The sequence below is a fragment of the Somniosus microcephalus genome, chromosome 21 (genome assembly GCF_052327205.1).
Source record: "Somniosus microcephalus isolate GS21.2 chromosome 21, FLI_Smic_1.0, whole genome shotgun sequence".
Taxonomy (NCBI): Eukaryota; Metazoa; Chordata; class Chondrichthyes; order Squaliformes; family Somniosidae; genus Somniosus; species Somniosus microcephalus.
The window spans coordinates 49,102,559-50,184,459 of record NC_141007.1 but is presented as its reverse complement, the minus strand read 5'-3'; the positions used below and the strand labels follow the sequence as shown (position 1 = coordinate 50,184,459).

Below are 1,081,901 nucleotides of genomic sequence, written 5' to 3'. Positions count from 1 at the left end.
ATCAGTTCAACTCATAGCCGATAAGAATTCAACTTGAAAGCCTGCATCAATGCAGAAATGGGCGGGGTGGGGGGGGGGGTGAAATTCAACTGCAGCGGGGTCGCAACACAGGCGTTAGTGGATTGGCCACTTGTTATACACACCGCCCGATTGTCTATTCCATTGAGGTCAATGGAAAGGAAAATCAGGCAGATTGTATGACAGGCGAGCGATCCACCAACACCCGATTTGCGCTCCCTCCAAACTCTCACCCCTATGGAGTCTGTTGTCATGTCTGGGCATTTTGGTTTTAAGTGCTGCATATTCTGGTTTGAAGAGTCATCTATTTATTAATAGTCTGTTAACGTACTGTTTTCTGATAAGTACCTCAGCTGTCCCTGGCTGGCCTGCCCTCAGGGAGATCAGCGTTTAGAGAAATGTAACTTTTAGTATGTGTTTTTGTGCGTGTGTGTGTACGGTAAGGCTTTTCAATGGCCTTCGATAAAGTACCCCATAATAGATTGATGAACAAGGTCAGAGAATGCCGAGTCAGGGGACAAGTAGCAGAATGGATTGCCAGCTGGCTTCAAGACAGAAAGCAGAGAGTAAGGGTAAAGGGTAGCTATTCACAGTGGCAGAAGGTGGGTAGTGGTGTTCCACAAGGATCAGTGCTGGGACCACTGTTGTTCACAATTTATATTGACAATTTAAACTTTGGAATCAAAAACACAATTTCTAAATTTGCGGATGACACCAAATTGAGGGGGGGTGATAGTCAATACTGAGGAGGACTGCAACAAATTACAGGAGGACATTAATAAACTTGCAGAATCGGCATATAATTGGCAAATGAAGTTCAACACAGATAAATGTGAGGTATTACATTTTGGTAGGAAGAATAGGGAGGTCACTTATTACTTGGAGGGTGCGAGTCTAGGTGGGGTAGAGGAACAAAGGGATCTCAGAGTACAAATACACAAATCACTAAACGTTGCGCCACAGGTTAGCAAGGCCATAAAAAAAGCAAACCAAGCACTAGGGTTTATTTCTAGAGGGATAGAATTGAAAAGTAGGGAAGTTATGCTAAACCTGTATCGAACCTTGGTTAGACCACACTTAGAATACTGCGTACAGTTCTGGTCGCCATATTATAAAAAGGATATAGAGGCACTGGAGAGGGTGCAGAGAAGATTAACAAGGATGATACTAGAAATGCGAAGGTATACATATCAGGAAAGGATGAACAGGCTGGGTCTCTTTACTCTTGGAAAAAAAAAGGCTGAGGGGTGACCTAATCGAGGTCTTTAAAATTATGAAAGGTTTTGATAGAGTGGATACAGAGAGAATGTTTCCACTTGTGGGGAAGAGCAAAACTAGAGGCCATCAATATAAGATAGTCACCAAGAAATCCAATAGGGATTTCAGAAGAAACTTCTTTACCCAAAGAGTGGTGAGAATGTGGAACTCACTACCACAGGGAGTGGTTGAAGCGAATCGTATAGATGCCTTTAGGGGGAGGCTAGACAAGCCTATGAGGGAGAAGGGAATAGAGGGTTATGCTGATAGATTTAGATGAGGAAAGACGGGAGGAGGCTCGAGTGGAGTATAAATGCTGGCATGGACTGGTTAGGCCAAATGGCCTGTTTCTGTGCCGTATATCCTATGTAAGGCTGGACCATTATGTAGAAAAGTCTGTAAACCTGTCAGCAGCTCTTTGGTTGTTGGTATTTTTTCAGAATTGCAATTCTTACATCAGAGGATTCTACAATCTCTAGTCTCAAAAGAAAAGTTATCTACAATCTTTTAAATGGTTGAAAGGATGGGTGGGGCACAGACTATTCTGGTTTGGACACTTCCCCTATACTTTGTACATCATTGTTCTTATAAGGAAAATGGAAAGGAAGTTCATCACATCGGAGAAATTGCAATTCAAAATATTGTGCAGGGTGTTTTCTTTCCACACAGCCCAAAACTGTATGTTGCAGTATTGTGACTAGTAATGTAACGTGACAAGTTAGCAATAATCAGACATGAGTTAGGGGCTTACAGTTAGCCCCACCACCCATGAGGTATGGAAGAGAAAAAGAAGCCAGAAATTCCCAGTGCTGCTCGTTGTCCCGTGACCATTGCTGGGGAGCCATGCGTGTCGATGACAGATTAGGGCAGGATTAGACTCTGAATGTTGCCCTTTACAGTTTACTAGCCTCTTGACACTTGCTGCTTGGTCTAATACCTGAAGAATGGATCCATGGTACTGTACCCCAGGAAAACTCAGCACCTTCAGGATAAGAGGGAGGAAACATGAAGCGGGGAGGGGGGTGGTTGGGAGGAACAATACTCAGGCATGTGAGGGGAGATTTCCTCAGTTTGCTCTTGGTAGCAAAATCCTAAACATAAATATAAGAACATAAATGGTGAAGAGAGGAAACCTTCCCCGAAAGTCTCCTGGTGACATGAGTGTCACATTCATTCTGCTAATCCAACAGCAACTGTGAACACATTATGATGGGTTATTGTTTTTTTGATGCCCAGTTTAAAGTAAGGTTTGCAAATATAGGGAAGTGGAATCCACTTTTAAACACTTACATATACGAGACAATGGAGAACATGTAAATTTGCAACGGGAATGCTGTCCTCAAAGGGTTAAAGCAACACGTTAGAAAATCTCGTTCAGAAAAATTGGTCAATAATCAGTTTGAATGCTGGGAGTTTCATTACATTGAGTATTTTTATAATGCAAGGTTTTACCATGTGTGAGTAATTGTCGTTAGCACAGATACTGGCCTTCTTTATAACCTCCACTGTAAGGAGGTAACTAACCAAAATTTCAAATTTGGTGTCTGTCTGTAAACTCGGTGAATCTGTATTACTGTATGTACTGATGTCCAACCTAACTGTGTCACTTTCTGACAGCAATTCTGTTCCACTGACACATTTAAAGGAGGATCCAGTTTCTAAAGGGTGTTATCATGTAAATATATTTCTGATATCTTTATGGTTAAACCTTAAGAGTGACTGAACCATTATTGCTTTGAGCCAGTGCTTCAAAGTCTTAATTAGACCAAAAGTATTCACAATAGAGGGCTGTGATTGACTGTCACTGTGGTATCACCAACCCAGAGCCTTTGTGTGTTTATTAACAAATGCAAAAAGGAACAAAAAACGAATACCGTACAAATTGGTGTGGGCAGGTATGGTATTGTTTCTATACACAAAAAAAAATGAAAAAACTTTCTAAATTTCATAGTAAGTCTACATGCTCTTATTCAGTATCAAACAACCCACATAATGATTTCACCTCGATGGTTCTGACTGGATGAGCACGGCGTTCAATCTAATGATGCACACTGTTTGTCTCAGTCTCAGGATGTTTTCAAACCAATGAAATTTCAAAACTAGGATTACTCCTTATAATCATAAGACCTGGAACTTGTGAATTTACTCTGTGTGTGTGTGTATAACCAAGGAATATTATCACTTTGTTCAGGCACTACAAAGGCTTGCTTGACCATAAATAAGTATTTTGGAAGCAGTACTAAAAACATTGATATTGGCACTGTTATTCTCAAAACCCACTAAGATTACAGCTTGCTTCAGATTGCAACTTCATCCTATCCTGATGATTTGATCTTATTGGGTTTTCACTGTTTTATCTGTCAGTATGGACTTATTCTGGTATCTTTGCTGAAGTATTGCTATTTTTTTTAAAGTTTGAAGTGCTTTGAGTACTATTTTTTGTAGTGACATATACATGGTAGATTTGTATAAAAATATATTTTAAAAAAACCTGGTCTTCGTGTTCGGTACTTTAAGGTAATTCTTCCAAGACATTTGAACATAGTAACCATAAAATTCTGATGCTCTACCGGTGGATGACATAGAGCCTAAAATAAAGTGGTCAGGTGTCAGGAAATTGGGCCTGCAGCCAGATGTCCCGACAAGCAGTTTCAGCAGTGAAATTGAAGCCACACCACTGGCATGCGAAGGGTCATCGACCTGAAACGTTGACTCTGTTTCTCTCTCCACAGATGATGCCTGACCTGCTGAGTATTGCCAGTATTTTCGGTTTTTATTAAAGAATAAATGGCACATTGCACTGAGCACAAATTGTTTCATGATCAGGAATAAGCACAACGCACATGCAGCTGCATTTTAAACTTTTCCACCCAGTTTTAAATATTTTTTAAATGCTCTCCCAGTTTTTCGGCACATCACTGGCCCCCACCTCCCAACACTGGAGCTAATTTTCCAGCTCAGAGATTGAGCAGGTGTCCTCTTACAAGTCGTGTGTGAGTGACTTCAGCCTTCAGATTTCCCTCCTTACCTGACAGGACAGACTGCGGCTGAAGATTATAAATCACTGTGGGAAAGAGGCTGCGAACTCCTGTTGCACAGCAATGTTCGAACATGCAGGCCTGGACTTTAACTGCTAGCGGCTTTCTGGCAGGAAAACGCCCTGGTAAGTTAATGTCCTGCCCACCCGCCCGTGACAGAATGAGACCTGACCGCTTTTAAGGGCTAGCCCTCATTTAAATCCTGCCGGCCGACTTGCCACCTGTTCCGGGCGTGAAGTGGTGGAAAATTGTGTGCCTTGGGGACCGCCCGCTGGCAGCAGTTAAGTGGCGGGATCGACAACCGGGATGTCCCACTCCTGCTCCTCCTAGCCCCACGAGGAAAGTAAAAACTTTTTTTTTAATGAGCTTTTTGGGCTTTTTCTGAACCCAATCCACTTCACCGCTGGGTTGACCTGTCAGGAAACTCACTGCCGCTTCCTGCTCAAGCCGCCTAGTTAAAATTGAGTCGGGTCCCAATGATGTCATCATGATCCAACATGTATATGTTAAAAAAGTGTCCTTGCTACCTGCTCAACTCAGCAGGTTAAAATTGTGATCAGTTGGTGCCCGATAGCTTCAGTAACTGCCCAGTTTCCATCGGGCGTGTAGGGTTAAAATTCCGCCCTATATATGCTATTCAAACCCTTGCCTCAATGAAAATACTGTATTACTGAATCTGATTAATGTTGGAGCTCACAGTTGTGGGTAGAATCTTAAATGAGTGACGGAACATCCTGCCCTACTACTCGGTCTGAACTGAGCATTTGGATGAATTCAAATTAATTTGAGTTGCTGTAAAACAAGATTTAGATCAGCTAAATCTGAAATAAAAAAGGCATGGAGCAGTGCAAGGGAGAGCCACCCAAGACTATGAGACAACATGGAGATATTCTCCATACAAAATCAACACAACCATCTTCCTCTACTAATACGCCAGGGAACATAGACTCATCCCCTTCCACCAGACCACCAGGAAACATGGAAGCAGCCCCTCTTTTAGACCAAAAACAGCAACTTGCATTTATATAGAACCTTTAACATAGTAAAATATCCCAAGATGCTTCACAGGAGCATTATCAAACAAAATTTGACACCAAGCCACATAAGGAGATATTAGGACAGATGACCAAAAGCTTGGTCAAAGCGGCAGGTTTTAAGGAGCGTCTTAAAGGAGGAGAGTAAGGTGGCGAGGTTTAAGGAGGGTCCCACCATTGAACATGGGTGTATCTCCAAACAAGAAACAACAGGGATGTATCCTTCCCCAGTAACCCACCAAGTAACAGGCAGATCCCTCCAACAGACCAACGGGGAATATGAATGCTTCGCTTCCCCATGACAGCCAGGGAACATGAAACCAATCTACCCCATTAGACCAGCAGGGACTGTGGAATCATCCCCTTCCAGTAGACAAAGAGTGAACACAGATATAAGCCCCTTTAACTGACCAGCGGGGAATATAATTCATCTCCTTCCACTAGCATGCAAATCAATAAGCAACAAACATATCCCTCTTCACTGGGCCACCAGGAAACATTGGGATAACTCCCTTCACTGGATCACCAAGGAACATTGTGCCATCCCTTTGCACTAGGTGACAAAGGAACATGGTGGCAGCCAGGAAATGGGGACTTATTCGCCATTAGACTACCAGGTAACACATACATGTTCCCACCTTACCAGGCAACAGTGACACACTGTCCCCCAGAGAATTTTCTGTGAAATGCAGAGGTATTTGACCTGATCCTAACTGAATGACGAAGGGAATGGAGAAACTACCCTAGATCGTTAAGATTGAAAATAGTTATTTTTAACTATAATTAAAATAGTTATTTTCTTTTAAATGCCAGCAGAATAAGCAACTAATGGCTGGCAGGAAGCTCTTCCTTTCCACTGGGTCTCTTGGCAGCTCCAGCCCACCAAATGGCATCGTACATGAGTAGAAGGGGCTCAGACTCTGGGTTTGTACAGCAACCTTTTCTTAAATACAAGTGCATCCGAAACCATTTGAATTGGGCCAAAGTTTAGTGTTTTTACAAATATATAAACCCTGCCCCAAACTAGCTTGAGTACAGCTTGAGTAATGATCATTGCTACACATATACTGTTTAGCAGATGGTTTATGGAATGAAGTGCATTAGTGGATAGATTATTGCAAAGGACAAATCCACATGGCTGTCAGTGCAGGCGCTAATGCCCGATAATAACCCGACATTGCTACAATAGGTTTAGCAGATTAATAATAGCTCTATGTGAACTTCTAGGCTGCCAATACTCTGTCTCTGCTAAAGGTCAGAGTGAATGTTTGCGCAGCTGCGATGCTGGAGATTTGTCATCCATTATTAAAATTAACTTATTTTTCATTTGAAATAAAAGTTCTATAATTAATGTCACAGTGTGGCAGAGCCATCAAGAGACATTGAATAAACTGTAATAATTCCTTTAGACACCCAGTGGTGCAGTTGTGAACTGCACCTTTAAGCTGTGTGCAGCTTCTGGTATTTTCACGCGATGACGTCATGACGCCGATCACGTGACCCCAGTTGGCACGGAAAACGTGATGACGTCATGACGTCAGCTGGCAGTTGGAAAAGAGCTTGCTGAGAAAGGCTGTGAGGAGACACAGACCTGCTGACCTCTGTTCCTGTAAGTTAAAAGTTAAAGTATTGAGTTCATTAAAGTTTGATTAATTCTTTTCACTGCGTTGGACTTCGTTTTTTGGATAGGAACTCTCGTTCCTACAACAGAATAATATTCTAAGTAGCTCAATAAATTACTTTAGTTGTTATGTCCTAAAAGAATGTTAGCATTTAAATTGCCTGTGACCACAAGTGTGTATAAACAGGAATTTATGATTCATATTGTTTAGAACATAAGAAATAGGAGCAGGAACAGGCCACTTGGCCTCTCGAGCCTGCTCCGCCATTCAATAAGATCATGGCTGATCTTGGGCTCAATGCCACTTCCCCGCCCGCTCCCCATAACCCTTCACTCCCTTATCTTGCAAAAATCTGTCTATCTCCATCTTAAATGTATTTAATGACCCAGCCTCCACAGCTCTCTGAGGCAGAGAATTCCACAGATTTACGACCCTCTGAGAGAAGAAATTTCTCCTCATCTCAGTTCTAAAAGGACGACCCTTTATTCTAAAACTGTGTCCCCCGCGTTCTAGATTTCCCCACAAGGGGAAACATCCTCTCTGCATCTACCTTGTCGAGCCCCCTCAGTATCTTATATGTTTCAATAAGATCACCTCTCATTCTGCTCAATTCCAATGAGTATAGGCCCAGCCTGCTCAACCTTTCCTCATAAGTCAACCCCCCTCATCTCTGGAATTAACCTAGTGATTCGTCTCTGAACTGCCTCCAATGTAAGTATATCCTTCCTTAAATAAGGAGACCAACACTGTACGCAGTACTCAAGGTGTGGTCTCACCAATACCCTGTACAGTTGTAGCAGGACTTCCCTGCTTTTATACTCCAACCCCTTTGAAATAAAGGCCAATGTTCCATTTGCCTTTTTGATTACTTGCTGTATCTGCATGCTAACTTTTTGTGTTTCATGCACAAGGACCCCCAGGTCCCTCTGAACTGTAGCATTTTGTAATCTCTCTCCATTTAAATAATAGTTTGATTTTTATTTTTCCTGCCAAAGTGTATAACCTCACACATGCCCACATTATAATACATCTGACAAATGTTTGCCCACTCACTTAGCCTGTCTATATCCCTTTGCAGGTTCTTTGAGTCCTCTGCACAACTTGCTTTCCAACCCATCTTTGTATCATCCACAAACTAGGCTACATTACACTTTAGGGACCTGGATTCACGATACTTGAATCTTGCTGTGCATATTGCACAGAGGGGCATGTTGTGTATTTTGAATGTTGTATTTGAATTGTCCCACATAGCTTACCATAGTTGTGATGTGCAATGCACTATGGGAAATAGAGTGCATTGAGTTGAGAAGATTCTCTGGAAAGTGATGGTGGTTAACTGAACTCTGTCTCCTGCGTACTCTCTTAATTTTTATACAAGCAAGGTTATTAAACTCTTGAGATATAACAAAAGTGGCGACGAGGACGTCTGAACTTATGTGGCTGTGCTGTGTGGAAGATAGTCGAGTTTTACGTGTTTAAAACTGTTATTTTTGCCGTGGACAGTTAATTAAAGTGAGGCTGGCTCGAGGATAAAGGAGCTTGCAATGGCGGGAAGACGAGACGGCGTATAAGGTACTAACGACTTGAGGAAGGGGAGGAAAAGCAGTGAGTAAATTGGGAAGGATATTTATTCAACTGTGAAACGATCTGTGAACTGAAGCACTTAACTGATAGTGATTTAAGTTGAGTTCAACATTGGAAGGATCCTTAGTGAATGATAATTAGGAGCCTGAGAGAAGGAAAATGGCTGGAATTATCGGTAACATTGGACCGTTTGATGAGAATGTCGAACAATGGAGCTCATACACAGAACGATTCGAATACTTCACACAAGCAAATGACATTGGAGGGAACAAAGTAGTACCTACATTGTTAAGTGTGATGGGACCAAAGACTTTCAATCTTTTACGTACTTTAGTGCATCCAGATAAACCAGGGACTAAACAATATAGTGAAATTGTGGAGATACTAAAAGGGCATTTTTCACCCAAACCCCTAGTCATAGCTGAGAGGTTTAGGTTCCACAGGCGTAACCAGGAAGAAGGAGAAACAGTGACCATGTTTGTAGCTGCACTAAAAAGACTATCAGAACACTGTGAGTTTAATGACATGCTAAATGATACTATAAGAGACAGGCTAGTGTGTGGTATGAGAACTGAAGCGATACAGAAGAGACTATTAACGGAGAGTAATCTGACTCTACAAAAGGCCATTGAAATCAGTATTTCCATGGAATTGGCAGCTAAGGAAGCTCAACAGTTGGGTGCAACAGAAAAAGTGCACAAAGTAAGAACAGAGAGCCAAGGGCCATGCTTCCGTTGTGGTAAAACGGGGCATCTTGCGTCTGCATGCTGGTGTGTGGACATGGATTGCCACAGCTGTGGTAAAAAGGGACATATTCAGTGCGCATGCAGAAATAAAAAGGACACAGAGAAAACGTCAAAGACGGAAGGAAGAAAAAAACCATTTAGACAAAAGACAAAGAAGCATGTCCGCTTTGTAAAACAGGACAAAACAAAGGCAAGTGACACTTCAGAGGAGGAACTATCACTGAATGTGCTGACTGTAGCTGGGGATTCGCATGGCTACTGGGTCTCACCCTTGCTAGAGGGGCAGCCTGTGCGAATGCAGATCGATACCGGGGCAGCAGTATCTCTTATGTCAGAGATAGTCTACAAAAAGACATTAAAGCACCTTCCACTTCAGCCAGCTAATATAGCGTTAAAGACATATACCGGTGAAAGAGTAACCGTGAGAGGTATCACTGAGGTCACAGTTCAGTTGAATGGACAAACTAGGAAGTTACCACTCTACGTAGTTAAAGGAGACTACCCCTCCCTGCTGGGACATTCGTGGATGTCTACATGATGTCACACAATGATCCAGGCTTACCCGCCATCTTAAAGAAACATGCAGAAGTCTTTAATGGAGAACTGGGTAGCATGAAAGATATTACTGTGAAGCTTCGCATTAAGCAGGATAGCAAACCCAAGTTCATGAAGGCACGACCCGTACATTATGCCATCAGACCAAAAGTCGAGGCTGACTTAGAAGCCCTAGTTGAAAGCGAAGTACTAGAACCAGTCAGCGTGAGTGAATGGGCAACGCCCATCGTACCAGTGCTCAAGAAAGGGGGTGGAGTTAGGATATGTGGAGATTTTAAAGTAACTGTTAACCCTGTATTGTCAGTGGAGCAGTATCCGCTCCCCCATATTGATGATTTGTTTGCGGGACTTGCTGGGGGCCAGAAGTTTAGCACAATCGACCTCTGTCAAGCCTACCTGCAAATGCATGTGGATGAACAGTCACGAGAAATGCTGACTATTGTGACGCAGAAGGGCCTATTTAGGTATCGTCGACTTCCTTTCAGAATTACATCAGCTCCAGCGCTTTTCCAACGTGCTATGGACCAGATCCTTAGTGGATTGCCTGGAGTCCAGTGCTACTTAGATGATATCTTAGTTACTGGGTGTGATGACCAAGACCATCTGCATAACTTGGACGCAACGCTACAGAGACTGAGGGATTACGGACTCAGAGTTCGCAGGGATAAATGTGATTTTTTTCAGGCATCAGTTGTGTACCTCGGTCATGTGATCAATGCCACAGGCCTTCACAAGGCACCGTCCAAGACCAAGGCAATCGTGGATGCCCCAGCACCTGAAAATATCAGCCAGCTGCGTTCTTCTCTAGGGTTACTGAATTACTATGGACGGTTCATACCGAACCTAACCTCGATGCTGAGGCCGCTGCATTGGTTGCTATGTAAAGACAAGAAGTGGGAATGGACTAACAAGTGTCAGGAGGTGCTCATGACAGCAAAGGACACGCTCCTGAAGTCAGAGGCTTTGACGCATTTTAACCCTTCATTACCAATACAGTTAGCTTGCGATGCATCGTCATATGGTGTGGGAGCAGTCGTTTCTCATATCATGCCAAACGGAGAAGAGAAGCCGATAGCATTCGCATCTAGGACTTTGAACAGAGCTGAAACTAACTATGCCCAAATAGAACGAGAAGCACTGAGCATCGTTTTTGGCGTTCGCAAGTTTCACCAATATTTGTACGGGAGACAGTTCACCCTACTAACAGATCACCGCCCTCTCACGACCATCTTCGGGCCGCATACAGGGATTCCGTCACTTGCTGCGAGCAGAATGCAAAGGTGGGCGCTGCTGTTGTCTGCACACACATTTGACATTAGATATCGTAAGTCTGACCTGCACGGCAACACGGACGGTCTTTCCAGGTTGCCGCTGCCTGTCACCAAGCCTATGATGCGTAGCATGGACATCTGCTATTTTAGGCTGGTGGAGAACGCACCTGTTACTTCGACACAGGTCCGACGAAACACCAGAAACGACCCAGTGTTGTCTGCAGTGCTGGACATTATCATCAGGGGCAAGCTTGACAGTGATGACCCAAACCTGAAACCATATCCCTTAAGGAGAAACGAACTGTCGGTGCAGTCTGGATGTTTGCTGTGGGGGAGGAGAGTGGTTATTCCACCATCGCTACGGAAACCAGTGTTACAGCAACTACACTCCAGACACTGGAATGGTTGAAGCATGGCACCACATTCATGTAGGCTTTGCAGGTCCATTCGAGGAGAGAATGTTCCTGGTGGCTGTTGACGCGCACAGTAAGTGGCCAGAGGTTGTTATAATGAGGTCCACCACCGCTGAGAAGACCATCGAGAAGTTAGGTGAGGTGTTCAGCCGATTTGGATCTCCGATGCAACTTGTCTCAGACAACGGTCCACAGTGGGTGTCACAAGAAATGGCTACATTCCTGCAGGTGAATGGCGTACAAAATATCAGGGCTGCACCATACCACCCTGCGACCAATGGTCTAGCTGAGAGGTTTGTTCAGACCATGAAACACTCTCTAAAGGCATCGCAAGGCCAGGGAACGCTTCATCAGCGCCCGAATAGTTTCCTGTTGAGTTACAGGAACACACCACATGCGACCACAAAAGCATCACCTGCCACTCTACTGCTCAAAAGAGAGCTACGAACCAACTTCGACCTGCTGAAACCGCCAAAGGTGAAAGACGTGGTACAGTATCAGCAGGACAAGCAGATCAAGCGACGTGAACAACGCTCCAAAGACAGAGTCTTCAGTCCAGGTGAACATGTGTTGGCACGGAACTACAGTGGTGGACCTAAGTGGGTTCCTGCTGCTGTCATTGCACAGACTGGTCCAGTATCCTACACTGTACAGACACCCGAGGACATTGTCTGGAAGAGACACACCGATCAGCTTCTACGAAGTGCAGCAACACCCACTGAGCCAACAACATCAGTTTATCTGCCATTGGGTGACGCTGTGGGTCATCCGCCTTCTACACCGAGAGGCTCACCTTCTGAGGAAGCAGCCGCTTCAGCCCCTATCTCATCAGCAAGGGAGACCTGTATACAGGCACCTCAGCCGCCTACACCTGTGTTGACGTCACCTATGAGAGACAATGAACTGGAGAGCCAGGTTGACCGCCGGTATCCTACCAGAGAGCGGCGAGCCCCTATATGTTTGAACTTATAGTTCAGAGGCTTACCCTTTATCTGGGGCAGAATAATCCCCATGGGTATAGCCATGGTTGGAGGAAGTTTACCCTCACTTCCAGGTTATTGTGTTTTTAAAATTTTGTGGTTCTATTGGGACATCTAATGTAAGAGGAGATCAGATGTGTATTTTGAATGTTGTATTTGAATTGTCCCACATAGCTTACCGTAGTTGTGATGTGCAATGCACTATGGGAAATAGAGTGCATTGAGTTGAGAAGATTCTCTGGAAAGTCATGGCTGTTAACTGAACTCTGTCTCCTGCGTACTCTTTTAATTTTTATACAAGCAAGGTTATTAAACTCTTGAGATATAACAGGGCAATCATAACATAGAAACATAGAAGATAGGAGCAGGAGTAGGCCATTTGGCCCCTCAAGCCTGCTCCGCCATTTAATGAGATCATGGCTGATCATCCAAATTCAGTACCCTGTCCCTGCTTTCTCCCCATATCCCTTGATCCCTTTAGCCTTAAGAAATATATCCAACTCCTTCTTGAATATATTTAATGAATTGGCCTCTACTGCCTTCTGTGGTAGAGAATTCCACAGGTTCACCACTCTCTGGGTGAAGAAATTCCTCCTCATCTCTGTCCTAAATGGCTTACCCCTTATCCTTAGACTGTGACCCCTGGTTCTGGACTCCCCGACCATCGGAAACATCCTTCCTGCATCTAGTCTGTCTAGTCCTGTTAGAATTTTATAAGTTTCAATGAGATCCCCTCTCATTCTTCTAAACTCCAGCGAGTACAAGCCCAATTGACCCAATCTCTCCTCATCCGTCATTCCTGCCATCCCAGGTATCAGCCTGGTGAATCTTCGCTGCACTCCTTCCATGGCAAGAACATCCTTCCTCAGATAAGGCGACCAAAACTGCACACAATACTCAAGATGTGGTCTCACCAAGGCCCTGTACAACTGCAGCAAGACATCCTTGTTCCTGTACTCAAACCCTCTCACTACGAAGGCCAACATGCCATTTGCCTTCTTAACCACCTGCTGCACCTGCATGCTTACCTTCAGCGACTGGTCTCGTTGCACTTCCTCTTCTCCCAATCTATTGCCATTCAATTAATAATCTGCCTTCTTGGTTTTGACACCAAAGTGGATAACCTCACAATTATCCACGTTATATTGCATCTGCCATGCTTCTGCCCAATCACCCAACCTGTCTAAATCATACTGGAGTTTCTCGACATCCTCCTCACAGCACACACGCCCACCCAGCTTTGTGTCATCTGCAAACTTGGAGATATTACATCTAGTTCCCTCGTCCAGATCATTAATATATATATTGTATTGTGAATAGCTGGGGTCCAAGGACCGATCCCTGCGGTACCCCACTAGTCACTGCCTGCCACTCGGAAAAAGAGCCGTTTATTCCAACTCTTTGCTTTCTGTCTGCCAACCAGTTCTCTATCCAAGTCAATACCTAGGGGGGCATAGTGGTTAGCACTGTTGCCTCACAGCGCCAGGGACCCGGGTTCAAATCTGGCCTCGGGCGACTGTCTGTGTGGAGTTTGCACATTCTCCCCGTGTCTACGTGGGTTTCCTCCAGGTGCTCTGGTTTCCTCCCACAGTCCAAAGATGTGCGGGTTAGGTTGATTTGGCTATGATAAATTGACCCTTAGTGTTAGGGGATTAAATACGGGGATAGGGTGGGATATGTGTCGGTGCAGGCTCGATGGGCTGAAATGGCCTCTATCTGCACTGTAGATTCTGTGATTCTGTAATCCCATGTGCCTTAACTTTACACGCTAATCTCTTATGCGGGACCTTATCGAAAGCCTTTTGAAAGTCCAAATAGACCACATCCACTGGTTCTCCCTTATCTATTTTACCAGTTACATCCTCAAAAAAACTCCAGTAGATTAGTCAAGCACGATTTACCTTTTGTAAATCCATGTTGACTTTGTCCAAGTGCTCTGCTATTACATCTTTTATAATGGACTCTAGCATTTTCCCCTCTACCGATGTCAGGCTTACCGGTCTGTAATTCCCCGTTTTCTCTCTACCACCTTTTTTGAACAGTGGGGTAACATTAGCTACCTGCCAATCCATGGGTACTGTTCCAGAGTCTATCGAATTTTGGAAGATGACCAGCAATGCATCTACTATTTCTAGGGCCACTTCCTTAAGTACCCTAAGATGTAGATTATCAGGCCCTGGGGATTTATCGGCCTTCAATCCCGTCAATTTCTCTAACACCATTTCCCTACAAATACTGATTTCTATCAGTTCCTCCCTTTCATTAGACCCTAAGATAGTATTGAAGAGTGGGAGGCAGAATGGAATGCACTGGCTCTTTTGTAACCAATCCATACTGCTGGGATGAAAGTCTCCTTTGCCTGTCTGGCCGGTATCTTAGTGGGCATGGATTGACAATGGGAAAAAAAATCCCATTTCAGGGCTAAATTGGCAATCTTACTGATGACTGGTGTGGGAAATGGAAAAGATTACACTTATACAGTAGGGAGTGCTCTTCCGAGGTTGGCACTAAGGCAAGTTGTCAGGGCAGAGAGGAGGCCTTTACTCTGCATCGGTTTCATTTTCCAGTTCTAACACCTTTCACCTAGATAAGCACAAAAATAACAACACTGCATTGTGTCTTATCAAGGATACTGAAGTCAACAACTCTTATTCATTATCGGCGCCTAGTGGCGAGTTTATGCTTTGCTAGTCAGTAATAGTTACAATATGCTTGCAGTATAGTCATTATTGATGCTGTACCTCACCTGCAAATTTATTGTCCAAAAGACAAAGGAATTGCAGACAGTTTATTCGCTGCTGAGTTCAGCAATACACTGACTCCATCACATCAATAAGAAATAATACACTCGCTGAAACTGCATCTGCACTTTACAATGTCCAACCTGGAGATTAAACTGTATAATTTAAATTTTATAGTAAAGTATTGCCCTAGTCAATGAATTGTTTTTAAAATGCCTGAGAGTAAGGTTAACATCTGAATACGTTCATTTAACACAGGTTGTGAGTATTTGCTCATAGCATAAAAACAAACAGCAGTGATCACTCTTTTCGATAGACTGAACTAAATATTTCACCATTTTAACAGTGAATTCATAGAGAACATTGCACTAGTAGTGAATATTAATAGGTTTATCTCAAGTGTGAAAGATGGATATTTCACAAATTAAATGAAGATAAATTCACATTTTTCTCCCACTCCCTCACCCCCTAAATTTCTTCCTGTCAAATGTACTGACACATTCTGGGATACGGCTCCATGGATGCTGTCAGCTCTCCAATGGATGTTTCCCCTAAGGGACATTCTTCAGGCACGAGGGTTGACAGTGAGTGACAACAGGGTATTCGGGTCTCCCAGTATACTGGTTAACATTCATCCCTCAACCAACACCACTGAAATAGATCAACTGGCCATTTCTTTCTTTCACTGTGCTGCCGCATATAACGGTGACTAGACCTCATTGGCTGCGAAGCACTTTGGGACATCTCAAGGACACGAAAGGCACTATATATAATATGCATGCAGGTTTTTCATTTATCAAACTGTACAGGTTATAAAACTGATTATGAGCATGTTCTGAGCTGTAACACATCCTGCGATTGGCATTGTGCTTTAGTGATTATCCCAGTGCCTGAACTGTGTTGCAGCCTACACCGTACTCAGTCATTGGCTCTTCTGTCCAGGCTGCCTTCGACTTGAAATTGCCACTTCAACAAAGGTTTAACTTTTATTTCCCGATGATGCTGTAAAGTATTTTTAAAAGTAGTTTCTTTATTTTCTCCCCATTCTTCTTTGGGGTGTCCCAGAACCACACATCTTCCCTGCCAAGAGAGTTGGAAGTCGAAGATGGCCCAATAGTGGTACAACAACAACTTACATTTATATAGCGCCTTTAACGTAGTACAGCGTCGCAAGGTGCTTCAAAGGAGCGTTGTCAGACAAAATTTGACACCAAGCCACAAAAAGAGATATTAGGACAAGCTTGGGCAAAGATGTAGAATCATAGAAATTTACAGAACAGAAGGAGGCCGTGTTGGCCGACAAAGAGCTATCCACCCTAATCCCACTTTCCAGCTCTTGGTCCGTAGCCCTGTAGGTTACGGCACTTCAAGTGCATATCCAAGTACTTTTTAAATGTGATGAGGGTTTCTGCCTCTACCACCCTTTCAGGCAGTGAGTTCCAGACTCCCACCTCCCTCTGGGTGAAAAAAATTCTCCTCAAATCCCCTCTAAACCCCCTACCAATTACTTTAAATCTATGTCCCCTGGTTACTGATCCTTCTGCCAAGGGAAATAGGTCCTTCCTAGCCACTCTATCTCGGCCCCTCATAATTTTATAAGCCTCAATTAAGTCTCCCCTCAGCCTCCTCTGTTCCAAAGAAAACAACCCCAGCCTATCTAATCTTTCCTCATAGCTAAAATTCCCCAGCCCAGGCAACATCCTCGTAAATCTCCTCTGCACCCCCTCTAGTGCAATCTCATCCTTCCTGTAATGTGGTGACCAGAACTGCACGCAGTATTCTAGCTGCGGCCTAACCAGTGTTTTGTACAGTTCAAGCATAACCTCCCTGCTCTTATATTCTATGCCTCAGCTAATAAAGGCATGTATCCCGTATGCCTTCTTAACCGCCTGTTCTGCCTACCTGACCAGTCCATTGATATCTTCCTGCAGTTTACAGCTTCTTCATTATCAACCACACGGCCAATCTTTGTATCATCTGCAAACTTCTTAATCATACTTCCTACATCCAAGTCCAAATCATTGATATATACCAGAAAAAGCAAATGACCCAGTACTGAGCTCTGTGGAACCCCACCGGAAATAGCATTCCAGTCACAAAAGCACCCTTCAACCATTACCCTTTGTTTCCTGCCTCTGAGCCAATTTCAGATCCAACTTGCCACTTTGCCTTGGATCCCATGAGTTTTTACTTTTGTGACCAGTCTGCCATGTGGGACCTTATCAAAAGCCTTGCTAAAATCCATATAGACTACATCAAATGCACTACCCTCATCAGCCCTCCTTGTTACCTCCTGAAAAAATTCAATCAAGTTAGTCAGACACAACCTTCCCATAACAAATCCATGCTGACTTTTCCTGATTAATCCATGTCTTTCTAAATGAAGATTTATCCTGTCCCTCAGAATTTTTCCAATAATTTTCCCACCACCAAGGTTAGACTGGCTGACCTGTAATTGCGCGGTCTATCCCTTTCTCCCTTTTTAAACAACGGCATCACATTAGCAGTCCTCCAGCACCACACCTGTAGCCAGAGAGGATTGGAAAATGATGGTCAGAGCCTCTGCTATTTCTTCCCTTCCTTCTCTTAACAGTCTAGGATACATTTCATCTGGGCCTGGGGATTTATCCACTTTCAAAGATGCTAAAGCCCTTAATACTTCCTCTTTCCCTATGTTTATTTTATCTAATATTTCACACTCCTCCTCCCTGATTGCAATTTCTGCCTCGTCCCTCTCCTTTGTGAAAACAGATGCAAAGTATTCATTAAGAACCATGTCTTCCGCCTCCACACACAGGTTACCTTTATGGTCCCAAATAGGCCCTACTCTTACTTTAGTTATCCTCTTGCTCTTAATGTATTTATAAAACATCTTTGGGTTTTCCTTGATTTTACTTGCCAATATTTTTTCATGCCCTCTCTGTGCTTTCCTAATTTCCTTTTTAATTTCACCCCTGCACTTTCTATACTCCTGTAGGGTATCTGCAGTATTGAGCCCTCGGTATCTGTCACAAGCTTCCCTTTTTTTTCTTTAACCTTCCCTGTATGCCCCTTGACATCCAGGGAGCTCTAGATTTGTTAGTCCCACCCGTTTTCTCTAAGGGAACATACTTGCTCTGAACCGTCACTATCTCCTGCTTGAATGCCTCCCACTGCTCTGACACTGATTTTCCTGCAAGTTTCTGTCTCCAGTCCATTTTTTATAAATCACATCTCAGCTTAGTAAAATTAGCTTTTCCCCAATTGAGAACTTTTATTCCTGGTCTATCCTTGTCCTTTTCCATAACTATGTTAAATCTAACTGAATTATGATCACTACCACCAATATGCTCTCCCACTGATACCCTTTCCACCTGCCCAGCTTCATTCCCTAAAACTAGGCCCAGAACCGTCCCCTCTCTTGTTGAGCTTGCTACGTGCTGGCTAAAAAAGTTCTCCTGAATGCATTTTAAGTATTCTGCTCCCTCTATACCTTTCACACTAATTTTATCCCAGTTAATATTAGGGAAGTTGAAATCCCCTACTATTACTGCCCTATTTTTGCACGTCTCAGAAATTTGCCTACACATTTACACTTCTATCCCCCTCTGGCTGTTCGGAGGTCTGTAGTACACTTCCAGCAGTGTGATTGCCCCTTTTTTGTTTTTCAGTTCAACCCACATGGCCTCATTTGATGATCCTTCTAAGATACCCTCCCTCCTCACAACTGTAATTGATTCTTTAATCAATATTGTGACACTCCCTCCTTTTTTATCCCCCTCTCTATCTCATCTGAAAACCCTGTAACCAGGAATGTTGAGCTGCTGTTCCTGCCCTTCTTTCAGCCATGTCTCAGTAGTAGCTATAATATCATACTCCCACATGTCTATCTCAGCTCATCTGCTTTATTCCCTAGACTCCTTGCGTTGAAGTATAGACCACTTAGCACTGCCAAACTCCCTTGTTGTCTATTTTCTAGCCTTTGTTTCCTCTGCTTTCCAAACTCGCTTACTAATTTTCTGCCTTCTATTTCCAGCTTTGCTTCTCTCCCTTCTGAATCCACTCTCAGATTCCCAACCCCCTGCCAAGTGAGTTTAAACCCTCCCCAACAGCACTAGCAACCCCCCCGCACCCCCCCCCCCCCCCCCAACGAGGATATTGGTCCCGGTCCTGTTGAGGTGCAACCCGTCCGGCTTGTACAGGTCCCACCTCCCCCAGAAATGGTCCCAATGCCTCAGGAATCTAAAGCCCTCCCTCCTGCACCATCTGTCCAGCCACGCATTCATCTGCCCTATCCCCCTGTTTCTGTACTCACTAGCACGTGGCACCGGGAGTAATCTAGAGATTACTACCTTTGAAGTCCTGCTTTTTAATCTTTTTCCTAGCTCCCTAAAATCTGCCTGCAGGACCTCATCCCTCTTTCTACCTATGTCGTTGGTACTGATGGACCATGACCTCTGGCTGTTCACCCTCCCGCCTCAGAGTGTTCTGCAGCCACACAGTGACATCCTTGACCTTGGCACCAGGGAGGCAACATACCTTCCTGGAGTCACGTCTGCGGCCGCAGAAACGCCTGTCTGCTCCCTTAACTATCGAATCCCCTATGACTATTGCTCTTCCACTCTTCTTCCTACCCCTCTGTGCAGCTGAGTCACCCATGGTGCCGTGGAATTGGCTCTGGCTGCTCTCCCCAGAGGAACCATTGTCCTCATCAGTATTCAGATCTGAAAACCGGTTAGTGAGTGAGATGCACTCAGGGGATTCCTGTCCTACCTGCCTGGTCCTCCTCTTCTGTCTGGCGGTCACCCATTCCCTCTCTACCTGCACACCTCCTCCTGACCACCTCCTGAAATGTGCTATCCACGAAGTTCTCAGCCTTGCGGATGCACTGCAGTGACTCCAGCTGCCGCTCAAGCACCGAAACCCGGAGCTGGAGCTGCTGTAGCTGGCGACACTTCCCGCACACGTGGTCGTCCAGGCCATGAGAAGCATCCAGGACTTTCCACATGGAACAGGATGTGCATTCCATAGGACTGAGTTGTTCTGCTATGCCTTTACTTTATAGACTATTAACTAGAAACTAGAAACACTTACCAGCTACTCACCAATCAACTCCTTCACTTGTGCTGATGTAACTTTTTAATTCTGACGTCACTCTTTCCAATTCTGCCTTTGTTGAGTTGCTCCCATTCAGGTCCGCTGTCTCCGCTCTCGGGCCTTGTTCTGCGATGCTGTTTATTTGCTCTGCCTCTGCTCTCACTCTTGCTCAGGTTGCTGCTGCCCCGTGATGTCACTCCTTGATTTTTATGTTTGAAGGCTTTGTCTAGCGCCGCTGCTTCTGCTCCTCTCGCTGCTCCTCTCGCATTTTAAGGAGCGTCTTAAAGAGAGAGAGGCAGAGAGATGGAGAGGTTTAGGGAGGGAATGCCAGAGCTTATGGTTGAGGCAGCTAAAGGCACGGCCACCAATGGTGGAGCGAAGGAAATTGGGCTGCGCAAGAGGCCGGAATTGGAGTAGTGCTGAGAGCTTGTAGGGCTGGAGGAGGTTACTGAGATAGGGGGGCAAGACCATGGAGGGATTTGAATTTTAAAATGGAGGTGTTGCTGGACCAGGATCGAATGCAGGTCAGTGAGCACGGTGAGCTATTACACAATGTGTGCGGACGACTGCTCTTGATGCTCCAGCAAGACTGGTAATCTTTATGTGAACAGAGTGAGTGTGGGGCTTTGCTTCGAGGGAGCTGCAAGGTTGTGGTAAACCACTGTTGTTCACTCCACTGTTGTTCACTGTTGTTCACTTCACTGTTGTTCACTCTTGCCCATTGTTGTACCTGTCTGTGCATACCTCAGCTGGCTCCGCCCCTGGCTCCACCCATATGCCCTGGTATAAAGGCGGCTGCTCTGCAGTTCCCCAGGCATTCAGGACCGGTCGACCACTAGAGGCATGCCTTCGTTCTTTAGCTAATAAAAGCCTGTTTGTTACTCTCTTAACTTCCAGTCTTTCTCAGTAATTGATAGCGCATCAATTTTATTAGCTAAACTTTTTTTCGAAGGAGCAAATCCTCAAACCAGCATGCCTGGAACTAGACCCTCAAGAGGCGGATTCATCTACCAAGTTCGCACACTGGCTGCGATGCTTCGAATTTTTCCTAGAAGCCTCCGTCGAAACTGTTCAAAACGATGGCGACAAACTAAAAATTCTGACCTCCAAGGTGAACCACCAAGCTTATTCGCTCATCCAAGATGCGACTACCTACAAGGGTGCTCTCGACCTCCTTAAAGAACAGTACGCACGCCCGGTAAATGAGGTTTACGCCAGACACCTCCTGGGGTCCCGCAAACAGCAACCCGGGGAATCGATGGAGGTATACCTACGGGCGCTGAAGGTGCTCGGCTGGGCCTGCAAATGTAAAGAGGTGTCGGCTGCGGTGTACACGGAGGAACTTGTCCGGGACGCCTTCGTCGCGGGCCTCGGGTCCAACTACACCCGGCAGAGACTGTTGGAGCAGGGCGAACTTGACCTGAAGAAGGCCACGGCCCTCGCACTCTCGCTAGACGTGGCCCACCGGAATATGGACGCCTACTCCCCTGACCGCGCGGCCGCATCGTGGATGGCGCGGGCGCCTCCATCCTGGGACACGGTAGGACCGCCACCCTGCGCCGAGCCACCCCGTCACATCCCGCCAACGGCCCAACTTCTGCAGCGATGTCCCGGGGCCCGAAGTGTTACTTCTGTGGCCAAGCCAAACACCCCAGAGCGCGCTGCCCGGCGAAAAACGCTACTTGCTCTGGTTGTGGGAAGAAAGGGCACTACGCCAGCGTCTGCAAGGCTAAACCTACCCCAAACTCCAGCAGTGCCGCGTGTGGGCCGACATCTTGGACGCCGACATCTTGGACACCATCTTGTACGCCTCCAGCTGCGTGTGGATCATGGGCGCCGCCATCTTGGACGCCTTCGACCATGGGTGATCCGTTCCGGCCGCCATTTTTGCAACGGGCCCCCGACTCACCCACCGCCTCACCTGATGACTGCAGCGACATGCCTGACCCTACGCTGGCCTCCGTTACACTGGATCAATCTAGACCTCACCAACTAGCCAGGTCCATGATGGACATTAAGGTAAACGGCCGCGCCACGACCTGCCTTTTCGGCTGCGGGAGCACGGAGAGCTTTATCCACCCCGACACGGTGCGGCGTTACTCTCTCCCGGTCCTGCCAGCGCGCCACCGGGTCACTATGGCCTCCAAGTCCCATTCAGCGGACGTCGGCGGCTACTGCGTGGTGACCCTTTCGGTGAGGGGCACAGAGTACAGAAACTTTAAACTGCTTGTCCTGCCCCATCTCTGCGCTGCCGTTCTACTGGGGTTGGATTTTCAGTGCCACCTTAAGAGTGTCACGATGGCGTACGGTGGACCCCTTCCCCCACTCACAGTCTGCAACCAGCAGTTTTCAAATTGCCTGCCGCGCACCTTTTGCAGCCTCACCACGCTTAAAGTCACCCCCCCCCCCCCGTTGTTCGCTAACCTCGCCCACGACTGTAAGCCCATCGCCACCAAAAGCAGGCGATACAGCGCTGGTGACAGAGTTTTTATTAAATCTGAGGTGGAGCGGCTCCTGAAGGAGGGGATTATTGAAGCTAGCACCAGCCCCTGGCGAGCCCAGGTTGTGGTCGTCAAGACCGGCGAGAAGCAGTGCCTGGTCATTGACTACAGCCAAACAATTAATCGATATACCCAACTGGACGCATACCCCCTCCCCCGCATATCTGATATGGTCAATCAGATCGCACAATACCGCATATTCTCCACCATTGACCTTAAGTCAGCATATCACCAACTCCCTATCCGCTATGAGGATCGCCAGTATACTGCCTTCGAGGCAAACGGCCGCCTCTACCACTTCCTTCGGGTTCCCTTCGGCGTCACCAACGGGGTCTCCGTTTTCCAAAGGGAGATGGACCGGATGGTCGACCAGAATGCGTTGCAGGCCACTTTTCCCTACCTGGACAATGTGACCATCTGCGGCCATGACCTGCAGGACCATGACGCCAACCTCGACAAATTCCTCCGCACTGCCCAACTCCTAAACCTTACGTATAACAAGGAGAAGTGCATATTCCGCACAACCCGCCTCGCTATCCTTGGCTGTGTTGTGGAACACGGAGTCATCGGCCCCGACCGGATGCGTCCCCTTATGGACCTTCCCGTGCCCCACTGCCTCAAGGCCCTGAAGAGATGCCTGGGGTTTTTCTCCTACGCCCAGTGGGTCCCTAATTATGCGGACAAAGCCCGTCCACTTATCAAGTCCACCTCTTTTCCCCTGGCGGCAGAGGCCCGCTTAGCCTTCCACCGTATCAAAGAGGACATTGCTAAAGCCACCATGCACACGGTGGACGAGTCCATCCCTTTCCAGGTGGAGAGCGATGCGTCCGACTTTGCCCTGGCCACTACCCTTAACCAGGCGGGAAGGCCCGTGGCCTTCTTTTCACGAACCCTCCAAGGCTCCGAAATCAGACACTCCTCTGTCGAAAAGGAGGCCCAGGCCATTGTGGAAGCTGTGCGACATTGGAGGCATTACCTGGCTGGAAAACGATTCACCCTACTCACTGACCAGCGTTCAGTTGCTTTTATGTTTAATAACAAGCAGAGGGGCAAAATCAAAAACGACAAGATTTTGAGGTGGAGAATTGAACTTTCCACCTACAATTACGATATCTTGTACCGGCCCGGGAAACTCAATGAGCCCCCGGATGCTCTATCGCGAGGTACATGTGCCAACGCACAGGTTGATAGACTGCGGGCCCTCCACAATGACCTCTGCCACCCGGGGGTCACCAGGTTCTTCCATTTCATCAAGGCCCGCAACCTGCCTTACTCCATCGAGGAGGTCAGGACCATGACCAGGAACTGCCAAGTCTGTGCCGAGTGCAAACCGCACTTTTATAGGCCAGACAGAGCACACCTGATAAAAGCCACTCGCGCCTGAGCGTCGATTTTAAAGGGCCCCTCCCCTCCTCTGACCGCAACGCGTACTTCCTCACTATCATCGACGAGTACTACCGTTTTCCGTTTGCCATCCCCTGCCCAGTGCTACGGTCATTAAATGCCTGAACGACCTCTTCGCCTTGTTCGGTTTCCCCAGCTATATCCATAGCGACCGGGGCTCATCGTTTATGAGCAACGAACTCCGCCAGTACCTGCTCGTGAGAGGTATTGCCACGAGCAGGACCACCAGCTACAACCCCCGGGGGAACGGACAGGTAGAAAGAGAGAACGCGACAGTTTGGAAGGCCGCCCTGCTAGCCTTAAAATCTAAGGGCCTTCCAACCTCCCGCTGGCAGGATGTCCTCCCCGATGCGCTCCACTCCATTCGGTCACTGCTCTGTACTGCCACTAACGCCACCCCTCACGAAAAAATGTTCGTCTTCCCTAGGAAGTCCACATCGGGGACCTCGCTACCACCATGGCTGATGTCTCCAGGGCCCGTCCTACTTCGGAAGCACGTGAGGACCCATAAAACGGCCCCCCTGGTTGAGACGGTCAACCTCCTCCATGCCAACCCTCAGTATGCCTACGTTGCGTACCCGGACGGGTGGGAGGACACAGTCTCCATACGAGACCTCGCACCCTCGGGGGCCCCTGAAACCAACATCACCCACTACCCACTACCATTGCCCTTCACCGCTACCCACAATGCACCGGCGGCAACGGACCCATACCTAACCCCTGTAGACGGCACGCCGTGGCCCTGTGACCCGTCATTGATCACCAACCAACTCAACACCCATGAGGACGACACGCCAGTGCTCTGGCCCACGCGGGACTCGGCGTCGGAAGCTGCACCACCTCAGCCGTCGCCACGACGATCACGACGGCATACAAGATCCCCAGAAAGACTTAATTATACGAACTTTTAATACACTTCACCCCGTCGGACTCATTTTTTAAGCAAGGGGTGAATGTGGTAAACCACTGTTGTTCACTCCACTGTTGTTCACTGTTGTTCACTTCACTGTTGTTCACTCTTGCCCATTGTTGTACCTGTCTGTGCATGCCTCAGCTGGCTCCGCCCCTGGCTCCACCCATATGCCCTGGTGTAAAGGCGGCTGCTCTGCAGTTCCCCAGGCATTCAGGACCGGTCGACCACTAGAGGCATGCCTTCGTTCTTTAGCTAATAAAAGCCTGTTTGTTACTCTCTTAACTTCCAGTCTTTCTCAGTAATTGATAGCGCATCAAAGGTTAACTGTGAATATTGATCCCATGTAGTTGTTAATGCAGAAACAGGTGGTTGTACACCGAAATCTCAACACAAGATATGAAAGGCCATGGGGGGAAAATTCGGTATCGCCCCGTTTGGGGTGCCATTATCGGCCGTGCTCAAAGTTTAGCGCCTGGCGCTAATTATCACCTCTGACAGCAAACTTGGCTTTTATCGCCCCTGGAGGTGATTGGCGCGCTTCACATCTGTCTTAAGGCGCAAAGGCCAAGGAGCAAGGCGCTACCTCAGAGCACTGGCGAAGCTCATGTGATGTCAGTCAGCAATGGAACACAGACACACTGGCGCCGGTCAGTTCTTAAAGGGGAGTTCTGATGAAAGGTCATCGACCTGAAACGTTAACTCTGTTTCTCGCTTCACAGATGCTGCTTGACCTGCTGAGTTTCTCCAGCATTTTCTGTTTTTATCTTAAAGGGGATGGTTGATCTTGCTCTCCATCCACATCCTGCTCATTGTAGCCTTGAATCTCGGCCTGGAGAGACCTGTTCATCAAATCTGCTGGAAAGGACAATGGAGAGATCCAGGGAAAGAGCTCAGAGTGCAGCCCCCACAGTCTCTTCTAAATAGATACAAGGAAGGGCAAATCAAAATGAACCTGCAAAGTGCTGCTCAGTACTCAAAACTCCTTCACACAGCGTTGAATCTCTCCAGAAGTCTCTGTATCTCTCTCTCAGAATGCGTGGTGCACAAATGTGACCAACAAAAAAAGGCAGGAAGCGGTCGTCTTTAAATAGCGCTCCCCTAGTCCCTTTCTGACTGCAAAACGCTCCCCTCAACCTGTCATTGCTAGAGGCAGGCGGTAAGGCAGGGGCGCCTCTCAATATCCGGTCCGGGGCACTACCGGGGCGTTGCGCACTCGACTGATGTCACGATCTGCCGGCGCAAGAGATTGTGGCCGCAGTATTTTGCGCCGCCGCAAAATGTCTAGTTAATTTCGCGAGCGGTGCAAACATTGCCGCGCCCGGGCGCTAGTTGCTTTGTGCCCCATTAGTGCCCTCTTAAGGCGCTAACGGGAGGCACAAACAACTGAATTTTCCCCCCCATATCTTTAAATGCACTTGTTTACCTAAACCATACCACAAATAAATCAGCTTACAACAGACAATAGCAAATGACTCAGCCTATAATTTTCCATAAATTTTACATTAATTGGAGGACAGTCTCTGCTTGCCACCTATCCTGACAGCGTAGCAAAGATATGGGATTTATCATATGACAAGTTGCTAGCATACTCACACTAACCACTCTATAGCACAGCTACTTTGGCACAGATATGATCTTATTTAAATTGTGCAATGTCATCAAATATCATATTATTAGTTTGCCTGAAGCTGGGTAGCTAAATGTATCATGAGCTTTAAATGGATATTATAGCTCCTGAGAGTTTGTTCTCTGCAAAACACATTTTATCACAAATTGGGGACTTTTTAAAATATCCATTTAAGCTCTAAAGGATTGTAGTACATCTTGTATTTAGGTAACACTTAACCATGTCCTGAGGATGCCCAAATACTGATACAATTTCACAGGTACATTCTAAGGTGTTTGCTTGTGTCCTGATAGTGCGAGCTCAAAGATTGCACCCTTTGCCATACAGACCTACAAGGTGTCAGCCATTTCAGTGACTGAATTCCAGACTGGCGCCATCTTATCCAAAAGCTTAGAAGTACAGGCATGCAAGTATGCCCTTTATCATATTGAAACACCAATGGAAGGGTATGGTATCCTGTGATGACTTTATCTTAAACTCTAATAATATTTTTCAGTCGGCGAATATAAAGCTGCCTTTGGACTGTTGATCTTTGAAGCCAAAGGATGTTTTTGCCAACCATTGGGTGGACAGATTACTGTAAAAGGGTAAGTTACCACCTTTATTGTGTTCTTCTTTCATTCGTATCTGATACCCTCTGATCTTCCTACATCCCCACGATATTGAAATCAAGATTTCATCACATAGATTCGTACTCTAATTGATTCCTACCCATGAACTCAAAACTGTTGGATTCCTTACCTCCCACAGTCTTTCCCTCCTCCTATAATCTTCAGACTTATAAAACCTAAGCTTAATCACTACTTGGTGATTTTCTTACATTACAACAGTGACTACACTTCAAAAGTATCTCATTGGCTGTAAAGCACTTTGGGACATCGGGTGGTCGTGAAAGGTGCTATAGAAATGCAAGTCTTTCTTTCTTTTACCTTGTCCTCTTTTCAACTGGGGTCCTGCATTGCGAGCTCTCAATTAAAGCAACGGTATGTCTTGAAGAATAAATATACAACTGTTAATGTACATGATTTGACAGCTGTCCCTTTAAGATGCTTGCTATTGGAAGATGCAGCATGTTTGTTATTTGTCATTTGAATAGAATCTTTTTTAAAAAAAAAACATTTTGTTTCCCTCTTTTCCCTGTAGCAAAATATTTGTTACCGCACAGCCAAAACTCCTCAAGCTGTCAGAGGAGAGAATGTCCTAAAGCAACTGTAGACTACAGACAATGCCACTTCCAATGATGCTCACTACCAGGTGACAAGAACAACCCATAAGTGTGAAAAAGGTGAATCCATCAATCTCTTCTGTGCTGTAACATTCCATGAAGTGGACTGCCCTGCCATTGGCTATTGGCACTGCTTGGCCAAGAACTGGTTGCACTGCTTCCCAAAGATTGCCTGATTTCTGTCTCTATGGCCATGTGCTCAAATTCCAGCGATGTATGATATTCCAATCCACCAGCCACATTTGAGGAATTTCTTCACTTCTTAGCTGGGTGGCGCGGAGTCGGACCAGCATTAGCACTGAAGTGCTGGAGAATTATGCAGTGTGCTTGTTCAGTTCCACCGACACCAGGTCCTAAACAGGGGCTAAACAAATGATTGTGCATGATTTATCACTTCAAATTCAATATATAAATACACACTATTAGGAAAAAGACTATTGCAGTAATTCATGGGAATTAGAAGCCCATATTTTGAGAACTAATGCAAACCAGTACAGTAGTTCAAAACGGCTGTCAATCACACTTTTAAAATCCTTAAATTGCAGACAAAATAGTTGTTCCTACCAAATAGTCCTGAGTCACAATTGTGCCCTGCTAGTTTATGTATTTTAACTAGTTAGACTCAGAACCAATTCACCAAAACTCAGTTTGCCGTTTAATTTTATGGTGCTACAGAATTTGGAAACTTTTTTAAACAAACACTGTCTATAATTTTACTAAAATAATGTGGAGAGAATTTAAATATATATATATGTTCTGTAGATAAGGAATGTAATATATTTGTGAGTGCGTGTACCTGTAAATTTCAGCTGAAGATCAGCCAGTTCGATTTCTTCCAAGTCCACAGGTAGCTCCTTCTAAGAGTCAAAATGGAAAGGACAGTCTTTGTAAATACATGCTAGAGGCAGGGGCTAGCAGGTACTTTAGTGCAAACATGGGGGGGTGGGTGGGGAGAAGTGTAGCATTATGGCAACGCTTAAACAGGATTAGACTGCTACACTCTACAGGCTAATACTCACCACTTAATATACCAACTTGGTGTCACTTAGCCATCATGATTCATTTTCTCTACCACTGCTTTCTGTCTTTGTGGCATCCTGCACTATAAGCTTTGGGTTCTAACAAATGCTGCAAATTCCAGAATACCTTTAAATCAGAGGATATGTGATTGTTTCAATCTGGGAAAACTGGCCAATGTGGCAACTTGAAAAAATCCTCTGCCAAATACAGGAAACTTTGGTTTATCCGGAGGTTAACTGTCCGGAATGCTCGAGCCACCGGCAAAAATCAGGAGCCGTTTTGTTAGGTTTTTTTTCACCAGTCAGGCTCTGCAAGGTCTTGCTGAAGCTGTTGCTAAGCTACAGAGACGCTTGCAAGGTACGGCCGACTGTTTAGAAGCTGTTGCCAGATACGGAGCTCAAAATCTCCGTATGTTTCAACATTAGCGCTGGTTTGTCCGGCAGTTTTGATGGGACGGCAACAGCTCGGTCCCGTCAGTGCCGGGTAGCACAAAGTTTCCTGTACTTGGGTTCAAGAAGTCAATACCTTGTGAGAGTTTCTTATGAGGCAGGGCTGAAGGGCTGGATTTTGCTCATAGCGGCGAATGAAGGGCATCAGCCATTTGTTAGGCTTGCCTTTGCCCATAGATGTTCTTTGGGCTTTTGCACGCTAAGTTCCTGTCTGCAGCCCCCTCTCCAGGGCACCAGGGACCTGTGTGAACAGGACAAGCAACTGTGTGTCTCCTTAACCAATCAGAATGGGGTGTGATGTGGAGGGGAACATTGGAGGTGGCGGCGATCCCATGCACCTGCTGCTGCACAGAGTGGATTTAAATGGAGTGCACGTAAACAGAGTTTGGGAATTTGGAAAGAGTGGGAATTCAGAGAAGAGGGGGAAGGAGTTGCTGCTTTTTGCCTTCACTACTTGTAGTGCTTTGTGTTACAGGTAGATATTTAATTTCATTACCCATAACTTAATCTAGATCAATTAAGTAGTCAAGAAACTAAACTGTAAACTAAGTTACTTAAATACAAATTTAATTAAATGTAATTAAATAGAACAAGGTCATATAGGGATGGGAGTGCAGGTGGTGTGACTCAACTGCACCATGTGGGAGTTTGTGGAGAGCATTGTGATCCCGGACAACCATGTTTGCAGTTAGTGTCTGCATCTTGATCTTCAGCTCCGAGTTGTTCAGCTGGAGTCTGAGGTGCAGACATTGCGGGGCATCAGGGAGGGGGAGAGTTACCTGAACACTTTGATCCAGGAGGCAGTCACACCTCTTAGGTTAGGTAGTGGTACAGGCCTGGTTAGTGGTCAGGGACAGGAGGGTGTGACTGCAACTCAGGCAGGTAAGGGGACCTCAGGTAAAGTGCTGGAGGAGCCTTGGCATTTGTCCTTATCCAACAGGTATGAGGTTCTTGCTGCCTGTGTGGATGAGGGAAAAGCCTGTAGGATGGATGAGCAAGCTGACCTTGGCACCATGGTGCAGGAGGCCATTCAAGTGGGGGGAGTGAAAGGGAATGTAGTTGTGGTAGGGGACAGTATAGTCAGAGTCTGTAGCCGTGACCATGAGATCAGAAGGTTGTGTTGTCTGCCCGGTGCCAGGGTTAAAGACATCTCCTCACGGCTGGAGAAAAACCTGGAGTGGGAAGGGGAGGATCTAGTTGTCATAGAGTCATACAGCACAGAAAGAGGCCCTTCGGCCCATCGCATCCGCGTTGGCCATCAGACCCTGTCTAATCTAATCCCATTTTCCAGCATTTGGTCCGTAACCTTGTATGCTATGGCATTTCAAGTGCTCATCCAAATGCTTCTTGAATGTTGTGAGGGTTCCTGCCTCTACCACCCTTTCAGGCAGTGAGTTCCAGATTCCAACCACCCTCTGGGTGAAAAAGTTCTTCCTCAAATCCCCTCTAAACCTCCTGCCCCTTACCTTGAATCTATGCCCCCTTGTTATTGACCCCTCTACTAAGGGAAAAAGTTCCTTTCTATCTACCCTATCTATGCCCCTCATAATTTTGTACATTTGTCATGGTCCATGTAGGAACCAATGACATAGGTAGAACTAGGAATGAGGTTCTGCTGAGAGTTTGAGGAGCTAGGGTCCAAATTAAAAAGCAGAACCTCAAAGGTAATAATCTCTGGATTGTTACCTCAGTCACGTGCAAATTGGCATAGGGATAAGCAGATTAGAAGGTTAAATACGTGGCTCAAAGAGTGGTGTGGGAGGCAGGGGTTTTGCTTCATGGGGCACTGGCACCAGTACAGGGGAAAGAGGGAACTGATCCGTTGGGACGGGCTCCACTTAAACCGGGCTGGAACCAGTGTCCTGGCCTGGCGAATCGAATAACTAGGCCAGTAGACAGGGCTTAAGTTAATGAGGTGAGATGAGGTGAGGTGGGGGGGTGGATTCAGGAAAGAGTAAATTTAAAAGCAGCAAGAGAAATGTCAAGGCTCTAGAGCAGAGCAGAGTTTCGGGTAAAAATAAACAGAGTGGTTCAGGAAGGGACAGAGAGAGTAACAAAGGTAATAGGGCATCAGTGACTAAGGTGACATCAGGAAAAAATAGAAAAAAGTCAAAGCTAAAGGCACTATATCTAAATGCGCAAAGCATTTGCAACAAAATAGATGAATTAATAACAGAGATAGAAATGAATAGGTTTGATCTAATAGCCATTACGGAAACGTGGTTGCAAAGTTACCAAAGTTGGGAACTAAATATTCCAGGATATTTAACTTTTAGAAGTGATAGGCAAAATGGAAAAGGAGGAGGGGTAGCCCTGATAATAAAGGATGGGATAAAGACAGTAGAGAGAAAGGATCTTAGCTCCGAAAATCAAGAAGTAGAATCAGTTTGGGTGGAGCTAAGAAACAGCAAGGGGCAGAAAATATTGGTGGATGTTGTTTATAGGCCCCCAAACAGTAGTTGTAATGTAGGGCAGAGTATAAATCAGGAAATTAGAGGCACATGTAACAAGGGTAATACAATAATCATGGGGCACTTTAATCTACATATAGACTGGGCAAACCAAATTTGCAGTAATAGTGTGGAGGACAAATTCATGGAATGTATACAAGATAGTTTTCTAGATTTAAAAAAAATTTGTTTATGGGATGTGGGCGTCGCTGGCAAGGCCAGCATTTATTGCCCATCCCTAATTGCCCTTGAGAAGGTGGTGGTGGGCCACCTTCTTGAATCACTGCAGTCCGTGTGGTGAAGGTACTCCCACAGTGCTGTTAGATAGGGAGTTCCAGGATTTTGACCCAGCGACGATGAAGTATCAGCGGTATACTTCTAAGTAAGGATGGTGTGTGACTTGGAGGGGAACTTGGAGGTGGTGGTGTTCCCATGCATCTGTTGCCCTTGTCCTTCTAGGTGGAAGAGGTCGCGGGTTTGGGAGGTGCTGCCGAAGAAGCCTTGGCGAGTTGCTGCAGTGCATCTTGTAGATGGTACACACTGTAGCCACGGCATGCCGGTGGTGGAGGGAGTGAGTGTTTAAGGTGGTAGATGGGGTGCCAATCAAGCAGGCTGCTTTGTCTTGGATGGTGTCGAGCTTCTTGAGTGTTGTTGGAGCTGCACTCACCCAGGCAAGTGGAGAGTATTCCATCACACTCCTTACTTGTGCCTTGTAGATGGTAGAAAGGCTTTGGGGAGTCAGAAGGTGAGACACGCGCCGCAGAATACCTAGCCTCTGACCTGCTCTTGTTGCCTAAGTATTTATGTGGCTGGTCCAGTTAAGTTTCTGGTCAGTGGTGACACCCAGGATGTTGATGGTGGGGGATTCAGCGATGGTAATGCCATTGAATGTCAAGGGGTGGTGATTAGATCAGTATGTTGAGGAACCAACTAGGGAACAGGCTATTTTAGATCTAGCATTGTGCAATGAGAAAGGGTTAATTAATAACCTTATAGTAAAGGGGCCCTTAGGGAAGAGAGACCCTAATGTGACAGAATTTTATATTAAGTTTGAAAGTGATTTAGTTAAATCCAAAATTAGGGTCTTAAATCTAAACAAAGCAAACTACGTAGGTATGAGGGGCAAGTTGGCTAAGGTAGATTGGGAAACTACAGGAAACTTTGTGTTATCCGGAGGCTAGCTGTCCGGAATGCTCGAGCCACTGGCAAAAATCAGGAGCCGTTTTCGTTAGGTTTTTTTTCTTCTCGTTGGTTTTTTTTTCTTCTCGTTGCTTTTTTCCTCAACAGTCAAGCTCTGCAAGGTCTGCTGAAGCTGTTGCTAAGCTACAGAGACGTTTGGACTGTTTAGAGGCTGTTGCTAAGCAACAGGGTTTGTTGACAGATACGGAGCTCAAAAGCTTCCGTATCTTTCAACATTAGCGCTGGTTTGTCTGTCAGTTTTGAGGGAACGGCAACAGCTCGGTCCCGTCGGTGCCGGATAGCACAAAGTTTCCTGTACATTAAAAGGTATGATGGTGGATAAAAAGTGGCTAGCATTTAAAGAATTAATACATAATTTACAACAAATATAGATTCCTTTAAGGCACAAAAACCCCACAGGAAAAGTGGTCCAACCGTGGCTAACAAGAGAAGTTAAAGATAATATTATATCAAAGGAAGAGACTTATAATGTTGGCAAAAAGAGCAATAAGCCTGAGGATTGGGAGGATTTTAGAATTCAGCAAAGGAGGATCAAGAAATTGATAAAGAAAGGGAAAATAGAATGAGAGTAAACTGGCGAGAGCTATAAAAGCAGAGATTGAGATGAGGAGAAATTTCTTCAGAGGGTGGTGAATCTTTGGAATTCTCTACCCCAGAGGGCTGTGGAGGCTCAGTCATTGAGTATGTTCAAGACAGAGATCGATAGATTTTTGGATATTAAGGGAATGAAGGGATATGGGGATAGGGTGGGAAAGTGGAGTTGAGGTAGAAGATCAGCCATGGGCCTACTCCTGCTCCTGTTTCTTATGTCCTTCTAGGTGGTAAAGGTCGATGAGTATTTCCAGCATTTTCTGTTTATATTTCATATTTCCAGCATCCGCAGTATTTTGCCTTTTGTACTAATGAATATTACGTACTTGGATGAGGTACAGAAGGCAACTGCAGCCTCACAAGAAATCAACACATTCAGAAGAGGGGAGGACATCTACAGAGCAGTCTAACTGTGAACTAGTAGCAAGTGGGACCTAATAAGCTTCCTTTCGTACAGTTTACAATGCTGCCAATCCACTAGATAGGGGCCAACAATAATACACCACATTGCCATAAGACAGAATGGAAATAAATGGGACCCTGAATGAGATGATTTCCCATCAATCTGATTCTGAGCTGGCTGAGTTTGCAATTAAAACAAAGCATCATTGTGTGTGCAGCGAAAAGGTCATCCTGTGGGCAAGGATTTAAAGGAAGTTTATCACCAAAAATCAAGCACTTCTTCTGTTCTTCCTGTTTACATACATACGTGTAAGGCATAAACATCTGCACGGAATGTGATACACTGGCCCTCCTGGCAACACGTTCAGGATCGGCCTGGCCTACACAGTCTCAGCTCAGCTTTTTTAAAATAACTACAGTATTCAGTAACTTTATGATCTAAGCATATTCATGATGCTCGATTGCCCAGCGAGTTTAGCCGATGAGGAGTTAAGCTAAACAGACGAGAAAAGTTTGGTTCTCAGTCTGTACTGATCTAAACAGGGGCAGTAGTAGGTATGATACAGTTGACATCAGCCACTTCAGACTAGGGAAGGGAAAGCAGCCAGACTACCAGCATTGCTGGGAGTGCACGTCATAGAGTCATAACTGCACAGAAGGAACCCACTTGGCCCATCGAGTCTGTGCCGGCTCTCTAGAGCAATCCAGTCAGTCCCATTCCCCCACTCTATCCCCGTAGCCCTGCAAGTTTATTTCCCTCAAGTGCCTATCCAGTCTCCGCTTCCACCACTTCCGTCGGCAGTGAATTCCAGATCATTAACACTCGCTGCGTAAAAAAGTTTTTTCTCACATCCCCCCTGTATCTCTTGCCCAAAACCTTAAATCTGTGTCCCCTAGTCCTTGTATCATCAACTAGTGGGAACAGGCTGTCCCTGACTAGCTTATCCAAATCCGTCATAATCTTGTACACCTCTATCAAATCATCCCTCAACCTCCTTTGCTCTAATGAAAACTGTTAGATCCGTGATTCTGAGAGTATGATGTTTTTCAATAACCACACAGATGCTGTAACTTAACAATCAACAGGTATTTACTGGAGTAGGGTAGTCTCAAGACTGGGGGTACAGAGGCATGCTCAAGGCTTATATACAGGTGTGGTCACTGCCAGTACTACAGTATACAGGAGCTGTAAAAGTAGTTCTCTCTTAAAGGTACATACACTAAAATTCCTCCCCTTTTAGATTAGCAGTACCCATAATATTCAAATAACAATTAACACTTTAACATGTACATTAAACAACAATAGTCCATTTATAGATTCAGTCTTTGGGACGGCTTCCTGATCCTTTCGGGATAGCGCCTTTCCTGAGGTTCTTGTTCTTGGTGTGGAGGCGATTCTGGCCCCTTTTCGTCGGTTAGTTCATCGGTTTCCACTGCTACTGGTTCTGAGGTAGATGCTACCGGTATGTCGGGTTCATCCCCAGGTACTCGAGACATGGGGTTGACTCGTTCCTGTGACACCAAGATCTGATCGACGTGGCGTCTCACAATGTTCTCCCTGACATCCACTGTGTACATTAATGGCCCCTGCCTTGTGCATATCGTTCCGGGTTCCCATTTCTCTGTTCGGTAGTCACGGGCCAAGACTGGTTGTCCTACATTGAAGCTCCTTGTCAGCTTCTCATTGATGTGCTGGAATTGTTTATCCTCAACATTTCTTCGCACATTTGGTCTGAGCAAATCCAGACGAGATCTCAACCTTCGGTTAAAGAACATCATGGCCGGGGTCTGGTTGGTCGCATTTCTGTAGGCTAATAGGAAATTGTCCACCTTATGCTGTAGTGGAATTTCATCGTTGCACATGGCCTTTATCGCCTTTTTAAAGGTTTGTACGAACCTCTCAGCCAATCCATTTGTGGCTGGATGATACGGGGCGGATGTGTAATGCCTGACCCCATTCCTTCTCATAAATTTCCGAAACTCTTCGGACACAAACTGTGGTCCATTATCAGAGCAAATCTGCTCTGGCAAGCCGTTCCTGGCAAATATGGTCTGTAGGACTGCAATCGTTTTCTCTGTAGTGGTTGAGGACATTTTTATCACCTCAGGCCATTTCGAGTGAGCATCCACTGCTATTAAGAACATTGAGTCCATGAATGGACCAGCAAAATCAATGTGCACCCGTTGCCATGGAGAGGAGGGCCACTCCCATGGGTGTAGAGGGGCATGTGGTGGTGCATTTTGGACCTTCTGGCATCCTGAGCAGCTCTTGGTTAGGTCCTCGATTTGTTGATCGATCCCCGGCCACCACACATAAGCCCTAGCAAGGCTTTTCATTTTCACCCCTCCCAGATGACCTTCATGAAGCTCATTTAGCACTCTCTCCCTTAACTTGGGTGGAATCACCACTCGGGATCCACACATCACTGTCCCCTGGCATACTGACAGCTGTTCTCTTCTGGGTGAGAACGCTGGCAACAGTGAGTCGCCATGTGTTGGCCATCCCCTCACCGTCAAATCATATACCCGCGACAGTCACAGAATCACAGAAACCCCACAGTGCAGATAGAGGCCATTTCGGCCCATCGAGCCTGCACCGACACATATCCCACCCGATCCCCGTAACCCCTACACCAACACATATCCCACTCTATCCCTGTAACCCCACGTATTTAATCCCCCTAACACTAAGGGTCAATTTATCATAGCCAATCAACCTAACCCGCACATCTTTGGACTGTGGGAGGAAACCGGAGCACCCGGAGAAAACCCACGCAAACACGGGGAGAATGTGCAAACTCCACACAGACAGTCGCCCAAGGCCGGATTCGAACCCAGGTCTCTGGCGCTGTGAGGCAACAGTGCTAACCACTATGCCACCGTGCTGCCACAGTGTCGGATCATTGCGGGTCTCCTTCTCTATATCCGCGTTCATTACTGGCAATCGTTCAATTATTGATGAATAAAATATCTCGATAGGGTCCACTGCTGGTGCTTCCTCCACAGTAGGCAGTGGCAGGCGTGATAGCCCATCAGCGTTCCCATGCTGTCTCGTGCCTTTATATTCTATTTCATATTGATTCGCCCCTAGAAACAGGGACCATCTTTGTAACCGTTGTGCAGTCATCACTGGAACGCCCTTCTTAGGTTTAAAGATGGAGACAAGTGGTTGGTGTTCAGTCAGCAAGGTGAACTTCTGCCCATGCAGATAGTGGTTGAATTTTTTTACTCCCCATACTAGGCTGAGGGCCTCCCTGTCAATCTGGGCATAGTTGCGCTCGGCTGAGGTTAGTGACCGAGACGCAAAGGCTACTGGTCTCTCCAACCCGTCTGGGAATTTGTGCGACAGCACCGCTCCAATACCATAGGGTGATGCATCACATGCCAAATGAATTGGTAGTGCTGGGTTGAAATGGGCCAACACCTCTTTTGATGTGATCAATTCTTTACACTTCTGGAAAGCTTGTCTACGTTCGTCATTCCACTTCCATGGTACCCCTGTTTGCAGTAGGGTGTTCAGTGGGTGTAATACTGTGGACAAATTTGGTAAGAACTTGTGGTAGTAGTTTACCAGCCCGAGGAACGACCTCAGTTGTGACACATTTTCCGGTGCTGGAGCCTTGACTACTGCCTCAATCTTTTCAGGGGACTTGTGTAACCACTCTTCATCGATGACGTGGCCACAATACGAGATCTGCTTCTGGAAAAACTTGCACTTGTGGCGATTAGCTCATAGCCCATATTCCTTTAATCTGGTGAGCACCTTCTCCAAGTTGGCGAGGTGATCACTGTCATTTTCGCCCGTGACCAGGATGTCGTCCAAATAGCACTGGGTCCCTGGAATCCCTTGCAGGACTTGATCCATCGCCCTTTGCCAAATAGCCGGAGCTGATGCTACCCTGAACACCAGCCGGTTGTATTGATAGAGACCTTTATGAGTGTTGATCGTGAGGTATTGTTTCGAGGCTTCTTCTACCTCCATTTGCAAGTACGGGCCTGGGCTAGATCAATTTTGGTGAAGCGTTTACCTCCAGATAGCGAGGTGAAAATATCCTCAATTCGTGGAAGCGGATATTGTACCGTGTGAAGGACTGGGTTCACTGTCACCTTAAAATCCCCACAGATGCGGACCTTCTTTGGTTCCCCAGGCGTATTACTCAACGACCTCTTCATTACAGGAACGATGGGTGTAGTCCACTCGCTCCAGTTTACTTTGGACAGTACTCCTGAACGTTCCAACCCTTCCAGCTCTGCTTCGACGGCTGGTCTGATTGCATAAGGCACTAGTCTGGCCTTAAGAAACTTTGGGCTTGCATTTTCGTCTATTTAAATCGTTGCTGTTATGCCTTTTAGTGTTCCGTGTCCCTCCTGGAACACTTCTTTTGCGTCAGTTAGCATTTTTGACAGTCGTCCAGGTGTGACGTCGTCATCCTTTTTGGCCTCAGCATTCAGTGCCTGTATGGAATGCCAATCTAATTGTATCTTCCGGATCCATTCACGTCCTAGCAGTGGTGGTCCTCCATCTGGCAATACATATAAGTCCATTTTAGGTATTTCCTGGCCTTTGTATATCACTTTCACCCTTATTTTTCCTTTGGGGTAGACTTTTTGCCCCGTGTACGTCTTCAAGACAGCCTCTGTAGCTTTCAAGGGTATATGTGAAAATAGCCGCTTGCAGTCCCTTTGGTTTATGACTGTTAGGGCTGATCCTGTGTCCAATTCCACTTTCACTTGGACTCCGTCTATCTTGAGTGTAACCTAGATAGTCTGGTGATCCTCCATTTTGGTTACCTTATGTAGTTTCAGACAACCCAGCTCCTTGCTTCCGGAGTCTGTGTCACTTTTCTGTTCGTCTGAACTACTGTCCATCACCTTGTGTACCTTTTTGTACTTCTCCTGTGGAGATTTCTTGCTGTTGGTTTTCTTCCCAGACCTACAGACTCTTGCTATGTGTCCTGCTTTTCCACACTGTCTGCACACTTGGTCCTTGAACCAACAATCCTTCTGGTCGTGTGTTGTTCTGCCGCAGCGATAACACTTCCCTGTTCCATAGGACATTTCATTGGTGCCATATTCTTGCGGTCTCCATTGTATCTCTGCAGCGCCCCTTGCGGCTGCTTCACGTGATACTGCCATACTGAAAGCCTTGTCCAGCGTAAGATCCTTTTCTGATAGAAGCCGTTTCTGGGTTCCTTCACTTTGAAGCCCACACACAAACTTGTCCCTTAACGTATCTGCTAGTCCCACTCCAAACTGGCAGTGTCTCGATAGCTTGCGCAGTTCCGTTAAGTACTCAGCATTGCTTTCATCTTTGTGTTGGTTCCTTTTATGGAACTTAAATCGTTCTGCTATCAGCAGCGGTGTGGGGTTTAAGTGGTCCTGTAGGATTTCTACTATGCTTTCGAAATTCTTATTCACAGGCTTCTCTGGGGTTATTAGGTTTCGCAGTAACCCATAAGTTTTTGCACCCATGGAATTTAACAAAACCAGTGCTTTCCTAGCATCTGGCACTTCATTCGCCCTGCAGTACACCTCAATACGTTCCACATATGTCGCCCAATCTTCGACTTCATTGTCGAACGGAGAGATACTGCCACTCTTCGGCATCCCTGTCAAAAATGGTGTCTCCCGCGCTTTCCCTTCTTCTCCGCTGGCACAAAATGGCGTCTCCCGCGCTTTCATTCCTTCCCACGCTCGCCCTTCTTCTCCGCTGCGGCTTCTAAAAATGGCGTCTCCTGCGCTCTCCCTTCTTCTCCCCGCGGACACTGTTCAGCCCTTGAGCCCTGGCTGCGCTCGGCGCATTTTTTTTTTCTGTGCGCCTTTCCCATTTCCGCCGCTCGGTCCTGAACCCAGCTGCTGCTTTACCCTCTCTCCGTTTTGTTTTTCCTCGACGCCGCTCGGTTTTCAACCCCCGGCTGCGCCCTGCGCGCTTCACCCTCTATCTTACCCCGTCGACGCTGCTCGGCTTTTTCTCTGCCGTCGGTCGGCTCCAGCCGCCGCTGTCCGGGAAGGGTCTGCGCTGTACCTGGTACCTGTCGTCAGTCTGTTGCTGATTGTCGTGGCTGGGGAACCAAGCCCGGCTCTCCACAGCCTCCCCTGCGATGTTCACTCTCTGCCGGATGACTGGGCGGTTGCTCGTGGTCGACGCCTGTGTTTCTGGCCTCGACTTTCTTCCACCGCCCTCCCGGAGCGAATCCTCGAAGGGAAATGCAGAGTTGCAGGTAGATTCGAATCGACACTCGTCGCCACTGTTAGATCCGTGATTCTGAGAGTATGATGTTTTTCAATAACCACATGGATGCTGTAACTTAACAATCAACAGGTATTTACTGGAGTAGGGTAGTCTCAAGACTGGGGGTACAGAGGCATGCTCAAGGCTTATATACAGGTGTGGTCACTGCCGGTACTACAGTATACAGGAGCTGTAAAAGTAGTTCTCTCTTAAAGGTACATACACTACAAAAACAAATCCAGCTTCTCCAACCTGTCCTTGTAGCTAAGATCCCCCATCCCCAGAACTATTCTGGTACATCTCCTCTGCACCCTCTCAAGGACCTTCACATCCTTCCTAAAGTGTGGTGACCCGAACTGGACGCAATACTCCAGTTGTGGCCTAACCAGCGCTTTATAAAGGTTCAGCATAACATCTCTACTTTTGTACTCAATACCTCTATTTATGAAGCCCAAGATCCCATATGCTTTACTAACCACTCTCTCAATTCACCTTCGGGGACCTATGCACATTAACTCCCAGGTCCCTCTGTCCCTGCACATTCTTTAAAACTGTGCCATTAAGTGTATATTGCCTCTCCCTGTTCCTTCTGCCAAAATGCATCACCTCACACTTCTCTGTGTGGACATTGGGTGAGTGCAGAATTGGGCTTGGCAGTAATGCACAATGCAGTTGAACAACCTGCTAACACTCATCGCCAATGCTCGCACACGAATAATGATCACTTGGCTGGGGTACCAGAGGGGACCCAGCACCCCTGCAATTGTACTCTAGCAAGGGGGAGGGGGATGAGGAAAACAATTACCGAGCTTTTTTCTAAATATCAAAAAAGATGCAACAATTAGTTTTTTTGTACAATTCCCTTTGCTTTCATATTTCAGATAAATTCTTGTGCAGTCATAAGATTTGATCTTTGGCATCAATGGGTGATTTTTACAGAAGCGGTCAGCTCAGTCACCCTGTGTGCTCCAACAATGAGTTTTTATGGTAGATCGCTTGAAGGAAGAAGTTACTGGTGTGATTCAGCCATATGATGAGCTAACTAATTAAAGTGGTGTTGAAGAATTGCTAGAAAAGATTCTGAAATATTGAGAAACAATAATTGTTGTAACGAAATACTGGCATTTTGAAAACACTGAGAATTGACAGCCCTGACATCAAGTTAGATTTCTAGCACTTGTTACTCAAAATGATTTCGGAAAATTTAAAAACTACATATGTGATTGAACAAGGTGTAATATTTTAATAATAAATAAAAACAGAAAATGCTGGAAATACTCAGCAGGTCAGGCAGCATCTGCGGAGAGAGAAACAAAGTTAACATTTCAGGTCGATGACCCTTCGTCAGAACTGGGTATTTATTTTAATATTTTAATGGTTGAATTGCTTTGGAATTGTGTATCTGATTCCCAGTAGTAACAGCAGTGACTGTAAACAGCAGCATGCCTAATTTCACAGAACGTACAAGCGGAAGGTAGAACTTGCAGAGGTCATCGCACCAATTTCTCTTTCAACCTGTTTTACATAGAAACATAGAAGATAGGAGCAGGAGTAGGCCATTCGGCCCTTCGAGCCTGCTCCACCATTCAACGAGATCATGGCTGATCATCCAAACCCTAGCACCCGGTCCCTACACCGACAGCCATCCCACCCAAGCCCTATCCCCGTAACCCCACGTATTTAATCCCCCCTAACACTAAGGGCCAATTTTTTTTATCATGGCCAATCAACCTAACCCGCACATCTTTGGACTGTGGGAGGAAACCGGAGCACCCGGAGGAAACCCACGCAAACACGGGGAGAATGTGCAAACTCCACACAGTCACCCGAGGCCGGATTTGAACCCGGGTCCCTGGCGCTGTGAGGCAACAGTGCTAACCACTATGCCACCGTGCTTTTTACAGTTAAAATTCAAGAATGGGGAATTGGGCGGACTTGCACTCTTGGGACCTGGGTTCAAATCCAGTCAGACTGCTGGGATACTCTGACTACTGTTGTAAATGGCCCATGTGAAATGAGTTTGGGCAGTCGCAGTCTAGCTGCTAATGGGCATGGGCCTACAGCACAGAACTGTTGCTAATTCAGTGCTAATTGGCAATGCCACTCTGATAGGCCTAACGGTGGTTGGTGAGAAATGGAAAAATTCCACACTGATGTAACAGGGGGCACTGTACTGGGGTTTAGAGAGTCTGGGGAGCTTTATTCTGTATCTGGCTGAGCTTGATACCAACACTGAGTAAAAATAGAAAGTGTCCTTTCCTCAGCACTAGCATTCCTCTCCTTGATGACTACAAATATATACGCAAATGTGGGTACAAAGAACTCGTCACACCTTATTTATATGTCCTTGCGCATTTCCATTAATCTATCATTTAAAAAATAAAATTAATTTTATATCTAATAATTATATGACAAGAAGGAAGCATAGACAGTACTTTATCAGAATTGATTTCTTATAACTTTTAGCATTAATAAGTATGCTTGTATAATGCAATATGTATGAATTGTAGATGTAGAACATATTATTGGTCTGTTTATTACAAACAATATAAATTTTTAGTACAATTTCTTAGAAAAATATTTATATTAAAGGGAAATCTATAAATAAAATCATACATCCCATAACTGAGAAACAAGTCTATCATTATTAATATTACAATGAATAATGTGCTAGTGTAGTTGATACAAACACCTCAGCTCCCTCTTCTACAATAAGTCTCTTTGAAATGCAAGTCTTGAAAGGACAAAGTTCAAGCAACTTGGTTCACTTTTAAGTCTGTTTGTTTGTGCCTGCATCCAGGGCTTTGTTTCAGTTGTGAATTGAAATATGCTGAGGTTAAAATGAACCCACCAATCATTCCACAAGATTAATGGTTGTTTACTGTTACCATGACGCTGTCAATCTTATATTAGCATTTGTACTTTGTACTGCTGTCTTTGGGCACTGTTTCCAGAACTATTTAATTGGCACATGTTTACTTTATCTTCTGAATGCCAATGGGTGTGGAAATAATGAAAAATGCAGTACAAAGAAATGAGGACTTTTCATTGAAAGACAATCCATTATCACTGATAATCTACATATTTTAAATGATCAATATCCTTCTGAACTACCCCAAAATAAGATCGTTAGCCAAGAACCTGTACACATGACACTGTGGCTTGAGCAGTAGTAACTGCTTCTTCAAAAACTAATCAGAATACATTTCCTATCATGGACTTTGTGTTTTGCAGTCATCGTGCTAGAAGCACGATAGTGTTATTGCTTAGCTGAATTGTTAGATTGGAAATTGCTTTCACAAACTTCTGGGCCTCACACAAGTCCCTTCATTAGCTGTGGAATAGAAAGAAAGAAAGAAAGACAGACTTGCATTTATATAACGCCTTTCATGACCACCTGACGTCCCAAAGTGCTTTACAGCCAGTGAAGTACTTTTTGAAGTGTAGTCACTGTTGTAATGTAGGAAACGCGGCAGCCAATTTGCGCACAGCAAGCTCCCACAAACAGCAATCTGATAACGACCAGATCATCTGTTTTAGTGATGTTGATTGAGGGATAAATATTGGCCAGGACACTGGGGATAACTCCTCGTCTCTTCTTTGAAATAGTGCCATGGGATCTTTTACATCCACCTGAGAGAGCAGACGGGGCCTCGGTTTAACGTCTCATCCAAAAGATGGTTAGAGACAATGTGCAGCACCACCACCAACTGGGAGAACAAAGGTCTAGCCTGCTGTTCCCACTCAGAGAGTTCCTAATTTTGGTTATATTGTTAGGAGGTCAGCAACCTGTACCCTTGGAAGGGGGAGTGGTAAGACAGAGGTGAAGCTAGTGGTCAAAATAATCATTCCAGGCAAACTTCCTGCAAAAGCAGCACTGGCTGAGTTTTACAAGAATGTGCCTTCTCACCCTTACAGTGAGGTGTATGGTCTAATGGGAACTAAAGGAATGCTTAAAAAGGTAAAATGCACCAACTCAAACAGAAGCCTTCATCTGAGTCACACAGACCAGGAAGGCTGCAGGGTCCATCCCATGTCTGTGCTGAGTTTGCAGATCTCAGGTGGGACAATGATAGGAGCACGTTATCCCTGGATTAGGACAGGTAGAAAAAATATCACCTAGTGCAGGGGTTCTCAAACCTTTTGCTTGAGGCCCATCATAAAAATTCCACGGATCCCCTGTAACACAACACAAGTATTTTTTCTGTATAAAAATGACTGAGTAGGGGTTTTCTCCTGAGGTTGGGGAGGACAAGTAGGCTTATTGTTATACTGTGTCTTGACTAGGGAGTGTTTAATAGTTCATTTCTCCAGTCCTAATATCCCTCCTCTTAGCATGCATAGAAATTCATCAATATGTATTTTTGTATTTAAAATAAAAGATAAGAAAAATGCAAAGTTACTGTATGGGTATGAGTTACCAGCCAAGGCTGGCTGCATTAATTCATGTTCACACCATGACGTCTGGGCATGATTAGTATGCAGAATCAATGTGCTAACCCGCAGGGCCTGGACTGCATTGTCACCCCTGCCCAGGAAGAGGGGCGGGTGGCAAATCAGGCTCTTTTGTCGGCCATCTAGGCCCACAACAGCAAAATAATTGAACTGCCAACAGGTGTAACATTCCAGTTAACATTCCTGTTAATTTGTGTCAGCCAGTGACTCAGTGTGTAGCACTCTTGCCTCGGAGTCAGAAAGTTGTTTGTTCCAAGTCCCAGTCCAGAGACTTGACACTCCAGTGCAGTACTGAGAGAGTGCTGCACTGTCGGAGGATGCTACCTTTCGGATGAGAAGTTAAACCGAGACTTTGTCTGCTCTCTCAGGTGGACTTAAAAGATCCCATGGCACTATTTCGAAGAAGAGCAAGGGGGGGTTCTCCCCGGTGACGTGGCCAATATTTATCCTTCAATCAACATCACATCTGGTCATTACCACGTTGCTGTTTGTGGGAGCTTGCTGTGCGCAAATTTGCTGCCATCTTTCCTACATTACAACAGTGACTACACTTCAAGTACTTCATTGGCTGTAAAGCGCTTTGGGACGTCCGGTGGGCGTGAAAGGCGCTATATAAATGCAAGTCTCTTTTTTAAATTGAGACTCAATCAACCGGAGCTCTTACCAAGTTTGGACTGTATCCGCAAACAAGCCTCCCCGACCCACCCCCCCAAAAAAAGCCATCCGCTGGTCGATTTCAGTTTGAGACTGATGAGAATTCCCATTTGAAAAAAGTGTTTTTAAAGGAGCTCTATATGCAAGAACTTGCCTGGGTGTCAGTGCTGTATCCGTACCTCGCTCCCAACCGCTTCTCCATCTCTTCCCTCTGCTTTGCCGCTCGGAGCCTGGACGACTCATGGATTCGATGTGCTGCAAGTCCACCCGGAAAAAGCCGACAGGCTCAGTCTCAGCCACCCAGAAGAACCTTTCTGTCCCGGACTTTTCGCTGCTCCTATCCTGTCAAATTTCAAATCCAAACTTTGCTCATGTCAACTATTCCCGCTTCCGACTACACTCCGCTATCCTTTTCAAATTTTTAAGAAATCACAAACTTTTTTTGTTTGCTTTTCCCGCTTCCAACTCGATTTCTTCATTATTTGTTTAAAAAAAATAATAATTTGGAGTCAGGGGGTTAGTCACTTGCTGCTACAGGCATGGATACATCTCATCTTAGTGCATTACTAATTATAAATTGCTCAGATGGGACTCCACAGGCAAAAGTATTGCTCAGAGCTTGTTTTTGGAGGACCCCTTGAAACCCCCTTGCACACCCTTGGGGGGCCACGGACCCCTGGTTGAGAATCTCTGAGCTAGAGCTCCTACTTCTGATTGCTATAGGGTGACCTCTACTGGAAATGCTTATGTGTGACAGCAGATGAAGACACAGTAATTCCGGTCCCAAACAGTGAGTACGGACGGGGTACTCATGCGTGGGCACGTTGGAAGTGCCGGATTTCAGCATGCACAGCGCATGCGCGGAAAACCGGCATTTCCTCTCCTCTGAAACAAGGGGTTAAGAGGCGGTTCCCTTGCGACGTTGGAGGCAGCGCGTACGCGTTGAATTTCGCTTTTTTTGACAGGTTTGTCCGTGCATGAAGGCCTCCACTTTTTACGAATGTAAAAAGCAGACGTAAGGACTTAGTTTTATAAGGTAAGTGGTCTAATAATTAAAGTTAGAATTTTTTTCCCACAGGTTTATTATTTTTAAAGGATTTACAGTAAGGTAAGTGTATTTTTGGACCCGATTTCTTGAAAAAAAATTTTTGGCAGAAATTTGAATAATTGTTTAAAATAGTTTTTTAAAGTTATTAATAGTTAATTTAATTATTGGAATTTTAAAAAACTTTTATTTAAAGTTTTAGTAGTGTTTTGGGCGCTCGGACTTTTCATGAGTTTGACAGGTCTTATGTCTAGCTCATGAATGGACTTTTCTAAACTCCCATTGGTTGCCCAGTGCTCATGTGATCCCAGCCGGCTCATCGCACTAAGTACGCCGCTGGATCACGCACGCACAGCGCGCCGGGAGCTGAACCGGGCCACAGACCGGAAATCCACACAGGCCGTGTCTTCAAATGTCAGCGCGATATGTAAGTGTAGGTCGGGGGCTTGCACCCGCGGGAAGCCCCTGGCCCGAATTTCTGGGCCATGAGGTTGAAGCCCTTCATTATCACATAGTCTGTCAGTGCTCACCGTCAAAGCTCGCATCTAAATTTTACTAAATATCTGGCATCCTCTTCATTGACACCTTCTATGTAAATATTTCCATTGGAAATTCCAATGTTAACATGTCAACACTTATCTTTTACTTACCCGTAACCATTACCTGCCACCCCACTAAGTGGTAACTCCATTGGGCATTTCAAGGCTCAATGACAATACTGCCCTGTCACCAATATCCACCATGCCACTAAGTGGTAGTCATTTTTTTCCCCCCATAATCATTCAAAATGCTTTTTAAAATCATCTGCCATTGATTCCATTAAAACAGAACTTTCTATGTCCAAAATATACTTTTAAACAAAATTTAAAAAGGCATATTTCTCAATAACAAGTTGCATTTATATAGCGCCTTTAATGTAAAAAATACATCCCAAGGTGCGTCAGAGGAGTGTATAAAACAAAATGACACTGAGCCACATAAGGAGATTAGAGCAGGTGACCGAAAGCTTGGCCAAAGAGGTAGGTTTTAAGGAGTGTCTTAAAGGAAGAGAGGTTGAGAGAGGTAGATAACATGAAATTCATCCATTGAATTTTTTGTCTCTTTTAATACCTTCATTAGTCTCAAAAGCCCAGGCTTCGACTGGATACTGTTACAACAGTTGAGAGCTTTCAATCATGTCTTTACATCCTTGGCACATACATCCACAGAATTTCCCAGCATGTAATCTGCATCACCAGGTGTCGAAGGGTATGTCTTCCCATCTAGTGAGAATTTGCGAGTTTCTTTGCTTTTCCCAAAACACTTGGAAAGAAACTGGAGATTAAATTCTCAACGCGTTTATTTCAGGTGTTAGAATAAAATTTTGCTGGAAAAGACACAAACAACAAATTCGCTGACTGGGACTAATTGAATCACTGCACAATGAGACATGCCACGCCAACGCATGGCTGGAACAAAGTTCATCTCATGTCCTGTTATCACAGTCCCAAGAACTAACAAGGTTCACTGGTATCCTATTATCGAACTAATCACATTCCGCCATTGACAAGGGATGAAACAAGACGAAACGAAGACCTTTCACAATCAGAGAACTAACAAGGTTCACTGGTATCCCATTATCGAACTAATCACATTCCGCCGGTGACGCGGACGAAACAAGACGAAACGAAGACCTTTCGCAATCACTGAAGAGGCAGAATTGGCAACACGAGTGTGTAAACTCCTGACTGGAGGAAAATAACGATATGCGCTAATAAACGAATTGATTGGGTGAATGTAAATGATCTAAAACCAACTGCTTGGAATTGTATATAAGCTCGGCACGTACTACAATCGGGGAGAAGGTGCTCTCGCAGACCGCGTGGTTGCAGACGCTTCTCCCAGAGCTCTGTCATTTAATAAAGTTGTCTCTCTTACTCAAAGTCTAGTTTCCGAGGAATCATTTTTCCTACAACACAGGCAATTGAACGAAGTTTATATAAAATGGCTTTTTGCTATGAACGCCTCACAAATGCCACCTGTACATCTAATACTACCAGAAGAACTGGTACAACTGGGCATAGATTTAAAGTAATTGGTAGAAGGATTAAAGGGACATCGAGAACTTTTCTCACCTAGAGGGGGTGGGGGTCTGGAACTCACTGCCTGAAAGGGTGGTAAAGGCAGAAACCGTCATCGCATTTAAAAACTACTTGGATGTGCGCTTGAAGTGCCGTAACCTACAGGGCTATGGCCCAAGAGCTGGAAAGTGGGTTTAGGCTAGATGGCTTTTTTGGCTGGCACAAACACGATGGGCCGAATGGCCTCCTCCTGTGCTGTAAATTTCTGATTCTACAACACCCCTGTTCTTGTAAAATCTCTGACTCAGTCAGCAAAGCAACAGCAGCTCTACCAGTATGAATAATATACACAATTGAAATACTAAAGGATGACTGGCATCTACGGAACTATACCCAGTGACAGAGTGAATGTCAGGATAGAAAAGGAGGGAAGAATATTGGAAAAAGGGAAAATCATTTTTGATTACTCAACTTTTAAGTAAAAGATCATTCTTTGAAGCCATACTTCACAATCTATAGGCAATTACGTCTCTGACTAGTAGAAATTGTACCACTTACTCCCTTAAAAAACCGATGAAAGTTAGAATACACTTTCTGAACAACAAGCAGTATGGAAAGGTAACATTTTGATTTAGTGACCACTGTTCATGAAAAAAATGTTTTGTGCCCCAAGATATAAATCCCAAATTAGCCCTATGGTTTTAAATCTTTGGATTATTCTTGTCCCCTTCCTGCAAAAGCAGTCGCTTCAGTATGGGCATCAATTTTAAGTCATAAATGAAAGAACATTTACAATATGGAGCAGTTTCGGAACCAGATCACATGGATACTTAAAAAAAAAAAAACACCAAATCAAATGCTGTTACAAGTTAGATTTGAAACACATGGAAATGTGTGCACTATTTGCAAAAAAAAATTGGAGTTAAAAGGGAGGATGACAAAGTGTGGTGTATAGAGTATTAAAAAAGTTGAGTGGTCTTAGGGTGTCTACCTTGCTCGTAGAAGGAACCACTTGAGAACTAGGTGTCAGCCTGTAAGTCAGAAGACTGAAATTCTACTCCAATCACAATCTTGGCTGACACTTCAGTGCAGTGCTGAGTGAGTGCTGCACTCTGAGGTGCTGCTTTTCAGATGAGATATTAAATTGAGGCCCTGCCTGCCTGTTCAGGTGAATATAAAAGATCCCATGGTACTATTCAAAGAAGAGCAGGAGAGTTCTCATGTCCTGATCACCACTTATTCCTCAATCAACATTGCCAAAAAAATATCTGGCCATTTATCTCAATGCTGTTTGTGGAAACTTGCTGTGCAAATTGGCTGCTACATTTCCATTACAACCATGGCTACACTTCAAAAGTAGTTCATTGTGAAGTGCTTCGAGACGTGGTGAAAGGTGCAATACAAATGTAAGGTTTTCCTTCTTTGCAAATGCTTGAAATAAGCACAGCACAAAATATTTTGGCAGCAAAGTGATACTTTACAAATGTCATCGAATCCAGCATACACAAAATGGTAATCCCTATTGAGGATTCTTCTCCATCCTCATAAATGGAGCGTTTGTTGAAGGAAACTTGTTGAGAACTATTGAAAGATGCTCAAAGCAGTAGCTGTGTTTGCATTAACTGTAAAAGATGGGATTAAAGCTGCAATTTCTGGATTAGTATTGATTAAGCAATTTGTGGACAATTTTGGCAGCAGCAGCCACGTGCTAGTGAGTATAGGAATAGGAGGATAGAGCAGATGAATGCGTGGCTAAAGAGTTGGTGCAGGAGGGAGGGCTTTAGTTTCCTGGATCACTGGGCCTGCTTCTGGGGAAGGTGGGACTTGTACAAGTCGGACGGGTTGCACCTGAACCAGAGCGGGACAAATATCCTTGCGGGGAGGTTTGCTAGCACTGTTCGGGGGGGTTTAAACTAAAATGGCAGGGGATTGGGAACCTGAGCAGGGGGACAGAGGAAAGGGAAGCAGGGATAAAAGCAAAAGATAGGAAGGAGAAAAACCAAAAGTGGCAGTCAGAGAAATCAACGGTTTAAATCAAACGTGGCCACAGTAAATAATAATTCTAATAGGTCTAAGAGCGTTAAAAAAACAAGCCTGAAGGCTTTGTGTCTTAATGCGAGGAGCATTTGTAATAAGGTGGACGAATTGGCTGCGCAAATAGAGGTAAACGAATATGATTTGGTTGGGATTACGGAAACGTGGCTCAAAGATGGCCAAGACTGGGAACTCAACATCCAGGGGTATTCGATATTCAGGAAAGATAGGCAAAAAGGGAGGTGGGGTAGCATTACTGGTTAAAGAAGGGATTAATACAATTGTAATGAAGGATATTAGCTCTGATGATGTGGAATCTGTATGGGTAGAATTGAGAAATACGAAGGGGAAAAAAACATTAGTGGAGTGGTATATAGACCTCCCAACATTAAGGCGGAGGTTGGGGATGGCATGAAAAGGGAAATTAAAGAAGCGTGCAATAAGGACACAGCAGTCATCATGGGTGACTTTAATCTACATATAGATTGGGCCAACCAAATTAGTAACAATACTGTGGAGAAGGAATTCCTGGAGTGTTTACGGGATGGTTTCCTGGACCAATATGTCGAGGAACCAACCAGAGATCAGGCCATCTTAGACTGGGTATTATGTAATGAGAAAGGATTAATTAGCAATCTTGTTGTACGAGGCCCCTTGGGTCGGAGCGATCATAATATGATCGAATTCTTCATTAAGATGGAGAATGAAGTAGTTGACTCAGAGACTAGGGTCCTCAATTTAAATAAAAAGGAAACTACGATGGTCTGAGGAGCAAGTTGGGTAGGATTGATTGGGGAATGTCACTCAAAGGGTTGACGGTGGATAGGCAATGGCAAACATTCAAAGACCGAATGGATGAGCTACAGAATTTGTTTATCCCAGTTTGGCATAAAAATAAAACAAAAAAGGTGACTCAACCGTGGCTAACAAGGGAAATTAGGGATAGCATAAGATCCAAGGAGACGATATATAAATTGGCCAAAAAAAGCAATAATCCTGAGGATTGGGAGCAGTTTAGGATTCAACAAAGGGATTAATTAAGAAAGGGAAAATAGAATATGAGAGTAAGCTAGCAGGTAACATAAAAAAAACTGACTGTAAAAGCTTTTATAGATATGTGAAGAGAAAAAGATTGGTGAAGTCAAGCGTAGGTCCATTGCAGTCAGAATCAGGGGAATTTATAATGGGAAACAAAGAAATGGCAGACCAACTAAATTCATACTTTGGTTCTGTCTTCAGAAAGGAGGACACAAATAACCTCCCAGAGATGCCAGGGAACATAGGATCTGATGAAAGGGTGGAACTGAAAGAAATCAGTATTTGTAGGGAAATGGGGTTAGGAAAATTGATGGGACTGAAGGCCGATAAATCCCCAGGGCCTGATAATCTACATCCCAAGGTACTTAAGGAAGTGGCCCTAGAAATAGTAGATGCATTGCTGGTCATCTTCCAGAACTCGATAGACTCTGGAACAGTACCCATGGATTGGAGGGTAGCTAATGTTACCCCACTATTCAAAAAAGGTGGTAGAGAAAAAGCGGGGAATTATAGACTGGTAAGCCTGACATCGGTAGTGGGGAAAATGCTAGAATCTATTATAAAAGATGTAATAGCAGAGCACTTGGTAAGCAGTGACAGGATCGGACAAAGTCAACATGGATTTACAAAAGGTAAATCATGCTTGACTAAGCTACTGGAATTTTTTGAGGATGTAACTGGTAAAATAGATGGGGGAGAACCAGTGGATGTGGTGTATTTGGACTTTCAGAAGGCTTTCGATAAGGTCCCACATAAGAGATTAGCGTGCAAAATTAAGGCACATGGGATTGGGGGCAAGGTATTGACTTGGATAGAGAACTGGTTGGCGGATAGAAAGCAAAGAGTTGGAATAAACGGGTCGTTTTCCGAGTGGCAGGCAGTGACTAGTGGGGTACCGCAAGGATCGGTCCTAGGACCCCAGCTGTTCACAATATATATTAATGATCTGGACGAGGGAATTGGATGTAATATCTCCAAATTTGCAGACGACACAAAGCTGGGTGGGAGGGTATGCTGTGAGGAGGATGTCGTGAAACTCCAGTACGATTTGGACAGGTTGGGTGATTGGGCAGAAACATGGCAAATGCACTATAATGTGGATAAATGTGAGGTTATCCACTTTGGTGGCAAAAACAGGAAGGCAGATTATTATTTGAATGGCAATAGATTGGGAGAAGGGGAAGTGCAACAAGACCTGGGTGTTCTTGTGCACCAGTCGCTGAAGGCAAGCATGCAGGTAAGCATGCAGGTGCAGTAGGCGGTTAAGGCGGCAAATGGTATGTTGGCCTTCGTAGCAAGAGGGTTCGCGTACAGGAACAAGGATGTCTTGCTACAGTTGTACAGGGCCTTGGTGAGACCACACCTTGAGTATTGTGTGCAGTTTTGGTCGCCTTACCTGAGGAAGGACGTTCTTGCCATGGAAGGAGTGCAGCGAAGATTCACCAGGCTGATACCTGGAATGGCAGGAATGACGTATGAGGAGAGATTGTGTCGATTGGGCTTATACTCACTGGAGTTTAGAAGATTGAGAGGGGATCTCATCGAAACCTATAAAATTCTGTCAGGCCTGGACAGACTAGATGAAGGAATGATGTTTATGATGGCCGGGGAGTCCAGAACCAGGGGTCATAGTCTAAGGATAAGGGGTAAGCCATTTAGGACTGAAATGAGGAGGAATTTCTTCACCGAGTGGTGAACCTGTGGAATTCTCTGCCACAGAGGGCGGTGGAGGCCAGTTCATTAAATATATTCAAAAAAGAGTTGGATATATATATCTTAAGGCTAAAGGAATTAAGGGATATGGGGAGAAGGCAGGGACAGGGTACTGAATTTGGATGATCAGCCATGATCTCATTGAATGGCAGAGCAGGCTCGAAGGGCCGAATGGCCTACTCCTATCTTCTATGTTTCTCTTATCGAAGGAAAAGTTATGGTTTAAATCAGTCATTATTTGTGAGGATTCTAATATCGCAATTTTACACATTAAAAAAATATCAAAAGGTCAAATCACAAGGTTTGCTCCAACAGCGCCATTATTCTATATATGGACAGACTGAGAGAAGGCCACAGCTGCTGATGCCTGTCCATTTGTAGCCTGGCCCCATTTCCCCCACAGGCAGTGTGTTTTACAGTGTTCATTAATTCATTGGACTGACTACTGTAAACATGTGACCGTTCAGAGGTAAACATTCCCTTTTCCCAGTTTGAATGAACATCCCGATCAACAAAGCAGTGTTACACTTTTGCAGAAAACGGCAACCATGGCCTAAGCACTACGGCTAACCACCAGATATAAAGACAGGTTGATAGCTTCTGCATTATTGCAAAAAGATATAGCTTAGGAATGTCTGTATGCTTAGTTATCTTGAAGGAAAAAATGCTATGTGATGAGATTAGTGTGCCCCCAGGGAGGAGTATATTCCAGGTATATTTAGGTGGTTTGTTTACAGTTTATATTCTGCACCTTAGGCTAATTGAGTTGCACGAACACAAAAGACATTGTAAAGATTAGAAGGTGTGAATTTCAACTAGGGAGTACTAACTGAACTATATAAAAATCACAGAAAAAGGAGGTAGTTAACAAGAATGGATTTAAATCACATTTTAGTCTACCAGTCAGTATCTGGTATTTACTGTTTGAGAAGAGTTCATGCAACTTGCTTTGATTAGATATAAGTCTTCCACCTTGCTGTAATTAAGTTAGCTATATTAATATACAGCAGACCCCGAAAGATATGAGCATCTTGTGCTGGGAGGTGTTCATACATCAAATATCCGACAGAGTCTTAGCAGTGATTAACCAAGGATTTAATTTGTGGTCAGTGTTTCAATTTACTATAAACATACTATAAATGCTACACTACAATGTAGATCACTGAAGAGCAATAATGCTTACGTACAACACGGTAATCTGATCAGTTTGTAACTTTGAAGTTTCTATTTTACTGTTAATCTTAAGGTTTTTCTAATCAGTAAATTTACTTTTGTAAACTGGTATGTCTTATTATTTAATTGTGACAGACATTTTGATATTGCTGCTAGATACTGATTAGCAAACTTGTATGTGATTACACAAAAACTTGTTAAATGCATTAAAATGTAAAGAAACTTGAAATTGCCTTTTTAAAGAAAAAATCTATGAAAATGATTAGCACAATACAGAAATCCTATATACAAGAGACAATTGTCACTAATCAAACAGCTATCTTGTGGGGCTAGGCCGACTCAAATTAGACAGTTGACTCCACAATACACTCTGGCCAGAGAAAACAGATCAGCATCCAAATGTTAGTTAAATTATGTTAAATAATGGGGCAATTTTTTTTGTACATTAAAAAGCTGAAAACCAGTTTAAAATTATGGTCCCTCACCAATTGCTTGATGGCCATTACCCACTTTTAAGTGGAAATTTTTCCACATCAATCTGCTTTTTATCATGCAGATGAAATGTTAATCTAGGTATTGGGAGATGTGTTCTGTATATTGAATAACCATTTGGAAGCTGGACTTTTCCTTGAGATTGAATAAAACTGTTCAAAGTTCCATTATAAATTTATCCACGATTCCAATAAAAACTGATTAAGCTAGACAATTCTTGAGAATGCAAAAGACTTGAGGCTATAATTGCAAGGGGCTTATATAGTACACACTCCATTTGTTTCCAAACTTCAACAGAACAATTACAAAGATGCCCCCAACTTTAAATTTTAGAGCAAGACAGAGAACCCATTACAAGTCATTATGAATTTATTTACATTTTTAAAGTACACAAATACAGCTGCAATACAAATAGGTTACCAGTATTCTGTTACCATTACACAGGATATACACAGACATTCTACAGGGGGGGGGGGGGGGGGGGAAAGCCACCCAAGGTCACGGTGGTTCATTTGCGTGAAAGAAAAATTGGAAGAGTTCGATGTCTTGGAGGCACCATTAGTTAGACAAATTGGTTGTGGGAAGGAAACACTGATTCTCAAGTTTCTCCCAATACAAACCTTATGGGAAATATTAATTTAACCACAGACATTACAAAAAAAACCCCACAGGACTGTTGAAATGAAGGGAAGAATGCAGTAACGCCAGTTCTAGCTGTGCTCCTGTTCAACATGTCAGTGCGCATGCGTCAACAGTAAGGCTTTTCTGACATTTAGCCAGATACCCTTTCATGCTACCCACCCAAGAAGCTGATGTGAAATACAAGTATGGCTGCTACAAAAAAGGAAATGGGCTGTGCATTTGATGAAACAGACACACATCTACAAGTTAGGCGGTAGTTCTTCCATTCTCTCAGTGTGCTACCTGGAAGCTATATTTATAGCAAGCATGTTATAATATTCCATTTTAGACGGAATCCCAGTTAGCTTTCAAAAAACCTTCAAGCTGGATTCACTACCGCCACGTGTAAACATTTTGAAAACCAAGAATATGTATTGAAGCATGCGCATTGGAATGTAAAAATTCATCAGCCCCTATAAGCTAATGACAGAATTCACATTTTTTAAACTGTACAAGTCCTTCACAGCTCTTTGTTTGAAAAGCTTTTCTACACCCAAGTGATTAATGGAGATGCTATAACTCCTTAGGCCAGGGAAACCCAAGAGTAAACTCTGTACCAACACTAATCAGACACTATTTTTAAAAATAACGGTCACCAAAACACAGCTTTACCTTTACTTTTTACTTTATTCTTCCACATTTTGATTTTTAAGGTCACATTTTTTGTTCGGCCTTGGCACTGCCATTTTATTCCACAATGCTTCTGCCAGATAAGTTGGCACTTGGCAGCTCTTCCATAAGATACAAAATGGTCACTGGCACCAATGATCATTCTGCTTTTAGTATGATAAAAAATAAAATGTGGAAGTTAAAAGTCTTGCAAACAACCTAGATACTAAACCAAAAACATTAACTGATACAGTGTGCTACCAAAAAAAAGGGAACATTTTAAAACTCAAGTTTAATACAAAAAGACTGGAGAAAGCTTTAAATAAAACCAGCTGCTTTTAAATTCACATACACTCACTGCCAACCCTATGTGTTACAGGATTTTTCAAGTCAGTCAATCTCCATTTCAGATTCTCAAACCTATAGAGCATCACAGACATAAAAGCAGGACAACATTCTACTTATCTACATAGATGCTGCTTTCAATTTTAGCAGGGCGATACAAAATATTTAAACCAGGTAAAGGTCTACAGTTGTACAGTAGAGTAATAAAAGGCTACATAATGCCAATCATGGAAGGAGAAGGGATGGCGATATCTATTCTATTTGCGGTCAATTCTGTAAACCGTCTTTAGAGCCCCTGCTACTGAAGCAGTGGGCGCAATCTTTTAACTTGTATTTTATACTGCAGTCAGGCAAAAGGTCTCCTTGCGAAGGTGTTCTTAAAAACATTTAAAGTTTTCCATCCACATTTTAGTTAAAGGCATCGAGAGCTTCATTTTGTCGGTTTGCTTTGTAGGGGGGGTCACGAGTTTCAAGGTTAGAATGGGACATCAGCCATGCATTGTCCGCCCTCCATGGTGAGTCATTTTCATCGAGGAACAGCGGAATGGATGCCGCTGGAAGTCACCCGGGCTGGGATCTGTCCAAAGAAACAAACAAAAAATAAATTAGTCCCTTACAAGTGTCAGATACCACTATTTCTCACAATGTTAATGGCTAACCACCAACGTACACTGCTAGGGAAATGTGGGATACAAATGCAAACACAACAAAGCTGCATAAAGTGGGATACGGCCCAAAAATGCTTTCTACCAATTCTATGTTACAAGCAATTATAACCCAGGGAATATTCAAATTATTAAAATGCATCTTAAAAAAAAATTCTATTTCTGAAATGTTGGGGACTGGATAGAGCAGTGGGCAAGAGCACAACCTCTTCACTTCTCGGACCTGTGCGTGAATCCAACCCAGTTTGATGGGATGAGTCTCCCCACTATCTGGTTTGTAAGTGAGATGAATCGAGGCACCTTAACCCAATTCTTAGTGGGCAACAGTCAAAACAGAAACTTACCCGCCGATAATTCTGCAAATATTGGTGCAAAATTTGCAAACGAATTCAGAAACCTCAAAGATACTGGTGTAAAAAAAGGGAAATATTCACACCGGTATTGTATGTAGCAGGGTGCTATTAAATCATGAGTTAAGGCATGCTACTGGGATTGGTAGCGGAAGCTTCAATCTGCATTTCACCCACTGTATCTCTGACCTGGCAATATTTGACATGCCAAAAAGTATAAACTCTCTCTATCTCCAGGATCAATAGTGCTCATCTTAAAACGCACAAAAATAAACCCTTAGAAACTGATGAAAGTTCAAACTGATGAAAGTTCAAACAGGAGCTGCCTGTCCCATAGGACTTCCTTCAAACAGGAGATATCACCAGCCATTTTATTACTTGTGAATACCAATCATTGATTATACAGGAAGTGCGCTTTTGCTGGATCACCGTTTGCACTGAAAAGGGTGGTCACTCCTAAAAAGGTGAATAAGGCAGACCTTTATCTACCAGAGAAGCTCTAAATAACACCAATATTATTTGTAAATGATCCAGACTTTGAGCAAAGCAGCTGTACTTTGGTTTCAGAGAAACTAGTTTCCTAAAAGAAAAAAAGCTTATGGGAACTACTTTGAACAGAAAATACTCATTGCAGATTCCCTCTCAGCTTTTAGTGAAGGTACCTTTCTAAAGTACTAGGTTATTATGCTGAAATTGATTTCAGTAACTCCACTCATGATTTAAAAAGCCACATTACACTATTTTATGTACCAATATATAGTTCATTGCATGGGTCTACATGCAACAGGAGTACAATAAAACAGATGAATCTGCTCACAGCTGAACAGACCATAAAGTCACTCAGATACTGGATTTGGAGCATTTCAAATTCAACTGATGAACTGGCTACACTTCAACTTGACTTTGAATTTTCAACTGAATATTTTACATTGAAATTACAAGCAACTTCATGTTTTTTTGAATTTAAAGTGGGTAACTGTTTGAAGTTATGGCTCTTTAAATGTCACCATCTAAGAAAATGCTGTCATTGTTAATACGTGAAGACCTTTAAATATAGTATTAAAAAAAACTACCGATTCCCCAAAAGGTAAAAGCACGAATTCTCCAAATTTATTGAAGATTCACACTTTTAAGACAAGACAATGTATTTTCAACTTTGTAATTACTGTAGAGATACATTAAATTTAGGGGTTTTCAGGTGTCACATGTATGCATCTAATATGTATTACAGCAAAACCATTAACAGACCAGCTATTGCAATATCCTTCAGCCTTGAAGCATGAATACGTAAATGCAGACCTGTAAGAAAATGTAATGACATTTTCCCCTTTACTTTTGACAAAAAGGCATTTCAGTCTTTGACGAGCATTTACCGTTTCCTGTGGTATAAAGTAATTTGTGACAACAGTAACAATGCAATGATTAGCCAAAATTTCTAGTCATCTCAATGAAAACTATATGAAGCAGTGCCCCACACATCTTACCATTGTGTCAGCATGTTAATTTGCAGAATCGGAGGTGAAATATTAAACTTGAACTTGCTTCACTTTGCAAAAAAGGTTATCCATTAAAATATTTCGTTTATTCAGCAACACTCAGTTTGTAATGATCAAACCTCAATGTAATGTTTTCAGTTTTGTTCAGTATTTGAAGTAAAAACATACAAAAGTTTTTATTTTAGCAAACTGTACATACAAATTTGGAATAGCCAAAATGTTAAGATGTTGAGGGTGGCCCCAGTTTCACTGGTATATTTGGTCATTATGATCCTAAGCCTGCAACATAAATTTGTCTATACTCAGGCTAATTTGCAGATTTTTTTTAATTTTTGGTAACTTGCAACTTAAAGTGCAGCTGAATTGGCAGATTATACACCAATACACTGCCAGCACTGTAATAATGACAATATGATTTTAAAAAAAGAAAGGGAGCAATGTTGACAAATATTTTCACTCAGTTATATAGGTGAAAGCTGTTTTTGTTGTCTAGCTTGAGCAGTTGAGAGAAGAAGAACTGGAGTAGTAAACTGAAGTAAAAATTAACGCTCCAAACATGAAACGCAGCTTTGTGCGTTGACTCATGCTGGACATAGGTGCCACCAACATACAATACCAGCTGCTACCACCCCCTTCTTGTCCATTAGTTTGTTTAATGGCTTTAAACATTAGACCATGATCTATCACAACAGTTTGCTACAGATCCTTTAAAGATCAATTCACTGACTGAACCAGTGCAACAAATGGCTGCACAAGAATCTGTTTAAGTAACATATCTCCTCTTCCTCCAATTTCCATTTAAAAGCAAAAATGCTGCAACACTGCAAAACACACCCATGCAGAAAGTGACGTGTTGAACTACGCAGTATTAACAAAGCAGGAAACCGTGCAACAAGACTTCACAAGCAGATTAAATGGAAATCAAGCCAAAACTCACAACGATCAAGTATCATTGCAGAAGTACACTAAAACTGGAAAATGCAAATTAAGGTTCCAAAGAACTACAGCAGCCAGGGTGCAATCTGGGGGGGGGGGCACGGGGGGAGAAGAGAAGTGGGGGCAAAAGAGAGATTACAAGCAGGGTGAATGACTGCAGCAAGTGATATGGGGGGGGGGGGGGGGGGGGGAAGGAAAGAGAAACACCAGGCAATATAAAAACAAAAATCCACCTGATATTCCATTTTTAGCATGGAAACGTTGAACTACTTTCAATATCCATGCTGAGGTTTTTTCTTAAGCACAGACCTGTAATGTAAAAATGAAGCAAAGCCGTGCCCTATTTCCTAACCCCCAAAGTTTTACTTCTTATGCTGTTTTGTATGTGCATACATATTATTAATCTAAATATCCAGCAATTTATATTGATTTCTCAGCCTGCATTCATATTGGTGCCATCTGATGCTGCATCCATACTGGTACAATGGCATACACTACACTCTTATTGTGCTGGATAATATACGCTCACATGTATTCCAAAGGTTGCTGTGCTGAATGTGATTGAGAATTAATTATGAAGGTGGTCAAGTTTAATCACTCTCGCACTGTCTTATAAAGTGCGACATGCCCTGCAGTATATTTTGGGGAAGTACTGTGGAATAGACGGTTTACACAAGTCTATCAATGTCCAGTTGCTGCAGAGCTAGTTCTGAATTGGCTTTGAGTGGTTACATTTTTGAAGCCGTTGTAAATTCAGAACCAATATTTAACATACAGCTTCACTATAAAAGGAGCTGATGACTCCAATAGTCAGTCAGTGAGTGCTGTCCTCCTTTCTTGGGCACGGTGATACAAATTTATATTGATCCAGACTGTATAGGATGGAACGTGGTACACAAGCGGAGTACCTTTACACAAAGGCTGAGACATTAACATTTACCTGAAACAAAAAGAATCACGAGAAGGATCTTGCATGTGGAATGTGATTAAGAGAGGGGATTTCATGGCACTTTATAGTACTGATTAGATATTTGATCCCTACACAATGTGCTTTAAACCCTACCATCCTCAGTCTCTACTTCAATGAGATGGGATTGAGATAAACTCACCCAGTGCTGCCTTCAATGCGTGTGGACCAGCTACATGCCATGATGCTCGAAGGGGAGGCTATTCTGAGGTGGGGGGAAAAGACAACTATTTGTAATCTGTGCCACTACCCACACAAAACCATCGTTAACAATGAGTTGTAACACTCAAGTAGTGATCTGTACAGCTAAATTAGCAAGTTGGACATAATACAGAGCTTGAAATTGGACATCACCCAGAATTTATTGGAACAGGTTCCATCTTTTAGTCCGCACTTCAAATGAACCAATAGGTCAGCAAGAGCTTGGAAAACCCGGTCCATGCCCAAAGTGGTGCAAATTGGCATCTATAAGGATTCAAGCCATGTGTTAGCACAGGACTCGAAGAACAAACCACCCGAGCATTGGTAACGGCAGCAATCTAGATCAATTTCAGAATTCAACTGTTTTTCATATACTAAATAAAGCTGGTCACTTCAAGAGCATCTTCTCTGGTCATCTCTTTGGTGGTAAAAGTATCAAGTGAATATTAAAAAGCTGTATAAATTTTCTACTCATGAATGCCATGCACATAAAATTTATATTTCAACTCCCATTACATTCTCAAGCACAATTCCACACAACTTATTTCAAATTATGTTGCTAGCAGTTTATAACTTCCTTTACAGCACCTTAAATCAAGTATATTACAGCACCTTAAATCAAGTATATTACAGCACCTTAAATCAAGTATATATCAAGACCACAACAGCTTACTGCAGCACAAATAGTAACCTGCTGTGAAGCTTTCATTACTTCACAAATTGAAAAAAGACACTGAAAATCCACTCCCCACCTGGCAGTATAGCCAGGTTACTAGAGTCCAGATCAGCCGGTGCAGATATTCAAATCATAACCATAAAGAGATGTGAAGACTTTTAAAAGTTACATTTGGCTCCCTGTTATTTCTCATCTACGTGCTGTCCCTCGGCGACATAATCCGAAAACATGTCAGGTTCCACATGTACACCAACGACACCCAGCTCTCTCACCACCACCTCTCTCGACCCCTTCACGGCCTGTGCTATCCAGCTGCTTGTCCGACATCCAGTACCGAGATGAGCAGTAATTTCCTCCAATTAAACATTAGGAAGACCAAACCATTGTCTACGGCATCTGCCACAAACTCCGTTCCTTAGCCACCAAATTCGTTCCCCTCCCTTGCCACGGTCTCGGGTTGAACCAGATATTTCACAATCTCGGCATCCTACTTGACCCTTAACTGAACATCCATATCCTCTCCATCACCAAGACTGCCTACTTCCACCTCTAATATTGCCCGTCTCCACCCCTGCCTTAGCCCAACTGCTGTTGAAACCCTCATCTATGCTTTTATTACCTCCAAACTTATCTATTCCAATGCTTGCCTGGCCGGCCTCCCATCTTCCACCCTCCAACTCTGAGCTCACCTAAAACTCTGCTGCCCGTATTCTAACTCACACCAAGTCTCTTTCACCCATCACCCCTGTGCTCGCGGACATTAGCTCCTGGTCCACTAATGCCTCAAATTTAAAATTCTCATCCTTGTGTTAAATTCCTCCATGGCCTCACTCCTCCACATCTCCTCCAGCCCTACAACCCTCCAAGAACTCACATCATTGGAGGCTGTGCCTTCAGTTGTCTAGACCTCAATCTCTGGAATTCCCTCCCTAACCAACCCCCCCTCCTTAAAACCTACCTCTCTGACCAATCTTTTGGTCACCTGTCCTAATGTCTCCTTCTTTGGCCTGGTGTCAACTCTTTGGTTACGTTCCTGTGACGTTTTACTACATTAAAAGGCACTATATAAATGCAACTTGCTGTTGTACACTACAGGACCTAGAGCAGTCCAAAAGATCTTAAATGTGCTCCATATTATTTGGCATTGCCCAAAGCTTGGAAGTTTGGTGTTAATGGGAAGAAAATAAAAGGAAAGGAAGTTATAAAAAATAAGTGAAAAAAGGAATAACAATGCATCAGATTAGATAACTGGGTAACTCAAAGTAGATGGATTTGAGGAGAGGTAACAGGAACAAGACAATACTACAGAATTAACAGTGGTAAATAAACATCTGTAAATTGCTTAATTTTATTCAAGTAAAACTTCAACGTCATGTGGAGCTCAAGTGAAGACTATATAAATTGTCCAGGAGGAAAGTCCAACACTGAAGTGCAAGATATGGTACTGCAGTATCATAGGATCACCTCAAGTTGTTTGATAAATGTATTCTTCTGTTACCACATTGCCATTGGAAGTCTGCAAGAAGCATATTCTAAAAGGTTCTGCCTTCAATTTTATATAGCGATGAAAACAATGTCGGGTTGCACAGGTGCCATGATTTTATTTATGGAATTATTCCTTTGAGAACATCTCTCAAGGAACAATATTATCGGATAAATGAAGCCATTTAATTTCTGCCAGAATGTCTCGATAAACGGTTTTCAACCACATTAGATTTAAACATTTAATACTTGAGCTCTGGCGTGCTGAAAGTATGGTGAAACTCAAACTGTTGGGAGTAGGAAAGAGTAAAAATAGCCTGACATTAGCAATATTCAGCGAGTTAGTAATTTCAATTCAAACTGTTAAGTCTTTTAAATAGGCCGTGAAAAATATTTCCCAACATGTACAAGCCAAGTAACGGCAAACTGTTTACGGAAAGCAAATGAATCTCACTTTACACTAAGCGGACAAGGTAAGCCACAGTCTGAGCTAATTCCACCTGCAACTATATACAAAACACTCATTTTGTTTTGAATTACGTGCCATGTTCACTTACATTCAGAAACCTGTTTCAGCATTGCACAATATGAATGCTGCAAGCAGACTCGACTCTTACTGAAGCACAGATCACCAGCAGACTCGACTCTTACTGAAGCACAGATCACCAGCCTACACACATACAGAGCATGCTACAATTAAACCACAAGCCAAACCAGCTCGTCGAAGGCAAATCTACAATTGCTGCAATGTAACTTTTCTATTTTCAGCAAAATAATCCAGACACTGCAAGGCGAAAAGCTCAGGTGTTTCGCAGGTTTGAAGTGTAAGGCAAGATGCAGCCTGCTCCTCTATACCAACATTATTTCCAAATACAGTTGGTGACAAGTCTTGAGTCTTTACATTAAAGTTTGCTTTTAACAGTATTTTCTGGGCCTGTTCATTTAATAAATAAGTCCCCTTGAAAAGAGAACAGGTGAGGTATTATCTCAATACAAAACAAGCAATTGCCTGAAATTACTAGGAAGGTGTGACGTGGATTACACTAGAAATGGTCAGGGTAGGTGTGGATTATTTTATTAAAATTACTATTTTTGGAGCCAGTGGGCGATAATCTCACTTTTACAATTACCAGGAATGCATCCTCACAACCTCCATCGCAATTCATCCAGAAACATCTGTAAAGGAAAACCAGATGATACACAATTTCTATTTGCTTCCATCACTCAAACCTGTAAATACAAGTTACATTTGAGATTTTTATTTTTTATTGTGGTGGTGGTGTGTGGGGGCGGTTGGGCAGATAGCTCCTACGTCTCATCATGTCTTCCTAGCTGGGAGAGTTGGCAACATTTAGTACATTCTCCTCTGCCACAGGCAGCAAAAGAACACATCCATATAAACAGTTCCTTCCCATCATTCCCCCCCCCCCCAAATTCATAAATATGTCAGAAGCAACATCCTGTAACTTTTAACCAAATTACACCGTCACTACCCAGGGAAAGCTGCACAATTCAGTCTAACAATGCTTAAAACCATTAATGTTCTTGTTTTGAAGAGTATTGCTGCAGTTTGTAGACGGGCTACAAAGCAAGTCTGATTCTTGTTTTGATGCTTCACAGTGAATCCATTTAGCAGCCCAGGTTTCCCTCCCTCCAACCAGGTGTCGCACAACACGGAAAATTCAACACGCTCATTACCAATGTCAGCTGAGATCTCAAACCACATCAGTGCTTGGAATTAGTGATGTGGGCTTTTGGAGGAATGCAAAGTTTGAAACGAAAGGTGCATCTTTGATGGGTGAACAGCCTTTCCTCATCCTTGACGTTTCTTGTGTTTAACCAGTTCCTGCTTTAAAAAGGGGGTTTGGTTGTAAAGGGAGCACAGGAAGGAAGGAAAGGAACTAAAGGAATGATTTTAAAAACTTTCTACACAGATAAGCCAACTTCCCCATTATCATTAACCTGCACGTACAATCATCAACTTACCACTTCCTTATTAAGACTTAGGCAAACAACACCATTTGTCTCAATAGCTTAGTTTTGAAAATTATATCTCCAACATAAAACCAATGGTTTACCAAAAATAAAGTAGTTTTCTCTCTAATCTTATTCATTTGCCTATTAAGGGCTGTGAACACTTGCATCCAAGTTGTACATTGCCTAAGTACTTTGAGGATGTATAGGATGACTGAGTAAGGAGTGCTGAATATGGGCAATTTTTCCAAAGTATGAAATTCTGACAAAACTGTTGACTGCTGCAGGTGCGAGCGAGTTATATGGATCTGATACACAAGTGAAAGGTCTTACAATTAGGCACTCTCCAGTGTGTTATTCTTTTTAACACTAGTTATTAAATAGTACCGATACTGCTAGTACAGGTGCAAGGATAGCTGTTCAAGTCAGTCTAAACAAAGGTAGGACCTTCAGAAAAGATGAAGGTTCACAAATGATGAAATATATTTATTTTTAATTAAGGTTAAAAGCTCTACACAAAGAGGTAATTGGAGCAATAGAAATTTAAAACTAATTGTTACCTCTAAGGTTTGATATTTCACACATTTTTAACTTGTCTGAAGCTATCCACAGTGCACTGGAAAGGTCAATAGGGGCTGATGTGACAATCTTTTTGTTGCTTTGATAAACCTTTCACAATGTGTTACTGCAATACCTATCAGATGTTTTAAAAAACAATTAAGGGGTTTAAAAATAGCCTGCCACAACTTGTCCAATCATAGGAGATCAACAGTTAAAATTAGAGAGAGAATATACATATAATTCCCCCTTAAGTATATCATTTAACTGTAGTGTAATTGGTGGGATTGATTTGATTTAAATTAATTTCAATTAATTAAAGGGTAAGTCATGGCAGGAGAGCTCGGCCTCGTGGCATGCTCCTCCTGCGCTATGTGGGAACTCAGGGACAAGTGTCCCTGACAACCATGTGTGCGGGAAGTGTATCCAGCTGCAGCTACTGGCAGACCACATTGCGGCGCTGGAGCTGTGATTGGATTCATACTGGACCATTCGCGATGCTGAGGAATTCGTGGAGAACACGTTTGAGCAGTTGGTCACACCGCAGGCAAAGGTTGGACAGGCAGAAAGGGAAGGGGTGACCGATAGAGTAGTAGGCGCAGGCAGGTAATGCAGGGGTCCTCTGTGGACATCCCCCTCTCAAACAGATATACCGCTTCGGATACTGATGGGGGGGATGGCTTATCAGAGGAAGGCAGCAGCAGCCAACTTCCTGGCACCAGGGGTGGCTCTGCTGCACAGGACGGGAGGAAAGAGAGCGGGAGAGCTATAGTAATAGGGGGTTCTACTGTAAGGGGAATAGATAGGCGTTTCTGCGGCCGCAAACGAGACTCCAGGATGGTGTGTTGCCTCCCTGGTGCAAGGGTCAAGGATGTCTCAGAGCGGCTGCAGAACATTTTGGAAGGGGAGGGTGAACAGCCAGTTGTCGTGGTGCATATAGGCACCAACGATATAGGTAAAAAAACAGGATGAGGTCCTAAAAGCGGAAGAGAGAGTGTTAGGAGGTAAATTAAAAAATAGGACCTCAAAAGGTAGTAATCTCAGGATTGCTACCAGTGCCACGTGCTAGTCAGAGTAGAAATAGAAGGATATTTCAGATGAATACGTGGCTAGAGGAATGGTGCAACGGGGAGGGATTCAAGTTCCTGGGACATTGGAACCGGTTCTGGGAGGTGGGACCAGTTCAAACCGGACGGTTTGCACCTGGGCAGGGCTGGAACCGATGTCCTAGGGGGAGTGTTTGCTAGTGCTCTGGGGGAGGGTTTAAACTAAAATGACAGAGGGTTGGGAACCTGAGCAGGGAGACAGAGGAAAGGGAAACAAGGATAAAAGCAAAAGACAGGAAGGAGAAAAACAAAAGTGGAAGTCAGAGAAATAAATGGTTTAAATCAAACGTGGCCACAGTAAATAATAATTCTAATAGGTCTAAGAGCGTTAAAAAACAAGTCTGAAGGCTTTGTGTCTTAATGCGAGAGCATTCGTAATAAGGTGGATGAATTGGCTGCGCAAATAGAGGTAAACGAATATGATTTGGTTGGGATTACGGAAACGTGGCTCAAGGATGGCCAAGGCTGGGAACTCAACATCCAGGGGTATTCAATATTCAGGAAAGATAGGCAAAAAGGAAAGGGAGGTGGGGTAGCATTACTGGTTAAAGAAGGGATTAACACAATTGTAAGGAAGGATATTAGCTCTGATGATGTGGAATCTGTATGGGTAGAATTGAGAAATACTAAGGGTCAGAAAACATTAGTGGGAGTGGTATATAGACTTCCAAACAGTAAGGCGGAGGTTGGGGATGGCATTAAAAAGGGAAATTAAAGAAGCGTGCAATAAGGGCACAGCAGTCATCATGGGTGACTTTAATCTACATATAGATTGGGCTAGTCAAATTAGTAACAATACCGTGGAGGAGGAATTCCTGGCGTGTTTACGGGATGGTTTCCTGGACCAATATGTCGAGGAACCAACCAGAGATCAGGCCATCTTAGACTGGGTATTACGTAACTAGAAAGGATTAATTAGCAATCTTGTTGTACGAGGCCCCTTGGGTCAGAACGATCATAATATGATCGAATTCTTCATTAAGATGGAGCATGAAGTAGTTGACTCAGAGACTAGGGTCCTAAATTCAAATAAAGGAAACTACGATGGTCTGAGCCGCAAGTTGGGTAGGATTGATTGGGGAATGTCACTCAAAGGGTTGACGGTGGATAGGCAATGGCAAACATTCAAAGACCGAATGGATGGGCTACAGAATTTGTTCATCCCAGTTTGGCATAAAAATAAAACAGAAAAGGTGACTCAACCGTGGCTAACAAGGGAAATTAGGGATAGCATAAGATCCAAGGAGAGGACATATAAATTGGCCAGAAAAAGCAATAATCTTGAGGATTGGGAGCAGTTTAGGATTCAACAAAGGAGGACAAAGGGATTAATTAAGAAGGGGAAAATAGAATGAGAGTAAGCTTGCAGGGAACATAAAAAAACTGACTGTAAAATCTTTTACAGATATGTGAAGAGAAAAAGATTGGTGAAGTCAAGCGTAGGTCCCTTGCAGTCAGAATCAAGGGAATTTATAATGGGGAACAAAGAAATGGCAGACCAACTAAATACATATTTTGGTTCTGTCTTCACAAAGGAGGACACAAATAACCTCCCAGAGATGCCGGGGAACATAGGGTCTGATGAAAGGGTGGAACTGAAAGAAATCAGTATTTGTAGGGAAATGGGGTTAGGAAAATTGATGGGACTGAAGGCCGATAAATCCCCAGGGCCTGATAATCTACATCCTAGGGTATTTAAGGAAGTGGCCCTAGAAATAGTAGATGCATTGCTGGTCATCTTCCAGAACTCGATAGACTCTGGAACAGTACCCATGGACTGGAGGATAGCTAATGTTACCCCACTATTCAAAGAAGGTGGTAGAGAAAAAGCAGGGAATTATAGACCGGTAAGCCTGACATCAGTAGTGGGGAAAATGCAGGTGCAGAAGGTCACGGAAGGAGCCCCGAGGAGGGGCGGTTGGTGAGAAGGTCACGGAAGGAGCCCCGGGAGGGGCGGCTGGTGAGCAGGCCCGGGCGTTGGGCTGAAGATTGTCAGACAGGAGGAATGGTGGAAATGGAATGGCGGCGCGCACAGACGCAGCGGCTTTGCTTCTCCCAGGACGGTGCTATTTACGTTTAATGTTAATGTTATTTGTACTGGACTCATGGGAGCTTGCAAGATCACATTTCGTTGTTCATTATTGTCATTGTACAATGCACAAGTACAAGTTGAATTAATTATTATTATTATTATTAGCAGAGCACTTGGAAAGCAGTGACAGGATCGGACAAAGTCAACATGGATTTACAAAAGGTAAATCGTGCTTGACTAATCTACTGGAATTTTTTGAGGATGTAACTGGTAAAATAGATAAGGGAGAACCAGTGGATGTGGTGTATTTGGACTTTCAGAAGGCTTTCGATAAGGTCCCGCATAAGAGATTAGCATGCAAAATTAAGGCACATGGGATTGGGGGCAAGGTATTGACTTGGATAGAGAACTGGTTGGCGGATAGAAAGCAAAGAGTTGGAATAAACGGGTCATTTTCCGAGTGGCAGGCAGTGACTAGTGGGGTACCGCAAGGATCGGTCCTAGGACCCCAGCTGTTCACAATATATATTAATGATCTGGACGAAGGAATTGGATGTAATATCTCCAAATTTGCAGATGACACAAAGCTGGGTGGGAGGGTATGCTGTGAGGAGGATGTCGTGAAACTCCAGTACGATTTGGACAGGTTGGGTGATTGGGCAGAAACATGGCAAATGCACTATAATGTGGATAAATGTGAGGTTATCCACTTTGGTGGCAAAAACAGGAAGGCAGATTATTTGAATGGCAATAGATTGGGAGAAGGGGAAGTGCAACGAGACCTGGGTGTTCTTGTGCACCAGTCGCTGAAGGTAAGCATGCAGGTGCAGCAGGCGGTTAAGGCGGCAAATGGTATGTTGGCCTTCGTAGCAAGAGGGTTCCAGTACAGGAACAAGGATGTCTTGCTGCAGTTGTACAGGGCCTTGGTGAGACCACACCTTGAGTATTGTGTGCAGTTTTGGTCGCCTTATCCGAGGAAGGACGTTCTTGCCATGGAAGGAGTGCAGCGAAGATTCACCAGGCTGATACCTGGGATGGCAGGAATGACGTATGAGGAGAGATTGTGTCGATTGGGATTATACTCACTGGAGTTTAGAAGATTGAGAGGGGATCTCATCGAAACCTATAAAATTCTGTCAGGCCTGGACAGACTAGATGCAGGAAGGATGTTTCCGATGGCCGGGGAGTCCAGAACCAGGGGTCATAGTCTAAGGATAAGGGGTAAGCCATTTAGGGCTGAGATGAGGAGGAATTTCTTCACCCAGAGAGTGGTGAACCTGTGGAATTCTCTACCACAGAAGGCAGTAGAGGCCAATTCATTAAATATTTTCAAGAAGGAGTTGGATATATTTCTTAAGGCTAAAAGGGATCAAGGGAGATGGGGAGAAGGCAGGGACAGGGTACTGAATTTGGATGATCAGCCATGATCTCACTGAATGGCGGAGCAGGCTCGAGGGGCCGAATGGCCTACTCCTGCTCCTATCTTCTATGTTTTTCTATATAATTGAACAAAATCCATACCCGAGCTGAAAGTTTAGAGGAAGAATTAAGACAGAAAGGGCATGTAAATGGGCAGTGTGCATTTCCTTGATGGTCAGGAGAATGATCAGTTAATAGCACATAACAAAACTCCTGATTTCAGCACACCAAAGATTTAAATATTGGTCCTGTATTAACAGTCAAACTGCAGGTAGGAATTATGAAGGTACGATTTCAGTTGCACGTTGTGGAAGCTTTATTTGGCCATGGGGAAAGGTTTAAAAATAAATATGCACCTACTGAATATTGCAAGAACAATGGGATTATTGTTACATTTTATCATAACATTCTTAGACCTGATCTCAGTTAATTTTTTTTGTAGTTCTAATCTGAATGGAATCAAATAATTAACATGTATATCTGACAACCTGCCCCTTTCGGAACTAGCTACTGTGTTTAGTTTTTGCCATTCCTGACAAACCATTCCTAATATAAGAACACCCAATGCAATGAAAAGGTCAACCAATGGCAATGTTTTTCTTAATCTAGCCATAAGGCTTTAAATATTTATAAAATATTTTCGATAACTGATGGTCACCAGAGAGGAAGGATAGAAAACCAAAGGAGTAATGTAACAGGGATCGAATAGTGTGCTGAAAGTATCAGCTAAAAGCTTCAACAGCTCTTTCCCATTGATTTGTTGGTTACTTTCAGCCAGTTTCTCCTCCTGGTCACGATTCAGAGGACACATATTGGAAGCTAATCTTTCTTCCAAGTAATGGCATACGTAAGGACGGTGGGTGCCAGCTTAACGGCGATAAGTTTGACCATCACCACCTTGGCTCACAAAAGAATGGCAACTTGAGAATGACAATAGAGAGCTGCCACAACCCACGAAACTACACCTCAATATGAGCAGTCACTACCTGGGGGGTGGGGCGGAAACGAAGATTGCTGGAATAATTTTTAAAAAAAAAGGCATCATTAAGTCTCCAAATAGATTTGCATCAAGTTTTACTCAACTCAGGATGTGGGTGTCACTGGCAAGGCCAGCATTTATCGCCCATCCCTAGTTGCCCTGCACAACTGAGTGACTTGCTAGGCTACTTCAAAGGTCAGAGTCTAAGGATAAGGGGTAGGCCATTTAGGACAGAAATGAGGAGGAATTTCTTCACCCAGAGAGTGGTGAACCTGTGGAATTCTCTACCACAGAAGGCAGTAGAGGCCAATACATTAAATATATTCAAGAAGGAGTTGGATATATTTCTTAAGGCTAAAGGGATCAAGGGGTATGGGGAGAAAGCAGGGACCGGGTACTGAACTTGGATGATCAGCCATGATCGCATTGAATGGCGGGGCAGGCTCGAGGGGCCGAATGGCCTACTCCTGCTCCTATCTTCTATGTTTCCATGTAAAGGGCAGTTAAGAGTCAATTGCGTTGATGCGAGACTGGCATCACATATAGGCCAGACTGGGTAAGGACGGCAGGTTCTCTTCCCTAAAAGACATTAGTGAACCAGTTGGGTTTTTACGACAGCTGCGTGGTCACTTTTACTGATACCAACATTTTATTTCTCATTTTTGCAGTAAGTTGGCTAAAACCTGGTTTAAAACCCCCCAAATCATTAAAAACCATTCTCTACATTGCATCAAATTTAGGAAATACACCTATGTGGAGTTTAATGCTTTATACCGATTATACCTGTGATGTTGTCATTCGTGCTGTGTCCTGACGTCCGGTTAAATCTGTCGAGGAAACATTAACAGGAGCGCCACGATGTAACCGCATGCTCACTTTCCGCTCCCGTTCCATGCCAGAGACAGGGCGTGGAGACGTATTAGCTGAAGAATAAGTGTGAAAGTCAGGTTAAACCAGTCCCACTGCACAATCATGGAAAAATATCTCATGAGTAATTTGAATATTCATTTTGTTTAGTGACTGTGTTAAAGCATACCACCAAGAGCCAAGTTTATTATGCGGAAGTGTTTACGGTAGTGAACCAGGGATGTTTACAGGTAAGTTGAAAGATTTGGTTTCAAAATTAATTTCCAGCTCTGCTGTCCAGTTGTGGATTTCCCATTTTCAAAATGCTCCACATATGCACCCATACTTTCACAAGAAACAAATATGTTAAACATTTCCATTCCTACCATAAAGATATTCAAGTTTTTACACAGATCACCTCCTGAATTATGGGACTGGATACATACATGGCTGACCCCAGGTTGCAAATGATAAACAAAAGCAAAACTCTGCAGATTAAGCTGCACCATCCTGGCAATGGATGACTTTCTATTAAGCCTCTAATTTTACACTGGAACCAAATTTTAACTATGAAGTATTGTACCTACCGTTAACAGTCAAGAATGCAGTGGTGATGATGCATCGTAATGCAATTACTTACTTTAAAAAAAAAACTAGAATTGGATTTAAACTGATTTATCAAATTAAACCCATAAATAATATGTTCATCTACTTTATGAACTTACTGAACCATAAATTTTAAATTTTTGTTTCTTGTGAAAAATGGGTGCATATGCGGAGCATTTTGAAAATGGAAAGTTTTCAAAATGGCTACTAATACAGTTTAATATACAACTGGACAATGAATAATGTAAAACCTTCTTCACAATTTAATCTGAACGTATAATTTTAAAAATGGAGCCAAAAGTTGCAATTTCTTAACAAGGTCCACTGTAGCAAGCCCCCATGGTAGGGCTATGAATTAATTCCATCAACAGGAGTTCCCATTTTCAGTCACAGCTGAGTGGTGACCAGTTGCTTTTTGGTAGAGTTGTGAGCGGCTGTTACCAGTGGCTGCTTGACAGCACAAAGACAGGCCCCAAAACAGATCCCCTGCTCGTCCTTTTGAAACCAAGAATAAGAACTGCAGTTTAAAAAAAAAAAAAAAATGTTTCTTAAACATTTTTGAGGAGGAGAAAATTGCCTAACACTTTTCCAGTGTATGGCCCCAGAGACACCCTCCGGTACTTAATCCAGGTGGTCATTACTCACGTGTGAACCTTGACAGTAAGTATTGGTGGGCGGTTTAACCACAGTGGGTATTACAGTGAAGCCCCATCTTGTTCTCACTCAACATCCACGCATGCACTTTTCCAACAGGGGCTCCCCAATTACCATTAAATCTCCTGCAGTACTTTTTATAAAACCTAAACTCACCAAATTACTCAACAAGGCTCTAATTGTACTGATTACCTCATCACTCGTAACCTAATCATCAGTCTGTACTCGTGTTCTGCATTACTCGATGTACTTTCTACATCACCTAATTTGGGTAAACTTGTAATTCAATCTGCACTGGCAACATCAATAAGGCTGAAATTAATATTAGTCATAAAGCTAATATAATATGCAATTAGCCCTCTCCCCAAGTGAGTCTGCCCCATCTCAGTAAGCCCAATAAGCAGATCAAGATCACATCCCACATCATATCTAGTTTCACAGTCCAAGGCGTAAAGCCTTTGCTGAAGAGCTAGCCACTTTATTGCTCAACTTTTAAAAATTGGTGTCTTTCACCACTCCTCTGACAAACTACAAGTCTGTAACTATTATTTCAGGTATTTAATGTAGCTGGTAACTTTGTTTTTACAGCACAGAAACAGGCCATTTGGCCCAACAGGTTTATACCGGTGTTTATGCTCCACACGAGCCTCCTCCCACCTTACATCATCCTACTTTATCAGTATATCCTTCTATGCCTTTCTCCCTCATGTACTTATCTAGCTTCTCCTTAAATGTTCCTCTGCTATTTGCCTCAACCACTCCATGTGGTAGTTTACCTTCACTGTGGCAAGCAATGCTTTAAACTGTAAATTCCACAAAACTTTCTTCAAGACCGTTCTTTATGCATTACTGAGACTTTGAAGAGCATCACAATCAAGGAATCCAGATTCCATCGTATCCTTAGGATTGAAGCAAGGGCCATGAAGAAGCAGAAATGCATACCTGAAGTCCTCTGTCTCAGCTAGCACTCCAAGATGGCTCTTCACTTGCAGGAAGACATCTTAAAATGCTTATTAGGATGACAGAACAGTGATTATGAAAAGAAGAATAGTGTGCGTTAGCCAGGAGGGCGAGGGAACGAAAGATGCAGGGTTTTAAAAGCAGGGAGGGATATGGCAAGGTAGAAGGAACTGGCTAGAAGGAAAAGCCATTGGAGGCAATGTAGTACGTATTGTGACAGATACGAACGGAACCAGGCAAGAGCATTGTCAGGAACGTGGATTTCAAAGGAGACGTGAGCAGCATAGATTGGTCAATGCCGTCGAAAGCTCCAATGACATTTGAGAGGACGAGAATAAAGTTACGGTTGCAAGGTGCACATGATTCATCGGTGACCTTTGCCAATGGGATTTCAGTACTGTGAGCGAGGTAGAAGCAAAATCTATAAGTAGTGGGAGAGGTGAGACGGTAGCAAGGCAATGCATTTCACTTCAAAAAGTATGGCTTTGATATTGGACATGAGCTCCTCACATTAGGAGTCGGAGGTGAGAATGAGGGGTATGAAAGGAAAAGATCTAATGACCTCTGCAGAAGAGGAGTTTGGAGTTGTTTTTGCTCTCAATGATGATCTTGGAGTAGTAAACAGTTTTGTCCAAGAAAAGGAAGCAATGGTACTGCTTTGTGATAGTCAGATCTGGTTGAGGACAGCTAGGCCAGTATTTGAGCCATGGCTAAAATCTAGGAGCAAGATTAATGTGTATTAAAAAATTTTATATCTGCACACATATACTCAACTTTTTCCACTGGAAATTCCTATACCCATTGATGACAACATTTCTTTTGTAAACTTGTAATTACAGTTTCCTGCCAGTGGTGGCACATAATGGTAGGCAAGATGCACCAATTGGAGGTAAATATCTGGCATTTACCAGTACTGTACTAGGGAGGAGGAATTGGGTTTAGCGGCACGTGGGTGCAGTCCTGTGCTTTGGTAGCACTGGGGGATGGTCCTGGGGTTTGACAACTGGAATGGGGCTCCTGGAGGTTGACAACTACAGTGGAGCTGCTGAAGGTTGACAGCATGAACGTCCTTTCATCTGGCATTACTGTGAAGGGGAAACCTAGGGCTTGTTAGGACTGTGGAAGGCAAAGCTGAGGTTTGCCTCAACTGGGGGGGGGGTCATTCAATCGGAGGTGTAGTTCACTGGTGGACTCCAGGCATCAGCAATGAAGGGAGAGACAGGGCATGACTAGTTGAGGAGGATTCCCATATGTGGCAGCATTGCTTTGCGACTTTAAGGGATCTCTGTTAGCACATAGATTTTGCTTTTTTATGATTGATTCCTGGATATGTATCTCCATTTTTCTCACACTTAAGAAAATGTCACCATTTTGATTATGATCAACAAAACACAGGTGGTTATCAGAGCTTTCAAAATAGAAGCTGTGCATCTCTTAATTAGAATATTTATATATTTTAACTAAGCATAAACGGTGATAATCAGACTGTTCGAACTATTAAAAGACTGAGATAATTAAAGGTTGCTTGAAAAGAAAGCTTACATTTATGTAGCACCCATCACAACCTCAGGATGTCCCAAAGTGCTTTACAGCAAATGGAAGTACTTTTGCTTCTGCTACATGCTTCCCCTGATCTCCATATTTACATATCCCCTCACTCTAAACAACTTTCGCCAGTCTTGCATCCTTTGCTGTTCCTTAGTACCCTGTATGCTGAATACAGGAAGCTTTTGATTTACCGGCACCTAAATAACCGGAAATCTCAGTTAACCGGCAAAATTCAGGAGTATGTTCAGGCAAGTTTTACTTCATATTGTACTTGCCTTCCTCGATCTGTTGCTGTGCAAGGGTGTGGCTGCAGCTGTTGCTAAGCTACAGAGACGCTTGGAACTTGTGGCCATTGTTCTGCACCTGTTGCTGAGCAACAGGGTTTGTTGCTTTATATGGAGCTCTCAGCTCTCCGTATCTTTTACTATAGCTCTCGGTTATCCAGAATTTTTGATGAACCGGCACCACGTCGGTGCCGGATAAAAAAAAGTTTCTTGTACGTGCTTCAGATACAAGATCAGATCAGCCATGATCTCATTAAATGGCAGAGCAGGCTCGAGGAGCCAAATGGCCCACTCCTGCTCCTATTTCTTATGTTCTAACTCATTTGTTTTATTTATCATGGAAACTCAAGTAGGAATGATTTATGAACTGAAAGCAACATGCACTGCTACCACAAACTTTAGTTTATTTTCTTTAAAAAAAAATAGTAATACTGAACTGGACAAAAACTCAAGCTCATGTCCTGCCATATCATACAGATCAGAACAGGCATTCTGAGACTACCTGTTCTGTTAAGTAACTTCAGTTAATAGCTATATTTTACCAGTGTGGGACGTGGGTGTGAGAGGTGTCTGTGGTGCCACTTCTTGATTTCCTTTCAGCCTTCCAGAAGCAGTTGAGGGTAATCCACGTGCTGCTGGATTTCGACCGTGCCTCATTCTTTCCTCCCGTTCTCTCCGCTCGCGATCATCATCTGCGGCTCTGCTGGCTCCCTGAAATGATCCGAGGGGAAAAACCTTAATTGAGGCACATTTCTCCAAAAACTGTCAATCATTTTCGTTAACTGAAATCAATTGTAAACCACTAAATATTCTGAGGGATGACTTGTCCAGCATTACCCCTATGTTACTGGACAAGATACTGAAGATATTTAATGGAGAACATACAAGATATGATGGGGATGATTTTTCAATCTCCCTTATAAACAAACAGTTCAGGGGATGTTCTGTGATACCATTCATAGGTATATCAGGCTTAAATCAAAGAGAGTCAGGGTCGAGACACTAATTCAGCAATGACAAACCAATGCAAAACACAAGGAATGCCACAACTGACAGTCAAACTTTTCATAAGATAACAAATGCCTTCCATTCTGCATATACCCTCATCATGGCTGGGTCTAAATAACATTGGAAAAGGGCATCCCATCAGGTGGGAGAAGCAGGTGTTACCAATTATCTACAAATTAAATAGGGATAAAACATGCCTTCTGGAACCACCAGGTCAAAGAAGTTGCCAAAACTATCTGGGAAACAGTTTGATTTTGGAAGGCTAATGATTGATAAGTTCAACTGTAATGTGAAGGGCCTCATGAAAATCCAGTTCCTCGAACCACTGGCTGGTGCCAACAGTTCCATGATCTGTAAGCATTGTTCTGCTGAAATCCTGTGCCCTCTGTTACAGTGAAGAGATTTTTCTGAATGTTCCTAGATGAGCTGCTGGTAGTACAAACTGCACTCAGGACATGTGAAATTGAACACCTTTGAATCACAAATTTTGTAAAAGCCGCAGATGAGATTTCTCAAATTGAAAAATTGGTGCTTTTTCACTGGAACAGAAAAGGCTGAGAGATTCAGTAAAGATCTTCATAATAAAAGATTTTGAGGGTAAAATGATGACATATGGTTTCTACTGGTTGTTGAATATGTAATGGGGACATAAACTCAGGATTATCAAAAAGAGAATGAAAGGGGGATGTTTAAAGCTGTTTCCCCAGAGGGTTATTAGAGCATGGAATTCTTATTGCCAACACAGACTAAGATAATTTAAGAGAATTAGATAATTGAAGAGGAATATAAAAGGATGAGGAAAGGGGATTAAGAGTAGGTAGCTCAGTTAAAGAGGTGCCACTAACACGTGGCTAACTGGCCTTCTTCTGTGCTGTAATGTCTACAATTCTATGATTTACGCAGGCAAAAATGGCATTTATTCACTGCCGAGCAAGCACCCACAAACAATGGTGACCAGGACACCAGAACACACTGCGCTTCTTTCAGTAGTGCCAAAGGATCTTTAAAATTCATCTGAACCACAAGAGGGCAAAGCTCTCTGTTCTGGTGGCTCAGGTGAACATTACTTCTGATAAGGTAGCACTCCCTCAGCACTTCACTGGAGATTATACTGTACGTTGAAATTCTGGGGTGGGGCTCAATCCACAACTTTCTTGACCCAGAGATCAGAGTGCTACCAATGAGCCAGGCCTGAAATGAATACTCTTGAACAATTTTAAGTTATTTGAAGAATCAACCCCGATAGGAATTACAATATTTGGCAAACAGCTTATTAACAAGCACTGAAGTACATTTGTTTTATTTTGCCATTAGAACTTTAAATTTATACGATATATACAGAACACTCTTCTGCCACATCAGCATTAAACACAAAATAAACGTACAAATTTGAGCATGTTCCAGTCAAAGACATAGTCATAAGAGAAGCCTTGTCGGTGGAAGAGGTTACGAAACAATTGCCTCAAGTAGGAGTAGTCTGGTTTGTCATCAAAACGCAGAGAGCGGCAGAAGTTCAAGTATGTGGCAAACTCAGCTGTGGGAAACGAGAAAAAAGGACAGTAAATTACTTATATGTTCAAACTCGGTTGTGCTACATGCATCCTCATCCACAGAAGGAGTTGAGAATTAACTTCCACAGTAAATGTGGTCTGAAAAGCTCAAAATAACCAAACGGAGTGAAATCTGTAATAAGTGGTTACTTTCAAATCTAGTTGAAACATGTTGTGCTTTAGCACCTGTAAACACTTCATGCCTAATTAATCTTATGCAAGGATTTTTCTCCAATTTGGTTTAATTTTGCCCATTTATACGACCTCCAGAGTTCATGAAACTAACCCACCCCCCATAGAATATGTGGGACATACCACAATGTGGTGGGGCACTAAAGGGAAGGCGTTTAAAGAAAGACTAACATTTTACTATGAGGATTACAAATTGCTGCACTATTTTTCTTTAAAACAGGAATTCAAAATTTGAATGACCTCCTCTCTCCTCCACCCCCCCCCAACCTACCCCCATATGACAATGGGGGTCAGGATCACAAATCTGTAAACTTCAGCTCGAAATAGTTTTGCTCTGTTACAGTCCTGCAAATTGAATCAGTGAGCTTTGAGCTAGGTCAGTTTTCTAAAATCCCTCCATCAGCCGGAGATGCAATACCTTGCAGGACACTACGCAGGAGCCTGACTGAGTACTAATAGAAATTCACTTCACCAAGGAAAATTAGCTTCATGTGATGAAAAGCCCTCGGGCATCTTTCACAACCATCACATTTTGGGAACCAACTCTACCAGTTAGTACGTTGCAATTCTGAAGTCATTTAGGCTCATTTCCCACAATTTAATACCACAAATTTGGAACAGATTGCTACAAGACAAAACATCACGACAGATGGCCACATGACCCTGGATCAAGAGCATAGCTCTCCATATCGTTGTCAGGAAGACAATACATTAACACTTTGGGTTTTACATAATCTTTATACGTACACGAGTAACCTTTGCAGAGCACTTCAATGGGCGTCGACATTTTCTTTTCACTAATGCGCTCGTACTTCTGCCTCTTTGTTGCTGCCTTCAGACCTTGCCAAGGCAATGATCCCAAGTTAAAGTACATCAGAACATAGCCCAAGGACTCCAGATCATCACGGCGGCTTTGTTCTGGAAAAGAGATGAGCACACTAGTTTGGGACAACATTACACAACAATCCAAGTTGAAGCCAATTCTTAATTCAGCACTGGAAATTTACAGTAAAATCCGGTTTTCAAATGTGTATAAAGTTGTAAAAGATTAGTGTAGAAACTTCATAGTTACCAAACTATTAAATGTGAATTAGCCACACCGCTTTACTACAGTACACACACTTTAGAATAATTGCAGATTTTACTTGCCAAAGCCCAGTTAATCCTAAAATTGAATGAAAATATAATTTTTCAGAAAGAAAAGACAGACACGTATTTATATACAGTGTCTTATCATGTCTCTTGGACATCTCAAAATACTTCACATTTCAAAGCAATTCATTATATGTGGTGACAGTGTTGTAGACAAACAAAGCCACTCTGCACACAGCAAAATCCCACAAACAGCAGCGAGATGAATTACCATTCAATCTGGCTCTGGTTGCGTCGGCTGAAGAAAAATAACATGCTCGTGGGTTTGAGGCCTTTTTACCAATCTAACATGATGTGCGTGATGTAAAGAATAATAATTACCATAAACCCAAGTGTTTCTAACACACAAGGTAATTCAGGAGAGCTCCTCTGCCTACCTATTCCCAAATGTGTATTGATCGAGGCATATCGAGCTGTTCCTGTGAGGTTCTTATTTTCACGGTACGGTATATGCTGGTGTGTTCGTGCATCTCGGTACTTTTTTGCTAGCCCAAAGTCAATAATGTAGACCAGGTTGCCCTTCTTTCCCAACCCCATTAGGAAGTTGTCAGGTTTCACATCACGATGGATGAAATTCTTCGAATGAATGTACTCAATTCTGCTGATCTAAATGCAAAAACGAAAAACAGCTTTTGTGTGTGTGAAACGTCAAGAGCGCCCATCTGGATTCTTTTTTTTATATATAAAGTTGAATCATCAACCCTTGCATCCAACCTGCCCATAGCTGGGAGAATGGGGCAGCCCACCTTTCAAGCTCCAGCAATCTTGCTTTGACTATCCAGGGTGAATTCTTGAATGATACAGGATTAGTAATCGCTTCCCCACCAATAATGTAAAGGTAATTCGGGGACAACACAAGATTTAACTCTGGATTCTAGTTGGGAGTCAAAGCTCCAGTCATGAACCTACTGAAATTAGCTATTTATGTATTACAAAATAGGTTAAAATTCACAATCCAACATGCAATTATTTACAGGAAACTTTGGTTTATCCGGAGGTTGTATGTCCGGAAACCTCGATCTACCAGCAGAAATCAGGAGCCGTTTTGTTAGGTTTTTTTTCTTCTCGTGGCTTTGTTTTCAACAGTCGGGCTCTGGAAAGTCTCTCTGAAGCTGTTGCTAAGCTACAGAGACGCTTCCAAGGTATGGCCCGACTGTTTACAAGCTGTTGCTAAGCAACAGTGTTTGTTGTCAGATACGGAGATGAAAACCTCCGTATGCTTCAACATTAACTTTGTATGTCCGGCAGTTTTGATAGATCGGCAACAGCTCGGTCCCGTCGGTGCCGGATATAACAAAGTTTCCTGTATATTGGAATTGTTTTAAACCAAAACTACTGGATGAAACAATAGCTATTCATTTATAATGTTAATACTTACCAACCCTTACCACTCTCCCCCCACCACCTCATCCAAGTCTCTTTCTAGAAGGGTAATTTCCCCCCCCGCCCCCTTTAGTCAGCTTGCATCATATCTAGCTATGCTTTCCTGGTCTCCATCACGCTAACTTGACAATAATGCTGCAATTATACTGTATCTACCAGTATCAGACTGTATCTGTGGAGTGAAATGTAAAAGGGCAAAACACAATCATAGTGCCGACAGCATGGCCCTTCAAGTCACATTGAAGCCAGCTACAAACGTCCTGAATTGTTCATTTTTGATGTTAAGGGAGCGCAATTGGAGCATCTGCTCTCATCACAATGGGCCCCATGCTGCATGTCCTTGGTGTACATGGGAAACAGACTGGGATTAGGCTCCCCAGATATACTGGCACTTTTGTATCAATGTGCACCCAACACTTTTTGCATTGATGCAAAAAGTGGTAGTATAACTACATCTGTGGTCAATCGAGAGCCAGATGGGATTCGTGGAGAGGGGTCCTTCCATCCTTGCTCCTTCTCTGGTGGTCGAGAAGCACCTAGTTTCCACTTAGTACCTTGTCACAACTGGAACCAGGAACACAGATGGGAAACAGTGATCACAAACCCATCTTTTACCACTTGAAGCCCTAAAGCACTACATTGCTCCACTCCCTTTTCACAAATCTCTTCAATTCATGATATACGGACATTTGCTGGAAAGAAAGGCACACATTAGATCAGGATACTGTTAGTGGGTGCAAACTGGGAAGGAGAAAAGAATATATAGGTTTTATCCTTTAGCTGGTCATTTAACAAACACACACAAAAAGTGATGCAAAATAATATTTCCTACCATCTGATCAGCGAGGAGGAGGACTGTCTTAAGGCTGAATTTACGAGAACAGAAGTTAAAGAGATCCTCGAGACTTGGTCCAAGCAGCTCCATTACCATCACGTTGTAATCTCCCTCTGCACCACACCACTTGATAGTGGGGATGCCAACTACACAAGAAACAGACTTAAGATAGCTGGATACAAAGAAAGCATAACAGTTGTGAACTTGCATTTCTGCTAACTTCGAAGTTTAGGATCAGAGGTCTTACTTAAAGCTGGGTTCCAAGGTTACATTTTATCTGTTGTGTGCGTTTGTGAACATAAATCTGGTCTTCAAAGAAGAGAGACCATTTCAAACTACAGACCAAAGCTCTGATTGATGGCCATTGGAGAGGTCAAAGTGCAGACAAATATTTTCCACCGATGCTAAATATTGGGAATATTTCAAAGCTGATTTTCAGCTGGTTATACATAGCAACATCCAAAATGGTACAAAAGTATACTCTCTCATGGTTATTCCACGCTAGGTCACTTGATCTCGGATAACAAATTATCCAAGTTTGGTTGGAAGAAATCAGCTTAAAAAGGTTCAAAACAGCCCTTTCTCACTTTATGTGACAATTTAGTGATCATGAGGAGAAAGTTTAGCGGCTGAATACCAAGCAGGACCAGTGACACTTTGCAGCAATTAAATAATTTTATTAATTCATTACCACAATCTGTGATGCAAGGGCCATACCCATCAACTTCTCTTTGAAGATGATGTGATGCAAACCAATGGCCTTAGAATTCTGTCGAATAAAATGGACTGGGTCTGGTGTTGGCTTACAGTGCCACCTTCTGTCCAACAAAACACTGCAACAGCAAAGGAAATGGTGGCCACACTTTCTGCAGGAAGTAGCTAGAAAGAAAATTTGCATAATGTTGCAACACTCTTTCCACATAACCATAAACAAGTTAATTTGTTTGAAGCTTCTTAAAACAATGCCCAGGGAAGCAGATAATTACACTAAATGTTTTGAAAACTCCAGCTAGTTTAATTTTGGACCACAGCTGGATGACGACAAAAAAGTCTTAAAATGGTGAATCTGCCTGGCCTTTTGCTCACCACATGGTAAATTTACAGGGCTCAACCTACAAATTTAGGAGCAAGATCAAATAGCTTGTTTAATAGAGAATCAGAACATCTAAACTCCCACTGGATAAAATATTAAAAACCTTTTGTGCAGAGAAGCAAGTGATCAGGGTACCATGGAATTAAAAAAATTAAAGTACCTCCTAGTTTGCGATCCTGCCAATTGTATACAAGGGCAACTTCAACAACTAGCAGAAAAACAGGTGAGACTTGTATTGTAAATTTGAATGTGCGTTTATGGACCCAGTAGAAATTGAGCAAATCTGGTTTTTGAAAGCTGATATGAAAATCTTAAATCAGAAGGCAAATGCATTAATCCAACTTTTATTGAAACCTTCTGTAGAAAAAGCCATCACCATTCTTTAAGAAATTTAAATGAAAAAGCCTCAATTGTCATTTTTTAAACACGACCATGAACACTCCTCACATTTTCCAGAGACACTGGTTTTGTAAGCTGCTTTTATACTGCACTAAGACCTGTGCTGGCGGGGTCAACTTCTGACATCCAGGTCTTGTACACTTGGCTACAACCAGAAAGTGAACCTGAAGGAGTTGAAACGATCCGGTAAATAGTCTTGCACAGTAGAAAAGCAGTTTAAGATACTGAAATAATGAGGGAGCTAGATCATTGAAGTTAAAAATCAATACCCGGTTGGTTCAACGTCTTCAGAGGGAGCCACTCCCCATTAAAAAGGAAAATACAGTCATACCTGTTTATCTGCAACTTGCTTAATTGCAATTCCCATTTTAACACAACCATTTCTAAAGCCTAGTTTTGTTTTTAAAACCTATACTTCCAATTGTGAAAAGTTTATTTTATTAAACTTGAATTTATTACAATACCCACAATGTGTGTATGTGCAACACTTTATAAATTATATTTATATTATCCACGAATAACTGGCAGCTACAATAAATCAGCCACTTTTCCCAAGTCACACCTCAGAACTCATTCGATTCTCACCCAAATGGACACTTCATTTAGATTTTTTTAAATGGATTTCTTGCATGTTTGTTAGTTGAAGAGCCGTGCCCAACAATAGCAGATGGAGCTGACAATATAAGGTTCCCAAGGTTTGTGGCTACAGATATTAATTGTTTTTCATTATATTTGACCAGTCCATGACCTAAAAGGTCAGTAATTCAAATCAATCCCATACTGTACCAAAGAATGAACGTTCACAACCTGTTCAAGCACAGCAGAGGATGAAACCATTTACTGATTTGGGCTTGGGCCCTACAGCAAGGACCCAATGATGAAAAAACAGCCTAAATTCTGACAGTGGAAACATAAAACCTCCACGGTCAGTGGAAGTGTTGCACTGCTTCTTTACCATTGTAGGCTATTAGGCCATTATATTAAATTAGAAAAAAGGAAGGGGAAGAACAAAAAAAATCCCATTAATCAGGGTTTCCTTCCTAATCTTGACCATTAAATTCTGCCAAAAACACAGGGTGACTATTGGGCGAGAATCAGGTTCAGCATGACTGCCCCACTCGAATGGCCTGGTGACATTCACTATTAAAATTCACACACAAATAATGGCCACTGAGGAAAGTACGAGAGAGAATCTGGCTTCCAATGAATCAGACCCTAACAAGGAGTCATGTTTAGGAGAGGAGTGGAAGAGAGAAATTGGTGATAAATACTTGAAAGACTTACATTTATATAGCGCCTTTCACGACCACCGGACGTCTCAAAGCACTTTACAGCCAATGAAGTACTTTGAAGTGTAGTTACTGTTGTAAAGTGGGAAATGCAGCAGCCAATTTGCATTCAGCAAGCTCTCACAAACAGCAATGTGATAATGACCAGATAATCTGTTTTTGTTATGTTGATTGAGGGATAAATATTGGCCAGGACACTGGGGATAACTCCCCTGCTCTTCTGAAACAGAAATACTGATGGAAGCAGTGGAGAGACAAGTGTTGAATGAGGAAACACATACTTGGCATGAAATCCATCTTCAAAAATAACCACTATACAAACCCAGATTAGCTACCATAGGTGTGCACTTCCTCCTATATGAAAGCAGTTAGATTCCATATGGAAATAGATGATCAATGTCAAGGAGAAAACATCAGGTATAATGTCACTAACTCTTCCACCCCCAAAAACAGAAAGAACAATCAGAAACTGCCCCGAGGGAGTGCTGCACTGTCGGAGGTGTCGTCTTTTGGACGAGCTGTTAAACAGAAGCCCCGCCTGCTCTCAGGTGGGCATAAAAGATCTCGTACCACTATTTCGAAGAGCAGGGGAGTTATCCCCGGTGTCCTGACCAATATTTATCCCTCAAACATAACAAAAACAGATTATCTGGTCATTATCACATTGCTGTTTGTGGGAGCTTGCTGTGCGTAAATTGGCTGCCGCATTTCCCACATTACAACAGTGACTACACTTCAAAAATACTTCATTGGCTGTAAAGCGCATTGAGACGTCTGGTGGTCACGAAAGGCGCTATATAAATGCAAGTTTTTCTTTTAATGAGTATTGTGTGCGTGATAAAAAGGTAAGGAAAATGCAACAAAACAATTTCACCATGAACTTGTTTCCCCATCAAGCATTTGGTACGGTCACTATCTAGCAGTGTTGCCATAGCAAGCACGAGAAGTAACTTTAAATCCAACCACAAGACACTGAATATAGAACGCTGAATGAAGTGGGTCGGACAAATGAGGTGAAGGAAAACCTTACCTCCTCCTTGCATCATCTTGTAGATCTTGCTCTCAATGTGTAGCTGTGGGTGTTTGGTTTTCACACATTCCAGCTTGATGGCCACCTCCTCTCCTGCAGCAATGTCAGTTCCTGTGAGAAAACAAGTGAATGCTTATTTCTGTCAATGAAAGAACTGTACAGATCTGAACAAGGTACTGTGTCACCTATTAAGTCAAGGTTGCTATTTTCTTTTACACAAAACTGAAAAAGCACTTCAGCATTCTACTACAAGGCAACTGACCAATGCAATACATCCCCCTTGAAAGCTAAGAGTTAGCCAATTTATACAGCAAATTTATCACTGAAGGAACTGTTGAAATCAGCAGCAAAATGAAAGCTCCAGTGTACTAGGGATCAGAGGCAGCTGAGACTACCTCCAATGCCAGCTGGCCACAAAGATGTGATGAGACTTCGGCAGCAAAGATGACAAACGTGACCAATTCCAGGCGGAGGTTCGACAAGAGCGAGGCACTTTAACCGCTCACTTGTACAGAGCTTACCCAAGTCACATGGAAGTCACAGGAGCAAAGAAAACTGTTGTATATGCGTGTGTCTTTTTTTTTTGAAGAGGAAATGCTATGTCAAAGCAGTTGTAAAAAGAAATGAGCCAATAACAGGAGGAATAGCAACCATTTCCCGCTCTGCCACTTTGCTTCCACTCTGTTGTAGCCAGCCTTGCAATCTGGTGCAGGAAACAGTGTTACATATAGAAATCACCATCCCTCTCACAAGGCAGCGCTTTCTACCTGCATGTCACATTCCAGTTGCTTAGAGGCTGTTGAATAAATTCAGACAAAATCATTTCTAGAAGTTCTGGTGACAAATCCGCTCTGCCAAATGGTCTGCACCCTGTGGGAAGGAAACTAACTGGAGAATGGGGCACCAGCCCGATTCCACAGAACAAAATCAGTATCAAAGAGTTACCATGCTTTACCATACTGAGATTTTACTCCAAACCACCGTTATTCATTATACAATGAGGCAAAATGTACACTGGATATGATCTGTACAATTTTAAATGTACTATGAATCCCCCCTCCCCACCAAAGGCAAAGCCAGTCATTAACTTTCATGTCAAAATGCAACATACGCATTTCAATTTGCAATTTAATGACTAGCAAAGCAGACACTACTCGTCATTTACAAAACTTCCCATTTTCAAAATTCTAGCATGTCTAACATATATTGCACGAACACCTGTTGATGCTTTGGTACTGTAATTTCTGTGATTCCGAGTACATGACAATTAGAATCTAAAAGGCATTTTCTCAAACACTGAACTTTCTCCGACAGGAGGGGCGAAAAAAGTGATTGGAGCAAAAGGAGACACGAGAGCAGCTGCCCTGAACATCAAGGCAGCATTCAACTAATGTTTGCTCCAAGTAAGTCCGAGTAAAACTGAGATCAATTGGGATCAAGAAGAAAACCCTCCAGTAGCTGGTGTCAACACACAAAAAGATAGATGGTTATTGTTACCGAAGGCCAATCACCACAGCCCAGGATATTGCTGCAGGAGTTCCTCGGGGAAGTATCCTTGGAGCAACCATCATTAATCATTTCTACTAGTCAACTGACCTGGGGCTGTTCTATTACAATTCTCGTGACAAGGTCCATTCACAACTCCTCCAATAATGGAGCAGCCCATTCCAGTCTACAGCAGGACCATGGCAACATCCATACTCGGGCTAAGCGACAGGTAAGCATTCACACTACAGTATACAAGTGCCAGGTAATGACCATTTCCAACACGGTCCAAGCACTTCCCCATGATCTTCAAAAGCACTAGCATAAAGTCCCTCACCATCTCAAAATCCCAGGGGCCACCACTGACCAGAAGCTTAACTGAACTTGCCATATCAACAATGTGAATACAAAAACAGGGCAGAGATTGGGTGCTCGGCAACAAATGGTTCACCTTCTGACCCCTCAAAGCTGCTCCACATCTACAAGGCTGAAGTCAGCAGCGTGATGGAATACTCCCCACTCGCCTGGATGGTGCAGCTGAAACACGAGGCTCAACACCATCCAGGAGAGAACAGTCGGCTTTATTGGTGCCCCTGCCAAAAACTCAATTTCCTCCTCCACCACCAGATTGTGGCTGCAATATGTACTATCTACAAGATGCAGTATGGCGATTCACCGAGCTTACTTTGACAAAACCTCCCAACCCTGTAACTTCTACCACCAAGATGGGAGCATCATCATCTCCTCCAGGTCGCACACCTTTGCTTTGCTTTGCTGTTCCTGGGTCAAAATCCTAATGCAGCAATAATTGGCAATTTTACTCAGAGGCCCTACACAATGGCGGATACAGAAAACTGACATGTTACATTGGCGCAATAGGGATGCTCTTGAGGTTGGAAGAGTACAGAGAGCTTTGCTCTTCATTTAAATCATACAACACCTGCTCAGGAGTACCAAGGTACCTTAAATAGGAAATGTTGCTTCCCATCCATCACCTTGATGAGCATAAAAGCTCAATTAAGAAAATGACACACTTGACATTTTACAGTATCTTCAACAGTATACATCCCTGTATCAAATGTTTTAAGGAAACACAGATCTACAAACAGCATGAGTGGTGGAGGCTGCAAAGGAAATTGTGGGTTTCATTACACTTCGAGCAGCTGCCATCAAAAATGATTAACAGTCATGGTAATGTGACCTTTAAAAGAGAACACATTTAATGTTACAGGTTGAATCTTTTTATTCCAAAATATACATTCACATTGGTAAACAAATGAATTTTAGATCAAGAGAAGGCTTGTAATGTCACACAGCAGTGCTGTCACTCGTATGGTGGGTGTGTGCTGTTTATGCTATGTTCACTTGAACTGCAAAAAACTGCCAGAAGGCCAATTGCAGACTACTCTTCCAAACTGTGGTAGACTCGAGAAAACATTTGGAGCCTATGACATTAGGAAGGTGGCTCTGGTATTTATGGAAGTGTTGCTGGTAGTGATCGTGGGAGCGGTTTGAGATGAATAGTAATCGTACAAAAAGCAATTATACAACATTAAAATGTATTTGCTCAAGTGTATGCCTTCCTGTAACAATACATTAAATAAGCCTAGTGGGGACACTGCACAGTATACACCCCAATGTAACCTGATGTTAATGCAATTACTTAATCACAAATTGCCTAAAGCTATCCATGACACAAACTTTAAAAATACCTTTCTGATTAACTTATGCCCAACAATCCTGATTAGGACAATAAGCTGAATACACAGCATGCATCAACCTATAAACACCAGCCAGCAACATTTGAAAAGTAGAATAAAGTAGAGATTAGATAAATAGTTACCTTCATAGCAAATGCAACATTAACAATGCTAGCTTTCTGACAACAGTCTACTTTGTACATTGTTTAGACAGCACATAACTAACATGCGATAGAAAGACAACACGCATTGTCAATGTGGAAGTGGGTAAAAGCAAAATGGAGAAAAGTAGCTGCAGCGTTAAACTTAGGGACATGCCACAATGGACAGCAGAGAGTCAATTCTGCTCAAACTGAAATCGCTGTTTTGGTTTACACTGAAGCAAGACAACATACTGTACTTGGGAAAGAGACAAGATAAACTGATCCGATCCCCTCGAACTCGATTTGGAGTTCAAACACAAGAACGAGGGAACATTAAAAACCTGTCAGTATCTTCTACGATTGTGCTTCTGCAGGAATCATGGACCATGCTGGGCAATTGTTTTTGGATTCCCTAACTGTATAAAAGGGTGACGGTGACACTGCAGCTACGAGCACTGCAGTGTGCAGCAGAAAAGCAAAGTCAGAATAAAAGCCTCAAAAGAATTTCATACATCATGCTGACTCCTACATGGGGAGTTTGCAATCTCATCAGAGGCCAGGTGTTTCCCTGCTGGGAGGGACAGAAAAAAATCAGAGGGCGAGTCACCAGATCTTCTCTTGTGCACCCCCCCAAGATCTGGTCTCGGGAGTTGCATTATTGGATGGCTGGGAGCCAATGGTATGTGATGTGATTTGAGCCGACTTAGAAGGGGGAAAATATAAAAGGGAAATGATTCATATGAGGAAATGATACTTCAGCTTAAATCAAGAAACAAGAGCTGGCCGTCAGCTAGAAATGTAAATAATACTAAACTTGATGCAGTGTGGTAAAACCTCTCAAAACAAGTGAAAGGTGAATTCTGTGAATTTTTGCTTAACCCTCTCCAAAAGAACTACCTATAGTTACTTAAAGCATACTACTCTGGTTCAGTGTGGATTCCTTCAAGAACCATGCAGAAACTGGCACTTTGCTTGCACATTAATATGTAACGTTTAGGTTAACATTAGTAGACTAACTGTGCTTTAATGTTCTGATGCGCAATTCAATTTTGGGATGTATTTTAATACTCTGGTTTCTCCAAAAAATCAATATACATATATCAGGAAGCAAATTTTATTTTTAAACATACCTACTTTACTTAATAGAATGAGTTAACTACAATTTAATGCATAATGTGCAACACAAACTGTCAAATTTGATCACTTGTTTCTACGCTCAGTCCCTTAATAGTCCATGAAAGCCAAATGCGCCATTTAACAATTTTACAAAACCAATAACATTTTATCAACCCCATCTCATTTAAAAAGGAACAAATCATGTACCCACCTAAACCACATATTAAATCTTATGTCACATGAGAAACAACAGCTACATGTGCATTTTATGGACTTCACAGTCCCAATATCCAATTAGCCCGCGGTCACCAAAATTACATTCCTGGAATTAATTCTATACTTTACATAAAAGTGGGTTATGAAGAGGAGTATGATAAACAAATGGTAAGTGACTCATCAAAAGCTTGAAAAAAGTCAGTTCCAAATTTTCTCTTCCCGTAAACTTATTTTTCCCGAAGTAGGAGTTGTTCTTGTAGACTGGGACACACCGAATCAGGGATGAATCTGGAGACAGTAATGATTCAGGAGAATGTGACTCATTTAATTCTTAGATATAAAATGTTGTCTTACAGTTTGAATTGAGAAATCTTCACGCTTTCTTAGAGTGGATAATTTAACCAAACACAATTAATGCACAGAAAAAGTTTTTTAAATCTAAAGAATGGAAACATTCAATTTGAAATTTGCTGATGACATCAAATTAGGGGCGAGAGGGAGAAGCGCTATGACAAATTGTGATGAAAATTGTGAAAGACTGCAAGAGGACATAGATAAGATAGGCAGAGAGGTTGTAAATACTGTTTAAAGTAAAAGATGTGGAATAATGCATTTTGGAAATAAGAGAGAAGGATAATGTTGATTTTGTACAAGACTGTAGTTAGGTTGCAGTTGGAGTACTCTAGTTTTAGGCACCCTATTACAGGAAAGGTATAAAAGCAATAGAAAATGTGCAGCATAGATTCACTAGGATTTTACCATGGATGAGGGGTTACAGTTATGAAGAGAGACTGGAGAAGCTAAAGGTTTCTTCACTAGAGCCGAGGTGGTTGCAGATGAACTAATTGAGGTCTTCAAGATGACGAAGGGTTATAAAGGTAGAGGTAATTACTTACGCCGGTCACCAAGACAGTAATGAGAAGGCCCAAATCGAAGATAATCATGAAAAGAATTAAAGGGGAGGCTAGAAAATATTACACACAAAATGGAAGTATAGTTTCATTAATTCCCTTTAAAGGGAATTAAATGCTTGAAACATGTACAGGGAACGAGAACCTGTGCAAACTTGTTGGGCAAAATTGCCTGTTCCTGTGCTGATGTTTTACAATTCTGGCTGGCATGAACTCACCTGGATTACCAATCCTAGGCTGACTTACTACGAGCAGTGCAGTGAACTAATATTTAGGACACATATTCTTTATGACAATAAAAAGACATATCCTCACACATGGTTTGTCTATGGTGGTGTTGCAATTTCCTTCTCTGCGCTGAGCCCAGAATGAAGGGAGAGAGCTACAAAAAGCTTGTTCAGACAGGTTCATGTTAAATAAAGCTATGAACAACTGGCTTTCTTTGTAGCCTCTAGAAAACATTGCAAACTGTATGGGCTTGGAGTATAAAATTCACTCTTGATTTTAAAAAAAACCAATCAACCCAATGAGGAATGAATTGGACAGAACACAGCATGGCATTAGAATGATTCTAATTGATTAGAAAAATTCCAACATGTTTACATTTTAATTTTTAAAAAGTGCAATTACCAATGATAAATTGATTTAAATAAAACTGCTGGAAAGCTCCAGCTTCGAGCTGCCAATTTCACTTCATTCCGAGCTTGTATGCAACAAGCAGGTTGCTAAATGCTTCAGTCTCGTCCTGAATATTGAACAGTGACACTTTAGGGGCAGAGAGGTTTTAAGGCCAGTTTTATCTTACCGAAAAATAAAAGCATGTAGGGATATCTTATAACTTGAATGAAATTCCTTTCAGCATTAACGCCTCTCACAAACAGGTGACCGTATGCCATTTTGTTCCTCAATCTTTGATGTTTACCGAAGTACAACAAAACAGTCGGCAATTTGTTTCCCTCCCCAATCACAGCTGCTTTTAAATGAACTGGCGAGTCCTCCTGAAATGTTACTCCCAAAAATCGCAATTAAAAAAAACAGGTTCTGTGGAGAACTTTAGAAGGGAGTTTAAAAAAAAAACTAAAGTGGACTGTGATAGAAATTGGAGCCGACGGTTGCGAGTCCAAGAGTGAGGCAGAGGAAAATGAAGATCCATTAAGTCGGCTGCATTGATTTTGTAAATCGCTGCTAAAAAAAAAAGCATTACAGAATTGAGTCCCAAGTGCCAGCCTCCAAAAGCAAATGGACAGGCCAGATCCCACTGATGCAGATGTAAAAAAGTGTGGCTTACTGCCAGTGATTACTCAAAATAAATTACAACTGGGGTGAGGGTTGTAATATAATATGACTGAATATGGATGACATCAGCACACTATGTATCCCTATGTGAGGGAGCAAGAACTACTGCTGAAATTGACATATAGACTGAACTATTATAGCCCTCCTTTTGCAAAAAATGTTTTACAGTTCAATTGTTTAGTGGTTTTATATTTTGAAAATTTAATACAAGCTTGTGGTTATTTGGTCTCCGAGATGGCTTTGAAATGGAGGGAATGATAAAAAAATACATGCACTGTTTGAGACAATCAAGCAGGTGACCCATGTGCTGTCCCTTTATGAACAATATTTAAACCAATACATAAATAAAATCATTTCCCCCCCCTCCTCCCCACACCATCCATGGTCAAGACAGAGGTCAAATCATTTCTCCCATGTCTCTGACAACACTATTTAGTAAAGATTCACTGTGATTTGCATAAAATCGACATCACCAGGCTTCCAACCACCTCTGCTGCAGTGACTTATTTTAATGCTGAACTTGCCCCCGTTGCTGGTGGACAGAATCTACATTTTCCCACGCTGTGGTACAGCAGGTTGGTAACAGTGCAAACTAATCTTCTCTGTAACCAGGAATATTTTATTTACTTGCTACCGTTAAGCATTTCAAAGACATGATAATCATATACACACACAGCATTACTGCTTGCCCTGCACCCCACACAATCTTGGTAGACATGGAAGCCAGGGTTTTCTGCTTCAGCGCTTGCCAGTGAAGTGAATGGGTGGAAAATCACAGACTGGCAAAGCAAATGGATTTTAAATTAATGCCCAGCTTGTCAAAAATACTGAATGTAATCGGCTGAGTAGGAAGCATTTTCAGAAAGGTATTTAATAAATCAATTTCCCTGTAGTGTTTTACTGCAAGTACTGCACTCTTATTTTAACTAGTACGAGCTCCTAAATGCTTTGAGAGAGAGAGTTGGGGCAATGTGGGGCAAGGCAGCCCAGGATACTCAAGTGCAAATGCATTGTGCCAAGGAATAGTAAAATACAGCATCACGAACGCAACCTTTAATCCCTGCTGTGCCTTCAGGGGAAGTAGATAAGAAGCCAGGAACTCTCCTTGCCCCTGCTCCTAAACACAGCCACACCAGTTATCTAGGGCCACTCACACAACCAGCCAGCTGAGCAGCAATGCTTGACATGGGACCAAGGCACTGGCTTACCCCTCCGGCAGGGAATGGCCTGGACTGTTTCCCTCTCCAGTTCATGAGTAAGATTGTCCACCATTTCTTAACAGGTTAAGTGCCAAAACCATTGCGTTTTCAATACAAGTTTCTCTTAACAAGTTTCATTGAGGGTGGCCTCAAACACAAACTAGTTTTATATTGTATATCTCTATTAGATGTTCTATAGCATACTTGAATTTAATGTCTGAGTGAACTGCACACAAACTTCCCATTGAAGTCCATTTAAGTACAAACATGTTTCATGTCATTCTTCCCTAGTGGTGTCTCAAAACAGCAATTTAAAGTTAACTCTCCTTGCTGATGGCAAACATGTTTCATTTCCTGTTCCCATACAAGTTGTATATCGGGCAAGAACACAATCGTAAAAACACACTCTCACCACTGTCATTTCCTATGTGAGAAAAACACAAAACTGAAAATGTTATAACTAACTTAAAATGTTTATTTCTCAACAGGATGTATGCCAACATAACAATTTGTTTTGAGAAATAGTTTACTTTTTTAACTGTCAGCACATTTAAATGTGGCCAGATAAAACACATCTTTGAATGGAGGACCAAGTGTTGGACTTGCTGGTAATTAAGCCAGAGAGCAGTCAATAAACAGAATGGACTTTTTAAAAAAAAAGGCATATACTATTTAAATCTATTGCCGTTTCACCATTAGACTATTTTACCTGGTGGTTCTAGATTCCAGGACAAACTAATGGATTTATGGCCTTCCATCAGTGAAATTTTATACAGAAAGTTCACAGAGCAGGTGTATGTTATGGTTCTGTAATAACTCGGTGCTTACATGATGTCAAACTGCAAGCAGGAAGTTGCATTAGAATAGAAATTCTTCAGAACTCTTCACAGCCGTTAAGAGCTCCAATATTTTTAGATATCAACTAATACCTGGCAATCTTTTTGGTTGCTGCTTGAACAAGTGTGAGCCACTCAGACACTGGGAGGAGTAGCCTCTACACTTATTCAATGAGGGCACTTTATTGGGAAATAAATGCACTCTCCTTTTTTGCATGAAATACAAAAAAAAAAGAGGTAAAAGCAATGACATTTCTCCCTCCGTCCGATCGATAGCTGCGTCAATTTACAGTGCAGCATTTATTTGAAGTGTTGCAGTTTCAGGGGAGGTTTTGTTGTTTCCCCTCCACCCCCCCACCCCCCCCACCCACAAAAAGGACCCCAAATGCCAGGCGTCCTTTTCCCAATATTGAATCCTGCTTTGTGTCTGTGTTAAATCACTTCAGCGGACATGCCAGAGCCAGTTTCACACACTATTGTTCTCCAAGCAGGAAATCAGGGAATTGAAGGTGTCAATCAAAACACATCTGATCAGAGAACAAACAACCAGCTCCCAGTACAAACCACCACACAGGAACATTTCACACGGCGGCTTCACGGGACAAACAATCTGACTGACGGGAAACTCAAGTAACAATATTTAAAATAGCACTTCCTTCACATTTGCTGCACTAGCTCAGTTGCTCTCTCTCGGGAAATAATTTAGCTGGCTCCTGGTGCCTGAGCTCTATTTCAGACCAGGCTATTCTGAATCTTCTGTAAAAGTGAAGCCGTCGTCTTTTCAGCTGACTTTTTACAAAAGGTCACGATCAGAGGACTGGAGAGTTTGGAGCATTACAGGAGGTTACAGATTAGCAAGAGACAAGGCCATAACAGGTTTTAAAGACAAGGGCGAGAATTTTAAATTTTAGGATCCAATAACCCCAGAATTACAATTGTCGAGGAAACATCAAACTCTAGCGCAACACTAAGGATGCAAAATTCATATACTGGTAAAACAAAGGGAGGCCATCTGCCACAACTTTGCCTCTTGAACCATTGGAGTCGTTCCAAAGGGTTGTGGTAAAGCACCTGATAACTGCTGAAACAAGTCCAAGATCCAAGATGAAAATGAAGAGAAGGCAAACCTTCCCAGACGAGGTACAAGACCCGAATCATCTAGTCCTCTGACTTCCACTTGTACCTAAAACTGATTAATGGGGCTGAATAGATGCAAGTCTGTTTGAGGAAATCTCCCAACACCCTAGAACGAGGGACCAATCTTACAGAGACAATAGCAAAATACTGCGGATGCTGGAAATCCGAAATAATGACAGAAAACGCTGGAAAAACTCAGCAGGCCAGGCAACATCCGTGGAGAGAGAAACAGAGTTAACGTTTCAGGTCGAAGTCCCTTCGTCAGAACTGAGAGAAAAGGCAGGAAATGAAACGGATGAAAAAGCAAGTTTGGGGGCTGGGAAATGGGGGAGGGGATGAAAGAACAAAAGGGCAGGTCTGTGAGGTGAAGAGACATTAAGAGATATTCAAGGCGAGACGAGATGGTAATAGGACAGGTGAAGATTACTGAGGTTGTGTAATGTACAATTCCGCTGATTCTACTAAACAAAACAGGTGCATCAAAACTTCATCACACCCATATTGAGCACATATTTTGGACGATCAATTTTACTTGAAAATCAGGCAAGACAGCCCCTTTCCTGCCCAGTTGAACTCTGCAGATGTTCGCTAGCCCCTCTTTATGCAAGACGTCACAACCAGAAACAAAGATAAAAGCATACACACTTTGCTTTCATTCTTTTGTACCCAAGCTGCCCATCATTTTATTTACTGCAGATAAAAGAAACATTTAACCTGAAGAACATATAATTTTTATAAAAAGTTGGGAATAAAATCCATTAATGGCCAGCTGGTACAGACTGTCAATCACATTCAAATGGTATTACAAAGTGCTGCAGCATCAGCTGGACTGGAGTTCGGAATTTAAATAGAACTAGCGGCATACTTCTGCTTTTGAGGCCAATTTACCAAATACAACATTTTGTTCTTGAAAACTGAAAATAAAATACAAAACAAAGCATATTGGCGATGGCGTTCTCAGTTAGCGATCAAACCAAGGGCTAAGCAGGTTTTAAAAAGATTTATGTCCAAAAACTGCTGTACTGTTTGTGCATCATCTAAAGCCATCTGAAGTGTGTTATAAAACAAATTACACAATACAGCTCCAGGACAAAGAAACAAAGGAATCAAGGCCTTGAGGGGGAGGGGAAGTGACAGGCAAGGCACAAGTCACGACAAAGAGAGAATCTAACCAAAAACCATATTGAAAATTGATTCCTAAAACTACACTTTTTAAAGTGTGCTTTGGCAACGGGACACTCAATTTCACCAAGGAATTCGAAAGAGGATTTTGACTGAAGAAATTTAGGAATGATTTCGGTCTGCCATTTAAAAAGGTGGAGATTTTTTCCCCACTAAGACTAAGATTGTAGAATTTGTTCACATGGATATATTGGAGGAAAAATACCCAATATAAATGTTACCTTTGCAATGGGAATGGGTGGGGGGAAAACGTAGCAAAAGACAGTGTACAATATTGAACAGAGTCATAATCAGGCCCCAAATCACTAAACAGAAATCAAGATCAAATCATTGGAAACTTTAAAGAGTAGACAGTGCACCAAACATCCCTAAATATGACTAATAAAATTAACATATCTGAATTCTCCACTATCATTTAAGGATAAATGGCTTCTGCAATATAATCTAGACTAGAGTCTGTTCACCAAACATTGACCTGGGGCACATGTGTAATGGTGCATGATTCATTTCCTGAAACATTGCAAACCTTAACATTTCTCATTGTTCATAAACAGGAACTAGTCAACATTTAGAAAGGTTCCAATGTGAATTTTGAAAAGAGACATGCAGTAGTGCAAAAGGAAATCAGACAATATAGAAATCCGGTGTTCTGCAATATCCACCTCCCCTCCCCCATCTCCATTTACAATGCAGGGCAGATTTCAGAACACTGACAGCAGCAGAAAAACTGTGGACAAAGTGATTCAAAAAAGTCACACTCGATCAGAAAGAGAGTTTGCAGCAGTGGCACTGCCGTCTTCAGAGAAGCTTTGGAAAACTACTACACCCGAGGCTGTTCAAGGCAACACTACCACCAATGCATTTTTATATTATGCAGCAGTGTCACTGAAGTCAAGGCTGGCATCAGGAACAGCATCCTGTGGGAGGAGATACTTTCTGCATCAACAAGTTTCTCGACTTATTTTAGAATATGTAAAATCTATTACAGATTTTTTTCTCCAAAAAGGTTGATATAAATTCTGCCAATTTTGAAATCTGAAAAACACATTCAGTACTTGGAGTCGACACTCATTATAGAATAGCAACTGACAAAACATTGATCAAATAATTGTGTTACTGTTGAAAATGTCCAACTGTTGTTCTATTATGCATGTTGTCAGAGGTTAAACTCTGGTTCCTCTACTGATGAGATCCAAAACAATTGTTTCAATTATCACTAATGGCTTATTGGATATCAGTTAGTGCAGTTCTGTTGGCGAGCTGATCAGTTCAACACAAAGGTCAGGCTCTCCCATATTGCATCTACACCGAGTTAGTTACTATTTTAAACAACATTAAAATAAAACAAACTACAATTAGATAGTATCGGTCTTTCTTGCTCTCATATTTAAACTTTCACTATGCTCTATTCCGGTGCTACAGCACAGCATGTGCACTCAAAAAGAGAGGTCAATCAGATCCAAGCAGAAATCAGACATTAAATCTAACAACAAAAGTTACTGTTTAGTTCACCTCAACAACTACCTGGACAAGGGTTAGTTAACTCCATGTCTAACGCTGAGGACACTGAAAAGGTGAGATTTTAGCAATAAACAGTCTACACTATGGAAAAGCTAGGCTAATTGTGGGTATTCCAAGATGACACTGGCAGTCCTGCATGCTAAACCCCCAGCATAACAAACTCTGCTACAAAACTGCTCGGACTCGTGTCCAGGTAACTGCCACCTAGATGTTCAATATTTACATTATGAATAAACAGATTTTTAGATCAATAACATTCTTTGATCTAAAACAAACTGCAACCATTCTCACATGTATAAAAACTGATATTCTTGGCTGATGTTGGATGTTATGGTTCTCACCAGGAAACAAATTTGATTATTTTCAGTCCTCCCATAATCCACTTCTTTCACACAAACAAAACAATTACTTTGAAACACTCCTTTAGAAAACAGCAACATTACAGACCTTAACTGCTGACAATTTCTGCTTTACATTCATATTACAGGGACATACAAAAGATTATTTCAACCTCTTCCTCTCAAATTCCCACAGCTAGTATCCCCAGGAGTATTACTTCATAGATCAGCTGGGGTTTTTAAAAAAAAAAGCAGCTCGGTTTTGTTACACTCCCTTTAGTGATTTCTTTGTTGCTCAGCTGAAATATATGTCTGATATTCTATCCTTTGACTGATGGATTATTGGAACAGTCCATCTGTTGTGGTGAAATGATCCCTGGACATTATCGAATAGTCAGCTCCTTCTATATGCGATCCCTGGGATTCATAATCTTCCCAGGAGCAGATTTGTGAATATGGAGATTGACTCTGTGAATGACAGCTTTTCTTTCTTGACTATTACCATGTCCTTTCCCCTCTGGGCCAGTGACACGGGACTAGATATTACATACACTGTTTTTAGCCGTGTTATTATTAGGAGTGCTGTTCCCTCTCTTGTCTTCCTCCCAATATCCACTCTCAGTTCTTACCCAGGTAAATGTCTCCGAAGGACCCGCTGCCGATTTTCCTGCCGAGCCGGTACCTGTTTCCCACTCTCAGTTCCATGGTTGGGTTTCGCCTGGTGCCCACTGAATGTGTTTGATTTTAACCCAGTGACTGAGGGAAACTCTCTCTCTCTCTATTTCTCCCTCTCTCTGTGTCCCAGTCTTTCTCACAGAACGATTTTCACCATCACTTTTCTCGCTCCTTTCCAAATGCACCCCGACAATATCTGCACCAGACGACACGTTATTCGTTGTAGATTATGCTCCACCAAGTTTTATTGCCATCCTGTCCACTCGCACGCAGGATGGCATCGGATTCTAGTCACTGTCTCTCCCTCTCCTTCCTCGGCTCTACTTCGCCATTACTGTAGAGAACTGTCTGACGTCACATCCGCCGCCTGACGTCACTCGATAGGGCGGGGCGAACGTTGGTGACGTCATATCACTAATATGTTATGACTGTCGTGCAGCCATCATCATAAATAGGTGAGAAATAAATGTTTTAATATTACCCACTACCTGACATCAACAGCCAATAGTTTTCAGTGGGTGAAGTTACCAATCAGTATGACAGACAATTGCCCCTTGTGTTGTCACAAAACAATTGCCTTGGCAAAGCAGATGTTAAATACTGAAGTTTCAGATACATTTTGTGCAATGGCATATAAAAAAAAGTAGAAGTGACCCTCTGATAGAAAATCCTTTTGTGCAGTTTTGACATTTCATATTTTGTCCTTTGTGAATTTTATTCTGCACCTTACATGGACTCACACCCTGCATGCCAATAAACAACAACTTGTATTTATATAGCGCCTTTAACACAGTAAAACATCCCAAGGCGCTTCACAGGAGCGTTATCAAACAAAATTTGACGCCAAGCCACATAAGGGGATATTGGGGCAGAAAGAGGTAGGTTTTAAGGAGTGTCTTATAAGGAGAAAAGAGAGGTAAAGAAACCATACAACCAAGTACAATAGTTTTAGAAGCTATTGGCATAAGACCATAAGAAAGCTTGGAATAAGAACTGGCCATTCCTTCCAGCTTAATTTAAAAACTCTGACTATACCTTCTTGTTCTATCAAAGTATTCTCCCAGGCAAAGGTTTAGCAAAGTTTCCTTTTAGCTCAGTTTCTATCGGTAAGTCGAGCAAAACTTAATATCCATCTAACCATTCAATCTACATTATTCACCCTTGAGCAGTTGCCTTCTTGGCATTAGACTATATCAACTTATTCTTATAACCCTGCATTCCATTCTTAACCAGATAATCATCCAGCTCTTTTTAAAGGTATTAATTAGCACAGCATTAACTGTCTCAATTGACTCAGTCCACAAATCCACTGCTCTGTGGGGGGGGAAAAATCTTTTTCATCTGAAGTTTTGCCTCAGATTTGTTAATTTTATACCCATGTTTTCTAATTCTGTGCTTGCATTCAAATGAAAAAACTTGCTTGCATTTACATTCCTCTCAGAATGTTAACAACCTGGGTCCTGTCCCCTCCCATCTACTTTTCTCTGATTAGCATGGTTTTGTGAGTTTCCTGGACTTGTTTCATGGATTTACTATTATTTTATGTGGCTATTAGTAAAAATAGATGAAGATAGAACATCATATTCAAAAGAATAATACATACAATAAACAATAAAGTGGAGTATTATTGAGCCATCTTATTCTATTATTTATTTTTTTATTCATTGATGGGATGTGGGCGTCGCTGGCTGGCTAGGCCTGCATTTAGTGCCCGTCCCTAATTGCCCTTGAGAAGATGGTGGTGAGCCGCCTTCTTGAACCGCTGCAGTCCATATGGTGTAGGTACACCCACAATGCTGTTAGGAAGGGAGTTCCAGGATTTTGGCCCAGCGACAGTGAAGGAACGGCGATACAGGTCCAAGTCAGGATGGTGTGTGGCTTGGAGGGGAACTTGTAGGTGGTGATGTTCCCATGCGTCTGCTGCCCTTGTCCTTCTAAGTGGTAGAGGTCACGGGTTTGGAAGGTGCTGTTGAAGGAGCTTTGGCGAGTTGCTGCAGTGCATCTTGTAGATGGTACACACTGCAGCCACAGTGCGCCGGTGGTGGAGGGAGTGAATGTTGAAGGTGGTGGATGGAGTGCCAATCAAGTGGGCTGCTTTATCATGAATGGTGTCGAGCTTCTCGAGTGTTGTTGGAGCTGCACTCATCCAGGCAAGTGGACAGTATTCCATCACACTCCTGACTTGTGCCTTGTAGATGGTGGAAAGGCTTTGGAGAGTCAGGAGGTGAGACACTCGCCGCAGAATTCCCAGCCTCTGGCCTGCTCTTGTAGCCACAGTATTTATATGGTTGGTCCAGTTCAGTTTCTGATCAATGGTAACCCCCAGGATGTTGATAGTGGGGGATTCAGCGATGGTAATGCCATTGAATGTCAAGGGGAGGTGGTTAGAGTCTCGCTTATTGGAGATGGTCATTGCCTGGCACTTGTGTGGTGCGAATGTTACTTGCCACTTGTCAGCCCAAGTCTGAATGTTGTCCAGGTCTTGCTGCATATGGACACGGACTGCGTCAGTATTTGCCGAGTCTCGAATGGTGCTGAACAGTGTGCAATCATCAGCGAACATCCCCACTTCTGACCTTATGATGGAGGGAAGGTCATTGATGAAACAGCTGAAGATGGTTGGGCCTAGGACACTGCCCTGAGGAACTCCTGCAGTGATGTCATGTGATTGAGATGAATGACCTCCAACAACCACAGCCAACTTCCTTTGTGCTAGGTATGATTCCAACCAATGGAGAGTTTTCCCCTTGATTCCCATTGACTTCAGTTTTGCTAGGGCTCCTTGACGCCACACTCGATCAAATGCTGCCTTGATGTCAAGGGCAGTCACTCTCACCTCACCTCTTGAGTTCAGCTCTTTTGTCCATGTTTGGACCAAGGCTGTAATGAGGTCAGGAGCTGAGTGGCCCTGGCGGAACCCAAACTGGGCGTCAGTTAGCAGGTTATTGCTGAGTAAGTGCCGCTTGATAGCACTGTCGACGACACCTTCCATCACTTTGCTGATGATTGAGAGTAGACTGATGGGACGGTAATTGGCCGGGTCGGATTTGTCCTGCTTTTTGTAGACAGGACATACTTGGGCAATTTTCCACATTGCTGGGTAGATGCCAGTGTTGTAGCTGTACTGGAACAGCTTGGCTAGGGGCGCAGCTAGTTCTGGAGCACAAATCTTTCTGGTGTTTCAAATCTCTCAGTTACAAATGATAAATTGTGCGGAAGAATCTGATCATTAAAGATGCACCATTTTCATTCAAATTTAGGATTTTGTTTTGTTTGAGGAAGAAGAATCACAAAAGATGTGCATTCATTTTGCTGCAATGATGTGATGACAAATGACAATACAATGCATTTTATTGCAATTTATGTTTGTGCATTTGAAAAAAAGTTGATCAAGAAGAGGAGGTTGGAAAACGGAAAGGAAATAAGATACAATTAAATTAATGAAGCCAGTACATGATGAATTTATTAAAGTTTAGAATTTATTAAAAATGGCCATGGGTTCAGGTGCATCCAAGACCAGGAGATATCCTCCACTCAATGTTCTCCCTAATTTTTTTTGATTTCACGGTCCCTTTAACGGGGTGTGGGCCCATTCAAAATTTCACGCATGTGCAAAATCTCCCATTCAAAAACTGGTAAGCGGCCTGCACGGGACCCCCAGACAGCTGTGCGGCCATGCAGCTTGGCGAGAACGTTGCCTCCACCCCCACTCCATTCAAGACCAGAGCCTGTACCTCCCCCTCCCTTTCCAGTCCAGGCCCAACAACTCTCGCCTGTTGTCCTCCCAAACCTCTCCTTCCTATTCCAGGCTCCAGCCCCAGTTTCTCTCTCACCTATGCATGTTGTAGGAGCTCCTGGAATGGTCTCTTCTCACCTGTTCCTTTCCTCTCCTGCTCTGGCTAAGTTATGCACCTCCGACCTATTATATATCACCTACCATGTTGTTATGTTCCCTATTTTAAAAATAAAATTTAAAGGCGCATAATTAGTGAATCATTATAAGAATATGAATGAAAGGCGCACAGAGACAGTAGGAGACATAGAGAAGACAAAGAGACAGAATAACTATTATATAGAAAGACAAAGAGCAAAGGAGTGAGGAAAAAGACAGAGATGACAATGGGAGAAGAGATATACAGAGAGAGAGAAACACACACAACATGCAGAAAGACAAAAAGAGAAAGTCAGAAGGACTCAAAGTGGAAGAGAAGGTAAAACAGAGAAAAGGGTCACAATTTACTTTTGATGCTAAGTACAAAGTACTGCCATATTGAATCTCTGCCCAGTTTTCTGATTGGGTTCACTTGATTTACAGGTTATAACTCAGGTGAATCTGATCAGGAAATGTACTCTAGTGTATAACCTAGCCATAGAGACCAGAAGAGCCATTGTTTGATTCCTAGTTTGTGCTGAATTATCTCAGCAGCAAGTGCCGTCAGGGTACCACAACTGACTCTAACCTAGGGTGGGAAAACAGGGTGCAGCCTCCTGATTGCCAGTCAGTAATCCTGCTGGAAAGTACACATGTATGGGTGCTGAGCAAGGACAGAATGAAGCTCAGATGTGATGCTCCTCACAGTGGAATAGCCTGGCTAGACTCACAAGTTAGTTATGGCAGAGGATCAGGAGAACCCCTGTGGAGAATTCAACCCTAAAATTTACCACTTTAGTTGACCTCTTGCATAGAATGACATATAATTCACAGCATAGAAACAGGCCATTCAGCCCAACTAGTCTATGTTGGTGTTTATGCTCCTCATATCTTAGTTCATCTCATCCTATCAATATATCCTTCTATTCCTTTCTCCCTCATGTTGTTATCTAGCTTCCCGTTAAATGCATCTATGCTATTCACCTCAACCACTCCATGTGCTAACGAGTTCCACAGTCTCGCCACTCTCTAATTAAAGAAGTTTCTCCTGAATTCCTTATTGGATTTATTAGTGACTATCTTACATTTATGGCCCCTAGTTTTGGACTCCCCACAAGTAGAAATACCTTCTCTACATCTACCCTATAGAAAACTTCATCATTTTAAAGATCTCTATCACCTCTCAGTCTTTTTTCTAGAGAAAAGAGCCCCGGCCTGTTCAGTTTTTCTTGGTAGTTGTACCCTCTAATTTCTGGTATCATCCGTGGAAGTTTTCTTTGCACTTTCTCCAGAGCTTCTATATTTTTTTGTAATATGGAGACCAGAACTGTGCACAGTACTCTTTAAGTGTGATTTTCATTTTCTGTATTTAAAAAATACCAGAGCATTAAAAGTCAGGCTCATTTATAAGGATTAGGTGGCTTGGTCCTTTTGTTAAACCGATAAATTTACGTCATTTCAAGTTTTATTTTGGTTGACAGCATTGACAGCTTACATACCACAAAACGTGTGTTTACACCCACTGTTTTTAAAAATAGGCAGAAAAGTCAGTCATAGATACTATTTAATCAGATATGCTGCTTAATTTAAATAAATTTCTGACTGAGCAAAAACAAAAATAAAAAGATACAGGAATGCACAGCACTACACATATTATAGCATTTTACATTTATGACATCTTGCTACTTACAGCAAATATTATATCACATATCACTTGATACCAACATTTTACTACATTGAAATCTAACATCACGCTGTGAACCGGATTATAATACTTTGTTACTAAGGTTATAAGGATTGTGTAATTACAGATGCCATTTATAGACTAGTCAATGACGTCGCAGTTATAGTTCAAAGTCACTTTTCCTTCAATGATATTTAGATTATCTCCTAAAGATGAGGATTGATGTTTTGTGCAATTTTGCATTTATGGTCCTGAAGTATGGGTGTTCCCTAGTTGAAGTTTGCCCTAACAGTTATGCGTCTCTTCGGAGTGTCAGGAAATATTAATGCAGCTTTTCTACTACATTGCTGGGAATAACTTGACTTATTTTCATCTCTACACCACCAGGAGTGAATGCAGTTACTTCTGCTGCTTTGACTGATCAGCCCCCTTATACTGTTGGAGAAACAATTGCATACACATTACTAGGGTGATGGGAAGAATGGATATATGAGACTCCCAGATAGAAAGCAGCGTGTGCCTAGAAATTTGGAGTAGGTGGGGGTGAAATTGGATCTCATTGTGTCCATTTTCTGGGCAGAAAACAAGTGCAAAGAGATCCAATTTAGCGGGCCAACCTCCCGCACCAAAACTGCTGGAAACACTAAAGGCCATATTGGTTTGTAAGCTGTAGAGGTGTCCCGAGCGGCCGCCTAAAGCAGGCATAAGGTCTCCTGAATATGCTAATAAGAGGTCTAATGTCTGCTTTGGAAACTGGTTACCCTGAACGTAGGCGGCGTCAGGCCTTCTGCTTTTAGGATTACCTAGTCTGCATGCAACTCAACCAGTGGTGCTTTAAAGGACCGCTCGTGGCTGCTACCAATAAGGTAAGTTTTAAACGAAAAAATCCTTAATAAGGAGCCAGCAGGAGCAGGAGCGTTCCTATCGGCTCCACATTAAAACTGCGGACTGCTGCCGGCCACCGCTCACCCCTCACCCCCACCTCCACGATTGCCTGCCCCCGCTCCCAGACTCACATTAGGCCCTTGGCCGGCATCTCAGCCAGCTGATCTTGGCACCCCCCACATGACTAGCAAGCTGCCTCTGGGGCCACGACTGGTGTCCGAAGCTCGCTGGTACGATACTGATGAGGCCGGCGGACCAATTTGTCGTGGTCCTGCCGTGTCCTCATTAGGCGGGTGCAGCATGAACTGCACTGGGATCGCTGCCCGATTCAGGTTCGAGGCCTGTCTTTCTGTATATTTTTTATCATTTCCTGTGTCATTTGTTTTATAGTCTTGTAATATAATATTAAATTTTGTCCTATGCTACCTTTATAAACTGTTGCCCAGTTTCTTCAGGTGTTTAATAGCTCTGGTTTTCTTGTAGTTTGCCTTGTCAGAAGTCATTAGTATTAACATTATATTGAAGCTCGTTTTGTATCTATGTTTATATCACCTTGTTGTTCGGGTTCTTTAATTGTCTGCGTCTTGTGGTAAAGTGTCATTTCTGTTTCTGTTTAATGGTGATTCGATAAAGCCCTTGACATCTCATTAATGAAGTGCTTTCTGTCTCGGGGAGCTTGACACTTGTATGTAAATTTGCTTTTATTTTCTCTGTGTATTTCTTTTTCTGTCTGTTTGCGCTTTTTTGTTGTAGTGTTTATTGTCTGATGACCTGATTGTGGATTATATGTGGTGTGCTTACTGGATGTTCGGCTGTTGCCATGGTAGCAGCCAGAGGAGGTGCTGTGCATTGTGGGTTGGGTTTGAATGCATTGGAGCAGCTGCTAAGTGTTTCTGTCAGGAAAGGGTTTAACGAACCTTGCAGAAGCTATTTTCATATCCGGTATGATAGTAATCCCATTAAATACATCCAATGGATGCTGTATAATTGGGCCAGAAATGCAAATCCGTGTGTAAACATGGAGTGAAGACAGAAACATATAGGAGATCAATCAACATCAGAAAGAGGGGTCGTTGCCAGTTGTATAAAAGGGGCTTCTGCAATCTCACCTGACAATGAAGATTTACACCTGAAATATTAATCTTTCTCTTTTGAATGCTAACCAACTCACTGTCTTTTCCAAATATAATGGGACCAATGTTTGCGTGTAGCATAGATCAGACGGGCAATAGATGGGGAGACCACATTGTTTAGTCGGTGGGAGGCCAGGGCCATTTTCGTGGCTGGGCCTCATTTAAATGTAATCAGTGAGCTGCTCGTGCTAATTGCAGCCCTTATAGGCAGCTGGCCAATTGGATGCTAATTAAAGGCATCCTGAAACCCCTTAAAGGGGAGGTGCATTGTTCAGTGGTGGGTAGTGGAAAGTGATTTTCTGAAGCAACTGGCAGCATAGGTTCATCCAGGGCCTTCAGGTTCACTGATGCAGTTATAGAGGTGCTCATTTAGCAAGTGAGCTGCAGAAAGGAGGTTCTTTCTTAACTCCTCTTGCCAGAGTGGAATCGCCTTAAGAGTTTAAAATATTCTACAGCCACGACAATTACTTTGAGCAGCCAAAAACTACAATGTAATTCAAACAAAATGTCTCCCAAATTTTACTTCCACCACCATAATATTGCCCGTCTCTGCCCCGCCTCAGATTATCTGCTGCTGAAACCCTCATCTATGTTTTTGTTACCTTCAGACTTGATTATTCCAATGCTTTCCCAACCAGTCTTCCACCTTCCACACTCCATAAACTTGAGCTCATCCAAAACTTCTCTGCTCGTATCCTAAACCGTTCACCCATAACCCCTGTGCTCGCTCACCTACATTTGCTCCCAGTCCACCTTGATTTTAAAATTCTCATCCTTCTGTTTATATCCCGCCATGACCTTGCCCCTCCCTATCTATGTAACCTCCTCCAGTTCTACAACCCTCCAAGAACTCTGCGCGTCTCCAACTCTGGCCTCTTGTGCACCCCCCCCCCACACTCCTTTCACCCCACCATCGCCTTGACAGCATAATTTGACCCCGATTTGAATATATTCATTAGGCCCTGCCTGATTCCGGTGGGAGCTCCAGCTGCCTCAACTGAGGTTCGCCCGAAAATCAAAATGAGAGGACACCCAGTGTCAGTCTTTCTAACGTCCTGTTTTTAAGTGTAAGCAAGGCGGCAACCGGAGGAATTCATTGGCTGTGATGCACTTTGGCTGTCATGGGAAAGTGATAGATACCACATAAATGCAAGTTCTTTCTTCTTTCTTGCTGGAGCATCAATACTGACCTAGAAACCTATAGACTTGGGTGGTCAGCCAGTGGGTCCTTATGCTTGTAATATTCCTATCTGATCAAAATATCCACTTAAGATTGTTTAAAGTGGTTCACAGTGGTGTACTGATGGTCTTTTACTTATTTATTAATGCTAACTGAAAAAAATATATCGGTGAGAAACAGTCCTTGCTGTTTAACATGGATTAGTCGGCTTTTGTTAAATAATGGTCTGGAATTTGAGTTCAGTGGTGAAGCAAAGGCGTTTGCCACTGGCCCTGAAGAAAGCTGCCCTCGGTGGCGAGAAGTTTGCTCTTTTCAACACGTAAGTGATTTCAGCACTCTATAGTGGGGATTCCCTTGCGCGATCTGCTGTGACGTCAACAAGCTGTCTGAGCAGCCAATCACATTGCAGAATTCTCACAGACAGGGAAGCAGGAAATGAGGACCCGCTTTTATCCCAGCTTTTTAAAAATGTTACAGAGAGCAAAACAAAGATTGGGGCTCTCACATGGGGATAAGGTAAACCTGAAATAAATATGTAAAAACTTTTTAAAAATACAATTTTATTTTTTAAGTTTCTTAAAAATTATAATTTTTATCATAATGGAGAAATTTGACACTCCACAAAATTAAAATTAGTTTTTCAGGGCCATAACGTTTGTTTAGCAGTCCATACGCTGTTAAAACCCCAGTTACACCTGATCCAACAAGGTCTAACTTTTAAGGGGTATTTAACAGCGATATTACTGTGGAAAAGCCCCAAGTTTTCATCAGTTTCACTGATTTCACTGATTGCCGGTGATGGGGGGGCGGGGTTTGGGGTCCACAGTGCAGCCAGTGTCTGAGCAGTGAATGGCTGTCCGCAACTTCAGAATGTCTGCGTTTAGATGCGTAGTTCCCGATGGAGCTGGAGACCTTGGCGGACTTGTTGCTTTTCCTTGTTTCCTTCACCAACTGTTGAGCATTGCATGATTAGAACTTGCTCTTGAACTCCTGCTGCGAAGTTTGAGCACGCCTCTCTGGTAGTTCAGACAATATATGGTGTCACAGTGCATGAGACGTTTATTTAAAACAAGACTCTAATATCATGCCGTGTCACAATTATTCAGTTCATGCTGCTGAAGGAAATTGTTTTTTTTTTTAGTGCCAAGTAGCTCAGTGCTGACATGCCAACGCTCCAATCTTGGCCACGCTCTCAGGGGTGCAGCCGACAGAGGCAGACTGTCTCCCCCACAGGGAGGGAGGAAAGGATAATTACAGGATGCATCACCCTGCACAGCTCTTGTACTCAATCTGGCAGCTGCCTCAAGTTCAGCATTACTAAAGGACTGGAGGAGGGGGCAGATTGGCTGACGAATAGTGAATAACACTGAGGATGGAAAAGAGAAAAGTGAGCGGCGGCAGCCCGTGGTTTTAACGTGGAGCCGGTGAAGCACTTCTGTACCTCCCCGCTCTACATTCAGATAACTATTTTTATTTGAAAGATGTACCTTTTCAGAGGCGGCCTGCAGCTGTCGCTTTAAGGACCGTTGGTTAGGCCGCATGTGGACCTGGTTTTCCTGAGCGCAGTCGGCCTGGCGCCGGCTGTGTTCAGGACAAACCGTTTGGATAGAGGATTTTCCTCACCCCACTTCCTTCTGGCCCGCCTCACTCCCCTTCCTTGCCTGCCCCTTCCCTCCTCCTCCTCCTCCTCCTCTCCCCTCTCCCTGTCTTCCTCCTATTTGCTTTCTCCTCCTGCCCCCTACATTGGTTCCATTATGCTCCACACTCCTAACCCTGACTGTCCAGAAAAATTCAAATTGGTCTTTCAAACTGAGGTACATCAGCGTTGCTACACTATGACAAGTGGTGAGACACAGTTTGCAGTCCCTCACGTAAGGAGTCCTTGATCCTAGCTGTACCATCGGCAGGAGGTGCTGAATAGGGATAAAAAATAATTTGATATGAATTGACTAATTATGACAGCATAGTTTATGAGTTTAAATGATTTACTGCCTCTAATTGGTCTGATATTGGTAGGGGGGAATGGAAGAAGGGGTAAGCTTGAAATAACTGCTAGATGCTGAACCCTCTAACTTTTCGTAGTTTACCTTAGCCAGTTATTCATCTAGATTGTTTTGTGCTCAATGTGCTGGTCTACTGAAAGTAGTAAAATGCACCACCATTCTTTGTCTGCTTACCTGCAGTTTGCTGTCCGGTGAGGATTAATTGCCATTCTTCACAAATTTGCAGATATTATTCCAGTAAACATTCTGTTTTTACGGTGAGTATCATTTCTTGTCAATTATTCCCCCCACTTGTCCCCCTTTTCCTCTTCTCCTGAAGCCATTGGTGCAGAAATTCCGATCCTTACGGGTGTGTATGCACTGTGTACTCACCCGTAGGGACATCGGAAATGCCGGTTTCAGGCATGCACAGCGCATGCGCTGAAAACTGGCATTTCCGATCTGTCTGGCTGCCCCAGAGAAGGGCCTCTGCGGGCGGATAGTTCCGCTTTTTGCAGACCCTCCGCCCACAGAAAACCCTTACAATTCTTGTGCCTGGTAAAAGCAGGCGTAAGGCCTGTTTTTACCAGGATAAGAGTTGAAAAAAGTAAAAAAAAAAAAAATTTCCACTGATTTATCATTTAAAAATACTTTAAAGAAAGGTAAGTTTATTTTTAGCCCCGTTAAAAACTTTAATTTTTTTTTCAAAAATTTAAATTTTTGTTTAAAATAGTTAATTTATGTAATTTCAAGTCATTTTAAAAATGTGATTTAAAAAAGAAATTATTTAAATTTTACTATATTTTGGGGGTGATCTCCATTCATATATTTGACAGCTCTTCCTGTCAAGTGTATGAAGGGAGATTCCCTTCTCTGATTGGCTCCCCATGGCCCACGTGATCCCAGGGACGCTGCGAACCACCTGCGCCTCTGGGATATGTGGGCCCTGCGCACCAGCAGTTTGGAGAGGCCCAGCATCGGAACTCTGCGCCTTCCGGGAGCCCTCCGGTCTTGGCGCAGATTTTTCCAGATCGCAGCCCTCCGCCTGCGATTGGAATTTCTGGGCCAATACTGCGTTACATTTCCATGGGCACCAGTCACCATTGGGCACCTCGCCCCATTATTCACATGCCAGCCATGAGAGTGGGTGTTGGTGTGGCACACGCCCGCGAGGGGACCATCGCCATTGAGCTCCATCCCGTCCTCATCCAGTGCGCGCACACGCATATGTGTCCCGCAGAGGTCGCTGGATAACGAGTAAGAGCTGAAACCCAAGCCAATTTCTCCTCCCACCCTGGGGCTCTAAGGTCAATTATAGTGCTCTTGCCACCGCATGGCTGAGATCTGCGAAGCCAGCACTGACTGGGAATTGAACCTGGGATCTCCCTTACAATTCTTAGAGGGCTTGACAGGGTAGCTGCTGAGAGGCTGTTTCCCCTAGCTGGAGAGTCAAGAACTAAAGGTTATAATCTCAGGATGAAGGGCCGGTCATTTAGGACAGAGTTGAGGAGAAATTTCTTCACTCAGAGGTTTGTGAATCATTGCAATTCTCTATCCCAAAGGGCTGTGGAGGCTCCGTCGTTGAGTATATTCAAGACTGAGAGAGATGGATTTTTGGACACTAAAGGAATCAAGGGATATTGGGGTAGGGCGGGAAAGTAGAGATGAGGTAGAAGATCAGCCATGATCTTATTGAATGGCAGAGCACGCTCAAGGGGCCGTATGGCATACTCCTGCTCCTATTTCTTATGTTCTTAGGACAGTTTATCAGATAGTGTCACTGTAGATTTTAAATTGTTGCTTTTTGCACTAGTTTACATTTAAGTGATGATACACGATTACTTATAAAACTTTTAACAAATGATAGTTTTGCACTATTTAGCAAAATCACACAATCACATTGTTTGCATAGGATTTTTGTCTGGAGAGGCAATTTATTTTCTGACAATGCACAGAAAGAAACACAGAAAACATTTCACAGGAAAACACAGGAACTTTTTGCTAAACAGCAGATGAGGATCTGGGCCCACTCGATTCTATTTTCTTTCCTTCCCATTCTCCCTCTTCCCCTATGTTCCGATTTGATATTTCCCTTTCACTTAACAATTAAATCAATATCTTTTTTGGCGTATTTTCCTTTTTTAAAATTGGATTCTTAAGAATGTATTTTCGAAGTCATAAGGTGTACATGCATATATATAATATTATGATGAAGCTATTATAGATATAGGTGTACATTCGTGTACATTTTATGAAGCCATTGTACGATTAAGGGTGGCGTAAGAAAACTACTAGGCACTTGGTCTAAGCGTTAAACAAAGCTTTAATCAACTGTTTTACAACATGGAGGTCTAGTTGTGTCCTTCACTAGTTCCTGTTAAAGAATGTCCTGAGCAAGCTGGGCCCATGCCCGAGTATTTATACTCCCCCTGGACAGCGCCACCAGCAGGCCGCCCAGTATTATTTCATAAGTCATTTCCACATGAATGACAAGATTCATGTCAAAGTGTACATCCGCAAAGATATTTTGTGAGCTCACTGTATACTTAGATGTATAATCACACAAATTAAGTGAGAGTGTACATTCCCATACATAGGGGCCGATTTTCATTAAGCTGTCGGGAAGGCGGCGGGACTACAACTTTCGGGGTTTAGTCCCGCCTACGTTGACGGCCGGCCAATCCACGCGATTTTCCCTTGATTGACCTTGTTGAGCCCGCCCAGCGGGCTCAGCAGGCCAATTAAGGGCCACCCGGCAACAGGTGACTTCACAGACTGAAATTTCATCTGTCAAGAGGTCTTGACAGATGAAATATCAGTGTTTCACAGCTGTTTGAAGCTGTCAAACACTGACAGTCTGATTTCTAACCTGAGTCCTTCTACACAGACTCAGTTAGAACTCTCACCGGCAATGAAAGCTGAAGGCTGTCACTTTTGACAGCTCGCAGCCATTTTGCTTTCAGTGCCGGCTGAGTGATGGACTCCCAAAACCTAGAGGAAGAAAGGCTGTTAAGGTAAGTACAGGTAATTTAAACTTCTTTACACACTTTAGACACACCAAACACACTTACCTTTGCACTCATGCACCCAACACTCACCTGAACACCGACATCGCGACCCCTCCAAGTCCTTCAACCCGACGGCCCGCCTGCTCTAACCTGGCGTGGTTTGGAGCTGTCGGGAATCCCACACGACACCCCTCAAAATAGGGATTAGGCTAAAAACTGCCTGTTAACAGGCAGTTAATTGGCACTAATCCCTTCCTGCCTCGGGTCGGCGGGTCCCAGTGTGGGGCGGGTACCCGCCGCCCCTGAAACTTACGTGGAGGCGGGTTTTGGGTGGGATGGTGTCGGGACCCCCGAATTCGGGATTTTAGCCCCCCGCCCGCCTAAAAACCCGCCCCACGGCACACTGAAAATCTAGGCCATAGTTTATGAAGTCACTGTGCATCCTGAGTCCATGGTGTCTGCAGGATGAATGCATCACCACATCAGGCCACTTGCAGCGGGAGCAACGCAGGCTGAGGGGCAGAGGCAGCTGGTTTGGGACCCGGGTTCTGCGGTTAGTTAGGGCAGGGGAGGGGTCCTGAATACTGGTGGTCACCTCGATTGGGTTTCGTGCCTCTCATGGCCGATGCGTGGTTTGCTGCAAAGACAGGGTAGTTGGTGTTGAATGGGTCTCCCGTAATAGGCCCCAGACTGACGGGTATTTCTCAGGTGTTGGATTTTATCAATGAATATTTCACAGCTTCAGATTTAGTTATGAAAAGGGAATCTTGAGCAGTTGTTGTAAACTGTGTATCTGACCTGAGAGGACACTGCTTCAGTTCAACCTGAGGTGCTCGATTTATTTTTACGTGCTAAAATTCATTCATAATATTCAGCATATACAAGGAAAAGTCCGTCTTTAAGGATTAACAACTCAAACTGAAAGACCAACAGGAATTTTTCATTTGTCTAGGAGGACATCACCACCTGCTGTACAAAGAGATGTACTGCATTAGGTTAGTCTGCAAACTTAAAAGACATAAAAAGAAAGGCTTGTGTATATATACAGTGCCTTACATGACCACCGGACATCCCAAAGTACTTCACAGCCAATGAAGTTATTTTGAAGAGTGTTGTAATGTAGGAAACACAGCAGCCAATTTGCACACAGCAAGGTCCTACAAACAGCAATGTGATGATGACCAGATCATCTGTTTTAGGGATGTTGATTGAGGGATAAATATTGGCCAGGACACCAGGGATAACTCCCCTGCTCTTCTTCAAATAGTGACATGGGATTTTTTACGTCCACCTGAGAGAGCCTCAGTTTAACGTCTCATCCGAAAGACGGCACCTCCGACAGTGCAGCACCCACTCAGCACTGCACTGGAGTGTTAACCTAGATTTTTGTGGTTAAGTCTCTGGAGTGGGACTTGAATTCACAACCTTCTAGACTCAGAAGGTAATGGTACTACCAACTGAGCCACAGCTGACACACATAAATGACATAAAAGACTTCATGGCACAGTTTATTTAAAAGAGTGTGCAGGGACAGAGGGACCTGGGAGTTAATGTGCATAGGTCCCTGAAGGTGGCAGGACATATTGAGAGAGTGGTTAGCAAAGCATATGGAATCTTGGGCTTCATAAATAGAGGTATTGAGTACAAAAGTAGAGACGTTATGCTGAACCTTTATAAAGCGCTGGTTTGGCCACAACTGGAGTATTGTGTCCAGTTCTGGTCACCACACTTTAGGAAGGATGTGAAGGCACTTGAGAGGGTGCAGAGGAGATTTACCAGAATGGTTCCAGGGATGGGGGATCTTAGCTATAAGGACAGGTTGGAGAAGCTGGATTTGTTTTCATTAGAGCAAAGGCGGTTGAGGGGTGATTTGATAGAGGTGTACAAGATTATGACGGGTTTGGATAGGCTAGACGGGGTAAAGCTGTTCCCACAAGTTGATAGTACAAGGACTAGGGGACACAGATTTAAGGTTTTGGGCAAGAGATACAGGTGGGATGTGAGGAAAAACTTTTTTTGCGCAGCGAGTGGTGAGGACCTGGAACTCGCTGCCGACGGAAGTGGTGGAAGCGGAGACACTCAATGTTTTCAAGGGGAGACTGGATAGGCACTTGAGGGAAATAAACTTGCAGGGCTACAGGGATAGAGCGGGGGAATGGGACTGACTGGTTTGCTCTACAGAGAGCCAGCACGGACTCGATGGGCCGAATGGCATCCTTCTGTGCCATATGACTCTATAACAGGCCTGTCCTGTCTGCTGCACTTCATTATTTGGTAGTAGTAAAACATTGGGGCCTAGAAATTCAGTCGCGCCACTTTTGGGGCGCTAAAGTCGGGCGGTCGCTAAAGCTAGCGCCCGCCGGAAAGTGTAGGCCACTTCGCCGAAATTCAGTAGATTTGGCCAAGGAGTTTGGGCGAGCGCTGAAACTGGCGTTGCACTCCTATCTTTAGGCGCTAAGCCGGCGGTGCGGACTGATAACGCCGAGGCCGGGCGCAGCGCAGGTGCGGTCATGTTTTGATTGACAGCAGACACCCTGACGCCGGCCAGCTCTTAAAGGGGGAAGGGTCGACTTTGTCTGCTGCCACGCCCTGGATAGTGGAGCCCTGCAGCTAGGCCTCAACACTGCTGGTGGACCCAAATAGTGCCTGAAGCCATGCAGAAGGCCCGTGAACGAGCGCAGCGCTTCTCAGAGCCTGCTTTGTGGGTGCTGCTTAAGGGTTTGGAAAAAAGAAGAGAGATCTTGTGCCCGGACAGTGGCAAGAAGGCTCCCAGGAGGCAGTTCAGGAGAGCCTGGAGGGAAATCGCCCACAGGGTGTCAGCCACCAGCGATGTCCCCAGGACTGGTGACCAATGCCGCAAGAAGTACAACGACCTCACTCGGTTGGTCAAGGTGAGTAGCCTTTCCAGTGTCCTCCTCATCCTTGCATGTGCACCTCACATTATGGGCAAAGGGACCTCAAAGGCCTAATGGCCATCCCTCCTCCCGCAGCTATGGCACTGGCATGATCATCAATAGCACTTTCTGCACTTTACACACTGGCCAAGCTATTTGACCATGGGAGGCAGTGCACACAACAACAGGGCACCACACTGGCCAAGCTATTCCACCATGGGAGGCAGTGCACACAACAACAGGGCACCACACTGTATTTAGAGGCCGTCTTTTCTCTTGCAGGCCAAGCTGGCCCAGAATATGAAGAGCCGGAATGTCACTGGGGGAGGCCATGCCCAGTTCCAGGAGCTCAGTGAGCTGGAGGAGCGCGTGGCTCGACTCATGCGTGGCCGGGTGGTTGGCCCCATTGCTATTGGTGATGCGGACCCTGTGCTGGGCCCCAATGGTAAGGACATGACCGTTTGGACCGCTCTCGTTCCCCTTGCGCTTCAGATCTACATCCTTTGCCACTGTCCGACCAATGCGCATAATGCCACCACTCATGCCTCCCTCGCTGACGTCCTGTCCTCACTCTAAAGCTACTCTTGTGCCTTCCTGCTTTCAGCTGGTGAGGAGGAGGTCCATGAAGCTGAGAGTGCCAGTCCCTCGGAAGAGGAGGACGACGAGGACCAAGAGGAAGGCGGCACATCGGGGGAACCCTCATCCGCGCCAGGGGATGGCAATGGAGGGGAGACGTCTTGCCTGGAGGAGAGCCAGGGGGAAGTGTTGCAGGGGGGTGTAGCTCCTGGGCCCAGTGGCGTCCAGGCACGCGGGAAGGGTCGGCCAGCACGGCTGCCTTCTCCCCAGAGGGGGGAAGTGTTGCAGGGGAGGGCAGTTGCTGGGCCCAGTGGCGTCCAGGCACGCGGGAAGGGTCGGGCAGCTCGGTGGCCTTCTCCCCAGAGGGAGAGTCCGCCCTCCAGTCCGGAGACGGTCCTCGCCCAGGAGGTGCGCCTCCTTGATGAAATGTCCGTGGCCTCGGAGCGGCGCCACAACGAGTTCATGGGGGTTGTGGGACAGATGCCTCAGGCCATTGAGTCCCTGGCTCATAGTGTGGCCGCTTTCGGGGACTCACAGGCCAGGGGTGTCGACCAACTCGCGGCAGCACAGGCCAGGGGTGTCGACCAACTCGCGGCAGCACAGGACGCGAGTCGCGAGTTCATGAGTGGTGCCGTGCAGACACTGGCTGATCTGATGCGGGCACAGACCAGGGCAGTTCGGGCACTCACTTCTGCCACACTCGCGGTGTCACGGAAGCATCGCCAGGGCACCCGCCGCCCTGCTGCAGCACAGCGGTCTGGCCTCCACCAGATTGCTGCGCTTGCTGCAGTGCCAGCCCGGCCGAGTGCCAGTGTCTCTGGCGACCAGCGAGCGCCTGGCATCAGCCAGCTTGCCCCCATTGCTGCAGCCGCCACTGCCACTCCCCAAGCCAAGGTGCGACGAGCTGATGCAGAGACTGATGCTGCCCAGCCACAGCTGCAGCAGTCAGCAGCCGGCCCCTCCAGGGCCGGACCTCGTCTAGGCCGACCCCCAAGGGCATCTGCCGTCACGCAGTGTGCCCCTCAGGAGCCTTCCCCCAGCCTTGCCACACCCACAGGGCCCAGGTTGAGGCGGAGCAACAGGTCGGGCAGGGGCCGGAGAAGCCTGCACAAGGACTCGCCCTCTCGGCACACCAAGTAGAGTGTGTTGCCAACTGTTTTTTTATATGGGGGTGGTTGTGTTCTGGAGGGGGGGGGGCTTATTTTGGGAAGGCCGAGGATGAAGGCAAATGTTATTGACAAGTTTTGTTATTCCTCCCCAGGTTGTGGGAGTGAGATATGTTTTTGACTGTTTTTTGGGGGTCTTGTCTGTTTCTCTGTTTCATGTGGGAAGGGCCCTGAGTTTGTTAAATAAAGCTTTTTATTTATTCAGCTTGTCCAGGTGTCATGTTTCAAGTGGTTGTTGCGTTAACCGGCTGAGGGCTTGCGGAGTGGCTGCATTCAGGTGCGTTCATTGCCACAAGCCATTCCCTGACAGGGGGCCTAGAAGTGCCGTTCAATAAGCCGCCGGCGGACGGCCCTTGGACCTTGTGGCTCCCTCCTGGGCTGGTACTCCTCCTCCTCCTCCTCCTCCTCATGGTCCTCCTGCTCGTCCTCCTGAGGTGGTGGTCCAACTTGAGGTGGCAGTGCCTGAGTCCTGCGGATAGCCAGGTTGTGCAGCATGCAGCAAACGACGACGAACTGTGAGACTCTATCCGGCGAATACTGTAGAGATCCGCCGGAACGATCCAGGCAGCGGAACCGTTGCTTGAGGACGCCAATCGTTTGCTCTATGATGTTCCTTGTGGCTTGATGGCTTTCGTTGTATGCCTCCTCCGTAGGGGTCCTGGGCGCGCGGAGCGGGGTCATGAGCCATGTACACAAAGGGTAGCCCTTGTCCCCAATAAGCCATCCCCTTGGTGGAGGCTGTGCCTCGAACATGTCAGCCACAGTAGTCTGGCGCAGGATAAATGCATCGTGGCTGCTTCCTGGAAAGCGGGCATTGACAGCTAGGATGCGCTGCCTGTGGTCACACACCAGCTGTACATTGAGGGAATGGTAGCCCTTCCGGTTGCGGTAATCCTCGGCATTGTCGATAGGTGCCCGCATAGCCACATGCGTGCAGTCAATGGCGCCCTGCACCATGGGGAAGTCGGCGATCCTGGCAAATCTGACTGCACGCTGCTCCTGCCTCTCTAGGGTCATGGGGAAGGAGATGAATTGGTGTCTCCTTGCGAAAAGGGCATCGGTGACCTGCCGGATGCAGCGATGCACGGCGAACTGGGAGATGTTCGCTATGTCCCCAGCAGCGGCTTGGAAGGAGCCGCTTGCATAAAAGTTCAGAGCCACCGTGACCTTCACTTCCACCGACAGAGAGGTCCTGCACATCAGCTGTGGACGCAGATCTCTGTGAAGCAGCTGGCAGATCTCTGCAACCAACTCCCTTCTGAAGCGCAGCCTCTTAACACAATGCGCGGCAGTCATGGTGAGATAGGACACCTGCTGGCGGTATTCCCTGAGTGGGTAAGGCCTACGTTGCCGACGCCTGATGGCCCCTCTGCGTCTAGGCATGGCTGCCCCTCTCACACAGCGTCTGCGAGCCCTTCGCACATAATGCTGGAACTGAGGGTTGGAACCCCATGCAGCCCCCATAATAAACTTGCAAACAGTGAAATCACGAGTCAAATTTCCAAGCTCTGGCCAGAAGCCAAAAATACCTCTCCTATGTTGTCCCAAATCAGTAAGGTCTGTTCCTTGGTCTCTGTACAGAAATCCAAAGCACTGAAGTCATTGCAGCAAAATGGCTGGCCTTTATAGTTCAGTGTAAGTGCCCTTTAATTAGCGCTCCCCGAGGCCCACAGGGCCTCTGCTGCGTTCCACTTCACAGTTCTTAACAGCGCCACGCCCACATTGGGCGGGCGCCACTGAATTTCCGGTTTGGGGCGCATAAACAGCGTTGCACGACAAAATGACGTCATAAGCTGCGCGCGCAGCTGAGCGGGCGCAAACACTTTGCGCCGGCGCTAAATGTCAACTGAAGTTGGGCGTAGGTGCAGATCGGCCTGCGCCCGGGCGCTAAGTGCCTAGCGCTGGAAATCTACCCCTCTTATGGCGTTAACGGCTGGCGAACGCAACTGAATTTCTAGGCCTGGGGGTGAGGTTCCTCACAATCTAAGGCAGTTACACATTTTTCATGCCATTCTTGCACTGAAAAAGATCGCAGAAAATGGCGCTCAGCGCATTACTATATTGCACTAAATGCAAATTTCCTCAATCTTATTAACAGTGCAAATCTAACGCCACTCAAAATCCCTCAGGGCTCATTTGCATAAGCTGTACTTTTGAAGTAAACAGAAGTTTCCTGGGTTTACACTGCTACATTGGGGTAACTTTACACCCGAAAGAAACCAATCTAACAGCTTCTTTTAGCAATAAGTTGAGGAAAAAGGAAAACATATCGGAAGCACTAGTATGGAAGGTGGAATCGTCAGAAAAGATGCGATGGAGATGGAGAAACTGGGAGAATGGAATAGAGTCCTTACAGGAAGCGGGGTGGGAGGAAGTGTAGTCCAGGTACGATGCGGCCTCCTCTACATTGGGGAGACCAAACGCAGATTGGGTGACCGCTTTGCGGAACACCTCCATTCAGTCCCCGAGCTTCCGGTTGCCTGTCACTTTAATTCTCCGCTCAACTCCCACTCTGACCTCACTGTCCTTGGCCTCTTTCACTGTTCCAACGAAGCTCAACGTAAGCTCGAGGAACAGCACCTCCTCTTTTGATTTGGCACTTTACAGCCTCCCGGACTCAGCAATGAGTTCAACAATTTCAGACCATAACCTCTGCCCTTATTTATTCACATGACAGCAGTTGACGATTCTGTCATTCCCATTTACACCTCTTCTAGACACATCTTTTGTTTCTTTGCTTGTCCCATTACCATCTCCTTTGGAGTTCAGAAGAATGAGAGGCGATCTTATTGAAACATATAAGATTGTGAAGGGGTTGGATCAGGTGGATGCGGGGAGGATGTTCCCGATGATGCGTGAAACTAGAACTAGGGGGCATAGTCTTAGAATAAGGGGCTGCTCTTTCAAAACTGAGATGAGGAGGAACTACTTCACTCAGAGGGTGGTAGGTCCATGGAATATGCTGCCCCAAAAAGCTGTAGAAGCTACATCATTACATAAATTTAAAACAGAAATAGACAGTTTCCTAGAAGTAAAGGGAATAAAGGGTTATGGGGAGCGGGCAGGAATTTGGACATGAGTCTAGGTTCGGATCGGACATGGCCCTGTGGGCAGCGGAGTGGGCCCAGGGGCCGTGTAGCCTGATCCTGCTCCTATTTCGTGTGTCTAATTCTGTTAGATTCAGGAGATGGTTCTGTGATAGTAGATTGGCGGTTAGGATCAGATCAGCCATGATCTTATTGAATGGCGGAGCAGGCTCGAGGGGCCGATTGGCCTACTCCTGCTCCTATTTCTTATGTTCTTATGTTCTTATGTTTTGTTTTGTACTATTATACCTTTTGTCATTTAATCACTCCTGCCTTCCACCCTATCACAGACCTTCCCTTTTGTTCTTTCCTCCCCTCCCCCCTTTCCCTGTCCCTGCACTTGCTTAAAACCTGTTACATCTCTAACTTTTTCCAGTTCTGATGAAGGGTCATCGACCTGAAACGTTAACTCTGTTTCTCCCTCCACAGATGCTGCCTGACCTGCTGAGTGTTTCCAGCATTTTCTGTTTTTATTTCAGATTTCCAGCATCCGCAGTATTTTGCTTTTGTATCAGTTCCTTTTGGCACTTCATATAAGTGGGAGTAAGGAGTTGGTGAGCTGAAGAGGGCAGGGGAAACCTCAGAGCCCATCAACACATTTGGGAAATGATTACATGACACTTGAATATGGCTTCCCATGATAAGATAACCTGGAAAAATGTCGAAAAAAGATTCAATGACATTAATTGGCCTGCCAAAGAGACCCTTACATTCAATCACTGGCTTCCATAGACACTGGAGCAGGTAGTTGCCCCTGCCTCAGCTCATCTGCTGCTGAAACCCTCATCCATGCCTTTGTCACCTCTAGAAGACTATTCTAATGCTCTCCTGGTCGACCTCCCGTCTTCTACCCTCCATAAACTTGAACTCATCCAAATCTCTGCTGCCCGTGTCCTAACTCGCACCAAGTCCCGTTCACCCATCACCCCTGTGCTCGCTGACCTACATTAGCTCCAGGTCTGGCAACGCCTCAGTTTTAAAATTCTCATCCTTGTTTTCAAATCCCTCCATTGACTCACCCCTCCCTATCTCTGTAATCTGCTCCAGCCCTACAACCCTCCGAGATATCTGCGCTCCTCCAATACTGCCTTCAGCTCTGAAATTCCCTCCCTAATCCTCTCCGTCTCTCTACTGTTGTGTCCGTCAGTAGTAAGACACAGACTGCAGGAGAATGGTACAACAGGTGTTTATTCAACGTGGCTCACTCTGGAACTGAACTGTACAGATTACTACTCAGTGCTATATACAGGTGTGGTCACTGCCGGTACTACAGTATACATGAGCTGTAAAAAGTAGTTCCCCCCTTAAAGGTATATACATTACAATTCCTCCCCTTTTAGATTAACAGTACCATAACACTCATTTAACAATTAAATATCAAACTAATTACAATTAACACTTTTAACATACAACGTTAGCTGAAAATAGTCCATTTATATATTCAGTCTTTGGGGAGGCTTTCTGATCCTTTCTGGATAACGCCTTTCCCGAGTGTCTCGCTCTTGGTGCGGAGGCGATTCTGGCACCCTGTCGTCGGTTGGGTCATCAGCTTCCGATGCTACTGTTTCTGGGGTAGATGCGACCTGTACGTCGGGTTCCTCACCAGGTATGTATGGGCGAGGCATGGGGTTGACTTGTTCCTGTGACTCTAGGATCTGGTCAGCATGGCGTCTCACGATGTTCTCCCCAACATCCACTGTGTACATTAATGGGCCCTGTCGTGTGCATATCGTTCCTGGTTGCCATTTTTCTGTTCGGTAGTCGCGGGCCAAGACTGGTTGCCCTACATTGAAACTCCTTGTTGGCTTCTCATGGATGTGCTGGAATTGCTTACTCTCAACACCTCTTCGTACGTTTGGTCTGAGCAAATCCAGGCGAGATCTTAACCTTCGGTTAAAGAACATCATGGCCGGGGCCTGGTTGGTGACTGTATGTGTTGCATTCTGGTAGGTGAACAGGAAATTGTCCACCTTATGCTGCAGTGGAATGTTGTCATTGTACATAGCCTTTATTGCCTTCTTAAAGGTTTGTACGAACCTCTCAGCCAATCCATTTGTGGCTGGATGATACGGGGCGGATGTGTAATGCCGTACCCCATTCTTCTGCATAAACCTCCGGAACTCTTCGGACACAAACTGTGGTCCGTTATCGGAGCAAATCAGTTCTGGCAAGCCGTTCCTGGCAAAAATGGTCCATAGGACTGCAATAGTTTTCTCCGTGGTGGTGGAGGACATTTTGATGACCTCAGGCCATTTCGAGTGCGCATCCACGGCTATTAAAAACATTGAGTCCATGAATGGACCAGCAAAATCAATATGCACCCGTTGCCATGGGGATGAGGGCCACTCCCATGGGTGTAGAGGGGCATGTGGTGGTGCATTTTGGACTTTCTGGCATCCTGAGCAGCTCTTGGTCAGGTCCTCGATTTGTTTATTGATTCCCGGCCACCACACATAAGCCCTGGCCAGGCTTTTCATTTTTACCCCTCCCAGATAACCCTCATGAAGCTCATTGAGCACTCTATCCCTTAACTTGGGTGGAATTACCACTCGGGATCCACACATCAAGGTCCCCCGGCACACTGACAGCTGTTCTCTTCTTGTCGAGAATGCTGGCAACAGTGAGTCGCCATGTGCTGGCCATCCCTTCACCGTCAAATCATATACCCGAGACAGTGTCGGGTCATTTCGGGTCTCCTTTTCTATACGAACGTTAGTTACCGGTAGGTATTCAACTATAGTCGAATGAAATATTTTGACAGGATCCACTGCTGGTGCTTCCTCCGCAGTAGGCAGTGGCAGGCGTGATAGCCCATCAGCATTTCCATGCTGTTTCGTGCCCTTATATTCAATCTCATAGTGGTGCGCCCCTAGAAAGAGTGACCATCTTTGTAGTCGTTGTGCAGTCATCACCGGAACGCCCTTCTTCGGATTAAAAATGGAGACAAGAGGCTGGTGGTCAGTCAGCAAGGTGAATTTCTGCCCGTGCAGATAGTGATTGAACTTTTTCACTCCCCACACTAGGCTGAGGGCCTCCCTGTCAATCTGGGCGTAGTTACGCTCGGCTGAGGTTAGTGATCGTGATGCAAAGGCTATTGGCCTCTCTGAGCCGTCCGAGAATTTGTGTGACAGCACCGCTCCAATGCCGTAGGGTGACGCATTACACGCCAACCGAATTGGTAGTGCTGGGCTGAAATGGGCCAATACCTCTTTCGATGTGATTAGTGTTTTGCTCTTCTGGAAAGCTCGTTTACATTCATCACTCCACTTCCATGGCACCCCAGTTTGCAGTAGGGTGTTCAGTGGGTGTAGTATTGTAGACAAATTTGGCAAGAACTTATGGTAGTAGTTTACCAGCCCGAGGAACGACCTCAGTTGTGACACGTTTTCCAGTGCTGGAGCCTTGACTACTGCCTCAATCTTTACTGGGGACTTATGTAACCCCTCTTTATCGATAACGTGGCCACAATACGAGATCTGTTTTTTAATAAACTCGCATTTGGGGCGGTTAGCTCGGAGCCCATATTCCTTCAATCTAGTGAGCACCTGCTCCAGGTTGGCGAGGTGATCACTGTCATTTTCGCCCGTGACCAGGATGTCGTCCAAATAACACTGGGTCCCTGTGATCCCTTGCAGGACTTGTTCCATTGCCCTTTGCCAAATAGCCGGAGCTGATGCTACCCCGAATACCAGCCGGTTGTATTGGTAGAGACCTTTATGGGTGTTGATTGTGAGGTATTTTTTTGATGCTGCTTCTACCTCCATTTGCAGATACGCCTGGGCCAGATCAATCTTAGTGAAGCGTTTCCCTCCAGATAGCGAGGTGAAAATATCTTCAATCCGCGGAAGTGGATATTGCACGGTGTGAAGGACTGGGTTCACTGTTACCTTAAAGTCCCCACAGATGCGAACCTTCCTTGGTTCCCCAGGCGTGCTGCTCAACGACTTTTTCATCACAGGGACGATGGGTGTAGCCCACTCGCACCAGTCTACCTTGGACAGTACTCCTGAACGTTCCAAACTCTCCAGCTCTGCTTCGACAGCTGGGCGGATCGCATAAGGTACCGGTCTGGCCTTAAAAAATTTTGGGCTTGCGTTTTCTTCGATTTTAATTGTTGCTGTCATGCCTTTTAGTGTTCCGAGTCCTTGCTGGGACACTTCTTGCGTGTCGGTTAGGATCTTTGACAGTCGCCCAGGTGTGACGTCGTCATCCTTTTTGGCAGCCACAGTCAGTGCTTGTACGGAATGCCAATCCAGCTGTATTTTCCGGATCCATTCACGTCCCAGTAATGGTGGTCCTCCATCTTGCAATACATACAGGTCTAGTTTTGGTGTTTCCTTACCGTTATATATAACGGTCACCCTTATTTTTCCTTTGGGGTAGACTTTTTGCCCCGTGTACGTCTTCAAAATAATTTTTGTGTCTCTCAAGGGTATGTGTGAGAATAGCCGCTCGTAGTCCCGTCGGTTTATGACTGTTAGGGCTGATCCTGTATCCAATTCCATTTTTACCTGGACTCCTGCTATCTTGAGAGTGACCCAAATGGTTCGGTGATCCTCCGTTTTGATCACATTTATAGTTTCAGACAACTCAGCTCCCTGTTTTCGGAGTCAGTATCACTCTTTTGTTCGTCTGAACTATTCTCCGTCACCTTATGTACCTTCTTGTACTTTTCTTTTGGAGATTTCTTATTGCTGGTTTTCTTTCCCGACCTGCAGACTCGTGCTATGTGTCCTACCTATCCACACTGTCTGCACACTTTGTCTTTGAACCAGCAATCATTGTGGTCGTGTGTTGTTCTGCCACAGCGATGGCACTTCTCTGTTCTGTATGACATTTCGTTTGTGCCATATTCTTGCGGTCTCTGTTGTATCTCTGCAGCGCCCCGTGCTGCTGCTTCATATGATACCGCAATGCTGAAAGCCTTGTCCAGCGTAAGGTCCTTTTCAGATAAAAGCCGTTTCTGGGTTCCTTCACTTTGAAGCCCACACACAAACTTATCCCTTAAGGTATCTGCCAGTCCCGTTCCAAACTGGCAGTGTTTCGATAGTTTGCGCAGTTCTGTTAAATATTCAGCATTGCTTTCATCCTTATGCTGGTTCCGTTTGTGAAACTTGAATCTTTCTGCTATCAGCAGCGGTGTGGGGTTTAAATGTTCCTGTAGTATCGTCACTATGTCTCCAAAACTCTTTTCCACTGGCTTCGCTGGGGTTACTAGATTTCATAATAAGCCATACGTCTTTGCACCCATTAAATTTAACAATACCGGCGCTTTCTTGTCATCTGACACCTCATTTGCCTTGCAGTATACCTCTATTCGTTCGACATATGTAGTCCAATCTTCGATTTCATTGACAAATGCGGTGATACTGCCACTCTTCGGCATTTTGGGTGTGGTTTAAAATGGCTTAAAATGGCGTCTCCCGCGCTTTCCTTCCTCCCCCGCTGCTGCCAACGCTGCTCTCGGCGGTCCTCGTGGCAATGGCGGCGCCCTGTAGGTTTCGCGCGCTCAGCGGTCCTCGTGGCAATGGCGGCGCCTCGCGGGTTTCTGCGTGTCTCTCTCCCTCTCCTCGACGCTGCTCGGCCCCTGAACCCCGGCTGCACCCTGTGCGCTCTGCCCTCTCTCTCTCTCTCCCATCGACGCTGCTCGGCCCTTTGCTGTGCCGCTCGGTCGGGCTCTAGCCCGCCGCTGTCCGGGAAGGGTCTGCACACTACCTGTTGCCAGCCCATTTCGCTGGACCACTGCGACTGGCAAGCCAAACCTGGCTCTCAACAGCCTCCCCCACAATTCTCGAGTCTCTGCTGGATGACTGGGCGGTTGCCCGTGGTCGACGCCCGTGTCTCTGGCCTTGACCTCCAATCTACTGGTCTCCAGGAACGAATCCCTGGGAGGTGATGCAGAGTTGCAGGTAGGATCGAATTTGCCTCGTCGCCAATGTTGTGTCCGTCAGTAGTAAGACACAGACTGCAGGAGAACGGTACTGTAGTGTATGTAATGTTCCACCTTTAAGAGAACTATTTTAAGGGTTGCACTACTTTATCTTGGCTGCTGTATACTGTAATACCGGTGGTGACCACACCGGCATATAAGTGCTGTGTAATGATTTATTGGGCAGTTCCGCCCTGACCTTCAACTAGTAAAGACCTGCTAAATTTTACTCTTGTGGTCTGTGTATTAATTCTCAATATAACACACAGACTTAACAGTGGCGACGAGTACGATCTTACCCTGCGGCAGAGATACATCCAAGGCAGTTTAACGGGCGTCGAGAGGAGGCATCCGCCCTCATCATTCTGCTGAGAGAAGACTCGGGTCTGCAGAGCACAGGAAGAATTCTGACACGAAGCCTTCCATCAGCAACAGGCAGTGATCATCCCTTCTATCACGGTGGTGGGTAAGCCGATCAGCGATGAGCGGCAAGTCGGCCACGTTGGCTGTGAAATAGGGGAGGGAAGATCGGAGGATATAAGGGCGGAGAACTCGACCACGGCCGGGGAAAAGAGCCGGACAGAAGTCGGGGCCAGAGGCGCTGAGACTGGGGCAGCGTAAGGCACGGAAGCCGCGGTGACTGCTAACGCAGCCGGTGTGAGAGACCGGGCTGCAAGCGGGCTGGGAGACGCAACAGCGTCGAGAGCAAGCTCGACCGCGACCGGTGAAAAAGGCCGGGCAGCTACCGAGGCCGCGAGGCGCAGCGACCGGGACAGCGAAAGGCGCGGGAGGAAATAATTTTTTTTAAAAACCGCGGAGAACTCAGCCGCAGCCGGGGGGGGAAAGGACCGGACTGCAAGAGGGGCTGGGAGGCGATCGAGAACTGCTGGGGAGGGCGAACGCAGCAATACGGCAATCGCCATTACAGCCAGCGGGGGAGAAAGGCAAACGCGGGAAGCCGCCATTTTCGTGGGCAGGGAAGAAGACAAGCCCGGGAAACCGCCATTTTGAAAAAAAAAGTTAAAGAAAAATTTCTTTGTGTTTTCTCAAGAAGATTGCGAGGATGCCTAAGCGTGGTAACATCAACGATTTCGATCCTGATGTTGAAGATTGGGCCACGTATGTAGAACGCATAGAGATATATTGTAAGGCAAATAAAATATCAAATGAAGATAAAGCACTAACCTTACTAAACTCAATGGGTGCAAAGACATACGGGCTATTGAAGCATCTGCTATCACCAGCTAAACCAGCGGATCAGACTTTCGCTAATATTGTTGCTGTCCTGAAGGATCATTTGAACCCCACACCGCTGATGTTAGCGGAACGATTTAAATTTTATGCGAGAACGCAACTGAAAGAGGAAAGCAACGCGGAGTACTTAATTGAACTGCGTAAGCTAGCGAAATACTGTCAGTTTGAGGAAAGTCTGACAGAGGCACTGAGAGACAAATTCGTGTGTGGATTGTCGAAAGAAGGAACACAAAAGCGGCTGCTTGAAGAGAATGATCTTACACTTGATAAGGCTGTCTCTATTGCAGCATCGCACGAAGCCGCAGCGAGAGGCACTGCGGAAATGCAGCTGAAGGCAGCGGTACTCGGCGTAGATCAAATGGCTTTGGGTACAACGAAATGTTATCGTTGTGGGAAGACAAAACACGATCAGAACCAATGCTGGTTTAAAAATCAGGAATGTAGAAAATGTGGCAAGCTTGGTCACATAGGTAAAGTATGCCGGTCAGGAAAGAAGACCAGCAACAAGAAGTCACCGCAGGGAAAGTGCAGAAAGGTACATAAGGTGGCTGAGAAGAGTTCGGATGAACAGAATTCGGATTCAGACTCCAACAGCAAGGAACTGGGTAGTCTGAGAATCCACAATGTGAGTAAGGAAGCTGACCGACAAACTATCTGGGTCACACTGCAGGTAGCAGGAGTCCATGTGAAGATGGAATTGGACACCGGATCGGCGTTGACAGTCATGAATAAGCAAGATTACAAAAGGTTATTCACACATATTCCCCTACGGGATACGGAGATAGTATTGCAGACATACACGGGGCAAAAAGTATACCCCATCGGAAAGATAAAAGTCAAGGTGATACACAAGGGCAAAGAACACCAAGGAATGGACTTATATGTACTACCTGAGGGAGGTCCACCACTTCTGGGACGGGAGTGGATCAGGAAAATAAATATGGACTGGCACTCCCTAAAAGCAATAACGGTAGATTCCGGAAAGAAAGATGTCAAACCTGAACAATTGTCCAGAATATTGGATGAGGCTAAAGAGGTGTTCCAACAGGGACTGGGAACACTGAGAGGAATTAAGGCAAAAATCAAGATTGCAGAACATGCAAACCCAAAATTTTTCAAAGCCAGACCGGTACCTTATGCGATACGACCTGCTGTGGAAGCTGAACTGGAAGGGCTTGAACGTTCAGGAGTACTGTCTAAGGTGGACTGGAGTGAGTGGGCCATGCCCATTGTTCCCGTCATGAAGCATTCATTGTGTAACAAGCCAGGGGAACCGGGGAAGGTCCGCATCTGTGGAGACTTCAAGATCACAGTTAATCCGGTGCTTCACACGGTGCAATATCCGCTTCCGCGGATTGAGGATATCTTTGCTTCATTGTCTGGCAGGAAACACTTCACCAAGATAGACCTGGCGCAAGCGTACTTACAGATGGAAGTTGAGGAAGAGTCGTGCCAGTATCTCACAATCAACACACACAGAGGCTTGTATCGATATAATAGACTGGTTTTTGGAGTGGCTTCGACTCCAGCAATTTGGCAGAGGGCCATGGAGCAGGTATTACAGGGAATTCCAAGCACTCAATGTTACTTGGACGATATCCTGATTACAGGAGAGGACGATGAGGAACACCTCGCAAATTTGAAACTGGTGCTCACCAGGTTGAAGGAATATGGCCTTCGAGTTAATCGCCAGAAATGTGAGTTCTTTCAGAAACGGATCTCGTACTGTGGTCATGTCATTGACCAGGAGGGGCTGCACAAGTCACCTGACAAGATCGAAGCTGTTGTGAAGGCTCCCGCTCCGGAAAATGTATCCCAGTTGAGGTTGTTCCTAGGGTTGATTAACTATTACCATAAGTTTCTGCCAAATCTATCCACGGTGCTGCACCCACTGAATGCTCTGTTGCAGAAAGAAGTACCATGGAAGTGGAGCGAGGACTGTAAGAAAGCCTTTCGCAAAAGCAAGGCATTGATCACCTCAGAGGAAGTGTTGGCTCACTTCAACCCAACGCTACCTATTCGTCTAGCTTGTGATGCTTCCCCTTATGGTATTGGAGCAGTACTCTCACACAAGTTGCCAAATGGCTCGGAAAGGCCAGTCGCATTTGCATCCAGATCATTGACCTCCGCTGAGCGCAACTATGCTTAGATAGATAGGGAGGCTCTCAGCCTTGTGTGGGGAGTAAAGAAGTTCAATCATTACCTGCAGGGCAAGAAGTTGACACTGCTGACAGACCACCAGCCGTTGGTATCCATATTCAACCCTAAAAAGGGCGTTTCCATTATGACAGCGCAAAGGCTACAGAGGTGGTCCCTTTTCCTAGGGGCACACCAATATGACATAGAATACAAAGGATCAAAACAACATGGGAATGCTGATGGTTTATCGCGCCTACTGTTGCCAACGGTAGAAGAGGCGCCTACAGTGGACCCAGTGGAGATGTTCCACTCAACCATAGTGGAATGTCTACCAGTAACAAATTCTACGATCGAAAAGGAAACAAGAAATGACCCAACTCTATCACGAGTCTACGATTTAACGGTGAAGGGATGGCCAGCACATGGCGAACCAATGTTGCCAGCATTTTCGCAAAGAAGAGAACAGCTGTCAGTGTGCCGAGGAACTTTGATGTGTGGATCCAGAGTGGTGATTCCACCCAAACTCCAGCATAAAGTGCTAAAGGAGCTTCACGAGGGGCATCTGGGTGGAGTGAAAATGAAGAACCTAGCCAGAGCGTTTGTGTGGTGGCCAGGTATCGATGGAGACATCGAAGAAATGACCAAGAGCTGTCTAGGATGCCAGAAGGTCCAAAACACCCCACCACAAGCTCCTCTGCATCCATGGGAGTGGCCCTCATCTCCATGGCAAAGGGTAAATATCGACTTTGCTGGTCCATTTATGGACTCAATGTTCTTAATCGTGGTGGATGCACACTCCAAGTGGCCGGAAGTAATAAAGATGTCCTCCGCCACCACGGAAAAAACCATCACAGTATTAAGGACCATATTTGCCAGGAATGGGCTGCCGGAACAGATCTGGTCTGATAATGGACCGCAATTTGTGTCCGAAGAATTCAGGAAGTTCTTAAAAAACAATTGGGTTAAGCACTACACGTCCGCCCCATACCATCCCGCCACCAATGGATTAGCTGAAAGGTTTGTCCAGACCTTCAAGAAGGCCATAAAGGCCATGGGTAATAAAGACATAAATCTACAACATAAGGTAGATAACTTCTTGTTGGCGTACAGGAATGCAACACATGCGGTCACAAACCAAACTCCCGCCATGATGTTTTTCAATAGAAGACTAAGGTGTCGGCTGGATTTGATCAAGCCAAACATCAGAAGGGACGTAGAGAACCGGCAATTTCAAGGCATGAATGAAAGGCCAACTAGAACCTTCCAGATAGGTCAACAAGTTTTGGCCCGGGACTACCGTACCGAGAAATGGCAGCCTGGAACTATTTGCAAATGACTAGGACCGCTGATGTATACCGTGGACATTGGTGAAAGCATAATAAGGCGCCATGTTGACCAGATCATAGTCATCCGAAAAGGGCCAACCTACTCCACAACTCTATACGCCTAATGATGAAGCAGAGATACCCATAGTATTTACCTCCGATCCGGTAATACTGGAATCAGATGAACCTGACACTGGCATTCAAGCCGAATCGATCTTGCCAAAAGAACCTACTACACCACCGAAAATTACTACACCACCGAGGCGTTATCCGGACTGAGTCAGGAAGCCTCCAGAGAGACTGAATCTGTGAACTGTTTTTACATGAAGTTGTGTATATATGTTATGATGTTATGTTTAATGGGAATATATATTGTTAACCTAAAAAGGGAGGATTGTAGTGTATGTAACGTTCCACCTTTAAGAGAACTATTTTAAGGGTTGCACTACTTTATCTTGGCTGCTGTATACAGTAATACCGGTGGTGACCACACCGGTATATAAGTGCTGTGTAATGATTTATTGGGCAGTTCCGCCCTGACCTTCGACTAGTAAAGACCTGTTAAATTTTACTCTTGTGGTCTGTGTATTAATTCGCAATATAACACACAGACTTAACAGGTACAACAGGTGTTTACTCAACGTGGCTCACTCTGGAACTGAACTGTACAGATTACTACTCAGTGCTATATACAGGTGTGGTCATTGCCGGTGCTACAGTATACATGAGCTGTAAAAAGTAGTTCCCCCCTTAGAGGTATATACATTACATCTACCTCTCCCTCTTCCTTTAAGATGCTTCTTAAAACCTACCTCTGTGACTAAACTTTTGGTCATCTGCCCTAATATCTCCTCATGTGGCTCGGTGTCAAATTTTATTTGGTAACGGTTTTGTGAAGCGTCTCGGAACATTTTACTACAAGAAAGGTGCTATATAGATGCAAGTTGTTGTTGTTATTGTTTACAGAGGTTCAGTGCCCAAACCTCCTATTTGATATCTGGGGAAGTGAAAGTGCTATTGCATGAGGTGGCAAGATGCCGCTGAGGATTACGGAACAGCACACTTGATAGGAGGTGATGGCAAAGCATTGAAAAGGGGAGGTGACTCTTGGTGCTGCAGGTTGGCTGCTGGTGACCTTGCAGCAGATGGCGGATTTGAACTGGCTTCATTCTAACTTGTGAAGCCACTTTGTCCTGGTCATTGTCAGGTTGGTGTTGCCAAGTTCTGCCGATACATTCCGGGCGCAACCGAGGCGGGGCCACCCCTTCAGCGCCTCCTCCTCCCTACATCATGGGCTTTGCATGGGGTGGACAAATCTTCGGTCTGCATCAGCTCCAGCCCTAACCACAGCAGGGGTGGTGGTGGACTACAATTAGCTGCAAAGCCAGTAGCTCATTGAGGGAAAGATCAGCCAGATTTCCTGCTTCTGACCCATATTCAGCAGCCCTTGCTGAAATTGAGCTGTGTGGATGGGATTAAGCACGGCAGTGATGCCTCCTGCAGTTGAGTAGCCCATCGAACTTTGCTGGATTGAATCTGGGACCTTCCTGGTCTACGTGGCTCAGCTACTCAGTTGCTTGACACGCTGAACCATCAAGGGAGTCATGGTTATCCCAGTCGGTACCCTGAGAAAACACCTGCTGGCTGAGTGCGCAGAAAGCCCATCCAGCAGTGAAGTATTTCCCAAGAGTCAGGTGGCTCTGACTCAGCTCTCAGCCCAGTCCAAAGTCACGGCTTTCATTAAAATGAATGGAACGCCTCCAGGACACAAGTAGCTTCTCTTTGCCAGTGAGAAAATGAGAGGGATGGGGGTGGAGGAGGCAAAGAGACCTAAAATAACTTTTCACGTTTTTTAAAAACATCAAGGAATGCTTATATCAATCTATTTTTTTAAACATGGGGGAGGGGGGCGGAATACTCTGCGGAGACTTCCCCATTCCTTTTAATCAGCGTTCTTGCAAACAAAATGTTTTTAAAATTGACCACCTTCACTGCACGTTAAATCCCTGTGTCACATATAACTAAAAATCTAATAAAAAACAGATAATCCTAGTTGGATCGGCAGCTTTCGCATTCATGCCATTTTAAAATTCCCATCCGACTCTGCTGTTGCCTCTTTTGAGTCTACATCTCTCTGAGTGTCAGCTCGGGTTACCGAGTCATTGCCAGTATTGGGATAGCAAAATACTGCAGATGTTGGAAATCCGAAATAACAACAGAAAATGCTGGAAAAACTCAGCAGGTCAGGCAACATCCGTGGAGAGAAATTTGAGTTGACGTTTCCGGTCGAACCCTTCTTCAAAACTTCACAAGTGTCCACACCCCAATGTCCACGCGTACACATTCCAGGATTGTAATTAGTAGCAGGAACCTTGAGTGATTTTCCTCCTCCTGGTCCAAGATTGGGCGACCAATTGGCTGAAATCAGCTAACTCATGATGGATGGAGGACCAACTCTGGAGTTTCCTGTTATGTACAGCTCACTGCCGCACTAGGAAAAGGATTGCCAGTATTGACCTGACAGAAAACACTTTAGTTTTGCTCCTCCAATGTTGCGTGCAAGTTAGTGCCTCTGGTTCCTGAATGCTGACCTTTGGGAAGTCCTGAGCAACCTAAACATTTGCAAATGAAAAGTTTCTTTTACAGGTTAAACTGCGACTCTATCATATTTCACAAGAATATATACATTTCTACTTTTTCCCCTCAAGATTTCTTCCTCTTTCTTTTGTTCCTGAAGGCGCTGACTATTGCAAGTTCCTGTGTGCCTGCAGCCCGCCACCATCTCACCCGAGTGGCCATTTTTCAAAGAGAGAGCTCCGATAGTGTCAACAAGGTAGTGCTTCACAAGTGAGCCTGATATGTCCACACCCCAATGTCCACGCGTACACATTCCAGGATTGTAATTAGTAGCAGGAACCTTGAGTGATTTTCCTCCTCCTGGTCCAAGATTGGGCGAACAATTGGCTGAAATCAGCTAACTCATGATGGATGGAGGACCAACTCTGGGAGTTTCCTGTTATGTACAGCTCACTGCCGCACTAGGAAAAGGATACCTTTTGACACTCATAAAACAGATCCTTTTGAAAGTGTTCTAAACTATTTACTGGTCTACTGTTAACGATCCTTTTGAAAGTGTTCTAAACTATTTACTGGTCTACTGTTAACTTCCTACATAATAATAATTATTGAACCACAGTTCTGTGGAAAGTTTTACAACACACCTTTAGAGATCATCACATTGATAGTCAGTAATTTTATACTTAAAATTTTTTAAATCTTGTGGAAAATTACATTGGGCAACTGCAGAGCACATAGCATTGCTGTGATGGCAAGGAGTCCTCTAGTGGTGAAAACATGCAAAGCAGCACGTTGGTTGAGCCAGCTTGGCAGACCATGGTATGTGTGAGTAAGCTATTGCAATGTTGCTTTTCCGAAATGGAACAGAGGTTCCATTTAAGGATCAGAATTGAAATTGGTTTAAGTCCAAATCGTCTCTCCGTGGATACAAATTGCCAATACACATTTGCCCTTAATTTGTCGGCAATCTGACTTCTATAGACCACACAATAATGAATGTAGAGAAGGGAAGTGCACCTTTGGCACAGTAGGGAGTGCTGTTCCAATGATTGCATTGCCAGTGCAGAACAGAAAGAGGAGTTCACATTGCAGTTGATCTATGTCAGGCTTGACACTGTCATTGAATGCATAAAACACTTAAATAAAAAGCTTAACAGAAGTTGGGCATTCTGTTGTGTCACACATGTTAGCTCAGACAATTTTGGATTGCTTCGTTATTGTTTCCATTGGTTGTCTCTGGAGATCACTAAACTGATCCCAACAAGCAACCGCATTCCTCAAACCCAAAATAAAAATAAAACATTACAAATTACAGGATGTTGATTGAAGTTGTGTTTACTGCATTCATTGGGTGCTCTTTTTTTACACAGGCTCGACAGATGGCTTGCATTACAATTTGTAACAGGAAAGATTTTTCTGTTGCCAGAAAAACCCTTATCTTTCCTGTCTTTTCTGAAAGGAACTATATTAGTAAAGAATATAGGGATAGAATAATGCTGTTGGAAATCAGTATCAAATTCCCAAGCAATAAAAATAATATCCAGTTATCAAGAATGTAACTATACTTGCAGGTTGGATACTGGTCTCAGATTGGCATCCGTCAAGTGTAATGCTTAACCCGCAACCCTGAGTTATACTGTTGACCGCACCTTGCCCTGAGCTTAGTGGCTGCACATGCATCCTTGGATGAATGTGTGGCGCTCCACTCCCCAAGTAGCTAATGCTTAATAAAAAGAAAGAACTGCAAATGCTTGAAATCTGAAATAAAAACTGAACATAAAAAGAAAAACTCGCATTTATATAGCGCCTTTTACGACCACCAGACACCCCAAAGCGCTTTACAGCCAATGAGGTACTTTTTGAAGTGTAATCACTGTTGTACTGTAGGAAACATACTGGGACGTTTACCTCCCACTTTCCAAATCTGATGAAGGATCTACACGCAAATCATCTTTCTCTCTTCAAACCTACTGTCTATTTCCAGTTTTTTTCTGGCTAACTTTTGATGTTACGAGAGGGTGGGCAGCAGCGTCTGCTCTCTCCTGACATTAAAAGACATGAAAAAATATGTTTGTCTGATCCAGAAGGTCCAATGGGTGTGCTGGGCTCTTCTAAAACGCTGTTCCACATGGGGCTGAGGTTATGTTGTACCCAGTGCAAACGCTAAGCCATGTGAGACAACCATGGGTGGTCTTAGCTCCTGCTTTAATGTGCCTGGAAATCAGATCAGCCAAGTTAAATAGATTGATGCTCACCCAAAACCATTTCACATTGCCAGAGCTGCATCCGAAATCTTGGAGTCACCCTTCCTTTTTTTTAAACTTATGCTTGTGTGTAATTTCCTTATTCTTTTGGGCTTCTTGGTCACCTCCCCCCCCCCCCCCCCCCCCCGCCCTTCTCTTTCTTATGACCTATCCGTCATTCTTCTCTCATTAAACTACTTTTTATTCTTTTTCTCTTAATGTTTCTTGGTCTCACTCTCCCCCCCCCTCTTCTTTTTATCTTTTATGTTCTTTTCTGCCACTGCATTCCCATTTTTCTTTTTTCCACTCTTCAAATCAAATCAAATCAAATCAACTTTTATTGTCATTGTTAGTGCACAAGTGCAGTACAACGAAATGTAGGCTATCTATCTCTCCCATTTTTTCCATGTGCTGATGTTCTGTATTCCGACGGTACCCTCCTCCCTGCTGTCAATCTGGAGAGCACAAGCAGATGGTATGTGTTGAAGGAAATTTAAGAGTTGCATAAGTCTCAGTTTCAGCCACAATAATCAGGAATCTGGCTCAGTATCCAGGACTCGGAGCCAGCAAGGAGCCTGGGGACAAAGGGATGAGATGTAACTTCAAAATATTCAGAGCAAGCACTCATATCGGAGGAAGAAGAAAAGTTTTGTTTCACTTTGAATATTGATACCGAGGTAAGCGATGCTCTGTAAACTCCTGAACACATTAGTCTATAGAGGCTCTATATAAATATGTTGCACAGATTCCAGGGACCTTTCTTTTATACTACATTACTCAATCCAAGTGAGTCTGTAGGCAGGTCAGTTGCTATTTCCTAACGGTAGGCTAATAGTTGAGTTCAACAGAGGTTAACTTTGTAAAACCGTAGTCACGCTATTTCAATTTGCAAATATTTTTTACATTATAACAATTAGCTACAGGATGATAGTTGTAACATGAATACTTGAGTAATGTATTGCTTTATTAGTACTGGTTCTGCGTGATTGTAAACTATCTAAACTGCACCTGGAAGAAAAATTGTGTTTCCCAGTAAATACTTACAAAAAAAGCTATGGAGATTATGGGGTGTGTCTGTGATTATACTGGCACAGGAACAAATGGCAGCTTATAGAAAAACATGCAAGTCCATTATTTAAAGTGTATTAATTGTCATATTATAATTATTAAAGGGGCTTGATTGCTTTACAAATGAACCTTAAGTTCCACAGGGCCAAATGGGAGTATTGAAATGCCGATGATGGTAACTTAGTACACCATGATTTTTTAAATAATTACACTTCTAAACATTTTCAAAGATGCTGTTCAAAAACAGGAATATTGGCAAAATTACAGATGAGCACAGTGACTTTCATTGTGTTGTTTAACCTTTGTGTTGGCCTGGTGGAAGCTCTGACTTAGTTTCACAAGATGATAAAGCCCCTGTAAAGGTGTTTTTAAAATGGATGGAAAGACTTGCTTAGCTGGTTAATAGTACTTGTCATGTTTAAATGCATCTTTTAAATGACAACAATGACTGATGACTACCGGGGGGGGGGGTTCCACTGCTGTGTGATTTATGAGATCTGAGTGCTGTGCCTCCCAGGATTCTGTGAGCCTGCGTGTCTGGTTTAAGTGCAGTCTTTCGTAATGGTACAGCATTCTGCGAAAGGAACTTTAGTTTCACAGAAGCGATAGAGCGATAATAACATGAAATACAGTGAGGAAAAGGAAGTGAATTCTGAACATTCCTTCACAGTGTCAAGAACGCAGTGCTTTCCAGCGCAGGCCTGTTGAGGTAAAAGAGACCATTATATACGGAGAATTCTCAGAGAAGCCACAGAGTGAGGAAAATAACAGAACAAAGTTACAAGGGAATTGTAAAGCTCTTTCTCACCATTCAAAACCCATACTTCCCCATTGAGCATTCTGTTTTTTTATTTGTTGTTTCATTGAATGGAGGTTATTATCTGTGATGACTGTTTTAAAGGGTACAGTTTTTTTTTAAGTGTTGGGGAAGGAAAAGAGCAATGGCGATAGCGCGCACAAGTGACACGATGACATGTTTCAAGATGATTTATATCATCGCAGTGTCTATTTATAAACAAGGAAAGTAAGATTGACCAAACATGTTTAATGATTCTTAACTGATCTACAGGTCTTTATGCTTCCACCTCCCTTGGGGGACTGAAGTTGCAGAAATCTCTGTGAAAACATTTAAATAAAGAAAATCAACTCCATGATAGAATTAATAGATGAAGGCAGCTGGCTAGAAGGGTTCGACCCGAAACGTTGACTCTGTTTCTCTCTCCTCGATGCTGCCTGACCCGCTGAGTGTTTCCAGCACTTTCTGTTGTTGTTTCGGATTTCCAGCATCCGCAGTATTTTGCAATTGTAGCAGAACTATGGTTGTTTGTAATTTATAACTTTTTTTTAATCAACTTTGTTTTCATCCCTCTTTAACTCTTCCCCTCTCACACACTTCTGCATCTTGCCAGTCAGCTCTGCCTCCCCTGTTGGTAACCAGGCAGATGCAGTCATTTGAATGGATGCAAAAAGATCCGTGAGTACCCACAATGAGGATGGCCACATTAAAAGGGGAACATGGCTGAATTTTTAAAAATTCGCTTATGGGATCTGGGCGTCGCTGGCAAGGCCAGCATTTACTGCCCATCCCTAGTTGCCCTTGAGAAGGTGGTGGTGAGCCGCCTTCTTGAACTGCTGCAGTCCGCGTGGTGAAGGTACTCCCACAGTGCTGTTAGGGAGGGAGTTCCAGGATTTTGACCCAGCGACGATGAAGGACCGGTGATATACTTCTAAGTCAGGATGGTGTGTGACTTGGAGGGGAACTTGGAGGTGGTGGTGTTCCCATGCGTCTGCTGCCCTTGTCCTTCTAGATGGAAGAGGTCGCGGGTTTGGGAGGTGCTGCCGAAGAAGCCTTGATGAGTTGCTGCAGTGCATCTTCTAGATGGTACACACTGCAGCCACGGTACGCCAGTGGTGGAGGGAGTGGATGTTTAAGGTGGTGGATGGGGTGCCAATCAAATGGGCTGCTTTGTCCTGGATGGTGTCGAGCTTCTTGAGTGTTGTTGCAGCTGCACTCATCCAGGCAAGTGGAAAGTATTCCATCACACTCCTTACTTGTGCCTTGTAGATGGTGGAAAGGCTTTGGGGAGTCAAGAGGTGAGACACTCGCCGCAGAATACCTAGCCTCTGACCTGCTCTTGTTGCCACAGTATTTATGTGGCTGGTCCAGTTAAGTTTCTGGTCAATGGTGACCCCCAGGATGTTGCTGGTGGGGGATTTGGTGAAGGTAATGCCGTTGAATGTCAAGGGGAGGTGGTTAGACTCTTGCTTGTTGGAGATAGTCATTGCCTGGCACTTCTGTGGCACAAATGTTACCTGCCACTTATCAGTCCAAGCCTGAACATCCAGGTCTTGTTGCACATGAGCATGCACTGCTTCATTATCTGAGGAGTTGTGAATGGTGCTGAACACTGTGCAGTCATCAGCGAACATCCCCATTTCTGACCTTATGTTGGAGGGAAGGTCATTGATGATGTAGCTGAAGATGGTTGGGCCTAGGACGTCTTCTAATGCCATTTAAAATAATGTGCTCACAACTGAAAATGAAAAATAGCTGCAGCAGTAATGCAAAATTTGCCCTTTTAAATTTTGTAAAGATTAAACAGGGGTGGTCTGGATTCCAGTAACCAATTAGCCTGGTATCTTAATGTTTTACCTTAGGAGTTTCTTGAGATTCCTGCAAGGGGAAGTTCCACATTAATTCTCAGACAAATTCTCAGTGGTCAATTTTCACAAAACCACAGAAAAATAAACTTGTTCACTTCCCACATGCCTTCTGGCCTTTCTATGACTCTGATTAAAACTTGTTTTGAAGCACATTGAAACCTTTGAAAGATACCCCAGTGGCAGATTGTTCTAATGACTTATTCTGTGCAAAATTAAGGTTAATTAGTGTGGTAAACCACTTTTATCGTTCACTATCGTTACACTATAGTTATCACTGTTGTATTGTTATCACTTCTCACTGTTGTATCACTATACGAGGTCGCCTCTTGTCGCGCTGTTATACCTGGGCTGACCACCTCCGACTCCGCCCATGGCTCCACCTACCTGCCCAGGTATAAAGGTAGTCGACTGGCTGGTATTCCTCCTTGTTGGACCCGATCACCCACGAGGGTGGGCTCTGTTATTTAGTCAATAAAAACCTTTAGTTACGTTCCTAACTCGTCGCTTTTTATTGGACGAATTGATAGGTATATCAATTTTATTGACTAAATTTTAAAGATGTCTACTACTGGCCAGCCAGAAGCCCTCCCAGAAGCACAGCCACAGCAGCTTTCAGACACCGGGCTACACCAGCCACACCAGCCGGCTTGGCTGCAAGCCCTCAAACCACCGTACCTGGATCTAAACCCACAAGCAGCAAACTCAGCCCTCAACTTCAAACACTGGCTGGACTGCTTCGAATCCTACCTGGAAGAATCCGGCGTCCCTCAGAGATCCAAACTAAGAGTTCTGAACGCCCAAGCGAGCCCGAGAGTATACGCACTCATCCAGGACACGACTACATACGAGGCCGCTATCAACCTACTGAAACAGCAGTACCGGAGCCCGGTAAATTACATATACACCAGGCACCTCCTGAGACCCCGCCCGCAACAGCCAGGAGAGTCTGTAGCTGAATTTTTATGGGCGCTAAGAGCACTCGGCAGGAACTGTGACTTTAAAGCGGTGACGGCTGTTGAAAATACGGAAGATAATATCCGCGATGCCTTTGTGAAAGGCCTACGGTCCGACTACTCACGGCAAAGACTGCTTGAAGCTAAAGACCTCGACCTGGACAAAGCTGAAGCCCTCGCTCTCTCCCTAGAGGTGGCCCATCAGGACCAGGGGGCGTTTTCCAGGTACTGCTCGCGACCCTGGGACTCGGGCCCGACCCCTACCGCAATACCCTTCGCAGCGCCGCCCCCGGGACCTACCTCAGCGTCGGCGTCCCGGACCCGACCGGGACCGCCACCCCCGGTACCGGCTCCGACATCGGGCACCCGCGATCGGGCCGCCGGCTGCTTCTTTTGCGGCCAGGAGAAGCACCCGAGGTCGCGCTGCCCAGCCAGGAACTCTACCTACTCAACCTGCAGGAAGAAAGGCCACTTCTCTAAGGCCTGCAGGAGCGGATCTTCAGAGGCCAGCAGTGCCTCATGCGAACTGTGGGGGTGGCCATCTTCTTTCAAGGCAACTGAGGCCAGCATCCCCACACGTGAGTCATGGGGGCGGCCATCTTTGATCAAGGCAACCGACCCCAATAGTGCCTCATGTGAGTTATGGGGGCAGCCATCTTCTCCGCCATTTTGTCCTACCTCGTGGGAGACGCCATTTTACCCACCACGCCCGACTGCCACCGGGCCCCCGGACCCGACGACCGCCTTGCCCGCAGACGACAACGACTCGCTTACCTACACACTAGCCTCCGTCACTCTGGATCAAGCCCGCCCACACCACCTGTCCAAGTCGATGATGGACATCAAAGTAAACGGCCACGCCACGACCTGCCTGTTCGACAGCGGAAGCACGGAGAGCTTCATCCACCCAGACACGGTGAGCCACTACTCCCTCCCTGTCCTGCCAACGCGCAACCGAATCTCGATGGCATCGAGGTCCCACGCCACGGACATTAGCGGCTACTGTGTTGTGACCTTGTTGGTTAAGGGTACGGAGTATAAAAATTTTAAACTCCTCGTCCTCCCCCAGCTCTGCGCTGCCGTCCTACTAGGGCTGGACTTCCAATCCCACCTCCAAAGTGTAACCCTAGCATACGGTGGACCCCTCCCCCCACTCACAGTCGACAACCAGCGAATGTTAAACCGCCCACCGCGTAACACCTGCAGCCTATCCACCCTCAAGGTGCCGCCACCTTCCCTGTTCGCTAACCTCACCCCCGACTGCAAACCTGTCGCTACCAAGAGCAGGCGGTACAGCGCTGGGGACAGAGCCTTCATTAGCTCTGAGGTGCGGCGCCTCCTGAAAGAGGGCATTATCGAGGGGAGCAACAGCCCCTGGCGTGCCCAGGTCGTGGTCGTTAAGACCGGCGATAAAAATCGCCTGGTCATCGACTACAGCCAGACCATAAACAGATACACCCAGCTGGACGCATACCCCCTTCCCCGCATATCTGACATGGTCAATCAGATTGCACAATACCGCGTATTCTCGACCATCGACCTTAAGTCGGCCTACCACCAACTCCCTATCCACCCCGAGGACCGCCAGTACACCGCCTTCGAGGCGAATGGGCGCCTATACCACTTCCTTAGGGTCCCCTTCGGTGTCACCAACGGGGTCTCGGTCTTCCAAAGGGAGATGGACCGGATGGTTGACCAGAACGGACTGCAGGCCATATTCCCCTATCTAGATAACGTCACCATCTGCGGCCGCGACCGGCAGGACCATGACGTGAATCTGGAGAAATTCCTCCGTACGGCCCAACGGCTGAACCTCACCTACAATAAGGAGAAATGTGTGTTTAACACCTCGCGCCTTGCCATCCTTGGCTGTGTAGTAGAGAACGGACTCATCGGCCCCGACCCCGAAAGAATGCGCCCCCTCATGGAGCTACCCCTCCCCCACTGCCCTAAGGCACTTAAGAGAACCCTGGGGCTCTTCGCCTACTATGCCCAATGGGTGCCCAATTATGCGGACAAAGCCAGACCCCTCATGAAGTCCACATCCTTCCCCCTCACGGAGGAAGCGTGCGCGGCCTTCTCCCTCATCAAGGGAGACATAGCCAAGGCCACAATGCACGCAGTGGATGAGTCCATCCCCTTCCAAGTGGAGAGCGATGCATCCGACTTCGCCCTAGCCGCTACCCTTAACCAGGAGGGGAGGCCGGTGGCCTTCTTCTCAAGGACCCTACAGGGCCCCGAGATCCGACACTCGTCGGTCGAGAAGGAAGCCCAGGCAATTGTGGAGGTGGTACGGCGCTGGAGGCATTACCTGGCAGGCAAACGATTTACCCTCCTCACCGACCAACGTTCGGTTGCTTTCATGTTTAATAACAAGCTGAGGGGCAAAATCAAGAATGACAAGATCTTGAGGTGGAGAATCGAGCTATCCACCTACGATTATGATATCTTGTACCGGCCAGGTAAGCTGAACGAACCCCCTGATGCTCTTTCACGAATTACATGCGCCAGCGCGCATATTGATAGACTTCAGACCCTCCACAACGACCTCTGCCACCCCGGGGTCACCAGACTTTACCATTTCATTAAGGCCCGCAACCTGACCTACTCCATCGAGGAGGTCAGGACCATGACCAGGAACTGCCAGACCTGCGCCGAGTGCAAACCGCACTTCTATAGGTCGGACAGAGCAAGCCTGATCAAGGCCACCCGCCCCTTCGAGCGCCTGAGCATCGACTTTAAGGGGCCTCTACCGTCATCTGACCGCAATGTGTACTTCCTCAACATCGTTGATGAGTACTCCCGTTTCCCTTTTGCCTTCCCCTGCCCAGACATGACCAGTACCACAGTCATCAAGTGCCTGAATGACCTCTTCGCCTTGTTCGGGTTCCCGAACTATATACATAGTGACCGGGGCTCCTCCTTCATGAGCGAGGAACTCCGTCAGTTCCTACTAGCGAGAGGTATTGCAGCAAGTAGGACCACCAGCTACAACCCCCGAGGGAACGGCCAGGTGGAAAGAGAGAACGCGACGGTATGGAAGGCCGTCCTCTTAGCCTTAAAGTCTAAGGGCCTCCCAACCTCCCGCTGGCAGGAAGTCCTCCCGACAGCGCTGCACTCCATCCGGTCACTACTTTGCACTGCCGTTAACGCCACCCCCCATGAACGAATGTTTGTTTTCCCCAGGAAGTCGACTACGGGAACCACTCTACCAACCTGGCTGATCTCTCCGGGGCCCGTCTTGCTGCGAAAGCACGTGAGGGCCCATAAAACGGACCCCCTGGTCGAGAGGGTGAACCTCCTGCACGCCAACCCCCAGTACGCCTACGTGGCTTACCCAGACGGGCGGGAGGACACTGTCTCCTTACGAGACCTCGCACCCTCGGGCACTCCGGAGACACCACCTTTACCCCCCCCCCACCACCCCCCCAATTCCAGCCCAGGTAGACGGCATGCCGGAACCCCACGAGCCTTCGCCGACCATGCAGACACCAGTATTAACACCGGATAATGCAGCACCGCCGCTGCGACGATCGGAGAGGCTTACGAGGCCTCCGGACAGACTGACATACCAGAACTGGTAGTACACTTCACCCCGCCGGACTCAAATCTAAACAAGGGGTGAATGTGGTAAACCACTTTTATCGTTCACTATCGTTACACTATAGTTATCACTGTTGTATTGTTCTCACTGTTCTCACTGTTGTATCACTATACGAGGTCGCCTCTTGTCGCGCTGTTATACCTGGGCTGACCACCTCCGACTCCGCCCATGGCTCCACCTACCTGCCCAGGTATAAAGGTAGTCGACTGGCTGGTATTCCTCCTTGTTGGACCCGATCACCCACGAGGGTGGGCTCTGTTATTTAGTCAATAAAAACCTTTAGTTACGTTCCTAACTCGTCGCTTTTTATTGGACGAATTGATAGGTATATCAATTAGAAAATAGATGTTCTCTTTATAAATAAAAAGCTTTTTAAGTTCTAGCTTTAAGAAACTTGAAATGTATTGGCAAGACCATAATTTTTCTATCTGTTGCTGCCTTTGTATTACATCTTCGATATCGATATCATGCCGAGATTGTCAGTAGGCTACTGCCGACATCAAAATGATAAAGTCACTGCTGCAGGTAGTATGAGTAGCTCTGCGAGGTCTTGCATCATTTTGGCTTTGGATTGGCAGCAATATAAAAGTTCTCTTTCACTGCACTATTTTTGACTGTTATTAAACAGCAACGGCATGGAAATTTGCCTGTGCTACAGACATGTAAACAGGATTCTTCTGGTTTAACAGGTTAAACCTACAGTTTGTGCCAGATTGAAAACTAATATGTAACAGTATACTTTAAACATTATTGGCCCGTATTTTCCGATCGGAAGCTTCCTGCGTGAGGAGGAATTTAAATTTTGGGTAACCCGCCCACTCCGGCAGCGAAGAGGCCGGAGCCATCTTGAGACCTCCTGGGCCTTATTTAAATATAACTGGCGAATTGCTCGACCCAAACGGACGTCCCGATACAGCTCACACTTCTGCTCCTACTGGCCCCACAAATAATACTTTCAAATGCAACTTTTCAGGGCCACTGAGAGTCTGTTTCCCCTGGCTGGAGTGTCTAGAACTAGGGGGCATAGTCTCGGGATATGGGGTCAGTCATTTAGGGCTGAGATGAGGAGAAATTTCTTCGCTCAGAGGTTTGTGAATCTTTGGAATTCTCTACTCCAGCGGACTGTGAATGCTCAGTCATTGACTATATTCAAGGCTGAGGTCGATTGATTTTTGGGCTGCAATTTTGCCTACCGAGGCGGGTCGGTGGCGGGCTGCAACCCCGCTGCTGGCTCCATCCCGCTCTGTGAAAAGATTTTATGATGATTGGTCTTGTTAAGCCCGCCCAGCGTGTTTCCTGGCCAATTAGAGGAAGCGGGTCTGATGATGTCATTTGATGATGTGTCATCAGCCAATTTCCTTAAAGGGACCATGCGCAAATTGAATTTGACATTTGTGCTGTCAGTGTTTTTCAGCATTGAGGTGTTGCAAACACTGACAAGCACTGCACAGAGGCTGCACCCAGGCTCTCCCATGACTCCCTCCATGGGTGGAAGAGACCTCCCTAGGAGATTAACGTAGCCTGGTTGCACATTGCACAGGGGGACACAAGCAGGGATGTCGTCAAGAGGACCTGGCTGCAGTGGTGCAAACCTTTCAATGATCCCAGTAGATCACGAAATATTGCTGCAATGCCACACTCAAACCCACCCTGCTGTGCCACTCATCACATCTCCATCATTCTGCCTTCCCTATCCTACTCCTGCACATCCTTACTCACACCAACTTACCCTGCACCTCCACCCATCCCTCTCTATCTACATTATCACATCCCCATCTCACTAGCCACCCCTCACACTCACCCTCATCAGAGTCCAATCATAACAACTAACAACACACAAGGGTAGGCACTTGGGTGTTTTAGCCAATGTTACTGTGAAGTTTCTGTTAATGTGCTGTTAAACATTGAAATCTTTATTTTCAACACTTGGCGTTTTTGGACAGATTTGTGTGCACCTTTGGAAGTGGCTTAGTGAGTTGCAGTGAATGATGAGACATAACGGTACCCCCTGCAATGGCGATGAGTGTGAAAGGAATGGCTTGGGCATTGTAGGGATGCTTTAAGGTGTTGGTGTGGGGTGGTGCCAACCTGGCGCATCATGTGGCAGCCAGGGTGTACAGTGTCAAGTGAAGTAAATCTGGCCTTGGTGAGGCCATCCCTGGCGTCCCGGGCAGCAATGTGGTTGGGTACTGATGCCCTGTGTCCTGTGCAGCATCAGTTGATTGCGGAGAAAATTGTTGTTGTTGTTGGTGCTGCTGGTGTGCCTGCTGCTGCTGCTGGTGTTGGGGCTGATCGTGGTGCGATTCTGAGGAGCAAGGTGAGAGAGTGTAAACCATACCCATTCTGATGTAATAGATGGCAGGTGAAGGTGGGACGACAGAAGCAAATCTGTCAATGTTGAGAGAGCTGGTTCCAATGAGGTGGCACTGGAAAGAGTTGGCTCCAAACACTTGCAAGCTGCATAAAGCTCAATCTGTCTTCCAAATGCAGTAAGCAACAGTTTCTGAGCTTGGAAAGTGAACAGCTGTGAGATGGGAGCTTTTATACAACTTTTGCAGCTGTCAGGTAATCAGATAATTCAATCCTGAATCCACTCACGACCTGCTGAGCTGACGTGATCCCCGAGCAGCGGGGAAACCATGGGGGAATATGTAAAATTGAAAGGTAAGCTTAAAATATTATTTAAGTGCCTCTTAACAATCTCTCTGATGATCTAAATTGCCTCCCCCGCCGCTTGGTGCCGGGTTTGCAACTTGACGACGGGATCCCTATCTGCTGTCAAAAATTTTTTTTCCCACCCAACCCGCCACTGAACTCGCCCGCTGACCCCCCTACAAATTCCCTCCTTGGACTCTAAGGGGGCGAAATTGGGTGCCTTTGTGCAAATGGCTTTGCGACCGGGCACGGCGCTGACATCAACTCCCGCCATATTCGGCGGGAGTTTTGCGACGGCGCTACGGCGTTGCAGCCCGATCTCTTTCGCCCGGAGATCGTGATGTCATCGCCGTATGCATCGCCCCGGTAGCACCCCAGATCCGAAATTGACTTCTGCCCCCCTGCAGCAGTGCTGGGTGAAAACACCAACAGCTGCACAAGGCGTGCATCGGGTGGCCAGCCGCTTCAGGGGTGATGATTAAAAGCGAAGTGGCCAAGGTAAGTAAAAAAAGAACTTGTTCCAGTTTTTTATGCGGGATGTGTTGGAGCAAAACTTTGTTTTTTAGTTCGGCCCTGTATTGCTAACCAATCCTATTGTGTAATGGTCGAAGGGCATGAGGCGCCGTCCCTGTCAAAATGGCAGTGGGCAGAGCATTGGTGTTAATATGGCGGTATGTCTACCGACTCCATTTTGAGGCCGTTACCGCCCCATTAATGCTGATTCCGGCACGTTAAAATTGGCCTACACTTGGGTCACTGGACAACAATCAGAGTGGGAGCCATTGCTGATTTTGCCTCTCCTCAGCTCAGGGGTACTGTGGGCAATTACAGCACTCTGACATCTGCCCTGAGTTGGTTCAACTAATTCAGCAAAGAGCCTAAATCGAAACTTAGACGTTCCTGATGTGAATGGCTTAGTGCTACGTGGGTGGCGCATTTACCCATTTAGTCATTGGGGTGCTATATCTATGTTTTTAAAAAATAAAATAAATCCTGTGCCACCATTCTGCAGAAAAGAGCTAATTGGCTTGTCAGTTCTTTTGACCTGTAACAACCTTACCACAGCTGAATATTGAAAAGAAAGAAAGACTTGGATTTATATAGTGGCTTTCACAACCTCAGGATGTCCCAACGTGCTTTACAGCCAATGAAGTATTCTTGCAGTGTAGTCACTGTTGTAATGTAGGAACGCAGCAGCCAATTTTCGCTCAGCAAGCTCCCACAAACAGCAGTGTGATAATGACCAGATAATCTGTTTTAGTGATGTTGATTGAGGGATAAATATTGGCCAAGACACCGGGGATAATTCCCCTGCTCTTCTTTGAAATAGTAACTTGGGATCTTTTACATCCACCTGAGAGGGCAGACAGGGCCTCGGGTTTAACGTCTCATCTGAAAGACGGCACCTCCGACAGTGCAGCACTTGAATGTCAGCCTAGATTGTGTGCTCTAAGGTGGGACGTGAACTCACAACCTTCTGACTCAGAGGCAAGAATGCTGCCACTGAGCCATGGTTGACACCAATGGTAGACAGTGTCCTGTATAAGCATTAGACCAGGCACCCATAGAGATTTGTGGCCTCCCATTGCACTGTGATGTGAATGGGCAGTGTAACAGGACTTAGACTCGCATTGCTGTTAAAACGCAGTAAGTACTGTACTGGTTGGAGCAGAACGAAGCAACATTTAAGGCACCATACACATTAGTTTTCAATCTGGCATAAAATCAAGCTTTAAATTAAATATATTGTTTAAATATCCCTGTATTGAATCAGAAAAAACCCTGTTTATATGTTGTACAGCAAATTCCCATGGCATTGCTATTTAAAAATAAACAGTCAAAATACTGTACTCAAGGACAGCTTTTCTAAAGCATTTCCCCCAAAATAATAAACTACATTAACCGCAATTTATTTATCATATATTTGACTTGATTACCTCCTACAACATCAATTTTCCCTTATGCTATAGTAAACATGATGAAAATTTGCACAGTTGGAGGTTTTCCATTCTACCACATGCCATTTTGTTGCTGCTTTTAGACCATATGGTTCTGGGAGGTGATTGCTTTTTTGGCTGCACTGTGTTGTGGAATCGTCATTTTCAATGATTTAGAAAACTCTATTTTCCTAGGATTTTTCGCCTCGCTGCCTTGTGTCTTCTTCAATTAGCTTTCAACTAAACTGCTGAATTCCAATGATTATTAATTTCTCACTTTACATTAGCATTCACACTTTGCAGCAGTAGAGACTATTATAAAGTGATCTGAATGTGGCAATCTCATGGAGACCCAGCAGGGACCCGAACAGGACTTTGAGAGCCAAAGATGATTGGACCTGGTCTCCTGCATTTTGTTTGTTTACATCAGGGCCATTATATCGGGCTTCTGAAAAAGGGGGAGTCTGTTTTTGAGGTGAGACCCATGATGCAGGAAGAGGACGTACCCAGAGACCAGGATGTTCTGAGGCTTATTAGTGTGCATTGCACGGTTTGTGAGGGACAGGGGGATGGGACGGGAGTAGACTGAGCAAAGTTTATTGGTAAGGTTTTGTTTTGGTGTTTTCTTTCTATGAGTTAGCAAATAAGTTTGTTATGTGGTAAATTTTAAAATGTAAATGCTTAGGGGAAGGAATTGGGTTGCTTTGCGCCTCTCGTTAGCGCCCCCTGGGCAAATTGCCTAGCGCCCGGGCGCCGTGGCGCCGCTAACATCTCCCGCGAAATTCAGTGGGAGGTTAGCAGCAGCGGTAGCCGGTAGCACCCCGCGCCGCTGCACCGGCGATGATGATGTCATCGCCGTGCGCAGTGCCCCGTTTGCACCCCGGCCGCAAACTTCCCTTGCACCCCCTGAACTATCGCTGGGCGATGGGACCGACAAGATCAGGGGGCGGTTTTGTAGTGGTGGTAGCGTGCGGCGGCGCTACTTAAAAGGCAGGTGTCGGGCAGCCATTTTTATTTTGGCCGGCTGCCAGCACCTGTCCACCTTTAACATTTCTATGCGGGGTGCTGTCAGCGATCGCTCAGCCCGGCACTCCTCTTGAGTGCTGGGCTGTTTCCATGGCACCCCGTTCCCTGCTGGTCCGGCTGGGCCCCGGTGCGCACAGCGCTAGGCCCCTCCCATTTAATCAGGAGAGGAGGCCTGCAATGACGTGGCGCTACGTGCCGATGCGTGTGGCGCTGCTGCACGTAGCGCTGCGACATTGAGCAGTAACGCCCCAAGAAGGAGGTGGCGTGCTTCCAGTAGCGCTCCACCTCCTTCTTGGACACTACTACTGAATTTACGGGGGAAGGGCGCTAACTTATTTGTGCACTGGCCCTTTAACTGGCTGCGCGCCCCATTCAAATCTTCGCGCATGCGCGGTTATTCCCGTTGAATAGCTGGTGAGCGGCCTGCATGGGATGTCCAGACATGCAGCTTAACGGGAATGTTGATGTTCAGATAATCTATTTTTGTGATGTTGATTGAGGGATGAATATTGGCCAGGACACCGGAAATGAAAAGGAACCCTGTAAACCCAATGCTGGTTCCATTGATGTGCGTGAACAAAAACAGAGAGTTCTATATGAAGAGTCCCAAGCAGCTTTATAATACTGAATGGATTTGTGGTCACACTTAGTATGAACCTGAATGAAGTATAGTTAAAGTCAAACTCTGGAAATCATTATACTTTGTTTTTTTTGTTTCCTACCAAAGACCTAGTACTGTACATTGAGCAAATGTATCTCAGGTGAGAAAGAGTGAATCACCAAAATGCCAAAACCTCATGAAAATAGAGAGGAAATGTTAAACTCGCGAACAAACTAAAGAATCATCACTGCTAGAGGGCCCATCTGATCTCAAATTTATGTTAAGAGTATGAAGAATTGACCTCACTCTTTCATACGTGCTGCAACTTTGTAAGAGCTAGTCACTCTTCTCTTTAATGGGTGCCTCAATATTGGAAAATAGTTCAATGTATATGACAAACAGAATACATTCTTTTATAAAGCAAGTTGCTCTTCCAGTCTTCTCCCCATCTCACCCAAAGGCATATAGAGGCTCTAGGCACACGCTGCTAACGCACCAAAGGGAACTTTTGAGTGTGACCCTAGACAGCAAGTGTTAACAGGCTATTTGACTGTGGATGCTTCACAGCTCAGCTCAATTCTATCCCAATTCTGTCTTCACCTAACCTCTACACGCATACACCATCTAACAGTGGTCACTGGATAAGAACAGGAGTGGGAACCCTGGCATATTTTCCTCTTCCCAACCCAGTGAAACTGAGACCATTTGTAGTATTGTTCCTGCTATTCCAGCTGAGATCAGATAATTCAGCGTAGATCGGGAATTAAACCAGGGATCTTCTGATCTTTATGGCTTAATTCCACATTGGCTTTACCAACTGAGCCATTAGGAGAGCTGCTCTATAGCTGAGCATGTGTGAGTGTTCATCTTCAACTTCAAAAGTAAATGATATGTCTACATGTGCCACAGTCAAACTGCACTGTTACTTCTGGAGTCCAGTGATCTATCCTTGTTCCCTTCTTTCTCATCTACATGCTGTCGCTGGCGACATCATCCAAAGACATGGGGGCAGCCTCCACACCCACGCCAACAACACCCAGCTCCACCTCTCCCACCACCTGGTGGCTGTTGTCTATTAATTCCATTGTAATGTGTGTCTATCTCACTTTAGAGTAAACTGTGTGTTTATTCTCAGTTCTATAGTAAAGTATTTCTCTGTCAGTCCTCAGTTCCATGTACTAGTGTATCTTTTCAGGTCCATGCTATGGGGTTACGTCAGTTGTTTATTGTTCTCTAGGTTTTTGTGTGCAATCATAATTCTATTTTATTTTTATTTATAGGTGGAAATGCAGCTGAGCATTAATATCCATTTTGCTTTCTTGCTGATAATTGAAGTCTCTGTACTCCTGATTCGAATTGATGGATCCATAAGAACCCCAGCAGTACCACACGTTGATGTGGCCAATGATGAGCAAAAGGAACAAGAATATTATTACTCAGATACTGAATCAGATCTCTATGAGCCCAAGCAGGATTGGGCTCGTACAGAACCAAATCAGCCTGAAAACAAGGCTGCGGAAACTGGCACTGCCCACTGTGTCCAATGTTGTGATCGTGCTGATCGTCCATTAAGCCGCAAACAGCGTTACCATCACTACAATGAGGATCCACCAGAGTTTCAAGCTATCCCTCAAATCAACCTCACTATTCTCAAAGGTAAGGTGCAAACTACAAATGAAGGTCAGTGACTCAGCATGTCGAGGTTATTCTCACACGGAAGCAGGAGGTGGTTGTAGGATATAGAGTCAAGTCATCCTACTAGCACACCTGAACTACCAGCTGAACTTCTGGTCTTAAATAGGCCAACCAGGCTTATAATAGGATACAACGGGAAAGTAAACAACAATGAAAACAATAAAATGGGGGAAAATGCAAAGTGAGGAGGTTAGGTAAAGAAATAAGAACCAGTCAGTTGCAGAAATATAGAAAAACAGCTAAGCAGGATTTTGCTGTGACCTAGTTGATCTATGGCTAATTCAAATCTGAGATAGTTGTGGTTTGCAGCCTCAATATAGACTTGAGCACTTAATGTAGGCCAATATTTCAGTCGAGTTCTGTGTTTTGTGGATGAAACTTTAATGCTGTTCAGATGGATGTAAAAAAGATTCCAGGGTATTATACCTCAGCCAAAAGCTAATAAAATAACCAACTGATCATTTATCTTATTGCTGTGTCTGGGACCTTGCTGTGTATGTCTTCAATACAACAGTGACCACACTTCAAAAGTAATGCATTGGCCATGAAGTGATTTGAATGTCCTGAGGATATGAAAAGTGATAAATAAATGCAAGTCTTTCTTTCCCTCTTCAGATGCTGATGGACATTTTCTGTTCTCACTTCACCAATTCTTTAGCTTGTGATGCCAGTAAAAATTTGGGTTGGAAGCTTGGATCCAAATTTAGATGTATGGCTCTTTGCTGCACAATCAATAATGTATGTCAGAGAAGAAAAACAAATAGAGAAAGCACTTGGGCAGCCTCTCCAGAGAGGGTGAATCACAGCAGCACCGATGTCAATCCTTCATCAGACACAGAAAGAGAAAAACACCGTCGATGGCCCAAAATGCTTTTCTTAAGCTTTTACCATAAATCTGTTGGGGATTAATGTCACCTAGCAGTGTACAAACCTTCTCTGTTATTAGGGATCACATAGAATCTACAGCACAGAAACAGGCCATTCGGCCCAACTGGACTATGCCGGTGTTTATACTTCACACTCTACTTACCTCTTTCCACCCTACCATCTATTCTCTTTTCCCTCACGTATGGAGATCGCACAGTAATAGTGTGTTTATCATCAATAGTGTTTCAAAATTTCTCGTTGGGAGGGTCGTAGAAAAGATCTTAAAAATAATATTTTCTTGCAATTGTTCTCCAGTTGCAATATTGTCATAATTTATTGCATTCATATTTTCATAAATGCTATTTAGTTATATTATTTTTGAGGATAAAGATAGTAGCGGAGTACTCATGCTTGAATGGCCCAGCCTTGAATTATTCTGCTCACTTCGTACTTGCAAGCAGTAGTCTTAATGTTTAGTAAATTTGTAACTGGTATTGTGCTTATTATCTGTGACTTTGAGTGTGCAAAGAAGTCATTAGGTTTAGTGGAGGAAACTGCAATAAAAAAAAAACAATTTGAAAGCTGCAATAGCAAATCTAGCTCAATGGGAACATTACATTTGCTTGCAGGTTATTCTGAGCATACTGTAAAAATGACTTTTTAAACTCGATTTTCCATCTTGCTATCCCTATAGCAATGGGTAGGCATATGACCTATGGTGTTCCCCAAAAATTAGGAAGTGCAAGGTCTGTATTGTTACTGCCAAGAAAATTTGTATTGTTTCATTAACTACTTCATTGAAAGCATCCAATCAAGTTGAAATTTCTATCAACAAGGTTAATCTGGCAGTGGGCCGTATCTCAAAGTTATTGGTGTAGAAATTGGTTTTGGCCGACCATAGGCAGTGGTATCCTTTCAGGCGCCCAACACCATCCATAGAGAAAAATCTACCCTGAGATATTCATAAAGTTACTTTATTAACAATATAGGAAATTCAAAGGCAGTTTAAAAAAAACGATTTTCTTATTCCCATCTCGCCATTGTAAAAAATAAATTCAAAAATGCTTCAGCACTGACATTTCTGTTTCAGGGAAGTAGACCTCTGCTTGTTTGCATGACTAAGATTTAAAAAAAAAGACAAGATCAACAAAAAGGTAGAGGAGCAGTCAATCCAGGACAAAATTACATTGGTGATAGCAAATAAGAAATCTGTTTTCTATCTACTTTTATGTGAGTCATGTACACATCAAATTGAGGGATCTTATTGCTGGGGAATGGAACCTGTCAGGCGTAGCACAGCTCGATGCAGAGGAAAGCTCCTTCCCATTGTGTCAGTGTGACATTTTTACATTTCCAGCACCAGCCGTTATGAGTCTCTCTGACTGAGATTATGGAGCCAAAATTCTGCTTTTATAACTGCCAGAAGGGCGAGTAAAATGGCAAAATCAGAATTTGGTTTTGCTGGGATTACGCCCTGTGGAGAGGAAACCAGGAAATTCATTATGCGAGGAGAGGGCAGATCTTCTGCCCACCACCCCCTCCAACGTCAAGGGGCTATGTCTGGAGGAGTTCCTGGGCTTTCCCAGGAAATTCTGCCCAGTATGCGACCTGATAGGCCCAACGGAACTCATACCTGTTCTGTAATAGGCCTTCCAAAAACCCTAAAATGCCAGGTAATCAAATATGGTGGCAATCAATTACCTTGAAGAAGTTGCCCTTAGCGTCTTTGGGAGCTGAAGACTTGTGGACCTCCAGCCACGCCAACATTTTGGGTCTCCACCAGGGTGGGTTCCACCGATATGGCTGCTCTGAAAATGCTCATGTCTCTGACCCCACTGCACTCTACTGGTGGAGCAGGACCATTGGAATTTCAGTCTCTACCACTTTAGCACCAGTTCTGTGTGGTGGGTCCATGCCCACTCGGAAAATGCTGAAACTCATTTCATGTAGAACCCTTACTGCCCGCAGACAGGAGAAGCTATCATCTCAAGTTCCATGCCTGTGATTATTGAGGCTGGATTTGAACCCATGCGCCAGAGGTGAAAGTCTAACCCACTGCATCACCCAGTGCTTTGACATGGTCTGGTTTATAAATGTTTAATAACATGTAGAAACAGAATAATGCAGCATTAGAAACATTACTTTTCAGGCTTGCTTATTCCATACAAGGCTTTATTGCCAACCTCTATTGTTGAGGTGTCAAATAAGGGCCCTAAAAAGGACAAGATTTGGATGGAGGGCAAGAAAATTGGTCAGATTGGTCTGAAGGGCTTAATCTGAGTGTTTTTGCTTTGCATTATGTTAACATGCACATCACGCTTCAAAAGGAAGGAAGTTCTTTCTCTCTAACGTATTCCCCCAGAAAGACTAGTTAAAAATATTTCTTATCTAAGGGAAGATATTCTCTATTTTGCTACTATAAACACAGCTTAATGGGGATCTGCCATTTTGTCATTTTATCTTCAGCTGACTGACCCAGTTGGCAGTCACCATTTTACTTGTTTTAGTGCCAGAATCAGAAGAGATACTGATCCCCACTCAACTTAATGGCAGTCAGTTAAGGGCCGATGCTCGATAAATCTACTTTTAGACTAAAAGTATTTCCCCACAGAGTACTAATGCACTTTAAACCAAAGTGCCAGTGGGCAGGTGTATTTGTTGTGAAGTCGATGAACATTGGCACAAATTGTTTTCAGTAATGCTTAGATCTATATTTTATTTTCAGGTTCTTGCTAAAAATGATTGTTTGGTCATTGGAGAGAATCAGACCACTCAAGCTTTATTTTGTCACTTTTTGGCAGAACAAAAGACGGTCTTTCCTTTCCTCTTTAATGTAGCAAACAAAGTAGATATGTGTGAAAGTAGTAAAATGTGCGCAAAAAGTGCTAACGGACTATTACTCTGTGTGTAGCACTGTTCTGAGAACTTCTACCCCTCCAGAAATGGGTGAACAAACAGTAGCAGAAAGTAAGAAATACAACTAATGTTGTGCTTAAGGTCACTAATAAGGAGCTTGTGCAGTTTTCCTCAGCAACACAGTTAAATCAAAAAAGTTATGATTTTCCTCTGTTCAAACTTGGCATTAGCAAGTTTAGTGAATGGGAAGATATCAAAGTATCACCATAGCAGTGACAGAAATAGATAGCACAGTTCTGTATGATGTATGTGTGCATGGAGAAGGGGGCGAGAGTTACAGGTACTAGATCAACAATTTTTAATTTTGTAAAATGAGAATTGTCATAAATCGCAACTTCTACAAGAAGTAACTCAGGAAGTACTACTGAACGGCCAGCTGAGGGCGCCGCCCAAGGAGTATAAATACTCGGGCGTGGGCCCAACTTGGCCAGAGACAGTCTGGAAACAGGAAGCTAGTGACTACTAACTAGACCTCCATGTTCTGTTACAAGTCGATTAAAGCCTTGCTTTATGTACAACCAAGTGCGTAGTGAGTCTTTATTACGTCAAGAATGAAAAGAACTTTCAAACCCCAATATATCCACCCCTTAAAGAAAATGATCTTGAATTTTTATAGCACCTTATGAAGTCTCAGAAATGTCCCAGATCACTTAAAAAAAATTGTTCTTAGGATGTGAGCATTTATTACTCATCCCTAGTTGTGCTGAGAAAGTGGGGGAGTGGGTCTGCTTGAACCACTGCAGTCTGTGTGATGATGGCACAATGGTGTTAGGTAGGGACCCAGTGGCAATTTGTCCAAGTCAGGATGGTGTGTGACTTGGGATGGTGTTTCCATGCCATTACTGCCCTTGTCCTTCTTGGTGTGAGAGGTCTTAGGGCTGAGAGGTGCTGTTAAAGTACAATGAATTAGTGTGAAGAACAATCATTGTTATATACAGAAACTAGCTGGGGTGAGCCCGGCATTGCCGAGGCTTTTTCGAGGGCATGTTGTTGTTGGAAGAGAGAGAGAGAGAGAGAGCGACTGGGGGGGTGGGGGGGCGGCAGAGAGAGATTGGGGGGGGGGGGAACAGAGAGAGGCTGGGGGGGGGGAACAGACAAGCTCTCCCCCCCCCACCCGCGATTTCCCGAGGCTCTCCCCGCCCCCCCCCGTGATTTCCCGACAGAGAGAGACTGGGGGGGGGGAACAGAGAGAGACTGGGGGGGGGGGGGGAACAGAGAAGCTCTCCCCCCCCCCCGCGATTTCCCGAGGCTCTCCCCCCCCCCCACCCCCCGCGATTTCCCGAGGCTCTCCCCCCCCCCGCGATTTCCCGAGGCTCTCCCCCCCCGCCCCCCCCCCGCGATTTCCCGAGGCTCTCCCCCCCGCGATTTCCCGAGGCTCTCCCCCCCGCGATTTCCCGAGGCTCTCCCCGCCCCGCGATTTCCCGAGGCTCTCCCCCCCCCCCGCGATCTCCCGAGGCTCTCCCCCCCCCCCGCGATCTCCCGAGGCTCTCCCCCCCCCCGCGATCTCCCGAGGCTCTCCCCCCCCGCGATCTCCCGAGGCTCTCCCCCCCCCCGCGATCTCCCGAGGCTCTCCCCCCCCCCCCCCGCGATCTCCCGAGGCTCTCCCCCCCCCCCCCGCGATCTCCCGAGGCTCTCCCCCCCCCCCGCGATCTCCCGAGGCTCTCCCCCCCCGCGATCTCCCGAGGCTCTCCTCCCCCCCCCGCGATCTCCCGAGGCTCTCCCCCCCCCGCGATCTCCCGAGGCTGTGTGCTGGCGTCACGGGGGCCGTGCGCATGCGTGCCGGCGTCAAGGCGGCTGCGCAACTGGCGGCCTCTTCATTTTTTTTAAACTCATGTCACGGGGTGGCGGGCCGTGCGCATGCGTGGTTTTAAGACCGCCGGCGTGCCCCGTTGCCGGGGTAACGGGGGCCGTGCGAATGCGTGCCGTCGTCAAGGCGGCCGCGCAACTGGCGGCCTCTTTTTTTTAAAACTCATCTTTCGCCGATTAAATAAATAGAGAGCAGCAAAAGAGGAGGAGGGAGTAGGAGTCGTTCGGTAGGCCCATGCAAGAAGGACGGTAGATGTGAATAGGAGGCAGGGCTCGGCTGCCGTTAACTAAGTGGCCCCTCGGGTCGGACGCAGGCCTGGTCTCGAACGAGGAGCCAACTGCCCCGCCCACCGCGTGCGCATTTGCTAAACACAATTTAAAACACAAATAAATTGTTATTTAATTCCCTAACACATCATTAAAATATTTACCTTAGTTCCCTAACACACAGAAAGTGTGGGGGAAAAAATCGTGAAAAATCAAGATGGCGGCCACTCACCTCGGTTCAGAAGGATAAGGCCCGCCCACACACGCACCGATTGGTCGACCGGTCAGGTCACCGAAGCGTAGGATTGGTCAATCGTCGAGTCACTCGACACTCAACTGTAGGATGGCACGCGCCAGGAACCCGCCGTCCGATTGGTCGACCTCGACGTCACACGGTCGCTAATGAGATGCTAATGAGCGGAACGCTGAACGTTTTTCGGATACCGTGGGCGGGATTTTTGTCCGGCCGAAACGTAAATACGCCTATGACCGGTCCGGAATCGCAAGCTTTCTTTTGAGGCGACGCGCGCGTCGGTACGCTCTGTAACTTTCAAACGTATAGAGAACGGACAGACAGACAGACATCGGGACAGACAGACAGAAGAGCCGCTTTATATATATAGATACAGCAGCCATCTTGCTCACAGCCAGATCCCACGAACAGTAATGAGATGAAGAACAAGTTAATCTTGTTTTTTGGTGGTGTTGGTTGAGGGAAGAATATTAGCCAGGGCACTGGGAAAACTCTTTGCTCTTCAAGTAGTTTCATGGCATCTTCAACACCCACCTGAACCACTGGAACAGGCAGGCAGGACTTCAGTTTAACATCCCGTTCAAAAGACGGCTCCTCCAACATTTCAGTACTGTGCTGGAGTGTCAGCGTAGATTGTGTGCTTAAATCTGAGAACCAAAAACCTTCTGACTCATGGTGAGAGTGCTACCAACTAAGCCAAGCTGACACACATAGCAAATGGGATGTGAAATATGCAAAATTGTGATTTTCTAATGGGTGCATTCAGGATTCGTGATTGAATCTGTTTGTGATCAGCTGTTAGTTTTTGGATTATAGCCTGTAATGCACTGTTTCTGCATGAAGTGTGATTAAAAACGCATTCAGATTTTGGGTTCATTCTTTGGGGTAAGAATTGGGTAGCGCCCCCTTTGCCGGGGTGCTAAATTTAGCGCTCCAAAAAAGTTACCGCGGCCGATTTTCCCAGGTAGCGCCCCGAGAGGGAGGAAGGGCGCTACTGGAAGCACCCCGTGTCCCTCTTGGGGTGCTGCGAGCCAATATCGTGGCGCTATGTCACATCACGTCGCGTCGCGGTACTGCAGGCCTTCCTCCCCTTATTAAAGGGGAGGGGCCTAGTGCAGCGCGTCCCAGCGCCCAACTGGGCCACCGGGGATCGGGAGTGCCGACGAATGAGCCCAGCACTCAAGAGGAGTGCCGGGCTCACTCAGAGCGGCCGGCACCCCGCGGGGGGGCTTCATGGGGGCCGGGGACAGCAAACGGGGGCAGGTGCCGGCAAGCGGCCAGCAACAAAAATGGCCGCCCGCCACCTCCCCTTGAAATAGCGCCGCCCCGGCCACAGGTAGGCCCCCCTGACCCGGGCGGACATAGCGTCCGGCGGTAAGTCGGGGGGGGGGTGCCACTCAATATTACAGCCGGAGCTGTAAATGCTCCTGCTCCTATCTTCTATTTCTATGGAGCGCGAGCGGGGTGCTGCGCACAGCGATGATGTCATCACCGGCGGTGGAGCGCCGCGCGGCGCTAATGGTTAGCGCCGCCACTAACCTCTCGCTGCATTTCGTGGGAGGCGTTAGTGGCGCCGCACCCAGGCGCTAGTTGATTTGCGCCCTGTTAACACCCTCTTAGGGTGCAAACGAGAGGTGCAAATCAACCAAATTCAGCCCCCTTTATTTCCTAAAAGTGGAAGATACAATTGAAAAATACATTTCCATATACTGAACAATGACATATCAATTGAACTTGATAACATATCCCTAATATAATTTTTTCCTAGATTGCAGTTTGCTCTATCAGCCAGAAGCATTTTGAGTCAAGTAATGTTAACAGTATAATTCCTAAATGGAATTTTAATAACAACGTTCACCAACCAGGAGACAAAAGCTTAGACTTTCGAATCAGACGCACACTTGACGGATGCTGAGCTCCTGTTGTTGAAAACGCTTGTGACTGGGAGTTTGCCCATTGGTGGATGGGAAATTTGGTACTGATGTAGGAATTAAAGGCCTTCAGCAGCTTAAAGGGACATGCGTGATGATTTGGAAGGTAGGAAAAATATTTATAAGGAATGCAGGATGCTAGAGCAAATTCTGTTTCTCAGATGGAGCAATTGAAGTTGTACTGAAGGAAGTGAGGCAGAGGAGGGGTCCTTTTCAGCAGTGATTGTTGCAAGGCCCCACATGGAGAATGGGAGGAGGTGGGGCCTGATGTTTAATGATCTCACCAGGTCAGCCAAGGTAGAAGAATTCACTATTTCCTTTCATTATTGCAGTGCACTAAGCATGTATGTCAGATACCGTTACCTCCCCCTGACTGTCTTAAAGTACTTTCAGTGCTTACCATGAGTGCTCATTCTGCAGCAAGATACACATTGCACCATAAGCCTTCACCTAGAAGTGTTCTTTCATTCATATCCATACATGTATTCAGCCTAAAATAATCCTCCCATCTAATGCAGATTCTTGATGCATGCACATGTCATCATACCCACTATGGGCTGCATGCTAACATTTCTTTTATCAGTGTTTGTCATCCTGACAATTGTGACTCCTCACTTATTGTACAGGAGAAGATAGCCTATAACAAAAGAGAGACCATGAACGGGAGGAGGCACCCTTGACCTGTACACCCTTTAACCCTATTTGAGGTGGAAACACTTGCAATTCTAGGTAGAGAGGTCATCAATGGTGTCAGAGATGTGAAAGTGTGAGGATTACCCTCAGCTTTGAGTTCATACAAATATTTTCCTTTTTTTTTTACCTCTTTTATTGAATATTTGGTTACTTATAATAGAGCATATATTGAATCAGTTTACCATGTCACTCTACTGAAAGCTATATATGAAGGCTGTTCATAAGGATACCATTGTATTTTGTCTTCCTTTTCTCTATCCCTCCCATGCACCAGCCCAGACACAAAGGGCGCAATCTTGCCAGCCTTGGGGAGGCGGGTATGGAGGCAGGACTGCCGGGAAAATGGCAGAATTTGAGGGCGGGTGCCCAACCCGCCCCCAACCCACCTCCATGCCATCTTCCCATGGCCCCGCGCCGTGTCCCGGCTCCTTGGAGGCATGAATGGATTAACGCCTATTAACTGCCTGTTAACAGGTAGTAAACAGGCAGAAAATAGGATTATCCCCTTTTTGCCTTCACAAGTGCGGGCTTCCCGAAGGCTCCAAAACCTGCCAGGTCAGCGAGGCAAGTAGTGGGTCTGCGGGAGTTGGAGGGGTGCAAAAGTGTGCAGTACAGTACTTTGCCAAGCAGCTCCACTAACTACATGTACCTGTATACAGGTTTGCAGGATAGCACTACAATCCAAAATGGAATGAATGACAATGCCAGGGACATCTGCAGCAGAGCCCCCAAGCATAGACTCAGTCAATGCTCTTCAGATGGATTCTCAGACTGCTGCTATGGAGGCCTTTGATTCCAGAGTGGAAGGTGCTATCTCTTTAGGCTTCGGATTACAGTTTGCCACAGAGGGATGACTTGGTTCTGACCTTCTATTGCCAGGACTCTCACCTCAATCCCAAAGAGGAACCCACTTATTTCCCCCACAGCTTTATCCATATTTGTCTCTAATTTTGTGGTAAAAACATGATTAAAATTAAAAATTAAAATATTTTATGCAGCGATTAAGTTTTTGTGGATTAGGAGAATTGCATTTCTCATTGAGAAATTGTTGTCAACACTTGTATCTGACTCTTTTTACAAGACAGTGAACTACGTACCTGAAATTTGTCTTACAATATTTGCCACAAAGTTCCATAGCTAAATGAATGAACTTTGGGACATTGTAAGATTTGATCAAGGGTCACAGTTTACCCAAAAGGGTCAAGGAGTCACAAGCGGTTTATTGAGGAGCGACGGTTCAACTACAACACATAATCAGGATGGACACAGTAGACATATGAACCATAACAGGTGAGAACGGTTTACCGGGCCCGGATCGGACAGATGAGGCAGGACGACTTGATCTTTGCAGCCTGCGGTAATGATCTCCTCTTCTTCGGTGGTCTCTCAGGCTGGCTGGGGTGTTAAGCCGAAGCTAGCATGGATCCACCTCGGGGAGCTCTCCTCTGTCTGCCTTTTTTTTCCCCTTCGCGACTGCCCGTTTATATACCTTATTTTAGGGGCCGGTGGATACCTCACGTCAATTATTCGTTTAATTACATTTACCCGTTCCATTGTTCAATTACAGGGGAATAGATACCCAAGGCTGACCCCTCCTAACCTAAGCTCCCTTGAGATCATTCCTTCGCTTATCTCTTGTATAGACATCTTGTTACCTTCTCCCAGACAGTTTGTTTTAGATACGCGGGTCATGAGGCTCCTTCCCCAACCTCTTATCAGGCCCAGTCATACCTACACAAAGGCTTGTTTCTACGTTATGTCCATGGCCTCATAACGAGCCCTTGTGAAAACCCTTAGAGTTAGTAGTGAATGTGCCTCTGTGAACAGCAGCCTGCTTTAACAATGACTCGATGGTGACTCGAATATACAGTATTCTCTTGGCTGGGTAGGAGTACTGCTTCACGGGAGCAGGTAGTGGTCCGTTAATTTCTTCGGGTTCGGTCATGTTTCCGCAATCATGTTTATGGGATGCGAATATACCCGGCACCAACTCTAGGGTTGCCTGTACCTCTGAGTCATCAGAGGTGACTGGTCCGTACTCGTCTGATTTTTTAATCGCGAATACTGAGTGCGTGCTAGACACCGGAGTAGGGGGTCTGTTTTTAAGGTTCCACCAGATACAATTGTTGGCATAATCAATTACTGCCTGATAACTTTGTAGCACATCACTACCCAGTAGTCCCTGCCCATTATGCATGACCCTATAAGTGGGAGGCAGGACTGTGACTCGAACCCCAACTTTGTCCAGCTGTAGGGGAAGGGATCCTTGTATAGTTGTTTGGGCTGAATTGCAAAAGCCTGATAAAACTTGGGGCACACCCTTCGAAGGGTCGGGGTGGGGATCGTGAATGATGGTGGCGGAGGAGCTGGAGTTGACTAACATTAATTGTTGACGGCCTCCAGTACCGACAGTGCGGACTACCGGTCTCCCACCACCATCGTATCGGAGAGGGCAAATCACCTCTCCCTGAGAGGCCTGCTGGAGTCACTGGGGATCTTGAGCTATTTACATGGGTTGCTGATGCACTGTGGCAACCAGCCGAGCACCCTGACTAATCTGCATGGCCTCTATTGCTGCCTCCATCCTCTGCAGCCTCTGCTCAACAGGGTCGGGACCCATCTGTCAACCTCAATAATGCGCTATTGCGGCAGTTATGGGCATAGTGGCCCAGCCGGTGGCAATTAAAGCAGCGCTCTGGGGCACCCTTCTCTGGCGCAGGGGTTTTAGATGGCCCTGATCTCTGGCTGGGTAGCGGGCCCTCGACAGCTGCTACCTTAGCTTTAGTGGGTGCTCGGGAAACATTGGCATGGGTCTGCTCCCAAGCAGTTCCGGAATGGGTGCGCAGTTGCTCCCAGGGTATGTTTTTGGTGGCGCGTTACGGACTAATAGTTAGAGGCCGTTCAAAAGAGGGTTTTGAAGCCCGGGGAATCAAAGTGGTTCCCTCTACCATCCCTAGTGCGCCGGAAGATGTCATTGAGCTTATCTGCGAAGGTCTTCAGGTTTTCAGTAGGGCCCTGTTTGGTATTGGCCAGGACTTGGTGGAAGTTGATGCCCTCCTCCCCCAGCGCTCTGCACAGGTCAGCCTCAATAGCCCCTACCGTGCCCTCGACCAGGATTACCTGATCCATCTCTTGTCTTCACTCCGAGGAACACGCGGCCAGGAGGACCTGTTTAAGGTCGTTCCCTTCTAGATCTGGATGAGTGACCTTAAAAATTCTCCACCATTGCATGAGGTCGAGGGAGCTGGTGTTCACCGTCCCCAAGTCATCTTTTAGTGCCCTGACCTCAACGGGGGTAAGGGACCTATGCATGGTTGTGGCGGTGGTTTCTCCCTCGTCATCAGTGGTCGTGGATAGTTGGCCTTTGGGCTCCTCTTGGTCAGTGTTGTGCCTAGGCTGGTGCGCAGCCCTGTCTCAGGTGAACGCATGCACTGACATTTTTTCATTTGTCTTGTTGTCCTTGTACGGAGGAGGCGGAGCAGAGGGGGCGAGGTTCTCAACTATATTGTCCCAACAAGGGCCGGGGTCTCCTCCTCTGGTTTTGAAGACAGCAGCCACCACTGCCCGCTGTTGGTCGATTTGTGCCTGAAGCTGTTGGATTTTAGCTAAATACGGGGTGTGATCTGTTTCGGGGGAGGCAACGGTTTGGCACAGGTCTAACTCCCTCAAAGCCCCCATAGCATCTTCTAATTCCTCACCTAGTCTGGTAGTCTCTGCCTGTAACGCGATATTTTGTTCCAGTATTAGTTCCAGCTTTTTCTGCGTATAATGTACTCCGTCATGCGCTTCCTGTTCCCACCGTAACTGACTGTGCATGACGGCAATGCTTTCCTGCCAACCTTCGCTTTCCTTTTGTAACTTGTCTACCTGTTCCTTCAATTCTTTGTTTTTTTTTAATCTAACTGTGAGGCGCACAAATGTACCCCGTAAGCCCATCTATCTCAGCCTTTTTTTAAGCTTAAGGTTGCGTTTCTGGACGTCCTCAGAGAGCCTGCCGAGAATGCAATCGTAATTCCCATTGCACTCCTCTAAAATCCTTAGGATGTCCGTCGCCCCAGGCGTGCCTGTTTTCTCTGTCAGGCTATTTATCAACTGTTCCCTGTGAAACGCCAATGCCATTGTACCTCTGGTTTCACTTATTTGGAACGCCCTCTCTCTCTCGAGGTTTCCTACACAGTCTTAGCGATGATCACACACGGTTGACTGAGTTCGTCGGTATCACAAACCAGGCCTTTGTGACTCCTACTTCTCTGATCCCACTTCTGACACCACTGTAAGATTTAATCAAGGGTCACAGTTTACCCAAAAGGGTCGAGGAGTCATAAGCGGTTTATTGAGGAGCGACAGTTCTCATACAAACATAATCAGGATGGACACAGTAGACATACGACCCATAACAGGTGAGAACGGTTTACCAGGCCTGGATCAGATGGATGGATGAGGCAGGACAATTTGACCTTTGCAGCCTGCGGTAATGATCTCTCCTTCGGTCATCTCTCAGGCTGGCTGGGGTGTTAAGCCGAAGCTAGCATGGATCCACCTCGGGGAGCTCTCCTCTGTCTGCCCTTTTTTGCCCTTCTCGACTGCCTGTTTATATACCTTATTTTAGGGGCCGGTGGATACCTCATGTCAATTATTCATTTAATTACATTTACCTGTTCCATTGTTCAATTACAGGGGATTAGATACCCAAGGCAGACCCCTCCTAACCTAAGCTCCAGCCCGATTAGATCATTCCTTCGCTTATCTCTTGTATGGACATCTTGTTACCTTCTCCCAGACAGTTTGTTTTAGATACGTGGATCATGAGGCTCCTTCCCCAACCTCTTATCAGGCCCAGTCATACCTACACAAAGGCCTGTTTCTACATTATGTCCTTGGCCTCATAACGAGCCCTTGTGAAAACCCTTATCTAATGTGATGAAATATTCCATTCATCACTGCCTGTGACTGTGGTCGGTTTCAGTGTCATTTCCCTTCCCCCAGTCCTCATTGTATTGTTTATTGGAATGTGCTGGAATGTGCTGTGTGTGTAGGGCTCCGCCCATACCTGGCCCCTTTTGTAAGCTAGCTCAGTCTGGCCTCAGTCTCCAGAAGGAAGATACCCCTCTCTCTTACGTGTTACTTTCTAAGTTAATAAAAGCCTTGTTTTGTTTCGCTAACATCGAGTCTCGGAATTATTGAGGCACATCAATTTTATTAACTTATTTTTCAACACTATGGATCAACTCCTGAAACCCGAACGTTTGGATTTGGATCAACATGCTCCGGACGCATCAGCACGCTTCGGACACTGGTTTGAGTGTATGGAATTCTTCCTGGACAATTCCGCAGCCGTCAAAGACGCTACGGACGCTGCGAGGATGAGACTCGGAATTCTGCAGAATTGGGTAAGCCACCGGGCTTACCCCCTCATCCAAGACGCCGATACGTACCTGGCCGCCTGCGACATCTTAAAGGCGCATTACCAGCAGCCTACGAATGAGGTGTATGCTAGGCATCTGCTCGCTACTCGCGCACAGCGACCTGGGGAATCGGTGGAGGAGTTCCTAAGCACCCTGAAAATGCTTGGCAAAGACTGCAAGTGCCGAGATGTAAAAGCCGCAGTGTACACTGACGAGCTTGTTCGCGATGCCTTTATCACAGGCCTCAGCTCCACTTACATCCGGCAAAGACTGCTGGAAAAAACGGGGTTGGACCTGAAACAGGCTGCGGACACCGCGCGATCCCTGGATGTGGCCCAGAGAAACTCGGATGCCTACTCTTCAGCCCGCGCCGTCCACGCCGCCACGTGTGCACCGAGGGCGCCGCCATCTTGGAAGGCATCTTCCCCGCCCGGCAGCCCGACACCGGCGGGGCCCCGCTCTCCCCCCAGAAGCCCTACGACAGCCGCGACGCGTCAGGGACCCAACTGCTACTTCTGCGGGCAGCCAAAACACACCAGAAACCTGTGCCCGGCGAAAGGCACCACCTGCTTTAAGTGCGGTAAGAAGGGGCACTTCGGGAAGGTGTGCAGAGGGAACCCCGCCGGAAAACCAACCGCCGGAAAACCCGCCACCGCCGCGTGTGCGCCGTGGGAGCGGCCATCTTGGACGCCATCTTGCCCGACCTCGTGGGGTCCGCCATCTTATGAGCAGACAGTGTGGACGCCATCTTGTATCGATCAGGGCCCTACAGTGGCATCGGTCACAGTGGACCAGACCAGGCCGCACCCGCTATCCAAATCAATGGTGGACATCGAGGTAAACGGGTGCCGGGTTAAATGTTTAATTGACAGTGGAAGCACGGAGAGTTTTATCCACCCTGAACTGGCACAGCAACTCTCCCTAAAGGTGGTCCCTGCTCAGGGCACCATCTCTATGGCTGATAAAACCCAGACATCGACCATTCTGGGTTACTGCACGGTACAATTGGGCGTTAACGGAACTGTATACGATAACTTTAAAGTATTAATCATGAAGAACCTATGTGCGAGCGTGATCTTGGGCCTGGATTTCCAGTGCAACCACCAAAGCATCACGCTCAAGTACGGTGGGTCCCAGCCGCCCCTCACAGTGTGCGGTCTGGCTACCCTGAAGGTAAAGCCGCCTTCGCTATTGGCGAATCTTACCCCTAACTGCCGGCCAATAGCGACCAAAAGCAGGAGGTACAGCTGGGAGGACAGGCGGTTTATCGCGACCGAGGTAGACAGGCTCCTGAAAGAGCGCATTATTGAACGCAGCAACAGCCCGTGGCGCGCCCAAGTGGTAGTGGTAAGGGGTAGCAAGAAGAAACGGATGGTGATCGACTATAGTCAAACGATCAACAGGTACACCCAACTAGACGCCTACCCGCTACCCCGCATATCAGAAATGGTGAACCAAATCGCCCAATACCGGGTGTTCTCCACCATCGACCTCAAGTCAGCGTACCACCAGCTCCCTATCAGACCAGAGGACCGCCCGTACACCGCCTTCGAGGCGAACGGACGCCTCTACCAATTCCTCAGAGTCCCCTTTGGGGTGACGAATGGGGTCTCGGTTTTGCAGAGGGAGATGGACCGCATGGTCGATGACCACCACTTGCAGGCAACCTTCCCCTACCTCGACAACGTCACCATCTGCGGCCACAATCAGCAGGATCACGACTCGAACCTCGAGAGGTTCCTGGAAACCGCACAAAAACTCAACCTCACCTACAACGAGGACAAGTGCGTTTTCAACACCACGCGCCTCTGCATACTAGGCAGCGTGGTGGAGAATGGGGAAATCGGACCAGACCCCGACCGATTGCGCCCCCCTACGGGAGCTGCCCCTGCCCAACACTCCCAAAGCTCTGAAAAGGTGCCTGGGGTTATTTTCTTATTATTCCCAATGGGTCCCCAACTACTCCGACAAAGCCCGCCCCCTCTTGAAAGCATCCTCTTTTCCGCTCTCTGCTGAGGCCCACGCCGCCTTCAAAAGCATTAAGCAGGATATTGAGTGGGCCACGCTACAGGCAGTGGACGAGAACACTCCATTTCAAGTGGAAAGTGATGCGTCTGACTTCGCCTTGGCGGCCACCCTCAACCAGGCGGGGCGGCCCGTAGCTTTCTTCTCGAGGACCCTCCAAGGGCCCGAGATCAGACACTCCTCCGTGGAAAAGGAGGCCCAAGCCATCGTGGAGGCAGTGCGCCACTGGCGCCACTACCTAGCCGGCAAACGCTTCACCCTACTTACCGACCAGCGGTCGGTAGCGTTTATGTTCAATAATAAACAGAGGGGGAAGATTAAAAATGATAAGATTCTTAGGTGGCGGATCGAGCTCTCCACCTTCGAGTATGACATCATTTACCGGCCAGGGGCCCTTAACGAATCCCCTGACGCCCTCTCACGAGGGATGTGTGCCAGCGCCACCGGGGATCGGCTACAGACCCTCCACAACGACCTCTGCCACCCAGGGGTCACGCGGCTGTTCCACTTCATAAAGTCCCGTAACTTACCCTGCTCGATTGAGGAAGTTCGGTCTCTGACCAGGAACTGCCGCACTTGCGCTGAGTGCAAGCCTCGGTTCTACCACCCAGATAGAGCCCACTTAATCAAAGCTACACGGCCCTTTGAGCGGCTCAGCTTAGATTTCAAGGGCCCCCTCCCGTCTGTCGACCGCAATGTTAACTTCCTGAACATTGTGGACGAATACTCCCGGTTCCCATTCGCCTTCCCCTGCCCAGACATGACCAGCGCCACGGTCATTAAATGCCTCAACAGCCTGTTCTGCCTGTTCGGTATGCCGAGCTACATCCATACGGATAGGGGGGCGTCCTTCATGAGTGAAGAGCTACGCCAGTACATGCTGTCCAAGGGGATCGCCACGAGCCGTACCACCAGCTACAACCCCCGGGGTAACGGCCAAGTGGAGCGAGAGAATGGGACAGTATGGAAAGCAGCCACTCTAGCTCTAAGGACCAAGGGCCTCCCTATCTCCCGCTGGCAGGAAGTCCTCTCGGATGTGCTCCATTCGATACGGTCGCTATTGTGTACGGCCACTAATGCCACGCCTCATGAACGAATGTTTGTCTTTCCCCGGAAATCCACCTCAGGCGTATCCATGCCGTCATGGCTCTCCACCCCAGGTCCGGTACTCGTGCGAAGGCATGTGAGGGGCCACAAGACGGACCCTCTCGTGGAGCCAGTACACCTACTCCACGCCAACCCCCAATACGCATATGTCCGGCACGCCGACGGAAGGGAGGACACCGTGTCCATAAAAGATGTCGCCCCAGCCGGCATCGACAACAACCACGGCAATAGCAGCAACAACGATCACAGCAACTCTTACCCACCCACTACTCTTTCATCACCCCCGGAAGAACATCGACCAACGGCACCCCTACCAACTACCCCTTCAACAACCCTGGCGGCACCCCCGGCAGAGACCCAGGAGACTACCGGGGACACCCAGCCGACACCCACGGCACCACAACAGCCACGTCGGTCGCAGAGGACTATCAAACCCCCGAACAGACTAAATCTATAGAAGGGGTGAATGTGATGAAATATTCCATTCATCACTGCCTGTGACTGTGGTCGGTTTCAGTGTCATTTCCCTTCCCCCAGTCCTCATTGTATTGTTTATTGGAATGTGCTGTGTGTGTAGGGCTCCGCCCATACCTGGCCCCTTTTGTAAGCTAGCTCAGTCTGGCCTCAGTCTCCAGAAGGAAGATACCCCTCTCTCTTACGTGTTACTTTCTAAGTTAATAAAAGCCTTGTTTTGTTTCGCTAACATCGAGTCTCGGAATTATTGAGGCACATCATCTAACATGATTAACATTATTCTGTGTCAGCTCAGGCAGACTGCTGAAGAATTTCCCTTAACTAGAGGAGCCTATTTCTTATGATTCTATGGACCACTATTTCTTACAACATTCCTACTTGGTAAGTGGCTTGTTAGCTTGAGAAGTATTTTAAGTATCATTGTTGGAGGTGCACCATTATTGGCTGCTGCTTTATCATTCCCACTAACAAAATCACATTTTCAGAAAGTCTGCATTTCACAACTGTGCATTCCTGTGATTTCATTTGTGAGTTGTAATGTATAAAGAAAAAGGGGATCTCTCCCATTTAAAAAAAATAAAATATGGAATTGCAAGGCTTTCAGGCCTAGCATACACCTGAACCATGGTCGTGGGGGCAAGTACAACTTGTTGTGCTACCAAACATCTAGTTCAAATATTTGGACAACCGAAAGATAGGAAACTGATCTTCCGTGGCTATTTTGGTGTTTTGTGGGGACAGGTAAAAATCCAAAATGTGTAGCACCAGGTGATTGGCTCTCAGTCGTCTGCATTGTGGCTGGCCATTACCTCTCCAACCGTGAAGCATGGACCCATCAGAAAAAAACCTGAAGTAGTTAAAATATTTATGGAGCTGAGCGAGGTGGTGCAGAAGCAGACAGCACAAAAACAAGGGTCAATGCGTTTTCACCAGCTGACACTAACAGAAAATAAGGCATCATGCCAAGCGAGTGTGGTCTGGGTCCTTTCCTTGGATCTGTAAATGAAAATGATGTTTTTGTCAACAGTATTTCATAGTGATTCCATTAGAAGGGTTTGCGCTGTATTTAATTACCAGGCAGCAGCGCTATAGGAAAATTCGAACCAGTAAATGTAAAATGCTGCAAAAGTTTCAAACTTTTCCAGGGTCTCCAAATAACGAATGAAGCATGCTCACTTCTAAACAGTGTGAGCAGGTGAAAAAACTTGTGAACGAAAGAAATGGTTTGAAGTATATCTCAGTGTGTGGTTCTGCATGTAAGATAATTTAATTTTGGTACAAGACTTGAACATATAATCCAGGCTGATACTTCAGTGCAGTACTGAGAGAGTTCTGTATTGTTGGAGGGGCCATTCTTCAGATGAGATAGTTAACCTAGGTCTACCTGTTCAGGTAGATGTAAAAGATTCCATGGCCCGATTGGAAGAAGAGCTGGGAATTCTTCTGGTCTCCCGGCCAACATTCATCCCTCAACCAACACCATTAAAAACAGATTAGCTGGTGATCTATCTTACTTGTGTGTGGGACCATGCTGTGTGAATGTTTGCTTACATAACAGCTTCACCCCTCTGTCTCTCCCTTGATGTTTTACTTAAAAAAAAAAGTACTTAATTAACTGTGAAACGCTTTGGGATGTCCCGAGGATACGAAAGGCACCATAAATTCAAATTCTTTGTTTCTTTCATTTGCAGCATCTGTCTACTGATATATTAAAAATGTTGGGGCGGTTTTTAACTTGTGACTGTGGTGATAAACAGGTGGTAGTGGGCGGTCAAACCATTGCCACCTGTTTACCGACGAAAGTAAAAATAAGCCTTCTTATGTCTATGGTCACAACTTTGTCAATTTTTTCCATTATAAATTCCTCTGTCTGCATTTACAGTGGAATCTGCCTATGTAAATGTGTCATGCTGTAATGACACACTCCAACCCCACGCCTGGGCTCCACTCCCTCGGCTGCACTGGCTGTTTCAATTATTTTTACTGCCATCTTGGGCCCTACTTTGCCCAACATCAGTACAACATCAGGAGAGAGACAGAGGAGTGAATGACATCCTGATGAGACACATGGGGCAGAGACTGGCAGACACCAGAGAAACAGACCAATTGTATTGGAGATAAGATGGATAATGAGTGAGTTTTGAAAGATGACAGTAGGGTTGCGAAGGGGTGGAAAGTTTCTGGTAAATTTCCAGAAATTTTCCACGGGAAGTTTAGCTTGGAAATTTTGGGAATTTTGCCCAAAAAAGCACATGCTAGCATAATATATATATATTTTTTTTTTGTATTTCTTTCATTTTTTTTCACAGGTCCTCTCTTAAAATTACTAACAGAGATAGAATCTTAATTATTAAGGAATTTCTTAATCAATATATGTTTATCTTCTTACTTGACTTGTTTTAATAATTACAAGTTTTGTGTGTGACTGTGAACAAATGTGTCCTGATTGAGTGGATGAGCGATTAGCTCCCTCTATTGGTGATGTAGCGTCGTGCATGCACAGGTCATGCTTCCATCACATGGAGCATCAGGAAAAATGTACTCACCCTGTTGCAATCGTGCTGATCGACCGCAGTTCAACACAGAGATGCATGCCCTTTATTTCTCTGCATAGAACAATGCCATGTTTACCATCGGATGTGTGGAAGCATTTTACCCCAGGTATTAAAGATGGAAAGACTGTGTACATGTGCAAACACTGTATAAAGCCATATGTAAAGAATGCCACAAAGAAGCAGCAGCATTTATCCAAATGCAACAACTTCACTCAAAGCTCACAGCAGTCAGCCCAGAGTTCCTCTGCTTCCATTCAAGAAGATGATGGTTCACATTCAGCATCAGGCTCCTTATCATCAGCAACTCCTGGCCCACTTGGAAGGTTCTTTGATACAATGGATAACCGTAGCCAGAAGAATGCAGATGAGTGCCTTGCTCAAGCTGTATATGTGACAGGCTCACCCCTCATGCTCACAGCCAATGTGTACTGGAAGAGATTTTTCAATGTTATTCACCCTGCATACTGTCCTCCCACCAGACATGCTTTGTCTACTTATTTGCTGGAGGCTGAGTATAACAGAGTCCAAGGAAAGCTCAAAGAAATGATAGAGATGGCAGACTGTGTTGCAGTTATCTCAGATGGGTGGTCAAATGTACGAGGGGAGGGCATCATAAACTACATCGTCTCCACTCCTCTCCCAGTGTTCTTCAAGAGCACAGACACGAAGGACAACAGACACATAAGCACATGCATTGCTGATGAGCTGAAAGCGGTCACCAACGATCTTGGATCACAAAAGGTCTTTGCAGTAGTTACCGACAATGCTGCGAATATGAAGGCTGCTTGGGCTCAAGTGGAGGAGGCCTACCCTCATATTACGTCTATTGGGTGCGCAGCTCATGGGCTCAACCTGCTCCTCAAGGACATCATGGGTTTGAGAACCATGGAAACACTGTACAAAAGAGCCAAGCAAGTTGTTAAGTATGTCAGGGGAAAACAGGTAGTTGCAGCAACCTACAACTCCAAGCAAATGACAAAGAACAAGAACACCACACTGAAGCTGCCCAGCAACACTAGATGGGGTGGCGTTGTCATAATGTACAACAGCCTTCTGGAGGCTAAGGAGTCGCTGCAAGAAATGGCAATATCCCAGTCTGGGGATATGGAAACCACCATCTAGAAAATACTGCTGGATGATGTGTTTTGGGAGAGAGTGGTTCGCAGCCTTAAACTACTCTCACCAGTAGCATCTGCAATTGCTCAGATTGAAGGAGATGACGCCATCTTGTCAGATGTTCTTAGGCTTTTTACTGATTTAAAAGAACAAATCAGCATTGCCCTACCCACATCCCTACTGCTCAAAGCAGAGGAGAAGGCAATTGTTCAATTCATACAAACGCGTCAAGAATTTTGTGTCAAGCTGATTCATGCTGCAACATACATGCTGAACCCAAAGCTTGTTGGGAGACCAATACTTTCTGGAGAACAGATCAACAGCGCTTACAGTGTGAGTTCTACCCTCTCACACCACCTCAATCTGGACGTGGGCAAAGTTCTGGGAGTCTGGCAAAGTTCTCTACCAAGCAAGGTCTTTGGAATGGGGACGGGATATGGGAATCATGAAAGCATATCAGTGCACATACCTGGTGGAAGGGACTTTGTGCATCTGAGGCTCTGTCACCCATTGCATCGGTGATACTCCAAATCCCACCTTCATCAGCGACCTCTGAGCGAAACTGGTCACTTTTTGGGAATACGCATACAAAGGTGCGCAACAGGCTGACTAACAAGAGAGTGGAGAAACTGGTGGCTATCCGGGCGAACCTACAACTTATTGAGCCAGATACAGAAGTGTCCATCACACAGCTAGACAGTGACACAGAGGAGGAAATGGACACATCAGAGGCAGAGGGCTGGATTTTCATTGAGGAGTCGGGTAGGAGGCGGGATTACAACATTCGGGGTTGTAGTCCCGCCTCCATCGAGTTCTAGCCAACCCACGCAATTTAGACTTGATTGACCTTGTTGAGCCCGCCCAGCGGGCTCAGCAGGCCAATTAAGGGCCACCCGGCAACAGGTGACTTCACAGATTGAAATTTCGTCTGTCAAGATCTTTTGACAGATGAAATATCAGCGTTTCACAGCTGTTTGAAGCTGTCAAACACTGACAATCTGTACTCCAGGTTAATTCCTTCCTCTCAGGATGATTTAGAGATCTCCCCGGAACAGAAAGCAGAGGCTGCAGATTTTGACAGCTGGCGGCCATTCTGCTTTCTGTGCCGATGAGATGAGGGACTCCCGAGACCTGAAGGAAGGAAGGCTGTAAAGGTAAGTAAAACTTCTTTAAACACTTTACACAGACCAAACACACTTACCTCTGCACTCATGCACCCATCACTCACCTGAACACCGGACATCTCGACCCCTCCAAGCCCTTCATCCCGACGGTCCGCCTTGCTAACTTGGCGTGGTTTGGAGCCGTCGGGAATCCCACATTTGAACAATGAAAATAGGGATTAAGCTAAAAACTGCCTGTTAACTACCTGTTAACAGGCAGTTAATTGGCACTAATCCCCTTCCCGCCTTGGGGAGGTGGGTTCCAGTGCGGGGCGGGTACCCACCTCCTTTGAAACTGGCATGGAGGCGGGTTGGGGCGGGATGGGTTGGTGCCCCCCGATTTCGGGATTTTAAACCCCCACACGCCTCCAATCCCAACTCCACGGCCCAATGAAAATCCAGCCCAGAGAATCAGGAGGAGCAATGATGAGTAGAAGACTCAAAGGGACAAAATAAGGACAAATTACAGACTAAATAAGCTGACGCTCTTTTTATTTTATTTTGGATGAGTCTTTTTTGTGGGGGTTCAATAAAGTTCAAAATGATAACCTAAATAAAGTTTTGAATGCCTGTTTTTATTTGTATGGAACAGTATGTCTATTTTGATGACAAAGATAATATAAGGGTCAGAGGCAAAAACCATCAGTGTGCAAAAAATCTCAAAATTCCCCAAATTCCCGAAATTTCCCATGGAAAGTTTCCTCTTTTAAAAATTCCCAGAGTTTTGCAACCCTAGATGATAGTAATAAATCAAGGAAAGATAAATCAACTGAAGAGAACACAGAGCTAGAGATGGGTGAAAGAGAGATTGGTATAAAGAAAGGAAATGATCAGGGACAGACATTTATGTGATCTGACATAAATGTACAAGGATATCTTGAAACTTTAGAACTAGTTGGCAATAACTTGGCATTGACTGTAAAAGATATTTGGGCTCCATAGTAAATTTCGAAACCACTGTACAAAATGAAGGTGGGTTCAGGTCATTGCAGGCGAGGTATGTTTTGGATGTTGTCCATTTACCTGGTGCCCGGAATGGGCATGGGGAGAGGGCAGATAAAACAGCCCCTTTGTCTTTCCATTGATTAAAATCCAGATCGTCCATGGGGAATGCAGTTCTCATCTGGTTGACTGGTAAATATCATGAACGAAGTTAGGAAATTCAGCATACAGCACAAAATCAGCAGTCTGTCTCAGAGAGGAAACAAAGGTGAATAAACAAGTAAATTGTTGACTAATATGAACAGTTGGTGGGAAACTGCAAGAATGTTTGTTAAAGGAAAACTCTCGGTCCCTGTTTTTAAAAATTCTTTGACACTTGTCATACTTGTGGGAAATGAAAATGTCACACTGATAAGATTGGTGGGGGGTGGGGACAGTGGCTGGTGTCGACTATTTTTGGAGTTGGGAACAACTGTTAGTGCATTACAGAGGGAGATCTGAGTTGAATCTAATCATTGCTGCATTTAACCTTGAATTTTTGATTCAAATACTAGTTGCACAGTCCTCGCTTACCTTAAACCAGCAAACAAGAATACAGTTAGACAGATACTGTCAAGCTACAATGATTTACCACTTATTAACATGTTATTTAATTCTTTTTTAGGTGAGAAGGGTGATAAAGGGCCACGAGGATCTTATGGCAAAAATGGAAAAGCAGGAGTGCGAGGACCACGGGGTTCGGCAGGTTCAAAAGGTGTAAAGGGAAGTATAGGAAAGCTTGGAGAACCATGCAAAACGTACTACGCTGCTTTCTCTGTGGGCCGAAAGAAAGAACTACACAGTAATAATTACTACCAGACATTGGTGTTTGATACCGAGTATGTCAATTTGTACGATCAGTTTAATATGTTCACAGGGAAGTTTTACTGCTCCATCCCAGGTATTTACCACTTTAGCCTGAATGTACACACCTGGAATCAGAAGGAAACCTACATGCACATCATGAGGAATGACGAGGAGGTTGTCATCCTCTACGCCCAGCCCAGTGACCGCAGCATCATGCAAAGCCAGAGCATTATGATAGATCTGAAAGACAATGACGAAGTCTGGATTCGTTTGTTCAAAGGAGAACGAGAGAATGCCATTTTCAGTGATGGCTTTGATACTTACATCACCTTTAATGGTTACCTGATTAAACCAAACAGTGAGATTTGAATAAGTAACTAAATAAGCAACTCTTTGATTAATGTGGGACAGTTATTAGGAAGCAATAAGGAAGCTTATTAAAGGGAAGCTTCAGGTTTCTGTTTTTAAAGTTTTATGTCTCGCATCTTGATTTACAGTGACTAAAATCATCTTAGTTGCTTTGTACATTTTTTGACGATGTTTTTAGCTACCTTTCCCAAAGCACAGAAACAAGTATTTGGTGATGTGGCTCTTTTTGTTTCCGGCATGCTCTGGTGGTATCAGAGGGACTGCCAGTATTGGTGCTTCTGTGTGTCATCCAGAGAATGCAGTGAAGCTTCAGACCTTCCATGTAATGTAGAGAGCAAGTGTGCTCTTTCCTGTGGCAGATATGAGAGTCTTTAAGAGCTGTGCTGTGACATTCTTTCGCATCCACACGAGCGTCGTAACATGTGTATGTCCAATTAGTATTGTGCTGTCAAGATGCGGACACAGCTAGGAGATTGGTGAGACATGGCTCATAAATGTCTGAGTTTCAATGCGTAAGAATCTTAAAAGTCTACCTTGTGGGATGAGATCACTGCAATTGTAGCAAAGCCTCCATTCTGTGACTGTCTAGAGGGGGCAATTTTAACTTAACACGCCCATCGAGAAATTGACAGGATCAGTTGCAACGCTGGTTTTGCACTCCACCCCATTTTACTCTCCATTGAAGTCAATATAGAGTAATAGTGGGTGGGGTGTAAAAGTAGCATTCCACCTGCCCATCTACTTAGCTTAAAATTACCCACAAGGATAACGTCTGAGATCCCTGGAGCTTCCCTTTAAGTAAACAGCTTTCTTTTTGTTTGTCAGTCTTTCCGTCGACTCTAAATTGTTACGATTCCATTCACGTTTTAAATATAAAAGTTGTGGCCGTAAAATGAAACAAATTATATTAATTTATTGAACACAATTTCTGCAACAGCAGAAAACCCCCAGACACTTAAGCCTAGATTTTCCAATCGGTTTCAGATGAAAAATGGGCGTGAATCGGTCAAAACGAACTCGAAATTAGAGTGGACCACCATTGCCAGTTCACTGGGTCAGGCAGCATCTGTGAAGAGAGAAACAGAGTTAACGGGCAGGGTTTCCATTGGGCCTTGGAGGCGTGTGGGGGGTTAAAATCTCGAAATTGGGAGGCACGAACCCATCCCGCCCCCAACCCGCCTCCATGCCAGTGTCAAAGGAGGCGGATACCCGACCTGTGCTGGGACCCGCCTCCCCGAGGCGGGAAGGGGATTAGTGCCAATTAACTGCCTGTTAACAGGTAGTTAACGGGCAGTTTTTAGCCTAACCCCTATTTTTATTCCTGAAGTGTGGGATTCCCGACGGCTCCAAACCACGCCAAGTTAGCGAGGCGGACCGTCGGGCTGAAGGGCTTGGAGGGTTCAAGATGTCCGGTGTTCAGGTGAATGATGTGTGCATGAGTGCAAAGGTAAGTGTGTTTGGTGTGTGTAAAGTGTTTAAAGAAGTTTTACTTACATTTACTTACCTTTACAGCCTTCCTTCCTTCAGGTCTCGGGAGTCCCTCATCTCACTGGCACAGAAAGCAGAGTGGCCGCGAGCTGTCAAAATCTGCAGCATTCAGCTTTCTGTTCTGGAGAGATCTCTAAATCAGTCTGAGAGGAAGGAATTAACTTGGAGTACAGATTGTCAGTGTTTGACAGCTTCAAAGAGCTGTCAAACGCTGATATTTCATCTGTCAAAAGCTTTTGACAGATGAAATGTCAATCTGTGACTTCACCTGTTGCTGGGTGGCCCTTAATTGGCCTGCTGAGCCCGTTAGGTGGGCTCAACAAGGTCAATCAAGTGAAAATCGCGTGGGTTGGCCACAACTTGATGGAGGTGGGACGACAACCCCAAAAGTTGTAGTCCCGCCTCCTACACGCCGCCTCAATCAAAATTCAGCCCAACATTTCAGGTCGGTGACCTTTCATCAGAACTTGTGAGTTCTGACGAAAGGTCATTGACCTGAAACGTTAACTCTGTTTCTCTCTCCACAGATGCTGCCTGATCGGCTGAGTATCTCCAGCATTTTCTGTTTTTATTTCAGATTTCCAGCATCTGCAGTATTTTCTTTTTGTATTGCCAGTTCACTGCCCATTTAACTTCCCGGCCTCAACTGCATGCTTGCTGTCAGTTACTTCTCTGATCTTGGTGGGAAGCAGAGTGCACCCGCTATATAATGGACATAAATAAGTGTTATCATGATTTGTGGCCTATTTTATAGTATTCAAGCTGGTAGCCATTTTGTGCAATTCTTATTATGCAGCTCACATAGGGGTCCCTGTGATACTCCAACCCAAAGAGAATGTTCCTCCTATGTCCCACTTCCTTTGGCACAATTGCTTTGGCCTCATCTGAAAAGTAGGGTGTTCTCTGTGCTGCTGAACTCCTTCCAGATGCCGTGAAGCACCAAAGAAGCTCGCTGCCTTGAAAAGCCACAAAACATTAGAGCTGCCCATTTAAATCCTGCAGCAGCATCTGATCTCCAGCCCTAAAAAGGAGAAACTCTTAATCACAGGCATTTACAAAGCCAGGAACTTGCCTCTTTTATGTTAATCAGACTGATCCCAGAATTACAAGTGGGATCAGCGCACTGAAGGTTGGGCAGGTGCACTTCCTGTACCTTCTGACTTCCAGTCAATTGATTGGAAAACTTAGACTACAGAATTAGAAACACAGAAACATAGCAGATAGGAGCAGGAGTAGGCCATTCGGCCCCTCGAGCCTGCTCCGCCATTTAATGAGATCATGGCTGATCATCCAAATTCAGTACCCTATCCCTGCTTTCTCCCCATATCCCTTGATCCCTTTAGCCTTAAGAAATATATCTAACTCCTTCTTGAATATATTTAATAAGTTGGCCTCAACTGCCTTCTGTGGTAGAGAATTCCACAGGTTCACCACTCTCTGGGTGAAGAAATTCCTCCTCATCTCAGTCCTAAATGGCTTACCCCTTATCCTTAGACTGTGACCCCTCGTTCTGGACTCCCCCGCCATCGGGAACATCCTTCCTGCATCTAGTCTGTCTAGTCCTGTTAGAATTTTATAAGTTTCAATGAGATCCCCTCTCATTCTTCTAAACTCTAGTGAATATAAGCCTAATCGACCCAATCTCTCTTCATATGTCATTCCTGCCATCCCAGGTATCAGCCTGGTGAATCTTCGCTGCACTCCCTCCATGGCAAGAACATCCTTCCTCAGATAAGGCAACCAAAACTGCACCGAATACTCAAGGTGTGCTCTCACCAAGGCCCTGTACAACTGCAGCAAGACATCTTGCTCCTTTACTCAAATCCTCTCGCTATGAAGGCCAACATACCATTTGCCTTCTTAACAGCCTGCTGCACCTGCATGCTTACCTTCAGCGACTGGTGGACAAGAACACCCAGGTCCCCTTTTCCCAATCTATTGCCGTTCATAAAATAATCTACCTTCCTGTTTTTGCCACCAAAGTGGATTACCTCGCATTTATCCACATTATATTGCATCTGCCATGCACCTACCCAGTCACCCAACCTGTCTAAATCATACTGGAGTTTCTCTGCATCCTCCTCACAGCACACACGCCCACCCAGCTTTGTGTCGTCTGCAAACTTGGAGATATTACATCTAGTTCCCTTGTCTAGATCATTAATATATATTGTGAATAGCTGGGGTCCTAGCACCGATCTCTGCGGTACCCCACTAGTCACTGCCTGCCACTCGGAAAAAGATCTGTTTATTCCAACTCTTTCCTTCCTGTCTGCCAATCAGTTCTCTATCCAAGTCAGTACCTTACCCCCAATCCCATGTGCTTTAACTTGCACACTAATCTCTTATGCGGGACCTTATCGAAAGCCTTCTGAAAGTCCAAATACACCACATCCATTGGTTCTCCCTTATCTATTCTACCAGTTACATCCTCAAAAAATTCCAGTAGATTAGTCAAGCACGATTTACCTTTTGTAAATCCATGTTGACTTTGTCCGATCCTGTCACTGTTTTTCAAGTGCTCTGCTATTACATCTTTTATAACGGACTCTAGCATTTTCCCCACTACTGATGTCAGGCTTACCGGTCTATAATTCCCCATTTTCTCTCTACCACCTTTTTTAAATAGTGGGGTTACATTAGCTACCCTCCAATCCATGGGAACTGCTCCAGAGTCTATAGAATTTTGGAAGATGACCAGCAATGCATCTGCTATTTCTAGGGCCACTTCCTTAAGTACCCTAGGATGTAGATTATCAGGCCCTGGGGATTGCATCAGCAATAAAGAAACCAGCAACATTTGCATGAGGAAACTAATATAAGCAACTTTTAATTTTTCTTTCATACTTTTGTGAACTGATGGGCAAGTAAAAATTATGGAGTCTACAAGATATGGTTGACCAAAACGGGAACTTAATCTACTTGAACCTTAAGTATCAATTCCTGTTATGGTCAGTTCCTTTTGTGTGCTGGATGTTAATTGGATTGCCAGAAAATGCCAAAATTTGCCTGTGACGATAAGTGATTTCCACTTTGACCATGGTTTTAATAAGGCTTGATCTCTGCTTCAAAATGATACCCTACTATAACTCCACACTGTTTATGCAGAAAACTAAAAAATGATATAGTACAAAATGATATTTGCATATTGCTTTCTTCATAACCTGCAGCATATTTTCAGTAAATCACAAAAAGTAAGCATATTATTTGCCTTCAGGACTCTGGTAGCCATCTTTAATATGGACTAATTTAAATAAAAAGTAAACAACCACAGCACTGCATGTGAACACACAATACCTTTTGTGGAAATGAGGATGATGTATGCCAGTATTGGGAACAAATCATACTCCATTTTAGAAACCCATTGTCAGCACCAGTGCTCCTCGGTCAAGTGTAGCGCAAGACTGATGCAAAGTAAAGGACTCTTTGCTCAATCCCAACAACGTTGCTTAATCCCAACCGTAGAAGAGCACTATCTGCTGCATCAGTGTGAAACTGCTCAGAATCATTTCCAATGGGATCCTTGCAGCCAGCACAGAGGGAGGAGACTATTATCCCATCAGACAGGTCTGGATTTGATCCCATGCGTTTCAGGCACACTGTCCTGATGTGGTGTATCATAGGAGCTGCTGAGCTGGATAAATGCTGACCTTAAAGGACCTAAACATTGAGTCAGGATAAATTAGAACTCATCCTCTGAATGTAAATGCTACAGGGGTGTGACTGAAGGAACTTTACTTGGCTAAACTCTGTTTCTTATATTATCAATCAGCTAGTAATGTCATCATGAAAAGTGACACTGGGATGTATTTTCTTCTGCACAAGTTAGAGATTGAACCTGGGACCCTATCCATGGCTTAGAGTATGGGGCAGTACCATACCTATCCACTGAGCCACCAGGGGAGCTTGACTTTTACTAACATCATATATAACATATAACATGACATAACATAATTGGCTTCAATAAGTGATTTGGGTTTTGATGGTCAGAATTATGATCATCTGAATATAAATTGTGTTTACTGAAGTCAACCTCAATCACTTCATAAGAGTATAGACTTTCCATTATCTTCTCGACTGTCTCCACAATGTAATATGATTCATTGTCACTTGATCCCATCATTTCTGCACTTTTCCACAGTCTCATGACTGTTATGACATAGTTTCTGCTGACTTTCCATTGTTTCATTAATGCTGAATTATTTGGTGTTTGTGTTTATTCAATGTCATCATATTATGATACTGCTGTATTATCTTTATGCACTGCAAATGTATTGAATTTGCATTATATATAAACTATATAACATTGTCATTATCACTGCTCAGTGTTCATACAGTTGCATTCCCATGGCCTTTCTTTTGTGTTACCACCGATTCTGAAGATCTCATTTCTATGAATATTTGGGATGATTGTAGTATTAAAATCACTTTGTTACAAAACATTTGTTCAATTTGCCTAAAATGCTCAGTTAGAACAGACCATTTAATATGCAGGAATAAGTTAAGGAGAATGGGTTCATGTGTGTGGGGCAATCACATGCAAGGATTTTGTTACTATGAATTGCACATGTTGGTGATACATTCCAGATCAGTGTCCTTTCATCTTTGAGAAAAATGATAGATTCTAACCCTGAAAGCAATGAGAAAGGCTTCCCCTTCCTGATAGTTATCGGAAGCTACAGCTGAATTCATTTCCAGTTCCAATAGTTTGTACCAGAAAATACCTGAAGTCAGCATTTATTTTCAAAGTCTCTGTGAAAAATACAGAAATCTGGTTGTGCCATGGTTGTAGACATTTTTATGGGCTTAGTCAAAATGAATGCTGCACTGAGCTTCCACACCACAATATGGCTGCTGTCTGCCAATGAGTTAGATTCAGCATTAGAGGTTTTTTCGACCTACAGCTTAACTAATACCAGGGGTTTAGAATGTTAATTTATGTTTTCAATGGCTAGAAGCTATTTGTTGAGGTTATATTATAGCACAACTCTCCAGAGAGAATTATGGTTAGTGTCTATTGTGACTATTGCTTCCAAAATGTAGGCCATTGCTTATGATTTTGTGGGATCAATATGGACCATGTGTTAACTCATCACCTTACTGCCTTGTCAGTTGAATAGGATCTGTAATCTCATGAAGAAAAATGTGATATTTAAACTGTAACATTCTGCAGTACAAAGTGAATTTTAAAGTCATTGCTGGAATCTCAACTGACCAGCTTGTTGGTCAAAAGAGGTCAGAATGAAATTATTGCATGCAAGTTAGAAACTGGAGATTCGTTTCACTGTTTGTTTTGAGAACTTTATACAGCAATAAGGATTCTTTATTTTCATGCATTAATTAAAAACCATTCCAGTATATAGAAACAAAAATACAAAAGCAAAATACCGCGGACGCTGGAATTCCAGTTTATTGAAATCGTTTTTAAAGGCTGAAAAAGGAGTTTGGAAAGAGAAAGCTGTTCTTTTACTGGACATTATCCAACTTTCTGTGTATTTATGACAATATCATTTTATACTTTCTAGTATATGCCTAATATTTGTGCTTTTGCATGTATGTTTTAAGTGTAAATAATTTCATTGAGTAAGTTCATCCTGTTCAGTTGGGTCACAATGATAATATGTCTGCATTTGAATTGGTTGGAGATGTAAAGAGGATCCTACATTAATTCCAGTGCCATTACAAAGTAGGGCAATTGTAACCCATGGGCTACGCAATGTGCAGAGTTCCAGATAACAAGGGACACAGATCACACGCAGTAGTAGAATCGTGTTTTAAAAAGCCCAAGCTGCAAGTCTCCTTTCCAAATGACCTCAGATGAGCTAGTAATGGCACAGTGATGCAGTAAAGGCTGATCTTAGCTAAATGAACGGCGGTCTGCACAGAGTGGAATTAAAGGGAGTGCACTTAAACAGAGTGTTTCATTTGGGAATTTGGAAAGAGTGGGAATTTGGAGAAGAGGGGGAAGGAGTTGCTGCTTTTTGCCTTCACTACTTGTAGTGCTTTGTGTTACAGTTGGATATTTCATTTCATTACCCATAACTTAATCTAGATCAATTAAGTAGTCAAGAAACTAAACTGTAAACTAAGCTACTTAAACACAAATGTAATTAAATTGATTTGAATAGAACAAGGTCATATAAGGATGGCAGTGCCGGTGGTGTGACTCAACTGCAGCATGTGGGAGTTTGTGGAGAGTATTGTGATCCCGGACAACCACGTTTGCAGTAAGTGCCTGCATCTTGAGGAACTTCAGCTCCGAGTTGTTGAGCTGGAGTCTGAGGTGCAGACATTGCGGGGCATCAGGGAGGGGGAGAGTTACCTGGACACTTTGGGGGTGATTTTGCCAATGGGGGCGTGTTGGAAGCGGGACTGCTGCTTGTTGGGTTTTAGTCCTGCCTCCATCGACTTGTGGCCAACCCACACTATTTTCCCTTGATTGACCTTGTTAAACCCCGCCCAGCGGGTTTAGCAGGCCAATTAAGGGAAAGCCGGTGACAGAGAACGTCAACATATGACGTTTCATCTGTCAAAAATTTTTGACAGATGAATTGTCATCGTTTGACAGCTTTGAGAAGCTGTCAAACACTGACATTCTCTGTTGTTTGGTGAGTTCTTATACTCAAGGCTCACCAAACCTATTTCCTGAGCAAAAATCAGATGACTGTTGCATCGGAGAATGCAGCAGCCATTCTGTCATCTCTGCCGTGGAGATGCCGGAGCCTCCGGATCCCCAATGATTGAAGCCTGCAGGAAGAAACAAAGGTAAGCAAACTTTGTCTAAGACTATTCACTTACCTCACATACTTAACTCTCCACACTTGCACCCATCACTCACCCCCACAGCATACTTTTGGACCCCTCTCACCCCTGCAGACCAACTGCTCGCCTCGCTGACCCTGGCGGGGTTTCCCGACGTCGGGAAGCCCACACCTCTGTTGGAAAAATGGGGATAATCCTCTTAACTGCCTGTTAACTACCCCCAGATTCTGCCATTTTCCCGGCAGTCCCGCCTCCAAATCCATCTCCCCAGGGCTGGCAAAATCGCCCCCTTTGATCCAGGAGGCAGTCAAACCTCTTAGGTTAGGTAGTGGTACAGGTCTGGTTAGTGGTCAGGGACAGGAGGGTGTGACTGCAACTCAGGCAGGTCAGGGGACCCCAGGTGAAATGCTGGAGGAACCTCGGCATTTGTCCTTATCCAACAAGTATGAGGTTCTTGCTGCCTGTGTGGATGAGGGAAAAACCTGCAGGATGGATGAGCAAGCTGACCATGGCACCATGGTGCAGGAGGCCATTCAAGTGGGGGGAGTGAAAGGGAAGGTAGTTGTGGTAGGGGATAGTATAGTCAGGGGGATCGATACTGTTCTCTGCAGCTGCGACCGGGAGCACCGAAGGTTGTGTTGCCTGCCCGGTGCCAGGGTTAAAGACATCTCCTCACGGCTGGAGAAGATCTTGGAGTGGGAAGGGGAGGATCCAGTTGTCGTGGTCCACGTAGGAACCAACAACATAGGTAGAACCAGGAATGAGGTTCTGCTGAGAGAGTTTGACGAGTTGGGGTCTAAATTAAAAAGCAGAACCTCAAAAGTAATAATCTCTGGATTGTTACCTGAGCCACGCGCCAATTGGCATAGGGATAAGCAGATTAGAAGGTTAAATGCGTGGCTCAAAGAGTGGTGTGGGAGGCAGAGGTTTTGCTTCATGGGGCACTGGCACCAGTACTGGGGAGGGAGGGAACTGTTCCGTTGGGATGGGCTCCACCTAAACTGGGCTGGAACCAGTGTCTTGGTGAATTGAATAACTAGGGCAGTAGGCAGGGTTTTAAACTAATGAAGGGGTGGCGGGGGTTGGGGTGGGAGGATTCAGGAAAGAGTAAATTTAAAAGAAGCAAGAGAAATGTCAAGGCTCTAGAGCAGAGCAGAGTTTTGGATAAAAATAAGCAGAGTGGGTCAGGAAGGGACAGAGAGAGTAACAAAAGTTATAGGGCATCACTGACTAAGGTGACATCAGGGATAAATGGAAAAAAGTTAAAGCTAAAGGCACTATATCTGAATACGCGAAGCATTCACAACAAAATAGAAGAATTAATAGCGGAGATAAAAATTAATAGGTTTGATCTAATAGCCATTACGGAGATGTGGTTGCAAAGTTACCAAGGTTGGGAACTAAATATTCCAGGATACTTAACTTTTAGAAGTGATAGGCAAAATGGAAAAGGAGGAGGGGTAGCCCTGATAATAAAGGATGGGATAAAGACAGTAGAGAGAAAGGATCTTAGCTCCGAAAATCAAGAAGTAAAATCAATTTGGGTGGAGCTAAGAAACAGCAAGGGGCAGAAAACATTGGTGGATGTTGTTTATAGACCCCCAAACAGTAGTTGTAATGTAGGGCAGAGTATAAATCAGGAAATTAGAGGCGCATGTAACAAGGATAATACAGTAATCATGGGGGATTTTAATCTACATATAGACTGGGTAAACCAAATTTGCAGTAATAGTGTGGAGGACGAATTCATAAAATGTATACAAGATAGTTTTCTAGATCAGTATGTTGAGGAACCAACTAGGGAACAGGCTATTTTAGATCTAGTATTGTGCAATGAGAAAGGGTTAATTAATAACCTTGTAGTAAAGGGGCCCTTAGGGAAGAATGACCATAATATGATAGAATTTTATATTAAGTTTGAAAGTGATTTAGTTAAATCCAAAACTAGGGTCTTAAATCTAAACAAAGCAAACTGCGTAGGTATGAGGAGCGAGTTGGATAAGGTAGATTGGGAAACTACATTAAAAGGTATGATGGTAGACAAGCAGTGGCTAGCATTTAAAGAATTAATACATAATTTACAACAAATATACATTCCTTTAAGGTACAAAAACCCCACAGGAAAAGTGGTCCAACCATGGCTAACAAGAGAAGTTAAAGATAGTATTAGATCAAAGGAAGAGGCTTATAATGTTGGCAAAAAGAACAGTATGCCTGAGACTTGGGAGGATTTTAGAATTCAGCAAAGGAGGACCAAGAAATTGATAAGGAAAGATAAAAAAGAATATGTGAGTATACTAGCGAGAGACATAAAAACAGATTGTAAAAGCTTCTATAGGTATGTAAAAAGGAAAAGATTAGCAAAAGTAAATGTGGGTCCCTTACAGGCTGAGACAGGAGAAATTATAATGGGGAGTAAGGAAATGGCAGAGACATTAAACAAATACTTTGGGCTGGTATTTCTCAATGGAGACGTGCTGGAGGTGGGACTTCTGGTTTCCGGGTTTCAGTCCCGCCCCCAGCGACGTCTGACCAACCCATGCTATTTTCCCTTGATTGGCCTTGTTAAGCCCACCCTACCGGCCAATTAAGGGAAAGCTGGTGACAGATGACATCAGCGTATGACACTTCATCTGTCTCAAATTTTTTGACAGATGAATTGAGAAGCTGTCAAACACTGACAAGCTCTGTTCCAAGGTGAGCCCTTGCACACAGGTTCACCAAGACCTCTCTCCTCAGCAGAAAGCAGATGACTGCTGCATCTGAGAATGCAGCAGCCATTCTGTCACCTCTGCCGTTGAGATGAGGCATCTCCGGATCCTCAAATGTTGAAGACCGCAGAAAGAAACAAAGGTAAGGAAACTTTTTCCAACACTTTGCACTCACCTCTCATACTTAGCTGTCCACGCTTGCACCCATCACTCACCTCTACAGCTGACATTTCGACCCCTCTCACCCCCGCAGACCCACTGCTCACCTCGCTGACCCTGGCGAGGTTCGCAGCCATCGGGAAGCCCACAATTGCACGCGTAAAATGGGGAAAAGCCTCAAAACTGCCTGTTAACAGGCAGTTAATTGGCTCTAATCCCCTTCCTGCCTCGAGGAAACATAGAAACATAGAAACATAGAAGATATGAGCAGGAGTAGGCCATTCGGCCCTTCGAGCCTGCTCCGCCATTCAATGTGATCATGGCTGACCATCCAAATTCAGTACCCAGTCCCTGCTTTCTCCCCATATCCCTTGATCCCTTTAGCCTCAAGAAATATATCCAACTCTTTCTTGAATATATTTAATGAACTGGCCTCCACCGCCCTCTGTGGCAGAGAATTCCACAGGTTCACCACTCTCTGGGTGAAGAAATTCCTCCTCATTTCAGTCCTAAATGGCTTATCCCTTATCCTTAGACTATGACCCCTGGTTCTGGACTCCCCGGCCATCAGAAACATCCTTCCTGCATCTAGTCTGTCCAGACCTGACAGAATTTTATAGGTTTCGATGAGATCCCCTCTCAATCTTCTAAACTCCAGTGAGTATAATCCCAATTGACACAATCTCTCCTCATACGTCATTCCTGCCATCCCAGGTATCAGCCTGGTGAATCTTCGCTGCACTCCCTCCATGGCAAGAACGTCCTTCCTCAGGTAAGGTGACTAAAACTGCACACAATACTCAAGGTGCGGTCTCACCAAGGCCCTGTACAACTGTAGCAAGACATCCTTGTTCCTGTACTCGAACCCTCTTGCTACGAAGGCCAACATACCATTTGCCTTCTTAACCGCCTGCTGCACCTGCATGCTTACCTTCAGCGACTGGTGCACAAGGACACCCAGGTCTCTTTGCACTTCCCCTTCTCCCAATCTATTGCCATTCAAATAATAATCTGCCTTCCTGTTTTTGCCACCAAAGTGGATAACCTCACATTTATCCACATTATAGTGCATTTGCCATGTTTCTGCCCAATCACCCAACCTGTCCAAATCGTACTGGAGTTTCCCGACATCCTCCTTGCAGCTTACCCTCCCGCCCAGCTTTGTGTCGTCTGCAAATTTGGAGATATTACATCCAATTCCCTCGTCCAGATCATTAATATATATTGTGAACAGCTGAGGTCCTAGGACCGAGCCTTGCGGTACCCCACTAGTCACTGTCTGCCACTCGGAAAACGACCCGTTTATTCCAACTCTTTGCTTTCTGTCCGCCAACCAGTTCTCTATCCAAGTCAATACCTTGCCCCCAATCCCATGTGCCTTAACTTTACACGCTAATCTCTTGTGTGGGACCTTATCGAAAGCCTTCTGAAAGTCCAAATACACCACATCCACTGGTTCTCCCTTATCTATTTTACCAGTTACATCCTCAAAAAATTCCAGTAGATTAGTCAAGCACGATTTACCTTTTGTAAATCCATGTTGACTTTGTCCGATCCTGTCACTGTTTTCCAAGTGCTCTGCTATTACATCTTTTATACTGGACTCTAGCATTTTCCCCACTACCGATGTCAGGCTTACTGGTCTATAATTCCCCGCTTTTTCTCTACCACCTTTTTTGAATAGTGGGGTAACATTAGCTACCCGCCAATCCATGGGTACCGTTCCAGAGTCTATCGAGTTCTGGAGTCCTGCGCGACTCGGGGACCCGCCTCCTGGGAAGATGGCACGGAGGTGGGTTGGGGGGCGGGATGGTACCCGCCCCCAGATTCTGCCAATTTCCTGGCAGACCCGCCTCCCCAGGGCTGGGAAAATTCCCCCCTTTGTGTCTGTCTTCACGGAAGAAGACGCAAAAAACTTCCCGGAAATAGTGGAGAACCAAGGGTCTAGCGAGAATGAGGAACTGAAAGAAATTAGTATTAGTAAAAAAAATAGTACTGGAGTAATTAATGGGACTGAAAGCCAATAAATCCCTTGGACCTGATGGCCTACATCCTAGGATTTTGAAAGAGGTGGCTATAGAGATAGTGGATGCATTGGTTGTCATTTTCCAAAATTCCATTGATTCTAGAACGGTTCCCGCGGATTGGAAGGTAGCAAATGTAACCCGACTATTTAAGAAAGGAGGGAGAGAGAAAACCGGGAACTACAGACTAGTTAGCCTGACCTCAGTAGTAGGGAAAATGCTAGAATCTATAATTAAAGGCGTGGTAACAGGGCACTTAGAAAATAATAATAGGATTGGTCAAAGTCAACACGGATTTATGAAAGGGAAATTATGTTTGACAAATCTGTTCAAGTTTTTTGAGGTTGTAACTAGCATAATAGATAAGGGGGATCTAGTGGATGTGGTGTATTTGGATTTTCAGAAGGCATTCGATAGGGTGCCGCACAAAATTAAACAAAATTAGGGCTCATGTGATTGGGGGTAATATACTAGCATGGACTGAGGATTGGTTAATGAACAGAAAATAGAGAGTAGGAATAAACGAGTCATTTTCGGGTTGGCAGGCTGTAACTAGTGGGGTACCGCAAGGATCAGTGCTTGGGCCTCAGCTATTCACAATCTATATCAATGATTTGGATGAGGGGACCAAATGTAATATATCCAAGTTGATGATACAAAGCTAGGTGGGAATGTAAGTTGTGAGGAGGATGGAAAGAGGCTTCAAGGGGATATGGACAGGCTAAGTGAGTGGGCAAGAACATGGCAAATGGAATATAATGTGAGATTATCCACTTTGGTTGGAAAAATAGAAAAGCGGAGTATTTTTTAAATGGTGAGAGATTGGGAAATGTTGGTGTTCAGAGGGACCTGGGTGTCCTTGTACACGAATCACAGAAAGTTAACATGCAGGTACAGCAAGCAATTAAGAAATCAAATGGTATGTTGGCCTTTATTACAAGAGGATATGAATATAAGAGTAAGGATGTCTTACTGCAATTATATAGGGCCCTGGTGAGACCTGGAGTATTGTGTACAGTTTTGGTCTCCTTACCTAAGGAAGGATTTCCTTGCCATAGAGGGAGTGCCAAGGAGGTTCACTAGATTGATTCCTGGGATGGGGGGAATTGAGTAGACTAGGCCTATATTGTCTATGGCTTAGAAGAATGAGAGATGATCTCATTCAAACATACAAAATTCTTACAGGGCTTGACAGGGTAGATGCAGGGAGGATGATTCCCTTGACTGGGGAGTCTAGAACCAGGGGTCACAGTCTCAGAATAAGGGGTCGGACATTTAGGACTGAGATGAGGAGAAATTTCTTCACTCAGAGGGTGGTGAATCTTTGGAATTCTCTATCCCAGAGCGCTGTGGAGGCTCAGTCGTTGAGTATATTCAAGACAGAGATCGATAGATTTTTGGATATTAAGGGAATCAAGGGACATGGGGAATGTGAAATTGAGGTAGAAGATCAGCCATAATCTCATTGAATGGTGGAGCAGGCTCGAGGGACCGAATGGCCTACTCCTGCTTCTATTTCTTATGTTCTTATGTTTAGGGTACTATAAGAGGCATTGCGAATTGCAAATGATCCATGCTGCACCTGACATTGTTCAACTTGCACTGCTCAAAGCACTACTGCTCTTAACTCATAGAACAGCATGGATAGGGTTGTTGAGGATTTCCTGCCTGCTTAGATCTCCCCCTCCTTATCAGATGAGGGTATGTAACCAAAAACTGACTGCAAAGGAAAAATAGAATAAGAAGAAAGAAAGACTTGCATTTATATAGCACCTTTCATGACCATTGGACATCCCAAAGAGCTTTACATCCAATGAAGTACTTTTTGGAGTGCAGTCACGGTTGTAATGTAGGAAACGCGGCAGCCAATTTATGCACAGCAAGCTCCCACAAACAGCAATGTGATAATGGCCAGATAATCTGTTTTTGTGACGTTGATTGAGGGATAAAGATTGGCCACGACACCGGGGATAACTCCCCTGCTCTTCTTCAAAATAGTGCCACGGGATCTTTTATGTCCACCTGAGAGAGAGCAGACGGGGCCTCGGTTTAACGTCTCATCCGAAAGACAGCACCTCCGACAGTGCAGCAGTCCCCCAGCACTGCACTGGAGTGTCAGCCTAGATTTTTGTGCTCAAGTCTCTAGAGTGGGAATTTGAACCCACAACCTTCTGACTCCGAGGCGAGGGTGCTACCCACTGAGCCACTGGCTGACAGTGAAAACTGTAGTGTATGTGCTTTAAGTCAGAACTACTTTTTACAGCTCCTGTATACTGTAAAGTACCGGCAGTGACCACACCGGTATATAAGCTGTGCGCATGCCTCTGTACCCCAGTCTAGAGATGACCCTCCTCCAGTTAAGACCTGTTATTTGTTTATGTACAGCATCCGTGTAATTATTTATCCACTGAACCACGGATCTAACAAAAACAACTTTTGCATGCAATTTCTTTGCAATTTATATATTCTGCATTGCATACAGAAGGATCTGAGTAGATATGTACCAGAAAACCTATTAAATCATGACAGGAAATGTAAAATACATCAAAAAAACTATCGTTAAAATATATTCACTTTAACTTTATTGCAACTCTAATCAGAAATTATAGCTCATGTATAAAATTGGAAATATAGGAACTCAAAAATGATTTTTTGAATAATGGCAAAAATTAACTGCTGCAGAAAGAGAATTAATTAGCTGTGGGTTTCAGTAATGTTCACTTTATTTTAATTTAATTGACTGTTGAATTGTGGGAACTAGCTGCACATTTTTGAAGGCCCATTAGGGCTATTTCTGTAGCTTCCACACTCAATAACGAGACAAGACACTCAGAATATTTGATTCAAATACATGATTCTCACTTTTAATCATATTTTCAAAATGGACATTTTGATTACATTCTGAACTTATACCGGGACTATATGATTAACGAGAGCGATACAACACTTACTTCAGTATAAGAGGCCGTTCACTTTTTTGTTTGAGTGATGATATGAATCCATTCACACTCTCCTGGTTTCCATGGTCTTCCTTGTATTTTTAATTCTTGATGCCATTCAAAATATTTCACCTTAGCATTTGGATTATTTCTGATTGTATTCAGCCACTGTGTTCTTGATCCTGTTATCGCTGATCTCCCTTTTTACGGAGTTAAATGGAAAACTGATCTTGTCAAAAAGCTGCTTTTCAAATCATTTGCAGATATTGGAGAGTATAAAGTATCGGATACAGAGTGGAGCTATAGTAGGGGGTGATGCACAGCCAAATATAGAGGAAAAAATAAGTCAGCCTGGAAGGCAGAGCAAATATGTAACGGCACAAGGGAGTATGGCAAGGCTGGATGGCATTTATTTTAATGCAAGGAGTCTTGCGAGTAAGGCAGATGAATTGAAGGTGTTGATGAACACGTGGGAGTATGATATTGTTACTATCACAGAGACATGGTTGAGGGAGGGGCAGGACTGGCAGCTCAATATTCTGGGGTATAGAATCTTCAGGCGAGACAGAGGGGGGTGTAAAAGAGGAGGGGGTGTCGCAATATTAATCAAGGAGTCAATTACTGCTGTAAGGAGGGATGATATCTTAGCAGGTTCTTCTAATGAGGCCATATGGGTAGAACTTAAACACAAAAAGGGGGCAAGCACTTTGCTGGGAGTGTACTATAGGCCCCCAAACAGTCAGGGGGGAGATAGAGGAACAGATATGTAGGCAAATCTCAGAGAAGTGTAGAAATAATAGGGTAATAATAGTAGGGGATTTCAACTTCCCCAATATTAACTGGGATAGTTAATAATAGTAGGGGATTTCAACTTCCCCAATATTAACTGGGAGTGTTAAAAAAACAAGCCTGAAGGCTTTGTGTCTTAATGCGAGGAGCATTCGTAATAAGGTGGATGAATTAGCTGCGCAAATAGATGTAAACAGGTATGATATAATTGGGATTATGGAGGCATGGCTCCAGGGTGACCAAGGCTGGGAATTCAACATCCAGGGGTATTCAATATTCAGGAAGGACAGGCAAAAAGGAAAAGGAGGTGGGGTAGCATTGCTGGTTGAAGAGGAGATTAACACAATAGTAAGGAAGGATATTAGCTCTGATGATATGGAATCTGTATGGGTAGAGCTGAGAAATACCAAGGGGCAGAAAATGTTAGTGGGAGTTGTATACAGACCCCCAAACAGTAATGCTGAGGTTGGGGATGGCATTAAATCGGAAATTAGAGACGCATGCAATAAGGGCACAGCAGTTATCATGGATGACTTTTGTGGTGTATGTAACTTGTTCCACCTTAAGAGAACTTAAACCTGTTCCACCTTAAGAGATGTACTACTTTCTCTGGCTGCTGTATACAGTAATACCGGTGGTGACCACACCGGTATATAAGTGCTGTGTAGTAATTTGCTGGGTAGTACAGCCCTAACCTCCGAATAGTAAAGACCTATTGAAAAGTTATTCTTATAGTCTGTGTCAGTAATTGACCTTAAATATAACTGGAACACACAGACTTAACAGTGGCGACGAGTCCGATCTTACCCTGCGGCAGTTTACATCCACGGCAGCTTCGTCCTCAGAACGGGCGTCGAGAAGAGGCATCCACCCTCATTATCCTGCTGAACAGCACGTCGCGCGGGAGGCATCGAGGACCTGGAGTGAAGAAGAGAAATTCTGAACTCGAAGCCCCCATCAGCGGCAGACAGCTATCTTCCTTCTACCACGGTGGTGGGTAAGCCAATCAGCGAAAGTCGGCCGCGTTGGCTGTAGCGAAGGGGAGGGAAGACGGAGGAAAGAGGGCGGTGAAATCGACCGCGGCCGGTGAAAAGGGCCGGGCCGCATTCGGGCCGAAAGGCGCAACGACTGGGGCAGCTGAAGGTGCGAGAGCCGCGGTGAATTCGAACGCAGCGGGTGCACATAACCGGGCTGCAAGAAGGGCTGCGAGGCGCGATGGCAGGGAAGCGCGAATGCCCACGGGAACCACGGTGGAGTAGAAGCAGCGTCGGGGGAGTTGTTAACCACTGGGGAGGCGAGACCGGCAGCAGCACAGCAATTGCCATTGCAGCCAGCGGGTGAAGAAGACGAGCGCGGGAAAGACCGCCAAGCGCGGGAAGCCGCCATTTTGGAAAAAAAAATTGCAAAGATGCCTAAACATGGGAACATTAATACTTTTGATAGCAACATCGAAGATTGGACCACGTATGTAGAACGCATAGAAGTTTATTGTAGAGCAAATAAGATACCAGATGGGACGAAAGCACTAACCTTATTAAACTTAATGGGTGCGAAGACATACGGACAATTGAAACACCTTCTATCACCAGAGAAACCGGCGGATAAGACTTTCGCGGATATTGTTACCGTCCTGAAAAATCATTTAAGCCCCACGCCGCTGATGCTAGCAGAATGATTTAAATTTTACAGCAGAAAGCAGCTGAAAGATGAAAGCAATGCTGAATTTTTAATTGAATTGCGTAAGCTAGCAAAGTACTGTCAGTTTGGAACAGGACTAACAGATGCGCTAAGAGATAAATTTGTGTGTGGATTGTTAAAAGAAGAGACACAAAAGCGACTGCTTGAGGAGAATGAGCTGACGCTGGATAAAGCTGTCGCTATGGCAGCATCGCACGAAGCCGCAGCGAGAGGCACGGCGGTAATGCAGCTACGGTCACCGGAACTCAGCACAAATCAAATGGTCTTGGGTACAGTAAAATGTTATCGTTGTGGAAAGACAACGCACGATCAGAACCAGTGCTGGTTCAAAAATAAGGAATGCAGAAAATGTGGCAGGCTTGGTCACATAGCTAAAGTATGCCAGTCAGGAGAGAAGACCAGCAACAAAAAGTCACCGCAGGGAAAGTACAGAAAGGTACACAAGGTGACAGAGAACAGTTCGAACGAACAGAAGTCAGATTCAGACGCCAGCAGTAATGAACTGGGTAGCTTAAGAGTACACAATGTTGGTAAGGAAGCAGACCTCCAGACAATTTGGGTCACACTTCAGATAGCAGGAGTCCAAGTGAAGATGGAATTGGACACTGGATCGGCATTGACGGTCATGAATAAGAAAGATTACAAAAGGTTATTCCAACATATTCCCCTACGGGATACGGAGATTGTATTGAAAACATACACGGGGCAAAGAGTATACCCCATCGGAAAGATAGAGGTAAAGGTGGTCCACAAGGGCAAAGAAAGCCGAGGAATGGACTTATATGTGCTACCTGAAGGAGGTCCACCACTACTGGGACGGGAGTGGATTAGAAAAATGAATATGGACTGGCATTCCTTAAAAGCACTAACGGTAGATGTCAGGGAAACAGATGTCAAACCTAAACGATTGTCCAGAATATTGGACGATGCTAAAGAGGTGTTCCAGCAGGGACTGGGAACACTGAGAGGAATTACGGCAAACATCAAGATTGAAGAACATGCACAACCAAAATTTTTCAAAGCCAGACCGGTACCCTATGCGATACGACCTGCTGTGGAAGCGGAGCTGGAAGCGCTAGAACGTTCAGGAGTACTGTCTAAGGTAGACTGGAGTGAGTGGGCTACGCCCATTGTTCCCATGATGAAACGTCCTTCGAGCAACAAGCCGGGAGAACCAGGGAAGGTTCGCATCTGTGGAGATTTCAAGATCACTGTTAATCTGGTGCTTCACACAGTGCAATATCCGCTTCCGCGGATTGAAGATATCTTCGCTTCGCTATCTGGCGGCAAGCACTTCACCAAGATAGACCTGGCGCAGGCGTACCTGCAGATGGAAGTTGATGAAGTGTCGAGACAGTATCTCACGATCAACACGCATAAGGGCTTATATCAGTATAATAGGCTGGTTTTTGGAGTGGCATCAGCTCCGGCTATTTGGCAACGGGCCATGGAACAGGTCTTGCAGGGAATTCCAGGGACACAGTGTTACTTGGATGACATCCTGGTTACAGGAGATAATGATAGTGATCACCTCGCGAATTTGGAACAGGTGCTCATCAGATTGAAAGAATATGGGCTAAGAGCTAATCGTCAGAAATGCGAGTTTTTTCAGAAGCAAATTTCGTACTGCGGCCACGTTATTGACAAGGAGGGGTTACATAAGCCCCCTGACAAGATTGAGGCAGTAGTCAAGGCTCCAGCACTGGAAAATGTGTCACAGTTGAGGTCGTTCCTCGGGCTGGTTAACTACTACCACAAGATTTTACCAAATTTATCTACGGTGTTACACCCACTAAACACCCTCTTGCAAACGGGAATACCATGGAAGTGGAGTGATGACTGTAAGCGGGCTTTTCAGAAGAGCAAGGCGTTGATCACGTCTAAGGAAGTGTTGGCTCACTTTAACCCAACACTACCTATTCGGTTGGCTTGTGATGCATCTCCCTATGGTATCGGGGCGGTGCTCTCACATAGGTTTCCAGATGGCTCGGAAAGGCCAGTCGCTTTTGCATCCAGATCATTGACCTTCGCTGAGCGCAACTATGCTCAGATAGATAGGGAGGCCCTCAGCCTCGTGTGGGGAGTGAAGAAATTTAACCACTACCTGCACGGACAACAGTTTACACTGCTGACAGATCATCAACCATTGGTTTCCATATTCAATCCTAAGAAGGGTGTTCCGGTAATGACAGCGCAGAGGCTTCAGAGATGGTCCCTTTTCCTAGGGGCACATCAATACGATATTGAGTTCAAAGGTACAAAGCAACATGGTAATGCTGATGGGCTGTCGTGCCTGCCACTACCTACAGCGGAAGAGGCACTGGCAGTTGATCCTGTCGAGATATTCCACTCGACCATCATCGAATGCTTGCCAGTCACCAATGCGGGTATTGAGAGAGAGACCCGAAATGACCCGACACTGTCTCGGGCCTATGATTTGACGGTGAAGAGATGGCTAGCACATGGCGAACCACTGTTACCAGCATTCTCAGCCAGACGAGAACAGCTGTCCGTATGTCAAGGAACACTGATGTATGGAACAAGGGTGGTTATTCCTCCTAAATTACGGGAGAGAGTCTTAAAAGAATTGCATGAAGGTCATCTGGGGGGAGTCAAGATGAAAAGCCTTGCTAGGGCTTATGTGTGGTGGCCAGGTATAGACAAACAAATAGAGGACCTGACAAAAAGCTGCCCAGGGTGTCAAAAAGTTCAGAATGCACCTCCAATTGCACCGCTGCATCCGTGGGAATGGCCTTCAGCTCCATGGCAATGCGTGCATATTGACTTTGCAGGTCCATTCATGGATTCCATGTTTTTGATAGCAGTAGACGCACACTCTAAATGGCCAGAAGTGATCAAGATGTCGACCACTACCACTGAGAAGACGATTGCAGTTTTGAGAACTATATTTGCGAGGAATGGATTGCCCGAGCAAATTTGTTCAGACAACGGACCACAGTTCGTGTCAGAAGAATTCCAGAAATTCATGAAAAAGAATGGGGTGAAACACTATACATCTGCCCCATACCATCCGGCTACAAATGGGTTGGCCGAGGGATTTGTACAAACATTCAAAAAGGCAATAAAGGCCATGTGTGAAGATCATATTCCACTACAACACAAGGTGGACAATTTCCTAATGGCATATCGAAACGCCACGCATGTAGTGACAAATCAAAGCCCTGCCATCATGTTCTATAACAGAAGGTTGCGGTCCCGGTTGGATTTGTTAAAACCCAATGTGAGACGGGAAGTTGAACACAAGCAATTCCAACACATAAATGAAAAGGCCACTCGGAGTTTTGAAATAGGACAACCAGTGTTGGCCAGGGGCTATAGAAATGATAAATGGCAACCTGGAACAATTTGTGCACGGCAGGGGCCTTTGATGTACACGGTAGACACTGGGGAGAACGTAATACGACGTCATGCTGACCAACTTGTGGGATGAAGAACAAGGGTCAACCCCATGTCTCCGGCAGAGACACCAGTTGAAGAATTTATTGAGCCTGTAGCATCTACCTCGGACTCTGTTGTATTAGATGATGTTGAATCCATAGAAGATCAATTGAATGAGTCACCCCAGCAACGGGAACAAGAGATCCCTGAAAGGCGTTATCCGGCACGGATCCGGAAGCCTCCTCAGAGACTGAACCTTTGAATATTCATTGTGTGTAAATTGTATATATGTATATATATTCATGTACTGTATTAATGGGGTGTCCACTGTTAAGCTAAAAGGGGAGGAATTGTAGTGTATGTAACCTGTACTACCTTAAGAGGATACCTTAAGGTGAAGGACTACTTTTTAACAGCTCCTGTACATTGTAGTACTGGTAGTGACCACACCGGTATATAAACCCTGTGGAGTAATATTTATCTCCGTTCCCGCTCTGACCCTCAATCACTAAAGACCTGTTTAGTTACTCTCTGTTGTCTGTGTCGTGTTATTCATAATAACTGCACTTGTAAACACAGACTCAACAGTAGGGAAATTATTGGAAAAGATTCTGAGGGACAGAATTAGTCTCCACTTGGAGAGGCAAGGATTAATCAAGGATAGTCAGCATGGCTTTGTCAGGGGGAGATCAAGTCTAACCAATTTGATTGAATTTTTCGAGGGTGTGACTAGGTGTGTGGATGAGGGTAGTGCAGTTGATGTAGTCTACATGGACTTCAGTAAGACTTTTGACAATGTCCCGCATGGGAGACTAGTCAAGAAGGTAAGACCTCCTTGACAAGAACAGGAAGTAGTGTCTGTTCAGCATGGTGGTAATGGATAGGTTGATGTCATTAATTTACTAAGAGTAAGGGCTGGATTTTGATTGAGGAGGCGCGTAGGAGGCGGACTACAACTTTCGGGGTTGTAGTCCCGCCTCCATCGAGTTTTGGCCAACCCACGCGATTTTCACTTGATTGACCTTGTTGAGCCCGCCCAGCGGGCTCAGCAGGCCAATTAAGGGACACCCAGCAACAGGTGACATCACAGATTGACATTTCATCTGTCAAAAGCTTTTGACAGATGAAATATCAGCGTTTGGCAGCTGTTTGAAGCTGTCAAACACTAACAATCTGTATTCCAAGTTAATTCCTTCCTCTCAGGCTGATTTAGAGATCTCTCCAGAACAGAAAGCTGAATGCTGCAACTTTTGACAGCTCGCGGCCATTCTGCTTTCTGTGCCGGTGAGATGAGGGACTCCCGAGACCTGAAGGAAGGAAGACTGTAAAGGTAAGTAAATGTAAGTAAAACTTCTTTAAACACTTTACACACACCAAACACACTTACCTCTGAACTCATGCACCCATCACTCACCTGAACACCGGACATCTTGAACCCTCCAAGCCCGACGGTCCGCCTCACTAACTTGGCGTGGTTTGGAGCCATCGGGAATCCCACACTTCAGGAATAAAAATAGGGATTAGGCTAAAAACTGCCTGTTAACTACTTGTTAACAAGCAGTTAATTGGCACTAATCCCCTTCCCGCCTCGGGGAGGCGGGTCCCAGCACAGGGCGGGTACCCGCCTCCTTTGAAACTGGCATGGAGGCGGGTTGGGGGCGGGATAGGTTCATGCCCCCCGATTTCGAGATTTTAACCCCCCACACGTCTCCAATCCTGCCTCCACGGCCCAATGTAAATCCTGCCCTAAATGTCAGACATTGAAAGTCATAGTTTGGTTATAGCAACTCAACTCCATTTTCCAACCCTTCAGGATTCTGTTGGACACCATGTGGATGTAGGAGGAATTAGGATTCAGAAGTTACATCATTGCAAACTGAATGTCAAGAATTCAATGTTCCTTTAGCTGATGCCAGATAAATGTTCTAGATTAAATATTTTTGGTGGCTCCTTTTCTTTCCAGATTGTTTGGCAGACAAATTATTGGGGAATTTCTGCATGATAGAGTGTTTTTGAAAAGAGCACATCTATTGTTTTTGTTCAGTTAAAAGAATGGAAATGTTATTGTACCCTTGTTGTTATGGATGTAGCGAGATGGTTTTTATGAAATTAATTACAGTCCTGGAAATATATCTATTGTTCTCCCACATGGCAAGGACAAGTGCAATTGTCTTTTAAGATGAAATGAGACAATAGGCTTGAAAATCTATTTTTATTGAGGGCTGCAATGACTTGCTGCTTCAGTACTCATGCCTGTCTAGGTAGGACATGTGCGTGCAACTGACAGTGAAAATAATTATGAGTTCAAGACAGGTCAAAATAATAAAACTTTATCGGGGTAATTTTTAGCTAACCCACCCAGCGGGATCGGGTTGAATGCAGGTTTTACACCCTGCCTGATTCTACTCTCAGTACTATGCAGATAGAGGATCATTTCCACAACAACTCAGACCCCCGGCGCATGTGGCAAGGCATCCAGTCCATCACTGACTACAAGGGCAAAAACACCAGCCCCCCGGTTAGCGATGCCTCCCTTCCGGAGGAGCTTAACAACTTCTACGCTCGCTTCGACAGGGACAACAGGGAGCCGGCTACCAAAGCCTTGACACCCCCAGAAGACCAGGTGCTCACTCTGTCGACCTCCGACGTAAGGGGTGTTCTACGCGGAGTGAACACACAAAAGGCTGCTGGACCGGATAGCATCCCTAGACGGGTACTCAAGGAATGTGCTGATCAGCTGGCTGATGTCTTCACCGCCATCTTCAATCTGTCATTGGCCCAGGCAGTAGTCCCTACATGCTTCAAGACCACTACCATTATTCCTGTGCCAAAACAAACAGCTGTGACGTGCCTGAACGACTATCGACCTGTCGCACTCACACCCATCATAATGAAGTGTTTTGAGAGACTGGTCCTGGCTCACATCAAAGCCAGTGTTCCCGCCTCTCTTGACCAACACCAGTTTGCCTATCGTGCAAACAGATCAACGGAGGATGCAATCACAACTGCTCTACACTCGGCACTGAATCACTTAGATGGTAAGTGTTATGTTCATTAATAAATAGACATTCTTATTATGAACACAGCTAGCTTTTGCTAGTTACTTTTATTGAGCACATGTGGACTGGTACAGTATCTGTAGAGGCTTCCATCTTGACTGCTGCCTTGTGGGTAGCCTAGCTGCATGGGTAATGTAGTCTTAATATAATATATAGCTGGGTAGTGTAGTCTTATACATACAGCTATATACAGCTCTACTGCTCCACCTAGTGTCCACCACAGAATGACATGTTATTGATCACTACATCCTCCTTTCGTTGAGGTTTAACAAAATCAATATCAATCAACTTTCAAGAAAACAATAAAGATAATATCAGTAACACTTTTGTTAGTGCTCTATAAACATAAACATTTTCAAAACAGTCAACACATTTTCAAAGCTTTACATTGTACTCAAAGATTAAGTCTATCAGGCTCTTTTACTTCACGTGTGGATCTTCTCAACACGGGTAAGTCTGATGTGTCTTCATGAGATTGTTCTGGCGGTGAATGACAAGATGTAGTTGCGGCATTGTCATCAATCTGCTCTTGTATAGATCGAGGTCTCCTTGCGATCTTTGCTTGGAGAGGGTTTCAGTGTTTCCTTCACTCTTCATGCCATAACTCTCAATGTAGTCAATGCACTCTCGAAAAACTGCTGGCAGCTGTATCCCATCATACAGCATGGTCCTCTCAGCAGCCTCGGCTAATGGAACACCAAAGATTGGCCTGAGGAAAGAAGGAGTATCCACCGGAACTGCTTCCTGCTCTGGTGCAGGCTTCTTCTTTTTCTCTTTGCACTGCTTAACAACATCTGCTGCGGTTATATCTTTGGACTTTTTCTCCTTGTGTTTTTCCTCTTTGTGCTTTTCTTCCTTTGGCTTCTCTTTGACCTTGAAGTCTTTTTCTTTCTTCTTGGAGAAACTAGGCTTTTTGAAGACATGGATACCCTTTGGCCTTTTCATCCTTGATGGGCTCTCTGCTTCATCACCTGAGTCATCTGGTCTGCTTATGGCACAGTTTATACAGTAGACTCTCTTGACCAGTTCTAAGTCCTCACAAGCTTTGCCACCCAGTAGTGAATCAAGCCTTTCAGCCACAACAGAAAACATGAGATGATGCACTTTGTCTTTGACTGTCACTTTAAGTCTGCATACACCTAAGCTATATATTTTCTGTCCATTATAGTCCTTCAGTAGTACTGACTTTTTCTGTATTTTGGGCTTTTCTTTCATATTGTTAATGTCACTCATACTGATTAAGTTTGCTTTTGCCCCAGTGTCCAGTTTCAATGTAACTAATGCTCCATTTATCTGCAGTGGGATCATCCATTTGTCCTCTTTTACTGCATTAACTTTATGTTCAGCATTGTCTATTTCTGAGGGCTGCACATTTTCTGTATCTTTTTTGATATCGTCACATGACACCATTCCTACAAAAAATGTCTCACTTAAATCAGTGTCCTCAATCACATTAACTTGTTGCCCTTTCGTTGTTTTTACTTTTTGAAAAGCATTGTTTGGCAAAGTGATTCTTTCCATTACACTTTGTGCACATTTTTCCAAACGCTGGGCATTGTCTTAACTGGTGTTTGTAACCACAGTGTTTACAATTAAAAATTTCATCCTCCGATTGCTTTTCATTTCTGTTCTGCCCACATTTCTTCCCCTTGTAGGACACAGCACCGACAGCAGCATTATCACTCATTACATTTGCATCATTATTGATTTCACTGAAAGTCTTCGCGTGATTTCGAGCTAGCTCGCTGGCTTGGCATATTTTCACCGCATTTTCCAAATTTAGTTCGGTTTCTCTCAACAGATGCTCCCTGACTTTTTTATCGTGAATACCAAACACAATCTGGTCACGAATCATGGATGCTTTGAGGTCAGAGAAATTACATGTCTGTGCTTTCAGTTTCAGAGCAGTTATAAAGCTATCAAAAGTCTCATTTTGCTGCTGTGTCCGAGAACAGAAGATGTATCTTTCATAGGTCTCATTCTTTTTGGGAGAGCAATGTGCATCAAATTTTTTTAGCACATCTTCTAATTTTTCTCTGTTCTCCACTGGATTAAATACAAATGTATTAAATACCTCTATCGCCTGTGGGCCTGCAACCGTAAGCAGCAACGCTATCTTCCTTGCGTCTGGCTTCGTACCGAATCCGATGGCTGCAATGTAGAGTTCGAATTGCTGTTTAAAAGTCTGCCAGTTGTAGTCGATTTGTTCTGTGAGATTCAAACGCTCTGGTGGCTTCAAATTCTCCATGTCGCTTTTCACAATTTTCAGCAGATCTTCACCACCCTGGTACCATGTTATGTTCATTAATAAATAGACATTCTTATTATGAACACAGCTAGCTTCTGCCAGTTATTTTTATTGAGCACATGTGGACCGGTACAGTATCTGTAGAGGCTTCCATCTTGACTGCTGCCTTGTGGGTAGCCTAGCCTCATGGGTAATGTAGTCTTAATATAATATATAGCTGGGTAGTGTAGTCTTATACATACAGCTATATACAGTTCTACTGCTCCACCTAGTGTCCACCACAGAATGACATGTTATTGATCACTACAGTAAGGAGACCTACATCAGAATGCTGTTCATAGACTACAGCTCAGCATTCAACACTATCGTCCCCAACAAGCTGGCCACCAAACTCCAAACTCTTGGCCTGAACACTTCCCTCTGCAACTGGACCCTGGACTTCCTAACAAACAGACCCCAGTCTGTCAAATTAGGTAACCACACCTCCCCCCCCCCTGACCCTGAACACGGGGGCCCCACAAGGATGTGTGCTGAGCCCCCTCCTCTACTCCCTCTTCACCCACGACTGTGTGGCTGTTCATGGTTCCAACACCATCATCAAGTTTGCGGATGATACCACGGTAGTAGGCCAGATCACCAACAACGATGAGTCAGCCTACAGGGAGGAGGTCCAGCATCTTGTGAAGTGGTGCGCCGATAACAACCTGGCCCTTATCATCAAGAAAACCAAATAAATCATTGTGGACTTCAGGAAGTCTAAAGGCGGAAGTCACACCCCCATCCATATCAATGGGGCTGTGGTGGAAAGGGTGGACAGCTTTAAGTTCCTCGGAGTCCACATCACGGAAGACCTCTCCTGGTCCCTCAATACCTCCTCTCTGGTGAAGAAGGCCCAGCAGCGCCTATATTTCCTAAGGAGGCTGAAGGGATGTAACCTGTCACCCCTGATCCTCTCTAACCTTTACCGCTGCACAATAGAGAGCATCCTGACAAACTGTATCACAGTATGTTATGGCAGCTGTAGCTACTATGACCGGAAAGCCCTGCAGCGGGTAGTCAAAACTGCCCAACGCATTACCGGCACCCGGCTACCGACCATAGAGCACATATACCAGAAACGCTGTTTACGGAGGTCACGGTCCATCATCAAAGACCCTACCCACCCCAGCCACAGTCTGTTCGCCCTCCTGCCATCTGGGAGACGCTACAGGTGCATTCGCACCCGTACGACCAGATTTAGGAACAGCTTCTTTCCCAGGGCTGTCATCCTACTGAACTCCACAAATAAACTCTAAAGCCTGCACATCTGCCAATGCACTTTATTATGGTTATGTTTATGTTAATGTATTACAAGCCAAATGTATGTTGAATGTTTAAATGTCTTAATCTAAATGTACACTCTCGGGAGCCGCAAGCCTACATTTCGTTGTACTGCACTTGTGCACTAACAATGACAATAAAAGTTGATTTGATTTGATTTTGATTTGACATGGCAAGGACAAGTGCAATTGTCTTTTAAGATGAAATGAGACAACAGGCTTGAAAATCTATTTTTATTGAGGGCTGCAATGACTTGCTGCTTCAGTACTCCTGCCTGTCTAGGTAGGACATGTGCGTGCAACTGACAATGAAAATAGTTATGAGTTCAAGACAGGTCAAAATAATAAAACTTTATCGGGGTAATTTTTAGCTAACCCACCCGGCGGGATCAGGTTGAATGCAGGTTTTACACCCTGCCTGATTCTACTCTCTATTGACTTGGAGTAACATTGGGCGGGATGTAAAGCATGTGTTCAACCCGATCCCCTCAGTTTCCCACTGGGTGGATTAGGTTAAAATCACCCTGTATATTGATTATTATAAACTTTCATTGACATCCTCATCATAAGTAAACTGGTGAAATAAAATCACAAGTGAAAATGTAAACAAACCAAGATCCAAAACAGCCATTGTCACTATAAACTTGTCACTCGTAATCATTTTCAAAGCAATTGAAATTGAAAATTGAAAAATTGAATTGAAATTATGCGGTTTGACACAAATTGCATCAATGCATTGAGTGTTGCAATAAAAGCACTGCCTCTTTAAATGTGATGTTCAGTTAGTAACAGAAAAGTACACAATGACATAATTTAATTATTAACATGGAATAACCAATTTTTACGGTATTAGGGTAATAACTGTATATGGTTAAGTATCTTATGCTAAAGGTGATTATATGGCAGCCTTGAAGATCAAAATATGTGGCAAAGCCTGAATCAGCTCAAGTGGAATTGATGTATCAAATAATCAATAGAGATTACATAATGAAGTCCTGGGCTGGGGTTAGTTCTATTTGGCCAGAGTGATACCAGCTGGCTGAAGTGAGATATAGTACTTGTGAATCTAGATCTCATATGATGCACAAAACCTACAATGGGTATGTAACAAATCAGGCAGCTCAAGTCCTGACAAAAATTGGATAGGTGTGGAGCAAGCCTGACCTTATTTTGAAAGATGCAACAAGTCCTCTTCAACCCTAATGCTGGCACATGAGCAAGATATTTTCATTGTTAAATTGTGACCATCTCTGTTCTTTGTGTTTCTTTATGATATGTTTGTTCCATATTAATTTACACTGGAGGAGTGGAAGTCAGAATCCAGTAGTCTGATTCAATTTAGAATATCTGATTGTGATATTCAGAAACCAAATATTTCAGTTAAAAAAAGTACTCTTTCTCCATAGCTTTAACCCGTGAATACATCCTTTTAGAATAAGTATATTTTTATATTCTATCTTTGCACTTTCATTCCCAGGAAACCATCTAGTTCCAGAAAATCAATTTACAAATCAATTTTTAAAAAATTCATTCATGTGGACTTCGCCATCAAGGCCAGCATTTATTGCCCATCCCTAATTGCCCTCAAGAAGGTGGTGTTGAGCTGCCTTCTTGAATACAATTGAGTGGCTTGTTAGGCCATTTCAGAGGGAAGTTAAGAGTCAACCACATTGTTGTACATCTGGAGTCACATATCGGCCAGACCAGGTAAGGATGGCAGATTTCCTTCCCTAAAGGACATTAGTGAACCAGATGGGTTTTTACGACAATCCAGTAGTTTCATGGTCACCATTACTGATACTAGCTTTTATTCCAGATTTATTTGATTGAATTTGAACTCATGTCTCTGGATTATTAGTCCAGGCCTCTGGATTACTAGTCCAGTAACATAATGATGGGCCTTCAATAACCACAAAACTAGAAGTTATAGACTTAAACAAGTTGGCTTTTAATCACTAAGATCAGAGCTAACATCTCAACACGCCGACTGGTTCACAGGAATGAGTCATACAGATCCTGGGATCTTTATGTAAGAGAAGTCAGGGGCGGAGCCAAGAGCCAAGACCTGGAACCTCCCAGGTTAGTCGGGAAAGAGGAAGTGAAACTATACACAGTGGGGGAGGGTAATATACATGAGTGCAAAACGAATACAGGATCAAGACAAACAGATTTCATTACACATAACCACTATACTACCCTACCCGAGAAATCAAATACAGACAATAGAAAATGATGACTAATTGGTAACCCTTCTTTACCAATAATCAGTCAATCAATTATTATTTAAACTAAATAAGTATGATGAGGGATTGGGTGGCATAGGCTCAATCACTGAAGAATCAGGGGAATGTGCTTCCCCTACTCCAAACCTTTTTTTGGATGGGTTATATCCCACTCTGTGAAATTCTGGCAATGACGCTAATCTTTGCCCTCCAACTTTTTAGATTTGGTTGTGTCTCTGCTGGATGGCTTTTAATGGGGTTAGGGTGTGGAACACTGTCGTTTCATTTTTGGATTGTGGGATTGGAGCCAGGCAAGACTGATGAGATGAAAATCTCCCTCTTTGCTGGCTGTAAATGGTACTGAAGTTTGGAATCCCAACTCCATTCTTGATGGGTATGGACCCACAGCACAAAAAAGGGCTGATAATTTCACTCAGAGAGCCCACAAAGAGGCTTTCTGTTGGTGATGAAAAATTCACAATGGTGTAAATGGGTGCTCTTGTAAGGTTAACCTAAAGCTACATTGTTGAGCAGAGGGAGCTCTTTTTCTGTAGCATGGCTAGGGCATGCTCAATGCTAATACTAGTTGCCAAATTGTGAAAAATGTTCCATTTGCCACCAATGAGAGCTGTCACCTTCATCAACACAGAGATATAAACATAAGACAAAAATTGGTATTGTCGTTGTGTTGGGTGCCAGGAACAGAGACATTTGGGGAGGAGATATGTATTACAGAGGCAAACAGATAGAAATATTCAGAACAAAGGGACTTTACATAAGAACATAAGAAGTAGGAGCAGGAGTAGGCCATATGGCCCCTCGGGCCTGCTCCGCCATTCAATAGGATCATGGCTGATCCGAATCTAGACTCACGTCCACTTCCCTGCCCTCTCCCTGTAACCCCTAATTCCCTTATCTGCTAGGAAACTGTCTATCTCCATTTTAAATTTATTTAATGTTGCAGCTTCCACAGCTCCCTGGGGTAGCAAATTCCATAGATTTACTACCCTCTGAGTGAAGAAGTTTCTCCTCATCTCAGTTTTGAAAGGGCAGCCCCTTATTCTAAGATTATGCCCCCTAGTTCTAGTCTCACCCATCAGTGGAAACATCCTCACCGCATCCACCCGATCAAGCCCCCTCACAATCTTATATGTTTCGATAAGATTGCCTCTCATTCTTCTGAACTCCAATGAGTAGAGTCCCAGCCTACTCAACCTTTCCTCATACGTCAACCCCCTCATCTCCAGAATCAACTGAGTGAACCTTCTCTGAACCGCCTCGAGAGCAAGTATATCTTTTCTTAAATATGGAAACCAAAACTGCACGCAGTATTCCAGGTGTGGCCTCACCAATACCCTGTATAACTGCAGCAAGACTTCCCTGTTTTTATACTCCATCCCCCTTGCAATAAAAGCCAAGATTTGGCCTTCCTGATCACCTGCTGCACCTGCATACTAACTTTTTGTGTTTCATGCACCAGGACCCCCAGATCCCTTTGTACTGTAGCACTTTGCAGTTTCTCTCCATTTAGATAATAACTTGCTCTTTGATTTTTTCTGCCAAAGTGCATAGCCTCACACTTTCCAATATTATATTCCATCTGCCAACTCTCTGCCCACTCACTTAGCCTGTATGTCCTTTTGCAGGTTTTTTATGTCCTCCTCACTCACTGCTTTCCCTCCCATCTTTGTATCGTCGGCAAACTTGGATATGTTGCACTCGGTCCCTTCCTCCAAATTGTTAATATAGATTGTAAAGAGTTGGGGTCCCAGCACTGACCCCTGCGGAACACCACTAGTTACTGATTGCCAGCCCGAGAACGAACCATTTATCCCAACTCTCTGTTTTCTGTTAGATAGCCAATCTTCCACCCATGCCAGTATATTACCCCCAATCCCGTGATTTTTTATCTTGATCAGTAATCTTTTGTGTGGAACCTTGTCAAATGCCTTTTGGAAGTCCAAATACACTACATCCACTGGTTCCCCTTTATCCACCCTGTATGTTACGTCCTCAAAGAATTCGAGCAAATTTGTCAAACATGACTTCCCCTTCATAAAACCATGCTGACTCTGTCCTATTAAATTGTTTATCCAAATGCTCTGTTACTGTTTCCTTAATAATGGACTCCAACATTTTGCCAACCACAGATGTTAGGCTAACTGGTCTATAGTTTCCAGCTTTTTGTCTACTTCCCTTCTTAAATAAGGGTGTTACATTAGCAGTTTTCCAATCGGCCGGGACCTTTCGTGAGTCCAGGGAGTTTTGGAAAATAATCACCAATGCATCCACAATCCCTACCGCCACTTCTCTCAAGACCCTAGGATGTAGGCCATCAGGTCCGGGGGATTTAATCGCCTTAAGTCCCATTATTTTACCGAGTACCATCTCCTTAGTGATTTTAATCATGTTTAGCTCCTCCCCCCCCTATAGCCCCCTGTTTGTCCAGTGCTGGGATATTTTTAGTGTCCTCTACTGTAAAGACTGATACAAAATATTTGTTCAGCGTCTTTGCCATCTCCATGTTCCCCACCACTAGTTTCCCGGTCCCATCCTCTAAGGGACCAACGTTCACTTTAGCCACCCTTTTTCTTTTTATATAGCTGTAGAAACTCTTGCTATCTGTTTTTATATTTTTTGCTAGTTTACTTTCATAATCTATCTTCCCTTTCTTAATTAATCTTTTAGTTATTGTTTGCTGGCTTTTAAATGCTTCCCAATCTTCTATCCTCCCACTAGATTTGGCTACTTTATATGCCCTTGTTTTCAGTCGGATACTATCCTTAATTACTTTACTTAGCCACGGATGGCTGTCTTTTCTTTTACTCCCCTTTTTCCTCAGTGGAATATATTTATCTTGAAAGATGTGAAATATCTCCTTGAATGTACACCACTGCTCTTGTACCGTCTTACACGTTAATCTGTTTTCCCAGTCCACTTTAAACTTTTTACCTCACTCTCTCTTCGACTCCTCTTCTCCTCGCTCATTCCTCCTTTTCTAACAACCTTTCTCCTCCTTTCCACTCTCTTGTTTTTCTTTTCTTTTCTCCCATCTGTCTGTCCCGCTCTTCCTCTTTCTTTTCTTCCCCTCCTACATCAGAGCTTTGAGCTGCAGAGATGAAAACTGATATTTGTGACCATCAGTTCACACCATTATACTCACGACTAGGTGTATTTTTGAACTGCTGCAGTCAAGGGTCATGAAAGTAATCACTGCAGTTTAACTTGTTGATGCCCTATTTTACAAAATTGACAAAATGAAACAACCTTATAGCTAAACATTTATATTTTATTTGAAACAACTCAGGCAAGACACACATTCTCAATGAAAGACGAGCCTTTTTAAATTCTTTTACTGATTCTCTTGTAGGTGAGATCGCCAACAGTGAGTATCTGAAAGAACAAAAGAAATTACTGAAAAAATAATACATGTGGCAATTGCAGTAAAACCTGTGACTTGAAGACCTTTTGGATTATTTTCAAGTGCTCTTTATGAATAACTAGTCTCCACTAATACAGGTTCAATGCTGAATAATGAATATATTGTATGTCACATTAGGTGGTAACTGCAAACTGGTTATTTCTCTATAAAGATAATCTTTAACACAGGATTTCTGTTGTACATAGAAACATAGAAGATAGGAGCAGGAGTAGGCCATTCGGCCCCTCGAGCCTGCTCCGCCATTCAATACGATCATGGCTGATCATCCAAATTCAGTACCCTGTCCCTGCTTTCTCCCCATATCCCTTGATCACTTTAGCCTTAAGAAATATATCCAACTCCTACTTGAATATATTTAATGAATTGGCCTCTACTGCCTTCTGTGGTAGAGAACTCCACATCTTCACCACTCTCTGGGTGAAGAAATTCCTCCTCATCTCTGTCCTAAATGGCTTACCCCTTATCCTTAGACTGTGACCCCTGGTTTTGGACTCCCGACCATCGGGAAAATCCTTCCTGCATCTAGTCTGTCTAGTCCTGTTAGAATTTTATAAGTTTCAATGAGATCCCCTCTCATTCTTCTAAACTCCAGCGAGTATAAGCCCAATCGACCCAATCTCTCCTCATACGTCATTCCTGCCATCCCAGGTATCAGCCTGGTGAATCTTCGCTGCACTCCTTCCATGGCAAGAACATCCTTCCTCAGATAAGGCGACCAAAACTGCACACAATACTCAAGATGTGGTCTCACCAAGGCCCTGTACAACTGCAGCAAGACATCCTTGTTCCTGTACTCAAACCCTCTCACTACGAAGGCCAACATACCATTTGCCTTCTTAACCGCCTGCTGCACCTGCATGCTTACCTTCAGTGACTGGTGCACAAGGACGACCAGGTCTCGTTGCACTTCACCTTCTCCCAATCTATTGCCATTCAGATAATAATCTGCCGCCTTGTTTTTGACACCAAAGTGGATAACCTCGCATTTATCCACATTATATTGCATCTGCCATGCTTCTGCCCAATCACCCAACCTGTCCAAATCACACTGGAGTTTCTCGGCATCCTCCTCACAGCACACACGACCACCCAGCTTTGTGTCGTCTGCAAACTTGGAGATATTACATCTAGTTCCCTTGTCCAGATCATTAATATATATTGTGAATACATATTTCCATTGCCAACATTGTCTGTTCTCCATTTAAAGTTGTCAGATTGGTAGATTTGTTCTAGGATTTCTGTATTTCTTTATTTGAAGATGTTTACCAGGGTGTCTAGTGAAATAGTGCATCTCCATTGTGGTCCTTGGGAAACAGGGCTTCCAAATGAATATCAGCCAGTGCATGGGTTTTTTCAGCTTTTTGTAATTACTTTTGAAAGTGATGTCATTATGCACAAGTGTAAGTAATTGGTAAAGACCATCTTTTCATCCACCAGCAGAGACCTTGGTTTAATGTCTCATGCACAGGTGCCTGAAACCAAGTGCTGACCCAAAACTGCTAGGGGGCAATATTTAGGGGTATGAATTTTAAGCGAAGTTTGAACTGACAACTTGGCAACTACTTCTTTGGCATTTAAAATTTCTACTCCGTGTGCTAACCTTAGACTGCAGGAGCTGACAATATGGAAGTTATTCTCTTTGTGAAAAGGATAAAGAAGCACTTACATCAATCAGCTTGTTTTCGCTCAGCTCGTTGATTGATGTTACCGTATTTAACTTGACAATTAACTTGTTTGCACCTTCCAAGTTCACTACAGACTGAAATAAAGCAGAACAATATTAAAGTATCATATTTGCTCTTTGATATCCATGTAGAGTTTTAATTCACACATAAATCACTTTGGGTTGATCTTGACTTTCTGCCAGTTCTGGCGGCAAAGAGGCGGCCATGATTATGAGGCCGCAGCCTTGCTTGAATTTGGCAGACGCCAAGTGGGCGTCCGATGCAGATAGCTGCAGTTTGGTTTCAGAAATGTCGACTGGTTGAGACGCTGGGAGAGACCCACAAGTAGGTCCTGGGGGGGGGGGGGCGGCGGAGGGGGTGGGAGGCAACGCTGAGCCACGGCCAGGCCAGGCCAGGCCAGGCTGGCAGCGGTATTTTTGTTGAGCTTGAGGCGCACTCACGCTCCTTCCTTCTCCAAAACAAAATGATCTGGTTCTAATCAGAACGCCAGTACACATGGCGAGAAGTGTGCATGTCACAAGCCTTTCCATGTGTCCCTTAAAATTGCAGTTAGGATCCGACCGCTTGTTTCAGGCAGGTGCTTCAGCCGCCCAGCAGTAGGCCCCCGTGAAAGTTGCAGCGGGCCGACTGTCGGAGTTAACGGGGCCGTAAGGCTAACCACCATTGTTAGACCCATACCACCACGTTAACGCCACATTATCAATGACTTAGATGAAGGAATAGAGAGCCGTATATCCAAGCTTGCTGACGACGCTAAGTTAGATGGCACCGTAAGTAGTGCAGGTGGCAGCTGCAAGTTGCAAAGAGACATTGATGGATTAAGTGGGCAAACCTGTGGCAGATGGAGTTCAGTGTGGGGAAGTATGAGGTCATCCACTTTGGACCTAAGAAAGATAGATCCGAGTATTTTCTAAATGGCGAGAGGTTAGGAAATGTACAAATGTCCATGTAAAGAAATCACTAAAAACTGAATGAAAAATGAATTAAAAAGGCTAATGGAATGTTGGCCTTTATCTGCAGTGGGCTGGAATACAAAGGGGTGGAAGTTATGTCACAGATATATAAAGCTCTGGTTAGACTCCACCTGGAGTACTGCGTTCTGTTCTGGGCACTGCACCTCAGGAAGGATATGTTGGCCTTGGAGGGGCTTCAGTGCGGATTCACCAGAATGATACCGGGGCTAAATTCTGAGGAAAGGTTGCTTAGACTAGGCTTGTATTCCCTTGAGTATGGAAGATTAAGGGGTGATCTAATTGAGGTGTTTAAGATGATTAAAGGAGTTGATAGGGTAGATGGAGAGAAACTATTTCCTCTGGTATTGGGAGTCCAGAGCAAGGGGTCAAAATCATAACCTTAAAATTAGAGCTAGGCTGTTCAGGGGTGATGTCAGGAAGCACTGCTTCACACAAAGGGTAGTGGAAATTGGGAACTCTCTTCTCCCCAAAAGCTGTAGAGGCTAGGTCAAATGAAAATGACAAAACTGAGATTGATGGATTTTTGTTAGGTAAGGGTATTAAAGGATGTGGAACCAAGGCGGGTAGATGGAGTTAAAATATAGATCAGCTGAGATCTAATTGAATGGCGGAACAGGCTCGATACTCTGAATGGCCTTCTCCTGTTCCTATACTCCTCGATCAGGGGGTTCTGCATGTGCAGCTACAATCCTTGTGATTTTCAAAATAATTTCTAAGTCACAAAATATGTCTGAGAATTTAAATATATTCTGTCTGGCTGAGCATTTCTGATGCCTCAAAGCTATTTAGAAGACCAAAGCGAGCGTAATTGTTCATCTACAATTACTTCAAAATTATTTTGATAATTTGAATAATTGGCTTGTTTGTGTCTGGCTGTGCAGTAGAAGCTTGAACCAAACATCAGATCTCCGGCTCACTGACTCCAATTACTTCTGATGAAGCTCATCGGCTTGTGGATGCTACGGCTGTCAACACAGAAGCTGTTCATCTCTCATGTGATGAGGACCTGAGCCTCTCCAATCTATTGGTAAGGTTAATTGGTGTGGGGTGCCTGGAGACTTGAAGCTCTTAGTACTACAGATAAGGATGTCAGGAGGCAAGAAACTTTAGCTGTGGACCATGCAATATTTAAATATAGAAAATAAAACCCCACACTAGAACAACTGAGAACCCAGACAACAATGCTTGAAATGGAAAAGACTTGGATATTTTATCATTATCTTTCTCTCTCTCCTCCCCCATCCCCACAAGCATATTTTTGTGTATTTATTCAGAGTTTTCTTTTGTGTTTTATATTGATATAACAATGCAAGAAAAGTACGGAGAATAAACAAGAGGTAAAGGCACTAGTTTGAGGTTATAAATTAGATGAAAATCAACAGAAGATTGACATAGACACAGAATATTGGAGTAATATTTGTCCTTAGGGCTGTAGGACACAGTTAAAAGATGTGTAAAGTGACTGTGAAAACTGTGGGGGAAGAGTTGTGTATAACAAAATTGTAAATCTGTTCTTTATAAACAGTTTTATGATTTTGTTACACATTGTGCAGAGGAAATCTTCCCTCTGTGTTACTATGATAATAATCATTATTTCCCCTGAAACAATTGCTTGCAATCTTGGTCGAATGACGAGCCTGCTAATTGTACCTTGATCTTGGTCCCTGTGATTGTTGCAAAATCAGTTTCCTGTCCGATGGTAAATTCATTGTGAATCACATTACTGCCGGTTGTTACTGTGATTTTAAAGTCATTTCCATTCTGAACTATTTCAGTGATGCTTTTCAGGTCTTTGCCTTTTTGAATCAGCTCATCTGGGACCGCTGAAAGAAAAAAGGGAGAAAAACTTGAGAATTTAGATCCAATGGCCTGTTGTCATTATTTAATTCAACTTCATCAAAATCAGTGATACTTAAGTCAGAAACAAATGTGACTGTTGCACTGAAGAAGGATGCTGGGTGCTTTTCTGATATTGATAGATCTCACCTAACCTCAAATTTCTAATACGAATTACTATCTTGCCAGGAACAAACCCATTTTCCATATTGCATCACTGCTGCAAAAAGTTACACTCATGTTACTAAAATAAACATATTATCCTTTTAAATTACTGACCGCTTCTTTTCGACCCCAAAAGGCTGTTGAGACTAGGTCAATTGAAAATTTCAAAACTGAGATTGACTGATTGATTTTTGTTAGGTAAGGGTATTAAGGGATATGGAACCAAGGCGGATAGTGGAGTTAAGATAAAGGTCAGCCATAATCTAATTGAATGGCGGAACAAGGTCGAGGGGCTGAATGGCTTAGTCCTATTCCTATGGGCAAAATTTCCCTTAATTTGGTCAAACACAATATAAATGCCCGTGTGTATTTTCACCGCCAGTGCTTTCACTTCAAATTAGCAGTTGGAAATATTCAGCGTTGATGCAAAATATTAGATCAAAACGGATGTTTGTTTCTCAAGACCGAAAAGGTTCATAATTTCTCAGAGGGTGAAAGGTGGAGTTAATAAAAAAAAGCTGCTGCAATTTTAAGTTGACATCTTTTTTAGTCTCAATCCCTTTAACAGTACAGTGTATAACTATCCTATGATAGTGAGGCAGAGAAAGCAATTAATGTTGTCATGTAAATATTCTGAAGTAAAGAGGCTTCCTTTTTTGAAAAGCCAACTTCGTGTTTAATTCAATACATGGGGGAAATCAAACATTGTTAGTTTATGCTAGCACTGGGTTTTAAAAGGCTGCCAGTATCAATATTTGTACACAGTTCCTCCCCATCATTACATGAACGCTAGCAAGTAGGACTTTTACACAATTCAGATCGGTTTCCTATTCACAAATAAGGAACAGAAATTGCAGATCACAAGCATTGGTAGCTAAGAAAGCAAAATTTGTAGTTAATACGATAACATAGATAAGTTCTTTGTTAGCAATGTAAATGGAGCTGTTGAAGTGTCCTGTAAACTCCAATATGTACAGGTTATTTCACGTAAGATGCTCAGGAACAATATCCTCTTAATAATAATTTCCTCTTTTGTCAATTTTTGAATCAAATAAGCAACAAGCAGTAATCTGCCGAAAAGCAGTTTAGATTAAGAAAAGCCAGTTTGTTTTGATGAAATCCTACTTGCCTCAGGAGCAATAGATTATACTCACCAATAGCTTTCATAAATGCCTCAAAGTTCTCCTGACTCTCAAGCTCATATTTTCCAGAGAAGGACATTTTGGAAGAACTGTGCAATAGATCTGAGATGTGATGGATATGAGCTTGTTGGCTTTCTACTTAGCTTTATAGTCTTACTCCTATCTGGAAATCCGATAAGAAACATTTCGGAAACCTTGTGCTGAGCAGGTGTGTTAGTGATAAGTGGATCTGTTTAATGATTAACACTGCCATTATGCAATCAACCCTATTTTTTTTAACTTCTTTTTCTTCTTTAAGTCTCTCTGTGCCATCCACTGCTTAAGAGGACAGGATGGGAATTTACTCTGAAGCTCTGCCAGTGTTGAGCTATCCACCCATTAGTGTGCAACAGTAGCATAGAGATGGCTGGTAACCCCCACTCCGCTTCCTCTGGCTGTTCATCATCTTCCTATGGCACAGCTGAGATCAGGAAGCCAATGTGTGTGAGACCGACCGGTGCAAAAAGTCATCCAACTATTCTGTGATACACTTCTTGCAGTTCCAACATCCTGCCAGCATCACTTAAATCTGAGAAGCGCCACACAGCTTCTATTCCTGATCTATTCGTGATTGTGATCAAATTTGGTGCAGTTTTATTAGTCACTGATAGTTACCATTGAAAGCTAGGACAAATTGATCAAAAGCAAATTGAATATCATTTGTGTTACAATATAGTTACATAATTGAGGCCCTCGCTAGATACCATAAACCCATAAGAGTAGGAAAGTACAGCGGAGAATCCGGAGACATTTTGAGGCTCGGGCCTCATTGGCATGGCCCTGGTGAGCACAATGGACATTCCACTGCACCTTGTCTTTTGGCCAATGGAGGAATTCCATCTGGCTCAACGTCCAAGGCAGCCAGAATGGTGGTAGGTATTACGTCCGTGAATGATTGAGACACGGACAGCAGGAGTTGAACAGAACAGGTCTTTACTGATGGAAGTCAATAGTGAAACTGAAAACAACAGAGGCTCACTAGCGCCTTTTATACAGGGGTGGTCACTGCCGGTACTGCAGTCTGAGACCAGTTATTCTCTTAAAGGTACATACACAACAATTCCTCCCCTTTTAGATAAACAGTACATAACATTCATTTAACAACTAAATGAAAACTAATTACAATCACAATTACGGTTGCTAGATACATTGGTTAAGTTTAAGCAATTATAAGTTCAGTCTTTGAGGAGGCTTCCTGATTCTGTCTGGATAACGCCTCTTTGGGGTATCAGGTTCTTCTGGCAATGTTGAGTCGGGATCAATGTCGTTGTTTGGTTCATCTTCCAATATTACCAGTTCTGCGGTAGCTGCAATTGGAACGTCGATTTCATTACCAGGTGTATCAGATCGTGGTGTGGAGTTGACGTTTTCCAGTGACTCTAGAATCTGGTCAGCATGGCGTCTTACAATGCTCTCCCCAATGTCCACGGTATACAAGAGAGGTCCTTGCCGTGTACAAATCGTTCCTGGCTGCCATTTCTCAGTGCGGTAGTCCCGGGCCAAAACTGGTTGACCTATCTTAAAACTCCTGGTCGGCCTTTCATTCATATTCTGAAACTGCCTGTTCTCCACATCTCTTCGGACGTTTGGCTTAACCAAATCCAAGCGGCATCGTAGTCTTCGATTGAAGAACATCATGGCTGGAGTTTGGTTGGTAACCGCATGTGTCGCATTCCGGTAGGCAAACAAGAAGTTGTCCACCTTGTGTTGTAGGGGTATATCTTCATTACACATTGCCTTGATAGCCTTCTTGAATGTTTGGACAAACCTCTCGGCCAATCCATTAGTGGCTGGATGATATGGGGCAGATGTGTAATGCTTAACACCATTGTTCTTTAAGAACCTCCGGAACTCTTCAGACACAAACTGTGGTCCATTGTCAGAGCAAATCTGTTCAGGTAGCCCATTCCTGGTGAATATGGTTCGTAAAACTGTGATAGTTTTTTCCGTGGTGGTTGAGGACATTTTTATTACCTCTGGCCACTTTGAATGTGCATCCACCGCAATTAAAAACATCGAGTCCATGAAGGGACCAGCAAAATCAATGTGCACCCTTTGCCATGGAGATGAGGGCCACTCCCATGGATGCAGAGGAGCTTGTGGTGGGGCGTTTTGGACCTTCTGGCATCCTGCACAGCTCTTGGTCATCGCTTCGATTTCTCTATCGATTCCCGGCCACCACACAAACGCTCTGGCTAAGCTCTTCATTTTTACCCCACCCAGATGACCCTCATGAAGCTCATTGAGCACTCTATCCGTCAACTTAGGTGGAATTACTACTCTGGATCCACACATCAAGGTTCCTCTGCACACTGACAGCTGTTCTCTTCTCGGCGAGAATGCTGGCAGCAGTGGTTCGCCATGTGCTGGCCATCCCTTCACCGTTAAATCATAGACCCGTGATAGTGTCGGGTCGTTCCGTGTTTCCTTTTCTATGTTTGCATTCGTCACAGGGAGACATTCGACTATGGTCGAGTGGAATAACTCCATTGGATCCACTGCAAGGTCTTCTTCTTCCACCGTCGGCAACGGCAGACGTGACAATCCATCAGCATTTCCATGCTGTTTAGTTCCTTTGTACTCGATGTCATATTGGTGTGCCCCTAGGAAAAGGGACCACCTCTGCAGCCGTTGTGCTGTCATTATCGGTACGCCCTTCTGAGGGTTGAAAATGGAGACACGAGGTTGATGATCGGTTAGTAGAGTAAATTTTTGACTGTGCAGGTAGTGATTGAACTTCTTCACCCCCCACACTAGGCTGAGGGCCTCTCTGTCAATCTGGGCGTAGCTACGCTCGGCAGAAGTGAACGAGCGTGACGCAAAAGCTATCGGCCTCTCTAAACCATCAAGGAATTTATGTGACAGTACCGCCCCAATGTCGTAGGGAGACGCATCACACGCCAGTCTGATAGGCAGTGCTGGGTTGTAGTGAGCCAATACTTCCCTTGAAGTGATTAAGTCCTTACTCTTCTGAAAGGCCCGCTTACAATCATCGCCCCATTTCCATGCTACCCCCGTTCGTAGCAGGGTGTTCAGTGGGTGCAGAATTGTCGACAAATTCGGCAAAAACTTATGGTAGTAATTCACCAATCCGAGGAATGACCTCAGTTGCGACACATTTTCAGGCGCTGGGGCCTTAACAACCGCTTCAATTTTGTCAGGGGACTTATGTAACCCCTCTTCATCAATCACGTGGCCACAATACGATATCTGTTTCTTAAAAAATTCGCACTTGGGGCGGTTGGCTCGCAGCCCATGTTCCCGTAGTCTAGTGAGCACCTGTTCTAGGTTGTTAAGGTGTTCACTGTCATCTTCACCTGTCACAAGGATGTCGTCCAAGTAACACTGAGTCCCCGGAATCCCTTGCAGGACTTGTTCCATCGCTCTTTGCCATATTGCTGGAGCCGATGCTACTCCGAATACCAATCGATGATACTGGTAAAGACCTTTGTGAGTGTTTATCGTGAGATACTTCCTAGAGGACTCTTCAACCTCCATCTGCAAATATGCTTGTGCTAGGTCAATTTTAGTAAAACGCTTCCCTCCAGACAGTGAGGCGAAGATGTCTTCTATCCTTGGAAGAGGATATTGTACTGTGTGAAGGACTGGGTTCGCCGTCACCTTGAAATCCCCACAGATGCGAATCTTCCTTGGCTCCCCTGACTTATTGCTTAACGTTTTCTTCATGACAGGAATGATGGGTGTCGCCCACTCGCTCCAGTCGACCTTAGACAACACGCCTGCCTTCTCCAGATTCTCCAGCTCTGCCTCGACGGCTGGGCAAATTGCATATGGTACCGGTCTTGCTTTGAAAAACTTGGGAACTGCATTCTCTTCTATTTTTAATGAGGCGGTTACGCCTTTAAGCGTGCCCAGTTCTTGTTGAAATACCTCTTTGGCGTTAGCTAAGATTGTTGACAATCGTCCAGGAGTGACGTCTTCATCTTTTTTACCGTCCACCGTCATTGCATGAATGGAGTGCCAATCTACGTTTATCTTCCTGATCCATTCCCGTCCCAATAACGGTGGTCCACCATTTGGCAGTATGTAGAGATACAATTTCCGTATTTTCTTGCCGTTGTATTCGACAGGCACCCTTATTTTTCCTCTGGGGTATACTTTTTGCCCCGTATACGTCGTCAAGACAATGGATGTCTCTCTCAAGGGTATGTGTGAAAATAGCCGCTCGTAGTCTCGCCGATTCATGACGGTTAGCGCTGATCCTGTATCCAATTCCATTTTAACTTGTGACCCTGCTATCGTGAGGGTGACCCAAATGGTTCAGTGATCCTCTTTTGCGATTACATTGTGAAGTTTGAGACAGCTTAGTCTCCTGTTCCCGGATTCACTATCGCTCATCTGGTCTTCGGAACTACTGTCCGTCATCTTTTGTACTTTCTTGTACGGTTCCTTAGTAGCCTTTCTGTTGTCACTGGTCTTCTTCCCAGACCTGCAAACTCGTGCAATGTGTCCCATCTTCCCACATTGCCTGCATATTTTGTCTTTGGACCAGCAGTCCTTCTGGTCATGGTTAGTTCTGCCGCAGTGATAACATTTTGCAAATCCCCGTGTCATTTCATGGGTGCCGTATTCCTGTGGTTTTTGTTGAATTTCTGCAGCTCCCCTGGCTGCTGCTTCATACGATACTGCCATGCTGAAAGCCTTATCTCGTGTCAGCTCTTTCTCTGAGAGTAACTTCTTCTGTGTTCCTTCACTCAGGAGTCCACAGACAAATTTGTCCCATAGGGTATCTGCCAGTCCTGCTCCGAACTGGCAGTGCTTTGATAGCTTGCATAGTTCCGTAAGGTACTCAGCATTGCTCTCATCTTTATGCTGAGTTCTCCTGTGGAATTTAAATCTTTCTGCTATCAACAGCGGTGCAGGGTTTAGGTGTTCCTGTAGGACAGCAACAATTTCGTTAAAACTCTTCGCCTTCGGTTTGGCTGGAGTAATCAGGTCCCGCAATAGGCCATACGTTCTAGCGCCCATTAAGTTTAGCAATATCGATGCCTTTTTCTCCTCCGCTATTTCATTTGTCTCGAAATATACCTCGACTCTTTCCACATACGTGGTCCAGTCCTCTATTGTATTATCAAAAGCAGTGATACAGCCAGTCTTCGGCATCTTGCAAATCTAAAATGGCGCCTCCCGCGCTTTGCCTTCTTCCCTGATTTAACAAAATGGCGCCTCCCGCGCTTTGCCTTCTTCCCCGCTGTTGTTAGCGCTGCTTTCCGCGGTTCCCGTTGCAACCTGCAGCTCCTCGCGGTTTCTTGCGCGTTTAATATTTCTTTTTTTATTATTTTCCCATCATGGAACAACCCTGTGGGGCTCTTGCCTCCTTCTTCGCGGGTCTATACGCAGCCCGGCTTCGTAGCACCGGCCGCGCCCTGTGTGCTCCGCCCTCTCTCTCTCTTCTTCCCGACAACGCTGCTCGGCCCCGTTGCAAACCACCCGCTCGAGTTCGCGACCGCCGCAGCCCAGGAAGGATCAGTGCACTACCTGCCACCAGCCCGATTAGCTGAAGCACCGTCGACAGGAACCAGGCCCCGCTTCCGACAGCTTCTCTAGCAATCTTCAACTCCGCAAACACAGGGGCGGATGCCCACGGTCGACGCCCGTTTCTACTGCCTCTTACTTTCTTTTCTTTCTGGCCTCGACCTCTGCTCACTTCGCTGTAGGAATGGATCCCAGGAGGTGGTGCAGACTGTAGGTAGGTTCGTATCTGCTCGTCGCCAGTATTACGTCCGTGAATGATTGAGACACGGACAGCAGGAGTTGAACAAAACAGGTCTTTACTGATGGAAGTCAATAGTGAAACTGAAAACAACAGAGGCTCACTAGCGCCTTTTATACAGGGATGGTCACTGCCGGTACTGCAGTCTGAGACCAGTTATTCTCTTAAAGGTACATACACAACAGTAGGCCCGGGGTGGGGCGAGCCCGGGGCAGCAGCGGCCCACACTATTCTTGTGGAGTCGGGAGGAGCGCTCCTACAATGGTTCCCATTCCCCCAACATCTCCAATTTAAGATTCTCATCCTCATGTTTAAATCCATTCATGAGCTTGCCCCACCCTATCTCTGTAATTTCCTCGAGCCCTACAACCTCCCCAAGAACTCAGTTTGTTCAACATTGGCCTCTTGTGCATCCCTCTCTCACCCCGCCATTGGTGGCCATGCCTTCAGCCATGTAGGCCTCACGCTCTGGAATTTCCTCCTTAAACTCCTCCACTTTTTTATCTCCTTCACCTTCTTTAAGGCCCTCCTTAAAACCCACCTCTTCAACCAAGTTTTTGTCACCCCTCTGGCTCAGTGTCCATTTTAGTCTGATTTCACCTCTGTAAAGCGCCATGCAACATTGTTCTACACTATATAAGTGCAAAAAGTTGCTGAATATGAATATGGTAGAGTGGCATAGTGGTTATGTTACTGGGTTAGCAATCCAGAGGCCTGGACTATGAGATCCATGAGATGGGAGTTCAAATCCCACCACAGTAGCCGGATCCATTTTGAGACGCCTTTGGCTGGCACGGGCAGCACTGTGCGTGACTCACACGGTCTGGGTTAAATTCCTGTCAGGGTCTGCATGATGTCATTGGACTCCAACTGTTGACTATTTATGAGACCCTCACCTGCCTGCGGCCAGGGCATCACACGCCTCCTGACACCCGGGAGTTAAAATAGATACCGGCAGCACTGCAGCTCGAATGGAGAAGTAAGTACTCTGCCCCTATTTTAACCCGAGCCTCAACAGGTATGGGGAGTTAAAATTGGGGCTTTAGTATGTATATTATTTCTACATTTTTTTTTAGTTCAGTTGCATTTAAGTCAGACTTTAGACTGCTGACAGTAATCCACTGAAAGACGTCACACACTATTCTTTCCCAAAGCAAAATAAAAAGTCCTTTTTTTTCAGGTTCTGTGAAACTACCACAATATATTTTTTTAAACATTCTGGGCAGCTGTTTTGATAGAAACAGCTGTGTGCTGAAAGCTTGCAGTGACCTTTGACCACCTCCCTCAACAATGCAGACACACCACACATCAGCACAAAGAAGTTGTTTCCTCGAATCAATGACAACACCACTTTGTGGATGCTGCACTTACAGCTCGCATAATTATGTTTGGAACCAAACAGCTCTGACAGCTCCCCTCTCCCTCCCCCAAAGCACCGGCTTATTCACAGCCCATACGCAAAAATTCAACAAAAAATTAAGTTCCCTGCCAAAATAAATTTGAGTGTGTTGTACCCCTCCTAGCCTTGACCCCTGTACTTTGCAGCTTCTCCTCCATCTTCCACCCCAAACCAAGCTTCCATGTGGCCCACATCTTGTCCCCTCAATCCCCTTTAGACTCAACTCTGAATCACTTAGCTACCTTTCCTGGCCGCTATGCTACCAACATCTCCCTTTGCTCAGATACCGTTTCTCTCCTTTTCAAAACTGTCATCATCACCCCTTCTCAACAAGCCCACTCTTTACCTGTCCATCCTCTTCAACTTTCGCTCATCTCTAGCGAGTGAGGAGGACATAAAAAACCTGCAAGGGGACATAGGCAGGCTAAGTAAGTGGGCAGAGATTTGGCAGATGGAATACAGTACTGGAAAGTGTGAGGTTATGCACTTTGGCAGGAAAAATCGTAGAGCAAGTTATTATCTTAATGGCACGAAACTGGAAAGTACTGAAGTACAAAGGGATCTGGGGGGTCCTGGTGCACGAAACTCAAAAGGTTAGTATGCAGGTACAGCAAGTGATTAAGAAGGCCAATGGAATGTTGGCTTTCATTGCTAGGGGGATAGAATATAAAAATAGGGAGGTATTGCTTCAGTTGTACAAGGTATTGGTGAGACCGCACCTGGAATACTGCGTACAGTTTTGGTGTCCATACTTAAGAAAATACATACTTGCTCTCGAGTCAGTACAAAGAAGGTTCACTCGGTTAATCCCGGGGATGAGGGGATGGACATATGAGGAGAGGTTGACTAGATTGGGACTCTACTCATTGGAGTTCAGAAGAATGAGAGGCGATCTTATTGAAACATATAAGACTGTGAAGGGGTTGGATCGGGTGGATGCGGGGAGGATGTTCCCGATGATGGGTGAAATTAGAACTAGGGGGCATAGTCTTAGAATAAGGGGCTGCTCTTTCAAAACTGAGATGAGGAGGAACTACTTCACTCAGAGAGTGGTAGGTCCATGGAATATGCTGCCCCAAAAAGCTGTAGAAGCTACATCATTACATAAATTTAAAACAGAAATAGACAGTTTCCTAGAAGTAAAGGGAATTAAGGGTTACGGGGAGCGGGCAGGAATTTGGACATGAGTCTAGGTTCGGATCGGTCATAGCCCTGTGGGTAGTGGAGCGGGCCCAGGGGCCGTGTAGCCTGATCCTGCTCCTATTTCATGTGTCTAATTCTGTTAGATTCAGGGGATGGTTCTGTGATAGTGGATTTGCAGTTTGGATCAGATCAGCCATGATCTTATTGAATGGCGGAGCAGGCTCGAGGGGCCGATTGGCCTACTCCTGCTCCTATTTCTTATGTTCTTATGTAGCCTACCTTTCCTCTCTAAGGTCCATGAATGCATTATTTCCCAGCTATGTGTGCTCACCGAGCTCACAACTCCTGGTTCGAATTCCTTCCGAGCGACGACTAATCTGTTTCTCAATGCATCAAATTTAAATTCTACGTCCTCATACAGAACTCTTGTCCCCACCTGTACCTTCCAGCTCTGGCCTTCTGATGATTTGTTCATCTATTTGATGTTTGTGGGATCTTGCTCTGCACAAATTGGCTCCTATGTTTGCCTACATAACAATAATGACTGCACTTCAAAAGTAATCCATTAGTTGTAAATCACTTTGGGATGTACTGAGGGAATGAAAGGCACTACATAAATGCAAGTTCTTTCTTTCTATACATTTTCCAGCCATCCCCTGCCCCGCCCTATCATCCATGGCAGAGCTTTCAGCCATTTTGGTCCTAAGCTCTGGAACTCTCTTCCCTAAAACCCACCACCTCTATTTTGCCTTCTTAAAACCATCAACTACCCCACAAAGAGTTGATGTCCATTCCTTTCTTCCTCTGTGATTTTGTTTCTGGCTTTTTTGGGACTTTTTTCTGTGTTAAAGACATTGGCCATGAAATTCCATGGGCAGCCATTCCAACAGTTGCACTGGAAAGGTACCCAATGGTGCCCGACAGTGCCGGAGGTAGATGGGTGGGCACCTTATTTGCATGGGTCAAGTAATTTGGGTGCATCTTTGGTGCCCTCCTACCCTATGCCAGTGGGAACTCAGTCAGTTGGCCACCCTTGGTGAAGGACGTGGTTGCCCAGGTTCCCCCCAGACCATGGCACTGCTCCAATCAGCTCTGCTTGCCAGGTCTGGACCCCACTGGTGGGGCCCACATGCACCTTTGTAGACGCCAGAATGTCCCATTTTACTGGGCATACTGGTCGTCACTACTGTGCTGGATCCCAACTGAGGCTCAGGAGCGGGTGTTCCAGTTCAGGACTGTGGTTTGCCTTGTAAGGGTGGACAGAAGCTCCACCCCTTACGAGGCAATCAGAAAACCCCAAGAAACAATAGACATCCGACGTAAACGGATATCCACCATTTCCGAGGGTGTTGAGTTGATCTGCCGAAGTTATGAAGACCAGTGGAACCACCGAGGAACTAGTTAATCTTTTTTTTGGCTGAGGGAGCAATGTTGGTTAGGACACTGGGAGAACTATCTGCTCTTTTTCATATAGTGCCACAAGATCTTTAACATCCACCTGAACAGGCAGATGCGACCTCAGTTTAACATTTCAGCTGAAGGATGGCACCTCCAACAGTGCAGCACTCCCTCAGTACCACTCTGAAGTGCGAGCCTAGATTCTGTTCTTAAGTTAAAAAGTGGGACTTGAACCCACAACCTCCTGACTCAGAAGTCAGAGTGCTATAACGTGAGCCAAGCTGACACAGCTGATAATACTTTCGTAATATTTTACGCTACTTTGTTTCCTGGGCTCAATTAAAAAATGTTGTGTAATTTTTACAATGTGCTGAAATATACCCAGCATAGAAAGCCTGGATTTTAGTGCATATGGGTGACTTATCTCAATTTGAATGAGGAGATCTGTTATCAGCCATTGCACATAAATTTTCTCTAAGTTTAGTCTACTCGATTTCCAGCTTTGGGCTGGTTTCAAGCACCTCAGCTATCCTGATGTTTTCAGATTCCTTTCCAGCATTAGACGTCTTTTGGGAAATCAGCCTATGCCTTCGTTCTGAATGATGTCACTGTTCTCTCCAGCAGCTGCTGCTAGAGCCTGGGCGAAAGTCACAAACAAGTGAAACCACAGACATTTGGCTAAGAGGCATCTCATCTGATCACAGCAGCAGGGGCGATGCAATAAGCATTGGACCCACCCCCCCCCCCCCCCCCCCTTCACACTGTGTCGGTCGGTTCACAGTTGATTCTGTTGTTTGAAGTTGTAAATCATCTGGTTCGAACTTCCGCCCGCCCCACCCCCACTCTTTCAACACTTACATGATCTAATCTTCAGTCACTGGTTCCTGTAAATTTTGTCCATCTGATTGTGTTCTGCGTTGGTTGCATAAATAAATTGCTAATGCCCGCTGCAGATTACTGCTTGGCTTCACCGTGGTATGGAGTGATCACATGAAAATACTCCTGGTGCTACAATTGTGCTTTTGGTATCAGCGCAACTGAGAATGGACAGTCTTCCAAATGTAATACTGAAGTAAATTTTAAATTGGCTTGCGTTTCTACCCATTTCAAAAATGTTAACAGCTAGCACATTTTGTACGAATAAACAGGAGAGTATGGTTGAGACTATTTTTGGCTTCCATTTGCTAGTTCCTAAAATTTGGCAGTTAGTGTTTTCGAAGGAGTTTCTATCGTGCAACAGGAGATATGAGACGTTCAGTCCGTAAGGGTGACCCCGAGCTTCCGGTCGCCTGTCATTTCAATTCACCGTTCCATTCCCACTCAGACCTCACCGTCTGCGGCCATTGCATTGTTCCACGGAAGCTCAGCGTAAGCTCGAGGAACAGCACCTCATCTTCCGATTAGGCACTTTACAGCCTTCCGGACTCAATATCGAGTTCAACAACTTCAGATCATAACCTCGGCCCCTATTATATTTTTATATTTTTTATCCACACTTTTGGTTTGTGACTTTTACTTTTTTTCTCTCTCCCACATGGCAGCTGTCTCTCACTCTGCCAGCGCATTTCACACTTCATCTAGAGCCATTGTCTGTTTCTTTACCTGTCCTATTACTATCTCGTCTCACCTTGAATATCTCTTAATGTCTCTTCTTTCATCCCCTCCCCCATTTCCCAGCCCCCAAACTGCCTTTTGTTTCATTTCCTGCCTTTTCTCTCAGTTCTGTAGAAGGGTTTCGACCCGAAACGTTGACTCTATTTCTCTCTCCACGGATGTTGCCTGGCCTGCTGAGTTTTTCCAGCATTTTCTGTTGTTATTTAGGAGATATGAGAACATTGGCCCGTGGACTGTGAGGGAGCATGGCCGCACCGGGCTGTCAACATAACTGGACACATACTCATCAGCAGATCACCAGGTAGAGCTCCCCCGATAAATCACATGGTTAACAGGTGGAGCGGTAATGCTGCACCTGAACTGGGCTGGGATCAAGGTCCGAGCAGAAAGGATAAACAGGACAATGGAAAGGGTTGAGGGTTTGGGAGGAAGAAATAGTAACCTAAAGATAAGAGAAAGGGATGATAGATAAGGTCAGAGTATAAAAAGTGATAAAGGTAACAAATTCTCAGGGAGCAGAAAATGTTATAGGAAGTAATAACGCAATTCCTGTTAAAAATAAAGGAGTAATGAAAAATAAGAACATATTAAATTGCCTTTGTAGCAATGTACAGATCATTAGCAACAAAACAGGGGAATTGGAGGCAATAATTAGAAGTGAGAAAACAGGCAACAGAAACATGGCTGCAGAGAGGACAGGATCGGCAGTTAATTTTTTAATTTGTTCCTGGGATGTGGGCGTCGCTGGCAAGGCCAGCATTTATTGCCCATCCTTAATTGCCCTTGAGAAGGTGGTGGTGAGCTGCCTTCTTGAACCGCTGCAGTCCTTGTGGTGAAGATACTCCCACAGTGCTGTTAGGGAAGGAGTTCCAGGATTTTGATCCAGTGATGATGAAGGAACGGCGATGTATTTCCAAGTCAGGATGGTGTGTAACTTGGAGGGGAACTTGGAGGTGGTGGTGGTCCTATGCGCCTGCTGCCCTTGTCCTTCTAGGTGGAATAGGCCGCGGGTTTGGGAGGGGCTGCTGAAGAAGCCTTGGCGAGTTGCTGCATTGCATCTTTTAGATGGTACACACTGCAGCCACAGTGCGCCAGTGATGCAGGGAGTGAATGTTTAAGGTGGTGGGTGGGGTGCCGATCAAGCGGGCTGCTTTGTCCTGGATGGTGTCAAGCTTCTTGAGTGTTGTTGGAGCTGCACTCATCCAAGCAAAAGGAGAGTATTCCTTCATGCTCCTGACTTGTGCCTTGTGTGGCTGGTCCAGTTAAGTTTCTGGTCAACCGTGACCCCCAGGATGTTGATGGTGGGGGATTCGGCGATGGTAATGCCGTTAATTGTCAAGGGGTGGTGGTTAGACTCTCGCTTGTTGGAGATAGTCATTGCCTGGCACTTGTGTGGCGCGAATGTTACCTGCCACTTATCAGCCCAAACCGTCATCCAGGTCTTGCTGCATTCGGGCATGGACTGCTTCATTATCTGAGGGGTTGCAAATGGAACTGAACACTGAGCAGTCATCAGCGAACATCCCCACTTCTGAATTTATGATGGAGGAAAGATCATTGATGAAGCAGCTGAAGATGGTTGGGCCTAGGACACTGCCCTGAGGAACTCCTGCAGCGATGTCCTGGGGCTGAGATGATTGACCTCCAACCACTACAACCATCTTCCTTTGTGCTAGGTATGACTCCAGTCAGTGGAGAGTTTTCCCCGATTCCCATTAACTTAAATTTTACTAGGGCTCGATGCTACACTCGATCAAATGCTGCCTTGATGTCAAGGGCAGTCACTCTCACCTCTCCTCTGGAATTCAGCTCTTTTGTCCATGTTTGGACCAAGGCTGTAATGAGGTCTGGAGCCGAGTGGCCCTGGCGGAACCCAAGCTGGGCATCAGTGAGCAGGTTATTGGTGAGTAAGTGCCGCTTGATAGCACTGTCGATGACACCTTCCATCAATTTGCTGATGATTGAGAGTAGACTGATGGGGCATTAATTGACTGGATTGGATTTGTCGTGCTTTTTGTGGACAGGATATACCTGAGCAGTTTTCCACATTGTCAGGTAGATGCCAGTGTTGTAGGTGTACTGGAACAGCTTGGCAAGAAGCGTGGCTAGTTCTGGAGCACAAGTCTTCAGCATGACAGCTGGGATGTTGTCAGGACCCATAGCCTTTGCTGTATCCAGTGCGCTCAGCTGTTTCTTGATATCACGTGGAGTGAATCGAATTGGCTGAAGACTGGCTTCTGTGATGGTGGGGACCTCAGGAGTAGGCCGACATGGATCATCCACTCGGCACTTCTGGCTGAAGATAGTTGCAAACGCTTCAGCCTTGTCTTTTGCACTCGCGTGCTGGGCTCCGTCATCATTGAGGATGGGGATATTCATGGAGCCTCCTCCTTCTGTTAGTTGTTTAATGATCTACCACCATTCACGACTGGCTGTGGCAGGACTGCAGAGCTTTGATCTGATCTGTTGATTGTGGGATCACTTAGCTCTGTCTATAGCATGCTGCTTCCGCTGTTTAGCATGCATGTAGTCCTGTGCTGCAGCTTCCCCAGGTTGGCACCTCATTTTTAGATACGCCTGGTGCTGCTCCTGGCATGCTCTTCTGCACTCCTCACTGAACCAGGGTTGGTCCCCTGGCTTGATGGTAATGGTAGAGTGAGGGATATGCCGGGCCATGTGGTTACAGATGCCATGTGGTTACAGGGCCCATAGCTTTTGCGCGTGCTCCTTCTCCAGGGCCACCTTGGTGCGTACAAAGCCGACAAAGAGAGGCAAGCAGCCAGAGCGACCACCTTTTTGCAGATGCTTGCGGTGTAGTTCCAACACTTTTGTTTTTACTTTATATAATATAAGTATAAAACTGTGGTACAGTCCATCACAATGAGTGAACATGGCTGATTATTTGCTTGAAAATAGTGGTGGTCAACTTATACAACAGTCTGTTCATATAAAACATGTACTAACTCCTAACTAAAGCTTGATTAAGCAGAAAAAAAAATCTACCTTATCAGGAGATTGTGGCAGACACTGATAAACTGACAACTCAAAGTTCATTTTGCTTTATGCAGTAATGTAATACTATGATCGTGGATGATCAAAGATCAATGCTAATCTTCATCTAAGAAATTGCAAACATAATAGTATTAAGTTTAGAGCCACACCTTAAGATGGCAGGAATAATGTAACAGTGACTTCAGGTTACTGGTGAACAAGTGGTATTTATTGAACAGGCATTTAACTTGTAGATGATGGAGGGCAAGGAGAACAATAATGATAAAGACTTTCAGGTGTCTTTGTCTTTGCAGATACATATGTAGGAATATAAATATATTTTACTAAAATGAATTCAGTCATTGAGGCCTAGTTGTGATATTCTAGAGCTACCAACACTGAAAATGCAAAAATACTGAGAGTTATATCCCCATTAAAATTAGGGTTGGGATGTGATAGTTGGAGGAGTTCACGAGAGGCACCTCCCCAGGCCATATAGAGTCTGGGGGATGAGGGGGGGTGGGGTGGTGGTGGGCGGAGAGACTCTTCAGTCGTGGGAACTTGGGTAAAGCCCCTTAAAATGTAACATTTTTGGTTATTGAAGGTTTGCAATGTCCTCAGTTTGTATTTGGTGGTATTGGCTGAGTGGGGAATCTTGGTGGAGCCTCAGTAGAAACACCTGGGGCTAGAAATTCGTTATAGCCAAGGAATGGGCAGTGTTTAGACTAAAAATGGTTAATTAGCACCAGGTGAAAATCGTCTAGACTGCACGCAAAATTCGTCCTCACTCCTCATTAAAATGATTGTAGTCATGATTCTAGTCTAAAAACCCAAGCTCATTCGCATTCTTCTTCTTAGGCAGTCCCTCGGATGACTTGCTTCCACACTAAAAATGAGTTCTCAGGTGAGTGATGAGTCCAACGCGGAACCTATAGTCTCTATCACAGGTGGGGCAGACGGTGGTTGAAGGGGCGGGTGGGTGGGGTGCTTGGGTTGACGTGCGCTCCTTCCGTTCTTTGCGCTTGCTCCCGGCGAAGAGGCTCAAAGTGTTCGGCGCCTTCCTGGATGCTTCTCCTCCACTTTGTGTGGTCTTGGGCCAGGGATTCCCAGGTGTCGGTGGGGATGTTGCACTTTTTCAAGGAGGCTTTGCGGGTGTCCTTGAAGCGTTTCCTCTGCCCACCTGGGGCTCTCTTGTCGTGTCGGAGCTCCGAGTAGAGTGCTTGTTTTGGGAGTCTCGTATCGGGCATGCAGACAATGTGACCCGTCCATCGGAGCTGATCGAGCGTGGTCAGAGCTCCGATGCTGGGGATGTTGGCCTGAGCGAGAACACTTACATTGGTGCGCCTATACTGCCAATGGATTTGTAGGATCTTGCGGAGGTAGCGTTGGTGGTACCTCTCCAGTGCTTTGAGGTGCCTACTGTGGATGGTCCATGTCTCTGAAGCATACAGGAGGGTGCCAAGAAACGGGCAGTGTTTAGACTAAAAATGGTTAATTAGCACCAGGTGAAAATTGTCTAGACTGCACGCAAAATGCATCCTCACTCCTCATTAAAATGATTGCAGTCATGATTCTAGTCTAAAAACCAAGCTCATTGGAGTTACACTGAAAAGATAGACCAATATCGGGTGTAGTCTAAACTCAAGTAATGATTGCTATGGGCTTTTTTCAAATTACTTAAAGGGGAGGTTCATTGATGCTGCAGCATCTCATTGTCAACATTGTTGGGTGTGCAGCTGCCTCAACAACCATAAGAAGAAAAACAAGGAGAAGGAGCACTTACTTACAAATCCTGATGGCAGATCGCTGCCCCTGGGAAGAGAGCCCGGAGGTTTCCCGATGAAGCTTTGGAGGCATTGGTTTTAGCGGTGAAGAGAAGGCGGGTGGTCCTGTACCAACTGGCAGGAGGCCCTTGCCACAAGTCTGCCAGACTATGTGGAGGGAGGTGGCACACCACGTCAGGAGGAAGTTTAGCGAGCTCACACGTGGTCAGGGTGAGTGAAGGCTTCAACAAATGCTACATACCACCATCTGTACCATAAGCTTCACACACTGCTCAATGCACCACACCCCCAGCACTCACCCACCAACAATCGCTACCGAGCAACACTCACACCTTGCACACAATGACAGCTATTCAACTATGGCAGGCGCAAGGGTCATTAGTTATTAGAATTCATGTAATATGTGTGATATGTTTATAGATAAATTTATTAATGGTGTTTGGAATATTTTGTGGTCTCTCTCATTTCACCTTTGCACCCAGGAGGATGCTGTGATATGGTGTGAGACAGGGATGGTATGATGGGGATGTGGTGAGCAACGGGGATCTGGGGTTTCATTCATTCGAATCGCAGTCTGATGAGCCGGTCACAGACAGCCCATCCGCAATGACAATTGTCTCGCTGCCTCCTCCCTCCCTCCTGATCCTCCTCCTCCTGGTTCTCTTCCTCATCCTTCTCTGCCTCGTCCTCCTCCTGAGGTGGTCCCGCAATCCCTGCTGGCAAGGGCTGTGCCCTCATGATGGCCAAATTGTGGCACTTGCAGCAGACCACCCCGAAATGGGACACCTGCTCTGGCGAGTACTGGAGGGCTCCTCCTGAGCGGTCAAGGCAGCGGAACCATTGCTTCAATAAGCTGATGGTCTGCTCGATGATGTTCCTGGTGGCAGCATGCCCCTCATTATATGAGTGCTGGGCATGAGTGTTAGGGTTGCGGAGGGGAGTCATGAGCCAGGTGGAGAGTGGATAGCCCTTGTCACTGAGCAGTCACCCTCAAGCTTGATGTGGTGGCTGGAAGAGTCTGGCGCAGGATGAAGGCATCGTGGCTGCTGCCAGGATAGCGGGCATTGGCGGTGAGGATTCGCTGTGTGTGGTCGCACACCAACTGCACATTAAGTGAGTGGTAGCCATTGCAGTTACGGAAGATCTCAGGATTGTTATGCGGTGCCCGCAAAGCCATGTGGATGCAGTCAATGGCGCCCTACATTATCGGGAATCCCGTTATGCTGGCAAAGCCACATACATGCTCGTCCTGCTTCTCTCTGGTGATGGGGAAGCAATGTAGTCCCTTCTCCTACTGTAGAGAGCCTCAGTGACCTCCCGGATGCAGCAATGGATGGCGAACTGCGAGATGTTAGCTATGTCTCCTGCTGCAGGCTGGAAGGATCCACTGGTGAAGAAATTGAGGGCCACGGTAACCTTGACTGCCACCGAGAGAGCCGTGGTCGCCCTGGTCTGAGGCTGGAGGTCTGGTTGCAGGAGGTGACAGAATTCTGTGACCACCTCCTTGGTGAAGTGGAGCCTTCTAATACACTGCTCCTCGCTTAATTGGAGGTAGGAGAAGTGCTCTCGGAATACCCTCGGAGGGTAAGGCCTCCTGTTGAGAGCCCTGATGGCCCTCCTTCTCCCTCTGCGGACATGATCCTGTCCTTCTCGCTGCCTCCGCCGTAAATCTTGGAAGGCAAGGTCGACTGCCAGTACAGTCCTCATTAACTTTAGCAAGTGTTGTAGTTTGAATCCTTCCAGAAATAATTATGCAGTTTTGTACTTGCCAGAACACTCCTGATACCTGATGCTGCGCCCATCTGTCAAATCAAATCAAATCAAATCAACTTTTATTGTCATTGTTAGTGCACAAGTGCAGTACAACGAAATGTAGGCTTGCGGCTCCCGAGAGTGTACATTTAAATTAAGACATTTAAATATTCAACATACATTTGGCTTGTAATACATTAACATAAACATAACCATAATAAAGTGCATTGGCAGATGTGCAGGCTTTAGAGTTTATTTGTGGAGTTCAGTAGGATGACAGCCCTGGGAAAGAAGCTGTTCCTAAATTTGGTCGTACGGGTGCGAATGCATCTGTAGCGTCTCCCAGATGGCAGGAGGGCGAACAGACTGTGGCTGGGGTGGGTAGGGTCTTTGATGATGGACCGTGACCTCCGTAAACAGCGTTTCTGGTATATGTGCTCTATGGTTGGTAGCCGGGTGCCGGTAATGCGTTGGGCAGTTTTGACTACCCGCTGCAGGGCTTTCCGGTCCCCCACTTGGGAATCCTCCTCGATCCCGGCAATTTCCAGGGCCGTCTCCTCCGAGGTGGTGAGCTGGACTACTGAGGGTGGCCCTCCTCCTGTCCTCGCTCTTTCCCTCTTATTGTGGGCTCTCTTTTCCTGCAATGAGTGACACAAGTGGAGTTTGAGTGAAAATGAAGGAGTGAGTGTAGAGATTCCATAGCATAGATGCTTAGAAGGAGACAAAGATGGAGTGAGGTGCCAAGACCAAGGGCCCTCCCTGTGTGTTGTAAGTTATTGTCATAGCATCACAGCAATAGGGAGTGTGAGGGCTGCATAGTCGAATAGCTAAGTGAATGTGACCATAGAGAGAGGGGGAATGGGTAAGGGTGCAGAGATGTCAGTGTCAAGTGGGATGTGGAGGAAGAGGTTGGCAAAGCTGAGTGCTGGTGAGGAGAGGAGATAGGGATCAGATTGAGGGTGATGGCAAAGTCATACTCACTCTTCCTGCACTGTAGCCAGGTTCTGCGGCACATAGAGATTGAGTTGACCTCCTGGGCCACTTGCATCCACACAGCTTTAGTCTGCTGAGGAGGCTTTTTCTTCCCCGAGGAAGGGAAGAGCACCTCCTTATTGGATCTGGCTCCCTCCACCAGAGCTTGCAGGGTGGCTTCATCAAATCGTGGAGCAGAATTTGGCCTGCTGCTGGACATCGTGGCTGAAATAAGGGCTTACAGCAATGGGCATGAAGTTTGTAGTCTCCAGAAGAAGCAAGGCTTCTTGCAGGCCTTAAATCCAGCAGCATTGATGACGTCATCGGAGGCGACTTTCAGGATGGAAAGACTAATTGGGCCAGGGCTTCCGACACGCTGGAAATCAAGTGCCCAATTAGGGGAAAATCGCAATTTTTCCCCACATCTCATTGGAGTCAGGTGGCTAACACGAAAACCAGCTGACACGCCCCCAGCCCGCCCCAATGGCAAAATCGAGCCCGTAGACTCTAAACTGGAGGTGATGGTGTTCCCACGACATTGCTCCTCTTGTCCTTCTTGGTGGTAGAAAGTCCCAGGCAGGGAGGGGCTCCCAAAGTAACCTTGGTGAATTGCTGCAGTGCCTCCTGTAAATTGCATGTACTTTAGCCACAGTGCACCAATGGTGGAGGGGGTGGATATTGAGTCCATTGATGGGGGCACCAATTAAGCAAACTGCTTTGTCCTGGATGGCGTTGAGTTTCTTGTGTATGGTTGCAGCTGCACCCATCCAGATAAATGGTGAGTATCCCATCACACTTCTGACTTGAGTGTTGTAGATGGTGGGAAGTCTTTGAGAGGTCAGGAGGTGAGCCATGCGTTGCAAAGTACACTGTATTGCTTTTGTAGCCACTGTGGGGTTGAATCAGTTTAGCTTCTACTCAGTGATGACCAGTAAGATTCTGTTGGTGGAGGGGAGATGACCTGGCTTTCTCTCTTTCAAGGTGAATATTTCCTGGAATTACATGGCACAAATGTTACCCACCACTTGTCAGCCCAAGTCTAGATGTTTTCCAAGTCCTGTTGTAGGCTGCCATGGGCTGCTTCATTATTGGAGGAATTGTAAATTGATTTCAACACTGCGGAATTGTCAGCAAACACTTTTGACCTTATGATGGAGGGTAGGTCATTTATGGAGCAGCTGAAGATGGTTGGGCTGAGGACACTTCCCCAAGAAACACATGAAGGATGTCCTAGGGCTGTAATGACTGACCTCCGATAATCACAACCCTCTTCCTTTGCATCGGGTATGACTCCAGCCACTGGACCGGTTTTGCTTGGGTTCCTTGGTGCCACACTTGGTTGAATGCTGCCTTGATGTCGAGGGCAGCTACTCTCACCTTTCCTCTGGCATTCAGCTCTTACATCCATGACTGGATCACAGCTGAGATAAAGTCTGGGGCTAAGTGGTCCTGGCAGAACCTGAACTGAGCATTGGTGAGCAGTTCATTGGTGATTAATGGTACTATTGTTGACTCCTTCCATTAGTTTACTACTGCTTGGGAGGATGCTGATGGGGTCATAATTGGCCAGGTTAAATTTGTCCTTTTTTTGAGGGTAGGGCATACCTGGGCAAGTTTCCACAATGTCGGGTAGATGTCGGTGTCATGGCTGTACTGGAACAGTTTGGCTAGGGGAACTGCTAGCTTTAGTGCACAGGTCTTCAGTACTAGAGTTGGAAGACATTAAAGGCATCAGGGGCCAAGAGGAACTAAAGAGAGGAAGCTAAAGTGGGAGAAGTAGGGTTATTGTGTAACTCTCTGAATTATCAATGGCTGTCAACAAACTATGACAATGAACCCTAAAACATGCTTAATAATTTCTGGCCTGACTGCTAATTCTGCAACCAAACTGATAAGATTAAGCTACGATGTAAGCTGAAAGTTAGCAAGTGAGGAACATAGATGCACATGTGTTGACACCGGGATGAAGTAAAGCAGTAAGGAATGTTGGATTCATCTTATAAAGATAACATGCATTCCTATAGCACTTTTCTTGTCTCTTGAGACATCACAAAAGCACTTCACAGCCAGTGAATTATTTAAGTTTTGAATTGTAGTCACTGTTATATAGGGACCAGGCAACCTGTTTGTGCACAGCAAGGTCCCATAAACAACAAATTAAATAACTGACCGTTAATCTGTTTTGATGATGGTGTTGAGGGATGAATCTTGGCCAAGACACTGGAAGAATGGCAAGATGTAACGAGTGGTGTGCCACAGGGATCAGTGCTGGGGCCTCAACTTTTTACAATTTATATAAATGACTTAGATGAAGGGACCGAAGGTATGGTTGCTAAATTTGCTGATGACACAAAGATAGGTAGGAAAGTAAATTGTGAAGGGGACATAAGGAGTCTACAAAGGGATATAGATAGGTTAAGTGAGTGGGCAAAGATCTGGCAAATGGTGTATAATGTGGGAAAATGTGAAGTTGTCCATTTTGGCAGGAAGAATAAAAAAGTATATTATCTAAATGGTGAGAGATTGCAGAGCTCTGAGATGCAGAGGGATCTGGGTGTCCTAGTGCATGAATCGCAAAAGGTTACTATGCAGGTACAGCAAGTAATTGGGAAAGCTAATAGAATGTTATCGTTTATTGCGAGGGGAATTGAATACAAAAGTAGGAAGTTATGCTTCAGTTATACTGGGCATTGGTGAGACCACATCTGGAGTACTGTGTACAGTATTGGTCTCCTTATTTAAGGAAGGATGTAAATGCATTGGAAGCGGTTCAGAGAAGGTTTTACTAGACTAATACCTGGAATGGGCAGGTTGTCTTATGAGGAAAGGTTGGACAGGCTAGGCTTGTATCTGCTGGAGTTTAGAAGAGTAAGAGGTGACTTGATTGGAAACATATAAGATCCTGAGGGGTCTTGACAGGGTGGATGTGGAGAGGATGTTTCCTCTTGTGGGAGAATCTAGAACTAGGGGTCACTGTTTAAAAATAAGGGGTCGCCAACTTAAGACAAGATGAGGAGAAATTTTTTCTCAGACGGTCATGAATCTTTGGAACTCTTCCTCAGAGGGCAGTGGAAGCAGAGTCTTTGAATATTTTTAAGGCAGAGGTAGATAGATTCTTGGTAAGCAAGGGGGTGAAAAGTTATCGGGGGTAGGCGGGAATGTGGAGTAATCGGATCAGCCATGATCTTATTGAATGGCGGAGCAGGCTCGAAGGGCTGAGTGGCCTACTCCTGCTCCTAATTCGTATGTTTGTATAAGAATCCTGCCGCTCTTTAAATAGTGCCACTGGGTCTTTAACATCCATCTAAACAGGCAGACAAGGGCTCAGCTTAATGTCTCACATGAAAGACAGTGCCTACAACAATGCAGAAATCCCTCAGTACTGCACTGAAGTGCCAGCCTAAATCAGATGGTCAAGAGTGCTCCAAACAGACACCTATTTTATATTTACATTCTCTTCTCTTTAGTAAGTGAAACATATGTAATCTGACTTGCACTTGGCAAGAACCATGTTCAAAACTTACATTCACAGAATGAACATTTTTCATTGCATTGGACAAATAAACTTATACTTTAGCAGTTTATGTTGAGTTCGGAACCTTGCCAATTTTTTCAAATAAACCACTTCTTCTTGTATTGTCTTTACAATAGGTATAGAACATTGTATCCAGATGTAGATCTGTTACATTATAAAACAATCCAAAGGTCTGATTGCTAAAGTTACTTGTAGACTTGTGGCAGAATCAATAAACCATCACTACAAAGTACAAGGATTATTTTTTTTAAAATTGGGTTTCCGCATTGAACTTTAAACAAAGACACTACGTTACCTGTATCAGGATTGATGTGGAGATGCCGGTGTTGGACTGGGTTGGACAAATGTAAGAAGTCACACAACACCAGATTATAGTCCAACAGTTTTATTTGAAATCCGAAAGCTTGTGATTTCAAATAAAGCTGTTGGACTATAACCTGGTGTTGTGTGATTTCTTACAGTTATCAGGATTGTATCTGGTTATGATATATAATTCCATTGTTAAATTGTGGGAAATTATTACTGCTTGTAAAAGAAAAAGTTGTTAACAGGGTAAATATTCTAAATGTGTATATATATAATTTAAAATATGTAAACTTTTAAATATAACAAAAATATCTTTACCATTACAGATCAAAGTGAGTGTGGTACAGTAAAGTATAATAGAATGAAGCAAATATGACACTGTCAATCCCATTACAAAGCTACAAGCCCGCACCTGAAACATAAACCTTGTCTGTTCTCTCTACAGATGCAGACGGGCCTGCTGTGTGTTCATAGCATTTTCTGTTTTAGTTACAGAGCTACAATTACTGTTTCCAATAATGACAATACAAGGGCACCTCATTATATGTGGGTAAATAGTGCAGATAATGATATTGTGTACCTAACTTAACAGAAGAACATATTTTAAATTATATATACAGGTATATACATTAAGAATATTTGCCCTGTTAATAACTTTTTCTTTTACAAGCAATACTATAGATGTGTTCAACAGGATATATTGAAGATCAGTACCTTACTTGGCAATAGCAAACATGTGTTGCCAAGAGTAAATAACACCTAATTTGAGTACAAAGGTTGACTCAGTTCAATTAACAGTCAGGACTATAACAATTGAGGAATTAAATGGGTTTTCTAGTGTGTAAAGAAGGAATGAATTTATTCAAACACAATTTTTTTTAATATATAATGCCAGCAAAGCAGTTTGATCAGGTGTGTAAAACTGAATCAAAAACAGTTTTATTTCAGCATGTTATTTTGCAAAATGAAAATATAAGTTTGCCAGGTTATGCCAGCGGATCTAGTGCTAAACCATATGGGTCAAGAAGGTGTTATCTTTACCATTCATCTGTCTTAGACACTGTGACTGCACTACAGTTGGACTTAGCTTTCCCTGGCCTATGGAAAGAAAAAGTCGCCATGCTTTCTACTTCTAATGTTATCTATTGATCCCTGCTGGACGTATGGATGTGGATGTTGGGTGAGGAGGACCAGATCAAGCTCAATTCTGATGCTCCATACAGTTGAATTTTTCATCAACACTCACAATTAGGCTCGCTCCTGAAAAATAATCACTTTGGCAACTCGTGGAATTGTATTCTGTGCAAGAGAATGCGATGGAGGCAGTACTAGTACAAAGACTGTGAAGAAGAGGGCTTTTAGTTTTAATGCAGCTCTTTCGCTTGCCCTGTGGATGCTGAGATAGTGCTGCATCTCTAGACTTCTCTCTTGTTTCTGCTCTCCAGCAAGAGAAAGCCAACTATCCTTGAAGAGAGAATTAGCCAAATATCGTTGAGAGTAAGAACACTCTTTGTAATGCTGCTTTTACAAGACGCTGCAAGATGCAGTATGGGCTATACGCCTACGATAGACGTAGAGATTATGTTTCCACTTGTGGGGGGAAGTCCAAAACTAGGGGCCATAAATATAAGATAGTCCCCAATAAATCCAGTAGAAATACAGGAGAAACTTCTTTACCCAGAGTGAGGTTAGAATGTGGAACTTGATACCAGAGGGAGTAGTTGAGGTGAATAGCAGATATATTTAAGGGGAAGCTGGATAAGTACAGGAGGCAGAAAGGAATAGAAGTAAAGGCTGATGGGGTTAGATGAAGTAGGTTTGGAGGAGGCTTGTGTGGAGTGTAAACACATCGGCATAGACTAACTGGATCGAATGGCCTGTTTCTGTGCTGTAAATGCTATGGAATTCTATGTATTTTTCATAGTAATGCAAGCAGGGGTCATATTTTCACTGCTAGCTTGCATTGTTGTGGAGTTGGGTAATTCTGAGTACCAGCTATGAGTGCTTAAACATGTTCAGAGTGCTACTTGCTGAGTTCTCACTGCTAGCATACTCCTTTCTTCAGTTATCACAGAATCACAGAATCACAGAAACCCCACAGTGCAGATAGAGGCCATTTCGACCCATCGAGCCTGCACCGACACATATCCCACCCGATCCCCGTAACCCCTACACCAACACATATCCCACCCGATCCCCGTAACCCCACGTATTTAATCCCCCTAACACTAAGGGTCAATTTATCATGGCCAATCAACCTAACCCGCACATCTTTGGACTGTGGGAGGAAACCGGAGCACCCGGAGGAAACCCACGCAAACACGGGGAGAATGTGCAAACTCCACACAGACAGTCGCCCGAGGCCAGATTCGAACCCGGGTCCCTGGCGCTGTGAGGCAACAGTGCTAACCACTATGCCACCAGTTACTATGATAAGTGATTCAGTTGCCCTAATGAAAGCTAAAGATCAGTGACTCAAGAGGCCACAAAAGTGATAAAAGCAACCTCAGATTAAAGCAAGGTTTTCTACAATTCTTGCAACAGATGTACCTTACTGTTTTAACCATTTCTATTCATTCCCCAAAGGGACTGTCCAATGCAGTATTAAGTTATATAGGCTAAAATGTCTCAGGTTCAATTCTCAGTCTGTGTTAAATTAGCTTATCTCAGTCTTGGCAGCAATTGGGATGCTACATTTTGCCTTAGCACTAGGGTGGGAAATGAACCAGAATTCCCACTCCTGATTACCAGTCATAGAATAGCACTGAAAAGTGTATCTGTAAAGATGTTAGATGAGGACTGGGCAAGATTGGGCTTGGTTGTGATGCTCTCTGATGCAGAATGGCCTAGTCACTGACTACATGTACAGACTGTCATAAATCTCATCATCGAGAAACTACCTATGAAATAACACTGGACGGCCAGCTGGTGGCACCGTCCAAGGAGTATAACTACTCGGGCGTTGGCCCCAGCTTGCCAGGGACATTTTGTAAAGACAAGGAGCTAGTGGATATAACTAGACTTCCATGTTCTGAAACAAGTTGATTAAAGCCTTGCTTTATGCTCAAACCAAGTGTGTAGTGAGTTTTATTACATCACAGACGTGTCACTGGTACTTTTGGGATTGTACCACATTATGAGACAGTGCCTTCAAGAAAGGAAAGGGGGGGAAAAGTGTCAGCCTTGGCTCAGTGGTAGAACTCTTTCCTGTAAGTCAGAAAGTTCAAGCCCCAGACCAGAAGTTTAAGCACATAATCTAGGCTGACACTTCAGCACAGTACTGAAGGAGTGCTGTACAACTGGAGGTGCATCTTTCGAAGGAGATTTTAAACTGAGGCCCTGCCCATCTGTTCAAGTGGACATAAAAGACCCTGTAGCACTACTGAGGGAGAGCAGAGGAGTTCTCCTCATGTCCTGGCCAGTATTTATCTCTACCAACACCACTAAAAACATGCTATCTAGTCATTTATCTCATTGCTGTTTGTGGGACCGTGCTGTGTGCACATTGCTGCAGCATTTGCTCACATTATAACAGTGACTACACTTTAAAAGTACTTGATTGGCTGTGAAGTGTTTTGGGATGTCCTGAGGTGGAAGGCACTGTATAAATGCAAGTTCTTTCTTAAAAATTAGCAAACCAGAGATGCAAAACAATGGTTCATTTTTGCAGCTGATGACTAAAAATCTCACACCTAGGATTTGCCCAATCTTGTAGCTTTGTCAAAGGTGCTGAAATAGTAGTGGCTAGGCTTGATTCTGAAGGTAGGTGACAAGATCAACAGCTACTTACCTATTAACAGAGTGTTGGGAATTAGAATTTAAAAAATATTCTTTGTGTTAAGTCTGTGTGTTCGAGTTGTAATTACTAACACAGACTACAAGATTAAAGTTCAACAGGTCTTTACTGGTTGGAGGTCAGGACTATACTAAAATACAATATTACTACACAGTGCTTATATACCGGTGGTCACCACCGGTATTACGTATACAGCAGCCAGAGAAAGTAGTACATCTCTTAAGGTGGAACAGGCTTAAGTTCTCTTAAGGTGGAACAGGTTACATACACCACACTTTGGATGTGGGTGACACCGGCAAAGCAGTATTTATGACTCTAACGGCATTAAGAGTCAACTACATAATGTAGGCCAGAACAATATGATTGTGAATTTATAACCTCAGGGGGCCGAGCCCACTACCATAACCAATAGGCTATTGTACTCACACAATGAACTTAATGCCTTGTGAAATGTTGAATCCTTTCTTCAAGGGGTGTCTATCTATTTATGTAGTTATATTGATGATTTAATCTGCTGGAAAAAACAATTGAATGCATAAAAATATTCTATATATACACCAAACTAAGGGGCGTTCACAAATTTGCAATATACAACTCCATTTGCGGTATACCTGGAGGTTTCCTCACATGACCTCCTGCCATTGATCACCCGATATGTCTATCCTATGCCAATCAGAAAGTGAAGAGATTCTTCATTACACAATTGGATGATTCTTCACTATGAGTCCACAGCCACCCCCCCACCCCCATGTCTGATATTTAAGAAAAAATGTTCAAAGAAAATTATTTTTTTGATTGTCCCTATGATTTGGTTGCTAGCAGCAGTGTCCTGGAGATCAGCCTTGAATTCCTGCAGACTCCAGGGCAGTCCTGGAGGGTTGACAACCCTAGATATGCATCTCTGCCAATGTGCACTTTTTAGTTTCCTTGCTCAGGGCGCAAATAACAGTAAAGCAGCGGAGTGATGGTCAGCACCTTGAATTAGCTGATGCAACTGCACAGGCTCATAGATGTTGGGATTTGCAGAGTTCAAAGGCCGGAACACTTTGCAACTGCAGAAAGTTGCAAAGCTTAAAACGGCTAAATCACGACCCAAAACCAAACCAATGCAAAATGCTATAAGATGCCCCAAATTCCCGCTGCATTGAACACTATTTGCAAAAAAAAAAGAAATACAGATTTCAAAATGAACCTTTCTTTAAAAAAAAATCAATTTCTCTCACTTTCCTTCAACAAAAACAAACGGGGGAAATAAAACAATCTTATAAAGAAAACGCACCGCAACAGTAAATTCAAAGCCAAACAATCAGCCCATCCCCAGAACAGAGAGATTTTCCCCATGGGACTTGAATTCGGGTTTTTTTTTGAGCAACGCGTTTCGAGGTTGTTTGGTGCAGTTTGTTCTCAAAGGGCTGCGGTAACATTGCTGGGAAGTGGCGGCCCGGCAAGTGGGAGCTGGAGAAGATGGAGCAAAGTAAGAGGAAGAGGCTGGAGAGCGAGAGAGTGGCGGCCGCAGGCGACAGCAAGAAGAGCAAGGAGTGAGTGAAGTGACTGTCGCAGGCAGTGACCAGGAGACACCAGCAAAGCCCCGCTGCAGGTTGAGGCAATGCCAGGATCTGTCGAGAGAAACAGCTGTTAAAAGTCTTGCCTTTGTATGTGTATGTGTGTACTTCCTGTCAAGTTAACATTCATTTCTTCTCACACTTTCCTCTTGCACCTTGCCTGTTGGTCCCAGTATAAAACTGGTTGAAATGCTGATGCAGTAATTTACAATGGCAAGTGTTGTCAGAAAAGCCCCAGCCAAAAATCGCGCCGCGACAACAGGAAGTGCACACCCGGCACAGGATTTTTAATAATCCTGTAGATGGACAACACATTTTGCATTACCGGGTATAATGTTTCTATTATTCGAAAACAGCATATCTACCAACTCCCCATCAGCAGCAGCAGTCATAGGAGATCCAGCAGTCATAGAAAATTCCTGGTAGTCAAGATGCTCACTTTGCACGTCTAAAAGTTGAGTTGCCACCACCTCTTATACACAATCCTGGTGTCTGTTACTGTAAAAGATTAAAGACTAAATGGACTGTCGCCAGACATTAAGGCAGACGGTAACTGTTCGAAACTCCATATTATCATTTCCATTGCTTAAATCAACTTTACTTCAAGTTGTTTTGATAAAATATGCAAACTGTGGAAACCAGTAATGAATTACATTTAATAATCATTCTGTATTATTGCACTATAAGCCTAACCTGTACCTTGCAGTATATAACACCTTGCCATCCCTTGCCGCCTCCCCTCCCCTTCTCTGAAGTGCTGGAGTAAAATTCCATGGGCAAAGGCTGCCCCCTGGTGTCTTGTCCAAATGGCCATTCTTCATTTGCGAACCTAGGCAGCAAATGTTGGCAACTACGAGGGGCATCGTAGGCAAGTCCAGTCCTGCCTTTGCTTGACATCAACAAACGTGAACTTAGCAGTAGAGGTCCATATATTTATTTCCCTCCCTAGCAATTGATGTGTCTCTAAAACCAACCTAACTAAGATCAGCTAAAGCAGTGCAGAATGGGGATCAAACCTGGAACCTTCCTTGTCACCTTGCATTAATAAACCACTTTGTTTTATGTTGGTGTGCTTTTTAGTGCAGCCCAGATGCTGGTGTATAGTATAAACTGCAGTTTTGTACCACAGTAATTCACTGCACATCTGAATATGTAGTAGTGGCTATATTATAAATTATTGTTTGATATCATGCCATTGATATATTTTAAAAAGGGGTGAGTAATTGAGGAAAAAATCTGATCTCGGGCTCAAGAAACATCTTGCTCGAACTTCGCTCTTATAATTTGACATCATCTGAACCCCTCAGTGAGGTTGTTTTTCTCATAATCACTCTCTTCCATCCACACTTGCATCCAGTAATGTAACATGCGGGTTAATTATGCTCAGTGTACACCGTAAAAAACAGCCAGTAGTTTGCTTATTATTCAAACGCCATATTTAATTCTCTACAGCTTTCAGTACATTGCGTAGGATTATAGGGTTATACCTTGTCATGCATGGATGTCTATTTTACAGTCTTGCTCTTGGCCAGGGGAGCCCAGTGGAGCATCAAGTTGATCGCATGATTCAGTATGATGCACCTCAACTCCCCGGTGAGTATTTGTAACTTTACTTCAGCAAATTCAATAATAGACCTAGTGAGACTGCAGTAATTTTACATGCATCAAATGTTAGTAACTGAAACATTTTCAGGAGATTTGTATTTGGTGTGGTTTTAACATCCAGAACCGTCTGGAGATATGGTGCATCTTATTTTTGAGTATTGGCTGGAGTGAAGGAACCGTCAACCCTTCCGATCTATTGCGTTAATTCTTTTATGTTGTGGCCTATAAAGAAATTACCTGATGTATCTTCAAATATCTCATTAATGTTCAAGGTGTAGTGAACGTGCTGTTTGAATTGAAATGCTCCCAGAACATCTAGGCCTTTCACTTGTATCCGTATTAGCAAGACACTGTGTAAGAACTTTATATCTTTCCATGTTACATTACCTTACCTTTTTAATGCTTTTAGTATTTTACCTATTTTATTCAATGGTGTGACTGGAGTGGGAATGGAGGTGTCTAAATGATGGCTGAAAACTAAGATCTGTAGTAGAAATGATTTCTTTCTTTCTTTCTCTTTTCTCTTTTTCTCCTCTCTCTCTCTCTCTCTCTCTCTCTCTCTCTCTCTTACTATCTCACAGTCATGCAAATTGTGAACAGCAGCTGGAAATTTCAAGCACTGTGGTCCAGGTGAAATTTCCAATTCAAACCCCAGGCTCCAAACTAAAGGGGGATGTCTATATGGAGGAAGCTACTTGCAGGCAATTCTAACATTAAATAACCAATCTTGTGAGGAAGTTTAGTGACTTTATTTAGAATTATGTAAACTTATGTATTCTAAAATATATACACTACCTGAGTGAAGAAGGAAAATGGCAGATGAAAATAGTGCGAAAAATTTAGCTGAGGAATTTGATTTTGTGATTGGTACATGTTGATAATGGATGGTACCTTGACTTTTTTTAGGTACTTGATTGGTTTTCTGATTATTACAGATTCCTCATTGGTACTTTTTGTTTTGTTCATGTTTTGTCAAGTTACCAAATACCTGAGAGATAAATGCTTATTTCAGCTAATCGCTCATTTTCGCCCTAAAGAAGTATGACACTTTAAGGTGGGAACCTTCTGAGGCCACTTTTGTAGGTATGATGTGATGAATACATGTTAGATGCAGGACTTAGCAGTATACATGATAAATCTACAACATTGAATCTTCTCTGGGATGGGGCTGGGAAGTACAACTCACCCTCCCAGAACCACAATAGCACTTCTCTCCTCCTCACCTTCCACCCCACCAGTCTCAACATTCAACGGGTCATCCTCCAACATTTCTGCCACCTCCAGCGCGATGCCACCACCAAACACCTCTTCCCCTCCCCTTCCAGCATTCTGAAGGGATCGTTCCCTCCATGACACGCTGGTCCACTCTTCCATCACCCCCAACATCTGCTCCCCTTCCCCACAGCACCTTCCCATGCAAGCGTAGAAGGTGCAACACCTGCCCTTTCACCTTCTCCCTCCCACCATCCAGGACCCCACACACTCCTTCCAGATGAAACAGCGATTTACTTGTACTTCTTGCTGTTAGATCCATGTGTTAATGGAGACACGGAATGCAGGAGTTGATTTAACAAGTGTTTACTGAACAAAGTCTGGAGGTGAACTAACAACACAAGACGCTACACAAGCTTATATACCCGAGTGGTCACTACTGGTACTACAGTATACAGGGGCTTCAAAAACATAGTTCCTCTTAAAGGTACATACACTACAATTCCTCCCCTTTTAGATAAATAGTACATAACATTTTAAGTAATCATTAAATAACATTTTTACAAGAACAATAATATACACATTTGCTGAAGTTAATCAATTACAAATTCAGTCTCTCTGGAGGCTTCCTGACTCGGTCCGGATAACGCCTCGGTGGTGTAGTAGGTTCTTTTGGCAAGGTCGATTCGGCTTCAATGCTGTGGTGTATGTAACCTGTTCCACCTTAAGAGAACTACCTTAAGAGATGTACTACTTTCTCTTGGCTGCTGTATACTGTAATACCGGTGGTGACCACACCGGTATATAAACGTTGTGTAGGGATTTGCTGGGCAGTTCAGCCCTGACCTCCGAATAGTAAAGACCTGTTAAAAGTTATTCTTGTGGTCTGTGTCCAGTGATTTATAATAAGCATAACTGGGACACACAGACTTAACAAATGCTAGTGTCGGGTTCATCTGGTTCCAGTATCACCGGATCGGAGGTAGATACTATGGGTATCTCTGCTTCATCACTAGGCGTATAGAGTTGTGGTGTAGGTTGTCCTTTTTCGGATGACTCTATGATCTGGTCAGCATGGCGCCTTATTATGCTTTCTCCAATGTCCACGGTATACATCAGCGGTCCTAGTCGTGTGCAAATAGTTCCAGGCTGCCATTTCTCGGTACGGTAGTCCCGGGCCAAAACTGGTTGACCTATCTGGAAGGCTCTAGTTGGCCTTTCATTCATGCTTTGAAATTGCCGGTTCTCTACGTCCCTTCTGACGTTTGGCTTGACCAAATCCAGCCGGCATCTTAGTCTTCTATTGAAAAACATCATGGCGGGGGTTTGGTTTGTAACCACATGTGTTGCATTCCTGTACGCAAACGAAAAGTTATCTACCTTATGTTGTAGATTTATGTCTTCATTACCCATGGCCTTTATGGCCTTCTTGAAGGTCTGGACAAACCTTTCAGCCAATCCATTGGTGGCGGGATGGTATGGGGTGGATGTGTAGTGCTTAACCCCATTGTTTTTTAAGAACTTCCTGAATTCTTCGGATACAAATTGCGGTCCATTATCAGAACAGATCTGTTCAGGCAGCCCATTCCTGGCGAATATGGTCCTTAATACTGTGATGGTTTTTTCCGTGGTGGTGGAGGACATCTTTATTACCTCCGGCCACTTGGAGTGTGCATCCACCGCGATTAAGAACATTGAGTCCATAAATGGACCAGCAAATTCGATATGTACCCTTTGCCATGGAGATGAGGGCCACTCCCATGGATGTAGAGGGGCTTGTGGTGGGGCGTTTTGGACCTTCTGGCATCCTAGACAGCTCTTGGTCATTTCTTCGAGGTCTCCATCGATACCTGGCCACCACACAAACGCTCTGGCTAAGTTCTTCATTTTCACTCCACCCAGATGCCCCTCGTGAAGCTCCTTTAGCACTCTATCCTCGAGTTTGGGTGGAATCACCACTCTGGATCCACACATCAAGGTTCCTCGGCACACTGACAGCTGTTCTCTTCTTTGCGAGAATGCTGGCAACAGTGGTTCGCCATGTGCTGGCCATCCCTTCACCGTTAAATCGTAGACTCGTGAGAGAGTCGGGTCATTTCACGTTTCCTTTTCAATGGTAGAATTTGTCACCGGTAGACATTCCACTATGGTCGAGTGGAATATCTCCACTGGGTCCACTGTAGGCGCCTCTTCCACCGTTGGCAACGGTAGGCGCGATAACCCGTCAGCATTCCCATGCTGTTTTGTTCCTTTGTACTCTGTCATATTGGTGTGCCCCTAGGAAAAGGGACCACCTCTGTAGCCTTTGCGCTGTCATAATGGGAACGCCCTTTTTAGGGTTGAATATGGAGACGAGGGGTTGATGGTCAGTCAACAAGGTAAACTTTTGTCCGTGTAGGTAATGGTTGAATTTCTTCACCCCCCACACCAGGCTGAGTGCCTCCCTGTCGATCTGGGCATAGTTACGCTCAGCTGAGTTCAATGAACGTGACGCAAAAGCTATCGGCCGCTCCGAGCCATCAGGGAATCTATGCGATAATACCGCTCCCACGCCGCAAGGGGATGCATCGCATGCCAATCTGATTGGCAGTGATGGGTTGTAATGAGCCAACACTTCCCTGGACGTGATCAAGCCTTTGCATTTATGGAAGGCACGTTTACAGTCTTCGCTCCATTTCCAAACTGCTCCCGTTTGTAGCAGTGCGTTAAGCGGGTGCAGAACCGTAGACAAGTTTGGTAAAAATTTATGATAGTAATTTACTAATCCCAGGAACGACCTTAATTGTGAGACATTTTCAGGCGCTGGGGCCTTTACGACCGCTTCAATTTTTTCAGGCGACTTATGCAACCCTTCTTCGTTAATGACATGGCCACAATATGATATTTGTTTCTGGAAAAATTCGCATTTGGGGCGATTTGCTCGTAGGCCCCGTTCTCTCAGCCTCGTGAGCACCTGCTCCAAGTTGGCAAGGTGCTCGTTGTTGTTTTCTCCTGTTACAAGGATGTCGTCTAGGTAGCATTGAGTCCCTGGAATCCCTTGCAGGACTTGCTCCATAGCTCTTTGCCAGATAGCTGGAGCTGATGCCACTCCGAAAACCAGTCGATTGTACTGGTACAGGCCTTTGTGTGTGTTTATCGTGAGATACTTTTTAGAGGCCTCCTCAACCTCCATCTGTAGATATGCCTGTGCTAAGTCAATTTTGGTGAAACGTTTCCCTCCGGATAGTGAGGCGAAAATATCTTCTATCCTCGGAAGAGGATACTGTACTGTGTGAAGAACCGGGTTTACAGTCACCTTGAAGTCCCCACAGATGCGAACTTTTCTCTGTTCTTCAGATTTATCATTATTCAATGTTTTCTTCATGACCGGGACGATGGGTGTTGCCCACTCACCCCAGTCTACCTTGGATAACACGCCTGCTTTTTCCAAATTCTCCAGCTCTGCCTCAACGGCTGGATGAATTGTGTATGGCACCGGCCTTGCCTTAAAAAACTTGGGAATTGCTGCATCTTCCACTTTTATTGAGGCGGTGGCGCCTTTCAGGGTTCCTAGTTCCTGTTGAAACACTTCTTTGGCGTTAGCCAAGATTTCTTTTAATCGTCCAGGTATGACGTCATCATCGTTTTTTTTCTTACTGGTCACCGTCAGTGCCTGAATGGAGTGCCAGTCTAAACGTATCTTTCTGATCCATTCACGTCCCAACAACGGTGGACCACCATCTTGCAGAACGTATAAATACAACTTCTGTATTTCCTTGCCGTTGTATACAACAGGCACCCTTATTTTCCCTCTGGGGTATACTTTCTGCCCTGTATATGTCTTCAAGACAATGGATGTGTCTTTCAAAGGTATATGCGGAAATAGCTGCTCGTAATCGAGTCGACTCATGACGGTCAGAGCTGATCCTGTATCTAGCTCCATTTTGACTGGGGACCCCACTATTGTGAGGGTAACCCAAATGGTCTGGTAATCTTCTTTGGCAATTACATTATGTAATTTGAGACAGCTTAGTCTCTTGTTTCCGGAGTCGCTATCGCTCTTCTGGTCTTCGGAGCTACTGTCCGTCATCATTTGTACCTTTCTGTACTTTTCCTTATTGACCTTTTTACTGTCAGCGGATTTCTTTCCAGATCTGCATACACGTGCAATGTGTCCCATCTTTCTGCATTGCCTGCATGCTTTGTCCTTGAACCAGCAGTCCTTCTGGTCATGGGTGGATCTGCCGCAGCGATAACATCTCTCGAAACCCCGTGTCATTTCATGGGTGCCGAAGTCCTGTGGCTTTTGCTGTATCTCTGCAGCTCCTCTTGCTGCTGCTTCGTATGATACAGCCACACTGAAAGCCTTGTCCAGTGTCAAATCTTTCTCAGAAAGTAGTCTTTTCTGTGTTCCTTCGCTTAGGAGACCGCAGGCGAATTTGTCTCGTAGAGAATCTGCCAGTCCTGCCCCGAATTGGCAGTGCTTTGACAGCTTTCGTAATTCGGTGAGGTAATCAGCGTTACTTTCATTCTTGTGCTGATTCCTCCTGAAGAATTTGAATCGTTCTGCTATCAGCAGCGGTGTTGGGTTTAAGTGCTCCTGTAAGGTATCAACAATCTCCTTAAAATTCTTGTCCATCGGTTTGGCTGGAGTGATCAAGTTTCGTAACAGCCCGTATGTCCTTGCACCCATCAGATTTAGAAGTACCGATGCCTTTTTATCATCCGCTACTTCATTCGCCTTGCAATATACCTCCACTCTTTCCACATATGTGGTCCAATCTTCTATATCACTATTGAAAGCAGTAATATTGCCAGCCTTCGGCATCTTGAAAATCTAAAATGGCGCTTCCCGCGCTTTTCTTTCTTCCCCGCCGAGTTAAGATGGCGCCTCCTGCCGCTGCTGCCAACGCTGTTGCTGGCGATTAATTTTTTTTTTTTTAATGGCGACGCACTATGGTCTTTGCGCCTCCCCAATCGCTGCTGCCAATGCTGTTCTCCGCGGTTCCCGTTGCGACCTGCAGCTTTTCGCGGTATTTCTATTTTTTTTATATATCGCTTCAATAGTTTCTCCGTTACTTGGAGAACCGTTCCCGTCCTGGAGCGGACCCTCTGGGACTTTCCCCTCCCTTTGCTCGGTCCGAACGCCGACCTGCTTTGCAGCACCGGCCGTGCCCTGAGTGCTCCACCCTCTCTCTTTGCTTCTGCTTTCCGACTCGCTGCCCGGCCCCGTTGCAGAGCCACCCGATCGAGCTCTAGCCCGCCGCAGCCCAGGAAGGATCAGTGCACTACCTGCCACCAGCCCGTTTAGCTGGGGAAACCACAGACTGGAGACCAAGCCTGGCCCTCGTTTTCGAGTTTCTTCGAGTTATTTATTTATTTTTTCTTGCTTCTGGCTTCGACCTTCGTCTGAGGAATCGATCCCCTTGAGGTGCTGCCGAATTGCAGGTAAGTTCGTTTCTAACTCGTCGCCACTGTTAGATCCGTGTGTTAATGGAGACACGGAATGCAGGAGTTGATTTAACAAGTGTTTACTGAACAAAGTCTGGAGGTGAACTAACAACACAAGACGCTACACAGGCTTATATACCCGAGTGGTCACTACTGGTACTACAGTATACAGGGGCTTCAAAAACATAGTTCCTCTTAAAGGTACATACACTACACTTGCAATTTAATATACAGTATTCACTGCTCACAATGCAGTCTCCTCTACGTTGGGGAGACCAAACGCAGATTGGCGATCGCGTTGCTGAACACCTCCGTTCAGTTGGCAAGCATAACCCTGAACTTCCGGTCGCTTGGCATCTTAATTCTCTGCCCCACTCCCACTCTAACCTCTCTGTCCTCTGCCTCTTACACTGTTCCCTGAAGCTTAATGGAACCTCAAGGATTAGCACCTTATCTTTCGATTAGGCACTTTACAATCTTCTGGACTCAACATCGAGCTCAAAAATTTCAGATCATAACAACTGCTCCCATTTTTTTGGACAGCAGGTGCTGGCAATGATTCTGCTGTTGCCATTTACGATTTCTCTAAACCCATCTTTTGTTTCTTTCCTTCTCCTATTACCACCCCCTTTTGCCTTGTACCATTATTCCTTTTATCATTTAATCACTCCCACCTTCCGCCCTATCACAGGCCTTCCCTTTTGTTCTTTCCCTTTACCTGCCTCTGTACTTGCTTAAAATCTGTTACATCTCTAACTCTTTCCAGCTCTAACGAAAGGTCACCAACCTGAAACGTTAACTCGGTTTCTCTCTCCACAGATGCTGCCTAACCCGGAGTATTTCCAGCATTTTCTGTTTATATTCCAAGAAACTTGATGTTCTTTCTAATCTAATATTTTGCAGATAAGGACAATTATTTGCATATATAGTGCCTTTAATGTATAGAAAATTGTACCAAGCAGCTTCACAGAGACATAATCAGAAATAAGTGGCTGCTGAGCCAAAGAAGTAGATATTAAGAGGGATGACCAAAAGCTTGGTCAAACAGGTGGGTGTTAAGGAAGATCTTCGAGGAGCAGAGGGAGGTGGAGAGGCAGAGGGGCTTAGGCTAGGAATTCCAGAGTGTGAAGCATATGGGGAAAAGGGAGAGGCACAAAAGGGCAGAGTTGGAGGAACGGAGAGTTTGGAGATGGGGGTTGTAGGGCTGGAGAAGGTTACATGATGGGGAGAGGAAAGGCCAGGAAGTGATTTAAACATGAGGATGAGAATTGGAAATACTGGGGGACTGGAAGCCCAATGTAGGTCAGCAAGGACAAGGGTGACCAGGACTTGGAGCAGGATAGGATGTGAGTTTTGCATGAGATGCAGTTTATGGACAATAGGAGGCTGGCCAGGAGATGATTGGAGTAATTGAGCCTAGAGGTGACCGTCATGGAGGGAGACAAAGTCAGCGGTAAATAGGTTGAGGTAGAGGCAGTAGTGGGTGATGTTGCGGAGGTAGAAGCAGGTGGTCCTTGTGATGGAGAGGACATGGGGTCAGAAACTCAACTCGGGGTTGAATAGGACTCCCAGGTTGCGAGCAGTCTAATTTAGCCTAAGACAGTGGCCGGGGAGGAGGTAAGAGTATGAAGTTTATGGCGGGGACTGAAGACGATTGTTTCAGTCGTCCCAGTGTTTAACTGGAAGAAATTGCAGCTCATCTAGGACTGAATGTCACACAAGCTGTCTGACAATACTGAGACTGTGGAGGGGTCGAGGGAGCAGGTGGAGAGGTACAGCTGGGTGTCATCAGCACATCTGTGGATGATGTCGCCAATGAGCCGTATGTAGGTGAGGAAGAGGAGGGTGCCAAGGAAAGATCCTTGGGGGCCTCCGGAGGTAATGGTGCAGGGACAGGAAGAGAAGCCATTGCCAGAGATGATCTGGCTGTGATTGGATAGGTAAGATTGGAACCAAACGAGGGCAGTCCCTCTGAGCTGGACAGTGAAAGAGAGGCGTTGGAGGAAGATGGTGGGGTTGACCATGTTAAAGGTACGTTTGCTTACAAATCTTGCCTGAATGTAAACATTACAGCAGCCCCTATAGCCCAAGTAATTGAGGGCAGCATTCTCTGATCAGAGGGACGGAAACTGGAATAATTAGAAGAAACCTAAGGAACTCAGTGATGGGAATGAATTTTCATGTATTGTGGATTGCTGAGCTGCCCACATTTGAATGATTATAGTTCCTGAATTTTTAAGTGTGATTAAAGGTCATGGAAGATTGAGTGTGTGTGTAATTTTTTTTTTAGTTGAATCTGCTCAACTCTTTTCATAAAGTGGCATTACATCCAATAGAGAGAGGAGACTTTCATCTGGCCTGGGCAAGATCTGAATTCTGATTCAAGGACAATGTACTAGCCAGCTGCCTCATCCAAGCCTTGATGTATTGTTGTGAATTTTGTATTGTGTTTTTTAAGGTTCAGTGGTCATGTGTATATGAGAGATAAGACTGTTAATTGTTTTTGGTTCTTTGTTAAATGCAGGCCGATGCTACGACCCTGACACCAGCGAACCAATCAGCCTTTACATCTCATCACTCGAGGAATTGGAATCATGGCGGCCTTTTATTCAAGACGAACATTTCAACAAAGCTGTTATCCCCTTAGCTCTACGACAGCCACCTTTGCAGTGTAATCGGCCAAGGACACTGGTCTGTCATGATATGGCTGGCGGCTACTTGAATGACAGGTGCGCTTTCTAGGGATAATATGGCTGAGCGATATCCTTACCGTTTTACTTCTAGTGTGATACGAGTCTCGGTGGAAAAGAAAAATGACATGAGCGATTCACGTTTCTGTCTGTTATAGAAATTGTGAAACTTGGCAAGGACCTTCTGCCCCTTTGCACAATTTGGTTAACTTAGGAACTTGGATTGTTAGGATGGTGTTGATCTAGTCATTAATGCATTATTTATTTCTATAAAGTTAGCACAATGTGCAACATTTCCTTTCATGTAATTGTAAATGCACAATGTTTGTTACATATATCTACATTTGTATTTTGATCCGTACACTAAAGTAAGACATGGGGGGAATTTTTCGAGGGGGTCAGTGGGCGCGTTTGGTGGTGGGTCGGGTGGGAATTTTTTTTTGACTGGGTAGGGAACTCGCTGTCAACCCGCCGCCACGCTAGTTTCCCAGATGTAGGGTCTGTCATCGCTGAATAGACCCGACACCAAGCGGCGGGGGAGGCAAGAACTTGTTAATGGGCACTTAAAAACTATTTTACGTTCACCTTTAGATTTTAAGAGTTTGCCCATGGCTTCCCCGCTGCTTGGGGATCACGTCAGGTAAGGAGGTCGGGAGTTGTGTCACCGTGGGATAATTTCTTAACTTGACATCTGCAAATGTGCTATAAAAGCTCCCATCTCATAGTTGTTCACTTTCCAAGGTCAGTAGCTGTAACTTACTGCATTTGGAAGGCAAATTGAGCTTTATGCAGCTTGCAAGTGTTTGGAGTAAACTCTGTATCCAGTGTCACCTCATTGGAACAACCTCTCTCATCATTGACAGATCACTTCTGTCATCTCAACTTCACCTGCCATCTATTCCATCAGCATCAGCCCTTGAAACTATCTCACCTTGGTCCTCAGAATCGCACCACGATCAGCCCCAACACCAGCAGCACCAACAACAACAGCACCACCAACTTTCTCCGTAATCAACTGATGCTGCACAGGACAGAGGGCATCAGCAGCTGAGCACATTGCTGCCCGGGATGCCAGGGATGGCTTCACCATGGCCAGATTCACTTGACGCTGTACACCCTGGCTGCCACATGATGCGCCAGATTGGCACCACCCCACACCAACACCATAATGCATCCCTACACTGCCCAAGCCATTCCTTTCACACTCATCACCATTGCAGGGTGGGGGGGGGGGTGGGCTACCGTTATGTCTCACCATTCACTGCAACTCACTAAGCCACTTCCAAAGGTGCACACAAATCTGTCCAAGAATGCAAAGTGTTGAAAATAAAGATTTCAATGTTTGACAGCACATTAACAGAAACTTCACATGAACATTGGCTATAACACACCCTTGTGTATTGTTAGTTGGTATGATTGGACTAGGATGAGGGTGAGTGTGAGGGGTGGCTAGTGAGATGGGGAACTGATAATGTAGATAGAGAGGGATGGGTGGAGGGACAAGGTAAGTTGATGTGAGTAAGGGTGTGCAGGAGTAGGGTAGGGAAGGCAGAGTGATGGGGATATGATGAGTGGCACAGCAAGATGAGGTTGAGTGTGGCTTTGCAGTAACGTTTTGTGATCTACTGCGATCATTGAAAGGTTTGCATCACTGTAGCCTGGTCCTCCTGACGACACCTCTGCTTGTGTGCTCCTGTGCAATGTGCAACCAGGCTGTGTTGATCTCCTGGGGATGTCTATTCCGCCCATGGGAAGGGAAGAGAACCTCCCTGTGTGCTGTGACTCCCTCCATAAGCATATGGAGGGAGTCATGGGAGAGCCTGGGTGCAGCCATTGTCAGTGTTTGCAGCACCTCAATGCTGTAGAACACTGACAGCGCAAATGTCAAATTCAATTTGCGCATGGTCCCTTTAAGGAAACCGGCTGATGATGCGTCATCAAGTGACATCATCAGACCCGTTTCCTTCAATTGGACTGGAAACGTGCTGGGTGGGCTTAACAAGCCCAATCAGCGTAAGATTACTTTGGACAGCGGGCTGGATCCAGCAGCGGGGTTGCACCTCGCCACCGACCTCGGCCACACCAGACCCGCCGAGGTAGGGGAAATCGCGGCCATAAAGTACACATTATAGCACAGCAAATTGCTCTGAAATCTTATTAACCCTTTCTATGCTCTAGAGAGCATTTCTCTACCCCAGAGGACTGTGGATGCTAAGTTGTTGAGTATATTCAAGACAGAGATCGATAGATTTTTGGATATTAAGGGAATCAAGGGATATGGGAATAGTGCGGGAAAGTGGAGTTGAGGTAGAAGATCGGCCATGATCTTATTAAATGGCGGAGCAGGCTCGATGGGCCGTATGGCCTACTCCTGCTCCTATATCTTATGTTCATGTGTGCCACAAGCGAATGATCTTATTGAGGTGGAATTGCACTGCTGGCAGAGCCAATAAGATCAGCTGTCCTGCAGGTGCTGCCATCTGATGCTTTAAAACATGCCAAAGACGGAGACGTAACCGAGGCAATGTTTACCACACTGCCATCTCATTGGATAAAAAAATTGGTCTGTGGGACATTGGAGATTTAAGGTTTCAAATCATAAAAAGCTGAGTTTGAATATTTTGAGATTTTGTAGCTGGCATGTATTGCAGCAATTTAAAAATTTGGCTACAGCTCTGATAGCAGAAACTGGCCAAGTGGAATACGTGCATTCCCTGGCTCATAGGTTCGTAACTAGATGATTTTAAATTCCTTTTGTTCTTTGTTGTCAATTATACACATTGACATATGTCAGCGGATAGAGTGGAAGTTTCCTCACCCTACTGTGTAGCAAGTGAGAGAAGACGTACAAGTTCACCGAAGTGATGGTAGTAATTAATGTCCATCACTGGGGCTCTGATCTGTCCTACACTCAGTCTATTTCAAGGGCTATTCTACCAAGGCTTTGATAGCTTTAATGTCTATCTGAACAGGAGGGCCCTGTTCATCAGACACACAGCTTGGCTTGGCCCTAGAATGGAATGAAGAGCTGGAAATAGACTCTTGAGGGTATCTCACTGGCACTTTTGAAGTCTATTTTTGATTGACAGCTTTTTAGCCAGAAGCTGTCTGATCTTAGTGTAAATGTGACATGCTTTTCCTTTTCCCCCGGCTTGGCCCTTGGGTGGAGGCAACTATAGAACTTCGAGAAACTCCCAAGTTGTCTTGCTGCAGTTGTACAGGGCCTTGGTGAGACCACACCTTGAGTATTGTGTGCAGTTTTGGTCGCCTTATCTGAGGAAGGATGTTCTTGCCATGGAGGGAATGCAGCGAAGATTCACCAGGCTGATACCTGGGATGGCAGGAATGAAGTATGAAGAGAGATTGGGTTGATTAGGCTTATATTCGCTAGAGTTTAGAAGAATGAGAGGGGATCTCATTGAAACTTATAAAATTCTAACAGGACTAGACAGACTAGATGCAGGAAGGCTGTTCCCGATGGCGGGGGAGTCAAGAACCAGGGGTCACAGTCTAAGGATAAGGGGTAAGCCATTTAGGACTGATGAGGAATTTCTTCACCCAGAGAGTGGTGAACCTGTGGAATTCTCTACCACAGAAGGCTGTTGAGGCCAATTCATTAAATATATTCAAGAAGGAGTTAGATATATTTCTTAAGGCTAAGGGGATCAAGGGATATGGGGAGAAGGCAGGGATAGGGTACTGAATTTGGATGATCAGCCATGATCGCATTGAATGGCGGAACAGGCTCGAGGGGCCGAATGGCCTACTCCTGCTCCTATCTTCTATGTTTCAATGTTTAAAGTATTGCAGGGGCCTGCGAGAGCCTGCTTAACTTTTATTATTTTGAATGAGAAACTGAGAGGATACATAAAGAATTATCTAGTGAAATGTATTGTTTGTTCTTGCCTCCGACTTGTAGTTTATAGCCTAAGATATATTGTGTGTCAGTGTTATTTGTTCATCAGTTGGAGAGACCAGAAGAGTATGAGCCATCTTGTCTGATTTTCAGTGAGTTTATCAACAGCAAAAGGAGTTTACTGTTCCTCCTGGTCACACCACATTATCAGATCACATTTTGTTTCATGGAGAGCAAGGGTTTCCCTGTGCAGCTGATCCTTTATGCTCGACACAAGATAAAGTATCTTGTGAAAGTGGATGTGCCTTGGCTTGGGGACAGGGGAAGCGAGCGATTTCCAGCAAGGCAGCAGCTCATAAAGGGGCTGGAGCAAGTGGCCTAGCTCGGAGACAGCCTCTCTTGTGAAGAGAAGGTGAGATCATACCTGACATGTCCAGGTAGGAGTGTTGGGGTCTGTCAATGTAGATCTTTGGGTATTGATGGATGTGGACATAACACCTCACACCTGTATTTGCTGTTCCCACATGAACCTGTCTTCCTCATTTAAATCATGGAGTATGATTCCCAACTTCATCACTTTGCTGCATAGCAATCAGAATACTGTCTGAAAGGTTGGTAAAGAAATTAGGGAAATAGACAAAGATGGCAGCCTTCACATCAAGGTAACTTAATGCAGGGAACAAAATGCAATGGAGTATCCCTGCTTTCACCAGAAGAAACAAATTGTTTCAGTATACTTTTGAGGACTGAAAGGTAAGTTTAACAATCCAGTTACAGTAGGCTCAACCTCTGGTTTATAGATTTACCCATTTATATAGCATGGGAACTCATTAATATAACTGCCCTTTGCAAGGAGCACCGCCTCCCTTTGACCTACTGTTTTTTCCTGCCTTGACCTGCGGTGCTCAGCGACTGAGGCACGCACCTGAAATCCCAAACTTGTGGTCCCACCCACCATTCCAGCCTTGCGATTTCAGGGCTTCACGAACCAAACATTTTTGAAATCCAAACCCGACTTTATGTAGCAGTTTAATTCAAGTTGCAAATCCAAATTTTCAATGTTGCACTTCACCCAGTGAATGCCTCAGATTTAGAAACCGTTAACAGGATTACTAGTTGGGTTCATCAACTATGAAGTACAAACTTGGTTGTTGTGGATGGAGAGGAGAGATGGTACGACATACTCTCTTAAAGCGTGCGTGCGCTTACGTTTGGAGTTCTGTTACCTTTTTTAACCTTGATAGAGAAACTGATTCTAACTCTAATTTTACAGGCTGGGAAAAGAGAAGGTTGAGGGGTGACCTAATAGAGGTCTTTAAAATTACAAAAGGTGTTGATAGCGTAGACACAGAGAGAGTGTTTCCACTTGTGGGGAAGAGCAAACATAGAAGGCATCAAATAGGGAATTCTGAATAAAAACTTCTTTACCCAGAGAGTGGTGAGAACGTGGAACTCGCTACCACAGGGAGTAGTTGAGGCGAATAATATGGATGCATTTAAGGGGAAACTAGATAAGCATATGATGGAGAAGGGAATAGAGGGTTATACTGAGAGAGTTAAATGCGGAAGGATGGGAGGAGGCTCGAATGGAGCATAAATGCCGGTATAGACTGGTTGGGCCGAATGGCCTGTTTCTGTTCTGTATATTCTATGTAATTTAATACATTGTAGCTAGTTATCATTTAGAGTGTTGTTTGGGATATATTGTTGCCCCATACTGACCAAACAATGTGACGTACTGGTTTATGAGGGGATTCAACATCCAGCTTATCTTTCCTCTGTGAGCTTCCAAAAGATTTTGGCGCTAACTTACTGCTTTGTGTCTTCAGGTTCATCCAAGGTGTGTGTGCAGAGAATCCGTTTGTCTTTTACCACTGGCTGTATATAGACATCTTTGTATATTTCAGTCACCACATGGTGACCATCCCACCAGTCTGCTGGACCAATGCTGCACACAAACATGGTGTTGCTATCCTCGGTAAATATGATCTGTTTAGGAACAAAATACGTTCACGTTTCACTCTGGCGAAAAATACAGTTAGTTTCAGCTGTAGCAGTTCAGAAGAATTTTGTTCCCCACTGGGATTTAACCTATTAATTTAATTGCTATCCTCCAGGGACTAGGATACTATCTCTGAACCATTTCCAAAGCTATCACTGGGTTATAAGTTTCCATTTAAAAAAAAAAAAAAAAAAAAATTTTATTCATTGATGGGATGTGGGCGTCGCTGGCTGGCTAGGCCTGCATTTAGTGCCCATCCCTAATTGCCCTTGAGAAGATGGTGGTGAGCTGCCTTCTTGAACCGCTGCAGTCCATATGGTGTAGGTACACCCACAATGCTGTTAGAAAGGGAGTTCCAGGATTTGGGCCCAGCGACAGTGAAGGAACGGCGATACAGGTCCAAGTCAGGATGGTGTGTGTGGCTTGGAGGGGAAATTGTCGGTGGTGATGTTCCCATGCGTCTGCTGCCCTTGTCCTTCTAAGTGGTAGAGGTCGCGGGTTTGGAAGGTGCTGTTGAAGGAGCTTTGGCGAGTTGCTGCAGTGCATCTTGTAGATGGTACACACTGCAGCCACAGTGCGCCGGTGGTGGAGGGAGTGAATGTTGAAGGTGGTGGATGGAGTGCCAATCAAGCGGGCTGCTTTATCCTGAATGGTGTCGAGCTTCTCGAGTGTTGTTGGAGCTGCACTCATCCAGGCAAGTGGAGAGTATTCCATCACACTCCTGACTTGTGCCTTGTAGATGGTGGAAAGGCTTTGGGGAGTCAGGAGGTGAGACACTCACCGCAGAATTCCCAGCCCCTGGCCTGCTCTTGTAGCCACAGTATTTATATGGCTGGTCCAGTTCCGTTTCTGATCAATGGTAACCCCCAGGATGTCCTGTAAACATCGCTGAATGGCTCCAAGTATCTGTATTGAGATCTCCTTCTGTGTGGTATTCAGTTTATCTTTTCTAACTTTAGAAAAATTGTATTCTAGAAACCATTATGTTTCTCACGCAAGAATAAGCATGCTGTTCTGCTTAGCTCAGTGCAATAACAGAGATATACACTGTTGGGCATTTCTTTAAAATAGGCAAACTTATTTTTAATAGGTGGAAAATTTTGATTTTGTGTTCACCTGTTTCCGGTTTCAGGAACTTTCATCACAGAGTGGAAAGACGGGGCTGCAATCTGTGAGGCATTCTTGAAGAACGAGGAGGCATTCCGCACGATGGCTGATAAGCTGGTGCTGATTGCCCAGAGCTTTCAGTTCGATGGATGGTTGGTTAATATTGAAAATGAGTTGAGTGTAAGTAAAGCAATCTGCAGTACATCACTTAGTAACCTGGTAAAGGTGTCATCACCACCTGGGTAGGGGGAGAATGTCATGCTCTGCTGCAGCATTTACATAAGAACATAATTAGGAGCAGGAGTAGGCCATACAGCCCTTCGAGCCTGCTCTGCCATTCAATAAGATCATGGCTGATCATCGACCTCAATTCCACTTTCCCGCCCGATCTCCATATCCCTTGATTCCCCTAGAGTCCAAAAATCTATCTATCTCAGCCTTGAATATACTCAAAGACTCAGCATTCATAGCCCTCTGGGGCAGAGAATTCCAAAGATTCACAACCCTCTGAGTGAAGAAATTCTCATTCTTCTAAACTCCAGAGAGTATAGGCCCATTCTACCCTATCTCTCATCATGGGACAGCCCTCTCATCACACAAATCAATCTACTGAACCTTCGTTGCACCCAATCCAAGGCAAGTATATTCTTCCTTAGATAAGGAGACCAAAACTCTGCACAGTACTCCAGGTGTGGTCTCACCAAGGCCCTGTACAAATGTAGCAAGACTTCCTTACTCTTGTACTCCAGCCCCCTTGCAATAAAGGCCAGCATGCCATTTGCCTTCTTTATTGCTTGCTGTACCTGCATGCTAGTTTTCTGTGTTTCTTGCACAAGGACACCCAAATCTCTCTTAAACACCAACATTTAAAAGTTTCTCACCATTTAAAAAAATATTCTGTTTTTCTATTCTTCCTACCAAAGTGAATAACTTCACATTTGCCTACATTATACACCTTACTGCCTACTCACTTAGTCTATCTATATCCCTTTGTGGACTCTTTGGGGTCGATTTTCCCGAAGCTGTCAGGAAGAAGGCGGTACTACAACTTTTGGGTTTTAGACCCGCCTACATTAACAGGCAGTTAATTGGCACTAATCCCGTCCCGCCTGGGGTCGGCGGGTCCCAGTGTGGGGCGGGTACCGCCGCCTCTGAAAGTTGCGTGGAGCGGGATGGTGTCGGGACCCCAAATTCGGGATTTCCCCCCCCCATACACCTGAAACCCCGCCTGACGGTTCCACGAAAATCGACCCCTTTGTGTTCTCCTCACAGCTTACTGTCCCACCTAGCTTTGTATCGTCAGCAACTTGGATACATTACACTCGGTTCCTTCATCTAGGTCATTAATATAGATTGTAAATAGTTGAGGCCCCAGCACCGATCCTTGCGGCACCCCACTAGTTACAGCCTGCCAACCGGAAAATGATCTGTTTATCCCTACTCTCTGTTTTCTGTCCGTTAACCAATCCTCTATCCATGTTACTATGTTACCCCCAACCCCATGAGCCCTTATCTTGTGTAAAACCTTTTATGTGGCACCTTATTGAATGCCTTTTGGAAACCCAAATAAACTACATCCACTGGTTCCCCTTTATCTACCCTGCTAGTTACATCCTCAAAAAACTCTTAATAAATTTGCCAAACATGACTTCCCTTTCATAAAACGATGTTGACTCTATCTAATCATGTTATGATTTTCTAAGTGCTCTGATACCAATGGATTCCAGCATTTTCCCAACAACTGATGTCAGGCTAACTAGCCTGTAGTTCCCTGTTTTCCCTCTCCCTCCTTTCTTGAATAGCGGTGTTACATTTGCTACCTTCCAATCAGCTCGGACCGTTCTAGAATCTAGGGAATTTTGGAAGATCAAAACCAACGCTTCCAATATCTCTTCAGCCACCTCTTTTAGAACCCTAGTCCCATTAGTTTCTTTAGTACTTTTTCTCTACTTATATTAATTACAGTAAGTTCCTCACCTTCATTAGACTCTTGGTTCCCCATCATTTTTGGTATGCTTTTTGTGTCTTCTACTGTGAAGCCAGATACAAAATATTTGTTTAACGTTTCTGCCATTTCCTTATTCCCCATAATAATTCTCCTGTCTCAGCCTCTAAGGGACCAATGTTTACTTTTGCTACTCTGTACCTTTTTACATACTTGTAGACGCTCTTGCAATCTGTTATTATATTTCTTGCTAGTTTTCTCTCATTTTCTGTTTTTTTCTCTCATCAATTTTTTGGTCATCCTTTGCTGGTTTCTGAAACTCTCCCAATCCTCAGGCTTACTACTATTCTTCGCAACATTTATAAGCTGCTTCTTTCAATCTAATGCTATCCTTCTTTAGTTATCCACGGATGGATCACTTTTCCCGTGGAGTTTTTGTTTCTCAATGGAATTTATTTTTGTTGAGCATTATGAAATATTTCTTTAAATGCTAGCGACTGTTTATCTACTGCCATATCTTTTAATCTATTTTTCCAATCTAGCTTAACCAACTCACCCCTCATACCTATGTAATTGGCTTTATTTAAGTTTAAGACTCTAGTTTTGGACTTAGGCAAGTCACTCTCAAACTTAACGTGAAATTCTATCATATTATGATCACTCTGCCCCAGAGGATCCTTGACTATGAGATTGCTAATTAACCCTGTCTCATTACACAATACAAGATCTAAAATAGCCTGTTCGCTGGTTGGTTGCATGATGTATTCTAAGAAACTGTCCCGAATGCATTCCATGAACTCGTCCTCCAGACTACGTTTGCCAATTTGATTTGTCCAGTCTATATGAAGATTAAAGTCCCCCATGATTATTGCATTACCTTTGTTACAAGCTCCTACTATTTCTTAATTAATATTCTGTCCAACGGTATAGCTACTGTTAGGGGGCGTATATACTACTCCCACCAGTGTTTTCTGCCCCTTGTTATTCCTTATCTCCGCCCATACTGATTCTACTTCCTGATCTTCTGAGCCGAGATCCTTTCTCTCTACTGTCCTTATGTTATCCTTTATTATCAGGGCTACCCCCCTCCTTTTGCATTCTGCCTGTCTTTTCGAAACGTCAAGTACCCTGGAACATTTGGTTCCCAACCTTGGTCACTTTGCAACCACGTATCTGTAATGGTTATTAGATCAAACCCATTTGTCTCTATTTGTGCCATTAGTTTGTCTATCTTGTTACGAATGCTTCGTGCATTCAGATAAAGGGCCTTTAATTTTCTTTACCATTATTCCCTGCTTTGACCTTATCCTCTGCTGCACTGTCACACTCTGCTTATTTTTACCCCAATCACTACACTGCTCTATTGCCTTGAGCTTTCTCTTTAGATTTTTAAATTTCCCCTCACTTGACCCCTTCCCCCCCCCCCCCCTCACCTTTTTCGTTTAAAGCCCTATCTACAGCCCTAGTTATTCGATTCGCCAGGACGCTGGTCGCAACCCAGTTTAAGTGGAGCCCGTCTCGACGGAACAGCTCCCTCTTTCCCCTGTGCTGGTGCCAGTGCCCCATGAATTGAAACCCCTTCTTCCCACAACACTCTTTGAACAATGCATTTAACTCTTTGATCTGCTTGACCCTATGTCAATTTGTGCGTGGATCAGGTAGTAATCCAGAGATTGTTACCATTGAGGTTCTGCTTATTAATTTAGACCCTAAAATTTAAAACTTGCATCAGCTTTTTGCTGGTGAAGTGGTGAATTGCATCGATGGCACTAAATTACTAAGTATTGGTCAGGCACAGGCTCTTATCTACAGCTTTTAACATTGTGGGGGAGCAATTGGGTGGAGCCAAGCAAACGGGGCGCCAAGCTCGCCTGGGCGCCAGATTTTGCGCTGCGATCGGAGCAGCAGCGATCGCCGGAAATTCAGCTTGAGCGCCCCAAGAGGGAGACGGGGCGAGGCTCGAGGCACTCCGCGTCCCTCTTAGGGCGCTGAAACTGAATATCGCAGCGCAACGTGCCGCAGCACCACACGCTGCGGCACGGCGCGCTGCGGTACTGCAAGCCTTCCTCCCATTCTTAAGGGGGAGGGGCCTGCACCAGCGCGATGAGCGATCGCGAGTGCTGGCAAAAGAGCCCGGCACCGAGGAGAAGTGCCGGGCTCTCGGAAAACAGCCGGCACTGCCGCGGGGGGGAGAACAGGAGGCTGGGGACGGAGGTGCTGGCAGGCGGCCGCCGAAAAAAACGGCCGCCCCGCACCTCCACCTTAATTTGCGCCACTGCCGCCACAGGTAGGCCCCGTGAACCGGGCGCGATTAGCGAGCGGCGCTACAGAGGCGGTCGCTGCCACATATCGTGATCGGGGCGGTAGCGGGGCGCTGCGCTCACCGATGACATCATCGGTGGCGGCGCAGCGCAACAGGCTAACGCCGCCATTAGCGCCCCACCTAAATATCGCGGGAGGCGTGGCCAGCGGCGCTAAAGCCACTGAGTGCCCTCTTTAGGTGCTAACTGGTGGCACAGCCCACCGAATTTCTCCCCCTGTGAGTTTACAACAACTACCACTGCAACTTGCATTTAATGTAGAAACATGTCCCAAGGTGGTTCGTAGAGGTGTAATCAGACAAAAATGGACGTCAAGCTTAAGAAGGAGTTATTGGGAGGGGTGACCAAAAGCTTGGTCAAAGAGGTCAGTTTTAAGGAAGTTCTAAAAGGAGAAGAGAGAATGGGGAGGTTTAGGGAGGGAATTCCAGAGCGTGGGGTCTAGATGGCTGAAGGAACGGCTGCTAATGGTGAGGAAGGTGTGGGAGGGGGTTGATAGATACACAAGAGGCCAGAATTGGAGGCATAAGAGATTTGTGAGGGGGGTGGGGGTGGGGTGGATGTTTGCAGGTCTGGAAGAGGTTACAGTGATGGGGAGGGTCAAGGCCATGACAGAATGTAAACACGAGGATGAGAATTCTAATGTAGGGCAACAGGGACTTGGTGCAGGATAAGATACAGATGGCAGAGTTTTCGCTGAGCTGAAGCTTACTGAGTGTGGACAATTTCAATCTTGCTAGTGGGGCAGAGGCAAAGTGCTCCTGCAGTGGTGGGGCGGTGGGTGGTGGGGGGGGGCGGGGGTGGTGGGGGTGGGAGAACAAGAGGTGAGTCTTTCTTGGCTGCTCTTGTGCACCTTCTGGTGGCAATTGCTGTGCAAAACTGTAAGTGGATTGAGAGCAGGCTGCCTGCCCAGCTTCACCGCCCAGGAATTGTGTGCAGAAGTTAAAATGTGGGGTTTAAAAAAAAACTCAACTCATTAATCTTCCAGTTAATGTTATTTGACTATAAATAGCATTTTATTGTCAACAAATGATGCTTGCATTTCATTTCGAGCTGTTGTTCACATGGAGTGTGCGATCTGCAGAGTGGCCGAAATGGCCTCTATCTGCACTGTGGGGTTTCTGTGATTCTGTGATTCTGTGTTGGAGATGATGCTCTGATGAGATGTTAATGTGGTTTCTGTCTTGTTCCTGCCTGGAGCGCTCTGTTGAAATTCTTCCAGGATATTTTGACTCACTCACTTACTAGATTTTAGTAAAAGTATCTCTCTTGGTTGAGAGATTCCCACTATAGAGCAGACTTTTAACGGACAGTCACATTTATTGAGGGGAGCTTTATAATGCCATTAGTTTGGGAGGAACTGGTACTTTCATTTACAGCTAGTAGCCTAATGCTCCCTTATATTGTGTATGTTGTGAAACCGATGGGAGGTATATTTTAAAACAAATCAAACTGCTGGTTGGATGTCACTGAACGGCTGCAGGACATTCTGAGGGGGGAAGGTGAACAGTCAGAGGTCGTGGTCCACGTCAGTACCAACGACATGGGTAGAAAGAGGGATGAGGTCCTGCAGGCAGATTTCAGGGAGCTAGGAAAGAGATTAAAAAGCAGGACTTCAAAGATAGTAATCTCCGGATTACTCCCGGTGCCACGTGCTAGTGAGTACAGAAACAGGGGGATAGAGCAGATGAATGCGTGGCTGGAGAGATGGCGCAGGAGGGAGGGCTTTCGATTCCTGAGGCATTGGGACCGTTTCTGGGGGAGGTGGGACCTGTACAAGCCAGACGGGTTGCACCTCAACAGGACCGGGACCAATATCCTCGCGGCAGGGTTTGCTCGTGCTGTTGGGGAGGGTTTAAATTAGCTTGGCAGGGGGATGGGAACCTGAGAGAAGATTCAGAAGGGAGAGAAGCAAAGCCGGAAATGGAAGGCAGAAAATTAGTAAGCGAGTTTGGTAGGCAGAGGAAACAAAGGCTATAAAATAGACAACAAGGGAGTTTGGCAGTGCTAAATGGTCTATACTTCAATGCAAGGAGCCTAGGGAATAAAGTAGATGAGCTGAGGGCATAGATTGACACGTGGGAGTATGATATTATAGCTATTACTGAGACATGGCTGAAAGAAGGGCAGGAATGGCAGCTCAACATTCCTGGTTACAGGGTTTTCATACGAGATAGAGAGGGGGATAAAAAAGGAGGGGGTGTCGCAATATTGATTAAAGAATCAATTACAGCTGTGAGGAGGGAGGATATCTTAGAAGGATCATCCAAGGAAGCTATATGGGTTGAACTGAAGAACAAAAAAGAGGCAATCACACTGCTGGGAGTGTACTACAGACCTCCAAACAGTCAGAGGAAGATAGAAGAACAAATATGTAGGCAAATTTCTGAGACATGCAAAAATAGTGCAGTAATAGGGGATTTCAACTTCCCTAATATTAACTGGGATAAAATTAGTGTGAAAGGCATAGAGGGAGCAGAATACTTAAAATGCATTTAGGAGAACCTTTTAGCCAGTACGTAGCAAGCCCAACAACAGGGGGGAAGGTGGACCTAGTTTTAGGGAATGAAGCTGGGCAGGTGGAAAGGGTATCAGTGGTGGTAGTGATCATAATTCAGTTAGATTTAGGGTAGTTATGAAAAAGGACAAGGATAGACCAGGAATAAAAGTTCTCAATTGGGGAAAAGCTAATTTTACTAAGTTGAGAGGTGATTTAGCCAAAGTGGACTGGAGTCAGAAACTCGAAGGTAGATCAGAGTCAGAGCAGTGGGAGGCATTCAAGGAGTAGATAGTGAGGGTTCAGAGCAAGTATGTTCCCTTAAAGAAAAAGGGCGGGACTAACAAATCTAGAGTTCTCTGGATGTCAAGGGGCATACAGGGTAGGATAAAGAAAAAAAGGGAAGCTTATGACAGATGCCAAGGACTCAATACTGCAGAAAGCTGAGAGGAGTATAGAAAGTGCAGGGGTGAAATTAAAAAGGAAATTAGGAAAGCAAAGAGAGGGCATGAAAAAATATTGGCAAGGAAAACCCAAAGATGTTTTATAAATACTTGAGAGCAAGAGGATAACTGATGTAAGAGTAAGGCCTATTAGGGACCATAAAGGTAACCTGTGTGTAGAGGCGGAAGACATGGGTATGGTTCTTAATGAATACTTTGCGTCTATTTTCACAAAAGAGAGGGACGATGCAGACATTGCAATCAGGGAGGAGGAGTATGAAATATGAGATGAAATAAACATAGTGAAAGAGGAAGTATTGAGGGGTTTAGCATCTTTGAAAGTGGATAAATCCCCAGGCCTGGATGAAATGTATCCCAGACTATTAAGAGAAATAAGAGAGGAAATAGCAGAGGCTCTGACCATCATTTTCCAATCCTCTCTGGCTACAGTGTGGTGCAGGAGGACTGCAAATGTGGTACCGTTGTTTAAAAAGGGAGAAAGGGATAGACTGCGTAATTACAAGCCAGTCAACCTAACCTCGGTGGTGGGAAAATTATTGGAAAAATTCTGAAGGACAGGATAAATATTCATTTAGAAAGACATGGATTAATCAGGAACCGTCAGCATGGGCTTGTTAAGGGAAGGTCGTGTCTGACTAACTTGGTTGAATTTTTTGAGGAGGTAGCAAGGAGGGTCGATGAGGGTAGTGCGTTTGATGTAGTTTATATGGATTTTAGTAAGGCTTTTGATAAGGTCCCGTATGGCAGACTGGTCACAAAAGTGAAAGCCCATGGGATCCAGGGCAAAGATGGATCCAAAATTGGCTCAGAGGCAGGAAACAAAGGGTAATGGTCGAAGGGTGTTTTTGTGACTGGAAGGCTGTTTCCAGTGGGGTTCTGCAGGGCTCAGGATGGGTCCTTTGCTTTTTGTGGTATATATCAATGATTTGGACTTGAATGTAGGAAGTATGATTAAGAAGTTTGCAGATGATACAAAAATTGGCTGTGTGGTTGATAATGAAGAAGAAAGCTGCAGACTGCAGGAAGATATCAATGGACTGGTCAGTGGGCAGAACAGTGGCAAATGGAATTCAATCCGGAGAAGTGCGAGGTAATGCATTTGGGGAAGGCTAACAAGGCAAAGGAATATACATTAAATGGTAGGACACTGAGAAGTGCAGAAGATCAGACGGACCTTGGAGTGCATGTCCACAGATCCCTGAAGGTAGCAGGACAGGTAGATAAGGTGGTTAAGAAGGCATACAGGATACTTGCCTTTATTAGCCGAGGCATAGAATATAAAAGCAGGGAGGTTATGCCTGAACTGTATAAAACACTCGAGCTTACGCTGTTCCATGGAAGCTCAGCGTAAGCTCGAGGAACAGCACCTCATCTTTCGATGAGGCACTCTACAGCCCTCTGGACTCAACATAGGGTTCAACAATTTCAGATCATAACCTCGGCCCCTATCACATGTATACATATTTTTTTTTTCCACACTTTTTGTTTGGCCTTTTTTTCTTCCCTCCCACATGGCAGCTATCGTTCATTCTGTCAGTGCAATTCACACTTACATAGAAACATAGAAGATAGGAGCAGGAGTAGGCCATTCGGCCCCTCGAGCCTGCTCCGCCATTCAATGCGATCATGGCTGATCATCCAAATTCAGTACCCGGTCCCTGCTTTCTCCCCATACCCCTTGATCCCTTTAGCCTTAAGAAATATATCCAACTCCTTCTTGAATATATTTAATGTATTGGCCTCTACTGCCTTCTGTGGTAGAGAATTCCACAGGTTCACCACTGTCTGGGTGAAGAAATTTCTCCTCATCTCTGTCCTAAATGGCTTACCCCTTATCCTTGGACTCTGACCCCTGGTTCTGGACTCCCCGACCATCGGGAACATCCTTCCTGCATCTAGCCTGTCCAGTCTTGTCAGAATTTTATAAGTTTCAATGAGATCCCCTCTCATTCTTCTAAACTCCAGCGAGTACAAGCCCAATCGACCCAATCTCTCCTCATACGTCATTCCTGCCATCCCAGGTATCAACCTGGTGAATCTTCGCTGAACTCCTTCCATGGCAAGAACATCCTTCCTCAGATAAGGTGACCAAAACTGCACACAATACTTAAGATGTGGTCTCACCAAGGCCCTGTACAACTGCAGCAAGACATCCTTGTTCCTGTACTCAAACCCTCTCGCTACGAAGGCCAACATGCCATCTGCCTTCTTAACCGCCTGCTGCACCTGCATGCTTACCTTCAGTGACTGGTGCACAAGGACACCCAGGTCTCGTTGCACTTCCCCTTCTCCCAATCTATTGCCATTCAGATAATAACCTGCCTTCCTGTTTTTGCCACCAAAGTGGATAACCTTGCATTTATCCACGTTATATTGCATCTGCCATGCTTTTGCCCAATCACCCAACCTGTCCAAATCATCCTGGAGTTTCTCGGCATCCTCCTCACAGCACACACGCCCACCCAGCTTTGTGTCATCTGCAAATTTGGAGATGTTACATCTAGTTCCCTTGTCTAGATCATTAATATATATTGTGAATAGCTGGGGCCCAAGGACTGATCCCTGCGGTACCCCACTAGTCGCTGTTTGCCACTCGGAAAAAGACCCGTTTATTCCAACTCTTTCCTTTCTTTCTGCCAACCAGTTCTCTATCCAAGTCAATACCTTGCCCCCAATCCCATGTGCCTTAACTTTACACGCTAATCTCTTATGCGGGACCTTATCGAAAGCCTTCTGAAAGTCCAAATACACCACATCCACTGGTTCTCCCTTATCTATTTTACCAGTTACATCCTCAAAAAAATTCCAGTAGATTAGTCAAGCACGATTTACCTTTTGTAAATCCATGTTGACTTTGTCCGATCCTGTCACTGTTTTCCAAGTGCTCTGCTATTACATCTTTTATAATGGACTCTAGCATTTTCCCCACTACCGATGTCAGGCTTACCGGTCTGTAATTCCCCGTTTCCTCTCTACCACCTTTTTTGAATAGTGGGGTAACATTAGCTACCCTCCAATCCATGGGTACTGTTCCAGATTCCATCGAATGCTGGAAGATGATCAGCAAAGCATCAACTATTTCTAGGGCCACTTCCTTAAGTACTCTAGGATGTAGATTATCAGGCCCTGGGGATTTATCAGCCTTCAATCCCATCAATTTCCCTAACACCATTTCCCTACAAATCCTGATTTCTTTCAGTTCCTCCCTTTCATCAGACCGTATGTTCCCCGACATCTCTGGGAGGTTATTTGTGCCCTCCTTTGTGAAGACAGAACCAAAATATGTATTTAATTGGTCTGCCATTTCTTTGTTCCCCATTATAAATTCCCCTGATTCTGACTGCAAGGGACCTGCGCTTGACTTCACCAATCTTTTTCTCTTCACATATCTATAAAAGCCTTTACAGTCAGTTTTGATGTTCCCTGCAAGCTTACTCTCATATTCTATTTTCCCTTTCTTAATTAATCCCTTTGTCCTCCTTTGTTGAATCCTAAACTGCTCCCAATCCTCAGGTTTACTGCTTTTTCTGGCCAATTTATATGTCCTCTCCTTGGATCTTATGCTATCCCTAATTTCCCTTGTTAGCCACGGTTGAGTCACCTTTTTTGTTTTATTTTTATGCCAAACTGAGATGAACAAATTCTGTAGTTCATCCATGCGGTCTTTGAATGTTTGCCATTGCCTATCCACCGTCAACCCTTTGAGTGACATTCCCCAATCAATCCTACCCAACTCGCGCCTCAGACCATCGTAGTTTCCTTTATTTAAACCTAGGACCCTAGTCTCTGAGTCGACTACTTCATTCTCCATCTTAATGAAGAATTCGATCATATTATGATCACTCCGACCCAAGGGGCCTCTTACAACAAGATTGCTAATTAATCCTTTCTCGTTACATAATACCCAGTCTAAGATGGCCTGATCTCTGGTTGGTTCCTCGACATATTGGTCCAGGAACCCATCCCTTAAACACTACAGGAATTCCTCCTCCACAGTATTGTTACTAATTTGGTTAGCCCAATCTATATGTAGACTAGCTGGGGAGCCCCACTAATGTTTTCTGCCCCTTGGTATTTCTCAGTTCTATCCATACAGATTCCACATCATCAGAGCTAATATCCTTCCTTACAATTGTGTTAATCCCTTCTTTAACTAGCAATGTTACCCCACCTCCCTTTCCTTTTTGCCTATCTTTCCTGAATATTGAATACCCCTGGATGTTGAGTTCCCAGCCTTGGCCACCCTGGAGCCATGGTTCCGTAATCCTAATCAAATCATATTCGTTTACCTCTATTTGCGCAGCTAATTCATCCACCTTATTACGAATGCTCCTCGCATTAAGACACAAAGCCTTCAGGCTTGTTTTTTTAATGCTCTTAGACCTATTAGAATTATTATTTACTGTGGCCATGTTTGATTTAAACCGTTGATTTCTCTGACTGCCACTTTTGTTTTTCTCCTTCCTATCACTTCATCTAGAGCCATCCTATATTCCATAACCTGTCCCATTACCACCACCTCTTGCCTTGAATATCTCTTAATGTCTCTCAATGTCTCTTAATCTCTCCTGCTTTCTATCCTATCACTGACCTTCCCTGTTGTTCTTTCATCCCCTCCCCCTTTTCCCAGCCCCGAAACTGGCTTTCTACTTCCTGCTTTTTTCCAGTGCTGACGAAAGGTCATCGACCTGAAACGTTAACTCTCTTTCTCTCTCCACAGATTCTGCCTGGCCTGCTGAGTTTTTCCAGCGTTTTCTGTTGTTATTTTGTATAAAACACTAGTTAGGCCGCAGCTAGAATACTGTGTATAGTTCTGGTCACCAGATTACAGGAAGGATGTGGTTGCACTAGAGGGGGTGCAGAGGAGATTTACGAGGATGTTGCCTGGGCTGGGGAATTTTAGCGATGAGGAAAGATTGGATTGGTTGGGGTTGTTTTCTTTGGAACCGAGGAGGCTGAGGGGAGACCTAATTGAGGTGCATAAAATTATGAGGAGCCTAGATAGAGTGGATAGGAAGGACCTATTTCCCTTAGCAGAAGGGTCAACAACTAGGGGGCATAGATTTAAAGTAATTGGTCAAAGGTTTAGAGGGGATTTGAGGAGAAACTTTTTCAACCAGAGGGTGGTGGGGGTCTGGAACTCACTGCCTGAAAGGGTGGTAGAGGCAGAAACCCTCATCACATTTAAAAAGTACTTGGATAGGCACTTGAAGTGCCGTAACCTACAGGGCTACGGACCAAGAGCTGGAAAGTGGGATTAGGCTGGATAGCTCTTTGTTGGCCGGCACGGACAAGATGGGCCAAAATGGCCCCCTTCTGTGCTGTAAATTTCTATGATTACTAGTCCCGGCTGTTGTTGCAGCTGCTGAATTTTGCTGTTTGGTTTGTGCTTCCCAGTCTACGCACCATGTTTTACTGTGGTGATTCAAACAACAGTGCTGAGCTGTTGGACGTTGCCGTCCTTTTGGATGAGACATGAAACGGAGCCGAGGCCCAGTCGGCCCTCTCGGGTGGCACTATTTTGAAGAGCAGAGGCATTCTCTCAGTGTCCTGGCCAATGTTTGTCTCGCAACCAACATCATTAAAACAGATTATCCGGTCATTTATCTCATTGCTGTTTGTGGGAGCTTGCTGTGCGCAAATTGGCTGCTGTGTTTCGTACATTACAACACTGACTACATTTTAAAAGTACTTCACTTGCTGTGGAACGTCCTGAAGTTGTGAAAAGCGCTATATAAATGCAAGTTCTCTGCTTTAGTGCCATGTTTTAGAGGTCGTCGTCAGAAGCGATAGTTTTTGTTGTGAATAATTGTAATTGCCTTGCTATGCTGATTCTAAGATGCGACTGAGTTTGCCATTAAGATGGAAAGAATAGTGGCCTCGAACTTGAATCTCGGTACAATTTTGAGAGAATTGCTAAAGTTCAGGGACCCACAGTCTAACAGAGCCCTAGTGTGTAAGAATTTGAATGATTAGAAATGAACGGAGGTTCGATGCACTGAATGGGGATAGTGTGGGAAAGTGGAGTTGATGTAGAAGTTCAGCCGTGATCTTATTGAATGGCGGAGCAGGCTTGAGGGGGCCCTATGGCTCGCTCCTCCTCCTCCTATTTCTTACGAACACTGGCATCCCTGAATCGGATCCAAGATTCTCTTTTATTCCAAAAGATTCGACGTTGACCCAGATTGGTAGCAGAGATTAAAACTTTTATTTCTTGATTTTATTCAGTACAATCAAGGATTAACATCCCTTACAGTGTCTTAAGCAGCGGTAACAAAGCATAAAGCATAGTCATACTACCCTGCCTTAGGCAAAAGTCGCGGTAGGAGTTGTCTGGTCTCTCCGGCACAGTACCCTGAGTCTGCTATTCTTGCCCCCAGGTGTCCCACTCCCTCCGGCACGATCCCCCGAGTCTGCTATCCTCTCCTCGCCTCTGGGTGTCAGGCTCTAGTCTTTTACAATTAACCCTTTCTGGGATCTCCTTTTTATACCTTTTCTTTCCATTCAAACCTATGGAGTCTTGCTGAATCAATTACTGACTTACACTTAACGTTCTCTTTATTTCCATAGGGTCTCCTGTGCCACCTGACTGGACCCAGATTCATTCTTGTGTGTTTTCCCACCAAGTTATTTTTTAAAGAAACGGAGCATAAAGCATTCATTAAAAAAAAAAGTCTTATGCAGACCCCGTCCTTATCTGCCTGTTTTGCTACCTTATCAGTCTAGTTTCTATGGTTGCATAGATTTCAGTCCCAGCATCTGGCTTTTCCTCAAGTTATTATAACTCCCATCTTATCAAGGTCTGTGACTTCATGTCTTTTAGGTTAAATGCTCTATTGTCTGTGCTGCTTTATTTAAATCAGTCAAGTTAGCTTAGTTTCCCATTTACCCTTGCTGCAAGCTAGTAATGATTGGTTACTTTGCTTTGTAAGCTACAGTAATTCTAAGTGTGTGTGTATATATATATATATATATATATATATATATACTGGCCTCAGGAAAACCAGCAACGGTATTACAAAAAAAAACCTGCCTGGCCTTTGGGCTACAAAATCTAGCCGGTTTATTTTAATGCAGTCTCAGTGTGTTTATATAAAGTAAGTATTAATAAGCAAATCAATGAGTTAATTAATAAGGACATTAGCTATAATTTCATGTGGTACCGCATATCTGTTTATTTCACTATTAATATCGATATTTTTTTTTTATGTGTCTTGAGTAACCATCCTGATCCTATTTTCAGTTGTTGTCTGTTGCTCCCATGAGTTCATGGCATTTGCACTGCAGAATAATAGGTTGTGAAACTGTATAAAGTTGTTAGTTGCTCAGAGTCTTTATATTTGGAACTTTCCTTTCTCTAAACTAATAATCTCCAGGCAATCTTGAACTCCAGTTGCGTTTTACATTAGTGATTTCTGTTGGTATGAGATGCATGCCCTGGAGTTCATGATTGCCATTCTTCCCCTTACTGAGCAGTGACTGGCGTTATTGTAATGTGCTCCAATAAAATAAAAATACTGATTAAATGGATATCAAATGGAGTCTCCAATCACACTGACAGCCCTAACAGCTATGAGCAGAATCTTTACACAGAGGGCTACAGAAGCCACAATTACAATTTAACAACCAGAGGTTACTTTTTAACAACCGTGCCACCGCCAGCTCAGCATTGATTATTTACTCGTGATCTCATTTATTCCAAAAGTCCTGGTGCTCTCGTCTAATTGCAGACACTCTTGAATGGCTAGGAGCCTTGAATCTATTGTCGGAGTCCATGGGAACTCTCATTTAGAGGGAAAGCAAGCCTTGGTGAGGGGTGGTCAATAAAAAGAATACCTGGAGTCTAAATACCATTACTGGCTGCGCATGCTGCATACTCTGTATTCTGCCTGCAGCACATGTTCCTGAGTTTGTTGGGCTCCATATTAGCTTGCAGGTTGGTCCAAAGTTGTGAGCCTATTAAAATGAATGATGCCTCTGCAGGACATTATGGAGAGCAGCAGTGGTGCAGGAAGCTTGATTGCCAACAGATTGGGTCATTAATATTTTTATAATTTTTTTTTTGGATAAAGGTTGGGGAAGTACTTTGAAGAGAAAGTACTCCCCTTGGGCTCTCCTTCACCTTTCACACACTGGTATTTTTTAGAGAAGCGTTCCAGTGACGGTTTTGTCCAGTGTGCGCGGGAGGAGTAGTGAGGCCACGAGATCACTACAGAGAATAGCGACATGCTTGCCCGATGATGTGATGATGCCACCAGTGCGCCTACTGCTGATGCTGGGACAACTGGCTGACTTGCCTCAGGAAAACCAGCAACGGTATTATAAAAAAAAAAAAAAAAATCTGCCTGGCCTTTGGTCTACAAAATCTAGCAGGTTTATTTTAATGTAGTCTCAGGCCGTGCTGTGGGAGCCAGCGGCTAATGCTCAACATAAAAGCAGTTATTGGAAAGCATTTCTATCCATACTGGGAGTGCCCCTCATTTAACTCCTTGCCTATTTAGAACCATAGAGGTGTGCCATACAGAAGGAGGACAAACTCCCTTAATGACAGTTTTAAATTGATGACCCTTGTCACTGACTCGCCAACCAGAGGGAAAATCTCTCTCTTCACCCTCTTAAAACCCTTGATCATTTAAAAATCTCCAGTTGATGCTTTGTAGAGGAAGTCTTACAAAGTCATTCTTGGTGCAGACAGGTACCTCAAAGTGCCATCCTGCAGGAAGGGCTGTAGTGGGTCTTGCAAGGCTCATGGGCCAGGCGCACACATTAGGATCCTAGAACTTTAATTTCTATAGAAGCCCAAGTAAGTAACATTTACAGATTGCCTTCCATTTTTAACATGTATAATGTTTGTTTATTTTTGTTGTATTTTATTGCAGCCTAGTGCAGTTAAGAATGTGCCTGAGTTTCTTAGTTACTTCCGTACCAGGATGCAGCAAGCTGTTCCTCAAAGTCTGGTTATCTGGTACAGCAGTGTGCTGGAGACTGGAGAGCTGGAGTGGCAGAATGAACTGAATGAGCACAACAAGTAAGTGATTATTATGGGTGTCATTTGTTTAATCACTGTCTGCTGCTGGAATACCACTTGTGTGTTATCAGTTGCTATAACTTTGATTCTGGCCATCAAGCCAGTTAAGTGCTGGTTGGGTTATAATCTGTACAGGGCATTTCATCCCCCTATAATGTGTAGTGAGGTGAAGACTGATGTCTCTGCAGTTTGAATAATGCAGCACAGTAAGATTTCAGACCTTGAGACCAATGTTCCCTGTAACTTTTCTTGGTGCCGCATGGCCCCTTTAAGGGGCTGCGCGGGCCATTCAAAAATAACGCGCATGCACGATTTTTGCATTGAAAAGCCAGCAAGCTGGCTGCGTGGGTTCCCTGGAGCGCTGCGCAGCCTCGCAGCTTAAAGGTAACATTGCTTGAGACTCGGTAGTGGGAAGCCTGCTGTTGGAAGGAGGGCGACGGTAGGGGAAGAATTCAGAGACTAGAATATAACTTCCATTAAATACTACCTGTACATATTCTCTTGATAAGATGCTTTACTATGCTGACACGATCTGCCTTTCTACATTTCTCTTGTGTAGAAACATAGAAAAATAGGCGCAGTAGGCCATTTGGCTTTCGAGCCTGCTCCGCCATTCATTATGATCATGGCTGATCCTCTATCTCAATACCATATTCCCGCGCTCTCCCCATACCTCCTGACGCCTTTTGTGTCTAGAAATCTATCTATCCTTCTTAAATATATTCAGTGACTTGGCTTCCACAGCCTTCTGTGGTAGAGAATTCCACAGGTTCACCACCCTCTGAGTGAAGAAATTTCTCCTCATCTCAGTCCTAAATGTCCTATCCCATATCCTGAGACTGTGACCCCTCGTTCTAGAACCCCCCCCCCACCCCCAGCCAGGGGAAACATCCTCCCTGTGTGTTGCTTTATAATGTACTTTGGCCTATTTGTTATCTTGCCTGGAACCTATTTACACCGTCGTAATATGGGGGAAATTGTCTTTTATAACAACGGCGTGACTGCTGCCAACGAACCGGAAGCTGCGCAGAAGCTACTGCGCACTCCAACACCCGGAAGCCCGATGTTTCTGCTTTTTTAAAAACAATCACGCTAACGCGCTCGCTCCCTCCCCTGCTTCCTGGCTTTTTCACCAGCTCGCTCCCTTCCTGGCTTTTTAACCAGCTGGCTCCCTTCCCGGCTTTAAATTTTTTTTTTAATGAACCCGCTCCCGTGACCAACCGGCAGCGCGCATGCGGAGGCTGCTTCCGGTTTGTTGGCAGCAGTCGCGTCCTTTAACAATATCCTTGTTAGAATGACTAACATTTGGCTTCATAAAAGAACCTGTTGGCTGTGCTGCTTGGCTTGTTCTCGTCATGTTGTGGTCATTGTACTGCGGTTCAAACAGCTCAGCGGCTTCAACAGGAAACGCCTGCTTATCATTCACGTACAGCTACGTCACTAAAGGAGACTGTAACTACAAGGAAGGAGCACTGTTAGCGAACACTTGCCCATTGATCACATTTGTTGGTTGTGCCTTTTTTAAGCTATTCTGAATTATTTGTAGGGCTACTACATTTCATCCACCAAACACTAGAGTGGATGATATCAAGCACCTGCTCTGTAACATTTCTTATAACATCAGTGTAACTGTTCCATAAGACGTATGTCTGTGGGATGTGTGGCACTTTTGGATGACACCTGGGAATCCCTGGCCCAAGACTGCACAAAGTGGAGGAGAATCATCCGGGAAGGCGCCGAACACCTCGAGTCTCTTCGCCGGGAGCAAGCGGAAGCCAAAGCGCAAGGAGCACACATCAACCCAAGCACCCCACCCACCCGCCCCTTCAACCACTGTCTGCCCCACCTGTGACAGAGACTGTAGGTCTCGCATTGGACTCATCAGTCACCTGCGAACTCATTTTTAATGCGGAAGCAAGTCATCCTCGGTTTCCGAGGAACTGCCTAAGAAGAAGACGACTTTTAGATGAAATGAGGATAAACATAGCTCCACAAATATTTCATAAATTACTACTGAAACCACTTTGGGGCATTCTCTGGGTACAGTTCTTACTCAAATATCTTCTCCTTTTAATAGCATCTCTTAGTTTTTATTGTTTCTGTACCTCTTTGGGCCTTCCAAAAGTAACATTTTGGAAAGACTATGGGCTAAAAATTGGGTAGCGCCCCAATTGAGGCGCTAACTTTAGTGCCCCGGAAAAATTAGCGCCCCCGCGCCAGAAATTCAGTGGTTGCGCCCCAAGAGGGAAGCGGGGAGCTACTGGAAGCGCCCCGCCTCCCTCTTGGGGCGCTGCGAGTGAATATCGTGGTGCTACGTGCCGCGGTATTGCAGGCCTTCCTCCCCTTCTTAAAGGGGAGGGGCCTTGTGCAGCGCGACCTGGGGCCCAGCTGGGCCCCCGGGGATCGGGAGTGCAGGCAAAAGAGCCCGGCACCCAGGAGAAGTGCCGGGCTCTTGGAGCGCAGCCGGCACTTCGCGGGGGGGGGAGCGGTTCAGGAGGCCGGGGACGGGAGCGCAGGCAGGTGCTGGCAGGCGGCCAGCAGCAAAAATGGCCGCCCAGCACCTCGCCTTTAAATTGCGCCTCCCCGGCCGCAGGTACGTCCCCCTGACCCTGTCGGACATAGCATCCGGCGGTAAATCAGGGGGCGCTCCCGAAGATCGCAGCCGGGGCGTGAGCGGGGCGCTGCGCACACCAATGACGTCATCGCCAGTGGCACAGCGCCGCAGGGCGCTACCGGTTAGCGCCACCACTAACCTCCCGCTGAATTTTGCGGGAGGCGTGGGCAGTGCCGTGCCTGGGCACTAGTTGGTTTGCGCCCCACTTAGCGCCCTCTTAAGGCGCTAACGGGTGGCGCTACCAACTGAATTTTTCCCCCTATTTTTTTTAAACTAGTGCTTAAAATGCTCCTTGTGACACAGTGTGGTTTAAGAACAATATTTTGTTCAGCTTCTTAACGTTTGTAAGAACTGAGTTCTTGTAAGCAGAATTTAGAGCTCTTGAGGGCCAAGTGTGACGATCGAGACAGTGAGAACTGTCATGGGGACGACACAACAACCTTTTAGTGATAGCTGTGCTCTTGAGAGTCTCTGAGAGCTTGTCTAGAATTGCAACAGTCACTGCTGTGAAATGTCCAACGCATTCTTTAACCTGCCTGTAACATAAACAATAATCCATATGAGTATTACCAATGTAGAAAGAGGAGGCTGTGATCACGATACCAAAGGTCAAATTATTATTAATGTTGAGCAGAATGTTTAAAATGGGCTCAAAGAATGCTTCAGCAGAATCCATAGGAAGTAAAAGATTGTGTTGCCACTCTAATCTGATAAAATAGATCATTGCGTATCTTTCAGTTAACTTGTAGGTTGAGGCCGAATGGGTTAGTTCCAAATGACTGTGAAACTCTCACAATTTATTAACAGCCACATGGTAATTACCATGTGTTTGGTTAGTGCCTTATGCTGCTGAAGTGATATGTGATCTTGCTGCCACTCACTTTACTTTGAACCAGTGATTTTTATGTTGGGTATTTAAATTTTTGTTGCTCTGGACGTCTTCATTTCTTCCTTGCAGAGTTTTCTTTGACGCCTGCGATGGTATTTTTCTAAACTATAACTGGAAGGAGGAACATCTTAAACGAATGGTGACATTGGCGGAGGGACGCCATGCTGATGTCTATGTTGGAGTCGATGTGTTTGGCCGAGGAGATGTCATATCAGGAAAGTTTGCAACCAATCAGGTAAAGCTTATTTCGAGTTGTATTCCGGCAGTTAACATTGGCTCAAATTACAGTACTTAATGCCCCCCCCCCCCCCCCCCAAAATCTATTTTATTTGAATACATTTTTGCAATGGACTCGTCATGCAAATCAGAGGAAACTGTGACAATGGTCTTGTATTGTTTGATGTTTTAAAATGCTTGCTTCAGCTGGATATTCTGTTGCAGTTCGGCACGACTCACAGACGTGAATATTTATCTGTGTTTTGTACGACAACCTGTTGACCAGTCGGCAGTTTTATTGCGGGTAAAGTCATTGGCAGTTTTTGCTGCAAAATTCCTAGCTTTGACCTTCTGGACGGTTGCGGTTTTATTGCAGGAACTTTGTTCGACTATCTAACCTAGGACAATTTATTGAGAGGAAAGTGTGGTATCAGTGGAGGAAGGAGCTCCCTTCTACTGCTGGCACGGTGCTGTCATTTTAATACTTGCAGCGCACGTACAATTGTGATTGGATTCAGTGTGGAGCCTTTGGTTCTCCTGTAGTCATGTGGTTGTGGGTTGTCCTGTCAAAAGACTAAAGTGCCAGTGGACACTTGTTTCTGAAAGTTTCATGTTGGTTCTTTTGCTGCCCTCTGCAGTTGATCCATTGTATTCACGCCCACTACAATCCACATTTGATCACACTCCATTTCACAGCGGGATCCTGTGAAGCTGCTCTTAATGATAATAACAAATCGCTGCTGAACATTGTTTAAATTCTTCAAGTTGAAAGTTTGTGGCAAGAATTTGGAACTGGCCAGAAATGTGTTTTTGCAGCTGTTCCATGATAGCTAAAATATGTCAAAACATAGGGCTCCGTGATTACAAAGAATAAACCAATATTGAACGGACATTTGCAGGGGAGTGGGTTCTGCTAGTTGAAATAGTCTGGAATAAATGTTTTTGGTAAACCATGGAGCGCGATGCACTTTTAAGGTAAATTGAAAAAGGAAAGAATGAATTGGAGGCACAGTTTGTGTGTGCACAGCCAACTCTTTGTCAAGTAGAAATGCCACAGATGCTGCTTGATGGGCGACTATCAGATTTCCTGCTACTTACTGCATTGACTCTAACTTTCCTTTGGCTTTTTGTATAAAAAGCACACTGATTCTAAAGATCAGGGAATCGGCAGGGGAGGCTCAGTGAGCGAGACTGTTTTAGGTCATTCCCTTATACCCCTGATGTTAATTAAGCAAAGCGACAAACCAGAAGGCAATGAAACATTTTCAGTATGAATATGAGAAGCTGCAACTGACTAGTGTGTATGGTGAACATTTTTTTGATTACGTCTTAATGAAGCGCAATAGGATGTTTTTCTACGTTAAAGACACCATATAAATGCAAGGAATTGTTTTGATGTTAGAGCAATGGTAAAATTAGTAATTCAAATGATTCCTGTGGACTTAAAAGTAAAAGCTTCATAAATATTCAGCTCTTCAAATGCAACATTAGACAGAGGGCCTGTCTGCATGTTCCTGTGGTTCAGGCAGATGGTAAAGATTATATGGCACTATTTGAAGAAAAGCAGGGCGTTCTCCTGGTATTTGGCCAACCTTCTTCCCTCTACCAACACTACCAAAAATAAATCCGATTAGCTGGTCATCTCACTGCTGTATGTGGGACACTGCAGTGTGACGATGGCTGCCATATTCACCTACACTTCAAAGCAATTCCTTGCATGTGAAGCACGTCACAATGTCCTGAGAGGTGATTTGGTACTATACTAATAAAAATTCATTCTCCAAGTACTACTTATTTTGGCAACTTTTGCAAACCCCTGCTTAACACTATTTTAGTTTTGAGGATACCCAGTGTTAAGGATTATTTCTGAGTGAGTGTGCAAAGATATTATAGTCCCTTCATTGAAAGCTTCTAATCACGCAGGTTTCTACATTTCCAATATTGCAACTTCAAAGTAACTTGTATTGTATTACAGTCTTTCGAGCTGATCCGGAAGTACAACTTCTCAGGAGCTCTATTTGCTCCTGGCTGGGTCTACGAGACTTTGGGAAAGGAAAATTTCCATCAAAACCAACACAAGTAAGTCACTGGGCCTTCTAACTACAGAATATCCAGCCATCTCCATTTGTGGCATTTATCCTATATTGTGGGTGATCAGTGACTACACATGGCGCTAAAATATGCATGAATGGCATTGGCTCATGGCATGAAGGTCTTGTCCAACCAGCTGCAACCTGAGAATAATGTTGCCAGGATTTTCTAGATCCAATAGTTGAGGAGACTTGGGTAACAAACACCTATAGACATTGATTGCGGCAGTGGTGGAAGTCTCTGGAGCAGGCCATTCTAATTGCCCTACTGAAAGAGCAGGCAATGTGGAAACAGGCAGTGGCCAGTTATTTGGGTGGGGGGCTGGGGAAATAAAAGGGCTGCTCTGGAATTCCTTCCCTAAACCTTTCTGGTTCTCCATCTCTCCTCCTTTTAAGATGCATCTTAAAGCCTATCTCATTGGCCTGTCCTAATATGTCTTTGTGGATCGGTGTCAAATTTTGTTTGATAGCGCTCCTGTGAAGCGCCTTGGGATGTTTTACTACTTTAAAGGTGCTATATAAATGCAAGTTGTTGTTGCTGTTGAGGGTCAACATTATTGATCATCATTTTTGAATAAGTTATGGACTGGAACCTGTTGCCTCTCTCTCTAGGTTCTGGAACTTGTTGATGGAGTATTTGCCCAGTCACGGCATCTGCACTCTGCCCTTTGCCACCTCTTTCTGCCAAGGCTTTGGGAAGAATCTTTACAGGAATGGAAAGGTAGGAATTGAATAAATTGCTTAACAGTACAACCTTAACTCCACCCTTCCACCTCCTCAATCCCCAGACGTGGGGGAGGCCATGAGGAAGAACCTAGTTTTGAAAAACCATGTTGAACACAGTCAGTTTGGTCACTTTGTCAAAATTGCTGCAGTGGTAGGATTGAGCCCACTCCTGATAAGCCGTCTTCCTTTTTTTTAGTGTGTTCTTAGGATGTGGGTGACGCTGGCAAAGCAGCATTTCTATTGCCCTTAATTCTCTTGAGAAGGTGGTGGTGGTCCTTCTTGAACCGCTGCAGTCCCTGTGCTCATGGCACTCCCACAATAGTGTTAGGTAGGGAATTCCAAGATGTTGATGCAGCAACATTGAAGGGATGGCCGTATACATCCAAGTCAGGATGACGTGTGACTTGGAGAGGATGGTGTTCCCGTGATCTTGCTGCTCTTGCCCTTCTCAGTGGTAGAGGTCAAAGGGCTAGGAGGTGCTATTGATGTAACCTTGGTGAGTTGCGGCATCCTTCCACAGCGTGCTGATGGTGGAAGGGGTGGATATTGAGTCCAGTGGCAGAGGCCCCCATCAAGTGGGTTGTTCTGTTCTTGATGGTGACGAGCTTCTATAGTGTTGTTGTACTACACCCATCCAGGCGAGTCATGAGCACTCTATCACATTCCTGACCTGAGCCTTGTAGATGGTGGAGAGGCTTTGAGGGGGGTCAGGAATTGAGCCACCTTTCACAGAGTACACAGTCTCTGACCTGCTCTTGTAGCCACTGTGCTGATATGACAGGTCCAGTTAATCTTCTGGTCAATGGTGACCACATTGCCCCAGTATATTGGTGGTGGGAGATTTGGTGATAATTGTGCTGTTGAAGGTTGGTGATGTGGAGATGGTCATTACTCGGCACTTAAGTGGCATGAATGTTACCAGCTACTTGTCAGCTCAGGCCTAGATTTGTTCACGTCCTGGTGTAGGCTGGCATAGGATGCTTAATTATTAGAGGAATCGTGAATGGCACTGAACACGGTAGAATTGTCAGTGAACAGCCTCACTCCTGACCTCATGATGGAGGGAAGGCCATTTATAAAACAGCTGAAGATGATTGGCTCAGGACGTTTCCCTGAGGAAGTCCTACAGCAATGTCCTCTGGGTACGATGATTGGCCTCCGACAATCATGACCATCCTCCTATGTCTCGGGTGTGACTCCAGCCACTGGAAGGTTTTCCTCTTGATCCTTACTGACCTATACTCGACTGAATGCTGCCTTGATGTTGCGGGCAGTTACTCTCGCCGTTCCTCTGTCATTCGTATAGAATTCCTGATTGAGGACTGATGCTGCATTTCAGCACCAAAATAAAATTTGCCAGTTTATTCAGAGTACCGCATAAAATAAATGTTCTGTGACTCCATATAATATTACACGAAAATATATTGGACATACATCTTTTATTTATTTGTGAACCTTTTTCTTAATGACTGTCTTTAATGCCGATTTGTAAACAATCTTCTGCAAACTCCATTTCACACAGAGTGGGGCTTTAATGACATTGGGTATAAATGCTCTACGAGCATAAATATTGTTTCAGTGCTCGGAAATAAAGCCATGCTCAATTTCTGACCATGTTCCTCAGCAGTGTACCTACCTGAATATTCCTATTGCCTCCTATGTAAAACAACTACTATTTCTTCCCCTTCTCTTTGTCTTCCCACTCCCGTCATCACTCCGATTAGAACTGATCACAAACCGTTGCTGCGAAATTAATATCTATGTCCAATAACAGAAGTGAGGCAATCAATACAATGTTTGAGTTTTTTTCAGTTTTCATGTGCATTCAAGCAGATCTCATTCTCCGGGGACGTTTTTCTACGTTAAAGGTGTGTTATACATACAAGTTGTCGCTGTTCACAGTGTTGTAGGAGAAACTATGTGCTGTCCATGGTGAGGTTGAATACTTATCAAAAGAAGGAAACTGCTGGCACCGAAGTGGAGTAGACCACCCTGGCTCAGCGTGAGCAGACTGCAAAAGAACATCCGAGTTGTGTGTCACGGAAACTGTGGCATCTGTTAAAATGTTCAATTAAAAACCTTCAGTTTTAAATATTTTCTTCATTCAGAAATGCTATTGCCAACACTTGCTGTAATTTTCATTAAAAAAAATGTATTTTGTTGATTATGCAAAGCACCAAATCACAGAACATATTAATACTAATCTCCACAACCTGCAGACAGAGCCACAGCCAAGAACATTAAGACTTACTAATGCAATGATCCAAAATTCCCATATATATTTCCATAGATAACAGGGAGCGACTTCAAAGCAGTAATCTAATCTTTGAGTTCAGATAACGTAATAGAGGGTCAGTCCAAAGAATCTGAACCCTTTGATTAGATTACACACTTGTAGTCAGTCAGTCCTTGCTATCTATTGGCCCAGAAATTCGGGTCGGGGGCTTCCCACGGGTGCAAGCCCCCGACCTGCACTTACCTTGTGCGCCAGCAGTTGAGCTGTAGGGCCCCGTGGAATTCCACTCCAGGGCCTGGCCCAGCTGCCGGCGCGCTGTGCTTGCGTGTCCCAGGGGCGCAGTTAGTGCGATGCGTCCCCTGGGATCACGTGAGCCATGGGCAGCCAATCGGAGGAGGGAAAAGCCCATTCATAAGATTGACAGGAAGACCTGTCAAAACTTATATATACTACGGCCCCAAAATAGCAGTAAACCTTCAAATACATTTTTTTTTAAATCACACTTTTTTTTAAATAAACTATAAATTACATTAAATAACTATTTTAAACAATAATTTACATTTTTGAAAAAATAATTTTATATTCTAACGGGGCTAAAAATAAACTTACCTTGCTTTAACGTATTTAAAAATAATAAACCTGTGGGGAAAAAATGTTTTAATTTTAATTAATTGACCACTTACCTTGTAAAAAGCAGGTCTTACGCCTGCTTTTTACATTTCTAAATCCTGCAGGCTTACGATCCCGGGAAAACCTGCAAAAAAAACCTAAGTTTAAAGCGCACGCGCAGCCTCTCCTGCGCACGTGTTCGACCTCTGAACCTCTTCGTTCAGAGGATCGGAAGTGCCGGTTTCCTGCGCATGCACAGTGCATGCAGAAAACCGGCACTTCCATTTGGCCTACGGGTGAGTACCCCGTGCGTACTCACCCATGGAGACCCGAATTTCTGGGCCATTATTTTTTATATATATGTTCACTATTAGACACTGCAGTGGTGTAAGTGATTTGATACAGTATCTGTGAGCAATTTAAAAGCTGTAAAAGACGAAAGTGCCGGCTTGAGATCTAAGCATAACCACTTCCCCACGTCTTCATGTCTGTGATGCTTGACGCACTGAAAGTGCTCAGTTCATGGCCTGATTTCACCTAAAGACAGCAGCAGGTTAAGTGTCAGCAGTTGTTCAGTGGGTAGCACTCTCACCTCTAAGTTAGAAGGTTGTGGGTTCAAGTCCCACTCCAGAGGCCTGAGCACAGAAATCTAGGCTGACACTCCCAGTGCAGTCCTGCAGGAGTCAGGTGAGACGTTAAACCGAGGCCCTGTCTACCCTCTCAAGTGGACATTAAAAGATCTCGTGGCAATATTTCGAACAAGAGCAGGGGGGTTCTCTCCGGTGTCCTGGCCAATATTTGTCCCTCAACCAACATCACAAACAGATTATCTGGTCATGTATACAATTGCTGGTGCGTTGCTGTGCACAAAGTATTGGCTGCTGTGTTTCTTACATTACAACATTGACTACTCTTCAAAAATACTTAATTGTCTGTAAAGCGCTTTGGGACGTCCTGAGGTTGTGAAAGGCGCTATATAAATACAAGTTAGTTCTTTTTCTTTTTGTTCATTGACACATTCTCGGAAATTCATGATTATTATGCTAAGCTGTTGGTATTTTTGATTAATCATTTGGAGAGTGAATACATCAACTGAGCTTAAAAATACAGCAAATTGGAAATCTGTTATTTATGTTTTGAGTACAATCAATAGAAATTAGAATCTAAGTAAAATACTGATCTTTGCCTATCATTTCCTGCCAACAATCTGCAACGTTGTTGAATCCAGCTCCAGTTAATTACCAGCACTGTGGTGTTGCTTCCTGCAGGTGGAGGTGACTGGGAGTTGGCTTAATCTAAGCGCACAGGAAATTCAGCCTTTGTTTGTAGACCAGCAGCCAGATCCAGCCAATGGTTATGTGACGACCCATGGATGTTCAGAAGATGCCTGGAATGGAGGATGCTGTTTAGTAATTAAAGGGCTAATCCCTGGTACCAGGTCACATGTATCTGTGAGGTTAGTGTGTGTATAAATATTTTGTTTTGGTTCTTTACGTTCCTACCTAAGCCCAAGTTTATTTCTGAGAAATACCTTCCTTTGATGTGGGTTTACTCCAGTGTCACCCCAATGTTTTGAAGACTTTTTTTATGCTGCTGGGACACCATTCAGATAAGAGTTACAATGCTGCTGTCAATCATGGCTCAACACCTCAGAAATTAAGATTTTTACCAAACCTAGTTCGTGAAATTGTCTCCTCTTGATTCCATTTGTAAAATGCACCCAGGTGTCCTTAACCATTTCTTCTGCAAACACTAACTTCCTCAGTAACTCAAAGCAAGTTACTGAATTTTCACCAAACTTATTAATGACGGTAACAGATTGGAGCTCTGTTTATTATCCTCATCATCTGAATCTCCACCTTATCTATGCATTTTGTTTGGTAAGGGGAAGGAATTTGTAGCTTTGCCAATATTATGGCCACCTTAAAATGGTTACTGCTTATTGGGAACAACCTGTCGAGTTGAATACACGTTGTCTGGACCAGGACTGCACCGTCTATGGCTTATAGCTGTGTAAGTAGTGTGTCTTTGAGGTTTTTTTTAATGTCTGATTACATTTGAGGGTTCGCTATGAGAAATTGAAATTCTCTTGCCCTATTGTTCAACCATTGAGACACGACTCCCAGCCTATCCAGATGATTGAAAAATCAATATGGATGATCTTCCCATATTTATAATCTATTTCATTTACTCTTCTACCAGTTTATTTGAAGAGACTGGCGCTGTGATATTGGCCTCATTAAGGGATCTTATTTACCAGACTCGCAGCTCTGCTTTATCTTGGAAGTGGAGGAATAGCTGGAGTCAGGCTTTTGAGGGGACAAGGGACCACCTGGATGGGTTTGGTTTTGATTTTGATTTGCGAATTTTGTAGCCAGCAGCTGCCTGAAACCTGGTATAAGCCTGACATGCTTTTGCTAGTTCACCAGTCCACTTTTCACTGTACCACTAGATTCAGGGCTGGGTGAGAGTTCAGTCTCACATAAAACTTCCTCTCACAGATGCCTGGTCCAAACTAACTTGGTTATTATTAAAAACTGGAAGAGTTTTTAGATGTTTATCGTTTTGACGTGAAATTAGCATGTCTGCTGTTTTCCTTAATATTTCTAATCTTATTTGTTAGTAACCTTGATTTCTAGTTTCTTAACCAAAGTCATATGGTTTGTGACCATGTTATTTGTCTTTTAGTTGGGAAGGATCAAGAGTGCACATTGTGATCCTGTACCACTTCTGGTGCATACCTTAGCAGTAAAAAGCATTCATTATTCACCCTGCTATCCCACACTAGTTTATGCATAAGGCCATATTGTGGTTCATAGGGAACAAGGGCTTGCCTGTAGAAGAGCACCATTGTGCCAGGTCTGAGAAAGCTTAAATTATAATGAGGAGTTGCTCTGAATTACTTTGAAGACCTGGTAACCACTTACCTGCACAACACTGACCTGCCCCATAATAAATAACATGAAACAACAGGTTTCATGCTGACTATTTTGATTGTAGCTGCTCTGTGGGTGGTGACAGAGGGTAGGTTATTCTATTCGATTGCTTCATTATATATATTGACAAATTCTGACTGTACGTCTTACATTTTCTGGATTTGTATGTGTGTCCACTGTTGTGATGATCCAAAACTGGCTGCGGTCCTGTGATTTGTCAACAAATCATGTAGCACAGAAATTTGTTGTCAGTGGATCAGTGCCATGTTAAGTGGGCTAGATTACCACTTCCTCATATTTTACAAGCTGGATTCATGCTTGTCAACAATGTAATCAACTATCATATTTCTCTAAGTAGTGTTTTGCATTTTTTTTTAAACTGGATGTATAATCATCCTCTCTTCAGATGCCAAGCTCCTTTTTAGGAAATGATTTGTTTCTTAGACTTCACAGCTACAAACAAATAAAAAAAATTCCAAGAAAGAATTTTTGTTTTATCAAGCGTAAACATATGGAGAATACACATTGGTCACTGCCTTTTATTCCGAGTAAGGAAGACAAATCTTAGTGACTATTGCAAGCAGGTTTTGAAGGCCTATATTTGATTTAAAATTGTCTTTATGTATTAACATCTCCCCACACCCATTTTATTAAATACAGAACACCTTTACATAGGATTACATAGGATATACGGCACAGAAACAGGCCATTCGGCCTAACCAGTCCATGCTGGCGTTTATGCTCCACTCGAGCCTCCTCCCGTCTTTCCTCATCTAAATCTATCAGCGTAACCCTCTATTCCCTTCTCCCTCATATGCTTGTCCGTCCTCCCCTTAAATGCATCTATACTATTCACTTCAACCACTCCCTGTGGTAGTGAGTTCCACATTCTCACCACTCTCTGGGTGAAGAAGTTTCTTCTGAATTCCCTATTGGATTTCTTGGTGACTATCTTATATTGATGACCTCTAGTTATGCTCTTCCCCAAAAGTGGAAACATTCTCTCTCCACTATCAAAACTTTTCATGATTTTAAAAACCTCTATTAGGTCACCCCTCAGCCTTTTTTCAAGAGAAAAGAGACCCAGCCTGTTCATTCTTTCTTGATAGGTATCCCCTCGCATTTCTGGTATCATCCTGTTTAATCTTCTCTGCACCCTCTCCAGTGCATCTATATCCTTTTTATAATATAGTGACCAGAACTGCACGCAATACCCTAAGTGTGGTCTAACCAAGGTTCGATACAGGTTTAGCATAACTTCCCTACTTTTCAATTCTATCCCTCTAGAAATAAACCCTAGTGCTTGGTTTGCTTTTTTAATGGCCTGCTAACCTGTGTCGCAACTTTTAGTGATTTGTGTAATTGTATTCCGAGATCCCTTTATTCCTCTCCCCCACCTAGACTCGCACCCTCCAAGTGATGTGACCTCCCTATTCTTCCTACCAAAATGTAATACCTCACATTTATCTGTGTTGAACTTCATTTGCCAATTATATGCCCATTCTGCAAGTTTATTAATGCCCTCCTATAATTTGTTGCAGTCCTCCTCAGTATTGACTATCTCCCCCAATTTGGTGTCATCGGCAAATTTAGAAATTGTGTTTTTGATTCCAAAGTCTAAATTGTTAATATAAATTGTGAACAACAGTGGTCCCAGCACTGATCCTTGTGGAACACCACTACCCACCTTCTGTCACTCTGAATAGCTACCTTTTGCCCCTACTCTCTGCTTTCTATCTTGAAGCCAGCTAGCTAGCTATCCATCCTTCTACTTGTCCCCTGACTCTGCATTCTCTGACCTTGTTCATCAGTCTATTATGGGGTACCTTATTGAAGGCCTTTTGAAAATCTAGATAAATTACATCTACTGCATTACCCTTGTCTGCTCTCTCTCTTACCTCTTTCAGTTAGGTTGGTCAAGCAAGACTTTCCCTTTTGAAATCCATGCTGACTATTCAATATAACAACAGAAAATGCTGGAAAAACTCAGCAGGCTATTCATTGACTATTCATTGCTGTTTTTGGTTTCTAGATGTTCTATTTTCTCCTTTAGTAGGGATTCCATTATTTTTCCTACCACCGATGTTAAGCTGACTGGTCTATAATTCCCTGGACATGTTCTAGCCCCCTTCTTAAATATTCGTATTATGTTAGCTACCCGCCAGTCTTCTGGCACTATACCTTTTTCTAACGAATTATTAAATATGCCTAGTAATGCCTCTGCTATCTCTTCCCTAGATTCTTTTAAAATGTGTGGATGCAATCCATCCGGACCAGGGGTTTTATCCTCTTTGAGTTTGGTTAGTTTATTTAATATACCCCCTTTTTTTTATTTTAAATGTACTTATCTCATTACTAATCTCATCATCCAATGTCATGTCCACCTGTTCTATCTCAATCTGACTTATCAAAACAAAAAAATTCCAGTCATATCTTCTAAAGTAATGTTATGGGCTCTGCGGTACTATGTGTAAGCAGGCCAGCTCACTGGAATTTCAGTTACACAGTCCAGCTCAGTGGCCTAGAGGAGATGGTTAAACATCTTCAGCTGTTAAGACATCTGAGGTTACAGCGACTTGAAGAAAGTGCTAACCAGTTGCAGTGGGATTAGAGTCCTGCTGTAGCCCCTTCTTCCAGTGACGAGAACTGTTTGAGTTCTCAACATATGAAACTGTGTTGAAGATTCAATTGTAGCTAATGTTGAGTCTTTCCCTCTGTTCAGTGCTTCTGCCCATATTAGGATTAAGTCAATTGTAAATATCTGTATTTTTATGGTGGGGTTTCTTTTGGGGAAAAAAAAAGGATGAAATTAAAAAAAAAAAAAAAAATCCATAATCAAATACAAAGAGGGAGAAATTGGGTGGAGCCGTAAACGGGGCGCCGAGCTCGCCTGGGCGCCAGATTTTGCGCTGCGATCGGAGCAGCAGCGATCGCCGGAAATTCAGCTTGAGCGCCCCAAGAGGGACACGGGGCGAGGCTCGAGGTGCTCCGCGTCCCTCTTAGGGCGCTGAAACTGAATATCGCAGCCACACACTGCGGCACGGCACGCTGCGGTACTGCAGGCCTTCCATTCTTAAGGGGGAGGGGCCTGCACCAGCGCGATGAGCGATCGCGAGTGCCGGCAAAAGAGCCCGGCACCGAGGAGAAGTGCCGGGCTCTCGGAAAACAGCTGGCAATGCCGCGGGGGGAGAACAGGAGGCCGGGGACGGAGGTGCTGGCAGGCGGCCACCGAAAAAAACGGCCGCCCCGCACCTCCACCTTAATTTGCGCCACTGCCGCCACAGGTAGGCCCCATGAACCGGGTGCGATTAGCAAGCGGCGCTACAGAGGCGGTCGCTGCCAAATATCGTGATCGGGGCGGTAGCAGGGCACTGTGCACACCGATGACGTCATCAATGGCGGCGCAGCGCAACAGGCTAACGCCACCATTAGCGCCCCAGCTAAATATCGCGGGAGGCGTGGCCAGTGGCGCTAAAGCCACTGAGTGCCCTCTTTAGGCGCTAACTGGTGGCGCAGCCCACCGAATTTCTCCCCCAAAAAACATTTTAAGGGGGGTAATTTTTAACCAGCTCAAATCGGGTGCGAAGTCACCAGTACCATCTGCCTTGCTCACCCAAAGATGCTGTTGGGAAGCCCGAACCATTTTCAGGTTCAGGCATCATTTGAATTTAACCAGTAGGCTGCTGGCGCTAAACGGGCACTCTGCTGCAGCCCGCTGATTTTAGAAGGCAGAAAATTGTCCACCTTCTGCACGGAGCAGGCCGTAGGTCGGACCTGTTGGGGGAAGCGAGAACAGGCTGGCAGCAGGCCCCACAAAAATTCCACCCCGCCCCCCCCCCCGCCCCCCCCCAAAAAAAAAAAATTCCCAGGCCACTTTTGGAGCGGCCTTCAGCCGTCCCTTTAAGCACCACTAGATAGGCCGCTCAGTGCCAGATACGGCTGGGCCTAGCGTGCTCAGTGCACACACTGCTCATTTCTACATGAAAATAGCAATCGGGGACCTACAATCGGCGTAGAACCCCAATTTGCATATTTAAACAGACCCCCCCCCCCGCCTGCTTCGGGTAGAAGTGCCGGGTGCCAATTTAAAGGAGATTGAATCAGGCCTTGGGCATCAAAGGGGTGTCCAGGGTGCCCATCACAATCCTCTGCCGGTCGTCCATTTTTCAGGCGGGAAATGGACACGCAGCAGTTGAAAAACGCAACCCGATTTTGTTATCTGTTGTATTTTGCCATTTATGACTATTTGGATTGGAAGGGATTTTTGGTTTAACATGTCTTTGAGATGAAGCCAGATTCAGTATTGTAAGGATTAATTCATAAAGATCCACCAGACTAGGCACATTATTAAGCTCTCCCAAAAGGCAAGTGACAGCCATCAAACTGTTATCCATATCAGTTTGAGAAATGGAGGAGCTGTTAACACATTCCAACACTCCCAGAAACATTAACAAGATATGTTGTAATGGGCTCATTTATTTGAGGCTAGAAGGGGTTCATTTCCAGGGAGGTACTTGCCTAGGAGGGTGGTAGTCAGTTTGAATGACAGCTCAACTGGCTAATCCCTCGACACTGAGTGGGTCAGACGTCAACCGGTGCCCGTCCAGTGAAGAAAACATACAGAGACAGTCTTGTTGGATCTAGTAAGGAAGTCAGCCACAAAGAGTGTGGGCTCGCTCCTTAAGCTTAGGCCTGACCAATTTCAGTGAAGTTAATGGTCAAAAAGTGCATTTAGCCTGCTAAGAGGGACAAGTGTGACATGCTTCATTATTTTCTATATTACGAGGAGTGTTAGGAAATAAGTTATAATTTACTGCATGCGTTACTCTGATCATTCACATTATTTGTAAAAAAGGTCAGCCTATTGGTTTATAAATAGCCTCAATAAAGTGTTCATCAGTCCACCTTTTGGAAGGCAGGAGAAACCACTATGGGGCCGATATCTGGTTCACATAACAAGGGTTTCATTTTTGACACCCCTAGCTCTGGGTCTCGCTATCATATGACTAGTTATTGGGCAGTGAGGGCAAACTCCTGAGCATAAGGGATGCGGGGTCCACTTACAAAAACTGGTGATGCTAAACTTGAAAGACTATCTAGTGCAGACGTTCATTTGTAACGTTATCCTAGGAGTCACTTGTTCGATTTAAGCTTGAAAGTGAGCAGGCATTATCTGGGCTAAAGGCAGCCATTGCAATGGCACTGTCTTACTGTTGGTCACACCGATGTGGATTGAAATGTGTAAACCATGATGGAAGTTCCTCTAGCGAATACTTGACTTTACTTCATGGCTTTCTGGATTATTATCGGTGCCACTCTGGATTATTACTGGAGCCACGAGCAAATTGCCATAGGGTCAATAGGATCAGGGAGATGAATGCATGGCTCAAAGGATTGTGTGGGAGAAGTGGGTTTCGATTCATGGGGCACTGGCACCAGTACTGGGGAAAGAGAGAGCTGTTCTGTTGGAATGGACAACACCTGAACCATGCTGGGACCAGAGTTCTAGCGAATCGTATAACTAGGGAGGTAGATAGGGCTTTAAACTAAATAAGACGGTGGGGGGGAGGGTGTGTGTCCCGGTGGAGAAATCTAGAATGCTAAAGAGAAAAGACAAGGAAGCAGTGCAGAAAAGTGATTGGAGTAAGGATAACCTGATTGTGTCAGGAAGGGACAGAGTGTACATACAAAGGAGTGCACTAACAAATAGGAAAAAATGGTAGTAAAAATAGGGCCATAGTACAAAAAAATGTTAAGATGTCTAAAAATGTTAAAGACAAATCTAAAGGCACTATATCTGAATGCACGAAGCAATCGTAATAAGGTAGACAAATTAACAGCGCAAATAGATGTAAACGGATATGATATAATTGCGATTACGGAGACATGGCTGCAGGGTGACCAAGGCTGGGAGCTGAATATCCAAGAATATTCGATATTTAGGAAGGACAGGCAAAAAGGAAAAGGAGGTGGGGTGACATTGTTAGTAAAGGATGAAATCAGAGCAATAGTGAGAAAGGATATTGGCTCAGAAAACCAAGATGTAGAATCAGTCTGGGTGGAGCTAAGAAGCACCAAGGGGCAGAAAACATTGGTGGGAGTTGTCTATAGGCCTTAAACACTAGTGGTAATGTAGGGGATGGCATCAAACAGGAAATTAGAGATGCATGTAACAAGGGTACTACAGTAATCATGGGTGACTTTAATCTACATATAGACTGGCCAAACCAAATTAGCAATAATACTGGGAGGATGAATTCCTGGAGTGTGTATGAGATGGTTTTTTAGACCAGTACGTTGAAACATAGAAGATAGGAGCAGGAGTAGGCTATTCGGCCCCTCGAGCCTGTTCTGCCATTTAATGAGATCATGGCTGATCATCCAAATTCAGTACCCTGTCCCTGCTTTCTCCCCATATCCCTTGATCCCTTTAGCCTTAACAAATATATCTAACTCCTTGAATATGTTTAATGAATTGGCCTCAACTGCCTTCTGTGGTAGAGAATTCCACAGGTTCCCCACTCTCTGGGTGAAGAAATTCCTCCTCATCTCAGCCCTAAATGGCTTACCCCTTATCCTTAGACTGTGACCCCCTGGTTCTGGACTCCCCCGCCATCGGGAACTTCCTTCCTGCATCTGGTCTGTCTAGTCCTGTTAGAATTTTATAAGTTTCAATGAGATCCCTTCTCATTCTTCTAAACTCTAGCAAATATAAGCCTAATCAACCTAATCTCTCTTCAGACGTCATTCCTGCCATCCCAGGTATCAGTCTGGTGAATCTTCGCTGCACTCCCTCCATGGCAAGAACATCTTCCTCAGATAAGGCAACCAAAACTGCACACAATACTCAAGGTGTGGCCTCACCAAGGCCCTGTACAACTGCAGCAAGACATCCTTGCCCCTGTACTCGAATCCTCTTGGAGGAGCCAACTAGGGAACAGACTATCCTAGATTGGGTATTGTGCAATGAGAAGGGGTTCATTAATAATCTTGTTGTGCGGGGTCCTTTAGGGAAGAGTGACCATAACATGATAGAATTCTTCATTAAGATGGAAAGTGAAGAAGTCCAATCTGAAACTATGGTCCTAAATCTAAACAAAGTAAACCACGAAGGTATGGGGAGTGAGTTGGCTATGATAGATTGGGGAGCTTCATTAAAAGGCTTGATGGTGGATAGGCAATGGCTAACATTTAAGGAATGAATGCATGAATTGCAACAGTTATACATTCCTTTCCGGTGTAAAAACACAAAAGGAAAAGTGGCCCAACCATGGCTAACAGAAGAAATTAAAGATAGTATTAGATCCAAAGAGGAGTCATATAAAGTTGCCAGAAAAAGTAGCAAGCCTGAGGATTGGGAGCAGTTAAGAGTTCAGAAAAAATGGACCAAGAGATTGATTAAGAGGGGAAAAATAGAGTATGAGAGTAAACTTGCAAGGAACATAAAAGCGGATTGTAAAAGCTTTTACAAGTATGTAAAAAGAAAAACATTAGTGAAGACAAATGTAGGTCCCTTACAGTCAGAAACAGTATAATTTATAATGGGGAACAAGGAAATGGTAGAGCAATTAAACAAATACTTTGGTTCTGTCTTCACCAAAGGGGACACAAATAACTTCCCAGAAATGCTAGGGAACCAAGGGTCTAGTGAGAAGGAGGAATTAAAGGAAATTAGTATTAGTAAAAAAATAGTGCTGGAGAAATTAATGGGACTGAAAGCCAATAAATCCCCAGGGCCTGATAATCTGCATCCCAGAGTACTAAAAGAGGTAGCCATGGAAATAGTGGATGCATTGGTTGTCATCTTCCAAAATTCTATAGATTATGGAACAGTTCCTGCAGATTGGAGGGTGAGAAATGTAACCCCACTATTTAAAAAAGATGGGAGAGAGAAAACAGGGAACTACAGATCGGTTAGCCTAACATCAGTAGTAGGGAAAATGCTAGAGTCTATTATAAAGGATGTGATAACAGGACACTTGGAAAATATCAACGGGATTAGACAAAGTCAACATGGATTTATGAAAGGGAAATCGTGTTTGACAAACCTACTGGAGTTTTTTGAGGATGTAACTGATAGACTTGATAAGGGAGAACCAGTGGATGTGGTGTATTTGGATTTTCAGAAGGCCTTTGATAAAGTCCCACATAAGAGGTTAGTGTGCAAAATTAAAGCACATGGGATTGGGGGTAATATACTGGCATGGATTGAAAATTGGTTAACAGACAGGAAGCAGAGAGTAGGAATAAATGGGTCTTTTTCGGGGTGGCAGGCGGTGACTAGTGGGGTACCGCAGGGGTCAGTGCTTGGGCCCCAGCTATTCATAATATATATCAATGATTTGGATGAGGGAACCAAATGTAATATTTCCAAGTTTGCTGACGACATGAAACTAGGTGGGATTGTGAGTTGTGAGGAGGATGCAGAGAGGCTTCAAGGCGATTTAGACAAGTTGAGTGAGTGGGCAAATACATGGCAGATGCAGTATAACGTGGATAAATGTGAAGTTATCCACTTAGATAGGAAAAACAGAAAGGCCGAATATTATTTAAATGGTGATAGATTGGGAAATGTTGATGTACAGAGGGACTTGGGTGTCCTTGTACACCAGCCACTGAAAGCAAACATGCAGATGCAGCAAGTGGTTAGGAAGGCAAATGGTATGTTGGCCTGCATTGCAAGAGGATTTGAGTACAGGAGCAAGGATGTCTTACTACAGTAATACAGGGCCTTGGTGAGACCACACCTGGAGTAATGTGTGCGGTTTTGGTCTCCTTACCCAAGAAGGATATACTTGCCATAGAGGGAGTGCAGCGAAGGTTCACCAGACTGATTCCTGGGATGGCAGGACTGTCGTATGAGGAGCGATTGGGTCGACTAGGCCTGTATTCTCTTGAGTTTAGAAGAATGAGAGGGTATCTCATTGAAACAGATAAAATTCTGACAGAGCTAGACAGACTGGATGCAGGGAGGATGTTTCCCCTGGCTGGGGGGGTCCAGAATGAGGGGTCACAGTCTCAGGATACGGGGTAGGACATTTAGGACTGAGATGAGGAATTTCTTCACTCAGAGGGTGGTGAACCTGTGGAATTCTCTACCACAGAAGGCTGTGGAGGCCAAGTTATATTTAAGAAGAAGATAGATAGATTTCGAGACACAAAAGGCGTCAAGGGGTATGGGGAGAGAGCAGGAATATGGTATTGAGATAGAGGATCAGCCATGATCATATTGAATGGCGGAGCAGGCTCGAAGGGCCGAATGGCCTACTCCTGCTCCTATTTTTCTGTGTTTCTCTCAGCACTTACTTTTTCTCATCATTCAAAAAATGTACAAAAGATGGTTGCTAGAAATTTATGAAACTATTATAGAGTAAAATTAGATGAATACATGCTCTGAGCTATGAAACAGTGAGGTTAATTCTAATATAATAATGCTCACAAGGAGATTAATATTTTTGAGGAATTGTCTTTGTGACAATGCTCCCCATAACCATCGACATCTTTGTGTAAGTATCCTTTATAATTACCAAGTGTTACATTTAGACAACTTTGTCTCCACAGGTTATTTAATTTGCAGGTCCAGAGCCCACCCAAAGTTTTTGTTACCTTTGTTTATAAGTTGGAAGATGGAACCAAAGTTGGTGTGAGTCCAGAGCTGACGATTGGTCCCCTCTCGGGCAATTCGGACAAGGCTTCTACAGTTGATGGTAAGTGAATTGGGAATGAATGTGTGTGTAAAATACTAACCTGATAATAACAGTGGATTCATTTCATGAAGAAATCTGAAGCCTTTATATGAGCATAATAATTGAAACTACTTCCAGAATTTATTGCAAGGGAATTCAGCACCATTGTGTGTTTTTATTTGTATCCTTCCCCCTGACCCCTCCGTTAGTTGGAGGAGCATGGAATGTTCTGCAGCTATTGCCAGTGCTGCTCATTTAACTGACTGACAGGGTCACCAATTTGGGCTTCCAAGTGACTTTTTTTTTGGTTGCATTTATTTCCAACACCAGATTTCTGATTGGTCACCTTGGAGTACAAGACCTGATTTCTGATTGGTCCTCTTGGAGGACAAGATACACCCAGCAGTTTATCTGGAATTAGATCCTGCCTGCCTAACTAATCAAGTACTTTGCAAAGTATAATTCGAGCCATTCTGACTGCCAGGCTCCAGACAGAACAGAGCTCACATAGAGCAGACAGGGCTCAGCCTCGTGGGTTAAGACCTTCTCCCACCCCCCAAACTAGATCCTGCCCTCCCAACAAGTTCTTAACCTTCCTCCCACCCCCAGGTTCCTGACCTTCTACCCCCACTGCAAGTTCCTGATCGTTTTCCCATGCCCTCCCCCAAGTTCCTGACCTAAACCTCCAAGTTACTGACCTTCTACCCCGCCAAGTTCCTGACCTACCCCACTGCCCAAGTTTCTAACCTCTCCACCCCCCCCCCCCGAGCTCCAGACCACCTCTCCCCGCCCAAGTTCCTGACTCGCACCCCCCCCCCCCCGCCGAGTACCTAACCCCCCTCAATAAGTTCCTGACCTTCCCCCGCAACCCCTCACTGCCCCCATAGATGGGACATTGTGGGTGGGTCACGGATTGTTAGCAGGTTTATTGGGTATGAAGTGAATAGTGACAGTGTCATGACTTCGGATTTTGTCCAGTCCAATGATGTCACTTGCCACACACGCACCGAGCTTTCTGCGAAATCAACCAGGTCTTGGGGGAGCAGAGGGAGAACAAGGTGCGTGTTTAAAGGGGGCGGGGTTGGAAGAACGTGATCCGTCTTACCATCTGGATCACGTTCTTGCTCTCATTGTCCCCCCCACGCCCCCCCTTTAGACCTGGATCACGTTCTTCCCCATTCCTATTGTGCTTTCTGTGTTCTTTACAGCCCCCTGCCAGCCCCCCCCCCCCGACTCCCTGACCTCCTCCCACTGACCCTCTCTCTTTTCCCCTTCGATCATCTCGCTTCGATCCTCTCTCGTGCTCTCTCTCTCTCTCTCTCTCTCTCTATCCTCTCTCCCCCTCCTCTCTTCCCCTCCCCCCCTCTCCCCCTCCTCTCCCCCCCTCCTCTCTCCCCTCTCTCCCTCTCTCCCCCCTCCCCCTCCCCTCTCTCCCCCCTCCCCCTCCCCTCTCTCCCCCTCCCCCCTCTCCCCCTCCCCTCTCTCCCCCTCCCCCTCTCTCCCCCCTCCCCTCTCTCCCCCCTCCCCTCTCTCCCCCCTCCCCCCTCTCCCCCCTCCCCCCTCCCCCCCTCCCCTCTCTCTCCCCCCTCCCCTCCCCCCTCTCTCCCCCCCTCTCTCCCCCCTCCCCTCTCTCCCCCCTCCCCTCTCTCCCCCCTTCCCTCTCTACCCCCTCCCCCCCTCCCCTCTCTCTCCCCCCTCCCCCTCCCCTCTCTCCCCCCTCCCCCTCCCCTCTCTCCCCCCCTCCCCTCTCTCCCCCTCCCCTCTCTCCCCTCTCTCCCCCCTCCCCTCTCTCCCCCCTCTCCCCCCTCCCTCTCTCCCCCCTCCCCTCTCTCCCCCCTCCCCTCTCCCCCCCTCCCCTCTCTCCCCCCCTCCCCTCTCTCCCCCCCTCCCCTCTCTCGCCCCCTCCTCCTCTCCCCCCTCCTCCTCTCTCCCCCCCCTCCTCTCTCTCCCCCCTCCTCTCTCTCCCCCCTCCTCTCCCTCCCCCTCCTCCCCTCCCCCTCCCCCCCTCCCCTCTCTCTCCCCCTCCCCTCCCCCCTCTCTCCCCCCTCCCCTCTCTCCCCCTCCCCTCTCTCCCCCCTTCCCTCTCTACCCCCTCCCCCCTCCCCTCTCTCCCCCCTCCCCCTCCCCTCTCTCCCCCCTCCCCCCTCCCCTCTCTCCCCCCTCCCCTCTCTCCCCCTCCCCTCTCTCCCCCCTCCCCTCTCTCCCCCCTCCCCTCTCTCCCCCTCCCCTCTCTCCCCCCTCCCCTCTCTCCCCCTCCCCCCTCCCCTCTCTCCCCCCCTCCCCTCTCCCCTCTCTCCCCCCCTCCCCTCTCTCCCCCCCTCCCCTCTCTCCCCCCCTCCCCTCTCTCGCCCCCTCCTCTCTCCCCCTCTCTCCCCCCTCCTCCTCTCCCCCCTCCTCCTCTCTCCCCCCCCTCCTCTCTCTCCCCCCTCCTCTCTCTCCCCCTCCTCCCCCTCCTCTCCCTCCCCCCTCCTCTCTCTCCCCCCTCCTCTCTCTCTCCCCCATCCCCTCTCTCCCCCCCTCCTCTCTCTCCCCCCTCCTCTCTCTCCCCCCTCCTCTCTCTCCCCCCCTCCTCTCTCTCCCCCCCCTCCTCTCTCTCCCCATCCCCTCTCTCCCCCCCTCCCCTCTCTCCCCCCTCCTCTCTCTCCCCCCCCTCCTCTCTCTCCCCCCCTCCTCTCTCCCCCCCCCCTCCTCTCTCCCCCCCTCCTCTCTCCCCCCCTCCTCTCTCCCCCCCCTCCTCTCTCCCCCCCCTCCTCTCTCCCCCCCCCTCCCTCTCTCCCCCCCCTCCTCTCTCCCCTCCTCCTCCTCTCCCCTCCTCCTCCTCTCCCCCCCTCTCTCTCCCCCCTCCTCTCTCCCCCCTCCTCTCTCCCCCCCTCCCCCCCCCTCCCCTCCTCCTCTCTCCCCCCCTCCTCTCTACCCCCCCTCCTCTCCCCTCCTCCTCCTCTCCCCTCCTCCTCCTCTCCCCCCTCCTCTCTCCCCCCTCCTCTCTCCCCCCCCTCCCCCCCTCCCCTCCTCCTCTCTCCCCCCTCCTCTCTCCCCCTCCTCCTCCTCTCCCCCCCTCCCCTCTCCCCCCCTCCTCTCTCCCCCCTCCTCTCTCCCCCCTCTCTTCCCCCCCTCCCCTCTCTTCCCCCCTCCCCTCTCTTCCCCCCCTCCCCTCTCTTCCCCCCTCTCTTCCCCCCCTCTCTTCTACCCCCCTCTCTTCTCCCCCCCCTCTCTTCTCCCCCCCCCTCTCTTCTCCCCCCCTCTCTTCTCTTCCCCCCCCTCTTCTCTTCCCCCCCCTCTTTTCCCCCCCTCTTCCCCCCCGCTCTTTTCTTCCCCCCCCTCTTCCCCCCCTCTCTTCTTCCCCCCTTCCCTCTCTTCTTCCCCCTCCCCTCTCTTCTTCCCCTTCCTTTCTGCATGACTCTGTCGCCCCTCCAATCCCCTCTCCCCTTTTGATCCTCTCCCTTTCTCCACCCCCCCCACCCCCCAGAATGGATCCAGTGGCCTTCTCCTTAGGGAGCCGAGGAAAGCGTGGCCCACAGTGCAGGCAACTGCGCTTGCGCGGCTCTGGGATACCGTGCGCGTGGGCAGAGGGCCGCAAAGATGTTCATGCAGATAATCACAGCGGTTTTTTTCAACATCTAAATTGACTTATTTACCCTTCCTCTGAAGAAAGAAAACAGAATTCAATCAAATCTGTTTGTTACTATACAACCTCAATATTATTTCTTAATTTATCACCAATTAACATCTGCTGTACTTGCTCCATAACTTAGCATTGTAAATATCAGACTAAGCTTTCATTAGTATATTGTGAGAACCAAAGATGTTGTTGCGATATAATATGCTGTATGGTGAGCTGCTGTGTTTACTGTATTGTGATGGCTCCAATACACACCGACTGCTTGGCCTGGTTTTTTTTGTTGCCACACAATTGGCAGTTCTAACATTTATCATTTAAATGTGCAGCAGTCTGGACAAACACGCATTTGATCCAAGCATAAAGATCCCGTTTAGTGATTCTATTCATTCCCTGTACAGAAGGCTTGATCCAAGCACACAGCTTCTTGGCAATCGTGATTCCACTTCATCTTTTTCCCATTAGCATCAGGAGCCTGACAAGGTCCAAATCACAATAACAGGCTGTCTGATCGACTACTAAATACTAATTATTTAAAAAAAGAATTCTGGAGCGTGTTGATTCAGACTGCGTATTGGATGTCCAAGAAAAGGATATTGGCCCAGATTATGCGGTCAGCGGCGAGCAAATGGCGCTCGCCATTCATTACACTTCCACTTGTCCACAGACTCTGGGCTTTTTACACTGCGATTTGCGGTAGAGAGCCGAAACAGCGTTGCACCCTCTACAGGGGATCTGGGACCTGTGTGAACAGGGCAAGCAACGGCGTGTCTCCTTAGCCAATCAGATTGAAGAATCCTTACTGAGACACACTGGCCTAGAAATTCAGTTGTTAGCACCAGCTGCTAGCGCCTTAGGAGGAGAAGTGGGGCGCTAAGCAGCTAGCGCCCGGGCGCGGCGCGATCTGCACCTCTCGCGAACTTCAGTCAAGATTTTGCGACGGCACAAAACCGCAGCGCCCACTCAGATGCGCGCGCAGATCCTGACGTCATTTCATGGTGCAGCGCCCTTGATGCGCCCCGATCCGGAACTTCAGTGGCGCCCTCCTTCTGTGCGCCTGGCGCCCCCAGCGACTGGTAGAGGGGAACGGTTCCCAGTCGCTGGGGGGCGCTATTTAAAGGGGACTCCTCCTGCATTATAAGTGGCAGCCATTTTGTGCCAATCCTTCTGTGTGAGAGACAGATATTTGGAGAGAGACAAAGGGAGAGAGCTTTCTGCTTTGACACAGCGCTCGCACAGGTACTTCTGGCTTCAAGCCAGAGCTTTGTACTTGGATTTAACTTTCAGTGCCATGGCCTAGAGTCGCCACATATAATGGGGGCTGCAATGGATGGAAACGTTGGCTTTCTGCATTGCATTCAAAGGGCTCAGAGACGCCATGAGAGAGTGCCAATCATGGCCAGACGGAGAAGTGCCAACAGGCGTCGGTACAGGAGGCCTTACCCACCCAGGGTATACCGCCAGCAGTTCTCATATCTGAACATGTCTGAGGAGCAGTGTGTTCGGAGGCTGCGATTCAGAAGGGAGGTGGTCACTGAGATCTGCCACCTGCTTCACAGAGATCTGCAGCCACAGCTGAGGAGCAGGACGTCTGTCGGTGGCAGTGAAGGTGACGGTGGCTCTCAACTTCTATGCCACTGGCTCCTTCCAATCCGCTACTGGGGACATTGCCAACAACTCCCAGTTCGTGGTACATTGCTGCATCCACCAGGTGACCAATGCCCTTTTCAGAAGGAGACATCAGTACATCTCCTTCCCCATGACCCTGGACAAGCAGCAAGAGCGTGCAATGGGATTTGCAAGAATAGCGGGCTTCCCCATGTCCAGGGCGCCATTGACTGCACGCATGTGGCTTTGCGGGCACCTCTACAGAATGCCGAGGATTACCGCAACCGGAAGGGCTACCATTCGCTCAACGCCCAGTTGGCGTGTGACCACAGGCAGCTCATACTAGCTGTCAATGCCCGCTTTCCAGGCAGCAGCCATGATGCCTTCATCCTGCGCCAGACTTCTGTGGCAGACATTTTTGAAGCCCAGGCTCACCCACGAGGATGGCTTCTCGGGGACAAGGGCTATCCTTTGTGCACCTGGCTGATGACCCCGCTCCGTGCGCCCAACACCCCCGCTGAAGAGCGATACAATGACAGCCATCAAGCTACCAGGAACATCATTGAGCACACAATCGGCGTGCTCAAGCAACGGTTCCGCTGTCTGGACCGTTCCGGAGGAGCCCTACAGTTCTCGCTGAGCGAGTCTCCCATTTCGTTGGAGTGTGCTGCATGCTGCACAACCTGGCTATCCTCAGGACTCAGCCACTGCCAGCAGACATTGGAGGACCACCAGAGGAGGAGGAGGAGCACCAAGATGGCAGGGAGGCACAAAGTGCAAAGGCCGTCCGTCGGCGGCTTATTGCAACTTGGTTCTAGGCCCCTTCTCAGGGAATGGCTTGTGCCAATGATGAAAGAACATGAATGGAGCCACTCCGCAAATCCTCAGCCGGTCAAGGCAACAAATAGTTCAAAGTGCAAACATGGACAATGTGAATAAAGAAAATTTTTTATTGTGCAAACTCTGTGTCCTTCCCGCATGACAAACTAATTCAGATAAACCCCCCAAAAAGCAATCAGAGACATAACTGGCTCTCACAATCTTCAGAAAATGAAAAAAACAGTTAAACAAAAATGACCATGATCCTCGGCCTTCATATAATAAACAAACACAACATTCCCGGCCCTCATATAAAAAACAAACACAACATTCCTGGCCCTCATATAAAAAACAAACACAACAGTCTCGGCCTTCATATATAAAAAAAACATTCTCAGCCTTCATATATAAACACAACATTTGGCCCCACCTTCTACTTTTTCCCCTGCGAGGGTGATCCGCCTCGCTTCCGCGAGTGGCCCCTTCCCGCCCTGCAGCTCCTCCTCAGTGGGACCCCAGTGGCTGCAGCAAGGCTGGGGGAAGGCTGCTGAGGGTCAGATGGTGAGACGGCAGATGCCCTTGGGGGACGGCTTGGACCAGCTCTGGGCCGAGAGGGCCCGGCTGCTGACTGCTCCAACTCTGCTTGGGTGGCAGCAGTCTGTCCTACGGGTGGTGGCAGCTGCAGTGGAGGACTGACAGTGTTGGCAGCAGGAATGCTGCCAACCTGACAGAGCACAGGCACTCCCTGGTCGGCTGATACACTGGCACTCGCACAGGCCAGCACTGCAGCATGTGCAGCAATCTGCTGAAGCACAGACTGCTGGGCTGCTGCGGTGCAGCGAGGGTCCCGGCGATGCCTGGCCGATCCAGCGAGGGTGGCAGCAGTTAGTGCCCGTGTGGCCCTGATCTGTGTCTGCATCAGACCAGCCAGTGAATGCACGGCATGACTGAGCACTTGGCTGGAAGCCGCCTGTGAAGCAGCGAAGTCCTGCTGACTCCTAGCCTGTGCTGCCCCGAATTCCTGCAGACTCCTGGCCTGTGACTCTATGGAGTCAGGCATCCTTGCCACTGCAGCCATGAGCTCAGTGTGCCTGCGCTCAGCCTGGGCGCCCATTTCACCAAGGAGCCGCACCTCCTCTGCGCTCACCGTAGCAGGACTGGAGGCCGCACTCGCCCTCCGGGGAGAAGGCTGCCGAGCTTCCCCACCCCTCCCGCGTTGCTGCAGCCCACTGGGCCCCGAAGCCTCACTCTCCTCAGACCCTTCCCCCTGCTCCCCTCCAGGGAAGACATGTCCCCATCATGGCCATGGCTGCCTCGGCTGAGGGTGGCACTGATGGGCTTCCTCCTCCTCGAATTCAGAATCACTGACAGTGGCAGCTTGAGGGGCCGCCTCCTCACCTGGCGAATCAGCACCTGAAAGCAGGGAGGCACAAGAGTTGCTTTAGAGTGAGGACAGGGCGGCAGCGAGGGAGGCATGAGTGCTGCTATGCACTGCATTGGTTCGATAGTGGCAAAGGATGCTAGTGTGTGGCACAAGTGGAAAGAGAGAGGTCAAAAAGGTGATGACCTTACCATTGCTGTCCAGAACAGGGTCGGCATCTCCACTGGCGACGGGGCCAATCAGCCGGCCTGCCATAATGCGCTCCACACGCTGCTCCAGGTCGCTGAGCTCTTTCAGGTCAGGACGGCCTCCCCCGGTCCGTAGCTGCTGCCTGCGATTGTGGGCCAGCTTGCCCTGCAAGAGAAAGGACGGCCTCTAAGTAGTGTTAAGCCCTGATCTTGCCTGCACTGCCTCCCATGGTGGAATAGCCCTGACAGTGTCAAGCCCTCATCTTGCCTGCACTGCCTCCCATGGTGGAATAGCCCTGACAGTGTGTAAAGTGCTGAATGTGCAAGTGGTTTTCATGAGAGTCCCATAGCTCTTGGATGAGGGCTGGGCATTGGGGCTTTCAGGTCCCTTTGGCCAGAAACTTAGGTGCACATGCAGGGATGAAGAGGATAGTGGAAAGGGTACTCGCCCTGACAACCCGAGTGAGGTCGTTGAACTTTTTTCTACATTGAACTGGAGTCCTGGCAACCATGCTGTTGGTGGTCACCCTGTTTGCCACCTTCCTCCAGGCTTTTCGGTACTCGCTGGGAAGCGGCCTCCTCCCACTGTCAGGGAAGAGGACAGGTCGCCTGCGCTCCACTGCGCCAACCAGTAACCTCAGGGCACCCTCGCTGAAGCGCTCCGCTCACTCCCTAGCCTTCTCCATTGTCCTGGGCATTGAACTGTTGAACCAGTAATGGTCAGGCCTTGCTTCAGGGTTGCAGTGTGCAGGGCGTGGCAGCCAAACAAATCGACCCTCCCCCTTTAAGAGCTGACTGGCGCCAGCGTGTCTGCCTTCAATCAGCAACTCGCCGCACCTGCACTGCGCCCGCCCTCAGTGTTAGCGCCTCGGCTCGCCGGCTTAGCGCCTTATGATAGTTGTGCATCGCCTGCTTTAGCGCAACAGCAACCTCTTGGGGCGATGCAACTCAATTTCGCCGAAGGTGGCGCTAAATTTAGCGAATGGCCGGCTGTAGCGCCCCAAATGTGGCGATACTGAATTTCTAGGCCACAGAGTCTAAACCAGGAATTGTAAGGTAGAATATTTAATTCAATGTAAAATCTTGTACAGAAAGCAAAATAAAGAGAGGGAAAGAAAGATGGGATTAAGAGATTTTATTTTAATTTTTTTAAATTTCCAACAATAATAAAAATCTGAAGGAATGACACGCCACACTTGTAAAAGTAAATTTTCAGTGCCAGAGAGGTAGTTTGGCAGTAATTAGTACTTATCACGCCGTTAAAAATTCACTTACACTTGAATGGACAAGCCCTAACTTTTTCTGGCATGTTTAGTGGGTATTTAGTGGATAAGTACTGTAAATTCATACCCTTCCATGTATGTAAATGCCAAGTCTACTGTTAGAGTGAAGCTTCTGGAGGAGCGGGGCAACTCGGACAGCGACTTCCCTATTTCCGTGTTTTACTGCGGATGCTGGAAGTTGCTGTCCGATTTACTCCATAATAACAGTGAGCGCTGATAGTGTCACCGTTATTCTTACCGCAAAATCCGGGTTTCTCTTCTTGTTGGGCAGTGTCTGCCACTTGTATAGTGTTGAGTAGATGTTGAAAAGTCTGTGTGACTAATAACCATGACTGAGTTCTGTGCAGGTTTACCAGAAGAATCCTCCCCATCCCCCAAAAAACAAACATATTAAGATCAAAACTGGTCCATTAAGGGAGTTAACTGCAATATACAGTACTAGCTGGGGAGCCCCGCGTTGCGAGGGCAGTTTTGGGGCGCTTGGTCTCCCTGCCCCTGTGTGTCCCCCCTCTCCCTGTCATGTCCTCTCCCTGTCCTATCCCTCCCTCCCCTCCCCTCTCTTCCTCCCCTCCTCTCCCTCCCCTCTCCTTCCCTCCCCTCCCCTGTCTCCCTCCCTCCCTCGCCCACCCCCTCCCCTTGCCCACCCCCTCCCCTCCCCTCCCCCACTCCCCTCTGTCCCTCTCTCCGGCCCCTCCCCCTGCCTAGCGCCTGAGGTCCGGTGCTGAGGCTCTCCCCCCCGCCCCCCCCCTCCCCGCGATTTCCCGAGGCTCTCCCCCCCCCCCCCCCCCCCGCGATTTCCCGAGGCTCTCCCCCCCCCCGTGATTTCCCGAGGCTCTCCCCCCCCCCCCCCCTATTAAATTGTTATTTAATTCCCTAACACATCATTAAAATATTTACCTTAGTTCCCTAACACACAGAAAGTGTGGGGGAAAAAATTGTGAAAAATCAAGATGGCGGCCACTCACCTCGGTTCAGAAGGATAAGGCCCGCCCACGCATGCACCGATTGGTCGACCGGTCAGGTCACCGAAGCGTAGGATCGGTCAATCGTCGAGTCACTCGACACTCAACTGTAGGATGGCACGCGCCCGTCCGATTGGTCGACCTCGACGTCACACGGATGCTAATGAGCGGAACGCTGAACATTTTTCGGATACCGCGGGCGGGATTTTTGTCCGGCCGAAACATAAATACGCCTATGACCGGTCCGGAATCGCAAGCTTTCTTTTGAGGCGACGCGCACGTCGGTACGCTCTCTAACTTTCAAACGTATAGAGAACGGACAGACAGACAGACATCGGGACAGACAGAAGAGCCGCTTTATATATATAGATTTATATTCAGACTCGATTGCTGTAACCCACTCGAATATCCATTTGGTGAGCGGCTCTATTCAGTATTTCTGCTTGGAGAATCTAAACTGTGCATGAAACTAAACTGTGCGTGTAGACCGTATGTTTCGGGTATTCGATGCATATTCAGTTTTAGCCAGTATGGGAGGGATGGAAACTGCAGCACAAGAAGTTGGATATTTGGGTTATTGATAGGACTGCTAGCTTATACTGGCAAGTGTCTGCAGGGTTACTGGAATTTAAAATATTGGAATCTATCGAGGTGTGGGCCTTGTGTCAGTGCTGATCCCGAACTAAAATGTTCAGGTCATATTTTTTGTCCGAAATGGAGGTCAGAATTTAGGACAAACTGGATCTTCTCTTGTTACAGTAATGAGTACATTGCGGTTATACTGCATGTTTGACATTGCTGCAGTGCCAGTTTGTGCCAGACTACAGTTTAAAATGCTGATGTCGTTGAAATGTCAGATTGCTTGTGCTCCATAAATATGTTTGAGTACTCTTGCACCTTCTGCCATCTATGCCGTCTATTCCACGACAGTCCAGGTATGGCAGCCCGTCCTGGCACTGTTATATAAAAAAAGTTTTTTTATTCGTTTATGGGATGTATTTAAGGCCAGCATTTATTGCCCATCCCTAATCGCCCTTGAGAAGGACCCAATATTGTGGGATTGGAGAATTGTTCCGTGGTAGCCAGTTGACCAGACTTGCTTCAAATTAGTCTTTACACAAACTCGTCAGTCAGAGACTCATATAATAGGTTCTTCATTTAATTGTTGTTTCTTATGTTCTGTATTCTTGTAGTACTGAAACCATTACCAGAGGATAATGCCCTTGTTCAGAAGTTTATTCAGAACTGTGCTTCTTGGAGCCCTGAGGGATGGACAACTCGGTGAGTCCAAGTGCCAGCAATATATTTGTGGAGGGGGAGGGAAAATTGGAGAGGACACATAGTGATGTCCAGTGGTAATGACCATAAGATGTGACTTCCCCTGTCATTTATCAATTATTATGCAATATACACATCACCCTTGGGGCGAAACACTAAACATGATTGACTGAAGAGCAAAGGTGTGTGTGGAAAGAAATTTTAGTGACCGTTGTCCTGACGCAAAGTTGTCAGAACTGGATTCTTGGGGTGCAGCTGTGGTCCAGATGCGCCAGAAAATGTTTGAATTTTGATGCAGTTAATTTTTTTTTTGTTTGTTTTAAAGTCCTGTAATCAAGGCCACTGGTTTTCAGTTTTTACAGAAAAATTGATGGGATCACACAATTGGTTCCCAAAGCAATGACAAGATTCCTATGTGGCAAACACTGAATTTGACTTACTGGGTCATTGTAAACAGTGATCTTACCTGCAATGTTTAGATAAGAGGTGAGGGCCCTTTTAACACACTAGTTCATGTGGACAATGTGTCAAAATGGGAAGGCAGATTACTGCCTCAAAGACTGTTCCAGAAAAGGTGTGATTTTTGGCATGCGTAATTATAATGTGTTGTCCATTACTTTTATAACCACAAAACGATTACTGTTCAAGCTCTTGACTGCACTGAGTAGTTATATATCATTTTTTTGTTGAAACACAATTTGTAATTAAAATAGTGCTGCAAAAACTATTTTGGATAAAGTTCTTCTCTCTGCAACCCATGTTTAACTGTTAATATATTTTGTCTGCATGCATTTCCCATGAACATTTTTTTAGTAAAAATTCCATATTTCTATGTAAACTTGTCATGCTATAATTACACCCCCCCTAAATATTTAGGAATTTTAAAATTTAAAATGATTAAATTGTGCAGCAGAGTTTTATGTTTAAGGAGCACTGCCTCTGTAGAGTAGCATTCTCTCCTCTCACAGGTTCATAGGTTCACGCAAGCCTCTCCACCACGACAAGGTAGCGATCCAAGGAAAGGAGCCCTTTACAGTTGAGACAGGAGTAAAACAGGGCTGCATCATTGCTCCAACCCTTTTTGCAGTGTTCATCTCAGTTATCCTCCATCTCATCGGCAATGATCTGCCCACCGGAATTCAAATCCTTTTTTTTTTATTCATTGATGGGATGTGGGCGTCGCTGGCTAGGCCTGCATTTAGTGCCCATCCCTAATTGCCCTTGAGAAGATGGTGGTGAGCCGCCTTCTTGAACCGCTGCAGTCCATATGGTGTAGGTACACCCACAATGCTGTTGGGAAGGGAGTTCCAGGATTTTGGCCCAGCAACAGTGAAGGATCGGCGATACAGTTCCAAGTCAGGATGGTGTGTGGCTTGGAGGGGAACTTGTAGGTGGTGATGTTCCCATGCGTCTGCTGCCCTTGTCCTTCTAAGTGGTAGAGGTCGCGGGTTTGGAAGGTGCTGTTGAAGGAGCTTTGGCGAGTTGCTGCAGTGCATCTTGTAGACGGTACACACTGCAGCCACAGTGCGCTGGTGGTGGAGGGAGTGAATGTTGAAGGTGGTGGTTGGAGTGCCAATCAAGCGGGCTGCTTTATCCTGAAAGGTGTCGAGCTTCTTGAGTGTTGTTGGAGCTGCACTCATCCAGGCAAGTGGAGAGTATTCCATCACACTCCTGACTTGTGCCTTGTAGATGGTGGAAAGGCTTTGGGGAGTCAGGAGGTGAGACACTCGCCGCAGAATTCCCAGCCTCTGGCCTGCTCTTGTAGCACAGTATTTATATGGCTGGTCCAGTTCAGTTTCTGATCAATGGTAACCCCCAGGATGTTGATAGTGGGGGATTCAGCGATGGTAATGCCATTGAATGTCAAGGGGAGATGGTTAGAGACTCGCTTGTTGGAGATTGTCATTGCCTGGCACTTGTGTGGTGCGAATGTTACTTGCCACTTGTCAGCCCAAGTCTGAATGTTGTCCAGGTCTTGCTGCATATGGACACGGACTGCGTCAGTATCTGACAAGTCTCGAATGGTGCTGAACAGTGTGCAATCATCAGCGAACATCCCCACTTCTGACCTTATGATGGAGGGAAGGTCATTGATGAAACAGCTGAAGATGGTTGGGCCTAGGACACTGCCCTGAGGAACTCCTGCAGTGATGTCATGTGATTGAGATGAATGACCTCCAACAACCACAGCCAACTTCCTTTGTGCTAGGTATGATTCCAACCAATGGAGAGTTTTCCCCTTGATTCCCATTGACTTCAGTTTTGCTAGGGCTCCTTGATGCCACACTTGATCAAATGCTGCCTTGATGTCAAGGGCAGTCACTCTCACCTCACCTCTTGAGTTCAGCTCTTTTGTCCATGTTTGGACCAAGGCTGTAATGAGGTCAGGAGCTGAGTGGCCCTGGCGGAACCCAAACTGGGCATCAGTTAGCAGGTTATTGCTGAGTAAGTGCCGCTTGATGGCACTGTCAACGACACCTTCCATCACTTTGCTGATGATTGAGAGTAGACTGATGGGACGGTAATTGGCCGGGTCGGATTTGTCCTGCTTTTTGTAGACAGGACATACTTGGGCAATTTTCCACATTGCCGGGTAGATGCCAGTGTTGTAGCTGTACTGGAACAGCTTGGCTAGGGGCGCAGCTAGTTCTGGAGCACAAGTCTTCAGTACTATTGCCGGAATGTTGTCCGGGCCCATAGCCTTTGCAGTATCCAGTGTCTTCAGCCGTTTCTTGACATCACGTGGAGTGAATTGAATGGGCTGAAGACTGGCATCTGTGATGCTGGGGACCTCAGGAGGAGGCCGAGATGGATCATTCACTCGGCACTTCTGGCTGAAGATAGTTGCAAATGCTTCAGCCTTGTCTTTTGCACTCACGTGCTGGGCTCCACCATCATTGAGGATGGGGATATTTTTGGAGCCTCCTCCTCCTGTTAACTGTTTAATTGTCCACCACCACTCACGACTGGATGTGGCAGGACTGCAGAGCTTTGATTTGATCCGATGGTTGTGAGATCGCTTAGCTCTGTCTATCGCACGTTGCTTCCGTTGTTTGGCATGCAAGTAGTCCTGTGTTGTAGCTTCACCAGGTTGACACCTCATTTTTTTGGTATGCCTGGTGCTGTTCCCGGCATGCTCTCCTGCACTCTTCGTTAAACCAGGGTTGATTTCCCGGCTTGATGGTAATGGTAGAGTGAGGGATATGCCGGGCCATGAGATTACAGATTGTGGTTTAATACAATTCTGCTGCTGCTGATGGCCCACAGCGCCTCATGGATGCCCAGTTTTGAGTTGCCAGATCTGTTCAAAATCTGTCCCATTTAGCACGGTGGTAGTGCCACCCAACACGGTGGAGGGTATCCTCAACATGAAGACGGGACTTCGTCTCCACAAGGACTGTGCGGTGGTCACTTCCACCAATGCTGTCATGGACAGATGCATCTGCAACAGGTAGATTGGTGAGGACGAGATCAAGTAGGTTTTTCCCTCTTGTTGGTTCCCTCACCACCTGTCGCAGACCCAGTCTGGCAGCTATGTCCTTTACCGTACTGATGGCCGACTTTTCAATCTCAACAGGCTTAAGGCCAAGAGCAAAGTCTCCATCACTACCATTATGGAGTTACAGTATGCAGATGATAACGCCATCACAGCTCTTTCCGAGCATGATCTACAAAAACCTTGAATGCTTTTTCCAGAGCCTACAAACTTCTGAGCCTCACCATGAATATAAAGAAAACCCAGGTGCTCCACCAGCCACCACCTAATCAGCTTGCAACTCCTCCCTCTATAATGATTGATAATAACACCCTTGAAAATGTCAACACCTTTCCATATCTTGGTAGCCATTTATCCTCCAAAGCTGACATTGATTCTGAAATCCATCACCGCCTGAGTTGTGCAAGTGCAGCCTTTTCTAAATTGAGGAGAGTCTTTGAAAATCATGACCTCCAAGTCCAAACTAAAATTCTTGTATACAAAGCCATCATCTTTCCCACCCTTTTATATGGAGCTGAAACCTGGACTACGTACAGTAGACATCTCAAAGCCTTAGAGCAATACCACCAACGCTCTCTACGCAAAATCTTGAGGGTCAGCTGGGAGGACAAGCGTACCAACTGGAGTATACTTGAAGAGGCCAATATCTACAGCATCACTATGCTCATCATGCAGCATCAACTCCGATGGGTTGGACATGTCATTCGCATGTCAGACTCGCGTCTCCCAAAACAGGTTCTGTACTCCCAGTTGAAGGAAGGGCAGAGGTCTCCTGGTGGTCAAAAGAAGCGTTACAAAGATAACATCAAAGTAATCCTTAAAAAGTTCCATATCGATTATTAATAACTGGGAGGAAATCGCACTGGACAGAGACAATTGGAGAAAATGCATCCACAACGGTGCCGCACTACATGAAAAGAATCTCCAGCGTGCCGCTGAGGATAAACGCCAGCGCCGTAAGGAGAGACAACAACTTAAGAAGAGCCATACTCCAGTCACTACCAATAGTCTTACATGCCCACACTGTAGTAGAGTCTGTGGATCTCAGATTGGCCTCCACAGCCACCTGAAGATCCACAAGTAGATGACTGATGAAGGACATACCATACTCGAATTCGAGTGGTCGCCGATGATGATGATGATGATGACTCTCTCCTCTAAGCCAGAAGGTTGTGGGCTCAAGCCCCACTGCAGGACTTGAGCACATAATCTAAGCTAACACTTCAGAGCAGTGCAGAGAGTGTGCCTTGCAGCTGAAATGTTAAACCGAGGTCCTAGCTGCCTATTTAGGTGGATGTAATATATTTCATGGCACTGTACAAAGTAGAGCAAGGGGGTTCTCCTGGCTCCCTGACCAACAATTATCCCTTAACCAACACCTAAAAAAAACCCAGATTGATTGGTAATTTTTAAAAAATTCATTCATGGGATGTGGGTGTTGCTGGCAAGGCCAGCATTTATTGCCCATCCCTAATTGCCCTTGAGAAGGTGGTGGTCAGCCGCCTTCTTGAACCGCTGCAGTCCGTGTGGCAAAGGTACTCCCACAGTGCTGTTAGTGAGGCAGTTCCAGGATTTTGACCCAGCGACGATGAAGGAACAGCGATATATTTCCAAATCAAGATGGTGTGTGACTTGGAGGAGAACTGGAGGTGGTGGTGTTCCCATGCGCCCGCTGCCCTTGTCCTTCTAGGTGGTGGAGGTAGGGGTTTGGGAGGTGCTGTTGAAGAAGCCTTGGCGAGTTGCTGCAGTGCATCTTGTAGATGGTACACACTGCAGCCACGGGTACGCCGGTGGTGGAGGGAGTGGATGTTTAAGGTGGTGCAGATCAAGGGGGCTGCTTTGTCCTGGATAGAGTTGAGCTTCTTCAGTGTTGTTGGAGCTGCACTCATCCAGGTAAGTGGAGAGTACTGTATGTGGTAGCAAGGCTTTGGGGAGTCCGGAGGTGAGACATTCGCAGCAGAAGACCCAGCTTCTGACCTGTTCTTGTAGCTACAGTATTTATGTGGCTGGTCACGTTAAGGTTCTGGTCAATGGTGACCCCCCTAGGATGTTGATGGTGGGGGGGGTGTCACCATTTGATGATGGTAATGCCATGGAATGCCAAGGGCGGTGGTTAGACTCTCTCTTGTTGGAGATGGTCATTGCCTGGCACTTGTGTGGCATGAAAGTTACTTGCCACTTATCAGCCCAAGCCTAGTTGTCCAGGTCTTGCTGTATGCTGGCACTGACTACTTCATTATCTGAGGAGTTGTGAATGGAACTGAACATTGCAATCATCAGCGAACATCCCCACTTCTGACCTCATGATGGAGGGAAAGTCATTGATGAAGCAACTGAAGCTGGTTGGGCCTAGGACACTTCCCTGAGGAACTCCTGCAGCGATGTCCTGGGGCTGAGATGAATGGCCTCCAACAACCACAACCATCTTCCTTTGTGCTAGGTATGACTGAGAGTTTTCCCCCTAGTTCCCATTGACTTCAATTTTACTAGGGCTCCTTGATGCCATATTCTGTCAAATTCTCCCTTGATGTCAAGGGCAGTCACTCTCACTTACCTCTGGAATTCAGTTCTTTTGTCCATGTTTGGACCAAGGCTATAATGAGGTCTGGAGCCGAGTGATCTTGGCAGAAGCCAAATTGAGCATCGGTGAGCAGGCTATTGGTGAGTAAATGCCGCTTGATAGCACTGTCGACGACACCTTCCATCACTTTGCTGACAATTGAGAGTAGGCTGATGGGGCGATAATTAGCTGAATTGAATTTGTCCTGCTTTTTGTGGACAGGACAAACTAGGGCAATTTTCCACTTTGTCGGGTAGATGCCAGTGTTGTAGCTGTACTGGAACAGGTTGGCTAGAGGCTTATCTTTTGCACTCGTGCTGGGCTCCACCATCGTGAGGATGGGGAAATTCATGGCGCCTCCTTCTCCCATTAATTAATTGTCCGCCACCATTCACGACTGGATGTGGCATGACTGCAGAGCTTTGATCTGATCTGTTGATTGTGGGATCGCTTAGCCCTGTCTATAGCATGCTGCTTCCACTGTTTAACATGCATGTAGTCCTGTGCTGTAGCTTCACCAGGTTGGCATCTCATTTTTAGGTACGCCTGGCACTGCTCCTGGCATGCTCTTCTACACTCATTGAATCAGGGTTGGTCCCCTGGCTTGATGGTAATGGGAGAGTGAGGCATTTGAGACTTCAGTGAGGTCCAGAGTCAATGTTGAGAACTCCCAGGGCCACTCGCTCCTGACTGTATAGCACTGTGCCCCCCACCTGGTGGGTCTGGAACAGGACATACCCAGGGACGGTGATGGAGGTGTTTGGGACGTTTGCTGAAAGGTATAATTCTGTTAGTATGATTATGTCAGGCTGTTGCTTGACTAGTCTGTGGGACAAATCCCCAGATGATAGCGATGAGGACTTTGTGTCGTGTTTAACTCCAATGTCTTTGCAGACTCTATCATAACCCAGGGTTAAAAATAACATACACCAAAGACTTGTAGAGAAGTCATAGTAAAAAAAGACAAAGAGCTTGCATTATATAGCACCTTTCACAACCTCAGGATGTCCCAAAGCGCTTCACAGACAATTAATTACTTTTGAAGTGTAGGAAACCACCGCAGCCAATTTGTGCACAAAAAGGTTCCACAAACAGCACTGTTTAGTGATGTTTGTTGAGGGATAAATATTTGCTAGGATACTGGAATAACTCCCTTGCTCTTCTTCGAATAGTGCCATAGGATCTTTTACATCCACCTGAGAGGGTAGACTGGAATGAAAACAGAAAATGTTGGAAATACTCAGCAGGCCAGGCAGCATCTGTGAAGAGAGAAACAGAGTTAACGTTTCAGGTCGATGACCCTTCGTCAGAACTGGAAAAAGCTGGAGATGGAACAGGTTTTTAAGCAAGTGCAGGGGCAGGGAAAGGGGGGAGGGGAGGAAAGAACAAAAGGGAAGGTCTGTGATAAGATGGAAGGCAGGAGTGATTAAGAGACATTACAAGAGATTAAGAGATGGTGCAAGGCAAAAGGAGATGGTAACGGGATAAGTTAAGAAACAAAAGATGGCTCTAGATGAAGTGTAAATGGCACTGGCAGAATGAAAGACAGCTGCCATGTGGGAGAGAGAAAAATAAATAAATAAATGGAGAAAAAAAAGGATAGGGGCAGAGGTTACGGTCTGAAATTGTTGAACTCTGTGTTGAGCCCAGAAGGCTGTAAAGTGCCTAATCGAAAGATGAGGTGCTGTTCCTCGAGCTTACATTGAGCTTCATTGGAACAGTGCAAGAGGCCGAGGACAGTGAGGTCTGAGTGGGAGTGGAGCGGAGAATTAAAGTGACTGGTGACCGGAAGCTCGGGGTCACCCTTACGGACTGAATGGAGGTGTTCCACAAAGCGGTCACCCAATCTGCGTTTGGTCTCCCCAATGTAGAGGAGACCACATCGTGAGCAGCGAATACAGTATATGAAATTGCAAGAAGTACAAGTAAATCGCTGTTTCACCTGGAAGGAGTGTTTGGGGCCCTGGACAGTGGGAAGGGTGGAGGTAAAAGGGCAGGTGTTGCATCTCCTGCACTTGCACGGCAAGGTGCCGGGCGAAGGGGAAGGGGTGTTGGGGGTGATAGAGGAGTGTACCAGGGTGTCGAGGAAGGAGTGGTCCCTACAGAATGCTGAAAGTGGGGGTGAGGGGAAGATGTGTTTGGTGATGGGATCACGCTGGAGGTGGCGGAAATGGCAGAGGATGATCCGTTGAATGTGGAGGCTGGTGGGGTGAAAGGTGAGGACAAGGGGAAACCCTATTGTGGTTCCGAGAGGGAGGGGAAGGGGTGAGAGCAGAAGTGCGGGAAATAGAATGGACACGGTCAAGGGCCATGTCAACCACAGTAGAGGGGAATTCTCGGTTGAGGAAAAAGGAAGCCATGTTGGAAGCACTAGTATGGAAGGTGGCATCGTCAGAGCAGATGCGGCGGAGGCGGAGAAACTGGGAGAATGGAATAGAGTCCTTACAGGAAGCGGGGTGGGAGGAAGTGTAGTCCAGGTAGCTGTGGGAGTCAGTGGACTTGTAGTGAATGTTTGTCAATAGCCTATCCCCAGAGATGGAGACGGAGAAGTTGAGGAAGGGTAGACTGGACCTTGGTTTAACATCTCATCTGAAAGACGGCACCTCTGACAGTGTAGCGCACTCTCGGTTCTGCACTGGATTGTCAGCCGAGATTATGTGCTTAAGTGCTGGAGTTGGGGCTTGAACCCATGACCTTCTAACTCCGAGGCGAGAGTGCTATCACTGAGCCACAGCTGACGCTATATAAATGCGAGTTTTTTTCTTTTCTTTGCTTCTGCCATTTTCCCCTGACCTTTTTTTCCCTTATCTTTTTTATTCCTCCTGTGAAGGCAGTAATAACTTTGATACAATTGCATGGGTGGCGGCAACCTTCAGGCACCTCACCCGAGTGGCCATACTTTATATGTGAATCGGCAGTGGAGTGCATTACAGATGCACTTGATCCTCTTGTCTTCCAGTATCCACACACAAGTTAAGAATATTGTTTTGGCTGAGATTGGTTCACTGCGCTCATTTTTTTTTGGATCACTTTGCTATATTATAACTGCAGAAACCATTCTTTGTTGCAGTTAGTAACTATATTCCTATTTTTCAGCTTCTTTTTCTTGGAGCTGACTGATTGCATTCTTCAGGATCTCTCTGTCAACATTACTCGCGAACTGAAGGATGAACAGGACGTACAGTTTAAATTCAGAATTGGAGAAATCAAGGTAACTTTGGGACTTTTGCCGGAGTTTAAAAGAAATGCCAGAAAATCACAATTAAATGCTCATGAACAATTGCCATAATTAGATATTGGTGCTGCACGATGGTGTTTTGTTTCCGGTAGGATACTTGTACTTGAGAACCATTGACTTTGCAGATCCTGTTTACACAGCAGCTATGGGAGTTTGATCTTTGTAGCTGTTGTCAATTAAAGTGCACTGCATAAATATGAGAGAATAACAGTTCCATCTCCTCATGCCTGTTTTTTTAAACCATCTGCAAAATCAAAAGGTTTCAAATTATGGTCATGCCAGTGGTCTGATTTAAGTCCTCATTTGTTTTCCTCCGTGCAGTACAAGGCATATGCGTCAGAGTGTAATTTCATACTGTCTGGCTCGTATAGTGCTTGAGGGAAGGAAGGTGCTTTGCAAGCGCTGAGGAAGATTGAAAATGTTAAACATTCCATTGATCAAATGTGACACTTTGGGAAGGTATATGGAGCGGATCATTTGATTACATCATCATATGACAACCAGGCAATTTAACTCCATTTAAACAGGTTTCTGTGGGAATCAGCTCCCAGCAAATCATTTATTTCCAACTTGTTCTGCACGGTCTGCACAACTCGCGTACAGTTTGCAAAAATCAGTGCACCCGTTTCAAATGTGCATTTTACTTTTAGAATCGTGCAAGCAATTGTGTACTTTACAAAAAAAACCTACTTGTAGTGGAGGGCTGAGGTAAAATGAAAGCCATGTACACAACCAATAGGAAAAGCCGGAAATGCACAGTAGGCACATCCTTCACTGGAACTCCAGAAATGTTGAACTGACTTTTCCTTTGCAATGCTAACTGGCCTGCTGTACATTTTCTATCTTTATTAATTGAAGGTGTCCAACTGGTTTTATTCCTTCCCTATATGGTACATTTATTATATATATATATGCATTTTAACAGAGGGAAAGTGGGAGAAGAAAAATTCAGTGGGGTGGGGGGGGTGGCGGAGAGTCACTAAAGCAGTTTTGCTCCTGAGGTAAATGTTAGTATTTATTAAATTTCATTAAATTTTTTCCAAATAAAAGAAATAAAGTCACCATTTCACTTTTTTTTTAAATGGTCAATTGAAACTAAATTTATCTTTGGAATAAAATTCTTTGGGATTCTTCGAGCTCATTTAGCTGCCATACAGTGTCACCAATTGATAGGGGTGTGGTAATAGCCAGCATGGAATTTGTCCCTTTGTCTTAGCTGCTCATTTTAAAGGAGAGTTGGTACAGATTGGCTTACACCACTGGGCTTCTTTGAACCTTTATGGAGACACGATGACGTTTATGCCTCACCTTGAGCCCTTCAGTGCCTCTCTTGTGATGCAATGTTTTACTGCATGTACTGTGTGGCCCCAGTGTTTTCTGCTTCAGTTACACAAGGCGAACTGTGCCACAGCAAACAAACCAGTATCAATGTATTTTGTATTAAGGGTGAGCCCAGCTTGTATATATATTTATAAACTTAAAAAAAAATTGTTCTCGGTCAACACTGGCAAGGCCGCATTATATTGCCCATCCCTATTTGCTGTGAGAAGGTGATGCTGGTGGGTCTTCTCTTTGAACTGCTGCAGTCCTTGTGGCAATGGGAGTCCCACAATGGTGTTAGGTAAGGAATACTGGTATACCGACCCAGCAATGGTGAACTAAGCCCAGATGACCTGCTTCATACCTGAAGGCAAACTTCACTAGATCACCTGTAGGAGATTATGAGGCAGTACCACCTGGAAAATGGTGGGGAATGACTTACTGCCATGTTCCCGCCATCGTTGTGGCCGTCACAATCTTCCCCTGGGCCTACAGTTGGGAGGCTGGAGCACCCACCCAAGTTAGGCGGTAGGCCCTTTTAATATGCAGATCTCCGTCCTATGGCATACATAGGACCCCGTTTGCCATTTTAGGACAGTTCTGGTGTGTGCACCAGACAGGCTCCACCCTGTATCAGCTGGTGATCCAGCCGAACAGGAGCCCCAAGGTAAGTTGTATTTTGGTGGGGCAGGGAGTATCATGAGTCCCGGTCCCCCCGCCCCCCCCCCCACCCTGCTGTGGACCTACTGTTTTTCAGCCCAGAGGAGGCTAGCCCGATATAGCAGCCTCCCAGAGCTGGCGAACTGCTCCTATACTGTCCGCAGCCCACTGGCTGAATGCTAATGAGACCCGGCCCTCAAATGGACCTGGCCTCCTGCTGGGTCTAACGGGCGGTTGGCGGGCACCCTCTCCCGACTGGCTACTTGAAGTCCTCACCAGGGGAAAATCTACCTCTAAATTTCTAATGTTAGAAAAGAGCTGAAAGGACTCTTTAATATTAAAAATGTTACTGGCCAATGATTAGAGCGTGTGCTACAGAACACATATGCAGAGCTCTGCTTTTCCCTGATTTGAGAGTGATGCGGTGTGCACAGTATAACTCGATACTGGCTGCTCACACTTGTAAAGCTAAACCTTTTTCTTTTTATAAGTGTGTGTAAATCATACAAAAAATATAAATAATGTTGTATAACCTGTGGGGAGAAAAAAGTTTTGAGTATGATAATTCACACTAGATGAATAACACATTTTCAATATTAAAAATGAAAATCAATGCATGCATTTCTGAAAGGGTTAAGATATTTACTTATTTTGCATAAACCAGACTTCTGTACAAATTTGGGAAAATGTAGCATAAAAGTCCTACATTTATCTGGATCCTACACTACACTGAAGCGTTATGGATTGACAAAGTGCAATTGGGTTTAGACTAACAGATGGCTGGAAATGTGGTACAAAACTGTGATGCACTTGAGAGGTTCCGATGGCATCGTAAACTGCAAAAGGAAAGCTCAGTTTGCATAGTCATCCACATCTTCAGAGCATATTGCACAGTGAGCATGCCCGTACCTACCTTTATCTGTTTATAATGTGCACAGCTTTTAGTTACCGCCTGCAATTCTTCCCAGCCTTCTGTAGTCCCTGCTGATGATTTGTGTGGTGCACCTTTTTATACCCCACTGTGCAAAGTCTTCTGTTGCCTCGAGATGCAGATTGATGGTAGACCAGAGTATTTGTTATTTGTGTGTTATCTTTTAAACTGGCCAGGATGTTGACCCAGTGATGATCAACTGAGGCCAGGTGGCTTGCTTCATACCTGAAGAGAAACTTTGCTGAACCGTCTTACATTTCTAACATTAGAAAAGAGCTGAAAGGACAGTTGTCTCTTTTCTAATATTGGCCAATGAATAGAGCTGTGTATGTGTGTGTGTTTTTTGGCGTGATCTTTGACTGGCCTTGTCAATAACACTTAAAGAAAGAGAGTCTGGGTTCTTTCTTGTAACCTGATGGCCAGTTGAGCTCTGCCCTCACCCAGTGTTTACTTAACAGCAATTAGAATGTGTGGCTTTAAAGGAACATGCCTTCACCTTAGTAGCAGAATAATGCATTGTGCATTACATGATGTAATGCACCAGTCCTTATAAAAACAGCGTAGCATTTGTCTCACAATGAGCAATAACATAGGGGATCCACAAGTATCCATATAAAAGATGAATATGTAACACTACCGGTGTCACATATGCAAATTTCTGTTACATTTCTTTTCTTAAGTATAAAAATCGAAGAAAGCCAGTCATTTCCAATTTATAGAGGAAGTTCACCAACATTAAAAAAAAATCAAAATTTCAGGATTTTTACACACAAAAATAAACAGATGAAAGGCAGTCTGACCTCTGATGCAAGACCAGTTAGCCTCTAATTGATTACAGAAAGACAGACAATTACAGCTTGTGGCCTAAAGGGACACACCAAGTTACCTGCAGCTGCACTTTAGCACCAGACTAATTTATTTTACAATACGTAGTGTAATATTGTTGTCCTTGTCAAACAGGGCATCCTCCAACTTGCCCTGAGCAGCACCACGAAAAGAAAAGAAGACTTGTATTTGTATAGCGCAAGTACTTTGTAAGTGTATTCACTGTTGTAATGTAGGGAAATGTGGCAGCCAATTTGCGCACGGCAAGCTCCCACAAACAGCAATGAGATAATGACCAGATGATCTGTTTTAGTGATGTTGGTTGAGGAACAAATATTGGCCAGAACACTGGGGCGAAGTCCCCAGCTGACCTTTGAAATAGTGCCCTGGGATCTTTTACATCCACTAAGAGGGCAGATGAGGCCTCGGTTTAACATCTCATCTGAAAGACGGCATCCGCGACAGTACAGCACTCCCTCAGTACTGCACTGGAGTGTCAGCCTAGATTTCGTGCACAAGAACGTAAATAGGTTTTTGAGATTATAAAGAATAAGCAATTGTAATGCGGCATTGTGTTATAAACTCAAAAAGCAAATTCCAAGTGCTTACAGCCTTGTAACTAACTCTGGATATTGTGCAATTCTGTACATAGTATATATTTTATTAACATAGATTCCACTACCCTTTCAGGTAGTGCGTTCCGGATCTTAACCCTCTGTGAAGAAATTTCTCCCCAATTCCCCTCTAGTTCTTTTGCCAATTATTTTAAATCTATGACCTCTGATTACTGACCAACTTGCCAGAGGAAACAGAGCAAGTAGGGAGAAACTATCAAAACTCCTCATAATTTTGAACACCTCTATTGGGTCTTCCCTTAACCTTCGCTGTTCTAAGGAGAACAATCCCAGTTTCTTCAATCTCTCCACATAACTGAAGTCCCTCATCCCTGGTATCATCCTAGTAAAGCTCCTCTGTACCCTCGCCAAGGCCTTGACATCCTTCCTAAATTGTGGTGCCCAGGACTGTACATAATACTCCAGCTGAGGCCTAACCAGTGATTTGTAAAGGTTTAGATTGTAAATGGAGAAGGGATGAAAATATAAATAGCTTAAGGGTGATTCACACCCTTCTCGCAGTTGGTTATAATAGAAAATATGCCTATTTTGTAGTTGTAAAAAAGTATTCAGCAATTCACTAGTGAGTAAATGAATGATGTGCTTTGTTTAAGATTCTGGATGCTACGAGACTGAGTGTGGAACAGAAACCAGTTGAAAAACTTACTGTCTTCAATACTTTGTGGAAAGCGGTCCCTGAAGCTACAGACCAGCTGAAACTGTGTGCTACACTGCAGTGGGCTTATCCTCCAAACACAGCAAGTTACTTCGAGATATACTGTCGAGGACTACACTACCATGGAAGCCGAAAGGTTGCGGACTCTGAGATGATTCGTGTTGGTCGAACAAGTGCAAACCTTTACCGTGTGGTGAATTTGCTACTTCACAATGCTCCAGTGGGAAAGGCCTGTCAAGTGGAGTTTCTAATTCAGCCGGTGACTCAGGCAGGTTTTTCAGTACCTCAATCAGCATGGGGAAGGTTAAGATTAAATTACACGCAACCACACTGAAGAAGCAATGTACAGTAGTGTCCATCTATTGCTGTTTGAAAGATAATAAATTCAAAGTTCTGTTAGTTTGTGGCTGGAAAATTCCAGTAGCCAGTTGACCTGTATTGGCTTGCTGTGACTGCTTTTGTGAGGCTAGAAAAACGAAGAACCTGTGCTACATCGTGTCTCCCAAACCTCAATCTTTTTCTGCTCTTGTGCATTGTTGCAGATATTCCTTACTTCAGTGACTAGCTCCTGGCTAGTGACAACGCTCTTTTATATCCTTTTTGAATTAGTTGCCTCTTGCTAAAGTTTTTTTCATTTAAAAATTCCTATCCTGAGGAGGTGAGTGACGTGTTAAATAAAGCAACTTTGGAATGCAAGTCTTTGTGTATGCTCATACTAACCCAGTTAGTATGCAGAAGTTTTAAAAATAAATCTAAATAGGAGTGGTCCTTCCATCACATTACGCACAGACAACATTAAAAAAAACCCCACAATTCTTGAAACTGAGTGCACCGTAGTCCTTCATGGGGTTGATTATAAATCCAATCCCATGCTTCTTCAAGAGTAGGCCTCTCGAACAACACCAACAATTTGCATTTACAACAACTTGTATTTATATAGCGCCTATAACGGAGTAAAACGTCCCAAGGCGCTTCACAGAAACAAAATTTGACACCACCCAAGCCACATAAGAAGATATTCGGGCAGGTGACCAAAAGCTTGGTGAAAGAGGCAGGCTTTAATAGTGCCTTTACTGTAGGAAAACATCCCAAAGTACACTTCCAGTAGTCATTTTATTTAAGGTCACACTGACTTCACTGAGAGGTTTTTCAGTCAATGAATCCTTCAAGTTTAATATCTTTCTGCCTGAAATGTATTAGCTGCTAGTGCTGAAGATTCTTTCAGCGGAGGCAGGGCCCCTCCCCCTTCCTTATTCCTCTGTGGTACTTCCCATCTCATTGGTTGACCATCAACAAGCCATATTTTGAACCAGTCAGCAAGCACAAAAATGGACCCGACAGAAACACAAATGATAGCGACAAATTTGTTTTTGGAAGAGCAAAAATGTTAACATATTAATACTTAATGGAAATTAAATCCTTCAGAATGGGAAAACCTGTGTTTTTTTTTAATGAAGCTTAGAGAGGAATTCCTTCTAGAATTTGCAAAGCTATTGTCAGTGCAGCCTGGGAGATCTTTTTTATGCAGTAATGCTGGAGTGTTAAATCCTCGGGTAAGGCCTCTTCAATATGCACCTATATTCCACCCCAATCCCCATCCCCTGCCGATTGTTCAGGAAAGCTGGGTGGTTGTAGGCGGAAAAAAGAAAGACTTACATTTATACAGCGCATTTCACAACCTCAGGATGTCCCAAAGCGCTTTACCGCCAATGAAGTACTTTGGAATGTAGGAAACGCGGCAGCCAATTTGCGCACAGCAAGCTCCCACAAACAGCAATGTGATAATGACCAGATAATCTGTTTTTTAGTGATTTGATTGAGGGATAAATATTGGCCAAGTCACCGGGAAGAATTCCCCAGCTCTTCTTCAAAATAGTGCCGCAGGATCTTTTACATCCACCTGAGAGAACAGACAGGGCCTCAGTTTAACGTCTCATCCGAAAGACGGCACCTCTGACAGTGCAACACTCCCTCAGCACTGCACTGGAGTGTCAGCCTAGATTTTCGTGCTCAAATCTCTGGAGTGGGACTCGAACCCACAACCTCCTGACTTCGAGGCGAGAGTGCTACCAACTGAGCCACTGGCTGACACGGTGGATATCCTCCCCTGTGTGCCAGCAACCCTCCTGCTTTCTAGGACCCGTCTTGCTGGGACAAACTGTGCCCGATTATATATGGCCGGTGTATTCTGGTATTCACACCCATGGACGCTGGATGCAGGGGCTGCTTGTCAGTCCCTAACCTCCAGTGTTCCGAGATTGGCGGAGGGGACCCCCACGGCAAAAACTGGAAGAGGCGCCTGTGCACCACAGTTTGCAGACTCCATCTGGAGCGGACTGGGAGGCGTCATGCGATAACAGAAAGGTAACATGCAGGAACAGCAAGTAATTAGGAAGGCAAATGGGGGTTGGAGTATAAGAGTAAGGAAGTCTTGCTGCAATTGTACATGGCCTTGGTGAGACCACACCTGGAGTACTGTGCACAATTTTGGTCTTACCTAAGGAAGGATATACTTTCCTTAGAGGGGGTGCAACAAAGGTTCACTAGATTGATTCCTGGGCTGAGAGGGCTGTCTGATGAGAGATTGAGTAGATTGGGCCTATACTCTCTGGAGTTTAGAAGAATGAGAGATGATCTCATTGAAACATATAAAATTCTTAAATGGCTTGACAGGTTTGATGCTGAGAAGCTGTTTCTCCTGGCTGGAGAGTCTAGAACTAGGGGTCACAGTCTCCAGATAAGGGGCCAACCATTTAGGACTGAATTGAGGAGAAATTTCTTCACTCAGAGGATTCTGAATCTTTGGAATTTTCTATCCCAGAGGGCTGTGGATGCTCAGTCGACGAGTATGTTTAAGACTGAGATCGATAGATTTTGGGGCAGTAAGGGAATCGAGTGATCTGGGGATCGGGCGGGAAAGTGGAGTTGATGTAGATGTTCAGCCATGATCTTTATTGTATGGCAGAGCAGGCTTGAGAGGCCGTGTAACCTACTCCTGCTTCTACTTCTTATGTTTTTATGTGTATAAATTACGGATGGGAAGAAATAGGTTAAATGTTAGGCGGTTCTTCTTTTCTCAGAGAATAGTAGACCTATGGAAGAAGTTGGTGGCTTGTGGTGAGTGCTGAGTCACTGTCTACCTTTTGAGAGAGCTGGACCGCTTGCTGGCTGGGGCGGAGATTGCATCGTACTAAAGGTAGGTACCAAATAATATGTCGTGGTCTCCTGGACTAGTTTTGATCGCCTAGAGGGATCGTAGAAAAACTTTCCAGATTTTTCCCCCCTGATTGGCCTTGTGTTTTTGATTTTGTTTTGCTTCTCCCAGGAAACGACATGGCACCCATGGGGTAAAGGGTCTCCTGACCTGATGCATAAGGTGTCACAACTGTATGGGACTGGCTAGTTAGACCAGCTGGTCTTTTCCTGGCTGATGTTCTCATTTATGCATTAGTGAAATTAGACATTTTTCAGTGGGGAATGAAATGCTGCTTTTAAACAGACCACATGCCAATCACTCGAGGCCTGCCAAAGCAATTCTCCACCTCCAGGCTGGAGTGACCGTCTGGTGCAGGCCCTCCTCGTGTGTAAATGACCTCCGAGCCAGAAATGGAGATGGGGCCAGGGGTTAGACTGAAGTCCCACCCAGCCAGAGATGCACCCCAGTCAAGGGTCGAGTGGAAGCCAAGGCGCCTTTTTTGTAGCTCATTAACTGATGTGTGTTTTAACCCTTTCTCACTACCAGTAATAGCTGCTTCTGATTGAATTCTTTGTAAAGTTGCATGGTTCTTCATGCTACTGGGGTGGTCATTTCATTGCTGTGTTTTTATTTCATTCCCCAGTTTTCTCTCGTTTTCAGCTGAAGGCACTGTCTCCTGTTTGAGTACCGTTCCATGAGCACTGACAGTTATGATATTTCAGTTATGATACTTCACCTAAATGCCCATTCTTGCTGCGTTAGCCTGAATATTTTGCAGTGGACAGTACACCACAGTCATACATAAGCCCGTCCTTGTCCAACTCCCACACGTGCAGTGCAGGAGGTCACTGCAATGAGACCCGGAGTGGGAGCCCCAGCAGATTTTGTTTTATTTCCTCCTCCCCTCCTAGCCAGTGACCCTGGGGCCAGTTGTAACACTCTTACTGTGTGACTGGCTGAGGCCAGCTGACTCAGCCCATTACAAAGGCTTGAGCCCGGGACCTCCCTATTCTGTTGAGAACTGCTCTAAATGAGAACAGTGGCAATGCCTGAGTATTCAATCTGAAAGTTTCAAGCTGTTATATCAGTTCCACTTGAATAGGTCGTCGTCAACTGATGGGCCTGGTGCAAGGCAGCTGGTAAACCTGGCAAGTCTTGTTCAGTCGGCCTCATGGACCCATTGGCCTAGTTCTTCACGGGAAATAACATAACATTCTAAACGCTTTCATGATAACTGCTTCGGAATATAAATGCAAAACATATTACACAGACGCTGGAATACATTGTGGAGAAACTATTGCATTGAAGCAAATAATGTTAGTGATACTTGGATGGGCTGCTGGAGAAAGAGTGGATGTAGAGTAGGATTGCCAACGCTGTTTGGTCGAGTTCCTGGAGGCTTTGTCACCTGACCTCTCACCTCCCAACAGCCCCACCCAGTCAAACGGCCATTTTTCCCCATCTCCTGTGGCGGAGACCACATAGGGACAATAACAATGTATAGCCAATGTTGTTATATGTACCTAAACACAATTCACTATGTATAGCCAATGTTATATGTACGTACTGGGTTGGGTTATCGGGGCAGGGTCCCTTTAAGAGCGTCGGTAACGTGATGACGTCATGCGTCGGTAGCGCGATGACGTCATAGCCCTGTAACGAGGCTGAGAACCTCAGTCCGCATGGAGAGTGAATAAAGTAACACACGTTTTGCCTTTGCTGCAACAAAAGTCTCAGAGCCTGTTGATTTCTAGCGACTCCAACATTGGTGATCCCGCTGCTCTTTTGGACGATTCCAAAGACCTCATCCGAAATGGCGACGAATGCCATTTCCATCAAATTACCCGAGTTTTTGGTACGACAGGCTGCCGCTTGATTCGCCCAGGCCGAGGCTCAGTTTGCACTCCGGGACATCACCGCGGACGACACGAGGTACTACTACGTCGTCTCTGCTCTCGGCAGCTCCACCGCAGCCAGAGTCGTGAGCCTGCTCGAGAACCCCCCGGAGCTCAACAAATTCGAAACGCTGAAACCGCACCTCTTAGAAACTTTTGGACTCACCGAAGCCGAGCGCGCACGTCGGCTTCTCTCTCTACCCGGGCTTGGCGACTCCAAGCCCTCGGAGCTGATGGACCACATGCTGGTCCTCCTGGGCACATACAGGCCATGCTTCCTCTTCAAGGAACTGTTCCTTCAACAGCTGCCAGGTCAGATACGGTCGGCTTTAGCCAACTCTTCCAGTACCGATTTCCGCGACCCGGCCAAGGAGGCCGACAAATTTTTTTCCACCGGGCAACAGTACTGCGCGGCCACGCGGAGCCCTGCCCCCACCGATACAGCCCAACGGCGGCAGCCCCCAAGCCTCTGCTTCTACCACGCGCAGTTCGGCCCCAAAGCCAGGAAGTGCCAGCCCCCGTGCAGTTTTCCCGCGTCGAAACAAACGAAAGACCACTCATCGGCTGCTATGGCTGTTGGCCGTTCAGGCAGTTTGTTATTTATTATGGACACAGACTCCGGACATCGCTTTCTTTGCGACACGGGTGCCCAGGTGAGCGTCCTGCCCGCGTCAACCATAGACATACAAAGGGGGGAACCACGGCCCCGTCCTCGAAACCGCCAACGGCAGTTCCATCCGCACCTTTGGGAAACGGAGCATGGCACTTTGTTTTGGCGGGCAGCGGTTCACCTGGGACTTTGTCACGGCAAAAGTGTCCACCCCCCTTCCCAGCGCTGACTTCCTCTGCGCCAATGGCCTTTTGGTGGATGTCAAGAACCGATGTCTCATCAATGCTGAGACTTTCAGGTCGCTTCCGTGTTCCCTCAGCGGGTCCAGCACGACGAAGTTTTCCAGCGCACTCTCGGCCTCCGACGAGTTTTCCCGCCTCCTCGCCGAGTTCCCGGACCTCACAAAGCCCACGTTCTCATCCGCCGCCACCAAACACAGGGTAGAACACCACATCTCGACCACCGGTCCGCCCGTCTATGCCCGTGCTCGGCGCCTCGACCCGGGGAAACTCGCCATCGCTAAAGCCAAGTTCGACACCATGGAGCGCCTCGGCATCATCCGCCGGTCGAACAGTCCGTGGGCCTCGCCCCTTCACATCGCTCCGAAACCAGGCAGCGGGTGGCGCCCGTGCGGCGATTACCGGCGCCTCAACGATGCTACGACCCCCGACCGCTACCCGATTCCACACATCCAGGACTTTTCCGCCCGCCTGGCCGGGAAAGTGGTATTCTCAAAAGTGGACCTCATCCGGGGTTACCACCAGGTCCCTGTCCGGCCGCAGGACGACCCAAAAACCGCGGTGATCACCCCATTCGGGCTGTTCGAATTCCTCCGCATGCCATTCGACCTCAAAAACACCGCCCAGGCTTTTCAGCGCCTAATGGACACCGTGTTACGGGACCCGACATTCCTGTTCGTATACCTGGACGACATCCTCATCGCCAGTGCCTCCAGAACGGAGCATGTGTCGCACCTGCGGACTCTCTTCCAACACCTCAGCCAGCACGGCCTAATCGTCAACCCGGCCAAGTGCCAGTTCGGGCTGTCCTCGATCGACTTTCTCGGGCACCGCATCATGAAGGACGGGGCGGTGCCACTGCTATCGAAAGTGGAGGCCGTGATGGACTTCCCGCGACCCCTCACCGTGAAGGCCCTGCAGGAGTTTTTGGGCATGGTGAACTTTTACCATCGCTTCGTCCCCCGAGCAGCCCAGCTTATGCGGCCCCTTTACGAGGCCCTCAAAGGCAAGCCCGACAAGCTCACCGTCGACTGGTCCGAGGAGATGGCCAATTCTTTCACGGACACGAAAAGGGCCCTGGCTAACGCGAACATGCTGGCGCATCCGTTACCTGATGCGCCGATCGCTCTCACCACCGACGCCTCAGACTATGCAGTCGGCACCGTCCACGAACAGTGGGTCAATGGCACCTGGCAGCCGCTCGCCTTCTTCAGCCGGCAGCTCCGCCCCAACGAGCGGAAGTACAGCACCTTCGATCGCGAGCTTCTCGGCCTCTACCTCGCCGTCCGACACTTCCGTTTCCTACTGGAGGCTCGCCCGTTCACAGCGTTCTTGGACCACAAACCGTTGGCCTTCGCCATGGCCAAAACTTCCGAGCCGTGGTCAGCCCGTCAGCAACGCCAGCTGGCCTTCATCTCAGAGTTTACAACGGACATCCAGCATGTGGCTGGGAAAGACAACCCCGTCGCCGACTGTCTCTCCCGAGCCGTCGCCAGCGCCGTACACCTCGGCATCGACTACACCCGCATGGCGGCCGACCAAGCCTCCGACCCGGACGTCCAGGCCTACAGGACGGCAGTCATGGGCCTTCAACTAGTGGACGTCGCGTTCGACGATGCCGGCACCACACTCCTGTGCGACGGCTCCGTTGGGCAGCCACGCCCCGACGGGTGGAGACGGCAAGTTTTCGACGCCGTCCATAATCTTTCCCACCCGGGCAGGAAGCCGTCACAGAAGCTGGTGGCGGCTAAGTTCGTCTGGCACGGGCTCAGGAAAGACGTTCGGGACTGGGCCAGCACCTGCGTGGTATGCCAACGCTCAAAAGTGCATCGCCATACTAAGGCCCCGTTGGCGCCTTTCGCGGTGCCCGAGAGGCGGTTCGACCATGTTAACGTGGACCTGGTGGGGCCCCTGCCGCCCTCCCGCTGGTTCACCCACCTCCTCACAATGGTCGACAGAACCACCCGATGGCCGGAAGCCGTCCCGCTGTCTTCAACGACGTCCGCCGATGTGGCTCGGGCGTTCATCAGCACTTGGGTCGCCCGGTTCGGCACCCCATCTGACATTTCCTCTGACCGGGGGCCCCAGTTCACGTCGGAGCTCTGGAACGCTGTTGCCCGAGGCCTCTGGTTGAGAATCCACCGCACCACAGCATACCACCCTCAGGCTAACGGACTGTGTGAACGGTTTCATCGCTCCATGAAGGCCACGCTCCGGGCCAGCCTCCGGGATGACAGTTGGATCGACAGACTCCCGTGGGTCATGCTGGGACTCAGGACCGCCCCCAAGGAGGACCTCCAGTCCTCGTCCGCTGAGCTCGTCTACGGACAGCCGCTGCGGGTTCCCGGGGATTTTGTCCCCAACGCAACGGAACCTTGGTCCGCAGCCCGTCAGCGGTCCGACCTTCTGGACAACGCCAAGGTTTTCGCGCCGGTGCCCACGTCGCAGCACGGCCTCCCGCAGTCCCACGTTCCGCTCGACCTTCGTGCGGCGGAGTACGTTTTCGTCCGCCACGACACCCACCGGGGACCTCTTCAGCCATCCTACGATGGACCATTCCGCGTCCTGGAAACCGGGAACAAGACCTTCGTAGTGGATGTCGGCGGTAAGCCGGACTGCATTTCCGTGGACTGTCTTAAGCCGGCCCACCTGGATCTGGACTGACCCGTTGAGTTGGCACAGCCCCCAAGGTGGGGCCGACCTCCGGTTTCTGCACCCTCAGTCCACCACTGAGCGCCCGAGGTCCCTCCGACGAACCCCCCGGTCCCCGCCCTGGAATTGAGGAGCCGTTCCGACCGTGTGATCCGGCCCCCCCAACGACTGACATTGCCAGTGCTAGTGAATTCTGGGGGGACGTATGTGGCAGAGACCACATAGGGACAATAACATAATGTATAGCCAATGTTGTTATATGTACGTACTGGGTTGGGTTATCGGGGCAGTGTCCCTTTAAGAGCATTGGTAGCGTGATGACATCATGCGTCGGTAGCGTGATGACGTCATAGCCCTGCAACGAGGCTGAGATCCTCAGTCCTCATGGAGAGTGAATAAAGTAACACACGTTTTGCCTTTGCTGCTGTGATGAAATATATTCCATTCATCACTGCCTGTTTTCTGTGTCTTCTAACTGCCTGCTTTCTGTGTCTTTTCCCTTCCCCCAGTCCTCATGTATTATGCATTGGAATGTGCTGGAACAGGTTGTGTGCAGGGCTCCGCCCATACCTGGCTCCTTTGTAATCTAACTTCAGTCCGGCATCAGCCTCCTGAAGGTAGACATCTCTCTATTTTACGTGTTATGTTCTGAGTTAATAAAAGCCTTACTTTTGTTCTGCTAACTTCGAGTCTCGGAATAATTGAGGCACATCAATTTTATTAACTCAATTTTCAACACTATGGATCAACTCCTGAAACCCGAACGTTTGGATTTGGATCAACATGCTCCGGACGCATCAGCACGCTTCGGACACTGGTTTGACTGTATGGAATTCTTCCTGGACAATTCCGCAGCCGTCAAAGACGCTACGGACACTGCGAAGATGAGACTCGGAATGCTACGGAATTGGGTAAGCCACCGGGTTTACCCCCTCATCCAAGACGCCGATACGTACCTGGCCGCCTGCAACACCTTAAAGGCGCATTACCAGCAGCCTACGAATGAGGTGTATGCTAGGCATCTACTCGCTACTCGCGCACAGCGACCTGGGGAATCGGTGGAGGAGTTCCTAAGCATCCTGAAAAAGCTTGGCAAGGACTGTAAGTGCCGAGATGTAAAAGCCGCAGTGTACACCGACGAGCTTGTTCGCGATGCCTTTATCACAGGCCTCAGCTCCACTCACATCCGGCAAAGACTGCTGGAAAAAACGGGGTTGGACCTGAAACAGGCTGCGGACACCGCGCGGTCCCTGGAGATGGCCCAGAGAAACTCGGACGCCTACTCTTCAGCCCGCGCCGCCCACGCCGCCACGTGTGCGCCGAGGGCGCCGCCATCTTGGAAGGCATCTTCCCCGCCCGGCAGCCCGACACCGGCGGGGCCCAGCTCTCCCCCCAGAAGCCCTACGACAGCCGCGACGCGTCAAGGACCCAACTGCTACTTCTGCGGGCAGCCAAAGCACACCAGAAACCTGTGCCCGGCGAAAGGCACCACCTGCTTTAAGTGCGGTAAGAAGGGGCACTTCGGGAAGGTGTGCAGAGGGAACCCCGCCGGAAAACCAGCCGCCGGAAAACCCGCCACCGCCGCGTGTGCGCCGTGGGAGCAGACAGCAGACAGCGTGTCTTATGAGCAGACAGCGTGGACGCCATCTTGTCTCGATCAGGGCCCTACAGTGGCATCGGTCACAGTGGACCAGACCAGGCCGCATCCGCTATCCAAATCAATGGTGGACATCGAGGTAAACGGGTGCCGGGTTAAATGCTTAATTGACAGTGGAAGCACGGAGAGTTTTATCCACCCTGAACTGGCACAACAACTCTCCCTAAAGGTGGTCCCTGCTCAGGGTACCATCTCTATGGCCGATAAAACCCAGACATCGACCATTCTGGGTTACTGCACGGTACAATTGTGCGTTAACGGAACTGTGTATGATAATTTTAAAGTATTAATCATGAAGAATCTATGTGCGAGCGTGATCTTGGGTTTGGATTTCCAGTGCAACCACCAAAGCATCACGCTCAAGTACGGTGGGTCCCAGCCGCCCCTCACAGTGTGCGGTCTGGCTACCCTGAAGGTAAAGCCGCCTTCGCTATTCGCGAACCTTACCCCTAACTGCCGGCCAATAGCGACCAAAAGCAGGAGGTACAGCTGGGAGGACAGGCGGTTTATCGCGACCGAGGTAGACAGGCTCCTGAAAGAGCGCATTATTGAACACAGCAACAGCCCGTGGCGCGCCCAAGTGGTAGTGGTAAGGGGTAGCGAGAAGAAACGGATGGTGATCGACTATAGTCAAACGATCAACAGGTACACCCTACTAGACGCCTACCCGCTACCCCGCATATCAGAAATGGTGAACCAAATCGCCCAATACCGGGTGTTCTCCACCATCGACCTCAAGTCAGCGTACCACCAGCTCCCTATCAGACCAGAGGACCGCCCGTACACCGCCTTCGAGGCGAACGGACGCCTCTACCAATTCCTCAGAGTCCCCTTTGGGGTGACGAACGGGGTCTCGGTCTTTCAGAGGGAGATGGATCGCATGGTCGATGACCACCACTTGCAGGCAACCTTCCCCTACCTCGACAACGTCACCATCTGCGGTCACAACCAGCAGGATCACGACTCGAACCTCGAGAGGTTCCTGAAAACCGCACAAAAACTCAACCTCACCTATAACGAGGACAAGTGCGTTTTCAACACCACGCGCCTCTGCATACTGGGCAGCGTGGTGGAGAATGGGGAAATCGGACCAGACCCCGACCGATTGCGCCCCCTACGGGAGCTGCCCCTGCCCAACACTCCCAAAGCCCTGAAAAGGTGCCTGGGGTTATTTTCTTACTATTCCCAATGGGTCCCCAACTACTCCGACAAAGCCCGCCCCCTCTTGAAAGCATCCTCTTTTCCGCTCTCTGCTGAGGCCCACGCCGCCTTCAAAAGCATTAAGCAGGATATTGAGCGGGCCACGCTACAGGCAGTGGACGAGAACACTCCATTTCAAGTGGAAAGTGATGCGTCCGACTTCGCCTTGGCGGCCACCCTCAACCAGGCGGGGCGGCCCGTAGCTTTCTTCTCGAGGACCCTCCAAGGCCCCGAGATCAGACACTCCTCCGTGGAAAAGGAGGCCCAAGCCATCGTGGAGGCAGTGCGCCACTGGCGCCACTACCTAGCCGGCAAACGCTTCACCCTACTTACCGACCAGCGATCGGTAGCGTTTATGTTCAACAATAAACAGAGGGGGAAGATTAAAAATGATAAGATTCTTAGGTGGCGGATCGAGCTCTCCACTTTCGAGTACGACATCATTTACCGGCCAGGGGCCCTTAACGAATCCCCTGACGCCCTCTCACGAGGGATGTGTGCCAGCGCCACCGAGGATCGGCTACAGACCCTCCACAACGACCTCTGCCACCCAGGGGTCACGCGGCTGTTCCACTTCATAAAGTCCCGTAACTTACCCTACTCGATTGAGGAAGTTCGGTCTCTGACCAGGAACTGCCGCACTTGCGCTGAGTGCAAGCCTCGGTTCTACCGCCCAGATAGAGCCCACTTAATCAAAGCTACACGGCCCTTCGAGCGGCTCAGCTTAGATTTCAAGGGCCCCCTCCCGTCCGTCGACCGCAATGTTTACTTCCTGAACATTGTGGACGAATACTCCCGTTTCCCATTCGCCTTCCCCTGCCCAGACATGACCAGCGCCACGGTCATTAAATGCCTCAACAGCCTGTTCTGCCTGTTCGGTATGCCGAGCTATATCCACACGGATAGGGGGGCGTCCTTCATGAGTGAAGAGCTACGCCAGTACATGCTGTCCAAGGGGATCGCCACGAGCCGTACCACCAGCTACAACCCCCGGGGTAACGGCCAGGTGGAGCGAGAGAACGGGACAGTGTGGAAAGCAGTCACTCTAGCTCTAAGGACCAAGGGCCTCCCTATCTCCCGCTGGCAGGAAGTCCTCTCGGATGTGCTCCATTCGATACGGTCGCTATTGTGTACGGCCACTAATACCACGCCTCATGAACGAATGTTTGTCTTTCCCCGGAAATCCACCTCGGGCGTATCCATGCCGTCATGGCTCTCCACCCCAGGTCCGGTACTCGTGCGAAGGCATGTGAGGGGCCACAAGACGGACCCTCTCGTGGAGCCAGTACACCTACTCCACGCCAACCCCCAATACGCATATGTCCGGCACGCCGACGGAAGGGAGGACACCGTGTCCATAAAAGACGTCGCCCCAGCCGGCATCAACAACAACCACGGCAATAGCAGCGACGACGATCACAGCAACCCTTACCCACCCACTATTCTTTCATCACCCCCGGAAGAACATCGACCAACGGCACCCCCACCAACTACCCCTTCAACAACCCCGGCGGCACCCCCGGCAGAGACCCAGGAGGCTACCGGGGACACCCAGCCGACACCCGCGGCACCACAACAGCCACGTCGGTCGCAGAGGACTATCAAACCCCCGAACAGACTAAATCTATAGAAGGGGTGAATGTGATGAAATATATTCCATTCATCACTGCCTGTTTTCTGTGTCTTCTAACTGCCTGCTTTCTGTGTCTTTTCCCTTCCCCCAGTCCTCATGTATTATGCATTGGAATGTGCTGGAACTGGTTGTGTGCAGGGCTCCGCCCATACCTGGCTCCTTTGTAATCTAACTTCAGTCCGGCATCAGCCTCCTGAAGGTAGACATCTCTCTATTTTACGTGTTATGTTCTGAGTTAATAAAAGCCTTACTTTTGTTCTGCTAACTTCGAGTCTCGGAATAATTGAGGCACATCAGCTGCAACAGAAGTCTCAGAGCCTGTTGATTTCTAGCGACCCCAACACTCCAATCTTTTTATAATTAGAAAAAGAAAATGGGGGAAGAAAAGCACACTTCTTTTTACTCCATCTATGATTTTTCTCCTGGGTTGCTCGCAGCAGTGCCCAGGGGAGACTCCAGGTCAATTCTGGAGAGTTGGCAGCCCTAAGGTAGAGGGATATGGTAGGAAAATGGGGCTGAGATCAACCAAAGGAGCTGAGACTTTGTTGGCCCTTTCTCGCACGTCCGAGTCAAAGGATTCTAATCTAAACCGTCTTTCGGTTAAACCGAGGCCCCGTCCGTCTTCTAAGGTGGTTGTAAAAGATCCCATGGCACCATTTCGAAGAAGAGCAGGGAAGTTCTCCCCGGTGTCCGGGCCTCAATCAACATCACTAAAACAGATTATCTGGTCATGATCACATTGCTGTTTGTGGGTGCTGTTTGTGGGAGCTTGCTGTGCGCAAATTGGCTGCCGCATTTCCTACATTACAACAGTGACTACACTTCAAAAAGTACTTGATTGGCCGTAAAGCGCTTTGGGATGTCCTGAGGTCGTGAAAGGTGCAATATAAACAGAAGTATTTCTTTTCTTTAAACCATGCGATTGTTTAAATTTCTGCAGAACTTCAAGTTTGATGAACATTTAGCACAGCACTTTCTCTTAATATATTCCAACTATGCTTTTAAATAGAGAAAAGTTAAATTAGTATCAGATGTTGTTAAACTATGCCACTGAGGAAGCTATGTACTGGGAAGAGAATGTGAGTGTTAGTTGGCAGCATTGTTGATGCTTATAAAAGTGCATGAGAATTGAGTCCGACTTCCAGAAGGAATAACATCACATGATTCACAGAAGGGTGCAATAAAAGTGGCTGATGTGTGTAATGTTTTTGATTTTTTTAAAAAGCGATTAGTGTCTACTCCATAGTGGTTACAAGTCAATAATCTCAGCGAACTGTTCACATGACCTTGTAAATAACAAGTGCAAATATTGAGCAGCTTATTAATTGTTATATGAACCCCAAGGTAAAATAACAGCCTTGAAATCGCTCCTGTGTATTTGTTTTTCTAAAAATAGTATCTGTGATTTTGTGGAGGTAGTTTTATTCTATCCTGGGTCAGTAAATGTTATAAGGCAGCAGATGTAGCAATCTTTTTAAATGACTACTTTTAAAATCCAATCATTCCTCCACACGTTTACATTTTTTCTTTTAACGCTGGCAAATGCAATGCTGCTCCACCAACTAAATGTGTTAAGTTTGCCTCTGTGAAATGTCTCCCTCTGCCGGATTGCTCTGCAATTGCAACACTGATTTAAACTGGTTTGGCAGAACTACCAGTCTGTAGTTGTGATGAGGTCAGAGGCAAGGTCGTACAACAGAAGAAAGTCATTTTAATTTTGGTGGGCTTTCAATTCTGTGCTGTAACCAGATTACATTTGGTGTATTTCGACATATTCAGTGACTTAATGGCAGTTTCCATAACAAAGTTCAAATGCTTAGTAAAATGTTTTTTTTCCTTCAAAGACCAACAGGTCTCTCGAACTGTACATTTCAGAGACCTGACACATAATTAAACAACAGTCGGATTACTGCTGAAAATTCCACACTGTTGTAGGATTGGATATTTTTCAGTTGAGGGAATGCAAAGTTGTTTGCAGTGTGAACTACAAGTCTTTTTATAAAGAGTCATGATTGCTAATCTGGATTCGATCCAGAGTTGGAGCAGTTACTATATACTGCTCATTGAATTTCCAATTAACAGCTACACAAGTAAGAACCTGGAGTTGTTCTTTAATTCTGTTCCAGAACTGCTGTACATTTTTGTACGGAGTGTCACAGAAACATAGGCGTGTTTTCATCTGTAGGGTATTACATAGAGTTACAGCACAGAAACCGGCCATTCTTTTTTTTATTTGTTTATGAGATCAGGGCGTCACTGGCAATGCCAGCATTTATTGCCCATCCCTAGTTGCCCGTGAGAAGGTGGTGGTGAGTCCCCTTCTTGAACCGCTGCAGTCCGTGTGGTGATGGTACTCCCACAGTGCTGTTAGGTAGGGAGTTCCAGGATTTTGACCCAGCGACGATGAAGGATCGGTGATATACTTCTAAGTCAGGATGGTGTCTGACTTGGAAGGAAACTTGGAGGTGGTGGTATTCCCATGCGCCTACTGACTTTATCCTTCTAGGTGGAAGAGGTCGTGGGTTTGGGAGATGCTGCTGAAGAAGCCTTGGCGAGTTGCTGCAGTGTATCTTGTAGATGGTACATACTGCAGCCACGGTACGCCGGTGGTGGAGGGAGTGAATGTTTAAGGTGGTGGATGGGGTGCCAATCAAGTGGGCTGCATTGTCCTGGATGGTGTCGAGTGTTGTTGGAGCTGCACTCATCCAGGCAAGTGGAGAGTATTTCATCACAGTCCTGACTTGTGCCTTGTAGATGGTGGAAAGGCTTTGGAGAGTCAGGAGGTGAGATACTCGCCGCAGAATACCCAGCCTCTGACCTGCTCTTGTTGCCACGGTATTTATGTGGCTGGTCCAGTTACGTTTCTGGTTAATGGTGACCCCCCAGGATGTTGATAGTGGGGGATTCGGCGATGGTAATGCCGTTGAATGTCAAGGGGCGGTGGTTAGACTCTCGCTTGTTGGAGATGGCCATTGCCTGGCACTTCTGTGGTGCGAATGTTACCTGCCACTTATCAGCCCAAGCCTGAACGTCGTCCAACTGGCCTATGCTGGCATTTATGCTCCACACTAGCCTCCTCCCACCCCCCTCTTCATCTAACCCTATCAGCATATCCTTATTATCAGTATTAACATGTGCTCAACATTAATCATGTACCCAGGCCGGCTATGCTCATCTATGGTGTTAATATGAAAGAGTGTGGGGCTGAAGGTATGCAAAGTGAAGCTGAATAGTGATGGACAAGAATAACATGGGCCCTGCACTGGTGCAGGCATTTTACTGCAGAGGCTCAGGTGCTTGCTGATGTGGAAACTGCACTGTTGCAGATGCCAATATTGTAGCAATAGTCTGTGATATCTGGCAGCCTAGTGAAAATTCATGCATTCTCCGCCTATATAATATTGTTTGCACCTATAGTGACTGATTATCGGCTGATGTTTAAGCTTTCTGCTTGTTCAATTCAGAAAGTAGGAAGAAAAAATCAACTCCTTTTCAGTTGCTTTGAGAATTCCTCACTTCAATCTGCACAGCCAGCCCAACATGCAAAAAGAAAGGGGTAAGTTGTAAGCCACCTCGCGTATACTGATGCCACCAGCGCATCATCAGCCGTTTAGCGCATCTCCAGGCTTCCTGCTCTATACGGACCCAGCTCTTGGCGGTCGCGAGCTCATGGGCCTTCTCTCCTCAGTCTGCAAGCAATGCTGTGGGAACTACACAGTTTTTTTTTAATTAGTTATAAAAAGATACCGCAAGAGTCATTGATTACTGCAGAGAATCCCAACTATACTGTCATGTGTTGCACTGTTGGCTTCTGGACACTAGACTGATTATTTATTTGGATAAGAATCTTTGGAAGTGTCTCTTCAGATCTGAAGTAGAAAGAGTAGCCTGTACTGACCTCAGCTCAGCATCATTGCAGGTACTGCAGAAAGCTACAGCAGACGTGTATCTGTAGTAGTATGGCATATGTAGATGCTGCAACTATACAGATACCTGGCAAATAATACATTAAAAACACTAATAAATAATTACTTTCAGTGGATTGAGAGATATGACTGCACTGTTTTCATTAAAAAAGTTTTTTTTTTTACTTCTTTTGATTGCAAACTATTATTGGACAAGCTTCAGACTCCGTTACTAGTAATGTATGGAAAATTAGTGGGAAATACTTTTAGTGCACTAGATTGTGGTTAATTTATTGTCTCGGAATGTATCGGAATTTGGCCCTGGAATTTCTTCTTTTATCCTTTTTCCTAGTTGTGCTTCTGTTCCTGTGTAGATACTGTACTTCCGGGCTTAGACCAAGGCTTAGCTCCCTTGTTCTGACACATTGCTGCCACCTATACCTTGTTTTCCGGTAATAACTCACTATTTTACATGCATAGTGTAATGAAATCTGTTTGTCTTGGTCCTGTATTCGTTTTGCACTCATGTATATTACCCTCCCCCACTGTGTATAGTTTCACTTCCTCTTTCCCAACTAACCTGGGAGGTTCCAGGTCTTGGCTCTTGGCTCCGCCCCTGACTTCTCTTACATAAAGATCCCAGGATCTGTATGACTCATTCCTGTGAACCAGTCGGCGTGTTGAGATGTTAGCTCTGATCTTAGTGATTAAAAGCCAACTTGTTTAAGTCTATAACTTCTAGTTTTGTGGTTATTGAAGGCCCATCAATTTTAATCACTAAAGAATACTAGGATGGATCGACTCCTAAAACCAGAGCGCCTGGACTTGGATCCACATTCTGCTGAAGCATCAAATCAATTTGGACACTGGCTCAAATGCTTCGACCTCTTCGCGGGGGCCTCATCCGCTAGCGAGGTAGATAAACTGAGTCTACTGACTACTCGCGTAAGTCATCGGATTTATTCGTTCATCCAGGACGCCACCTCTTACACGGAGGCCATCACTATCCTGAAGGCCCAATACCAGAGACCGGTAAACGAAGTGTACGCCAGACATCTGCTGGCTACACGCAGGCAGCGACCAGAGGAATCAATGGACGATTTCTTACAGGGCCTAAAGGACCTGGTCCGGGACTGTAACTGCAAGGCCGTGACGGCCAACGCGTACTCTGACGAATTGGTCCGCGATTCCTTCATCACGGGCCTCAAATCGAATTATATCCGGCAGAGACTGCTGGAGGAGGTGGTCCTGGACTTAAAAAAGGCAGTGGCCACTGCGCGATCGCTGGACGTGGCCCAGAAAAACTCTGACTCTTATTCTTCCGGCCATGCGGCCCTCACCGCCTCGTGCGCGCCGAGGGGGCCGCCATCTTGGAATCAACCATCTTCCCCATCCAGGTCTCAGACCAGCTCTACGCTGCCGGAGTCCCCACACACAAGTTCACCCAGGAGTCCTACTACAGCGGCAATGTCTCGAGGCCCGAAATGCTACTTCTGCGGCCAGGCCAAGCACCCCAGACAACGATGCCCAGCGAAGGACGCTACATGCTTCAAATGTAAGAAAAAGGGGCATTTTAGCAAAGTCTGCAGGGGAATCCGATTTCCAACTCCATCACCGCCTCGTGCGTGCCGTGCGGGCCGCCATCTTGGGATTCGCCATCTTTTCCCGACTCAACGGCCGCCCAGGGCCCAACAGTGGCTTCGATCACGGTGGATCAATCCAGGCCACACCCGTTGACAAAATCCATGATGGACATACAGGTAAACGGGAATTTAACGAAATGTTTAATTGACTGTGGGAGTACCGAGAGTTTTATCCACCCTAGCCTGGTACGGCGGCACTCATTAACGGTAACCCCTACATGGAGCAGAATTGCTATGGCTGCTAAGCCCCACACTTCGGACATTTTGGGCTACTGTGTGGTAACTGTGGTAAACCACTGTTTGTATTCCTGTTTGTCCTGTTTGTATTCCACTGTGTACATGCCTGGACATGCCTCGGCTGACTCCTCCCACAGGTCCTAGTATAAAGGTGACTGCTCCCCAGCCCTTTGTATCCCGGACCGGTCGACCACTCGAGGCAGACCTCCATTCTGTTGTTAATAAAAGCCTTTAGTTACTCTTCTAACTCTCAGTCTTTTATGAGTAATTGATAGCGCATCAATTTTATTAACAACATTTTTATAATGGAGAAGATCCTCACACCAGCATGCCTGGACTTAGATCATCGGGAGGCGGACTCATCCACCAAGTTTACTCACTGGCTTAAGTGTTTAGAAAAATTCCTGACCGCCTCCGAAGCAATCAAATCGGACGAGGACAAACTGGATGTCCTGACCTCCAAAGTGAACCACCGAGTGTACTCGGTCATCCAAGACGCGACCTCGTACGCGGACGCTATCAAGCTCCTCAAGGACCAGTACACGCGCCCAGTGAACGAAGTGTACGCCAGGCACCTTCTGGGGAGTCGTAAACAACAACCTGGGGAATCGACCGTGGAATACCTTCAGGCACTGTCTGTGCTTGGCCGGGCCTGTGGTTGTAAGGATGTAAAGGCCGCCGTGTACACAGAGGAACTTATCCGGGACGCTTTTGTAGCGGGCCACAGATCCAATTACACCCGACAGCGACTGTTGGAGCAGAGTAACCTCGACCTCAACAAGGCCTCTGAACTCGCACTATCGTTGGATGCAGCCTACCAGGGCATGGATGCCTACTCCTCTACACCGTGGACGCCGTGGGGAATGACAGCCTGGGACACGGTAGGACCGCCTCATAGCGTCGTGCCACCCCAGCCACACCCCAACAACGACCCAACTACCGCAGCAGTGTCCCAAGGCCAGACAGCAGTGCCCCAAGGCCAGAAATGCTACTTCTGTGGCCAGGCAAAACACCCCAGAGCGCGCTGCCCGGCAAAAAACGCGATCTGCTCGGGCTGCGGGAAGAAGGGACACTACGCTAGCATCTGCAGGGCCAAAGCCACCCCGAACCCCAGCAGCGCCGCGTGTGGGCCATGCGGGCCGCCATCTTGGACCTCCCCGGCCATGTGCGAATCACCGGTACAGCAGCCATTTTGGACGCCTCCAGCCACATGGGGATCATGGACGCCGCCATCTTGGACGACAGCCGGGACGCAGCAGGCCCCCGACACCGCCTCATCTGATACCCGCAGCGACACACCGACCCCTACGCTGGCATCCGTTACACTGGACCAAGCGAGACCGCACCAACTGGCCAGTTCCACAATGGACATTAAAGTAAATGGTCACGATACAATCTGCCTTTTTGACTCTGGGAGCACGGAGAGCTTCATCCACCCCGACACGGTGCGGCGTTGCTCTCTCCCAGTCCTGCCTGCGCAACAGCGGATTTCTATGGCCTCCGAGTCCCAGTCGGTGGACATCGGCGGCTACTGCGTGGTGACACTCGTAGTAGACGGGACCGTGTACGATCATTTTAAACTTCTGGTCCTGCCTGACCTCTGCGCTGCCGTCCTGCTGGGGTTAGATTTTCAGTGCCACCTTAAAAGTGTTACGATGGCGTACGGTGGACCCCTACCCCCACTCACAGTCCGCAGCCAGCAGCTTCCAAATTGCCCGCCGCGCACCAGGTGCAACCTCTCCACACTCAGAGTCACCCCCCCACCACTGTTTGCTAACCCCACCCCCGACTGTAAGCCCATCGCCACAAAGAGCAGGCGATACAGTGCCGGGGACAGGGTTTTCATTAAAACCGAAGTGGAGCGGCTCCTGAAAGAAGGGATTATTGAGGGCAGCACCAGCCCCTGGCGAGCCCAGGTTGTGGTCGTTAAGACCGGCGAGAAGCAGCGCCTGGTCATCGACTACAGCCAGACAATAAATCGCTACACCCTGCTGGACGCCTACCCACTCCCCCGTATAGCTGATATGGTCAACCAGATCGCGCAGTACCGCGTCTTCTCGACCATTGACCTGAAATCAGCGTACCACCAGCTCCCCATCCGCCCTGAGGACCGCCAGTACACTGCCTTTGAGGCAAACGGCCGCCTCTATCACTTCCTTAGGGTTCCCTTTGGCGTCACCAACGGGGTCTCCGTCTTCCAAAGGGAGATGGACCGGATGGTAGATCAAAATGCGTTGCAGGCCACTTTCCCATATCTGGACAATGTGACCATCTGCGGCCGTGACTTGCAGGACCATGACGCAAACCTCGAAAAATTCCTCCGCACCGCCCAACTCCTAAACCTGACATATAACAAGGAGAAGTGCATATTCCGCACAAACCGCCTCGCCATCCTTGGCTGTGTTGTGGAACACGGAGTCATCGGCCCCGACCCCGACCGGATGCGTCCCCTTATGGAACTTCCACTGCCCCACTGCCTCAAGGCCCTGAAGAGGTGCCTAGGGTTTTTCTCCTATTACGCCCAGTGGGTCCCCTACTATGCGGACAAGGCCCGTCCGCTGATCAAGTCCACCTCTTTTCCCTTGACGGCAGAGGCCCGCTTAGCCTTCCACCGTATCAAGGAGGACATTGACAAAGCCACCATGCACGCAGTGGACGAATCCATCCCCTTCCAGGTGGAAAGCGACGTGTCCGACTTTGCCCTGGCCGCTACCCTCAATCAGGCGGGGAGACCCGTGGCCTTTTCACGAACCCTCCAAGGCCCGGAGACCAGACACTCCGCTGTTGAGAAGGAGGCCCAGGCGATTGTGGAGGCTGTGCGTCATTGGAGGCACTACCTGGCCGGAAAATGATTTACCCTGCTCACTGACCAGCGTTCAGTTGCTTTTATGTTTAACAACAAGCAGAGGGGCAAAATCAAAAATGACAAGATCTTGAGGTGGAGAATCGAACTTTCCACCTACAACTACGAGATCTTGTACCGGCCCGGGAAGCTAAATGAACCCCCGGATGCGCTATCGCGTGGCACCTGCGCCAGCGCGCAGATCGATAGACTACGGGCCCTCCACAATGACCTCTGCCACCCGGGGGTCACCAGGTTCTTCCACCTCATCAAGGCCCGCAACCTGCCTTACTCTATTGAGGAGGTCAGGACCATGACCAGGAACTGCCAAGTCTGCGCTGAGTGCAAACCGCACTTTTATAGACCAGACAGGGCCCACCTGATAAAAGCCACTCGCCCCTTCGAGCGCCTGAGCGTTGATTTTAAAGGGCCTCTCCCCTCCTCCGACCGCAATGTGTACTTCCTCAATATTATTGATGAGTACTCCCGTTTCCCGTTCGCCTTCCCCTGCCCGGACATGACCAGTGCCACGGTCATTAAATGTCTGAACAACCTCTTCACCCTGTTCGGCTTCCCCAGCTATATCCATAGCGACCGGGGCTCATCGTTTATGAGCGACGAACTCCGTCAGTACCTGCTAACTAGGGGTATTGCCACAAGCAGGACCACCAGTTACAACCCCCGGGGGAACGGACAGGTGGAAAGAGAAAATGCGACAGTTTGGAAGGCCGTCCTGCTAGCCTTAAAGTCCAGGGGCCTTCCAACCTCCCGCTGGCAGGATGTGCTCCCCGATGCGCTCCACTCTATTCGGCCACTGCTCTGCACTGCCACTAACGCCACCCCTCATGAGAAAATGTTTGTCTTCCCAAGGAAGTCCACATCGGGGACATCGCTACCGCCATGGCTGACGTCCCCAGGGCCGGTCCTACTGAGAAGACACGTGAGGACCCATAAAACGGACCCTCTGGTCGAGAGGGTCGACCTCCTCCACGCCAACCCCCAGTATGCTTACATCGCATACCCGGACGGGCGGGAGGACACAGTCTCCATAAGAGACCTTGCACCCTCGGGGGCCGCAGTAACCCACTACCCACTACCACCCCCCCCCCCCCCCCACGATCCGATATCCAGCCCCAGCAGACGGCAGGCCTGGGCCCCGCGACCCGCTCGACATCTACGAGGACGACACGCCTGTGCCACAGCCTACGCTGGACTCGACGCCGGAAGCTTCACTACCCCTGCCGTCGCCACGCCGATCACAGCGGCAGACAAGACCTCCGGAGAGACTCCAATACACTAACTTTTAATACACTTCACCCCGCCGGACTCAATTTTAAACAAGGGGTGAATGTGGTAAACCACTGTTTGTATTCCTGTTTGTCCTGTTTGTATTCCACTGTGTACATGCCTCGGCTGACTCCTCCCACAGGTCCTAGTATAAAGGTGACTGCTCCCCAGCCCTTTGTATCCTGGACCAGTCGACCACTCGAGGCAGACCTCCATTCTGTTGTTAATAAAAGCCTTTAGTTACTCTTCTAACTCTCAGTCTTTTATGAGTAATTGATAGCGCATCAGTAACACTGACTGTAAAAGGCATGGACTACAGGGATTTTAAACTCCTCGTGATGCCAGAACTCTGTGTTAATGTAATCTTGGGCCTGGACTTCCAGTGCCACCACGAAAGTGTCACGCTAGCATATGGCGGGTCCCAGCCGCCACTCACAGTCTGTGGCCTATCAACCTTAAAAATCAGCCCGCCCTCTGTATTCGCTAATCTCGCTCCGAACTGTAGGCCCATAGCGACCAAAAGTAGACGGTACAGTCTGGAAGACAGACACTTTATCAAGGCGGAAGTGGACTGACTCCTGCGGGAAGGCATTATTGAATGCAATACCAGCCCGTGGCATGCCCAAGTAGTCATAGTTAAAAATAGCGAAAAGAAACGGATGGTAATTGACTACAGCCAGACTGTTAATATTTATACCCAGCTGGACGCCTACCCTTTACCCCGCATATCAGAAATGGTCAACCAGATTGCGCAATACCGAGTCTTCTCGACTACCGACCTCAAATCCGCGTATCACCAGCTCCCCATTAGAACGGAGGACCGCCCATACACCGCCTTCGAGGCGAACGGGCGCCTCTACCATTTTCTCAGAGTGCTCTTCGGGGTAACAAATGGGGTCTCGGTCTTCCAACGTGAGATGGACCACATGGTTGACGAGAATAAACTACAAGCTACCTACCCCTATCTGGACAATGTCACTATCTGTGGGCACAACCAGCAAGACCACGATCTAAATCTTGCAAGATTTTTAAAAACTGCCCTAAAGCTGAATCTAACCTACAACGAAGACAAATGTGTCTTCAACACAACCCGTCTCTGTATCCTCGGCTGTGTGGTGGAAGATGGGGTAATTGGACCGGACCCTGACCGATTACGCCCTCTAAAGGAACTGCCCCTGCCACAGAATCCCAAAGCTTTAAAAAGGTGCCTGGGATTTTTTTCGTATTATGCCCAATGGGTGCCCAATTACTCTGATAAGGCCCGACCCCTCATTAAATCGCCGTCCTTCCCACTATCAGCTGAAGCTCGGGAGGCTTTCACCAGTATTAAACAGGACATTGAAAGGGCTGCAGTGTGTGCAGTGGACGAATGCATTCCCTTTCAAGTCGAAAGCGATGCGTCAGACTTTGCCTTAGCTGCGACCCTCAATCAGGCTGGGAGACCTGTGGCCTTCTTCTCCCGAACCCTTCAGGGACCTGAAATCAGGCACTCTTCTGTCAAGAAGGAGGCACAGGCTATAGTGGAGGCAGTGCGGCACTGGAGACACTACCTAGCCAGCAAACGTTTCACCCTGCTCACCGACCAGCGGTCGGTGGCTTTCATGTTTAATAACAAACAAAGGGGGAAAATCAAGAATGACAAAATACTCAGGTGGAGGATCGAACTATCCACGTTCGACTATGATATTATGTACAGGCCGGGAGCCCTTAATGAACCCCCAGACGCCCTATCGCGGGGAATGTGTGCCAGCATTCATACGGACAAATTACAGGGTCTCCACAACGACCTCTGTCACCCAGGGGTCACCCGACTATACCATTTTATAAAGTCCCGCAATCTGCCCCACTCCATCGAGGAGGTCAGGGCAATGGCCAGAGCCTGCCGCATCTGTGCGGAATGCAAGCCTCGTTTCTACAGGCCTGACCGTGCACACCTTATCAAAGCCACACGGCCATTCGAGCGACTAAGTCTGGACTTCAAGGGACCCCTTCCCTCTGCCGACTGTAACGTATACTTCCTCAATATCATTGATGAATATTCCCGCTTCCCCTTCGCCATTCCCTGCCCAGAAATGACCAGCGCCACGGTCATCAAGTGTCTCTGTAATCTATTCTGCATGTTTGGCATGCCGAACTACATACACAGCGATAGGGGGACGTCATTCATGAGTGACGAGCTGCGCCAGTTCTTGCTCTCGAAGGGGATAGCCACTAGCAGAACCACTAGCTACAAACCCCGGGGTAATGGGCAAGTGGAAAGGGAGAATGCTACTGTTTGGAAGGCTGTCACGTTAGCCTTAAAGTCAAAAGGCCTTCCGACCTCCCACTGGCAGGAAGTCCTCCCAGACGTGCTCCACTCCATAAGGTCTCTGTTATGTACTGCCACTGACGCTACCCCTCACGAAAAGATGTTCGTTTTCCCCCAGAAATCCACCTCGGGCATATCTCTACCCATGTGGCTGACGTCTCCGGGGACAGTACTATTGCGGAAGCACGTGAGAGGCCATAAAACGGACCCCCTTGTGGAAAAGGTACAGCTCCTCCATGCAAACCCTCAGTACGCCTATATCGAATACTCTGACGGGCGAGAGGACACTGTTTCCATAAAAGACCTCGCTCCCTCGGGGAGCGGAGAGAATGATGGGAGACTACCCGATGAAGACCTACACTACAAAGAGACAGGACGCCCAGAGGTATCAATACCCAACTTTAACCTGGAGGACACTGCAGATAACCTGGAAGACACTGCGGAGGCCCGGACAGTGGAGGAACCAGAATCCACTCCCCTAGAGGCACCCCAACCGGCTTTGCGCCGATCACTGAGAACTGCAAAACCTCCTGACAGACTCACTTATACCAACTTTTAAGAAACATCACCCCGATGGACTAAATCTATAGAAGGGGTGAATGTAATGAAATCTGTTTGTCTTGGTCCTGTATTCGTTTTGCACTCATGTATATTACCCTCCCCCACTGTGTATAGTTTCACTTCCTCTTTCCTGACTAACCTGGGAGGTTCCAGGTCTTGGCTCTTGGCTCCGCCCCTGACTTCTCTTACATAAAGATCCCAGGATCTGTATGACTCATTCCTGTGAACCAGTCAGCGTGTTGAGATGTTAGCTCTGATCTTAGTGATTAAAAGCCAACTTGTTTAAGTCTATAACTTCTAGTTTTGTGGTTATTGAAGGCCCATCACATAGCAACATTGTACTGATGCTGTTGAATGTGGATCCCGCCGACCGCGATTTTTACGTAGGCTTCTGGACAGGCGGCTATTATGCCCTTTCCCCACCCCCCCAAAGCCAGCGGGGCCCTTTAAAATGTACAAATTGGAGTCCAATGATGTCATCGAAAAGAAAGAAAGACTTACATTTATATAGCGCATTTCACGACCTCAGGACGTCCCAAAGCACTTTACAGCCAATTAAGTACTTTTGAGGTGTACTCTCTGTTGTAATGTAGGAAATGCGGCAGCCAATTTGCGCACAGCAAGCTCCCACAAACAGCAATATGATCATAACCAGATAATCTGTTTTTGTTATGTTGATTGAGGGATAAATATTGGTCAGGACACTGGGGATAACGCCCCTGCTCTTCTTCAAAATAGTGCCATTCTTTTACACCCACCTGAGAGAAAGACTGCACCTCTGACTGTGCAGCATTCCCTCAGTACTGCTCTGGAGTGTCAGCCTAGATTTTTGCACTCAAGTCTCTGGAGTGGGACTTGAACCCACGACCTTCTGACTCAGGCGAGAGTGCTACCCACTGAACCATGGCTGACACAGACTGTAATTTTAACTCGGGCCTGAGTGGGGATGCCTACCAGGAAGATAAAGAGGCCCAAATAGGTAAGATTTTTACTTTCCTTTGTGGGGCCTCGAGGAGCACTCCTGCTCCTCCTCCTTTAGGCTTCCTTTCCCCAGCCCCGGATTCCCCTTCCCCCTTCTTTTCCCCAGTCAGCAGCCGCTCCCACCTGACTGGCAGCATGTTAATGAAGCCTGGGAGTTTAAATAGGCCGGACCTGATTTCTCTCGCAGCGGGTCCTCGTTCCCAGCCTCCAGGGAGAAGGCTGTAGGGAGACTGGCAGATAGATCAGTGCAGCCATCTGCACAGTGTGTGGCAGCAGCAAACAGGAGCTTGAGCTGTACAACTAAAAGAATAAACCATAAATCTTAAGAAGCCATTCTGCATTTGTATAGAGTGATGGTCTGGGCCCACCTGGAATACTGTGCACAATTCTGGTCACAGTATTATGAGAAAGATATCCATGTATTGGCGAGAGCACAGCACAGAGCGACTACATTGATAGCTGGGTTTAGGCACCTGAGTTTTGAGTAGAGGCTGTGGAAGCTGCGAATGTTTACGTTGGAGAGAGAAGGTTTAGGGGTAATCTTATTAAGTATTCATGATAAATTGTATAGACAAGATAAATATTAACACAGCCATACTCTACAAAAGCACGGTGGCATAGTGGTTAGCACTGTTGCCTCACAGCACCAGGGACCCGGGTTCGAATCCGGCCTTGGGTGACTATCTGTGTGGAGTTTGCACATTCTCCCCGTGTTTGCGTGGGTTTCCTCCGGGTGCTCCGGTTTCCTCCCACAGTCCAAAGATGTGCGGGCTAGGTTGATTGGCTATGATAAATTTACCCTTAGTGTTAGGGGGATTAAATACATGGGGTTACGGGGATCGGGTGGGATATGTGTCGGTGCAGGCTCGATGGGCCGAAATGGCCTCTATCTGCACTGTGGGGTTTCTGTGATTCTGTGAAAAGGCCATGGCCTCAAACTTGAAAGATGGAGGGTGAAAAGGCAGTTTAAATTAACTATGTTATGCAGAGAGTGGAGGACTGCCTATGGTGGCAGCGGAGGCTGATTGTAAAAAAAATCTAATAGAGGGGTATGAGGGGCATCAGGGGATATAGCTCCACTGGCTAGATGGACTGCAATGGTTGTTTCTGATTCAGTAAATGCCTATATTTCTATAATGAGCCTAATTAATTCCCTCTTGTGCTAGGCCAAGGACTCTCTCATATTAAAAAAAAAAATCTGCCTAGCTTTGTAATGTATAGATTACAGTGAAATCTGTATGCCTTCTCTAATCTTTCAAATCTAGTTTGCAAATTGCAGATGGAAACCCTGGTATTAAACTCGTTGCAGCCTGGTCTGTAACTGAACATTTGCACTTTCTTCACAACAGTTTATAGAAATTTTCAGGTTTTCACCACCCCCCCCCCCCCGGCCAAAAAATTTCCAGGGGACTTTGGAACTGACAGCAACTATAATTAAAATGTGGATGAAAATGAGTTTACAGTCATGTGAACACAGGTCTTTCGCTCGGACTAATTTATACATCTTAACCTTTGTAGCTGCTTCACAGCTGTGGCTGGCCATTACAAATATATGGAACAGGAACAGCCTTAGTTAACAATTGCTGTAAGTGAAGCAACCATGACGGAAATTGGTAGAATCACTCGGGCAAGGAATGGGAAAGTGAAGAGATCATCAGTCTCTTGTAAGAAACAGAAACTGCCCTCACAACCAGAAAGGCATGGTAGGTTGGAAGAGAGAAATAAATTCATTATTGATCTCACATGAAAGTAAAAGAGTACAAATAATAATAACACCTTGCATTGACGGAGCGCCTCTGCTGCAATAAATGCTCCTGGTAGGGAGCGGACTGCGGTCGAGTAAATTGGGAGGGATGGATGAAAGGATGAGGCTTTTAAGGGTGGGAAAGGAAGCCGCATAGCAAAGGATTTAGGGAAAGAATTCCAGAGGGTAGAACCTAAAACTTTACAGATTGGCCTTCTCCTGGTTTTTCAAATTACAATAATTTCTGGAGATGCCAACAAAAATTGAGAAGAATGTTCATAGATGGGATGCCGATAGAGCAAAAAATAATAGAAAATTGATTATTAGGACCTACTGAATGCCAATGAAAATGTTGAGTTGGAAGTTCCTGAGAGCTCAGCAAATGTCCCAAAAGACCAGGTGCTTGTCATACATGTACAGTACTTGAGTCAAAACAGCTGAGCCACTTGAGTTTGTGAGGTGGCAATCTAATAAAATGGTTGCCTAGGGTTATATGCAAGGTGTATACACACCCATTTGTTGACGGACAACAAAGAGAAAGCTATTGAACATCTATATCTTTTGTGAAAGAAGAGAGTAAGTCAAATTGTTGGCTTTGAATGCTGATTACTGAATATATATACAAGGGAATGGCATATAACATAGAGATACTTGGTAGTCATTTACATCCATTTTTTTCAATATGTTTGATTGCATAGGATGATGCACACTGGAGCCTACGACAAAGGCTTTGCAGCCAGTTGTGGGATTGATGGGCAGTTTGCAAAGAAAATCTATGATAGGGCACTGAGGAGGTAATCATTTATGACTTTAAAATAAATGTTAGTCTTTGCTATCAAATTCCTCTTCCACTTAACCTCCTACCTCCATAATATCCTCCTTGATCAGAAGGCTGGGGTAACCTGGTCTGTGATCAATTCCATGGATGTTCTCCTTGGTGTAGATAACCGGCTAGTAATTCAGCTTGAATAGTGCAGCAAACGGAGAAATTCACAAAGTCAATGTGCCATGAATAGCATTAGTTGTGCTAACAAGTGGGCACCTCAATCCAGCTACCATGGGGGGCAGTCGCAGATTCCAGTGCAGCTGCCACGTACTCCAATGATTTCTGCAATGAAGAAAAGCATCCCTTTTGTGATATCCGAGTGGTAAGGTCAGAAACTGAGAGAAGCGAGGTATTAGGAAGAAAACCCAACTGTTTAATTATACGGTGTAGCAGAGAAACATCTCTTACAGGCTGCAAGCAAAACACAGTATTTCTAACTGCACGATGCCAAGATGGAGAATTCACCTCTGAGTCATACCCATAATGCAATGCCACATTACCTTAATAACTGGTGTACCAGGACATTGACTACATGACCCATTACCTTAAACACTGGTGAATGTGATACCTTAATCTTTGGCTCCATCTGGTGGATAACTTAAACATTACATCCCAGATTACTATACCTTTATATCACACGTAGGTGTGATGTTCATTGAACATTCTCATTTTCACAGCCGGTTCATGGCCTCCTCAGCACTGGAAGCATCTCCACTGAGGAAGGGATGAGTCCTCATCCATTCCCCGCTCCCTCAACTTTCCCCGTGCTCCCTCGTGTACTTGCCTCATCCCCACTAACTAGAGCCCCCTCCCAGGTGATGGTCTCGGAGGTGGTGCGTGGGATAGAGCAGGCAGGTGACAAAGGTGGTGAAATCAAGGAAAGGAGTTCAGGGGCACCTCAAATTACTGGGATGGTTGTCATCGTTATCATTGTCAAAATCTTCCAACCGTTAGTTATCCCTTTGCTCCCTCCTCATTCTCTTCCTCATTATCTTCCTTCCCTTCTGCTCCAGCTTCCCGAACGAAAAAGGAAATGAAGACAGAATGGGTGTGCAGCACCCAGCGAGGGTGACGAGAAAAAGAGATGGCTCAGGAGTTCAAAGGCAGTTAGGATCTTTAAAGTGCCCTAGCAGGTACAGGTTCTGCATTGCACTCACTCACCTGCAGCTGGCACTGACCCGTTGACTGCCAAGGTGCTTGCCTCTCAGGGTGTCGATAGCCTGCTCCTCAAGATCAGTGAGCTCCCTTATATCAGTGCCACTGCCACTCCCACCTCCCTCAACATCATTCTGGTGACGTCCTTCCTTGCAAGCAATCTCTCCTTGGGCAGATCCCATCCAAGAGGATCTGTAGGTCGGCACCTGAGAAATTCCAGGCTCGCCTCCTTCTGCCACCACCTGCCTTCCTTGTGAGCCACCAGTGCATGAAGTGGAAGCCTTGGTGAAGTCTTGTGAGAGCAGAAAGGAATCCTTTGACTATATGGGTTTTTGGAGCCAAAATGTTTATCCACAATTGAGGTAACTAGCTGGCGTATAATTTCTTGGCTTTATTCTTTATCCTTTCTTGAACAGAGGTGTAACATTTCTCAACTTCATTTGGCAGAGTCTCTTTTTTTCCCCAAAGAGGTCTTACTCCACAGACTAAAGGGGTCACTTTTGGACTTCGCACTCTGAGCGGGCAGCCTCGCCCACCAGGAACCCATTTTTTGAAATTTGGATGCATGCTGTGCGCAATTTCACGACTATTCATGGTCAGAAAATTGTGCGGACTGTGCGCTTGACCTTCCAACGTGTGCTTCCAGCAGGCCAGGTTACCTGCCGGAGCATGAAATCGGAAAAGTACCGCTTTAAAACTCCAGCACTGTAAATACTGAGTGGCCATTGCTATTAAGATTTCACTTTAAGCTACTGACATGTCCATTCTGGTAGGCAATACTAAAGATCTGGAACAGATGATTTGTAAATAGAATTAGTAACTGCAAAAGCACAGACTGTGCATAAATTCAATAACTATAAGCTGGGAATGAGATATTAGAAATCCTGTGTCATCATACTCTTAGAAGTAATTGAAGCATGTATTTCAAAAGGAGCTGATTAGGGTAGTACCAGATTTGTAATCTGTCACTCCATGTTATCATACGATGGCTTAATTTATTAGAGGAGTATATCAACATCAAACTATCATCATAAACCATGTCTGGAAAACTCAGAATGTTCGTTTTCTGGATGAAAAATGTTACAAGATCAACAAAAAATTAAATGCTTCAATTTGTCATTTTACCAACTCTTTCAAATGAAACTATATTGGTTTCGCTGTCTGCATTGGACACTGAACCAACCTGCAGAATCATGCAGGCTTGTTCCTTCTGTATGTAAAATATCCCTCTATTCATAGCTCTCTTAGAATATATGGAGTATTATTACATCTGATCTCGGATTCTATTCGTTGAAGCAGTTTCCTCATCTGTGCAGATAAAATCGAACCTGAAGCATCCGGATAGCCAAAAGACCCGTCTTTTTTCCAGAACCAGAGATGGGTTTTGGCTTCCTTTCTGCTGTCATTTGTCTTTTCCATTGGTGAACTCCAACTCCTGGGCTACAGTAGATTAGCTACTATACAAACCAAAATGATGAGTTTTCCTGGTCACATCTGGTACAAAAGTAAAAGCTGCCCATTGAAGAAGGTTACGTTCAGGTTTTTAAAAATTAATTCACGGGATGAGGGTGTCGCAGGCAAGGCCAGCATTTATTGCCCATCCCTAATTGCCACAGTGACTTTGTCGTAGCAGTTTGGTACAACTGAATGGCTTGCTGGGCCAGTTCAGAATCAGCCACATTGCTGTGGGTCTGGAGTCACATATAGACCAGACCGGGTAAGGATGGCAGATTTTCTTCCCTAAAGGACATTAGTGAACCAGATGGGTTTTTATGACAATCTGGTAGTTACATGGTCACCAATACTGATACTAGCTTTTTTAAATTCCTGATTTATTTAAATTATTTAACTGAATTTAAATTCTCCAGCTGCCGTGGTGGGATTTGTGGATCATTAGTCCAGGCTTCTGGATTACTAGTCCAGTAACATAACCACTATGCTACCGTACCCAACAGATGACTTCGGACTATTCCGCAGAAGATACTTAGAAGACTGGACTCATTTTGTGATGTTTGAAGTTTGAAGTCCGAATCTGTCAGGATCTGGCAATGTATCAATATTGGATTGAATCATCACCAATGAAGAAAAGTACTCTCCACAAGCTCAGTCAACTTTTCACCAACTGTATGTGTGTGTGTATCTATATCTTTCTATATATCTATTCTCTTATATATGTTTAACACAATAGCAATTTCAACAAATGTAGTGCATTCGTTATCACACAGTTAAACTTCTGCCATTTGATCCTTCACACCGTTGTACTAATAGCTATTAGTTCACATTACCTTTCAGATACTTTATTTAAAATAGTTGATTGTGATGTTGATTGAGCCATTAAAATGAGATTAAGGTAACTCTGCAGTAATATGGGTTGTAGTTGAATTGGTGCAGCAGGGCTGCTTTTATTTGTTTATATTTATGGGTAACCATAGTAACTGTATGTATCATTAATCTCCCTCTCTCACTGAAATGTCATTTGAATTTCAATCTTTACATTTACCTCCCTCCAGGGAAATGTAAATTGGAGAGGCTCTTTTTGTCCTTAAGTGGGTAGAAACAATTCATTACTGCCTTTAAGTGCCTTGGAGCATGTTTGAGGATATGCTAATTTTATATATTTTATATCTAACGCTTCTCCTCACTGCAAATCTTATCCGAAGGCAGTTAAAAATTTGTACTGTAAAAAAAAAAAAATTCATACATTTTCCGAGAAGGTGGCCTTTATTGCTGGATCAGCACAAAAAAGATTAGATCAAAGTTGAGTGATAATTTCAAAAGCAGGAAGCCATTTTTTTTTTTTTTTAAAAGGACCAGCTCCCTCCCATTGAATTTGAATGGGGGTGAGGGGAGATAAGTTCTATGTCCTTTATCAGTCTAAAGTAAAATAAAAAGGCAATTTGAAGTAACTGCTTTAGTTTTCAATTGGGGCTGGTTATACTGACCTTTACTGTTCAACTGATTGAGCACTATAGGGAAAAAACACAAGATCAACATTTTACATTTTCTTCAGGCTGCTCTGTTAATAGAGACATAATGAGTGTTTTTTTTCTGTGCTTCTATTTACTTTTAGTGCTTTTAAACATAGTTTTGCTTGAAAAAACAAGTGTTGGACTTGTAGGTTTGCAATAGACCATAGTGAGGAATGTTGATAACTATTGATGTCACGATACACCACTGGTAAGCTAATGTAATTGTTTTTCTGTTCTCTGTTACAACTGTGATGAATGGGAAGAGAACCCCACAAGGAGAAGGCAACATATTTTCTCTGAAACAATAAAATAAAGTTCCCCTGTTCAATTAATTGCAGAAATTTTTTGGGAGATAAGCCAGAGAGAGATTCTATCTCCCTTTCAGGTGGAAGTCTGTGAATTGTTCACTTTTAAATAAATTTAAACTGATAATTTATTGTGTATGGAAAGCCTTGCCTTTCAGACTCTGTTTCAGTTCAGCACAAGGACCAGTTCCTGATTTACAGGAACCACAGTTCACTCTCCAAAAGTGGCCATTTGACTTTCTAGCTATTATTTCCTTCAAATTCTTGCTTGTTTCCCTTATTGTATGGCCCATGTATTATAGGGTGCCAAGTGTAAAAATACTTGACACACTTTAAAGCTTTCACATTGATTTAGCATGTAGATTTATAAATCTTTTTGCAAGAAACGTGTGTTTTCTATATCAAATTTTACCAGATTTGGTTCAGCAAACCCTTACTTATTTATAATGATCTATTTTTAAATCTGAAGATGTTCAAACTTTAAGTCCAAGATTATTAAGCCAATACTGCACAATCCAGAATTATTACATCTCTTTACTTATTAAATCTGTGCCTCTATTTAAAACCTAGCACTGTTCAATCCTAATTATTGAAGTCTCGTTTATTAAAGACATTTATGAACTCCTAGATGATTAAATCTTCACTTTAAATCTTTTGGAAAAGTAAAGACTCACATTAAATTAGTAAATCCTGAGACTGAAGGTTTTACGAAACCTTACACACAGATTTAGTAAATCACATTTAGTAAATTGCACTAAACCCTAAATTTAATATTCAGATAAACCAAATCTGAACTTTAATGGTCAGATTTTTAAAGTAAGGCTCGAATAAATCTGGAACTCATAAATAATGTAAAAAATGGAAATGTGAACACTAGGTACCTTGTCTCATCGAGCTGCTTGAATCTTACAATGTGCAATACCACTGGATTGCATCAGAGACTGTACTATACCTGTCGATGTCACAACCCACACTAAGATTTAATTTAAAGCAACTTAAAACTTCACAAAGTGCTGGCATATCTAAGAAAAGCGCTAGTTTTGTTATATTCTCCACAAAACCTGCACCTTTTATGTTACATTATAATGCACTTAGTTAACTGGTAACTAACTACATCCCACACAGATGGAAATAAATGGCAGTGCCTGGGACAAAATGTTAACGAAAATATAGCATCAGTATAATGCTTCCGTTATGGCAAGTGCACAAATTATTTTATATCACTACAATCTTACAGCTGCTGGCAAAGTTAATTAAATGAAAAAATATAATATTTAATAAAAACAAAATCAATTCAGGCTTTGGGAATGATGATTGACAAAGTAAAGTTGCTCAATCGGCAGAATTGCCCTTCTTGTTTTAATCAATATCTGAAAGATTCAGACCTTGCAGCCGATGCTTTGGCAGTATTCGAAAAGCAATGCTACTTTAAAGGCGAAAAACAATCATTTTCAGCTTTTATTCTGATGAATTGGCGAACCCGAGACACCAGCCAATTATGCCATTTGATTCCAATGAAGTCATTAAAGTGAACAGTTGATTAAAATTTAGCGTGACAAAATGAAACTATTCAGCAGGACCAGGAACGGACCTCTCCGTCAGTGCCAACTTTCCCATTTACTAAACTAGAATATATCACTCGAGGACAAAAGAAGGATCTGAGCTCATTCAGTGGCATAAAATATTCAGCATTCCGGAACACTCAGAATTACAGCCATTTGTTCCCTTCACGCTGCTGCCCTCTTTTTAAGGGAAGTACAAGAAAAGCTTTTTTTTTTAACGTGAGTTCGTAAAACAATGTGAGATTTTTTAATTGCAAGGCAATCAAATCACTTTACATCATGATAAAGGCAGTGTGCAGTTTTCATGTTGAGATGGTGCGAGTTTTGCACATGTTGTTTCAGTATTGGGGTGGGGGGGGGGAAGAGAACTAAAAAAAAATCCACCGCGAGCCAGCTACTTGGCAGACAACAGATCAACAGTGTGGCCTCCCAGAGTTATGTTGGTGGGGGTGGGGAGGAGAAAAAGAAAACGAGGGCCTAGAAATTGGGTTGAGGCGCCAAGTTCGCCTGGGCGCTGGTTTTTGCGCAGCGTTCGAAGCATTAGCGATCGTCAGAAATTCAGTTGAAGTGCCCCTAGAGGGAGACGGGGCGAGGCTCGAGGCACTCCGCGTCCCTCTTAGGGCGCTGAAACTGAATATCGCAGCGCAACGTGCCGCAGCGCCACACACTGCGGCACGGCACGCTGTAGTACTACAGGCCTTCCTCCCACTGTTAAGGGGGAGGGGCCTGCACCAGCACGATCCCCGATCGCGAGTGCCGGCAAAAGAGCCCGGCACTGAGGAGAAGTGCCGGGCTCTTGGGAAACAGCCGGCAATGCCGCGGGGGGGGGGGGGGGGGACCAGGAGGCCGGGGACGGAGGTGCTGGCAGGCGGCCACCAAAAAAGCGGCCGCCCTGCACCTCCACTTTAACTTGCGCCTCTGCCGGCGCAGCAAGACCCCGTGAACCGGGCGCGGGTAGCGAACGGCGCTACACCGGCGTTTGCTACCAAATATCGCGTTCGGGGCACGAATGGGGCACTGCGCACACCGATGACGTTATCGGTGGCGGCGCAGCGCAAATGGCTAACGCCACCATTAGCGCCCCTGCTGAATATCGCGGGAGGCGCAGCCAGTGGCGCTACAGTCACTGACTGCCCTCTTTAGGCGCTAACAGGTGGCGCTACTCACCCAATTTTTCCCCCGAGGTCTCTTAAATGAGTTAGACTTAGAATTTAAAGCACTATATTGGGTGTAGGTGGCTGTACTCCTTGATGTTGAGTGGGCTTGCATTTCCACTTAGCGTGTAAGTGGGAATAAAAATGAATCAGTAGCAATACACTACTATGTATCAATATATACAATATTATGTTATCAGCGCATCTCATAAAAAAACATGCAACTCATCAAGGCCATTCTCTGTGCTGTATCTTATAAAATTTGCTTTACTGTGACTCTCCCCACACATAGTTTTAAGGGGGCAGATAGCTAACCACAGGTCACATCGCCATGGAAATGCCTCCCTCTTCCAAGAAAAGTAATTGCCAGGATCTCTAGAATATTAAACCCTTATTATAGTGTATGTTATCCAGCACTTTTCTATAAGCCTTTGTGCATTTTCTGTTGTGCGAGCAAACAGCGGCACAGAGTATAAAATTACTTGGAATTTTTCTTTTCTTGCAGATCTCAAAATGGATGCTGTCTATTGGTAAAGGCGTGCTAAAATTCAATAGAGGTACACATCCTACGAAGTGTGAGTTCATCCACTTTGGACCGAACAAAGATAGATCAGAGTATTTTCTATATGGTAAGAAGCTGTGGATGAGCAGAGAGATTTAGGGGTCCATGTACAGAAATCACTAAAAGCTAGTGTACAGGTACAAAAAAAAAGGCTAAGGGAACGTTAGCCTTTATCTCGAGGGGGCTGGATTACAGTTGTCTGGGTGGAAGTTATGCTACAGTTGTATAGAACTTTGGCTAGACTGCATCTGGAGCACTGCGTTCAGTTCTGGGCACCGTACCTCAGGAAGGAGGGGGTGCAGCACATATTCACCAGAACGATACTGGGGCTAAAAGGGTTAAATTATGAGGACTAATTACATAGCCTAGGCTTGTATTCTGTTTGAGTATAGAAAATGAAGGGGTGATCTAGTTGAGGTGTTTAAGATGATTAAAGGACTTGATGGGGCAGATGGAGAGAAACTATTTCCCCTTAAAATTAGCGCTAGGCCATTCGGGAGTGATGTCAGGAAGCACTTCTTCACACAAAGGGCAGTGGAAATTGAGGAACTCTTCTCCCAAAAGGCTGTTGAGGCTAGGTCAATTGAAAATTTCAAACCTGAAATTGATAGATTTTGTTAGGTAAGGGTATGAGGAGATATGGAACCAAGGCAGGTAAATGGAGTTGAGATACAGATCAGCCATAATTTAATTGGATGGCAGAACACGCTCAAGTGGCTGAATGGCCTTCTCCTGTTCCTATGCTCCTATGTCACAAGATTTAAAGATGTTGTATCGCTATATTGATCGATCTGGCATGTATTGTTATAATTAATAAGCAACTCTGGCCTCTTGTACAGTACCTCCCCCACTCTCTTCACCCCAGCGAAAAGGGTTTAAAAAAATGTAGCCGTCTAGGTCCTAAACTCTGGAACTCCCCACCTAAATCTCTCCATGTCTCCACTTCCCACTCCTTCATTAAGACCCTCCTTTAAACCCACCTCTTTGAAACAAGCTTTAAGTCCAGTCTCCTAATATCTCCTTTGGCTCAGCATCAATTTTGGCCTGATTACACTTCTCTGAAGTGCCTTGGGATGTTTTCCTACATGAAAGGTACTATATAAATGAAAATTGTTGTTGTTATTCCTTATGACCAAGATCATAAGGAATTCCAAGCCCTAAAATTCTCTCCCTAAACCTCTCTGCGTCTCTCTCCTCCTTTAAGACGCTCCTTAAAACCTACCTCTTTGATCAAGGTTTTGGTCGCCTGTTCTAATGTACCCTTCTGTGGCTTGGTGTCAAATTTTGTCTGATAACGTTCCAGTGAAGTGTTTTGGGACGTTTACTACATTAATGGCGCTATATAAATGCTAGTTCTTGTTGTAAGGTCTCCGTACCGTTGGAGTTGATAGACCTGGTGCTGCCTTCCTTTTGTAGGCCTCGCATACAGAACTGTCTGTTTATAGATCCAGGTGGCTAATCCACAACCTGTTTAAATCTACATTTGAATGACAAATGAAAAAATTGCTCTGATGCAGTTTGCTGACTTGCATGAATAAACTACCAAAAAGGCAAGATAATACCGAGAGATGTAAAGTGTGCGTCATGTGTGTTTTTAATGGACAGAAATTAGTAGAATTTAGTCCCTGTTTTTGAAGATGTTCAAGTGGCAATATGTTAATGAGAATACTCAGCAAGGCCAATCATTAAGCAATGAATACAGATTAATTAGCTATCTGTTCCACAGGTAAAGGGTAATTATCACATTTTATTCAACGCTGAGTAATGCAATCAGTATTCAAAAGAACATTCAACTGTTAAGCAACAGCATATGTCTCCTTCACAAATGTGTATGCTCAAAATATTGTTACCTATGACTAATCATCTTGTGAAGGAATATAAATTAATTCATTAGTGTAAGCGGCTGTAAATTGAGTAGGAATGTTTTTCCACTTCCCACACAGAAACCATTTTCATCTCATGTTCTGAGTCAGAGTGTTTTAAATACTTCAGAAAAACAGCTTACCAGCAAGAAGCCTTCACAGCAGGATTATGGCACGAGGATTTTTCTATTACGTCCCATTTTTTCAGGGGATATACCGGAGATTTTACAATAAGGACAAACTTCAGAAGGATTTCTAAACTTGGATCTATCTTTTTTGAACTTGTCTAATTTACGTCCGTTCTGACTTTAGGCAGCGCTGCCAGTAGCCCTTGTAGGTAAGTAGCAAACTAGTGAATCCAATTAGTGAACACATTTTATTACAGATTAATGTGTCTCAACAATTCCGATACCATAATCTGTTTTTTATCTCTTTAACCATAATTATTTCCCTTAATTTTCTCTCGCTTTTCCTGAATGTCTTCTGTGTGTGCATAAATGCAGATGCAGTGAGCACAAGCGGGGATACCTTAGGGTAGATTGTAACTTGAGCCAACCAGTGTAAACAGGGCAGTTGTGGGTCGAAAATGGCTCACCGCCCCGGCTACACTGTCCCTCCGGCTGCTGGCATCCTCAAAGGGGCCTTCGACGTGGCAGCCGGAGGGCCTACCTGTTTCAAAATGGTGGTCCCCTTTGATTTGCAAATTGGTGTTCTATGACATACATGAGGACCCTGATTGCAATTTTGATGGACAACTGGACCATGCAGGCTCCATCCAGTTTTACAACACAAGAGACACCAAAAAGGATATATTTAAAATGATTTTTGGTTGGCGAGGAGGAGGAGGAGGATAATCTCCTCTGGGATCAACAAGGTCGTAATCTCAGGATTGCTACCAGTGCCACGTCCTAGTCAGAGTAGAAATAGAAGGATACTTCAGATGAATACGTGGCTAGAGGAATGGTGCCGGGGGGAGGGATTCAAGTTCCTGGGACATTGGAACCAGTTCTGGGGGAGGTGGGACCAGTTCAAACTGGACGGTCTGCACCTGGGCAGGGCTGGAACCGATGTCCTAGGGGGAGTGTTTGCTAGTGCTGTGGGGGAGGGTTTAAACTAAAATGGAAGGGGGTTGGGAACCTGAGCAGGGAGACAGAGGAAAGGAAAACAAGGATAAAAGCAAAAGATAGGAAGGAGAAAAACAAAAGTGGCAGTCAGAGAAATCAACGGTTTAAATCAAACGTGGCCACAGTAAATAATAATTCTAATAGGTCTAAGAGCGTTAAAAAAACAAGCCTGAAGGCTTTGTGTCTTAATGCGAGGAGCATTTGTAATAAGGTGGATGAATTGGCTGCGCAAATAGAGGTAAACGAATATGATTTGGTTGGGATTACGGAAATGTGGCTCAAGGACAGCCAAGACTGGGAACTCAACATCCAGGGGTATTCGATATTCAGGAAAGATAGGCAAAAAGGAAAGGGAGCTGGGGTAGCATTACTGGTTAAAGAAGGGATTAACACAATTGTAATGAAGGATATTAGCTCTGATGAGGTGGAATCTGTATGGGTAGAATTGAGAAATACTAAGGGGAAAAAAACATTAGTGGGAGTGGTATATAGACCTCCAAACAGTAAGGCAGAGGTTGGGGATGGCATTAAAAGGGAAATTAAAGAAGCGTGCAATAAGGGCACAGCAGTCATCATGGGTGACTTTAATCTACATATAGATTGGGCTAACCAAATTAGTAACAATACTGTGGAGGAGGAATTCCTGGAGTGTTTACGGGATGGTTTCCTGGACCAATATGTCGAGGAACCAACCAGAGATCAGGCCATCTTAGACTGGGTATTATGTAACGAGAAAGGATTAATTAGCAATCTTGTTGTACGAGGCCCCTTGGGTCGGAGCGATCATAATATGATCGAATTCTTCATTAAGATGGAGAATGAAGTAGTTGACACAGAAACTAGGGTCCTCAATTTAAATACAGGAAACTACGATGGTCTGAGGAGCGAATTGGGTAGGATTGATTGGGGAATGGCACTCAAAGGGTTGACGGTGGATAGGCAATGGCAAACATTCAAAGACCAAATGGATGAACTACAGAAGTTGTTCATCCCAGTTTGGCATAAAAATAAAACAAAAAAGGTGACTCAACCGTGGCTAACAAGGGAAATTAGGGATAGCATAAGATCCAAGGAGAGGACATACAAATTGGCCAGAAAAAGCAATAATCCTGAGGATTGGGAGCAGTTTAGGATTCAACAAAGGAGGACAAAGGGATTAATGAAGAAAGGGAAAATAGAATATGAGAGTAAGCTTGCAAGGAACATAAAAACTGACTGTAAAAGCTTTTGTAGATATGTAAAGAGGAAAAGATTGGTGAAGTCAAGCGTAGGTCCCTTGCAGTCAGAATCGGGGGAATTTATAATGGGGAGCAAAGAAATGGCAGACCAACTAAATACATATTTTGGTTCTGTCTTCAGAAAGGAGGACACAAATAACCTCCCAGAAATACCGCGGAACATAGGGTCTGATGAAAGGGTGGAACTGAAAGAAATCAGTATTTGTAGGGAAATGGTGTTAGGAAAATTGATGGGACTGAAGGCCGATAAATCCCCAGGGCCTGATAATCTACATCCCAGGGTACTTAAGGAAGTGGCCCTAGAAATAGTTGATGCATTGCTGGTCATCTTCCAGAACTCAATGGACTCTGGAACAGTACCCATGGATTGGAGGGTAGCCAATGTTACCCCACTATTCAAAAAAGGTGGCAGAGAAAAAGCGGGAAATTATAGACCGGTAAGCCTGACATCGGTAGTGGGGAAAATGCTAGAGTCCATTATAAAAGATGTAATAGCAGAGCACTTGGAAAGCAGTGACAGGATCGGACAAAGTCAACATAGATTTACAAAAGGTAAATCATGCTTGACTAATCTACTGGAATTTTTTGAGGATGCAACTGGTAAAATAGATAAGGGAGAACCAGTGGATGTGGTGTATTTGGACTTTCAGAAGGCTTTCGATAAGGTCCCGCATAAGAGGTTAGCGTGCAAAATTAAGGCACATGGGATTGGGGGCAAGGTATTGACTTGGATAGAGAACTGGTTGGCGGACAGAAAGCAAAGAGTTGGAATAAACGGGTCATTTTCCGAGTGGCAGGCAGTGACTAGTGGGGTACCGCAAGGATCGGTCCTAGGACCCCAGCTGTTCACAATATATATTAATGATCTGGACAAGGGAATTGGATGTAATATCTCCAAATTTGCAGACGACACAAAGCTGGGTGGGAGGGTATGCTGTGAGGAGGATGTCATGAAACTCCAGTACGATTTGGACAGGTTGGGTGATTGGGCAGAAACATGGCAAATGCACTATAATGTGGATAAATGTGAGGTTATCTACTTTGGTGGCAAAAACAGGAAGGCAGATTATTATTTGAATGGCAATAGATTGGGAGAAGGGGAAGTGCAAAGAGACCTGGGTGTTCTTGTGCACCAGTCGCTGAAGGTAAGCATGCAGGTGCAGCAGGCGGTTAAGAAGGCAAATGGTATGTTGGCCTTCGTAGCAAGAGGGTTCGAGTACAAGAACAAGGATGTCTTGCTGCAGTTGTACAGGGCCTTGGTGAGACCGCACCTTGAGTATTGTGTGCAGTTTTGGTCACCTTACCTGAGGAAGGACGTTCTTGCCATGGAGGGAGTGCAGCGAAGATTCACCAGGCTGATACCTGGGATGGCAGGAATGACATATGAGGAGAGATTGGGTCAATTGGGCTTATACTCACTGGAGTTTAGAGGATTGAGAGGGGATCTCATCGAAACCTATAAAATTCTGTCAGGTCTGGACAGACTAGATGCAGAAAGGATGTTTCTGATGGCCGGGGAGTCCAGAACCAGGGGTCATAGTCTAAGGATAAGGGGTAAGCCATTTAGGACTGAAATGAGGAGGAATTTCTTCACCCAGAGAGTGGTGAACCTGTGGAATTCTCTGCCACAGAGGGCGGTGGAGGCCAGTTCATTAAATATATTCAAGAAAGAGTTGGATATATTTCTTGAGGCTAAAGGGATCAAGGGATATGGGGAGAAGGCAGGGACAGGGTACTGAATTTGGATGATCAGCCATGATCTTATTGAATGGCGGAGCAGGCTCGAAGGGCCGAATGGCCTACTCCTGCTCCTATCTTCTATGTTAATTGTGTAATAACAACAGAAAATGCTGGAAAAACTCAGCAGGTCAGGCAACATCCATGGAGAGAGAAATAGAGTTAACGTTTCGGGTCGAAACCCTTCTACAGAACTGAGAGAAAAGGCAGGAAATGAAACAAAAGGCAGTTTGGGGGCTGGGAAATGGGGGAGGGGATGAAAGAAGAGACATTAAGAGATATTCAAGGTGAGACAAGATAGTAATAGGACAGGTAAAGACACAAACAATGGCTCTAGATGGTTGACATGGCCCTCGACCGGGATCGTTCCATCTCCCGCACTTCAGCCCTCACCCCTGCCCCTCCCTCCCGGAACCACGATAGGGTTCCCCTTGTCCTCACCTTTCACCCCAGCCTCCACATTCAATGGATCATCCTCCGCCATTTCCGCCACCTCCAACGTGATCCCACCACCAAATGCATCTTCCCCTCCCCTTTCAGCATTCCGTAGGGACTGCTCCCTCCGAGACACCCTAGTCCACTCCTCTATCACCCGCAGCACCCCTTCCCCTTCGCCCGGCACCTTCCCGTGCAAGCGCAGGAGATGCAACACCTGCCCGTATACCTCCCCCCTTCCCATTGTCCAGGGCCCCAAACACCCCTTCCAGGTGAAACAGCAATTTACTTGTACTTCTTGCAATCTAGTATACTGTATTCGCTGCTCACGATGTGATCTCCTCTACATTGGGGAGACCAAACACAGATTGGGTGACCGCTTTGCGGAACACCTCCGTTCAGTCCGTAAGGGTGACCCCGAGCTTCCGGTCGCCTGTCATTTCAATTCACTGTTCCATTGCCACTCAGACCTCACCGTCTGCGGTCTCTTGCATTGTTCTACGAAAGCTCACCGTAAGCTCGAGGAACAGCACCTCATCTTCCGATTAGGCACTTTACAGCCTTCCGGACTCAATATTGAGTTCAACAACTTCAGATCATAACCTCGGCCCCTATTATATTTTTATATTTTTTATCCACACTTTTGGTTTGTGACTTTTACTTTTTTCTCTCTCCCACATGGCAGCTCTTTCACTCTGCCAGCGCATTTCACACTTCATCTAGAGCCATTGTTTGTTTCTTTACCTGTCCTATTACCATCTCGTCTCACCTTGAATATCTCTTAATGTCTCTTCTTTCATCCCCTCCCCCATTCCCAGCCCCCAAACTGCCTTTTGTTTCATTTCCTGCCTTTTCTCTCAGTTCTGTAGAAGGGTTTCGACCCGAAACGTTAACTCTATTTCTCTCTCCATGGCCTGCTGAGTGTTTCCAGCATTTTCTGTTATTTCAGATTTCCCGCATTCGCAGTATTTTGCTATCGTATAAGGATAATAGAAACATAGAAACATAGAAGATAGGAGCAGGAGTAGGCCATTCGGCCCTTCGAGCCTGCTCCGCCATTCAATAAGATCATGGCTGATCATCCAAATTCAGTACCCTGTCCCCGCCTTTTCCCCATATCCCTTGATCCCTTCAGCCTCAAGAAACATATCCAACTCTTTCTTGAATATATTTAATGAACTGGCCTCCACCGCCCTCTGTGGCAGAGAATTCCACAGGTTCACCACTCTCTGGGTGAAGAAATTCCTCTTCATTTCAGTCCTAAATGGCTTACCCCTTATCCTTAGACTATGACCCCTGGTTCTGGACTCCCCGGCCATCAGAAACATCCTTCCTGCATCTAGTCTGTCCAGACCTGACAGAATTTTATAGGTTTCGATGAGATCCCCTCTCAATCTTCTAAACTCCAGTGAGTATAAGCCCAATCGACACAATCTCTCCTCATACATCATTCCTGCCATCCCAGGTATCAGCCTGGTGAATCTTCGCTGCACTCCCTCCATGGCAAGAACGTCCTTCCTCAGGTATGGTGACCAAAACTGCACACAATACTCAAGGTGCGGTCTCACCAAGGCCCTGTACAACTGTAGCAAGACATCCTTGTTCCTGTACTCGAACCCTCTTGCTACGAAGGCCAACATACCATTTGCCTTCTTAACCGCCTGCTGCACCTGCATGCTTACCTTCAGCGACTGGTGCACAAGGACACCCAGGTCTCTTTGCACTTCTCCTTCTCCCAATCTATTGCCATTCAAATAATAATCTGCCTTCCTGTTTTTGCCACCAAAGTGGATAACCTCACATTTATCCACATTATAGTGCATTTGCCATGTTTCTGCCCAATCACCCAACCTGTCCAAATCGTACTGGAGTTTCCCGACATCCTCCTCGCAGCTTACCCTCCCGCCCAGCTTTGTGTCGTCTGCAAATTTGGAGATATTACATCCAATTCCCTCGTCCAGATCATTAATATATATTGTGAACAGCTGGGGTCCTAGGACCGATCCTTGCGGTACCCCACTAGTCACTGCCTGCCACTCGGAAAACGACCCGTTTATTCCAACTCTGCTTTCTGTCCGCCAACCAGTTCTCTATCCAAGTCAATACCTTGCCCCCAATCCCATGTGCCTTAATTTTGCATGCTAATCTCTTGTGTGGGACCTTATCGAAAGCCTTCTGAAAGTCCAAATACACCACATCCACTGGTTCTCCCTTATATATTTTACCAGTTACATCCTCAAAAAATTCCAGTAGATTAGTCAAGCATGATTTACCTTTTGTAAATCCATGTTGACTTTGTCCGATCCTGTCACTGCTTTCCAAGTGCTCTGCTATTACATCTTTTATAATCGACTCTAGCATTTTCCCCACTACCGATGTCAGGCTTACCGGTCTATAATTCCCCACTTTTTCTCTACCACCTTTTTTGAATAGTGGGGTAACATTAGCTACCCTCCAATCCATGGGTACTGTTCCAGAGTCTATCAAGTTCTGGAAGATGATCAGTAGTGCATCTACTATCTCTAGGGCCACTTCCTTAAGTACCCTGGGATGTAGACCATCAGGCCCTGGGGATTTATCGGCCTTCGGTCCCATCAATTTTCCTAACACCATTTTCCTACAAATACTGATTTCTTTCAGTTCCTCGCTTTCATCAGACCCTATGTTCCCCGGCATCTCTGGGAGGTTATTTGTGTCCTCCTTTGTGAAGACAGAACCAAAGTATGCATTTAGTTGGTCTGCCATTTCCTTGTTTCCCTTTATAAATTCCCCCGATTCTGACTGTAAGGGACCTACGCTTGACTTCACTAATCTTTTTCTCTTCACATATCTATAATTGTGTGCTGCTGCCCTGGGCTCCTCCTGATCCATGCTCACCTCCCCCCCCCCCCCCCTCTCCCCCCACCCCCCAACCCCACTGGACCTGCCGGGTGGGTCGACCTCTTGGCCACCCAATATTGGACCTGCCCGGGGTCAGTGGGCTGCACCAGGGCACCAGTAACTCGCCAGCGGCATGGTAATGAGGCCCGGCCCGCCAAATAAACGGGGCCTACTGCTGGCAGGATCCAACTCTGCAAGTCGGCCAGCTGACAGTTAGAATCTACCCCAGTGTAACTTTATCCTGTGGTTCTCATGTTGTGTTCTTGGTCATGTGTATGCAGGAACAATACCAATTTAAGTTTACATTTAGCAATTATCATCTTCGCTTCCCCTCCCTACCTCCCACACTTTTCTCTGTCCTCTTTGTTTTTCTCTTCTGCCTGCCTGTGATCTTGATTTTGTTGTGTAATGATGTTTCCACAACAGTATTTTAGACTGCTATTCATTCTGACCCGTCGGATGTTCTGCATTGCTTGGAGCCCATTGGGAAGCCTCGCTGAGATAGGTGGATAAATAAATGTCATTTTCAAATTCTCATGATGGCGGCCACAATTTCAAATCATGAGCATTTTATTTTCGGTAAACCGCTGCCAGGGAGGTCAGCTTGTACATTTGCCAGGAATTGGGATCTTTCTATGGGTGGTAAGAATGCTCACATAATCTTGAAATTCCTTTATATCCTTCAAAGGCCAAACTGGTCCAACTTTGGCTTGAGTGGATCATAAACGCCGGCATGGACTGGTTGGGCCGAATGGCCTGTTTCTGTGCCGTATATCCTATGTAATCCTATGTAACTTGGCTCAAACAAAGGGTCGCTACCCAAATCATTAACCTGCCTTTTCTCTTGCAGAAATATATTTTTTTAAAGTCCTGGAAAAACCAAGCAATCCCGACAACATTTGTAAAGAGAAGAGACAGGTTAATGTTAGGATGCAAACCCCTTGGTCAGGATTGCGTTCTGTCGAAGAGTCTACACCCGTAACTTCTGTCATTGCTTCAGATTTCCAACATTTGCATTAAAAAATATAAATTTTCCTCTTTAAGATGCTGCTTGCAGTTGTTGTAAATTTTTTATATTTCCTGTTTGTACTTCAATATGGATCAAACTTCTTTCAGTCTGATTTGATAGTGCAATCTGACCACAGCAGTAAAACTGTGTCTTCACTGGATGCTGACTGCTATACCAGACCGTTTATACTGAAAACAATAACTAGCTTTAAATGTGGTACTCGAATGTAGCACGGTCTCATAGTTTAGATGATGTCATAAATCATAACAGAACAGCTCAAGTGGTTCATAAAGTCATTTGAACTATGAGATTGTGTTATACAACCTTGTAACATAGCACAAGCTAGCTCCTATTTAAATGTTCAGATCGGAAGCAAGTTGTACATATTATAAATCTTACTTACTGTGACTCCCTGGGGTTAGTGACAGTTACAGTGACATTGCGCGACAGAAATGACAATATTGATGTAACTCTTTGTGATGTAAGCACTTATGTGGTGGGACAAGAGCATTTTATAGCAATTATGATGCTTGACCTGCCTTATGTCAACAGTGTGTTACCGCAGGACATAGTTTTACTGAAAAAATAATCAGGATTTGGGTCATAAACCATTGAAACATTACTCTATTATACTGCAGGTACTGTGATATGATCTGTGTACCTCAACAATTAAAGTGGAATTGTTAGGAGAAAGTACTGTCTTTTTTTTTAATGTAGTGCTTCTAAAATATTCATGTTAAAACTTTGCCAGTAATGCAGGTGAAGTATCACTGAGAAAAGATAAAGGGGTCAATTTTCAGTGTGCCATGAGGCGGGCTTTTAGGCGTGCGCGGGGCTAAGATCCCGAATTCGGGGGTCCCGACACCATCCCGCCCAAAACCCGCCTCCATGTAAGTTTCAAAGGAGGCGGGTACCCGCCCCGCACTGGGACCCGCCGACCCGAGGCGGGAAGGGATTAGTGCCAATTAACTGCCTGTTAACAGGTAGTTAACAGGCAGTTTTTAGCCTAATCCCTATTTTGAAGGTTGTCGTGTGGGATTCCCGACGGCTCCAAACCACGCCAGGTTAGAGGAGGCGGGCCGTCGGGTTGAAGGACTTGGAGGGGTCGAGATGTCACTGTTCAGGTGAGTGATGGGTGCATGAGTGCAAAGGTAAGTGTGTTTGGTGTGTCTAAAGTGTGTAAAGAAGTTTAAATTACCTGTACTTACCTTTACAGCCTTCCTTCCTCTAGGCTTCGGGAGTCCATCATTCAGCCGGCACAGAAAGCAGAATGGCTGCGATCTGTCAAAAGTGACAGCCTGCAGCTTTCAGTGCCGGCGAGATTTCTAACTGAGTCTGCGTAGAAGGACTCAGGTTAGAAGTAAGACTGTCAGTGTTTGACAGCTTCAAACAGCTGTGAAACACTGATATTTCATCTGTCAACACGTCTTGACAGATGAAATTTCAGTCTGTGACGTCACCTGTTGCCGGGTGGCCCTTAATTGGCCTGCTGAGCCCGTTGGGCAGGCTCAACAAGGTCAATCAAGTGAAAATCGTGTGGATTGGCCGCATCTTGATGGAGGCGGGACTACAACCTGAAAGTTGTAGTCCCACCTCCTTTCTGACTTCTGAATGAAAATCCAGCCCAAAATTACATTCTATTACATTTTTTAAATTGCCCTGATTACAGATTCAAAGCTTTGGTGTCTGTTACTATTCAATATTATGGGATTTGGCATTTTTATTTTTTACATTATTATGCTGCAGAGTCACAGACTGTGGGGGGAGAGGCCTTGTGAAGAGGGGTGGGATTCAACAGCAGGGGAAACCACTCGGGGAAGGAAAGTCTTATAAGACCTTGCTACAGAGCCTTACACCCAACTTCATTCCCTGATGCACCTTCGGGTATTACCTCACAGGCAGCCGTGCAATGTAAGACTCGGACTGCTCTGTACATATGTTGCACAATAGCAAGAAAACATTACCTGCTCGAAACAAAATGCTGCATCTATTATATAAAGTAACAGGTACTTTGGAATCAAAGAGATGTTTATGTCTGGAAGGGAGATCAGTTGAACAGCTGTGTGCCACTTTTTGTCATGAAGATGATGGCAAGCACAAGGAACATCTAGACACTTTTATGATGTTTTGATGTGAATTGTGTCATTGCATTCAGTTTTGGCAAGCAAGCAAAAATGCTTTGCCAATTGTGTTTCTCTCTAAATATTGCAATTAATTTTGGTAGTCACAAGCTATTCTTGTGGGTTATAATACCTGAACTCCTCAATTCTTAGTGTTGTAAGCTCATTTGCAAGTATTAATTAGTTTACCTGTAATTGTATATGCATGTAAACTGTTACAGGAAAGCACTCGTATTACTGCAGATTCTGTCATATGATACTGTTTTAACTTCAGGGGTTGCATCACTAACATCAATAATGCCCTATGTCCTTAATAATATGTCATTCATTCTCATTCTGACTCCTAAAATGGGAAAATTTCTGCATCAAAGAACGATGTGCTACAGCTATACTTCAAAAACGCACCACAGAATCTTTAATTTACTACAAACAGCCGAGTCAGACAAAAAACAATAACCACAGAGAGCCTGAAGTCAGCTTGCCAGCCATTTTCATCTATGCTTTGCAAAACTCCAAAAGCCCATATTGTAAATCATCATAAATAACTGGAAAGATTTGAAAGCAGTAATCTAATCTTGGGAGGCATATGAATGCTTGAACTTACTGAGCCAGATGGTTTATGTTGCGATCTGAGGTCCTTTGATTGGATTATTGCCTCTTCATTACCTCCCAGGTATCAACTAATCCCTGTGCATTGCACATTATGGTGCATCTTCATTTTAAATTCTAGTACAAGCCATAGGCTTCTATTACTGTGTTGCTTTTTACTTTGGATGTGCAGCATGAATTAGCAAACCAGGTCAACTTGCAGCTATCCTGCAGTGATTAAAACTTTATAGCTCCTATGTCTGAACAATGGGCATGGAGAGTTACTTGTTATTCTGTAGGACCTCAATTAATCTCTAGCGTGATGTCCCGTTGTGCCTTTTTAACAGAGGCTGTGGAGCTAAAGCCATAAAATTTGTAATATTCATGACCCACTCCCTGACTCGGAAGGACTGAGATTGTGAGTGACTGGGGAGAAAAAAAAAGGAAAAACAAGCAAATAAAATGTAGACAAATATTCACTACTACTAGTGCAGCTCTGTTATAGAGAAAAAAGAAAGACTTGCATTTATATAGCGCCTTTCACGGCCTCAGGACATCCCAAAGGACTTTACGGCCAATGAAGTACTTTTGAAGTGTAGTCACTGTTGTAATGTAGGAAACACAGCAGCCAATTTGCGCACTGCAAGCTCCCACAAACAGCAATGTGATAATGACCAGATAATCTGTTTTCTTTAGTGATGTTGATTGAGGGATAAATATTGGCCAGGACACCGCGGATAACTTCCCTGCTCTTCTTCGAAATAGTGCCGTGGGATCTTTTGCGTCCACCTGAGAGAGCAGACGGGATCTCAGTTTAACGTCCCATCCGAAAGATGTTATGCAATATTTGAGATTGAAACTCTACTCTGTGGCCCACCATTATTGTTCCATCTTTGGCATCCAACAGGACTAGCTCTGATCTAGTGTCCAGTGAAACAGACCCAGCTCTAGTCATGTGAACTATAGATCCAATTCTGACCAGGCTGTTGAATATAAAAAGCTGCATTGATTTTCAGTTGTATCGCTTAAATATTTTTATAAGGAATCCATTATTTTCATTATTTTTAAGGGATACAGGGAAATACAAGTTCTTATTTTTTAAATAGGGCCCATACAGAAGACTCTAGTAAACTAGTCCTTACCTAGCTACGCCATTTCTATACTCCAGCTTATGTATCATGAGCTGCATACTCCATACATAGGTGTTAGCCCTTGCTCAGTGGGTAACACTCTCGCCACTGAGTCAGAAAGTTGTGGGTTCAATCCCCCATTCCAGAGACTTGAGCACATAATGCTGGCTAACACTCAGGGAGTTTTGCACTGTCTTTCAGATCAGACTCTCAGGCGGATGTAAAAGATCCCACAACACTATTCAAAGAAGAGTAGGGGAGTTCTCCCAGTGCCCTGGTTAATATTTATACCTCAACCAACACCTAAAACAGATGATCTGGTCATTTGCTTCATTGCTGTTTGTGGGAGCACGCTGTGTGCAAATTGGCTACCGCATTTCCTACATCACAACAGTGAGTAAACTTCTAAAGATATTTCATTGGCTGTAAACCGCTATGGGGTGTCCTGAGGTCGTGTGGAGCACCCACTGGACGTGAGTATCCTGCTGGATTTTAACCCAGAGTTCACGGTCGGAGCTCCGGTCTCTCGCCGGGACTGCCTGGAGCAGGGTTATGAACCCTCCACCTTCTGACTCAGAGGTGGGAATGCTAAGACTAAGCCAAAGGCTGACTCCATTACTATTAGAGGTAAAAGGAAATAAATTAGGCTCCATTTACCGTTGACCCTCCAAGGCCCCTTTCACATTATGATAAAAAAAATTAATTGATATATTCTTCAGGTATAGGGAGCTAGCAGTCAGTGTTCTGAAAATAATTATAGCAATCTTCAAAGTAGATTCAGTCTAGCAAGCATCACTGAAGTCAAATAATATCGCAGTAACGTTTTACTATGTTAAAGGCACTATATAAATACAAGTTGTCTGTTTCTATTTTCAAATGCTCTTGAAACTGATACCATCAGCATTAATATCAGCTCATATATTGGAAAATACAATATAAAGATTCTCAAAAGCACCAAATTGTGAAGAAAATAAATATTCAGAATGTGCCCAAAATCATTTAGCATTCCCAAGCCCATAAAGTAAAACATTTATAAAGAACAATTTTAATGTCAGGACTCCCAAGTAATTTTGCACTATGTTGCAAAATAAGTTTTAAATAAGACATCAAGCAGATGGAGTAGACTTGGAGCACTGCATTGTATTTTTCCTGTAGTTTTAGTATATCTCAAAATGTAATTTGCTGGAGGCTCAATTTGTGTGATAGAGCAGAGAGGGTCAGAAAGTTCCTACTGTCAAGAAATGGCCCAGAATAACTATGCCTTTCATTTCCCAAATGTGAAAATGTATTGGAGTTTTGCCAATCCTGATAAATTGTTGAGGCTTTGATGAGAAGTGAAGACTGAACATTGCATTCCTAGTTAGTTTGTTTATTACTGCTCCATAACTTTGCAATGATGGACTGTTCCACTGTGGGGTGGTAAATCTACCACTAAGAAAGTGACCTCATAGGAAATGTTCTTGGAACATGAATCTCTTGGCACATAGTGAGTGAGTTATAGTTTACAAACATTGTTGATCAAAACTCTCTTCTGTCGATGAGTGAAGAGAACATGCTCTTTGATGTTTTGTTTAGTTTGGATTTTCTGGGACGGAGCTCACTTAAATGTCAAAGTCCCCCCCCCCCCCCAAAAAAACCCCAGAAAGCACACTGAAGGAAAAACTAGCTTTCATATCTCACAAAAGCACAAATGTGCAATGTAATCATTTTTGTGATGTGGAGTTCTTTTTTGCAATCTTGTGAAAAGAGACAAATAGTGCTATCACTTAAGGACAATTTTGCAGTAATTTAATTTTCAACTTTGTTTCAGGATTACAAAATAAATTGACTGCAGAATAATTGCTCAGCGAGAGTTTCAATTTATAGCTCAAGCTGGAAGTGTAGCTGCATGGCCATAAATATGTACATGCAGGCAATTATGTTTTGATTTTTTTTGGGATGTTGGTGGGTGGAGGAACTTAAAAATGTGAAACAAGTTGTGAAAGGTTTAAATTGCACATGGTTCAGTTGAACTTGGACCAATTGCAATAGGTTTAAATCACTGACTGATGCCCACCCCTATCGCCAAGTGCCCTCTCATCTTGACCTAACTACATTCGACCATCACCTATTTACTGTGCTCTGTAATTATTTACAGCTTTAAAAGAAAATTACACTGATTTTAAATCCCATTTAAAACACAAAATGCATCAACGTCCCGTAATTTGCAGTCAGCAGCGAAGCAAAGGCGTTCGCCGCTGGCCCCGAAGTACGCTCTGCACAAGGATCTCGCGAACCCTGTGTCGAGAATGTCAGGTTTTCCGACCTTGAGTTCAATTCAACGGAACTTAATGGGGATCCCCTAGTGCGAGCTGCTGAGATGCCAATCAAAAAACAGAATTCTCACAGACAGCGAACAAGGAAGTGAGTAAGCTCTTAAAATCCTAACTTTTAAAAAAATGTTAGAGAGAGCAAAACGAAGATTGGGCTCTCACATGGGGGAAAGGCAAACCTGAACTAAAGATGGACAAACTTTACTAAAACATTTTTTTGTAAAGTTTCTTAATTTTTATTTTTTTATTAAAATGGACAAATTCCACACTGCACAAAATTAAAATTAGTTTTCCAGGCCCTTAACCTTTGTTTGGCCGTAATTAAAAACCCTAGTTACACCTAATCCCTTTGGGTCTAACTTTTAGTGGGGAATTTAACAGTGTAATCACTGTGGAAGAGCCGAAGTTTTCATCAGTTTCTCTGATTTGGCTGATTACACAGAGTGCCGGCTCTGTGTATGTGAGGGGGGGTGGGGGGTGAGTGAAGGGGGGGTGAGTTGGAGGGGGTGAGTGACGGGTGTGGTGAGGCGGGGTGTGGTGGGAGGGGACTGAAGGGGGGTCGAGGGTGGGGGGTGGGTGGGGGTGCTGTGGGTGGGTGTGGTGGGTACAGTGCAGCCTGTTTTGGAGCTGTCAATGACCGACTGCAACTTCAGGATTTTCGTATGTGTCTGCGCCAAATCCCAAAGTTATGGTCAGTTTCAAAGGCGAACGCTGCCAGTGTGCTGTCATCCCGACCCCAAATTCTGGGCCAATCTCTCTTCAGGTTTGTGAGATTATTTCTCATTAATTTAACTTTAAATGTTATTCACTTTATATAGTTTATTAATTTTCCCTCTGGGTTCCAGTTTGAATGAATGTAATCACTTTTGCCTGAATTTGAATATTTGTAACTTGCTGTAATTGTCAACTTGGCTCCGTTGGTAGCACTCTTATATCCCAGCTAGAAGGCTGTGAGATTGAGCTGCACTCTAGGACTTGAGCACCTATTCTAAGATGAAAGTTATGCAGTACTGAGGGAATCCTGCCTATTTAGAGATACAATCCATTGGTTGAAATGTTAAACTGTCTGTTCTGGTGGTTTGGGGGATGTTAAAGATCCTATGGCACTGAATAGCAGGGAGTTGTCTTGGTTTCCTGGCCAACATTCTTTCAGCAAAAGCAGTTAACTTGCCATTGCTTTTTGTAGAACCTTACTGAATGTAAAATGGCTGTTGGGTTTGCCTACATATCAACAGTTATTGTACTTTGAAATAATTAACTGTACTTGAGCTGTGAGACAGTCCTTTTTCTTTTTAAATTGACAATTAACTTCTTGGACAAGAACAATAGGGGTATGTGGTCCATACTAGGAATAGAGAAATGTTAACTTGACACTTTTTTTCAGAATGCTCTGTAATATTCACAAATGTAATTTTGGAAAATAATGTGCCTTCTTCCTTAGAAAGAACCCCAGACATCAAACGGTTAAATAACTCCAGTTTGGTCATTTAGAACACCTTGGCCTAGAAATTCAGTTGGGCGCCGTTTGGGGCGCCAAGCTCGCCTGGGCGCCGGAATTACCGCTGCGAGCGGAGCCACTTGCGCCATCCCGATATTCAGTTTCTGCGCCCCAAACGGAAGCGGGCCGCTACTCGAGGCTCCCCGCGCCCCGCTTGGGGCGCTCACCCTGAATATCGCCGCGCTAAGGGCCACAGCGCCACACGCTGCGACATGGCACGCTGCGGTACTGCAGGCCTTCCTCCCACTGTTAAGGGGGAGATGCCTGCAACAGCACGATCCCCGCTCGCGAGTGCCGGCAAATGAGCCTGGCACCAAGGAGAAGTGCCGGGCTCTCGGGAAACAGCCGGCAATGCCGCGAGGGGGGGGGTTTAGGAGGCCGGGGACGGAGGTGCTGGCAGGCGGCCGCCGAAAAAGCGGCCACCCCGCACCTCCACCTTAACTTGCGCCACTACCGCCACAGGTAGGCCCTGTGAACCGGTCGCGATTTGCGACCGGCGTTAAAGAGGTGGGCGCGACCAAATATGGTGATCGGAGCGGGAGCGGGGCGCTGCGCACACCGATGACGTCATCGGTGGCGGCGCAGCGCTACAGGCTAACACCGCCATTAGCGCCCCGCTAAATATCGCGGGAGGTGTGGCCAGTGGCGCTAAAGCCACTGAGTGCCCTCTTTGGGCGCTAACTGGTGGCGCAGCCCACTGAATTTCTAGGCCCTTGACTTTACGTTGAATAGGATTTGTACATCTTCTATTCACACAGACTTTGTGATTGAGCTTAAATTTCCTGAATAATTAATACCATTTGTTCTGTACTTCAAAGTATTAATTAAAGTTACTTATCTCCTTTTGATAATATGAGGTTAGAATTGAATAATATTGTTCCGGTACTCTAAAGGCATTAGCTTTTGTAATGAACCTTACCAGTAAAACTGAAGGCTTCTGCCTTAAGTTACCCCTAGCAGTCCGTGCAGGGAATTACCAAAGGAATTGAATGACTTCTCTTGTGAGCTGTAGCCAGCAGTGTTCCTTCAGAATGTTTGGTGGTATGCGACTGAGCTACAATTGGAGTTTGGACTGAATAGAACATATAGTTCAATTTTAGAGTCCTATTGTAATAAAATTATAAATGTAAAAAAATCATAGCATGATGACCTACTTTTGCAACATCTATTTGAGATCCAACCATACATCAACTGATCATCAAAGTCTAAAGTTAGGTTGTCTGGGAGAATCAAAGTCTAAAGTTAGGTTGTCTGGGAGAACAGAAGCCCCAGTTGTCACATAACGAGTGACTGCTCATCTTCCAGGATGCTGGTGGGCTGTGATTTAAGCAAAACCTTGTCAATAATAATAGATTTTAAGAATTTAAGATTGCAAACTTCAAATGGAAGCTTCTCCTACCTTTTTCAGATGCTTCAAAATACAGTGGTGCTAATTTACAGGTAGTACATAATTACCCAATGGGCAATTCCTTTCCTATCCAATCTTAATGTAAACATTCTCTTTAATATACAATTATGCTGTCAACAATGACACTTATACCCAGTTAGAGTAAATAGTCTTTTAATTGCAACCAATTACGTGCACACCCCTTTTAATGCCCCACTATACAATGAATAGTCCCTTTTAAGTTATATTAATAAATGGATGATGGAAGTGAAGCAATTTTATTGATTAGAGAGTGGATGATAATGCATAGTGAAAGCATACATTTTGAGAATGGGCTGCAGCTCAATAGTTATATTATTATCTATGTACTAATGTTCATAATGGCCATTCCATCATGGTTTACGTAGGAGATCCCATGTTTTATTTGAATTTTGATCCCCACTTCAGCATAAAATGTGTTTTATGCTGGAATGTTAATTTATATCAATATCCTATTATACTCTAGTTCCCTTTACTATCCGATACCATAGGAGCTTAAAATATTCACAATCAAACAATAAATATGTCTTACTGCACAGGAAAAAGCAAGGGAAGCATTAAGGAAAAGGGTCAGATGGCTAGATTGATAAATATTGAGCAAAAGACATGTTTTTCTATCTCATCTAAAATTATCTCCTACTTTGTGCATTTGCAAAATCCCATGCTAACGCCTCCTTCCTGAATTAAATAGCTATTCCACCTTTTTACGCAAGCCTAGCTTCCATCTCTGTTAATATTCAACTTGCTTTTGACAGCCCCTTTAATGCTTTCATTCTGTTTCCAAGTTGATCGACTTTTCTGACTTCAATTTGCTTATGGCCTGCCTGAGTGCTGAGCTGTCATGACATAAATCAGGGATATGGCCTTGTGCCTGACGCAGACATTCATTAGCATTGTTGGTAAATTCAGTTCTATCAGTATTCATTGATTTTACTGCTGTCACAATTCAGATGCAGTGTTAGGAAACTCCTACACTGGAGTTATTCCCTGAGGGGTGATCTGTCTGGCTAACAAACAGTTGAAGCTGCACTATTTCTTTCTGTTGGTGTATACAGTCTGGATTTCAGAATAATCAGTCAATCTTCAGCCAGACTTGCTGCTACCTACAGCAAATCTTCAAAAAAAAACTTTTTTTGATGCAGGGCATCTCAATTCATGATATCAAGTAGTGGCTCTTGCTTGATTTACGAGGGGAAGTGCAAGGGAGACGATGAAAGTTAATGGGGTGACAGGCAAAGATGAGTCAATCAGGCAGGTTCTGTTTTGCAAAGGCCGTGATTTATTAGTCCCGTTAACACTGGAGAGTATGTTCTGGGAGTGACTGGTATGGATTCAGTTCAACACAATCATGTAAACCCCTCATAATAGTACACACCAGTGCAAACGACGCCGGCATTAGCACGGTATAAGTGGCTGTGCTACGACATTAGAATTTTCCTTTGGTCTCAACTTCTCTCCAAGCAGCATGTAATGTCACTGCACTGTTGTCCTTTCTGTATTGTGCACTGCACAATCAGATTGCACTATTTAAGCTCTGTAGTAACCTCACACCTATACCCAGAGTAAATCAAATCACAGACACGCTGAGTTGAGTCAAAATGTAGCTACAGAGAATGGCTCTTGACAAAACTCACGGTGAGCATTGTTCCCAGTGGGAAAGTAGGTAGCAGGTAAGTTATGGCAGCCGCCCATCCCCCAGCTTGCTTCAACACCAGCACCGATTTCCTATTCACGTATGTTCCAGGCTTTGCGCTTCCTTTCACCCCTCGAAAATGTAGGGCTTTGAAACACAATGGGGGACAGGAAGGAGCCTGAGAAGAGGCTGAGAAATGCATGTTCATTTTATTTAGCAGTATTAAAGCCACCAGTTTGCAGATGAAGAGATTTAGCTTTTATCCACAAGTTAGTGACCCAACCATTACTTCTTCATTTATCTCATGTTCTCTTCCATTCTTCTGAACCTCGATGGTGGTCTTCGCTATGGCCCTTTGCCAAGGGTTCTCAGTGAGAACAAGGCACTTTACAATAAAGCACCATTAAGAATTGAAATGTCATTGATTATGATGCCACAGTCTCTGTTAGTAACTCCATGAAGGACTTATCAGAATGAGGGCTATCTTTCTCCTCAATAATTTTCAATTACCTATGTTTATTTAAACGGATGTTTTGCTGATGAATTTGTTGTGTTCATCAAGGGAAGGAATGCAGTGTGGAGAATGCAGCAGTTTTTATATTTTGACTGTTAGTTTTAGCTTTGTGCTGCTCCAATCTCAGTAAGTTGCCCTCTACAGGACCTATGTTAATTTTCACTTCCCATACTAGTCATCTTTATGGCCGATCTGAGTGAAAGTGCTGATTGGTGTTAAATTATGAACTAGGCTGGAACTGCCTAAACTCATTTTTACAGAATCCTTACAGCCTGCAGCAAAAGGGAAACTTTCCAGAGGCTTTTAGTGTGCTAGCCCACTATATCACCCAATTATCTCAACAACCGACATCTGGTGTCTGCTGCTTTTATTTCTGACTAGCAGGACTTGACATAAAGCTATTAACTTGTAGATTTTTGTAGATATAAAGAAATTCTCATAATTCTCCTAGAATATGTTTAATGGCTTGTAGTGTGCTCCTTGCAGCCCTCTGGTATTACTCTCATTTATTTGGAAATAAACTTATAGATGATGGACACAAATGCCACATTAAAATCCAATTCAGTACCATCAGTTTATCATATGTAGTTAGTCTGCATTGGATTCACGCAATACTTCATGCGTTGAATGTGCTGGCAAAACTGTAGATGCTTTGGTGGCATTGTGCATGAGAAGGTCAGCAACTCATTAGCGATAGGTCTGGGAGGATTGAAAGAAGGTGGGCATACTATTTGGAGCAGGGTTCTGCTGTTCTAGGTGTGCCAATTGTTCTTTTTATGGGGGCCTTTGGGTTGTCCCTAGAGATGATCACGACAAATAGGCCTCCAGGAAGTGAGCTTAGACTATCTGGTAATTCATAGTTCCAGTTTGTAAAGTCTGTAGGTTGTGCAGTAAATAACTTCAGAGACTTTAGAAGTACAAACAAAACAGGTCTTTACTATTCAGAGGTCTGGGCGATTTTCTGCCCTAGTTAACGTATCACAACCCTTATATACTGGTGTGGTCACTATCGGTATTACAGTATACATGAGCCAATAAATAGTGCCACCCTGAAGTAGTGCTCTTAAAGGCGAACGGTCACATTCTATAGTTCCCTTAAAGGTAAACGGTTACATACACAACACTCCTCCCTTCCTAGCTTATTACTTACAGAATCCCGTTAAACATACAATCTTCAATTTTATATAAACAGGTTGTAGATATACTCTCGATGGAGTCAACGTCATATAACTTCATGTTTAACATAACATAATAACATATATAACTTCATGTCAAAACAGATCACAGATTCAGTCTCTGTGGGAAACAGTTCATAGATTCAGTCTCTGTGGTGTAGTCGGTTCACATTGCTGGAGTGACTCATTCAATAGTCCTTCCATGGGTTTGACAGTTTGAACTTCCGAACTGAATTGGCTCCGTTCGGAGGGACCACGTGTGTGATCTGGTAGAGGTAATCATGGTTCAGATGGGTCATCTTCTGTTTCGACTTTTCCTTTTCTGCTTCTTGGAGACTCTCTGGGCTCCACTGTCAGCTGCCAGCTGCATGCGCAGTTCCTCCTTCTCTTCCTCCTTTTTCCGTAGTAGAGCCACCTTCTCCCGATGTTCCGTAGACTTTCGGTGCTCCTCCATGATTTCTGTATGGTGGGAGTCGAAGTTACAAGTTGGGCAGGACAGGACATAGTAATATTCGGAGTCGTCCTGAGCTAGGCCAGCGAGAGGGTCTTCTTTGTCCTCCCTACCCAGCTGGACGTCAGCCAGCTTTTGTTCCAAATCCAGACATCTTTCCTGAAGAGACTTCTTCACGTGTTCCGCTTCCTCTAACTTTTTCTGGGCTTTCAGCAAGTTGTTTACTAATGACCTCATTTGTGATTTTAATACTTCAACTTCCTTTGGAGATTGATTGATCGGACTATTCAATCCCTCTACCGGAGCAGTTGTTTCAGCGTTCTGTTGTTCAACCTTGACATGAGTCAGCGTACTTTTGGTATCTAAGGGTTGCTCTGCTGCCATCTTCTCAGTCTGTGTTGCAACCTCGGCTATTTCAATAACTTTTGAGAGCTCCAAACCCTTCTCCTCTGACGATTTAAGCTCATGTTCATGGCCCATTCTTACGGTCTCTGTGTTTCTTACAGTTCCCTTTTCTTCCACTGAAAAGATTTCCAGTTGCATCTGTTCTTCAAGTCGTTGGACCTCGGCCATTGCCGCTTCATATTTATTTTGTGTTTCCTTTAATAATTTAACGAGTTCTTGGACATCCTGTATTCCCTGTTCTGGTATGTCTTCCACCACTAATTTTTTTCCTATGGATTGAATCCCTAACGATGAGTCAGCCTTGGCCTGAAGCTCATCAAACATTTCCTGCAGACTTTGTAATTCTTGCTTATGGTCAACCTTTAGTCGTTCATGTTCTTTCACTAACACGAGCTTTTCGGAAGTTGCCAAGTTAACCCCTTCCAGGATTGTAGCCCGAGCCTGTTCATACTGTTCTTTCAACTCGTTACACTCTGCTTGCAACAAGTCGTAGAGGTGAACTGGAATACCATCCTGACTTCCTGAAGATTCCTCTTCCTTTGGATCGTTCTGTGTATATTCTAGTTCCTGAACAGCCTCAGGGAGATGTGATTGGTACTTGGCCACGATGGCTCTATGGTCGCTCTCTGCTTGAGCGAGCTGTCTCTGTTGTCTTTCCAGGGACTCCCATTCGGTGTCCCAGAACTTTTTCACCTTTTCCATCTCTTGTAGGAGACGGGCACTCAACTGTTCTAATTGTCGTTGTACTTTGACATAACGTTGAGTTCTAGCCCGGTGTTCCTCCGTAATGCATCTGTCTGTAGCTTGAACAGACTCAGAATACTCTGTCTTTATGCACGCCATCGATTTCCCAACCTTAGTCCGTGAGTTCATGTTAATCTTGTTTTTCATACATAAGCTGGACTTATCGTCTTCCGGCTCGGAGTCTGAGCTGCTTGTCTGCACCGAGTCCTCACTCGTCATTGCTTGTCGGTAGTGCCATTCCATGTCTATTTTCTTGATCCACTCCCGTCCCAGAAGTGGTGGTCCTCCCTCAGGTAGTACGTACAGATATATTCGTGGGTGTTCTTTACCCCTATCTCTCACCTTGACTCGTATTTTTCCCAGGGGGTATACACGATGCCCCGTGTATGTCTGTAATACGAATTTGGTATTTCTTAAGGGTATGTGAGAGAATAGCCGGTGATAGTCCTTTTGGTTGATGACGGATACAGCTGATCCCGTGTCCAGCTCCATTCGTACTTGGACTCCCGCTATTTTTAGTGTGACCCAGATCAACTGTAGATCAGTTACTTTACCCACATGGTGGATTCTCAGACTATCCAGCTCCTGGCTGTTTGGGTCTGAGTCTGAATTTTGTTCGTCTGAACTCTTTTCAGCCACCTGATGCACCTTGTTGTACTTTCCTTGTGGTGGTGGCTTCCTTTGCTTGTTGGTCTTCTTTCTGGACCTGCATACCTTCGCGATGTGACCCAGTTTGCCACATTTCCTGCACTCTTGGTTCTTAAACCAGCACTGATTCTGGTCGTGCGTTGTCTTTCCACAACGGTAGCATTTGGGAGTGCTTGTTGTAATTTGGTCCACCCCGAGTGCCGCCGCCTTTAGCTGCATTTCCGCCGTCCCTTTCGCTGCGGCTTCGTGCGATGAAGCTATGAGGACAGCCCTGTCCAGTGTGAGGTCGTTTTCTTCCAGAAGTCGCTTCTGCGTTCCTTCTTTGGCCAAGCCGCATACGAACTTGTCCCGCAGCGCCTCTGTCAAATTCCCTCCAAACTGGCAGTATTTCGCTAGCTTACGCAGTTCGACTAAGTATTCCGCATTGCTTTCATCTTGCCTCTGGGTTCTGGCGTAAAATTTAAATCGTTCAGCCAGCATCAACGGTGTGGGGTTCAAGTGATCCTTCAACACTGTTACGATCTCTTCGAAGGTCTGGTCCACTGGTTTAACTGGTGCTATTAGATGTTTCAAAAGCCCGTATGTTTTTGCTCCCATCGAATTTAACAAAGTTATTGCCTTGTTGTCATCCTCAATTTCGTTGGCTACGCAATATATTTCTATGCGTTCCACATACGTGGCCCAGTCTTCTATTTCTGCATTAAAGTCATTAATATTTCCTCGCTTAGGCATCTTCTTCTCTTTTTGAGAACAGTACAAGTATTACTTTACTTATTATTAATTTTCTTCTCTCTTCTTGAGAACACACCAGCCTTTCTGAAAAATCTTATTACTTTTCTGAAATTCTTAATAATTTCCAAGATGGCGGTTTCCCGCTTCTTCCTTCTTCTTCAGCGGTTTCCCCCGAAAAATGGCGGCTTTCCCGCGCTTCTCGCTCTCCCCGCCCACTTCAATGGCGGTTTTCCCGCGCTTGGCGGTCTTCACCCGGTCCCCCGACGCCGTCTGTCAGCCCGAGTGCGGTCCTTATCTATAATGCGATCGCTGGATCGCGAAGCGGCTGCCGGCCCTTATCTGTAGATCCGATCGCTCTCGCGGCTCTCGGCCCTTATCTGGAGATGCGATCGCTGGCTTGCAACGCCTCCCGCTCGGCTCTGGCTCCCCCGCTCGCGCGGCTCTCGGCTCTGACACTCCCGCGCCTACTCGCAGGCTCAGCGCTTCGTGGCAGCGGTTGCTGCATGGCTTCTCACATTGCCCGCGGTCCGGCTGTCACCCGACGCCGTTGGACCCGAATGCTTTGCCCTTCTCCTCCAAATACTTCTACCCCGTTTTTAAATTTTTTTTATTTGCTTTAACTACTCACAGTCTCTTCGGCCGCCTTGTTTTAGGCTGATTGGCTCGCTCAAGATGTGGTAGCAGGGTAATCTGTGCCTGTTGCTGCCGCAGCTTTGCTGTTAATCTTCCAGCTTCCAGTAAGTACTATACTTTTAGTAGACGGAGCCTCGTGTTTTCTTTTTGAAGCTCTCTGCTACTGGTTAGTCTTGCCGCAGGGTACGATTGGACTCGTCGCCACTGTAAAGTCTGTAGGTTGTGCAGTAAATAACTTCAGAGACTTTAGAAGTACAAACAAAACAGGCCTTTACTATTCAGAGGTCTGGGCGATTTTCTGCCCTAGTTAACGTATCACAACCCTTATATACTGGTGTGGTCACTATCGGTATTACAGTATACATGAGCCAATAAATAGTGCCACCCTGAAGTAGTGCTCTTAAAGGCGAACGGTCACATTCTATAGTTCCCTTAAAGGTAAACGGTTACATACACAACACAGTTGAAGATTACATATCACATTTTTAGACTGGCATATATGTGCTTTACCCATATATTTGTTGAGAGAGTAGATGTGCTTTTCCACAATGTGGCATACCTTCTTGCTGTCAATAGTGAGAACTGCATTAATCCATCAAAAGGGCAGTGGGGGTCAGGTGATTGGAGTAATTTAGGTCTCTACCAAGCAAATAAGGCTTGGGCCAGGGCTGGAGAATTGCAAGGCCAGTCATATCCTTTGTGGCTTCTCTTCTTGCTGGCCAGAGTGTTTGGTTGCTGGATTGTCCACATCTCCATCAATGTTCTTCCACATGGAGGGCTGGAAATTGTAGTCTATATGACGCGTGGCATATCTGATGGACAACCTTTAGCTGGTCACCCCGCAACCAGCTACACATACAAATGATGAGTTTTGCCTCCATATTACTTCCTAAATGTCCTGTATTACCTAGTGGTCTAGATGTTGTTCATAGTTTTTTTTAGGCTTTCCAGCATAGTATTGTACAGAAATAGAACAGGAGGACCTGTCCACATGTACACCTTGTAACCCAAGACTAAGTGCATAAAATAGCATCTATTTATTGGAGTACCGCATAAGTAAATGTAAAAAGACTTATTTGGGTATTAACGGTAGAAAACAAGAGAGACAAATGTTAGAAAGCCTGAAACTAGTGGGTTTCCTGAGGTTTACATAATTTAGTGGCGATGTTTGTGTAAAGCAGTGTGTCAATAATATCTGATTCCTGGTTAATAAACTGGCAGACAGAAGTTATTTAAATAGTTATTAGTGAAAGATAGCAACATAGTATTATCAGTCCATCACAGCAAGTCCTGTTGCTGCATGAAATATGGGCCTCCTCACCAGTTTAGACAGACATTTTTTGTAAATGTAAATTAAGCAACAGCAGCTACAAGGAGAATAACATCACCAATAGCTGCAACAGAAAACCTATCAACCATCCACAGTCTCATTTAAATCAATCACACCATTCATTTCTGTTAGATGAATTTGTTAAAGTCCAAAGCAAGTCATAATATATTTCACTTCATGCTGAATTCAAATGAGTCTTAAAAAAAGGAAGAATTATTGAAAGGAGGCATGTGCGCACGTTGCAGACATCCCCTGTAGCCCTGAGCTGCATCCCTGCACAGATCAAACCCATGTTGTTCCTTCCTGTTCCTCTGATGTTCCTCGTGCTGAATATATTAAAGATAATGGAAACAGCTCAGCTTGAATAAATCCATACATTCTAACTTTTTTACCTGCTACATTCCAATTGGTTTCAGCTGGTAACTTGATGACAGGACAATTAACACCAACCTCTCTCCACATGGGAAATCACTGATGTAGAACAGTCCATTATGAGGAGTGCGCTGGGCAGATGCTGGAGGGGAAATTACTCTAGGCTGGTCTCATACCTTCTAATGGCTGGCTTAAGATTGGCACTGCAGAGATATGGAAACAAGTGGCCTGCCACCCTCTTAGCTGGTGCTAATTTACTGTCTGGGGAGATCTAATGAGAGGTATATAAATAACTGCTAAAATATTTTGTTAATACAACAGTAAATAAGTTACAAGCATTTTTATTTTACTCATTTGCAAAGCAGCAAAAATCTAACTGGGGCCCTTAATCTGTTTTTTTGTTATTATTAACCACTTTGAGCTGATTTAAATTGACCATTTGGAGAATTTCTTCGCTGGATAGTGTACAAGAATTTTCAGCATTAGTATTAATTGAAACTGTAGCTTGTATTGCAGGATTGAAAGTTCACAATTTGACTTAAAAATGTTCCTCTATGTATTGCATTTAGCCCACAGTCTAAGTCATAGTGAGTAAAAGATCCCATTGCATTTTTCGAAGAAGGGCAGATAGCTCTCCCGGTGTCCTGGCCAACGTTTATCCCTCAACCAACACCACCAAAAACAGATTGGCCTAGATTTTGTGGTGGTAATGACGGTGAAACTGTCGGCGTTCGCAGTCATCACCCCTCTGAAACTGACCGTAACTTCAGGATTCAGCGCATGCGCAGGTAAATGCGGAAATCCTGAAGTTGCGGTCAGTTATTCCCTGCTCCACCACAGGCTGTGCTGTGGAACTCCCCAGAGCCAGCAATCGGTGAAATCACTTGAACTGACAAAAACTCAAGCTTTTCCACTCTAATATCGCTGTTAAACACCCCATAAAAGGTTAAGCCTTTTCGGAATAGGTGTAACTGGTGTTTTAACAGGGCATTGACTGCTAAACAACCGTTCTGGCCCTGAAAAATTAATTTTATATTTGTGGAATGTCAAATTTCTCCATTATGATAAAAATGACTAGATTTTTAAAATAATAAATTTTATTTTTTTCCCGCAAATTTGTTTGATATTTCAGCTTCTACCTTAACCCCATGTGTATGTCCCAATCTTTATTTCTCTCTCTCTAAATTTTTTTTAAAGTGAATTGATAATCGGTGCTTTTTATTTCCTGGTTTGCTGTTTGTGAGAATTCGTCAATGTGATTGGCTACTTAGACCGCTTGATGACATCACTGCTGCTCTGTGCTGGGGATCCCCCTTTGACAGAGTTACAATGACATTAAGGTTGGGAAAGCTAAAGGTTCGCCACAGAGCTCACGAGACCTTTGTGGGCAGCTTTCTTCGAGGTCAGCAGCGAGCGCCATCGCTTCGCCGCTGACCTCAAATTCTGGGCCATTACCTCGTCATTCATCTCATTGCTGTTTGTGAGATCTTGCTTGCACAAGTTGGCTGCTGCGCTTGCCTACAAAACAATAGTGACTACACTTCAAAGGTTTTTGGGGCGTACTGAAGACATGGAAGGCACAACCCAAAATGCAAGTCCTATCTTTACGTGATGTTTCCGTTAGATGCAACGCACAGAGGAGCGATGTTCCCACTAAGCTGCGCGGCCGCGCAGTCATCGGCTTTTACATTGTAGGTACCGCGCATGTACAAAAATTTGAATGCGCCGCGCAGTGGGGGAGGCCGGCCACACAAGAGGCAGTGTGGCTTACGGGGGACATTGCAGAGGAGCCCCCCTGCCCCACCCCGCCCCGCCATTAAACATGAAGACCGTGGGCACTGTGTTTCGGAAGAGCACTGTGCCAGGGAAGTAATGGTGTGCTGGAATTTCCTGCTGAACTTCATCAGCGTAATGAGGGTGGACTTTGGGCAGATGTGGAGCTGCGTAATTGGTGGAAAACGGCAAGTTGGTGAGAAGACTGGGGGACATATTGGGCCTTAAAGGCTCGAGGCTGATTAAAGAGTTATGGACCCACATGAGGCAAATCGGAAGAATTGTTGTTTATTGCTCCTGACGTTCCTGGAGGAACATAAATGAGCCTTTTGGTTGCTCTTGACACTTATAAACTGTTCAAAATTAAAGCTGCCTGAAGATTTTGATACAAAAGCTTTAAATGTATTCTTAGCTGAAGTTCTCCCTACAATGTAAATGTTCTTTGCTGGTTTTAAAATTCCATCCTTTGATTATGTTTTTCTGTTTCTTGGGCAGGAGAGGATGGCAGCAACTAAAGGAGGAAGGCAAAGGACTCTGCATTTTAATGAGCGAGCTGAGTGCAGAAGTACTGCACCAGGCATTGGAGAGGCGGAGGGCAGTGCTGTACCCTGCATCAGGTTAAGAGAGCTCAAACTGCTGGATCCAAAGCGTAGCAGCAGATAGCAGAAGAACTCAACTTTGGCTGCGTTATCCAACAAGCATGGATGCAGTGCCAGAAGAAGCTCACTGATCTTGTCAGTAGGGGCAAGGTACGGCACCGACTGGCTATGCTTTTCACCACGCTGAAGGTGATTCTTGGGCACACCTCAATACTCTCTGCCCCTCGCGATCTCTTCTATTGCACGTGCCTCTTGCTTTCACTCCTCTAAATCTTTTTTCAGCACTGCTTGTTCTCGTAGCCCAAGCATATCCGTTGTTAGAAGCTCCCAAGCTTCAATGGCTTCTCATCTGCAGGAAACCCTTTTTCCTCTTGCCAGTGCCTCTTCCTGACATGGGCTTCTTCATTGTCACTCCTCTGTACTTGTATGAAATGAAACAAAGATAAAGTTCATAAAGAGAAAACAGGCCACAACAGAAGGCAGTGCCTGACAATGAGAGGAGAGGAAGCCTCCATAATGCACCTCACCCTCTTCAAGGATCAGCCATGTCCATCCAAATTGGACAATGGTAGTTCACCATAGACCACTTCAAGACCACACTTTAATATTATTGTGTGATATTATAAATCGAAAAGAATTAGGAAATTTAAATAAAACTTAGGAAGCATACATTCAGAAAGAAGGGAATGACAAGGTTTGAAACAATGGATTAATTTGCCGGTGAACCTCTTGAAGTCATCTGACAACTTTTCTAACTCTCAACAGAAGAAATCAATATTTAGCAAGGGGCTTTATATGTCATCACCCCAGGAAGCTTCAGTTTCAGTGTGAGACAGCATCTTTATGAAACACGAGAAAAGTTAGTTATATTGAAAGTTACCAAATCACTCCTAATAGGACAAAGTCATTCATAGATAAGATTTGTCTTGTTAAAATATTGAGTGAAGAAATGGGACATCTTGAGAATGTATTATTGTCTTAACAACAGATGATGGGAATGCAACAGGAATCAAGCATGGAGACAAGCATGGGGAAAGTTGCTTCTCACAATATATCTGAATTTGAAAACATTACCCAGTGCTCTAACAATTGTGACATCATTAGGAACACTGAGCTGGATCAGCATATATTTAGAGTCTTTATACAAATCATCCTTAAGTGTTCCCAACCACAGCATTTCTGTTCCTTGAAGATAGACCAACAGGAGGAAGATTTCCTCTGTGCAGTGTTTGTATTAAAAACATAAACCATTCCATATACAGATTTTTTTTTCCTTAATGTACAAGCTGACGTAAGAAAACTACTAGGCACTTGGTCTAAGCATTAAACAAAGCTTTAATCAACTGTTTTACAACATGGAGGTCTAGTTGTGCCCTTCACTAGTTCCTGTTAAGAATGTCCTGCACAAGCTGGGCCCGTGCCCGAGTATTTATACTCTCCCTGGACAGCGCCACCCATAGGCCGCTCAGTATTATTTCGTAAGTCTTTCTTTCATGAATGACTGATTCATGTCACAAGCCAAATGATTTGAGCACATTTAATCCACGCAGGCTTCTTCATGCAGGCTTTTATCTAAGCAACTGTTAATTTGGAAAAAAACAATTAAAACCAAGCAGAGAGAATGTACTGGTCAATTTGGATGTGAAGCTCCTGTTCATTTGAATGCCTACAGAAGCAATTGTTAACCAAACTCTTTGTTAAAGAGCAAAGTTACTCCAAGAATATTCGAGGAGCGCAACTAAATTCTAGACAGCTGCATCATATGGTGGGAGTTGGTTCTTTGAACAGACTAGACACATATTGGGAAAAAACAAGTGGGCTTGGACAATCTTCCATTCGTTTGGCACACAGGTCTATGGGCTGTACCCTGATTTCTCCTTCTTCTTAGGCAGTCCCCTGGAACCGAGGATGACTTGCTTCCACATTAAAAATGAGTTCACAGGTGACTGATGAGTCCAATGCGGGACCTACAGTCTCTGTCACAGGTGGGGCAGACGGTGGTTGAAGGGGCGGGTGGGTGGGGTGCTTGGGTTGACGTGCACTCTTTGCGCTGCCTGCACTTGGCTTCCGCTTGCTCCCGGCGAAGAGACTCGAGGTGTTCGGCGCCTTCCTGGATGCTTCTCTTCCACTTTGTGCGGTCTTGGGCCAGGGATTCCCAGGTGTCGGTGGGGATGTTACACTTTTTCAAGGAGGCTTTGAGGGTGTCCTTGAAGCGTTTCCTCTGCCCACCTGGGGCTCTCTTGCCGTGTCGGAGCTCCGAGTAGAGCGCTTGTTTTGGGAGTCTCGTATCGGGCATGCGGAAGATGTGGCCCGTCCATTGGAGCTGATTGAACGTGGTCAAAGCTTCGATGCTGGGGATGTTGGCCTGAGCGAGAACACTGACGTTGGTGCGCCTATCCTGCCAATGGATTTGCAGGATCTTGCGCCTGATTTACACTATGGCTAACAATTTGAAAGCTTTAAGGAGAAGGCATTGTGACGATTCCTAACGTATCCCAGAGCTTCAGGTTTGACTCCAACACATGTTGGAGGGTAGCGGAGGGAATGGAAAGAAAATAAGTGACTAATCAAAAATCTCCCTAGAGGTATACACTTCTCAATAAAGTTTAGCAGAGCAGAAGAGTGTTAGGAAATACCTTTTGAGGAGAATAAATTCTGCCTACAGCCCCAGGTTTTCCTTTTAGCTCTTTTGGGCTTTTGTGAATTACTTTACTAATATATTTTATTTTTTGCTGACGAGTACTTGCGAAAACCTCCACTGGAAAAAAAATCATGGACAAATCTAAATTTAAAACTCAAAGATATTACCCCTGGTGATTTGCTCCAAAATGGTCTCGCACTCAACATAGAACAGTTCAAACTTCTGCTTATTAATAATGTACCATCCATGCCAAGATTACCATCCATTGATCTAATTTGTACTAAGATATTGAGCAGACTAAATTTGTCTGATTCAATACATTATGGAATTGGTGACAATCTTATATTTTTTGTTCTGAGAATATAAAAATGATCAAATGTTCTTTGCAGGCCCTGATTAATTAGATGATGCAGCACATTTTCAGAAGCTGCTTTTTGCGTTGAATTGAACCAAAACAACATTATTCAAAATTTCCCTAATATTGATGCTGCATAACACAAGTTTAAAATAGTTTTTTCTTCGAGCTTGTAACTGCCATGATCGAGTAATTAAATGTTGTTTTAAGGACTCTCATTTACGCTGAATATCTAACCACGTCTTAACTGATAAAAATCAGCAAGGTTTAATTTCAAAAACAAGTGAAATAAGATAAAATAAGCACATTTTAACAGAGCTTTGGGAACTATATTGAACTCATTGAAACTTATAAAATTCTAACAGGTCTAGACAGACTAGATGCAGGAAGGATGTTCCCGATGACTGGGGAGTCCAGAACCAGGGGTCACAGTCTAAGGATAAGGGGTAAGCCATTTAGGACAGAGATGAGGAGGAATTTCTTCACCCAGAGTGGTGAACCTGTGGAATTCTCTACCACAGAAGGCAGTTGAGGCCAATTCATTAAATATATTCAAGAAGGAGTTCGATATATTTCTTAAGGCTAAGGGGATCAAGGGATATGGGGAGAAGGCAGGGATAGGGTACTGAGTTTGGATGATCAGCCATGATCTCATTGAATGGCGGAGCAGGCTCGAGGGGCCGAATGGCCTACTCCTGCTCCTATCTTCTATGTTTCTATGTATATAAAAAGGTGGGAGTTCTCCTGCTCGTTCTCTGTAACACTGGTAGAAGAGTCGCGGAAACCCTGCAAAAACGTTTAAATGGCTGGGTGTTTCCCAGGCTCTCCATTCTGTATCCTCCAATGTACATAAGGTTCATTTTTTTATTGAACTACTTAAAACCAGCAATGAATATGATGACAGAATTTACACTGGATATACTCGTCAGACAAATGATACTAACTTTAAACAGTCTTGACAAAGTCTAAAGTGTCAACTTGTTCATTCCCTGCCCAGATGCTGCCTAATCTGTTGAGTGTTTTCAGCATTATCTGTTTCTCTTTCAGATTTCCAACATTTGCAGCATTTTCCCTTTTGTTCTAGACAATGGCGCACAGTTCTGGTCTTCTGACTTCAAAAAGGACATCGAAAGGGTTCAAAGCAGCATGACCAGGATGACTCCAGGCTTTATGGGATTAAGTTATGAAGAAAGGAGCAAATGACTAAACGTATTTTTCTCTGGAGAAAAGAAGATTGAGGGGAGTGTTGATAAGGGGCTATAAAATAATATTATAGATAAAGTTGAAGTAACCAAGCTGTTTAACTTGGCCAGTGAGCATAGGACTAAAAGATAAAAGTGCAAAATTCACATGCCTTAACTAAAGTTAAAGATTAGAAAAACCTTTATTCCCAGAGGGTAGTAGACTTGTGGATGAGATTTAGCATCAATTGACGTACTTAAAGGGAGTAGGATTGATTTCTGATGAGAAGGGGGATTAAATGTTACAGAGATGGTAACTGCACAATTTGCTATGTTTTCAGGGAAGATAGTGGAGGGAACATTGGGATATATTTTCACGCTGGTGTAAGAGCATGGGACCTGGAAATGCTACTGGAAATCCCTGTCCGATTCTCACATTGCTATCTTATGGCTGGCCTAAGATGCTTACTTTAAACATTAAACTCAATGGAACATAAATGAATTGTTTTACGATTCTCTCACAAACAAGGTCAGGCACATTGTGGACCTGCTGGACTTTTCATGGTTGAATTTTCAAATGCGGACTTTAACTTTGGACTTTTGAGCGTTGAGTTAATGCTTTTTTATCTGCATTTTAGTTTCATTTGTTTTGGGGGGATTTTTATGTAGCAAGAATTTTGATTACTACAAATAAAATCTGGTTTTGGCTATTATTCTGCTTTTGTGTTTTTTTGGAGGAAGAGGATGAAAAGAGGGATGTGAGGTACACCTACCTGGGAAAGAATACAGAAATCTGTCATTGCAGGCTTCACTTTACCAGAAAGGCAGGGATGGAGCTATATCATCTGCTGGTATCTGCCCTATTGACAACCTCTACCTCAGGAAGTCAAAGTGACCACAGGCAGGAACCTTTCTACCTCAGGCTGATTCCCAGCTAGCACAGGAGACACCAGCAACATTGTTAATTAGTGTGTTCAGGTGCATCAAGCAGGTCACTGTGGAGTGGTGATGAAACTTTCATCACTTTTGCCGTGGAAAACTGGCAGCAGTATGAGAGGGCACTGCAATTTTTCACAATGTAGGATTCCTTAAAGTCCAAGTCATTATTGATATCACGCATATGGTCATCCCGGCCCTACACGCAAGGCATGGCCTTCAAGGACCTCCACTCTATCAATGTTATAGGTGGTTACTGATCTGTATCATCCAGGTGAGTGCCGGATATCCAGGCAGCAGTCACAATGCCTTCATTTTAAGATAATTCACTGTGCCTGGGCTATTTGACAGAGGAGGCAAACTGGAATGATGGCTTCTTTTAGGCAAAGGCCTGGCTCATAGAATCATTGAAAATTACAGCACAGAAGGAGGCCATTCGGCCCATCGTGTCTGTGCCATCTGAAAAAAATCCATCCAGCCTAATCCCACTTTCCAGCTCTTGGCCCATAGCTTTCAAGTGCATATCCAAGTACTTTTTAAATGTGATGAGGGATTCTGCCTCTACCACCCTTTCAGGCAGTGAGTTCCAGACCCCCACCACCCTCTGGGTGAAAAAGTTCTCAACTCCCCTCTAATCCTTCTACCAATTACTTTAAATGTATGCCTCCTGGTTATTGACTTCTCTGCTAAGGAAAATAGGTCCTTCCTATCTAGGCCCCTCATAATTTTATACACCTCAGTTAAGTCTCCCCTCAGCCTCCTCTGTTCCAAAGAAAACAACCCCAGCCTATCCAATCTTTCCTCATAGCTAAAATTCTCCAGTCCTGGCAACATCCTCGTAAATCTCCTCTGTGTAATGATATCAGCAAATAGTGATGGTATTTGCCTGTTTGATTATCACGCCTTACCAGCATATTTGCCTGTTTGATTATTTATGCCTGACCAGCAGAGGGCATGTGAGAGAGGCAGAGTTTAGTTTTAGTTTCGTTTTAGATGGATCTCTAAGATGGTGTCTCCTGTTTAGCCGTTAACTGAGTTGAACAAACTTTAGATTAAAGACTTAGGGCTAGATTTTCAGTATAGACAGTTTTGGGGCGCTAACCTTAGCGCCCGCCCGAAGTTAGCGCCCGCCCCAAAGTAGCGCCCCGTTGCCGGAAATTCAGTGGCTTCGCCCTAAGAGAGTGGTGGAGCGCTAAAAGAGGCGTTCCACTCCTACCTTTAGGCGCTAAGCCGGCGGTCCAGAGGGATAGCGCCCAGGCGGGGCGCAGCGCGGGTGCGGTCATTTTTGCACTGACAGCAGACCCCGTGGTGCCGACCAGCTCTTAAAGGGGGAAGGGACGAATTGGTCTGCTGCCACGCCCTGCGCACTGCAGCCTTGCAAAGAGGCCTCAACACTGCTGCTCAGCCCCAGGGAGTCATGGCAACGCCAGAGAAGGCCCGTCAGCGCGCCCTGCGCTTCTCAGAGGGTGATCTGGACATAATGGTCACAGCTCTGGAGGTGAGGCGCAAGATCTTGTTTCCAGAGAGTGGGAGGAATCCAACCCACCATGACTACACCAAAGCCTGGAAGCAGATCGCCCAGAGGGTGACGTTCACCGGCGAGGCCCCCAGGACCCACAAACAATGCCGTAAAAAATACAACGATCTGACCAGGATTGTGAAGGTGAGTAGCCTTTCCAGTCTCCTCCTCATTCTTGCATGTACACCTGACATGATGGGCAAAGGGACCTGAAAGTCCTATTGGCCAGCCCTCAGCCAGCAGCATTGGGACAGTCATGAGCATCAAATGGCCATTCGGCACTCTACACTTTGTCCAAGCTATTCCACCATGGGAGGCAGTGCACACTACATCAGGGCTTCACTCTGTCCAAGCTATTCCACCATGGGAGGCAGTGCACACTACATCAGGGCTTCACTCTGTCCAAGCTATTCCACCATGGGAGGCAGTGCACACTACATCAGGGCTTCACTCTGTCCAAGCTATTCCACCATGGGAGGCAGTGCACACTACATCAGGGCTTCACTCTGTCCAAGCTATTCCACCATGGGAGGCAGTGCACACTACATCAGGGCTTCACTCTGTCCAAGCTATTCCACCATGGGAGGCAGTGCACACTACATCAGGGCTTCACTGCGCACTTACAGCCCGTCCTTTCTCTTGCAGGCTAAAGTAGCGTTTAATCGCCAGGCCCGTGCCAGGGGTGGCCGCGCCAAGCTGCAGAAGCTCACTCGGCTGGAGGAGCGCGTGTGTGTGCTCATGGGAGCCCGTGTGATTGTCCCCACAGCGTGCGGTGTATCCGACCCTCCACTGCCCGGCAATGGTAAGGACCTCGCCTTTTGGCCCTCTCGCGTCGCACTGGCCCATCCGAGCTACCTCCTTTGCCACTGTCCCACCAATGCGCTGAATCCCACCAGTCCTAACTCCCTCGCTGACGCTGTCTCCTCACTCTGAAGCTACTCTTGTGCATTCCTGCTTTCAGCTGGTGACGACCAGGACCCTGAAGCTGCCAGTGACAGCACCTCCGACCAGGAGGAGGAGGAGGAGCAAGCCGGACCTTCAGGGGAACAGTCACGTCCCGCAGGAGAGGAGGAAATGCTTGACACCTCCTCACTGGACGAGTGCCTGGAGGAACTGTCGCAGGGCAATGCAGCTTCTGGGACCAGTGGCGTCCAGCCACCCAGCAGCCGTGCGCGTGGCCCGCGGCCTTCCCCCCAAAGGGGGGAAGGATCAGAGGGGAGTGCTGCTGCTCGGCACACTCGCCGTCACCAACGCGGCAAGGGTCCCCTAGTTCGGCCCCCTCCTCCCCAGCGGGAGAGTCGCGACTCCAGTCCGGACACCTTCACTTCGGAGGAGGTGCGGAAGCTGGATAAGATGGCCGACGACTCGGACCGGCGCCACACGGAGCTCATGAGCGTGGTGGGGCGCATGCCTGAGGCCATCGAGTCGCTGGCGACCAGTGTGCGCGAGTTCGGGGCAGCAACTGCCGCGAGTGGCCGCATGCTGACTGATGCCGTCAAGACCCTGGCGGATGTGATGCGCGCGCACACCAGGACCACAGGGCCACTCACTGCTGCCACACGCGCTGTCTCAGGCAGGCATCGCCAGGGCAGGCGCCGCGCTGCACCATCCCAGCAAGCCGCCCGTCGGCTGATTGCTGCGGATCCTGCAGTGCGGGCCCGGCCGAGTGCCACCGCGCCACAGCACCAGCCAGCGCATCCCAGACGCCAGCTGGCCCACATTGCGCCATCCGTCGCCGCCATTCCCCCTCTGGGGCGTCAACGGCAAGCGGCTGCAGCTGATGGTGGCCAGGCTCAGGTGCGCCACTCAGCAGACGGCCCCTCGAGGCCCAAACGCCGTGTAGGCCGCCCCCCAGCGGCATCTGGCGGAAGGGCATCTGAGCCTCAGGCGCCTTCCCCCAGCCTCGCAGCAGCCACTGGGCAGAGCTTGCGAAGGAGCAGCAGGCCGGGCAGGGGAGGCAAAATGCTGGCCAAGGTCTCGCCCTCGCGGGCCACTCAGTAGAGGGTGTGGGCAGCTTTCCTTTAATATGGCGGTGGCCATCTTTATTTTGCCCATGGTTGTGCTTTTGGAGGGCTTATTTTTTGCGTTAGGCCGACGTTGAGGCCCGGTTTGAATAAAGGTGGAGTGGCTCCTCCCCAGTTTGTGGGAGTGAGTCGTTTGTTGGGCTTTTTGTGGGGCCCGTTTATTGTTTTTGGGGATTCATGTGGGAAGGGCTTTTCATTTTTGTGCAATAAAAAATTATCTTTATTCATGCAGTCTCCATGGTTGTTCTTCTTAGTGTTTGTTGGCTTCGCCGGCTGAGGGCTTGCGGAGCGGCTGCATTCATCTTCCCTCATGGCCCCTGGCCATTCCCTGACAGGGGGCTTAGAAGTACTGTGTAATAAGGTGGCGTCGTGCGGCCCTTGGCCCTGGTCGCTCCCTCCTGGGAACGTACTCCTGCTCCTCCTCCTCCTCCTCCTCCTCATGCTCCTCCTGCTCCTCCTCCTGAGGTGCTGGTCCAACGTCAGGTGGCAGTGCCTGAGTCCTGCGGATAGCCAGGTTGTGTAGCATGCAGCAAACCACCACAAATTGGGAGACCCGGTCCGGCGAATACTGGAGAGCTCCTCGGGAGCGATCAAGGCAGCGGAACCGCTGCTTGAGGACCCCAATAGTTAGCTCGATGATGTTGCGGGTGGTTTGATGGCTCTCGTTGTAGGCCTCTTCAGCAGCGGTCCTGGGCGCGCGGAGCGGGGTCATGAGCCAGGTGCACAAAGGATAGCCTTTGTCCCCGATGAGCCATCCTCTTGGGGGAGGCTGTGCCTGGAACATGTCATGCACAGTACTCTGCCGCAGGATAAAGGCATCGTGGCTGCTGCCTGGGAAGCTGGCATTGACTGCCATGATGCGCTGCTTGTGGTCACATACCAGCTGCACATTCAGAGAATGGTAGCCCTTCCTGTTGCGACACTGCTCGCCATGCTCCAGAGGGGCCCGCAAAGCCACATGCGTACAGTCAATGGCGCCCTGCACCAAGGGGAATTCCCCGAGTCTGGCAAATCCCAATGCGCGCTGATGCTGGCTCTCGAGGGCCATGGGGAAGGAGATGAATTGGCTTCTCCTTCTGAACAGTGCTTCGGTCACGTGGCGGATGCAGCGATGCGCGCCATACTGGGAGATGTTTGCTATGTCCCCAGCAGCGTATTGGAAGGAGCCGGTGGCATAGAAGTTCAATGCCACCGTCACCTTCACTTCCACCGACAGAGACGTCCTGCACCTGAGCTTTGGCCGCAGATCTCGGCGAAGCAGGTGGCAGATCTCTGCAATCACCTCCTTTCGGAATCGGAGCCTTCTAACACATCGCGCGGCACTCATGTTTAGGTAGGAGCGCTGCTGGCGGTATAGCCTGACTGGGTAAGGCCTACGTGGCCGACGCCTGTAGCCCCCTCTGCCTCTAGCCAGGGCTGCCCCTCTCACAATGCGTCTGCGAGCCCTACGGACATGGCGCTGCAGCTGCGCGTTGGCACCCCATGCAGCCCCCATCAAATCCTGGCAAACAGTCTAATTTCCAAATGGCCACTTGCAGCGCTATTGCCTGAGTCCAAAAATACCTGGCTCTTGCTGCTTGAAACCAGTTAGCTATCCTCCTTGTTGTGTCTCCAGAAATGCGTTGCACAAGACTGTTTTCTGAAAAAAGGATGGCCTTTATACTGGAGAGGACGTTCCCTTTAATTAGCGCCCCCCGGGGCCCGCGCTGGTTGTGTTGCGTTCCTTTTTCCAAACGCTCCGGCCGCCCGCCGCACAATGGGGCGGTCCGACTGAAGTTTGCAATCGGGGCGGCCAAAGGGTGTTGCACGAGGATGTGACGTCATTTTCTGCGCGCGCATCCGGGCGGGCGCTAAACTTTGCGCCGGCGCTAACGGGCAACTTAATTTGGGGCGGGGCGCAAACTGCGCTGCGCCCGGGCGCTACACGCATAGCGCCCGGAAATCACTTCTCTTAAGGCGCTAACTGCTGGCGCAAGCGACTGAAAATCTAGCCCTGACTCTTTCATCAATGTGTCGTCATTGAACCCACATAGAAATCAATACATGGTGTCAGAAGTCAGAAGAAGTGATTGAAAGAGATGAAGAGGAAAAATCTGAAGTTAAATCAGCTCTCCACATATTAGCAAGCCAAAAGAGAACATCGTTACTTACCTTTGGAGAATAGCTAACGAAGTGAAAAATGGTAGGATTACACCCACCGGCGAAGCTTCAGTTGACAGGTAATGTGGCTGAAAATTGGAGGAGGTTCAAACAACATTTGGAGTTGTATTTAGCAGCAATCGGAGCTGACGAGAAAAGTGATAAAATGAAAGCGTCAGTGTTCTTACATGTCATGGGTGATGAAGCGCTGGAGGTGTATAATAACTTCACATTCGCTGCTGATGGAGACAAAATGAAGCTGGATAAAATAATGGAACAATTTGAGGCCTACTGCATACCTAAACGTAATGTGACGTTTGAGAGGCACAGGTTTTTCACACGTGTACAGAAAACGGGTGAGACTATTGATCAGTATGTGACTGAACTGAGAAACCGAAGCAAAACGTGTGAATTTGGGGGACTGACAGACTCGCTGATAAAAGACAGACTGGTGTGTGGTATTCCAGATAATGGTCTAAGGGAAAGACTGCTAAGAGAGCAAAATCTAGACCTGGGAAAAGCCATAGCACTGTGTAGGGCTACAGAGACTGTGAAGTTGCAGGCAAAGGAGCTGTTCAGTGACAGTAGCTGCAACGTGGATGCAGTGAGAATGAACGGACACAAACCGTTTAACAAGAGCGCCAATGTGAAAAAAGAGGCGTGGCCAGCAAACAAAAATGAAAGGGGCAATCGAAAGTCATGTAGTCGATGCGGTACACAGCATACACCAAGAAAGTGTCCAGCATATGGTAAAACATGCAATAGTTGCAACAAAAACAACCATTACGCCTGTTGCTGTAAGAACCAAGCGCAACAAAGCAAGGTCCATACAGTAGATGAAAGCGAGATAGAGGAGTTCAATGTGGATGTTGTGTCTGAAAACAAAAAAAAAAGAGACTGGATGTTGACACTAAAAGTGAATGACATACACATTCCATTTAAATTGGATACTGGAGCACAAGTTAATGTGATATCAGAGACTGATTTTAAGAAAATTAGACCCAGACCAAAGATACATGGAATAAAAGTGAAAGTGACAGGATACTCAGGTACTAATATACCAGTGAAAGGAAAATGCATTGTCAAAGTGACACACAAGGACAGAGAGCACACACTAGCATTAATCCTGGTGCCAAAGGATGTGCAGGCCATACTAGGCTTAATAGCCTGTGAGAGACTGAACCTAGTAAAGAGAGTCCCCGTGGAAAGCGAAGGAGAGACAGTCTATGATGAACTCATGAAAGAGTACAACGACCTATTTAAGGGTCTAGGCTGCCTTCCAGGAGAACACACGATCAGAGTAGATAAAAGTATGCCAACGGTCATACATCCATGCAGAAAAGTTCCGTTTGCTCTTCAAAAGCAACTGAAGGCAGAGTTGGACAGGATGGAAAGACTGAACGTGATTCAGAAGAAAGATGAGCCAACTGAATGGGTGAGTTCCCTCGTCATTGTGGACAAAAAGAATGGAAAGCTCAGAATTTGCCTGGATCCAAGAGATCTAAACAGAGCAATAAAGAGAGAGCACTTCAAGCTTCCTACACATGAGGAAATCATGTCACAGTTTGCAAATGCAAAGTATTTCAGCAAGTTAGATGCATCATCAGGATTTTGGCAGATGAAACTGGACGAAGCAAGTTCAAGACTGTGCACGTTCAACGGTCCATTTGGCAGATACAGATTCCTAAGGTTACCATTTGGCATTGCCTCAGCTCCTGAAGTGTATCACAAAACTATCCATATGATCTATGAGCATCTGGAGGGAGTTGATACCTCAATGGATGACATCATAGTATGGGGAACCACAAGAACTGAGCATGACGAGAGACTGAAAAAAGTGCTGGAAGCAACAAGGAAAACAAACCTGAAGCTGAATAGAGAGAAGTGCCAGCTCGGGGTGACAGAACTGACATTCGTGGGAGATATCCTTAGCAGTGAGGGCATCAGACCAGATCCCAGAAAGGTGTCCGCCATTGAGAATATGCCAAAGCCACAATGCAAAAAGGATGTGCAGAGGTTTAATGGAATGATCAACTACATGGGTAAATTCATATCCAACCTCTCAGAAAAGATGGCGCCACTGAGACGACTAACTGAAAAGAACATAGAATGGGAATGGAATCATGAGCATGAGAAGTCATGGAGCGATCTAAAGAAACTGCTCACAGAGGAACCAGTTCTGAGGTTTTATGACCCAGTGAGACCCATCAAGATATCATCAGATGCATCACAGAGTGGGCTCGGTGCCGTTCTTCTGCAAAAATATGACTACTGGCAACCTATTGCATATGCATCGCGCTCAATGACAGACGCGGAGACGCGATATGCTCAAATAGAAAAGGAGCTGCTCAGCATCACATACGCCTGTGAAAGATTTCACCAGTTTGTGTCAGGACAAGCAATCAGTGTAGAGACTGACCATAAGCCCTTGATTGCATTCTTCCAAAAGCCACTAAATAGCTGTCCGCTTAGAATACAAAGAATGATGATCAGGCTGCAACGCTATACACTGAATGTTGCGTACACACCGGGTAAGCTGATGTATACAGCAGACACGTTGTCCAGAGCTGTTGACCCAAGAGAGCCCGCAAACACCAAAATGGATGAAAAAGTGAACGCCTACGTGGACATGATCACAAGTGCACTGCCCATAGCAGATGCAAAAATGGAGCTCATAAAGACTGAGACAAACAAAGATGAAACAATGAGACGACTGAGGAAAAGCATCTTGGATGGCTGGCCCAACATGAAGCAAGACTGCTCACCTGACATGGCAGAGTACTGGAACTGCAGGGCGAAACTATCAGTGGTCGAAGACATCATCTACAAAGGAAGTAAAATAGTTATCCCAAAGAGTCTGAGAAAAGAGATGCTAAAAAGGATCCATGGAGGACATCTGGGAATCGAAAAGTGTAAGAAAAGAGCACAAGAGGTGATGTACTGGCCACGAATCAACCAAGATGTGACAAATGAGGTATCAAACTGCACAATATGCCTGAAATATCAAGCAAGCAATCCTGCAGAACCACTAAAGCCACACCCAGCGCCAGACAGACCTTACCAGAAGGTAGGCGCTGACCTATTCGTATGTCAAGGGAAGGACTATCTTGTAGTCACAGACTATTACTCCCTGTATCCAGAGGTTTGTAGACTGTACACCACCACTGCAGATGCTGTGATAACATGTATGAAAGCCATATTCTCCAGACATGGCGTGGCAAGCGAGGTCTTCACAGACAACGGACCCCAGTTTTACAATGCAAGTTTCCGACACTTTGCCAAAGAGTGGGACTTTGTCCACACAATGTCAAGTCCTCACTTTCCACTGTCCAATGGACTAGTGGAAAAATCGGTCCAGTGAAAAGACTGATGTACAAGGCAAAAGACAGTAGAACTGACTTCTACCAGAGCATGCTTGTATACCGCACAACACCGCTCGAGTGTGGTATGTCACCAGCCCAACTCCTTATGGGACGTCTGCTAAGGTCAAACCTACCCATCCCGGAGAACCTCCTGAAAACAAAAGAGGGGGAGAAAGTGAGGAAGTTCAAAGAACAACAGAAAGAAAAGCAAAAGTACTACTATGACAGAGGAACACAAAACCTACCTGAACTCCACACTGGTGACCAAGTAAGGTTCAAAGACAAAACAAACATATGGACTCAGAAGGGAACTGTCCTGAGTGAAGTCCAACCAAGATCATACACCATTCAGACAGATGAGGGTGCTGTGCTGCGAAGAAATCGTCAGGATCTTCTCATGGGACCAGCCACAGCAGGTCAAAAGACTGATACTGTTGAACAACCTGATCACACAGCAAGTCAAAAGACTGATACTGTTGAACAACCTGATCACACAGCTGAGAAACCATCATCTGAGGCAACAACTCAGATTCAAGGACAATCAATCAGAAAATCCTCAAGACACGTGAAGCCTCCTGAGAGACTCATTGAGCAAGTTTAAGGACTCTTGTTATAGAAGGAAGTAATGTTATCTTATTCTTTCTTCAAGTTCTAGGTACTTACATATTTCATGTGAACACACAAAACAAGGTTAAAAAACCTTGATAATGATAATGTAAGTTCATTAAGTGTTACAGTTAAAATGTAGAGTAATACAAAGAAAACATGTTGTTAGATAAAAGTAAAATACTTTTGTTTTAAGAAAGGGAGATGTAATGATATCAGCAAATAGTGATGGTATTTGCCTGTTTGATTATCACGCCTTACCAGCATATTTGCCTGTTTGATTATTTATGCCTGACCAGCAGAGGGCATGTGAGAGAGGCAGAGTTTAGTTTTAGTTTAGTTTTAGATGGATCCCTAAGATGGTGTCTCCTGTTTAGCTGTTAACTGAGTTGAACAAACTTTAGATTAAAGACTTACTCTTTCATCAATGTGTCGTCATTGAACCCACATAGAAATCAATACACTCTGTACCTTCTCTAGTGCAATCACATCCTTCCTATTACGTGGTGACCAGAACTGTACGCAGTACTCTAGCTGTGGCCTAACTAGTATTTTATGCAGCTCAAGCATAACCTCCCTGCTCTTATATTCTATGCCTCGGCTCATAAAGGAAAGTATCCTGTATGCTTTCTTATCCACCCTGCTACCTTCAGGGATCTGTGGACATGCACTCCAAGGTTCCTCTGTTCCTCTGCACTTCTCAGTATTCTACCATTTATTGTGTATTCCTTTGCCTTGTTAGCCCTGCCCAAATGCATTACCTCACACTTCTCTATTTGCCACTTTTCTGCCCATCTGACCAGTCCATTGATATCTTCCTGCAGTCTACAACTTTCTTCTTCACTGTCAACCACACGGCCAATTTTTGTATCACCTGCAAACTTCTTAATCATGCCCCCGCATTGAAGTCTAAATCAATTGATATATAACCACAAAAAGCACGGGACTTAGTACTGAGCCCTGTGGCACCCCACTGGAAACAGCCTTCCAGTCACAAAAACACCTGTAAACCATTACCCTTTGCTTCCTGCCACTGAGCCAATTTTGGATCCAACTTGCCACTTCCCTTGGATTCCATGGGCTTTTCTGTTTCTGACCAGTATGGCAGGCATGGATAAGCAATGAAAGAGCTGTAGGGTTGTGTGAGAACTTGGCATAGGCCATAAGTAATCTTAGCACAGTTGGTAGGCAACACACTGTGACATTCATACTTGAGCATCTATCTGCTAAATGGTACAGTTAGTTAGTTTTAATGTGGCAACTTCCTTATGGTTTACCATTTTCTTCCACATCTGTTCACAATGTACACAATGTTGAAATTGGCTCCCATTTCCTTTCAGTCATATTGCACTGCTAACCTCCGGGAGGATGTCTTCCAGTGCTAAAACATGACAACCCACTCTGTACTCACATCATACAGAGCGACTTCTACTTGCAAACCACCACATGGGGTTTGTCTACTGTGAAGCTCCGTTATTTGCCCAAAGTCTCTGGTTTCTGCCTCCACACATATTTGTTTTTTTTTACCAGTCTCTTCCATACAGCCTGTGGGAAGGCTGAAATATAATTTCTAAGTGATTGCAGCCTTTGGAAAGGTTGGTTGGAAAATAATTTTGCCCCCACATGCAGATTAATTCTGGTATATAACCCTTTAATTCCTGATGATGCACATTGTTTCAGTCCCTTCCCCTTAAGTGAGCTCATGCCTACAAATCCAATCCAGGCAGGACTTTTGCCTCCCATACCAAATAAGAGCCAGCCCAAAAAGTGGGTGCGTGCATGAATTGGCTTTTCACAATTGGGTGAGCAATAGAGTCATAGAGTTATACAGCACAGAAAGAGGCCCTTTGGCCCAGCGTGTCCGCGCTGGCCATCAAGCCCTATCTATTCTAATCCCATTTTCCAGCCTTGTATGCTATGGCATTTCAAGTGCCCATCTAAATGCTTCTTGAATGTTGTGAGGGTTCCTGCCTCTACCACCCTTTCAGGAAGTGAGTTCCAGATTCCAACTACCCTCTGGGTGAAAAAGTTTTTCCTCCAATCCCCTCTAAACCTCCTGGCCTAGAAATTCGGTGGGCTGCGCTATCAGTTAGCACCCAAAGAGGGCACTTAGTGGGTTTAGCACCACTGGCCACACCTCCCGCGAAATTTAGTGGGGCGCTAATGGCGGCGTTAGCCTGTAGCGCTGCGCCACCACCGATGACGTCATCGGTGTGCGCAGCGCCCCGCTACCACCCTGATGGGCCTTCAATAACCACAAAACTAGGAGTTATAGACTTAAACAAGTTGGCTTTTAATCACTAAGATCAGAGCTAACATCTCAACACGCCGACTTGTTCACAGGAATGAGTCATACAGATCCTGGGATCTTTATGTAAGAGAAGTCCGGGGCGGAGCCAAGAGCCAAGACCTGGAACCTCCCAGGCTAGTCGGGAAAGAGGAAGTGAAACTATACACAGTGGGGGAGGGTAATATACATGAGTGCAAAACGAATACAGGATCAAGACAAACAGATTTAATTACATTCACCCCTTCTATAGATTTAGTCCATCGGGGTGATGTTTCTTAAAAGTTGGTATAAGTGAGTCTGTCAGGAGGTTTTGCAGTTCTCAGTGATCGGCGCAAAGCCGGTTGGGGTGCCTCTAGGGGAGTGGATTCTGGTTCCTCCGCTGTCCGGGCCTCCGCAGTGTCTTCCAGGTTATCTGCAGTGTCCTCCAGGTTAAAGTTGGGTATTGATACCTCTGGGCGTCCTGTCTCTTTGTAGTGTAGGTCTTCATCGGGTAGTCTCCCATCATTCTCTCCGCTCCCCGAGGGAGCGAGGTCTTTTATGGAAACAGTGTCCTCTTGCCCGTCAGAGTATTTGATATAGGCATACTGAGGGTTTGCATGGAGGAGCTGTACCTTTTCCACAAGGGGGTCCGTTTTATGGCCTCTCACGTGCTTCCGCAATAGTACTGTCCCCGGAGATGTCAGCCACGTGGGTAGAGATATGCCCGAGGTGGATTTCCGGGGGAAAACGAACATCTTTTCGTGAGGGGTAGCGTTAGTGGCAGTACATAACAGAGACCTTATGGAGTGGAGCACGTCTGGGAGGACTTCCTGCCAGCGGGAGGTCGGAAGGTCTTTTGACTTTAAGGCTAACGTGACAGCCTTCCAAACAGTAGCATTCTCCCTTTCCACTTGCCCATTACCCCGGGGGTTGTAGCTAGTGGTTCTGCTAGTGGCTATCCCCTTCGAGAGCAAGAACTGGCGCAGCTCGTCACTCATGAATGACGTCCCCCTATCGCTGTGTATGTAGTTCGGCATGCCAAACATGCAGAATAGATTACAGAGACACTTGATGACCGTGGCACTGGTCATGTCTGGGCAGGGAATGGTGAAGGGGAAGCGGGAATATTCATCAATGATATTGAGGTAGTATACGTTACGGTCGGCAGAGGGAAGGGGTCCCTTGAAGTCCAGACTTAGGCGCTCGAATGGCCGTGTGGCTTTGATAAGGTGTGCACGGTGTGATGAAATATTTCCATTCATCACTGCCTGTGACTGAGATCGGTTTCAGTGTCATTTCCCTTCCCCCAGACCTCATTGTATTGTGTACTGGAATGTGCTGTATTGTATACTGGAATGTGCTGTGTGTAGGGCTCCGCCCATACCTGGCCCCGTTTGTAAGCTAGCTTTCAGTCTAGCCCCAGTCTCCAGAAGGACAACATCTCTCTCGCTTACGTGTTTCGTTCTAAGTTAATAAAAGCCTTGTTTTGTTCTGCTACCTTCGAGTCTCGGAATTATTGAGGCACATCACACGGTCAGGCCTGTAGAAACAAGGCTTGCATTCCGCACAGATGCGGCAGGCTCTGGTCATTGCCCTGACCTCCTCGATGGAGTGGGGCAGATTGCGGGACTTTATAAAATGGTATAGTCGGGTGACCCCTGGGTGACAGAGGTCGTTGTGGAGACCCTGTAATTTGTCCGTATGAATGCTGGCACACATTCCCCACGATAGGGCGTCTGGGGGTTCATTAAGGGCTCCCGGCCTGTACATAATATCATAGTCGAACGTGGATAGTTCGATCCTCCACCTGAGTATTTTGTCATTCTTGATTTTCCCCCTTTGTTTGTTATTAAACATGAAAGCCACCGACCACTGGTCGGTGAGCAGGGTGAAACGTTTGCCGGCTAGGTAGTGTCTCCAGTGCCGCACTGCCTCCACTATAGCCTGTGCCTCCTTCTCGACAGAAGAGTGCCTGATTTCAGGTCCCTGAAGGGTTCGGGAGAAGAAGGCCACCGGCCTCCCAGCCTGATTGAGGGTCACAGCTAAGGCAAAGTCTGACGCATCGCTTTCGACTTGAAAGGGAATGCATTCGTCCACTGCACACACTGCAGCCCTTTCAATGTCCTGTTTAATACTGGTGAAAGCCTCCTGAGCTTCAGCTGATAGTGGGAAGGACGTCGATGTAATGAGGGGTCGGGTCTTATCAGCATAATTGGGCACCCATTGGGCATAATACAAAAAAAATCCCAGGCACCTTTTTAAAGCTTTGGGGTTGTGTGGCAGGGGCAGTTCCTTTAGGTGGCGTAATCGGTCAGGATCCGGTCCAATTACCCCATCTTCCACCACACAGCCGAGGATACAGAGACGGGTTGTGTTGAAGACACATTTGTCTTCGTTGTAGGTTAGATTCAGCTTTAGGGCAGTTTTTTAAAATCTCGCAAAATTTAGATCGTGGTCTTGCTGGTTGTGCCCGCAGATAGTGACATTGTCCAGATAGGGGTAGGTAGCTTGTAGTTTATTCTCGTCAACCATGCGGTCCATCTCACGTTGGAAGACCGAGACCCCATTTGTTACCCCGAAGGGCACTCTGAGAAAATGGTAGAGGCGCCCGTTCGCCTCGAAGGCGGTGTATGGGCAGTCCTCCGTTCTAATGGGGAGCTGGTGATACGCGGATTTGAGGTCGATAGTCGAGAAGACTCGGTATTGCGCAATCTGGTTGACCATTTCTGATATGCGGGGTAAAGGGTAGGTGTCCAACTGAGTATAAATATTAACACTCTGGCTGTAGTCAATTACCATCCGTTTCTTTTCGCTATTTTTAACTATGACTACTTGGGCACGCCACGGACTGGTACTGCATTCAATAATGCCTTCCCGCAGGAGTCAGTCCACTTCCGCCTTGATAAAGTGTCTGTCTTCCAGACTGTACCGTCTACTTTTGATTGCTATGGGCCTACAGTTCGGAGCGAGATTAGCGAATAAAGAGGGCGGGCTGATTTTTAAGGTTGATAGGCCACAGACTGTGAGTGGCGGCTGGGGCCCGCCATATGCTAGCGTGACACTTTCGTGGTGGCACTGGAAGTCCAGGCCCAAGATTACATTAACACAAAGTTCTGGCATCACGAGGAGTTTAAAATCCTTGTAGTCCGTGCCTTTTACAGTCAGTGTTACCACACAATAGCCCAAAATGTCCGAAGTGTGGGGCTTAGCAGCCATAGCAATTCTGCTCCATGTAGGGGTTACCGTTAATGAGTGCCGCCGTACCAGGCTAGGGTGGATAAAACTCTCGGTACTCCCACAGTCAATTAAACATTTCGTTAAATTCCCGTTTACCTGTATGTCCATCATGGATTTTGTCAACGGGTGTGGCCTGGATTGATCCACCGTGATCGAAGCCACTGTTGGGCCCTGGGCGGCCGTTGAGTCGGGAAAAGATGGCGGATCCCAAGATGGCGGCCCGCACGGCACGCACGAGGCGGTGACGGAGTTGGAAATCGGATTCCCCCTGCAGACTTTGCTAAAATGCCCCTTTTTCTTACATTTGAAGCATGTAGCGTCCTTCGCTGGGCATCGTTGTCTGGGGTGCTTGGCCTGGCCGCAGAAGTAGCATTTCGGGCCTCGAGACATTGCCGCTGTAGTAGGACTCCTGGGTGAACTTCTGTGTGGGGACTCCGGCGGCGTGTTGCTGGTCTGAGACCTGGATGGGGAAGATGGCTGATTCCAAGATGGCGGCCCCCTCGGCGCGCACGAGTTGGTGAGGGCCGCATGGCCGGAAGAATAAGAGTCAGAGTTTTTCTGGGCCACGTCCAGTGATCGCGCAGTGGCCACTGCCTTTTTTAAGTCCAGGACCTCCTTCTCCAGCAGTCTCTGCCAGATATAATTCAATTTGAGGCCCGTGATGAAGGAATCGCGGACCAATTCGTCAGAGTACGCGTTGGCCGTCACGGCCTTGCAGTTACAGTCCTGGACCAGGTCCTTTAGGCCCTGTAAGAAATCGTCCATTGATTCCTCTGGTCGCTGCCTGCGTGTAGCCAGCAGATGTCTGGTGTACACTTCGTTTACTGGCCTCTGGTATTGGGCCTTCAGGATAGTGATGGCCTCCATGTAAGAGGTGGCGTCCCGGATGAACGAATAAATCCGATGACTTACGCGAGTAGTCAGTAGACTCAGTTTATCTACCTCGCTAGCGGATGAGGCCCCGGCGAAGAGTTCGAAGCATTTGAGCCAGTGTCCAAATTGATTTGATGCTTCAGCAGAATGTGGATCCAAGTCCAGACGCTCTGGTTTTAGGAGTCGATCCGTCCTAGTATTCTTTAGTGATTAAAATTGATGGGCCTTCAATAACCACAAAACTAGAAGTTATAGACTTAAACAAGTTGGCTTTTAATCACTAAGATCAGAGCTAACATCTTAACATGCCGACTGGTTCACAGGAATGAGTCATACAGATCCTGGGATCTTTATGTAAGAGAAGTCAGGGGCGGAGCCAAGAGCCAAGACCTGGAACCTCCCAGGTTAGTCGGGAAAGAGGAAGTGAAACTATACACAGTGGGGGAGGGTAATATACATGAGTGCAAAACGAATACAGGATCAAGACAAACAGATTTCATTACACACCCCGATCGCGAAATTTGGTAGCGCCCCCCGCTGTAACGCCGGTCGCAATTTGCGACCGGTTCAGGGGGGCCTACCTGCGGCGGTAGTGGCACGGAGGTGCGGGGCGGCCATTTTATTTGCTGGCCGCCTGCCAGCACCTCTTCGTGCCGCTGTCCCCAGCCTCCTGAGCCTCCCCCCCACGCCGCGTTGTGCCGGCTGTGTCCCAAGAGCCCGGCACTTCTCCTCGATGCCGGGCTCTTTTGCCGGCACTTGTGATCTCCGATCGCGCTGCAGCAGGCCCCGCCCCTTTAAGAATGGGAGGAAGGCCTGCAGTACCGCAGCGCGCTGTGCCGCAGCGTGTGGCGCTGCGGCACGTTGCGCTGCGATTTTCAGTTGCAGCGCCCCAAGAGGGATGCGGGGCGCCTCGAGCAGTGCCCCGCTTCCGTTTGGGGCGCTGAAACTGAATTTCCAGCTGGCGCTCGCGGCTCCTTCCGGGGCGGTACTTCCAGCGCCCAGGCGGGGCGCCACCGAATTTCTAGGCCCCTGCCCCTTACCTTGAAACTATGCCCCCTGGTTATTGACCCCTCTACTAAGGGGAAAAGTTCCTTTCTATCTACCCTATCTATGCCCCTCATAATTTTGTACACCTCAGCCTTCTCTGCTCTAAGGAAAACAACCCCAGCCTGTCCAGTCTCTCTTCATAGCTGAAGCGCTCCAGCCCAGGTAACATCCTGGTGAATCTCCTCTGCACCCTCTCCAATGCAATCACATCCTTCCTATAGTGTGGCGACCAGAACTGCACACAGTACTCCAGCTGTGGTTTTGTACAGCTCCATCATAACCTCCCTGCTCTTGTATTCTATGTCTCGGCTAATGAAGGCAAGTATCCCATATGCCTTTTTAACCACCTTATCTACCTGTCCTGCTGCCTCCAGGGATCTATGTACATGCACACCAAGTCCCTCTGATCCTCTGTCCTTCCTAGGGTCCTACCATTCATTGTGTATTCCCTTGCCTTGTTAGTCCTCCCAAAATGCATCACCTCACACTTTTCAGGGTTAAATTCCATTTGCCATTGTTCTGCCCATCTGACCAACCCGTCTATATCATCCTGTAGCCTGAGGCTTCCCTCCTCGTTATTTACCACTCCTCCAATTTTCATGTCATCTGCGAACTTACTGATCATACCTCCTACATTCATATCTAAATCATTAATGTACACTACAAACAGCAAAGGACCCAGCACAGATCCCTGCGGCACACCACTGGACACAGGCTTCCAGTCACAAAAACAACCTTTGACCATCACCCTCTGCTTCCTGCCAATAAGCCAATTTTGGATCCAATGTGCCAAATTGCCCAGGATCCCATGGGCTCTTACCTTCTTGACCAGTCTCCCATGCGGGACTTTGTCAAAAGCCTTACTGAAGTCCATGTAGACTACATCAACTGCACTACCCTCATCCACACACCTAGTCACCCCCTCGAAAAATTCAATCAAATTGGTTAGACATTATTGTTCAGTACTTCAATCTCACTGCTTCAGCATTGGTACCAGATAATCGGCCCTTTAGTGTTCATTTAGGTAGGGATCAACATGCGAAGGGGCAGGGAAAGTATATGATTGGAGGAATCGCCTTTCGCTGCTCCAGACTTTATTTTTAAGAATCCAGGATATTCCTTCATGGAGAATGATGTCCATTTTCCACGCTTTTAGAATCTATCCTGAATTCAGTAAAATTACAAACATATCAGTTTCAACGCATTGTGTCCCCCATCTAGTGGATTATGTACATTTGTCTATTTTAAGACCTCTAAATTGCACAACATTTACATACTTTCTTGAGCTATGCAACAATATAAAATACTCACTGTACATTTAGTTGGTACTTTGTCAGGGCTGAGATTAGGCTGAGGAGGGGATGTGGTTTTAAGTTGGACACTGTGTTTAGGTAGTACATGGTACAAACAAGTGCTTGGGAGGGCATTGGAGAATTTGGACATGGGCATTATCCAACCTTTTTATAACCCAGGACATAGAGGTAACAGGACAGTATGGTAGCCCATTGGCTCTCCCAATCCCTATTTGGATAATTTTTTAAAAACTCTCACTTAAAGAAACATATGCGCCTGTTCTAGGTTTTATCTTTGTCTGATCTGTTTAAACCTATTATATTAGACTAGATATTAAAAAATGTAAATCCCAATTTTCAGCGTCTGTTGTTAAGATTATTCAATTCTTAGACTCTTAGCAGTCACTTCTTATCAAAATCACTCCCCATTTGCCATTTATCATTATTCTGTCACTTACATGTGGGTCTGTGCTAAAGTAATGGAAGATTGGGTGATTGGGCAGAAACATGGCAAATGCACTATAATGTGCATAAATGTGAGGTTATCCACTTTGGTGGCAAAAACAGGAAGGCAGATTATTATTTGAATGGCAATAGATTGGGAGAAGGGGAAGTGCAAAGAGACCTTGGTGTTCTTGTGCACCAGTCGCTGAAGGTAAGCATGCAGGTGCAGCAGGCGGTTAAGAAGGCAAATGGTATGTTGGCCTTCGTAGCAAGAGGGTTCGAATACAGGAACAAGGATGTCTTGCTACAGTTGTACAGGGCCTTGGTGAGACCACACCTTGAGTATTGTGTGCAGTTCTGGTCGCCTTACCTGAGGAAGGACGTTCTTGCCATGGAAGGAGTGCAGCGAAGATTCACCAGGCTGATACCTGGGATGGCAGGAGTGACGTATGAGGAGAGATTGTGTCGATTGGGCTTATACTCACTGGAGTTTAGAAGACTGAGAGGGGATCTCATCGAAACCTATAAAATTCTGTCAGGCCTGGACAGACTAGATCAGGAAGGATGTTTATGATGGCCGGGGAGTCCAGAACCAGGGGTCATAGTCTAAGGATAAGGGGTAAGCCATTTAGGACTGAAATGAGGAGGAATTTCTTCACCCAGAGAGTGGTGAACCTGTGGAATTCTCTACCACAGAGGGCGGTGGAGGCCAGTTCATTAAATATATTCAAGAAAGAGTTGGATATATTTCTTAAGGCTCAAGGGATATGGGGAGAAGGCAGGGACAGGGTACTGAATTTGGATGATCAGCCATGATCTCATTGAATGGCAGAGCAGGCTTGAAGGGCCGAATGGCCTACTCCTGCTCCTATCTTCTATGTTTCTATGTTTCTATGTAAGTCCTTCAACTTTAAAAATCAAATATTATTATTTGATATGCTCCTATTCCCAAGTTTTAAGTATATTTTGCGAAAACTTGAATGATTAAAGGGATACTGTTCATGGAAACGTTTGTGAGAATCCTTTTCTCATTAGTTTACACAGGCAATGAAAGTTACATCAAAAGCATTGTTACCTACCAGACCGAAGTTTGATTTCCACTCTGGACTGGCATGATGTATGATGTTGTCATAAAAATGAGCTCTTCTGGTTCTTGCCCCTTACTCTCCCCCTCCAAAACCATTTTCATGATAATATTGCCCTTTATAGCAAACATCTGATTTGTTTGATGGATTAATCTGATAAATCAGTACTATTCTGGATAATGTTTTCAGTTCAACTAATCAATGTTTACTGAACATATAGAACCTATATCATGTTTTCAATAAGGGCTGGGGGCCGGAGGTGAGATTACCAAACCTTCTGGTGCAGTAAGTCATATTACCTGTGTCAGAAATGTAAAAATCCATTGTCTTGAGTGAAACTGAAATGATATGGGTGACTTGGTAGCTACAGAATTAGCATACCGAGCTCTAGGCTACCAGACCTAAGTTTGATTTCCACTCTGGACCAGGGGATATAGTCACAATCAGGCTGTATAGAAAAACTGCTTGAGAAAGGGACCACCTCTCACTTGACTCAAATGTACATCCGGGAAGGCTAACCAGGGAGTAGTATTGATGCAATCAATGAAGATCTGCATGAGATGAACTGTCCTCCACTCAGAACCAACACGGATAGTGTGACATGGGAAGAGAAAAAGTGTTTAGGGGGAAAACTACAATTCTGTTTATATGGTATTTTTCAAAACAATTCCAAAAGTAATTATTTCTGAAAAAGAATCTGTACTTCGACCAGTATTTTTTTGGTATACTACAAGGTTTCATTCTTGGGCCTTTCCTCTTTTAAAAAAAAATACAGTATATTAAATGGGCTGTTTGGTACCTGCAGATGTACAGAAATATCAATGTATGAAGATGCTGCCATTTTGTTATATAAATCATCTTTTGTTAATAAGATATCTGATGCATTATCCAAAAAGTGACCTGCAGTAGTTAACTGTCTTACTGATCTTCAGTTAATACAGAATATTGATTTTAAAAAATCTCCACAAACTGTTGCTAATATAGAATTATATTCTGTTAATATATTTCTTAAGATTGTAGTAACATAACTGGTGGAAATCTTTCTCCATGCACTATGTCTAATGATATTGTAAAACTGCTTGTAAAGGACATGTTCACAATTTTACTGCAAATTTGTCCCTATTCTCTTTTATTTGTTTTCAATTTGCTAACAGAGCCCAGTGATAGAGTAAAATTGAATATAAATTGGCCACCCTAGATAAAAATGCCATATTAATAAAGTAAAATTGAGTTATCATTTTGTAGTTTCTCTGTTTTAGTGTAGTACGAACAGAAGTGATTGAACAGGTTTATTTTTATCATTGAATATCATCAAAACCACTTGTACCTTGCCTCTATAAGTTGTTACATCACTGACTCTAAGTAATAGACAATGTACCTCAGGAACCTGAATCACCAAATGATAATGAAGTTTGTAACCCACAAGTTTCCAATCTCATTCATAACTGATTTTTTTTGTTGTTCTTGATTTGGGATGGGGTGGGTGGGGGGGGGGCTAAATAGTTTTATCCCATTTTTCAAACTTTCCAATCTACTTATCACAGTGTGTCTGAGAAGTGTTTTAATCAGGTAAAGTTTGCATGATCATTAGCAAATTTCACTGTCAATCGTTATTCATGCTGCCTGGTAATTGATCAAATTGGTTGACAATAAAAGGAATCTTTGTGAATATTAGACGCAGATGGTACAATTTTGCTTTAAAAATCATTGAAAGCCTTCTAAACATTAACGACTCTGTTTTGTCTTGCTATCTACCAAGAAAGAAATTTAAATTCTGTAAATGGGATAGACAGATATTAGAATTACTGTATAACAATCAAAGGATAATTTAGGTAATTTTTTTCAAACGTATCGCACAAATTTTATTGAAAGCTAATACAATAGCAATCACTTCTGTTCAGACTGTCCTCAGCAATAACTGTGCCCGTAGTTTAATTAAATGCCTTGGCCTACGGCCGCCGCATTTAATCAGCATTGAAGCCATTTACTGCCTTGTACGTAGCTGAAAAAATGGAAGTTATTGCTTAATTGTTTATGGCTCCCTCATAAATAGAAAAAACATACGAAACACCCTGTCTTTAACATGCCCCTGGCTGTAGCATGCTTTTTATATGACTTTTCAAAACAGCACTGCAGTCAGGGTCTACTGTAATGCATGGCGGTTTGACATTCATGAGGGCTTGACCTTTTAACCACACCCAGTCTAGCGTGAACATCCGACTGCTTCTACTTCTGACAGTCATGCTTTTCCGAATAAAATCGATGAATCTTATTTTAATATTTGCATTTAGCCCCTCTCTTTTCCTGTAAATGGCTCTGCTGAATTTTTATGCAGAGAAGCGCAGAAAATTTATGGCCACAATTAGGCCATTGCAGTCTGGTGAGCAAGCAATTACGAGCCTGCTGTTCAGCAATCCGTAGAGTCTGACCAAATCTCAACTCCCAGGCACCACTCAGCACAGTCCCCCAGCACACAACACTAAACTCTCATTTTCAGCAAAATTAATATTTTTCCCATTTATTTTCTCCAGTATTCACAATTGCACAGTTATTAATTATGGGAAAAGGGAATGCCATAAATATCATGGCTTGAAGTGTGCACAATAACGCCTGCGTAATTTTTGTTAATTGCCGAGAAGCATTTCTTTAAGATAAAACCTCTTCAATATAAAGGGAATGTTTATTTCTAAGTATTGTATTATAATATACAAGTTAATATCACTAGGTGATTCAAATTGAATAAACAGCTCTGAGTCAACTGAAACTCCCACACACTGTTAATCATTCTGACATTGTGCTAATAGAAACCTTTTAGGTGAATGTAGAATACAAGTAATAGTGGAATTTTTAATTAAGTACTGAATTTCTGTCACACAGTTTTCCAAATACAAGTTCTTTCATTATATCACAGGCACAAAAATAATATTCTGTCCATTATTAAACAGCAGTTAAAGGAAACCCATGAACAGTCTTTGTCAGCCTGATTTTTCTTTTGAGCAAATTCAAAGTGGGGACAGTATTCTTTTTTGTTGCACAAAATGCAACATTGAGCAAACTGAAATTGCGTTCAAAAAATAGCAGATTTTTGTAATATGAAATCCAGTTTAATTAATACTTGTAATAGATTATAATGCAACACTTTGGCAAGTGTGAAATTCTGATGTTTGTTATGTCATTATAATGTCTATTTAATTTTTATTCGTCCTGTGCCAGCCTGGTTATTCAGTTATTTACTGTCTGAAGATAAACTTAACTAATAAGACAAACTTATTATTACTGAAAAATCATACACAAAGACTACATGTAGCCTAAGGTTAGCTGGATTGTCATGGATCAGGACATCTTACTGTCCCACAGTGGTTCAGTGGGTAGCACTCTCGCCTCTGAGTCAGGAGGTTGTGGGTTCACAGTCCCACTCCAGAGACTTGAGCACATAATCTAGGCTGACACTCCAGTGCAGTACTGAGGGAGTGCTGCACTGTCAGAGGCGCCGTCTTTCGGATGAGATGTTAAGCCGAGGCTCCGCCTGTTCTCTCAGGTGGACATAAAAGCTCACGTGGCACTATGTTCGAAGAAGAGCAGGGGAATCCTCCTGGTATCCTGGCCAATATTTACCCCTCAACCCACATCACTAAAAACAGTGGAGTAGAGTTTCCGCTTGCTTCCGCTAGTAATATCGACGCAATCCGGGCGGAATCGCTCGAGCCAACGCAAAGGATTTGGGGAATTTTAAATGGGCGTTACACTCGTGCTTTCTGCAATCTTTTAAGCTGGTTTAAGAGTCAAGTCACCAAGATCAGGCCCCACCCACAAAACTGGCCATGCCCCCTGGTAAAAATTGCGAGATTCTGCCGTTTGCACTGGTTAGGGAAGGTTTTCTTATGCGTATAGGCACCAGTGGGCACATTTTAAAAGTTTTTCCATATCAAACAATATTTAATTTACTAAGAAACTGACTACTGTACACCAATGAAACTACTAATTGGTTCAGTATAGCTTTTTAAAAGTAATTTTCAATGATTTTAAATCATGTTACTCACAGGTGGAGAACTGGACACCCTTAATAAAAATACTTATTTTTGCTTTCATTCTTTCCCTCCCCCTCCCTTCCTTCCTTCCCCTCCTTCTTTTCCCTCCTTCTTTCCCTCCTTCCTTCTTTTCCTTCTTCCTTCCCTTCCCACCTTCCTTCCCACCTTCTTTCCCACCTTCTTTCCCTTGCTCCTTCCTTCCTTCCCTTCCCTTCCCTCCCCCCTTCCCTTCCCGCCTTCCTTCCCTCCTTCATTCCATCCATCCTTTCTTCCTTCTTTCCCTCCTTTCCCTCCTTCTTTCACTCTTTCTTTCCCTCCATCATTCCTTCCTTCGTTCCTTCCTTCCCTCCTTCCTGCCTTTCTTTCCTTCTTCTTTCCCTCCCTCCCTCCTTCCTTCCCTCCCTCCTTCCTTCCTTCCCTCTCGTTCCCACCAGTAGTGTCTTTCAGGTTAAAACAGGCCTTTTAAAAAATTTTCATGAATACAGTCTCCAAAACTTCAGAAAATTCAAATACTCATATTGAACTTTTGGGGCGAGGGAGATAACGCTCAAGTTAAATACAAGAATTAGCACCCAATGCTGATAACCTTTGGCAAAGATTACAGAAGAATTTGTAAGTCCTTCAGTCACTATAGTAAGTGGCAATGAGTTAATGTTCCATTTCCAGATATCCTCAGCTAGTTATCCTCATCAGGGCTAATGTACTCATTGTGGACTAGGCTGTGCATTATTGCATTAATTTTGGAAGAATTTTAGCTCTGGGTGTATAGCGAATGTCAATATATTAATTTGCTGAAGCTAGAAAATTTTTTGACTTCATCAACTGTTGCAATAGCCATTCAAAATAAATCAATCCACAGTTATGGTCTCTTTTTTAAACAGATTTCTTTGTAAGTAGGTTGCAATTGAAATAGTTTAAGCCTTTATCAGAAAAATATCTGGCAACATGCAAATACTGTGAATTTATGGTCTCTTGGGGAACATAATGGCCCAGAAATTCAGGTCAGAGTCTTCCCGCGGGTGCAAGCCACCGACCTGCACTTACCTTGCGCGCCAGCTGTTAAACTGTGGGCCCCCATGGAATTGCGATCCTGGGCCTGCTCCAACTGCCGGCGCGCAGTGCTTGCGTATCCCAGGGGCGCAGTTAGTTTGATGCGTCCCCTGGGATCACGTGGGCCATGGAGAGCCAATGGTAGCAGGGAATGCTTCATTCATAAGTTTGACAGGGACCTGTCAAACCTATAAATACTATAAACCCCAAAACATCACTAAAACCTCAAATAATTTTTTTTTTAAATCACATTTTTAAAATAAACTATAAATTACATGAAATAACTATTTTAAACAATAATTTAAAGTTTTGAAAAAATTAATTACATTTTCTAACGGGGCCAAAAATAAACTTACCTTTCTTTAAAGTATTTTAAAATAATAAACCTGCGGAAATTTTTTAAAAATTTTAATTAATTCACCACTTACCTTGTTAAAAGCAGGCCTTGCGACTGCTTTTTACATGTCTAACTTCTGGAGACTTACCTTCCCGGAGAAACCTGGAATAAAAACGTAAGTTCGATGCGCACGCGCTGCCTCTCTGGCGCATGCGTTCCACCTGTCAATCCCTTCTTTCAGGGGAACAGGAGTGCCGGTTTCCCGCGCATGCGCAGTGCATGCACGAAACCAGCACTTTCGTTGGGCCTACGCGTGAGTACCCCGTGTGTACTCACGCATTGGGACCCGAATTTCTGGGCCATTGTCACATCAAGATCATTTGGGAAGCTTTCTGCTAGAAATGTAACAAATAGCAATTTATTGACCACTCAACCTCTTCCCTGACCAAATAGTTAATAATGTGACCCAGTAAGAGAGTGGAGTATGACATTTAGCTGCTGGTTTATTTTTCAGTGTCCAAATGCTACTTGTCCTTAATGGAATCTGAGCCACATATCTCGGTCTTTCACAAGATCAGTACAGGAAACTTTGTGCTATCCGGCACCGACGGGAGCGAGCTGTTGCCGTCCCATCAAAACTGCCGGACAAACCAGCGCTAAAGTTGAAACATACGGAGATTTTGAGCTCCGTATCTGGCAACAAACCCTGTTGCTTTGCAACAGCTTCTAAACAGTCGGCCGTACCTTGCAAGTGTCTCTGTAGCTTAGCAACAGCTTCAGCGAGACCTTGCAGAGCCTGACTGGTGAAAAAAAAGCAACGAAAAGAAAAAAAAACTAAAGAAACGGCTCCTGATTTTTGCCGGTGGCTCGAGCATTCCGGACAGTTAACCTCTGGATAAACCAAAGTTTCCTGTAATTGGGTTTAGAGAATCATAATCTGCTCTCCCGATGGCTCGGTAAGCAGGGAGTACCTGAACCATGCAGATCAGGAGGGCGCCACCTTAGATGTGTGTTGAGTGAGCTGATCTTAGTCAGCATGGCAGCAGGGACACTAAAAGTGACCTCAGCACCCATAGGTAGGGAAGGAAAAAAATAAATGAGGGTTTCCACATTTGATTACTACTTAACAACATCTAATGGATGTGTACACATGTGGAAAACAGGTGAGGGTAGGACTGGGATTGGCTGTGGTGATTCATAGAAACATAGAAGATAGGAGCAGGAGTAGGCCATTCAGCCCTTCGAGCCTGTTCCGCCATTTAATGAGATCATGGCTTATCATCCAAATTCAGTACCCTGTCCCTGCTTTCTCCCCATATCCCTTGATCCCTTTAGCCTTAAGAAATATATCTAACTCCTTCTTGAATGTATTTAATGAATTGGCCCCAACTGCCTTGTGTGGTAGAGAATTCCACAGGTTCACCACTCTCTGGGTGAAGAAATTCCTCCTCATCTCAGTCCTAAATGGCTTACCCCTTATCCTTAGACTGTGACCCCTGGTTCTGGACTCCCCCGCCATCGGGAACATCCTTCCTGCATACAGTCTGTCGTCCGGTCAATTATCCTACTGATACTCACTGTCTGCTCACACATGAATGTTGGACACTTGCGTGAGGTACTGGAGAAAGACCAGAGCCTGTGGAACTGCACCCCAGCAAGGAGTCTGTGCCTTCAATGAATAAGAATTGAAGTGGAAAAAATAAGCAGAATAAGGAGGAAAATATAATTTATAATCATAAACAAATAAAATAGTACATTTCGATCTCTCTCTGTAGGTCGAGTTCAAGTTGCAGAAAAGATCAAGTGGAGTTGGGAGGATCTTTAAATGCAAAATGTTAGAGGAAATACAGTCACGCTTAACTATATATTGCATCTTGCTCTTTAGTATTTGGCTGACAAAAATTCCACTACATGATCTTCTTCCTCCATTTTATTTCAGATGTCTTTATTTTGTAGAAAGGAATTGAACAAAAATAGTACGCTGTATTACCACAAAAAGGTAGAACACACAAGCACATGAATTGCTGTTGTTGCTCAATAAAGCAAACACAGAGGCTGGAATTTTTCTGGTGCTCAGCGGACGAGATCAGTGGCGGGTCGGCAGTGAAATTTGATTTGATTGACGGTGGGTCGGGAACCCGCTGTCAAATCACGTACAATTGCCTTTCCCAATGTCGGGTCTGCCAGTGCTGAGCAGACCTGACCAGCAGAGACGGGGGACCTAATTTAAACAATTATTGGCTTGTTGACAGCACGAAAGGAGGTCCTCTTCCCTTCCCATGGGCGGAAGAGACCTCCCCAGGAGATCAACACAGCCTGGTTGCACATTGCAGAGGAGGGCACAAGCAGGGGTGTGGTCAAGAGGATCTAGGTGCAGTGCTGCAAATGTTTCAATGATCTCAGTAGATCACAAAACGTTACTGCCAAGCCACACTCAACCTCATCCTGCTGTGCCTCTCGTCATATCCACATCACTCTGCCTTCCCTACCCTACTCCTGCACATCCTTACTCACCAACTTACCTTGCACCTCTACCCATCCCTCTCTATCTACATTATCACTTCCCCATCTCACTAGCCACCCCTCACACTCACCCTCATCCTAGAGCAATCATACCAACTAACAACACACAAGGGTAGGCACTTGGGTGTTTTATGCAATGTTCATGTAAAGTTAATGTGGTGTCAAACATTGAAACCTTTATTTTCAAAACTTTGCGTTCTTGGACAGATTTGTGTGCACCTTTGAAAGTGGTTTAGTGAGTTACAGTGAATGGTGAGACATAAGGGTATCCCACCCCCGCAATGGTTATGAGTGTGAAAGGAATGGCTTGGGCATTGTAGGTATGTTTTATGGTGTTGGTGTGGGGTGGTGCCAACCTGATGCATCATGTGGCAGCCAGGTTGTGCAGCATCAAGTGAAGTAAATCTGGCCATGGTGAGGCCATCCCTGGCCTCCCAGGCAGCAATGTGGTCAGGTGCTGATGCCCGCTGTCCTGTGCAACACTAGTTGATTGTGGAGAAGGTTTGTGTTGTTGTTGGTGCTGCTGGTTTTGGGGCTGATCGTGGTGTGATTCTGTGGACCAAGGTGAGAGAGTATAAAGGGCACCCATGCTGATGGAATAGATGGCAGGTGAAGTAGAGATGACAGAAACAATCTGTCAATGGTGAGAGAGGTAATGAGGTCAGACTGGATGGAGACTTGTAGAAAGACCTGCAGCAGGGTGAATCTGTTGTGGAAATGCAGTAAGGAAGAGCTTGTGGCTGAGTGTAGATATCTCTGTAAGGTGGGAGCTTTTACTTTACATTTGAAGCTGTCAACTCAACAGCTGATTCAATGGCCACTGAACTCCCACCTCAGCTTGACAGACGTGGTCCACGACCAGCTGTCAAATGCAAAATGTAAGCTGAAAATCATTCTTAAGTGGCTCTAAACAAGTCACTAGTTACCTGAATTGGGTCCCCTGCCGCTGCGTGTCAGGTCTGCTCAGCGCTGACAGACCCGACATCGGGAAAGGTGAGTGGTGGCGGGTTCACAGCGGGCCCTCAACCTGCCGTGAAAAAAAAACTTTCCCACCTGACCCGCCACCGATCGTGCCCACTGACTCCCCGCAAAATTCCGGCCTTAGTATTTTAGTAAATATTATTAGTAATGTTGCAGTTGTGCATTCAGTTTCTGTGAGTTGTTCTTATTGTCATCAATATGGAGAACTGAAGTGGTCAAACGGCTTTGGGCTCAAGCTTCTGGTCTGGATTGTGCTCTCCTCCATTCCCCCTGGGGTTCATTACAAATTGTTTCAGTTCAATTTTAATGGAATGAACATTCTGAGAACGTCAAATTTCAACTCATTTCATCTATTAGGTAAACACCACAACATTAGTTTAAAAGCAGCTCCACCAGAGATCGAGCCAGCTTTGCCATAAGAATATTTTAGAATCATAGAATCCTAGAAACATACATGACAGAAGGAGGCCATTCAGCCCGTCGTGCCTGTGCTGGCTCTTTGAAAGAGCAATCGTGCTCAGTCCAACAACCCCACCTTTTTGTCCGTAACCCCGTCAGTTCCTCATCCTCCAGAACCCGTCCAACTCCCTTTTAATATTATTGATGGAATCCGCTTCCTCCACCTGTTCAGGTCGAGCGTTCCCGATCCCGACAACTCTCGGAGTGAAAAAAAATTCTCCTCATCTTCCCACTAGATCTTTTGCCAATGATTTTGAATCTATGACCTTTCGTTTTTGACCCACTCGCCAGAGGGAATCATTTTTCTCTCTCTGCTCTACCAAAACCTCTCGTCATCTTGAAAACCTCTATTAGCTCACCTCTTAACCTTCACTGTTCCAAGGAGAACAGTCAGAACTTTTCCAACCTCTCCTCAGAACTGAAGTCCCTCATCCCTGGCAACATCCTGTAGACCTCCTCTGTACCCTTTCTAATTTTAACCATTTTTTTTTTTAAGAAAAGTAAACTCTATTTGTATGGAACCATGAATGTAAAATTCAAAAGTTCGAAACATTCTGTAGGAAACCAAACAAAAATGAAAAAATAAATGACCTTTCATGTGACAGGTGCAAAAGTATATAATCCAAGAAAGTCAGTGATATTAAATAGTCCAACATGGGTTATTACAGTATTGAGACTGCAGTGCTGTTGTTCATATATACACGATCCTGTAGATCAATTTCATCATTATATATTTAATTTCATAATATCAAATCCCACACACACCTATTGTATAAAATTAAAGGTTATTATTTCTACTTTCTCCCATTTACACAGAATTTGAATGTATAAAGTCAAATTTGCTTCCATTGTGTATAACTCCAGTGTTATTAAATTCCATTTAGTCCCAAAGCATAGAATTCAAATGTACAAATTGTATTAAATGGAATTCTAATGTGCCAAATCCCAGGTTTGCTGAATCTAACCCCTATGTACTAAATCCTAGTCACTATTATTCTAGATTATCAAGTTGCTTCTTATTCATTCCCATTATATAAATCCTAATTCACCAAATTACTTCCAGATGATGAATTGAGTGTGTGTTTTATTGGTGCCCTATTAATAAAGCCATAAACAGTGTGTGTAGCATCAGAATGTTTTTGCATGTCACAGATTACGGAAGTGAGGGCTGAGTCTATATGACATTAATATGATGTTTTGTTTGATACTGACATTATTGCCATAATTTTTACCATCAAGGCCTTTAAGCAAAGGTTTATAAATGTGTTAACAGTTTGCCAAGTCGAAAGAATTAAAAATCTCGAGTCTGGTGCGTGTCTGATGTGCTCAACATGTCTGTAGAACACAAAGGATGCTGATTGTTTTTTTAAAAATTTAAAGCAATCAAGAAACATGTAAATACATTTCACTCTCTCTCAAAAAATTCCTATTCAGAAAAATGGAACCAATCACATTCTTGAAAAAACATTTTTAAAGTTTTTTCAGTGAGCCTCTTCATTCCACACTCATCCAATTATATACCTGTGAAAATTAAATTTATAAAATTTGCACCTGTCCCTTCTTCCAAATATCCACTAACTCCTCCTGCAGACATGACACCTTCAGAGCCTGAGGCTTACTTCAGCTTCATTTTTGATTATTGAGTGGGTGTTAGTATAATCTGAGAGCTCAGTATCCCTGACTGCTGTTGTTCTTGCTCCATCTCATGTGATTGTGACCTTTTCTGAAAATGTTCTGCTGCACCTCCACTCAAGTGACACCTCCATGCACGCCGATGACTAACAAAAGTGCAACATGCTCCTCAAGGAAATAAAAGGCACGGAAAATTCAAAATGCACCAACACAAGAAATAAGGTCAGAAAGTAAAGAGGCAAAACATTCAAAAGCTAAAAAACCCCACAAATGAGCGAGAAAAATGAAGCAAATGTGTGAATGACATATGCAGTACCAGAAAGGAAGAAAGATGAACAGAGGAACACTGCAATTTTCTGATCCCAGCAAAACTTGGGCTGTGGGTACCCACACTGGTAGTGTGAGGACCTGGCCTGCTCAATTTAGGCCTCCCCCACCCCCATACTTAGTTGAATAGGCTCCTTGCATATGGAAACTGTGCAGGAAATGTGGCCTTGAGGCTGGTTGGCTGCAAGAGGAAACATTGGTTTAATCAGTTGTTTTTAAAGGGCAGCTGCTCACCTTTAAAGGGTATATAGGAATGCTGGAGCTGGGTCAAGGTGGAGGAAGAAAGCCACGCACTTCTGAAAGCAGAGGCCCAAACACCTGAGGAGGGGGTTTTGGGTTGGGCGAATGCAATCTCTCAGGACCATTGGATCTGCAAGCAGATGAAGAAGAAGTGGTATCAAAGGAAGTGCCAAGCAGACATACATTCTTACTATTCTGTCATACAAGGTCTGGCCTAATGCAACTGTTTATTAGCTATACCATCAGAAAGATCACCTGCTAAGCCAGGACACAACTCTGTTTCCTTTTTGCAGCATACTTTCATTCCATGAAAGCTGTGTGGCATGTTGTCAGTCGGAGCCAATAGTTCCAAGGTCAAAGCCCTTGACAGGTCAAGCAGAAAAGAGTTACACCTGGAAAACCAATATGTGGCCTGATGGGAGTAGTCAGGGCCAGTGAGGGCAGTGATAAGAGCACACGGGTACTGTTTTGTCTACTCTGCCACTTTCTAACATCTTCACAAGTGTGCTCTGCTTACAGGGCCAAGACTGCCCACAACCAGACCAAACCGGAGATAGGCCAACAATACTAAAACAAATCATGATATATGGTACTCTCCCTACGGGGATTGGAATCTGATTGACTTTGGAGTCACAGTGAAACAATCCAACAATTTTTCTTCATTTGCTATGATACTGCATAGTGAGAGCCCAATTTAGAATCCTGACAGCAGGGCCTACATTTGCTAATCTGCTATATGATGCTCCAAAGTCATATGATATTAATGTCTTGAAAGCCATTGTTTGGAGGATATGTTGTAAAATCTAATCCTTGTCTTGACCTGTAGATTCTTCTGAAGGTAAGGCCACAGGAAGTGGCAGCTTAGCACCAAGCCCTTCAACACATGTTGCGTCAGGCATTTCATCTGCCCCAAGTTCCGGCATAGAAACTAGCATCTTCAGTTAGTAAGGGGGACCGGGTGAAGCGCGAATCAGAAATGAGGAAGAGTCAACACCGGTAGAAGGAGAGGAAGCTCAACTGCTTTCTACTAGTTGATTAAAGCCTTGCTTTATGCTCAAACCAAGTGCGTAGTGAGTTTTATTACGTCAATTTAATCAACTTGTTTCAGAACATGGAGGTCTAGTTGTACTTCACTAGTTCCTTGTCTTACAAAATGTCCCTGCAAGCTGGGGCCGACGCCCGAGTATTTATACTCCTTGGATGGCGCCACCAGCTGGCCGTCCAGCGTTATTTCACGAGTAGTTTCTTGATGAATGATGAGATTTATAACAATTGGTAAATGGCATTCTCTCCGGAGGGGGCAAAGACGATTAATAGCTAACTGAAAAATAAATGAGGAGGGAGTGAAGTAATAAGATAATCAATCAATCAGCAGCAGCCCTAAGCCATTTTTGGGGGGGAGGGACACACCTCCTCCAGTTCTATCAGGTACAGACTACAGATAATGCAGATAAAAATGGTAGCACTGCATCCCTGACTTCTAAACCATGTTTACACTGATTCTCTGCAAACACACTGGCAGTAGCCAGGCACACTGGGCTTCTAGTAAATATATGTAAATAATTTTTGTAGGCTATTGAATAAATGTCATCATTGTTATTATTTACCCTTGCATGAGCTGATATACTTGACCTTCGACACTGTTGGAGATGTTCAGGATTTAGTTCAGTCCTTTCAAGAGTCAGGCAGATAATGTCCTATTTAAGTCAAGGGAAAAGTGCATAAAAAATCTTAGCATTTTAGGGATTTTATCAGTTGAGCAGAACCATTCTTGTTGAATGTATCCACTTGAATTATTTTTCTATCTCTTGTGATCTGGGGATAGATTCCTCCACAAGTGGACTTCAGGCGACTGGTCGGCAGAACACGCTGACCAGTTGCCCGGTGGTTCCGGTGGGAATCCCGGTCCATTTTGAGGGCCAGGCTTCCTTAGCATTGGGCTGGCAAGCTGCAGGTGGAAACTGAGTGCCTAGAGCACCTCGCCAAATTTGGACTGCTGCAGTATCGGGCAGGTTGTTGTTAGATCCGTGATTCTGAGAGTATGATGTTTTCCAATAACTACACGGATGCTGTAACTTAACAATCAACAGGTGTTTACTGGAGTAGGGTAGTCTCAAGACTGGGGGTACAGAGGTATGCTCAAGGCTTATATACAGGTGTGGTCACTGCCGGTACTACAGTATACAGGAGCTGTAAAACTAGTTCTCTCTTAAAGGTACATACACTACAATTCCTCCCCTTTTAGATTAGCAGTACCCATAATATTCAAATAACAATTAACACTTTAACATGCACATTAAACAACAATAGTCCATTTATAGATTCAGTCTTTGGGGCGGCTTCCTGATCCTTTCGGGATAGCACCTTTCCTGAGGTTCTTGTTCTTGGTGCGGAGGCGATTCTGGCCCCTTTTCGTCGGTTAGTTCATCGGTTTCCACTGCTACTGGTTCTGAGGTAGATGCTACCGGTATGTCGGGTTCATCCCCAGGCACGCGAGGCATGGGGTTGACTCGTTCCTGTGACGCTAAGATCTGATCGACGTGGCGTCTCACAATGTTCTCCCCGACATCCACTGTGTACATTAATGGCCCCTGCCTTGTGCATATCATTCCGGGTTGCCATTTCTCTGTTCGGTAGTCACGGGCCAAGACTGGTTGTCCTACATTGAAGCTCCTTGTCGGCTTCTCATTGATGTGCTGGAATTGTTTATACTCAACATTTCTTCGCACATTTGGTCTGAGCAAATCCAGACGAGATCTCAACCTTCGGTTAAAGAACATCATGGCTGGGGTCTGGTTGGTAACTGCATGTGTTGCATTTCTGTAGGCTAATAGGAAATTGTCCACCTTATGCTGTAGTGAAATTTCATCGTCGCACATGGCCTTTATCGCCTTTTTAAAGGTTTGTACGAACCTCTCAGCCAATCCATTTGTGGCTGGATGATACGGGGCGGATGTGTAATGCCTTACCCCATTCCTTCTCATAAATTTCCGAAACTCTTCGGACACAAACTGTGGTCCATTATCAGAGCAAATCTGCTCTGGCAAGACGTTCCTGGCAAATATGGTCCGTAGGACTGCAATCGTTTTCTCTGTAGTGGTTGAGGACATTTTTATCACCTCAGGCCATTTCGAGTGAGCATCCACTGCTATTAAGAACATTGAGTCCATGAATGGACCAGCAAAATCAATATGCACCCTTTGCCATGGAGAGGAGGGCCACTCCCATGGGTGTAGAGGGGCATGTGGTGGTGCATTTTGGACCTTCTGCCATCCTGAGCAGCTCTTGGTTAGGTCCTCGATTTGTTGATCGATCCCCGGCCACCACACATAAGCCCTAGCAAGGCTTTTCATTTTCACCCCTCCCAGATGACCTTCATGAAGCTCATTTAGCACTCTCTCCCTTAACTTGGGTGGAATCACCACTCTGGATCCACACATCACTGTCCCCTGGCATACTGACAGCTGTTCTCTTCTGGATGAGAATGCTGGCAACAGTGAGTCGCCATGTGTTGGCCATCCCCTCACCATCAAATCATATACCCGAGACAGCGTCGGATCATTGCGGGTCTCCTTCTCTATATCCGTGTTAGTTACTGGCAATCGTTCAATTATTGACGAATAAAATATCTCGATAGGGTCCACTGTTGGTGCTTCCTCCACAGTAGGCAGTGGCAGGCGTGATAGCCCATCAGCGTTTCCATGCTGTTTCGTGCCTTTATATTCTATTTCATATTGGTTCGCCCTAGAAAAAGGGACCATCTTTGTAACCGTTGTGCAGTCATCACCGGAACGTCCTTCTTTGGATTAAAGGTGGAGACAAGTGGTTGGTGGTCAGTCAGCAAGGTGAACTTCTGCCCATGCAGATAGTGGTTGAATTTTTTTACTCCCCATATTAGGCTGAGGGCCTCCCTGTCAATCTGGGCGTAGTTGCGCTCGACTGAGGTTAGTGACCGAGACGCAAAGGCTACTGGCCTCTCCAACCCGTCTGGGAATTTGTGCGACAGCACCACTCCAATACCATAGGGTGATGCATCACATGCCAAACGAATTGGTAGTGCTGGGTTGAAATGGGCCAACACCTCTTTTGATGTGATCAATTCTTTGCACTTCTGGAAAGCGCGTTTACGTTCGTCATTCCACTTCCATGGTAACCCTGTTTGCAGTAGGGTGTTCAGTGGGTGTAATACTGTAGACAAATTTGGTAAGAACTTATGGTAGTAGTTCACCAGCCTGAGGAACGACCTCAGTTGTGACACATTTTCCGGTGCTGGAGCCTTGACTACTGCCTCAATCTTTTCAGGGGACTTATGTAACCCCTCTTCATCGATAATGTGGCCACAATACGAGATCTGCTTCTGGAAAAACTCGCACTTGTGGCGATTAGCTCGTAGCCCATATTCCTTTAATCTAGTGAGCACCTTCTCCAAGTTGGTGAGGTGATCACTGTCATTTTCGCCCGTGACCAGGATGTCGTCCAAATAACACTGGGTCCCTGGAATCCCTTGCAGGACTTGATCCATCGCCCTTTGCCAAATAGCCGGAGCCGATGCTACCCCGAACACCAGCCGGTTGTATTGGTAGAGACCTTTATGAGTGTTGATCGTGAGGTACTGTTTCGAGGCTTCTTCTACCTCCATTTGCAAGTACGCCTGGGCTAGATCAATTTTGGTGAAGCGTTTACCTCCAGATAGGGAGGCGAAAATATCCTCAATTCGTGGAAGCGGATATTGTACCATGTGAAGGATTGGATTCACTGTCACCTTAAAATCCCCACAGATGCGGACCTTCTTTGGTTTCCCAGGCGTATTACTCAACGACCTCTTCATTACAGGAATGATGGGTGCAGCCCACTCGCTCCAGTCTACTTTGGACAGTACTCCTGAACGTTCCAACCCTTCCAGCTCTGCTTCGACGGCTGGTCGGATCGCATAAGGCACTGGTCTGGCCTTAAGAAACTTTGGGCTTGCATTTTCCTCTATTTTAATCATTGCTGTTATGCCTTTTAGTGTTCCGAGTCCCTCCTGGAACACTTCTTTTGCGTCAGTTAGCATTTTTGACCGTCATCCAGGTGTGACGTCGTCATCCTTTTTGGCCTCAACCTTCAGTGCTGTATGGAATGCCAATCTAATTGTATCTTCCGGATCCATTCACGTCCTAGTAGTGGTGGTCCTCCATCTGGCAATACATATAGGTCCATTTTAGGTATTTCCTGGCCTTTGTATATCACTTTCACCCTTATTTTTCCTTTGGGGTAGACTTTTTGCCCCGTGTACGTCTTCAAGACAATCTCTGTAGCTTTCAAGGGTATATGTGAAAATAGCCGGTTTATGACTGTTAGGGCTGATCCTGTGTCCAATTCCATTTTCACTTGGACTCCGTCTATCTTGAGTGTAACCCAGATAGTCTGGTGATCCTCCATTTTGGTTACCTTATGTAGTTTCAGACAACCCAGCTCCTTGCTTCCGGAGTCTGTATCACTTTTCTGTTCATCTGAACTACTGTCCATCACCTTATGTACCTTTTTGTACTTCTCCTGTGGAGATTTATTGCTGTTGGTTTTCTTCCCAGACCTGCAGACCCTTGCTATGTGTCCTGCTTTTCCACACTGTCTGCACACTTGGTCCTTGAACCAACAATCCTTCTGGTCGTGTGTTGTTCTGCCACAGAGATAGCACTTCCCTGTTCCATAGGACATTTCATTGGTGCCATATTCTTGTGGTCTCCATTGTATCTCTGCAGCGCCCCTTGCAGCTGCTTCGTGTGATACTGCCATGCTGAAAGCCTTGTCCAGCGTAAGATCCTTTTCTGATAGAAGCCGTTTCTGGGTTCCTTCACTTTGAAGCCCACACACAAACTTGTCCCTTAACGTATCTGCTAGTCCCACTCCAAACTGGCAGTGTTTCGATAGCTTGCGCAGTTCCGTTAAGTACTCAGCATTACTTTCGTCTTTATGTTGGTTCCTTTTATGGAACTTAAATCTTTCTGCTATCAGCAGCGGTGTGGGGTTTAAGTGGTCCTGTAGGATTTCTGCTATGCTTTCGAAATTCTTATTCACGGGCTTCTCTGGGGTTATTAAGTTTCGCAGTAAGCCATAAGTTTTTGCACCCATGGAATTTAACAAAACCAGTGCTTTCCTAGCATCTGGCACTTCATTCGCCCTGCAGTCCACCTCAATACGTTCCACATATGTCGCCCAATCTTCGACTTCATTGTCGAACGTAGAGATACTGCCACTCTTTGGCATCCCTGGGTGTGATTTAACTGTCAAAAATGGCATCTCCCGCGCTCTCCCTTCTTCTCCGCTGGCACAAAATGGCGTCTCCCGCGCTTTCCTTTCTTCCTGCGCTCGCCCTTATTCTCCACTGCGGCTTCTAAAAATGGCGTCTCCCGCACTCCTCCTTCCTCTCCGTGGCTCAATGGCGTCTCCCGCACTCTCCCTTCTTCTCCCCGCGGACACTGTTCAGCCTTTGAGCCCTGGCTGTGCGCTGTGTGTTTTTTTTCTGTGCGCCTTTCCCGTTTCCGCCGCTCGGTCCTGAACCCGGCTGCTGCTTTACCCTCTCTCTCTCCCCTTTGTTTTTCCTCGACGCCGCTCGGTTTTCAACCCCCGGCTGCGCCCTGTGCGCTTCACCCTCTCTCTTACCCCGTTGACGCTGCTTGGCTTTTTCTCTGCCGTCGGTCAGCTCCAGCCGCCGCTGTCCGGGAAGGGTCTGCGCTGTACCTGTTGTCATTCTGTTGCTGATCGTCGTGGCTGGGGAACCAAGCCCGGCTCTCAACAGCCTCCACTGTGATGTTCACTCTCTGCCGGACGACTGGGCAGTTGCTCATGGTCGACGCCCGTGCTTCTGGCCTCGACTTTCTTCCACCGCCCTCCCGGAGCGAATCCTCGAAGGGAAATGCAGAGTTGCAGGTAGATTCGAATCGACACTCGTCGCCACTGTTAGATCCGTGATTCTGAGAGTATGATGTTTTCCAATAACGACACGGATGCTGTAACTTAACAATCAACAGGTGTTTACTGGAGTAGGGTAGTCTCAAGACTGGGGGTACAGAGGCATGCTCAAGGCTTATATACAGGTGTGGTCACTGCTGGTACTACAGTATACAGGAGCTGTAAAAGTAGTTCTCTCTTAAAGGTACATACACTACAGTTGTCAGCTTCCAGTTGAGGTGGGGGGGGGGGAGGTCTCCGAACTCAGTGGGGCCGGACGGAAGAGGTGGTTTTGTGGAACCTTAGGGAGCCATTCTGCTCATCCCGGCCCTACAAAACTAAAGTGAAAATCAACTGTCGCGGCCTCCTCTGCCCAACCACCAGCTGATACTGGGAAGAGAGTGCACGGTTCACGCTCCACCCAGTTCAGTCCTAAAATGGCACTGGAGTCCTAGTGATGTCATAGGATCACAATTTAAATATCTAAATTAGCCATGCGCTCTCTTTAGGTGGCCACCAGTGTTGTAGCAGTGGGTTAGGTTGATTGGCCATGATAAAAAAATTGGCCCTTAGTGTTAGGGGGGATTAAATATGTGGGGTTACGGGGTTACGGGGATAGGGCTTGGGTGGGATGGCTGTCGGTGTAGGGACCGGGTGCTAGGATTTGGATGATCAGCCATGATCTCGTTGAATGGCGGAGCAGGCTCGAAGGGCCGAATGGCCTACTCCTGCTCCTAGTTTCTATGTTTCTATGTTTTTATGTTTCTATGACAGATCGCAACTGCAGGATTTCCGTGTTAGGCTGCGCAGGCGCTACATCCTGACGTTACGGTCAGTTTCAAAGGCGAAATGCGGGTGAACGCTGGCAGCTCGTTGTCATCAGGACCACAAATTCCGGGCCATTAATCCTTTTGAAATCTTTGTGTGCAAAGTTTTCCTATGGTAGCTGATGACCCTGCTGACGTAAGAAACTACTAGGCACTTGGTCTAAGCGTTAAACAAAGCTTTAATCAACTGTTTTACAACATGGAGGTCTAGTTGTGTCCTTCACTAGTTCCTGTTAAGAATGTCCTGCGCAAGCTGGGCCCGTGCCCGAGTATTTATACTCTCCCTGGGCAGCGCCACCCGTAGGCCACTCAGTATTATTTCATACGTCTTTCTTTCATGAATGACTGAGTCTTGTCACCTGCCATGTCAGGTGACATGAATATCAACATTGACAGATGTAGTTTATTGGAGGGTGGAAGGATTGGGATAGATGTTGGCCCCGATTTTCTGCCAGCCGTCGGGCGGGTTTTCATGCGGGCGGGGGCCGAAAATCGCCGAAATAGTGGGTCACGACCCCCCCGCCTGATTCCCCGCCCCGTCTGACTTTCGGACCGCCGTTTCTCCATGACCCGAATCAGTCCCGCCCGCCGCTGGAGGGACTGGCCGTCGGGACCCTGATCACCAATTATTGGCATGTTTAATGCCATTTTAGGGTGCCCTTGTGATTTTCAGGGGTTCCCCATGCTAAACACGCCTGCGGGGAACCCCGCTGATGAAACCTGGCGTGAAGCTTGCCGGCTTGCTTGCTCTCAGCTGCAGGTCATTCGGGAAAGCTGCGATTTAAAGGGACAGCATTTGTATGTTGAAGGACATTGTTGTTGCAGGCTTGGGGCTACTTCTTCAAGGCTTAGGCACAGCTGTGGAAGGTTGGAGCCTACATAAGAACATAAGAACATAAGAAATAGGAGCAGGAGTAGGCCAATCAGCCCCTCGAGCCTGCTCCGCCATTCAATAAGATCATGGCTGATCTGATCCTAACCTCAAATCTACTTCCACTCTCCATCCCACCCGAACCCATGTGATCTCCTGGGAGAGGCGAAAAACCAGATAAAAACCCAATGGCCAATTTGGGAGAAAAAATCTGGGAAATTCCTCTCCAACCCATCTAGGCGATCGAAACTCGTCCAGGAGATCACTCTGTCCCTGTATTTCCTGCAGTACTTACCTTCTGTAAAAGATGATCTCCACCCCAGCCAGGAACAGGCCCAATTTACTCTTGAAGGACTCCTAGCTGGCAGCCTGTTCCCGAGATCTCCACTAATCCCTGTGAATAGAACCATCTCCTGAAATCTAACTCAGAATCAGAACACAAGAAGTAGGAGCAGGACCAGACTACACGGCCCCTGGGCCCGCTCCGCCACCCACAGGGCCATGACCGATCCGAACCTAGACTCATGTCCAATTTCCTGCCCGCTCCCTGTAACCCCTAATTCCCTTTACTTCCAGGAAACTGTCTATTTCTGTTTTAAATTTACACACTTCTCCAATGTGATCTCCTGGGAAGCACCGCTCGGCACCCTCACTCAGCGCTTCCTCAGCAGAGGCATCTACCAGAAGCATGGGACACCTTTTTTTCCTTCCCTTCTTGCCATTAGAGGATCTCCAGCAGCAGAGGCGGCAGCAGCAGAACCAGGAACAGCAGGATGAGCACCAGGAGCACCAGGCTGCTGCTCACTCACCTGAAGCTGCACAGGCCAGAAGGGGCCAGCGCTTGTAAGTGGCTTGAGAGCACCTTGCTGCACTTTAGGCGGCCATGGGGACCCATCTCTGCACTGGCAGTCCTACTCAGAAGGACTTCCATGAAGGTCTGGTTTCTCTGTTCAATAGATGGCCAACGGTTCTCAAGAGATGTCATTCTCTTATGAGCACTTACCATGTTTTCCGTACCCTGGCGAGTTATCTCCTCCATGGAGGTTGCCAACCTTTCCATGGTGATGCGTTCCTGCGCCAATGACTCCACAAAGGCTCTGCTCATGGTCGCTATGGACTCCTCCATTCGCTCCACACTCGCAGCGACCCTGGAGACAAAGCCTGCCAGAGACTCCTGCATCTCTGCATGGAGATCCATCACCTCTTCTCTTGCGGATGGACCCAGAGGCAGAGGGTCGACATGCAACGCAGCTGAGCTGAGCTGGCAGAGTCCTGCGCCCTCCGACGAGGACTCTCCACTGCTGTCCCTGTCTCCAGAATATGCTGAGGCTCACTTGTGAGCTGTGAAACACCAGGTGACAACACTACTCTATGTCCCGAAGGTCCCCCCGAAGTGTGAGTGTCTGCGCTGGTGCTGGGTGCGCTTACTTCTGCTGACGCTGCACCCTGAGAGGCTGGAGCTTCCTCTGAGGAGTCTGGCTGCACAGCCTCTTCCTCCTCCACAGTGGGGACAGGGTCTCTGGATGGTCCTGTGGGGGAGTAGAGGAAGGAGTTAGAGATGTGATGCCAAGGTTACATGCACATTCGAGTTGACATCTGTTGACACCTGCATCCATGCAGCCTTGGTGTCAGTGGGAGGCCTCTTCCTGCCTGACCTAGGGAAGCGGACCTCCCTGTGGGCCCTAACCCCATCCAATAATGCCTGCAATGAAGCTTCGTCGAATTTGGAGGCAGCTCAGGGTCTGGCACTGGCTACAGCTGCTGCAGGCTCCTCTGCCATCCTGTATGGTTCGTTTGGAAGCCAACAGAGAAGCAATGCTTGCTGTGGACCTTGAAAGCACCACGAATGATGACATCATACTGTGGGGCTTCCTGACTGGAAGTGGACAATTAGCAAGGCTGTCCACACGCTGGAAATTAATTGGCCACTTGAGGGAAAATTGCATGCAGCTGGCTGACCCATTTTTTTGTGTGTCAGAACCCCACATTCGGGGGAATCCGACCATTTCCCACACAATCCACAAAATCGGGCCCGTTGAATCTGATTGGTGGGGGTGGACAGGGATTGTTTAACTGGTGATTTTCAGTCAGCTGCTGCCAAAGAGTTCTGACTGCAGGCAGATGTTGCAACCCACCTGCCTCTTCTCCATCCTCTATTTCATCAGTGTCACCTGCCTTATCTTGTTGAAGGCCCTTGTCCTTGTCAACAATGTGGCTCCATTGTGGAGCAAAGTTATGCAGCATAGCGCAGATCACAATTATAAGGGACTCTCTTCCTGGGCTGCATTGCAGAAAGTCACCAGACCCGTCCAGGCAGCAGAGTCGTTGCCTGAGGACTCGAGTGGTCGGCTTACTGAGAGCTTTAGTTGAGCCTGGATCTGGTTGTAGCGCAGTTCAGCTGCTGCCGAACATGGGTTTCTGAGAGGAATCAGGAACCAAGTGTGCAAGGAATAGCCTCTGTTCCCAAGCAACCAGCCTCTCACTTGCTGTGCAGGTGCAAAAAATGAGGGAATGGAGGATTGACGCAATATCAAAGCGTTATGGCAACTGCCAGGAAAGCAGGTACAGACCCTGCTGATCACACGCCAGTTGCACATTCATAGAATGGAAGGCTATGAGATTCATGAAGGTAGTCGGGTCATTTGAATGAGCCCGCAGGATGACGTGACGCAGTTAATGACACTCTGGGCTAATAGGGAGTCTGCAATCTGCATGAACCCCAGAACCCTATCCTGCTGTTTCCGGTTGTCCATGGGGAGGATGGCGAAAGTGTTTGGCATTAATCCCAAGCTTAATGCAATCATGAACTGCAGACTATCGGATGTTTCTGATATCCCCTGTTGCAACCTGGAAGGAGCCGTAGGGAAGGAAGTTCAGGGCTGCAGCGCCCTTTACTGCAACAGGCAATACAATGCTAGCTGTAGCAGTGGGTTGCAGGTCTTGCTGCAAGAGGTGACATAACTCTGTAACAGCCTCCCTAGAGAAATGCAACCTCCTGTGCACTGCTCCTCAGATAAGTACAGGTATGTTGACCTGGACCAGGCACTCTGATGGGAGGGTAACATTTCCTGCAAGCTCATCTCATTATATCTTATCTCCCTGCAGCTAGAGCTCCTTCCTCCTTTTGCTGCTGCTCCTCTTCCTCCTCGTCCTCCAGCCAGAGTGGAATTGCCAGAAAAATTCAGATGTAGAATAAAGTGTGTTGCCAGAAGCCACTTCAAATTTCAGAAGGTTGTACAGACCTTGCAACCATCTAAGAAGCCAGAAACCACTTTACACTACGAGCAAAATGTCTCCCAAACCTTTTCAGTGTTTAAAACGAGAGCAGGTGAATATCCCTTTCAATAATGCTGTAGTAGCTGCATCCCGACCTTGAGAAAACAGTGGTGGCGGCGCTGAAACAGAAATGGTGTTGGGTGTACTGACAACATTAGCTGATCCCTGTTTGTATATTTTAAGTAGCCCCCCTATTTCTGGCGCGAGTGCTGGTGGTCTGCTTGAAATTCAGCGTTTTCTTCCCAAATATTCATCTCATTACTGCCCTGTACAGATGTAAATGGGGCAGTAGTGCTGCGAAAATCAGCCCTCATTTTTATCCATTGGGCAAGTTCCAAAGATTCTTACCTTACTTCACCTCTCATGCTCTTCAAAAGCCCTGTTTACCAAAAAATGAATCTATCACTCTCTTTGAAATTCATAACATCCACTGCCTCCCTGGGTAGGCTATTCCACATATTCCTCACCCTCTATATGAAGAAGCTTCTGTGAGCGGCCTTGGGACTTTAACTATGTTGAAGGTGCTATGTAAATGCAAGTTGTTGTTGCATTTTCATTGTGCATTCACCATTACTGTCTAAGTTTGAATCTATGCTCCTTGTCCTAGAGCTTGAACGTCTCTCTGGGCCCAGTTTTTATTCCTTATATGACCATCTTTAAGCCACCTTTATTCCCCAGAGTAAGCTTCTCTAGTCTTTCCTCATGCCCAAACCCATTTATTAATTTATTTGTCCTTTATACTCACTCCAAGGGCAGGATGTCCCCACTGTGGCCTAGAATTACACACACTATCCAGATGGAGGGGCGTTGCACAAAATAATTATCACTTCTTGAGATTTGTGCTCTATTCCTCAAGCTGTACATCCTAAGATTCCATTGGCCTTTCTCACCACAGCCACACTTTGGCCGGATTTTTCTGGGGTCCATGCGGGTGCGATTGGAGGCGGGTCAGGTGGGAAATTTGAAATAAGTTGGAGTGGGCCGAGAACCAGCTGTCATCCTACCCCCACGTGCCTTTCCCTCGGGTGCATTTGCCGGCGCGGCAGCAACCCGTACGGCAGAGGCGGGCGACCTAATTGAAATCATTATCACCTTATTGTCAGACTCTTAAGTGCCTTTTTCAGCCTCCCTTTCAAATTTCCCTGGCTGCCCATGGGATCCACACAGCTCGGGAACCACGTCTGACAGCCTGAGGCGGGAGTTGAGTGGCCATTGCTCCAGCTGATTAGATGACAGCTTGAAATGTACTATAAAAGCGCCCACCTCACAGCTGATCGCTTTCCTCAGACAAAAGCTGTGGCTGACTGCATTCCCAGCACAGAATTAGCTTTCTGCAGGCTGCAAGTGTTTGCAGCAAAGTCGCCATCCAGTCTCACCTCATTGGTACAACCTATCACACCATTGACAGATTGCTTCGCTCATTACTACTTTTCCTGCCATCTCTTCCATCAGCATGGGTGCCATTTATACTGTCTCACCTTAGTCCTCAGAATCAGACCATGATGAGCCCCAACACCAGCACCAGGCACACCAGCAGCACCAACAACACCACCAACCTTCTCCTCAACCACCTGATGCTTCACAGGATAGAGGGCATCAGCGCAGGGCTGCACCGTGCAGGAGGCGGTAACCCCAACACAGGGTATACAGGCAGAGGATGAACCAAAGGAGGCTCAGGCTATCGCGCCAGGTCATCACAGACATTTGCATTTTGCTCGAGCAAAAACTGCAGCCCAGAGGAACAGGTGGGCATGCCTTAGGCTGTCAAAGTCACCAGCACCCTGAATTTCTTTGCCTCAGGCTCCTTCCAGGGATCTGCAGCAGACATTTGCGGCATCTCGCAGTTGGCCACCCACAGATGCATCACACAGGTCACCAAAGCCCTGTTCAATAAGTCAGCCAATTATATCAACTTTGCCACTGATGAAGCCAGTGTTACTGAGCGGGCGCTCGGCTTTGCCACTCTGGCTGGCTTCCCATGGGTACAGGGTGTCATCGACTGCACACATCAGGGCACCCAATCATAACCCTTTGTTAACCGCAAGGGCTTCCACTGACTCAATGTACGGCTGGTCTGCAACCATAGGAAGATCATCATGCATGTTGTACCAAATTCCCTGGCAGTTGCCATTACTCTTTTGTCCTTCACCAGTCAACCCTCCCTCAGCTCTTCGCTCCTCCAAACAGACTTTCCGGCTGGCTGTTTGGAGACAAGGGCTATCCACTGAAGACATGGCTCATGACACCCTTGAAGAGGCCAAGTACTGAGGCCCAGGAGAGATATGATGAAAGCCACATTTCCACCAGATGTGTCATAGAGCAGACAATAGGCATGCTGAAAATGTGCTTCAGATGCCTTGACAGATCTGGAGGAGCCCTTCAGTACACACCAGCCAAGACACTCTTGGCGGACGTCCTCTGGGTTTTGGAGCCCGTGATGGCCCCGCCAAAGTCTGCTCCTCCTGCGACTGTGGCTCGGTGTCAAATCTTTTGTCTTATAATACTCCTGTGAAACACCTTGGGATGTTTTACTACGTTAAAGGCGCTATATAAATACAAGTTGTTGTTGTTGTTGATGTATGCCATGTAGCTGTATGCTATGTAATTCTGTCACCAGGTTGCTGAGATGTCTCCCTCTCTCCGTCTCCCACCTCCAGGTGCTCGGCGAATCCCGATACTTCTAACGCAGCCTCCTCTGCTGTTGTGAGGGTGGCAAATGATGAAGGGCCACCTCCAGTTCCCTCCCTCTCCCTCTTATTGTGGGCTCTCTTTCCCTGCAAGGAGGGAAAGAAGAGACGGTTGAATGAGGGTAATGGAATGAGTGTGAGGATTGGATGGGTTACATCTTTAGAGGGAGACTATGATGGATTGGGGTGGCAATGCCAAGTGGCCTTGTGTGTTGATAGTTGGTATGATTGCATTAGGATGAGGGTGAGTGTGAGGGGTGGCGAGTAAGATGGGGATGTGATAATATAGATAGAGAGAGAGGGATGGGTGGACATGCAAGGTATGTTGCTGTGAGTAAGGATGTACAGGAGTAGGGTTGGGAAGGCAGAGTGATGGGGATGTGATGAGAGGCACAGCAGGATGAAGTTGAGTGTGGCTTTGCACTCACCTTTCCTGATCTAACGAGATCATTGAAATGTTTCCGGCTTTGCACCCAGGTCCTCCTGAACACATCCCTGCTGTTCACCTCCTCTGCATTTTGGAGCCAGGCTCTTTTTGTCTCCTGGGGAGGTCTCTTCTGCCTGCATGCTCTGACTCCCTCCACAAGCATATGGAGGGAGTCATCAGAGAACCTGGGTGCAGCCCTCTGCCTCAGTGCAGTCATGTCTCCAAGTGTTTGGAGCAATCAAAGCCTCCAGTGCGGTGACTGCACACTCCTAGATGAACGCTCAAATGCAATGTGGCCTTGGCTCCTTTAAATATCCCGGCTGAAAAAGCATCTCGATGACGTCATCAGACCCGTACCATTTAATAGGGCCAGGTAACGCGCAGGGTAGGCTTAATAGGCCCCATTAGGGCAAAGTCGATTTCTGCAGCGGGATGGAAGCAAGAACGGGGTCGCGACCTGCCATGCTGACCAGCCGCACCCGACTTGCCCAGGTAAAAAAAATTCTGGCCTTTATCTCTGTTCCAGCTTTAACACTGGCCGACCAGGTTTCCCGGGCCTCGGGAAACCTGGCAGCTGAAGGGAAGCGAGGACTGCTGGATAGAACAGGTAAGTGCCTTTCCAGCGCTGCTTGTGGGTCAGGAGGAACAGGAAAGCTTCTCCCCGGCCCACCAAGCTAGCTTGTTAACCTTCCCGCCCCCCGTGATCCGATGCCCTCCCGATATCTTCTACGGCCCGCAACTTCCTCCCCAGCCACCCCAGGTCCTCTCTGGCCTGCTACCTCCTCCATGGCCCCGCAATCTTCTCCAGGGGCCCTCCGATCGCCTCCATGGCTCTTCCCCCGATCTCCTCCATGGCCTCCCCTGTGATTTTCTCCTCTCCTTCCTCAATCTCTCCAGGCCGCCCCCCCCCACCCCCCCCCATCATTGTCTCCAACCCTTGATCTCTCCCTCCCTCCTCTCTGCTCCCCGGCTGTGGCCTGGTGCCACTGGCTTACCCGCCCGACAGCCAGTCAGCCTCACAATCTGGCTGGCTGCAGCCAGGAAACTGGTTCGAAAAATGGTAATTAGGTCCTCCCATTAAATTTGGCAGGACCTGAGGAAAACCCGTACTTCCGGGTTTCCCGACCGCTAAACTGCCCTCCTGCTTCCTCCCTGCTTTCCCATAAATATCGGAGCCATTTTCCCCTGGAATAGACCACCTGTTGGATATGCTCAGGTTCTCCTGAGAGGACGAGATCAGCCATAACTGCTGCCATCTAGCGTGTCGATCTGGCCGTTGCTAAGCGTAGCTAACCGCCTCCAGCTTCTGCTTGTTTTGTAATTAGAACATGGCGCATTAATGCAGCGAACCCATTGGCCTTTTACAGACTTGGAATACTTTTCATTTCCTGTGCTACCTATAATGTGCATCTGTGTAGGAACCTGTGTATGTGGCTGGCTTTAGCTACCCTTGAATGAAATCAGATGGTTCTCATTAAAATTTAATCCGGATCAATTGGAAGGAGCAGCCTGCTTTGTTTCATTTGTTTGCTGCTGTCCTTTCAGAACCTGCAGGCTGGTGGCTGTCGGGCGCAAATGGACTAAATTCAGCAAAGCATGTTGAAAGGACGAACATTTAAACTGTAAAACTTAAACTTCTAAATCCATGTTTTATAATCCATATGGTTTACTATAGTTTAATATGTCCAGTGTCAGCCAGCTAGCTATACGTTATCGAAGGCCATTTCCATTAGTTTGCTCCGAGAAATAATGGCACAACAGCACTCCAAATCCAATAGTGAGTGCTGCCGTTGATTAATCCACCCCTTTCTTACATAGACAGTCTAAGTTCCCGCTCTTTCTGAATTTAAATTCACCTGAAATTGGCTTTTCTAAATGACAACTGTTACGAGCATTTTCACATTAACCCTCTTCTCAGTCGATAAATCATGGTGCTCTTCTCTTAGGCCGTCCCTCGGAACCGAGGATGACTTGCTTCCACACTAAAAATGAGTTTGAGGTGACTGATGAGTCCAATGCGGGTCCTACAGTCTCTGTCACAGGTGGGGCAGACGGTGGTTGAAGGGGCGGTTGGTTGGGGTGCTTGGGTTGACGTGCGCTCCTTCCGCTGTTTGTGCTTGGCTTCCGCTTGCTTCCGGCGAAGAGACTCGAGGTGCTGCCAGGTTACCGTTATTTTTCAGTCTAAGTGGCAGCAGCAGGAAAACTGGCTTAAACACAGGAAAATTGCGATAGCCATTGATTTTAATGGGGGTGGAGCTATGAAAGAAAGAAAGACAGACTTGCATTTATACAGCGCCCTTAACGACTTCAGGACATCCCAAAGCGCTTTACAGCTGATGAAGTACCTTTTTTTTTGCAGTGTAGTCACTGTTGTAATGTAGGAAACACGCCAGCCAATTTGCACACAGCAAGCTCCCACAAACAGCAATGTGACAATGACTGGATAATCTGTTTTTAGGTGTTAGTTGGGGGATAAATATTGACCAGGACATGAGGACATGCATAAACTTGGCTTGTATTCCCTTGAGTATAGAAAATTGAACAGTGGCTGTTCAAAGGATTCGATAGGGTGGATACAGATAAAGGGCTTGAATTTCATCGGGCCATTGAGGCGGGATTGGAGGCGTGTGGGGGGTTAAAATTGCAAAAACTGGTGGGTGGGCCCAACCCCGCCTCCATCCCGCCTCCAAGCAATTTTCATTAAAATTGTGTCTACTGGTCCTGTCTCCGTCCTGCCTCCAAGAGGCAGGATAGGCCGTTAAGCCCCTTAACAAGCACTAAATTGCCCCTATAATGCCATTTTGATAGGCCTTGCTGATTTTAACCCTTTTCCCATGTGAAGCACGCCTGTTCTGAAACACGACGGTGAAACCTGGCGGTAGCACAATGGATTGCTGACTATAAGCTGCAGCTCAACCATTGAATAGGAGATTTGATCAGCCATCATTTGCAGGTGGCAGGACTTTGTTGTCTCAGGTCTGGGGGAACTTTTAGAAGGCATAACCACAGCTGTGGAAGTTTGGAGCCTGACACCCATCTCCAGTGTGACCTCCTGGGAAACCCCTCTCGCCACCTTGACTGAGCGCTTCCTCAACTGAGGCATATACCAGAAGCATGGGAGGCATTTATTTCCTTCCCTTCTGGACATCAGATGAGGACGAAGACCAGCCACGGCACCAGCAGAACCATGAACAACAGCAGCACCAACATCAGCAGCAACAACAGGAGCTGCTGCTCACCCACCTGAAGCTGCACAGGCCAGAAGGGGCCAACGCATGGAAGCCTGTCGGCGCAGGAGATACCCCCCAAATAGGGTCTACAGACACAGGGTCAGCTACCTCAACATGTCTGAGCAGCAGTGCCAAAGGCGGCTCCGACTTTCACGAGAGGTAGTGGGTGACATCTGTGCAATGCTGCAACAAGACCTGGAGCCCAGAGGACCAGGTGGACAACCCTTACCAGTGGCCGTCAAAGTCACCATCGCACTCAACTTTTTGCCTCAGGCTCATTCCAGGGATCAGCAGCAGACATCAGCGGCATCTCCCAGGCGGCCGCACACACTTGCATCACGCAGCTAACCGATGCCCTCTTTGTCATCACGTACAATCACATCCATTTCACCAAGGATCAAGCAAGTGTCACAGCGCGTGCGGTTCGATTAGCTAATCTGGCAGGCTTTCCAAGGGTGCAGGGAGTCATTGACTGCACACATGTGGCCCTTAAGGCACCCCATCTCAATCCAGGTATTTTTGTCAACCGCAAGGGCTTCCACTCCCTTAACGTTCAGCTGGTGTGTGACCACAAGAAGGAAATTTTGCATGTTTGTGCCAAATACCCTGGCAGTTGCCATGACTCCTTCATACTGCGCCAGTCTAGTGTGCCTCAGCTATTCAGTCCGCCAGACCAACTTAACGGATGGCTACTTGGAGACAAGGGCTATCCCCTGAAGACGTGGCTAATGACGCTGTTGAGGAGCCCATCCAACGAAGCTGAGGAGTGCTACAACTCCAGCCACATGTCCACCAGAGCCATAATCAAGCAAACCATCGGTTTGCTGAAGATGCGCTTCAGATGCCTGGATAGATCAGGTGGAGCCCTGCAGTACTCAGCAGCCAGAATTGTCGTGATTTGCTGTGCACTTCACAACATGGCACAGCATCGTGACTTGCAGATTCCTGAGGACCAAGTGGCTCGTCACATATCCTCCTCAGATGAGGAGGAGGAGGAGGAGGAGAAGGAGAAGGAAGAGAGCGAAAACGAACATCTTGCAGAGGTCCATCAACCAGCGGCAGCAGTACACAAGAACATTGCTGCCCGGGATGCAAGGAACGCACTCATCGTGGCCAGATTTGCTTAGCCTATCCAATCAAGCACTTTCACCTCACAGCTTCTTACCTGAGCATCGACAATGGCCAAGAACCAGTGGATTCCTAGCAATTTGACCACCATACTGACAATTGCAAGTAATCCTAAGCCCTCAATGTGGAAGTCCCATTTCTGAAATGACACACACCACAACTACAGCAGTAGCCATCAGATTTTTTATTTACAGTAACCATCTGATGGCTTTTTAACATAAAACATCAAATTTCACCCAAGTGACTACCCTTGTGACTATTTGTGCAGTATCTTTCTCTTACGCGTGCTCCCACGTGGTGCTTCCCCTGTGGCTTCAGCAGATGTGGAGGCCCCTTGCTCACTTTCTTGCTGCTCCTGTCTCGACACCTTTGGCGGGCGTCCTCTGGGGTTGCGAACCTGTGAGGGCTCGCCAACAGTCTGCTGCTCCTGCGGCTGTGCAGGGGTTGAGACGGCAATCTCAGTTGGGTGTGGACTCTGGTGGGGCTCTGACTGAGGGCTCTGCAGTGGCATGGAAGTGTGGGCGCTTGGAGAGGAGCCCCCACTTCCTTGATGTCTGCCACTAACTTCCCTCTCATGGGTCAGGTCCCCCTCAGCGCTTGCAAGTGGCTTGAGAGCACCTTGCTGCACATCAGGGGGTCCATGGGGACCCGTATCTGCACTGGCAGTCCTACTCAGAAGGACTTCCATGAAGGTTTGGTTACTCTGTTCAATAGCTGACCATCGCTCCTCCAGAGATGTCATTCTATTCAGAACACTCACCACGTTTTCTGGAGTGGGCCTTTGGCGTAGCAGTAGCATCCCCACTGCTGGGCCAGAAGGTGTAGGGTTTCGAACCCCGCTCCAGACAGTCCCGGCAAGTGGAGTCGGAGCTCCGGCTCTAAATTCTGGGTTGACATCCAGCGGGATACTTGCGTCCGTGGGTGTGGGTGGCCCCCCCCCTCGTATGGGTTGTGGGAGCCCGTAAAACCCTCCCGCCATAGGACTAACCACCCTAATGGCTGGTACGAAGATGGTTACGGTCACGGAAGGAGCATTAATCGCGGCCAGAAATCCTTCCACCACTTCATACAGTTCCCCAAAGGGAACAGTGTGAAGACACGTACGACGACGACCACGTTTTCTGCACTCTGGCGACTTATCACCTCCTTGGAGGTTGCCATCCTTTCCATGTTGATGCATTCATGCGCCAATGACTCCACAAAGGCTCTGCTCATGTTCGCAATGGACTCTTCCATTCGCTCCACACTCGCAGCAACCCTGGAGACAAAACCTGCCAGAGACTCCTGCATCTGTTCCTGGAGTTCCAGCACCGCTGATCTTATGGATGGACCCAGAGGCAGAGGGTCGACATGCAGCTGAGCCGAGCTGGCAGAGTCCTGCGCCCTCTGACTAGGACTCTCCACTGCTGTCCCTGTCTCCACAATCTGCTGATGCTCACTTGTGAGCTGTGATACTCCAGGTGACAAAACTACTCTATCTCGCGATGTTCCCTCCGAGGTGTGAGTGTCTGCGCCGGTGCTGGGTGCGCTGAATTCTGCTGACGCTGCGCCCTCAGAGGTTGCAGCTTCCTCTGAGGAGTCTTGAGGCTCATGCTCTTCCACCTGGATAGTGGGGACGGGTGCTTGCGATGGTCCTGTGGGGGAGTAAAGGAAAGTCAGAGATGTGAGGCCAAGGTTACATGCACATTGCATATTGCAGATGATCATAAGTCCATCTGTTAGAGCTTCAGAATCATTATCAGCGACTCGTGCAATGTCATTGAGAGAGATGGAAAACTATTCCGTCACCAGCTTGCTGTGATGCGCTCGTCTGTCCATCCCCCACTTGGGAATCATCCTCCACTCCCACGATCTCCAGGACCACCTCCTCCCAGGGGGTGAGCTGGGCTACTGAGGGTGGCCCTCCTCCTGTCCTCGCTCTTTCCTTCTTATTGTGAGCTCTCTTTTCCTGCAATGAGGGAGACAAGTGGAGTTTGAGTGAGAATGAAGGAGTGAGTGTAGAGAATCCATAGCATAGATGCTTAGAAGGAGACAAAGATGGAGTGAGGTGGCAAGACCAAGAGCCCTCCCTGTGTGTTGTAAGTTGTAATTGCATCACAGTGATAGGAAGTGTGAGGGCTGCATAGTCAAATAGTTAGGTGAATGTGACCATAGAGAGAAAGGGAATGGGTAAGGGTGCATGGATGTCAGTGTCAAGTGGGATGTGGAGGAAGAGATTGCTAAAGCTGAGTGCTGGTGAGGAGAGGCAATGGGGATCAGATTGTGGGTGATGGGAAATTCATGCTCACTTTTCCAGTGCGCAGAAGGTCACGAAACCTCTTCCTGCACTGAAGCCAGGTTCTGTGGGTTCTTGACAAAGAGTTGGCCTCCTCTGCCACCTGGATCCGCACAGCCTTGGTTTGCTGGGGAGGCTTCTTTCTCCCTGAAGAAGGGAAGAGCACCTCTTTATTTGCTCTTGCTCCCTCTACTAAAGCCTGTAGGGCAACGTCATCAAAGCGGGGTGCAGACCTAGGTCTCTGGCTGGCCATTCTTCCTGCAGGTGCCTCTAACATGCAAGGGCAAAAGCTTGGCAGTCTGCAGAAGAAGCAAGGCTTGTTGCAGACCTTAAATGCAGCAGCAATGATGACGTCATCGGAGGCGACTTTCAGACCGGAGAAACTCATTGGCCATGGGTTCCCACACGTTGGAACTCAATTGGCCAATTAAGTTAAAATGGCATCATTCTCCCACATCGATTTAGAATCAGGTGGCTAACACGAAATGCGGATTACACGACCCCAGCCCGCCCCAGTATCAAAATCCAGCCCAAACTATTTCCTCTAATGGGGGGAATCAAGAACAAGGGGACATAGTTTTAAAATGAGAGCTAGGCCATTTAGGAGGGAATCAGGAAGCACTTTTTCACACAAGGGATAGTAGTCATCTGGAATTCTCTTCCTCAAAAGGCTGTGGCTTCTGGGATAATTGGAGCTTTTAGGTCTGAGCTCGATAGATTGTTGTTCAGTAAGGGTGCCAAGGGATATAGTAATTACCTTCTAACTATTTTTGGTGCAGGTAATGGCGGAGCGACACAAAAGTTCCTGGAAAATATGGGGTGACACGATTAATGTTAAGTCACTTACTCCATCATTTCTTCTTTCTTTTGCCCTGTTCAATAGTCCTTACAGCATAGATGTGGCATTACAATGGAGCAAGCCCCCAGGGAAATCAGTTAAAAATGAACTTGACAAGTTCATGAATGAACAGGACATTTCCAGTTATGGAGAGTAAGCTGCTGGTTAATTGCAATTATGAGGAACTATGGACTGCCACAGTCTCCTGAAACTTTGCTTGATTGCCATAAAGAGTCAGAGAGGAAATGGCCGCAAGTTTGTTTTTCTTTTTTTGCCTCCCCAGGAGATTGTGTGGTTCGGTGATGGATCAGTGGTGTGCATGGTTGCCCCATTTCTGGATGGGATGGGGTTGATGGTGTCTTCTTATCATATGTTTGTATGTAATTTTAGTTGCATAATAAATAATTGAATGAACCAAAGCACTGAGTATTTTCCTTAACTGATGGGGATTGGGTCAAGCATTTATGGCAATACCACATTTAATGCCAGAGATCTAGGCCAACTCCTGCCCCCTCCACCTTCACCTCCAACAACAAGTATGAGGAGCTCACAGACTTCTTTGTCACTAAGACTGAGACCATCCATTCTGCTACTTCTGCTGCTTCTCCCCACCCTTGCCTATCAAACCAAACCTCCCACCAAGCTTCCCTCTTCCCTATCCCTGATCCCGCTTCCTTCTCCCGTTTCTCTCCTATCTCTCCTCATGCCCTCTCCAAGCTCATCCTGACCATGAGGCTCACCTAATGCTTCCACTGAACTGCTGACTACTCAACTTTCCGACCTAGCTCCCATATTAGTAAATAGTTACTTCTCCTCCTTTTCAAAGCTGCAATCAAAGTCACAAATGACACTGTCTGTGTCTGAGCATGGTAACATTTTCCCTCCTTGTCCTGTTCTACCTCCCTGCAGTTTTTGACATGGTTGACCACTTGGTTCCACTTTTACCTATCAAATCATAGCTAGACCATCTCCAGCAATGGATTCTACTTCTGTCCCCACACCATTACCTCTGGAGTCCCTCAAGGATCTGTCCTCGGCCCCCTCCTCTTCCTCATCTGTGTCAGCCATGGCTCAGTTGGTAGCACTCTTGTTTCAGGCTCAGAAGGTTGTGGGTTCAAGTCCTAAGCAGAGACTTGAGCACAAAATCTAGGCTAACAGTGCAGTACTGAGGGAGTGCTGCACTGTCAGAGGTGCCATCTTTTGGATGAGATGTTAAACCAAGTCTGCTCTCTCATGTGGAGTTATCCCCGGTGTCCTGGCTAATATCTATCCCTCAATCAACATCACTAAAACAGATTATCTGGCCATTATCACATTGCTGTTTGTGGGAGTTTGCTGTGCGCAAATTGGCTGCCGCATTTTCCTATATTGCAACAGTGACTCCACTTCAAAAAGTATTTTGTTGGCTGTAAAGCGCTTTGGGATGTCCAGCAGTTGTAAAAGGCGCTATATAAATGAAAGTCTTTCTTTTTTCTATCTACATGCTGCCCCTTGGCAATATAATCCGAAGACATGAGGTCAACTTTCACATCTACTTCTCCATCATGTCTCTCAACCTCTACCATTGCCACTGATTCCAGCCCCCTCCCCGGCCACTTTCTCAGGTTGAAGCAGATAGTTTGCAACTTCGGTGTCCTACTTGATCCCAAGTTGTGCTTCCGACCCCATATATTCTCCATCACACAGACCACCTACTTCCACCTCCGTAGTATCACTCGCCTCCGCCCCACCTCAGCCCACCTGTTGCTGAAACTCTCATTCATGACTTTGTCGCCATCAGACTTGACCAACCTCCCATCTTCCATGCTCAGTAAATGTCCGTTTATCTAAAGCCCTACTGCCCCTCTGCTATGCTGCACCAATAACCACCATCCTTTCGGAGCTATTTTGGCTCCTTGTTCGCCAATTCCTCACATTTAAAATTCTCACCCTTGTGATAAAATCCCTTCAAGGCCTTACCCCTTCCTACAGTCCTATACCTCCCCCGAAAACTCTCTGTTCTTTCGATTCTGGCCTCTTGTTCATCGTTCTTTCCCTTCACCATCATTGGTGGCTGTGCCTTCAGCTGCCTAGGTCCCTCCCTAAATCTCTCCACCTCTCCACCTCCTTCTCCTCCTTTAAGACCCTCGTTAAAACCCACCTCTTTGACCAAACTTTTGGATACTCTTCCTATTATCTCCACCTTTGGCTCAGCGTCCATTTTTGCCCGATTTCACTTCACTGTGGGACACTTTCCTATGTTAAAGGCACTATATAAATACAAGTTGTTGCTATTAAGATTCTGTCCGAAAAGAGAAAACCAAACTCTCCTCTTCATTCACAGTCGATATATCACAGGAGATTAGAACATTATTCTTTTATTCCTGGGACTTGGGTTAATATCCACCTGACATGAGAGAAGATGAAGGTTTACATTCTCCAATGGAAGATTTGGTGAAGCAGTGTGTTGTTCAGCTCCAAGTTTTTATTAAGCTAAGACACTGAAGATGGCTTCCTATTTCTGAGGAGCAACTTATAACAGTATATTCGAATGCCATCTTTTATAATGTAGGATCTGGATTCAAAGCTTGCCTTAACAAAGGGGATGAATGTCTCAGCTGTTAATTATCACATATGGAATGAATTAAGAACCAATGGCCACAGTACAACACTGCTCTCAAAATCTGCATTAAGAGGCCAAAAGCTGAGAACCACACGCACGCGCATGCACATACATACAAGAGCAAAATAGTCGTCAGGATCGATCTGGAACTTTTTGGGTTCACTTGGACAGTTCCTGATTACAGGGGCCTCGCGATTGGCCATCAATAACTCCCAAATTAATGAACAGTCTTTAATTACCATTTACTGGCAGTTTGTCAAATTTCATTTCATAAATCGCTTGTACTGCACTTTTCCAAATTAACTCTGCTGAGAGTCATTCTCCGACTGCTATCAAAGCCAGCAATTAAGCATTTTACAGATTAATTTCTTGTCAAACACATGCCGATGAGTTTTATTCTCTCCTAGGACACTTCAATCTATTAACTGCAGCTTTAGGCACACACAATTAAGTCCAGTTCCTATGCTGAGGGTCTCCAAAGCGTGTCGCTGTGCACCAAAGCCACTCAGTCATAGAGTCGCCATTTCCCAAGAGTCTCTCTCATGAACAGAAAAATCAATTAGAAAGTAACCTGGCTAAGCTGATTCTTCACTTATTAATGACTCCACAAGTTTAACTGCTTACTGACCATTACTTGTCCTGCTGTGAGCTGTGCTAATGTTATTCATACATATTACAGCACACCTACACACATCACATTCATTGAATGGCTATTGACATTAAAACGTAAGTGCAGTAGTAATAAAATCACAAATTGGGACATGTAGTTGAGGACTTGTTCCTGGGTAGGTTAATAATATGCCATTAACATCAGTTTGAACTAATGAAGACAGGTCTCCTTTCATCAATTCTTGTTCTCTCTGGGTGAGTTAATATTGCAATGTTAGCTTTAGTGTGAATGAACAACTGTAGAATGTCCTTCTTTAATTAGAAGATCTTTCCTGTAACTGGATAGATTAACCTAGTAACTTCAAGATAACTAGTATTCGTAAATTAGTGTGGACAGTTGCTCTTTTACATGATTATCTTTGTTGGCTACAGGTGGGGTTCATTCACAATTTTAAATTAACTAATCACTGATGTCACCAGTTAATTTGGACATTAACCTCATTGTTAATAGTGGACATGAAGCTAACTGTCAGTCTTGGCTCAGTGGTAGCACTCTTGACTCCAAGTCTAAATGGTTGTAGGTTCAAGTCCCACACTAGGCTGGCACTTCAGTGCAGTACTCTCTCAGGTGGAGGTAAAAGAACCCATAGCAGTGTTTCAAGAAGAACAGGAGAGTTGCCCCAGTGTCCTTTGCCAACATCAATCTCTCAACCATAGCAGATTATCTGGTCACTTATCTCATTGCTGTTTGTGGCTGCTCCATTTGCTACACTTCAAAAGTAGTTAATTGGCTGTGAAGTGCTTTGGGATAACCTGAGGATATGAAATGCTATATGATTGCAAGCTCCTTCTACTTAAACAGGTATGAAGAAGTAAGATTTTATGATATCTTTTATTGAAATTATAAAGGTAATTGGGATTCAATATTTTAAACTATGTTGAAACCATCAGCAAGTGACTGACTAAATCAATTGAGTTTATTATGCATTTATGAATAAGTTGCTTTGTATTTCAAATCTGTTTTGTCCCTTTATGTGGCATATATTGCATTAGGAGCACGTGAGTGGAATTACCCAACCTAAACTGTATCAATGAAGTGTAAAAGGTGATGTCACTAAATCACTTTGACCCGGCTCAAAAAAAGGAAGTAAAATTATATCAACTCAGTTTAAGCCAGAAATTTGCAAGAAAAGTTAATAATACAGCTCTGAGATTAATATTACTTTATGAAGGATGGGACAAGCACTACTAGTAACAGAATTGGCAAACAGAGCATCTCCGGTCAGCAGTGCAGTATACTCTGAGTCAAAGCACCAAGTCAGGTGTTCTATGTTTTGGTCTATTCTCAGCGAAAATAGATTACACATTCACATTGATGATAAACAAATGAATTTTTATCCTTTTTTGTTGACAATACAATGGGAAAGACTATTTAAATCAAGATCCTTTCAAATGTGAGCCTCCTATTAATAATAACCTGATGGTTGCATCTGTAAAATGGAGTCTGTCTATGAGTGAGCGCCTGCAGTACAGTCTCTGAAGGACATGGAAAGCTCACCATCTGGCTGCCGTCAGAATGGTCAACACATGTAGGTCTGGCTTGGCTGCTTTAATGTCTTTGGCATCTCTGGCTGAGTGTAGTTCAAACTTGGAATTATGGATATCTGTACTTGGAAGCAAAGATTTAATCAAAGATCTAATGGCACTTAACCTTAATAGTATTAAACCTATCAAGACAATTATTCCAACTGTACAGACACAGATGGTCTGAAATCCTTGTAATATAAATAAACATGAGCATAAGCTGTGCATGGAAGTAGGATTCTGAAAAAAAATGTACTGTAATAATAATTTGGAGGTTCCAACAAGCCTGAGCTGGGAGTAAGCATGCATGAACTTGCATTTAAATAGTGCCTTTCATCACCTCCGGACATCCCAAAGCACTTTACAGCCAATGAAGTACTTTTTGAAGCATAAACACTGTTGTACTGTAGGAAACATGGCAGTTAATTTGCCCCCAGCAAGGTCCCACAAAAAGCACTGTGATAATGACCAGATAATCTGATTTTAGGTGTTGATTGAGTGATAAGTATCAGCCAGGACACCGGGGGAGAACTCCCCTGCTCTTCTTCGAAATAGTGCCATGGGACATTTTATGTTCACCTAACAGGGTAGACGGGGTTTCTCATCCAAAAGACGGCAGCTCCGACAGTGCAGCACTTCCTCAGTACTGCGCTGGAGTGTTTGCCTAGATTTTGTGCTCAAGTCCCTGGAGTTCAGACTTGGAGGCAAAAGTGGCACCACTGAGTCACGGTGAAGATTAGAAACTTTGATGACAGGGTACGTGTACAGATAACTGTAGCTGTAGTAAAGACAGCTGCTTTACAGTTAGCTGTAGTAAAGACAGCTGCTTGACGGCAGTCGTATAAATAGGAAGCCATCTTGGCCATGCGGCAGTACTGCACGAGCTGGCACTGACTCAAGACCTAATAAAGAGTACTCAGCGATATCTACTCGTAAGCCTCTTAATACTAAGATATAAGATAACATTACATGGTACCAGGTTTTATAGAATGCACGATACGGGCATACCATAACAATGGAAGGGATAAAACCACCGACTAGTGTGCAACTTGAAGGAAATCTGGATGAAAATTGGCGCGAATTCAAACAACGCTTTCTTCTCTACCTCACAGCGATCGACGCCACGACTAGCTCTGGAACACGTAAGGTAGCTTTGTTGCTAACAGTGGCTGGCTCGCAGGCAATCGAGCTGTATAATACATTTACGTTTGCAGCTGAAGGTGACAAAAATGATCTGGACAAGGTGATAGATTTGTTCGATAAATACTGCACACCTAAAAAGAATGAAACGTTCGAGAGATTTGTTTTTCACTCCCGCGTGCAAAAGCAAGGAGAATCCTTTGATGTTTTTCTGACGGACTTGAAAACAAAAGCACAAACATGTAACTTTGGAGACTTGAAGGAATCGATGATACGCGATCAGGTCGTTTTCGGAATACTTGACAAGAAGGTGAGGGAGAGAATGCTTAGGGACAATGACTTAACTTTGGATGCTGCAGTAACAATATGTCATGCTAGTGAACTCTCAGCCATGCACACGCAAACATTCGATGGGAGAACTACAGCAACGGGCGTGAGAGCGCTGGGACTGGACAACCTACCAGTGGATGTAGTACACAGAAGGGACACAAGAGGGCGCACAGAGTTCAGGACTATAACGCCATATGATTGCAGACGGTGCGGCAATAGACACGTGGCAAGACAATGTCCGGCTTATGGGAAGAACTGCGCAAAATGTAAAGGCAGGAATCACTTTGCTAAAATGTGCTTTTGGGAAGAGAAAACCGAAGGTAAAAAGACAGTGCATGCTATTGAGACTGAAGACATGGAATCGGAGACTTTGTATGCAGGAATGGTGCAAAATGACTTAAAACAGGGTAAAGATATGGAAAAGGAAGTACATTCCGTAGGACTAAAGACTGAAGTTTGGATAGCCCCCTTGATGGTAAATGGCACCATTGTTCCCTTCAAGCTAGATACAGGTGCTAAGGCAAACCTCATAAGCTGGAGTGATGCACGGAATCTCAAAGTGAGACCAAAAATACTGAACAAGACAGTGGCTTTGAAGGCGTACAATGGACAAAGTATTGAAACAAAAGGAATGTGTAGGCTGAATGTTAAGGTAAAAAATTGCATTCACCCATTGACGTTTGTTATAGTGCCTGAAGGACATGAGTCACTGTTGGGGGATAAGGCATGTGTGGATTTGGGCTTGGTAAAATGAGTCTATACTATTAATGAACTGAACTGTGTGCAGAGTGCCCCCAAGACAGTGCAAATATAAAGCATGATGCTATAACACACAAGTACGCAGATGTATTTCAGGGTTTCGGAGCATTGCCCTTTACATACTCCATCAAACTGAGAGATGACGCACAACCTGTGATTCACGCACCCAGGAGAGTTCCGGTGGCCCTCCGTGAGAAACTGCGGAAAGAGCTCGACCGCATGGATGGACTAGGTGTCATAAAGAAGACTGAGGAACCGACTGACTGGGTAAATTCCATGGTTTGCGTCAATTCAAAAAAGACTGATAAATTGCGTGTCTGCATGGATCCCAAGGACCTTAACGCTAATATAAAAAGAGAGCACTATCAAATCCCTAAGAGAGAGGAAATAGTCAGCGAAATGACAGGAGCAAAATTCTTCTCCAAGATGGACGCCTCGCATGGATTCTGGCAGCTGAAACTTGATGAAGAGAGTGCTAAGCTGTGCACCTTTAACACCCCATTTGGTCGATACTCTTACCAGTGCCTGCCCTTCGGCATTAGCTCCGCCCCAGAAATCTTCCACAGAGCAATGGAGCAAATCATTGAGGGCCTGGATGGTGTGAGGGTGTACGTGGATGATCTGGTAGTATGGGGCTCCACTCAGGGAGAGCATGACACCAGACTGGAAAAAACACTTCAGAGGATATGGCAGTATGGACTCAAACTAAATAAAGACAAATGTCAGTTCAGCGTCAATGAAATCACATTCCTCGGGGACAAGATTTCTGCAGAAGGGATTCAGCCAGACAAGTCAAAGATAAAGGCCATACATGACATGGAAAAACCAAAGGACAAGAAAGGGGTTCAGCATGGTTAATTACCTAGAGAAATTCATTCCAAATCTGGCAGTGAAAACCGCTCACTTGAGAAAACTGCTGCACCAAGAGACAGAGTTCCAATGGGGACATGAACATGAGAATGAATGGAAGGGGCTGCTACACATTCTAGCAAGTGAACCCCTACTGAAGTTCTCCTGCCCTGAAAAGAGGACAAAAGTGTCCACAGATGCCTCTAAGGATGGATTAGGGGCTGTCCTTCTACAGGAAGATGAAGGAGAATGGTGACCAGTGGCATATGCGTCACGCTCCATGACGGCTACAGAGTGCCGGTATGCGCAAATAGAGAAGGAGTGCCTGGGCTTGGCATTTGGGTGTGAAAAATTTCATACCTACATCTATGGACTTCCCAAGGTTATCCTAGAAACTGACCATAAACCACTGCTGGGGATCGCAAAAAAGAATCTGTGTGACATGTCATCACGGATACAGCGCCTAATGATGAGACTACAATGTTATGATTTTGAGCTCACATATGTGCCAGGGACACAAATGTTCATTGCAGATACACTATCCAGGGCTGCGCCTCGTGCCACACAAAACAGTGAAACAGAAGAGGATGTGGCCCTTCATGTGGATATGGTCTATGCAGCATTGCCCGCCTCACAGGAACAACTATCAAAGATAGCCACAGAGACATCGAAGGACCCTGTTCTGAGGAAAGTGATGAGAAATCTTCAAGAGGGTTGGAAGAAAGGGTCATGTAAACAATATCATCATAGTCAGTCTGAGCTTACTGTAGTCAATGGACTACTGCTTAAGTGTGACAGGATTGTAGTGCCCATCTCTATGCGACAAGAAATGCTTCACAGGATACATGAAGGGCACCTGGGTGTGGATAAGTCAAAAAGGAGAGCACGTGAGGCACTCTACTGGCCAAACATGAACTCTGATATTGACCAGATGATCAGTGAGTGTGCTACATGTCAGAAGTATCACTACAAGCAAACAAAAGAGCCCCTCATTACCACAGAGCTCTCATCACAACCTTGGGAAAAGGTAGGAACTGATATTTTTCACTACGAAGGAAAAGACTATTTGTTAGTTACTGATTATTGCTCTAATTATCCTGAGATTGCTCTCCTACCCAGCACCACGTCAAGAGCTGTAATAACTCACCTGAAGTCGATCTTTTCCAGGCAGGGCATCCCTCTAACTCTGGTCTCTGATAATGGCTCTCCCTATGCCAGTCATGAGTTTGTCATTTGCTACAGAGCATGAGTTTAAGCATGTAACCTCCAGCCCGCTCTACCCTCAAGCCAATGGAAAAGCGGAGAAGGTGGTACAGATTGTGAAAAGACTATTAAAGAAAGCAGCACACAGCAACACTGACCCATATCTGGCCATGATGTCGTACAGGGCGGCCCCGCTGGAAAGTGGCAAGTCTCCAGCTGAGCTCTTACTGGGTCGCAAAATCCGTACTCGACTTCCCAGGCATGTCACACCTGATCACAGAGATGAGGTATGGGCAGACAAGGCCCGGAAACTTCAGCGGAAACAAAAAACGCTCCATGACCGCACAGCCACTGCACTAGTGCCTCTACAGGAGAAGGATGTAGTTCGCATTGAAGGGCCTGAGTCATGGAATCAAAGAGCCACTGTTCCACAACAGGTCGCCCCCAGGTCATACAGTGTCATGACAGAAAATGGCAATGTGTATCGCAGAAACAGGAGGCACCTACTGAAAGGTTTTCGAGGTTTCGGTGGTTATCAGCCGCAGGAGGACAGAGAGGATGAGCTGATGATCGAAATCCGACAGAGTGACGAGGAGACGAGGGCAATGCCACAAAGTGATGAAGTACACAGGGGTGACAATGAGACAAGGGATCCGTGTGGTACAGACATGAACTTAATGGACACAACTGGGTTGGCCCAGCAAATACCCACTCAGCTACGCAAGTCACAGTGCACCAGAAAGCCTGTCGTTAGACTCGACCTGTAGACAAGGGAAAGACTGTAAACAGCTAATGGACTTCTGGGTGTGGGTAGTGTTTATATGTACTGGCAGTTATTGCAAGGTATAGTTACACTGACAGTTTTTATATGTTGTTAATATGTGTTCTATGTGTTATGTTATGTTATGGTGTTTACTGTTTGTCATTGTTGAGGGGGAAAGATGTACAGATAACTGTAGCTGTAGTAAAGACAGCTGCTTTACGGTAGCTGTAGTAAAGACAGCTGCTTGACGGCAGTCGAAATAAATAGGAAGCCATCTTGGCCATGCGGCAGTACTGCACGAGCTGGCACTGACTCAAGACCTAATAAAGAGTACTCAACGATATCTACTCGTAAGCCTCTTAATACTAAGATATAAGATAACATTACAGTACGGAAAGTGTGTGTGGCGGGGGGTTAGTTTAGTAAGTGAATCTCAAAGTCAATGAGACAATTTATCAAAAATGTGATCAGATTGTCTGTATCCCATAAACTGTCATGGAGGTGAAACAAAGGGTTAGAAAAGTCCCTTGTTCACTGTGGTGGAAATAGATGCCAAGACAGGGGTATATCTGACCAAAGATGCCTGGAGGATTTTACACACTGTACTGTAATTTTATTATTTTATATGTTCCCCCTTTTTTATTTCCCAATTATATCCCTTTATTTCCTGTCACATGCCATTACCTAGAATAAATCATGTGCCGCAGCTCTGATCACAGACATGCCAATCTTGTTGTTGAGTTAGTTGCTAAAGTAGTACAGAAAATTAAAAGTACATAGTAGCAGTAGGATGTGAACATGATTCTGATTTTCTACCTCCTCCATCCCAACCACTCAATAAATGGATGGTGAATGGAACATGATGGCTTCTGAGCTGCTGTGACCATGGGATATAATTGGATGACGATTGATGAGGCAGGATACAAGAATAGACAAGTATTCTGACGTTTCTCTTTATTTGCACAGAAGGGAAGAATTTGGAAGATGCTTTCTGCAGTCCCTAATAGATTAGACTATGGACGGGGTCTGTTAAATTCTTTTGCATAAAGCTTTTGGGCTAACGCATTTGTATTCTCTAACTTGTATTAAGAACAGTTATCTCTGCCATATGAAAAATAACTCTCAATTATGTAACCTGTTTTTAGAGAACTAAGCCAAACTCTCATACTCTCAGGTAAAACTAATACCCTTTCATTGGGTAACAGTGATCCTTTCAATTTGAGCTGTAACTGCTCTTGTAACAAGAGCCATAGTGTGTCCTTGTGTTACAGGCCTGTTCAACATATACCTCTTCCAAAGTTTTTGATTGGTGTCCGAGGAAACGTGCAACTTAAAATATGCAGAAGGCTCAATATTTTACTGAAGCATATTGTGAGCCTTGCCCTAGGTTTTTCCTTCAATACTGGATGGATGTTGTTTCAGTGATATGAGAGAAGGCCTTGTCTGTCAGGCAGAGACCACACTCATCCAAACAATGTGTATTTCTGTCCCTTTATATCATGGCACAACTGGAGTATGACAGAGATGAAGTAGAGCATTCTACATTCTGATGAGGTGTACAGTAGGGAACAGCACCACCCATCGGGCTCGCACTTCCCAACACAATTGCCATTCTACAAATGCATGGACATGAATTTGAGGCAATGAACATTACATATAGACAAAATACTAAAGGTTAACATTCTTTTTTGAAGAAAATCACAAGACTACTTTCTGCCCATTCTTCTTAGGCAGTCCCTCGGAACCGAGGATGACTTGCTTCCACATTAAAAATGAGTTCGCAGGTGACTGATGAGTCCAATGCGAGACCTAGAGTCTCTGTCACAGGTGGGGCAGGCGGTGGTTGAAGGGGCGGGTGGGTGGGGTGCTTGGGTTGATGTACGCTCCTTGCTCTGCCTGCACCTGGCTTCCGCTTGCTCCCGGCGAAGAGACTCGAGGTGTTCGGATGCTTCTCCTCCAATTTGTGCGGTCTTGGGCCAGGGATTCCCAGGTGTCGGTGGGCATGTTACACTTTTTCAAGGAGGCTTTGAGGGTGTCCTTGAAGCGTTTCCTCTGCCCACCTGGGGCTCTCTTGCCGTGCCGGAGCTCCGAGTAGAGCACTTGTTTTGGGAGTCTCATATCGGGCATGCGGACAATGTGACCCATCCATCGGAGCTGATTGAGCGTGGTCAAAGCTTCGATGCTGGGGACGTTGGCCTGAGCAAGAACACTGACGTTGGTGCACCTATCCTGCCAATGGATTTGCAGAATCTTGCGGAGGCAGCGTTGGTGGTACCTCTCCAGTGCTTTGATGTGCCTGCTGTACATGGTCCATGTCTCTGAGGCATACAGCAGGGCGGGTATCACTGCTGCTCTGTAGACCATGAGCTTAGTGCCGGGTTTGAGGTCCTGGTCTTCAAACACTCTCTTCCTCGGGTGACCGAAGGCTGCACTGGCACACTGAAGGCGGTGTTGGACTTCGTCATCGATGTCTGCCCTTGTTGACAGTAGGCTCCCGAGGTATGGAAAGTGGTCCACGTTGTCCAAGGCCTTGTCGTGGATTTTGATAATCGGGGGGCAGTACTGTGTGGCGGGGGCAGGTTGGTAGAGGACCTTTGTCTTATGGATGTTTAGTGTAAGGCCCATGCTCTTGTACGCTTTGGTGAAGGTGTTGACGATGGTTTGGAGTTCAACCTCCGAGTGAGCGCAGACGCAAGCGTCGTCTGCATACTGTAATTCGATGACTGACAGAGGATGGGACGACCTTGGATCTGGACTGGAGGCGACGGAGGTTGAACAGTTTCCCGTTTGTTCTGTAAATTAGCTCCACTCCAGTGGGGAGCTTACTGAGGGTGAGATGGAGCATTGCAGCAAGGAAGATCGAGAAGAGCGTTGGTGCGATGACACAGCCTTGCTTGACCCCGGTTCGTACGTGAATTGGGTCTGTGGTGGAACCGTCGGTCAGGATCACAGCTTGCATGTCGTCGTGAAGCAGGCGGAGGATAGTGACAAACTTTTGAGGGCAGCCGAATTTGAGAAAAACACTCCATAATCCCTCACGGTTGACAGTGTCGAAGGCCTTTGTGAGATCAAAGAAGGCCATGTACAGCGGTTGGTGCTGTTCCCTGCATTTCTCTTGTAATTGACGTGCGGTGAAGATCATGTCCATTGTGCCCCTTAGTGGGCGGAATCCGCATTGCAACTCTGGGAGGAGCTCTTTGGCCACTGGGAGAAGGCAATTGAGGAGGATTCTTGCGATGACTTTCCCTGTGGCAGACAGCAGGGAAACTCCTCTGTAATTACCGCAATCGGACTTGTCACCTTTCTTGAAGATGGTCACAATTATGGCATCTCTGAGATCCCCTGGCATGCTCTCCTCCTTCCAGATAAGAGAAATGAGTTCATGAATTCGCCCCAGTAGTGCTTCTGCTGATAATATAACATTATACTGATAATCACAAAGGAAAAGTGCCTTTATATCAGTATAAGGGGAAATGTTGTATTTTGTTAAAATTATAGCCATTGGACTCTAGGATGCTGCAGGAGTGTGATACAAAAACAAGCAAGGATTAACTAAAGAAACTTAAAACTATCCTAAATCTAAAACTATGGCATTCAGACCAGAGATAAATCAACTTACAAGACAGTGTTTCAAGTGTCCAAGTTCTTCGAAAAATAGAACAGAATACATTAAAAGAGGACTCAAACTGAACCTTTAATATTCAATATGACTAGACATACTTTAGAATCTGCCATATTTAGGTATTGACATTGTTACTGCATCGGCAGCTTGCATAGTTCAGTGATCTGATCATTTCAGATATAACATCATCATGGAATAAGTTCATTAAATAGATGCCAATCTGTTTTACCTTTTGAAAAAGTTTTTTTATTAAAATCCGCTGTGGATATAATATGTTCCAAGATGTGACGGGGAAGCCAGTGGTGTAGGAAAGGAGCACGTTGTGGAATGCTTGAGCCACAGCGGTGATTCAAATTATTGAAAGGGAAATCGTGTTTGATGAATCTGTTAGTTTTTTGAGGTTGTAACTAGCAGAATAGATAAGGGGGAACCAGTAGATGTGGTGTATTTGGATTTTTCAGAAGGCATTCGATGCCACACAAGAGGTTATTAAACAAAATTAGGGCTCATGGGATTGGGGGTAATATACTAGCATGGATTGAGGATTGGTTAACGGACAGAAAATAGCGAGTAGGAATAAACGGGCCATTTTTGGGTTGGCAAGCTATAACTAGTGGGGCACCGCAAGGATCCGTGCTTGGACCTCAGCTATTCACAATCTACATCAATGATTTGGATGAGGGGACCAAATGTAATATATCCAAGTTTGCTGATGATACAAAGCTAGGTGGGTATGTACGTTGTGAGGAGGATGCAAGGAGACTTCAAGGGGATATAGACAGGCTAAAGAACATGGCAAGTGGAATGTAATGTGGAGAAATGTGAAGTTATTCACTTTGGTAGGAAAAATAGAAAAGCAGAGTATTTTTTAAATGGAGAGATATTGGGAAATGTTGGTGTTCAGAGGGACCTGGGTGTTCTTGTATACAAATCACTGAAAGTTAACATACAGGTACAGCAAGCAATTAGGAAAGCAAATGGTATGTTGGCCTTTACTACAAGAGGATTTGAGTATGAGTAAAGACATCTTACTGCAATTATATAGGGCCCTGGCGAGACCACACCTGGAATATTGTGTACAGTTTTGGTCTCCTCATCTAAGGAAGGACATACTTGCCATAGAGGGAGTGCAACGAAGGTTCACCAGACTGATTCCTGGGATGGGGGGGATTGTCCCATGAGGTGAGATTGAGTAGACTAGGCTTATATTCTCCAGAGTTTAGAAGAATGAGAGGTGATCTCATTGAAACATACAAAATTCTTACAGGGCTTGACAGGGTAGATGCAGGGAGGATGTTTCCCCTGGCTGGGGAGTCTAGAACCAGGGGTCACAGTCTCAGAATAAGGGGCTGGCCATTTAGGATGAAGATGAGGAGAAAGTTCTTCACTCGGAGGGTGGTGAATCTTTGGAATTCTCTACCCCAGAGGGCTGTGGAGGCTCAGTCGTTGAGTATATTCAAGACAGAGATTGATAAACTTTTGAATATTAAGGGATATGGGGTTAGTTCAGGAAAATGAAATGAGGTAGATGATCTTATTAGGCTTGAGGGGCCAAATGGCCTGCTCCTATTTCTTATGTTCTTATAAATTCATTTCCACGTTTCCTAATCTCAGTCTCTGTACCCCCCAAACCCTTAATGACAATTAATTGTACGGATGTTCTCCTTACTCAATTGAAAATCTCTAAAGGTGTATTAACAATGCAAGTTTGGCATCAGTGCAAAGTGGGAATTGATTCACACCGATGGTAAACTGCAATTTAAATCTGGAGTCAGGGTTCAACTTGGAGCATAAATCCAGCGCAGTGTCAAACTGTGTCTGCAAAGGGCTCAGGGGATCCATTGGATCTTGGACACTTTTTAAACCCATCTAACCTTAATTTAAATGTGGAGAGAGTGGTGATTCTCTGCTCCTTCCTGTATCCAGACATGTGCGTGGTTCTCTCCTAGGCAAGACTGATCCAGTTCCAGCCAGGCAATGTAAACACTGTTCTTCCTGGGCTGGAGACTGGTAGCTGCAGTGTAAATGCTCCATAAAGTATGGCAAAAGAATGCAAAAATAAGGCTCAGAAATAGAGGACCTGTACACGAGAGGGTCTTCCTGCTGAGCCTGATGTTATGGATGCGATGAAACACAGTACTGAATTGTTGAAACCTATCACCAGTCTGATCCTGGATATCAGAAAAAGGACAGAACAGTCCTTCACAAAGTAGCATGTTGAGGCCTTGATTCCACTTGAGTGCAGTGAACTAAAAATCCTAAACACCAAAATTGTAGCTTATCTATTGGGAACAGAAAAGATATTTCTGTTAGTGTGCTCATTAACACAGTTAAAGTTACTAAATTAATTGACCCAACAAAAACAACAACAACTTGCATTTATATGTGTAGTGTATGTACCTTTAAGGGGAGAACTACTTTTTACAGCTCCTGTATACTGTAGTACCGGCAGTGACCACACCTGTATATAAACCCTGAGTAGGGATCTGTACGGTTAGTCTTAGAGTAACCCTCATCCAGTAAACACCTGTTGATTGTTCCCTGCAGTCTCTTGTCTAGTTATTGAAGGACACACAACATCAAGATACACGGATCTAACAATATGCGCCTTTAACATAGTAAAATGTCCCAAGGTGCTTCATTATCAAACATTTTACATCGAGCCACATAAGGAGATATTAAGGATATATAATCAAAAGCTTGGTCAAAGAGGTAGGTTTTAAGCAGCACCTTAAATGATGAGAGAGTGGTAGCGATGCGTAGAGGTTTAGGGAGGGAATTCTAGAGTTTGGGGTCTGGGCAGCTGAAGGCACAGCCACCAATGGTGGAGCGATTGAAATCGGGGATGCGCAAGAGGCCAGAGTTAGAGGGGCACAGAGGGTTGGAATACAAAAGTGTCAAAGTTATGCTTCAGCTGTACTGAGCCTTGGTCAGGCCCCATCTGGAGTATTGCATTAGGTTTTGTGCAAACATCTCGGGAAAGATATATTGGCCTTGGAGGGGGCGCAGTGCAGATTCACCAGGGCTTACAGGGTTAAACTATGAGACAGGTTGCATAAACGTGGTTTGTACTCCTTTTGAGTTTAGAAGGTGATCTAATCGAGAAATTATTTCTTCCGGTGGAGGAATTTACAACATAGTATTAAAATTAGAGCTAGTTCGGTTGTGAGTGAAATCAGGAAGTATTTTTTTCACACAAAGGGTAGTGTATATCCGGAACTCCCTCCTCCCAAAAGGCTGTAGATGCTGGGTCAATTGATATTTTCAAGTCAGCAATCAATAGATTTTTGTTAGGTAAGGATATCGAGGGATATGGAGAAAAGTCAAGTAAATGGAGTTGAGGTACAAGTCAGCCATGATCTAATAGAATGGCGGAACAGGCTTGAGGGGATGAATGCCCTACTCCTGCTCCTAAGTTCCTATGTTCCTACCTTCAGTAGTAATATTAAATGAAGGATATCAATGAACCACACAGTGGTTTGAATCACAGTACCTGAATTTCAAATAAAATTAAATTTGTATGAGACTGTGGCTCATTCCATTCCCTGTGAATCTTCTTAGATTCTATTTCTTGAATATATTGGGATAGCTAGGTAAGAGGCTAAGGCCCATAGTGCAGGATGACACCAAGGTTGCAAGGCATAGGACAGAAGATGAGGTAAATCAACAAATCTTGAGCAGGCAATGCCAAAATTAGGTTCTTAAAGCCTGAATAAGGTAGGAGGAAAATGAAACCGAGGAAGATGTGCCGTTTCACAGTTTTGAAGTCTTGGAAAAGATTGTTTTCAAGTAGAAGAAATATTCCTGCTACATTAAATACCTCTAGTACAAGGTGGAGTATTGAATGTGTTCAGTCCACTGTCGAACCAGATCAGAAGCAGGTAGAAATGAAACAAATGTAAAGAAAGACAAAAATCAGAATTCAATAAAATGTTTAAAATAAGGAAAGCGATTTTAAATATAAATCTGATAAAATAAATTTAATGGAAAATTAAAAGAGAAAATGGATGAAAAGACAATACATACTGACAACAAAAGGCTGTTAATATTAGCAAACCAGCAACCTCCTATGTTATAAACTTGATGCCCTTTCTCTGCATTTATTTAAGATCATGACAGTGTCTAGTATAGTAGTAAACTGCAATTTATTTTCCATCAACTATTAATTCAGATTGAATCAAGGGTTGACATTACCACTGACAGCCAATGACATTTTAGTTAATTTTTAATGTTTGGAAATAGTTGAAATTTTGACTGAATTTGAAAAAGTCTGTGTTTGGCAGTTTACATTTACTTAATTGTGTGTGATAGATTTGACTCCGTGCTTCTGTTGTCAGATTTTCACTTGTAATTAATTAGCTGCACCCTGAACAATGACATTTTAATTAAAACTGAACTGGGGGGAAAAAAACAAGAAAAAAAAACAAGCTGAGACCTTTAGGAAAGGTTTCAAAGGAAGATGTGTGACACACTGTGTTCAAAAGCTAAGCGCTCTCCTGCCTTGAAGCGAGAAGTGGGGAAAAAAATGAAGAATAAGTAAGGAGAGTGAGAAAGCTAGAAAAGGTGGAATTAACCATCTGAGTGCTGATTTTTCCCTGGAACTCTGCAGAATAGAAACAGTTTTTTTGTTTTCTTTGTGTACTCAATATTCTCAGGAAATCAAAGCAGGGGACTGGAATACTTTGACCTGCCCTAATATCTCATTATGTAGCTCTGTGCCCAGTTTTGTTTGATAATGCTCCTTTGAAGCACCTTGGGATGTTTTACTATAAATGCAAGGGGTTGTAATGTTTTGTCAGCTTCTTACACCCTTTTTTATTTTTTACAGCAAATTAAGGGCATAGCTATTCCCTGCCTGTTAAATTTGCAAACTTGAATGACCTGTGACTTTTATATGGCCCTCCCTCAGTAACACACAAAGCATATTCCTATTTGCGAATAATCACATCTGGAAAGTCCACAAAAATCGCTTCGACTACAAAAACTTGGCATTTGTATTCACTGTGGAGCGTTAGGTCTTTTTTTGTAAAAAAAAATGCTGAATATATTTTTCATAATGCACTGACTTTTGCGAGTCAGACTAATTGAATGTTTGCAAACATTATGCAGACACTTGCCAATCAGTTGAATTTCAAACAGTAAAGATAGTGTAGCTCTCTGTCGCCAAATGTGTAGGTTTGCTCGTGGCAGTTTAAAATGAAATTTAGATGATGACTATTGTTTCAAAGTGCTAATGGCTGCCCCAGGGTAACCAGTGGCTTGTTCCTGAACAAGATAATGATTTATTTTTTGTGTTTGTCTGGTAACATACAAATGGTGTGAAGCTCTGCAGTTCAAAATATGCTAACTACTGTAGGATACTATGTATAATTGAATGTGGCTTATATGTTTGAATTGTAATATTGTTAGGCACTATCTGCTTGGCCAAGACCCATCTGAAAATATTCTTCAATAGCTAATAAGTAATTATTTGCTCTTTTTGGAAGAAAGGCACACTGGTGATTGCCCAACAGGTTAAAAACGACAAGGTTTTTCAGTGAAGCAGTTAATTACTGGATTCCCAGATTCAGTCAGACTTCATAATGTGAGGCTTAAATTATATCAAGATTCTATTCCAATCAATGCCAAGACCAAAAAGGAATTAAAGGTTGTAAGAATGGCAGATTTTGCCAATCCATAGGTGGTGTTATTATCCAAGTATATTTCTTGAAATGTAATTTATAAATTACAGACTCTCCTCATATTTCCAAGTTGTATTGCATTGACAGCATTTGCTGAATTCTTTTGTTCCTCGTAGTTTCACTGAATAGCAAATAAATATTTTAGTGTAGGAGTCGCTGGAAATCAACAGACTGCGAGACTTTCGTAGCAGCAAAGAAAAACGCATGTTAGCTTTATTAACTCTCCTCATCGACTGAGGGACTTGGCCTCGTCGCAGGGCTATGACGTCATCACACAATCGACGACTCTTAAAGGGACCCTGCCCCGATAACCCAACCAAGTTCCGTACATAACTCCTGCAGGGCCTTCACGGTGAGGGGTCGCGGAAAATCCATCACGGCCTCCACTTTCGACGGCAGTGGCACCGCCCCGTCCTTCGTGATGCGGTGCCCGAGAAAGTCGATCAAGGACAGCCCGAACTGGCACTTGGCCGGATTGATGATTAGGCTGTGCTGGCTGAGGCGTTGGAAGAGAGTCCGGAGGTGGGACACATGCTCCGTCCTGGAGGTGCTGGCGATGAGAGTGTCGTCCAGGTAGACAAACAGGAATGGCAGGTCCCGTAACACGGTGTCCATTAGGCGTTGAAAAGCCTGAGCGGCGTTTTTGAGACCGAATGGCATGCGGAGGAATTCGAACAGCCCAAACGGGGTGATCACCGCGGTTTTCAGGACGTCCTGTGGCCGGATGGGGACCTGGTGGTAACCCCGAACGAGGTCCACTTTAGAGAAAACAACTTTCCCGGCCAGGCGGGCGGAAAAGTCCTGGATGTGTGGAATCGGGTAGCGGTCAGGGGTTGTAGCGTCGTTGAGGCACCGGTAATCGCCGCACGGGCGCCAACCGCCGCCTGGTTTCGGTGCGATGTGGAGGGGCGAGGCCCACGGATTGTTCGACCGGCGAATTATGCCGAGGCGCTCCATCGTGTTGAACTCGGCTTTAGCGATGGCGAGTTTCCCTGGGTTGAGGCGCCGAGCGCGGACGTAGACAGGTGGACCGGTGGTCGGGATGTGGTGTTCTACCCCATGCTTGGTGGCGGCGGACGAGAAAGTGGGCTTCGTGAGGTCCAGGAACCCGGCGAGGAGGCGGGAAAACTCGTCGGAGGCCAAGAGTGCGCTGGACAACTTCGTCGTGCCGGAACCACTGAGCGAACACGGGAGCGAACTGAAAGTCTCAGCGTTGACGAGACGTCGGTTCTTGACGTCCACCAAAAGGCCATTGGTGCAGAGGAAGTCAGCGCCGAGAAGGGGGGTGGACACTTTCGCTGTAACAAAGTCCCAAGCGAAACATTGCCCGCCAAAACACAGCACCACGCTCCGTTTCCCGAAGGTACGGATGGAACTGCCGTTGGCGGCTTCGAGGGCGGGGCCGTGGGTCCCCCCCTGTATGTCTACGGTTGACGCGGGCAGGACGCTCACCTGGGCACCTGTGTCGCAGAGGAAACAACGTCCAGAGTCAGTGTCCGTAATGAATAACAGACTACCTGAACGGCTGACAGCCATGGTAGCTAATGAATGGGCCTTCGTGTTTCCCGATGCGGTAAAGCTGCACGGGGGCCGGCACTTCTTAGCTTTGGGGCCGAACTGCGCGTGGTAGAAGCACATGTATGGGGGCTGCTGCTATTGGGCTGTGGCAGTGGGGGCAGGGCCCCGCATGGCTGTGCAGTACTGTTGCCCGGCGGAGAAAAATTTGTCGGCCTCCTTGGCCAGGTCGCGGAAATCACTAATATGAGAATTGGCTAAAGCCGACCGTACCTGCCCTGACAGCTGTTGTAGGAACAGTTCTCTGAAGAGGAAGCATGGCTTGTGCTTGCCCAGGAGGGTTAACATGTGGTCCATCAGTGCTGAGGGCTTGGAGTCGCCAAGCCCGGGTAGAGAGAGAAGCTGGCGTGCGCGCTTGGGTTCAGTTAGTCCAAAAGTCTCTAGGAGGTGTGTTCTCAGTGTCGCAAATTTGTGGTGCTCCGGGGGGTCCTCGAGCAGGCTCATGACTCTGGCCGCGGTGGAGCTGCCGAGAGCAGAGACGACATAATAATACTTCGTGTCGTCCGCGATGATGTCCCGGAGTGCAAACTGAGTCTCGGTCTGGGCGAACCAAGCGGCAGCCTGTCATTCCCAAAACTCCGGTAATTTGAGAGAAACGGCATTCGTCGCCATTTCGGATAAAGTCTTTGGAAACGTCCAAAAGAGAAACGGGATCACCAATGTAGGAGTCGCTGGAAATCAACAGACTGCGAGACTTTCGTAGCAGCAAAGAAAAACGCGTGTTAGCTTTATTAACTCTCCTCATGGACTGGGACTCGGCCTCGTCACAGGGCTATGATGTCATCTCACAATCGACGACTCTTAAAGGGACCCTGCCCCGATAACCCAACCAAGTTCCGTACATAACATGGAGCGATAACAACATTGGCTAAACATAGGGACAGTAACACAATTCACTATGTGGTCTCTGCCACATTAGTTCCTTTTAGCCTGTACAAGTTTCAGGTGCATGCATTGTATTCTGCCATTTCTGCAGAAAATTAAATCATAGTCCAAGACTTTGGTTAATCCAATAAGAATTTACTGTAAATAGAGCAGTTGTTCATCTTACAGGTTACACAACTTTGCAAGGATAGATAAGTGAAAAGGTGCAGCTTTCAGATTATAGGGGACAAGATCTGCTTATGAGAACTGCTGTGAAGTCACAGAGTGGAACAGTTTTGTAAAAACATACAACTGTAACACCCTCAACCAATATCCTTTGCCCATTAACTCAGTCCCTCATGAGTCTAGACTTAATTCCATACTTTAATAAATCTTAAATATGATCTAATAGAACAAATGTTTGGCAATCGCTGAAGTAATTAAATTATAAATGTGGTAATGTTCATTTTTGTTTGGGGGCTGTTTAAATGTTTAACATTAAACTGTGGCTCGTAGCATTGTCTTCAACACTGAGCAATGGATGGTACAGCAACTTTGTCAACCTATGAAAATGGTAAAATAACAACAGAAAATGCTGGAAACACTCGGCAGGCCAAGCAGCATCTGTGGAGTGAGAAACAGAGTTAACGTTTCAGGTCTGTGACCCTTCATCAGAACTGGGAAAAAGTTAGGGATGTAACAGGTTTTAAGTAGGTGCTGAGGCAGGGAAAGGGGGGGGGAAAGGAAGGAACAAAAGGGACGGTCTGTGCTAGGGAAGACCAAACGCAGATTGGGTGACCGCTTTGCGGAACACCTCCGTTCAGTCCGTAAGGGTGACCCCGAGCTTCCGGTCACTTGTCACTTTAATTCTCCGCTCCACTCCCGCGCTGACCTCTCTGTCCTCGGCCTCTTACACTGTTCCAATGAAGCTCAACATAAGCTCGAGGAACAGCACCTCATCTTTCGATTAGGCACTTTACAGCCTTCTGGACTCAACATAGAGTTAAACAATTTCAGATCATAACTACTGCTCCCATTTTTTCGGACAGCAGGGGGGGAATTTTTTTGGGGGGTCAGCGGGTGCGTTTGGTGGTGGGTCGGGTGGGAAACATAGCTGCCCCGCTAGTTTCCCAGATGTCAGGTCTGTCATCACTGAACAGACCCGACACCAAGCGGCGGGGGAGGCAATTTAAGTGATTAAGAACTTGTTAACAGCATGTTGAAGAGAATGTTGAGCTCACCTTAACATTTTACCAGGTCGCCCATGGGTTCCACGCTGCTCAGGGATCATGTCAGGTAAGGAGGTCAGGAGTTGTGTCACCATGAAATGATCTCTTTACTTGATAGCTGCAAAAGTGCTATAAAAGCTCCCATCTCACAGCTGTTCACTTTCCAAGCTCAGAAGCTGTTGCTTACTGCATTTGGAAGACAGATTGAACTTTATGCAGGTTGCAAGTGTTTGGAGTAAACTCTGTATCCAGTGTCATCTCTTTGGAACAACAACTCTCACCATTAACAGATCGCTTCTGTCATCTCAACTTCATCTGCCATCTATTACATCAGCATCGGTGCCCTTGAAACTATCTCACCTTGCTCCTCAGAATCCCACCATGATCAGCCCCAACACCAGCAGCACCACCAACAACAACACCAACCTTCTCCGCAATCACCTGATGCTGCACAGGACACAGGGCATCAGCACCCGAGCACATTGCTGCCTGGGAGGCCAGGGATGGCCTCACCATAGTCAGATTGACTTTACTTGACGCTGTACACCCTGGTTGCCACATGATGCGCCAGGTTGGCACCACCTCACACCAACACCATAAAGCATCTCTACAATGCCCAAGCCATTCCTTTCACATTCGTCACCATTGCAGGGGGTACTGTTATGTCTCACCATTCACTGTAACTCACTAAGCCACTTCCAAAGGTGCACACAAATCTGTCCAAGAACACAAAGGGTTGAAAATAAGGGTTTCAATGTTTGACGACACATTAACAGAAACTTTACATGAACATTGCATAAAACACCCAAGTGCCTACCCTTGTGTGTTATTAGTTGGTATGATTGGACGAGGTTGAAGGTGAGTGTGAGGGGTGGCTAGTGAGATGGGGATGTGATAATGTAGCTAGAGCAGGATGGGTGGAGGTGCAAGGTAAGTTGATGTGAATAAGGAAGTGCAGGAGTAGGGTAGGGAAGGCAGAGTGATGGGGATGTGATGAGTGGCGCAGCAGGATGAGGTTGAGTGTGGCTTTGTAGTAATGTTTCGTGATCTACTGAGGTCATTGAAAGGTTTGCGCCACTGCAGCCTGGTCCTCCTGATGACATCCCTGCTTGTGTCCTCCTGTGCAATGTGCAACCAGACTGCGTTGATCTCCTGGGGAGGTCTCATCTGCCCATTGGAAGGGAAGAGAAGAGAACCTCCCTGTGTGCTGTGACTCCCTCCATAAGCATATGGAGGGAGTCATGGGAGAGCCTGGGTGCAGCTGTGCACCTCTGTGCAGTGCTTGTCAGTGTTTGCAGCACCTCAATGCTGTAGAACACTGACAGCACAAGTGTCAAAATAAATTTACGCATGGTCCCTTTAAGGAAACCAGCTCATGACGCGTCATCAAGTGACATCATCAGACCCGCTTTCTTCAATTGGCTGGAAACGTGCTGGGCGGGCTTAACAAGCCCAATCAACGTAAAATCACTTTGGACAGTGGGCTGGAGACAGCAGCGAGGTAGGGTCCCGCCACCGACCCCCACCACACCAGACCTGCCGAGGTAGGGGAAATCGCGGCCCAGGTGTTGGTAATGTTTCGGCTGTCATTTACAGCTCCTCTTGACCCATCTTTTGTTTCTTCACTTGTCACATTACCACCCCCTTTTGCTTTGTATCTTCATCCCTTTTGTCATTTAATCACACCTGTTTACAGACCTTCACTTTTGCGCTTTCCTCTCCTTCCCCCCCTGCCCCCTACCATTCCCTGCTTCTGTACTTGCTTAAAACCTGTTACATCTCTAACTTTTTCCAGTTCTGATGAAAGGTCATCGACCTGAAACATTAACTCTGTTTCTCACTCCACAGATGCTGCCTGACCTGCTGAGTATTTCCAGTATTTTCTGTTTTTATTTCAGATTTCGAGCATCTGCAGTATTTTGCTTTTTTATCTTTATAGTTTCCCTGGCTGATATTTTAGCAGTTAGTGCTAGCTGGTGTTGAATTTGAGAGCAGTGCTGTCCTATGAAATAACAACAGAAAATGGTGGAAAAACTCAGCAGGCCAGGCAACATCCGTGGAGAGAAATTATAGCCGACGTTTCGGGTGAACCCTTTTTCACAACTGGAAAGGAAATGAAATAGATCGCAAGGCAGGGCTGCGATAGAACAAAAGAAGTGAAGAGACATTAAGAGGTATTCAAAATCAGATGAGATGGTGATAGGACTAGTGGAGACAAAAGACGGCTCAGATTAGGTGTGAAATGTTCTGGCAGAATGAGAGACAGCTGCCATGTGGGAGAGAGAAAAAAAAAAGGAAAGGGGGGGGGAAGGGAAAAACCAAAACAAGGGGTGGAAAAAAAATATAAGTAAAAATGTAATAGGGGCCGAGGTTATGATCTGAAATTGTTGAACTCGATATTGAGTCCGGAAGGCTGCAAAGTGCCTAATCGGAAGATGAGGTGCTGTTCCTCGAGTTTACGTGGAACAATGCAAGAGGCCAAGGACGGTGAGGTCCGAGTGGGAATGGAGCGGTGAATTAAAATGACAGGCGACTGGAAGCTTGGGGTCACCCTTATGGACTGAACGGAGGTGTTCCGCAAAGCGGTCACCCAATCTGTGTTTGGTCTCCCCAATGTATGAACATGCTCTTTGGGAATTGGGTAGAGGTCATACCTGGCGTACTATGCACAGTTTTGGTCTCCTTATCTCAGGATGGATATAGTTGCCTAAGAAGGAGTACAACGAAGGTTCACTAGATTGATTCCTGGGATGAGAGGTTAGTCCTTTGAGGAGAAATTGAGTGGATTGACCTATACTCTCTGGAGTTTAGAAGAATGAGAACTGATCTCATTGAAACATATAAGATTCTGAGGGGGAATGACAGGGTAGATGCTGAGAAGGCGCCGAACACCTCGAGTCTCTTCGCCGGGAGCAAGCGGAAGCCAAGCGCAGGCAGCGCAAGGAGCGCACGTCAACCCAAGCACCCCACCCGCCTGCCCCTTCAACCACCATCTGCCCCACCTGTGACAGAGACTGTAGGTCCCGCATTGGACCAATCAGTCACCTGCGAACTCATTTTTAATGTGGAAGCAAGTCATCCTCGATTCCGAGGGACTGCCGAAGAAGAAGAAGAGATGCTGAGAGGTTGTTTCCCCTGGCTGGAGTGTCTAGAACTAGGGGGCATAGTCTCAGGATAAGGGGTCGGCCATTTAGGACTGAGATGAGGAGGAATTTCTTCACTCAGAGGGTTGTGAATCTTTGGAATTTTCTACCCCAGAGGGCTGTGGATGCTGAGTCATTGGGTATATTCAAGGCTGAGATCAATAGATTTTTGGACTCTAGGGGAATCAAGGGATATGGGAATAGGGCAGGAAAGTGGAGTTGAGGTTGGAGATCAGCCATGATCTTATTGAATGGTGGAGCAGGCTCGAGGGGCTGTATGGCCTACTCCTGCTCCTAATTCTTATGTTCTTAGATAGTCCAAAATAATTTTTAAAAATTCTCTTTACATTTATTGTCAGTAGGAAAGCATTGCCCCTTCTACTTAGTCTTGATTTGAGGTTAAATTCTAGGGCTTAAAGGAGAGTGTTTGAAAACAGAAACAAGATTATCAGAAGGAGGGAACTTTTCATCTCTTCCATCTGGGCTAGATTGGGACACAGGCTTGACACCGTGTTCCTTTAGAATCAATTAATACAGGATCTTATAGAAGCGCAAGATGTAAGATTTATGCTGTTATATGGAATTAAAATATGGACCATGAGCTGATTTAAAATTTTTTACAATAGCAAAATACTGCGGATGCTGGAAATCTGAAACAAAAGAAAATGCTGGAAACACTCAGCAGGTCAGGCAGCATCTGTGGAGAGAGAAACAGAGTTAACGTTTCAGGTCTGGGACCCTTCATCAGAACTGGAAAAAGTTGGAGAAGTATCTGATTCTTAAGCAAGTGTGGCAGGGAAAGGGAGGAGGGGAGGAAAGAACAAAGGGAAGGTCTATGATAGGATGGAAGGCAGGAGAGATTAAAAGACAATATATTCAAGAAGGAGTTAGATATATTTCTTAAGGCTAAAGGGATCAAGGGATATGGGGAGAAGGCAGGGACAGGGTATTGAGTTTGGATGATCAGCCATGATCTCATTGAATGGCGGAGCAGGCTCGAGGAGCCGAATGGCCTACTCCTGCTCCTATCTTCTATGTTTCTATGATGGTGCAAGGCAAAAGGAGATGGTAATGAGACAAGTTAAGAAACAAAAGATGACTCGAGATGAGGTGTAAATGACAATGACAGAATCATCAACCACTGCCATGAGAGAGTTAAAAGAAAACAGGGGCTGAGTTTATAGTCTTCTGGACTCAACATCGAGTTCAACAATTTCAGACTATAACCTCAGCCCCTATCTTTTCTTTTATCTCTCACATGGCAGCAGTTGATGATTTGGCCATTGTCATTTACACTTCATCTAGAGTCTTTTGTTTCTTAACTTGTCCCATTAACATCTCCTTTTGCCTCGCACCATCATCCCATTTGTCTCTTAATCTCTCCTGCCTTCCATCCTATCACAGACCTTCCCTTTGTTCTTTCCTCCCCTCCTCCCTTTCCCTGCTCCTACACTTGCTTAAAAATTTGGTACTTCTCCAACTTTTTCCAGTTCTGACGAAGAATCATCGATCTGAAATGTTAACTCTGTTTCTCTCTCCATGATGCTGAGTGTTTCCAGCATTTTCTGTTGTTTAGAAGTTTTTAGTCTGCTTTAGAAAAGGTTTAGGCTTGTGTTCAAGCACTCCTGAAGTAAATGTGTTTGAAGTGTAACAATCAAATGTTTTTGTAGATTTTCTATCCCAATAGGATCGCTTATTTGTTTTGGGTTTGAACTAAAATTCTTTTGATTTTCATGTTTTAACCTATTCCCTTCATTGCCTTTAATCTCAGAATTCCATTGAGCGTTTATAAATTACTAAAGAAGTCATTTTTTTCTCTTTCAACTATTGGTTCAGTTTCAATGAGGTGCCTGCAGCACAGTTTATTTATTAAATAGAATTTTTAAAATGTGTTTGGCTTATTTATGAACGATACTTAGACTGAAGTTTTTGGTCTCACTTGAATGCTCATTTGAAATGGGCAGTACATTAAGGGTGGCTTAAGACACCCCCCAATAGAGAAGGCAACACAAATGTGAAATAAATGAAAGTGATACTGCTACTGACATTTTTAATTATAAACCCTGTAACTTTGAGTTTCAATTTAAGATGTGCTGAAAGGAAGAACCAAGCCTTCACCTTTGAGCTTTATCAACAGAGTGACTAGACTGAGCGGGTTCGGGTTTTCAGTCTGCCCCAAGATCCAGCAATAAAACCACAGGATGAAAATTCTTAAACTGCGCCTTAGATAGGAAAACCCTGTCTGCTTTACTTGGACAAGGTCTCTTTCTCAGACCTATGCATTTTTTCCCTGCTATTTTTAATGTTTTCAATTCTTCGATAGGGTAGATGTTGAGAGGTTGTTTCCCCTGGCTGGAGAGTCTAGAACTAGGGGGCATAGTCTCAGGATAAAGGATCGGCCATTTAAGGCTGCGATGAGGAGGAATTTCCTCTGAGGGTTGTGAATCTTTGGAATTCTCTACCCCAAAGGGCTGTGAATGCTGTGTCATTGAGTATATTCAAGGTTGAGATTGATAGATTTTTGGACTCTAGGGAAATCAAGGGATATGGAGATCGGGTGGGAAAGTGGAGTTGAGATTGAAGATCAGTCATGATCTTATTGAATGGTGGAGCAGGCTTGAGGGGCCGTAAGGCCTACTCCTGCTCCTAATTCTTGTGTTCTGCTTGCTTATAAATTTTGCTTTAGGTCTACAGATAAAAGCAAAAGATAAATTATGCACAGCAAGGCCCTACAAACAGCAAAACAATGAATAACAAAATAACCTGCTCGTGTTGGATGAGAGAGGAACTTCAGCCAGGATATCAGAAGAATCCACTGCTCTTCTTCAAATAATACCATGGAATCTTTAATATCCACCTGATCAGGAAGACATAGCCTTGACTGTCTCATTTGAAAGACGGCAACTCCAAAATGCAACACTTCCTGAATAGTGAATAGAAGCGCCAGCCTAGATAATGTGCCCAACCCCCGAGAGAAGCTTCCATTTCAGCCTATAAATGAGAGTATTGCTCATTGTGAAGCTGTTGGCGAAGTTCTCATTGTGTCAGTTGTGCCAAGTCCTGCAAACCTACCCAATGAGTATTCCAATGGGAAGCTGAAGATCTCTCAACGGAATGTGGAATTCTATTTGATACAATTATTTTTGTGGTCAGTAGAAGTAATATTTTCTAGGTTTTTTTTCTAGTATTTATTTCATGAGAATTACTTTTGAGAATATTTCTCGAGCCTTGGTTTAGGTTGGAAATTAAAATCCTGCTTTATACATTAAGCCAGATGCACCTCAAACTATTTAAATACTGACTCTGTTTTCCTAAAGGAGTGTGCTTGCTGACCTACATTGGCTCCCGGTCCAGCAAATTATCATCCTTGCTTTCAAATCCCTCCAGGGCCTCGCCTCGCCCTATCTCTGTAACCTCCTCCAGCCCTACAACCCTCCGAGATCTCTGTGCTTCTCCAATTCTGGCCTCTTGCGCACCCCGATTTTAATTGCTCCATCATTGGCGGCTGTGCCTTCAGCTGTCTAGGCCCTAAGCTCTGGATTTCCTCCCTAAACCTCTCCACCTCTTTACTTCTCTGTCTTCCTTTAAGATGTCCCTTAAAACCTACCTCTTTGATCAAGCTTTTGGTCATCTGTCCTAATATCATCTTAAGTGGCTCGGTGTCAAAGTTTGTTTGATAACGCTCCTGTGAAGCACCTTGGGATGATTTACTATGTTAAAGGCGCTATATAAATGCAAGTTGTAGTGGTTGTTGATGGGCCGAATGGCCTTTTCCTTTCTTGCATTCTTATGTAACCTCAAATAAAAACTTGTAGTCAACTATGTAATGTGAGACTGGAGTCACATGTAGACCAAACCAGTTAGGGATGGCAGGTTTTCTTCCCTGAAGGACAGTGGTGAACTAGTTGGATTTTTATAACAATCTAGCAGCATTCATGGTTAGTATCTGGTGCCAATAAACAAATGAACAGAACCATTAAATTCAAGTTCACAACATTTGAACTGTTAATTTTTGCGTTGTTAGTCCAGTACCATAACCACTGGGCTACCATTCCATATAACTGGCTCTCTTATCATCAATAACACACTTTTTTTTTTGTTGGCTGGTTTGGTTTTCAAACAACTGCAAAATAGTCATAATTAAATAAGCACTTGAATGGAATCATAAAATAATAAATAGCAGTGTAAACACATTCACGTGTGATATATAATCTGTTTATCATGGTTACATCTATGAAAGGGAAGTATGACAATACTGGAAAATGAACATTTCAATTATTTGGCATCAAACATTGTCAGGTTAGGTATTGTAAAAGTTAGCAATCGTGCACGTGAAGATGCTTGACAGCACCTTTCACCAGTGTGTTATTTCCAAAACAATTTATCCCTATGAAACTGGTTAAATAATTAATGGCTGGAACTTGATATTTATGGTTAGTTTTTTGTTGTTGCTGTGGTTTAGTGGCTGATGCACACTGAGTTGAGCCTCCCCAAAATAATTTAACAAAATGTTAATCACTAACATGCCTTTCATCCCAAGAGTCTGGGCTACATTTTACCTCATCCATCTAGTCCCCAGAAGAGAATCTGCAGATAATTTATTTTACATTGGTAATATGTGTTGTGACATACTGTACCACACTGCCTCTCCGTCTAAGAATGTTGGTTTTTAATGAGGTTGCAAACATAAGTGCATTGGTACTTTGAAGGTGTAATCTTTTTATTGAGAGAACAATTAAGGGATCAGCTTAACTAAGACTGACAGGTCAGGCAGAATCTACAAGCTAGATCAAACAGACTGGAAAAAGCATTGTGCCATGAAGGGGTGGGATGTGGGTTTTTCACCTGTGATCTCTCCACATGGTGAATTCCTGATCTGTCATTGCAAGAAGCACTGATTAGGGAACAGATGCTTCTACAGGCAGGGAGGGAACATCACCGGTGGGTCACTCACACATAGACCTTCCAGCAGCTGGATCAAGAACACTCAGTTCATAACATTTTTAGGTAGCCTTTGACTCTCATCTCTTACTGCAGCTTATTTCACCTGCATGCTGTTTATTTAAAAGGACTATTTATTGAGGAAAGTTTACAAAAATATATATACAGGTACTACTTTCATTTTAGTGGATGCATGTATGGGAAAGGGTCTGTAGAAGGGAACAGTGATCTGTGTAACCAGGTGTAAATGGCTTTTTTTTAAAATCAGTGTCCAACAAAAACATGATCCATTTCTTCCCATAATCTGTGAATGGTGACTTTGGCAGCAGTGAATTGCTGTGGGCACAAACTATTACAGAACATCACCTACCAATTGCTGTACCAAAATTCATGAGTAATCGTTGCTCAGTTCCTATTAGGATTCTAAAAGCACTGAAAATGAAGACCAAAGCCTGGTTAGTGAATGTTATTCAGCAGGGATTTTAAAAAGCGCAGTTGAGATGACAAGTCTTCGATGAGGAAAATGATCAGTACTTTAAGACAGAAACTGTGCTGTCCCAGGATGGGAATGAACTTCCACACCTCTTCACTGCATATTGCACACCTTTTGTGCAAAGTGGTGAGAAGTTATTGCTGGTTGGTGCATGCTATTACTTCAGGGAGAGTGGAAAACATATGCAAAGCTTTAGCATTCCATTTCACACTTCACTAACACTAAACCACACAGGCTTTTAAGCATTGGCAGATGAGGTGGCTCAGTTGGTTTGCTGGGAGACGGAGAACAATGGCCAGCCTTGCAGTGATGACTGAACGAGTGAATAATATGCTATAGTCATCAGCACTGCCGTGCTCAGTCACCAGAATTTCTTTGTCTCTTGTTTTATCTCCCTGGAATGTGCCCATGTATTTGTGCTCAAATTAAATCTTTTATTTTCAACACAATCAGTTTGCCCATCCACACCATTCCTGCTCCGAACATCGAGGATGTCTGATCAGTACACACTGATGTCATGGATGAAAGTCTTTACGTCATTCTAATAATCTTGCTTTTGGCAAGCAGACCATCAGGTGGTAGTGCGTTAGCTGTAGGAAGATGGAGAGGTACAGACTATACTTACGCTTTCACCTGTGTTTTGAAAGTTCTGAGTTGAAACATGTCTGCAGATAAAGAAGCAACTGCCATTTGTACAGTGCAGGGTTCAAATTTATCAAGACATTGAAGCCCTCCATACTGAAAAGAAGCATGTAGCTAGCTGCAGATTTGGGGCTTTGGATGACAGGTTTCCAAATGTAATTGAACAATTGGACTGCAACCGGGATCAGCTAGAGGTCGAAACTGTCGAATATGAACTGTTGACAATTCCAGAGGAAAAGAATTAATTGCTTGGTGAGAATTATTGGCACACTGTCAGTATGATGAAAAGTCTTACAATAGCAAAGTCTGTCTATATTGCCACTGTTAGGCAAACTTCTGCACCACTGCTTCTGCCCCACAGAAATGCAGTTGTTGAAAGACAGTGGACAGGGGCACAGACAGGAGTTGCCTGAAAGCTCAAGCTTCAGGTGCTTCACTGCATGGGAACTTTAATGAGATTGATGATTAGCGCTTCTGGTTCAGTCCCTCAAAGGGCATGTAAATCTCATGAAAAATACAATAGTCTTTGAAACATTCATAAAATATCACACTATTTGGTGTGTGTTTGGGCTTAACTGTGAGATGAAGAAATAAATACAGGTCTGAAAAATATTCAAATATTTTTGTATATAATTGACATAGCTATTTGTTCCGATGCCATTTATTATTTATTCAGCAATAAATACTTCATTGGTGCAATACTCAAACAGATTGAACCATTTTCTAGATTTCATGATTTTCTTGACGTACATCCACTTGTGTGGGCACAGGAAAGCCATCAACAAAATACAGGGACAAATGTACAACACACAGGAAAAATCCGATTGTTATCTCGGAGAACTACAGCAGCTCACTCCATCTGCTGGATTGGCATTAAATGTATTCGTTTTAAACAGACTTAGAATTTTTTGAATTTGAAAATGTTTTGTTTCTAAGCAATGCCGCAAGCTACTAAACACTCAATTAATTTTTTTTTAAATCTCCGTTTACACAATGTACTATATTTTTTTCTATATTTTAATCTTTTGCAATCAGCTACTTTGTTAGATTTGGTTTGTGCAGACTTCCTGTATTGCACTGTTTCTATTCGGGACCAGATGGCACTCGCCCTAAACACTGCTTACTCTTCAAGTCGTCTGACTCTGCTTTGCCTTTTGAAATGCATTTAAGTGTTACTACCAATCTGTTGTGTATGTAATATGTGTGCTACTTTGAACCTATGGACAGGACTGCACTACTTGTTGGGCGTAGTGATACGCAGTACCACTCCTGGCCATAGGGGTATAAATAGTACTGTGGGTACTGATCTCCCCTCAGTTTCCGCCTGTGGGCATGAAGTAAAGACCTACATATAGTCCCTACCTCCAACCAGTAAAGACCTGTTTTATTGTTACTGATTAAGTCTGAGTATTAATTACTTGAACAACTCACAGATTTAACACTGGCGACGAGTCTGATTCGGACCCTGCGGCAGTCACTCCACGGCAGCTTCGTCCACAGCCAGGACGTTGCAGAGAGGTTTCCACCCTCTCCACCCCACTGGAAGACATCCTGACCTCGGAGCCTCCATCGGCGACCGTCAGCTTCTTCTCCAGCTTGGTGGTGGGTAAGCCGTTGTCTGAGCCGGGCAGCGACGCGACAGGCAGTCGACCGCGTTGGCCGCACGAACGGGGCTGGGGGAGCTGGAGGAATAGGGCGCGAGAGCCGCTTCGAGCGGGAGGTGTTTCAACAGAGCGATCGCATCTCCTGATAAGAGCCGAGAGCCGCTTCGCGATCCAGCGATCGCATCCGCTGATAAGGGCCGCACTCGGGCGATCGCGGCGAAGATAAGGGCCGCACTCGGGGGCTGAAGGGAGACGGCGTTGGGGGACGGGTGAAGACCGCCAAGCGCGGGAAAACCGCCATTTTGTGGGCGGAGGACGACGGCAAGAGCGGGAAGCCGCCATCTTGGATAGCAGTAAAAAAAAAAAAATCTGAGAAATTGCAAATCTGATAAAGTACTACAATGCCTAAACACGGGAATATTAGCACCTTTGATAGTGACCTCGAAGATTGGGCCATATATGTTGAAAGAGTAAAAAATTATTGTAAGGCCAATAAAATTCATGACCAAGATAAAGCTTTAACATTATTAAATTTAATGGGTGCGAAGACATACGGGCAATTGAAACACGTGTTATCACCAGATGAACCGGCGGATAAGACGTTCGATGAGATTGTTACTGTCCTGAAAGATCATCTAAACCCCACGCCGCTGATGCTAGCGGAACGATTTAAATTTTACGACAGAAGGCAGCTACAGCATGAAAGCAATGCTGATTATTTGCTGGAATTGCGTAAATTAGCGAAATATTGCCAGTTTGGAACGGGACTGACAGAGGCACTTCGAGACAAATTTGTGTGTGGTTTATTTAAACAGGATACACAAAAGCGACTGCTCGAGGAGAATGAGCTGACGCTTGAGAAGGCGGTCATTATGGCAGCAGCACACGAAGCCGCAGCGAGAGGCACGGCAGTAATGCAGCTACGGTCACCGGAGCTCAGTGCACACAAATTGGGTGTGAGTTCTGGCAAATGTTATCGTTGTGGAAAGACAACGCATGATCAGAACCAGTGTTGGTTTAAAAACCAAGAATGTAGAACTTGTGGTAGGCTTGGACATATAGCTAGAGTATGCAGGTCAGGGAAGAAGACCAGCAACAAGAAGTCACCGCAAGGAAAATACGCAAAGGTACACAAGGTGACCGAACAGGAGTCCGATTCAGACGCTAGCAGTAATGAACTGGCTAGCTTAAGCTGTAATGAACTGGCTAGCTTAAGAGTACTCAACGCTGGTAAGGGTGCAGACCTCCAGACAATTTGGGTCACTCTTCAGATAGAAGGAGTCCAAGTAAAACTGGAATTGGACACTGGATCGGCATTGACGGTCATAAATAAGAAAGATTACGGAAAGTTATTCCAACATATTCCCCTACAGGATACGGGGATTATATTGAAAACATACACGGGGCAAAGAGTGTACCCCATCGGGAAAATAGAGGTTGCAGTGGTCCACAAGGGCGAAGACAGTCAAATAATGGACTTATATGTGATATCTGAAGGAGGTTCTCCACTACTAGGACGGGAGTGGATTAGGAAAATGAATATGGACTGGCATTTCCTACAAACAATAACGAGTGAGAACTCGGTGAAGATAGTCGGCCCAGACTCTGGAACGGATGATGGTAAGCCCAACTCAGGTGCAAAAGACAAAGTTTCAGCACAGAATTCCACTGAGCAACAACAACATAGTTTAACTGTGGATTCTGAGTCTGGCAAGTCTACTGATGTGCCCATTTCTGAGGGACACCGGGCTCGAACTCAACTCCATTTCAAACTACAACAGCAATTAGAACAAATGCTTCGCCGTTGTGAGCAAGAGTTGAATGCAACGAAAGAGTTCTTTGATATAGAGTTGGAGAATCTGGAAAGACAACAGAAGCAGCTGATGGAGAAAATGGAGCAGGAGCACACAAAACGTCTGATGTCAGAGGAGTTAACGGTCAGCCAACTCCTGCATATGCTGAAGGACAGGACTCTGAAATGGGAAAAACTTGAACACGAACTTCAATATTCAAACGAAAGGGGTTCGGAGCTCTCAAAGGTTATTGGAAGAGCTGAGGTGGCAACACAGACTGAGATGACTGCAACAGAGCAGCCCTTGGATGCCAAAAGTACGCTGACTCACGTCAACGTAGAACAACAGACCGCTGAAACAGCTGCTCCGGTAGAGGGATTGAATAGTCCGATCAATCAATCTCCAAAAGAAGTTGAAGTAGTAAAATCTCAAATGAGGTCATTAGTAAACGACTTGCTGAAAGCCCAGAAAAAGCTGGATGAAGAGGTACGCATGAAGAAGTCTCTTCAGGGAAGATGTCTGGACTTGGAACAAAAGCTGGCTAACGCCCAGCTGGGTATGGAGGAAATAGAAGACCCTCTCGCTGGCCTAGATCAGGACGACACCGAATATTACTATGTCCTGTCCTGCCCAACTTGTAACTTCGACTCCCACCATACAGAAATCATGGAGGAGCACCGAAAGTCTACGGAACATCGGGAGAAGGTGGCTCTACTACGGAAAAAGGAGGGAGAGAAGGAGGAACTGCGCATGCAGCTGGCAGCTGACAGTGGAGCCCAGAGAGTCTCCAAGAAGCAGAAAAGGAAAAGTCGAAACAGAAGATGACCCATCTGAACCATTATTACCTCTACCAGATCACACACGTGGTCCCTCCGAACGGAGCCAATTCAGTTCGGAAGTTCAAACTGTTAAATCCATGGAAGGACTATTGAATGAGTCACTCCAGCAACGTGAACCGACTCCACCACAGAGATTGAATCTGTGAACTGTTTTCCGCAGAGACTGAATCTGTGATCTGTTTTGACATGAAGTTATCTATGTTATTCTGTTATGTAAACCTGAAGTTATATATGTATATATGTTATTACGTTATGTTAAATGGGGAGATGACTGTAAAGCTAGGAAGGGAGGAATGTTGTGTATGTAATATGTGTGCTACTTTGAACCTATGGACAGGACTGCACTACTTGTTGGGCGTAGTGATACGCAGTACCACTCCTGGCCATAGGGGTATAAATAGTACTGTGGGTACTGATCTCCCCTCAGTTCCCGCCTGTGGGCATGAAGTAAAGACCTACATATAGTCCCTACCTCCAACCAGTAAAGACCTGTTTTATTGTTACTGATTAAGTCTGAGTATTAATTACTTGAACAACTCACAGATTTAACACAATCCATGAGCCATTCCTTGTCATTGGGGCCGAACATGCAATGTCAGGCTCCATTGCAGACACCCGACACCAACCAGTGCAGGCAAATGCGCTCGCCAGCACAAAGGGCACTGGGAGCCTGCACATGGACTGTATACAAGGCTCATAGGTTTGTCAAAAATATTTAATTTGGGGTCCTCACCAGGACGCGCCAATGTTGCTCCCATCACCAAGCGTACAATCCCAGCGAATGCTGAAAAAAATTTTAAAAATTAAAAAATTGTCTGGGAGGCCCTTACATTTCCTGAGTGCCACCCAGCTTGCCTCAAAGATCCAAGTGCTCCACCATCACTGTTATCCTTCTCCTCATCCTCTGGAAAGTCACATCACAGGTTGCCAGAAACCCTACACTGCTGCCGATGTCCCAGTGAGTGGTCCTACACTGGCTACTGGTGACCGAAGCTCCTACTCCAACCCCTGGTACTGCCATTGCATTTTGCGCTACATGCCAGGAGTGCCAGAAACATATTTCAATGAGGTAACCTGACAATATTAGGGTGAGGTCAGCTCATATTTGTGTGAACAAGTCCGTCACGTCAATGCAGTGCAGGGACCACATTGTGTCTGTGTTCCAGTTTTGATTGACAGTCCTGTAGTCAAAAGCTGCTTGAACCTAGGAATAAATGAGGGCTCCAGGCAATTGCTTCAGTTCACCTGATTCAATCATTTAGCTCCGTTATTGGAGTGAGCCAGAACTCAGTGGTGCGCAGAACCCATGTCTGGCTTATAACCTCAGTTAGAGCATTCTGATAGAAGTACTCTAAGAATCTCCAATTGATTCATTATGTTGAACTCAAAAAAACCAGATCAATGCTAAGTAATATATTACTATCTGATCTACTGTTATATTTTTCTTCTGTATAATCTTATTTCCTAATAAATCTATTTATTAGTTTTACCTGAAGCATATGGTCCATCAGTACATTTTTCAGCCAGTTTGAAGAAACCTGGACCTTATTTTTTCAGTAACATAGAATGTTTCTACCATTCTAACAGGAGGTAGAAATCCCACTACATGGCAGCATGGGGGGTGGGTGTTGGAGGAGAGATGAGGTTTGACACACTGGTCGGCTTCAGGAACTTGCGAGAGATTCCTGAAGTTTGCATGTATGGGGTCTAGGGGATCCCAGGACCTCATACTACTGATGGAAGGGTGTGGTCTGGGAGCATTGGGAGTCCCAGCAGCTGGAAGTTCTGGGAAGGGTAGCCCGATGTTTGCAAGCACAAAGATGGGGCTCTGGCATTCTGCAGCACTGAGTCCCAGGAGCACTGAAAGCAGGGTCTGACATCGGTGAGGGGCTCTGGCAACACTGGAAGAGATCGACCCTGGGGCTTCACAGCACTGGCCGAGAAACATGACTTCCTAAAGTTAGCAAGTACATAATAAGTGTGTTACATGGATGTTAGACTGGCTTTAAACTGACAATAGGCCTTGCGAGGGTTGGGTGGCAGAAAAAACAATGGGAATAGGTTGCAAGGGATGGGACTACAGGTTGGAGGTGGATTTAACAGGTGACAAACATTATTGGAGTCAGACTGGGCTGAAGGCGATCAACATGGGCATGGTGGGCCTGAAGCAGTTTATGGCATTTCAAGGCGGGCAAGAAACCTTAGCCCCAGGCATCTGACACAGGCTAGTTCTCTGAGGGAAAAATTCAGTAGATTCATTTCTGAGAGAAGTTGGGGAATTTTATGGATAAGCTTATATAAAAAAATATATATATTTTTGCAATTTTTTTCCCCCTGTTTTTACACATTGGATATATTGCCGGAAGTGCGCCACGCACCATATTGGTAAAGGCAGAAAAAGGCATTCCGGGCCCATGCCTGAAATGGGCATTAGGCCTTTTGCACTTGGGAAGGAAGTTGGCTGCTGCAGGTCTCTGGTGCCTGTGGGAGCAGAGTGTGGCTGGCCAAAGAGGAGGGCCATGTTGTTTGAAAATGTTTTATACCTTTGGGCTTCTGGAAAGTAATTCATCACTTCGTTATCCCCCTAAGGGGGATTTACATTTTAAACCTCCCCACCTGTCATTGTAACACTGAATGTCAGTAACATATTGCCATCCAGTGTTGTCACGGAGACAATGATAGGATATTGTCATATGATACATTTTCCATCATTGCTGCCCAGGCTGAGTAAGTCCATCCATATTTGGATGGACATATTCAACAACCGTTGCCACCTCTGGTGTGAAATCCCAGAAATGGTGGTGGTAGGCACGAGCTCAGTGGAATGGCTCACTGGCTGGAATTCCACCCCTGCTCTGCCCAGACCCAGCTGAGATTGGGTGGATTTGAGCCAAAGATCTACCCTATAATTTTTATATTACTGGTCAGCCTTCTGTGGTACTGCGCTCCGAGAATGTGCTACTTTGTAAGGATTGGCACAGTGAAACATATAAAGCAGAATTTACAATTCTCCATTAGTATGTGTTTGTTTCTTTAAGGGTACAAACTATAATTGCTGCTTAGTAAACATTGGGTGGGTTCATACAGAAGTCAATTAAGGGAGTGCAGAGATCCTGGCTTCAGTATTTTGCGTTATATTTGAAATGTGATGGCCAGGGCCCCCAGAGTCAGTGGAACTTGCATGTGGCAGGTGGGTGCAAATTCAACTACATGTGCATCTCCAGTGCCTGCCATCTCTGTACAGCTGGGAAATCTGGCACCTGCCCGTCATTGGTGGTAGGACGTTGCCCAGGTCCCCTCTGACCCAGCCATGTCCTCCTCCGCGCTCTGTGTAAGGGGGCTGTTCAAACAAAAACCTGCCTCCTTTCTTCAGGGGTCAGGAGCTACTTGCTTGGTCGGGACCCCACAAGGTTTCACTTTCATCCACCTGAAGGCTGGTATACCTCAATTATCTCCATGTACTTGGCGCCAGAGATATGCTGGGTCTTGATTGAGCCAGGCTAGTGCAAATTCTAGGGGTAGGGAGTCCCTGCCCCGTGGATCTGCCTCTGCCTCCTTGACGAAACTTGCCTTGTAAGTGGCAGGTGGAGGTTCCATCACTGGCACGGCAAATTGGAAACTCCCAGAAATGGTGGTGGCCTGGCGCAACCTGGTTCCTGCTGTTTTCCAGGGGGTTCGGCTGGTTTCCTCCCTGTAATGTATATACCTTTAAGGGGGGGAACTATGTTTTACAGCTCATGTATACTGCAGTACCGGCAGTGACCACACCTGTATATAACACTGAGTAGTAATCTGTACCGATCAGTTGCAGTGTGAGCCACGTTGAGTAAACACCTGTTGTACCGTTCTCCGCAGTCTGTGTCTTATTATACACGGACGTAACATTGGCGACGAGGCAGGTTCGAACCTACCTGCAACTCTGCATCACCTCCCGGGGATTCGTTCCTGGAGATCACTGGATTGGAGGTCAAGGCCAGAGACTCGGGCGTCGACCACGGGCAACCGCCCTGTCATCCAGCAGAGACTCGAGAATTGTGGGGGAGGCTGTCGAGAGCCAGGCTTGGCTTTCCAGTCGAGGTGGTCCAGCGAAACGGGCTGGCAACAGGTAGTGCGCAGACCCTTCCCGGACAGCGGCGGGCTAGAGCCCAACCGAGCGGCACAGCAAAGGGCCGAGCAGCGTCGACGGGGGAAAGAGAGAGAGGGCAGAGCGCACAGGGCGCAGCCGGTGTTCAGGGGCCGAGCAGCGTCAGAGAGAGGGACGCGCAGAAACCCGCGAGGCGCCATCAATGCCACAAGGACCACCGAGAGCGGCGTTGGCAGCAGCGCAGGAGAAACACGCGAAACCTACAGGGCACCGCCATTGCCACGAGAACAGCCGGGAGCGGCGTCGGCAGCAGCGGGGGAGGAAGGAAAGCGCAGGAGACGCCATTTTAAGCCATTGGGAGACGCCATTTTAAACCGCACCCAAAATGCCGAAGAGTGGCAGTATCACCGCATTTGACAATGAAGTCGAAGATTGGACTACATATGTCGAATGAATAGAGGTGTACTGCAAGGCAAATGGGGTGTCAGATGACAAGAAAGCATCGGTATTGTTAAATTTAATGGGTACAAAGACGTATGGTTTATTACGAAATCTAGTAACCCCAACGAAGCCAATGGAAAAGAGTTTTGAAGACAAAGGAACATTTAAACCCCACACCGCTGCTGATAGCAGAAAGATTCAAGTTTCACAAACGGAACCAGCATAAGGATGAAAGCAATGCTGATTATTTAACAGAACTGCGCAAACTATTGAAACACTGCCAGTTTGGAGCGGGACTGGCAGATACCTTAAGGGACAAGTTTGTGTGTGGGCTTCAAAGTGAAGGAACCCAGAAACGGCTTTTATCTGAAAAGGACCTCACGCTGGAAAAGGCTTTCAGCATTGCGGTATCATATGAAGCAGCAGCACGGGGCGCTGCAGAGATACAACAGAGACCGCAAGAATATGGCACAAACAAAATGTCATATGGAACAGAGAAGTGCTATCGCTGCGGCAGAACAACACACGACCAGAATGATTGCTGGTTCAAAGACAAAGTGTGCAGACAGTGTGGAAAAGTAGGACACATAGCACGAGTCTGCAGGTCGGGAAAGAAAACCAGCAATAAGAAACTGACCAAAGGAAAGTACAAGAAGGTACATAAGATAACGGAGAATAGTTCAGACGAACAAAAGAGTGATAATGACTCCGAAAGCAGGGAACTGAGTTGTCTGAAACTACATAATGTGATCACAACGGAGGATCACCGAACCATTTGGGTCATTCTCAAGATAGCAGGAGTCCAGGTAAAAATGGAATTGGACACAGGATCAGCCCTAACAGTCATAAACCGACGGGACTACGAGCGGCTATTCTCACACATACCCTTGAGAGACACAAAAATTATTTTGAAGATGTACACGGGGCAAAAAGTCTACCCCAAAGGAAAAATAAGGGTGACCGTTATATATAACGGTAAGGAAACACCAAAACTAGACCAGTATGTATTGCAAGATGGAGGACCACCATTACTGGGACGGGAATGGATCCGGAAAATACAACTGGATTGGCATTCCATACAGGCACTGACTGTGGCTGATAAAAAGGATGACGACGTCACACCTGGGCGACTGTCAAAGATCCTAACTGACGCAAAAGAAGTGTTCCAGCAAGGACTCGGAACACTAAAAGGCATGACAGCGATGATTAAAATTGAAGAAAACGCAAGCCCAAAATTTTTTAAGGCCAGACCGGTACCTTATGCGATCCGCCCAGCCGTCGAAGCAGAGCTGGAGAGTCTGGAACGTTCAGGTGTACTGTCCAAGGTAGACTGGAGCGAGTGGGCTACACCCATCGTCCCTGTGATGAAAAAGTCATTCAGCAGCACGCCTGGGGAACCAAGGAAGGTTCGCATCTGTGGGGACTTTAAGGTAACAGTGAACCCGGTCCTTCACACCGTACAATATCCACTTCCACGGATTGAAGATATTTTCGCCTCGCTATCTGGAGGGAAACGCTTCACTAAGATTGATCTGGCCCAGGCGTATCTGCAAATGGAGGTAGAAGAAGCATCAAAAAAATACCTCACAATCAACACCCATAAAGGTCTCTACCAATACAATCGGCTGGTATTCGGGGTAGCATCAGCTTCGGCTATTTGGCAGAGGGCAATGGAACAAGTCTTGAAAGGGATCCCAGGGACCCAGTGTTATTTGGATGACATCCTGGTCACGGGCGAAAATGACAGTGATCACCTTGCCAACCTGGAGCAGGTGCTCACTAGATTGCAGGAATATGGGCTCCGAGCTAACCGCCCCAAATGCGAGTTTTTTAGAAAACAGGTCTCGTATTGTGGCCACGTTATCGATAAAGAGGGGTTACATAAGTCCCCAGAGAAGATTGAGGCAGTAGTCAAGGCTCCAGCACCGGAAAATGTGTCACAACTGAGGTCGTTCCTTGGGCTGGTAAACTACTACCATAAGTTCTTGCCAAATTTGTCTACAATACGACACCCACTGAACACCCTACTGCAAACTGGGGTGCCATGGAAGTGGAGTGACGAATGTAGACGAGCTTTCCAGAAGAGCAAAACACTAATCACATCGAAAGAGGTATTGGCCCATTACAACCCAGCATTACCAATTTGGTTGGCATGTGATGCGTCACCCTACGGCATTGGAGCGGTGCTGTCACACAAATTCTTGGACGGCTCAGGGAGGCCAATAGCCTTTGCGTCACGATCACTAACCTCAGCCAAGCGTAACTACGCCCAGATTGACAGGGAGGCCCTCAGCCTAGTGTGGGGAGTGAAAAAGTTCAATCACTATCTGCACGGGCAGAAATTCATCTTGCTGACTGATCACCAGCCTCTTGTCTCCATTTTTAATCCGAAGAAGGGCGTTCCGGTGATGACTGCGCAACGACTACAAAGATGGTCACTTTTTCTAGGGGCGCACCACTATGAGATTGAATATAAGGGCACGAAACAGCATGGAAATGCTGATGAGCTATCACGCCTGCCACTGCCTACTGCGGAGGAAGCACCAGCAGTGGATCCTGTCGAAATATTCCATTCGACTATAGTTGAATACCTACCGGTAACTAACGCTCATATCGAAAAGGAAACCCGAAATGACCCGACACTGTCTCGGGTATATGATTTGACGGTGAAGGGATGGCCAGCACATGGCGACTCGCTGTTGCCAGCATTCTCGACAAGGAGAGAACAGCTGTCAGTGTGCCGGGGGACCTTGATGTGTGGATCCCGAGTGGTAATTCCACCCAAGTTAAGGGATAGAGTGCTCAATGAGCTTCATGAGGGTCATCTGGGAGGGGTAAAAATGAAAAGCCCAGCCACGGCTTATGTGTGGTGGCCGGGAATCGATAAACAAATCGAGGACCTGACCAAGAGCTGCTCAGGATGCCAGAAAGTCCAAAATGCACCACCACAGGCCCCTCTACACCCATGGGAGTGGCCCTCATCTCCATGGCAATGGGTGCATATTGATTTTGCTGGTCCATTCATGGACTCAATGTTTTTAATAGCCATGAATGCACACTCGAAATGGCCTGAGGTCATCAAAATGTCCTCCACCACCACGGAGAAAACTATTGCAGTCCTACGGACCATTTTTGCCAGGAATGGCTTGCCAGAACAGATTTGCTCCGACAACGGACCACAGTTTGTGTCCGAAGAGTTCCGGAGGTTCTTGAAAAAGAATGGGGTAAGGCATTACACATCCGCCCCGTATCATCCAGCCACAAATGGATTGGCTGAGAGGTTCGTACAAACCTTTAAGAAGGCAATAAAGGCTATGTACAATGACAACATTCCGCTGCAGCACAAGGTGGACAATTTCCTGTTCGCCTACCGGAATGCGACACATGCAGTCACCAACCAGGCCCCAGCCATGATGTTCTGTAACCGAAGGTTAAGATCTCGCCTGGATTTGCTCAGACCAAACGTACGAAGAGATGTTGAGAGTAAGCAATTCCAGCACTTCCATGAGAAGCCAACAAGGAGCTTCAATGTAGGGCAACCAGTCTTGGCCCGCAACTACCGAACAGAAAAATGGCAGCCAGGAATGATATGCACACAGCAGGGGCCACTAATGGACACAGTGGACGTTGGGGAGAGCATCGTGAGATGCCATGCTGACTAGATCCTAGAGTCACAGGAACAAGTCAACCCCATGCCTCGCCCATACGTACCTGGTGATGAACCCGACGTACAGGTCGCATCTACCCCAGAAACAGTAGCATCGGAAGCTGATGAACCAACCGATGACGGGGCCAGAATCGCCTCCGCACCAAGAACAAGACACTCGGGAAAGGCGCTATCCAGAATGGGGAGGCTTCCTGACCCTAAGACTGAATATATAAATAGACTATTTTCAGCTAATGTTGCATGTTAAAAGTGTTAATTGTAATTAGTTTGATATTTAATTGTTAAATGAGTGTTATGGTACTGTTAATCTAAAAGGGGAGGAATTGTAATGTATATACCTTTAAGGGGGGGAACTATGTTTTACAGCTCATGTATGCTGCAGTACCGGCAGTGACCACACCTGTATATAACACTGAGTAGTACTCTGTACAGATCAGTTGCAGTGTGAGCCACGTTGAGTAAACACCTGTTGTACCGTTCTCCGCAGTCTGTGTCTTATTATACACGGATGTAACACTGCCGGTGTTATGGAATTTTGGCTCCACTGTTTTTAAAACATTAATATATTTTTTATATATGTACCCTAGACCTCAAAAAAAAAAGCCCAGTACATGTTAGATAGGATATACATTTTGTAAGCTCTGTGCTAATAAGACTTGACTGTAATTACACTGCAGCATGGCTAATAATTGAAGTACAGGAAACTCTTGTTTAAACGGCACCTAAATATCCAGAATTCTCTATTAGCCGGCAAAATTCTCACACCGAAAACAACACCTCAATAACTGGCAATGTTGCCGAGTCCGAGTCTCCTGCGGTGGCTGAGTTAGTCAGTGGGGGTAGTTCTCCAAACTGCCACAACTCGGCTTCTTGGCACTGTCGGAAGTCGGAACACCTCAATACCCCTGTAACAGGAGTCTGACTCTCCCGCGCTGCCGGTAGTCTCTTCTGATCCGCCATTTTACAGGGGTACTGTGCGTCTCCCACGCTGCTGGTAGTCATTGCATTGCATTACCCTCAACTGGCAGTACTGTACATAATCAAGCATCTTCCACCATCCATTTAACACAACATTCTGTAGGTGAGTACCCAATTACTGTATACTGCACATTTCTTGATTTTTACATTTTTCTTTGTTAAAAATAGCCTCGGTAGATAACCCTCTCCGTCATCCGGAATTTTTGATCAACCGGCAACACGTCGGTGCCGGATACCAAAGAGTTTCCTGTACAGCAAAAAGTGACCATCTCCATTTCAGATTTCTGGACAAAAGATATTACTCAGAGTGCCAATGATATTCTTCTTTCATAGAGTCTGCAGACTCCTAAAAGGGAATTTTTAGAATTAGTGTAAGGACAGAGTTGACTAGTTTTTATAGACGGTCTCCTGATGAGTCATTTTCACAGCATTTCTTGCTCTTCCTGATTACAGCAATAACCCCCCCCCCGATCTCTCTCATGCTCACTGTTGTGGAAAATTCCATTTTTCTAGCTAAGTAAGCACAGGGGGTGGGGGATTCTACAGTAATGAGAGATTCAGTATTAATAAGAGAAAAATGTCAACCAACATGACTGGGATAATTCTGCCAGCTTGTTTTGAAACAAATATTCCTTAGACAGGTGTAATACAATTAAAACTCTTTAAATGTGGCAATGAATATGTTCACAGTGCAGTTAAAAGGAATCAAATTGAGATGTTTAAATATGTATTTTGAATGACAGAATTTACAGAACTCAGTTGCTTCTAGCTCAGAAGCCTAACTAGGGATTCAGAAAACCATGGAACTGCTGCGCGTCATCACAACCCACTAACCAAGTTGATTGGAGAATCATCCAGGATCCTTTCTCTCAGTTCCAACATCTCAAGAGTTTGATCAAGAGACTTGGAGTAAGTCACTTAATTTTCCATTAAACTACACTGATTACTTGTAGGCATCACTGACGAGAGGATTCAAGCTAACTTTCTGGATTGTTTACTCTCAATTAGAATAGAAGGGACAGTCTAGGCAAATGAAGGCTGGATTTCACATAAATCACTGGCTGCTTCCCAATGGAATTGCACATCCGCAGGAAGCGAGCAATAAAACTAAAACAAAATCGGTCTAGGCAACCATACAGAAGAGGGACACAAACAAAAGCTCTGAAAGTGAATGTAAATAATTTTTAAATTATTTGTTCTTGATGCGGGCATCACTGGCAAGCCTGTCATTTATTGCCAATCCTTAGTTGCCCCTGAAAAGGTGGTGGTGGGCTTTCTCCTTGAATGGCTGCAGTCAATGTGGTCAAGGTACTCCTGTAGGAATTGACGAATTCCTAACTAATAACTGAGGTCGACTCAGGAGATCAATCAAACAGGTCTTTAATGTGAAACTAAACGAGTTCAAACAGTTTGATGAGATCGATACAGGAGAGCCACGAAAACAGGTCTTAACAAGATGGAGATTCCACGAGGATTGCCCGGGCAGTCACGTGGTTTGCGACATGACGTCATCGCGTTTGCCCGCGTTTTCCCGCACTCTTAAAGGGGCCATGCCCCGTGCATACAAACACTATATACAAAACAAAGTAATGTCTAACACAATGGTACAGGCTTAGGCTGGTGTTAGAACATCGTTAAAGGGAATTGTATACAGTTGCCCAGAGTCATTCAGTGGCTCCGCCACATACGCCCCCCCAGAATTCGCTTTAACGGACAAAGTCAAACAGTGAGGGGGTCTGACGAGCCTGTCGGAATGACTCCTGTACTACTGAGGCGGAGGCTGCTGGGCGGCTGGCAGTCTGGCGGGTGGTTGCGCTTGGTCTGCCGTAACGGCGATGGGTGGCCGACCTCGTCTCGGCGGTTGTGCTGTCTCGACGGGGCGGTTGAGGTCCAGATGTGCCGGCTTTAATCGATCGACCGAAATGTGGTCCGGTTTACCACCGACATCTACCTTGAAGGTTTTGTCCCCTGCCTCCAACACGCGGAAGGGACCAGTATATGGGGCCTTGAGTGGATCCCTATGAGCATCGTGGCGAATAAAGACGTATTCTGCCTTGTGAAGCTCCGGGGGAATGTGCAAACTCTGCAGCCCGTGATGCGAAGTGGGCACCGGCGTGAAACATCTGGCCGCCTCTTGGTGACTAGTAAGCTGGTCAGATGCGGACCAAGGCTTCGTTGATTCTGGTAGGAAATCCCCTGGGACTCGCAGCGGTTGACCGTACACCAGCTCCGCGGATGACGAGTGAAGGTCTTCTTTGGGGGCCGTGCGAAGGCCCAACAGGACCCACGGTAGCTTGTCTGCCCATCCAGCATCCTGGAGGCTGGCCCTCAGGGCGGCTTTCAGTGACCGGTGGAAACGTTCACAGAGACCATTCGCCTGTGGGTGGTAGGCTGTGGTGCGGTGTAATTGTGATGAAATATTCCATTCATCACTCATCAGTATTTCTCTGCCTGTGACTGTGGTTGGTTTCAGTTTCATTTCCATTGTATTGTACTGTGTGTAGGGCTCCGCCCATACCTGGCTCCTATGTAAGCTGGCCCAGCCTGCAGCACATCCAGTACGGCAGACCTCTGGATGGAAGATACATTCTCCTCTGTGTGTTACCTTCTAAGTCAATAAAAGCCTTGTTTTGTTTCGCTAACATCGAGTCTCGGATTTATTGAGGCACATCAGTAATTTGACACCGAGTCCTTGAGCCACTGCATTCCAGAATTCAGAGGAAAACTGTGGTCCCCTGTCAGAAGAAATATCAGCGGGCACTCCGAAATGGGCGACCCAGGTGGAAATGAATGCCTTGGCCACGTCCGCCCAAGTAGTGGATGATAGGGGAACTGCCTCTGGCCATCTGGTGGTGCGATCAACCATGGTCAGGTTGTGTGAAAAACCATGAGAGGGTGGGAGTGGACCCACCAGGTCCACATTGACATGGTCAAACCGTCGCTCCGGAACTGTGAAGGTGGCCAACGGAGCTTTGATGTGACGCTGTACTTTGGCTTTTTGGCAGACCACGCAGGTGTTGGTCCAGTCGCGGACATCCTTGTGCATGCCGTGCCACACGAGTTTCGCTGACATCAGCTTCTGAGAGGCCTTCATTCCTGGGTGTGACAACCCATGTATGGCGTCGAACACTTTGCGGCGCCAGACGGCCGGTACGACAGGGCGAGGGTCCCATACGGAGACGTCACACGAGCGTGGTACCTGCCGCATGGAACTTGACGTCGGCCAACTGGAGGCCAGTGACGGTGGTTCTGTAGGCCTGGACTTCTGGGTCTGAGGCTTGATCCGCTGCCATGAGGGCGTAATCGATGCCTAAATGAACCGTATGGACGGTCGCATGGGAGAGGCAGTTGGCCACCAGGTTGTCCTTACCGGCCACGTGCTGTATATCCGTGGTGAACTCGGATATGTAGGTCAGTTGGCGTTGCTGTCAGGATGACCACGGTTCGGCGGTCTTGGCCATGGCGAAGGTGAGCGGCTTATGGTCCACGAAGGCGGTGAAGGGACGTCCTTCCAGGAGGAAATGAAAATGGCGGATGGCCAGAAAAAGAGTGAGCAACTCCCGGTCGAACGTGCTATACACTCGCTCGTTCCGCCGTAGTTGACGGCTGAAGAATGCCAACGGCTGCCACGTCCCGTTCACCCACTGCTCTTGCACGGCGCCGATTGTGTAGTCTGACGTGTCGGTGGTGAGGCCGATGGTGGCTCCTGCCAGCGGGTGCGCCAGCATAGTCGCATTGGCCAAGGCGCTTTTGGTGTCGGTGAACGCCCAGGCCCTGTCAACCGTCCAGTCTACCGGGTTCTTGCCAGTCTTGCCCTTGAGGGCCCCGTACAGGGGCTGCATGAGTAGTGCTGCCTTAGGCACGAAACGGTGGTAAAAGTTTACCATGCCTAGGAATTCCTGCAGGGCCTTAATGGTTTGCGGGCGTGGAAAGGACGTCACCGCCTCTACCTTCGCTTGTAAAGGAACCGCTCCCTCTGAAGTGATGCGATGCCCCAGGAAATCAATTTGTTGCAGGCCAAACTGACACGGAGTCCATCAGGTGTTGGAAAGCCTGGGCGGCGTTCTTTAACCCAAACGGCATTCTTAAAAACTCGAAAAGGCTGAATGGGGTGATGACTGCAGTCTTCTGGATGTCTTGGGGATGAACGGGGACCTGGTGGTAGCCCCGGACGAAGTCGACTTTCAAGAAGACAGTGTTTCCTGCCAAACGGGCAGAGAAATACTGGATATGGGGGATCGGGTACCGATCAGGAGTGGTGGCGTCGTTTAGGCGTCGATAGTCGCCGCATGGCCGCCATCCGCCACCAGGCTTCGGGACGATGTGGAGGGGGGAAGACCAGGGACTATTCGACCGGCGAATAATCCCTAACCATTCCATGGTCATGAACTCCGCTTTTGCAACCGCCAGCTTGCCAGGTTCCAGGCGCCGGGCCCGCGCGTAGACCGGGGGGCCGTTGGTGGTGACGTGGTGTTCCACACCATGTTTCGTGGCTGTGGAGGAGAACGTGGGTCTGGTCAGGTCGGGGAATTCGCTGAGCAGGCGAGCGAACTCATCCGGAGCCGGAAAAGCACAGGCGACGGTGCGCGACGTAGTGTTACTGCGGTAACAAGGGATAGAATGAAAAGTTGCCGCATTGATCAACCGCCGGTTCCTCACGTCAACCAGGAGGCTGTTGGTGCACAGGAAATCCGCGCCGAGAATGGGCTGCAAAACCTTGGCTGTCACAAACTCCCAGTAAAAACATTGGCCCCTGAAACACAACTGCACCCGCCGTCTGCCGAAGGTCCGAATCGCTCCGCTATTGGCCGCTTCAAGGGCGAGGCCGTGAATCCCGGTCTGCACATCGAGGGCGGACGTGGGTAATATGCTGCACTGCGCCCCGGTGTTGCACAGAAAACGATGACCAGAGAGAGTATCAGTGATAAACAGCAACTTGCCCGCGTTGCCGATCGCCATCGCGGCCGCGGGGCGCCCGTTAGACCTGTTCCTCGGTGGTCGTAGTTGTGTTCTTTTTGGGGGAAGCTGCAGGGAGGGCGGCAATGTCTCGCTTTCGCGCCGAACTGCGCGTGGTAGAAACACAGCCCAGCAGGCTGACGAGCTGGGGTGGCATCTGTGGGGGATGGGCGCCTCGTGGCAGTGCAGTACTGCTGAGTAACCACGAAAATTTTGTCCACCTCTGCCGCGAGTGCTGCACAGTCCTCAATTTCGGATCTGGCCAGCGCGGCTTGCACCTGTTCCGGTAGCTGGCTGAGGAATATTTCACGGAATAGGAAGCATTCCGGTTCGGAGCCAAGGAGTGTGAGCATTTGGCTCATTAACTCCGAAGGCTTGGAGTCCCCGAGCCCGGGCATAGCGAGCAATCGATGGGCGCGCTCCGCTTTAGTGAGCCCAAAAACTTGCAGCAACCGCGCCTTGAGGGTTTCATACTTGCGCTCCGTTGGAGGGTTCTCGAGGAGGCTGACGATCCGCGAGGCGGTAGAGCTGTCGAGTGCGGAGACCACATAGAGATATTTGGTCTGATCCGCAGCGATGTCCCTCAGGGTGAATTGGGCCTCGACCTGAATGAACCACGAGGTCGCTTGCTGCTCCCAGAACTGCGGTAGCTTCAGCAAAACGGCGTTGGCATCCACGCTGTGTCCTTTTTGTGAAAAACGTTCACAAAAAATGGGGTCACCAATGTAGGAATTGACGAATTCCTAACTAATAACTGAGGTCAACTCAGGAGATCAATCAAACAGGTCTTTAATGTAAAACTAAACGAGTTCAAACAGTTTGATGAGATCGATACAGGAGAACCACGAAAACAGGTCTTAACAAGATGGAGATTCCACGAGGACTGCCCGGGCAGTCATGTGGTTTGCGACATGACATCATCGCGTTTGCCCGTGTTTTCCAGCGCTCTTAAAGGGGCCATGCCCGTGCATACAAACACTATATACAAAACACAGTAATGTCTAACACAATGGTACAGGCTTAGGCTGGTGTTAGAACATCGTTAAAGGGAATTATGTGCAGTTGCCCAGAGTCATTCAGTGGCTCCGCCACACTCCTACAATACTGTTAGGTAGGGAGTTCCCGGATTTTAACCCAGTGAGGAAAATGAAATGTCAATATATGTCCAAGTCAGGATGATGTATGACTTTGAGGGGAACATGGAGCATATAGTGTTCCCATGCACCAGCTGCTCTTGTCCTTCTAGGTAGTGGATATTGCGGTTTTGGGAGTTGCAATAGAATAGGCGAGTTGCTGCAGTGCATCCTGTAGATAGCAACACTGCAGCCACAGTACATCAGTGATGGAGGGCTGGCTGTTTAGACAAGTCTAAATCAAGTGAACTGTTTTGTCCTGGGCGGTGGTAAGCTTCATGAGTGTTGTTGCAGCTGCACCATCCAGGCAAGTGGGGACGTGTGCCTTGCAGGTGGTGCAGAGGCTTTGTGAGTCTGCAGAATACCCAGCCTTTGACCTGTTCAAGTAGCCATGGCATGTATTTGGCTGGTCCAGTTGAGTTTCTGGTCAATTGTGATCCTCCCCCCCCGCCCCCCCGCTAGGATGTTGATGGTGGGGGACTCAACAATGGTAATGTCATTGAATATGAAGGAGAGGTGGTTAGACTCTCTCTGTGATGGTCATTGCCTGGCACTTGTGTGGTGTCAACGTTACTTGCTCAAGCCTCGGTGTTGTCCAGGTCTTGCTGCATACTGGCATGGGCTGCTTCAGTATCTGAGCAAATGTGAATGGAGCTGAATACTGTGAACATTATAAGGTGCCTCTATAGGAATGTCTAGTTCCTATCCAAAAGACTGAGGTCCACTCAGGCGATCAAATAAATGAGGTTTAATGAAAACTAACAGAGTTTAACGGATAACTACAGGAGAACATCGAATATAGGTCTAGTCAGTTCAGAGGCTCCACAAGGACTGCTTGGACGGTCCCGTGGCTGACGTCATGACATCATCACATTTTTCCCGCCGGTGGGGGATCACGTGATGAACGGCGTGATGTCATCGCGTTTACCCGCGCTATTAAAGTGATCGTGCTCTGTACATGTAAACAGTGAAAACAAAGATATAGACTCAGGCTGTAGCCAACATATTATTAAAGGAAATTATATACAATTGCTTGGAGTCCCTTAGTGGCTCCGCCACACCTCCCCAGAACCTTTTAACAAATAGTAACTGTTACACTGCACTGTCAGTCTGAGACTGATAGCTGCAGAGTGCAAAGTGCAGCCGGCAAGACCTGCGCGATGCTGCTGGCTGCAAATTACACTCCCTCTGCACTTTTTAAGCTCAGCTTCAGGCAACAATGGAGTGCCAAGACCCAGGAGTGTGAGAAAGCTTTGTGGAAGAGATCTCACACTGCTCAACTTTACTGCATGTTGGAATCAGGTCAGGAATTGACCCTAGATTTCTGCTGTAAATTTTGTCAATTTGCATCCAGCCAGAATTGCTTCTCCTTGACATTGAAATGGCAAAACAGCTGCACTCATAAACTGAATGGATCAACTTTCCCAGTTTGTACGATAGCAAAATACTGCAGATGTTGGAAATCCGAAATAACAACAGAAAATGCTGGAAAAACTCAGCAAGTCAGGCAACATCCGTGGAGAGAAATTTGAGTTGACGTTTCGGGTTTGACCCTTCTTCAAAACTGGAGAGAAAAGGAACCTTTTCTCTCCAGTTTTGAAGAAGGGTCAAACCCGAAACGTCAACTCAAATTTCTCTCCACGGATGTTGCCTGACTTGCTGAGTTTTTCCAGCATTTTCTGTTGTTTTCCCAGTTTGTACACTGAGGGCTCGATTTTCAGTGTGCCATGGAGTCTGGTTTGGAGGCGTGCGGGGGGTTAAATTCCCGAAATCGGGGGTCCCGACACCATCCCGCCCCCAACCCGCCTCCATGCTAGTTTCAAAGGAGGCAGGTACCCAACCCGCACTGGGATCCGCTTACCCGAGGCGGGAAGTGTAGTGTATGTACTTTGCAGAAGGAACTATATTCTGCAGCCCCTGTATACTGCAGTACCAGTAGTGACCACCCCTGTATATAAGCCTGTGTAGTAACATTTGCATAGTAGTTCCAGGTTGCCTCCATTCAGTAAAGACCTGTTATAACCAACTCCTGCAGTCCGTGTCTCAATTATACACGGACATAATACTGGCGACGAGCAGATACGACCTTACCTACAGTCTGCACCGCCTCATGGGGATCCATCCCTGAAGCGAAGTTATCAGAGGTCGAGGCCAGAAGGAAGAAAGAAACAGAAGAAATGGGCGTCGACCGTGGACATCTGCCTCTGAGTCAGCGGAGTTGAAGATTTGCAGAAGATGCTGTCGAGAGCGAGGCTTGGTTATCCTGTCGATGGTGCTTCAGCTAATCGGGCTGGTGGCAGGTAGTACACTGATCCTTCCTGGGCTGCGGCGGTCTAGAGCTCGAGCGGGTGGCTTTGCAACGGGGCCGAGCAGTGTTGTCGGGAAGAGGAGAGAGAGAGAGGGTGGAGCACACACGGCGCGGCCGGTGCTACAAAGCCGGGCAGCGTACAGGCCCGAGAAGAGGGAGGCAAGAGTCCCGCAGGGTTGTTCCGACGACGGGGAAATAATAAAAATTAAACGCGCAGAAAGCCGCGAGGAGCTGCAGTTTGCCACGGGAACCGTGGAGAGCGGCGTTAGCAGCAGCGCGGGGGAAGTGCGCGAAGACCATAGGGCGTCGCCATCAAGGCATAAAACGCCAGCAACAGCGCTAGCAACAGCGGAGAAGACAGAAAGCGCGGGAGGCGCCATCTTAATCCAGCGGGGAAGAAGGCAAAGCGCGGGAGGCGCCATTTTGTTAGATCGGGGAAGAAGGCAAAGCGCAGGAGGCGCCATTTTAGATTTCCAAGATGCCAAAGACTGGCAATATCACTGCCTTCGATAATGCAATAGAAGACTGGACCACGTATGTGGAAAGAGTCGAGGTATATTGCGAGGCAAACGAAGTAGCCGATGAGAAAAAGGCATCGGTACTGCTAAACTTAATGGGCGCAAGAACGTACGGCCTATTGCGGGACCTGATTACTCCAGCCAAACCGAAGACGAAGAGTTTTAACGAAATTGTTGCTATCCTACAGGAACACCTAAATCCTACACCGCTGCTGATAGCAGAAAGATTTAAATTCCATAGGAGAAATCAGCATAAAGATGAGAGCAATGCTGATTACCTTACGGAACTACGCAAGCTATCAAAGCACTGCCAGTTCAGAGCAGGACTGGCAGATACCTTACGGGACAAATTTGTCTGTGGACTCCTGAGTGAAGGAACCCAGAAGAGGTTACTCTCAGAGAAAGAGCTGACGCTAGATAAGGCTTTCAGCATAGCAGTATCGTACGAAGCAGCAGCAAGAGGAGCTGCGGAAATACAGCAAAAGCCACAGGAATACGGCACCCACGAAATGACACGGGGATTTGCAAAATGTTATCGCTGCGGCAGAACAACCCATGACCAGAAGGACTGCTGGTCCAAGGACAAAATATGCAGGCAATGCGGAAAGATGGGACACATTGCACGAGTTTGCAGGTCTGGGAAGAAGACCGACGACAACAAAAAGGCTACTAAGGAACCGTACAGGAAAGTACAAAAGATGACGGACAGTAGTTCCGAAGACCAGATGAGCGATAGTGAATCCGGGAACAAGAGACTAAGCTGTCTCAAACTTCACAACGTAATCGCAAAAGAGGATCACCGAACCATTTGGGTCACCCTCACGATAGCAGGGTCCCAAGTCAAAATGGAATTGGATACAGGATCAGCTCTAACCGTCATGAATCGACAAGACTACGAGCGGCTATTCTCACACATACCCTTGAAAGAGACATCCGTTGTCTTGAAGACGTATACGGGGCAAAAAGTATACCCCAGAGGAAAAATAAGGGTGCCTGTCGAATACAACGGCAAGGAAAGACAGAAATTGTATCTGTACATACTGCAAGATGGTGGGCCACCGTTATTGGGACGTGAATGGATCAGAAAGATAAGTTTAGACTGGCACTCCATTCAGGCACTGACGGTGGCTGGTAAAAAGGATGACGACGTCACTCCCGGACGATTGTCAACAATCTTAGCTAACGCCAAAGAGGTATTTCAACAAGAACTGGGAACTCTTAAAGGCGTAACCGCCTCGATAAAAATAGAAGAGAATGCAATTCCCAAGTTTTTCAAAGCAAGACCGGTACCATATGCAATTCACCCAGCCGTCGAGGCAGAGCTGGAGAATCTGGAGAATGCAGGCGTGTTATCTAAGGTAGACTGGAGCGAGTGGGCGACACCCATCGTTCCTGTCATGAAGAAAACGTTAAACAATAAGTCTGAGGAGCCAAGGAAGGTTCGCATCCGTGGGGACTTCAAGGTGACGGTGAACCCTGTCCTTCACACAGTACAATATCCTCTTCCGAGGATAGAAGATATTTTCGCCTCGCTATCTGGAGGGAAGCGTTTTACAAAAATTGACCTAGCACAAGCATATTTGCAGATGGAGGTTGAAGAATCCTCTAGGAAGTATCTCACGATAAACACTCACAAAGGTCTTTATCAGTATAATCGACTGGTATTCGGAGTAGCATCAGCTCCGGCAATATGGCAAAGAGCGATGGAACAAGTCCTGCAAGGAATTCCGGGGACTCAGTGTTACTTGGACGACATCCTAGTGACAGGTGAAGATGACAGTGAACACCTTGCCAACCTAGAGCAGGTGCTCACTAGACTACGTGAACATGGACTACGGGCCAATCGCCCCAAGTGCGAGTTTTTTAAGAGGCAGATATCGTATTGTGGCCACGTGATTGATGAAGAGGGGTTACATAAGTCCCCTGACAAAAATTGAAGCGGTAGTTAAGGCTCCAGCGCCTGAAAATGTGTTGCAACTGAGGTCATTCCTCGGATTGGTGAATTACTACCATAAGTTTTTGCCGAATTTGTCCACAATTCTGCACCCACTGAACGCCCTACTGCAAACGGGAGTAGCATGGAAATGGAGCGATGAATGTAAGCGGGCCTTTCAGAAGAGTAAGGACCTGATCACTTCAAGAGAAGTATTGGCTCACTACAACCCATCACTACCGATAAGACTGGCATGTGATGTGTCTCCCTACGGCATTGGGGCGGTACTGTCACATAAATTCCTTGATGGTTCAGAGAGGCCGATAGCTTTTGCGTCACGCTCGTTAACTTCAGCTGAGCGTAACTACGCCCAGATTGACAGAGAGGCCCTCAGCCTGGTGTGGGGGGTGAAGAAGTTCTATCACTACCTGCACGGTCAGAAATTTACTCTACTTACTGATCATCAACCCCTTGTCTCCATTTTCAACCCTCAGAAGGGCGTCCCGATAATGACAGCACAACGGCTACAGAGGTGATCCCTTTTCCTAGGGGCACACCAATATGACATCGAGTCCCCAACAAGCTAGCCACCAAACTCCAAACCCTTGGCCTAAACACTTCCCTCTGCAACTGGACCCTGGGCTTCCTAACAAACAGATCCCAGTCTGTCAAATTAGGCAACCACACCTCCCCCCCCCGACCCTGAACACGAGGGCCCCACAAGGATGTGTGCTGAGCCCCCTCCTCTACTCCCTCTTCACCCACGACTGTGTGGCTGTTAATGGTTCCAGCACCATCATCAAGTTTGCAGATGACACCACGGTAGTAGGCCAGATCACCAACAACGATGAGTCAGCCTACAGGGAGGAGGTCCAGCATCTCGTGAAGTGGTGCGCCGACAACAACCTGGCCCTTAACACCAAGAAAACAAAGGAAATAATCGTGGACTTCAGGAAGTCCAAAGGCGGAAGTCACACCCCCATCCACATCAATGGGGCGGAGGTGGAAAGGGTGGCCAGCTTTAAGTTCCTCGGAGTCCACATCACGGAAGACCTCTCCTGGTCCCTCAACACCTCCTCTCTGGTGAAGAAGGCCCAGCAGCGCCTATATTTCTTGAGGAGGCTGAAGGGATGTAATCTGTCACCCCCGATCCCCTCTAACTTCTACCGCTGCACTATAGAGAGCATCCTGACAAACTGTATCACGGTATGGTACGGCAGCTGTAGCTCCCATGACCGGAAAGCCCTGCAGCGGGTAATCAAAACTGCCCAACGCATTACCGGCACCCGACTACCGACCATATAACATATATATCAGAAACGCTGCCTACGGAGGGCACGGTCCATCATCAAAGACCCTACCCACCCCAGCCACAGTCTGTTCGCCCTCCTACCATCTGGAAGACGCTACAGATGCATTCGCACCCGTACGACCAGATTTAGGAACAGCTTCTTTCCCAGGGCTGTCATCCTACTGAACTCCACAAATAAATACTAAAGCCTGCACATCTGCCGATGCACTTTATTATGGTCATATTTATGCTAAGATATATGTACAAATGTATGTTGAAATGTTTAAGTGTCCTAATCCAAATTGTACACTCTCGGGAGCCGCAAGCCTACATTTCGTTGTACTGCACTTGTGCACTAACAATGACAATAAAAGTTGATTTGATTTGATTTGATTTGAGTACAAAGGAACTAAACAGCATGGGAATGATGATGGATTGTCGTGCCTACCGTTGCCGACGGTGGAAGAAGAACTTGCAGTGGATCCAGTGGAGATATTCCACTCGACCATAGTCGAATGTCTCCCTGTGACGAATGCAAACATAGAAAAGGAAACACGAAATGACCTGACGCTCTCCTGGGTCTATGATTTAACGGTGAAGGGATGGCCAGCACATGGCGAACCACTGCTGCCAGCATTCTTGCCGAGAAGAGAACAGCTGTCAGTGTGCAGAGGAACCTTGATGTGTGGATCCAGAGTAGTAATTCCACCCAAATTGAAGGATAGAGTGCTCAATGAGCTTCATGAGGGTCATCTGGGAGGGGTAAAAATGAAGAACTTAGCCAGAGCGTTTGTGTGGTGGCCGAGAATCGATAGAGAAATCGAAGAGATGACCAAGAGCTGTACAGGATGCCAGAAGGTCCAAAACGCCCCACCACAAGCCCCTCTACATCCATGGGAGTGACCCTCATCTCCATGGCAAAGGGTGCACATTGATTTTGCTGGTCCAGTTATGGACTCGATGTTTTTAATTGCGGTGGATGCACATTCAAAGTGGCCAGAGGTAATAAAAATGTCCTCAACCACCACAGAAAAAACTATCACAGTCTTACGAACCATATTCGCCAGGAATGGGCTGCCTGAACAGATTTGCTCTGACAATGGACCACAGTTGTGTCTGAAGATTTCCGGAGGTTCTTAAAGAACAATGGTGTTAAGCATTACACATCCGCCCCATATCATCCAGCCACTAATGGATTGGCCGAGAGGTTCGTTCAAACATTCAAGAAGGCTATCAAGGCAATGTGTAATGAAGATATACCCCTACAGCACAAGGTGGATAACTTCTTGTTTGCCTACCGGAATGCGACACATGCGGTTACCAACCAAACTCCAGCCATGATGTTCTTCAATCGAAGACTACGATGCCGCTTGGATTTGGTTAAGCCAAACATCAGAAGAGATGTGGAGAACAGGCAGTTCCGAATATGAATGAAAGGCCGACCAGGAGTTTTAAGATAGGTCAACCAGTTTTGGCCCGGGACTACCGCACAGAGAAATGGCAGCCAGGAACGATCTGTACACGGCAAGGACCTCTAATGTATACCGTGGACGTTTTAGAGAATATTGTAAGATGCCATGCTGACCAGATTCTAGAGTTACTGGGAAACGTCAACTCCACACCACGATCTGATACACCTGGCGATGAAACCGAAGTACAAATTGCATCTACCTCAGAATCGGTGATATTGGAAGCAGACGAACCAAACAACGACATTGATCCCGACTCAACATTGCCAGAAGAACCTGATACCCCAAAGAGGCGTTATCCAGACAGAATCAGGAAGCCTTCTCAAAGACTGAACGCTGCTTAACTTCAACTAATGTATCTAGCAACTGTAATTGTAAAAATGTTATTTCATTGTTAATCGAATGTTATGTACTGTTTAGCTAAAAGGGGAGGAATTGTAGTGTATGTACTTTGCAGAAGGAACTATATTCTGCAGCCCCTGTATACTGCAGTACCAGTAGTGACCACCCCTGTATATAAGCCTGTGTAGTAACATTTGCATAGTAGTTCCAGGTTGCCTCCATTCAGTAAAGACCTGTTATAACCAACTCCTGCAGTCCGTGTCTCAATTATACACGGACATAATAGCAAGGGATCAGTGCCAATTAACTGCTTGTTAACAGGTAGTTAACAGGTAGTTTTTAGCCTAATCCCTATTTTTAAGCTTGAACTGTGGGATTCCCGACGGCTCCAAGCCACGTCAAGTTGGAGGAGTCGGGCCGTCGGGTTGAAGGGCTTGGAGGGGTCGAGATTTTGGTGTTCAGGTGCGTGATGTGTGCATGAGTGCAAAGGTAAGTGTGTTTGGTGTGTCTAAAGTGATTAAAGAAGTTTTACATACATTTTCTTACCTTTTCAGCCTTCCTTCCTTTAGGTTCGGGGAGTCTCTCATCTCACCGGCACAGAAAGCAGAATAGCTGCGATCTGTCAAAAGTGACAGCCTGCAGCTTTCTGTGCAGGAGAGATTTCTAACTGAGTCTGTGGAGAAGGACTCATGTTAGAAGTAAGATTGTCAGTGTTTGACAGCTTCAAACAGCTGTGAAACACTGATATTTCATCTGTCAAAACGTCTTGACAGATGAAATTTCAGTCTGTGATGTCACCTGTTGCCGGGTGGCCCTTAATTGGCCTGCTGAGCCCACTGGGCGGGCTCAACAAGGTCAATCAAGTTAAAATCGCGTGGATTGGCCGCATCTCGATGGAGGCGGGACTACAACCCCGAAAGTTGTAGTCCCGCCTCCAACCCGACTTCTGAATGAAAATCCAGCCCGGAGTCTCTTAAGTTGGAGTTTTTCACTCCTGAATTTGCCAGTCTTGTGATTTTCCTGTGCATTCAAATGCACGAGGGAAGAGTCAGGGACTGGCAAGTGCACAAGGGAAAACTCCTGGTCTTAATGTCAGCTTAATTCCAAAGAAAGATCAAGCACTTCTATTTGCTCAATTTGAATCTCCTGTTTTGCAATCCCAAAACAGTACCAAGAGTAAGCAATGGGAGATTTATTTGAACGGAATATTGGGAACTTCAGCATTGTATTACAGAACTATCGGAGACAGCTGTACTTGAACAGGATTCTCCAGTGCCATTTCACTGCAGTCCTTACTATTTGCATTTAAAATGTAATATATGTGGATAGGACAAATGAAGGACAGAGACAGGATGAGTTGCTAGTCCATGTGCTTGCTTTATTAGGCCAGAGCGAACTAAGCATGCTCATACCAAACCATGTTATAAACCATGTGATAATACATTACACTGCTTTCCCCCTTAAAAAAAAATGCATGTATTCCCCTCTCAAATACAACAAAACTATGGCCTCACCTTTCCCAGCATTACTTGTACCACATAATAAAAACTTGTGGCTTTTTTTCTTTTTAAATGAACTACAAATCCAGTTTAATAACAGGTTTGTGAAGCCTTCATGATCTCCTTGCAAAAGGTTTTGGTGTTGAACCAATTTTCGGGCTGTTTTGTTTTGGTACTGAACTCAAAGATGATCCTGTTTCTATCTCAAACTTATTTGAACCTTCAGTTTCTGAAGTCTGAACTGAGTCAAACTCATGTATGTGCTCATGATCAAGTGGTTCACGATCATGTCTTGGTTCATCTCTAGCAGAGATCATTTGATCTACATGAACACTTTGGATTTTGTCACCAATTTCCACCAATCTCTACTGTGGTTCCTACAACCCATTTGTGTGAACTCGACTTGCCAGGGGGACTGAGAACACGAACACACTCATTTTGTTTGAAACTGCGTTCTTTCTGATTAGTGTCATGAGAACTCAACTGTTTCTGTTCAACTCTTGAGGCCAAATTCGGTTGAACAAGACTCAATCATGTTCTCAATCTCCTCTTCAAGAGTTCTGCTGGGGTGTATCCAGTTGTAGCATGTGGAGTAGTTTTGTAATTCAGCAAGAAATTTGCCAAACATTGCTTCATGCTGAGTCCTGAACAACACTGCAACACTTGCTTTTTGAAAGCTTCTTTCACGATTCTGACTGATCTTTTGGCTGCTCCATTTGAAGCTTGATGATATGGTGGAACGAGAGTGTGTTTGATACCGTTCCATTTTGTGAAGTCTTGGAATAGTGCAGAATGGAACTGAGGGCCATTGTCAAAAACGAGCTCTTCAGGTAAACCATGACATGCAAAGATAGACCTCAACTGATTTATGGTATGTTCAGTTGTAGTATTTGAACCCATGTGTTTCACTTCAATCCACTTTGAGTGACTATCTGCAAGTGTGGTATCTTGAGGTGGCCATAGATGGAGACGGACACCGGTTAACTCCGTAACATGGTTTAATCAACACTTGCACATAAAAGCTTCTGCCATGAGGCAGCAAAAACAAAGAGTACAACCAGTACAGACCAGACTTAACTCAGGAGACCAATTGCCACAGCACCACCTGGTGGATCAGGTTACTCATAACCTCCCAGGTTACTACACTCTTCCCCCCTTAAGATTGCCGTATGCAATTCTTAAACAATAACCCTTACTAGGTACTACGTTTTAATTAACCAGTATGCTCTAACCATGGTTAACCCCTGACTAATTTAACAGGTTTGTATAAGTCTTTCTGGTTGCTTGCGAGTCCTTTGTGAACGTCTTAATTCCACTTGTGGTGGATTCTCAGATTCATTCGCACTTGATATTGGAGTAGTCTCTGATGTTGGTTTTACTCTGTCCCACTGTGGCCTGGCAGTGCCAGTGTCCACTGGCACCTTATAAGCCATGCTGGGTCCTGGAACAGCCTCCTCTACTGCCCTTTGTTCCATCTGAGGCAGTTCCCCCTGCTGCCGGCTGAAAAGCTGATCCACATGCCGACAAACCCCTCGACCATCCCCTAGTAACACGGAGTACGACACAGGTCCTGTAATATCCTGGATTAGTCCTGGTATCCATTTAGGTCCATAGCCGAAGTTCCGGGTGTACACAGAGTCCCCTATGGCAAAATGGCGAGCTTTAGTATGTTTGTCATGGTACGCTTTTTGGTTTGTTTGCTTTGTCTCACACCCAGATCTCAAAAGCAAGGTTATCAGGTCTAACGTGCACCGCAACTTTCTCCCCATCATCAACTCAGCCGGAGAAAGCCCCGTGGTAGCTTGGAGTGTTATACGATAACTAAACAAGGCTCTATTGAGCTTGGTCTCCAGGGTGTCACCTGAGCTCTTCCTCATGAGCTCCTTAAAAGTCTGCACGGCTCGCTCGGCTAACCCATTTGAGGCTGGGTGATATGGAGCCGAGGTGACATGTGTGATTCCATTCCTTACCATGAATTTTTTGTTCCCTTCACTAACAAAACACTGTGCATTGTCGGATACAATCATTTCTGGAATACCATGCGTGCTGAAGCTGTTCCTGAGACAATTCAGTGTGGCATCAGTCATTGCAGAGCTCACTGGATAAACGTCGATCCACTTTGAGTGAGCGTCTACCACCACCAAAAACATTTTGCCCCTAAAAGGTCCCGCATAGTCTATGTGAATTCTCCTCCAGGGTTTGCTGGGCCACTCCCAGGGATGGAGTGGTGCCCCGACAGGTGCTTTCCTCTGTTCCTGACATATAGTGCATGACTTTACCTTTGACTCAATTTCAGCATCCAAGTTAGGCCACCACAGGTAGCTCCTAGCCAGTCCTTTCATTCTAGTCATTCCTGGGTGCGATTGATGCAACTGTTCCATCAAAGTAGAGCGTCCCCGCTCTGGGACGATGATGCGTGCTCCCCATAGCACACATCCATCTTGGACACTGAGCTTGTGCTGTCTCTGTCTGTACGGCGCGAACTCCGGTCCCTCACGGTGATCTGGCCAGCCTTTCAACACATACTCACGGACCCTTGACAGAACGGGGTCCTTGGCTGTCCAGCCCTGGATTTGCACTGAAGTCATCAGGGGACTGATCTCCTGATCCAGCATCAGGACGTGCTCCTCAGGGGAAGTACTGCGAGGAGATTTTGAGAGGGGCAGGCGGCTGAGAGCATCCGCGTTCCCGTTTTCCTTGCCGGCTCTGTACGTGATCACATATTCATAGGCTCTTAGTATTACTGCCCATCTCATTATTCTCTGTGATGCCATTTGAGGCACCGCTTTCATCTCATTCAGTAAGCTAATAAGAGGCTTGTGGTCAGTACTGAGTACAAACTTCCTCCCATATATGTACTTATGGAATTTCTTTACTCCAAATATAATGGCCAACCCCTCTTTATCAAGCTGTGAATAGTTCTTTTCCGCAGCTGTGAGCGTGCGTGAAACAAACCCGATGGGCCTTTCCGCTCCATCTGGCATGCGGTGGGCCAACACTGCCCCCACTCCATAGGGTGATGCGTCGCAGGACATTATCAGCTCCTTCTTCTCGTCGTAATGCACCAACACCCTGCTGGACTGAAGTAGCTCCTTTGACTGCCGAAACGCTTTCGCTTGCCCTGGCCCCCAACGCCATGGCTCCTCCTTTCTCAGCAGTTTGTGCAGGGGTGCCAGCAGCATCGATAAGTTTGGAAGAAACCGGTTATAATAATTCAGGAGCCCTAGATAGGCTTTCAGTTCAGTCACTGAGGTGGGTGCAGGTGCATCCTGCACTGCCCGCACTTTCCCTGGTAATGGATGGAGGCCTGTGGCATCCACCCGATGTCCCAGGAATGTAACTTCCTTCTCCATGAAACTACACTTACTCCATTTCAGGCGTAGCCCCACCTCTTCCAGCTGCTGTAGCACTTTGTCCAGTGTTTTTAAGTGATCCTGATCGTCACTTCCTGTTAGCAGAATATCATCTAAGTACACGGCCACCTTTGGAATGCCCTGCAGAATGCCCTCCATAGTCCGTTGGAATATTGCTGGGCTAGAACTGACACCAAATGGTAACCTGGCATACGTGAACAGCCCCTTGTGCGTGTTCACCGTGACAAACTTTTTTGATTCTTCATCTAGCAATATCTGCTGATACGCATGACTCATGTCCAGTTTGCTGAATCTTTCTCCCCCAGCGAGCGATGTTAACATGTCCTCCATTCTCGGAATGGGGTACTGTTCCAGTGATGATACTCTGTTCACTGTTAACTTATAGTCACCACACACCCTTACGTTACCGTCGGGCTTCAATACCGGGACTATTGGTGCCGCCCAGTCTGAAAATTTCACTGGTTCTATTACTTTGTCCCTTAGCAGGCGATCTAGTTCCGCCTCAACCTTGGTTTTCATTGCAAAAGGTACCGACCTTGGTTTAAAGAAACGAGGCGTGGCATCACTGGCTACATGAATCTTGGCTGTGGCTCCCCTTAAGGTGCCCAGTTCGTCCTTGAACACTAACTCATGCTTCATCAGCACTTCTTGCAGTGCCTCTGTACTGTCCTCCATTTTATTCATTGCCTGCCAGTACACACTCAACTCACTGATCCACCCTCGCCCTAACAGGTTTGGCCCTGACCCTGCTACCACTACCACCGTAAGCTCTTTGGTGACTCCTTTGTGTTCCATTTGTACTTCGGCCGCCCCCAAAATGTCCACCTTCTGTCCTGTGTAGGTTTTGAGACTAATGGGGCATGTACCTAGCTCTGGTACTTTTGCTTCCCCCCATAGCTTGGTGAACTCAGTCTGCGACATTATGGTTACACTACATCCGGTGTCAATCTCAAACTTTACTTGACCTCCGTTCACTATCAAATACTGAGTGAGAGGGGGTACGTTGGGCCTTGAAGTGTCTATACTGTATACAGTGAAAACCTCCTCACTGGACTCACTAGACTCTTCCTCTTGTATGTAATTTGCCCGCTTTGTGTACTTCTCCCTCCCCCTTTTTGCATGCTTTGCCCCTTTAGCACTGCTTCTCTCACTCACTGCCCTTTTACAGACTTTCTTTAAGTGCCCTATTTTTCCACAATTGTGGCACTTTGCCTTTGCAAACCTGCAGTCCTTTGCATAATGGCTCATCCCGCCACATCGGTAGCAATCCCCAACCCCGACTGGTGGACTTTTCGCGCCCGCTTCCATCTTGAAAACAGCTCCTCCCACTGGTTTACTCCATTTCTCCTTGCTCATACTGTTTAAGTCCTTAATGTCCTTGTTAGCCGTCTCCATGGCTTGTGCTTTTTTAAGTGCCGTCTCAAACGTTAATCCTTCTTCTGACAGCAACCTTTGCTGTATACTGTCGTCGTTAACTCCGCATACTAGTCTGTCCCTTAACATGACTCTGAGCGCATTTCCAAAATTACAGTCCTGTGCGAGCTTCCGAAGCTCCTCCACATACTCAGTAACGCTTTCTTCCGGCCTCCTAATCCTCGAATTGAATTTCCATCTCTGTACTATTTCACTAGGTTTCGGATTGAAATGATTCTTTAGTAGACTCACCAACTCGTCAAAAGATTTTTCACCTGGCTGCTCCGGGCTCAGCAGATTCCTCATCTGTGTATAGGTTTGCGCTCCCACACAACTCAGTAAAATGGCCCTTTTCTTTTCAGCACTGTCCACCTCGTTTGCCATAAAGAAATGGCTCAGTATTTCAATATACTCCTCCCAAGACTGCGACTTGCTGTCAAAAGATGCCACGGGGCCTACCGCTCCTGCCATCCTTGGAGTCCGGTCACTTCAGCCAAAAAATCAAACTCTGTTTCGACTCCTGCGGCCTAGCCTCGTGCTTTTCCGACTAGTTTGCTAACCAACCCGAGCACCTCTTCCGAATACTCCCTAACTATGACTGATCCACCAAAACTTTTCCGTCCTTTATTCTCGTCGCCATATGTGGTATCTTGAGGTGGCCATAGATGGAGACGGACACCAGTTAACTCCGTAACATGGTTTAATCAACACTTGCACATAAAAGCTTCTGCCATGAGGCAGCAAAAACAAAGAGTACAACCAATACAGATCAGACTTAACTCAGGAGACCAATTGCCACAGCACCACCTGGTGGATCAGGTTACTCATAACCTCCCAGGTTACTACAGCAAGTACTAGGAAATAATCATTTGCTTACTCACAGAAGTCTACATGTACTCTCTGAAAAGGTCTACTTGGCCATGACTAGGGTTGTAGTGGAGTTTTGGTGGTTTGTTTCTGCAATTTTGGCAAACGTTGCATTTGCTGACAAGTGATTCAAGATCACTGTCCAATCCAGGCCAGTAAACAAAGCTTCTTGGAGTTGATTACTGACTATCCCTGGATATTCAGTATGAAGATTGACCAGAATTCTATCTCTCAAAGAAGTAGGTACCACCACTCTGTTTCCCCACTTGATACAATCTTGTTCACAGGACAATTCAGTACGACAGTTATGGAATGGTTTCAATTCTGTGCCCATACACTGATCAGTCCATCCATTCAAGGCGTTTTTATATGCACTCTTCAGTACTGAGTCCTTTTGAGTCTCATCTGCAATCTCAGTTGCATTCACAGGAAAGTCTTTGTCAATTGCACCTAGCATGAAAATCGCTGCTTCACTCCCAACACACGAGTCCTCATGTGGTAACCTGGACAAGGCATCTGCGATTATGTTTTGCTTTGAAGTGCGATATTCAATCGTGTAGTCATATTGTGACAACAACACTGCCCAACGTTGCATTCTTGATGCGGCCATTGCAGGGATGGCAGATTTGGGCCCCAATATTGCTAGGAGTGGTTTGTGATCAGGGTAAACTTTCTGCTGATCAGGAACTGTTGGAATTTCTTGATTCCAAAAACTACGGCGAGTGGTTCCTTTTCAATTTATGTGTAATTTCTTTCGCTCTTTGTGAGGATTCACGATGTGAACGCGATTGGTTTCTCTTGGCCGTCATTCATTACGTGGCTTATGACAGCTCCCACACCGTAGCTAGAAGCATCAGATGCTAACTTAAGCTCACGCTGTGTCATAGTGCAAAATTAGAACATCGCTAGAGAAACTTCCCCTACAAGCATCGTAAGCGTCCTGTTGCGCTTTCGTCCACTTCCACTGGACATCCTTCTTGAGGTGCTCGTGCAATGGAGCTAACTTGGATAAGAAACGCGCGTCGTACTGAACCATTCCAAGGAAAAATCTTAACTCATGTTCTGTGGCTTTGGAGCATTGATGACAGCATCAACCTTTTCCTTCGCTGGTTGCAAGCCATTTGCAACAACTTTCAGACCAAGGTACACAACCTCGGGCTGCACAAAAGCACATTTGCTGCTTTTCAATTTGACATTGTGGGCATTCAACCTTTTGAAGCATTATATCTAACATGTCTAGATTTTCTTCCTTGCTGCTTGTTGCGATCAGCACATAAGAACATAAGAAGTAGGAGCAGGAGTAGGCCATACGACCCCTCGGGCCTGCTCCGCCATTCAATATGATCATGGCTGATCCGAATCTAGACTCACGTCCACTTCCCTGCCCTCTCCCCGTAACCCCTAATTCCCTTATCTGCTAGGAAACTGTCTATCTCCATTTTAAATTTATTTAATGTTGCAGCTTCCACAGCTCTCTGGGGTAGCAAATTCCATAGATTTACTACCCTCTGAGTGAAGAAGTTTCTCCTCATCTCAGTTTTGAAAGGGCAGTCCCTTATTCTTAGATTATGCCCCCTAGTTCTAGTCTCACCCATCAGTGGAAACATCCTCCCCGCATCCACCCAATCAAGCCCCCTCACAATCTTATATGTTTCGATAAGATCGCCTCTCATTCTTCTGAACTCCAATGAGTAGAGTCCCAACCTACTCAACCTTTCCTCATACATCAACCCCCTCATCTCCGGAATCAACCGAGTGAACCTTCTCTGAACCGCCTCGAGAGCAAGTATATCTTTTCTTAAATATGGAAACCAAAACTGCACGCAGTATTCCAGGTGTGGCCTCACCAATACCCTGTATAACTGCAGCAAGACTTCCCTGTTTTTATACTCCATCCCCCTTGCAATAAAAGCCAAGATTCCATTGGCCTTCCTGATCACCTGCTGCACCTGCATACTAACTTTTTGTGTTTCATGCACCAGGACCCCCAGATCCCTTTGTACTGTAGCACTTTGCAGTTTCTCTCCATTTAGATAATAACTTGCTCTTTGATTTTTTTCTGCCAAAGTGCATAACCTCACACTTTCCAACATTATATTGCATCTGCCAAATCTCTGCCCACTCACTTAGCCTGTCTATGTCCTTTTGCAGGATTTTTATGTCCTCCTCACTCACTGCTTTCCCTCCCATCTTTGTATCGTTGGCAAACTTGGATATGTTGCACTCGGTCCCTTCCTCCAAATCGTTAATATAGATTGTAAAGAGTTGGGGTCCCAGCACTGACCCCTGCGGAACACCACTGGTTACTGATTGCCAGCCTGAGAACGAACCATTTATCCCAACGCTTTGTTTTCTGTTAGATAGCCAATCTTCCACCCATGCCAGTATATTACCCCCAATCCCGTAATTTTTTATCTTGATCAGTAATCTTTTGTGTGGAACCTTGTCAAATGCCTTTTGGAAGTCCAAATACACTACATCCACTGGTTCCCCTTTATCCACCCTGTATGTTACGTCCTCAAAAAATTTGAGCAAATTTGTCAAACATGACTTCCCCTTCATAAAACCATGCTGACTCTGTCCTATTAAATTATGTTTATCCAAATGCTCTGTTACTGTTTCCTTAATAATGGACTCCAACATTTTGCCAACCACAGATGTTAGGCTAACTGGTCTATAGTTTTCGGCTTTTTGTCTACTTCCCTTCTTAAATAAGGGTGTTACATTAGCAGTTTTCCAATCTGCCGGGACCTTTCCTGAGTCCAGGGAGTTTTGGAAAATAATCACCAATGCATCCACAATCCCTACCACCACTTCTCTCAAGACCCTAGGATGTAGGCCATCAGGTCCAGGGGATTTATCCGCCTTAAGTCCCATTATTTTACTGAGTACCATCTCCTTAGTGATTTTAATCGTGTTTAGCTCCTCCCCCCCCCCCCCCCCCCCCCATTGCCCCCTGTTTGTTCAGTGTTGGGATATTTTTAGTGTCCTCTACTGTAAAGACTGATACAAAATGTTTGTTCAGCGTCTTTGCCATCTCCATGTTCCCCACCACTAGTTTCCCGGTCCCATCCTCTAAGGGACCAACGTTCACTTTAGCCACCCTTTTTCTTTTTATATAACTGTAGAAACTTTTGCTATCTGTTTTTATATTTTTTGCTAGTTTACTTTCATAATCTATCTTCCCTTTCTTAATTAATCTTTTAGTTATTGTTTGCTGGCTTTTAAATGCTTCCCAATCTTCTATCCTCCCACTAGATTTGGCTACTTTATATGCCCTTGTTTTCAGTCGGATACTATCCTTTATTACTTTACTAAGCCACGGATGGCTGTCTTTTCTTTTACTCCCCTTTTTCCTCAGTGGAATATATTTATCTTGAAAGATGTGAAATATCTCCTTGAATGTAGACCACTGCTCTTGTACCGTCTTACACTTTAATCTGTTTTCCCAGTCCACTTTAGTCAATTCTACTCTCATACCTTCATAGTCTCCTTTATTTAAGCTCAGTATGCTGGTTTGAGATTCAAATCTCTCACCCTCAAACTGAATTTGGAATTCAACCATATTATGGTCACTCATTCCAAGGGGATCCTTTACTAGGACATTTTTTATTAATCCTGTCTCATTACACAGGACCAGATCTAAGATTGCCTGCCCCCTGGTTGGTTCAGTTACATACTGCTCAAGGAACCCATCCCTAATACACTCTATGAACTCTTCCTCAAAGCTGCCATGCCCAATTTGATTAGTCCAGTCAATATGAAAGTTAAAATCCCCCATGATTATAGCTGTTCCCTTATTACAAGCCCCAACTATTTCCTGATTTATACACTGACCAACAGAGTTACAACTGTTAGGCCTATAGACTATGCCCACTAGTGACTTTTTCCCCTTATTATTCCTTCTCTCCACCCAAACTGTTTCACTATCCTGATCCTTTGACCCAATATCATTTCTGACTATTGCAGTGATTCCATCCTTGATTAACATAGCAACCCCACCTCCCTTTCCTTCCTGTCTGTCCTTCCTAATTGTCAAATACCCTTGTATGTTTAGTTCCCAGTCATGATCATCTTGCAGCCATGTTTCCGTAATGGCCACCAGATCATACCCATGTGTAGTTATTTGTACCGTCAACTCGTCTATTTTGTTACGAATGCTGCGTGCATTCAGATAAAGAACTTTCAAATATGTTTTCTGACAATTTATTCCTGCTTTTACCCCCTTTACTACTTTACCATTATACATTCTGTCCCTTCCTGACACGCTCTGGTTTTTAATTCCCCCACTGCTACCTTGCTCTATTGCCTTCTCCGCTGTCATTTTTATTTTTCGCTCTCTTAAAACCTCCCCCCCACTAATTAGTTTAAAGCCCTCTCTACAGCCCTAGTTATTCAATTCGCCAGGACTCTAGTCCCAGCACTGGCCAAGTGAAGTCCGTCCCAACGGAACAGCTCTCTCCTGTCCCAGTACTGATGCCAGTGTCCCAAGAAGCAAAACCCATTTCTCCCACACCAGTCTTTGAGCCACGCATTTAACTCTCTAATTTTATTTACCCTAGCCAAATTTGCACGTGGCTCAGGTAGTAATCCAGAGATTATTACCCTTGTGGTTCTGCTTTTTAATTTGGCCCCTAGCTGCTCAAACTCCCTCAGCAGAACCTCTTTCCTTGTCCTATCTATGTCGTTGGTACCAACATGGACCACGACAACTGGATCCTCCCCCTCCCACTCCAAGTTTCTCTCCAGCCCAGAGGAGATGTCCTTAACCCTGGCACCAGGCAGGCAACACAGCCTTCGGGACTCTCGCTCTCGGCTGCAAAGAACCCTATCTATCCCCCTAACATCATCTTGATTGAATAAGCAATTTGAAATTCCTTGCAAAATCTTATCCGTCGTAGCCTGGAAGATTTTGGGGGAGGACTTTACACCATACGGCAGCTTGGTGAGTACAGTCCCTTGTGTGTGTTGATTGTGAGATAGTGTTGACTCTTTGTCAACATTCAGCTAAACATAAGTGTGCGACAGGTCAAGCTTGGAGAAAACCTTTGACCCAGAGAGTGCTGCATACAAATCTTTAATGTAGGTAATGTCGAGTTGCTTCTTTGAAGCATCTACACTGAAGACATTTTTCCAGTATAGTTTTAACTTTCTCAACCAGTCTTTGCCTATGAGGGTTGGCCTGTTGTAGCTCGCTACAATAATAGGCAGCTTTACTGACTGGCCATTGTGTTGAACTGTAGATTCCATTTGTCCACATGTCTCTAGGATTTCTCCGGAGTAGATTTTTAACTCTACGGTACTCTTTGTAAGTGGTATTTGATTAAACTTACTCTCGTATGTGTCCTTACTCATGATAGAGCAGTCCGCCGCTGTGTCGATACACATCAATATATTGCTTGTTGATCCAAGGTTTTGTATGGAAGTCTTTCTCATGACTGCTAGTATTGCCGCTAGTGGCATAGATACTGTAGATGCCTAGTTCTTCAACATCAGGTGTGTTCACTTCAATATTGTGAACTCCTCCCTTTTGTTGTCGCTGCTTTGCATTGCCACTAGAATGGTTCTTACTTCCTGTCTTAGATCTAACGCTGCAAGCTGTTGAAATATGGTTTCGCATTTCTGTATTGGCAGGACTAAGGTGAGTGATTTCCATTGCAGCAATAACAATTCACTGAACTGCTCTCACTGACATGCTTTTGACCCTGTCTCACAGCTTTAGGTTTGGCAGTAGCTTTGTGACTGTAGACCTCAGCTGCACTAGTCAGTTGAGTTGGGCGGAGCTCCCTAGCATTCTTAGACACCATCTCCATAGCGCAATATTGCGCTATGTCAAACATTAGGTTCAAAGTGTTCAGTAACTTGGACTGTGTGCGCTCATCCACCAGTCCACACAAACTTATCTCTCAACACACGATCCAAAACTGTGCTGAAGTTACAATGCAAAGACAGGTTCTTAAGAGCTACAATGTACTCACTGAAGGTTTCACTTTGTTTTTGGTTCTGGTACCAAACTCTGCTATTTCTAATGGCTTTGGGTCAAAATGGTCCTCGAGTTTCTTGACAATGTCTTCAAACAAGGCAGCCTTTGCTTTCCCTGGTGCGAGTAGGTTTGTCAACGTTTCATAGACATCTGGCCCGATCGCCGTTAGAAAAATTGCTTTCTTCTGTTCACGAATTACTTTATTTTGAGCTTGAACATTCTCATCTGCACCTTCGGTCTCAATAATGTTATTGGCCTTAAAAGAATCTCCATCCGCTCAATGTAAGAACTGAATGAATGAATGGTTCGTGAGCTCGGTCATACATGCCGAGGCTTCCGATGAATCCAGTAGGCATGGCCATGATTGTCCTGATCCTGTTGAACAGTGACTCAGCACGCTACCTGTGTACCTGTGAGAATCAACACCGCTGTTGCTGTGTATACATGCACGTGAAGGCGAAGCACAGACAATTCTGCATCAACATTAACAGTAAAACATCGCAAAAATTCCGTTTAGGTGTCACAAATTCACCTTAAACTTGTCCACTCGAGGGTTGAACACTGTGTACTTCCATGATCTCTAAAAATGGCTTTGGGATCCCATCCTCATCACCAAAATGTAATATATGTGGGTAGAAGAAATGAAGGACGGACAGGATGAGCTGCTCGTCAAGGTGCTTGTTTACTAGGCCAGAGTGAACTGAGCATGCTCATACCACCATATGATAATACATTACAGCCTTTGTTTTTTTAAGTTTTAAAGGATGAGTTGATTTCAAATGCAGGTAAACATGATTAGTAGCTGCTAAAAGACCTGTGGTGTATTTCAGTGTGTTTATATTGCAGTGAAGTTAAACTGGACTGAGAATATAATTATATAGGAAACAATTTGACCCTGTTATCTTGTATTTAATCCAATTAGCAGTCCTTACACACACACCTTTAAAGTAATCACATATATTTACTCTCTATATCGGTAATTTGTTATTAGAGCGGAAACCGGAAACTGATATTTAACATTATATTCAACACAATACCTTCCAACTACATCACAATCTGCACCAACCTAAGTACTTTGGCCACAAAACCTCTGGTGCTGGAGAAGGTAAAAGACACATTTACACCCAGGGAAGTGGTGTGAATACTGTAACATGGGCTAGATCTTGGCTCCACTAGGATACTGCCCCATTTAGACCGGACCGTTAAAATCTGGTCAGGGATCATCTGCCCATGTTTTCACCCAGGTTGGGGTGGGGGTGGTGCTCGAGTCAGAGGGGTTCCTGAGCTTCCGCTGGAAGTTCCTTGCTTTATGCCCGTGAATGGACTCTGTGAAACCCAGGACTTTTAAGGCCTAGTATAGAACACTTGGAGACCTTTGGAACACACCAAATCTTTCACCAGAGTAATCGATCTGAGAGGAAGTCGATTATGGTTTCTAGTCGGAGTGGCTCCAATGAGAGCCAAAGAGGTTTTTTCTTTGGCCCATTTGGGCTTCAGGAGGACGCCATTCACCTCAGCCGAGCAGATCAGCTCAGGCCAGGGCTGCCACTGCTGAAGCAGCCTTTCAGGCGCGGCGGCCCAGCCCCAGAATTTGAGACCGGGTTTCCAGTCTTGGGCGAGGGAGGGAGGGGTTCCACTTACGTCAGTGGGGTGGGGCCTCAGGAATTCCCAAACCATTTTTTTTGTTGTTGTTTAAAGTCGTAAACAAAAAAAAAGGAGGATCCTCGTTAAAATCTATATCAAGTGGTCACATTCCAAACTAAATTAGGCTGTTCCACGTGAGGTTGTTCTATTGGATACAGACAACGAACAGCATTTGTTTTTAACTCATCACGTTGAGGGATGTAGGTGCAAAGGGATAGAACTCTTTCAATTGCAGGCACACAGTGTCAGCCTCAAGCACTCCCAGGTCAAATATAGTACACCAGATGCAGAGTAAAACTCCCTTTACTCTGCCTCGACCATTTCCCACATGGCTAGCCTGCGGCCTCTGAGTGCAATTGCCAATTAGTGCCAAATTAAGGACAATTTTTTGCTGTGGACCCTTGCTCATTAGGAACTCAATTGAGACAACAACAACTTGCACCCTCAATAGAGAAAAAAATGTCTCAAGGCATTTCACAGGGGCTTAATGAAAAATTGAATGCCAGCCCAAAGAAGGTGATATTAGGAGGGGTGACCATTAACTTGGTCAAAGAGGTGGGTTTTAAGGAGGATCTTCAAGCAGGAGAGATTTAGAAAGGGAATTAAAGAGCATGGAGACTATCCAAATTCATTTCATGTAGAACTTTTACAGGTAACACAGAGAAGACTTTCATTCCATGGATCTGGGTTAGATGTGAACCCAGATCTCAAAGGTTAAAGGCCATTGTCTAACCTACTCTACCACCCACATTCCCTTAATTGTAATTCTTAGTGACCATGACTGTGTTTATGGGAGGCTGGTTAATTTAGATATAGGTTCACTGACTGGGGGTAATTTGACATTATGCAATAGTGTAAAACAAGTCAACATGGATTTACAAAAGTTAAATCGTGCTTGACTAATCGACTGGAATTTTTTGAGGATGTAACTGATAGAATAGATAAGGGAGAACCAGTGGATGTGGTGTATTTGGACTTTCAGAAGGCTTTCGATAAGGTCCCATATAAGAGATTGGCGTGCAAAGTTAAAGCACATGGGCCTAGAAATTGAGTGCCCTTAGCGCCGATTTTGCGGCGCTAGAGGGCCTAGCGCTGCATTTGGCGCCAGCGCCGAAATTGCCTGGGGCCCTTACGCCGCGGTAGACCGGTAGCGCTGCGCCGGCACCGATGACGTCATCGGTGTGCGCAGCGTCCCGGTTGCCATGCCGACGGGCCCCAGCGCCGAAATTCAGTTGCGGCCGCCTCGCCCGTGACAGCCGCAACTAAGACTCTGGCAACAGAGTCTTACGAGTCTTTGCGCCGGCGCATTAAAGGCCCTGCGGCAGCCGGCCGCTTTCCCGCCGGCCGCCTGGCTGCAGCTCCCTCCCCGGACTTCCCCCTCCCCCCCCCCCGGAACAGAAGCAAGCCCGGCACTTGTCCGAGGTGCCGGGCTCATTTTTTAAAAGATTTTCGCGGGCCGCGATCGGGTGCAGGCAGCTCCTCCTTAAGGGAAGGAGGAGGCCTGCACTTCCCGAGCCTGCCGCACCGCATCGGGTGCCGCAGCGCCAGAATTGCGGCGCGAAACGGCAGTTAGCGCCGATTTACCGCCGCAAAGACCCTTCAGTAGCGCCGGCAGCCGTTTGGGCGCGGCCCTGCTGAATTTTTGGCGCGCGCAGGGGGACTTAGCGCCGGCACTAACTTCCGGCGCTAAAGCCCTGGCTAAGCCAAAACTCAATTTCTAGGCCATGGGATTTGGGGGTAAGGTACTGACTTGGATAGAGAACTGGTTGGCAGACAGGAAGCAAAGAGTTGGAATAAACGGCTCTTTTTCTGAGTGGCAGGCAGTGACTAGTGGGGTACCACAGGGATCGGTGCTAGGACCCCAGCTATTCACAACATATATTTATGATCTAGACGAGGGAACTAGATGTAATATCTCCAAGTTTGCAGATGACACAAAGCTGGGTGGGCGTGTGCTGTGAGGAGGATGCAGAGAAACTCCAATATGACTTGGATAGGTTGGGTGATTGGGCAGATGCATGGCAGATGCAGTATAATGTGGCTAAATGCAAGGTTATCCACTTTGGTGGCAAAAACAGGCAGGCAGATTATTATCTGAACGGCAATAGATTGGGAAAAGGGGAAGTGCAACGAGACCTGGGTGTCCTTGTGCACCAGTCGCTGAAGATAAGCATGCAGGTGCAGCAGGTGGTTAAGAAGGCAAATGGTATGTTGGCCTTCATAGCGAGAGGATTCGTGTACAGGAGCAAGGATGTCTTGCTGCAGTTGTACAGGGCCTTGGTGAGACCACACCTTGAGTATTGTGTGCAGTTTGGTCGCCTTATCTGAGGAAGGATGTTCTTGCCATGGAGGGAGTGCAGCGAAGATTTACCAGACTGATACCTGGGATGGCAGGAATGACGTATGAAGAGAGAGTGGCTCGATTAGGCTTATATTCGCTAGAGTTTAGAAGAATGAGAGGGGATCTCATTGAAACGTATAAAATTCTAACAGGACTAGACAGACTAGATGCAGGAAGGATGTTCCCGATGGTGGGGGAGTCCAGAACCAGGTGTCACAGTCTAAGGATGAGGGGTAAGCCATTTAGGTCTGATGAGGAGGAATTTCTTCACCCAGAGAGTGGTGAACCTATGGAATTCTCTACCATAGAAGGCAGTTGAGGCCAACTTATTAAATATATTCAAGAAGGAGTTAGATATATTTCTTAAGGCTAAAGGGATCAAGGGATATGGCGAGAAAGCAGGGACAGGGTACTGAATTTGGATGATCAGCCATGATCTCATTAAATGGTGGAACAAGCTCAAGGGGCCGAATGGCCTACTCCTGCTCCTATCTTCTATGTTTCTATGATAGCACATCGGCAGTGCATTTTAAATGACTCATGATTTTTATTTCATTGAAGTCAAAATTACCCCCCACTGTCTGTAAAGAGCTAATCTGCTTTGTTTAAACATGTGATTATGTTCATATATGATTGTTTCATTTAGGTAATTACATTATATTTCATTGGCTGTGAAATCCTTTGGGACATCGTGAAGTTGAGATCGGAACTATATAAATGTAGTTCTTTCTTCCTTTACATCAGAAACTGGTTGCTTGTGAAAAAAACAGTTGGTTAGGGGAAGTAGATATTCGACAAATTGCAAGAATTGGCTGCACAGTGAATCTGATGACCAGCCTCCTGTAGGGGAATGATTCCTTCAGTGTTAAATCTCTTTTTGTTTGATTCCAATTTAAAAAATAGATTTTAAACTTTATAGTTATTGTGAAACTATCTTGTAAAAATTATTGGGCCAAAAATTTGGGTTGGGGGCTTCCCGCGGGTGCAAGCCCCCGATCTGCACTCACCCTGCGCGCTGACATCTGAAGCCCGGGCCTGCTTGCATTTCCTGTCACAGGCCCGGTTCAGATGTCAGCGCGCAGTGCTAACCTGATCCAACGGCGTAGTTAGTGCGATGTGCCGGCTGGGATCAGGTGAGCACTGTACAACCAATCAGGGGAGGGGAAGGTTCATTCATGAGTTTGAGAGTAAGAACTGTCAAACTCATGAAAACTACGGGGGCCCAAAACACTATTTAAACTTTAAATAAAAATTTTTTAAACATCCCAATCACTAAATTAAGTATAAATAAGTTTAAAAAAATAATTTAAACAATTTTTTTTTGAAAAAAATAAATTTTTAATAAAAAGGGTCTAAAACTAAACTTACCTTATTGTAGATTCTTTAAAATAATAAACCTGTGGGGGAAAAAAGTTCTAAATTACACTAAAACACCACTTACCTGTAAAAGTAAATATGTGTGCTTTTTACAAGCGTAAAGACCGGAGGCCTTTACACATGCGCAAATCCCCCAAAACAGAGGAAATCCAAGACGCACGCGCTGCCCCCTACAGCGCACGCGCTAGCCTCTTCACCTCTTGGGTTAGAGAGGAAATGCCGGTTTTCAGCGCATGCGCTGTGCATGCTGAAAACCGGCATTTCCTCCGGCCAGACGCGTGAGTACCCCTTCCGTACTCACGCGTTTGGGGAGGAATTTCTGCCCCATTGTGTATCTTCAAATCTACCTCACCTGCGCAGGGATCTCCAATCCAAATCTATTTCAAAACTACCTCCTCAAACAGAATTGGGCAGATTTAAGCAGAGACTTGGCAGAAAACCCAACTGACTCGCCCTAGCCTACCTTACTTCCTCACTTACTGCTGATGTATACAGTCCAAAATAATAAACCATGTTAGCTAGAAAGACCAGGCAGGCACTTTAGGGAACTAGGGAGATGCCTTTAGATCATGCAAATACCTTTTTAAATCAATTAAAGTAAAGTATCAGCCTTACACCACTTTACTATTGCTTACGCTGAATTATATCCAGCTCTCTAGCGCCCGAGTCCTCTTTATCTTGCAGATCTCTATCTGAGTGTTAGATTAAAAAACGGATTATTTCAGGTCTATCTAGTTTGGCTACCAAATTGTCAACATTTAAGTCAGAGTCTGGTACTTGGTTATTATGCAATATTATGGTGAAATAATTTAGAAAGATGTTGGAGAAAAAACAGGTGTGGCTCAAAGTGATGATAAATAGTATTTGGGTTAGTAAAGGAGTAAGTTAATCGCTTTCTCCAAGCCTTGTTGATCCCCCTAATATAGTCCATATCTTTTCTGCTTCAAGTTGGAACAGTGCAGACTTGAGAATTCCTGGCACACAACTGGCTTAGACGTCAATTGCCAAATCTGGCTTGACCATGTCGAGCATTACTGTGATTCGTTTTCCTCAGCTAAAACCTCATATTACTCCAGAAGGTGAATAACTGCCCTCAGCCCAAAAATGCAAGGGGCTCATGGAGTTTTCCACTTCCAAGATCACGAACATTCCTTGCAGCTGTCTGTGCTGCATCCTACTTGCCCTCCCTCTCTGAGACACCCCTCTCTGAGACACCCCTCTCCCACCCCCTCTAGCGAGGATCCTTGTCTTTTTGAGGCTTCTTGCCAATTTCCTTCCTCTCCAAGCCCACTCCCTCAATCACCTTATTCAACTCCCTTTCTTGGCCTCCATGCTAGCTAACATCATCAATGGTTGCATTTCCTCACACACCATGCCTTTCCTCTTCAAAACGATTCTTATCACCCACCTCCTTAAAAAAAAAACACTCTTTACCCATCTCTCCTCTACAACTACCACCCCATAGCCAACCTCCCTTTCCTCTTTGAGGTCCTTGAATGTGTTGTTGCCTCCCAGCTCCATATCCATCTCTCCCAAAAGTAATACAATAGCAAAATACTGCAGATGCTGGAAATCCGAAATAACAACAGAAAATGCTGGAAAAACTCAGCAGGCCAGGCAGCATCCGTGGAGAGAGAAACAGAGTTAACGTTTCAGGTCGAAGACCTTTTCGTCAGAACTGGAAAAAAGCAGGAAATGGAACAGATTTTAAAGCAAGTATGGGGCTGGGAAAAGGGGGAGGGGATGAAAGAACAAAAGGGAAGGTCAGTGATAGGATAGAAAGCAGGAGAGATTAAGAGAAATTGAGAGACATTAAGAGATATTCAAGGCAAGAGGAGGTGGTAATACGACAGGTTAAGGAACAAAGGATGGCTCTAGATGAAGTGTGAACTGCGCTGGCAGAATGAAGGACAGCTGCCATGTGGAAGGGAAGAAAAAAAGGCCAAACAAAAGTGTGGATAATAAATATATATATATAATATATATATGATAGGGGCCGAAGTTATGATCTGAAATTGTTGAACTCTATTTTGAGTTCAGAGGGCTGTTGAGTGCCTAATCGGAAGATGAGGTGCTGTTCCTCGAGTTTACGCTGAGCTTCTGTGGAACAATGCAAGAGGCCGAGGACGGTGAGGTCTGAGTGGGAATGGAGCGGTGAATTAAAGTGACAGGCGACCGGAAGCTTGGGGTCCCCCTTACGGACTGAACGGAGGTGTTCCACAAAAGTCCCTATTCAAAACCCTCCAGTCCGGCTACTACTCTTCGCACAGCCCCAAATTGACCTGGTCCAAAGTCAGGAATGACATCCATTGTGATTGTGACTATGTTGCATTATCCTTCCTTGATCATTCCATAGCACTTGGCATGGTTGACCATGCCATCCTTCTCCAATATCTCTCCTCTATCATCTTGCCCTTGTATAGTATAACATTATTAATATGCACAGTAATTTAAGTGGTATATCCCAGAGGGCATCATAGTTCCCAACTTAGGTGTGTGCAGTGCTTCATGGCCCGACAAGAATTGTGTGCAAAAGGGAGTACATGTTCTTTGCCTTCCTCCTGATACCAGCAAATGTCGTCTTCATTTGTTACTATTGTTAAAAGACCTGGGGACTGCATTGAATCAGTCCACTGCCCCCATCTGTACAGCTGTCCTTTCTTAGGAGGGTGCCCTTTTGCCCCACATAAAGCCACTCTCCTTTGGTGCACCTCCTGCAGCAGAATCTCCAACTCTTTATCAGAAGGAGCAGCATTGCCCTATGTCTCTGCTGTACTATTGTGAATGTTAGTCAACTTTTCTGTCACCACCACAGCTTTCCTTTGAATGATGAGCTTCAAGAGCTGCTGCCTCGCCACATTTTCCACCTCCCAGACAATTGTGCTGCAGGCCAAATTTCTTGGTCATGCTTTTCATGAGTCAATATTCTATTCAAATTAGGGAGAAGGGACTAATGTTGCAAAATATGGTACAGCCAGCTCATTGACCGACTGGGGCATCTACAGCTGTGTCAAGGGACAGCTTGACCCCATTTTGCCTTTCTCGCAAAATTGGGGCTTATAGCTCACCATAATGCATCTTTCTCTTATAAACATAGAATTTGTCTACAACAGCTGGTAGTAAAAAGAAAGACTTGCATTTATATAGCGCCTTTCACAACCACTGGACGGCCCAAAGCACTTTACAGCCAATGAAGTACTTTTGAAGTGTAGTCACTGTTGTAATGTAGGAAATGCGGCAGCCAACTTGTGCCCACAAACAGCAATGTGATAATGATCAGATAATCTGTTTGTTTAGTGATGTTGATTGAAGGATAAATATTGGCCAGGACACCGGGGATAACTCCCCTACTCTTCTTCGAAATAGTGCCATGGGATCTTTTACGTCCACCCGAGAGAGCAGACAGGACCTCGGTTTAATGTCTCATCCGATAAACGATGCCTCTGACTCGTGCAGAACTGAGAGAGTGCAGCACTGAGTGTTAACCTGGATTTTTGTGCTCCAGTCTCTGGAGTGGGACTTGAACCCATAACCTTCTGACTCAGGCGAGGGTGCTGCCTGCTGAGCCACGGCTGACACTCCCTAACAGCCACGCCCCAGGTGAGATCTCCAAGCCAGGCCTCAGACAGAACAGCAGGCGGTGGAATGAGGTGGAATCTTCTTGCTGGAATTTCTAATATTAAATGAGCCAATTCGTGATATTTTTCAGAATTGTGCAATTCTGTAAGTGTTGGTTATTATTGTTAAATGTGTTATTAGCTGTGTACACTGACATGGATGAAGAAAGAAAACGGCAGGCAAAAACAGTGCAAACAAACTATTTGAGCAAAGTTTTTGGTCACTTTTGTGGAACTTACTGTTGTATTGTGTTGTGACAATTTATGGGAATAAAGTTGGGATTTGATAGCTTGGTTTCCTGCTGGTTGTGCATTCCTCATTGGTAGTTTTTGCTAACAATCACGTGGTTATTTGAGCTAACTTGTTTTTGCCCGAGAGATTGTTCTGGAGGTGAATGGATGTGTGCTAGATTCACAACCTTTAATTATAAAAATAAACATGAGTGATGCCAGTCATAATTTCCAGCCCTTTTTTGTCAACAGTGTATAAAGTGGTTATCAACAAGGAGCTTGATGAAGTTGTTGCATGTTGTCCCTTTAAAGGTTATTAGTTGTGTTGTAATATTGCTCGATGAATGGACTAATAATAAACAATTAATTACCAGGAAATAACTGAGTATATTCTGCCTATATGGATTAATCTAGTAATGTTGGAGTGAAAATGTTATTGAGGAGTATAGAGTATTATTGTTATTGGCAACTGTTATTGCGTTAATAAGCATAATTTATTAATACAACCTTTGGCTAAGAGCCTTCATGTAAAAGTGGAGCTCTTGGTCCCGCCTCTACAGAAGAACCTACAAACATCTCTTCAACATTACACCTGTAATGTTTCTCTCGCTTTATAAGCATATAAATGACTCTCAGTGCTAATCACCAGCACAGAATTATTCCCAACTCTCAGAATAACTACCATTATAATGTTACTTATGGAGATCCAACTTGGAAAAAAAAATGGCAATCATTACGCCACTATTGAAGTGTCTCATGAGCTGCTATATACACAGCAGGGTCTTGCTTATCCAATTTTCTATTATCTGTGTTCATGATTATCCATGAACCAGGCTCAAAGGAGTCAGATAATATAAGTTGTTTTGATAAAATCTTTGTTTGTTTGTTTGTTTCCGTTAGACTAAAAGTTGTTTAATATTTTTCAACATTAATTTCAAAATGGCAGCATATAATGGACTTCGTGAAACTGATCGTCAAGCAATGGGTTGCTAATGCAGGCTGAGATTCAATTAAAACATGGTATCTCAAAGGTAAGTTACAGGTACCATTTTACCTGGATTTAAGAATGGAACTTTTAACAAAATGGTTGACTTGGTACAGCGGTTGACGTGAGACATTCACTGTAGATCATTTTATGGAATGCTAGCTTTAAAATCACTACATAATTTTTCATTTGAAGATTGAGTGTCACTGCTGGGTAAGTCAATGTTGATCTATAGTCTGGTGCCTCATGAATCTCTTGCTTATTGACCTGAAATTATTGGCACAGCTTCAGCTCCACATAAATTACATACACCGACACACATCGCGCTGCACCCATTTCAAGGGTGTAAAACGGGCGCCTAAGGGTCCAATATGGCAGTTGGCGTGTGCGTGCCCATTCCACGCTGAAAGTGTGCCGCCTGCCATATTGGATCGGGCTGCTCAGTAGGCGTCCAGGGCGCCCACCTGAAACTGGCGTTTGGCCCATTGCTTATGGCCCTTTGTGAAATTGGTCTGCGAGTGACTGCAGCACACACCGTGCATGCGGTGGTCAGTTTTTATGGGTGCACAGCAGCCAAATCAATAAAGGCTGCCACCCAAAAGGTAAGTTTTAACTGTGGGCCACTGCTTGCGCCTCACCCTCCTGATTGCTTTCCCCCCCCCCCCCCACTCTCCTGAGGCACTGGGTCGATGTCTGAGCTGGCTGATCTTGTTGTCTGCTCCCCCACCATGACTCTCGAGCTGCTTCTGGGCTGTGACTGGTGCCCGCAGCTCACTGGTACGATGCTAATGAGGCCGGCGGACCAATTTGCCGTGGTTCTGCTGCCAGCCTTATTAGGGCGCGTGCAGTGTGCGCTGCCCAGGTTGTGATCCCAATTCGGATGCAATCCAGTTACTCTCAGGGTTAAATTAGCTAACACCTGAAAACTGGCGTTGGGCATTGCGATATGTGATTAACACGCGTCTGTTCAGTGCGTTGCAGGCAACACATTAAATTGGTGCTGCCTGCTGCTTAAAATGATTTGTGTGTTCAGCCAGCACTACCTGTGCTGTTCATCAGCTGCATGCATGAGCAGGGGGCCCAATATTGTGAGTAACTAGCGCTGCTTAAAGGCAGCTACACTTCTTAAAGGGATGGTGCATTGTGGCTGCAAAATGTGGTGGGAGTTTTTTGAAGAGTGAATCTGGGCTGTGAACATTGAGCAATGGCTGAACATGTGAGAGAGCGAAGACGTCTCCTGCATTGGTCCTCACTGAAGTTGAGGTAAGAGAATTGCTCCCGAACGACCCTGGGCAATATGGCCTCCTGCTGAGAGCCGCCCTTCTCCTTCCTCATCTAGCAGCTTGTCCTGCTCTACATGGCCTCGCTTCATTCTCCCAGTCATGTTCAATTCCCAGAGGAAGGCATACCAGGCCACCCATGTCTAGATGAAACTTGTTTCAACACTAGCTTTTAAATGAACAGAAAAGCGCTTCAGCACCAGCCAGACGACTCGCTGTAGAGTATTTAAACTTTAGCCAAATATAGGAAAACTCAAAACATGTACAATTGCATCAGCAGCCAGAAGAAATAATCCAGCAACTAACCTGTAAGTACTTCATGATCCCTTTAAATAGCGCTGGTGGGGGGGTCCTTCATTCCGTTTAATGTCGTGTTCAGCTGTGCGAGGTTTAGACAGGGCGTTGGCTGCAGCGTGCAGTTCGAAAATGGCAGCACTGGTGTCAAATCAGCATTGCACACCGATTGACGTCATAATCTGCCTGCTGTCGGCGGTCGTTAGGTGCACACGCGCAAACCCTTTTACCAAGATGGTGGCCCACCCACTTCCCGTCAGAAGTGTGCATGTGCATCTCTGACCCCATTTTCAAACATTAGGTTGCCGCATAGCACCTACAAACGGGCACTACAGCGCCCCATTGAGCACCCAACAGTGTTTTAATTGCATCCTTTTACATAATGATTCTTGAGCTGCTCTGAATCCATTCTTCAAATGGTGATTTTATGTTTGAATACTCTTCCAATGCACAGGTTACTGCAGATGACTAAAGAGGGACTCGCCAGACCCATATGGCTGTGGAACAAGCTTTTCATATGATAATGGATTTTTGTTTTACAGTTTGGAGATTTGGCTTTGGAATTTTATTCACTAGGTTTGTGTCATATATTTAGAAATTCCAACCATTAGTCCTGACTAGAACATTAGGTTGTTGAGAGAATATGGATTTTCAGTACAGGAAACTTTCGATTTACCAGCACCTAAATAACCGGAAATCTCGGTTAACCGGCAAAATTCAGGAGTAGGTTCAGGTAAGTTTTACTTCATATTGTACTTGCCTTCCTCGATCTGTTGCTGTGCAAGGGTGTGGCTGCAGCTGTTGCTAAGCTACAGAGACGTTTGGAACTTGTGGCCATTGTTCTGCACTTGTTGCTAAGCAACCGGGTTTGTTGCTTTATACGGAGCTCTCAGCTCTCCGTATCTTTTACTATAGCTTTCGGTTATCTGGAATTTTTGATGAACCAGCACCACGTCGGTCCCAGATAAAAGTTTCCTGTATGATTTATAAGATTTTATTTGCCAATGTAATCCAGCAATTTCAAAAATATCATAACTAATTCTTCACAATGAATTGAATCAAATCAAATTTTGAAAAAAAATGTTTTCCTTCCCATCATTGTACCTTATCTTACTATATCAATGGCTTAGCCGGTGACATCTTGTACTTGAAAATCATTAGCACTCATAGTTTAGGTAACATTGCAGATATCAATCCTGTCTCAAACCTCAAAGAAGTAAAAAAGGAAATACTGTGGATGGCAATCTCTTCCTCTCTCCCTTTAGGGAAAAGTTCATATCATTAAAGTGTCTGTTATTCCAAAAATTAATTACATATTATCTCAATGATTCCATTATGAATACCTAATTTCTACTTCTACAAAATTAATGATCTTTTCAAGTTCCTCCTATGGGGAGAAAAGAAATGATGAATAAAGTTTTAATAATCTACAGGAATTGAGAATTGGAGGAGGTCTGGGCATCGACGCACACCTGTATTTCTTAGCCTTACAGATGGACCGTAGCTATTTCTTTCTTTTGTAGTGATGCATACCATCTCTAATTGGCCTCCCACAATGGTTTAAATGCTCACTGCTACTAACTAATGTCCATTCACATGCTGCGTGACAATCTTAATGATGCTCCAGAAGACATTCTTAGATGGCCACAAAATTCACTCTTCTTTCAAGATGGTTTCTCAAATTACTGAGAGGCTTCCCTCCAGAATCGAAACCTATAAAATTCTGTCAGGCCTGGACAGACTAGATGCAGGAAGGATGTTTCTGATGGCCGGGGAGTCCAGAACCAGGGGTCATAGTCTAAGGATAAGGGGTAAGCCATTTAGGACTGAAATGAGGAGGAATTTCTTAACCCAGAGAGTGGTGAACCTGTGGAATTCTCTGCCACAGAGGGTGGTGGAGGCCAGTTCATTAAGTATATTCAAGAAAGAGTTGGATATATTTCTTAAGGCTAAAGGGATCAAGGGATATGGGGAGAAGGCAGGGACAGGGTACTGAATTTGAATGATCAGCCATGATCTCATTGAATGGCGGAGCAGGCTCGAATGGCCTACTCCTGCTCCTATCTTCTATGTAACTGATGTGCTGAATGTGGAGCCTGTGTTGGATTCTTATTCAACCGCCATCCATAACCCCCTCCTCTGTTTCTCTCTCTCTCAACCTTACCGTGTTCTTTGTTAGGCACACAACTAATCTTGGGAAAGAGAGTAATCTTCTGCCTCCTGTTCTCCAACAGCAGTTCACTTCCATCTTCAAATTATGTGAAGAAATCTTCAGTATACTTTTTTGTATTTCTTATTTCTCTTGCAATCTCAATACATGTATAACAATATCTAAATGCTGTACTACACAATTATTGTGTTGTATATTGATATGTTACTATCTTTATTGTATGTTGCAACAAAAAATTCAAGTTAATTTTTTTAAAGTCTTGTGTCTTGCTATAAACATATTAGAACATAAATAGGAACAGGAATAGGCCACTCGGCCCCTCGAGCCTGCTCCGCCATTCGATAAGATCATGGCTGATCTTGGGCTCAAAGCCACTTCCCTGCCTGCTCCCCATAACCCTTCACTCCCTTATCTTGCAAAACTTTGTCTATCTCCACCTTAAGTGTATTTAATGACCCAGCCTCCGCGGCTCTCTGGGGCAGAGAATTCCACAGATTTACGACCCTCAGAGAAGAAATTCCTCATCTCAGTTCTAAAAGGGCGACCCTTTATTCTGAGACTGTGCCCTCGAGTTCTAGATTTCCCCACAAGGGGAAACATCCTCTCTGCATCTACCTTGTCGTGCCCCCTCAGTATCTTATATGTTTCAATAAGATCACCTCTCATTCTTCTAAATTCCACTGAGTATAGGCCCAGCCTGGTCAACCTTTCCTCATAAGTCAACCCCCTCATCTCTGGAATTAACCTAGTGAATCATCTCTGAACTGCCTCCAATGCAAGTATATCCTTCCTTAAATAAGGAGACCAAAACTGTACGCAGTACTCAAGGTGTGGTCTCACCAATACCCTGTACAGTTGTAGCAGGACTTCCCTGCTTTTATACTCCAAACCCCCTTGAAATAAAGGCCAACATTCTATTTGCCTTTTTGATTACTTGCTGTACCTGCATGCTAACTTTTTGTGTTTCATGCACAAGGACCCCCAGGTCCCTCTGAACTGTAGCATTTTTGTAATCTCTCTCCATTTAAATAATTGTTCGCTTTTTTATTTTTCCTGCCAAAGTGTATAAACTCGCACTTTCCCACATTATACTCCATCTGCCAAATGTTTGCCCACTCACTTAGCCTGTCTATATCCCTTTGCAGATTATTTGAGTCCTCTGCACCACTTGCTTTCCCACCCATCTGTGTATCATCCACAAACTTGGCTACAGTACACTTGATCCCTTCATCCAAGTCATTAATGTAGATTGTAAATAGTTGAGGCACCCCACTAGTTACCGTTTTCCAACCAGAAAATGACCCATTTATCCCGACTTTCTGTTAGTTAGCCAATTCTCTATCCATGCTAATATATTACCCCCAATTCCGTGAGCTCTTATCTTATGCAGCAACCTTTTATGTGGCACCTTATCGAATGCTTTCTGGAAATCCAAATACACACATCCCCTGGCTCACCTTTGTCCACCCTGCTCGTTACATCCTCAAAGAACTCCAGCAAATTTGTTAAACATGATTTCCCTTTCATAAAACCACGCTGACTCTGCTTGGCTGCATTATGATTTTCCAAATGCCCTGCTACTGCATCCTTAATGAAGGACTCCAGCATTTTCCCAACGACAGATGTTGGGCTAACTGGTCTATAGTTTCCTGCTTTCTGTCTCCCTCCTTTCTTAAATAGGGGTGTTACATTTGCGGTTTTCCAATCCGCTAGGACCTCTCCAGAGTCTGGGGAATTTTGGTATATTGCAACCAATGCATCCACTATCTCTGCAGCCACTTCTTTTGAGACCCTGATATACAGGCCATCTGGTCCAGGGGACTTGTCGTCTTTTAGTCCCATTATTTTACCAAGTACTATTTCCTCAGTAATAGTGATTGTCTTTAGTTTCCCCCCCTCCCTGTGGCTCCTTGATTATCCATTATTGGGATGTTGTTGGTGTCTTCTACCGTGAAGACAGATACAATATTGCTATTGGATTACATGGCGTAACATTATTCCCAATCCTGAAGTGCTGTATTAAAAAATGTTCATAAGAACATAAAAATATTCACAACAATTGTTTTTGTTGAAGAAAGAAACAACCTTTATTAAGGATATTGTTAATTGAATCACATTAGAAGCTTACAGAATGACAGAAAAAGGAAGGCAGAGGTGTAAACTACAGCTCTCTAATCAGCAGGTATCTACCAGAGCAGCAGCAGAGAGCAAGAAATTAGGAACCAACAGCATATAGACAGTTAAAAGCACATGAGGTACTAACAGGATATTAAACAACATGCAGTTCCAGGACTGAGAGAGCACTGAGGAGGCAAGGGTTGAGCAAAATAGTCTTTAAGACTGAGCAAAATGGTCTCTAAGACTGAGATGGAATTGCAGACTCTGACTTGGAAAAGTGACATTGTCGTGGAGTTAGGAGACTGGATAGCTAAAGGCCAGGCAAAGCTAGGGATACTCGGGCCAAGAGGGCACTAGAAATCCAAAGTTTGAGCCGCGTAGGACCCTAGGACTGAAACTAGGACATCACGAACTCAGCGGCATAATAGCATACCCCAGGTCAAGGCGGCATCATAGTGCCAAGGGCTGATCAATGGGACAGTTCTGCAGTTCAAAAGGATACCACAGAGTCAAGACCTAGGCAAAGGGAGGGGAGGAACGAGGGCCTCTAAGTCCTGAAACGTCAGGCTGTTTTAAAATCTTTTACAACACAACCTGTTTCCATTCTAGGACAAAGTCCTAAAAAGAGAATATTTTTTTTTGAAATTTTTAGGGTTTTTTTTGCTCAACTCTTTGTTTGCCACTATTTTGTTGAGAGCTGTCAGTTCTTCCTACTCCCATTGAAAACAACAAGAATGATTCAATGCATAACAAAAATGCACTTGACTGGGCAATAACACTGTCACTGCCCCAGAGACATTCCCATTAATTTCAATAGGAGGGAAGGTCAGGGTGTGTTATAATCTATTGCACAAGGGTGGCAGCTAAAGGACTATATACAAGTGGAGTTATAAAAAGGAGGAGTTTGAGCGTACACATGGTATACAACGTACAATTCTTTTCCATATGGCAGTACTTGCGTACGTTCCACATCTTGTTTGCTGTAGGTGTGGCACAAGGTTCTGTATTCCCAGAATCCGTAGATTTCAGCTTCTGAGCCCTTCATTTAGTACAGTGGACCTGTGTCATGCCAGAGTCACTAGAATATAAGATGAAGGAAAGAACTTGCACAGTTTGGCTTGGAGATAGTTCTGATAAATTTATTAGACAACAGATCTTTACTAGATTGAAACAGCAATCTATCCCCAAAGTAACATTAAAGCATTAATAATTCATCTTGTATAGCAATGTTTCAAGCTTGATGATGTACATGGACTTTTTTTTTGCATATATATAATATATACGTATTTTTCCACGCAAGGGATAGTATGCAGCAAAGGGATTTTTTTTCCTCTTTGCACCCAGCGACCTTACTGAACATTTTCAAGTTGCAACTAGGTTCAGGTCAGATGCAGAGTAGAGATCCACCTGCATTGCCCTCTTTGGTGTGTCTCTACCCAAGTCGCTACATCCTTTCTGAGAGAGATCGCTGATTTAAGAACCAATTGTGCTCATCTTGTGTTATAGTAATCGGAAGCTAGTTTGAAACTGACCAAACTCACTGATGTTTTGGGTTCTGAACAGCTGTATCTGGCCTGGATTTGAACCAGGTCCCTGGAGCAAACTCACTGCACCACCCAGCCACAATCCGACAAAGGAACATCTTTATCCCCACCCCAACGCCTTCTGCCTGGGATTTATTTGAACCCTAGTCCCACACATAAACAGACATTGTTTTAACACACTACAATACATAGTCCTCCATATATAGAGATGTTCTATATTATTTTTAATAATATAAATAAAGCCAGGACGTAGTAACTGTAGATTTGTATATAGACTGTTGTGTAGATTTAATGGTTTATATATTTGAAAGACGGCATGTATATAGCCCTAGAAGGGGATTGCTAGCTACTAAGGAGAAATAAATACACTTTAAAAATTGCAGATTGCAAACAATTAAAAGGGTGTTTTGCTACCCCTTTTCATTGCAGTTGCCTTTGAACATTTTGCAGCAAATAGATGCGACTGTAGTTTATCAAAGTGCTTAGCAAGAAAGTGTTTAAAGCAAACACTAATCTCAACATTTTTATAGGGCATACATATATAGTAAACCTTTTTAAAATAGCTTGACGATGTGAATGGAATGCCAGCAAGGAAAGGTTAATATTATGGACCCTAGTAGAATATTATTACATTAGATTTACTCTATCAACAAGAATGATGAATTTCTGTACAAATCTGTTCCTGATAAAAACTATTTTTGTACCAGATTGAGAGAGGGAGAAACAAGAAATACAACAGAAATTTCAGTTACCTTTCTGTCCATTTTTGTATTTTTTGATACACATAATAAAAGATAAATTAAATGTTGTGTATTTGACATTAAAGCACACACTAGGATGCTTTTTCTTCTTGTGGTGTAACAGAGACAAGAACTTGTTCGTGTGCTGCTATGACACAGGGCAGTAACTTTATATTACGCAGACACAGATTACAATGTATGTGAAGGGGTGAGAGATAAAGGACATTTTCAGCAGTGGACCGAGCTGGTAATTCAGCAAAAAAAGTGAGATTAGGTGAAAATATTCCTCATATCTCATTACCCCTCGGTAAACTCTCTTACAAACATGAACAGGTAATTTGCCAAAACATAAAGATTAAATTTTAGCCATGTTTCTTTCATTATATTATCCAATGGATCCGGTTACGTGATAGCAGTTTGATTGTTTGTTTTATTACGAGTGGAAATATGGAAAACATGTCAAGTTGTGACAGCCCACACCTTTAATAAACAGAGGCTATGCCAACAGTCAGCCGGTTGATATGAGAGATATTTCCGTAAACATGGCTGACTGGAGAACTCCTGCCACAACCGACTCAAGTTAGGTTGGTTAACTTATCACATGGCTGCGCTGACACATTTTACTTGTAGTAGGTTTACAATTAAAAAATATTAATGTGAATTTTTGTGGTTTGTTCATCAAAGGAAATTAATTGAAAGTGCTGTGTGCTCGCTCGTTGGTCATTGTGATCTTAATACCAGTGAGTGTGATTTTTTTGATAATTTTTCTCCACATACCACTATTCTGAACATGGTTAGCATTTAAGATTAATGGTTTTGAACAGGAACTGCATGTGAACAGAGTCCCATCCACCTGCACTACGCTGGGCATTGCCAGATTGAAAAAAACATTACAGGGAATCATTCTGTGCCAAAGAATCTTTACTCATACTTATCTAAGACCTAAAAAAAAAGACACGTCTACTTTTCACTTTGTGCACAGTGCACTGACATTATTTGTACAAGGATAAATACTGTTTGTGTTGGGTATTTACCTATGAATTCCTATTTTTGCCCCACCAGTAGCATATAGGTCGTTAGGATTGAGAAAAAAGTTGCTAAAAAGTCAGCTGGCGGCACTGCAGAAGTGATTTTCCCAATTGTTTTAATCACTATAGGAAGGGCAAAGTGAGCAGAGGTAGGACTTGTTCACAGAGGACTTAAACTGAGCTCACCGGGCATTTTATGCGGTTTTCCAGCATCTGCAGTATTTTGCTTTTGTGTTATGCAGTTTTCTGTTGGTGACTCCTGCAACCCATCGAAACAGGAGCCCAGAAAACAGCTCGGGAGGGTATGCGCCTGTCAGAAACATATCGAGAGGAATGGAGACTTACCTCGTGTACGTAATAATCCGTCCATTCCTCCCATGGTCATACTCTGGTATGGTCACGAACATTGGGCTAGTGTGCCCTGTCCGCATGTAAAGCAAAATGTATATATATTCAAATAGCGTTGTGCAGTGTACATGGGATAGTCACAGAGTTATAATGCACCAACATGTGCACATATTTACAGATGTGCACAAAAAAGGGAGAATCAGGGCATAAATGTTGTAAACACCGGGGTTACTTTGACCTTGTGGCGACAGTGTAAAATGGGCAATATCGGATCGGTTGCCCGTTGTACCCCTCACCCGCCTTTTCTTTCCTGAGAGAGGTGTATAATGGACGGCCAATCCAATATTGCCCGCTTTACACTATTGCCAAAAGTCAAAATTAACCACACTAACTCAAATGTGGAAAATTAATAAATAAAGACAACAGTGAAGATTTAACTCTGAGCACCATACGTGTATAAGCCCCTGCAACACATGTGACTATAGATGCACTGTTTTCAAAAAGCAGGTAACAGCATGCTAGGTAAAATATGAAACTACAAGTGTAGGCAAGACCAGATCAGATCAGTTGAACTTCTGTCAAAGGAAGCAGAGTCTTGTGAGGAAAACAAAGCTCTAGCGTTTGAAATAACAGCTAGAAATATATTCTTAAAGTCAAAAATAATACAGCAATAGAATAGTATTATAGCCTGGAATATGTGGAAGAGTTGATCCTAAGTGTGGAGTAAATTTGTCGGAGACCATTTTAAAAGGTAATTAAAAATTCTGTTGATTGTTTTCCCAGTTTTAACCCCCCCTTTAATTCTATGCAGTGGAATTTACAGCTAACACATAGTGTAATATATTTTCTACAGCACACAATTCACATAATATTTCATCAGTAAACATTTATAAAGATGTTAGCTATTTTCTTTTCCCCAAAAAGTATAAACAGTGCCTTTTTAAAGCTATTTTTTTCTTTTTTTTTTGTAATATAAAAAAATGATCCATGGAATACTTATGTGCACATATTGAAAGTGTATAAAAGGATGAATACATTTCTTTCTAATTCTGTTCCTACTCATTTTAATCTACATATACGAAGACAATCATATGCTACTAATCATAATAAATACTCAGTTTTAAATACTTGAGTCAGGTTGACCTATAATACACCATATTGCAATGGTTTTGGAGTATAATTTAACAGAATATATTTTGGCAGTAAAAAAAAAGAAAATTGAAACCTAAAATAAACTACACACAAATTTAAAAAAAAAAAAAAAAAAACCTGTACAGCAAGCAAAAACACAACACATGTTAGGGTAACTCCTCAGTTCTGATTATGTCACCTTCATCTCACTACGAAACCTACACAACATTCAGAACATACTCTGCTCCAGTTAATCCTCAAGAGATGTCAGATTTTGATAACATTCCACAAAACAATATAGAATGTGATTCCAATTTTTTTGGTCCATTCACGCAGCCGCAATCTCATATATTGTATTTAATAATCTAATCTCTTTACACAATTCACATTTTAGGATCCTTCCTCGGAGACAATAAATGATTAAAAAAATATAAAAACTTGCACTGAAAAAGGCTGGGCTGTTCAGTACTCCAGGGAGACCTCACAGCACTGTGTTTGTTATATAAAAACAATACTTAAGACTAACAGATACAAAATTCCAAAATGGGAAAGACCTGTTTTTAAGCTTATTGTTTGCTAGCCTTCCTCCTATTTGAATGATGATATTTCTAACAATTATACATAATAGTTGTGGTCACAATATTAATTGTACCAAAAAAGAAACAATCTGCAGCTAATTCCTTTTCCAAATGTTTTAGACAGCTCGCTTTAGTAAACATGCACATTTGAAACGTCAGAAGCCTCTTCTTAAGGTGATAAAGTGCTTATCAGGCAACTGCCTTCCATTTAGTAAATTGCAGTTACATTGAATTTCTGGAAGTTAGGCATTAATATTTGCATAATTGTTTGCTGTGAATAGGGGACCAAAAATTCTGATCTCGAAAATTCATGTCTAATAAATCCCTGCCTGTTCGCTTAGCTGAGAGAATCATATAATTACCTAATGTAAAGAACTGTTATATATTGTAATAGTAATATTATGTTGGCCTACCAGAAGCTTTTTATGAATAATTTGAATGCCTTTAAAAAGTTAACTATACTGAACTATTAAAGAAAACAAAAGTTTACATTTCTTTTCAGGAGAGTTACTTTCGAGCTGTGTTTGAAAGCTTTTAACCAGTAACTGAACCAATTCCAATGACTGTGGTCAGCTTATTTTTATTAAATTGTGCTATTAGCAACTCCAGAATGATCTAAGGAAATGTGATGACAATTAATGAGGTGACAGCTCAGGAGACATATATTGAAGTAAATGAGGTTTGTATTAATCCCAAAACAGTGAGGAAGAGAGGAATGGAATGTAGAACAAGAGGCAATGCTGGGCACAAGAGCACTGTTAACCTCCCTTATCAGATGCTGTACTAGCTGTGTTCAAAATACCCGATTGCCATATGGGAATCTTTTCTCAAATGAATGTATCCGTGATGTGCCTCTTAAATTGACCGTTATTTGTTCACTGTGGCATGTTACCATTTGACTACCGTAGAAAACCAACGCGATTCAGTGCCAGCTCAGCGGCCTGGTTTCCTCTCCAACCCTTTTAGTCACAGTGAGAAATGTTTGCACAATGCCTCCACAAAAGAGGCATGAATACAAATTTCACTGTCAACTGGACATGTTCTGCCTTTATTGGCGACCGACTATGTGAGGAAGTTACAGCATTTTAGCTTTTGATTTATGTTAAGGAACCACTATTGCACTGAAACTGATTGTTAAAGAAGTTAGACTGAAGCTGTCTATGAGAATAAACTGTTTCCTTTCTCTATCAATCAAACGAGACTCAAATGAATATCGTGGAAGGCTTTTAAAAGGCTCACTTCACACAATCATGGTTATGAGGGGCATGTTTCAATCACAGTTCTGGTTGACACTTCAATCCGCCAGCCACACATGTGATGAGTTTTGTCACACTGGCTAGCTGTTGGGTGGGAAGTCTGGTGCTGACAGAGGATCTCACGGTAATCTGGGGTGGGATTGGACTAGGAGAAATTGTATGTTGTGTAGGTTTTTCTTTCTGACTATCACCTTTAAAGCTGTGTACCCCATTTCATACAAATTCTTTTTCATTTAACTGAATTTAAAATCAACCATCCTGCAAATCTGACAGACTCACTTTAAAAAATAAAAATTGGAATAAAAAAAATTTCGGCCTAAATCCAGAGGGCTCTCTGGTTGGTGCGAATCTGTGAAATTGTGCAAGGATGCCAATTTCAAAAGAAAACAATGTAGCTGTCGAGACTTTTTTTTTCCTGTTGTTTTCTTTTAAGTTTACACATCAGAAATTTTTCAAAGTAGATTATACTGAGCAAAACTCAAGAAAAATTTGCAGTCACCACAGATAAAACATGTAATAAACACAAAAAAAACATCTGAGGTAAAAATATCATGTTAACCAGAGAGTGTCAGCACAAAACATTACTGCATGTCGTGCCGAAACCCCCACAGTTTCTGAGAAGACGTTTCTAGCCCTGCTGGGTTTTAGTGTGTCTCTGAGTTTCTCTTGCTAGTACGGGGTGAAGCGACTGTACCCTCCTCTGTACAGGCTAGCCTGCAACATCAAAGATGAAAAAAAAATCGAATAAATATTTTTTAATGTACGAAATGCTACAGCAACACAAGCCACAAATCTAATTAAGAGAATGAAGGGAGAAAAATCATCTTAATTAATGAAAGCTTTTAGCTAGCAGCTGCTCCGGAGATTTGCAAGATTTGAAACCACACGCACGTCACCTCGGCAAATTTAAATCATTTGTCTAAACGAAGGCATTGCGCTGATGAAGCTCAAGGGAGTGGCAGGCTTTTTTTTCTCTCTCTCTCCGCAAAACGGCTACTGAGGGCTTTGCCGCAATCACCATTCATTAATCTTAATGTTTTCTTTTTTTTGTTGAGGCTCTCAAAATGGAAAATTGAATATTTTTTCATCTGTGATGTTGGCTGCAAATCTAGCTAAAAACCACGTGTATCAGTAAAAGTATCCGCTAGAGTGAGTGTGAGAACTGAGAAAGAGAAACGGAAAAAGAGACACACAAAGACAGACAGAGAAAAGAGACAGGGAGAGAGAAGTAGTCTGTATGTGTATGAATTTACCCCTGACATTGATGATAATTGTGTAAAAAAAAAAAGCCTAATCGCTAGGTGGTCTTATGCTAATCAGCTAAATATATATGTATCTTTATTATTTTAAAAACAACCTTACATTTTAATTAGTTCCCTAGTTGACTTCCCCTCCATGATGGCCATCTTGCACTGATGCAGTGGGCACGAGGGACCCTCACCTACAGCATAGCTTCCAGTGCTATTGCCTATCAGTGGCACAGTCTCGGGGATTGAATTAGAAAGAGTGCTTGTATTTTTGTCTTGCTGTGGTGAGAAGTCCCATCTGATTTTAAATGGAGAACTCATCACTGACGAGTCAGCAGGGTGGAGAGTCACCCACTATTTATATAGTTATTAACTGGCACGATCTAATTCTTTTAAATCAGTATTCTACCGATTCAAAAACGTAATTACTGTAAATCTCTTTTCTGAGTATTGTACCTTGATAAAAATGATAGGTTGCACTTACAAATAATATAAAGTAAGAAGTGAAATGAATAAGTATGTAGTAAAAAAAATTCTTAAAATAAAAGTTGCTAAATTTAGAGCAATTATACCTGTAGTTTAGGAGAAGCCCTCATTTTACCCACTCTCAAGCTTAGTAAATAAAACTATTTTCTGTTAGTGCTCTTGCTTCTTCTATGACATCATCAAATATTGTGTTTAGGAGAGAAGTGTCAGATAGACCATCTGTGAGGGGAATTGCCTAGGTCGGGGCATTGAACTTTCACCTGCCCGCAAGTGCACTGTTTGTAGCATCAATTTAATTTGTTTCTGACCTCCATGTTTCACCTGAACATGAAGCCGAACCAAGTCATATGATTGTAATGTTAAAGATCTTTCTAAATCCAAATAAAAGCCATAATTGTTTGTGTGTGGGTTTTGTGCATTCGTATAGTTCCATGTACTTGAGACCCTGAGGAATTGATCACATCGTGGTCATGTAGCTCACCTGTTCCCTGTGTAATAGAGTGAAGAAGATCCTTCCTGGTGCCAACAATTCTAGTTTCCAAACCTACACAAACAGCTTTGAATTATCTCTAGAGATCAGACCTGCCTAGATATTTGCATGCACTTCACTTCTGCAAGCATAGGACCAGAATTCTGAGATGCTCCAATATTCTAGCCACTGTCCCAGCATAAGCAATTGCATGCTGTTCTATTTGGGCCGAGAGTTTGGATTACAGTGGGATATGTGGGAGCTTCCCATAGCCTGTAGACGATGGGCAAAAATGAACGGTTGCAGTTGCACAAAATCCAGAGACCTTCCAGTTTGACATTTTTGGACTTAGAAAACTCAGAAGCAAAACTGATCCAAACTGGAGAAAGTTCTGATTGGATTTGGTTTGATTAAATCCGTTTGGATTTTGGGTTCAGTTCAATGCTTAATCCCTACCTGGTAGGCCAACCAAGGACTGGCATTGACGGCATTCCTGGAGATATCTCTGAGATGAACCGTCCCACTCTCTCTAACGAGGAGGATGCCATGGTTGCAGGAGGTTAACATGGGGGAGGAAAGAAAATGGGGGAAAATGAGTGGGGAACAAGAGATTCTCTAACTGGACATGTTGAAATTACAAGACAAAGCAGGCAGGAGGTAAGTAACTTTCCACTAGTAATTACTAATAGAAATACTAATGAGAAGATTATTCAATGATGTCAGAGACGAGAGAGGACCAAGTCTAAGTTAGCTAGTCTTTCAGTAGCCAGCAGATTGTTTAATAACAGATTTCTCCCAAACTACATAATCTTTTGGGTGTATCAGAATTTCTTATAATTACCTTTTTTGTTCCAATTCGAGACCCCAGAGGAGTTTACAAAGTCATTACTATAAAAGCCTAGGCACGTTCCCCCTGTAAAAGGTTAATAATTCACTTTCATTATCTTTATGTGTTCTTATGCATATATTTGAATCTGTGTGTATTTATGCTACATGTGTGGTCTCCGAAGCTGTGGGATACATTATTTGTCATCCCACTGCAATAGAATAGCATCTGTGGAAATGGCACTTTCTTCATGGGGTATAAACAGCTTTCTCATGACATAAAAAAATCTTAACAGCTATCAGTATGTAAATGTTTCAACGCAATTAAGTTTAACATTTGAATAAATGTAACACTAGTTTATGAATCTACATTGTTATTACCTGGTTGGTATAAACAAAACACAGATTGGGCGTCAGTGAGGGGATGTAGTTTCTCCCAGTGCTTTCCTGTGTATATCTCTGCGGATAAACGTACATATGTGACTTGTGCATCCTTTATGAAACAGATCTACAGATAGACAACCGCAGCCATTTTACCAGCAGTGATTTGTTTTTTCTTTTATCTGTAGGTTTGGTTCATATGTGTATAGAGCCACATACATCTACGGTACACTGTTATACTATAGTAACTACAGCAGAAAACCTAGAAGTACTAAAGGTGTTATCTATCCAAATGGTTCATTCCACAAAGGAAGGACTGTACAAACATGTTCTTGAGCGTGTGTTTCCTTTCGGTTTAGGGTTCGAGCAGTTTTAATAAAATAGCATAGGTTTTCGGGTCAGTGTTTTGCTTAAAGATATAGCTGGATTTAAAATCTGTTCAGCTACTTGCCTAGGGAGGTGCTTACTATGCATTAAAAGTACAATCTATGTATCCTTGTGAGCGTGTGCCTATGTACGGATGTATCTGCACAGACACACGCCCACAGGGTACATGTTTGTGTTTATTTCTGTGAAGAATGTCAGTCACTAACAGTAACTGCAGTTATTGATGCTTACCATGGTCCCAACACTGTACGTTGCAGCTGGTGCAATAGTGTGGTGGTATGGGTCGGCTGCTGCATAGACTCGGCCATAACTGAAATATAAGGAGAAGTACATGTAACACACAGCCGCATTAAGAATCACCAACTCGCTTCTACTGGGTAAGGCAGACATAGGATTAAGTGTTCCCATTTTAATAGCACTGTGCTCACTCGAATCTGGTCAACAAATGCCGAGAGTGACAGTGTTTGCAGTTCGTGCACTGACTGCCTTGCCTCTCTCTTGTTATGACAAGCAGAGAATGGGGGATGCGCAAGTCCAAGTAAAAAGAGAAGCAAAATCCTTCAAAGTAATTTTCATGAGCTAGAAATAAAAGTGAAAACTTTTAAAACACAACAGGTAGAACTTGGCATCGTACCCTTGCTCCAGCATCCCCAGCAGTTAGAAGGGTCTTCAGGCTCAGACACTCTGCTTTAGAATTTCCTTAACTGAAAACTAGCATTGCTACTGAAATATTTAACAATGAACTGATTTTGATCCATTGCAAGTCTAATGCACAATTATTTTGCTCGAGTTAAAAGCTTTAATATATATTTATAATATTTCTCTGGTGATTACAAGTGGCGGTGTGAAGAATCTTACCCCATAGTTCCATTTACACAACAGAGCTCCAAGCACTGCCACAGTACAGTAATCATATTAGAGAGAAGTAGCTAACTATAAATTATCTGCTAGAGGGCACTCCAGTACAGAATTTCCAATTGAAATCTATTCCATTTGTGCATGAACTACAGTTGAATGTTATCACTGGAGGCTTTTCTATTGAACTTACTAATCTTTTGCTACTTTTACTAAAAATGCCTGATGTACAAGTCGCATTTTCAAGTAAGTCCTACTTCTTTTCAGGAGTCCAATTCCTTAACTGGTATAATATATAAACGGGTTAAAGGCTTTGTCCAAATAGCACGCACAGGAATTATACATGATCACTTCAACACGTGCACAAAAAATGGTTCTTGGGGAATTTCAATCCTAATAGGATTTTTCCTGAAAAAGGGAGTGTTACATACAGGAGGTAATTTTTCCACACTCCCAGTCAGGAGCCTCAACCCCTAAGAGGAACTTCAGGTGTGCACGGCCCATGATTTTCTGATCATTCTTTTCAATGGCTGGACAATTGTGGGCAGCGTGCATCTGAATTTCTGATGCATGCTTCCACTGGGCAAAGTTCTCTGGTGGGAGAGGGCACTTGTTGTAGTACACTCGGGGTAAATTTACAACAACAGCAACCTGCATTTATATAGTGCTTTTAATCTGGTGGAATGTCCCAAGGTACTTCACAGGCACAATTAGACAAAAATGGACGCTGAACCGAAGGAGATATTAGGAAAAGTGACCAAAAGCTTGATCAAAGAGGTGGGTTTAAGGAGTGTCTTAAAGGAGGTGGAAAGGTTTATGGAGGGTGTTCGAGTGTGGGGCCTAGACTGAAACAACTGATGGCCCGTGGGGTGAAGGGAGAGGGGGATGCACAAGAAGCCAGAGCTGGAGGAATGGAAAGTTATTGGGTGGGGTGGGATTGTAGGGCTGGCGAGGTTACAGTGACAGGGAGGGGCAAGACCATGATGGGACTTAAACACGAGGATGAAAATTTGAAATTGGAGGCGCTGGTGTCTGCGAGCCAATGTATGTCAGTGAGGACAGGGGTGATAGGTGAGCGGGACATACTGCAGCCCAGGATATGAGAGGCAGAGTTTTGGATGAGCTGAAGTTTACAGTGTGGAAGATGAAAGGCTAACCAGGAGAGTACTGGAATAGTCAAGTCTGGAACTGACAAAGGCATGACACGGGGCGGAGGTGTGGTGATGTTTCGGAGGTAGAAGTAGGCAGTTTTTGTGACGGGGAAGATATGAGGTTGAACGCTGAACTCGGGATCAAATAGGACACAACCTGCACACTAACGCAAGGTATCCAGAAGGGCTACCTCTGAGTAGGCTCACTTGCAGGACTGCAATGTTCATACTGATGCAAACCACAGACATTTCAAACCCAAATACGAATCCAGCTTATGTCAGGATCGTATTGGGATTTGAATGACTGATTGTTCCATGTTAATTCTGAATAGGTTTAAAGTGGTTTAAATTGCAGTTAGACATGTAAATTGGGTTATTTATGTGGCCTTATACTGTGTGAATATTAGTGGAAAAATACTTTATGCATTTCTGTGAAATTCCATTACCTGCTATTTTAATAGAGGGAGTAACTTATTTAAAATAAACATGTTAATGCCACAGTTAAAGTAGCAAAATAATTTGATAAAGCATGCTAATATTCACAGTATGAATTTGGCTGTGATTAAAAATGATTTTCCTTTTTTTGGGCTCCATGTGTCACACATTAATATACATAAATGATTTAGACCCAGAAATTGGAGGTATTGCGTCAAAATTGGCAGAATGTATCAAATTTGGGGTATAGCTAATAATGTGGAGGACTGCACCAAAATACAGAAAGACATCAATAGGCTTGCAGCGTGGGCAAATGAAATGCAATATAAAAAAGTGTGAGGTGGTTCATTTTAGTAGGAAGAATAAGGAGGCCACTTATTTCTTGGAAGAAAACAAACTAAATGGGATAGAGGAACAAAGAGATCTGGGAATAGAGATACATAAATCATTAAAAGTAGCAACACAAGTCAGTAAGGCCAGAAAGAGTGCAAACAAAGTACCGTGGTTCATTTCTGGATGATTAGAATACGAAAGCAGGGAAATAATGTTAAATTTATATAGAACCTTGGTTAGGCCACACTTGTAATACTGTGTGCAGTTCTGGTCTCCATACTATACAAAGAATAATGAATCACTGGAGAAAATGCAAAAAAGACTTACAAGGAGGTTACCAGAATTGGGAGGATGCAGCTATCTGGAAAGATTGAGCAAGCTGGGGCTCTTTTCTTTAAGCAAAGCAAAGATCAAGAGATCCAAGAGAAGTCTTTAAAATTATGGAGGGGTCCAATTGGGTGGATGTGGGGCAACTGTTTCCAGCTGTGGTTGAGCCCAGATCAAAGAGGGCATAAATACAAGATAGCGACAAACAGAAAAAATAAAGAATTTAGGAAGAATTTCTTCATACTGAGAATGTGGATCTCACTGCCACGTGGTCTGGTTAAAGCAATTGATGAATTTATGGGGAAGCTTGATGCATACATGAGGGAGAAGGGACAAGAAGGATATAGGGATGGAAAAGGTAATTAGAGTGGGAGGAAGCTTGTGGGAGCAGTATAAACACCGGCATAGGCTAGTTGGGCCAAATGGCCTATTTCTGTGCTGTCGATGCTATGTAATGTAATTCTATTGTAATGTAACACACATCATTCTCTGATCCAGATGGCAGGCAGCTGATCTGCTCCCTGGTCTATGCTATCTTAGAGCCAGTGCCTTGGATCAGTTGCTGCTCAATTTTCACATCCTGCCCTGCGGCTTCTCAGCTGCTTGGCACCTCCTTCATGTAGCATGACAGAGATCACAATTCCCTGAATAACTTCCTTACCATTCCACAGAATAATGCCATGTCTTTATTGTCAACATAGGAGGGGGGTAAGCAATGCTGATGAAAGGACATTGGCCCTTGCTTACATTAAACAATTTCTGCAGTTCACAATCTTTTTAAAAGACGGAGAGTCATATAAGAGGACTTGGACAGAGCATGACCAGGACAGCATTCTTCTAAATTTAGACTTATACAGACCATGGTTTGCTTTTAGTAATCAGCAAACTTCACATTTGTGTGGATTTAAAACCAGTGCAACTAAATACAAGCCTTTCAAAAAAATGATATAATTTTATCTCTCATTTTGCTACCTTCATACTCTCATGAGCGGGATGGTCTCAGTAGTGGATTTCAATATGACTTCCATTAATCTCACTCCATATCGACCAATAGTCTTTGGTAATGTGGGATATACATTATCCCCGTCTCCCTGCCAGTACTCTCCCTTCCTACTTCCATCGGAGGGAGGTTTACTTTGTTACTGTTTCTCTTCCATCTACGTCTATGACAGGCATAACACTTGCATAAATTTATTTTGTATAAAATAGACAAAGAAATAGAGCTCCATTTAAAGGTTGCATGTATAAAATGGGATTGTATTAGAAAGAAAGACTTGCATTTATATAGCGCCTTTCATGACCACCGGACATCTCAAAGCGCTTTACAGCCAATTAAGTATTTTTTTTGAAGTGGAATCACTGTTGTAATGTGGGAAACGTGGCAGCCAATTTACACACAGCAAGCTCCCACAAACAGCAATGTGATGAGGACTAGATAATCTGTTTTTGTTATGTTGGTTGAGAGATAAATATTGGCCAGGACACTGAGGATAACTCCCCTGCTCCTCTTCAAAATAGTGCCATGGGATCTTTTACGTTCACCTGAGAAAGCAGACGGGGCCTCGGTTTAACATCTCATCCAAAAGACGGCACCTCCAACAGTGCAGCACTCCCTCAGCACTGCACTGACGTGTCAGCCTAGCTTTATGTGCTCAAGTCCCTGGAGTGGGACTTGAACCCACAGCCTTCTGACTCCGAGGTGAGGGTGCTACCCACTGAGCCACAGCTGACACAGCTAAAAGGAAGAAACTGCTCAGACAGAGAACAGACAAAGCTGAGAAACACAAAGTAAGATTAATCCTACGGACACTGTAATCTTGTATTTTTTTTTCCTGTATGGTATGGTGGGGCCAAATGGCCAGTGTTGGCGGGAGTAATTTAAATGTACAGTTCACATGGAGAAAGCAGGTAGTTTGATAGCGTAGGGAAATTTGGGCACAAAATGAATAAAAAATAGTGCAAACAATATAAGGAGCAATTTAAGAATACACCAAGAAAAGCATTGAAACTAGTTAACTGTTTTTGTTTGCTTGTTGGTGTGTTTGCACTGTAAGAGGAAAACGGGAATGAAACCCCGAGGAAAAAAGCTGATTCAATATATAGGAGAAGTCACATCATGATATAGGAGCACTAGGGCAGCCAGTCCAAACTCCAACCAAGACAAATAAATGTTTATTCAAATGGTCTCTCTAAATTCACTCAAACAATTTGATTTGACTGCTGTACAAATGAATATTACTCAGTAATTAAATACTAACCATAAGTTTTTCCTCACCGATGTGGAATTTGCATTTGGTTAAAATGATCAGCAATGATGCAAATTGAAATAAGTTGTTTATGTGCAAGGTTCTTTAAAAATCTCAAAAAGGCCGAGGCTTTCCACCCCGACTCCCCCACCCTTTGTTTGGAGCACGTCTCCAGCAGGTGTGGGACCTCTGCCTGCCCTGCACATGACAAACTGACCCTGGGAGCTGTTCTGATCCCAGGATAATGAATGTAAAGGAGGTGGGATCCATGGCCTTTGCTGGGAGTTACAGCATTCTGGGGGCGGGGGGGGGGGCGGTGTCTAATAGTTGTTGCAGTAGCCCCACAGCGAGCTGCCTGAATTGGAAAAAAGATTCTTCTGTAAAAATATCAATTATTAATGGGGCCTGTGCATGCAATGGTCGAAAAGCATTTGCCCTAGCCCCTCTTCAGTTTCTGCCCTGGGGCTCCCCTTCCACTGATTTCTGAATCCTGGACTCTGGGTCTAACAGTTGACTCCTGAGTCCAGCTTTCCAAGAGTGCAAATGGTGATCAACATGGCTAGGCCGTGTTTCCCTCAATTTTGTGTATCTACCATCTGCCAACCCAGTGCAGTTTCCCCCACCCCCTCCTCCCCCAATGGATTGACTGTCAATGAACCGTGGGGAGCAGGGATGCAACAGAGCGTGTCCCCATGTTCCTTTCTAGCTATGCCTGCCAGGGGAAGGTGGAAACCCTAGGCCAACTTATTTGAGCACATAAATAGCACATAGCTGGACTGTGTTTTTTAAAACCTAGTACAAGCCATATAGACCAAGAAGTCCCCAGGTTCAATCTTCGCTCTGTGCAGAGTTAGCTGATCTCATCCAGCCTGGCCAAGGTGACACGACAACCCATCAAGTCACCCCTTGACTAAGGAGGGGAAAAAAAGTCCACTCCTGAATGGTCTCCGGTGAACTGTGTTGGAAGGTTCGCATGTGTGGAAACCTGGTGAGAATCCGATGGGGCTTGCCTGTGATATTCCCCCATGGTCTGCTGACATTTGCTGTTGAGGATCACAAGTGAAGAATGACTACTCGTGGGAGGCACTGGAATCTGTGGAATCATACTCAAGTAAAGAGTTGGCACTTTCAGAAAAGGAAGGGAAGGGGACAAAGGGGTGGAAATTGGAAAATAAATATAAACAAATCCTGAGCATAACTCCACAGTGCCATAGTAACAACTTCTCAATGACGGATGGCATACCTTTTAGGAGCCACTATTAAATGAAACCTTCCCCCTCCCCCTCCCCTTTTCCTTGTGCCAAGAGTTGAAAGCCAGTGTTAAGGCCAAACCGCACTGCTTAGTCCTTGTCTCCGAGTGTAGCAGTAGTTCGAAAGAGTCCGGATAAATTTATCTTTTCATTATGCTCTTGTTATGAGCCAATAAATAATTTTTAATTGTACATTTGTTTCAAACCCATTTAAAAATCACAGCCTCGCCTTCAGCAAGGCTGCTCCAGTAGTTTCTCTTGACAGACTCCGCCGACGTGCACTAATAAAACGAATGTGTCTCTGCAAAGGCCCGTGCCATCAGTTACAGCAGGATTCCGTCATTTCATCTTTTTTTGTTCCAGAAAAAACTTTTTTTTTTTAAGACTGAAAATGTATTGATCTGCGTGATTGCCAGCAAACAAGCCAACATCTCGGATACTTCTTTAAAGTGACAGACTGCAAATGAGGTCTGTGTGCTGCAGATAACAAGGCTGTAGCAAGTGACAAAGCAGCTGTGGCTAGGAAAGAGGGAATTCTGAGGGAATCAAGTCGATCGCGCTGCAAATGATGTAATACTTTGAATGTTATACACACTTAAATCAATCATCTTTCCACTCGGAGGGACTTATGTGAAAGGGCGAATGGCTGGGGTATTTTAAAAGCAGGAAAGCACCTGCATTTGAATAAATTCACATTTTTCATCTGGGAGGATCCTTTAAAACTGCGTGTGTGCTTCAAATTGGCAAATTAATTCAGTGTGATGCAGATAGTCATCAGATTCTCTGAAGGAAGACTGTCATCTTAAAAGGAAAAACTGAAACATGCCACAGAAAATACCAAACATAGTAAACATAATTCCACAGCCTGTTTATATGCAGTAGCACCTTGTCCAGAGCTGTGTGGAGATTCTGGAAAAAAAATAGTCATGAACCAATTGCAGTGTTTAACAAGCTAGAACGGAGGCCTATAATTTCCTGGCTTATCATTTTCCCCTCTTTTTTTTGAACCGGGACAAGCATTTGCCCTTTGGCGCAATTCCCATTTCCAAAGATTTTTGGAAAATTATATTTACTGTCTCCACCCCTCCTTCAGTATTCTTCAACTTCAGTATTCTAGGGATGGTGACCTCTACTTTTAGTTCCATTAACTTTTTTTAATATGGTTTCCTTTTGAATATTAATCTCCAGTAGTGACTCATCCACATCTTCCTCAGGCACTCCTACATTTCAACGTTCACCTTCCTCTGTACATGTTGTTCCTGAGGGCAGCTACACAAGATCTGGATTTCATCATGGAAAATGAATGCGTGACCCATTTTGTTGACTTATTTATGTCCACTTTTTCACATTCCTACATAAAAAAAAATCATTTATGGTCCTGATATTCAGAAGAATTGCAATTCTGTAAATGCATTTGCAACTTTTAGTTCTGTTGCCAATGCTATTCATAACAGACCAGTCTGAGGCCCGGATTTGTCACAAAGTTTCACATCTTCAGACAGAGACACTGACATCGCTCCAGAGACAATTTTTTTGCAATTCTGCTCATTGTTTTTGTGGCAAGTCACTCTGACTGCCAACAAGACGGTTTAAGGCTGTTTTGATTCTTCTCCAAAACAATTTCGAAGAGAATAGGCTGCCAATTGTTAGCGCTTTGAGGGACTGTAATGGATTGAAAAATTGTATGTCTACAGATACAGGCATATCATAAACTCACTTATAGTGTATGATGTAGATCACAACAAGACAAACCGCCTTTGTGAGGAAATATATAGATTATGTAATGAAACACATGCTATATGAGGTCTGTCAACATTATACAGTGAGGTTATTTCCATGCTGTGATCAACTCTGCACTGTTTTAATGTTAACTTACTTGAGAGTTCATGAGGAATCCAAAAATATTGATATACGTCAACTTATTTTGATAATTTTTTAACACTTAAGTGAGAGAAAGCGGTGAGTTTTAACTCTTGATTCTCACATTAATACCTAGCAATGTCCTAGATTTGAACAGATTGCCAGCAATCCAATAAAGCATCTATTTTATCAGGAACCCACTATAATCCTTAAATTGCCATCAATACACTGTGATATCAACATGGTCAAATCAGATCATGATCTTTTATATTAGCAGGAATCTCCAATAAAAATTACATTGCCAGGAATCTGCCCTTAATTTTAAATTGCCACTTCAGCTGTAATATTTACATTGTCACAAATGTTTAAATGGTCAGAAATCAATCTTCACACGACCAGGAATGAGCATCGCTGCATCAACCGGTCTCTATGTTGTCAGATAGAGGGTGGAAAGGAGTTGAAGTTGGCTTCTCTAGCTGTGTGTGATAGCAGTCTCACAAATTGAATTGAAGAAGTAGGCTCGAAAACAATTTTCTTGAACTCCCCCACTCCACCCACTTCTTCTGCAAGCACATTATATTCCATGCAAATCAGTTACATTCTTGAGACAATGCTGTAGAAATAAAGATTTCCCTGGGGAGCTGGAGAGTTTGGGGAATAGCCGTTGGTTCAGCACTAAGCTCTGATGAGGTTCCACTTGAAATGTGCTTGCTTATTGTTTGATGTGTTAAAGATGATCTTATTACAGACTTCGTACTCGTAATTCCACATGGATATGACATTCTGTTACTTACACAGAGAGAAGAGATGCAGAGGTAACAGGACAAAGAACGGTTTATGCCACCGTGGAGGAATTTCTTATTTAAAGCACTTTCACATTGATAGCGTGCCATCAAAAGCAAGTGCACACGTTTCCCCCAATTGAAAGCATCCGTCACATAACTGACCTGACCCTCATGATCCTGATGGCATCAGGGACCCAATTTTACATGCGTCCACTGGCTCTCCAACAAGGGCCGACATTCACTAATGACATATTGCAGAAGTAACGAGGTGAAAGTGGTGCTTGGTTGTCCTGGGTTTCTGCCTGTTCTCTCCTGAAACCCCAGCAGAAATAGTATAAAGTCACTTTTGCATCAGCAGTTCAATTTTCACTGCCACCTCCCTTAGCCATTTATTCTTCCAGTAGGAACCTAGGAACAGGCCATTCAGCCCCTCGAGCCTGTTCCGCCATTCAATGAGATCATGGGCTGATCTGCGACCTAACTCCATATACCCGCCTTTGGAACCATATCCTTTAATACCCTTGGATGAAAAACAAAAAGCTACCAATCTCCGATTTAAAATTAACAATTGATCTAGCATCAATTGCTGTTTGTGGAAGAGAGTTCCAAACTTCTACCACCTTTTGTGTGTAGAAGTATTTCCTAATTTCACTCCTGAAAGGTCTGGCTCTAATTTTTAGACTATGCCCCCTAGTTCTAGAATCCCCAACCTGCAGAAATAGTTTCTCTCTATCTACCCAATCTGTTCCCCTTAATGGCCCAGAAATTCGGGTCTCCATGAGTGAGTACGCATGGGGTACTTACCCGTAAGCCCAATGGAAGTGCCGGTTCCGTATATGCACTGCGCATGCGCAGGAAACTGCCACTTCCGTTCCCCTGAAAGAAGGGGTTCAGAGGTGGAACGCGTGCGCAGGAGAGGCAGCGCGTGCGCATCAAACTTACGTTTTTTTTGCAGGTTTTCCCGGGAGGGTAAGTCTCCAGGAGTTACACTTTTAAAAAGCAGGCGCAAGGCCTGCTTTTTACAAGGTAAGTGGTGAATTAATTAAAATTAAAACATTTTTTCCACAGGTTTATTATTTTTAAATACTTTAAAGGTAAGTTTATTTTTAGCCCTGTTAGAAAATGTAATTTTTTCAAAAATTAAATTGTTTAAAATAGTTATTTCGTGTAATTTATAGTTTATTTTAAACATCTGATTTAAAAAAAAAAAATTTGAAGATTGTGGTGTTTTGGGGCTTATAGTATTTATAAGTTTGACAGGAAGACCTGTCAAACCTATGAATGAAGCATTCCCTGCTACCATTGGCTCTCCATGGCCCGCGTGATCCCAGGGGATGCATCGAACTAACTGCGCCCCTGGAATACGCAAGCACTGCGCGCCGGCAGTTGAAGGAGGCCCAGGATCGGAATCCCACAGCTCAACGGCCGACGCGGTAGGTAAGTGCAGGTCGGGGGCTTGCACCCGCGGGAAGCCCCCGACCCGAATTTCTGGGCCAATATCTTGAAAACTTCAATCAGATCACCCCTTAACCTATTAAATTCTAGGGAATAAAACCCTAATTTGTGTAATCTCTCCTTGTAACTTAACCTTTTGAAGTCCAGGTATCATTCTGGTAAACCTACGCTACACTCCCTCCAAGGCCAATATATCCTTCCTAAGGTGCAGTGCCCAGAACTGCTCACAGTACTCCAGGTGTGGTCTAACCAGGGTTTTGTACAGCTGCAGCATAACTTTCATTCCCTTGTACTCTAGTCCTCTAAATATACAGACCAGCATTCCATTAGCCTTTTTGATTATTTTCTGTACCTGTTCCTGACATTTTAATGATCTATGTACATGGACCCCCAAGTCTCTTTGGACTAGGAATATGGGACAAACTGGGTTATACATTATGATCTCCGTTAATCAACTTCCAGGAGCAGATAGCAGAAGGTATGCTTACATAGAATGTACACAGTAACAGGTCATATGGCCCCAACTGGTCCATGTTGATGTTTAGGCTCCACATGAGCCTCCTTCCACTCCTCTTCATTTAACCCTATCAGCGGAATGTTCGATTCCTTTCTCCCTCGTGTGTTTATCTAGCTTCCCCTTAAACGCATCTATGCTTCTTAGAGGTGGGACTGATCCTACCAACTTCTTTTGCTCCCACTCCCCCAGTTGAAGTACTCGGTTACCAAATAGTACTTCATGTAGAAACCAGGATAAGAATTGATGAACGTAGTCTACTAACAGAACCCAAGCTCATCCATTAGCTGTGACTGGCCTTTGGATCTGATCCCTCCAACTGAGGATTCTACGGTGAAGTGAGCAGTTGCCAGCGGATATCGGGCATATTATTTCAAGCTGATTAACCGACTACAGTGCAGTTTTGTAAACTAGTTGGCTTTTGAGCATGAACTCTGGATTAAACCAGGGACAGACTGTCCTTTGTGACCATTGTGAAGGGTACAAGTTTGCACTTTTAAAAGTGTTTAGCTTTTTGGCAGGAGGTGGCTGACTTGCAATTGAAAATCTCACACTTGGGATTTACTCAATGTTGACAGCTCTGCTTCGAAGATGCAACAAGATTGTCAACCAGTGCCTCAGCACTCTCCACAATGAATCTCACAGTAGCCAACTGCCCAATATTTCTCTGCTAAACTACACCTTTAATAGGTTCCTGGTTATGTCATTCTATGCTACTGCCAGCTCTTGGTTTACCTCACAACCTTTGTCACCTCGGAGCTAAAAATGAGCTTTTGGCCTCTTACTAATAAGGTTGGAGGAAATTTTATCCATAAGTTTTTACTGCTAATGTAAACACCTGCCTTTTTCAGGTTTTATTTCTAGTGTAAAAAAAGGGAGAAAATCAGTGAAGGTAAAATGGACTCCCAAAAACCAGGCAAACTGGGAGAAAAATCAGTTTTAAAAAAACCCAAAAGTTTTTATGTTGAACATTGCTAAAATTCAAAGAACAAGAAAGAGACTCGAACAGGATACAGTTAAACTGAATGACAACCACACAATTATTTGCAGAGTTCACGGGCACCATCAGACTTTCACTTAACCCTGAGTTAGTGGGGCAGAAATTCCTCTTCGGCAGTAGCGCAAACCGGGCGGTATCGTATCGCTGCCCGTTATTCAGTTCCACTGGCCTCAACAGAACTGATTAACAAGCGGGGCCTCAAACAGGTGGCCGAGGTGCTAACACCTGTTTAGCGCTATAATCCAAGGCGAATTTCTACCCCAGTTTGCTTTAAATTTAAAGTGAAGAACCTGGGGTAGAGTTTCTGTCTCTGGCGCAATTTGCACCCGTTTTGAAAAATGATTCCCTCCCCCTGCCGTGAGTTTCTCATTTGCATATCGCTGAACGCATAATCTGCCCTGAACCAGCACAATCAGGCAGCATCTAAAACGTAATAAAAAAAAAAAATTTGCTTCAAAAAATGTTCCTTCCTATATTTGAGTGGTAACTTGAAGTTTGCTTAAAACAACTGAAAATGGGTTTATCACAAAAAAATAAGTCTTTTTAATCACAGTGTCAATCCACCACCTCCGAGTAACCTGATTTTAAACGATTGAAATTCACTTTCAAAAAATATATAAAACAATTTTCTTGTTATATTGGGCTACAGTAATGAGTTTCTTGAATATAATTTTTGTTTTAATTTTTTAAGAGCTTTTAAAATGTACCTTTTAGTACGCCCAAATGAACTGGCTTAATTTTTGGGGCCTCCTCGAAGGCCCGCAAACGAACGCAATTAGCGGAAACTCCCAGTGGTGATTGATTCACCCTGGGGGCGTGGGCAGTTTTGTGGGTGGGGCCTGCTCCCAGCGCAATGTTTTTAAGACTGGCGCAAAAGATCACGGAAGTTTGAGTTGCGCTGAACGCAAGTTCCGCGATCTTTTGCGCCGGCTATGCCGATTTCGGACGAATTGGGCCGAAAAACACAGCGCAATTGAGCGGCAACTAAAGGCCCCTAAGTTTATTGTTGTGGCGCCAAGCACTTGCCTGCTGCTATCCTGGAGGGATAATAACAATTGTTGGAGGTTACGCACGGGGGAAAAGTTGTGATCTTGCTCTTTTACACACTGCCTTGGTATGTGACTCGAGTCAGCCTTTGATTGATGACCTCAGATTTCAGGGGACTATCTGTGTGGTAACTGCCAGTGCACCCTTACTCCATAACAAACTAGCATCGAAAGACTGCCTTTTGCTGTAGTATAAAGAATATTCTCCTCACAGCAGAACCTAAAGATGATTCAGACCCCTTTAGAAAATCCAGATTGCAGGTGATTTGCTTCTTTACCTGCTGAAAATCGGGTCCAGAGATGACGCTCACTGCATCAGTGACATCAGCACAGCACATACATCATGTAGCATGCAATTCATGCACATTTCCAGACCTGATAATTGGTTTTTAAAAAAAAAAAGGATTTTTTTTGCTGCGTTCCCAGCCGGGAATAAAAATCGAGGCCGCAGTTTCAGAGTAACACACACTGGAACGCATCACCAAGGCAGCAACACATCTCGGGGCTGAGATGACAGTGATAAACTGCTCAAGTTTTGGTCGAGTGGTTTATGACAAATGCATGCTTATGGGTGGGAGGCCTTGGCCCCAGGCCACGCATATCGGGAAATCATGGGCGCACGGCCCACAATTTGTAATCTATTAAAACTCATGGTTGGAAAATTGTGGACAATGCAGCCTGCAATGTGGCCGGCCAATGGCCCAGGCTGCCCATGGGTTGTTCCCATTCATAAAATCTGCCTTCTGATGTCAGCGCCACTTTTCAATCTGCTCCACCCTGTGTGCTTTCATCTGGTTGAAACTTCATTATAGTGGATCATAATCCCTTCACCATGATTCTATTATCACAACACCTTATCCTTCGATCAGAGTTTCAAACCAGCAAATTCTTGGCTAGTTCTATATAATTGATCCAATTATGAGGCCATAAAAGAATTGAATTAGAGCCACTTATTTCCTTATTTATTTAATTGCTCTTCACACAACTAACTTGAAATTAAATCTAAGCCTCAACTTATGCTGAGGTATGAATGAATCAGACAAAGGCTTTCAGTTTAAATGAGTCCATTGTTTCCTTTACACCACTTCAATAAGCCTCAATTCATTTACAAATACATGTGTGTGTGTGTAACGATCATTACTTTGTAACTAGATTTTTTAGTTCATTCTCTTATGTTACATCTGCCAACATTTTTGCCCGATTTTGTGAGACTCCACTGGCATCCTGGAGCTTCACTGGCAGTGAGCACGGGCTGGGAAATCATGACATTTTCATAAACGCTTCACAAACTGCACTTTGTAAAAAAAAAAAAAAAAATTCAGCCCAAAAATAAAAATAAAAAGTTTAAACAACTTCCCAGCAGGCAGAACTCACTGTTCTCATTCAGGCTTTGAGATCAATGTAAGGGGTGAACGAAGGGATAAATTCCACAATAGAAAGAAACGAGCCAATAAATAAAACGGTGTCCCTGTGTGTGCTCGGTGGCCATACCTGTCACTGTATGCTGCGGCAGCGGCTGCAGCAGGCTGGGCATATCTGTATGCTGCATAGCCTCCCTGGAATAGAAAGAAGAGCTTCATTATATTCTGTGTAATAGATTGATGCTGTAGTAAATGACGGTTGGTCTGGTGTGTCGAGGCAGTGAATTGGTCAGAGCGCTGTACACAGTAGGAACGGGAGAGGCAGTCAAACAATGAGCAGTGGACTGATGGTCACTCTCGATTGCTGCCATCTGGACTCGAGAGCCGGTTAAAGTGAATGTAAAGCACGGTCGTAGTGTTTAGATGGTACTACTTACTCCACTTTGTAAACAGCACTTTATTGGGTCATTATCACTGTTTTATGCTAGCCCTGGACAAGTTCCTCAGGCAAAGAATCCTTTTCTTTAAGTTGGTGTGAAATACAAAAATGATATGCAAGCTTCAGCAGTTTGGACAGAGCAATGTCACTGATGTAAAGAGTCTGCGATGGGTGGTAAAGGCTGAGAGGCCTGTACGGCGGTAACCTGACATGAACCATCACTGTAGATAATTGTCTATCCCCTTTCTCAGATGACAGAGTATCCGTGAAAACAAGCAGACACTTTGGAAAGCAAACGGAGTTAATCCTTGTCTGTAGCATGCTAAACCCACTCACTTCCCCATGTGAATTAGGTAGGCTCTTGAAGATTAAAAGCTGTGTAAACTTATAGAATTAGAAATCTAGTGTCAAGGAATGATTTTCTTTGTCAATTATTTGGGGCCTTTCTAATTATTACACTGTTTTTCTGGGGGAGGCTTTGGGTTTGTCAAAACAAATCTCAGCTCTCTGAATGCTTTCAGATAGGATTGCACTAATAGTGCTCGATTTCTGCCTTTTGAAAAGTTGTTAGATTTGTGGTTCTTTCAGAGATGGAAGTCAAGTTTTCAAATGCTTTTTCATCTTTCATTTAAAAAAAAAATGATGTTATGGATTTGGTCGTGCTGCTCACTGCTCAATCTGAGCTATAGTTGACGAGCTCTTAAGTAACACATGGATGTTTTCATAAATGCCACACTGGAGTATTGACATGCCCCGAAACTATCCATCTTGCCCTCTCCAATACACTAATTGCTAACACCAGTCTAAAGAAAACAATTTAAATGTTTTGTGGCACCGTTACAAATCCTGTTACTGTCAGCTTTACAATGGTGGAAATGCCACAGCATCTGCCCTCCCAATTCTGGTCAGAGCTTAGCGGAATATTACTAAAGACATCGACAACAAATCACCCAGCCTTACTGACAACAGTGAAAATCACCAAGGGAGGAACATGCTCTGTGTCAACTGCAGGGAAGACAATGTGGCTGGGTTCAGTCTCATCTCTTTTTGTGACTTGGGTTTTCTGTGCTTTACTGGGACAGTTCAAAGCAGTTAATTGGGATATTTGCTGAAGATAAAATCTTCACATTTATCGGCTTACTCCTGAACAAATCTCATTAGTAGAAATTTGAATACATTGGGAATCGATTGTTGGCAGATAAGTTTTCCCTGTAAAGAAGTGACTTTTCTCATTATTTTGAATTAACGGAACGATGATATTACATGCCCCATACTTCCAGATGCGAGGAGGCACCTGCAGTGGACAGATCGGCCTGCAATGCTGAAGCTTTAGGAAAGCGGGTGGGCTGGCGAAGTGTTTAGTGTCTCAGCGGTGTGTTCGGAATGGGAATCAGGCAGTGCAGAGATTTCGATAGAGGATGTGGAGAGCATGGCAGTGACAGATCGATCCGAAACCTCAATACTGTTAAACCCCTCAGATACCGTGTGAAGCACAGTGTTAATTAAAACGCAGGGACTGCAGTCTGGGCCCCTGGCATTGTGCCATCTCATTCACTTTTTAAACAGCAATTGAATGAATGGGACTGGGTATTGTTGGGTCCACTGAGGGCTGCCTATCTAATAAAGTCATCCCCTCCCTCCCCCTTATGGGAGTTTTAGGCTCATTAACATTCAGATGGGATTTTTTTTTAAATATTAACCTAGAAATTAAATTAAAAGGTAAGAGAAATCATCCTGCAGATAGCTTCAATTATACAGCTCTTCAAATAAATCTCTCATAAACCTTTCACAAGGATCTTAAACGATTCCTAAACAGCGGCCCTCCTCCCGAAGGTTAATGGTTGTTTCTTCACAATCTACTGCAGCCAATAAATCTGTGACAATTTTCATTTTGTACACTGATAATCTGGGTCCAGACCCCGGTACAAAACACACATAGCTGCTGCCCTCTCTCTCTCCTGGTAAGGGTTGCTGTTTTAATTACAACTTGTCCAAAAGAGGTCAAGAGTTTTTATTTGCTGCAATGCCAATTATTGTCTTGTCAGGAGGTCGTTTGGTGCTGTGCTCTCCTTTCCATAGGAATTGGATGGAACATGTCGAAAGTCAATTCGCTTTGCACCCTTATTAGCCACCAAAGAGAGGAGACCATTGGATGTACTAATCTTGCTCACAGTGGTCAGAAAACAGATTTACGTCATCCAGTTCTCCCGAGGTGTTAACATTTTTAAATAACCATTCTGATAAAAGTGATATTCATGTTTTACTAATTCCTTTGCCAGTAAATCCCATTTACAGTGATGCGTTCCGAAATACTCACTAGGTGGTTTCTGCACCCTAGGAACATTAAGAAGTGGAGTAGGCCATTCAGCCCCTTGGGTCTGCTTCCCCCATTGTTAGATCCTGCTTTCGGGCTCTCGGGAATAACAATCGGGTGCACACTCAGTTTGAGAGCAGGTTAGTACAATGCAATGGTACGCAAGGTCTCTGAAGGAATGGCAAAAGTACCTGCCAACATTTTAGGGGGAGGGGCGGAAATCAGAGCAAATAAGTAACTTACAAAATAAAATACACAGTTAATCTCCAGGGCCTTGAACTTCCTCCGTGTTTGTGTCGCAAGACATGCAAAACCGAGGCGCAAATCAATTACGCTGCTGAAAAGATCGCGGAATCGTGGGCATAAGTGACTTATACGCCTAAGTACAATACACCCAGATTTCCTCGATCTTTTGCGGTATCTTTCGATCCCTCCGTCCGAAGGCATCACTGCCCATAAAACTGGCCACGCCACGCCCCCAAGTTACAGCGCCTCCAGGACGAGTTTCCTGCAACTGCGCTTGCTCAGAGGCTCTTTGAATTACGAGCAGATTTTTCAGGCGTTCTTTTTAAATATATCCTCAGTGAGCCCTGACTCTGTATTCCCCATTTCTTTGAATGCATTTTTTATGGCATAAATATGTGCCACATTAAAAAATCTAAAAGCTTCCCCGATTGCAGGTTCGGCGACGTGTGCTTGATGTGCATGAATGATGGTTCAATGAGTTGAAACTTTAATTTACATACTTAAAAGAAGAGAAATATACGGTGTGGGTTCGGCTCTTTTTTGGACCCTGATTGTTTACGCTGATTTACACCCATTTTACGCTCGTGTGTATTCCAAGGAGGTTTGCAGGAAATTTGAGCCTAACTTGACGTGGGCAGATTGGGCGCATTTCCAGGTCTAACCCACAGAAGAAGTTCCAGGACCACTCTGCACACCTGTACATTGAAAACCTTGGAATGTTTGCAAACACTAAAATCCTATTGTTCAGAGAGGGTGTGGCCAAAGGTTAATGAACAAAACCTAATCCATAAATTCCAGCCGATTCATTCGTTGCTATATAGGAAATCATATGAAATAATGTTGGACACCCTTCTGCACCATGAGTGCACTGCAGGTCATGCTTAGGAATGTCTGAAATCTTGGGGGGGAATTTCCCGTAGGAGTGTAATCGGGAAGTTGCACCCAAAATGACACCCATTTGCGCACCCATTTTGCTGATGTCAATTTCACAGAATCGTAGAATGATGCAGCACAGAAGGAGGCTTTCTGGCCCGTTGTGCCTGCGCCGACATTTCATGGCAATCTTATTAGCATATGCCTGATCGTAAAAATGGGCGTAAATCAGTGTAAACAATTGGGGCCTGAGGGAAGCACAGAACTCAGACCATATTTCTTTAGGAATAAAAATTAAAGTTTGAAGCCATCTAACCATTAGTCACAGACATTAGGCACAGCTTGTTTAAGAACCTGCAATCGGGGAAGCATTCCAATTTTTAATGTCACTCAGACTGATGCCATAAAAATGCATTTATAGAAACAAAATACAGTGCAGGTCTCAGTGAGGATATTTTATTTTTTTTAAATCGCAATACAGTACCAGAAATATGACTTTGTTTCCTGCCACGCCTAAAATTTTGGGCACAACTTTATAGACCGGTTCTGAACCAGTGTAATTGCAGCAAATTCACACGTATGGCTCTTTAGACTGGGGGTGGAGCCATTATAATGAGCCGAGATGGGTTCCGAGCAACGTTCCCTATAAGCTGCGCAGCGCTCTGCCGGTCCTGCGCAGCCTGGAATCAGCTTTTTCCAATGTTAAGTTTTGCCCATGCGATAAACTTGTGAATGGGCCGTGCACCCAAAAAATTAGGGGTGGGGACATTGTTTCAGAGGCAGAATTCCTGTATATTTGAGCCCTGAGGCACATGTAATCAGGGCATAAAGCAAATACTGGCGTAAATGAGCGAAGACATTCGGAAGTAGTGTTGTTAAGTGCATAACACATTTGCACCCGAGTTTCCTCGCTATTTTACGCCGGGTATTTACTTCATGCCCTGATTCCGTGTGCCTCGGGCAAAATACAGAGAAAGTCCACCCATTTGTTCCTAAACTCTTTCGTTATGTATTCTGTTTAAATCACAAGCTTCAGTTCTTGTTTAATTAATTTGTTTACAACTACTAATTTGCTGTTTTAGGTGATGTTTTGCAGCATCATAATGTGAGGATCCCTTTAATGCTGTTGGTAGCAGAGGAACTCAACTTGCTGCTTGAGCTTGCAAGAGGCAGCCTGTACGTGAACGAGATCCCTTTGGGATATCATGCTGTAGTGCAGCCTGAGGCGACTTATTTCCATGAAAACCATTATAGTACAAATATTGGCTGCAATGGAAGGCAGTGGTTTACCTAATGGACCAGAAACTTAAAAAAACAACAATTTTTTATTATACCCTTGCACAATATTTATTTAAAACTGGTCTTTTTCACCCATTTTGTGCAGGCTATAGACTGGGCAGAATCAGCCAGCAATCTTTGTCCCATTGTTCACTGGTGTCGCCCACAGAAGTCTGTCGCTACTCCCCACTTCATGTCAATTAGTAAGCAACAGTGAGCAGTATTCGTGGATGGTTCTTTAGCTTATCGTATTTAGTTTTTCAATTCATGGTAATAATAAGTGTTTTAATTATATATATATTTGATGCCACAACTCACAGGAGAGTGCCCCACAGTTCATGCTTCCAAGGAAATTATGTGGAATACGACTACCTATGACAGTAAAGTATAAGGTAAAGGTGATAGAAAAGCTTCTTCAGCTGTTGTAGATCTCTGCCTCAGTCATCAGCAGCCTCTGTCACTGTAGCTGGATTCTGAAAACTACCCATTACCTTTTTAGCCCAATAGGATGGTTTTGCTCGTGTAGTTTGGTGCTCTGATCATGGCTAATGAATAACAATGAGGCAATCAAACAAACCATGAAGAATGAAGGTAAAAAGATTTAATAACCGGCTAATTAAAAGCTTTGTGAAAAATAATTGCAATTCTGCTATAAAGATGGATCATCAATTTCTGGTAGACATTTTCAAAGTCTTCCCCAGTCAAGTAAGACGGTGACGGTTTCTTGAAATCCGTGAAGAAGGGCATAAAAAAACACGGAGCGCTACAACGATCAACCTTCTTTAGTCGTGGCTATTGCATTCAAAACACAAAATGGGCCAGAGTTTCCTGTTACTGAGTCTGGGCATATTGGATCGTTGGGGTGCAGCGAATGGAGGAAAATCAAACTGGGAGGATCGTATTTCCAACAGAGAGCCCCCCACCCCCTCCCCAGGATTTTCCATCCACTTAAACTGAAGGACAGGGCTGCCTTCCTCACTGGCAAGTAATTTTCCTTTATTCATTGCGCCCACGTGATCCAATAAGCCCAAGCACAGGTGCAGAAACAGGAAAATCTACCCCAATATCTCAGTAAACGTATGATCTTGTTGAATCAAATGGACTCATCAATCAGCATCAGTCCAGATTCAAGTGTAAATATCAACATTAACAGTTCTCAGAGAATTCATCCACTTGCACTGGAAACATTGCCATTTTCTAAATCCAGCTCAGATTCTAAATTGTAGTGTAAAGCCATTACAAAACCTTACCCGAAAGTGCCATCAGGTTCAGTACTGTTTTAGAGGAAGTGTAAAGAGAGCCCCGTAGCAATGTTGATTAAACTCTTGAGAATTATCACTGGCTTCAAGGCAATCCAAAAACCAGCGAGATAACAATCACAACATCTGACATCAGCCTATTGGGGTCTATCCAATGTCTGATTGTGCGCTCAGCCTGGGCTAAGGTCCTTCACTTTTATCTAAAGTCAGCTCTTTGTGTTCACAGTGTCAGCAGGACAGTTGGATCTTTGTCTATGTACTGCAGGACCCAGAGTGAAAGTATTCTGGAGCTAGTCCAGGTAAACTGCTGTAGTTATTCAACTTAATGGTTGAGTAAATGTTTTATGCTATGTAGCAATCAACCGTAAACTTGTAATTGAGAATCTGAATCTATTTACTATCAACCTTGAGAGAAGTAACAAAGATATTATCTGCTCTGCTTTGGTCAAATTTGGTAGTAATTTGTGGTCCTTTATTATTCAATGTATTGCTAACCTGCTAGAGGTTTGCTGCCAAGTAAGGCTATTTTATATGCAGGGGTGAATTTGCCATATTATAAGAATCTTTCATTGCACTATTCCTGGAACTGGCTGTTACTAAGAAATGGCTTTGCTGAAATCCTTTTATTAGTAAGGCAGCAATCTCTCATCTCATTATTACAAAAAGAAACTGTGCTGACTCAAGTTCCAACTTGTAACTACCAGGTTTTAAATGTTCTTTAGATTAACCTTTTGAGGATTTATTTAGGTTTGACTTTAATTTTCACATGCAGCAAATGTACTCAAAATTATTGAAGAAGCTAAATTTGTTCAAAATAATTCACTCTCATCTTGATAACCGTTAGATTTCACTTTTTTAAATATTTGTTATTGCTGCGTTAGGAGTGCTCTAATTTAATTGGGTTCTCGCCAAACCTATTCTACATAAGAGCAATTGTATCTTTTTTTTGGATCAGATCTGTTAAACTTGTCTCTAATTAAGCAACCCTGTTCTGCTTTAATATTGATCAAAGACTTGCCTCTTCAAGGGGGTATTGACTATTTTCTTTTAGACCTATTGATGTCTCAATGTTTGAATGGGTTGGCACCAACTTACATATCTAACAGAATTCCAATAGATGTATTCAATTTCTGCTGTAAGACGAAACCTTGTTGCAGTCTTAACTGCACACCTCCCAAATGCAGACCAAAGTCAGGTGAGTGCTTTGTGCTGATCAGTTGAAAACGATTTGATTTTAAATCAATACTCACGTAAATTTCTGCCCCATAAAACCCATCCTGGTACACAACTCTGCAAAAAAAAAAAATAGGAAGCTCATGAATTACCTTTTGCATATTTGATTATAAAACGGCTCCCATAAAACCTGAGTCTGATCACAGGACAATACTCTACTAATGAGCAAACCCACCAGCCGCAGCCTCCATGCTACATTCACACCAAGCCAACAATACATACATTTCTTTGTCAAGTAAAACTTGTTCGAATTGAACCCTCCTTAATATATACTGTCCCCAGAAGGCATGTAGAGTTCGAAATGATCAAATAACTGAGATTTTTTATATATAGTTTTCAACCTGTTGTGGATGTGATAACCAACAACAAAAGTCTCATTTTGGCAGCTCTTGACTAGAGAATGACATTCTCCAGGCTGTGCAGGAGCTTGTGCTCTTATGGTTACAGTGCACAATAGGAAGATTTCTGAAGTTTTCATACAAAAGTCACAGCTTAAATCCTTAGAGCCTGAAGGTACTTTTTAATCACGGTTTTTCCTCCCCTTCCCCCCGCCACCACCCCCCCCCAAAAAAAACTATAAATCTCGGGTAGGTTTCACTAATTCACAGCTATGCTGTTCGATGGAGTAATTTGCAGTAGCATGATGCTTTTCCAATGAGAGAGAAATATAAAGCTCTCCCAACTTGAATTGCGGGATGGATAGCATTCAAACTGTCCTGACTTCCTGGCTGGATGAGGATCCCTGCTGGTAAATTCGTACTTCTTGTATATATCGAAGATTTTGCTTTTTGCAGCTTGATGTTTCGGGCTAATGTAGGGGAGATGAGATATGTGTCAAGGACAAGATCAAAATGCAGGTCGCTGCGTATGAGAAGAATTATATACAAAGCACTCATTTACCAATAACAACAAATTGTTGACTGAAAGCTGAACTCCGAGGACATCGTGCTATGAATATATTATTTGGGGAGTTCAGCTACTAATGATTTTCTTTACAGATTTGGTTACATTTTAGATTATATATGAAGCATCAATAATAAATATCAGATGATCTTAAGAAATCTGATGGAGCTGAAGCAGATTTGCAGTTCTTTTTATCCCCTGGTGACATAGCTGTTTTTTAAAAAAAAAGAAAGTCAGTCTTGTTTTCCTTTCAAAAGATATGGTAAAATGCTACTTTGAGATTAGCAAACCTAATGAGACTGTGTCCATATTTGGAATTATAATTTTTTTAAAAAGAATCGCATAATTTAATTCTTCAGGAAAAAACACTGGAACAATCATCCCAAATGCTAATGTCGCGCTTTAAAAGTAGTTTAATTACAAGAGACAACTATATGTTTTTATCACTCGGTCTGTGGAATCCAACCTGTCACTTAAAATGTGAAATTTTACACAAAATGTTACAGGAACATAGGAGTAGGCCATGCAGCCCTTCCAGTCTCTTCTACATTCAATTAGATCATGGCTGATGTGTACCTCAACTTTATTTACCCCCCTTTGCTCCAAAAGAGTTCCAGATTTCCATTATCCTTTGTGTAAAAAATTGTTTCCTGGTTTTACTCCTGAATGTCCTGGCTCTAATTGGAAGATTATCCCACCTTGTTCTGGATTCCTCCACCAGAGGAAATAGTTTCTCTGTATCTACCCTATCGAATCCCTTTATCATTTTATACACCTCGATTAGATCACCCCTAAACACAAGAGAATGCAAATCAAGTATATGCCATCTGTCGGCATCATTTAACACTAAGAATTTCTGGTGAATCTGCTCTGTACCCCCTCCAAGGACAATACATCATTCTGGAGGTGTGATGTCCAAAAACTGAACATACCACCGCAGAAGGGGCTTGATGAGGCTCTGTACACTTTTGAATTTCAACTTCCTTGAGATAAAGGACAATATTCCATTAGTCTTTTTAATTACTTTTTATACCTGTGCACTTGCGCTTAATTATTTGTGTACATGGACAACTAAATCCTTTGCGCTGCCACAGCTCCCAGTCTCTCACCATGAAGAACATAAGAATTAGGAGCAGGAGTAGGCCATTTGGCCCCTCGAGCCTGCTCCGCCATTCAATAAGATCATGGCTGATCTTCTAACTCATCTCCACTTTCCTGCACTATCCCCATATCGCTTGAGTCCCTTAATATTCAAAAATCTATCAATCTCTGTCTTGAATATACTCAATGACTGAGCCTCCACAGCCCTCTGGGGCAGAGAATTCCAAAGATTCACCACCCTCTGGGTGAAGAAATTTCTCCTCATCTCAGTCCTAAATGGCCGACCCCTTATTCTGAGACTGTGACCCCTGGTTCTAGACTCCCTAGTCGGGGGAATCATCCTCCCTGCATCTACCCTGGAAAGTCCTGTAAAAAAATTTGTATGCTTCAATGAGATCACCTTTCATTCTTCTAAACTCTAGAGAATATAGGCCTAGTCTACTCAATCTCTCCTCAAAGGACAATCCCCCCATTCCAGGAACCACTCTGGTGAACCTTTGTTGCACTCCCTCTATGGCAAGCATATCCTTCCTTAGGTAAGGAGACCAAAACTGTACACAATACTCTAGGTGTGGTCTCACCAGGGCCCTATATAATTGCAGTAAGACATCTTTACTTTTATACTCAAATCCTCTTGTGATAAAGGACAACATACCATTTGCTTTCCTAATTGCTTGCTGTACCTGCATGTTAACTTTCAGTGATTGATGTACAAGGACACCCAGGTCCCTCTGAACACCAACAGTTCCCAATCTCTCATCATTTAAAAAATACTCTGCTTTTCTATTTTTCCTACCAAAGTGTATAACTTAACATTTCTCCACATTATCTTCCATTTGCCATGTTCTTGTCCACTTACTTAGCTTGTCTATATCCCCTTGAAGCCTTCTTGCATCCTCCTCACAACTTACATTCCCACCTAACGTTGTATCATCAGCAAACTTGGATACATTACACTCAGTCCCTTCATCTAAGTCATTAATATAGATTGTGTTGTGAATAGCTGAGGCCCAAGCACTGATCCTTGCGGTACCCTGCTAGTTACAGCCTGCTAACCCGAAAAAGTCCCGTTTATTCCGACACTCTGTTTTCTGTCCATTAACCAATCCTCAATCCATGCTAATATATTACACTCAATCCCATGGTCCTAATTTTGTGTAATAACCTCGTGTGGCACCTTATCGAATGCTTTTTAAAATCGAAATACACCACATCCACTGGTTCCCCCTCATCCATCCTACTACAGTAGTTACATCTTCAAAAAACTCTAACAGATTTGTCAAACACGATTTCCCTTTCATAAATCCATGTTGACTCTGCCCAATCCTATTATTATTTTCTAAGTGCCCTGTTACCGCATCCTTAATAATAGATTCTAGCATTTTCCCTACTACTGATGTCAGGCTAACTGGTCTATAGTTCCCCATTTTCTCTCTTCCTCCTTTCTTAAATAGTGGGGTTATATTTGCTACTTTCCAATCTGTGGGAACTGTTCTAGAATCTATGGAATTTTGGAAAATTGACAACCATTGCATCCACTATCTCTATAGCCACCTCTTTCAAAACCCACTATATGTAAGCCATCAGGTCCAGGGGATTTATCGGTTTTCAGTCCCATTAATTTCTCCAGTACTATTTTTTTACTAGTACTAATTGCTTTCAGTTCCTCATTCTCACTAGAACCTTGGTTCTCCACTATTTACGGGAAGTTTTTTGCATCTTCTTCCGTGAAGACAGGCACAAAGACCGCGATTTTGTCATCGATGTCGGGTTGGGTGCGGGACAGCTGGTTTCTGGCTTCCAGTCCCGCCCCCAGCTGCATCCGATCCAAAGACGTGATTTTACCTTGATTGACTTTGTTAAGCCCATCCTGTAGGCTTGCCGGCCAATTACCAGGTAGCGGGTCTGATGACGCCATTTAATGACGCGTCATCTGCCGGTTTCCTTAAAGGGACCACGCACAATTTTATTTTGCCAGTTGACTTCTCCAGTGTTTGACAGCATTGAGGTGCACTGACGATCACTGCACACAGGTGACCTCTTGCACCCAGGCTCTCCAATGACTTCCTCCATATGCTGGAATAGATGGCAGCTGCAGCTGAGGTGTCAGAAGCAATCTGTCACTGGTGAGAGAGGTGGCACTGGACATGGATTTAAAAACTTGTAAGCTAAAGAAATCTGTAAATGTTTTTAAAATGCAGTACCCAACATTTTCTTTGCTCTGAAACTCACTATGTGCAACATTGGATCCTTCACACCACTTCTGCAGCTGTCATCGTTCCACAAACATTACAGCAGACTCAGAACACGCCACTTACCTGGCGTGGTGTCTGGACGTTGGGAAACCCGACCCAGAAATGGGAAAATCCAAAAACAGGCTGAAAACTACTGGCAAGTACCTGTTAATAGGCTTTAATCCACTTCCCGCCACTAGGTGTCGGGTCCATTCGCAAATGGGCTGTTTCTTAGCTCCAGCCAAAAGCGGTTTGGAGGCGGGTTGACAACGGATTCGAAACCCGCCGTCAATCAAATCAAATTTAACCTCTGACCCGCCTCCAAACCCACCTTCTGAGTGCTGGCAAAATCGCAGCCAAAGTATTTGTTTAATTTCTCTGCCATTTCCTTATTCTCCATTATAATTTCTCCTGTCTCAGCCTGTAAGGGACCCACATTTACTTTCACTAATCTTTTTCTTCTTACATACCTCTAGAAGCTTTTACAGTCTGTTTTTATGTCTCTCACTAGTTTACTCTCATTCTATTTTCCCTTTCTTTATCAAGTTCTTGCTCCTCCTTTGCTGAATTCTAAAATCCTCCCAATCCTCAGACTTTCTACTCTTTTTGGCAACATTATACACCTCTTCCTTTGATCTAATACTATCTTTAACTTCTCTTGTTAGCCACGATTGGACCACTTTTCCTGTGGGGTTTTTGTGCCTTAAAGCAATGTATATTTGTTGTAAATTATGTATTAATTCTTTAAATGCTAGCCATTGCTTGTCTACCATCATACCTATTAATGTAGTTTCCCAATCTACCTTAGCCAACTCACCCCTCATACCTACGTAGTTTGCTTTGTTTAGATTTAAGACCCTAGTTTCGGATTTAACTAAATCACTTTAAAAGTCAATTTAAAATTCTATTGTATTATGATCACTCTTCCCTAAAGGCCCCTTTACTGCAAGGCTATTAATTAACCCTTTCTTATTGCACAATACTAGCTCTAAAATAGTCTGTTCCCTAGTTGGTTCCTCAACATACTGATCTAGAAAACTATCTTGCCATGAATATTCCATGAATTCGTCCTCCACATTTGGTTTGCCCAGTCTATATGCAGATTAAAGTCCCCCATGATTACTGTAGTACCCTTATGCGCCTCTAATTTCCTGATTTATACACTGCCCTACATTACAGCTGCTATTTGAGGTCTGTAAACAACTCCCACCAATGTTTCTGCCCCTTGCTGTTTCTTAGCTCCAGCCAAACTGATTCTACTTCTTGATTTTTGGAGCTAAGATCCTTTCTCTCTACTGTCTTTATCCCATCCTTTATTATCAGGGCTACCCCTCCTCCTTTTTCATTTTGCCTATCTCTTCTAAAAGTTAAGTATCGTGGAATATTTAGTTCCCAACCTTGGCTACTTTGCAACCACGTCTCTGTTATGGCTATTAGATCAAACCTGTTAATTTCTATCTGCGATATTAATTCATCTATTTTGTTGCGAATGCTTCATGCATTCAGATATAGTGCCTTTAGCTTTGCCTTATTTCTATTTTCCCCTAGTGTCACCTTAGTCACTGATGCCTTATTACCTTTGTTACTCTCTCTGTCCCTTCCTGACTCTACTCTGCTCTGGAGCCTTGACATTTCTCTCGCTGCTTTTAAATTTACTCTTTCCTGAATCCTCCCACCCTCCCTTCATTAGTTTAAAGCCCTGTCTACTGCCCTAATTATTCAGTTCACCAGGACACTGGTCCCAGCCTGGTTTAAGAAAATATTTCGATTTGCCTTTCTCAATTCCAAAGTGGATGATCTCACACTTCCCCACATGAACTCCATTCCTGCACCCATCTACAGAACTTACTGTGCCTCCTAACAGTCATTCTCAAACTTGGATATACAACTCTCTATTCCTTCATTCAAGTCATTAGTATAGAAAATTAAAGGGTGATCTAATTGAGGTTTTAAGATGATTAAAGGAGTTGATAGGTAGATAGAGAAAAACTATTTCCTCTGGTGGGAGAGTCCAAAACAAGGGGGCATAACCTTAAAAGACTTTCAGAAGGCTTTCGATAAGGTCCCACATAAGAGATTAGCGTGCAAAATTAAGGCACATGGGATTGGGGGCAAGGTATTGACTTGGATAGAGAACTGGTTGGCGGACAGAAAGCAAAGAGTTGGAATAAACGGGTCGTTTTCAGAGTGGCAGGCAGTGACTAGTGGGGTACCGCAAGGATCGGTCCTAGGACCCCAGCTGTTCACAATATATATTAATGATCTGGACGAGGGAATTGGATGTAATATCTCCAAATTTGCAGATGACACAAAGCTGGGTGGGAGGGTAAGCTGTGAGGAGGATGTCGTGAAACTCCAGTACGATTTGGACAGATTGGGTGATTGGGTAGAAACATGGCAAATGCACTATAATGTGGATAAATGTGAGGTTATCCACTTTGGTGGCAAAAACAGGAAGGCAGATTATTATTTGAATGGCAATAGATTGGGAGAAGGGGAAGTGCAAAGAGACCTGGGTGTTCTTGTGCACCAGTCGCTGAAGGTAAGCATGCAGGTGCAGCAGGCGGTTAAGAAGGCAAATGGTATGTTGGCCTTCGTAGCAAGAGGGTTCGAGTACAGGAACAAGGATGTCTTGCTACAGTTGTACAGGGCCTTGGTGAGACCACACCTTGAGTATTGTGTGCAGTTTTGGTCGCCTTACCTGAGGAAGGACGTTCTTGCCATGGAAGGAGTGCAGCGAAGATTCACCAGGCTGATACCTGGGATGGCAGGAATGACGTATGAGGAGAGATTGTGTCGATTGGGCTTATACTCACTGGAGTTTAGAAGATTGAGAGGGGATCTCATCAAAACCTATAAAATTCTGTCAGGCTTGGACAGACTAGATGCAGGAAGGATGTTTATGATGGCCGGGGAGTCCAGAACCAGGGGTCATAGTCTAAGGATAAGGGGTAAGCCATTTAGGACTGAAATGAGGAGGAATTTCTTCACCCAGAGAGTGGTGAACCTGTGAAATTCTCTGCCACAGAGGGCGGTGGAGGCCAGTTCATTAAATATATTCAAAAAAGAGTTGGATATATTTCTTAAGGCTAAAGGGATCAAGGGATATGGGGAGAAGGCAGGGACAGGGTACTGAATTTGGATGATCAGCCATGATCTCATTGAATGGCGGAGCAGGCTCGAGGGGCCGAATGGCCTACTCCTGCTCCTATCTTCTATGTTTCTATGGTCAGGAAACACTTCTTCACACAAAGGGTAGTGGAAATTGGGGCCTCTCTCCCAAAAGAAGCAGTTGAGACTTGGTCAATTAAAAATGTTAAAACTGAGATTGATAGAGTTTTGTTAGGCAAGAGTATTAAGGTTTATGCAACCAAGACAGGTAGATGGAGTTAAGATACAGATTAGCCATGATCTAATTGAATGGCGGAACAGGCTCGAGGAGCTGAATGGCCTCCCCCTGTTCCTAGTTTCTATGTTCCTATTAATATATATGGAGAAAAGTTGAGGCCACAGTACAGATCCCTGGGGAACACCATTTGTCACATCTTGCCAATCAGAGAATGTTCCCTTTATCCCTACTCTCTGTCCGCTACCTCCCAACCAATTACTAACCCATGTCATAAGGTTACCTCCAATACTATGCATTTTCGTGTTTGCTAATTATCTCGTGTGGAAGCTTATCAAATGTCTTCTGAAAGTCAAAATAATCAACATCCATAGACACTCTATGCTAGTGACCTCCTTAAAAAAAATTCAACTAGATTAGTCAGACATAATCTACCCATCACAAATCCAAGCTGACTCTTTTTGATCAGCTCATACTTGCCCAAGTACTGTCACACTGTCCCTGATGACAGATTCCAGTAACTTCCCCTTAACTGTTATTAAACCGACAGGTCTGTAGCTACCTGGCTGCTCCCTCCTTCCCTTCTTAAATAATGGAGTGACATTAGCAATTTCCCAATCGGAAGGTACAATTCCTGAATTGAGAGCACTTTGGAAAATTATGACTACTTTTCTCACCTATTTCTTTTAATACTCTGGGGTGGAAACCAACAGCTCCTGAAAGCATGTATATGTTAAATCCCATTATTTTCTCCATTACCATTTTTGTTTACTTATATTAAATCCATTAAGTTCCACTCCTTGACTTATTTTAAGCTCCCTTGTATTTTGTCCTCTTTCTCCATTGTGAAAAAGGATACAAAGTACTCATTTAACATGTCTGCTGTTTCCTTATAGTCTATTATATTCTCACCTGCTCCTGTCTTTAATGGATTCACATTTCCCTTTACCATTCTTTGGCCTAGAAATTCAGTGGGCTGCGCCACCCGTTAGTGTCTTAAGAGGGTGCTAAATGGGTCGGAAGCCACTGGCCATGCCTCCCGCTAAATTCAGCAAAGCGCTAATGGCGGCGCTAGCCGTTAGCGCTGCGCCGCTACCGATGACATCATCGGCGTGCGCAGCGCCCTAATGCCCCGATCACGATATTTAGATGCGCCCCCTGCTTTAACACTGGGCGCTATCTGGGCGCTATTTGCGACCGGTTCAGGGGGGCCTACCTGCGGCGGTAGAGGTGCTAATTAAAGGAGAGGTGCGGGCGGCCATTTTTTTTGCTGGCCGCCTGCCAGCACCTCTCCGCGCTGCCGTCCCCGGCCTCCTGAGCACCCCCCCGCGGAGTGCCGACTGCGTTCCAAAAGCCCGGCACTTCTCCTCGCTGCTGGGCTCTTTTGCCGGCACTCGCGATCCTCGATCGCGCTGCACAAGGCCCCTCCCCTTTAAGAAGGGGAGGAAGGCCTGCAGTACCGCAGCGCGCCATGCCGCAGTGTGTGGTGCTGCGGCACGTTGCGCTACGATATTCAGTTGCAGCACCCCAAGAGGGATGCGGAGCGCCTCCAGTAGCGCCGCGCTTCCCTCTGGGGCGCGCAAACTGAATTTCCGGCGGGCGGCCGCAACTGCTTCCGGGGCACTACTTTTAGCGCCCTGGCGAGGCTGGCGCCCCAAACGGGGCTATAGTGAATTTCTAGGTCTTTAGCTCTTAATATATTTATAAGACCTTTTGCTGTTAGCTTTCATAACCCTTGCAAGTTTTTCATATTCCCTTTTTACGCTTTTTTATTACTTTCTTTGTATCCATTTGTTACTTTTACTAGCTCTCCCAGTCCGCTGGATTTCCACTTCACCTTGTACTTGTGTAACCTTTTCTGTTTAGCCTGTCAAATTACTCCGCGTGGGTAACGACAACTCATCTTCAGAGTGAAAGCAAGTTCCCAGCTCCTCAGCTACAAGGGAGGCCAGAGCTTATGGTGTAGCTGTAGGACTCGAGCTACTAGATTACAAGTTTACTGATTACAATCACACTGAGGTGATCTGGTGAGAAAGGCTGGCCAAATTGTGTTTTGCAGCTTGCAAGTAATTCATATCTAAATCAACTGGGATAAATATTTCATTGATTACTGAGTTATGAAGAGACTAAGCCAATTTTGAAGGATAAGATTGCAATCATGCATCCACATATCGAATGGAACATTTGAAGAAAAGGCACGTTAAGGTGCACGTTCTTCCATTTTGTAATGTCGTCAACAAAGTTGGAAAGCAAACAAAGTGGGCAAACTGGCTTCACACCTCGTGGACAGGTTGGGTGATTGGGCAGATGCATGGCAGATGCAGTATAATGTGGATAAATGCGAGGTTATCCACTTTGGTGGCAAAAACAGGAAGGCAGATTATTATCTGAATGGCAATAGATTGGGAGAAGGGGAAGTGCAACGAGACCTGGGTGTCTTTGTGCACCGGACGCTGAAGGTAAGCATGCAGGTGCAGCAGGCGGTTAAGAAGGCAAATGGTATGTTGGCCTTCATAGCGAGAGGATTCGAGTACAGGAGCAAGGATGTCTTGCTGCAGTTGTACAGGGCCTTGGTGAGACCACACCTTGAGTATTGTGTGCAGTTTTGGTCGCCTTATCTGAGGAAGGATGTTCTTGCCATGAGGGAGTGCAGCAAAGATTCACCAGACTGATACCTGGGATGGCAGGAATGACGTATGAGAAGAGATTGGGTCGATTGGGCTTATATTCGCTGGAGTTTAGAAGAATGGGAGGGGATCTCATTGAAACTTATAAAATTCTAACAGGACTGAACAGACTAGATGCAGGAAGGATGTTCCCAATGGCAGGGGAGTCCAGAACCAGGGGTCACAGTCTAAGGATAAGGAGTAAGCCATTTAGGACAGAGATGAGGAGGGATTTCTTCACCCAGAGAGTGGTGAACCTGTGGAATTCTCTACCACAGAAGGCAGTTGAGGCCAATTCATTAAATATATTCAAGAAGGAGTTAGATATATTTCTTAAGGCTAAAGGGATCAAGGGATATGGGGAGAAAGCAGGGACAGGGTACTGAATTTGGATGATCAGCCATGATCTCATTAAATGGCGGAGCAGGCTCGAGGGGCCGAATGGCCTACTCCTGCTCCTATCGTCTATGTTTCTATGCTCACCTTTCTGTTAATATAAGCAAACAGAGAGAACAAAAAAATTAAGCTAATATGTGTGACCCTGCTCTAGACAATCTGCAAAATGTTGCAGGGTAAGGTTGAAAAGGGACATTTTCTATTTTTGTTACACTTAATACAAAGAAGTCATCCTTCCTCCCCACTCCAATCATTAACCTAGATCTTGGCCCTGGAGTTAAATTCTCTAATTTAGTGGCGAGAGTAGCTCACTTTCCCTGTTGTGGTGGTCTTTCAGATCTGTACAACCTTTAGAGGAGAGTTTTCCTAATTACAAAAAGTATAGACAATAAATGTTGCTACCAATAAAAAAATAGCTGGTGGGAAAGTCCTTCAAATTCTTTTCGATAATTAGAACAATTCAGGGCAGTTGCGGGGGGAAGGTGGAGGAGAATAATTAACCACATTTGTAGTGAAAAATAGGAACTTCAAACATAAATTGAAGACAAATAATTTTCCTATTAAAACTTTAATTAAAATGCGATCCAATTATGCATCTATGCTGTGTAAGACAAATAATCTTTCAAAAGCAAATTTGCCCTCTGTATCTCACATTAACCAGGTTGTAGCGGCTCCCTTTCACTTTGTTACAGCAACATTTGAAGTATTTTTCCCACCAGCTTTTCTTTTTGGTAGCAACATTTATTGTCTATACTTTTTTTTAAATTAGAAAAACACTCCTCTAAAGGTTGTACAGCTCTGAAAGGCCACAACAACAGGGAAAGTGAGCTACTCTCGCCACTAAATTACAGGGAATTTAACTCCAGGGCCAAGACCTAGGTTAATGATTGGAGTGGGGAGGAAGGAAGATTTCTTTGCATTAAGTGTAGCAAAATTGTAAGCCCACTCTTGATAAATGGGTTTACAATTTCACCACACCTAGCATACCGTAGAAACCTTTCCCCATAGATGTGTCAAATTTCCCATTACGTTTAACCGCTTCAAAATAAAACAGTTTACAGAGACAAGAGTAAGAGAGGATGTTCTTTTGTAGCATCAAGTAGGTTCTGCTTACAGAATTTGCCTGTAATCTATTGTAAATTATTCACTGGTGATACAGCATAAAGGAAAATAGCATCATCCCCATAGCATCAGAGCACAAATTTGTATTTGTTCATGGGGTGTGGGCGTCGCTGGCAAGGCCAGCATTTATTGCCCATCCCTAGTTGACCTTGAGAAGGTGGTGGTGAGCTGCCTTCTTGAACCGCTGCAGTCCGTGTGGTGAAGGTGCTCCCACAGTGCTATTAGGGAGGGAGTTCCAGGATTTTGACCTAGCGACGATGAAGCAACAAATGCAGATATATAACACACCACATGTCATGGCTGGCCACACTATAGCCTAATGCTACACAAAACAGCAGGGATTGAATTTAAAACGAGGCTCTAATCCTAGCGCTCACAGAACAAGCCCAAAACAGCTCTCCCTGTATAAATCTATTATTTCATCTACATTTAAGGAATTTAAATTCTTAGAAAGCATTTTGCACTGAACACTTGATAATGGGCCATAAAATAAACAGATCTGCCAAGTCAAGGACGATGACAGTTTTGCACTGCTACTTACGCTCCGTACGTTGGGATAGGCGGTGGTGGGGGTGCAGCGCGAAAGGTGTTGTAAACAGCGCGACCTCGCCCCCGTAAATGAGCTCCTCTGTAGGCCACAGCTGCTCCAGCTCCTGGGTATGGAAAACCAGTCACTAGAGACAGAGGGGAAAATCAGGTTTACTAGATTGCCTTGCATTCATTACAGCTCAATTAGAAGCTAAATTGATTAAGTGTTTCATACGAGCACTCATTTGATTGATTTCATTATGCAGCATATTGCACACAAAGATGTAAAACATCACTTACAAAATGTTCCTTAAAACTTGCAGCTCTCAGGTGCAGAGTGATATCTGAAAATGCTTTACAGGGTAGTGGAAAAATAGTAGACACCAAACAGGAAGGGGAAAGGCAAAAAGAGAGGCCGAGAGGAGGGCTGAAAGCACAATTGAGGGGAAAGGGGTCTCAGAGGCTTTTGAAGGCATTTAGAGGGAGGGAGGTCACAAAGCTGCTGGGGAAGAGCATTCCCACGGTTAGGGGCGACTGGCTGAAGGAGCAGCCAGTGATGGTGGAGTAAGGACTAGGAGTAGGCTGGTGTCGGAGGATGCATGCAGGGCTGTATGAGTGGAGGAGATTGCTGGGGCAGTGAAAGATTTGAAGGTGAGGACAAGGTTCCTCATGTCAGTTCACTCGGGCATGAGGAGCCAGTAGAGTTGTCAAGGACAGGTGTGATGGAAACGTTGGCCTTAGAGTGGGTGAGAATATGTGCCGCAGCGTTCTGGATGAGTTTTATTTTGTGAATGGCGGTGGCCAGCAGGGTGAGCATTAGAGAAATTTACCGTGAGATAATAAAGGCATGAATCAGAGTTTTGATGGCAGAAGGGCAGATGGGCGTGTTACAGAAATGAAAGAAAGTGGTCGTGGTGATCGGGGAAATGTGGGGGGAAGATGCTGAGCTGAGGGTCGAGCAAGGCTCCGTACTTCCGGGTTCAGCCTAAGGTGGCAGTCAGGGAGATCCACGGAGTCAAGGCTGGGGGCATGTAACTACAATTCAAGTTGTAAAAATTATGTACATCATCTGCTTGTTGTAGTATGCATTAAAACTGCACTACGAGGGAGAATGAAGTATAATCTGAGCACGACATTGGAGTTTGCTGTTCATCTGTCTATAAGTGTTCTGAGCCCTGTGCTGCTTAAAGTGCCGGTGAGTGCAACAACGCTCATTGATGGCAGGCGCGATTATCCCTGGTGAAGTCAAAACACCTTGGCTACCTTCTATCACCTCCAACACTGAACCAGTTGATGCAACAATTGCTGAAAATCTCCCGTTGAATAGATACTTTACTGCAAAGTTTAACTGCTTCATAGTTGATTAACTCAAATGCAGCAACGAAGCTCATTTCTACCTTTCTCTGAAAGCTCATTAGCAAGCCCTTTAAGAAGTAACAGGAGTTTTAAAAAGAAAACATCAATTTCACTTTTTTTTAGGCAGAAGACAGAAAGCAACAGAGAAAGCAACAGAGAAAGAACAAAAAACAGGCAAATTCAACTTATCTCCTGGTTCACTGCCATTTATAACACCCGTCTCTGCCATTGTTGCTGGTAACTAGCCAGCATAGTGTGGGCAGGCGGGGAACCAACATGGCCATTCAAAGGACTTGGAAAATTAGTTTTTAGGGACGTGATCGGATCTTTTTTGTGAATGGGAAATTTTTCAGAGTTGCGTGAACTAGGCTTTAAGAGTGTTTTTAATAAATGTGAAATTTGAGTATGCTTCATGTCATACAGACATACCAACATGTGCCAGATCCAAAATTGACTAATTGCATAGGTGTTTTTTTAAAAATGAGACAACAGCGCGAAGAGCCCTTTTCAAATCTTCAGGCCCATAAAATTAAGCAGGACCAATCAGTGGGTAAGAAATAAAAGCCCAAATAGAACTGCAGCCTGGGTTTTGTGGGCCAGATTGCCAGGAGTCAACGACTAGAAATGGCCCAGGTGCTGTAGCTTGGCTACTCGGCTGCAGGCACCACAGACACTGAGCACCAATAATAACTGACTAGTGTAATGAAGGAAACAAAATCGCAACTCTGCACGTTAATGAAAGCATTCAACTCAGCCCCAGTCACTGAGAGCATTCCAGCTTATCTTTACAGAACATAAGCAAAATACAGGACACCTGACAAGAGTGAGCATGCTTTTACTGATCAGTTATAATTCACTCAAGGAAAATGAAAAATACAAACGGTTCAACAGTGTGGGCTGCATTCTCGAAGGTGTTTAATTCTGAACTCAGCAGTGATTAATGAATAGAAGATGAGGCTGATTATCTTTCATATGCATGGAAGACCTCAACACACTGGAGGTCACCAGTGCAACATCCTGCTACTTGTTCTGTCATTTAAAATAGAACTTGTTCTACAATTATCATGGTTATTTTCATTGCACGATAGTTCATTATTTCACTTCAGTGAAAATAAAAATTGGAAGATGAAAAATAGAGAAACTTGGGTGGTGCAATGTGTTACACACTGGCCTTTCACCTCTGGGACCTGGGTTCCAATTCAGCCCAGGGTGAAAGTCTGTGTTTGCTACTTATAAGTGCCCTAAGTGATATGAGTTTGGGTGGTCTTAATCCAGCTCTTATTGGCTATGGGGCCAAAGCATTATTTGACAATCTCACTCAGAGACCACAGTATGGCTTTATAGGGGGGCCTTCTTCTGAAAGAGGGGGGAGGCTGAGGTAAATTGTTGGGGTACAGCATATAAGTGAGCTTTATTCTGCCTCTAACCACGGCATATCTGACAGACACTGGGTAGCTGAAATAATGGGGGGAATTTTCAAGTTACTGCTGGAGTGAGAACTGGCATTGAAATCAATGGAAGGGAAAATCGTCTGGTTTCTATTAACGGGCGCCAGACCCATGACACCGGGTTTATGCTCCAGCAGAAAGTTGAAACGTAGCCTCTATGTCTCCTGTGTCATGGTTTTCTAGATCTAACCTTCCATATAAAGTGTTCAGTGAATGAGAGTGGCCTCAAGCAGACAATAGCAATGTTATCAATATGAGGCCTTGGTGCAAAATCGATTTTAAATCGCCTTCCGATACAATCTGTATCGATAGTTTTCTTCACACTGATCATATCTAGAAAATTCCAAACTGTGTCTTCAGAATGGCTAATATTTTGGAACCGCAGTGGGGCGATCTCCTCAGTGCTATTTCCAGCAAAATCATAAACCCATTCTTTTTAAATGTTTTTACAATTTTGTATGAAATAGTGACCGGAGGAATTCATCGCCCACTCACTTATAGCGATATTAGCCATTGTCCACACCAACATCTCACCAAAGAAACCAATCAGTAGCCACACTCGGGCACCAACACTGCTGTAAACTGCACTACTGGTCTGAGGTGGGTCCTTGTGGAGTTCATTTGGCAAGATTCATCGAACACTGTAGGTTTGCTTCCACCGTGCACAGAGCTCCGGTTTCTCAATATATATTTTTTTAATTGTTGAAGCTGTATTTTTTAATATTAGGAAAGAGCAGGCAGGAACATCAGCTTTCTCACAACATTGAAAGTCTAGCGTCACGCGGCGCTCGAGTTATATCCCACTTGTTCTCCAGCCCAAGTGCTGTGAGAATGCCCGCTGGAGGAGAATCTTACACTGCTTGGATTGGATGTTTTCCAGAATCACACTGCAACCCGGGCAACTTATTACAGTTGGGACCCGATTCTGGAGTTATGCTACCACTTTGTTGTCAATGTGCATCAACATGAAAGTATTAACTTTACTGTACCCTAAGATTCCTACTGCCAGTCGCACTGCCTATCAAAATGTGAAAACAGTTACATTCACAAAGTACCATGGTCTGATGTTCAGCGGTGGCCTCAGGGCACCATGGGGCAGTGCTGGAAATAATCATTTTGGAACATTCATTGGCCCAGAATTTGCAGTCGGGAGGACGGCGGACTGGCAGTGTTTGGGATTTGGCGCAGGCGCATGCGGAAATCCTGAAGTTGCGGTCTGTCATTGACGGCGCCGAAACTGGCTGCACCGTGCCAACCCCCCCACAATATAGCCGGCAATCTGTGTAATCAGCCAAATCATTGAAACTGATGAAAATTTGTCTCTTCCGCAGTAATTACGCCTTTAAAACTTCCTCACTAAAAGTTAGATCCAAAGGGATTAGGTGTGACTAGGGTTTTAGCTGTGTATTGATAGCTAAACAAATGTTAAGGGCCTGGAAAATTAATTCTAGTATTGTGCAGTGTGAAATTTGTCCATTTTAATAAAAAATAAAATTGTTAAACTTTTCAAAAATGTTTTTAAACTTTTTTTTAAAGTTTGTCCATCTTTATTTCAGGTTTGACCTTTCCCCATGTGAGAGCCCCAAAATTTTGTTTAGCTCTAATTTAGAATTTTAAGAGCTTACTCACTTCCTTGTTCGCTATCTGTGAGAATTCTGTCTTTTGATTGGTTGCTCAGACAGCCTGTTGATGTCACAGCAGTTCGCACAAGGGGATCCCCATTAAGTTCCATTGAATTGAATTGAATTGAAGGTTGGAAAACCCAAAGTTCTCGACACAGGCATCACGAGATCCTTGTGCAGAGCATAGTTCGGGGCTAGTGGCGAATGCCTTCGCTTCGCTGCTGACTGCAAATTCCGGGCCATTAAATCATTATGTAGCGTGGCATTTTTTTTTTTTTTTAATGAAATATTATAACCCGAGCTTCAAAAATTTTACATACATAAATTCCAACAGAGAATTTCTGTCGACAAATGCGTCAATGAATCTAAAGAAAAAGCCAGCGTGACAAGACCCCAATCTTCTGAAGACTATAAGTCAACAGCTAAACACCAGCAGATACTGATTGTAACAGTGCTGCCCTTTAAGCTGCCCAGGGTTGTGTATTATTATATTCAATGTGGGACCGAGTGTTGAGTTCGGCTGGCATGAACTGAACTAAATGGTAAGGGTGCTTTCAGACACCCAGGCTATTAATAGAAGCCTGGCTTAAAAGAACACTTTTAAAATTTCGATGGCTCATTTATCTTTTATTAAAATCAAAATTAAAACCAGTGCCAGCCGTGGCTCAGTGGGTAGCACTCACGCCTAGGAGTCAGAAGGTTGCGGGTTCAAGTCCCCACTCCAGAGACTTGATCACAAAAATCTAGGCTGACACTCCAGTGCGGTACTGAGGGAGTGCTGCACTGTTGGAGGTGCCGTCTTTTAGATGAGACGTTAAACCGAGGCCCCATCTGCTGTCTCAGGTGGATGGAAAAGATCCCATAGCACTATTTCGAAGAAGAGCAGGGGAGTTCTCCCCGGTTTCCTGGCCAATATTTATTCCTCAATCAACATCACTAAAAAACAGATTATCTGGTCATTATCACATTGCTGTTTGTGAGAGCTTGCTGTGTGCAAATTGGCTGCCGTGTTTCCTATAGTACAACAGTGACTACACTTGAAAAAGTACTTCATTGGCTGTAAAGTGCTTTGGGACGGCCTGAGGTTGTGAAAGGTGCTATATAAATGCAAGTCTTTCTTTCTTAAAAATTATTTTAAAATCTTGAATCTACATCTTAAGTGCTAATGATAAAAGTCTGCTCTTTTTCCCAGCTATCATTGGATGATGTCATAAATCAATCAGCGAACAGCAGAGGCCTGACCAAGTTCAAATGCATGACAACGCCAATGGAACAATCCATCAAAAAATTGGGTAGGCTTAGGGGTAGGGTGGCTATCTTTTTCCCAATCCGAAACCAGATGTGATGGGCATTTATCTGGTTCAGGGATGGTTCTCCTTGTAGAAGTGAAGCTTACCACAACATTAAGCTTTCATGCTGCTGAATCCTTCTAAATCAGCACAGCAGACATCAACCACCTCAGCCAGTCTGCAGTGCACACATGCATCAAGCAAGTGATTAATGCTATGCTTGTATCGGGCAACACTTTCCCTATGGAAAGGAGGCATCAGCTGAATAGGATGCAGAGCTTTCAGTGGGTGTCACTGTTCCCTGGAGTGCAAGGTAGCATTGATAGCCATCGTGTGGGTATCAGAGCTCTTCATATCCCCGTGGCCTTCATGAAGAGAGAGGATTTGTACTCTGGCCATAGAAACATCACAATGCATATCCAAGAAGCAGGCATGATGCCTTCAATATGTGGTATTCTAAAATGCCTGCATTACTTGAAGGATAAAAAAACACTGGGTAGATGGATCTTCGGAGAATAGAGCTATCCTTTGCATCCATGGCGGCTGATCCCACTGAGAATCCTTTTAAAAGCAAAGGTGTGCCTTGACCTGAACTCCATGGCATCTGCTGCTACCCCCATGAAAAGTGTGCCATGCAACTTATCGAAAGGTAGTGTGCAGAAAGTCACTAGTTGAGCACAATGCTTTAAATGATATCGCCCAATGAGTGCAGAGTTCCCAATGTGACATAGTAGTGTGTTACAAGAAACGTGTGCAAAAGTAAGCAGCACACTTACTTTTACCTTGCTCCTGATGCCAGCACATTTTTACCTATTTACAGCCAAGTATGAGGGACCTGGATAAATGCAATGCTTTGGCTAGCAACCTTCCTCCATTCAGCCACCACCTGTGCTTTTAATGCATGGTGGCTTTTAGCCCCAAATGGAGGTACCCTCCTTCAGCGCAGCTTTTGTTGCCGGACACCCAAATCTTCAGCATTATAGTGCGCATCATTTCCCATATGTCTCCATTGTACCATTGAACAGTTAGTCTACTTTTCTGCCAGCACCACAACTTCCCCTTTTATGGTGAGCTGCAACTCTATATAACAACTTGCATTTATATAGTGAAGGAAAAGGTACCAAGCTGTCTTACAGAGGCATGAGAATAAATGGACGTTAAGCCAAAAGAGGAGATATTAGGAGGGCGACCAAAGTTTGGTCAATGAGGTGGAGTTTAAGGAAGATCTTAAAGGAGGAGAGGACGGTCGACAGGCGGTGAGATTTCAGGAAGGAATTCCAGAGAGTGGAACCTATAAAGAGCTGCTGCCTCACTGAATCTAATTAGGGGAGGAATTCCCAACACAGAATGTGGTGTGGCCCGCCCACTATACCAACCTCACCCTTTGGTCCTTTGATGATTATCTTAAAGTTATGCCATTTTACTGACTCAACGATTGATGGAAATAGTTTTTTTTCCCCATTTACCTGCAAAATGCTTCATACCTTTTTGAACATCTTGATCAGATATTCCTTTAACATTCTCTGTCCTACTGAAAAAAAGCAGCAGCTTCACTAGTCTCTCCTGAGAACTAAAGCCTCTCATCCCTGGTGTCATCTCAGTAAAACTCTTCTGTACATTTTCTTTGGCTTTGACATCGTTCCTAAAGACGGGCGCTCAAAACTAGACGCAGTAGGGTAGAAACTGGTCCAGAAAACGGGCAAAAATGACCCTGTGCCTTGGATGATTTTCAGGCATCCCGGGAAGCTGCCGTAAACAGATGTTAGGCCCCTTGCATATGCTAATGAAGTGCTGAGCACCTGTTTTTAAGGACCCCTCAGCAACATTTGTTAGCGTCAGCTTTGGTGGGAGCGCTACGACCTAACTGGCAAATGTCACCAAAAAGAAAGGTGTTTTTTTCCCCCACTTACCTTCCTGTGGAGCCATGAGGATCAGCAGTGCTCCCGCCGGCTCCACAGCACCGTTGAGGGCCGCTGTTGGCCTGTGATCAGCCTCCCTCCCTGGAACTGTGCCGTCAGTTATGTGCCTGAAAATGGTCGTAACAAATTTTTACCCGTCTGCTAACTAATGATTTGTAAAGGTTGACCAGTATTTTGCTGTTGTATAATCCCCATTTGCCTTTTCTTTTTGCAGCTTTATAAACATGTCTTCCCATGTTTAAAGATTTATGTATCTGAACCATTAAAGTCTCTCCTTTTAAAATTTAACCTCTAAGGCATATCCCTGATGCTATCTTTTAAAAGTTGAAAGGTCTATCGACCCTACTGAGACTTTCCGATTGTGTGCTCTGAGACAGAGTAAAATACTTTGCAAGGGTTTCTCAAAGAAAATAACCAGCTAAAATGCAGAAAAATATTTCTTCTACTTTCTGCCAGTTGCAAATTCCACAGGATGACATGCTCGTGAAAGTGCTCATCGAAGTTTCAGCACAATGGGGGGCCACTTGGCCAGTGTTGGCGATTGCTTTACATAGCCATTTGCATAAATCCATTTTCTCACACAAATGTTAAAAACTCCTTTTTGTCTGGTACATGCCATTGGCAGGAGAGGAACGCAGATTGGGCACCAATCGTGTATATTTAGTATTTTAATATTTAATATTAGAATTACTTTAAGGGATCAATTCTTTGTTAGTATTTGTTATAAGCTGCCATTAGTAATTTTGTGTGGGATTTAGTTTTACTTGCCAGTACATTTTGCAGTGAACATATCACTTGCATCTATCCGACAATGTGGAAAACTGCCCAGGTATGTCTTGTCCACAAAAGGCAGAACAAATCCAATTCAGCCAATTACCGCCCCATCAGTCTACTCTCAATCATCAGCAAAGTGATGGAAGGTGTCGTTGACAGTGCTATCAAGCAGCACTTACTCATCAATAACCTGCTCACTGATGCCCAGTTTGGGTTCCGCCAGGACCACTCAGCTCCAGACCTCATTTCAGCCTTGGTCAAAACATGGACAAAAGAGCTGAATTTCAGAGGTGCGGTGAGAGTGACTGCCCTTGACATCAAGGCGCCCTAGTAAAACTGAAGTCAATGGGAATCGGGGGGAAAACTCTCCACTGGATGGAGTCATACCTAGTACAAAGATGTTTGTGGTGGTTGGAGGTCAATCATCACAGCCCCAGGACATCGCTGCAGGAGTTCCTCAGGGCAGTGTCCTAGGCCCAACTATTTTCAGCTGCTTCATCAACGACCTTCCCTTCATCATAAGGTCAGAAGTGGGGATGTTCGCTGATGACTGCACAGTGTTCAGTGCCATTCGCAACTCCTCAGATAATGAAGCAGTCCATGCCCGCATTCAGCCAGACCTGGATGACATTCAGGCTTGGGCTGATAAGTGGCAAGTAACATTCACGCCACACCAGTGCCAGGCAATGACTATCTCCAACAAGCGAGTGTCTAACCACCGCCTGTTGACATTCAACGGCATTACCATCGCCGAATACCCTACCATCAATATCTTGGGGATCACCATTGACCAGAAACTTAACTGGACCAGCCACATAAATACTGTGGCAAAAAGACCGGGCCGGTGCTGGGTATTCTGGGGCGAGTGTCTCACCTCCTGACTCCCCAAAGCCTTTCCATTATCTACAAGGCACAAGTCAGGAGTGTGCTGGAATACTCTCCACTTGCCTGGATGAGTGCAGCTTCAACAACACTCAAGAAGCTCGACATCATCTAAAACAAAGCAGCCCGCTTGATTGGCACTCCATCCACCATCTTAAACATTCACTCTCTCCACCACCGGCGTACCGTGGCTGCAGTGTGTACCATCTACAAGATGCACTGCAGTAACTTGCCAAGGCTTCTTCGGCAGCACCTCCCAAACCCGCAACCTCTTCCACCTAGAAGGACAAGGGCAGCAGGCGCATGGGAACACCACCACCTCCCAGTTCCCCTCCAAGTCACACACCATCCTGACTTGGAAATATATCGCTGTTCCTTCATTGTCGCTGGGTCAAAATCCCGGAACTCCCTCCCTAACAGCTCTGTGGGAGTACCTTCACCACACGGACTGCAGCGGTTCAAGGCGGTGGCTCACCACCACCTTCTCGAAGGCAACTAGGGATGGGCAATAAATGCTGGCCTTGCCAGCGACGCCCACATCCCAGGAACGAATAAAAAAAAACTTCCAATTCTTAAATCCATTTTAATGCATTGGTTTCTGGCAACCTCTAACCGGCTACAGCAGTCAAAACTATTTCTGCGAGACAATCACACAGATTAAAAGCAATTTAGACAAAGGGCGAAACATTTCAGGCGTGAGGAGGGCGAAACATTTCAGGCGTGAGGAATTCCATATACACATCTGGTGGGAACTAACACACTTGTACAAACAGATTTTGTTTCCAGCTTTCCTTGATTCCCAGAATTTGCATAACTCCTTTAGTCAGCTGATAAGATGAGCACTTTCAATTTTTATCGCCAGGTTCTTTGATTTTCCATTCCAAGTTCTTCTTACAAGCAGGCACCATCTAGATGTAATGCATTAACTACACTGAGTAATGCTCCCAGGATTCCCCAGATCGCTCTGCCTCATGCTATCTGCTCCTAGCTACTTTTTCCTCATAGAAAAGCCTGCTTGCAGCCACTTATGTCAGTGTCTGTGTTAAATAAAGAAAGACCTTGCATTTAAATAGCACCTTTCATGACCTTAGGATGTCCCAGAGTGCTTTACAGCCAATGAAGTGCAGCTTTTTTGATGTGTAGTCACTGTAGTAATGTAGGGAAATGGAACAGCAAATTTGTAAGCAGCAAGATCCAGCAAACAGCAATTCAATAAATGACCAGATAATCTATTTTTTGGTGATATTGGTTGAGGGATATATGTTGGCCAGGACTCTGGGAGAACCCCTTTTGAAATAGTAGCATGGGATCTTTTACTTCCACCTGAGAGGAAAAGACGGGGCCTCCGACAGTGCTGCACTCCCTCAGCATTGCAATGAAATGCCAGTCTGGATTTGTGTGCTTATGCCATGGGGTGAGGCTTGAACTTTGACCTTTTGACTCTGAGGCGAGAGTGCTACCAAGGCACTGGCCTCGAAAATCTTCAGGTCACGATCCTGGCATTTACATAGGGATCGCACCTGCCTGTGCAGCATTGACATTGCCAGAGTTTATGGGGTCAGTATGATGGCACATCTTAGCATGGGGTTCAAGCACCACTATAGGCACATCTCTGGCATCTGTTTGCCCCTTGCCCATGGGAACTTTGCCTTCGGTATACCAAGGCCCCCCTCCAAGTCCAACCCTGGCACAATTCCTCTCAGCCCCCTGAGCAAGAGGGCTGATCATCACATATGCCGATATGGAAGCCAGTATACCTCCTCTCAATCAGCATACTGGCCGCCACCTCTACACTGGATCCCACTGCAGCTTGAGGAGCGGAAACACCTGGCTGGTTAGGAATTCCCTGCCCTGGCTGTCATTTGCCTTGTAAATGGTGGATGGAAGTTTTATCCCTTACAAGGCATTGCAGAAACACCAGAAACTTGGCACAATCAAGTAGTACAGCTTTTCTCTGGGAATAAAAAACAATCGCTGTTGACATTGCACATCAGTGAATTGGCCATCTCTGGAAATGTCAATGCTAAGAAAGGTACACACCCATGACACTAACATTAGTGTTCAGCTACCATCATGTTTTCCTAACAATGCTTAATACCCTTGTTATACTAGGACATTTATACCAATCACAGCAGTGTAAATGTGCCATGTAAATGTCAGTACAGCGCCAAAGTCAAAGTGGTCCTAACCACGTTGTCTCCTGTGGCAGTGATCTGGAGGTGACACAATGCTGTCCCAGTTGTAGCCTAACATAAGGAGCTGACAAACAACTCAGAATCCAATAGACATCTTGACAATGGAATATCATGTCGGTCACATCAAGCACTGTTTATATTTCCCTCTGGCACAAACTGACAAACTGATGTGTTGGTAGATAAGTGTACTGACCAGGATACTAACTACACGTGCTGGGCATTCTGACTTCCACTGATACTCAGAGCACCACTGTATGCACAAGACTGTATGCAACTTATGATGCATCGTGTACATGAATGTAAATGTGCAGCAGTGCTTCCAGTTCTGGAGGAACCCAGAGAAACTAGTGCTTGCAGCTCGTGCATCCTAGTCTATGTAACAGAGTTAATATTAGTCAGTGTAGCTGAATTATCTGGACAGATGCCAAACAACACCATTAGTCTCTGTGCTACACTGGCAGGACATTTCAACCCTATGCTATGCCCTATTGTTGGGGACTTATTGTTCCAGACATGTTCATTCACAGTTTGGTTTATCTATATTCAGTGTAAAAATTGTTTGTAAGGGAGCACACTCAATCACAATTATATCACTGCAACCAATAACAAGTGAATGAGCTATTACAGCTGTGCTGATTATTCAATTAAAATGCTAATCAACAGAAGATTAAATAGTGGATTAATCATTTTCTCTTCGAATCAGTCACACATTTGATCTGGTATTGTTCTATGGAAGATGGCTGACATCAGTATAACAGAAAGACAAGCTCTGCAATGCACTTTTAGCTTATAGTGTATTAGCTGGCCTAATTGACTAATTGATAATATATTGCACGTAAATCATTGCTTCAAATATTTTGTTAATCCTTCAATAATACAAATCCCCCAATGGCTTAGCAAGTTCAGCCATTGCATAGCTGAGCAATGCATATCAGCAAGGATCAGGTTCAAACATTGGTCTGTGCTACATTAGCTGTTCTCAGCTAGGATGGCAGTAGAGGTCATGCAATTGGCCTCAGCACTCCTCGGTCAAGGAGAGGAAAATCACCAGGGCTCTTGATTGTTATCCAGTGACCTCTGTTGAATTATATGGGTGGACAAAATTGGGCTGAGCTGTTACGACCCTATGGATGAAGAACCTAGTTGTATATGAATGCGGTCCAATTGCGCAAGGTACTGGAGGGCAAATTGCGGCTATGTACCCTTACCCCAGCAAGGAATCAAGGCCTGCAGGAGAGCAGGCAAATACAAAAGAGATTGGCAAGAAAAGTATAAAATAAAAGGGGAAATTGGCCACTTTTGCCCCCTGCTGGAAGGGTCCAAGTGTGGGCGTCAACTTAGGGCAGGATCGGTCAAAGCTTGGTGAAGTGCCAGAGGGTATCTCTGGAACCAAACCCCAGCAAGGAATCAACATCTTCAGAAGAGATGAGTGGAGAAAACCGGTGAGAAAAAAATGGTCTTTTCATAAGCACTAGAATATTAATCTCTTGAAATATTCAGTTGGCATAAGTGAGATCGGTGGGCATTGTTGAATTTCTCTGATTCCTGTGTTAATATTAGAAATGCATTGATGAAGATTTCCTCAGGTAGATAGTGCTAGCAAAATTGTAAGTGTGTTCATGAAGGTTTCTATGATTTCTAAGAAATATTGACAAGAGGTAAACTTTAGGAATGCATTTCTAATGTTGCTACACACTGGAGGAACTCTTACCCCGAGCTACTGACCTTAAAGCTGCAGTGGCCTGGGTGGCAGTTAAGGAAAATAATCTGTTCTGAATATTATGTTTTTTTTTAAAAAACCTTATATTTATATAGCTGCGAATCACATCAAAGCATCTTAAAGTGTTGCATACAGTGACTCACAAGACTGGAGAATTAAAAGTGGAAGTCCATTTTGGGAAGACATGGGTTGTGCTCTTCATTCTTCACTCGAGCTTTGGCTAACCTTAAACCCCAAACTATGATAGAAATCGGAGGTCAGTAACAGGAGTACAAAAATTAAGTGTTTGTAAAATTGACATTTGCTGTGAAAAATGAATGTTCCTCACAATGGCACGTTTTGACAGGTAGGTATGCGCCTACTGATATATCATATTGAAACAATTAAGCAAGTATGGGGCAATGTGGCTTTAAATTTACAGCAATCACATTTTAAGGGCTTTTATTCACTCCACTGAGGTCTGTTAAAAAGGAAGAAATAGTCTCTTGTTGAGTCAGTTTACTCGATTTTAATATGGTTTTCTTGTTAACGTTTACAAGGAATTGTTACAAGAATGGAGTAAAGTGATTCAAAAAGAGACTACCTTCCTCTTTCATCCATATTTCCGGCTAAGTGGGTCTCACATTTATACTGCTGGATAAGGGTTAAATGTAATTTAAACATTACTGCAGTGATCTGCTTTCTGATAGTCCTGCTTGCAAAGCACCCCCAGTATGTTGTGATCACTCGCTGCTTCATTCTGAATTCATGGAACTGTCTGGAAATCGACAAGCAGATCATTGGATGCTGGTTGCAGCAGGTTTAAAAGCTGCACTCGAGTTTTTAAATCAATTTCTAACTGCGAGAAGGCCTCAGTAAGCAAAACAAGGAGATATTTATGTAAAATATTGGGTGGAAAATTGGACTGTGCAGGGCAGCAGAAAAGGGATACAGTCTCTTTAAACAGGTTACTGCTCCATTTGTCATTGTGGTGAAGCAGATTTGACTATAATAAAACTAAGCCTGGGGATGAATGGAGGGAGACTTGCCTGTCATCAGTACTGGATTTACGGTGACTGATAGCACTGAACTCCAGTATAGAGAGCCCGCTGATAAACAGTGATTAATTACTGTCTATCCAGTTTATTCCTTTTGAAAGTATATTAAATCCTTCTATAATTATTTGTGAATATATCCAAGGAATGTGGCCAGGCAAAGACGGCTATTTACTGCCTCTCCTGAGAATACAAAACATATGGTAGCGTTTAGACTTGGCAAACTGCAGCACTACGGTTAGGGGAGAGAAAAGATTTGTGGTAAATTAATCAAGTGAGCTCGACAGACTGCCTTGCTTTGAAACGAAGGCAGTATCCATTAAAGATGATTTGGTACAGCATCAGGAAAAGGAAATAAAAATGAAAAATGAGCTCTTTCTGTCACCTGCTTTCATTTCAATCATTCTGTTTCTCCTTTTCATACTGCTATCCTGCAGGTTTCTTTATTGCTTTCACTTATTTTCTGACTTGTAAAATTATTTACCTGCATAAAACTCTGGGCCATAGACAGCTCCGACGACTGGATTTAATTTCCAGCCTGAAAGAAGAGACAGGTCTGATGTGAAACAGCTTTGCAACAGCAAACTTCATTCATCATAGCTAACCCCAGTGCTTAGCACTCGTCTTCACTCGTAGCTTAGCAGTCACTTTCATACACACCGGACTGGTAATTACAGCAGAGTTTAACTTCACATTTGTATTTATTTATTAGAATAAATTATTTATACAGAGTCATCCATGGAGCCAAAAAGGTTAGTTTAACAGAGGAGACCCCATTGACGAGATGAAAGAATGCAAACAAATACCAGACGACCATTTGGCGTAAAACAATATTTGTACAACACACGTGGATAAACATAGCTATTTAAGAGCTGGTAAATAATCCAATCGAAATTCAGTGCTCAATATACGACCTACTGTCTGGCTGAGCTCGCCAGTCCCAGTCCATTTACCTGCAGTCAACCTGACCCGAGAGCCTGCAGAGGGGAGATGTCCTCTGTTCACTATTTGTAGCAAAATCATAAATGTCTCCTTCACAAATGGGTTTTGCTATAAACACAATACAGAGGAAATTCTCTTCCCCCTCCACTGTAACAGCGGTCAGAGCTTAAAAAATACTGCAACAGCTTTCATTTTTTTTTTTTTTTTTTTTTTAAATCGCTCACATTTTAAATTAACCACGAAAAAATATTGCCCCCAATATTTAATTATTTTTGAGAGGGAAGAGCAAGCCATGACATGATAGCCTGGACTTTCCAATTGGGGTTAATTTTAATGCATTGAAAAAAATGCTGATCGGAAAATCCAGGCTGACATCCCATGAAAATGAAAGCTCCCACTACAGACACATTTCTCTGAGGGAAACTCAATTTGACCAATATCATTTTTTAAAAACCATACATTGTATAATTACACAGTTAATTGCACTTGTAAGGAAAACCTTTCATAGCGTGAACTCACTGGTGAAATAAATTGCAAACACTCACTATCCCGAACATGTATGTTAGAGCTAAAGTTTCTCCGCGCACTATTTTTAGAGCACTGGCTAACACATTGGTGTTAAATTCCTGTGTGTCTTATTTTAATCAAGTCATTAATTTACACATGAATTTCAACTCCCGGAGTAAATATAAAAGTGCACAATGTGTTGTTCACACATGATTGTACTTGGGTTTTAACTGTAAAAGGAAATTTTGTTTTATAAATGAGAAATAGAAAGAATGAGTATCATTTATTACATTGCTTAAACCAGTGAAGGTTTTGCTGTTTCAATTACAATCTGAAACTGCCCTGTTACATTCAAAATATTCAACCAGACGATGACATTTGTGATTCTAATAATTTGATTGGATGTGTAAATCCTAACCATTCAATGAAATGAACAGATTTTTACGAATCAATTTTAAGCTTTCTGATGATATGGCAGCTGACCTTTTTCAATATAACTTAGCCAAAATTAATCCAATCATCTGCTTTAGTTAGTCAATTTTGTTCTGTTTAATTTAAAATAAACCCCGTTTAAGATAAGCTCGTTAGGAATAAATTCCTTTAAAAAAAAAAGAACATTTTGTCATCAACCGCACCATTTCCTGTCATTACAAAAGTAACTTAGTCATGATCGAAATGAAGAGAGCAAACCTTTAGATATGGGCATTGAGGTTCAAATTGACTGTTTCTTCCCACATCACTATAATGTTAATCATATTACTGTGAGAATAGCATCTTCATGACTCCACATCAAGATCAATTCTTCCAACCAGTTTATAACAACAAAACAAACAAACAAAAGGTTAACTTACCAACAGGTAAGTGAAGGCACTGATTGGTGTCCAGCCACTGACGTTCTATTCACAAGATAGTTTGATTTGGATAAAGTTAATGGACCTAACTCGGGCCAAACAGCAAATCTGAAGTCCCAATCCCGAAATGGCCTTACTTGAATTCATTAAGAAAAAAAGTATTTTGGCTTATTTCATACCATTAAAAAACAATGACTAGAGGAACAAAATGTCTTGTGTATATTTTCAAACTCTCCTGTTCAAAGATTCCCTTGACACTGGCTAACACTGGTGGCTGGAGCCATTAGCATATATCTAAATAAAGGTTGCCCAATAATATGGGGGTGGTGGAGGGAGGACATAGTAGTCTAAGTGTATGAGTCGAGTGGCCGCAAGCTCCGGAGCCCCTGGTGGTTCAGGAAATTCTGCTCCTGCGTTGGGCTTTTTATCTAAACAGATTCAGATTTGGAGGGTCCGCATATGGAATCCTCTTACTTCAAAGTTTACATATATCTGAATATTTTCCCCAATTAATTGGAACTGGATCTGTTTAATGCACCTTCAAACTTCTTCCTCCTTAAAAAGTAATTTAAACAATTAATAATGGCAGAAAGCAAATTTTACCTCAGTTTTTAAAATTTCTTTACATTATTACAAAGGAAAACTGGGAGATTGATCTAGTTCACTGCCTATTTAAGAACCACTCTTGGATCCTAAAATTGCACCATGGTGTGCAAACCCTTAATGCATTCTCTTAATGCATTCCTCTCTCTGATATTTTAGTGGTAGCATTAACCAATTTATTTTAAACAGGTTGATGCCTTCATCAAAGTAGTGGAGAGGGGAATTTTAGATGCATCTGTTAAAACGTTTCTCATAGCACAATTGCCATACTTCTGGGTAGAAAATACAAATTAAGTTTAACAGCATCTTGTCCTCCAAACTCTTCAGCCTGCAATCTGTCAAGTATGGAAATAAGACATACATTTTCAAGAAAAAAAATTGGGAAGAAAGAGCAACAAAAGTTCATTGAGGGGCAATTTATTTATTTGCAGCTTATGAGTTCTTGCTGGACAACCTGGCAATTGTAAAGAAGGAAAAGTCCCTCAATATCAAACATAATAAAATCAGCTTTTAATCTGCCCCCTTTTCACTGATTTCACTTTGGCCTATGCCATGCTGACTTGCTTCAGCAGTGGTAACTCATGACTGGGTCCTCTACATCTCTGTAGCTTGTGGGTGAGGCCTGCTCCATCCAGCTCCAGTTACACTGCTGTGTATGTTACACATTGATAACAGGCTGCATGCAGCAGGAGTGGAGTTAAGGACTCAAACTCCTCAGTGTTGAAAAGCAGGGACATTGCCCACAGAGGCATCAATCTCATGCAGGAGGGCCCAGCAAAAAAGCACTCTCTATGCAAATTCAAACAGATCTTAATGTATTGAAGGGACACAGTCTGAACAGACTGCCTTTGGAAGAACGTATTGCTCAATTCAATGATTTGTTCGTCAATATTGAGAGAGATTCCCATTTAGATGCTTAACTCATTAGAAATGGACTCGGGGAAATAAAGCATTACTTATCACCATTTTTAAAAATCATATATCATTAACTAGAAAAGAAAAGTAATCCCGACTCCCAACTCATATTAGGAGAGGGTTGTTAGATATTACTGTCACAATTTTAAGAAGGCATTGACAACCTCTTAGGAGTTGCTGACAATTTTAGAGGGCGATCATTTTTTTTGTTGCAACTATTGTTCTCATTTTATTTAATGAAATTGCTAACAAAATTAACTTCTGTCTTCTATAAAGTTTAATCTACCTCACCTGTGCAGGTGCTGGGAAGCACTGCTCTGTGGGCTGGAAGATACTAAACACTGATGCGCTTCAATATGTTGGTCAGAAGTGTATCTAATCTGGATTAGTGCCGTTTTAATTGCTGCTACTAGTTACTTCTCGCAGGTTTAAAAATAATGTAATTGAAACTGAAAACCCATTAATTTGCCTGTGTGGAAACTAATCTGCTAATGTTCAGATCTGTAATTTTCCTTGTACACTTATGTATGCATATTCAAGTTTAATTTGCTATAACACAGGGAGCTCTTGCCTCTCATCACAGGCTATTTCTGAGTTTGTCCAGCAAAGGAATACCTGAACTTCTGCACACTCCAGAGCAAGTGTCCATCTTCCTACTGTGCTTTCCTGATTCATTGAAATCAATAATACAAAAAGAATCCACAGAACCTGCTTTGCGCTTGCCCCAGAAGTAAATACTATTTGCCCATGCATAATCTGTGTCCAATACAAAAGGGAAAATTTGGCTGTAATTATACCTTTCATTGAGGAGACTCCTTATTTAATATTGCTTCTTAAGTCACAATTGAATTGTATTTACCATTGCTATTGATATATTAAAAAATAATCTTCTCCATAGAAATAACTGATTCATTCGGTCATCGGCTGCTGGTTGCCTTACCATTTGTGTATTGATTGGGGGTCTTTTTGTTCGTCATTACTCTTGCTGTTGCATTGTTTACCTGTGATTAAACAATGAAACAAATCACATTCAGGAATTAATAGGATCCTCTTGGAGTAAGCTATAATGTATTGAATAACCTGCAGTCGACCACAAAAAAAACCCAAGAACCTTGGAATTGTCTCTATTCAGTGATGTGAAATAATAATCCTGTATTAATTATTTCAGAAAGGACTGCGACAGCTTGTGTGAGTCCCATGATCTTGCTGTAGGCACTCTGTGCATTCTGTAGAACACTGCCAGTTTGCAGCCGTTCATTTAAAACTAAAACACTGTATATTAATCATAATATATAATCGTGCAAAATAACAAGGTACTTGAATGTACATTGTAAGCTATAATCCACAGATGACGTTTGTTGAACTGTTAAGAGTTTTATCTTGCAGTTTAAGCCATTGTTTGAACCCATGAATTAGTTACAAGCTTCCCAGGTATCTATAATTGCCATGACTCCTCTTTTAACAAAAGTAATTGCAGTAACACCTCTGTTAAAACAGCAGACAAAATAGTTTCATGTTAAGTCATTCAATATTACACAGTGCAATTCGCCCCATGTATTTTTGGCAGTCATGCAGACAAGAAATGACCGACCTAGGCAAGGTTTTGCTCTTCACTTTGGTCCCAGGGGCAGCATTACATTGCAGGGCAATGTGTTCCAAGAACGGGTTTGTAGCATAGATATAGTGCTATGCTCAGTTCCCCTTGCAATGTACTTCAATCCCACCTCAAATGTTCTCCATTGTATCTAAGGGGCATATCCAAGCTCCACGATCAGTTATGGTCTCTTATCTCAGACTGTTACTTTGCGTTGAAACATCTTCCTGTGCTGTGAACTGATGCCCACTTGGAAATAAATTAAAACTGCTTTGAATTCGTATTTCACTGGTAGTCCCTAATACCAAGAAGCAAGAGGCAAAGAAAGGGAAGCTGAGAGTGATAGCAACAAACTAAAAGAATCAATGAGCAAATGTGAAACAGAAAGAGAGTGAGAGAAGACTCTAACTGGTTGGTTAGTTCATGTTCCAGGGTAATGTTTCAGAAAAGTATTTTACACACTGTTGTCATCCACTCATCTAAACAGTCTGCTAAAGTTAGTGGAAACAGTTTGACATTGCCCTGGCACATGGAGCGCCCCTGACAGATACTCTAGTCTGCACTTTTCATAATCATTGACAATCTGTAATATTTAAATGGCTTTGGGTAGCAAAATTATTAAAACATTCCTCGCAAATCAAATTTGAGTGTACATAACCTATGAAATTTTTTATCATACGGTAATAAATTAATCTTGGAAAAACTGCTGCGTTGTTCCATATTGTTGTAGAGACTAAAGTCTGTTAAATTGACTGGACAATACAGATGAGACGTTTTCTATTTTAAATGTGGTTCTATTTTAAATGTGGTGATTTATAAAAACCACAATGTCCCCGAACAGTTTCTATGCAAGTCTATTCTATTAAGTGCACGGCAGTGACGGTGATTTCTGTCTAAGTATATAGTTTTACAATCCATACACATGATGCATTTGGATTCACATTTATGCAGTTTATTAATGACCTCAATTCTCACCTTTGCAAATGGAAATCCTTAGTAATGTTCTTTTAGATGCAGCAACTGAACACGTCATGGTCCATTGCAAATAGTAAGGCCTACTCTCTCTAAATGTCATCCTTCACACCTCTCCACAACTTATTCTTAACTATCAAAATTTAATAGCATTGTGTAAAATGAATTAGCATTTGAAGTTTTAACGACAACACTTCTGTAGTTTCTCCCCTCAATTTTTCAGTTCACATTCTTCTCCCATTCCTATTCTTGATCCTCGTGCTATGCACCATTGATGGCAGTTGACTGCTTCAGGCCTTTTTAAAAAATGACTGTCTCGGGCGGGATATGGGCATTGCTGGCTGGGCCGGTGTTTATTACCTGTCCCTAGTCGCCCTTGAGAAGGTGGCGAAGGTGATGTTGCGCTTTCTTTTTGAAGTCTGTGTGATGAAGGTGCTCCCACACTGTTGTTAGGTAGGAAGTTCCAGGATTTTGACCCAGTGACAATGAAGAGATGACAATATATGTCCAAGTCAAGATGGTGTGTGACTTGAAGGGGGAATGTGGAAGTGGTGGTGTTCCCATACGCCTGCTGCCCTTGTCCTTCTAGGTACTGGAGGTCGTGGGTTTCAGAGGTGCTACTGAAGAAGCCTTGTTGCTACAGTGCATCCTGTAGATAGTACATACTGAAGCTAGGGTACATTGGTGGTGAAAGAGGCGGATGGTGAGGTGCTGATCAAGCGGACTGCTTTTTTCTGGATGGTGTTGAGCTTCTTGAGTGTTCCAGCTGCACCCATCCAGGCAAGTGCAGAGTATTCCATTACACTCCGGACTTGTGCCTTGTAGGTGGTGGAGAGGCTTTGTGGAGTCAGGAGGTGAGCCACTCGCCATAGAATACCCAGCCTCTGACCTGCTTTAATAGCCTCTCCTTTTACGTGGCTGGTTTGGTTGAGTTTCTGGTTAATGACGACCCCCAAGATGTTGATGGTGCGGGACTCGGCAATGGTACTGCTGTTGAATTCCAAGGGGAGGTGGTTAGGCTCCCTCTTGTTGGAGATAGTCATTGCCTGGCATTTGTATGGCATAAATATTACTTGCTACTTATCAACCCAAGCCTGGATGATAGCCAGATCTTAATGCATGTGGCCATGGACTTATTCATTATCTGAGGAATTGCGAATGGAGCTCCTCTAATCTCATCTGAAACTAACTACAAGGTGAAAGATGAACCTAAATTTACTCTCTTTCCAATTTTTCATTCACCCAATCTGTGGGAAAGCACCTGGCCTCGTGCTGCCTGTCCTGATGAAGTCTCGGGCCCATTAGTAGTAGAGGAGGGCAAGGAAGAATCTACAACTGAAAACGCATCAACACTTGCTCTTACCCTTGCAAGTGGCAGCTCAAAAATTGTCACTCTGTGACCTTTAGTTAGTGACTTAGAGAGGGTTGGCTTTGGCTGATTACCGAGCACAAATGCACAGGCACAAGGGTAGGAGGAGAGCACAACTCGGGACACTGCTTACCAGAGGCCGAGTTCACTTTCCTAGCCCTGTTGTAGGGAGTGGAGATCATGACTTCCAAGGCCCAGCTTTCAAAAGACGAAAATTAATTACGTAACCAGGAATTGTCAGGTGTAGTAGGCTGAATGTCTGGGGGCAACACGACATGTTGAAGGGTGTGGAGGCGTCTACTTCTAACTTCTGTGTGGCAGTCATACATGGCATCATTACTGCACTCTACCGTGGAGCAGTTGGGCCCTCTAGCTATGAGTCTCTGGCACCAGCAGTAGCACCACTCAAGGATGCATTTACTGAGACCAAACGGGCCCTTGGCTCATCCATTTCTGGAAGCTAATTAAGCTGGAAGGAAAGTATTGATAGGGGCTTCCAAGATGTCACAACACTCCGACAGTCTGCTCTTCCACAGTTCAATGGGAGTGCTGAGATGCCGTCCCATGCAAGTAGCCATGGTACCATGGGAGAGGTGCGTGTTGTTTCCTCTCCAGATGACAGCAGGCACTGATTGTGCCTCATCTCAAAAAAAGAAAATAGAGCCAGGTCTTTCAGGAGTGAAATTAGGAAACACTTCTACACGCAAAGGGTGATCGAAGTTTGGAACTCTCTTCCACAAACAGCAATTGATGCTAGGTCATTTGTTAATTTTAAATCTGAGATTGATAGATTTTTGTTAAGCAGCGGTATTAAGAGATAAGAGGCAAAGGCAGGTATATGGAGTTAGTTCACAGATCAGCCATGATCTCATTGAATAGCGGAACAGGCGCGAGGGGCTAAATGACCTACCGTTCCTGCGTTCCTATCTCTGCATCTGTGCTTGGTATCCTGAGAGGTGTCATTAGTCAGGTTTGGAAAGGATAGCCTTTGTCCCAAAGCAGCCAGCCTCTGACTCAATGCTCAGTGTGAAAGAGAAGGGGGGTGGGATTGAGGACTGGGGCAGGATAAAGGCATAATGGCAGCTACCAGGAAACCTGGCACAGACCTGCATGATGTGCTGCATGTTGTCACACAGCAGCTGGACGGTCAGTGAGTGAAACCACTTTGTATTCACATAGACTCCAGACTCTCCTACTGGAGCACGCAACGCTATGTGTGTGCAGTCGATGATGCTCAATGTTATGTTCATAAATAAATAGACGTTTTCATTATGAACAGCTAGCTTGAGCTAGTCATTTATTCAGCCATGTGGACTAGTGTACAGGCATCCATCTTGACTACTGCCTTGTGGGTAGCCCACTCTTAAACATACAGCTCCACCTAGTGTACCATTCTAGAATGACATGTTACTGATCATTACACTCAACACGTGGGTGATGATGCAATCCTGGCGAAGCCCCGAGCCCTGTCTTCCTGCTTCGTGGCATTCATGGGGAAGGAAATTAAGTCATTGGCTTTGGCAAAGAACACATCCGTCACCTCGCGAATGTTGACCTAAACAGCTAATTGGCTGATGTTGCAGATGTCACCTGCTGCAGACTGGAATGACCCCGAGGCATAAAAGTTCATGGCCACCGTGTCTTTGACAGACACAGGCAAGCACATACATGGCTTCTGTTGGTGCTGCAGTAGGTGACAGAACTCTGTGACAGGCTCTCGAGTAAAGCAGAGCCTCCTCACACACTGCTCCCTAGTGAACTGCAGGTAAGAAGTTTTGGGCCTGTATTTTCCTGTGGGATCCTGCTAGCTACACTCCTTCTACTTCTTCTCTCTGCAGCTCCATGGACTCTAGCCTGCTCCTCCTCCTCCTCTTCCAATCACAATGGCGCCAAGCTCATTGAAACCAATCAGAAGTTTGCCGGAAGCCCCTGGTCAAAAACCCTCTGCTGACTCACCAAATACTTTCAGAAACGATTACTGTCCGTTCCAGCAGCCAAAACTCCCAAAAGCTCGAAAGCAGCACCAAATAAATTAACCAGTGATTTACCCGAGAGCAGCTGGTGATCCCCTGAATTATCGCTAGAAATATCACCCTCCAGGCAGTTCACATCCCTGATTTTCGTGACTGATTTAGAATTGCCGAACAGGACACCAGAGCTGAAAAGGGCTGAAAAATGTGGGTTTTAAAACAAGCCCATGCTTGAATAAGTGCCCGCTGTTTTCAGGCGGATGCCCTGGATGCCTAAAAGAAGCCCCGACTGAAACTGGTACCAACGTGTGAAACAGATATGCGAGATCATGATCCAACTATCAATGGTTTAGTGCTCATTTTATGGAGGTAAAATGGGCGTTCCCAAATTGAGAAATCCGCCCCTCCCAGGGTATATTATCAACACTAAACTCCTCTGAAATATTTGGGTTTAAAAGTATATATCTTTAGCAAAGTCAACACTTTACACATTACCCTGTCTGCAATAATATGAGAAAAATTACCATTTTTGTTTCCCCAGCTAATATTGTAGTAAGTGCCCCTGAATTTTGTATTAATTAAAATTGTAAACTCTTCAGGGAATTAATCTTTCATAAGCGTGAAAGATTTTTTAATTATTGTAAAATCTGATCTATAAGCTTCACTGGTATGAATGTTGCTCCCTTATATTTGAAACGCGTATAGAGGTCTCACTTATATAAGCTGTAGACTTGCTCTCCCAGTGATGGCTGACGAGGCTTGCTTTGTCACACTAGATTGTGCTGCAAATGATAGACACATGGAAATAGCAGAGACACATGGGCTCTTTATTGAAATTTTGTGCCGCATTCAATGTAGGCAATCTTGTACGTAAACACATTTTACTGTACCACTAAAGAGACTACAGTGAACAATCTTGTACACTGAGACCCTTATACCTATTTGCTTTTTTGGGAGGGTTTTATGCTAGGCATATCCTTGGATTCACTGTCACCAGCCACTCCTGTATGCAACTCCTCGCGTCCCCTGTGAACCAAACTGTGCCTTTACTTGCCCGGTATTTAAGTATATAAGTTACAATATCCAAGGGTCGAATAAAGAAACCTTGTCATTGTATTCTGGTCTGCTGGAAAACATCATGTGCTGACACGTGATTTCCTCATATTTGGTAAATGGAAGAATATACTGTACATTGTATCAAACTGAGGTTAAGGCTGTAAACCAACAAACAATTTATTAACTTTAAACAGGTTAATGAACAGCACTGAGTACAAATAGTATATTTACAAAAATTACATTATTAATCTCCTCAAAATGCAAAAAACAACAAAGGCACTTCTTCTGTGTTAACTCTCAACGTAAAACCAACTCTTGAAACACGGTCACTTATATTTCATAAGCCATCTGCTGCCACAGAATCTCTTGATTAGCCTCATACCCCTAATGGTATCAGACTGACTGCTGTCTTTGTGCAATACTTCCCAAGACATAGCTGCAAATTCCTTTGAAGATACCCCAGAACAAGGACCGCAAAAATGTATTTCTCATCACTATATTTAGGCTTTCAGTCATTCTCAAGATTCAAAATGGTGTTTGCCTAGACAGGCACAGCTGCCAAACAAATACATACTGAAAACAGCCCTATAGGATGCTTATAATTAAATGGATAACTTGATCCATTGATCAGTTCCAAAGACTTTAAATCCAATCTCGGGATAATCTCAGGAGAAATCCAACTGATGCCCATTAGTCCCCAATGATCAAAATAAGCAGATAAACATTTGCATATTACTACATTTTGGCACACCGCTTCCGTATGCATTCAACATACCACTTCCATATATTCTCTGCAGGACGCTAAACCAGAGGTAGCGCCAAGAGAAAAAAATAGTCCTACTGTGGCTTATATCTGTTGGATTGTCTGTTGTACATAGGCTTCTTGGCATTCTGTGCCCTTACCTCATCTGTTAAAGTGACAAGCGACTGGAAGCTCAGGGTCACCCTTTATGGACTGAACGGATTGGGTGACCGCTTTGCGGAACACCTCCGTTCAGTCCTCCGGTTGCTTGTCAATTTAATTCTCTGCTCCACTCCCAATCCCACTCTGACCTCGGCCTCTTACACTGTTCCAATGAAGCTCAACGTAAGCTCGAGGAACAGCACCTCATCTTTCAATTAGACACTTTACAGCCTTCTGGACTCGACATTGAGTTCAACAATTTCAGACTATAACCCCTGCCCCTATTTTTTTCAGCCATCCCCATTTGCAACATTTAATCTCTCCTGCCTTCCACCCTATCACAGACCGCCCCTTTTGTTCTTTCTTCCCCTCCCCCTCCCCCTTTCCCTGCACCTGCTTAAAGCTGGTTACATCTCTAACTGTTTCCAGTTCTGACGAAGGGTCACAGACCTGAAACGCTAACTCTGTTTCTCTCTCCACGGATGCTGCCTGACCAGCTGAGTGTTTCCAGCATTTTCTGCTGTTATTTCAGATTTCCAGCATCCGCAGTATTTTGCTATTGGAAAAAGCCCCAGCCTGTTCAGTCTTTCCTGATAGTTCTAACCTCTCAGTTCTGGGATTATCCTGGTAAAGATGACCAATTTGTAAAAAAAGTAATAACAACCGTGGTGTGGTGATCATATGGCAGTGGTCCCTTTAAGTAATCCTACCATTCTGTGGTGGCCGCTCAAAGCTGTGCTGCCTGGTTCTCGGGTACAGTTCCAGGGTGCTTTGGCCCTGCTAACAGATGGGAGAAGAATCTGCCTGTCCCAGCATATGTGGGGCCTCATGGGGGTGAGGGGAACTAGCTACATTGTTATGGGTACATTTATACACCAGAATTTACATGAAGTAATTGTCTTCTTCCATGATGACCTGATTCGTGACAATTGTACTGAAATTTTACTGTTCAATAAAGGATTAACCGTACTACTAGTATACATCTAGATAAGATATTACCAGAACTAGATTAAACCAGTAGATTTTATTCACCTCTATAAAACAACAAATTGTTAAGGAAATAGGAATTATATTTATTTTGATGATTTTTGTTGCAAAAAGCTCAAAAATGAAAATTCTCTACCATTAACAGTTCATGCTTTCAGTCAGAGAAAAATCTCACACCGAAACGCTTTTTTTTAATAACAAATGCGCAATTAAAAAAAAAAATTACGTCCCCCTTGACACATTTTAGAAAATAAAGATTTCCAGTAACAGGCAGTAGTGCACATCTTAATGCAATCGACAAATAATTTAACTTCAAAGCACACACTGCCGACTATATTAAACTAAGTGGTTTTGCTTATAACATGCTTACCTTGAATAAGAAGCTATGAAATGATCTATACGGGTATGGCGTGAACTTCATAAATGAAAAGTGATGGAAGTAGACACAGGTAAGTGACACAGAAATGGTACGGATCAGTGGTGATGGACTGGAAGAACTCGGGCACAGTGTTTCAGGCATCTAGCGCTGGATCAGAATCGCTTCCCAGTCCAGACTGTTCAAGCTTTGAAAACCCTACTGTGCACTTGTGAAACTCATAAGACCCAGTCTAATAGAAGTAAATCTCACTGTTTCCAGGATCACTGAATTATACCAAAATGGGCATTTTTAGCCATAACAACCTTAACTATTACATCTGATGTGCTAACCATACCGAACTCCTACTTATTCGTCAAGGTATACTATATTTGGATCACTGAGTGTAAGAGGAAGTTCTGTAAAATCTTTTGGCATTCTACTGTGTCAAAATGTAAAAGAAAATACAGGTAAATAAGCCTGCCTTTAATTTTGTAAACACAATGGCCTGGATTTTACGGGGCTGATGACGGACAGCATACGCTGTCGTAAGTGCTCAGAATGGCCCTGCGAGTTTCGGGTCTCCACTTGTGCTGCGCATGCGCGAAAACCTGGAACTTGTGATCTGTCAAGTTTCGCGTTGACAGATCCTTCGCATCCGCTGCAGAAACATCGCTGGCGGAGCCCAATTACTGCCCAGGAAACCCTTATGCCTGGTGAAAGCAGGCATAAGGCCTTCTTTCACCAGCGTAAGGGTTAAAATAAATGTTAAAATATATATATTTTTTAAATGATTAAAACATACACGTACATATGTACATTTAAAATTAGCTTAGGTAAATTTTGGCCTGGTTTACAATGATTAGTTACTTTTCAAAAAATGTAATTTTTATTTTAAAAGCTTAAAGGGTCTTTTGATTAATTTTGAACATGTGATCATTTATTTTTATTTAAGTGGTGTGAATTCTTATTTATTTGGGGATTTGTAATTTTTTTATGGGGATTCCGTAAAATGGAATCCCCATAAGCATCATAGGAATCCCCCTTTTTGATTGGTTGGCCGGGCCCACATTATCCCAGGGACGCTTGTAAACCACGTGCGCCCCTGGGATGCGCGGGCCTTTACGCAGGCGTACGCCTGGGGGCCCAGGACCCGAAGGCTCCGAAGACACCAGGAAAGTTCAGATTTTATTTTTCGTTTTGGAGGTGTCTTCTTCTGGTATGCCTCCCACCACAAATTCAGGGCCAATATATTCAAACTTCAAGGCAAATGTATATTTGTGATGACACTACTTTACATGCATTCGATGTTGCAATTATTTTCTTGTATCTACAATGTTGGCAAATGGATTATTTTATCTCTATTAGTTGATAGTACTGAGCAGTGCTAATAATTCTCAAGTACTGGAATCTGCCTTCCAGCTCCAACTACTTAAATGACGATGGAGTTACTACTAGCATGAATAGTTACAGTAACTCTGGTGCCTTAATTTGTTTGTTCACTCTGAGCCATTACCAATGTCAGTCAGTACCCATATGTACCAGTACTGATACCAACAAAAAACTATTATAAACTGGGAAATAGCATGAGAGAGAGAGAGAGAGAGAGAGAGCATTTTGATTGTAATCTTACAATGGTCCTGTAATTAAGTATACCTTCCTTGTTATCAATACTGATTCACTGTTGATACATGTAGTACATTGCACCGGTCTCCATTCAGCAATTGTACTAATCTATCATTAATGCCCAAAATACTGTCCTGCTGTATTCCAGAAGTCTCCAGCACTGTGGTGGCAGCAAAGGAAACCGTCAAAACCCCAGGACATTTATATTCTTTCTACTTTCAGCTAAGTCTTGCAAATTTCAAGTTGAAGAAATTGGGCATTATTATTATGCTGTAGACTTGTAGATTAATTCCCATGGGATTCACTTAATATCAGAGTTCATTAGTGAGCCTTAAGGTGAACGCAAAAACTAATGGAAATGAAAGTAACACAAAACATCACAGTAAAGATGGCTTAGAACAAGCTTTTAAAATGTCTTCAACTGAAAGGTCACTTGCTCTTTCGTCTCAGTGATGCTCGTGGCTGAGGAAGTTGCTCTCACTCATCTATTTTAGAAAACAAGGCAGTGGGTGTGTTATTAGCTCCAGTGGGCATATTAACTGTCCCCAGCACAGGAAGTGTTTGAGCAAAAGTATTAGACGGGAATATTCTGTCTAAAATGACATCAACATATATGAAGAAAACGGAAAATAGCTGGGCCCTATTTTGATAATGTATTTTTTTTTTATCCATGATCTTGATATCTTTTCTATTAGCTCCAGTAATAAACAAAAACCAAGTGAAGCCTTGTCTTTATAAAGTTCAGATTTCCTTGAATTTAACCAGCATGTGTTCTTGGGGAAATAAGATGTTCTTATAAAATAAAAAGAGTTTTACTTGATTACTGAGTGGCTTTAATTGGCAGTGTTCATTATTAGCTAGGATTTTATAGAGTTTTATAGGTTGTTGATCTCAAATACTACCCCATCCACTGCATTGAAAGAGCAACAAGGAACACCAAACCAGGCACCGTGAGTCCTTTGCTAAATGAAGACACCTGTTTCAGGCCATATATTTAAGTATGGAAGATGGGAAAGGAGGAAATGGAAAACGCACACTAACTAACCAATAGAAAATGATGAAGTAGACAAGTAGGGAGAAGAGAAAGAATTGGACCTGCACCTCTATTTTACGACCTTCTACGATTGTTCCATTTAATTTCTCCCGGGCCCTGTCCGCGTCAGCACTGGTTTCGAAAGTTACGAAACCAAATCCCTGCATGCAGGTAAGAGAAAAGGAAAAGAGTGACATGCATATGATTATACAGGGAATAAGACAGTCTTTTGATACGTTAAGTACACCAGCTGGAACATCAAGGTAACAAAGTCATTCTATGAGACCACAGAGCAACCAGACCCAAGAATGCAAAACGGAAAGTAGACTGAGAGGGAAAGAGATAGTTGGAGCAATTGAAAACACATAATTAGATTATTTACATGCTTGCGGTAATTGTGGTTCAGCTATATTATGCTTGCTAGGACCTGATAATTCTACACAGGTATAAGTGGATAAGCAGAAAGATCACGTTCCAGTGATTGTGTGACTAAGTAAAGTGGGTACCATTAGAAACTGTGAAGATCTAACCTAGATGGGACCATTTTACTTTTCTTAAACCCAACCTGTGCCCAATGAAGTTCCTTTGCATCACATCCCTTTTTTGGAAAGTAACCAGTAAAATAAGCTACCAAACGTAAGAAAATAGTTTTTAGTTTAGGTTCTTATGTACTGAAATACAATTACATTAAGTTTTGGGGAATTTCATGGAAGAAGATCAGACAGTACAGTCCCAGTTTCAAAATTGATCACAAGATGCCTATAGTTTCTGACACCAGCAACGTTACTTCAGTTGAAACCATATAAAATGAAGCAACAAGTAGCAACAAGGCTGGAATTTAGTTTATCCAGAATAAATATAATGATACAGGCTTTTTTTTTTTTTTTTGCAGTGCAGGTAGAGACAGGCCTTTAGATATCCAAAAGTCTTGAGAAATAATGGTTGCATAGGATTTTAATTTATATGTTTAATATTTTTAAATTATATGCCACATCATATATGATGCAGCCATGGACAAACATTAAGACAAATTTTGTCTTGCAGTATTTGTACTGGATAAAAATGGGGAAGTTACTCATAGCTTCCCATAGCTTAATGTACATGCAGCAACTCTAGCTCAACATGTAATGACTAACTCTATGCTTGAACTTGTGTGTATAAAGGAGAGCTCTGAGTGATGACACGGTGTGGCAGATACTTCCACAAGCAGTGTGTGAAGCTTTGCTGCTGGTATTGTGTGCGGAGCAGGAGAGTGTATGGAGGTGCAGCTCCTGTGGTTGCTGACAAAAATGGAGAGGCTTGGTTTAAACTCTAGCAACTCATGGTGCCGCTCATGTCATTATCTTGTCGAGAACTGACAGCCGATGACAGCTCTCCACAGTTGTAAAGGGTCTGGCATTGAAGAATATATCCTCATCAAGTCCACTGGTCTGTGTGGATCTAGACATGATTTCTGTGCAGTCAACTAAACAGAGCTACAATATTGGATCACTTGAGTGGATAGGCTTTGTAGAACTCGAAAGTTGCCAACAGGGGTGAGGAAAGCCAAGCTTTCTTGAGGAGTCTCACTTTACTGGCAACTTTTTCACCCATCCTTGCCACTTGCTTTCCCCAAGGTAGGTCAGATGCGATTACCAGGTCACAGATCTGAATGGTTGTAACTAAAAGGAGTTTGGAAACTTTACAGCGTGGAGAAAGGTTGATAACATCACAAGCAATCATTTTCAACAGAGCTATTGATTGGTCCCCTTAGTGCTGAAGGTAATTTGCCATTTGGTCATCCAATGTTGAATGTTCACTCTGTCTGCCTTGACTGATTTTGTTTTTGCTAGCCTTACTTTGCAGCTCTATGGAAGCTGGTGCCATCAAGAAAGGGGCTAATGCCACTTTTGATAATATGTACCAAGTCATTAATGAAGGGAAGAAACAAGATGGAGCCAAATATGTTTCTCACAAGGACCCTGTGACGCTGACGTAATAAGACTAATTAACATGAACTTGTGTCCTCTTAGAAAGTAACATACTCAGTTCAGCACATTACAACTCATCTTCTCAATGAAGCTGGGATTTCTTGCTATATAAAAAGTCCTAAAAACGGCAAGGACTGCAGTTCTCAGTGGGTGCTAGAGTTGTGAGAACCGCTTCATTTTTTAGGCCAATTGATTCAAATTTTCATCTAACAGAATTGCTCTGTAGCCAAATTAATGTCTAAATAGCAGGTTGTTATGGTTGAGATATTGCAACAATTTTTATTTTCTCCGGCTTTCGTGCATTTCCATTTATTGGCGAAACAGGTAATAGATGGCAGTTATTGAGGGTCTGATTTAGATCCTTTCTTCTGGTTAGGCACAATGTTTGCTGCTTTCCAATCAGATAAGGAAACTTCAGCTGTCAAGTTCTGTTGAAAATGATGGACTGGGATCAACTGGTTCCTTTGATAGCTCTGTCAAACCAGGGCATCTATGCCATTGAGCCCGGTAGGTTTTCTGGTATAAGGCTTTTAAAGATAATTGATCTGGATTTGAATGATTGTGTTGTTACACATCAGTGAAACATAAGTATGCAATGTTGGATTGAGATGACTTCTCAGAAAATGATGATGCAGAACAATTCAGCATTTTCCACAGAGGTGGGATAAGTGACTCTGTTCCTCTAAACAGGGGTTGTTCTGTTTTCTGTGTTGAGGGTTGTGAATCAAGGATAGCATTTTTCTATTTTTTAAAAAAAGTAACTATTCAGCTTGTCCACTTAACAAATGCAATAATCTATTAAAATGTTTTATAGTCTCATGCACATGATTACAAGCTTGCCTGGTCATTATTTTTGTTTTCCTGACTTCTAAAGTCACAATGCCCACGTCGTATAAGTTTGACATGTCGAAAGTGTTTTAATGTGGTAATTATAGTGATAAGTATCCTGTACTCCATTCTTCACAGAGTAAAAAGTAACATTTGTCATTACACTGTTAACATGTAGAGATCAGAATGGCATTCTTTGACCTAGTTAGGATCCCTATACATGTAAAAGCAATTAGCACACGGAACTTTAAATGTAGTAGCCAAATTACTATCTCTCGTAGCCAAGAGCTACTGTACATTTTCAAGTCTTGTGGTGATTTCAGGCCTGATGGCAGGCAGAAAATATACCTAACATTGTATCAGACTTATGCTGTTAGACAAGGAAGAGGGTTATTTGAAGAAAAAAAGTTAACACATTAAATTGCCTTGTAATTAGACTCTTTTTAAATCTGTTCTAATAATCATATTTATACCATAAACTATAAATTTGTACCTCATGTGCTTAAGGGGGTTTATATCCTTTTGCAAATTAAATTGCTTAAACAAGTTTAGCCCTTCAGCCACTAAGGCAGCCTTACAGCCCCATTTCAAGTGTTCTTTTTTGCTTTGAAAATGCAGTTCATGTAGACTTAAATTTCATCTACTTGTTCAGCTTTAAACTTGTATTCCTGATTATCATTTTCTGATACATAGTGAGGTGGTATATCGTTCTGCTGTCTGCACAAATAAGGAAGATTAGAGTTTGGGCAGGAGAGTGTTTTTTCTATAAGATATTTGACTACTTATGGTTGGGTGAGAAAATAAAAATTGTTTTGTATCAAAGTCATTAGCTGTTTAAAAAAACAAAACCATAAAAATGATCAACTATTCCAGGGGAATTGCTGATGATTTGGGAGATTTTCTCAAACTAATTCTATTTGTGCAGGATAAGGAGAGGATACTGGCAGCTCTAGGAAATGGTAACATCGTGTTTAGCAGGGAAATTGGGTGGTCTGTGGGAGGATAGCATTGGCACATTGGGAAGGTACATGCACAAGACTGTATCTGAAGACCGCGATCAGAAAATACTATAGGCCATTTGATTAATCACATCTGCATTTTGAGCCCCTGTTCTGTCATCTTCGCTCTGTTTAGCGGATGGTACAACTGGTATGTTGAATATTCAGAACATTAGTCTTTGCCTTAGCCTTGAAATGAGGCTGAGGTAAAATAGACAAGTAGGAACCAATATACCAAACATATTCTAAATCATGCATAGTGAAACAAAATTATTTACACTTTGTTTAAGTACAGGTTACATACTTCTGTTACTTTTGAAATTATTCTGAAACAGTGGTTTTTAAATATTGGTCTTATAATAAACATTTTACTGCACTAGCTAAAGTGGTTGCTTCCATATACTGTCAAAAATATCTGCAGCATATTAAAGGGAGTCTTATACTCATCTAAGATACATTAAAGGCATGCTGTCATTGCTTCCAAATGACTCCATGATTCAGAATAGATGTGGTTGATTAAGAACATATGGGAAATCTGTCACTCAATGGACTAAACTACAATACTTCAACAGGTAATATAATGCTCCATGATTGGCAGAAGGTATACCAGACATATTACATATGTTCATATTGATTTTGGAATATTAAAAAAAAATATATACTTAATTGCGGTCAATTAGCATTACATTAGTACCAGAAAAATTGAGGGGATTTTGATTATTGTCATTTATTAAGGCCATCGGCTAGAGTCTAGCATGTGAATGGCTAAAAGACATTCACTCACATGGCATAAAGTCTTTATCGTAGTTCACACAATGGGCCGACTTTTCATGCTGATGGATACTGGTGGTTCTACCACCAATGGGACCAGTTCTTGGCCTGTTATCTCTTTAACCTCATGGTTAAAATTGAAAGCTGCATTGTCGGTTTTTAGTATCTGTTTTTGAAAACCATTGTCGGAGTACAGTGAGAAAATTAATGGAGCAGACACCTGGCCAGAGTCCTGTCCTGCTGGTGAATGGGTTTCATTGTAATGTTGTAGTAAAGTAGAAGTAATAGTAGTAGATGTAGAAGTGAAATAATAGTTAAGTTAAAGTAGTAGTATAGTGTTTAGGCAAATAATTTAACAAAGTAGAGATAACACCAACAGCCACTTTATACTGCCACTGCTTCTGGTATTTATACTACAAAGTCCAGCTCCCTTCTCCCAGTGGCAAACTGGATCTATGATTCTGCCATTAGGATAAGGGAGTTGGATTTAGCAGTGTAAATGCTAACGGATACTGGTCTTCCGGAATCCAAAGCAAACAGCGCCAGTATAAAAATGTCTAACCTCGAACGGGCCTCTTCCTCATGATCCCCGCTCTCCGCCCCCTCCCCCCCCACCCCGCCACACTCCCCCCCCCACCCCACTGTGGTGACAATTGGGTGGCAGATCAATAGCACTCACTAGCTTCACATCCAGCCTGCCCCATTCCTCCTGCCCCTACTGCAGGTGCTAGAGGGAGGTTGGTATAATAATGGTGCAAAACCATGTCCAGCTACTATCAGCAGGAACATTTTGCCCTTTTAATCCTCTAAACCTACTCTTTTGCACATTAGCCCACTAAACCTGCTGTTTCATCCACTGACCTTTTAAACTGACTGTTTCACACACTAATCTTTTAAACCTGTTGTTTTATGCATTAATCCTCTAACCCTGCTGCTTCACACATTAATCCTCTAATCCTGCTATTTCACACATTATCCTTTTAAAGCTGCTGTTTCACCCCATAACCCTTTCAGGACAACAGACCTCTCTGCAGCCTCTGAAAAGCATTCACGTTTTATGACATTGTAATTTCTGAAATCATTCTCCACAAAATCCTTAATTCGAATGTTATCACACCCATTTGGTGACTAAGGCTCGGGATACTTTTCAACGTGTATAAACTTTAGATGTGACAGAAATCAGCCACTCTTTTCACAAACAATTCCATGATATGTGAACATATATGAATATCACAGGGGGCAATTGAAAACTGCCTTTCCAAGAAAACAGTAAGAACATCCATTAATGCCCATAACTACAGCGCTGTGTGCTGATCCTCAACCTAATCTCTGCTACTTTCAGATGTGCAAGAATGTCATTGCAATTCTTACAGATCATTAAGGATCCACATAGACCAGCTCACTGACATCAGCGTGTGTCATCATCTGCACCCTTGTTAAAGACAAATAGCTGTGAGGAAACAGGATGCGGTATCTGTTTTACTGTATTACTGAGTGCTGGTGACAGAATGGAGGGAGCTGTTGTGTCAGTGTTGCTGGGCTTGATGGTACAATGGAGCTGTTAGCAGCCATTAACCTAGAATGCCACAGCTCTCTCTACGTTAATTGAGCTCCTGTTCACTATCCAACTCAGTCGCTCGCCCACGCTAGTTACCACAATTATGTCATCAGCACTCATTACTAAAATAATCAGCAGACTGTTAAAATGGAGCACAGAATCCTCTTTCAAATTGAGATTTGTGTTTACCTGTGTGTATTGCCAATTGAGGCCATTGGGCAGTCTATCCTATCGTGTGAGCACATAACTCTTCGGAAATTTGTGATATTGTTAGCAGAAAAACTACTGATGTCACATACACGTGTACACGTAGGCATTCTGATAAAACTACTGATGTCACATACACGTGTACACGTAGGCATTCTGATAAGCAAAGCTGTCCAATATTAAGAATGTGTTTTATACAATAACCTATGAGTATCTATGTGTCTAATTCAGTATTCAGTACACTCACACATAACGTAAAATACCTACAGTGTCTCTGTTAATTTACTGAAACTACTTTAAAAGATGAAGCGAACAAGTTTGGAGTGTGTCGCTTACCTTAGAGCCCCGCTCATTAAAAATTATTTCAACGTCTAAAATTTTACCAAATTGCTGTAAAAGAAACAAGAGAGGCAATCATTAGAAATATTACACTGTGATTCACAAAGTACAAACTTCAGAAACAATCCTTTTCATATGGAGCTGAGAAACTCCTGCTTCCTTGCAAACGTACAGTCGCTCATAGTGCTGAAGGGGAGCAGAATGTAGAGATTGTGTGAGGAGTTTGAACACGCAAGCATCATGTCATGGGAGTTACCACTCTCCAATTTAATTGCATCACAGTGTTCAGTTAACTCTTTTCAACAATAGGGTTATCTCTGCAACACAGAAGATAACACTTATAATTTTCTCTTAAAAAGTGTCATGCAATTACTTGTAAGTTTATTGAAAATACATGACAAGGCTTTCCAATTTTCAGGCTAAGACCATTAAAACCCAATAACCATTTAAAGACATATAAAATGCATTTTTCAACTTTTGACTATTTCATATTATTTCATTAACAATGTGAGTTTTATGGTTATGAGCTTACTCTAAAGTAACAGAGAAAGTGACTGCATTACTACATTGTTATTTGCACCAGAATTAATGGCTTTCAATCCATGAGGTGAACAAGGTGAAAATATCTGTACTGATAAATATATATTTTTTTAAAGTGGGGTAGCACCAAAACATCCCAAAAATTGCCCAACTAAAAGAAAAAAAATCACCAAAGTAAGCAGCACACACGTGAGCAATAACCCTCAGTCACTGACATTTGGCCACAAAACATTATGAGGCGACACTCCATCAAGGAGCTGATAACTCTTCAGGAAAGAAAATCAGCCTAGAGCATACACATGGCAGCAACAAGTGGGCTGAGGCAGTCACATACTCGGGTGTCGATAAATATTACTTACTTGAGCTTCTGCTTGCAGTTAAAACATAATCAAAACTAGATCAATGTAGTGGCTTGATTGTCCATCCATTACCACATGGGTGCGGGCATAAGCCGTAATACCATTCTAACAACTGTATATGTAGAATAATGAATGACTGTGGTGAACTGCAGATATGTAAGTGATAAGCACAAGTCATTTTGTATTCATGTATATACAGGCCCAAAACCAATGAGGAACTCCTTCCTCCATACAGATCTGTAATTCATAAACCTACTATTGTGCAAGCCATTTTTATTAATGAAAAAGCCTGGTATTACATTGGGAAAGGTGATTGCACTGAACAGGAGGTTGTCGGGAATAAAGAACAACAGGTATAATACATAAAAAGAAAGACTTGCATTTATATAGTGCCTTTCATGATCTCAGGACGCCCCAAAGCACTTTACAGCCAATTAAGTACTTTTTGAAGTGTAGTCACTGTTGTAATGTAGGAAACGTGGCAGCCAATTAACACACAGCAAGGTTCCACAAACAGCAATGTGATAATGACCAGATAATCTGTTTTAGTGATGTTGATTGAGGGATAAATATTGTCCAGGATAACTCCCCTGCTCTTCTTCAAAATAGTGCCGCAGGATCTTTTACGTCCACCTGGGAGAGCAGATGGGGCCTTGATTTAACGTCTCATCTGAAAGACAGCATTTCTGACAGTGCAGCACTCCCCCAGTACTGCACTGGAGTGTCAGCCTAGATTTTTGTGCTCAAGTCTCTGGAGTGGGACTTGAACCCACAACCTTCTGACTCAGAGGCGAGAGTGCTACCACCTGAGCCACTGGCTGCCATAACAGAAGCAATGGACATGTGATGCAGATATGAAAATTACAGGGAAATAATCTACAGGCTCCAGCAGTGATATTGGGTTTTGTTTCTCTGCATGTTACAAAGGAATAGTGCAGCTTGCATATGTTGTATGAAAAAAATGAGCTGTTGGATATGGAGTTTTATATTTGAGTAAGCTGATTGCTTCGTGGGAACCATGGCCAGAATTTTGCTGGCGCTCAGAGGTCGGGACAGAGGTTAAATTCGCAATGATTGACAGCGGATTCCGAACCCGCCGTGATCCTGCCTCCACGCAACTTTCCCCGAGTGTTGGGTCTCCGATTTGCTAACGGACCCGACACCAAGCGGCGGGAAAGGGATTAAAGGCACTTAACTGCCTATTAAGTGGTAGTTGAGAGCTATTTTCACCGGGTTTTTGGATTTTCCAGCTTCTGGGTCGGGTTTCACGACGTTCCGACAACACGCCAGGTAAGTGAGGCGTGAACACCAGCGAGCTGGAGACTTCACAGCTGCAACTGCAGTGTAAAAGCTGCACTCTCAAATCTGGTCATTTAGAAATCTGCGAGGTTGGTGATTGAATAATTTTGGGGACATATTCTGTGTTTAGGCTGCAAGTATGTGTTGTGCACTATAGATCCACTGTAACCTCATCGAAGCGGGGAGCAGCCTTAGGTTTTTATGCTGCTATACCTGCAGCAGCCAGCACTTCAGGGAACAAAATGGAAATTAATCTGCGGAGGGGACATGGCCCCTTTAAATAATCAGTCCAACATTGCTTCATCAGACGCGAGCAGCTGACCCGCACTCGGCAATTGTCTTGGAGAACCCGCATGTCGCCCTTAACGAGGCCAATCAACGGAAAATTTCAACTGCAGGGTGGAGGGAACTGGGAGCGAGACCGGAACCCGCCAAACAGTGGACCCGCCACCATCCCGCCTCCAGGCGCAAAATCGCGGCACATGTCTCTGGTGTGAGAAACACAACAAAGAATGGCAATGTTTGTGCTGATTTCGTTTGAGGGCTTATGCTCCCAAAGTTTCTCTCCTCCCAATGTCTTTCTTAAAGGCAAACTGTGGACCCAGCATCTGTGGTCCCAGGTTAACTCTGGACCTAGTCATCCAATTAAGGGGCATCTCTGAAGCCTGTCTCTGTGGTCCCTGGGCAATTCTGTACCCAGCCTCCTGTGATTGTTCCTTTCAAAGGTTAAAAATTCCTTCATTTTGTTGGTTCTGAAAAGTCCCTACTTATTACATTTCAGAAAAAGCCCATATACATATTAATAATCTGCAACCAAGGAGATTTCTACCATAGTTGTCTTATCCAGGTATTCTCATTAAACAAACATTAAGATGGTCATAAGTGAGCATTTCAATGAATATTGATTGAAAAGCATAATCTATTTTTTTTATATCCTTAGCATTTATACCTAATGACTGAATATTTTTATCTAAATTAATTTTCAGTACATGTATTTTATCCACATTTTATAGCCTCTAAAGCTGCTTCTGTGTTTTTTAAATTTAATTTCCCATTATATTAAGTTTAAGCTAAGGTAAGGGTGTTTAATATTTCATCATGAATAAATCTTTTAGTTAAAAGTAAAGCAGAAATATTTCTAGAGAAAACAAAGTAACATTCCACTTAGAATTCCTGGACACTTTTTCATTACTGAATACTCTGTTTAGCTTTCCCACTCCAAACACCTTCATCAAAATCTCCACAAATGATTTCCTGCAAACGATTCATTCTGATTATAAAACAAATTAGAGAACTGAACAGAGCCACAGATTTGTATCTGTATCATATCTGTAATTTGTAATATTCAGAGAGTGAACTGAATTGTCCTGTCTTCTGTTGGAATTTTTGCCGGTGTTCAAATTGTTATTTAATGCTTATGGGATTCAATGACTATTTCTGATAAGTGAATACAATTTTGGCAGAAAAACGGTTGCTGACTAAACAGTAATAGCTTCCAGTCCTACTTTAGTACTCAATTCTATTTGCTCTTTTTATCATTTCATTTCATTCCAAAACTGCAAATAAAGATCCCTGTGAATGTGTTGTGAAATTGGGTGGTTGAAACTCGATTTGCCCAATTTAAGATTTATCAGGGGCAGACTAGGGGTACAAATTGTTAGGCGTTGCACCCATTTATTGGACGTAAAACAGGCGCAATTTAGTAATGGACTAGCTGTACCCAATCTGTGCAGGTGTTGGTCACACTGCCAAATTTGTGGGACCAATTTTTTAGGCGTTCTAAGCCTAAACATATACATTAAGGGTCGAACGCCTGCTAAAGGACCCCTTTCACAAATTAGTCACCTCATGAGAGGGGTAGGTTTGGGCCTGGGCCTGCCCCGTTCATGATTCTTCAGCGGCCCCTGCAGTTGCCAACCAAAGATAGTTTTTTTAAAAAATGTCACCTTCCTAATGAGCCAGGAGGAGCAGCAGTGCTTCCGCGACTCCACAGAAATCACAATCGCTCCCTTCCCCGCCATAGCCCACTCCAACCCTGCTCCTGCCAGGCAGGCAGGCAGCCGAAAATCGTTTTCTTCCGTGGGGAGAGCTGCCTGTGAAAAGCACAGTCAGTGCCGACAGCTCGCCCCGAGTATACAGATGAAGCCCGAACCCGATCCTTGGGCCTCCGCCAGCGCCATGTTTGGACCCGGAAATGGGCGCATATTCTGGTGGTCTCATTACTGGAGGGCACCAGTGGGCAACGTCCCATGTAACTGCTGATGTTGCGTCCCATGTATTTTCAGGCCATATAGATTTCTGTTACTAAGGGAAAAAAAGGCAGGCATCAATTTGTTTTTTGAAAATGCATTTTGAGTGACTTGATTGGCTCATGAATAAATGTTACAAGCAACTGTTTACACTGATAATTCCCCTTATAAATGTTTACATAGGCAGTTATGATGTTAAAAAAAAATTAGAACAGGAAGTAAGATTTATTGACGGGGAATAAGGTTTGTGGACAAGATGTGTGCGGATACACAAGACTTTTAATAAGATATATAGATTACCCTACCAAACAATCCAAATTATAGTCATCTTTGAGCAATGTAGAGGAAATGGGGCTTTACAAACATAAAGTGCATTGATCCAATTTAAAGGGCTAGGAATTAGCAGATGAGATTTCTTTTGCTAAAAAATATTTCTCTTTGTTCACTGTAATATCAATATCTTCCCTCTTCCTCTTTTAGTATTGTTTTTGAGGGCAGCATTTTTCTGTCCAATTACTGCATTGTGTTTTAAATCTTAATGAACCTTTAGAGACAAGTTGAGATTTTCATCGCGATCTCTCTCCTTTTCTGACAGGACATAATAAAGGCTTTTTTTATAAATGGCTAATTACTACAAAACTCTCATTTTAATTGCTGTGAAAAGTCTATGAATTCTATTTTCTGCTGGAGAAACAGCGGGCTCAAAGTGCTTAGTTGACACATCAGAACATCTAAGAGAGGTGACAGATGCAGAGAAATTCACAGAACCTCTTTCTAAATGATCGCTGATGTCAAAACATAGCTTGCGGACCATTTAAGTGAGATCTGTAACATTTAAAAAAAAATAAATGGGACCAGTCAACCATTTCATGGTAACTAGAAAGGAATACTTCCTGAGTAGAAGGTTGGCTAGGTCAGGTTATTAAAGCACAATCCTTTCAGATACACTACAGGCTGAGTGCCCACAGATTTATTTTCTCTGATTGGAAATTGGTGTCATAGTAGTCAATATGAGCATTAGTTTTTAAAATGCAGCCTCAACAGAGAGGATGCTGGTAAATGGAGTCAGTGCATTGAAGCAATGGGGTAAATTCTCATCTGTAATTGCCTCGGTGTAAAGTATTACCTGGGTGGAGTGCAGAGAGGAAAATCAGGTGGACAGCATTGAACACATTAGGCAGAGCGTAGCCAGTTTTCCTGCCATTACGCAGATACAAAGAAACAAAACTAACGAGCTGGAAAAGACCAGCTGATCCATCAAGCTTGTCTCGCACTCATGATAGATGGAGCATCATGACTAGACATAGAATCATGGAATGGTTACAGCACAGAAGGAGACTATTCGGCCCGTCAAGCCCGTGCTGGCTCTCAGCTAGTCCCACTCCCCCGCCCTTTCCCCATCGCCATGAATTTTTTTTCCTTCAGGTACTTATCCAATTCCCTTTTGAAAGCCACGATTGAATCTGCCTCCACCACCCTCTCAGGTCAGGCAGTGCATTCCAGATCCTAACCACTCGCTGCGTAAAAAAGTTTTTCCTCATGTCGCCTTTGGTTCTTTTGCCAATCACCTTAAATCTGTGTCCTCTGGTTCTCGACCCTTCTGCCAATGGGAACAGTTTCTCTCTCTCTACTCTGTCTAGACCCCTCATGAGTTTGAACATCTCTATCAAATCTCCTCTCAACCTTCTCAGCTCTAAGGAGAACAATCCCAGCTTCTCCAGTCTATCCACATAACTGAAGTCCCTCATCCCTGGAATCATTCTCGGAAATCTTTTCTGCACCCTCTCGAAGGCCTTCACATCCTTCCTAAAGTGCAGTGCCCAGAATTGGACACAATACTCCAGTTGAGGCCGAACCAGTGTTTTATAAAGCTTCATCATAACTTCCTTGCTTTTGTACTCTATACCTCGATTTATGAAGCCCAGAATCCCGTATGCTTTTTTAACCGCTTTCTCAATCTTCAACAATTTGTGCACATACTAGGTCTCTTTAGGATTGTACCCTTTAGTTTATATTGCCTCTCCTCAGTCTTCCTACCAAAATGTATCACTTCGCAATTTTGTGTGTTAAATTTCATCTACCACGTGTCCACCCATTTCACCAGCCTGTCTATGTCTTCCTGAAGTCTATCACTCGCCTCCTCACTGTTCACTATACTTCCAAGTTTTGTGTCAGCTGCAAATTTTGAAATTGTGCCCTGTACACCCGAGTCCAAGTCATTAGCATATATCAAAAAAAGCAGTGGTCCTAGTACCGATCCCTGGGGAACACCACTGTATACCTTCCTCCAGTCCGAAAAATAACCCTTCACCACTACTCTCTGTTTCCTGTCACTTAGCCATTTTCGTATCCATGCTGCCATTGTCCCTTTCATTCCATGGGCTTCAACTTTGCTGGCAAGCCTATTATGTGGCACTTTATCAAACGCCTTTTGGAAGTCCATGTACACCACATCAACCGCATTGTCCTCATCAACCCTCTCTGTTATCTCATCAAAAAAGTCGATCAAGTTAGTTAAACATGATTTGCCTTTGACAAATCTGTGCTGGCTTTCCTTAATTAATCCACATTTGTCCAAGTGACTGTTAACTTTGTCCCTGATTTGTCCTACTTCCAACTCCACCCATAGCTATGTAATCTCCTGGAAGAGGCAAAAAAAGAGAAAAGCCTTTGGCCAATAAGGCAAACAGTACTATGGAAAATTCCTCTCTAAGCCCCTCAAGCGATCAAAACCAGTCCAGGAGATCACATGGATCATGTGCTAACTGTAAAGCCAGTCACCTTCTATATGATGCGATCCTTGCCCCAGTCGAGAACCAGTCCAACTCTCCCTTGAAGGCATCCAGAGAGTCAGCTCCCACCACACCAGCCAGCAACGCATTCCAGAGGCTCTCTGCTCTCTGGGAAAAGAAGACCCGCCCAACATCCAGTCTATTCCTACGCGAAAATCTATCCCACTTCATTTTCTTAGACCTTCGTTTTTTTAGTTCATGTAAAGGAGCTGAAGATCTCTCATCTTCCTGACGGTTGTGAAATTAGTTTGTGGCGTTTAAATGACTTGACTATTGCAATGCACTCCTTGCCAGCCTCCCTTGTTCTACCTTCCGTAAACTTGAGGTCATCAAAATCTCTGCCGCCCGTGTCCTAACTCACACCCAGTCCCGTTCACCCATCACCCCTGTGCTCGCTGACTTACATTGGCTCCCAGTTAAGCACTGCCTTAATTTTAACATTTTCATCCTCTTTTTCAATCACTCCATGGCCTCGCCCCTCCCTATCTCTGTAATCTCATTCAGCCCCACAACCCTCTGAGATATCTGCGCTCCTCAAATTCTGGCCTCTTGCGCATCCCTGATTTTAATTGCTCCACCAATAATGGCCGTGCCTTCTGTTGCCTAGGCCCTAAGCTCTGGAATTCCCTCCATAAACCTCTCCGCCTCTCTACCTCTCTTTCCTCCTTTAAGATGCTCCTTAAAACCTACCTCTTTGACCAAGCTTTTGGCCATCTGCCCTAATATTTCCTTAAGTGTCTCGGTGTCCAATTTTTTATAACGCTCCTGTGAAGCGCCTCGGGACGTTTTACTACGTTAACGGTGCTATATAAATATAAGTTGTTACTGAGTTATCAGCGTAGTTCTCAACTCAGCTGTATTTACAATTCTAAACAAGTCTTCAATTTGGCATCAAATGCGCTTTTCAGATCTTTATGCATCACAATCTGATTACAAATAGAGAGTGTGGGAAATAAAAATATCACACGAGTACGAAGCAGAGGAGATTAGGTGAATCTTCTGAGGTTGGCGTTTAGCTACCGTTGGTCATGCATAGAAGATTTATGCTGCAGCTAACCCATGTTGTACGGAACCTTCAATACTTAAAGCTATCGCTGGCTGGAAAGAATGTTACTTTCCCTGACACTTACCTCTGACTTTAATGAGAATCACAGACACAAGAATGTCATTAATATATTGAACCAGTGTACACTGCCTTCATATAGGAAGTACCTTTTTTGAATTTATTCCCGCATAGTAGCAACAAAGCTACATCTACATGACCTTCTTAAAATAGCAGAGATGTGAAACAGATACTTTTCAGTGAAAAAAACCATAAAATTTTCAAATGTACTGGCAGTTAAACAATGTACAGCAGCAGAATCTAAATTAGTTTATTGCTGTTAATTGTGTAGTGTTGTCAAGCAAAAAATATATGTGTGTGTGTGTGTGTGTGTGTGTGTGTGTGTATACTTCATACATTAAAAACCTTACACTGCCACAGTCCCTTTTTTACTGATAAATTCCTATGTTCACAGTAAACTTGTCATGCTGTAATTGCATCCTCTTTGCCGGTAAAAGCAATACAGCGCCACCACTGATGGGAGGGAGAATTACAGCTTGACACGTTTACATAGTGTTATCCAATAGAAATTGCAACAGCAGCATTGTTTTAGCCAAATACACTAATTTTTGTAGAAAATGGCTTACATTCACTTACACAATACAGATGTACGTTTAGCTACTGTTGGTTGTGCATAGAAGGTTTATGTTGCAGCTAACCCATGTTGTACAGAACCTTCCATACTTAAAGCTATCACTGGCTGGAAAGAATGTTCCTTTCCCTGACAAACATCTACCATCAGTCAGTAACCATGGAAGTAAAACACTAACAATCAAACAACACTCGCACATGGTGCTTTTCATCTTACCATTGCACCAACAAATGCATTAAAGATTAATGTACACTGCATTGAGATCACATGCCCAATGATGGTGTCTAATACTCATTTTTATTTACTAATCAGAAATGCAATTATCCACATCTGGATTTCCAATTAGCCACATGTGGCTAGTAAGCCAACACTGACCTAGGCAATTTCCATTATAAATCTGGACAGGAATTTATAATGGAAATATAAAAATAAGGACTGAATGTATGACTTTAAAATGGGGAATCTGTGCACTCTGATTCAATTACCCACCTCTCTAACTCTGCTTCACCTGAAGGTGGTGTTGAGAATGTTATGCCACTCCATCACATGGTCACAAACTTTGTGCCTCCACAGTTACTGTATAGCCACTGAGTTTTGTCAGGCATTTTTATTACCCAACTAACCTTTGAAAAGGCTAAGATATACATTAAAATATTAGCCTTTGCCAAGGCTAAAATCACAATGGGCCGTATTTTGCGACCTCTACGGGTGCGTACGAAGTGTGCATATGCCCGTAGGGGCCGCGCAAGTTCCGGGCTCAGGCATGCGAATCTTCTTGACAGATCCTCCGCATACCCGGGAGATGGGCCTCTGCAGGTGGAGAGTTGCACTATTTGCCCAACTTCCGCCTGCTGAATGTCCGTGAAATTCTTACGCCTGGTAAAGGCAGGCATAAGGCTTGCTATTACCGGCATAAGAGTTATTAAAAAATAGAAAAATAAAATAAGTTAAGTTTATTTTTAGCCCCGTTAAAACATATAGGGGGAGAAATTCAGTTGGTTGCGCCACCCGTTAGTGCCTTAAGAGGGCGCCAATAGGTTGCAAGCCAACTGGCGCCCGGGCACGGCACTGCCCATGCCTCCCGCTAAATTCCGTGGGACGTTAGTGGTGGCGCTAACCGTTAGCGCTACGCCGCTGCGGATGACATCATCGGTGTGCGCAGCGCCCCGCTGACGCCCCGGCCGCGATATTCGGCAGCGCCCCCTGATTTACCGCCGGACGCTATGTCCAACGGGTTCAGGGAGGTCTACCTGCGGCCGGGGAGGCGCAAATTAAAGGCAAGGTGCGGGGCGGCCATTTTTGTTGTTGGGCACCTGCCTGCGCTCCTGTCCCCGGCCTCCTGAACCCCCCCCGCGGAGTACCGACTGCGCTCCAAGAGCCCGGCACTTCTCTTTGGTGCCGGGCTCTTTTGCCTGCACTCCCGATCCTCGGGGGCCCAGCTGGGCCCCAGATCACGCTGCACAAGGCCCCTCCCCTTTAAGAAGGGGAGGAAGGCCTGCAATACCGCAGCGCGACGTGCCGCAGCGTGTGGTGCTGCAGCACGTTGCACCACGATATTCACTCGCAGAGCCCCAAGAGGGATGTGGGGCGCCTCCAGTAGCGCCGCGCTTCCCTTTGGGGCGCAACCACTCAATTTCCGGTGTGGGGGCGCGAATGTTTCTGGGGCGCTACTTTTAGCGCCCTGGCGAGGCTGGCGCCCCAAACAGGGCTATACTCAATTGCTCCCCCATAATTTCAAAAAATTACATTTTTGTTTAAAATATTTAATTAAATGGCATTTTAATTAATTTTAAATATGTAATTTTTTATTTTTTTTATTTCATGTGTTCACGAATTTTTTAAGTAATCCCCATTCATTTTTATGGGAGTTCCGTACGTTCAGAACTCCATTAAGTATGAATGGGGATTCCCTTCTTTTATTGGTTGGGCCAGCCCATGTGATCCCAGGGGCACTTGCGAACCGCATGCGCCCCTGGGATATGTGGGCCTCTGCCCGCGTGTACTCGGAAAGACCCAGGATCATAAGCCTCCGTATCTCCCGGGCCACCAGGTAAATGCGTAGATATTTTACAGGTCGGGGGCATCCGCCCGCGGGAAGCCTCCAGTCGCAAATGTTGGGCCTTCATCTCCACATGTGGCTGCATCCCTTTTAATTTAACCATCATTTTTTGTAAGCCGCCCTTTAAGGGTTACTTGCATGCAATTTCCTGGCCCCTTCTAGCAAGCTTCCAATACCAAGTCCAATATGGGCTAAATACTTGGCCATGTTATGTAAATGAAGCTGATCCCACCTGTGGGAGTTAGCATAAAATGATCAGGCCTATGCAACCAACAGACCTTGCACATGAATAATAGTCACGTGGACCATGGGGCAACTTATTCACTCCTGTGGAACTGTACCTCAGCAAGGGAGCAGTGTCTTCAGCAGAGATGGGGAGAATCATTGGTGAAGAAAATGCCAAAAGGCCAAAAAGTCACAAAGAGAATCAGTGGGATGGATGTGAAGACATTTCTTGTGTTGACCCAAAGAAAGAGAACTTGGGCCGTGATTACAAGCTAAGGAAATATGGCTTAAGGAGTAATTATATTAAAATTAAATATTTTAAAAAGGGCTAGAAATTCGTTATGGCCAAGAAATGGGCAGTGTTCAGACTAAAAATGGTTAAGTAGCACAAGTTGAAAATAGTCTAGGCTGCACGCAAAATTCATCCTCACTCCTCATTAAAATGATTGCAGTCATGATTCTCATCTAAAAATCCAAGCTCATTGGCATTACACTGAAAAGATGGACCAATATCAGGGGTAGTCTAAGCGCAAGTAATAATTACCACAGGCTTTTTTCACTGCTTAAAGGGAAGGTTCATTAATGCTGCAGCACCTCATTCTCAGCATTGTTGGGTGTGCAGCTGCCTCAACAACCATAAGAAGAAAGACAAGGAGAAGGAGCACTTATTTACAAATCCTGATGGCAGATTGCTGCCCCAGGGAGAGAGCCCGGAGGTTTTCCGATGAAGCTTTGGAGGCATTGGTTTTAACGGTGGAGAGAAGGCAGGTGGTCTTGTACCCGCCAACTGGCAGGAGGCCCTCGCCACAAGTCTGCCGGACTGTGCGGAGGGAGGTGGCACAGCACGTTACGGGCAGCACTGTGGTCCCCCAGACCCACACACAGTGCAGGAGGAGGTGGTCAGGGTGAGTGAAGGCTTCAACAAATGTTACATACCACCATCTGTACCACAGGCTTCACACACTGCTCAATGCACCACACCCCCAGCACTTGCTCACCAATACTCTCTACCTACCAACACTCACATCCACATTTCACACCTTGCACACAATGACAGCTATTCAACTGTGGCAGGCACAAGGGTTATTAGTTATTAGAATTAATGTGATGTGTGTGATATGTTTATAGATAAATTTTATTGATGGTGTTTGGAATATTTTTTGGTCTCTCTCATTTCACTTTTGCACCCAGGAGGATGCTGTGATATGGCGTAAGACAGGGATTGTATGATGGAGATATGGTGAGCTACGGGGATCTGGGGTTTCATTCATGCGCATTGGAGTCTGATGAGCTGGTTACAGACAGCCCGTCCGGAAGACCGATTGTCTCGCTGCCTCCGCTCCCTCCGCCGTAGATCCTGGAGGGCGAGGTCCACTGCCATTACAGCCCCCATGACTTTTAGCAAGTGTTGTAGGTTGGAGCTTTTCAGAAATAATTATGGAGTTTTGTACTTGCCGCAACACTCCCTGATACCAAAGAACCTTGAAATGAATAAAGAAAACTCTTCCAGTAGCAGGAAGTAGCACGCAGCCACTCAAACTTCAAAAGCTTGTCAGGTCAGTGTGATTGGTGATGATCCCTTTAAGTAGTATTGATGGAGCCGGCTTCCTGCTGTTGCACGCCACCTGAAGCTGTCATTGTTTTCTCCAGCTGGTAAGTTCATTAGCTGTAATGAAGTTGGGAGATCGGGTGTCAAGTGAGCATTGCACACTCACTGACGTCACGATCTTCGTGATGGCGAGGTCCCTGGCAATCGCGTTCAGCTGCAGCGCTACCAGCAACACCGATATGGTGTGCAGCGCTGGAACCGGCTTCAGGTGGCGTTAAAGCGTTCAACGGCATTTTAACACCATCTCGTAACGCTAATGTGTGGCGCAAACCACATGAATTTCTCCCCCAAAGTTTTGTTTTTTAATTCACAAGTATGTGTGAAAATGTGATCGGCAACAAAACTAGAGGGGAAGTTTCTTCACACAGAGGGTTGTTAGGATCTAGAACGCACTACCTGAAAGGATGGTGGAATCAGATTCCATAGGAACATTTAAAAGCCAATTGGACATGTATTTGCAGTGGACTCGTTTTCAGGGTTATGGGGAAAAAGCTCGGGTCTGTGGCTATATTGGCCAGCTCTTTCAAAGAGCCGGCACAGACACAATGGGCCGAATGGCCTCCTTCAGTGCTGTAAGATTCTATGATTCAAAGTGCTGCTCCATCAGCTTTCTACCTATCCTCAGACCTCACTGCACCAACACCAAATCTGGTTGTGAGAATGGGCAGATGACTTACTCTTTGGCCTTTGTCAGTTTTGCTCCGAGCTAGTTGTTGGGAAGTGTGGCAGAGTGGTTGTTCTCATTGACTTTTCCTTTTTCCTTTTGCAGAAGTCAGTGGCCTCCACTCAGCATTTCACTGTAACAATCTGGCTAATATCAAACACTCGGCAGTGTAGGAGATCATTGGTGCAAAATTCATGTCTCATTATTTCATAGCGCCACACATGTTCCTCCACCGTGTTGCTTCACAGTAAGAGTTGTTAAATTATGGAATAGACTGCAGCCTTGTGCAGTGAAATTAGATTTAGCTGATGCTTTCAAAATATTCCGTATTCAACAGGCACTGGGGAGAAATGGGTTTTGATGACCAGGGAGGTGAAAATGATTTTTTGTTCAGAACAACCTCTCTCCTCTCTAACCCACCCCGTTTCTGATCAAAAAGGAAGACGGGTCTGCTGTATGGCAAACTGCTCGATGACTAGCTGATAGGAGGTGTGTGGAAAAAATGACTTATTTTATGCAAACTGGAATTTGCTTTCATTATAGGATTTTAGCACCACCCCTTCTACAGTTTTAGGTTGTGCCCCCTTGTTACCGATTCACTGACCAGTATAAATAATCTTTCACTCTTTACCCTTTCAAACTCTTTGAATACTTTTGTTAGATTTCCCTTAACCTTCTCTGCTCTAGTGGACACATCCTGTTCAAGTCTCTCATAATTGGATCCTCTCATCCCTGGTATTATCTGTCTTTCAGATGAAATGCTAAACTGAGGCTCTGTCTGCCTTCTCAGGTGGAGGTAAAATATGTTACAGCTCTATTGAAAAAGAGCAGGGGAGTTCTCCTGGTGTCCTAGCCATAGGAACATTCAGCCCCTTGAGGCTGTTCAGCCAATTCGTTCATGGATGGTTTGTACCTCAACTGTCTTTATAGGAAAATAGGATCAGGAGTAGAGGAATAGGCCATATTTATCCCCTCAACCAACGCCACTAAAACAGATTAACTAATCATTTACCTTATTGCTGCTTGTTGGTTTGTGTGCAAATTAGCTGTTGTGTCTGCCTACAAAATAACAGTGACTGCACTTTAAAAGTAATTAATTGGCAATGAAGTGCTTTGGGACATCCGGAGACATGAAAGGTACCATTTAAATGCAAGTTCTTTCTTTAGTAAGTCTACGCTGCACTTTTTCATGACTCGAATATCCTTTCTAAAATGGGGTGCACAGAACTAGATACAATACGCCAATTGTGGTTGATCAATGTCTTGTACAGATTCATCATCTCCGCCTGATTGTGTGTTCAATGGCTCGATGTACTAAAGCTTAGTGTATCTGTACCCACTCTCTGTTCCTCCAATCCATTGAGAGTTTTAACGGTTAGGTTACATTTTCATTCTCCGTCCTTTTCCACAAATATACTACTTCACCTACGTACTCAGCTTTGAATCTCCTACCATTTCATAAGTGAAATAGACACAGCCAGTTGCTAAGATGTATCATGTTGGAGGTAGTACCTGCGCCAGGAATCTCCTGGGGGGGGTCACCCAATCGGCTGCTGTAACTTTGGTGGAAAATTGGCGGCAATCCCATTTACGTGTCTATCCGGTGTTTCCGCTAATCTTCTGCCTAGGCAGCACAGTGGCATAGTGGTTAGCACTGTTGCCTCACAGCGCCAGGGACCCGGGTTCAAATCTGGCCTCGGGTGACTGTCTGTGTGGAGTTTGCACATTCTCCCCGTGTTTGCGTGGGTTTTCTCCGGGTGCTCCGGTTTCCTCCCACAGTCCAAAGGTGTGCAGGTTAGGTTGATTAGCCATGATAAAAATTGGCCCTTAGTGTTAGGGGGGATTAAATACGTGGGGTTACGGGGTTACGGGGATAGGGCTTGGGTGGGATGGCTGTCGGTGTAGGGACCGGGTGCTAGGGTTTGGATGATCAGCCATGATCTCGTTGAATGGCGGAGCAGGCTCGAGGGGCCGAATGGCCTACTCCTGCTCCTATCTTCTATGTTTCTATGGTAGTGGTGGCTGATCGGGAGAAACCTCGAGGATATTCTCGGCACTGGTGTTTAGAAGAATAGGGGAGCGTAAGGTTCAGCAGCATTTGGTAGAGCTGAGTGAGATATGTTGCAGACTGTGGTAGGCATCCTGAGGTTAGGCAGGATCCTTGTGGAAGTGCTGATGTTTTGCAGAAGACGGGCATTCCTGGAGTTTAGCAGCACAGAGGCAAGGATGCTGAGAAAGTGGCAGGGTTGTGGTGTTTGGCTCAATTGAGGGGGTAGTTCTGAGGTTCGGTAGGACTGGGGTTGGAGTTGTACAGTTTAATAGAAACATAGAACATAGAAGATAGGAGCAGGAGTAGGCCATTCGGCCCCTCGAGCCTGTTCTGCCACTTAATGAGATCATGGCTGATCATCCAAATTCAGTATCCTGTCCCTGCTTTCCCCCCATATCCCTTGATCCCTTTAGCCTTAAGAAATATATCTAACTCCTTCTTGAATATATTTAATGAATTGGCCTCAACTGCCTTCTGTGGTAGAGAATTCCACAGGTTCACCACTCTCTGGGTGAAGAAATTCCTCCTCATCTCTGTCCTAAATGGCTTACGTCTTATCCTTAGACTGTGACCCCTGGTTCTGGACTCCCCCACCATCGGGAACATCCTTCCTGCATCTAGTCTGTCTACTCCTGTTAGAATTTTATAAGTTTCAATGAGATCCCCTCTCATTCTTCTAAACTCTAGCGAATACAAGCCCAGTCGACCCAATCTCTCTTCATATGTCATTTCTGCCATCCCAGGTATCAGTCTGGTGAATCTTCGCTGCACTCCCTCCATGGCAAGAACATCTTTCCTCAGATAAGGCGACCAAAACTGCACACAATACTCAAGGTGTGGTCTCACCAAGGCCCTGTACAACTGCAGCAAGACATCCTTGTTCCTGTACTCGAATCCTCTAGCTACGAAGGCCAACATACCATTTGCCTTCTCAACCGTCTGCTGCACCTGCATGCTTACCTTCAGCGACTGGTGCACAAAGACACCCAGGTCTCGTTGCACTTCCCCTTTTCCCAATCTATTGCCGTTCAGATCATAATCTGCCTTCCTGTTTTTGCCACCAAAGTGGATAACCTCGCATTTATCCACATTATACTGCATCTACCATGCATCTGCCCAATCACCCAACCTGTCCAAATCATACTGGAGTTTCTCGGCATCTTCTTCACAGCACACATGCACACCCAGCTTTGTGTCATCTGCAAACTTGGAGATATTACATCTAGTTCCCTCGTCTAGATCATTAATATATATTGTGAATAGCTGGGGTCCTACCACCGATCCCTGCGGTACCCCACTAGTCACTGCCTGCCACTCGGAAAAAGACCCGTTTATTCCAACTCTTTGCTTCCTGTCTGCCAACCAGTTCTCTATCCAAGTCAATACCTTGCCCCCAATCCCATGTGCTTTAACTTTGCACGCTAATCTCTTATGCGGGACCTTATCGAAAGCCTTCTGAAAGTCCAAATACACCACATCCACTGGCTCTCCCTTATCTATTCTACCAGTTGCATCCTCAAAAAATTCCAGTAGATTAGTCAAGCATGATTTACCTTTTGTAAATCTATATTGACTTTGTCTGAATCTGTCACTGTTTTCCAAGTGCTCTGCTATTACATCTTTTATAATGGACTCTAGCATTTTCCCCACTACTGATGTCAGGCTTACCGGTCTATAATTCCCCGTTTTCTCTCTACCACCTTTTTTGAACAGTGGGGTTACATTAGCTACCCTCCAATCCATGGGAACTGTTCCAGAGTCTATAGAATTTTGGAAGATGACCAGCAATGCATCTACTATTTCTAGGGCTGTAGATTCTATGTATTACTATGTTAAAGAATCACTGCCCCCTGATCTCAGGTACCCACATGCCCCCAGTGTCCCCTCACAATCCGCGGCTGCTAGACTCCATATTCCATCTGTTCTTCCGTTCAACCTCCTGCTCCCACCATTATCCTCCGTGCTGCTCATTAGTGCCAGCGGGCAGGTGGCACCAGGAATCAGTGAGTGGGTACGGCTCGCCCATTCTTACATTCTGCCCTCCTTTCCTGCAGATCCACCATAAGAGCGAGTGGCATGGGAGGAGGAAGATGATGATGAGGAGAAAGAATGGAGAAATAATTAGCTCCTTGTGGACTAGGATGATGAGGAGGATGATGACAGAGAGTTGAAAAGAGATGAATTTGGACTCAAGTGCACCCATGTGTTAAAGCTGCGAGCTCCTGCTCCGTGCTCCGCTGCCTTAGCACCTCTAACTCACCCCCGGTGTCACTTCTTCACTCCCATGCACCAGCTCAGATACTTTCACCCAAGACAATTAGATGGTGGTAGTAAGGATGTGGCACCAGATGATTCACAGAGCATAAGGGAGTCGGAGGAGTGGGAAGTGGATGAGGATGTGCCACCTTCTCATTGGAGAAGAGGCCTGCCTATGGCTTTCGAGTCATGGGATTCAGAACTCCTGCACTTGCCTGAAAAGAAGGATGTTTTAGGAACATCACACCTGTGTGTAGGCTCTGAGGTCAGTCTCTGAGACTGTGCAGCAACTGACAGGCATGATTCTCAAGCTTACAGCTCTCATTTGTGGCAACATCAGGCAAGATTTGTCTTTGTTGCAGGCACCAATGGAGCGTGTTGCATCTTCACTGGAATCTAAAGGGGTTGACCCTGTCAGAACCAGTGAGAAGCTGTGCATAGGCAGAATGGGAAAAAAATACTGCTGCAAGAAGTGGTCCACAGCCACAGAAATCACGAGTGAAACGTTCCACACTTTTTAGGCTCAGGAGCTGCTCGCTTCTGCCCGTCTCAGCTGACGCTGGCAACTGCTGCACCATATCATTCTTAGTTTAAGTTACCCTGAGTGCTTTGTTAGAGTAAAAGCAGGAAACTCAGAGCTGCTAACTGGGTCACTTCGGACCCGGTGGGCAGATCGTGAGAGGGGCCAAAAAGCATGAGGGAATTTCAGGGAGGCAGATGCCTGGTGTTAATAACTTCTGCCCCATTTTCCTGGCAAAAAAATGTACTTGTCCTAATCATGCATTGAAGTGACACTGAAAAGGGCACGGATTTTGCAGTGCTAACACCGCCTATTGACTTTAGGGCAGGGGTCCCTGAGAGTGTGATAGTGTCTGCAGCAGATCTCCCACAAGGAAATGTTTGACAATCTCTGAAATAGAAGGCAGTTCTTTTAGTCGGTTGAAAGGTTACAGTGATCTTCAGAGATATTCTAGTTTCCAAAATTTCTCTGCTACTTTGTGATATTAAACCAGTGATTTTTTTTTTCTGATTGTGCCTCTGCGAAGTGCCTGGGAATGTTTTTCTACTTCTCTCCTGAAGTCTCTCTGTATGAGACATCTTTCTAGGCTAACACAACAATCTGGTCCTAGCCCTTTGACAAGACCACTCTATAACTGGCCACTGGGAAGCAGTTGACAGCTGCCTCAGTGACTGCCCCTCCGATATTTCCTCCCTACCTTTGTGGAAGCCTATTGGTTCCACTCAGTGCTTGCCCATAATGGCATGACTTGGGTTAGAAATGGACGACCTGGGAATCACTGACATGAACCCATGCCCTACTACTCGATAGCACAGTGTGTTGGAGATTCACATTCTACAGCATTGTGTCTCACGGAGTTACTCAACATTTCTAGTTAACTTAAATAAATGCATTTAATATTCAATTATTTAACTGAAACTGAAATGTGCATTAATTTCCTGATAAGCATTTTCCAATAAATAAAACAATACTGTACAGAAGTTTTAAATCAATAACCCTGATACTTTACATAACTGTAATGTTCAATTACTGTATATTAAAATGATACAGTAAACTGATGTATTAGACTGTGACACTATTTCTACAGTAGGCTAAACAACTGCTGCACTTCCAGTCCACTAGGAAGGCAGAGATTAATGGCTATACCATGAAATGAAGATGTAAGCCCTGATTTTGCAATCCCGGAAACACTGGTTACTGCCCATGTCCGTGATTTGGGTGCAACTGCGGGTGCAGCACAGGGAGTGGGCCATGCCAAATTTTGCAATGTCAGGCCTATTCCTTCAACTACCTCAGGGTCCCTCAGCATAGAAAACATGGCAGGGGAATCGGGCCTGAAAGCCAACTGGCTGCCAGCTGAAAAATCTGCTCAGTCAGAAGCATTTAAAAAGGGATACAAAAGCAAAATATTGTGGATACTGGAAATTTGTAACTAAAGCATTTAAAAGGGATGTTGCCTGTCCTTACAGGGTGTTAGAATATTTTATTGATATGGTTTAAACCAAAATAGCCATCGCTTAGCTCCTTTAGCAAGTGGGCGAGTGTCAGTGGTCGGAGGGGGGAGCTGAGCCTTGTCTGTCTGTGTGAACAAAGAAGCAGAGAATGTACAGCGCAGGTTCACCAGAATACTACCTTCCTGCACAGGCGACAGGACAAGCTGCCTGGAGGAGGGGTGGAGCAGATTAATTAATGTCCCCCATGTCCAGTCAACCTGGATGCAATACAGATAAAGTCTTCAGGCATCCACCGAAGAGCCAAGGTAAGTGGTCTCTACTCTACTCACACATGCCGCCTCCGTCTCCGTGGAAGGGGTGGCACTAAGGGTTTGTTGCTCCCTGCCCCCCCAGAGTTCTAGGATAAGAGGAACCGGTTTCCCTTGCTACAGCACTTGTACATACAGTACAGTGTGCAGGGCACATTTGCAGCAGGGTTCCGTGACATCTTTCACTTTGCACTTGCATGCTCTTCTCCAAATCAGGGCTATCGCCACTGCAGTGCTACAGGAGGGACTTTTGTAATGCAGAGTATGTGACACCTTCAAGGAAGCTCAATCACCTAACACGTTCTCTCATGAATATTCTGGCAGGGACCGTGGAGTCCTTGGACATCTAGTTGCACAAGTTAATCATTGCCGGATTGGAAAGACTGAGGGGGCAATTTTGACTTTGTGCGATAGTGTAAAGCGGGCGATAATGAATTGGCAGTCTGTTTTACGTCTCGCCCTATTCTTATTTCCAAAGACTTTGAACAGTTAAATAGTGAAATCTGGTTGGTGAACGGTAAGTAGGCATTGAATCAGAATTATTGCTAGATGGATGTAGGTACAGATCCATGTCTATCTGTGGCGAAGCACCTCAAAGTATTCTAAGGAGTTGCCCTTCAGTGGGACATTAGTAGGGATTGTGGCACTTAACAAAAACAATAGTGAGCTATAGTGCTGTGTTAAAAATCGTTCTGTTGCAGGGATGGATCATACTGCAAATGCAAGTTTTATTTTCTTATGTTTTAAGACACATTATTCAGGTGTTAAGAGTTTAAAAATGATGGCAAGTTTAATGATATTTGGTTTAAGGCATGGATGTTTCTGGATTAATTTATTCACCTTGACAAGTTGCTGGGTCATATTGGCTGTTGCTTCAGTGCAATTGATATTTTATGACAAATCATGTGGTAGCTGGAAATATGTAGCAGTTGTTACTGAAATATAAAACACTCTGTTTATATTTCCCTGAAATGTTTTTACTGCAAAATGACAACTTCCTCTGGAGGCTTACTACAGCACTGAATCTGATTTATCATCTTCCACCTATTTACTCTTGCATAGTATTTCCAGTTAATAGTGCCTGCAGACAGGCTAGTGAAATATTTATTTTAAAACCAATAATTATTATAGATACTGTGCAGAAATAAGTCAAATATAAAAAGTTACTTCAGTGATTTCAAATCATTCTGAAGTAAATGTTTCGAGAAATTAGAAATGGGTTACAAGAATATTTGGCATTTTCAGAGTCTCTAGATGTGCCGAGTGCATAACAGCTTTTTGGGCTGAAATTGGGTGTATTAATCCAATCAATGAATTTAATCATCTCCTAAAAATGAAAGCATGTATATACACATATTGGGGACAATTTTAAGCTAACCCGCCCAGTGGGAGACTGATGGGATCGGGTGCAAAGCTGGTTTTACACCCCGCCCCCACTACCTGATTTCACTCTCCATTGAAGGCAGAGCAGTTTAACATTGGACGGGGTGTAAAACTGGCGTTCCACCCAATCCCATGGTTTCCTGACGGGCGGGTTATGTTAAGATTGTCCCCAATCGATTCAAGCTCTGTTGCATACTCAATTCTGTGGAATGTGATGCTCAGTGGACTTGTTAGTCCAGCAGTGTCCAAGTGGAACCGACATGGGCATAGATGGGTCAGGTCGAAAGGCCTGTTTCTGTGCTGTAAATTCTCTAAAAAAAAACAATGCATAGATGTTCAAGAGCAAACTTGGTGCCAGCTGTTATTTTTATGCAGACAGTAATGAAACTGTGTTTAAGAACATAAGAAATACGAGCAGGAGCAGGCCATTCGGCCCCTCTAGCCTGCCCCGCCATTCAATAAGATCATGGCTGATCTGATCTTGGCCTCAACGCCACTTTCCCGCCCGCTCCCCATAACCCTTGACCCCTCTGTAGCTCAAATATATGTCTATCTCCACCTTGAATATATTCACTGACTCCGCCTCCACAGCTCTCTGGGGTAGAGAATTCCAAAGATTCACGACCCTCAGAAGAAATTCCTCCTCATCTCCATTTTAAATGGGCGACCCCTTATCCTGAAACTGTGCCCCCCTAGTTCTAGATTCCCCCACGAGGGGAAGCATCCTCCCTGCATCTACCCTGTCAAGCCCCTCAGAATCTTATATGTTTCAATAAGATCACCTCTCATTCTTTTTGACAAACCTTTCCTATTTCCTTGAAATTTGATATATGAAAAAATAAACCCTGCATTTATAGAATACCGTTTCCACATCCTTCAGAAGCATCTCAAAGCCCTTCCTATACAATTAATGACTTTGAGGTACAATGACTATTAGAATGTATAGAATATCATCACATTAAAACAAAATCATGTGACACTGACACAACGTGATTTGACATGATTTACACCATTATCATCCTGTTTGTAGCGAAGTGAAAAAGGTTTGCCAAACACTGCTTTATGAATACACTGCCCCGTTAAATGAATAAACATGACAGGGCATCAATTTTTGTAATTGAACTACTGGAAATCTGCATGTATCACCTGCTGAACTTGAGATTCTTATTCAGATTGGGAGGAGAGGCTTAGAAAAATGGTGTACATATTTTGATGAACTTCTGGTTAAAGGTTCATGTTTTTTTTGTATATTAGGGCATGGTCGGTTACGACTGTAACAGAGACAGGCTTCTCACATATATAATCCTAGTGGTTGCTGGAAGGAGCGAAAGACAAATGACAGTCCACTGAAGTACATACACTTGTAATTGAAAGTACAAGAATTTGCATATATTTGAATTTTATCTTTACCATTTACCAATGGTAATGAATATCCATTAACCCAAAAAGCAATGGTTATTTCTCTGAGAATAATCTATGCAAATTCTCAGATTTCTCATGGATAAGTATGGGCCTTTATAGTTTTGGAATGATGTAATCCACATGAGAATGTGCAGGGTAGCCACTCTTGGAAAGAGAGGATGTACAGACTCCAATGTGTGGAGAAGACTTATCGATCCCAGAACACAGCTACAATATGCTACCGTTCTCCGAGTCAGTGGGGAAGATGTCCCTAACAAGACTGCTGCTTTTTGGCCCATTTTCCCTTCAGCTGAACACGGAATCACTTGTCCAAATACTGGCAGGAATGAAGCAGTAATGATGGTGTGATGGCATTCATCGCATTTTCCATCATTACCACCTCAGAAACGCTGGATTTAGCTCGCGTCAGTACACACCAGGCTTCCGGTGTTGTTAGGTGATGGAATATGTGAAATGAACTTTAAATGACAACAGCAGGCACTTTAATGGAGAGGGGGACAGCCATGTTATTTCCCTTATTGCTGGAATTTCTGTTTACAAGTACAGACAGCTCTTCGAACACATTTTGGAATGTTGCTTGGCCCTTTAAGTTGCTGCAGGTGTTGGAAACCTTCAGGGACATTTTAATTCTTTAACACTTTAATGGAGAGCTCTCAAACAGAAATGGCAATACCACTGGGATCCTGCCTTTGTTACTTAAACAAAGCTGACACCAGAAATTTGTTAGGGGTCAGTGCAAGGTCATGTGGGAAGACAAGCCTCACTTCCACTAGCAATCATGCATAAAGTAAAATCTGGGCCAATACTTTTAATGCTAGGCATCTGGGATGTTTTTCTTTCGACTGAGTAGGTTTCACTCCTAAAGAAAGTCGTTCACAACAGCAAGAATGGTTACCACTCCATGGAAGATCATTTTCTCTTGTAATAAGTAATAGTTTTTAATGCTATTTTTGGTCAATTTTAACATCCACCAATCAAAATGTACTTTTTTTTTGTGGTTGATGTTATGAAACAAGAATTTGATAACGGGATGACAGAAAACCAGCCAATCACAATGCCTGTTATACTGCTGCTGTCACAACACCAGTAATAAGGCTGCTTTTATACACCTCAAGCATCTAAATTGCCACTTAGCTGTGGAATGTGCAAGAGAGTTCAATTTTTGTAGTTATGGCTCTGTATTCACTTCATAAAGCCAGACTTAATGATGACATGCAGCTGATACTAGATGGCACTCAAGAGAAAGTACATTAACAGTGAGAACTTCCACAAGATGGAAAAAACTAGGCGGGGCTACAATATTATTGTATCAACTAAGGGCAGATATGGTAAAGATAGACATATATACATTATACTTCATACTAACTGTGATAAAAGTGACTTGTACCAATATGGACATGATGGAGCACTCCTCTTAACTCAGTCACTTTATTCAAATGATCTGATTATTCAATTGTCTTGTACTAAATTCTACTTTTTTTTACATTATTTAATCAAATTACCTAATGATGGCGTAGAATTATCAGAATTAGAATGTCATATGTCCTAATATGGCCATGATGGACATATATGCATGCTAAATTTGAAATACTAGAATTCTTGCTGGCACTGAGAATTGTCTGAATTTTAAAACTACCCATTTACCCTAACTTAATCCATATTGCTCACATTGTTACAGGCATAAATGGCACAAAATTAGAGGACAAGGACTTTAAGAAGTGTTGGACCTTCCCAGGAGATACTATTAACGGCATATGAGAACAGACTTGTTCAATGAATTGAGGAACAGGCTTTAAAAGGTGTTGGACGTGAGGAAATTGAAGAGGCGTGCAGATGACTATGCAAACCAAATGTTATGTACCATATTAATCATACACTAACATGTCCATGCACACTAATTGTGCACACTTGCTGAATAATTCATGTCTTAACTATACAATACCCAAAGGGCATATCACAAGATAATTATGGATGAGGAAGATTATTTGGCCGATGTTAGTTCTTGCACCCAAATGCATCATAAAGTTCCCCCCATCCCCATTGCAATCTCCAAATGTTTCTTAAATGCATCCAGAATTTTTGACTTCATCACTCTACAGGGAAGTCGATTCCAAATGTCAGTCACTCACTGTGTGAAGAAAAACTTCCTGATTTGTTAAAATTACATTTGACTGGTTTGAACCCATGTCCCCCTGTCCTACTCTCACAAATAAAAGTAATATTCCAGATTCACCTTTTCTATACCTCCTATAGAAGGATCAGGAGCCTCATGAGGACATAACTTCCAGCACTGGCATGCACGCAGAACCTTATGAGCAGCCAGTTGCCCCTCATGTGTCAGTCGCACCTCTGTGGCACCAGGTGCAGCATCCCAAAATATTGACTGGTGCGCATGGCTCGCTGTCACTAGTGCAGGTATGTTAGAGGGCGTTTCAGATACAGATAGGTGGTTTGATTAATTCCATGCTGCTGGGTCATTGGCTGAGTGGCCATCCACCACTTATGAGCTCATAAGCACTTGGGAGTGGGACACCCGGAGAAGGGATGGGAAGATGCTCACAACTCAAAAGCAGTGAAGATATGAGAAAAGCAAGTTAAACATGTCGAGCACAAGTACACAAAACATTGCAGTCTAGAAATTACTGCTGGCATTATTAGCAGACAAATCCTTCATGCGTTTGTATGACATTCCTCTGTACGCTATTGTAACACAAATGATAACCCATTTACTTGGTTTGTCATTATTTTACTGAACAGAATAGAAAATGTTAATAAAACAAAACAGGGAAAAAACAACTACCAGTTCAGTTATTGAAAATCTGCCCATGATAAGTAATAATGGCAAATTGTGGAGCTCAATGGGACTAGGAGAAGAACTGGCCAATAAAGACCCTCACACATATATCTCCCAGGCTGCATTGCCTGGTCTGCTGCTGATACCTGCTGTGCACCATTGGCCTTATGGTTTTCCATAGTTTACTGCTGCTCCTCATTGAAGTACACATTTAAGTCTCTGCCCACATTGGAATGCTATGCCTCATGCAAAATACCATTACCATTTTCTGACCTTTTGTGGGGCACTGGCTGCTCACAAGATTCTGCGTGCATGCCAGTGCTGGAAGTTATGTCCTCATGAGGCTCCCGATCCTTCTAAGATGGGGGACGCCCACATCCCAAGGGGTAGGCCATTTAAGACTGAGGTGAGGAGGAATTTCTTCACTCGGAGGGTTGTGAATCTTTGGAATTCTTTGCTCTAGAGGGCTGTGAATGCGGAGTCTTTGAGTATATTCAAGGCTAAGAAAGATAGATATTTGGACTCTGGGGAATCAAGGGTTTTGGAGATCGGGTGGGAAAGTGGAGTTGAGGTCGATGATCAACCATGATCTTATTGAATGGCGGAGCAGGCTCGAGGGGCCGTATGGCCTACTCCTGCTCTTATTTCTTATGTTCTTATATTGTAAACCCCACCTCCCGAGTGGTCCAAACATCTGCTCAATGAAGATTCTGTTTGACCCATGCTTCTGTATCATCACTGGAGTATGGAGGCTGTGCAGTGGGGTCACTAGCCAAGGTTGCATAATGTAGCCCGTATGTCTAAGCAGCAAGCTTTCCCTCCTTCCTTTGCCTTCAAAGATCTATGTCAGGTTTGCCTCAATGAACACATCATGTGCAATGTTCCTTTACATGCATTATTTTTGGGCATAGCTCGCATCCGATTTTGCATATTGAAACGGAACTGCTGGTAGATGCAGACAAAATACATACAGCAAATGATGTCCTGTATCTTGGGAAAGCTATCAGATGGATGCATGATGAAATAGAGCACCAATCACTCGCTTCATGCAGCAGTGGATAGCATAGTGATCGACCTAAGTGACGTAAGAGTTGCGGGCATCGTCAAAGCAGTGTGGATGACTGACTGTGCCTGAATAGACAGTGCCTTCAAGGAGCAGATGGTAGACTTCAGCCACAGCATCCCTACTGAGCATAAGCCTCATCATGTACTGGTCCTCCATCATGTCCAGGTAGGCGCCTTAGATCCACCCCCAGGACAGGGAGTTCTGTGACCAGTTCGCCTCTGCACTGCTGCATCACCCTCTCTTCCAGTTCCTGCTGGAATGTGAATAAGCTGCCATTTGGTGTGGCTTAAATATCCGTGGCACTATTCACTTCTGAGAATGCTTTGCTGATGCACCCAAATATTGTCCATCACTTGTATAACTAATGCCCATCCTGGTCTCGCACTTCATCATATTGCTCCTGCGCAATTCTTCAGGACTTTCTCAGGACACGCCTTTAACAAGGTTTCAGACCCCTTAACAAGCACATTATTTTTTGTTTTTCTTTTCATTAATTTACTGACACTCATTCCAGGCTGCGAGCCAAACTCTGGAGTAACAGTAATAATGGACAAAAAGTCTGTTACCACATTCTACCAGTCTTGTTTATTATCAGCCACTTTTTAAATTCAAATTAATACCCAGAGGAAACGATACCTCATAATCTCCAGATTCAATATAACGTGTAGTTATTAGATTCTGTTGGGAAAGGACAAACACTAAGTCTGGGTTTAAGTTTATAAATAATTTAGTGCAGTTGACAGCCATCTGACCTCTGGGAGAGGTAAACTACTGCGAGCAGTTAATGTGAAGAATCAAAAATGCTGTGTCCCCAGCTGAAGTGCTACTTACCTGTAGCATGAGGAAAGTCTTAGACTACAATCACGCTGTACGCTGAATGCACTCATTCAGAACATTACAATTCTTCCCACTGACCAGTCAAACATTGCATGGTTGAAAATGGATGGTGCACCTGAGGCAGGAATGATGCACAAGGGTGAGCAACGTAGTGGGCTCGGCCCTTCCCACCTGAAAATCCAGGTTCAGCCCACATTTTTGTATTGTGCTCCTGCCCACAGAGAGGGCTGCCTCTGGGAGCTCATGCAGGGAGCCGGGTATTTCCTGCACTGCTCCAGATATTTAAAGGGTTGCAGCAGCCATTTGAGGAGAATAGCATAAATGCATTTAAGGCGAAACTAGATAAGTACAGGAGGGAGAAAGGAATAGAAGGCCATGCTGCTGGGGTTAGATGAAGAGAGTTGGGAGGAGACTTGTGTGGAGCATAAATGCCGACATAGACTAATTGGGCCAAAAGGCCTGTTTCTGTGCTGTAGACTCGATGGGGTCGATTTTCCTGGAGCCATCAGGCGGGGTTTCAGGCGTGTGGGGGGGGGGGGGGGGGAAATCCTGAATTCGGGGGTCCCGACACCATCCCGCCCAAAACCCTGCTCCACGCAAGTTTCAGAGGCGGCGGGTACCCGCCCCGCACTGGGACCCACTGACCCCAGGCGGGAAGGGATTAGTGCCAATTAATTGCCTGTTAACAGGTAGTTAACAGGCAGTTTTTAGCCTAATCCCTATTTTGAGGGGTGTCGTGTGGGATTCCCGACGGCTCCAAACCATGCCAGGTTAGAGCAGGCGGGCCGTCGGGTTGAAGGAGTTGGAGGGGTCGCGATGTCGGTGTTCAGGTGAGTGATGAGTGCATGAGTGCAAAGGTAAGTGTGTTTGGTGTGTCTAAAGTGTGTAAAGAACTTTTACTTACCTGTACTTACCTTAACAGCCTTTCTTCCTGTAGGCGTCGGGAGCGCATCACTCAGCCGGCACTTAAAGCTGAATGGCTGCGATCTGTGAAAAGTGACAGCCTTCAACTTTGAGTGCCGGTGTGAGTTCTAACTGAGTCTGTGCAGAAGGACTCATGTTAGAACTCACATTGTCAGTGTTTGGCAGCTTCAAACAGCTGTGAAACACTGATATTTCATCTGTCAAAACCTCTTGACAGATGAAATTTCAGTCTGTGAGGCCACCTGTTGCCGGGTGGCCCTTAATTGGCCTGCTGAGCCCGCTGGGCGGGCTCAACAAGGTCAATCAAGGGAAAATCGCGTGGATTGGCCGGACGTCGATGTAGGCGGGTCTAAAACCCAAAAGTTGTAGTCCCGCCGCCTTCCCGACAGCTTCGGGAAAATTGACCCCGATGTAATTCTATGTCATTTAAAGGGAAGTGGTCTTTGGAAGGAAAATAAAATTCGACGTCAGAAAATGGAGTATTTGGGAAGTGATGGGCAGTGCTGCAGCTGGTGAACCCCACAGTTCATAAATGGTGAATTGGAGATGTAGCTACTTGAGGTGGATGCGATGAGACATGTTCTATTTGACATTCTGTGATGCCCACCCCATAGGTCAGCAGTTCGGAATTCTTGGGAGAGGTCCCCATTTTCTGTTTTCATTTGTACTTTATTTGACCTTTGTCCGGAATGTTTCTTTCTGAGTGAACAGAAAAGGGGGGGGGGGCAAGCACAGCAAACGACGGGCCTGGATGGTAGATGTGGTTAAACAGAGGAAACCCGCTTTTCAATCTGTCTCATTTCCTGCCTTTTTTTTCTCAGTTCTGAAGAAGGGTTTCGACCTGAAACGTTAACTCTGTTTCTCTCTCCACGGATGTTGCCTGGCCTGCTGAGTTTTTCCAGCGTTTTCTGTTGTTATTTCGGATTTCCAGCATCCGCAGTATTTTGCTATCGTACAATATTGTTGATGCTGTTTTGGGCTACTTAATTGAACACCTGTGGACAGGAGGTTCATTAAAGATAACGCTTGAGCGGTTAGTTGAATGTGTCCTGTGTCTGTGCCTGGAAGCAAGTTTCCTGATTGCAAAGTGTTACTGTGACGACGCCCTTTTGACTATTGCCTGAGCCCTGATCTAGCCTTTGTTCCTGGTTGGGCTTCTCCTCTTTCATGCTTTGGCCTTTTTGTATTGCAAAGTTGTGCAGCATGCTGGAGGCAGCAGTGGGAGTGCCCTGTAAACGGGCCTTTGACTGGTTGAGGTACCTGAAGTGCTGCTTCAGGATATCAATGGTATTCTCTATAGGGATCCGAGTAGCTGGATAGACTCACTTTATCTGTGCTCTGCTTCTATCAGTGGCAGGTACAAACGTGTCATTAGCCACGATTGAAGTAGGTAACCTTGGTCTCCAAGGAGCCACCTTTGCAATTTGCCATTGCCTTCAAATAAGCAGACTGTCTTGGAACAAAAACATTGACCAGCTTGACCCGGAGCTCCTGATAACTGACCAGCTGAACACTGGTGAAGTGGAACTGCTTTCAGTTCCTGCTGGGGCTCAGAGGACAACATGCATGCCATCAATAATCCCCATGGACTTTGAAGAATCCAGCAAAGTGACGAAGAATGCCCTTGAATGCAGCATCTGTATCCGACAAATTGGTTTATATTGCTGATGTCTGTGGGACATGTAAAGAGCTGAAGGAGCAAACGCAATGGTGACCTTGACTGTCACTTGCAGTGCCATCCATGTGCGGAAGGTTGCCTGCAGATCCATTTGAAGCAAAGGCACTTCTTATCTGACATTGCCAGGCAGCCAATCATAGGCCTGCTGAGGCAATGGCAGGTACAGACAGTCCACCTCTAGTGCCGTTGCCTCTCCCCGGCGTCACTTCTTTGGTCGCTTTCCTCTCTTCCATCAAACTGAAGGAAGGGGGGGCACTGATTGCAAAACCCATAACTTTAAGTTCAATTTCAGAAACTGTTGCTGGAGCAATCCAGTGTTAAAAAGAATCCTCCCGAAAGGTGTCGCTAACGCTGGCTGGCAATGTCTATTCAAAGGGTGGAATTAGCATTGGGCAGAACTGCCACCAGAGTCTCAGAAAATGGATGGCTACAGACCAACAGTCTCATACATTCTGTGTGAGACCAAAGTATACCAGTAGCCACCACCAAGCAGAAAGTGGCACAGTGCACGTTGCAAGTATGCACCTGTTGAGAACCAATTCTCCAATTCCCACTTTTCCCATTTCATGCTGGCGGGGTTGCTCCCACTCGTTGGAAAATCTATCCTTGTCTTCTTTATAAATGTCTTGTCTTCTTTATAACAACAAGGTCATGTGATACTGTGACCTCATTTTGGTTCTCCAGAAGAAGCATTTGATTGTGGATTTAGAGCATTTAAGTCAAAGGAACTGCATGCCCTGTTCAGTTATTTCAAAATAATGGTACTCGTGTACTGTCATTCTTTCTGAGATGACTTTTAAAAAATATATCATGCCATTTCAGTATTATATGTAAAGGATTACACAATCAAGTGCCTAACCCAGCCAATTCTAGAAGAATGCATCTGTTCTCTGCTTTAATCAACTATTACCACTACCAAGCAAACCAACCTCTGTAACTGCCCCCTGCACTGTTTGGGAGATAGGGTCTGGGTACAAGTGAGCAGGGACTCACAGCCGTACCTGTCTTAACCTCATGTAGCTGAAAGTGACAGCCCTGGTAGATAGCAGGTGTGCTATTCCACATCAAATTAAAAAAAAAAAATTTTAAACACATTTTTATTCAGCAGATTGCTGGTAGAATTGTCAAATTAAGGAATATAGCTTCTTTAACTCACTTGATTGGAAACGTTGGAGTTAAATGCAAAATCCCTAATTAAAGTCTTTTTTGAAGTGTGCTGACACTGCTGCAATAAATTGCTACCATCTCTTGCTCCTGTAAAATTACAATCAATCAACCAATCTGTAAAACATTCAATCAATAAAGATTGTGCTGTCTAGTTCCAATGCACTGGATTATAGAATACTGAACTAGCGTGAATTTACATGTGAGAGCTCAGAATTTCTAAGGCAGCGAGGGTCGTTGCTTCATCTATGATTAAAATCTATGCACCTACCCCAAACATTTGTCGCAGGTCAGGGTCTCGGAATCGGAAGGGAATGTTGGAGACATGTAACCTTTTGGGCTGCTGTTTCTCTGTGGTCTCTGATGACTGTAGCTGCTGTGACGAATCTGTCTGTGCGGCTTCATCTGTCTGCTGGGAGAACGGCAAAAGGAAATGATAAAACAACAGGCAAGCAACACACAAAGCAGGCCAGCCATGACACGAAAGTAAGGTTAGGTCAGGTTAGGCGTCCTGATTCCTGGAATAGCCATTTTGAATCCAAATTGCCTGTCAAATTGAACGAGCCATATTTGCATGCCTTCCCCATTAGTCACAGTCCCCTTCCTTCTCCTGTCCTCTTTTAGAATACAATCTACTTACTGCTGGAACGGCACTGTTTTGTACTCCCCAGAGGAACGCAACAAAGGACAATTTGAGTATCGATAGATCACTTGTAAACCAAATTCAGATATGAAAATAGGGTTCATTAGGATCTGGTCCATATACAAACATATACAGTGGCCCCTTTACATCCACTGTGAGTACATGAACCTAACTGTTCCATTTTGTAATAGTTTGCGATAACATGTGACTTATTTTGTGATCATGGCAAACTAATCAGTAAGCGGATTGAAAGAATTCTCAGTATATTCTGAAGAGTTGCGGATGATTTTTCTACAATCATCACACTGAAAAATCTAATAAGGTAATATTTTCATTCAGTTATGAGTCCATCTTCATGATTAAAAACATTTATGTACAAAATAGAGCATCATGGCCCAGCTCTGCTATATGACCTAATTGGTATCTTTTATGGAATTCCATATTTTAGAACTATGCAGAAGGTTTCAGAACGCAGTACATTTTATTAGGTGGCGGAGAAAGGTATTTGCATGATTATTGTAACTTATGCAATAGCTGTGTAGAAGAATTTGATAATACCAACATGAACACTGTTTTATTCAAGGGCCATATTTGGCCACAGCCAGCTGCACCATGTGACCAGGATTCGTACAGCTGCTCTCACTCCCTTCCACGATTACATTTCAAATGTCGAGGGGAAAAAAAATCAAATTAACCAGAAGAAAAACCGTAACACAGGCACTTTAATAAAGTTAAACGTGTGCAACGATTATGTTAAAAAACCTTAGAAATAATGCATACTGAGGAAATCATTACTTTCAAGTGGCACATTGAAACCAAGGGGGTGATTTTGCCAGCCCCGGGGAGGCGGGGTATGGAGGCGAGACTGCTGGGAAAATGGTAGAATCTGGGAGCGGGTGCCCAACCCACCTCCATGCCATCTCGCCAGGAGGCGGGTAGCCGACCCGTGCCGGGTCCCGTCTCCGTGGAGGCGGGAAGGGGATTAGTGCCACTTACCTCTAATGCAACAACCATCTAATTTCTGCTAACTAAAGAGGTTTGATGAGGTCTTGAATTCAAGAACTCATCAAACTACAGAGAATGTCAGTGATGGACAGCTTCACAGAGCTGTCAAACGATGACAATTCATCTGTCAAAAAAAGCTGGGCGGGCTTAACAAGGTCAATCAAGGGAAGATAGCGTGGGTTGGCCAGAAGTTGATGGAGGCGGGACTGAAACCCGACAAGTGGGAGTCCCGCCTCCAAAAGTTCCCCATTGGCAAAATCCAGCCCCTAGTATCAAAAATCCTACACACAGCCCACATATAATGGTAGGACTGAGTTCAATTCACTTATGAAGTGGGAGAGTTAAACTGAGACAAGGCTGAAGTCTCATATTCCCCCACAGCCTCTACACCATCCACACACTAGGAATACCCAAGCTCTAACTGACAGTATACCGACCATGTACTTTTCTGTGATTCTGCATAAATTAATATTGCGTCTTCAATTTATTGAAATATACTTAATTTATAGTTATTTTGATTTTGATCAGTGACTCGTGTGCCTTAAAACAGGAACCTATCTTCCCCTTCATCTGCCGATTGACCAACTGTGCATTTCCAATATTTAGACATCCAGCTTTCGCTCTTTTTATTGTTTTTCCTAATTCAGTAAGACTGAACACACACAACCACTAAGTTGGATTACGGAATAGTCGAGCTCAGTTGAAAATGAGCTCATGAAGCTGTAACATGTGATGGGATGTTGGCTACCCGCACTGTGTCACACAGCAATGGAGAGTTTATGTGTGAAACAGTTTGTTTTAAGCTTGCAAAGGATCAGAAGAACAAGGTGGTGGCTCAACCCGTAAAAGAAACTGTGATCAGCTAGTAACAATGGATTCTGCAGGTAATGTGCTTGGGCACTGAGGATAAACTGGCTGATGAGAGACGTGATCCGGTACCTTGCATTTCAGATCACCAACACAGTCCTCCGTTATTATTTAAACATAGTGGAGGGTTTCTGTGATACACACAAAGCGAGTTTAACGAAAATAAAATGATTGCTAATGCACTAATTCTGCATGCTGTGAAGTTCTGTTTAAACTGCACACTTGCTAATTGCTAAAGATTTTTTTCCCATGATTTTATTAAAATGTTGTTGCATTGCAGCTGGTTTATGTGTGTGCATTTCACTCGCAGAATGGCAGGATAAGAATGGTGTGGTACTGTAATATGTAAAACCTTCATACGAAATATGTTTTTCCTTCCTTGCTGTGCTAATAACTCACGGCAATCATAGTACAGGAATCTCTTTTTTATCTGGCACCGATGCTGCCGGTTGATCAAAAAGTCCGGATTACAGAGAGGTATACTTACTAAGGTACGAGAGCCCTGTACACGGCCATAGATCCAGGCGTCCCTGTTGCATGGCAACAGGTGCAGGAACCCCGGTTACATGGCCATTAATATGAAGTAAAACTTACCTGAACCTACTCCTGAATTTTGCCGGTTAAGAGGGATTTCCGGTTATTTAGGTGCTGGTAAAAAGAGAGTTTCCTGTAATTGTGATAAATCAATAGGAAAAACCATTGCGTTCCCTGGAAAATAAGAAGATGAATGGAATTGAACAATATTGCTATTGTCAATATAGAGCGGCACTCTTTTAAAAGTCTTTCTTGCATCGAACAAATCCTAGTCTGTCATAGCTGCGTCAGACAGCTGTGAAATTTATAACAATTATATGCCACAAACAACTATATGTAGAGCTCTCTGGCAGAGAGAGAGCTCCCAGCCTTTGTCCTGATTGTTTTAGCTTAATTTATTTCCTTCACTTTTTAAAGGTCCTATGTTGTCAGTTTTGGTATTTTGTGGACAATCACATGAGCGTAACTTCGGGTCCCCACGGGTGAGTACGCGCTGGGTACTCACCCGTAGGCCCAACGAAAGTGCCGGTTTTGTGCATGCACTGCGCATGCACGGGAAACCGGAACTTCCGTTCCCTTAAAGGAAGGGGTTCACCGGTCGAACGCGTGCACCGGAGAGGCAGCGCGTACGCCTGGAACTTCCATTTTTTTTTGCAGGTTTCTCCAGGAGGGTAAGTCTCCAGGAGCTACACTTGTAAGAAGCAGTCGCAAGGCCTGCTTTTAACAAGGTAAGTGGTGAATTAAGTAAAGTTAAAACATTTTTTCCACAGGTTTATTATTTTTAAATACTTTAAAGAAAGGTAAGTTTATTTTTAGCCCCGTTAGAAACTGTAATTAATTTTTTCAAAAATTTAAATTATTGTTTAAAATAGTTATTTTATGTAATTTATAATTAATTTAAAAATGTGATTTAAAAAAAAATTATTTGAAGTTTTAGTTATGTTTTGGGGCTGAATTGTATTCATAGACTTGACAGGTCTTCCTGTCAAATCTATGAATACAGATTCCCTGCTACCATTGGCTCTCCATGGCCCATGTGATCCCAGGGGACGCTTCGAACTAACTGCGCCCCTGGGATACGCAAGCACTGCGCGCCGGCAGTTGGAGCAGGCCCAGGATCGGAATCCCACGCGGGCCCACAGCACAACGGCCGGCGCGCTAGGTAAGTGCAGGTCGGAGGCTTGCACCCGCGGGAAGCCTCCGACCCGAATTTCTGGGCCATTCTTGTTGCACAGGTCCTGACCGTGGCAACTAGTCTTTGGATACGTTTCACTCCCTCACTCTACTGTTTACAAGCTGCCCAAGAGTTCAGATGGTTTTATTTTCTCTCTACTCTCATTACACTGTTCAGGATTCGACCTGAGCTGTGCAATGACAGTTGAGAGAAAATAAAACCATCCAAAATTTTCCACCTGGTAGTATCCACCAAAACGAGGAGAATAGAATTACAGGTGTAAAGTCACTGTCAGTCACCGAGTATGTTGGTTCTCACTTTGCAACATGGTTTAAAATGGGGATAATAGTTTTCTATTGGTAAACAAAGAACAGTATCAGGGAGGGAATCCAATTAAAACGTAGCCACACTCAGTTCCAAATAGTTATAGGCGTGCACACGTGGAGTTATAAGTCACACATCTAGCAAAGCTGCATAAGATGCCAAACCGAGCAAAAGGATAGCAAGATGGCATTTACTCCTATTGTGGCAGACACTGTTCATTTGGAGGAGGAAAGGGATGAAGAGCAGATTTGGGCACACAGAGAACTATTAGGAAAAGACAGTATCTGAGGGATAGAGTCTGCAGGGCCAGAATGCTCTATCTAACTGTAATACAGCAGCAGTGAAACCTGCCAGAGGACGTTTTTACTGAAGATTGTGAAATGGCAACAGAAAAGAAAGGAAAACTTACAGCGCATTTCACGACACAAAGCGCTTTACAGCCAATGAATACTTTTGAAGTGTAGTCACCGTTGTAACATAATTTGCGCACAGCAAGCTCCCACAAACAGCAATTAAATACATGACCAGATCATCCGCTTTAGGTATTGGTTGAGGGCTAAATGTTGGCCAGGACTCCCCCGCTCCTCTTCAAATAGTGCCATGAGATATTTTATGTCCGCCTGAGAGGGCAGACGAGGCCTCGGTTTAACGTCTCATCCGAAAGACGGCACCTTTAACAGTGCAGCACTCCCTCAGCACTGCACAGAAATGCCAGCTCAGGTCTCTGGAGTGGAGAATGAACCCACAACTATCTGATTCAGAGGCGAGAGTGCTATCACTGAGCCAAGGCTGACGCCTGTGTCCCGTGTGAGTCAAACTGCTGTGTCCGTCCATTGCTGTGAATGTCATCGAGCCATGCTTTTTGTCACAACCAGGTCATTCTTATCACCTGATGGGATTTTGCAAGCATTAAGCCAAACATAATCGCCCAGAATTTGTGGTAGGAATAACGGTGAGGCTATCTGCGCTCACCGTTATTAAGGAGTAAGTCGGACAGCACCTTCCGGTGCCTGCACACACGAAGTTAAACGCGGACATCAGGAAGTTGCTGTCCGTGTTGCCCTGTTCCTCCACAAGCTTCGCTACACTGGTACCTTGCTGAGAGACTCTGCAGTCAAACACATGAAGAGCGTGAAGTTGCTGTACTTACCCACTAGTTAACCACTAAATAGGCCAGAAAATGTTAGGGTTGTCCATTCAAGCGTATGTGAATTTTTAACGGCGTGATAAGTCTTTAAGACTACCAAACAACCTCGCTGGCACTAAAAATTTACTTTTACAAGTGTGGAGTCTCATTCCATCAGATTTTTAATTATTGCTGGTGATTTAAAACATATTTAAAATTAGTTTTAAACTTTCTTTTGTCTCTTTTATCTCTCTCTTAATCCCATCTTTCATTCCTTCACTTTATTTCACACTCTATACATGATTTTACATTGGCCCGTATTTTCCGACCCCCATGGGTGCGTACGAGCTGTGTACACACCCGTAGGGACCTCGCAAGTGCCGGTTTCAGGCATGCGAAGCACATACGCTGAAAACCGGCACTTCCGATCGTGACAGATCCTCCGCCTGCCCAGGCGAAGGGCCTCTGTGGGCAGAGAGTTCCGCTTTCTGCACAACCTCCGCCTGCAGAAAACCTTAAAATCTTATGCCTGTAAAAGCAGGCATAAGGCCTGTTTTTACCAGCATAAGAGTTTAAAAAAGTTAAAAAATATATATTTTTTCACTCATTTAGAATTTTAAAATACTTTTAAAAAAGGTAAGTTTATTTTTAGCCCCGTAAAAAAAACTTTAATTATTTTTTTCAAAAAATTAAATTTGTTTAATATTTAATTTAATGTAATTTTAACTAATTTTAAATACATTATTTATTTATTTAATGTTTTTGGAGTGATCCCCATTCATACGTTTGATAGGTCTACACGGAGACCTGTCAAAAGTGTGAAGGGGGATTCCCATCTTTGATTGGTTCCCCATGGCTCACGTGATACCAGGGACGCTTGCGAACTGCCTGCGCCCCTGGGGTACCTGGGCTTCTGCACGTGCGCACCAGGAGAGGCCCAGGATCGGACGTGACGGGCCCTACGGAGCCAGCAGGTAAGTTCGTAGATTCTTTCCAAATCGGAGGCATCTGCACGCAGGAAGCCGCCGATCAGAAAATCCGGGCCATTGAATTAAATATTCTTGGTTTAGACTGTGTGCCTCAGTGAGGGTTCTTCAATCTGATTGGTTGAAGGGACACGCTGCTGCTTGCCCTGTTCACACAGGTCCCGGATCCCCTGTCGAGGGCGTCACACTGAAATGGCTCTCTAATTGCCGTAAGTTGCCGTGCAAAAGCCCACAGAAAGTCTGTGGGCAGCTGTAAGCGTAATGATGGCTGAGCGCCGTTCATTTGCCACTGACCGCAAAATCCGGGTCAGTGTACATTAAACTGTTGACTGATCCACTCTTTCAAAGGTTTCACAGGATCATCCAACTCCACAGAAGTATGGATAAAAATTGTTTTAAAGCTTTTATTTTTGTGGAAGATACTTAATATTGTAGTAATATGGATACTCCTAACACCTGAGCAGTGTTATCATTGTAATCCAGTCTTTGTTTCAGCATTGCGTTCCATGAGCGAGAGACTGGAAATAAATGGCTGGCCCAGGGAAACCTGAATTTCCTGACAGCTTGGGTCTAAGGGTTAAATAGGATTGAGTTATTCCTTAAAATTTGTAATAATTTAGAATTAGTGTGTTCAGATCAATATGGAGACCCAATGCTCTTAAACTGAGATAACTTAAGATCAATTCAATTTGTAATGACGAAAGGTCAATTTTAAGTGAAAAGTGATCTTAGTGTGCATGAAACATGATGAAAAATGTAAATAAATAATACAGACTATTTTGGGACACTTGGGGTCACTGCTGGAGGATACATATGAAATTTCAATTGGCCAACTGGTGCTATTTGCAAACTTGAATTTGAAGGTGAAGTATCTAAGCATTTAAAATAGGTAATTACTGGCACTGACTTTGATTTGCAACTGTATATTTCAATGGTCGGCATTTTAATCTTGTGGCAATTGTAGCTTCATTCTGCAGTTAATTCAAGTTAAATGGAAGAACGTGGTAACTAGATGTGGGGAGCCATTTCAGCAAGCATTGAGTGAAAATCAACTAACCAGCTAACCTGGCACAGCAGGAAAACGTACAGCAGATGCTGCAATTGCGCAATGTGGAACAAGCTCCTACATTTCACTACTTACAAAACTTCTACAGTGCAGGCTGATCTAATTTTACCATTTCTAATCACTATTGTGGCAGTATTGTTAAACTCTGCCTATCTTTTTACACTTTATTGTAAACTGCTTCAACCTGTTTCAAAGAAAAAGGGTTGTAATAATTAAGGCAACATCATTATCCTAAGCAGACTGGATAGGAGGATACTCTAGGAACCTGCAGTACAAATCACAGCAGGGAAAATATAAATACCAGAAAAGTAGGGATATGTCAAGGGCAACATGGACAAAAATAAATAGCAAAATTGACTTTAAAAAGTACGTAATGAGAAGGGAAAGTGGGGAATAAATAAAGGGCCGTAATTTGCGGCCCCTATGGGTGTATACGAGCTGCGTACGCGCCCATAAGGGCTGCGCAAGTTCCGGGTTTAGGCATGCGAAGTGCATGCGCTAAAACCTGGAACTTGCGATCTGTCAAGAATCATTAGTATGAATGGGGATTCCCTTCTTTGATTGGGATAACATGGGCCAGCCCAACCAGAGGCGCTTGTGAACCGCTTGTGCCCCTGGGATACCCAGAACTTGCGCAGCCCTTATGGGTGCGTACGCACCTCGTATGCACCCGTAGGGGCCGCAAATTACGGCCCTTTATTTATTCCCCACTTTCCCTTCTCATTACACAATTTTTTAAGTCAATTTTGCTATTTTACTGAGATGAGGAGGAATTTCTTCACCCAGAGAGTGGCGAACCTGTGGAATTCTCTACCACAGAAGACAGTTGAGGCCAATTCATTAAATATATTCAAGAAGGAGTTAGATATATTTCTTAAGGCTAAGGGGATCAAGGGATATGGGGAGAAAGCAGGGACAGGGTACTGAATTTGGATGATCAGCCATGATCGTGTTGAATGGCGGAGCAGGCTCTAGGGACCGAATGGCCTACTCCTGCTCCTATCTTCTATGTTTCTATGGGCCTCTTCACAGGCCCAGGAGCGCAAGTCTCGTGGATCCCAAGGCAGAAGGCAAGCTCGTAGTTTTATTGCGGTTCGGAGGCATCCGCCCGCAAATTCAGCCCCAAAGACTGGGACAAAGTAGTGAAACATCAATCGTAGTCTGGCTATTAGGAGGTAAGTGAATGTGTTGAGGTGAAAGGTTATGGGGGTCGATAGTGCCGTCTCAGTGCAGTAGTACTGAGGCTACTGCTCTTTGGGTCCTAGGAGCTGACATAATGCTATAATGCACTATGAGCTCATTTTTGTGATATTACAGTGCTCTGGGGGCACAGTGCATGATTGGTTGTGAATACACCGGGGTCAAGGGTGGGCTATCCGGCAACAACAACTTTTAAAAAGGTCACAGGACAAGCACATTGGTGTGGCACCACTACAATAACGTATATGTCAGCTTGGCTCAGTGGAAACACTCACATCTCTGAGTCAGAAGTTTGTGGGTTTAGGCCCCACTCCAGGCTTGAGCACATAATTTCTGCTGACACTTCAGTACAGTTCTGAGGGAGTGCTGCTTTGTCGGAGGTGCTGAATTTTGGATGCAACATTAAGCCAAGTCCCCATCTGCCTGTTCAGGTGGACATGAAAGATCTCGGGCACATTTTGTTTTGAAGCGAACCAGGAAATTATCCCAGTGTCCTGGCAAACGTTCATCCCTCATCCAGCACCATCAAAACAGATTAACAAGTTATTCATCTCATTGCTGTTTGTAGACCCTTGCTGTGCACAAATTGGCTGCTGCATTTGCCTAAAAAACAACAGTGACTACACTTCAAAAGTAATTCATTGGCTGTGAAAAACCTGTATAATATGTAGCTGCAAGCTGCAAGAGGCTTAGGAGTTTTATTAGGCTTCGCAATCAAAATGTCCAAGCAATGCATAGTCAAAACAGTAACATAATAAAACAGAGGATCAAACTATACAATGCTCTGGTCAGACTTGAGTACTGTGGCCCATTCTGGTCACTGAGAAACAATGGAGATATTCAAGGGCTGCAGACAATGAAGAGCCACATGGCTGATCTTCAGTGTAATAGGCTTGAATTGTGATGAAAAACTGAAGGACTTGGGCTTTTCAGCCTGAAGAGGTATCTGTTACCTCAGGTGGGCCCTGAAATTCCTTCGGTTATGGTGGTTCCACTGGGATCTCAGTGCCCTCCAGCACTGACTGAGCTGAAATTTATCTAGGGCATCTGGGCGCGGGTGCCACTTTGTGACCACCTCTGGTGCCCACCTTCCCATGTCAGCCTGAAGCTCAGATGCCATGTGGGGTGGGGGTTGAGCACCCAGGCCCCTCCGGACGCTGTCCTTGGTTTTCTTGGTCCCCCGAGTAAGAGAGACGATCTACAAAATTAAAATATATATATACCCTGGTCTTCGGTGTTTCAAGCTGCTTGCCTGACTTAGACCCTACCCGAGGGGCCCACTCTGCCCTTGTAGAAGACGACACACCTCCACTCCCTTGTTGTCCCAGCTTCCACTGAAACATTGGGTTCTACTGGAACTTGAAGAGTGGGAACACCCAGTGTAGGACATCCCCACCCCTGGCCGTCATTTGCCTCGTAAAAGGCGAACTGAGGTACCCTCCTTTCAAGGCAACCAGAAAACTCCTGGAAATGGTGGAAAACCAGCACCATCCCCAAACAATTTTGTGATCATATAAAGGTGTACAAGATAGTTATGGCTCTGGAAAAGGCAAAACCGGAATATTACTTTAAATTAAACTGCAAGAGTAGGACAAGGAGACACAGGTTCAAACTAGTATTAGGTAAATTTAGGACCGATATTGGGAAGATTTTCTTCACAAAAAGAGTGATCAACAGGTAATATGGACTTCCAGATAGAGTAGCAGTGGCAGAAATCCTGGAATGGCCTTCCTGATCCATAATTATCTTGGAAAGTTCTTATTTTTTCTTCTTAAAAGATAAAAATATAGGAACATAATGATACATGGATTTCGAGGGTTAAATTATGAGGAGAGATTACACAAGTTAGGGTTGTATTCCCTAGAACTTAGAAGGTTAAGGGGTGATCTGATTGAAATTTTCAGGATACAGGACTATCCTTTATCCGAAAACCTCGGGACCAGCCGTGTTTCGGTTTTCGGATTTCGGAAGGTATTTTATAAGACTGGGAAATTTGTCGGGGGTGGGGGTCGGCGGGGGGAGGGGGTCGGCGGGGGTCGGGTCGGCGGGGGGGGGGTCGTGCGCACGACTTACGCTGAACGAAAACACTTTCGGTTTTCAGAGGATTTCGGTTTTTGGAAGTGCGGATAAAGGATACACTATCCCTTATCCGAAAGGGTGGGGGGTCGGCGGGGGAGAAAAGAATATCGGACAGGCCGCTGCAGCTATCGGACGGGCCGCTGTATTGTTGGGTTCACTCTCCCGGTACCTCCTTCACACTGCCCGGCTCAGCCTGCAATCTCCTACCCAGGAGGGAACTCAGTGACCCTCTGCCCTGCTCAGCGTAAGTCGTGCGCCACTCTGGTCATGTCGTGTGCACGACTTACGCTGAACAAAAAAACCTTCGGTTTTTAGAGGGTTTCGGTTTTCGGAAGTTCGGATAAAGGGTATTCTACCTGTATTAAAGGGAGCAGATAGGGTAGATGGAGAGAAACTATTTCCGCTGGTTGGGGATTCTAGGACTAGAAGCATAGTCTAAAAATTAGAGCCAGACCTTTCAGGAGTGAAATTAGGAAACACTTCTACACACAAAGGATGGTAGAAGTTTGGAACACTCTTCCACAAACGGCAATTGATGCGAGGTCAATTGTTAATTTTAAATCAGAGATTAATAGCTTTTTGTTAACCAACGGTACTAAGGGATATGGGCCAAAGGCGGGTAAATGGAGTTAGATCGCAGATCAGCCATAATCTCATTGAATGGCAGAACAGGCTCCAAGGCCAAAAAGATGTCTTGCTTATAGAAGGGGAGAAATGGGAAATGATTGGAGCAAGGTGATGAAGCAAAATAGCTCCATTCTAGAAGCAGCTTTGGAGATCGAGTTTCGAAAGATGCTCCTTTTTGCACCTGGGAGAGATTGCCAGTGAAGAACAGTGCCACAGCAAGGTGGTGCAAGGATTCTCACTTGCGAGCCGATCCTTCATAGAATCATAGAATGGCCTCCTTCTGTGCTGTAGCCATTCAGCCCATCAAGCCTGTGCCGACTCTTTGCAAGCGCACTTCAGCTAGTCCCACTCCCCCGCCCTTTCCCCGTAGCCCTGCCAATCTTTGTCCTTCAGGTACTTATCCAATTCCCTTTTGAAAGCCATGATTGAGTCTGCCTCCACCACCCTTTCAGGCGGTGAATTCCAGATCCTAACCACTTGCTGCGTAAAAAAGTTTTTCCTCATGTCGCCTTTGGTCCTTTTGCCAATCACCTTAAATCTGTGTTCTCTGGTTCTCGACCCTTCCACCAATGGGAACAGTTTCTCTCTATCTACTCTGTCCAGACCCCTCATGATTTTGAATACCTCTATCAAATCTCCTCTCAATCTTCTCTGTTCTAAGGAGAACAACCCCAGCTTCTCCAATCTATCCACGTAACTGAAGTCCTTCATCCCGGGAATCATTCACGTAAATCTTTTCTGCACCCTCTCTAAGGACTTCACATCCTTCCTAAAGTGCGGTGCCCAGAATTGCACACAATACTCCAGTTGAGGCCGAACCAATGTTTTATAAAGGTTCATCATAACTTCCTTGCTTTTGTACTCTATGCCTTTTCGAGTAGGTGAGCAAAAATTTGCTGGTCTCTGAAATGTTGCCACGGTAAATGTGCTCGCATTTTTCTTTTTTTTTCAATAATGCTTTACGATGCATCACTGTAAGCTTGGTAGATCATCACAGGGAGAGAATACGCTCTGTCAACTGTTGATCTACTTTCCAGATGTGCAGGCATGCCTATGGCTTAGCAGACACTTTGTATTGCTGCCCTGCCAATGAATTTGCCCTGTGACCCCTTAACTGTGGCAAGCAACAGACACCAAGCATACTGCATGTTAACAGACTCACATAAGGTGGATGCTGGGCAGGTGATGTACATCTCTCATATTTCACTGGCCAGAGTTTGCCTCATCGAAGACATCTGACTCCTGACCAGGAGAGGACTCTGGAGTAATGGAAGGAGTGTTGGGGATGAAATTGGAGGCTTCTCCCAAGGTCATCTCTGATTATCACCCTTTGTTCTTACTTCTTTAACTCTTTACTCCTCACTCATTCACTCCTATACACGCAGGTATACATAACACCACTGCAGAATAATTGCTTTGCCATATAAGCTCCGTTTCAAGGGGTGTCACTGCATTCTAAAATATATTCTTCTTCTGCTCCTCTAGGAGCCAAGGCAAAGAGGTGGCAAAGCCCAATGTCTTTCCTCAACCAAGCATCCCACAGCACCCCAGAAGGTCACATCACATGACAATAGGCAGACCAGAATTCTTGAACAAGGCAGGGGAGTCCCAGCTTTCGTAGACAGATTTTAATGGTGCGAGAGAGATGCATCATGGGAGTTTCATTTTCATCCTCTCCCATGGAACTAAAATATCCACAGCGCACCATGACAATCCACATGACAATGAGATGGAAAGGTCACAAATAATGAGCGATGTCGCTGAAGATTTGATAATGGCAAAAACCTTTCTTGTGCAATATTACAGCAGTGACAGCTTCAGTGAGGACTATAAACCCGCTGGTGGAAATACGGGGTGGAAAAAAAAGACATTTGCTAATGGTTTGAATGACTAAGAAAAATAGGAAAAATAGGAAAAGTAAATGAAGTAGTTATATCTTAATCAAACACAACAAATCCACTGTGGGGGGTACAGCAACAATATACATATTTTATAATGTAAATTGCTAAAAAAAATAAGAGGGCAAATTCAGCACTCCCACAGTCCCATTGGGGAACTGCACTTAAAAGGAGCATGAATCAAATATAGAGATATACAACACTGAATCTCCGATTCTCGGACTTCTGAGTGCAGCTTCCTGCTCTGAATGCGATTGCTGAAGTTATCCTAATGAAGGTTTGTGGGGAAAAGAATAAACACACAATTTTTATAAATTGATAGAATAATATTCTTTCTGCAAGGCCTGTATTTCCAGTAATGCTTTTTGCTTATGGCAGCAATGCTTTTCAACATTGCTTCAGTAGATTACTGTAATACAGTGATGGGCAAATTGTTGTTGCATTTAGGCTGCTGTAGCAAGCATCAAAAACTGGCACTCCAGATCTTGGCCTACCTGTGAATAATGCCCGGGGAGATCTACTAGTATTTATTGATTTCCTTAAATTGATTTAATAAGAGTAGTCAGTTGCAGTGGAGTATTATCCATCCTGTGGGACCACTGATGCAGGCAAGGAATATAGTCACCAAAGGTAATAGAATGGATAATAATGTATGTATTCAACTCGGTGAAAACAATGCCTAGTCACTATAAATAATCATTCGAATACAAGGTTAGTTAAAAGGAACAATGCTCTATATGTTCAATGACAGAAGAGAGTTTTTGTTCTGTCTCTCCACTGATCTGTGGAGGCTCCATTTCTTTGCAGCCCAGTGGTATTCTCGGAAACACATGGCAGAACATCTGGCAGTTTCAACAAACACAAGAGTCCATATTATCTGTAGATTATCAGTTTAATTAAACAATTCGGGAATTGTCTTTTGCAAAGAACAAGTGAAGCAGCACATAAGGTCTGCGTAATGGGTGTGCCGTCGGAGACCCTGGGAAACGGTGATCATCACTCAAACATAGTCTAGAGGGAGGGACTGTCAGGCACCCCAAGAGAGCATGAGATTCTTTCAAACATGGCCTGAGTTTTGTGACTGTGAACGAGAGGGGGATCTTAACAATCAGTGATCGTTCCTTAACTATGGCTTGAATGAGTACATATCTGCACAGAGGGCAGGCCACTAGAGGCCTGTATGTGTGTGTGCATGCCTGTGGATCGGGCTTCTCAGGTATATCAGCAAACTATGGTTATGCCTCAAATATAGTGGGGGGTGGGGGGGGAGAGGCAGGTCTTCTGCCAGCACCCATTTAGATAGAATTTACAGCACAAAAACAGGCCATTCGGCCCAACAGGTTTATGCCAGTGTTTATGCTCCAGTCAAGCCTCCTCCCATATTATTTCATCTCACCCTATCAACATGTCCTTCTATTCCTTTCTCCCTCATGTACCTATCTAGCTTCCCCGGAAATTAGTCTATACTAATCGCCTCAACCACTCCATGTGGTAGCGAGTTCCACATTCCACAACCACTTCGACTAGAATTCAGCGTGTATTTTAGAAGTTAACTCTGGTGTGTCTGACTTGCATCCCACATTCAAAGCTGCATCAGAACTATCCCACTTCTCCCTCCAAAAACCGTGGAATTTTGAACATGTAGAATTTGTTCACACTGTTTGAATCACTCACATTGTGAAATTGTGGGGGGGAAATTGGTCCTTGTGGTGATAATTAGGAGTTGGGGGCAACAATATCTCGGCATGATCTCTGGCTCCTGCTCCCGTCCCTCCCCCCAGAAACGTCCGAGTACCAGGGGCCCAGCTAAAATAGGCATTAGGCCCTTTGAGTGTGCTAATCAGAGGCCTAATAAGAAATAGGAGCAGGAGTAGGCCATTCGGCCCCTCGAGCCTGCTCCGCCATTTAATGAGACCATGGCTGATCTTCTACCTCAACTCCACATTCCTGAACTATCCCCTTAATATCCAGAAATATACTCAACGACTGAGCCGCCACAGCCGAATGGGGTAGAGAATTCTGAAGATTCACCACTAATGGCTGTTTTAGGACCAGGTGTCAAATTCGGCAAAAAGTGGCAGTTTTTCCGGCCAATTAATAGGAAGCAGGTCTGATGACGTCATTTGATGACGTGTCATCAGCTGGTTTCCTTAAAGGGGCCATGTCCAAATTGATTTTGATAGTTCTGCTGTCAGTGTCCTGCAGCATTGAGGTGCTGCAAACACTGACATGCACTGCTGCATCCAGGGTCTCCCATGACTCCCTCCAAACGCTTATGGAGTCACAGCATGCAGGGAGGTTCACTTCCCTTCCAAGGGCGGAAGAGACCTCCCCAGGAGACCAACGCAGCCTGGTTGCACATTGCACAGGAGGGCACAAGCAAGGATAAGTTAGGAGGACCAGGCTGCAGTGGCGCAAACCTTTCAATGATCTCAGTAGATCACGAAATGTTACTGCAAAGCCACACTCAACCTCACCCTGCTGTGCCACTCATCACATCCACATCGCTCTGCCTTCCCTACCCTACTCCTGCACATCCTTACTCACACCAACTTACCCTGCACCTCCACCCATCCCTCTCTATCTACATTATCACTTCCCCATCTCACTAGCCACCCCTCACACTCACCCTCATCAGAGTCCAATCATAACAACTAACAACACACAAGGGTAGGCACTTGGGTGTTCTAGCCAGTGTTCGTGTAAACTTTCTGTTAATGTGTTGTCAAACATTGAAATCTTTATTTTCACCACTTTGTGCTCTTGGACAGATTTGTGTGCACCTTTGAAAGTGTCTTAGTGAGTTCCAGTGACTGGTGAGACATAACTCCACCCCACCCCTCCCAATGGTGATGAGTGAGAAAGGAATGGCTTGGACATTGTAGGGATGCTTTATGGTGCTGGAGTGGGGTGGTGCCAACCTGGTGCATCATGTGGTAGCCAGGGTGTTCAGTGTTAAGTGAAGCAAATTTGGACATGGTGAGGCCATCACTGGTGTCCCTGGCTGCAATGTGCACGGGTGATGATGCCCTGTGTCCAGGGCAGCATCAGTTGATTGCGGAGAAGGTTGGTGTTGTTGTTGGTGCTGCTGGTGTTGGGGCTGATTGTGGTGGGATTCTGGGGACCAAGGTGAGATTTTTTCAAGGGCACTGATGCTGATGGAATAGAAGTGAGGTTGATATGACAGAAATAATCTGTCAACGTTGAGATAGGTTGTTCCAAGGAGGTGACAGTGGATAGAGAGATTACTCCAAACACTTCAAAAGTGCTTAAAGCTCAAAAGTGGGTTCCATATACTGAAGGCTGAAGCTTCTGAAATTGGAAAGTGACCAGCTGTAAAATGGTAGCTTTTCATAGAATCATAGAAATTTACAGCACAGAAGGAGGCCATTCGACCCATCTTGTCCGTGCCGGCCGACAAAGAGCTATCCACCCTAATCCCACTTTCCAGCTCTTGGTCCATAGCCTTGTACGTTACAGCACTTCAAGTGCATATCCAAGTACTTTTTAAATGTGATGAGGGTTTCTGCCTCTTCCACCCTTTCAGGCAGTGAGTTCCAGACCCCCACCACCCTCTGGGTGAAAATATTTCTCCTCAAATTCCCTCTGAAACTCCTACCAATTACTTTAAATCTCTGTCCCCTAGTTATTGACCCTTCTGCGAAGGGAAATAGGTCCTTCCTATCCACTCTATCTAGGCCCCTCATAATTTTATACACCTCAATTAAATCTCCCCTCAGCCTCCTCTGTTCCAAAGAAAACAACCCCAGCCTATCTAATCTTTCCTCATAGCTAAAATTCCCCAGCCCAGGCAACATCCTCGTAAATCTCCTCTGCACCCTCTCTAATGCAATCACATGCTTCCTGTAATGTGGTGACCAGAACTGTACACAGTATTCTAGCTGCGGCCTAACTAGTGTGTTATACAGTTCAAGCATAACCCCCCTGCTCTTATATTCTATGCCTTGGCTAACAAAGGCAAGTATCCCATATGCCTTCTTAACCACCTTATCTACCTGTCCTGCTACCACTTTTGCAGCTGTCACCTAATGAAAGAAATGGAAAGTTGTTCAGAACCCGACATACTTACCTGGCGTGATTCCCGAGCGACGGGAACCTCGTGGAAAACTTGGGAAAATGCTTTGTACCTGGTAAAATGGTGATTAAATTGCTTTAAACACCTTAACAACTTAACTTGCATGACCCGCCGCTTAGTGCCGTGTCTGCAAAGCGCAGGCAGAACCGGCACTAGGGAAACTCACAAGGAGGCGGGTTTAGAGCGGGATACCAACCCGCTGTCAATCTTTTGGATTTTGACAGCGGCCCCTCCTCTGAACCCGCTCTCTGAGCGCTGGCAAAACTCAGCCCTATATAGTGTCTGTTGGAGACCTGGTCACCCATTTACTGGATTATGGATTTGTCCTTTGGAGTATATTCAAGAGGACACTCGTCCGTGTTTGTACCCATAGAGGCACGAAGCTGGACCGTGGATATAGGAAGCAAGCAGTGAGGTGTAAGTGTGTGCGTAGCAGGTCCTAGGTTAGGACAGGAGTTGAAATCTAGGAGTGTGAGACAGTAGTGGCAACTTTTAGAAGGTGTTTATTCAATGAGCCATCACCTTTTATTATTTTACATGAACTAGGCATTGTTTTCACTGAGTTGAATACATACGTGATGAACTCATTTGAGCCTTTCTGTGCACCACATTTCCAATCTGAGAGTCTGCTCCTAGTCTCTGACAGCGTTATTCTTGAGACAGCCACTAGGGGTTCACAAGAGCAGTGTAGAATGACTCTCTGGTTTTCCCTTCCTGAAGGGGACGATGTGGCTTCTGCTTAGCACTGAACCTGATGGCATGATGGAGATCATAAACTTGCCATGTGGTGAAATGGTTATAGGTCTGCCCTGCACCACCACCACTTCAAATAAAATCTATATAGAAAATTAATGTTAAGAAATTTTCATCTAGATTTTCATCAGTCATCAGAAATAAATTACTGAGTTATATACCGGATAATATGTATTAAAAAAATCTAGCTGGAAGTTGGATGGTCCTTTTGCAGTGGGATCTAAGGGACAATTGTACCCCAATAGCTGAGGATTTTTCTTTGCACTTTTTAAGTATCACGGCACCTTGTGATTAAACTATTTACTGTATAACAGAGCAGGTACACAAGACAATTTTCCAAATCATTTTCCAGAAAATGACAGCTGCTGAAAGTCTGGCCAAGGCAGTCACAAACCTGGACTCAGGAGAAACCTTCAAATTCAGATGGTTCAGAATCATTCTGAAATGTCAGTGAGCACACAGATGCGGAGCTGAGATAAATGCGTGCAGCATGTGAGGAGAGAGGTAGCACAACATAAAGAAGTCACCGAGTCCCACACCTGCAGCATTCCTTTTAGTGAAGGGGATTCATGTGCACATTCCACCTGTGCACTTTACTTCTAGGTATTTCCCCGAGTTTTCTCCCCCATTTTCTCCCTCCTGTCCTCATGGACATGACTCTTGATGGGGGTACCGCTCCATGGATGTCAGTAGTCTATTCATACCTCGCCCATGGCCATTTTTCAGGAGCGAGCATTGACAGTAAATGTTTTAATATTAGGGCCCTGACGTGTGTACAGAACTGCTTGGAATAATGAAAATAAGTAGAATCATAGTTAGAGCACAGAAGGAGGCCATTCAGCCCATTGTGCCTTTGCTGGCTCTCTGAAAGTGCTATCCATTTAATCCCATTCCTCTGCCTTTTCCCTAGGCCCTTTATTTTTTCTCCTTTTTTTCTGTTTTATTCCAAAAAGCTTCACTGTTACTTATCACAGTTGCAACTGATAAAGATTGCTAATTGAAACTAAATAAGGTTCAGAATTTTTGATCCTTATTTAATTAAATATGCATGTATTATTTTCAGCCCTAAGTAGCATCTTCAGTGACTTGTAAACATTTCAGCAATGTCCCAAAACATAGTGAAACCCAACAAAGCTGTTGGAGTAAAAGGCAAAACTTGGAGCTTTTTCTGTTCTGTTGCACAAATCCCAGGTTCCGTAGTTTAAGAAAAAAATGGCAGTTTTTCTAACACTTGATCATGTCTCTCAGAAATGTTAGAAAGTGCTTTACGCATATTGAAATGCTTTGGAGTGTAATGACTTGTTATGTAGGCAAATGCAGCAGTCATTTTGTGCACAGCCAGATCCCGCATACAACGACGAGAAGAATGACCAGGTAATTTATTTCTGGTGACCTTGACTGAGGGAGAAACGTTGGCCAGGACACCCGGAAACCCCCAAGCTCTTCTTCCAATAGTGCCCCGGGAGCTTTAACTTTCAGCTGAGTCACTAGAACAAGCGGCCAGGGTTTTGATTAACATCTCACCCGAAGGTCGGCACCTTTGACAATGCAGCACTCCCCCAGTATCGTATTGGAGTGCCAGCCAAGATGACGTGTTCAAGTCGTGGACTAGGGCTCAAACCCACAACCTTCTGAGGCAAGAGTGCTACCTACTGATAGGTATCTTCATTATTTTGTTGTCGCAGTATTTGTACTGTTTATATCATTCATAAAATAAACGCACCATATACACTACCGCCGGGGCTTTCCACTTGTGCACTCACCAGCTCGCGATTTTCCTCCAATTCATTTTAAAGAACAGGAAACGTGACTGGTAAGCACAGAAGCAGATAACTCCACCCGCCCCCTCCACCCCGCTAGTCCTCGCCATTTCAGCTCAAATGGAGTAGCAGACAGCCTGGCGAGCTTATTCCCTCTATCACTGTAGTACGGGCTGGATGAGAAACAGGCGTAGGCTGCAGCTGGGCAGAAACATACAGCTGTTGTCTGCTTGAGACATGGAGATACAAAATGTCAGCTCCGTCAGGAAAGTACTACTCCATTTCAAACTATTTAAACATTTTTTAATGATTAAAAAAAAAAAAAATATTTGGTAGTTTGTTCATAGAAGAACTAGGATTTTAATGGTTCTGCTGACAACATTGCCAATTAGGTATCACAGGTGGTTGGAAAATCTCAGTTGTAGATGCCTTTCAACCCGTTTCTCTGTTCTCCTCAATGTCCTGAACTGGTGCTAATGCTTTATGACAGCCTGAAGGGAACTGGTAGAACAGTGGAGAGAAGGAATTATGCAAAAATAGCGGCTGTACTCCTATTTGCATATTATTTTAAATGATTGAGCTGGCCAGCTGCTCCAGATGTGTAGGTGGATCGTAATGTTAGGTCTGCGTCACTTCTGGTTTGTTTTGGGTGGGATTTCGCAAGGTTAATGTAGCCTTAAACATTTTGGGATTCAATGTGACATTTAAAAAAAAAATCCAACTATGGTTTTAAATGTTCAGTGCAGCTTATAAGAACTAATATTTTGTTTATTTTTAAATTTGTAAACAACAGCCTGTGAACAAAAGTATGTCGTTCTGTTAAAGCTGACTTTAGATACCGAGTTCAATAGGACTGAGCCAGTTGAAGCAATGTGATCTGAACCACCAAATCTGTTCTTCACTTATCCCTAATGCATGTTATATTTATGGTTTCTGCATCTGTAATGATGTAATTGTAGACAAAGGTTTTTGTAATGAGCTCTTCCTGCACCAAGAACAGACACCCAGAACTAAAATAGACGACGAACATTTTATGGTTAACACAGATTGAGTGAAATGTTATTTAACAATCAATAATTCATTTAGAAGCAAGGAATTCTAGCTAACCATTTTACCAACTCCATTCCACTTACTTAATTGAATTTCATTCAGGTTATTCATTCCCTCGGTGTACCCGGCAGAGCTGGTTGAAAGGGTTAACATTTCCACTGGGAGCTGCTGGCCAATTGTTTACCATAAATTGTAAAATCTGAGGCAAAACGGTAAACCCACCAATACGGAGAGCAAGCTGAGCGGTGACGATCATCAACAGGGAAATGGCCAATGAGAGGGACAATATCCTCTGCTTGGAACAACTTGTCTAGTGGTCAGTAGTAAAAGGATAGATGTAGGTAAAAAGCTGAATCACTTCTGCTTAGAATTGACTGTCTAGTGGGTAGATGGAACTGGGAAGAGACTATTGAAACATTTAATGTTCTATACAGGACAGGACCGAGCTGGTGCCGGTCTATCAACAATGCCGGAGAATCGAGCGCTATAGTTAAAAGATACGGAGCTCAGCACTCCGTCTAAAGCAACAAACCCTGCTTCAAAACAATCAGCACAGCTTGCAAGCGTCTCTGTAGCTTAGCAACAGCTTCAGTTAGACGCTTGCACAGCCAGAAGTGAGTAAAAAAAAAGTAACAAAGTAAAAAAAGTTATCTGAACCGACTCCTGAATTTTGCCGGTTGACCGACATTTCCGGTTATTTAGTGGCCGGTTAATCAAAAGTTTTCTGTATATGGAAAAAATCTGTCTGGTGGTTCACCAGCTGGTAAGAAGTACAAGGAAGAGTCAATGTCTGTTGGTCACAGTTTGCTATATAACTAAACAGTAAGTGATTGGAAATGGAGGAAGATTTATGTATGGATATTGGCCCAACGATTGCTGTGGCAAGCCAATGAAGCCTGCCCGTTGTTAGACTTGCCCTGGCTGTTTAATGTTGACAATATTTTTCCCTGCAAGTTGCTGGAAGTGCGAGATGGAAATGGGGCAACTGGGACCTGAGTGAACAGGGAAAGCAACTGTGTATCTCCTTGACCAATGAGATTGAAGGATTGTGAAATTAACAGTGCAAAGACGGAGAAGGAAGTGTAGTTTAGAATGGGTGAATTCAATGTCAAATCAGGTACAGTAAGAGAAATAAAGAGAGGGAAAGAAAGAAAGAAATGACAGGAAGATAAAGTAAAAAAAAAACATTTTTAACAATCTCCAACAATTAAAACCTGAAGGAATGAGACTCCACACTTGTAATCATTAATTTTGTGCTGCCAGAGATGTTGACTGACAGTAATTAACACTTACCACAGCATTAAAAGGGTACTTGGCCTTGAAATGCCTTGACTTGTCTTAACTTTTTGTGGCGAGTTTGCTTTGTATCTATAGTGCAGGAACTTCACACAGCTCAACGCATTTGAATGGGGAGCCAGCCAGCGAGATGCCATTTTCATGAAGCTAATGGCACAGCGGCACATCTACGACAGTAACTTTCTGTTTTCCGCATTTAATCGCGCATCTGCCCTCGTCTGAGGTTGCTGCGGCATTTGCACATAAATAATGGCGAGCGCTATAAACCTCGCCGTTATTTTGACAGCAAATATTGGACATTATGTTTTGTGGTTCATCAAATTTCACTGTAATTCATTTTAAAACAAACGACTCTTTACCTTTAGCTGGTTACTTCTTTAGCAGAAGACCACTTTAAAAGGAAAGTTTCATTTTCTGCCACAGCCCAGCAGTTTGGCTATGAGATTTAATAGATGATTCTCATGATCGTAATGCCTGCATCAGCTTATCCTGACATTCTGGTTGTCAATATATTTGAAATTTACAGACTCACGTCTAAAGCTGTCTGCTCATTATCCATCTGCTGTGACTTAGCTTCCAACATTTTTGAAATGTAACTGTCTCAGTTTTATTTTTAGGAACTGTCATTTTGAGAGCCCGAATTGGCGCAAATCCATTTTACAGGTTGTTCAAATTTGCCGCACAATAGAATGAAAATGTACAAATTAAATGAAAACATTAATTGTTGCCGGGCGTTTTGCTGTACGTTACGCTAGCCTTTGGGAAGCGGGAAGCTGGAGCTGGTGTGCATATACTTGAAACCCATGGGAAGAAGAGCATTTATTGGATGTTATTCATCATGGACTGTCATGGTATCAGTGCCAGCGGACTTTAATCCAGAAGGCTGCCTCTACCTCCCCTACACCAGGGGCTAACATGCCCTGTTGTTCCTGATAGCATCACAACAATCCTTTAATCGCATTAGCCTCTCAGATGATACGGAACTTGCCCGATCTATGTGCTGGAAAGGCACTAATACAGCACTGCCTGCCTGCTCTGCCTGTATCGGGAAATTGTTCTGAAGTGCTATCCTCTGCAGATTTCCCCTCTGGAATGCTGGTAGCTGTAATTCAGCACATAATTGAAGCCATCAGTATGGCCATCAGCCAAACTGATACATTGCAGCTGATTAAAGTGAGTGGCTCTTAACCTGAAATGATTTTAAAACCCTTCAAAAAAAACTCTTGTTAAAAGAGACAGTCACCTCCTCAGCCTGTACAGCTTCTTAGAGCTATTAAAATAAAATCAGCAAAACTGTTTTTAGCCTTCAAGAACCCTTTGTGTATTTTTCTTTTTCAGACCAGAAATGATTAAGGATTTAAAAAAATAAAACAAAACTGTGCTGACAGGATGTAATTAGGCCCCCGATTATCTAAATAAAGAATAGACATCCAACATTCAAATGTTTTGTGACTGGGCAGTTTTCTTTAACATAACTACTTGCAAATGCTACGACTATTAGAAAAAAATCTTTGAGCCAATTATTTCAATTTTTTTTACAGGTGATCGGTAAGGAAATGAAATGGTGCAAGAATTGTGCTCCAAGACATCTGTTGAGTGAAGTAAGGATCTGCAGCTTGATCTTCAGCAGTATTCCATCCTCCTCCTTTTCACTTTAGTGGAATTCAATTATTCCCCCTTTGCCCCCCCGAATTACTTGTCTGCATGCTGGATGGGGAAGGGGCTGGGGTGGGGAATGAGGTGTCGAATCAAGCCAGGCTGAGCTTTTACTTTTTATTCACTTATACTTTTAAACTTTTAAAAACATTTTTAAAAAGACACAACTGAAAACGTGAAGGCTGTTTTCTATGTAGAGTGATGCTCTTAAAAGTAACAAACTTTACTGAAACTTCCGAGTAAGCATTCCACAGGTATGTTATTTCATTTGGGACTAAGTTTGAGCATAGCTTGACTATAAACTTCGAGATTTTGTTCACCGTTACATTCAGTGCATGTCAAACATAGTAAGTTAGTACCCGCGACAGGGTTATTGAGTTTCTTTAAATTATAATGTCCTTTGGCTAGTAGTCCCACTACATATGCACTGAACTACCAGAAGACATGGGTCACAGGCCATCTTGCACTAACTATGGTTTTAGATTTCTGTTTCCTAGATGAAATAGTAACTTGTTACTAATATGGAGGGGAAAATGGGTTGAATTTTGCAGTGATGAAAAACAAATTAAAATAAGTTAGGTTAAAAATAGTTTACTTCATGACTAATTTCTAGATGATAGAATATAGAATATTCAAAACAGTTTTAGATTTACAACCTAACAGGGGTTTTCACTGGGCCTGTCTTTGCCTTGGGTGATACACTGCCGCAGTGTCACTTGAGGCTAGCCCCTCAATTCCATTCAATCAGCCATCCAGGTTGCTCGGAGTTCTAACCAAGGAAGGTGGATGATTGGAAATCAGTGTGGTCAACAGACATCCTTCAAAAAAAAATCTGTTTAACTAACCATTCCCAAACTACGTGCAGACGTAAGGATTGTAACAAAATTGTAGCGTTTTGCCTATCTCTGGCATGGTGGCTGTACCTTTAAATTCAGTCATAGTACATAAGGCGTTTTTAAAAGAAATAGCTACAGCTCTAATCTTGGCCCAAGTTCAAATCAAATCAATGTTTCAAGTTTAGTCAGTTACAGGCTTGAGAGGAATAACTCAAAAACAATTCTACGTGATTGGTTCAGCTTGTATTTGACTGACAGTGCATTTTTAAACAATGTTTGTGATCAATTATTCAAAATCCAGGAAGCCCAGTAACTGCTGAGATCTAACAAGAGTTTGAATCTAGGAGTCAAGTTGAAAATCTGAAAAGGAACAGGTCAATTGAAACTCTTGAGGGAGATAGTTTAGATTAATACAAGCTCCTGTAAAACACTGAACAAAAGAAACACTGCACAATCGAAAACGTTTTTATAAATGATGAGATTAGTTGAGTTGAGATCCTTTTATTGCTTTTGCACTCAAGGAGTTAGGTGAAAGGATTCCGACTGTAAATATATAATTATATTATTTGCTTGTTTGTCTTTTGTTAAATGAATTCACTTAATGGTTTTAAACTTAAAACAAGATTTGTTGCTCTATTCGCTCGTCAAAGACAAGAGAGCTTCGATGAGGGCATGGGATTCGTCTAGTAGGTGAAAATAATTAACAAACTGGGTTTTATGTTTAGTTATCCTGGGCATGTTACCGAAGGCTTACCTAGATCTCAAGGCTAGCATAGACACTCTCGAAGGTTTCGGGATTTGGGACTTGCCCACGAAAGTGATCTCGGATACTAAAGCTGAAATAATCTAGGGTAAGAAGGGTAGAAAAGACTCAAAAGATATAACAAGGTTATTTATCACTGTGCAGATGAACTAGACAGAGTGCTTAGCAACCATAACATAGTCTGGGCCCTGAATCCTCAGGTCACTGGCTGTTAGTGGGATGGAGATTGAGAGGGAAGCTCCTGATCAATATAGCTATCACCTCCCTCATGTAGTTTGGGTTGCTCTTTGGATGTTGACAGCATTGTGTGAATTGGCCCTTTTGATGTTTTTCCTATATTCTTACTGTGTTGGATAGCCAGTACTGACAGATTCTAACCCATCCGCTTCCTTTGAGTTATCAGTGAAGTTCGTCATTCAAAGGTTCAGGCAATATTAGCAAGTGTAGATGAATCATATATGAAGAAATGAACATAAATGTTATGAATAACTGATGCACAATATAGTCAGATCGATAGTTTTTTTTAAATAAAAAGACTACACTACACAAGACTTTGCATTCTTTTACTTTCAAAATATTCAAGCTTAAAAAATGTCATAATGTGTTATATCAAGTTACGCTGGTCATATTGGGCTGGAGTTTACTGTGAAAATAATGTTGAGGCTAACGGCACTCTCTTGTTACTTATGTGCAAATTGGCAGCAACTTCAGGTGAGGGCAGATGTGCAGTTAAGTGCAAAAATTCAGAAGTTGCCGTCCGTGATGTGCCATTCCTCCGTAAACTGCACAAAAATGGCATCTCGCCATCTGGCTCCCTATTCAAATGTACTGCCATTCCTCCGTAAACTGCACAAAAATGGCATCTCGCCATCTGGCTCCCTATTCAAATGTACTGAATGGCGTGAAGTTCCTGTACTGATATCGTAGCTATGGACTAAACTTACCACAAAAATTTAGGGCTTGTCCATTCCAGTCTACGTACCCTTTTAATGGCATGGTAAGTCTTAATTACTGCCAAACAACCTCTCTGACACTGAAAATTAACTTTTACAAGTGTGGAGTCTCATTCCTTCAGCTTTTAATTATTGTTGGAGATTTTAAAAAATTAAATACATTTTTTTTACTTTTTCTTTCTGTCTCTTTTATCTCTCTCTCTCTTAATCCATTATTTCTTTCTCTCTTATTTTGCTTTCTGTACCTGATTTGACATGGAATTAAATATTCTAAGTTACACTTCCTGGTTCAGAGTCTGCGTTGCTCATTAACGATTCTTCAATCTGATTGGATAAGAAGATACACAGTTGCTTGCCCTCTTCACACAGTTCCCAGATGCCCTGTAGAGGGCGCCATGCCGCTGACAGCAATTTGCCATGTGAAACTGCATAGAAAGTCTATGGGCAAGTACAAGTCTAACAAACAGCGAGTGCCGTTTGTTCGCCACTCACAGTAAAATCTGGCCTAATTTGCTGCATTACATAAGGTTTCTATTTTTAAGCAATAAATTACACTATATAAAATGCTTACCAGAATCCAAAGAGTCAGTAAATGTCTTTACAAAATTGAAAATTCATTCCACTTTCCATTCAGCAGCAGTCCTTTTTGCTGGATGACACGCCCTTCTTGTCCTACTTTTTCCAAACCTTTCTAATGGACCACATTTAATCCTGCTATAATTTTGAGGTTAGGCCGTTTACATTTCTCTGCTTTGTTAGTAGTATGTGACATTTTATTTTTTGGCAAGCTTAAACCAAATGTTGCGGTTTTCTGAGTTTGTATGTTTTGGATTCAAAATAGTTTTTTTTTTCTTTTTGTGAGTTGCTTAAAAAGCACAGTTAAAAAGAACTGCATATACATACCTTTGGGTTGAGACATTTTCTACACTTTATTGCTTGTATCCTTTAAGTCACCAAACAGTAATGAAGGTCAAGTGCTTTGTTAGCAGTTTTAAGATACTAAATTACTAGAATTTAACCTAATATACTAAGTGTGGTTTAAGTTGCTACTGATGGTAAACAAGCACATGGGAAAATGAACAATTCCACTTTCTGGCTTCTTTTCTGATGAATGTGCTAGTTGGTGGAACAGCGAGGATGGGAAGCACTGATGTATTATTAACAGACGGTTGCCATCTTTAAAGGAAGTTTGACAGTTAAGTCAATCTTAATTTAATAGTACTGACAGTAGCGATTGGTATAATATCGCTGTCTATCCATTTTAAAGTTCCACTAGATATCACATTGGCATATACCAATTTCCCGTAGCATCAGGCTCTGTTTTCTGTCAAGAATTTAAAACTATTATCGTTGCCTCCTTTCAGTTCCCCATGCCAAGCAAGCAAAAGTCACTTTTTCCAGGTCTTTGCCCAAGCCACCCTGGAATTAGCCTGCAGGAGATACACAGGAGTGGTCCGGGTTGGCTTGTTAACTCATTCGTTTAAAATCATATTTCTTCCTCTCTGCTACTCCTCGGTGATTGGGAATTCATGGGGTGGAGAACCATGACTGCTACAGGCCCTGAACTGCACGATACCCTGTATTTTATTTTTTAACCCGTTTACCTTTTTACAATGAATGCAGTTTGGCAATTTTTTCAAAGGGTTATTGTACCCTGGAAAATTGTCTTGTGAGACGCTTGTTCGGGTTTGTGACCCGAAGTATGATTGGTAGTGTAATATCAGGTGTCTCTGCTGCACTAATCTGTATAATAAACTTTGAACCTTAACAAAACTAACTGGTAACATTCGCACTGCAACAGATTGATCGCTTGCTGCTACTTCAATTTACTCCAGCCCTTGGAGTTTGAGGACCAAACAGTAGCTGGGGGTTTGGGAACCTAACTGGCACTTTACTTGTATTAATGAGGCTCCAACAGAATGAGGCTCGGAGAGAGTAAAGCTCGGACAGAATGAGGCTCGGACAGAATGAGGCTCGGACAGAATGAGGCTCGGACAGAATGAGGCTCGGAGAGAGTGAGGCTCGGAGAGAGTGAGGCTCGGAGAGAGTGAGGCTCGGAGAGAGTGAGGCTCGGAGAGAGTGAGGCTCGGAGAGAGTGAGGCTCGGAGAGAGTGAGGCTCGGAGAGAATGAGGCTAGGAAAGAAACAAAGATGAGTTGGTGATAAGTATAGACAAATGATATAAACAGAGGGACTAATATTAACATTTGCTGACAACAAATTGAAGGGTATGACAAACAGTGGCGAAGAACGCAGGAGATTGAAAATCAGGAGATTAAATCACATCAATTTAAAATGTGTTAGGGAACTAGGCAAATTTATAGAAAGTGCAGTTCATTGTAAATAAATGCACATTTTCAAAAGAGAACAGAGAAGTAAAGTATGAGTTCAATGATAACATTCTCAATAGAGCAGAGGAAGAGAGCAATCTAGAGGTACAGATACACAAATCTTTACATGCGAGATGGAATAAAACATAAAAGGGGAAAAAAGGATTCTGGTTTTTATATGTAGGGGCACTGAATAAAAAAAGCAAGGAGGTGCTCAACTAGACATTGGTGGAGTACTGTGAACAGATTTTAGCACCCCATTGTCGAAAGAGCATTTAAGTCGTGGAAAAGGTGCAACACAGATTCACTAGCATATCACCAGCGATAAAAGGGCTTAGTTGTGATGACTTGGGTTGTATTAACTACAGCAGAGAAAGTTAAGGGGTATCTAATAAAGAACGGTATTCAAAATTTTGAGAGGGTAAATAGTATAAGATTGTTTCCACTAGTATTTATGCTAAAAGTAGGAAGTGCCAGTTTTCAGGATTTTTGAATGGGGACTTTGGGATTGAGTTATGTTTAAGAGTTGTGTTTTAAAACAAAGTAAATTTGCACAGGTTCAAAAAAAGGGACCACAGGCTGCAGACATTGAAGATGTGCATTAAAGCCAGAGCAGTCAATGTGTGGCATATCACAGCTCAGTCTCATCCAATGTCCGGTGTAGGCTGAGCGGGCCCGCAGTGATCCAGAGATCCCGCGCAGTCGGCTCGCTGGCTTTTCAATGTGAAAACTGCGCATGCGTGGTGACGTAATAAAACTCACTACACACTTGGTTTGAGCATAAAGCAAGGCTTTAATCAACTTGTTTCAGAACATGGAGGTCTAGTTGTACTTCACTAGTTCCTTGTCTTACAAAATGTCCCTGGCAAGCTGGGCCCACACCCGAGTATTTATACTCCTTGGATGGCGCCACCAGCTGGCCGTCCAGCATTATTTCATGTAGTTTCTTGATGAATGATGAGATTTATAACACGTGGTATTTCAAAGGGGCCGTGCGGTTCCAAAAAAAATTAGAGGGAACATTGGTCTCATCCCAACCCATTAGCCAGGATGTCGAGGGATGTTTAACAATTTGTTGTTTCATCTCAATTGGCCACCAAATATTCAAACCCATTGTGATGAGGACGCTTCTATTCATATGGACACAGTATATGGTGTCCATGGAGAATATACTTGGGGGTGGTTTGGTTGACAGACCTGCTATTGAATCTCTGCTTGGGAGGGTGTCAGAGATATCGCCCCTCTGCTTCTTGGAGCCAGCAGTAACAAATAAAACAAATCCGTGTTCAGAGACAGTCAGGTTTTAAAGAAAAGACTCCAAGATGTAGGCATGGAAACTAAAAACTCAATTTCTTTCAGTTAGAAGTTCACTAGAAAGAAGGATAATGCCCAAAACAAGTAAAAAGAGGGTGTGTGGTTTATTATTTTTTCCATTTTTTAAATGGGAGAAGTGAGATTGCGTTCAGTACGTGGAATTTGCTTTGAATGTTACTCTGCATGTTCACTTGTTGTCAGTTAAATAAAGCAGCTTAACGATTCATCTCTGGCCTTGTCTCAACAAATGCTTCAGTCTGCCTTTAAAAAGTGAAGGAGCATACGTGAGGGCACAGGCAAAGACACAATATCCAGTCCAATCACAAGGGGGTCGCAGGGTTACACAATTGCATAATTGGCTCTTGGGCACACTCCCGAATAAAAGATACAGTATTCTGACCGCTTATGGGAGTGGCCAGCAACATTGTACGCAGCACAGTATCTAAAGCACGCCCGAAACTTGTAACATGGAGGTGAGAAGAATTGTTTTCATGGTAACGGTTATAAGAATATGGAATGCATTAGCTCAAGTTACCATAGAAGCTGAATCAATCACTAGATTTTAGAGGGAATTATTTAAACACCAAGAGCAAAAAATGATAACAGGTGCAGGGAAAAGAAATTCGAGTAAATAGATCTAATTTTTTTTTTTTTTAATTCACTTATGGGATCTGGGTGTCGCTGGCAAGGCCAGCATTTATTGTCGATCCCTAGTTGCCCTTGAACCGCTGCAGTCCGTGTGGTGAAGGTACTCCCAGTGGTATTAGGGAGGGAGTTCCAGGATTTTGACCCAGCGACGATGAAGGATCAGCGATATACTTCTAAGTCAGGATGGTGTGTGACTTGGAGGGGAACTTGGAGGTGGTGGTGTTCCCATGCGTCTGCTGCCCTTGTCCTTCTAGGTGGGAGAGGTCGCGGGTTTGGGAGGTGCTGCCGAAGAAGCCTTGATGAGTTGCTGCAGTGTATCTTGTAGATGGTACACACTGCAGCCACGGTGCGCCGGTGGTGGAGGGAGTGAATGTTTAAGGTGGTGGATGGGGTGCCAATCAAGCGGGCTGCTTTGTTCTGGATGGTGTCGAGCTTCTTGAGTGTTGTTGGAGCTGCACTCATCCAGGCAAGTGGAGAGTATTCCATCACACTCCTTACTTGTGCCTTGTAGATGGTGGAAAGGCTTTGGGGAGTCAGGAGGTGAGACACTCACTGCAGAATACCTAACCTCTGACCTGCTCTTGTTGCCACAGTATTTCTGTGGCTGGTCCAGTTAAGTTTCTGGTCAATGTATTCCCCCAGGATGTTGATAGTGGGGGATTCGGCGATGGTAATGCCATTGAATGTCATGGGGAGGTGGTTAGACTCTCGCTTGTTGGAGATAATTATTGCCTGGCATTTCTGTGGCACGAATGTTACCTGCCACTTATCAGCCCAATACTGAATGTCGTCCAGGTCTTGTTGCGTGCGGGCATCGACTGCTTCATTATCTGAGGAGTTGTGAATGGCGCTGAACACTGTGCAGTCATCAGCGAACATCCCCATTTCTGACCTTATGTTGGAGGGAAGGTCATTGATGAAGCAGCTGAAGATGGTTGGGCCTAGGACACTGCCCTGAGGAACTCCTGCAGTGATGTCCTGGGGCTGTGATGATTGACCTTCAACCACCACAACTATCTTCCTTTGTGATAGGTATCATTCTAGCCAGTAGAGCATTTTCCCCCTGATTCCCATTGACTTCAGTTTTACTAGGGCTCCTTGATGTCAAGGGCAGTCACTTTCCCCTCACCTCTGGAATTCAGCTCCTTTGTCCATGTCTGGACCAAGACTGTAATGAGGTCAGGAGCCGAGTGGTCTTGGCGGAACCCAAATTGGGCATCAGTGAGCAGTTATTGGTGAGTAAGTGCCGCTTGATAGCACTGTCGATGACACCTTCCATCACTTTGCTGATGATTGAGAGTAGACAGATGGGGCGGTAATTGGCCGGGTTGGATTTGTCTTGCTTTTTGTGGACAGGACATACCTGGGCAGTTTTCCACATTGTTGGATAGATGCCAGTGTTGTAGCTGTACTGGAACAGCTTGGCTAGAGGCGTGGCTAGTTCTGGAGCACAAGTCTTCAGCACAATAGCTGTGAGTTATTCGGGGCCCTTAGCCTTTGCTGTATCCAGTGTGCTCAGCCATTTCTTGAAATCACATGGAGTGAATTGAATTGGCTGAAGACTGGCTTCTGTGATGGTGGGGACCTCGGGAGTAGGTCGATATGGATCATCCACTCAGCACTTCTGGCTGAAGTTGGTTGCAAACACTTCAGCCTTGTCTTTTGCACTCACGTGCTGAGCTCCACCATCATTGAGGATGGGGATATTCTTGGAGCCTCCTCCTCCCGTTAGTTGTTTAATGGTCCACCACCATTCATGACTGGATGTGGCAGGACTGCAGAGCTTTGATCTGATCCGTTGATTGTGGGATCGCTTAGCCCTGTTTATAGCATGCTGCTTCTGCTTTTTAGCATGCATGTAGTCCTGTGTTGCAGCTTCCCCAGGTTGGCACCTCATTTTTAGGTATGCCTGGTGCTGCTCCTGGCATGCTCTTCTACATTCCTTATTGAACCAGGGTTGGTCCCCTGGCTTGGTGGTAATGGTAGAGGCCGGACCATGAGGTTACAGATTGTGGTGGAATACAATTCTGCTGCTGCTGGCCCACAGTGCCTCATGGATGCCCAGTTTTGAGCTGCTAGATCTGTTCTGAATCTATCCCATTTAGCACGGTGGTAGTGCCACACAACATGATGGAGGGTGTCCTCAGTGTGAAGTCGGGACTTCGTCTCTACTGTGCGGTGGTCACTGCTACCAATGCGGTCATGGACAGATGCATCTGCGGCAGGTAGCTTGGTGAGGACGATTTTTCCCTCATGTTGGTTCTCTTACCACCTGTCGCAGGCCCAGACTGGCAGTTACGTCCTTCAGGACTCGGCCAGTAGTGGTGCTACCGAGCCACTCTTGGTGATGGACGTTGAAGTCCCCCACCCAGAGTACATTCAGTGCCCTTCATGGGGTCCGGAGTCAATGCTGAGGACTCCCAGGGCCACTCCTTCCCAACTGTATACCACTGTGCCACCCCTTCTGGTGGGTCTCTTCTGCCGGTGGGACAGGACATACCCAGGGATGGTGATGGAGGTGTTTGGGACATTGGCTGAAAGGTATGATTTTGTTAGTATGACTATGTCAGGCTGTTGCTTGACTAGTCTGTGGGACAGCTCTCCCAATTTTGGCACAAGTCCCCAGATGTTGGTGAGGAGGACTTTGCAGGGTCGACTGGGCTGGGCGTGCTGTTGCCGTGTCCGTAGCCGGTGCCGGGTGGTCTGTCCCGTTTCATTCTTATTATTTTGTTTGAGTGACTTGCTAGGCCATTTCAGAGGGCAGTTAAGAGTCAACCACATTGCTGTGGGTCTGGAGTCACATGTAAGCCAGACCACGTAAGGACGGCAGATTTCCTTCCCTAAAGGACATTAGTGAACCAGATGGGTTTTTACGACAACCCGATAGTTTCGTGGTCCCCATTACTGATACTAGTAATTATTCCAGATTTAATTAACTGAATTTAAATTCCCCAGCTACCGTGGTGGGATGTGAACTCACGTCTCTGGATTGTTCGTCCAGGCCTCTGGATTACTAGCCCAGTGACATTACCACTACGCTACCGTTCCCTGTAAAGCTAGCAAAGCTGACACAGGCATGTTAGGCCAAGTGGCTTTCTTCTACACTGAAATTTCTAAGATTCAATAATTTCTATGGTTCCATAATAAGTATGAACTTAACATTACTTTTGTTGCTGATATACAATTGGATATATTGCCTATAATTGAAATTATTGGCAGAAAACAACAGTTCCAGAAATGCCTTCATGGCACAGCACTACGGGAACGGTTTTATAGTCAGTTCTGGTCAAATTTATGATGAATTCATTGGCACGAATTCAGGATTTTTTTTAAACAAAAGTATCAAGTTAAATTCATTATGAAAATCTGCCAAAGTTTATTTCTGTCAAACTGTTCTTTATTTGGCCTATTAAACGTTATGACTACATTAGGAACAAATCCTTAATATGTCCAGCATAGCTAAGAGCATAGCAACTAAAGAGCCTGTCCTTTGAGATCCCTTCTTATTGGAAATAGAATCTTCCTACCCAAGAAATATATATAATTCTAATTATTTAATTGCAAAATACAAATTACTGAGCTAGCAAATACAGGGATACTGTTAATAAATATAGTTTTCCGCTATTTGGTAAATTCTAAACTCCTATTACTAGTGTAACTACCTAAAAACCATACAGAAACACTGGAAAGACTAGGCCAATAATTATTCATGTTTAAATGATCATTGTTGGAGTTAAAAATTCATCAGTCATAAACTAAATACAACTGTACGTGTGTAACCCCTTATCAAGTCATAGTTGCTCCATGAAATCCCTGCATTCACTCCAAATTCTCACTGGTTGTGGTACTGCAGTTCTAAAGCAGTATATGTAGTATATTAGAGAAAAGAGCACATTTATTTTGAACAGTGCATGTTATCTGCAGAGCTGTGAATTTGTACTCATGGTATTTTGAGGCAATATTCTTACTGCGTGAAAAGAATACAATCCTCATTTCAAAGTATTGCATGTTGTATCTGGTATATTGGCTTTTTAAAGAGCGATCTTATATTTTCTAGTGCTTGTAAAACACAAAAAAGGTGCTCACTCACACTGTGGCCGCAATTTTGCTGGTGCTCAGAGGCAGGTCAGAGGTTAAAGTCCTTTTGATTGACGGCGGGTCCCGAACCCGCCGTCAACCCGCCTCCAAACAACCTTCCCAAGTGTCAGGTCCCCGATTTGCGAATGGACCTGACACCTAGCGGCGGGAAACGATTAAAGGCAATTACCTGCCTATTAACAGGTACTTGTCAGGAGTTTTCAGCTTGTTTTTCAATTTTCCTGCTTCTGGGTCAGGTTTCACAACATCCGAACAACACGCCAAGTGTGGCGTGTTGTGAGTCTGGTGTAATGTTTGTGAAAAGATGACAGCTGCAGAAGTGGTGTGAAGGATCCAATGTTGCACATGGTGTGTTTCAGAGCAAAGAAAATGTTGGTTACTGCATTTTAAAAACATTTACAGATTTCTTTAGCTTACAAGTTTTTAAATCATACTCTATGTCCAGTGCCACCTCATTGGGAGAACTGCTCTCACCAATGACAGATCGCTTCTGTCATCTCACTTGTAGCTGCCATCTATTCCAACCTATGGAGAGATTCATTGGAGAGTCTGGGTGCAAGAGTTCACCTTTGTGCAGTGATTGTCAGTGTTTTCAGCATCTCAATGCTGTCAAACACTGAGAAATCAACTGTCAAAATAAAATTGTGCGTGGTCCCTTTAAGGAAACCGGCAGATGACGTGTCATCAAATGACGTCATCTGACCCGCTTCCTGTTAATTGGTCGTTAAGCCCGCGGCTGGCTTAACAAGGCCAATCAAGGGAAAATCACGTCTGTGGAGCGGAGGCAGCTGGGGGGCGGGACTGGAACCCGGAAACCAGCTGACCCGCCCCCATCCCGACACTGAACAGAAAATCGTGGCTTGTAAGTTGTTGACAGTATTTCTGCCGACTTGCATCTCTGCAGAATTATGAATATTAGGAAATTTTTAGGAGTTATACTAATGATCATAACAAGTGAAACAGCACAAACCTATTTAAATACTCGTGGAGCTATGCTTACTGTTAAAGAGTGAGGTACGTTCGAACATGCCAGATTTTGAAACCAAGTGGATGCAACTTTAAAGGTCCACCATGATCTAATTGAATGGAGGAGCAGACTCGAGGGGCTGAATGGTCTACTCCTGTTACTAATGTTCCCATGCCAATGGACAATCTGCTCTTTTTCAATTGGTCAAAGTTGAAACCAGAGTTTTAAAGCTGTATAGTGGGCATACCGGGGTGGCACTTGTACTGTGATTGGTGCAGCATTGAAAGGGATCACTGCTTAGTAAATGCTCTCGTTTTTTTCAGTACCAGGCGGCACCAGCCGTTTTAGACGGCATCTTTTGGCATTGGTGCCAAAGAATATCTACAAGGGCAGGATTATTTTTAGCGTGCGCGTGCATTCAGCATGCTGGAGAATGCAGATGGTTTACCAACTGGTATCAGGAGGCAGCGCCAAGCGCTTCTAGGACCGGAATGGCTTAAGCTAACTGCAAGTTGGAGCTCTACTTACCTTACCCTGATATTGAAGCACAGCCAACACGAGAGAAATACCTGGCCTGTACCACCTTTCCTTTCTCACAGTGTGGTCTTCTATAGATAGAATCCTAAATCTGAGCCAGTTCAGTACTACAAACCCATTCTCACCATGGGCTTCCTTGAGATCTACCTTGAATTTATAGTAACCAGTAAAGAAATAGAGACCCTTTCGTCAATGTTCCCTGTAATTTTCTTTGGCGCCTCGTGGCCCATTCAAAATACAGCGCATGCGCGGTTTTTGTATTGAAAAGCCGGCATGCCGACTGAGCGGGATCCCTGGGGCGTTGCGAGGCTGCCCAGCTTAAAGGGAATGTTGCCTTTCATCCTTTTTGTCTGAGATAGGTTTCGACCTATGCCAGGGAGCTGCAAGAGGGGTATAATAAAACACTGTCCTACCAACTCTGATAAATTTTCTTTAGTTTCAAAAAAACCTTTGTTTTTTTTTAAAAAGGAATTTCAGCTCACTACTCATTAGTCGAACACAACACTTTAACTGTGCACTTACCGGTACTGTGGATGTGCCCGTTAAGGACTGTGTGTTTGCATCGGTGCACGGCTGGTCGGAATGCGTCTGTGTTGGCGTGTAAATCGTCATGGCGTGCTCTGGTACCGTGGTCTGTCCGGCATAGTCCTGAGTAGCGTGCGGGTGTGCTGGAGCATATTCAGCTGGGATTCCGTTCTGTGGCGCGGGGTACTGGGCGGGGGGGTAGGGCTGTGCCATCGCTTCCGGGGGGGCTGTGGCTTCTTGGTTACCCTGAAACAACACAGGACAGACGATAAAGTTTGTCAGCACTCGAGCCAAATCAGTTTTGAACTTGGTAATATATAACCTATGCAAAAGAAATGTATAATTTCTCATCTTATTTTGCAAGAATCATTCACAGTGAACTTTAGGCAAGAATCAAATGCAATATTCCAAACTATTGAATTCCCAAGTGGAGAGGGGAACAAAAATGTTCTTGGAATCCCTCAGGGGCTGAAACGAGACAGCTCTTATTGTCCCAAGCTGGTGGAATTTAATAATTACCAAAATATAGGTACACATTACTCTCAAAATGATTATAACAACTGATGAGCAATCCTCTTATAAAATAATACTGCTTTGTAAAACATATCATTAACACACATAGCATTTCAGCAGATCGCAATTGCAATGCTTAGGAAAATACCAGAGATCAATTAATTGATAAATACTTGATTATAGCCTGTGATTGAGCACTGCAGTTTTGTCAGCGTTTCCAGCTGTTGCATTGATAGGTTAAATCAGAGAGCCAGCTGAATATTCTGATAACAGGCCCTCAGTTGCCCACTGACAGGGATCAGTCACTCTGCCTCTTCACATAAAGAGAACAAGAGCTCGCACAATTTCAAGCAGAGCTGTTTTATCACACTGCCAATCACTCCATTCGCTTTGTCATTTCGGCCCTTGCACACAGGGTTGTCATGAAGGTATCCTTCTGAAGTATTTCATTTTCTTTTAATGTTCTTCCAGTCAGTTGCTCGGAGCAATGATTTTAAATATAACTATTATTCTATATACAGTCAGGTATTAAAAGCCGGGTGTGTTTTGATAGGTTTTCTGGCATATGTTGAGTCACTCGAACGTAAACACGAACTCAAATATTCCAAACTGACAGCTCTGAGTAACATTGCAGGGACGACTGGCAATAATGGTTTATTGATAAGTGTGTTGGCTTCTGACACTGCAGAATATACCTAAGATTTGGAACTAGTGAAAGCCAGGCAGTGAAGCAGAGTAATAACAGTGCAAGTTCTAGGGATCTCCATCTAGATCAATCTGAGCTCCTGCTTTGAATTCAGAATACCCAAAATGTTGACGGTATGAATTTATATCTGGTAACCTCAATAACTTGAATACATCTTGTGCCCCTGACCATCGGAGAAGAGTCACACCGCATCCACACCTCATCAGACTGCAAACAAATATTGTTTCTCCCCTCTCAAGACCCTGATAAAGAAATCCATATTATACCCTTCTCACTGGAGTGCTAAGGAAATCTACCATATTTCACTCCCTCTAGACTCTGTAAAGGAAATCCTCATATTAACGTTTTACTACGTTAAAGGCGCTATATAAATACAAGTTGTTGTTGTTGTTGTATTACCCTTCTCCATTGGTCTACAGGGGAAATTGGATGGATAGATAGAAATGCTATTATTCTTAATTAGTAGTGCAGGCAAATCCTAAACTAACTGCATGTGGATTTCAAAATTTCAATTGGGCTGAAAGTTGTATCATTTCTGAATATCTCTCTGTAAACACAATTCAAATTTGGAAAATATTTTTGTGCTCATCCCCAGCAGGAACTGGATGAACGTGAACTAGTACCAGGTCCAAGTTACTATAGACAGAGGATATAGACAACACCTCTGACAGTGCATCACTCCTTCAGTGCTGCCATTCAGTTTATGTGCTCAAGTCTCTGGAGTGGGGCTTGAACCTACAACCTTTTGACTCAGAGGCGAGTGCTACCACTGAGCCAAGACTGATGCTCCAAAATTGTGGTACCCCACAGGCTTGTTACTCTTCAATCCTAATGCCCATAAGCCAGTCTGTGCTAATTGGGTACCACCATCTGACATCCCTCTCCCCCACTCAATTTCTGGATGCATCATTTATGAAACAGGACCAATTATTAGCTACAGTTGTCCAAACCTTGAATGCTAGATTGACATCATGTGCACCACGTTTAAAGAGTTGTAAAAGCAGTAACAGCAAAACAGATCCATCCTCAGCAGGGTAAGAGTTTTTAGTTTTTATCATGTCTTGTCATACTTTTGTAAGACCAAAAAAACCTTCAGAGAGGGTCCCCATGGCAAGATGGATATGTCATCCACACAATCCTAGGAAGGTCCTAGGGTCAGGCCTTGGCCTGTTTTGAGTTAGCTCATCTCAGTTGGGCAGCATTGGGACAATACCATTGGCCTCATTATCCCTGGTTTACGAAGGGAAAAATAAATTGGCCATACTTCTTATCCTTTGGATGAAACATTAAGCCGAGGTTTCTTCTGTCTGTATGAGTGGTTCAGGTACATGTTAAAGATCCCATGGCAGTACTCAAGGAGTAGCAGGGAATTTCCCTAATGTCCTGGGCAACATTTTTCCCATAACTAAAACAACCAAAACAAATTCAATGCTAATCTAACTTCTTGCTGTTTGTAGGACCTTATCATGTTCAAAATGGCTGCCTGTCACATTTTCCTGCATAACACTTAAAAATTATGCATTTTTGAAGCATTTAAAGACATTTTTGTGAGACATGGTAAGACTATTTAAATGCAAGTCCTTGGTTTGCTACTGTCGCCGGGAGGTCGATTTAACAACATGAATCTGTCCATCACCGAGAAGACGCCGACTAGTGATTTACAGAGGATGGAGGCCTACTTTCGCCGATGGCGATTTCGGCCAAACCCGCAAAAGACCGTCACCTTGATATTCCACTTCAGCACCCATCAAGCAAACCAAGCTTTGAAAGTCTCCTTTTGCGGTGCAGAGCTAAACCATGCCAAAAAAACTCTCCTATTTAGGAGTCACGCTTGATCGCACGCTATCATATAGACAACATCTCCAGAACTTTAGGAAGAAACTAAAGAGTAGGGTCAGCTTGATCCAGAAACTTGTCGGATCCACATGGGGAGCAGACGCTCAAACCCTCCGTACAGCAGCACTCGCCCTGGTGTACTCTACAGCGGAGTACTGCTCTCCGGCATGGCTATCAAGCCCACATGTCAAATCCGTTGATGCCCAGCTGAATTCTACTATGAAAATTATCACTGGTATGCTTTAATTGACACCAACACCTTGGCTGCCTGTGCTTGCAAACATCGCACCTACGCCGCGGATATGCAGTCTCCAGAGAATACCACCGCTACACCAGCAAAGACATGCCGATCCAGGCCGACTTGAATAACTTATCACCAACCCGGGAATCTAGAACTAGGGGGGCATAGTTTCAGAATAAGGGGTCGCCCATTTAAAACGGAGATGAGGAGGGATTTCTTCTCTCAGAGGGTCGTGAATCTTTGGAATTCTCTACCCCAGAGAGCTGTGGAGGCTGGGTCATTGAATATATTTAAGGTGGAGGTAGACAGACTTTTGAACGATAAGGGAGTCAAGGGTTATGGGGAGCAGGCAGGGAAGTGGAGTTCAGGCTGAGACCAGATCAGCCATGATCTTACCGAATGGCGGAACAGGCTCGAGGGGCCGAATGGCCTACTCCTGCTCCGATTTCTTACGTCTCAAATCTAGAAGGCCATTTTGGACCATCGCCGAAGCCCTTCAGCGATCTCCCCTCAGCCTTGATGGTCGATGGCAAAATGCTTGGAAGAACTGTGACATACGGAATGGATTCCTTATAGAGGACCCCACAGTACAACCTGAAGGTTCAAACCTTCCTTGCAAACAGTGGACAATCATCAACTGCATCAGAAACAGTTATGGTAGATGCTGCCACCTTCTCCATAGATGGAAGATCTACCTTCCCATCATGCGACTGTGGAGCTCCTAATCAGACCCTGGAGCACATCATTGAGCACTGCCCTCAGAGGAAATTCGCAGGCAGCCTACAAGATACCCATGCTGTTACACCGGAAGCTTTGGCCTGGATATATGACTTAGATATTGACATTTGATTTGCTTTGCTACTACCATACGAAAGAAGAAGAAGAAGAATGCAAGTCCTCTGTTCTTGATCACTATCCAGTGACCCTTGAACATGTGTTCGTATCAGTGTTCGCACAGGACAGGATTTGGCTTGGCTGTGGTGCCCTCCCTGTACGAATAGTTTGCCAACATTCACTGTTCATGCTCACACATGAAAAATGGCCCTTTGGACAAAGTACTGGAGGAGCACCTCTGCTCATGAAACCATATTCGGGTTCAAATCAATGCCTTTAAGAAAGGAGGTGAGAAAATTTAAAAAATGGCACAGATATTTCTCAAGTTGCGAACAGCAGTAGCTGGCAAAGCACTGAACATTGGGTAGATACTGTCACACTCAAATGTTCACTGTGCTGCTGTGCAGGTAAAACTGCACAATTGGGTAACAACTAATTTTCCACAGATGGTCGCCGACCGATGGCGAAAGTAGACGTCTTGTGTGGATTGTATTACATAGGCCCAGATATTCCGGTCCCTACAGGTGGGTACGCGCTGTGTACTCACCTGTAGGGACATCAGAAATGCCGGTTTCAGGCATGCACAAGAATCCTCTTGACAGATCCTCCGGCTGCCCTGGAGAAAGGCCTCTGCAGGTGGATAGTTCCGCTTTTTGGAGACCCTCCGCCTGCAGAAAACACTTACAATTCTTACGCCTGGTAAAAGCAGGCGTAAGGCCTGCTTTTACCAGGATAAGAGTTGAAAAAATGTTTTAAAAAAAAACAATTTTTCACTGATTTATCATTTAAAAATACTTCAAAAAAAAGTAAGTTTATTTTTGTTTAAAATACTTAATTTATTGTAATTTCAAGTTATTTAAAAAATGTGATTTAAAAAAAGAAAATTATTTAAATTTTACTATGTTTTAGGGGTGATCTCCATTCATATATTTGACAGGTCTTCCTGTCAAATGTATGGAGATTCCCTTCTGTGATTGGCTCCCCATGGCCCACGTGATCCCAAGGATGCTGCGAACTACATGAGCCTCTGGGATACGTGGGCCCTGCGCACTTCAAGTTTGGCGAGGCCCAGGAGCGGAAGTGTATGCGTCCTGGGAGCCCTCAGGTAAGGGCGTAGATTTTTCCAGATCGCAGGCCTCCGCCCGCGGGAGGCCTGTGATCGGAAAATACAGGCCATTGTGTCTGAACGCACAGCCTTGTGAATATTGTGTAAACAGCCTTCTTTAATTAATGTCCACTGACTCCACGGCTGCATTCAACTTTCCTACAACTGCAGTTGAGCAAATCCTGCCAATCCAGGCATATCGGCAAACAAAGCATCCTGACTCTTCAATTAGGAAAATATTCCATTATCCAAATGAGAGTGCCCTATTCTGTATTAAAATGGGTTCCTTCTAGTGATGAAAATAATAGTTCTGCATGTCAGCAAGGTGTCTCTGTCTCACTTCATTATGTCATTGTAAAGCATTCAGGGATGCTAATCGCATCCAGTAGCAGATAAGACTTGAGCCAAAGAACCCTATTTTCAGACTGCCATGTGTAAAGGCGCTTTAAGAAGTTTTATGGCATTAGCTGCATATATTTACTGCTGAACCATTAGAGTGCTGCATATCCTAATCTACTGCATCTTAACTTAATTATTCAGATTTACTGCTATAACCAGCAGAGATCAGGAACATGATCAATATGGCATGTAGCTTATAACAGAAAAAGGGCAAAAAAAAGGGGTTGAGATAGAAGTCATGCAGAAGTGTTTGTAACCATTAAACAATAAATCAAAATGAAGCCTGTTTTTCTACCACCAAACCATCCTTGTTCACAAAAGAAGGCCATTGAAGGGTTAGGCCCATCGTTCTATTTCAACTGAACAATGTTTCTGAAGTGATAAAGGTAAAAAGGCTGCAGGAAATGTCAACAAATTAAACGCATGTTGAAAAATTAAAATAGCCACAATAAAAATAAACATTCTGCAGGTGACAAACAATGCCATGTTGCCCTTGAAAAGATGCTCAGTTGACTAAAAAGAAAATTATGGCCCAATACTGAGGGAACAAGCAGCCCAATACTGAGGGAACAAGCAGCCCAATACTGAAGGAACAAGCAGCCCAATGCTGAGGGAACAAGCAGCCCAATACTGAGGGAACAAGCAGCCCAATGCTGAAGGAAGAAGCAGCCCAATACTGAGGGAACAAGCAGCCCAATACTGAAGGAAGAAGCAGCCCAATACTGAGGGAACAAGCAGCCCAATGCTGAAGGAAGAAGCAGCCCAATACTGAGGGAACAAGCAGCCCAATACTGAAGGAAGAAGCAGCCCAATACTGAAGGAACAAGCAGCCCAATACTGAAGGAACAAGCAGCCCAATACTGAGGGAACAAGCAGCCCAATGCTGAAGGAACAAGCAGCCCAATGCTGAGGGAACAAGCAGCCCAATACTGAGGGAACAAGCAGCCCAATACTGAAGGAACAAGCAGCCCAATACTGAAGGAACAAGCAGCCCAATGCTGAGGGAACAAGCAGCCCAATACTGAGGGAACAAGCAGCCCAATACTGAGGGAACAAGCAGCCCAATACTGAGGGAACAAGCAGCCCAATACTGAGGGAACAAGCAGCCCAATACTGAGGGAACAAGCAGCCCAATACTGCACGGTGGCATAGTGGTTAGCACTGTTGCCTCACAGCGCTAGGGACCCGGGTTCGAATCCGGCCTCGGGCGACTGTCTGTGTGGAGTTTGCACATTCTCCCCGTGTTTGCGTGGGTTTCCTCTGGGTGCTCCGGTTTCCTCCCACAGTCCAAAGATGTGCGGGTTAGGTTGATTGGCTATGATAAATTGACCCTTAGTGTTAGGGGGATTAAATACGTGGGGTTACGGGGATCGGGTGGGATATGTGTCGGTGCAGGCTCGATGGGCCAAAATGGCCTCTATCTGCACTGTGGGGTTTCTGTGATTCTGTGAATACTGAGGGAACAAGCAGCCCAATACTGAAGGAACAAGCAGCCAAATACTGAAGGAAGAAGCAGCCCAATACTGAAGGAAGAAGCAGCCCAATACTGAAGGAACAAGCAGCCCAATACTGAGGGAACAAGCAGCCCAATACTGAGGGAGCTGAAGCGCCTCAATAACTTCAAGACTCGAAGTTAGCTGAATAAAACAAGGCTTTTATTAGCAAAGAAAAGATGCCGGTGTCTTCACCTAGCGTGCTGCTGTTCTACTGCAGGACAAGCCTAGACTTGTCTTAAGTAGGGCCAGGTATGGGCGGAGCCGACACACAAAGGGGGCGGTGCCCTATACACAATACAAGGTACAAACACTGGAGCAGGCAATACAATATATACAGTTAACTACAGAGTCTGATGAATGACATATTTCATCACAGGAACAAGCAGCCCAATACTGAGGGAACAAGCAGCCCAATACTGAAGGAACAAGCAGCCCAATACTGAAGGAACAAGCAGCCCAATACTGAAGGAACAAGCAGCCCAATACCGAGGGAAGAAGCAGCCCAATACTGAGGGAACAAGCAGCCCAATACTGAAGGAACAAGCAGCCCAATACTGAAGGAACAAGCAGCCCAATACTGAAGGAACAAGCAGCCCAATACTGAAGGAACAAGCAGCCCAATACTGAGGGAACAAGCAGCCCAATACCGAGGGAACAAGCAGCCCAATACCGAGGGAACAAGCAGCCCAATACCGAGGGAACAAGCAGCCCAATACTGAAGGAACAAGCAGCCCAATACTGAAGGAAGAAGCAGCCCAATACTGAAGGAACAAGCAGCCCAATACTGAGGGAACAAGCAGCCCAATACTGAGGGAACAAGCAGCCCAATACTGAAGGAACAAGCACACCTTCAGAGGCTTCTCATGTTGGTAAGTGTTAGATGCAATTTTCTTTTACTTGATAAAATAACAAAACAGCAATGTTCATGAAGTCTTCTGTAATAGGTTTAACAATGACTGGTGTTGACAATCACATGCTGAATGTCCTATTTCCATATTTGTTTGTTTGCTTCTATGTTTCTATGTGACTCAAACAAATAAATTACTGTTTTGTTGTCATTTTGAGGAGTTTTAATGTTGGAACAAAAAAAAAATTATGTCTCCCTGGTGCATTCTTGTAACTTGAGGCACTGTATAAGTTGGAAGACCTGTAGCTCACTCACTCTCTTTCCCGTCTCCAGTGAATGGATACCTTTGTTCTGGTCACTGATACCAATGGAGTGCTGTGGTCCTCTAAACTTTCCTATATTGCTGATAGGTCCCAACTTGAATGGGTTGTGAGGATCTGGTGCCAATATTTTACAGCATGGATTTCGCTGTGAGATGGAGATCAGACAAGTGCGTCAACTAAAGGAGAACATTTATTATCTTTTTCGCAAGGATACACATTTTTATTATTAGCAGTGAGGTGTGGAATAAATTTTGAGAGTTAAAAAAATTCACAAAATGAAACAAAGAAGTTGTTTCTCGTGATCAATTGATCAGAGTAGATCAATATGACGTGGAGTGTGGGGTTTAGAGTAACATATCAATTTTGAACTGTTCCCCCACAGAAGGAAGAACCTCACGGCTTGGAAATTAATGTAGTGGTGAGGTTAACTATGCTTTGAAGTACAAGGAGATCTTTATTTATCGGCTGCAGTCATTTCATTGTCCAGTGGTCTCTTTTCTCCTCCAAGCCAGTTCTCCATTTTTACTTTATGTAGAAATTTGAAACTTGCCACAGGTAGGCTGTTCACTTTCTTCTGTGCAAGTCTTGCAGTTTCTCTAATATTGTCATGTGACTTCCTGTATATGTATCTCATGCTTTCACCAGTCTATTTATCCAGATGGTGGCTTGGCTTGTGCTATTCCACCATACTAATTATTTTCACCACAAAAACATCACAAGCTTTTCCTATGTACCATTCAGAGCAACACCAATACAATGCAATACATATAGGGACTGGCTACACATATTGGACTATGGAACAAAACTGTGAAGCTTCAGTAAGATTACTCTATGGTGGAGAATTAGATAGATAGAGCGATCAATATATAAATGTGTGTGTGTGTATATATATATATATATATATATATATATAGATTTATATATTTTATATATATAATTTATATATATATATATAATTTATATATATATATTTCTGTTGTGTGTTCAAGTGTGACCTACACTGATGGTGTCATACACCATTTAGAAGAATGCAAATTATGCAATATTACTATTGAAATTAGATTCACTCCTAATATTTGGGTTTTACTTCACTGGCAGTAACCATTTACTGCTGTGTTAAACCTACGTCTGAATTTGTGGAATATTGTCAACACCATGAAAAGTTCTCTGAATGGCCAGACTGCCATACCCTGCTTGGCAGGAAATGGGAGCAATGCCCAAAGTGGTTTTAATGTCACCAATATAGAACAGCTCTGTGGTTTGAAACTAAAGTACATTCACGCTAAAGAGAGCAGGTAGATTGCCAAAGGTCAGCACAGAGTGGCTAGGAACAAGTGCCAAACTAGTCACTCGTCTCTCCGCGGGTACTGTCCCCCTCTCTTTCAAATCTGCTGTCATCACCCCTCTCCTCAAAAAACAACCCTTGACCCCTCCACCTTTGCAAACTACCACCTCATCTCCAACCTCCCTTTCTTCTCCAAAGTCCTTGAACATGATGTTGCCTCCCAAATCCGTGCCCATCTTGCCCAGAACTCCACGTTTGAATTCCCCCAATCAGGTTTCCGCCCTGCCACAGGACCGAAACAGCTCTTATCAAATTCACAAATGGCATCCTACGTGACTGACAAATGTAAACTATCCCTCCTCATCCTTCTCAACCTGTCTGCAGCCTTTGACATGGTTGACCACACCATCCTCCTCCAACATCTCTCTACTGTCGTCTAGCTGGGTGGGACTGCACTCGCCTGGTTCCATTTTTATTTATCTAATCATAGCCAGAGAATCACTTGCAATGGCTTCTCTTTCTGCTCCCACACCATTACCTCTGGTGTCCCCCGAGGACCTATCCTTGGCCCTCTCATATTTCTCATCTACATGCTGCCCCTCGGTGACCTCATCCAAAAACACAGCCTCAGTTTCCACATGTACACTGATGACACCCAGTTCTACCTCACCATCACCTCTCACGACCCCTGCATTGTCTCTAAATTGACATCCAGTTCTGGATGAGCAGAAATTTCCTCCAACTAAATATTGGGAAGACCGAAGCCATTGTCTTCGGTCCCCTCCACAAACTCCGTTCCTTAGCCACTGACTCCATCCCGCTCCCTGGCAACTGTCTGCGGCTGAACCAGACTGTTCGCAAACTTAGTGTCATATTTGACCATGAAATTAGCTTCCAACCATATACTCGCGTCAGCGCTAAGATCGCTTATTTCCATTTCTAGAACATTACCCTACTCCGCCCTTGTCTCAGTTCATCTGCTGCTGATATCCTTATCCATGCCTTTGTTACCTCTAGAGTTGACTACTCCAACGCACTCCTGGCCGGCCTCTCATGTTCTATCCTACATAAATCCTACTATGATTACATGTCATCCAAAACTCTGCTGCCCACGTCCTAACTCGCAACAAGTCCTGTTCACCCGTCACCCTTGTGCTTGCTGACCTACACTGGCTCCCGGTTAAGCAAAGTCTCAATTTTAAAATTCTCATCCTTGTTTTCAAATCACCCTTCCCTATCTCTGTAATCTCCTCCAGCCCCACAACCCTCCGAGATCTCTGTGCTCCTCTAATTCTGGCCTCTTGAGCATCCCCGATTTTAATTGCTCCACCACTGGTGGCCCTGCCTTCTGTTGCCTAGGCCCTATGCCCTGGAATTCTCTCCCTAAACCTCTCCGCCTTGCTACCTCTTTTTCCTCCTTTAAAAGACGTTCCTTAAAACCTACCTCTTTGACCAAGCTTTTTGTCATCTGCCCTAATATCTCCTTTATATAGCTTGGTGTCAAATTTTGTTTGATAATGCTCCTGTGGAGCGCCTTGGGACATTTTACTACGTTAAAGGTGCTATATAAATACAAGTTGTTGTTGTTGTGTGCTAACTACATGCAATTTTCCATGGCCAGATCATTTCCATAATTATTTGTAGTTTCTGGCGCAGCAGTAGCCTTGTGAATGAAGCTATCCTAATGGGGGATTGGAAAATCACAGTGTAGGTGAAATCAAAAGGGATGCAGCTAGTTATAGGTATGTGGCCAAATAGTGGGAAAAAATCCTTACAGCTTTTAGAAAGACCGAAAAGGTAATTCAACCTGTAGATGAGGAGAGGAAAAGGAGTACAGACGAAAATGCTGCTGATCTTGCTTCTTAGCTGACAAGCTCTAATTCCCAATTGGATGTGAGAACCCTGTTTGACACACAAGGTATCCTCCCCACAGGATAGTCGTCCCGAATGCCGGGAATGAGCCTCACGCCTAAAAGTTAGGGACTGAAGTGACCTTCACAGCTGCTGGCAATGCAGTGCCTGTAGTGGAGGTTGGCTTTTGTTCAGGTTGCAGCACGTGGCACAGCTCTGTTACTTCCTCCCTCGTGAATTGGAGCCTATGCACACAGACTTCCTTGGAAAAATCCAGGGACATGTGGCTCTGCTTATATCTGAGGATAGGAGGGTAGCAATGGGTGGTCCGGCATCCCTCATTGCTTTGCTGCTTCTTCTTGAAGAAAAACAGACATGGAGTAGGATTCCCAAAGTGCAGAGGTTTCTAAGGCGTGGGCGGGAAGGGGTGGGCGGGAAGGGGTGTTACATATTTAGTTTAAATCCACGCTCCCATTGATTTTTAAATATCTCACACTGATGATACTCACAAAGTATTTACCGCACAGAAACAAGCCATTCGGCCCAACAGGACCATGCTTTATGCTCTACACGAACCTCCTCCCACCCCTCTTCCTCTAACCCCATCAACATATCCTTCTATTCCTTTCCCCCTCATGTGCTTATCTAGCTTCCTCTTGAATGCATCAATGCTATTCGCCTCAACTACTCCCTGTGGTAGCGAGTTCCACATTCTCACCACTCTCTGGGTAAAGAAGTTTCTCCTGAATTCCCTATTGGATTTATTAGTGACTATCTTATATTTATGGCCCCTAGTTCTGGTCTCGCCCACAAGTGGAAACATCTTCTCTACGTCCACCCTATCAAACCCTTTCATAATCTTGAAGACCTTAGTGTTCTGAGCTAGGATTTATCCACCAGTGAGGCAACCACTAAAGTCCTTTCCAAAACTCCACGCCCACAAAATTCAAGCAGGACAAAGTGACAACTAGAAACAGAAATGCAAACTGCACTGCCAGGTCTGGGGGGCCACCCTGGCCCACTGGCTGCAGTTCGGACACCCCTTTCATGGGGGAACCCATTGCCCACATTTCTGTAACCTAAGCAAAATATGCAAGAACCGGTGGCATGAAGCCTTCTCACTAATTAAGTGACCATAAAAAAACCTTAATCAAAAAAACCCACAAAGACTTGCAAGGCACCCTTCAAAACCTGTGCTTTATCTTCCTTCGTTACTTTACATAAACCCGACTGCATCCCCCATGCAGATCTGACCTAAAGGCCAGGATTTTGCAGGGAATGCTAAATGGCATCATTTGCCCTCATTAAAATATTGAAAATAAGCTCTCGCCTCTTTGTGATGGGAGCTTCCTGCGCATTCAAAATGCCCACTGGAGGTGCATAACTGATCTGTTCTGGTACCTCCTACTTCCACTAATTTATGGAGCAAAACAGAGCTTAAAATTGAGGCTAATGTGTTCTGATCAGGAGGTGATAGGAGGAATTAATAAGCCCTATGGTGGGATATAGTTGTTTTAGCATTATCACTACATGTACAACAGCTCAATCACATTGCCACTGAAATTCCTGCCTTTGTTAATTTTAGCAAAAAGGGACATACGAGTAGAAAGTATTAACAGACTGTTCTTTTGTGTTTAGCACTGCTCTACTTCTAGCCCCTCTAAGCATGCATTGGGTCTGTCCCAATGGAGTCAGCTGCCCAGGCATGGCTGAGGTACACTGCATGAGCAGGCTAAGCCTCGACACGGAGGTTGTAACTCAGGTGTGCCAGCTGGCTCACAAAGACCTGCAGAGACAGTCAACCATCTGGAATGCACGAGCAGTGATTGTAAATGGCTGGCTTTCTGAATGCATGCTCCTGGGATGGAGGCTCACCCACCATAATGCACAGAGGTTCTTTCGGAACACACATGTAATTTCCTGATAATAAGTTTCCAGCAGGTGAAGCTCACTGTCGGAAGCACACATCTGGAAAACTGGCCTTTAATAGCCTTCATCACCATCAATCTTACTGACACAGTGTCCTTGCCTGCACCCACATGGGTCACATCTCAGGAGGCAGCTACCTTGTTTGCCTTTTGGCCAAAATCCACAGAATGAAGAAATGAGACTGTGAGTTATGGTGAAAGTGAATGAATTTTATTAAATTGTGTAGTCATTGGTGTGTTTTTCTGTGAAGTTTGCTGCTTGCGTATGTGCCATACAATTAGATACCCTGGTAGAAAGAGTTGTAGTGGTGGGTGGCTACATAGTCAAATGGTCAGCAGCATGGGGATACAGAGGGCCCACGACTTGATGAACTCAGATCGATCTGCATCAGTCCCAATCAGCCCTTTGCTGGAATTTCTCTGGTCTTAATGCTTTCAGAGATGATGCCTATTGTTACCTCTGCAGGATTACATGGTGCCATTGAATTGTCATTGACATGAGTGCCAACTGGCTGTTCCTGTGCTACATCATGCATGCCAGTGTTGGATGGCATCCCTTCAACATGTCTGTTGATTTCCATGATCATATAAGATTTCAGAATCTTATGATACAAGATTGTATAAGATTTTGGAAATCCTCCCTCATGGATGTTTGTAGCCATTCTCCAAGTAAGCTGAAGCCAGCCATGGCTCCAGCTTGGAGTTTGGGCCCAAAGCCTCTATTGGAGTAGTGGCTACATACATAGGAAATGCTCTGATGGCCTGTGAATCAGGCCATATAGGTGCCACTGGGGTTTCCACATGCTTAATGGCAGTTGCAGTACAGATAACTATTCCCCCATGACATCTGTTAGACTTCCCCATGCTCTTGTTTTCAAAAAGAGGCAAAGTGACTGCTCAGTATAGTCTGCTGCTGCTGCTGCACTGGCCTCATTTCAAAGCAGGCCTATAAGGTCTGTAGCCCCATACAACTCAGTAGAGGTGCGAGCATTCTGCACCCCGTTTCTGCATCAATTGGCCCCCTCATGAACCACTTGCAAGCACATTCATCACCAGTTACTTTTTTCTCATCTTCACTATTTGTGGTGGTGGGTGATTCAATAGTGAGTAGTGATGGTTTGTGCTTTGGCGAGTGCTAATTTTCTGTTTCAGTAGGTCAGTAGGTTCTCCTTGCTCTGTGAAGAGAGTAGATGTAACCAAGCACACATCACCTACAGTTACTACATTGTTGGTGCATGCTCTGCTCTGCATTTCGTCATGTATTGAAGTAACAATATTGTACAAGTTTCACAAACCCCATACTTTCCCTTCCAAATAGCTCAACAACAGTTTCCTCATCAGAACTCAGTACTTATGCTGTCTGGAAACCCCACCTGTTCCACCCATGCTCTCTGATGCTGTGCTAGTTTTGCCTTTAAATATAACAGCAGTAGGGATTGAGGTATGATGATCTGGCCCATGAACGCAAGTTGCTGCAGCTCATTCTCTCTCCCATCATGGTATGTACTGTATAGTGTAATTTTCATAACCACGCTATCTTCATTGTTATAACCTTGCTAACATTTTCTCTGCTAGTGCAGTTTGGGGGGGCATAAATCTTTAATATGTACAACTTTGAATTATATCCATAAAAGACCTGTTAGCTACTTAATAGTAATATTCAGGCAGTACCTTTGCATTTAGGTCGTATAACTTTTGCTCACCTCCGTCTAGGTCCTTCTGGTTGATGACACAGCATCTTGATGTGTTCCCGCACACAGTTCATCCTTTGACTACTTTGGGGTATTCTCCCCCACCAAAACTTGCTTTGCCATACTTCATTAGAAGATTCAAGTGAACCTGCAGTGCACTGTCGCTGAAATGAGATTTTCTCTGTCACCATTGAGTCGTTCTGTACTACAATTGTGCACTCCACAGTTGGGATTAACAAACCTTTGAATCTTTATGTACGATTTAAGCTGCTTGAGAAACCTTAAAGGGTGATCATCGTGGTGCATTGTGACTCTTTATTGTGATTACCACTAATGAATATTATCAGGAAGCGCAAGTTTCCAGAACATTCATTCCTGTGATTTCATTAGTAGTCCGTTAATCTTGACATTGACAAAGTAGGTATTTTTCACAATTTCTGGGAGATTAGGAAGTTCAGGCCCGGTTTTGGACTCAATCGCTCCTCCTACCCTATTTCCTTGACAGAACTCCTAGTCAACAAATAAAACAAAGCATATTAAGCACTAGTCGTGATTCTTTTGAACGGTTTATGGTTTTCAAATGAATTTGATGACTATTTGTGCTGTATGCATTTACAAAGAGCAGTTTATTTAAAAATGTAAGTTTAGTGTAATTTACTCCTGGACTGCTTTATTGTAAAATAGATTTTTTTTTCATTAGCTGCCTCAGTATTGAACTTCGGGCCCATGTCCAATATTTGCATGTTCCCCCCCCCCCCCCCCCCCCACATCACTTACAAGCAGAGGATTCTAATGGCTGTATATGGCACAGTCACTGATGCAAGGAAACTAGAAACAAAAAATACAGGTGCGTTCACTTCAAGATTTTTCAGAAGGAGTCTGCGGTGGCTGAGGTTAGGCTCATAAATTAAATTTTGTGTGAGCTTTCCCCAGGGTATCTTCCTTTTGTTTTCCTTCGATCTGTACAGTGCTATGAAGCCTCCTACATTTTGATTTGTCTGGTCAGCAAGCTCCATTCACTGGCTCTATTTAGCATAATTAGCTTACAGTTGAATGAGTGCATGCAGGTAAGAAAGCACATGCAACCTCTTCCCAGGAGATTTCAGCACAATTGTTTATTAAAAGTTCATCTGAAAGTGCATGTAGCATGATTCAACAGCTCAATGTGGAAAATTGACCCCTTCCTTGACTGCTGACTGTAGGCTGTTTAAAACTTCAAACTGCTAGCAATAAAACCGGGAATACAAAGGATCAATTCTTCAGTGTTATGATATTGGCACCTGAAGTGAACCATTTTATGAGCTGACATAATATTATGAACATCCAAAACAAAGGATTTCTAATGTTACTTTTGCTCGGTGAAAATATTTTGAAATTTCACAAATGCTGGGTATTATTACTGCCTTTGTAGTTATTAAAATAATAAAGGGTAAATTCAGTGATCCCACATTGCCAGAAGGAATTCACACTTGATGGGAGAACGGGCTGGAGAATTGTGCTTATAATGTTGTAACTCTATCTCCGACAGTCCTCGCTTTGAGTGTAATTCCCTGCTGGGTGTGGGGTATGGGTGAATTTATCTGGCACTGTGAGGTTTGCGGAATCACTAATGATCAATTCTTTGATTTGCTGCTGTAGCATGTTTTTATTGGTTTCTAAATAATCTTTTGCATTTCAGACAATTTAAGCTTTGTACTCAATCAGACTAAACTGTCCATTTTTTTTGAAAAGAGGGAGGGAATGGGGTAGGTGTATTTGCATAGGTAAAATTCTTTGGTTTTAGTTGCACACCAACGATTTCACTAAACCACACCAAAGCTTGCTACCTGTCTAGACCTGTAGTAGGTCTAGGTTGTCAGCAGAATAGTGTCAGGCCACAGTGCTTGGACGGGAGTGATGAGGTGGTTATGTATGTATGTACAGGTGTATATAGTCCCGTGTGTATGTGTACATTTGCTTATGTGTCTGCGTGTTCAGCATGTAAATCTGTTTTGAAAACAGAACATGTGGTAATGCATAGCAGGTTGGTTCTTTAAAAGAGAAAGTCAGGTTAGCATTTTGAGTGGGATCCTTCATCAGGACAGTTCTCTTTCTGATACTGATCGCATTGCTGCGCTTTCCAGCATTTTCTGCTTTATTTCTGATTTTCAACATTTGTAGTTTTCTCTCTTTCTTTTTGGCTACCAAGTTCCGTGTGTATGTTCACTGAGTTTCAGTGCCAACACATAGTAACGTGCACATAGTCCACAAAAATACTTTGAGTACGTGTGTGTTTTATCTGATTTTTTTTTTCTGGTGAGTTCATATCTAGATGCTCAATTTGTGTCAGTATCTATATATATAAAACAGTATGTCTCTCTGTCTCTCTCTGTCTGTCTGTCCGGGGAGAGGGCAGGGACCGGGAGGGGAGGGAGGGAGAGGACAGCACAGGGAGACGAGGAGAGGGACAGAGAGGTGGGACACACAGGGACACGGAGACCGCGCGGCCCAAAATTGCCCTGGCAACGCCGGGCTCCCCTGCTAGTATACATATAAGTGTATATATCATTATGTGTTGCTCTCTCTTGCCAGTGAACTGCCTTGGAGAAAGCTGGAGGCTTTGAACAGATCCCCAGTCTGAATGCAGAGTTATAATCTGTAGCCACACAGCACTCCCTCATTGTGAATAATTTAACTCTTTGTACTCTGCAGGACTGCATCAGATACCTGATTAGCTTTAGCCTTTATTGAGGTTTTTTTCTTTAAGTTTAAAAAATGCTACCTTAATCCTTTTGAGGGTTAAAGCCACCTCCCCTTTTTTTTTTTTAGATTTGTACAGATAATTTGAAAAGCTCTATCGTACACTTCCTTAATGATGTCTTCTCAATCCCTGGCCAATTTCACAAAGTCAAAATCAAAGTGCCCTGTGATCGCTGTGTAGCCAGGCTGGCTCTGGGGCAGGTTGTCACTGAGCCGATCACAGCAATAACATTTGATATCAATTTAAAACGCGAATGATTGGAACGACATTACAGATATGAGAACGTAGGCAATGAACTTCTCTGTGTTGCTAATTTGTGGGGAAATGCATGTGTCCAGTATGGATTACAATGAAATGGCTATTTTTCCCCCAAACCTTTTTTTAAACATACATTGGATTCTGTAACTGGAGGAAAGCTTTCCGTCAGAGACTGTGACTGAAAGCGTTCTGTTGTACAGCGTATCAGAGTAGGCCCAACCAAGGTTACAAATATGTTGTTATTCCTTGGAACAATAGCTCTAACCTGCTGTCAGTTTTTATTGATGGGCAAATGACACACAAATGCTCAGTGAGCCCAGTGCATCACACACATACCCTTTGTTTTCACCAGGCATCCTTTTTCACAAAACAAATTGATTCCGAGGCTCACATCAGTGAAATGGTTAATGATGAAGTATTTCTAAATGCATCCTATGTGTGCTACAGGGAAATCAGTACCAACAGGGGTTTAATCTAGTGCGACAGCCCAGGGGAGGGGTTGAGATAGACCACAACTTGTCGTTACAATGTGTTACAATCCAACTCCTCACTAGCAAGCCCTCGCCGTTCCAAATGGGCCCCGCTGGGAAGCAAGGAATGAAAGAGGAGGAAATATCCTACACTGGGGACTGAACAGAAGGAATGGAGTCCTGCCTGGGATTAACTGTATTTCATACAGCTGGCAGCGCAGAAACAGACCTCTCCAGGGCCAAATACTGGCAAAAGCAAGCAACAAGGAACTTTTGAGCCAAGGCTGCATTTCCCAGCAGCCTTCGCTCATGTTTTAACTACAAAATATGTGTAAAAAGCTCATGGGAAAAATTGATGAACTGAGCAGATTGCTGAATAAAAGGTTGTGCTTTGAAGGAAAACAGCAAGAAAGAAGACGATTTAGTCTGTGCAGAAATTTAGCTTCTGTGCACTGAGGTAGTTGGAGCTTCTGGTGGTCCCCGAGGTGTGACTGTCACAGTTTGAACTGTATTAATGGATGGTCCTACAGTAATTGCAGACTCAGCTCTTGGGGCTCAGGTTAAAGATCCTCAGTAGTGAAAGCTGGTTACGTTGAACAGAGGGGACTCCTCATGGGCTGGGGGGGGTCAAGATGCGTCGTCAGGACAGGGAAGACTGTAATTTGTTGTGATTATTTTTTCAAAGAACCTCTTTTTAGCAATAAAACATTTAGGATTTGGCAATGTAATTATTTCTGATGGTGATAACAGCTTTTTTTTATGGTGCATTCTGACGTGTGTGTGCACTTAAAAATATTAAAATTACGGGGGCGGGGGAGGTACAGTTTATAGGAAAGGCTCAACAACAATCTGAGAACATTGCCAATTTAAACATTTCCATGAAATGGAAGTGAACAGCTCCCAAAGGCACAACACTTATTGTAAAGTGGTAAATTTACTCATTGAGTCATAGCCTGCATGCTTCAGAACATTTTGACATTGTTTCTCCCATTGGCACACATTTCAGCAGCAATACTGTTCTCGGCCCACATGCATGAGTTGAAGCTAGAATGGGAACTATTTAGTGGCAGTCAAGTTAAGCCCACATACTTGGGATCTTCAGCATCTGGTAGAACCCCTGGGTGGGACTGGCCTTTTGACTTGTAGACTCCCAAGTGACTGCAGGCAAATGATTTGCTTGGTCTGCTTCTTGTTTAAGAGAAACTATATTCTACTAAACTGTCAAATCATTTCAAATGTTACAAAAAGAGATAATCAGTGCCCTCACAGCTACCCACTCCTACCAGGTTTTCTGCTTTGAAATGGCTGGTCAGAGTTCAGCATGGGCGTAAATATTTGGCATTAAACGTCCCCAATTGTGAAAGTCCCATTTCATGGACAGCATGGATCGGAATGGTGGGCTGCTGGTCGCCCTCCTATTTGTGATGTCACTGGAATGGAATTTCATGACAACACATCAGGGGGAGCTCTGTACAAAATGTCTTCTCCCAACCAACCAGCAGTTCTAAAGCATCAAACATGGCATCAAGGGGCAACAGAGGCCAGCTGATAAGCATACGGATAGTTCTGTTTACAACATGTGGGTTTATGTGTCAGTTCTTAGAATAGGCTTTCCTTTAAAACAGATGGAAAGTGGAGAGTTTTCAGCTGCAATATGCTAGTTGCATTGTGATATCACTCATTTGAAGCAAACCGATCCTGGGGATATTCCAGACTACAGGAACTTGCCATCGTAAATCAAGCTTATTGTCACAAAGACTCAGCCCTGTAAAGTGATGTAATAATCTTGCATTGCCAAGCCAAACACCTCCAGCCTAACGAGCACTAAAAACAAAGGAAACATCTACCAGAAAAATGTAGACTTAAACAAACCCTCTCGACCATTAAAATCTCATTATATTATGTTAAATTATGCAGAAATCATGAGATATTAAAACAAAATGGTGATTAGCAGTATTATTATATTTGATGGAAAAATAAATGTTCCTTAACTATCCATCACACCAGTGATGTAAAACATGGTTGAAGTTTCTTTTATTATTTTTTTTGTTAAAATGAGATACAAGCATAGTCAGTGGGATGAGTGCAAAATCTGGGTGGGCTAGAGACCCAAAGTAATCATATTTAAGTCAGGACAATAAATATAAATTGAATTTGCTTTCTTCAGATGAAAAACTTGGGGCTGAGCCAGTTTTTCACTTTGCACTGATGTGGAAATAGCAATTTGAGTGATTAGGTTCTCACTCTGTGCTTGGCTCTGTTTGATTCAAATTGAAATGAATTTACGCCTATTCACTCATTGCTGATCCACAAGTCTCACAACTACAATGACTGACTCTGTTCGTACCTGTAATCAGGCAGGATAAGTGCACTACAGTGCGATGCAATATCATGTTAATGTAAGAAACGCATTTTCATTTTCATGATATGACTTTGAACACAGTGGAATCAAGGATTGACACCAATCGCTGCTACATAATGGATAAAATGCATACAGGACTTTCATGCTGGTTTATGGTATCTGCTAGATTGCCTCAGCCATCTCCTGCCCCACTATCCTCCCTTAACCCCCAGCCCTCCTTCTACCCCAGACCAATTCCACAATATTTTATAATTTCTCCATCATCTCATCCCTAAGACCCATTGCCTGATCCCTCAATCACATCCCATCCCAACTCCTGACCAGTCTACTACTCTCCCTTGACCCAACGCTCAGTGACATCCTCAACAGCTCTCTCCTGATGCAATGCTTCCTCTTTTAAAACTGTTGTAATCCCCCCCTCCTTAAAAAGCCCACCCCCATCAAAGAGCTCACTCTCGATTCATCCATCCTCTCTATACTTTCTAGCTCCAACCTCCCCTTCTTGGTTCTTAAACATATCATTATCACTCAACTCTATTCCCATTATTCTTCTGCTTGAATCCCATCAATTTGGTTTCCACCCCGCCCACAGTACCAAGATTGCCCTGTCAAAGTCAACAATGATGTCCTATGTAACTGCGAACATAATCTGTTAAACCCTCATTCTCCTTAACCTTTGATATGGTTGACCATATCCATTCTCCTCTATTGCCTGCCCTCTGTGGTCAATCTACAAGGCACCACTTTCACATGATTCCATTACTAGCTATTCCAAATTAACTAGTTATCATTTGCAAAGGCTTCTCTTTCAGTGCCTGCATTATCACCTCTGGAGTACCCGCCAGGTTCCATCCATCGGCCCTAATATTTTTCATCCACCCAGCGATACCATCCCATAGGCATGGGGTGAGTTTCCAACGGTAGAGGTTTACCGCTCCATCACTACTGCTGTGCTTGTCAAACATCGAGTCATGGATGAGCTAGAACTTGCTGCAGGATAACTTTGGCAAAAACAACAGCAATCCTGTTCTTCACTAAAAACTTATTCTATTCCCCGCCATCTCCATTTGTTCAGACTGCACCTGACCATGCAAACCTTGGTGTCCAATTTAACTTTAAGCTGAACTTCAAACCCTAGATCCAGGCCATAACTAAGACCACCTACTTCCATCTCCGTAATATCACTAATCTTCATTGCTATCTCACCCCCTCTGCCACTAGAACCCTCATCTCATCCTTTATTATCTCTAGGCTCAAGCTGGCCAAGCACCGGAAGACATCGGGGGAGAAACTTATTGCACCCGTTTATTGGGCAAAAGGCTAGTGTTAGGGGGACCAATTTTACGGCCAATCTTCCTCGGCAGTGCACTGGCTGCCGACCCTAGGTTTCTCTATTCATCCACACCATTCAGTGTCTTTCCATTATGTGTATGTTACCAATTCTCGTTTCTCCCCCCCCAAAAAGGTGTTATCTCACATTACATTTCATTTGCCACCTGTTTGCCCATCCCACTAACTGGTCTACATCTTCCTAAAGTCTTTTACAACCTTTCACTGTTTAGTAAATCCCCTACTTTTGTACTGAGATTGTGCTTCCTATGCCAAACACTAAACAAAGAACAAAAATGCACTAATACCAGGGGTATCCCACTTCCAAACATTCTCCAATCCAAACAACACCAATTTATCTGTTTTTGTTTCCTGTTTATTAACCAACTTTCTAGCCATGCTGCTACATTTTCTCTTGCATCACACACCTGAATTTTTCTAACAAGTCTCTTGTGATTCAACTTATTGAATGAATGCCTTCTAAAAATCCATCTACTCCCTCTATCCAATTAGTCAATTCTTCAAAAAATCTCTATTCAATTTGTCAAACATGATGTGCCTTTAACAAATCTGTGCTGATGGTCCTTGATAAAGCCATCTATTTCTAAATGCTTACTAATTTCATCTTGCATTATAGATTCGAAGGGCCCGAAACTCCTAGGTACCATTGGCACTGAGACAAAGGGCAACTGCTGCCTGCCTTCATGTCATAAGAACATAAGAACATAAGAAATAGGAGCAGGAGTAGGTCATATGGCCCCTCGGGCCTGCTCCGCCATTCAATAGGATCATGGCTGATCTGAATCTAGACTCACGTCCACTTCCCTGCCCTCTCCCCGTAACCCCTAATTCCCTTATCTGCTAGGAAACTGTCTATCTCCATTTAAAATTTATTTAATGTTGCAGCTTCCACAGCTCTCTGGGGTAGCAAATTCCATAGATTTACTACCCTCTGAGTGAAGAAGTTTCTCCTCATCTCAGTTTTGAAAGGGCAGCCCCTTATTCTAAGATTATGCCCCCTAGTTCTAGTCTCACCCATCAGTGGAAACATCCTCACCGCATCCACCCGATCAAGCCCCCTCACAATCTTATATGTTTCGATAAGATCGCCTCTCATTCTTCTGAACTCCAATGAGTAGAGTCCCAACCTACTCAACCTTTCCTCATACGTCAACCCCCTCATCTCTGGAATCAACCGAGTGAACCTTCTCTGAACCGCCTCGAGAGCAAGTATATCTTTTCTTAAATATGGAAACCAAAACTGCACGCAGTATTCCAGGTGTGGCCTCACCAATACCCTGTATAACTGCAGCAAGACTTCCCTGTTTTTATACTGCATCCCCCTTGCAATAAAAGCCAAGATTCCATTGGCCTTCCTGATCACCTGCTGCACCTGCATACTAACTTTTTGTGTTTCATGCACCAGGACCCCCAGATCCCTTTGTACTGTAGCACTTTGCAGTTTCTCTCCATTTAGATAATAACTTGCTCTTTGATTTTTTCTGCCAAAGTGCATAACCTCACACTTTCCAACATTATATTGCATCTGCCAAATCTCTGCCCACTCACTTAGCCTGTCTATGTCCTTTTGCAGGTTTTTTATGTCCTCCTCACTCACTGCTTTCCCTCCCATCTTTGTATCATGGCGCTGAACTCCGCCCCCCACCCAACCACCCTTCCCAGAAATTGTAGAGCTAATTTAAACAAGCAGAGGTATGCAGGCTGACTGTGAGGGGGGGAAATGGGTGGCGAAGGATATTGGTCCAGAAAATATCCGGAGGAGAGGCAGAGACCTAATGCAACAGCAGGGTATAGAACCTGCTACTGCTAAAAGGGGCAATGGCAGCAGTGGAGGAAGCGAGCAGCCTGGGCAACAAGGATGGCAGCTGGATCGAAGAAGTGAATGGCAACCGTCACGACAGCTGGATATGCATATTATCATAAAGGGAGATACGGAGCAGGAGGGATGGTGTGTTTGGAGTCAGGTCAGGGACCCACCAAGAACATGGTACACATTTTGTGGAGGGAGCATCGAGTTCCACCCCTCCGAACCCCAGGTCTCCTTTGCAGTGCAGGAAGAAATTGAACAACCTCACTGCAGCAGGCAAGGTATTCATTAATATTCTTGTAGTCCACCTGCCACTCATCCTCCTGGTGTTACTCAGGACCACTCTCCTCTGAGCCGCTGTCACTGTCCACCTCATACTTGTCCAATGCTATCTATCTACCGGTCAGTTCCAATAACTCTACTGTGAGTCCTGTCTTTCTTTGGTAACTCCTCTAGATGGTCACCCACTTCTCTCTCCACATTTCCTGTATCCTGAACGGACGAGCATTGCCTCTTGGGTGATTACATTTTGGAGAATATGATCCAAAAATCGCCTTGTCCTCTCTACTGCTGCAGAGTGTGGCCAGCTGCTGCTTGAGCTCAGAGATCCTACACAGTGCAAGCATGTTGCCTTTGGATACTCTTAGGATGCATAATGGCGCACATGTTGCACTTCACACACATTGCGAGAGTCTCCCTGCAATGCCATCCCGCTGTAAGTAACTTAAAAATATAGATGGTGTTAACCTTAAATAGCAATCTTGCATAAGGATCAAACTCTGCTTACTTACTTTGCGTGTATTAATTATAGAAAAAACTCCTGTCCAACGGCATGTTAAGGCTGAACTCCCCTCTGAGACTAACCTCCACACATTCCTGGCCGTTCACACTCCACTGGCCTCTCACAGCTTGAGACTGATCTCTCACTACCTAGCTCAAATCTATACAATAGCCTAACGACCACAGCTAATCACACCTCTTTTAAACCCAATGAAGTCCGTATTACCAGCTCAAACCGTCCTCAGTTAAGGCACCGGGTAAACAAGCACCTAGTATTTAACAGCTAAAATTAAACTCCAAATACAGTAAATTAATGAAAATTTCAGTACTTTTTTCCAAATCACTCCCACAGAGGCTAAATCCCACACCCTTTTGGCCATTCATGAGCCACTGGTCTTTCACAGTGTAAGATCAATATTGAATTGAGGCCTGCACTCACTTCAGGCAGCCATTAGGGTTGCCTAAAAAATAGGCTCTGATCAACTTAGCAGGGGCCCGAACTTCCTTGCAAATTGGGCAGGAGCCTCTGCACTGTTAAACTGGTTATTGCTGCAACCGTTTTAGGTCCGTACAACGGCTGCAACATTGTTAAATTTAGACCACTATATGTTCTATAAGTTAATCAATCTAATGGAAGGCCTGCTGATAACAGAGCAGAACTATCTAAATGCCAGCTTTAGATTGTAGTTTGTTAACTGAAGGTAGCTTATTTTTTGTGCTTGTGTATTGGGCCCCATTGGTGGCCAGTACTCCAACCTGCTGAGCTATGCGTGCCGTGAGTTTGTCAGTTTGAAACCATAGCGACAGGTTGCATGTTATTCTCTGACTTCTCCCAAGACAATATATGCTTGATATAAAAGAGACGGCACAATCATACACCATACTTGGATCTGTCAAATACTATACAGTAGGTCTGACAACTGGGAAGACGGCAGTTCCTGTCAATGTCCCCCTTCATTTACTGTCAAGTGCTTTTTCTCCTTTGTTTGGCAAACCAAAGATGGTGTTTGAAGAGGAGAACAATGCAATCAAGAATAAACTGGAGCAAAGCTAACCCTGTCATCCTTCATAAGTATAATACACCAATGCCTGCTCAATCAGCTGCAAGCAGCAGCTTTGTGTAAATTAAATGCATACACTTCCACACATATATATATATATATAAAATAAAGGTTATTGGAATTGTACTTGCAGATAGCTGGTAATATGATATGATATTAACGTAGAATACAAATGTGAATGGAGTTGCCAGTGGACAATACTGTTAACATGTCCAGATTCAAGCTGGGAAATTGTGCTTATAAATTGTTCCTGTTACAACCCAAATCAAATTATCTGTGTGTGTTTGAATTGCTCTCTCCCTCTCAGCTCAGGGGCCGTGGCTGCTTTACACAATTAAAGCCTGTGCGATTCCTTTGTTGTAAAATAGCATGACACAGTGCAGCAATATTTCATTTTGAAAGACCATACCACAGGAGGACTATAAAACATTACAAAAATCACTAAAGCCTCCCAGAGTTGCTTGGTAAGGAAATTTTAACTGGCTTCCTATTGATGCCACTTCCCAGACTCGCCTGAGCTCCACATTGCAAGCTAATGCCTAGGGTTTTAAGACATAAAAAATTTATAGCAATAAACATTTGAAAATCTCCGGACTGATGTATCACAATCAGTATTTCATTAGAGGGATAGCATCCATTTTGTTGATGTACAGTGGCTAGTTCAGAAAACTATAGCCCTGTTAGAGAAAAGCTGCTCTACTGTCTGCGGTAAAAACGTTAACTAGTACTGTACCAAGCAAATGGGAATACGAACTTATGAATATGATGGGCAGGAAAAGGTCAGCTGGTCCATCAAGCCTGCCCCACACTCATGATGCCTGAAGCTTCATGACTAGATACTTCCAACCCCCCGCCCCCAGCACTCATGTCATCTCCGGGGAGTGGCAAAAGAACAGAGGAAAAACCCAAAGCCAATAAGGGGGAAAAAAATCTGTAAAATTCCTCTCAGGCCCCCTCAGGTGATCAAAAGCAGTCCAGGAGATCACATGGACCATTCATACATTGCAGCTTAACTGAGCTAGCATGATAGTGGCCATGAATAGTACTTTAAGAGTTAATTAGGGATGAGGAAAAGATCCAAGATTTCATTCTAGTTGAAGTACTTCTTTTTTTTACCCCCCGATTAGGAATTTGAGCTATTTTTGCACAACTGTCTGCAGTGCTTAGTGCTATAGATAAAAGCAAAACACGCACAGAGTGAAAGCAGCTGAGGCAGAGCTACAATAATAAAATAGAAAATTCAGCACGCACACACCAGGTCAGTTAGCAGTTGAAAGAGGGAGGTTGACACATTGGGTGGGACCTTTCATCAGGACTGGCGTGGTTCGGCTGGTGAGGCCTCTCTATAGGGTTGACCAACAAATGGGAGAAGTGGAAGTCAGGAGTTGAAATATGATCATTTCAGTATTGTTGAGGAAGTGAATATTGAGTGACACATGTGGCTCTCTGATGTGAGAGCATGTGCATGAATCTGCAGAATATATCCTTTTTAGTCATGGAAGTGGCAGTGATGGTGTGAATGTGCACAGACTTGCTGTGAAAGGGAAACCTGAAATAAACATCTGCACAGTTTTTCGACGGTTTAGACATATAAGGAGTTATGTTGGTATTTCTTGATAATCTACATTTCATTTTCGCTTCTCTAGATACTGGACATGCAAAATAAATAGCTCACAAATATACAATGTCATTATATGTGCAAAACATATAATTAAAAGTAGAAACTGACACTTATAGTACTTATGTGGCGAAATATACCAGCACATATTTCACCCTCCTGTCTGCCTTCAGCTCCCGCTTTCATTCGCCCATTCAATTTCATTCTTGCCACTCTTCTCAGTATGTGCTCTCAGTAAGCCACAAGTCAGCAGATTTTCAGCAGATAAGCACACTGTGCCGGCTTCTTACATCTACAATGTATTCATGCACAGCTTTATGCTCAAACCAAAGTGCTTGCACCTTCAGTCGCATGCGCTTTAAAATCACTTCCAAATCAAAAAGAAGTTCAATTTCCTCTTAATGCACTAAATGTTATAAATGGCTAAAATATTAGCAGCACCAGACTATTTTTGCCTGCTAAAAAATATTTTCCTCACTCACCACATTGACTTTTTTTTTAATGCATCCATGCGACGAAGAAACAGATTGGTGCCTAAAAAGCTGTCCATAAGTTAACATAAATTAGCAGAGAAAGGAGGAAAGGTGTACACATTTTGGAGTTTAAAAGGGAGTAAAGAAATCTCTTTCTGAGATGTATGCACAATACACTTTATAATATAGGCTTTTTTCTGGGCTGGGTAAGGTATTGGCTAGTACTAACACTGACTTCAGTTTATCTTCACACAGATGGAACCTACCTTGCCACTCCACGCTGCTGTGTGCTGGACACTTCCCCTGCACTGTAATAAATATATCTAAAAACAGGGGGGAACCAGAAGCTGCAGCAGGTTAGAACACAGTTCTTTCAGCTCTGGACCTGGCTTTGCAAACAGCTCAAGCTGATAGTTTCCTTTCCCTCTAATGTCTGTAAGAGTGCTCTGCTAACTGGAATGAGGTTGGACAATTTCAACAGAGTTCCTGGCACAGAACGGTCCATAATTTGGCACTAAATTGACAGTTTCACTCAGAGGCCACAAGGATTGCTTGTGAGGGAAATGTTATCTTCTCGTTGAGGTCAAGTGCAGAGAGCTTTACCCAACATTTAAGCTGTGCAACATCTGACCTGGAAGAAGTTATTCCTGGTGCAAATTCCTCAAATTGACCCGGAGGTCATAATGCTACTTAATGTGCCTTCCCCCACCCCCCCCCCCCCCCAATCGAAGACAACATTTTGAAACATGTTAAAAGGGATTTGACGGAAACAGGGCTTCAAGTGCTGAAGGTACTTCTGATTAAAATTACATTATAATGACATTTTGATTTATCTTATTTTACTTCATTTTTAATAAGAGCTTAACAGAGAAATTATCTGGGGTAATGTTACCTTCTGGTCCCCGTACACAGGCAGATCTTTAGTGAGCTCCTGTTTCTACTCGAGGAGTTTTATAATTCCTTTGTGTCTGACTGTTTGCTTCTTGACAGCAGATTTTATAACTTTTATTAATTAGGACTGTCAGCCAGCTTGTCATTAGGACTATCTTTTTATTCAGGGCCCATTAAGCTGTTCTAATTCCTGGCTGCTCCCATCCCTTATACCAGATCTATAACTCTCTCTACCTCCGCATTAACATAATGATATTTGCGTTCATTATTTTCCACGAATCTGACAGGTAGAGCGAGGGGCTTCTACTCACCTGAGCAGGAAAACAGCAGTGAGATGAAGAGAAACAGAATTCCATTTACGGCCTCCGTATCCCTTTTAATCAGCCCACTGCGGCTGTGTTTGCGAACTGTCAGCAACAAATCCACATGATGATGCCTTTTTGTGTACAGCATTCAATCCTAGCTATGAGAAAATGGGCATTTTAATTTCTAGATTAGTCTTCAATCCAAGACCTGGTATGGACGTAACTGTACGTCACAAAAACGGGCAAGTGGCTGTAGATTGTACCAGTTTTAAGTCACAATGTACAGGCACATGTAATGACATCAGCAGCAGTTCAAGCTCTGTACTGACACAGGTGCTGAACCAGTAACAGGTCCGTTCCATGTGCTTCTTTGTGGCATACTAGGAAGTTTTAATAATGGGACCAGAGAAAAGCAAAAAACAGTGCAAATGTAAATCTAGGTTAATTGTCCTGTCTGCATTTTCTTTGAACCTATTTGTAGCATAATATCAGTGACTGTGGTTAAAGCCTTACCCTTTCAGCTATATCCTCCCCTTGATCACTGTCTTCATACAGAGATATAATGCAATACAACACTGCAGATTATTTATCAGGATTGATGATTTGGTTAAACTCTCATCCTTTCAGCTTCATCAACCCCTGATCCTGATTAATCCAGTGTAATATAGTACAGCAGGTTTGACACTGAACTAAATCCTCACCCTTTCAGCCTCATCACATCTGATAATTGCTATAGCACAGGTACAAATACCCAATTACTGGATATGAACTGATCTCGAACCTCGGTGCAGCTCCCCTGCTTATTCTAATTGTCAGCGCTGCGATCAGGCTGGTCAGCACCAAGCCCCCTGAGGATTCTATCAGAGAGCGCAACTGTCCCCTTTCCTGTGTGCTGTGATTTCAGACTCTGATAATTCAATAATTTCGGTGATTGTCTCTGTCTCGGTGCATCCACTGCTGCCGCTTCCCCTTAATTACTTTCATTTTGCTCATCAGGCTACACTGGGATTTTTGCACAAAACACAGTCACTGGGGTCAGGCAAGAGCTATGGGGCAGATTCATTATGAGTATACATTCACTGTCCCTGTCACAAGCACAGATGTTCAGCTACCTCACGGCAAAAAAAACTGTCAGCTCCTAAAACGGCCAAGGATCAAGAAATCCGTTTCTAAAATAAAAAACGAGACACGAGTGACCTTTAATCTCTCTTTAAAAAGATTGGCCCAGAACTCATTTATACTTCACTAAATTTCTCTGAAATCAGTTATTTATGCAGCAACCTATTTGTCATAAGTTAAAGCCTTAAGGGCTAAAACATTATTTCTGTACAAAGTGAACATTGGCCAAATGTTTCAGCTTCAATTCACAATGTTATCAGGGTGTCCTGTACAAACTCAAAAATATGAAAGTAGATGCTGTGATGAAAATAACAGTGTGATATTTACATCACCTTTTGCTTGAAATTTAAAGGATAGAGGACTTCTCCCCTGATGAGCACAGTAGGCATGTAGCACTGTTACAGAGCAGAACTACAGGTAACAGATTTCCAGCATCCACAGTATTTTGCATTTGTCCTACAGGTAACATCATTGTTTACACCACTCCTGAGGGGGTACAGACATGAGAATACATTTCTGTTACCCAACCGTCTCTAGTACAGTACTGAATGCAGTCCTGATCCACAAATGGATGAAAAGACAAATGTTAAACGGCTGCCCCTGAGAGGTCAGTAAAGTGACACAATAACATTTTATTTCAGTTCAATGTTGCTTTAAACGTCGCTGCTTTCTCTTGTCTCAGACTTGCTGTGCAAGATATTCAGCTAACACTGCTGGCACTGGCAGGTAAGACTATCCCAAGTTCCCTTGTGTTGTGAAGCCAATAGTTTTCATCCTCTGGCCTCTTGGTAACTATTTCAAATAGTTAAACCATAGCTTTTTAAAAAAAAACTTTAGCTGTAAATACAACCTTCCTATATTACACTGCTTCATAAAGTAGGGATTTTATTTTCGCTTCACAATTCAATATGAACACAAAAAAATTGTGCCACTGCACACAAATGAAATGCATACTTAACATTTTAATTTGCTGCAACATGTGGCAAATGCAGTGCTACTAATCTCAGCGGACACTTCAGTGCAGTACTGAGGGAAAGCTACACTGCTGGAGGTGCCATCCTTTGGAACACAGGCCCTGGCTGTCTGTTCAGGTTAAAGATCATGTGTCACTATTTGAAGAAGAGCAGTGAGCTCTTCTGGTGTCCTGCTCAACAATTCTCTCTCCTACACCAGACAAAGAAAAAGATTAACTGGTCACTCATTTTGTTGCTGTTTGTTAGGTCTTGCTGTGTGTAAAATGGCCACCATGTTTGCCTACATAGCAACAGTGTCCTAGGCCCAACCATCTTCAGCTGCTTCATCAATGATCTTCCCTCCAACATAAGGTCAGAAATGGGGATGTTTGCTGATGACTGCACAGTGTTCAGCGCCATTCACAACTCCTCAGATAATGAAGCAGTCCATTCCCACATGCAACAAGACCTGGACGACATTCAGGCGTGGGCTGATAAGTGGCAGGTAACATTCGTGCCACAGAAGTGCCAGGCAATGACTATCTCCAATAAGCGAGAGTCTAACCACCGCCCCTTGACATTCAATGGCATTACCATCGCCAAATCCCCCACCATCAACATCCTGGGGGTCACCATTGACCAGAAGCTTAACTGGACCAGCCACATAAATACTGTGGCAAGAAGAGCAGGTCAGAGGCTGGGTATTCTGCGGCAAGTGTCTCACCTCCTGACTCCCCAAGCCTTTCCACCATCTACAAGGCACAAGTAAGGAGTGTGATGGAATACTCTCCATTTGCCTGGATGAGTGCAGCTCCAACAACACAAGAAGCTCGACACCATCCAGGACAAAGCAGCCCGTTTAATTGGCACCCCATCCACCACCTTAAACATTAATTCCCTCCACCATCGGCGTACCGTGGCTGCAGTGGGTACCATCTACAAGATACACTGCAACAACTCGCCAAGGCTTCTTCGGCAACACCTCCCAAACCCACGACCTCTTCCACCTAGAAGGACAAGGGCAGCAGGCACATGGGAACACCACCACCTCCAGGTTCCCCTCCAAGTCACACACCATCCTGACTTAGAAGTAAATCGCCGATCCTTCATCGTTGCTGGGTCAAAATCCTGGAACTCCCTACCTAACAGCACTGTGGGAGTACCTTCACCACACGGACTGAAGCAGTTCAAGAAGACGGCTCACCACCACCTTCTCAAAGGCAACTAGGGATGGGCAATAAATGCAGTGACTGAATTTCAAAAATTAATTAATTGAGGAGTGCTTTGAGATGTCTTGAGAGATGTGACAATGTACCATATCATGAAAACCCATTCTATCATACCACCAGTGTTAAATTGAGCCTTGTACTGGGAATTGGGGGTGGGGGTAAACACAGGCACAGCTGTGGGATTGAGCCCCACAGCCAAAAGCCTCCAGGCCCAAAGATCCATTGGGTGGCTGCAACAGAAAGGCAGTACTTACCTTTTTGGCCTCCCTTACCTTGCTGTCTGATTCCCTCAGCTCATCAAATCTTAGGAGATCCCAGGTGCAAGACCTAACGCCAGTTTCCTCAGGTACCCCTGAAAATAGGCACCCTTTGATCAGAGATCTCCATTCATTTTTTAGTTGTTTTTAGGATGAGGGCAATGCTGGTAAGGCAGCATTTATTGCCCATGCTTAGTTGCCCTGACAACTGACTGGTTTGCTTGGCAACGTCAGAGGACATTGAGTCAATCACAAATAGTGGGACTGGAATCAAACATAATCCAGACTGGGTAGAGGAAGCAGGTTCCTTTCCCTGAAAGACATTAGTGAACCAGTTGGCTTTTTATGACAATCTGATAGCTTTCACAGTCAATCTTTTCTGGTGCCAACCCATAAATGGCCAAGTACTGTATGTTGAATTCAGTTTCACAATTCACCAGGATGGGATTTGCCTACATGACCTCTGTTTTAACTAGTGCGATATCATCGCGGTGGAACGTGATAATGTCACATGACCAAGTTCTACACAAGATTTTTGATGCCTCTAAGCAGCATGACATAACTAAAAGATTGATTAAGAAAGGGAAGATAGATTATGAAAGTAAATTAGCAAAAAATATAAAAACAGACAGTAAAAGTTTCTATAGTTATATAAAAAGAAAAAGGGTGGCTAAAGTAAATGTTGGTCCCTTAGAGGATGAGACCGGAAAATTAATGGTGGGAAACATGGAGATGGCAAAAACACTGAACAATTATTTTGTATCAGTCTTTACAGTAGAGGACAATAAGAATATCCCAACACTGGACAAACAGGGGGCTCTAGGGGGGGAGGAACTAAATACGATTAAAATCACTAAGGAAGTGGTACTTGGTAAAATAATGGGACTCAAGGCGGATAAATCCCCTGGACCTGATGGCTTGCATCCTAGGGTCTTGAGGGAAGTAGCGGTAGGGATTGTGGATGCATTGGTAATAATTTTCCAAAGCTCACTGGACTCAGCAAAGGTCCCGGCAGATTGGAAAACTGCTAATGTAACACCCTTATTTAAAAAGGGTAGTAGGCAGAAGGCTGGAAACTATAGACCTGTTAGCCTAACATCTGTGGTTGGTAAAATGTTAGAGTCCATTATTAAGGAGACAGTAACGGGACATTTGGATAAACATAATTTAATAGGACAAACTCAGCATGGTTTCATGAAGGGGAAGTCATGTTTAACAAATTTGCTTGAGTTTTTTGAGGAAGTAACATACAGGGTGGATAAAGGGGAACCAGTGGACGTAGTGTATTTAGACTTCCAAAAGGCATTTGACAAGGTGCCACACAAAAGATTATTGCTCAAGATAAAAAATCACGGGATTGGGGGTAATATTCTGGCGTGGGTGGAGGATTGGCTCTCTAACAGAAAGCAGAGAGTTGGGATAAATGGTTCGTTCTCAGATTGGCAACCAATAACTAGTGGTGTTCCGCAGGGGTCAGTGCTGGGTCCCCAACTCTTTACAATCTATATTAACGATTTGGAGGAGGGGACCGAGTGTAACATATCAAAGTTTGCAGATGATACAAAGATGGGACGGAAAGTAGTGAGTGAGGAGGACATAAAAAACCTGCAAAGGGACATAGACAGGCTAAGTAAGTGGGCAGAGATTTGGCAGATGGAATACAATACTGGAAAGTGTGAGGTTATGCACTTTGGCAGGAAAAATCATAGAGCAAGTTATTATCTTAATGGCAAGAAACTGGAAAGTACTGTAGTACAAAGGGATCTGGGGGTCCTGGTGCACGAAACTCAAAAAGTTAGTATGCAGGTGCAGCAAGTGATTAAGAAGGCCAATGGAATGTTGGCTTTTATTGCTAGGGGGATGGAATATAAAAACAGGGAGGTATTGCTGCAGTTGTACAAGGTATTGGTGAGACCGCACCTGGAATACTGCATACAGTTTTGGCGTCCATACTTAAGAAAAGACATACTTGCTCTCGAGTCAGTACAAAGAAGGTTCACTCGGTTAATCCCGGGGATGAGGGGGTGGTCATATGAGGAGAGGTTGAGTAGATTGGGACTCTACTCATTGGAGTTCAGAAGAATGAGAGGCGATCTTATTGAAACATATAAGATTGTGAAGGGGCTTGATCGGGTGGATGCGGTGAGGATGTTCCCAATGATGGGTGAAACTAGAACTAGGGGGCAAAATATAGGGACAGAGTGATCTCCTGGAAGAATTTCGATCGCCTAGATGGGTCGAAGAGGAATTTCCCAGATTTTTTTCTCCCAAATTGGCCATTGGGTCTTTATCTGGTTTTTCGCCTCTCCCGGGAGATCACATGGGTTCGGGTGAATGCAGAGTGATAGAAGATTTGAGGTTAGGATCAGATCAGCCATGATCTTATTGAATGGTGGAGCAGGCTCGAGGGGCCGATTGGCCTACTCCTGCTCCTATTTCTTATGTTCTTATGACACAGAATAACAAGGGAGGACTTAGACATTATGATAACCAGAGGAATAGTGGGTCTCCTGTGTCAGCTGTGGCTCAGTGGGTAGCACACTTGCCTCTGAGTCAGAAGGTTGTGGGTTGTGGGTAGCATAAAAAAGCTAGGCTGACACTCCAGTGCAGTGCTGAGGGAGTGCTGCATTGTCTGAGGTGCCGTCTTTCAGATGAGATGTTAAACTGAGGCCCTGTCTGCTCTCTCAGGTGGACGTAAAAGATCCCATGGCACTATTTCGAAGAAAAGCAGGGGAGTTATCCCTGGTATGCTGGCCAATATTTATCCCTCAACCAACATAACAAAAACAGATTAGCTGGTCATTATCACATTGCTGTTTGATGGGACCTTGCTGTGCACAGGTTGGCTGCTGTGTTTCCCAACAGTGACTCCACTTCAAAAAGTACTTCATTGGCTGTAAAGCTCTTTGAGACGTCCGGTGGTTGTGAAAGGCACTATATAAATGCAAGTACATAGATCCCTTGGTGTGCATGTACATAGATCCCTGAAGGCTGCAGGACAGGTAGATAAGGTGGTTAAAAAGACATATGGGATACTTGACTTCATTAGTCGAGGCATAGAGTATAAGAGCAGGGAGGTTATGATGGAGCTGTACAAAACGCTAGTTAGGCCACAGCTGGAACACTGTGTGCAGTTCTGGTCACCACACTATAGGAAGGATGTGATTGCATTGGAGAGGGTGCAGAGGAGATTCACCAGGATGTTACCTGGGCTGGAGCGCTTCAGCTATGAAGAGAGACTGGACAGGCTGGGGTTGTTTTCCTTAGAGCAGAGAAGGCTGAGGGGGGACCTGATTGAGGTGTACAAAATTCTGAGGGGCATAGATAGGGTAGATAGAAAGGAACTTTTCCCCTTCGTAGAGGGGTCAATAACCAGGGGGCATAGTTTCAAGGTAAGGGGCAGGAGGTTTAGAGGGGATTTGAGGAAAAACTTTTTCACCCAGAGGGTGGTTGGAATCTGGAACTCACTGCCTGAAAGGGTGGTAGAGGCAGGAACCCTCACAACATTCAAGAAGCATTTAGATGAGCACTTGAAACGCCATAGCATACAAGGCTTTGGACCAAGTGCTGGAAAATTGAATTAGAATAGACAGGGCTTGATGGCTGGCATGGACACGATGGGCCAAAGGGCCTCTTTCTGTGCTGTATAACTCGATGACTCCAAGTCTTTCTTTCTTTCCTGCATTTTTGCTGGTTGGAAAAATTGGATTCTGTGCGGCGAAGAATGAGGCAGAACATTGTTTCATTTTAATTGGAAGTAGGTAATCTATGGATTACTTCAAGACTATTCCAAAGATTGAAGACTTTTCATCCACCAGCTGAGTTACAGAAGCACTGGAAAAAATATTGCAGTGGTACGATGTGCTGCTGATTTTCAGGGATGATTAATCAGAGCTCCCACATGTACATCGTATCTTTCAGAGTCAAGAAGAATTGAAATCAGCAGAAAAACACAGATTTCATTTCCATTTTTTTCTGCTGACTTTTGACCGCCCTTGCTTCATAAATCAAGAGCTTCTTAATGACATTCCCAGCACCTTACTGAGTGGAAGCCTCAACCTATCACATTTGCATAACAGATGATGTGTTTGTAACAATTTTAATAGGTTTCATTGCGTTTATAATGTTCTGCTAAATAACTGCGAACGGATAACTACTTGACATAACAATGAAAGAGTAGACGCTCTTTGAAAGTGCTCATGATTGCTCGGGTTTTTCTAGAATCTCCACATAGGAGTTATGGTAATTAAAAAAATAATCCACAGAGCCTTTTATAATGGTCTGCCTGGAATATGATTTGAAACAAGAGCTGCTGATATACTTTACCAAAAGCAAAATACTCCTGGAAATCTGAAACAAAAGCAGGAGATGCTGGAACTACTCAGCAGGTCAGGCAGCATCTGTGGAGAGAGAAACAGAGCTAACGGCCGCGATTTCTCCGACCGAGATGGGTCCGGGGCGGCTGGGGTCGGTGTCACGGTCCCAGCCCGCTGCCGACTGCAGCCCGCTCTCTCCCAGCCAATTAAAAGGAAGCGGGTCTGATGATGTCATTTGATTACGCGTCAACAGACGGTTTCCTTAAAGGGGCCATGTCCAAATTTACTTTGACAGTTGTGCTGTCATTGTTCTACAGCATTGAGGTGCTGCAAACACTGACAGTGACTGCACAAAGGTGCATGGCTGTACCCAGGCTCGCCAATGACACCCTCCATATGCTTATGGAGGGAGTCACAGCACGCAGGGAGGTTCTCTTCCCTTCCAATGGGCGGAAGAGACCTCCCCAGGAGATCAACGCAGCCTGGTTGCACATTGCGCAGGAGGGCAGAAGCAGGGATGTCATCAGGAGGACTAGGCTGCAGTGGCACAAGCCTTTCAATGATCTGAGCAGATCACAAAACATTACTGCCAAGCCACACTCCACCTCATCCTGCTGTGCCACTCATCACATTCACATCACTCTGTCTTCCCTACCCTACTCCTGCACATCTTTACTCACACCAACTTACCTTGCACCTCCACCTATCCTACTCTATCTTCATTATCACTTCCCCATCTCACTAGCCACCCCTCACACTCACCCTCATCCTACTGCAAGCATACAAACTAACAACACACAAGGGTGGGCACTTGGGTGTTTTAACCAATGTTCATGTGAAGTTTCTGGTAATGTGCTGTCAAACATTGAAACCTTTATTTTCAGCACTTTGCGTTCTTGGACGGACAGACCCGACACCTGGGAGACTCGCGTGGAGGCGGGATGACAGCGGGTTCCCTTCCCACTGTCAATCTTTTCTATTTTGGCAGCGGACCCGCCTCTGAACCCGCCCTCTGAGCGCCGGCAAAATTCAGCCCAACGTTTCAGGTCGATGACCTTTCATCAGAACTGGAAGAAGTTAGAGATGTAACTGTTAGAAACATAGAAACAGAAAATTAGGAACAGGAGTAGGCCATTTGGCCCTTCGCGCCTGCTCTGCCATTCAACACGATCATGGCTGATCCTCTATCTCAATACCATATTCCTGCTCTCTTCCCCATACCCCTTGATGCCCTTTGTGTCTAGAAATCTATCTATCTCCTTCTTAAATATATTCAGTGACTTGGCCTCCACAGCCTTCTGTGGGAGAGAATTCCACAGGTTCACCACCCTCTGAGTGAAGAAATTTCTCCTCATTTCAGTCCTAAATGTCCTACCCCATATCCTGAGACTGTGATCCCTCGTTCTAGACCCCCAAGCCAGGGGAAACATCCTCCCTGCATCCAGTCTGTCTAGCCCTGTCAGAATTTTATACATTTCAATGAGACCCCCTCTCATTCTTCTAAACTCTAGTGAATACAGGCCTAGTCGACCCAATCTCTCCTCATATGACAAAATCATAGGAATACACGGCTTGGAAATGCAAGCATCCCGAGAAAGTGGTTTTATTAGCAGTGATGGAAAATAAACAGCCAATCATGATATACCTGCTGTAATGATCTTTTAATGCTCCTCAAGCAGCTAACAAGCCCCATATCTAGGATAAACATTGAAAAGTTCATTAATCCAGCTGTGGAAAATGGTTGAACACTAACAGTGAAAAGCCTGATTTAATGATGAGATCTGGGGGGATATTTAAAGTCCCGGCAGGAAAGCGGCCGAGCGAGCGGTAGGTGTATCCATGAGAGGCAGCGGGAAGCCCAGCCAGTTTTAACATCTGGGCCTCATTAACGTCCCTCTAGTAGGTTTTGCGAATGAAACAGCTGCCCAGCCTTCAAAATCAGGTGGCTCGGAGGTTGCCAGCCGGCCACAAGGTAAGCGTGAGGACGGGAGCGATGGGATTTCCAGGGCAGTGAGTGGATTGAGAAGGTTGGGGTGGGGGGGGGGTGCAGGGAAAAAACCGGAGCAGGTGAGACTGAAGGGATAATTACAAGTCCTAGCCCATTTGGGCTACCCCAGATCAGGCGTATTCCCCATACATTCACCTTCAACTTAAGTTAGAGATAGCTGAATTTCATAAGACGCTTAAATGGGTCTAAAGGTTTAGGCTATCTCTCCCTAAAGGAAAGGAACGAGTAAAGATGTTACCGTCCTCCAGATAGTACTTTTAATAAGTCGAACTAGACTGTAACCTTCCGAATATTATGAGGGTCTGGAATACCCCCCCAGAATTCTGCTACTCCTTACAAAAGAGTGTACAGAATTTGGGTTCGCGAGTTTATACAGAATTACTCTTTGAGATAATTCTTAAAATATATAGTTTTATTTAAGAGCCGACATTCAGTTAACAGCTGTTGAATCATTTGCAACATTAACAAGTCAAAATACAGATAGCTTACATTTCTTATTTCTCAGAGGTCCTTATTCTCAAATCTTTACTTCGTTACATTTCTTCATTTCTTACTTATTTCTAAATCCAGAACATCCACCAAAATCAATTACTTTGACTTCCCGAGACTCATAGTTAAAGACTTACAGAGATGCCTCTGAAGAGTTGAGAAATGCTTTCAGCAAGTTCTGCCTTTCTGTTGAAAAGGTCTATGTTTTATACTCTTTTTGCATTGGTTTCTTCTTTGCTGTTCTCTGCTGATGTCAGCTAATTGTCTTTATTGCTACCTCTTTCGAATGCTTTCTATTCTTACTGTCTATTCAACTAATGCATGCATAATTATTTCTCTACCTTTAAGTGTTTCAAAAACCATCATAAAAACAATGACAGCTATGGTTTCTGTTTGATGCCATTCTTATAGAAGATTTTCCATTTAATTCTTAATATTGGCTTAATTGGTTTTTTAGCAGATGTTGTGACTCTGTGCTGCTCCAAGTTCAATACAAACACAATGTAATTGCTTGGTGTCATCTATTGAAGTCATATCTTCAAAGTGTCCTTGTTGGTATCATATTTACTATGTCTATAAATTAAAGACACTTTGACCAGAGTGTTTCATGCATTTCTAGCTATCTCAATTGGTTGCATATTTAATCGTGTTTCATGTCATCCAAGTTTAACATAAAAGCTATTTGACCAGCAGGTGTTTCTTTACTTGATGTCGCCTTTTCAAAGACAGATGGTTCTTTTAATGTTTGTGTTTCTGTTTTACGTGTTCTTAACACTTTAAACTGGTCATTTTCATTGTGTTCGTTGCAAACTGTAGACCTTTCGGAAGCACTAATGGTTTGCTTCAATCTTTCATTGTTTTAGTATTTTTAACTAATTCCCATTTCAAAGCTTGCTTACAACTTTGTTATCAACTGATCTTTATCTCAGAAGCCTGTATTTCTGTTTGCAGCCTGTGTCTCCGAGGCTTTAGATTTTTAAACCCAGTATATCATGTATTAATAATATCAGTATTCTGTTCATATTACTGTATGGTGTATCTTTCTGAAATATGGCGTATTCCCTCACAAGACCTACACTTGCTTTTGCTCCTGTTCCTCTGGGCCCCACAAAAAGAAAATAAATACACGTACCTTGAGGGACCTCTTCTCCCGGTGATCAGCCTCCTTCCTGCCCGCTTCTGCCTGGCAGGAAAGCCACAGTCACTTCCACTCAGGCCAGTGTTAAAATGGCGGTGTTAAAATGCCCGATACGAGACTCCCAAAACAAGCGCTCTACTCGGAGCTCCGGCACGGCAAGAGAGCCCCAGATGGGCAGAGGAAACGCTTCAAGGACACCCTCAAAGCCTCCTTGAAAAAGTGTAACATCCCCACTGACACCTGGGAATCCCTGGCCCAAGACTGCACAAAGTGGAGGAGAAACATCCGGGAAGGCGCCGAACACCTCGAGTCTCTTCGCCGGGAGCAAGCGGAAACCAAGCGCAAGGAGCGCACGTCAACCCAAGTACTCCACCCACCCGCCCCTTCAACCACTGTCTGCCCCACCTGTGACAGAGACTGTAGGTCCCGCATTGGACTCATCAGTCACCTGCGAGCTCATTTTTAATGTGGAAGCAAGTCATCCTCGGTTCCGAGGGACTGCCTAAGAAGAAGAGGGTCCTGGTGACCTCATCGGGTGCCAACATGCATATTTAAAGAAGGACCCCGCCAGCTTCAGGTGGGCGTCCTTGGAGCCTGCAATTTAAAATTGCAGTCGGCGGGATCGGGGCGGGAAACCAGCAGGTTTGTCTCCCGCTCTATTTTAATGCCCCCTGCACCGCCCAGTTTCAGTCAGGTGGGGAGAGTTAAAACTTTCCCATGCGTTTGCTGATAACTTCTGTTATGGAGAAATGCAAGCATCTTTTTGTTGGGGATGATGGCCCCTAACTATGAAGAGGAAATGCTGAGCATGGCAATATGTCACTGGAAGTGTCAGTGCAGTCTCAGCTACTTGGAGGATCCAACTGGAGGTCTAGATGAAGTTGTATAACTTTAAAAAAAAAAAAGGGGTTCAATATTACAGTAAGTATCAGCACTGGACATTTATGGGCATGAAGGAAAACAGTAGTCGCAGCAGATAGAGGCAAAAATCACTGCACAAAGGTGTAGCAGCTAAACTATTAGAAATGAAAATAGTAGGATTATGCATGGGATGATACAAAGGAGAATATATTGTAGGAAGGAATTTCAATTGCCAAATCGCCTTTGCCTCAATCCTTACTGCTCTTTTAAAAGGAAGGCACAGCATTCAGCAGACTCTTTAGCCTCACACACTAAACAAATAACACTATATAGTTATTTTGGATTTCCAGCATCCGCAGTATTTTGCTATCGTACTATATAGTCATAGTTGCTCTATTCAGGGGTGAGAGTCTGAAAGGTGCTGGAAGTGTGGAAATTGGACTGGTGTACTGGTATATAACCACAGTAATTAAATATTCTATGATTTACATGATATCTTCAATTAATTTGCTTATAGACACTAATTGTGCACAATTGCATCTGGTGTCAATATCGTACCCACATGAATAAGAATGCTTACGGAGCCACCATGTGTAATCTGTTCTCTTCACAGAGCAAGAAGAATGCTCTACCAGGTATACCTAAAGCGGACCAATCACCTGACCACTATCCATCACCACCACCACTTGAATCAGGCACCAGCCCTGATATGCACCACAGGAAACGTTGAGGAAGCATAGGGTGAGGTACTAAGCATGTTAGAAAAGGGAAGTAGTGGCTGTGATAAAAATAATAACTTCCGGGAAGTTATGTCATCACTTCCTGTGAACTGTGAACTGTGAACTATGAACTATGAACTGTGTACATACCTCACTTCCTGTCATGTGTCACTTCCTGTTGGACTGGTATAAATACTGGTCTGTTCAGTATTGTAAGAGGCTTCTACCAGAGGCATGGTAAAGACCTCTCTTGTATATAGTGTGTTTATAAGTTACTTAAAGCTTACTTTAAAGTTACTTGATGGTAAGCCTCCTTTTTCTTACATCAGTGGCGATGAGGGGCTTGCAGATACAAGGTGGAGATGAAGTACGCTAAGGTTCCCTGCTGAGGTGTATAAGAATACACACCTGCTTTGAAATGGCAGCTGGGACAGCAGCAACCATACTGAGCAGATACTTGCATTCTTGTATATGTTAGTGGAAGATGGTCTGTGCAGTAACTAACATGCAGCATCAACTGTCTGCATTGCAGTTTTCCATTAAACATCTAGCTACACAGTGGTATCTCCAGCAGAGGCATTACTCATGAATCCTCCCCATGTTGGTATGGAGGATGGGCAATGCAAACTTAAAGAAGCAGTCACGACCAGCTTCAACTCACTTGGCGAATTGTTTAAGCAACCATGAAAAAGAGATTCAAAGATTTCGTATATGCCCACTGTTCTATACACACACACACAGATTGATGGGCATCATGAGGAGATGCCCCCAAGTAGTGGCATGCGTGAAGTAGCACAGGAGCAGCCGGTTGACATCCATTTCAGTTGTAGTTCTGTGCCATCACATAGCTCTGCACAAATAACAGGTGCTGATTCTGATAGTATTGAGCCCACAGCGAATACACCAAATGAGATCCCTGGCACAGATGCAGTCCCACCAAGGTTAGTTCCAGATACAAGTAGTGGACTGTCTGTATCCGCTGCAGTTCCCCAGTTGGCTATGTAGTCATCACCAGTGCTACTTCCTTAACTAGGGGAACACTTAGGCCTAGAAATTCAGCGGGCTGCGCCACCAGTTTGCGCCCAAAGAGGGCACTCAGTGGCTTTAGCGCCACTGGCCACACCTCCCGCGATATTTAGCGGGGCGCTAATGGCGGCGTTAGCCTGTAGCGCTGCGCCGCCACCGATGACGTCATCGGTGTGCGCAGCGCCCCGCTCCCGCCCCATCACCATATTTGGTCGCGCCCGCCTCTTTAACACCGGTCGCAAATCGCGACCGGTTCACAGGGCCTACCTGTGGCGGTAGTGGCGCAAGTTAAGGTGGAGGTGCGGGGCGGCCGCTTTTTCGGCGGCCGCCTGCCAGCACCTCCGTCCCCGGCCTCCGAAACCCCCCCCCGCGGCATTGCCGGCTGTTTCCCGAGAGCCCGGCACTTCTCCTTGGTGCCGGGCTCATTTGCCGGCACTCGCGAGCGGGGATCGCGCTGTTGCAGGCACCTCCCCCCTTAACAGTGGGAGGAAGGCCTGCAGTACCGCAGGCTGCCGTGCCACAGCATGTGGCGCTGTGGCCCTTAGCGCGGCGATATTCCGGGTGAGCGCGGGGAGCCTCGAGTAGCGGCCCGCTTCCGTTTGGGGCGCTGAAATTGAATATCGGGATGGCGCAAGTGGCTCCGCTCGCAGCGGTAATTCCGGCGTCCAGGCGAGCTTGGCACCCCAAACGGGGCCCAACTGAATTTCTAGGCCTTAGTATATTCACAACCAACAGAGAGGAGCGGTGCATGGCTCACAAGTGGCAACTATGAAAGGCAAACCCATTAAATGTATACACAAATTGAACTGTACATCTAAATAAAACTATTCATGTTCTATATTTCTGTCATTCTTTTACTGTGCAAAAAAGAAATCATCAGCTTTCCGAAAGCTAAACAAATAAAGTCCTTGTGGGCGCCTCCAATGTCTTTGTGGCCACTGCATCAATGGTCATGGTGGAGTCAATTATAGGAACACCTTATAAATCTGTTCATTTTATACGGGCAAACTCAAGGCACAGTACATTCCCTGTAATACGTGTTAATATATTTCAGTACATTAAGATATTAAAATGAAGCTATTTTCAGCGCAAGCTCCTAAGGCCAGTCATACGTTCCAACTGGAAAGTCACACCCGGCACAAAATAGATGAAGATCCAGTGAGCTGGATCGCTGCCTGATTTTTCAACTACCCCAGCACCCAATCCACTCCTGCAATATCGGTGATGGTGGACGGAAAGTGTCACCTGTTGACAGCTCAGCCGCTAAACATTTTTAACCAGAATGTGATCTTTTAAATACATTTGATGGGGAGAATTGCCCACCAGGTCATTTAAACTTCAGCAATTTTAATTAAGGAATAAGGTCCTTTTCAAGTTTTCCAGAAATCTATTTTTTGGCATTAACATTTGAAGTCAAGGATTTCAAGATAAGGTACTTTCTGATTATTTAAAATAAAGGCAACTTTAAACATTTCAATATTCAGGTATTTTTGACTGATTTTGCTTTGAAGCTAAATACTAAACAGTATTTATTCTTTGAAAATAACTTCTTGCTTTGTGCTTTACGTATTTGTGCACATACTTCTCTTTGTTAAGTATTTCACTCGTATTGCAGTAATATACTGTAGTTACTGACAGTGCTACTTCTAAATCACATTCACTGTGCACATTCACAGAGATCTTTGATTCAGCTGACTCAGAATGTATGAAATTGACCTGAGATGGACAGGTTGGCTTGTTTGCAGGAGAGTGATATCATTTTCATCCCTTTAATTTAATTCACGATGTCTTCTTTATTTCAAGTCCAAAACATACCATTGACACAGAAATGAAGTCCACTTCAATATCTGCTGATTGCTAAAGCACTTTTGTATCCTACACTGTACACAGCCGAGCTTCACGACTGAGCAAAGGATATAAACTGACTTCAGCACTGGAGATGTAACTTGTAATTGCGGTGTTTAAATCATAAAGTTAGCATTGTTGGATTCTGGAGTTCCTAAACATACTACAAATTGTGATGAAAATAATATCATAGAGTCCTGTCTTTAGCATGACTCAGTGCTCCAAGTCTCCTGTTTTTGGTGATTATTGTTTAACTGACAATTGTCTTTTCAGCAGCAGCACAAAAGTGCATTCATTTCTGACAATCCATGTTACAGATAAGTGCCTGGGGCTAGGGAAACATATATGACGTATGGACCATCAACGAATGCCAATTGTATATGAAATGAAATCAGAGTTTGGGAGCAAGGGAGAAGTAAACAAGGTGTCCAGCAGGGCAACTATTAGAATTGGGGTTGCATCTGACAAAGCACATAATCTGGGCAAAGAAAGAAGACTTGCATTTCTATAGCGCCTTTCACGACCACCGGACGTCCCAAAGTGCTTTACAGACAATGAAGTACTTTTGAAGGGTAGTCACTGTTATAGTGTGGGAAACGCGGCAGCCAATTTGCAAACAGCAAGCTCCCACAAACAGCAATGTGATAATGACCATATCATCTGTTTTTTGTTATGCTGATTAAGGGATAAACATTGGCCAGGACACCGGGGATAACTCCCCTGCTCTATGAACCCCAATGCACAGCCTGTGGGATGTGAGGATTCTCCACTGCACTCTACTGCCCCTCTGAGCTGTTAGCCAGGGTATCATTGAGCTGAGTGATGCATCTGCTTGCAGGAGAGAAACAAGAGTAGGTAGAGAACTCCTCATTTGACCACTCTCCTGCACGCTCTGTCTGCTGATATAGAGCGACATTCGTCTGGGTTTAGGAGAAGACCATTCAGTCAAGGTCTCAGTAGCAGGACCAGTGATTGCATCGGCCACTTTTTGCCAAGTCCTAAACAAAATAGGGTGCAGGAGGAGCAGTGTGGGAGTGAGATCAGGGTTTGAGTTCTGATGCTGCCTTTGCTGCTGATGAAAGTTCAATGAAAACCTTAACAATCCTAATAACGGATGTCTCCAAATCATAAGATACAGAAGAAGAGATTAGGATTTCTGTTTTAAAAATACAGTTATTGGTGTTTGGTTTATAAACAGAGCACTGAAAACTTCCAAGAAGGGATGAAGAATTGAGAAATTACAAAAAACAAAGTAACATTGTTTATCAAAAATAACAGCTACAAGGAGTGATTTCTGGCTGTAATCTAATTTTGAAGTTCCGATTCTGATTATAAACCACTGTTCGGCTTTATGATGTCATCTGAAGCCCCTCGATTAGATTACAGCTAAGCAAATGATTCCCAGGCATTCATCATTATTGCCTATGTAATACACAATCAACAGAATTTAATTCAATATGTGTGGATCATAAACCACTTAATACAGCATGTACTGAATAGAAAAGTGCTATTTCACTGTAATCAGTGGAGAGAATATTATTCAATTTTCAGATATTGGTTTCACAATTTTGGAAAAAAAAACTATCAACAGCTTCTTCCAAAGTTGCTAACAGATTCCCGTAACACAGCAAGTGCGCAAAGCTTATCTGGTGTCACTTGTGTGCCTAAAGGCTCCCCATTCTAATCAGAATATGTTACAGCAGATTAATATGTAACTTTCAGGAACATCTAATAAGTATGATTGCCCCCCCACCCCCCTCAAATTCTTACTTTACCTAAGTTGCACATGTGCCTGGGGAGTGTGATGTGCATCAGAGGGAATAATGGAAAGTGTGCTTGACATCAGCAGTTTATTTACAGGCCTGACAAAGAACATGACGCGCCTTCTGGGTAAACATCACAGCTGAATTACAGTGCATTCACACTCCACGAATATAGGATCAAGGCAAACCTGAACCCGATTTGCACCGACGGTTACAGTTATAATGTAGATTCACCCTTATCCTTTAGACTTTTACAGCTGAAGTTCAATAACCACAGCACTGAACTGCCTCTTGAATGATTCCATAGCTTTACCTCCACTACCCACCTGGGAAGACAAGGATATACCTTCTGACTTATTCCCACAGAGATTTAACACATTCACACAAAATTCCTCTTGCATTTTAACACAAGTGTTAACCCATTCAAAATAAAGAACTTGGCATGTGCGCTAAAATGCACGCAAAGGAATTTGGGTAAGAGTGCGTTAAGTGTTTACACGGGAGCAGCGCTGGTCAGGAAATAAATTCTAAGAATTCAGGTAAAGTCAGGACCCGACAGAACTTTTAACAACTTATTCCATGTGTATCAGCCTCTATAACTAAAACTAAATAAAATTCATCTGAGTAGACTTGTAGAAGGCAATCCCAGCTGGCCAACTCTATCAAACATAACACTGACCCAGCAGACTTTATTATCAGGCATGTGGGCCTACAGGGTGCCCTCCCGATAGATTTGTTGCCTGTTGCACAGTGTTGGATACCGCATTTCAGAATTTGGATCAAACCCAAATCAAACCGCCAAGGCATAGAATATTCAGATGTAATGTATTCAGAATTAATGTTGGCACCGCCAAGACCCACTCACAGGCTGCTTCTGGAACCTGCCATGTATTGTTGAACTGGATGAGTCAAAAAAAACATGCGGGTTCCCCGATCTCCTGCGTAACTTCGATGGAAACCCCAGAGAAATGGTGTAAGCAGCTGTTTCTCCAGGGTTTCTGCTGATCCTCCGTCAAAGTTACGGCAGGAGATCAGAAGGACTTCTGCAGAAATTCCAGGCGTGCATCTCCATTGCAACTTCTCCTCATAGCAGGCAGTGCAAACATCCCTGTCCACCTGCTGTTGCTTCCATTTTAAATTTAAAATGGATGCAGTAAAGCATTGTACAAATATTTCTGCCCAAGGACTGTATATATAGACACAATCCGCCTTTGTGGATTCAAATGTTGAGCTCAGATTACACCACCAGTTCACTACCAACACGTACTGGCCTGTGAAAGTCTCGCCACATCCGATCATTTCCCAATGGGAAATAACCAGTTCCACGAAAGGGTTCATAAAGGTGAATTGGAAGTAGCTCTGAGCATTAGAAGAAGAATTCTACTCCACAGGCATGGAGATTTGAATTAGTGGGTATTTGACAATCATTCATGATTGACTGGGGTAGATTATTGATTTTAATATTTTACTGTTGCTATTCTCATCAACAGAAAGATGCCCAATATGTTACAGTCTGCAGGGAAGTAGTCAATTCATATGATAGATACCATTGGTGCATTTTGATTTATTTTGGAATATGACAAGTAAATGTAAATTAGTTACATTATATTTACATACGGGGCATTAATAGTCTAATCCGTGTCCCTTATATGAAAAACTACATAAAATAAGTAGAGTCAGATGAATTTTATGGCATTTTGCTGATCTTGAATTTTTTTTTACACTTTAAAAAGGTCTTGAAATTTTGATAGTCAGTAATATTGGCCAACGAAGATTTGGGCCGAATGATGTTTAAATCTCCCATTCTACAGTAGTAATATCTGTTTTGTTATTATAGATTATGTAGAAGTCGGAGTTCCATCAGGAGTGCGGTCTTTTGAAATTATCCAGGAAGTAACCCAAACTCCTTCATCCATTAATTATACATTCCCCAGGCTATTCCTTGATTTTATCTGTTTTTCTAAAAAAACAATTGTGGTAGCTGGAGTGTAGTTTCCTCCCCTTATTAAACCATTAGCTTGGATAATGCAGAAATCTTTTAACCAGTTGAGGGCTGTATCATATATTTCACTTTAGACGACACAAAGCATTTTCTGTTTTTCCAGGACTATTGCCAAACGTAATGAAAACAAAGTCTATTCACATGAAACATGTCTCTGATCTATGAGAAGATTAGACTTTTTTTAAATTTCGGAACACATGGTGCAAAACTACCATCACAGTTTCAACAATTAAAGTGTATTGCAGAGATAAAAGATGAAACTAATGCCCTCCTTCATGCAAACCTGTTTAATGTTCACATCAGTGCTCACTGCAGTGCTATCGCTGTTAGTCCTAATTTGCTGGCAAACAAAGCTATTTAACCAATTTATCATTTAATGGGCAGGATACTGGCAAGATCTGCCTTTCGCATTTACATTGCTTCTTTAATCGTGCACACAAACATATTCCAAACAGCATGAAGCATGTATATATGCATATTAAAAATAAACATCAATGCATACAAGCATGTGTGTTATAATAGACCTGTCACACATCCAAACAGAAATAGCTACTGAGCAAATATACAGATATTTGCAGTGCATATTCTGGTGAATGAACATAAGAACATAAGAAACAGCAGCAGGAGTAGGCCAATCGGCCCCTCGAGCCTACTCCGCCATTCAATATGATCATGACTGATCCAATCTTGGCCTCAACACCACTTTCCCGCTCTCTCCCCATACCCCTTGACTCCCTTGTAGTTCAAATGTCTGTCAATCTCCGCCTTGAATATATTCAACGACTCCGCCTCCACAGCTCTCTGGGGTAGAGAATTCCAAAGATTCACGACCCTCTGAGAGAAGAAATTCCTCCTCGTCTCCGTCTTAAATGGGCTACCCCTTATTCTGAAACTATGCCCCCTAGTTCTAGATACCCCCACTAGGGGAAACATCCTCTCAGCATCCACCCTGTCAATCCCCCTCAGAATCTTATACGTTTCAATAAGATCAACTCTCATTCTTCTAATCTCCAATGAGTATAGGCCCAACCTGCTTAACCTTTCATCATACGTCAACCCCTTTGTTATAAATCTCATCATTCATCAAGAAACTACTCATGAAATAACGCTGGACGGCCAGCTGGTGGCGCCGTCCAAGGAGTATAAATACTCGGGCGTCGGCCCCAGCTTTTCAGGGACATTTTGTAAGACAAGGAACTAGTGAAGTACAACTAGACCTCCATGTTCTGAAACAAGTTGATTAAAGCCTTGCTTTATGCTCAAACCAAGTGCGTAGTGAGTTTTATTACGTCACCCTTCATCCCTGGAATCAACCTAGTGAACCTTCTCTGCACTGCCTCCAATGTAAGTATATCCTTCCTTAAATATGGAGACCAAAACTGTACGCAGTACTCCAGGTGCGGTCTCACCAGCGCCCTGTAAAGTTGCATCAAAACTTCCCTACTTTTATACTCCATACCCTGAGTTCCACAGATACATGCCCACAAAGGACATTCCCTTGCACACACATCCCTAATAAGCATACGTTCATAAGTCTCTGCTTCTCTAGCACTGGGCTACTAATCATCCCTACTCCACCCTTGGTGGCTGCTTGTTCATCCACTAGGTTCCTGTACTTTAGAACTCCCCGCCTGGTTCCCTCTGCTGTGTTACTTCCCTTTGCTTTCAAAACTCCACTAAAAATTATTTTCTTCAAATGTGCCTTCAATTCTCCACCCGAATGTTCGGTTTTCCCTATTTTCCTCCTGGTTACTGTCCACTGCTTCCCCCAACCCCACCTTCTTAATGCAAAGCCCTTCCTGGATATAAAGATTTTCAACTTGTTTCATGAAAGTCTGCTGCTACTCAGTTTCAGCCCCTCTGACTGACAAATACTAAATACCAAGAAAAAAACCCTTCTGTAGCCAAAATCCCTGTGACTCGACCTTGTATTCACAAACTACCACCCTAGCTGGTCCAATCTTGCGTGCGCCATTCTTCCGACCCACTATGTGCTCACGCCCAGCTTCTGACCTCTCCTGTGGGCATGCCCGTTGGGGTCGATTTTAACTCTACCCGCCCGGTTTCCGCTGCCAGTTAAAATCAACCAGCTGATATCCTGCCTGGGTCCTGCTGTCTTTGATCTTAACCTGCTGTCTGAGCAGGCGGCAAAGGCATCTGCCTGACGCCAACGAGGTCCTTCTATAAATATGCAGATGACTTCAGCAGGCCCAGACTGTTATTTGAACTCTGACCTGAGCAGGGACACCGCTGCGGCTCCTGTGGGTGCAACAGGGAAAGATTCGGCCTTCCTTACCCCAGAGTCACCCCGGTCCCCACACTTACCTTAGTGCTGGTGGGTAGCCAAGGGCTGCCTGAATTTCCACAGATCAGCAGCTGCGTCCCACCTACTTCCCAGTTGGCTGGCGGCATGTTAATGATGCCTGGTGGTTAAAATGGGCGTGATCTCGTTCTGCCATGGGCGGGAACCTGACTCAAACCAATGGGTTCCCACCAGAAACCCACTGGCAGTTAATAGTCTGCCCGTTGTCTGCATGCATGATACCTGTTGGGATATATCAGCAAATGAGTGTGCACTGGTTGCCCACAGACTATCGAATGCATTCAGCGATACAGCGCTCCCAGTGGACTATCTACTGGAAAAAGGTGCGGGTCAGGGAATCGGGACTACAATCGCAGTGCAGGGGTGCCAAATTTACCCTGACGTGTTCAATCTACTTACTAAACAAAAACCTTGACACAGATTCCAACACACATCTCCTTCATTTTTGAAACAAATACATAAAATGCCAGAAATGCACTGCAGATTGCAGACAGAAAAAGATGGGTTAATGCTTCAGGTTTAACCATTCATTGGAAATGGTATTCATCAGTTCTGACAAAGGGCGACACTAAAAAATTTACTTCCCTTTGTCTTTCAGGCGCTGATCCCCCTGATGTGCAACATTTTCTATTTCTAATTCCGATTTCCAGCATTCCTGCTCTACCTTTTATTTTTTCATGTATTCTGTTTCTTTAAACTGATCTCATATGTTTTAGTTATGAACGAGGGAGATAGACAAAGGAAGAAATACCGTATGAATTCTAGTATAATTATAAAATATGTCTCAGAAATAGCATAAAAGCAATACTAACAATAAGAACTTATACCCTAGAGTACTGTACTTACATAGGCTGTAACAATATGCCTCCGGGATGACATGAGTTTGAACACCATTATTCATCAATATCTCTCACTTTTGCATGATTAATTTAATGATATTTCCTTCTTGCACAATATTTAATATTTAATGTGCACTTGAAGCTTATGTAGTTCAATAACCTCTTTTTATTATATTTTCAAGAGTTTACATTCACATCCACATATATATTTTAGGAAGTCATTGTACATTTTGGTTGCATGGTGTTTGTGGGAGGAGTACATTGATACATTAAGATTTCTTGGTGCACCTAAGCTTATGCAGAGAGCAATCTGGGTTTAAGAATTGAACCAATTTGTTTGATCTTGGTCCTAGGCAGTCCGGGTGACTCGGGGAAATGGGATCTGACTACTGGTGGTCCTATTGGTTGCGGTCCTTCCCTGTAGCTAGCTTACTTCTCCGATGGTGTTGACCGGCTTTCTCCTCCTGGGAGATGGCTTTGGGTGCTGGGGGTGGGCAAGGTTAGGTCTTCAATAATAGGTTACAGGTTACTAGGTGTTCCACCAGTTCCAGGCAGAAGCCAGACATCATTTGTACAGTGATAAGTAGTAAAGGTCCTTTCGCCACATACAGTACTTGTTGTGGGTAGACCCTCACTCCACCACAGAGTGGGAATGCACCTTCTAGCAGCTAGCTCCAAGAGCGGTGGTAGCTTGTACACTATCGAAGTTACTTGGTTTGCAGCGGGTAGACCCAGCAAGCATCAGCTGGGTTCTCTGAAATTGTCCCGGTCTCTCGGACTGCTAGCTGTAAGAACTGCATCCAAATAGATCTCCAGAATGCATGCAGAAGGGTTCTAGCCATCAGGCTATCCTGATATGTAAGTCATCAGCTCTGTTGAAACTAGCATTATGGAGGCTGCTGCCTTGATCCTAGGAGGCGAGTGTTAACCTTTGAAGCTGTGGGGCTGATTTTAAAACTGGCGTTCCAGATGGCCTTGCAAGTGGTTGCGTTGCTGGTGGGGCCGGGGCTCTCCCCCTGTTAAGTGACCTGAGATGCCAGCAGATGCGCTGAGCGGCACAGAGCCGGCAGGTCAGCTGTTTCAATTACTGAGGTGCCAGAAGGCGTGAAGGAGGCGAATGCTGCAATGAATTAGCACTCACCTCATGCTTTTATCTTTCCCAGGCTGCCCATACAGGTTGAAGATGCAGTTGTGTCGGCAATGGCTGGCCTCCATGTGGTCCCTGGGCCCACGGGTCAGTGTGGAGGGAGATCAGGGATGAGGTGAACAAAGTTTGCTGGCTGCCGCTTTCTGTTTTAAGTGGTTTATTCCAATTTATTGCACGCTGCGCTTGGAGGCATTTTCTGCTGGAGGCTGTGGCTTGTTTTTTAGTTTATTTTTTTTTAGTTCTGAAGAGGTAATAAATCAAAAAAAGATCGAGATTGGAGTCCAGAGATTAAGTTGCTGGCCAGGTCGTGACATCATTGGAAGTCTCAATAACCTTTCTTAAAGCTCCTTAAAAATACTGTCAACCATAAACAGAAATTTAATTTAAAAAGGAATGTCTAGTACCAGAAGAGATTTTTGCACTGACAGCTTTAGTGCTTTGACTACTGAAAAGCACATTCAGTTTCAAACCATCATTATTTCCAGAGAAATAAAAAAAAAGTTTTAGATTAGCTTCTAATGATGACCACAAGTAACCACAAGCATTTATTAATTGATGGTGTTCTGGCAATAAACCCTCTCAGCAATACCAATGTAATCTTGTTATAACTTTGATTTTGGTACAAAATTTCTAATAAATTCTCCGGGGTAATCCGTAAGGCCTGTGGAGGGATTGGATTTACATGAAAACTTGCCTACTGTGTTTCTTTAAATAGGGCTTAGACTTAAGTCTGTATTCAATGGCTTTAAAATCTAATTCAATTCCTTTTAACTGAACTGCAGCAGTAAAACCATGCTTAACCCTTACTTTCATTTGCTGTTTTGACCAATTGGGGAAATGTCGAGTGAGCTGGGTATTGAGTGCCACAATATATCCTTTCATCTCTGGTTTTGAATTGATGGCTGTAACAGTAGGAAACCAGCTGAGCTTGGACAATTCCAATTCAGGTTCTTGGGGGCACAAGTCCAAAATACAAAATTGGCCACAACTTGACAACAACTAGCACTAAGTTGGGAGTCTCACTCAGGGAGGCCCATAAGGTTGGCCGTGGGGTGAAGGTGTTTTTGGTCAGGTCGGAGTATTTAACCAAATGCTGCCTGTTTCTCTGTACCAACAGCCCCTCACCCTGATGAGCAGAAAATAAATAAATGGTTACTCAGTTGCATATTACTGTACATGCATTTTCTTGCATTGTCTGATGCTTGGAATAACTGAAAATAGAAAGCAGGGGTTTAAAAATATTTTGATAGTATTTCCATCCGTGGTCTCTGGCAGGCTGGTGGATAAGCAATCATTTCTCTAAGAGTCTAGTGGGAGAGGGTGTTGTCATCCCGAGCAGTTTAATGTTGAATACACGTCAGGAGCCCTGACTGTTTAATGAAAGCACTTCCTATTCATGCTCTGACTGTTCAATTTGAGCTTCCAATTAAGACAATATGAATTTTTGAACACCCTCGTTCAAATCCAAAGCCTGAATTTATCTGAATACTGAACACTGAAATGGAGTCGAATGTCAGTTGACCAGCATTTTTGAATGCTGCTGCCCTCAATGGGAAAATAATGCCAGTTGTTGGTTGGGATGCTAGATGGAGATGTACCGACAAGAGTATTTCACCTCAGGGAGGGAAAGAAGAAACTGACAAGGCTAGGAAGAATGAGCACATTTTGTGAAACATGGATTTGGATGGGTGAGATTCACAATATCTGAACTGGACTACTGGAGCAAAACACTGCTTTAAAATGAATACAATGAATAAATAAAACATCTTTTCCCTATTACTGCAGCTACTGGTGCAAGAAATCCAATGTATAATGAGGGTTTGCACTCACTGAATGGATTAACAGCAAAAACACTACCAAACAGGCACAGGAATGAGGAATGCACAGCACCAGCAATATAATCCCCACATGCTGGAGAAAACTTTTAACTATATGTCTATCTAATCGACAGCCTTTCACATTTATCTGTTTTGCCGGCTTAGCTTCAAGGATCTTTTTGGACCTGCAGGAAGCCATTACTTGTCAGCTGGTTATGGAGAGGCACTGTTACAGACCATGGAGAAGTCCATAGTTCCATCTGAGCCCCTACCCTCACGCCCTTAGCACAGAGGAGTGCCCACAGGGGACAGCAATAGGGGAACGTGAATTCAGGAAAACAAAAATGCTCGGACCCAGATAGAAATTGTTATTGACCGCACAGAAGAAAGCTGATTGGTGCATTAACCCAAGTATAGGTTAATAATGTCCAGAGGCATTTTTTGATCAAACTGCCTTCTTCTGGCTAAAGATATATCAATATATTATGGTTAACGGTTTTTGTTGAGAATAGATTGCAACCAACTAGGGCAAACAACCACATCTTTTATAATAGTAGCCCCCAAATCTCCACTCCCTTGCCAATAATTTAAGAATTGCGCCATTGAAATGGAAGATTGTTTGAATTTTGAATTCTTCAAATTTAGTCTGATTGGAAAAGAATTGTGGCAGATCAACTGTCTTCTGCCAACACAGATCAAGAGGATTTTGATTTGTTATTTGCTTCACGTTTTTCTTCTGAGCACAAACACTGGAGACAGTGTCCCTTTAACCACTTTACCACTGGTGAGCATACACATTATACATTGTAACCAAATATAATGTGATTGGCGAGCTGGCAGAATAAAGTTTCAAGGAGTAGCAAAATCCCGACCATGTCCTGCTCAATTTGTGCAGCATTATGCCCAAAAATACAAGTTACTACTATTTAGAAATGACTGTAATTGATTTGATAGGGTTAATGGCCCTATTAACTAGAAATTGCTATTAACGTGGTGAGCTATACCCATTTATCATGTTGTTGACACACAGGTTTTCAGTGCGGTTTGAGCTTGTTCCAGGTCACTATGTACCAAGGGATAGTTTTTAAATATTTTGTCTACATATTTTTTTCTTTTTAGCTAAAACCATTTGGCATCGAGTATCTCAGTGCCATCACTTACCATTGGAAAGTGATAACCATAGATGGGATCCATTTTCCTGAAGTAAATTAATTTTAAACTGTACTATTCTGAAGAAGGCAATTTGATCAAAATGCACGAACACATTATTATGATGCAATGTCCTTTTATCTTCAGTTAGCCGGGAATGAATGCAGCAGAGAAGAATGGTCAAGTTTCATCCATCAGCTGACTGGTAACTGTCCTAAGGAAATCAGTTCTGCAAGCCTCAATCAGGTCTTTGTAAACCAACATTCACTGACCACGACAGCCTAACATTTAACTTCTGAGCTACTAGCAATTCATTAGTTTCTTACTATTGTCAGCATTATGATACTTCTGTCTTGGAATTTTAACTCCCAGTTCCATACCTCCATGTTGCACTTCTTGCAAACTCAGCAGCTTTTGAACACTGTGACCTCCAATCTAGTATGCTCCTCATGAATAGACATGTAAAACACCCTCTATATAACACGCCTCTCATTTTAACACACTTTCATGGCTCCCAAAGGAAGCATTATAAAGAGGGTCTACTATTATTTTGCTGCAAGTTTCTGATAGTGAGTTATCTTAAATATTTAAACATAAAATTCAATTCCTTAATCATTTTATTTGCAATAAAATGACATGAAACTAATTATTTTTCAATAGCTTTCATTTAGGACTATCTATTCAGTGAGAACCAGGAATTAGTGACCACAGAGTGAATACTTAAAACGGCTATAGCCTTGTTTGGGGTGCACAACTCGGTCAATAGTAAGAGATGCATATAAACAATATAACATTGTTATAATTTAACATGTTGGATGGGAAGGAGGGAACTGAGTACTGTTACTGTTGGGAAGAGCAGATGGCATTGACTTGCAGCAGGTAAAGTATAAGTTTTGTACATGAACGGGAGTTGCAGAGTGTCAAGTCTTCTTAAGTCTCAGCTTCACACGGGTCTTGTAGTGATTATAACTTCTAATGAAAATAGTTTCTATACTGCACAATGCACTTGCAAGAGCACAGTATTGACAGTTGTGTCATCAGTTTATGATGTGAATACATGTACCTTATGTAATAAGGGATACAGATTATGGGAAGGATACTATGGAAAGTGTTTGCATACACCATCTAACTGTCATCCGTGGCTCAGTGAGTAGCCCTCTCACCATTGAGTCACAAGGTTGTGGGTTCAAGTACCCACTCCAGAGACTTGAGCACAAAAATCTAGGCTGACGCTCCAGTGCAGTGCTGGGGGAGTGCTACACTGTCGAAGGTGCCGTCTTTCAGATGAGACGTTAAACCGAGGCCCCGTCTGCTCCTTCAGGTGGATGAAAAGATCCCATGGCACTATTTCGAAGAAGAGCAGGGGAGTTATCCCTGGTGTCCTGGCCAATATTTATCCCTCAATCAACATATCAAAAACAGATTATCTGGTCATTATCACATTGCTGTTTGTGGGAGCTTGCTGTGTGCAAATTGGCATTTCCTACATTACCACAGTGACCCACTTCAAAAGTACTTCATTGACTGGAAAATGTTTGGGACGTCCTGAAAGCCTTCATGTAAATGCAAGTCTTTCTCTCTCTTTCTAAACTCACTGCTGCAATGAACCTGTAACATCTGTAAGTGTGACTACATATGGTAACAGTATAACAGCTATCATTTTTACTCACATTAGTGACACGTGACCCGAGTTCGCACTACGTCAGAAGTAAATATGGAAAGTTTGAAATTCAAGGCAATTTCACTTTTGAAATGTTGAAAATAAATATTTTTGAACCTCCTCCTAGCCACAACAGTACTCTCCTTCAATCAGCGAGGTAGAAAGTCTGAGCTATGGATTTCTGCAAAATATGATGAATGCGTGTTTCTGGAGTTGTGTTTTGACGATGCAGACAGACCATTTGCTGTTCGCTCTTCTGCTGTGTATGTAATTCAATGTACCGAACTATTTCCCACTCTCTAAACATATATTTCATACGTATTATACATATATTAGAACTTTCTGCTCACTCCCAATACATAGGTGGCCTGGCTGTGACAATTAAATGAATAATTATAGTGTCCAAGCACAATGCGTTCCCCGATTGGCTGATTTTACCCAACACAATAAGTCTTATTATCCCATGGCTCAATTTCACCCAAAGGTAGAAGAACATGTTAAATGCTTTATTACAAAGTCATTTTTAGAATATATAATTTATAACAGTAAAGGATTCTCTGTTCTTTAATTTTTTATTCAGTTGTGGAAAGAATGATTAAATAGGCTGAGGGGTAAATATTACAAATTAGTAAATTTTTACATGCTGAGGATTCCATTATATGGAAACCCCTGAACCATGAAGTTCAAATATAAAGGAGTAAGCTTATGTTAATTAATTGAAATTCTGGTGCAGTGGTGCTAGTTTCATAACAGCCTGAGTAACGGATTGTGTACTTGTCATGTACACAATCCTGGTCCCGAAAGGAATTCTTACATGAATCAACTTGACCCTGTTACATTTCTAAACAGATGTAAATCTGCTTTTATGCCAGACAGCATCAGTGGTCATTACAAAGCAGCTCACTGTCAGGAATGTCTGAAACAATGTGAGAATCTCCATGAGGTGAGCTTATGCATGGGTGTGCATCTGGTTGAATATTAACCCTTTCTTCAATACAAAATTACAGCCCAAGTTGTAGTGTCCGTGTGTTGATAGAGACACTGAAGACAGGAGTTGGTTCATAGGTGTTTACTAAGCAAAGTCTGGAGGGGTACTAACGGATATAACACAATATACAGGCTTATATAGCCTGAGTGGCCATTACCAGCATTACAGCACACATGGGGCTCTTAAAGGCACATACACTACAATTCCTCCCCTTTTAGCTAACCAGTACATCATATTTTAAGTAATTATTAATTACATATTATAAGAAAAATAATATACACATTGCTGTAGTTAATTAATTATAAGTCAGTCTCTCTGGAGGCTTCCTGACTCGGTCTGGATAATGCCTTGGTGGTGCAGTAGTTTCTGGTGGTGTAGTAGGTTCTTTTGGCAAGGTTGATTCGGCTTGAATGCCAGTGTCGGGTTCATCGGGTTCCAGTATCACCGGATCGGAGGTAGATATGGGTATCTCTACTTCATCGTTAGGCGTATAGAGTTGTGGTGTAGGTTGTCCCTTTTCGGATGACTCTATGATTTGGTCAGCATGGCACCTTATTATGCTTTCTCCGATGTCCACGGTATACATCAGTGGTCCTAGTCATGCGCAGATAGTTCCAGGCTGCCATTTCTCGGTACGGTAGTCCTGGGCCAAAACTTGTTGACCTATCTGGAAGGTTCCAGTTGGTCTTTCATTCATGCCTTGAAACTGCCGGTTCTCCACGTCCCTTCTGATGTTGGACTTGACCAAATCCAGCCGGCATCTTAGGTTCCTATTGAAGAACATCATGGCGGGAGTTTGGTTGGTAACCATATGTGTTGCATTCCTGTATGCGAACAAGAAGTTATCCACCTTGTGCTGAAGTTTTATGTTTTCATTACCCATGGCCTTTATGGCCTTCTTGAAGGTCTGGACAAACCTTTCAGCCAACCCATTGGTGGCGGGATGGTATGGGGCGGACGTGTAGTGCTTAACCCCATTGTTTTTTTAAGAACTTCCTGAATTCTTCGGACACAAATTGCGGTCCATTATCAGAACAGATCTGTTCCGGCAGCCCATTCCTGGCAAATATGGTTCTTAATACTGTGGTGGTTTTTTCCGTGGTGGTGGAGGACATCTTTATTACCTCTGGCCACTTGGAGTGTGCATCAACTGCGATTAAGAACATTGAGTCCATAAATGGACCAGCAAAGTCGATGTGTACCCTTTGCCAGGGAGATGAGGGCCACTCCCATGGATGTAGAGGGGCTTGTGGTGGAGCGTTTTGGACCTTCTGGCATCCTAGGCAGCTCTTGGTCATTTCTTCGATGTCTCCATCGATACCTGGCCACCATACAAACGCCCTGGCTAGGTTCTTCATTTTCACTCCACCCAGATGCCCCTCGTGAAGCTCCTTTAGCACTTTATCCTGGAGTTTGGGTGGAATCACCACTCTGGATCCACACATCAAGGTTCCTCGGCACACTGACAGCTGTTCTCTTCTTTGCGAGAATGCTGGCAACAGTGGTTTGCCATGTGCTGGCCATCCCTTCACTGTTAAATCGTAGACCCGTGAGAGAGTCGGGTCATTTCTCGTCTCCCTTTCAATGGCAGAATTTGTTACTGGTAGACATTCCACTATGGTAGAGTGGAACATCTCCACTGGGTCTACTGTAGGTGCCTCTTCTACCGTTGGCAACGGTAGGCACGATAAACCGTCAGCATTCCCATGCTGTTTTGATCCTTTGTATTCTATGTTGTATTGGTGTGCCCCTAGAAAAAGGGACCACCTCTGTAGCCTTTGCGCTGTCATAATGGGAACACCCTTTTTAGGGTTGAATATGGAGATGAGGGGTTGATGGTCAGTCAACAAGGTAAATTTTTGTCCGTGTAGGTAATGGTTGAATTTCTTCACTCCCCATACCAGGCTGAGTGCTTCCCTGTCGATCTGGGCATAGTTACGCTCAGCTGAGTTCAATGAGCGTGACGCAAAAGCTATCGGCCGTTCCGAGCCATCAGGGAATTTATGCGATAATACTGCTCCTATGCCATAAGGGGATGCATCGCACGCCAGTCTGATTGGCAGTGATGGGTTGTAATGAGCCAAAACTTCTTCGGATGTGATTAAGTCTTTGCATTTATGGAAGGCACGTTTACAGTCTTCGTTCCATTTCCAAATTACTCCTGTTTGTAGCAGTTCATTAAGAGGGTGTAGAAGAGTTGATAAGTTCGGTAAAAATTTATGATAGTAATTTATTAATCCCAGGAACGACCTTAATTGTGAAACATTTTCAGGTGCTGGGGCTTTTATGACCCCTTCAATTTTTTCAGGTGACTTATGCAACCCTTCCTTATTTATTATGTGGCCACAATATGATATTTGATTTCGGAAAAATTCGCACTTGGGGCGATTTGCTCGTAGGCCCCGTTCTCTCAGCCTAGTGAGCACCTGCTCCAAATTGGCAAGGTGCTCGTTGTCGTTTTCTCCTGTTACAAGGTCCCCAGTTAAAATGGAGCTAGATACAGGATCAGCTCTGACCGTAATAAATCGACGGGATTACGAGAGGCTATTTCCGCATATACCTTTAAAAGACACATCCATTATCTTAAAAACATATACGGGGCAGAAAGTATACCCCAAAGGAAAAATAAGGGTGCCTGTTGTATACAACGACAAGGAAATACAAAAGTTGTATTTATACATTCTACAAGATGGAATTTTTCTATGTTCTTCAGATTTATTATTATTATTCAATGCTTTCTTCATGACTGGAACGATGGGTGTTGCCCACTCGCTCCAATCTATTTTGGATAATACGCCTGCATTTTCCAAATTCTCCAGCTCTGCCTCGACTGCTGAATGAATTGCGTATGGCACTGGTCTTGCTTTAAAAAACTTGGGAATTGCTGCATCTTCCACTTTTATTGAGGCGGTGATGCCTTTCAAGGTTCCTAGTTTCTCTTGAAACACTTCTTTGGCGTTGGCCAAGATGTCTTTTAATCGTTCAGGTATGATGTCATCATCGGTTTTTTTCTTACTGGTCACCGTCAATGCCTGAATGGAGTGCCAGTCTAAACATATTTTCCTGATCCATTCACGTCCTAACAGCGGTGGGCCACCATCTTGTAGAATGTATAAATACAACTTTTGTATTTCCTTGCCGTTGTATACAACAGGCACCCTTATTTTTCCTTTGGGGTATACTTTCTGCCCCGTATATGTTTTTAAGATAATGGATGTGTCTTTTAAAGGTATATGCGGAAATAGCCTCTCGTAATCCCGTCAATTTATTACGGTCAGAGCTGATCCTGTATCTAGCTCCATTTTAACTGGGGACCCTGCTATCGTGAGGGTAACCCAAATGGTCTGGTAATCATCTTTGGCAAGTACATTATGTAATTTGAGACAGCTTAGTCTCTTGTTTTCGGAGTTGCTATCGCTCTTCTGGTCTTCGGAGCTACTGTCCGTCATCATTTGTACCTTTCTGTACTTTTCTTTATTGATTTTTTTTTTTCCTGTCTGTGGATTTATTTTGTCCAGATCGGCATACCCGTGCAATGTGTCCAATCTTTCCGCATTGCCTGCATGCTTTGTCCTTGAACCAGCAGTCCCTCTGGTTATGGGTGGATCTGCCGCAGCGATAACATCTTTCGAAACCCTGTGTCATTTCATGGGTGCCGAAGTCCTGTGTCTTTTGTTGTATCTCTGCAGCTCCTCTTGCTGCTGCTTCGTATGATACAGCCATACTGAAAGCCTTGTCCAGTGTTAAATCTTTTTCAGAAAGCAGCCTTTTTTGTGTTCCTTCACTTAAGAGACCGCAGACGAATTTGTCTCGAAGATAATCTGCTAGTCCTGCCCCGAATTGGCAGTGTTTTGATAGCTTTCTTAATTCGGTGAGGTAATCAGCGTTACTTTCATTTTTGTGTTGATTTCTCTTGAAGAATTTGAATCGTTCCGCTATCAGCAGCAGTGTTGGGTTTAAGTGCTCCTGCAGGGTATCAACAATTTCTTTAAAATCCTTGTCCTTTGGTTTGGCTGGAGTGATTACATTTCGTAACAGCCCGTATGCCTTTGCGCCCATTAAATTCAGCAGTACTGAAGCTTTTTTTTCATCTTCTATTCCATTTGCAGTGCAATATACCTCTACTCTTTCCACATATGTGGTCCAATCCTCTATTTCGCTATCAAAAGCATCAATATTGCCAGACTTAGGCATCTTAGAAAAGATATGGTGCTTCCCGCGCTTTTCCGCCGCTGCTGCCGATGACAACGCTGTTTCCCGCAGTTTCCGTTTTTTAAAATTTTATTTATTTACAGTTGGAGACTCGTTCCCGCTGGACTTTCTCTCTAGGTCTGAACGCCGACCTGCTTGCAGCGCCGGCCGTCTCCCGAGTGCTCCCTCCCCGTCTGTTATTGCTTGCCTCCAATTTCGCTGCTTGTCCCAGCTGTAGAGCCAGCCGCTGGAGCCCCAGCCTGACGCCCAGGAAGGATTAGCGCAGTACCTGCCACCAGCTTGGCCAGCTGGTGAAACCACAGCTTCTTTCACTTTCTTGAGTCTTCTGGACGCCCGAGGAATCGATGTCCTTGAGGTGCTGCCGAATTGCAGGTAAGTCCGTTTCCACTTCATCGCCACTGTAGTGTCCGTGTGTTGATAGAGACACTGAAGACAGGAGTTGGTTCATAGATGTTTACTAAGCAAAGTCTGGAGGGGTACTAACGGATATAACACAATATACAGGCTTATATAGCCCGAGTGGCCATTACCGGCATTACAGCACACATGGGGCTCTTAAAGGCACATACCCTACACAAGTTGAAGTAAAATGTCTCAAAGGTGGCCTGTCTTTAGGGTCCTGCTGCTATTTCCTGAAGTCAACAAAACTTCACATCTGAGTGGCATTAAGAACATAGGAAAGAGTGAGAATGGATAAGGACATTCAAAATCCATGCCAAGTAACTGCACGCCATTGGACTGCAATGTAAGTTTACATATGTTGGCTACTGCCCCGATTAGGATCAACGTAGGCAAGGAGGGGGATCAGGGGTGGATACAATGCAAATGTTTTATGTTTGATAAAGGTCAGGGGCAATTCAAGTTTCACTCACACAGAACTCTCAACTGATCTATGACTATATACACTTCTCTGCCTCTCTTCTTGGCTTTTGGATGTTATTGGTGCCAATATTCAACATTTTGCCCTCTCCTTTCTTGCTCTCTAACGAAAGAACACAAGGGACTCAGGTTCCGGGGGGTTGGGAAGGTGCAGAGCGGGCATATCGGCCGTGGGTAGCAGAAATTTAGGTCAGGATCTGGATCTATTGGGTTTCCATGACCCTAATTCTGATTGGGAAATGAGTCTTCTGCCTGTCTCCTGTACATCGAGGCAAGACGTTGGGGGCATTCCTGGGCTACCCCAAGAATTTCATCCAGTAGGCCATCCGATAGGCTTAGGTCTTGTACTGAGCCTTAAGAGGATCCCAAAATTACCAGAAAGAAAGGTATTGATTCTGTGCTTAGCAAGAAATTCACTGGCCCTCTTTCTTTGACCCCTCTTCAGAGGGCCAGGATGCCACTCTAAATTCTGCCAGCTCATTGGGTGCATTTCTACAAGAACAAGCCCTCTACCCTGACCATGGAAATGACTCGATCCTTGCGATTTGGGAAAGGGTCAACTTCAGGGCACAGTGGTGGCCTGATGTCCTGTACGGTCGCACTTCCAATGACAGAGCAGGGTTCCAGGAATTCCCCCCCCCCGCACCCCACCCAAGAGTACAATATTTGAAGATGGAGCTATCCTAATATTCATAACACATGTTAAGAGGCACTGTCAAAATTACAGGTCCCATAGTATGGCATAAATTAAACAAGGATTACATCTGCCAGCACCCTCACTTAGTGTAAAAGAAAGAAAACAGAGAGAAGGAAATAAATAAAACAACAGGAAAGAAAAACAGAGACAGCTAAGGATAAAGAAAGAACAAATCAGAGAACAGAGACATCACACAGAGACAGAAATGCCCTTGTCCCCAGTTAGTTATTCTTCTCTATTAACACACCTTCTACACCTGAGAGAATTGGCTGGAGATCTGTTCTCAAGGTCTCACCAATCCTATTTTATAATCAGCTACCGGGAGATGTGCAAGAGGGATCAAGGGTGACTGGCCATCTCATTTATTTTTCTATGGAAAATGCCTGACCCCCATTCAGCAACTTACTGAAACAACACAGTTAAGGCCTAAAGTGCTTAGGTGGGGAACTGCAGACACAGCTTGCCCCACGACTATGTGGTGTATTACGATGGAATGTTCACGGAAAATGGGGGTGGGGGGAGGGGAGGGTTAGAAACTACATCTAAAACTTAGAATTCTGGCTGATCCTAAAATAAATTTTTGAAGTGTCATCTTAAGTCTCTTGTACTTTAACTGTTTTGAAACTTTCATGTGTATAAGATCACTGAGACAGGGCCTAATGAAATTATTACCCTGCAGCAGTTAGTGTCTGCATCAGGGGAGATAGCCCCAGCAGTCAAAAAGAAGAGTTTCATAGATACACTATTGCGGCATACTGCACGAACTGAGGCTATGAAAAACGAGCAACCAGTCATGATGAACCCACAATAATGGTTCTTTAATAGTTCTCAAATAGTTAATGAGCCACTTAACCAGTAAAGATGTTGGAAAATTCATTAATCTGACCACAGAGTGGGCAATTGTACCAGAAAATGGCCCAAAGCTAACAGGAAATTTTGCTTCAGCAATGATGCACTGCAAATCATCAGACGTTTTTGGTCATGGAAGACACTCCCTGAATAAGCAACGGAGACGGCAAACATGGAAGTATGTCATCAGAATGGTGAACACAGAAGTACCTGGGTGGAATACTACACAGGTTCCTCAACAGTAACCTGAACAAGACCGTAAGAAGCAAAAACTGGCTTTTTAAATCTCTCTTCACTGATGCTTATTCATTCATGTTTGGAGGGTAGGATGGTCAGAGCAGCACTGAATATGGAAAAGCAAACCGTCAGTCAGTGCATTCTATCTCTACTCCACCATTTTGATTCACAACTGCTCATTTCCTGAAAATCAGTAAAAGGTAGAAATATCTGCCTCAATGAACCCAGCTATCATCAAGGGATACTTTCCAGCACTTTCGTGATGGGCAAGACATGGAACAGATACAGAATACCGTGCTCTGCCTTAACCTAACAACAAACCTCAGCCCCAGCCTCAAAAGGGCTGCTCTCAATGCAATAGAGTGACATTTATTTTGTCTGACATGCATCTTCGTGTAACCTTTCAGAGAACAACTGTCAAATTAGTGCTAGTTCATCAATACCATATTTGACGGCAGCGTTGACTCGTGTCCATTGAAAACGCCACTGTGCCTGCTAAAACTAATTTTTGTGTTCAAATTCACTGCACCACCAACTCAGCCTTAGTGAAGATCCTGTACCTTTGAATAGAAAGAGCAAAGTTATAATATGCACTGGAATCCCGCATTCCTGTGACTCAGGTCCCAGAGCTGAAAGGGCAGCAATCAGTGCAATGTCAATTATAAAGTGTAGGATTTGAACTCAGGTTTCAGGGCTGGAGGGACAATGTTTGAATCCATTGTATTCCCAAATCTAAACCCACAGCTAAAAAGGGGAAATGACATGGCTCCAATTCTTACTCCGGGTGTGTTTTGGGTGTGTGGGTGGCTGGTAAGTGGACTGGCAGCATGTTAATGAGGAATTTCTAACTCACCCATTGCAATAGGAAACAGGCCAGGGGTATTTTAACTCCTGGGCCTCCTTAACATGTTGTCAGTTAACGGGCGGGAAGTGGGTGGAAAGGAGCCTCTGGAAAACCAGGCGTCCCTTGGCTGGCATGAAGGTAGGTGTGGGAAGTGGGTTCACGGGCGGGAAAGGGGGAAGTCTGCGGCAGGGGAGGCTACGACTTTCCCTCTGGGGCCTGAAGGAGAGGTCTTGATCCTCCTAGCCCCACAAAGGAAAGTGAAAAAACCACTCAGCTTGGGCATCTTGGTCTTCCCGCCAGGACCGTGCTCTTCTCAGCCTGGTGGGATAGCCGGCAGCGACTTCTCTATGCAGGCCTGAGTTAGAAATCACACACGGGGCCCGATGATGTCATTGGACCTCGATCTGCATATAAAGGAGGACACCGCTGGCTTTGGGCGGGTGTATAATTCGTGGTCAGTGGGAAACGGCAGCTTTCCAGCTGGAAAGTAACCCAGGACATTTTGAACTGCCTACATGCCTGTTTTCCACTGGGCAGGGAGGGGTTAAAATTGTCCCTCTAGTGTCAATAGAGGTAGGTCCTAGAGTTAATATGATAATCATCGCACTGCTCATTATAAAATGCAGGATTTGAAACTCGGTCAGACAGTTTTGTAACACAATGTACTATTCACTCTGAGTACGGACAGGTGAAAGGACATTTGGGCTGTCCCATCAGTAAACATGATTTATCAAAGTTCTTTCAGATGCATGAAAGGCACATAACTCCCAAATCTTGTAGCGATCAGGGGCTGCAACAAGATTTTAAAAGAGTGAAGGAATGTCTATAACCCATCGCTGGTAAGATACGCTGATCATTAAATGCATATATGGTTCTGAGTAAATGAGTCATAATCTGAATTCTGATATATGGCATATTGCTGCCACCCAACAGTGCATTGCTATCAGATAACTTTCAGAAGTTACGTTATGAGTGCAAATTTATTCTAGTTGCATCACCTTTAACATTGGTCCAAAATTTGCTGGGAAAATAATGGTGAGTTCACAGTGCATGCCGTTATTAGTGGGTACAGAACCCAACAATGCGTGGCGAGGAAGTGAGTTGCAAGTCGCGAATCACCACATATTGTTGGATGATTTCCACCACTCCACCGTTAGCCTCACAAAAATCTGAGCTCGCCGTCACCCTCCCCATGAGTTTCAAGAAATTGCTGGATTTGTGCCATAAATATGAATTAAACTCCCGCAGAAAGTTCAGGCTGGTATTTCACGACGTAAGGACCCTTTTAATGATTTATGTATCTGCAATGCCACTCAAGCTCGAAGGCCCAGAAAGGAAACGTTTGAAACTGTGGAGTTTCAGTCCTGCAAGTAGTAAATGGTTTTTGGAGATTTAAATTTTTTTTTCTTTTCTTTTCTGCCTCTTTTCTCTCTCTCTCTTAATCCAGTCTTTCTTTCCCTCTCTTTCTGTATCTAATTTGACTTAATTTCACCCAATTTCCTTCTCCCTTGTTCGCTCTACCTCTATCATTGGTTAAGGAGATAGCCTATTTCATCCCGTCGTTCACCAAGGTCCCAGATGCCCCATTGACCTTGTTATCACTTCGGACTTCCAGCAATTTGCGGCGCAATAGTTTTCGGACTGAAGGGTGAGGGAAAATATGCAATTCACGGGGTACGCCACAAGATGCTCCACTCCAGCATATTCTGGCCCATTATGAGCCCTGTTTGCAGTTCATTCCCACAATAATGGCATTTAGTTCAGCCCACCCGGGCGGAGCTGATTGAAATTCCACCAACAGTAATATAGGGAACTTCCCAGAGTCAATTAATGTGTCAGGAGGTAATAAATGATGTCCCTCAATCATGTATTGACTTTTGAGATGAAATATTTGCTACTGATTTGCATTTGCCGTTTATCCCCACACAATGCTCTTGTATTACAATCCTGGAGAAAAGCACCAGTTCAGGGTTTTTTTTGGAAGTGGACAAGAATTAATTTTATACATGGAGCTCTGGTGCATTGCTTCTACAATTTTGCTTCTTCCAAGAATTTGCAGTCGTAATTTGTTTCCATTATACAACACAGATAATGCTTAGAATGGAAGTTGAGACATATACATACAGAGTGAAACTCCATGATCACAATGAACCGCAGAGACCTTTTTCATTAAAGAGGTACAGTCTTCATCAGAAAGTGTTTGACTAGCATTTTGTTTGAACAGAATGGCATTTTTGTTATGGTAATGGCCTGCAAAAATACTATAATGACCCATTTTGCCACAATTTACAGCATTACTTCCCAATGTTGTGAGCAAATAAAAAAAAAAAGATTTACCAAATGGAGCTAGAAAATCTATTGACAATTGTCAAATGCAATCTGCTGGCTCATTTAATGACTATTGAACAGATGTGGTGACACCACATAAATAGAAAATAATAATTTTTATGAGCAAATGTTAATAATTGGTTTATTGACCAGATCAGGGAATCTCAATGTTTAATTTGTGAATAAAGCAGCCTCCACTGTCACGTTTACTACAGTTTCGTGAGGGATGTTTTATGCCCATCGAGGTGATGGTCATTAGCATTGGGAATTGGAGCACTTTTCAACTTTTGGCAACCTGTGTCAGCAAATTTGGTGAAGTAAAGCACAAGCCAACTGCAGAATAAAACATCCGCTTCTATGCTCCAATGTATCTCAGCTCCAGCTTCGAAAGAGCAACTAGGTAAATTTTACATTTCCCACACCATCCATCCTTGTAGACTCTCTCAGTGAGTCTGCCAATTTAATGCTAATTAATATTGAATTATTTATAGTTCTGAGCTGTAAACTTACTGGCTGGAAACTGGATTTCGCTCTCCAGAGTCATTTTACTCAGGACCCCTTACAGCTTCCCAGGAGAGAAAATCGTCACTGCACCAGTCTAAGGTAAGATTTGAATACCAGAGCCCAGAAATAATTACCACACCTTACAACCTGGACCCCGATGAAAGGGTGGAACTTGGCTCAATATTCGGGTGGACATACTATCTCCTGTGCAGCCGGAAAATTAGCTGATTTTGCCACTTCTGGTGTTTTTGCACATCACTGCTTCTTTTCTCAACAGCATTGTTTAATGTTGGGCTACCCTGATTGAAACAGGACAGGTGAGGAGTATGGAGCCCTGTTTCACGGAGTCTAGAGCGCACTTCAATTAATTAAAATAAGTGTTAACAAAAACTAGGCAACCAGCTTGTCAACACTAAATTAGTTCCTTGTCAATGACAATTGAAAATGCCCCTTGTGAGCTTTCATTTAGCCCATTGAGACTTCATTCAAGGTCAGATCAGGATTAACCAAATAAGTGCATTTTCTACCTTCATTCTTCACTCTTGGAGTGGGGTAGAAAACTGCTTTGATGCTGCAGGTTTAGAATTGTATTATTTGCCAGACGTGCACAGACTTTTCATTTCAAGTTTGTGTCTGCAGGATGTTTGTGTCAGACACTATTGGTTGGGCACAAATCCCTCACCTCATGAAACCAAACAATGCTGAGAGGATGAGGTGGTAGCATTGAGTCTAAAATCTGATGAGAGTAATTGATCCATGATCTATACAACTACAGTTATTGTGAATGTGCTGACAGTTCACAACATAAATACCAATTTCCAGACTGACTATAAATGGGGGATTTGGCTGTGCTATATATTCATGCTCAGGAATGAAGTATTAGGTGCCATTTAATATTCCTCCCAGTTTTCATCCATCACCCTCCATATGGTTTCTTATCATTGTAAATTGTTCTAGTTCTTTGATCTTCATTCCACAATTCATCATGAATAACATCATGAATATTAATGACCCGCAGGTGTTAATTTATAGGAATAAGATGGCTGAATTATTAGGTGTTAACAATAGATTATAATGATTTCATATTCATTCCAACATCACTAAAATACTCTGCATTAAAACCACCTCATTCCCAGTATAATTTCATATACTAAGAATGTTGGATGCTGCTTTAATGCCGGGATCAGGGTATTTAGAAAGGAACAGATTAAAGTTTGACAAAGACCAAATTTAACATTAATGTTACAGTTACTTCCTTTGTTGGAGTTGTAACTGGCTTGTGTTCAAAGCAACATGAAGTTCCATTGGGAATCCTGGCCCCTGAACTTCTTTTTGCTGCATTGCAACATTTCTTTTGAAGTTCAGATACAATCTTGCTGAAAGTGTAGTTTTGAAGTACAAAGTCAGTGGTGCTATTCCAGCAGCTTTACTGCACGTTTAAAAACAGTCCAGGGATTAATATCATTTTCCAACGGCCATTTGCATGCAATGCATCCTGTTCAATGACTGTAGCACAGATTGTCCACATTTGAGTAACAGCACAATAATGCCAGAGCAGCACAAAGTGCCGTTGTATGCTACTGTACTTTGGCACTTTGCAATTGTGGCTCAACTATAACATGGAGGCACCATGCAGAAGTGAAGTGCTTCCCTGGAGTGGAGAAGGGAAACTGGAGGGAAAGTCAACCAATGTTGCCCTGACATCAGGGGGGCAATTTTGCCAGCCCTGGGGAGGCAGGACTGCCAGGAAAATGGCAGAATCTGAGGGCTGGTACCCATCCCGCCCCCAACTCGCCTCCGTGTCATCTTCCCAGGAGGCGGGTACCCGACCCGTGCCTGGTCTCGTCTCCTGGAGGCAGGAAGGGGATTACAGCCACTTAACTGCCCGTTAACAGGTAGTTAACAGGCAGTTAAGAGGATTATCCCCATTTGTCCAGCAGAGGTGCGGGCTTCCCGACATCGGGAAACCCCGCCAGGGTCAGCGAGGCGAGCAGTGGGTCTGCGGGGTCCAAAAGTGCGTTGTGGAGGTGAGTGATGCGTGCAAGTGTGGAGAGGTAAGTATGTGAGGTGAGTGGAAAGTGATAGAAAAAGTTTCCTTACCTTTGTTTCTTCCTGCAGGCTTCCATCGTTGGTGATGTGGAAGCTCTGGCATCTCAATGGCAGAGATAACAGAATGGCTGCTGCATTCTCCGTTGCAATAGCCATCTGCTTTCTGCTCACAAAAGAGGTTTGATGAGCCTTGAGTACAAGAACTCACCAAACAACAGAGAATGTCAGTGTTTGACAGCTTCTCAAAGCTGTCAAACGATGACAATTCATCTCGAAACATCATACGCTGACGTTCTCTGCAACCGGCTTCTCCTTAATTGGCCTGCTAAGCACGCTGGGCAGGCTGAACAAGGTCAATCGAGGGAAAATAGCGTGGGCTGGCCACAAGTCGATGGAGGCGGGACTAAAACCCGACAAGCAGCAGTCCTGCCTCCAACGCGCCCCCATTGGCAAAATCACCCCCAACATTTGCAATCAGGGGGACTTGCCAGGCCATGGGAGCAGGTTACTTTTCACTTGGTGAATAATATATGATGTTGAATGACTGAAAATGGGGCAGGAATAGAAAAATATACTACATGGGGGGAAAGAGGAAGTGGTAGCACAGTTAGGAATAGGTGTAAGTACTAAGTTAAGACAGCATTTTTCAGACATTAATATAAAATGATATGTGTGTAAAGATGAATGGAGAACTTAGGACCATAGAATAGAGGGGGTCAGAATTTACTGTCAAAATAACAATGAGGCTAATAGCGCTCGGTGTTATTTATGCGCAAATCGCACAGCAACTTCCGGCGAGGGCAGATGTGCGGTTGCACGCAAAAATCCAGAAGTTGCTGTTGGAGATGCGCCACTCTGCCATTTGCTTCACGAAAACAGCATCTCGTCGTCTGGCTCCCCTTTCTAATTCATTGAATGGCGTGAACTTCCTGTACTTGCCCAGTAGATATGAACTAAACTCTTCACAGAAAGTTAGGGCTCGTCCATTTCAGTCTAAGTACCCTTTTAATGGTGTGATAAGTCTTAATTATTGCCAAACAACCTCTCTGGCACTGAAAATGAACTATTAAAAGTGTGAAGTTTCATTCCTTCAGCTTTTAATTGTTGATGGAGAATTAAAAAAAGGTAATACATTTTTCTTTTTCTTTCTGTCTCTTTTCTCACTCTCTCTTAATCCAATCTTTCTTTCCCTCTCTTTAATTCACTTTCTGCAACTGATTTGACATTGAATTCACCATTCTAACTTATGCTTCCTGGTTCAGACTCTACGGGGGCGATTTTGCCAATGGGGGCGCATTGGAGGCGGGACTGCTGCTTGTTGGGTTTTAGTCCCGCCTCCATCGACTTGTGGCCAACCCACGCTATTTTCCCCTTGATTGACCTTGTTAAGCCTGTCCAATGGGCATGGCGGGCCAATTAAGGGAAAGCTGGTTACAGAGAATGTCAGCGTGTGACGTTTCATCTGTCAAAAATTTTTGACAGCTGAATTGTCATCGTTTGACAGCTCTGTGATGCTGTCAAACACTGACATTCTCTGTTGTTTGATGAGTCCTTGTATTCAAGACTTATCACACCTCTTTCTTCAGCAGAAATGAGATGGATGTTGCATCGGAGAATGCAGCAGCCATCTGTCATCTCTGCCGGTGAGATGCGAGACTCTCTGCATCCCCAACTGTTGAAGCCTGCAGGAAGAAACAAAGGTAAGTAAACATTTTCTATCACTTTCCACTCACCTCACATAATTACCTCGCCACACTTGTACCCATCATTTACCTTCACAGCGCACATTTGCACCCCTCCAGACCCCCGCAGACCCACTGCTCGCCTCGCTGACCCTGGCGGGGTTTCCCGATGTCGAGAAGCCCATGTCTCTGTTTGAAAAATGGGGATAATCCTCTTCACTACCTGTTAACAGGCAGTTAAGTGGCTGTAATCCCCTTCGCGCCTCCAGGAGACGGGATCCGGCGCATGTCGGCTACCCGCCTCCTGGGAAGATGGCACGGAGGCGGGTTGGGGGCGGGATGGGCACCTGCCCCCAGATTCTGCCATTTTCCCAGCACTCCCGCCTCCATACCCGCCTTCCCAGGGCTGGCAAGATCGCGCCCATGGCTGCTAATTTCACAATACTTCAATCTGATTGGTTAAGGAGATACACAGTTGCTTGCCCTGTTGACACAGATCCCAGATGCCCTGTAGAAGGCGCCACGCCATTTCCCACTCCCACTTACAGCAACTGACAGTGCAAAATCTCATGGAAATTAAACGGACGAGGGAAAGTCTAACTATCAGTGGGCGCCGTTTGTTTGCCGGCTGCATTAAATTCTGGCCCAGAGTGTATTATTAATGAGTGAAAAATGCTATTATAATTTTGCAGCTAGCACATGACAGCATCACTGCAATTTTTTAAAACAGACCACGGCTTCATGTCTCTTTACACTGAACTGTTATTGTATTTGGTATTGTCCTTGAAACTGTGCTACAGCTCCTGCAGTTTTTGCAGACATTTTTAAATAACCAAAGGATCCACACAGGGTACTTTGTGGCTGTGCTTTGTGCTGTTAGAGACTGACAAGTCACTGAAACTTTTTTTTAAGAAACAGATAGACAAAATTCACTTAAAACTCCACAGATTGCCTTTTTTTATTTTACTCAATTTACAATATAAAGCGAGGATAAAATCAGAGACTGTTTAAATTAAATGTCTTTAATTAATGAACGTCCCTAATTAATGAACAGTTTTAATGCATGACTTGTTTTAATCCTACAGCAGACTACAAGATCAGCAGAATTCACACTACATTTTCCCTTTGATAATTTGATGATTAGATCGCACTTCCTGCAAATAGCACTGGAGGCTGATTAAACGTTATCATGTATCGTATGACAGCAAGTTCTTTACCTTTATTCATACATTACATAATCATAGATAAGCAAAATATTTGGATTTTTCACTTCTTAAAGGGGAACTCCTAAGACATGTGCACACGTTGTATAGGATTTCAACTCCTCAAAACCTGCATACATTCTACCATGAGGTACTGAGCCTTACAGTCAGCATTACCGGGGCATCCCTAACGCATGCTTTTAAAGGAGAACCTCAGTATTCAGTGGTTCCTCTTAAATTTTTAGATGACATGTTGGAGTCACCGCAATAATCCGAAGTTCAGAATAAAAATGGGGCTCTCGTTTGTGTCTTTTGGACCCAGACGGTACATCTGAAATTATAGTGGTGTTTTGTTGGCTCTGATTGTTTGGTAGTGATAGAGCACCACAGACCAGGAGACTCAGGTTTATCTCAGCCTCTGACAGTATTCATCAGTATTGCATCAGTCAGATGCAAGAGAAAGGGAGATCTATTCGAGATTACTACATTGCTTCATGGCCTAGAGTAGCATTAAAACCTTGGACAATAAGTGCCACAAACACCATCCAGTTCTTCTTGTTGGAAACACTTGTCCGATACTGGCAGGGGCATGGAATTTAAAATAGGATGAAAGTTGTGGAAACATTATTTTTAATTATCTTGAAGTTTGCTTCTAGTTTTTGGAAAAGGACAATTATATTTTAAAAGGGGTAATGTCCCACACAATCCTGTTAAAAAGATTTCCAGAATTCTAACAGCCAGGCAAATGTGGAAAAAAAAGTGACAAAACAGGCTCATAAAGATGACAAAGGTGATACAACTAGGATAGTGGGAATAATGGAAGTGTTTGTATCTCATGGGATGAGACTTTAATAGAAGATAATGGCCATTAGATCCCAGTACTGCACCATCTCACACTCAGCAGATTTATTACAAACACATCAAGCGGTACTATTATCCAATCATAGTGTTATTGAATTGAAACCTTTTGATAAATTTATTTGTGTTTATTAAGGTGAGGGATGTGGGTGTTCAGGAGTATCGTATATTTCCACTTTTGCCATTGTCACGTCTCTGGACTTTTAAACCATTTTTCCACAGAAAAAATCTAAAAATGTTACTTTTAATGTTGGATTTTCACAAGTTGAGAAAAAAAAGAGAAAGGTGATTAATATGCTACATGGAAATTACTTTCAGCAGAGACTAAACAATAAAAAAAATCATTAGCTTGGCTAGATAATTGGAAAACATCTCATACCCATTGTGTTGAAAAGTCCTTTGATCCCTGTCTGTTTGTGAACAGGAAGCAATTAAAAAGACAGAGACAGGGACATGGCTTTTTGAAACAGGAAGGCTGTGAGGGAAGTCAAGTTTAATGAAGGGTAGAAAGTGGGAGGAATTTTACTCAGACTGAGATTAGAAATGCTGGAGAATAGTTAGAAGCCATCTTGTTTAAGTCAAGAAAGATGATCCATGAATGTAGGTTGGCATGGCATGTTCTTTATTTTGTTTTATTACACAAAGATAAGGTGTATGGATTGAATTAGTTCAGTCATGATGGCGGTTCTGTATATTCACCTTACTGTGAAATAAGCAGCTTACTGGTTCGTATCTGACTATGCATCACCCAATGTTTTCTTGGACCACCTTCAGAGAGATTGAAGAAGTACACGTGTGACACGAATATCCAACCCAGGTCACAAAGGAGTATTACTGTTACACCACTGCCTCACACTATTTTACAAACAGAAATCGGGCGGTACGAGTCCACTCCCCCAAAAAGTAAGACACACAGACTGCTTACAGGAGCAACTGATGCCACTGCACCGCAGACAGTGTCTACGGCAGTCCTCAGTTTGTTAAAGGCATCCAATCTCAATGTCACCCATGTTAGACATAGCACACCTCCTGCAGGGGCAACTTTCCTTTCCATTGCTCCACCAACCTGTTTAAATCCATGTCAAAAGAGGATCTCCTTCTGCACAGTGCAGCTTTTTTCCATTTTCCATACCAATGACCCTCATGGTCTCTCAGTGAGATTACAAACGTCAAATTTTGAACACTCTTGTCCTTTGATTTTCAGCTACACAAGAAATTGGGTTGAGGCTGCCCGTATTCATTTCAGGTAAAATCCTCTGAGCCCATAGAGAGACAAAACTCTCATTCCATTGATTTGCTTGGATTTGAATACCCTCAAATGGTTTTGTACTTTTCTGTTTGGATCAGCCACCAATCATTCAGACCAGTGTCCGGAAATGTTCCAAACTTGCGAGAAGTGTTCAAATGGCTGCTATTTTGGATGTCAGCATCATCTAAAATGTCAGTAAAGATGTTGGGCAAATATTGTTTCCATTTTGAGGACCAGCGTAATCAGTGATAAAATATTAGTGCAAGAGATTTTGTTTAAATTAATTTCAAATTTAAGTTTAATTGAGAAAAGTAGATTCTGTTTATGCTGATTTCATAAAGCAAGCATGTTTGTAAAAAAGATCAGGGACCCAATTCATAGCCAGACAATCGTGTTCTTCAAAAAATATCTTCATACAGTATATTAATTCAGCATTTTACTACTTGTATCATTTCAATAATTCACGTATGTTGATGCTTGCACAAAGTTCCTCACAGATGAAGGAAGCCTATATAGTGCTTTGATTTGCACTCGTACCTAATGATTGGGTAGCCAGTGTAACAAAGTTAATGAGTGATTTAAATCCAAGTGTAGCCACTGATTAAGTCTGAAAGTACTTTGATTAAATCTGGTTTTCAGCTTAGTGACTATCTTTTCAGCACTTCAATCATCTTCTGTTCTATTACCAGGCAGTCTGCAGAGACAGAAAGTGACTCCTGCCTCCCCCCCGCAAGGGCAACAATGGCTATGGGAGGAGATGTAATTGAGAGCACCCAGAGGTACTGCCTCCTAGATTTATCAGTTCAACCTCTACGTGATAGACTGTTAAAATTGTGCCATGAAACAGAAGAAATCTGGCTAATGTGTTAACACAATTATAGCAAATTATCAAGTAACTGATGAAAATGAAGCTCAAACACAGCCTCTCAGCCAGGGTGCAGTATCTGCACAAGCCAAAGTCAGAGGGAAGAGATGAACATGAAAGCTGTTACTAAGCCATATCTAAATGATAGTTTCAGTTCCCTCTGGGGAACTCAAACCATATTACAGTAATTCCTAATTTCTTTGATTCAGACCAATTTTAAACACATCAGCTGTTAGCTCATCTTTAATTGCATCAGTAACCATGTGTATATTTTGCAAAAGCAAAAATTGCTTCATTTAAAAATAAAGTGGAAATATAATGAATAAGAGCACTTAAAAGCGACAAAACCAAATGTAAAATACTGGGTTTGGAACTTTTAAAATTCAGTTGTTAATTACAGAAACACAATATGGTGTATCCTGTGATCTAACCACACATGGGCTTCAAGAGACAATATCATTTACATAAAAGACGGCATTGAACATGAACAGCGTTGCTTTCTAGGGGAAGCATGACGCCTGCTGCCTTTGCACCCCTTTTATTAGCAAATCGACCAAGTCTCTCATACCTTGCACCAGTGTCTAATATTTGCACGCCCCAACACTGGTAATGTTGTCAAATGATGGATATGGGGTACATTCAGCAGTTACTCTCGATAAAAGAAATAACCGGAAAAGTTTGTAGCAAAAGAGCAGCAGTGATACCCGCCCTGCTGTATGCATCAGAGATATGGACCATGTACAGCAGGCACCTCAAAGCACTGGCGAGGTACCACCAATGCTGCCTCCGCAAGATCCTGCAAATCCATTGGCAGGATAGGCGCACCAACGTCAGTGTTCTTGCTCAGGCCAACATCCCCAGCATCGAAGCTTTGACCATGCTCACTCAGCTCCGATGGACGGGTCACATTGTCTGCATGCCCGATACGAGACTCCCAAAACAAGCGCTCTACTCGGAGCTCCGACACGGCAAGAGAGCCCCAGGTGGGCAGAGGAAACGCTTCAAGGACACCCTCAAAGCCTCCTTGAAAAAGTGCAACATCCCCACCGACACCTGGGAATCCCTGGCCCAAGACCGCACAAAGTGGAGGAGAAGCATCCGGGAAGGTGTCGAACACCTCAAGTCTCTTCGCTGGGAGCAAGCGGAAGCCAAGCACAGGCAGCACAAGGAGCGCACGTCAACCCAAGCACTCCACCCACCCGCCCCTTCAACCACCGTCTGCCCCACCTGTGACAGAGACTGTAGGTCCCGCATTGGACTCATCAGTCACCTGCGAACTCATTTTTAATGTGGAAGCAAGTCATCCTCGGTTCCGAGGGACTGCCTAAGAAAAAGAAGGAAGAATGTTGTCAAATGATGGATTTGGGGTACATTCAGCATTTAATCTCGATAAAAGAAATAACTGGAAAAGTTTGTAGAAAGCTGACCAAATCCCACTCACCAGTTAGTACGAATGTGCCCACTTGTTAAATGTACAGAAAGTAGGCACGCTTAAACCGGGTGCAAGACTGGCAGAAAGTGTTAAAAGATTACTCATTCACTTGCGCTGCCACTCCAAGTGTAGCTCCCATCCCAAGAAAAGGATTAGGGGACAGAGAGCACTTTGCTTATTAAGGTTCTGTTACAGTTCAATCGCGAGAATGTCGCGCTGAATGCGGTGGGGGTAGGGGCTAAAAAAAGAAGTGAGTATTGAACTCCATGTCCAGTCTTGGTGTAAGAACATAAGAAATAGGAGCAGGAGTAGGCCATTTGGTCCCTCGAGCCTGCTTCGCCATTTAATGAGATCATGGCTGATCTGATCTTGGGTTCAGCTCCATTTCCCTGCCCGCTCCCCATAACCCTTCACTCCCTTATTGTTCAAAAATCTGTCTATCTCCACCCTAAATATATTCAATGACCCAGCCTCCACATCTTTCTAGGGCAGAGAATTCCTCAGATTTAAAGTCCCTTTAATTAACAGGAAGATTTTGAACTATGTTACTACTTTCAAATCACAAGGATCACAAAATTTAAATCAATCAGCAAAACAGTTTTACAAAAGCTAATAGCTGCTAAAACACTTGCGAAATCTGCATTGGTCCCCCCAGGATATGTAGTTGCTGCAGGCAATGGTCCACATACAGGTTGCAGACCACAGAAACAACAACACTATTGGCATTTCTCCTGTCCTGTTGGGCCACATTGCTTGTTTGCAGAAGTGCATGTTCTCACAGTCCATTTATTACAAAAAAGAAACGCAGCAATATTTATCGTGCACGGGACTTTTTTAAAAATTTGTTTATGTGATCAGAGCGTCGCTGGCAATGCCAGCATTTATTGCCCATCCCTAGTTGCCCTTGAGAAGGTGGTGGTGAGCCGCCTTCTTGAACCGCTGCAGTCCGTGTGGTGAAGGTACTCCCACAGTGCTGTTAGGTAGGGAGTTCCAGGCTTTTGACCCAGCGATGATGAAGGATCGGCGATATACTTCTAAGTCAGGATGGTGTGTGACTTGGAGGGGAACTTGGAGGTGGTGGTGTTCCCATGCGCCTGCTGCCCTTGTCCTTCTAGGTGGAAGAGGTCGTGGGTTTGGGAGGTGCTGCCGAAGATGCCTTGGCAAGTTGCTGCAGTGCATCTTGTAGATGGTGCACATTGCAGCCACAATGTGTCGGTGGTGGAGTGAGTGAATGTTTAAGGTGGTGGATGGGGTGCCAATCAAGCGGGCTGCTTTGTCCTGGATGGTGTCGAGCTTCTTGAGTATTGTTGGAGCTGCACTCATCCAGGCAAGTGGAGAATATTCCATCACACTCCTTACTTGTGCCTTGTAGATAGTGGAAAGGCTTTGGGGAGTCAGGAGTTGAGACACTCGCTGCAGAATACCTAGACTCTGACCTGCTCTTGTTGCCACAGTATGTATGTGGCTGGTCCAGTTAAATTTCTGGTCAATGGTGACTCCCAGGATGTTGATAGTGGGGGAATTCGGCGATGGTAATGCCATTGAATGTCAAGGGGAGGTGGTTAGACTCTCGCTTGTTGGAGATAATCATTGCTTGGCACTTCTGTGGCGCGAATGTTACCTGCTACTTATCAGCCCAAGCCTGAACGTCGTCCAGGTCTTGTTGCATGCGGGCATGGACTGCTTCATTATCTGTGGAGTTGCGAATGGCGCTGAACACTGTGCAGTCATCAGCGAACATCCCCATTTCTGACCTTATGTTGGAGGGAAGGTCATTGATGAAGCAGCTGAAGATGGTTGGGCCTAGGGCACTGCCTTGAGGAACTCCTGCAGCGATGCCCTGGGGCTGTGATGATTGACCTTCAACCACCACAACCATCTTCCTTTGGGATAGGTATGACTCCAGCCAGGAAGTGTTTTCTCCCTGATTCCCATTGACTTCAGTTTTACTAGGGTTCCTTGATGCCAGACTCGGTCAAATGCTGCCTTGAGGTCAAGGGCAGTCACTCTCAACTCACCTCAGGAATTCAGCTCCTTTGTCCATGTTTGGATCAAGGCTGTAATGAGTTCGAGAGCTGAGTGGTCTTGGCAGAACCCAAACTGGGCATCAGTGAGCAGGTTATTGGTGAGTAAGTGCTGCTTGATAGCACTGTCGATGACACCTTCCATCACTTTGCTGATGATTGCGAGTAGACTGATGGGGTGGTAATTGGCCGGGTTGGATTTGTCCTGCTTTTTGTGGACAGGACATACCTTGGCAGTTTTCCACATTGTCGGATAGATGCCAGTGTTGTAGCTGTACTGGAACAGCTTGGCTAGAGGCGCAGCTAGTTCTGGAGCACAAGTCTTCAGCACGATAGCCCGGATGTTGTCGGGGCCCATAGCCTTTGCTGTATCCAGTGTGCTCAGCCATTTCGTGAGATCACGTGGAGTGAATCAAATTGGCTGAAGAATGGCTTCTGTGATGGTGGGGACCTCAGGAGTAGGCCGCTATGGATCATCCACTCGGCACTTCTGGCTGAAGTTGGTTGCAAACGCTTCAGCCTTGTCTTTTGCACTCACGTTTTGGGCTCCACAATCATTGAGGATGGGGATATTCTTGGAGCCTCCTCCTCCCATTAGTTGTTTAATGGTCCACCACCATTCACGACTGGATGTGGCAGGACTGCAGAGCTTTGATCTGATCCGTTGATTGTGGGATCGTTTAGCCCTGTCAATAGTTGCTGCTTCCGCTTTTTAGCATGCATGTAGTCCTGTATTGCAGCTTCCCCAGGTTGGCACCTCATTTTTAGGTACGCCTGGTGCTGCTCCTGGCATGCTCTTCTACACTCGATGTTAACTAGGGTTGGTCCCCTGGCTTGGTGGTAATGGTAGAGTGAGGGATATGCCAGGCCATGAGGTTACAGATTGAGGTGGAATACAATTCTGCTGCTCATGGATGCCCAGTTTTGAGCTGCTAGATCTGTTCTGAATCTATCCCATTTAGCACGGTGGTAGTACCACACAACAGTGTTCTCAGTGTAAAGAGGGGACTTCGTCTCCACAATGGCTGTGCGGTGGTCACTGCTGCCAATGCTGTCATGGACAGATGCATCTGCGACAGGTAGATTGGTGAGGACGAGGTCAAGTAGGTTTTTCCCCTCGTGTTGGTTCTCTCACCACCTGTTGCAGGCCCAGACTGACAGCTATGTCCTTCAGGACTCAGCTAGCTCGGTCAGTAGTGGTGCTACCGAGCCACTCTTGGTGATGGACATTGATGTCCCCCACCCAGAGTACATTCTGTGCCCTTGCTACTCTCAGTGCTTCTTCCAAGTGTTGCTCAACATGGAGGAGTACTGATTCATCAGCTGAGGGAGGGCAGTAGGTGGTAATTAGCAGGAGGTTTCCTTGCCCGTGCTTGACCTGAAGCCATGAGACCTCATGGGGTCCGGAGTCAATGTTGAGGACTCCCAGGGCCATGCCTTCCTTACTGTATACCACTGTGCCACCACACCTGGTGGGTCTGTCCTGCCAGTGGGTGATGGTGGAGTTCGGGACATTGGCTGAAAGGTATGATTCTGTGAGTATGACTACGTCAGGCTGTTGCTTGACTAGTCTGTGGGACAGCTCTCCCAATTTTGGCACAAGTCCCCAGATGTTGGTGAGGAGGATTTTGCAGGGTTGCCTGGGCTGGGCGTGCTGTTGCGTGTCCGTAGCCGGTGCCAAGGTCGATGCCAGGTGGTCCGTCCGGTTTCATTCTTATTATTTTGTTTTGTAGCGATTAGTTACAACTGAGCCATTTCAGAGGGCAGTTAAGAGTCAACCACATTGCTGTGGGTCTGGAGTCACATATAGGCCAGACCAGGTAAGGACGGCATTAGTGAACCAGCTGGGTTTTTATGACAATCCGATAGTTTCATGGTTACCATTACTGATACTAGCTTTTTATTCCAGATTTATTTAATTAACTGAATTTAAATTCCCCAGCTGCCGTGGTGGGATTTGAACTCACCGTCTCTGGATCATTAGTCCAGGCCTCTGGATTACTAGCCCAGTGACATTACCATTACCCTACCATTCCCGTCCAGATGTATAACTGAATAGCTTACATCTCCTGAAGAGCTGTGTGCAAACGATGCTTCAAGTTTTACCAATAAAGTACTCTTTGATTAGCACGTATTCAACCTCACCTGCTGTGATTCACAAAGAACCCTGGGAATCTGAACAGAGAGCTCACATTGTCTTATACTCAACCAGACCGTCTAAAAACAGCTACAAATCATTTTGCCACTTCTTCATCAACATCACTCTGTATACTTTTGTCATTTGAGAAAGATGATAGCAAATTTTTTTTTAATAGTTACTTCTACAAACTGTTAGAATTACTGCCTTGGTGGAAAATTTATAGCATTCAGCCAATCGGTAAAGAGTTTTTGGCCCAGTAAAATCCAGTTAAAGGAAAAGCAAAGTATAGATCAAAAGCTTTTGTTCAAAGCAGTCTGAATAGAATTTATTTTGGACGCTTTAATAAAAATGGCAAATTCTTATCAGCATGTCGACTCTGAAGTCGGGTCTCCTTTCCTGCTGGTCCAGGTAGGTGGTGCTTGACTCTGACAAACTATGCTATAGTCTTGGAATGCAGAATACAATTTTGCCTACGCTACCATTTTTCAAAATCGGATGGCATTTGGCAGCATAGGCAAGAGGGAAACTGAGTTGAGAAGCTTGAAAATGAACAAAAATAAATTCTCCTCAGACTGTTTCTCCTTCTATAAAATGGTATACTTTGAATAAAAAGTACTCCCTTTAGATTTTCCACTCTCTTTCAATATTTCATTGAAATGAAGTCATGCCCAGAATATTGCAGCCTTGATAGCGTTGGCTGATGGGTGGCTTCTCAAATTGTGCTTTTTTTTCACATAACGTAATATATTTAAAAATAATAAACTCACCCAGCTTTCTCAGAGGGCAAGAGTATTGATGGCGCGTTGTGATTGGTTGGATTTTATATCATTCCAACCAATGAAAAATGCCTGTGGCCAAATCACGTGCGTCAGCCATTTTGTTTGCAGATCATAAAATTGGTGAAAAATCTAACTACTAATTTGTTTTTTAAAAAAGAGGAAAATAAGGCTCTTAATTTCTCACAGTGAATATTTGACAGAGAAGCAATTTACTTTGAAACAAAGCAATGTTATGGTTCCGCACAGTGATTGCTCACTTCGGAATGAATTTTTTCTACTGTTCGTTTCTAACATAATGCTCTTCCAATCTAACTAACCTGCCCAGAGTATGTTTTTGCAGGCGCATTTAAGTCGTTGCTGCGACACGTGGCTTATCTGACATTTATGGGAGAAAAAAAGTCACATTCAAAAAATATTTTAAGGCTGTTTTGTTGTCGAATTGCCCATCACAGCATGTTTTCAATTGTAAATAATGGATAGTCTCATTTAAATGCATTTCCTATTTGTGGTGGGTGGGTGGCTGGCTGGCAAGTTCTCAATGGGTGATAAATGAGGAATTTGAAGACAAGAACCGTTGGATGCCTACACAGCTCAACAAATTATATAAGGATTTACCCTGTAGATTGCAGTAGAGTGTTAACAAGTACAGGTCTTCAATCAGACAGCCCAACAAATGGGCCACTGAAGACTATTCTCATTGAACTGATGTTTCAGCCACACAGACGATGAAGCAAGCTTTACTCAGATTCATTTTGCAAAAATACTTCACTTTTGTATTTGAAGCAATGGCTTTTAAAGCATTTAAAGTGCAACTCCTGTGACTTGAACTGCAACCGGTGGTTTGGGAAGAAAGATTTCACTCTGGCCCTCTTAATTCTGATAGCCATGCTAATTAAATATGTTAATTTGATCAAAGGTTTGGGCAGCCGTGTACTTGAGTTTTCCATGTTTTGAATGAGCTCAACTTTATGGTGGGTGGAAGGTGGCCAGGAGAGCATTGGAATAGTCAAGTCTAGAGGTAACAAAGGCATGGATGAGGGTTTCAGCAGCAGATGAGCTGAGGCAGGGGCGGATTCGGGCGATGTTGCGGAGGTGGAAGTAGGCGGTTTTGGTGATGGAGCAGATATGTGATCTGAAGCCCACCTTGATTCCATATCCCTTAATACCCTTACCTAACAAAAATCTATCAATCTCAGTTTCAAATTTTTCAATTGACCTAGCCGCAACAGTTTTTAGAGGGATAGAGTTCTAGATTTCCGCTACCCTTTGTGTGAAGAAGTGCTTGCTGACATCAGCCTGAATGGCCTAGTTTTAATCTTAAGGTTATGCCCCCTTGTTCTGGACTTGAAATAGCTTTATCTCTATCTACTTCATCCAATCCTTTAATCATCTTAAACACCTTAATTAGTTCACCCCTTAATCTTCTATACTCGAGGTACCTTTCTGGTGATTTAGTGAGGCTCCCCAATGCATGTTCTGGCCCTATCTTTCAGACTCTGAGTTCGGACAATCTGAATTTTAGTGTGGTAGGGGGAAAGTCTGAAATCTGAATTTAATCGAAATGCTCATTTTTAACACATCAGTTTTGTCAAAGAATACAAGTACTTAAAATATTCTCAGCATTCATCTTGTTTAATGTTGTAAAGATTTGTATCTTTTGCAACCTACAAAGGATGTTCAGTCCTTAAAGGGTTGAAGGATTCTGATCTAAGGAACCATAAAACAATGTGCTGACATCTCTGGCAACCAGCCCTCAAACAGGCATGAGTGATGATTTCTGCCCAGTGCAGTAACCAACATCTAGTGCCTGATGAATGGTCTGCGTTACCGAGAGTGGCTGAAGCACACAGTAGTGTGTATGCGAGGCTCAACTGCTGGGTAAGGCAGTCTGGATCTATTTACACAGCCTAGTCAGCATGATTTATTAACTCTACAATGGCTAAAGCATTTCTTACCTGCTGGGAAACAATTTTTCCAGAAATTAGGTTCTCATAAAACATTCTGCTCTGTGTTTTGACGCATAGAGGAAAATAAGCAAAACATGGAACAGGTTTCTAATTATAGGGCACACTTAAGAAAACTGAATTCTCCAAGCACAGTATAGTGGAGAAGATGTCTGCTGTTTTGTAAACACGCGTATGAATATATTTTACAAATTTTTACTATAAACAGTGAACTCATCCCCCCAGTATGGCACATTAGTCGCTTCTGATGATTATTGATAAATACCCAAACACTGATGCCAGTTTTATTGGGAAACAGTTAATGGGAATATTCAACTGTAAATGACCAATTGATTTCCAGTGTACAGTTTGAAATTAGAACAAATGGATTTACCAGAACTTCAACTGTTTATGAGAGTGGCTTATACATTAGTGTGCTCCAGTGAGATTTATGCAATGTCTTTACGAACATACATGCAACATATGTGCTGCCCTGATAAGTATGCTATATTTTAAATATAAAGGAAAGTTGCCTACATCTAAAACATTTTTTTAAACCTATAGGTTAATATACCTGGCAGGTATAAATATCCATAGAAACATAGAAACATAGAAAATAGGAGCAGGAGTAGGCCATTCGGCCCCTCGAGCCTGATCCGCCATTTAATGAGATCATGGCTGATCATCCAAATTCAGTATCCTGTCCCTGCTTTCTCCCCATACCCCTTGATCCCTTTTGCCTTAAGAAATATATCTAACTCCTGTTAGAATTTTATAAGTTTCAATGAGATCCCCTCTCATTCTTCTAACCTCTAGCGAATATAAGCCTAATCGACCCAATCTCTCTTCATACGTCATTCCTGCCATCCCAGGTATCAGTCTGGTGAATCTTCGCTGCACTCCCTCCATGGCAAGAACATCCTTCCTCAGATAAGGCAACCAAAACTGTACACAATACTTAAGATGTGGTCTCACCAAGGCACTGTACAACTGCAGCAAGACATCCTTGCTCCTGTACTCGAATCCTCTCGCTATGAAGGCCAACATACCATTTGCCTTCTTAACCACCAGCTGCACCTGCATGTTTACCTTCAGCGACTGGTGCACAAGGACACCCGGGTCTCGTTGCACTTCCCCCTTTCCAAATCTATAGCCGTTCAGATAATAATCTGTCTTCCTGCTTTTGCCACCAAAGTGGATAACCTCGCATTTATCCACATTATACTGCATCTGCCATACATCTGCCCAATCACCCAACCTGTCCAAATCATACTGGAGTTTCTCTGCATCCTCCTCACAGCACACACGCCCACCCAGCTTTGTGTCGTCTGCAAACTTGGAGATATTACATCTAGTTCCCTCGTCTAGATCATTAATATATATTGTGAATAGCTAGGGTCCTAGCACCGATCCCTGCGGTACCCCACTAGTCACTGCCTGCCACTCGGAAAAAGACCCGTTTATTCCAACTCTTTGCTTCCTGTCTGCCAACCAGTTCTCTATCCAAGTCAGTATCTTACCCCCAATCCCATGTGCTTTAACTTTGCATGCCAATCTCTTATGCGGGACCTTATCGAAAGCCTTCTGAAAGTCAAAATACACCACATCCACTGGTTCTCCCTTATCTACTCTACCAGTTACATCCTCAAAAAATTCCATAATAAAAAATTACAATTACTAAGTGCCCAGTATTAGTTATAGCCAGTTTCTTTCATCTTAAAATGAGCCAGTGGTTCTGTTGTTTTAGAAACATAGGCCTAGAAATTCAGTTGTTTGCGCCAGCCGCTAGCGCCTTATGAGGAGGAGATGTGGGGCGCTAGGCGGCTAGCGGCTGGGCGCAGCGCGATCTGCGCCTCTCCCCAACTTCAGTAAAGATTTAGCGGCGGCGCAAAGCCTTTGCGCGCACTCAGCTGCGCGCGCAGATCCTGACGTCATTTCATCGTGCAACGCCCTTTGTGCGCCCCAAACCGGAAATTCAGTGGCGCCGCCCTTCTTTGCGCCTGGCGCCTTCAGCGACTGGTAGAGGGGAACGGTTCCCAGTCGCTGCGGGGCGCGGGGGGCGCTATTTAAAGGGGACTCCTCCTGCAGTATAAGTGGCAGCCATTTTGTGCCAATCCCTCTGTGTGAGAGATGGATATTTGGAGAGAGACAAAGGCAGAGAGCTTTCTGCTTTGACTCACCGCTTGCACAGGTACTTGTGGCTTCAGGCCAGAGCTTTGCACTTGGATTTCACTTTCAGTGCCATAGCCTTGAGTCGCCACATATAATGGGGGCTGCAATGGGTGGAAACGTTGGCTTTCTGCATTGCATTCAAAGGGATCAGAGGCGCCGTGAGAGAGTGCCAGTCATGGCCAGACGGAGATTGGCCAACAGGCGTCGGCACAGGAGGCCTTACCCACCCAGGGTATACCGCCAGCAGTTCTCATATCTGAACATGTCTGAGGAGCAGTGTGTTTGGAGGATGCGATTCAGACGGGAGGTGGTCACTGAGATCTGCCACCTGCTTCGCAGAGATCTGCAGCCACAGCCGAGGAGCAGGACGTCTCTGTCAGTGGCAGTGAAGGTGACGGTGGCTCTCAACTTCGATGCCACTGGCTCCTTCCAATCCGCTACTGGGGACATTGCCAACATCTCCCAGTTCGCGGTACATTGCTGCATCCGCCAGGTGAACAATGCCCTTTTCAGAAGGAGACGTCAGTACATCTCCTTCCCCATGACCCTGGACAAGCAGCAAGAGCGTGCAATCGGCTTTGGAAGAATAGCGGGCTTCCCCATGGTTGAGGGCGTAGAACTGATGAACCAGCAATGGTCAGGCCTTGCTTCAGGGCTGCAGTGTGCAGGGCATGGCAGCCAAACAAGTCGACCCTTCCCCTTTAAGAGCTGACCGGCACCAGCGTGTCTGCCTTCATTGAGCAACTCGCCGCACCTGCGCTGCGCCCGTCCTCGGTGTTAGTGCCCCGGATTGCCGGCTTAGCGCCTAATGATAGTCGTGCATCGCCTGCTTTAGCGCAGCAGCAACCTCTTGGGGCGATGCCACTGAATATCGGCGAAGGTGGCGCGAAGTTGCGCCGGGCGCAAACTTTAACGGCCGCCCGGCTGTAGCGCCCCAAACGTGGCTATACTGAATTTCTAGGCCATAGAACGTAGAAAAATAGGAGCAGGAGTAGGCCATTCGGCCCTTCGAGCCTGCTCCACCATTCAATATGATCATGGCTGATCCTCTATCTCAATACCATATTCAAGCTCTCTCCCCATATCCCTTGATGCCTTTTGTATCTAGAAATCGATCTATCTCCTTCTTAAATATATTCAGTGACTTGGCCTCCACAGCCTTCTGTTGGAGAGAATTCCACAGGTTCACCACCCTCCGAGTGAAGAAATTTCTCCTCATCTCAGTCCTAAATGTCCTACCCCGTATCCTGAGACTGTGACCCCTCGTTCTAGAACCCCCCCCCCCCCAGCCAGGGGGAACATCCTCCCTGCATCCAGTCTGTCTAGCCCTGTCAGAATTTTATACGTTTCAATGAGATCCCCTCTCATTCTTCTAAACTCTAGTGAATACAAGCCTATTCGACCCAATTTCTCCTCATACAACAGTCCTGCCATCCCAGGAATCAGTCTGGTGAACCTTCACTGCACTCCCTCTATGGCAAGTATGTCCTTTCTTAGGTAAGGAGACCAAAACTGCACACACTACTCCAGGTGTGGTCTCACCAAGGCCCTGTACAACTGTAGTATGACACCCTTGCTCCCGTACTCAAATCCTCTTGTAATGAAGGCCAATATACTATTTGCCTCCCTAAATGCTTGCTGCACCTGCATGTTTGCTTTCAGTGACTATTGTGCAAGGACACCCAGGTCCCTCTGCACATCAGCATTTCCCAATCTATCACTGATGCGCTATCAATTACTGAGAAAGACTGGAAGTTAAGAGAGTAACAAACAGGCTTTTATTAGCTAAAGAACGAAGGCATGCCTCTAGTGGTCGACCGGTCCTGAATGCCTGGGGAACTGCAGAGCAGCCACCTTTATACCAGGGCATATGGGTGGAGCCAGGGGCGGAGCCAGCTGAGGCATGCACAGACAGGTACAACAATGGGCAAGAGTGAACAACAGTGAAGTGAACAACAGTGGAGTGAACAACAGTGAACAACAGTGGTTTACCACAATCACCATTTAAATAATACTCTACCTTTTTATTTTTCCTACCGAAGTGGATAACTTCACATTTATCCACATTATACTGCATCTGCCATGTATTTGCCCACTCACTCAACTTGTCTAAATCGCCTTGAAGCCTCTTTGCATCCTCCTCACAACTCACAATCCCACTAGTTTTTTGTTGTCAGCAAACTTGGAAATATTACATTTGGTTCCCTCATCCAAATCATTGATATATATTATGAATAGCTGGGGCCCAAGCACTGATCCCTGCGGTACCCCACTAGTCACCGCCTGCCACCCCGAAAAAGATCCATTTATTCCTACTCTGTTTCCTGTCTGTTATCCAATTTTCAATCCATGCCAGTATAGTACCCCCAATCCCATGTGCTTTAATTTTGCACACTAACCTCTTATGTGGGACTTTATCAAAGGCCTTCTGAAAATCCAAATACACCACATCCACTGGCTCTCCCTTATCTATTCTACCAGTTACATCCTCAAAAAACTCCAGTAGGTTTGTCAAACACGATTTCCCTTTCATAAATCCATGCTGACTTTGTCTAATCCCATTGATATTTTCTAAGTGTCCAGTTATCAGATCATTTATAACAGACTCTAGCATTTTCCCTACTACTGATGTTAGGCTGACCGGTCTGTAGTTCCCGGTTTTCTCTCTCCCTTTTTTTAAATAGTGGGGTTACATTTGCCACCCTCCAATCTGCCGGAACTGTTCCATAATCTATAGAATTTTGGAAGATGACAACCAATGCAGCCACTATTTCCATGGCTACCTCTTTTAGTACTCTGGGATGCAGATTATCAGGCCCTGGGGATTTATCAGCTTTCAGTCCCATTCATTTCTCCAGCACTATTTTCTTAATAATACTAATTTCCTTTAATTCCTCCTTCTCATTAGACCCTTTTTGCATCCCCTCCTCTGAGCCGCTGAGTTCTTTTGACCTGTACACTTAGTGTGGGTCTAATTCTATACCCATCTACTGTTCTGTGATGCAGTTACACACAGAGGAATATTGCTGAATGTTAAAGGAGCAGAAAGCTTTTGTGGGTCTTACACATTGCTGAGGTTGGCTCTCATGTTGGACAGAAGACCCAGCTCTTGCAATACTCCAGCAGTCATCTGCCCCTCCAAGCCTGAACAACTGCTTACAAATACTTTGCCTGACACATTATGAAATGTGGTTCGCCCATGGTTTGGAACGCCCAAACCAGTTTGTTTCTCTTGAACAATGCTCACTATTGTGGGCTTCTGTTACGGCAGTGAAGATATGGAAACTGGCTCTACACTGGAACTGTTCTGAGCTCCAAACTGGAAACCAGGAATAGTAAGAACTATAATTAGAGCCACCTAACCAAAACAGAGCAGCACTATCAGAACTTCTCCTATTCTACATCATAGGCCTATCTCTCTCTCAAGACTCTAGGTACCTGGGCTTTTTTTAAATGCTCTCTACCCTGCACTCACCTTTTATTTTGAAATTTTAGACACCTCATGAAGGTGGATCCAAACTCTATATTTGGACACTACTCCACTCTACAGTTATGGAGCGAGTTGTCCACACCCTCACCATAGGAGAGGGCACTCAGGAAGATTGCTTTTCACTGCCTTTACCCTTTGTGCTCTGTCTGAAATCTCTAGAATCCATGATTCAGGAACATAATTAAATAGAGGGAGTAAACATTGATGGGCAGTGCCAGATCTCCCTAAAACATCAACTTATCAACTTATCTTGCTATTTTTGTCCAACCCATAACATTCAGATGAGAACCTCCTCAGGTTGGTGGTGGGAAGCTGTCAGATTTGAAGCTATGACTCTACTGAAGAACTATCGTCCATCGTTCTATGCAATTATGCTCCCAGACCACTCTTGGAAGGAATTTGTTATTCAGGAGTACATTTGTCCGAGCTTTGAGCAAACTGGTTAAACAAAATGTAAATTCCTTAATGGACATAGTAGAGGCTAATCCAGCTAGGTGTAGATACTCAACACTCTCCATTTCGTTTAGCACAGACACACTAGAAATGAGTCTCCTTCCTCAACTGAACTATAGCCTGTTAACAGTCTCCCAGTCTCTGTCATCAGCTATATTTAACAGAAGAAGCTTTAAAGCCTTTCTTTGGGACTAATGAACTAGGATAATGTCCCTAGAAGAAACACAAGAATCCAAAGCTTTGATATTTGGTCAATCAAATTAAAACACTAGAAAAAATGGATCTACTCCATGGGAGACAAGAAGATACCAGGGTGAATTATAGATTGAAATAAGCTTGCCTAAAAGAAAGGACCTGGGATCAATATTATATCCAATTTGATGCAGTACATTTTCCGTTGTCTAATATTAGCAAAAACTCAGCATGTATATAAAGCTGGTTTCCCATTTTATACTCACGGGGACATTTTCACTAATATTAGCAAACAGAAAAAAAAAGTCCCACGGTTTGGATTGGTGGAAAGGCAGCAGCAGATAGGAGAATCACAATTTGGAGCTCTGCTTTGTTCAGACTGGGGACACCTTGGTGGCATGTGAATCCTGGTGTAATGCAAGTATAATATTTATAATAGATTAATACCCAAGGTCAGGTTCATTCTGTTCCAACAATTGCAAATCAGATTTAGGCTGGATATGGACCATTTAATAGACACATAAATCAAGTTATGAAGAAAATAGTACAGAATAATTATAAAAGTGATTCACCTCAGAATTGGAAAAGTTCTTACAATTGAATTCATGGAGAATAAAATTTGTATCTAATTTTAATAATGAAGCAAAAGGATAATAAGGGAGATTTTCTGGGTCTGGACTCAGGCATGCTGGATCACATGGGCACTGCGAATATCAGAAAATTGGCCACATTCCTTCACAGGTATGCACTCCGACCCACCCAATTTTCCAATATTTGCTGAGCGCAGACAACCCAGCGTGTTTGGGCCCAGAAAATCTGCCATAATATTTCTATGGCAGTGTCATGGGGAAACCCCATCACCTCCAAGCTCCCCTGCAAGTTATGCACCATCTTGATTTGGACAAATATTGCTGTTCCTCTTCTTCTTCTTAGGCAGTCCCTCGGAACTGAGGATGACTTGCTTCCACATTAAAAATGAGTTCGCAGGTGACTGATGAGTCCAATGCGGGACCTACAGTCTCTGTCACAGGTGGGGCAGACGGTGGGTGAAGGGGCGGGTGGGTGGGGTGCTTGGGTTGATGTGCACTCCTTGCGCTGCCTGCGCTTGGCTTCCGCTTGCTCCCGGCAAAGAGACTCGAGGTGTTCGGCGCCTTCCCGGATGCTTCTCCTCCACTTTGTGCAGTCTTGGGCCAGGGATTCCCAGGTGTCGATGGGGATGTTACACTTTTTCAAGGAGGCTTTCAGGGTGTCCTTGAAGCATTTCCTCTGCCCACCTGGGGCTCTCTTGCCACACCGGAACTGCGAGTAGAGCGCTTGTTTTGGGAGTCTCGTACCGGGCATGCGGACAATGTGACCCATCCATCGGAGCTGATTGAGCGTGGTCAAAGCTTCGATGCTGGGGATGTTGGCCTGAGCAAGAACACTGACGTTGGTGCGCTTATATTGCCAATGGATTTGCAGGATCTTGCGGAGGCAGCATTGGTGGTACCTCTCCAGTGCTTTGAGGTGCCTGCTGTACATGGTCCATGTCTCTGAGGCATACAGCAGGGCGGGAATCACTGCTGCTCTGTAGACCATGAGCTTAGTGCCGGATTTGAGGTCCTGGTCTTCAAACACTCTCTTCCTCAGGCAATCGAAGGCTGCACTGGCACACTGAAGGCGGTGTTGGACTTTGTCGTCGACGTCTGCTCTTGTTGAGAGTATGCTCCCGAGGTATGGAAAGTGGTCCACGTTGTCCAAGGCCTTGTTGTGGATTTTGATAATCGGGGGCAGTACTGTGTGGCGGGGGCAGGTTGGTAGAGGACCTTTGTCTTATGGATGTTTAGTGTAAGGCCCATGCTCTCGTACGCTTCGGTGAAGGTGTTGATGATTGTTTGGAGTTCGACCTCTGAGTGAGCGCAGATGCAAGCATCATCTGCATACTGTAATTCGACGACAGAGGATGGGACAACCTTGGATCTGGACTGGAGGTGACGGAGGTTGTCCACCACCATCTGCTGTTCCTACATTGTCACCGAGTCACCACAAGGAAGGCAGCCCATCGCAAGGGAGGATGGGAAATAAATACGGCTTTGCCAGGGTCGCCCACAGCTCACAAACAAAATTGTCCATCTGAGACAGAATACTGTGCGGTGCAACCACAGTGTCTTAAGAATGCAGTATTCAATTTTTTTTTGATAACGTGCTAGCTTGTGTTCTGTTGTACCTATATCTCTACTTATCAAAACCTATAATCAAAGCAGATCGCCTGTGGTATTACTCAGTGAGTAAAAAGATATGTATGCTGTGTAATGTAGAATAGATTATCAGAGACAGAGTGGGTGAATGTCAAATTGTTTTTTTATTACACAATATTCTGTGATTATGTCCTTATTTTTGTGGAAATTGTAAATCGGTGGCTTTATTCTTTTGTTTGTGGAGCCATGAACTCAGTTGTATCTCTTACCTTTTTTTAAAGTTCAGGATACGCAGGAAGGTTTTCGATGTGCAGGTAGTGTTGGGGCCTGTGGGATGTGGAAGGAGCAGAGGAATATTGTCTCCTGGGAGTATTGTGGAGGGGGGACTGGGAGAAAATCGAGTGACATCTTGGGAGTCTGGGAGTAGTGGGAGGAAGGGCAGGGCTAAGAGGATGATCTTGGACTGGGATGGGAGTAGCAAGGTTGGGGTTTGGAACGACTTTGAGTGGGACTCTGGGGTATGGACGCAATGAGACTGAAATCTGGGAGGAGCAAAAGTGGGATGTTGGAGTATACAAGCATTAGGAGGGGCTTGTGGCTTATGGGAATGGATAAAGGGGGTGTTAGGGTGTGGGAGCAATGGGAGTTGAATGGTGGGTTTGGGAGCAATGGGCAGGACCGAGGACTGGGGAAGGTGGTCACTTGGTAATGGAGCCACTGAATGGGTCGTGCCGGGGTCTGGGAGTGGAGAGTAGTCCTGCGGTGCAGGAGGATTGTGGAATGTGTCTGAGGCTCTGGGAGGATTGGGAGAAGGGACTTTGGGATCCAGGAGTATTGTGAAGATACAATTTGAGAATGTTGGCTTCTGGGAGTGTTGGGGCTGGGTTTGGGCAGCATTGGGAAGGGGGTGTTGCCGCTTGAGCCTTCATTCATTTTGCCTCACAGAAGTTTTACATTTTGAAAGCTGGTTTCTTAGAATAACAATAGTAACTAGTTCTAATCTTTCTTAAAGAACTCATTGCTATATTGGTTGACTATATGTTGGCCAACTCAGTATAAGTGCAGTATATGCATCAACAACTAAGGAATAGATCCTGGCTCAAAGTTGTTAAAATTGTTTGCGATTGTCACTTTTGGCATTGCAGCCTGGGATTATCTCAATAAAAATGCAGTAAGTGGTTTAAAAAGAGCTTACAATTGGTTACTGGATCATGGCTGGGAATGGGGCAATATGGCCTTTTTTCTGGGCAGGGTTGAGTCAGAAATGCAATACTGACCTTCGGGACAGGAACAGCTCGATAGAACTAGTGCTCGGGGGGTGGGGTTTGGTGGTTGCAATAGCGTAGGACATCAGCTCTCAGGACACGAGTGGGGAGGAGGCACTGACTCTTGGGATCGGCTGAGCTGGATTGCTCAGGAGTGGAGAAGCTAGCAGATAGCAGCCAACAATGGTTGCAGGAAGAGGCAGCAGGGATTAGGTTTGGGCATCTTCGCAGCCTCAGACAGGTGGAGCAGTTGATAATACCTCCCTGTCCAGATGGGAGGTACAAATCAGTAATTCAAGGGACTAGAGTGGGTTAACCAGTATGAAAAACTATTTTTCTGTAATGGAAATGTTGTTTTCCTTTGGATGGGATAGGGGGTTTCCAGGAGTGTGCCTCTAATTTTAGGGGTCCTTTACAGAGTAAAGTTTGAAAAACATGGTATTACATATTGAACTGTATTCCCCAGGTGAAGACATATCTATGTCATCCTAAGGCAACTGTGTTGTGATGTGGGATAAGGGAACGGTAGCATAGTGGTTATGTTACTGGACTAGTAATCCAGAGGTCTGGACTAATGATCTAGAGGCACAAGTTCAATTCAGCCAATTAAATAAATCTGGAATAAAAAGCTAGTATCAGTAATGGTAATCATGAAACTGCTGGATTGTTGTTCACTAATGTCCTTTAGGGAAGGAAATCTGCCGTCCTTACCTGGTCTGGCCTATATATGACTCCAGACTCTCAGCAATCTGGTTGACTCTTAACTGCCCCTCAGTTGTAACAAACTGCTACAGAAAACAATAATAAGAATAACTCCCTCCCTAATAGCACTTTCACCACAAGGCGGCGGCTCACTATCACCTTCTCAAGAGCAATAAATGCTGGCCTTGCTAGGAATGAATAAAAAAAAATGTACATACTGACTATGAAATTCCTCAAAAGCTTCTGGCCCAGAATTTGTGGTCAGCGATGAAGCGACGGCGATTGCTGCTGACCTCAAAGAAAGCTGCCCACAGAGATCTTGCGATCTCTGTAGCGAAACTAGAGCTTTCTCGACGTTAATTTGATTGTAGCCCTGTCTATATAGGGGATCTCCAGCATCCAGCAGCAGTAATGTCATCAAGCTGGCTAAGCAGTCAATCACACTGAAGAATTCTCACAGACAGCAAACCAGGAAATTAAAAGCAGCTTTTATCATTCACTTAAAAAATTTTTTTTAGCAAAGAGCGAAATAAAGATAGGGACATACACATGGGGCTAAGGTAGAAGCTGAAATATCATAAACAAACTAAAAAAATTAAAAAATTATTTATTATTTTAAAAATCTAGTAATTTTTATCATAATGGAGAAATTTGACATTCCACAAATATATAATTAGTTTTTCAGGGCCAAAACGGTTGTTCAGCAGTAATTATTACTCAGAATACTGTTAAAAATCCAGTTACACCTCATTGAACAAGGCTTAACTTTTTATGGGGTTTTTAATAATGATATTAGAGTGGAAGAGGGGACGTTCTCGTCGGCTCTGGGAAGTTCCACAGCGCAACCTGTGGCGGAGCAAAGAATGACTGACCGCAACTTCAGGATTTCCACGTTTATCTGCGCATGCGCTAACTCCTGAAGTTGCGGTCAGTTTCAGAGGGGTGATGACGGTGAATGCTGACAGTTTCACTGTCATTACCACTGCAAAACCCGGGCTTCTATATCACACTAAGCAGGGTAGACCAGACTGAAATTATACTCTGTGTTGGTTTGGTGAACAGTAAGACGGCACTCTGCATCATTTATTTTGGGAGTCCCTTAAAGTGACAAGATTCTGGAAGAAGGCCATTAGATTTCTTCAGGACTCAGCGGATATGGCTCCTTGTGGGCCCTCCCCTTTGCACTCTGGGTGACCCAGCTTTCCTTGTTGAATTGGAGTGTAAAAGTAGACTGGCCTTACTGGGCTTTCAAGTGACAATGAAATGTGTGTTATGTTCATGGAAAGATGGAGATAAGATCATACTATCTAGATTTTGAGAGAATTGTTAAACATAGTGGATTGCAAGCTTCTTATCTCTAGATCCAGGGGGTAGGAAAACAAATTACTAAATGAATCACTAAATGATGGGCTTCCTGTGGACAGGAAATCGTTAAGACAGTGTTGGAAAATGGCCTGCAAGAGGCTCCCTTCTTTTGCAATAGATTGCTGGAATGTTTTGATCATAGCTGTGAAATGGCTAATCCTTGTATGTTTCTGCAATTTTTTAATGCGTTACATTCTAAACGTTTTTTCAATAAAATCTTTTGTATTAGAAAAAATGATATAATTAATAGGGTAAATCAAACAAAACCTGTATTCATGTTTGCCCTTTTATGGGGTCAACTGCACCAAGCCAAAACCAGCTCACATATAAATTGGCTTAGACTTTTGCCTATATGCCAATAAATCATAATCTTACAAGTGCTGGGAATTGCACAACGTATAACTAATGCTCAGTAACAACCTTTTTATCTGCACTTATTCTTAAACAGAAGGTTTTCAAGATGTAGAACTCTGAAAATCAGAACGAGCACACTAATCCTTACCAATGCTACCTCTTTGGAACAGGGTTGTCTTTCATTTTGGATTGCTGCTCTTTGAGTCTAGTCAAATAATAGAGACTCGAACTGAGGCAAGCCAACCTTCATAACCTTAGCTGGGCAAGTAAATAAGCACATTACAGTCAGAGAGACCAGATTGTATGAACGTTTTTCTAACAGAATGTTATTCTTGTGAGCACTACCTGCTTCACTGGTGATATTATGAGAATGTCACAGACCTATGGCACTAAATTGGAATTGTATTCATTTAGTGATGCAACACTGATGAATGTATAAACTGTGATTTACAAACCCTTCCCGTGCATCTTTGGACTTGGGTTGTTTTCGTACCTCGAGTAGAATTTTATGGTAAATAAATGGTTGATCGGAGGGTGCATTTCAGAAGGTATTGGATTTATAGAAAGCTGGAACCGTTTTTGTGTAGAACAGGGCAGCACAGAGATGATGGGCTGCATTTCAAACAGGCAGAATTGGTAGATTAGCCACCAATATAGAAATTGCCTGCTTATTTGTTTCATACTCGTGCAAACATGATGTAATAATACTAAAAGAGGGATTCCTGGACCCCAGGGAAAAGTGATTAAATGTAATGTTATAAGGTAAAAGGAACAAGGGCAAGAGAGAGGAGAAATAATAAAACAAAAAGGGAAAAGCTAAGTATTTTTCATGCTAAAGTAGGAGCATACATGATAAGTTTGCACAGTTGGAAAAATGAAAGGAAAGTCGAATATAATAAAAGTTAACCCAGACCATTGACAAATAGATTACAATATTAGGTACAGACCTTACAGAAAGGATATGAACAACACAACAAATGGAGGACAGGTAGTAAGGGTGAGAGGATTTTATAATCACAGAAAGAAAATATACAAGTGTCTTGACGGATTCAGCAGAAACAGGTGAAGGGCAGAAAAAGAAAGAAACCAATTTTTGGCTGTTGTTATCAGACTCCTGGAAAGGTGGAGAAGATCAATAGGAAAACATTTCTGCAGATGACGAAGGCTTTCAAAAGGCCAAAATATTAACAACAGGGATTTCAGTTACTTAACTGAGAAAACAAAAACGGAAAAACTAAAAAGAGATGTTCTTTTTTCTGAATGCGGTGTGGCATTGCTTCCTTACTCTGTTTGTCAAACAGTCACTGACCATCCTGGCTCTACTTTTTAAGTAATGATCAAAGGATGATACATATTAAAAGCAACTAGCATCTAGGATCCAGTGAACCCAATATTACGTTCATGAGATTATGAAAAGAAGGCCAAAATATATTGGGCTTTAAAAAGAGTAAACTTTAAGAGAATGCAAAAGGAGTTTAAAAAGTTAATTGGAACATAATTGTTGAACGAGTTACAGTAGAAAATTAGGAACTATTAAAGGAAATATTGGTGAGACTACAATTAAAATGTATTCTGACTGAATCAAAACAGTTTAAAAAATAACAATGTGGCTAAAAAGGGATATAAATAGTAGTATTAGGAATAAACATAAGGCTTTTACAAAGGTGCAAGGAATCTGGTTGGCAGGCATATTAAAAGGAAAAGCAAAAGCATGGGACAAAACTACCAATAGAAAGCACGAGAATTATTGAATACTAAAATTGATGAGAATATCTCAAAATAGTTTTCAAATATATACATAGTAAAGAAATGGTGAAAGAAACTATTGGTTACTTAAAAGAAGACAGCTGGAATCTGGGGATAAACTGTACTAGTTACTTTGGGCTGGAATTTGCCAATGGGGAGCTTTTGGAGGCGGGACTCCCACTTGTCGGGTTTTAGTCCCGCCTCCATCAACTTCTGGCCAGCCCACGCTATTTTCCCTTGATTGACCTTGTTAAGCCCACCCAGCAGGCTTAGCAGGCCAATTAAGGGAAAGCTGGTTACAGAGAACGTCAATGTATGATGTTTCATCTGTCAAAAACTTTTGACAGATAAATTGTCATCTTTTGACAGCTCTGTGAAGCTGTCAAACACTGACAATCTCTGTAGTTTGATGAGTTCTTGAATTCAAGACCTCATCAAACCTCTTTCTTTTGTAGAAATTAGATGGTTGTTGCATTGGCGAATGCACCGGCCATCTGTCATCTCTACCGCTGAGGTGCGAGACTCTCCGCATGCCCACCGATTGAAGCCTGCAAGAAGAAACAAAGGTAAGTACACGTTTTCTAACACTTTGCACTTACCTCAGATACTCACCTCTCCACACTCACCTCCACAGCGCACTTCCGAACCCCTCTGACCCCCGCAGACCCACTACTCATCTCGGTGACCCTGGCGGGTTTCGGAGCCTTCGGGAAGCCCGCACTTGTGTGGGCAAAATGGGGATAATCCTCTTATCTGCCTGTTAACTACCCGTTAACAGGCAGTTAAGTGGCTGTAATCCCTTCCCGCCCCCAAGGAGACGGGACCCAGTGCGGGACGGCTATCTGCCTCCTGGCAAGATGGCATGGAGGCGGGTTGGGGGCAGGATGGGCACCCTCCCCCAAATTCTGCCATTTTCCCGGCAGTCTTGCCTCCATACCTGCCTCCCCTGGGCTGGTAAGATCACGCCCAGAGTATCTGTTTTTATTCACGCAGAGAAGGGAAATTGCTTGACAGATATTTCTCCAAAAGGTAAAAGAGGAGAAAAACTTGCGTTCATATAATGCCTTTCACATTGTTAGGGCATCCCAAAACGCTTCACAGTTAATGAATTACTTATTGAAGTGTAGTTACTGCTGTCACATAGGCAAATATTTGCACTGGACAGTATGCAGATAATGGTGGATATACCATTATAACATTAGTTGCTCTTAAAGTAGATAAGTGGCCTAATCCAGACAGCTTGTATGCTTGAGTTTTCATGGATATGGGGACAGAAGGTAACAGAACTTTAACATTTCCTTAGTTCGCTAAACTCAGAAAAATTTCTGAGGATTGAAAAGTGGCTAATGGAAGGTCAGGAGACCTTCGTGGTGGTTATCGATCAAACAGTTTAAAGTGAGACATAAGGAACGTCTTTGAAATGGTTTTGAGAGATCTAATGGTTGAAGACTTGAAAAAGCACAACTTTTTAAAGGATAGTTGGCATGGATTCAGGTAATAGAGGTCATGTTTGACTAACCTGCTGCGATTTTTCAAAGGTATTGCAAACATGGTGGGCAGGAGAAATGCAGTTGATATATACTTGGGCTTTCAGAAAGCTTTTGACAAGGTTCCACATAAGTGATTAATGGCTACATAACAATAGTCACTGTTGGTCAAAGTAAGACAATTCACTGCAAAACATTAAGATATTTTGATGTGAAGGGAACTATATAAATACAAGTATTATTGTTATATTATAATTTAGGGTAAGGAGTCATGGTATATGAAGTAAAGTATGGTACGAGACAGAAGTTTGACTTAAAAATGGAAAACAGAAGGTACCTGTAAATGGGAACCTTTAAAATGGCTGAAGGTTAAGATTGGGGCACCCAGGGATCAGTTTTGAGGCCCTTACTATTTTCTATGCATATTAAAGAATTGGAGGGGGCATCATAACCAAAATGTGTAAATTTGGGGCAGATAGTGTGCATCAAAAAGACTCGCAGATATTTGGGGCAAAAGTACATAAACAAAGAGGGAATGAGAAAAGGCCAGTGAAACACCATTGCTTCCATGCGTCATTCATGATCTACTCTATCATACATTCTACCCCACTTAATTAATCACTTCAGGGAAAGTTCTGCAAAATTTCTCCCTTAGTGATAGTTAACAAATCTTTACAGTATCTACCTCCATATACAGCCCCATTATTCAAATTGGCCCAACAGCAGAGCAACCATTATACTTAATAATTTTATGGTGTTTGCAATAACTGCATTCCTATCCATATGGTTATCCAGCCTTTTTTTTCTCCCAAAGGAAGATTGGTATTATATTCTGATTTTCTGAATCTGATATTCTTCTGGAAAGCTAAACTACCCAAGCATGCCTTAACTCAGAGTTGCCTGGGCCCCATTGAATGGTTGGTCTAATTTCTAAAGGAACTCTAAGACTGGAAGTGCACTAGTTACTAAATGGTCAGCTTCCCTCCCACACCCCTGCACAAAGAACATAATCACCACTTCCTGTCCTTTTTTTGCTCCCTCATGTTACCGGTTCACATTCCTGAGCTTGTTTTCTACATTTCTACATTCCTTGGCTGATATGCAAGTGGATAGGCGGAGGAAACAGAGCAATGTTTTTGTTGTACCTGCTGTCTGTAAAACTGACCTGTTATGTGGCCACGTGGGGCTATCTTTCTCATGGTTCGCTAACTTTAACAGAAAAAATAGATGTGTCTTTAAAGCTGGGAACACTGCTTAATACTAACATCTAATTATTCATTAGCTGTGGCTCACTTGGTAGCACACTCGCCTCTGAGTCAGAAGGTTGTGGGTTCTAGTCCCACTCCAGGGACTTGCACACCTAAAGCTAGGCTGACACTCTAGTTCAGTGCTGCATTGTCGGAGGTGCCGTCTTTCAGATGAGATGTTAAACCGAGGCCTCGTCTGCTTTCTCAGGTGTATGTAAAAGATCCCATGGCACTATTTCGAAGAAGAGTAGGGGTGTTATCCCTGGTGTCCTGGCCAATATTTCTCCCTCAACCAACATAACAAAAACAGATTGTCTGGTCATTTTCACGTTGCTGTTTGTGGGAGCTTGCTGTGCGCAAATTGGTTGCCGCGTTTCCCACATTACAACAGTGGCTACACTCCAAAAGTACTTTATTGGCTGTAAAGCGCTTTGAGATGTCCGGTGGTCATGAAAGGAGCTATATAAATGCAAATCTTTCTTTTATTAGAATGAAGGAAAATATACCCCATGCTTTTTAGAGTAGCAGGCATAAATAAGACTAAATAAGTAGTGTTTTTTTTTGCTGGCATAAAAAATGATTTGGGCAATGAAGCACCCCTGCTACACCATCTCCGAGGTGACCTGACCAGTGCTGTGTGGTGAAGAGCTACATGACAATGAAAAAATTATTAAAATGCCATTGGTGATACTTGCCATACTGCATTAATTGGGATTTACCTTCTCTGCCACTCCCCCTGTAACATTACAATCTTCTACCACTGCAAATAGTAGGGAGGAATTAATTGTTTAAAATCATGTCATTAAAGTCTACTAATGCTACACATCATAGCACTAATGCTATTTAGCAGGACTACAAAAGGCATCAAATTCTGCCCCTGATATCTAATTCATTTCTTAGGATGGCATTTCAGATAAAGTGGCTGTTTTTCAAAATATCACAATGACTTTCAAAACAGTACTTTCACTTTATTAAGTTCACCTTTGCCACGAAAGGTTCCAAATTAAGGAATATGAAAAGACAAATGCACAGAGCAAGTTTATTTTTAGATGTAAATAATTCATCAATATACAGCTTCTGTTTATATTAATACCTTGAACGGTACAGATCTTCAATTAGGCTGTGTTTGCACTGGTACCCAGAGCAGCACACAGCTCCAATTGAGCAATGTTAATTAACTTACCCAGAGTAAATCAGTGGTTACATTGGTAGCATGAATGGAACTGAGCTTCAATTAAGCTGTGTTCACACTGGTACACAGAGTAAGAAGCAGATTCAATTATACCATGTTTACAGTGACACCCAGAGCAACAATGGTACGCGGAGCAGCACAAACATCAATGATAATGTGCATACCTAAAGTAATACAAATTCAACTGGGCAATCTTTACAGTGCTGCATTTCTCAATTAAACTGTTTACTTTTGTACACAGAGTAGAAAATCGGCAATAAGCCCATAAAATGTCAGGGATGGAAAATGGGCAATTATTGTACATCTCAAACATCCATCCATAGTGTTTTAAAAATGTTTGTCTAACATTCTGAATATGGCTCTATAAAGGTTAGATTATAAAACAGGACAAAAAACTAGTTTTGGGCTGGAAGCAGACAGCGGTCAGAGATGAGGATAATTCTTCCTGAAGTGATGCAAGCTCGGTGTAAAATATCAGGCACATGCTAAGACTGCAATCATCTACATGCACTGGAAAAATCTTAGTTGCTGCTTGTGCAGTAATTCTACTGCAACAGCCAAAGGGTGAGCCATCAGAGACTCCTATTCTTTCACTCTCTCGGTGTATTCAACAGAACACAGCTGATGAAATGAGCAAGGTATGTGATGAGAATGCCATTTGTTACTCCTTGCAGATTTCATTACTTGATTGAACTACCATTTTTTTCTCTAGTAATTGATGGAAATTGTCTAAAATGGGAAAAGAAAGGCCATGAGGAGATGAAACAAGCAAAGAATATTAAAAGATACATTTTAAATATTTAACTCTGTACTCCTTATTGTAACATTAAATGATGCACCATGACACCAATTGCCCAAAACTCCTCCAGTAGAGAAACTACATTAAATGCCCTCTGTACAACCCAGCTCTTACCTTAGTACATTTGGTGCATCTTTCTAAATATATGGCTTTCTAGAAAACGCCTGATGTCATCAGTCACTGTAAATCAGTTACACTGCAATGTATTAAAGCCATAAAAGAGTGTTTTGTTTTACTTTTAGACCATAATTGCAGGCAATGTCAAATCCTAACAACTGCCAGCTTTTTTGATAGACCACAGAAGTAAAACTACCATTTAGAATCCGTCAGGCCAATTAGCCGTAGCCTTTACTCTATAATTTCTTGATTACAACCTGTATCATTTAAAAATAGGCCGGACATTGAGGCTTTATAGTGAACAACTATGGGGGTGATATACCAACGTGCAGTTATATGGCAATAAATATCTTTACCAACACTGGCAGGGTTGCTGCAAATTCAAACATTCAGCCTCTTGAATTCAGGAGAAACTTCTTTACCCAGAGCGTGGTTAGAATATGGAACTTGCTACCACAGGGAGTTATTGAGGAAATAGCATAGATGCATTTAAGGGGAAGCTAGATAAGTAGGAGGGAGAAAGGAATAGAGGATATTCTGATAGGGGCAGATGAAGAAGGGTGGGAGGAAGATCATGTTGAGCATAAATACCGAATGGCCTGTTTCTGTGCTGTGAATTCTATGTAATATGTAATTAACTTATTAGCGGCAGTATATTAAGGCAATCAGTCAGTGCACAGTTTTGGTAACAATAGTTTACTATCTAAATAAGCAAGTAATAAGGTGCTTGACTCCCATTAGTCTGTGAGTAGGAATATGCCAGCAGAGCTGATTGAAAAAATGCCCAGCAATGCCACAGGAAGCAAGGAAGGTCTGCAGACCAACAAAATGGCCATCATTGTGGAGGACAGCCTGTGTGGAGATTGCTCAGCAGTTGAAGGCAGTTTCAACTAAGAAATAGTCAAAAAAAGGTTCAATGTTTTAAACAAAAGAACAAAGAAGATTGCTTTGAACCACTAGGCCAGGGAGGTAACGGCAGGAGATCCCCAGCAGATGGAAAAACAGAGGCTTAAAAGAATGTTTCACAGCTGTTTAGCCTGAATGTGTGGATAGAATGACAGCAGAATGAGTTCTACTACTGTCTCTGGTAAAAAATCTTTCCTACATCTGTTTTGCCTTGAAGAACATCTTAATCAGAATGATGGGATTTATTAATAGACCAGCACAACAGTACAAATGCTTATGCCACTCATTCTGTCATATACTAACTGTCTTGTCAATACATAACATTTATGTTACTCCTTATATTGCTATGAAACTCCAGTGATACATCACAAATATCCAAAACCTTTATCTCTTCACACATGGCGATCTAGATATCAATAACGCACAGCAAAAAACAATAGACCATAACCAAGTGCTACTCTTCCAGGTACCAGCAGACACTGATGTAGTAAATGATATTGAGCCATCACAACATAAACACTCACATGGTATTTCCAATGGTTGAAGGTGAACAGGAGAGGCAAATGAAAGATTACAAGGATCACAGACCAAGATGTCATGAGAAGAGCAGGTGGTTATGGAAACTGGTCATCAAAGTAAAATGGTTTGGAGCATTAAGATACCCAAGCTGCATAGTGTCATGGAGCAGTGGTTGGAAAGGTTAGAAATATGACATATGCTGTACTGAACCACTGAATATCTGCACAGAAGTCCAAATGGAGGACCTAACATTAAATTGATGCATTATATATCTACATTGCTAAGCATAGTCAAAAGCCCCGATTTTAATACTACATATCCGGCATGAATGGGGTATGCAGTGGGGATTGAAATGTCGGCAGTACGGCGCTCACTGCAGCCACGTTGCATAGGCGCCCCAGGCCATTTTATCAGGCACCTTTCATGCAGTGTGTGAATCTCTCGCCCCAGGTAGGCAAGGGCCTCATTGACATTCAAAAGTCAGCATCTGATGACATCATTCAGACCCTCACTACATTTTAACCAGCAGCAGCGAGGTCAGCACCTGGTGTCGGTCTTACAAAAGAAACTCAGCGCCAATAATCAGCAGGCCCAGAAGAGGGCCAAATAGGTTACATTTTTTGTAACAGTTTACCTGGGGGCCAAGAGGAGCAGGAGAGCTCCTCCGGGCCGCACAAGGAAGCCTTGGTCCTCCCCTGCGCCGGGCTTCCCACGATCGCCTGGGATCGCCCCCCACCCCCTCACCTATCTTGCCGGGGACCGTTCCCAAGGGTCTCCGGCTGCAGCCTCCTGCCACGTTCGCCCAACTCCCGCCTGATGTTATTGATGCCGGGTTCAGGTGGGAGTCGGTCTGGTCTATTTAAATCAGGCCCGGGAGTTAAAATGGCCTGGGCCTCTCGTCAATGAGCCGGAGAGGGCGTCAAGCTTGCCCCACTGGCCCATGCTCGATGCTTGCGCCAAGTTAAAATAGGGGCTGAAGTGCTGTGACTGAAATCCTATGTTGGTCAACTCTTCAGGCAGGTTTACAATCTGGAATGACATTCCCTTGGAGCGAGAATGCAGTCAACCATGAGGAGAGGTTTGGTAAAGCTCATAAAAGTTCATTGACTTCGCCTCAGCCAGATAGAAGGGGACTGTTATTAGAGCCAAGTCTTCAGTTCTCATGTTCTATGTTCTAGAATTCACTTACAATCTGCAACGACTTGGCTACAATTCTAGGGGCCAAGTCACAGACCTGCATATGGTCCACTCAGAGAAAAGTGATCCACCAAACCAGGTTTTACTATGCTGATATCAGATGTGCTGCTGATCCTACCACCGACTTCCATCCTAAATTGTAATCCCACCAGTTTCATTGACACCTGAAAGAAATGGTGCAAGGGCCATTGTCAGAATTGCACTGGCAGAGTGTGAAAAGATGTTCATAGAGTAAAACAAAAAATACACAAACTGTATCCCATTTAAGGATACATTTTAGGAATTTTGCTGCATCCTGTTCTTAGGTGCAGTAATGAGGATAATCGTGGGTTGAATTCTCCAACACTTGGCTTTTCAGATGAACAGATTAAGGATCTGCCTCTCTACTGTGCTTTGTGAGCAGTGATTGATTGGTGATTGAGTGCAGGACAAGTCATTGCATTAGCACCAGTGACTCCCTTAACTGAAATGGCTGAGAATGAGTTTTTCATGAACCTTCTGTGCCACAGTTGATTTGGAATATTGGAGTCTTTCACAATTCATAGCCATAGCATGGGGTTGTTCCTCACTGCCAATTAGAGGGGCATCTACATCATGAATCAGTGCTATGTAGCATTTAGCATACCAGAAAAAATGTGCAATTTATAATTCCAGGAGTGTACATGATACAACTATTCAAAATGTTTTTTTTAATTTGCAGGTGCCTAAAGTTAACTGAGTTTGCCCCCTCATTAATTGACTAATTTGCTGGTTTTAATGCACGAACATAAAATACATATAATAAACCTATGTCAATATTTGCAAAGTGGCATTAATACTGCCCAAAGTAGCTTAGAGTGCAACTTCAACAGGATGGTAATTTAGCATCAAGTTAAACCGCCCCCCCCCCCCCCGCCTCCATATTCTGCACCTACCGATCCGAAAAGGACGTGAAATTATTCAGAAGTTTACTGAAGTAATTTCTAAATTTAGTGCTTCATACAACAACAGAGCAAAGAAATTGCAGTTTCGATAGTCAATATTTGATTGATGCCATGGCAGTGGAGCTGGGCCAGCACTGTTTCTACATACAATAAAGCCCACAAGCATAAGGTTAAATTAGTTGCCCCCGTGACCTTCATTAGTCTGATATCCATGCCATACTTTATTCCCCTGACACCAACATAGCAACCACCAACTAACAATACAAAGGCACAAGAAGGTAGGACAAGCACAAATGATCTTATCAGGTAGCAGCTGAAATCTCTACAATATATTAAACAGACTAGATCTGTCCCAGATAGGATCCTACCACTGCTTCCAAGACATCCTCACTCCTCTCTGCTGCATTGGTTATCTTTGGACGGATAGGATAAAACCCACGAGTAATAATATCTTCACATTAATACTTGCAATCTAAACATGGAATTGGTTGTGGGAGCCCTATTAAAATAACTGATAGACACACTTTCAAATGCTTAGTAACCAAAAGCTCACCAAAATAATGTGGATTGCCATGTAATTTTATTTCATCTCCAATCTCACATAAGAACATAAGACGTAGGAGCAGGAGTAGGTCATTCGGCCCCTCGAGCCTGCTCCGCCATTCAATAAGATCACAGCTGATCTGATTTTGGCTTGAACTCCACTTCCCTGCCTGCTCCCAATAACCCTTGACTCTCTTATCATTCAAAAATCTGTCTATCTCCACCTTAAATATATTCAATGACCCAGCCTCCACAGCTCTCTGGGGAAGAGAATTCCAAAGATTCACGACCCTTTGAGAGAAGAAATTCCTTCTCATCTTCATTTTAAATGGGCAACCCCTTATTCTCATTCTTCTAAACTCCAATGAGTATAAGCCCAACCTGCTCAACCTTTCTTCATAAGACAACCCCTTCATCTCCGGGATCAACCTCGTGAACCTTCTCTGATCTGCCTCCAATGCAAGTATATCCTTCCTTAAATAAGGAGACCAAAACTGTACGCAGTACTCCAGGTGTGGTCTCACCAACGCCCTGTAACAGGACTTCCCTGCTTTTATACTTCATTCCCTTTGCAATAAAGGCCAACATTCCATTTGCCTTCCTAATTACTTGCTGTACCTGCATGCTAACTTTTTGTGATTCATGTACAAGGACCCCCAGATCACCTCTGTACCTCAGCATTTTGTAATCTCTCTCCGTTTAAATAATAATTAGCTTTTTTACTTATTCACCTAGTTTCTCTCCATTGTTTCACAAAGCCGTTTCCCCTCACTCTCAGCAAATCCCTTGACTCACCCCAGGGCACCTACATTTCCACCCAAACCACCTCAGCAGAATAGAGGTCCTTCAGGATTTGTGTGGTACACCCCCTTCTCTATTTCGCTCTCATAATATATATATATATATTCCAGAATCTAACTCAAGCAATTTCCTGTCAGCCACATCCAGATGACATCCACTCAATCAGTCTCAGTATTCTCTAAATCATTCAAAACAAAAAAGAGGTGGTATCTGGTTAGATGTACCATTTACAACTCCTGAATGTGATCTCATAACGGACTGTAACTTCCACTGCATGTGTTATTTGGTTGGCTTCATTCACTGTATAAATATTTCATCCAACAGAGCTTGGCTCACATATACATCCTCTCTTTGTAAGTCAGCAAAATAGCTACAGAAGTCCAAAATGAACTCTAATACACTCTGACAACAGGAAAATAGTCATTTCAAATGGACTTTTATTTCAGGTGTATATTTAAAGGACAGTCTGTGTTAATCAAGACTTGTAAACTGTAGAACAGCTATTACAGGGAGAAGAATTGCTCTGGTCATAATGTGTAGCGACAATATAAACGCATTCAAATGCTATTTCACACAGTGACCACAGACAATCTCCCCCTCACTGTGACTCCACTGGTAACGTCGCTTAACTAATAAAGAAAAACATTCCCAACTTTTTATCACGGAAACAAAGAGCAGAGGAGTATTCCTATAACTGCGGTAGGATTATAAATTTCCATATGGGTGGGCCAAGAATACACTGCCATGTGGCCCCATCCAGCAGTAGTCTGATCCAGTTTCTAAGGTCCTGTTTTCGCACAGGCATAGGTGGCTCGGTATCATATCTGTCACTGTATCCAACCTTGCTCTGCGTGTCCTGTCTCAAACTTGGTAACATTGGATTTGAAACACTTTTCCCCCCAAAAAGTGATTTCAAGGTTTAGACCTGATGTGAACACTTTGTTGTCAGTATTATTGAAAAAGCAATAAAAGGCCAGAATATGCTGGTCAGGAGAATGCTGTTTGGAGCTTATTGTGTTGATAGTTTTGAAATACAGTCGAAGTCGACAAAAATTGGACACCACAACTTTCAAATCAGTGGAAGGTGGCACTGTAAATAAAAATACAATCTAAAAAGACTGACACTTCCATTTTTCAACCTTGCCTGGTAAAGGTTAATTATTTCTAACGTGGTGAGTGATGGCAAAGGATCGCAGCAGCCTTATATCAATCTGGCACAGGCTGGTACTGCTAAGAGGTTTCAGTGTAGTGCATTATGATCACAAGTCTACAGAAAAATCAATTTTTAATTGAGTGTATTATTTGAGAGGCCCAAGCTGTCCATCATATCCTGCTAATGGAATTTCCATCCGTCTCTACTGCTGACACAAGCAGGATTCCACCTCATCTACCACCCGCATTTAATCACCCGGCTCACACTTTACTGAAAAGGGAATTAACTCTTTAGGTACACCTGTGTAAGGAGGCCTGCAAGGGGCAAATGTTCACTATCGAGAAACTGGCAGATGTACAGGAACTGGGTAAATTACGTGTTTATGCCTCCACAACAAAGACAGACATTTTTACAGTTCTTCCCCTCGCTCCACTCGGTTGACATATATTATCCAGTTTCAATAAGCAAATCAATTCCTTATGGCTTATCCCTTTGAGGTGCACATACTGCACAGTTAGATGATTTTTGCATGGCTCGGGTTCAGTTTATTTGATGTCAGTTTGCTCCTTCCTTTACCTGTGGAGGATGGTTTTTATTACCTGGTATTCACAGACATTAACAAACGGAAGAACTGAAACATCTGGTTGGCAAGCTAGCTGACCCTCAAACTGAGGATTAAAGTCTCAATATGCTACAACAGCTCCCCACCCCAGACTCTCATTATAACTTTGTTTTGATGAGGATGCTATTCCTGTTTTTCCATCTGTTTTGACTCTCATTATGGTACAATATTTGATTAACTTTAAGAATGTTTTGGGGGGGGGAGGAGATACTCATTTGGGACTGAAGAGTGTGCTACTCTCCGGCTCTTGTTAAAATGTTGCCAACTTTGCAAGGGAAAGCCAATATCCAGCTTAGCTCAGCGGAGTTGAGTCTAACATATTGTATTCACTTCTAAAATATATGACATTACACTTTGAGCTTACTCAATTGTGAAGTAAAACTCACTATTTCATTGTTCCTCACTATATATTCAGTTAATATGTAAGAAAGTAGTTTTTATTTGGCCAGCTATAAATTTGACGTGCGTGGAAACTAATATTAATAGTTAAGAGTTTCCAAACCAAACTACTGAGAAATCTAGGTAAGTATTTTCCATTTGCATCATACGGAGTGCACGCTCTCTATCCAAGAGACACATTCCACTTATCTAAGCTTAGAGAACTCGGGGGCAGGTCAGTCAGAGCCAAAGTTTAGGGACCACAAGTGTACATAAGAGCTTGATCAGCTTAAACACCATTGTTTACCACAACTTAGCCCTGTTAAGCTTTTCTAGCTAGGGTCACCTTACCCATTACGGACAATGGCTTGCAGAAACCCAATCCCTAGTGACAGACTTAACACTCCAGATCCTACCAAAGAGCCGGAATGGCTGGCCAACGATCAGTACGCACTAGAGTACTGCAGACTTGTCTGGTCCACATATTGGATTAATGGCCCCGATTTTCGGGCAGCTGTTGGGCGGCTTTTCATGCGGCCGTGGTCCGAAAATCACGGAAAAAGCGGGTCGGGACCCCCCCTGCCTGATTCCCCGCCCCGTCCGACTTTCGGACTGCAGTTTTCACGCGCCCCGCTTCAGTCCTGCCCGCCGCTGGCGGGACTGGTCGTCGGAGCACTAACAAGCAATTATCTGCTTGTTGAAGTGGATTTTCCCGTGCCGTTGCGACTTTGGGGCTTTCCCCACCTGAAACCCGCCTGCGGGGAACCCCATCATACTGTGGGGATTCCTGACTCGATTTAGACAATTAGCAAGGCTTCCCACATGCTGGGAATTAATTGGCCAATTGAGGGAAAATTGCATGGGGCTGGCTGACACTTTTTTATGTGTGTCAGAAACCCCACATTCGGGGAAATCCGACCATTTCCCACACAAGCCGAAAATCGGGCCCAATGAGTCTACCAATAGGATCAGCTTGGTTTCAATATCACAATGCACATCTTACTGGAGCAGACTTGACCCAAAGAGACTCACTTATGTCTCTCCCCACCTGCCAAGCAGGAGAATTACTATTTGGTCCTTTGAGTGACAAGCACTGGGTTAAGCCCTCACTAAGCAAACGACAGACACACCATAAAATGTGTGTGCAATGTCGCCAGTTTCCTGACCATACCATGTTACACACCACAACTGAAGGCTGATTCCACCAATCCATGAGGCAAACCAACACAGCAACTCTCAAATAATACACTCAATTATGTCTCTCTACAACCCAATTAAGGCAACACCAAACGCAGGTGGTTCAAGTGATTGTTCATATACCGGGTCACCTGTTAACTAACTTAGAAACAAACTTATCAGTTGATACAGTAAATATTTAATATATGGCCTGCGTTTGGTGTTGCCTTAGTTGGGTTGTAGAGAGACAGGCCGTTGCTGTGTTGGTTTGCCCCATGGATTGGTGGAACCAGCCTTCGGTTGTGGTGTGTGACATGGTATGGCCATATATGTTATGCAACCAAATGGCATAACATAATAAAAAATCCTTATTTCAGCCAAGCCATTTACAGGCACCATTATAGGTTGCACGACTAAGGCTGGGAGTTTCCTCACAGCTGTTCCCACTCTGCTGCAGTAACTTCACCAGAAATGTGCCGGAAACCCCATTTACGAGTGTAAGCCGCCTCTTGATCATGCCTTTTATTAAATAAATTGTTTTTAATTAAACGTATATTTAGTGAAAGCACCAGTACAATCTACTTTATTTGCAGATTGCAGAGTGCGATGACAATTGAAACAATTTCCCGGAAGCAAAGGCGCTCACCGCCGGCCCCGAAGCAAGCTTCGTACAAAGATCTCGGAATCTCCGTGTCGAGAAGTTCGGGTTTTTCTAACGTTCAATTCAAATCAATGGATTACAGTGGGGATCCCCTAGTGCGAGCTGCTGTGACATCAACAAGCTGTCTAAGCAGCCAATCAGAACGCAGAATCCTCACAGACAGTGAACAAGGAAGTGGGTAATAAAAACAGAAAGTGCTGAAAGTACTCAGTAGGTCAGGCAGCATCTGTGGAGAGAGAAACAGAGTTAACGTTTCAGCTTGGGTTATCGTTAACTCTGTTTCCCTCTCCACAGATGCTGCTTGACCTACAGCTCGCACTAGGGGATCCCCACTATACTGCTGAGCATTTCCAGCATTTTCTGTTTTTATTTCAGATTTCCAGCATCCGCAGTATTTTGCTTTTGTGATAAGGAAGTGGGTAAGCTCCTTTGATTCTAACTTTTTTTAAATGTTAGAGAGAGCAAAACAAAGATTGGGGCTCTCACATGAGGAAAAGGTAAACCTGAAATAAAGATGAATAAACTTTAAAAAAATAATTAAATTTTCTTTTAAGTTTTTTTTTATTTTTTATTTTTTATTAAAATGGATAAATTTCACACTGCACAAAATTTTAAAATTAGTTTTTTCAGGGCCATAACCTTTGTTTAGCAGTCAATAGGTTGTTAAAACCCTAGTTACGCCTAATCCCTTTGCGTCTAACTTTTAGTGGGGAATTTAACAGCGTAATCACTGCGGAAGAGCCGAAGTTTTCGTCAGTTTCCCTGATTTGAGTGATTACACAGATTGCTGGCTCTGGGGGGGGGGCGAGAAACACAGCGCAGCCTGTAGAGGAGCTGTCATTGCATGCGCCAAATCCCGAAGTTGCGGTCAGTTTCAAAGGCGGAATGACGGCGAACACGACCAGTTCACCGTCATCTGGACCGCAAATTCCGGGCCATTATTTTAACACGCAAGTTTTCAAATCGGCATACTTGAACACTAGCAGGTCCTGCAGGGAGTGAGTGAGTGAGAGCCTCAGATTTTTGTCTTGTCACATTACTGTATTTTTTGACTTACTGATGTGTTGTTTCTGCTGCTGTATATTAACAAAAAAAAATGTTTTCAGCCAGGATAGCAGTGTTTTCCATCTGGTAGTGGACATTCTCTTTTAGAAGTGAGACAGTGTGTAAATATTTGCAGGATGATCCCTGAGAGTGCACCAATATTTTCAGGTGATTTTGTTTTAAGAGAAAAGTTTGAAAACCACTGCTAAGGGTAATTTAGGACATAATTATACATGTATTGCGCTCCTTCTGCAGTGCACTACTGATTTTATATATCTATTTATGTTTGCATTGTTATTCATATGTAAAATTTAGCAACAGTCAATGCGCAGTTTCAAAGTTACTGCAAACATTATTATTAAATAATGGACAGCATTGAACAAAAACAATCGCAGTCAATACAAGCCAAGGATTCCATCTTAAACATTAAAATGATGCTTTATATAGTCACTAGTTCACTAAAAACAAATGGCCTGAAGAAATGTGATGCAAAGATTCATATTTCTTACCACATCTAGTTCATTGCACAATAAATCATAACAATTTCATGACCTCTCTGAGTCCACCATTGTTATGAGATCGGTGTGGGAATTCAGACTAGGTCAGAACAACTTCAAACAGGATCGAATTACAGCAGTTCCTTTACTCCCAGTTTGCATACGACAGCAGTTTAAACAAACTCTGAAATATTAATGAATTAGAAGCGCATCACTTTTCGCATAATTTTATTTCAACTCTTTGAGGCCATGAAAAAAGCAACTAAGTGATGAATTCAAAAGATATTCACCTAAGAGTTGGTTATTTTGGACAGATTCTGTTTGAAGCATTGGGTTCATGGACTGTTTCTTATGAAATGGTATACATAGTCTGACTGTCTATAGTGTGGGGTGGGGTGCGAGGTGGGTGAGGTGTGGGGTGGGGTACGGGGTGGGTGGGGTGTGGGGTGGAGTGTGGGGTGAGGTGCGGGGTGGGTGGGGTGTGGAGGGTGGGGTGCGGGGTGGGGTGGGGTGTGGGGTGGGGTGCGGGGTGGGGTGGGGTGTGGGGTGGGGTGGGGTGTGGGGTGGTGGGGTGGTGTGGTGGGTGGGTGGGATGGTATGGGATGGGGTGGGGTGGGATGGTATGGGATGGGGTGGGGTGGGATGGTATGGGATGGGGTGGGATGGTATGGGATGGTATGGGATGGGGTGGGATGGTATGGGATGGGGTGGGGTGGGATGGTATGGGGATGGGATGGGATGGGGTGGGGTGGGGTGCGATGGTATGGAGTATGGGATGGGGTGGGTGGGATGGGATGGGATGGGGTGTGGGATGGTATGGGATGGGGTGTGGGATGGTATGGGATGGGGTGAGGTGGGATGGTATGGGGTGGGGTGGGGTGGGATAGGGTGGGGTGGGATGGTATGGGATGGGGTGTGGAATGGTATGGGATGGGGTGGGGTGGGATGGTATGGGATGGGATGGGATGGTATGGGATGGGATGGGGTGGGGTGGGGTGCGATGGTATGGAGTATGGGATGGGGTGGGTGGGATGGTATGGGATGGGGTGAGGTGGGATGGTATGGGGTGGGGTGGGGTGGGATAGGGTGGAGTGGGATGGTATGGGATGGGGTGTGGAATGGGATGGGGTGGGGTGGGGTGGTATGGGATGGGATGGTATGGGATGGGATGGGGTGGGGTGTGTGATGGTATGGGATGGGATGGGGTGGGGTATGGGATGGGATGGGGTGGGGTGTGTGATGGTATGGGATGGGGTGGGGTGTGATGGTATGGGATGGGGTGGGGTGGGATGCAATGGGGTGGGGTGGGGTGGGGTGTCGGGTGGGCGGATGGGGTGGGATGGTATGGGATGGGGTGGGGTGGGATGCGATGGGGTGGGATGGGATGGGATGGGATGGGGTGGGGTGGGGTGGGATGGTATGGGGTGGGATGGGGTGGGGTGTGTGATGGTATGGGATGGGGTGTGTGATGGTATGGGATGGGGTGGGGTGGGATGCAATGGGGTGGGGTGGGGTGGGGTGGGGTGTCGGGTGGGCGGATGGGGTGGGATGGTATGGGATGGGGTGGGGTGGGATGCGATGGGATGGGGTGGGATGTGGGGTGGAATGGTATGGGGTGGGATGGTATGGGGTGGGGTGGGATGGTATGGTATGGGATGGTATGGGATGGGGTGGGATGGTATGGGATGGGGTGGGGTGTGGGGTGGGATGGTATGGGGTGGGGTGGGATGGTATGGGGTGGGGTGGTCTCTGATGCTGTTTCCAATTTACTTGAAACAAATTGGTCCAAGGAGGTTATATTTTGATACTTCTGAATTCAGTCTCTTTGGACCAAGACATTTATAGCTAGCTTCATATCTTTAAATTTAGTACAGCTTTAATGTAACAAAATAAATGTTCCTTTCTCCAAAAGGGAGGCTGCACTATAAAATATAACATAGTAATATTTTCATTTATATAGCATATTATTACATTGAAACACACAGTGAATTAATTTTGGAGTGAGGCAACTATTATCAATAAAGAAGAATACAGAAAGTTGACAAGAGAATTTCAAATCTGAACTTTTGATTCCTATGATATTCTCAAGTATATCAAAGAACACTGATAATATTTAACAATCTAAATTGCAGTGGTATGACTGGTCCATGCACAAAGCAAACAATAAAAATGGTACTGAAGTAACCAATCCATCACTGAATTGTGGAATGACTTCCCAGCACAACTGACTAAAAGTGCCATCTCATCACTTATTTAGGAATCATAGTTCCATAAAGAAATTGTACATCATTAGAAAGGCTTTCAGTAACATTTATCCAACTTGTTCTAAACCGCAGACAAGTTGCTTTTTAAAAGGAGTTGTGTTGTGCATTGAAGAATTTTGTGGATGTATCAGTCTCTAGAGCAGGAAATAGCAGCTCATCTTGGATAGTCGTCCTCATCTAACCTGCAGACCAGATTGCACTTCAGCAGATCACCTCATTAAGTGGGCAATATTTACAGACATAGTGAGCAGCAGGTTTTCTTTCAAAAGGTTTTGGAAAGTTGACATGGCTTTTAAAAATTATTAGAGATATTTACAGATAGATTTACTTTGAATAAATTGATGAACTGCATGGTTACAATTCTCATGTATCAAACCAGTACAATATATTCAAAGGATTTAAACTGAAGATCTAGGCTGTGTAAATATCAAAAGTAATATCTTCACTAAATCCTTCTTGTTGACAAATGACACTGTTCTCAAGGAAATCCTTCGCTGAAAAATTAACCTATAGTTTACCATTATTGCCATTCGTCGCAACAGTCCCAACACTGATTCTCAAGAGTATCCAGAATGCTGGTAAAATTTTTAGCTCTACGCTACAACTTACAAGACTCCACTGAACATTGATTTTAAAAGGACACAGTGCAATCTAAATTGATGTTCTGGTATCAGTGACCACTAGGAGTTTGGCTGAAATCTGCAAGGGAGAAGCTAGTCACCCAAAACAGATGCAGTCGAAGTGTTGGTCTGTTAATGGAAACGCCCCGTGTTGGGGGAGGGGAATTCTTTATGCATTTCTGTTAAGAAAATACCACTGTGCGACCAACACAATGGGCCACTTGTAAAATAAATGTGAATAGATCCCAACTGGCAATAAGGTGTTCAGTAAATGGCTAAGAATTAAAGTTATGGGTAATGGAGCCAGGATTAGAAATGCTTGTGCAGCCTCTGGTGCCGGACAGACTGTGTGTGTTAATAGAATCATATAGAATAGGACAACGCTTCTCTTTCCAGATTTTTCTAGTGAACAGAAATCTAATTATATAAAAGGGCAGAGTTCAGACTTCTAGAATGTTCTGAGTGCTATAAAGCGTCACGATTGAGCTTCCCCCCCCCTTCCAGAAACGCTTACAGTTGATGTTGACTAACACTTGGCAAGCTCAAGTGTTTGCATCAAGCCCACTAATTCTGACAACAGGTGGAAGGAAGAGTAGGACTTGACATGGGATTATGAACATTCTGCTCAAAACAACCATGCAAGCCACGCTATCGATTTATGAAAAATCTAATCAACATGTCAGACATGGCTACATACTTGCTTAACTTTAAGCTTGATATGAATGAATGGGAGACAAACAACAGCTGAGCAAACATTTCCTAAAAAACCCCATTCATTCAAGATCAATCAATCGCTGCCTACTGATTGCATTAGAACTACTGTATTTCTCCAATGATATAAACATAGGGCATTTCAGGAATCTACAGTATGTTGGGGCTGTGATGTCATATTTAGTCCAACTGTGACTGCAGGAACAACACATCACTTCAACAGATAGTCAAAAGTGATAGAATGAGAAAGAAAATGAGTGAGTGAGTGATTGAGACAGAGAGAAATAAAGAGATGGACCAAAACAAAGAGACAGACAGATAGACTTAGATCGATTAAAAGCAAGAGAGGCAAAGGAAATAGCTCATACACCATACAGTTACTTATTAGTCCTATTTTAAGCCCTGAAGACTTGACTCTGATGTGCTAAATATTGATATTTTTGAACAAAAATATTTGCTATGAAGCTCATGGGGAAATAGCCTTTTTCTCACACTGAATTTATTCGGTATTATAGATAGTCAGATCATTACTCTAGAAGATTTGCTATGTCTTTCATCTGACAGGTTTTTTGTTGTTGGGAATCATAATTGTGGATTGCTTTCTCAACTAAATTGTATCCCTTTGTCCCTCTCAGTCAATGTGGTAGATATTAGGCTGCGATGAATAACTGGCCCAATTTCTTCTGCCCTAACCGGTAATTCATATTAATGCAATGGGCCAAATTCTGGAATAAAAGCTATCCATACTGGAACAATGGACCGTAAGGTTCGTACAGAGTATTCTGCAATGGAATAAAAGAATCAGTTGAAGCAACTGCTCCTCATCCCGTCTATATTCTGTATAATATATCACTTCCCCCATCTATATGCAGACCAGTAGGTCTTGCTAAGATTAGTTGCAGTTTCAACCTCAACACCACAACTGTTCACCCTGGGGGTCAGCTTTTACGGGGACATCACCATTACAGCACCTGTACAATCATTCTTGCTCACCATCCTTTCTCGTGTGACGTTTGCAATCCATCTTGATGCTCTCTCGACTGCTCTCTTGATTTCCTCCTTTCCTTCTTGAGTTACACTATCAGCAAACCTCTCTATACAAATTGCATAGCATATATCCCTCATTTTGTCTCATAATTTTTTGTTGGTCTTACTCGTTATTGACACCAATACAGTGATGCATATTCTGGAACAAAAACAGTTCATACCATTACAACGGACTGCAAGGTCAGTAAAGGGTGCACTGTCTACATTCTGTATTGGATTGCATTTAATTCGTAACACTGAAGATGGGCTTTATACAGAGTCTCAATAAATGTTTTAAAACACTTTGAACTGTGACCCAATATTTTCCCAGCTCATGAGTAGACTGAGAAATTAGTTTTTAGGTTTGATTCCCCTTATACGCCACTGCATACTCAACTCATGTCCTGATTTCAGGATTCAATTGTAGTGTCCCACAATCCTCATACTGTAATTGAATGCTGAGATCAGGTCAATCACTTGAAAGTATAACGGTTTGTATCGAGTGTGACACTCCAGTAACCAGCAAATAACCAGTCACTTATGGAAGGGACTCGGATTTAATATCTACAAAATGGAGTTTTGCTTGTTATGTTTTAGACTATAAAGAAATATCTAGTTTAAAATGGCTACAATTCAAGCCAAAACAATGGTACCAAGAGAGACCAACAAACTGAAATGTAGCGTGACCCGATTTAAATTGCAATGGGGGCACATAGTGGAGACAGGCATCCAACTTAGCTGCAAGACCTGAATAATGCATGTTAGGTAAGGGTATTAAGGGTTACAGATCCAAGGCGGGTAGATGGAGTTAAGATACAGATCAGCCATGATCTAATTGAATGGCGGAACAGGCTTGAGGGGCTGAATATCCTACTCCTGTTCCTGTGTTGTTTAATAGGGACTCATTCCCTAACTTACATTAATTATAGCAATTATTTGGTAATTAGATTTGAATCACAATCACTTTGATGTAATTTTAGTTTGAATAGTAAATATAGGGCATGCATTAAATGTTAGTAAGGTAATATTGGATGGCACCACTAGGTGAAACAAAGAGCAATAGTGTTTTTGCATAGATAACTGCTCAATAAAGTTTTCTACCTTTTGAAATGGTTTGCTATGTGTATAGTTACTTCAACTGAAGAGTTCGAAACAGATTGGATATACTTCAAGTAAGTTTATATATCATCAATCCTACATGAACAGAGCAGTGTATAAGTATAGGAGATTTATAATAAGGAAGTTAATATATTAAAAAAAATATATTTAGTACTTATTAAGTAAATAAATGCTTCATTTTCAGAAAATAAGACATTTCTTCTTTGTTATGCTTAAAAAACCACTATTTCAGAGTCATATTCATAAAGAGCTATGGTGGCATTGAGGAAGATAGACATTCTAGTGCTTTGCCTCCCAAAACTACCAAGCAGTATTCTCACATCTCCTGGATGTAAACTGCCGGATATCGGACTATTCCCCACCTCTTCCAGTAAAACGCATTGCTCCAAATAAATCCTGACTGAGGACTAAAGCATTAAAATGCTAGTTCTGTGAAGAATTATTTATGTAAATTTTACTAGCATTTGAGATTAGTTTCAGTTTTTTGTCTCAAATATTACAATATTGCAATCATGATGACAGTCTTTTAATCAAGTATTTATAAGCATAAGTGCTTAAATACTTGTTCAAGACCTTAATTTTTCTTTTTCATTAATATTCTGCCCAAATTAAAATATTTTCATTTCATTTTGCTGTCATCAGTGGACGGGTTTCCCATTTTTGCTGTGGTGCTTATTTAACAAAAATTTTTTCAGAGTTTTTGTCCTGGTAGGGTTTTAATGGTTATTTTCTTGTTAAACCAAAAACCAGAATGTCTTGGTATATTTCTCAATTGCTGCTAATCCATTCAGACACGTAATGTGCTCGTGGTGGATTCCTCTATGCACTCTTTTAAAATAAATGGGTTAACACCTCATTAAAATAGCACACAGAGGAATTTAATGCCAGTTAAGCATTCATGCGGGAACAGCACTGGTCAGAAAATATTTGCCTCAACATTAAACAAACAGTTACCTTCAATGTAGAGTTACAAATCTTAGTTCCGAAAAACAGTTTTCTTGTCCAAAGTATTTTTCTACGCTGCACACATGTAAAAGCACTCCTGATGTACAAACATTCTCCCAGATAATATGGCCAGAGGTTAAAATTAACACTGTACAAAATGGAACCCTGAGATAAACAGAGGTTTCATACCCTTCATATTCATGCTGATTTTCATTATGTGCATTAAAAATCCAGGATAATTGATTGCAATATTTGGAACAAACTAGCATTAGATGACCAAATTAACATTACCTTGGTCAACATCTTATAAAAACCATTACAGGTATAATGAAATCCGACAAAACAACACGTCCTTTACAGTAGTCAAGGCTAGTATTAATATTCAATAAGATAAGGCTATGTGAAATATCATTTGATAAAGCTATCTGCTGGATTCCAGCTTCAGCAGAGACTGTTAAAGAGGAAAAGAAACAGAAAGAAGCAAAGATGAAAATATGGAAACAGGGAGGAAGAAAAAGGTGAACGCGTTTATTTTGAAATCCTTGTTAGATGCACTTTATTTTTCAAAGTGTCTGTCAGAGTTTTCTAGTCATTTAGGCTGCTGTGTGTGGAGAATGCAACCTGTCTGACTGTGACAATCACAATGCGCTCACTTCGATCTCACACACTAATGAGAGTCAACTTGAAAAAGCCCATTGAAGGGGCAGAAAATTACTCTCCAAGAAGGAATTGACTGATTCACATCATTTCTTGAGGAACCAGTGACCTGTGAATATTTCATTACAGAAAATCGTGCTGTACATATGAAAACAACTGCGACTGCTGTACCACAGTACTGAGACGGCAGGCAGTAAAACCTACACAGAGATTCACAGGCAAATCGCCAGATGTAGATAGTAAAACATACGCAAGGACTGACAGGAAAACAGCCAGGCACAGGTTGCAGAGCATGCATGCAGAATGACAGATGTACAGACAAGCACAGGCTGTAAAATATTTGCATAGATTGATAGGAGCAAAGTTGAGACACAACCTGTGAAAAATATATACAGATTGAAAGGGTACAGCTGGGCACAGGCTGTAATATATATACACAGACACAGACTAACAGGGTACAGCTGGGCCCAGGCTGTAATATATATACACAGACTAACAGGGTACAGCTGGGCACAGGCTGTAAAATATTACAGCCAGACCCATTCCTGTGACCCTCATTTTCACACATGGTATTCTGAATGCCAGTGAGCTCCATTTCAGCCAAAAGATGCCCTGGCACAAGTGATTTCCACCTGTAAGTGTGACTGTGAACAGGTGAAGGTGTAAATTATTCATGTCAGACAATGGGGTAGATTTTCCCGAACCTGTCGGGAAGAAGGCGGGACTTCCCCTTTCGGGTTTTTGACCCGCCTACTTCGACGTCTGGCCAATCGGCGCGATTTTCCCTTGATTGACCTTGTTGAGCCCGCCCAACAGGCTCAGCAGGCTAATTAAGGGCCACCCGGCAACAGGTGACGTCACAGACTGCAATTTCATCTGTCAAGAGTTCTTGACAGATGAAATATCAGTGTTCCACAGCTGTTTGAAGCTGTCAAACACTGACAGTCTGACTTCTAACATGAGTCCTTCTGCACAGACTCAGTTAGAACTCTCACCGGCACTCAAAGCTGAAGGCTGTCACTTTTGACAGATCGCAGCCATTCAGCTTTCAGTTCCGGCTGAGTGATGCGCTCCTGACGGCTACAGGAAGAAAGGCTGTTAAGGTAAGTACAGGTAAGTAAAAGTTCTTTACACACTTTAGACACACCAAACACACTTACCTTTACACTCATGCACCCATCACTCACCTGAGCACCGACATCGCGACCCCTCCAACTCCTTCAACTCGACGGCCCGCCTGCTCTAACCTGGCATGGTTTGGAGCCGTCGGGAAACCCCCACGAAACCCCTCCAAATAGGGATTAGGCTAAAAACTGCCTGTTAACAGACAATTAATTGGCACTAATCCCTTCCCGCCTGGTTTTGGCGGGTCCCAGTGCGGGGCGGGTACCCGCCACCCCTGAAACTTACGTGGGGCGGGGTTTTGGGCGGGATGGTGGTGGGACCCCCAAAGTCGGGATTTCCCCCCCCCCCCCCCCCCAACGCCTGAAACCCCGCCTGATGGCTCCACGAAAATCTAGCCCAATGTGTCAGCAAGGACAGAGGTTCCTGTTGCTTGGAGTCCCATGTGTAGCCAGACAGTGACCACTGGAATGTGCCCATTGCACTTCTGCACCCCGCAGACCCACTGCTCGCCTCAATGCCCCTGGCGGGGTTTCCTGACGTCGGGAAGCCCGCACCTCTGATGGAAAAATGGGGATAATCCTCTTAACTGCCTGTTAACAGGCAGTGGCTGTAATCCCCTTCCCGCCTCCAGGAGACGGAACCTGGCGCGGGTCGGGTGCCCGCCTCCTGGGAAGATGGCACGGAGGCGGGTTGGGGGCGGGATGGGTACCCACCCCCAGATTCTGCCATTTTCTGGGCAGTCCTGCCTCCCCAGGGCTGGCAAAATTGCCCCCCATGTCTCTCACTAAACTTATTGGCAATGGAGTTCTGTGCGTGCCTCTTCACATGTTATGGTAGAGAGGACAGGATCATCCACTTTCTCATATTAAAACATTGCTAAAGTAAGGTTATAAAATCGCCAGGAGGTCCCTTGGTTTGCTGTTATACTGCACCAGGTTCAGACTCCTAGCAATGAGAGACTGCCTACATCAGGTGGTTTCACATCTTCGGTTTTGTGTGTTTGTGCATTGCATTGCCGAGTAATACTACCACTTGTGCATTATTGCACACACAAAATTGCTTTGGACCAATGCAGAAGAGGCAGATAACTGCATCCTTAGTCACTGGAGCATTACCTCAAGCAAAAGAGTTTCTTCCATTTGCAGCTTGCAAGGTTCACTCGGTTGATTCCGGAGATGAGGGGGTTGACGTATGAGGAAAGGTTGAGTAGGTTGGGCCTCTACTCATTGGAGTTCAGAAGAATGAGAGGCGATCTTATCAAAACATATAAGATTGTGAGGGGGATTGATCGGGTGGATGTGGTGAGGATGTTTCCACTGATGGGTGAGACTAGGACTAGGGGGCATAATCTTAGAATAAGGGGCTGCCCTTTCAAAACTGAGATGAGGAGAAACTTCTTTACTCAGAGGGTGGTAAATCTATGGAATTTGCTACCCCAGAGAGCTGTGGAAGCTGCAACATTAAATAGATTTAAAACGGAGATAGACAGTTTCCTAGCAGATAAGGGAATTAGGGGTTACGGGGAGAGGGCAGGGAAGTGGACATGAGTCTAGGTTCGGATCAGCCATGATCCTATTGAATGGCGGAGCAGGCCCGAGGGGCCGTATGGCCTACTCCTGCTCCTACTTCTTATGTTCTTATATGTATATCTAATTTATGATGCATGATGATTTTACAGAGACTGTTCAACATAGAAATACTGTTTGTTTTATTCTTTTTGTTTCAGTGGGACGTGGAGATGCTGAATTACTAGTTTAAAAAAAGCTTTATATTTTAGGTGGTTGACAAAAGACACATCCACTCACGTCTATTCACATCCTCTCTCTATGTTAAAATGTAATGAGGAGTTGTTAAGGGGCTTTTATTGGCTTGGATAATTGCAATCTCTTCCTGCCCTGCAATATTCTCTCTGCATTGTTTCATTTAGATAGTTCACTAAATCCCAACTGCATTGTGCAGATAACACTACAAGACTTGAATTGTTTTATTGCATGCCACTGAAAGATAGTGTGACAAAATAAATACCACTAGTGCATAATACAGATGATAGAGTTCCATGATCATTTTTTGACTATACAGAGAAGTATGTGGCGGTATTGCAGTGTCAATGTAGATTTTTGGAAGGGGCTGGGTAGACAATTGGGTAGCAGGTAATGGAAGATGGGAACAAGTCTCCTTTAGTAAAAATTCCACCATGGATTTGGCCCTTAATGCACAATATTAAAATAAACTATTAATACAAATTCACAGAATGCAGCTAGGTGAAGAGTGAGCAATGATATAGCCAAGCATAGGCTGTAAAAAAAATGTATTATCCACAGGGAAATGACAAGGTGTATCCTGTAAAATACACATAGGTAGAAAACAGCATTGTGCTGAACACAGACTGCCTGCATTATATAGATGATTAGTGGGGATTGATGCATACACAGCCTGCAAATTATAGAATGCCACACAGGAGCTCAGCGTGTTCTAAAAAGCCCACCGATTCACGGGAAAGCAGGTGGGTCCAGCATTTAGAGTGCAGGGCGGTACAGTGTTAAAACTGCAGGTGGTAAGATGCATGCAGATTGAACTGAAAACCGTTTGGCATTATACTGTAATGACAGGTTGCAAGTTGCACTCAGATTCATGTTGGAACAGCTTGGCGCAGCAGTGATGGACATATCACTGGCCGACATATACGTAATGAACCCCTATGGATTAGGTATGTGGATTGTAAATGCGTAGGCTATAGAAATCCCACATTTCATACATAACATTTACATATAAAAAAATTGTCTTTCCACTATTGCGGGACAAAGTTACGTGTGCTCTTTAAGTGCCTTTAGTCAACTTTTCAGGGATAATAGTCAGGCAGCTGAGTCCATTTGAATTAAAACCAGTAGTAAAGATCGCTGTCTAACGTTGACATGCTTATCAAGAGATAGTACCCTGTTATTGTCATTTCATAGCAAATACAGTGCAATTAAAACACTCACAGTTATGACTAATACTGTGATACTGAGATTGTCCTAATCCGAAAACATGAAGCTACATGGCAACGACTGTATTGTCAGGACTCTGTGAGTTAGATGTTTCACCGTGTTGCTAATGATCATTAAAAGTGAAATGGATTATATTTAGGGCTGCTTTGGGACCGAGTTGCCTTTCATGTCAGCTGAGCTACACCAATTTGGGTTCACTTGTTAGAGACTTGTTTTTGCCTCATATAAAGTGCCCTGGGGCAGGAATGGCATCATTAGCTGATTGTTCCCAGCCCTGTTTCTCAGTTAGTACAGTGAGCTAACACAGTTTGAATCTGACTCCAGATTATTAGCCAGTGAGTTGACTCCCCAACTCCTTAAAGGTCAAGTCTGCGTTTTGAATAAATGGTGATTTTAACTATTTAGATCTGGCTAAAGCCCGCAGAGTGCTGATTCACCTCAGGCCAAGCTGAATATCGGAACCCGGGCAGTTTGCTAATCTCAGGAAGGTACAATAAATTGTCATTTTAACAAAAAATGATCCAAATTCAACCTGGCCAAAGGGTTATCAAAGATCTGTCACTAGGTAAAGTGTTTTGCAAGGGATGTGCAATGATGTAATCACTGGGACAGTAATGTTGTCGTGTCACTGATTGGGAGGGCATTTACTCCAAGATATTTTTAATCTTAATGTAAAATGCAAAAGGAAATTCATTGCAAAAATTCTAACTGCAACAGATCCAGCAATTGCTGCAGTGGGAACCTCCCCTTCTGGTCAACATGAAGCACTTTCAAATTGTCAGAACGGTCTGCCCCTGTCAGAACATATGACTTATCCTGCCCAATAAACTCTTTAATATGGCAACCATATCCTGCTAATGAAAGATTTCCTGTGTTTGAGATTATTAGCATTTTAAAGTCCTCGCTAGCCATTGCCAGCAGCCAAGTGTTGTAGATACAGGAACCCTGTAGTCAGTTAAAGTGCTCTGTATTTATTTTTATTGCATGATCGAAACTTGACCCTGCTTTTACGAGACATTCTATCTTTAAATGTTTTATTGAAGATCCAGTGTTTACGCCGATCATACCCTGGAGGCTTTGCTCCGTAGAACATTGCCAGAGCGGCTCTGCTTCTCAATCCAAAACAATGTGGCAAAAGGTCAAAAGATTGTAAAGTTGGAGATGATCAGGGTGTAGAGGTCAGCTGTTAAGTAATTCACTGTGTAAAATCTGTAAAAGAACATTGATCAGCGGCCAGTCTCCATACAGCAGGGATGGGGTTTGGCAGAGGGTACATGGATCAAAGAACTGGCCACTCTCTCGTTCAGTGTTCTGATAACCTCACAAAGTTTAAGTTGGAAACCGCAACATATTCATGGAGCTGGCTGAAATTAGATTTGTGAAGTATGAGCTTAAGAATTGAAACAATATTGTAACATATCAGTACTTTGTGATTTATCTCGAGACCGAGACTATTGCACTAATAACTAGTGTGAAAGACTCGTAAGTCACAATTGTCACGGGTATGAGTGACCAAGGTGACCTTTTAGATTAATGAAAAAGTTCACCAATATGGCAATCTTCTATCTATCCTACATGAACTCTTTGAACGTATTCTAGGATGAGGTATGCACCATTGTTGAATGAGTAACTGCAGTTGGGTATTTCTGTTGCAGTTGATCATCATGTTCTCAGTCCATGGAATGATCGGTAACACCCAAGAATAAACTACAATAAATGAAACCTATGATTATCGTATTCTTCCCTCCCCCCCCTCTTCACTGTGATAATTGTATACCACAGAAAATGGGTTAAGAGCACAATCAAGTCTTTGTACAGTCACAAAGAAAGGGACAGTTCAAAGGAAAATTAGAGGATCAATAACATTCAGCAATATCATGATTGTCAGCATATTATAATAATGGTTTATAAACTGATAAGTATGTCTGAGCACAAAAACAGTAGTTTCTTTATATCTGTGGGCTGCTACTAAAGTCACATATAAATAATCCAAGTAAGAACAAATCTCCGGTGCCCCATTTTAACCATGGTGTGGAATTCCAGCCACGTTGTCTGCATGGAACACCAGTCTGACTGAGCTCCTGTCCTAATGAGATGAAGAATCTCATTTAATACCTTTTGTATTTGAAAAATAAATTGCACAAAAAATGTGCTGCTCACTTAACCAATGTCACTGGGTCAAAATCCTGGAACTCCCTCCCAAACAGCACTGTGGGAGTACCTTCATCACACGGGACTGCAACGGTTCAAGAAGGCGGCTCACCACCACCTTCTCAAGGGCAATTAGGGATGGGCAATAAATGCTGGCCTTGCCAGCGACGCCCACATCCCATAAATTAATTTTTAAAAACTGCGTGTTGGTCATTTCTCTGGGCTGGCAACCTGACGGAGAGTAGATGTACAGTCAGTGGATGACCTGGTTATACGGGGTGCTGGCTCAGATCCTGTCAGCGTCCTCGCCCTGTGGCATTGCAGCATTTATTTAAATTACAGACAGAATAAGTTCCACCAAATTCTTTGGCTGTTAACGCGGCCAGTAACTCTACAAATGTGCTGGCAACAATACTTAACTTACACTTAGAACTTCTCATAAATTAACAAACGATTGTTGTCATTGTAAAAAGTTCCATCTCCTGAAATAATACATTTTGTAGAGAAGCTGCAAAACTTGATAATTGTGGAATTGAGTAAACCTGAACATACTCCTGTAAAACCAGAAAGGTGAGGGTGGGAGTGAAACAATGTACGGAACATGGCCCTTCCATTTACAAGGCCGAGGAATCTATTTACCCAAAGAGTGGATAAATCTAGCCTTCAAAGGGGAACTCGTCCATTTTATAAATAAATATCAGCAACAATAAAAAAAAGTAACAACAATGCTTTAAATGAACAGCCTGTGTGGAAAATGATACCTGCAGTGAGGTACAATGTACTCCTGTAGCTGAAGTATTTAGATGATGTCATGAACGGGAGAACTAAGCTCAATTAAATTATAGCATTTAACTCACTTTCAGAAATGTGTTATTTTATAGCAGGTACTAAATATTTTAAAAACATCAAACTGTTTTATTCTTGCAGGAATCTAGCAGTACACAGAACAGCTAGCTGCAAGGCTGAGGTGGCTTATTAAAGGACCTGTTGTTAACCATTAACTATAATATCCCATACACCTGATAGTATGGACTGTCATACAGGAGCATTTGCAGTATTACTAGTCTTTTGGCAGCTTATAAAACTATGACCACAAATTATTGATATTGAAATTGTTAACACTGACACTGTGATGTCACTACCAGCATCAATAATTCTATGTGACCTCAATAATCACTGCCATCTGCATTTTTGTGGGACCAGGAGCTGCAGGCGGGAATGAAGCTAAATGTAGTCTTAAGTGAATGAATTAATCGACGCGCATTATGCCTGGAGATTCACCTCCTAACAGCTCAGCACTGGTCGAGGAATTGTGCTGTTTTATGGTTCTGGAGTTTGGAGACTCGCTGCTGTACCATGTGATGCTTCAAAAACCCTCAAAGGAAGGTCTGAAACAGCGGAACCTTTGAGAAACCAACCCCTTCAGTGTTTAAAATAAGACTAGAAAGAGGCACATCACTGCAAACAAGTTTTTGCCCTTCCGTAAAGAAACTTGGCTTATTTTCACTAACTTTGGGCCATTTTTAGTTTCTGTAGGATTAATATTTTTCATATATTTGCAATCAACATAAGCAGCTCCAGTTGCTGAACTGATTGTTCCAGACAACAAATACAGGAAACTTTGTGCTATCCGGCACCGACGGGACCGAGCTGTTGCCGTTAGGTCAAAACTGCCAGACAAACCAGCGCTAATGTTGAAACATACGGAGATTTTGAGCTCCGTATCTGGCAACAAACCCTGTTGCTTAGCAACAGCTTCTAAACAGTCGGCCGTACCTTGCAAGCGTCTCTGTAGCATCTCTGTAGCTTAGCAACAGCTTCAGCGAGACCTTGCAGAGCTTGACTGTTGAGAAAAAAGCAACGAAAAGAGAAAAAAGCAACGAAAAGAAAAAAAACCTAACGAAACGGCTCCTGATTTTTGCCGGTGGCTTGAGCTTGCCGGACATTTAGCCTCCGGATAACACAAAGTTTTCTGTAATACAATTAACTCATAAAGCACTGAAAAAAGCTTTCTGACTTTTGTAAAATATTTGAAACAATTTTTCAATCAATTTCTAATGATGTTATAAAGTGGAATTACAGCAACTTAATATTTTTGGAACACGTGTTAATTTAAATGTAATTTTGCTGCTAAAATGTTATTGAAAATTCCCTTAGAAAGGTGAAATTATTGCTGGAAGTAGCAACTGAATATTACTTCAGATACAATCACAAGATAATTATACGTAAGGAAGGCCATTCAGCCTATCTCAATCCAGTTATCCAAAAAGTTCCTAATGTCCCCCATTATCACATCCAATTGTTTCTTAAATGATTCCAGAGTTATTTTTCCACTATTCTATCTGGAAGTTTATTCCACACATTGATCACTCTATGTGAAGAAGCATTTCCTGATATCTTTCACTAATTTGAATCTGTGTCCCTTAGTTCTACTCCCACAGTTTAACATGAAGTAATATTCTGGGTTACCCTTAACAATCTTCTATACCTCTATAACAACAGAAAATGCTGGAAAAACTCAGCAGGCCAGCCAACATCCGTGGAGAGAGAAATAGAGTCAACGGGGTCAATTTTCTGGCAGCCGTCGGGCGGCTTTTCATGCAGCCGGGGGCCGAAAATCGCCGAAAAAGCGGGTCGCGACCCCCCCCCGCCTGATTCCCCGCCCCATCCGACTTTCGGACCGCCGTTTCTCTCCAACCCGCTACAGTCCCGCCCGCCGCTGGCGGGACTGGTCGTCGGAACAGTAATGATCAATTATCACCTTGTTTAAGCCGATTTTAGGGTGCCCTTGCGACTTTCAGGGGTTCCCCACGCAAAACACGCCTGCGGGGAACCCCGCTGATGAAACCTGGCGTGAAGCTAGCCGGCTTGCTTGCTGTCAGCTGCAGGTCAGGGAAAGCTGCGATTTAAAGGGACAGCATTTGTATGTTGAAGGACTTTGTTGTTGCAGGTTTGGGGCTACTTCTTCAAGGCTTGGGCACAGCTGTGGAAGGTTGGAGCCTCACACACTTCTCCAATGCGATCTCCTGGGAAGCCCCTCTCGCCACCCTCACTCAGCGCTTCCTCAGCAGAGGCATCTACAAGAAGCATGGGACGCCTTTTTTTCCTTCCCTTCTTGCCATTAGAGGATCTCCAGCAGCAGAGGCGGCAGCAGCAGAACCAGGAACAGCAGGATGAGCACCAGGAGCACCAGGCTGCTGCTCACTCACCTGAAGCTGCACAGGCCAGAAGGGGCTAGCGCTTGGAAGTGGCTTGAGAGCACCTTGCTGCGCTTTAGGGGGCCATGGGGACCCGTTTCTGCACTGGCAGTCCTACTCAGAAGGACTTCCATGAAGGTCTGGTTTCTCTGTTCAATAGATGGCCAACGCTGCTCAAGAGATGTCATTCTCTTATGAGCACTCACCATGTTTTCTGTACCCTGGCGAGTTATCTCCTCCATGGAGGTTGCCAACCTTTCCATGGTGATGCGTTCATGCGCCAATGACTCCACAAAGGCTCTGCTCATGGTCGCTATGGACTCCTCCATTCGCTCCACACTCGCAGTGACCCTGGAGACAAACCTGCCAGAGACTCCTGCATCTGTGCATGGAGATCCATCACCTCTTCTCTTGCGGATGGACCCAGAGGCAGAGGGTCGACATGCAGCGCAGCTGAGCTGAGCTGGCAGAGTCCTGCACCCTCCGACAAGGACTCTCCACTGCTGTCCCTGTCTCCAGAATCTGCTGAGGCTCACTTGTGAGCTGTGAAGCACCAGGTGACAACACTACTCTATGTCCCGAAGGTCCCCCCGAGGTGTGAGTGTCTGCGCTGGTGCTGGGTGTGCTTACTTCTGCTGATGCTGCGCCCTCAGAGGTTGGAGCTTCCTCTGAGGCATCTGGCTGCACAGCCTCTTCCTCCTCCACAGTGGGGACGGGGGCTCTGGATGGTCCTGTGGGGGAGTAGAGGAAGGAGTTAGAGATGTGATGCCAAGGTGACATGCACATTTGAGTTCACATCTGCTGACACCTGCATCCATGCAGCCTTGGTGTCAGTGGGAGGCCTCTTCCTGCCTGACTTAGGGAAGAGGACCTCCCTGTGGGCCCTAACCCCATCCAATAATGCCTGCAGTGAAGCTTCGTCGAATTTGGAGGCAGCTCGGGGTCTGGCACTGGCCACAGCTGCTGCAGGCTCCTCTGCCATCCTGTATGGTTCATTTGGAAGCCTTCAGAGGATGCAGTGCTTGCTATGGACCTTGAAAGCACCACGAATGATGACATCATACTGTGGGGCTTTCTGACACGAATTGGACAATTAGCAAGGCTGCCCACATGCTGGGAATTAATTGGCTACTTGAGGGAAAATTGCGTGGAGCTGGCTGACATTTTTTTGTGTGTCAGAAACCCCACATTCGGGGAAACCCGACCATTTCCCACACAAGCCGAAAATCGGGGCCAACGTTTCAGGTCGAAACCCTTTGTCAAGACTGAAAAAGCACAGGAAATGAAACAAATTAAAAGGCCAGTTTGGGGGCTGGGGGAGAACATACCTCTATACCTCTATATATCTCACCTCTCGGACACCTCCTTTACAAGCTGAAAAGCTCAAGTCTATCCAGTCATTCTTCATAACTCAGGCTCTTGACACTGGAGATTAGGCTCGTGACTCTTCTCTACATTGCCTCCAGCATTTGAAAGCCTTTCTTGTTTTTTGGTGACCCGAACTGGATGCATTATTCAAGGTGCAATCTGACTAGAGCACTGTGCAGTTTGATCATTACCTCCTCTGACTTGTATTCTATGTTTTAGCTATGTCACTCAACATTCTACTGGCTTGGTTGTTTGCTACTCTGCATTGGTTGGATGGACATGTTTGAGACATGACATGTAGTAAGTAGTATGCTTGCGAGGAAAAAGGTGACTTTGGACCTCTGGTTCCCAAAGCTCTCCACCACTGGAGTTTTCCTCTTGCTATCTCTGGTTCTGTTGTAAACTAATTGATAAAGATTGATTTCTATGATTAGTCAACAACTCCATTATCACTGTATCATGTGACTACCAAGATGGTAGAAGTAGATGGACCTTGGTCTTTTTTCGTCTAGCAATTCCTATGTTTAGCGTTGAGTCTACTAAGACTCCTAGGTCCCTTTTAGCTTCATCCTTAACTTTTTCAACACCATTCATGTTGTCGAGGTTGAATAAGAGAAAATACAAGATCCATCCTGCTAGAGACACAATTCTTGGGTTTTACAGAAATGGGTGAAAATGATTTGTCCTTCTGCGCTACAGTATAAAACAATCACCACCTCACTCAACTGCACAACATTCATAGCGTGCAGCAGTACAAAACTATCTGTGTAAATCTTTAAACATAAACTAAAATCTGATCATGCAGCTGCTTGATTATTCGATCATGCAAACATTTGTTAGACACTAATAGAAACTGAGTGACTGATCAAATTGCCCTTGTGCTTGTAATCCCAGTACCATTAAATCTGTTATCTGTGCTGCATCAGCACTCAAAAGATTTAAAGAACTAAAATCTTCTGGAGATGCAATTCTGCAAATTTTAGTTGATTAACTAAAAATATTGGTACTGTTCCTATCTACATGTTTGTTAAGAAGGCTTTAATTGTTAAAAGGCTTTCTCAAATTAGCAGTTTATGTACATGTGTGATATATATACATATCATTAATTTATAGAAAATACACACAGGAAATTTGTGATTAAATTATAAATAAACAGGTTAAATGAATAAAATGCTCAAATGTATGGAAAAATTCTCAATTTGCAGCTCTCTTACGGGAATAGCAACCTAAATTGTATCTTCTTCTGTTTTATTTTTAATTTTGGTACAGCAAAAAAATACTACGGTCCTCAAAGGGGTAAGGAAAATTTCAAAAGCAATCTAAAATTTGTACAAGATTACAATTTTCTAATTTAGAAGAATTATATGACTGAATTATGTTACCTCATGGTAATTTCTTATTAAAGTTCACCAATACCTAGTTATTAACAAATGAATTTTAAGACAGAATCTCAATAATGATGAATTATTCGTACATAAGAGCTCTCATTTTTTGTTGCTAATTAGTTTATCACAGGTAGAATCAGATACTCTTTCAAATTTATAAGCAATAATCTTAACCCCACTTTCTTTGAGGCTCTAGCAAAGGACGTCACTCATTTATCATTTTCACTTTCTTTGTCACTTTTAAGTAATGTATTAGCCCCACAGTAACTTGTTATTTGAGATCAGCCCCATGAACCTTTCCATCAGGTTGGAGTTAATTTACACCTGGTGCAAAGCCTTTGTGACGATACTACTTATTAGACGGGGCCACCTAGTAGAGAGGGTTTCACATCTCTTCATTGTGTTCTGAAGTTACAGTATTGGCCTTACTCTCAAGTTATACTGCTGGTTTCATATCAATGTGCGATAAGAAATTGCTTCATATTGACAGCAAAGTAGTACAGGAAACTTTCGTTTATCCGGAGGTTAAATGTCCGGAAAGCTCTATCCAGGAGTCGGTTCAGATAAGTTTTTTTTCTTTTCGTTGCTTTTTTTCTCCAGTCAGGCTCTGCAAGGTCTAGCTGAAGCTGTTGCTTAGCTACAGAGACGCTTGCAAGCTACGGCCGACTGTTTTGAAGCTGTTGCTAAGCAACAGGGTTTGTTGCTAGATGCGGAGCTCAGAAGCTCCGTATGTTTTAACATTAGCGCTGGTTTGTCCGGCAGTTTTGATGGGACAGCAACAGCTCAGTCCCATCAGTGCCGGATACCAGAAAGTTTCCTGTAATGTAATGGCAGCCAAAGATCCTTTTCTTAAAATAGTATCTACTAAATATAAATTGGAAATACTAAAGTGGTTCCGATTCTGAGTTGGTAAATGTAATGCTTCACGCCCAGTGGGCAGGATTTTCATTGGGCCGTGGAGGCGGGATTGGAGGCATGTGGGGGGTTAAAATCCCAAAATCGGGGGGCACGAACCCATCCTGCCCCCAATCCGCCTCCATGCCGGAAGGAGGCAGGTAGGGGATTAGTGCCAATTAACTGCGTGTTAACAGGTAGTTAACAGGCAGTTTTTAGCCTAATCCCTATTTTCATTCTTGAAGTGTGGGATTCCCGACAGCTCCAAACCACGCCAAGTTAGCGAGGTGGGCCGTCGGGCTGAAGGGCTTGGAGGGGTCGAGGGGGTCGAGATGTCCGGTGTTCAGGTGAGTGATTGGTGCATGAGTGCAGAGGTAAGTGTGTTTGGTGTGTTTAAAGAAGTTTTACTTGCATTTACATACCTTTACAGCCTTCCTTCCCTCAGGTCTCGGGAGTCCCTCATCTCACCGGCACAGAAAGCAGAATGGCCGCGATCTGTCAAAAATTGCAGCATTCAGCTTTCTGTTCCGGAGAGATCTCTAAATCATCCTGAGAGGAAGGAATTAACTTAGAGTACATATTGTCAGTGTTTGACAGCTTCAAACAGCTGTCGAACGCTGATATTTCATCTGTCAAAAGGTCTTGACAGATGAAATATCAATCTGTGACATCACCTGTTGCCGGGTGGCCCTTAATTGGCCTGCTGAGCCCGCTGGGTGGGCTCAACGAGGTCAATCAAGTCAAAATCGCATGGGTTGGCTACAACTCGATGGAAGCGGGACTACAACCCCGAAAGTTGTAGTCCCGCCTCCTACCTGCCTCCTCAATGAAAATCCAGCCCAGTATGTCGGTAAAGCCATACCAAGTAGTGGTAAATGACCCAGATAATAAACAGACTAAAGAAGGTATATACAGCAAGTTACTGCGGGGCTAATATATTGTATCCTTGGGAGATACTGACCACAGAATGATCAAGTTCAACTCAATTTGAGATTCAAAAATACAGTGGACTAGGAGCCAGGTAGACAGTATAACGAAGGCTAACTTTGAGGAAATGAGGGAAACGTTTAAACATATTGATTGGGGGAGTTTGTTCAACGGCATTTCAGTAAAGATCAAGTGAAACATCTTTAAAGGCATATAATGCTGAGCATACAGGATAATTACACTTCTGCTTCTTAGGCAGTCCCTCGGAACCGAGGATGACTTGCTTCCACATTAAAAATGAGTTCGCAGGTGACTGATTAGTCCAATGCGGGACCTACAGTCTCTGTCACAGGTGGGGCAGATGGTGGTTGAAGGGATGGGTGGGTGGGGTGCTTGGGTTGATGTGCGCTCCTTGCGCTGCCTGCGCTTGGCTTCCGCTTGCTCCCGGCGAAGAGACTCGAGGTGTTCGCTGCCATCCCGGATGTTTCTCCTCCACTTTGTGCGGTCTTGGGCCAGGGATTCCCAGGTGTTGGTAGGGACGTTGCACTTTTTCAAGAAGGCTTTGAGGGTGTCCTTGAAGCGTTTCCCCTGCCCACCTGGGGCTCTCTTGCCGTGTTGGAGCTCCGAGTAGAGCGCTTGTTTTGGGAGTTTCGTATCGGGCATGCGGACAATGTGACCCATCCATCGGAGCTGATCGAGCGTGGTCAAAGCTTCAATGCTGGGGATGTTGGCCTGAGCAAAAACACTGACGTTGGTGCGCCTATCCTACCAATGGAATTGCAGGATCTTGCGGAGGCAGCGTTGGTGGTACCTCTCCAGTGCTTTGAGGTGCCTGCTGTACATGGTCCATGTCTCTGAGGCATACAGCAGGGCGGGTATCACTGTAGACCATGAGCTTACTGCCGGGTTTGAGGTCCCGGTCTTCAAACACTCTCTTCCTCAGGCGACCGAAGGCTGCACTGGCACACTGAAGGCAGTGTTGGACTTCGTCGTCGACGTCTGCCCTTGTTGACAGTAGGCTCCCGAGGTATGGAAAGTGGTCCACGTTGTGTACACACCCAGCATTAGACAACACAGGTTAACAAATTGTGGGCTGGATTTTGCCAATGGGGAGCTTTTGGAGGCGGGACTCCCACTTGTCGGGTTTTAGTCCCGCCTCCATCAACTTCTGGCCAACCCACGCTATTTTCCCTTGATTGACCTTGTTAAGCCCGCCCAGCAGGCTTTGCAGGCCAATTAAGGGAAAGCCGGTTATGGAGAATGTCAACGTATGACGTTTCATCTGTCAATAATTTTTGACAGATGAATTGTCATCGTTTGAAAGCTCTGTGAAGCTGTCAAACAATGACATTCTCTGTAGTTTGATAAGTTCTTGAATTCAAGACCTCATCAAACCTCTTTCTTTTGTAGAAATTAGATGGTTGCTGCATTGGAGAATGCAACGGCCATCTCTCATCTCTACCACGGAGGTGCGAGACTCTCCGCATACCCACCAACTGAAGCCTGCAGGAAGAAACAAAGGTAAGTACACTTTTTCTAACACTTTGCACTTACCTCTCCACACTTGCACCCATCACTCACCTCCACAGCACACTTTTGGACCCCTCCGACCCCCTCCGACCCACTACTTGCCTCGGTGACCCTGGCGGGTTTCAATGCCTTCGGGAAGCCTGCACTTGTGTGGGCAAAATGGTGATAATCCTATTTTCTGCCCGTTAACTACCCGTTAACAGGCAGTTAAGTGGCTGTAATCCCTTCCCGCCTCCAAGGAGACGGGACCCGGCGCGGGACGGCTACCCGCCTCCTGGCAAGATGGCATGGAGGCGGGTTGGGGGTGGGATGGGTACCCACCCCCAAATGCTGCCATTTTCCCGGCAGTCCCGCCTCCAAATCCAGCCCTGTGACTTCAAATGGCTCAACAAATCAATCAGAAGCAAAATGAGGAGGAATAATGACCTCTACAAATCCTGCAGTGAGAAAGATGAAGATGTTCAATGGCTGAGTACAAGAACGTGGCTCGTCAGAAGGGCAAAGAGCTTGGCTGCAGACAATAAAATAGAATAGTAAGAAATTTTTTCAATACTATAACAGCAAGGGGGTCTCAAAAAAGAGGGGAGAACCCTAAAATACACAAATGAAGTCCTAATTGAGAATGAACGTAAAATAGTTTGTAGACTAAATAATTACTTCTTTCAAGTACAAGATGTGGGCAGCAATAGCAATCGTCTAAATAAAAGTCCAATACTGGCTAAAAGGGCTTAAAATAAATAAATCTCCAGGGAGAGATGGTATTTATCTTCAAGTAACGGAGAGTCAACAATGAGGTTTGTGATACATTGATGGTTGGTCTATCAGAGGTTAAAAGTACTGAGGAGGTCCTGGTAGATTAGATATGTTGCCCTTTTTCAAAATAGGTGACAACAAGAAACATATTAATCTTACATCAAACCTTGTAAAATAATGGAATCAATTGTCAGGAGTAAATATGAGGATTATCTGTTTGACAATAACCTAATAAACAGCAACCAACTTGGTTTCAGAAGGGGAAGATCCTGCCTGACCAACTTTCTTGCCCTTATTGAGGAATTGGCATCCAAAGTGGACTGTGGAAAGCCATACTACTACATGGTGTATATTGCCTTTCACACAGCATTTGGCAAAGTAACAGGTACTTGTTAGAATAGGTCTATCAGGGTGAGGACAAGTGCTAAGTGCAGTGTCCTAGGGGTCACTGTTGTGACCATTACTGTTTCTAGTTAGATTCAGAAGCTCAAAACAAACTGCTAAGGTAAAGTAGCAGCGGATGTTGAATCTGAGGAAGTAGATCGGGAACTAAACAAGTAAGACAAAATATATAAGATGGCATATCAATGGCAAATGAAATTTAATATGGACAAGTGCAACATAATGCACATAGGAAGGGAAAATAGATGTCATTTCCATGAATGATGTGATATAGCTAAGAATGAAGTTAAAAGAAATCTGGAGTTGTGGTACTCAAACACATTCAACTAAAAAATGGAATAGAAAGTTAGGACTGATATCAGGAAATTCTTCCTCACTGGTTAGAGTGATGGTGGCAAAGATGTTGGAATCATTTAAGAAGCAGTTTGATTAAGAAGCAGCACGGTGGCATAGTGGTTAGCACTGTTGCCTCACAGCGCCAGGGACCTGGGTTCGAATCCGGCCTCGGGTGACTGTCTGTGTGGAGTTTGCACATTCTCCCCGTGTTTGCGTGGGTTTCCTCCGGGTGCTCCGGTTTCCTCCCACAGTCCAAAGATGTGCGGGTTAGGATGATTGGCTATGATAAATTGACCCTTAGTGTTAGGGGGATTAAATATGTGGGGTTACGGGGATAGGGTGGGATATGTGTTGGTGTAGGGGTTACGGGGATTGGGTGGGATATGTGTCGGTGCAGGCTCGATGGGCCGAAATGGCCTCTATCTACATTGTGGGGTTTCTGTGTTCTGTGATTCTGTAATAGAAGGGAGGAGGAGCTGTAAAGTCTGTCTAGATGTATGAGTTAAGAGGGGTTGAATGGCCTTCCTCATCTGTATTTATCTTGTAATCTTCTGTGTCTTTAATCAGTTGTGATAGAGCTAATTATTCAGATGTCTTCCCAGACAGGACATGTAGCTCATCTCTATATCTTCTGGAGTTAGTGTGGCAATTACTGTTGACATTTCAATTTATCTATATTGTATTTAACTTAGTTGATACTAAATATCTTCTTTAGGTAGTCTGCAATTAATAATCCCTACAAAATACATTCCTTCCAGCTATGTATGACTTTCTGAAAATCCTTGTTATTAAGATGGCACAAAATATATAGATAATTATATCCAGTTTTCTGTTTTATTAAACACTTTGCTAAAATGTTATTACTTTTTTTAACATGATCAAGTACTTATTTGTAAGGAATGTAATTAAAACATTTCCAAATTTTTCATTAATAAAGTAAATAAACAGCATTACAATAGAGGTGAGATTTTAAGCCGACAATCACTATCTGAACCTAATATCTTTGTGAAAAATTGAACATTCTTATGATCTGTGTCTTGCTTTCATTACCTAATGGAAATATCCTTGGAAAGTGTGCAGCTTGTTAATAGGTTCATCCTGATGGTTATGTTTCAGTATGTAAGACTGTGGTAGTGTGCATTTATCAAAAGTAGGAATAATATATTGAATATATCAATAGGAGGCGATTCTGCTATTTCCAGGGAATCAATTGTGGATTACTGGTCACTCCTGATTTTGTAACAGGTATTTTTCAAACTAAAATGCTATACTTGGATACTGTTATCAAGGCTATACCTGACATTTTAGAATCCTGACAATCTCCAAATGTATTATCCTCATTCTAAACAATAATATGAGCATGGAGAATATAACAATGCAAAAAAACTAAACTTTAGACTTGCTGTAGGTTTAACAAGTTCAGCTTCTACAGATTGAAGACACATCTTATGAAAACCTAGGCGTTCTGGTAATGTATGCTTCACCTTAATCTCCTGGGGAGGAAGCAATATCTTTACCAAAAGTAGAGGGAGTGGGCCTTTGGCGTAGCGGTAGCATCCCCGCCGCTGGGCCAGAAGGCGTAGGGTTTCGAACCCCGCTCCAGACAGTCCCGGCAAGTGGAGTCGGAGCTCTGGCTCTAAATTCTGGGTTGACATCCAGCGGGATACTTGCGTCTGTGGGTGTGGGTGGCCCCCCCCCCACCTCGTATGGGTTGTGGGAGCCCGTAAAATCCTCCCACCATAGGACTAACCACCCTAATGGCTGGTACGAAGATGGTTACGGTCACGGAAGGAGCGTTAATCGCGGCCAGAAATCCTTCCACCACTTCATACAGTTCCCCAAAGGGAACAGTGTGAAGACACATGCGACGACGACCAAAAGTAGAGAAAAAATTATCTCAGCCTTCTACATTTCTGCATATAAGCATCATTTATTATAATCACACTACTCAGTCAATACTATTCTCCTTCACGATGCTGACCAACCCAATGTCCATTTTAAGGTACTGCAGAGATGCTTAAGCTTTTTTTTTAGGAACCCATCTTACTTTTGCTTTCTTTGCCAAGGTAGTCTGAGTATTGACCCCTCTTCCAAAGGCCCTTCTTTTTGTATCATTTCTAAGACAGCCTTCTTTTACATACCCTTTTCCAAGCAGCCTGGCTGTTCACTGTCCTTTTCCACCTCAGTTACTTTTTTTTTTCAATTTTACCTGCTCCCCTTCTCTTTCGCTGGATGGTGTATATTTTCATGGCGGGGGATAAGCAGAGGACCTGCTGCTGCTGCCCTGCTATACTGTTAGCAATTTCTCGAGTGCTGCCTAGGTATCTCCGCAGCCACTGTTCCCTTTCTCCTTGTGGGGAAACGTTTAGTTATTGTTCAGTGCCTTCATCAGTGGTAGGCAAAAATCTGGATCTTGATGTGTGGGGGCAGTGCAAGCGTGAGCCTGCAGGCCCCATTTCTTGGGAAGGCACTCTCGGAGTCAAACACACTGCACTATTTTCTTGAGACAGTCTCCTTTTTCAAAGACACTCTCTATCCTTCATTATTTATGGCGCAAGTCCTAATCTCATCCCATTTTCAGAGGTCAAACCTGGCCTCATTGTTCTGCCCAGCTCACTTAATACTGATACAAGATCTAGTATTACAAGACTGTTGTAATCTGTTCATAATGTAGGCAAATAACCACTTCCTTCCTTTTTCATTAGATTAACAAAACCCATTAGCTGTTTCCTGCAGCATCTCATTGATGCTGAATGGGAATTTTCTGGAAGTTAGCTTAACAGCTCATGAGGTTCAGTGCTGAATAATACATCGAACTATGGCTTTTTTAGATTGGATGATTTCTGCTCTCACTAAATTTACAAGGATGGTGAAGTTATTTTAAAACACTGTTGGGAGGAAAAAAAAGCCAAGAACTGTTCTGACCACCTAATTTCATCTCCCACCAACTGATCAGTCCTTATGTTTTCACTTACATTGAAACAATATAAGGAGAAATATTCAACATTTTATAAAGATATATACTGATGACCAATACAACGGAATCTTTTATATATCTTAACTTCCAATGCATTTCAAATTAACTTTAAAGAACACCCAGGTATACCACAGGATGTTCGACTTACTGTGCTCCCTACATGAAGGGGGCGATTTTGTGAATGGGGGCGCGTTGGAGGCGGGACTGCTGCTTGTCGGGTCAATGGCCCGCCTCCATCGATTTGTGGCCAACCCACACTATTTTCCCTTGATTGACCTTGTTAAGCCTGTCCAGCGGGCTTAGCAGGCCAACTAAGGGAAAGCCGGAGGCAGAGCACGTCAACGTATGACATTTCATCTGTCAAAAATTTTTGACAGATGAATTGCCATCGTTTGACAGCTCTGTGAAGCTATCAAACAGCGACATTCTCTGTAGTTTGATGAGGTCCTCCATACAAGACATCGTCAACCTACTTTGTTTTACAGAAATGAGATGTTTGTTGCATCTGAGAATACAACGGCCATCTCTCATCAGCAACACGGAGGTCCGAGACTCTCCGCATACAAACTGACTGAAGCCTGCAGGAAGAAACAAAGGTTAGTACACTTTTAAAAACACTTTGCACTTACCTCAGATACTCACCTCTCCACTCTTGCACCCATCACTTACCTTCACACCACACTTTTGCACCCTCCCCACAACCCCCCCCCCGACCCCCGCAGACCCAGTACTCACCTCGCTGAGCTGGCAGGTTTTGGAGCCTTTGGGAAGCCCACACTTGTGAGGGCAAAAAGGGGATAATCCTATTTTCTGCCTGTTAACAGGCAGTTAATAGGCTTTAATCCCTTCCTGCCTCAAGGGGAGGGGACCCGGCGCAGGACGGCTACCCGCCTCCTGGGAAGATGGCATGGAGGCGGGTTGGGGGCGGGATGGGCACCCGGTCCCAAAATTCTGCCATTTTACCGGCAGATACGCCTCCATACCCGCCTCCCCGGGGCTGGCAAAATCGCTCCCTAAGTATTCAATGATGTTCGGAGCCGATGAACATCAGGTAAAATTGAAACAGTTTGTTGGGCTCGTTTACCTTATTCCCTGGTTTATGTGCATGCGCAGGACTCAGTCAAGACCATACCCCCATTCTCCTACTGTGATTTTAAAAGCTTACATGATGCTCCTGCTCCCCTTTCCCCCTCCCTCAATGGACCTGGTTGTTGGGAATGTGTATTGTTGGTTCCTGTCTGTGCTACGCCATACTGCAGCCTGAAACACATCATGATTACAAAAGTTAGGAATGTCTTTAATATTGCTTTTGGCCCCTTCTTAGATGCAGGCCACGTATGTATTTTAGTTCCAGAATTAGTCTGATCTTGAAGAATAAAAGGCACTATTTACATACTTCATGCAGTGAAACATGATGTGGATGGAAGTATGGGGTGCTGAAAAGTTAATAAGATTTTATCCAGCGATTGAAATGATTTCAAACAGTATGGCTACAAGAGTCAGGCACAGTGTATAGAAGGATTGCACAGTGATTAAGTACATGTGACCATCACACATACTGACTCAGTTCCCAAGGGCTCTGTTTAGCTACAGTACACATATGGAAACATGCTTGTTTAGTGCCACATGACTGTCCTGCCTCTAGCACTGTGACCAAGGCCAGTAAACTCCATATGAGCCAATGATACACTTCTAACAAGAGTGGTCAGTTTAGTTAGTTTAATGGTTTATGGATGGACAATTACCATTGGCAGTATTGGAGAGTGTAGTGTAGTTCTGTCCAATTCATACATTGCTCATAGACCCTTCAATGGTATAGCTGAGCAGCCACTGCATTTTCAGAAATATGGGGCACATATGCAGTTGTAAGATTATAAGCGAATAAAGTCACCAATTTAATTCAAGCTGATGAGTGAAAAAGTGCAAGGCTTAATAAACCTATTTTACTTCTTAGGCATACTGCATTTATGTAAAAATTAATTATGGAAAATATTGCTTCCACCAATCATTACTGCAAAGGCAGAGACAGATTATGTGTTTATTGAAGTTATTTCCTTGAAAGCATAGAGGCATAATCCTCAAGATGGGACCAATTGTAGCTCTTCAGCACTGAATATTATTCACTATATTACAAATTCTCACTGCAGTTTTCTGCTATATACCCATTTACTAATAATGAGGGGGATTATGACTGCAATATATTAAAGACATGGTCCTAACAGGCTCTGTCAATGGTCAGTGGGTAAATGCACTGTGATCTAGTGCTGAGTTATATACAGACATGGAAAGGTGGCCTCTGGTTTGTGGTGAGTTAGCCAATCTCAGCAGGGGTGACGATGGGAGCACTATAACTGGTCTCAGTGTCTCCAAGCTAGAGCAAGGTTCCCATTCTGAGTGCTATCAGTAATCTCCTGCTGGAAAGTACATGCACACAGATGTTGGGTAAGGACAGGATAAGGCACAGCTGTGATGCCCCTGCAGGTGAATAGCCTGCCAACACTCACTGCCAAGACTTATTCCAAACCGAGGACCCTCGTTCTTTAGAATGAAACTCATTGATCTGGATTTTTTTTTAAATCACCAATTTTGATATATAAAATAAACAGACGTCCTTACACTTAACTGATTTACAAACTGCCTATTTACTACCAGAAATCACACAGCTAATATTTGTTTATAAATATGACTCAAACAAGAAAAATGGGTGAAGATATGGGAGGGCTACCTGCACCTGTGAATCACTGCCTTCAATCAGTTTCTTTATCAAATAACATTCATGAATGTGGTGATGCAGAATTTTACAGAATGGGCACACAGTCCAGGCATCTGATATATCATTCGGTGTGTAGTATACACCACTTTGAAGCAAATCAAGAATTCGAATTCTATTATTTTTGGATGTGTAAGGGAAGAGATAGAGAGCGAATACCCCCAGAGGTCAGTCTCCATTTAATATGAATGTCTATTGTGTGTTATGGTGATCTCTGCTTCTAGTGCCGAGGACAGATAATGTGACTGTGTGTACAGCCTCCTGCTTCATTCCCACATCTTAAGATGTTACCACTGATTTTCGGAGACTCCGCTGGCTGTGTGGCGCCTTGCTGGTGATGGACACAGATTGGAAAGTAGTGAGCGCTCCTGATTTGTGGCAAATGAGTTACCTTTGTTTTCCTCTTGTCACCAGCAAGCGTCTTACTCAGGGAGCTGGGTTGCTGCATTGACTCAAGTCAGCAGCTTCCCTCCATGCAGGTTGGACCTGTGCCTTTACTGGAGGGTGGCCTTCAGTCCCAAACAGGGTTAGCTTCCTTTGGTGCATGTCCTGCAACAGAACCTCCAACTCCCCCGCTCCGAAAGTAGGAGCGCAGCCCACATGTCCGTGTTGGTCCCACGGTGAAAAATGAGTTCACTTTTTCTGTCGCTGTAGTGTATGTAACTGTTCTACCTTTAAGAGAACTATTGTATGTAACCATCCACCTTTAAGAGAACTATTTTAGGTGTGGCACTACTTTATCTTGGCTGCTGTATACTGTAATACCGACGGTGACCACACCGGTATATAAGTGCTGTGTCAGGATTTATTGGGCAGATTCGCCCTGACCTTCGAATAGTAAAGTCCTGTTAAAGTTACTCTTGTAGTCTGTGTATTAATTCGCCATAATACCTACAGACTTTACAGTGGCGACGAGTTCGATCTTACCCTGCGGCAACAATACTTCCGAAGCAGTTAACGAGCGTCGAGAAGAGGCACCCACCCTCGTCGTTCTGCTGAGAGAAAACTCGAGTCTGCAGAGCAAGGAAGAAGGAAGAATTCAGACACGAAGCCTTCCATCAGCAACAGGCACTGATTGTCCCTTCTGCCACGGTGGTGAGTGAGCCGATCAGCACGAGAAGCAAGTCGGCCACGGTGACTGTGAGTAAAGGGAAAATAAAAAAAATAAACGGAGGATAAGGGCGGTGAACTCGACCACGGTCGGGGGAAAGGAGCCGGACAGAAGTCGGGCCCAGAGGCGCTGAGACTGGGGCAGCGTGGAGCACGGAAGCCGCGGTACAAGCGGGCTGGGAGACGCAACGGCGTCGTGAGACAGCTAGACCGCGACCGGCGAAAAAGGCCGGGCAGCGACCGAGGCCACGAAGCGCTGCGACCGGGATCGTAAGGCGCGGGAAGATATAAAAATAAATAAATCGCGGAGAACTCAGCCGCAGCCGGGGAGGAAAGCACCAGACTGCGAGAGGGCTGGGAGGCGCGATTGGAAGCCGCTGAGGGAGAGACAGAGCCCGAGCGAGCGGGAGAGACAGAGCCCGAGCGAGGGAGACTGAGCGAGATCCAGCCCAGCGGCTGAAACTGTTCGCCGTCAACGGGTTGTACCCAGCGCCGGTTGCCCTGCCGAGAAAAGGGAACAAGGAACACGCTGAAGCCGACGCGCAGGCTGCGAACCCCGAAAGCCAGCGGTCGTCGCCCGAGGGAAAAGCTTACCCCTCCCGCCAGGGGAAGAAACGCGGGAAGCCGCCAGAGGCGGGGAAGAAGACAGAAGCGGGAAACCGCCATTTTGAAAGTGGGCGGGGAAAGAAGACAAGCGCGGGAAACCGCCATTTTGGAAAAAAAAAAGTTAAAGAAATATTTCGTTGTTGTTTCTCAGAAAGAGGGTGAAGATGCCTAAGCGTAGTAACATCAACGGTTTCGATTCCGATGTGGAAGATTGGGCCACGTATGTAGAACGCATCGAGATATATTGTAAGGTCAATAAGATAGCAAATTATGACAAAGCTCCAACCTTACTAAACTCAATGGGTGCGAAGACATACGGGTTATTGAAGCATCTTTTATCACCAGCTAAACCGGCGGATCAGTCTTTCGCTTATATTGTTGCTGTCCTGAAGGATCATTTGAACCCCGCACCGCTGATGTTAGCGGAACGATCTAAATTTTACGTGAGAACGCAACTAAAAGAGGAAAGCAACGCAGAGTACCTGGTTGAACTGCGTAGACTAGCAAAATACTGCCAGTTTGGGGTAAATCTGTCAGAGGCACTGAGAGACAAGTTCGTGTGCGGAATGTCGAAGGAAGGAATACAAAAACGACTGTTCGAAGAGAACGATCTTACACTTGAGAAGGCTGTCCTTATTGCAGCATCGCACGAAGCCACAGCGAGAGGCACGGCGGAAATGCAGCGGAAGACAGCGGTACTCAGTATGGATCAAATGACTTCGGGTACAACGAAATGTTATCGTTGTGGGAAGACAACACACGATCAGAACCAATGCTGGTTTAAAAACCAGGAATGTAGGAAATGTGGCAAGCCTGGTCACATAGCTAAAGTATGCCGGTCAGGAAAGAAGACCAGCAATAATAAGTCACTGCAGAAGAAGTACAGAAAGGTACATAAGGTGACTGGGAAGAGTACAGATGAACAGAATTCGGATTCAGACTCCAACAGCAAGGAACTGGGTAGTCTGAGGATTCACAATGTGAGTAAAGAAGCTGACCGACAAACTATCTGGGTCACACTACAGATTGCAAAAGTCCAAGTGAAAATGGAAGTGGACACCGGATCGGCGTTGACGGTCATGAATAAGCAAGATTACAAAAAGTTGTTCAAACATATTCCCCTACGGGATACGGAGATAGTATTGCAGACATACATGGGGCATAAAGTATACCCCATCGGAAAGATAAAAGTCAAGGTGAGACACAAGGGCAAAGATCACCGAGGAATGGACATGTATGTGCTACCCGAGGGAGGTCCACCACTTCTGGGACGGGAGTGGATCAGGAAAATAAAGATAGACTGGCACTCACTAAACACAATGACGGTAGATTCCGGAAAGGAAGATGTCAAACCTGAACAGTTGTCCAGAATATTGGACGAAGCTAAAGAGGTATTTCAGCAAGGACTGGGAACACTGAGAGGAATTAAGGCAAAAATCAAGATTGCAGAACATGCAAGCCCAAAATTTTTCAAAGCCAGATCGGTACCTTACGCGATACGACCTGCTGTGGAGGCAGAACTGGAAGAGCTTGAACGTTCAGGGGTACTGTCTAAGGTGGACTGGAGTGAGTGGGCCACGCCCATTGTTCCCGTCATGAAGTCTTCATCAAGTAACAAGCCAGGGGGACCGGGAAAGGTCCGCATCTGCGGAGACTTCAAGATCACAGTTAATCCGGTGCTTCACACGGTACAATACCCGCTTCCGCGGATTGAGGATATCTTTGCTTCATTGTCTGGCGGGAAACACTTCACCAAGATAGACCTGGCACAAGCATACTTACAAATGGAAGTCGAGGAAGAGTCGCGCCAGTATCTCACAATCAACACACATAGAGGCTTGTATCGTTATAATAGACTGGTTTTTGGAGTAGCTTCGGCTCCAGCAATTTGGCAGAGGGCCATGGAGCAGGTCTTACAGGGGATTCCAAGCACTCAGTGTTACTTGGACGATATCCTGATTACAGGAGAGGACGAGGAGGAACACCTCGCAAATTTGAAACTGGTGCTCACCAGGTTGAAGGAATATGGCCTTCGAGTTAATCGCCAGAAATGTGAGTTCTTCCAGAAACGGATCTCGTACTGCGGTCATGTCATTGACCAAGAGGGGCTGCACAAGTCACCTGACAAGATAGAAGCTGTCGTGAAGGCCCCCGCTCCGGAAAATGTATCACAGTTGAGATCGTTTCTGGGGTTGATTAATTATTACCACAAGTTTCTGCCAAATCTATCCACGGTGCTGCATCCGCTGAATGCTCTGTTGCGGAAAGAAGTACCATGGAAGTGGAGCGAGGACTGTAAGAAGGCCTTTTGCAGAAGCAAGGCGTTGATTACCTCTGAGGAAGTGTTGGCTCATTTCAACCCAACGTTACCTCTTCGTCTAGCTTGTGATGCTTCCCCTTATGGAATTGGAGCAGTACTTTCACACAAGTTACCAAATGGCTCGGAAAGGCCAGTCGCATTTGCGTCCCGATCATTGACCTCCGCTGAGCGAAATTATGCTCAGATAGATAGGGAGGCCCTCAGCCTTGTGTGGGGAGTAAAGAAATTCAATCATTACCTGCAGGGCAAGAAGTTCACATTACTGACAGACCACCAGCCGTTGGTGTCCATATTCAACCCTAACAAGGCCGTTTCCACTATGACAGCGCAAAGGCTACAGAGGTGGTCCGTGTTACTTGGGGCACACCAATATGACATCAAATACAAAAGGTCCAAACAGCATGGAAATGCTGATGGGTTATCGCGCCTACCGTTGCCAGTAGTAGAAGAGGTGGCTACAGTGGACCCGGTAGAGGTGTTCCACTCATCCATAGTGGAATGTCTACCAGTAACAAATTCGATGATCGAAAATGAAACAAGAAATGATCCGACTCTCTCACGAGTCTACGATTTAACGGTGGAGGGATGGCCAGCACATGGCGAACCAACGCTGCCCGCATTTTCGCAAAGAAAAGAACAGCTGTCAGTGTGCCGAGGAACCTTGATGTGTGGATCTAGAGTGGTGATTCCACCCAAACTTCAGCATAAGGTGCTAAAGGAGCTTCACGAGGGGCATCTGGGTGGAGTGAAAATGAAGAACCTAGCAAGAGCGTTTGTGTGGTGGCCAGGTATTGATGGAGACATCGAAGAAATAACCAAGAGCTGTCTAGGATGCCAGAAGGTCCAAAACGCACCACCACAAGCTCCTCTGCATCCATGGGAGTGGCCCTCATCTCCTTGGCAAAGGGTACACGTCGACTTTGCTGGTCCATTTATGGACTCAATGTTTCTAATTGCGGTGGATGCACACTCCAAGTGGCCAGAGGTAATAAAGATGTCCTCCACCACCACGGAAAAAACCATCACAGTATTATGGACCATATTTGCTAGGAATGGCCTGCCGGAACAGATCTGTTCTGATAATGGACCGCAATTTGTGTCCGAAGAATTCAGGAAGTTCTTAAAAAGGAATGGGGTCAAGCACTACACGTCAGCCCCATACCATCCCGCCACCAATGGATTAGCTGAAAGGTTTGTCCAGACCTTCAAGAAGGCCATAAAGGCCATGGGTAATGAAGACATCAACCTACAACATAAGGTAGATAACTTCTTGTTGGCGTACAGGAATGCAACACATGCGGTCACAAACCAAACTCCCGCCATGATGTTTTTCAATAGAAGACTAAGATGCCGGCTGGATTTGATTAAGCCAAATGTCAGAAGGGACGTAGAGAACCGGCAATTTCAGGGCATGAATGAAAGGCCAACTAGATCCTTTCAGATAGGTCAACAAGTTTTGGCCCGGGACTACCGTACCGAGAAATGGCAGCCTGGAACTATTGGGAAAAGGCTAGGGCCGCTGATGTATACCGTGGACATTGGTGACAGCATCATAAGGCGACATGTTGACCAGATCATAGGGTCATCCACAAAGGACCAACCTACTCCACAACCTTACACGGCTAATGTTGAAGCAGAGATACCCAGAGCACCTACCTCCGATCTGGTAATACTAGAATCAGATGAACCTGACACTGTCCTTCAAGCCGAATCGACCTTGCCAGAAGAACCTACTACCCCGCCGAAAACTACTACACCACCGAGGCGTTATCCGGACAGAGTCAGGAAGCCTCCAGAGAGACTGAATCTGTGAACTGTTTTGCATAAGTTGTATATATGTTATGATGTTATGTTAATGGGGAATAAGTATGTTGTAAGCTAAAAAGGGAGGATTGTAGTGTATGTAACTGTTCTACCTTTAAGAGAACTATTGTATGTAACCGTCCACCTTTAAGAGAACTATTTTAGGTGTGGCACTACTTTATCTTGGCTGCTGTATACTGTAATACCGACGGTGACCACACCGGTATATAAGTGCTGTGTCAGGATTTATTGGGCAGATTCGCCCTGACCTTCGAATAGTAAAGTCCTGTTAAAGTTACTCTTGTAGTCTGTGTATTAATTCGCCATAATACCTACAGACTTTACAGTCGCCATCAATACTTGCCCTTTAAAAATGAGCTGCAGCCTGTTCAAAGCTTCTGCCCCACTGGATTTTGTGCTTCCCAGCCAAGCGTGCTACAGGTCAAGCTCTCGAGGCAAGCTTTTCATTTTACAGTACCCATCAATGTAGGGGCAGGGACCCTCATTGGAACACTCTGCATTAGCCACCCCTCCCCCTGAGCTGCTGGCACACAACAGCATGCTCTGCAGGCCAGCTTAACTTACCTTTTTCCCCATTATTGCAAATCAGGGCTATAGTACACAGGGTGAATTCACCAATCTGGCACACACTGTTACCAGTTGGCCAACAGACAACTGACAAGTGGGAGTTTGAGCCCTTGCTTGGTAGACAACAGGATCCCTCCTGATTGGCATGGGAAGCAGCACCACTTACCATAAAATGCTCGGGTGCATTGGCACCATCCTCCTAATCATGGACACACACCATACCCCGGGTGCATGAGCAAATATACGCTACATTAGTTCATATACCCATCCTCCAAGTAACACCTTCCAGCAGCTGTAGTCCCAAGCCTCAGAATTTCATCATCAGCTATTAGATGGACATCTCCCTCGAGCGTGGTGGAAGGACCACAGGTTCAGCTAACAATGAACCAGCCACCCTAGATGGTCAAGTCCAATGCTGCAGCATAGATTTACTTGCCACTAATTGCTTAATCTAGGATGCAATGCAAGAGCCTTTGGCAACGATACATATTAGGCACGAGACTGTCTCACCACCAGGATGCTAAGCAACAGGTTGGTGTAGGCCAGAGGCCCTCTCCCCGCAACGGTTTCCTCACTTTAGCCGCAAATCCACCTCGCATCTTGGTTGTGGATCTCACACATCGGGGGGTGAAAGGCCGAGTGAAATCTGCTGGGATTTGAATCGAGGACTTCTTGGCTCCGAGTCCAACGGGCAATCAACCGTGCCACCAAACATTCATGGTAATGAAAGTCGCCACCAATCAGCAAAAGCATTAACACAGAAAGCAGGAGGTGCTACTGCCACGCACGTATGTGCAAACACGATCGGCATTCTCCTTCTGTTAAGAGCTATTGAGCATTTCATTTTTACAGCTGTTGCAGTCTGCAAGCTTTTCAAATTTCAAATGAAATGACAGCAACAATTGAAAATCAAACTTTTCTACAATACTAACTATGAATGTCCATTATGAGCTCATATTTCTGTGAGTCAGACATTCAACTCATTTTCACAGCAATGCTGGAGTCTGAAAGAATCATGATGATGATAATTTCTGGAAAAGCCAGTAATACACATAACCTTACTAAAACAAATTGGTCTGCCCTGGTGCACATAGACTTTTAAACCTACACCAGTACATGTAAAATAAATCCTTTGCAACCTTTCATTGGACGACACGAGAGTTAGATCAATACATTTACCAAATTTTCATAAAATTTGCTCTTCTTGCTGACCATGCACTTCCAGGTCTCTGCCTATAACTCTCAAACTGACAACTTAATATTCAAGGGTATTTTATTTGACTATGTATAACACAATGAATATTCAAATAACAGTATTTTTTTGTTGAGCTATATATGCGCTTCCACTGAATTTAATACATTATATAATGGCTTCCACAAATGCAAATTTAAAAAGTTTCAGTTTGATATGTGCTTCCATTTGTTTCTTTCCACACTTCTGAATCCACGCACCATGAAAATACAATAAAAATGTTAATCCACTTCACAACAATGACAGTACAATTCCACAGTCAGACACTGAACTGACTCCAGAGCATAGCAGTGAGAGACCCCTCAGGGAAGCTGTCTCACATCACTTGGGCTTGGCACTACACGGAATACAAGATCAGTGCTATGCTGAGCTGGGTTTAAGAAGTACTCAGAGGGACACTGGACTTCTTGGGTACTTCATAAATTGAAGCAGAGTTACCTTTTAATGTTTTGAGAGTGTAAGCACTCACACCCGCACTGTCAAAACATTAGACATTTACCCTGTCACAGACCTTCCCTTTTGTTCAGCCTTCGAGGCTGAGATAGATTTTTGGACTCTAGGGGAATCAAGCGATCTGGAGATTGGGCAGAAAAGTGGAGTTGAGGTTGAAGATCAACCATGATCTTATTGAATGGTGGAGCAGGCTTGAGGGGCCGTATGGCCTCCTCCTGCTCTTCTCATGTTCTCCCTTCCTCCTCTCCCCCCTCTCCCCCCACCCACCTCTTTCCCTGCCTCTCTATTTGCTTAAAAACTGTTACACCGCTAACTTTTTCCAGTTCTGCCGAAAGGTCAGTGACCTGAAACATCAACAATGTTTCTCTCTCCACAGATGCTGCCTGACCTGCTGAGTGTTTCCAGCATTTTCTGTTTTTATTCTATATTATATTAGACATTTACTGGTTGAGAGCATGCACAGAAGTCTTTCATGGTGACAGAAATGCTGATTTGCAGCCACAAACAGCAGTATAACTCCAGCACTGCTGGCTATGAACAGCTCTCTGCAGCTACTGATTCCAGACCAGTGGTGCAATACAACTGCAGCTTAGCACCTGTGTGGCGGAGCCACCAAGGGTCTCAGAACAATTGGTAATAATCCCTTTAACTACAGTATAGTGCAACCGCGGACTGCACCTTTAAACTGCCTGTTAACTGTACTGTATTGTGTTTTCCTGCACTCCACGTGATGACGTCATGACGCCGCTCACGTGACCACCAGTGGCGCGAAGAACGTGATGACGTCATGACGTCAACTTCCAGAATCTTCCAGTAGTCGTCGAGTGCCCAGCAAGCTGTATAGACCTGTATACCGTTTCTCCTGTAGTTTCCCTGCTAACTTCGTTGTTCATTAAAACCTGTTGATTTGATTCATCGAGTCGAATACTTTATTCAGCTAGGAACCTCCGTTCCTACATTGGTGACCCCGATCTCGTCGGACCACTTTCGTCGAGGATGAACACGAACGCCGTCGCCCTTAAACTGCCGCAGTTCTGGGAACAGCAGCCAGCAGCATGGTTTTTCCAGGCAGAAGCACAGTTCGCTCTCCGAGAGGTCTCAGCGGATGCGACCCGTTATTATTACGTGGTTGCCGCTCTCGACAGTGCCACAGCCTCGCGGGTCGTCAGCATCCTTGGAAGCCCACCGGACGAGGGCAAGTATGAAGCGCTTAAAGCCCGTTTGCTACAGATATTTGATCTTAACAAGTCGGAGCGGGCACGCAAGCTTATTTCCATGCCCGGCCTCGGAGACTCCAAACCGTCAGAGCTGATGAGCCAAATGCTCACTCTGTTGGGCACGGAACCCCAATGCTTTTTATTCCGTGAGCTTTTCCTCTGCCAGCTACCCGAACCGGTTCAGGCGGCATTGGCCAACACTGCCATCACAGACGGTGCTGAACTCGCTGCAGAGGCAGACAAGATTTTTACTGTCACTCAGCAATGTTGTGCAGCCGCGAGGCGCTTTTCCCCCACGCGAGAGAAAACCAGCCCGCCCCCGGCAGGATGGTGCGCGTACCACGTCCATTTTGGCGCCAAAGCTTGATGCTGCCGGCCTCCTTGCAGTTTCCCTCAAGAATACAAAAAAAAACTCCAACAAGCCCGCGTCCGCACGGACGGATGACAAGGCCTAAAAACCAGAGCAAGTTAGCTATGGCGGCGGGCTCAGCGGGCAAACTCATTTATGTTACGGATTCCATCACGGGCCGCCGATTCCTGTGCGACACCGGTTCACAGTGCAGCATCCTCCCGGCTTCAAAGCTGGACCTACTATCCGGCAGCCATGGACCTTCCCTCGTGGCAGTTAATGGCGCTGCCATGCGTACGTTCGGGAAACGAACGGTAAACCTAACCTTCGCCGGTCAACGTTTTGTCTGCGACTTTATTACAGCCAAGGTCTCACAGGCCATCCTGGGGGCTGATTTTTTCTGCGCCAACGGTCTGCTAGTCGACGTCCAACACTGCCGACTCATTAATGCGTCCACTTTCCACGCAGTGCCCTGCCACCGCAGCACCGCCGTGTCCTGGTCGGTGGCCTGCGCGGTTCCGTCGCAAGACGGTTTCACGCGCCTACTCGGCGAATTCCCGGAGCTCACCAGGCCCACGTTTTCGGCTACAACCACTCGACATGGGGTGGAGCACCATATCTCCATGACCGGAGCACCCGTTTACGCTCGGGCGCGGCGATTAGAAGCCGGCAAGCTGGCAGCCGCAAAGGCTGAGTTCCAGACCATGGAGCGCCTTGGGATCATCCGGCATTCAGACAGCCCTTGGTCTTCCCCACTGCACATAGTACCCAAACCAGGCGGCGGAGGCGACCGTGCGGGGATTACAGACGCTTAAATGACGCCACGACACCGGACAGGTACCCGATTCCCCACATCCAAGATTTTTCGGCTCATCTGGCTGGAAACGCTATATTTTCTAAAGTGGATCTCGTTCGTGGATATCACCAAGACCCGGTGCACCCTCCAGACGTCCCCAAAACGGCAGTCATCACTCCGTTCGGCCTTTTTGAGTTCCTCCGCATGCCATTCGGTCTGATAAATGCAGCTCAAGCATTCCAGCGTTTGATGGACTCTGTATTACGGGACCTGCCCTTCATTTTTGTCTATTTGGACGACATCCTAATAGCCAGTAAGGATGCGACAGCCCACATGGCCCATTTACGCACACTGTTCGCTCGACTCAGCCAACACAGCCTTATTGTCAATCCGGCCAAATGCACGTTCGGTGTATCCTGCATTGATTTCCTGGGACACAGGATTACCCCAGAAGGTGCCGTCCCACTAGCCACCAAGGTAGAGGCAGTTACCGCATTCCCGCAGCCTCGCACGGTCAAATCCCTACAAGAGTTCTTGGGGATGGTAAATTTTTATCATCGTTTCGTCCCCAAAGCGGCCCGGTTAATGCAACCTCTGTACGAAGCACTAAAGGAAAAGGCGGGCAAGGATGTTCTCACTTGGACACTGCAAATGGACCAGGCGTTCCGCGATACCAAGGCGGCGTTGGCAGATGCAACTATGCTGGCACACCCACTTCCGGGCGCGACGGTTGCCCTCACTACGGATGCCTCTGACTACGCCATCGGAGCAGTTCAAGAGCAATGGGTCGACGGGGGTTGGCAGCCGTTAGCCTTTTTCAGCTGCCAACTGCGCAAGAACGAGCGAAAATATAGCACTTTTGACAGAGAGCTGCTAGCCCTGTTTTTGGCCATCAGGCATTTCCGTTTCCTCCTAGAAGGCCGCCCGTTCACTGCTTTCGTGGACCACAAGCCGCTCACCTTCGCCATGGCCAAAGCAGCGGAGCCGGCAGAGCCTTGGTCAGCTCGGCAGCAACGCCACCTCACGTTTATATCCGAATTCACGATGGATCTGCGGCACGTGTCAGGCAAGGATAATCTCGTGGCAGATTGCCTTTCCCGAGTTCCAGTCCAGGCAGTCCACCTGGGCATCGATTTCGTCGGACTGGCAGGAGATCAACCAGCAGACCCAGAGGTACAAGCGTTTCGGACCACGCCTTCCAGTTGGCAGGTTGCTGACGTACCGTTTCAAGAGGCAGGAACCACGCTCTTGTGCGACACATGCATGGGAGTGCCCCGGCCAATTGTGCCGGTTGAATGGCGCAAGAAGGTATTCCAGGCAATCCACGGGTTATCTCACCCGGGGATGCGGGCTTCTCAACGGCTACTGTCTCGCAAATTCGTTTGGAAAGGCATGCATATGGACGTCCGGGACTGGACAAACAATTGCGTCGATTGTCAAAAGGCCAAAGTCCACCGTCACGTCAAGGCCCCGCTGGCAGACTGCCCGGTGCCTGAGCGCCGTTTCGACCACGTTCACGTGGATTTAGTGGGCCCCCTTCCCGGGTCACGTGGATTCACACACCTCCTGACAGTCGTAGACCGGACCACCAGGTGGCCAGAGGCGATTCCCTTGGCCGCCACCACCGCAGCAGACGTAGCCAGGGCGTTTCTTTCGTCGTGGGTAGCTCGTTTCGGGGTGCCATCAGACATCTCCTCGGACCGCGGTCCGCAATTCACCTCAGAGCTGTGGAACGCAGTGGCACAAGGCCTGGGCACCAAGCTGCACCGTACCACCGCGTACCATCCGCAGGCGAATGGTCTGTGCGAAAGGTTTCATCGGTCCCTCAAAGCGTCCCTCCGTGCCAGCCTGAGAGGACCCAACTGGGTGGATAGGCTCTCATGGGTGATGCTAGGCCTCCGGACAGCACCAAAAGAGGATCTCCAGTCTTCATCAGCTGAGCTGATTTATGGCCAGACACTCAGAGTGCCAGGTGACTTCCTCCCTCCGCACACCGAACCATGGTCTGCCGCTCAACAGCTCCTACTTCATCAGGAGGCGGCCAGGAATTTCAGGCCCGTCCCAACCTCGCAGCATGACCTGCAGAGGCCTCACGTTCCGACTGAGCTCATGAGTTCGGACTATGTCTTTATTCGACAAGACGGTCACAGAGACCCCCTCAAGCCGCCGTATACCGGACCTTTTCGTGTCATCTCCTCAGGTGATAAGTTCTTCACAGTCGAAGTCGGTGGCAAGTCTGATACTGTTTCGGTCGACCGGCTCAAACCAGCCCATCTGGATCGGACTGAGCCTGTCGTGGCTGCCCAACCGCCCCGCCGTGGCCGACCGCCGTTAGCCACCAGACCAGCTGTGCATCCACCCACTGTCGAACAGCCCGATTCGGCCTCCGACGTGCCCGCACCTCTGACTACCGTTTCTGCCTCGCCCAAGACGCCGCTTCGGTCGCAATCCGACACTGGTTCTTCGAATAACGCCCCGTTTCCGCTGCCTGAGTTTCGTCGCCATTCGGCCAGGATCATTAAGCCTCCTACTCGGTTGACAATGTCTGTTAAAGTGGATTCTGGGGGGGCGCCTGTGGCGGAGCCACCAAGGGTCTCAGAACAATTGGTAATAATCCCTTTAACTACAGTATAGTGCAACCGCGGACTGCACCTTTAAACTGACTGTTAACTGTGCTGTATTGTGTTTTCCTGCACTCCACGTGATGACGTCATGACGCCGCTTACGTGACCACCAGTGGCGCGAAGAATGTGATGGCGTCATGACGTCAGCTTCCAGAATCTTCCAGTAGTCGTCGAGTGCCCAGCAAGCTGTATAGACCTGTATACCGTTTCTCCTGTAGTTTCCCTGCTAACTTCGTTGTTCATTAAAACCTGTTGATTTGATTCATCGAGTCGAATACTTTATTCAGCTAGGAACCTCCGTTCCTACACCTGCTTCATTCTCCAACAGAAAACTCCAAAATTAAGTGTGAAGACTTTAGGCCTAGCGGACATCTTAAGATTCAAAGATGCTGCTCCGAATTCAGGACAGCGGGAGAGGATTAAATTCACCCACAAATTCGGAATGTCCCGATTACATCGGGGAAGTTGAGAAGCATACCTTCACCAGAAAACATCCATGATCCGTTCTGGTGCAGAAAGTCAAAGTTACCTATCTTTGCCATCATGCAGAAATAAGGTGTAAAATTGAACATCCCTAATTCGCATCGATGTGAAATTTTTATTTTCTAGCCAGGTCCACAGAAGTGAAATATAAATCTTAAAACTGATGTAAATGGGATGTGGGTGGACACATTGACCCTCACTGCACTTGCACTTAAATCTAATGCGGAGATTTTCATTGTTCTGGTGCCAACAGCATAGCATGAACACCGTTGGTAGTAGCTCACATAGAAAAAACATAGAAAAATAGGAGCAGGAGTAGGCCATTTGGCCCCTCGAACCTGCTCTGCCATTCAATATGTAGGAAGTCACACAACACCAGGTTATAGTCCAACAGCTTTATTTGAAATCACAAGCTTTCGGAGCGCTGCTCCTTCGTCAGGTGAAGTCTAGAGCAGCGCTCCAAAAGCTTGTGATTTCAAATAAAGCTGTTGGACTATAACCTGGTGTTGTGTGACTTCCCACATTTGTCCACCCCAGTCCAACACCGGCATCTCCACATCATAGCCATTCAATATGATCATGGCTGATGCTCTATCTCAATGATATCACATCGCTATCACTATCACATCAGTGTAAGTAAGAGTGTCTCCGAGACCTGGGCCTAACAGCCCCTTTCAATCAATGGAAAACTTACCGGTGGTACAGGAGACCGGGAAGTAGTGCTCTCCTCGTTCTGCATGGGAGAAAATAGATGCTACACCCCCTCCCTCCCCACCAGTATGAGTAGACAGTACCAAAGCACATTCCTCATTCACACTGCGTAATGATGGTATTGCACCAGTGTCTGCCTTCTATTGCCTTATATCATAAATATTAATTTCATCATAATTTTATTTTTGCTTTTAAAAAAAAATCGTACCAGTTATACTTGTTTTGACATAAAGTTTTGCTTTTGTTTGTCACAAAAAAGGTCTCCCAGCTGGTGTACAAAGATAAGACCTGCTCCAGGCAGCTCTTCTTATTACACCTACCCAGCAACTTTACAGCCACTGGATGGGAAAGATAATTCTGCTGTGCATAGAATCATAGAAATGTATGACAGAGAAGGAGGCCATTCAGCCCACCGTGTCTGTGCTGGCCGAAAAAGAGCTAATCCCACTTTCCAGCTCTTGGTCCGTAGCCCTGTCGGTTACGGCACTTCAAGTGCATATCCAAGTACTTTTGAAATGCGATGAGGGTTTCTGCCTCTACCACCCTTTCAGGCAGTAAGTTCCAGACCCCCACCACCCTCTGGTTGAAAAAGTTTCTCCTCAAATCCCCTCTAATCCTTCTACCAATTACTTTAAATAAATGCCCCCTGGTTATTGACCTCTCTGCTAAGGGAAATAGGTCCTTCCTATCCACTCTATCTAGGCCATTCATAATTCTATATACCTTAGTCAAGTCTCCCCTCAGCCTCCTCTGTTCCAAAGAAAACAACCCCAGCCTATCCAATCTTTCCTCAGCTAAAATTCTCCAGTCCTGGCAACATCCTTGTAAATCTCCTCTGTACCCTCTCTAATGCAATCACATATTCTCTGCAATGTGGTGACTAGTACTCTAGCTGTGGCCTAACTAGTGTTTTATACAGTTCAAGCATAACCTCCCTGCTCTTATATTATATGCCTCAGCTAATAAAGGAAAGTATCCTGTATGCCTTCTTAACCACCTTATCTACCTGTCCTGCTACCTTCAGGGATTTGTGGACCTGCATTCCAAGGTCCCTCTGTTCCTCTACACTTCTCAGTATCCTACCATTTATTGTGTATTCCCTTGCCTTGTTAGTCCTCCACAAATGCATTACCTCACACTTCTCCGGGCTGAATTCCATTTGCCACTTTTCTGCCCATCTGACCAGTCCATTGATACCTTCCTGCAGTTTACAGCTTTCTTCCTCACTATCAACCACCCGGCCAAATTTTTTACATCTGCAAACTTCTTATCATGCCCCCTAGATTGAAATCTAAATCATTGATGTATACCACAGAAAACAAGGGACCTAGTACTGAGCCCTGCGGAACCCCACTGGAAACAGTCTTCCAGGCACAAAAACATCCGTCGGCCATTACCCTTTGCTTCCTGCCACTGAGCCAGTGAGAATGTGGCTCTCCGCCCCATGTCGTTCAGTCCCACAGCCTTGCCCAATCTAAAGTGCTAGTTTTCTATGACTGTGCCCGGATGCTATGGGAGGAACAAGGAGGGAGAATCAGAGTCCAAGTGTTAAATATCTGCAAGACATATGAAAGCTAATGTGAACACCACTTTAATAATACGGTGTGGAAAAAAGGAATTAATGATAGAAAAAGAAAAGCAGAAGGTTGATCAGACTGCCCTTGCTCCATCCCCACTGCTGCTAAAACTCTTATCTACATATTTGTCACTTCCAGATACGGTTACACCAACACTCTCCTTACTGGCCTTCCATGTTCCGCCCATCACACATTACAAATCATCCGAATCTCTCCTGCCCACCTCCTTTCCCACACCAAGTCCCACTCCCCCCTCACCCTTGTCCTCACCAACCCTCATTAGTTTCCTATCCCTTAATGCATTGAGCTCAATATTGTTATCCTCAGCTGTTCCTACCTCTTCAACCTCCCTCAAGCTCCGTGTTCCTGCCTGTTGAAATCAAAGGAAATAAAAATTGGGCGGTTTCTATCACAGATGGGCAATTTGCCCCACTAATTTATCGCCCAAACAGTGAAGATGAAAATTTACCCCTTATGTCTGGCGTGTATCCGTCATACTCCAGACGTCACACTTCAAAGCATTGCACTTTGTTACACTTTATTACAGATACAAGATAGGAAAGCCCAAGTTTCCCATTTTTTCTCATAGCTCAGACCTTTTACACTAGATATTAGCCTCGTGGCTCTGCTGCCTCCAGTGCTTGAATGTCTGTTTTGTTTCTCTGACCAGAACTGAACACAAGCTGCAGTTTGACATTCAGTTTGATCACCTCCTCCTCTGACTTGTATCTTACTTTTTTGGGGGGGATGTAGTTCAACATTCTGTTGGCTTCTGTATTGGTTGGAAGTTGAACATCGAGCATAGAGTCAACTGAAACTCCTTGGTCTCATGAAGCCGCATCCTTGGCTATTTCTGGCTACGTGGGAGTACCTTCACCACACGGACTGCAGCGGTTCAAGAAGGCGGCTCACCAGCATCTTCTCAAGGGCAATTAAGAATGGGCAATAAATGCTGGCCTTACCAGCAATGCCCAGATCCCATAAACAAATTAAAAAAAAGACGGCCAGTATATTTCTTTTTACCCGGAGCCTGAAACTTTCTAATCTGCAAAGTTCCGTCGTCACAGAACAATTAAACTCGGTCTTTATAAAACAGAACATCACCCACAGTTAAGTTGAGCAATGCCACCGGAGCTCTGCTCATCTCTGGTACATGCAGAGGTGTCATGTGGCGGCCTTCGATATCGAAGTCGCCATTCTACTGACGAACTACTACCGCTGGCTGCAATGTTAAACTGAACAACCTCACCATCTGATTTTACTTATTTCATTTCCTTTACACACACACAAAAAAAAATCTACAATGATTTTGAGGTTGTGTCTCTTGGCTGGATCAAATTTGTCTATTCCAAATCCATAAGATGCATGAGAAAGTATTTGTGGAGCTGCAATAGGGTGATATCACCAATTACTTGGCGCCCCAATGAAAATAGATTACATTACTTCTGTCCTCGCATATCTTCTGTTGTCACCCAAGTTGCCAGATGGCACAATTTTTTGTGGCCCTTTACAAACTGCCATTGACGTTGGCATTGGGCATGAAATGCAGTTTTCTGTTGGTGCCGCCAAAAAAGAAATAAAATTGGGGCCACAGAATTGAAATGGTGAGAAACCAAGAGTGAGACTGAGCATTGAGCCTGTCTCAGCAGTCAGTATGCAAACACTGTTATTCCTGAATGATTTATCGATGGCTGCTGGAGGATTACAGGGATTTTGCTGCCTCAACTGCCTCCCTGATGAACAAATCAAAGCGTTTGAGTCCAGTGATGCAGAAAGTAAACAGTAGCCACTTGCTTTTTCTAACCAAATCCCTCAGGCTGAGACCCTGCAAAGCTGAGTGAATCTTGTCTTCACAGTTAAATACAGAGAGCGAGATTTGAGAGAAGAAAAAAAAACCATGGGCGAGCGAGACCCAGATGAAAAATCAGTTCTGCAAGCTACGTTGTTCCAGACAAATGTAAAAATCTGCCATAAGAATTTATTTATTGCCATTTGACAGCTGAAGGGGTAACAGCACCTTCAGGCTGTTCAGGTGGCCTCTCATTAAAAGCATGGCAAGACAATAAAGCATTAAGAGATTTGTTCATTGTAAATTACCATATAAATCTGTCAAACCAAGGCTGCATTTGGATCAGGAAAAAAAATGGAAGTGATGCACACATAGCAGGACTGATAGCTCCAGATGCATTCCATACCACTGACAACTTCTTTGTTTTGCCATTTTTCTGTGTTGCTGCCGTTCCTGTTGATTTGCAGCCATTTTCCATTGATTGCGGAAGGACTGGTTGAGACGAGCCTTGTTGCAAACTATGTTTGGTTGTCCGCGTTTTGATGAGGGGATCATTTTCCTTTGCCTTCTTCGCAATTCCCTGTTTTATTCCCAGACCACACACCATCTGCTAACACCATTTTATCCAAGTGTCAGGAAGTATGCACAAGGAAAGGATTAATGTCTCCTATTTCCCCTCTCCACTACGGAGAGGTTCCAGACCCTTGCTGAGTATATGAAAATCGGAGCAGGCTGAGATTGGAAAATTGGCCACATGGGGGATGAAATCTATGTTTCACCACTACCATGGAATGAGTGAATGGTGTTGTTAATATATTTAAAATACTGTACAGAGCCTTAGAAAACACACCGATAGGTGCCAAGTAATAAACAGTAATGTCAAAGCAGAATGTCTGTTTTCCAATAAGTAATCTACAAGTGCTCATGGTTAGCTAATGTTAGCTAATGACTGAAAATAAAACCTAGAAATTTGCTGTCAGAGATTGGCATTAAATAGTTGCATTCTAATGCAGCACTGTTGGCGGCAAAATCATTATTTCACATTTAATTAAATTTTATATTTACACATTTTTACATATTTGGGGATGGCAATGGCAATGGCATTTTTACATATTAGGGGCAGCACGGTGGCATAGTGGTTAGCACTGTTGCCTCACAGCGCCAGAGACCCGGGTTCGAATCCAGCCTCGGGTGACTGTCTGTGTGGAGTTTGCACATTCTCCCCGTGTTTGCGTGGGTTTCCTCCGGGTGCTCCGGTTTCCTCCCACAGTCCAAAGATGTGCGGGTTAGGTTGATTGACTATGATAAATTGACCCTTAGTGTTAGGGGGATTAAATACGTGGGGTTACGGGGATAGGGTGGGATATGTGTTGGTGTAGGGGTTATGGGGATCGGGTGGGACATGTGTCGGTGCAGGCTCGATGGGCCGAAATGGCCTCTATCTGCACTGTGGGGTTTCTGTGTGTGAATGTCAGCAATGGAAACTGCCAAAGTAAAAAGTAATTAAAAACACTGGGCTAACAACAAAGTCCCTTCCCACAGGAAAACTTTAATCACACAAAATAACTGGTGTAATGCTAAGTTTAAAAATAAAACTCCTGTGTATTATTGGCAGAATCAAAAGAATGGATAACTCCATTGTCCCACCAGGATGTGACCGTATTCTGCTTGCATGGACAATATGGGAAAGCGTTGTCAGAAGCCAGAAAAACCTACTGCAAAATGCTAAGAACTCTGTGCGAAGGAGATTCCATCTCCTCCTATACATGTGACATATCGTATATACTGTATGGTGTAAACAAGAGTGCATAAACTGAACAACCATGAATTAATCTCAAAACATACACAAGTCATAGAATGTACAATTCCACAAGTTGTGCACAGATTGCTCCTTCCAACCAATGTGCTCTTTAGAATATTTCAATATTAAACATCCAGGTAACCGTTCTTGAAAAACACTGCAGTATTATGAGTTTTACTGGTATTCCCATAAAAGGAATCAGGTCGACAAAACATTTTTAATGATACAGAATTATGTGCTACTTGTCACATTTAAATTGAATTTGCTTAACATGCATTAAATTTCATGTCAAGACTAATATAGGTTGTCTGTCCTTGTAGACCTTCAGAAAAGGACCGTAGCAGTGAATCTATATTCATCCTCACTACTCATAACTAGTCATCAAAAGCTTCAAATATCACCCAGTACCTGAACATTGCAGGAACCTGGGAGTATCACAATCACTACTCAAGCACCGTGCTTACTGCCACTGGAAGTTTCATCCTGGGCCCTGTAGGGAACCACTGACCCTTTATAAAACAAATGTACCACGGAGGGACCTTTATCTGTATGAAATGGAATTACCAAACCTGACACAAGTATCAGCAGCAGTTCGAGCAACACATTAAAATCTTTACTAGGGTCATCTGAGAGAATAAGAAAGCAAGGGGAGCCTGGTTTGGATTTATTCCAATCCAGTTTTAGAAATAAGAAAGAATATAATTTTTTTATAGGTTTGCAGTATGTAGACTCATTATGTATTGTCTCCCACACATGCTTTGGGAGCTCAGCCCACACCATCTCCTGTAGCAGTAGCGCTTTTGACTCATATGATCAACCATCTTTCCTATAACTTAGATTTGAAGTTTTCTCAAAGGTTTAATTTCAGTTGAATTGGCTTATAACAGATTTTAAACTTAGTTATAGGGCATACATTGACGTCCCTTTAACTGGATTAAAGGCACATCCAGTAGAATTTAATTGGGGAGTTGCAGCATATGCTCATGTTTTAGTTGATTTGGAATGTGTGTGTTCCTTTCGTTAATTAAGGACTGTGGGGGGGGTTGATTTTCTTTTCTAGCACAGAGTGGGCAGGTGGTAGGCGGAGCAATCACATGGAACTGTGAGAGACCTGATCCATTTTCATGGTTGGGCTTCATTTAAATTTGATTGGCGAGTTGCCAGTGCTCAATGACATACAGTTCATCGATGGGGAATTTGGGGGGGGGGGGTGGGGTGGAGAGCAGGCTGGGGGTGGGGGGGGCGGGGTGGTATATGTTGGGAAATCCGGCAGCTCCTCTGTGGAACCAAGCCAGAAGTAAGTTTTTAAAGGGCAAGGAGGCAATCCTGGAAGCGGGGGTGGGGGTGCACGGAGCGAACAGCAACTCCTCCTGGTCCCACCAAGATCAGGGCCACACGTTTTTTTTCTGGGCACTTTGGAGCAGATTCTTTACGAACCGCTGGATCGGCCAACCATCCAACTCCAGGTGTGCTGACCCTGCCTGCAGTTCTGGGGTCAGCATCATATGCGTAATGGAGGGGAGTGCTTGGTGTGAAAAAACACTTGTTATTTTGAGGTTGCCCAATGGGTGCATAGGAAATCAGATGCTGCTGCAGGATTTAAAAGTCTGCAGCAGCTTAAAAGAAGCTGCGCTCATTCTTCGTGACTTCGAAGGCAGAAATCTTGTTTGTGGTGCACAATGTCTGGAACACCATGGTTTTCAGATATGATGACAGTGGAAGTGCAGCACGGGATGGAGCACTGAAGGTCCCCCAGGCAAGCTGCTCAATAAGAATGACAGGAGGTAACAAACCATGTGAGTGCCATCAGCAACATACTGCCTAACGGGAGGCAATGTCAAAATATGTTCAATGACCTTACCAAGGTAAGAGAACACATTTCTATGCCATGAATTAATCTAGAACACTGATAATGACCTCCCTCTCTCACTGTCTTCAGGATGCACTTAACATAATCCTTCCCCTGCAAGTGTTCCTTCACTCAGATCCTTGTATGCATTCCGGCCAATATTTCCAGCTGTTTGATGCATGTATGTGGCACTACACCTACCATTGGCTGCATATTGACACTTAGATATCATTGTGCATCTCAAAACAATTACAATATCTGACTGCTTTACTCTGCCCATAACAAAAGAGAAAACACCTACACAGAAGTGGAAACCTCACCTTTGTACACAAGCCCCACCTGAGGAGGCTGTCCTGCAAATCCTGGGGAGAGAGGTTAGAGAGAGGGCAATGTAGGAGGACTGGCCCCAGCCAGCTGCCTCACGTACTGCTTCCTGCTCGAATAGCACCTTCTCAAGGGGAAAGAACATGGAAGGAAAGCCTAGGCATTCGCACATGACGCAGTTTGATACTAAAAATCTGCTTACACTGAAGTTATATGTGCAGAGACTTCAAAAGTTTGTGAGCATGTTTTAGGAGGTGTTAGGAATGGGAGATTTATGATTTGACTGTACGATATAAGGTACTGTAGGTGAAAGCATATTTGTGGGAAGATAAGGACAGGACGTTAATCCAGTGGGATATTGTAAAGTTAAGAGAAGATCTCCCGTACGAGAGCTTGGCCAATAGCTATAGTAGCCGGTGCCAGGTTCTGTTCTGCAATCTCCTCAGGTTGCTCATGGTGATCTCCTTGCTCTGTCGGATGGGACTTTTCCTCCCTTGGGGCCTCCACGATGATGATGCCTGTTGGCAGGGTAAATTTGTACAGCAGACAGGATACGACCACAATCTTTGCCTCTTAGCCAGGCTGTATTGCAGGACTCCCACAGATCTATCCCGACACCTGAAGCACTGTATCACCATACCAATGGTTTTCCCAGTGATTACTCGGGTGGATGTAGGTACTTCATTATACCTGTAGTCAGCTGGTGTCCTGGATACCAGAGTGATGTCATGAGCCATGGCTTTAGAGGATATCTGTGATTGCCCAAGAGCTACCTTGCGGCTTGTCTTTGTGGATCAAATAATGATATGATCATGGACTGCCTTAAAATGAATTGCTTTGCAAGAGAGCACCGACTTGTATAATCCAGTGTTGATGGTCTCAAAAGAGCTGAATATTCAGCAAGTGAATTCCTTTCTGATTCATGTAAGCAGCGGTGTTGGGCAATGGAGCATGCAAGACCACATTGGTGTAATTTATAATCCACTTGGACCTTTGGAGATCATGTCAATCCATAAAATTGTACAGTTTTTTTCAGGCTACTGCCGGTTGTCCTTTGGATGGACATGAAGTTGTTTGCTAGAGCAAAAAAAGCTATCTATCACCTTTTTAATACATCCATGTAATGCAGATTGAGTAATGTGGCTGTACTGCCAGTAGTACCTTGGAATGATCCTGAGACATAGAGGTTGAGGGCCGTCCTGGCCTTCACATCCATTGGCAATGCTGTGCCTGTGACTGAGTTTGGCTGTAGGTCACTTTGCAGCATGTAGCATCATTCGGTTACAGCCCTTCTTGTGAAACATACCCTGAACCAGCACTGCTTCTCTGACAGTTAGAAGCATTGGTGTCTCTGTCTGTACGTGCAGGTGCAAGAGTACTGGTGGGTGGGTGCAGAGTACCTCTGGTGCAGTCGGCCCCATCTTGCATTCCTCTGTTGATATAGGGGGATTCAGATGAGGAAATCAATGATGGCACTATTGTAGCTGTTGGGGAAAAGAAAATGGCTGCACCACAACAATGAGACAAAGGCTCGTCGTCACCAACGTGAAAACAGCAAAAAAAAAACAAGAAAAACAAATTGGACTGAAAATTGTGCAAAGATTCTTTTTACCATACTATAGAATTCCGAGCATTAGCAAAGAGCGCCTTGAGAATACTCTCTAAAAACCGAGTTAAGGATCTCAAGTAAAATCTCTAAATCGGTCGAGATACCAATACTCTGTGGATTGCAGAGTGTGTCAACCAATACTTCTTTTGAAAGTCACCTAATATCAAAGTTTGTGCCCAACACCTTCCTGTTTGAAATGAAAGTCGGGTTTTTTGGCAAAAGGTTTGGAATTTGAGAGAGTGTGGCTCTCGACTCTCCTTCCGCTCATGTTTCTGTGGTTGGTGCTGTGGAATCTGTGCCAGCGACCACAAAGAAAGACGAGGAAGCCAGTGACAATCTCGGCTGTGAACAAGTTGCAAATGATCCAGCTCTAATCTCTGTTCATGGGAAGTATTATTACTGAATGACATAATGTTATTTGAATGATATGAAAATAATGATATTTCATATGCAAAACAACAGTGGTCTACACTTCAGATCTGTGCATGATCTCTCCTGCTGCACCTTGCATTTAAATCAACCATTTGAGCTCTCAAAATAAACTTGGCTTGGACCTCAAAAATGTCAACAGAGAGAGAGAGAGCAGTGAAGAGCCTCCATGCAAACACATGCTGTTCCTACTGTAATATTAACCCTCTGAGGGCAGCAATTGAAGCATGACATCAAATTAACATTTATATCAAAGATCTTAAGCACTCTGCATTTTTTTTTCAATTTGGGTTGAACATTGGGCTGAGATTTTTAAAAAAGCCCTTGGTTGTAAGTCAAATATTCCTCTCATTCTACTTTATAGTAATCTACATGAGTAATTTACAGGATATCATGTTTGCAAAGATGATGGTAATAGTAAATATGTACAATTCAATTCAGCAATAGTGGAATATACCAAATTCTTGGCAAAATTGTTACTAAATGCCAATTTGATTTTGACATCAGTCAGTATTGGTACAGGCAGTGTTGATGTATGCAGTTCATTCTTTCCCTAACCTATTGTTCCTAAGTAGATTCCACTGTACTTTAAATTGGCAAAGGACATTCTATAGTCGACAGAACAAATTACATTGAAAATTGTTCTCCTCATTTCTATACATAATAGAACTTGCAGACAAAACAAAATATTACAGATAGCAACTGATGATAAGACCTGAACCAAAAAAAATAAGGAACCACATTAGACATTGCACAGGTCAGTGCTGGTCACTTGTATGTATGCTGCCATCCTGTAACTCCCGCATGTGTAGTTGGGTGTGAGTTATGATGATTGTATGGCCATGACTGGTAATTTCACTGCCCACAGGATCAATATTTCACACATGTGAAAATGAAAATGATAATTCAGACGTGTGAAATAACACAGTCAGCAGCAATGTTCGGTGTTCCAGGATTCATTTAAAGATACATTTCAGGCTTTGCCAGGGGCAGCACAGCTAGAACAGACATCATTTATTCTGTAGGCACTCTTGGTATTCTTGCAGTCCCTGAAGGTGGAAATAAATATTATATTACATGCATGAAAATATATAACAGTTCTTTATTCTGGGACCATATTAAAGGGGCAATGTTGTCTGGTAAAGTGTCTCTGATAACAGCCAGCTAACAGGCGATAAGTGCTGTGATGTGATGAGGGCATTATGTCAGCAAACAGATCTATTAATAAGTCTCTCGCCCTTGATCCCCTTTTTCAAGTTAGATTGATCCAGTTCATTTTTAAAGTTATCAATTGGCCTAAAATGGTCGACTTTTTCTTCCTAATCTACTTCCCGTTAAATACATGTGATAATGATGGGATCCAACGCCAGGCACACGTAGAGTGCAACGCACTGGCAGCCCATTGCCTTAAATCGCTCAGCCACCAACCAATTGCACCTCATATTATAAACGTTTAAAGTTCCTTTCAAACCTGTAACAAAACACTCTAAAGTTTGCAGTGAACCAAATAAAGTTTCTGCTCCATTAAAAACATTTCCTAGCATCAGGGATTTGGAATGACATTTCCTGCCTGTGCTGGAAATTTAGCTTGTCTGAAAACTCCACAGAACAATAGCAACGGTTTTCTAATTGTATTTTAACTTGTGAGCAGGATCTTATCTCACTCATGCTTCAGATCCTTATGAATTATGAGACTATAATATATATTGGCCATAGAATTTCCCAGTAATTAACTGCAAATTATTTCTCGATAAAGTTGCAGAAATGCGTCACAATCATTAATCTTTCAGATTAAATATCATCACGCATTAATTACACGCAGTGCACTGATAGCCAGTGTCCGCAGCGACAGCTACTGCAAACACTAAAACAGGCCCAGAACTGAATAAAACGCCCAATAAAATGAACAGTATATATATTATAAAATGTAATAGATATCCTGGAGTGATTTCAAGACAGAAATTAATTGCGGGGTTCAGATGATGTTTATAAACTTCTTGAGCTTTAATCCTGCAGTTTATGATGTCTTCTGAGTTCTTGAATTAATTGCTTTTTAATCACTCTGGGATAGTTATTATATCACCTCTGATCTACACTGTGAATGCCTGCATCCTACCTACCAGCCCATCTAGGAAAACAGGTGCATACCCACTAATCCACCATGAAAAGAAAGGATAGGAAGGAAGAAATCATGATTTTTTTAAAGTTTCTCCAACGCACCTCTAATATAACAAAGCTCTATTTCCCGCAGATTAGCTGGGCGATAGACAGAATGGTGAGCCCACTGCATCAGTTACTGGCCCACATGCTGTCCACAGAAGGGAGCATACTGGAGATAGGCAGGAAGGCACAACAGCAGTTAACCTGGCTTCATTACAATGTTGGCCATGACAAAGTAGCAAGAATCCTACCTTGCACAGCATTACATGTACTGAAAAGAAAAATGAAACAATATCTTTTTATTTAGCAGCGTGGTGGTGGTAGAACTGAAGCACTGGCACTTCTGTAGCCAACACCAATTGCTTTTGTGCTGCTAAGTCCACATTTTCAGCCTGTTTTTCTAAAGCCGTGAATTTATTTAAAAAAATAAATTCAGTGCTAAAAAGGTGAAATCAGGTTTCTGCATGTATGAGAAATCATTAAATCAAGTTTGCACCAGTGCAAAAAAAAAATTTAAATCCAAGAGTTTAACTTCAACTGTTCGGGCTCTCATGGGAATAATACTTCTTTAGTAATACTCGCAATTTGTAAGAGATTCTTTTTGTTCTGATAAATCCATTTCAAAAATGATTAATTTGAAAAACTTTTTAGCTGAATGGGTCTGCAAGGCGTAACTAATTATTCTTCGAACAAATGAAAAATGTCAAAATTCGATTTGGTTAAAACATGAAGAGAATGTTTGTCACTAGAGATGCTACAGGATTCTGACCTGAGAAAGCGGGAGAACTGGATTGTCTGTTATTCTCTTATCACAGTAATTACAAAGCAATAGAATTGTGAAACAGTGACAGCAAAGGGGTTAAAAGAACTTTACAAGATCGGTTCATTTCAACAAAAGAGGTCATATTTCCAGGGACAATTACATGATTCTTGGTATTCTGCCATATTATGTGACTTAAACCTGTATTATGATTGTAATTTATTTTAAAATTATTGTACCATCAAGAAATTGCCAGGCCCTCCTTGACTAAAAATGAATTAATTAATGGACCTTATCTGCATTAGATTTCTTGGTTAATCATGAGTTATAACTCAGATTTGCCTGGTGCATGTCAGCCTTGACTCTCAGCTTGGGGTTGGGGGAAACACGGAAACAGATGGTCTGAAATCCACAGAAGTGTAAAATACGCTGCGACTCTCACCAGGGTCTAACTGGCAGCTGCAGCCAGGCTACCGCTCCATATGCAGACCATCACTGACCATCTGCAAAGGGCAAGTAGGGCAGAATAAATACCTGTTTACTTGACACTGCTGACTGCTTCCCACACCAACTAAACCCTGCGTGGAAACCTCGCTTCCTGTGATTCCGCTTTCCCCCCAAAAAAACATTAGTAATTAATCCAGGGGAAGCAGAGCAAGGATTTTTGCCACCAAAACAAAGTGACATTGAAATTTTGATTTGATTCCAAAAATACTGTCAGTGCAGAAATGATTCACTATATTTCTCTGATAATGCAAATGGGCACTTAAATGAAGATAGATTTGAGTTTGCCTGTGTATCACGTGTGCTGCGTCAGGATTGCATGAAAGGAACGAACCAATAAAAATGATTATTTTGGTGGTAATTTATACAAGAGGTATATAAAAAATTAATGTCAGCATCAATGCTGTTTTCCTCTAATAACATTCTTCCACTCGTAAACTTGGCATACTATAATACTCCATTTTTTGTATTCATGATTATAACACAAAACTTTAAACATCTTTCACCCATCATTAAAAAACTCAAGGTACACAGGTAATGCAACTTAACTGGCAGATTCTGTCACTGGTCTTCAGGCAGCTGATGAACCTACATGGTTGGACCTGGCATCTAACCAGATAAGTTGTTCTGCCCTTGCAGACAAAGGATACATTTTCTCTGGCACTAGACAGTTGAATTTCGTCAGGTTCAAGATATGCTGTCCATATGAGGGTTTCTGTTCTTTCACCTGTATTTTCACCATGTCCTGATAATGTCATTGCCTTACTTCAATCCCTGCTATTTTTTTTATCCGTTCGTGGGATGTGGGCGTCGCTGGCAAGGCCAGCATTTATTGGCCATCCCTAATTGCCCTTGAGAAAATGGTGGTGAGTCACCTTCTTGAACTGTTGCTGTCCATGTGGTGAAGGTCTTACTATACTTCTTTGTTGCGGTTTGGTACCACTGAGTGGCTTGCTAGGTCATTTCAGAGGGCAATTAAGAGTTAACTGTGGGTTTGGAGTCACAGATACCAGGTAAGAACAGCAGATTTCCTTCCCTAAAGGACATTAGTGAACCAGATGGATTTTTATGACAATCCAGTAATTTCATGGTCACCATTACTGATAGTAGCTTTTTATTTGAGATTTATTTAATTAACTGAATTTAAATTCCCCAGCTGCCGTGGTGGGATTTGAACTCATGTCTCCGGATCATTAGTCTAGGCCCCTGGATTACTAGTCCAGTAACATAACCACTACGCTACCGTATCCCAACACTTACATCCTCTGTTTAAAAAAAATTACTTCCATTTTGCCTTTTGTCCCACTGCAATTTGGACTTATAAGGGTATGCTTCCTTGTTCATATCAGCATCCTGCTCTATCTCTTCTGTGATCGTCCAGTATCATTTTGGGAGTCCACATAAATATACCAGCAAGTTACCCTGCCTAATAGACAGTTGCCATTATCACAGTTGCTTCTGAGGTATCAATACTGCATTTGCACAAGCTGAGGTCTGAAGGAGCATCTGGCTCCATATTCTGCACCTCCACCATCTGTAATGAATCTAATACAACTGTAGCTATCTCCAACTGCTGGCCTGACCAGATGGGCCACACTGCTACACCAGGTGATGAAAATGCTGATTGAGAGGCTGTAATTGTTCAATGGATTAATTTCACCAAATATCACCGTCTTCCTCCAAAGCAAACTACAACCATCGAATCCCATTTGGCCCAGAAGGTGTCCCCATGACTTTTATCCCAACAGCCATGTTTCTGAACATCTCATGCTTCATTGTCAAGAAATACTGGACAGGCATTACATAACCTAACTGTCACATTGTAAATACAAGGTTTAGATTCTCAATTTTTGGTGATAAAAGAACAATCTTTAATAATATATTAAAAATCTTACATCTGCACACACTTCCTGTCAACTTTTCCATTATAATTTTATACGTCCACATTTATAGTGGAAACTGTCAATGTAAACTTGTCACCCTGTAAATATATCCTCCTGCCAGAGGTTACACTACAGTGCCTCAACTTTGCTAAGTTCTAACCAACTCTGCATTTCAAATTGCCTTAAGTTTTGCTATTTAACTACAAATAATATCAAATCAACATATTTTGTAAAAATAAGGACAAAGGGGGAGAAATTCGGTGGAGGCCCAAACGGGGCGCCAAGCTCGCCTGGGCGCCGGAATTAGCGCTGCGATCAGAGCAGTTGCGACCGCCGGAAATTCAGCTTGAGTGCCCCAAGAGGGACACGGGGCGCTGCTCGAGGCGCTCCGCGTCCCTCTTAAGGCGCTGAAACTGAATATCGCAGCGCAACGTGCCACAGCGCCACACGCTGCGGCACGGCATGCTGCGGTACTGCAGGCCTTCCTCCCATTCTTAAGGGGGAGGGGCCTGCACCAGCGCGATCGGAGATCGCGAGTGCCGGCAAAAGAGCCCGGCACCGAGGAGAAGTGCCAGGCTCTCGGAAAACAGCCGGCACTGCCGCGGGGGGAGATCAGGAGGCCGGGGACGGAGGTGCTGGCAGGCGGCCGCCGAAAAAAACGGCCGCCCCGCACCTCCACCTTAATTTGCGCCACTCCCGCCACAGGTAGGCCCCGTGAACTGGGCGCGATTTGCGGCCAGAGTAGCGGAGGCGGTCGCAAACAAATATCGCGATCGGGGCGGTAACGGGGCGCTGCGCACACCGATTACATCATCGGTGGCGGCGCAGCGCAACAGGCTAACGCCGCCATTAGCGCCCCAGCTAAATATCGTGGGGGGCGTGGCCAGTGGCGCTAAAGCCACTGAGTGCCCTCTTTAGGCGCTAACTGGTGGCGCAGCCCACTGAATTTCTAGGCCAAAATGTTTAACTTGGGACAGAATTATGCCTGCGTGTCATGGTATAATTATGCCCTGCTTCTAACTCCACCTCGTCTCAATCAGCAGCCCGTTTTACAGCCTGCCCAATTTTCTTCTCTTTTTTTCCAGATTTGAAAGTTCTAGCTTTAGGGCTCTAGAACATGTGACTCTATCAGAATTACCTATTGTTGGTAGAATCCATTAATTGGAAGGCAGAGATTTCTCTTCTATGCCTAATTTATCATCTCTAAACAGGTTATTGAGACAACGCTCTTCAGGATGAACTTTTTGAAGAACCTTATGGCCATTGTTTTTATCTGCTGGTAGAAGTTGACCTCAGTGTACATTCCTCAGAGCACATATATAGCGAGAAAAGTAGAAGCCCCTCCAAGGTTTCTTGGTGGTCCTTTGTCCCAGTGGGTGGTTCATTGTACCAACATCCTTAAAATTTGCTACTTCATCCTATAACATTCATCCAGTCAGAAGGTTGTGGGTTCAAGTCCCACTCCAGGGCCGTCAGCACATTTATCCCTCAACCAACAGTGACTCCACTTCAAAAATACTTCGTTGGCTGCAGAGTGCTTTGAGACGTCCGGTGGTTGTGAAAGACGCTATATAAATGCAAGTCTTTCTTTCTTTCTATGCTAGTTGGAGCTTTATCTTTTGATATGCCTGGATGATATTCTGCTTGCAGCAAGTTCCATGACTGCTATCCACCATTGTTATTCCAAGTTACTTTATCATCTTCTCAAAGCTGTATATTCCGAGATTTATGTATCCAAGTTGATGTTGACTTCTACTGATCCTAACACCCTCCACATCCATACCTCTAGTTGACAATGCATGGAGTAAATACAATACACAACCATACTTGGTGGCTTTCACAAAAATAGATAGTGAGTTATATTATTGGAAAGAATTCTGAAGGGCAGGATAAATCTTCATTTAGAAAGACATGGATTAATCAAGGATAGTCAGCACAGATTTGTTAAGGGAAGGTCGTGTCTGACAAACTTGATTGAGTTTTTTGAGGAGGTAACAAGGAGGGTTGATGAGGGTAGTGCATTTGATGCAGTGTATGTGGACTTTAGCAAGGCTTTTGATAAGGTTCCACATGGCAGACTGGTCACGAAGTTAAAAGCCCATGGGATCCAGGGCAAAGTGTCAAGTTGGATTCAAAACTGGCTCGGAGGCAGGAAGCAGAGGGTAATGGTTGATGGGTGTTTTTGTGACTGGAAGGCTGTTTCCAGTGGGGTTCGGCAGGGCTCAGTACTAGGTCCCTTGCTTTTTGTGGTATATATCAATGATCTAGACTTGAATATATGGGGTATGATTAAGAAGTTTGCAGATGATACTAAAATCAGCTGTGTGGTTGATACTGAAGAAGGAAGCTGTAGACTGCAGGAAGATATCAATAAATTGGTCAGGTGGGCAGAACAGTGGCAAATGGCATTCAATCCGGAGAAGTGTGAGGTAATGCATTTGGGGACGGCTAACAAGGAAAGGGAATACACATTAAATGGTAGGACACTGAATAGTGTAGAGAAACAAAGGGACCTTGGAGTGCATGTCCACAGATCCCTGAAGGCAGCAGGCCAGGTAGATAAGGTGGTTAAGAAGGCATATGGAATGCTTGCCTTTATTAGCCATGGCATAGAATACAAGAGCAGGGGGGTTATGCTTCAACTGTATAAAACACTAGTTAGGCCTCAGCTAGTGTACTGCGTGCAGTTCTGGTCACCACATTACAGGAAAGATGTGATTGCACTAGAGAGGGTACAGATGAGATTTATAAGGATGTTGCCGGGAGTAGAGAATCTTAGCTATGAGGAAAGACTGGATAGACTGGGTTTGTTTTCCTTGGAACAGAGGAGGCTGAGAGGAGACCTTATTGAGGGGCCTAGATAAAGTGGATAGAAAGGACCTATTTCCCTTAGCAGAGGGGTCAAAAACCAGGGGGCACAGATTTAAAGTAATTAGGGGATTTGAGGGGAAATTTCTTCACCCAGAGGGTTGTGGGGATCTGGAACTCACTGCCTGAAAGTGTGGTAGAGGCAGAAACCCTAACCACATTTAAAAAGTACTTGGATGTGCACTTGGGATGCTGTAACCTGCAGGGCTACGGACCTAGTGCTGGGAAGTGGGATTAAGCTGGCTAGCTCTTTGTTGGCCAGTGCGGACACGATGGGCCGAAATGGCCTCCTTCCGTACTGTAACTTTCTATGATTCTATATATTTGGCTATGGGCTATGTACCCAAACTCACTTGATGGCCTATCAGAAGAAAAAAAGTTATTGGATTGTATATCTGATACATAATAGAAGTGTCCTTTGTTTAGGTTTCCATTTTCAAGTCTGTTTCTTTCTATTCATATTTCAAGTCTGCAGAATATAACACACCATCTGAAAGCTAAGTATGCCATGGCAATATTAAAATAAAATATGTAAAATTTTAAGGTAATCTCAATTGGTGTGCATTCATGTACAATATTTTTGCATAATTTGTTGGTCTCGGTAGTAATACTGTTCTAGGTGATTAGTATTTAGCTTTTTACATTTTCTGCAGGACAGCATGAAATCAGCCAAAATACCATACTGTATCGGTCTGTCTGTAAAACCTTTGAATATATATGACTGATATATACATGATTAGAGCACAAACACAACAGTTGTTTAAAATGCTTAGAACAGGAAAGATCTGAGACCTTGTAAGGTGTAGATATCTAGAGCTCCAGTCCTATATTATAGCTCCTTGTGAAAAAAATCCCTCAGTAATTTAATTTTAACATGGCAAATGTATTAATGGAACATGCAATGTCTAAATAACCAGTGATGCATTAAATACTTAATTGTAAATGTTGTTTGTCTACATTTACTTTAACAATGGAGAAAAAGTAGAACAATTGTGCAGATAAAAAATGTCATCTGTGCATTTTTTGTGTGAACAGAATGGAGTGTACATTTCATGCTCCAAGTAGCTGGAGGGAGCATCAGGGACAATTCCCATTTGGCTTGTTTGAAAGCTCTTCAATTTGTGCTAATCAATTTGGACCATCCAAAGAGAAATACCGCTTGATTTTGGAATGAATTTGAATTAGTTTGCTCCTTTAAATTGAAAACTCTTACACTTAACAATTTATATTTCTGTAAAATATTATGTTTCATACTGTATTAGAATATAAACACCAGTTCCATTTAAAATGTGAACACAAGTACAAGTAGACTAGGGCACTTGAAGTGCCCTAGTCTACAGGGCTACGGACCAAGAGCTGGAAAGTGGGGTTAGGCTGGATAGCTCTTTTGTCGGCCGGCGCAAACACGATGGGCCGAATGGCCTCCTTCTGTGCTGTAAATTTCTATGATTCTACGAGGGCTGTAAATATTTGGCAGGCATACCATGAGAAAAAAATTGATAGCATAGCAAATGAAACTAAAATTTTAAAAAGGTAAAAGTTAAGGAAGGTATAAGAATGAAACAATCCCAGGCAGGCTACCCCTCACTATTTGTGATCAGTGCTATGAAAATATTATCATCTACTGCCACAGGCAAGTTTAATCTCCCATCCAATAAATATTCCTGTGTCTTCTATCTCAGGTCTAGGGTGGCCCTTGAACAAACAAATTTTCTAGGCCAAAGGCAAAGAATCACTGTGGCAGATGAAAAGTTCAATGGGAAATAACATGAAATGTTCCAACATTAAAGATAGAAAGGCTGAATAATGCTCAGCTTAAAGTGTTTATAGAATGATACCAGGTGTATTTTAATGTATTTGTGGTAATCATTAACTTGGCCAGAGTTTAGTGCATACATATAATTTATATTACACAGATGCATGTTGAATCCAAGTCACATTCACATATTTTGCTGTGGACTCCTTAGTATACAAAAGGCTTTTTAAATGCTCCAGGAAAAGGAAACAAAACAACGCACTGGTCCTGTCACTGATTGTATTAGCAGAAGCTGAAACCCTCATCGATACCCTTGTCACCTCCAGACTTGACTATTCCAATGCTTTCTTGGCCAACCTCCCATTTTTCACTCTCCATAAGTGTCAGCTCATCCAAGACTCTGCTGCCCATATCAGATCCCACACATGTCATGTTCACCCATCACCCCTGTCCTCACTGACCATCATTGGGCTGCTGGTCCTACAAAATTCTCATCATCGTGTTTAAATCCGGTCTTGTCCCTCCCTATTGGTAACCTCATTAAAGCCCCCACCCATTTCTTTGACTGGCCTCTGTGCATCCCATCTTCCTTTACCCCACCTTTGGCAGCTATGTCCTCAGTCATCTTGGACCAACCCTCCCTGAACCCCTCTGCCTCTCCACCTCCCTCTCCTCCTTTAAGACTCTCCTCTTTGATCGAGTCTTTGGTCACCTCTCCTAATGTCTATTTCTCCAATCCAGTATCCATCTTTCGTTTTGATTACACCCCTGGGAAGTTTTTCTACATTAAAAGGTACAAGTTGTTCTTGTCATTGTTTTATCTACTTAGAGGACATTTGTACTATCTGAATCCATTCTCACTCATGATGTCCTTGTTGAGTGAAGGCTGATACACAAACAGCCTTCAAAAAGTGTATGCACCTGCCTATTATAAATATCATTGAAGTGCTACTAATAAAAATACATTCATATAAAAACAAGTTTGAAGGTGCTGTCAATATGTATAGTTTCCATCTTACTACGTAACCCTCAATTACCACAAGCAAATTTAGCCATTAGAATCATTGGGTTCCCCTAAACGTTTATTATACAAAGTTTCTATATGGACTACTCAAATCGGGGACTTTTGCCAGAAGCACCAAATATAGTTGTTTGCATCATCAAAATCTGCGTTAATGTAACTTGTCTAAACCACCTCACCACCACAAAATGAGCAACTGTTATCATCTCACCCCTGGATACTCAGCAATTATCATCTCATCAGTAGGCAGAAAGTCATTATTACCATCTCAGCACAGGCTGGATAGCAATTATTACCATCCTGGAGGAGGACAACTCTATTACCAAGTAGCTTCAGAGTTTGTTTATTAGAAATCAGTTTGGATCAGTCCTTCTACTAAACATGGACAGATAAAACCAGTATCAGGCTGCATCAGCCTCTGTGCTAAATGTATACAGATGAAACCAATTCTGCTCCAAATGAACTCTCAAATCCTCAGTGTGTAAAATCTTTTAATTGAATTCCTGTGCTGTTCCCTCTGCCCATTGAAATGCCAACAGAAAGATGTCTGGCTTTGGTCTGTGGGGGGTGCTACCGTCTTCAGAGGGGGATCTCTGGGAGAGATTTGAAACGCTTACAACTAATCAATACAAAAAGAATGAACCTGAACCTCTTCATTTCTAACGCTGTGGAAATATGTCAATACAGGGATTAAAGTGATCTGTCTTATTGATTCCCAAAGGACAGGCCTCCCCCTGAGGTGCTATCACAACTCCAACAGCACTGCAGTAATGTGTTTGCCTTCTCAACCATAAAAACTACAAATTACTGCTCTGAGGGGAACAGACTGCCCCCGGAGCAGGCAGGCAGATTACTGAGCTATTTACCTGAATCACTGCTGGTTGCAGACATCGAGCTGTAAGGTGGAAAAAAAAACAGGCAATATCTACATTATCTATAAAAAAGAGGGAAACAGGGGCGAGGTAGTTTGGGAACCAACAAATGGAACAACTAAAAGTGGGACAGAGAAAGAGAAAAAAAGTAAAAACATTAAGAGGGGAAGATAAGATTTATCTGGATTACTAGATATGCTTTCTCCATATATAAGTATATACACTAAAATTGCCAACCATATTGGCTTTGGAAAATAATCTCTTCATCCTATAACTTCAGTTTGAAGGAAATCCAGAAACTGACCATGGAATTTGGACTAGTCACCATAATTTCTAATTTCATTAATCCAGTGCATTTCCCAGCACTATGGATGTTATGCAAACAAAGAAGATAGAAACATAGAAACATAGAAGATAGGAGCAGGAGTAGGCCATTCGGCCCCTCGAGCCTATTCCGCCATTTAATAAGATCATGGCTGATCGTCCAAATTGAGTACCCTGTTCCTGCTTTCTCCCCATATCCCTTGATCCCTTTAGCCTTGAGAAATATATCTAACTCCTTCTTGAATATATTTAATGAATTGGCCTCAACAGCCTTCTGTGGTAGAGAATTTCACAGGTTCACCACTCTCTGGGTGAAGAAATTCCTCCTCATCTCAGTCCTAAATGGCTTACCCCTTATCCTTAGACTGTGGCTCCTGGTTCTGGACTCCCCCGCCATCGGGAACATCCTTCCTGCATCTAGTCTGTCTAGTCCTGTCAGAATTTTATAAGTTTCCATGAGATCCCCTCTCATTCTTCTAAACTCTAGCGAATATAAGCCTAATCAACCCAATCTCTCCTCATACATCATTCCTGCCATCCCAAGTATCAGTCTGGTGAATCTTCGCTGCACTCTCTCCATGGCAAGAATATCCTTCCTCAGATAAGGCGACCAAAACTGCACACAATACTCAAGGTGTGGTCTCACCAAGGCCCTGTACAACTGCAGCAAGACATCCTTGCTCCTGTACTCGAATCCTCTCGCTATGAAGGCCAACATACTATTTGCCTTCTTAACCGCCTGCTGCACCTGCATGCTTACCTTCAGCGACTGGTGCACAAGGACACCCAGGTCTCGTTGCACTTCCCCTTTTCCCAATCTATTGCTGTTCAGATAATAATCTGTCTTCCTGTTTTTGCCACCGAAGTGGATAACCTCGCATTTATCCACATTATACTGCATTTGCCATGCATCTGCCCAATCACCCAACCTGTCCAAATCATACTGGAGTTTCTCTGCATCCTCCTCACAGCACACACGCCCACCCAGCTTTGTGTCGTCTGCAAACTTGGAGATATTACATCTAGTTCCCTCGTCTTTACCTTGTTAGCTGGAATCAGCAATGTTGCTTCCTAGGGGAGATGTGGAGCCCAAAATTTTCCCTTAAAAAAGTGTTATAAGTAGCAGAGACGCAAGTGGTAGAGAAGGAATAATGGTTGGAGAGGCAGAATGATTGACCAATTGAAGATAATTACTTATTTTATCTTACTCCCCCTGACTTCGAGTAATTTATTTTTGATCTGCGCAACAGCAAAATGAAGAACTGATTAACATAGGTACCTCTCAAAAGTATCAGTGCGATGATGTTAGGTCACCACATTGATGTTCAACCGTTGCCTGGATACAAGAAACCAACTTGGCAGCCCAACCAAGAAAAAGCTATAACTTTCACAAAAATGCATTTTTGGGACTGTTCTACCTGCTGGCTAGGAAATATCCACAGAATAGGAGGACCCAAAACCATTCCAATGGAATTTATTCAACAGAATATCAGCAGGTTCGGAGAACAATTGACGTCATGATTGAAAACCTAGGTAGACTTAATGTGAGCGGGATATGCATATCCTTTGTTTCTTAACCTATCCCATTACCATCTCCTTTTGCCTTGAATATCTCTTAATGTCTCTTAACCTCTCCTGCCTTCTATCCTATCACAGACCTTCCCTTTTGTTCTTTCATCCCCTCCCCCCTTTCCCAGCCCCCACACTTGTTTAAAAATCTGTTCCATTTCCTGCTTTGTTCCAGTTCTGATGAAAGGTCATCGACCTGAAACGTTAACTCTGTTTCTCTCTTCACAGATGCTGCCTGACCTGCTGAGTATCTCCAGCATTTTCTGTTTTTATTTCACAACAATATATTTCTTTGTTTCAGGGTGCATTTATATTGTAATTTTAGTCTTCTTGTGAAGCGGTTCCTACTTCACAGCAACACTAAAGTTTCATAAAGTTCCATACAATTACAGAAATCAGGGCCCCTGGACATTTTTTAAACCTATCTAGAATTGATTTAAACTGCTCTTATAGAGTAACCAGGTGTTAGCAATGTCAAGTCCATCTGTGACTATTTTGATCCTTTCTTACCATGTTGGAAAAGATATGAAAGCACATGAAGGAAGGAAGCAAGTGTTTTGACGACAGTCCCTGGGCTTCATGCTAACTTTATTTTCACCAGTCTTGGTTCCTGAGATGCAGCTAGGTCACTAAATAATGACAATCCACATTACAATAATTTACTACCAAGGGGGCTGACAATACTGCTAAACATTTGACTAGTCAACATGACTTTGGCTATTTATTACATTACAACAGCGACTACACTTCAAATGTACTTAATTGGCTGTAAATCGCTTTAGGACATCCTGAGGTTGTGAAAAGCGCTATATAAATGTAAGTCTTTCTTTTTTTATTGCTTTCTGTATTTCTTACATAGTAATATTTTAACAGTTTCAGGCATTGGTTTAATTGTCTCTGTGCACAGCAAATATCGTGTACACATAAATTCCTGTCTGCACTATTTTAACGCTCCTGTTAACTTGGAAATTTATGCAGGCAGATTAACTGGTGCACTAAAAACAGCACATAGAGGAAAGTAACGCACAAATGAGCAACACGAGATACATCTACACAGTATGTACATGACAAAAATATACATGAGACATAGATAGGCAAAGGAAGAGGGAAAAAATGTTTCTCAATTGCCATATTAGATTTCAAAAACATATTATGAAGAAAAATAAAAAGCCCCGAGCCTGACCTAGGTTGGTACAGTATGTGTGACTACATAAATAGATGAACAATCTCTGTTGTTCATCGTAATGCATACAGCATACGGATATAAATGTATCTTTATGTTAACTTGTCATTTTCACGTCCTGAAGCCAGGATATCTATTGAATCAAATTTGTAATTCTGCCTTCTGACACATTTAGGAATCCCATCTACCAATTCATGAATTCAGTGATTTTCTTTTCTGTAACTCTCGCCACGAACACACAGGCACAAATCATCCATAAATTGATGAACTTAATAGCTAGCAGAGAGCTGTTTGATCCATACTGTAATTTCCTCCCAAAACACAGACACAAGTTGACCAGCCAATTCACCAACCCAGTGACCAGAGTATTCTGACTCTCCCGCTCATGAGGCCACATACTAACCACAAATTCATCAGCTCAAGAGCAGTCACGTACTCTCTCTCGCTACCTACTGATCCCCCACTATGAGCCGCGCATTGGGAATAAGGCAATCATCAAGTAGTTTGTCCTTAAGTGATAGCACCGGAAAGTGCAATGGGCAAGCTCACGGCTCAAAGCTTGTATTCAATCAAAACACTTGAGAAGTTCAGAAACACGAGCAAAAACCTGATTAAATCTTAATAATTCTGCAGTTGGAGATGGAAACTGGCAATATCACAAACCAGTTTATGCAGTTGAATCTTCATAATATGCAATCTTGATGAAAGCAAATTTGTAGTTATGACCTGATTACATGCATTTTTTTTTTAAAAAGCTCAGTGATTAGCCAATGTGTAATGAATTTATTACATGAGAGAGGGGACCAAATAACTAATTGAAATTGCAGGGGCAAATCAGCTATGTAGGTCCTGACTCTCAAACATGGTAAAATTCCATACATAAGGGCTTAAGTGCGCTGTGTTCTTTTTGTACCACTACAGTCAATGGTGAGTCACTACACCCATATTTTAACATACTCATGGGCTGGATCTACATAATTCACGTGCGCCTGTAGCATTTGTGAATCATCTGATCCCATCACTTCAGGGGGTACATTCTGTGTTCAGCAGCTTACCGCTGGATTAACATTAAACATAATTGTGAGCCGCCAGGTGTCTTAATAATTTGTCACAGAAATTGTTTCAATTCTTAATTCTCTGACTTTTTGGGCTTCTAAATATTAATGAGGTTCTTCATTTTCAGCTTTTACTGAATTTCAGATAATTGTAGGCTTGTTAACACTACAATTTTTGAAATGTTGTGATTCTTGTGATATTTGGTTGTATAGGCCTTTTTTAACAGCGTTAGCCTCTAGGTCATCTTCAATGTTTACTCCTGTCTCCTCCCCAGTACACCATCAGAAAATGATCTAAATAAGATAAAACTAGGCAATTCATAGAATTTTACTTCACAAAAGGAGGCTATTTGGCCGATAGCTTCTGTGCTGGCTCTCTGAAAGAGCTATCCACTTATTCTCATTCCCTTGTCACTGTCACTTCAGCCTTTAACTTTTTTATGTTTAAAATTTTTATCCACTTCCTTTTTTAAAGCTATTATGGATTCTGTTTCCATTCATTAAAAAAAAACCTCAATCTTTCCCTTTGTTCTTTTGGTGATGGCCTTAAATATAGGCCCTTTTGTTACCAACTCACTGACCACATTACTTGAAAACTATAGGAATATTTTTTCCTTTTTGCAGCAAGTAGTTTTTATGCTGTTCTGTGTAGATTTTGTGGACAAATAACAGACGCTGGCCACAGTTTTTTCGGTATCAGTTTTATGAAGCATGAATTCGATAGCAGAAACAGAAAAAAGCGAGCCTACCATGATACAGCAGTGATAATGCTCCAATGTACTTCTGAACCATCTAAATTTCAAACTTCATTGGTATAAGTAGTTAATATTTAGTTCATCCAGCTGCCGGAAGTGCAGGGGTAAGCAAAGCCTTGTAAGCAAAGGCTGGCTGGCCAATTTTAAAGCTAGACTTACTGACTTAGACAGTACATAACGCGAGAAAAGAAATTGTCTTTTTGGTGCCTCATGGCCGTCAAGGTCAAGTGTGGTAAAACATAACAGAGAAGGTGAACTCAGGGTTCAGTACAGGGATAACCCAGAAGGAGGGTCAGAAGATGTTTCACAACATGAAAAATATCACCAAATATTACTGTGAATTATCACCAAAATACAGATTATGCCAATGAAAGGTGTGTGCATGTGTCGATATATATTTTGGTCTTCTTACCTAAGGAAGGATATACTTGCCTTAGAGGGGGTGCAATGAACGTTCACTGGATTGATTCCTGGGATGAGAAGGTTGTCCTATGAGGAGAGATCGAGCAGAATGGGCCTATATTCTCTGGAATTTAGAAGAATGATACGTGATCTCATTGAAACGTATAAAATTCTTAGAGGGCTTGACAAGGTAGATACTGAGAGGCTGTTTCCCCTGGCTGGAGAGTCTAGAACTAGGGGGCATAATCTCAGAATAAGGGGTTGACCATTTAGGACTGAGATGAGGAGAAAGTTCTTCACTCAGAGGGTGGTGAACCTTTGGAATTCTCTACCCCAGAGGGCTGTGAATGCTCAGTCGTTGAGTATATTCAAGACTGAGATTGATACATTTTTGGACATTAAGGGAATCAAGGAATATGAGGATAGGGTGGGAAAGTGGAGCTGATGTAGAAGTTCAGCCATGATCTTATTGAATGGCGGAGCAGGCTCGAGCGGCTGTGTGGTCTACTCCTGCTCAAATTTCTCATGTTTTTATAAGGCTTTTTCCTACTGACTGTAAGAAATAGATTATCATTGTGTCAAAGTATTCTTCCATAACATGGTTACGATGGACATATGTATGCATTACAAATAACAATTTTTATTTTTCAGGAAAATAAACAAAAACACAGGTAATAAAAACAAATTTGATATTTTGTCATGAGTATCGAGAATTGCAGCCCTTTTCTATATTACAGGCAAGATCATTGGTTTTCCATTTTCACGGAAAAATCGATAGAAATCACACAATATGATCCCTAAAACTGGTAAGAATTCTCAAATCCCATGTAATAAAAATGGAACTTGACTCATTCAATTACTGTAAACCAGCGGCCCTGATTATAAAGTTGAAGGGCTAGTTCTGACTGCAGCCAAGAAATTAATTAACTTCATTGTGCCAAAGCACGGTTCCTTATTATGGGAATGTTGAACATATATGCATTATAAATGGAAGGGGCTAGTTCTTACTGACACTGATGCCTGAATTTCAAACTGCCAATTCACCCTGCCTTAATTCATACTGCTCTTATTGTTAAAGGCAAAGTGGCACATAATCGAAGGACAAGGATTATAACAGATTGTGGGCCTCCTAGGAGAAACCACTAACTGTATATGAGAGCAGACTTGTTCAGTAAATTGGAAGGGATGCTTTTAAACCCATTGGGCCTGATAAAGTTGGAAAAGGGAAGTACCACGCACTATATTAATCATATATTCTACAGTTTGCTCCAAATCATATAGCAACGTGTTCAGATACACTAATTGTGCACAAGAGTTTAATAGTTCATGCGACAACGCAATACTTGTGGACTTTTATGTTATCCCTCTGATCCTTTCACAGAGCAAAGAAAGAATCGGCACAGCAACAGTGATCACCATGGTCACTTGTGTTAAGTACCAGCACTGGTGCAAACACCTCGTAACCTAAGCCCTGGAATGGGGCTTAAACTCGCAACTTTCTCACTTGGAAGCAAGAGTGCCACCACTGAGCTAAGCTGACAGAGGCTCAGTGTCCTACATATCCCTCCTCAGTTTGATTGGGATATAGGTTTTTCAACACCGGATGTTAGAACACTTACTTGCCGCCATACAATCCACATGACTTGCAGTGGAAGGTGGTGTGCATAGAATGCTCCCGTAGTCATGTCCAGCTTCAATGTCATGAGAGAGCATGAGACAGCCACGATATAGGGATTAAAAGGACCCATATCTGCTCAGAAAGATTATGGTGTGGAGATGCCGGAGTTGGACTGGGGTGGACAAATGTAAGTCACACAACACTAGATTATAGTCCAACAGCTTTATTTGAAATCACAAGCTTTCAGAGCGCTGCTCCTTCGTCAGGTGAAGTGGAGAAATGCATAAAGACACAGCTTATATAGTCAGAGAATCATGTCAGATGTTTACAGGTAATGTTTCCAACTGCCATTTATCACACCTCGGCAGAGGCAGTTGGAAACATTACCTGTAAACATCTGACATGATTCTCTGACTATATAAGCTGTGTCTTTATGCATTTCTCCACTTCACCTGATGAAGGAGCAGCGCTCCGAAAGCTTGTGATTTCAAATAAAGCTGTTGGACTATAATCTGGTGTTGTGTGACTTCTTACAGAAAGATTATGGAGCCTCATGGGGACATGGCCTCCACCAATAGAATGCACAGAGAGAGCTGGAGCAGCTGAATGGGGCTCGTGTCAGCAGCAGCCCTGTGCCATCATGCACATATGACTGAGCCCCCAGCATTTCAAGCAGACCCCCAGTATTTCAAGCAAATGGCACTTCTAGCATGAATACAGGTACATTAGATGGATTCACAAATACTGGTATGGGTTTGCATCCCGTGCAGCTGGCCAGTTAGCCGAGGTTGCCACCTATCATGTCTATTCCATCAACTAAAGGTACACTTGGGAGTAGAGAACCTGGCGATAAGCTCACACTTTAAAAGTGGTAAAAACACCAAACAATTAAAGCACGTGAATAAACACTACATGCCCTGAAAGATAATATAAAATTATGCTAATTTTAATATATTTTGAAGTCAATCTTTTATTTTACAGTATGGAATGTGTCAATTGTCCCAAGGCAAATCAAACTGAACATATGCAGTTCTCTGCAAATATATTTAGTTTGTTTGGCAAGTGGATTGCCTCTTCTGCCCTGTATGACCCAAACCTCCCTCTCCTCCTGCTCCCACTGCACTATGCGATAGAGGGTAATTGCAACTATTCTGACAGGATGAAAGATTCTCTGTGCTGTTCACTTCTGTCAGTGCCATCATGCTGATACTTCCAAATGCCTTGCCCTCAGCAACTTTGTCACCATTTACAAACTTGGCGATTTGCAGATATGTATTAATGTTCTTGATTGATACAGGTGATTTAAAATATAGCTACATGTTTAAATTTCCCATGTGAGTCACAAGCATTAAAAACCTTTCTGCAAATCACAGGGCCTGCGAGTGAATTATAAGTGTTGGTGGCACTGCCCTTTGTTTCAACAGTGGGCACTTCAGCAGTGAGAAGCGGCTGACAATTAAAGGTTCTAAATCAGACAGGCCTTTAATGTGCGGGTTAGAGATCCATGGTTTCGAGAAGGGTTGGCTTCTGCTCAGCACCGTTCTGCAGGAGCTGCACCGAAGGCTGAGCTAGGTGTATTTTCATGATAGGGAACAATCAGATGGCATGCTCATGTTTCCTTTATGTAGAATTTTCCTCAGAGAGCGAACCTCCATTCTGAATAGGAGCTTGGGATTCACGTCACCTCCTTTACCAGCTGTGTGCAGTTCGGCGTGATTTTCTTACGATGGGCCTCTAACAAGTTCTTGACGATCTTTTTTTGTACAGTGTACTAATTTACTTCTGCTCATCTCTGAGAGTAGCAGTAATAACAAACTACAGTAGTTTGTTGCTGCTTCCTGCTAGTCTTGCTCTCCCATTCACTGGTGACTACTTTCTCATTCAAATGAACTCCAGTTGAAGTTTACCTCCGTATAATTAGTGAGAAAGACCGGGTGAGTAAATGTGCACGAGTTTTCTGTCGAGTTTCTGTACCACTGAGCTTTCCTCCTAGAAAATGTAATATTTATTCTATCCATTTCTGATTTTTTTTTAAATAAAGATACTGGCAAATTCCTTGGAAATTGAGAAACACAAACGAACACTGAGCATGAAAATAAAACACACCAATAACTTAGACAGCCCTAAATTTAGACTGGCCCAATGTCATGATACTGCGATCACAGAATCACAGAAACCCCACAGTGCAGATAGAGGCCATTTCGGCCCATCGAGCCTGCACCGACACATATCCCACCCGATCCCCGTAACCCCTACACCAACACATATCCCACCCTATCCCCGTAACCCCACGTATTTAATCCCCCTAACACTAAGGGTCAATTTATCATAGCCAATCATCCTAACCCGCACATCTTTGGACTGTGGGAGGAAACCGGAGCACCCGGAGGACACCCACGCAAACACGGGGAGAATGTGCAAACTCCACACAGACAGTCACCCGAGGCCGGATTCGAACCCGGGTCCCTGGCGCTGTGAGGCACAGTGCTAACCACTATGCTACAGTACTATGAAATGTACTACAGTATCTTCAAATTGGTAATACAGGTAATCCTGGGAGCTGGTGTAATAACAATTCACCCAGTCCACATACCTGAGCAAATTTTAACAAAACATTTGTTCAACAGTTTGTATCACCACACAGATAGTAGAAAAATGATCAAATCCCTTATTTTTGCACCTTACAAATTAGTGATATAATTATCCTGATTCATGCATCTGGTTGGCTACAATTTGTTCATTCTACAGTCAAAATGAGGGTTGTATTGTATTTTGAAACTGCAGTCAGATAGATGGAGTACAATACATCAACCTTTTTGTTAAAAAAGCAATTAAGGACAAATAATAAATCAAAATATAAAACAAATTTAGTAAAGGCCAAGTGCTACAGCTGAAATGTTTGCATAATTATGAAGAAGAGACAGATACATTAAAATGACATTTTACCCTTTCCAATAAGACCTGAAAGGACTCACTGATACGGTGCTTTTTGCGCCTCTGAATCTGTAACATGTGCTTACAACTGGCACTGATAACCCTAGAAGAATGAAATTTGGCAAAGTGCTAGAATATCACTAAAATTAATGTGATGTTACCTTCCAGGCTGCTCTGGGGCAGCCTGCACTTTATGCAGCAGCTGACAGTTGTGCCTGGGTTTGAACCATCTGAGACTCAAAGTGCCCCTCATTGCTGAAACACACTACCTATCAACAAGTCGAGACCTGTCCAAGTGAAGGCCTGAGAGACACCCTGGCAAATGATTCATTTGGCATCTCAGACATGGGCCAGTGCTATCCCGGGGAGAACCTACAAAAAGGGATAGAAAACAAGGAACACAGGGGCAAAATGTAAATAAACTGAGACAAATATATATATCAGGTTTTTACACCACAGATGTTCAAAATGAAGTTAAAAATTCTACCCTTCAAATAAATAACTTGTTGCCCTGTTGGTAGAGCAGAAGAATATATATTTTGTGTCCATATTATTTGAGCATCATAAAGACCTGACTATTGTCTATGGCCAGTTCTGCCCCAGTGTTCCTCGTTTTCTATCCCTTTTTGTAGGTTCTGCTGGTTTTAAATGACTGAACCATATATTGCTTGCTTTACTGTAATTTTTCTACAAAAATTAATGATGTCCTGGTCACTGTTTGCTCAGTAGTTGACTGTACCATCCATAACAAGGTGATTAATCTAATGGACAGAGATGTGAAAAAGACATGTTATGGATATGGATACAATAGAACCCCAGGGGTTAATGTAACACCATTAATCTCATTGTACAAACCTGTTTCAACCTCAATACTAATGTGCAGTAAATACAGAAATCTATGAAAGGAATCCATTTAACCAAGACTGTGAAGCAATTGTCTCACTCAACTTCGGGAAAATTCTGTCGGTTATCTTTATTTGGTACAAATTCTACTTCTAAAGTGTTCACAAATCTCCTTTTAAGGAAACCAGTTACAATATTGGAATTTTGGACAAATAAAGCACACTTCTCTTTATTTGCATTAAAAAACAATTCTTATTCTGAATGTTTCACTTATAAACGTATCTGTTTTCAAATCACTCCATGGCCTCGCCCCTCCCTATCTCTGTAACCTCCTCCAGCCCTACAACCCTCTCTACGCTCCTCCAATTCTGGCCTCTTGTGCATTCCAGATTTTAATTGTTCTGCCACTGGCAGCCATGCCTTCAGTTGCCTGGGCCCTAAGCTCTGGAATTCCCTCCTTATATCTCTCCACCTCTCTATCCTCCTTTAAAACACTCCTTAAAACCTACTTCTTTGACCAGGTTTTTGGTCACCTGTCCTAATATCTCTTGTGGCTCAATGCCAAATTTTGTTGAATGGCGGAGCAGGCTCGAAGGGCCGAATGGCCTACTCCTGCTCCTATCTTCTATGTTTCTATGTTTCATAATGCTCCTGTGTTGTGCTTTGGGATGTTTTACTATGTTAAAGGCGTCATATAAAGGCAAATAGCTTTTGTTGTTGACAGTTGCACTCAAGTTACTTCATATATTACCCGACACTTCCTAACATGCTAGTTGCCCGTTCTTTGGATCAAAATTAGCTTAATGAGAAATCAGACCTAAAAACTGGTTCATGTCGGCCTGTCGGTACAAATTGGACACAGGGAACAATCCGATACTGGGCCTCACTTACATGAAGCCAGCAAGCTGTAGACGCTTGCTGGGTGTCCCCAGGCAGCTGGCCGGCAACGAGGATTTCAACTTCGGGCCGCTGTGTCACTGGCAGCGTCTCTCAAGTATGTCCTGGAAGAGGGTGGAAGCGCTTTTGAGGGAGGGTAGCGCGATCGGGGGCTGGCAATGGTCTTCAGCACTGCAATGGAGCCAGGAGGAGCACTTCTACCAGCTCCACATTCATGTATGTATGTTTTTTTTTTAATTTACCTTTTTGGTGGCGGCCCTTTAAGGACCTCTGGTCAGCCGCATGTAGACCATATTTTTCTGAACCCAGCCAGCCGGGGCCCTGCTGTGTTCGGAACAGCCCAATTTTGCATGGGGGTCCTCAAAGAGATTTTAGGCCCCTATTTCCAAATGCAAAGGACTTAACTCCTGTTTTAGGCACAGACCCTGGACGCCTCTTTTTCTGCCTTTGTGATTTTGCCAGCAGATTGTAACTTTGAATGAAAAAGAGCGCATTTCTATTTTACTTGTACAGAAGAAAATATGACGCAGCAAAATTTAAAAAAATGGACTGGTCTAAGTTGAACCAGATAATAATATCTTCCTTTACATACTTTCATTTCCCCATGATCGGATCTCTTGTGCCGCATCTGGTGCTCTGTGCCTCCTATTATTCAACTACATTACAGCACAATCCCTATTAAAAATTCCAGCTGACAATATTCAAAATCAGCAAGTACTAGAAGTAGCTGATGATATTTCACAAAAATCTTTTTTTCTGGAAGTTGTTTCAAGTGAGATTAGGTAGGTGTTACCAATTGTTCTTCTTTAACCTCTCCTTACACTATACTGATAGACAGAACGCATATACATCTTAAGACACAACCAATTAATATTTGTGAAATCCGGTCACTGTTAGATAGCCAACTGCGGGAACTAATTTGCACAATGCAACATTCCACAGACAACAATGAGATGTTTTTGATAGTGTCGGTTAAAGGTTGAATGTTGACCAGAACACCAGGAGAGCTCTCTGTTCCTCTTCAAATAGTGCTCTGGGATCTTTTATATCCACCTGAAGAGGCAGGTGGGGCTTTAGTTTAAAGTCTCACCTGAAGAACAACACTCCCTCTGTACTGCACTGGAGCATCAGTATAGATTGGGGCTTAAACCCACATTTTCTAACTCAGAGGTGACAGTGATACCAACTGAGTCAAGGTGCCACTAATGTTATCTGATATTATTAGATGATCTGCCCAATAGCCCACAAAACAGTGAACGAAAATAACTGTTCTTGTATTTCTCAATCAATATTTTGGTCACCTCTTCAGCAAAAATCTAATCGTTTATGCAAAGATGGAGTATTCGTTGAGGTAATCCGCTCCTGAAACCCTCATCCATACCTTTGTTACCGCTAGACTTGACTATTCCAACGCACTCCTAGCTGGCCTCCCACATTCCACCCTACGTAAACTTGAGGTCATCCAAAACTCGGCTGCCCATGTCCTAACTCGCACCAAGTCCCGTTCGCCCATCTCCCCTGTGCTCACTGACCTACATTGACTCCTGGTTAAGCAGCGCCTCAATTTCAAAATTCTCATCCTTGTTTTCAAATCCCTCCATGGCCTCGCCCCTACCTAACTCTGTAATCTCCTTCAGCCCCACAACCTCCCGCGATATCTGCGCGCCTCTAATTCTGCCCTCTTGAACATCCCTGATTATAATCGCTCAACCATTGGTGGCCGTGCCTTCTGTTGCCTTGGCCCTAAGCTCTGGAATTCCCTGCCTAAACCTCTCCGCCTCGCTACCTCTCTTTCCTCCTTTAAGACGCTCCTTAAAACCTACCTCTTTGACCAAGCTTTTGGTCACCTGCCCTAATTTCTCCTTATGTGGCTCGGTGTCAATTTTTTTTTGTCTTAAAATACTCCTGTGCAGCGCCTCGGGATGTTTTGCCACGTTAAAGGTGCTACATAAATACAAGTTGTTGTTGTTGTCATAATAGGGAAACTTAGCGGGGTGTACTATATACAATATTTGTACCTGTTTGAGATTGTTACCAATTTAGGGTTATGCAGGGTCAGCGTCTCCAAGTTACATTGTCACCTTCTGAATTCCAATTAATAAACTCCACTGGATTTCCGAGAAACTTATTAAGCTTTACTTCACACTGTTTGTATTTATACTGCAGCCAGTGTGAATCCCATGCTCTGCTCCCCGAGCTAATCTTACACCATTTACTTAAATTTGATTTAGGTGACCATACCTGAATGGCACCACGGGTTCCATTGATGCAAAACAGAAGCCATTAAATGTCGACGTAAACTGTGTCGGATAACTGGCCTATAAATGTTACAGTCTGAACATGCTTTCTTGAATCAAGGAGCTTACAAATTGACAACTTCACTCCTCTGCTCAGTAAAATAATACACAGCTCCCTATAGTCCCTTTTCTCGAACCTGACCTGAAACTGCCTCTCGATACTAGAAGATACATGATTGCTAATTGGTTGATTGATTAATAATTTGGAAATGCAATTTAGACAAATAATATGTTTCAAAAGGAGAGTGAGATAATTCTAAAACAGAATAATTGTTTGCCTTTGACTTTTTTTTCCAAACTAGGCCATTTGCTAAGCAAATGATGTACTAAAGAGTGACATGTTGGTTGAAAGAATACCCGCAACAGGTAATTAGTGACTGTGAGTCATCTATTGGTCCCGTGTGGCCACTCTGTATTTATAAGCTAACTCAGTCAGACCCCGGCAGTAGGTTTTTTATATAAAAAAATAGATAGACAGACAACCACCTTACAAAAATCATAACTTTATTGATGTTAGTTGTAAAATAAAAACTCTAGCTGCCTGTCACTGTCTTTATTGTGGCTTTATCTGCTGGCAGGTCTTGATGTACACTCACTGTTGGTGTCTACTCTCTTGCTTGTAAATCAGGAACACAATTGGCAGCTATTAACTGGATAACCCCCAATAAATACACTTCCAAATCTCAAGCATAATGTAATAGTGTTGCACTTATTAAACAGATATCACAGAGCCTGTGACATGATACTGGGCACAGCCATGAGGAGGCAGCAACTTAAATAAAGTTGGCATATTTGCCCTACTCTTGCTGAAAGTCATTCTTAAAGGGAAAGTGCACTTTTATCACATAATACAAAATGCTATTAAGTGGTGCTATCTTCATTCTTACCATGTACAGCAGGCACCTAGGCACCGCAAAGCACTGGCGAGGTACCACCAACGCTGCCTTCGCAAGATCCTGCAAATCCATTGGCAGGATAGGCGCACCAACGCAGTGTTCTGGCTCAGGCCAACATCCCCAGCATCGAAGCTCTGACCACGCTCGATCAGCTCTGATGGACGGGTCACATTGTCCACATGCCCAATACGAGACTCCCAAAACAAGCGCTCTACTCGGAGCTCCAGCACGGCAAGAGAGTCCCAGGTGGGCAGAGGAAACGCTTCAAGGACACCCTCAAAGCCTCCTTGAAAAAGTGTAACATCCCCACCGACACCTGGGAATCCCTGGCCCTAGACTGCACAAAGTGGAGGAGAAGCATCCGGGAAGGCGCCAAACACCTCGAGTCTCTTCACCGGGAGCAAGCGGAAGCCAAGCGCAAGGAGCGCACGTCAACCCAAGCACCCCACCCACTCACCTGTGACAGAGACTGCAGGTCCCGCATTGGACTCATCAGTCACCTGAGAACAAATTTTTAATGTGGAAGCAAGTCATCCTCGGTCCCGAGGGACTGCCTAAGAAGAAGAAGAAGAAGAAGATCCCTACATCTCAGTTGCCCTTGTTAGCATGTTTGATGCAAAGGAGCAAACATTTTATATAGAAATCCCGTGTCCTAACTCGCACCAAGTCCCGTTCACCCATCATCCCTGTGCTCGCTGACCGACATTGGCTCCCAGTTAAGCAAAGCATCAATTAAAAAAATCTCATCCTTGTTTTCAAATCCCTCCATGGCCTTGCCCCTCCCTATCTCTGTAAACTCCTCCAGCCCACCCACCGATATATCTGAGCTCCTCTAATTCTGCTCTCTTGAACATCCCTGATTATAATCCCTCAACCATTGATGGCTGTGCCTTCAGTTGCCTCGGCCCTAAGCTCTGAAACTCCTTCTCTAAAACTCTCCACCTCCCTAACCCTCTCTCCTCCTTTAAGACGCTCCTTAAAACCTACCTCTTTGACCAAGCTTTTGGTCACCTGCCCTAATTTCTCCTTATGTGGCTCGGTGTCAAATTTTGTTGTACAATACTCCTGTAAACTGCCTTGGGACGTTTTACCACGTTAACAGCGCTACATAAATACAAGTTGTTGTTGTTGACATATTGAACGGTGAGTGACTACCCATTGGTGTGAGTTGGGGTAGGAAGACACTCCAAAATAAATGCAGAGATTCCTGAATTAGGCAGGCGCAATGCTAAATATATTGATATGACAGAATAAAGTAGAACAAATTCAGATTGTTTAAGGCCTTTCATGTAGGATTTATGCTTTTAGTAGACCTTGCATAGGATGTTTATTTAATTCGGCAACCACCACATATTAAGTCCAGGAAAGATTACAAAAATAATTCTGCAACTTGTGGTCTGTCACAGGGAAACATTTAATAATGACACATTAAGTATGACTTTAATTATTTAAAAAGTAGGGTGTTCAGAGGCAAGGGAATTAAATAGTGGAGCAAAAATGCTCATTTTATACAAACTGACTACAACATGAGGTCAGTGCCTCACTTGAATCAGATATAAAACCTTTAAGCAGTATGCCGTGTGGAAGTGGTTGGATTCATTGTCACCACATTTGGAACAATAGAGAGACTAACCAAATCAGTGAGCTCAGGAGGAAAATAAAAAATAAACCGGAGTTAATAACAACATGAAAAAAGAATTGAGGTAAATCAGTGATATTACATTTGGCAGCATATCACTATCACAGCACTTTCACAGAAATAGCTAGTGGGAAAAAAGAGTAAATGTATCTGGAGAGTTCAACTGCAATCAGCGATTTATTCAATTTTCACCCACGTAATTAAGGTGAAGGTCTTTCTCTGGTTTATTACTTGAATACCTTAAATCTTAATTTCTCTTGTGTCCGAGGACTAGGTTTGGGAAATTGTACTGCTGAGCAAGGTGAAACATATTAATTTCTCTCTCTTTAAACGTTTGTGCAATAAAATGCAACAGGACTTCTCTTTTTCCAAGGAAAATTCAGGATTTCATTTTTATTACATTACCATTAAAAGATAATAAGAACACAAGAAAGTCTGTTGCAAGGAAAGCCCATTTGTCCTGTTAAGCCTGCTCCATCCATTGTTCTTTTATGATTAAATTAAAAAATAGGATTAAAAAATAGGACCTCAAAAGGTAATAATCTCAGGATTGCTACCAGTGCCACATGCTAGTCAGAGTAGAAATAGAAGGATATTTCAGATGAATACGTGGCTAGAGGAATAATGCAAGGGGGAGGGATTCAAATTCCTGGGACATTGGAACCAGTTTTGGAGGAGGTGGGACCAGTACAAACTGGACGGTTTGCATCTGGGCGGGATCGGGACCGATGTCCTAGGGGAAGTGTTTGCTAGTGCTGTTGGGGAGGGTTTAAACTAAAATGGCAGGGGGTTGGTAACCTGTGCAGGGAGACAGAGGAAAGGGAAGCAAGGATAGAAACAAAAGACAGGAAGGAGAAAAGTAAATGTGGAAGGCAGAGAAATCAAGGGTGTAATTCAAACAGGGCTACAGCAAATCAGGGCTACAGTAAATAATAATTCTAAAAGGACTAAGAGTGTTAAAAAAAACAAGCCTGAAGGCTTTGTGTCTTAATGCGAGGAGCATTCTTAATAAGATGGATGAATTAGCTGCGCAAATAGATGTAAACAGATATGATGTAATTGGAATTACAGAGACATGGCTCCAGGGTGACCAAGGCTGGGAATTCAACATCCAGGGGTATTCAATATTCAGGAAGGACAGGCAAAAAGGAAAAGGAGGTGGGGTAGCATTGCTGGTTAAAGAGGAGATTAACACAATAGTAAGGAAGGATATTAGCTCTGATGATGTGGAATCTGTATGGGTAGAGCTGAGAAATACCATGGGGCAGAAAACATGAGTGGGAGTTGTATATAGACCCCCAAACAGTAATGCTGAGGTTGGGGATGGCATTAAACGGGAAATTAGAGATGCGTGCAATAAGAGCACAGCAGTTATCATGGGTGACTTTAATCTACATATAGATCAGGCTAACAAATTAGTAATAATACTGTGGAGGAGGAATTTCTAGAGTTTATACGGGATGGTTTCCTGGACCAATATGTCGAGGAACCAGCTAGAGATCAGGTCATCTTAGACTGGGTATTATGTAATGAGAAAGGATTAATTAGCAATGTTGTTGTGCGAGGCCCCTTAGGGAGGAGCGATCATAATATGATAGAATTCTTCATTAAGATGGAGAGTGAAGTAGTTGACTCAGAGACTAGGGTCCTGAATTTAAATAAAGGAAACTACAATGGTATGAGGCGCGAGTTGGCTAGGCTGGATTGGGGAATGTTACTTAAAGGGTTGACGGTGGATAGGCAACGGCAAACATTTAAAGATCGCATGGATGAACTACAGAATTTTTTCATCCCTGTTTGGCATAAAAATAAAACAAAAAAGGTGACTCAACCATGGCTAAAAAGGGAAATCAGGGATAGCATAAGATCCAAGGAGAGGACATATAAATTGGCCAGAAAAAGCAGCAAACCTGAGGATTGGGAGCAGTTTAGGATTCAGCAAAGGAGGACAAAGGGATAATTAAGAGGGGGAAAATAGAATATGAGAGTAAGCTTTCAGGGAACATAAAAACTGATTGTAAAAGCTTCTATAGATATGTGAAGAGAAAAGGATTGGTGAAGTCAAGCGTAGGTCCCTTGCAGTCAGAATCAGGGGAATTTATAATGGGGAACAAAGACATGGCAGACCAATTAAATACATACTTTGGTTCTGTCTTCACAAAGGCGGACACAAATGACCTTCCAGAGATGTTGGGGAACATAGGGTCTAATGAGAGGGAGGAATTGAATGAAATCAGTATTTGTAGGGAAATGGTGTTAGGGAAATTGAAGGCATTGAAGGCCGATAAATCCCCAGGGCCTACTAATCTACATCCTAGGGTACTTAAGGAAGTGGCCCGAGAAATAGTAGATGCATTGCTGGTCATCTTCCAAAATTCTATAGACTCTGGAACAGTACCCATGGATTGGAGGGTAGCTAATGTAACCCCACTATTTAAAAAAGGTGGTAGAGTGAAAATGGAGAATTATAGACCGATAGTGGGGAAAATGCTAGAGTCCATTATAAAAGACATAATAGTAGAGCGCTTGGAAAACAGTGACAGGATCGGGCAAAGTAAACATGGATTTACAAAAGATAAATCATGCTTGACTAATCTACTGGAATTTTTTGAGGATGTAACTGGTAGAATAGATAAGGGAGAACCAGTGGATGTGGTGTATTTGGACTTTCAGAAGGCTGTCGATAAGGTCCCGCATAAGAAATTGTTGTGCAAAGTTAAAGCACATGGGATTGGGGGTAAGGTACTGACTTGGATAGAGAACTAGTTGGCAGACAGGAAGCAAAGTGTTGGAATAAACAGGTCTTTTTCAGAGTGGCAGGCAGTGACTAGTAGGGTACCCAGCTAGGACCCCAGCTATTCACAATATATATTAATGATCTAGATGAGGGAACGAGATGTAATAGCTCCAAGTTTGCAGATGACAAAGCTGGGTGGGCGTATGTGCTGTGAGGAGGATGCAGAGAAACTGCAGTATGATTTGGACAGGTTGGGTGATTGGGCAGATACATGGCAGATGCAGTATAATGTGGATAAATGCGAGGTTATCCACTTTGGTGGCAAAAACAGGAAGACAGATTATTATCTGAATAGCAATAGATTGGGAAAAGGGGAAGTGCAATGAGACCTGGGTGTCCTTGTGCACCAGTCGCTGAGGGTAAGCATGCAGGTGCAGCAGGTGGTTAAGAAGGCAAATGGTATGTTGGTCTTCATAGCAAGAGGATTTGAGTACAGGAGCAAGGATGTCTTGCTGCAGTTGTACAGGGCCTTGGTGAGACCACACCTTGAGTATTGTGTGCAGTTTTGGTCGCCTTATCTGAGGAAGGATGTTCTTGACATGGAGGGAGTGCAGCGAAGATTCACTAGACTTGTAGTGTATGTGCTTTAAGTCAGAACTACTTTTTACAGCTCCTGTATACTGTAGTACCGGCAGTGACCACACCGGTATATAAGCTGTGCGCATGCCTCTGTACCCCAGTCTAGAGATTACCCTCCTCCGGTAAAGACCTGTTATTTGTTTATGTACAGCATCCGTGTAATTATTTATCCACTGAACCACGGATCTAACAGTGGCGACGAGTGTTGATGCGAATCTACCTGCAACATAAAAAAAAAGTCGAGTCCAGGAACACGGGCGTCGACCGCGAGCAACCGCCCAGCAGTCAGGCGGAGATCCAACTTCGCTGGGGATGCTGTGGAGAGCCGGGCTTCGTTCCCCAGCCACAACGAGCAGTAAGAGACCGACGACAGGTCCAGAGCAGACCCTTCCCAAGCAGCGGCGGCTGGAGCCGACCGACGGCAGAGAGAGAGAGCCGGGCAGCGTCGATGGGGTAAGAAAGAGGGTGAAGAGAGCAGGGCGCAGCCGGGGGTTGATCACCGAGCGGCGTCGAGGAAAATATTGCAAACCGGAGAGAGAGAGGGTAAGAAACAGCCGGGTTCTAGACTGAGCGGCGTCGACAAATATCAAGAGAAGAACGCGCAGAGCACAGCCAGGGATCACGGGCTGATCAGGGTCCGCAGGGCGAAGCAAGGGGAGACGCCATTGAGCCGCGGAGAAGCAGGGAGAGCGCGGGAGGCGCCATTGAGCCACAGAGAAGAAGGAAGAGTGCAGGAGACGCCATTTTGCGAAGCCGCAGCGGAGAAGACGGGTGAGCGCGGGAAGGAAGGAAAGCGCGGGAGACACCATTTTGTGCCAGCGGAGAAGAAGGGGAAGCGCGGGAGGCGCCATTGGTGATAGTTAACGCACAACCAAGGATGCCGAAGAGTGGCAGTATCTCTACGTTCGACAATGAAGTCGAAGATTGGGCGACATATGTGGAACGTATTGAGGTGTACTGCAGGGCGAATGAAGTGCCAGATGCTAATAAAGCACTGGTTCTGTTAAATTCCATGGGTGCAAAAACTTATGGGTTACTGCGAAATCTAATAACCCCAGAGAAGCCGGTAAACAAGAATTTTGAAAGCATAGTAGAAATCCTACAGGACCACTTAAACCCCACACTGCTGCTAATAGCAGAATGATTTAAGTTCCATAAAAGGAACCAACACAAAGATGAAAGCAATGCTGAGTACCTAACGGAACTGCGCAAGCTATCGAAATACTGCCAGTTTGGAGCAGGACCAGCAGACACATTAAGGGATAAGTTTGTGTGTGGGCTACAAAGTGAAGGAACCCAGAAACGGCTTCTATCAGAAAAGGACCTTACGCTGGACAAAGCTTTCAGTATGGCAGTATCACACGAAGCAGCCGCAAGGGGCGCTGCAGAGATACAATGGAGACCGCAAGAATATGGCACCAACGAAATGACCTATGGAACAGGGAAGTGCTATCACTGCGGCAGAACAACACATGACCAGAAAGATTGTTGGTTCAAGGACCAAGTGTGCAGACAGTGTGGGAAAGCAGGACACATAGCAAGAGTCTGCAGGTCTGGGAAGAAAACCAACAGTAAGAAATCTCCACAGGAGAAGTACAAAAAGGTACACCAGGTGATGGACAGTGGTTCAGACGAACAGAAAAGTGACACAGACTCCTATTATGTCCGTGTGTAATTGAGACACGGACTGCAGGAGCTGGTTATAACAGGTCTTTACTGAGTGGAGACAACCTGGAACTAGTATGCAAAAGTTACTACACAGCCTTATATACAGGGGTGGTCACTGCTGGTACTGCAGTATACAGGGGCTGCAGAATATAGTTCCTTCTGCAAAGTACATACACTACAATTCCTCCCCTTTTAGCTAAACAGTACATAACATTCGATTAACAATTAAATAACATATTTACAATTACAGTTGCTGGATACATTAGTTGAAGTTAAGCAATTATAAGTTCAGTCTTTGAGGAGGCTTCCTGATTCTGTCTGGATAACGCCTCTTTGGGGTATCAGGTTCTTCTGGCAAAGTTGATTCGGGATCAACGTCGTTGTTTGGTTCGTCTGCTTCCAATGTCACCGATTCTGAGGTAGATGCAATTGGTACTTCGGTTTCATCACCAGGTGTATCGGATCGTGGTGTGGAATTGACTTTTTCCAGTGACTCTAGAATCTGGTCAGCATGGCGTCTTACAATACTCTCTCCAACGTCCACGGTATACATTAGAGGTCCTTGCCGTGTACAGCTCGTTCCTGGCTGCCATTTCTCTGTGCGGTAGTCCCGGGCCAAAACTGGTTGACCTATCTTAAAACTCCTGGTCGGCCTTTCATTCATATTCTGAAACTGCCTGTTCTCCACATCTCTTCTGATGTTTGGCTTAACCAAATCCAAGCGGCATCGTAGTCTTCGATTGAAGAACATCATGGCTGGAGTTTGGTTGGTAACCGCATGTGTCGCATTCCGGTAGGCAAACAAGAAGTTGTCCACCTTGTGTTGTAGGGGTATGTCTTCATTACACATTGCCTTGATAGCCTTCTTGAATGTTTGAACGAACCTCTCAGCCAATCCATTGGTGGCTGGATGATATGGGGTGGATGTGTAATACTTAACACCATTGTTCTTTAAGAACCTCCGGAACTCTTCAGACACAAACTGTGGTCCATTGTCGGAGCAAATCTGTTCAGGCAGCCCATTTCTGACGAATATGGTTCGTAAGACTGTGATAGTTTTTTCTGTGGTGGTTGAGGACATTTTTATTACCTCTGGCCACTTTGAATGTGCATCCACCGCAATTAAAAACATCGAGTGCATAAATGGACCAGCAAAATCAATGTGCACCCTTTGCCATGGAGATGAGGGCCACTCCCATGGATGTAGAGGGGCTTGTGGTGGGGCGTTTTGGACCTTCTGGCATCCTGTACAGCTCTTGGTCATCTCTTCGATTTCTCTATCGATTCCCGGCCACCACACAAACGCTCTGGCTAAGTTCTTCATTTTTACCCCTCCCAGATGACCCTCATGAAGCTCATTGAGCACTCTATCCTTCAATTTGGGTGGAATTACTACTCTGGATCCACACATCAAGGTTCCTCTGCACACTGACAGCTGTTCTCTTCTCGGCGAGAATGCTGGCAGCAGTGGTTCGCCATGTGCTGGCCATCCCTTCACCGTTAAATCATAGACCCAGGAGAGTGTCGGGTCATTTCGTGTTTCCTTTTCTATGTTTGCATTCGTCACAGGGAGACATTCGACTATGGTCGAGTGGAATATCTCCACTGGATCTACTGCAGGTGCTTCTTCCACCGTCGGCAACGGTAGGCGCGACAATCCATCAGCATCCCCATGCTGTTTAGTTCCTTTGTACTCGATGTCATATTGGTGTGCCCCTAGGAAAAGGGACCACCTCTGTAGCCGTTGTGCTGTCATTATCGGTACGCCCTTCTGAGGGTTGAAAATGGAGACAAGAGGTTGATGATCAGTTAGTAGAGTAAATTTCTGACCGTGCAGGTAGTGATTGAACTTCTTCACCCCCCACACCAGGCTGAGGGCCTCTCTGTCAATCTGGGCGCAGTTACGCTCGGCTGAAGTTAACAAGCGTGACGCAAAAGCTATCGGCCTCTCTGAACCATCAAGGAATTTATGTGACAGTACCGCTCCAATGCCGTAGGGAGACGCATCACACGCCAGTCTTATCGGTAGTGATGGGTTGTAGTGAGCCAATACTTCTCTTGAAGTGATTAGGTCCTTACTCTTCTGAAAGGCCCGCTTACATTCATCGCTCCATTTCCATGCTACTCCAATTTGTAGTAGGGCGTTCAGTGGGTGCAGAATTGTGGACAAGTTCGGCAAAAACTTATGGTAGTAATTCACCAATCCGAGGAATGACCTTAGTTGCGAAACATTTTCAGGCGCTGGAGCCTTAACAACCGCTTCAATTTTGTCAGGGGACTTATGTAACCCCTCTTCATCAATCACGTGGCCACAATACGATATCTGTTTCTTAAAAAACTCGCACTTGGGGCGATTGGCTCATAGCCCATGTTCTCTTAGTCTAGTGAGCACCTGCTCTAGGTTGGCAAGGTGTTCACTGTCATCTTCACCTGTCACTAGGATGTCGTCCAAGTCACACTGAGTCCCCGGAATCCCTTGCAGGACTTGTTCCATCGCTCTTTGCCATATCGCCGGAGCTGATGCTACTCCGAATACCAGTCGATTATACCGGTAAAGACCTTTGTGAGTGTTTATCGTGAGATACTTCCTAGAGGATTCTTCAACCTCCATCTGCAAATATGCTTGTGCTAGGTCAATTTTTGTAAAACGCTTCCCTCCAGATAGCGAGGCGAAAATATCTTCTATCCTCGGAAGAGGATATTGTACTGTGTGAAGGACAGGGTTCACCGTCACCTTGAAGTCCCCACAGATGTGAACCTTCCTTGGCTCCTCAGACTTATTGTTTAACGTTTTCTTCATGACAGGAACCAGTCTACCTTAGATAACATGCCTGCATTCTCCAGATTCTCCAGCTCTGCCTCGACGGCTGGGCGAATTGCATATGGTACCGGTCTTGCTTTGAAAAACTTGGGAATTGCATTCTCTTCTATTTTTATCGAGGCGGTTACGCCTTTAAGAGTTCCCAGTTCTTGTTGAAATACCTCTTTGGCGTTAGCTAAGATTGTTGACAATCGTCCAGGAGTGACGTCGTCATCCTTTTTACCAGCCACCGTCAGTGCCTGAATGGAGTGCCAGTCTAAACTTATCTTTCTGATCCATTCACGTCCCAATAACGGTGGTCCACCATCTTGCAGTATGTACAGATACAATTTCTGTATTTCCTTGCCGTTGTATTCAACAGGCACCCTTATTTTTCCTCTGGGGTATACTTTTTGCCCCGTATACGTCTTCAAGACAATGGATGTCTCTTTCAAGGATATGTGTGAGAATAGCCACTCGTAGTCTCGTCGATTCATGACGGTCAGAGCTGATCCTGTATCCAATTCCATTTTGACTTGGGACCCTGCTATCGTGAGGGTGACCCAAATGGTTCGGTGATCTTCTTTTGCGATTACGTTGTGAAGTTTGAGACAGCTTAGTCTCTTGTTCCCGGATTCACTATCGCTCATCTGGTCTTCGGAACTACTGTCCGTCATCTTTTGTATTTTCCTGTACTGTTCCTTAGTAGCCTTTTTGTTGTCGTTAGTCTTCTTCCCAGACCTGCAAACTCGTGCAATGTGTCCCATCTTTCCGCATTCCCTGCATATTTTGTCCTTGGACCAGCAGTCCTTCTGGTCATGGGTTGTTCTGTCACAGCGATAACATTTTTCAAATCCCCGTGTCATTTCGTGGGTGTCGTATTCCTGTGGCTTTTGCTGTATTTCCACAGCTCCCCTTGCTGCTGCTTCGTACGATACTGCCATGCTGAAAGCCTTATCTAGCGTCAGCTCTTTCTCTGAGAGTACCTCTTCTGGGTTCCTTCACTCAGGAGTCCACAGACAAATTTGTCCCGTAGGGTATCTGCCAGTCCTGCTCCGAACTGGCAGTGCTTTGATAGCTTGTGTAGTTCTGTAAGGTAATCAGCATTGCTCTCATCTTTATGCTGATTTCTCCTGTGGAATTTAAATCTTTCTGCTATCAGCAGCGGTGTAGGATTTAGGTGTTCCTGTAGGATATCAACAATTTCGTTAAAACTCTTCGCCTTCGGTTTGGCTGGAGTAATCAGGTTCCGCAATAGGCCGTACGTTCTTGCACCCATTAAGTTTAGTAGTACCGATGCCTTTTTCTCATCGGCTACTTCGTTTGCCTTGCAATATACCTCGACTCTTTCCACATACGTGGTCCAGTCTTCTATTGCATTATCGAAGGCAGTGATATTGCCAGTCTTCGGCATCTTGGAAATCTAAGATGGCGCCTCGCTATGCTTTGCCTTCTTCCCCGATTGAACAAAATGGCGCCTCCCGTGCTTTGCCTTCTTCCCCACTGGATTAAGATGGCGCCTCCCGCGCGTTCTGTCTTCTCCGCTGTTGCTAGCGCTGTTGCTGGCGTTTTATGCCTTGATGGTGACACCCTATGGTCTTCGCGCACTTCCCCCCGCGCTGCTGCTAACGCCGCTCTCCGCGATTCCCGTAGCAAACTGCAGCTCCTCGCGGCTTTCTGCGCTTCTAATGTTTTTATTATTTCCCCGTCGTCGGAGCAACCCTGCGGAACACTTGCCTCCCTCTTCTCGGGTCTGTACGCTGCCCGGCTTCGTAGCACCGGCCGCGCCCTGTGTGCTCCACCCTCTCTCTCTCTCCTCTTCCCGACAACGCTGCTCGGCCCCGTTGAAAAGTCACCCGATCGAGCTCTAGACCGCCGCAGCCCAGGAAGGATCAGTGTACTACTACCTGCCACCAGCCCGAGTAGCTGAAACACCATCGACAGGATAACCAAGCCCCGCTCTCGACAGCCTCTCCTGCAAATCTTCAACTCCAATGAATCAGAGGCGGATGCGCACGGTCGACGCCCGTTTCTTCTGTTTGTTTGATTTTTTTTTCTTTCTTCCTTCTGGCCTCGACCTCTGATAACTTCGCTTCAGGGATGGATCCTCATGAGGTGGTGCAGACTGTAGGTAAGTTCGTATCTGCTCGTCGCCAGTATTATGTCCGTGTGTAATTGAGACACGGACTGCAGGAGCTGGTTATAACAGGTCTTTACTGAGTGGAGACAACCTGGAACTACTATGCAAAAGTTACTACACAGGCTTATATACAGGGGTGGTCACTACTGGTACTGCAGTATACAGGGGCTGCAGAATATAGTTCCTTCTGCAAAGTACATACACTATAACTCCGGAAGCAAGGAGCTGGGTTGTCTGAAACTACATAATGTAACCGAAATGGAGGATCACCAGACCATCTGGGTTACACTCAAGATAGACGGAGTCCAAGTGGAAATGGAATTTGACACAGGGTCAGCTCTAACAGTCATAAATCAAAGAGACTACAAGCGGCTATTTTCAGACATACCCTTGAAAGCTACAGAGATTGTCTTGAAGACGTATACGGGGCAAAAAGTCTACCCCAAAGGAAAAATAAGGGTGAAAGTGACATATAAAGGCCAGGAAATACCTAAAATTGATATATATGTATTGCCAAATGGAGGACCACCACTGCTAGGACGTGAATGGATCCGAAAGATACATCTAGATTGGCATTCCATACAGGCACTGAAGGTGGAGGCCAAAAAGGATGACGACGTCACACCTGGACGACTGTCAAAAATGCTAACTGACGCAAAAGAAGTGTTCCAGGAGGGGCTAGGAACACTAAAAGGAATAACAGCAACAATTAAAATAGACGATAATGCAAGCCCAAAGTTTCTGAAGGCCAGACCAGTGCCTTATGCGATCAGACCAGCGGTTGAAGCAGAGCTGGAAGGGTTGGAACGTTCAGGAGTACTGTCCAAAGTGGACTGGAGCGAGTGGGCTTCACCCATTGTCCCTGTAATGAAGAGGTCGTTGAGTAATACACCTGGGGAACCAAAGAAGGTCCGCATCTGTGGGCATTTTAAGGTGACAGTGAACCCAGTCCTTCACACGGTGCAATATCTGCTTCCACGAATTGAGGATATTTTCGCCTCGCTATCTGGTGGTAAACGCTTCACCAAAATTGATCTAGCCTAGGCGTACTTGCAAATGGAGGTAGAAGAAGCTTCGAAACATTAGCTTACGATCAACACCCATAAAGGTCTCTATCAATACAACCGGCTGGTGTTTGGAGTAGCCTCGGCTCCGGCTATCTGGCAAAGGGCGATGGATCAGGTCCCGCAAGGGATTCCAGGGACCCAGTGTTATTTGGACGACATCTTGGTCATGGGCGAAAATGACGGTGATCACCTCGCTAACTTGGAGAAGGTGCTCGCCAGATTAAAGGAATATGGGCTACGAGCTAATCGCCACAAGTGCGAGTTTTTCCAGAAACAGATCTCGTATTGCGGCCACGTAAGTCCCCTGACAAGATTGAGGCAGTAGTCAAGGCTCCAGCACCGGAAAATGTGTCACAACTGAGGTCATTCCTCGGGCTGGTAAACTATTACCACAAGTTCTTACCAAATTTGTCTACGGTATTACACCCGCTGAACACCCTACTGCAAACAGGGGTACCATGGAAGTGGGATGACGAACGTAGACGAGCTTTCCAGAAGTGTAAAGAATTGATCACATCAAAAGAGGTGTTGGCCCATTTCAACCCAGCACTACCAATTCGTTTGGCATGTGATGCATCACCCTACGGCATTGGAGCGGTGCTGTCGCACAAATTCCCAGATGGGTTGGAGAGGCCAGTAGCCTTTGCGTCTCGGTCACTAACCTCAGCCGAGCGCAACTACGCCCAGATTGACAGGGAGGCCCTCGGCCTAGTATGGGGAGTAAAAAAATTCAACCACTATCTGCATGGACAGAAGTTCACCTTGCTGACTGACCACCAACCACTTGTCTCCATCTTTAATCCTAAGAAGGGCGTGCCAGTAATGACTGCACAGCGGTTACAAAGATGGTCCCTGTTTCTAGGGGCGAATCAATATGAAATAGAATATAAAGGCACGAGACAGCATGGGAACGCTGATGGGCTATCGTGCCTGCCACTGCCTACTGTGGAGGAAGCACTAGCAGTGGACCCTATCGAGATATTTTATTCGTCGATAATTGAACGATTGCCAGTAATAAACGCGGATATAGAGAAGGAGACCCGCAATGATCCGACGCTGTCACGGGTATATGAATTGACGGTGAGGGGATGGCCAACACATGGCGACTCACTGTTGCCAGCATTCTCATCCAGAAGAGAACAGCTGTCAGTATGCCAGGGGACAGTGATGTGTGGATCCAGAGTGGTGATTCCACCCAAGTTAAGGGAGAGAGTGCTAAATGAGCTACATGAAAGTCATCTGGGGGGAGTGAAAATGAAAAGCCTAGCTATGTGTGTGGTGGCCGGGAATCGATCAACAAATCGAAGACCTAACTAAGAGCTGCTTAGGATGCCAGAAGGTCCAAAATGCACCACCACATGCCCCTCTACACCCATGGGAGTGGCCCTCCTCTCCATGGCAACGGGTGCACATTGATTTCGCTGGTCCATTCATGGACTCAATGTTCTTAATAGCAGTGGATGCTCATTCAAAGTGGCCTGAGGTGATAAAGATGTCTTCAACCACTACAGAGAAAACGATTGCAGTCCTACGGACCATATTTGCCAGAAACGGGTTGCCAGAGCAGATCTGCTCTGATAATGGACCACAGTTTGTGTCCGACGAGTTCCAAAAATTCATGAAAAGGAATGGGGTAAGGCATTACACATCCGCCCCATATCATCCAGCCACCAATGGATTGGCTGAGAGGTTCGTACAAACCTTTAAGAAGGCGATAAAGGCCATGTGCGACGAGGAAATTCCACTACAGCATAAGATGGACAATTTCTTATTAGCCTACCGAAACGCGACACATGCAGTTACCAACCAGACCCCGGCCATGATGTTCTTTAACCGAAGGTTGAGATCTCGTCTGGACTTGCTCAGACCAAATGTGCGAAGAAATGTTGAGGACAAACAATTCCAGCACATCAACGAGAAGCCGACAAGGAGCTTCAATGTAGGACAACCAGTCTTGGCCCGTGACTACCGAACAGAGAAGTGGCAACCCGGAACGATATGTACAAGGCAGGGGCCATTAATGTACACAGTGGATGTCGGGGAGAACATTGTGAGACGCCACGTCGATCAGATCTTAGCATCACAGGAATGCGTCAACCCCATGTCTCGAGTACCTGGGGATGAACCCGACATACCGGTAGTATCTACTTCAGACCCCGTAGCAGTGGAACCCGATGAACTACCCGATGAAACGGGGTCAGAATCGCCTCTGCGCCAAGAACAAGAACCTCCGGAAAGGCGCTATCCCGAAAGGGTCAGGAAGCCGCCCCAAAGACTGAATCTATAAATGGACTTTTGTTATTGAATGTACATGTAAAAATGTAATTGTTATTTGAATATTAAGGGGGTATTATTAATCTAAAAAGGGAGGAATTGTAGTGTATGTGCTTTAAGTCAGAACTACTTTTTACAGCTCCTGTATACTGTAGTACCGGCAGTGACCACACCGGTATATAAGCTGTGCGCATGCCTCTGTACCCCAGTCTAGAGATTACCCTCCTCCAGTAAAGACCTGTTATTTGTTTATGTACAGCATCCGTGTAATTATTTATCCACTGAACCACGGATCTAACAAGACTGATACCTGGGATGGCAGGAATGACATATAAAGAGAGATCGGGTCGATTAGGCTTATATTCGCTAGAGTTTAGAAGAATGAGAGGGGATCTCATTGAAACTTATAAAATTCTAACAGGACTAGACAGACTAGATGCAGGAAGGATGTTCCCGATGGCGGGGGAGTCCAGAACCAGTGGTCACAGTCTAAGGATAGCCATTTAGGACTGAGATGAGAAGGAATTTCTTCACCCAGAGAGTGGTGAACCTGTGGACTTCTCTACCACAGAAGGCAGTTGAGGCCAACTTATTAAATATATTCAAGAAGGACTTAGATATATTTCTTAAGGCTAAAGGGATTAAGGGATATGAGGAGAAAGCAGAGACAGGGTACTGAATTTGGATGATCAGCCATGATCTCATTAAATGGCGGAACAGGCTCGAGGGGCCAAATGGCCTACGCCTGCTACTATCTTCTATGTTTCTATGATTATTGTATCCTGGAATTCCCCCTTCCCGTATCAACCCAGATTTTAAAAGTCAGATTACATGGAATCAGCAGCCGTATATCATTCTACGCACTCATATTGCCAATTGCTTCCTCTCATAGTCAAAGGCGAAGTGTGTTGTTGCGCTCTCTCCAGTCAGTTGCACTATTTGTTGCATTTTTAGCAAGGAGAATCCTACTTTCAGCAGATTTCTGCTCTCTCCAGATGAAAGAATATCATGCTCACACGAAGAAAGAGATCAGATGAAAATACTAAGAAGCCAAGTTTGGCTTATTCCCACATGAGCAATCGTGCCTGAATTGGGGCTCAGGGTTCAAACTCCACACTGGATTCAGTGGAGCGGCTCCATTTAGAATGCCAGGCAACGACTGTGGGTATATTAAATGATCTGCACACGCTCTCACTGCTGCTCTCTCCAGTCCACTGGTTCCCTTTATCCTACTACTATCCTGTCCCATAAAGGAACAAAAATAAAAACACATTAAAATCCAAAAGTGACTGTGTATGTAACCCTCATTTCGTTCAGGTGCACAATTTTGTTTATTTTTAAATATATATATATATATATATATATTTCTATGCTATTTTTATTTTTATCAAAGGTCAAGGCCCAAACATGACTGGTGGTCAGTTGATTATTGGAAAGTTTTATGATGTTTCAAGTCTTACTGAAGTGTCCCATTGTGACTGAGTACAAAGACTTGTTAAAACACCTGCATCATGACATTTCTGTATTCTCTGTTTGACCATTTTTGAAAGGCACCAGGCACATGATGGCAAGTCATTTATGACATTCATTTAACAAGTGCTTAATGAGGTGGCATATGGATGGATAAAATCCCGGGTTCTGCAGTGGAGAGAGATTTTTAGAAAAGGGCTATCCATTTGTTGGAATTTACTTCAGGAGACTTGTTCTTTTTTTTTACGTAATGATAAGTAAATCTGAAGACTACACAGAGAAGGTGACCTTGCCAGTAGAAGATAAAGAATGACAATAAACATAATGTTGGTAGCAAAATATAGGGAAAAAATTCTGTTTTGGAACAGCGTCATCTTTCACCTTCTCTATCCCGCTCCGACTCACGGAGAGACATTCAGTGTTTACAGGTGCAGTGCCTTACACTCGCTAAACTCAACTATATTCTCTAAGTGTACCACCAATTACTTCAGTTTAAGGAAGACTGTTTCATCTACACATAAGAGTATTTCTTTCTGAGTCTACACTTACTGGTCCAGCCACAGAGACCTTAGTGATTTCAGTTCTAAAGGGTTCCCATATAATATAAATATAAAGCAGCATTTGTCTTGAAGTGACATTTTGTACTGTACAGTACTTGTATAAAATCCTGTGTAGAAAATTCATGGGAAAACATTTATATACTTAACAGTGGACTGAGCTCTGGCCATTAAAGACTCCCACCTGCAAATAATACTGTAGGAAAAGTACTTCAAAGAACAGAATGAAGGGTTACAAATGTTTTATAAAACTTTTTTTTAAGTTCATATTTTCCTTCAATTTTCTTCTCTTCTGAAAATACTGGCTCAAGTTAAGTGCACTTCCATGGACTCCCGAAACCTCTAGTAAGTCATCTAAGATAGCATTCTTCATGTATAAGCCTGGACATAGTGTATAAGTCGGCTAATTTATCATGGGGAGCACCTCTGCCAAGTTCATGCCCATTTTCACCTGATGCTCACACACGTGCACTTTTCAGTAGGCGTTACTGGATGGTGACCAGGACATAAGAACATAAGAAACAGGAGCAGGAGTAGGCCATTCAGCCCTTTGAGCCTGCTCCGCCATTCAACAAGATCATGGCTGATCTTCAACCTCAACACCACCTTCCTGCACTATCCCCATATCCCTTAATTCCCTTCGTTCCCAAAAATGTATGGACCTTTGTCTTGAACATACTCAATGACTGAGCATCCACAGCTCTCTGGGGTAGAGAATTTCAAAGATTCACAACCCTTTGAGTGAAGAAATTTCTCCTCATCTCAGTCCTAAATGGCCGACCCCTTATTCTGAGACTGTGACCCCGTGTTCTAGATTCCCCATCAGGGGAAACGTTTTCTCAGCATTAACCCTGTCAAGCCCCTTAAGAATTTTATATGTTTCAATTAGATCACCTCTCATTCTTCTAAACTCTGGAGTGGGAACCCTGGCTGACAGCCCAGGATCACTGAGGTTAAGTATAGGGCTGTTACTGCAAACTTGACTGAGCTCAGTTGACTCAGCACAGAATAAAGGCATGGAACCTGTTGGATCACGAGAGCTCAGTTCGACACTGGACAGTACATTTACCTGCTGGACCATCGGAGAAACAATCCAAATTCAACAGTCTGAGCGATTAAGTTAAAACATACTCAATCTCAAGGATTAGGAAGTAAACATCTTACTGATAGGAACACAGGCTCCCTTGATCCTAATGTTTTTGCCAGAGTGTCACATTGGGCTGTGCAAACACCGTATTCTCTAACCTATTGTCTAACCATAACACATACCATGACGCTTCTTGCATAAAACAGCTTGTCTTCTAGACCACAAAAACTAAGATGCTCATATTCCATTTAATTCTTACATTGCTGGATTACTAAACCCTTATACTTCCAGCCACAAAGCTGCTACATTCTTGGGCTTTGCAACCATTCAGCTTCTAGTGCTCGAGTTGGATTGTCACTCAGCTGCCTTAAGTCGAATATCTAAGATGAAACTGATTGTGATATGTCCACTTAAAACAGCTGGGTGCTAATTAGAATCAAGCCGCAAGATCACAGAAGCAGTGTACTAAACTCTTCACAAAACTGCTGAGCTCTCAGATTGCCCTTTCTTATTATCCAGTGAAGCAGAAGAAGGAATATAAAAAGGCTGCGGCATTTAATCCAGTGACTGCCTGTGCATGCACGTGATTGCCAGGCAGTTTCTGGTGCACTAGTGTAGGGGCAGTGGAGTGTGTAATGTCTAAGCTGTTCATAAACTTCATAATACAGTATCAAGGTGTATCTTAGGCCATACATTATAAATGAGAAGTGAATTACTTTCTCCATTACTAATGGATGACTAGGGGATTGGCAGCTCGGTGCTGGGCTCTGCCAGCAGGGTTCTCACTGAATGATAGCCTCACTAACTCACCTTACAAATCGCTCCGCGTGACAGACACCGCACATTCAGCACTAGCTCACTTATTTCTTCCTTAAATTATTGGATTTTAAAAAGGCAACGACTGCCTAAGGTGAGGAATTCAACTTTCTGCTTCCTAGAATCAGACACTAAAATTAGGTTGGAATGCGTTTAAGAGCAGAACAGACATCTTTCACACTTCAGAGGCTCTGTATTGTTTATTACATTTACATTTTAAAACATGATTACAAGTTAGCCACAATAACTGGAATTATAAAACTAGAATTGTCACCTTGAAAACAATGCTTCTAATTCTTTGTCCCTTGATTGCAGAATCTCCATTCCACCTTGTAACTTACCTACCATAAATACCAATAAGGAAGTCTAAACTAATTGACAGAAAAGACCAAACACCTCAGGCCTTAAATCCAAAAAGTTTAATTCAACCACAATTGCAGCCAAATTCTAATACTAAAAATTGGTCTAAATCAGACGTCAAGTTATACAGAAACCCTTATTTACGACAAAGCAACAGACTCCATTCAAATTGGGTCTAATGAACTAGTTTAGAAGGAGTGACGGTGTCAGCTTTATACTGTGGCAATACTGCATTTTGGAGGTCAGATCGGAGCTGAAATTGGCTGAAATCTGACCTGTGAAATGCAGTATATCTCAGCAGGTTTATTCATGGTGAATCAGTGCCAGTGTAAGCATAACCACCTCAGAGATTGATTTCAAACTGGTGCTGATTCAGATATGCATCAGTATAATCTGACTGTGAATTAGCACTCTACCATGCAACACTGTATCTAGCCTATTCCACCTCTTTTCCATTGTTGCCACTATTTGGTTTTCAACAAATAAAAACAGACAAAAAGAAAAGCCGAGACCACCAGAAACAAGGATGTAGCCCTCCTCTACTGCAGTGCCCGTGGCTGAATTCATACCTCCCAACAATCACCACCACTCTGGATTAGCAAGAGAAGCTGATGAGTGAATTGGCCACCAAGCTAAGTGCACTCGAGTAAATTACTTCAAAAAGCTGTTCTTTCTCTGCCCAAACCAAATACAAGCATTTAAAAAATAATTTTAAGAGTGCTCAGACTCCAGTCCCCACTGAACTGGAAGTGCAGCTAATACATATTAAGCAATTTTTATGCTAATCAAGCAGAGGCAGAGTTGTACCAGGAAAGAACATTTGCCTTTTTTCATGCACTTAAGCCAGATATGTTATAACATGGATTAGACGTAAGGTAAAATTTGTTCTACATGGTCTCAACGGAGTGCATTCCCCAATCTTCGAAGAACAATTTCTACAGCCACAAGGTGACATCTCTATTTCCAACACCAGCCATCCTATTGGCACTGAATTATGGGCAGCTTTGCGCTATAGGAGCTGGGTTAAGCTTATCCTTATTTGACTTAGAGCCCTGGTTGCCTTTGAAAGAGGAAAATTTCATCCTTCAGGTCTCGACTGAAGATGGATTTGAACCCCAGGTTCTAAAGGTGAAAGGATGATGTGGAATTGCATTGTTCCATTCAGACCAATTGAAACATTTTTTTAAAAGAAAATTAACCATTCATTTTCTAGAGCTTGGACATTCATCAGCTCCAAACTCCTACTGGTATCCAGTGCCAATAACGTGGCCTCAGAAGTGCTTCCTTACTTATTGAATTGCATATAATTTCCATTTGGTTTCAGTGATGCAGAGGAAGTGTTTGTGTTAAAGTGCAATGGTGATCTGGTTAATATTTGGTCATTTTATCTGTAACAAAGCCAGAAAATCGGAACAAGGCACCTCCCTTAAGATTCTAACCCTGCTAACCACCCTCTTTCTCTATAACAGCAGTGGCAATGCAACACAAGGGAGCCAATGCCATTCCTCGATAGGGTCATTTACCATTTATATCTATTAATAAGTTCCTACAAACTGTTCCTTTCAATAGGACTATCTCTTGTCATCACTAGTACTGAGGTGGTAGTGCTTTATTGATATTATTATTACAATATCCTAAATTTATCCAACCACTTTGAAGTCTATGCGTCAGAAAGAAATAGTTTAAATCAATATGAAATGTTCACTTCTATTCAGCCTCAGTAGTGATGCTGGCTTCCTCTTCACTCTCAGGCGCTGCTAAACAATGATGAAGAGAACACATTAAATGGAAACACCAGTTTGTACTAAAAAATCTATGAAACTGTAATTTGTTCAATGAAGATTACTTTCATGAGTAGACCGAGGTCAACACACTTGCAATTTACATAATTGTTTGAATTGTCTGCTGAAGTAGAAGAGGCGGGATTGAACAGACAGTTCCCCCTTGGAAAAAGAATGAAAATTACTTTAATCTGTGATGATGAGGGCTATAGTTATGGAAAACTGAAAAGAGAAAGAATATAGTGGAAAGAGCAGCACTGGAAGTGCACAGAAGATATTACAAGCTGAAAACATGCACCGTATTTTGAAAGATTCTAAAGAGATCTCTTACAGAAGGAGGTAGAGATAAGGTCAGTAAGCCAGCTTGGGCTCGAAGGTGCAGTTTGATTAAATTCAAATTGCTTAAAACCTATTGACCCAAAAACTAGATTGCAACCAAATCTCAATTATGTGCAGATCAGTAGGTGGTAGGGGAAGCAGTAGCACCACTTTGGTGACCATTTTATTAACACTTGGGGCTGGGTGCTTAAGTTCAAGATTGAGTTGGATCCTGATACAGAATTTTATTTCTTGAATTTCCAAACCGAATCATAAGTCTAGAGTCTTCAATCTTATTTTTTTTTTTATCAGCCTATTCACGTAATATAAAATCTCCAGCGCCTCTCAGCTGGCTGTGCACGTTCTCAAATATTGGAAAGTTGTTTATTGCTGAAAAATCCCTTATTTCAACTCACCAGTTATCCAAACAGGCTGGATCTCCCAGTATACTGGTCTGATTTATTCACCTATCTGAGCAAGGGTGTCTGGCTGAATTTTGCTGTGGATGAGTGTCAAAGCTCTTTCCACAGCTGGAGATAGTTAAGCCAAGTGCTGTAAGTATTTGCAGGCAAAGGAATCCCCCTTGTTGGCATCAGTCACCAGCGGCATTTGATGTATTTTTATAGCAGGATTAAAAAAAAGTTGCCACTGGCAGGAAGACAAGGAAGGGATGTCTGGCTGTAAAATAGTGGTCAGATGAGAAAAGCCGTAAAACAGTAAAAATCCTCTTGAAATGCTTTTTAAGTGGACGGTTTGAATCCTGGCCCACAGAGGACATGATTCCAGATGTGCGCAAGGGACAACCTATGGCTTTCAAAGCAAATTATCTCACTGGTGCAGTAATAATGGTGTCTGTTTTAGGAAAAGTTAAACATTAGACATGGATTGCAAATTCCTTGTCTTCGGCCCATAAATCTGCTATTCCATGTGGGTGTGACTCAGAAATGGTGTTACATGCACACGTTAGGTGGTGAAAGTACTGCTCACTGCAAAGTTTTGCCCTCTTGTTACGAACCACTTACTATAACAAATGATTTTATAAGTCGTGACTTATTTTCCATTAAAGTCAGTAAATGAACTCTAGTCTTCATAAGATGGATCCCTATCATGAAGAGCTAATTTGTTGGTCTCCATGAAAGTAATGATAGAGTCTCACTTCATTTACATTTGGAAAAAAATCTAAAAAGCAGCCAAGAACACTACTGCAGTACATCTCTGACACTTAATACTGCTCGAAGGACCCTGGCAAGTCCCATTCACCACCCAACATTAGCCTGATACTCATTTTGCAAGGCCTGCTACTTTTATCTATCACCGTTGCATAGTACTTCCCACTGAATGTTCCTCTAGTAATCTCTTCTTTTCTTTTGTGATCCAATAGTCACTGATACATGCTCCAAGCTGCTCAAAGTTGGCCTGAGAAAACATGCTGAATATTAAGCACACAACTTCATTGATCATGCAGGGATTACCTCAGCGGATGTGCCACGGTTCCAAAATAGTGATTCAGGTTTGCGTCAAGGAATGCTTCAGGCAGCAGATTCAATGTTCCAAGCTTCCATAGACATCTGCATCTAGTTGCCAGATTGATGTTCCAAGCACTCTTTCAAAAAAACGATCTGCTGAATCAATACAGGTGGCATCTCTGAAACAGATACCCCTCCACTCGTACTTCATGTCTGGTGCGGTTACATCATCATCGTCAACATACCACTGATAATCACTATATTAAAATCAAACATGATATTTGCTGTTACTGGAAAATTATAAAATCTTCTGTACTTTCAGGCTGGATTTTATCAATGGGGGCGCATTGGGGGTGGGACTGCTGGTTGTGGGGTTTTAGTCCCGCCCCCAATGACATCCGGCCAACTCACGCTATTTTCCCTTGATTGACCTTCTTAAGCCCGCCCTGCGGGCTTAGCCGGCCAATTAAGGGAATTCCAGTGACAGAGGACGTCAGCTTAGAGAATCTGTCAAACACTGACAATCTCTGTTCCATGGTGAGCCCTTGTACTGAAGACTCACCAAAACCTCTTTCCTCAGCAGAAATCAGATAGCTGCTGAATCTGAGAATGCAGCAGCCATTCTGTCATCTCTGCCGTTGAGATGAGGCACCTCCGGATCCCCAAGGTTTGAAGCCTGCAGGAAGAAGCAAAGGTAAGTAAACTTTTTCTAACACTTTACACTCACCTCTCATACTTACCTCTCCACACTTGCACCCATCACTCACCTCCACTTTTCGACTCCTCTCACCCCCGCAGACCCACTGCTCGCCTCGCTGACCCTGGCGAAGTTCGCAGCCGTCGGGAAGCCCGGACTTGCAGGGGCAATTGGCTGTAATCCCCTTCCCGCCTCGAGGAGATGGGTCCCTGCGCGAGTCGGGGACCCGCCTCCCGGGAAGATGGCACGGAGGCGGGTTGGGAGCGGGTTCGGTACCCGCTCCCAGTTTCTGCCATTTTCCCGGCAGTCCTGCCTCCATACCCACCTCCCCAGGGCTGGCAAAATTCCCCCTTCATCTTCAAAGTCCAGAAATAAAGACAAGGGTTTGTCTTGCCAATCCTTTTTTTGAGCTGACCCTATTTAAATTGGCTTGTGCCTCTCCTCTTTCCAATAAAGGGTTTCATTTAGCTGGTGCTAAAACAAATTCAAGCTCAGAAAAGACTACTCTTCATTGGGTGTGTACACAAGTATGCTGCACATGGAAGGAAACAGAAAATATATTAAAGTGATAGTTTGTAAAACCAAATGAAAAGGTACTAAAGTCTGTGAGCTCCTAGTCAGTAAAAAGCTATATGCCAGATTTAGTACCAGATCCACACACAGGCAATGCTGAAAGAGCTGCATAGATACATTGTATGTGCTGCGAGTTCCCAGTACCAGATCCACATACAGATAAGCACAGGACCACAGAAGTGTTACTAGTCAGCAAAATGCTATTCCCCAGCTCCAGAAACAGATACAGGTAATAACAGGACCAGATTGGCACCGTGTAGATTCTGTTAGTCAGAAAAAAGCTGTTTCCCAGTTCATGTTATTGCTCCTATAACATTTTGCATCTAATATTCTATTAAATATGGCCAATGAAGTTAACAATTCAGATACAGTATGTAGTACATCAAAAAGAATCAACATCACCAGTCTGAGTATTATGTTGTAGATGCTGTTCACTAAATTGTTCTTAAAAACACAGTTATTAAGGTTTAAGAGAATTACTGGTGCTGTCCGTGTGAAGTGCTGGCCATGGTTTAGAAGAAATCAATAGTTTCTCTGCATTAATGTAAGAGATAATGGCTCCTGTCTGATAAATCTCACTCTACGCTCATTGTGATACCCTGATCCTAATCAGCATGAGGCTCAATTACTGACATCATTGATTTTGAGGCTCAAGTGGGATTCATATTATCATGCCGACAAAGGACAGAAAACCCAAAGCGTTTCAGACATGCAATCTTTCTCTTTAAATACGTGCACAAACCCCCGCCCACCCCCTACTTATAGGCTATCCTTATGAAACTTACAGAAAACAAACACGTGGCATACAGGAAGGTCAGATTAGTTGGTCACCCACCAAATGCCTGCTACAGTTATTGTAGAAGAGGGAATAACTACACGTACAGAGGCAACTAATAAAAATGTGAACATTTTTGACTAGGATTTGGCTCTAATTTACCCTGTGACACCAGACTAATAAGTCATTTGTAGATCTGTTCCATAAGATAAATTCTGGGACTGAGTATTAATGCCTTGTTGCTGTGGTCAGCAGTGAACTGGACTGTAAATCCATATCATTCTGAATTAAATTGTTTCCAACCTGCAGGGTAAATGATTAGATATTTCTGTATAGATAGATGCACTAAAACTAATAGCCCCCTTTCTACTCTTAACCTTAGATATGGGATATGAATTATTACATCCATATACCAGTATTTATGAAGCACATTTCTACATTCTCCTTCCTGAAAACATGATTTTTTCACCTGGATCTACTTTATGTACAGTTATCACACACACATCACCTGTTCTTTGACCCGCTCATGGTACTAATTTCAGAATGAATAGAATTGCTGAATTTAATAAAGTAGTCTTATCTGAATAAATGTTTATGCATGGCAATTTTCCAGGCTTGACAACAATTTCCTTGTGATGACACCATTATGATTTTTTCTGCCATGATAAGGTTAAATGCTGTACAGGAAATTTAGTTGCATTTCAAAAAAAAAGGTAAGCGTTCAAACTGTAGCAAGTGGAGTGGCTGCTGCAGCATAAATCTTCCTCAAATGGCCAACGTATTCACCAAAATTGTTCCTCATTATTCTGGGAACTGAATCTCCACCTCAACCACATCATAATGTCCCTTTAATTCTGGACAGACACTTATTTGTAGCTATCTCACAGGATAGATTCTACAGTGAACATTTTGGAATAAAACCAAATGTTTTCTAAGAGGCAGGTGCAGAATGTCTCAAGGTTTTACTAGAAGAAAGTCTGACAATGAAACTCTGTAAACGCACATGGAAAATGCTAGTTGAAGAATGCAAAGAGGTTCTATTGTATTACAGTGAATGATCCCTGGGGCCAAATAGGGAGTATCCAACATGATGGCAGTCATTGGGGGGAACTTTAACCGAACTTGCTGGGCGGGAAACCCACGGGTTCAGGTGGAACGCTGGTTTTACACCCCACCCAATATTGCTCTCCATCGACTTCAATAGAGAGTAAAATCAGGCTGGGTGTTAAACCAGTGTTGCACCCAATCTGGTCAGTTTCCCGACGGGTGGATTAGGTTAAAATTGCCCCCTTTTTAGCCGGACATGATTTTTAACAACAGTGTGACTGCATCATTGAAACAGTAAAAAGAAAATTGTAATTATGCAGTTGTCAGCAGACTCAAATAATAGCGTAATGCTGGAGACTCCTGATGTGTCCAAATGGATTTTTTTTTTAACCTTGCTGGATGATCACAGCCCCATGAATGTAATTTCGCTTTGTCTTGATAACTTTCTTTTCAAAAGTGGAGCACTACATCAAATAGTTGAGTTTTGTATATACCACGGACACATTTATAAGCTTAAAAATATCAGCTATAAGTTTGAAATTAAATGTGCGAAGGGAAAGATTTAGGTGCAGAAAACAACAAATTAAATTCACCAATTTCACGAGTGGTGGGGACAAGCATTATTGAATACGGAATCTGGTTCCAAAGAAAAACAACAAAAATCTTGCATGTAACAGGCTTGGGGACACTCAGTCAAAATTATAGCACCAGGAATTCAGATAAATCATGAGAAAATGGAAAGTGAGTTGCAGCAGACACACTTGTTAATTTAAACATTCTGTTTTGTTTTTCTTCCTCTCCCCGCTAAGGGTTGTGTTTGTTAATGGGGTACACTTCCACAGAGACTGGATGTCTGGTACAACACACAAGTAGCCATTTTGCCATGTGGTCTAAATACTAAGTGGTGGCAGGTGACTTGATCTGAGGGGACATCACAGCTGAGCCCAATCTTCTCCTTATCCAATGTGCACATGCATGCATGTTCCGGCTGCAGTCACCAGACAGGAGTCAGGTGTGGAAATCCTGGCTGATTTTAGTTTCCTCCAGCCCAGGGCACCACGCTCAGTTGTGGTGAGATCAGCGGGATTCTCTCTCTTTTCTGTCAGTTGAGCTCAGTTAACTGGGATCAGAGGTATCAGTCAGCCTTCAGTTCCGTGATCTGAGGTATCATCAGTTCCTGGTATCGGTATTTGATATTGGAGGATTCTTTCACTCCCCAGTACACAAATCTTGGATCTGAATTATCTCTTACATGTTAAGAGAAACAAAAGCAAAGCCAACCCTGAATATCAATAAGTTCTGGTAATGAAGTCTTCTTTACCCTCCTATTGAAAAGTATTACAGAATCAGCCTAATCCTTTAAAAAAAAAATTGTGTTAGAACGTGTTCTAATTATTTTTTCAAGCCTTCCTCCTCTTTGTAATCAGAAGCACTTTTGACCCCTCTCTAGTGATGTTTCACAAGGGTCAAAGGTGTTTATTAAAAAAGATTGGGCTGAAAATTAATTAAATGTGATGGAAATAAAGTCTATATCCCTTGAAATGCAGACGGAGTCTTTTGTCGACGGCTTGGGTCATTAACTTTACTATGATGAAATCAATGCATTCACTGAAAATAAACAGCCATCCCTGAATTTCAAGAGTGTGGACAGAAATTCTGAGTGATTAGTTTTAACTGCACCATGTGTGCAATGAAAGAATAGGTGCGCATTGAAACTCTATCCGCACTAGTATTTATTATTTTTAACAACCTTATTTTTCTGCTCTCTTTCCAATAGAGATACCACTAACGGCAATGAAGGGGGAAGCTGGAAATGTTATGGAGAAAAGGCAGATGCCGACGGGCCATTCTTCTATTGATGGTTTGACAGTGCAGCAGTTAGCACCCATCGCTGTTTCAGAAGTCACAGATTGAGTCCCATGGCTGCCAGCCTCTATTGTGATCAGTGTTCCCAGCTCTTGGCTGGAATGTTAGCTGTACCGCCTTGCGAACATGCCATCTGTGTGGTGGGGCATCAACCATTTCACTTGCCAGCCTCTGGAATGACATCAGCAGCAGAGAAATCTGCAGGGTGCCAACTGGATCCAGAGTCTCTAGCAGGAAAGAGGAAAGCTGATTATTTAGTTGTTATAATGGCAGACAAGGGGCACATCTGTCACTGAAAGATTACTTGCAAAGAAATACTGAAGTAATTTTATTTTAACAAAAACTAACAAGACCTAGTATTGCAGTGGAACTTCAATTGTCCAATGCTGCCATTGTCAATGAAACGTTTTGAGGGAGTTGGGAGAGCAGCAGGAATTGTAATTTTTGCATTCATGAAATGCCACAATAGTGACTATTTAATAAATGGAAGTGCTTATTTGAAAAAAAAATAATTATCCACTAACTCAAGCCAGCCTCTGAAAAGACTCCGAGCTTTTGGCTCCTAATGATTAGCATTCCCCTGCTTCTTGGCACTCTTAAAACATCACCTAATCGGATAAACTACTGAATTGACTTTGCATTTCACTTGAATTTACATCTGATAAGGTAGGAGTTTGTCAGGTTACAGGACTAGGAACAGCTAGCTATACATTTTTGGGGAAAAAGAGCTGTGCACTGAAAGTGGCTCAGCAAGCCTCCGGTGCCTGATTGTGTTTCGTACTGCTGTGGTGTGCTTGAAAGCATCGTGAATTCTTTTGTATGCTGATCTGTCGCTATGGAAGCAGGCAGTAACAATAAAACCTAACTAAAACAAAACTTTTAATTGCATAAACAGGATAACATAAAGGGCCCGATATGGTAACACAACTAGCCTTAAGTACTAGATTTAATACGTGCGAATTAGTATGGTAGAATCATGATTGTCTATTCATTTTCATTATCTACTGGGGGGCATAGGGTGTCTCCTCTTAAATGTTCCACTTAAATGTTTTGGTTGAGAATCTATCCCACAGCCACTACTCTGTGAGGGGGAGGGGGAAAATTCTGCTCACCTCTTGTCTCACTCAAGACTTGTACTCATGTCCTCTGCTTCAGCGATCAATCTAAATTAAGCAACTTGCTTACATTTACATTATCTATGACTGTCATTTTAGAGATCACAGTAACATAATTTACAGTGAGCCTTCCAACTGCTAATAAAAAAAGAAATTTAAAAAATGTAAAATTATGTATCTGAAATGATAATAATGTTGCCACCTACGCAAGAGATCTTTGAAAGTACAATAATTTTGTCACATGCATAAAAAAATGGCAGAGCCATTATGCTAGATTAGGGTGCATGTTTACAATAGCTTGCATTGTTGTATAGATTTCCTAATGTAACAAGCATCTTAGAGGTTTTAACAAGACACCAACCAGGAAAAATGGAGACCAAAGTATGGTCAAAGAAAATGTTTCAAGGATTCTTTCAAAGGCAGGAATGGAGTTAATGGGAAAAAGGGCATTGGGATGCAATTCCAGAGGAAAGTTACATAGAACTAAGAGATTGGCCTCCACTGGTGGAGCAGAGGGTGTGAGAAACAGGTAGTAGACTGAAGTCAGAGAAGCAGAGGGTGTGAGAAACAGGTAGTAGACTGAAGTCAGAGAAGCAGAGGGTGTGAGAAACAGGTAGTAGACTGAAGTCAGAGAAGCAGAGGGTGCAGTCAGGGTGTATATTAGAAGATTGTTGCAATAAGGTGGAGCACGGCCATGGAGGAATTTGAAGATGGGGATAAGGATCTTGAAGTTGATTTATTGGGGCACAGAGAGCCAGTGGATCAGAAAGATGGCTGTGCAGGACTTAAGAATGGGAGAGGTCACAGAGTTTGGCTAAGCTGGAGTTTGCAAATGGTTCAGGGAGGAAGGTATCGAAGAGAGCACTAGAGATGGTAAGTCTCGAGGGGGGTGTGGCATGACTATAGGTTTCAACTGCATTTGGGGAAAGGCAGGACTGTAGCCAGGTATTGTATCAGAAATGAGAGAAAGCAGCTTTGGTTATGGACTGGAATATAGGTAGAAAACTCAGTTCAGGGCCGAGCAGGCATGAAGATTGTGCACCATCAGATTTAGCTCGCGGAGGCAACCAGGGAGGTTGATTGGAGTGTGGGATAGAGGCATGCAAGTCCTGATGGGGGATGAAAAGGATGGCTTCAGTTTACTGATGTGGAGCTGCAGGAAATTGGAACTCATCCAGGACTTGGTGTCAGACAGGGATTTTCAAAGTATCATTAGAGCCTTGTTGTCAATGATGGAGGCGGAGAGGTAGAGTTAGAGTTACAGGTTTCACCTAATTGAGCACTGCTTACCTGTTTGATTTACACAAGGTATTGGGTGTGAATGTCCTTGTTACAGTTTTCATTCATTAGTGTGGCTGTCTTCATTATTTGGAATTGAGTTATTCAGGGCCGCCTATAAGTGAAATATAACTAACTCATCACTGTCATCAATGCAGTTGAGCTTGCGTGGTAGCTGTCTTTCTGAGGCACTGGAGAAGCAGGAGTTTTCTTTTTGCAGGAGCCAAAAGAGGATGTATGACTTAATTGTGACGAGGTACAGCAGGGTGTCCATCCCTACACATTTGTCATGCAATGAAGAGTCACTGCTGAGGTAACTGAACACGACTTATGTTCTGTGTGGCATGGACTTGATAGCAAAAGTTTAAGTGATTGCTGTCAGTTAGAGACAGCATGTGAAGTCTGTGAGATCAAAAGCAGCAGCTGTAAGGCAAAAGTACTGTCAGTACCAATTGTTTCAGCAAGTAAATGACATTTTTGTTATCACACATATTGGCGAGAACAAAAATTCATCACATAGAAGCAAAAATAAAAGCAAAAACAAATGCAAAATCTGGCACAGATCCTGGCAACTGGGAGAGATACAAAAAACAACAAAAGGTGACAAAACAGATCGTAAGAGCTACAAAAAGGGAGTATGAACATAAACTTGCAAGCGATATCAAAATCAACACAATTTTTTTTACAATTATATTAGGAAAAAGAGGGTGGTCAGGAGCAAAGTGGACCCCTTGAAAACTGATAACGGTGATATTGTAAATGAAAATAAGGAAATGGCGGACATGTTGAATAATTACTTTGCCTCAGTATTTACAGTAGTGGAAGAGGATACCATGCTGGACATCCCAAGGAAACTAATATTGAATCATAGAGATGGGGACTCACCAAAATTAACGTAAGCAAAATAGCAGTAATGAAGAAAATAATGGCACTAAAGAGTGACAAATCCCCAGGACCAGATGGTTTCCATCCCAGGGTTTTAAGGGAAGTAGATGAGCACATTGCAGATGCCCTATCATCTTCCAAAGATTTCTCGATTTGGGAACCGCTCCTTTAGATTGGAAAATTGCGCATGGTAACTCTGCTATTTAAGAAAGGTGAGAGAGGGAAACCAGGGAATTATAGACCAGTTAGCCTAACATCTGTTGTCGGGAAATGACTAGAGTCTATAACAAAGGATAGAATGACTGAACACCTCAAAAATTTTCAGCTGATCAGAGAGAGCCAGAATGGATTTGTAAAGGGTAGGTCATGCCTGACAAACCTGATTGAATTTTTTGAAGAGGTGATGAAAGTAGTGGACAGGGAAATGTCTACGGATTTTATTGAAGTTAGGAAACACTTCTACAGGCAAAGGGTAGTAGAAGTCTAGAACTCTCTTCGGTAAATGGCAATTGATGCTAGGTCAATTGTTAATTTTACATCTTAGATTTTTGTTAACCAAAGGCATTAAGGGTTATGGGGCAATGGTAGATACATGGAGTTAGGTCACAGATCAGCCATGAGCTCACTGAAAGGTGGAACAGGCTCGAGAGGCTCAATGGCCTGCTCCTGTTGCATTTGTCCTTTCTATAACTTCTATAGCTGCAGTATCTCTTCCTAACTTTGAATAATGAGGTCTCATAAAACAGCTCAGAACTATGCCGGGAATGGGCTGAGTACGAGGAGTTTCAATGTATGTTATAAAGTAAGTGACTTTATTATTCAGGAGGAAAAAATAACTGTAAATAGGTTGAGAGAGAAATGCTGTGAGATGATCTTAGATTGTAATTCTCACTGGCTCTCTGAGTAGAACAATAGTGTTCACATGAATAGTTATTGAAGCCATTCTGCATTAGCACCCCAGGGCTGCTTAGAATCATGGGAATGAGGAGATAAAAGTTCACAGCACTGTTCTGATATTCTGATAATGTTGTTTTGGATTGGGGAGAGGAAGGCACAGATAGAATATCCTGGATGAAAAATGGTGAATACCTTAACATTTTGGTAATAAATCACAAAAGGTCTGCTTTCTGCTACTGGTCATTCCTCTGCTAAAAGTCACATTTCCTTTTTTTTTCTCATCAATTTTGACCCCACTCCTCTCCTCAAGGACTCCTTGTGGGGGTACAGCTCTACAGGCAGCCATCATCCTCTGGTACCTCACCCAAGTAACCATCATTCATATGTGTACCATGACAATGAGAGTTTGGTAGGCTATTTACCAGCAGTTTGAATCAAACAGAGTGCAGTCCTATCCTCACAAAGAAAGAAAGACTTGCATTTATATAGCGCCTTTCACAACCACCGGATGTCTCAAAGCGCTTTACAGCCAATTAAGTACTTTTTGAAGTGTAGTCACTGTTGTAATGTAGGAAACGCGGCAACCAATTTGCACACAGTAAGGTTCCACAAACAGCAATGTGATAATGACCAGATAATCTGTTTTGTTATGTTGATTGAGGGATAAATATTGGCCAGGACACCGGGGATAACTCCCCTGCTCCTCTTCAAAATAGTGCCATGGGATCTTTTATGTCCACCTGAAAGAGCAGACGGGACCTTGGTTTAAGACTCATCTGAAAGACGGCACCTCTGACAGTGCAGCACTCCCTCATCGAGGAGTATCAGCCTAAATTTATGTGCTCAAGTCCCTGGAGTGGGACTTGAACCTAAAACCTTCTGACTCAGAGGCGAGTGTGCTACCCACTGAGCCACAGCTGACACACAAAGATGCATTTTCACAAGATCAATGATTAATGATTAATTGGCTGGTTTTGCCCATCCTAAGTCAGTGGTGCTGAGGCTAAATGTAGCACCCGTACTGAGATCAACTAACTCACCACACTAAATCTGAATCCATCTTTGCCTGCATGGCTCAGCTAGTCACTTGATAAAACTCATTGAAACATCAGGAAGCATAGCGTCTTCCTTTGTGTAAAAGCAATATCCGTTACACAGCCCTCTAAGCTCTCTACGCGACATCAGTTTGATGTGGGGGAAAAAAAGCAGAAAATGCATGGATGCTTAATTAAAAACCAGGGACAGAGATTAATCAGAACAAAAAACAAACTGACACAAAAAATGGTCTTCCATTGACAACGTAACTGTAAGGCACTTGCATCGAAACTTTCAATGTTTTTACCTGATGCAAAAGCAAGATGAAAAAGTAACAGCCCTGAATTTGCGGTCAGCAGCATAACTAAGGAGTATGCCACCGACCTCCCAATGGAATTTGCACTTAGCTGCTGCGAACCCCTCTTCGAGGAGTTGCTTGGAAACGCTGTGGAGTTGCGCGTGGCGTAGTGGCCCACGGATCCCAGGGCGCACTGTTGTGATCACTTTCACTTCCTGACTCTTAGCCCATCAGGAAACATAGAATTCTCTGATGGGACAGCATTAAGCTTTGCAGAAAGTCCATCAAATTGCCCCCGCTGTTTCGAATTGATTACTGAAGACCCTTTCCTTAGTTTGTGGGTATGCATGACTTTCTGCATGATATTAAACATTCATATTTTCATTTAAAAATGTGCAGTGAATCACAAGAGGAGTGACTGTGATTAGTAAACACAAATTATATACGTTTTGTTAATTGCTGACTATTAAAAAGCAACTCATTTAAAATAAAAAGGACTGGTAAGATGAACAAGTCTGAAGTTTTACCTAACACAGTAAAGTGAAGTTATTTTGATTTGCACAGTTTAACCTAAATGCATAGATATTAAAGTAATTAGTGCACTTTAGCAGATCGTTAAATGTTTCTGGCCTTTGGATAGGAAACATAAAACTCACTTAGGATGCTTTTATGTCCAGTTTACTCATCCACCCCTCCCCTTACGCCGCTCAACAGGCTCCTGCGCCTGTTTGCACCAGCCGTAAAAATGTTAAGGGCAATTGATGCGCAGTAATAGCCCACCCTTTCGCCAACACATCTTTTGAATGAGGACTTGAAAGTCGCAGTGGATCATCTATCTATTCGGAACTTAAAAGATCGCATGTTCAGGATTTAGCACATGTGGAAATCCTGAACATGAGGTCAATTTCAAAGGCAGTATTAAACCGTACTCTGAGAGTACACCGTCATGCCAACTGTGGATTCAGGGCCATGATTTTCCAGAATCATTTTTTTTTCAGTCATATTTCAAGAGTAAGAACAAAAGGTCCACGTTCATTCTTGCAGCTAGAAATGCTCCAATAGTCACTGCAGATCAATCTGATAGTGACAATATTTACCATAATGCAGTTCTTGAGCTTTTTAAATAAGCTTTTCCAGGTGCACGGCAAATACAACATCAAAGGAAGACACCATCTTATTCTCCCAGTTTCTCCTTCTCCATTGAATCTATTCTGATGACTCTACCTTCTGCACTAGAGTCTCTGAAATTAGCGAAGTTTTCCTCCGCTGTGTTTCCCCTCTGCTATGTTCGCATCTGTTCCTTTCCCCATGCTTCTGCCCTGATCTTCTCTCACAACCTCCATAGTGCTCTGATGCTTGCCACTTTAACTCCCCCTCTGCCTTCTCTGTCATTGACCTCCGACAGTGTTCCAAATAAGCTCAATTCAAGCCTTACGAACAATATCACATCTTTCTCCTGGGACCTTGCAACCTTTAGGACTGAACCTTGACCTCAGGAACTTCAGCAGTATCCTCATTTACAAAGCGGTTTGAACTCCACGCCTGAACCCCTGGTTTTCCATCTCTCCCATGTTCCACATCCTTCGTTACATCCGTTGCCTTTGTTTCTTTAATATTTTAATGCTTCTGTCCATTATTCTACTGAAATGATCTGTTAAATTATTGCACTCATGATTCCTCTTTTTTTAAAATATATATTTACATTTCCTCCTCCCTTTTTCTGATTGTATTAATATGTCTGTCTGTCTCCTATTCTCAGCACTGAAGAAGAGTCTGCACCTGGAATGAAAACTTGTCCATTCTCTCCACAGATGCTAACTGACCCGCTGTGTGTTTCCAGCATCTTCTGTTTTTGTTCCGGAAAAAAATTGGACTTTGGTTTTGCAAATGAGAAAGAGCTTTCACTAGATCACCACCAATGCATACAGGAAACTTTGTTATATCCGGCACCGACGGGACCGAGCTGTTGCCGATCTATCAAAACTGCCGGACATACCAGCATTAATGTTGAAGCATACGGAGGTTTTCATCTCCGTATCTGACAACAAACACTGTTGCTTAGCACTGTTTCTAAACAGTCGGCCCGTACCTTGGAAGCGTCTCTGTAGCTTAGCAACAGCTTCAGAGAGACTTTCCAGAGCCTGACTGTTGAAAAAAAAGCCACGAGAAGAAAAAAAAACTAACAAAATGGCTCCTGATTTCTGCCGGTAGATCAAGGTTTCCGGACATACAGCCTCCGGATAAACCAAAGTCTCCTGTACTATGAAGGCACAGCTGAAATTTGGCATATTTACACAACAGTGCACAATGTTTCAGTGTAAAAGAAATAACTTGCATTTATATAGCGGCTTTTACAACCTCAGGATGTTCCAAAAGGCTTCACAGCAATGAAGTATTTTTGAAGTGTAGTCACTGCTGTAGTGAGGGAAATGGCCAGATAATCTGTTGTAATGGAGTTTGCAGAGGGATAAATATTGGCAGGCCATCACGATAACTCTCCTGCGAATAGTGCCATGGAATATTTAACGCCCACCTGAGAGGGCAAATGGGACCTGGGTTTAACATCTCAGTTGAAAAACAGCATCTCCCATAGTGCAGCACTGCCTTTTTTATGCACTGAGGTGTTAGCAAAGATGATATGGTCAGGTCCTAGGCTGGGATTTAAACCCACGACTTTCTGACTCAGAGGTGAGGGTGCTACCACTGGAACAAGGCTGACATCTTGTACTTTTATTACATTTCCCTATGTTACTCACTAAAGTTAAATAGTGCTGTATATCATAGACTTTTATTTTCCTTTGTCTGCAACCCAGTCTTCCTCATTCATGTATTCTTCGATAAGGTTGGATGAGTAATTGGGTATTCCATTGGGTTTAATCTAGGATGAGCATAACTGGCTGACTCAGCTCTGTTGAAATTTATATGATGAACTGTGCCATGATGAAATAATATTTGGACACTGTAGCACACTGTACCACGAAGAATTAAGACACAAGTTCACCCGATGTTTTCCAAAATAAACTGTTCCTGAACTTTGCCACACCATTGGGGGAGGTGCTGAGCAGAGGCAAGGCACTTCATAGGGAGGGGCAATTAGCAGCATAGTAACCCAGTGTTTCCCTCATGCACAGCCAAACAATCAAGTCAAGAGTGACACAGGCAGGAGGAGGGTTGCATTGTTTGTCCTCTTAACAGCAGGATGGTGTGCAATGTGAGGGTACCATGAGAGGGTGGAGAAAGCAATTTTTGAGAAAAGGCAAACATACAAATTGATCTCCACTGCAAAACCTGAATAACTTTGAACAACAACAACAACTTGCATTTATATAACATAGTAAAAACGTCCCAAGGCGCTTCACAGGAGCGTTACCTGACAACATTTGACACCGAGCCACATAAAGAGATATTAGGAAGAGAGACCAAAAGCTCGGTCAAAGAGGTAAGTTCTAAGGAGTGACTTAAAGGAGGAGAGAGAGAGAGAGGCGGAGAGGTTTAGGGAGGGAATTGCAGAGCTTTAGGGCCTAGACAGCTGACGGGACGGCCACCAATGATAGAGCGATGAAAATCAGGGTTGAGCAAGAAGCCAAAATTGGAGGAGCGCAGAGATCTTGAAGGGTTGTAGGGGCTCGAGGAGGTTACCAAAGGCCATAGTTTTTCCTCAAGTTAGGCACTTTTATCTCCTATCTATATATTAAGAAAGTTTAATATGAGGAAAAATGTGGTGTACTGTAACTTTGAATTATTAATTAGAAATAGAAATAATATCCGCTGCCAAGGCTTGTTTAGTCATTCCTAGTCTGAACAGCCAAGAATCTAAACTCCTGGTTATGAGCGGAGTGTTTATTCTACCTAAATGTAATTAGCTACACTGGAAGAAGTAAATGTTCTCTATGCTCAATGACAAAGATTGGTATCATAAGCTGCTAGTTTTAAGTTTACATAGAGAGCTCAAAAACTCCCTCAACTCCTGACTAATGATTTCAAGTTGGTGCTTCTTGTTATTAAATGTGACTCGAGTGAATTTACTGTACCTTGACTCCAGTTATATAAAACATTCCAAGGGTTCCAGCTAATTGTGTTTAATGGAGGATTTGCAAACTTCCTCTTGACAATTGTTGAAAAGTCCGAACTGAAGTAGTCAGTAGGGAGTAGCACCGTACGTTAGGAGCAGTAAAGAAATTTTAATTCATGCGAGAACAAGAAAGAAGGTAAATATTACTGTACCTAACGGGCTAAATCAAATATCTGGCATTATGGCAAATGGATCCATTTTATCCTGAAAGCTAGAGTCAAGGGAAAGAAGATTGAAGCACTCACTTATCCACGTGAAGAAATTCTAAGAAAAATAATCAAGTATGGATGATTGGGTTTAATGAAATTTAACACTCCATCTAATCATTTATATAAATCGTTATTCAGTTTAATTGATTGGCTATTGCTATTTCAATGACAGATGTGTACAAATAAAAGGCATTATTTTGTATTATAAGATACAAAATAATGTTACTTATACTTTATTTTCAGCAGGAGGTGGTAACCGTGGGGAGCATGTTGACGGAGATGGCACTGGGGTCCTATCTACATTATGGGACCCAGACTGGCATGTAGTAATGAGACTCCTGCCTGTTTCCTTGGCTTGGCAGCTATTTCAAGGTCTGGACTAAAATGACACGGGCAGGAAGACCGCAGGAAGTTTTTATTCAGTGATCTAAGTCTCGCTACAGCCCCATTAAAGCCTAAAAATGGGGCTGGTATAGAAACCAAAATCACCCCCATTCTGTTTAACAGGGTCACTGAATAGCAATCAGAGTTGCAGATTCTTTTCCCCCCCTTCACTATGTTCGGGTTACTAAGGATAATTGTCCGTCTCATCGAACATCAGCTAGCTCCTCATAAATCAGGGATAAAATCTGGGCCCCTCTGATCTATTTGGCTTTGTACCACGCTACATGGTACACTTATTCACAGAGCCATTGGGGAGCAAACAGTTTCAGGCTGAATGTCAGCTAATTGGAATCTGCAATGCCTCAAATGAAATCCTTGACCTTAGTCAATGCATTCGCTAATCCACAGTATGACTGAATATATTCCATACTGATGTTGAGTCTGTGTTCATTGAAATATACTGTTTCAGGGCACAGTTATAAAACAGATCTGTTTAAATAGAGTGAAGAGTCGTGTTTTGGTGTCATAGTGCTTTGCATTATAAATATGGGTTGTTCCTCTGTGATTCTTCACATGGCAAGTTCTTAGTTATCTAATGGAAGAATGCAGCTGAGGCTAAGCCATTTCTTAAAGGGAGGGAAACCTGTTCTTTGTGACTGACTGAAGAGTCACATTTGGGACCAATCAGATGGCCTCTTGAAGGGAATGGTGTATTATGTGGGGCTCCAAAGTTCAAATTATGAAATTTAAAACGACACTAAAAAGGCAGCCATAATTTCATTCTGGTTTCATGTTCAAAATTGAAATGGGAGAGGCACAAGTTTGACTAAAACCAGCTGTTTTGGTAAAGGTTACATATGTACCATTGATAGGTCGATATTATTGAGGGGATACCTCACTGAAACCTCCTATGGGAAACCCCACTCTTTTCAAGGTAAGTACAATTCCGACTGAGTGTTGTGTGCTGATTAAAACACATGTATCATAATAGGGGTAAGAATCAAATTTTCTTCATTTCTAACAGCCTAAAGATATTGTTTAATTTGCAATCAGAAGGTTAATGTGACTTGCCGATGCTATCACGTGCCTGTGCAATGAACGGCATCTAGTCTAATGGGCAATCTCCAGCTGATTACATATTCAGCACTTCTGTGGAAATTAGATTTTATTAATTCAATTCTGCTGAAAAGCAGCGTGCCATAATAAAATGAAATTTGTAACTATTGCACAGTTAAATTAGCTAAATAGAGAGGAAGGAGATGGCAGAAAATTGACCCCAATCCCTTAAAGTCTAATCAGACGATGAACTCTGCTGCTAATAAAGTTGAAGGTGAAATGTAGGAATAGCTCACATGAGCTGACAGAGGCCACGGGTCTCTGGGTGGGATACTCCTCTTGGCATCACCTAGAACCAGTTAGAAAGTTTTAGTAAATAACTCAAGGCACATGCATGGAGCAGACAAACACCAAAAGAAAAAATCCCTCGTGTCGTACAATTAACATCTTTAGTCTAAAGCTAATTCTTTGGTGCCAATTAGAGCCAAATTAATCAGCACTTTGTACTATAAACTCACGTGCAAGTTTTTAATATGCAATTGTAGATTCCTCTCTGCTCCAGACTGGCACAATGTCCTGAAGTTTAATAACGGTGCTTTCCTTTAAAACTAAGGAAGTCGACTTATTAATTTTTCTCCAGTACCATCTGTTATAAAGATACAGGTATTCATATTTCTGCAAGTAGAGGTCAATTTCAGCAATTAAGGAATCATGTAATCGTGGTACTAACTTCTGCTCTTTAACCCTGGAGTCTGATCCTGTGATTGGCAGGATTCCAGAGACAAGGAGCAGAGGGTGCCAATGAACTAGTGGCATTTTCCTAACCTGCCCTCTGCTGCAAAACTTAAATAGCTTCAGAACAAATGGCAGTAAAAGGATTTTTTGAACTATGTTTATTACATTTAATGTACATGGAAACAGCACAGATATATTTAAACATGCCCAGTAAAATGTATGGGACAGGTTGATGAAATTCAAAGCAATCTATATTAAAATATCTGTATATAAAATATATATAAAATGCCTCAGGGGGACGCAGAACCCATTTTATTTATTCACTTTATTCCTCCATTAATATATTAAAAACAGTACGTCAGCATGCTCAGACATCATACAGTGGACATCACACTAGTTTCTGAGGCAAAATAATCTTAAAACAAAGAGCAAAGAAAGGATAGTTATTTAAAGCTGGGTGCTTCTGAACTGGAGCTTCCAAAGCAGACAAGCACTTTACAATTTGCAAAGCTCCCTGACCAAATGATTAAACATTGAATCACCAAAGCTAGGAACATAGGAACAGGAGTAGGTCATTCAGCCCCTCGAGTCTGTTCCGCCATTCAATGAGATCATGGCTGATCTGGGATCTAACTCCGTATACCTGCCTTCGCCCCATATCCCTTAATACCTTTGGTTAACAAAAATCTATCAATCTCAGATTTAAAATTAACAATTGATCTAGCATCAATTGCCATTTGCGGAAGAGAGTTCCAAACTTCTACCATCTTTTGTGTAGAAGTGTTTCCTAACTTCACTCTTGAAAGGCCTGGCTCTAATTTTTAGGCTATGCCCTCTAGTCCTAGAATCCCCAACCAGCGGAAATAATTTCTCTCTATCTTCCCTATTATTTCCCCTTAATAGCTTGAAAACGTCATCAAATCACCCCATAACCTTCTAAATTCCAGGGACTACAACCCTAGTTTGTTTAATCTCGCCTCGTAATTTAACCCCTGGAGTCCAGGTATCATTCTGGTAAACCTACGCTGCACTCCCTCCAAGGCCACCTTCCTAAGGTGCGGTGCCCAGAACTGCTCACAGTACTTCAGCTAGTTTTCTTAACAATAATTAGGCTTTGTTGCCTTAAAGGGGCATGGCTCCAACTTATGCGCTGCATGTCATAAAACCCCCGTCCACATAAAGGAGCACATCACGTGACTTACTGCGAGCACTTTCATATCTGATAAAAATAATATTCAATAACAATGGCCCGGATTTTACCGGGCCGATGATGCCGTACGCACAGCATACGCCGTTGTAAGTCCTCCGGATGACCCCGCAAGTTCCGGGATTCCGCATGCGCTGTGTTTGCGCAAAAACCCGGAACTTGCAATCTGTCAAGTTTCTCCTTAACAGGTTGTCCACCCGTGCCCCCAAAACACTTTCGGTAGCTATTTGCTCAACTACTGTCCAGTGTAATGGTTAAAATAAAGGTTAAATTTAAAAAATTTAAATGATTAAAACATAAAAACATTTTATTCTGGCCCAAAATTTTTGTATTATCTTTCAAAAAGTTACATTTTTATTTTGAATGCTTAATCAAAGTGACTTTTAATTAATTTTGAACATGGGAATATTTAATTTTATTAGAATTGTGTTTTATTTAGGGCTTTCTCGTAAGCTTATGGAGATTCCGTTCGTCAATGGAATCTCCATAAGCTTATGAGGAATCCCCCTTTCTAATTGTTTGGATGGGCCCACGTGATCCCAGGGACGCTTCTGGACCACTTGCATCCCTGGAATCTGTGGGCCTTTACACAGGCGTATGCCTGGAGGCCCAGGACCCGAAGACTCCGAAGCTCCGGAGACACCAGGTACTTAGATTTTTTTTCAGGTCGGAGACATATTCTTCTGTTATGCCTTCGACTGCAAATTCAGCACCTATATTTTGTGTAGGTTTTGCCTTTTCAATATTTACTGCTCCATGCCCCGGCCTTGCCGGGTTATTCGGGCAATTTCGGCCTAAACTGCACCCAACCGCCTCACCATAAATATCAGGACCTATAGGTCTGAATATTATATGTATTATAAATCAATACATCACTCCTGGCCAAGAAGGAATAACACTCACCTGCAGGAGACACTATAAACTTAATGAATATTGCTGGTAGGTGTTGCTCTGTAAAACAATTGCAACAGTCACCTGGAGGAATGCCCTTGGGAGGGGAGAGAACTTTTCCAAAGTTGACAGGTTACCTTAGAATCGCTCAAGTGATGTCTTTCAGATCTGTGGCATGAGAGGTCGTCTTAATAAAACATTTTCAAATGGAAGTTAGTGCCTCTAACTGGATAACATAGCCAAGTGCAACATGCTAACGTAAAGATACCGAATAAATCAGTTCTATTTTACAGAAAGTTTTGGAGCATTTGGTCCTTGGCCTTCACCATTATCCCCAAGATAAATCTGATTGTGACCAAGTAATCTGGCCAGAGACCTCCTTCTCTCACACAGGGGCATGGCAATCTAGCATGCCAATGTATTCTATTACCATATACAATCATCATGCAATGTTGATATCTAAACAGCACCGGATTCATTTGGGATGGGTCTTTCCCACTGAACAAATACATTCCAAGATGCACCTTCAAGAAACTACTACTACCATTTTATTCATTGAGGCAAAGTGAGCATTGCTGGCAGCTCTCAAGACTGCAAAAAGACAAAATGTATTTCCTCCCCATTATTGCTTTCGTGGGTGGTGCTCATTTTTGTAATTATTTTCTGTATATTGTATTTTCTGTGCTGTAGTGTTTATATCTATGTCTATTTTTGTGTCACATTAGTGGGTACGCTTCATTTTTGATCATGGTGTGGGATAAACATTCATTATCTGGTTGTTTACTGAGAGATGCATACATTTTGTTCCTGGCAGTTCAGCGTTCCTGGCATTTTATTGTGATATGGATGTAAGTCACTGAAGCCGACTGGAACAAATTTCCACTTTGACCATCACCATGTTAAATTCCAATTTCAGATTTAGAAGGTTTGAGGCTGCATTACAAGTGTGGCATTGGTGTGAAGCAGTTTCCCTTTATACTTTTGCTATTGTCATCGTGTAAATCTGGAATCAGAGGCCGACGTGACTCTGGAGTGAAGTGGAATGAGACTCTGTAGAGGAGGGAATCGACCTGATATTTGGATCTCCAGAATCCAAAAACATCTTTCCAAAAATCCAATTGCTCATCTGTAACGTAGTTATCAGCTAACAGTGATTTCAGTGACAGACAGAAAAGCAAAGAAAAATTGCCTGTGGTAAATAGCTCTTATTATTAACGGAAGGAGCTGCCTGCAGTAACCAGCACACACTCACATTACTTAAATGAAAGATTACCCCACAAGTTGAGCAAGTTGCAGTGTGCAGCACCGTTACTTATTACTGACTCTATGGGTTACTCTTTGCAATGAACTGGATGAAATGAGAGCATCATTTCTTATTACAGAAATTAAGGGTTACTTCTCGCTGTAAATACTCTACAGTAACAGTATAGATTTGTATTACTGACATCATTTGTTACTCCATAGAGTGAATTGTCTGAGTAAACAATATAACTTCTTATTGCAGAACTTTTCAGAGTTTTTTCTTGCAAGTCAAAATTTCTGCACTTAAAACATCACAAAAAACCTCCTGGTAGATCAGTAATTGTCACCCGGTGCCTGCTCATTCGGCAGCTCATCGATGCAATAATGGAGCAGGTCATGTTCTTGCACTGTTAAAGGAAGTATTGTACACTTTCAGGGATCCAACTGGATCAGATGTTCCGGGAGCACAACAGGTGGATTATTGGAAAACCTCCCGGGTTGCTCGCAGATTAATCTTTAGTTCCCGGAGACTCCAGGACAATCCAAGAGTTTTGGCAACCCTAGCCACAAACTCCATACCCTTGTTGCAGACTATATCCCCCTCCCCACCCACTGCCTCAGTTTGAACCAGACTGCTCACAACCTTGGCAGTCTGTGCGACCCTGAGCTAAGTTTATGACCCCATATCCTCGCTATCACAAAGACCACTAGTTTCACGTGTGTAACATAGAAATACATAGGAGTTAAGACATGGAAACAGGTCATTGGTCCAAGTTGGCATTTATCCTCCATGCGCGCAAATAGTCTCAATCACATTTACCCACCCTGGTCCCATATTTGTTATCCCCTTTCCATCATCCACCTGTCCAATCTAATCTTAAATGCCAACATAGTTGCTGCCTCAACCAATAACCCTGGATGTGAATCTCACAGTCTCAAACCTCGGAGTAAAAAAGGTTTCTCATGCCCTCTGTTCAAAATCTCCTACATTTAGTCTTGTATCTATGGCCCTCGTTCTTGACCCCTTATCTACTGGAAACAGTCTGCTTCTATCTACAATACTTTGTCCCATCCTTCCATAATTTTAAATACGTCTATCATATCTGCACTGTTCTAATACAAAAATGATCCAATTTTTCAACTCTTTGTATTTGTATTTCCTCATAGCAGGCAGCATCCTAGTGAATCTATAATGTACCCTCTCTAAAGCATCAATATCCTTCTTATACTATGGCGTTCAGTACTGCACACAGTACACTATTGGGTCTTATTAAGGTTTTATATAAGGTTAACATTACCACCCGGCTTCTGTAGCTCTTGTGATAAAGCCTAGAATTTTATTAGCTTTTTTGTTTACAGCTTTATCAACCCGAGGTGTTGCCTTTAATGTCCTGTACCTGTATGTCAAATTGCTCTGCTCTTCCACAGCACCGATCCTACTTCCATTCAGAATTGATTAATGCTGGGGCTATTTTTTAAACCAAAATGAATCACCTGATACTTGCTGACATTGAATTCCATCTGCCACTTTTTATCTGATTGCCCCATCGTATCCCATTACAGCGTTCTTTGGTCTTCTAAAGAATGAACTATACCTCCTATTTTGGTATCGTATTCAAATTTGGACACTATGTACACTGTGTATAATTAGATTGATATACACAGTGAACAGAAGTAGACCCAGAACTGAACTCTGTGGGGCATCTCTATCTACTTCTAACCACTCTGAAAAAATGCTCTTAACCCCTACTCCCCTTCTATCCAATTTTTAATCCAGTTCAATATCCTCCCACTAATTTCATATCCCTTAATCTTCTCTAGTAATCTCCCATGCTGGATCTTGTCAAAGGCTTTCCTAAAGTCCATGTACACTGCATACATTGCATTTCTCCCATCTACCATGTCTGTTACCTTCTCAAAGAATCATCCTCCCTTCCTATTCCTCAGCCCATCTGCTGTTGAAACCCGTATATGTGCCTTTGTCACCTCCAGACCTAATTACTGCAAAGCTCGCCCGGCTGGCTTCCAATCATCTACCCTCCATACATTTTAGCTCACCCAAAACTTTGCAGCCTATTTCTTATTGCACACTAAATCCCACTCACCCATCACCCCTGTCCTCGTTGACCTACATTATCCCTTGGTCCTCAACACCTCAAATTTAAAATTTCCATCCTTGTGTTTAAATCCCCCCGCCCATGGCCTCACCCCTCCCTACCTCTTTAGCACGCAAACCCCTCCTCCTGAACACTCAGTTCCTTTGACTCTGGCTTCTTGTGCATCCCCTGTGTCTCTCCATTAGTAGTCATGTCTTCAGCCGCCTAGACCCCACACTCTGGAGTTCCCTCCCTGTACCCCTCTGCCTCGCTACCTCCTTCTCCTCCTTTAAGATCCTCCTTAATATTAACCTCTTTAACCAGGCTTTGGGATCTTTTTCTTTGTTAAAGGTGCTATCTAAATACAAATGATTGTTATTGTTGGCAGGGGGTGCCAGGTGCTAACCTAAGATGCATTTAGCTAAAAGCCCTTCTGTCCATAGATACAAAATAAATTGGCCCAAAACACCATCAGCAACACCATTCTGAGAACTTTCTCCACAAATGTCAATATGAATCTATTGCTGTGGTATCATATTGTTCAGACCAACCATAAAGAGATTCTTAGCATTATATACAAACCAAGCACGTTACATTTATTGAATAGATTGTGTGATATATGAATGATGCTAGTGTGTTTTGCCACAGTCCTTACCCTTGGGGTTGGTGGATTGGTGTGTGATGTCGAACACCTAACCAATTACATCTAAGTACCTCCTGAGTGGAAGAGGTAAACGTGCTGGCCAACTGCAGTGCATCAGTGACAAGCTACTGGGATATTGGTAGCCCACACCTCCTTGGGCTGCACACTGTATGAGCTTTGCATGTAAGTCAGCCATGTCTGGTACCATGGTGGCTGCATGTTGCTGCCTACTTTCTGCTACACCACATACTTCAAGATGGGAGAATGGGAGCGTGGTCATCAGTCTATAAAGTGTGTCTCCCCTTTCCCTGGCTCCTTGCATGATAGGTTTGGCCAGGCATTGGAATCTATCTTCTCTCACTCTTTAACACCCAATTATACAGCCTTCCTGCTCAATAAATTTCTGTTCTCACCTTCCCACTACAGTAGCAGCTCTTAAAATTCCTCCAAATTACAGTCCTCAGCTAATTGTGCTTTTCCCACCTCATCGACCATCCCTGCTTGAGGGATGCAGCCCACATTCTGAAAGCAGTAAACCGTGTACAAACCAGCAGTCTTTGCAACACATAAAAAACAAAAGTTGACTCCAATAGCCCACAAACAGCAATTTCCAGGTTTACATGTGTATTTTGAATCTAACAAGGGAATTCAACATTCAAGGGTTTAACCTTCAGAACAATAGAGCTTTGCAACATCAATTTGAGAATTTATACACATCAAATAACATTTTTATTTTATCCCATTAATGTGGTGAAAATAGTCATCCAATATTATGTTTTGTTACAAGGCCTTAGATTCCCAAAAAGCAAGCAAAATGGCAATCAAAATTAAAACAGCATCCTTTCCTTTTTATTTTTCTCTCGGTGTTCACCTTGGAACATTTTTTTATTTTAAAAGCACTGTATAAATGCAAGTTATTGTTCTGGTGTGGATATCCATCTTTAATGAAGCAGGTCACACAAGCCCTATTAAAGAAAATCACGAATGTTGGTTTATTTGTCAATCAAATTAACTGTTGTTGATAAATCTAAGAAATCAATAATCTAGTCCATTGTATGTGGTCAACACTTTGTCAACTGGTTTTGTGGTGTCAAATGATTTGTCAATATAGATTGTCCACCACACAGTTTGTCAATTAGTTTCATAATTAGTATCCATGATTTGTTGACACGATGTTGACACAAGCAGCTACGTCTTGTAAGCAAATTATTAAACCAGTTTGTCCACTAGATTTCGTTAGCTTCCAAGTTTTCTGATCTGGTCACTGAATGGATTGATCATTAAAACACCCTGTTGACAAATGGTGACATCAAATGTGTCAGAATACCATAAGTTTATACAAGTACAATGCTATGATGCAGTTGGGCTGAGATGACTTTGGACCTGTCTGAAGAATATGCTTGCAGATCAACGATTAAGGGTCTGTTGGTGTACACTTCGCCTAATTTTGCAGCGTCTGAGCCAACTGTACTACCATCGACTCTTCTAAAATGGGAAGTGTCGCAACCTCTAACACTTAGAAGAACAAGGGCAGCAGACACATGGAAACACCATCACCTCCAAGGTCCCCTCCAAGTCACACACCATGCTGACTTGGACATATATCATATCATACTTATATCCTGCATTGTCGTTGGGTCAAAATTCTGGAACTCCCTACCTAACTGCATTGTGGGAGTACATTCACCACACGGACTGCAGCGGTTCAAGAAGGCGGCTCGCCACCACCTCTTCAAGGGCAACTAGGGATGGGCAATAAATGCCAACCTTGCCAGCGACGCCCACATCCCAAGAATGAATAAGAAAAATTACAATACAATAGGACAAATAGAATTTCAGATATAGTCTAACCAGCTTAATAGATTCAGATTCAAACAGTTAAAAATTATACAAAGAACAATTAAATATCAACAGACAGAAATTTTAACCAGAATACACATTGTTAAATATCTACAGCATTGGTTATGAGGTAGCTGTTTCCAACATTAGAAAAGAACACATTTTGGGCGTTGATCCAGCTCAGATGATCTCCAAAGACTTCGACTGATTACTCTCATTTAATTATATTACATTATCCATTATTTCATTCCAGACTTTTACAGAAACAAAACGATTACCATAAAGGAGTGAATGACAGGCCCAGTTGACTGACAGATCACTGCTTCATTTTGAAACCTGGAAATTGGAATTCTGATCTGTGGAAATACGAAGAATGCTGCATCATTAGAAGATGCACAAGGAATATGTAGTTTGTCCCACAAGGAAGGGCGGTCTCAGAACACCACAGTTGGTGAGGAAGCTGTGCTCAGAATGAAATAAACATTGTACCCAATGTGTATTCGGTTTATCTCAATTATTTTTTGACAAGTCAAACAGAAGGACATTTATTAAGAGGTTATTTTTGAATAGCTGGCTACACATGCACTGATCTAACGAATCGGCGATACTGCTAAATATTAGAAAGGAAATACGATTCAACAATAAAACAGCAAGATGTACTACAGAAATATATTCAGCACCAAGCTAGTTTTTAAGTCACTAGGCACAGGAGTGAGCAAACCACTTGCATACTTAGAATCTCAAAACCAATAATGGATTTATATACATCTGTATTGCATCCCTGATCTATTATTTGGAATCATTCAAGGTACTATCCTCCCCACTCTTAATTCTATTCTTTGAAACATCTGACATGTTAAAGTGAACAGCATTAGACAATTGCTAATGTAGAATAATAGCATTTTGAAAATTGTGCAAAGCACTTGTCTGAAGACCTAGGTTACAACTCTTGTATGACATAAACATAGAATAATAAATATAATAATGAGGTAATGCTGCAGTTGGCAGACTGAGTAGCACAGTGGATTATCACACCTTCATTTTGCCTTTAGGATCTAAGTTTTAATCTAGGCCAAACTGCTGGATGAATGTCTCCTTTCTCTCCAACTCTAAAGGTCTTATGTAAAATGACATGAGTTTGGGTTGTCCAACCAGATGTGAGATTCCAGAACAGAACTCCTCACAATTTGCCACTAACTGGTAATGTCTTCCAGAGATACCACAAGATAATGCTTTTTTAAGGTTGGGGCAGAATATGACCATATTATACCTTACCTGACAGTGCTTAATGCTGAAACTGGATACCCAAAAATAGAATAGAGTTACATTCCCACACAATGACGTGAGACAATGAAGGAGAGAGGAATTGCATCGCTTATAATCACAAACCCGAACCTTTTTAAAAATGTACAAAATATTTTGTTGTTGCTTGTCCCAAAGCCACTGTATTGCACTGGTTATATAATATATAAATATTTACAGGGTTATTCATTTTTTTTGAAGGCCTTTCATTCTAAAAGAGGGGTTTTGAGTTGTCTGCGCGCATTAACTGCACAGCTTGTTTTCTTTTGATTTTTGACAAGCAAAAAAAGACCCAAATATAAATTATATAAATTAATAAAACAAAAAATAGCTATCATGTAATTGAGTTTCAACGATGTTATGAACTATTAGAGTGAAGTTAAAATGTTTTGCAAATGTTACCTGCATTGCACAATTAGAGTACAGCCTTGGACTCAATTCCTAATATGTACTATTTCACATAACATGCACAGTTTGTGCTTTTTAAATTAAGAATTACCACTTCTGTTCCTTACTACTGTTTGGGGAGTTCCATTGCAACAGTGCTGTGAGTGTTTACAAGAGAGTATTAACTTCCTTTGTGACATCATTACTGCAGTATTACCAAGGAATAATTTGCAATAGGTTATAAGGAAACTCTATACACAGTGTATGTCATTACCTCTTGTCCCAAGTGAATAGCTGTTAATTTCACTGCCCACACTATCAACATGTGTGAATATCAAAAGGAATAATTTGTATGTATGTATATATATGTAATACCACAGACTAACATGTATTCACACAAAATAAGGACTTACTTAATGTAGAAACAAAAACTGTATGAACAGGCAAGAACTTATTTAATGTTCAACCAAGAGCCACATACTGATGGAACAAATAATAGCGACAGATATCTCACTCACTAGGGTGATTCTGAGTGTTCCTTCATTCGTGAAAGACATTCCTAACTCACTTGTGCCTTGTGCACTTTAAAATATTTTTCATGAAAAAACTGCTTCACATTAGACCACTGGTTTCATGCTCCGCATATGTATAACATACAGTATCTCGACTACTGGAAGATACAAACCCAGATTAGTTGTAGAATTCCAGGTTAGTTGCAGAATCATTTCGCTGTCAATTCAATTATATGGAGTTTCTGATTTAGGAATAGCAATTTACTAAGTAATCCTAAATCAAGCCATAACGTGATCCTTATTCTTCCTGTTAATACTTGCCGCTTTGAGCAATCTATTACTTAAATTCTAATGTTAAGTAGCCAAGGTTTGTAAAAGATAATTTCGCTAATATTTCCGTCATACCAGAAGTGTTCTATTGTGACTCAGTTTCACTTGCAGAATGAAGGAATAAAGCCGGCTGGAGTACAAATAGAACCGATTTGTCATTCTTTTTGGGTCTACAGAAATTCTAGTCTAAGCATAATCCAGCTTCAAGCATGAAATTTCCAGGGAAATATATACATTTCCAGCATTCAACTGGAATGCAAAACTATCTCTAAGGATATAAATGTACTGCACTGTTCTTCAAAAGTTTCTCTTATAAATTCATCTCATTAACTGGCAGAAAAATCTTGCAGCACCCAGAGGGTTAGCCATCAAAAAAAATTAACCTTAAAAATGCTTGGAATTTTGTATCAACCCCAGATCAGATATTTTGCCTCTTGGAAAGAAACCCCTACTGCCCAGTGATGTGAATATGATTGGGGAAAGAAAGCTAATCAATAGTGAATGAGGAGGTGCCGTCGTCAGGGATTTTAATGTGTCAGGATTCATTTAAATGTCGAGTGTTAAGGTGGCAAAGTGGATCATTATTTGCAGATAGCCTCACAGCCCCCAATTCACTTTTACATCCGATTAGACCAATCAGCTTTGAGAATGGAACTCCACTGTAATGCACAGAAGGGCTTTATATCAATTAACTGTGTTTTCTGCCTTCTGCTGTTTGAACAGATAAGGACCATCTCCAAAAGGTGCAAAATTCAATTAAAATGACTATTGATTACATTTCTTATCTTGTAAATAATGTTCTTACTTCCTCTTTATAAAAAATTCTATGTGTCCACTTTATTACCATTCCTGTGCTGGTTTACCTCTAGTAAATACAGAAAAGATATATAAAGGCTATATAGCTAGACACGTCTGGGGGACCAGTGTTTTTTTGATTCCCACAGACCATGAGTTGACAGCCTCAGTTGGACCACTAGGCACAACACAAAATGGAAACTCGATTCATAACCAGCACGAGGGAAAACTGCGCCAATGACAAAAGCAGCTGCCAGGTGGATGCTACAGCAGACAGTGACTCCCTGTAACTTTTTCTCTTCCTTGCTCACAGAGTAACAATCTGACTCCCACCAAACAGCTTCTCACAGCATGGCTCAAATCAGAATTCATACATGGAAAGTCCTAGGTGAAAGCCACGCATCATGCCACTCACTGACACACCAGATTGGGAAATTCAGTGTCCTGCTCTACTATACCACCCCGTGCAGCGGATACATTTTACAAAATATGTCATAATTATCCAGCATAGCTTAAATGCAGTAACGAGGTGAAGCAGAAGATAATTTAATAATATGCAATTAAGTTCAAACTTATGTGACGGTGGGCAGAGAGGGAATTAAACAATGTACTGGGAATGAACTAGCATGGCATTTAGGGTTGAATGTCAACACAATAATACAGCATTGTGTGGGAATGTGGCATTCGAGTGACTGGGTAAAAGAGTGGTATTACACTGGGGAAAACTGAGAAAATGTGCAAGGTGTAAATATTATGGGGATGGAATTATGTGACAATGGTAAAATATTTATAACAGAATGACATGTTGATAAGAAAGCAGTATCATCACATGTAATACAACAGGAATTCTATTTCTTCCAGTTGTGGAAATTCCTTTGGATTATAGTAAGGGTTGTTTGAGTAATTTTCTATCACCATAATAGGGGTTATATTATTGTGTTGCTGTTGGCAGGCCTCAGTCATTACACCATTGTAAGGAGTGAGATGCACCCTGTGCAGTCTTTATCATTTCCATTCATAATTAGGGCTAATTAATTTATGCAAATGTGGGTTAATTCACTCTTATTAAGAAGTTTCAGGCAAATATTGCTACGCCAATGACTCAATTTCATGAAATTTTGTATACAAATTAGTATCAATATTTATCTTGCTTTCTTAATTAAAGACTCATTTGTATCTTAATGAGGTCTAATTAGTACTAATTAAGAGCAGAACCTGAGAGAGAACAGACTGAGAGTCAGGACATGATGCAACATTAGTCTGTGTTAAAAGAGCACATATTCGTTTCACTAAAATACAAAAGACTTTGCTTTCTCTTATCCAACAGTGCATTCATATTTGGTACATGAACAAGTACATTAAGGTGGTTTGATTTTTAATTGTCATGTTTTTACAGAGCTAATGTGCATTTAGTCACCTCTATAGTTTGGTGTGCCTTTGTGTCAGATGTGTGTGTGTTGTGTGTGTGTGGTGTGTGTTGTATGTTTGTGTGTGTGGTGTGTGTTGTATGTTTGTGTGTGTTGTGTGTGTTGTATGTGTGTGTTGTGTGTGTGTGGTGTGTGTTGTATGTTGTATGTGTGTTGTGTGTGTTTGTGTGTGTTGTGTGTGTTGTGTGTGTTGTATGTGGTGTGTGTGTGTGTTGTATGTGTGTGTTGTGTGTTGTATGTGTGTGTTGTGTGTGTTGTGTGTGTGGTGTGTGTTGTATGTTGTGTGTGTGTGGTGTATGTTGTGTGTGTGTGGTGTATGTTGTGTGTGTGTGTTGTGTTGTGTGTTGTATGTTGTGTGTGTGGTGTGTGTTGTATGTTGTGTGTGTGTGGTGTGTGTTGTATGTTGTGTGTGTGTGTTGTATGTGTGTGTTGTGTGTGTGTGTGTTGTATGTGTGTGTTGTGTGTGTTGTATGTTTGTGTGTGTGGTGTGTGTTGTGTGTGTGTGTTGTGTGTTGTATGTTGTGTGTGTTGTGTGTGTGTGTGTTGTATGTTGTGTGTTGTATGTGTTGTGTGTTGTGTGTTGTATGGTGTGTGTGTTGTGTGTGTTGTGTTGTGTGTGTGTGTTGTGTGTGTTTGTTGTGTGTGTTGTGTGTTGTATGTTGTGTGTGTGCTGGTGTGTGTTGTGTGTGTGTGTTGTGTGTGTTTGTTGTGTGTGTTGTATGATGTGTGTTGTATGATGTGTGTGTGTGTGTTGTATTGTGTGTGTGTGTGTTGTATTGTGATTGTGTGTGTGTGTGTGTGTGTGTGTGTGTGTTGTGTGTGTTTGTTGTGTGTTTGTGTGTGTGTTGTATTGTGATTGTGTGTGTGTGTGTGTGTGTGTGTGTGTGTGTGTGTGTGTGTGTGTGTGTGTGTTGTGTGTGTTTGTTGTGTGTTGTGTGTTTGTGTGTGTGTTGTGTGTTGTGACTCATTCGGTAAACCAAGCAAATTCAAAGTAGAAGCAGTATTGGAACGTCATCTGGTTAGCAACAGGGAAGTCACATTCACAGCAGGTACAATACACAAACATCCTAGGACATTTTTAATTACTTATATTTTCAGCCCCTAGGATGAATCTGAAGCAATACATTAAAATGTATTTATTCTATCGCTACTGGGGAAAAAATCCTTAACTTATTAGCCTCCCAAGGAGGATGAAGCTGCAAAAACGACAGTTTTGTATTAAATACAACAGTCATTTAAAAACAATGAGAGAAAGTGGATGTTTTTAAAAAGATGTAGGATTCGACAAAAACTAATTTCAAATCTCAGCATAAATGCTGCAGATTGCTGGGTTGACGGAAACACATTTATTGGGAACAAGAAGGCACATACTGCAGTTTCCAAAAGTAACATTTCAAATAGTTAAGCACTATTGATTTCATTCTTTATTTTGAAAGGCAGTTAACTCTTGCATTAATCCCAGCACCGTTGTTAATTTTTGCACCAGCACTAATCTCTACATCTGCACCAACCATTACAGCAGCACGAACTCATGCAGATACACGAGCCCTGCTACATCACATGCAGCATGAACGCGCCACCTTAGGGTTACAAAGTTGGAGTTGAAAACGAGTGTCAAAATCTTTTACTATGTACTGTTATTACAATTTGAAATGAGTGAGCTTCGAACACAATACTGACTAAAAATACCGGACTCAATTCAATCAGGGGGGCATCAGGCATGAGCTCTTATTAGAGATGGGCTGCTTTTAAGCTGTACTCATCTCCCATTCCCTCCCTCAGTCATAGCACAGGATTTCCATGCTGCTGCAGTGAGGACTCGAAGATGCTCATTGCAGTAATGCAGCATTCAGAATTGGAAACAAAAATTCTTTCAACATCGAACCTTGGAGTAATGCCATCAATAATGGCATTCTGAGGTGGCGTAATACCGAAAGTGGCACTATTGGCCTCACCTCCTCCTATCCGGAAGGTATTAACTCTTACTGAGGTACAGTTTCACATACCGCCAGTCCTCTGATGCCTTGTTTAAGTGACCATTCTTCATGTGTGAGCCTAGAGTGATTCAGGAACTGTCCCTTTAGACTGGAATATTTTTATAGTTACATTCGGAAAAAGGGGGTGGTCAGGAGCAATGTTGGCCCCTTAAAAACTGAAAGTGGTGATATTGTCAATGACAATGGGGAAATGGCGGACATGTTGAATAATTACTTTGTGTCAGTATTTACAGTAGAAGAAGAGGACATAATGCCGGAAATCCCAAAGAAACTAATATTGAATCGGGGACAGGGACTCAATAAAATTAACGTAGGTAAAATAAAAGTAATAAAGAAAATAAATGCACTAAAGTGTGGCAAATCCCCAGGGCCAGATTGTTTCCATCCCAGGGTTTGAAAGGAAGTAGGTGAGCTCATTGCAGATGCCCTAACTATAATCGTTCCAAAGTTCTCTAGATTCAGGAACCGTCCATTTAGATTGGAAAATTGCACATGTCACTCCGCTATTTAAGAATGGCGAGAGAGGGAAACCAGGGAATTATAGACCAGTAAGCCTAACATCTGTTGTGGGGAAAGTGCTAGAGTCTATAATTAAGGATAGGGTGACTGACCGCCTCAAAAATTTTCAGTTGATCAGAGAGAGCCAGCATGGATTTGTGAAAGGTACGTCATGCCTGACAAACCTGATTAAATGTTTTTGAAGAGGTGACTAAAGTAGTGGGCAGGGGAATGTCTATGGCTGTTATTTATATGGACTTCCAGAAGGCATTTGATTAAGTCCCACATAAGAGACTGTTATCTAAGGTAGAAGCCCACGGAATTGAGGGCAAATTATGGACCTGGTTAGGAAATTGGCTGAGCGGCAGGAGACAGATAGTAGGGATAATGGGTAGGTACTCAAATTGGCAGGATGTGACTAGTGGTGTCTCGCAGGGATCTGTGTTGGGGCCTCAACTATTCACAATATTTATCAATGACTTAGATGAAGGCATAGAAAGTCATATATCCAAATTTGCCGATGACACAAAAATAGGTGGCATTGTAAGCAGTGTAAATGAAAGCATAAAATTACAAGGGGATATTGATGGCTTAAGTGAATGAGTAAAACTGTGGCAAATGGATTTCAATGTAGGCAAATGTGAGATCATCCATTTTGGACCTAAAAAGGATAGAACAGGGTACTTTCTAAATGGTAAAAAGCTAAAAACAGTGGATGTCCAAAAAGACTTGGGGGTCAAGGTACATAGATCATTAAAATGTCATGAACAGGTACAGAAAATAATCAAAAAGGCTAATGGAATGCTGGCCTTTATATCTAGAGGACTAGAGTAAAAGGGGGCAGAAGTTATGCTGCAGCTGTACAAAACCCTGGTAAGACCACACCTGGAGTACTGTGAGCAGTTGTGGGCACCACACCTTAGGAAGGATATACTGGCCTTGAAGGGAGCGCAGCGTAAGTTTACATAGGATATACGGCACAGAAACAGGCCATTCGGCCCAACCAGTCCATGCTGGCGTTTATGCTCCACTCGAGTCTCCTCCCGTCTTTCCTCATCTAAATCTATCAGCGTAACCCTCTATTCCCTTCTCCCTCATATGCTTGTCGAGCCTCCCCTTAAATGCATCTATACTATTCGCTTCAACCACTCCCTGTGGTAGCGAGTTCCACATTCTCACCACTCTTTGGGTAAAGAAGTTTCTGCTGAATTCCCTATTGGATTTCTTGGTGACTATCTTATATTGATGGCCTCTAGTTATGCTATTACCCACAAGTGGAAACATTGGCCTAGAAATTCAGTAGGCTTAGCGCCCCATTTGGGGCGCTGGAGGGCCTAGCGCCGGAGTTATGGCCAGTTGGCAAATTCAGTGGGGCCCTTCCGTCGGCGTTACACCGGCTGCGCTGCGCCGGCACCGATGACGTCATCGGTGTGCGCAGCGTCCCGGTTGCCGTGATGACGGGCCCCAGCGCCGAAATTGAGTTGCGGCCGCCTCGCCCGTGGCAGCCGCAACTAAGACTTTGGCAACCGAGTCTTGCAGGAGTTAGCGCTGGCGCATTAAGGTCGCGCGGCGGCCGGCCGCTTTCCCACTGGCCGCCTGCCCGCACCTCCCTCCCCGGACTCCTCCACCACCCCCCCGCGGAACAGATGCGTCTGGCCTGCAAGCCCGGCACCTGTCCGAGGTGCCGGGCTCATTTTTCTGAACATTTGAACGGCCAGCGGGCGGGTGCAGGCAGCTCCTCCTTAACTGAAGGAGGAGGCCTGCACTTCCCCAGCCTGCTGCACCGCATCGGGTGCCGCAGCGCCGGAATTGCGCCGCAATGCGGCACTCAGCGCCCATTTCGAGGCGCTGACACCCTCTAGTAGCGCCGGCAGCCGTTTGGGCGCGGCGCTACTGAATTTTTGGCGCGCGCAGGGGGACTTAGCGCCAGCGCTAAATTTCCGGCGCTAAAGCCCTGGCGAACCCACAACCGAATTTCTAGGCCATTCTCTCTGTATCCACTCTATCAAAACCTTTCATAATTTTAAAGGCCTCTATTAGGTCATCCCTCAGCCTTCCTTTTTCCAAGAGTAAAGAGACCCAGCCTGTTCATCCTTTCCTGATATGTATACCCTCGCATTTCTAGTATCATTCTCGTAAATCTTCTCTGCACCCTCTCCAGTGCCTCTATTTCCTTTTTATAATATGCCGACAAGAACTGCACGCAGTACTCCAAGTGTGGTCGAACTAAGGTTCGATACAGGTTTAGCATAACTTCCCTACTTTTCAATTCTATCCCTCTAGAAATAAACCCTAGTGCTTGGTTTGCATTTTTAATGGCCTTCCTAACTTGTGGCGCAACTTTTAGTGATTTGTGTATTTGTATTCCGAGATCCCTTTGTTCCTCTACCCCACCTAGACTCGCACCCTCTAAGTGATAAGTGACCTCCCTATTCTTCCTACCAAAATGTAATACCTCACATTTGTCTGTGTTGAACTTCATTTGCCAATTATTTGCCCATTTTTGTTTACCACAATGATACCTGGACTTCAGGGGTTAAGTTACAAGGAGAGATTACACAAATTAGGGTTGTCTTCTCTAGAATTGAGAAGGTTAAGGGGTGATCTGATTGAAGTTTTCAGGATATTAAGGGGAAAAAAAAGGTAGATAGAGAGAAACTATTTCCACTGGTTGGGGAGTCTAGAACTAGGGGGCATAGTCAAAAAATAGAGCCAGACCTTTCAGGAGTGAAATTAGGAAATGCTTCTACACACAAAGGGTGGTAGAAGTTTGGAACTCTCTTTCGCAAACGGCAATTGATGCTAGATCAATTGTTAAATTTAAATCAGAGATTGATAGCTTTTGTTAACCAAAGGTATTAAGGGATATGGGCCAAAGGCAGGTGGAGTTAGATCACTGATCAGCCATTAGGGATTTAACTGGAGGTGGTATCAGTGGCAGCGGTATTTAAAACAGCGGGAGACCAGGCAGCGTGGACCTAATTGGACCTAATCACACCCCAGAGGAAAGCACAGGTTCAGGAAGGAGAGGGTGTGATTGTTAGGGAGCAGGGTAGCTGGGATTGAGGAGAGGTTGAGAAGGATGTTCTGCAGAGACTGGTCCTGTCCAACAGGTACAAATTACTCGCTACCTGTGAGGACAAGGAGAAAGACTGCAGCGAGGACAGCCACAATGCAAACCAAGGCACAATGGCTCAGAAGGCTGTCCAAGGGGGGAAGAGCAGAATAGAAATGTGGTAGTGATAGGGGACGCTATAATTAGGGGGATAGATAGTGTCCTCTGCAGCCAAGAACAAGAATCCCAAAGGGGGTGTTGCCTATCCGGTGCCAGGTTATGGGATATCTCATGGCAGTTGGAGAGGAACTTGGAAAGGGAGGGGGCATATCCAGTTACCGTGGTCCATTTCGGAACAAACGGCATAGGTAGGAACAGGGAGGAGGTATTGCTGAAAGAGTATCAGGAGTTAAGCTCTAAATTAAAAAGCAGGAACTCGAGGGTAATAATCTCTGGATTATTGCCTGAGCCACGTGCAAATTGGCATAGAAGCAGACAGATCCTGAGAATTAACATGTGGCTAGAGGGCTGGTGTGGGAAAGAGGGGTTCTTTTTCATGGGACACTGGCACCAGTTCTGGGACAGGTAGCTTTACCGATGGGACGGGCTCCACCTGAACCAGGATGGGACCAGTGTCCTAACGGAAAGGGTAAATAGGGAGGTGGCAAAGGCTTTAAACAAGTAAGATGGGGGGAGGGATCTACAAGAAACATAACCAGCCTTATAGACAAAACAGGAAATTATAAACAAAACAGGAAAAGAGAGCATAGGAAAGAATAAAGTAAGAGAGGACATTGATGGCAAGGGAATAAATAGAGTTATAGAACAGGAGTCTAAAAAGATGGTTAAACATAAAGTGAGAGGAAATCCTATTAAAAATTAGTTAAACTGTCTGCAATTCACACAGCGTCCGTAATAAAACAGGGGAGCTGGAGGTAATCATGTGTTGCGAGGAACCAGAAATAGTAGGGATTACTGAGACATGGCTACAGAAAAATCAGGACTGGGAATTAAACATTGCAGGGTATAACATATTTAGAAAAGATAGAGAGGGGGAAAGGGGAGGTGGAGTAGCTGTACTTAGTAGAGATAACATAATGGCAGTAGAAAAAAGTGATGCAGATATCAGCAAGACAAAAATAGAATCCATATAGATAGAGATAAAAGATAATAAAGGATCAATCACAATAATAGGCGTACCCTACGGACCACCTAATAGTGGAAGGGAGGTGGAGGAAGAAATATGCAAATTAGAGAAATGAGTAACAAAACATAGAATAATAATCATGGGGGATTTCAACTACCCAGATATTAATTGGACAGAAGAGGTAGGAAAAGGGGATAAGTTCCTACAATGTGTGCAGGACCCCTTTCTAACCCAATATGTAAAAAGCCTAACAAGGGAGGATTCGCTATTAGATCTAGTAATGGGGAATGAACCAGAGCAGATAAGAAGTAAAAGTAGGGGAGCATCTAGGTAATAGTGACTATAATTTAATAAGCTTTAAGATGATAATTGCGAAGGACATAAGTATGACAAAAACCAAGGAAATAGATTGGAGAAAAGCTGATTTTGAGGGGCTGAGAATAGAACTTGGGAAAATAAAATGGGCAATAATATTGGCAAATAACGATGTAGAACAGCAATGGGAAACATTTAAAATGGTGTTCAACAGAGTGCAGGAACAATATATTCCGCTAAAAGGAAAGAACAAACTAAACACGAATGAGACTCCATGGCTGAATAAAGCCATAAGGAAACAATTGAGGGTAAGGAAAGAAGCATACATTAAGTACATAGACAGCAGGGGAGTGCATGATAAGGGAGAATATGAAGAGATTAGGAGATAAGTCAAAAAAATAATTAGGAAGGCAAAGAGGAACTATGAAATTAAATTATCAAGGAACATAAACAAAATAGTAAAATATTTTACAGCCACATCAATAAAAAAGGAAGGTTGGGATGGGAATAGGGCCATTAAGGGATAGACAGGACAATACCACAGTTAACGACAGGGAGATGGCAGAAATATCAAATCATTATTTTGCTTCAGTATTTACCAGGGAGATAGAACAGGTGGACATGACATTGGATGATGAGATTAGTAATGAGATACGATATTCTGCCAGAACATTTCACACCTAATCTGAGCCGTCTTTTGTCTCCACTAGTCCTATCACCATCTCATCTCGTTTTGAATACCTCTTAATGTCTCTCCACTTCTTTTGTTCTCTCCCAGCCCTGCCTTTCGATCTATTTCATTTCCTTTCCAGTTTTGAAAAAGGGTTAGACCCGAAACGTCGGCTCTAATTTCTCTCCACGGATGTTGCCTGGCCTGCTGAGTTTTTCCAGCATTTTCTGTTGTTAATTAGTAATGAGATAAGTGCATTTAAAATAAAAAGAGGGGATATATTAAATAAACTACTCAAACTCAAAGAGGATAAACCCCTAGTCCAGATGGATTGCATCCACGCATTTTAAAATAATCTAAGGAAGAGATAGCAGAGGCATTACTATACATATTTAGTAATGCGATAGGAAAAGGTGTAGTGCCAGAGGACTGGTGGATAGCTAACATAATACCTATATTTAAGAAGGGGGATAGAACATGTCCAGGGAATTATAGACCAGTCAGCTTAACATCGGTGGCAGGAAAAATAATGGAATCCCTACTAAAGGAGAAAATCGAAGAACATCTAAAAACCAAAATCATAGTAATAAATAGTCAGAATGGATTTCAAAAAGGAATGTCTTGCTTGACCAACCTCATTAAATTTTTTGAAGAGGTAACAGAGAGAGAGTAGACAATAGTAATGCAGCAGATGTCATTTATCTGGATTTTCAAAAGGCCTTTGATAAGGTACCCCATAATAGACTGATGAACAAGTTCAGAGAATGCAGAGTCAGGGGACAAGTAGCAGAATGGATAGCTGGCTTCAAGACAGAAAGCAGAGAGTGGGAGTAAAAGGTAGCTATTAACAGTGGCAGAAGGTGGGTAGTGGTGTTCCACAAGGATCAGTGCTGGGACCACTGTTGTTCACAATTTATATTAATGATTTAGACTTTGGAATCAAAAACAATTTCTAAATTTGCAGATGATACCAAATTGGGGGGGGGGGGGGGAGGATAATCAATACTGAGGAGGACTGCAACAAATTACAGGAGGACATTAATAAACTTGCAGAATGGGCGAATAATTGGCAAATGAAATTCAACACAGATAAATGTGAGGTATTACATTTTGGTAGGAAGAATAGGGAGGTCACTTATCACTTGGAGGGTGCGAGTCTAGGTGGGGTAGAGGAACAAAGGGATCTCGGAGTACAAATACACAAATCACTAAAGGTTGTGACACAAGTTAGCAAGGCCATAAAAAAGCAAACCAAGCACTAGGGTTTATTTCTAGAGGGATAGAATTGAAAAGTAGGGGAGTTATGCTAAACCTATATCAAACCTTGCTTAGACCACACTTAGGGTACTACGTACAGTTCTGGTCGCCATATTATAAAAAGAATAGAGAGGCACTGGAGAGGGTGCAGAGAAGATTTACAAGGATGATACCAGAAATGCGAGGGTATACATATCAGGAAAGTATGAACAGGCTGGGTCTCTTTTCTCTTGAAAAAAGGCTGAGGGGTGACCTAATAGAGGTCTATAAAATTATGAAAGGTTTTGATAGAGTGGATACAGAGAGAATGTCTCCACTTGTGGGGAAGAGCATAACTAGAGGCCATCAATATAAGATAGGCACCAAGAAATCCAATAGGGAATTCAGAAGAAACTTCTTTACCCAAAGTGTGGTGAGAATGTGGAACTCGCTACCACAGGGAGTGGTTGAAGCGAAAAGTATAGATGCATTTAAGGGGAGGCTGGACAAGCCTATGAGGGAGAAGGGAATAGAGGGTTATGCTGATAGATTTAGATGAGGAAATATGGGAGGAGGCTCGAGTGGAGCATAAACACCAGCATGGATTGGTTGGGCCGAATGGCCTGTTTCTGTGCCGTATATCCTATGTAATCTCATCAAATGGTGGAACAGACTCAAGGTGCTGAATGGCGTACTCCTATTCCTATGAGCTTGAATAGTGACAGGCTGTCACCAAGCCTGACATCTTCTTGTGTACCTTTCTGCTGATGTCATTAGTCAGCGTTCAGAAGGAGACAGGTGGCTCATTTTTTTACCTTGCCTTCCCCAATATCACCTGTGGCCAGCTGGAGCACCCTAAGTTCTACCCTCAGCTGAAATCAGACTGGAATGAACCTTGAGGCACCTACTATGAAATTAATTTACTGGATGGGGCAGTGTATGGAGCTCCAACAATTTGTGTCATGTAATATTGGGACAAGGATTCATGCCGATGATTCCCCTCCAGAAAGGGAGCTCCTCGTTTCATTGCCGTCTGAAGGAGGTAATGGGTAGAAGCCAGGGAGGAATGGTAAACTGAAGAACAAGTACACTGGGTTTGTCTTGCACGCTTCCTCATGTGCAGCTATTGAGCTGTCTTTGCAGAGGTTGGGCATCAAGTCCCGTACCACCTCTCTCAAGAGGGGTACGATGCCTGGCACAAGAAGCAAAACAGAGAAAGGGAATAGAGTGCAAAATCCCCCAAAAAGATATGAATGCATAACTAAATTTACTAACCGTAGACAATGATGGGACATCTTTAATGGGATTGTTTCATTTCTGCTGGATACTTGTTGGATTTATATTGCTGCAGTTGGGAAGAGGAGTGGGAAAATATCTTTTAAATTTTTATGCCAATCCAGACACTTCTTTTCCAGGACTATGGCATCAATGTGGAAGATATTTCATGAGGGGATGAATATTAATTGAGCATTAGGTTCCTCCATATTGCACCGCTGAATAAAATAAATCTTTGGTACCATGGTGCTACAAATTATGGTTTACAAAAGCTCCGACACACACAGCCAAATAAAATCTGGATTGTGTACCTGACAACGACATTGTGTAAAATAGAAGACTGAAAAAGAAACTGCTCCACAGAATTAAGGGACCAGCTGTTAAAGTTCAGGGAGGGGCTGTTAAAGTTCAGGGTGGGACTTTTAAAGTTCAGGGAGGGGCTGTTAAAAAGAAAGACTTGTATTTATATAGCGCCTTTCATGACCTCGGGATGTCCCAAAGTGCTTTACAGCCAATGAAATACTTTCTTTAAAGTATAGTCACTGTTGTAATGTAGGAAACACAGCAGCCAATTTGCACACAGCAAGCTCCCACAAATAGCAATGTGATAATGACCAGATAATCTGTTTTTAGATGTTGATGGAGGGATAAATATTGGCCAGGACACTGGGGATAGCTCCCCTGCTAAAGTTAAAGGGAGGGGGAGGCTGTTGTTTTTCCTTTTTATTTTATACTACTACTCTATCCACTTAATTTTTGGGGTACAATTTGAAGAGCGATGAAACAATCATAGGTTTAAAACAACCACCAGACCAATAGGGCCGTTCTAAATGCCTACTTTTGATTAACAGAGATAGAGCACATTTTAAAGAATTCTAACGCTTTAGCATATTGAAGGGAATGCTGGGGGGAGGCGGTTAAGGGCAGGGGCTGTCAAAGTAATAGGGTGGCTGTTAAAGTTAATGTCTGCAATGTCCTGATTAACCAGTGATTACAGCTGTATGTAATCAATCTACATTTTGAGCACCTCAGAACTGGCTACTGAACACAAGCGCCCACTTAAACCAGGTCGGGGTTTCAACAACATAAATTGAACAGATTACAGCTACAGCAAGCAAACATGGAATGTAAAACAAATAGCAAACCATTTCATCTAGGTGACCATAAACACGTTTCTTTGCAGTGCTGAGTTTATTCTCATTTTTATGCGTGTTTACTGTAAAACTGTGGTAAGCATAACAAGTACGGCTGAGCACACTTGTGATTATCTGAATTATTTCACAGGCGCAACATCAGTTTGGATATCCAAGCATTCGCATAACCTGAAGGAGTTAATGAAAGGGTTAAATTGTACAGCACAAGATTATAATAACAACAGAAAAGGCTGGAAGCACTCAGCAGGCCAGGCAGCATCCGTGGAGAGAGAAACAGAGTTAATGTTTCAGGTCTGTGACCCTTCGTCTTCCTCCCCTCCCGCCTCTGCACCTGCATAAAACCTGTTACATCTCTAACTTTTTCCAGTTCTGACGAAGGGTCACAGACCTGAAACGTTAACTCTGTTTCTCTCTCCACGGATGTTGCCTGGCCTGCTGAGTGTTTCCAACGTTTTCTGTTGTTATTTCAGATTTCCAGCATCCGCACTATTTTGTTATTGTACAAGATTATAATAGTCTGTTTCAGAATGAACGGAGGCTAAATAAATCAGAACTGTAACAGGGGGCTGGATTTTCATTCAGAAGTCGGGTTGGAGACGGGACTACAACTTTCGGTGTTGTAGTCCCGCCTCCATCGAGATGCGACCAATCCACGCAATTTTAACTTGATTGACCTTGTTGGGCCCACCCAGCGGGCTCAGCAGGCCAATTAAGGGCCACCCGGCAACAGGTGACGTCACAGACTGAAATTTCATCTGTCAAGATGTTTTGATAGATGAAATATCAGTGTTTCACAGCTGTTTGAAGCTGTCAAACACTGACAGTCTTACTTCTAACATGAGTCCTTCTCCACAGATTCAGTTAGAAATCTCTCCTGCGCAGAAAGCTGCAGGCTGTCATTTTTGACAGATCGCAGCCATTCTGCTTTCTGTGCCGGTGAGATGATGGACTCCTGGAACTTAGAGGAAGGAAGGCTGAAAAGGTAAGAAAATGTATGTAAAACTTATTTAATCACTTTAGACACACCAAACACACTTACCTTTGCACTCACGCACACATCACTCACCTGAACACCGACATCTCGACCCCTCCAAGCCCTTCAACCCGACGGCCCGACTCCTCTAACTTGGCGTGGTTTGGAGCCGTCGGGAATCCCACAGTTCAAGCTAACAAAATAGGGATTAGGCTAAAAACTGCCTGTTAACTACCTTTTCACAGGCAGTTAATTGGCATTAATCCCTTCCTGCCTCGGGTAGGCGGGTCCCAGTGCGGGGCGGGTACCCGCCTCCTTTGAAACTGGCATGGAGGCGGGTTGGGGGTGGGACCCCCGATTTCGGGAATTTAACCCCCCGCACGCCTCCAAACCCGACTCCACGGCACACTGAAAATCGAGCCCATAGTGTCTTCAAATGTACAATATTATATACCAAATGGTTTATGCAACAGCAACTCACAAGCGTAAGGTTACTTCGAAGTTTCCTTTCTTGGCCATTCCCAATGGACTCTAAACCTATTCAAGATTTTTTGATTTGGGTGACCACAAACAGTCTGGTGGACACAACAACAACAACTTGCATTTATATAGCGTCTTTAACGTAGTAAAACATCCCAAGGTGCTTCACATTATCATGTGGGATGTGGGATGGGGGATGGGTGCAATAATGATACTATCGGTGTGTCTTGTGGCACTTTGCGAGTAATGTTTCTTCCACTTGAGCTCTCAAGTTCCAATCTGGCCCAGACAGCAGGGATGAATGTCTTGGCATGTTATAATACGATTGTTTCTTTGTTGATGCCTGAATTCAAGCCTGGTCCAGAGGGAATGTAGGTCTCCATTCTTTGACAGGGATAACACAACTCATTATGGCATTGGACTTTCAAAGGCATAGATGTTTTGTTCCGACAACTGTTGAAGTTTGCATTGTAAAATGCACTGGGAGAGTTTCAGATTCATTTCCCAGTTGATTCAAGTGCCACAGCACAAAACCATCTCCATAAGTTGCAAAAGGAACATAACAAAAACACTACTGAAATGGATCGGCAATACGGAAAAGATGTTTGTAGATGGAATATCATCGAGAATATCGGGATGAGATGAAAGGGTGCAAAATTAGCAAGAAGGCATTTACAAGGATCAGTGCATTAAGTACTCACAGCAGCTGCCTGTCTATCAAATAATTGTTTAATTGACTGCTGACAGTGGTTATTGATTGATAAAATGAATTATCTCTGCTTCCTCATGGGAAAGCCCTGAATTTCAGTCCCCACCCCCACTCCCTACAGAGCTACACTTTCCCTGTTTTTATAGCACTGTTGACCCTTAGTATGCAACTCAGCTAAAGTTCCATTCAACATGCAGGGCTCGGGGAAGGTTTAAGACTATTTTGCTCATTCAATTATTTAATTTTTTTGTTGGGAGAGGTCTTGATTGAGTAAAAAGCTGCTCAAGACAGTGCCCACCAGGAAGAGTCAAATAAATCCGAAGTCTCTTAAAAACAAATAACATTTCCAAACCAAGATTTGTTCGCAATAGAGAAATTACCTTTCAGTACTACCAGCTGATCAAAACCAATATTGCTTTCCCTTCTTAATTAGTACTGGAATCGTATAATGTTTAATTTAGCCAGAATATTGATTTCAGGAACATAAATATCTTTAACCTTTTCTACATAATAGAAAACCAGGCAATTGCAAAGTATTGTAAGCGCAAGATACCATATGGGACTGATGCAGGTTTTCTGTCATAATTGCTAATCTGACTGTATGTTATATTCAGTCTGGTAAGCAGTTATAAAAAAACAAATCACAGCACAACGGTACCAACCTCTGCATTACTTGCGCAATGAAATTCCAGTGAAGTATTACCCAAATCACTGAAACAACCTGTTTTTATCTCCCTCACTCGTTTCCCACCCCCCCCTCCAAGAGTTATATTGTGAGTGCTTCTTTCTGCAGAAGCAGAGTGCGAACCGTCACAATTCAACACTGCCAGCCCAACTATTGCAGGCACATTGTCAGTCAGTGAGGTGGCATATTGTACAATATTGCATGCCCACTTCAAACTGATTATTTTCCTATCAAATTCATGCTGCTTCCACTGCGCTGCAACAAAACTGGAAGGCGATCAGGTTGGCTAATATTTCAAGGAGAGGACTCGCGAAGCAAATCCTTTATTGTAGAAAAGTTGAAAGGGTGATCTATGGGCACCATTCCTTCAGGTCTATGAGGATAATTAGTTGGTAGAAAAAAATCTGACTATGAAAGATGTTTCCATTACCATTTAAAATGTTACAAGCAAAGCCATTAGCAAATAGGATTATATGAAAGAGATGTAACGTGAAATATTTCCAATGCAAAAAATGTCTTGTTATTTAGCACTCGAGGGGATGTCGGCCTGCCAGCACAAATTGGACGTGGGGAGCAATGCCTGCTCCAAGAACAGGTAGGCCTGAGGCCCGATGGAAATTGGGCCTCATTTAAATTTGGCCGGCGAGCTGGAGCCGCCTGCTGTACATCCCCAGGCAGCTCACCAGCAAAGTGGACATCAATATTGGGCTGCTGCCCGATATTACGATAAGTAATTACATTTCTTTTGTTTACTGGACAGTTATTTCTTCTCTAAATCTTGTATTCAATTACATGCCATATGCTTTTCTGAAGTCCACCAGGGAACAATTACAATGTGCTGCATGATGACAATTGTTTTCTGTCCTCATGCTGGGTAAGGTTCCAGGGTTGCTGTCAACCTTCCTGTGCCAACCCAAGAGGTTATTCATCACAAAAAAGCCAAGACAGTATCGCCAGGCTATTCAGTCATGAGATATTATAGCTGAGCCTCATCCAGTCCTCATCTAATGTCTACATGTGTCATTTTCAGGAGAAGTCACTCAGTAGCAATTAGGAGCAAGGTCCTGGTCAACCACTTTGTCTCTTCCCTAGTCTAGGTACACAGAGTTCTCTAGGAATGCTCCCACTGCTCTCCCAACTTAGGTCGGCTAACTCAGCACAGATCCAGGAATCAAATCTATGGCCTTCCTGCACTGCACAATAAAGAGTCATTGGAGAGTCCATGCTTTCATTTTTTAAAATTCCAAATATCAGTTTGATCAGAGAACCTTTCATGCTGGCCTTTTTGAATTTTCACAGACTTCTCCGTGTGTGTTATACGAAATAGCTTGGAGCCTATTTGCTGGGGGAGAAAAGATTTTTAAAATAAAAGACATAAAAATAGAGAAATAGTAAAACTTTGCTTTCAGAAATAATTTGCTCTCCGAGTATATACAATACCTTCACTGATTAGACGTTTCGGAAAAGCACCTTCCATAATTAATCTTGTTAGAAATAGCAACACTTGTGATTCATGCCTGGGTAACACAGAAACTCACTTGGGTTCCCCCTAAGGCTTCATGGCACTGTGTCAAAATGGCAGGATATCAGATTCCCTCGAATTTCATGGAGAAAGTCGTCAAGTCAAAACCTTTACAGTGGGGAAGTCACAAGGGTGATCTATGAATGCCATACCTTCAGGTCTAGGAGGATATGATCGGTTTGATTAATGTTTCATTTTCTTATTCATTGTTTACACTGATTAAATCAATGCTGTACATTTTAATAAAAACAAGTCTTAAAAGGAGAGAAAATCGCAAGCTAAAATATTATTGTCCATTTTCTGTCAGTGTAGAATTATTTTATGTCAAAAATGTCAATAAAAAATTAGGGAATGTCAGCTTCAAATTAAATTTCAGCAGGTTGCTAACATGTCAAAAAGGTCTTAAATAAATCTGCTCACCGTAAATCTTTGACAAGCATGGTAATATTGTTGATGCCATAACATCGTACCAATTAAAATGTTCAGGGTTTCAATCCGTTTCTATAATTTGACTTTATAATATTCAGCATTAGTACTCGAGGGCTAGATTTCCTTACAATCCCCAGCATTTTCATGGACTCTTTGTAGGAATTTTTTTGAAAGGCATTTAATGATGATACTAATATCTTCAGTGTAGCATTGCCCTGAGCTTCCCTGGCTCTCACCCCCACCCTCACCTCCACATGCCCTTTAAACTAGAGGGAATGGTGGATGAGCTGGGGCTGGCTGGAGGCTGTTTGAATTTATGTTGGGGAGCCAGTGGTGTGAAATTTAGCAGGAAATGAGCTCAGACTCTGGAGGAACTGATAATTGAACTGTAGTCGGAAAGGGTCATCACAAGCATGATTAAAGTTTGAAGACTGAAGACCAGCCCTGGCTATTTTATTTTCATGTCTATTTATAGTCTTGTTGAACAATTATGAAACAATTGTTTGCAAGCAGCCCCATGATGCATCAACATCTTTCACAACCAATTGACCACAGGTTCCAGTTCTGTTGCTGCTTGACAGTTGCAATCAAGTTGATCTGTTCTCTTCTAAGGTACAGCATCTTACAGAAAGAGAACATATCATTGGAAGGCAGTGGAGAATGACACATAGAGGCAGAATTCAAAAAAATCCATTGCGTTAGAAGTGCGCCTGAATTCAGACCAATGCTGAGGATTATCTAGTTGTCTCGTGAATCTACTTGTACTTTTGCTTCAGTGACCTTCCCTGGTAACTTATTGTGCAAGTCTTGTTCCACACCCTTTGTGTTAAAATTCCACCTCAGTTGCCTTCTTACTGCTAAATTTTATTAGGAATGTTTGTGCTCATCAGACTCAGAGTGAGGTGAGTGCTGGGAAATGGAACATTTCAGAAATTAGCAAGCATGCCCAGCTCAGGTATAGCATGAGTAAAATTGCCTCTACTGTGCCCAACCAAGGTCTCAGAGAAGCACCTTCTACTGCCTCAGGGTGATACATCCCATTTTCCTGTGGTCTCTCTAAATGAGATTTTCAATTTAGTGCCAAATTAAGGATTGTTTTGCATTAGACTACACATTCGTTACAGGTAAAGCTCTTACAACTATTGGACAGATCAAAGTTTTAGTTTATTAGCTGGTTTTGAAGCCAGGTCCCAGAGTTAAAGGGCCAATGTCTACAACTGCACCACCCAGCACCATACTCGTAACTTTTTCATTTTTATCTACTCCACAGCGAATAATTTTCTGGATCAATTTAGTCATTCTTAATAATCTTGAAAATGTTTATTAGATCACTTCAAAGTCTTCTTCCAAATTCTTTAGCCTTTCCTCACAAGTTAGATCCCTAATATCCTCTATACGGTCTCAAGGGAAATAATATCCTGAGGTCGGATGGAAAGGATTGCTTGAAATGCCTACATTCTCATATCTATCCAGATATTTTCTAGACAGTTGCACAACAGGTCTGCATTATCATGCAAAACCTTAAAATGATCTGCCATATTAGTTTCAGACAGAACGTTGTAGCAGACTGTGGTATTGACACAAGTGCAAAAAATCCTTTCTTTTAATAATGCAGTAATCATTATAAAGCCTGGTAATGCAGCTTAGCAACCTTTATAACGTGCATTGTTTCTGGCCTCCTGATTAATGAAGGAAGTGCACAGTACAATATGCCCTTCACTGTAGCATAGTTTTCAGATTGCTCCTGAAGGGAGTATTATAGAGAGGGGTTACTGTATTGATACATGCTCTGCTGTTGCAAATCATTTGTGAAGCAATGGAACAATTACTTTCCGCATGACCAATGCCTGAAAGCAGCCATGTGTGCTTTTCTGTGAGAAGAACTGACTGTATGGGATTATTCAGGTCATAGCAAACCTAAACACCACCGTATTTAGCAGCATTGAAATAGTCTGTCAGTTAGGTTTGCAGAAATCACTGCATTTCAAAATCAGTTATTTGAAACATTCAATAAAAGGGACAGAAAGTCAAAAATGTCTGCGGGTCTGGACTTCAAGTTAACTATATGGCAAAGTTGAGTGATTGAGCTTTGATGTGTTAACTCAGGCCAGTTTGACCAAATGATGCTGTCCCTTTAAACTTCAACCACAAAAATGCATACAGGTCAATGGCTTGCGTTTCATGCTGACAGTCAACGTTTTGGGGATCAGCCCAGGTATCAGTTTGCTGATTTACAAAAAATCAGTGTGGGCTTGATACTGTTATTTGAACAGGAGTTCCTGTCTATAGTGTACAAGGGCTAGAGTCCTTTACATTAGTGGCAACGCTGCTAGGAAAGGCACTGAGGAGAAACGGGAGGAGGAAATGGATGCAAATAAAGGGGAAAAGGGTTAAATTGGTGCAAATAAGAGGGGGAAGGGAGAAATAAATGCCAATGGAAGGAGGAATTAATTGCAGTGAAGGGGGAAGAAGTAAATTAAGAAGAAAGGAAAGGAAGGATATGGATGGCAATGATGGGGAAGGACAAAAGGGAATGGATGATAATGAAGAGAAAAGGAAAGGGGGAAATGGTTGTCAATGAAGGGGAAAGGGAAGAGAAGACTTGATGGCAATGAATGGGAAAGGGAAGTGGAGCACTCAGGGCAATGAAGGAAAGGGCAAGGGGCTGGGATTAGTGATTTGAGGGTGGAGCGAGGAGAAGCTAGTAGTCAGCTGGGAGTACCACTTCAGGTGAGGGAGAAATAAGAGTATCAACATTAACTGACATGGAGTGAGGAGGGAGAGTGTCAACATTAACTGACATGGAGTGAGGAGGGAGAGTGTCAACATTAACTGACATGGAGTGAGGAGGGAGAGTGTCAACATTAACTGACATGGAGTGAGGAGGGAGAGTGTCAACATTAACTGACATGGAGTGAGGAGGGAGAGTGTCAACATTAACTGACATGGAGTGAGGAGGGAGAGTGTCAACATTAACTGACATGGAGTGAGGAGGGAGAGTGTCAACATTAACTGACATGGAGTGAGGAGGGAGAGTGTCAACATTAACTGGAGGAGAAGAGGGGCGAGAAAGCGAGTTCAAGACTGCCAGCATAAAGTAAGTGCATCAGCGTGAACTTGGGGGACGAGTGTCATGATGAATGGAATTGGGGTGAGAAAGCCAGCTGGAGGAATAAAACTGCCAGCATAAATTAAGGGGGAAGAAGAGTGTCATAAAGAATGGGGTGGTGAGATAAAAGACAGTTGGAACTGGTGAGGTGGTTTAAGACTGTCAGCAAAACTGAAGTGGGGGGGGGAAGAGTGCCAACTTGAACTGGGAAACTGGGGGTGGGGGGGGGGGCGAAGGAAGAGAGCATGAACTGGGGGAAGGGCTAAGATTGTCAGTATAAACTGAGGGAAAGAGAGCTAGCTAGAAGTGGGGGTGATCTAGGAAGACAGCAGCATTTACTGGGGGGGGGGGGAATTGATGCCCGAATGAATGGGTTGGGGTGGGGGAGAAGAATACGAGCTGGAACTGGGGGAGGAGGGGTGGGGACAAGACGGCTAACAAAAACCTGAGGGGGAAGGAAAGCGTGCCAGCTTAAACTGGGGTGGGATGAAGAGGAGAACCAAGTTGAAATGAGAATTGAGATGGGGACGGCGGAGGGAGGAGGGGTAGTGAAGGAGTCTGGGAAAAGTGTCAATGTGAACTGGGAGGGTTGAAGGAGAAGAGAGTACCTCTGCGAAAGGATGCTGAGTTGAATGGGGTACAGTCTCTGTGAACTGGGTCCAGAGGGACAGAGTGTCTCTGTGAACTGGGATGGGAGGTGTTGGATGCGGGAGAGCAACTGTTGATCTAACTTTTGGGGAAGAAATGGTCTGGTTAGTCTGTGGAAAATTCAAATGTCACGTTGATTATCCTTTATTTAAGATTAAAAATCTATCAATTATGAAGCACAAAAGTGTTTAAGATGAATTAGAATGCATAATTTTTAATATAAAGTTTCCTGGGGGGAGCATGCCCCTAGATGCCTCCTGGAAATGCACCACCAATTTTGTGCCTTCAACATTTGGATTGCCCTTTCCAGGAATGACTTTTTTCCTTCCAGTACAAGTGAATGAATGTTGGGTATACCCAGAGCTAAAGTTACAAAGCTCATGTTTTCACACGTCATAGGCCTATAATCAGGACCGTTTCAAAGCAGTCAGCTTTTGAGAGATGCCAAGTGGCTTTTGCCAATTTTCTCTGGTAATGGATGAAAATGGCAAGTCAAAGCCGATTGCGTAACAAAAAGGAAGTTTATGATGGATTGGATTCTGCTGGCTTTAATAGAGCAATCTTCTATTTTAAAAGAAATCAAACAAAAATTGAAATGGTGAAATTTGGATGGGTTTAAATTTCTTGGCCTGCAACCACGTGCAGCCTTAACAGATAGTGCTGCTAGACACTGCATATGGCTGCCAGTCAGGACATCAGATTCTGCCAGATCTGAATCAAATTATGTTGTGGTTTTCAGTCTGCACTTTATTTTTTTTAAGTCCTTGATTTCAGGATGTTAATGGAGACTGATTGACATATAAAACTTGCTGCATTAGAATGTTTTTTAACCTATTTTACCTCACATAGTTGAAGACTAACACAGTTTGTGTTCATACACAGAGTGTTTCAGTTCTTCTGTAATCATTCCTCATCCCACCCTTCTATCTCTACACCATACATATTTAAATAGGTGTCACTTCCAGATAAACACACATACTTCTACTGTGTGAGCTGCACAACTGAGGCCAACTTTAACTGTTACTAGTCTGAATCATTCATCATGCCATTCACAAGAGAGTCACAAAATTATTTCCAAAAGAATTGCATCAAACCTTTCCAGTATGAATACCAACTTCAAACAATGCTCCCATTTTCTACAATAATGTGCAAAATTGAAACCCTGTACAAGTCTAAGTTGTAGAATTGGAGAAATATATATAAAAGGACACTGTTCGTTGAATAAGCTATTAGTATGGTAGTGCCACTGTAGTCCAATATTTTTTTTTGTTCGTTCATGGGATCAGGGCGTCGCTGGCAAGCCCAGCATTTATTGCCTATCCCTAATTGCCCTTGAGAAGATGGTGGTGAGCTGCCTTCTTGACCCGCTGCAATCCGTGCGGTGAAGGTTCTCCCACGGTGCTGTTAGGGAGGGAGTTCCAGGATTTTGACCCAGCGACGATGAAGGAACGGCGATATATTTCCAGGTCAGGATGGTGTGTGACTCGGAGGGGAATTTGCAGGTGATGGTGTTCCCATGCGCCTGCTGCCCTTGTCCTTCTCGGTGGAAGAGGTCGCGGGTTTGGGAGATGCTGCCGAAGGAGCCTTGGCGAGTTGCTACAGTGCATCTTGTAGATGGAACACACTGCAGCCACGGTACGCCGGTGGTGGAGGGAGTGAAAGTTTAAGGTGGTGGATGGGGTGCCAAACAAGCGGGCTATCAGTACAGCAATTTGACTATGGTCTACAAAGGGTTAATATAAGGTATATATCCTCTTACTACTTATAAAAATTATTTTTGCGGTTCAGCATTTCCAGTAACTCCTAGCTATCAAAGCATTTACGTGGCATTTTATTCAGCCATATTTATTCAAAGTCGGTTTTTCCATAAATTATGATCGCTTTGTAAATTCAGCATGTGACATGCCCACCATCAATAGCGGAGTTTGGACAAAGGGACTGTGTGACTTATATCTGGGGGAGTGATGCAACCAGTCATGAAACTTTACAAATAACATTGGAGAAGTCCAGCAGGACTGATCGACTTTTCGCAGCTCATGAAATATGAGATTGTGGAAAGCTTAATGTGCAATGCTGCATTGCAACACACACACACAACAAAGAATAGAGCTCCTTTTTCAGCACGGTGCAGGAGGCAATTTTAATCTTCCAACTGTAGAGCTGGTGCAGAAATGCTCCTGCAGAGCTTTGAGAGGGTTGGGTACAGTATTATTTTTTTCCTCTAGACCTCTTAAAGGCATCTATTGAAATCAAAGAGGAAACCAAATCAAATCAAAGTGCATCACTCCAACTTAAATTTCCACATTTCTTTCATCCTAATTTTTTTCTCTTGGTAGAAGTTAATTACGTTTTGCTGCAATAACTCATTGCTTGCCAAGGCCCTCGTGAATAAACCAGAGTGCACATGGATTCATTGGTGGTAGATTGGTTTCAAGTTTTGGAAATTGATATGAAATTGATAAGGAGATTGATGTTTAGCTGAAAGTGCAGCTGTAAGAAGCCGTATGATCTGAAAACAAAGATTAGTTTGAAAATATCAAAATTCTTGCAGTGACCTCGGGATGTCCATGCTCAAAACACTGTATCATCACAACCAAATCCCTGAGCACTTACAGTAACCAGCACTTCCAGGTAGCAAACAAACTTAAGAGTTGGGTTTTACCTTTGATGCGCTATCAATTACTCAGTGGTTTACCACAACCTTGTTATCTGTGTGGAAATTCTGGTGAAAGTAATGGCATGTGCACATTTTGCTTTCACCCCCACCCACCCCCATCCTGTCCCTTTTGGTTCTGGATGTTTTTGGTGAAGCCACATTTTAATGTCTTGAATACTAACGTTCATTGGAAGGTTTTAAAACACAGTCCACATATTTCTTCATCTATATTTGCTCCCCAGGATTTTCTGTGTATTCCGAGTGCTCAGTACTATTGAGAATTGCAGAAGCATGTGGAAACACAGAATATTTAATGATTAGCGGTATTTTCTGAATAAACTAATAAAGGAGCTCAAAGGATTATTTTTTGTGAGTAGCTATAGTAACCAAGGTTCTGCCCCAGGCTTTACTTCATCATCTACATTTTACAAAAATCTTGCATGCTGGAAAAGTGCGATGGAAAGCAATTTTTATTTTACTAACTGCAGCATTTTCCAGTAACATAGCTACAGGGTGCTCCATCGATCGACCATGAGATATGCAAACGATTCCACAAGTGACCTCACTCCATAACCCATGAGAGCGGAAGTTCTGGGTGGTCCAGTTAGGTCAGGTCATGAGCATGACAGCTTCCATGCCCCGTCAATGAACATACAGTCAGTCACCTTCTTCCACCCTGAAACTGCTCTCAAAATTTTTTTTTTGGAAAGACACTTTTGACAATTTATTTCGGTTTTGCTGAAATTTTTATGGGCACTTATTTTAATTAACAAAAAATAAAAGTGCCTGTTCAGTTCGATGGAGGCAGAACAGAATGGAGCATTATTAAGTGATGCTGTCAAACATGTTCCATTGCTATAGGGTAATACTGGGCCACTGAGTACTGATGCATGCTATCCTATTCAGTGCATGTTACTCAGTGGTTGACAGGACATCTTTCATGGTATCACTGGTGTAGAAGTGTCAGGGAAACATCCAGTAAATGACCAAACAAACAGGCTCTGGACCTCCTCTATGTATACTCTACTTAAGTACTAGTAAATACCGGCATTCTTTAAAAAAATTGACTAAATTTTTACGTCTATACTTGCTTCTGTTGGGGGGGGGGGGGACCGGGAAACAGTACCTGAAAGTACAAAGTGGTACATTTAGAATCAGTCTCTTACGGTCCCAGATTCTCACAACAGCTCCGCACATGTTATGCAACAACTGGGGAGTGGCAAGAGGGGGCTCCGTCCTATTATAAATAGAGAAGCCTGCCTGCCCTTTTTTTTTTAAAACAAATATTAGGCTTCATTGTAACTATGTCCAGGAATCTGTTGTTCATTTGTTAACTACTTGATAAATTTCTTAAAAGTCGATGGACCTCATTTCCTTCTCATCGCTGTGTACCAGAATGACATGCCATGTAACAGAATGTCACTGACTGCACGGCAATCAGGTAACAGCTGTGCGAACTGTGGGGAGTGACATCCTGAAGGCACTTCAATACAGGGTTTGGGCAAATAAAGGTATTAAAGGGCGAGATGTTCCAAGCAGCCTCAGAGCTATCTTTACTTTGAAATAAATTGATAGCTTTGTATCGGGAAGCTCCTGCCTGCCTCACTTTTGTTCAGAAAGTGCCACCTGAACTTTTGTATCATTTTATTTCCCCCCCCTCTCACGCTTTATCGTTTTGGCACATTATCTTTATTCTTCATATTTTCTGCAACCTTTGACATAAATTTTACATTCATTCTATCCTCATTACAACATGTCGCAGTGAGCCAAGGATCTTGTGTGTTATAATGAGGTGTGTGCTACAATGAATGTTCCATAACGGCAGTAAATGGAACATGAATAATATTGGGAGCCAAGGTTCGGTAGCCTTATAACAGAAAAATGATGTTAAAATGGAGAGCCCTATAACAAGAATGCCACATACCGTATTAAATACCATGCCTCTTTATACAATACCATCCCTAGTTATTCTCCTGCTTTACTGAACATAACTATCCCACGAGCACCAATCACCGCAAACGTATTGACTTACCATCGGGATTTTTTCCCCCATTACGTTACTAGCACTTTAGCCTGTAGTTTATAAATTTAACTACTTAGTTCTGAATTATTGTGCATAAAATTGAAAAGCTTTTTATCACATTAAAAAAAAATAACCTGAAAATAAAAAGAGGGGGAAAAACATGCACAAAAACAGTGAAAGCATTCTCCACAGAAATGCAAATATCACCATCACTAATGCAATAACCATGAAACAACTACTACCGATCTCATTGAGCTAATCAATTAATACAACATTTTTATTGGAACTAGCAGTTTTTGAAGTGTTTGTAAAGACTGCAAAAAAATCTTTTATAATGAGCCGTCTTTCCCGATAGTTAGCAATAGTAATTCACAGAATTTCATTTTTGTTGACTAAACATAAAAAAAACACCAGTGTCATGCTGAGGTTGCCACATATTTAGAAAACAGCACTGTTGGAGTACAAAGGGTTAAGTAATGATGGAAAGATGGCTTGGTATGGCACTGAGGAGAGAGAAAGATGGATGTGAGTCCTGTCTTGAAGCACTTAATTTATAGAAGAATTAAACTAGCTGAGCAGATGGAAGAAGATACATGAAGACACAAACTGCTGCAGCCTTTCCATCCCAGACTATAAATTAGTCTGATAAATGGGAAATTTATGACCTTAAAATATCTACCATCACCTATCATTTCCCTGGTGCTGTCACTGTAATGCTATGAAATGCAATGGGAACTGCAGAACAAGGAAGGAACTCGCACTACACCAGAGGATCCCTCAAGGAAAAGCCCAGGTATTTGACAGCACAGCTGAGATAAACAGTTGAGCTCAGACACAGACCCCATTCACAACACCGAGACCTGCTTGTATTTTCTGTTTTAAAAATCTAGTTCATGATAATAGCACAAAACAAAAGCAGCCTAGTTCAACCACAAACAGGATGCAAGCAGTCCTCTGTGGTGAAGGGTTGTTAATACAGGCGATGTAAATCTCTCTCTCTTGCTCTCTCGTTCTGTCTATACAGCACGGAGTACTGAACACAGCACCTTCCCCTACATAGACAGTGCTTTCAATGCAACAAAAGACTTGACCTCATAAAGCAAGGGCAAGACAAAGGAGCCCATTTCAATAAGGCACTTACCTCCTGGAGAAAGAGAAAGGCCGGAGTGCAGGGGATGGTATGAGGGAGCATAGCTGAGTTGGACAGCAGGATGCAGCCGGAGTTTGCCATTGAGCAGAGCATGTATCAGGACAGTGTGTGTGTATTGTGTGTGTATGTATATCTCTGGAGCTCACTCGCGCTCGATCTCGCTCTCTCTCTCTCCCACTCAACTACTTAAACTGCATTAATAAAGTGCTGCTGTGTACTCTGTTCTTGAGCTGAATGATCAATGCAGCGAATGCTTATATCCTGTACCATTTAAGGAGAATAAGAGAGGGGGAGGATCCCTGCTTTCTAATAATGCGATGTTGTGTGTGTGTGTTTAGGGGGTTATTGTACAATGAACGAGGAGAATTTCTCAACCAAGAGGAATTAGAGTACTAATGTAAACCAGCTGTTTGTGTGAGAATTAATAAAGTAATTAATAAAGTATTTAATAATGCAAGTCAGGTTACATATTTGTGGGACAATCTGAACTTTAAGAAATGAAAGCTTGGCTTTTCAGTTTTAGACCCACACAATCTTGAGCTGTTCCAGATATTTGAGAAGTTGTTATGCCTTATTTAATATTTTTTGAAGTGCATGTTGTGTGCTACGCTGCACTCAGTAAATGCAGAACTGATTTATCTGAATTTATATATTTATTAGGAATATAGCATTAAGAGATGTTTGCCTAAAGTATCTTGTAGTAGAATCGCTAATACTTAAAAATTAAAAAAAATCCGCTATATATACACATCAGCAGGAGAGTTTTGAACCATCCAAAGGTTTTGGCTCCGAAATTCCCGGTGGAGTTTGTAGGGTCACTGAGAGGGCACCTAATTAGCATGGAGCAGGTGGGCACATATTTGGCACCTGCTTACCTCATGCATCTGAAAACATTGGCACTCACCTACCCTTGCCCAGCCCCACCAACCCCCCAGCTTTGCTCATCCTCCCCTCAGCCTCTCTAGTAAGGGGGGGGGGGGTGGAATGAGGGGGGTCAAACTGCAAAAAAGATTTGAAAAACAATCCTCTTAGAAAGAAAGAAAGACTAGAGCCTTTCACAACCTCAGGACATCCCAAAGCGCTTTACAGCCAATGAAGTACTTTTGAAGTGAAGTCACTGTTGTATTGTAGGAAATATTGTATTTGGGGATCCAGGCCACTTTGTTTGGCCTGGTGGGGCTCACATCCCCCCACGTAGAGTCCGGGATGCCTCACCTGTAACCCCCCCTCCCCCCACCCTGCCTCACTGGGCATACGGAATCACCAGGTTGTGAATGAGCCTGAGAAGCAGGATTTCCTGGCATAGAGAGTCTTGGCACCTGGCCATCATTTGGTTTGGAAAAGGGCACTGAGGAGACTTGAGGAAACAACAGAAACCCAGCATAAACCAGGTCCCCGCTGTTAACCTGATGGCTCTGCCATTCTCCTGCCGGATTTACGGCTGGAGACTGGAGGAACCCCTGAGGAATTTTGGAGCCTCGAGTATGCACCAGCCAAAATGCTGTAAATAAGATTTGTAATAGTGAGAACAGGTTATGGACAGCAAAGCTGAAAGAAAATGATAAGAATAGATAATGATAGAAATCCATAGGAAATATTTGCTTCAAAATAATACCCATGGAGCATATTTTTCCTCTTTGATCATTTTAGTGAAAGAGTAGACGTGAATAAAATGTTGGCATGAAGGACCAACAGACTGTTTGCCTGTGTGTAGTGCTGCGCTGAGGATTCCCACAAACATTGGGGGCCAAAAATGCTGGGGGTCAAAATACCATGGCCCTTTTGGTAGGCTCCCACCATTACTCTAGTGTGAATGGAGCAATAGGGCTGCAAATTAGACCAGGCCCTGGTTCTGCTAGGTTCCAGCCTTCCACAGAGGTTTCCTGGATAGCGCTGCTGGAGGTGGAGCCTCTGCCTGCCCTAAGCAAGTCCATCAATGCAGGAGGAGGCCAGACTGGGAACTCCCTATGTCAGGAGTTCATGCCTCTGTTCCCCCTCAGAGGGACCTGGTGTAACATTATTGATAGCTGCTGATCAAACCAGGTTATACCAGCCAACTAAAGGGCAGAAGTGAACCCCACCAGGCCACAATACTGGCCTGGACCCTCAAAGAAAAAATATTACAATATTATTCTTATGTTCTTATTTTAATTTATTTGACTACAGGATGCTGAGCACACTATTATCTTCTTTCTGCGCTGGATTTCCGGCCTCTCTACCATGGCAGGCCTCCAAGGTACGGCCCTAGTGGCCCACCAGTACCACTAAAAGCAAGGGCCCTCCCCGACCCTGCGGACTTTGACGGGATCAGCAGCAGAGGTCCTGGGCCGTTGCATCTCAACACTTACACCAGGATGTGCCCCTCCCACCCCCAGTTGGATTTTCGTCCCCCCAATGTATTGCATATCAAGGGAATTAACCACCAGCTTTTGCAGCATTCCTTAGCCGCACAATCCAATCCAATAGTTATTATTTTATTCCAGATCAGACCTGATGTTAGTCAATTCAATGGAGAGAAAATGAAGTTTCACCACAGAAGTGAATATTGCAGAGGAAATTTCAGCCTAAGAGTATGGATGTAGCAGCCATTGATGGGTATATTGCAGTATGGCAAAAGAGAAGAGTGCGGTGTGAGAGAGCAATAGAGTTGCAAGGCTCGCAGTAGGTAGTCGCCTGAGCCGCAGCTCTCTCCTGCAACACAGTCAGCAAGCTAAGCATGGTGGTGCAGCGGTGCACCAGAAACTTTACTCGTCCCAGGGAGGATATGCAAGCTGACCCATAAAGACCCGCAGAGACAGTGAACCTTCTGCCGTGTACTGCAAGTGGCAGTGAGGGTCACTACTGCTCTCAACTTTTCTGCTACGTACGCTTTTTTAGACACTCACGAGACAGATCAGCTGTTTTGCTCGATTGGCCTTTGGACACTGGGAGCTAATTGCTCCACCTCTGGCGTTGTTGCCAGTAATCCCGCTAATAAGGCAAATCATTGAACGCGGCTTGAGCTCTCCACTGGGCAATAATTGAACTCCCTGTGCCTCAGGTCAGCAGTTAAGAAAACCACCAATGAGCATGAGGGACGGCTAAGCATTTACTAAGTGCTTTAACAGCGCTAATAATTGTGATAAAACCGGCTGTGGCCACTGAACTAACTGTAAGAGCAGAGTTACAGGAGACATCATGGCTGCTATCCATACAAGAAAAGCACATTTCACTGACTGTGTGGTATTGTTGCTTATAGATGAAGTGCTGGCTCTCAACAGGAAATATTTGGGTCAGCGAGTTATACAACTAAGACCCATTCATCTCATGCATGGGAGGATATGACACAGTGAGTTAATGCACTGTCTGAAACCAAGAGAACCACCAAAGAAGTGTCGAACAAATTCAGTGACATCAGGAAAGCCAAGGCAAATAGAAACTACTCTGCACTGTACATCATATTGTGTTCAGCCAATAAGGTTAGAGGTGTTTCGTTGCTATAGCCACAGCTGACAAATATGGTTTGTGTTAAGGTAGCTCTCATCTCAAAAACATAACACAAAAAGAGATGGGTTCAACATTTATGAATGGATCAGCCAATAACCTATGGGAACCTGCAGCATAAAATAGCTGAACACTTACTGCAAGTATAGAAAGATATTATAAAGTTAAAATTGGTGAAGGCCATGTAATCGCTCCATTTATTTGCCACTCGTGCACAATTGTAAGTGGAAAAAGGTTTGCAGGATAGTTAATCCAAGCAGCACACATCCTTAAACAGTGTAATCTTTGTACCATAATATGTGATCTTGCCATCATTCAGCTTGTTGCAGGCCAAGGCCGCTTACCGTTCAAAAGTAACTGGTGGTGCCTGTTACCACGTGAAACCCCAGCACTTAGGCTTTCTTCATTCAGCAGCCCCCAGACAATAGCAAATGCATCAGTGTCTGCAGATACACCCTCTGCCTGGGAAGCAATTAGAGGTAGAGCTAGAGGAACACCCAAAATAAGGAATACATGCCTTATTTTCACATCACATGGACTGTACCTTAAGTACGCACTCTCTCTATAATCACCATGTATGAGACACTGCATGGTGATCTTGTGGATGAGCAAGCTGGCATGTCTCGACTCTTAGATAGCAGGATTTTAACCTCTTACAAGCAACCAGGAGACAACAAGATCAGTGCCATCCCTCCCACAGGAATGTTGTTATCAATTGCTGGGAATTACCCAACAATCAGCAGCTCCACTGAGGGGCAATACCTTTCCCATAAGCTGCAGGGGAGCATCAGCACCTCATTGCGCAAGCAGAAAGGATGGTCACAATTGCCCCAATGGCATTTCAATAGCAAGAGTGTTGGAGCTATGTGGAATAATGTGGCAGTGATCTGCGGATGCTGCTGGTGTCTGGCAGTAACACCGCATGCACATAAGCTACATTCTCAAGCTCCTCTTTCTTTTGCTCATCATTCTCCTGCTTGCTGATGCCGACCTTAATTTTGCTATTATGAAGCATATTGCACAGCATCAATATTTTAGATGCTTTCTCTGGGGCATGTTACAAGGTCCCCCTTCCCCAAATGATTCAGCCAATACACTCCAACGCAATGCTGAATAAGCACTCTCATTTTGGCATGGGCCTCACTCTAGCATTCCTCAACTTCACTGGTTGTTACAACAACTGGTGTCATCAGCCAAAGTCAAAGAGGATAGCTGGAATCCCCCAGGAGCCATCCATCCAGCCTGCTATCACCCTGCAATAGATCTTGAATGTTGGCACGTCACAGGACATATGAGTGATGTTGAAGGGTCAACACTGGAGGGCACTGGCGGGTGTGATCCCGGCGTAACCACTTTAAGCTGTGCTCATGGTGGAGTGCTCCTACAGCTGGAGTGCCACACAATGGCATGACTTAGTAATGATCTCCCTGATAACTGCATGCATTGCGGAGCAGTCATATCCAGGTAGCTGTTCCTGAGATGCTAGATGTGTTCCCTGGTTGTCTGATCTTATGGCCTGGACTTCCATTCACCCCTTTTGTCTTTTGTACTTGTGCGCTAAATACAAGAAACATTGACAATGTTGTTCATTATGCAACAATGTATTATTTGCTGAACTCTTATTTTTACTTCAGCTGAAAGTGAAAGAAATGATTGAAGTATTTTAGTAGAAATCAGCAGAGGACATAGCCGGTGGCTCTAATAATGCAAGAGTCAGGTCTTCATTAACCTTAGCAAGCTTGTAAGCACCTATCAAAGAAAGTCCCCTCAAGATTTTAACTCCAGACTGGAGCTGATGGAGAAATCTAAGAGGGATGGTCCCTGTCCGCCCCAGTGGAGTGGGGCCGAATTTCAGCGACAAAGTCACGTCCCAATGACGATATTGAGATGTGGCATGCCATTCTAACTGCAGGCCCAACTAAGGCCCGCATGGGCTCAAACCTGCTATGAAAAGCCCAGGCACGTCAGTTATAATTTAAAAAAAAAAGTTTCTTGTAGGCCAGGAGGAGCAAGAGTGCTCCTTCTGGCCCCACAACGTTGTCATGGGCCTCCCCTGCCCTGGGCTTCCCTTCCTTGCCCGATCATGGGCTTTCTAATTCCTCCAGTTCCATACTTACCCTGCCAGGGACCGTTTCCGTGGGTCTCCGGCAGCGGTGTGAACCGCCCCCCCCCCCCCGCGGATTTTGACTCCCGCCACCACCCCCCCCCCCCCCCCCCCCCCGGCAGTTATGTCATTACTGCCAGCTTTGGGCATGAGTCAGTGTTGCAGCATCTGAATGAAGCCTGGGAGTTAAAATCTCACCGGCTTCACACTCCAGGGGGCCATACAGTTCACCACCTGCTTCAGCTCCCGCACCCCAATACCCGCCCCAAGTTAAAATCAGGGCTCTAATTTCCGTCTGTAATGGCGCTTGCTGCTAATACGTCAATTTTTGATGTTCTGTGCCAGGCATAATGCAATGAGTTCTGGACCAAAAACCCAGTAGAGAAATTAACCCCTAATGCTTTCTTTTGGCATAATGAAAGAACAGATTGCAAGATATATTAAAAGTGAATTAGGTTTTGCAGTGCCTATGTGTGTCTGATGTACTTCTCTCTCTTGTTTTCCCCTCGCCTGTCATGAACTTCTCTGTACTGTTGTCATGGACCCCACTACTAATTGTACCCTCAGGGGAAGTTGCTACATAGACAACTACAGCATTGTCCATAATCATAATTCAATATGAATTTACTGATTTTGAGCTATTGTTATAATATATACAATTCACAGATTAGAAGGGAGAAAAACATCTTTGTCCCTTCCTTCCATCCCAGTGATTCATGCACATCAAAACAATAGCACAAAACCAATAACCTGTTATTGCACCTGGTGAGCTGTAAGAAGTTATGCTACCTGTATCTACGACAAACCCTGGTGGCCCTGTATCACTGCCAAAGGTTTCCTTTGCCAGAGTTACTGTGAGTGATTGCTTCCAGAGGTGGAGCCTAAGGGCGCTCGTGAAGGAGTATGCGATGACACAAAACTGTCAATGTCATGTTAATGACTGCTCCCGTGCTACTCTATACATGCCACTGCTGGAGGACACATGCCCATTGACTTGTGTGAGAATAAAAGATCTGTTAGATGTCAGAATCCTGCCCTTCTGGTTGCATGTACCTCATCTCCAAATGAGCAGAAGCTAGCAATGACTGGATCTTTTAATTTGGACCCCAAAGCCTCCAAGGCAGAAATGGAACCACTCACGAGAATTCCCCAACTCTGCCTCTGCCCTGCATAAATGAGGTCGTCACTGTAGATGCCACTTGTGTTACGTGGTCAATGGCAGACTGCAGTCAAAGCAACTTGATGGTTCAACCTCCCATGCCACTTTCCAATATCATGTGTGTCGAGGGGTCTGAGAGACTGTTCGACACAGACCCATGTTCTAGCAGCTTCCATTGGATAGCAAGTATAATAAAGTCTGTAACCACATGAAACTGAAGAGAGGCACACAGCATGTTGGATTTCTACCAGATGGCCCCTCATAAACTTGCACTAATGCTGTCCTTTCATCACCAATGTCACCCTGCACTCATTCAACTTAATGATGATCATTTCCTGTTGTGAATGTGTCTCTATTGGTGCTTCCTTTAAGTAGGCTTGATGACAGTTGATGCTTGGGTGAGTGGTGCTCTTGAAGAGTACATGGGCCACCACTGGGTTCTTTTCACTCTATGAAGAGCAAATAGGATATTATGAGTACAGCAATGCATTTGGTCACTGTACTATCATTACAAGCACTATTATTCTTGTGCAGAAACACTGTGGGGTGATTTTGCCAGCCCTGGGGAGGCGGGTATGGATGTGGGACTGCCAGGAAAATGGCAGAATTTGGGGGCAGGTACTATCACCGCTCCCAACCCGCCTCCGTGCCATCTTCCCAGGTAGCCGTCCCGTGCCATGTCCCGTCTCCTTGGAGGCGGGAAGGGATTAAAGCCTATTAATTGCCTGTTAACAGGTAGTTAACAAGCAGAAAATAGGATGATCCCCTTTTTGCCCTCACAAGTGCGGGCCTCCCAAAGGCTCCGAAACCCGCCAGCTCAGTGAGGCGAGTAGGTGGGTCTGCGGGGGTCGGGGGGTGCAAAAGTGTGCTGTGACGGGTGCAAAAGTGGAGAGGTGAGTATCTGAGGTAAGTGCAAAGTGTTATTAAAAGTGTACTTACCTTTGTTTCTTCCTGTAGACTTAAGTCGGTGTGTATGCACAGAGTCTCGGACCTCCGCGTTGGAGATGACAGATGGCCGTTGCATTCTCAGATGCAACAACTATCTAATTTCTGTAAAAGAAAGAAGTTTGATGAGGTCCTGAATTCAAGTCCTCATCAAACTACAGAGAATGTCAGTGTTTGACAGCATCACAGAGCTGTCAGGCGATGACAATTCATCTGTCAAAAATTTTTGACAGATAAAACGCCGAACGTTGACGTTCTCTGTAACTGGCTTTCCCTTAATTGGCCTGCTAAGCCTGCTGGGTGGGCTTAACAAGGTCAATCAAGGGAAAATAGCGTGGGTTGGCCAGAAGTTGTTGGAGGCGGGACTGAAACCTGACAAGTGGGAGTCCCGCCTCCAAAAGCTTCACATTGGCAAAATCACCCCGTGTTACTGTTGATGAAACATGTCATGCAAATCATAAACTATATGATCAATATGATACATACCAATAGTTCTACACACCTCTCCACTGTCTGCAGTCCCAATGCCTTGCAGACTCTTCCTCCTGAATAACTCAACAATTGTTCTCTCATATGCAGTGTGCTGTTTGTGGTTGTATGGTCCATCACCAAGCTGTGCTCACCTGGTTTTCTTCAGAATTGTGGACTCCACAGCTAGAGTAACAAACTTTTACATTCATATTGGTCAAGTAACGGTTTGTGATTTTTTGACCATTTTTCCAGAGAAAAAAGTTTGGAATAGAGTTGCATTTAAATATTGGGTTTTTAAAGCAAAGTTTATTCAGACAGGTTTAAAAAAAAAAATGCACAGAGGAAAAAGAGGTTTAAATGCTACTGGGCTATGCATTGACGTGGTTTCCCCAAAAGACTGTAAATATTAAGTAATAAATTAGCTTGTCTCAGTAATCGATAAACACCTCAAACCCATTGTGTTGGGAGGTCCCTGGGTGCTTGGCAGGCTTTGCCTGGAACAGGCCTGCCCTTTGGATTGTGAACACGATGAGATAAAAACAGAGGCATAAACACTCACTCGGTTTAAAAAGAAAGCTGCAACGACAGCTTAGAATGCAACAAGGGTAGTTAGAATTATTTTGTTTAAATCAAGTAAGACAACCTATGGGGAACATAGCGATTAATTATTTTTTATTATTACTTGTAGATAAGCTGCACTGATTGAGCTAAGGGAGTCCAATCATAACTATTGCTCCGTATGTTTACTTGCTATGAAAAAAGCAGCTTGATGATTTGTACCTGGCCTCATCTTACCAAGTGTTTCCTCGGTCCACCTTCAAAATGATTGGTGGGGTGCATGTGGGGACAGGTGCAAAAGACACAAATATCCAGTTCAGATCACATGGGCTATAATTGTTACGCCCCCGAGTTACGCTATCATATAATTAGATATTGGGCAATACAGGCACACCTCTAAATGTAAGAAGCTCAGACCACTGCTTTTTTGATATATAAATTACCTGGATATTGGAATACAGAGTAGAATTTATAAATTTGCCAATGACACCAAACTTGGGGGTGTGGCAAACAGTGAGGATGATACCAATCGACTGCAACAGGACATAGGAAGGCTAGCAGAATGGGCAGACAAGTGGCAGATGGAATTTAATACAGAGAAGTGTGAGGTGATGCATTTTGGCAGAAGGAACAGGGAGAGGCAATATACACTTAATGGCACAGTTTTAAAGAGTGTGCAGGGACAGAGGGACCTGGGAGTTAATATGCATAGGTCCCTGAAGGCGGCAGGACATATTGAGAGAGTGGTTAGCAAAGCATATGGAATCTTGGGTTTCATAAATCGAGGTATTGAGTACAAAAGTTATACTGAATCTTTATAAAGTGCTGGTTAGGTCACAACTGGAGTATTGTGTCCAGTTCTGGTCACCACACTTTAGGAAGGATGTGAAGGCCCTTGAGAGGGTGCAGAGGAGATTTACCAGAATGGTTCCGGGGATGGGGGATCTTAGCTACAAGGACAGGTTGGAGAAGCTGGATTTGTTTTCATTAGAGCAAAGGAGGTTGAGGGGTGATTTGATAGAGGTGTACAAGATTATGACGGGTTTGGATAGGCTAGACGGGAAGAGGCTGTTTCCACTAGTTGATGGTACAAGGACTAGGGGACACAGATTTAAGGTTTTGGGCAAGAGATACAGAGGGGATATGAGGAAAAAAAATTTACGCAGCGAGTGGTGAGGACTTGGAACTCGCTGCTGACGGAAGTAGTGGAAGCGGAGACACTCAATGTTTTCAAGGGGAGACTGGATAGGCATTTGAGGGAAATAAACTTGCAGGGCTACGGGGATAGAGCGGGGGAATGGGACTGGCTAGATTGCTCTGCAGAGAGCCGGCACGGACTCGATGGGCCGAATGGCCTCCTTCTGTGCCGTTATGACTCTATGGGCTCGATCTTGCCAGCCCTGGGGAAGCGGGTTTGGAGGCGGGACTGCCAGGAAAATGGCAGAATCTGGGGGCGGGTGCCCCTCCCACCCCCAACCCGCCTCTGTGCCATCTTCCCAGGAGGCGGGTAGCCAACTCGCACCGGGTTCCGTCTCCTGGAGGCAGGAAGGGGATTACAGCCACTTAACTGCCTGTTAACAGGTAGTTAACAGGCAGATAAGAGGATTATCCCCATTTTAGCCACACAAGTGCGGGCGTCCCGAAGGCTGCGAACCCCGCCAGGGTCATTGAGGCGAGCAGTGGGTCGGAGGGGTGCAAAAGTGCACTGTGAAGGTAAATGATGGGTGCAAGTGTGGAGAGGTGAGTATCTGAGGTAAGTCGAAAGTGTTAGAAAAAGTTTACTTACCTTTGTTTCTTCCTGCAGGCTTCAGCCCTTGGGGATGTAGAGAGTCTCGCATCTCCGCAGCAGAGATGACAGATGGCTGCTGCATTCTCCAGTGCAACAACCACCTAATTTCTGTTAAAGAAAGAGGTTTGATGAGTCTTGAATTCAAGAACTCATCAAACTGCAGAGAATGTCAGTGTTTGACAACTTCACAGAGCTTCCCCTTAATTGGCCTGCTAAGCTTGCTGGGCGGGCTTAACAAGGTCAATCAAGGGAAAATAGCATGGGTGGGCCAGAAGTTGATGGAGGCGGGACTAAAACCCGACAAGTGGGAGTCCCGCCTCCAAAAGCTCCCCATTGGCAAAATCCAGCCCTATGACTCTATGACTTATGGGAGTGACTAGCATTGCTGATAATAAGGAAATGTCTAAGGCATGTCCCAAATTCATAACAAATGTGTTAGCTGCTTTATTACAATTGCATTGTGACCCGATAAAGGTTTTTTGTTACTGCTAACAAAATCTGATTCTCAGGAACCTCGCGTTTCAAAAAACATTGCTTCCTGTAACTTAGTCAGAAGGTTGTAAATTGCAATGAGACATGGGCACTTCTCCCAATTTTCAATAAAAATGGACATTCTAGCTGTACATTTTTTTCTAAAGAGTGAGCACTTGAATTAAATATTGTTCGGCATGCATGCGGTTATTCTTTTAATTAATATGCAACAAGCATTTTTTTCTAGCTGGAATCTTACTTAAAATATCCATAACATTATTAATTTTGCAGGAAATCTGTTCTTGGCTATAACAAATGTATTCTTTCATAAATTTTGCACTGTTAGTAGAAGCACTAAACTCCTCTTGGTGTGCCACTGAGGAGGAAGGAAGATGGATGCGAGTCTGGGAGCACTTAATTTATAGAAGAATTAAACTAGCTGAGCAGAAATGGAACAAGATGTTCCAAAAATACTTAAATTAAACATTCATGGGAATTACTTCGCTTTCTGAAATAAATGTCTACGCGATAGAACATTCTTGGAAACCCATGCTGAAGAGTTTCTCTTCCACTTTTAGCCCTCACAAGGCATGCTAAATCAATAGCTGGCAAAACCAACAGAGTTGACTTGCACCCGCAGTTTAAGTTTATGAGTCTGTAGGCGCCTAAATTGTACGTAACAACATATAAATCTAAGAGGCTAGGAAAAAACCATCAAGCCTGTCCAATCCACATACAGAGCAAACAAGTACAGCTTTTACCCACCCCTTAACTGAGCAACAAGTGAAAGGAAAACAACTGTGGCCAATTTAGGAGAAACTATGTGAAATTGTTCCATGACCACCTGAGGCAAGTAAGGCTCCAGGAGGCTGTGATACTCATCATAAACCCAGCTAATTAAGTAAGGCCTCAAGCGCTCCAAAAATCTAGATTCTCAGCACCTGCAGCACCTTCTTTGTTTCACTTCTAATTATCGGAACTGGTTGCCGCCATATGTGGCATGGCCTACAGCAAACAAAAAATAATTTGGTAGAATTGCATAGCCTACCCATACCATTAGCCAGCCACCTGCAGCTAAAAAAAAAAAATCAGGCCATGAACATTTCTCATAATGTGAGCTGACACTCTAGTGCAGTACCAAGGGAATGCTGCATTCTCAGGGGAGTCATCCTTCAGGTGAGATATTAAACCGAGTTCCCCATCTGACTGCTCAGATAGATGTTAAAGACCCCATGTCACAACTTAAAGAAGAGCAGGGGAATTATCTTGGTCTGCTGGCCAACATTCGTCCCTGAACCATTATCATCAAAAACAGATTAACTGATCATTTATTTCATTGCTGTTTGTGTGGTCTAGCTGTGTGCAAAATGGTCATGTTTGCCTGCATAGCAACAGTCATTTTACTTCAAAGTAATTCCATGTTTGTGAAGCACTTTGAGATGTTTCTGAGATATGATAAGGTGGCCATATAAATGCAACTCTTTTTTTTACATTGACACTGCTGTGCATCTACTTACTGCCCTGACCCCGCTGGTTGCTCGGTTCCCACTGGTAAGTAGATTTAACACACATGTATCCGGATTATACTGCTAGCTCCCATTTCCTCTCACACATAGAACACTAATGTGTAGGCATGAAAATGACACGTGATGCAACGCATGGAATTCAGAGTTTGGGAGGAATTGGCAACGTCAGTGTGTACGGCAAAGGAACCTTGGTGACAAAAGTAGCCTAGATTTTCAGATCAGCATTGTTATCAATGACAATAAAACAACACCAATGATCTAGCTTCAGGAGTCAGCTGGAGTGCGAGAATGAAAAAAAGGGAACCAGCAACAAAGAGAAATGATAAGAGAAGCAAAGACACATAAAAATAAAATTGGAAGTAAGCAAAGGGAACAGCAACAAAGTAGAGAAGCAGTTACGCTGAATGACATAGAAACAGAAAAATAGGAGCAGGAGTAGGCCAGTCAGCCCTTCGAGCCTGCTCCGCCATTCAATATGATCATGGCTGATCCTTTATCTCAATACCATATTCCCACTCTCTCCCCATATCCCTGGATGCCTTTTGTGTCTAGAAATCTATCTATTTCCTTCTTAAATATATTCAGTGACTTGGCCTCCACAGCCTTCTGTGGTAGAGAATTCCACAGGTTCACCACCCTCTGAGTGAAGAAATTTCTCCTCCTCTCAGTCCTAAATGTCCTACCCCATATCCTGAGACTGTGACCCCTCGTTCTAGACCCGCCAGCCAGGGGAAACATCCTCCCTGCATCCAGTCTGTCTAGCCTTGTCAGAATTTTAGACGTTTCAATGAGACCCCCTCTCATTCTTCTAAACTCTAGTGAATACAGGCCTAGTCGACCCAATCGCTCCTCATACAACAGTCCTGCCATCCCAGAAATCAGTCTGGTGAACTTTCGCTGCACTCCCTCTATGGCAAGTATATCCTTTTTTAGGTAAGGAAACCAAAACTGCACACATTACTCCAGGTGTGGTCTCACCAAGGCCCTGTATAACCGATGAGTAATTTCCCTGCATATTTCAACAAAAAACATAGAAACAGATTCAAGATCCTTACATATCTTCACCGTATGTTTACAATCATGTATCATGTGCTGGAACAGTAGATGTGAAATACAGAGGAAGACATTATTCTACACAAGAAACGCCTGATATGGCAGCGCCACGATGGAGTGCAACAGAATTGTCCTATGGGAGGTGTTCTATGTTTACACCTGAAGGCAAAAATCAATAAAAGTATATATTTTTTATTTTGCTCCCATTTTTTCTTGCCCCTTTGGGTTCCTATTAAAGGCCTGTTTCTGTGCTGTACATTCTATGTAAAGGTCAGAGGAGTTAACTTATATTCTGCTTCATCCATTATGGGGAGACCTCTCCCATACACTTTCCTCCCATTAACATCCTGGTAGAATCGCAGGTGTTAAAAAAACTTTAAAAAATGGGATGATATTCTCAGTACCAAGAGAGAGTTTGCTGTAAGAACATTTGGTACAATACAAATGGCTTAGTCAAGGCTTGTGCCATAAACTCGATCAAATTAAGATGAGCTTTAACCACCTGAAAAATTCTATCCACAAAATTAAGTATAACTCTCCCTCTCCAGCTATTATACAGTTGCCTGTGAAAGCAGTACCTGACCCTGAATCACTGGACAGGGAGTTAAAGTAGCAAAGTGCAAAATCTAACAAATTAGCACATTAAAAATGAAGACAGGCTGTTCGGTCCTAATTGTATCACGGAAAAAATCTGTACCCGATCAATATTTCCTATTGCCAATGCTTTTCAGAAGGTATTGCTGAGGTTTCGTTCTATGGGCAATAATCTACCACCGTAACTTCGGCAGAAGTTTGGTGAAAAGCCTAGAGAAACGGCGAAAATGGCCGGTTAGACCATTTCTGGGCCAATCTCCCACCAAAGTTAGAACGAGGGTTCGGGAGAATCCCCTTGGAAATTACTGGTGCAGGTGCCTACGTGGCCATTAATCATGCACAAGCCTCACCAGTGAGACTGTATAACTGCGGGAAGCATCACTGCCAAGCCATATCCTGTCCTTACCTGACACCTGCACACATACACACCCAATAAGGCTGACTGAATAGCAAATATGAGTGGGATCACTGGCTGATTGTATCCTTCCCCGCATAAGGGTGTGAAGGCGAGTTATAGTTCTCCTACTGTTGCCCCAAATGAGATCAGCTACTCCAGCATAAATTGTGCATTAACCTGGCTTCTTTCTGGTGTATGTGGCTCTGGTACTCACCGTGGAACCTTACTGAGCCATCGGGGAGCCCTATGCCTAATCTTTAAGCACTGGAACAGAAAAATAAAACCTACTTTGCCGGCTCATTTTGAAGTAATATTCTGTTTTGTTTCTGGTTTAGACTTTGATTGTTGGACTCTGCTCCAGCTTTCTTATGGTAGAATTCATGTCGGATAAATAGAATTCTTGTTGAGGCTTCAAGAGGCGAGGCAGAAAAAGACTGACTGCTCAAGTCTTCAGCGTTTTAGCTTTGTTTATTTATCCAATGTACAGAGTTAGAAAACTTTATGCAAAGTGCTGCTCTGTAGAGGTGGGGTGTAAGAGAATTTGAATCTGTCACCAAATATGGTTTGCAGCTTAAACCTTTTATTGTCTTGACACACGCAATGTCTCTAAGCAGTAGTCATACGGAGAAAAAAATGCAATTACCCCGCTTTTCCTCTGGGTAGAGATGTAACCTTCATCAAACCTTTTGTTCTCATCTCTCTTTACAAATTGTGAAGGAAAGCTCAAGATCTTTATAGGCCTCTAGTCATGCATACTGTTCTAGATGATTCATTATGGCATGTCAAGTGTTTGTTATAGACAGGACCCTCATAAATGAGATAGTTCCTATAAAATGCCAGGTGCCAACTTGTTTATCATCTTGGCCCATTGTCCCGCTTCTTATCGCTATCTTGGTTATCTTGTTTCACAATGTGGCGCCAAAAAAACAACAGCACAAATCACACATCCTGTATCTCAGCAGAAAATAAGCAACACACTCAGCTAAATTGTACAGTTACATTAAACCCTAAAGCATCCTGGGAATGAACAATTTAACCATTTCATTGTTTCTAGCTATTGTATAGTACAAATCCACAAGCCATTTAGAAATCAAAAAGAAAACAAAAACCTTAATCCTATGAGATTGAACCTAATCCTAAACCTATGTGTATATATATATACACAAATAAGGTATCTTACAGTGAGATGTCTGTTTCCTTCATGCAGCATTCATATGTTAGGTTAGTCAAAAAGACTCCCATGGAGAACATAGGGACATAAGAAAAATCAAGGATGAGAAAAGGCCATTCACCAATTGACATTTATTACATAACAACAGACTTCATTGGCTGTAAAGTGCTTTGGGACATCCTGAGGTCATGAAAGACATTATATAAATGCAAATCATTCTTTTATCCCTCCGGTATCCTAACTTTCTTGTACCATCCATCTGCATCTTCAATATCACTAATATGTTTGTCTGCACAACTCAGCCCGGAAGATTATTCCAAACACTTTTCATTCTTGAAGTAAAGAAGTTCTTCCCAATCTCTGCTTTACATTTATTTTTACTAAATTAAATTTCTGCTTTCTGGTTTTGCTGTGCTGGCTCATTTTAAAGCAATATTCTGGGGGGTTTTCTGGCCTGCATCATTTAATATTTTATATACAGTAGGACTCCATCCAATTGAATACAAGAGTGCCAAAACTCTGGAGTTACCTGAGGGCCTGGCCATCCTTAGTGGCTGCCCGCTCATCAGTTGCAATGCTCCCAAAGGATTTTCCCATAAGTTGAGGCTTAAATTTTAATCAGAGTCTATTTTAAAGTCTTGATGCTTTATCCGTCTCCTCCCATTTGACTGTGAAGGAAGTTACCAGCTGGTACAGTAACTGACATGTCTTTGACGATACATGCTCTGCTCGCTGGCATTTTAATTGAGCTTCTAGTTTTAAACAGTGCCGGGGAGTGTAGTGGAGTGTATGCTGACTGTAAAAACAGCAGTTGCCTGCCGATCACTTCCTTCATAGTCAGGCTGGTGGAGCGGCATTGCACTGGCACTTTATAACAACTTTCAGTGCAAAAGTGAAGTGCCAGTGAATGGAAAACCTGACTAGTGGAGCAAAGGTACTCAGGCAGGCAGTCGCCTCCTATTATCTCCACACTACCAGTGCTCCTGAATTTTTAATCTACTGAATGGGTTCCCTACTGAAGTACTATCCAGACAACTCCACTGGTCTTCAATAATCATCCTTCTAGACTGCAGAGCTTCAGTTCCTACAATCAGCTCATTCTCTTTCTACTTTGGACCAGTCTTGCTGCTCTTCTACTCACCCTCTCTTATTCATGGATATGACTTTTGGGACATGGTGACCAAAAATAAACACAAAACTCGAAATGGGATCTTACTAGTGAACTGTAACTCCTTACCATCATTGCCAGATCACATTCTAATTCTCCCTCTGCCAATTCAATTCCATTTAGTGGATATTTAGGATGCATTTTTTATTGGCCAATGTTGAAAACTTAACATTTGTTAGTAGTAAATGAATTTGCCATTTGAATACCCAATTACATAACCCAAAGGTGTCCTATCTTTTGGAGCATTGCATCAGATTCTTGTGATATAACTGATAAGGGAGCCCTGTCTGATAATGGTGAAGGCATTTTAGTGTGAATGTGAAGCAGAAACTGCTTTGTCCCAATGTAAAAGTTGTACTGTTAATACACACGGAGGGCGGAATTTTCCCGGGTCCCACCTGCACGGTGCGGGGGACCCGGGAGATGGCAAGAAACCCGGAAGTTTGCTTTTCCCAACTCCACAGCCTGCGTGCAATGGAAGGGGCAGGTTCCCTGTTCGGAAGTCAGCCTGATTGACAGGCTGGCTTCCAGTCTTGCGGGGAACGCGGACCAGGGGGCCACAACCACAGGTAGGTGCTGGGCTCAGGATGGTGGGAGGAGGGTGGGGATCAAAGCCTATGGAGGGGGTCCCCGACCCCGGAGTGGGGGTACGATCCCCACCCTGGGACCGGAGTCGCGATCCCCGGGGGGGGGAGGGTTCCAGGCCCAGAGGGGGAGGGGCTGGCCCGATCCCTGGGGGGGTCCGATCCCCAACCCCAGGGAGGGACAGGCTGATGGTGGAGGAGATTGGGGGGCCGGGAGGAAGCATTCTTGCACCTCCCGGCCCACAAGGATTGCTCCCCGATGCCGAGGCCGCCTTGTTCCAGCCACCGGGAATCCTGTGCCCCGGAATCCCTGGCTGCACAGCAGGTTAAAGTAGAGGCTTCAGGCCTCATTATCATATTTAAATTGTCAACCCGCCTCCTGGTAGCGGGCTGGCAGCCCGTCCCCCGTCCCGTCTGAGTGAAAAGTGAAAGTGGGTGGGTTGGGGTCGGGTTTTACATTTTTATAACTTTCACTACCCACCCCCCTCCCTCCAACCCACCTGTTCTTACCTCTGAAAATTCCAGCCTAAGTTGCTGTCTCCCCATTCATTTCAGGCCCTCTGTGCTCCTTCACTGCAGTGTCCCTCTTTCTCGCTCCTCCTTTACTTCTGTGTATCTCCTTTAATTCTCTCCCTGTCTGCCTTCACTTCAGTTGCTCTGTCTTCACTTCAGTCTATCTCTTGTTCATTTTTGCATGTTCTCATTCTGCTATGACCGCTGTATTTTCCCCCTCTGCTCTTTAACTTTCTTTTTTCTCTTTCCCTTCTGTTTTTGCCTCTCTCTCTCTTTTGTTAGGAATGGATATTGCATCTGGGACATGCCAGTGGTGCTGCTGTATTCCGGGGTGGTGTCCGAGAGCTGCTTGGTTTGTGGCTCGTGTGGGCAGGATTTCCGGCATCCTTAGGCTGAGCCTCTGTGAGCCTGAGTCAGTCAGTCAGTTGCTCCAAGATGGGCACCTCCTTCTGCTCTTTCTACATGTTGGGCGGTAATTCCTTTCCCAGAGAGTAGGGAGCCTCTGGAATGCGTCGTCAGCTTATAGAAACATAGAAGATAGGAGCAGGAGTAGGCCATTCGGCCCCTCGAGCCTGCTCCGCCATTCAATGAGATCATGGCTGATCATCCAAATTCAGTACCCTGTCCCTGCTTTCTCCCCATATCCCTTTAGCCTTAAGAACTATATCTAACTCCTTCTTGAATATATTTAATGATTTGGCCTCAACTGCCTTCTGTGGTAGAGAATTCCACAGTTTCACCACTCTCTGGCTGAAGAAATTCCTCCTCATCTCAATCCTAAATGGCTTACCCCTTATTCTTAGACTGTGACCCCTGGTTCTGGACTCACCCGCCATCGGGCTTGTGTGGTGTGTGCTGACTCTTGGCATGTCTTCAGAAAGGAGCTGGACCAACTCTTGGCTGGAGCAGAGATCACATCATATAAAAGGTAAATGGATTAACTGTAAACATATGCATGTTGAGTGTAATCTCCTGGATTGGTTTTGATCACCTGAGAGGGTCGGAGACAAACTTTCCATATTTTTTTTCCCCATTATTGGCCCTGGGTTTTCTTCTGATTTGTTTTGCCTCTCCCAGGAGGTTATATGGCTACGGTTGGGGGTGGGGGAACGGAAGTGTCTAGTCATGATGCTCCAAGCATCATGAGTGTGGGGCAGGCTTGCTGGACCAGCTAGTCTTTTCTTACCCATCATTTCCATATGTCTCGTATGCGTCCACACCCATTACAAGGCTACAGATAAAGGGAGGGCTATTAATGAAAAGTGCACACCTCTGAACAACCCACTAAATAGCTGATGTTCCAGTTGCTTCATGGGAATTTAGAAAACAAAAATCACAGGCAGCACCAAAGGCATTTGTCAGCAGGAGTGTGCAAGATTGGCATGTAGCTCCTGCTCCCAGCAGCATTGCTCATTCCCTTCAATCAGGATCTGGGATATTGTTCTTTCTTGAGGCTGAAGGAGCAGGCACTGCATGGCCATCCAGTGCACACCTATTCACAACTGGTAGCACTGCCTGTGATTTTTCTTTTACATTTTCTTTTAAAACCCACCAACAGATCAGCTTTTTCTATTGGGGAAACTCCATGGATTGGATAAATCAGCAAAAGGCAGATTTGGCTCAGGAGCTGCAGGTTGGACCTCTTAGCAAAGCCAATCTAAATCCTCGGCAAATATCCAGCAGCAGCCTTCAGCCCTGGTGATTTCCATATTTTAGTTTTCTGAGAAAACCTGAGATCCACGTCATTAATAGAGATGAGAAACACTGAACTTGAGGACACCCCCCTCCTGACATTATACTTTTCATGAGGATTGTTTCCTTTTTTTTACCAATTTTGTATAAGTCTTGTTTTGTACCCCAAGTTCCTATGGCTATTAAATTTAATTAAAAGTTCATCATGTGGAACCTTGTCAAAATGTTTTAGAAAGTCTGAATAATTTATATCATCACGAGTTCCACCAACTACTTCATCTTTAAAGTTGTCAAAAGAAGTCAAGGAGGCTCGTCTTTTCCCTTCTACCTCCAATTTCTTATGTAAGTTACTCTGTATAGACTCTTCCAGCCCACCCACTAGAATAATTTCCATTGTTTTGCTTGTAACTGATGTTAGACTAATGTGGTTTTACCCTTTTTAGAAGTAGATACTGCATTTTCCTGCTTCACTGTGAAACCTGAGCAGTGCCCCTATTAATTCCTTCATTACAAGGGCGATTGCCCTGCAGGTTTCTTCCCGACACTCCTTGAGAACCAGAGAACATATACCACCTGGCCCATTAAATATTTTACTTTCTTCAGATTCATTGGGCGCGATTTTGCCAGCCCTGGGGAGGCGGGACTGCCGGGAAAATGGCAGAATCTGGGGGAGGGTGCCCAACCCGCCCCCGTGCCATCTTGCCAGGAGGCGGGTAGCTGACAGTTAACAGGCAGATAAGAGGATTAGCCCCATTTTAACCACACAAATGCGGGCTTCCCGAAGGCTCCGAACCCCACCAGGGTCACCGAGGCGAGTAGTGGGTCTGCGGGAGTCGGAGGGGTGCAAAAGTGCGCTGTGAAGGTAAGTGGTGGGCGCAAGTGTGGAGAGGTGAGTATGTGAGGTAAGTGGAAAGTTTTCGTAAAAGTTTAATTGCCTTTGTTTCTTCCAACAGGCTTCAATCGGTGGGTATGCGGAGAGTCCCGCACCTCCACGGCAGAGATGACAGATGGCCGTTGCATTCTCCAATACAGCAACCATCTAATTTCTGCAAAATAAAGATGTTTGATGCGTCTTGAATTCAAGAACTCATCAAACTACAGAGGATGTCAGTGTTTGACAGCTTCACAGAGCTGTCAAACGATGACAATTCATCTATCAAAAATTTTTGACAGATGAAACGTCATACATTGACGTTCTCTGTAACCGGCTTTCCCTTAATAGGCCTGCTAAGCCTGCTGGGCGGGCTTCACAAGGTCAATCAAGGGAAAATAGCATGGGTTGGCCAGAAGTTGATGGAGGCGGGACTGAAACCCGACAAGTGGGAGTCCCACCTCCAAAAGTTCCCCATTGGCAAAATTCAGCGCAATCTCTTTTAATTTTGGAGAATTTTAACTTCCAGAAAACTACTCTTACTGTTCTGCATCTACAGTCCACCTTAGGATCAGGAAATTCTGGTGTGCTCCCAAGTGATAATGAACTATTTTTCATGGCACTTGTTAAAATTTTCCTAAATAGTATATTACAGGGGAGTTAGGGAGTCAGAAGTCCAGCATTGTCACACTTTGCTTAGGTTTTTCCAAAATAATAGTGAATGTTTAGTCTTCACGTAATAATTTATAAAAGCCAGGTTATTTTGCTGCCATCATCAGTTAGATACAAGAATTGTCAGTGTCAAGAGAACACCTCTTGCGCCTCTTCCAGAGGCTACCAATATGCCTCACTTGTTGCATGGCCCTACATAGTGGGCCCATCAGAAATAGCAACATAGTCTACTGGAATGTAAAATTTGCTCCTTGGTTGAACTCAAACACTTGACCTGTAAATGAGATGGAGTTAAACACTAAGTGCTTCCACATGCTACTTCACTTGGGGAGAACAGATGCTACTGCTGTTGTGTTAGTGACTGGATCATTTGCTCTTCTTTATTTGAGCCATGCATTAAGTACACACAGCTAGGACTTTTATAGTTTGTGACAACAGCACTTAGACGCCTACAGCTAAATGTACTGCTTTAGACAACCATTCATTCGAATAGAGATATTGAGGTAGATTTTTATCTTCACCACCTGGGTGGTAATCTGGCAGAGCTGATTGCCCGACCTTTATAAACCCGCCTGAATTTCACTCCATTGATTTCAGATAACTGGGTAGTGAGAGAACTTACCAAAGTCTTTGCTTCACAGCTCACAGAAGCAGCGCCAAAGACATCCAGGAGCAGCTAGAATTCCTGGTGAACTTGAAGAAATGCCAGTTGGTTTCTCTCAGATCAAAACCTCATTGGACTATTTCTAAGAACATTTAGGAACATTGTCAATGTTAATGCAATGGCTTTCTGAGAATCAGATCCTCATGCATACTGTTCATTGTGGACAAGAATCTTGATAGTAAAAGGTACTTGCATATACCCTGGGGTTCCTTATACTCAGTAACCTTTGTGGTGCCAATAACATAAACTATTCAAATGAAATTGCTGACAAGGCCTCCAAGCATTCTTCTCTATGGAAGAAGATACTGATCGAGTAGAGTTTCCCTGCAGGAATCCCAATGGTAAATAGATCTGGAGATTATTTACGTTATGTCTGTAACAAACCAAAGTTACCTCAACTCTGTTTGGTTACACAAGCATCCTGACAGAAAAGAATAATATGTAAAGTTTTTACTGTACAATGCTCTGTCTTCCTTCTTCTGTCTGTGAATGCAGGGAATTATTGATTGTTTTTTGGTGCCAGATTGGAGAGGACTGTCTTTTCCAGCGTCAAAGTATTGGTGCTAGGTTGCAGACGAACATCACCTGGAGTTTCACTGATATCTTTGGGACCATTATGTTCACTTTCCCACAAATCACTGTCCATGCTGGGACAGTGTCCAATATTCGTGGCATGGCGTGAATGAACAGGGACACTTGTGTTCTCTCTCAGGACGGCAGCACGTGTGACCCTTCCACAAGCTCCATCTGATGCTTGCAAATACGGCAGAATGGACACAGTGCCAGGTTGGACATGCAGCAGCACACGGGATGCAGCCTACTGCAGGCCCATCTCAAATCCAGCTGCTGTGAGACAAGCACCAGCCACCTCAATCCCAGGAGGCTCAGACTACAACACAGCCACCAGTTACTTCCTGCACGTCTGTCACTGAAGGAGCACCTGGAAAATAGCACACAGCTAGGGTCAAGCACGTACACTTCATACCTTTGCATAAATAGAATGCACCATGGTAGGAAGTACGAGGCACACACACAATACATGTTTATACACCATATTACTTTCATATAAAGTGCTGTTGTCTAGAACTTTCAAAGTTTTTTATGGAAAGAAAACTGTTCATTTGTTTGAATGAGAAATATTAATAAATGCTTTAGAATCTACAGCTCCAAATATAAAAGCCATTCCCACTTTTTATTGCTTGGGTGCTGAAATTGCTTTTATTCAATTGGAATTACAGAACAGTTACTAGATTTAAATATGATGACTCCACTCATTCAGGATATTATGAAAATATTGCTTAGGTGGTTCATAAAACAATAAATTCTTGTGAATAATAAATGCAGAAGAGAAGGATTTATTTTACTTTGGTGGTTGGTGTGCAAATCAAAATGATATATTAATGTATAAATAATATATTACAAACATCTGTAAAGTATTAGTCCTCAGAGATTGATGACCACATTTCGCTTAAATAAAAATAACAAAGTTAAGTTTTATCAGTTTATTAAGAAAATACTGCAAATAAGGATATCCTTAAACTTTTAATACGTATTGAGTTTTACTATAAAGTAATCAACACTGGAGATGCCCTTAGTATTATTCTGGTGGATGGGAAATGATACAAATTGTACCAGCTCCAGAAATGTATACATTAACTGTGTACATGGGAGAAGGGTCAGTAACCAGAGGACACAGATTTAAGTTAATTGGCAAAAGAACCAGAGGGGAGGTGGGGAGAATTTGCTTTATGCAGCGAGTTATGATCTGGAATGCACTGCCTGAAAGGGTGGTGGAAGCAGATTCAATAATAACTTTCAAAAGGGAATTGGGTGAATACTTGAAGGGGAAATATTTGCAGGGCTAAGGGGAAAATGGAGCGGGATAAATTGGATAGTTCTTTCAAAGAGACAGCACAGGTATGATGGGTCAAATGGCCTCCTGTATTGTATCATCGTATGATTCTATGATTCTAGATCACTGCTCAAATCATTAAATTCAAGGATTAGATTAAAATATTCTGAATGGATGGTAAGAGGCCAATATGTCCATGACAAGTGAATAATGACAAAGACACAAAGAGCACAGTAACTTCAATGACAAACCCCAAGGTTCTATGACAGGCGCTCCTAGGTTCCAGTCTTAGTTTTGAGTGACTCTTTAATTTAAGCTTCACTTTGAGGGGGGAGAGAAACTGAATTTGTTTTGCCAGGGTCAGCCAATCTACCTGGGCAAAGAACTGGCCAAGGAGCCATTCTTACACCATACAGTAGAATGGTGTGCCCTTGTAGGTTGATCAGTGCGCAACAAAGAAGGGAGCTTGCAGTTGAACAGAATAGTATGGACATAAAGAAATATGTTCGGGAGTAAAGATAAATAATAAAACAATAATAATCAAAGTTAAAAAAGCACATATTTTACATTAATCAGCGAGAAAGATGAATTAAATGCAAAAGGTTTTTTAGCTTACCAGAAATAGCATTAGTTATTATCTTCATCCTCTGTCAGAATAGATTCTAATTCGCATTCATCATTCCAAAATTAAAATGTGGCCGGGAATGGATTAGAAAAAGCATTCAACTATACAGGTGCATTGTCAAGCGATTTTATGGTAAATGCAGTTTAATTTTCCTACAATGTAATAAGATTTAATGAACTCTTAGAACTTGCCCCCTTACTGCAATCTCTGTAATATGGATTCCCTGATCTCCAAGATCGATGAGCTCAGTGCAGTGCCAGCTCATTGCCAACATCCAATCAATAACTAATACTGTAGCAACGGTGATGCTGCTGAAGTGAAAGCCCGAGCTCAAAGAATGGTGCAGATAACGGCAGTAGAAGAAGGTGCACTACAGCCACCATCAGGAGTTGCAACCTCCATAAGAGCAGACTTTACTGGAAGCTGCAAAACTCCACCTCACCATAGCAGAGCAGAGAGGCTCTGACAAACTTCTGTTCATTGTTGTGGCTCTGCAGCAAACTGGAACTATTTCAACATGTTAGCCACATCAGCATTCCCATCAGGCACTTTATTTTCAATGTATTTAAACTTCATCAATTTTACCTTTGTCACTTTTTTTTTTTTTACACAGCCTGATAAAAATCCTTCTTAATCTTTGCATATCAATATAAATTCCTTGATTTCAAAAATATATAAGTTGCTCAATCAAAGTGCACCTGGTTGTAAATAAAAACTTCACATTTCAATAACCTACATCAAATATATATGCTGTATCATTTTGAACAGGTGTTGGATTATAGTTTGGAGACAACCAGGTAGGTGAAATAACCATAGTCTCTTTTAGATAGAAAATGCATGAGAAGATAAAACTGACCTTCCATAAAATCTTACCCTAAGAGTGCTCTAATTCAGCATGATATCCAAGCTCTTATGAGGCCAAATTCCTAAATGTTGTCTGACTAACTCAGATCGCAATCCTAAACAAGCATGAATTCAGTCAAGCTAAGTGGGGTTTGGAAGTTACTTTTCCTGTACAGTTTGTATTTGCTTTGGAATACACTAATGGTATTCAACACAAAGCGAAATTAGAAGTATATTATTAATCGAACAAGTCCCATACAAACACATGTACAAATGATATATTTTCTTCGAATTCTGAACTGCTGAGAAATTGGTGACAGCTCTTCATAGTTTTCGTTTACAAGCTATTTACAATGTGTAGAATTATAAAGGCCCAATTATCAAAGGTTGAATTGATGGTTGAGCGCCTATGGAGGAATGACCAACTAATTGGTATTTGAGAACACACCTTGCAGAAGAAGACCAATTGATAAATCAGCCATAGAACACCATGTAGGTAATGGACCTAATGATCAACAAGCAGCAGCACATCATGCAGAGGGTGCACCACATGCTCAACTGATTAATGAACAACTTCTGTCCTTACGGAGAGCACTCACTGATCAAAGAACACCATGAAAGAGAAGAGCTAATCAACAAACTACGAAATACTCTGTGGAGACCTGCGGATGAATAAATGTGGAGGAAAGAATGGATCAATAAAAAAAAAATCACATAATGCTGTGAAAGGTGTGGATCAGTAACTGATATCGCACTCAATTCATGTCTGCAGTACACAGTGCATTTCCTTTTTAAAGCAACAATGTTCTTGCTTCAGAGGAGAGCAGGCTAACAGTTTTTTGTCAGTAATACTGCATAGGTTTCTCAATCACAAACAAGCTCGATACTCCTGTGCAAATCGATGCGATATCAAATTTGGAACAATTTGTTTCTCAATCAATCTTATACCCATTGTTTGTCTGCAAATACCCGTCAATATCACATCCAGTGCGCAACTCGGAGTGTCCCATCTATATCACTCCCATTGCACGTTTGCAAGCTACTTCACTATTGCATGGTTGTTATCCTTAGATTTTATCATTGAATTTATACATGCAGTGGTGCAATCAGAAAATGATAGTATAAAGCAGCTAAAGTACATCACTTTGGCTGTTCTGCCTCCGTCAGGACCCACCTGAGCGCTGGAGTAATACTCTGTCAGCTTGAGTGTAACAGCTGGAATTAACATAGTAACCGCCTACCCCACCCACCCAAAGAAACCAGTGCAGGACATGGTGTTTATTGAAACCACCCTATTTACTGACCAGCCTCGTTGGGTTGGTAGGCTCATGCCAGTAAGTAGAATGAGCATGTTTGCAACTGGGTGAAATGGACTACACATACGAGACAATTCAGTTTGTTCTGCAATTATGTGAATCACCAAATAGGAAAGAGGCAGTGAGTGAATTTCTGCATTGCAGAGGAGAGCAGATCATCACTATCTGCGCCACCACAATAACTGGACCAGCATGAGCGAGGTAGTGTTGTTCTTCCATCCCATAATTTAGTGCAGATCTATAGGCGCCTGATCAATATCAAACTCAGTGTACATTTACAGGCTTCTCAATCAATATGACACCCACAGCTACACCCAAGCCACACTTGCAGGCTTCCAATCAATGTCATACCTGGTGGACATGTGGAAGCTTTCAATCAACATCTCGCTCAGTCTACATCTGCAGGCTCCATAATCACCATCACACCCAATGAACATCTGTAGGCTTTTAAAACATTACACAATATCACACACCAAACACAACTGTAAGGCTGTAAACTGCTACAGCTCAATGGAAAAAAATGCTGCATAAAGCATCCTTTATCTCATTAGGTGTTTACAGTATAATTGTCAGCAAACCTCACTATTGTGAGTATCCTATTAACCAATGAAGTTACCAGAAGTGGATATCTTCAGGGTATTGTGGCATAAAGACAATTTTTTTTGTGGCTCAGCAGGCTACATACATTCAAGTCTTTTTTTTTGTTTGTTGATGGTACATACGGCTCTGTTTCCTGCCCCCGCCCCCCCACCATCATCTTCTTCCCTTGCAATGATCTTCCTGGGCCATAGATCAACGTGACTAATAAAGCAGGTGGACCACCTGCTACCAGGTCTCCATCTGTTACTTGGAAGTCAGCTCCAAGGAAGTGCATGGCATTTGGCCGCCGATGGCACTCTTTCCAATGTCTTTGCCCTCTATGGGGAAATGTCTGGCGGCTTGGCACTTCCCCACAGCAGCACAGACGAGAACAACAATTCAGGTTTGAACCTAATTCTCACCTCTTAATGGCACTATGACTTTGAGCTCCGGCATACTACTCCACATGCTGCCCCTCAAGACAATAGTTATAAAACATTTGTGATGTTACAAGGCCATTCGCAGAATGTATTTTTAAAGACACTTAGATTTTTGCTTTTTGATAAATCATTGGGAATGAAACACAGCAAAATTGTCCACCTTCAAAGCTGTTGTGCCCTTCCAGCCAATTTCTGCTTTTGAAGGTCACGAGGCATTTTCTTCTCATTATTAAACAGATTTTTTTTTCAAACAGTAACTTATTTTATTGCTCCCCAGTGGCCTAGTCAGTGGCCTCCCAGGCTTATATGCTGGAAAAATGACAAAATTTAAAATGTTCAAAGTCAGCAAGTTGTGATTTCCGTACCATGCCAATCACTAACATCCCCGGTGGTAGTGGGATGATGTGCACTTACTGGTCGTTGTATTGTTATTCATTCAGTTAAGCAGAATATCATTCTACAAAGTTGCAACATCTCCAAGTAATCACTGAGTGATTTAAAATAGCCTAGATTTAGATTTAGACAAAAATACACTACAATATGAACTGTATTTCTATTACAAAAAGAAAATACTGCAGATGCTGGAAATCTGAAATAAAAACAGAAAACGCTGGAGCTACTCAGCAGGTCAGGCAGCATCTGTGAAGAGAGAAACAGAGTTAACGTTTCAGGTCGATGACCTTTTGTCAGAACTGGAAAAAAAGCAGGAAATGGAACAGATTTTTTAAGCAAGTGTAGGAGCTGGGAAAGTGGGGAGGGGATGAAAGAACAAAAGGGAAGGTCTGTGATAGGATGGAAGGCAGGAGAGGTTAGAGACATTAAGAGATATTCAAGGCAAAAGGAGATGGTAATGGGACAGGTTAAGAAACAAAGGATGGCTCCAGATGAAGTGTAAATTGCGCTGGCAGAATGAAATACAGCTGCCCTGTGGGGGAGAAGAAAAGAAAACACAAACCTTATAGCATTTTGAAAATTAAATCAAATTCCTTACAAAAGCAGGGTGCTCTTTCTAGATAAGAAGAAAAATATATTTTATTTCATCACTGATTTAAGGCTGGGCCAATGTGAAACATGAACCAAATAAGTATATTCAAGCATATGCAAATGAAACAGGCAGTGTTATTTATCTATCTAATTAATAGTTTGTAGGTACTGACAGAATTTAATTCAAAAACTTTTGCTGATCCATTTGGAATTTCTGTAGAAATTCTATAAAATATAATTCTAGTGTGTAAAATTCTAGCATGTTACACTGGTAAAATTTACCCCCGTCGTATTTCCCTCTTCTTCCTCTCCTTCTCTTAAATTCCTGCCCCCCCCCCGCCCCATGCCTTACGCTATTCCTCTACCAAAATGATAGAGAGGCATCTCTTCCCCAGTGTTGTGTATGTACCTTTAAGGGAATAACTGGTCTTAGACTGCAGTACCGGCAGTGACCACCCCTGTATAAAAGGCGCTAGCAGGCTTCTGTAGTTTCAGTTTCAAGCTGCCTCTTGTTCAGTAAAGTACCTGTTAAACTGTTCTCCTGAAGTCCGTGTATTATTGAGGCGCGGACTTTACAGTGGCGACGAGTAAGTTCGAACTCATCTGCAGTGTGGCATCATCTCTCGGGGATCTCGCCTGAAAGGAAGGTCCTGGAAGGTCGTAGTCTGAGCAACGGGCGTCGACCGAGGGCAACCGCCCAAAGAATCCATCGGTGTTTGGAGAATTGCGAGAGAGACTGTGGTTCCAGCGAATCGTGCTGGTAGCAGGTAGCGCGCTGACCCTTCCGGACTGCGGCGGGCTCAAGCTCGATCGAGTGGCTCTACAAATCGGGCCGCGCAGCGTCGCCGGGAAAAGAAAACGAGAGAGAGAGGGTAGAGCGCACAGGGCGCGGTCGGTGCTCGAGAACAGGACAGCGGAGAGAAACTAAATGGGGGGGAAGGAAAGTGAGACGTGCCGAAGCTGCGGGTCGCCGCCATTACCCCGTAGAACGCTAGGAGCAGCGTGGCAGTAAGGGGAAGAAGCAAAAGCACGGGAGGCGCCATTTTATCCCGTTGGGGAAGAAGCAAAAGCGCGGGAGGCGCCATTTTAAATCGCCCAAGATGCCGAAAAGTGGCAGTATCACTGCTTTCGACAACGAGGTAGAAGACTGGACCACGTATGTGGAAAGAATTGAAGTGTACTGCAAGGTAAATGAGGTGGCCGATGGAAAGAGGGCGTCGGTATTATTAAATCTGATGGGTGTGAGTACGTACGGCCTATTGCGGAATTTAATTACCCCAGCTAAACCAATGGAGAAAGGTTTTGAGGAGATTGTTCATATCTTACAGGAACACCTAAGCCCTACACCACTGCTGATAGCAGAAAGATTCAAGTTCCATAAAAGAAACCAGCACAAAGATGAGAGCAATGCTGACTATCTTACGGAACTACGCAAGTTATCGAAGCACTGCCAGTTCGGAGCAGGACTGGCAGACACCTTACGGGATAAGTTTGTCTGCGGGCTCCACAGTGAAGGAACCCAGAAACGACTACTTTCAAAAAAGGACCTGACGCTAGAACAGGCTTTCAGCGTGGCAGTATCCTACGAAGCAGCAGCACGGGGAGCTGCGGAAATACAACAGAAACCACAAGAATACAGCGCTAACGAAATGGCGTATGGAGCCGAAAAGTGCTATCGCTGCGGCAGAACAACCCATGAGCAGAAGGACTGCTGGTTTAAAGACAAAATATGCAGGCAATGCGGGAAAATGGGACATATAGCAAGAGTCTGCAGGTCGGGAAAGAAGACCAACATGACAAGAACTACTAAGGAACAGTACAGGAAAGTAAAGAAAGTGACAGATAGTAGTTCAGAAGATCAGGAGAGTGATAAGGACTCCGGGAGCAGGCGACTAAGTTGTTTAAAGTTACACAACGTGATCGCAAAAGAAGATCACCGAACCATTTGGGTCACCCTCATGATAGCAGGGTCCCCAGTGAAGATGGAATTGGACACAGGATCAGCCGTAACTGTCATGAATCGACGAGATTATGAGCGGCTATTCTCACACACACCCTTAAAGGACACGTCCATTGTATTGAAGACAAACACGGGGCAAAAGGTCTACCCCAGAGGAAAAATAAGGGTGCCAGTTAAATATAACGGAAAGGAAACACAGAAACTATACATGTATATACTACGAGATGGAGGACCACCATTATTGGGACGTGAATGGATCCGAAGACTACAATTGGATTGGCATTCCATTCTGGCACTAACTGTGACTGACAAAAAAGATGATGACGTCGCACCTGGACGTCTGTCACAAATTCTATCTGATGCGGAAGAGGTGTTCGAACAAAGACTTGGGACTCTAAAAGGAGTAAAGGCAACCATAAAGATTGAGGATAACGCAACCCCAAAATTTTTCAAGGCCAGACCGGTGCCATACGCGATACGCCCAGCTATGGAAGCTGAACTGGAGAGTCTGGAGCGTTCGGGGGTGCTGGCTAAGGTGGACTGGAGCGAGTGGGCCACACCCATCGTTCCTGTAATGAAGAAAGCATTGAGCAGCATGCCTGAGGAGCCAAGGAAGGTTCGCATCTGTGGGGACTTCAAGGTGACTGTGAACCCAGTCCTGCACACAGTACAGTATCCGCTTTCGCGGATAGAAGATATTTTCACCTCACTATCTGGAGGGAAACGTTTTACAAAGATTGACCTGGCTCAAGCGTATCTACAAATGGAGGTGGAAGAAGCATCTAGGAAATACCTCACGATAAACACTCACAAAGGTCTTTACCAGTACAATCGACTGGTATTTGGGGTAGCATCGGCCCCGGCTATGTGGCAGAGGGCAATGGAACAAGTCCTGCAAGGGATCCCGGGGACCCAGTGTTATTTGGACGACATCCTGGTTACGGGCGAAAATGAGAATGAACACCTTGCCAACCTGGAACAGGTGCTCACGAGATTGCAGGAATATGGGCTACAAGCCAACCGTCCCAAATGTGAGTTCTTCAGGAGACAGATCTCGTATTGTGGCCACAGGATTGATGAGGAAGGGTTGCATAAGTCACCGGACAAGATTGAGGCTGTAGTCAAGGCTCCAGCACCAGAAAATGTGTCGCAACTGAGGTCGTTCCACGGGTTGGTGAACTACTACCATAAGTTCTTGCCGAATTTATCTACAATTCTGCACCCACTGAACGCCCTCCTTCAAACTGGTGTAACATGGAAATGGAGTGATGAGTGTAAGCGTGCCTTTCAGGAATGTAAATGCCTAATCACTTCAAAAGAAGTATTGGCCCACTACAACCCAACACTACCGATTCGGTTGGCATGTGATACGTCACCTTACGGCATTGGAGCGGTGCTGTCACACAAATTCCGTGACGGTTCAGAGAGGCCAATAGCCTTTGCATCGCGCTCGCTAACCTCAGCCGAGCGTAACTATGCCCAGATTGACAGGGAGGCCCTCAGCCTGGTGTGGGGGGTGAAGAAGTTCAATCACTATCTGCACGGGCAGAAATTCACCCTACTGACTGATCATCAACCCCTGGTCTCAATTTTTAACCCAAAGAAGGGCGTTCCGGTGATGACGGCGCAACGGCTGCAAAGATGGTCACTGTTTCTAGGGGCACATCAGTATGACATAGAGTACAAAGGTACGAAACAACATGGAAACGCTGATGGGCTGTCGCGCCTACCGTTGCCTACGGCGGAAGAAGCACCTGCAGTGGACCCTGTGGAGATATTCCATGCGACCATAGTCGAATGTTTGCCTGTTACAAACGCAAGTATTGAGAAGGAAACCCGAAATGACCCGACACTCTCTCGGGTCTATGATTTGACGGTGAAGGGATGGCCAGCATATGGCGACTCACTGTTGCCAGCATTCTTGCCAAGGAGGGAACAGCTGTCAGTGTGCCGGGGAACCTTGATATGTGGATCCCGAGTGGTAATTCCACCCAAGTTGAGAGATAGAGTACTCAATGAGCTTCACGAGGGTCATCTGGGAGGGGTAAAAATGAAGAGCCTAGCCAAGGCGTTTGTGTGGTGGCCGGGAATCGATAAAGAAATCGAGGATATGACCAAGAGATGCACAGGATGCCAGAAGGTCCAAAACGCTCCACCACAGGCCCCGCTACATCCATGGGAGTGGCCCTCATCTCCATGGCAACGGGTACACATTAATTTCGCTGGTCCATTTATGGACTCAATGTTTCTAATCGCTGTGGACTCCCATTCGAAATGGCCAGAGGTCATTAAAATGTCCTCCACCACCACGGAGAAAACTATTGCAGTCCTAAGGACCATCTTCGCCAGGAATGGGTTGCCAGAACAGATCTGTTCCGACAATGGCCCACAGTTTGTGGCTGAGGATTTCCGGAGGTTCCTGAAGAATAATGGGGTGAAACATTACACATCTGCCCCATATCAGCCAGCCACAAATGGATTGGTTGAGAGGTTTGTTCAGACCTTTAAAAAGGCCATAAAGGCAATGTATAATGACGACATACCACTGCAACACAAGGTGGATAACTTCCTGTTTGCTTACCGGAATGCGACACATGCAGTAACCAACCAAACTCCAGCCGTACTGTTTTTCAACCGGAGACTAAGATGTCGCTTGGATTTGCTCAAACCAAACATAAGACGAGATGTTGAGGATAAGCAGTTCCAGCACATAAATGAGAAGCCAACCAGGAGCTTCAAGATAGGGCAACCAGTCTTGGCCCGCGACTGCCGAACAGAAAAATGGCAGCCAGGCACGATATGCACACAGCAGGGACCACTAATGTACACAGTGGACGTTGGAGAGAGCATCGTGAGACGCCATGCTGACCAGATTCTAGAGTCACAGGAACAAGCCAAACCTGTACCACAAGCACGTGCACCTGGTAATGAGCCCAAAGTACAGATTGCGTCTACCTCAGAAGCAGGGGTATTGGAAGCTGACGAACCAACCAATGACAATGAGCCAGAATTGACTCTACCGCCAGAACAGGATACTCGAGAAAGGCGCTATCCAGTCAGGATCAGGAAGCCTCCTCAAAGACTGAACTTATAAATGACTATTCCAGTTGATGTATATATTACTGAGAAAATTGTAATTGTAATTAGTTATTATTTAGTTGTTAAATGAATGTTATGTACTGTTTATCTAAAAGGGGAGGAATTGTTGTGTATGTACCTTTAAGGGAATAACTGGTCTTAGACTGCAGTACCGGCAGTGACCACTCCTGTATAAAAGGCCCTAGCAGGCTTCTGTAGTTTCAGTTTCAAGCTGCCTCTTGTTCAGTAAAGTACCTGTTAAACTGTTCTCCCGAAGTCCGTGTATTATTGAGGCGCGGACTTTACACCCAGGCCTCTACCAATGCCACTCTTGTGGTGGTCACCAAGAGACATGGAAGGTTGACATAGCTGGCATTCCCGCTGATTTCCTCTTGTACCTCAGGACCTCCTTGAATGGCCTCACTGTGGCAAAAATATCATGTAGAGAATTTGAAGATGAGCCTATGCACATTACCAATCTGTTCTCCAGCCAGCTCTCCTCATAATTCTCTGTTTCTGATGCCTCAGTCTCTGAAAAAGCTTTCGTGCCTCTGGAAAATACAGCTACTATCCATTAATTTTTCTAAGACCTAACTTGTAACATTTAATTTACACTGTTCCTGCTGTTTGAGCAGTTTGGGTGACTTTCTACACCTGATGTCTGTTAATAGATTATGGCAATAGATCTGACATGACACGTGTCTGAACTGGTGATCTGATTGCTCTGAAACACCCATGATAAATACAGTAAATAAATATGGACTTCCCTGAAATAGTGCGCAGAATGCAGTTCACAAAAATGTTTCTTTTTGTACAAGATGTTTGTTTCATTTGCAATTATGTGTACGAAACTACAAGAGATCATGATTGCATAGCAGTAAGATGATCAGCCCACAACTGAATGAAATTTATTACAGTACCTTTTTATGACACTGAGAGTCGGTTTTCATTATCTATTGATGCTTGTGTTATTATATCCCCAGTTGCTCAATTGTTTTGCTTGTACAATGAAAATTTCCAACACTGCACTCTGAAGCTCAGTTCACATCTTTTAATTGCCTATTTGTGAGGCATATTTGCACCTGAGTTGTACAGAGTTCCTTCAGAAAAGGAAGATGTACTTCAGTACCACAGATTCACACCCATTTTTCAATTAGTTGTGATGATTTCCACCCAATTTTATGCATTTTGCTAATCTGTAATCTATTGGATAAATACACAGCTCAAACAAAAAATGTTCCAGGCTCAATTGCTGTGATAGGTTAGCTAACCGTAGGCAGGGCAGTAACTGGAGTGCTACAATCATCTTCAGTATCTCTGTGCTAAGAGGAAGAAAATAAATCAACCGGATAGGGTGAGCACTTTGCCAAACATCTATGTTCTGTCTGTAAGTGTGAGGCTGACCTCCCTGTGCCTCACCACTTCAATATTCTGTCCCTTTCCTAATCTGTCCTTTTTTTGGCCTTGTGCACTGTTCCAATCAAGCTCAATGCAAGCTTCAGGAACAATAGCTCATCTTTCTCCTGGGCTGTTTACGCTCCTTTGCTCTGAACACTGACTTTAACAACTTCAGACCTTAACTAGCCTCTTACATTTTATTGCCTGTTCCTATCATCCACCTTCCACTTAACTTCTTTCCAATTTGGAAGGGATTTGTGTGTATCTTTTCTGTGCCTTCTCACCATCTAACTCACCAGTTTCCAATCCTTTTTGTTCTTTTAATGCCTTTCCCTTGGTTTGCTAACATTGGGGTCGATTTTCATTGACCCGTGGAGTCGGGATTGGAGGCGTGTGGGGGGTTAAAGTCCCGAATTCGGGGGTCCCGACACCATCCCGCCTCCATGTAAGTTTCAAAGGAGGCGGGTATCCGCCCCGCACTGGGACCCGCCTACCCGAGGCGGGAAGGGATTAGTGCCAATTAACTGCCTGTTAACAGGTAGTTAACAGGCAGTTTTTAGCCTAATCCCTATTTTAAAGCTTGAAGTGGGGGATTCCTGATGGCTCCAAATCACACCAAGTTAGAGTCGTCGAGCCGTCGGGTTGAAGGACTTGGGGGGGTCGAGATGTCGGTGTTCAGGTGAGTGATGGGTGCATGAGTGCAAAGGTAAGTGTGTTTGGTGTGTCTAAAGTGTGTAAAGAAGTTTAAATTACCTGTACTTACCTTTACAGCCTTCCTTCCTCTAGGTTTCGGGAGTCCATCATCTAACCGGCGCAGAAAGCAGAATGGCTGCGATCTGTCAAAAGTGACAGCCTGCAACTTTCTGTGCCGGTGAGATTTCTAACTGAGTCTGTGTAGAAGGACTCAGGTTAGAAGTAAGACTGTCAGTGTTTGACAGCTTCAAACAGCTGTGAAACACTGATATTTCATCTGTCAAAACGTCTTGACAGATGAAATTTCAGTCTGTGACGTCACCTATTGCCAGGTGGCCCTTAATTGGTCTGCTGAGCCTGCTGGGCGGGCTCAACAAGGTCAATCAAGTGAAAATCGCGTGGATTGGCCGTATCTCGATGGAGGCGGGACTACAACCCCGAAAGTTGTAGTCCCGCCTCCTCCCCGACTTCTGAATGAAAATCACCCCCATTGTCTTTGTAGATTATCCACCAGTTTTCACCACTTTCAAGGTTTTCAAGAAACCTCTTGGCTGGCCGTTAAACTGCCTCTCTTTGGCAGGGTCAGCTTGGCTGACTCTATTTTCAGTTGTTCCCTCTCTTCATTTTGCACAGTCTTATAAAGGGGTTTTCTTATCTAGTGCTGGCAGACTTTAACCCATCTTTTCTCTTTTCAGATGCTGGTGGGCCTGCTGTGTATGTGCCTCCTCTTTTTATTTCACATTTTCAGAAGATGTTTCCATTTGTGAGGGAGTCCAAAACTAGGGGTCATAAATATAAGATAGTCACAAATAAATCCAATGAGGAATTCAGGAGAAATGTCTTTACCCAGAGAGTGGTGAGAATATGGAGCTTGCTACCACAGGGAGTGGCTGATGTGAATAGCATAAATGCAGTTAAGGGGAAGCTAGGGGAAGTACACGAGGGGGAAAAGAATGGAAGGAGGTGATGATAGGGTTAGATGAAGTAGGGTGGGAGGAGTCTCGTGTGGAGCGTAAACACCAGTATAGACCAGTTAGGCCTTAAAAGCCTTTCCACCATCTACAAGGCACAAGTAAGGCATGTGCTGGAATACCCTCCACTTGCCTGGATGAGTGCAGTTCCAACAACACTCAAGAAGCTCGACACCATCCACGACAAAGCAGCCCGTTTGATTGGCACCCCATCCCACCACCTTAAACATTCACTCCCTCCACCACCGGCGCACCGTGGCTGCAGTGTACACCATCTACAAGATGCACTGCAGCAACTTGCCAAGGCTTCTTCGGCAGCACCTCCCAAACCCGCGACCTCTTCCACCTAGAAGGACAAGGGCAACATGTGCATGGGCACACCACCACCTCCAAGTTCCCCTCCAAGTCACACACCATCCTGTCTTAGAAATATATCGCCGATCCTTCATCGTCGCTGGGTCAAAATCCTGGAAGTCCCTCCCTAACAGCACTGTGGAAGTACCTTCACCACACGGACTGCAGCGGTTCAAGAAGGCGGCTCACCACCACCTTCTCAAGGGCAATTAGGGATGGGCAATAAATACTGGCCTTGCCAGCGATGCCTACATCCATAAACAAATTTTAAGAAAAGGCCAAATGGCCTGTTTCTGTGCTGCAATTCTATGCAATATTTAACTTGCACTTTTTACTTTTTATTCCCACCATGAATCCACACTTTTAGGAGAGGAGTAGTAAGAAAACATAATTTGCCAACAATGTACAGGAAACTTTGGTTTATCCGGAGGTTGTATGTCCGGAAACCTCGATCTAACAGCAGAAATCAGCAGCCGTTTTGGTTAGGTTTTTTTTCTTCTCCTAGCATTTTTTTTTTCTTCTCCTAGCATTCTTTTTAACAGTCAGGCTCTGGAAAGCGTCTCTGTAGCTTAGCAACAGCTTCAGAGATGCTTCCAAGGTACGGGCCGAGTGTTTACAAGCTGTTGCTAAGCAACAGTGTTTGTTGTCCGATACGGAGATGAAAACCTCCGTATCCTTCAACATTAGTGCTGGTCTATCCGGAAGTTTTGATAGATCGGCAGCAGCTCGGTCCCGTCGGTGCCGGATATCGCGAAGTTTCCTGTATTGTAATCACTTCTATGCATTTTTCTTAACTACAATACATTAAATTTACCATTGCACATTCCTTATTTGGGTATCACCATTCTCTAACACACAATCAGGCCTGCAGCTGCCCCTTCATAGCTCCAGATCCTCATACCTCTATAGTATCACTAATGTACTCTGAGGGACATTTGTTTCGTCTTTACTTTCTATGGGCAAAACCACAGAAGATGACCTAGCTCTACCTTATAATTGGCATCATAATATACACACAATAACTTTGTACATGTTACAGGGCAGGAAAAAAATTGAAAAGCTGAGAAGGGATCATAGTGCTTGAAGGGTTAAATGTAGCTTTTGTTTGGCAGTCCTTTGGAAAGATCCCAAATGAATCAAAGCTGCAATGTAACTCTGGTAGTTCCGTGGGTGCTGACATACAATGTGTCAGCAAATGTTGTGCTGTCAAAACTGCCAAGGGAATCTCGGTTTTGCATAATGGAATTATCAGGGCAATTCTGCAAACCATAATTTTTAAAACTGTGTTGTGACAGAAAAAACTCTGCAAGCTAAAAAAAAAGTAATCAAAGTACTGTCCCACTCAGAGCCAGTGATCTGATGTAAGCAATGGAGCTTCTTATTGCAATTGAAAGCATTCATCCAGATCCACCCAATCTTGGAGAACTTTACCCGAGCGCATGTTTTGTAAGATTTTGAGGTTTAAAACTTTTACCTCTCACAGGATCTTCGTTTCCCCCATCAAAGTTCCACAAAATGGTACAATTACCCTAGTTTGTTATAGGTTTCCTTCTCTAGTCAAATCTTCCTTGGTACATCAGTTGACCAGAGATCTTCTCACTCCCACAGTCCTACAAATCGAACTCTGGTACTCCCTCTCTCCCAGGTATCAGTGGCTTACAGTCAACCTGCTGTACTAATACCTGTACTACAAAACTATACAATTAAAACTTTGGGCTCTATTACAATAGACTGAAACATAGGATATACACAACAGGACCTTGTTCCAAGGTGCTTTTCTTATAATATCCTCCTGTCTGCCCAGCTTAATGTGTTCTCCCTGTCTCCAACTGTCTGTACTGGCTCCCCCACTACACTCACTCAGCACTCCCTCTTCTGGCCTTTTCTTAAATTACACATAAATGGAATATAATCTTCCATCAACCCCGAGAAATATTGTAATCAAAGTACAGCTATAAATCCATCCTTTTTGGATGTGGAGGTAAATTCCCAGATCTTGTCCTAATACCTTTGCCGTTTTGTACCTTAAGTTTCTGAAGTGGTTTCTGGTCCAGCTCCAGAGATTTTTTGCCCGTCTTTGCTTCGGTTATCAGTGGCCCCAAAGTGCTAGTTTGCGAGTATCTGGGTATATCTTTTCCTATTGCTTTGAGGATGTGAACAAGTTAAAATTCTTATAGGTGTTCAGATAACATACGATCAGGGTTGTTGAGGTTACTTGTTGCACGGTTCCTTTGGTCTTTGTGTTTGTCACCAAGACTTTGTCACCTCGTCACTCAGATTAAGTGACATGTTGTCCCTTTCTCTTTTCCCTGAACTTGGATATAACTATTGAGGACCTGCTGGTGACATTGTCATGATTTTTTAAACTGATCCTGGCAGTTACCCTGGGATGATGCCCAATGGTACCCTCCCATTGGCTCCGCAGGACTTTGCAAGGTCAGTGAGAGGCACTTTATTAGCATGGGGCAGGTGGGCACAAGCACCACTTCCAGTGCCCGTCTGACTCATGCCCATTGAAACTCAGTGTTGGTCACCCTGATGGGAAGAAGGGGTTGCCTCCCCCGACCTTCCTGGGGCCCCACTGGAGTTATGATGGCAGATCAATAGAACATGGAATTTTTGGACCAATGTATTATTCTTCTGCGGAAGTGTAGCTGTGTGTATCATTAAGTCTACAAAATCCAGTTGATGTTAAATAAATACTGGATGAATTAATTCAAAGGTTACTTGCTCTTAGGCTGGATGTCAGAACCCTGGAGACTTTTTATGTACATTGAAAATTATTGTTTTTGTTCATACTTTAAAAAAAAATTGGCTCAGAAATTTGCATTGGACACTGTGTGATGTCTGAAGTATGATGATACCGTAAAGTGTGGTGCATAGGAAATGCATGCATACACAACATTTTACAATAGAGAGATAGATATTTTTAAAGGCTTGGCTAAACAGTAGTATCAACATTTCTTACCGTACCTGATGAGGGAGGGCGAGAGGAGAGGAGAGATAGGCTGCAACAGCAGAGCAGGAGTTGGAGTAAAGACCTGAATTAGGCCAGAGAAGAATGGTGAACAGAGATCTCTAGCAGCAGCAGGCAGGCAGTCATTCACCACAGAAGATGCAACAGCAATCAGCCAGCCAGCCAGTGCAGCAGCTAGCCAGCCGCAGCAAGAATGCTGAATTCAGTACTGACAAAGCTGCCGTAAAAGCCCACTATCTGCTGCCACTCCCAACGCTGCTTTGTTGCTACAGGGCCTGTGCTCAGATGGAGAGAGGCTGTCAGCGAGCAGTGAGGGTGGGGCCTGGGAGGATGTGGGGGAACTCAGACTGTCAAAAGATAAGGAGGAGAGGAAAAGGTCCAGCAGAGGGAAGTGGGGCTCAAAGGGGAAGGAGCAGAAAGATATAGAGGACGTAGGCTCTGAAAGTGTGGACAGGGAGTGGATGGTGGTTTTTGCAAATTAAAAAATCTTAATAGATGTTCAACACCTGCAAAAGGGCACTCTTCAGCTGGGCCATAAACTGTCTAGATATATTTAAACAGTATATTGCCTTTTGTACAAAGTTACTGCTATAAATTCATCGGTTGTTACTAAGAATCTAAAGAAGATTGTACGTTTCAAATGAATCTTCACAACCCCCAATCCCTGCCTGACCTGAACTGATGAAGTATGGCTGATTCAACGGATGGAGGAAAGGTTAGTAGGTGAAAGCAGGCCAGTGTTTTCACACCATGTAAGCACACACACTCTCTTGGGAGCCAGATTGGAACAGTGTGAGGTTGTGAAGCTGTCTCGGTTCTCTCTATAACTTTCTGTATGAGAAGCTAGGGCTGGAATGAATGAATGAATCTCTCTCTTCATCTTGGGAGCTGTTGTGAGGAAAGTTTCTCTAGATTAGTAGATGCTTATAAATGCCCAGCTCCCCCCTTCAGGGATAGACCTAATTATCAAGGTAGAAGATACGAGCATAAAATTACTGGCTTTATTACTTTTTTAAATAGCTTTTAAATGCCATGTATTATTCTGCTGCTCAAGTGTAAGTGTGTGTCTCTTTAAGGCAGGGTGTCCAAACTCCAACCTGAGTTCTGGAAAACCATCCTTGAAGCCTTGGCAACTTAGTCCTATTTGCGCTTATATTCTTTATTTGACCTGTTTGAATTTGTGGGTTTGGCGGGTTAGAAAGGCTTGTTTTTAGAAGTGCTGTCTCATTGATGGATAAATCCTGAACTAGAACATCAAGATTTGTTTGCACCAGAAACTTGAGATACATGGCAATTAATGGGAACATGGATTTAAGTAGCGATTGAGTAGACTGGGCCTATACTCTCTGGAGTTTAGAAGAATGAAAGGTAATCTCATTAAAACATATAAGATCCTGAGGGGGATTGACAGGGTAGATGCTGAGAGGCTGTTTCCCCTGGCTGGAGAGTTTAGAACTAGGGGGCATAGTCTCAGGATAAGGGGTCGGCCATTTAAGACTGAGATGAGGAGGAATTTCTTCACTCAGAGGGTTGTGAATCTTTGGAATTCTCTGCCCCAAAGTGCTGTGGATGCTGAATTGTTGAGTATTTTCAAGGCTGAGATTGATAGATTTTTGGATTCAAGGGCTATGGAGATTGTGCGGGAAAGTGGAGTTGAAGTCGAAGATCAGCCCTGATCTTATTGAATGGCAGAGCAGGTTCGAAGGACCGTTTGGCCTACTCCTGCTCCTAATTCTTATGTTCTTATTAAACTTTATATGCGGTCTGGAAGACTCCATCTTTGTGGCCCACGAAAACAAAGAGCTTTGACATCCTTGCTTTATGGCTACAAAATTTAATTGACATTAAGTAATTACCTACACAGGTCAATGAAGAGGTTGCAGATATGTGGCTCCAGTATTCTGTTGCAGGAAAATTTGTCTGCACATTCCAAATAACTGCAGTTGTTTTATTTTTAAATGCTTACCAACACCAAAGTATGACACAGAAATTTTCATTGGACTCTTTGTGATGTCTGAAGTGTGCTAAACAGAAAATACATACAGAAGTAAATTTCTATTAATATTATTAGCTGATTTCCCATGCTTTTGCTTAGAGAATGCTTGTTTTATAAGGACCGGAAGATTATGCCATGTAATATATTATTCTGCTGCTGCTAAAATATACTGGTGTGTCCCCTAAAGTTAGCCAAGTCTATTTTATATTAAGTTAGTACTGGGAGAAGGCATACACCCTAAGCTGCTGAGAAGGGTTGGAAGTGGTTTGCTCCAGGGATCACTGCTGGGTCCATTTTTGGTCTTAGTGCATACGGTATATAAATTATTTGAACTTGGGCACAGGAAGCACAATATCAATATTTGTTTAGGACATAAAACTAGGGGGTTTGGTCATCAGTGAGGAAGATTGTAAAAGACTTCAAGAGACATGGGCAGGTTAGCAGATGACAGACGCCTTGAAAGTGCACATTCAGGTACAGGAAACTTTCTTTTATCTGGCACCAACGTGGTGCCGGTTCATCAAAAATTCCGGATAACCGAAAGCTATAGTAAAAGATACGGAGAGCTGAGAGCTCCGTATAAAGCAACAAACCCTGTTGCTTAGCAACAGGTTCAGAACAATGGCCACAAGTTCCAAGCGTCTCTGTAGCTTAGCAACAGCTGCAGCCACACCCTTGCACAGCAACAAATGGAGGAAGGCAAGTACAATATGAAGTAAAACTTACCTGCACCTACTCCTGAATTTTGCCGGTTAACCGAGATTTCCGGTTATTTAGGTGCCGGTAAATTGAAAGTTTCCTGTAGATAAAATGATAAAAAAGGCCTATAGCATTCTGAGTTTTATAAACTGGAGCCTAGAGTATAGGAACAAATAAGTTATAATAAATTTATACAAGACAATGGTTAGGCCAGAGTTAGATACTGTGTGCAGTTTTGGATGCCCTGTTACAGAAAGGATGCTAAAGCAGAGGTTCACCAGGATGAGAAACTATAGTAAGGAGGAGACACTGAGATACTGGGACTATTTCCACCAGAATAGAGAAGGCTAAAAGGAGATTGGACAGAGGCTTTTAAAATGATGACAGGTTTTGACAGAATGAATAGGGAACAACTATTTCTCTGGTTGGGGAGTGACTAAAGTTCATTCATTTGAAATCATCATTAAGAGAGTGATTAAGAGAGGGTAGGAGCAATGTGTTTACATGGAGAATTATTACAGCATAGAATGCTTTGCCATAGTGAGGTAGGAACCATTGTAAATGGCCATAAAGGTAGAATTTTAAAAAGGATGGAAACTCTGGGGGAGGACTTTTTGTTCAAAGTACAAAGAAATGTGTGCATATGCAAAGTTTTTATATTATAGATAGACAATATTTTACAACATAATACTAAAATTATAAAATGACAATGAAAGGGTGAAATGCAGAATTCATAAATCCTTAAAGACCAGAAAACCTGTGAAGAGATATTGGAATCAAGGGGCAGGATTTTCATTGGACCATGGAGGCGGGATTGGAGGCATGTGGGGGGTTAAAATCCCGAAATCAGGGGACACGAACCCATCCCGCCCCCAACGCGCCTCCATGCCAGTTTCAAAGGAGGTGGATACCCGACCTGTGCTGGGACCCGCCTCCCCGAGGCGGGAAGGGGATTAGTGCCAATTAACTGCCTATTAACAGGTAGTTAACAGGCAGTTTTTAGCCGAATCCCTATTTTTATTGCTGAAGTGTGGGATTCCCGACGGCTCCAAACCACGCCAAGTTAGCGAGGCGGGCCGTCGGGCTGAAGGACTTGGAGGGTTCGAGATGTCCGGTGTTCAGGTGAGTGATGGGTGCATGAGTGAAGAGGTAAGTGTGTTTGATGTGTGTAAAGTGTTTAAAGAAGTTTTACTTACCTTTACTTACCTTTACAGCCTTCCTTCCTTCAGGTCTCGGGAGTCCCCCATCTCACCGGCACAGAAAGCAGAGTGGCCGCGAGCTGTCAAAGGTTGCAGCATTCAGTTTTCTGTTCTGGAGTGATCTCTAAATCAGCCTGAGAGAAAGGAATTAACTTAGTGTACAGATTGTCAGTGTTTGACAGCTTCAAAGAGCTGTCAAATGCTAATATTTCATCTGTCAAAAGTTCTTGACAGATGAAATATCAATCTGTGATGTCACCTGTTGCCAGGTGGCCCTTAATTGGCCTGCTGAGCCCGCTGGGTTCAACAAGGTCAATCAAGTCAAAATCGCGTGGGTTGGCCACAACTCAATGGAGGCGGGACTACAACTCCGAAAGGTCCCGCCTCCTATACGCCTCCAGAATCAAAATCCAGCCCATGGTCTGCAAATGTAACTGGAACAATTATTGTCGTCAGGTATGCAAAGGTTTTCCTTAACAAAGATAATGTAAGACAATCACAACTGTATTTATAGGACTTGCAAGTTTATTTTCTTTTAAATCAGCAACTTATAAACATGTCCAACCATTCTTAGTCAATAGGCAGAAAGACTAGCTCATGGTTTTATAACAGGGTAAATTAACTTTCAGATTTTCACTTGAATTTTCTGCTTTCACCTTATAAGTTGTTAAAGGTCCTTTTAAAGCAATAACTAACTGGCTGAGCAATTTCCCAGTCAATGGAGCAAATTACAAACATGAAACAAAGTACTTCTAGATCAACAATACAATTATTTCTCACACCAAGACAGATCACCATTCAATTCAGATGACTGTAGGCTCTAACAACCTGGCTTCAAACTCCTAATTCTTTCTCACAGAATTCAGTCTGGTCTCCTAACTCAGGGACTTAACTTTTTGCTGGCATGATTACTATAACATAAGGAATGACTTTTGTAAATGCTAACACATTTACAATAGTCATAAAACTGACAGTGAGAAATTTGTTGCATTAACTCCTCTGGGTAGTACAATGTTCCAATACTTTTTTTTTCGATTTCCTCCCTTCCTCTCCGGAAAGCACTGACTCATGATTGGGTGTGAGTTCAGGGATGCCAGTCACATACACATACCTCAACAAAGTGGTATTCTGCAAATTCTATAGACTCTGGAACAGTTCCCATGGATTGGAGGGTAGCTAATGTGACCCCACTATTTAAAAAAGGTGGTAGAGAAAAAACGGGGAATTATAGACCGGTAAGCCTGATATCGGTAGTGGGGAAAATGCTAGAGTCCATTATAAAAGATGTAATAGCAGAGCACTTGGAAAACAGTGACAGGATCGGACAAAGTCAACATGGATTTACAAAAGGTAAATCATGCTTGACTAATCTACTGGAATTTTTTGAAGATGTAACTGGTAGAATAGATAAGGGAGAACCAGTGGATGTGATGTATTTGGACTTTCAGAAGGCTTTCGATAAGGTCCCGCATAAGAGATTAGCGTGTAAAGTTAAGGCACATGGGATTGGGGGTAAGGTACTGACTTGGATAGAAAACTGGTTGGCAGACAGGAAGCAAAGAGTTGGAATAAACGGGTCTTTTTCCGAGTGGAAGACAGTGACTAGTGGGGTACCACAGGGATCGGTGCTAGGACCCCAGTTATTCACAATATATATTAATGATCTAGACGAGGGAACTAGATGTAATATCTCCAAGTTTGCAGACGACACAAAGCTGGGTGGGCGTGTGTGCTGTGAGGAGGATGCAGAGAAACTCTAGTACAATTTGGACAGGTTGGGCAATTGGGCAGATGCATGGCAGATGCAGTATAATGTGGATAAATGTGAGGTTATCCACTTTGGTGGCAAAAAGAGGAAGGCAGATTATTATCTGAACGGCAATAGATTGGGAAAAGGGGAAGTGCAACGAGACCTGGGTGTCCTTGTGCACCAGTCGCTGAAGGTAAGCATGCAGGTGCAGCAGGCGGTTAAGAAGGCAAATGGTATGCTGGCCTTCATAGTGAGAGGATTCAAGTACAGGAGCAAGGATGTCTTGCTGCAGTTGTACAGGGCCTTGGTGAGACCACACCTTGAGTATTGTGTGCAGTTTTGGTCGCCTTATCTGAGGAAGGATGTTCTTGCCATGGAGGGAGTGCAGCGAAGATTCACCAGACTGATACCTGGGATGGCAGGAATGACATATGAAGAGAGATTGGGTTGATTAGGCTTATATTTGCTAGAGTTTAGAAGAATGAGAGGGGATCTCATTGAAACTTATAAAATTCTAACGGGACTAGACAGACTAGATGCAGGAAGGATGTTCCCGATGGCAGGGGAGTCCAGAACCAGGGGTGACAGTCTAAGGATAAGAGGTAAGCCATTTAGGGCTGCGATGAGGAGGAATTTCTTCACCCAGAGAGTGGTGAACCTGTGGAATTCCCTACCACAGAAGACAGTTGAGGCCAATTCATTAAATATATTCAAGAAGGAGTTAGATATATTTCTTAAGGCTAAAGGGATCAAGGGATATGGGGAAAAAGCAGGGACAGGGTACTGAATTTGGATGATCAGCCATGATCGCATTGAATGGCGGAGCAGGCTCGAGGGGCCGAATGGCCTACTCCTGCTCCTATCTTCTATGTTTCTATGAGAGCTTAGACAATCAGTGACTGCAGGCTAGTTTCCACCACCCTGAAGCACTGGGAGTTCATGATTCCTAATTTCAACCTGCTCAGCTGAGAAGGCAGCTAGCACTCAGCACTCCTACCCAAAGCTGGCAGGGTCCTTTTTTGCATACGCATGTCGGAACCAGACTGCAATTTTTAGTTGACGATCTGAATGAGAAGCCACAGTGAATTTTCTGGCCAACCTAGCGGGGAAGATGATCAGGGCCAGAAGAGATTTTTATTTTTATTTTTCCTTGTGGGGACAGAAGGAGCAGGAGTTCACCTCTGCTCATCTGGCAGGAAAACGGCTACCCGTGAAGAGCAGTGCAGACCTCGTCTCAAATTACAGGGATATGGTCATTTAGATAGTTGGGGTGGGCCGTCTGCACCTGCAAGGGCACATCCGAGGCACCCGTCCCAACTGCAGACTGGAAAATTAGAGTCGTGACACACCACTCCATCGGTGTAACAGAGGCCTGGGCTGCAGGGTTAAGACTAGCAACATTTGAAGTGTTCCTAAGACAGCAAATGCCCATGCTTATCAAGGTAATCAATCCCCTCTGGGATCGTTTATTTGCTCTTTTATTCTGAGGCCTTACTATGTAACTCTGCCAGCCATGACCCTTGATGTACCAGCTGTGGGCAGAATATCTGCCCGTGCCCCCAGTGCCGACCGCCCCCCCACCACACACATACACACACATATCACACAGCACTGGAGAATGGCTGCAAGGAAACATAGGGCAGAATCCACTCACAACCTGCTGCTACCCCATTTTTTGGTCCCCAATTGCACGATCCTTAAGATTTGCAGTGGAGCAATTGCAGAACGGCGATCACAGCATCTTACCATGTGCTCAACAAGTTGCTACCTTCAAGTGTCCCTCATAAACTTGTGGCAATGGTTATATTCCTAGTTGGCCGTTTTTGTAGAGATGTTTAGGAAGCTCATCAGAAACCCAATGGTTTCCTAGCGTGCTAGGCCTGAACAGCTAGGAAACCGGCTCTTTGGAGGTTGCTTCCTCTATCTGAACCCTATCTTCTTCTAAATAGTCTTCAACTAGAGCAATCAATGTCTCAACTAGGACATCAGTCCTAACAATAGCCAGCATCTGCACTGGAATTCGATCGATCACATGTAAGGGGACAATTAATGGTTGTTGAAGTGAGCACTTTAATCACTCAAACTCAGTATTACATGCAGGGGGATAAGATTAATAGGTTGCTGACATTTACCTTCAAGTAGCAGCATCTCAAACTGTACCACAGATCCACTTGTCTGGCCTAACAATACTGCCAGACTAAACGGAAGTTAGTAATTGTGTTTCATAATTCTATGCCCAACTATATCATTCAAATTTGAAGGTTAAACCAGATAAACATGGCTATATCTAATGCAACATTACATCACAAATGGTGATAGATCATGCAATTTCTAGATTTGACACCAATATATTATCTGATTATCATCTATCGACATATACAAGTATTACACCACTACCTTGTCCTGTGTATCACATAATTACCAAATCCTGGCACATGAATGCTATTCTGAAATCTAGTATCACTATCACACGCCAATTAACTGATCTCCCGCGGCATTGCTCATAGACAGAAAGAAAATAAAAGTTGTGTTTTTTTCCCCTTCATGTAACTGTCTCTTTGCTTGTCTTCTGCTCTAATGATTCGTGTTTACATCTCTCTGTCTTCAAACCTTCTGTCTCTCGGTCATTTCTGAGGCACTTTCTCTTCTCGTCATAGTCATATCTGTCTGCTTTGTGAGTCTCTCACTTTCTATTGTGTCTCGATATCTGTCTAGCTTTGATTCTGCCCCACTTGATTTGCCTCTCTCTGAGTATTTGTGACCCTTTCTGTTTGCCTCTTGCTGTAGGTCTCTCTGCTTACATAACAACACTGACTAAACATCAAAAGTAATTCACTGGTTGTTCTGAGGACATGATAAGGTGCTATATAAATGAAAGTTCTTTCTTTCTCTCTTCTTTGCACGTGTCCTACTTTCTGCATATACCTCCCACATAGCTTTTCTATCTGTTTCTCTGTGTATGTATTTCTCATTTTTGCATTTTCTTTCTGTCTGTTATTGGGCATGCCTCTCGCACACACTCTTCAATTCTGTTTCTCATTTTCTGTTTACTTTTTGAATCTGTTTTGTCTCTTTATTCTTGCTGATGTTAGCTGTTGTTTTGTGTATCCTGTGTTTTTTAAATATTTTATTCAAGGGTGCACCATACTTTTGCGAGTACTCTACATGCATGAAGGTGCCTTTTAAGTGGCACTGAACATTGGCAGAGGCTCAGAAAAGGCCCGTAAAGCGTATGCACGCACCACTGAGGAGCGAGAAAGGCAGTATTGAGCTGTCGGGGAGGTGGGTGCAAGCAAAGTGGGAAAACATCATGAGTACTACTGAAGGGCAAAGAAGTGACACTGAGGGGCACTGATCATGCATGGGCGGTGGGAGGGAGAGAAAAATGAGACTCAAGGCCCAGCCTAAGGATTCAAGCTCCAGGAAAGCAGTAGGAGGCACGTACAAGGCCTCTGAAGGGAGCAGAGGCTGAGCAGGCAAGGTTCCTGGAAATACAGCATATGGGTTTTTTTAAAAACAGAATTTCTTTTAATGTGTTTGTTATGCTGTAAATTTTCTTTCTAAGGTTTTACGGTGAGGTCAGGTATGAACAAACATTGTTGCTCAAAGAGCTTTTGATTATTTTTCAGAGACGTGATTGATTCTCTTTTCGTAAATAGTAATATTTTTGAGAGTGAAATAAGTGCATTTTGGTTGGTTGCTTTTGAGTGAATATAAACTCTCAGCCGATCATGAAGCTCTGCATACATCAGACAGACGCAAAACTTTTAATTACTGAGGTATAGTTCCAACTGGGTCAGCACTGCTGTAAGACCCACCTGAACCTCAAGTGTAAATAGCACTAACATCTCCTGGTCTAACCTCAGTTATTCACAACTCCATATGCAAACTCAGATGGATCTGGGGATGACAACACTCTGAGGAAAATTGTGTGCAAGTCCAATTTAAAGGGATGAGGACAAATAAAGAGAAGTGTCACAAGAAGGGTGGCAAAAACTTAGAAAGCTTCTGAAGAGCATTAAAAGGCACCCTGCCATCCTTCTTTCACACCATACCATGCACAGCATGATGTGCTGTGATTGGAGTGCTTTGAAAAAACATCTAGCAGAATGGTTAGTTAGACATTGACATCTCATTGAGATGTTTCCAGGAGTGTGATAACACAGCTTTCTTTAGGAAGAGGAGCCTCCACTTAAACATATACTGAAATATGCCACCTCCCTCTGCGAGTGCAGGAGTCCAGGTGCTGCTAGGAGAGCAGAGAGCAGCTCCTGGGCAGCCTGACCTTCCTGACATCCCTCTTCAGCTTTTCCACTCCTTCTGAACATGTCAGCTTGGAGGATCCCTATTAGCAAACCTTCTAGTGCCAATTAAAGGAGTTTGAAGCAAAGAGGAAATCACAAATGGGTCAAAGGCACATGAATGTCTAAGTGCCAGATGGAAAAAAAAAACAATAAAAGAAAAACCTTTTGAAGTCCTGAAGCACTTACAAAATCTGTAGGCCTCTTAAAGGTCCTCCTGTCTGCAGGATTACATGAAACTCCCTTCTTGCCAGGTTTCAGTGGGTCTTCTGGGGACTTAGCATCCAGTGCATCTGCAGGCCAGCGAATGACACAAGGCCCTTCCCCTTTCCTATTTACATATGTTAATGAAGTTCCTGCCTACTATGGATGGGAGCTTCATATGCCCGTTTCAAGCCGGACCAGAAGATTCAGCAGGGCCTGACACCAGTGGGAATGCAGCAGAACTGACTCCCACCAGATTTTCCTGCCTCTACCCCTCTGTTAGTGCCCCAAATCAGGCCACGAAGGAGACATTATGACAGGAGTAGATTTTCTGGCAAGCTATCTGGACCAGTGCGTGCGCAGGTCAGTAAATTGTGGGCTCACGATTGGGGCTTGAACCCATGACTTAGTGAGACTTAACAGTGCTCCTTGCAAACTACCTGACTTCATGGGCAACCGTTTTCTGCTCTTGCTGGTCCACTCCCACAAGGAGTAATGCAAGCCGAGCACTGTATGTAGCTAGAATGTTTAAATATTATTTTCAGCAATTGAGCTTTCACACTGCAGCAATGTCTGCTGATATAAGTGATATGAAGGTATTGAACAATTGATGTACTAACACAGCAATACAGGGCGCTTCACTCTTAACTACCTAATCTGCCAGCTCACAAGATTAATTGTATGTCCTGAGCATGTTAGTGCTTGAAAAATCTTCAAACAGCCATTTCTTAAGACAGAAGCACAGATATTACAGTGCTGAAGGAGGCATTCAGCCCATCATCATGCTTATATGTCAGTGCTTATTCTTCCACCAGAGCCATCTACTCTAATCCTATGTTGCTGCCCTTTCCCAATATCCTATGGCATGATGGAAATTAAAGCACAAAGGAGGTGATTACAGCACAGAAAGAGGCCATTGGTGAATATAGTAACTGTATATCACGTCACTACTGTCAACCAACATTGATAAATCTAGAATATGTACCACCGCTGCCATGTCCTGACATCAATATATCATATCATAAGATACTTACAGCTGAGGAAGCCTATTTGGCCCATCTTAATTCATCCATCTAGAATGACCGTACACTAACCCCACTGCTGCATAAAATTATTTCTTAACTGATTCCAGGTTTATTGCCTCTACCACTCTGCCAGGAGTCCATTCCAAGTGTGGATGGCTCTCTGTGTGAAGAGAAACCCTCCTGATATCAATCCTAAAATTACATTTTGCTAGTTTGAAGTGGTGTCTGACGTAAGAAAACTACTAGGCACTTGGTCTAAGCGTTAAACAAAGCTTTAATCAACTGTTTTACAACATGGAGGTGATGTGCCTTCAATAACCACAAAACTAGAAGTTATAGACTTTAACAAGTTGGCTTTTAATCACTAAGATCAGAGCTAACATCTCAACACACTGACTGGCTCACAGGAATGAGTCAGAGAAGTCAGGGAAGAGGAAGTGAAACTATACACCGTGTGGGGGAGGGTAATATCCATGAGTGCAAAACGAATACAGGCAAGACAAGCAGATTTCATTACAGGAGGTCTAGTTGTGTTCTTCACTAGTTCCTGTTAAGAATGTCCTGCGCAATCTGGGCCCGTGCCCGAGTATTTATACTCTCCCTGGACAGCACCACCCATAGGCCGCTCAATATTATTTCATAAGTCTTTTTTTCATGAATGACTGATACATGTCAGTGTCCGCTTGTCCTACTCCCGCAGATGAATTTGAAGTAACGTTCTGGATTAACTTTTCCCACACCATTTACCATCTTAAATACCTCTATAAGATCACCGCTCTCTCTAGTCAATCCTCTTAACTCAGGCCCCTGATACGAAGGATCGGCCTCATGGCTCTGCTCTGTCGCCAGTGCTTGAATGTCTGCCGTGTTTCTCAGCGAGCACATTGGATACAATACTGGTGCAATCTGACTAGATAATTGTACAGATTGATCACATCATCTTCTGACTGTTCTGACTATGTAGTTTAATGTTCTATTATCTTTGATTATTTCAAACTAAAACCATCTCTTCAATTACTGTGATTGTCTGACAAATATATGTTTAACACCACTGCCATCTCCCATTTTGGCTACATCATACTATTGCTTTTTCTGACATGATCTTATCTGTGATAGATAATACTACTACCACACTCAGATCAGTTTTATACATAAATACAATTACAATCCCTTGACATTGATGTATTTGTGATCAATCGTATCACTGCAATCACCTAACATTCATCCATCTACTTTTAATAAAATTAGAAATGGTGGAAGTCCAAAGCTGATCAGGTAGTGTGTGAAAGAGAACGATAAGTTGACATTATCAGGTCTGACCCTTCATAAGAGCCCAAAGCATGAACCTAGATTTCTCTATCAGATGCTGGTTGGTCTGCTGTGCGTTTTAAGCATTTTCTACCTTATTTCAGATTTGCAGTATTCACGGTCTTTTTATCTCATCAATAGAGGTTTAATGTGTCACATAGAATCATAGAATGATGCAGCACAGAAGGAGGCCATTCCTCCCATCATACCTGTGCTGGCTCTTTGGTAGAGCTATCCAATTAATCCCACTCCTCTGCTCTTTCCCCAGAGCCCTGTACTTTTTTCCCCCCCATCAAATATTTATCCAATTCTCTTTCGTGAAAGTTACTATTGAATCTGCTTTCACCACCCTTTCAGGCAGTAGATTCCAGATCACAACCACTCGCTGCGTAAAACAATGTTTCCTCCTGTCGCCTCTGGTTCTTTTGCCAATCACCTTAAATCTGTGCCAAAAAGAAAATACTGCAGATGCTGGAAATCTGAAATAAAAACAGAAAATGCTTGAGAAACTCAGCAGGTCAGGCAGCATCTGTGAAGAGAGAAACAGAGTTAACGTTTCAGGTCGATGACCTTTCGTCAGAACTGGAAAAAAGCAGGGAATGGAACAGATTTTTAAGCAAGTGAAGAGGCTGGGAAAGGGGGGAGGGGAGGAAAGAACAAAAGGGAAGGTCTGTGATAGGATGGAAGGTGGAAGAGGTTAAGAGACATCTTAAATCTGTGCCCGCTGGTTACCGACCCTTCTGGAAACAGTTTCTCCTTATTTACTCTATCAAAACCCTTCAGGATTTAAACAACTCTATCAAATCTCCTCCTGATCTTCTCTGCTCTAAGGAGAACAACCACAGCTTCTCCAGTCTCTGCACATAACTGACGTCCCTCATCCCTGGTACCATTCCAGTAAATCTTCTCTGTACCCTCTCCAAGACCTGGACATCCTTCCTAAATTGTGGTGCTCAGAATTGAACACAATACTCAAGCTGAGGCCTAACCAGTGTTTTATAAAGGTTTAGCACATCACACCTATGACGAGATTTCACTAGGCCTGTGCCATACTGCACAATTGATATTACTAGCCAAAGCATTCAGTTGCCAAAACAATTCAACTTTTAAAAATTGATAGAACAAAACTTTGTAACTGGGCAACTTTACTATGAGATTAACATGCTTATAAGAAGTTTTGTATGGATTCATGTCCACTTGAGAAGTTAATCAAGGCTAATTAAACTTGGGGGTGATTTTATTAATGGGGGCGCATTGGAGGCGGGACTGCTGCTTGGTGGGTTGATGTCCCGCCTCCATCGATTTGTGGCCAACCCACGCTATTTTCCCTTGATTGACCTTGTTAAGCCCGCCCAGCTTAACAGGCCAATTAAGGGAAAGCCAGTTGCAGAGAACGTCAACGTATGACACTTCTTCTGTCAAAAATGTTTGACAGATGAATTGTCATTGTTTGACAGCTCTGTGAAGCTGTCAAACAGTGACATTCTCTGTAGTTTGATGAGGTCTTGAATTCAAGACCTCATCAAACTTCTTTCTTTTACAGAAATGAGATGGTTGTTGCATCTGAGAATGCAACGGCCATCTGTCATCTGCAACACAGAGGCCCGAGACTCTCTTTATTCACACCAATTGAAGCCTGCAGGAAGAAACAAAGGTAAGTACACTTTTACTAACACTTTGCACTTACCTCAGATACTCACCTCTCCACTCTTGCACCCATCACTTACCTTCACACCACACTTTTGCACCCGACCCCCGCAGACCCAGTACTCGCCTCGCTGACCTGGCGGGATTTGGAGCCTTCAGGAAGCCCGCACTTATGAGGGCAAAAAGGGGATAATCCTATTTTCTGCCTGTTAACTACCTGGGAAGATGGCATGGAGGTGCGTTGGGCACCCATCCCCAAATTCTGCCATTTTCCCGGCAGTCCCGCCTCCCCAGGGCTGGCAAAATCGCCCCCTAAGTTACAGGGGGGGTTATCAACCATTTCATCACGCCCAATACGGACTTGATTTCAATCTAAGTCCCAAAGAGGAAAAGGACAGTGACAGCAAATACCCTTCACCAATGTAGTTTGAATGAAGTGAAAATTCTCCCTGTCCGTCCGGCCCACTGCCCCACCTAATTCCAAACATTCCAATGCAAACGGTGAAAAAAGGTGGCATAGATGAGTGCGCTGACCGATGAGAGAGACATCTGGCCAACTAAGGATCGATCAAAGTCGAGCACAGCGTCGAAGATTTAAGGTGTACCTCAGCAGTTGTGCAAGAAAATGCATCATAGTTTAAAAAAAAATCAGCTCACTTATCAATAATTAATCTCACTTAAAAAAAGGAGCCCTGATGTACAGAAAATCTCCCCCAGCTTCCAGAACAAAAGGCAGCAACCAACATGAAAATTTCACGGCATTATTCATGCACTCCACCCACTATTCGCCATGCATTGCTCTAATTAAACAAAAAACCCATAGAAAAACCTCAACTATTGCACTGACAACCAGATCCAGCAGCCAGCTGTGTTTTCACTAAAATAATTCAAAAGGCCTGTCAGTAAAAATTCATCAGCTGACTGTTCTCCACAGTGAGGTTCTCCAACAATACTTGGATGCAGATTTAGCTCAATATGAAACCGGGGCCATAGTTGGCTTTATTTGAGGAAAACGGAGTAATGTTCTTTTTTTCCGTTGTACATTATGACCCAGGTAAAGAAATTCTGGGAAAGTCAGTTGCAGGCTTGTGATTACAAAGGATATGATGATGTTAGTAGCAATGAAAAATAACTGTAAATCACAATGCAGCTGCAAAAATGATCCTTTAACGCTTCCCAAACAGCTGACAAACTATTTAACTGAGTGTAAATGTTTATTTAACTGTGGAGTGTGCATTTTTCCTTTGAATCAAAAATGGATCAATACCCTTGGAGTTACTGGCCACTGCTGTAAAGAAGCAACTTCAGGAGACTATTAGTGTGGAGGGACAGCTCCCAGCTAAGCAAAGGAGGTAAAGACTGTGGCAGGAGGGGTGGAAGAAGTTACACAACTTTAAAAAAAATCATAAAGGGAAGATATGAATATTACTTTAAAGTAGTACAGGACGTATACAGACATGTAGGAAAGTAGGATTTAGTGAACTAAATAAGGAAAAACACTATATTCATGCATAGATATGTTAGCAAAGACATAGCAAGGAATGTAGAACGTCAGTGTTCTTGCTCAGGCCAACATCCCCAGCATCGAAGCTCTGACCACACTCAATCAGCTCCGATGGACGGGTCACATTGTCCGCATGCCCGATACGAGACTCCCAAAACAAGCGCTCTATTCGGAGCTCCAGCATGGCAAGAGAGCCCCAGGTGGGCAGAGGAAACGCTTCAAGGACACCCTCAAAGCCTCCTTGAAAAAGTGCAACATCCCCACCGACAGCTGGGAATCCCTGGCCCAAGACCGCACAAAGTGGAGGAGAAGCATCCGGGAAGGCGCCGCACACCTCGAGTCTCTTCGCCGGGAGCAAGCGGAAGCCAAGTGCAGGCAGCGCAAGGAGCGCACGTCAACCCAAGCACCCCACCCACCCGCCCCTTCAACCACCGTCTGCCCCACCTGTGACAGAGACTGTAGGTCCCGCATTGGACTCATCAGTCACCTGAGAACTCATTTTTAATGTGGAAGCAAGTCATCCTCGGTTCCGAGGGACTACCTAAGAAGGAAGAGCAAGGAATGTAGAAGTCAATGAAGATTATGCAAACAACAATGTATGTCTCTATGACGCAAGGAGGAAGGAAGTTCTTTGTGGCACATCAGCCTGTCTCACTTCACAATGTTATGTCTGTAGGATTATTTTACAAAGGTTGCAGTATGGAATGGAGCACCAGACAGGAAAAACGTCATTCCTTGTGAAGAAAGAATTGCTGAGTTAACCAGGAGGGGAAGATTGGAAGGTGCAAGACCTTCTGAGATTAGAGGACAGCGCAAAACACATTGGGCTGTATATTCCGATCCCTACGGGTGGGTACGCGCTGTGTACCCACCCGTAGGGACATCGGAAATGTCGGTTTCAGGCATGCACAGCGCATGCGCTGAAAACCGGCATTTCCAATCTGTGAAGATCCTCCGGCTGCCCTGGAGAAGGGCCTCTGTGGGCAGATAGTTCCGCTTTCTGGAGACCCTCCGCCCGCCGAAAACCTTTAGAATTCTTACGCCTGGTAAGAGCAGGCGTAAGGCCTGCTTTTACCAGGATAAGAGTTGAAAAAAGTTTTAAAAAAAATTTCAGTCATTTATCATTTAAAAATACTTTAAAAAAGCATAAGTTTATTTTAGCCCCGTAAAAAACTTTAATTATTTTTTTCAAAAAATTAAATTTTTGTTTAAAATATTTAATTTATTGTAATTTCAACTCATTTTAAAAATGTGATTTAGAAAGAAAATTATTTAATGTTTTGAAGTGTTTTTGGGGTAATCTCCATTCATATATTTGACTGGTCTATCTGTCAAGTGTATGAAGGAAGATTCCCTTCTTTGATTGGCTCCCCATGGCCCATGTGATCCCAGGGACGCTTGCGAACCACCTGTGCCTCTGGGATACGTGGGCTCTGTGCACTTGGGGCTCAATTTTGCCATTGGGGTGGGCTGGGGGCCTGTCAGCTGCTTTTCGTGTTAGCCACCTGACTCCAATTTGATGTGGGAAAAATATGCGATTTTCACCTAATTGGGCAATTGATTTCCAGTGTGTGGGAACCCCTGGCCCAGTTAGTCTTTCCATCCTGAAAGTCGCCTCCGATGATGCCATCAGTGCTGGTGGATTTAAGGCCTGCAAGCAGCCTTGCTTCTTCTGCAGACTGCAAACCTTATGCCCTTTGGTGTGATAGATTCCTCCAGCCAATATGTCCAGCAGTAGGCCAAAGTCTGCACCAAGGTTTGATGATGCCGCCCTGCAAGCTCTGGTGGAGGGAGCAAGAGGAAATAAGGAAGTGCTCTTCCCTTCCTCAGGGAGGAAGAAGCCTCCCCAGCAGATGAAAGCTGTGTGGATGCAAGTGGCCCAGGAGGTCAACTCGTTGTCTACGTGCTGCAGAACCTGGATTCAGTGCAGGAAGAGGTTTCATGACCATCTGCGCACTGGAAAAGCGAGTATGACTTTCCCATCACCCTCAATCTGATCCCCATTGCCGCTCCTCACCAGCACTCAGCTTTGACAACCTCTTCCTCCACATCCCACTTGACACTGACATCCATGCACCCTTACCCATTCCCTCTCTCTCTATGGTCACATTCACCTAACTATTCAACTATGCAGCCCTCACACTCCCTATCGCTGTGATGCTATGAAAACAACTTACAACACACAGGGAGGGCCCTTGGTCTTGCCACCTCACTCCATCTTTGTCTCTTTCTAACCATCAATGATATGGATTCTCTACACTCACTCCTTCATTCTCACTCAAACTCCACTTGTCTCCCTCATTGCAGGAAAAGAGAGCTCACAATAAGAGGGAAAGAGCGAGGACAGGAGGAGAGCCACCCTCAGTAACCCAGCTCACCCCCTGGGAGGAGGCGGCCCTGGAGATCGTGGGAGTGGAGGAGGATGCGCAAGTGGGGGATGGACAGATGGTTGCATCAGAGGAAGCTGGTGACAGAATAGTTTATCATCTCTCTCAGTGACATTGCATGAGTCACTGATAATGATTCTGATGCTCTAACAGATTGACTTTTGATCATCTGCAATATTCAATGTGCATGTAACCTTGGCCTCGCATCTCTGACTCTTTCCTTTACTCCCCCACAGGACCGTCGCAAGCACCCGTCCCCACTATCCAGGAGGAACAGCCTGAGCCTCCAGACTCCTCAGAGGAAGCTGCAACCTCTGAGGGCGCAGCGTCAGCAGAATTCAGCACAGCCAGCACCAGCACAGACACTCACACCTCGGTGGGACCTTCGCGAGATAGTGCAATGTTGTCACCTGGTGTATCACAGCTCACAAGTGAGCATCAGCAGGTGGTGGAGACAGGGACAGCAGTGGAGAGTCCTAGTCGGAGGGCGCAAGACTCTGCCAGCTCGGCTCAGCTGCATGTCGACCCTCTGCCTCCGGGTCCATCCAGAAGAAGAGCGGTGCTGGAACTCCAGGAAGAGGTGCAGGAGTCTCTGGCAGGTTTTGTCTCCAGGGTCGCTGCGAGTGTGGAGCGAATGGAGGAGTCCATCGCTAATATGAGCAGAGCTTTTGTGGAGGCGTCGGCGCATGAACGCATCACCACGGAAAGGATGGCAACCTCCATGGAAAGGATGGCTACCGTAGAGGAGAGGATGGCTATGGCCATGGAGGAGCTTAGTCGCCAGGGTTATGAAAACACGGTCATTGTTCAGAATAGACTGACATCTCTTGAGGAGCGATGGTCAGCTATTGAGCAAACAAACCAGACCTTCAGGCAAGTTCTCAGGAGTAGGGCTTCCAGTACAGAAATGGGTCCTCATGGCCCCCCTGAAATGCAGCAAGGTGCTGTCAAGCCACTTGCTAGCTCTGAAGTGGGGCTGACCCATGAGAGAGATGTTGGTGGCATACAACAAGGAAGTGGGGGCTCCTCTCCAAGTGCTCACACGACCGTGCCACTGCAGAGCTCTTGGTCAGAGCCCCACCAGAGTCCCCACCCAACTGAGATCGGCAGGAGCAGCAGACTGTTGCCGAGCCCTCACAGGTTCGCAACCCCAGAGGACGCCCACCAAAAGTGTCGAGGCAGGAGCAGCAAGAAAGTGAGCAAGAGGCCTCCACATCTGCTGAAGCCACAGGGGAAGCACCACGTAGGAGCACGTGTAAGAGGAAGATAATGCACAAGTAGTCACAAGGGTAGTCACTTGGGTGTAATGTTGTGTTTATTTTTAAAATGCTATCACTTGCTTATTGTTATAAAAAATTCTGATGGCAAACTGTTGCAGTTGTGGCATGTGTCATTTTGCAAATGGGACATCAACATTGAGGGCTTAGGGCAACTTGCAATTTATGGTGGTCAGAGCGATAGGAATCCGCAGCTTCTTGGCCATTGTCAATGGTCTGATAAGAATGTGTGAGGCAAAAGTGTTTGATTGTGCAGGCTAAGCAAATCTGGCCAAGATGAGTGTGTCCCTTGCATCCCTGGCAGCAATGTGGTCGCGCGCTGGGGCCTTCTGGCCTGTGCAGCTTCAGATGGGTGAGCAGCAGCTTGGAGCTCCTGCTGTTGCTCCTGCAGTTGGTGCTGCTGTTGTTCAGGGTTCTGCTGCTGCCGCAGCTGGTCTTTGTCCAAATCTGATGCCCAGGAGGAAAGGAAATAAATGGATCCCATTCTTCTGGTATATACCTCAGTTGAGGAAGCACTCATTCAAGGTGGGGAGAGGGGTTTCCCAGGAGGTCACACTGGAGATGGGTGTCAGGCTCCAAACTTCCACAACAATGAATAGGCCTGTTAAAAGATCCCCCAGACCTGAGACGACAAAGTTCTGCCACCTGCAAATGATGATTGGTGAAAACTCCTTTTTAATGGTGGAGCTGCAGCTGTTAGTAAGCAATCCACTTGTGCTGCCGCCAGGTTTCGCTGGAGTGTTTCAGAGGAGGCGTGCAGCACGTGGGAAAACTGTTAAAATCAGAAAGGCCTCTCAAAATGGGATTATAGAGGCACTTAACTGGTTGTTAAGGGCCTTAAGGGCCTATCCCGCCTCTTGGAGGCGGGATGGAGACTGGGTCAAAAAACTCGCATGTGGGAAAATTGCTTGGAGGCGGGATGGAAGCAGGATTGGGCCCGCCCGCCAGTTTTTGCAATTTTAACAACTCACACGCCTCCAAACCCGCCTCCTCGGGCGTGGCAATATCGAGCCCTTAGAGTTCGAGAGGTCCAGCATCGGAACTATACACACCTCAGGAGCCCTCAGGTAAGTGCGTAGATTTTTTCCAGATCGGAGGCCGATCGGAAAATACGGCCCACGGTATGTACTGCATTATACAAATATTCCAATTGCACAATATGTTACACAGTGATTGTGCATAAGCATAAATTTGTGCCTATGGCAATAGATACGTGTGCGTATTTGCTCAGAATGTAGCATCAGCTGTCCTCACTCTTGAGCTTAATCTAAGAACATCATTCACCAGAGCACTAACCATCATCACTACCACTTGAAGCAGATACAGACATTGCAGGAGCCGTTGGCACTGATGTTGAGGAGGAGACGCAGGGTAAGTCACTAAGGTACCAGTGTGGGGGTTGATGAGGAATCAATAGGTACAGGGTGAGACACAGCACGATTCATGCTTCTCTTTGTAGCCATTAAGCCAAAAGATCACTGCCTTCCCACCTGTGACTATCTTACTTAAATGGTCATTTAATAAAATGTCCATCTTCTGGAATAGAGAAAAATGTCCCTGAGGGAGGGAAGAGTCTAAGAAAGGCTCATCACTGCAGCCCTTCTCCTGATGCAACCAGCTATAGCTGCAAAGCTAAGCTGTAGTCAAGGGGCCATTCACTCCCTCGTAGGCCAAAGGCCAGAAGGTTTCTGTACTTTTTCCTAGAGTTGTTTCCCAATTGATAACCAACAAATCTACACAGTCTGGCAACGAACACTGTTCCAGACGTGTGCTGTAGTCTCCCCCTTCCTGATCTTTGTTCTCTTTCAGTTCTCCGCCTTTTTGCCAGTAATGAAATTTAACTGTGCCTGCACAGCTATCCAGGCCTATAAAAGCCATGTCCCAGTACAGCTTTTGTTAAATTGGATTGTAAATATGTCTCAAATGCCGTTGTCAATTGGTTGAAGTGCCTTCTTTTAAGTCATGAACTGCAGTAGAAAGAAACTTTGGGGCTGACAAATCCATTTGGTGATCACGACCAATTGCTTTGCCTTTTTTCATCATCAATCATGTTATTGCAATTTTCTTTTCCGATTTTGTCCTCTCCTGAAGAAGTTGACTCTTTCTGGGGCTACAGTTCCATGGCAATAACAGTCCCCTGGGACCCAGGCCAAGTACCCATGTTTCACGTGTGACCATAGACAGCTACTGAGGTGAATAGCACAGACGCATTCAAGGGGAACCTCGACAAGTACACGAGGGACAAAGGAATAGAAAGATATGTTGATGGGGTTAGATGAAAAGGGGTGGGAAGGAGGTTCGTGCAGAGTATAAACACTGGCTTGGACCTGTTCAGCTGAATGGTCTATTTCTGTGTTGTAAATACTTTGTAATACTTTGTAATTATCAGTAGGGGATTCCATTTTGGAGAGCATCATGGCCAAATCCAACCCTGACTGGACTCTGAAGCAAGTCTCTTTCTTTTTTAATTGCTCCTGTCCCAATGTGCATACTCGTCATAAATCCCTGAAAAATCACTGCTCATAGCCCTATCATCTGTAACTTGTTATGTGGGTTGCCAATGTATAACATATTCAGCTGTCTGCTGTTAAATATTTAGTTAAATGCACTGAGTATGGTTTCAAAATAGTTTGAGTCTTTAACTTTTGTTCATAATTCAGAAATATTCATTATTCTGGTACTCCCACAGAAAATGAAATTGTATAGCTTTAACCCACATCATCGGGCATATTCACTGATCCGTTAGTTTAAGCATCTCTTCAGCTGCCCTATTGGAGAGCTGTACTCGAAGCAAGAATGGGTTGGGAATAGTGCTATAACATTACAGCACTCTCCAACTTGCAATCCCTTTGCGCGTGGTCCGACTCTAGGGCGCAAGGTCCATGAATTTACCCTTATATGTGTGATCAGGAGCGCATTGGTACAATTGCATTGGTGCAACATCATAGCAATTCACCATCTAAAAGCGGATAACGCACGCTAAATGGTGTGGTTTCTTTCTGTGAAGGAAAACTCCAGGAAAGGTTCACAGAAATCATATTTGTGAACTCTACATAAGTATTGACCATTGCCTTATGAAACAATATTTGAGTCTGTGCTTCAGAAATGGATGTCCCAATTACCAAGTTGACCACAGCATTAGTTCATTCCCACACTCACTTTTAGATGGTGAATTGCTATGATGTGACGGCGTTGAATGCCAACCGAAGAATTACGCCAGATTAAGAATTTATTGTTGGGGAGGCTGTGGGACTACCTACTATGATGCAGTTCTTTATGCTACAAAAGCACCCAAAGCTTTTAAAATAATATATTTTATGTTTTTTATTTGTATTCTGGAATGCTACATCCCTGGAGACTCATGACAGAACTGTTAAACAATCTCCTCTAACATGTTACACCAATGCAATTGTACCATTGTGCTACTGATGACAGATATAAGGGTGATTTCATCGATCCAGTGGCATAGAGTCAGACCACGCTCAAAGGGATTGCAAGTTGGAGAATGCTATAATGGTGTAGCACTATTCCCAACCCATTCTTGCTTTGAGTCCAATAGGGCAGCTGAAGAGATGCTTAAACTAATGGATCAGTGAATATGCCCGATGATGTGGGTTAAAGCTATACAATTTCATTTTCTGTGGGAGTACCAGAATAATGAATATTTCTGAATTATGAACAAAAGTTAAAGACTCAAACTATTTTGAAATCATACTTCGTGCATTTAACTAAACATTTAACAGCAGACATCTGAATATGTTATGCCATTGGCAACCCACGTAACAAGTTACATTTTCTATCAGACATAAAAAGCTGTTATGAGATCAACATCAGTGCCTCCACATCTACCCCGCAGCGTGAACTGACAGAGGCCAAGTTCAACTACCACAGCGCACTCAGAGAAGCCAACTGACAAATCACTGGCAAACTTAATACATGTGTATTCACAAAAATCAATTTTTTTCATAAAACAGTTGTCTACAAGCATTGCCCAATATAAAATGTTATTTTACGTTTTGAATTATGCTGGATTATATTTTCCAACTGTTTCCAATTTCGATGACCAATGTCAACTTTAGTTGACAGCAGGAGCACTTGCTCTATTTGAGTTGGCTTGAATAAACCATAAATATTTTCTAGAATCTGTAGCTTTAAAGTGGAAGACATTGCATTGAAATACTTGCCAGCTTAATGGCACTATTACCAAAAATCCACCCTGTGAAGACTCAACAAAATGTCAAACTACATGATAAATAAAATAATGGGATGAATTATTCAAGAAAGAGAGTCAGTTAATAATATTCAGAGACTAGCCTGATGGAAACCTGGGATACAGTTTAATTATTGTTTTTAGCATTGGTACTAATGTTGGCAGTGATGTCATGCGCACCATGGCACAAAAAGTGGGGTTTGAAGTAATGAAGCATCAGAGAGGATGGTCACACATTTTCTATTACATCTGCAGTCAAAAAGACCAAATCCATTACCTCAGCTGGTAAACGCACTTCTCGGTGTGGAACTAAGGAATACAAAATAGGAAGACACAGCTTTGAACCTGAACTGTGATGTGTCAGCTGGTGTCAATTAGGGACAGCAGTAAGGGCTGCTTAAATTAGCCCAGTTCCCTGTACTGGGGAACGAGGGAACATTCGTCAGGTTTTCTCACTCCTGCTGGTTAATCAGCGATTCCTGCTGGAAAACTTAGAACATTGGCTGAGGATAAAATTGAGCTCAACTGTGGGCGCACCTCACGGTAAATTGCCTGCCAACACTCGCTTCTAGGGCGATGTGAAAAATGACTACCTGTGTGAGGTACTCAACAGGATCCAATGTGAGCAGAATTACACTTTAGTATGAGTCCTTTAGGAGAAGAGGGCAGAAAACTAAGTTGGGGGGGCAGAGGGAAGTATAGAATGGACCAAAAAAAAAAACAGGCATTTCTGGAAATGGCATAAATATTGCTTAGCTTCTCTGCACAACTTTAGGTTAGAATTTTTATTTATGCCACAGGACACATTACAGCAAGGTGTCTCATCCACACTACTGAATCTAGATTACATTATACTAGAAAAGTTCCTCGTGTCCGCAGTGCTGTGTATGAAAGACCTTCCACAATTCCCTAATCTACAATAGAAACGTAGAAACATAGAAGATAGGAGCAGGAGTAGGCCATTCGGCCCCTCGAGCCTGCTCCGCCTTTTAATGAGATCATGGCTGATCATCCAAGTTCAGTACCCTGTCCCTGCTTTCTCCTCATATCCCTTGATCCCCTTAGCCTTAAGAAATATATCTAACTCCTTCTTGAATATATAATGGTGAAACATTGAATTTTATAGCTGCCTGTAATGCAGGAAGTAAGGAATTACACTACTGTGTCATTAATATCATTTATCAGCACTGAAAATGAAGCAAAACTCAATCTGTAGTGGTGAATGTACAAGTATTTATGGAGAAACACACACACACACATGTTTCATTTCCACCCAGGGGCCCCGCAGTATGGGCCAGAACCCGGCTTCACTACAATTAATCCTCATATCGACTGGATATTTCAATTTCAGTCTGTGTGGGGGGCGACTGGACGTGGGAAGATCTTCTGTCCGCCACGCCCTATGTCAAGGGGACATGTCAGGGGAGATCCCAATCTTTCCTGGGTAGTTCCTCCCTTTACATTTTCAAATGCCCCAAACCTTGACTTGAATAAGGTAATCAATCCCCTCCAGCAGCGAAACCTCTCTCTTTTCTGAGTGGCTCCAGTGGTAGCCGAAGACCTGGGCTCATTTGGGCCTAGGGGCAACGGTCCTCTGTCTTTAAAGGGTGGATCGACTCAGGCTGAGGTTGCTGCCACTGATAGGCCCTTGGCAGGCACACAAGATATATAAATGACACCATCCCCGGAACTGGGGATAGGGTTTCCGGTTCCAGGTGAGGCAGGGTGGGTGTTGAGCTCCACTGTGATTCCAGTGGGGGACAGGGCCCGAGGAATTTCCAGTTCGATATGTCGATATCTAATACACATGTTCATTAATTCACACAGGCATGAAGTTACACCAACACATCCGAGGGCCACTGCTGGCCTGCGATCAGCCCCCCTCCCGTTGTCCTTCCCCCCATCTAATGTCTTTCCCCACTCCTCCTGGGATATTCCTGATAGGCGCAGCCCAAAATTGATCCGTTGGCAATGGGAAAACAGCTTCTGGAGGTCGACAGGCATTGACAGCTCTCCTAAATGATTGAAATAAGGCCCAAAGCCCAATTTCAGGTGTCGGTTGGACCCATGGCTGTCTGTGCCACATTGGTCATCCACCTGAGAACGGGCCATAACCAATTTCTACCCCAATGTCCTGAAACAAATCTCCTGCTCGCCACCATCTTTTTATTCCATAATTATGTAACCAAGAAAAGTCAACAAGAATGTCAATGGTCATTTACATTTTTGACCCAAGGAAAAAGATGAGGTAATTTTATGGCTGAGACAACAATTTAAATCCAGTACCTCATTGGCAAACACACTTCTTAGTATGGCACTAAGGCATGAAAAAGTGTAATATCCCCATCGACACCTGGGAATCCCTGGCCCAAGACCGCACAAAGTGGAAGAGAAGCATCCGGGAAGGCGCCGAACACCTCGAGTCTCTTCGCCGGGAGCAAGTGGAAGCCAAGCGCAAACAGCGGAAGGAGCGCATGTCAACCCAAGCACCCCACCTGTGACAGAGACTGTAGGTCCCGCATTGGACTCATCAGTCACCTGCGAGCTCATTTTTAATGTGGAAGCAAGTCATCCTCGGTTTCGAGGGATTGCCTAAGAAGAAGGCGGCATGCAAACTGGAAAGAGGCAGCTTTGAACACTGACCTGTACAGACAGACATCTCAAAAGTACTCTTTTAATTAGAGATAATTGGGCTGAACACTTTGGAAGTTGGGAAATAGGACAAGTGACTAAATTGCTGACTATTAAAAAAGGACACTTCGAAAGAATGCTGCAGCAGTGTGTTGATGAGTTTTGTTTCAGTCCTAATAGTAACTGATTATAGGTCCTTATGATACACTGCTTAAACAAATAAAAAGCAAAGATCATTTCCTACAGTAAAAACTGAAACATATCTGTAGTGTATGTAACCGTTCCACCTTTAAGAGAACTATTTTAAGAGTTGCACTACTTTATCTTGGCGGCTGTATACTGTAATACCGGCGGTGACCACACCGGTATATAAGTGCTGTGTAATGATTTATTGGGCAGTTCCGCCCTGACCTTCAAATAGTAAAGTCCTGTTAAAGTTTACTCTTGTGGTCTGTGTAATAATTCTCAATATAACACACAGACTTAACAGTGGCGACGAGTACGATCTTACCCTGCGGCAGAGATACATCCAAGGCAGTTTAACGGGCGTCGAGAAGAGGCATCCGCCCTCATCATTCTGCTGAGAAAAGACTCGGGTCTGCAGAGCAATGGAAGAATTCTAACACGGAGTCTTCCATCAGCAACAGGCAGGATCATCCCTTCTATCACGGTGGTGGGTAAGCCGATCAGTGACGAACAGCGAGTCGGCCACGTTGGCTGTGAAATAGGGGAGGGAAGATCGGAGGATATAAGGGCGGAGAACTCGACCACGGCCGGGGAAAAGAGCCGGACAGAAGTCGGGGCCAGAGGCGCTGAGACTGGGGCAGCGTAAGGCACGGAAGCCGCGGTGCATGCAAACGCAGCCGGTGTGAGAGACTGGGCTGCAAGAGGGCTGGGAGACGCAACAGCGTCGAGAGCAAGCTCGACCGCGACCGGTGAAACAGGCCGGGCAGCTACCGAGGCCGCGAGGCGCAGCGACCGGGACAGCAAGGCGCGGGAGAAAATTTTTTAAAAAACGCAGAGAACTCAGCCGCAGCCGGGGGGGAAAGGACCGGACTGCAAGAGGGGCTGGGAGGCACGATTGAAAACCGCTGGGGAGGGCGAACGCAGCAATACGGCAATCGCCGTTACAGCCAGCGGGAGAGACAGAGCCCGAGCGAGCGGGAGAGACAGAGCCCGAGCGAGCGGGAGAGACAGAGCCCGAGCGAACGAGCGAGACTGAGCGAGCGGGAGAAGAGACCGAGCGAGCGAGGGAGACCGAGCGAGGGAGACCGAGACCGAGCGAGGGAGACCGAGCGAGCGAGGGAGAACGAGACCGAGCGAGCGAGGGAGACCGTGCGAGCGAGGGAGACCGAGCGAGCGAGGGAGACCGAGACCGAGCGAGCGGGAGTGACAAGAGACAGCCAGCGGGGGAGAAAGGCAAACGAGGGAAGCCGCCATTTTCGGAGGTGGGGAAGAAGACAAGCGCGGGAAACCGCCATTTTGAAAGTAGGCGGGGAAGAAGACAAGCGTGGGGAACCACCATTTTGAAAAGAAAAAAAAGTTAAAGAAAAATCTCTTTTTTGTTTCTCAAGAAGATTGCGAGGATGCCTAAGCGTGGTAAAATCAACGATTTCGATCCCGATGTTGAAGATTGGGCCACGTATGTAGAACGCATAGAGATTTATCGTAAGGCAAATAAAATATCAAAGAATGATAAAGTACTAACCTTACTAAACTCCATGGGTGCGAAGACATACGGGCTATTGAAGCATGTTCTATCACCAGCTAAACCGGCGGATCAGACTTTCGCTAATATTGTTGCTGTCCTGAAGAATCATTTGAACCCCACACTGCTGATGTTAGCGGAACGATTTAAATTTTATGCGAGAACGCAACTGAAAGAGGAAAGCAACGCGGAGTACTTAATTGAACTGCGTAAGCCAGCGAAATACTGTCAGTTTGGGGAAAGACCGACAGAGGCACTGAGAGACAAATTCGTGTGTGGATTGTCGAAAGAAGGAACACAAAAGCGGCTGCTTGAAGAGAATGATCTTACACTTGATAAGGCTGTCACTATTGCAGCATCGCACGAAGCCGCAGCGAGAGGCACGGCGGAAATGCAGCTGAAGGCAGCGGTACTCGGCGTAGATCAAATGGCTTTGGGTACAACGAAATGTTATCGTTGTGGGAAGACAACACACGATCAGAACCAATGCTGGTTTAAAAACCAGGAATGTAGAAAATGTGGCAAGCTTGGTCACATAGCTAAAGTATGCCGGTCAGGAAAGAAGACCAGCAACAAAAAGTCACCGCAGGAAAAGTGCAGAAAGGTACATAAGGTGGCTGAGAAGAGTTCGGATGAACAGAATTCGGATTCAGACTCCAACAGCCAGGAACTGGGTAGTCTGAGAATTCACAATGTGAGTAACGAAGCTGACCGACAAACTATCTGGGTCACACTGCAGATAGCAGGAGTCCACGTGAAGATGGAATTGGACACCGGATCGGCGTTGACGGTCATGAATAAGCAAGATTACAAAAAGTTATTCACACATATTCCCCTACGGGATACGGAGATAGTATTGCAGACATACACGGGGCAAAGAGTATACCCCATCGGAAAGATAAAAGTCAAGCTGAGACACAAGGACAAAGAACACCAAGGAATGGACTTATATGTACTACCTGAGGTAGGTCCACCACTTCTGGGACGGGAGTGGATCAAGAAAATAAATATGGACTGGCACTCCCTAAAAGCAATGACGGTAGATTCCGGAAAAAGAAAAGATGTCAAACCTGAACGATTGTCCAGAATATTGGATGAGGGCATAGGCAGCAGTGACAGTAACAAAGCAGAGAGTGAGAACTCGGTGAAGACAATCAGCTCAGACTCTGGAACTGATGATGGTAAGACCAGCCCATGTGCAAAAGACAAGTCTAAAATGGACTTGCAGACTAATGATGGAAAAACGAAGGAGTGCATAAATGCTTCAGAAGAGAACAAAGTATCAGAACAGAATTCCACTGAACAACAACAACATAGTTTGACAGAGAATTCTGAGTCTGTCCAGTCTACAGACATGCACATTTCTGAGGAACACCGGGCTCGAATTCAACTCCATTTCAAACTACAACAGCAATTAGAACAAATGATTCGCCGTTTTGAGCAAGAGATGAATGCAAAGAAAAAGTTCTTTGACACAGAGTTGGAGAATCTGGGAAGACAGCAAAAGCAGCTGATGGAGAAAATGGAGCAGGAACACACAAACCGTCTGCGCGAGGAGGCCAAACGAATCAAAGCTGATTCGGTTTCTGAAGGTGCGTGCTCTAATTTGGTGGAGCAAAATGTTCAGCAACTGAAGGCGCTTGTTAGCAGGTTGCAGGCAGAAAAGGCTGATTTGGTTGCCATGAATTCTGAGCTCCTACTGAAGTTGGGTGCAGCATCACCGGACGATTCATTTGTTGAAATTCGAATGGTGGAGGCTGCGGATGATGGCGAATTAAAAGCAACAAAGGAGCCCCAGTGCAAGGTTACAAACAGCCCTGCAGCCTATACGTCAAAAACACATGACGACAATACTGGGAAACGTCTGATGTCAGAAGAGTTAACGGTCAGCCAACTCCTTCATATGCTGAGGGACAAGACTCTGAAATTGGAAAAACTTGAACACGAGCTTCAATCTTCAAAGGAAAGGGGTTCGGAGCTCTCAAAAGTTATTGAAACAGCTGCTCCAGTAGAGGGATTGAATAGTCCGAACAATCAATCTCCGAATGAAGTTGAAGTATTGAAATCACAAATGATGTCATTAGTAAAAGACTTGCAGGAAGCCCAGAAAAAGCTGGATGAAGCTGAACACATGAAGAAGTCTCTTCAGGAGAGATGTCTGGATTTGGAACAAAAGCTGGCTAACGTCCAGCTGGGCATGGAGGAAATAGAAGACAATAGAGAAGAGGCAGAAGATGATGACTCATCTGAACCATTATCACCCCTACCAGGTCACGCACGTGGTCCCTCCGAACTGAGCCAAATCAGTCTGGAAGTAGAAAAACTTCCCAAGGTACTCGAGCCTTTAGAAGTCAGCAATGCTGGTTCTGAAGTTACAAAAGTTCAAGCTGTTAAGTCCAGTGAAGGACTATTAGATGAGTCACCCCAGCAACAAGAACCTACTACACCATCAAAAACTACTACACCACCGAGGCGTTATCCGGACCGAGTCAGGAAGCGCAGGAGGCGCCACCGCAGAGACTGAATCTGTGAACTGTTTTACATGAAGTTGTGTATATATATGTTATGATGTTATGTTTAATGGGGAATATATATACTGTCAAGCTAAAAAGGGAGGATTGTAGTGTATGTAACCGTTCCACCTTTAAGAGAACCGTTCCACCTTTAAGAGAACTATTTTAAGAGTTGCACTACTTTATCTTGGCGGCTGTATACTGTAATACCGGCGGTGACCACACCGGTATATAAGTGCTGTGTAATGATTTATTGGGCAGTTCCCCCCTGACCTTCGAATAGTAAAGTCCTGTTAAAGTTTACTCTTGTGGTCTGTGTAATAATTCTCAATATAACACACAGACTTAACAATATCGTGAGCTGCTATATGTTAGAAAACAGAGCACCAAATGCACGCTCTTGATTACAATACAGCATAAACCTATCAGAGGGGGTTAAGTTCAGGTACAGAGGTGAAAATGCTACCAGCTCAGCTAACTGAAACCCTCTTACTGTATTACAAAGAAATAGCTAATAATCTTTTTCCAACAGTGTTTTTAACTGTTATTTGGATAGCATAGAGCTTATGAATGACAGAATTCATTGTGGTGATCAGGTCACTCTAGTCTGTTTTTTTCATAGCTTTTTTTTATACAGTAATAAATATGAATGAGTAAAAAAAAATGCTGTGGACAAGATTATATTGAACCCAGTTTGAAATTCGAGACACACTTAGAGAAAACAATTCACTGTTAAGTGTGCTCCTGTATTATCTATCAGCGCACCTCGTAAACTTCTTGTCTGAAATAGGATAGAATTTATTTTTCACTGTAGCGGATAATTTCACTGCAGCTGCTGAACCTTTCCCCACAATCTTCTGAAGTCTTTTACTCAGCGCAATACTGGAATATAGCCCCCTGCAGCACCTATAGCCTTTTCACCTTAACTAAGCCAGCTTTCACTTGCTGTTACATCTCGAAAATTCTCAGTGATATTTCAGCACCAAGCCATTATAGCTGCTCTTTGTGTTGGCTCAGTACTTTAACCAGCGTTTACTATTTTAGGTCGCATTCCTTAGAATTTTGGCTAAATTACTGAACATTAGAGGCATGCAACTGGTATCTGGGCTAAGTCAAGTCCGACTGTTCGTTTTCTTACCAATGGTAATTTGTTGGGATTTTGTGGAACAATGTCAATATTTGTAGCAGAAGCATATTTCAGCAGAGCAGCAAAAGTCTTATGAAAAGGAGCTCTCCGAGTTATGAAGCATTGGCTGGGTGCCGACTGTATATTAGGGACAGCACCCAGTTCGTAGGAATTGTGTCAGTGTTCCCTGTGAACTATATACTAGAATTGATTTGTCATTTGCAGTACTCTAGCCAAAATTAGCAATAGAAAGGCTGCTGAAATGGAAGCATTGAAGTTATGTGCATCGGGAATAGCTTCTAAGACATATGGATTCATAGGGGTCGAGGCAGTTAGATTTAATGGGAGGCTCATTTAAATCTAACTCAAAAACTGACTAGCATACAGAGTACTTCAAATTTACAAACCCTCAATGTTCAAAAGTTTTTTTTTAATTCAAAAAAGATCAATTTGCTAGTTTCAATATCTACACAAATTTCATCTGCATCACCTCAGCTTGATCATTACGTGTCAGCTACCATGGATCAATCAGTGCATGCACTATTGTAAAATGCTAACACTCTGCAAGATCTTATCCAGAGGGAACAGATTCACAATATCTGATTATAAGCTGGCATCAATATAATTACGGTATTACATAATCCAAATATTTCAGTAATCAATACAAAACATGACATACAGTTATGTAGTGTGACCTGTCCTTTGGCAAGTTACTCACTGAAGATCATTCCAGAAACTGGAGATTAGCCCTCTGCTGGCACCTGTGTTTTGTTCAGATGTACCAGGGCTGGAGAATCATTCATCGACTGCATGAAAGATCCATGTAGAGTGATTACTGGGGCAGATGAAAAGGTGCTTCAGTGAAAGCAAACCACACAGGAAGCACCCGTTCCAGTACCCACACAGGAAGCACCCGTTCCAGTACCCACACAGGAAGCACCCGTTCCAGTACCCACACAGGAAGCAGCCGTTCCAGTACCCACACAGGAAGCACCCATTCCAGCACCCACACAGGAAGCACCCATTCCAGCACCCACACAGGAAGCACCCATTCCAGCACCTGTGATGAAATATGCCAGTCATCACTCACAGTATTCTCTGCCTGTGACTGTGGTTTAGTTTCGGTTTCATTTCCCTTACCTCAGTTCCGTTTCCTCACCATTGTATTGTATTGTAATGTATTGTGTGTAGGGCTCCGCCCATACCTGGCCCCTATGTAAGCTGGCTCAGCCTGCCTCGCATCCAGTACAGCAGACCTCTGGATGGAAGATACCTCCCCACTGGGTGTTACCTTCTAAGTTAATAAAAGCCTTGTTTTGTTCCGCTAACATTGAGTCTCGGATTTATTGAGGCACGTCAATTTTATTAACTTACTTTTCAACACAATGGATCAACTCTTGAAACCCGAACGTTTGGATTTGGACCAGCATGCTTCGGACGCATCGGCACGCTTCAGACACTGGTTTATGTGTATGGAATTCTTCCTGGACAATTCCGCAGCCGTCAAAGGCGCCACGGACGCTGCAAGTATGAAACTCGGAATCCTGCGGAATTGGGTAAGCCACCAGGTTTACCCCCTCATCCAAGACGCCGACACGTACCCAGCCGCCTGCGACATCTTAAAGGCACATTACCAGCAGCCTACGAATGAGGTGTATACTAGGCATCTGCTCGCTACTCGCGCACAGCGACCTGGGGAATCGCTGGATGAGTTCCTAGGCACCCTGAAAACGCTTGGCAAAGACTGCAAGTGCCAAGATGTAAAAGCCGCAGTGTACACTGACGAGCTTGTTCGCGATGCCTTTATCACAGGCCTCAGCTCCACTTACATCCGGCAGAGACTGCTGGAAAAAACGGGATTGGACCTGAAACAGGCTGTGGACACAGCGCGATCCCTGGATGTGGCCCAGAGAAACGCGGACGCCTACTCATCAGCCCGTGCCGTCCACGCCGCCACGTGTGCACCAAGGGCGCCGCCATCTTGGAAGGCATCTTCCCCGCCCGGCAGTCCGACACCGTCGGGGCCCCGCTCTCCCCCCAGAAGCCCTACGACAGCCGCGACGCGTCGGGGACCCAACTGCTACTTCTGCGGGCAGCCGAAGCACACCAGAAACCTGTGCCCGGTGAAAGGCACCACCTGCTTTAAGTGCGGTAAGAAGGGGCACTTCGGGAAGGTGTGCAGAGGGAACCCCGCCGGAAAACCCGCCACCGCCGCGTGTGCGCCGTGGGAGCGGCCATCTTGGACGCCATCTTGCCCGACCTCGTGGGGTCCGCCATCTTGTGAGCAGACAGCGTGGACGCCATCTTGTCTCGATCAGGGCCCTACAGTGGCATCGGTCACAGTGGACCAGACCAGGCCGCGCCCGCTATCCAAATCAATGGTGGACATCGAGGTAAACGGGTGCGGGGTTAAATGTTTAATTGACAGTGGAAGCACGGAGAGTTTTATCCACCCTGAACTGGCACAACAACTCTCCCTAAAGGTGGTCCCTACTCGGGGTACCATCTCTATGGCTGATAAAACCCAGACATCGACCATTATGGGTTACTGCACGGTACAATTGTCCGTTAACGGAACTGTATACGATAATTTTAAAGTACTAATCATGAAGAATCTATGTGCGAGCGTGATCTTGGGCCTGGATTTCCAGTGCAACCACCAAAGCATCACGCTCAAGTACGGTGGGTCCCAGCCGCCCCTCACAGTGTGCGGTCTGGCTACCCTGAAGGTAAAGCCGCCTTCGCTATTCGCGAACCTTACCCCTAACTGCCGGCCAATAGCGACCAAAAGCAGGAGGTACAGCTGGGAGGACAGGCGGTTTATCGCGACCGAGGTAGACAGGCTCCTGAAGGAGCGCATTATTGAACGCAGCAACAGCCCGTGGTGTGCCCAAGTGGTGGTGGTAAGGGGTAGCGAGAAGAAACGGATGGTGATCGACTATAGCCAAATGATCAACAGGTACACCCAACTAGACGCCTACCCGCTACCCCGCATATCAGAAATGGTGAACCAAATTGCCCAATACCGGGTGTTCTCCACCATCGACCTCAAGTCAGCGTACCACCAGCTCCCTATCAGACCAGAGGACCGCCCGTACACCGCCTTCGAGGCGAACGGACGCCTCTACCAATTCCTCAGAGTCCCCTTTGGGGTGACGAATGGGGTCTCGGTCTTCCAGAGGGAGATGGACCGCATGGTCGATGACCAGGCAACCTTCCCCTACCTCGACAACGTCACCATCTGCGGTCACAACCAGCAGGATCACGACTCGAACCTCGAGAGGTTCCTGAAAACCGCACAAAAACTCAACCTCACCTACAACGAGGACAAGCGCGTTTTCAACACCACGCGCCTCTGCATACTAGGCAGCGTGGTGGAGAATGGGGAAATCGGACCAGACCCCGACCGATTGCGCCCCCTACGGGAGCTGCCCCTGCCCAACACTCCCAAAGCCCTGAAAAGGTGCCTGGGGTTATTTTCTTATTATTCCCAATGGGTCCCCAACTACTCCGACAAAGCCCGCCCCCTCTTGAAAGCATCCTCTTTTCCGCTCCCTGCTGAGGCCCATGCCGCCTTCAAAAGCATTAAGCAGGATATTGAGCGGGCCATGCTACAGGCAGTGGACGAGAACACTCCATTTCAAGTGGAAAGTGATGCGTCTGACTTTGCCTTGGCGGCCACCCTCAACCAGGCGGGGCGGCCCGTAGCTTTCTTCTCGAGGACCCTCCAAGGGCCCGAGATCAGACACTCCTCCGTGGAAAAGGAGGCCCAAGCCATCGTGGAGGCAGTGCGCCACTGGCGCCACTACCTAGCCGGCAAACGCTTCACCCTACTTACCGACCAGCGGTCGGTAGCGTTTATGTTCAATAATAAACAGAGGGGGAAGATTAAAAATGATAAGATTCTTAGGTGGCGGATCGAGCTCTCCACCTTCGATTATGACATCATTTACCGGCCAGGGGCCCTTAACGAATCCCCTGACGCCCTCTCACGAGGGATGTGTGCCAGCGCCACCGGGGATCGGCTACAGACCCTCCACAACGACCTCTGCCACCCAGGGGTCACGCGGCTGTTCCACTTCATAAAGTCCCGCAACTTACCCTACTCGATTGAGGAAGTTCGGTCTCTGACCAGGAACTGCCACACTTGTGCTGAGTGCAAGCCTCGGTTCTACCGCCCAGATAGAGCCCACTTAATCAAAGCTACACGGCCCTTTGAGCGGCTCAGCTTAGATTTCAAGGGCCCCCTCCCGTCCGTCGACCGTAATGTTTACTTCCTGAACATTGTGGACGAATACTCCCGGTTCCCATTCGCCTTCCCCTGCCCAGACATGACCAGCGCCACGGTCATTAAATGCCTCAACAGCCTGTTCTGCCTGTTCGGTATGCCGAGCTACATCCATACGGATAGGGGGGCGTCCTTCATGAGTGAAGAGCTACGCCAGTACATGCTGTCCAGGGGGATCGCCACGAGCCGTACCACCAGCTACAACCCCCGGGGTAACGGTCAAGTGGAGCGAGAGAACGGGACAGTATGGAAAGCAGTCACTCTAGCTCTAAGGACCAAGGGCCTCCCTATCTCCCGCTGGCAGGAAGTCCTCCCAGATGTGCTCCATTCGATACGGTCGCTATTGTGTACTGCCACTAATGCCACGCCTCATGAACGAATGTTTGTCTTTCCCCGGAAATCCACCTCAGGCTTATCCATGTCGTCATGGCTCTCCACCCCAGGTCCGGTATTCGTGCGAAGGCATGTGAGGGGCCACAAGACGGACCCTCTCGTGGAGTCAGTGCACCTACTCCACGCCAACCCCCAATACGCGTATGTCCGGCACGCCGACGGAAGGGAGGACACCGTGTCCATAAAAGACGTCGCCCCAGCCGGTAACGACAACAACCACGACAACAGCAGCAACAACGATCACAGCAACTCTTACCCACCCACTACTTACCCACCCACTACTCTTTCATCACCCCCGGAAGAACATCGACCAACGGTACCCCCACCAACAACCCCTTCAACAACCCTGGCGGCACCCCCGGCAGAGACCCAGGAGGCCACCGGGGACACCCAGCCGACACCCGCGGCACCACAACAGCCACGTCGGTCACAGAGGACTATCAAACCCCCGAACAGACTAAATCTATAGAAGGGGTGAATGTGATGAAATATGCCATTCATCACTCACATTATTCTCTGCCTGTGACTGTGGTTTAGTTTCGGTTTCATTTCCCTTACCTCAGTTCCGTTTCCTCACCATTGTATTGTATTGTAAAGTATTGTGTGTAGGGCTCCACCCATACCTGGCCCCTATGTAAGCTGGCTCAGCCTGCCTCATATCCAGTACAGCAGACCTCTGGATGGAAGATACCTCCCCACTGTGTGTTACCTTCTAAGTTAATAAAAGCCTTGTTTTGTTCCGCTAACATTGAGTCTCGGATTTATTGAGGCACGTCCACACAGGAAGCACCCATTCCAGCACAGGAAGCACCCATTCCAGCACAGGAAGCACCCATTCCAGCACCCACACAGGAAGCACCCATTCCAGCATCCACACAGGAAGCACCCATTCCAGCACCCACACAGGAAGCACCCATTCCAGCATCCACACAGGAAGCACCCATTCCAGCATCCACACAGGAAGCACCCATTCCAGCACCCACACAGGAAGCACCCATTCCAGCACCCACACAGGAAGCACCCATTCCAGTACCTACACAGGAAGCACCCATTCCAGCACCCACACAGGAAACACCCATTCCAGCACCCACACAGGAAGCACCCATTCCAGCACAGGAAGCACCCATTCCAGCACAGGAAGCACCCATTCCAGCACCCACACAGGAAGCACCCATTCCAGCACCCACACAGGAAGCACCCATTCCAGCACAGGAAGCACCCATTCCAGCACAGGATGCACCCATTCCAGCACAGGAAGCACCCATTCCAGCACCCACACAGGAAGCACCCATTCCAGCATCCACGCAGGAAGCACCCATTCCAGCACCCACACAGGAAGCACCCATTCCAGCATCCACACAGGAAGCATCCATTCCAGCACCCACACAGGAAGCACCCATTCCAGCACCCACACAGGAAGCACCCATTCCAGCACAGGAAGCACCCATTCCAGCACAGGATGCACCCATTCCAGCACAGGAAGCACCCATTCCAGCACCCACACAGGAAGCACCCATTCCAGCATCCACACAGGAAGCATCCATTCCAGTACCCACACAGGAAGCACCCATAACAGCACCCACACAGGAAGCACCCACGCTAATACCCATATAGGAAGCACCCAAACAGCAAGCACCTATACCAATATCTACCCAGAAAACACCCACACCAAGACCTACTCAGGCAGCACCCATATGAAGACGTACACAAGCAGCACCCGTGTCAGCACCCACACTCGGACACATGCATGTAGACCCACACCAACTCCATTCCATTCTGACAGAATACCATTAATCCTATAAATACGATAAGCATGCTTGTACCAGGACACTAAATTTAGTATTTTGCAAGGTTAGCATTTTTCATTTATTGACAAAATACCATTAACCCTCTGAAACACTAAAGTAATTTAGTGCCTAATCACCATATATGACAAGGTTAGTATTTTACAATTTATTGACAGAATGCCATTAACCATCTGTAGCAGAATTACTGTTGGTAGCTGTAAAATGCCGTACAAGATTTTGTAACCATTTACTCCCTCCCTGTTTTACTTTACATTTGTAAAAATATAAAAAAACTGAGGCAGTTTTGGGCTGGATTTCAAGATGCTCTTTTGCAGATCTGTATATTTTGTGCTCCTGTTATGTCCTATCTAATTTGCTTAATTTACATGTACAAGCCATGATTCTTGCATAAAAATGTGTACTTTGGATCAATTCCCTGTCCCATTGTTCCATATGGCATCAAAGCTTGATCCGAACAGCAACATTCAAAATCTGTATTATTCAGATGAGATAGGACAGCACAATGCATTAGCTCGCAAGATACAAAATATCAATATTGCTGTAATAAAGTGAAATATGAAGTAAATTTGTTTATAAATTTTGAACTGTTGTTCTTAGAAATAGCAGCACAAAGTGAGCAAGGTGAATGTATATTCTAAAGGATTGTGATATGAGGCCGTGACTGATTTTTCATTTATTTCAATTGAGATAGTTTAATTGCATAACCCTCTGAATTGCACGTTTCCAGTCCCAATGTTATACTGTTTATGTCATAATATTTTTATTAATTATTTTATTTCCAAATAGCGATGTTTTAGTCCCAAGGCCCTGCAGCATTTTGCAAAACATTACCAATATAAAAATATTGCAGATTTAAGGAAGTACTGACTGCATTGATTAACCTAATGCTACAGTAAAATGCACATAAGTACATGCCACTGCAGTATGTTTGAATCACATGAAAATAAACATTTTCTACTTTTTTCTTAATCTTCATAAAGCTTTTATTAAAATTATCCTCTCAAGACTCATTTGGAAAAAAAAATCTTAAACAACAATTTCTTGCAAATTCAATTAAGCTGTAATACCTTGCACTGCTGTGATCTGATTCCCAGGTCAGACTGGCATTCCAGCAGTATAACTGGAGTGGAATTGCCACCAGTTGGGCACTTTTTAATCAGGTACAAAGAGCTCATATCATGCCACCTCGGTTTTATCGCAAGATATATTTAAAAATCATGGGGTAACGATGAGCCTACATAAAACCTTAATAAGGCCTCAGTTAGAATACTGTGTGGAGCATTGGACTCCAAACTATAGTAAGTTTATCGAGGCTTTGGAGAGGATACAACACAGATTCATTAGGATGCTGCCTGGTGTGAGGCAATACAAATACAAAGGAAGACTTGAAAGATTGGGTCTTTTTCATCAGAACAACACAGATTATGGTACAATATAAGAGAAGTGTTTAAATGTTTGAAAGGATGGGCTAGGGTAGATAGAAGCAGACTATTTCCAGTAGTGGAGGGGCCAAGAACAAGGGACCATAGATACAAGATTAAGTGTAAGAGATTTAGAAAAGAAGGCAGGAGAAGCATCATTACACAGGGAGTTGTGAGGTTGTGGAGTTCACTTCCAGGGTTAGCAGTTGAGGCAGAAACTAAGTCAACATTCAAAATTAGATTGGACAGGTGGATCAAGGAAAAGGGGATGAAGGGATATGGGAACAGGGTGGGAAGACTATTTGTTCATGCAAGGGTAGACGCCGACACAGACTGGTTAGGCTGAAAGACCCGTTTCCCTGTTGTAACTTCGACATAGTTCTATGTACCACCTCGGCTTGCCAGTGGTTACATACAATTCCATAGAGTTTACAGCACAGAAACAGGGCCAACTGGTCTATGCCAGATTTTATGCTCCACACGAGCCTCCTCCCACTCAATTTGCTTCATCGCCCTCTAACGACATATCCTTCTATTCCTTTCTCCCTCATGTACTTATCTAGCTTCCCCTTAAATGCATCTATGCCATTCGCCTCAACCACTCCATGTGGTAGTAAGTTCCACATTCGCATCACTGTCTGAGTAAAGAAGTTCTTCCTAAAATCCTTACTGGATTTATTAGAGACGATCTTATATTTATGGCCCCTAGTTTTGGACTCTCCCACAAGTGGAAGCATCTTCTCTATGTCATAAAGTCATAACGGCACAGAAGGAGGCCATTCAGCCCACCGAGTCCATGCCGGCTATATTTACCCTATCAAACTGCTTCATAATTTTAAAGGCCCCTATCAGGTCACCAAGAGAAAAGAGCCCCAGCCTGTTCAGTCTTTCTTCACGCTCTCAGTTCTGGTATCATCCTTGTAAATCTTTTTAGCACTTTCTCCAGTGCTTCTGTGTAATTTTTGTAATATGGAGACCAGAACTGTGCAGAGTACTCTAAGTGTGGTCGCAGTACAACTAACACCAATGTAAAGCCAACTCTTGAACTTTGAAATAGGTATTTTCTTTGTGCTTCGAATTGAAATTTGATTCTTACTTTAGCAGAACCACTATTTAATATTTAGCACATGAATAGTGAGTTGTCAGTATGTAAAAATAAAACTTATTTTGTGCTCCAGTAACTGCATATATAACTGAGATTGTCTATCCAGGGAAATCCTCTTGAATAGTAAAACCACCTGCATTATTCTATCAGGATGACTTATCTCAATATATCGTTCATTCAAATTTCAAGTACACAATGTTTCTACAATCTATCTAATGCATTTCCTATAAAGTGTTTATGCTTTTTGTAGTGAGTCATCTGTATTTAATACCACTGATTGCACTATATGATACTCAAGACCGTGGAGATCAATTTTTAAAGCCCCTGTTAGTTTATTGTAGTTTTTTTCAGCTATCAGCCTATCTCTCACGCATGATTGTTTTAGGTCATAACAATGTTAAGACATTTCCATGAAAGTATTTAGTTTTAGATAAAATATCATTCAGTGGAGGGAGGGGAGGCAAATGCAACTGATTCGTAAAGATAAATTTCAAGATTTCCAACAAAATTAATATATTTCCCCCCCAAAATCTATACTAAAGCATGCCTCCTTCTCTACATTCTAATCCTCTCACTGATCCAAGATAATCCTGGAGAAGGTAAGGAGAACTCAAGGCCTCTCTTCAATGACAAACCACCTCCTCTGCCCTTCTTCCTCGGCTCCCTCTCTTTAACTCGAATACTAAATATGAGGAATTTATGGATTTCGAAACCATTCATAAGGTGTGCCTCCCCATATCCTTGTCCCAACCCCAGGTCTTTCTGCAGCCTCACTCTTTGAACTTCAATCTGGTTTCCAACCTGTCCACAGTACAGGAAACTTTGGTTTATCCGGAGGTTGTATGGCCAGAAACCTCGCTCTAACGGCAGAAATCAGCAGCCATTTTGGTTAGGTTTTTTTCCTTCTCCTAGCATTCTTTTAACAGGCAGGCTCTGGAAAGCGTCTTTGTAGCTTAGCAACAGCTTCAGAGATGTTTCCAAGGTACGGGCCGAGTGTTTACAAGCTGTTGCTGAGCAACAGTGTTTGTTGTCAAATATGGAGATTTTCATCTCCGTATGCTTCAACGTTAACTTTGCATGTCCGGCAGTTTTGATATATCGGCAACACGCCGGTCCCGTCGGTGCCGGATATCAGAACTTTTCCTGTACTAGGACAATCCTAGTCAAAGTCAATAGTGACATCCTTTGCCTCTTCGTCTACTTCACCTCTCCATGTCACTGTTTCTTTTAATTCATGTTGGAGCTCAGGCGTGACTGGCAATGCAAGCATTTATTGCCCATCCCTAGTTGCTCTGAGAAGGTGGTGGTGGTAGTGGTTTGCTACAACTGAGTAACAGTTAAGAGCCAACCATGCTGGTGTGGGACTGGAGTCACACATACAACAGGTATTCTTCCCAGGTATCCTTCCCCAAGGGACATTAGTGAACCAGTTGGGTTTTTACAGCAATCCGACAGTTTCATGGTCACTTTTACTGATACCAGCTTTTTATTTCCAGATTTTTAAAACTGAATTCAAATTTTCAAACTATCATGGCGGGAGTCGAATTCACATTTTCTGGAATATTAGTCCAGGCCTCTAGTCCAGTAACATAACAGCTACACAACCGAACCCACACATAGTTCATTCCTTCATTTTCCTCCACTGTCCCTTCTCTGTGACAACTTTTGTGGCACTGCCCTAGCTTGGTTCTACTCATACCTTTCCCAACAAAGCCCACACTCCACCTGTATTGGCTTCTACCTACACATTACCATAGATGTATACCAGGGCTCCATCCTTTGAAGCCCTTTTTTTCCTCATTAACTGATTACATCATTTTTTTGGCATGGAAACAGTGTCACGTGTATGCTGATGACACCCTGCTAAAGCTTTCTCCCATTACCTTTGACTCCTTAACCACCATTTGCTTTTCAACTTGCTGAGGTAACATCAAGTTTTGGATGATCAAGAACTTTTTTGAACTCAACATCAGCAAGACCAAAGTGACTCTGTTCAGCTCCTGCCTAAAACTCCACACCGTAAGTCCACGACTCCATTCCTCTGACTGGTTGCTCAATCAGGAAACAATGCATAGTCTCAGTGTCCTGTTTGACACAAAGCTGAGCTACATCCTAACCACCACCAACACTGTCTATTTCCACCTCTGCAACACTGTCCTTCTTCACCTTTACCTCCACTCATTGAAGCCCTTATCCATGCCCTTATTCCAATCCTCTACTTGTTGGCCTCCCAAGTTATGCCCTTCACAAATTACAACCCGTTCAAAACTCATTTGCTTGCACCCTATCCTACACTATCTCCACCTCCCCATCACTCCTGCCTAGCGAACCATCAATTTCAAATTCCATGGCTTTAGTCCGCCCTACTTCTGCAATATCCTTCAATCTCAGATTCCAGTTTGCACCCCACTCTCTTTAGATTCTGACCCGCTCCATTTCCTGGCCCCACATTCTGGAATGTTCTTCCTAAACCCTGCCACCTTGCTGTGTACCTTTTTCTCCTCTTCCAAAAGCCTCTTCAACATCGACCTCTTCAATCATACTTTATCACAACCCATAACCCATCTAACAGCACCACTGCCTGGTGCTCAGTAAGTTTGTCACCTCTGTGAAGCACTTTCATATGGTTTTTTTTAATGAACAGTATTGGTGGTGTTGGTAGATTTAAAATGGTCCACCAATAATTTGGATTTTTCCACTACTCGCAGACTGAAAATACTTTACAATCATAAATTAACTACAACTTGCATGTGCTATAGAAACATCAGACACAAATGCATTTGCAACACCAAAAACTATTTACAAGGGTTTTAGTGTATGCTTGGTAATATTATCATTTGTCTTTAGACTAGAGTACATTATTATTGGATTCTTCTTCAGATGTGAAAATCAATCAGTGATAGGACTATTTGCAATAGAATATTACTGCCCACAGGCAGTGCTAGTAACAGGAAATTCCTTTCCATAGATGCATCGCCATGTCAGAAGAGGAACATAATCTAGTTATATCCATCTCGTCATGCAATAGGTGGACTGTGTTCACCTAAAAATGGGTAATCGCAAGAATTTGCTGGTGCCGGCAGCAGCACACAGCTGATTATAAACAAACACTGACCATTAAAGTAAGTGACCTTTTAGTTCATCTGTGATCTCAATTAGGATGCTTTATGTACTAAACATTGGATTGATGCATCAGTGTAAAAAGCAATTTCAGTTCTAGTATGAGTGCTGTAATGAAGTGTACATATTGTGAAATTATGTTTCATAGTAATGAAAACGCTCTCACTTTTAATAACTCATATACCATTATCCAACCAAATATTTTTTCAGTCAAGGCTCTTAACTTGACTCGCAAGTTAACATACGTATGGTCAGCGTGATCTCCTGGAATGGTTTTGATTGCCTGAGGGGGTCAGAGAAGAATTTCCCAGAGTTTTTTCCCCCTTTTTGGGCCTGGCTTTTTTTTTTTGTCTCTCCTGGGAGATTTCATGGCTGCAGGGGCGGGGCGGTAGGAACTGTCTAGTCACGATCCTCCAGGCATCATGAGTGTGGGGCAGGCTTGATGGGCCAACTGGTATTTTCCTGCCCATCATTTACGTATGCTCAGAACTTGCAGCCCCCATCTCATAGTCGGGAAACCGCCAACTCTAGGCTACGGAAGAATCAGACACGCTGTTCTCTTAGTGAGGATTACCAGGCTGGAATGTTTTGTAGGTGAATGAGAGGGGATCTCATTGAAACTTATAAAATTCTAACAGGACTAGACAGACTCGATACAGGAAGGATGTTCCCGATGGCAGGGGAGTCCAGAACCAGGGGTCACAGTCTAAGGATAAGGGGTAGGCCATTTAGGACTGAGATGAGGAGGAATTTCTTCACCCAGAGAGTGGTGAACCTGTGGAATTCTCTGCCACGGAAGGCCGTTGAGGCCAATTCATTAAATATATTCAAGGAGTTAGATATAGTTCTTAAGGCTAAAGGGATCAAGGGATATGGGGAGAAGGCAGGGACAGGGTACTGAATTTGGATGGTCAGCCATGATCTCATTAAATGGCGGAACAGGCTTGAGGGGCCGAATGGCCTACTCCTGCTCCTATCTTCTATGTTTCTATGTTTAGGAATGTTGATAACCCTGGCAATGTTCCCCAGTTGCTGGCTGGCATTGGTGTGCGGTGAAAGAAAAATAATGGTTATGTTATAAAAATGAGCTAGATATTCTTTTTCTTGCCATTAGTGATAAATTCAGTATTGGCCCTGCAGATATCCAGAGTTTGAAATCTGATGCTAGACTATAATTTCGGTTGGTGTTACGGTGTTAATACTGCCAACAACACAGTGCTGTTGAATTGTAGCTGAGCATCAATCAAGCAGCTGCAAAGGAACATAGGAACAGGAGTAGGCCATTTAGCCCCTCAAGCCTGTTCTGCCATTCAATGAGATCATGGCTGATCTGCGACCTAATTCCATATACCTGCGCTCACCCCATATCCCTTAATACCTTTGGCTAACAAAAACCTATCAATCTCAGATTTAAAATTAACAATTGATCGAGCATCAATTGCTGTTTGCAGAAGAGAGTTCCAAACTTCTACCACCCTTTGTGTAGAAGTGTTTCCTAATTTCACTCTTAAAGGTCTGACTCTAATTTTTAGACTATCCCCTCTAGTCCTAGACTCCCCAACCAGCGGAAATAGTTTCTCTTTATCGACCCTATCAGTTCCCCTTAATACCTTGAAAACTTCAATCAAATCACCCCTAAACCTTCTAAACTCCATGGAATACAACCCTAGTTTGTGTAATCTCTCCTCGTCATTTAACCCTTGGAGTCCAGGTATCATTCTGGTAAATCTACACTGCACTCCCTCCAAGACAAATATATCCTTCCTAAGGTGTGGTACCTAGAACTGCTCACAGTACTCCAGCTGTGGTCTAACCAGGGCTTTGTATAGCTGCATAACTTCTACCCCCTTATACTCTAGTCCTCTAGATATAAAAGCCAGCATTCCATTAGCTTTTTGATTATTTTCTGTACCTATCCACGACATTTTAATGATCTATGTACATGGACCCCCAAGTCTATTTGGATCTCCACTGTTCGAGCTTTTCACCATTTTGAAAGTACACTGGTCTATCTTTTTTAGGTTCAAACTGGATGACCTCACATTTGCCTACATTGAAATCTATTTCCCTCAGTTTTGCCCATTCGCTTAATCTGTTTGTAATTTTATGCTTCCATCTACACTGCTTACAATGCCACCTATCTTTGTGTCATCGGCAAACTTGGATCTGTGGCTTTTTATCCCATCATCTAAGTCGTTAATAAATATGGTAAATAGTTGAGATCCCAACACAGATCCCTGCGGGACACCACTAGTCACATCCTGCCCATTCTCCCGACTCTCTGTCTCCTGCCACTCAGCCAATTTCCTAACCAGGTCAATAATTTGCCCCCCAATTCCATGAGCTTCAACTTTAGCTAGCAATCTCTTTCACACAGAATTTCACAGAAACCCCACAGTGCAGATAGAGGCCATTTCGGCCCATCGAGCCTGCACCGACACATATCCCACCCGATCCCCGTAACCCCTACACCAACACATATCCCACCCTATCCCCGTAACCCCACGTATTTAATCCCCCTAACACTAAGGGTCAATTTATCATAGCCAAACAACCTAACCCGCACATCTTTGGATTGTGGGAGGAAACCGGAGCACCCGGAGGAAACCCACGCAAACACGGGGAGAATGTGCAAACTCCACACAGACAGTTACCCGAGGCCGGATTCGAACCCGGGTCCCTGGCGCTGTGAGGCAACAGTGCTAACCACTATGCCACCGTGCAGCGAGACTTTATCAAATACCTTCTGGAAGTCCATATAAATAACATCCATAGACATTCCCCTGTCCACTAATTTTGTCACCTCTTCAAAAATTCATTTAGGCTCGTCAGGTATGACCTACCCTTTACAAATTCATGCTGGATCTCTCTGATCAGCTGAAAATTTTCAAGGTGTTCAGTCACTCTATCCTTAATTATAGACTGTAGTAATTTCCCGACAACAGATGTTAGGCTAACTGGTCTAGAATTCACTAGTTTCCCTTTCTCACCTTTCTTAAATAGCGGAGTGACATGCGCAATTTTTCAATCTAAAGGAACGGTTCCTGAATCTAGAGAACTTTAGAAGATTATAGTTAGGGCATCTGCATGCTCAAGGCAACAAATCATAAATGGATCTGGTAAGGTAGCTCTGATGACATTTCTTGTGTGGGACCCGATAAAAAGATGTTTAGAAGTTAAGAAGACAAACTCATCATTAACTTATGGAGCAGCTACAAAACACTTGGGTTTTGAAATGATGCTGTACGAAGATTGGCAAATAAGCGCTTTACACGTTTGTATTCAATTCCTTAGTCTGCTATTTAAAAAAGTTACACTTCCATTAAAATAGTGGACCAAGGAACTTAATATACAGGAAACTTTTTTTTATCCGGCACCGACGGGACCGACGTGGTGCCGGTTCATTAACAATTCCGGATAACCGAAAGCTATAGTAAAAGATACGGAGCTGAGAGCTCCGTATAAAGCAACGCACCCTGTTAACAGGTTCAGAACAATGGCCACAAGTTCCAAGCGTCTCTGTAGCTTAGCAACAGCTGCAGCTACACCCTTGCACAGCAACAGATCGAGGAAGGCAAGTAATAAAACTTACCTGAACCTACTCCTGAATTTTGCCGGTTAACCGAGATTTCCGGTTATTTAGGTGCTGGTAAATCGAAAGTTTCCTGTAAATGCATTGAGCATTTGCAAATTAATTTTCACACAGCTTAATTTAAAGGCATTAGCATTTTGAACTTATGCAACAGACTGCTACTTAGTGTCGTCAGAGAGACTTGGTTGAAGCATTCAAAAAAAAAAGGTAATGGATAAATTCCTGATTCAACAGCGAGTAAAGGTATATCAGCTTGGTACCATAGCATAAGGTAAACATTGTCTGTGTGTGTCCTAAGGTGCCAGCCTTGGTTCAGTGGTTTTGCGTCAGAAGGTTGTAGGTTCAAGTTACATTCCAGAGATTTGAGCACATAATCCAAGCTGACAATTCACTGCAGTGCTGAGGGAGTGTTGCACTGTTGGAAATGCCGTCTTTCGGATGAGGTGTTAAACCGAGGTCCCGTCTGCCCTCTCAGGTGGGCGTAAATGATCCCATGGCACTACTCATAAGAACATAAGAAGTAGGAGCAGGAGTAGGCCATATGGCCCCTCGAGCCTGCTCCGCCATTCAATAGGATCATGGCTGATCCGAACCTAGACTCACGTCCACTTCCCTGCCCTCTCCCCGTAACCCCTAATTCTCTTATCTGCTAGGTAACTGTCTATCTCTGTTTTAAATTTATTTAATGTTGCAGCTTCCACAGCTCTCTGGGGTAGCAAATTCCATAGATTTACTATCCTCTGAGTGAAGAAGTTTCTCCTCATCTCAGTTTTGAAACAGCAGCCCCTTATTCTAAGATTATGCTCCCTAGTTCTAGTCTCACCCATCAGTGGAAACATCCTCACCGAATCCACCCGATCAAGCCCCCTCACAATCTTATATGTTTCGATAAGATCGCCTCTCATTCTTCTGAACTCCAATGAGTAGAGGCCCAACCTACTTTTAACCTTTCCTCATACGTTAACCCCCTCATCTCCGGAATCAACCAAGTGAACCTTCTCTGAACTGCCTCGAGAGCAAGTATATCTTTTCTTAAATATGGAAACCAAAACTGCACGCAGTATTCCAGGTGTGGCCTCACCAATACCCTGTATAACTGCAGCAAGACTTCATCCCCCTTGCAATAAAAGCCAAGATTCCATTGGCCTTCCTGATCATCTGCATACTAACTTTTTGTGTTTCATGCACCAGGACCCCCAGATCCCTTTGTACTGTAGCACTTTGCAGTTTTTCTCCATTTAGATAATAACTTGCTCTTTGATTTTTTCTGCCAAAGTGCATAACCTCACACTTTCCAGTATTATATTTCATCTGCCAAGTCTCTACCCACTCACTTAGCCTGTCTATGTCCTTTGCAGGGTTTTTATGTCCTCCTCACTCACTGCTTTCCCTCCCATCTTTGTATCGTCGGCAAACTTAGATATGTTGCACTCGGTCCCTTCCTCCAATTCATTAATATTGATTGTAAAGAGTTGGGATCCCAGCACTGACCCCTGCGGAACACCACTAGTTACTGATTGCCAGCCCGAGAACGAACCATTTATCCCAACTCTTTGTTTTCTGTTAGATAGCCAATCTTCCACCCATGCCAGTATATTACCCCCAATCCCGTGATTTTTTATCTTGATCAGTAATCTTTTGTGTGGCACCTTGTCAAATGCGTTTTGGAAGTCCAAATACACCACATCCACTGGTTCCCCCTTATCCACCCTGTATGTTACATCCTCAAAAAATTCGAGCAAATTTGTCAAACATGACTTCCCCTTCACAAAACAATGCTGACTCTGTCCTATTAAATTATGCTTATCAAAATGTCCTGTTACTGCTTCCTTAATAATGGACTCCAACATTTTACCAACCACAGATGTTAGGCTAACTGGTCTATAGTTTCCAGCCTTTTGTCTACTTCCCTTCTTAAATAAGGGCGTTACATTAGCAGTTTTCCAATCTGCTGGGACCTTCCCTGAGTCCAGGGAGTTTTGGAAAATAATCACCAATGCATCCACAATCCCTACCGCTACTTCTCTCAAGACCCTAGGATGTAAGCCATCAGGTCCAGGGGATTTATCCGCCTTAAGTCCCATTATTTTACTGAGTACCACCTCCTTAGTGATTTTAATCGTGTTTAGCTCCTCCCCCCCATAGCCCCCTGTTTGTCCAGTGTTGGGATATTTTTAGTGTCCTCTACTGTAAAGACTGATTCAAAGAAGAGCAGGGCGTTCTCCCCAATGTCCTGGCCAATATTTATTCATAAAACAATAACAAAAACAGATGATCTGGTCATTGCTGTCTGGAAGACCTTGCTGTGCACTAATTGACGACCGCGTTTCCTACAGTGACTACACTTCAAAAGGTATTTCATTGGCTGTAAAGTGCTTTGGGATGTCCTAAGATGCTATATAAATGCAAGTTCTTTCTTTCTTTCTGTACACTGACCTATGTGATGAACAGGGCTGATGGGCTTTTGCTCAGTCCTACCCTTTTATATTCATGTTTTAAAATCATAACAAAGACCCTCAGATAGCAACTGTGGTAGACTTCCCTTGAACATTCTTACTTTTACAGTAGCAAAGATGCTTACTAATCTTTCCACTTATAAATTAAGGAGGATGTAGAGAGGTTAAGAAAAAGACAAGATCTGCATTGCACCAACAACAAAAATAGAACACCCAGTTGTAAATTCTTCGTTGCACTAATACAGCTAAACACCAATAATGGAATTTTTTCCTATTCATAGTCGACAGAAGAAAATTCTTCCCCAAAGCACATGATCAATACTACTATACATCACAGCTGTCACCATCAGGGGAATGTTGGGAGTGCGATTTATGATCAAAGTGTCTGAGAACCATCACCAACCCATTAAACACGTGGGGCTGTGTTTATTTTTAAGAAAGAGGGATGCTAAAATAGATAGCATTTTAAAAATAAATTAAGTAACTTTCACTCCAAACAAGTTAGAGTTGATCGGTCTGTTTACATAATATTTAAATTCATAAGGTCATGACCACTTATAAAGATGAGAAACCATATTACCTCATCCATTGATGTATACAACGGAAGCAGCTAGAACATGCCTAGAATGCTAACGTTCCCTTAATGTCCACTTGCACTTGTATTGAATATTCACTGTGCAGCATCTGCCCTGGTGCAAGGCAAAAATCCTTGTCTTGTTTCTTCCTCCCCAATAAATGTGACCAGACCCCCAAGCCATTCAGGGGGGAAGACCACCAGTCTCTATCCCAGGAATACAAGGTGATAATGAACGGGGAGATCTTCTGTACTCGGGAAGTCCGCACCACCTCACACCATTCTCTAACTGTAGCTGAGGAACAGGAGACCCAGTAAATTCAGTAGGAAACTGGCGGATAAAAATTTCCCAAAGACGCTTAATACCACAAAGGACTGTGTTATACTGTGGGTTCTCCACATAATCCCATGTCACACATCAAGGTTTTGACACGAGTTCAGTGCAACTGTATTTGCCCTTCAGAGGTAAGTGCCATGTACTGAAGCTACTGTCTTCGGTCCCCGCCACAAACTCCGTTCCCTGGCCACCGACTTCATCCTCCTACCTGGCAACTCTCTGAGGCTGAACCAGACTGTTCGCAACCTTGCTGTCATATTTGACCCTGAGATGAGCTTCCGACCACATATCCGTGGCATCACTAAGACCGTCTATTTCCACCTCCGTAACATCACCCGACTCCGCCCCTACCTCAGTTTATTTGCCGCTGATGTCCTCATCCATGCCTTTGTTACCGCTAGACTTCACTATTCCAATGCACTTCTGGTTGGCCTCCCACTTTGTACCCTCCATAAACTTGAGGTCATTCAAAACTCTGCTGCCCGTGTCCTAACTCGCACCAAGTCCCGTTCACCCATCACCCCTGTGCTTGCTGACCTACTTCGGCTCCCCGTTAAGCAACACCTCAATTTTAAAATTATCATCCTTGTTTTCAAATCCCTCCATGGTCTCGCCCCTCCCTATCTCTGTAATCTCCTCCAGCCCTACAAACCTCCAAGATATCTGCACTCTTCCAATTCTGCCCTCTTGAGTATCCCTGATTTCAAATGCTTCATTGGCAGCTATGCCTTTAGCTGCCTTGGCCCTAAGCTCTGGAATTCCCTCCCTAAACCTCTCCGCCTCTCTACCTCTCTTTCCTCCTTTAAGACGCTCCTTAAAACCTACCTCTTTGACCAAGCTTTTGGTCATCTGCCCTAATATCTCCTTATGTGGCTTGATGTAAAATTTTGTTTGATAATGCTCCTGTAAAGTGCCTTGAGACGTTTTACTATGTTTAAGGTGCTATATAAATAAAAGTTGTTGTTGTTACTGATGTACACTTTGAGGTGGACTTTTGGTGAGGTAAACAGTGCAGCCATTTAATCACTTTCTCTTGTCTGGTCTTGCTCCGATATTATCACGGCTAAGTGAATATTGGCCTTAACAAAGCCAGTCAATAGCTTTGTAACGGCACGGAGAAATTTTCTCTGGAGAGTTATTAAGGCTGTTATGTCCTCTAATTAATATATAAATTGGAGGTACTAAGGCTTGGTGGTCAACATCACCTCTGGGATTCAGAGCCAAATGAGAAACTTGGTCAATCATTAAGAACAGCATTACCGATAATAACGCTGACAGAATTAGGAGAAAATGCATTACCAGCGGCGTTAGCACTACTTAACCACTAACGCCATGTGTAACATCTAACAGCGTATGGTTTCCCTTGGCCTTGTTAGTAGGATGCTGTTTTCAATATTCACTATTCTTTACACATTGCTTTAAAAATACAGTGAAGAATATGATGCAATCAGCACCGAAATGTGCTGATGGATAGTGAGAGTCTTTAAAGTTTAATGGTGTTTGCTATAATGGCTGTGTTATGATTACTGTGGTGAGCCATTTATGAAAAACAATCATCTTAAAAAAAGGTACGGCAAGAGAAGCAAATTATATGCTACTAATTTCCATACCTTTTAACCTTGAGATATTCAATTCATTAAAATTTAAATTACTAACATTTATAAACACAAACAAAAATGTACAAAATCTAGATAGTGTTTTCAGTGGAAGCACTTAATCCTCTGTCTTACCGGTTTAATAGTGCAAGTTGCTTGCCGACTGCTGCAAGCAGACTCTAGGGAACTCTCCCAGCTCATTACCCGAACACTTAGATTTGTTGAGATGCACAGTGCTATTTTCTCATGACTGGCCATCAGGTTGGCAAATTGTCCAACTGTCGAGTCTACATCTCCGTGTGAAATGTGTAGTATTGAGCATCAAGCCAACACAATCAGGTTGGCATTTTATCGCAACAAATTTACAGCAGGAAGCTGCGAGGTTCACTGTAATCATTTCCAGAGTGCTTTATTTTTTGTTGATGTGTAATATTCTCACCCTGTGTGTACCAATTTTAACTGATACCATTAATGTCTGGAGGACTGATGAAAGCATTATTAAGTTATTAAGTTGAGCCAAATTTAAAGAAATTGCTATTTTTAATTATATTGAAGAACTTTTCCCACATGTGCCATGTCAGTGCTCCTAACATGGCTACATGCACACCTATATAAAAAATTAAGCCATATAATAAAACCATTTGTTCACCTGGTATTTAATGTTAGATAAAACATAGGGCCAGAATAGCAGTGAGGCTAATGACACTCGCCGTTATTTATGAACAAGTGGCACAGTAATTTCAGGCAGCTGCGCAGTTAGACACGGATATCCAAAAGTTGCAGTCCAAGTTGCGCTACTGTGCCGTTAGCTTCACTAAAACAGCATCTTGCTGCTTGCCTCAGCATTGAAATGCATTGAATGGCGTTAAGTATTTGCATGGTAGATACAAACTAAGCTCACCACAGAAAGTTAAGTCTTGTCATTTCAAGTCTAAGTATCCTTTTAACCACATGGTAAGTGTTAATTACTGCAAATCCACCTCTCTGGCACTGAAAAGAAACTATTACGAGTGTGGAGTCTCATTCCATCAAGTTTTAATTGTTGCTGGAGGTTTTAAATATGTAAATTTTTTAATTAATTTTTTTCTTTTCGTTACTGGACGTGCAAAGGCAAGTCTAACTAACAGCAGATGCCGCCAGATGCCCTGCTATGGCAAATTATGGCTCAAAGTTACAATTGCTGAACTTAAACATTAGCTGCAAAAGTCAAAACTCTTCACAGTCTATGTTGTATGTTTTTGATTTTATCAGTATGATTTTGCTGATCATGAGATTGCAAACTGTCAAAACATTGGTCCTTAATACAGCTCAAGGGTAGAGCAGATATGGAATTTGCACAAGTAATACTACACAAATTCTGTTGCAAACCAATAGCAAACTATTATTATTGTTTGTGATAGGACAGAATGACCAGGCAATAAGATAGAAAATCCACTTATTTTTGTCCTTTTTAACACTGAAGATATATTTGAAAAAATGACCAATTTTCTAAAATTTTTGGTCATTATGCCAACCATGGAATTCATCCCTATGTTACTTTTTCCTCTGAGTTATATTATATGATTTTTTTTGTTTAATTTGTTCATGGGATGTGTGCGTCACTGGCAAGGCCAGCATTTATTGCCATCCCTAATTGCCCTTGAGAAGGGTGTGGTGAGCCAACTTCTTGAACCGCTGCAGTTCGTGTGGTGAAGGTACTCCCACAGTGCTATTAGGTAGGGTGTTCCGGATTTTTGACCCAGTGACAATGAAGGAACGGCCGATATATTTCCAAGTCAGGATGGTGTGTGATTTGGTGGGGAACTTGATTGTGGTGGTGTTCCCATGCACCTGCTGCCCTTGGCCTTCTAGGTGTTAGAGATCGCGGGTTTGGGAGGTGCTGTCGAAGAAGCCTTGGCGAGTTGTTGCAGTGCATCTTGTAGATGGTACACACTGCAGCCACGGTGCGCTGGTGGTGGAGGGAGTGAATGTTTAAGGTGGTGGGATGGGGTGCCAATCAAGCGGGCTGCTTTGTCCTGGATGGTGTCGAGCTTCTTGAGTGTTGTTGCAGCTGCACTCATCCAGGCAAGTGGAAAGTATTCCATCACACTCCTGAATTGTGCCTTGTAGATGGTGGAAAGGCTTTGGGGAGTCGGGAGGTGACTCATTCGACACAGAATACCCAGCCTCTGACCTGCTCTTGTGTTTATGTGGCTGGTCCAGTTAAGTTTCTGGTCAATGGTAACCCCCAGGATGTTGATGTTGGGGGTTTTGGCGATGGTAATGCTGTTGAATGTCAAGAAGAGGTAGTTAGACTCTCTCTTGTTTGAGATGGTCATTGCCTGGTACTTCTGTGGCGCAACTGTTACTTGCCACTTATCGGCCCAAGCCTGAATGTTGTCCAGGTGTTACTGCATGCAGGTACGGACTGCTTCATTATCTGAGGAGTTGCAAATGAAACTGAACACTGTGCAATCATTAGCGAACATCCCCACTTCTGACCTTATGATGGAGGGAAGGTCATTGATGAAGCAGCTGAAGATGGTTGGGACACTGCCCTGAGGAACTCCTGCAGCGATGTTCTTAAGGACTCAGCCAGCTCAGTCAGTAGTGGTGCTACCGAGCCACTCTTGGTGATGGACATTGAAGTCGCCTACCCAGAGTACTTTCTGTGCCCTTGCTACCTTCAGTGCTTCTTCCAAGTGGTGTTCAACATGTAGGAGTACTGATTCATCAGCTGAGGGAGGGCAGTCGGTGGTAATCAGCAGGAGGTTTCCTTGCCCATGCTTGACCTGATACCATAAGACTTCATGGGGTCCGGACTCCGGAGTCAATGTTGAGGACTCCCAGGGCCATTCCCTCCAGATTGTATACCACTGTGCCAACACCTCTGGTGGGTCTGTCCTACTGGTGGAACCGGACATACCCAGGGATGGTACTGGAGGTGTCTGGGACGTTTGCTGAAAGGTATGATTCTGTGAGTATGACTATGTCAGGCTGTTGCTTGACTAGTCTGTGGGACAGCTCTCCCATTTTTGGCACAAGTCCCCAGATGATAGTGAGGAGGACATTGCAGGGTCGACTAGGCTGGGTGTGCCTTTGTCGTGTCTAGTGCCTGTCAATTTTATTCTTATTGTAGCTTTTTGTAGTGGTTTGATGTAACTGAATGGCTTGCTATGCCATTTCAGAGGGCAGTTAAGGATAAACCACATTGCTGTGGGTCTGAAGTCACATACAAGGACGGGGTTAGGATGTCAGATTTCCTTCCCTAAAGGACATTAGTGAACCAGATAGGTTTTTACGACAATACGATAGTTTCATAGTCACCATTACCGATACTAGCTTTTTATTCCAGATTTGTTCAATTAACTGAATTTAAATTCCCCAGCTGCCATGGTGGGATTTGAATGCATGACCATCAGTGCAGGCCTCTGGATTACTAGTGCAGTAACATAGTCACTATGCTACCGGACCCTGTGTACCATACTTATCACATCAATATTAAAAAATAAGTTAAAAAAGGCATGTTTAAATCACACTTTTCAAAGACACAATTTCCATTTTATATAGCATTGGCACCAGTTCTGGGGAAAATGGGACCCATTCCACAGGTAACGGGCTACATCTGAACAGGAAGGGAGCTGATGAATTGCCAAAATGCGCAAATAGGGAAGTAAAGAGTCATTCGAGGAAGAAAGCAAAAGAGCTTGCATTTTTACAATGTCTTTCACATGCTCAAGACACTCCAAAGTGTTTCATAGCCAATTAAATACTTTTACAGTGTTAAAAATACGTTCTGTTGTAATCTTGGCAAACACAGCAGCCAATTTACACACAGCAAAGTCCGACAAACAACAGTGAAATAAATGACTGGAAAATCTGTTTTTTTTAATGTCGGTTGAGGGCTAAGAATTGGCCAGGACAATGGGAGAACTCCCCTGCTCTTCTTTGAATCGTATCATGGAATCTTTTACATCTACCCGAGAGAGCGTGCTCAGTTTGGTTGAATGTCTCATCCAAAATACAGCACATCCGACAATGCAGCAATTTCTCAGATAAATTGGCACACAGGAGTACAGATCATCATTGGGAGGTCCTTAAAAAGTAGATGACAAAGGTACAGAATTAAAATAAATCATTAAAAAGGGAGACTCTTTCAAGCTTCAGAATCCTGTTGACAAATAAAGACGTGAGAAACAAACTAACATTGAAGAAGAGGGTACAGGGGCCTATAGGTATGATAACAATAAGATGGAATATGAGAATATAAAAGTTGAGAAGTAATGGTAAATGTATATAAAACCTTATTAAGACCATAATTGTTCTACAGTGTGCAGTTTTGAGTTCCACACTGTAGGAAGGATACTGAAGCAATAGAGAGTGTTCAATGCAGATTCACAGCCTGGTATGAGGAAATGCAATTACAAAGAAAAGTCTGAAAATATTGACGCTGCTTTCATTACAACAGAAGACATTATAGGATAATTTAACAGAGGTATTTAAAATTGAGCGATGGGGCCTAAGATAATAAGGATAGTATTCGATTAAAAGAAGAGGCTTATAATGTTGCAAAGAATAATAGTAAACCTGAGGATTGGGAGAGCTTTAGAAACCAGCATAGGATGACCAAAAAATTGATAAAAAGGGAGAAAACAGGAGAGTAAATTAGCAAGAAATATAAAAACAGATTGTAAGAGCTTCTACAAGTATGTAAAATGGAAGAGAGTAGCAAAAGGAAGCGTTGGTCCTTTAGAGGCTGAGATAGGAAAAATTATATTGGGGAACAAGGAAATGACAGAGACTTTAAACAAATATTTTGTATCTGTCTTCACAGTAGAAGACACAAAAAGTATATCAAAAATAGTGGGGAGCCAAGCGGCTAATGAGAGTGAGGAACTTAAAGTAATTAATAGCAGTAGAGAAAAAGTACTTGAGAAACTAATGGGACTAAAAGCCGACAAATCCCCTGAACCTGATGGCCTACATCCTAGGGTTCTAAAAGAGATGGCTATGGAGATAGTTGATTGCACTGATTGTGATCTTCCAAAATTCCCTAGATTCAGGAAAGGTCTCAGCGGATTAGAAGGTAGCAAATGTAACCCCGCTATTCAAGAAAGGAGGGAGAGAGAAAACCAGGAACTACAGGCCAGTTAACCTGACATCAGTCGACAGGAAAATGCTGGAATCCATTATTAAGGAAGTGGTAACAGGGCACTTAGAAAATCGTAATGTGATTAGGCAGAGTCAACATGATTTTATGAAAGGGAAATTGTGTTTGACAAATTGTTTAGAGATTTTTGAGGGTATAACTAGCAGGGTAGATAAAGGGGAACCAGTGGATGCAGTATATTTGGATTTCCAAAAAGCATTTGATAAGGTGCCACATTAAAGGTTGTTAAGCAAGATAAAGGCACATGGGGTTAGGTATTAGCATGGATAAAGGATTGGTTAACAGACAGAAAGTAGAAAGTAGGGATAAACAGGTCATTTTCAAATTGGCAGGCTGTAACCAGTGGGGTGCCGCAAGGATCAGTGCTTATCGGATGCCTTTTGAAAATCCAAATATACTACATCCACTGGTACCCCTTTATCTACCCTGCTAGTTACATCCTCAAAAAACTCTAATAAGTTTGTCAAACACAATTTACCTTTCATAAAACCATGTTGACTCTGCCTAATCATATTATGATTTTCTAAGTACCCTGTTACTAATTCCTTAAGAATGGATTCCAGCATTTTCCCAACAACTGATGTCAGGCTAACTGGCCTATAGTTCCCGGTTTTCTCGCTCCCTCCTTTCTTGAATAGCGGGGTTACATTTATTACCTTCCAATCCACTGGGATCATTCTGAATCTAGGAAATTTTGGAAGATCACAACCAATGCATCCACTATCTCTGCAGCCACCACTTTTAGAACCCTAGGATGTAGGCCATCAGGTCATGGGGATTTGTCAGCTGCAAAAAGTACTACTAGAGATCATGGCAACTTTTAAGAATAGTTAGATAGGCGGTTGAAGGAGGGGAGGGTAGTGAGGGGATATGGAAGCATGGTGGGCACATGGGATTAAGACTGTTGGTTAACAACAACACAGGCTGGTTGGGTCGAATGGTCTATTTCCGTATTATAATTTCTATATAATTCTATGTAATCTCGAGAATGCTTTCCCTAACATAAAGATAACATATTAGGTACTACGCTGTTTAGAGCAATCATTTGTGCTGGTAATTAGGTCAACCTGCTCGTTAGATCAGGACCACTGTGCATAATGTTAGCATGCACTCTTACCAATATGAACTAGAAATTATAAAATAAACTATTTATTTCATTCAAAGGAATTTCTCCAGGAAATCAGATTTGAAAACTCAAAGGGCATGTAACATTGGGTGGTCTAGTGCTACAGACATCGATGGGAGACCCAACATAGTATAAGTGGTAGGATGGAAATTTATGGCCCAGATAATCATCACAGTCTAATCCTGGGCTACATGTTACAATAAGCAAAGAAGGAATTGGAACTCAGAAAGGAGGCGGTCAAACAAGTCAATCCAGACTGCATTTGTGTATCTTTTGTCACACCATTACAGACAGCTTTGCCAAATGTCTGGGAACAAGTCACCTGTCGGTCCTTGTGGGTGAGGGAAAAGTGTGTGGCATGGGGGGGCGGGGGGAGGTGGGGGAAACTAAAACTGAGGATGAAAAAGATAAAATGTCACATTAAAACAAAGGTACAGCGATCCAGTCTCGAGTTGGATTCGGGTTTTTTTTCCCAGAAGCAAAATATTCACTTTAATATTCCTCCCACGTTTTATTAATTTTTTCTATGATTATATTGCCATATGGTTTCAAAAATAAATTCAATAAAAATGTGCAAACGATCCGATGTCATAAACAAAATTCTAGGAAGCACCACTACTCGAATGAAAATATTTTGATGCTCCTTTCAGTATTAGAGATGACAACACAGGCAAATTGAATATTTTATTCTCTTTGCACCCAGCAACAGCATCAAGCATTTTGTCTAAAATGACAGGAGCTGTAATGGAGAGCTCCTCTTGATACAAGGGCCTGGAATGACCTCATAATTTTCGGTGCAACAGCGGCGCAAAGGCCGTGTATCGCTACGTTTTGCTGAGGAAACTCGTGCGCACGTGACTTAATGCCACTTTTGTTTGCCAGAACCTCTATTTGTGTGAATGTCCTCGATCCTTTGCGTCGTTCCCAAGTTACCAGCGCCGAAATGCCACTAAGCTCATTAACAGAACCCCCCCCCACCGTACAGGCCTACTGTGACCTGTTCATGTCATCGGGTTAGTTTCACTGACATTTTCTCCTCTCCCTTTCATTTTTCCCACTCACCATCCAAGGCCAAGTGTTCAGATGAGTAACCTGCCCTCAAAGCTCCACTAACTCTGGCCGTGCCTTCTGTTGCCTAGGCCCTAAGCTCTGGAATTCCGTGCCTAATCCTCTCCGCCTCTCTACCTCTCTTTCCTCCTTTAAGACGCTCCTTAAAACCTACCTCTTTGACCAAGCTTTTGGTCACCTGCCCTAATTTCTCCTTATGTGGCTCGGTGTCAAATCTTTTGTCTTTTAATACTCCTGTGAAGCGCCTTGGGATGTTTTACTACATTAAAGGCACAGAGAGGCTGGGATTTATTTCTTTCTTGCTATGGAGTGGGACTGGGGGGTGCTGATTGATGGTTCACAGATATTGCACCATGTCTGGATGGGACAGGCTTGAGAGACCAATTGCTCTTAGCCTGCCTTTCTTTATCATATGTTTGTACATTCTGATTTTTTTACCCCCTCCCCATTCAGAAATGGCAGGATTTTGTTTCCTGCATCGACACAAAGATGTGACGTAGATCAAAAACTCTGCAATATCGGCTGTTATGGACAGAAGTCTGGCTCTATTGACTTGTAAGCTAACTCTCCTGATCATCTTAGTTTAATCCCGATATCTGCCATTAATAGTTAGACAGGAAAACATTTTTAAAGTGACATACAATAGAATAAAATACACAGAATTTCCTGAAAACTTGCACCCAAACGATGGTGTAATGCCGATACTTGGTGCAAAAGATTGAGGAAAATCTTTTGTGACTTGCGCCAATTGTTGCGCTGTGCTCGAATTTCCTCGAACTTTTGCACCAATTCCGTGAAACCTCTGCCAAAACCCGGCACCATTGTTTATGTGGGCCATTGCTATCAATGTACTTAAATTAAAACAACAGGAATCTTGTGGGAAAAAAGTGTTAGCACAGGTTGAGCGTCCCAAATTCAGAATTCCAGAATCCGGAATGTTCCAGAATCCAGACTCCGGGACGATTGGTGGCAGGGGTCCGGAATCCATAAAATGTTCCGGAATCTGGACACCCTGAGGAAAGCTTACCAAAAACCGGAACCTGGGCCCAGGCATTTCCGGACTTGGCACGTGTTTCTGATGTCCGAAGTCCGGAAAGATTGCAACCTGGGATCAGGTGTTTCCGGACTTCGGACATCAGAAACACATTCCGAAGTCCAGAAAAACCCGAAAACCGGCTCAGCCTCGGACCCGAGGTTGTCAGATTCGGGACATTCTACCTATTATATACACTTTGATAACCATTAAAATGTATACCACATTAAAGAAAAATAGCTGGCCTATTAGAACTACAACTGCCAAAATCAGTAGATTTATGCTGAGGCCTCACATCTACTTGGTATACCAGAACACTGTAACTCAATTCACTTGCAACTCTTAAAGGGATAATAGGATCAAGAATATCTGGGTTCCATTCTAGAAATTCCCATCAACCAATATACATGTTGATTTACAGTAACTGAGTGTAAATGTACCACAATTATGCTACTAAATGGTTTCATGCAGAGTTTTGAAAACTGCATAAAAACTTCTACAAAACTTTTACATGAAGGCTGCATATCTGAAACTCCTGATCTTTATTTCTTCTGTCATCTATTTGAGAGGTGCTACATAGACTACTTTGACCCAGCACAGCTAAATAGCACTGGGCCATGACACAACAATAGCAACTTGTATTTATATAGTGCTTATAACGTAGTAAAATGTCCCAAGGCACTTCACAGGAGTGTTATAAGACAAAAATTTGACACCAAGGCCTAGAAATTGGGTTTTGGCTTAGCCAGGGCTTTAGCGCCGGAAGTTAGTGCCGGCGCTAAGTCCCCCTGCGCGCGCCAAAAATTCAGTAGCGCCGCGCCCAAACGGCTGCCGGCGCTACTGAAGGGTCTTAGCGCCTGGAAAAGGTCGCTAACTGCCGTTTAGCGCCGCAATTCCGGCGCTGCGGCACCCGATGCGGTGCGGCAGGCTGGGGAAGTGCAGGCCTCCTCCTTCCGTTAAGGAGGAGCTGCCTGCACCCGGCCGCGGCCCGCGCAAATCTGTTTAAAAATGAGCCCGGCACCTCGGACAAGTGCCGGGCTTGCATCTGTTCCGGAGGGGGGAGGGGGAGAAGTCCGGGGAGGGAGCTGCGGGCAGGCGGCCGGCGGGAAAGCGGCCGGCCGCCGCGGGGCCTTTAATGCGCCGGCGCAAACACATGTTGGACTCTGTTGCCAGAGTCTTAGTTGCGGCTGCCACGGGCGAGGCGGCCGCAACTGAATTTCGGCGCTGGGGCCCGTCGGCATGGCAACCGGGACGCTGCGCACACCGATGACGTCATCGGTGCCGGCGCAGCGCTACCGGTGCAACGCCGCTTTAGGGCCCCAGGGAATTTTTCAACTGGCCATAACTCTGGCGCTAGTCCCTCTAGCGCCTCAAAAGCGGCGCTAAGGCTAGTGAATTTCTAGGCCCAAGCCACATAAGGAGAAATTAGGGCAGATGAGCAAAAGCTTGGTCAAAGAGGTAGGTTTTAGGGAGTGTCTTAAAGGAGGAGAGAGAGGTAGAGAGGTTTAGTGAGGGAATTCCAGAGCTTAGGGCTTAGGCAGCTGAAGGCATGGCCACCAATGGTTGAGCGATTATAATCAGGATGCTCAAGAGGGCAGAATTAGAGGAGCGCAGATATCTTGGGGAGGGGAGCGGGGGTGGGGCTGTGGTTGTGTGAATGGTGGAGATTACAGAGGTAGGGAGGGGTGAGGCCATGGAGGGATTTGAAAACAAGGATGAGAATTTTGAACTCGAGGCGTTGCTTAACCGGGAGCCAATGTAGGTCAGCGAGCACAGGGGTGATGGGTGAACAGGACTTGATGCAAGTTAGGACACGGGCAGCCAAGTTTTGGATGACCTCAAGTTTATGCAGGGTAGAACATGGGAGGCCAGCCAGGAGTGCGTTGGAATAGTCAAGTCTAGAGGTAACAAAGGCATGAATGAGGGTTTCAGCAGCAGATGAGCTGAGGCTGGGGCAGAGACGGATGATGTTACGGCGGTGGAAATAGGCGGTCTTAGTTATGCCGCAGATATATGACCGGAAGCTCATTTCAGGGTCAAATATGACACTAAGGTTGCGAACAGTGTGGTTTAGCCTCAGACAGATGCTAGGGAGAGGGATGGAGTCAGTGGCTAGGGAACGGAGTTTGTGGTGGGGACCGAAAACAATGGCTTCGGTCTTCCCAATATTTAATTGGAGAACATTTCTGCTCATCCAGAACTGGATGTTGGACAAGCAGTCTTGACAATTTAGAGACCGTGGAGAGGTTGAGAGAAGTGGTTATGAGGTAGACCTGGGTGTCGTCAGTATACATGTGGAAACTGACGCTATGTTTTTGGTTGATGTCACCAAGAGGCAGCATGTAGATGAGAAATAGGAGGGGGCCAAGGATAGATCCTTGGGGGACATCAGAGTTAACGATGTGGGGGCGGGAAGAGAAGCCATTGCAGGTGATGCTCTGGCTACAATTAGATAGATAAGAATGGAACCAGGCGAGTGCAGTCCCACCCAGCTGGACGACGGTGGAGAGACGTTGGAGGAGGATGGAGTGGTCAACCGGGTCGAGAAAGACGAGGAGGGATAGTTTACCTTTGTCGCAGTCACAAAGGATGTCATTTGTGACTTTGATGAGAGCCGTTTCAGTACTGTGACAAGGGCGGAATCCTGATTGGAGGGATTCAAACATGGAGTTCCGGGAAAGATGGGCTCAGATTTGGGAGGTGAACAAATGTTCAAGGACTTTGGAGAGGAAAGGGAGGTTGAAGATGGGGCGGTAGTTTGCAAGGACGGAGGGGTCAGGGGTTGGTTTTTTGAGGAGATGACGGCAGATTTGAAGGAGAAGGGGACAGTACCCGAGGAGAGAGAACCGTTAACAATGTCAGCTAACATGGGAGCCAGGAAAGGAAGTTGGGTGGTCAGCAGTTTGGTGGGAATAGGGTCAAGGGAGCAGAAAGTGAGTCTCATGGACACCACCCGTTTTCGGGCCATATGCAATTTTTAGGCCATAGTAAACAATGAGGAGGATGGAAACAGGAGGACATAGACAGACTGCTGAAATGGGCAGACACATGGCAGCTGAAATTTAACGCAGAGAAGTGTGAAGTGATACATTTTTGTAGGAAGAATGAAGAGAGGTAATATGAACTAAATAGAACAATTTTAAAGGGGGTGCAGGAACAGAGAAACCTGGAGGTGTATGTACACAAATCTTTGAAGGTAGCAGGACAAGTGGAGAAGGCTGGTAAAGCAGCATTTGGGATCCTTGGCTTTATTAATAGAGTACGCTAAACCTTTATAAAACACTGGTTAGGCCTCAGCTGGAGTATTGTGTTCAATTCTGGGCACCTCACTTTAGGAAGGATGTCAAGGCCTTAGGGAGGGTACAGAGGAGATTTACTGGAATGAGACTAGGGTTGAGGGACTTCAGTTATGTGAAGAGACTGGAGAAGCTGGGGTTGTTCTCCTTAGAGCAAAGAAGGTTAAGAGGAGATTTAATAGGGGTGTTCAAAATCATGAACCGTTTTGATAGACTAAATAAGGAGAAGCTGTTTCCATTGGCAGAAGGGTCAGTAACTAGAGGACACAGATATAAGGTGATTGGCCAAAGAACCAAAGGCAACATGAGGAAACATTGTTTTACGCAGCGAGTTGTTATGATCTGGAATGACTGCCTTAAAGGGTGGTGGAAGCAGATCTACCTGTCAAAAGTGTGAAGGGGGATTCCCTTCTCCCATTGGCGCGCCTGGCCCATGTGATCCCAGGGACGCTTGCGAACTGCCTGCGCCCCTGGGATACCTGGGCCTCTGTGCGCACGCACCAGGAGAGGCCCAGGAGCGGAAGAGTCCGGACCTCGGGAGCCCTCAGGTATGGGCGTAGATTTTTTCCCGACAGGAAGCATCCGCACGCAGGATGCATCCTATCGGAAATTACAGGCCAGTATAATTGCAGATTTATCAACTCTTACAACGAGACACTTTCATGTAATCTATTTTAATGCATCAGACTCAGAAAAATAAATATGGCTCAAACTTTTTAAGCAGGTTTGCTATCTGTCTTACATTTTTGCTCCTAAAAATAATTCTCAGATATTGACAATTGCTGTAATTATGCAGCCACATGCTTCATAACTGTAGACTTCATGGTTGGAGGAGCAATCAGGCCCTAATTCATACACCTTGTAATGCTGTTACTAAACCTTCATGCATTTGTATCAAGGAAAAATAAAAATGAGGGTGCTTTTCTGTGTCATGACCCATCCCCACAGCCAGAGATGTTAGCACTGGCGTGGGATATTTAGTCACAAGGCCTTTGCCGCAGACTTGCATTTATTACTTAAAAATGGCAAACTATTCGTCACATAAGCCACAGGGATGACAAAGTGAAATGCTGTTTCTTCTTCTGCCCTGTCTTCCTCTTCTTGTCTGCTTATTCTCTGTCTCCCCTTTCCTGCATTTCCATCTCTGCAGATCACTTTGCTGTGGGATGTGCAGATGTTTTCTCCTCCTTTCTCTCACTGGAGACTTAGTGAGACAACTGCATAGTAAAGTTAGGCCACCATTTAAAACAGTAATAGAAGCAAGCCCCCAATTAAAACAATAAGGGCTTAGAGTTTTAGTAGAGGGTTTTCATTATTCCTGAGTCAGCTGGGATAGCTCCAGCTCCGTAGGGATCTCTTGCTTTCTCTTACCCTTCAGTACAAGAAAGCAAACGCATGTTGGGAATTACCAGGCATAGTGGACACATGCAGGAGACCACAAACCTCGGAAGGGAGGATGGGAAATTGTCATATCCCACGAGGCTCCCACCAAGTGCAGAAGAGCTAGTCGGTCTGCATGGCCACCACAGTCACATTGCTGCCGCCTGTACAATATAAAGGAGACTATTTCAAAGTCAGATTCAAACTATTCTATTCGGAGGTAAAAGAGAGAGTATAAAAAAATACTGCATTGCAACACTGAGAAAATCACCCTGCAACTTTTCAACTTTCTGAAAACTCATTAATTTTTTTATTTTTATTTTGTCAAATAAAGGAGTAGGCAATAGTCCAGCCAAATATTGACAGTAGATGTGCTTAGTGTGTTGTGTGTTCACTGTGTTGTAAGTGCTGCTTTCCTCCTGAATACCCTAAAGTTAATATTAGTACAGGATTTACCAAGGCCCAAGAGTGCAGTTAGACAGGGTTTATGGAATGGAATTGGCGTAGTGTCTCTAAAAATAGAGTCTGAGCAGCACGTTGACCATGGGAGACTAAACACAGCAAAATCTCGCAGCTAAAACGCCAAACAATCACACAAATTAAACCCCCGCACACAACCTCCAGCTACCCCACCCGACTGACTGCAGCAGATCAAGTGTAATAGCCTTTGCACGTTGATTGCAGGAGACTGAATGTAATAAACCTGCAACACAGGACTTCGGGAGATCGAATATACATGGCCGCAAAGAGATTGAGTGTAGTAATCTCTGTTCATGGACTCCAGGACATAAAGTGTAATAACTCTGTGTTCATCAGAGATTGTGCATTATGTGGTATGAGTCTGGTCTTCAACAGGGCAAAGTCTAGCCTTTGTACTAAATGTCATTTTGGGGTGGTACAATAAAGAAAGTTTAAAGACCTATCCTAATTTATAGCTTGGTAACACTTTCTACCCTTAGTTCTCCTTAGTTTTTGTCCTAATCACTGTTAGAACACTGCCAGGCAGTTGATCGAAATACTCAATCTTCTGGTTACCGTCAGTATAGCGAAATACACCAAGTGCTAGGCCACTAGGTTTACTCCTCTTATTCTGCAGTCTTACATATCCTGGGACAATTCAATAAAATACTTGGAAAAATGAACATTTAATTGAACCAGCTCATAAAAGAAATCAACCCTGCTTCCAAACAAAGTCGGGAATGGAACATTTTTACTTTTCAATTTGTACATTTAGGAAAGTTTCATTCCACAGATTCTAAAGCAGTCTCTTTGCAATTTAGTTTGTAACCAGCTAAAATCAGCAGTATTTTATGCTGCATTTATAATACTGAGCTGCTGCTAGAGGAAGCACTGACCCTGCTGTCAGTGCTGGAACATAAATAAGGTGCCACTGGCAGCACAGATTATCAGCTCAAGAGGTGGTTTCCCTGTTGTCACCAGAGACACCCGACAGCTAGCGGCAAGTATCACAATTCTCAAATCCGCCCCACAATGTAAACGCAGCAAATTCTCAAGCACCAGCAGTGAAAAAACTTGCTGAGCTGCTTCAAGTAGAAAGTTCAGCAATATATCTGCGGAGTTAGTCCTGATATTTAAACCTCTGACTTAATGTTGTTACTCAGTCAAAATATATTTTTTGTCATATACTGAGTAACTTTTGGCCAACTTGAATCTTGTCCATCAAAAAGTTTCAAACCTTTGAGACATTTTATTTGATGATCTATTTTATGTCTCGGCCATCATCGTTCATGCACAATTTCTCACCAACAAAATCCTCAGAACTGAGATGTGGGAATGTACGGAAGACGATTCTGTATGAGTGGGACTGCAATGTCAGCTTGACGGGAGGCTGTTTTCCACTATCAACACGAAGAATCAAAGGTTAAAAAAAAACTGCTTTTAAATGGGGAAGATTTCAGTCCAGAAAGGGGTAGCAGACTGTCCTCTAAGCAATGTGAACACGGAAAATTATTATTCCATGTTGCTCAAGTTCTTGTCCTTCAACGTCTTATGTACTATTGCAGACTAGTTTTATGTAACCTGCTGTATTGTACTGATTGTCTATGGCTTCTTAACCCAAAACGATGCCACAGTGTAGGAGCAAGTGGATGATTCTCAAGCTTTCACGATTTGGTCTATTCAGTAGGATTAAAAGAGCATCAGGAATTTGTGGCTTGCACACCAGAAATATCCATACATAAACAGGGACCACATTTTGCGAAAGTGCGGAAAATGGCAGTGGAGTGAGTGAAACTGCAAATCTCAAAGGTTCTGAGTAGTTACGAAGACTATCTAAGTATATGCAGCTGCTAACAACCTTTCTTTTCCTTTCTTCATCCCAACTTTCACCCTCTTTTCTCCTGAAGTCAGGAGCTCGTCCTGTGTCCTGGCTCTACAGCTGTCAGCAGTTCTTTGGCCATTTTCATGTAATAGTCTATGAAGGAAGGTGTGGGAGACTACATGACCATGGGCGGCATCGTAGCTTAGCTTGATCCTGTCCTCTCCTGACATTCACGTGTATCTGTACTTTCTGGTATAGTGAGCAGAGAAGTAGGACCCTGGTTGATTTTCCCCTCCGAGTCTGGAGGCACTGAATCCAATTAGGACATCCTACTTCCACCCTGACTGAGATTGGCAAATTCATTGCAGACCAGGAATCACACCTGGGTCCTGCCTGACTTGTATGGCCCAGGGACAACAACAAATAAGCTGGATCCTACCTGATCTGTATAGTCCAAGATTATAGTAAGTTTGCTACTATTTTTAATACTTCCAAATCATATTTGCACACAATAATATCCAGTTTGCAGCCAGAAAATCCTAATAATTCCACCTTAAAAGGAATGCACCTGCATCTTAGTTGAATTAACAGCCACAAATAAACTGCCCGATACTTCAGAATTAAAAGTAGGGTGACAGCCCAGAAAGCCATGGAAGAACAAAGCCTCGTCCTGGTGTCAGAATTCACTAATTAACACATTCAAACTTCCAGTGAAATCTCCCTGGTTTGTCTTTTCCCCTTTGCTCTGCCATGCTGCATCTTTGCCAAGTAGTTACGAACCGCAGTGAGTAAATATCTCATTGTGACAGTCGCTAACATGCTGAACAGTAATGGAGTCAGAACAGAAACAGCCACTTTTAATCAAACCTGTCATCATTTGTTTTTCTCAACACGTTGAAAATGCCATCCTCTTCCACACCAGCACATTACTTATACAGTGCAGCAGAGACTGGGAGGAAGCTCCTTGCAATAAGCTTAAACCTCCTCATCTTGCTAACAAGGGACAGACGCAGATTGGTGTCTGGAAAACACAATGGCCACGCGCTGTAATGCATGTGAGCGACTGAACATTACAAGACTGACTGGCAGAGTGGTGCTGGCTCACTTCAGGGTGTGGGTGGTGTATAGGGCCTTTCTCATCGTGTAACAAGCGTGCAAAAATGTGAGATTAAAGATGACACTGAAAGCACAACCCACCCTCATTATAAGGCATTTTGTTAAGGCACAAGCTTTGCTAAAAGGCTAATGGTTTTTAGGTCCCAACTTTTTCATTTTGTCTGTCGAGGGACATTCGGTATCGTATGCTGCTCATTAAAGCTCACGGATGCCTGCCTCCAGAGGACCATGTTATAATGAAGGTGGAGTGCAGCTCACTGATCCTATCAGCAGTTCAGTCATCTTATTTCTGAATGTATTTTAAGTTGTAACGTATACTTTTGAGTAACGTATACTGATTGAAGTCACCATGCTGTGAGACTATATCATAAACAAGTCTTTATCTGGCTCAGTACCCAAAGGAAGTTCCTAAGCACTTAAGAAAACAGAGGTTACAATGAAACCACTAACTGGTCAACACTCTCGAGTACTGCAGGTGGCTTATGGCTCGGAGCAATTCTCAAACTGCAGTCATACGGTAAAGTTGTGGTTTATTTTTTTTTTACAAACTTTTGGTCTTTCATTTTCAGTGACGTTGTGTCCTTTTTTTAATCTTTTATTTAAACCAGAAGACAGAGGAAAATAAATAATGGTAAAAGGCAGACGCATTCACGTTAACGCAGCACTGTGATAGATGCCAACAGCATAAAACATTAAGTAGAGAGTGTGATTAATTATTCAATTAAATAATTATTTACTCATCTCTAATGAGTTTGCACGAAAGCATGATTTTTATTACCAAAGCTGTGGTCAGTGCTCAAAAAAGCATTCTCTTCTACAGCAGATATGAGAGTTCTTTAATCAGAATTTCGAATAACACTTTGAATGAATAACAAATTCAGCACATTAACCAGCAAAATCACTACAAAACACATCACCAGAAATCAGTTTTGGTACTCTCAATCTATTTTCCAGTACACACACAAGACGACCATGTAAACGGCTCTAAAATTGGTTGCTACACAAGCCATAATCTAGGAGTTTTGTTCAGCCCATAAGAAAAGATGTTGCAAGTAACTAGTGCAGGAGTGGGTGGTCTTTGGGGTTTACGTTTAGGCGTATTGTTCTCACACAGCCCTTAATTCCACTTGAGCCGTGAACCCCTGGTGTGGATGATACAAACTGAAAGGCATTCAATTTCACAGCACAATGGTGCTTAGTACAGTGAGGGATAACAGTACTGAAAAAATGTACAATATTAAAGTATATAGATGGGTACATCCACGATGTTCTTCCTACTGAAGTACGGGTTATCTCGTCCTTAAACATTATGCAGATTAGAGGAAACAGCTATGTATGAAGAAATACCATTTTCTTTTGTGATTCTCTTGTTCCTGCTCTTCACAGCTCTTGTTTCTACTTGTTCATTATTTCTTACTATCTCATGTTATCATCTCTCTGCCTCAGTCCTTCTCTTGTCCCCCTGTGCCCTCAGCTCAAATTCTGCTTTCAGTAACACAGATCCTATCTGGAGGCTTTCCACAGGTCACTCTGTTATCGCTGTTAACAGGGATTACATTCTTGCTCAGAGCTCTGCTGTGATAATGTTCATTTGTACTATTAGGTTACCATTCGGAGACTCTGTGAAATTGCAGCTCGCAGCAGAATGACAATTTCACACTCTAATGTCATGAAGAAACCAGCAGATAATCGATGCTAAATGAATTATGACATGTATTTTGATTACTTCAGGAAACTGTAAACATTATGGTGTGATGTACTGAAATAGCTGCTCATATTATCATATTATATCATGAGCCTTAACAACAGAACTGCAAGTTTCCTGCCGTTTACAGTCTGTAGCCAGTGAGCCAAACAAAACCGAGGTCCCTGCCTCCAGACTGCTTTGCATTTTCTAGTTAGTGAACCTAATAGCAAGAATTTGATTTTCTCGGTCTTTTTTGCATTCTGTCCCTCCATTCTTTCCCCTTTGTCTCTCTCTCTCTCATTAGCTCTCAATTTTCTCTTTCTCATTCATTAACTATGTTCGTATCCCAAGGGAATCATGCGTGTCTTTACTGGGGGGTAGAACCCCGAGGCATTACTTAACAGAGCGGCACAGTACTGATGAAAGATCTGATCAAGCAGCAGAACTAGAACCATGCTAGATGCGCTACCAAGCAGGGTAATGAGGCAGGGATTTGGAAATGGGACACAACACCTGCAGCCTAGCATCTTTAGGTCTGCGACGAGTTTGAGAAAAGACAGAGATAGAGCTCTTGTCATCTGTGACCTTTATGATATTGAATTAGAGTGAGGGCATTTCTGAAGCTTAGCCTCGGTGCTTGAACAATATTGGGGCGGGGTGGAGACATTCTAGTTCTCGATGCAAATTCTCATTCCTTGGTGCTCGTACATAAACTGTCCAATGTTATACCAAAGAGCTAATCCACGCTGTACAGGTTAGTTTTAAACCTTGTATGGATCCTTACACACTCCAGTCTGTGGTGTGCCTTCTACATGGGCCATAATTCAAGATCTGTTCTTGACCCTAAAACAGAATAGATTTAGAATCTGGGAGCTGGATATTGCACAGGACATGCACTGCCCAATACTGAAAAATCATTTGACTTTCTCTAAATGATGCAATGTCTGTTTGGTACAGTTGCCACGCCATGTTTTAGAGCTAACCAATTTTGTCTGCGTTTTATTACTTTCCTATACTGCAAAAAAAAACAAGAGAATGACGACATTCGCAATTTTGTTCCGAATGAGAAACAGAACTGCGCTATCAAAAAGTATGAAACAGGCACAGAACTGTGTCATGGTTTTTTGCTGATTTTGATTTTCTTTACTGAACCAGTCATATTTCTTAAATTGTGAACCAAAACAATACCATTATATACCCTCTGATCTCGGCAAAATAATGGAACAAACAACACATATATTAATAAAGAAACAGCTTCATATTTTGTGAAGGAAGCAGCTTCACACTGCTGTCTCAGAAACATTGGAAGCCCAAATATTTTGTAGACAGTTGTGCTGGCGTGCGATTAGCTCCTTGACGGAACGGTCGCTCTTGTATAGAAATATAAAGAAGCAGTTTTTCTGTAAAGTGCCAGATTACTAATAATTATTTAGCAAAATAAGTTAGAGATTTTTTTTTAGAATATCACTCTTAAACCCCTGACAACTCTTTCACTGAGTATATTATGACTACATATGTGAGATGACAGCATGCCAGTGAGTTTGCTAATAAAAGTATATTCCAGCATCCAGTGACACTGATACTGTGAGGGCAGTTAGAAGTTATCAATTCATTGTATTAGGTTGGACATTATGCTATTCTCACATTCAACGTTGATGAAGTGTTGAAATCATCACCACATTCCTCTGTAGACTTTGATTACTATGTATTGGACTCTGCCCTGGCGCTGCACTGAGCAGGATAATAATCATTAGTGTTTTTATTCCTAAACCATTCAATTCATTGCTAGAAGACCCACCAAATCATGCTGGTTATTAAAGGTGCAAAATAAAAAAAAACACAGCATGCACCGAACATCAACATTGAGAACAGAAAGGAAAATCTGTTACAGATTTCAGAATAAATGTGTTTTTGAATGCTTTTAAAGTTGATGTTTTGTTATAAAGGAATAAAACCCAAAGGGGGGCAGTTTCCACTCCCTGGAGGCATACACTAATACAGATGCAAAATCACAGACAAATTGCCCCAATTTGTATCTATGCACAAAACGTCAATTTTGTCATTAAACACTGAAGGATAGAATTATAATACACAAAATCTCTTCTGTTGAGTGCACACACTTCACAGCCAGTTTGAGATCTACAAGTAGAGAAAGGGCTGTCCCTATTTTTAATGTTCAAATGAGTTTGATTTTAGTTTTTTCTTTCTTATTATGTTATCATCCTCCGCATTCTGATCTCTACTTTTAAGTTGCAAATTAGTTCCGAAAACCTTTATTTTAAACTAATGCTCACAGATGGGAACAAGGGGAATCTGAGTCCCAGCTCGATACAGAATCTGACCAGTGCTGTTAGAGAAAAAACAATCTGTGGATATAAAGGGGCCAATATGTCCACTTCTGTCCATACAGTAATTGTAGGCATTGTATTTATTGCATACCTATGCAGACAAGAAAAGGGAAAAAACAGTGCAGAATCTCCACGGGTGCATTTGTAATATATGGGTGTGAAGAGGGCAAATAATGCATTATACACACACACTGTGAACATACCCAATTACAATGATGAAAATACCACTCAAAGTATTTTCAGACATACTGTAGGGCTCACATCACTGCTGTCATCCTTTACAGTCCCAGCCGACTACTCTTTGTAAGTAAGATACTCTGGAAGACAAAAACTTCTGATGACATTTTCCTTGATACCTTTATCACACATTGCATTAATAATTAAAAAAAATGCTTGTTCAGTATTTAAACTAACCCTAAAACCTGTCGCAGTAGTAACAATACAGTGAAATACCTCAGCAGAGATAAATCTCGACAGGCCTGCTGTATACATCAGTACAGACTTGTACTGTCACATCAGGGTTACAACCACAGATTGATTTTAAGATCATTGCTGACTTCATTGAGACACTCTAACTCCCAAACTAGTTCCTAGTTTTGAAGTCGATTTTGACAGTGTGTGCACGGCACATGTACTGATAACACAAAGGTCATAGGAACAGGTACACTGTGAGACCACTGTAGCTCTGTTTCAGGTCTAACTTAGAAACTAGTCTATAACAGTAGCCCCTGTATTCAGCCACATTCTGTAATGCAACTAGAATTATTTCTTCAACACAATTATTTCTTCTAGTCATTAACAGCAATAACGTTGTGATTCTTAAAACTTTTTTTTAACCTTATAATTCCCAAACACCTTTTTTTTAAATTATTTTATTAAGTGAATTATTGATACCACATAAAAGAAGAAAAATTCTTGCTCATAATTATTGTAAAATATCTTTCAAATTTGTGTACATGAAAACATACTGGACATGATCACAGAACAACTATAACAAATTTTAGCAACCATTTCTAGGAGGGTTTTAATTCATTCTTTGAACAGAACAGCCTAGGGTCACAGGTCTAATATAAAACCACGGTTACCAACACCAGACATTTTAATTCCTACCGTATCTCAGTTTTACAAAAGCCTTTGATGCTACCAAGAGGGCAGCATTGAATGAAAAATACTGAATAAGACCAGCATATTTTGGGGACAGGTTTAACCTTAGTAGGAAATGGAAAAAAGGGGGGAAAATTAACACACTTCAGTGGGCCAGACCTGCCCTACTGCCCTTTAATTACACAAGAAATGGTGTCAGTGAACAGAGAAGCCACTAGCTCCACTGAATCTCTGCTTAAATGTCTGCAGAAAGCAACCAAGAGCCAATACATTTGATTACACTCACAGACCAGCCAACTACATTACACTAACAGCCTTGAGACAGCAACTCAACACTTTAACAGAGTCCAAAATTGCCGAACAAATTCACATTCGCAAGAAAGGCCTAATACGCAGATTTTTGTATCCCAGGAAAGAATTCTCCTCAATTCAACAATTAACAAATTGCAGCATTTTTTAAGCTCAACAGTCTGTGTGGGTTTTTTTTCCCCAAAAGCAACAGCTCACTGATCAATCACGTTCAGGCTACCAGTCAAATTCCAGCCAGCTCGCTGACAACTTCCAACTGCATTCGGTTATTGCTGCACTGCACGCTCTTTACTTGCATAGGCACAAAGTTTCCTTCAACACACACATTATAACGATAAAAAGCGTAAACCACACTGTGGCATCCAGGAGGTTTCGTTTTCAAACCTACACATATATTTTAATGCCAATGAATGGGTTAAAAGCAGGCAACTATCAGCATTAACCCTTTTCCTGCAAACTAATAGCCTGTGTCATTCAACATCTGTAATAAATTGCCAGAGCTAACAGTGGCTTTTGAGCAAAGCTGTGAGCTGCTTAATGTGGAAAAACAGTTCCAAGGTGTACCTACCCAGAAATACATCATCATTTCGAAACCCAGGATAGTCAGAGTGTCTTCAATGGGAGGGAAACGCAGGGATACTGCAGCGGCCACCAAGAATCTCTTTCACTCTCTTGTGTTCCCTGGCTCTGACTGAAGGTAGGGTGTTTCTCTTCTTTCTTTTTTTTCTTCTCTCTCACTCCCTCTCTTTGTCTCTCTTCTCTCAGCAGTATTACACTAGCTGTGATCTGCAGCAACCGTCTCCTTTTTTTTCTCACAGCTGAGCTTGTGTGGTCAGAGTCGATCGTGTGGCTCTCGGTTTTTTTTTGCTGTCCCTTATTGGTAGAACTAAATCATTCAGTTGAAACTGAAATCATATGACAGTTTACAGCAGTTTAAGCCATTCCGGGTTTGTGTAGCTTGTTTTTTCCAAACTAACAAGAAGAGCAAAAAAAAAAGTGAGAGGGATAAAAATTGCAAAGGGGGGAGGGGGGTGGGGGAAGGGTTGGGGGAAATTATTGGTTGCAGTAAAATAAAATGCACACAAATGGAACAGATACAAAATAAAAAGCACTGGTTAAACTGAGTAGTACTGTAGTCTTTTTACTGCAGTGTTGTTCAAATGATGGGGCTGCGAGTCTCGGTCTTTCCAAGCGGCCCAATCAGAATGCAGACACTGTGCTGAAGGCTTTGAGATGAGAGACTGCACACATGGTCAGCTGGGGTGGAGGCAGCTTTGGCCAGCTGGCTTGCTTGCTCCCAGGAACACTTAACCTGTGTCAGCACTTTTCATGTAATTCCAGCACAGGAACGGTCCAGCCTCAGAATTACCCACATGCTTCTACTTAGAACCTTTTATCACAGAAATGCATCATGTTTTTCAAGCATGAAGAAAACAACACTTTAAATAATTTAGTGCTAAAGCAGGAGAGGTTGGTCCCTGCTCAGAGGGATTAGGGCAGAAAGTAAAATTCTATACCCAGCTGCAATCTACAGCACGGCAACACATTTAACTTTCACCTCAGTCAGTCAGGTGGGGGGGTGGGGGGGGGGGGATAAAAAAAATAGAAAAAGTAATATATTAATCCATATTAATGCCATTTATTGAAAATGCTAATGTAATTGTATCGACTAAAGCAGCACAACAGTTAGGTGTGTTGCAAAGATTCAAACGGTTGTTTGC

At 44.2% G+C, this 1,081,901-nt stretch overlaps 5 protein-coding genes and 1 long non-coding RNA gene across 21 annotated transcripts; 3 read left to right on the top strand and 3 right to left on the bottom strand.

The window, feature by feature from the left end:
* Positions 1-55,364: 55,364 nt before the first annotated feature.
* On the bottom strand, positions 55,365-101,244 carry LOC147102780 (casein kinase I). Of its 8 annotated transcripts, none has more exons than XM_085963577.1 (10): positions 100,028-100,433; positions 86,319-86,429; positions 82,505-82,653; positions 80,667-80,895; positions 79,885-80,055; positions 78,781-78,929; positions 76,930-77,098; positions 72,273-72,412; positions 61,205-61,267; positions 55,365-57,225 (listed from the first exon to the last, which is right to left on the bottom strand). In XM_085963577.1, exons 1-9 carry the CDS (start codon positions 100,101-100,103, stop codon positions 61,235-61,237), a joined length of 1,227 nt encoding a protein of 408 aa, XP_085819703.1. In that variant the 5' UTR covers positions 100,104-100,433; the 3' UTR covers positions 55,365-57,225; positions 61,205-61,234. The 8 variants fall into 8 exon arrangements, 7 of the variants coding, with proteins under 7 accessions (XP_085819703.1, XP_085819708.1, XP_085819702.1 ...); XM_085963578.1 differs by lacking the exon at positions 61,205-61,267 and adding an exon at positions 64,540-64,597 and having other exon boundaries at positions 57,162-57,225; XM_085963579.1 differs by lacking the exon at positions 61,205-61,267 and adding an exon at positions 64,552-64,597 and having other exon boundaries at positions 57,179-57,225.
* A 36,024-nt stretch (positions 101,245-137,268) lies between these two features.
* On the top strand, positions 137,269-183,871 carry c1qtnf1 (C1q and TNF related 1). Its single transcript, XM_085963575.1, has 3 exons — positions 137,269-137,682; positions 152,794-153,169; positions 177,393-183,871. Exons 2-3 carry the CDS (start codon positions 152,800-152,802, stop codon positions 177,941-177,943), a joined length of 921 nt encoding a protein of 306 aa, XP_085819701.1. The 5' UTR covers positions 137,269-137,682; positions 152,794-152,799; the 3' UTR covers positions 177,944-183,871.
* A 28,157-nt stretch (positions 183,872-212,028) lies between these two features.
* LOC147102778 (fatty acid-binding protein 1, liver-like) lies at positions 212,029-246,428 on the bottom strand. Of its 2 annotated transcripts, none has more exons than XM_085963573.1 (4): positions 246,355-246,428; positions 216,512-216,684; positions 213,869-213,961; positions 212,029-212,153 (listed from the first exon to the last, which is right to left on the bottom strand). In XM_085963573.1, the coding sequence occupies exons 1-4, from the start codon at positions 246,419-246,421 to the stop codon at positions 212,103-212,105; spliced, it is 384 nt and encodes a 127-aa protein (XP_085819699.1). In that variant the 5' UTR covers positions 246,422-246,428; the 3' UTR covers positions 212,029-212,102. The 2 variants fall into 2 exon arrangements, with proteins under 2 accessions (XP_085819699.1, XP_085819700.1); XM_085963574.1 differs by lacking the exon at positions 246,355-246,428 and adding an exon at positions 218,017-218,142.
* engase (endo-beta-N-acetylglucosaminidase) lies at positions 245,750-328,336 on the top strand. 3 transcript variants are annotated; one of them, XM_085963570.1, is made up of 14 exons: positions 245,750-246,005; positions 247,546-247,622; positions 256,801-257,005; positions 262,652-262,800; positions 263,957-264,111; positions 280,035-280,183; positions 283,756-283,921; positions 285,878-285,981; positions 286,605-286,713; positions 290,832-291,019; positions 302,061-302,206; positions 313,236-313,323; positions 322,473-322,587; positions 327,579-328,336. In XM_085963570.1, exons 1-14 carry the CDS (start codon positions 245,932-245,934, stop codon positions 327,972-327,974), a joined length of 2,121 nt encoding a protein of 706 aa, XP_085819696.1. In that variant the 5' UTR covers positions 245,750-245,931; the 3' UTR covers positions 327,975-328,336. The 3 variants fall into 3 exon arrangements, with proteins under 3 accessions (XP_085819696.1, XP_085819698.1, XP_085819697.1); XM_085963572.1 differs by having other exon boundaries at positions 245,754-246,064; XM_085963571.1 differs by having other exon boundaries at positions 245,754-246,119.
* A 28,539-nt stretch (positions 328,337-356,875) lies between these two features.
* Positions 356,876-364,958, top strand: LOC147102776 (uncharacterized). The gene is made up of 3 exons (XR_015073100.1): positions 356,876-358,189; positions 360,167-360,335; positions 364,707-364,958. It is a non-coding gene; the product is annotated as an uncharacterized LOC147102776 (long non-coding RNA).
* A 177,777-nt stretch (positions 364,959-542,735) lies between these two features.
* Positions 542,736-1,081,662, bottom strand: rbfox3a (RNA binding fox-1 homolog 3a). Of its 6 annotated transcripts, none has more exons than XM_085963564.1 (13): positions 1,080,749-1,081,662; positions 692,809-693,057; positions 655,973-656,113; positions 624,353-624,406; positions 617,753-617,845; positions 606,759-606,819; positions 602,485-602,538; positions 587,775-587,907; positions 575,483-575,522; positions 567,954-568,018; positions 553,437-553,515; positions 552,069-552,141; positions 542,736-543,863 (listed from the first exon to the last, which is right to left on the bottom strand). In XM_085963564.1, the coding sequence occupies exons 1-13, from the start codon at positions 1,080,764-1,080,766 to the stop codon at positions 543,850-543,852; spliced, it is 1,074 nt and encodes a 357-aa protein (XP_085819690.1). In that variant the 5' UTR covers positions 1,080,767-1,081,662; the 3' UTR covers positions 542,736-543,849. The 6 variants fall into 6 exon arrangements, with proteins under 6 accessions (XP_085819690.1, XP_085819692.1, XP_085819694.1 ...); XM_085963565.1 differs by lacking the exon at positions 542,736-543,863 and adding an exon at positions 550,041-550,124; XM_085963566.1 differs by lacking the exon at positions 602,485-602,538.
* Positions 1,081,663-1,081,901: the final 239 nt, after the last annotated feature.

What these genes read in the sequence shown, in the direction of transcription:
- LOC147102780 (XM_085963576.1), bottom strand. Translation starts at nt 100,103, where the DNA reads ATGGAACTGAGAGTGGGAAACAGGTACCGGCTCGGCAGGAAAATCGGC. An exon ending in ACTGGAACATGCTCAAATTT is followed by an intron (nt 77,099 to 78,780) that starts GTACGTTTATTT and finishes GGATCATTTCAG; the next exon opens with GGAGCCAGCAGAGCCGCAGA. An exon ending in CACGAATGACAACATCACAG is followed by an intron (nt 57,226 to 72,272) that starts GTATAATCGGTA and finishes TTCTTTGGACAG; the next exon opens with ATCCCAGCCCGGGTGACTTC.
- c1qtnf1 (XM_085963575.1), top strand. Translation starts at nt 152,800, where the DNA reads ATGCAGCTGAGCATTAATATCCATTTTGCTTTCTTGCTGATAATTGAA. An exon ending in CAACCTCACTATTCTCAAAG is followed by an intron (nt 153,170 to 177,392) that starts GTAAGGTGCAAA and finishes ATTCTTTTTTAG; the next exon opens with GTGAGAAGGGTGATAAAGGG.
- engase (XM_085963570.1), top strand. Translation starts at nt 245,932, where the DNA reads ATGGAGCAAAGTAAGAGGAAGAGGCTGGAGAGCGAGAGAGTGGCGGCC. An exon ending in TTCCATCAAAACCAACACAA is followed by an intron (nt 285,982 to 286,604) that starts GTAAGTCACTGG and finishes CTCTCTCTCTAG; the next exon opens with GTTCTGGAACTTGTTGATGG. An exon ending in ATCTTTACAGGAATGGAAAG is followed by an intron (nt 286,714 to 290,831) that starts GTAGGAATTGAA and finishes TGCTTCCTGCAG; the next exon opens with GTGGAGGTGACTGGGAGTTG.
- LOC147102778 (XM_085963573.1), bottom strand. Translation starts at nt 246,421, where the DNA reads ATGACTGCTGCTGCTGATGGGGAGTTGGTAGATATGCTGTTTTCGAAT. An exon ending in TAATAGAAACATTATACCCG is followed by an intron (nt 216,685 to 246,354) that starts GTAATGCAAAAT and finishes TTTTTCTTTCAG; the next exon opens with CGGTCCCAGATGAGCTGATT. An exon ending in TCACAGGGACCAAGATCAAG is followed by an intron (nt 213,962 to 216,511) that starts GTACAATTAGCA and finishes GCTTTATTTCAG; the next exon opens with TCTGTAGTGAACTTGGAAGG.
- rbfox3a (XM_085963564.1), bottom strand. An exon ending in CCCCAATCAATACACAAATG is followed by an intron (nt 602,539 to 606,758) that starts GTAAGGCAACCA and finishes CTCTTCTTTCAG; the next exon opens with GCTGGAAATTAAATCCAGTC. An exon ending in CGTACAGTGTTGGGACCATG is followed by an intron (nt 552,142 to 553,436) that starts GTAAGCATCAAT and finishes CCTCCTCGTTAG; the next exon opens with AGAGAGTGGGACGGTTCATC.